The 1,153,433-nt window shown below is 43.4% G+C and overlaps 6 protein-coding genes and 1 long non-coding RNA gene across 13 annotated transcripts; 3 read left to right on the top strand and 4 right to left on the bottom strand.

Moving 5' to 3' along the window:
* Positions 1 to 643: 643 nt before the first annotated feature.
* Positions 644 to 111,680, bottom strand: LOC130281628 (stress-induced-phosphoprotein 1-like). Of its 3 annotated transcripts, none has more exons than XM_056529053.1 (15): positions 111,426 to 111,680; positions 60,029 to 60,130; positions 58,673 to 58,756; positions 47,553 to 47,609; positions 41,052 to 41,177; positions 37,958 to 38,003; positions 28,817 to 28,904; positions 24,008 to 24,149; positions 20,100 to 20,204; positions 15,355 to 15,445; positions 15,189 to 15,258; positions 12,917 to 12,994; positions 8,871 to 8,973; positions 5,002 to 5,108; positions 644 to 1,523 (listed from the first exon to the last, which is right to left on the bottom strand). In XM_056529053.1, the coding sequence occupies exons 2-15, from the start codon at positions 60,101 to 60,103 to the stop codon at positions 1,388 to 1,390; spliced, it is 1,308 nt and encodes a 435-aa protein (XP_056385028.1). In that variant the 5' UTR covers positions 60,104 to 60,130; positions 111,426 to 111,680; the 3' UTR covers positions 644 to 1,387. The 3 variants fall into 3 exon arrangements, 2 of the variants coding, with proteins under 2 accessions (XP_056385028.1, XP_056385027.1); XM_056529052.1 differs by having other exon boundaries at positions 28,817 to 28,907; positions 111,426 to 111,678; XR_008846061.1 differs by lacking the exon at positions 8,871 to 8,973 and having other exon boundaries at positions 1,387 to 1,523; positions 28,817 to 28,907; positions 111,426 to 111,678.
* Positions 111,681 to 124,765: 13,085 nt separating this feature from the next.
* On the bottom strand, positions 124,766 to 270,492 carry PYROXD2 (pyridine nucleotide-disulphide oxidoreductase domain 2). Its single transcript, XM_056529051.1, has 16 exons — positions 270,032 to 270,492; positions 240,267 to 240,286; positions 238,565 to 238,658; positions 238,000 to 238,073; positions 236,636 to 236,788; positions 236,169 to 236,322; positions 234,784 to 234,845; positions 233,321 to 233,418; positions 223,157 to 223,298; positions 218,954 to 219,088; positions 182,360 to 182,432; positions 161,547 to 161,703; positions 156,822 to 156,976; positions 132,436 to 132,542; positions 131,209 to 131,329; positions 124,766 to 124,894 (listed from the first exon to the last, which is right to left on the bottom strand). The coding sequence occupies exons 1-16, from the start codon at positions 270,144 to 270,146 to the stop codon at positions 124,821 to 124,823; spliced, it is 1,734 nt and encodes a 577-aa protein (XP_056385026.1). The 5' UTR covers positions 270,147 to 270,492; the 3' UTR covers positions 124,766 to 124,820.
* Positions 270,493 to 285,189: 14,697 nt separating this feature from the next.
* Positions 285,190 to 363,640, bottom strand: HPS1 (HPS1 biogenesis of lysosomal organelles complex 3 subunit 1). Of its 4 annotated transcripts, XM_056531881.1 has the most exons (20): positions 363,481 to 363,510; positions 359,220 to 359,308; positions 357,490 to 357,594; positions 355,225 to 355,338; positions 352,931 to 353,065; positions 351,131 to 351,273; positions 343,334 to 343,442; positions 338,660 to 338,820; positions 337,970 to 338,072; positions 333,515 to 333,584; positions 326,800 to 326,861; positions 326,530 to 326,697; positions 324,359 to 324,538; positions 322,093 to 322,160; positions 315,370 to 315,501; positions 307,145 to 307,210; positions 301,833 to 301,977; positions 292,756 to 292,869; positions 291,296 to 291,378; positions 285,190 to 285,455 (listed from the first exon to the last, which is right to left on the bottom strand). In XM_056531881.1, the coding sequence occupies exons 4-20, from the start codon at positions 355,336 to 355,338 to the stop codon at positions 285,293 to 285,295; spliced, it is 2,016 nt and encodes a 671-aa protein (XP_056387856.1). In that variant the 5' UTR covers positions 357,490 to 357,594; positions 359,220 to 359,308; positions 363,481 to 363,510; the 3' UTR covers positions 285,190 to 285,292. The 4 variants fall into 4 exon arrangements, with proteins under 4 accessions (XP_056387856.1, XP_056387855.1, XP_056387857.1 ...); XM_056531880.1 differs by lacking the exon at positions 359,220 to 359,308 and having other exon boundaries at positions 363,481 to 363,638; XM_056531882.1 differs by lacking the exons at positions 357,490 to 357,594; positions 359,220 to 359,308 and having other exon boundaries at positions 363,481 to 363,640.
* Positions 354,696 to 358,740, top strand: LOC130282921 (uncharacterized). Its single transcript, XR_008846553.1, has 3 exons — positions 354,696 to 354,828; positions 355,264 to 355,325; positions 358,336 to 358,740. It is a non-coding gene; the product is annotated as an uncharacterized LOC130282921 (long non-coding RNA).
* Positions 363,641 to 412,627: 48,987 nt separating the features above from the next.
* Positions 412,628 to 940,311, bottom strand: HPSE2 (heparanase 2 (inactive); the record flags this gene model as incomplete). Its single annotated transcript, XM_056531885.1, has 12 exons — positions 412,628 to 413,600; positions 434,112 to 434,258; positions 435,555 to 435,700; positions 499,424 to 499,538; positions 507,926 to 508,032; positions 508,621 to 508,714; positions 535,907 to 535,954; positions 577,420 to 577,591; positions 593,401 to 593,574; positions 783,175 to 783,336; positions 818,503 to 818,657; positions 940,241 to 940,311. Coding segments are annotated over 12 exons (1,557 nt in total), but the record flags the coding sequence as incomplete, so codon positions are not given.
* Positions 940,312 to 960,198: 19,887 nt separating this feature from the next.
* CNNM1 (cyclin and CBS domain divalent metal cation transport mediator 1) lies at positions 960,199 to 1,035,558 on the top strand. Of its 2 annotated transcripts, none has more exons than XM_056531878.1 (12): positions 960,199 to 961,929; positions 995,833 to 995,976; positions 1,002,015 to 1,002,155; positions 1,003,135 to 1,003,304; positions 1,006,566 to 1,006,665; positions 1,007,123 to 1,007,173; positions 1,017,040 to 1,017,102; positions 1,019,249 to 1,019,412; positions 1,021,249 to 1,021,432; positions 1,025,534 to 1,025,644; positions 1,026,061 to 1,026,177; positions 1,035,160 to 1,035,558. In XM_056531878.1, exons 1-12 carry the CDS (start codon positions 960,555 to 960,557, stop codon positions 1,035,234 to 1,035,236), a joined length of 2,697 nt encoding a protein of 898 aa, XP_056387853.1. In that variant the 5' UTR covers positions 960,199 to 960,554; the 3' UTR covers positions 1,035,237 to 1,035,558. The 2 variants fall into 2 exon arrangements, with proteins under 2 accessions (XP_056387853.1, XP_056387854.1); XM_056531879.1 differs by having other exon boundaries at positions 1,007,126 to 1,007,173.
* Positions 1,035,559 to 1,147,048: 111,490 nt separating this feature from the next.
* On the top strand, positions 1,147,049 to 1,149,981 carry LOC130282125 (protein spinster homolog 1-like). The gene is made up of 2 exons (XM_056530049.1): positions 1,147,049 to 1,147,148; positions 1,148,418 to 1,149,981. Exon 2 carries the CDS (start codon positions 1,148,443 to 1,148,445, stop codon positions 1,149,955 to 1,149,957), a length of 1,515 nt encoding a protein of 504 aa, XP_056386024.1. The 5' UTR covers positions 1,147,049 to 1,147,148; positions 1,148,418 to 1,148,442; the 3' UTR covers positions 1,149,958 to 1,149,981.
* Positions 1,149,982 to 1,153,433: the final 3,452 nt, after the last annotated feature.

Here is a 1,153,433-nt window from a genome sequence, read left to right on the forward strand (position 1 = left end):
AGAGTAAATAAATAAACAGAAAAATGGCAACAACAAAGAAAATAAAAAAAAAGTAAAATAAAAAAATAGTGGAAAAAAGAAAAGTGGGAAAACTGTGAAAAAGAAAAATAAATAAAGACTCCCCTATTGTATGGGTAGCACAAAAGGGGGGAAAAAAATACTAAATGAACATTGAAAAAGTAAAAAAAATAATAATAATAATTAAAAAAAGGATTTAAGATAAAATTAAACAATTACGGTAAATAAAAAAAAATAAAAAACAGCAATAATAGATTGAACAGTGATAAAAAGATAAATATCTAAAAAGATAAAAAATGTAAAAAAAAAAAACGGGGCAGATTTACTATCCAAAAAGCACCAGAATTCTGGCTTGGAGAGGACCTCTGGCCACTAGAGATGAGCGAACTTACAGTAAATTCGATTTGTCATGAACTTCTCGGCTCGGCAGTTGATGACTTTTCCTGCATAAATTAGTTCAGCCTTCAGGTGCTCCGGTAGGGTGGAAAAGGTGGATACAGTCCTAGGAGACTCTTTCCTAGAACTGTATCCACCTTTTCCAGCCCACCGGAGCACCGGAAAGCTGAACTAATTTATGCAGGAAAAGTCATCAACTGCCGAGCCGAGAAGTTCGTGACGAATCGAATTTACTGTAAGTTCGCTCATCTCTACTGGCCACTAAAAAACCTGCAGGGTCATCATCCAAGTGGATCTGCTGCTATATGAATGCAGGACGGTGCTGTGGGTTTCGGCACCTGATATGCCAGTGTGGATCTAGAGTAGTGCTTTGCAACCAGTGTGCCTTCAGCTGTTGCATAACTACAACTCCCAGCATGCCCGGACAGCCGTTGGCTGTCCGGGCATGCTGGGAGTTGTAGTTTTGCAACAGCTGAAGGCACACTGGTTGGGACATACTGGTCTAGCCCCTCAATAGCATATCTGGTGCCGAAACCTAGTACAGACGGGATTAGTAAATCTGCCCCCTATGCTGTTTTTCAGGGAATGGATTTATGACTTTTGCATCAGTTACGCAATTTCACGCTCCGGTAAATACTGCGTTAGTCCCCGTATTCGCAAGGAGCGCTGTAACAGGTCTGCATTATTCCAGAATAGTACGTGTCCCACCGGCCTATAATGGCTGGCGCAGTGCGGGGCGGGTGTCCACCGCGTGGTTCAATAATAAAGTGCAGGCTTCATTTCCCCAGCTCTCGTCTTCTAATTTACCCAAAAAGAAGTGAGAGAGATCGGTGGGGAAAACGGGAGATGGGTAGACTGCAGCTTAAGAAAGCTTCCGAAAAAACAGGAAGAGATCTCTTCGGTCCGTTTTTTTGTTGTTTTTCTTAATAAATTGCACTTGGATCACTTTTCTTCATTACGTCCTTCACACGGATTAGGTTTTCCAAGGTTTCCGGTCCACGCCTTTGTTTTCCGGTATGTGGCGGTAGCGGCATTTGTCACCGTAAGTGCAGCCGTTCAGTCTCCAGTAATAACACTCGCTGATTTTAGAGGTTACTTTCTTCTTAGCGCTTAAAAAAAAAAAAGGCAAAAATTTAAAGGGGTTATCCAGGAAAAAACTTTATATATATATATATATATGTCTCAACTGGCTCCAGAAAGTTAAACAGATTTGTAAATTACTTCTATTAAAAAATATTAATCCTTTCAGTACTTATGAGCTGCTGAAGTTGAGTTGTTTTTTTCCTGTCTATGTGCTCTCTGATGACACCTGTCTCGGGAACTGTCCAAAGTAGAAGCAAATCCCCATAGCAAACCTCTCCTACTCTGTGCAGTTCCCAAGACAAGCAGAGATGTCAGCAGAGAGCACTATGGCCAGACAGAAAAGAACAACTCAACTTCAGCAGCTGATAATTATTGGAAGGATTAAGATTTTTCAATAGAAGTAATTTACAAATCGGTTTAACTTTCTGGAGCCAGTTGATATATATATAAAAAAAAGTTTTTCCCTGGAATACCCCTTTAAGATAAATAAAAAAATACATTTTGTATAGGATTACATTTAGTATCCAACTGTTGTGATGTGGCAGAGCCGATTTTAGTACAGTGGTCCCTCAACATACGATGGTAATCTGTTCCAAATGAACCATCGTATGTTGAAAGCATCGTATGTTGAGGGATCCGTGCAATGTAAAGTATAGGACAGTGGTCTACAACCTGCGGCCCTCCAGATGTTGCAAAACTACAACACCCAGCATGCCCGGACAGCCGTTGGCTGTCCGGGCATGCTGGGTGTTGTAGTTTTGCAACATCTGGAGGTCCGCAGGTTGTAGACCACTGTTAGAGGAAGTTGTACTCACCTGTCCCCGCCGCTCCGGACCCGTCACCGCTGCCCTGGATGTCGCCCTCCATCGCTGTCGCCGCGTCCCCGTGATGTCCCCGCCGCTCCGGAACGTCTCTGCTGTCTGGCATCCTCGCTCTTCGTCGCCGTCATCATGTCACTACGCACGCCGCTCCTATTGGATGACGGGATGGCGTGCGAGGTGACGTGATGACAACGATGGAGAGCGCCAATGATGGAGGGGATCCCGAAGAGGACGCTCCAGAGCCCCGAGGACAGGTAAGTGATCGTCAGCGGACCACATGGGGCACCGTAAACGGCTATCCGGTAGCAGCTGAAGCAGTCTGCGCTGCCGGATAGCCGTTTATGCGATGGCCCCGACATGAAAAAGCATCGTATGTTGATGCTGCCTCTGAGAGGCCATCGCATGTTGAAATTATCGTATGTCGGGGCCATCGTAGGTCGGGGGGGGGTCACTGTATTTACATTTTTATCCGCACACTTGGACATGTACTGTCTGTATGATATGTAAGGAATGATACATAAGGTAGATATGGATGTGATGGCCACAGGGGTGTAGCTATAGAGGTAGCAGTCGCACCGGGGCCATGGTGCCTAAGGGGGCCCCAAAGCACATCTGCCCCATTAGAGACCAGTATTATAATTGGCATATGGGGCCCTGTTGCAGATTTTCCATTGGGGCCCAGAAGCTAAAAGCTACGCCTCTGTTTAACCATGTGCTGTCTGTATGATATATAAGTAATGATACATAAGGTAGGTATGGATGTGATGGTGTCCGCAGACAGTGCCGTATGTGTGTGTGTGTTTTCGTATTCACGCAGACAGGAATAGACGAGCTTCTCGACATAAACCCTGAGATTCCAGCTGCTCAGAATCTTTATTCTTTCCCCTTCTTTTCAAACAACAGAAGTGCGGGTCAGCGTAGTTCAACGATTATTAAATATTGATACACAGTGCGCGCCCCTTGGCACATTCTAGTTCCCGGTTCACCAGCCGACTGCTCAGGCAGCAGAATTAAAGGGGAAAGAAGTCATGGGCTGGAGCGTGCGAGGAGGATGAACAAATGGTAGATGTCAACAAGGACTGTGATTATTACTCTGCAGCATATTAACGGGAGGCAGGCGGCGGGCAGACTATACGCAGGGCAGGATTTAAGGCTTGGCACAGACCACTCATGGACAGGATTCAAGGGGACAGAAGCCCGCGCTCCTTCAACAAATATTATAGGAGAGGGAGATGTCGCACCTCCGGAGTGATCATTACCAGGGCAGGAAATAGACGATTACTAATCAATCGGAGGGCAGACTGGCATGGCCTGCGTCCAGATGTCACGTCTCAAGGTCTAAGACCTGCATCGTCTCTTATACAACCTATACACTGTTCTGTGCAGTGTTTCCCAACTAGGGTGCCCACAGCTGTTGCAAAACTACAACTCCCCAGAGCAAGCCTGCTGGGAGTTGTAGTTTTGCCACAGCTGTAGGTACCCTTAGCTGGGAAACACTGATTTAAAGGGGTACTCTGCCCCTAGACATCTAATTTCCTATCCAAAGGATAGAGGATAAGATGTCTGATCTCAGCTGCAGTAACCCAGACATCCGGTGCACGGAGTAACCTTCGCTCTGTGCCAAATGACTGGCGATGCGGAGGCGCGTGATGTCACAGTCACGCCCCTTCAATGCAAGTCTATGGGAGGGGGTGTGGCCATGACGTCGCGAGACGTCATGGCCACGCCCCCTCCCATAGACTTGCATTGAAGGGGTGTGACCGTGACATCACGAGCCTCCACATCGCCAGTCATCCGGCACAGAGTGAAGGTTACTCCCTGCACCAGATGTCTGGGGTACTGCAGCTTTGATCGCGGGGGTCCCAGCGGTGGGACCCCCGCGATCAGACATCTTATCCCCTATCCTTTGGATAGGGGATAAGATGTCTAGAGGCGGAGTACCCCTTTAAGCTATGCTATATCTGTACCTGGGAAAGCTGAGGGGAACAAATACAGCCACCAATATTGCCCCTCTAAGGCTCATCATCTAGACTTGTGGTCAGCGCGAATGCTGAGTAGAAACGGCGAGGAACCGCGAGACGTGAAACGTCAGTCTCCATGCCGTTTCTACTCAGCATTCGCGCTGACCATGGATCCTCTGCTCTGCCGGGCATACAGTTTTAGATGGATCAATAAAGCTTGAAGATTTTAACCGTTTTTATGGGGTGAACGCTACCTTTACTTTTTCTACTGTTTATATATATATATATATATATATATATATATATATATTTATATTTTTTTCTCTGCGGTATTTGTTTCACCTCTCTGCTGCCTATCTAACCCACCAGTATAAGTTGGTTGCATGCAATAGTGCCAGTCCGTGTTCTGTCTCTCAGCCTTATTGTTATTTACAGAGTCTGCGAAAGACGGGTAATAGTCCAGGCGGGAGCTTAAATGAGCAGTCACCAGATGTCACCCAGGTTTCTCGAAAACAGAAAAACAAAAATAGGATTGAAGCCATCGCAGGGACTCTGAGCCACAAAGTGGCCTTAAAAAAAATAACATTTTCTCAAAATTCTCAGTATTACTTATTTACAGAGATGTAAATAGACCGGCAGCGTACGGCTTATTGGGAACACAAGATGTTTACTCCAGCCCGAGCAGCACTATGGCGGCCACTCAGAGGGCTCAAAAAACTTACTTGGCTGCAGCCGCTTTGGTTTGTGCTTCTGAACTGCTGACAGCTAAGGGTCGGTAAGGCTTGTCTGGGTATCGAATCAATAACCTTGTGTTCTCTACTTCTCTACCCTGTTGATAGAAGCAGAACATACTCTAATCTTGTGCTGTACTTTCCCATTTTAGAACATGAAAAAAAAAATAATAATAATAATATATATATAAAAAAATATATTTTTATATTTATAAATATATATATATATAAAATAAATATATATATATATATATATATATATATATATATATATATATATATATATAAATACTAGCAGGCTTATACAAATCTAGGACACCATATAACAAGCTGAATGTACTCACAGTCCTGTCTATTTGTGAACAACGTTACCTTTATACAAATATAGTGCAATTATAAACAATATATTTTTATCTACTTACGACAAAATATTTACCAAAACAGACAGAACCACATTATTTTAAATCAACTGGTGCCAGAAAGTTAAACAGATTTGTAAATTATTTCTATTTAAAAAAATCTTAATCCTTCCAGTACTTATTAGCTGCTGTATGCTCGACGGGAAGTTTTTTTTTCTTTTTTAAATTTCCTTTCTGTCTTACCACAGTGCTCTCTGCTGACACCTCTGTCTATCTCAGGAACTGTCCGGAGCAGGAGAGGTTTGCTATGGGGATTTGCTCCTACTCTGGACAGTTCCCGATACAGACAGGTGTCAGCAGAGAGCACTGTGGTCAGACAGAAAGGAAATTTAAAAAGAAAAGAACTTCCTGTGGAGTATACAGCAGCTGATAAGTACTGGAAGGATTAAGATTTTTTAAATAGAAGTAATTTACAAATCTGTATATCTTTCTGGCACCAGTTTTGTTTTCCACCAGAGTACCCCTTTAAGAATCTCTGGTGCTCCCATAGAAATGAATAGGGCACCCGCTCTCTCGAAGAGCTGGGGCACAGTTCTCCGGTCTGACTACCGCGACCCTCACAATTAGACATTTATCCCCTATTCTGTTGTTTTTCACAGGAAAACCCCTTAAAAGGGGTTATCTGGTACTACAGGCAGTATAGACACTTTGTAACAACTGGTCCCCCACCGATCTAATATTTCTGGCCTTTTAATTGGTGAGTACTGGACAAGCCCTTTAAATTATTACTTTTCTCTGTTAGATCATGAAAAACATTTCAATGACAATAATAAATGTATAAAAATGCTCATGTGTCTAAATACTGGCTTTCTATTACTTATTATGGTGCCCCCTGCTGTTCTTCTGATTCCCTCTCACAACATCCTCTTAACCTGTCATGTGCCAGTGGTCGCACATGCTCAGTAGCTTCATCCCACCACCCGACTCCTCTTAGAGCTTATAAGAATCTCCGTACTTTGAAGTGTCTTCTTCTCACCTGCACTGGGCATATCAAGTGGACATTCTAATGGAGAAATAAAAGAACAGCAGGGGGCGCCATGCCATGTATGTAACAGGAAAAGCTAGAGACAGGCCATAATAAATACACTCATTCCAAACAAACATGTTACAATATGTTAGTCTGTATTAGGGTATGTTCACACTGCGGAATCCATCTGGTGGTAGGACTGGGCGGCACTGACGGCTATGCAGTGCTCGCGGAGTTCCGTGCAAAGAATGAACATGTTGTTTCTTTGCGCCGAACAATTTCCGCGGCGGAATTGTGCGCTGCTGAAATTCCTCGGTGTGAACGGGTCTCGCGGAATACCCATTCACACTGATGGTAATGTTCACTGTGTGTAATTCCGTGGGAATCACGCAGTGTAAACATACTCTTATAGTTCTGCCAGCTCCAGAGCTGAAATCTCCTTAATGTTAAGCTTGATCTGGAAATCTGCATTTGGAGAAATATCATCTTTCTAACAAGACATTGTACAGGAATCAGTATTAGGACAAAGTTAGAAGCCCCCTGGTTAAAGGGGTACGCCACTGCTCCGAACGCTGGTGCCGGGAGCTTGTGACGTCATAGCCCCACCCCCTCAATGCAAGTCTATGGGAGGGGGCGTGACAGCCGTCACGCCCCCCTCCCATAGACTTGCATTGAGGGGGCTGGGCGTGAAGTCATGAGGGGGCGGGGCTATTACATCACAACCTCCCGGGCCGGCTCCAGCGTTCGGAACAGTTTGTTCCAAACACTGAGCAGCGGAGTACCCCTTTAAAGCAGACCTTTCAGCAGGAAAACAGGTGTAAATAAGCACATAGCTAGATAAGGCAAATTATCACATTTTTGGGCATACCTCTTTTTTATGATGAAGAATAATAATCATATAATTATTATTAATATCTCTATAGTCTCTGTAAAAAGCAAATATATGCAAAATAATAATCCAAAGGATAGGAGATAAGATGTCTGATCGTGGGGGTCCCACCGCGATCTCCTTGCAGCACTCGCATTCTATGCGGGGCTGCATCTCCAGTCTTGAAAAGCTCTTTCTTTCCAGGACTGGAAAGGTGACGTATCGCCCTACCCCCCTCGTGACGTCACGCCCCGCCCCCTCCATTCATGTCTATGGGAGGAGGCATGACAGCTGTTGTCACTCGAGCACAGCTGTCACGCCCCCTCAAATAGACACGAATGGCGGAGCGGTGCGTCACGACCACCGACGCCTGAAGCCGGTGCTCTGAACAGAAATGTTCAAAACGCCAGGGTTCCTTTTGGATAGGTGATAAGTAGAGATGAGCGAACTTACAGTAAATTCGATTCGTCACGAACTTCTCGGCTCGGCAGTTGATGACTTATCTGCATAAATTAGTTCAGCTTTCAGGTGCTCCCGTGGGCTGGAAAAGGTGGATACAGTCATAGTAGACTCTTTCCTAGGACTGTATCCACCTTTTCCAGCCCACCGGAGCACCGGAAAGCTGAACTAATTTATGCAGGAAAAGTCAGCAACCGCCGAGCTGAGAAGTTCGTGACGAATTGAATTTACTGTAAGTTCGCTCATCTCTAGTGATAAGATAAGCCTAGGGGCGGAGAACCCTTAAAGGGGTACTCTGGTGGAAAACATTTTCTTTTTTTTCTTTTTTTAAATCAACTGGTGCCAGAAATGTTAACACATTTGTAAATGACTTCTATTAAAAAAAATATTATTTTTGAATGTATTTTTTGTCTTGTCAACAGTGCTCGCTGCTGACACCTGATGCCCGTATCAGGAACTATGCTGCCAATCTGAGGAAGGAGGGTGCCACCTCCGAAACGCGTCATTGGTGTGCTATATAAACAAAGTACCTTAATGCTACATTTAGATCTGGATCTTCTTTATATTGGAAATCCGAACAGCACCTGACGCATGGGTCAATGTTTTCCCTTATCCACGTATCAGGAACTGTCCAGAGCAGGAGAAAATCCCCATAGCAAACCTATGATGCTCTGGACAGTTCCTGACACAGACAGAGATGTCAGCAGAGAGCACTGTGGACAAAACAAAAAACGAAATTCAAAAAGAAAAGAATTTCCTCTGTAGCATACAGCCGCTAAAAAGTACTGGAAGGGTAAAGATTTTTTTTAAAGAAGTAATTTACAAATCTGTTTAACTTTCTGGCACCAGTTGATGAAGCCCATGTCCCTTTATATGAAGCCCATGTCCCTTTACAACTCCCAGCATGTAGTTTTGCAACAGCTGGAGACACCCTGTTTGGAAAACACTGGACTACAGTGATAAAAAAAAAAAAAGGTATGCCTAGAATCCTGATGACTAGCCTCATCTAGCCATGCACTCATTTACACCCATGTTTTTCTGCTGAAGGTACAGCGGGCCACACTAATTTACGCATGTCCCTGAATTTTCGAAAGATGCCCTTACTGGGTATTCAATAGGAATACATGTATCTTAAATTAACTCTTACCTGCAATGCCTCAAGTGCTCTTGCTGTTGCAATAGGGCACTTAAAGTTAACAAACGCACAAAACCTTTCGCCAAGGACGCGAACGCTATGAATTTCTCCATAACTAAAAAAAAAAAATAATAATATATAGATATATGAATCTAACACCAATATATTATTTAACTGAACACTATGGGGGAGATTTATCAAAACCTGTGCAGAGGAAAACTTGCCCAGTTGCCCATAGCAACCAATCAGATCGCTACTTTCATTTTTAGTAAGGCCTGTGAAAAATGAAAGAAGCGGTCTGATTGGTTGCTATGGGCAACTGGACTTTTCCAGGTTTTGATAAATCTCCCCCTATGTTTGGTCATTGGATCCTATGGGTTTTGTCAGGATCAGTTGACTAAGGGGGTCACTTGATTTACAGAGGGTATACAGCAGTGGTCTTCAACCTGCGGACCTCCAGATGTTGCAAAACTACAACTCCCAGCATGCCCGGACAGCCGTTGGCTGTCCGGGCATGCTGGGAGTTGTAGTTTTGCAACATCTGGAGGTCCGCAGGTTGAAGACCACTGCTGTATACAGCATTAGAAACACATGGCTGCTTTCTTCCATAAAAAGAAACAGTGTCACCACTGTCCACAGGTGGTTTAAAGTATTGCAGCTCAGCCCTTTATACATAAAGGGGATGGCTAGTGGAAAATAACATCCTGATCAGTATCTGATTGCGGGGGTCCGATTGCGGGGGACCGGCTCTCAGAGAGAGAGCGCGTGCTGTAGACTTCACACACTCAATTCATGTCTATGGGAGCACTCTGGCATCTCTGGCACTTCCATACAAATGAATGGAGAGCACGTTCACATTTAGAAATCCGGGGTCTCGTTCTGGGGACTGCAGAGGGTCCCGGCAGTCGGACCTCCCACAATCAGATATTGTGGCTAGAGGATAAGTTATTTTTTCACTGGGCAAGCGCTTTAACAGGCTGGAGATTCAATACCAGACCCAGCCCATGGACAGGCGTGATGCAGTTTTAGGAAGAAAGCAGCCATGTTATTCTAACTAAACACAACTAGTAGTTGAATTTTTCCACTTCGATTCTAGTTTTCGCCGATACGTCACGCCCCCTCCATTCATGTCTATGGGAGGGGTGCGTGACTACCGTCACGCCCCCTCCCATAGACATGAATGGAGGGGGCGGGGCATGGCGTGACATCTCTAGTCCCGGAAACGCAGAGGTTTCCGAGACTGGAGCAGCAGCCTTGTATAGCATGTGGGTGCTGCATGGAGATTGCGAGGGGTCGCAGTGGTGACCCCCCCCCCCCCCCACGCGATCAGACATCTTATTCCCTATTCTTTAGATAGGGGATAAGATGTCTTTGGCCAGAATACCCCTTTAAAAAGATGGCAGAAAGTAGAAGAAAATCCAGCTCCCGGTGGAAAGGAATCCAATAAAACGTAACGCTTATACGTGCACATTAAAAAAAAGGGGGGGGGGGGGGTTGCCACCTAGGTGGCAAGTGACAAGTCACTCATAAAACAGGAGTGAAACTCCGGCGTGTTTCGAGCAGACGCTCTTAGTCATGGCCATGACTAAGAGTGTGTGCTCGAAACGTGTCTGCGTTTCACTCCTGTTTTATGAGTGACATGTCACTTGCCACCGATGTGGCACCCCCCCCCCCCCCCTTTTTGAATGTGCACGTATAAACGTTAAGTTTTATTGGATTTTCTTCCTTCAACTTTTCGCTGCTACCATGGAGGAGCGGCTCCATGTTTCCGTGCTTCCGGACCTTATACTATGGTGCCTGCTATACATGATGAGGTGGCGAGATGATCTCTTTTTTCTTTGTTTAAAAAGATGGACTTGTCTATGCGTGAATCAGCCAACTGTGTAATGCCTTGTCTCCACCTGTGGTGGCGCTGCAGGAAAATTGAACACTCTCTGTCTAATTGCTCCATAGACTATATCTGACCGCTGAGGGTTTTAGGATCGGGATAGATTATATGATCATCTTATCACTGGGGTCTAGCCTTTCTTTAGTGAAATAAATAGTATAAAAGAATAAAGAATATTTGTTGCACAGTGGAGGCAATAAAGCCCAAGCATTTTAGACTAATGTGTTGACTATGGCAGGGTGGTAGCCATTAGCAGCCAGGCTCCGCTGACCACCGTTGCAGAGCGATGCCCCTAAGTAACACATTACGATGCTGCTAATTTCAAGGCTAATTTGAGATGCAAACAGAATTAATGAAATGAAGCCAAGACTCCCCTGAGTTTACAGGTATATCCCTCGCAAACCGTGAAATTAAACACAACTACTGAAATGGCGGCTAATGTCACATTTATCGCAATGACTAATAATCGCAAAATAAAGTGCCGAACTGAAGAGCAGGAAATCTGGTAAACAATGGTCGGCAATAAGATAAAATGAGGAAAAAAAATAAAAAGCGCCAAAACAAGTTCAAAGATTAACCCCTTGGGGATGCACCGATTGTTCACTTTTGTGTTAAAAAATTTTTCCGATTCGCCTTTTAATAGCTATTAATTAGGCTTTCAAATTTACACCTACAGTCCCATCTGGGGCTTGTTTTATGCACCACCAATTGTACTTTGTAAGGACATCCCAAAACATCGACAGAGAAGCCAAAACAGAAGAAAAAAATTCACATTTTCAGCTTTATGAGTTTTAACCATACGGTTACAGTGATGCTCACATTTATAAGGTTTTATTTAGTAAAATTTTGTTTTCGATTTATTTTATTCCTTAAAATTTTCTTTTTTTTTAAAAAACTTTTTGTAAGGAACTAAGTATGCTTAAAATTGTCCTCTACTGATCCCTATAAAGCTTATTTTTTCCATAAACGGGGATGTATGAGGCGCATCGTTCGCACAACGATTTGTAGTTTTTATCGGTACCATTTTTGTTTTGATGGAACTTTTTGATTGCTTTTTATTCATTTGTTTTATGGTACATGAAGGGACCAAAAACACACAATTCTGGAATTTGGTATATATATATTTTTTTTTTATGTTTACACCATTCACCTCAAGGTTTTATTAAAGGGGTATTCCAGCCAAATACATCTTATCCCCTATCCAAAGGAAAGGGGATAAGATGTCTGATCGTGGGGGGAACATCTTTTCCCCTATCCTTTGGATAGGGGATAAGATGTATTTGGCCAGAATACCCCTTTAACATTTTAATAGTTCGGACATTTACACATGCAGCGATATCACATATGCGTATTTTGTTTATTAGGGGAGGGACTTATGTACATTTATTAACAATGTTTCTTTTTTTATTATTTTATCCACTATTATTTAGTCCCCATAGGAGACTATTATCAGAAATTGTTCGATTGCAAACACAGTTTAACGCTATGTCACAGCATAACATCGGTCAGTGTTATCGGCGCTCTTCTTGTACAGCGTGGCTGACACAGCCTGTTCGAGGAAAGGATTACAGAGCCGCGTGGCAGATAGAACAGGACTTAGGCTGCGTTCACACGGCCGTCTATACCTGTCCTGTTTTTCTCCCCTCAAAAATAAGAACAGACTTTCAGTTAATAAATAAATGTAAAAAAAAAAAAATTTGTTCTGAGCATGCTCAGAAGAAAAAACAGATTGAAAAAACAGATGCAAATGGATGACATTAAATGCTCATACGTTTTCCATAGATTTCAATGTTAAATTTACTGTGTCTGGGTTTTTTTTTCCGTTTTTTGATGGAAGAAAAAATACAGCATGTGCCGTTTTTTCTGCCGTCAAAAAAACGGAAATGTGGATTGTAAAAAAAATCCCATTGACATAAATAGAATTTTTTTTCAACCGTTTTTAATCCGTTTACAGCCTGCAAGAATGGAACTGAAATGGGTATTAAAAAAACGGGGACAGACGGCCGTGTGAACGCACCCTTACCATGCTTAGTATTCATTTCAAGCAACAAGGGAGGGGGGAGGTTTCTGCTGCAGCAAGCAGCCACCCAGCCAAAGACAAAGCAGTCGAAACTCCCATTTAGATAAATAATAGGAACAATTACACAGAAAGAAAACCTTTTTTTCTTACCACTTAAACAAGTCCCACAGCTGCTTTTCTGTTATCTGCTCGGTTACGTTTCCAACCCACAGTGAACAGCTCTGGGTCCTGCAGAACAACGCACAACACAATAATAAGGCATCTTAGTAATAAAGCAAAGCATAAGAACACATAAAAGGGGGGTATCTCAAGGGTTTCCTAACTACAGCTATTGCAAAACTACAACTCCCAGTATGCCCGGACATGATCGGTCATATCAAGTTTTTATCTGTTGGGGTCTGAGTGTCTAGACCCTGATCAATCAGTAAAACAAGTCAGGAGGAGTGTGCACTTCACTCCCGACCGGTCACATGACCAGGGCGAACTCATAATGTAAGTCTATGGGACCATCTCACTCAACCAACTGTTTTACTTACCTCCACCTTCGCGCTGATCCCCCCATTTTGCCTCCGGTCAACGCTCTGGAGTCACATGACCACCACAGCCAATCATCAGCCTCGGCGGTCACACTCCATACTCCTGAGTACGGACTGTGACCGTCGCAGCAGAAGCCGTCACCTGACGTCCGCTGCTCATATTACACTGTAGCGCCGATCGGAGGCAGAACGGGGAATCAGCGCGAAAATGGAGGTGGAGGTAAGTAAAACAAGTATTTTTTTTTTTTTTTTGGGAACCGCTAGAAAGGGTTGACGAAGCGCCACAACAAAATTCTTAGTTGCCAAGCCAACCTAAGATTTGTGAAGCCCTGATGTGATGTTTCATATCAATGATATCAATAGTCACTCTGGTTTTTTCCAACCAGGGTGCCTCCAGCTGTTGCAGAGCTACCACTCCCCGAATGTGTTATGTCAAGGATATCAATATTCCCTAGTACAGTGGTTTTTAACCAGTGTGCCCCCAGCTGTTGCAAAACTACCACTCCCAGCATGTGTTATATCAATAATATCATTAGTCACTAGTATGGTGTTTCCCAACGAGGGTGCCTCCAGCTGTTGTCAAACTACCACTCCCAGCATGTGTTATATCAATAGTCTCTAGTGTTTCCCAACCAAGGTGCCTCCAGCTGTTGCAAAAGTACAATTTCATGCATGTGTTATATCAATGATATCAATAGTCACTAGGGCAGTGTTTCCCAAACAGGGTGCCTCCAGCTGTTGCAAAACTACAATTCCAAGCATGTGTTATATCAATAGTCACAAGTACGTTGTTTTCCAACTAGGGTGCCTCCAGCTGTTGCAAAACTACCACTCCCAGCATGTGTTATGTCAATGATATGAATAGTCACTAGTACAGTTTACAAACAAGGGTGCCTCCAGCTGTTGCAAAACTACCACTCCCAGCATGTGTTATATCAATAGTCACTAGTACGGTGTTTCCCAACTAGGGTGCCTCCAGCTGTTGCAAAACTACCACTTCCAGCATGTGTTATATCAATGATATGAATAGTCACTAGTACAGTTTACCAACAAGGGTGCCTCCAGCTGTTGCAAAACTATAATGCCAAGCATGTGCTATATCAAAGATATCAATAGTCACTAGTACGCTGCTTCTCAACTAGGGTGCCTCCAGCTGTTGCAAAACTACCACTCCCAGCATGTGTTATATAAATGATATGAATAGTCACTAGTACAGTTTACCAACAAGGGTGCCTCCAGCTGTTGCAAAACTACCACTCCCAGCATGTTTTATGTCAATGATATGAATAGTCACTAGTACAGTTTACAAACAAGGGTGCCTCCAGCTGTTGCAAAACTACAATTCCCAGCATGTGTTATATCAATAGTCACTAGTACGGTGTTTCCCAACTAGGGTGCCTCCAGCTGTTGCAAAACTACCACTCCCAGCATGTGTTATATCAATTATATCAATAGTCACTAGTACAGTTTACCCACAAGGGTGCCTCCAGCTGTTGCAAAACTACAACTCCCAGCATGCCCGGACAGCCAGCGGCTGTCCGGGCATGCTGGGAGTTGTAGTTTTGCAACAGCTGGAGGCACCCTGGTTGGGAAACACTGCACTAATAGAAAAATAATAAAAATTCCCCTCAGCCTGTGACAGAAACCAGTAGAAAGCGATCCCGGCAGTTGTTGGGAGACATTCCACATAAAATAGTTTACAATAATATCCCAGCGCAGCCGCTCCGGGGAGGAACTGAACCGTGAAATGCATGCCCGAGCTTAAGATTAAAAAGGGAAGGCAATTTGCATAAGTGAAATACTGGAGGAGAGCATTTATACACTTGTTGTCAGCCGAAAACAGATTTATAGGTTTCCTCCGGCAGCAGATGTGTGGCCGCACTCACTCAGACAATTCATTTAGGAAGTGCAGCTCCTCTTCTCCTGTCTCATCCAGCTTCATGTTCTCCTGCAAGACTGCCGTGGGAAGAAGAAGAAGGAGAATTACCGAGAGCTCGGCCTGCGCCCCCCCCCCCCCCCATAACTGACAAGTGTAACTGTCCAGAAAATCACCTTTAGCGGAAATCGGCGCTTCCATTACGGCGGCGACAGATCCGTATTCTTCAACCAAGTGATGGCTTTGTCCCTCAGTAAAACCGTGATCCTTCAAAGAGAGTCAGACACATTTTAACATGGTTTTTGTTATTATGGGCTCATTGTAGAAGTAACGTTTTTTTTCTCTACTTTTTGGTCTAATAGTTCTGATTTGATAGGATCTCTGCTTGCTGTCAGTGAAACTTACATGCCTGAAAGAAAAGCTATAACCAGCTGAGACACAGCTAGTGAGAAGAGAGCCCAAACCAGGGGAAGCTCCAGCTTGTTCCCCAGCCAGGGTGCCTCCAGCTGTTGCAAAACTACAATTCAAAGCATGCCCAGACAGACTTTGTGTGTGGAGGCTGGGAGTAGTAGTTTTGTAACAGCTAAAGGCACCCTGGTTGGAAAACAATAAGCCAGGCGGTACCTATGCCTTCACCATCCTTATGGCCCCACCCAGATGAAATAAAGCTATTTCTCTAGTGCCACAATTAAAAAAGTACTTCGGCAAAAGCTGATCGTGGGGTGGGGGGTCAGCACTGGTGCTCCCCACCATCACCAGGACAGGACTCCGACACGCTCAGGGAGGAGCACGTGTCTTCCACCGGTAGACAGCACACGCTCCATTCATTTATTTGGGAGCGCTGATGATGCACAAGAGCTGTACTCTGGTCTTTTCGGCGATCACATAGAAATGAAAGGAGCGCATGCTTGCTGCAGCACACGCTCCTCACTGAGCGCCGGGTCCCGTCCTGATGATCGTGTTGGAACCCCCCCATGCACAAAGAACTACTTATCCCCTATACTGTGGATAATTTTTTTTCCCCGCCAGATATCTCCTTTAACCCCTTAAGGACGTAGCCCATTTGGGCCTTAAGGACACAGACAATTTTATTTTTACGCTTTCGTTTTTTCCTCCTCGCCTTCAAAAAATCATAACTCTTTTATATTTTCATCCACAGACTAGTATGAGGGCTTGTTTTTTGCGCGACCAGTTTTCCGTTGTAATGCCATCACTCACTTTACCATAACATGTATGGCACAACCAAATAAATACTATTTGTGTAGGGAAATTAAAAAGAAAACAGCAATTTTGCTAATTTTGGAAGGTTTCGTTTTCACGCCGTACAGTTTACGGTAAAAATGACATGTGTTCTTTATTCTTTGGGTCAATACGATTAAATGATACCAATGATAACATACTTCTCTATTACTGTTGCGCTTAAAAAAAAAAATCACAAACTTTTTAACCAAATTAGTACGTTTAAAATCCCCCATTTTGAAGACCTATAACTTTTTCATTTTTCCGTATAAGCGGCGGGATGAGGGCTCATTTTTTGCGCCGTGATCTATACCTTTTATTGATACCATATTTGCTTATATAAAACTTTTAATACATTTTTTATTAATTTTTTTGGGATTAAAATGTTATAAAAAAGCAGCTATTTTGGACTTTTTTTATTTTATTTTTTTATGTTCACGCCGTTCACCATACGGTATGATTAACATTTTATTTTAATAGTTCGGATATTCACGCACGTGGCGATACCAAATATGTATATAAAATATATATTTTTTTAACACTTTTTGGGGGTGAAATAGGGAAAATTGGAGCGCTGCGGGCGATCTGATCATCCATTTAAGTGCCCATGATGCTGCAGATGCCGTGATCTGTATTGATCACGGCATCTGCGGAGTTAATGACGGACATCCGCGGGATCGCAGGTGTCCGCCATTACCGGCGGGTCCCTGGCTATTATCAACAGCCGGGACCTGCCGCGCATGATCCGGGCATTGCTCCGATGCCCGCGGTTATGCTTAGGATGTAAATGTACGTCCTTGTGCGCTAAGTACCACCTCACCAGGACGTACATTTACGTCCTTCGGCGTTAAGGGGTTAAGGATAGGTGGAACCAGAGAGCCATCTTCCTTCCTTCTGGAAGACAGCTAATTTTCATACCCTTTTCCCAGAATGCACTCCCTGGCCTAAAGGATGCCCTACAGCAGACGGCGGTCTACAGCAGCAATTGGCTGTCCGGGCATGCTGGGAGCTGTAGTACTGCAACAGCTGGAGGTCCACAGTTTGGAGAACACAGGCCTAGGCCATGAGGGCCAGAAGTGCACCTAGGTCCCCAAAGCTGGCCCTGGTATGCCCAATGAGCAATTCACCTGTATAATCTGGCCATGACTAGGACTGTCTTAAAAAAAGCGTACCTGTCAGATCCCCCCCCAAAAAAAAAAAAAATAATAACTGTTATATGTTACTCAGTACTTCATCCCAATCATGTAATTATTTTATCTCCATCACCCACATTTCACCCAAAAAATTGCATATTACAGCTGCTCAATGTCTTTTAAGTTGTCTCAAAGGGAGGGGGCATGTCCTTCTCTAGCCTGCACTGTGCATGATTCTTCCCCCTCCCTCACTCTGCTGACTCACTGCTCTCAGGAGCCTGGCAGCCTTGCTCTGTAACCCTTTCCTCTCTGGTTTTATGCTGCACACACAATGACTATTGGAGATTGCTTGTACCAAAGACAACATGGTGAGTGAATAACTTACATCTTCCTATGTCATTCATGTGTATAATCCTTTACTAGTCCTGTAATGCTGGGACTTGTAGTTTTGGAATAGTTGGAGGTACAGCATTTGGATAACTCTTTTTACAGTCTTCAGCTGTGTGCCTACAGTTTTTGCAAAACTAAAACTCCCAGGATGCCCAGACATCCTTTGACTGTCCAGGCCTGCTTGGAGTTGTAGTTTTGCAACAGCTGGAGGCACATGTTTGGTAAAACTCTGTTACAGCAGTGTTGCTGCAGGCTTTGTTCCTCCTGCAGCCTTGTCAATCATCCATCTCCTGTCCATGACTCTTGGACACCCTCATGCTGCTGTGGGACTCATCAGTGTTCCAGGAGGTATGGGGACCCCTAGTGGTGGGATTTTCACAGGCAGTTTTCTTTAATAAAATGTGACATTTCTTTTAAAGAAGTATTTTAGAAAAACTATTGTTTTGCCAAGTTATACAACAGATAAAAAGTTTTTATATCTGACAGTGCACAAAGGGGTACTCCCCTGGAAAACTTTATTTTTTTAATCAACTGGTGCCAGAAAGTTAAACAGATTTGTAAATTTCTTCTATTAAAAAAAATCTTAATCCTTCCAGTACTTTTTAGGGGCTGTATACTACAGAGGAAATGCTTCTCTTTTTGGATTTTAGGAACTGTCCAGAGCAGAATATGTTTGCTATGGGGATTTTCTCCTGCTCTGGACAGTTCCTAAAATGGACAGCAGAGGTCAGCAGAGAGCAGAAAAAGCAGAAAGAAGAAAAGCATTTCCTCTGTAGTATACAGCCCCTAAAAAGTACTGGAAGGATTAAGATTTTTTTTAATAGAAGTAATTTACAAATCTGTTTAACTTTCTGGCACCAGTTGATTTTAAAAAGTTTTCCACGGGAGTACCCCTTACATCAAAATATAATAGGTTCCCTGGCAGTAAACAGAGATCTCTGAAAACTATGGAAAAAAAAGATGCCATCTGTCTATAAAATGTGTTGTACTACATAGCATAGGATGCAGTAGTTTAGTTACACTGACTATTCAAGATGGTCTAAAATTGCCCCTCCTGCCTCTCCCTCATGCTTTATACTGCAACCAAGCTGAACAAAATGCCCATTGACAATGACACAGTTGATAAAGGGGTACTCCGGTGGAAAACTTTTTTTGTTTTTTTGTTTAAATCAACCGATGCCAGAAAGTCAAACAGATTTGTAAATTACTTCTATTAAAAAATCTTAATCCTTCCAGTACTTTTTAGCTGCTGAATACTACAGAGGTAATTATTTTATTTTTGGAACACAGAGCTCTCTGCTGACATCTCTGTCCATTTTAGGAACTGTCCAAAGCAGCATATGTTTGCTATGGGGATTTTCTCCTACTCTGGCCAGTTCTTAAAATGGACAGAGGTGTCAGCAGAGAGCACTGTGCTTGTGATGTTAGAGAGCTCTGAGTTCCAAAAAGACAAGAATTTCCTATGTAGTATTCAGCATCTAATAATTACTGGAAGGATTAGGATTTTTTAATAGAAGTAATTTACAAGTCTGTTTAACTTTCTGGCACCAGTTGATTTAAAGGGGTACTCCCATGGAAACCTTCTTTTTTTTTTTTTTTTTTTTTTTTTTTTTTTTAATCAACTGGGGCAAGAAAGTTAAACAGATTTGTAAATCACTTCTATTAAAAAATCTTAATCCTTCCAGTACTTTTTAGGGGCTGTATACTAAAGAGAAATCAAAAAAAGAAATGCATTTCCTGTGATGTCCTGACCACAGTGCTCTCTGCTGACCTCTGCTGTCTATTTTAGGAACTGGAGAAAATCCCCATAGCAAACAAATGCTTCTCTGGACAGTTCCTAAAATCGACAGCAGAGGTCAGCAGAGAGCACTGTGGTCAGGACATCACAGGAAATGCATTTCTTTTTGGATTTCTCTTTAGTATACAGCCCCTAAAAAGTACTGGAAGGATTAAGATTTTTTAATAGAAGTGATTTACAAATCTGTTTAAACTTTCTGACACCAGCTGATTTAAAAAAAAAAAAAGTTTTCCACCGGAGTACCCCTTTAAGCAGACGGCTACATCATACGTATGAAAGGCTTTACTGGCAACACATGTGCTATCTACCTGGTCATGAATATTAAAAGATATAGGTAGGTACAATAAAGCCAATGAATTACCATGAGTTGATAGACTTGACACATATGTATCTCTTTCACAGCTTCCTCGCAACTTTTATCCAGATTTAACACCATCTTGAAGGCATCTTCTGCTTCTTCATACCTCTGTGGAAAAGGACAGAAAACTATTAATCCCTGTGTAACTCTTAGGGGACTGTTCACACTACGGAATTTCCGGGCAGAGATTCTATGTGCTGCGGAAATCATCTGGCGCTATGACCGCGTGGACAGGCGCCGTCGCCGCTGATGGCAATGCAGTCCAGAAGAATGAACGGGACACCGGAATACGGAATTTCCGCAGAGGAAATTCCACAGTGTGAATGGTGCAGCAGAATCCCACTGAAAACAATGGGAGGCTGTTGCACAGGAATTTATTTAGTAGTGTGAATAGGCCCTTATAGGTAATTAAAGAAAGATTCCAGCCAACACAAAATCCTTACAATCTAACTTGGCTGAGATTACAGCCATAGTCTTTCTCAATAGATAAGTGTCAGTTTATCTCCAACATGTCTGATCCATATAGATTGTCAGGCAACTACATCGAAAGTTCTTCTAACGCAGTGTTTTCCAACCAGTGTGCCTCCAGCTGTTGCAAAACTACAACTCCCAGCATGCCCGGACAGCCGTTGGCTGTCCGGGCATGCTGAGAGTTGTAGTTTTGCAATAGCTGGAGGCATACTGGGTGGAAAACACAGATCTATGGTGTATGGGGACCTTAAGGCACAGGAGAGGCTTCAGACAGCGCCCTGTGTAGCAGCATGCCACATGTACTCAGCAAACACTAACCTGACTGCAGGGAGGGACAGAGATTATTGGCTCCAACCCACAGCAATCAGGAAGATGTTATCTACTGAGCAGAATGCTGTGTACTGGAATCATTACACTACATATACACTCAATGGACACTTTATTAGGTACACCTTGCTGGTACTGGTTGGACCCCCTTTTGCCTTCATTCTCCGAGGCAAACTTTCTACAAGGAGCTGGAAACATTCCTCTGAGATTTCCCTTTGGACATGATGACATCACACAGTTCCTCTATATGGACATGATGACATCACACAGTTCCTCTATATGGACATGATGACATCACACAGTTCCTCTATATGGACATGATGACATCACACAGTTCCTCTATATGGACATGATGACATCACACAGTTCCTCCATATGGACATGATGACATCACACAGTTCCTCCATATGGACATGATGACATCACACAGTTCCTCCATATGGACATGATGACATCACACAGTTCCTCCATAAGGACATGATGACATCACACAGTTCCTCCATATGGACATGATGACATCACACAGTTCCTCCATATGGTCATGATGACATCACACAGTTCCTCTATATGGACATGATGACATCACACAGTTCCTCTATATGGACATGATGACATCACACAGTTCCTCCACATGGACATGATGACATCACACAGTTCCTCTATATGGTCATGATGACATCACACAGTTCCTCCATATGGACATGATGACATCACACAGTTCCTCCATATGGTCATGATGACATCACACAGTTCCTCCATATGGACATGATGACATCACACAGTTCCTCCATATGGACATGATGACATCACACAGTTCCTCCATATGGACATGATGACATCACACAGTTCCTCCATATGGACATGATGACATCACACAGTTCCTCCATATGGTCATGATGACATCACACAGTTCCTCCATATAGACATGATGACGTCACACAGTTCCTCCATATGGACATGATGACATCACACAGTTCCTCCATATGGACATGATGACATCACACAGTTCCTCCATATGGACATGATGACATCACACAGTTCCTCCATATGGACATGATGACATCACACAGTTCCTCCATATGGACATGATGACATCACACAGTTCCTCCATATGGACATGACGACATCACACAGTTCCTCCATATGGACATGATGACATCACACAGTTCCTCCATATGGTCATGATGACATCACACAGTTCCTCCATATGGACATGACGACATCACACAGTTCCTCCATATGGACATGATGACATCACACAGTTCCTCCATATAGACATGATGACATCACACAGTTCCTCCATATGGTCATGATGACATCACACAGTTCCTCCATATGGTCATGATGACATCACACAGTTCCTCCATATGGACATGATGACATCACACAGTTCCTCCATATGGACATGATGACATCACACAGTTCCTCCATATGGACATGATGACATCACACAGTTCCTCCATATGGACATGATGACATCACACAGTTGCTGCAGATTTGTTGGCTGCACATCCATGATGGTCCATGATCACCGGTTCTACCACATCCCAGCGGTGATCTATAGGATGAGATCTGGTGACTGTGGAGGCCATTTGTGTCCAGTGACCTCATTGTCCTGTATGAGATGATGTCATGTGACATGGGGCATTATCCTGGTGGAAGTCTCATCAGAACATGGGTCCGCGGTGGTCATAAAGGGATGGGCATGAACAGTAACAATACTCAGGTCGGCTGTATTGTTTATACTATGCTCAGTTGGTACTAAAGGGCCCAAAGTGTGCCAAGAAAATGTCCCCCACACCATTACACCACCAGCAGCCTGAACCGCTGACACAGGGCAAAATGGATCCATACTTTATATTGTTTACAAAATTCTGACCCTGCCATCTGAATGTCACAGCTGAAATCCAGACTCATAAGACCAGACAACGCTCCTCCAGTCTTCCATTGTTAATTGTTGGTGACCTGTGTGAATTATACCTTCAGTTTCCTGTTCTTAGCTGACAGGAGTGGCCCCCCCATTGTGGTCTTAAGCTGCTGTAGCCCATCTGCATTTTGTGCGTTCAGAGATGATATTCTGCAGACCTTGGTTGTTATTTTAGTGGTTATTTGAGTTACTGTTGCCTTTTTGTCATCTGGAATCAGTCTGCCCATTCTCCCCTGACATCAACAAGGCATTTGCATCCACACGACTGCCTCTCACTTTTTATTTAATTTTTTCAGACCATTCTCTGTAAACCTTAGAGATGGTTTTGCGTGGAAATCCCAGTAGATCAGCAGTTTTTGAAACACTCAGACCAGCGCCTGTCTGGTGCCAACAACCATGACATGTTCAGAGTTACTTAAAGGGGTATTCCAGTGAAAAACACTTTTTTTCATATCAACTGGCTCCAGAAAGTTAAACAGATTTGTAAATTAGAAAGAAAGAATTGTGTGTGCAGCTCACAACCAAAAATTACTTCTATTAAAAAATCATAATCCTACCAGTACTTTTCGGCTGCTGAAGTTGAGTTGTTCTTTTCTATCTGACCACAGTGCTTTCTACTGACACCTCTGCCTGTCTCAGGAACTGTCCGGAGCAGGAGAGGTTTTCTATGGGGATTTGCTCCTACTCCGGACAGTTCCTGAGACAGACAGAGGTGTCAACAGAGAGCACTGTGGTAAGACATAAAACAACAACTCAACTTCAGAAGCTGATAAGTACTGGTAGGATTAAGATTTTTTAATAGAAGTAATTTACAAATCTGTTTAACTTTCTGGAGCCAATTGATATGAAAAAAATATTGTTTTTCACTGGAATACCCCTTTAAATCCTCTTTCTTCCTCATTGTGATGCTCGGTATGAACTTTAGCAAGATGTCTTGACCACGTCTATATGCCTAAATGCTTTGAGTTTCTGCCATGCGATTAGCTATGTGTGTTAACAAGCAACTGAACAGGTGTACCTAATAAAGTGGCAAAAGGGAGAATAAAGGAAACATAAAGGTTATTATGCAGCCCGTGTTACTTTTATCTATCACGCATCAGCAAAGCACATGATAAATATGCATGAAAGACGCCGAAAACCAGACAAAATGCCTAAAGCCAACATCACAATAAAAAGACCTGCGTACATTGCATCCTTTCAGAGCTCGGCCTTTCCTGAAATAGCCTTTAGGGCAGTCGGCCGAGAGCTGTATGGAAACGTCTGCATCCACCAGGGCCTTGGGGTAAAGCTCCAGCTGCTCGTAGCAATAAGAACGGTTTCCGAAATACCTGTAAAAAGTACACAACAGGTCAGAGATTTCCCAGAAGTCATTACGGTCAAAGCCTGGCTCATCTAGTATATAGTATATTCCAAAATATCACAAATATACACCCTGCTCGGCTCGTGAACGTGTTCTTAAAGGGGAACTCTGGTGGAAAACATTTTTTTTTTTTTTTTAAATCAACTGGTGCCAGAAAGTTAAACAGATTTGTAAATTACTTCTATTAAAAAAAATCTTTACCCTTCCAGTACTTATTAGCAGCTGTATGCTACAGAGGAAATTCTTGTCTTTTTGAATTTTTTTTTTGTCTTGTCCACAGTGCTCTCTGCTGACACCTGATGCCCGTATCAGGAACTGTCCAGAGCAGGAGAAAATCCCTATAGCAAATATGCTGCCCTGGACAGTTCCAGACACGGACAGGGGTGTCAGCAGAGAGCACTGTGGACAAGAAAAAAAAATTTTTTTCAAAAAGAACAGAATTTCCTCTGTAGCGTACAACAGCTGCTAATAAGTACTGAAAGGATTGAGATTTTTAAATAGAAGTAATTTACAAATCTGTTTAACTTTCTGCCACCAGTTGATTTAAAAAAACAAAAAAACAAAAAAAACAGTTTACCCACCGGAGTAACCCTTTAATAAGGAGACTTGAGTAAGGCTGCATTTTTCCACGCCGTGGCACTATTTTACCGCAACGGCGCAAATTGCAGTAAATTTGCACTATTTTTTTTTTTGTACTGTGATTTCGTTAAAATCACAGCAGAATCATTGGGGGAAACATCAATTAGATGGTTGGCCGATACCAAATTCACTAAGCTCGGCTTATAATAAACTAATGCAGTGTTTCCCCACCAGTGGGCCCCCAGCTGTTGCAAAACTACAACTCCCAGCATGCCCGGACAGCCGTTGGCTGTCCGGGCATGCTGGATGTTGTATTTTTGCAACAGCTGGAGGCGAAACACAAATTTAAAATGTAAATGGCCTACAAAAATGTTAGTTGTCTGAGGGGATCAAACACCTGGGACCACCACGGATTACCTGTGGAACCACCACGGATTACCATTTATATCACATGGTGGATGGGGGACACGTTTTGGTCAAAAAGTGCGCTAAGAGCCTCCATTTTGTTGACCAAGTGTGCTGCTGCCATTTTCTTTTTTTTTTACATGTCTTGTACTTGCCACAGCAGCGTGCACCCGTGTATTGGGCTAGGTGCTGGCTACATTTTTGTTTAACTTTTATATCCGTTTATCTAAAAAAAAAAATTTCCACCAAAGTTCCTCTTTTAAGGGAAATTCGGCATTTGGAATCGAAGCTTTATGTTTGCGGCAATCTGCAGGCGCCACTTTCAATTCCACAACGGAAGTTCTGCTAAGGAACTTTCGACACGTGAATAAGCAGCACAATCCCATTTAGATCAATAGGAGTCTGCTGCAAGCAAATTCGGCATTTACTTGTGGGAATTCCACGCAGAATCTCCGTAGCATGAACAGGACATTATAGTAATTACTTGGGGGAGATGGCAAAGCCTGTGCAGTGGAAAGTTGACCAGTTGCCCATAGCAACCAATCAGATCGCTTCTTTCATTTTTAAAAAGGCCTCTGAAAAATAAAAAGCCATCTGATTGGTTGCTATGGGCAACTGGTCAACTTTTTCTCTGCACAGGTTTTGATAAATCTCACCAATTGTTTCTGTCAGAACTGTGCGCGATCTAGTTAATCGTCCTGAATACAATAAACACAATGGTGTGGGCTTTGAGGTTTGGACATTATATATATATATATATATATATATATATATATATATATATATACACACACACATACATATATACACACACATATATATATATATATATATATATATATATATACATAGATAGATAGATATATATAAATATATATATATATATATATATATATATATATATATATATATATATATATATAGTATTTAAAAGTGGAATTACTGGAATACATTGCAGTCTATGGGGACCGACGATAACCGTGCGGTCCTAGCACTGACTGATTCACTTGGCACCAGTATCTTTGCCCAGAGATATATTCCATAGTGTGAACGCATCCTTACTGTTACAAGAGAGTAAAGCATTGTGGAAGCTGAAGCAACACTTCAGGAGTGCCCAATCACCACGGAGGTGGGTCCGTGACTGGCTGAGCAGGGCCGTTCTTAGGACCATGTGGTGCCCCCAGGAAGTAGCAGGGATGAGCAGAGACCGGTCGCTACAGGGGATCAAGGTATATGAGTAAAGCTTCTTTTTTATGTCACTCTGAACCACACAATATTTTTTATGCTTAGACAACTCCTTTACGGTCCCTTCACATGTACAGTATCCTGCGCAGATTGGATGCGCAGGATTTTCTGCTGCAGATTTCAATGTAATATGAATGTCTGGAAACAGCTTCGAATCCTGCGCATCAAATATGAGCATCAAATCTGCGCAAAATACTGTACGTGTGAATAGACCCTTAGTGTATATTCACACGTACAGTAACCTGCACAGATTTGATGCGAAGGATTTAAAGCTGAAGATTTAAAGCAGCGTTCAATTCTTTAGTGTTCATTTAAAGGAGTAGTCCAGTATTGAAAACGTATCCCTTAACCGAAGGATAGGGGATAAGTTTCAGATTGCGTGGGGTCCGACTGCTGGGACCACAACACAACCCAACCCAACCCAACCCAACCCAACCCAACCCAACACCCCCCCGCGCGCGATCTCCCGTACAAGGCCACGGCAGTTAACGGAAAGGGGGCGTGTCAACCACTGCATGAAGCGGCAGCTGACACGCCCCCTCAGTACAACTCTATGGGAGAGTCGGAGTGCTACCTTTGGCAATCTCTGGCTCTGCCATAGCGCTGTATTGAGGTGGCGTGTTGGGCGCAGCTTCGTGCAAGCGTCGACACGCGCTATCTGGCCGGAGAGCTGGGCCCATACGGGAGATTGTGGGGGTCTAAAACTTATCCTCTATCCTTAGGATAGGGGATACGTTTTCCAATACTGGACTACTCCCTTAAACTCTGCACATTCAAATCCGCACAACAAATATGCACAGGATACTGTACGAGTGAATAGGCCCTAAAGGCGTTGTCTAAGCAGTGTTTAGCTCAGAGGCATAAAAAAGAAGCTATACTCATCTACCCTGATCCCCTGTAGTGACCGGTCTCTGTTAGTCCCGGCTACTTCATGGTAACATCACGTCATCTTGTCATACGCTTCACACTAAAATTTAATTAAAATTCAATTGTTCGGATTGAACATGTCCAATTCATTTGTTCTTCGGGGAACATAAGCTACAAGCAGAGGAGTCTGGCAGCAGCTTTCTCCCCTTTCCCTTTTTAAAATACATGAACGCTCTGCCAAGAAGAGGATGCACGTGTATGTGGAAGCAGAAGTGGTCAGCCAAGCATTATCTTGAGTGTATGGCCGGCTTTATCCTACAATATATACCGTATTTTTCGCCCTATAGGACGCACCGGCGTATAAGACGCACCCAATTTATAGGTCTAAAAAAATAAAGATTTTGAACCCAATAGTGGTCTTCAACCTGCGGACCTCCAGATGTTGCAAAACTACAACTCCCAGCATGCCCGGACAGCCGTTGGCTGTCCGGGCATGCTGGGAGTTGTAGTTTTGCAACATCTGGAGGTCCGCAGATTGAAGACCACTGCATAGGAGGTAATACTCATGTGTCCCCGACGCTCCGGACCCGTCACCGCTGCCCTGGATGTCGCTCCATCACTGTCGCCATGTCGCCGTCGCTCCGGAACGTCTCTGCTGCCGGCCGGGTATCCTCGCTCTCCGTCGCCGCCATCACGTCGTTACGCACGAGGAAGGAGAGCGCCGGCCATACAGGGAATCCCTGAACGGAGAAGACACCGAGGAGGCAGGTAAGGTCCCTCCCGGTGTCCTGTAAGCACTAACCCGGTTATTCAGTCGGGCTGTCCGGGACCGCCACGGTGGAATCGCGGCGATCCTGAACAGCCCGACTGAACAGCCGGGTTAGTGTCACTTTCCCTTCAGACGCGGCGGTCAGCTTTGATCGCCGCGTCTGAAGGGTTAATACAGGGCATCACCGCGATCGGCGATGTCCTGTATTAGCCGCGGGTCCCGGCCGTTGATGGCCGCAGGGACCGCCGCGATAGGGGTGTATTCGCTGTATAAGACGCACCGACTTCCCCCCCCCCCCCCCAGTTTTGGGGAAGAAAAAGTGCGTCTTATACGGCAAAAAATACGGTATATATATATATACTTTTTTTTTTTTTTTTTTTTAAACAATTGTTTATTTTTGCTTTTTATATTTCAACATATGTTACAAACATGGAGTGGAGAGATGGAAAATAAAATAAGGATTACAATATATATATTTTATATACAGTATACACCCAATTGCATGCGCTGTGTAATAATTCTCCAGATGTACGGGTCACATTTCTACGCTAAGACTCGGGTGACGTCAGTGTATTCCCCACATAACAGCGGTTATGTACAGAGATAAATAACATTATTATCGTGCAGAACAAATATCTGCCTAAAATTCAAGGTATCAGAACACAAATCAATTTACAGCACAGTGTGGATGATGGGAGAGATCTAAATCCTTCGGCAGCCGCCATCTGACAGCCCCCGAGTGCACACAGCAGCGACGGCTCAGCATTTACCTGTAATCTTCAGGATCTAATCTGATAGCTTCACTAAACAGTTCAATTGCTTTGGTGTAGTTTCCGTCTTTCACTGAATTAATGCCTTCTTCTGGAAGAACAGAGAATGTTAAGTGATAAAAAAGAGAAGGCATGCAGGAATTCATGTGTATGTAATGGCAGGAATGCTCTCTGCCCACACAGACGCTGAGTGCATAGACAATAGTAAACTACATTGAACAAAATAACTATTAAAATAAAAAGGTTGGTTTTATCCTTGTTTTTCTTCTTATTTTCGCAAAATGTAGAAAACAGATGTTTTATCTATTCCCTGAACTATGAATGAGCAGCTTCATCAACAAGACGAACAGTCTATAATGGGAACAGCGCCCCCATGTGCTCCCTGGCCTAAACAATCACAGTGCCCACATTACAGTGCCAACCATAATGTCCCAATGACAGATCCACCACAGGACCCTATTACAGAGGAGGAATGAAACAGGTCTCCCTACTGCTTAACTAGCACATGACGGGAACACAACTATAGAGCCACCATATTCCAGGAACACCACTATAGAGCTGCCATATGACAGGGACACCACTATAGAGCTGCCATGACAGGAACACCACTATAGAGCCGCCATATTCCAGGAACACCACTATAGAGCCGCCATATTCCAGGAACACCACTATAGAGCTGTCATATGACAGGGACACCACTATAGAGCTGCCATATGACAGGGACACCACTATAGAGCCACCATATGACAGGAACACCACTATAGAGCCACCATATTCCAGGAACACCACTATAGAGCCACCATATGACAGGAACACCACTATAGAGCCACCATATTCCAGGAACACCACTATAGACTGCCATATGACAGGGACACCACTATAGAGCTGCCATATGACAGGGACACCACTATAGAGCTGCCATATGACAGGAACACCACTATAGAGCCACCATATTCCAGGAACACCACTATAGAGCCACCATATGACAGGAACACCACTATAGAGCTGCCATATGACAGGGACACCACTATAGAGCTGCCATATGACAGGAACACCACTATAGACCGCCATATCACAGGAACACCACTATAGACCGCCATATTCCAGGAACACCACTATAGACCGCCATATCACAGGAACACCACTATAGAGCCACCATATGACAGGGACACCACTATAGAGCCACCATATTCCAGGAACACCACTATAGAGCCGCCATATTCCAGGAACACCACTATAGAGCTGCCATATGACAGGAACACCACTATAGAGCTGCCATATGACAGGAAAACCACTATAGAGCCACCATATTCCAGGAACACCACTATAGAGCCGCCATATTACAGGAACACCACTATAGAGCCACCATATGACAGGAACACCACTATAGAGCCGCCATATGACAGGAACACCACTATAGAGCCACCATATAACAAGGACACCACTATAGACCGCCATATGACAGGAACACCACTATGGAGCCGCCATATGACAGGAACACCACTATGGAGCTGCTATATGACAGGAACACCACTATAGACCACCATATAACAGGGACACCATTATAAGGCCAGCATATAACAAGGACACCACTACAAAGCCAGCATATAACATGAACACCATTATAGGGCCAGCATTTAACAAGGAACCCACTATAGAGCCGCCATATGAAAGGGACCCTACTATAGAGCAAGCATATAACAGGGACCCCACTATAGAGCCACCATATCACAGGGATACCACTATAGAGCCACCATAAAACCAGGAAATCACTATAAAGCAACCACATGACAGGGACACCACTATAAAGCCAGCATAGAATAGGGGCCGCACTATAGAGCCAGCATATCACAGGGATACTACTATAGAGCCACCATAAAACCAGGACATCAATATGGAGCTGCCATATGAAAGGGACACCACTATAGAGCCACCAAATGAGAGGGTCACCACCACAGAGCTACCATAAAACCAGGATACCACTATAGAGCCACCACATGATAGGGACACCACTATATAGCCACCACATGACAGGGTGACCACTATAGAGCCATAATATAAAAGGGATACCACTATAGAGCCACCACATGATAGGGACACCACTATATAGCCACCACATGACAGGGACACCACTATAGAGCCATAATATAAAAGGGACACCACTATAGAGCAAGCATATAATAGGGAAACCAGTATAGAGACACCACATGACGGACACGACTACAGAGCCAGCATATAACAGGGGCACCACTATAGAGCCGCCATGTAACTGGGACACCACAACAGTACCAGGATAAAATAGCCCCCCACAGCAGAGCCAACACATGACAGGGCCCTCACTATACAGGGTGGGCCATTTATATAGATACACCTTAATAAAATGGGAATGGTTGGTGATATTTCAAAATGGGTGGTGACCATGGCGGCCCTTTTGAAGTCGGCCATTTTGAATTCAACTTTTGTTTTTTCAATAGGAAGAGGGTCATGTGACACATCAAACTTATTGGGAATTTCACAAGAAAAACAACGATGTGCTTGGTTTTAACGTAACTTTATTCTTTCATGAGTTATTTACAAGTTTCTGACCACTTATAAAATGTGTTCAATGTGCTGCCCATTGTGTTGGATTGTCAATGCAACCCTCTTCTCCCACTCTTCACACACTGATAGCAACACAAAACAAAAAAAATTGGAACAGGACCCTCAGTTTACGCAGAAGATTTTGTTCAGTGATGAGGCAAACTTTTATGTGAATGGTGAAGTTAACAAACAAAACCACCGCTATTGGTCTGACACTAACCCACATTGGATAGATCCCTCCAAGACTGTTGGAACACAAAAATTGATGGTATGGTGTGGCCTATGGGGTACAAAGATAGTGGAGCCATTCTTCATCAATGGAAACCTCAAGGCCACTGGATATGTGAAATTGCTACATGATGATGTGTTTCCCTCTTTATGCACTGAAGCTGGAATGTTCCCTGAGTTTTTCCAGCAAGATGGTGACCACCACATTATGGGTGTCAGGTCCGAGCATTCCTAGATGAACAGTTTCCTGGAAAGTGGATTGGTCGTCGTGGGCCAGTTGAATGGCCCCAAAGGTCTCCCAATCTGACCCCCTTAGACTATTATCTTTGGGGTCATCTGAAGGCAATTGTCTATGCTGTGAAGATACGAGATGTGCAGCACCTGAAACTACGGATACTGGAAGCCTGTGCTAGCATTTCTCCTGCGGTGTATATAGTAGTATATAGCAGTGTATACGGATACTGGAAGCCTGTGCTAGCATTTCTCTTGCGGTGTTGCTATCAGTGTGTGAAGAGTGGGAGAAGAGGGTTGCATTGACAATCCAACACAATGGGCAGCACATTGAACACATTTTATAAGTGGTCAGAAACTTGTAAATAACTCGTGAAAGAATAAAGTTATGTTAAAACTAAGAACATCATTGTTTTCCTTGTGAAATTCCCAATAAGCTTGATGTGTCACATGACCCTCTTCCTATTGAAAAAACATAAGCTGGATTCAAAATGGCCGCCATGGTCACCACCCATTTTGAAAAGTTTCCCCCCTCACATATACTAATGTGCCACAAACAGGAAGTTATTATCACCAACCATTCCCATTTTATTAAGGTGTATTCATATAAATGGCCACCCTGTAGATCCAGCATATAACAAAGCTCCCCACAGGAGCGCCCGCATTTCACAGGGTCCCTATTACAAAGCCAGTGTGTTTAAGTAATAAAAAAAAATACTGAAGGGAAAAAAGCGGCTTATTGAGTCGTGCACCATGTTGCATAACATTTAGTCATTTTTAGTAATTTCTCTGTACTACCTTGCAACACATTTTACATGAATTGTGTAAAAGAAAAAAAATACTCAGAATTACAGTAGCTGTGAGATGAGGTTTAATATGATAAGTACATTTTCTTCTTTTTACCATAATTTCCCCCAAACCAAATTGCTCAATTTGTTGTACCTTGCAACACTCCTTTTATGTGAATTATTCAGGGATTCTATTATAAATTTAGATTACAGAACAGAGATTTGCGCTCGCACATACTGGGGACATGAGACGACTGCTATTTTGTTAGGTGATGAGTCGCAGAGCGAGGCGTCAGGACACCGTGTATACATCGGGGAGCGGAGCCGAAACAGATGTCATAGCGTGGAACCTAAAATACACACAGTGCTGAAATCATTTACTGTAAAAAGACGCATTAGTGCGGCGCATGTATCCACGTTCTAACACGGTCAGGGAGGTGTGAACATGATCCAGAGAAGTCATCGCACATCCGCAATTACAGCAGATTGAGCAGAAACTTGTGAAGTTCTTCAGATGTCAGAGAGAAAAATGTAAACAATCAGGGACATAATGGATTACCTTCCGACATTACCGGTCTTCACTCTTTAAGGGTTTATCCAGGAGTACAAAAACCTAGCTCCTTTCTTCCAAGACCAGCACCACACCTGTCCTCAGGTTGTGTGTGGTATTACAACTCTGCTCTATTCACTTCAATGGAACGGAGTTGCAATACCACACACAACCCGAGTGTGGTGCTGTTCATGGAAGAAATCGGTTATGATCTTCTAAACCTGGATGCCCCATTTAAAAGGGTTTCTTTAATCAGAAAAAGGGGTTAAAGGGGTACTCCCATGGAAAACCTTTTTTTTTTTTTTTTATCAACCGGTGCTAGAAGGTTAAACAGATTTGTAAATCACTTCTATTAAAAAATCTTAATCCTTCCAGTACTTTTTAGCATATGTTTGCTATGGGAATTTTCTCCTGCTCTGGACAGTTCCTAAAATGGACAGCAGAGGTCAGCAGAGAGCATTGTGGTCATGACATCAGAGGAAATACATTTTTTGGGGGGGTTTCTCTTTAGTATACAGCCCCTAAAAAGTAATGGAAGGATTAAGATTTTTTAATAGAAGTGATTTACAAATCTGTTTAACTTTCTGGCACCAGTTTATTAAAAATAAAAAAATTTAAAAAAAAGGTTTCCACGAGAGTACCTCTTTAATAGCAACTGCTATCCATGGGAGGAGTCTGGTATTACAGCTCAGCATCATTTACTTAGGTTAGACGTTGTCATTTTGCATCATGAATTTCCTGTATTAAGCAGCTGTAATACAAGCGATTGTCTGACACACTATATAAAGTGTTATTAATAAACAACCTCAGGAGCCCCCTCCATTCATGTCACGCCCCCTCCCATAGACATGAATGGAGGGGGCGTGGCATGACATCACGTCCCCAGTCCCGGAAACCCGGAGGTTTCCGAAACTGGAGACCAGCACCCGCATAGTATGCAGGTGCTGCAGGGAGATCGTGGGGAGTCCCAGCAGCGGCCCCCCTGCGATCAGACATCTTATCCCGTATCCTTTGGATAGGGGATAAAATGTTTTTGCCCGGAATACCCCTTTAATTACATCTCATAAAGTGGTGGTATTTCCTTAGGATAGGCTATCATTTTGTGATTGGTGAGAGGGCGACCTCAGGAATCCCCAACTGATCCTAAGGGTAGGTTCACATGGCGGAATTTCCGTGAGGAATTCTGCTGAAGAATTCCACTGTAATTTACTGAACATTCATTTTAACAGGATTTTTCTGTCCCTTTTACACCCTTTTAGCAGATCAGTCTTATATTTTCCCGAATTCCATGGTGGAATTCCATTGTAGTCAATGGGGCTTGAATTTTAGAGGAATTCTGTGTTCTGGGAACACTGAAATTCTGCCAAAATTCTGCAACTCCATTCAGCAAGCTTTGCAGAACGGAATTTTTGTGGAATTGCAGAAATTCCACCATGTGAACATACCCTTCGAATGAAGGTGCTGCAGCAGTTTTTGATTTCACAGCACCACTTTTTTCTACCCAGAGAACTGCGGCCAGTTCCGGTTGTGCTGAAAATTTTCTGCACAACGGGTGCCCATGCTGGGAGTTGTAGTTTTCTGGAGGCACATTGGTCAGAAAACACTCTTACTGTCTACTCAAAGTGGTATTACGTCCTTGTGTTTCATGTGTTAATTTACTGGACTTAAGAATTCCAATAGATGTACGGTTAGTGTGGAGGGAGATTTTTTTTTTTGCCTGAAAGTGAACCCGTAAGATTCCACAAAAAATAAAATAAAAATAGTAATATGTTACTCAGTACCTAATCCTGACCATGTACATCTATGATGCATCTATCACCTATATTTACTGTAAAAACCCCTCTTTTCATTAGCTCACAGTGTTAGAAATCCTCTCAGGGGAAGGGGGCGTGTCCCTCTCTTGGGATGCTGGAAGGTGATTGATGTGTGATGGAAGGGGGCGTGTCCCTCCCTTGTGGTGGTGGGAGGTGATTGGTGTGTGGTGGAATGTGTCATGTCCCTCCCTGGGTGTTGATTGGTGTGTCTGCTCGTGCAGCCTTGTCCATGACTCATGGAGAAGCCTGATGCTGCTGGTTAGGACTGGTTTATGTCCCAGTATGTTTGGGTACCCCTAGTGGTGGGATTTTGACGAGCCGTTTTCTTTATAATTTTTTTTTATTTTTTTTTAACAACCATATTACAAAAGGACTTTCATTTTCATCAGTAACAACATATAACATATTTTGGTAACTGACAGTGCCCATTTAAAAGGGATATACCCTTCTGGATATTCAGCTGTATTGCATCCTCCCAAACCAGTGTGAATCTAGCCTAAAAGGCCTTAGGTATTGAAATGTATTCCTAGAAACAACTATGTTAGGAGTTATCCCAAGATTTGGGCTTATCATTTACATGCCACAGGCTAGGTGATAAGTATCTGATCGGTGGGGGTCTAACCGCTGGGGACGGGGTCCCTTATCCCTTGTGTGAATGTTGCCGCAGTGTAAATGCTGGATCACTGCTCCATTCACTCTATATGAGACCCAGTCCAAAACTCGGCTGTCTTCAGAAGTCCCACAGCAAGTGAGTAAAGTGGTGCGCTTTCTGTCCATTTACATGACTGATAACGGACCTTTGTGGTTAGGCCCTATCCTAGGAATATGTGATAACCTTAAATCGTTGGATAACCCCTTTAAAAGTAACATTCCAGGCAAAACTGATACATCATATCCTGCCTAGTGCAAGGCCAGAGGGATCGGAGTATGACACGAGGATGCAAAGTTAGAGGTCATGCTCCGCCCCCTTAAGGCCTGTACTGGCCACCACATGGCGTATGAGGTCTGCCAGGAGTGTTCCTTTAATTTCTTGCCTACCCATTTCTATAGTTCCTTCTTACCTACAGTGAAGCTGTTCTCCGATGTATCGCTTGGTGCCTTCATTAATTCAGCCCATTAACAGCTCTGGGATTTCAGGTAATTTGTAAGGTAGTGAAGTTAATGTGCGGAGCCGGCCCTCATGTTAAACTATCCACACAGCACAAATATGCTGACAAATCATTGATCACAGCAAAGGGCTCGCCTTCCCTTCCCGGGCCATGAACAATGCCTGCGCTCTGTGTTCACAATGCAATCTCTCTTACTGCAAGGTTTACCAACAGGTGGCCATAGGAAACTACTGCTCCCCGTATATCTTTTCTCTACTTTAGACAATCCCTACTTGTTAGAAGGTTTCTTCACAAAAACGTGATCCCAAATAGATGAGATTAACATAAATCACAAGTAAACTTTAGGAAAACATGGCATTAGGTGTTCAGTTTTCCTGCAGCACTCCCACAGTGCAAATTAGGTATTACACAGTGTCCATGCAAAACAATAGGTAACAACCACGAGATAAGGATCCTGAACAGAGGAAACCCCTTCTATTAGCTGTGAATTCCTGAGAAATGCAGGTAAAAATAGGTTTTCTAAACTGGACAACCCCTTTAGAGAGATTCTCAATAAGTTTTCACAGATGATCTGTCCTATCTTTCCAACTGTTGGTGGTCCCGAGCTTGGACCTCCGATGATTACACATTCAAAAGTAAAGGGAATCAATGTAAAACCTCAGATAAGGGTTTTTAAAATATCTCATCACAGAGCCACCATAGTGATCAGCTGATCATCACGGAGCCACCATAGTGATCACCTGATCATCACAGAGCCAACATAGTGATCAGCTGATCACAGAGCCAACATAGTGATCAGCTGATCATCACAGTCACCATAGTGATCAGCTGATCATCACAGAGCCACCATAGCGATCAGCTGATCATCACAGAGCCACCATAGCGATCAGCTGATCATCACAGAGCCACCATAGCGATCAGCTGATCATCAAAGTCACCACAGTGATCAGCTGATCATCACAGTCACCATAGTGATCAGCTGATCATCAGTCACCATAGTGATCAGCTGATCATCACAGAGCCACCATAGTGATCAGCTGATCATCACAGAGCCACCATAGTGATCAGCTGATCATCACAGAGCCACCATAGTGATCAGCTGATCATCACAGAGCCACCATAGTGATCAGCTGATCATCACAGAGCCACCATAGTGATCAGCTGATCATCACAGAGCCACCACAGTGATCAGCTGATCATCACAGTCACCATAGTGATCAGCTGATCATCACAGAGCAACCATAGTGATCGGCTGATCATAACAGAGCCACCACACAATGATAAGCTGATCACTGTGGTAATGGATCCTTATGCCGGCAGTCAGATCAGATATTTAGGCCCTATCCTGGGAATAAGAGATAACCTTAAATGGTTGGATAACCCTTGTAAAAGGCTAGGTTCACACTGGTTTAGGAGGATGCCATACAGCAGAATACACAATGACCAGACAGCCTTTGGCTGTCCTGTCATGCTGGGAGTTGTAGTTATTCAACACCTGGAGGTACAATGGTTGGGAAACATTGGTCTATGGTGTCCATATGCCCTAATAGAACATATAAACAGGACTACAATTATAGGATGAAACCCTTAGGTGCACTGCTAGACACATCAGGGCAGAAGCCTTTAAAAAACTAGAAAAAAACATAGTGGCTGCTCAGCTTGATTCTGCCATTCCTGACCATAACTTGTGTGTATAACATGTAAATTGCAAGATCTTTTAATTAATATGAATAAGAAAAAAATAAATAAGAATCCCTTGTGTGTTATGAAACGTAAATAAACAAAAATCATATAAATCTACAGCACAAAACGTGTGGTTCAGCTCAAATGAACCAACTTACCAGCAAGATCTTGGGCTTTTTGGATCAAGGAGTTAGTGCAGTCATCCTGCAAAGGAAAGAACACCATCACTGTATGTAGGTTACATGGGACCTGTCTGATCTTTCCTTCTACTCTTGAAACTTTGCACCCCTCTACTGTGGACAGCATGTAAAGTGCCCATCATTTAGAAAAACTATTGACATGTCAAACGTTTTGAGTGCTGAGACCCCCACGATCTTTAGAATGAGCTGGAGAAGAGCAAGCTGGGGTGCTTCCCTCCCCGGCTTGCAGCCATCTCCATTGAGCATCACTAGACAGCCCCATTATAAGTCTTATGAGCTTCAAGACAAAGATTGACGAGGGCCAGGGAGTATTGTGTGCTGCCGCATGCATATCCCCACTTGTTTTCCTGATCGGTGGGGTCTGACACCCCCCACAGATCACAACTTTTGACTTGTCAAATTTTTTTCTTCTTCAAGTGACAGTGCCAATTTAAAAGACTTATCCCAATATTAAAATATGTCATCTTTCCACAGGAAAGATACGTTTCTAATTGTTAGGGGTCTGGGACCCAAACTAATCACATGAACGGAGGTCAACTGACACCCGATAGAATGGACAGCACCGCATATGCTCGGATGACTGCAGCAGGTCTCGGGAGTGAGAACCGATGCAGCTTTCGACATGTCAAATAACTAACTCTTAGTAACTCTTATATGGATATCTGTTTATGTAACTCCTAATAAACTCAATGCAAAAACAGGCCATATGGTTATTCTCTGCTTCCCAACTACTTCCGGTAGCCACAGAAAGACTAGAAAGGGTCATAGGATCTTCAATTTTGATAAACATAGAATGTGCCGGCAGATAAGAACTATTTGGCCCATCTAGTCCTATAGTCCTTGACCCTATTTTATATGTAGGATAGCCTTATGCCTATCCCTATCTATTATGAAGGAGTAGGTCCCAGAGATAAGATCCCTACAATCTATCAATCCGATGGTACACGCATTTCCTGCAGATATGCCATAAGTGGCCAATGCCCCTTTAAAGTATCCCTGTCACTTGCAAAAACTTTTCACCCATCACAGAGACATGTCAAGTTTTGATCAGTCGAGGTCTGGGTGTTCAGACCCCTACAAATCACTAGAACGAGCCAGGAGAAAGCTGTGCGTCTAATCACTTTGCTCCCAGTCTCAAAGCAATCTGCATGTAGGAAACTGGCTTCATAGACTTACAATGGAGACTGCAAATGGACAGGGAGTGAAGTGCACAGCCACATGCTTCTCGCAGCTCATTCTAATGATCGATGAGAATCTAAACACCCAGCCCCCGACCGATCAAAATTTTGAACACATCTCAAAAACAGTTTCTGTAAATGACAAAGATGCTTTAAAGGGAACCAATCATCAGATTTTACCCTATATAACGCTTGGCAAATCGTTATATAGGGTAAAATCTTTATTTTCACCATTCCCTGGGGATGCTGCATCCCCCAGGGATGGGGAAGATATGAAGTTATAAACTAGTCACCGCCGCCGTAAGTAGTCACCTGGGCGGGGAGCTCTTCTCATCTACTCCCGTTCTTCGGCCGGGAGCGACGCCCCCTCCGCTTGATTGACAGGCAGCGTCATCGCTCTGCTCCGTCTGTTCAGTAAGCGGAACAATGACGCGGCCCATCAATCAAGCGGAGGGGGCGTCGCTCCCGGCCGAAGAACGGGAGTAGATGAGAAGAGCTCCCCGCCCAGGTGACTACTTACAGCGGCGGCGGTGACTAGTTTATAACTTCATATCTTCACCATCCCTAGAGGCAGGAGCGTCCCCCGGGGATGGTGAGGACAACAATTTTACCCTATATAACGCTTTGCCAAGCATTATACAGGGTAAAATCTGATGATTGGTTCCCTTTAAGGAAATGACACAAGTAGCTGAAATGATGTCTTGTAGTCCTCCAGGTTCTCCTCACAATGTACCAGGCCTGCTCTGGTCATCCCCCCAACCTCCCCTTACTGTCATATTGGGACCAAAAAACAAACAAAAAAATAAACTAAAGAGCCCCAAAAGTACCAGGAGCTAGGAGGAATAGGGCTGGGCGGTATGGCCAAATATGTGTATCGTGTATGTGTATTTTTGTAACTTATGGTGGTTCCACGGTATATAACGGTATTCCCCCACCCAAAATTAATTATCAGCCCAGCGCTGCGCTGTCCCCATTAGGGTACTGGTCACGTCACCCACAAGCGCTGTTCTCCTCGTCCTCCTGTTTGTTGTGGCCGCCGGCGCGGACACTCTATACTGTGCGGTATCCCTATGCCCGGGCTGCAAAATGTAAACAAAATAAACTAACGCATTTTCAGACGTCGGCCTTACGCTGGGGACGGGAATGTCGGACAGCCGTCAGCCTATCACCGGCCGCAGCGATGTTCCGCCTCGGCCGGTGATAGGCTGAGCCCACTGTCATGTAAGAAGCCGGCTGTCCGACGTTCCCGTTCCCTGGGAAGCAAGTCCGGACCGACGGGGAAGGGGAGTTAAAGTTTATTTTGTTTACCTTTTGCAGCCCGGGCATAGGGATACAGTATAGAGAAGTGGTTTACAATCTGCGGACCTCCAGATGTTGCAAAACTACAACTCCCAGCATGCCCGGACAGCCAACGGCTGTCCGGGCATGCTGGGAGTTGTAGTTTTGCAACATCTGGAGGTTGAAGACCACTGGTATAGTGTCAGCGCTGCGGCCGCAGCATTCAGGAAGACCAGGAGGGCAGTGCTTGTGGGTGACATATGTGAGTAGCAGCACTGGGCTTATAATTAATTGGGGGGGGGGGGGAAGCAGAACAGCGCTCGCGGGCCACATATGATCAGTTCACCGATGGGGACAGCGCAGCGCTGGGCTGATAATTCATTCATTCCCAAGGGGGAGGGGCCAAACCAGTATTTCGGTATGAAGAAAAATTCATATCGTGCAGCACAAAAAATTCGGTATTCGGTATGAACCGGTATACCGCCCAGTCCTAAGGAGGAATAAAATAAACTCCAGAATATCACCACTAGCCGCTGCACTTCTAGCTCTACGTAGTTTTCCAGCCGCGCTGAATGCCGGCCCAGCCTCAGCAGTACCTCTTGGACCTTCTCTTCGTTCTCTTTGTTTGCGCTGTGCTTCTTGTCAAGTTTATTCCTGCTCTTTGGTCTAATGTGACTGGCAGCGTTGGCAACAAACGCACTGTTTACATCCCACTCCGGCTCCTGCCAAAAAGAAGAAGGAAAAAAAAAAAGAAAACGAATGTGATCTATTATTGTCCTAATATTCCCACGTAAACCTCCTTTTTGCAGGCGAGCGGGATCCTGTCAGTCGGGCTGCCAGGTTTGTACCACGCCTTGTTTCCACGTAACGAGGAGAAGAGGGATGAATGTGGCAATACGGAGAATAAATAGGCTGCATGTTTGGCCCTGTAGAAAAGGCTGAAGAGCCGAGTCACTCACCGACAAAGGGGTCATTATAACCGCTGATATATTCACTAGTAAAAATGTGTAAAGCAGGCCCTGTGAGAGACATATATAGAGAGGGGCAGCTCGTACAGATCATCTGTTTAGAAGTAACGTTTCGCTTAGATTAAAAAAAAGTTATCCCCTATCTACAGGATCGGTGGGGGTCCCAGGGATCGGACAGAAAAGAGGTCAAATGTCACCTAAATGAATGCACCAGCAAGTCACCATTCCATTAAGAGAGAGCATGGAGCAGTGGCTGAGCATGCACACTGCCACTCCATTCACTTGACGGAGTGGATAGGATTTCGTAGGAGCAGGAATTCCGGCGCTGATCAAGGCAAGGAGTCACGGAGGTAGTAGTACCAACCATATGGTCTACTAAAGGGGTACTCCCGTGGAAAACTTTTTTTTTAGATATATTTTTTTAAATCAACTGGTCCCAGAAAGTTAAAAAGATTTGTATTCGTGTACAGTGATCCCTCAACTTACAATGGCCACAACATACAATAGTTTCAACATACAATGGTCTATTCTGGACCATTGTAAGTTGAAACCAGACTCAACATACAATACTACAGACAGTCCAGATCTGTGAAACCTGTCAATGGCTGGAAGAACCGACCAATCAGAATGGACATTCACTGGTAAAACCCCTGTATTACTGAAGTGTATGCACTGACTGGTGTCTGGTAGCGCCCCCTACAGGGAGGTATTACATGTTCTGTACTCTTTACCTGGACACAAGGTGAGGGCGACTCCATGTAACTTTTTTGGGACACTGTGTACTGTACAAGACCCCCGAAGAAGATCCTGTCCTCTACATAGACCAGTGTTTTTCCCAAGCAGGGTACCCCCAGCTGTTGCAAAACTACAACTCCTAGCATGCCCGGACAGCCTAAGGCTGTCCGGGCCATGCTGGGAGTTGTAGTTTTGCAACAGCTGGAGGCTCCCTGCTTGGGAAACACTGACATAGACAGTGATTACAGCTTCCAGCAGCTCTTTCTTACTTTTATATGGAAGGATTTGCTTTATCTATATTAGTTATCTACTTATTTTTTACTTTTTTATACTTTTTGGGGCTTCAGAACCAATTACCAGGTTTCCATAGAGTTCTGGTCTCAACATACAATGGTTTCAACATACAATGGCCGTCCTGGAACCAATTAATTTTGTAACTTGAGGGACCACTGTATAAGCATAGGAACTGTCCTGCGAAATTTGACAAGGTGTGGGGTGTGTGGTGTTCCTCTGTCGACACATTGTTCTCGACTAATGACTTCCGTTCCTCCAGAGATGCTTTACTGTCCCGGACGCTGACTTGAGTGTCTTGTGTGTGACTGGGTAACGCTTGCCTATGTCTATTAAGACAGTGTTGGTTGCATAACTGTATCGTTTGTTTGATTGTTGCTTCTTTCCCTCTCTTCCCTTGGCCTCCTTTTCTTTTGTTCTGTTGTCCTGCGTTCTGCCCCCCCCCCCCCCCTCCTTTTTGGTTCCCCCTTGGTTTCTCTCTTTGTGTTTCTTTTTTCTTCCCACACTCTTGCTTTCTTCTTCTACTCTTTTTCCCCTGATTCGGGTCGTTCTACTGTGATATAAGTGTTATGGCCTTGTACTTATAGGCCCTATGGGGGAGATTTATCAAAACTTGTGCAGAGTCAAAGTTGCCCAGTTGCCCCTAGCAACCAATCAGCTCGCTTCTTACATTCCTAACCAGGCCTGTGAAAAATGAAAGTAGTAAGCTGATTGGTTGCTATGGGCAACTGCACCACTATTCCTCTGCACAGGTTTCGATAAATCTCCCCCTATGTTTCTGAAATAATGTGCCCCGATATTGCATGTTCCTCCACTGAGCTGATATTATTACGTACTCTTGACGTCATTGTATTCTATTCTCCCCTGCGAGGGATTTTGTCGCTTAGAGTTTTGGCTTGTGCGGAGCCTTCGTTATGGTTACTCTGTTTTTTTTTTTTTTTTTACTTTTTTCCCCTTGTTCAATAAATCGAATAAAAAAATAAAAAATAAAAGATTTGTAAATCCCTTCTATTAAAAAAATCTTAATCCTTCCAGTACTTTTTAGGGGCTGTATACTAAAGAGAAATCCAAAAAAGAAATGCATTTCCTCTGATGTCATGACCACAGTGCTCTCTGCTGACCTCTGCTGTCCATTTTAGGAACTGTCCAGAGCAGCATATGTTTGCTATGGGGATTTTTTTCCTGCTCCGGACAGTTCATGAAATGGACAGCAGAGGTCAGCAGAGAGCACTGTGGTCATGATGTCAGAGGAAATGTATTTATTTTTTTGATTTCTCTTTAGTATACAGCCCCTAAAAAGTACTGGAAGGATTAAGATTTTTTTTAATAGAAGTTATTTACAAATCTGTCTAACTTTCTGGCACCAGTTGATTAAAAAAAAAAAAAAAAAAAAAAAAGTTTTCCACGGGAGTACCCCTTTAACAATACAACGCGTTTCGCTGTGCATGCGCAGCGAAACGCGTTGTATTGTTGTTAATAAACCGTATGGTTGGTACTACTACCTCAATGACTCCTTGCCTTGATCAGCGCCGGAATTCCTGCTCCTACGAAGTCCTATCCACTCTGTCAATCAGAGTTCCAGGAAGGCTGCAGACGGGCACGTTTGATCCACATGCGATTACCATTGTTGTCCGTACACAGCTTCTTGTGGTAAGCGGTGATTTACCCTCCCCAGTATCCCTGTTACAAGCGATACTCCACAAGGAGCGCCTTTTGTTTTTCTCTACTCCATTCACTTGGACAATGGCGCTCTATCATTGGTGGTCCCAGCGGTCGGACCCCCAACGATGAACTAGTCATCCCCAATCCAGTAAATAGGGAATAACTTTTACTCTCAGTTTAACTCTTTAAATGAGTACTGTGGTGAATGACAACTTATTCTCTATCTAAAGGATAGGTGCTAAGTGTCTGATCACGGAGGGTCCGACCACTGGGACCTACCCCAGTGTGTCTACCCCAGCACGAAGTGGCGACCGGAATGCCCCTTCCATGCATCTCTATGGGAGAGCCAGAGATACAAGAACAGTGCAGGAGATCGCAGCGGGGCCCACTGTCGGACCTCCCGTGATCAAACACTTATCCCCTATCCTTTGGATAGGGGATAAGTTGTCATGCACCACAATACTCCTTTAAATGGGAAGATCCACATTCACAACCATTTTTAATTTTTTTTTGCATTGTTCCAATTCATCCAAAATGACAAAAATTAAGGAAGTTTTCTCCTTTGACCTAGTAAATAAGAACAAGCAGAAAGATGAAAGAGAGTAGTCAAACAGAATCAACAACATACTAATATTCCAAATAAAATAAAAAAATTTAATTAAAAAAAACAGATGGGCACTACCCATTCATTTAGTTCCCACGCTACTCCGTTACGTGGTACTCAAGGCAAAGAGCTATCAGATGAACAGTCCAAACACATACCGAGAAGAAGGAATACTTTAAGGCACTGCTGTCTGCGTCTGTGACCACGTGTATTCAATAAACCCGGTGTATACTACAGCCAGTGGTGAGTGCCAAAGCTATTCCTTTCTCTGAATATGTAATTCAGACTACATAGTGTTTGTTTGTAGTCTGTTACCATGGAAACATAGGGGTCTGCAAACAAGGAGCTGCAGGCGCAAAACAATATAAGAGACTATTTGCAAAGTTGCGCCATTTGAGAGGTGTTGCAATAGTACAAAATGTCATTGCAAAGGTGGTGACTAAAGTGTTACTGCCACTTAAAAAAAAAACATTTTTCTGACGTATAAAACTTCCGCTTACTGTAAGAATTTTTTACTTACAATGGAGCCCGTCAGCGAGCTGAGGAGTGAAGTACACAGCTGCGCACTTCTCCTGGCTATATCTAGTAACCGGTTGGGGTCTCAGCACCACATCCCCAGCTAATCAAAAAACTGAAAGGGGTCCAACAATCTTGAGATCTGTACCAAGTCTTCCATCAGAACACAGCAGTGGTCACAACCGCCAGACATAGTCCAGCACTGTACTCTGCTATTTACTCCTGACACCCTTTCACTAAATCCTTGGGGTCCAGTAATCATACATCAATCCAGTCTTTCCTAACCGGTGTGCCTCCAGCTGTTGCATAACTACATTGTTGGTTGGGGAAACACTGCATTAACTCCTGCTAATGGGATTATACTTATAACAGGTACACGCCAGAAATTGGAGCCTAATGCAGTTTCCCTTTCTATCATATAGTGGAGGCAACTTATTCTTACATGCGAAGACAACTTCAGCTAGTTCCCTCAAGATCTCACAATGTTTTGCAACACCACATCCATTATAACAGATGACATATAAAGCCACCCTTGGGTATTGGCCATAGAGCACTTGAGAGGTGAATCATAATTATACCAATTAACAGAACTACTCGTGTGAGCAGGCGCCATCAGGACTGTCAAGAAATACAGACATCAGAGTCATATCAAAGGGACAACATGGGACAACTCGATGGCCCAGATAGATCAGTCTGTCTAATGCAAAACTGTCAAAGCTAAAGCAACCAATCACAGCTCACTTTACCAGAGCTTGTTAAGATATGAAAAGTGAGCTGGGATTTTATACTCCAGAGCTGCACTCACTATTCTGCTGGTGAGGTCACTGTGTACATACATTACATTACTTATCCTGTACTGATCCTGAGTTATATCCTGTATTATACTCCAGAGCTGTACTCACTATTCTGCTGGTGAGGTCACTGTGTACATACATTACATTACTTATCCTGTACTGATCCCGAGTTATATCCTGTATTATACTCCAGAGCTGTACTCACTATTCTGCTGGTGGAGTCACTGTGTACATACATTACATTACTTATCCTGAGTTATATCCTGTATTATACCCCAGAGCTGTACTCACTATTCTGCTGGTGAGGTCACTGTGTACATACATTACATTACTTATCCTGTACTGATCCTGAGTTATATCCTGTATTATACTCCAGAGCTGTACTCACTATTCTGCTGGTGAGGTCACTGTGTACATACATTACATTACTTATCCTGTACTGATCCCGAGTTATATCCTGTATTATACTCCAGAGCTGTACTCACTATTCTGCTGGTGGAGTCACTGTGTACATACATTACATTACTTATCCTGAGTTATATCCTGTATTATACCCCAGAGCTGTACTCACTATTCTGCTGGTGAGGTCACTGTGTACATACATTACATTACTTATCCTGTACTGATCCTGAGTTATATCTTGTATTATACTCCAGAGCTGTACTCACTATTCTGCTGGTGAGGTCATTGTGCACATACATTATATTACTTATCCTGTACTGATCCTGAGTTATATCCTGAATTATACTCCAGAGCTGCACTCACTATTCTGCTGGTGAGGTCACTGTGTACATACAATACATTACTTATCCTGTACTGATCCTGAGCTATATCCTGTATTATACTCCAGAGCTGTACTCACTATTCTGCTGGTGCGGTCACTGTTACATTACTTATCCTGTACTGATCCTGAGTTATATCCAGAGCTGTACTCACTAATCTGATGGTGGGGTCATTGTGTACATACATTACATTACTAATCCTGTACTGATCCTGAGTTATATCCTATATTATACTTCAGTGCTGCACTCACTATTCTGCTGGAGGAGCAAGCTGAACTAGAAAACAGACTATAACTCAATAAAGATATAAATTATTGGGGTTATCCAAGAATAGAAAAACAGAGCTATTTTTTTCATGTGGTATTACAACTTGGCTCCAGTCACTTCAATGGAAATGGACTGCAATACCACACGCAACCTGAGGACAGATGTGGTGTTTTTTTTTTTTTTTTTTTTTTTTAAGAGATCAGCTCTGTTTTTCTAATACTGGAAAACCCCTTTGATTTAACATGCAAACTCTAAAATGTTGGCTAAAGGTGAACAAACAGTTAAAATAGAGCAAGAACAAAGGGAAACCCTAGAAAAACTAAAGCAAGCCCACCAGCCCAGATATTACAGGGGGCTAACATGGCCAAGAAAGGAGAAGTTCACCAGGGTGCGCCATTCTATAAATAAGTTGTCCAGATGGTATTTGGGGTCATACGGGTCTTTTGCACGTAACTACCCTAACTGGTCATCTGAATACCTGCTCATTTTCTTCAAGATGTTTCTTCTTCTCTAGTTTTTTCCGCTCCCGCTGTCTCTGTGGAACAAAAAGGACATTAGTATTAAAGGGTCTCCTACCCCTAATATGAATTATACATTTAACGTCATTAAGACGCCCTCGTCTATGAAGAATCTTATTTGGTGGTCACCCCCCCTGTTGGGGTAAAACCAGGTGACATCCAAGTCCACCATTACAGACCCCATCTAATAATGGAGTAGGAGACCTACCCCTGTATAGATAGGCAGATCAGTGTTTCCCAGCAAGGGTGCCTCCAGCAGTAGCAAAACTACAATTCACTCATAGCTTGCCCGGACAGCGTTCAGCTGTCTGGGCATGCAAGGAGTTAAAGTTTTGCTGGAGGCACCCTGGTTGGGTAACACTGAGGTAGATAGATCATATTTATGGCCCCCTGTCCCAGAGAATGTCCATCTTGGTGTCTGAGGCAATAAGGAAAGCCTAGAAGACCATATCTGAAAGCACAGACTTCTATATGGTGCCACCCAGCTTTCCCAGTCTCCCAAAGCCCCAGCAGCGATAGGCTGGTCATCCTCCCTGCACTCCTCACTTCAGCAGCGCCACCATTCCCTCTTCATGCCCCCGCACTGATATCTTCTCTCCCACTTTACTTTTCTTTCTGCCCACAATAAATCTTCTCTCTCCCAAATCTCCCTGGCAACCAGATCGCGTCTTTCATTTCTGAAAAGGAATCGGAAAAATGAAAGCAGCGATCTGATTGGTTGCTATGGGCAACTCAGCAACTTTTCCTCTGGACAGGTTATGATAAGTTTCCCCCCATACTGTATATACACACAAGTTAGATAGATGGATATAGATAAAGGGGGAGATTTATCATTGCTTTTAGAGCATTCTTTTTGTCTATGTTTTGACGCAGTTCAGGTGCAAGCAGCATATTTAGTGACTTTTATGCGTCTTTTGATATCGACAGTTTCACTCTTTTTGCCTTCCCGCAGAACTTTTTCTTTTTGACAATGCGGTGGTCACGTATTTATCATTTGCGGCTTTTGTCAAAAAGTCGCTATTTTGTTCACAAAGGTACTTTTTTAGGCGCAAAGCTACATCACCTACCAGTAGGCGTGAGAATCACTTCTACCTTCCGCAATTCAACCTTTAACCTCTTGTGGACAACAGCGTCCCCCTCCCCTTCTATGACACATGATCAGGAGCTGAGCGTGGGTCATAGCTAGGTGGTCCTGGTGGCTATCTCTTAAGCCAGACATCACCGATCACGGTGATATGGTGATGCCCGGCTTTAACCCCTTAGACGTCTAAAATGCAAGTAAAAATGTCCCAGGCAGCTCTATGAAAGTAAGTAAAAACACCTAACCTGCTAAATTCAGGACCCAGAAAAATGGCTACTTCCCTCCCTCACAAGCGTCTAGAAAAAGTGTATGTGGTAGAGCTTTTCCCACCACAGCAGAGCTGCGCAAAATTCATCATCCTGCTGCACCTTCTTGATAAATAAGATGCACGCTAGTCAAACCCACCACCCAAATAAACGTGGGAAAATAGCTGTACCCTAGACATTCTGTGATAAATCTGGCCCAAAGTGAGTACCTGCTTCTTATAATACACATCACAAAATTTTAATCTTTTAAGATCTATAATAGATACTTAAAGGGGTACTCCACTGAAAAACATTATTTATTTTTTTTTTTTAAATCAACTGGTGCCCGAAAGTTAAACAGATTTGTAAATGACTTCTATTTAAAAATCTTAACCCTTCCAGTACTTATCAGCTGCTATATACTACAGTGGAAGTTCTTTTCTTTTTGAATTTCCTTTCAGCCTGACCACACTGCTCTCTGCTGACATCTCTGTCCATTTTAAGAACTGTCCAGAGTAGGAGCAAATCCTCATAGCAAACATATGCTGCTCTGGACAGTTCCTAGGAAAGATAGGGCTTCAATTAGGACGCCGGCTCCACGAGGCGCAGGATAAACTTAGCAGGAGACCAGGTAAAAGGAAGGTGGTTTAATCCCAAGATGCAACGCGTTTCACTGCAATCACGCAGCTTCATCAGGTATGACATAGACAGGAAGGTGCTTATTTATAAGGGAAACAATTAACCCTCACACTGCATTCGCAGAGGAGGGAAAAAAGCAAGTAAAACATATGCACATACATTGTATTATCCAATAATAAATAGACCAGATGAAAAATGACTAGACTTTCAACACATGCACATATAAATATTAGATATATAAATGATATAAAAGTGACAAAGATATATATAAATTTTATATATATATATATATATATATTAATTTATATATATATTAATTTATATATATATATATATATATATATATTAATTAATATATATATATATTAATTTATATATATATTAATTTATATATTAATTAATATATATATATATTAATTTATATATATATTAATTTATATATATATATATATATAAATATATATATATATATATTAATTAATATATATATATATATATATATATTAATTAATATATATATATTAATATATACATATTAATATATATATATATATTAATATATATATATTAAATTAATATATATATATATATATTAATATATATATATATATATATATATTAATATATATATTAATATATATATATATTAATATATATATATTTATATATATATATATATATATATATATATATATATATATATATATATATATATATATATATGAAAAAATGAGATTAATACATAAAAAGCATATATGCATATACAAACATGTACATACACCCATGCATGTACCCATACAGTAAATGGACTGGGGCTTCCGATGTGGCAGGAGTGTAATTATCGCATCCGATGTCTCAGACCTCAGCGCACGTTTTCTATGGTCTCATTCAGACCGTGCGGCACCAATGTGGACAACTGAAATATCCAGAACGATTAATAAGACGTTGGAAATGATTGGGAACATCTTCAGGTATTGTTTCCAGAATGATTGGATGCAAAGAGTAAATATCATTTTTTATGGATACAAGAAAAATGTCTGGAAACGCTATGTAAAGCACAACTATTTTTTATATTAGATCTGTGTTTACACATTCGCGCACGCACGGTCGTAATCGGGATGATTACATACAGGAAGCACTAAGAATCCTTTTAGATAAGGATTATTATAAGATCCTTCTTCACAATACTATGAAGTTTATATTCATATGATCAATGAAGCGGACGATAAATACTATTTAATAAAAAGGAATTTTCTTTTTTTTCTTTTCTTTCTGTTAAAGGGGTAATGGGCAAAATTTTTTAATTCTTATCCAAAGGATAGGGGATAAGGTGTCTGATCGCGGGGGGGGCGCTGCTGAGACCCCCCGCGATCTCCCTGCAGCGCCCACATTCTATGCGGGGACCGCGTCTCTAGTTTCGGAAACCTCCGGGTTCCTGGGACTGGGAACGTGATGCCATGCCACGCCCCCTCCATTCATGTCTATGGGAGGGGGCGTGGCGCCCCCTCCCATAGACCTGAATGGAGGGGGTGTATCGTGACATCACGTCCCCAGTCCCGGAAACCTGAAAGTTTCCGAAACTGGAGATTCAGCACCCGCATAGAATGTGGGCGCTGCAGGGAGATCGCGGGGGGCCTCATCAGCGCCCCCCCCCACGATCAGACATCTTATCCCCTATCCTTTGGATAGGGGATAAAATATTTTTGCCCCAAATACCCCTTTAAACATTACTCCCTTCCTAATTTTTACTTTTTACTACTTACCTAAACTTCATAAGTGTACAGTTGACCCCCTGGTCGCCCTATTATTCCAGGTATTTCATCCATCACAGCTAATTTATCTCATTACGTTGATTTATTTTTACAACCATATATGTCTTACAGTTACCCTCTTATTTCAAAGATTCTACCCAATTAATTTCTGAAGTTCAAAAAATTAATTTGCCCATTATTTTTCTTTTCTAACCCTAGATTTTTGTTTTTTTTATATTCTAATATTAACACGGAACTAGAATTATCAATTATCCAGGAATATTTCCTGAAAGATCTCACTCTTCATTCGGACCAAGCCAGTTTTATTTTACAATCCATTGCATTTATTTTAAAACACAATATATTTTCCTTTTCAGGCACTATATATCAACAGATCAGAGGCTGTGCTATGGGGATGCGCTTCGCCCCAAGTTATGCAAACCTTTTTATGGGGTCTTTAGAGGCCCTCCACACAGTCTCTGAACTTCTCTCCTTATATTTTATTTTTCCGCCGCTTCATTGACGATTTGTTTTTTTATTTGGACAGGGGCCGAATTACAGACTAAGAAATTTGTTGATTATTTGAATTCCAACACATGGGGTCTCCAATTTACATTACATTTCTCTAAAACAAATATAACATTTTTAGATCTGGAAATTTTGAATATAGCAGGTTCTATTATCACCAAAACTCACTTTAAATCTGTGGATGTCAATAGTGTCTTGGACTTTAATAGAGCCAATTACCCCAACTGGCTCAGGGGTGTTCCATATGGGCGATACCTTAGAAAACTTAAAAATTGCACTTTAGATTCTGATATTTCTACCCAATCTGCCCTTTTGAGAGAACGGTTCTCTGATAAGGGATACCCAGCAGGACTTTTAACTAAAACATATCAAAAGGAAAAAGATATGAAACAAGAGAATTCAGTTAAAGAGTAGCTCCCACCAACCCTCTTTTTTTTTCTGTCCCTGCCTATTGACCTTCTATCCCTAACCCCCTCCCTGCCTTTATTTTTATATTTATTGACTAATAGATGCCATTTTGTCTGCCTGGTAGTGTGCTCACTACCAGGCAGACTTCTTTAGCAGGCACCACATCACTGATGCCTGCTGGGGCCGACACTTCCACCCTTAGCTCTAATAGGGTGCCCCCAGCTGTTTCACAACTACAACTCCCAGCATGCCCTGACATATATTGGCTTAAAAGGGCATGCTGGCAGTTGTAGTGGTGAAACAACTGGAGGCACCCATTCATACCAACCCCCCCCCCCCCCCCTCACCTTCTGGTCGCTGGGGAGATGGGGAGAAGAAGCCGGGACCGCGAACTCTGCGCTGCGCGGCGAGCTGCGGAGAAACAGGGAATCCGGATGAAGGACGCGCCGGGGAATCCAATTAGGTTACTGGAGTCTGCAGAGAGAGTGCGGCCGCCATGACACCAACTGGGCTGAGGTAAAGGCTGCGTGCCTGCTGCGGCCAGGGCGGCTGCTCCTGGACTTTACTGCGCTGGCTTCCTGCCTGTTTGATTGACAGACAGGAAGCCAGCACACAGTGAACGACTCAGGCTGAAATGAGTCGAAATCCTGTAGTGACGTCACTGCCGAATGCATTCGGCCACTAGGAGGGCGACCCCTAGTGGCCGAATTTAAAAGTGATTTTAAACTGTTTTAAAATCACTTTTTTTTTTTTTATTAAACTATATTAGAGATATGTTGCAGTACTTAAGTACTTCAACATATCATTTTTTTGTTTTCATGACAGTGCACATTTAATCCAGAAAAAAAAAAAAAAAAAAAATTAAGAAATAAACAAAGAATTAAAACACAACGGGAATAAGAATAAAAATATAAATAAGCATAAGATCGATGAAAACCGGAACAAATATAATTTTATTACAAATTATAACTGTGGAGCAAAAGAAATAAAAATTATTTTAAAACGGAACTGGCACATTATTCGCAGTGATCCAATAATAAAAAGATATAGTACCACATACTCCGGGAGTTGCTTTTAGGAGATCTAAAAATCTTCAAAATATTTTAGCACCTAATAGATTAAAAAAATACTAATTCTAGTTTTATCCCGTAACCGTGATCAGCAGTCACACAGACATATCTGAATCATACTAGACAGGGAAAATGTTTTCTATTACACATTGGGTAAATTGTGACACGCAATATGCAGTTTATTTATTATTTTGGAGCTGTCGTCTCCAATATGTCGGACGCACTATTCAGACCGTGCGTGCGCAAATGTGTAAACACAGATCTAATATAAAAAATAGTTGTGCTTTACATAGTGTTTCCAGGCATTTTTCTTGTATCCATAAAAAATTATATTTCATCTTTGCGTCTAATCATTCTGGAAACAATACCTGAAGATGTTCCCAATCATTTCCAACGTCTTATTAATCGTTCTGGATATTTCATTTGTCCACATTGGTGCCGCACGGGCTGAATGAGACCCTAGAAAACGTGCGCTGAGGTCTGAGACATCGGATGCGATAATTACACTCCTGCCACATCGGAAGCCCCAGTCCATTTACTGTATGGGTACATGCATGAGTGTATGTACATATTTGTATATGTGCATATATGCTTTTTATATATTCATCTCGTTTTTTCTTTTTTTTCTATATATATATATATATATATATATATATATATATATATATATATATATTATATATATATATATATATTTTTTTTTCTATATATCTTTGTCACTTTTATATCCTTTATATATCTGATATTTATATGTGCATGTGTTGAAAGTCTAGTCATTTTTCATCTGGTCTATTTATTATTGGATAATACAATGTATTGGCTGAAAACACCCCCCTCGGCTTATACTCGAGTGAACTCTCCGCCCTCAGTGGTCTTCAACCTGCGGACCTCCAGATGTTTCAAAACTACAACTCCCAGCAAGCGAGCTGGTCCGGGCCATCTGTGCTGCAGGGACTGTCCGGTGGGGAGGGACAGTCGTTCCGGGCTGTCCATCTTCACCGGGAGGGGGGGGGGGGGGGCCTCTTCTCCGCGCCCGGCCCCAGAATAATGACGTTGCCTTGACGATGACGCACAGGGAGGTTGCTCATGAACGTCCCTGTGCGTCGTCGTCAAGGCAACGTCATTATTCCGGGGCCGGTCGCGAAGCGCGGAGAAGAGGCCCCCCGGTGAAGATGGACAGCCCGGAACGACTATCCCTCCCCACCGGATGGTCCTTGCAGCACAGATGGCCCGGACCAGCTCACCCTAACGTCCCGCCGAGCGGAGGGGAGTACAAAACTAAAGGGGGAGGGGGGCTGGATGATGACGAAGGCCCGGGCAGTGGTCTTCAACCTGCGGACCTCCAGATGTTTCAAAACTACAACTTCCAGCATGCCCGGACAGCCGATGGCTGTCCTGGCATGCTGGTAGTTGTAGTTGTAGTTTTTGAAGATATGGAGGTCCACAGGTTGAAGACCACTGTTACATCAGACATTGACAAGCGGTGATGATGAATGGGGTGGTGTGGGATGATGACAGGGTAATGATGACAGGTGGTGAGGATGAAGGGGGGGGATGATGAAGGGGGGGATGATGAGGGGATGATGATGAGGGGGGGATGATGAGGGCGGGGGTGATGAAGGGGGGGGATGATGAAGGGGGGGATGATGAAGGGGGGATGATGAAGGGGGGGATGATGAGGGGGGGATGATGAAGGGGGGATGATGAAGGGGGGGATGATGAAGGGGGGGATGATGACAGGGTAATGATGAAGGGGGGGATGATGAAGGGGGGATGATGACAGGGTAATGAAGGGGGGGATGATGACAGGGTAATGAAGGGGGGATGATGACAGGGTAATGATGAAGGGGGGGATTATGACAGGTGATGATGATGAGGGTGTTAATGACGGGGGTCTGGATGATGACATGGGGGGATGATGTATTTCCCACCCTAGGCTTATAGTCGAGTCAATAACGTTTCCTGGGTTTTTGGGGTGAAATTAGGGGCCTCGGCTTATATTCGGGTCGGCTTATACTCGAGTATATACAGTATATGTCTTACTTGCTTTGTTCCCTCCTCTGCGAATCCAGTGTGATGGTTAATTGTTGCCCTTATAAATAAGCACCTTCCTGTCTATGTCATACCTGATGAAGCTGCGTGATTGCAGTGAAACACGTTGCATCTTGGGATTAAACCACCTTCCTTTTACCTGGTCTCCTGCTAAGTTTATCCTGCGCCTCGTGGAGTCGGCGTCCTAATTGAAGACCCATCTTTCCAAGGAACTGTACCAGGCAGAGGGCAGCGGATCACTCGCTTTCCTTTTCCTTTCCATTGTTGTGTATGTTGTTACACAACAAATTGGGGTGAGCGGCTTTCATACCTAGCCTTTTCATTTATATATATCTCTTTTAATGCACCATGGAGCGCTCTCTTATCTCCCTCTGGACAGTTCCTGATATGGACAGAGGTGTCAGCAGAGAGCACTGTGGCCAAACAGAAAGGAAATTCAAAAAGAAAATAATTTCCTCTGTATTATACAGCAGCTGATAAGTTCTGGATGGATTAAGATTTTTTAATAGAAGTAATTTACAAATCTGTTTAACTTTCTGGCATCAGTTCATTTAAAAAAAAAAAAAAAACATTTCCAGTGGAGTACCCCTTTAACCCCTGCACTACAACAGCAAATTAATTGCAGTGCGATCGCGAGGGTAAGATGATTTTTTTCTGCTGTGTTACACTTGGAAATACATTTCCGTCTATGGAGACCGGGCATTTCCGAACGGTCCTAGCACAGGCTTTTACTGCCTGTGCACGCTGTCTGCGGAATGTCTGCCCAGAAAACTGTGTGAACATAGCCCTATGGGGGAGAGACTCATCAAAACCTGTGTAGAGGAAGAATGGTGCAGTTGCCCATAGAAACCAATCAGATTGCTGCTTTCACTTTAGAAAAGGCCCGTAGAAGATGAAAGAAGCAATTTGATTGGTTGCTATGAGCAACTGCACCGCTCTTCCTCTACACAGGTTTTGATAAATTTCCCCGCCATTCTACCATGGTTTTTAAAAGGCGAGCAAAACAAAAATTTCAAAAATAAAAAAAATTGGGTCTATAGCAAAGCTACAACTTCCAGCATGCCCGGACAGACTTCGGCTGTCCGGGCATGCTGGGAGATGTAGTTTTGCAACAGCTGGAGGCACCCTGGTTAAGAAACACTGATTTATGGGACTGAAAAAAAAAAAAACAATAACTAATCCTAACTTGCTCCATCAGGCAGAATACTTGTCGTTCCTACGCAAAGGCTGGAAAATTCCTAAAATACAACTTTTTCTATGGATAAAACAGATACACCGCACAAATACGTTTAGCTCCGCCGTGTTGATGCGGGTCATCTCTGTGACACTGTGTCGCTCGCGGAGCGCATCCTATATGTATCTTACTTCTTTTCCTTTGTTTTTGACAGGGAATTTATTCCATTTGAGTTTCCTGGACGGCGCCCAATGCCCTGTGCGCGCTGCCCACATTCCTTCTTTTGTTATAATGTCTGTATAATATACAGGCGAAACCACAGAACACATTACCCCGCAGAATATATTTTGTAATGCTCTGTATACTCAAATACCCAACCCAACCACCCTCCCTCCTACTTAGGTTCATGTACGCCTATTGCTCAATAATGTTTCTCACGGCTGTAGTTTATAAAACATTTAGCCAGTGCTGTGATCAGTACTAACTCTATGCACTGAGCCTGTCCTTAACAATAAGCACAGCGGTAGTGTAAAGTATGGGGGGCAGAGCAGCAGCCTGGGCCTCTAATGAGACTCTATTAAAGGGTTACTCTGGTTATGCAAAACGTATCCCCTATCTAGAGGATAGGGATAAGTGTCTGATCGCAGAGGGTCCAACTGTTGAGACACACTGCAATCTCCAGAATAGGGACAGTTTCTTAACACCCCCCCAACCCCCCCCCTTCCAAGCAGAACTGGTCACGGAGGTGACAGTTCATTTGGCTAATCACCAGCTGCAGCGATGTCCCGCCTAAGCCTGTAATTGGTGGAGAAGCCCATGACTCCCAAAACCAGTAAGTCTCGGAAGGTTGGGGCAAAAGCACTCCAAGATAAGACACAGATCCGGTTCTGGAGATTACAGGGGTCCCAGCAGTTGGACCCCCGTGATCAACTTATCCCAATCTCCAGAATGGGGCCCATCACTGAGTACTTCTGCCCCCACCTTCCATGACTAACTGGTCTTCGTAGTGATGGCTCGGTCGGCCAATCACCAGTCACAGTGATGTCCTGCCTCAGCCGATGATTAGTGGAGAAGGCCATTCTTACTGAGACCAGTTTGACTTAGAATGGTGGGGGTCCCACGGCTGTCTGGGCATGCTGGGAGTTGTAGTTTTGCAACAGTTGCAGGTTCACAGTTTGGAGACCATTAGTATTGGAAATAACAAGCTGTGAGTCCATTAACAAGGAACAAAATTGACCCCGGAATGAATGGAGCACTGCCAGAGCTCTGTTCATTCTCTATGGGGACAGGGAAACATTTCTGAGTTCAGCACTCTAAAATGTTCAGAGGCCCCATAGATAACGCAGACGTGCAGTCCCATAGATTCCGGACCAGTGGGCACCTCAGTGGCCGGACCCACACCGAACATCTTGTTGTCCCCTATACTATGTGAATGAGATGACTCTGCTGACTCTATCATAGTATACACAGCAAAGCTGCATTATGAATTGGAGGAAACAGGCAATGACAACCTACTGTATCTGCTTTACCAAAAAAAAAAATTTACAAAAATAAAACAATTTTTGGATGATAGACTTTCTTTAAAATTTCTCACTCTTCATTTTCTCACATTAAAGGAGAAGTATTATGGAAGAAAACATATTCCTTCAGATAGGGGATAAGTTTTAGATCACTGGGGGTCCGAGCTCTGGGCTCCCCCTCGATCTCCTGTTTGGAGCCCCGGCTCTCCTTCACAGTGGCGGATCACAATCCCCGCCCAACTTGGGGGCTGCCACGCCCCCTCCATAAAGTTTTATGGGAGAGCCTTTCAGCAGTCTTCGGCTCTCCTATAGAGCTATATAGAGGGGGCGTAGTGGCCCCCGCTTCGGGCAGGGGTTGTGACGCGCCACTGTGAAGGAGAGTCGGGGCTCCAAACAGGAGATTGCGGGGGAGCCCAGAGCTCTGACCCCCGCGATCTAAAACTTAGTCCCCATCCTTTGGATAGGGGATAAGTTTTTTTCAATGATACTTCTTTAAAAGGTGTCAATAAAAGTTAGTACAAACCTAATGCACTGACACTTTACAAGTACTCCACACTGCACGCACACACTCTGCACAACTTACAAGATGCTCGGTAGGAGCGAACTTCTTACCTTTTTCTTGGCTCGGCGCTTCTCTGCTTTTATCCTGGACTGACCGTCTTCCGACAAATCATCATCAGTGTTTATTTCTTCTTCCTTCAAATACAAAAAAAAAATCAAGGCTCCAGGTTTCCATGGAGGACTGGAGTGGTTTTGGCTTTGGAAATGCTGACGGAAAAGAACGGTCAGTAATTCTTAACAATCATAAACTTCATGGAAAGGACAAACAATCAATACACAAGTATAATAAACCAAATAGGCACAAAACAATGTAGTAACATAAGAGTTAGCTGGGATTCCACTGAAAACCTTGGTATGATCAGTCTTCTTTATTCCCGAGGAACACGCAGGCCCCAATATTTAGTGCCTCAGACTCCACCCAACAAGGAGGCCACACTTCAGGTCAGGGGTCTAGATGGCAGATGGAATGGATGCATAATAAAACACACACACACACAAACATATATTTATATATACTAAATTGTGATGTCACAATACAGTATTTTTTTTTTTTTTAAGACAGTTCGAGTACCGATACTTTTTTAATGTCATGTGACTGCAGGGGTGACTCTAAACTTTGTGAAGACTTAGACTAACGTTGAACATGACACTTATAATTACGGTAAGATATGCCCCTGTAATTAGGTAGGGAATATCCCAAATTGGGTAGAGGACCCCAGTAGGTAGGTAATCATCCTATTAGGCAGAACCCCCCATTAAGTAAGTAGAAAATCTCCCTATTAGGTAGATGCCTCCAGAAGGTAGGTAGGTAGGTAGGGAACCCCCACCAACAAATAAAGGCTCCTATATGATAGGTAAGGAATCCTCCTATTAGATAAAAGCACCTCCATTAGGTAGGTAGATAAAGAATCCTCCCCTTTGAGGTAGAAGTCCACAAAAGACCGGTAAGTAGGGAATCTCTCTAATAGTTTGAAGCCCCCAGTAGGTAGGGAACCCTCCCCTTTCAGGTAAAAGCCTCCAGTAGTCTGTTAGGTAGGGAACCTCCAAGCTAGTAATGTCCCCATTAAATAGTTTTCCCCAATAAGCCCCCTCCAAAAGAAAAACCTCTCCCATCTTCCCTACCCTCCAACGCTAAGGCCACTTCAACAATCGCCCAGTTATTAGGAGTAGTGCAGGACCTGCTGTGCAATGAAATAGCATCTTCCCACGGCAGGTCCTGCACCACTTCAGATAACTGAGCAAACGATGAAGAGGCCTCAGAGCGGAGGGAAGGCGAGTAAGATTTTTGTTATTTTTATGATCAAGTTTCCGCTATTGGGATATCCCTATACTGTATATAATACTACTTTTTCAACAGCACCGTATAGTAACAGCGCTGTATAGTAATAACACTGGATGTTGCCATACCTGGAGATTAAGGTCTTTTTTGTGCATTATCTCATTTCGGCAGCCATGGATACCTTTAACATTTTCAAAGTCCATTGCATTCTCTGATGTTTCAAGGTGATGCTTTATGGTGAGGAAAGAGGGGGAAAAAAAAGTTTAGTTAAGAATCCAGGAGCTGAACTCTTACCTTCTTCATTATGGATCAGAAGTCTAATGAGTAATGAACTATCTACCTGGAACTAAAGCATCTGTCTGGTTTTTACGGCAAATTACTATATACGCGGCTTCAAATACATTTTAGCAGCATAAGCAAAAAAGTTCACTGAACTTATCTCAAGACATTTATACAGCGGAGAACTAGAGAGGCGGAATCCTTAAAGCTGGCGAGTGGCGACATTCACAATTATACTCAAGGGCAAAAATCCTCTTCTAATCCAATTTCTTAGATAAATCAGTTTCTGGAAAGCTGGGGGAACAATTATTATGGGCACTATTGAGATGAGCGAACTTACAGTAAATTCGATTTGTCACGAACTTCTCGGCTCGGCAGTTGATGACTTTTCCTGCATAAATTAGTTCAGCTTTCCGGTGCTCCGGTGGGCTGGAAAAGGTGGATACAGTCCTAGGAGACTCTTTCCTAGGACTGTATCCACCTTTTCCAGCCCATCGGAGCACCTGAAAGCTGAACTCATTTATGCAGGAAAAGTCATCAACTGCCGAGCCGAGAAGTTCGTGACGAATCGAATTTACTGTAAGTTCGCTCATCTCTAGCGCTTATACATCGCTCCCTATTACAGTAGCTTTTCTTAGTAGAATTTGTTATGCATGACTGTAAAAAATGTTGGGTGATAATGAATATGGCCGCCAACAGGGAGGTGTAACTATTGGACCACAATGAAAAATCCATCAAGTGTCTTTTATGATGGCGTTTTCTTATGAGCCAGAAGGGTATTTGAACCCCCTATCGTTACTGCCCACAGGTCTGCCACCTGGTTTTCCTGGATTCATGAACAGAGAGTCTGCTTGTTTAGCTATTCTATGACTGGCCTCATAAAAGTCAATGAATAGGAGGCCATAGACCTCAATGGAGAACTAACCCCTCTATTAATGTCGATGGAGTAAGTGGCTGGCCTGAATCAGAAATAGGTGAAGGTCCCACGGGTTGCACTACTATCAAACATTACTAAGAGATCCTCCCCGTTCAGAACTCATTCACAATTGGTCAAGCCAAGTGGATCAGGAGAACATCTGTAGACCAACTGAGACTGAAAACGAATGACTTTTGCCAAGTCCTGTTTTCTTGCCTGGATTTTTATGTGATGAAAGGCAAGTTTGGTAGTGGTCCCTTTTATCCCCTTCCTGGCCAGTCCAGGTTTTTAGACAAATCAAAATCAGCACAGGTGCTGCGGACAGCTCATCACTAGGCATTAGTTGAGAGACAGTCTGCAAGAGAGGCTGTGATCAGCGTATGAAACCTTCACACCCTGTCAAACCTTGCAAATAGAGATGAGCGAACTTACAGTAAATTCGATTCGTCACGAACTTCTCCGCTCGGCAGTTGATGACTTATCCTGCATAAATTAGTTCAGCCTTCAGGTGCTCCAGTGGGCTGGAAAAGGTGGATACAGTCCTAGGAAAGAGTCTCCTAGGACTGTATCTACCTTTTCCAGCCCACCGGAGCAACGGAAAGCTGAACTAATTTATGCAGGAAAAGTCATCAACTGCCGAGCCGAGAAGTTTGTGACGAATCAAATTTACTGTAAGTTCGCTCATCTCTACTTGCAGGCTATTGGCAAGTGTCAATTTATTTGCACATTTCCAGGAGGAACAACAGAAGGTCAGCACAATGCAGAGTTGTAAGAAAATATTTTCCAAAATTGATATTTTTAAGAGCTCAGCATTTCAGCATGAAAAACTTGTTTTTCTTCTAATCTAATCTGCAGCGTATATTGTTTAAAAGGATGGGGACATAATTCCTTAAATTGAATTGCGATAATACAGTAGAGCTGGGCGGTATAACCAAATATGTGTATCACGGTATTTTTGTAACTTATGGCGGTTCCACTGTATATAACGGTATTTCTTTCACCCCCCCACCCCCAAATCATGTTACCCGCCAGCGCTGTTCTGCATCCCCCCCAATTAATTATCAGCCCAGTGGGGTACTACTCACATGTCACCCCCAAGCACTGCCCTCCTCCTCTTTGTTGGGGGCCGTCGGCGCTGGAACTGGCCGTTGGCTGTCCGGGCATGCTGGGAGTTGTAGTTTTGCAACAGCTGGAGGTCTGCAGGTTTGAGACCACTGCTGTACGCTGTATCCCTATGCCCGGGCTGCAAAAGATAAAGAAAATAAACTTTAACTTACCCACGTCAGCCTCACGCTAGGGACGGGAACGTCGGACAGCCGTCAGCCTATCACCAGCCGCAGCGATGTCCCACCCCGGCCAGTGATATGTTGAGCGCACTGTCATGTAAGAAGCCGGCCAGAGCTCCTTTAATGACAGTGGGCTCAGCCTATCACTGGCCGGGGCGGGACATCGCTCCGGCTGGTGATAGGCTGACGGCTGTCCGACGTTCCAATCCCAAAGGAACAGTGTGAGGCCGACATAGGTAAGTTAAAGTTTATTTTCTTTATCTTTTGCAGCCCGGGCATAGGGATACAGCGTACAGCAGTGGTCTCAAACCTGCGGACCTCCAGCTGTTGCAAAACTACAACTCCCAGCATGCTTGGTATGCTGGGAGTTGTAGTTTTGCAACAGCTGGAGGTCCGCAGGTTGGAGACCACTGGCGTACAGTGAGTTCCAGCGCTGGCGGCCCCCAACAAAGAGGAGGAGGACAGTGCTTGCGGGTGACATATGTGAGTAGTACCCCGCTGGGCTGATAATTAATTGGGGGGGGGGGGGGGGGGGCCGAACAGCGCTGGCGGGTAACATGATTTGGTGGGGGGAGCAGAACAGCGCTGGCAGGTAACATGATTTGGTGGGGGGAGCAGAACAGTGCTGGCGGGTAACATGATTTGGTGGGGGGGGGAGCAGAACAGCGCTGGCGGGTAACATGATTTGGTGGGGGGGAGCAGAACAGCGCTGGCGGGTAACATGATTTGGTGGGGGGGAGCAGAACAGCGCTGGCGGGTAACATGATTTGGTGGGGGGGAGCAGAACAGCGCTGGCGGGTAACATGATTTGGTGGGGGGAGCAGAACAGCGCTGGCGGGTAACATGATTTGGTGGGGGGAGCAGAACAGCGCTGGTGGGTAACATGATTTGGTGGGGGGAGCAGAACAGCGCTGGCGGGTAACATGATTTGGTGGGGGGAGCAGAACAGCGCTGGCAGGTAACATGATTTGGTGGGGGGAGTAGAACAGCGCTGGCAGGTCACATGATTTGGTGGGGGAGTAGAACAGCGCTGGCGGGTAACATGATTTGGTGGGGGGAGTAGAACAGCGCTGGCGGGTAACATGATTTGGTGGGGGGAGTAGAACAGCGCTGGCGGGTAACATGATTTGGTGGGGGGAGTAGAACAGTGCTGGCGGGTAACATGATTTGGTGGGGGGAGTAGAACAGTGCTGGCGGGTAACATGATTTGGTGGGGGGGGGGAGTAGACCAGTGCTGGCGGGTAACATGATTTGGTGGGGGGAGCAGAACAGCGCTGGCGGGTAACATGATTTGGTGGGGGGAGTAGAACAGTGCTGGCGGGTAACATGATTTGGTGGGGGGAGTAGAACAGCGCTGGCGGGTAACATGATTTGGTGGGGGGAGCAGAACAGCGCTGGCGGGTAACATGATTTGGTGGGGGGAGTCGAACAGCGCTGGCGGGTAACATGATTTGGTGTGGGGAGTTGAACAGCGCTGGCGGGTAACATGATTTGGTGGGGGGGGGAGTAGACCAGTGCTGGCGGGTAACATGATTTGGTGGGGGGAGTAGACCAGTGCTGGCAGGTCACATATGATTAGTTCCCCAATGTGGGGACAGCGCTGGGCTGATAATTCATTCCCAAGGGTGTGGGGCCAAATGGGTATTGCAGTATGGGTTAAAATTCATATCGTGCAGCCCAAAAATGTCAGTATTCGGTATGAACCGGTATACCGCCCAGCCCTATAATACAGAACATTTTCTATGTTACCTACTTATCTTCATTCAGCCCGGACTCGTGCACTTTATGCAGACATTATAACTGGGGGGATGTAAATGGAATGTCAGATGAGCGGCACGGGAAGCGACCGAATATCTACAAAGAGCTGGAGGATACAGTGCATTCTGGGGCCATGAGTCATGTTTGGGCCCTTTGTTTCTTCACTTCCGTTGCAGGTAATACTAATTGTCCAATCTGTCATTCCCTAAATACACCGAACACCGCGCACTCCTGGCAATAGATCTGGCCCAGAAACTTGGCAATACTAACATCATTTCACACACGTCTGAGCTCTTAATAAATGGCTTAAAGGATCCGCGCTAACAGCGCTGTTTATATAGTAGAAGGGACAGCTGAGGACACGTAGGTTCAAGTCCGACAACAATTACCAAACCTCAAGGGCATTCTCTGCTACTTTTGCCTATTAGAAACTTTAAACATATTTTCTATTTTTTTCCATAGTTTTTTTTATCCTCCAAAGCTGTGACTTCCATTGAAATGATTGGAACTTTTAAGAGTTGGGCTGTCATGTGACTGTCGGGAAGTAATCCAAGTAAACACATGGATGTGACTATAAGAACATACAGAAGAACAGGCCCACAGGAGAGAGGAAAACGTTCTTTATTACAATTCTATGTAGGCTCATTGGACTGGCGACCATTGCAGTAGATTATTGATTCTAAGGGGAATCTGACATGATAGAACTGATAGGAACATCTAAAAAAGGACAGCAGAGCTCCTCATCGCATAGTATGTAGACATAAAGGTAATGTAAATGTGAGGTAAATATAAAGGAGAAGGTGAAAAAAAAAACATTTCGGATCCTTGCACATCTAATGTTGTGTAGCCAAAACTAGTGATGTCCCAATACCATTTTTTTAAGAGTACGAGTACCGATACTTTTTTTTTTTTTTAAAGTACTCGCCGATACCAATTACCGATACTTTTTCTATGTCATGTGACAGGTTTTTTTTTTTATTATTGGGAAAAAGGGGTGTAAGCCCTGACATACAAAAGCATCGTATGTTGATGCTGCCTTCAACATACGATGGCCTCCGAGAGGCCATCATATATTTAAAGGGGTTCTCCACTGCCCTGATTTCCGGAGCTCCGCTTGCAGCATCCGGAAGTTTATTACTCCGGACGCAGTGTGTGGGCTTCCGTGTTCGAGGCCGCCCCATCATGACGTCACGCCCGCCCCCTCAATGAAAGTCTATGGGAAGGGGTCGCGACTGTCACGAGGGGGCGGGCGTGACGTCACGAGGGGGTGGCCTCGAACACGGAAGCCCGCACACAGCGTCCGGAGTAATAAACTTCCGGACGCTGCGAGCGGAGCTCCGGAAGACAGGGCAGTGGAGAATCCATTTAAATAATTGTATGTCGGGGCCATCGTAGGTCGAGGGATCACTGTATTGTTCCCTATGTAATTATAAGACACTTTGCTATTTACTTACAATTAAAATCATCAACCTTAAAGGAGTTGTCTTCTGAAAAGAATTTCCAGTCTGTTGTGCCTGGGCTGCAAGAAACAAAAAAAAAAGAAAGAAAAAACTTTAACTCACGGTCCTTCGGTCCGGTCTTCTTCCGTGTGCACGGATCGTCACACTGCGGTCAGCGTATCGCCTGCTGCAGTGATGTTCCGTCTTGGCCGGTGATTGGCTGAGCGCAGTATAACTATCTGTGCACACGGAAGACTGGACCGAAGGAAGGTGAGTAAAAGTTTGTTTTCTTTTTTTTTTGCAGCCCGGGCACAACAGATCGGAAATACTTTTCAGAAGACTACTCCTTTAATATGTTTTTAATGTGATTGAAAAAAAAATAAAAAAGGCCACAAGTCAAACAGTTAGTTTGGTCTCCTCCCGGCCTGGCAGGAGACCAAACTCCGGAAGTGAGTGAGGAGCATGGCAAGGAACAGCTCTCACAGGATTCAGTGACGTCGTGCCTTCGAAGGAACGCCCACTTTTTCCTGCCGGGAGCTCACACGATGTAAGCAAGGGAAAGGGTATGATACAGAGATTTTTAAAGCTCTGAACATTTTTTAAAGGACATGACAGGTGTAAGGAGTAGTTAGGGAATATAATATGAATTAGTTTAGAAAATATGGTTTGATGACAGGTACTCTTTAACCCATGCTATGTTGTATACTATGACTGTATTCTGTACATCGCTAGCCATGAGGTATTCATGTACACTGGATTGTTTTGTGTACCTTGTTGGGAGAAAAAGGGGGTATGTTTTGTCGATGTTTTTCACAAAAACTTTTTTTTTTTGTAAAAACTTATAATATTGACTGAATGTAGTCAATAGTAACCTATGTTGATCTACCAAACTCAGTGGACCTGCTGCCATTATGCTACCGTATACTTCGGAATACCTTTGTAGCAGGTTCTTGACAACGTGGCCTGAACATTGCCTTTCCTGTAAAATACCAGGCAACACACTCAGTTTTATGGTTTAGATATGAGCTTGGTTTTAGGAGTAATCAAATTAAAGGGGATTTCTATCTGCAACTCTTTATCACCTATCAAACAACGGGAGTTTATTTGTTGTGTAAAAAAGGCCTTACAAGAAGTTAACAGGTTCGTGAAGCAGTTTATTTAGGGGCCTTATTAGAGGTTATTCCTTCTGAACCCTATTTTAGTTTGGTGTAAGAAGGAAACATTTTTGGTGAACAGAAGAAAATCACTTTTCAAATGAGTTTCCAATCCCAGAAAGGGGTTAACTGGGAAATTAATCATGCCGTCCTGGCAACGTTAAGACATACCAGGAAACACTAGTACTTCAATATTGACTAATCTGTCATCTATGTAATCTGTTGGATGAAATACTTTTGTCACGTCTTTCTTTACACTTTCATGTCTGCCACCAAACTGCCGAGGAGCACCCAAAGATCGCCATTGATCACTTTCTGATCTGCGGGAGAACCTGAGATGAAGTCTTCAATCTCCTCACAGTGCCACCACAGGTGAGCAGAAGTATAACATGGCGAAGGGATAAGAAGTGTCCTCCACGAAACAAATATTATTTGGAGACACTGTTCCATCAGGGGTTCTGAATAAAGGACTCCATCAGTTAACTTAAAGGGTTGTTCTTGCTCACCTCCCAATAAAAAAAAATAAAAAAGAAAAACCCTGTTAGGGTGATAAAATTTAAAAAATAAAAAATACTCACCAGCCGAGACCCCCTGCCACGGCTGTTCCAATGGCTCTCTGTCCCTGCCGCTCACCATTGCTTCCCGTGACCGGTTGACCCCGCAGGAACTGCTCAGCCAATCTCTGACGGCAGCAATGATCTATCTCAGTCAGTGATTGGCTCAGTGGGCAGTCCCCGCAGGTTTGACAAATCACATAAACCAGAAAGCAGTGGGGAAAGACAGGATGGGAGCTGTAGGGAATCAGGGCAGGTAAATAGGACTTCTTTTTATTATCACCATGACTTAGTTTGAAAATTTTGGGTACCGCTTTAAAATTCCATAACAGAGAATTTCACCAATGTTTTTATTGAGACAGCTCCTATAACCGCTTTCCGCCATAACAAAGCAGCAACATGTCATTGATATAGTAAAGTGCTCCAAGTCTTTTTACATAAGCTATTTTCTGCACTTGATGATAGGTTTCAGTGAAGATCACAATGTATTATGTCTTGTTTGCATAGTTCTTGTTTATGACAATGAGACAAAGTATCACTGAGAAACATTTACAAGGACATTCAAGCACCCGGCTCCTCAATTGTAGAGATACCTTTCTGTCATTTAAGCTTATTTGTTTAATGCTGTAACCCTGTAGGTCAGGAGGACATGTTCCCTGCTATTAAAATAGTATGCAAATGCCATCATCATGGAGGAGTCTGTCCAGGGAATGTTCCAATGCTTATATTATGCTTTGTCACATTAGCACATGAAAAAAAAAAAAATGAAAAAAAGTTACAAGAATTTCTTTAAAAAAAATAAAATAAAAAATAAGGAACATTTTCATAAGGCCATGTTCACTTATGTCATCCGGTGTGGTTCTATGAGGTCATAAAAAGGGGGTAGGGGCCGGCGCTTTAGATAGGGGATAAGATGTCTTTCGGTGGAATACCCCTTTAGGCAAGAGACATGGGGCTGATCCATTGGGTGCATCATTCTTCTACATATTTTTCTTCTCCCTATTCAAAGAGAGATATTATTGATTTCTCCATCCATGTGGCCATAAGAGTGCTTGTTTTTTTTTTGTAGGACGAGTTAGTTGTATTATAATTTTAGTTTTTTGTTTTTTTTAAATACCATAGAAGTTATGGATGACTTTTATTAAAGGGATTTTCCAGAATACAAAAACAGAATAGGCCCCAGCTGCTAAATTGCATGGTGGGGTGCCATTGGCCAAAAAGAAGTAACCCCTTTGCTACGCCTAACAGGAACAGGAAGTAGCCTTCTCTTAGCCAGCATGGTGTTATTTTCATCTCTTCCGTCTCCCCCAAAACAGGATATTGTCTCTGAGCTCTAGCCCCATCCCTGAGTAATGTCATTATTTCTGACAAAGTCCATACAGCTACATCACTCCTACATCTCCCCACCAAATATATCTTATATAGGCATTTAGGGAAGAATTAGGTGTGTTTACAGGATGCCTTATGCTGAACAATGCCACAGGCAGAGAAGCAGACAGGGAATGAATAGTGGGTGCTGCAACCTCGCCCTTTTTGTGATAGTCTGCTGTGAAATGAGATGCTTTGCAACAGCATGGGCAGGGTGGAGAACTGTGGTGAAGAGCTTAACCCCTTAAGGACATGCGCTGTAAATGAACAGCGCTGCTAAGAAGTACAACACACAGTGCCGTACATTTACGGCGCAGCTTTCCTGGATCACTGCTGACAACTATCGGCAGCCATCCCAGGACATCACCTAGGGGGGTCCTGAGACCAGTTCTGACTGACGAATCACGGCTTTTACAGGCTGATCAGGTCTCTGGTGACACGATCGCCCAGAAAGTAGTGGTGGTCGGGGCTGTCAGGGACAGCCCCGATCATCCTGAACGATAGGGGCGAGGTGGCAGGGGTGCCACCTCTTCCTATACCCTGCGATTTGCCAGTCAGGACTGACCGGCCAATGGCAGGGCAGGGAAGAAGGTTGAAGTTGAGATACCCCCCCCCCCCCCTGCCCGGGCAGAGCGGGGGAAAGATGGCGGCGACGGTTACCGGCCGCTGTGAAAGAGGGGGCCGGCGTCAGGCAGCGAGGGACTGGCGGCAGCTAGAAGCTTGAGCTGCGGCAGCTGAAACTCTCAGCGCAAACCCACGCCCGTATGAATATACCCTAAAAACACTACACTACACATATACAAAATAATGGGTAAAAAAACACCACATATACACACCCTTAAACTGCCCCCCCCCATGGTTTCAAAACGGAGCCTGCAGCTGTTGCAAAATAACTGCCAGTATTGCCGGACAGCCATTGACTGTCCAGGCATGCTGGGAGTTTTTCAACAGCTGGGGGAACCCTGTTAGGGAAACACTGCCGTAGGGTAGTTTTGGTTGAGGAGGCAAGTGCCATCCTTCAAATGCGTATGGCGCTCTCTCATTCCAAAGCCCTGTGGTATTTCAAAGCAACAGTTTAGGGCCACATATGGGGTATTTCCGTACTCTGGAGAAATTGAGCTACAAATTTTTTTTTTGGGGGGGGGGGGGGGGGGGGGCTTTTTATCCTTTTACCCCTTATGAAAAGATAAAGTTGGGGTCTACACCAGAATGTTATTGTAATTTTTTTTTATTTTCTACACCAACATTCTGGTGTTGCCCCATACTTTTTCACAAAAGGTAAAAGGAAAAAAAGACCCCTAAAATTTGTAATGCAATTTCTTGATACGGAGTACAGAAATTAGAAATGAAGAAGGAGTCCAGCACTGCAGTGAAGGCAGCTTTATTATGTGAGGAGCAGGCATTAAAAGCACACTAGTCAGACATGTTTCAAGCGCGAACGCTCTTCCTCGGTCACCGAGGAAGAGCGTTTGCGCTTGAAACATGTCTGACTAGTGTGCTTTTAATGCCTGCTCCTCACATAATAAAGCTGCCTTCACTGCAGTGCTGGACTCCTTCTTCATTTCTAGTATCCGGGGCACCTGGCCGGGCACCGGTCCGTGCATAGCACGACACGGGAGGTGAGCTGGACTCTCTTCATTCCTTTGCGGAGTACAGAAATACCCCATATGTGGACAAAAAATGCTCTGTGGGCACACAACAGGGCTCAGGAGTGAGAGAGAGCCATGTACATTTGAGGCCTAAATTGGCTGATTTACAGCGGTTCTGACATAAATGCAAAAAATAAAAAATAAAAATACCCACAGGTGTCCCCATTTTGGAAACTACACCTCTCACGGAACGTAACACGGCTATAGTGAGCCTTAAAACCTCACAGGTGTTTGATGAATTTTCGTTAAAGTTGGATATGAAAACGCTGGTATTAACCTACATTTTTCATTTTCACAAGGGAAAATAGGAAAAAGCCCCACAAAATTTGTAACCCCATTTCTTCTGAGTATGGAAATACCCCATATGTGGATGTAAAGTGCTCTGTGGGCGCACTACAATGCTCAGAAGAGAAGGAGCGACATTGGGCTTTTGGAGAGAGAATGTGTCCGAAATTGAAGGCCATGTGTGTTTACAAAGCCCCATGGTGCCAGAACAGTGGACCCCCCCCCCCCCCACACACACACACATGTGACCCCATTTTGGAAACTACACCCCTCACGGAATGTAATAAGGGGTGCAGTGAGCATTTACACACCACAGGTGTCTGAAAATGAAAAATTTTATTTTTCATTTGCACAGCCCACTGTTCCAAAGATCGGTCAAATGCCAGTGGGGTGTAAATGCTCACTGCACCCCTTATTACATTCCGTGAGGGGTGTAGTTTCCAAAATGGGGTCACATGTGGAGGGGGGGGGTCCACTGTTCTGGCACCAATGGGGGCTTTGTAAAGGCACATGGCCCCCGACTTCCATTCCAAACAAACAAACTCTCTCTCCAAAAGCTCAATGGGTCAATGGCTCAATGGCCCGCAGAGCCCTATCCACATATGAGGTATTTCCATACTCAGAAGAAATGGGGTTACAAATTTTGGGAGGCTTTATCTCCTTTAACCCCTTGTGAAAATGAAAAATTTGAGGGAACACCAGCATTTTAGTGAAAAAATCGAATTTTTCATTTTCAAGTCCAACTTTAGTGGAAATTTTTCAAACACCTGTGGGGTGTAAAGGCTCACTGTACCCCTTGTTACGTTCCTTGAGGGGTGTTTCCCAAATAGTGTGGTTTTCTTTTCCCGTTGTTCTGGCACCATAGAGGCTTCTTAAATGCGACATGTACCCCAAAAATAATTTCAGAAAAATTTGCTTTCAAAAAGCCAAATGTGGCTCCTCTTGTGAGCATTGTAGTTCGCCAGCAGAGCGCTTTACGTCCACACATGGGATATTTCCATACTTTCCATTGGGGTTACAAATTTTAGGGGACATTTTCTCCTATTACCTCTTGCAAAAATGGTAAATTTAGGGGGGAAAACAGCATTTTAATGAAAAAAAATATTCATTTACACATCCGACTTTACCGAAAAGTCGTCAAACGCCTGTGGGGTGTTATGGCTCACTGTACCCCTTGTTAGGGGTGTAGTTTCCAAAATAGTAAGTCATGTGGGTGTTTTTTTTGTTGCTGTTCTGGCACCAAATGCCACATGCCCCCCAAAAACCATTTCAGCAAAAATCACTATCCAAAATTCCATTGTCTCTCCTTTCCTTCTGAGCCCTCTAGTGCACCCACAGAGAAACTGGGTTACAAATTTTGGGGGACTTTTTTTTCCTTTTACCCCTTGTAAAAATAAAAAAACTGGGTCTACAAGAACATGCGAGTGTAAAAAATGAAGATTTTTTATTTTCTCCTTCACTTTGCTGCTATTCCTGTGAAACCCCTAAAGGGTTAAACTTTCTGAATGTCATTTTGAATACTTTGAGGGGTACAGTTTTTATAATGGGGTCATTTATTGGGTATTTCTTATATGGAGGTCCCTCAAATCCACTTCAAAACTGAACTGGTCCCTGAAAAATTCCGATTTAGAAAAATTTTCTAAAAATCGGAAAATTGCTGCTGAACTTTGAAGCCCTCTGATGTCTTCCAAAAAGTAAAAACATGTCAACTTTCTGATGCAAACATAAAAGTAGACATATTGTATATGTGAATCAATATATAATTTATTTGGAATGTCTATTTCCCCTACAACCAGAGAGCTTCAAAGTTAGAAAAATGCTAAATTTTTCATGAAATTTGCTAAATTTTTCATGGAATGTTAACATTTTTTGTCAAGAAATGATGCAAGTATCAATGAAAATTTACCACTATGTTAAAGTAGAATATGTCACGAAAAAACAATCTCGGAATCAGAATGATTAGGAAATCCATCCCAGAGTTATTAATGCTTAAAGGGACAGTGGTCAGATGTGTTCAAAAAATGCTCTGGTCCTCAAGGTGAAAATGAGCTTGGTCCTTTAAAGTGGTTATCCAGGAAAAAAAAATTTTTTTATATATCAACTTGCTCCAGAAAGTTAAACAGATTTGTAAATTACTTCCATTAAAAAATCTTAATCCTTTCAGTACTTATGATCTGATGAAGTTGAGTTGTTCTTTTCTGTCTAAGTGCTCTCTGATGACACCTGTCTCCTGAACAGCCCAGTTTAGAAGCAAATACCCCATAGCAAACCTCTTCTACTCTGTGCAGTTCCCGAGACAAGCAGAGATGTCAGCAGAGAGCACTGCTGCCAGACAGAAAACAACAACTCAACTTCAGCAGCTGATAATTATTGGAAGGATTAAGATTTTTTAATAGAAGTCATTTACAAATCTGTTTAACTTTCTGGAGCCAGTTGATATTAAAAAAAAAAAGCTTTTCCTGGAATCCCCCTTTAAGGGGTACTCCGGTGGAAACTTTTTTTTTTTTTTTTTTTAGATCAACTATTGACAAAAAGTTAAACGGATTTGTAAATTCAGGTAGAAGAAACAGACATGGTCGCACATCTACAATCTTGTATAATGATCTAATTGCTTCTCAGCATAATATCAAAAACTAACAGTAGAGATGTCAGCAGAGAACACTGGACAGTGGACAATCAAAAAAAATAAAATAAAAAAATTCCTGTGGAGCATACAGCAGCTGATAAGTACTGGAAATATTAAGATTTTTTTTTAATAGAAGTAATTTACAAATCTGTTTAACTTTTTGGCAGCAGTTTAAAAAAAAAAATTAAAAAAGGTTTCAACCGGAGTACCCTGTCAGGCCCAAGGCCTGATTATTGAATCCTACATGTGTATTATAATTGTATCTGTGTGTAATGTATTATCCAAGACATGGGTGAGGGGTCATTCAGACTGTGTATCCTTTGTTTTTGTGTATTGCATTTTATTGGGGGTCTGGCTGTTTGGCACCTTTGAAGTCATGCACTCTGGTCCCATCATATAATCAAACAGATAAGGGGTCAGGAAGAGAGATGCCCCACCTGGTGGGATCAGAGGGGAGATGGGGAATGGAGTTTCCCTCCAAAGAAGCATATACTACTTAAAATGCTGGACTCAACTATTGTTCAAGGCTGTTCAAAAAGCTGACAAGAGCTGGACTCTAACTCCCAAGGACGGCTATACCATTATGCTGTAAGGACTTCATTTTTGCTTTCTGAACTTGTCTTGCCAAACTCTTTTATATATTTTTGTACCTGTATGTCATTTGTTTCTGTATTTTTATATATATATATATATATATATATATATATATATATATATATAGCACTGTGATACCTTTTATCAGATTAAATGTTTAATTAATCAGCTCTGGTCTTTGATCTCTAAATATATGAGCTCACCTTTCTGAAGGCAGCTCTGGTGAAACACATTTATCTAAGGGTTAATTTGGTGACTTGCTGGGACTAGTAGTGGATACCCAGAGGTCTGGTGGCCTTAACCCTTGCACCATCACACTCTCTCTAGCGTCTTAGCTGGACCGATAGGGTGTGATCGTGACATACCCCATTAAAGGGGTACTCCGCCCCTAGACATCTTATCCCCTATCCAAAGGATAGGGGATAAGATGTCAGATCGCCGGGGTCCCGCTGCTGGGGACCCCGGGGATCGCTGCTGCAGCACCCCGCTATCATTACTGCGCACAGCGAGATCGCTCTGCACGTAATGACGGGCAATACAGGGGCTCCGCACCTTGTGATGTCACGGCCAGCCCCCGTCAATACAAGTCTATGGGAGGGGGCGTGGCGGTCATCATGCCCCCTGCCATAGACTTGCATTAAGGGGACGGGTCGTGATGTCATAAGGGGCGGAGCCATGAAGTCATGCTGCTCCGGCCCCTGTATCGCCCGTCATTACGCACAGAGCGAACTCGCTCTGTGCAGTAATGATGGCGGGGTGCCGCAGTGGCGATCCCCGGGGTCCCCAGCAGCAGGACCGCGGCGATCTAACATCTTATCCCCTATCCTTTGGATAGGGGATAAGATGCCAGGGGCGGAGTACCCCTTTAAGGGAGGCACTACATTCTGAGAACTCTAGTATTGAGTAAATAGTTAATCAGGAAGTATCGAAAGGACACGATAGGGGAGATTACATGTATTTTTAATCGTTTTAAAACTGGGGCAGACAAATCAATGCTATAAGCTTTTGTAGTATTTTGGAGCACCCCTTTCAGGAATTACATTTAGAGTTAAAGGGGAATTCCAGGAATTTTTTTTCTTTGACTATGCTACAAGTGCTGTAAAGTTAGTGTAGTTCATAATATAGTGTCTGTACCTATGTGTGACGGTTTTTTCACAATTCTTATGTGATTTTCACCCCAATATTTATTTTTAACAGCATACAAAATGACTGCTGTCTCAGATTTTTCCCAGTTTGCAATGCGGCCGAGACCTGAAATCACTAGTGAACTGATGACAGGGAGCCTGTCTGCTTCAATGGGTGGAGCGATCGCTTAGTGGGAGAGAGATCAATCTGCAACTAATGCTACAGCGGTAGGCACCCTGATTGAAAAACACAGGTCTTTTGAATGGATGCAGCTCACTTATGTTTCAATGGGTGGGGTAACTGATGTGTGGGAGGGAGGAAAATGGAATTCTGGGATTTGTAGTCAAAAAAAGAAAAAAGTCAAACAGGAAATACCAGTTCACAAAAAGCTAGCCACAGTGTTATGGTAATCTCACAACATAGCCGTTTATCTCCAAGACAAGCGCAGATCCTTCCTAAGCATGTCCATTACTGCCTGCCAGGTACGTACTAAAATCACCTCATGGTGGATCACCCCTTTAATTATTATAATATTTTTTGTAATGAAGCGAGTTTACTTTATCTACAGTCATTTCTAAACCTAATGCATAACTAATGTGGTTTTCACACATTAATTGTCAAAAGAAAATAAATAAAAAAATTCCAACGCATCAGAAGAGCAGAAGAGAAAAAAGAACACAAAGAAATTTTAGTTGGCTCTCGGTCGCGGATACAAGATGCGGTGCCCAAAAACATTAGCGGGCGGCGGAGCATGCAACAGATAGCTTGGCGCGGGTTTTCTACAGCTGAGCTCCGATATTTTTTTTTTTTCCTCACGTGCACATAATTTTAGATCAGAATTGCTTTCCAATGCAAAACTTGGCTTTTGTGCTCTTGTCATAAAGCACAGATGTGCAAAAGGGAACGAGCGGAGAATGAAATACGCCAATGCAGCAGATTCGAGTGGCGTTCTCAGACACGCCGAGGCTTCAAGCAGCAGCATAAGTGGGCACCTGATAGGACTGCTAAGCCAACCCCTCATCATGTCATTATAACAGTGTTTCCCAACCAGAGGGCCTCCAGCTGTTGCAAAACTACAACTCCCAGAATGCCCGGACAGCCAAAGGCTGTCCGGGCATTCTGGGAGTTGTAGTTTTGCAACAGCTGGAGGCACCCTGGTTGGGAAACACTGAATTATACAGTAAGAATGAAAGGCTTAAAAAAAATTCCCTAAAATCAGCAGAATAAGGGGGTGACACTAGGGATCGACCGATATCAATTTATTAGGGCCGATACCGATAATCTGTGACCTTTCAGGCCGATAACTTATACCGATATTCCGGTATAAGTTATCGGCTATTTACCCCGCAACCCCCCCCCCCCCCCGCGGGGCCAGGGACCGCAGCCGCCGCCCGCTTCTCTCCCCCTGCCTGTCCTGGGGTCCTCCCTAGTCCAACCACCTCCGCCGCTGCCCCATACCAGGTGCAGTCACAACTATAAGTTGGTGTTGTGCTCATGTAACTCAATGAAGGGTATATGTCACCTAGGGATCGACCAATTATCAGTTTGGCCGATATTATCGGCCGATATTCACAATTTTGGACATTATCGGTATCGCCAATTACCTTGCCGATAATGCCCCCCCCCCCCCGGCCAGAGACCACCGCCGCTGCCCCATTGCCTCCCCCATCCCCGGTTTTATAATTACCTACTTCTGGCTCCGGAGGCATCCTAAGCCGCAGGACGTTGCAGGAGCCAGAAGTAGCGCAGACCCCGGGAACAGGTAATTATAAAACAAGGGATGGGGAGGCAATGGGGCAGCGGCGGTGGTCTCTGGCCGGGGGGGTGGGGCATTATCGGCAAGGTAATTGGCGATACCGATAATGTCCAAAATCGTGAATATCGGCCGATAATATAGGCCAAACCGATAATCGGTCGATCTCTAGGTGACACATACCCTTCATTGAGTTACATGAGCACAACACCAACTTATAGTTGTGACTGCACCTGGTATTGCAGCTCAGTAGAATTAACATTATAGCGTACCTGTCATATCACAGAAAAAAAAATGCTTCTATATGTTATTCACTAGGTCCTGCAGATGCTTCACGTGTCTTTTTTATGTGTATCTTCTGTTTTTGGCTGAAAAATCCCTTTTCTGCTGCTCACTGATTCTGAAAGCCACTGCACAGGAAGGGGCGTGTCCGATACAAGAACTGAGCACACCCTCACTCACCATGCAGTCACTTCCTCTCAGGGTCTGCTGTGCTGTGGTGGGTCTCACTGCAGGCTGATTTGTAACCTCTCTGTTCTCAGACAAGAGTCTGATAGACAGGACAGGAGTGAGCACAGAGGAGCTGTGCTAGTCCCGCCCTTACTTCCTGGACTTTGTCCCTGTCTGCTGGGAGTTGTAGTTTTGGAACAGGTGGAGGCACCCTAGTTGGAATACACAGAGCTATGGAGTAAAAGAGTCGGATTGGGAGGCCGGTAAGGGAGTGAAGAGCTTTGCCACACACTTTACAGGGTAAAAACTTCCATATAAGGCTGCGTGTGGTGAAATAGGAGGCCCACGGAATAGGGAGATTGAGAGGTACAGCGGAAGTTAAAGAGCACCTGTCACCAAACTAAACTTTCAATACATTGTTCCTTATATAATAAGACACTTTGCTATTTACTTGCTGTTAAACTTCTCAACCTTTATAGGTTTTTAAATGTGATTAAAAAACGGCCATTAGGTGGCTCTGTTCTGTTCCCTGCCACAAGTCAAACAGTTAGTTTGGGCCCCTCCCGGCCTGGCAGGAGACCAAACTCAGGAAATGCATGCAGGGCATAGCGAGGCACAGCTTTAAAAGGCTTCAGTGACATAGTGTCTGCTGGGAACGCCCACTGTATCCTGCCGGGAGCTCACACAATGTGAGCAAGGGGAAAGGTATGATGATACACAGCTTTTCAACACTCAGAATTATTTTTTTAAAGCCAGGAGGGGTGTTAGGAGTAGTTAGGGAATCTAATCTGTGTTAGTTTAGAAAATATGGTTTAATGACAGGTACTAGGGATCGACCAATATCGATTTTTTTAGGGCCGATACCGATAATCTGTGACCTTTCAGGCCGATAGCCGATAACTTATACAGATATTCCGATTTCTGCATCATTTCTAATTTTCAGTTCTCCCAGAGCTAGAGGGCGGGGCTTCCTTCCATAACCCCCCCCCCCCTCCCCCCATAGACTTGTACTGCTTGCCTTGCACACCGTGGAAGTTGTAGTTGTGCAACAGCTGGAGAACCACAGGTTGGAGACGACTGGTGTAGAAATCCCTATGTAGATCATCCACAGCAGAGAATAACAATGCTCCTCATTTGTAAACTAGATTAGAATCTTACAAGGATACATTGCCACAGAGCCGCTGCCAGTTTACAAGACTTCCCATTACAAGGGCACTGTGTGGTTTTGTTGATCTACTCAAGGACAAGCCCAGTGACGTAACACTGAAGACTGCAGAAACTTTATTCTCAAATATCTTGTGCAAGAAAATAACCAGCCCCTTACAGGACAGGCATATCATCACATTACCGACAAAAGGAGAAACAGCACTCAGTATTCTGCTGTAGGAGATCCTCAAGAGTATGTCCATTATAGAGTTCATACAAAATATACTCTACATAAAAAGACAACTTCGTAAAGGAGTACTCTGAACTGAAAACGTATCCCCTATTCTCAGGATAGAAGATAAGTGTCTCCCCACACGTGGAGACGAGGCCAAGTGACAGCCCGCTCAGTCAGCGGGTGAGACCCCCATCTCAGCTGGTGATTGGCAGGGTGCACAGTAACTTGCTCTTGCCTAAAAAGGTGGGGGCCCAGAGCAGTCAGACCGCTACGATCAGACACTTTTGTCCTAATCTGTGGAAAGGGGAGGAGTTTCATACATTACTTATCCTGTACTGATCCTGAGTTATATCCTGTATTATACTCCAAAGCTGTACTCACTATTCTGCTGGTGAGGTCACTGTGTACATACATTACATTACTTATCCTGTACTGATCCTGAGTTATATCCTGTATTATACTCCAAAGCTGTACTCACTATTCTGCTGGTGAGGTCACTGTGTACATACATTACATTACTTATCCTGTACTGATCCTGAGTTATATCCTGTATTATACTCCAAAGCTGTACTCCCTATTCTGCTGGTGAGGTCACTGTGTACATACCTTACATTACTTATCCTGTACTGATCCCGAGTTATATCCTGTATTATACTCCAGAGCTGTACTCCCTATTCTGCTGGTGGGGGTCACTAAGTACATACATTACATTACATATCCTGTACTGATCCTGAGTTATATCCTGTATTATACTGCAGAGCTGCACTCACTATTCTGCTGGTGGGGTCACTGTGTACATACATTACATTACTTATCCTGTACTGATCCTGAGTTATATCCTGTATTATACTCCAGAGCTGTACTCACTATTCTGCTGGTGAGGTCACTGTGTACATACATTACATTACTTATCCTGTACTGATCCTGAGTTATATCCTGTATTATACTCCAAAGCTGTACTCCCTATTCTGCTGGTGGGGGTCACTATGTACATACATTACATATCCTGTACTGATCCTGAGTTATATCCTGTATTATACTGCAGAGCTGCACTCACTATTCTGCTGGTGGGGTCACTGTGTACATACATTACATTACTTATCCTGTACTGATCCTGAGTTATATCCTGTATTATACTCCAAAGCTGTACTCCCTATTCTGCTGGTGGGGGTCACTATGTACATACATTACATTACATATCCTGTACTGATCCTGAGTTATATCCTGTATTATACTGCAGAGCTGCACTCACTATTCTGCTGGTGGGGTCACTGTGTACATACATTACATTACTTATCCTGTACTGATCCTGAGTTATATCCTGTATTATACTCCAGAGCTGTACTCACTATTCTGCTGGTGAGGTCACTGTGTACATACATTACATTACTTATCCTGTACTGATCCTGAGTTATATCCTTTATTATACTCCAAAGCTGTACTCACTATTCTGCTGGTGGGGACACTGTGTACATACATTACATTACTTATCCTGTACTGATCCAGAGTTATATCCTGTATTATAGTCCAGGGCTGCACTCACTATTCTGCTGGTGAGGTCACTGTGTACATACATTACATTACTTATCCTGTACTGATCCAGAGTTATATCCTGTATTATACTCCAGAGCTGTACTCACTATTCTGCTGGTGGGGTCACTGTGTACGTACATTACATTACTTATCCTGTACTGATCCAGAGTTATATCCTGTATTATACTCCAGAGCTGCACTCACTATTCTGCTCACTGCTCACAGACACACCCCGAACAGCCTAGTTGAGCATCTACAATACAAGCTCTGTGCAGACCTGAGAACAAGGAATGCTGGGAGACCTTTCTCTCTGCGCCCTACAGATCTGGGCTGTAAATAATGACTGTATTATTTATCTTGTACTGATCCTCGGTTACACTGCACATAGTGACTCAGCTCTTGGTAGGGGTGAACCATATAGGTAATTGTAATGCGGTGTTACCCTTTAACTCTCGACAACAGCAGAAATAATTGTTGATCTTTACAAAACAAACAGCTGGGTCGATATAACCTGTGACGGGTATTATGGCTGGATGACAAAAGCTTGAAAGCAAACAAAAGAATTTATGAACAATTTCGAAATAACTGCATTAACATGACATTTTTAAGACTTTTTTTTATAAATATTTATTTTTCCAAATTTTTCCATTTTACTATCTATATCAGGGGTCTCCAAACTGTGGAACTCCAGCTGTTGCAAAACTACAACTCCCATCATGCCCGGAAAGCTGTTGGCTGTTAGCTTTGCAACAGCTGGAGGTGCACAGTTTGGCGATGACTGATATTTATTATCAAATAATCCTGAAATCTTGCAATTTTAATTTTCACCACTAGGCCTAAAAGGGAGCTGAGACTTCCTGTTCTGTCTGTGATGATTAGCATTAGACAGAGAAGACAATAGATGAAGCTCACAGCTTAGTCTTCCCCTCCCCGTGGAATGAAAAGGTCATAAAGCATGACCAGAAACCTTTACCTTTCCTGTTGAGGGGGAGAGCTCCTGTTTACTGCTGTCTATCTCTAAATGCTGTTATAAGGTAGGGTCACATAATACAGACCGGCAGCGTATTTGATGCTGCGGATCCACCGAAGACCGACCCTATAGTGTGCCTCCTGCTGTGTCTGCGTTTTCTGCTCGTAGCAGTAATTCGCCACTATGAGCAGACACATAGGGACCTGCAAGTCGCGGCATGCACGCGCAGTGTCCTCAAAGTCATTACGGACACTTCTCCTGCTCCCTTAGCTAGGCAGAGAGCGTCAGCGTTGTCCGAGTACACTGCGCATGCACTCGGAGACTCGCAGGTCCTTTTGTGTCTGCGCGTAGCGGCGAATTGCAGGAGCCAAGCTTTAGGGTCGGTCTTCAGCGGATCAGCAGCATCAAATACGCTGCAGATCTGTTACTTGTGACCTTACCCATAATTACAAGAGAACGCCAATAGAAAAACAGGATCTAAACCCATAAAACATTTCCTACAGAGACTATTAGGCGGCAGAGTCTACGACAAAGTCTGCATGAGCATATTTGTGGTGAGATCCTCAGCTGGCAACCTTACCCTAAAAGCATAATAGACAATGTAAATTATATTATGTTAAAGTGGCATGAGGGCGTATAATTTTAACAGACGGAAAAAACTATTCCCTCACAGTCATATTAACTGCATTGTGAAACGTTACACTGTCCACATCTCGTCTCTTGAATGCATATGGTGTACGCACCCTGTAAGGTTCAGGAGTATAGAACAACCGTGCCCACAGAACTCCATAACCTGTGCAGAGGAAAAGTTGCTGAGATGCCCATAGCAACCAATCAGATCGCTTCTTTCATTTTTGAAAAGGCCTCTGAAAAATGAAGCGATCTGATTGGTTGCTATGGGCAACTGGTCAAGCTTTCCTCTGGACAGGTTTTGATAAATCTCCCCCATGGTAGTTATACATTGCTCAAAAAAATAAAGTGAACACTAAGATAACAGCCAGTCCATAGCATCAATGCCTTCCTCTTACAGGAACTTCTGACACACTTACGCCACATGAGATCTAGCATTGTCTATCATTAGGAAGAACCCAGGGCCGACCACACCAGCATATGGTCTCACAAGGGGTCTAAGGATCTCATATCGGTACCTAATGGCAGTCAGGCTACCTCTGACAAGCACATGGAGGGCTGTGCGCCCCCCCCCCCCCCCAAAGAAATGCCCCCTGCACCATTACTGACCCACCGCCAAACCGGTCATGCTGGAGGATGTTGCAGGCAGCAGAACGTTGTTCACGGCGTCTCCAGACTCTGTCACATGTGCTCAGTGTGAACCTGCTTTCAACTGTGAAGAGCACAGAGCGATAGTGGTAAATTTGCCAATCTTGGGGTTCTCTAGCAAGTGCCAAACGTCCTGCATGGTGTTGGGCTGTAAGCACAACCCCCACCTGTGGACGTCAGGCCCTCATACCACCGTCATGAAGTCCGTTTCTGACCGTTTGAGTGTACACATGCACATTTGTGGCCTGCTGGAGATCATTTTGCAGAGCTCTGGCAGTGCTTCTCCTGCTCCTCCTTGCTCAAAGGCGAAGGTAGCGGTCCTGCTGCTGGGTTGTTGCTCTCCTACAGCCTCCTTCACGTCTCCTGATGTACTGGCCTGTCTTCTGGTAGCGCCTCCATGCTCTGGACACTACGCCGCTGACCGATACAGCAAACCCTCTTGCCACAGCTCGCATTGATGTGCCATCCTGGATGAGCTGCACTACCTTAGCCACTTGTGTGGGTTGTAGACTCTGTCTCATGCTACCACTAGAGTGAAAGCACCGCCAGCATCAGCCAGGAAGCATAGGAACTGAGAAGTGGTCTGTGGTCACCACCTGCAGAACCACTCCTTTATTGGGGGTGTCTTTCTAAATGCCTACACTTTCCACCTGTTGTCTGTTCCATTTGCACAACAGCATGTGAAATTGATTGTCAATCAGTGTTGCTTCCTGAGTGGACAGTGTGATTTCACAGAAGTGTCATTGACTTGGAGTTACATTGTGTTGTTTAAGTGTTCCCTTTATTGTTTTGAGCAGTTTGTATCTCAATCTTTCTATCTATCTCTCATGTGATTTTATATTTTATATATATATATATATATATATATATATATATATATATATATATATACACACACACACAATGGTCCCTCAAGTTACAATATTAATCTGTTCCAGGACGACCATTGTATGTTGAGACCATAACTCTATGGAAACCTGGTAATTGGTTCTAAAGCCACCAACAAGTCATCCAAAATTAGGAAAAAGTGGGGATAAAAGAAAGATAAGTAGATAACTAATACAGATAAAGCAAATCCTTACTTATAAAAGTAATAAAGATCTGCAGGAGCTGTAATCACTGTCTATGTAGAGGACAGAAGCTTCTTCAGGGTCCTGTACAGAACACAGTGTCCTAAAAAAGTAACATGGAGCCGCCCCCCACCTGGTGTCCAAAGGAGCAGCTAAACCTGGCACAGGTAAAGAGTACAGAACATGTAATACCTACCTGTACTGTAGGGGGCGCTACAAGACAGCCAGTCAGTGCATACACTTAAGGAATACAGGTGTTTTAGCAGTTAAATGCCCATTCTGATTGGTCGGTTCTTCCAGCCATTGACACGTTTCACAGATCTGGACTGTCTGTAGCATTGTATGTTGAGTCTGGTTTTAAGTTACAATAGTCCAGAAAAGACCATTGTATGTTGAAACTATTGTATGTTGAGGCCATTGTAAGTTGAGGGATCACTGACTGTATATATATATATATATATATATATATATATATATATATATATATTTATTTATTTTTACTTCTGAGGGACATAGTGAATGTATAATGCTATACATATTAGGGATCGACCGATAATCACGATTTTGGCCATTATCGGTATCGGCAATTACCTTGCCGATAAGCTGATAATCCCCCCCCCCCCCCACCGCACCGCGACCGCCAACCCACCGCACCCCAGACCCACCGCACCGCGTCGCACCCCCCACCGTGATGCTGGGTGGTATACCGGTATGGATTTTTGCCCATACCGCTTTTTTTGCCCCTCCCCCACCCTCCAAGTCAATAAAAAAATTAAACTTACCTGTAAGGGTTGTGGTTCGGGCCATCAATCCTTCCTGTAGTGTCCGGAGTGGAGAAGAGGACCCCCGGAGAATAAGGACAGTCCGGACCGGTTTACTCTTCACCCGGAACGCCCCGGACACTACAGGAAGGAAGGATGGATGGCCCGGACCACCCTGACAGGTAGGGGGAGAGAAGCTGGTGGCGGCGGCGGCCTATGTGTCGCAGGGGGTTAAATGGCCGATAACTTATACCGGAATATCGGTATAAGTTATCGGCTATCGACCATAAAAAACGATATCGGTCGATCCCTAATACATATACATTAGGAATTATGGAGTTATGAAAACAGAAGCCTACAACCACCATTCATCTTTTTTGGGAAATACCTAAAAGTACATAAAACAGCCCATCCACCTCAAGGTGCTGCAAGCAAACCAAATAGGACCAGGGGGTCCTCGTTCTTATGATAGGTGCAGGTCGCAGATTTGGGGCCCGCACCTATCACACATTTTAGGGCATATCCTGTTGATATACCATCAAAAAGTTTAAATGTAAAAGTTACCCCAATAAAACAATTACTATTGTAATACAGTATTATCTAAGAAATACCGAAAAGAACATTAGGCAGATCTATCAAAACCTGTTGAGAGGAAACGTTGCCGAGTTGCTAATAGCAACCAATCAGATTGCTTCTTTCATTTTTGAAAAGGCCTCTGAAACATGAAAGAAGCGATCTGATTGGTTGCTACGGGCAACTCAGCAACATTTCCCCCTCGACAGGTTTTGATACGAGTGGATATCATCATGACTTGGTAAATGAAAGACAGCTCTGCCACATGACAAACTCAGCTGTGCTACTTCTGTATGTGTCTCAATCCAACTTATGTGATGTGCGAAGTCAGGAAGTCCCAAACAGGATGTCCGCCGGCTTCTTCCACCACTATGACTTGGTTCTCATATAGGGGATGGCAGAACCCAGCTGCCCCAGAACCAGTGTATTCTGCAACTAAGAAATTATTCCTGAAGCTTTCTAGATTACATTCTTTTACAGTACAAGTTAAAATCTCTTGGACTGCGCCGTATGGATTGGTTTGGTTTCACACTTCCGGCCATACAAGAAGAAACCACAGCTTGCTGTAACAAAATAGGGTTCTGTACGTGTACAATGTTTGTAAAAAGACGCAGCACCAACATGAATGATGTATAGAATGCATTCGGAAAGATTGCAGACCCTTTCATTTTGCGGCCAAGTGCAAAAAAAAAAAAAAAAATTATATATATATATATATATATATATATATATATATATATATATATATTAATAAGAATAATTAGGGATCGACCGTTTTTTTTTTAGGGCCGATACAGATAATCGGTGGAGGTTAGGGCCGATAGCCGATAACTTATACAGATATTCCGGTAATTGCCAATACCGATAATGCCCAAAATCGTGATTATCGGCCGATCCCTAATAATAATAATCTCTCTCTTCCCCCATTATTCTGCACTCAATACTAGATAATGAGAATGTTAAAATAGAATTTTAGAGATTTGGAGGAAACCAAGCACTGCTCCTCACCCGCCCAAAACCATCCCTGCAGTGAAGTATAGTGGGGGCAGCATCATTTCTGGAGGAAACCAGGCACTGCCCATTACCTGCCCAATACCATCCCTACAGTGATCATGGTGGGGGCAGCATCATGTCTGGGGGAAACCGGGCACTGCTCCTCACCTGCACAATACCATCCATACAGTGATCATGGTGGGGGCAGCATCATGTCTGGAGGAAACCAGGCACTGCCCATCACCTGCCCAATACCATCCCTACAGTGATCATGGTGGGGGCAGCATCATGTCTGGGGGAAACCAGGCACTGCTCCTCACCTGCACAATACATCCCTACAGTGATCATGGTGGGGGCAGCATCATGTCTGGAGGAAACCAGGCACTGCCCATCACCTGCCCAATACCATCCCTACAGTGATCATGGTGGGGGCAGCATAATGCTGTGTCAGTGTTGAGAGAAAGCTGAATGAAGAAAAGTACAGAGATATTCTTAAATAAAACATATTCCAGAGAGCTCTGGACCGAAAGTTCACCTTCCAACAAGATAATGTTATGGAAAGTGTGGTAAGTGAATGTCTTTTTACTCCATTAATTCATATAGTGGAAACTGTGTACCTGCACCAAATGTATAACATGGTGCTGGGCCTGTGATAAATCTGGTGCTGATCACATTTCTTACATCAGTACTCAGCACTTTGTACAGTGTTTTTCTGCGACTTTTTGTGCAACATTTTAATCTGTGCGACAACTATGCAACTTTTTAATAACGCTGTCCATAGTTTGGAAGTGCTTTTTTATTTGATGGTGATTAGTGCCCGTTTTGGTGGGTTGCGCCAAAGTATGCAACTTTTTAAAAAAGTCGCATTTTCATAAATCCCTGACCACTGCAACAAATCAACTAAAAACAAGTCTACCACAGCAGCAAACCAAAACACAGGTAAATGAAAAGTCGCAAAAAAAGGCACTGCGCCAAAATATTCAGACAAATTTACCCAAGAAAGCCAGGGTAAAATGCTTCATAAATACCCCCCAATGACCCTAAGCATAGCCTACAACACAAGAGCGGCTTATGGACAACTCTATGATGTCCTTAAGTGCCCTGACTTGAACCCAATTGAACATCTCTGGAGAGACCCGACAATGGCTTCCACCGACGATCCCCCTCCAACCTGACAAATATTGAGAGGATCTGCAGAGAAGAATGGCAGAAAATTCCCAAATCCAAGTGTACAACCCTTGTGGCCTCATCCCCCAAGAAGACTGGAGGCAGTAATCGCTGCCAAAAGGGCTTCACCTAAATCACGAGTAAAGGGTCTGAATACTTTTGTCACTTTAAGTTTTTAGTTTTTTCCTTTTTGATAAATTAGCAAAGATTTCTCAGATTAACACTTTGCCACTATGGGGTATTAAGTGCAGAATGATGGGGGTGGGGGTGGGGTAATGGACTTGACTTATGTTCGATTTTAGAACAAGGCCTCACCATAACAAAATTGGAAAAAAAAGTGAAAAGGGCCCGAAAACTTTCCCAATGCTTTGTATCTCCAGTATCAGAAGTGTAAAACGATGCGCACTGAAAAGCTAAGAATCATACCGAAACTAACAGACAACAAACCTGTCACCTCTTTAGACAAGTTACTGGAAGTCCCTACAAAAACTGCTCTGAACCAACACTTTATAGAACTTTCCATTGTACCTCCCCTCCATTACTTATCCTGAAAATGTGTGAATAAACTGACAACTGGGCGTTGCTGTTCACCATGTCACCAGAGCATGACGTGAAAGTGTCAATCGTTGATAGTAGAATGTATGACTACTCTGACACCAAGAAGGGAAAAGTGCATGGCCGAACCCAACAATCTTCGCATGAATAGCCAACAACCTGATGATGGGTTTCAAACCCTCAAGCCTGAGCTGCTGCTAGTTGCTGGTGTTTTTGCAGCCCTGGCCCTGTTAGAGAGAAACACTACTGCTTGCTGGCGTGCCACTAGGTCAGGAGAGTAATGTCCAAGCCACCATGCCTGTTAAAGACAGTTCCCCTGTTCTCAGCCGGGAGCTAGCCTACACTGGAGGCCACTGGCAGAGCCAGAAAGACAATAATCAACCTTACTCAAAAGAAAGAGATGAAGATAAAAGGACCTGGGAAAGATAAAAAGAAGGTGCGATGTGGTGTGGCAACAAGAGACTTATGCCCCAAGTCCCAAGCACACAGGAGTAAAAAGCAACAGGAAGAATCCACCCCGTCAATGACTTCAGGTAACACAACGGTTGTCCTGCCCACTTGTTGCCCCATCTTATGTTCTCCTACTTTATCCCTTCACAAGACCCTTGGCACCTCCAGTCCCATCGTCCCTGGTCTCCCTGCCACCTTCCGATTCTCCCACCAACCCTGCAAAGCACCCACACTTTTTGACTCACGCGCTCTGCCACCTTTTTTTTTTTTTATCCCTGACCCTACCATGTTGTGTTACCTCTGCCATCTTTCCCCCAGAGCCCCTGCTACCTTGTGTGACCCAGCATCCCACCCCCCAAAAAACCCATTGACAATCCCTGACAGTAAAAGCAAAAAAAAAAAAAAAGCAGTCAGAATTCCAGGCATTAGCTTCTTGGCGAGGCCTCACTTTTACTGATAAAGCATAAAGATGTCTGGGTTGATGCAGTGCAACTCCAGTCTGGCTTTTATTTTCTTTAGTACCCTTTGGAACCTGGGAAGCTTTCCAGCCTGTGTCAGGACGTCTGGTTTATACGGTGACATTTTTAGGCTACAGCTTTCGGTTTCTACCATTCAGCCTGAAGGGATAAGACTAGCTAAGCCTAAAAACCCAGTTAAACAATTCCCCCTCAAAATCCCCAGATGGGCACAGAGGACAACTGCTGAAAAGTGTCGGCTGTGGGCCCTAAACTGGATCATTTTAGATGATTCTTATATAGTGCTTAGGGTGTTCTTTCTGAACTAGATGGTGATGTGGTTGCCAATTTTGCTGACTATCTGAATAGCTTCTTTTGTTCAGCATTTTGAGAAGATGGCCTTCAAAATGAAATGTTTAGGCACATTACTTTTAATTGTAAAGGTTCAGCTCTAGTTTTTTAGGCCAATGTCTTAAGTACAGAGCCCAGATGGCGTCCACCCCAAAGTTCTTTCCGATCTGTTTGCCACCTCTCTGACTGATCTGTAAAACCGATCCCTTCTAACAGAGGTTACTGATGATTGGAGAATGGTCACTGTTGTACACAGAATGGTAGTAGAGAAGAAGCTGGTAACTACAGACCGGTTAGGCTGACATACAGATATAGTAGGTTACCTGTCAGAGGTATAGTGTGTTAAGTAGACCCGTTAACTTACCAATTCCATCTGCTAACTCTGCTCCATCTGTATGTTGTAGTAAAAATAATGGAAACTCTGAAATGCCCTAATAGCAAGGCTCTACTAAGGGTAGATCATGAAGAAACTTGTGCACCCCTATTCTATGATATAGATATATATAGGTGTTCTGTATCTTCCCCGATGGCAGATATCAGGGAAAAGGAATTAGGGATATAACACGCCTTAATCTTTGTTCTTACAGGAGATAAGTGGCCACCAGAAGTATTTATAAGGATCTTACTCCTATTCTCCCAATTGAGTACACATGCCCACCCAAACAAACAATCTAAATATGCTTATGTATGAGGTTGACAAGATGGCCTTTTTAACATTTAGATGTCAATTTATTTATACATTTCCCACTGTAATAACAAAGTTCTAAGAAAAGATGCTGCCACCCTGATATATTATAGGAGTATTTATTACAATAAATATGTCAGGATAGCCAACAGGATCCAGTGACAGCTGGAGGGGACTATGAGTTGCCACTACTGAAATGATGGTGGCTTTACACCTCTTAAGCTATCATACGGTGATCTAAGGCTTCTGTGCAGCTGCTCAGCCATGGAAACCCAATCCACCAGGCATTGAAGACTGGGGATAGACAAAGAACAGTAGACTTCTACAGCCAGATAGAGAACTCCAGGGGCCAAACTACTTTCTACTAGATAAAAATCCAGAAGCTGCATTATTATGTAGGCCAGGTTCCCATGAGTGTGTAGGCCTGACTGCGTTTCTGATGACCTGAACAGACAGCAGACCCATGGTCCGGCCAGGACTTGCGTCCATATGTTTAAAAAAAAAAAATATTTAACACTCTTGAGTGAAACCGGCCATATAGGGGACATTTACCATGAGTTTAAAGCCTTTTTTACTTACTCCATGTGCCTAAGCACTTTATTTGTGAATTTTGTGGGTAGGCATAAAGTTGCAAACAGCCTTACCTAAGCAACTTTCCTTTTTTTTTCTTTCTTTCTTTGCAGTGGTCACAAATTAATGATGTGTGAATAACGCAAACCCCTTTCAAAAAGTTGCAAGTCAAATCCAGGCCTGACCTGTGGTAAGCACTTTTAGCCCCTTACGAACCCCTTAAGGGTTTTTTTTTCTTTCATTTTTACACTTTCGTTTTTTTATTCCTTACCCACAAAATCTACAGCGAAAAAGAATATAAAATTATTGGTGGGACAAAAAAAAAAAAAACACCATTTTGTAACTTTTGGAGGCTTCCTTTCTACACAGTGCACTTTTCGGTAAAAATGAAACCATATCTTTATTCTAATCCATACGATTAAAACGGTCCCCAACTTATATAGGTTTGATTTTGTTTTACATCTTTTAAAAAATAATTTTGTACAAAAATTTGTACATTTAAAATTGTCCTCTTCTGACCCCTATAACTTTTTATTTTTCCATATACAGGGATGTGTGAGGGCTCATTTGTTACGCGGTGACCTGTAGTTTTTATTGGACCATTTTTGTTTTGATGGGACCCTTTGATTGCTTTCTATATATTTTTTTTGTGACCAAAAATACGCAATTTTGGACTTTGGTATTTTTTTTCATATATGCCATTGTCCGTGCGGTTTAATTAACGTTATATATTTTATAGTCCAGACATTTACGCACACAGCGATACCACATACATGTGGGGTGATTGCAGTTTTTATTAGGGATGGGGTTAAATATTCCCATTGCATTCTCTGTTAAATGCTATGCCATAGCATAGCATTGATCAGTGTTATCGATGCTTGATTGCTCCAGCCTGCCATGGCTAACTGGAGCATCAGAGCACCGATTGGACAGTCAGGTAAGGGCCCTCCCGCCATCCTCTCAGCTGACTGCAACACTGGCATTTCACCGCGGTGATCCTGATCAGCCTGACTGAGCAGCCGGGATAATATTTTTTTTTTACATTTTAGATCGTGGTGATGTCCGCCATTAGCCACGCTAATTAGCATGTGTCATAGAAGGGGAGTGGGCGCAGTGCATACAGGTATGCCCTGTGTCCTTAAGTGGTTACAAAGTAAAAAAAATGTGCTCCAAATGTATCAACCCCCTGTGTTCGTATAATAAATATGTAGCATATAGCGCTGCATTCCCAATTCTGCAGGCTCCAGCGCTGCATTCCCAATTCTGCAGGCTCCAGCGCTGCATTCCCAATTCTGCAGGCTCCAGCGCTGCATTCCCAATTCTGCAGGCTCCAGCGCTGCATTCCCAATTCTGCAGGCTCCAGCGCTGCATTCCCAATTCTGCAGGCTCCAGCGCTGCATTCCCAATTCTGCAGGCTCCAGAGCTCCATTCCCAATTCTGCAGGCTCCAGAGCTCCATTCCCAATTCTGCAGGCTCCAGAGCTCCATTCCCAATTCTGCAGGCTCCAGAGCTCCATTCCCAATTCTGCAGGCTCCAGAGCTCCATTCCCAATTCTGCAGGCTCCAGCGCTGCATTCCCAATTCTGCAGGCTCCAGAGCTCCATTCCCAATTCTGCAGGCTCCAGCGCTGCATTCCCAATTCTGCTGGCTTCAGAGCTGTATTCACAATTCTGCAGGCTTCAGAGCTGTATTCACAATTCTGCAGGCTTCAGAGCTCCATCTTCCAAGTATCCCTCTCTAGCTCAACATCTGCTGAGAGTTTGTCCTTGTTATTTACATTCGGAGTGATGTATCCTTTATAACCGACATTGGCGCTTTAAAGGGTATCGGTAACTTACGTGGTTTATGGTCCCATTCGTCCATGCAAAGTAGTCTCATTCTCCACAGCTGCATTTACCATATGACCAATGGATGCATGGCATGTGTGTCTCTACTGACACAGGTCAAACCAGGGTCTACCAATCAGGGTGCCCCCAGCTGTTGCAAAACTACAACTCCCAGCAAGCCCGGACAGGTACGCTGGGAGTTGTAGTTTTGCAACAACTGGAGGCACCCTGGTTGGGAAACACCGATCCAGGTAAACAGCTCATTGGCTGGCCAGTACCCTTTGGCACCACGAAGACCACTTCATCAATTGGGGGTCTTTAAAGTGGTTTTTCCAGGGAAAAACTTTTTTTTATATATCAACTGGCTCCAGAAAGTTAAACAGATTTGTAAATTACTTCTATTAAAAAAAATCTTAATCCTTTCAGTACCTATGAGCTTCTGAAGTTAAGGTTGTTCTTTTCTGTTTTAGTGCTCTCTGATGACACGTGTCTCGGGAAACGCCCAGTTTAGAAGAGGTTTGCTATGGGGATTTGCTTCTAAACTGGGCGGTTCCCGAGACACGTGTCATCAGAGAGCACATAGACAGAAAAGAACAACCTTAACTTCAGAAGCTCATAAGTACTGAAAGGATTAAGATTTTTTTTTTTAATACAAGTAATTTATAAATCTGTTTAACTTTCTGGAGCCAGTTGATATATAAAAAAAAGTTTTTTCCTGGATAACCACTTTAAGTTGGGGTGCCACCTTTTGCTACTTTTCATTGTGCGACCACAAGCACCCATACTGACTGAACGGTTTACATATCCCCCACCTATAGGAACAGCCGGGCCACTCATCGCTCCGACCTCTCTTGCTAAAACAGAAAAGGATGAGGTCACCGTAACTCTCATATTTGCTGATTGCACCATTTGGCGACACAGTGTTTAACCATTTGCATGCCATAATGCAATGTGGCATATATCCAATTAGCACAGAGAGGCCTGTCTCTTTCCCTTACAAACAAGAAAGATAAATAAAATAAAAAACCCTGTACTCCCACGTGACTAATGCTAATCTTCAAAGACCTGCAAACGAGTCTTGTACGAAGTGGAATAATAAAGCTTTGCCGTCTAAACAATGTACTGGGCATACAATGGCGCATACTGGAGGGAGTGGGACTACAACCATTTTATTGTAAATGGTGGTTAAATACCTTGCTATATCATACATGAAAGCGTCTAAAGCTAAGTTCACACAGATTCAGGGTCCATATTTTATTTTATGCGCCGAATAGACCCTAAACAGGTCCGAGCACAGCAGACACCACCGGGGGGGGGGGGGGGGGGGGCACCGTCAGGTGTCCGGTATTTTACACGAGCTGTGCGTAGAAAAATAAATAAATAGGGCATGCGGTCTTTTTTTTTTATCCGCTAAACTCCCATATTTTCAACGGACTGATCGCCGGAGCTCCCTACTGCCCTGTGCTATGAAGAATAATAGGGGAGATTTATCAAAACCGGTGTAGAGGAAGAGTGGTGCAGTTGCCCATAGCAACCAATCAGATCGCTTCTTTCATTTTTCAGAGGCCTTTTTAAAAATGAAAGGAACAATCTGATTGGTTGCCATGGGCAACTGCACCACTCTTCCTCTACACAGGTTTTGATAAATCTCCCCCAATGTTCCCACATCAAACAGGTCTGACTAGTTTTATTTCCAGTTAAGGCTGAGTTCACACCACGTTTCTGCAATACAGTTCCCGTATCAGGTTTGTAATAAAAAAAACAGATTCCTCAAAACCTGACTAAACTGTATCAAAATGTGTGTACAAAACTTAATCCGTATATGGTTGAAAACTGTATACGGTTTGAAAAATTATGTCCGGTTGCATCCGTTTTTTAATAAATAAAGTTTCACTTGTTTGATTGAAATTCCAAGAAAAAAAACTGGGCAAAGTAAAAAACCATGTGTGAAAACTAGATGGAACTGTACTCACATATGGTTCTCTATGGTTCCCATTGACTCCCACGTAAAAAAAAAACAAAAAAACGTATACGTTTCAATACGGTTTTTCACCCAGACCAAAAACCGTGGTAGGCTAAGGATTGGGTACAGGAAAAAAAGCTGACAAAACCGTACAGGATGCAAAATGGACACAACCAGATTCATCTTTTGGCATACGGTTTTCACTACGGTTCCCTATGGTTTTCAAATTGAAAACGTATACGGGAACTGTATTGCAAAAACGTGGTGTGAACCCGGCCTAAGATCGAAATTAAGCAGAATTTTTGCTCCTAAGCAAATATGCTGTACGCAAGTAAATAGTTGTAATCCGGCACTCAGGGGGTGTGGAATTTTTGATAATCCGGCACAGGGAATGATCAGATAGCAGCGTTGAAGGTGATCGTCCATGAATGTAGGGTTAACATAACTGTAATAGTAAATGTGTAGCGCCTGCTAGTTAAAGGAGAACTTGGGCATAAGTAAACTTATCCCCTAGCTGATCGCGGGGGGAGCATCGGGAAGCCCCGCAATCACTGGTACAGTGCTCTCTCAGTGAGGAGCATGTATAGTCTACCGGTAGACAGCACACGCTTCATTCATTTCTATGAGAGTTTGAGGTGTAAGAAAAAAAAAAAAAAATCGATTCACTCGATTATCGCGATTTTTCATTTGGCGAAACTGAATCAATTAAAAAATATATTTTTGATATATCCTTTTAGGTATGTGGAATTAGTATCTCCCGACGCCCTACACCTGCCCGGCTCTAGACATACAGTTCCGGGCGCCGGGCAGGTGAATTTTTCCGGCTTGTGCAAGCAGGGCCGGACCTGACAAGCGCGGCAGCGCTCTGGGCGTATGGAGCGGGCACCCGACTCCTTCCCGCTCTGTACTCTGCAGCCCCCGGCTGATTTCAGAAGCTGGGGGCCGCTGATGCATCACCGCCGCTAATATCCAGCATACGGCGCTCAGCAGTCTGTATGTAGCGGGCTCCGGACTTCTGCCCGCTCCATACTCTGCAGCCCCCGGCTGTTTTCAGTAGCTGGGGGCCAAAGCTGATAGCCAGCATGCGTTGATCGCCCCGGCTGGCTATTAACCCTTTAGGTCGCTGCTGTTAAAGCTGACAGTGGCGTCTAAAGGGATCTGTGAATGCTCCCTGGTGGGCTAGTGGGGTGGATCGCCCCCCAAAGCGCGATCGCGGGCGGGCGATCCACTGTGCAGGGCTTACCTCTGCTCCCTGCTGTCCCGTGACTCTGTCATTGATAGAGCCTGGCTTGACTAGGCTCTATCAATGAATCGCAGATCAATGGAGTTCAAAAGAACTCTATTCATCTGTCTGAGGAATCTAATGATTTCTCCTAAAAGTCTAATAAAATTTATAAAAAAAATAAATAAAAATAAATGTTTTAATAAAAGTGTAAAATACATTGTTTTTGAGACAGAATCGGGATATATCACGATATATCGTATTGTCACACGTGTATCGCGATACGTATCGTATCGCCAAATTCTTGACGATTCACACCCCTAATGAGAGTGCCAATGATGCCCGAGTGCTGTACTTAGGTCCTTTCAGCGCTCCTATAGAAATAAATTGAGCACATGCCGCAGCTCTTCACTGAGCGCCATATTTCTTAATTTAATTTGTGTGGATGAAAATCCACAAGAAATCGATTTACAGAATTTGGTGCATTAATGACCACGTACAGAAGCGTGCGGCTGAGCTCCTCTGACCCAGCGATGCAGCCTACATTTCCTATGAATACTCTGGCTGAGGATCAGGTGGTTGATCACTCCAGCTTGTCATTTCCTCAGGAGGCTAGTGCTGGGTAACATCCGGGTAAACTCATTACCCTCCCATAATGTGCAGTTCTGATGCATATCCTCATTCAAAGTGCATAATTGTTTTTAGAAATAGTGCCATGAGGGGAAAGTATTTGGCCTATAACAACAATTGAGTGCTTTAGGGTGCATGCACACCACGTTTTTGCTATACAGTTCCCGTATATAAGGTTTAAAGTTAAAAAAACGCACGGAACCGTATAGCAATCCGTATGCATTGACTTAACATTGTAAACCGTATGTCAAAACGCATCATTCGGTTTAGTCCGTTTTGCGTCTTATACGGTTTTGTCCGTTTTTTTTTTACCCGTACCCAAAACCATAGACTACCACAGTTTTTTGTCTGGGTGAAAAACTGTGTGAAACCGTACAATTTTTTTTAACATTGGAATCAATGGGAACCGTACAGAACTGTATGTGCGTACGGTTCCATCCGGTTTGCACCATACGGTTTTTGACTTTGCCCAGTTTTTTTTTTCTTGGAATTTCAATCAAACAAATGAAACTTTATTCAAAATGGAGTGAAAAGTTAAAAACGTATACATTTTTTTCTAAAGAAAACCGGATGCAGCCGGACATCATTTTTCAAACCGTATACAGTTCTTAACCATATAGGGGTTGGAATTTGTACACACATTTTGATACAGTTTAGTCAGGTTTTGAGGAATCCGTTTTTCATCAAAAACCTGATGCAGGAACTGTATTGCAAAAACGTGGTGTGAATGCAGCCTTATGGTGATTTGCCGATTTAGTTTTGACATTGATACCTTGAATTTTTAACACTTTTTTTTGGGGGGGGGGGGGTTTATACATTTTTACTGCTTTATAGGCTACGTTCACATGTTGCGGCTAATAAGCAGCACTGCAGCTAATTATTGCATTTTTGCCCATTTTATCGCGACTAAGCAAATAGAGCTTAAAGGGGTTATTCAGGAAAAAACTTTTTTTTTTATATCAACTGGCTCCAGAAAGTTAAACAGATTTGTAAATTACTTCTATTAAAAAAATCTTAATCCTTTCAGTACTTATGAGCTTCTGAAGTTAAGGTTGTTCTTTTCTGTCTAAATCCTCTCTGATGACACCTGTCTCGGGAACCGCCCAGTTTAGAAGAGGTTTGCTATGGGGATTTGCTTCTAAACTGGGCGGTTCCCGAGACAGGTGTCATCAGAGAGGATTTAGACAGAAAAGAACAACCTTAACTTCAGAAGCTCATAAGTACTGAAAGGATTAAGATTTTTTTTTATAGAAGTAATTTACAAATCTGTTTAACTTTCTGGAGCCAGTTGATATATAAAAAAAATTAGTTATTTTTCCTGGAATACCCCTTTAAATGCACAATTTCTACCACAAATTAGGTCTTTCATTGCAAAAACACATGTGGTAATTAGCCACAACACAACCTTAGCTGTTTTTTTTTTGCATTGATTTTCCAAAATTGTGGTAAAAAATTACACGATTTGGAAAATCACAGCAAAAACAAGAAAAAAGCTGCAAGAAATGCACTTTGTGAACACATCAGTGGAGCTGCAAGGAGGGAATCTGGTAGGTGATGATGTCATCCTGTAGGTCACAGGAAGTCAGAGTCTAACATCCTGTTGGAACCATTAGGTCAGGGTTTCCCAACCAGGGTGCCTCCAGCTGTTGCAAAACTACAATTCCCAGCATGCCCGGACAGCCAACGGCTGTCCGGGCATGCTGGGAGTTGTAGTTTTGCAACAGCTGGAGGTCCACAGTTTGAAGACCACTGGTCTATACCAACAGACTGCAGGTTTTTAGGGGTGCGGAATTTGTACAGTGAAACATTTAAAACCACGCGCGTCACCTGTACAAGCCACAAACCTCGCCACCATAGCAGTTACTTGTGGTAAAAAGTTTTGGTTTTGCTACCTCTCCCATTTTCAGTGCCATTGCGTCCAGGAGAATTTGCCCTAATACAGGGCTTGACAAATCCCAAGCGCCAGGTCACCATGGCAACTGAGAAAGTTTGTCCTGGAGCCTAGGTTTTTTTTTTTTTTTGTCAGCCTTAGCCTTTAAACCCTTCCCGACCAATAACGTCATGGGTCGGCTGAGGAAATATGATGCATGCTCGGGAGCCGGCCTAGCCCATGTCGCACCCGCCTGCTGCTATCTCCAGCTGATACATGCCAGAAATGACGGACATCGGAGATCGCTGCAATGTCTCTAATTTAACTGATTAAAATGTGTAGCTGCATCTAAACAGCTATGGAATGCATAGCTGGTGGTCCAGTCACCCCCAAGGTGTAATCCTGGGGTGCCGATCGGTTCTCAGGCCAGCCTCAGGCCTGTACTAGGGCTCAGTGCAGACCCAGGTTGAGGAATACCATTTGGTACTGGAAGATTTGGAGAGTCAAGAATGTGATCACAGGACCAAATTAGAGTAACAAAATACATGGATGCCGCTGCTCTAAAATAAAACAAATGGCGCTGTATGACTAGCGATGGCGAGTGCGCACCATATGGGAACAAAATAAAAATAGGAGTGCTTTTTTAATTAGATAAAATAGAAATGAAACAAATGGCAGTGTTATCTATTATTTTTAAGGGTTTTAATTTGGAGTAGATCAGACTTTAAATCACTTTTCATTAAATTTTTTCTGGCATGTGATAAAAAAATTTTTTTCCCGTTGGGCGATATCAATAATGGTGGTGATAAAAAAAATTTAAAAAAAATTCTGTTCATAATTTTTTTTATTTGGGAAAAGGGGGAAGATTTAAAATGTTGATTATGGAAGGTGTTTTATTCATGTATTTCTATTACATACTTTATTAGCCCCCCTCCCCCTAGGGGACATGTATGAGCAATCATTTGACTGCTCATACAGATCAATCCAGTACATATGTAGTATTGATTGAGCCAGTCATAAGGGATATTCTTTATCAATTTTATGGGTTTGTTGTTTCAGCCGTCCTTTTGACATGTCTCTATTGTTGTCGATGTTGACCTGCCCCCGGTCTGTGGAAATCCCCTCATGACGTATAGAATCGATTTAGTCACATATACTCAAAGCAAAATATTATTTTACCCCTTAAAGGGCTACTCCGGTGGAAAACATTATTATTTTTTTAAATCAACTGGTGCCGGAAAGTTAAATAGATTTGTAAATTACTTCTATTAAAAAATCTTAATCCTTTCAGTAGTTATTAGAAGCTGTATGCTACAGAGGAAATTCTGCTTTTTGAATTTCCTTTCTGTCTGATCATAGTGCTCTCTGCTGACACCTCTGTCCATGTCAGGAACTGTCCAGAGCAGCATAGGTTTGCTATGGGGATTTTCTCCTGCTCTGGACAGTATCCTGATACGGGCATCAGGTGTCAGCAGAGAACATGGTGGACAAGACAAAATAAAGAAATTAAAAAAGAAAAGAATTTCTTCTGTAGCATTCAGGGGTGTGGAATTTTTGTAAAAAAAACTACTTGTCCACGGGACTAAAATGGAGAAAAATCTACTTGTCCCTCATGACGATCCACTTGTCCCGGCCAATTTTCGCTTTTGCGCTCTCATTTTTTCCTCCTTGCCCTATAATAGCCATAACTACCTACTATAATGACACCTTTTAAATTTTTCAATAACAAATTCTCTGGACCAAAAAAAAAATATATATATATATATATTAGGTGAAGTGAAATTGAAATAGTAAAAGATAATTTTGCAGATTTGGTGGTTTTCTTTTCTGCGCCATTTACCTTGTGGTTGAGGTAACATGTTAGTTTCATACTTTAGGCCGCCTGGTTACAGCGATACCAGATTTCTATAGTTTACATCATGTTTTACTAATTTTAAAAAAATTCTGAACTTTTTAGAATTTTTTAATTGCCATTTTTGATCCCCGCAGCTCCCCCCCCCCCCCCCCCCCCACATACCAGGCTGTATGAAGGTTCATTTTTTGCGCCATAATCTGTTTTTTGTATCGGTACCATTTTGGTATTGATCTGACTATTTAATCGCTTTTTAACTTTTTTTCTGGGGATATTATAAAAATTGCAATTCTGTGGTTTGGTATTTTTAATTTTTTTTACATTTACCTTACGGGATACATAATGTTATATTTTAATAGGTCGTACATTTACGCACAAAGCGATACTAAATATGTTTATTTTTATTATGTTTGCATGTTTTTATATAGGAAAAGGGGGTGATTTGAAGTTTTAACATAAATAAACTTTTACTAAAACTTTTTTTTATTTACACTTTTAGGAGGAATCATTAGATTCCTCATACAGATGAATAGAGTTCTATTGAACTCCATTGATCTGTGGGCTCTGCGATCCATTGATAGAGCCTGGTCCAGCAAGGATCTATCAATGACAGAGCCACGGGACAGCAGGGAACAGAGGTAAGCCCTCCGGCTACCTCTATAGTGGATCGCCCCCTCGCGATCACTCTGCGGGGGGGGGGGGGGGGGGGCGATCCACCCACTAGCCCACCAGGGAGCATTCACATGTCCCTTTAGACGCCGCTGTCAGCTTTGACAGCGGCGATCTAAAGGGTTAATAGCCAGCCTCATGCCGGCTATTAGCGGCGGCCCCCGGCTACTGAAAACAGCCGGGGGCTGCAGAGTATGGAGCGGGAACGAGTCCAGAGCCCGCTCCATACAGACTGCTGAGCGCTGTATGCTGGCTATTAGCGGCGGTGTGAGGTGGAAACTTGCACCCCATGCAGACTTACGTCTGCTCCTCCCCTCAGCTCGCCGAAGCTAGAGCTGTGCGGAGCGAAGGCAGAGGACGCAGGTCTGCACGGGGAGAAAGAAGGCAGAGCAGGGGGAGATAGGACGTACACAGCTTCCCCTCCCCCTGCTCTGCATTCGGAGGACGCAAGTTTCCACAGCCGGGGGCTGCAGAGTACGGAGCGGGCACGAGTCAGGAGCCCGCTCCATACAGACTGCAGAGCGCCGCAGCGCTTGTCAGGTCCGACACTGCTTGCCAGAAGCCGGGCTAGGGGCCGGAAAAATTCACCTGCCCGGCGCCCGGAACTGCATGTCCTGGGCGTCGGGCGATAGGAATTCCACATCCCTGAGCATACAGCTGCTAATAAGTACTGGAAGGGTAAAGACTTTTAAAATAGAAGTAATTTACAAATCTGTTAAAAAAAAAAAATGTTTCCCACTGGAGTACCTCTTTAATGGACCCTGAACGGGTTGGAACACAAGGGGCTCATTGACTTTTTTTTGTTTTTAAGATAGAAAATCCCTATTGGAAAGGGCCAAAAGAAACCTAGGCGCCACTACGAAATTCTTAGTGGACTGAGGTGCCCAGGATCCTCACATATGGCTCATCCATACAATCTCATGACTCCTCATTGTGATTCTAGTACAGATATCAGGAATATGTAGCCATTACCGGCGGTGACTCATTCTAGAAATTCTCAGCTCAGCGTAATGGTGTTTTGCATGAACAACAAGGAGCAGTAAAGAACACTACGCAATTAAAGCAACAGCAGGACGCAAAGCTGCAACCGTCTATTGCAATGGTCTTCAAACTTTGGACCTCCAGCTGTTGCAAAACTACAACTCCCAGCATGCCCGGACAGCCAACGGCTGTCCGGGCATGCTGGGAGTTGTAGTTTTGCAACAGCTGGAGGTCCACAGTTTGAAGAAAACCACTGGTCTATACCAACACACTGCAGGTTTTAAGGGGTGCAGAATTTGTACAGTGAAACACATTTAAAGGGGTATTCCAGGGAAAAAATTAATGTTGATATATATATATCTATATCTCAACTGGCTTCAGAAAATGAAACAAATTTGTAAATGACTTCTATTGAAAAATCTTAATCCTTTCAATAATTATCAGCTGCTGAAGTTGAGTTGTTGTTTTCTATCTGGCAACAGTGCTCTCTGCTGACAGCTCTGCTTGTCTCGGGAACTGCACAGAGTAGAAGAGGTTTGCTATGGGGATTTGTTTCTAAACTGGGCGGTTCCCGAGACACGTGTCATCAGAGAGCACTTAGACAGAAAAGAACAACTCAACTTCAGCAGCTCATAAGTACTGAAAGGATTCAGATTTTTTTAATAGAAGTAAGTTACAAATCTGTTTAACTTTCTGGAGCCAGTTGATATATAAAAAAAAGTTTTTTCCTGGAAAACCCCTTTAAACCATGCGTGTCACCTGTACAAGCCACAAACCACATCACCATAGCAGTTACTTGTGGTAGAAAAAATAAATAAATAAATAAATAAAAAATAAAAATAAGTTTTGGTTTTGCTACCTGTCACATTTTCAGTGCCATTGTGTCCAGGAGAATTTACCCTAATACAGGGCTCGACAAATCCCAAGCGCCAGGTCACCATGGCAACTGAGAAAGGTTGTCCTGGCGCCTAGGTTTTTTTTTTGTCAGCCTTAGCCTTTAAACCCTTCCCGACCAATAACGTCATGTGTCGGCTGAGGAAATATGATGCATGCTGCCTACTGCTATCTCCAGCTGATACATGCCAATAATGACGGACATCGGAGATAGCTGCAATGTCTCTAATTTAACTGTTTAAAATGTGTAGCTGCATTTAAACAGTTATGGAATGCATACCTGGTGGTCCAGTCACCCCCAAGGTGTAATCCTGGGGTGCCGATCGGTTCTCAGGCCAGCCTCAGGCCTGTACTAGGGCTCAGTGCAGACCATGACCGCAACAGATTTGTAAATGACTTCTATAAAAAAAAAAATCTTTATCCTTCCAGTACTTATTAGCAGCTGTATGCTACAGAGGAAATTCTTTGCTTTTTGAATTTTTTTTTTGTCTTGTCCACAGTGCTCTCTGCTGACACCTCTGTCCATGTCAGGAACTGTCCAGAGGAAAAAATGAAAAAAAAAAAAATCTAAATAGGAGAGCGGACATGGTCCATAATAAGGTGCATTAATTTAATACAGTATTTCAAGTGCACCTACTTCACTCAGGAGGGTTCTTCCGTCTCAAAACCCTTCTCAATCCTGCACATCTTGCACGCGTTTAGGGACGAAAAAACCCTCCTGAGTGAAGTAGGTGCACTTTAAATACTGTATTAAATGAATGCACCTTATTATCGACCATGTCCGCTCTCCTATTCTGATATTTTTTTTTTTTTTCGTTTTTTCCTCTGGACAGTTCCTGACATGGACAGAGGTGTCAGCAGAGAGCACTGTGGACAAGACAAAAAAGAAATTCAAAAAGCAAAGAATTTCCTCTGTAGCATAAAAAAAATCAATCATTAAAAAATCTTAATCCTTTCAATAATTATCAGCTGCTGAAGTTGAGTTGTTCTTTTCTGTCTGCCAACAGTGCTCTCTGCTGACATCTCTGCTTATCTCGGGAACTGCACAGAGTAGAAGAGGTTTCCTATGGGAATTTGCTTCTACTCTGGACAGTTCCCGAGACAGGTGTCATCAGAGAGCACTTAGACAGAAAAGAACAACTCAACTTCAGCAGCTCATAAGTACTAAAAGGATTAAGATTTTTTTTAATAGAAGTAATTTACAAATCTGTTTAACTTTCTGGAGCCAGTTGATATATAAAAAAAAAAGTTTTTTCCTCGATAACTCCTTTAATAACTGAAACACGGGGGAAAATGACTGACACGGGGGGGGGGGGGGGTTAAGGGGACACTAATGACTGGCGCACAGGGTGATAAGGGGATAGTAATAAGTGACACGCGGGGGAGATGAAGGGACAGTACTAATGATGATGATCATGTGATGTGCGGCATCCTGGCTCTTAAGTTCTTAAAGGAAAATGGTCATCCCGTCACCGACACTAAGCGCAATAATGGGCGCTGGTCACATGAGCGCTCAGTAGGGTCACGTGACCAACGCCACATGAACATTCAAATTCGTCCCGCAGGCCCACCTCCAGTGCGCAATTTGCTGAAGAAAGAAGCAGACCTTCAGAAGGACCGGGCGCCGGACCGAAGGTAAGTATGTTAGTCAGAGAGCCCGCATCGGTCTCCTGTTCCCCCGCACTATCACCCGGTGTATTGGGTTTAGTGTGGGTGAACGGGTGACCGCTTTCCTTTAACAAATTTATCAAGCCCTGATCTAACAGTGGTCTCCAAATTGTGGCCCTCCACACATTGCAAAACTACAACTCCCAGCATGCATGTAATCCTGCAACATCTGGAGGGCCACAGTTTGGAGACCTCCGATTCTTATAGACTTCTCCTGATCGGTGGGGTCTCAGCACTGAGACACTGACCAATCAAAACTTTTGACATGTCCAAATTTTTTTAATTTTTTTTTTTAAATGACGTAGACACTTAAAATCTTAGAATATCCCATTTAACCCTTATCTCAAAACGGTTTCTATACTGTACCTTCTTACCATGCAGCATCTAATGCAGGACACAACGCGCCTACAGCTGCTACACTTCACCGATATTATGACCACAATTCTTGGCCTGACCTAGCGCTGGGCGGTATGACCAAATATGCGTATCACGGTATTTTTGTAACTTTTGGCGGTTCCACGGTATATAATGGTATGTCCTCCTCCTCCCCCCCCCCAAAAAATTAATCATCAGCCCAGCGCTGCCCCCATCGGGGTAAATACTAAAATGTCACCCGCCAGCGCTTCCCTCCTCGTGCTGTTTGTTGCGGCTGCCGGCGCTGACACTCTATACTGTGCGGTATCCCTACGCCCGGGCTGCAAAAGGTAAACAAAATAAACAAACGCATGTTCCTACGTCGGCCTTACGCTGGGGACGGGAACGTCGGACAGCCGTCAGCCTATCACTGGCCGCAGCGATGTTCCGCCCCGGCCGGTGATGGGCTGAGCCCACTGTCATGTAAGGAGCTCTGGCCGGCTACTTACATGACAGTGGGCTCAGCCTATCACCAGCCGAGGCGGAAAATCGCTGCGGCCGGTGATAGGCTGACGGCTCTGTGGCGTTCCCGTCCCCAAGAAGCAGGTGAGGCCGCTACCAGACCAACGGGAGGTGAGTTAGGCTAGGTTCAGACTACGGAATTTCCGCCTGCAATTCCTCTTCGAAATCCCGCTTGCTAAAATGTATAGCGTAGTGAATGGGTTTCCGTTCACAAATTCACACTTCGGAATTTGTGAAGCGGAATTTGTGAACGGAAAATCCGCTTGGAAATTTCCGCCTGAAGAAAGGGGTTGATCTTTTTTCAGGCGGAAATCCGCGCGGAGCACATTGCAGTCTATTGGAGGCTGCAGTGTCCACGCGGTCCTAGCGCCAACCGATTCAGCCGGCGCTGGCCGCACTCGGAATCTCCGGGCGGAAATTTTCTGCCCGGAGATTCCGTAGTCTGAACCTAGCCTTAAAGTTTATTTTGTTTATTTTTTGCAGCCCGGGCATAGGGATACCGCACAGTATAGAGCAGTGGTCTTCAACCTGCAGACCTCCAGATGTTGCAAAACTACAACTCCCAGCATGCCCGGACAGCCAACGGCTGTCCGGGCATGCTGGAAGTTGTAGTTTTGCAACATCTGGAGATCCGCAGGTTGAAGACCACTGGTATAGAGCGTCAGCGCCGGCGGCTGCAACATACAGGACAAGGAGGGCAGTGCTTGCGGGTGACTTGTGAGTATTTACCCTGATGGTGGGGACAGCGCTGAGCTGATAATTAATTGTGTGTGGGGGGGCACAGAACAACACTTGCGGGTGACATGTAAGTATTTACCCCGATGGGGACAGCGCTGAGCTGATAATTAATTGGGGGGGGGGGGGCAGATCAGTGATTGCAGGAGACATGTGAGTAGGACAGCGCAGCGCTGATCATACATTCATTCCCAAGGGGGAGGGGCCAAACCGGTATTGCGGTATGGGTTAAAATTCATATCGTGCAGCACAAAAATTCCGGTATTCGGTATGAACCGGTATACCGCCCAGCCCTAGCCTGACCACATCCTAGATCTGTACGCCACCATTACATCGGGCCTAGTATTAGGCCAGACCCGCCATTGTACTACAGCTAGTAAAATGCTAAATTGCACCTCTGTCTGAATGAGGCCAATTAATCAGCTTATAGACACACACTTAAAAGGGGTACTCCGGTGAAAACCTTTTTTCTTTTAAATCAACTGGTGGCAGAAAGTTAAACATATTTGTAAATTACTTCTATTAAAAAATCTTAATCCTTCCTGTACTTATTAGCTGCTGAATACTACAGAGGAAATTCTTTTCTTTTTGGAATGCTCTCTGATGACATCATGAGCACAGTGCTCTCTGCTGACGTTATTATAATAATAATAATAATAACGCTTTATTTATTGTTGTCCTTAGTGGGATTTGAACCCAAGTCCCCAGCACTGCAAGGCAGCAGTGCTAACCACTGAGCCACCATGCTGCCCTTAGCCTACATCTGCTATGCACGGTTGCTAAAATGTCAGCAGAGATGTCAGCAGAGAGCACTGTGTTCGTGATGTCATCAGTGTTCCAAAAAGAAAGGAATTTCCTCTGTAGCATTCAGCAGCTGATAAGTACTGGAAGGATTGAGATTTTTTAATAGAAGTAATTTACAAATATGTTTAACTTTCTGCCACCAGTTGATTTAAAAGAAAAAAGGTTTTCACTGGAGTACCCCTTTATGTTCACACTACAGAGCTATTCTGGGTCAGACATTCCAAGTCCTTTGGCGATAGGATCTTCACCATTGAGGGTAATGCAGCCTGCGCATAATTTCGGCGCAGAAATGAACGTGTTCACATGGGTGAATTTCCGGGTTAGAATTTCCGTAGTGTGAATAGGTCCCTTATTTACACCAATGCTAGAATAGTGCGATGGAATCTCCTAGCCGAATTCTACACGAAGATTCCGTAATGTGAACATACACTAAGGGTAGAGTCACAGACAGCGCATACGCAGCGAGAAATCTGTTTGGATGCGGCCCACGTTGTACGGTCACTTCGGTGGGCTCGGCCCACCTTCGAGCCCGAGTGTACATACTGGGTTGCTGCGGGGAAAGCCCTGTGGAGGAGATTTATCAAAACTTGTCCAGAGGAAAAATTGATGAGTTGCCCATAGCAACCAATCATATCGCTTCTTTCATTTTTCACAGGCCATTTCAAAAATGAAAGTAGTGATCTGATTGGTTGCTATGGGCAACTGGTCGACTTTTCCTCTGGACAAGTTTTGATAAATCTCCCCCTGTGTGTCTGCTCATAGCGCACAGGCAGTGTATTTTCTTTCAGCGTCCAATACACTGCGTAGGCGCTGTGTGTGACCCGACCCTAAAGGGGTCCTCCAGGAGTGCAAAAACATGGCTGCTTTCTTTCTAGAAACAGCGCCGCTCTTGTCCCCAGCTTGTGTGTGGTATTACAGCAGAGTTCAACAGAAGTGAATTGAGCCAAGATGCAATACCACACACGACCTTAGAACAGGTGTGGCGCTGTTTTTGGAAGAAAGCAGCTATGTTTTTCTACTTCTGGGTTCACACTACGTTTTGGACATACGGGGACCAAATGCGGCTGGGGGGGGAGTGAAAACCAGGCGCTCCCATATCTCAGCCGGACCCGACCCCTATCTCATTCATTTGAATGAGCCGACTGGAGTCAGATAGTGACTCCAGTCGGTTCATTTTTGCCCCGTATCCGGTTTTCTGACGGACGTAAAACCGCGGTATACAGTACCTGTATGTCCAAAACGTAGTGTGAACCCAGTCTAAGGCCCCTTTCACACAACAGGTATCATCCTGCTTTTTTTACTGCCGTTATTTTACAATAACGGATGGAGAAAAAAAAACGGATGCAATAACTGATGATAACTGATGACCATCATCCGTTATTTTTAAATGTTTTTTTTCTTAAAAAACCTGATGTTGTTCATCCGTTATTACCAGTTACATCCATATATTTTTTTTTAACAGGTTTTAACCCTTTTTTTGTAAAGCTGTACTGAGCATGCTCAGTACAAAAAAAGGGATGTTGAAAAAACGGACAATAACTGATAACAGATTTATTATTATTATTTTTTTTTTTAAACATCCGTTTCCCATAGACTTCAATGTTATGTTTTAACAGCCGTTTTTTCACCATTATTTTTGCCGGACCAAAAATTTGTGCATGCACCGTCATTTGTGCCGGCAAAAATAACGGACATTAGTAAAAACGGACGAGCCTGATGCAAAAGGATGGTCAAAAATTCCCATTGACATGAATGGGATTTTTTGACGGACGTTTTCAGGACTTTTTTCAGGAGGTTTTTTTACAGGATGATACCTGTAGTGTGAAAGGGGCCTAACTCAGGGCGTGTTCACACTACGGAATCTTCGCTCGGAGATTCCACTGCACTAATCTAGCATTGGCGTGAATGGGAATTTCGGCGGCATTCCAGCAATTCACATTAAAACATATTAGCGCGTGAATAGTCCCCGGCATGTCAAAGATTCATTGCTGGAAATCCCCTAAATTCCTCTAGATCAGTGTCTTTCAACCAGGGTGCCTCCAGATGTTGCAAAACTACAACTCCCAGCATGCCCGGACAGCCTTCGGCTGTCCGAGCATGCTGGGAGTTGTAGTTTTGTAGAGGGACCCTGGTTGAGAAACACCGCTCCAGATGCTGCTTTACCACATTGTACGTCATGGTCGTAGAGTCACCGACTAACAAGCGCGGGCAGTTTTCCGGTGAATTCCAAGAATGGCGTAAAGCCACTTTTTTTATCAATTCAAAGTTGCACGATACAAGACAAACGTACAAAAAGTTTCCAAGCTGAAGAATAGGTGCCGACCCAATTCTATGGAGGTAGAGGGGGAAGGTCATGTGACCCAATTCTATGGAGGTAGAGGGGGAAGGTCATGTGACCCAATTCTATGGAGGTAGAGGGGGAAGGTCATGTGACCCAATTCTATGGAGGTAGAGGGGGAAGGTCATGTGACCCAATTCTATGGAGGTAGAGGGGGAAGGTCATGTGACCCAATTCTATGGAGGTAGAGGGGGAAGGTCATGTGACCCAATTCTATGGAGGTAGAGGGGGAAGGTCATGTGACCCAATTCTATGGAGGTAGAGGGGGAAGGTCATGTGACCCAATTCTATGGAGGTAGAGGGGGAAGGTCATGTGACCCAATTCTATGGAGGTAGAGGGGGAAGGTCATGTGACCCAATTCTATGGAGGTAGAGGGGGAAGGTCATGTGACCCAATTCTATGGAGGTAGAGGGGGAAGGTCATGTGACCCAATTCTATGGAGGTAGAGGGGGAAGGTCATGTGACCCAATTCTATGGAGGTAGAGGGGGAAGGTCATGTGACCCAATTCTATGGAGGTAGAGGGGGAAGGTCATGTGACCCAATTCTATGGAGGTAGAGGGGGAAGGTCATGTGACCCAATTCTATGGAGGTAGAGGGGGAAGGTCATGTGACCCAATTCTATGGAGGTAGAGGGGGAAGGTCATGTGACCCAATTCAAGCGCGGCAACACTAGTCCTTCCTTACTGCCCGTAACACGCAGAACCACCACATGGCCGCACTTATACGGCGCAATTTCTCTCCTCTCCAATGCGGGGTCAGAACGCATGCAGCGTTCAACGACCTGGAAATCGGGATCGGTACCGAAGCGCAACGGTGCCGGACCGGCGCAAACCTGGTCAACTATAACCTGCCCTATGTCACTGTATAATGGTAAAGCTGCCCGAGCGCATAAAAGTTGTCCAAAAAAGTTTACAAAAAATGTAAATGGTGGTCTTCGTACTGCGGTCCTCCAATGTTGCCAAACTACAACTCCCAGCATGCCCTGGCAGCTGAACACACTCAGGATATGATGGTAGTTGTAGTTTAACCTCGGCTTTAGATCGATAGGGGAGTTGACGTTTGAGGGGGGTCTCTCGGACCCCCACTTAATGTGGGAATGAACGTTCTGATGATCATTCACGACGGCCAGTGGTCTCCAAATGGAGGACCTCCAGATGTTGCAAAACTACAACTCCCAGCATGCCCGGACAGATGGAAGTTGTAGTTTTGCACTGGAAATCAACCCTTTGGAGACCACTGGGCCAGACTGTCCAAAAAGAAAAAAAAAGTCATCCATCAGCTTGCTGAACACAGCTGAGGACTTGTCACTTTGTGTCAGCTTACCAAGTTGGCTACTTTTTATTTTTTGCTTTCCCTTTTTGTTTGTCTTTTGAACACCATCGCCCTGATGAGCCGGTTTAGCCCGGAACATTGACAGTCGGATCATTCATACAAACATTCTGCCATACGACCAAACACCCGCATTGCGGGCGATACTGATTTTATGTGACTGGGTTTCCCCATCAGCCTTTATTCCTACATTTAGTAGGGGAGCATGCTGGGAGTTGTAGTTTTGCAATGGCTGGAGAGCCACATGTCGGAGAACATTGTCCTATCGCAGTGGTCTCTAAACGGTGGACCTTCAGCTGTTGCCAAACTACAACTCCCAGCATGCCCGGACAGCCGTTGGCTGTCCGGGCATGCTGGGAGTTGTAGTTTGGCAACAGCTGGAGGCTCACTCAATGGGACACACTGCTCTAGTGATATGCAAGATGGAAATTACCCTTTAAAGGGGTACTCCGGTGGAAAACTTTTTTTTAGTAGTTGTAGGTTTTTTTGGAGTTGTAGTTTTGCAACAGCTGGAGGCACACTCAATGGGACACACTACTCTAGTGAGATGGAAATTACCCTTTAAAGGGGTACTCCGGTGGAAAACTTTTTTTTAGTAGTTGTAGGTTTTTTTGGAGTTGTAGTTTTGCAACAGCTGGAGGCACACTCAATGGGACACACTACTCTAGTGAGATGGAAATTACCCTTTAAAGTGGTACTCCGGTGGAAAACTTTTATTTTTTTTTTTTAATAAATTGGTGCCAGAAGGTTAAACAGATTTGTAATTTACTTCTATTAAAAAATCTTTACCCTTTCAGTACCTATTAGCAGCTGTATGCTAAAGAAGAAATTCTTTTCTTTTTGAATTTCTTTTTCGTCTTGTCCACAGTGCTCTCTGCTGACACCTCTGTCCATGTCAGGAAGTGTCCAGAGCAGCATAGGTTTGCTATGGGGATTTTCTCCTGAACTGGACAGTTCCTGACACGGACAGAAGTGTCAGCAGAGAGCACTGTGGACAAGACAAAAGAAATTCAAAAAAGAAAAGAATTTCCTTTGTAGCGTACAACAGCTGCTAATAAGTACTGGAAGGGTAAAGATTTTTTTAATAGAAGTAATTTACCAATCTGTTTAACTTTCTGCCACCAGTTGATAAAATAATAATAATAATAATAATAATAATAATAATGTTTTCCACTGGAGTACCCCTTTAACTATTCCTCCCCATTACCAAATCTCTAGATTTCTATGTTTAGAAACTACAAGTCCCAGCATGCCCCACCAGTTCCTCTCCACCTGCTGCAAGACTACTACTTCCCAGCTTTCTCCACCACTCACTTTATACCCTTTGGTGAACTAGAACTCCCAGCATGGCCTTCCAGTTATTGTGAGACTATAATCTGCAGGGTTGCAGATGAGCGTGCATGCTGAGACTTGTAGTTCAACAAGTGCTTGCAGTGACAGGTCGCAGCCACTACTGTTGAGAAACTACAACTCCCAGCATGCCATGCCAGCCCCCCTCCACTTGTTGCATGTAACTCCCAGCTATTCACTCTCTCTGTGGAACTATAACTACGAGCATGGCCTGACAGATCCCTAGTTATGGTCAAACTACATCTCCCAGCATTCCTCACCAGGCTGCAGATGGCAGGGCATGCTGGGAGCTGTAGTTCCTCACAAGCTGGAGAGCAGCAGGTTGCAGCCACAACTTGTAGCACTGAGTATAAAGTCACCGCAGCTCCTCTCCCCATCCAGAGCCCGGCTCCCTCCGCCCCGGCTGCTCCTATACACAGCACTGATCTATACACAGCATCTGCTGCCAACCCGCCCCCCATACACATCTATTCCGGTGTGAACACTCACCTGTCCGCTCTCCGGTACCGCTCCGGTTCTTACAGTCCAGTGAACAGCACCCGCGCCGCCGCCTCGGTACCATCACCCACTCCCGGCCGCTCTCTACCTCCGCCTTCCGCTCCCAGCCTCCAGAGCTCCGCCCCCCGCCCGGCTCCTGTCATAAGCCACGCCCACCACATACCAATCTGCGGGCTCAAACTCTGTCTGCTTCCTCATAGCCGCGCCCACTCCTGCCCGGGCCCTCCCGTAAGCCACGCCCATAGCCAATCTGAGCGCTCAAATCCTGCCCACTTAACGTAAGCTCCGCCCTCCATTGCTAGCCCAGCCTATCAGTTACAAAGTAAAGAACGCCGTGCCACGCCCCTAACTGTAGTCCCGCCCCTTGTTGTGTTCTGGGTTTTCCTTCTTCTACACGTGTTCCGCCCCCTGTGTGATGGCTCCGGGGTGGAGGATGGGCTCCCGGGGACAACTACGGGATGCGAGCCGTGCAGGGTCCGGGGGATGGAGAGTGAAGCTCCACCTTTAGGGGGCAATTGTATAAATGGCAAGTTCTTACCAGAGAGGATTCAGCTGAGGAAAAGACAAAACGCAGACAAGGAAAGGACATCATACACACTTGTAAGATGGTGGAAGAGGTTTGGACCAGGTAACAAGGAAAAGTCAGATAGAGGGGTCACGTGTGTTATACTGAGGTTAATGAAATAGACGTATTCTTTACAAATATTAGACAGGTACATAAAGGTAGGTCCTCTCAGTAGATAGATAGTTATACCTCTGTAGGTAGATAGCAGCCCCCAGTAGGGAGACAGATCCACTCCAGTAAGTAGACAGGGTCACCCCCAGAAGGTAGACAGGTCCCCCACATAGGTCCCTCCAGTAGGTAGACAGGTCCACCCAAGTAAGTAGACAGGTCCCCCACATAGGTAGGTCCCTCCAGTAGGTAGACAGGCCCCCCACATAGGTAGGTCCCTCCAGAAGGTAGACAGGTCCACCCAAGTAGGTAGACAGGTCCCCCACTTAGGTAGGTCCCTCCAGTAGGTAGACAGGTCCCCCACTTAGGTAGGTCCCTCCAGTAGGTAGACAGGTCCCCCACATAGGTAGGTCCCTCCAGAAGGTAGACAGGTCCACCCAAGTAGGTAGACAGGTCCCCCACTTAGGTAGGTCCCTCCAGTAGGTAGACAGGTCCCCCACATAGGTAGGTCCCTCCAGTAGGTAGACAGGTCCACCCAAGTAAGTAGACAGATCCCCCACATAGGTCCCTCCAGTAGGTAGACAGGTCCACCCAAGTAAGTAGACAGGTCCCCTACATAGGTAGGTCCCTCCAGTAGGTAGACCGGTCCACCCAAGTAAGTAGACAGGTCCCCCACATAGGTAGGTCCCTCCAGTAGTTAGACAGGCCCCCCGCATAGGTAGGTCCCTCCAGTAGGTAGACAGGTCCCCCACTTAGGTAGGTCCCTCCAGTAGGTAGACAGGTCCCCCAGTAGATTGGTCCCTCCAGTAGGTAGACTCTCCCCATACATATTGGGGGGATATTTATCAAAGGATTTAGACTGTTTCTAAATCTAAGTCTAAATATGTGCGACTTTTCTGCGACTTTTGCTTTAGAGGATTTTTAGAACATGATGCATTCTGGTCTATTTTATACGGAAAAATGCATTGGTGCTGAATTTATCCAAAGTGACTATCCAGCGACAAATCGCATCGGCTGAAAGTACGCCGAAATGTCAGACCATGCTGGAGCAGGTTTAAAGGAGATGTCCGCCGCAGACTTTTTCTATTCCATCCTGCCCGGGCTGCAAAAAAAGGCAAAACAAACTTTCACTTACCTCCATATGTGTCCCCGGAGCTCCACAACAGATGATCGGCTGTCTGCTTTGTAAGGATTCTTCCTTGTCTTGGGGCTAAATGGCTATGTTGTGAGATTACCATAATGCTGCTGATTTCTTTTTGTGAAATGGCCATTTCCTGTTGGAGTTCCTTTCCTCTAACTACAAGTTCCAGGATTTCTTGTTTGTAAGTGTGAGGTCATTTTTCTCTTTCCTACATATCAGTCACCCCACCCATTGCAGTACAGCTGCAGCGCTGTGGCTAATGATCTACCCCCTCCCCCCCCCCCCAATCCACCCACCCAGCGGTCACTCTGCCCATTGAAGCCGACAGGCTCCTGACTAGTGATGTAATATCTCGGGCCGCACTGCAACCTAGGAAAACCCAAGCATTTTGTATGCTGTAAATCATAAACATCGCCAAAAAAATCGAAAACCAGACCAACTCTCCATTTTACTGAGAAAACCTGAAAAAGGGGCATGATCGATGAACAGGGGGCGTGCCCCTGACATTTTTGAAAAATCCCAATATATTTAATAAAGTTTCCACAAAAAAATGTGGTGAATTTGAGCTGAGGAAAACCCGATAGATCAGAACATGTGTTAAAAAAAAAAATTGTAGGGAAACCTTAGTAAATACCGTGGAAAAATATATGTTGGGGAAAAAAAAACCACAAAGAAACCTCCACTCTTAGTAAATCAGGGCCTATATTATGAACTACACTAACTTTACAGCCCCCGTAACATTGTCAAATAAAAAAAATTCCCAGAATACCCCTTAAGGACTCAGCGTTTTTCCGTTTTTTGCATTTTCATTTCTTCCTCATCACCTTCTAAAAATCATAAAGCTTTCAATTTTGCACATAAAATTACATATTATGGCTTATTTTTTGCGCCACCAATTCTACTTTTCAGTGACATTAGTCATTTTACCAAAAAATCCATGACGAAACGGAAAAAAAATTCATTGTGCGAGAAAATTGAAGAAAAAATTTCATTTTGTAACTTTCGGGGGCTTCCGTTTCTACGTAGTACATTTTTCAGTAAAAATGACACCTTCTCTTTATTCTGTAAGTCCATACGGTTAAAATGATCCCCTACTTATATAGGTTTGATTTTGTCGTACTTCAGTAAAAAATCATAACTACATGCAGGAAAATTTCTACGTTAAAAATTCTCATCTTCTGACCCCTATAACTTTTTTATTTTTCCACGTATGGGCCGGTATGAGGACTCATTTTTTTGCGCCGTGTTCTGAAGTTTTTCTTGGTACCATTTTTGTATTGATCGGACTTTTTGATTGCTTTTTATTCATTTTCCCATGATATTGGAATTTTTTTGCGCGTACGCACGCGGGTGATTCAAACTTTTATTAGGGAAGGGGTTAAATGACCTTTATTAACTTTTTTTTTTCACTTTTTTTTGCAATGTAATAGCTCCCATAGGGGGCTATAACACTGCACACACTGATCTTTTACCCTGATCCCTGCAAAGCCATAGCTTTGCATGGATCAGCGAGATAGGGGCTCGGTTGCTCAAGCCTGTAGCTCACGATCGGACGCGACGGAGCAAGGGAAGGGGTCCTCCGCTCACGTCCTAGCTGATGGGGACATCACGATTTTATCGCGATAGTCCCGATCAGCCCAACTGAGCTGCCGGGAAGCGTTTACTTTTGTTTTAGACGCGGCGATCAAAGTTGAAGGGTTAATAGCGTGCGGTACAACAATCTGTGCCGCACGTTATTAGCCCAGGGTGCCGGCTATCATAAGCTGCCGGGACCGACCCGGTATGACGCGGGGTCACGGCGTGACCCGTTTTAAATACCTGGACCGGGCGCAGGGCGTACAGGTATGCCCTGCGTCCTTAAGAGGTTTACAAGTAGATCTTTTTCAGCAAGTGATTGGGTGGATTGTAACTTTTTTTGCTATATATAATAGTTGGCTTGTCCTCACTCACTGAATCTTCTTCGGTGGGCTCCTGAATCATCTCACAATTTCGTTATTTGTGATTTGCATTTTCCCACCAGATTTTTTCAAGATTTAAACTTGGCGTATTTTTATTTTTTTATTTGGCGGAACAAAAAGTGCTATGAAACCAAAACCTCACATATTTTCAAAGCACCAGTAAGCTTTGTAAATGTGGTGAGAAAAAAATAAGGTGCGATTTTTAAAATGACTGTAACCTAAATTACGTAGGTTCTTAAATGGGCACGGTTATTAAAACTAGTGTTTGCTATTGCACTCCTTATGGTAAATTAAAAAAATCTTTCTAATGTACTTCGTTTAATTTTTTTAAAGTTTTCTATGTTTTATTTGTGTTTAAAAAAGCTGCCACTAGGTGTCTCCCTTCTTGTCCAAAGCACATTTCCCCCATCTCTTGCACAGACTTTGGACTCTTGCTGGCCTGGTAGAAGTCCAAAACCAGGAAATGCAGTCTGGAGTGCTGAGTGGGTTGTGTGCAGCCTTATCCAATCATAGCTCATCTCACACTGAACTGCTCTGGGCTGTGCGTAGCAGAGTGAGGGAGGAAGTTCTCCCCTGTATGGCTTCAGATGATGTCACGCCTGCTGGGGAACGCCCCTTCCCAATCTGTGAATCTGACTGAGACTGAGCAAAAAATACAGAGCAATATCAAAATAGAAAACAAAAAAAAATAAAGGCTGGGGGTGATTTATCATGATTGGGGCAGTGAACTGGGAGGAGTATAAAATTTAACAAGATCATGAGAGGTACTCTTTAAATATGTCCCCCTGTATCTGTAGCCAGAACCAGGAATGAAACCCACACTGCAAAAAAAAAAAAAAAACTATAACGGAAAGATTTTAGGATTCCTGACCAAAATACTGAACCCAGCCTAACCCCTGAGGAAGCTGCAATGAGATCAGAAATACACATAGGGATATCAGTCTGTGACATCTGTAGGGGGAGACTTATTACATATGTTTCATCATAATTGTATATACTTGATATATTTTGTATATCGATTGATGTGTTTCTATTAGATTAAATACATTTTAAAGGGGTACTTTGCCACTAGACCTCTTATCCTATCTGATCGCTGGGACCCCCATGATCTCTGCGCAGCACCCGGAGTTCTGTACGAACGCTGGGTTTCGGGCAGCAGTGGTCGTGCCCTCGCGCCACACCCCCTCGTGATGTCACGCAACGCCCCCCTCCATGCATGTCTATGATGGCTGTCTATGGGAAGGGGAGTAACCTGACAACACGACCACTGCCATGGGAACCCAGCAATCGATCAGAACGCCGGGTGCTGCGCAGAGATCTAGGGGGCCCACCGCAGGACAGGGGCTAGGGGATAAGATCGGGAATAAAATGTCTAGCGGCAGAGTACCCCTTTAAAGCGGTACTCCGCTGGAAAAAAAATTTCTTAACCCCTTAAGGACTCAGCCCATTTTGGCCTTAAGGACTCAGACAATTTAATTTTTACGTTTTCATTTTTTCCTCCTCGCCTTCTAAAAATCATAACTCTTTTATATTTTCATCCACAGACTAGTATGAGGGCTTGTTTTTTGCGCGACCAGTTGTCCTTTGTAATGACATCACTCATTATATCATAAAATGTATGGCGCAACCAAAAAACACTATTTTTGTGGGGAAATTAAAACGAAATTTTGCTAATTTTGGAAGGTTTTGTTTTCACGCCGTACAATTTCTGGTAAAAATGACGTGTGTTCTTTATTCTGAGGGTCAATACGATTAAAATGATACCCATTATTACATACTTTTATATTATTGTTGCGCTTAAAAAAAATCACAAACTTTTTAACCAAATTAGTACGTTTATAATCCCTTTATTTTGATGACCTATAACTTTTTTATTTTTCCGTATAAGCGGCGGTATGGGGGCTCATTTTTTGCGCCATGATCTGTACTTTTTTTTGATACCACATTTGTATATAAAAAACTTTTAATACATTTTTTATAATTTTTTTTTTAATAAAATGTATTAAAAAAGTAGGAATTTGGGACTTTTTTAATTTTTTTTCGTTCACGCCGTTCACCGTACGGGATCATTAACATTTTATTTTAATAGTTCGGACATTTACGCACGCGGCGATACCAAATATGTCTATAAAAAATGTTTTTTACGCTTTTTGGGGGTAAAATAGGAAAAAACGGACGTTTTACTTTTTTATTGGGGGAGGGGATTTTTCACTTTTTTTTTTACTTTTACTTTTACATTTTTTTACATTTTTTTTTACACTTGAATAGTCCCCATAGGGGACTATTCATAGCAATACCATGATTGCTAATACTGATCTGTTCTATGTATAGGACATAGAACAGATCAGTATTATCGGTCATCTCCTGCTCTGGTCTGCTCGATCACAGACCAGAGCAGGAGACGCCGGGAGCCGCACGGAGGAAGGTGAGGGGACCTCCGTGCGGTGTTATGATCCGATCCGATCGTTCATTTTAATCGCGAACTGCCGCAGATGCCGGGATCTGTATTGATCCCGGCACCTGAGGGGTTAATGGCGGACGCCCGCGAGATCGCGGGCGTCGGCCATTGCCGGCGGGTCCCTGGCTGCGATCAGCAGCCGGGATCAGCCGCGCATGACACGGGCATCGCTCCGATGCCCGCGGTTATGCTTAGGACGTAAATGTACGTCCTGGTGCGTTAAGTATCACCTCACCAGGACGTACATTTACGTCCTGCGTCCTTAAGGGGTTAATCAACTGGTGGCAGAAAGTTAAACAGATTTGTAAATTACTTCTATTTAAAACTCTTAACCCTTCCAGTACTTATCAGCTGCTATATGCTCCACAGGAAGTTCTTTTCTTTTTGAATTTCCTCTCTGTCTGACCACAGTGCTCTCTGCCGACACCTCTGTCCATTTTAGGAATTGTCTAGAGTAGGAGCAAATCCCCATAGCAAACCTCTCCTGCTCTGGACAGTTCCTGACCTGGACAGAAGTGTCAGCAGAGAGCACTGTGGTCAGACAGAAAGGAAATTCAAAAAGTAAAGAACTTCCTGTGGAGCATACAGCATCTGATAAGTACTGGAAGGATTAAGATTTTTAAATAGAAGTAAATTACAAATCTGTTTAACTTTCTGGCACCAGTTGATTAAAAAAAAAAAATTCCCCTTTAAGGAGTCCCCCTTTAAGGAGATATCCTTGTGACTGAATGCTGTTTTGAATGAATTATACTTTTCTATGACTGTTATATTTATTACGATATCCCCCCGCGTGTATACCACAGCGAGGATCCATATAATTGTAATGATCCCATAGAATTTCTGCCCCGCAGCTTTTATGCGTTACTGCATAGAATGGAGTTATTAAGGAGCTTCCATTTACTGTAAATTTGATTATTTAATCCAATCTCAAACAGATGGATTTAGAAAATTTGTAAAGCTGTTACAGATGGCGCGCCCGCAATTTAATACCGAAAATGTTCAATTACCTTCCAGGAATACTTTGATAGATCTATAGGTTGGAGGCCGATGCTCTAATATTAACATAAATGGAATGTATGCCTGGTTATTTTCTGCCGCTCGCTGCTGACGTACATATTTTTACATATATATAAAATAACACGATGCAAATCGCAAATGTGCTGTCAACTTCAGCCAAACAATCAGGGCCCCGCTTCTCCATCCCCGGAGCTAATGCCTGGCCTCTATACATGTACAATGGTCCCTCAAGTTACAATATTAATTCTGGGACGACCATTGTATGTTGAATCCATTGTATGTTGAGACCAGAACTCTATGGAAACCTGGTAATTGGTTCTGAAACCACCAAAATGTAATAAAAAAAATAGGAAAAAGTGAGAATTAAAGAAAAATAAGTAGATAACTAATATAGATAAAGCAAATACTTCCATATAAAAGTAAGAAAGAGCTGCTGGGAGCTGTAAATCACCGTCTATGTCAGTGTTTCCCAAGCAGGGAGCCTCCAGCTGTTGCAAAACTACAACTCTCAGCATGCCCGGACAGCCAAAGGCTGTCCGGGCATGCTGGAAGTTGTAGTTTTGCAACAGCTGGAGGCGCATTGATGGGATAAAACTGGTATAATGATTTTATGGGAAATATTGTAATTCTTCACATCACCTCTGGAGGAGCTGCTGGAGAATTGACTGCTTGTTAAAGGGGTACTCCAGTGGAAAACTTTTTTTTTTTTTTTATCAACTGAGATTTATAAATTACTTCTTCTATTTTAAAATATTCATCCTTTCAGTACTTATACTACAGGGGAAGTTGTTTTCAAGGTCCTGTACAGCACACGTAATGTCCTAAAAAAGTAACATGGAGTTGCCCTCACCGGGTGTCCAAAGGAGCAGCTAACCCTGGTACAGGTAAAGTGTCCAGGACATGTTGCACCTTTCTGTACTGTAGGGGGCGCTACCAGACACCAGTCAGTGCATACACTTCAGTAATACAGGTATAGAGTAGTACAGAACATGTAATACCTCCCTGTACTGTAGGGGGCGCTACCAGACACCAGTCAGTGCATGCACTTCAGTAATACAGGGGTTTTACCAGTGAATGCCCATTCTGATTGGTCAGATCTTCCAGCCATTGACACGTTTCACAGATCTGGACTGTCTGTACATTGTATGTTGAGTCTGGTTTCAACTTACAATGGTCCAGAAAAGACCATTGTATGTTGAAACTATTGTATGCTGAGGCCATTGTAAGTTGAGGGATCACTGTACTCTCCGCAGAAGAAACTTTTAGGTTTTTTTTTTGTCTCAATTACGATTAAATGTTTTCTACTTTTGCCTTTATTTTTCGCCTTTAATCATCAGGAAGAGGCTTTTAAGAAAAGTTTTAGCTAAAAAAAAAATATAAGTTTCACCGTGTCCCTATAACCGGGGCTGCGTTGCAGAACACAAAGAAGCGATTAGAATTCGGAGACATCCCCGTCCTCTAATGAGGCGACGGCAGAAGACGGAGGAGTCAGGAAGCTGTGAAGAGGCCATTTTAGCAAACACACATTTATTCGGAGACAGTCACTAAATAATTGGCCGCCATGAATTATAAACCGCGTTAAACAAATATTGGTGCTCGGCGCAGAATCCCTGCGCAAACAGTTTAAAATAAGGAAAGGAATCGTGTCAGCGTGGAAATGCATTAGGGAGGACGACAGTTTAAAGAAACAGAAGTAACCCCCCCCCCCCCCCCCCCTACTTACAGATCATTTGGCTCAGTCCATGTCCCGCAATTATCTTATAATCTTCTTTCATCTGGCAATTTAGAATAATTTTGCCGGAATCGAAATTTACCTCTGTACTGACTTTGTGTTGGGATATTGAGCGTCTGCTTATGCACAATGGTTAATCAGAAGGTAAAGCTACAGGGTAAGGCGGAGGTCCACAACCCAGTCCTCTAGGCCCAAAAACAGTCCAGGATTAAAATATTTCTCTATTCTATTCCAATGGAGTAACAAAAAAAAAATTAAATAAATGTTAGTGGGCCTTGAGGACTGGGTTGGGGACCTCTGGTGTAAGGCTGAATTGTTCTTTTCTGTCTTAGTGCTCTCTGATGACACGTGTCTCGGGAGCTGTCCAGAGTAGAGGCAAATTCCCATAGGAACTGAACAGAGTAGAAGAGGTTTGCTATGGGAATTTGCTTCTACTCTGGACAGCTCCCGAGACACGTGTCATCAGAGAGGATTTAGACAGAAAAGAACAATTCAACTTCAGCAGCTCATAAGTACTGAAAGGATTAAGATTTTTTTAATAGAAGTAATTTACAAATCTGTTTTAACTTTCTGGAGCCAGTTGATCTAAAAAAATAAAGTTTTTTCCTGGATAACCCCTATAAGTCCCACTCATGTGACTGTCAAGAACCCCCCGATGAACCAACTAGGACTGCCTCCAGAACGATCAGGGTGTGAGGATGAGAAATGAGGTTGAGATATGAGATCATTTCAATAAAGCATTGTGTAATACTTCATTTCCCCTGTGGTGGTGCTGCAGTGTAATTAAAGGGGTACTCCACCGGAAAACATTATTATTATTATTATTTTTTTTTTTTTATCAACAGGTGCCAGAAAGTTAAACAGATTTGTAAATTACCTCTATAAAAAAAAATCTTAATCCTTCCAGTACTTATCAGCTGCTGCATGATCCACAGGAAGTTCTTTTCTTTTTGAATTTCCTTTCTGTCTGACCACAGTGCTCTCTGCTGACACCTCTGTCCATTTTTAGGAACTGCCCAGAGTAGGAGCAAATCCCCATAGCAAACTTTATCCTGCTCTGGACAGTTCCTAAAATGGACAGAGGTGTCAGCAGAGAGCACTGTGGTCAGACAGAAAGCAAATTCAAAAAGAAAAGAACTTCCTGTGGATCAGGCAGCAGCTGATAAGTACTAAAAGGATTAAGATTTTTTTAATAGAAGTAATTTACAAATCTGTTTAACTTTCTGGCACCAGTTGATTAAAGAAAAAATGTGTTTTCCACAGGGGAAATGAAGTAGTACACAAAGCTTAATTAAAATGATAGGTTACCTGCATAACGTGGTGCATATGGTGGGTTCCCCCGAGTGCAAGACATTTTTATCTGGCCTGTGCTTTGTCTAGGTCAGTGTTTCCCAGCAAGTGTGCCTCCAGCTATTGCAAAACTACAACTCTCAGCATGCCCGGACAGCCGAAGGCTGTCCGGGCATGCTGGGAGTTGTAGTTTTGCAACAGCTGAAGGCACAGTGGTTGGAAAACATTGGTCTAGTAGACAAGATCTTTTCTGCTAATGAAGGAATCCATAATATGGACAAGCCACAAGTTTTCATACCGTGTGCAGTGATCTAACAAGAAGCTCTATCATTAGTTTGTGTTCCAATACGGGCCGCCAACTAACCGCAAGGTCAACATTAGCTGATCACATCCCCGCCAGAAGACCGATGAACATGGAGCACAGAAAGACTATGAAAAATGTTACCAAAGCACAACTTCATATACTTCATCCCATAATAATGCATTGTTGGCCCTCATGACATAGTTGGCAACTGCCCCCTGTCTGTATTTTCTGCTCAGTCAGATTCACAGATTGGGAAGGGGTGTTCCCCAGCAGGTGTGACATCATCTGAAGCCATACAGGGGAGAACTTCCTCCCTCACTCTGCTACACACAGCCCAGAGCAGTTCAGTGTGAGATGAGCTGTGATTGGATAAGGCTGCTCCCCCTTCAGCACTCCAGACTGCATTTCCTGGACTTCTGCCAGGCCAGCAGGAGTCCAAAGTCTGTGCAAGAGATGGGGGGAAATGTGCTCTGGACAAGTTGGGAGACACCTAGTGGCAGCTTTTTTTTAACACAAATAAAACATAAAAGAAAGCTTAACTTTTTTTTTTTAATTCAAAATACATAAGATTTTTTATTGTACCATAAGGAGTGCAATAGCAGAAATTACTTTTAATGAGAGGGCCCTTTTAATATTCCACCGGCATGATATATAAGGAACCATTATTATTGCAGTGGATCACTGCACAATAGACAGCCCTTGGCTGTGGGGGTATGTTGGGAGTTGTAAGTTTGCAACAGCTGGAGGCACTGGCTTGGAGGGTGGAGTACATGGAGGTTCCTTAGACTCCAATGCCCCAGTTTACCAGCGCCAAACCCGGAGGATTCACTTCTCCTTTGAGGAACATAATAGTATAAATTGTAAAAAAAACTAAAAAAAAAAAAACTACACAATACTGACCTTGTGTTCCCCGCTAGTAACTATTGTGCAATAATCTGCTGCAATAATCATGGCTCTCAATAACGTAGTGTGCAAGTGGAATATTAACACTGTATGGCCCCGTTCACACTAAGGAGAACCCGTGTGGATTCCACCATGCAGCACTCTCCTATTGATTTCAATGGAAATTCTGCTGCTCAGATTACATGACGGAAGTTCAGTAGCGGAACTTCTGGCAAGGAATGCACCAGAAAAGTCCCATTTGTCATTGGGGTGGTGCTTATGTCCACCGCAATGCTGGCAGCAGTCAAAGATAACCTCTGGATATGACGCTGAGCATGTGCACTCGACTTCTTTGGTTGACAATAGTGAGACCTGTTGTGAGTAGATCCTGCCCTGTGAAACTGCTGTAGGGTCTTGTCCAATGTGCTGCAGCTAAATTTTAGGGTTGTGACAATCTTCTTATAGCCTAGGCCATCTTTACGTAGAGCAACAATTCTTTTTTTCAGATTGTCAGTGAGTTCTTTGCTTTGAGGTTCCATGTTGAACTTCAAGTGACCAGCGTAAAAGAGTGTGAGAGCGATAACACCAAATTTAAGACCCCCGCTCCCCATTCACACCTGATACCTTGTAACACTAACAACTTACATGATACCAGGGAGGGGAAAAATGGCTAATTGGGTCCGATTTGGACATTTCCAAATTTTGCCAAAATTTTTTTTAATAGTATGCAGCCTTGGCATCTTTGTAAAAAAAAATAAATAAATTAAAAAAAACACTTTCCGCCAGAGTAACCCTTTAAAGGGTCTGTCGGCTCCGGACATCTCTTTAAGTAAGTACAGTGGTCCCTCAAGTTACAATATTAATTGGTTCCAGGACGACCATTGTAAGTTGAAACCATTGTATGTTGAGACCAGAACTCTATGGAAACCTGGTAATTGGTTCTGAAGCCCCAAAATGTCATCCAAAAATAGGAAAAAGTGAGGATTAAAGAAAAATAAGTATATAATACAGATAAAGTACATACATACATACATACATACATATAAAAGTAAGAAAGATCTGCTGGGAGCTGTAAATCTCTTTCTATGTCAGTGTTTCCCAAGCAGGGAGCCTTCAGCTGTTGCAAAACTACAACTTCCAGCATGCCCGGACAGCCAAAGGCTGTCCGGGCATGCTGGGAGTTGTAGTTTTGCAACAGCTGGGGGCACCCTGCTTGGGAAACACTGGTCTATGTAGAGGACAGGAGCTTCTTCGGGGTCCTGTACAGTACAGACAATGTCCTAAAAAAAAGTAACATGGAATCTCCCTCACCTGGTGTCCAAAGGAGCAGGTAACCCTGGTACAGGTAAAGTGTACAGAACATGTAATACCTCCCTGTACTGTAAGGGGCGCTACCAGACACCAGTCAGTGCATACGCTTCAGTAATACAGGGGTTTTAACAGTGAATGCCCATTCTGATTGGTCGGTTCTTCCGGCCATTGACACGTTTCACAGATCTGGACTATCCGTAGCCTTGTATGTTGAGTCTGGTTTCAACTTACAATTGTCCAGAAAAGACTATTGTATGTTGAAACTATTGTATGTTGAGGCCATTGTAAGTTGAGGGATCACTGTATTTATACTCCCCCCTTGAAATAATTATTCTGAAATATCGTGTCTTAAAACTTTGCATTATGCTGTTCCTCTTTTATCCTTCCTGGAAAAAATAATGACTAAATTGACAACTAAGCATCACGTTTTTTTTTCCCCCTTGTAGAAAGGGAGTGTCCCTACACAGTCCAGTCATGGCCGACAGTATCAGACACACCCAGATGTCAATTTATTCATAGCTTTCCAAGAGGAATGTCATAGTAAAAGGCCATAAAAGAAAGAAGAAAGTATTCACTTTATTTGAATGTAACAATGGAGGATATAGCGTTTTTCCAGAATATCAAGACCGAAGCTTGAGGTCCTGTAAAGCTGCCAGCGCTGCGTTTCTTCCTGGGGCGCCCATAACACCTCCACCTGTAATAGAGAAAACGCGTATCGGTCTAAGGTGACAGATTATACACAACGTTATGCACAACATTCTTATTGGGGGAGATTTATCAAAACCGGTCTCCAGAGGAAAAGTTGCCCAGTTGCCCATAGCAACCAATCAGATCGCTACTTATATATTTTAACAAGGCCTCTGCAAAATGAAAGAAGCGATCTGATTGGTTGCTATGGGCAACTGGGCAACTTTTCCTCTGCACAGGTTTTGATAAATCTCCCCCCTCCATTATGTACTCTAGAATTCTGGGTCTGTGAGGGAGCCTTGTGTGAACATTGGCTAAACGATCGCCACCTGCAATATAAATTTGGGGTCTCCAAACTGTAGCCTCCAGCTGTTGCAAAACTACAACTACCAGCATGCCCGGACAGCCGTTGGCTGTCCGGGCATGCTGGGAGTTGTAGTTTTGCAACAGCTGGAGGGCCACAGTTTGCAGGCCACTGATATCAATCAGTGTGTTGACTAGTGTTGAGCACGAATATTTGCAATTCGAATATTTATCGCGAATTTAGCATATTCGCGAATATAGCGCTATATATTCGCAATTAGGAATATTCCTAATTCCCCCCCCCCCCCCCCCCCCCCCACAGATCACATCACAGTGATCTCATCCCTCCCTGCTTCCAGCTTGTGGTCTAAATAAACTATTTATATATACTATTTACTAGGGATCGACCGATTATCGGTATGGCCGATTTTGGGCATTATCGGTATCGGCAATTACCTTGCCGATAATGCCCCGCCCCCACCGCACCGCGACCGCCCCCCCGACCCACCGCACCGCGTGGCACCCCCCACCATAGTGCTGGGCGGTATACCGGTATGGATTTTTGCCCATACCGCTATACCGGTCGGGCCCCTCCCACACCCTCCGAGTCAATAAAAAAAAATTAAACTTACCCGTAATGGGGGTGGTCCGGGCCATCCATCCTTCCTTCCTGTAGTGTCCGGCGGCATTCCGGGTGGAGGGTGAACCGGTCCGAGCTGTCCTTCTCCAGGGGTCATCTTCTCCACTCCGGTCAGGCTCCGGCCTAGTACGCTGCATAGACGCCGCTACGCCGTGACGTCAGGTGCGTCGCTGCGCATGGGCGTCACTGCGCAGCGGCGTCTATGCAGCGTACTAGGCCGGAGCCTGACCGGAGGGGAGAAGAGGACCCCGGAGAAGAAGGACAGCCCGGACCGGTGCACCCTCCACCCGTAATGCCGCCGGACACTACAGGAAGGAAGGATGGATGGCCCGGACCACCCTGACAGGTAGGGGGAGAGAAGCGGGTGGCGGCGGCGGCCTATGGCAACGCAAAAGCCACTGCAGTGCATTGATTTAAAGCGCCTGCTTTAAAACAATGTTCTGCAGCGGTGTCGAGGGGGGATAAATAGCCGATAACTTATACCGGAATATCGGTATAAGTTATCGGCTATCGGCCCTAACACTCCACCGATTATCGGTATCGGCCCTAAAAAAACTATATCGGTCGATCCCTACTATTTACTGTATTAGACTGGAGAGAGAATGTTCGCGAATAAGAGAATATCCTCATATTCGCGAATATCGTCACTAAAATTAGATAGGTAGATATAGATAGTGACAATATTCACGAATATGAAATGACAATACTCAAAATGAAAAATGTCATAGACCCATTATCACTTCTGTATGGACCAAGAATATTAGGGGATAGATAGATGGAGCTAGATGGATGGATAGATGGATAATATAGATAGATAATATAGATAGTTATCCACATGCGCATTTACGCAAAGTCAAAATAACCCCAAATATATTGAATTTCGCGAATATTTGTCCATATATTCACGAAATATGGCGAATTCGAATAAGGCCTATGCCGCTCATTACTAGTGTTGACCAGCTTGTTGACCAAATAAGAGAATAATGAATAAGACCACTGTAGGAGTATAAAGGGTTCACACAACGGAATCCATCTCCTTCAGGCGATGTATCATTCAGGGCTAAGCCCCCCTCAGACATGCGCCGTCTCCATAGACGGCAATGCATATTTGAGAGGATTCATCCTTTCCGCAGAGCGCCGAATTTGAAATGTCGACAGCAAAAATTCTGCAGTGTGCACGGTGCAGCAGAATCTCCAAGGCTTTACGGGCATGCTGGGAGTTGTCGTTTTGCAACAGCTGGAGGCACACTGGTTGGTAAACACTGTTTTAAAGGGAGGTTTTTAGTACAGTTTAAGGGCATAAAGGAGGACGATATTACATTTGGGTGCACCAAGGGGGTATTATTACTGTATGCAGAGACAAAGGGGGAACTATTACTTTGTGGGGGAAATAAAGAGGGAACTATTACTATGTGAGGGCACAAAGAGTTAGCAGCAGGATTGGGAATTTGAGTTGTGGCTGGAAGAAGTCATCATGGTGGTCCGTGCAATGCTGCGGAATATAAAAAAATAATGGAAATAACAGGAGGTAGCTGCCTGGCTGTAGCTTTTATGATGCAAATTAATATAGAGATATATATATATATATACATACACACACCGTATTTTTCGCTGTATAAGATGCACTTTTTCTTCCCCAAAACTAGGGGGAAAAGTTGGTGCGTCTTATACGGCAAATACCTTTCCTATCACAGCGGTCCCTGTGGCCATCACGGGACCCATGGTTAATACAGGACATCACCGATCGCGGTGATGCCCTGTATTAACCCTTCAGACGCGGCGATCAAAGCTGACCGCCGTGTCTGAAGCGAAAATAACACTAACCCCGGCTGTTCAGTCGGGCTGTTCGGGACCGCCGCGGTGGCGTCCCGAACAGCTTACAGGACACCGGGAGGAACCTTACCTGCCTCCTCGGTGTCTGCTCCGTGTCGGAATCCCCTGCATGGCCGGCGCTCTCCTTCGTTGTCATCATGTCGTCGTGCACGCCGTCCCGTCATCCAATAGGAGAAGCGTGCGTAGCGACGTGATGGCGGCGACGGAGAGCGAGGATACCGGGCAGCAGAGACGTTCCGGAGCGCCGGGGACGCGGCGACAACGATGGAGGGTGACATCCAGGGCAGCGGTGACGGGTCCGGAGCGGTGGGGACATGTGAGTATTACCTCCTATACCAGTGGTCTTCAACCTGCGGACCTCCACATGTTGCAAAACTACAACTCCCAGCATGCCCGGACAGCCAACGGCTGTCCGGGCATGCTGTGAGTTGTAGTTTTGCAACATCTGAAGGTCCGCAGGTTGAAGATCACTGTCCTATACTTTACATTGTATTTAGTTCAGAATCTTTATTTTCTAGATTTTTATCCTATAAAATTAGGTGCGTCTTATATGCCGTATATATATACAGTATATATATATATATATGCAAACATTTCAGTGTAAACTTAAATCACAGTGTTATTGTTATTGTATCGACCATAAAAATAAAAGGGTGTCATGTCTGCCATCATTTCCATTTTAGATAGTAACACTTTGCAGTCAGGTCTTGGTGCGAGAGTGATTTAAAGCGACACATTGTAAAATGATATTATATTGTTAAATTCACTCTTATCTAAGCTTTATTTAGACTTTCACCTGAGAAATGTACGGGCACCAGAAAAAAAAATGACACATAAAAGTTATACCGCCTGCAATGGAGGTCATCAATGTTTACAATCTGCGCATCCGATATCACCACGACTCTGCCGTAACGGGAGGGTCAGAGAGGAACACCGCGGCCGAAAAAATCACTAACAGTAATGTGTTAAGGCTTCTTATTTCCCTATACGCCTGGAATGACTGCAGCAAATACATTACACCACAGCTACTCCTAAAATTAAAGGGGTATTCCAGGAAAAAACTTTTTTTATATATATCAACTGGCTCCAGAAAGTTAAACAGATTTGTAAATTACTTCTATAAAAAAAAATCTTAATCCTTTCAGTACTTATGAGCTTCTGAATGATTTGGAACAGGGTGTAGATAGGGCTTCAGAGCTTACCATATAGGGGTCAATGCATCACAGTGCTGCTCAGCCAATTACTGGCTGCAGTGGTGTCCCGCCTCAGCTAGTGATTGGCTGGGCAGCACTGTGACTGACTGACCTTCAACACTAGGAAGAGGAGCCTGTCCTGACCGGGAGCAGCAATACCAAGGCAGCGATGGAGCGTATGGTGGTATATACCGTATTTTTCGTCCTATAGGACACACCGGCGTATAAGACGCACCCAATTTTTAGGGGCAAAATCTAAAAAAATAAAGATTTTGAACCCAATAGTGGTCTTCAACCTGCGGACCTCCAGATGTTGCAAAACTACAACTCCCAGCATGCCCGGACAGCCGTTGGCTGTCCGGGCATGCTGGGAGTTGTTTTGCAACATCTGGAGGTCCGCAGATTGAAGACCACTGCAGGAGGAGGTAATACTCACGTGTCCCCGCCGCTCCAGACCCGTCACCGCTGCCCTGGATGTCGCTCCATCGCTGTCGCCGTGTCCCCGTCGCTCCGGAACGTCTCTGCTGCCGGCCGGGTATCCTCGCTCTCCGTCGCCGCCATCACGTTGTTACGCACGCCGACGCACGTACGCGACGACGTGATGACGAGGAAGGAGAGCGCCGGCCATACAGGGGATCCCGGCATGGAGCAGACACCGAGGAGGCAGGTAAGGTCCCCCCCGGTGTCCTGTAAGCACTAACCCGGCTATTCAGTCGGGCTGTTCGGGACCGTCGCGGTGAAATCGCGGCGGTCCCGAACAGCCCGACTGAACAGCCGGGTTAGTGTCACTTTCCCTTCAGACGCGGCGGTCAGCTTTGATCGCCGTGTCTGAAGGGTTAATACAGGGCATCACCGCGATCGGTGATGTCCTGTATTAGCCGCGGGTCCTAGCCGTTGATAGCCGCAGGGACCGCCGCGATAGGGGTGTATTCGCCGTATAAGACGCACCGACTTTTTCCACCCAGTTTTGGGGAAGAAAAAGTGCGTCTTATACGGCGAAAAATACGGTACATACTTATTATTTTTTTTAGGTCACACAGTCTTGGCATGTTTGTGTAAAAAAGCTTACCACCAGAGTACCCCTTTACCTCTGCTCGCCTCGGCAATTTTTGGTGACAACATTTTCTAAGAGTCATAACTTATACATATATTTTTTCATTAATATAGCTGAAAGGAGGCTTATTTTTAATGACACCATCTATTTGACCCTACAATGCATAACAAAGGGGAATTAAAAAGAAAGAAAACGGTGCGATTTTACAGGGGGTTTGTTTGCATGGAATTTACTCTGGGGTAACATGACATGTTTACATTATTCTGCAGGTCAGTATGACTACAGCAATATCAAATTTTGCAAGGAATAGTTTTCTATCTATTTTTGAGGTTTGTTTTTTTCAGCAATTAGGAAACATTATTAAAGGGGTTGTCTGGTTTAGATAACCCATTCAGGACTCTGATGTGTTTAGTCAGAGCTGAAAATGACTCCAAAGAACCAGAGGATCCAGCATGTCCATACAGATATAGTCATGGTTATCTTTCGGTAACTTTAACACAATGGGATATTCTTATGCACCAGAGTTTTTTTTATTATTATTATTTATAGAACATTTGGTACCAGTAATTGAGGGGTTATGTTAAAATTAGGTTTGTGCAATTTATTCGGATGATTGATCTCAACTTCAGGAGGGCAGTAAAACTATTTCAATGCATCAGGGATCAATATGACGCTGCCTTCATCTGTCTATTACGCAGACAGATCACTGATTTCTGTGAAACCCAGTGTAATGCTTCATTTCACCTGTGGTGGTGCTGCAGGGGAATTGATCGCTCACCGCAGTGCTAATTGCTAAGGTAACTTTCTAAGGAGAAAGACTGCAAAAACAGACATCTACTTTAAAGGAACATTGCTACAACTGATTTGTTGAATGCCATACTGTATTTCCAGTACATGTTTTACATGCATTATTTTATTACTCAGCAGCTTTATCCTACTGAAATCAATCTAAAACTTGACACTAAGAGGTATTTCACACTACAGTGTTTTATGAAATGTTATGAAACAATACATGATGGGGGACCGCCATGGGGACCCACACTAGTCCCAATATGACTACATGGGCTGCCTGCTCTAACCTTACTTATTCATAGCTAAAAGTGTCCAAAGGGAGTGGACAGGTCCTTAGTGGGCACCATCCCATAAACAAGTGTTTTATAAATGAAAAAGGTATCTGAATACCATATAGTGGTAATATCCTAATGCCAACCTTTAAGCAGGCTGCAGTTTTAGATATATTAGGCACAAGTAAGATACATTTTAGCATAGTCTGTGGACATAATAAACATTTACTGTACCTGGATGTGCTCCACTGCTGCACATGTAAAGACCTGGGATAGGGGTCTTATAATTGGCAAATCCTGGTACTGGGCGAGAAAAATACAACTGGTCCAGAGACATGCTCCCATGGAAAATGTTCTGCAAACAAAATAACAAGTAGATGTAATCAGATATTAACAGATGAATGCGAGGAAAATCAGTTGAACGCTTCAGTTGGTGCTTCTCCATTGTTAAAAGTTGGATAATTTTTTTGGGCATCATAAAAATAAAGTCCACTGCAGGATACCCCCACCACAATATATCTGAGTGGGGTCAGCAGATATTTGCACCTGTTAAATTTAAGGTATTCAGTAGGTTTACACCAGAGCTTTAAGTATATAAAAAGATATTAGTATTATGAATGGCCACTGTTAAGTAGGGGATACTTTTACAGGTGTTGCATTAGGAACTTAAAGTTATACCTCTGCCTTACTCTGTAAATGCATTGACATCTATAGGGCCCATTTGTTCCTATGGGGTCCAGTAGGGTCTGACATTTGGCATTTCTGTAGTTCCCATTTATTTCAATAGGAGACTACTGTGGGGCATGCTCTATTAAGCTGGTCATACAAATAAAATGAAAGCAGTTATCCAAAAAATAAAAGTTCTCACTACAGGATAGGTGATAACTGGTAGACTGGTGGGGGTCTAACTGCAGGGACCCTCACTGATCACAAGAATACGCGGCTATCTTTAGAAGTCCCATAGAGAGTGAATTGAGTGGCGGCCGACCATACACACTACTGCCCCACCTTTAGCCAGTTAACCCCTATCCTGTGGAGAAATTATGCATTTTAATCTTGGGATGACCCCCTCCCCAATTCTATAATGGAAGTCCTTGAGTCACATGACTTGTAATGATGAAGGGCGGAGGGGGAAGAAACGCCAAAGGAACAAAAAAAACGCCAAGACGAAAACTCAATATTAAAATAAAAAAATAAATCTATAAAAACATCTTGTCAGTGCAAAATGAGGGGGGAGTTTATTTTTTATTTTTTATTTTTTTTTTTTTCAGGTTACAAAAAAAAAAAACGCCCCCAAAAAGTTGGGTAAAATGACTCTAAATAGATATGCTACTGATGAGGCCGTTTTGATGACGATAGCAAATACTAACTACTAACTTTATCACCATTCATGACACTGGAAACAGAGGGGTTCACATATATTACAGGATTGATTTTACTACCATATTTAATTCATTTTACCCCTCCAGTGAGACCGAATATCCTTTCCAGGTCCGGTGGCGTGAGGACGTCTCTGCCGATCACCGACGCCTTGAAGCCCGGAGCATATTTTTCTATCCAGTCAAAAACTAAAGAAAAAATAAAATAAAATGAAGATAGAAAATTAAACATTAAACCAAGTTGTTTGTTTATCAGGTTCCATTTGCGAATGAGTTGTACAGATTATGGTTTGGCGTGCCGGCTCCGACGTGCAGTGGTCCAGAGTGACCATCTCATACGATGAAGTGTTATTCCTCCGGTATGAAATTACAAATATAAATCAAATATATTGCTACACGGTGACAAGGGGCCGGGAAGCTTTCCCAGTATCTTCCTTTCTTATTGCCCTGCAAAAAAACATTTATTCTTCTAATTATATTTCCTGCTTAGAAGAAAATGGTTTGCTTTAAGAATCCTTAGTGTCTTAAATTAACCCTTCCTTTCCCAGAAAGTAGTAGGTCAACTAACGTTTCCAGAGTGTAGAGCAGTGGTCCTCAACCTGTGAACCTCCAGCTGTTGCAAAACTACAACCCCCAGCATGCCCGGACAGCAGTTGGCTGGGAGTTGTAGTTTTGCAACAGCTGGGGGTCCACAGTTTAGAGACCTTGGGTGTAGAGCAGGGCTTTCCAAACTGGGTGCCGCAACACACCTCTGCTCAGTGATTTAAAGTTTCCAGCTGCCTGGTCAAGACATTGCGCTAAGGAGCAGAGTGGGAGGATGTCACTACTCAGTAACAGCAGTTTCAACCCCTTCTGTGTTGGGCTGTGGCGTCACTTGTTGCTGAGAAGATACCCAGGCCAATCAGGGGGCATGAACGACTAACCAATGGTATCTGGCCTCGCCATCCACACCCTCCTGAGGTGGACTATTTTAAACCTGTAATATAGGTTCTTCCTTGCACTGGTTCTGTATCTTTTGTGTTACTGTGTATCCTGCATTTGCTACTTTGGCTTGTGACCTGACTACCCTTCTGATTCTGTACTGCACCACTATCTTGGTTTTGATTTCGCTTGCCTGACTTCACTCTTTTCTGTCTGTTCATTTCCTGTGTTTCTCCCTGGTCTGTTCCTGTTTAACCCATTGTGTCCTGACCTGCTCCCTGATTTTTGTACTGTGTTTGTTGCTTTGCTTTTGACATAGTTATGCCCTGCACTTTACTAAGAGTAGGGACCATCACCAAGTTGGGGGTCCGTCGTTTAGGGAAAAACGTCAGATAATTAGGTTCAGGGGTTGTGGGTAAGCCTAGGACTGCACTTATCCCAGGCCAACATAACAAAACACTTTGGTTTTGATGCAAAAAAATGTTTATGTTTTATCTAACATAGAGTACCACTGTATAAAAGTGAGTATAAAAGCAAATTAGGGAAGCCAGTTAAAGAAAAGGAAGGTGGGGCAAATAGGGTCTGTTTTAATATATATTACTCACTGACAGAACAAGGGGAGTCATCCACATGGCTGAGTTTTGTTTCTGTACTTTAAATGAACTTCTCTTTTACATTATATATTAATTATACGGAAGAATCTACTTGTAATTTTGCAAGTTATTTTAGTAGAATTTTCCATTTCCTTTTTCTAATCTACCATAAAGCTTCTATGATTATTATTATTATTGTTTCTGCATGTCTGGAGGGATTTGGGGACCTTGGCTAGTTTATGTCTTGCTTTATTAATAGTCATAATGCTTAGTATGGATGTAAGTGGTGCATCTTTATTCAGGGACACTATTTGGCTAAGCATCTTGTATAGAGATTAGATCATAGATCAGTTATTATAATGACCATTTACTGATCTAATATTTTAAATGTAAAATTTTCCTTAAAAACACAGCTTTTAGTGTCTCAGTCCCATATGACTCAGTTACAGAAACAAAGGAACATATTGTAGGGACAGAAATATATGGAATTGTATATTTCCAGTTTGGAAAGCCCTGCTCTACAACATAGGTCTCTAAACTGTGGACCCCCAGCTGTTGCAAAACTACAACTCCCAGTTAACTGCTGTCCGGGCATGCTGGGGTTGTAGTTTTGCATAGGGGTTGTGGAAGCAGCAAATGCACCTATGACCTAGTGCAGTGGTCTCCAGACTGTGGATCTTCAGCCAATGTCTGTCTAGGCATGCTGGGGGATGCAGTTTTGCAACAGTTGAAGGTCCACAGTTTGTAGACCACTGCCCAAGTGCCTAAGAGGGGGCCCAAAGTCCTCTATAGTAGTGGTCCCCAACCTAGTCCTAAGGCCCACCAACATTTAAGGTTTTTTCATTTACTCCATTGGAAGAGAACACTGAACAATTCTAATCTTGGACTGTTGATGGGCCTTGAAGACTGTGTTGGTGGGTCTTGAGGACTACTGCTCTATACCACTTACCCCCTTAAGGACGCAGGGTTTTTCTGTTTTTGCATTTTAATTTTTTCTTCATCTCCTTCTAAAAATCATAACGCTTTCAATTTTGCACATAAAATTCCATATGATGGCTTGTTTTTTGCTCCACCAATTCTACTTTGCAGTGACATTAGTCATTTTACCCAAAAATCATTTAGTAACTTTTGGGGGCTTCAGTTTCTAAGCAGTGCATAAATACGCTATTTTGGAATTTGGAATTTTTTTGCGCGCACGCCATTGACCGTGCAGTTTAATTAATTATATATTTTTATAGTTCGGACATTTCCGCACGCGGCGATACCACATATGTTTATTTTTGTTTTTATTTACACAGTTTTTTTTTTATGGGAAAAGGGGGGTGATTCCAACTTTTATTAGGGAAGGGGTTTAATGACCTTTGTTAACTTTTTTTTTCTCCCTTTTTTTTCTTTGCAATGCTATAGCTCCCATAGGGGACTATAACACTGCACACACTGATTTCTTATGCTGATCCCTGCAAAGTTATAGCTTTGCATGGATCAGTGAGATAGGGGCTCGATTGCTCAAGCCAAGCTCAGGCTTGGCGCAATTAAACCCAGATTGGACGCGGCGGAGACAGGTAAGGGGACCTCCGCTCGCATCCTAGCTGATCGGGACATCGCAATTTTATTGCGATGTCCTGATCAGCCCGACTGAGCGTTTACTTTTACTTTCAGACGCGGCGGTCAACTGAAGGGTTAATAGCGTGCCGCACAACGATCAGTGCCGCGCGCTGTTAGCCCAGGGTCCCGGCTATGAATAGCAGCCGGGACCGACCCAGTGTGATGCGGGTGTGACCCCGTTTTAAACACCGGGCGTAGGGCGTACAGGTACGCCCTACGTCCTTAAGAGGTTAAAGGGGTACTACGGTGGAAAACTTTTTTTTTTTTATCAACTGGTGCCAGAAAGTTAAACAGATTTGTAAATGACTTCTATTTAAAAATGGTAATCCTTCCAGTACTTATCAGCTGCTGTATGCTACAGAGGAAGTTATTTTCTTTTTGAATTTCTTTTCTGTCTGACCACAGTGCTCTCTGCTGACTCCTTTGGATAGGGGATAAGATGTCTTAGGGGTACCCTTTAAGAACACAGTATTGTACAGTATGGTACATGGTCAGTAGGGTGCCTGTCACCTAAAAGCTACACCTCTGGGAACATATAAAATGCCCAGTGGGGCTTACAGTGGGGTTGTCCATCAACTTTCCTAAACAGGATTAAAAGGATTTTCTATTAAAAGGATTTTTTGCTTCAGACCACAAAAAAAGTGTTTGGTGACAACCATTTTGGGAGCACTGATGGATTAAAATCACCATCCACATCAATGTCCATGCACTAGTTAGCTTAAATGACATGGTTATAGGTAGGGCTAGATGGGTGAAGTTTCTCCTTGAGGAGTGTGCCCAAAGGTCTTTGGAGTCTTTTAGACCATGCAATTTTCCACTGCGAAAAAAAAAAGTGCAAAGTAGGTCTCCTCCAGAAGGTAGAGGGGTTATATCTGGGGCCACTTATTGTAGACAGCGTCCTTGTCAGTGTGATGAGCCACGGGGGTGCAAAGTGAGGTGTATGGGCAGATGGTGTTGCCCAGGGGTAGATGGTATTAACCCCTTAGTGCCGTGACACCAGGGCGTGGTTTGCCTATGTAACCACCTGAAAGTAATCCCGTTACTTCTAGGTTGGTCCAAGGCCAGGTTAAGGTTAATGGTAGCTTTACTGAAGTTGAACAGGTCTAACAGTCTTTACAGGGTAGTAAGGTTCCCAGAGAGGTGACCAGTTACATGAGGGACCACGCAGCTTGCTGGGACTTGCAGTGACTTGACAGACTTTAACACAGCCACGCTGACTATAATTGACCTGACTTGACTGAAGATAGTGACAGCAGACAGAGATGACTTGACTTACTGAGTTGTGGCTGCAATTTAGGCTTGAGGCCTCCAGATGTCCTGGACACTGGCTCTGAGATGTCTGGACTGGACTTGACCTCATTGTAGTACCTCCCCCTCTTATAAAGGGGGCTGAGCAAGGAGCCCATAGGCTAGCTGTGGGTCATTTGGTCATTTTGGGACAGGAGATAGTAGCGGGAGAAATAGTGCATGCACTATTTTTCCCGCTACTATCTCCCGTCCCAAATTAACGTGCATTATGAATGACTGGGGAGAACGGGTTAAAACGTATTAGAACAATCCCATAGACTATAATGGGATTTACTAATGTAAGTTAGGGCTTTTCTAATGTCCATTTGACCCCGCGATCGCCCGCGATTTTATAACGGGTGTTATACAACAGGTCCTTTTCATAGTGTGAAAGGAGCCTTAAAGAACATGTCCGGTGCGCACTTTTCTCATTTTATCCCGTCCGGGCTGCAAAATAAAAGGAAACAAACTTTCTCTTACCTACCAATGAGCCCCCGGAGCTCCGGTACACTCCGGTACAGGTGTTCGGTTCCCGGGCTGTATTCTTCTTACTTCCTGTTAGCTCGGCACGTCACACGGAGCTTCAGCCTATCACCAGCCGAGGCGGGACATCGCTACGGCCGGTGATAGGCTGAAGCTCCGTGTGACGTGCCGGGCTAACAGGAAGTAAGAAGCAAACAGCCCGGGAACCGAACACCTGTACCGGAGTGTACCGGGGCACCGGGGGCTCGTTGGCAGGTAAGAGAAAGTTTGTTTTCTTTTATTTTGCAGCCCGGATGGGATAAAATGAGAAAAGTGTGCGCCGGAGTACTCCTTTAACAGCTAAATCAGGAAAGAACACAACAAGTGGGGAAGGGGCAACCTGTTCAGTCCAGTGTTGCTTTTACCAGCACCAGCTATGTCATGGCATAACAGAGAGGAGTATGTGCTGTAATTGGCTAGAGAAGTAATGTAGAGGAAGTCCTGGGTGTGTACTACTGGCAAACAGTTCAGCCTCCGCCTCCTCACCATATATGGGGCTCAAGAACAGCAGTGAAAGCACTAGTATAATAGCATTCTCTAGGCAGAGTATGACACTATTATATTCAGTAAGTACAAGATGGTAGGATTTTGAAGGCACTGCATGAGAGTATTATTTAGACAAAATATGGTGATATTATTTAAACACTGTAATAGCATTATTTAGGGACGGTATAACACTAATGTATGAGTGCCATGTTGCAGTACTTATTGCACAATTTATGGTGCTTTTATTTAGGCACTGTTTGATGGCCACTAATGACTGATCATATGACGTCACTAAGGCTGGGTTCGCATCATGATTTTAACACCCAATTGAGCTCACGATTTTTCACCTGCAAACCTTACAAAACTGTAACCAAGTTGTATCCATTGAGTTACAATGAGTAATCGTATCCAACACATGCATCAGTTTTGATGCACATACGATTTTGTCTGATTATAAAAGGAGCGGGGGGGGGGGGGGTTGGGGTGTTTCCTCCATATTCAAAATCGTATAACAATCGAGTACAAATTCTACATAATGAAGCCCTTTGTAGATCGTATCAGGTCGTGTGACTGCGATTTCATCCGAATAATGATATGATTTCATGGAATCCATTTTCGTCCTATTTTACTGTCCGTTATTCGTACGGCAAAATCGAGATGTGAACCCAGCCTTTTTTTTTTTTTTTTTTTGCTGGCTCCCACATTCATAACACATATGCCAAGCCCTGTAGCAATATTATTCAGACACTCTATGATGCCATTTTTTCAGGACAGTATAACACTATTATATGGCCCTATTATGTGGGCACTGTATGGTAGAATTATTTCGTGTTATTATTTAGGCACTGTATGATGGCATTCTTTAGGTACAGTATAAAACTATTATATATATATATATATATATATATATACACACAGTGACCCCCCGACCTATGATGTCCCCGACATAAGATCATTTCAACATACGATGGCCTTTCAGAGGCCATCGCATGTTGAAGGCAGCATCAACATACGATGCTTTTGTATGTCTGGGCCATCGCATAAACGGCTATCTGGCAGCGCAGACTGCTTCAGCTGTCACCGGATAGCCGTTTACGCTGCCCCGTGTGCCCCGCTGATGATCACTTACCTGTCCTCGGGGCTCCGGCGCGTCCTCTTCGGGATCCCCTGCATCATGTGCGCTCTCCATCGTCGTCATCCAATAGGAGCGGCGTGCGTAGCGACATGATAGCGGCGACGGAGAGCGAGGATGCCGGGGAAGCAGAGGCCTTGCCAGAGCGTCGGGGACACCCCGGGGACGCGGCGACAGCGATGGAAGGCAACATCCAGGGAAGCGGTGACGGTCCGGAGCGGCGGGGACACGTGAGTATAACCTCCAATAACAGTGGTCTTCAACCTGCAGACCTCCAGATGTTGCAAAACTACAATTCCCAGCATGCCCGGACAGCCAACGGCTGTCCGGGCATGCTGGGTGTTGTAGTTTTGTAACATCTGGAGGTTCGCAGGTTGTAGACCACTGTCCTATACTTTACATTGCACGGATCCGTCAACATACGATGGTTTCAACAAACGATGGTCCATTTGGAACGGATTACCATCGTATGTTGAGGGACCACTGTGTATATATATATATATATATATATATATATATATATATATATATATATACTGTGTGGCTGTTTTGTGAGGTGTCTGTATAGTGATATAATTTAGGCACAATATGGTGATATTATTAATGTACAATGTGGCTGTATTATTTAGGTATCATTATAACAATGTTATTCTCATTTTCCTGTGGGGGGGAGGACACATTTTTCCCAGACGATTCTACAAACAGTACTGTAATATAACATAATACACCTACCTGATTTTTTTTCCCCGCTAGAACAATATTCTATTTATTGAAGCAAACCTTGTACAAATCTTGTCTGCAGCGCTAAACCACTATGTCCTCCGCCGCTATAAAAAAATAATCTGATTTCTCACTGGAACCCACATTCACAGCTGTAAATTATATTTAAGTTACCAAAAATAAGGAAGTTGAGACATTGTGAAATATCTATGTGTAAATGCCGGCTTATGTATTCACGGGGAAACCGTACGGAATACAAACTAGAAATACTCTCTGCAGTAAAGAGATTAAAGAATTTATTTATAAAACGGGGATAATCCTTAAACCATGTTATTATCCCGGACAGCACTTTATAAATTCTGCAGCATGTTTATTGGATTACACCGCAATTTATGGCTGTAATATGTGCGGTTTACTAGTGGGCATTAGCTTGTATCTGGCAGCACATTAAAGCAACAGCAATTTAATAGTGAAGATTTTCACCCCGGCCTAGATAACACTACATACCGTATACTGACGGTAGAAGGACTGTGATAAAATCCTAGTGTGGTGTCCCGGTACAGGACCTTGTCCTGTCCCTGTCTAAAGTCCCCTCAGTTAGAGTCCCTCCATTCCACAGGGCTCTCCTGCAGGGCTTGCCCCTTGGTCGCCTCATATAAATGTATTTCTGTATAGTGTACAAATGTATAGGACCTACCTGGGTCACGTGATATGTTGTAATGGTTGTACAGATATTTAGGACCTTCCTGGGTCATGTGATAATGTCATGTGATGTACCCAGAGTTCTCTGGGTTCAGGATCTACAGGCTTTGCAGCCAATGGGATTAGTCCAGCCTCCTTAGTATATAACTAAATATATCACTAAATTCTCTCACTCTCCTGCTGTACACTAAGCCAAGCCCAATCAGCATATCCCAATTCATCTCAACTAGGCCAAAGCCTAAAGAACCAGCAGCCACTAAAACCGTGAGTTATAAAGCTCTATCTACCAATTCCTTGTGACTACTATTCAACTCAACTCATACAATTAGTAGCACAGTGGCCTGCTTAAAGCTAAAGACTATTAGTCCCAGCAAAGCCTGTGAGGAACCTGCATCCCGGTTACCTCAAGAGAAACTGTATATTTGTAAAGACTGTTTGCATCAGTAAAAGTTCAGTAAAAGTTCCAGTTATCTCATAAAATCTGCAGTGGACATTTCGTCTATTATCCTGCCGTTTCTGGGCCGGTTGTCGGCAGGGCCTTCTATACAATACAACCGAATACTGGCGTCACGACAAACCAAGGGTTAATCCCACCAGACCCTGTTACACCATTGCCTCACTCAGCTCACCACACTAGGGAAAGCCATACAAATACATATATGGTACGACGGATACGGGGTATGCTACAGACTATGTATATTGTACCGTGCAAATAGTATATTCAGATTTCTGTGGAAATTGCATTATACTGACAGCCCCCTCTGGAGGACCCAGCATGTCTGTAAATTACATGGTCAGCATAATGCAGTTTTTTCCTAGATATTGCAAAACTACAAACTGAGGTGTAAGCAGAGAGCTCTGTGGTCAGACAGAAAAGACATTTAAAAGAAAAGAACTTCCTGTGAAGCATACAGCAGCTGATAAGTACAATGGTCCCTCAAGTTACAATATTAATTGGTTCCAGGACGACCATTGTATGTTGAAACCATTGTATGTTGAGACCATAACTCTATGGAAACCCTGTAATTGGTTCTGAAGCCACCAAAATGTCATCCAAAAATAGGAAAAAGTGAAGATTAAAGAAAAATAAGTAGATAACTAATATAGATAAAGCAAATTCTTATATATGAAAGTAATAAAGATCTGCTGGGAGCTGTAAATCACTACCTATGTCAGTGTTTCCCAAGCAGGGAGCCTCCAGCTGTTGCAAAATTACAACTCCCAGCATGCACGGACAGCCTTTGGCTGTCCGGGCATGCTGGGAGTTGTAGTTTTGCAACAGTTGGGGACACCCTGCTTGGGAAACACTGGTCTATGTAGAGGACAGGAGCTTCTTCGGGGTTCTGTACAGTACACGCAATGTCCTAAAAAAAGTAACATGGAGTTGCCCTTAGCTGGTGTCCAAAGGAGCAGGTAACCCTGGTCCAGGTAAAGAGTACAGAACATGTAATACCTCCCTGTACTGTAGGGGGCACTACCAGACACCAGTCAGTGCATGCACTTCAGTAATACAGGGGTTTTACCAGTGAATGCCTATTCTGATTGGTCAGATCTTGCAGATCTGGACTGTCCGTAGCATTGTATGTTGAGTCTGGTTTCAACTTACAATGGTCCAGAAAAGATCATTGTATGTTGAAACTATTGTATGTTGAGGCCATTGTAAGTTGAGGGATCACTGTACTGGAAGTAATTTACAAATCTGTTTTGGCACCAGTTGATAAAAAAAAATGTTTTTAAGGACATTGCAAGTGTGAACAGTACTCTAGGACCCGCAAGTGTGAACAGTACTCTAGGACCCGGCAAGTGTGAACAGTACTCTAGGACCCTGCAAGTGTGAACAGTACTCTAGGACCCTGCAAGTGTGAACAGTACTCTAGGACCCGCAAGTGTGAACAGTACTCTAGGACCCTGCAAGTGTGAACAGTACTCTAAGACCCGCAAGTGTGAACAGTACTCTAGGACCCGCAAGTGTGAACAGTACTCTAGGACCCGCAAGTGTGAACAGTACTCTAGGACCCGCAAGTGTGAACAGTACTCTAGGACCCGCAAGTGTGAACAGTACTCTAGGACCCTGCAAGTGGGAACAGTACTCTAGGACCCTGCAAGTGGGAACAGTACTCTAGGACCCTGCACGTGTGAACAGTACTCTAGGACCCTGCAAGTGGGAACAGTACTCTAGGACCCTGCAAGTGTGAACAGTACTCTAGGACCCTGCACGTGTGAACAGTACTCTAGCCTTTGTATATAAATGTACTGCATATAAAAATATTGCCGGTGTGAACAGTATTCTAGCATTGGTGTTGAAATGGACTCTATATGTTACAGAGGAATATGATGTGAATTAGCCACCTGCTGCCCATAGAAGGCTATCCTCTCAGTAACAATAACATGGCGGTTGCACTTGCATGAACATTTTATATAATTTTTTTTTTACAAGATGTGTTTTTCTATGATAATATTTTTTTTTTCAGATTTGATTAAAAGTGAAGTTTTAAAAGGTTCCCAAGTGTACTGCATTGTATAGAGCTTTTGACCCTGAATCTATGTATACTTCTCATTAGTTAATTGACCCCACTGGGTGTCCTGCTCCGGGCCCCGCAGAGGTTGTTTTCTTGAGCAGCGGTCTGACGTGTCAGGCCCAGGAAGCACCCGGGTCCAGAGTGTGAAACAGCAGTAACCCAGCAGCAAAAGATTCGACATAGAGTGAGCGGCCAGTGGTTCAGAAAGAAGATCGCTGTGGGGCCCTTAGCCGGACACGGGAGACATCACTGGAGCGCAGGAGGTGAGTAAAGGTTGTTTTGTTATATACTACAGAAAAGGCACATTAAAAAAAAAAAAAACACAGCCACTGCATAACCTCTTTAACCCCTTAAGGACGCAGAAAATTTTATTTTTACGTTTTCCTCGCCTTCAAAAAATCATAACTCTTTTATATCTTCATCCACAGACTAGTATGAGGGCTTGTTTTTTGCGCGACCAGTTGTCCGTTGTAATGCCATCACTCACTTTACCATAAAATGTATGGCGCAACCAAATAAATACTATTTGTGTGGGGAAATTTAAAGAAAACCACAATTTTGCTAATTTTGGAAGGTTTTGTTTTCACGCCGTACAATTTACGGTAAAAGTGACGTGTGTTCTTTATTCTTTGGGTCAATACGATTAAAATGATACCCATGATTACGTACTTTTCTATTACTGTTGCGCTTAAAAAAAATCACAAACTTTTTAACCAAATTAGTACATTTAAGATCCCTCTATTTTGAAGACCTATAACTTTTTCATTTTTCCGTATAAGCGGCGGGATGAGGGCTCATTTTTTGCACCGTGATCTGTACTTTTTATTGATACCCAGGGATGTGGAAATTATATAGCCCGACGCCCGGGACATGCAGTTTTGAGCACCGGGCAGGTGGATTCTTCCAGCATTTAGCCCGGCTTCGGGCAAGCAGCGCTAAATGCCGGAAGAATTTTAAATGTGTGCGCAGCATGTGTATTGTACCTGCGGCCTCCTTCCTGAAGTGGTGCGCACTATCCGTGACGTCATAGGAAGCGCAGGACGCTGAGACGCATAGGCAGCGGAGTGACGCTGACGTCCCGTGCGGCGCCTGGGATGAGTTCACTTGACGTCCCGTGCGGCGCCTGGGATGACTTCACTTGACGTGCGCATCGTGCATCCCCCGGCCCGAAAGCAAGGTCCTGCGATCTTTACAGGCAGCAGTAAGTGTAAAACGTCCATAGAGATATTTTTAAGGGGGTATAATTGTTTAAATAGGAACCCTACCTGGGTGATCATGTATATCTGGGGGCCTGTACACCAATTGGGAACCCCTATCTCTTTATCAGGTGGGGCTCCAGCTGTTGCAAAACTACAACTCCCAGCATGCCCAGACAGCCATTGGCTGTCCGAGCATGCTGGGAGTTGTAGTTTTGCAACAGCTGGAGGCTTCCTGGTTGGAGAAACAGCGGTATACTGGCTGCACAGTGTTTCCCAACCAGGTGGTGCCTCCAGCTGTTGCAAAACTACAACTCCCAGCATGCTCGGACAGCCAATGGCTGTCTGGGCATGCTGGGAGTTGTAGTTTTGCAACAGCTGGAGGCTCCCTGGTTGGAGAAACAGCGGTATACTGGTTGCACAGAGTGTCACAGCTCACTCCTCCACTGTGACACACAGGTCCCAGCACATAGAAGATGCCCCATTATCCTTATGTGCGGGCGGTGAAAATTTTATATATGAAATTACCATTATTCAGTATGAACAGGTATACCGCCCTGCCCTAGGGGTCATATATATCTGGGGACCTGTACACCTATTGGGAACCCCTATCTCATCATCAGGTGGGGCTCCCCACAGGGATGTGGAATTCCTATCGCCCGAGGCCCGACAAGCAGTTTTGGGCGCCGGGCAGGTGAATTAGCTTCGGGCAAGCAGGGCCGGACCTGACAAGTGCGGTGGCGATCTGCAGTTTGTATGGAGCGGGATCCCGACTCCTGCCCGCTCCATACTCTGCAGCCTCCGACAATAAAAAAACTGTATCCTCGGAAGCAGAGCAGGAAGCTGTGTATTTGTCTTCTCTCCCCTGCTCTGCAGACGTGCGGGGGGAGATGAGGGGCGTGGCTTATTTCTCCCCGTGCAGACCTGCATCCTCTGCCTTTACTCCCCCCCAGCTGTAGCTTCGGAGAGCTGAGGGGAGGAGGCCCGTCTGCACGGAGAGATGCGGCGCTCTGCAGTATGTATGGAGCAGGCTCGGGATTCCTGCCCGCTCCATACTCTGCAGCCCCCGGCTGTTTTCCGTAGCCGGGGGCCGCCGCTAATAGCCAGCATGCGGTGATCGCCGTGGCTGGCTATTAACCCTTTAGGTCTAAAGGGAGATGTGAATGCTCCCTGGTGGGCTAGTGGGGTGGGCTAGTGGGGTGGATTGCCCCCCCCCCCCCCCCCCCCCGCAGCGCGATCGCAGGGGGGCGATCCACTATAGAGGTAGCCGGAGGACTTACCTCTGTTTCTTCCCTCCTGTCCCGACTCTGTCATTGATAGATCCTGGCTGGACTAGGCTCTATCAATGGATCACAGAGCACACAGCTTAATAGAGTTCAATAGAATCTATTCATCTGTCTGAGGAATCTAATGATTCCTCCTATAAGTCTAATAAAGTGTAAAAAAAAAAAAAAAGTTTTAATAAAAGTTTGAAAGACACATTAACTTAGTGGTCTTCAAACTGTGCCCCTCCAGATGTTACAAAACTACAATTCCCAGCATGCCAGGACTGTCCGGGCATGCTGGGAGTTGTAGTTTTGCAACATCTGGAGGGCCACAGTTTGAAGACCGCTGCATTAACCCCTTCCATGTTAAAAGTTCAAATCACCCCCTTTCCTATATAAAAACATGCAAACATAATAAAAATAAACATATTTGGTATCGCTTTGTGCGCAATTGTACAACCTATTAAAATATAACATTATGTATCCCGTACGGTAAATGTAATAAAAATACCAAACCACAGATTTGCAATTTTTATAATATCCCATAAAAAAAGTTAAAAAGCGATTAAAAAGTCAGATCAATGCCAAAATGGTACCGATACAAAAAACAGATTATGGCGCAAAACATGAGCCCTCATACAGCCTGGTATGCGGAAAAAAAAAATAAAGCTACAGGGGTTAAAAAATGGCAATTAAAAAATTAGAAAATTAGTTACCTCAACCACAAGGTAAATGGCGTAGAAAAGAAAACCACCACCACCAAATCTGCAAAATTATCTTTTACTATTTCAATTTCACTTCCCCAAATATATATATATATTTTGGTTCAGAGAATATGTTATTGAAAAATTAAAAGGTGTCATTATAGTAGGTAGTTATGGCTATTATAGGGCGAGGAGGAAAAAATCAGAGCGTAAAAGCGAAAATTGGCCCGGACAAGTGGATCGTCATGAGGGACAAGTAGATTTTGCTCCATTTTAGTCCCGTGGACAAGTAGTTTTTTATAAAATTTCCACACCCGATACCATATTTGCTTATATAAAACTTTTAATACATTTTTTGATAATTTTTTGGACTTTTTTTTCTACGTTCACGCCGGTCACCGTACGGTATCATTAACATTTTATTATAATAGTTCAGATATTTACGCACGCGGCGATACCAAATATGTATATAAAATATTTTTTTAACACTTTTTGGGGGTGAAATAGGGAAAATGGGGCAATTTACGTTTTTATTGGGGGAGGGGGTTTTTCACATTTTTTTTCTTTATTTTTTTTACTTTTTTCCCTTTATTTTTACACTTTAATAGTCCCCATAGGGGACTATTTATAGCAATCACTTGATTGCTAATCCTGTTCAGTACTATCTATAGGACACAGCACCGATCAGGGTTATCGGTCATCTTCTGCTCTGGTCTGTGGGAAGGCAGATCAGAGCAGAAGACTCCCGGAAGACAGCGGAGGCAGGTGAGGGGACCTCCGGCTGCCGTGCTGGATGATCGGATCGCCGTGGCAGCGCTGCGGGCGATCCGCTCATCCAATTAAGTGACCGCGATGCTGCAGATGCCGTGATCTGTATTGATCACGGCATCTGAGGGGTTAATGGCGGACATCCGCAGGATCACGGGTGTCCGCCATTACGGGCGGGTCCCTGGCTGCGATCAACAGCCGGGACCTGCCACGCATGATCCGGGCATCGCTCCGATGCCCGCGGTTATGCTTAGGACGTAAATGTATGTCCTGGTGCGCTAAGTACCGTATCACCAGGACGTACATTTACGTCCTTTGTCATTTTTTCTTTTTTTAAATCAACTGGTGCCAGAAAGTTAAACAGATTTGTAAATTACTTCTATTAAAAAATCGTAATCCTTCCTGTACTTATTAGCTGCTGAATACTACAGGATTATTTTCCGTTTGAAACACAGGGCTGTCTGCTGACATCATGAGCACAGTGCTCTCTGATGACATCTCTGTCCATTTTCGGAACTGTCCAGAGTAAAAGGAAATCCCCATAGCAAACATATGCTGTTCTGAACAGTTCCTAAAATGGACAGAGATGTCAGCAGAGAGCTCTGTGTTTCAAAAAGAAAAGAATTTCCGCTGTAGTATTCAGCAGCTAATAAATACAGGAAGTAATTTACAAATCTGTTTAAAGGAGATGTCCGGTGCTCACTTTTCTTATTTTATCCGTTCCGGGCTGAAAAAGAATAGAAAACAAATTTTCTCTTACCGGCCTAGGCTCCCCGGTGCTTCAGTACAGATGTTCGGTCCCCGGACTGTATTCTTCTTACTTCCTGTTAGCCCGGCACGTCACACGAAGCTTCAACCTATCACCGGCCGCAGAGATGTCCCGCCTCGGCCAGTGATAGGCTGAAGCTCTGTGTGACGTGCCGGGCTAACAGGAAGTAAGAAGAATACAGCCCGGGGACCAAACACCTGTACCGGAGTGTACCGGAGCACCGGGGGAGTGTAGGCAGGCAAGAGAAAGCTTATTTTCTTTTTTTTTGCAGTCCGGAACAGATACAATAAGAAAAGTGAGCACCGGACATGTCCTTTAACTTTCTGGTACCAGTTGATATAAAAAAAAAATAGTTTTTCACCGGAGTCCCCCTTTAAGGACTAGGAACCCTGTTTCCAGATTAAATTACAACAGTGATTTCTCTGAAATGGAAATTATATATCATTGTAATAAGAGGGATTATCAGTATCAGTGTTTCGAGCAGTATGAAAATAGTAAAAGGTTCAATTTGAGATGGTTCAGGACAATAGAGATATGGGCTAGAGACCGAGCCATAAGGCAGCATCTCTAACACATCAGATCTGTAGCCAGTGCCATATTTGCCATGAGACGAGACGAGTATCAGAGTACCTGAGGGGCAACATGTTTATACGGTTTACTCTTTTGTTCTGCACTGTTGACTCTACTCACCCCATGACCTGCAAATGATGCCTGGACACAGATATGAGATACAAGGCAGTCAGGACTGGGATTGCAGCTACAGAACAGAGGTATGCAGTACACTTTGCTGGTACTGTTAAACGCTGCAGATCACGGTTTTGAAGCACGATTCTGCCGTGATCCTACTCCATACTGGGTGGCTGTTGCAGCTGCAAGTCTAATAAACACTGAGACCCCCACGATTAAAGTTGATCGCGGGACCTACGTCCGATGCGGATAGGGACCTCCTGCAATTGCAGGGTTCCGATCAGCTGACATTACAGTCAGAGGGTCCCTACCTGCCTTCATGCCGTCTGATCTTTTCTCTGCTTCTCAAGTCTACTTTTGCCAATAACACTCATAAAAAAAATATGATAAATTTAAATGATTAAAAATGTATTTAATAAATGTAAAAAAAAACTTTAGACCACCCACCCTGCTCCAATTTTTCTAATAAAATTACGTAAACAAACATTAACATAAACATATTTGATATCATTGCGAACTATGAAAATATAACATTAATTAAGCTGCATGGTGAATGGAGTAAACGTAGAAAAATACCAAAGTCCAGAATTGCAGATTTTTGGTCACTTTGCATTACAGAAACGAGTAAAAAATGATCAAAAAGTCCTATAAAAAAAAAATTGTACTATTAAAAACTACATCTCACGGTGCAAAAATATGATACAGCTTCAACATACAGCCCCATATATGAAAAAATAAAAGAGTTATAGGGGTCAGAAGAGGGACACTTTTTAGCATGCTTAGTTTCTTACACAGTTATAATGTTTTAAAGTTTAAAAAATGCTTTATAAATTTGGTAATTGTGTCTGTTTTATTTATTTCATTATTATTTTTTCTTTCACCCCAAAATAATTTTTTGGGGCTTCGCCATAGATTTTGTAGTAAAATGAGTGATAACATTGCAAAGTACAATTGGTCCTCATATGGGCCTGCAGGGGAAAAATTGAAAGTGTTAATGGTAATGGATTTCAAAAGGTGAGGAGAAAAAAAATTAAAATGCACAAAAAATCCCTGTGTCATTAAGGGGTTAAAAAAAACACACAAAACAGAAAAACAATGCAAATGATTAATTCTCTCCTATTCAATTAGTTATTTTTTATTTATTTTTTTAAATGGGGTACTCCGCTGCTCAGCGCTTGGAACAAACTGTTCCGAACGCTGGAGTCAGTGCTGGGAGCTCGTGATGTCATAACCCCGCCCCTCATGATGTCATGTCCCGCCCCCTCAATGCAAGTCTATGGGAGGGGGCGTGACGGCTGTCACGCCCCCTCCCATAGACTTGCATTGAGGGGGAGGGGCATGACATCATGAGGGGCGGGGTTATGACGTCACAAGCTCCCGACTCCAGCATTCGGAACAGTTTGTTCCAAGCGCTGAGCAGCGGAGTACCCCTTTAAAGGGGTACTCCGCCCCTAGACATCTTATCCCCTATCCAAAGGATAGGGGATAAGATGTCAGATCGCAGCGGTGCCGCTGCTGGGGAGCCCCGGGATCCACGCTGCCGCACTGCGCTATCATTACATCACAGAGCGAGTTCGCTCTGCACGTAATGACGGGCAATACAGGGGCCAGAGCATAGTTACGTCACGGCTCCGCCCCTCGTGACGTCACAGTCCGCCCCTTTCAATACAAGTCTATGGGAGGGGGCACGGTGGTCATCACGCCCCCTGCCATAGACTTGCATTAAGGGGACGGGCCGTGTCCTGAGGGGCGGAGCCATGACATCACGTGTCTCAGTCCCCTGTATCGCCCGTCATTACGCACAGAGCGAACTCGCTCTGTGCTGTAATGATAGCGCAGTGCCGCAGCGGGGATCCCGGGGTCCCCAGCAGTGGGAACGCGGCGATCTAACATCTTATCCCCTATCCTTTGGATAGGGGATAAGATGTCTAGGGGCGGAGTACCCCTTTAAGGCATATTCTTACTAAAAAAAGGGTTTCATGGTTTTAATGTAGCCCTTAGAGAAATCAAAGTACAAAGAGATCAATGTCCGTGGCTTTTCTATCCAGGCAGCTGTACTGGAGTCTATAAGCAAAAACATATTGGGGGGAGATTTATCAAAATCTGTGTAGAGGAAGAGTGGTGCAGTTGCCCATAGCAACCAATCAGATCGCTTCTTTCATTTTTCACAGGCCTCTCTATAAAAATGAAAGAAGCTAGCTGACTGGTTGCTATGGGCAACTGCACCGCTCTTCCTCTACACAGGTTTTGATAAATCTCCCCCATACCACATATAATGGGGATCCTCAGGATCCCGGCCCATGGACTAAATAAAAGTCATGACCTTAGCAGTATCAGCTGTTCCGTGACATAGTAAATAAAATTACACAAATCTGAAGCTCATGTTTCTCATATTCTGTGAGCACATGATAGTATTAGATGAAAGATGGATATCTGTGAGGATCAGTATACACTGGCATCTATGTAACAGCAGCCAGATAAAATACTTCTATGGCACGTTTAGGGTACGTTCACACGAGCGGATCCCCAGTGCGTATTACACTGCGGAGCCGCCACTGAAGGACCGCTGTATGTTGCCTTTCCGGGTGCCTGCTCAGAGCTGTAAAGGCAGCATACAGCGGTCCGTCAGTGGCGGATCCGCAGTGTAATACGCACTGGGGATCCGCTCGTGTGAACGTTCCCTTAGAGGTGGTCTGAGTGAAGAAAATGTGCACAGGATGGGGGAGGGTAAAATAACCTGTCACCGATCCTTACCAATGCGGTTCTACTCGGGCCCTCCCCAATGCTCCGAACTTCCAATTCTCCATCTTTACATGCAGGAAATACCCGCTCAGCCAGTGACTGTCTGAAGTAAGACACAGCTGGGACCAGAAAGAAGAAGTGGATCTAGTCAATGTAGTCTTGGATTTATTCCCTAGATTAGAGGTCCCCAAACCCAGTCCTCATGGCTCACTAACAGTCCAGGAATTAAAGGGGTACTCCGGTGAAAACCTTTTTTCCCTTAAATCAACTGGTGGCAGAAAGTTAAACATATTTGTAAATTACTTCTATTAAAAAATCTTAATCCTTCCAGAACTTATTAGCTGCTGAATGCTACAGAGGAAATTCCTTTCTTTTTAGAACACTGATGACATCGCGAGCACAGTGCTCTCTGCTGACATCTCTGTCCATTTTAGCAACCGTGCATAGCAGATGTATGCTAAGGGAAGCATGGTGGCTCAGTGGTTTAGCACTGCTGCCTTGCAGTGCTGGGGACTTGGGTTTGAATCCCACTAAGGACAACAATAAATAAAGCGTTATTATTATTATTATAATAACGTCAGGAGAGAGAACTGTGCTCGTGATGTCATCAGAGAGCATTCCAAAAAGAAAATAATTTTCTCTGTAGTATTCAGCAGCTAATAAGTACAGGAAGGATTAAGATTTTTTAATAGAAGTAATTTACAAATCTGTTTAACTTTCTGGTACCAGTTGATTTAAAAGAAAAAAGGTTTTCACCAGAGTACCCCTTTAACCCCTTAAGGACGCAGGACGTAAATGTACTTCCTGGTGCGGTGGTACTTAACGCACCAGGACGTACATTTACGTCCTAAGCATAACCGCGGCATCTGCGGCAGTGCGCGATTTGAATGAATGATCGGATCGCCCGCAGCGCTGCTGCGGGAATCCGATCATTCATAACGCCGCACGGAGGTCCCCTCTCCATCCTCCGTGCGGCTCCCGGCGTCTCCTGCTCTGGTCTGTGATCGAGCAGACCATAACAGAAGATCGCTGATAACACTGATCTGTTCTATGTCCTATACATAGAACAGATCAGTATTAGCAATCATGGTATTGCTATGAATAGTCCCCTATGGGGACTATTCAAGTGTAAAAAAAAAGTGTTAAAAAATTTAAAAGTAAAAGTAAAAAAAAAGTGAAAAATCCCCTCCCCCAATAAAAAAGTAAAACGTCCGTTTTTTCCTATTTTAACCCCAAAAAGCGTAAAAAAAACATTTTTTACAGACATATTTGGTATCGCCACGTGCGTAAATGTCCGAACTATTAAAATAAAATGTTAATGATCCCGTACGGTGAACGGCGTGAACGAAAAAATAAATAAAAAAAGTCCAAAATTCCTACTTTTTTTATACATTTTATTTAAAAAAAAATTATAAAAAAATATATTAAAAGTTTTTTATATGCAAATGTGGTATCAAAAAAAATACAGATCATGGCACAAAAAATGAGCCCCCATACCGCCACTTATACGGAAAAATAAAAAAGTTAGAGGTCATCAAAATAAAGGGATTATAAATGTACTAATTTGGTTAAAAAGTTTGTGATTTTTTTTTAAGCGCAACAATAATATAAAAGTATATAATAATGGGTATCATTTTAATTGTATTGACCCTCAGAATAAAGAACACATGTCATTTTTACCATAAATTGTACGGCGTGAAAACAAAACCTTCCAAAATTAGCAAAATTGCGTTTTTCGTTTTAATTTCCCCACAAAAATAGTGTTTTTTGGTTGCGCCATACATTTTATGATATAATGAGTTATGTCAATACAAAGGACAACTGGTCGCGCAAAAAACAAGCCCTCATACTAGTCTGTGGATGAAAATATAAAAGAGTTATGATTTTTAGAAGGCGAGGAGGAAAAAATGAAAACGTAAAAATTAAATTGTCTGAGTCCTTAAGGCCAAAATGGGCTGAGTCCTTAAGGGGTTAAAGGAGAATTCTGGCTAAAGCCTGAATACCCCTTTACATTTTTCCTGTTTTTCTTCCAATGGAGTAACTAAAAAAAATCCAGAATGTTGGTTGGCCTTGAGGACTGGGTTGGGGACCACTGCCCTAGATGATTGGAGGTCTAGAGGGAACACAAGGGAGACACTTCAGACTCCATGACACTTCTTGCAGTAGTAAAGTGAGTGTCACCTGTTGACCACTCAAGGGCTAGTATTCAGGCTTACATGCAGCACATTTAAAGGGGTACCCCAGTGGAATTTTTTTTTTCTTCTTATCAACTGGTGGCAAAAAGTAATGCAGGTTTGCAAATTACTATTATTTAAAAATCTTAATCCTTCCACTACTTATCAGCTGCTGTTTGCTCCACAGGAAGTTGAATTGTTCTTTTCTGTCTGACCACAGTGCTCTGTGCTATCCAGAGAAGGGGAGGTTTGCTATGGAGATTTGCTCCTACTCTGGACAGTTCTTGACATGGACAGAGGTGTTAGCAGAGAGCACTGTGATCAGACAGAAAAGAACCATACAACTTCCTCTGGAGCATACAGCAGCTAATAAGTACTGGAAGGATTAAGATTTTTAAATAGAAGTCATTTACAAATCTGTTTAACTTTTTGGCACCAGTTGATTAAAAAAAAAATAGTTTTCCACAGGAGTACTCGCTTTAAGTCCCAAATCATAAGAACAACGCAGTAGCTATTGGGCCTTTGAAGAAAGGTGGAACAGCTCTGGTTGGTCCGATTGACTTTGGTATTTCGTAGTGAGAACCAGTGCAGAAAATCTGTGGTATTAGCAAACAAGGGGGCTAGGGCATTGGTCCAAGGCACATGGAAAGGGTATGGAAGCAGAATAAAGACCAGATCCTTCTGTCCAAGATACCAAAACCTGGAGCTATGAGTGGCCTATGATAAAACCTGGCTATAAGGACCCTTTTCTTCTATGTATATACCAATATAATATCTGGTGCAAAATGGCATTTAAAAAAAGTCCTTTTTGTGCAAATCCACATAAGCCTAATGACTCTACGGGACTTTATGGAGATATGAATTAAAGGGGTACTCCGGCCCTAAGACATTTTATCCCCTATCGGAAGAATAGGGGATAAGATGTCTGACTGCAGGGGTCCCGCCGCTGGGGACCCCCGCAATCTTGCATTCGGCACCCACCTCTTTGAGCTGCACACCGCGCTGCCAGCTCACGAACTGCCGGGTGCCGATCACAGGGCCGGAGTATCATGACGTCACGACTCTGCCCCGTGTGATGTCACCCACCGCTATGCAAGTCTATGGGAGGGGGCGTGACGCCCCCTCCCATAGACTTGCATAGCAGGGGCGGGGCGTGACGTCACACGGGGCGGAGTCGTGACGTCACGATACTCCGGCCCTGGGTCTGCACCCGGCAGTGTGTGAACTAGCAGCGTGGCGTGCAGCTCAAAGAGGTGGATGCTGAATGCAAATTTGCGGGGGTCCCCAGGGGCGCAATTGGATAAGGGATAAGATGTCCTAGGGCCAGAGTACCCCTTTAAAGGCTTGTTGGTACAAACAAAGCTTTATACTTCTCAGCCACTAATATACATGTGTTTTTAGGGGCCCACAAACAATGTTATGCTGTATTGCAAACCATTTATGGTATTAATGTCTTATGTAGCAGAGAAACGCACTGTGTGTATGAAGGGAGGAGGAGGAGATACCGCACAGTGTGTATGAGGGAGGAGGAGGAGATACCGCACAGTGTGTATGAGGGGAGGAGGAGGAGATACCGCACAGTGTGTATGAGGGAGGAGGAGGAGATACCGCACAGTGTGTATGAGGGAGGAGGAGGAGATACCGCACAGTGTGTATGAGGGAGGAGGAGGAGATACCGCACAGTGTGTATGAGGGGAGGAGGAGGAGATACCGCACAGTGTGTATGAGGGAGGAGGAGGAGATACCGCACAGTGTGTATGAGGGGAGGAGGAGGAGATACCGCACAGTGTGTATGAGGGGAGGAGGATGAGATACCGCACAGTGTGTATGAGGGGAGGAGGAGGAGATACCGCACAGTGTGTATGAAGGGAGGAGGAGGAGATACCGCACAGTGTGTATGAGGGGAGAAGGAGGAGATACCGCACAGTGTGTAGGAGGGAGAAGGAGGAGATACCGCACAGTGTGTATGAGGGAGGAGGAGGAGGAGATACCGCACAGTGTGTATGAGGGAGGAGGAGGAGATACCGCACAGTGTGTATGAGGGAGGAGGAGGAGATACCGCACAGTGTGTATGAGGGGAGAAGGAGGAGATACCGCACAGTGTGTATGAGGGCGGAGGAGGAGATACCGCACAGTGTGTATGAGGGAGGAGGTGGAGATACCGCACAGTGTGTATGAGGGGAGGAGGAGGAGATACCGCACAGTGTGTATGAGGGAGGAGGAGGAGATACCGCACAGTGTGTATGAGGGGAGGAGGAGGAGATACCGCACAGTGTGTATGAGGGGAGGAGGAGGAGATACCGCACAGTGTGTATGAGGGGAGGAGGAGGAGATACCGCACAGTGTGTATGAGGGAGGAGATACCGCACAGTGTGTATGAGGGGAGGAGGAGGATATACCGCACAGTGTGTATGAGGGGAGGAGGAGGATATACCGCACAGTGTGTATGAGGGGAGGAGGAGATACCGCACAGTGTGTATGAGGGGAGGAGGAGGAGATACCGCACAGTGTGTATGAGGGAGGAGGAGGAGATACCGCACAGTGTGTATGAGGGAGGAGGAGGAGATACCGCACAGTGTGTATGAGGGGAGGAGGAGGAGATACCGCACAGTGTGTAAGAGGGAGGAGGAGGAGATACCGCACAGTGTGTATGAGGGGAGGAGGAGGAGATACCGCACAGTGTGTAGGAGGGGAGGAGGAGGCGATACCGCACAGTGTGTATGAGGGAGGAGGAGGAGATACCGCACAGTGTGTATGTGGGAGGAGGAGGAGATACCGCACAGTGTGTAGGAGGGGAGGAGGAGGAGATACCGCACAGTGTGTAGGAGGGGAGGAGGAGGAGATACCGCACAGTGTGTATGAGGGGAGGAGGAGGAGATACCGCACAGTGTGTATGAGGGGAGGAGGAGGAGATACCGCACAGTGTGTATGAGGGGAGGAGGAGGAGATACCGCACAGTGTGTATGAGGGGAGGAGGAGGAGATACCGCACAGTGTGTATGAGGGAGGAGGAGGAGATACCGCACAGTGTGTATGAGGGAGGAGGAGGAGGAGATACTGCACAGTGTGTATGAGGGGAGGAGGAGGAGATACCGCACAGTGTGTATGAGGGGAGGAGGAGGAGATACCGCACAGTGTGTATGAGGGGAGGAGGAGGAGATACCGCACAGTGTGTATGAGGGGAGGAGGAGGAGATACCGCACAGTGTGTATGAGGGAGGAGGAGGAGGTATCGCACAGTGTGTATGAGGGGAGGAGGAGGAGGAGGTACCATTTACATAGTTCAAAAATAGCTGACAATAACAGTGATTCAAGAAAAAAAATATATTAATAAAATATTTTTCATCACTTTGAATTATGGATATTTATGTACCTCACACCGGCTGGTGCACAACTTCATTGCATGTTGCAGGTGACCTAGCAGCAGACAGTCAGCTGTTATAGCTGGGGGGGGGATCCACAAAGTATGGGCTTATTGCCCCTGCTGGGCCACTGTAGGGGTACTGAAGCATTAAACATCACTGAAGGCCAGCTGTCCTTCAGAGCAGAGAGACCCCATAGAGGAGACTCTGCACTGACTAATAGGCGGCTGTGACTAACATTTAGAGCAGCCTGTATACATAATTTATATATTGGTGGAGAAGAAACAGCATTTAAAAAGACCTGATAAAACATTACCATTATCTGCATAGTTATCCCTTTCCTCATTGCTCCATGTTCTTCCCTCGCTGAGGGTGTACGGTGTATACTGGGAGAAGATTGAAATAACATGACATCCTGGAGGAGCGAGGGTCGGGTCCAGGGATGAGGGAATGCAGAGCTCGATCATTGGCCTGTGAAGAGTACGAAAAGCTGTGAACTTTACAATGTCAAGCAAATATTTATCTATCTATCATATTTAAAGGGGTACTCCGGTGATTTTTTTTTTTTAAATCAACTGGTGCCAGAACATTTAAAAAGATTTGTAAATTACTTCTATTTAAAAATCTTAACCCTTCCAGTACTTATCAGCTGATGTATGCTCCACGGGAAGTTATTTTCTTTTTACATTTCTTTTCTGTCTGACCACAGTGCTCTCTGCTGACACCTCTGTCCCTGTCAGGAACTGTCCAGAGCAGGAGCAAATCCCCATAGCAAACCTCTCCTGCTCTGGACAGTTCCTGAGACAGACAGGGGTGTCAGCAGAGAGCACTGTGGTCAGACAGAAAAGAAATTTAAAAAGAAAAGAACTTCCTCTGGAGCATACAGCAGCTGATAAGTAATTTACAAATCTGTTTAACGTTCTGGCATCAGTTGATTTAAAAAAATATTGTTTTTCACCGGAGTACCCCTTTAAGGGTGCATTCACATGTGCAGAATATTAGCAGCATATATAGTAATTACCATTGATATGAATTGTCCACAGCAAATCTGCAATAGTGGAGGATTTACAGATTTGCCGTGTACACATTCCCGTCATTGGGTAGCAAAATCCACTTGGGATTATGTATGTGTGAACATACCATTAGGAAATATTCAAACGTACCATGTTTTCTGCAGATTATATCAATGTTTCTAAATTATTGAACGCAGTATAAAATCTGCAGCAAACACTGTACATGTGATTGTACCCTTAGGCCATGTTCTGCATTGGAATTCGGCACTGAGATTCCGCTGGATCAGAATCTCGTTGAATTCATAGGGATTCTGCTGCGCTGTGCAGATGGCAGAATTTCCACCCCAGATGTTTTCTGCATAGCCATCTATGAGACAGTACATTGCTGTGCGGTCCTAGCACCGGCAGTTTGCAGAATGTCCTCTGTGGGGACATTCCGTAGTGTGAACATAGCCAAAAGATATGGTATCACGCTCCAGCTTTTACATGCGGACGAAACCCTGAAAAGATTGTGCAGCCATTAGCCACTGCGTGAAGTGCAAATTATTCTGTTCCTACCCTATGCTTTATACTGCAGCTCTGCTTATACAGATTGATTGCTGTATATAGCAGTAAGCCCACCTGTAATGTCTGTTACAAGACTATTCAGATGCCCCATTGACTTACAGCCTGGTACCATGCCTCCTCGAGGAAGAATCTATCCATTATCTGTTCCTGATACACAAGCCATGGCAAAATATATCCAAGAGAACCTCCAAAAAGGGATTTATCTGAAAGTCCTCCTCTCCTGCCGAAGCAGGTTTCTTCTTTGTAGGGAAGAAGGATGGTTCTCTCCGTCCATGAGTTGACTACAGGGGTCTTAACAAGATCACGATTAAAAATCGCTATCCTCTTCCTCTGATTTCTGAACTTTTTTGATCGTCTACGGGGTGCCAAGGTCTTCTCTAAGTTGGATTTACGAGGGGCATATAACCTTATTCGTATCCGTGAGGGAGACGAATGGAAGTCGGCCTTCAATACCCAAGATGGACATTTTGAATATCTTGTGATGCCTTTCGGTCTTTGTAATGCCCCAGCTGTCTTTCAAGAATTTGCCAACGATATCTTGATGACATCTTGATCTACTCACCCAACTTGGAGGAGCATCGCTCACATGTCCGTCTGGTTCTTCAGCGCCTCCGGGAGAATCATCTTTACGCCAAACTGGAGAAATGCCTATTTGAGAGATCAAGCCTTCCGTTCCTCAGTTACATTGTTTCTCATCAAGGGCTCTAGATGGATCCTGACAAACTGACTGTGGTTTTAGATTGGCCTTGTCCTACTGGTCTACGGGTCATCCAAAACTTTTTGGGATTCACCAATTGTTATTGTCAGTTCATCCCTCATTTCTCTTCTGTGGTTGCTCCAATAGGGGCCCTCACTTAGAGCTCGAATCGCAAGGTTTGGCCTCCTGAGGCCAAAGAGGCTTTCACTCACTTAAAGACTGCATTTGCCTCTGCTTCCTTGCTTGCAAGACCTGATCCTGAGAAACCCTTTGCTTTGGAGGTAGATGCTTCATCCGTAGGAGTCGGTGCCATTCTTACCCAGAAAAACTCCAAGGGCAAGATTGTAACTTGTGGTTTCTTTTCTAAGACTTTCTCGCCTGCAGAGAGGAATTACTCTATTGGAGATCGTGAACTCCTTGCTATAAAGCTTGCCATGTAAGAGTGGCGACATCTATTAGAAGGTTTTTCTCATCCGGTCACCATCTATTCTGATCACAAGAATCTCCTGTAACTCCAGTCTGTTCAGCATTTGAACCCTCGCCAGGCTAGATGGCCTCTTTTCTTTTCTAGATTTAATTTCTTCCTTCACTTACGCCCTGCTAACAAGAACTTCCGAGACGATGCTCTTTCCAGGTCTTTCCAGGTCAGATATCGTAGGATTGGACTCCATGCCGAGGCATATCATTCCTCCAGAGCGGTTGATCACCACAGCTCCTGACGATCTTCTGCAAGTTCCCCCCGTTCGTGTGTTAACTGTGCCCATGACAAAACTCCTCGGCAAAGACCTGCGGGACTCTTATAGCCTTTACCCATTCCAGAAACTCCCTGGTCTCACATAGCTATGGAATTTATTGCCGATCTGCCTCCTTCTTGTAATAACACGGTCATCTGGGTGGTGGTTAATCAATTTTCCAAGATGGCTCGTTTCATTCCGCAATCAGGTCTTCCTTCGGCTCCACAGTTGGCTAAGCACTTTCTTTCTATTTTTCGTCTTCATGGTCTTCCGAATCATATTGTCTTGGATCGGGGAGTGCAGTTTGTTTCCAAGTTCTGGCGGGCTCTCTGTAACTGTCTTGACATCTATCTGGACTTTTCCTCTGCCTACCAGCCTCAGTCCAAAGGTCAGGTGGAGAGGGTGAATCAAATTCTGGAGACTTATCTCCATCATTTTGTTTCTGCTCATCAGGACGATTGGGTAGACCTTCTGCCTTGAGCTGAATTTTCCTACAATCATAAGGATTCTGAGTCCACGAGGACTTCTCCATTTTTTGTTGTTTATGGACATTATCTTCATTCTCCTCTTCCAGTTCAAGCAGCCTCCTGTGTGCCAGCTGTTGATGAACTCATCCAAGACTTCTCTTCCATTTGTCTCTAGCCTCAGGCCGACAAGAAAAGAAGACTTCCTCCATCCTTCTCAGTCCTGACCTACAGCTATCCTGACCACATCTTTCCGTATCCCTCCTGTACCTCGCATTGCCTCAGCCACCTGTGTGGTCGAGTCATGCCAGGGGTAGCGTCCTGGGTGCCGTGTGCCGCAGCAAGACCATCCCGCTTTGCGGCAGGCTCTGGTGAAAAACAGCGGCACCTTAAACTCTGCTCCCTGGCACGGCCTGCGTTATCAGCCACACAGGTCCAGTGGATCCACTACTACCCTGTGTGCTACAGACATTGCCGTGAATCTTACACTGTGTTCACACTGTGAGAATCCTGACCTGTGTCCCTCCACATTGTGGAGTTTGCTTTTTAATATATCCTGTCTTGTATCTTGAAAAATATCCTGTCTAGTATCCTTACCTGTGTTCCTTCACGTTGTGGAGTTTGGTTTTCTTGTATCCGTTTTTATAGAGTTTATGATTGCTGATCTTTAGAGTTTATAGTTCATGCACTGATCATAGAGTACATGATCACTGATCTTGTGTTTCCTCTGTGCCTTACCATTTGTCTATAGTGTCCTTTGTGCTTACTCACTGAACTGTGTCCTCTGAACTGTATTATATTTCTGTTTCCTTCTAGGCCAGTATCCTGATCACACGCTGGAGTGTGCCCGTTGGCTAGAAGTCTATTTGGAGTTATTATTGCTGTCTACTCCTTTTGTGGAGTGGGGTGTCCAGTGTGTTTCTGTTCTGTGACCCAGTGTGAACAGTGTTCTATGTTCCTGATCTGTTTAGTGTATAACTTTCAGTTCATCCCCTGCATATTCTGGTTTCTGCTGTATACTCATTTCATACCTAGTCTTGTTCATTTATTCATCTCTGCCTTTATCTTGGTTCCGGTTTGTGAGCTGTTTGTTAGTACACTATATTCCGCACTGTTTGTGAGTTTATATTCTGTCTGGTATATCTGGTTGTTTGGTAGTTTTCCCGTTCTGTTCCTGGTCTGCGATCGGCTATGTATATTATTATTTGTTTTTATGCCCACTGCACTTTAACATAGGTAGGGATCGGCACCGTGATTGTCAATACGCCGTTTAGGGTGAATGGGCTAGTAGGCAGGGAGAGTTTTACTAGGGTCAGATTAGGGCTCACTCTCCCTGTCCACCCCCCGGTCATGACACCGCCTTTGTTTTCCAAGTAGTCTCTGCATGAGGAACATATTACTGTGACAAGCTACTGTGTCAGTGAAAATCCTGGTGATCCGCATTACCACTCAGGTTGGAGTTCTTCTATATGTATATGTTCTTCACGCTCAGCTCACCACAAAAATAAAGTGTGATACATATTTGTATACAGATGTAATATATTATTACTTGGCTGTCAGCTTTACCGTTCAGACGGCCGCCCCTTACTGGCGTCCTCATAGGCGGTATTAAGCAGCTGCATTTCCTCACTGTTGAGATGGATGGAGCAGCGGTGATGAGGCAGTGGTTTGCCATCGGGTGTGTTCGGTCTGGACAGGAAGTTTGGTAACCGATCCACAGCCACTAAAGCAAAGAGAAGACCCCAAGATCACTGTCATTCCTTTTTAACAATAAAACCACATTTTAACCACCTATTAACATATACATGTGTATAACTCATTGTTGTGCATAAAGGAGTATAAAGTGTCAGCAAACTAAGGATATCTTTAGTGTAATGAATAGTTATACATTTTCCTGTATACAATGCCTTCGAAAAGCCTTCAGACCCTTTCATTTTTTTATTATGTTGCTCATTGTGCTACAATAAAAAAATAAAAAGATTTTCCTCCATCATTTTGCCCTCAGTACCCCATGAGAATGTGAAAACAGATTTTTAGACCTTTTTTAAATTTATTACAAAGGAAAAACAAAAATTTCAGCCACATTGCTACCTTTTCTATGACGCTTAAAATGTATCTCTGTCTCCTCCAATTTCTCTTGATCATCTCAGATGTTTCTTCACCCTGATTGGAGTCCCCTGTGGTAAGTTCAGATAATCGGACAGGATTTGGAAAGACACAGCCCTGTCTATATAAGGTCTTCCAGATGACAATGTGTTTCAGAGCAAAAACCAAGCCATGGGGAGAAAAGAATTGCATGTAGAGCTCAGAGACAGGATTGCATAGAGGCACAGATCTGAAGAAAGGTACCAAATATTTATTTTGTACTTATTGTTACGCCGAGCGCTCCGGGTCCCCGCTCCTCCCCGGAGCGCTCGCTTCACTCTCCCCGCTGCAGCGCTCCGGTCACGTCCTCTGACCCGGGGCGCTGCGATTCCGCTGCCAGCCGGGATGCGATTCGCGATGCGGGTAGCGCCCGCTCGCGATGCGCACCCCGGCTCCCCTACCTGACTCGCTCTCCGTCTGTTCTGTCCCGGCGCGCGCGGCCCCGCTCCCTAGGGCGCGCGCGCGCCGGGTCTCTGCGATTTAAAGGGCCACTGCGCCGCTGATTGGCGCAGTGGTTCCAATTAGTGTGTTCACCTGTGCACTGCCCTATATCACCTCACTTCCCCTGCACTCCCTTGCCGGATCTTGTTGCCTTGTGCCAGTGAAAGCGTTCCTTGTGTGTTCCTTGCCTGTGTTTCCAGACCTTCTGCCGTTGCCCCTGACTACGATCCTTGCTGCCTGCCCCGACCTTCTGCTACGTCCGACCTTGCTTCTGCCTACTCCCTTGTACCGCGCCTATCTTCAGCAGCCAGAGAGGTGAGCCGTTGCTAGTGGATACGACCTGGTCACTACCGCCGCAGCAAGACCATCCCGCTTTGCGGCGGGCTCTGGTGAAAACCAGTAGTGGCTTAGAACCGGTCCACTAGCACGGTCCACGCCAATCCCTCTCTGGCACAGAGGATCCACTACCTGCCAGCCGGCATCGTGACAGTAGATCCGGCCATGGATCCCGCTGAAGTTCCTCTGCCAGTTGTCGCTGACCTCACCACGGTGGTCGCCCAGCAGTCACAACAGATAGCGCAACAAGGCCAACAGCTGTCTCAACTGACCGTTATGCTACAACAGTTACTACCACAGCTTCAGCAGTCATCTCCTCCGCCAGCTCCTGCACCTCCTCCGCAGCGAGTGGCCGCTCCTGGGCTACGCCTATCCTTGCCGGATAAATTTGATGGGGACTCTAAGTTTTGCCGTGGCTTTCTTTCCCAATGTTCCCTGCATCTGGAGATGATGTCGGACCTGTTTCCCACTGAAAGGTCTAAGGTGGCTTTCGTAGTCAGCCTTCTGTCCGGAAAAGCCCTGTCATGGGCCACACCGCTCTGGGACCGCAATGACCCCGTCACTGCCTCTGTACACTCCTTCTTCTCGGAAATCCGAAGTGTCTTTGAGGAACCTGCCCGAGCCTCTTCTGCTGAGACTGCCCTGTTGAACCTGGTCCAGGGTAATTCTTCCGTTGGCGAGTATGCCGTACAATTCCGTACTCTTGCTTCAGAATTGTCCTGGAATAATGAGGCCCTCTGCGCGACCTTCAAAAAAGGCCTATCCAGCAACATTAAAGATGTTCTGGCCGCACGAGAAATTCCTGCTAATCTACATGAACTTATTCACCTAGCCACTCGCATTGACATGCGTTTTTCCGAAAGGCGTCAGGAACTCCGCCAAGATATGGACTCTGTTCGCACGAGGCGTTTCTTCTCCTCGGCTCCTCTCTCCTCTGGTTCCCTGCAATCTGTTCCTGTGCCTTCTGCCGTGGAGGCTATGCAGGTCGACCGGTCTCGCCTGACACCTCAAGAGAGGACACGACGCCGTATGGAGAACCTCTGCCTGTACTGTGCTAGTACCGAACACTTCCTGAGGGATTGTCCTATCCGTCCTCCCCGCCTGGAAAAACGTACGCTGACTCCGCACAAGGGTGAGACAGTCCTTGATGTCTACTCTGCTTCTCCACGTCTTACAGTGCCTGTGCGGATGTCTGCCTCTGCCTTCTCCTTCCCTGCTGTGGCCTTCTTGGACTCTGGATCTGCAGGAAATTTTATTTTGGCCTCTCTCGTCAACAGGTTCAACATCCCAGTGACCAGTCTCGCCAGACCCCTCTACATCAATTGTGTAAATAATGAAAGATTGGACTGTACCATACGTTTCCGCACGGAACCCCTTCTTATGAGCATCGGATCTCATCACGAGAGGATTGAACTTTTGGTCCTCCCCAATTGCACCTCGGAAATTCTCCTTGGACTTCCCTGGCTTCAACTTCATTCCCCAACCCTGGATTGGTCCACTGGGGAGATCAAGAGTTGGGGGTCCGCTTGTTCCAAGAACTGTCTAAAACCGGTTCCCAGTAACCCTTGCCGTAACTCTGTGGTTCCTCCAGTAACCGGTCTCCCTAAGGCCTATATGGATTTCGCGGATGTTTTCTGCAAAAAACAAGCTGAGACTCTACCTCCTCACAGGCCTTATGATTGTCCTATCGACCTCCTCCCGGGCACTACTCCACCCCGGGGCAGAATTTATCCTCTCTCTGCCCCAGAGACTCTTGCCATGTCTGAATACGTCCAGGAGAATCTAAAAAAGGGCTTTATCCGTAAATCCTCCTCTCCTGCCGGAGCCGGATTTTTCTTTGTGTCCAAAAAAGATGGCTCCCTACGTCCTTGCATTGACTACCGCGGTCTTAATAAAATCACGGTTAAGAACCGCTACCCCTTACCCCTCATCTCTGAACTCTTTGATCGCCTCCAAGGTGCCCACATCTTTACTAAATTGGACTTAAGAGGCGCCTATAACCTCATCCGCATCAGAGAGGGGGATGAGTGGAAAACGGCATTTAACACCAGAGATGGACACTTTGAGTATCTGGTCATGCCCTTTGGCCTGTGCAACGCCCCTGCCATCTTCCAAGACTTTGTCAATGAAATTTTTCGTGATCTGTTATACTCCTGTGTTGTTGTATATCTGGACGATATCCTAATTTTTTCTGCCAATCTAGAAGAACACCGCCAGCATGTCCGTATGGTTCTTCAGAGACTTCGTGACAATCAACTCTATGCCAAAATTGAGAAATGTCTGTTTGAATGCCAATCTCTTCCTTTTCTAGGATATTTGGTCTCTGGCCAGGGACTACAGATGGATCCAGACAAACTCTCTGCCGTCTTAGATTGGCCACGCCCCTCCGGACTCCGTGCTATCCAACGCTTTTTGGGGTTCGCCAATTATTACAGGCAATTTATTCCACATTTTTCTACCATTGTGGCTCCTATCGTGGCTTTAACCAAAAAAAATGCTGATCCCAAGTCCTGGCCTCCTCAAGCAGAAGACGCCTTTAAACGACTCAAGTCTGCCTTTTCTTCGGCTCCCGTGCTCTCCAGACCTGACCCTTCCAAACCCTTCCTATTGGAGGTTGATGCCTCCTCAGTGGGAGCTGGAGCTGTTCTTCTACAAAAAAATTCTTCCGGGCATGCTGTCACTTGTGGTTTTTTCTCTAGGACCTTCTCTCCAGCGGAGAGGAACTACTCCATCGGGGATCGAGAGCTTCTAGCCATTAAATTAGCACTTGAGGAATGGAGGCATCTGCTGGAGGGATCAAGATTTCCTGTTATTATCTACACCGACCACAAGAACCTCTCCTACCTCCAGTCTGCCCAACGGCTGAATCCTCGCCAGGCCCGGTGGTCTCTGTTCTTTGCCCGATTTAATTTTGAGATTCACTTTCGTCCTGCCGATAAGAACATTAGGGCCGATGCTCTCTCTCGTTCCTCGGATGCCTCAGAAGTTGATCTCCCTCCGCAACACATCATTCCACCTGACTGCCTGATCTCCACTTCTCCTGCCTCCATCAGGCAGACTCCTCCAGGAAAGACCTTTGTTTCTCCACGCCAACGCCTCGGAATCCTCAAATGGGGTCACTCCTCCCATCTCGCAGGTCATGCGGGCATCAAGAAATCTGTGCAACTCATCTCCCGCTTCTATTGGTGGCCGACTCTGGAGACGGATGTTGGGGACTTTGTGCGAGCCTGCACTATCTGTGCCCGGGATAAGACTCCTCGCCAGAAGCCCGCTGGTTTTCTTCATCCTCTGCCTGTCCCCGAACAGCCTTGGTCTCTGATTGGTATGGATTTTATTACTGATTTACCCCCTTCCCGTGGCAACACTGTTATTTGGGTGGTCGTTGATCGATTCTCCAAAATGGCACATTTCATCCCTCTTCCTGTTCTTCCTTCTGCGCCTCAGTTGGCTAAACAATTTTTTGTACACATTTTTCGTCTTCACGGGTTGCCTACGCAGATTGTCTCGGATAGAGGTGTCCAATTCGTGTCTAAATTCTGGAGGGCTCTCTGTAAACAACTCAAGATTAAATTAAATTTTTCCTCTGCATATCATCCCCAGTCCAATGGACAAGTAGAAAGAATTAACCAGATCTTGGGTGATTATTTGCGACATTTTGTTTCCTCCCGCCAGGATGACTGGGCAGATCTCCTTCCATGGGCCGAATTCTCGTATAACTTCAGGGTCTCTGAATCTTCCTCCAAATCCCCATTTTTCGTGGTGTACGGCCGTCACCCTCTTCCCCCCCTCCCTACCCCCTTGCCCTCTGGTCTGCCCGCTGTGGATGAAATTTCTCGTGACCTTTCCATTATATGGAGAGAGACCCAAAATTCTCTCTTACAGGCTTCTTCACGCATGAAGAGGTTCGCGGATAAGAAAAGAAGAGCTCCTCCCGTTTTTTCCCCTGGAGACAAGGTATGGCTCTCCGCTAAATATGTCCGCTTCCGTGTCCCTAGCTACAAGTTGGGACCACGCTATCTTGGTCCTTTCAAAATTTTGTGTCAAATCAATCCTGTCTCTTATAAACTTCTTCTTCCTCCTTCTCTTCGTATCCCTAATGCCTTTCACGTCTCTCTTCTCAAACCACTCATCCTCAACCGTTTTTCTCCCAAATCTGTTCCTCCCACTCCTGTTTCCGGCTCCTCGGACATCTTCTCGGTCAAAGAAATTTTAGCTGCCAAAAAGGTCAGAGGGAAAAATTTTTTTTTAGTGGACTGGGAGGGTTGTGGTCCTGAAGAGAGATCCTGGGAACCTGAGGACAACATCCTAGACAAAAGTCTGCTCCTCAGGTTCTCAGGCTCTAAGAAGAGGGGGAGACCCAAGGGGGGGGGTACTGTTACGCCGAGCGCTCCGGGTCCCCGCTCCTCCCCGGAGCGCTCGCTTCACTCTCCCCGCTGCAGCGCTCCGGTCACGTCCTCTGACCCGGGGCGCTGCGATTCCGCTGCCAGCCGGGATGCGATTCGCGATGCGGGTAGCGCCCGCTCGCGATGCGCACCCCGGCTCCCCTACCTGACTCGCTCTCCGTCTGTTCTGTCCCGGCGCGCGCGGCCCCGCTCCCTAGGGCGCGCGCGCGCCGGGTCTCTGCGATTTAAAGGGCCACTGCGCCGCTGATTGGCGCAGTGGTTCCAATTAGTGTGTTCACCTGTGCACTGCCCTATATCACCTCACTTCCCCTGCACTCCCTTGCCGGATCTTGTTGCCTTGTGCCAGTGAAAGCGTTCCTTGTGTGTTCCTTGCCTGTGTTTCCAGACCTTCTGCCGTTGCCCCTGACTACGATCCTTGCTGCCTGCCCCGACCTTCTGCTACGTCCGACCTTGCTTCTGCCTACTCCCTTGTACCGCGCCTATCTTCAGCAGCCAGAGAGGTGAGCCGTTGCTAGTGGATACGACCTGGTCACTACCGCCGCAGCAAGACCATCCCGCTTTGCGGCGGGCTCTGGTGAAAACCAGTAGTGGCTTAGAACCGGTCCACTAGCACGGTCCACGCCAATCCCTCTCTGGCACAGAGGATCCACTACCTGCCAGCCGGCATCGTGACACTTATGGAGGCCACTGTTCCCAAGAGCACAGTGACCTCCATAATTCTCAAATGGAAGAAGTTTGAAACAACCAGGACTCTTCCTAGAGCTGCCACTCCAACAAACTAAGTAATCAGAAGATAAGGGCATTGGTAAGAGAGGTGACCAAGAACCGAATGGAAGGTCAACCATCACTGCAGCCTCCCCCAATCTGGGCTTTATGGCAGAGTGGCCAAAAAAAAAAGCCTCTTCTCGGTAAAAGACACATAAAAGACACATTGGCCTCAATTTTAAGCACTATGTCTGGAGGAAACCAGGCACTGCCCATCACCTGCCCAATACCATCCCTACAATGAAGCATGGTGAGGGCAGCATCATGTCTGGGGGAAACCAGGCACTGCCCATCACCTGCCCAATACCATCCATACAGTGATCATGGTGGGGGCAGCATCATGTCTGGGGGAAACCAGGCACTGCTCCTCACCTGCACAATACATCCCTACAGTGAAGCATGGTGGGGGCAGCATCATGTTTGGAGGTAACCAGGCACTGCCCATCACCTGCCCAATACCATCCCCACAGTGATCATGGTGGGGGCAGCATCATGTCTGGAGGAAACCAGGCACTGCCCATCACCTACCCAATACAATCGCTACAGTGAAGCATGGTGGGGTTAGCATCATGTCTGGAGGAAACCAGGCACTGCCCATCACCTGCCCAATACCATCCCTACAGTGATCATGGTGGGGGCAGCATCATGTCTGGAGGAAACCAGGCACTGCCCATCATCTGCCCAATACCATCCCTACAGTGATCATGGTGGGGGAAGCATCATGTCTGGAGGAAACCAGGTACTGCCCATCACCTGCCCAATACCATCCCTACAGTGATCATGGTGGGGGCAGCATCATGTCTGGGGGAAACCAGGCACTGCCCATCACCTGACCAATACCATCCCTACAGTGATCATGGTGGCGGCAGCATCATGTCTGGAGGAAACCAGGCACTGCCCATCACCTGCACAATACATCCCTACAGTGAAGCATGGTGGTGATAGCATCATGTCTGGAGGAAACCAGGCACTGCCCATCACCTGCCCAATACCATCCCTACAGTGATCATGGTGGGGGCAGCATCATGTCTGGAGGAAACCAGGCACTGCCCATCATCTGCCCAATACCATCCCTACAGTGATCATGGTGGGGGAAGCATCATGTCTGGAGGAAACCAGGTACTGCCCATCACCTGCCCAATACCATCCCTACAGTGATCATGGTGGGGGCAGCATCATGTCTGGGGGAAACCAGGCACTGCCCATCACCTGACTAATACCATCTCTACAGTGATCATGGTGGGGGCAGCATCATGTCTGGAGGAAACCAGGCACTGCCCATCACCTGCACAATACATCCCTACAGTGAAGCATGGTGGTGATAGCATCATGCTGTTGGGACAGAGAGAATGATCAGGGTTGAGGGAAAACTAAATGGAGCAAAGTGATTCTTAACGTATCTGGACCTCAGACTGGAACGGAGGTTCTCCTTCTAACAAGACAGTGATCCTAATCACAGCCTACAACACAGGAGCGACTTAGGGACAACTCTGTGAAGATCCTATAGTGGCCCAGCCAAAGCCCTGACCAGAACCCTATGAAACATCTCTGGTGAGACCTGAAAATGGCTTCCACCGACTGTTTCTATTCAGTACAGGCTCTGAATATGTCAATACAATATTTTATATTAATTTTTTTAATAAATTAGCAAAGATCTCTAACATTCTGTTTTTACTGTTCGTCATTATGGGGTGTTGACTGCAGAATGATTAATATTTTTTATTTTTATTATAGCACAAGGCTGCAACACAACAAGATGGGAAAAAAGGGAAAGGGTCTGAAGACTTTCCAAATGCATTGTTGGTAAAGCAGAGCGGATGAAGGAGGAATGTATAAAGTACATGCATCTCATGATGGTTTCTTTACATTCATTTCCTGATTAAACCCTGCAAACTGGTTTAAAGGGGTACTCCTCTGCTAGGGGATAAGATGTTTGATCGCTGGGATCCTGCTGCTCAGGCCCCACGTGAGTTCCTGCGGCATTGGTCGTGACGTAACAGCCACGCCCCCTTGTGATGTCACACCACACACCCTCCATTCATGTCTATGAGAGGGGGCGTGTCATCCGACACGCCCCCTCCCATAGACATGAATGGTGGGGGCATGGCGTGATGGCATAACGTGACCATGACGTCACAATCATGGCCTCCGGCTCAAAGTGTTCTGAACAAAATGTTCGGAACGCTGGAGTACCCCTTTAAGGATATTGGAGGTTATACAGATAATAGTTCCGATATTCAGATATTGTCAAAAGCATTAACTTATTTTGAGCTTATCGAATGTATCACAAAGTTTTACTGTAATTCAGGCCAATGATTTTCTCTTCAGGAAGCACAAGACATCTCTACAAAATTGCTGAATACCAGAAGTGTCCCAAAAAGCAGCCGAAGACAATGTTACCCGGTAAACATCCCTAACCTGCCCTCGTTCGCAGGAGAATAAAGTAGCTGGGAAGACAAAGTGATCAAACAAAAGTCCGATACATTTATGAGGATTAAGGCAAAGTGGGGAAACGTTAATGTGAATGTGAATATGCTTTCAAGTGCTTTAAAAGTATTTTATTTTGCTAAACTCATTTATTTTTTATTCCATAACTGAGAGGAGACATTAGAATGTGTATTTGTATGGTTTGTATATTGTCATTTTCTGAAGGACCGGCTCCCATCACTATTTTTGTATTATCCATTCACATGCAAGGACGAGATAAAAGCGCTGCCATCTCATTGTTTATGTAAACCTTGACAACAATTAGTTCTGACCATGTACACGAGCACATTGTAAATCGCTGCCAAGAGCCATATATATATATATCGTATCTCACCACTCAAGTTTTTCTAAATATTTTATTTTATCTTTTCATGTGACAACACTGAAGAAATGCCCCTCTGCTACAATGTAAATATAGAGTGCGTAGTCTGTATAACAGTGTTTAAACGGGTTCTCCTCCAGATTATTATTTTTTTTTTAACCAACTGGTGCCAGAAAGTTAAATAAATGTATAAATGACTTCTATTTAAAAATCTTAATCCTTCCAGTACTTATCAGCTGCTATATGCTCCACAGGAAGTTCTTTTTGAATTTCCATTCTGTCTGACCACAGTGCTCTCTGCTGACACCTCTGTCTATTTTAGGAACTGTTTGTTCAGAGCAGGAGCAAATCCCCATAGCAAACCTATCCTGCTCTGGGCACTTCTTAAAATGGACAGAGGTGTCAGCAGAGAGCACTGTGGACAGACAGAAATGAAATTCAAAAAGAAAAGAACTTCCTGTGGAGCATATAGCTGCTGATAAGTACTGGAAGAATTAAGATTTTTAAATAGAAGTCATTTACACATCTGCACAGCAATGGCTAGTCAGCTCATCAGGTCACCGAACGGCAAAATAATCCTCCAAGTTTAGAAGAAGATAAGGGGTGATGCCAGTGAGTAAGAAACTTCCCCTTTATTTCGTCACATTAAAAGCAAAGACATGGAAAAACTTCAATTGAAGACATGGATTAAATCCTTTGAGAAAGCGCCTAGCATGACGCGTTTCAGGTCATGTGGCCTTTCATCAGATGCATGCCTGCATCTGATGAAAGGTCACATGACCTGAAACGCATCATGTTAGTCGCTTTCTCTAAGGATTTAAAGGTGAAGTTTCTTACTCACTGGCATCACCCCTTATCTTCTTCTAATTTACAAATCTGTTTAACTTTCTGGCACCAGTTGATTTAAAAAAAAAAAATTTCCAGCGAAATACCCCTTTAATGTTGTGTCCCCTTAAAATAACTCAACATAGAACCATTAATGTGTAAACTTTGGCAACAGAAGTGAGTACATCCCTAAGGGGAAATGTCCAAAAATTGGGCCCAAAGGGGGAGATTTATCAAAACAAGTACAGAGGAAGAATTTTCCAGTTGCCCATTGCAACAAATCAGATCGCTTCTTTCATTTTTAACAAGGCCTCTGAAAAATTAAAGAAGCGATCTGATTGGTTGCTATGGGCAACTGGGCAACTTTTCCTCTGCACTGGTTTTGATAAATCTCCCCCAAAGTGTCAATATTTTGTGTGGCCACCATTATTTTCCAGCACTGCTTTAAGCCTCTTGGGCCCTGAGTTCACCAGAGCTTCACAGGTTTCCACTGGAGTTCTCTTCTACTCTTCCACGACCATATCACGGAGCTGGTGGATATCAGAGAACTTGCGTTCCCCCACTTTCTAATTGAGGACGCCCCGTAGATGCTCAATAGGGTTTAGGTCTGGAGTCCACCCCTTTTACCCTCAGCTTCTTTAGTAAGGCAGTGGGGGGTCTTGGAGGTGTTTGGGGTCATTATCATGTTGGAGTATTGCCCTGCAGCACAGTATATGTTGGCATTAATGGTCCCCTCAAAGAACTGTAGCCCCCCAGTGCCAGCAGCACTTATAGAGGTACAGACCATGACGCTTCCACCACCATGCATGACTGTAGGCAGGATACACTTGTCTTTGTACTCCTCACCTGGTTGCCGCAACACACGCTTGACATCATCTGAGCCAGATAAGTTTATCTTGGTCTCATCAGACTACAGGACATGGTTCCAGTAATCCATGTCCTTAGTCTACTTGTCTTCAGCAAACTGTCTGTGAGTTTTCTTGTGCGTCATCTTTAGAAGAGGCCTCCTTCTGGGACAACAGCCATGCAGATCAATTTGATGCCGTGTGTGTTGTATGGTCTGAGCACTGACAGGGTGACTCCCACTTCTTCAACCTTTGCAGCAATGCAGATAGTATTCATATGTCTATTTCCCAAAGACAACCTCTGGCTGTGACACTGAGCATGTTCAATCAACTCAAGAATGCGTTGAGCGTGTGCTGATCAGACACTTATCCCCTATCCTGGGAGTAGTGCAGTACCCTTCAATGTAAATTCCAGGCGTCCTGCTGCAAAGAACCCTTAATGATCATCTGATATCCAAATTTGTCAACATGTCATTTCCCTACAGAGAATATACACTAACTTAAATGGTAACTCTCATTAAAACTAATTTTTGCTATTGCGTTCCAAAGTCTGTGTATGAGATGGGGGAAAATGTGCTTTTGAGCTTTTTTAAGCACAAATAAAACATAGAAAACGGATTTTTTTTTTTAAACAAAGTACCGTATTTATCGGCGTATAACACGCACTTTTTAGGCTAAAATTTTTAGCCTAAAGTCTGTGTGCGTGTTATACGCCGATACACCCCCAGGAAAGGCAGGGGGAGAGAGGCCGTCGCTGCCCGCTTCTCTCCCCCTGCCTTTCCTGGGGTCAAGAGCGCTGCTGTCGGCCCTTTTCACCCCCTGGTTATCGGCGCCGCTGCCCGTTCTGTCCCCCTGACTATCGTGCCGGCGCCGATAGCCAGGGAGAGAGAAGCGGCGCCGACAGCCAGGGGGAGAGAAGGGGCAGCGACACCCATTGCCGGCGCCGCTGCCCCGTTGCCTCCCCCCATCCCCGGTGGCATAATTACCTGAGTCGGGTCCACGCTGCTCCAGGCCTCCGTTGTGCGTCCCCGGCATCATTGCTATGCGCTGTACGGCGCGGCGCATGACGTCAGAGCGCCGCGCCGTGCATAGCAACGACTCTGGGGACGCACGACGGAGGCCTGGAGCAGCGCGGACCCGACTCAGGTAATTATGCCACCGGGGATGGGGGGAGGCAACGGGGCAGCGGCGCCGGCAATGGGTGCACCTGCCCCTTCTCTCCCCCTGGCTGTCGGCGCCGCTTCTCTCCCCCTGGCTATCGGTGCCGGCACCGATAGTCAGGGGGACAGAACGGGCAGCGGCACCGATAACCAGGGGGTGAAAAGGGCCGACAGCAGCGCTCTAGACCCCAGGAAAGGCAGGGGGAGAGAAGCGGGCAGCGACGGCCTCTCTCCCCCTGCCTTTCCTGGGGGTGTATCGGGGTATACACGCGCACACACGCACCCTCATTTTACCATGGATATTTGGGTAAAAAACTTTTTTTACCCAAATATCCTTGGGAAAATGAGGGTGCATGTTATAGGCCGGTGCGTGGTATACCCCGATAAATACGGTATATTAGAAATATTTTTTATTTACCATAAGGAGTGCAATAGAAAACATTTTTTTAATGAGAGTGCCCATTTAAACACCACAATGTAACTCCAAGTCAATGACACTTCTGTGAAATCCCACTGTCCACTCAGGAAGAACGCTGATTGACAATCAATTTCACATGCTGTTGTGCAAATGGAACAGACAACAGGTGGAAATTATAGGCAATTAGCAAGACACCCCCAATAAAGGAGTGGTTCTGCAGGTGGTGACCACAGACCACTTCTCAGTTCCTATGTTTCCTGGCTTATGTTTTGGTCACTTTTGAATGCTGGCAGTGCTTTCACTGTAGTGGTAGCATGAGACAGAGTCTACAACCCACACAAGTGGCTCAGGTAGTGCAGCTCATCCAGGATGGCACATCAATGCGAGCTGTGGCAAGAAGGTTTGCTGTGTCTGTCAGTGTAGTGTCCAGAGCATGGAGGCGCTACCAGGAGACAGGCCAGTACATCAGGAGATGTGGAAGAGGCCGTAGGAGGGCAACAACCCAGCAGCAGGACCGCTACCTCCGCCTTTGTGCAAGGAGGAACACTGCCAGAGCCCTAGAAATGACCTCCAGCAGGCCACAAATGTGCATGTGTCCACTCAAATGGTCAGAAACAGACTCCATGAGGGTGGTAGGAGGGCCCGACGTCCACAGATGGGGGTTGTGCTTACAGCCCAACACCGTGCAGGACATTTGGCATTTGCCAGAGAACACCAAGATTGGCAAATTCGCCACTGGCACATGTGACAGATGTGACAGAGTCTGGAGTCGCCATGGAGAACGTTCTGCTGCCTGCAACATCCTCCAGCATGACCGGTTTGGCAGTGGGTCAGTAATGGTGTGGGGTGGTATTTCTTTGGGGGGCCACACAGCCCTCCATGTGCTTGCCAGAGGTACCCTGACTGCCATTAGGTACCGAGAGGAGATCCTCAGACCCCTTGTGAGACCACATGCTGGTGTGGTGGGCCCTGGGTTCCTCCTAATGCAAGACAATGCTAGACCTCATGTGGCTGGAGTGTGCCAGCAGTTTCAGCAAGAGGAAGGCATTGATGGTATGGACTGGGCCGCCCGTTCCCCAGACCTGAATCCGATTGAGCACATCTGGGACATCATGTCTCGCTCCATCCACAAATGCCACGTTGCACCACAGACTGTCCAGGAGTTGGCAGATGCTTTAGTCCAGGTCTGGGAGGACATCCCTCAGGAGACCATCCCCCACCTCATCAGGAGCATGCCCAGGCGTTGTAGTGAGGTCATACGGGCACATGGAGGCCGCACACACTACTGAGCCTCATTTTGACTTGTTTTAAGGACATTACATAAAGTTAGATCAGCCTGTAGTGTGGTTTTCCACTTTGATTTTGAGTGTGACTCCATATCCAGACCTCCATGGGTTGATAAATTTGATTTCCATTGATAATTTTGGTGTGATTTTGTTATCAGCACATTCAACTATGTAAAGGCGAAAGTATTTCAAACGATTCGTTAAAGGGGTACTCCGCCCCTAGACATCTTATCCCCTATCCAAAGGACCCCCAGGATCCCCGCTGCGGCACCGCGCTATCATTACAGCACAGAGCGAGTTCGCTCTGTGCGTTATGACGGACGATACGGGGGACGGAGCAGCGTGACGTCATGGCGCCGCCCCTCGTGACATCACGGCCTGTCCCCTTAATGCAAGTCTATGGGAAGGGGCGTGACGACCACCATGCCCCCTCCCATAGACTTGTATTGAAAGGGGCGGGCCGTGACATCACGAGGGGCGGAGCCGTGACGTAACAATGCTCCAGCCCCTGTACCGCCCATCATTACGTGCAGAGCGAACTCGCTCTGTGCTGTAATGAGAGCGCAGTGCTGCAGCGGGGATCCCGGGGGTCCCCAGCAGCGGGACCGTGGCGATCTGACATCTTATCCCCTATCCTTTGGATAGGGGATAAGATGTCTAGGGGCCGAATACCCCTTTAATTCATTCAGATCTACGATGTGTTATCTTAGTGTTCCCTTTATTTTTTTGAGCAGTGTATTACTCACTGCAGGGTGCCCTGTGGATTTCACTAGGTGTCTGGGGTTCTCCAGAGAAGAAACAGGAGCTTGACACCACCCATGGCTCTAGTTAACAGTAAATGGGTCCTAAGGGGTCCCTCGCTACCAACTCAGCACATCTATAGGGGAACACCTTTAGCTTAAATCACACCCTCTCAAAGGGGGCCAGAGATCCTTCTTTAGAAGAATGCCTAAAAATGACCCCCCCCCCCCCCCCAGGTGCCTCGTGAAGGACGTCTCAAGAAGCTGAAATAAATCACTCCGTTTAAAAAAAACTGTAAATAAATGAAGAATGAGCTCCCCATTTCTGCCTACATTGCAGCTTCCACAGCTCATTCACTACTGAGATCCTAAACAATGTAGTCATTACGTTTTAATAGTGTGACAAAATACATTTAGATTGAGGAATTTCAGCATTTTTTTTGTCAATGACTTCATTGCTCAGCATATTTACACAAGCAAAAATAACCCGGCGGCAGAAGAAAAAGAAGAAGTTATTGCAGATTGTTCTATTCAGCCATTGTGGATAAAATGTAGAGCAGGCAGGTGTATCTCCATATGAGCTATACGCTAACATAGCATATGTCCAAGGCTTTGCCAACCAGGGTGCCTCCAGCTGTTGCAAAACTACAACTTCCAGCACGCCCGGACAGCCGTCGGCTGTCCGGGCGTGCTGGAAGTTGTAATTTTGCTACAGCTGGAGGCACCCTGGTTGGCAAACATTGATATATACATTGCATTTGGTTTGAACCCCACATAATTTAAAGGGGTACTCCTCTGGAAATCATTTTTTTTAAATCAACTGATGACAGAAAGTGAAACAGATTTGTAAATTACTTCTATTTAAAATTTTTAATCATTCCAGTACTTATCAGCTGCTGTATACTACAGAGGAAGTTCTTTACTTTTTTAATTTCCCTTCTGTCTGACCACAGTGCTCTCTGCTGACACCTCTGTCCATGTCAGGAACTGTCCAGAGCAGGAGAGGTTTGCTATGGGGATTTGGACAGTTCCTAAAATGGACAGAGGTGCGGTCAGACAGAAAGGAAATTCAAAAAGAAAAGAACTTTCACTGTAGTATACAGCAGCTGATAAGTACTGGAAGGATTAAGATTTTTTAATAGAAGTAATTTACAAATCTGTTTAACTTTCTGGCACCAGTTGATTTGAATTTTTTTTTTTCCAGTAGAGTACCCCTTTAACCCCTTAAGGACCAAGGGCGTACAGGTACGCCTTTGCTCCCTGGTACTTAAGGACCAAGGGCGTACCTGTACGCCCGTGGGAATTTCGGTCCCCGCCGCGCGCCGGGCGGGGATCGTGCCGGGGTGACTGCTGATATCTATCAGCAGGCACCCCGCGCAAATGCCCAGGGGGGTCATTAGACCCCCCCATGTCGGCGATCGGCGCAAATCGCAAATTTGCGCCGATTCCGGGTCATACGGGTCTATGGTGACCCGGTGACCCGGAATAGAAGGGGGATCGCGGGTGTCCTAGATACCCACGATCCCCCTGTAGCGATAGGAGTGAGGTGGCAGGGTTGCCACCCCTCCTATCTCTGCTATTGGTGGTCTAGACGCGACCACCAATAGCAGATCGGGGGCAGAGGGGTTTACTTTCGGTTTCCCCGTCCTGCCCACCCACAATAGGCGGGGCAGGACGGGGAAACCGACAGGGAGCGGCGCCGAAGATCCACTTACCCATCGGCGACGGCAGCGGGCGACGATCAGCGGCGGCAGCGGGCGCCGATCGGCGGAAGAAGAGGACCGCGACGCAGCTTCCTGGATCCGACGGAAGGCGGTGAGTTACTTAGCAACATCTGGAGGGCTACAGTCTGAGACCACTATAGTGGTCTCTAAACTGTAACCCTCCAGATGTTGCAAAACTACAACTCCCAGCATGCCCAGAGAGCTGTTTAGGCTTGCTGGGAGTTGCAGTTTTGCAACAGCTGGAGGTCTACAGTTTGAGACCACTGCAAAGTGATCTCTATACTGTGCACCTCCAGATCTTGCAAAACTACAACTCCCAGCATGCCCAGACAGCAGTTTGCTGTCTGGGCATGCTGGGAGTTGTAGTTTTGCAACATCTGGAGGTCCACAGTTTGGAGACCACTGTGCAGTGGTCTCTAAACTATAGCTCTCCAGATGTTGCAAAACTGCAACTCCCAGCAAGCCTAAACAGCAAACAGCTGTCTCTGCATGCTGGCAGTTGTAGTTGCGATCCCTCCAGCTGTTGCATAACTACATCTCCCAGCATGCTTTTCGGCGATCAGTACATGCTGGGAGTTGAAGTTTTGCAACAGCTGAAGGCACACTGGTTGGAAAATACTGAGTTAGGTAACCTAACTGAAGGTTTTCCAACCAGTGTGTCTCCAGCTGTTGCAAAAGTACAACTCCCAGCATGCACGGTCTGTCAGTACATGCTGGGAGTTGTAGTTTTGAAACAGCTGGAGGTTTGCCCCCCCCCCCCCCCATGTGAACATACAGGGTACATTCATACGGGCGGGTTTACAGTAAGTTTTCTGCTTCAAGTTTGGGCTGTGGCAAATTTTTCACCGCAGCGCAAACTCCTAGCGGTAAATTCACTGTAAACCCGCCAGTGTGACTGTACCCTAAAAACACTACACTTACACATAATAAAGAGTAAAACACTACATAAACACCTTCTTACACTGTCCCCCCTAATAAAAAAAAAAAACGTATTGTACGGCAGTGTTTCCAAAACAGAGCCTCCAGCTGTTGCAAAACAACAACTCCCAGCATTTCCGGACAGCCACTAACTGTCCAGGCATGCTGGGAGTTTAGCAACAGCTGGAGGCACCCTGTTTGGGAATCACTGGTGTAGAATACCCCTATGTCCACCCCTGTGCAATCCCTAATTTAGTCCTCAAATGCGCATGGCGCTCTCACTTCGGAGCCCTGTCGTATTTCAAGGAAACAGTTTAGGGTCACATATGGGGTATTTCCGTACTCGGGAGAAATTGCACTACTAATTTTGGGGGCTTTTTTTTCCTTTTACCCCTTATGAAAAAGAAAAGTTGGGGTCTACACCAGCCTGTTAGTGTAAAAAAAAAAATTTTTACATTCATGGGAGGTAAAAGGAAAAAAAGACCCCCAAAATTTGTAACGCAATTTCTCCTGAGTACGGAGATACCCCAGATGTGGACGTAAAATGCTCTGCGGACGCACAACAAGGCTCAGGAGTGAGAGAGCACCATGTACATTTGAGGCCTAAATTGGTGATTTGCACAGGGGTGGCTGATTTTACAGCGGTTCTGACATAAACACAAAACAATAAATACCCACATGTGACCCCATTTTGGAAACAACACTCCTCATGGAACGTAACAAGGGGTATAGTAAGCCTGAACACCCCACAGGTGTTTGACAAATTTTCATTAAAGTTGGATGGGAAAATGAAAAAAAAAAAAAAAATTTTCACTAAAATGCTGGTGTCACCCTAAATTTTTCATTTTCACAAGAGAAAATAAAAAAAAGCCCCCCAAAATTTGTAACCCAATTTCTTCTGAGTAAGAACATACCCCATATGTGGATGTAAAGTGCTCTATGGGTGCACTACAATGCTCAGAAGAGAAGGAGCGCCATTGGGATTTTGAAGAGAAAATTTGTCCGGAATTGAAGGCCACTTGTGTTTACAAAGCCCCCATGGTACCAGAACAATGGACCCCCCCATATGTGACCCCATTTTGGAAACTACACCCCTCATGTAATGTAACAAGGGGTACAGTGAGCATTTACGCCCCACAGGTGTCTGACAGATTTTTGGAACAGTGATCCGTGAAAATGAAAAATAAAATTTTCAATTTGCACAGCCCACTGTTCCAAAGATCTGTCAAACGCCAGTGGGGTGTAAATGCTCACTGCACCACTTATTAAATTCTGTAAGGGGTGTAGTTTCCAAAATGGGGTCACATGTGGGGGGGGGTCCACTGTTCTGGCACCACGGGGGGCTTTGTAAATGCACATGGCCCCCAAGCAAAATTTGCTCTCATATAGTCAAATATCACTCCTTCTCTTCGGAGCATTGTAGTTCGCCAGTAATGCACTTCATGCCAACTTATGGGGTGCCTCCATACTCAGAAGAGATGGGGTTACAAATTTTGGGGGGTATTTTCTGCTATTAACCCTTGCAAAAATGTGAAATTTGGGGGGAAACACACATTTTAGTGAAAAAAATTTTTTTTTTTTTTTACATATGCAAAAGTCGTGAAACACCTGTGGGGTATTAAGGCTCACTTTATTCCTTGTTATGTTCCCCAAGGGGTCTAGTTTCCAAAATGGTATGCCATGTGGGTTATTTTTGCTGTTCTGGCACCATAGGGGCTTCCTAAATGCAACATGCCCCCCAAAAACCATTTCTGAAAAACGTACTCTCCAAAATCCCCTTGTCGCTCCTTCGCTTCTGAGCCCTCTACTGCGCCCGCCGAACACTTTACATAGACATATGAGGAATGTGCTTACTCGAGAGAAATTGGGCTACAAATATAAGTATACATTTTCTCCTTTTACCCCTTGTAAAAATTCAAAAATTGGGTTTACAAGAACATGCGAGTGTAAAAAAATTTAGATTTTGAATTTTCTCCTTCACTTTGCTGCTATTCCTGTGAAACACCTAAAGGGTTAAAACACTTACTGATTGTCATTTTGAATACTTTGGGGGGTGTCGTTTTTATAATGGGGTAATTTGTGGGGTATTTCTAATGGGAAGACCCTTCAAATCCACTTCAAACCTGAACTGGTCTCTGAAAAAAAGCAAGGTTCAAAATTTTGTGAAAAATTGGAAAAGTGCTGCTGAACTTTGAAGCCCTCTGGTGTCTTCCAAAAGTAAAAACACGTCAATTTTATGATGCAAACATAAAGTAGACATATTGGAAATGTGAATAAAAAATATATATATTTTGAATATCCATTTTCCTTACAAGCAGAAAGCTTCAAAGTTAGAAAAATGCAAAATTTTCAAATTTTTCATAAAATTTGGGGATTTTTCACCAAGAAAGGATGCAAGTTACCACAAAATTTTACCACTATGTTAAAGTAGAATATGTCACGAAAAAACAATCTCGGAATCAGAATGATAACTAAAAGCATTCCAGAGTTATTAATGTTTAAAGTGACAGTGGTCAGATGTGCAAAAAACGCTCTGGTCCTAAGGTGTAAAATGGCCTGGTCCTTAAGGGGTTAATGAACCTTGTACTGTTTATGTAGTTGAAAGTAGATACTTTTTCTCTCTAATCCCGGACAATCCCCCAAATTGAATAATTGCACTAGTCTTTATAGATTAAAAACTGACGGTCTCCATTGTCCTTTACTTACCCCTCTATCCCATTATAACCTATATGTATAAATTATGTGTCAATGCACAATAGCATTAAAAGTTTATGGGCATCATTGCCGAACAGCACAGTGTGTTTTTTAAAGCCAGCTATACACTTAAAGGATTTTTTTTTAAATCAACTGGTGCCAGGAAGTTAAACAGATTTGTAAATTACTTCAATTTCAAAATCTTAATACTTCCAGTACTTATCAGCTCCAGAGGAAGTTCCTTTTTGGTTTGAACTTCTTTTCTGTCTGACCACAGTGCTCTCTGCTGACACCTCTGTCCATGTCAGGATCTGTCCAGAGTAGGAGCAAATCTCCATAGCAAACCTATCCTGCTCTGGACAGTTCCTGACATGGACAGAGGTGTCAGCAGAGAGCACTGTGGTCAGACAGAAAATAAATTCAAAAATAAAAGAACTTTCTCTGTAGTATACAGCAGCTGATAAGTACTGGAAGGATTAAGATTTTTAAATAGAAGTAATTTACAAACCTGTTTAATTTTCTAACACCAGTTGATTAAAAAACAAAAAAAGTTTTCCATCGAAGTACCACTGCAAAAATGATGTCAGGGCATGCTGGGAGTTGTAGTTTTGCAACAGCTGGAGGCACCCTGCTTGGCAAACACTGGCTTCATAATTTAGCAGCATTTCACAGACCAAGTGTCTAAGATCTGTAACAGAACTGCAGCTTTTGCTGGGAGGATAAATAAAAGCCAGTGCCGTTTATTATTCCATTATTATCCCGCCGCTCACAGACACATTACCCCGCGCCTTAGATGAGGTCATTAGCACCAGAGTAAATATATTTTATTTCGTTAGCTAATTGCCGTAATTGAGTCTCAGTAAAACCTACCATTTATTTTGGTAACTGGGGACTTGGCATCAAACTGTGTAATCATTGTTATAAAATCCTCCGGCAATCGCTCCTAAAAAAAAAAATAGAAAAACGTTAAAACTTCCGTTTATACAATAAACACAAAAGCAGTCATCATTTAGATCCTGTTCCTTTATAATAAAAAAATAGGCAATCTTGTTGGTAGTCTTGATTAAAAGCCTCCTATTGTACACAGCTCCTATGCAGACTAATGCGTCTCCAAGGACCCAGTCTGATCTTGCCATCAAACTCCCATTCCTTGTTACTCGAACGTCGGGACGGATGTAAGAGAGTGACTGCAGGCTCAGGATAGTGTGCGCGCTCAGGGGAGTGTGCACGCTCAGGATAGTGTGCGCGCTTAGGATAGTGTGCGCGCTCAGGATAGTGTGCGCGCTCAGGATAGTGTGTGCGCGCTCAGGATAGTGTGTGCGCGCTCAGGATAGTGTGCGCGCTCAGGATAGTGTGCGCGCTCAGGATAGTGTGTGCGCGCTCAGGATAGTGTGTGCGCGCTCAGGATAGTGTGCGCGCTCAGGATAGTGTGCGCGCTCAGGATAGTGTGCGCGCTCAGGATAGTGTGCGCGCTCAGGATAGTGTGCGCGCTCAGGATAGTGTGTGCGCGCTCAGGATAGTGTGCGCGCTCAGGATAGTGTGCGCGCTCAGGATAGTGTGCGCGCTCAGGATAGTGTGCGCGCTCAGGATAGTGTGCGCGCTCAGGATAGTGTGTGCGCGCTCAGGATAGTGTGTGCGCGCTCAGGATAGTGTGTGCGCGCTCAGGATAGTGTGTGCGCGCTCAGGATAGTGTGTGCGCGCTCAGGATAGTGTGTGCGCGCTCAGGATAGTGTGTGCGCGCTCAGGATAGTGTGCGCGCTCAGGATAGTGTGCGCGCTCAGGATAGTGTGCGCGTTCAGGATAGTGTGTGCGCGCTCAGGATAGTGTGCGCGCTCAGGATAGTGTGTGCGCGCTCAGGATAGTGTGCGCGCTCAGGATAGTGTGCGCGCTCAGGATAGTGTGCGCGCTCAGGATAGTGTGCGCGCTCAGGATAGTGTGTGCGCACTCAGGATAGTGTGTGCGCGCTCAGGATAGTGTGTGCGCGCTCAGGATAGTGTGTGCGCGCCCAGGATAGTGTGCGCGCTCAGGATAGTGTGTGCGCGCTCAGGATAGTGTGTGCGCTTAGTCTGTAAATAAAGAGACACACAGGGCTGGACTGCTAATGTAGCAAGTGTCAGGTGGGCTGGGGAGTGCAGTGGGCCACTTTTCCCTTTGTCCCTATTGGGGTTCTGTAGCTTCTGCTGCAGGGTCTGTATACTGCCAGCTCAGAATCTGCCGTGTGATGACCACGGGGCCGGAGAATTGTGACGTCACGACTCCACCCCCATGTGATGTCACTCCCCGCCCCAGCTATGCAAGTCTATGGGAGGGGGCGTGACGGCCTCTCATAGACTTGTAAAGGGGGCCCCCGCGACCAGACATATTATCCCCTATCCCAGTGGTCGGCAAGCTGCTGCTCTTCACACACTTTAATGCAGCTCTTGCAGTGCAGTCGGGCCGCGGCGGCCGCCCATGCACACTGTTAACATACAAGGGCCTGATACTAGTATCAGGCCCTTGTATGCAGCAGAGCAGCAGCGGCCGCATAGTGCCGACCACTGCTGTAAACTAAAAACCAGGGTGCCTCCAGCTGTTGTGAAACTACAACTCCCAGCATGCCCGGACCAGCAAAGTCTGTCCGGGCATCCTGGTAGTTGTAGTTTCACAACAGCTGGAGGCCCCCTGGTTTTTAATATACAGTATTAGTTTTTACGTGCTCTGGCCGGCCCCCGCCTGCAGCTACACACAGGAGCCGGCCCGGGCAGATAATCATAGGTTTTCCTATGCCGGACATCCCTGTGTCCCGAAAAATCTTTTCGGGACATAAGGATGTCCGCGGGTCACTTACCATTCCCCGGCTAGCGCATGCCCTCCTCCGGTTCTCCTGCGGTCTTCCTGCGATCCTCCGCCTCTCTATGGTTGTACGCACGGGACGTCAGTGACGTCCCGTGCGTACAACCATAGAGGCGCAGGAGTACCAGGAGGACCGGAGGAAGACGCGCGCCGGCCGGAGCCTGGTAAGTGACCGGCGGCACGTCATCTTCAGTGTTCCGGTCACCGCTCCTCCGGTCCCGGCACCTACTGCTATGGTCCATAGGCCATAGCAGTAGATGGTGACCCTGAGCCAGAGGAGCAGTGACCAGAACACTGTGGGGGGCAGCAGTACAGACATACAGCCTCCAGCCATACACTGTATATGGCTGGAAGCTGTATGTCTGTGGGGGGGGGGGGGGGAGCTGCCTACCATTGTGGGGGGACTATACTGCCTACCATTGTGGGGGGACTATAATTCCAACTATTGTGGGGAGGGAGCTGCCTACCATTGTGGGGGGACTACACTGCCTACCATTGTGGGGGAACTATAATGGCAACTATTGTGGGGGGAGCTGCCTACTATTGTTGGGGAACTTCCTAATATTGTGGGGGGGGGGGGGGGAGCTGCCAACTATTGTGGGGGAGCTGCCTACTATTGTGAGGGGGGGCTGCCTACTATTGTGGGGGAGCTGCTGACCTAATGTGGGGGAACTGCTGACCTAATGTGGGGGAGCTGTCTACTATTGTGGGGGAACTGCTGACCTAATGTGTGGGAGCTGCCTACTATTGTGGGGGAACATGCTGCCTACCTAATGTGGGGGGAACTATACTGCCTACCTAATGGGGGGGGGGGACTACAAGGTACCGTACATCACGGTAGGAGGGGTAGTCTTATACTGCGAGTATATCCCAAACTCTATATTTTAACTGTGAAAGTTGGGTGTCGTCTTATACGCCCGGTCGTCTTATACGCCGGCATACACGGTATATGTGAGGGGCACATGTCAAGGGGCACATGACAGGGGGCATTATAAGTGAGGGGCACATGTCAGAGGGGCATTATATTGTGAGGGGCACAGGACATGGGGTATTATATATAAGGGGCACATGTCAAGGGGGCATTATATGTGTGGGGCACATGTCAGGGGGCATTATAAGTGAGGAGCACATGTCAGGGGGGCATTATATTGTGAGGGGCACAGGACATGGGGTTTTATATATAAGGGGCAAATGTCAGGGGGGCATTATATGTGGGGGCACATGACAGGGGGCATTATAAGTGAGGGGCACAGGTCAGGGGGGCATTATATTGGGAGGAGCACAGGACATGGGGTATTATATATAAGAGGCACATGTCAGGGGGGCATTATATATGAGGGGCACATGGTAGGGGGGCATTATATGTGGGGGCAAATGACAAGACCCCCCCCTGTCATGTGCCCATATAATGCCCCCGTCATGTGCCCCTTATATATAATGCCCCCCTGACATGTGCCCCTCACTTATAATGCCCCCTGTCATGTGCCCCTCAATAAAAACAGTGTACCATCCTATGTATTTTGGGTTTTAAAAATGTGGCTCTCAAAATAAATTTCAATCGTGGTTTTGGCGCGATTTGGCTCAGTTGAAAAAAAAGGTTGCCCACCACTGCCCTATCCTTTCGATAGGGGATAAGATGTTTTTGCCTGGAAAGACCCTTTAAGAAAGTGCTGGTAAGCACTATAGAGACAGCACTAGTTGGCTTCAAATAGAAAGTACTAGTTGTCTTTATAGAAGACAGCACTACCCAGCTTCATTAAGACAGTAGTCAGGTTCATATAGCCAGCATTAACCTTACCAGTCAGCTACATAGAGACAGTACTAGTTATTTTCATAGAGACAGCACTAGCAAGTTTTATGAAGACCGCACTAGTCAGCTTCTTAGAGACAGCACTAGTCAGCTTCTTAGAGACAGTACTAGTCAGCTTCTTAGAGACAATACTAGTCAGCTTCTTAGAGACAGTACTAGTCAGCTTCTTAGAGACAATACTAGTCAGCTTCTTAGAGACAGTACTAGTTAGCTTCTTAGAGACAATACTAGTCAGCTTCTTAGAGACAATACTAGTCAGCTTCTTAGAGACAGCACTAGTCAGCTTCTTAGAGACAATACTAGTCAGCATCTTAGAGACAATACTAGTCAGCTTCTTAGAGACAGCACTAGTCAGCTTCTTAGAGACCGCACTAGTCAGCTGCTTAGAGACAATACTTGTCAGCTTCTTAGAGACAGCACTAGTCAGCTTCTTAGAGACAATACTAGTCAGCTTCTTAGAGACAATACTAGTCAGCTTCTTAAAGACAGCACTAGTCAGCTTCTTAGAGACAGCACTAGTCAGCTTCTTAGAGACAATACTAGTCAGCTTCTTAGAGACAGCACTAGTCAGCTTCTTAGAGACAATACTAGTCAGCTTCTTAGAGACAGCACTAGTCAGCTTATTAGAGACAATACTAGTCAGTTTCTTAGAGACAATACTAGTCAGCTTCTTAGAGACAGTACTAGTCAGCTTCTTAGAGACAATACTAGTCAGCTTATTAGAGACAATACTAGTCAGTTTCTTAGAGACAATACTAGTCAGCTTCTTAGAGACAATACTAGTCATCTTCTTAAAGACAATACTAGTCAGCTTCTTAGAGACAGTACTAGTCAGCTTCTTAGAGACAATACTAGTCATCTTCTTAGAGACAATACTAGTCAGCTTCTTAGAGACAATACTAGCCAGCTTCTTAGAGACAATACTAGTCAGCTTCTTAAAGACAGCACTAGTCAGCTTCTTAGAGACAATACTAGTCAGTTTCTTAAAGACAATACTAGTCAGCTTCTTAGAGACAATACTAGTCAGCTTATTAGAGACAGCACTAGTCAGCTTCTTAGAGACAATACTAGTCAGCTTCTTAGAGACAATACTAGTCAGCTTCTTAGAGACAGCACTAGCCAGCTTCTTAGAGACAGTACTAGTCAGCTTCTTAGAGACAATACTAGTCAGCTTCTTAAAGACAATACTAGTCAGCTTCTTAAAGACAATACTAGTCAGCTTATTAGAGACAGTACTAGTCAGCTTCTTAGAGACAGCACTAGTCAGCTTCTTAGAGACAATACTAGTCATCTTCTTAAAGACAATACTAGTCAGCTTCTTAAAGACAATACTAGTCAGTTTCTTAGAGACAATACTAGTCCGCTTCTTAGAGACAATACTAGTCAGCTTCTGAGAGACAGCACTAGTCAGCTTCTTAGAGACAATACTAGTCAGCTTCTTAGAGACAATACTAGTCAGCTTCTTAGAGACAATACTAGTCAGCTTCTTAAAGACAATACTAGTCAGCTTATTAGAGACAATACTAGTCAGCTTCTTAGAGACAATACTAGTCAGCTTCTTAGAGACAGCACTAATCAGCTTCTTAGAGACAGTACTAGTCATCTTCTTAAAGACATTACTAGTCAGCTTATTAGAGACAATACTAGTCAGCTGCTTAGAGACAATACTTGTCAGCTTCTTAGAGACAGCACTAGTCAGCTTCTTAGAGACAATACTAGTCAGCTTCTTAGAGACAATACTAGTCAGCTTCTTAAAGACAGCACTAGTCAGCTTCTTAGAGACAGCACTAGTCAGCTTCTTAGAGACAATACTAGTCAGCTTCTTAGAGACAGCACTAGTCAGCTTCTTAGAGACAATACTAGTCAGCTTCTTAGAGACAGCACTAGTCAGCTTATTAGAGACAATACTAGTCAGTTTCTTAGAGACAATACTAGTCAGCTTCTTAGAGACAATACTAGTCAGCTTATTAGAGACAGTACTAGTCAGTTTCTTAGAGACAATACTAGTCAGCTTCTTAGAGACAGTACTAGTCAGCTTCTTAGAGACAATACTAGTCATCTTCTTAGAGACAATACTAGTCAGCTTCTTAGAGACAATACTAGCCAGCTTCTTAGAGACAATACTAGTCAGCTTCTTAAAGACAGCACTAGTCAGCTTCTTAGAAACAATACTAGTCAGCTTCTTAAAGACAATACTAGTCAGCTTCTTAGAGACAATACTAGTCAGCTTATTAGAGACAGCACTAGTCAGCTTCTTAGAGACAATACTAGTCAGCTTCTTAGAGACAATACTAGTCAGCTTCTTAGAGACAGCACTAGCCAGCTTCTTAGAGACAATACTAGTCAGCTTCTTAAAGACAATACTAGTCAGCTTCTTAAAGACAATACTAGTCAGCTTATTAGAGACAGTACTAGTCAGCTTCTTAGAGACAGCACTAGTCAGCTTCTTAGAGACAATACTAGTCATCTTCTTAAAGACAATACTAGTCAGCTTCTTAGAGACAATACTAGTCAGTTTCTTAGAGACAATACTAGTCCGCTTCTTAGAGACAATACTAGTCAGCTTCTGAGAGACAGCACTAGTCAGCTTCTTAGAGACAATACTAGTCAGCTTCTTAGAGACAATACTAGTCAGCTTCTTAGAGACAATACTAGTCAGCTTCTTAAAGACAATACTAGTCAGCTTCTTAAAGACAATACTAGTCAGCTTATTAGAGACAATACTAGTCAGCTTCTTAGAGACAATACTAGTCAGCTTCTTAAAGACAATACTAGTCAGCTTCTTAGAGACAGCACTAATCAGCTTCTTAGAGACAGTACTAGTCAGCTTATTAGAGACAATACTAGTCAGCTTCTTAAAGACAATACTAGTCAGCTTCTTAGAGACAGCACTAGTCAGCTTCTTAGAGACAATACTAGTCATCTTCTTAAAGACAATACTAGTCAGCTTCTTAGAGACAATACTAGTCAGTTTCTTAGAGACAATACTAGTCAGCTTCTTAGAGACAGTACTAATCAGCTTCTTAGAGACAGCACTAGTCAGCTTCTTAGAGACAATACTAGTCATCTTCTTAAAGACATTACTAGTCAGCTTATTAGAGACAATACTAGTCAGCTTCTTAAAGACAATAATAGTCAGCTTCTTAAAGACAATAATAGTCAGCTTCTTAGAGACAGCACTGGTCAGCTTCTTAGAGACAATACTAGTCAGTTTCTTAGAGACAATACTAGTCAGCTTCTTAGAGACAGTACTAGTCATCTTCTTAGAGACAATACTAGTCATCTTCTTAAAGACAATACTAGTCATCTTCTTAGAGACAATACTAGTCAGCTTCTTAGGGACAATACTAGTCAGCTTCTTAGAGACAATAATAGTCAGCTTCTTAAAGACAATAATAGTCAGCTTCTTAAAGACAATAATAGTCAGCTTCTTAAAGACAATACTAGTCAGCTTCTTAGAGACAATACTAGTCAGTTTCTTAGAGACAATACTAGTCAGCTTCTTAGAGACAGTACTAGTCATCTTCTTAAAGACAATACTAGTCATCTTCTTAGAGACAATACTAGTCAGCTTCTTAGGGACAATACTAGTCAGCTTCTTAGAGACAATACTAGTCAGCTTCTTAGAGACAATACTAGTCAGCTTATTAGAGACCGCACTAGTCAGCTTATTAGAGACAATACTAGTCAGCTTATTAAAGACAGCACTAGTCAGCTTATTAGAGACAATACTATTCAGCTTATTAGAGACAATACTAGTCAGCTTCTTAGAGACAATACTAGTCAGCTTTTTAGAGACAGCACTAGTCAGCTTTTTAGAGACAATACTAGTCAGCTTATTAGAGACAATACTAGTCAGCTTCTTAGAGACAATACTAGTCAGCTTATTAGAGACAGTACTTGTCAGCTTCTTAGAGACAGCACTAATCAGCTTCTTAGAGACAGTACTAGTCATCTTCTTAAAGACATTACTAGTCATTTTATTAGAGACAATACTAGTCAGCTTCTTAAAGACAATACTAGTCAGCTTATTAGAGACAGTACTAGTCAGCTTATTAGAGACAATACTAGTCAGCTTCTTAGAGACAATACAAGTCAGCTTCTTAGAGACAATACTAGTCAGCTTCTCAGAGACAGCACTAGTCAGCTTCTCAGAGACCGCAATAGTCAGCTTCTTAGAGACAATACTAGTCAGCTTCTTAGAGACAATACTAGTCAGCTTCTTAGAGACAGTACTAGTCAGCTTCTTAGAGACAATACTAGTCAACATATTAGAGACAATACTAGTCAGCTTCTTAGAGACAGCACTAGTCAGCTTATTAGAGAACGCACTAGTCAGCTTATTAGAGACAATACTAGTCAGCTTATTAGAGACAATACTAGTCAGCATATTAGAGACAATACTAGTCAGCTTATTAGAGACAATACTAGTCAGCTTCTTAAAGACAATACTAGTCAGCTTTTTAGAGACAGCATTAGTCAGCTTTTTAGAGACAATACTAGTCAGCTTCTTAGAGACAATACTAGTCATCTTCTTAGAGACAATACTAGTCAGCTTCTTAGAGACAATACTAGTCAGCTTCTTAGAGACAGCACTAGCCAGCTTCTTAGAGACAATACTAGTCAGCTTCTTAAAGACAATACTAGTCAGCTTCTTAGAGACAGCACTAGTCAGCTTCTTAGAGACAATACTAGTCATCTTCTTAAAGACAATACTAGTCAGCTTCTTAGAGACAATACTAGTCAGTTTCTTAGAGACAATACTAGTCAGCTTCTTAGAGACAGTACTAATCAGCTTCTTAGAGACAGCACTAGTCAGCTTCTTAGAGACAATACTAGTCATCTTCTTAAAGACATTACTAGTCAGCTTATTAGAGACAATACTAGTCAGCTTCTTAAAGACAATAATAGTCAGCTTCTTAAAGACAATAATAGTCAGCTTCTTAGAGACAGCACTGGTCAGCTTCTTAGAGACAATACTAGTCAGTTTCTTAGAGACAATACTAGTCAGCTTCTTAGAGACAGTACTAGTCATCTTCTTAGAGACAATACTAGTCATCTTCTTAAAGACAATACTAGTCATCTTCTTAGAGACAATACTAGTCAGCTTCTTAGGGACAATACTAGTCAGCTTCTTAGAGACAATAATAGTCAGCTTCTTAAAGACAATAATAGTCAGCTTCTTAAAGACAATAATAGTCAGCTTCTTAAAGACAATACTAGTCAGCTTCTTAGAGACAATACTAGTCAGTTTCTTAGAGACAATACTAGTCAGCTTCTTAGAGACAGTACTAGTCATCTTCTTAGAGACAATACTAGTCATCTTCTTAAAGACAATACTAGTCATCTTCTTAGAGACAATACTAGTCAGCTTCTTAGGGACAATACTAGTCAGCTTCTTAGAGACAATACTAGTCAGCTTCTTAGAGACAATACTAGTCAGCTTATTAGAGACCGCACTAGTCAGCTTATTAGAGACAATACTAGTCAGCTTATTAAAGACAGCACTAGTCAGCTTATTAGAGACAATACTATTCAGCTTATTAGAGACAATACTAGTCAGCTTCTTAGAGACAATACTAGTCAGCTTTTTAGAGACAGCACTAGTCAGCTTTTTAGAGACAATACTAGTCAGCTTATTAGAGACAATACTAGTCAGCTTCTTAGAGACAATACTAGTCAGCTTATTAGAGACAGGACTTGTCAGCTTCTTAGAGACAGCACTAATCAGCTTCTTAGAGACAGTACTAGTCATCTTCTTAAAGACATTACTAGTCATTTTATTAGAGACAATACTAGTCAGCTTCTTAAAGACAATACTAGTCAGCTTATTAGAGACAGTACTAGTCAGCTTATTAGAGACAATACTAGTCAGCTTCTTAGAGACAATACAAGTCAGCTTCTTAGAGACAATACTAGTCAGCTTCTCAGAGACAGCACTAGTCAGCTTCTCAGAGACCGCAATAGTCAGCTTCTTAGAGACAATACTAGTCAGCTTCTTAGAGACAATACTAGTCAGCTTCTTAGAGACAGTACTAGTCAGCTTCTTAGAGACAATACTAGTCAACATATTAGAGACAATACTAGTCAGCTTCTTAGAGACAGCACTAGTCAGCTTATTAGAGACCGCACTAGTCAGCTTATTAGAGACAATACTAGTCAGCTTATTAGAGACAATACTAGTCAGCATATTAGAGACAATACTAGTCAGCTTATTAGAGACAATACTAGTCAGCTTCTTAAAGACAATACTAGTCAGCTTTTTAGAGACAGCATTAGTCAGCTTTTTAGAGACAATACTAGTCAGCTTCTTAGAGACAATACTAGTCATCTTCTTAGAGACAATACTAGTCAGCTTCTTAGAGACAATACTAGTCAGCTTCTTAGAGACAATACTAGTCAGCTTCTTAGAGACAATACTAGTCAGCTTATTAGAGACCGCACTAGTCAGCTTATTAGAGACAATACTAGTCAGCTTATTAGAGACAATACTAGTCAGCTTATTAGAGACAGCACTAGTCAGCTTATTAGAGACAGCACTAGTCAGCTTATTAGAGACAATACTAGTCAGCTTATTAGAGACAATACTAGTAAGCTTCTTAGAGACAATACTAGTCAGTTTTTAAGAGACAGCACTAGTCAGCTTCTTAGCGACAATACCAGTCAGCTTTTTAGAGACAATACTAGTCAGCTTCTTAGAGACAGCACTAGTCTGCTTCTTAGAGACAGCACTAGTCAGCTTTTTAGAGACAGCACTAGTCAGCTTATTAGAGACAGCACTAGTCAGCTTATTAGAGACAATACTAGTCAGCTTATTGGAGACAGCACTAGTCAGCTTCTTAGAGACAGCACTAGTCAGCTTATTAGAGACCGCACTAGTCAGCTTCTTAGAGACAATACTAGTCAGCTTCTTAGAGACAATACTAGTCAGCTTCTTAGAGACAATACTAGTCAACATATTAGAGACAATACTAGTCAGCTTCTTAGAGACAATACTAGTCAGCTTCTTAGAGACAATACTAGTCAGCTTCTTAGAGACAATACTAGTCAACATATTAGAGACAATACTAGTCAGCTTCTTAGAGACAATACTAGTCAACATATTAGAGACAATACTAGTCAGCTTCTTAGAGACAATACTAGTCAGCTTCTTAGAGACAATACTAGTCAGCTTCTTAGAGACAATACTAGTCAGCTTCTCAGAGACAGCACTAGTCAGCTTATTAGAGACAATACTAGTCAGCTTCTTAAAGACAATACTAGTCAGCTTCTTAGAGACAATACTAGTCAGCTTCTTTGAGACAATACTAGTCAGCTTTTTAGAGACAGCATTAGTCAGCTTTTTAGAGACAATACTAGTCAGCTTCTTAAAGACAATACTAGTCATCTTCTTAGAGACAATACTAGTCAGCTTCTTAGAGACAATACTAGTCAGCTTATTAGAGACCGCATTAGTCAGCTTATTAGAGACAATACTAGTCAGCTTATTAGAGACAATACTAGTCAGCTTATTAGAGACAGCACTAGTCAGCTTATTAGAGACAATACTAGTCAGCTTATTAGAGACAATACTAGTCAGCTTATTAGAGACAATACTAGTAAGCTTCTTAGAGACAATACTAGTTAGTTTTTAAGAGACAGCACTAGTCAGCTTCTTAGCGACAATACCAGTCAGCTTTTTAGAGACAATACTAGTCAGCTTCTTAGAGACAGCACTAGTCTGCTTCTTAGAGACAGCACTAGTCAGCTTTTTAGAGACAGCACTAGTCAGCTTATTAGAGACAGCACTAGTCAGCTTATTAGAGACAGCACTAGTCAGCTTATTAGAGACAATACTAGTCAGTTTCTTAGAGACAATACTAGTCAGCTTCTTAGAGACAGTACTAATCAGCTTCTTAGAGACAGCACTAGTCAGCTTCTTAGAGACAATACTAGTCATCTTCTTAAAGACATTACTAGTCAGCTTATTAGAGACAATACTAGTCAGCTTCTTAAAGACAATAATAGTCAGCTTCTTAAAGACAATAATAGTCAGCTTCTTAGAGACAGCACTGGTCAGCTTCTTAGAGACAATACTAGTCAGTTTCTTAGAGACAATACTAGTCAGCTTCTTAGAGACAGTACTAGTCATCTTCTTAGAGACAATACTAGTCATCTTCTTAAAGACAATACTAGTCATCTTCTTAGAGACAATACTAGTCAGCTTCTTAGGGACAATACTTGTCAGCTTCTTAGAGACAATAATAGTCAGCTTCTTAAAGACAATAATAGTCAGCTTCTTAAAGACAATAATAGTCAGCTTCTTAGAGACAATACTAGTCAGTTTCTTAGAGACAATACTAGTCAGCTTCTTAGAGACAGTACTAGTCATCTTCTTAGAGACAATACTAGTCATCTTCTTAAAGACAATACTAGTCATCTTCTTAGAGACAATACTAGTCAGCTTCTTAGGGACAATACTAGTCAGCTTCTTAGAGACAATACTAGTCAGCTTCTTAGAGACAATACTAGTCAGCTTATTAGAGACCGCACTAGTCAGCTTATTAGAGACAATACTAGTCAGCTTATTAAAGACAGCACTAGTCAGCTTATTAGAGACAATACTATTCAGCTTATTAGAGACAATACTAGTCAGCTTCTTAGAGACAATACTAGTCAGCTTTTTAGAGACAGCACTAGTCAGCTTTTTAGAGACAATACTAGTCAGCTTATTAGAGACAATACTAGTCAGCTTCTTAGAGACAATACTAGTCAGCTTATTAGAGACAGTACTTGTCAGCTTCTTAGAGACAGCACTAATCAGCTTCTTAGAGACAGTACTAGTCATCTTCTTAAAGACATTACTAGTCATTTTATTAGAGACAATACTAGTCAGCTTCTTAAAGACAATACTAGTCAGCTTATTAGAGACAGTACTAGTCAGCTTATTAGAGACAATACTAGTCAGCTTCTTAGAGACAATACAAGTCAGCTTCTTAGAGACAATACTAGTCAGCTTCTCAGAGACAGCACTAGTCAGCTTCTCAGAGACTGCAATAGTCAGCTTCTTAGAGACAATACTAGTCAGCTTCTTAGAGACAATACTAGTCAGCTTCTTAGAGACAGTACTAGTCAGCTTCTTAGAGACAATACTAGTCAACATATTAGAGACAATACTAGTCAGCTTCTTAGAGACAGCACTAGTCAGCTTATTAGAGACCGCACTAGTCAGCTTATTAGAGACAATACTAGTCAGCTTATTAGAGACAATACTAGTCAGCATATTAGAGACAATACTAGTCAGCTTATTAGAGACAATACTAGTCAGCTTCTTAAAGACAATACTAGTCAGCTTTTTAGAGACAGCATTAGTCAGCTTTTTAGAGACAATACTAGTCAGCTTCTTAGAGACAATACTAGTCATCTTCTTAGAGACAATACTAGTCAGCTTCTTAGAGACAATACTAGTCAGCTTCTTAGAGACAGCACTAGCCAGCTTCTTAGAGACAATACTAGTCAGCTTCTTAAAGACAATACTAGTCAGCTTCTTAGAGACAGCACTAGTCAGCTTCTTAGAGACAATACTAGTCATCTTCTTAAAGACAATACTAGTCAGCTTCTTAGAGACAATACTAGTCAGTTTCTTAGAGACAATACTAGTCAGCTTCTTAGAGACAATACTAGTCATCTTCTTAAAGACATTACTAGTCAGCTTATTAGAGACAATACTAGTCAGCTTCTTAAAGACAATAATAGTCAGCTTCTTAAAGACAATAATAGTCAGCTTCTTAGAGACAGCACTGGTCAGCTTCTTAGAGACAATACTAGTCAGTTTCTTAGAGACAATACTAGTCAGCTTCTTAGAGACAGTACTAGTCATCTTCTTAGAGACAATACTAGTCATCTTCTTAAAGACAATACTAGTCATCTTCTTAGAGACAATACTAGTCAGCTTCTTAGGGACAATACTAGTCAGCTTCTTAGAGACAATAATAGTCAGCTTCTTAAAGACAATAATAGTCAGCTTCTTAAAGACAATAATAGTCAGCTTCTTAAAGACAATACTAGTCAGCTTCTTAGAGACAATACTAGTCAGTTTCTTAGAGACAATACTAGTCAGCTTCTTAGAGACAGTACTAGTCATCTTCTTAGAGACAATACTAGTCATCTTCTTAAAGACAATACTAGTCATCTTCTTAGAGACAATACTAGTCAGCTTCTTAGGGACAATACTAGTCAGCTTCTTAGAGACAATACTAGTCAGCTTCTTAGAGACAATACTAGTCAGCTTATTAGAGACCGCACTAGTCAGCTTATTAGAGACAATACTAGTCAGCTTATTAAAGACAGCACTAGTCAGCTTATTAGAGACAATACTATTCAGCTTATTAGAGACAATACTAGTCAGCTTCTTAGAGACAATACTAGTCAGCTTTTTAGAGACAGCACTAGTCAGCTTTTTAGAGACAATACTAGTCAGCTTATTAGAGACAATACTAGTCAGCTTCTTAGAGACAATACTAGTCAGCTTATTAGAGACAGTACTTGTCAGCTTCTTAGAGACAGCACTAATCAGCTTCTTAGAGACAGTACTAGTCATCTTCTTAAAGACATTACTAGTCATTTTATTAGAGACAATACTAGTCAGCTTCTTAAAGACAATACTAGTCAGCTTATTAGAGACAGTACCAGTCAGCTTCTTAGAGACAATACTAGTCAGCTTCTTAGAGACAATACTAGTCAGCTTCTTAGAGACAGCACTAGCCAGCTTCTTAGAGACAATACTAGTCAGCTTCTTAAAGACAATACTAGTCAGCTTCTTAGAGACAGCACTAGTCAGCTTCTTAGAGACAATACTAGTCAGTTTCTTAGAGACAATACTAGTCAGCTTCTTAGAGACAGTACTAATCAGCTTCTTAGAGACAGCACTAGTCAGCTTCTTAGAGACAATACTAGTCATCTTCTTAAAGACATTACTAGTCAGCTTATTAGAGACAATACTAGTCAGCTTCTTAAAGACAATAATAGTCAGCTTCTTAAAGACAATAATAGTCAGCTTCTTAGAGACAGCACTGGTCAGCTTCTTAGAGACAATACTAGTCAGTTTCTTAGAGACAATACTAGTCAGCTTCTTAGAGACAGTACTAGTCATCTTCTTAGAGACAATACTAGTCATCTTCTTAAAGACAATACTAGTCATCTTCTTAGAGACAATACTAGTCAGCTTCTTAGGGACAATACTAGTCAGCTTCTTAGAGACAATAATAGTCAGCTTCTTAAAGACAATAATAGTCAGCTTCTTAAAGACAATACTAGTCAGCTTCTTAGAGACAATACTAGTCAGTTTCTTAGAGACAATACTAGTCAGCTTCTTAGAGACAGTACTAGTCATCTTCTTAGAGACAATACTAGTCATCTTCTTAAAGACAATACTAGTCATCTTCTTAGAGACAATACTAGTCAGCTTCTTAGGGACAATACTAGTCAGCTTCTTAGAGACAATACTAGTCAGCTTCTTAGAGACAATACTAGTCAGCTTATTAGAGACCGCACTAGTCAGCTTATTAGAGACAATACTAGTCAGCTTATTAAAGACAGCACTAGTCAGCTTATTAGAGACAATACTATTCAGCTTATTAGAGACAATACTAGTCAGCTTCTTAGAGACAATACTAGTCAGCTTTTTAGAGACAGCACTAGTCAGCTTTTTAGAGACAATACTAGTCAGCTTATTAGAGACAATACTAGTCAGCTTCTTAGAGACAATACTAGTCAGCTTATTAGAGACAGTACTTGTCAGCTTCTTAGAGACAGCACTAATCAGCTTCTTAGAGACAGTACTAGTCATCTTCTTAAAGACATTACTAGTCATTTTATTAGAGACAATACTAGTCAGCTTCTTAAAGACAATACTAGTCAGCTTATTAGAGACAGTACTAGTCAGCTTATTAGAGACAATACTAGTCAGCTTCTTAGAGACAATACAAGTCAGCTTCTTAGAGACAATACTAGTCAGCTTCTCAGAGACAGCACTAGTCAGCTTCTCAGAGACCGCAATAGTCAGCTTCTTAGAGACAATACTAGTCAGCTTCTTAGAGACAATACTAGTCAGCTTCTTAGAGACAGTACTAGTCAGCTTCTTAGAGACAATACTAGTCAACATATTAGAGACAATACTAGTCAGCTTCTTAGAGACAGCACTAGTCAGCTTATTAGAGACCGCACTAGTCAGCTTATTAGAGACAATACTAGTCAGCTTATTAGAGACAATACTAGTCAGCATATTAGAGACAATACTAGTCAGCTTATTAGAGACAATACTAGTCAGCTTCTTAAAGACAATACTAGTCAGCTTTTTAGAGACAGCATTAGTCAGCTTTTTAGAGACAATACTAGTCAGCTTCTTAGAGACAATACTAGTCATCTTCTTAGAGACAATACTAGTCAGCTTCTTAGAGACAATACTAGTCAGCTTCTTAGAGACAATACTAGTCAGCTTCTTAGAGACAATACTAGTCAGCTTATTAGAGACCGCACTAGTCAGCTTATTAGAGACAATACTAGTCAGCTTATTAGAGACAATACTAGTCAGCTTATTAGAGACAGCACTAGTCAGCTTATTAGAGACAGCACTAGTCAGCTTATTAGAGACAATACTAGTCAGCTTATTAGAGACAATACTAGTAAGCTTCTTAGAGACAATACTAGTCAGTTTTTAAGAGACAGCACTAGTCAGCTTCTTAGCGACAATACCAGTCAGCTTTTTAGAGACAATACTAGTCAGCTTCTTAGAGACAGCACTAGTCGGCTTCTTAGAGACAGCACTAGTCAGCTTTTTAGAGACAGCACTAGTCAGCTTATTAGAGACAGCACTAGTCAGCTTATTAGAGACAATACTAGTCAGCTTATTGGAGACAGCACTAGTCAGCTTCTTAGAGACAGCACTAGTCAGCTTATTAGAGACCGCACTAGTCAGCTTCTTAGAGACAATACTAGTCAGCTTCTTAGAGACAATACTAGTCAGCTTCTTAGAGACAATACTAGTCAACATATTAGAGACAATACTAGTCAGCTTCTTAGAGACAATACTAGTCAGCTTCTTAGAGACAATACTAGTCAGCTTCTTAGAGACAATACTAGTCAACATATTAGAGACAATACTAGTCAGCTTCTTAGAGACAATACTAGTCAACATATTAGAGACAATACTAGTCAGCTTCTTAGAGACAATACTAGTCAGCTTCTTAGAGACAATACTAGTCAGCTTCTTAGAGACAATACTAGTCAGCTTCTCAGAGACAGCACTAGTCAGCTTATTAGAGACAATACTAGTCAGCTTCTTAAAGACAATACTAGTCAGCTTCTTAGAGACAATACTAGTCAGCTTCTTTGAGACAATACTAGTCAGCTTTTTAGAGACAGCATTAGTCAGCTTTTTAGAGACAATACTAGTCAGCTTCTTAAAGACAATACTAGTCATCTTCTTAGAGACAATACTAGTCAGCTTCTTAGAGACAATACTAGTCAGCTTATTAGAGACCGCATTAGTCAGCTTATTAGAGACAATACTAGTCAGCTTATTAGAGACAATACTAGTCAGCTTATTAGAGACAGCACTAGTCAGCTTATTAGAGACAATACTAGTCAGCTTATTAGAGACAATACTAGTCAGCTTATTAGAGACAATACTAGTAAGCTTCTTAGAGACAATACTAGTTAGTTTTTAAGAGACAGCACTAGTCAGCTTCTTAGCGACAATACCAGTCAGCTTTTTAGAGACAATACTAGTCAGCTTCTTAGAGACAGCACTAGTCTGCTTCTTAGAGACAGCACTAGTCAGCTTTTTAGAGACAGCACTAGTCAGCTTATTAGAGACAGCACTAGTCAGCTTATTAGAGACAGCACTAGTCAGCTTATTAGAGACAATACTAGTCAGCTTATTGGAGACAGCACTAGTCAGCTTCTTAGAGACAGCACTAGTCAGCTTATTAGAGACCGCACTAGTCAGCTTCTTAGAGACAATACTAGTCAGCTTCTTAGAGACAATACTAGTCAGCTTCTTAGAGACAATACTAGTCAACATATTAGAGACAATACTAGTCAGCTTCTTAGAGACAATACTAGTCAACATATTAGAGACAATACTAGTCAGCTTCTTAGAGACAATACTAGTCAGCTTCTTAGAGACAATACTAGTCAGCTTCTTAGAGACAATACTAGTCAGCTTCTCAGAGACAGCACTAGTCAGCTTATTAGAGACCGCACTAGTCAGCTTCTTAGAGACAATACTAGTCAGCTTCTTTGAGACAATACTAGTCAGCTTCTTAGAGACAATACTAGTCAGCTTCTTAGAGACAATACTAGTCAACATATTAGAGACAATACTAGTCAGCTTCTTAGAGACAGCACTAGTCAGCTTATTAGAGACAGCACTAGTCAGCATATTAGAGACAATACTAGTCAGCTTTTTAGAGACAGTACTAGTCAGCTTCTTAGAGACAGCACTAGTCAGATTCTTAGAGACAGCACTAGTCAGAATCTTAGAGACAGCACTAGTCAGCTTATTAGAGACAGCACTAGTCAGATTCTTATAGACAATACTAGTCAGCTTCTTAGAGACAATACTAGTCAGCTTCTTAGAGACAGCACAGTCAGCTTCTTAGAGACAATACTAGTCAGCATCTTAGAGACAATATTAGTCAGCTTCTTAGAGACAGCACAGTCAGCTTCTTAGAGACAGCACTAGTCAGATTCTTAGAGACAGCACTAGTCAGCTTCTTAGAGACAATACTAGTCAGCATCTTAGAGACAATACTAGTCAGCTTCTTAGAGACAGCACTAGTCAGATTCTTAGAGACAGCACTAGTCAGCTTCTTAGAGACAGCACTAGTTGGCTCCGGCCGTAGACCTGGAGGCGTTTTAACCACACGGCTGCGGGCACTGTCATTTGTCTATGAGGCCATGTATACGGAAAATGTTTCTAGCAGATAATGTTCTCATTATTCATTAGACGAAGCTTCTAACATCATTATCTAGATGCTTTCAGCAATAGAAGTGGCATATGATGATCCCAGGAGGGAGATTTGCTGTGTATGTAATTCTGCTACTATATCACTGCTTTAAATAAAAAGCCACTTAAAATGTAATATTTTTCTTTACCCCTTTAGGCATAAAATTAGGTTACAACCAAAAACCAATGCAAACTACAACTTTTTTTTCTTTTATCCTGACTAGCCATTAAAGAATTCTGTATTACTTTACCTATCTACCTTTACCGTAGGGCACCAATATTCAGTCTGTGAGGCACAACTTCTGGGACCCCTATTTACAGAATGAATATATGTGCAGTGGTGCCTTGATTTGATGCTATTCAGGGGTCAAGTTCTGGGGAAAAAAAGGGCTGGTCCTGCAGGACTTCTGCTAATGGTAACAGTGTTCCTGCTGTGGAAAAAGTGCAAGAACTCAGTTTCCATGTGTTCCTGCAGGACTTGAGCCCTGATGCTGTCCACATGCGAGTCAGGCGGCATTTTTGACATGACCAAGGACTAGGGATGTCCCGATACCATTTTTTTAAGACAGAGTACGAGTACCGATACTTTAATTCTAGTACTCGCCGATACCAAGTACGAGTACTTATATTTTAAAGGGAATCTGACCCCAGGGTGACCCGGTTTCTGGCGCTGTTTACCGTATGATATGTGGGTCCTTGTTGTGTACAATGGAGGCGGCTGCTGTAGTATGAGCCAAGATTTCTCTCTTCTCCATTGGGCAGAACAGGGAATTTGTATTGGTGGTGAAACCGATGACCACATGGTGAGCAGCGGTAGAAACCGGGTCACCTGCACCATCTACCTATAAATTCAAGTTAGTGCAGGTGACTCTGCTGTAAGATTGTCTTCAATAGTAGGGAGTGTAGATAGGTGCAGACATTTATAGCAGCCCCCCTGTAGACTGCAGCCTCCTTGTAGATAGCAGGCCTCCACATTGTAGATAGCAGGCCTCCCCCTTGTAGATAGCAGGCCTCCACATTGTAGATAGCAGGCCTCCCCCTTGTAGATAGCAGGCCTCCCCCTTGTAGATAGCAGGCCTCCACATTGTAGATAGCAGGCCTCCCCCTTGTAGATAGCAGGCCTCCCCCTTGTAGATAGCAGGCCTCCACATTGTAGATAGCAGGCCTCCCCCTTGTAGATAGCAGGCCTCCACATTTTAGATAGCAGGCCTCCCCCTTGTAGATAGCAGGCCTCCACATTTTAGATAGCAGGCCTCCACATTGTAGATAGCAGGCCTCCCCCTTGTAGATAGCAGGCCTCCCCTTGTAGATAGCAGGCCTCCCCCTTGTAGATAGCAGGCCTCCCCATTTAGAGAGCAGGCCTCCCCCTTGCAGATAGCAGGACCCCCCTTGTAGTTAGCAGACCCCCCCTTGTAGATAACAGGACCCCCCCCCTTGTAGATAGCAGGAACCCCCCTTGTAGCCAGCAGGAACCCCCCCCTTGTAGCAAGCAGGACCCCCCCTTGTAGCGCGCAGGCCCCCCCCTTGAAGCGCTCAGGACCCCCCTTGTAGCCAGCAGGACCCCCCCCTTGTAGCTAGCAGGACCCCCCCTTGTAGATAGCAGGCCACCCCCTTGTAGATAGCAGGGCCCCCCCTTGTAGTTTCTCACTTGCTCACTGTCCGGTGTCACCGCTCTGCAGCCCCGTACTCATCACTGCCGCTGCCCTGTTCTGCCGTCCGCATCATGGCGTCTTATGGAGGAGCATGTGACATACACGTCACTGCTTCCTCCGTAGCGTTACGCTGGGCGCAGTGGAGTGACGTCCTCCATAAGATGCCATGATGCGGACAGCACAACGGTGCAGCGACAGGAATGCGGACCAGAGAACAGGGCAGCGGAGCGGAGCACTACACCAGGTATCGGATTTGGTATCGGGGACATTAGACGAGTCCCCGATACCATGCAAATACCTGGTATCAGACCCGATACTGATATTAGTATCGGTATCAGGACATCCCTACCAAGGACTATGGTTGCCACCATTACTTGCAAAAAATAAAATACTGGCCATGCTTATTTGCATAATTAATTATATATGCGTAACATCACAGGATTCACATATGCGGGGGAAATTTTGTCCTATTCTGACCCCTATAACTTTTTTATTTTCCCCTATTCGGGCCTCTAGTGGAGTACTACTTTAACCCATTAAGGAACAAGGGTGTACAGGTACGCCTTTGCTCCCTGGTACTTAAGGACCAAGGGCGTACCTGTACGCCCGTGGGAATTTCGGTCCCTGCCGCAGGCACCCCGTGCAAATGCCCAGGGGGGGTCATCAGAATTCACACTTGCGATTTGCGGATATTCCGGGTCATACGGGTCTATGGTGACCCGGTGACCCGGAATATAACGGGGATCGCGGTTGTCCAAGACACCCACGATCCCCCTGAACTGATAGGAGTGAGGTGGCAGGGGTGCCACCCCTCCTATCCCTGCTATTGGTGGTCTAGACATGACCACCAATAGCAGATCGGGGGCGGGGGGCTTTACTTTCGGTTTCCCCGTTCTGCCCACCCACAATAGGCGGGGCAGAACGGGGAACAGAGGACCGGTGCCGACATCCACTTACCCCGCGGGTGAGGCTGCGGGTGACCATCGGGGGAGGAGATCGGAGTCCGGCGATGTCGTGCGGCAGGCTCCCTGGATCCGATGGAAGCCGGTAAGTTGCCTAGCAACATCTGGAGGTACAGTTTGAGACCACTATACGGTGGTCTCTAAACTGTAACCCTTCAGATGTTGCAAAACTACAACTCCCAGCATGCCCAGACAGCTGTTTGGGCATGCAGGGATTTGAGGTTTTGCAACAGCTGGAGGGCCCCAGTTTGGAGATCACTGCCAGTGATCTCTAACTGTGGCCCTCCAGATGTTGCAAAACTGCAATTCCTCACATGCCCAAACAGCAGTCTGGGCATGCTGTGAGTTGTAGTTGCGATCCCTCCAGCTGTTGCATAACTACATCTCCCAGCATGCCCTTCGGCAATCAGTACATGCTGGGAGTTGTAGTTTTGCAACAGCTGGAGGCACACTGGCTGGTAAATACTGAGTTAGGTAACAGAACCTAACTGAAGGTTTTCCAACCAGTGTGCCTCCAGCTGTTGCAAAAGTACAACTCCCAGCATGCACTGTCTGTTAGTGCATGCTGGGAGTTATAGTTTTGAAACAGCTGGAGGTTTACCCCCCCATGTGAATGTACAGGGTACATTCACACAGGCAGGTTTACAGTAAGTTAAGCAAATTTTTCGCCGCAGCACATACTCCTAGCGGTAAGCTCACAGTAAACCGCCGCCAGTGTGAATGTACCCTAAAAAACACTACACTACACTACATTAACACAAAATAAAAGGGTAAAACACTACATATACACCACCTTACACTGTCCCCCCCGCCCCAATAAAAATTAAAAACGTCTTATACGGCAGTGTTTCCAAAACAGAGCCTCCAGCTGTTGCAAAACAACAACTCCCAGCATTTCCGGACAGCCACTGACTGTCCAGGCGTGCTGGGAGTTTAGTGTGGTGGCCACGGGTGAGGTCCGCAGCCACCGCTACGTTTGAGGGTTATCACTTGGTTCTTGGGGGTATTAACCCAGGGTCGGATGGTATTAACCCTTAATGTCACGTGATGCCACTGTAGTCTTGGTATCTCCCGGGGTACTACAGGTCCGGGGAACTCCGTCTCCCCACAGACTAGCAATGAAAGAAATGACTCCACACTAGGTTGCAGTTTAACAGAGGCTTTACTAACTTGAAGATAGGTGGTACAATCTCCACAGCGCTCAACCAAAGTCTCCAAAAGGATTAACAGACAGTCTCTAGAGGACCACACAGCTTGCAGTGCCTGGACTTTGACTTGCATATAAGCTTGGCTTCTAAGGCCGGACTGAGAATTTAGGTCTGCGCAATATTTAGACTTGAATTTGTAGTTACTTGTATTCCCTTGATTAGAGTCACTTACTAGAGCTTTAGTAGATTGCAGCTTTTCGCCAAGATTGATTGATTAGTCCTTTTAGAAGTACTCTGATAAGGCTGAAGTAAAGACTTGCTGTTATCTCTAACGTTCCATCTCCTTCACACGTCTTCTCTCTCTCACTACATTCTCTATTCTCCTCTCTACTCTGAAGTGCCACCCCCTAATGGGGAGGGGTAGGCTACAGCCCATTGGCCAGGCAGCTGTGGATCATAGAGTTGTCTAATATCCCCCTTGGGAGTAACAATAAATCACATATAGATAACAGTATAACATGAGGTTTTGTCTAGCTCCTGGTCCTCCACTCTCCTATGCACTGGCTAGACTTAGAGTTGCTAGGTAACATACTTAAAGCTACAGGTACCAAATAACAGATGACAATAACACCACAATAACTGAATAGAAGAGGTTGAATCCCCTCAGGGGAGACCCAAGGCACTGAAGGTCTCAATCTGACAGGACCTACTCGACATACCTGTACTGGGACACCACATTAGCAACAGCTGGAGGCACCCTGTTTGGGAATCACTGGCGTAGAATACCCCAATGTCCACCCCTATGCAATCCCTAATTTAGTCCTCAAATGCACGTGGCGCTCTCTCACTTCGGAGCCCTGTCGTATTTCAAGGAAACAGTTTAGGGCCACATATGGGGTATTTCCGTACTCGGGAGAAATTGCACTTCAAATTTTTGGGGGCTTTTTCTCCTTTTACCCCTTATGAAAAAGAAAAGTTGGGGTCTACACCAGCCTGTTAGTGTAAAAAAAAATATATGTTTTACACTAACATGCTGGTGTTGTCCTTTACTTTTTATTTTCACAAGAGGTAAAAGGAAAAAAAGACCCCCAAAATTTGTAACGCAATTTCTTCTGATTACGGAAATACCCCATATGTGGGTGTAAAATGCTCGGCGGGGGCACAACAAGGACCAGAAGGGAGAGTGCACAATGTACATTTGAGGCCTAAATTGGTGATTTGCACAGGGGTGGCTGATTTTACAGCGGTTCTGACATAAACGCAAAAAATTAAATACCCACATGTGACCCCATTTTGGAAACTACACCCCTCATGTAATGTAATAAGGGGTGCAGTGAGCATTTACGTCCCACAGGGGTCTGACAGATTTTTGGAACAGTGGTCCGTGAAAATGAAAATTGTAATTTTTAATTTGCACAGCCCACTATTCCAAAGATCTGTCAAACGCCAGTGGGGTGTAAATGCTCACTGCTCCCCTTATTATATTCTGTGAGGGGTGTAGTTTCCAAAATGGGGTCACATGTGGGGGGGGGGGGGTCCACTGTTCTGGCACCACGGGGGGGGCTTTGTAAACACACATGGCCCCTGACTTCCATTCCAAACAAATTCCCTTTTCAAAAGCTTAATGGCGCTCCTTCTCTTCTGAGCATTGTAGTGCGCCAGCAGAGCACTTGACGTCCACGCATGGGGTATTTCCATACTCAGAAGAAATGGGGTTACAAATTTTGTAGTTTCCAAAATAGTGTGCGATGTGTTTTATTTATTTTTTTGCTGTTCTGGCACCATAGGGGCTTCCTAAATGTGACATGCCCCCTAAAAACCATTTCAGAAAAACTCACTCTCCTAAATCCCATTGTCGCTCCTTCCCTTCTGAGCCCTCTACAGCGCCCGACGAACACTTAACATACACATATGAGGTATTTTCTTACTCGAGAGAAATTGGGTTACAAATTTTGAGAGGATTTTTTTTCCATTTACCTCTTGTAAAAATTCAAAAACTGGGTCTACAAGAACATACAAGTGTAAAAAATGAAGATTTTGAATTTTCTCCTTCACTTTGCTGCTATTCCTGTGAAACACCTGAAGGGTTAACACACTTACTGAATGTCATTTTAAATACTTTGAGGGGTGCAGTTTTTATAATGGGGTCATTTGTGGGGTATTTCTAATATGAAGGCCCTTCAAATCCACTTCAAACCTGAACTGGTCCATGAAAATTCCCGATTTTGAAAATTTGGTGAAAAATTGGAAAATTGCTGCTGACCTTTGAAGCCCTCTAATGTCGTCCAAAAGTAAAAACATGTCAACTTTATGATGCACACATAAAGTAGACATATTGTATATGTGAATCAAAATATAATTTATTTAGAATGTCTATTTTCCTTACAAGCAGAGAGCTTCAAAGTTAGAAAAATGCTAAATTTTAAATTTTTTCATCAAATTTTGGAATTTTCTCTAAGAAATGGTGCAAGCATCGACAACATTTTACCAATAACATAAAGTAGAATATGTCAGGAAAAAACAATCTCTGAATCAGAATGATAGGTAAAAGCATTCCAGAGTTATTAATGCTTAAAGGGAAAGTGGTCAGATGTGCAAAAAACGCTCTGGTCCTACAGTGAAAATTGGCCTGGTCCTTAAGGGGTTAAGCCTAGCTTTTAGGGCAGCATTCACCTCTTCTATTGATATATAAATTTCACCTCCCAAAAAGCAGAAAGAATTCCCATTAGAACTATTCAAACCAAAATATGTCTGCCTCCACAGAGATAGGATGACAAGCATCAGAGTCGCTTTTACCCTTTACATTCTGTTTTCCTGTTATTAACCTCTCACCATCCTGTATAGGTCGCCTTGTTAGGGAAGTCTGTTGCATTATTGTAATTGTATTTGCTACCATTCTATTCCAGCAGCAGCATCAATCAGGCGGTAATGGGATTGTGGACTATAGAACTGTAACTGAGATGAACCATATATAAAATGTACTTGTAATGTTAGGAAACCTCCAGGGGGACCATTATAAATGGTTACATAATATCACTGTGGTTAACCGGTTCTCCTTTCAGTCTTCTGCTTCTACTCTTGTTAAGTTCTTGTATATATACCATAAAGGAAGACCATGAGGCTGCTATGGGGCCCTTCGAAAGAACCCTTTCCCATATGTTACCAGTGTACATCAGCAACCTGACAAAAAGGAACACCAATATTACTTCCGGCAGGCCCATCGAGTTACTAGACCAAACAAAGTCATAGTCACTAGGCTAAGTCCATTTCTCGGATGTATACTGTTTCTGTGTCTCGAACAGACACAGTATATGGACTAAAGATGTAGAAACATAGAATGTGTCAGCAGATAAGAACTATTTGGCCCATCTAGTCTGCCCAATATTCTGAATACTGTACTATGAATAGTCCTCATATCTTATATGAAGGATAGCCTTATACCTATCCCTATCTTATATGAAGAATAACCTTATACCTATCCCTATCTTATATGAAGGATAGCCTTATACCTATCCCTATCTTATATGAAGAATAACCTTATACCTATCCCTATCTTATATGAAGTATAGCCTTATACCTATCCCTATCTTATATGAAGGATAGCCTTATACCTATCCCTATCTTATATGAAGGATAACCTTCTACCTATCCCTATTTTATATGAAGGATAGCCTTATACCTATCCCTATCTTATATGAAGGATAACCTTATACCTATCCCTATCTTCTATGAAGTATAGCATTATACCTATCCCTATCTTCTATGAAGGATAGCCTTATACCTATCCCTATCTTCTATGAAGGATAGCCTTATACCTATCTCTATCTTATATGAAGGATAACCTTATACCTATCCCTATCTTATATGAAGGATAGCCTCATGCCTATCCCTATCTTATATTAAGGATAGCCTTATACCCATCTCTATCTTATATGAAGGATAGCCTTATATCAATCTCTATCTTATATGAAGGCTAGCCTTATACCTGTCTCTATCTTATATGAAGGATAGCCTTATACCTATCCCTATCTTATATGAAGGATAGCCTTATACCTATCCCTATCTTATATGAAGGATAGCCTTATACCTATCCCTATCGTATACAAAGGATAGCCTTATACTTATCTCTATCTTATATGAAGGATAGCCTTATACTTATCTCTATCTTATATGAAGGATAGCCTTATACCTATCTCTATCTTATATGAAGGACACCCTCATACTTATCTCTATCTTATATGAAGGATAGCCTTATACCTATCCCTATCTTATATGAAGGATAGCCTTATGCCTATCCCTATCTTATATGAAGGATAGCCTTATGCCTATCCCTATCTTATATGAAGGATAGCCTTATACCTTTCCCTATCTTATATGAAGGATAGCCTTATGCCTATCCCTATCTTATATGAAGGATAGCCTTATGCCTATCCCTATCTTATATGAAGGATAACCTTATGCCTATCCCTATCTTATATGAAGGATAGCCTTATGCCTATCCCTATCTTATATGAAGGATAACCTTATACCTATCCCTATCTTATATGAAGGATAGCCTTATGCCTATCCCTATCTTATATGAAGGATAGCCTTATGCCTATCCCTATCTTAAATGAAGAATAGCCTTATGCCTATCCCTATCTTATATGAAGGATAACCTTATGCCTAATCTTATCTTATATGAAGGATAACCTTATGCCTATCCCTATCTTATATGAAGGATAACCTTATGCCTATCCCTATCTTATATGAAGGATAGCCTTATGCCTATCCAATGCATGCTTAAACTCCTTCACTGTATTTGCAGCTACCATCTACACCTACCACCTGCAGCTACCACCATCTACAGGAAGGCTATTCCATGCATCCACTACTCTCTCAGTATAGTAATACTTCCTGATATTACTGCAGAAACCTTCCCAATCTAATATAAAACTATGTCCTCTTGTGGTAGTTTTCTTGCTATAAATCTCCTCTCCTCTTTTACCACGTCGATTCCCTTTATGTATATAAAAGTCGCTATCATTGTATTTTTTCCCACTAAATCATTAACTCTAACTACCCCATTTTTTCCCAGTCTACATATTCTTTCAATTTCAACATTTCTGGGAAATACCCATTACCCCACAGTAGTGTATAGTGCATACTCCCCTTAATCCCTAATAACCGTCTTGTAAATCTCCAAACCTTGTTAAGCATATTGCAAATGGGATTTTTTCGCAATTCAGTGCGCATACATCTACCGCCTTCAATTACCACCAAATAAGAGGGAATTTAATATAGAACAGAATAAATATTTCTCATATGGCGCATTTGAGAAGGAGAAGAATAACGCCAGATGGACAATAAATAGACACAAACTAATGGATTACATATTTGGGTTACGATCTGTTTCTACAAAAGTACTGGGTACAGTATACAAGGGCCTGGTTAGATCTTCTTTGGAAAGGAACCCCCCAAAAAAGCAGGGTCAAATGGATGCAAGATGTAGGTCAGATAGAGGGAGGAGAATGGGGAGAGGTGTTCCCTAATATAGTACATTCGTCCCTAAATATGAATCATAAAATCTCAATGATAAAATTGATACATAGGAGACCATATACACCTGGGTTCCTGCACAGAATAGGAAAAAGAGTGGACTCAAAATGTCCAAAATGCGATACGGAAGAAGCAGAGTTGGTCCACATGGTGTGGGCATGCCCAAAATGACACTGTTTTTGGAAAGAAGTTTACAAAACAGTAGAGACGAAACTGAGAGTAAAAATAACATTTGATATTAAAACTGCGGTTTTGGGGATGGGACTAAGGGAGCAGGAGAAGAATAGTGTTATTATTAAAGTTTTTGGTTTAGCCAGAATATTTATTCTTAGGAGATGGTTTGCACCCGAGGGTCCAAACTGTGCTGAATGGCAGAGAGAAGTAGAACAAATGAGAAGATTTGAGGATATCTATTATAGAGGGAGAAAGCTGGGCCCGAAAATAGAAAAGGAATGGAAGAAATGGGAGGAGGTAGCTCAGCTGGTAGTGGGTGGGGGAAGGGAGGGGTAGGAGGGTAAGGGGAGAGTTTTTTTGTTTTTTAGGATTACTTGTATATTTATTTGTGTCATGTAATGATGTATTCTTATTTTATAAAATAAAAAATAAAAATTTTGGAAAAAATTCTATACATGTTAAGGTCCTTTAACCTTTCCAGGTAAGTTTTTTCCTGCAATCCATCCACTAGTTTAGTATCTTCTCTGAACTCTCTCTAGAGTATCTATAGCCTTCTGGAGATACGGCCTCCAGTACAGTGGTCCCTCAACATACGATGGTAATTCGTTCCAAACGACCCATCGTTTGTCGAATCCATCGTATGTTGAGGGATCCATGCAATGTAAAGTATAGGAAGCTGTACTCACCTGTCCCCGCCGCTCTGGACCAGGTCCTCACCGCTCCCGATGCTGTCCAAGGGGCTCCCGATGCTGTCCCGCTGCTCCGGTGTCTTCTTCGGGATCCTCCGGCTTCTTCCGCATCTTCTGCAGGGTCCGGGCCTCGCTTTCTGGTGACCCCGAACGAGGTCCCCAGCGCTGAAACTGCTGCATGCTCCTCCGCTATCGGAGCTCACGGTACGCAACATCTATTTGCGCCCCCCTGCCAACGGGGCTGCTAAGGGAGACATACCAACTTGTGCCCCCCTCCACCTATTGGGGCACACGAGGAACACAAGGCTGCGACTCATCCATCACAATCCATCAAGCCAGAAGCAGTGGTGAGAGATACTCTGTATCATCCATTCATCAACTTTTTTTATTGACTTTATGTTACAATTATTTTGCCATAAACCCAAACATCTATCCACACCTTTTGCGGATTTATTTTTATTTTTTATCTGCAGATTTATGGACTCATTAGAATATTCATTTATTCATATATCTTTTTTATATTTTCGATATCTCACTAGGGCCCAGTGAGATTTTCATTAGATAGTGCCAGTGTAATGTGATATTTTGTTACTGCTTTACTTATTTATATAATATATTTTATAATCTGAATTAAAAAACAATTTCTGAGTAAACGCTGTTATATCTATCTTTACCCACACCATTATGCACCATTGGTGAGGTCCTAGAGGCATAAGCTATAGGTTTTCATTGCTATCCGACAGCAGCTTAAGCATTTTGCGCTGTCGGATAGCAGTTAATGCGATGGCCATCGTATGTCGATTTTATCATATGTCGGGGCCATCGCAGGTCAGGGGGTTACTGTACTGCGCACAATACTCTAAGGCTGCATTCACATCTCGTTTTTGCAATACGGGTCCCGTATCCCGTTTCTGTACAAATAACGTATGTCTCCAAACCGGACAGAAAGGTATGCAACCGTATATGCCTCCTCACGTTTTTAAACCGTATATGGTTTCCGTTTGCATACGTTTTAATATGTTTTCCTTGAAAAAAAAACTATACGGTTTTATGTTTGTCAACATTTTAAATAAAGTTCTTCTTTTTTTTTTTTTTGTTTTAACACTTTATTTAAATTTTGCAATATATGACAAGCAGTCTCCAGTCAGGAGGACATAAAGGAAAACAAAAGGTAGAAACTGTCAATAACAGAATTCTGTCTGGTATAACAATATCACACATGAGCACCAATACCTGCAATCAGTAAGAGATCTAAGTAGAAAAATCTTAAAGAGCCTTTGCCCATTCAAACCATTGGTCTATACAGTGTTTAGGCAGACCTTTCCTCTTGGCAATAAGTCCTTCCATAGTAAAGTTATGCCGGAGTGTTGCCTTAAGGGCAGCAATACTTGGAAGCTCAGGTGACTTCCAGTGTTGAGCAACAGCTGTCCTAGTGACAGTAAGTACATGAAAAATAACAGTAACACAGGCGGTAGGTAGTAGTTCTGTATGTAGGGTGAGCAGAGCCATCTCAGGTCCCCATATAAACGGTACATTGACAAAGCTCTGCAGGACGCGATGAATATCTGACCACAGAGGCCGGATGAGAGGGCACGTCCACCATATATGCATTAAAGTACCGATCTCCCCCTTACACCTCCAGCACAGTGGTGACACAGATGCATACAATTTGGCCAAACGGGCGGGCGTGTAATACCACCTATAAAGGAGCTTACGGGAGGCTTCAAGATGATTAACACAACGGGAGAACTTTTTGGGTAAAATGAACACATGTTCCCACTGGTCAGAGGTGAAGGTACAGGATAAATCTCCTTCCCATCTTTCTTGAAATGAAAAACGTACCATGTTTGCCGATTTCAGGATTTCTGTGTACCCAACTGTTATACCCCTCCTAAAACAGCTACTATTATAAAAGTGTTTTTCAAATATAGTCCTGTGGGGCACGTCAGTCCAGTGTAGCGAGTCTAAAAAATGTCGCAATCTTAAATTCTTATAGAAGTCTTTATTGGGGATATCATAAGTATCGACTAATGTAGAGAAGGGAACAACACCACTCTCGCCTAATACATTCTGCACATGTGTAAGCCCCTTCACCGTCCAAGTGTGGAAGTCAATGTCAGTTAAGTAGGTCCCTATAGCGTCTAGAGGGATATCATTACGCCTAGGCGGAATCAGGGACAAGCACAGATCAGTTTTGCTCCACAGTCTAACCGCTGCTGCCACAGTAGAGTAAGTAGAGGAAGGAGCGAAGGTAGGGTTAAACCGTAAAGACCATAGAAGGTGAGACAAGGAAGGGGAAGTTAGGAGCTCCGCCTCAATGTCCACCCAGTGAGGTGGGTCCAATTGCCACCACCACTTCTTAAGCTGATCTAAAATCACGGCCTGGTAATAGGCTCGTAAGTTGGGGACCCCCATGCCACCTCGGTCAATGGGCTGGTACATAAGAGCAGCCCCCACCCTAGAACGTTTGTTTGCCCAAATGAAACCTAATAGCAACTTTTGGTGTTGGGTTATATATGTTGCAGGAATGATTACTGGGAGATTCCTAAAAAAATAGAGTATCTTGGGCAACAACATCATTTTAACCGCAGCTATTCGTCCTGCCCACGAAATAGGCAACTTAGAATAGTTGTCCACTTCCTTGCAGAGCTGAGTTCTAAGCATGGTAAAATTTACCCCTACTAAACGGTCAGGTAGTGCGGTCAGGACAACGCCAAGGTACGGGATCTGACCCTCTGCCCATGTAAAGGGAAATCTATGCTTGAGGGCGCATTCCATTTCCTTCGGGACATTCAGGGCCAAAATGCTAGATTTAGAGGTATTAATCTTGTAGTAGCTCACTGCACTGAAGTCCTGTATTATAGCCATTATTTCTGGAAGGGATGTCTGAGGGCGGGAGAGACATATAATGACGTCGTCGGCAAACAACCCAATACGGTGGTCAACATCACCTATTCGTATACCTTCTACCACCGACGACGTCCTTATACGTTGAGCAAAGGGTTCCATCACCAAGGTAAATATGACCGGGGAAAGGGGGCAGCCCTGTCCAGTCCCATTACTCAAAAGGAAGGCCTTTGAAAGGGCCCCCGAAATAAATACTCTGGCTGAGGGACCAGAGTAAAGGGCCATAATAGCATCTCTAAAGTGAGAGGGGATTTGAAATTTGCAGAGTACCGCTCTGAGATACTCCCAATGCACCCGATCGAACGCCTTCTCCGCATCCAACGACAGGAGCAGAGAAGGCGTCCGGTCGGAGTTGGCTCTGGCAATCAGATCTAGAAGGCGTCTAGTGCCGTCCAGTGCCTGGCGACCCCGTACAAAGCCCACCTGGTCCTTTGCAACTAAAGTTGGTAAAAAGAGATTAAGCCGTGAGGCCAACAGCATAGCATATAATTTAATGTCACTATTTAACAAAGAAATAGGCCGATAGCTGGTGGTGTCATCGATAGGTTTGCCAGCTTTAGGTATAGTAACCACCAGTGCCTCCAACATCTCCCTCGGTGGCCGGCCAAGGTCCGCTATAGAGTTAAACGTCCGCACTAGGAATGGAGCAACTAAGGGTCCGAATTTTTTATAAAAATCGTTGGAAATACCGTCGGGCCCCGGAGATTTGTGTAATTTAAGGGCACGGATACAGGTAAGCACCTCCTCCACAGTAAAAGCTCTGTCTAGCTCCTCAGCTTGTTCTAGAGTTAAAGAAGGAAGCGACATAGAAGAAAGAAAGGAAGAGATAGCGGCAGCAGACGGCTGATGTGTGGCAGTATCTGTATTCAGATTATAAAGGTGTTCGTAATATCTAGCAAAACAGTCGGCTATACCTTGGGGGTCCGACACCTTCGCACCAGCGCTATCAGTCATGTATGGTATCCTAGCCTCCGTAGTCCGTCTCTTAAGTTGTTTAGCAAGGAGAGCACCAGACTTATTGCCCTGCCAATAATAAGACATTTTTAATCTGCGAAGGGCGAGTTCATAGGTGTGGAGTGAGAGGGAGTGAAGCTGAGCATTCAACTGCGAAAGCTCCTCCGCACGATCCCGAGAGTATGAAGCTTTGTTTAGACGATGGAGCTCAGCTATCTTCTGTCGTAAATCTAGTGTCTGTGACGACCGTTGTTTCTTCTCGTGAGCTGTCTGGCTAATGAAGTGTCCCCTGATCGTGGCCTTAAAGGCACACCACAACATTGGATCACTAACGTCCCCAGTATCATTTACCTGGAAGTACGCCGATACCATGGAAGACGTGGCATCCGCATACTCCGGGTGGTTCAAGATCATAGCATTGAGCCTCCACACAGATATTGGGTGTTGAAGGTATCTCTCCCTGATAGTGATGCTTAAGGGTGAATGGTCAGACCATTCAATTGGTAGAATTTTAGCATGCTCTATCAGGGGCAGAAGAGACCTGGAGGCGAGGGCGTAGTCGATGCGGGAGTATGTGTGGTGGGCTTTAGAGTAAAAGGTAAAATCCCTTTCAGTGGGGTGAAGCGCCCTCCAAGCATCATGTAAGTCATACCGAGATGTGAGAGAGAAGAAGCCTGTGGGTTCCCGTCTCAGAATGGGGGAGGTAGAATCAACATGAGGCCACATGGCTAGATTAAAATCCCCCATGAAAATTACGTGTCCCAAAGCTAGCCCCTCTACCTTCCTAAACAGTGATGTAAGAAACACACATTGCCGACTATTGGGAGCGTACAGAGCCACTAACGTGTATTGAATATTATTAAGTAGGCACACCAGAATGAGGTACCGTCCCCCCCTGTCTACCTCCACATTTTGTACAGAGAACGCAACCGTATCCCTGATGGCTACAGAAACCCCCTTTTTCTTATGTAAAGCATGGGAGTAGAATATGTGGGGATAGTTCTTGTTCTTCAATCTCCCTGCATCGCTCTCATTTAAATGTGTCTCCTGCACACACATCACGTCTGCATGCAGACGCCTAGCTTCTTTCCAGAGAAGTGATCTCTTGAAGGGGGAATTAAGACCATTAGCATTTAGGGACACTATATTAATAACCATAATAAGATAACAGTATATGCATTAGACCACCCCTCGCAGAGGCACGTTACACAAAGGCAGGTTGCAATAGTGCACATATTAACAGGTGTAGACACGCAATGTATACCAGACCAGACACGACAACAAAAACAATAACACACATTAAACAAGACAAACCAAGAACAACAAATAGTTAAGAGCAGAAAGGCCATGTGGTAAGCCTAGAATGGGGACAAATAGGTGAAGGAAGTCCGCAGCTAGGCCTATACAGTTAGTTACCAAATATAGTACCCTATTGGTGAAAGAAAAACATAATGAGCACAAGTAGGGCTACCGTCTCGGTCCAGCAAGGCCAGTTGCAGCTTCAATGACTTTTCCGCTTCCTATTGGTGACCAAGTGCCATTCTTCTGTAACTCCCGGGAGAGGAGATGCTCCGGTGGGACGGGGAGAGGAGGTCAGAGTAAGTAAGTTCCATTCCGCGCATAAGCGGTTAAGTTCCTCCGGCGAAGAGACCACCATCTTACCCCCGTTGCGTGTGATGATCATTTTAACAGGATATCCCCATTTGTAGGGGATGCCATTATCACGTAGAACCTTAGCTCCTGCACCAAATTCACGTCTTCTGGCTAAGGTAGCCGCTGACAAATCAGTATACAGTTGAAACTCCGCAAATCGGTCCGGCAAGGAGGAGGCCACCCGAGCTTCATATAGCAATTTCTCTTTAATGTGAAAGAAATGCATTCTGAGGATCACATCCCTAGGGACTGCAGCCGGGAGCGCCTTGGGTTTGGGCAGTCTATGAACCCTATCCATCAGCAAGTCCATAGAGGAAGCTTGGGGCAGAAGAAGCGCAAAAAAGTCTGTAAGGTAAGCATTGAGATCCTCAGTTTTGACCGATTCAGCCTCGCACCCGCAAATTATTGCGGCGAGACCGGTCCTCCATATCCGCAATCTTAAGTTTCAGCGCCGTGACCTCATCTTCTAGAGCGTTAGCCACATCCACCACCTCATTGTGGGACGAGGTGAGCTCAGCCATCTTGTTCTCTATGTGTGAAGTGCGAGTTCCCAGCGAGGAGATCTCCGACTGAATACTAGAGACCGCACTTTGAATATCTGCATGTAGAGAACTTCTTAGCTCAGCTAGCAGTCCCCTCATTATTGATTCCGTGAGTGGCGATTGGGAGGAGAGCTCAGTCTCCGTCTCATGGCGGGCTACAGAGCACTGAGGCGCAGGGGTAGCTGGAGGATAGCGTACCTGAGAGGGCCCAGATTGAACTGACGGTCTGCCCGAGCCGGTCGCTAGCTTCTGAGTCGACGAGCCGCTCTTCTCACTGTCCGTTCGGGGTGAGGAGGATATCGGAGAAGCGCTGCCTGTAGCCGGGGAAGTAGATCCCTTGGAGGAAGGCGCCTCGGAGAGCTGTACCGGAAATGTAGCCGCGCCATCTTGAGCGGCCTCCGCCGCCGGAAAGAACGCGGTGAGCTTCATAGGGCTTTTCTTCTTTCCTCTGTTGCGGGTCATCACCATGTAGACAGTGTGCTCCCCGATCAGAACCAGCGGTTTCCCAGGCAAGAATCAGGGTACCAACGCTGCGTAGCCGCTATCAGGCCCAGTGGTTAGCGGAGCACACGAACTATGCGACCGCCGCCATGCGCTGCTAGACACGTCTAAACCAAGTTCTTCTTTTTTTATTGAATTTCCAAAAAAACTGTATTGTGCAAACCGGATGTAACCGTATGCACATACAGTTCAATACGGTTACGATAGAACTCCATTTTAAAATAACCGTATACAGGTTGGATACGGTTTTTCAACCGGACTTCAAACCGTAGTAGACTACGGTTTTGTGTGCGGAAAAAAAACGCATACAACCGTAAATGAAGCAAAACGTATGCAACCGGATGCTACGGTTGTCATACGGTTGTCAATGTAATGTCTATGCATACGGTTTGGAATACGGTTCAATACGTTTTTTTTTCTGAAACCAGATACGGCAACCCTATTGCAAAAACGAGATGTGAATGCAGCCTTAGTGAGGTCTCACCCAAGATCTGTACAGCGACAAGAGAACATCCTTCTCTACTGCCAATAGCTCTCCCTATATACCCATGACCACTTCCCTCTCTTCTGCTAATACCTCTCCCTATACACCCAAGCATTCTGCTACTATTTTTTACTGCTCTATTACAGCTATAGAAGACTAATTTAAGTCTGTTAAACTCAATGGTCCTGCTAGGAGTATGTCAGGTTGCCAATGTATACCTGCGATGTATGGCCAAAATGAGATATGAAAGGGCACTAATAGATCAAAATATATAAAACAGTGGTCTGAGATGTGTGTCTGTCCATCTATTTATTGTCTGTAAGGCTATGTGCACACAGTATTTTGGTCAGTATTAATTTTTTTTTTTTTTTACCGAAAATAGGAGAGGGTTTAAAACACAGAAAAAGGTGTAAATATTTACATAGTCGTAGGGTTATTCTCTCTCTTGGTTCCACTCCTGGTTGTGGTAAAAATAATGACCAAAATGAGGACCGTATTTTTGTGTGTACATGTAGCCTTACTCCTAGAAGGCTGTTAGAGCATTCTGGGAATTCTGAAAGTTGGGTAACCACAGGTTGTAGCTCACTGATATAAAGCCTCATCGGGCTATGCTCTCCATGCTGTCTTACCTTTGGTGTCATACTCAGAAAGGTGTGGTGAGGTGTTGCATTGGACAGGACCAACCTACTCCGTATTTCTGTTCCATCCTGTAGGGCCACACCAATCGCTTTCCCTTGGTTGTCCACCAGGATCTGCACCACTGTCTGCATTCAGAAAGAAATATAATACAATAAATGCTTCAAAAACCTGAAATGCTCATCGCATCATAAAGTGGAAGAAACTGATAGAGGGTGTTAGAGGATATATCTCAAATGTGCTGTGCTATTTTTGGTGTAAGCCCATTTTAAAGGAGTTTCCAGGATTTGAAAAACAGGATTTCTTTCAAAAATACTGCCACACCTGTTCACAGGTTCTTTGTGGTATTGTAGTTTAGCTCCATTTATTTCAGTGGAGTTGAACTGCAATAACCAACACAACCTATATACAGGGCCGGTGTTAATGTGGGGCAAACCGGGCAATTGCCCAGGGCCCCCATCCCCCAGGGGGCCCCCTGCGGGCTGCTACATTGTTTGCGGCTTGGGGAATGTGTGGAAGTGCAGCCAGCACATTTAGAAGTGATCCGCGCTGCTTCTTAAAAGCTCTCAGTAGAGGTCATTCATGTAGTGCTGGCTGGAAGAGGCCGGGCTCCTTTAACAACCCCCTCCACCAGCTCCTCCCCCTCCTGCTGCTGCTGGTAGATTCGCACAGTGTATCTGCCTGTCGGCCGATGGGTGAGATAGCCTGCATGCTCCATGTAGCACAGAATCCGGCCATCAACACCTAACTGCTACAGTATTCTCTGCCCCCAGCAAGCTCTCAGTAAAAGTACGCATATTTATATCTAGTGCAGTATCTCCCAACCAGGGTGCCTCCAGCTGTTGCAAAACTACAACTCCCAGCATGCCCAGACATGCTGTGAGTTGTAGTCTGGACATGTTGGGAGTTGTAGTTTTGCAACAGCTGGAGGCACCCTGGTTGGGAAACACTTATCTAGTATGTGAACATGTGTGATGTGAACTTTTTCTCTTATATGCATTTATAGTGTGTATGTACATGATATATATATATATATGTGTGTATTTGTGATTATACATGTGTGTGTATATGTATAGTTTTGTTTTTTTCTGTATGTGATATGTAGTGGTGTATCTGTCACTAGGCCAATATGGCCCAGACCTAGTGCCGCATTCATCACAGCGGTGGCCAAACTGACGTCCGCTGCTCCCCTCAGGTCTCCGGACAATTCTGAACCGGCTCTTCAATATACATTTCTTACCTCCACCTCCCCGGCATCACAATATATATATATATATATATATATATATATATATATATATATATATACACATCAGCGTTTACAAAACAGTGTTTAGATATATTTAGCAAAATTACAACTCCCAGTATGCCCGGACAGGATACGGATGTATGGGCATGCTGGGAGTTGTAGTTTTGAAACAGCAGGCAACACACTGTTTTAGCATTATGTTAAAATATTTGGATACCCTTCTGTGATATACTGGTATTTTTCTAATCTGCTTATAGGAACTATTGATGTTGTTAATTTATTTCAATAAAGTTATTGAAATTTTGACATTTTAATGTCAATGTGGTTTTTGAACTCCTATTTCTTCGGTGGTAATATTATTAGGAGTTCCCCTTATTTGGTTTTGAGACAATAAAGACATTTATCAAAACCTGTCCATAGGAAAAGTTGCTGAGTTGCCCATAGCAACCAATCAGATCGCTTCTTTCATTTTTCACAGGCCTTTAAAAAAATGAAAGAAGCGATCTGATTGGTTGCTATGGGCAACTCAGCAACTTTTCCTTTGGACAAGTTTTGATAAATCTCCCTTATAATGAGTCAATATGACAGGAATGACAACATTGGAGAAGCATCTGGTTGGATTTTTGTACGTAACAGATTTTTATATAGTATAGACAATAGATTTTTAGTACATGGGAGGAGCAGTATGGTGTCATTGACGGGTTTCTTTACACTGTTATAGTTTTCGTTTGGCTGTTTCATAGGCCCATTTTTAAGAACTCTAGTACAGCATGTCACATATTAGGGCTGCAACACCCAGACTTCACTGTGAACAGAATTGATTTGGCCCACAGGGAAACAGGTGGTTCCGCCATTGGGCCCCTGAATAGTGCAGAGACACTAAATTGCAAAAAAAAATTGCTTAAAGGGGTATTCCAGGCAAAAAACATTTCATCCCCTATCCAAAGGATAGGGGATAAGATGTCTGATTGCGGGGGGCCCGCTGCAATCTATGCGGGTGCTGAATCTCCAGTTTTGGAAACCTCCGGCTTTCCGGGACTGGGGACGTGACGTCACGCCACGTACCCCTCCATTCATGTCTATGGGAGGGGGCGTGACGTCCGTCACGCCCCCTCCCATAGACATGAATGGAGGGGGTGTAGCGTCACATCCCCAGTCCCGGAAAGCCGTAGGTTTCCAAAACTGGAGATTCAGCACCTGCATAGAATGCAGCGGGCCCCCCGCGATCAGAAATCTTATCCCCAATCCTTTGGATAGGGGATAAAATGTTTTTGCCTGGAATATCCCCTTTAAAACCATGCATTTTTGCCATGATTTAAGTTATATTCAAAGCTTTTGCTGCATCCTGTAGGTCTTAAAAGGGTAAAGCATTGTCTATTTGCATTATTTGCATATAACTTTAGGGTGGCCTCCAGACTCTACTCATGGTCCCTAGGCCCCCCAGTCCAGTACTGACTGTGATATAAGATAACCCTGCAAGCATCTGAATTGATGGAAAAGGGAGATTTCCTCAATTCCCACAGAACAGGAAAATCCTTCTCCCAGTTTTCATGTGTTTTAAAATGATACTCACCTCTCCCTGTTCCTGCATTTCCTCCACTCTCAGGGACTGTGACAGATGTTCTGATGCTGCTTACTGCCTATGGGGGGCAGCTGAAAGAGGGACAGGGAGAGGTGATTATCTGAACTCCTGTGGTCTGTAAATCTATGCAGTCTGTAAATCTATGCAGATAACCCAGATAAGTCCTCTTGTGATAATCTGAACAAGAGTTTTAGATGAAATAATATATATTTTTACAGTTTCTGATTTGTGGTCTGGTCTGGGATGTGTAAATGGGGGAATTAGAGGCCTTTATTAAGGTAATGTTTTAGGGGAGAATTGCTCCATAAATATGGCATGCCACATGTTACGATTCGGCAGGCTGGATGTGGATCCTCTGTGTGAGCGAGGGATTGGCATGGACCGTGTCGGTGGACCGGTTCTAGGGTTGCTACTGGTTTTCACCAGAGCCCGCCGCAAAGCGGGATGGTCTTGCTGTGGCGGTAGCAACCAGGTCGTATCCACCGGCATCGGCTCAACCTCGCTGACTGCTGAGAAGGCGTGGGACAGAAGGACTAGGCAGAGGCAAGGTCAGACGTAGCAGAAGGTCGGGGCAGGTGGCAAGGTTCGTAGTCAAATAGGAATAGCAAGAGATCTGGAACACAGGCTTTGGACAACACTAAACGCTTTCACTGGCACAAGGCAACAAGATCCGGCAGGGAAGTGCAGGGGAAGTGAGGTAATATGGACAGGGAGCAGGTGGAAGCTAATTAGGCTGATTGGGCCAGGCACCAATCATTGGTGCACTGGCCCTTTAAATCTTAGACAGCTGGCGCGCGCCCTAGAGAGCGGAGCCGCGAGCGCCAGAACATGACAGCCGGGGACCGGGACGGGTAAGTGACTTGGGATGCGATTCGCGAGCGGGCGCGTCCCGCTATGCGAATCGCATCCCCGCCGGCCATGTCAGTGCAGCGCTCCCGGTCAACGGGTCTGACCGGGGCGCTGCAGAGAGAGAGACGCCGCGAGCCCTTCGGGGAGGAGCAGGGACCCGCTCGGCGTAACACCACATTTGTCCATATGAGTAATACGTTTGTACGATAACTGCATTATGCACTTCTATGGCAGCCATAATAAACCTGAGTACACCTAGATCTCCTGAAGTTACACTAAACCCAAGATAGACCACCAAAGAGGGTTTTAGTGATTTGGTTCAGTATAATTGGGACTGGATGTTGTGGCCATAAAATATATATGTATGTGCCCCTCACAACTGATCAGATCTCATGTCAGAGGCCTTTTGGTACATAGGAGCAACAATGTTCCTATACACAAACGCTCTACTTTCCCCTGCAGGGTACACCATACTATATTTTCAGGATAACAGTGGTAACTGGTATATAGATGTACCTTTTCTGTGTAAATTTCAGCCCCCAATTCCTTAGCAGCCTTGGCAATTGCATTGGACACCATGCCCATTCCTCCTTCTACATAGCCCCATGATCCCTTCTTCCCTTCCAGTTCCCCCATGACATGATGGAGTAAAACATACCTGTGGTAGAAAGAGAATGGAGAGTCATACAATCACTTGCTTTTTGGGTATTCCCATCATAGCACTAAGACTCACGACTGAACAAAATTTTCTTTTTTTAATTATAGGTAAACTTTAATACAGAAATGCAAGCAATGACTTTCTATGGTCATATTATTGAAGCTCATACATTATTTTTTTTTTTCCGAAAACATGGAGCAAGATCTCCTAGTTATATATCAGACAGGAGACTCATACCTTGCATTAAACTTTCTTTTTAATGCCCATAGCAGAAAACTACATACAATTCATTTACATCAGTTATTAGAAAAATTTCATTAAAACTACAACTCCCAGCAGCCCTTGGGTCCTCCCTCCCATGGGTCGGAGACCCTATAGAAGGGGCTGTCTGGACCTCCTCCTCCTCTTTCTTTCTGCACATAGCAGGAGTTAAGTATATCTGTGTTTTTTGCTTATAACATTCAAGTTTATTGTGTCTTTAGTGTTACAGTACATTGCCTAAAGTGCTGTATACTCTTTTATTCATTCTTTATTTATATCTCTCTTTATCTCATCGTTATATTTATCTTTATTTCCTGTATTTCTTTAATTACATTTCTTTCTCTGTTTTTCTCTTTTCTTCTCACTATTCTGAGTTCTCCGCCCTTGTTGCTCCCAGTTTACTGGTGGGTACAGGGCAATTACCGCTTCAAATATCATTACTTACCGGCGCCATCTTGTGCATATTCACGCCGTCTCTGTCCTCCTTCCCGCGGCTTTTTCTCAGCTTCGCAGGCTTGGTGACGTCAGAGGGGCGCGTCGCGTGACGCGCCTTCTCGGCGTCCCGCGCAGCCTATCACAGATCTTACAGCCGTAGTCTCGAGAGATTACGGCCGTAAGCGCTGGTGCTGTACTCCTCCTCATCTCCCCGTCGCCAGTGTTGCTGCGAACGATGAGAGGAGCGCCAGCACAGTAGATAGCTGCGGTCTATGTAAGCGATAAGATATATTCCCTCATATCTATATATATATTTAGTGAAGCCCTGCCCTGCAGTTCAGCTTGGAAGTGATTCTTCCTGCACAGTTGTCTATAGTGTGGCTGAAACTCTTCAGGGTTATCCCCGACTGATTAGGACTATATACGGTCCTTCCATTGCTTCTTCTGTACCTCCTTGCTGTAACCGCGGTTAGCATTACCCGTACAGATGGCTGGTGATAGCAGCAACGTTTCTCTTTCTGCCCTACCTGGTTCTGCCAGTGAGGCCATAGAAATAAATGCCTCACAAATCTTGTCGGCAGCCCAGATACAAGATTTAATAAATAAATCTATTCAGGCAGCTTTGGTTTCTTCTGCTGCTTCTGGCCTACCTTCTGCCTCAGGGGCCACCTCGACAGGAGGTAAAGTCACGTCTAAGCGCAAGCACATGATGGGACGTTCCGACTCCCCTGCAGTGGAAGATAATAATGTGTACAAGGCAGGACCTGACCCGGTCTGCCGCACCCTGCATCAAACTGAACAAATCCGACCCTTGGGCCTCAAGGAGACCAACTTGAAGAGGCAAAAGACCGCCAGGCAGGCTAAGCCGGACCCATATGATACGTCTGGCGACGAGTCATCAGCTGACACTGAAATACATGGCGTCACAGGCTCTGAGTCTGATGACCAAGATGCGGAGTTACGCCGAAGATCGACCCAATCCTCCTGAAGTATTTGACTCGCTCTGGCAAGTACGCCAAAAAGGGGATCAAAAGATCCTTTAAACTGATACAGGATCGTATCCTGGAAAAATGCAAAATTTATCGGAGCAGGCAGCGGCTGCTGCCCAACCCGTAGATCTACAACAATTGAGAGGCTGGGCCCAGCAAGCTATCTGTTTGTTGGGAAGCGCAAATATACATGCTCAATTGAACGAAGACGTTCGATTCTTATGAAATTGGAGCCCCAACTCTCACATCTGGCCGAAAACGAGCCAGGCCCTTTCGGCCGACGGGCTTTTATTCGGTGAGGATCTTATAAAAAATATTAATAAATTTGTGAGTCTTTTCTCCAGCCTAGATAAGGCTCAGTCTTCATTGAAGAAGTCCACTCCACCTACTAAGGTTTTTGGCAAGTCCGGCAGAGGCAGAGGCCGATCTGCCGGCCACAATGCCTCATACAGGCCCTACGCTAGACCAGCTGTCCAGGCATATGCTCCTCTCCAGCAGCAGTATAGCTTACCCGTGGCACAGCCTGCACCCTTTTTCCCCCCTCAAGGTAGGCCCGGGAGGGGACGAGGAGGTCGAGGATATCCCAGATCCCGTCCGCCGACCGGTGAGTACATTCCCATTTCTCCCACACACATTGGTGGGGGGCAGACTGAGGTATTTTACCCACGTCTGGTCCACGATTACGGCAGACGTGTGGATCCTCAATACTGTAGTGGGCTACCAGATAGAGTTCCATTCTATTCCCCAATTGAACATCATACCTCAACACATACGGTTCTCCGCACAAAATGTAACGCTCATAGACAATGAGCTCCAGGAGCTCTTGTCCAAACAGGCGGTCCGAGAAGTAGACCCCTTGTCTCCCGGGTTTCTCAGCAATATCTTTTTGGTCAAAAAGAAGGATGGCGGCTATCGCCCGGTGATAAATCTGAGAGAGTTTAATCAACACGTGACTTACAGTCACTTCAAGATGGAGGGGATCCATCTACTACGCGACCTTCTCTGGCCAGGAGACTGGTTGGTGAAGGTGGACCTGAAGGACGCGTATCTTACCGTCCCCGTACACCACGCCTCCCAACGTTTCCTAAGGTTTCTATGGAGGGAACGAATGTGGCAGTTCATCTGCCTACCATTCGGATTGTCGTCGGCCCCTTGGTGTTTCACCAAGTTGCTGAAGCCGGTGGTGGCGGCTCTCCGAAGCAGGGGGGTACAACTTATCATCTACCTGGACGATCTGCTGATCATGGCACGTTCCAGAACGCAAGCCAGGCTGCACTGCCAATGGGTGGTTTCTTTGCTGGAGGACTTAGGATTCCTCCTCAACCACAAGAAGTCGGTGCTGACCCCCTTGCAGGAGATGGAATTCCTAGGTTTCCTAGTGGATACCAAACAGGCCATCCTGATGTTACCGAAGTCCAAGTTGGCTCTGATTCGGAAGGAAATCAGAGAGACCTTGCGCAAGGGTCGATTGTCTCTGAGGATGATTGCACGCCTAGTTAGCCTATTATCGGCCTCTATTCAAGCGATCTTCCCGGCCCCACTTCATTATCGGGCCCTTCAGAGACTCAAAGCCCTCCATCGGTCTCCGTTATGCATACGAAGTTACCCTTTGTCCGGAGGCAGTAGAAGAATTGCATTGGTGGTTACATCACGCTGTCGAATGGAACGGCAGGACTGTATTCAATTCTTGCCCGGACGTCTTAATAGAGTCCGATGCGAGTCGCCATGGTTGGGGAGCTTGTTGCGGGCATGACACTACAGGAGGGAGATGGTCCGCAGAGGAGTCTCTCCTCCACATCAATGCCTTGGAACTTCTGGCAACGTTCTTTGCTATCAGGAGTTTTCTACCCCACGTTTCCAATTGTTGCATGCTTCTACGTATGGACAATGTGGCAGCAGTTCAATATGTCAACAGCCTTGGGGGCACGAGGTCCAATGTTCTGGCTGACATTGCGTCCGAGTTCTGACATTTTTGTCTCTCCCGAGACATCGTCCTGGTGGCGGAATACCTCCCCGGTGTGTCCAATATTGTGGCGGACTGGAATTCTCGTTATCTGAATGATTCCAGCGATTGGACGTTAGACCGTTCTATCTTTCTGGCTTTGCGGGACCTTTGGGGTCCGTTACACACGGACCTCTTCGCATCCCGCCTCAATCATCAATTGCCTAGTTTTTACAGCTGGAGGCCGGACCCGGAAGCATCTGCAGTAGACACATTCCACCAGATGTGGTCGCGGGGGACGCACTATGCGTTTCCCCCCTTCAATATGATTATCAGAGTCCTTCTCCAAGTAGCGAGTCAGAAGGCGACGGTGGTGTTGGTCACCCCTTGGTGGCCGACACAACCGTGGTTTCCCCTTCTACTAGGGATGTCGATCGACTATCCTCGATTGATCCCTCACTCGCCTCGCCTTCTCACGAACCCGACCATGGGTCCCCACCCGTTGGTCCTGGAGGGCAACCTTCCACTCCTATCGTGGTTGGTTTCGGGATCCCAGATGCCGGTAGTGACCTTTCACCATCGGCTAGAGACCTCCTTGCCTTGGCCTGGGCCCCAGGGACTAGATCGACATATCGATCAGCCTGGGCTGATCAACGGCAAATTGATGCCGTTCAAGCACCTGTTTCAGTAATAGTGAATTATTTAGCAGACTCTTTTGAGTCTGGAAAATCTTACAGTTCACTTAACGTGTACATGTCCACCATATCGGCATACCATTGCCCAGTGGACGCATTACCGGTAGGCAAACATCCTCTGGTATGTAGGCTCTTGCGGGGAGTGAAATTTAAACGCCCTTCCCATCCTAGATACCAATCCACTTGGGATGTCTCCCGTGTGTTGGACTTCTTTTCTTCTTGGGAGGACAATGACGTCCTCTCTTTAAAATTTTTATCCTTCAAGATTACTACTCTTTTATGTTTAGTGTCCATAAAACGGGTGTCGGACAGTTTTCGCCGGAAGGGGTGCGGTTATCTGTGGTTCGCAGAACTAAGACGAGACTTCAATCCGTCTTCTACCCCTTTTTTCTGGATCACCCACGCCTGTGCGTGGTACGCTGTCTCCAAACGTACGAGACGCGGGCCGCGCCGTTACGTTCTGAGAATCGCAATCATTTGCTGATATCGTATGTTAGGCCTCATCTTCCGGTATCCTCGGCTACTTTGGCCAGGTGGGTGAGGTCAACCATGGAAATGGCGGGGATAGATATCTCCCTTTTTGGTGCCCACTCTTCTAGAGGGGCTATGGCCACCAAAGTGGTCACTTCAGGGGGTTCGCTCTCGGACCTTTTACTGGCCGCTGATTGGTCGTCTGAGACGACTTTTTGGCAGTTTTACTTCAGGCCACAAGAACAAGTGTCTGTGTCTGTCCTCTGATGTGTGTTTGTTTCTCATGTCTGATGGTCTTACACGTTTAGCTTTAACCCCTTGAGGACCCAGCCATTTTACACCTTAGGACCTGGCCATTTTTTGAACATCTGACCACTGTCACTTTAAACATTAATAACTCTGGAATGCTTTTAGTTATCATTCTGATTCCGAGTTTGTTTTTTCGTGAGATATTCTACTTTAACATAGTGGTAAAATTTTGTGGTAACTTGCATCCTTTTTTGGTGAAAAATCCCCAAATTTGATGAAAAATTAAAAAATTTAGCATTTTTCTAACTTTGAAGCTCTCTGCTTGTAAGGAAAATGGATATTCCAAATATTTTTATTTTATTTTATTCACATATACAATATGTCTACTTTATGTTTGCATCATAAAATTGACATGTTTTTACTTTTGGAAGACACCAGAGGGCTTCAAAGTTCAGCAGCAATTTTCCAATTTTTCACAAAATTTTCAAACTCAGTTCCAGTTCAGGACCAGTTCAGGTTTAAAGTGGATTTGAAGGGTCTTCGTATTAGAAATACCCCAAAAAAGACCCCATTATAAAAACTGCACCCCCCAAAGTATTCAACATGACATTCAGTCAGCATTTTAACCCTTTAGGTGTTTAACAGGAATAGCAGCAAAGTGAAGGAGAAAATTCACAATCTTCATTTTTTACACTCGCATTTTCTTGTAAACCCAATTTTTGAATTTTTACAAGGGGTAAAAGGAGAACATTTATTCTTGTATTTGTAGCCCAATTTCTCTCGAGTGAGCACATACCTCATATGTCTATGTAAAGTGTTCGGCGGGCGCAGTAGAGGGCTCAGAAGCGAAGGAGCGACAAGGGGATTTTGGAGAGTACGTTTTTCAGAAATGGTTTTTGGGGGGCATGTTGCATTTAGGAAGCCCCTATGGTGCCAGAACAGCAAAAAAAACACATGCCATACCATTTTGAAAACTAGACCCCTTGAGGAACATAACAAGGAATTAAGTGAGCCTTAATACCCCACAGGTGTTTCACAACTTTTGCATATGTAAAAAAAAAAAAGAAAATTTTTTCACTAAAATGTGTGTTTCCCCCCAAATTTCACATTTTTGCAAGGGTTAATAGCAGAAAATACCCCCCAAAATGTGTAACCCCATCTCTTCTGAGTATGGAGGTACCCCATAAGTTGACCTGAAGTGCACTATGGGCGAACTACAATGCTCAGAAGAGAAGGAGTCATATTTGGCTTTTTGAGAGCAAATGTCGCATTTAGGAAGCCCCTATGGTGCCAGGACAGCAAAAAAAAAAAAAAAAAGACACATGGCATACCATTTTGGAAACTAGACCCCTTAGACAAGGGGTACAGTGAGCATTTACCCCCCACTGGTGTCTGTCAGATCTTTGGAACAGTGGGCTGTACAAAATTTTTTATTTGCACAGCCCATTGTTCCAAAGATCTGTCAGACACCAGTGGGGTGTAAATTCTCACTGCACCCCTCATTACATTCCGTGAGGGGTGTAGTTTCCAAAATGGGGTCACATGTGGGGTTTTGTTTTTTTTGCGTTTGTCAAAACCGCTGTAGCAATCAGCCACCCCTGTGCAAATCACCTCAAATGTACATGGTGCACTCTCCCTTCTGGGCCTTGTTGTGAGCCCCCAGAGCCCTTTACGCCCACATATGGGGTATCTCCGTAGTCAGGAGAAACTGCATTACAAATTTTGGGGGGCTTTTTTCCCTTTTACCTCTTGTCAAAATGAAAAGTATAGGGCAACACCAGCATGTTAGTGTAAAAATTAACATGCTGGTGTAGACCCCATCTTCCCCTTTTCATAAGGGGTGAAAGGAGAAAAAGCCCCCCAAAATTTGTTAGGCAATTTCTCCCGAGTACGGAGATACCCCATATGTGGCCCTAAACTGTTGCCTTGAAATATGACAGGGCTCCGAAGTGAGAGAGCACCATGTGCATTTGAGGCCTGAATTAGGGATTTGCATAGGGGTGGACATAGGGGTATTCTACGCCAGCGATTCCCAAACAGGGTGCCTCCAGCTGTTGCAAAACTCCCAGCATGCATGGACAGTCAATGGCTGTCCGGCAATACTGGGAGTTGTTGTTTTGCAACAGCTGGAGGCTCCATTTTGGAAACAGTGGCGTACCAGACGTTTTTCATTTTTATTGGGGAGGGGGGGCTGTGTAGGGGTATGTGTATATGTAGTGTTTTTTACTTATTTTATTTTGTGTTAGTTTAGTGTAGTGTAGTGTTTTTAGGGTACAGTCACACGGGCGGGGGATTACAGCGAGTTTCCCGCTGTGAGTTTGAGCTGCCGCGCAAAATTTGCTGCATCGCAAACTAGCAGCCTGATACTCACTGTAAGCCCCCTGCCCATGTGAATGTACCCTGTACATTCACAGGGGGGGGGACCTCCAGCTGTTGCAAAACTACAACTCCCAGCATGCACGGTCTATCAGTGCATGCTGGTAGTTATAGTTTTGCAACAGCTGGAGGCACACGGGTTAGGAAACACTGAGTTAGGAAACAGACAATGTTTCCCAACCAGTGTGCCTCCAGTTGTTGCAAAACCACAACTCCCAGCAAGCCCAGGCAGCCGAAGGGCATATTGGGAGTAGTGGTTACGCAACAGCTGGAGGAGAACAGTTTGGGGACCACTGTGTAGTGGTGTCCAAGCTGTAGCCCTCCAGATGTTGCAAAACTACAACTCCCAGTATGCCAAAACTGTCCAGGCATGCTGGGAGTTGTAGTTCTGAAACATCTGAAGGGCCAGATGTTACAGAACTACAACTCCCAGCATGCCTGGACAGTAAGGGCATGCTGAGGATGTGTAGTTTTGCAACATCTGGAAGGGCACAGTGGTCTCCAAACTGTGGACCTCCCGATGTTGCAAAACTGCAACTCCCAGCATGCCCAGACGCCAAGGGCTGTCTGGGCATGCTGGGAGTTGTAGTATACAGGGTCCCATTACAGCAATACATGTCGCTTTACGGCGACGTGCATTGCTGTAAAGGGCCTGACCGCGGCTGAAGATCCACTCACCTGTCGCCGCCGCCGCCGCCGTCTTCATCATCGGGATCCGGGTCTTCAGGGACGAGGTAAGTACCGGGGCCGGTTCCCAGCACTCCCCCGTCCCCCGCCGCGTCCTCTGGTCTTCCTCCCGTCCTCTCCGGACATCCAGGGGCCGGGCAGGGCGGGAGGAAGTAACCGCCCCCCCCTGCGATTGGTGGGTTAACTAACCGACAGATCGCAGGGGATAGGAGGAGGTGGCAGGCTTGCCACCTCGCTCCTATACTTTAGCATGGTCCTGGCTGTCTGTGACAACCGGGATCATGCAAAATTACCGGGCGGTCGGGTCCCAGAGACCCGATCAGCCCGGTATCACTGCAGATCGCAGGGGCGATTTCCCTAGCGATTTACATGGCCCCCCTCGGCGTTTGCCCTGGATGCCTCCTGAAGCATTTCAGCAGGCATCCGCTTCCGATCTCTGCCCGGGGCACGGCAGAGACCGGAGAAACACCAGGACGTACTAGTACGTCCTGGGTCCTTAAAGCCCAGGGTGCCAGGACGTTCTAGTACGTCCTGGGTCCTTAAGGGGTTAAACTTGCAAGATATGAGCCTCCTGTCTGATATATAAATCGAGATTTTCCTAGCTAATGTTACGGAAAATACAAGTTATATGAAGACAGGAGGCGAGTATCTTCCCTCCCGACCCAACCCTGTTATGGTGTTCTTTCTCGTTTCAGGCTATTGAAGAGCGGATCTTTCCTCTACGCGGAAGAGGCTGAGGAGTCCCTGAGTTACAGTCGTTATGTTTTTTGTTCCAGTTAGAACACAGTTGGTCGAGGCCCGGTTGGCCATGACATCCGGTTACCAGGAGTCGGAGTTTCGATCGACGTCGGAGTGCTTCCGGTGTGACATGATGCGGTGCGCTGTTCCGAAGTTCGCACGAAAGAAAGAGGAGGAGGAGGTCCAGACAGCCCCTTATATAGGGTCGCCGACCCATGGGAGGGAGGACCCAAGGGCTGCTGGGAGTTGTAGTTTTAATGACATTTTTCTAATAACTGATGTAAATGAATTGTCTGTAGTTTTCTGCTATGGGCATTAAAAAGAAAGTTTAATGCAAGATACTCGCCTCCTGTCTTCATATAACTTATATTTTCCGTCACATTAGCTAGGAAAATCTCGATTTATGTGATGGAAACACTCTTACAAATAATAAAGAAAAATAATAAAGATATTAATATCTTTTTACTATAATCATAAATAACCTCTTTAGGCCTCCATCACACATGCGTTATATATGGTCAAATCTATTGACAGGTTCCCTTAAATAGCATTTATTAAAATGCTTTATAGAAGCTTCCATGGACATAGGCAACAATAGACTGCAGTGGGCCCTATTCACTCCTAAACTACAATTTTCTAGGTGTGACCTGTGCACAGAGGGGAGCGGTTAATATTACCTATCGTGAATGACCCGATCCCATCTTATCTATACACTTGTGCCACCTTTTACTGTAATCCTGTCTGCGATTATAAGAAGGAGACTGCTGGATTGTGTTATCTACAGAACAGAAAGTCTCAGCTTATTATTAGGCACAGTGGCTAAAAGGAAAACTACAAGATTTCAGAATTTGTTTAAAATATAGGTAGTAAAATGGAAAATTAGGAAAAACATCAACAAAATGATTCATAAATATGTTTGAAATAAAAACTTGATTTAAACAATACGTCAGTTTTTAATAACACTTTGAGACAAAAACTGTCTGGAGTTGTGATTGGTTGATATGGGCAAAATCAGACAGTTTGTGTCTGAAACAGATAAATAAATATGGGACACTCTGTTCGAGCGGTACAGACAGTAGGAATGAAAGGAATTGTGTGTGTCCCAATACTAGTGGTCAGAGAGGTCCCTAGTGATCTAATATGGGAAGAGAGACCATAGGATGAATTTATCATACATACCCACTGCCGGGTGTGGCTGGACAAGACATTGCTCCAATTACGGCATCCGTGGCGAGAGTGCACTTCAAAGGTTCAGACTCAAACCATTCATCCAATATCTACCAAAAGTAAAAACAAGCACAAAAAAATGTATTTTTATGACAACCAGCATCATTCTATGGGGAAGATTTGTCAAAACTGGTGCAGAGCAAATGGGTTTAGCAACCTATCAGACTCCAGCTTACATAAAAAAGTGAAAGGGCAGTCCTACTCAGTGACTGACAGCTATCTCAGTATGGCACGGGACCGCCCACTGGACTCCTTAGCCCACAATGAGCAGAGAACATTAGATTATTTTTTTTTGTAATTCCTTTAAATGCAAATTTACATCTTAGACATGTATGACCTAACCACTGGACCTTTATCCATCTTGGGAACATAGGAACCCCCAAAATAATTTTTTTATTGAAGGGAGAGGCCATGTTTGAACTTTATTGTTTTTCTCCCCTGCAGGTAAAATGTAGTACTACATGCCAGCTGTTCAAATTCATTTCTGGTAATATGTGGACAGCCAGATCCATTAAAACAGTGGTCTCCAAACTGTGGACCTAAAAATGTTGGCTGTCGGGGCATGCTGGGAGTTTTAGTTTTGCAACAACTAGAGGTCTACAGTTTAGAGATCACTGCATTAGAGCAAGATATACATACCTCCCAACATTTGCTGAGAGCAACGAGGAGCAATCCACACCACTAACCACACCCAACCCGCCTATAGATAATTTCCCACACTGTAGGTAGCTGCCCCCTTAAAGGGGTACTCCACTTCCTCCGAATGCTGAGTGCGGGTGCCGTGGCTCGTGACGTCATGGCCATGCCCGCTCGTGACATCATGCCCCGCCCCCTCAATGCAAGTCTATGGGAGGGGGAGTTACGCCCCCTCCCATAGACTTGCATTGAGGGGGCATGGCATGACGTCACAAGGGGGAATGGCCATGATGTCACGAGCCCCGGCGCCCGCACTCAGTTTGGAACAAAATGTTCTTAACGCTAAGGCAGTGGAGTACCCCTTTTAGATAAATAAACAGGAAAACAAGGAAAACATGCTTACCTGGTTCCTGGGTCCCGCGTAGTCCACGGCAAAGCTGCTCCTCGTCTCTCCTTCCTCCGGTCTCATGATGACTTCACTCTTGTGCCGTAGCGTAAAGTAGTGGAATGGCCCCTTGTGACGCCCAGATAATGCAGCTAGCAGTCACAGGAGAGATTGACAGGGTGAGGAGCCAGTGCTTCTTCGCTCTGTCAAAGCTTGGGGGTGCAAAAACGGGACGATGGGAGGGGGTCCCAAAAGCAGAATTGCCCCGCCCAAATCAGGATACACTTTATTAGCGGCTCTCCAGCCTGGGTCATAGAGCTTTATCTCCAAGTAGCAGCCCTCCTCTATTAGAGCACTTGGTATATTTATTTATTTTTTATTTTAGTTTGCTTACCTTAGATATTGGAGCGGTAAGGACTTGGTAATATTTAGGAAGTTGACTCCCCAGTGTAACACCTACAATAAGCAGAATAAGCAAATAGAAGGAACATATTTTACCACTAGGTTTGTATGTTATTTATCACCTGCTCTTCATCTATCATATAACATCAATGTTCCATTACTAGCCAAAATAAAATATCCATTGCCTGTCGTATAAAAGGAAAAAGGGACTGTTTTGATTTTACTTTATGTTCTTTTCATACACAGGGCATGCCCCCTCGACTTGACACTTGAATGACAAATGGTACATGACTCCCTTGATGACACCAGAAAACGAATAAGGACTATAGACCAGATCCCCAAAACTAATACAATCCCCAGAACAGACCCACCAATATAATTCAGACCCCAGACCAGACCATTAAAGTAACAGATCCTAGACCACATGCGCTAAAGTAATACAAACTCCAGATTCCTTAAGGGTACATTAACACGTGTGTATTTTTGCTGCAAAATTGCTTCAGCAGATTTTGCTGCCCATTAAAGTCAATGGGCAGAAAAATCTGCAGCAGCAAATCTGCTGCAGATCTGCAGCAAAAATACACACGTGTGAAAGCACACTAAAGGGTTATTCTGGTATCAATTATCAACCCAAGATACATATTTATAAATATATGCAAAAAAGATGTCTCAGCATTCTCCAAAGAGTGAAAAAACATACAAAAATGTATTAGCTCAATTCATAGCAACGTTTCTGCCCTCTCACAGGACCATTTTCAAGCTTGTGGTTTACTATTTATAAATATATAGTCACCACCTCTGACCAGCCCCCACAGCCTACCTAACCAACTCCTTGTTTTATATATATATATATATTCATTTATATTATATAGGCAGAATGAGGTGTGTTTACAGCATGCTGTACTTATCAATGCCTTAGGCAGAGAAACAGACGGGGATTGAATGCTGCAGATGCTGCAAATGTACTGACTACAGAGAAAGTCTGCTGAGTACTGAAATGTTCCGCAGCAGCTCTGGGCAGGAAAATGCCAAGTGTTCTGTGGGAAGGGAGTAGGGTGTGTAGGGTGTACAGGGTGGAACGGTTGTAATGAAGAACTGAGGTGAAAGCTATGCATTCTGGGAATTGTAGTACTGAGCAACTGTTAAACATGGAAGTGAAAGGACATGGTAGGAGACAGAATTCCATACACACAAAACAAATGGATTTTTTGTGGTTTCAAAACCGGGAAAGACAGGTAAACAATGCTATATGCTTCTGAAGTTTTATTGTTTTACCTGATGTCAGAGTACCCCTTAAACTAAACTACCTAAATAAATACAGACCCTTCTTGCCCTGCTCCCTGACTACAATGGCTGAGACTAAATGTTGCTACGTACCTGCTTTCAATAAGGGACGTAGTGTCTTAAGGGACTTCAGTCTTGTCATCAGAGACCCCTGTGCTATGGCTGCGGTGTCTGCAGGGGGGGCATCAAGGAGAGGGTCTATAGCTGCCACAAGACGATTCATGAAATCCTCATATTCTGGATAGGCCTGAAGAGGGGATTTAAGTTACAACAAATCCATTCATCATAGTTAACAGATCTAAGACAACAGTCCCCTGTAGAGTGAGGTCCATGCCCAATGGACACCACAGACATATAATAGGGGTCTTCAGGGTCCTGTTGTCATTTCCATCATAGCTCTACATGCTGCAGTATTCTTGCCATCAAAAATGACAGACATGTTACCGATGACCCTGATCCAGACGTAATCATAGATTTAGGCTCAAATTATTTTGTCACATTTTGAGGGCACACTATGGTGACCCCAGCCATTATCTGCTATGATGGTGAATGTCACATACCTTGGCATCTTTTTCCGAAAATTGTGCTATCTGCCTCTGGTTCTCAGTCATATCTGTCCCAAGAGTGAGGGACCTCGGAGGACGTCCGCCTACATTTTCCAGTAATGGAGTGAAGGAATGAGGGTCTCTGAAATAAATTTTCAATCCGTGTCTCTATAATACAGAAAGAACAAGAATTTAATATAAACGCAATAAAATAATATAACAATGTAAAGTTTTTTTTAGTAATAAGTTGCCATATGATCCAAGGTCCAATAACCCCCCCCCCCTACAGACTGTAGACCCACCAGGACCAACTCCAGTTCCTTTAAGTATCCTGTACTCTAGAAGTCCAACATTTACCTATGATCTAAATGTTATTGCAATGATGTTATGTGGTGTCCCAGCTCCAATGGCTGTCCTGTGGACTGCAGATCGCCTCAGGTATGCCTGCTGCACTTGTGTAGGACTCACTACTTTATTGTTTACTGTGAGATTGTGATTTACTGTATTAAGGTATTTTTAGTGTACCGTACCCAGAAGAAAGGAGATGCAGGGTAACCAGGTGACCCTGTTAACCAATGGGAACCCACAAGTTGCCCTTTATATAGTGTAAGGGGGAGATGCTGCCCTGGTTTGTGCTGAGTCAGTGTTGTGTAAGTTCAGCTTAGAACTGACTGCTGTGTGCAGAGCTTCATGTGAGCTGCAGTGGGGAAAGGAGGTGGAAGAAGTGTGAGGTGATTCCAAGTGAAGCCTAAAAGAAGAGAAGCTCTTGCCAAATCAGCCCGCCATTCTGCAGGTGTTCCCCGTACAGTTGATGAGTTCATATTCTGACGGTGTCAGTGAAATTGGACCTTAGCAGAACCCTAGCCAGCGTGTGATATCTCCTAGTCTCAAGTTATCATATTTGATAACAAGTTAAGTCAAGTTGGTGAAAACACCATAAATCCCAGCAAGGCTGCAGGGCTCCCTCGGGTTACACTGCATCCCTTCTACTCTGTTCTGTACTGCGAGTATTTTACTATCTGCTCCTGCCTCAGTAAAAGACAGTTATCCGTAACTAGGCGTCAGTGTGTTTATTGCCCCGTGCCTGGCCCAGGAGAAGCTGTCTCCACTTCGGACCATGTAGGTTAACAGTGCCCTGGCATCCCAATTTGACAGGTATATCTTGCACCCCCGTGTTACCAAAAAAACTAGGAGTCACGATCAGGATAATTGCTAACTGTGAGCCACAAATGCCACAGTTACACACCTGACAGGAGTCATTGTCACCATCAGTGGTGATGTTGTTCACTTTATCCATCAGTGGTTTTATATTTATGGCTGGTCGGTGTGTGTGTAACTAGTCAGCCCAGTGCTACATGAGACAAGACTGTGTAGCTCACCTTTAGTTCCAGGTCTTTGTATATCTGTGGTCTCAGGAGACTGAGGAGATAGGACGCTCTGGAGAACTTAAAACCTGTTTAACAATAATCTATATTTATTAATAATAATATTAAAAATAATTATTTAATTTAGTTATACTTATGCTGAAAGAAGTTAGTAATGAAAAAAAAATGACTATTAAATATAGATCCTATAAAGTAGTGATTCCCAGCCAGGGTGCCTCCAGCTGTTGCAAAACTACAACTGCTGGTATGCTGAAAGTTGTAGTTTTGCAACAGCTGGAGGCACCCTGGTTGGGAAACATTGAAATAAAAAAATAAAGTGGTACTTTATTTGGGCAATTTATGGAACTATTATTTGGGCAATGTGTGGCCTGGGCTAAACTTAACTCCTCTGGGTTAGGCAGCGTGTCCTTCGAGGTGCTGCTGTGTGTGCAGGCTGTGCTACCGTAAAAGAAACCCGCTAGAAAAAGTAACAGACAAAATGCCCAAAAAGTTGTTGCCCAAAATAAGAGGAAGACATCACCACCACCACCATCCCCCACAAGTAAATATTAAAATCCACCTGGAATAATCTCTTCAGTAACCGCTGCTCCGCCAATCACGTGACGCCTCTCAAGTACCACACAGTTCACCCCAGACTTCTGTAGATAAGCTGCCTACAAAACAAGAAGAGAGAGCAAGAGAATAAGCACATGCTGTATGTGGTATTGCACTTTTTAGTAGCATTTTTAGGTGCCATAGGAGCACTGTATGGCAGGATTATTTTATCATCATAAGGCTCTGCTTTTGGGCAATCTATGATGACATGCAGATGAGCTCCCATACTAGTGTTTTCCAACCAAGGTGCCTCCAGCTGTTGCAAAACTACAACTCCCAGCATGCCTGGACAGCCAAAGGCTGTTCGGGCATGTTGTTGTAATGTCCCAGTACAGGACATGGTCCTGCACTATACTTAGATCCTGTCAGGTTGAGCCCCTCAGTGATCTGGGGGCTCTCCTGTAGTGTCTCCCCTGCTGTTTATAGACTGTCATTTGTTGTCATAGGATTATAGTCAGTACATTAATTTATAGTTAGTTTTCAGGACCTGTGAGAGATCTGAAGGACCTGTGGAGTGTCACATGTTATGCTATGTTGTCACATGATGTTACCCAGAGAGCACCAGCTTAACCTATGACCTGCAGCTTGACCAATTGGCTTTAGTCCAGCTCCCCACTATAAAAAGGGGCGGCCATTACAATTCACTCTCTTATGTTTTACCACCTGCTACTTTGTGCAGCAACCACCAGAGATTTCAGTGCTAGTGACCAGCATCTGGAAGACCACAAAGCTACAGTCATTCCAGTAAGTCAAAAGTCTATGTCTGCTGTTACTACAAATAGTCAAGTCCTGCATATAGTCAAGCCTGAAGTCAAATCTCTCAAGTCTATTACAAGTCTAATTGGTCCCAGAAAACTGCGAGGTCCTTCTGGGTTCCTGGCCACCTCTCTGGGAATCTGGCCTAGCTGTGAAGATAATTCAATCTGTCTTAACTCAGTAAAGCCTCCATTAAACCATAACTGGTTGTGGACTCTCCTTTCTTTAACTAGCCATTGGAATAGCGGAGATACCGTTCGCATGGTTCCGGTACCAAAAACCACTCTGGCGTCACGAACAATAGGGGTTAACAACATCTTGCCCCAGGGGTTACTACCATCTGGCCCCGCCACCTACACCGCTACACCCTGTGGTTCCGCCATACACCATGGGCCACCACCTTGTGGGTTGTAGTTTTGCAACAGCCGCAGACACCCTGGCTGGAAAAAACTGCCCAATACACTGCATCATCCCAGCAAATTCTCTACAGATCTTGTTTGGCCCTGTGCAGTATACAGAGACACTAGAGCTGTGCACAACATAACCATATTGATATTGTCTTGTTCCAGCATAAGTAGAAAATATAATTTAGTGATATTTTATTCTTGTAATACTGACTGACCTTTTTTATTATATATATATTTTAAACAAAATTCTTGTAAAGACAAATAACCCAATGCATTTCACAATTATTGATATTTACGAAAAATACTGACTCAGCCTTTTATGAACAAAATGGCAAAGTATGCAGTTAATAAATGACTATAGTCATGATGTATGGTGTATATGTAAGCATCTTCACATAGGTTGTTATTAATGTGGTCAGCACTTTACTCATTCCACGGAATCGGTTTGTCATGTGTAGCAGTCACATGACATATGGAACAATATGAAAAGGTTAGAAAACTTACCGCTACCAGGCCATTGTGTCCTGTAAAGAAGGAATAAAAAGAAATATGTTTGACATCTGCAGAAAAAGCGTATAAATCATGTATATTGCATGAGGAAATTAGTAAGTCACATCGCAGTACGTTTAATATGATGATGACATCACGTATCATCACTGTGTGCATTATCCTTGTATGACATTGTTGTGTTTATTTGCCCTGTGCTGTGACATCACTGTGTGCATTATCCTTGTATGACATTCGTTGTGTTTATTTGCCCTGTGCTGTGACATCACTGTGTGCATTATCCTTGTATGACATTCGTTGTGTTTATTTGCCCTGTGCTGTGACATCACTGTGTGCATTATCCTTGTATGACATTCGTTGTGTTTATTTGCCCTGTGCTGTGACATCACTGTGTGCATTACCCTTGTATGACATTCGTTGTGTTTATTTGCCCTGTGCTGTGACATCACTGTGTGCATTATCCTTGTATGACATTGGTGTGTTTATTTGCCCTGTGCTGTGACATCACTGTGTGCATTATCCTTGTATGGCATTGTTGTGTTTATTTGCCCTGTGCTGTGACATCACTGTGTGCATTATCCTTCTATGACATTGTTGTGTTTATTTTCCCTATGCTGTGACATCACTGTGTGCATTATCCTTCTATGACATTGTTGTGTTTATTTGCCCTGTGCTGTGACAGCACTGTGTGCATTATCCTTCTATGACATTGTTGTGTTTATTTTCCCTGTGCTGTGACATCACTGTGTGCATTATCCTATGACATTGTTGTGTTTATTTTCCCTGTGCTGTGACATCACTGTGTGCATTATCCTTCTATGACATTGTTGTGTTTATTTGCCCTGTGCTGTGACATCACTGTGTGCATTATCCTTCTATGACATTGTTGTGTTTATTTGCCCTGTGCTGTGACATCACTGTGTGCATTATCCTTGTATGACATTCGTTGTGTTTATTTGCCCTGTGCTGTGACATCACTGTGTGCATTATCCTTGTATGACATTCGTTGTGTTTATTTGCCCTGTGCCAGTGGCGTTGCGACCCGGGTGCGGGGGGTGCGGCCCGCACCGGGTGACACCAACCTAATGGGGTGACACCAACACGCTCCATAGACCCCCCCCCCCATCTGTGCCCGACCGGCCTCCCTTCCGTCAGCACCCCCCCAACCCCCCCCCCCCCCCCCCCCCGCGCTGTGTGTGCGGTGCGCCCGTCCGTCAGCAACCCCCCTCTTTCTCCTGCACTTTGCGCCCGTCCATCATCACACCCCCCTCACCTTCACCAGCATTGTGCCCGGCCTCCGCTCCCACGTCTGCGCCGGCCTGACGTCACACCGCATGGCCGCGCAGGAGGACGTCAGTTACGTCACTCGCACGGCGCCCGGTGAGAAGGAGCGCTGCGCTGGATGGGTGAGTGTGTGTGTCTGTCTCTCTGTCTGTCTCTATCTATGTTTGTGTGTGTGACTGTGTGTATGTGTGACTGTGTGACTCTGTGTGTGTGTGTGTGACTGTGTGTGTGTGTGACTGTGTGTGTGACTGTGTGTGTGTGTGTCTGTGAGTGTGTGTCTCTCTGACTGTGTGTGTTTGTGTGTGTGTCTCTCTGTGTTGTATGTGTTTTTTTGTGTGTGTGTGGGGGGGGGGGGGGGGGGGGTGGTGGTATAACCAGCAATCTATTGTGGGGAGACTTTGACCCATTGTGGGGAACCTGCGGCCTAATGTGGGGAAACTACTACCAAGTGTGGGGATTCTATGCTACCTTATGTGGGGAATCTGTGCTACCTAATGTGGGGAAATTGCTACCTAATGTGGGGAATCTGTGCTACCTAATGTGGAGAAATTGCTACCTAATGTGGGGTAACTGGTACCTACCTAATGTGGGGGAACTGGTACCAAATGTGGGGAATCTATGCTGCCTAATGTGTGGAATAGATGCTACCTAATGTGGGGAAACTGCGACCTACCTAATGTGGGGGAACTGCTGCCTACCTAATGCTCCCCCCCTGGCAGTAGCACCCTCATCATCCACCAGCAACACCCCCCCCCCCCCCCAGCAGCACCTCCATCAGCAGATCCTGATGGTGGATGATGGTGGTGCTCCTGCCAGGAGGATGATCCTGCCGATGGATGATGGGGATGATACTGCCAGGGGGATGGCTAGTAGCACCCTCATCATCCTCCAGCAACACCCCCCCGAGTAGTAGCACCCCCATCATCCACTAACAACACCACCAATACCCCCCTCCCGTCGTAATCGCATCAGTTAACGGATGTTGAGGGGTGTTACTTTGGTTGTGGTATTATATTCAGAGGGTGCACTGTATGGCAACGTTATATTCAGAGGGCGCAGTTTGTTGTAGTATTATATTCAGAGGGCGCAGTTTGTGGTAGTATTATATTCAGAGGGCGCAGTTTGTGGTAGTATTATTAGAGATGAGCGAACTTACAGTAAATTCGATTCGTCACAAACTTCTCGGCTCGGCAGTTGATGACTTATCCTGCGTAAATTAGTTCAGCCTTCAGGTGCTCCGGTGGGCTGGAAAAGGTGGATACATTCCTAGGAAAGAGTCTCTTAGGACTGTATCCACCTTTTCCAGCCCACGGGAGCACCTGAAAGCTGAACTAATTTATGCAGGAAAAGTTATCAACTGCCGAGCAGAGAAGTTTGTGACGAGTTGAATTTACTGTAGTTTGCTCATCTCTAAGTATTATATTCAGAGGGCGCAGTGGGTGGTAGTATTATATTCAGAGGGTACAGTATGTGGCGGTATTATATTCAGGGGTACAGTATGTGGCAGATTTATATTCAGGGGTACAGTATGTGGCAGATTTATATTCAGAGGGTACAGTATGTGGCAGATTTATATTCAGAGGGTACAGTATGTGGCAGATTTATATTCAGTGTGTGCATTATCCTTCTATGACATTGTTGTGTTTATTTGCCCTGTGCTGTGACATCACTGTATGCATTATCCTTGTATGACATTGTTGTGTTTATTTGCCCTTTGCAGTGACAACACTGTGTGCATTATCCTTGTATGACATTGTTGTGTTTATTTGCCCTGTGCTGTGACATCACTGTGTGCATTATCCTTCTATGACATTGTTGTGTTTATTTTCCCTGTGCTGTGACATCACTGTGTGCATTATCCTATGACGTTGTGTTTATTTTCCCTGTGCTGTGACATCACTGTGTGCATTATCCTTCTATGACATTGTTGTGTTTATTTTCCCTGTGCTGTGACATCACTGTGTGCATTATCCTATGACATTGTTGTGTTTATTTTCCCTGTGCTGTGACATCACTGTGTGCATTATCCTTCTATGACATTGTTGTGTTTATTTGCCCTGTGCTGTGACATCACTGTGTGCATTATCCTTCTATGACATTGTTGTGTTTATTTGCCCTGTGCTGTGACATCACTGTGTGCATTATCCTTCTATGACATTGTTGTGTTTATTTGCCCTGTGCTGTGACATCACTGTATGCATTATCCTTGTATGACATTGTTGTGTTTATTTGCCCTTTGCAGTGACAACACTGTGTGCATTATCCTTGTATGACATTGTTGTGTTTATTTGCCCTGTGCTGTGACAACACTGTGGTCCTGAGCAGAGATGAATGAAGCAAATAGGCTTAAATCCAATTTGTTCCAAAATATCCCTCAAAATTTCAATTTCATATTATCAGAAACTTTTGTGATTTGATTCAGGAGGATAGCTTATAATGGCAGCTACCATTTTATCATTCCGAAGAAGGGTTGGGGGATAAAGTAAAGGTTAGGTTAATCGTTAGTGTAGATAGGGTTAGGATTAGTATGGTTCTTCTGGTCCCTAACTTCTAATTCTATTACCAGTAAATGAACAGGGTTTTTCCAGCGAAAGAAACAACCCAAGTATGGTGTTAAAAAGTATGATAAAGCTACTTACTAAGTAATGTTATTAGCCATAGTGCAGAGAGCTTCCTTTGTCAGCTATGCTATCTCCTGTCAGTCTGCTCTGTCCTTCTTCCCCTATCCTCATCTGTCTGCTTCTGACAAGACCAGTGATGTGAATAGGGGAGCTGGTATTACTTCTCATTAGATCTATAACTCATTAGAGAAGGCAGCAAAGAGCCTTTCTCAGTCAAAGTAGTTTCCTTAAGAACAGGCTCACTTCTGGCTTAATTAATGAGTCATAAATCTAATGAGCAGGAATACCAGCTCCCTCTTTCACATCACTGGTCCCATCCTGAGCCGACATGAGGGCAAAGGGGAAGTGGGACAGTGCAGACTGCTTACACAGCCTGTTATGTGAGGTAACAGCTACAAGGGAGACGGCTCAGCTGATATGGAAGATCTGTGCCCTATGGCTAATAACAAATTAGTAAATAGTTTTATTATACTTTTTCACACCATACGCATAGACAACCCCTTTAAGGTCATCCTGTATTGGCTTTAAGGAGTTTGAATACACTCCTCAAATTCAAGGCACCTTTGATTCACACAAAATTATTCATAATAGTTCCTTTACTTTTATAGCACCCACATATTCTGCAGCGATGTCCGTAGCTTGTCGTCACTTAAATTGGCCCCTGTCTTCATTGTGGTTATCAAATCTAGATTTAATCTAGATTCACCTATCAGTTTGTTTTAGAGTGCGGGAGTAACATACAAACTCCACATTGTATGGGATTTGAACCCAGGACTCCAGTACTGCAAGGCAACAGTGCTACCCACTGAGCCATGCAAAACCCTATGGACAATTCGACTGAACCCGACCTAAAATAAATTAGGGGAAATCAGCTTATGTCTAATCATAAGCTACTAACTATGACACCACTATTTTTTTTATTATGTCTGCTATGTGACATGACCATGCACATTATTTAACATTACACTATGACATCACTGTGTGCAAACAATCTTTCCAATTACTACTGTATTATTTCTGCTTTGTGTTTATCATTTCTGTTTTTGTGACATCACTGTGGGGATTATCCCTTCCCGATGACCTCACAGCATGTTCATAGCCATGATCCTGTGACATCACTATGTCTATTGCCCGTTTGGCTACATCACAAATTTATTCTAATATTGTCATTTTGAGTTCATCATCCCTGTGCTGGGGCATCACTGTCCCTAAATCTGCTATAAATCACTAGCGTTGTTTATTACCATTATTTCCCTGTCCTTTTCAGACTATAGTCTCTCTATATCTCTGGACTCTTCCCTTCAAACTCTGGCTAACTTGTTTGATATGTACAATGTAGTGTTTGTGTTTGCTGTAAATGTAAAGACATAAATTCACCCTTTTCATTTCTTATTCTATGTAGTCACTATTTAGGTCACTTAACCCCTTAAGGACCGGGGGTTTTTCCGTTTTTGCATTTTCGTTTTTTGCTCCTTGCCTTTAAAAAATCATAACTCTTTCAATTTTACACCTAAAAATCCATATGATGACTTATTTTTTGCGCCACCAATTCTACTTTGTAATTACGTCAGTCATTTTTCCCAAAAATCTACGGTGAAACGGAAAAAAAAATCATTGTGCGACAAAATTGAAAAAAAACACGCTGTTTTGTAACTTTTGGGGGCTTCCGTTTCTACGTAGTACATTTTTCGGTAAAAATGACACCTTATCTTTATTCTGTAGGTCCATACGATTAAAATGATCCCCTACATATATAGGTTTGATTTTGTCGTACTTCTGGAAAAAATCATAACTACATGCAGGAAAATTAATACGTTTAAAATTGTCATCTTCTGACCCCTATAACTTTTTTATTTTTCCGTGTATGGGGCGGTATGAGGGCTCATTTTTTGCGCCGTGATCTGAAGTTTTTAACGGTACCATTTTTGCATTGATAGGACTTATTGATCGGAATTTTTTTGCGCGGACGCCATTGACCGAGCGGTTTAATTAATGATATATTTTTATAATTCGGACATTTCCGCAAGCGGTGATACTATATATGTTTATTTTTATTTACACTGTGTTTTTTTTTTTTGTGGGAAAAGGGGGGTGATTCAAACTTTTTTTTTGCAGTGTTATAGCTCCCATAGGGACCTATAACACTGCACACACTGATCATTGTTATCCCATAGGGACCTATAACACTGCACACACTGATCATCATTTATCACTGGTTTCTCATAGGAAATGCCTGGATCTCAGGCACTGAGCAGTCTTTCGGCTATCGGACAGCGAGGAGGCAGGTAGGGGCCCTCCCGCTGTCCTGTAAGCTGTTCGGGATGCCGCGATTTCGCCGCGGCTATCCCAAAAAGCCCACTGAGTTAACCGGCAGCTTTCACTTTTGCTTTTAGCCACGCGGCTCAGCTCTGAGCGGGCGGCTAAAGAGTTAATAGCGCGCGGCGCCACGATCGGCGCTGCGCGCTATTAGCAGCGGGTCCCGGCTTCACTATGACGCCGGGCCCGCCGTGATATGATGCGGGGTTACCGTGTAACCCTGCGTTATATCACTGGAGCAGGACCAAGGACGTACCTGTACGTCCTTGGTCCTTAAGGGGTTAAAGGGGTACTCCACCCCTAGACATCTTATCCCCTATCCAAAGCGAAAGAGCGTGACGTCACGACTCCGCCCCCGTGTGACGTCACGCCCCGTCCCCTCAATGCAAGTCTATGGGAGGGGGCGTGACATCCCATAGACTTGCATTGAGGGGACGGGGCGTGACGTCACACGGAGGCGGAGTCGTGACATCAAGCTCTTTTGCTCGCGTGGTCGGGATCCGAAGCCTCCTGCGTTGCCGGAAGCCGTTGAGGTGGGTGCTGCAGCCAAGATCCCAGGGGTCCTTTGGATAGGGGATAAGATGTCTAGGGGCGGAGTACCACTTTAAATGCATTTCAATGCATTATACTTCAGAGCTGCATTCACAATTCTGCTAGTTATCATTGAAAACAATTGACAAGCTTGGGATCAGACATATCCCTAATAGCTTATTAGAGCTTTTATAATGCAGTGGGACATTTATCCTACATTAGATATTTCAGAGCTGCATTCATAATTCTGCTGAATCAGGCACATTCCTGTAAAATGTTGCTTATCTCCCACAATGTCAGGGTAAAGACTTCCAGAGTCCAAGTCATCAGAGTAGACTTGTAGATGTAGAATGTTTGTGATGTTATCTCTGAAGCTTGCAGGTTTATATACAAAGTGCTTAAAGAGTACGTCCTATGATCTTAAAGGAGAACTCCGGAATAAGAAAATTATTGTCCATACTGCCGGCAGTAAAAAAATAAACAGATACATATCATCCTTCGCTCCTCCGGTAACCGGTTCTGGCCTCCGCCGCGATCCTCTTCCTGGTTGCCGGTGGTCGGCGAGTCATATTGCACTCAGCCAATCCCGAAGTCCCGACTCGGCCGGCGATAGGCTGAGCGGCAGGGAGACGTTTTCGGTGCCGGGGCCGAAAACGTTACACTGCCTCTCAGCCTATCGCCGGCCGAGTCAGGACTTTGTTGCGGCCGAAGATTGGCTGAGTGCAGTATGACTCGACGACCACCGGCAACCAGGAAGAGGATCGTGGCGGAGGCCAGAACCGGTTACCGGAGGAGCGAAGGATGATATGTATCTGTTTATTTTTTTACTGCCGGCAGTATGGACAATAATTTTCCTATTCCAGAGTTCTCCTTTAAGTTTTATAATCCTCCTAGTTCACTGCCCCCATCATGATAAACCTCCCCCCCCCCCTGCCTTTTTTTTTTTTTTATAAATATTTTTTTTTTTACCTTGATATTGCTCTGTATTTTCTGCTCAGTCTCAGTCAGATTCACAGACTAGGAAGGGGCGTTCCCCAGCAGGCGTAACATCATCTGAAGCCATACAGGGGATAACTCCCTCCCTCACTCTGCTACACACAGCCCAGAGCAGTTCAGTGTGAGATGAGCTATTGTCACGATGCCGGCTGGCAGGAGGTGGATCCTCTGTGCCAGAGAGGGATGGCGAGGACCGTGCTAGTGGACCGGTTCTAAGACACTACTGGTTTTCACCAGAGCCCGCCGCAAAGCGGGATGGTCTTGCTGCGGCGGTAGTGACCAGGTCGTATCCACTAGCAACGGCTCACCTCTCTGGCTGCTGAAGATAGGCGCGGTACAAGGGAGTAGACAGAAGCAAGGTCGGACGTAGCAGAAGGTCGGGGCAGGCAGCAAGGATCGTAGTCAGGGGCAACGGCAGGAGGTCTGGAACACAGGCTAGGAACACACAAGGAACGCTTTCACTGGCACGATGGCAACAAGATCCGGCAAGGGAGTGCAGGGGAAGTGAGGTGATATAGGGAAGTGCACAGGTGAAGACACTAATTGGAATCACTGCGCCAATCAGCGGCGCAGTGGCCCTTTAAATCGCAAAGACCCGGCGCGCGCGCGCCCTAGGGAGCGGGGCCGCGCGCGCCGGGACAGGAGCGAGGGAGAGCGAGTCAGGTACGGGAGCCGGGGTGCGCATCGCGAGCGGGCGCTACCCGCATCGCGAATCGCATCCCGGCTGGAAGCGGAATCGCAGCGCCCCGGGTCAGTGGATCTGACCGGAGCGCTGCAGCGGGGAGAGTGTAGCGAGCGCTCCGGGGAGGAGCGGGGACCCGGAGCGCTCGGCGTAACAGTACCCCCCCCCCTTGGGTCTCCCCCTCTTCTTAGAGCCTGAGAACCTGAGGAGCAGACTTTTGTCTAGGATGTTGTCCTCAGGTTCCCAGGATCTCTCTTCAGGACCACAACCCTCCCAGTCCACTAAAAAAAAAGTTTTCCCTCTGACCTTTTTAGAGGCTAAGATCTCTTTGACAGAGAAGATGTCCGAGGAGCCGGAAACAGGAGTGGGAGGAACAGATTTGGGAGAAAAACGGTTGAGGATGAGTGGTTTAAGAAGAGAAACGTGAAAGGCATTAGGGATACGAAGAGAAGGAGGAAGAAGAAGTTTGTAAGAGACAGGATTAATTTGACACAAAATTTTGAAAGGACCAAGATAGCGTGGTCCCAACTTGTAGCTAGGGACACGGAAGCGGACATATTTAGCGGAGAGCCATACCTTGTCTCCAGGGGAAAAAACGGGAGGAGCTCTTCTTTTCTTATCCGCGAACTTCTTCATGCGTGATGAAGCCTGTAAGAGAGAATTTTGGGTCTCTCTCCATATGATGGAAAGGTCACGAGAAATTTCATCCACAGCGGGCAGACCAGAGGGCAAGGGGGTAGGGAGGGGGGGAAGAGGGTGACGGCCGTACACCACGAAAAATGGGGATTTGGAAGAAGATTCAGAGACTCTGAAGTTATACGAGAATTCGGCCCATGGAAGGAGATCTGCCCAGTCATCCTGGCGGGAGGAAACAAAATGTCGCAAATAATCACCCAAGACCTGGTTAATTCTTTCTACTTGTCCATTGGACTGGGGATGATATGCAGAAGAAAAATTTAATTTAATCTTGAGTTGTTTACAGAGAGCCCTCCAGAATTTAGACACGAATTGGACGCCTCTATCCGAGACGATCTGCGTAGGCAACCCGTGAAGACGAAAAATGTGTACAAAAAATTGTTTAGCCAACTGAGGCGCTGAAGGAAGACCAGGAAGAGGGATGAAATGTGCCATTTTGGAGAATCGATCAACGACCACCCAAATAACAGTGTTGCCACGGGAAGGGGGTAAATCAGTAATAAAATCCATACCAATCAGAGACCAAGGCTGTTCGGGGACAGGCAGGGGATGAAGAAAACCAGCGGGCTTCTGGCGAGGAGTCTTATCCCGGGCACAGATAGTGCAGGCCCGCACAAAGTCCACAACATCCGTCTCCAGAGTCGGCCACCAATAGAAGCGGGAGATGAGTTGCACAGATTTCTTGATGCCCACATGACCTGCGAGATGGAAGGAGTGACCCCATTTGAGGATTCCGAGGCGTTGGCGTGGAGAAACAAAGGTCTTTCCTGGAGGAGTTTGCCTGATGGAGGCTGGAGAAGTGGAGATCAGGCAGTCAGGTGGAATGATGTGTTGCGGAGAGAGTTCAACTTCTGAGGCATCCGAGGAACGAGAGAGAGCATCGGCCCTAATGTTCTTATCGGCAGGACGAAAGTGAATCTCAAAATTAAATCGGGCAAAGAACAGAGACCACCGGGCCTGGCGAGGATTCAGCCGTTGGGCAGACTGGAGGTAGGAGAGGTTCTTGTGGTCGGTGTAAATAATAACTGGAAATCTTGATCCCTCCAGCAGATGCCTCCATTCCTCAAGTGCTAATTTAATGGCTAGAAGCTCTCGATCCCCGATGGAGTAGTTCCTCTCCGCCGGAGAGAAGGTCCTAGAAAAAAAACCACAAGTGACAGCATGCCCGGAAGAATTTTTTTGTAGAAGAACAGCTCCAGCTCCCACTGAGGAGGCATCAACCTCCAATAGGAAGGGTTTGGAAGGGTCAGGTCTGGAGAGCACGGGAGCCGAAGAAAAGGCAGACTTGAGTCGTTTAAAGGCGTCTTCCGCTTGAGGAGGCCAAGACTTGGGATCAGCATTTTTTTTGGTTAAAGCCACGATAGGAGCCACAACGGTAGAAAAATGCGGAATAAATTGCCTGTAATAATTGGCGAACCCCAAAAAGCGTTGGATAGCACGGAGTCCGGAGGGGCGTGGCCAATCTAAGACGGCAGAGAGTTTGTCTGGATCCATTTGTAGTCCCTGGCCAGAGACCAAATATCCTAGAAAAGGAAGAGATTGGCATTCAAACAGACATTTCTCAATTTTGGCATAGAGTTGATTGTCACGAAGTCTCTGAAGAACCATACGGACATGCTGGCGGTGTTCTTCTAGATTGGCAGAAAAAATTAGGATATCGTCCAGATATACAACAACACAGGAGTATAACAGATCACGAAAAATTTCATTAACAAAGTCTTGGAAGACAGCAGGGGCATTGCACAGGCCAAAGGGCATGACCAGATACTCAAAGTGTCCATCTCTGGTGTTAAATGCCGTTTTCCACTCATCCCCCTCTCTGATGCGGATGAGGTTATAGGCACCTCTTAAGTCCAGTTTAGTAAAGATGTGGGCACCTTGGAGGCGATCAAAGAGTTCAGAGATGAGGGGTAGGGGGTAGCGGTTCTTAACCGTGATTTTATTAAGACCGCGGTAGTCAATGCAAGGACGTAGGGAGCCATCTTTTTTGGACACAAAGAAAAATCCGGCTCCGGCAGGAGAGGAGGATTTACGGATAAAGCCCTTTTTTAAATTTTCCTGGACGTATTCAGACATGGCAAGAGTCTCTGGGGCAGAGAGAGGATAAATTCTGCCCCGGGGTGGAGTAGTGCCCGGGAGGAGGTCGATAGGACAATCATAAGGCCTGTGAGGAGGTAGAGTCTCAGCTTGTTTTTTGCAGAAAACATCCGCGAAGTCCATATAGGCCTTAGGGAGACCGGTTACTGGAGGAACCACAGAGTCACGGCAAGGGTTACTGGGAACCGGTTTTAGACAGTCCTTGGAACAAGAGGGCCCCCAACTCTTGATCTCCCCAGTGGACCAATCCAGGGTTGGGGAATGAAGTTGAAGCCAGGGAAGTCCAAGGAGAATTTCCGAGGTGCAATTGGGAAGGACCAAAAGTTCAATCCTCTCGTGATGAGATCCGATGCTCATTAGAAGGGGCTCCGTGCGGAAACGTATAGTACAGTCCAATCTTTCATTGTTTACACAATTGATGTAAAGGGGTCTGGCGAGACTGGTCACTGGGATGTTGAACCTGTTGACGAGAGAGGCCAAAATAAAATTTCCTGCAGATCCAGAGTCCAAGAAGGCCACGGTAGAGAAGGAGAAGGCAGAGGCAGACATCCGCACAGGCACAGTAAGACGTGGAGAAGCAGAGTAGACATCAAGGACTGTCTCACCTTTGTGCGGAGTCAGCGTACGTCTTTCCAGGCGGGGAGGACGGATAGGACAATCCCTCAGGAAGTGTTCGGTACTAGCACAGTACAGGCAGAGGTTCTCCATGCGGCGTCGTGTCCTCTCTTGAGGTGTCAGGCGAGACCGGTCGACCTGCATAGCCTCCACGGCGGGAGGCACAGGAATGGATTGCAGGGGACCAGAGGAGAGAGGAGCCGAGGAGAAGAAACGCCTCGTGCGAACAGAGTCCATATCTTGGCGGAGCTCCTGACGCCTTTCGGAAAAACGCATGTCAATGCGAGTGGCTAGGTGAATGAGTTCATGTAGATTAGCAGGAATTTCTCGTGCGGCCAGAACATCTTTAATGTTGCTGGATAGGCCTTTTTTAAAGGTCGCGCAGAGGGCCTCATTATTCCAGGATAATTCTGAAGCAAGAGTACGGAATTGTACGGCATACTCGCCAACGGAAGAATTACCCTGGACCAGGTTCAACAGGGCAGTCTCAGCAGAAGAGGCTCGGGCAGGTTCCTCAAAGACACTTCGGATTTCCGAGAAGAAGGAGTGTACAGAGGCAGTGACGGGGTCATTGCGGTCCCAGAGCGGTGTGGCCCAAGACAGGGCTTTTCCAGACAGAAGGCTGACTACGATAGCCACCTTAGACCTTTCAGTGGGAAACAGGTCCGACATCATCTCCAGATGCAGGGAACATTGGGAAAGAAAGCCACGGCAAAACTTAGAGTCCCCATCAAATTTATCCGGCAAGGATAGGCGTAGACCAGGAGCGGCCACTCGCTGCGGAGGAGGTGCAGGAGCTGGCGGAGGAGATGACTGCTGAAGCTGTGGTAGTAACTGCTGTAGCATAACGGTCAGTTGAGACAGCTGTTGGCCTTGTTGCGCTATCTGTTGTGACTGCTGGGCGACCACCGTGGTAAGGTCAGCGACAACTGGCAGAGGAACTTCAGCGGGATCCATGGCCGGATCTACTGTCACGATGCCGGCTGGCAGGAGGTGGATCCTCTGTGCCAGAGAGGGATGGCGAGGACCGTGCTAGTGGACCGGTTCTAAGACACTACTGGTTTTCACCAGAGCCCGCCGCAAAGCGGGATGGTCTTGCTGCGGCGGTAGTGACCAGGTCGTATCCACTAGCAACGGCTCACCTCTCTGGCTGCTGAAGATAGGCGCGGTACAAGGGAGTAGACAGAAGCAAGGTCGGACGTAGCAGAAGGTCGGGGCAGGCAGCAAGGATCGTAGTCAGGGGCAACGGCAGGAGGTCTGGAACACAGGCTAGGAACACACAAGGAACGCTTTCACTGGCACGATGGCAACAAGATCCGGCAAGGGAGTGCAGGGGAAGTGAGGTGATATAGGGAAGTGCACAGGTGAAGACACTAATTGGAATCACTGCGCCAATCAGCGGCGCAGTGGCCCTTTAAATCGCAAAGACCCGGCGCGCGCGCGCCCTAGGGAGCGGGGCCGCGCGCGCCGGGACAGGAGCGAGGGAGAGCGAGTCAGGTACAGGAGCCGGGGTGCGCATCGCGAGCGGGCGCTACCCGCATCGCGAATCGCATCCCGGCTGGAAGCGGAATCGCAGCGCCCCGGGTCAGTGGATCTGACCGGAGCGCTGCAGCGGGGAGAGTGTAGCGAGCGCTCCGGGGAGGAGCGGGGACCCGGAGCGCTCGGCGTAACAGCTATGATTGGCTAAGACTGCACACACACCCCTCAGCACTCCAGGCTGCATTTCCTGATTTTGGACTTTTGCCAGGCCAGCAGGAGTCCAAAGTCTGTGATGGGGGGAAATGTGCTCTGGACAAGTAGGGAGACACCTAGTGGCAGTTCTTTTTAACACAAATAAAACATAGAAAACTTCTTTTTTTTTTTTAAACAAAGTACATTAGAAAGATTTTTTTTATTTAACATAAGTAATGCAATAGCAAAAATGTTTTTTTTTTATGAGAGTGCCCATTTAATGCTTTATGTAAAAATTTAATTCTATATGTAAACTAGTGTTCAAAGGTGAATATAAATGTTGCTGTATTCCTTTTCACACAAATGGAGGTAGCCGTCATACCCAGGCTCTGGTGCCTAAGGTGGCCCAAAGGGTTGACACGTGGTAGGTGGGGGCCTTGTTACAGTTCTTGCACTTTTTTATTTATTTATGCCTCTGCACATCCATCTATCGTGCTTATACACTGATATTAAATTCACTTGTTTGCCACCATGTCTCTTGGTAATGCATGATACCATGGTAACTCGTACTAGATTTCATGTATTCTCAATTATTCTGGCAGTCCCGTACATTTATTTTTAAGACACATTTCCTGGAAAGCTGTAAATATCTCAGGTTTGCTGCAGAACAACACAATTATTCCCAGTCTATAGCGGCTACAGATGTATTGCAGAACATTGTATTCTAATCAGAGCGAGCTACATAAGCTTTCATATTGCTGATCTGGAGGAGGGGGATAGCTCCCCAATACACTATTCCACTGATGGAACATGGTGCAATAAATCAGTCCGATTGTCTATAAATAAATAAAATAAAAAACCTCTCTCATTCTCCCATATGAGGCATATTAGTGCTCTATAGACTTCTATGACTTCCTTATTGTAGCTGCTAGAGATGAGCGAACTTACAGTAAATTCGATTCGTCACGAACTTCTCGGCTCGGCAGTTGATGACTTTTCCTGCATAAATTAGTTCAGCCTTCCGGTGCTCCCGTGGGCTGGAAAAGGAGGATACAGTCCTAGGAGACTCTTTCCTAGGACTGTAGCCACCTTTTCCAGCCCACCGTAGCACCGGAAAGCTGAACTAATTCATGCAGGAAAAACAGCAACCGCCGAGCCGAGAAGTTCGTGACGAATCGAATGTACTGTAAGTTCGCTCATCTCTAGTAGCTGCATGCAACTCAGATATTGTACAGAACAGTAATATGGCCACCACACCACTACCTTCAGGGGTGTCGCTATAGAGGTAGCAGTCGCACCGGGGCCCTGGTGCTTAAGGGAGCCCCAAAGCACATCTGCCCCATTAGAGACCAGTAATATAATTGTCATAATGGGCCCTGTTGCAGATTTTGCATTGGGGCCCAGAAGCTACACCTCTGACTACCTTCCTTGATGTTTTAGAAGATAGCGGACAGAAACTTGAAGTATATGATGGAGCTTCTCCCAGTAAACAGAAATTCTCATGTATAGATGAATTTGTTTCATTAACATAAATAATGGCACAACGCGTTTCTAATTCGAGTTTTTGCATCAGGTATATATGCCTGACAAATAACCCAGTCCGGGTTCAAAACACGTCGCACCATTCTTTATGGCAATAAAATGATTGCATCTACTGTATACATGAGTATCCTCGCTTGCTGGGAAAAAGCTCCATTATATACTCCGATTTTCTGTAGAACATCTCCTAATGTTTTTCGATCCATCAGAACAGGAATCAGGCTGAACCAGGAGGCTGCTGATCCATGCTAAACGGGTCTACATGCTTTCGGCACAACTTTTTTGGTGAGCGTAATACAGTGGTCCCTCAACATACGATGGTAATCCGTTCCAAATGGACCATCGTTTGTTGAAACCATCGTATGTTGAGGGATCTGTGCAATGTAAAGTATAGGACAGTGGTCTACAACCTGCAGACCTCCAGATGTTGCAAAACTACAACACCCAGCATGCCCGGACAGCCAACGGCTGTCCGGGCATGCTGGGAGTTGTAGTTTTGCAACATCTGGAGGTCCGCAGGTTGAAGACCACTGTTAGAGGAAGTTGTACTCACCTGTCCCCGCCACTCCGGACCGTCACCGCGGCTCAGGATGTAACTGTCCATCGCTGTTGCCGCGTCCCCGGGGTGTCCCCGACTCTCCAGCAAGGCCTCTGCTTCCCCGGCATCCTCGCTCTCCGTCGCCGCCATCACGTCGCTACGCACGCCGCTCCTATTGGATGACGGTGATGGCGTGCACAGCGACGTGATGACGACGATGGAGAGCGCCAACGATGCAGGGGATCCCGAAGAGGACGCGCCGGAGCCCCGAGGACAGGTAAGTGATCGTCAGCGGACCACATGGGGTACCGTAAACGGCTATCCGGTGGCAGCTGAAGCAGTCAGCGCTGCTGGATAGCCGTTTATGCGATGGCCCCGACATGAAAAAGCATCGTATGTTGATGCTGCCTTCAACATGCGATGGCCTCTGAGAGGCCATTGCATGTTGAAATTATCGTATGTCGGGACCATCGTAGGTCAAGGGGTCACTTTATATTGTATACTCACCCTCACTGGCACGGTATACACTAGTGACACACCTCCTCTTTTTTCTTTTGTATACTTCATAGAAGTTTTAGGAACAGGCCTTCCATCCTGGCACAACACCACAACCGTAACCCGTTTCCTCCGGGTCTCGCCATGAGGCTGACTTTTCTGGGTGTTATGACTCACTGAGTGAACGCACTGCACCACACACTCTTCACCTTTGGCACTCACCCTTAGTATTCCGGCCTTCTGGCTGGGATCAGGGAAATTTTTGTAGATCCGGCCGGATGACCAAGCAGTATATCTGCACTCATCCACTTATTTACTCTTTTGTATGTCACTTTGCCACTTTTATGTGTTTGTTTGTACACAGGATTTGTCAGGATGCGGTAGCCCTTCTTGGTATCCCTCCTGGTGGTCTAGGGGAGGTGTGTGTGACCATCAGGTTCCTCACCTGATGGCCACACACACCTCCCCTAGACCGCCAGGATGGACACCCAGAGGGGCTACCTGACAAATCCTGGGCATCTTGGTTTCGGTCCAGATGGCATCAGTATACGGCTCCTTGACTGATACCCTGGTTAACGCCTAGGTTGAAGCCGGGAGCATTTGTGGCCCCTTAGTAGCTTCGGCAAAAAGGGGCATCAAACCTGGATCCTTGCAGATGCCTTTTGGCCTGGAGGTGAAGGGTAGGTTTGTTGGGGGGCCTCTCACCTGTTGGAGAAGGGCTTAGCGATAGACCGCATCCTTTGTACACGTTTTTTTTAGTGTGACACATTTGCACTTTTTCTTGCACTTTTGGTGATCACTTGCCTCGGCTCTTAGAGAATACCACCACAACCGTAACCGCCATCTGTATCTGTGGATTTAATGGGGTGTTGCGGCCATAGACATCTTATCTACTATCCAAAGGATGATGCGGGGACCCCCCCACGATCTCCGTGCAGCACCCACATTCCATGCTGGGTTCAGGAGAAGAGATGTCATGCCACGCCCCCTCCATTCATGTCTATGGGAGGGGGCATGAAGGCAGTCAAGCCCCCTCCCATAGACATGAATGGAGGGGGCATGACATGACATCACAAGGGGGCGTGGCTTGATGTCATGTCTCCAGTCCCGGAAACACAGAGGTTTCCGGGACTGGAGCAGCAGCCTGGCATAGAATGCGGGTGCTGCACGGAGATCGCGGGGTGTCCAAGCGGTGGCCCCCCCGTGATCAGACATCTTATCCCATATATGTCTATAGCCAGAATACCCCTTGATGGCACTTCTAGCAAAATGCAGTACAGTACCCACCAAACAACTGGCCTTCCAGTCAGCAGCTTTATGAATTGCTGCGCAGTGTTGTCATTAAAGGGGGTTTTATGCCAGAAGAAACAACCTGTGTATGTTGTCATAAAGTATAATAAAGCAACCTCCTAATATAATGTTATAATCTGTCTCTCTTGTAATCTGTGAGGTCACATCACAGGCTCAGAGAGAGAGAGAGAGCTCCTGTCTCTCCTTCCCTCCTGTCAGCACGGGAGGATACCAGTAATGTAAAAGGGGGGACTGGTATTACTGCTTAATAGATTTATGACTCATTAGATAAGATAGCAGGGAGCCCTTTCTCAGTCACAATTTTGACCTCCCAGCTGTTCTCATGAGAATTAAAGGGGTACTCCAGTGGAAAAAAAAATGTCCAAATCAATATATGCCAAAAACTTATATAGATTTCTAAATTACTTTATCAGCTGCTGTATGCTCCAGAGGAAGTTGAGTAGTTATTTCCAGTCTGACCACAGTGCTCTCTGCTGCCACCTCTATCCGTGTCAGGAACTGTCCAGAACAGGAGCTAATCCCCATAGCAAACCTCTCCTGCTCTGTACAGTTCCTGAAATGGACATAAGTGTCAGTAGAGAGCACTGTGGTCAGACTGGAAGTAACTACACATCTTCCTCTGTTTTATACAGCAGCTGATAAGTACTGGAAGGATTACAATTTTTAAATAGAAGTAATTTGCTAATCTATTTAAATTTCTGGCACTGGTTAATTTTAAACCATTTGTTTTCCACCGGTGTACCTCTCTTTAATAACAACTCCCTTGGGAGTTGTAGTTTTGCAACAGCTGGATACACTCTGGCTGGGAAACACTGATCTAAGTTGTTAAATGGTCAGGAACTAAGTTACAGTGAGGCAAAAAAGTATAGTCAGCGACCAATTGTGCAAGTTCTCCCACTTAAAAAGATGAGTGGCCTGTAATGTTCCCCATAGGTATACCTCAACTATGAGAGACATAATGAGAAAAAAATCCATAAAATCACATTGTCTGATTTTAAAGAATTTATTTACAAATTATGGTGGAAAATAAGTATTTGGTCACCTACAAACAAGCAAGATTTCCGGCTCTCACAGACCTGTAACTTCTTCTTTAAAGGGGTACTCCGTTGGAATTTTTTTTTAAATCAACTGGTACCAGAAAGTTAAACAGATTTGTAATTTACTTCTATTAAAAAATCTTAATCCTTCCAGTACTTATTAGCTGCTGAATACTACAGAAGAAATAATTTTCTTTTTGGAACACAGAGCTGTCTGCTGACATCATGAGCACAGTGCTCTCTGTTGACATCTCTGTTCATTTTAAGAACTGTCTAGAGTAGGAGAAAATCCCCATAGCAAACATATGCTGCTCTGAACAGTTCCTAAAATGGACAGAGATGTCAGCAGAGAGCACTGTGCTCATGATGTCAGCTGAGAGCTCTGTGTTCCAAAAAGAAAATAATTTCCTCTGTAGTATTCAGCAGCTAATAAGTACTGGAAGGACTAAAATTTTTGGAAGTCATTTACAAATCTGTTTAACTTTCTGGCATCAGTTGATTTAAAAAAAAAAAAAGAAAAGTTTTCCACCGTAGTACCTGTCACGATCACACCCTATCGGTCCATCTAAGACGCTAGAGAGAGTGTGATGGTGCAAGGGTTAAAGCCGCCAGACCTCTGGGTATCCACTACTAGTCCCAGCAAATCACCAAATTAACCCTTAGATAAACGTGTTTTACCAGAGCCTCCTTCAGAAAGGTGAGCTCATATATTTAGAGATCAAAGACCAGAGCTGATTAATTAAACATTTAATCTGATAAAAGGTATCACAGTGCTAAATATATCAAAATTCAGGAACAAATGACATACAGGTACAAAAATATATAAAAGAGTTTTGCAAGGCAAGTTCAGAAAACAAAAGATGAAGTTCTTACAGCATGATGCTATAGCCGTCCTTGTGAGTGAGAGTCCAGCTCTTGTCAGCTTTGGGCACAGCCTTGAACACCCCACTTTGAGTCTAGCATTGTTTAAATATATCTGCTTTCTTGGGAGGGAGACTCCATTCCCCCCTCCCCTCTGATCCCACCAGGGGGATCTTCTCTCTTCCTGGCCCCCTTATCTGTGTGATTATATGATGGGACCAGAGTGCCCCTTACATCCTGCTGCTTCAAAAGAGCGTTTGACTTCAAAGGAGATACAAACAAACAAACAGCCAGACCCCCAATAAAATGCAATACACAAAACACACAGTCTGAATGACCCTCACCCCCAGGTCTTAGTTTATACACAGATTGAAATTATAAAACACATGTATGTTTCCATAATCAGGCCTTAGGCCTGACACCTCCCCCTTAAGATGGGGACAGAGAGATCTTGCCCTTCTCATCAAGGGCAACTACATATGTGGTGGGTTCTAGGCACTGCAAAATGGGGAAGGGACCCTCCCAGGCAGCCTGCAACTTATTCTGCCTGATGGGGTTCTGAACCATTACCTTCTGTCCCACTTCATAGACCCGGTCCCTTGTATTGTGATCATACCAGTATTTCTGCCTGGACTGTGCTGCTGTGAGGTTGTCATGTGCCAGCCCAGTCAATGTCTGCATCCTGTCCCTGAATCTCAGAACATACTCCACCACAGAAGTCTCAGGGGCATGTAGCCCCCCTACCCATTCTTCCCTAACTAAATCTCGGGGTCCCCGCACTTTGTGACCATATAGTAACTCAAAGGGCGAGAAACCTGTAGGCTCTTGGGGTACCTCCCTGTAAGCAAATAACAGATGGGGTAAATACTTTTCCCAGTCTCTGCCCTCCGATTCTACAAATGTTTTTAGCATTTGTTTCAAGGTGCCATTGTTACCGGACACTCTGTCCAACCAATGTAGAGGGTTGTGATCAGTTATGACAGTAAAATCCCTGCCATACAGGTATGGCTGTAATTTTTGCAAAGCCCAGACCACAGCTAGACATTCCTTCTCTATGACCGCATAGGCCACTCCCAAATGTCCTGCCAGGGGGGTCTCATGGGCCAACCTCAGCAGCTCTTTCCTGTACTGCCTAGGAACCACTAACGGCCTTTCTCCCTCCTGGGCCCCTAGAATGCCTTTGTAAAGGGACTTCCAGTACAAGATATCATTTTCCCAATATACCCGATGCCCCTCTGTGTCAACATCTGTATGCTCAGCATGTTTTCTCAGCCCTTCAAGGGAAGGGGCACTGCGCAGAGCTTCCCGGATATGCTCATTTCCCTCCCCCCATCTTGGGGCATCAGGGAGCACATTTCCCCCAGGTGAACTAGCATATCCACCTTCCTCTCCATCAGTTCCAGACATAACAATGTTACAGGCATCATACACAGGGCTATCACTCCTTCCCTCCTCCTCCTCCTTAGGCTCACAGGATTGGGACATATCACTCACTGCTGGTCCCTCATCCTTAAATGTCACCAGGGGCACACCAACCCCTCCCCCTAGCCCATCTCCACTAGGTTTTGGCATTGGCAATGCATTGTCACCACATTTTACAATACATCCCATTCCACTTTTGAAAAACATTACCGGTTCAGTCACAGGTAAACAATTATCAATCCCCTGCACTCCCTCCCAGTTACCACATGTCGCAGTGTCTCCCAAAGTCTTGCACAGTACCTCAGAATGAACAGGGCTCTCTCCTAGCCCATCCGGTGTGCAGGAATTGTCCTCTGGAGCATAATGACAGAGTATCTGACCCAAATCATTCCCCAGCAGAACATTAACAGGGATGTCCTCAGAGACCCCCACCTCCCGCAAACCTTGGCCTGTACCCCAATCCAGGTACACACGGGCCATGTGCACAGCAGGCCGCACACCTCCAATTCCTTTTAAAGCCATGGTTCTTCCAGGGATGATGTCCTCTGTATCCACCACTTCAGGCCGCACCAAGGTAAAGGAGGCTCCAGAATCTCGCAAACCCACTGTCACCCGGTCACCCACAGTTACACTCTGCAGATTATCCACGCTTTTCTCCACTGCTCCGGACACCAGAAGAACGGCTGTGTGTCCTCCAGCTACTGGTGGAGAATTCTTTTTGTTGGGGCAAGTGGCACTCAGGTGCCCAATATTGTTGCATCTGTAATATCGGCGGGTGTCCCCCTGACCCAATGTGGCTCCTGTTGCTTTCGGTGCTGATGGCAAGAATTTTCCGGCTGGCTTGGTGCTGCTGGTGATGCTCTATGGGTGTGTGGCTCCCCTCCAGGTACTTGCTCCAGCTTGTGCAGATCCACGCTTTGCTGTTGGTGCCTGGTTATTGGCAAAGTCGTCTCCAAGTTCTGCTGCTTCCGTTGCTGTCTTGGGCTTGCGGTCCAATATCCACTCTCTGGCTTCAAAGCTCCGTGTTTAGAGAAACTGATCCAGGACCATCAAGTCCTCCAGGGCCTCATAGGTAGTGACGTGTAAGCCCCCAATCCATTGTCTGAATGCAGTCCTTAGCTGACCTGCATGTTGAGTGCAGCTTTCTGTGGCACTTTGTTGCAAAGTCCGAAACTTTTTCCGATAAGCCTCTGGAGTCAGATTAAAACTTTTTAGCAGGGCAGATTTGATTGCCTCATAGTCCTGGTCACTCTCAGAGGGAAGCGAAGCAAACACATCCAGAGCTTTCCCTCGCAGCCGTGGTGTTAGATATCGTCCCCACTGTTCCTTAGGTAGATGGAACTGCCGGCAAACCTTTTCAAATCCCCTCAGGAACACATCCAGATCACCATCTTTCTCCAACATGGGGAAATGTTCCAAGCGAGGTTTGTGTCTCCTTGATCCTGCACATCACTGTGTGCAGATAAAACATCCCCTCTCAGCCTCCAATTCGTGCCTCCACTGGGCCTCTCTTTCTGCCGCCTCTCTCTCTCTGCAGCTCGTATCTGTGCCTCTCTCTCTGCAGTTTGGTACTGGAGAAGCAGTTGGAGTTTCATATTGGCATCCACATTCCCAAGGTGTTGTAAGGCAGTCCGCATATAAGAGTCCAAGGCCTCATGTGGAGTACTGTCCTGATGGGCATTAATGTTGTATTCCCCAGGAGATATCAGTCCTTGGATGGCAGTTCCAGCTGTAGGACTTTGTCTCATGTCACTCAGCTCTTCTGCACGGACATCAAACTCCACAAGATCAGCAATAAGTTTTTCCTTGTTCCTTCCTGCAGTAGGGATGTACTTTTCTTGGCACATTAGCTCCAGTGCAGGCTTGGACTGCTTGCGATATGCCTCCATATTTTCGAGATGAGAAAGAGGAGGTAAAACAGGAGATGGGGAGGACAGAACTGTCTTGCACTCTTTTTGTATGTCTTTTAAACCAGCACTGAGCTCTGTCTTTGGAATTTACACACAAGAATATGTATGCAATTTATTTTTAGTGCTAAGATTTCCTTACAGGTAAAATCCAGCAAGCACTAAAAATCTCTAAATATATCCCGACGCTGCCACCAGTTGTCACGATCAAACCCTATCGGTCCAGCTAAGACATTAGAGAGAGTGTGATGGTGCAAGGGTTAAGGCCACCAGACCTCTGGGTATCCACTACTAGTCCCAGCAAAGTCACCAGATTAACCCTTAGATAAACGTGTTTTACCAGAGCCTCCTTCAGAAAAGTGAGCTCATATATTTAGAGATAAAAGACCAGAGCTGATTAATTAAACATTTAATCTGATAAAAGGTATCAGAGCTAAATATATAAAAATACAGGAACAAATGACATACAGGTACAAAAATATATAAAAGAGTTTTGCAAGGCAAGTTCAGAAAACAAAAGATGAAGTTCTTACAGCATGATGATATAGCCGTCCTTGTGAGTGAGAGTCCAGCTCTTGTCAGCTTTGGGCATAGCCTTGAACACCCCACTTTGAGTCTAGCATTGTTTAAATATCATATCTGCTTTCTTGGGAGGGAGACTCCATTCCCCCCTCCCCTCTGATCCCACCAGGGGGGTCTTCTCTCTTCCTGGCCCCCTTATCTGTGTGATTATATGATGGGACCAGAGTGCCCCTTACATCCTGCTGCTTCAAAAGAGCCTTTGACTTCAAAGGAGATACAAACAAACAGCCAGACCCCCAATAAAATGCAATACACAAAACACAGTCTGAATGACCTTCACCCCCAGGTCTTAGTTTATACACAGATTGAAATGATAAAACACATGTATGTTTCCATAATCAGGCCTTGGGCCTGACACCTCCCCCTTTTAATAGTCTCCTCTGTCCTCACCTCATTACCTGTATTAATGGCACCTGTTTGAGGTTGTGGACAGGTGTCTTTTATACTGATAATAAGTTCAAACAGTCACACTCCAAACTCCACTATGGCCAAGACCAAAGAGGTGTTGAAGGACCCCAGAAAAAAAATTGTAGACCTGAACCAGGCTGGGAAGACTGAGTCTGCAATAGGAAAGCAGCTTGGTGTGAAGAAATCAACTGTGGGAGCAATTATTAGAAAATGGAAGACATACAAGACCACTGATAATCTCCCTCGATCTGTGGCTCCACGCAAGATCTCTCCCCTTGGTGTCAAAATGATCACAAGAACGGTGAGCAAAAATCCCAGAACCACACAGGGGGACCTAGTGAATGACTTGCAAAGGGCTGAGACCAAAGCAACAAAGGCTACCATCAGTAACGCACTACACCGCCAGGGACGCAACTCATGCAGTGCCAGACATGTCCCCCTGCTTAAGCCAGTACAGGTCCGGACCCATCTGAAGTTTGCTAGAGAGCATTTGGATGATCCAGAAGAGGATTGGGAGAATGTCATATGGTCAGACGAAACCAAAGTAGAACTTTTTGGTAAAAACTAAACTCATGTTTGTTGGAGAAAGAATGCTTAGTTGCATCCAAAGAACACCATATCTACTGTGAAGCATGGGGGTGGAAACATCATGCTTTGGGGCTGTTTTTCAGCAAAGGGACCAGGACGACTGATCCATGTAAAGGAAAGAATGAATGGGGCCATGTATTGTGAGATTTTGAGTGAAAACCTCCTTCCATCAGCAAGGGCATTGAAGATGAAACATGGCTGGGTCTTTCAGCATGACAATGATCCCAAACACACCACCCGGGCAACAAAGAGTGGCTTCGTAAGAAGTTTTTAAAAGGTCCTGGAGTGGCCTAGCCAGTCTCCAGATCTCAACCCCATAGAAAACCCTTGGAGGGTGTTGAAAGTCCATGTTGCCCAGCGTCAGCCCCAAAACATCACTGCTCTAGAGGAGATCTGCATGGAGGAATGGGCCAAAATACCAGCAACAGTGTGTGAAAACCTTGTGAAGACTTACAGAAAACGTTTGACCTCTGTCATTTCCAACAAAGGGTATATAACAAAGTATTGAGATTAACTTTTGTTATTGACCAAATATTTATTTATTTGCAGATACATTCCTTAATTTAATCACAATGTGATTTTATGGATTTTTTTTCTTCTCATTCTGTCTCTCATAGTTGAGGTATACCTATGATGAGAATTACAGGCCTCATCTTTTTAAGAGGATGAACTTGCACAATTGGTGGCTGACTAAATACTTTTTTGCCCCACTGTACCTCCTATCCTGGTCATTGTGACAGTGTGTCAGTGGGATGTTCACCAGCAACTGAGCCGCCACCATCCCAGCGCTGTAAAAGTTCATTGGTTTGTAGGAACAATGTTCCAGCTGTGTCATACATGACAGGGCAGAAAGGGGTTAATCCCTGATCCACAGCTGTATATTCTAGTATTGGGCTTGTACTTTTTTTCCTACACAAATTTCCTGATGAAGAGAAAGTTGAAACCAACCCAGAGTAGTGACCGTGCAGCGGATAGTAGAACACAGGTGCAGATGTGTGATACTGGAACATCAGTGGCATTGTAAGAGATGACAGCGCCAACACCCCTTCATTTACACACACGTCCTATCGTAACGGAAAATCACTTGTAATAGTTTTTGTAACAATGCTCTTGCTTCACCCAAAACAGAAAGCTTTGTTGCCAAAAAAAAAAATGTACAAGTCCGCATTGACCAAATGCCATGTACTGTATTACAAAAATTACAACCACTATAAGATGGGAGGATAGAAGGGCAGGATTATAGGTGGAGTATTTTTAATAGACATAAACCCCCGACCCACTGGAAAAATTATAATTTATTTTTTTTTGATCAACAGATGACAGAAAGTTAAACAGATTTGTAAATTATTCAATGTAACGATAATGACACAAAGGCCACACAGTACCCGCACTCACCGCACATCTAGCGTCTTCAGGTTCCAAACGTGGACATCACCCGACGGGATCCTCGGCAGGAACAGGGGGCACTCAGGGAGGAGGCGACTGCCGGCGGTTTCGCGCTAAGGAAAGCGCTTCATCCGGCCTCCAGCTTTTTTTTTTTTTTTATAGAAGTAATTTACAAATCTGTTTAACTTTCTGGGACCAGTTGATATAAAAAAATGTTTTTTTCCCAGCAGAGTACCCCTTTAAAAGGCACCCTGGCCTAATGGTATGCAGTGAGCTCCCGATGGAAATAAAGGCTCAGTAACTAAGAAATGTTCATGTAAAAGAATAAAAATGTAAAGGAGGCAATAAATGACAAAGCATTTCAGCTACTAAAACAGGAAGGCAGTGAAGGAGCATTAAAAAGCTAGAGGGGAAAAAATGTGAAAGATAAAAACAGATAGGGTGTATTAACACGTACAGTATCCTGTGCATATTGGATGTTCAGGATTTGAAGTTGCAGATTTTATGCTGCAGATTTCAATTTAAACTAAATGACGGAACACAGCATATAATCTGCATCATCAAATCCCGCGCATCAAGTATGTGCAGGATACAGTACGTGTAAATACGCCCAAAAGCAGCAAAAGAGGACACAGAAAGATAACCCCCAAATGTTTTTAATAACATTAATAGTAAAAAGGTAAAAATGAAAGCGTTGGCCCTTTAAAAAGTAATGAGGGATTAATGTAATGCTCACTGCCAAGTTTCTATACTAAGTTTTATAACGGATTTCTGTAATTGTTTACTGATCTTTATAGCCAATCATGTTTTTGCATCCTTTGTGCTTGTTGTACACAATTCAATAAACTAAATAAATAAATGAGAAAAAAAGTAACGAGGAACAATTACAGACGATGATGAGTAAAAGCAATATGCCATATGCCATTGATTTTCATTGAGAAAGAGACATTCAAGTCTTAAAGGGGTACTCCGGCGCTAAGACACGCCCCCTACCATAGGCTTGTGGGGGGCGGAGTCGTGATGTCCCGATACTCCGTCCCCGTGGTCGGGAGGCATAAGACTGAAAGCCTCCAGCACTTCCTGCAGTGCTTACAGGTGGGTGTTGCATGCTAGATTGCGGGGGTCCCCAGAGGCAGGATCCCCGCGATCAGACATCTTATCCCCTATCCTTTGTCAGGCAGAGGCAACATGAGGTTATTTTTAATCTTAGCAGGGGGTTTGGAGCTTTGTATCACCATCAAGATGTATGAAAAAATAATCAAGAGAAAACTGGGGTGTTTATGTATAGACCTTCACTTTAGAGGGGCTTCCAGTGTTACGTACATGAAGCTTAATCATTGTATACATTAACAGCTCTACAGCACATGATGTTGGCTTTCAGTAAATAAGAACACTATTATTTATATACAGGTCCTTGCTATCCCTTGCCTGCACTCTAATAATAGTGTAGGCATGGGACCTAGAACTAAAGGGTAGTTTGAGAGAGGGGGCATGGGGAGCATTCTGTGTGGAGGAATTGCACAAGGCTGTCTTTATGTTAAGAAGGACTATGCAAAGGAGTCTGTGAGGTAGGCCATGGCAAGAAATGTATGAGACAGGGATTGGTATGTTAATCAGTATGTGTAACAAAGAGGGCATGGGAAGCAGCCTGTGAGAGGGGACAATGAGTAGCAGTCTGTGAGAGAGGGGACAATGAGTAGCAGTCTGTGAGAGAGGGGACAATGAGTAGCAGCCTGTGAGAGAGGGGACAATGAGTAGCAGCCTGTGAGAGGGGACAATGAGTAGCAGTCTGTGAGAGGGGACAATGAGTAGCAGTCTGTGAGAGGGGACAATGAGTAGCAGTCTGTGAGAGGGGACAATGAGTAGCAGTCTGTGAGAGGGGACAATGAGTAGCAGTCTGTGAGAGGGGACAATGAGTAGCAGTCTGTGAGAGAGGGGACAATGAGTAGCAGCCTGTGAGAGAGGGGACAATGAGTAGCAGTCTGTGAGAGAAGGGACAATGAGTAGCAGTCTGTGAGAGAGGGGACAATGAGTAGCAGTCTGTGAGAGGGGACAATGAGTAGCAGTCTGTGAGAGAGGGGACAATGAGTAGCAGTCTGTGAGAGAGGGGACAATGAGTAGCAGTCTGTGAGAGAGGGGACAATGAGTAGCAGTCTGTGAGAGATAGGACAATGAGTAGCAGTCTGTGAGAGGGGACAATGAGTAGCAGCCTGTGAGAGAGGGGACAATGAGTAGCAGTCTATGAGAGAGGGGACAATGAGTAGCAGTCTGTGAGAGAGGGGACAATGAGTAGCAGTCTGTGAGAGGGGACAATGAGTAGCAGTCTGTGAGAGAGGGGACAATGAGTAGCAGTCTGTGAGAGAGGGGACAATGAGTAGCAGTCTGTGAGAGAGGGGACAATGAGTAGCAGTCTGTGAGAGAGGGGACAATGAGTAGCAGTCTGTGAGAGATAGGACAATGAGTAGCAGTCTGTGAGAGATAGGACAATGAGTAGCAGTCTGTGATAGGGGACAATGAGTAGCAGTCTGTGAGAGAGGGGACCATGGGAAGCAGCCTTTGAGAATGGGTAGCAATCTCTGAGAAATGAGGGGAGCAGTCTGTGAAACATGAGGGTATGGAGCGCAGTTTGTGTAAGGAAGGGTGCATGCACACTCCATTTTTGCTGTACAGTTCCCGTATACGGTTTCAAGTTAAAAACCATACAGAACCGTATAGAAAACCATATGCATTGACTTAACATTGTAAACCGTGTCAAATGCATGATCCGGTTTAGTCCGTTTTGCAACTTATACGGTTTGTCCGTTTTTTTTTTACCTGTGCCCAAAACCGTAGACTACCAAGTTTTTTTGGTCCGGGTGAAAAACCGTATTAAACCGTATATGTTTTTTTTTAACATTGGAGTAAATGGGAACTGAACAGAATTGTATGTGAGTACGGTTCCATCTGGTTTGCACCATAGGGTTTATAACTTTGCACAGTTTTTTTTCTTGGAATTTCAATCAAACAAGTGAAACTTTATTGAAAATGGAGTGAAAAGTTGAAAACGTATACGTTTCTTTTTCTTAAAAAACGGATGCAACCGGACATCATTTTTCGAACCGTATATGGGTCGCAATTTGTACACACATTTTGATACAGTTTAGTCCGGTTTTGAGGAATCCGTTTTACATCAAAAACCTGATACGGGAACTGTTTTGCAAAAACGTGGTGTGAATGCGGCCTAACAGAGGAGAACATGAGGAACAGTCTGTGTGAGGCTTTATGTCAGTCTCAGGAAAAGTGAACAACCTCCAACTGGAGAACACTGCACTGTAATCACTTATATAGTCTGTAGGTGGTCATATTGGTATTTATACAGTGATTTTTATATTTAGCAGCAGCCTGGTAATATTACTAAGTAACTATGTCAGTGTTTCCCAACCAGGGTGCCTCCTGGTGTTGCAAAAGTACAACTCCCAGCATGCACGGACAGCCTTTGGCTGTCCGTGCATGCTGGGAGTTGTACTTTTGCAACACCTGGAGGCACCCTGGTTGGGAAATACTGAACTATGTAGTTCTTGTTGGTAAAATACTTTAAAATTTGGTGCCCCATTTTTCATTTTAGGCCTATTGCCACACTGTGTCTAAAGCCGCATACTCAGTCTACTCATAGATGCTCTTTCCTTAAAGGGGCCTCTCCTAAAGAACACAAACCTTGGTCCTTTCATACGGATCGGGCAGGATTAAATTGTTTTCATACAAAATATTAACATCATTCTCAGTGGCAGCGTTTGCAACTAGAGATGAGCGAACTTACAGTAAATTCGATTCGTCACGAACTTCTCGGCTCGGCAGTTGATGCCTTTTCCTGCATAAATTAGTTCAGCTTTCCGGTGCTCCGGTGGGCTGGAAAAGGTGGATACAGTCCTAGCAGACTCTTTCCTAGCAATGTATCCACCTTTTCCAGCCCACCGGAGCACCAGAAAGCTGAACTAATTTACGCAGGAAAAGTCATCAACTGCCGAGCCGAGAAGTTCGCGACGAATCGAATTTACTGTAAGTTCGCTCATCTCTATTTGCAACATTATCTCCACAGTAGGATCCTGTGTTAAAAAAAATATATTCCAGGAGGCAGAGAGTTAAACCTGTACAGTACACACCATGGCTAACATTAGTAGGGCCAAGCTACAGCAGCGTTACCTCCTCCGATGATCACAGCGTCATATTTCAGCTTCGGCTTTCCAGAAGTTTTGGAATAAGTTCTTAGGCTGAGGCATCCGATTTGCTTCAGACATCGCGCGCCCATAGCAGGCATTTTCAGGCTTCAAGGAACGAGGGTGTCGCTTTAAGCCTTTCTCACTGTACTGACTGTAGGGTGGACTTTGAGGTCTGCTTTGCTATTAACCTGATTTTTTTTTTTTTTTTTTTTACTTTCCAGCAATGGGATCGTCTATACTGAACGTACAAGCCAGCGAGTGTTCACAATGTAGGCAGGTCTCAGAATAGAAGGCTTGGCTGAAAAGTAATGCGGAAGTATTTCTTCTACGTGCTCCCAAGAGTCTTGAAAAGCTTGAATTGAATAGGAAAAAAACTGAAAAGCTTGTGCTAAATCCCAACGCCCACCCGATTAGTGTCCAGAGACCATGAAATTCCACACAGACGCTTTTATATATATATATCTGACAGTGGGGACCCTATAGGGGGACCTGCGAGTGCATTTGCAAGGCTTGAGAGGCCCATGGAAATTTGGCTAACTGGGCTATATTGGTGGCAGATTTGGGCCTAACTGAAAAAACTGAACCAGAACTATTCTACAACATCTTTTGTGTAGATCAATTCACATGTAGGCATTTTCAAAAACAAAGAAAAAAGCTTCTACAGATTTAATAAACTGTATTATAGGCAAATTTTATATATATATATATCTATCATGTTCAAAAAAATTAAGGGAACTTAAACAACACAATGTAACTCCAAGTCAATGACACTTCTGTGAAATCCCACTGTCCACTCAGGGAGCAACACTGATTGACAATCAATGTCACATGCTGTTGTGCAAATGGAACAGACAGCAGGTGGAAATTATAGGCAATTAGCAAGACACCCCAATAAAGGAGTGGTTCTGCAGGTGGTGACCACAGACCATTTCTCAGTTCCTATGCTTCCTGGCTGATGTTTTGGTCACTTTTGAATGCTGGCGGTGCTTTCACTCTAGTGGTAGCATTAGACAGAGTCTACAACCCACACAAGTGGCTCAGGTAGTGCAGCTCATCCAGGATGGCACATCAATGCGAGCTGTGGCAAGAAGATTTGCTGTGTGTGTCAGCGTAGTGTCCAGAGCATGGAGGCGCTACCAGGAGACAGGCCAGTAAATCAGGAGACGTGAAGGAGGCCGTAGGAGGGCAACAAGTCAGCAGCAGGACCGCTACCTCCGCCTTTGTGCAAGGAGAATCAGGAGGAGCACTGCCAGAACCCTGCAAAATGAACTCCAGCAGTCCACAAATGTGTCCACTCAAATGGTCAGAAACAGACTCCATGAGGGTGGTATGAGGGCCTGATGTCCACAGGTGGGGGTTGTGCTTACAGCCCAACACCGTGCAGGATGTTTGGCATTTGCCAGAGAACACCAAGATTGGCAAATTCACCACTGGCACCCTGTACTCTTCACAGATGAAAGCAGGTTCACACTGAGCATGTGACAGATGTGACAGTCTGGAGATGCCGTGGAGAACGTTCTGCTGCCTGCAACATCCTCCAGCATGACCGGTTTGGCGGTGGGTCAGTAATGGTGTGGGGTGGCATTTCTTTGGGGGGGCCACACAGCCCTCCATGTGCTTGCCAAAGGTAGCCTGACTGCCATTAGGTACCGAGATGAGATCCTCAGACCCCTTGTGAGACCATATGCTGGTGCGGTTGGCCCTGGGTTCCTCCTAATGTCAGCAGTTCCTACAAGAGGAAGGCATTGATGCTAGGTGGGGAAGCACTGAGTTTGTTTGTTACCCAACTCTGTGTTTCCTCACCAGTGTGCCTCCAGCTATGGCAAAACTACAACTCCCAGCATGCATGGTCTGTCAGTCCATGCTGAGAGCTGTAGTTTTGCAACAGCTGGAGAGGTTTGTGCACCCACCCCATGTAAATGTACAGGGTACATTCACACAGGCAGGAGTTTACAGTGAGTTTTCTGCTGCAAGTTTGAGCTGCATCTAATTTTCCACTGCAGCTCAAATTTCCAGCGGGAAACTCACTGTGAACTCCGGCCTGTGTGAATTTAGCCTAAATAAACTACACTACCCCTACACAAAATAAAAGGGTAAAACACTACATATACACCCCCCTTACACAGTCCACCCCCCCATAAAAATGAAAAATGTCTCGTACAGCAGTGTTTCCAAAAAGGAGCCTCCAGCTGTTGCAAAACCACAACTCCCAGCATTGCCGGACAGACATTGATTGCCAAGACATGCTGGGAGTTTTGCAACAGCTGGAGGCACCCTGTTTGGGAAACACTGCTGTAGGGTATTTGTGGTGGCGGAGGCAATTGTAACGCATGCATCCAGGTCCCCCACTGTGCAAATCCCTAATTTAGGCATTAAAATTTCTCACTTCGGATCCCTGTCGTATTTCAAGGCAACAGTTTAGGGCCACATTTGGGGTATTCGGTACTCGAGAGAAATTGCATTACAAATTTTGGGGGACGTTTTTTACTTTTACCCCTTATGAAATGGTAAAGTTGGGCTCTACACCAGTATGTTAGTGTAAAAATTTTTTTAATTTTTACACTAACATGCTGAAGTTGTCCCATACTTTTCATTTTCACAAGAGGTAAAAGGAAAAAACGAGTACGGATATATCTCATATGTGGGTGTAAAGTGATCTGCGGACGCACAACAGGGCTCATGCACCATGTACATTTGAGGCCTAAATTGGTGATTTGCACAGAGGTGGCTGATAGTTGCAACGGTTCTAACATAAACACAAAAAAAAAAAAACTACATGTGACCCCATTTTGGAAACTACACCCCTCACGGAACATAAAAAGGGGTATAGTAAGCCTTAACACCAAACAGGTGTTTGACAAATTTTTGTTAAAGGGGTACTCCACCCCTAGACATCTTATCCCCTAACTGCCGCTGGGGACTCAATATAGCATGTGGCACCCACCTGTTTCTGCTCCGGAAGCGCTGGAGGGTCTGGGTCCCGACCACCAGAATGGAAGTCTGTGACGTCATGACTCCACCCCCCCGTGTGACGTCACGCTTCGTCCCCTGAATGCAAGTCTATGGGAGGGGGCGTGCACCAAGATCTACAGCATGTGTCTGACCAGGTGGAGGGTCTTGAGGATGCTCACGATACCACCAGAGCCTACATCATTGCCCAGCTCCACTCTCAAACAGACTTTCTATGCGATCTCCATGCCCATGTGGAGAACCTGGACAATAGAGGAAGGCGTAAAAATATCCTTGTGCGAGGGCTGCCGGAGGCTACCCACTAAGAAGATCTTTTCGTCACTCTGGAAGCCATCTTTAACCTTATCCTTGGTGAGCCCTCTTCTCATAGGCTCAAATTGGCCAGAGCTCACAGGGCCCTCCGCCCTAAATCTGCTACGGCACCCCTCGAGATGTTATCTGCTGTGTGCACGATTTTCAAGTCAAGGAGGCTATCATGATTAACCCCTTCCCGCTATTGGACGTATGCATACGTCCAGGCGAATTACACGTTCGCGCAAATGGACGTATGCATACGTCCAAGCGATCTCCTGCTCTGCCGCGGGCAGCGCAGGAGATCGCGGGTGGGACTCAGCTGTCAATCACAGCCGGAGTCCCACCGCAGCTGCCGGGGCCGCGATCGCGCCGGTCCCGGCAGCATTAACCCCATAGATGCCGTGATCAGTCTGATCACGGCATCTATGGTGTTTGCAGGGGGAACGCTCTCCCCCTGCCCATCAACGCGGCGCCGCGATAAAATAAGGGGGATCGGGGGTGTCCAAGACACCCTCGATCCCCCTTGAAGAGATAGGAGTGAGGTGGCAGGGTTGCCACCCCTCCTATCCCTGCTATTGATCGGCGGAGCGGCCGACCAATAGCAGACTGGGGGCGGGGGGGGTTAAAGTTCGGTTCCCCGCGCTATGCCCGCCCATCGGTGTCCGGGCACAGCGGGGGGAACTGTGTAGTAGCGGCGGCGGCGGCAGCGGCGATCACTTACCCGGCGGCGGAGCTCCAGATGACGGCGGCGGCTGTGATCACGGCGGCGGTGGAGGTGAGTATGACGCCGCGTGTCCAGGAGTCTGTTGCCTAGCAACATCTGCAGGGCGACAGTTTAGAGAGTGGTCTCTAAACTGTCGCCCTCCAGATGTTGCAAAACTACAACTCCCACCATGCCTTGACAGCTGTTTGCTGTGTTGGCATGCTGGGAGTTGTAGTTTTGCAAGATTTAGAGGGGTTCAGGCTGGAGATCACTGACAGTGGTCTCTAAACTGTAGCCCTCCAGATATTACAAAACTACAACTCCCAGCATGCCCAGACAGCAGTTTGCTGTCTTAGCATGCTGAGATTTGTAGTTTTGCAACATCTGGAGGGCCACAGTTTAGAGACCACTGTCAGTGATCTCCAGCCTGAACCCCTCTAAATCTTGCAAAACTACAACTCCCAGCATTCAGGAACAGCAAATGGCTGTCTCGGCATGCTGGGAGTTGTACTTGCGTGCCTCCAGCTGTTGCATAACTACATCTCCCAGCATTCCCTTTGGCAATCAGTACATGCTGAGAGTTGTAGTTCTGCAACAGCTGGAGGCACACTGGTTGGGAAATACCGAGTTAGGTAATAGGTTCTATTACCTAACTCAGTATTTTCCAACCAGTGTGCCTCCAGCTGTTGCAAAACTACAACTCCCAGCATGCACGTTCTGTCAGTGCATGCTGGGAGTTGTAGTTTCGCCCCCCCTCCCATGTGAATGTACAGGTTACATTCACACTGGCGACGGATTACAGTGAGTTCCCTGCTTCAGGTTTGAGCTGCAGCAGCCGCAGCTCAAACTCCTAGCGGGAGACTCAGTGTAATCCGCCGTCAGTGTGAATGTAACCTAAAAACACTACACTAACATAAAATAAAGAGTAAAACACTACATATACACACGTACAATGCCCCCCCCCCACCACCCCTTCCCCCCCAATAAAAATGAAAAACGTATCCTACAGCAGTGTTTCCAAAACGGAGCCTCCAGCTGTTGCAAAACAAAAACTCCCAGCATTTCCGGACAGCCATTGAGTGTCCAAGCATGCTGGGAGTTTAGCAACAGCTGGAGGCACCCTGTTTGAGAATCACTGGTGTAAAATACCCCTATGTCCACCCCTATGCAAATCCCTAATTTAGGCCTCAAATGCGCATGGCGCTCTCACTTTGGAGCCCTGTCGTATTTCAAGGCAACAGTTTAGGGCCACATATGGGGTATCGCCGTACTCGGGAGAAATTGCCTAACAAATTTTGGGGGGCTTTTTTCCCTTTTACCCCTTATGAAAAGGTAAAGTTGGGGTCTACACCAGCATGTTAGTGTAAAAAAAAAACATTTTTGTACACTAACATACTGGTGTTGCCCCATACTTTAAAATTTCACAAGCGGTAAAAGAAAAAAAGCCTCCAAAATTTGTAACGCAATTTCTCCTGAGGACGGAGATACCCCATATGTGGGCGCAAAGTGTTCTGGGGACGCACAACAAGGCTCAGAAGGGAGAGTGCACCATGTAAATTTGAGGTCTAAATTGGTGATTTGCACAGGGGTGGCTGATTTTACAGCGGTTCTGACATAAGTGCAAAACAATAAATACCCACATGTGACCCCATTTTGGAAACTACACCCCTCACGGAATGTAACAAGGGGTACAGTGAGCATTTACGCCCCACAGGTGTCTGACAGATCTTTGAAACAGGGGTCTGTGAAAATGAAAAATAAAATTTTTAATTTGCACAGCCCACTGTTCCAAAGATCCGTCAAATGCCAGTGGGGTGTAAATTCTCCCTGCACCCCTTATTACCTTCCGTGAGGGGTGTAGTTTTAAAAATGGGGTCACATGTGGGGGGTCCACTGTTCTGGCACCACGGGGGGCTTTGGAAATGCACATGGCCAAATTCTCTCTCCAAAAGCTCAATGATGCTCCTTCTCTTCTGAGCATTGTAGTTCGCCCCCAGTGCACTTCACGTCCACTTATTGGGTATTTCCATACTCAGAAGAGATGGGGTTACAAATTTTGGGGGGTATTTTCTGCTATTATCCCTTGTAAAAATGTAAAATTTGGGGGAAAACAAGCATTTTAGTGTAAAAAAAATATTTTTTTTTTACATATGCAAAAGTAGTGAAACACCTGTGGGGTATTAAGGTTCACTTTACCCCTTGTTACGTTCCCCAAGGGGTCTAGTTTCCAAAATGGTATGCCATGTGGGTTTTTTTTTCTGTCCTGGCACCATAGGTGCTTCCTAAATGCGGCATGCCCCCAGAGCAAAATTTGCTTCCAAAAAGCCAAATGTGACTCCTTCTCTTCTGAGACCTGTAGTGCGCCAGCAGAGCACTTTTCATCCCCATATTGGGTGTCTTCTGAATTGGGAGAAATTGGGCTTCAAATGTTGGGGGGTATTTTCTGCTATTACCTTTTTTAAAAATGTAAAATTTTTGCTAAACCAAGCATTTTTGGTAAAAAAAAAATTTTTTTTTTACATATGCAAAAGTCGTGAAACACCTGTGGGGTATTAAGGTTCACTTTATCCCTTGTTACGTTCCTCAAGGAGTCTAGTTTCCAAAATGGTATGCCATGTCGTTTTTTTTTTGCTGTCCTGGCACCATAGGGGCTTCCTAAATGCGACATGCCCCCCGAGCAAAATTTGCTCTCAAAAAGCCAAATATGACTCCTTCTCTTCTGAGCATTGTAGTTCGCCCGTAATGCACTTCAGGTCAACTTATGGGGTACCTCCATACTCAGAAGAGATGGGGTTACAAATTTTGGGGGGTATTTTCTGCTATTAACCCTTGCAAAAATGTGAAATTTGGGGGGAAACACACATTTTAGTGAAATTATTATTTTTATTTTTTTACATATGCAAAAGTCATGAAACACCTGTGGGGTATTAAGGCTCACTTTATTCCTTTTTACGTTCCTCAAGGGGTCTAGTTTCCAAAATGGTATGCCATGTTTTTTTTATTTGCTGTTTTGGCACCATAGGGGCTTCCTAAATGCAACATGCCCCCAAAAAACCATTTCAGAAAAACGTACTCTGCAAAATCCCCTTGTCGCTCCTTCGCTTCTGAGCCCTCTACTGCGCCCGCCGAACAGTTTACATAGACATATGAGGTATGTGCTTACTCGAGAGAAATTGGGCTACAAATTCAAGTATAAATTTTATCCTTTTACCCCTTGTAAAAATTCAAAAATTGGGTCTACAAGAACATGCAAGTGTAAAAAATGAAGATTTTGAATTTTCTCCTTCACTTTGCTGCTTTTCCTGTGAAACACCAAAAGGGTTAAAACACTTACTGAATGTCATTTTGAATACTTTGGGGGGTGCAGTTTTTGTAATGGGGTCATTTATGGGGTATTTCTAATATGAAGACCCTTCAAATCCACTTCAAACCTGAACTGGTCCATGAAAAATAGCGAGTTTGAAAATTTTGTGAAAAATTGTAAAATTGCTGCTGAACTTTGAAGCCCTCTGGTGTCTTCCAAAAGTAAACACTTGTCAATTTTATGATGAAAATATAAAGTAGACATATTGTATATGTGAATCCAAAAAAAATAATATTTGGAATATCCATTTTCCTTACAAACAGAGAGCTTCAAAGTTAGAAAAATGCAAAATTTTCAATTTTTTCATCAAATTTTGGGATTTTTCACCAAGAAAGGATGCAAGTTACCACAAAAATTTACCACTATGTTAAAGTAGAATATGTCACGAAAAAACAATCTCGGAATCAGATTGATAAGTAAAAGCATTCCAGAGTTATTAATGTTTAAAGTGACAGTGGTCAGATGTGCAAAAAAGGGCTGTGTCCTAGAGGTGAAAATGGGCTGTGTCCTTAAGGGGTTAAAGCTCAGTCCCTACGGAACTTTGATTTTGACAGGGCTTCTATTCAACTCTTCCAAGATCTATCCTGGCTGATGCTCAGGAAACGGCGGATGCTCCAACCACTGGCTGTCCTTCGCACTCAACAAGTACCTTATCGGTGGAACTTCCCATTTGCTTTATATGCTCGTAGACATGGACGCTCTGCTGTTTTGCGCTCCTTTGCGGACCTCCCAGCCTTCTGCTCCACCCTGGACTTTCCGGTACCCCAGATGGTGGACTGGGACCTGACATCTCCTCCCCCGCCTTTACCTACGGTGTGGCAGCCTGTTCGGTCCCGCTGGCCTGGGACCCAGAGGAAGTCTCCCCCTCGTGGCTCCGTAGCCCCCTTCGAGCTGCCCCTTGATACGCTGACTGAGGCCCTGTGTCTCCTCCAAGATGCTTCTAGCTCGGGACATGCTTTGATTTCTGGCCTTTCCCTGCATATAACGGAGTATTTCTTCCATGCTGCAGTGTCATGTATTTGCATATTTCTTATGTTATTGTAACTTTGCATTTCTGGTCACCAGTAGTTTAATTTTCCTGATTGGATTGTGTTCTTTTGCTGTGGCCTCCGGACGAGCCTTTTTTGGTGGTCGTGGTCGGCAGGACAACCGCAATCAGACATCTTTTCCCCTATCTTTTGGATAGGAGATGAGATGTCTAGCAGCGGAGTACTCCTTTAAGCTTTTAGATTTTTTTTATTTTTTTTTTCCTTTTTTTTGGTAGAACAAATGCAATAAATGCCAAAAACGTGTGAATAAAACTTCCAGATATTTATGGACATAAAATTGAAGTAGGAAAAATTCGATTTTTTTTTTTTAAGTAGTTGAAACTTAAAAGGGGGACATTTATCAAGTCGCAGATTTTTGCAAACAAATGACAATGTTTGCTCAAAAATTGCTAAGTTTTGCATCAAAATGTGCTATTTTAGAGGATTTGTGCCAAAGAGGTTTTAAGGAGGTATGAAGAAGGCTAAAAGGGGGCTCAGCTTTGCATAGAGGGGTGCCCCTTCCTCACATGTGACTTTAGGGCCGGCTTGCGACACTTAGGTGGAGTATTTTTGTGCACTGGGTTAGTAATAGGCGTGCACCTCTTAGTAAAAATACAGGGGGAGATTTAATATCCAGAGGAAAAGTTGCTGAGTTGCCCATAGCAACCAATCAGCTCGCTTCTTTCATTTCTAACAAGGCCTCTGCAAAATGAAAGAAGCGATCTGATTGGTTGCTATGGGCAACTCAGCAACTTTTCCTCTGGACAGGTTATGATAAATCTCCCCCACAGTGCGCACACATACCCCCAACAACGATCATGAATTTGCTAAAATCCTACCATGATCAGACGTTAGAAGCCTATAAAACCTGGTGACTAGAGATGAGCGAACTTACAGTAAATTCGATTCGTCACAAACTTCTCGGCTCGGCAGTTGATGGCTTTTCCTGCGTAAATTAGTTCAGCCTTCAGGTGCTCCGGTGGGCTGGAAAAGGTGGATACATTCCTAGGAAAGAGTCTCTTAGGAATGTATCCACCTTTTCCAGCCCACCGGAGCACCGGAAAGCTGAACTAATTTATGCAGGAAAAGCATAAACTGCCGAGCCGAGAAGTTTGTGACGAATCAAATTTACTGTAAGTTCGATCATCTCTACTGGTGACCCATAGATATTCGATGACAAGCCATCTTATTGCTTCATTTCTTTATTATTTACAGTTTACAGACAACCTGTCCACAGTAATTGTATAGAATATGGAGATTGAAGAATATTCATTCATTAGCAACTATAGGTCTTTCAGTCAAGTTTTATATACAGTATACTACTAAAGAAGCTGCCTGACATCCAATATGGCCTCCACTACAACTCCCACAGGGACCATCATCCAGCTTTCCCAGATCCCTGAATGCTTAAAGGGGTACTCAACTGGTGCCAGAAAGTTAAACAGATTTGTAGATTACGTCTATTAAAAAATCTTAATCCTTCCTGTACTCTTTAGCAGCTGTATGCTACAGAGGAAATTCTGTTATTTTTGAATTTCTTTTTTGTCTTGTCCACAGTGCTCTCTGCTGACACCTGATGCCCGTATCAGGAACTGTCCAGAGCAGGAGAAAATCCCCACAGCAAACCTATGCTAAAAAAAGGATCCGCAGCAATTCAGTCTATTACCTAGGTCTTCAAACTGGGGACCTACGGCTTAAACCTCCCAGTAAGGCTGGGTTCACACTGCAGAATTTCTGCCGGAGATCGAGCCGGTGGTGCTAGGACCGAGCAGACTGCATTGCTGCCCCCATAGACTGCAATGCATTTTTGGGTGGATCTTTTGGGAGATTTTCTCAGAAATGCATTGCCATTCTATGGGGAACGGCAATGTAGTTCTCGCGGTCCTAGTGCCGCCGGCTCGATCTCCGGCAGAAATTCTGCCCAGAAATTCAACAGTGTGAACCTAGCCTAAGGGTAAGTGCCTGCTGGGAGTTGTAGTTTTGCAACTGCTGGAGGTCCACAGTTTGGAGACCACTGGTTTAGTGATTTAAAAGGGTACTCTGGTGGAAATATATATATATATTTTTTTAGGTCTTTATAAGTCAACTGTTGCCAGAAAGTTAAACAGATTGATAAATGACTTCTATTAAAAAAAATCTTTACCCTTCCTGTACTTTTTGGCAGCTCTATGCTACCAAGGAAATTCTATTCTTTTTGAATTTCTTTTTTGTTTAGTCCACAGTGCTCTCTGCTGACACCTCTGTCCGTGTCAGGAACTGTCCAGAGGTAGCATAGGTTTGCTGTGGGGATTTTCTCCTGCTCTGGACAGTTCCTGACACGGACAGAGGTGTCAGCAGAGAGCACTGTGGACTAAACAAAAAAGAAATTCAAAAAGAATAGAATTTCCTTGGTAGCATAGAGCTGCCAAAAAGTACAGGAAGGGTAAAGATTTTTTTTAATAGAAGTCATTTACAAATCTGTTTAACTTTCTGGCAACAGTTGACTTATAAAGACCTAAAAAAAAATATATATATTTTTCCACCAGAGTACCCTTTTAAATCACTAAACCAGTGGTCTCCAAACTGTGGACCTCCAGCAGTTGCAAAACTACAACTCCCAGCAGGCACTTACCCTTAGGCTAGGTTCACACTGTTGAATTTCTGGGCAGAATTTCTGCCGGGGATCGAGCCGGCAGCACTTGGACCGCGAGAACTACATTGCCGTCCCCATAGATGGCAATGCATTTCTGAGAAAATCTCCCAAAAGATCCACCCAAAAATGCATTGCAGTCTGCTCGGTCCTAGCACCACCGGCTCGATCTCCGGCAGAAATTCTGCAGTGTGAACCCAGCCTTACTGGGAGGTTTAAGCCGTAGGTCCCCAGTTTGAAGACCTAGGTAATAGACTGAATTGCTGCGGATCCTTTTTTTCATGACAAATCCACTGCAGACTATAGTACCAGCAAAGTAAATTAGATTTTTTAACAGTGCTAATTTTCCTGACAAAAATTGACCTGATGAATGGATGTTAAAATCTGCAGCATGTCCATTTATGTTGTGGATTTCCCCATTGACATCAAATCCACAGCAAAATATGCACCAAAATCTGTAGGGATTTTTATGTGGATCTGCTGCAGATTTGTATTTACCATAAAGGCATGTGCACTGGTACCATATATCCTATAAGTGCAGATTTTGAAGGAGACTGCTGCACGCAAAAACTTTCATAGTGTGAAAATACCCTTAGGGCAATGTTTTCCAACCAGGGTGCCTCCAGCTGTGGCAAAACTACAACTCCCAGCATGCCCGGACAGCCGTTGGCTGTCCGGGCATGCTGGGAGTTGTAGTTTTGCAACAGCTGGAGGCACCCTGGTTAGGAAACACTGCCTTAGGGTAAGCGCACATGATGGATGTGTAGTGAATTTCCCACTGCGGGTTTGAGCCGCGGTGGATATTCTGCCGTATACCCCATTGAAGTGGATGTAATCTTTTGCGGATTTCCGCTACTAAAATTTCACTGTGGAAATTCTGCCGCAGCTCAAACATGAAGCGGGAAACTTGCTACACATCCACCTGTGTGATGTGTATATTTTGCTGCAGATTTTGTCACTGACTTGCCAGCAGAAAATCTGCAGGTGTTGATTTGCGTTTTGGTGAGTGAATTTGCTGTGGATTTTGCACGGCTGATTTTGCTTCCTATTGACTTGAATGGGTGTGCAGCAATAGTGGAGAATTTGCTGTGGACCTATTGAAATCAATGGGTGTAAAATTAGCTGTGAAAATTCTGTAGCAAAGTCCGCAACAAAATCCACCCGTGTGAATGTACGCTGAGGGTGCATTCACACGCTATTTGTTTTTGCGGGTTTTCCGCTGCGTATTTGAAAGTGGGCGGGCTCTTCTCGGCTGTCCGTAGCAGATTTTCAACGACGGAATTTACGCTGCGGAAAATCCGTCGCAGTCCCTACTGACTTCAATGGGGCTTGCAGCGGATTTTCTGCAGCATAAATTCCTTCGTGGAAAATCTGCTGCGGACAGCAGAGAAGAGCCCGTCCACTTTCAAATACGCAGCAGAAAACCCGCAAAAACAAATAGCGTGTGAACGCACCCTTACGCTGTTTTCACACAATTGTCCTACATGCACTTTTTGTGTCTGTATTATGAACACTAGTCCCAGTCCAAATGCATGTCTATCAGCTCGGGACATCAGACCTACTGTTAGGCCTGGCTTTAAAGGGGTACTCCGGTGGAAAACATTTTTTTTTTAGGTCTTTATAAGTCAACTGGTGCCAGAAAGTTAAACAGATTTGTAAATTACTTCTATTAAAAAATCTTTACCCTTCCAGTACTTTTTAGCAGCTGTAAGCTACAGAGGAAATTCGGTTCTTTTTTAATTTCTTTTTTGTCTTATCCACACTGCTCTCTGCTGACACCTGATGCCCGTATCAGGAACTGTCCAGAGCAGCATAGGTTTGCTATGGGGCTTTTCTGCTGCTCTGGACAGTTCCTGATACGGGCATCAGGTGTCAGCAGAGAGCACTGTGGACAAGACATAAAAGAAATTCCAAAAGAACAGAATTTCCTCTGTAGCATACAGCTGCTAGAAAGTACAGGAAGGGTAAAGATTTTTTTAACAGAAGTAATTTACAAATCCGTTTAACTTTCTGTCACCAGTTCATAAAAAAAAAAAAAAAAAAAAAAGTTTTCCACCGGAGTACCCCTTTAAAGGGAGATTCCAGTGAAAAACATTTTTTTTTTCATATCAACTGGGCTCCAGAAAGTTAAACAGATTTGTAAATGACTTCTAATTAAAAAAAAATCTTAATCCGTCCAGTACTTATCAGCTGCTGAAGTTGAGTTGTTCTTTTCAGTCTGATCACAGTGCCCTCTGCTGACACCTCTGTCTGTCTCAGGAACTGTCCAGAGCAGGATATTTTTGCTGTGGGGATTTGCTCCTACACTGGACAGTTCCTGAGACAGACAGAGGTGTCAGCAGAGAGCACTGTTGTTAGACAGAAAATAACAACTCAACTTCAGCAGCTGATAAGTACTGGTAGGAGTAAGAATTTTTAATATAAGTAATTTACAAATCTGTTTATCTTTCTGAAGCCAATTCATATGAAAAAAAAAAAGTTTTTCACTAAAATTAAAACCCTTTAATCCGTAATACGGTTGCAAAATTGTGAATGTAATGCACTTGTGTGAAACAGCCACTAGAAAGCATTCAGGAGTCTGGGAAAGGCTGGGTGAAAACCTATGTAATGGCCACCACATTATGCGTCACTCAGCTTTTCTAGAGTCCAAAGTAATAAATATTCAAGCTATGTAGCAATGTAAACACATGATTGTGGCAATATATACCTAGAAAAACGTGATTCAGGGTTTGCAAAAGCTGGGTGATAACCATTATGGCTGCCGTTAGGGCCCTCAAGGAGGCTGTTACCCAGCTTTCCCATGAACAATAGATAGATATATGCATAGCTAGAAACATCAATGTAATAAATAATACATTTGTATTGTCAAAGACATAACTCCAGAATATGAGTGGTTTACAGTAGTCAATGGAAGGTTGACCGTCTCTCCTCTATTTCTAACATTAAAGGGGTTTAAAGGAGTTATCCAGGAAAAAAATAACTTCTATATCAACTGGCTCCAGAAAGTTAAACAGATTTGTAAATTACTTCTATTAAAAAAAATCTTAATCCTTTCAGTACTTCTGAGCTGCTGAAGTTGAGTTGTTCTTTTCTGTCTAAGTGCTCTCTGATGACACCTGTCTCGGGAACTGTCCAGAGTAGCAGCAAATCCCCATAGCAAACCTCTTCTACTCTGTGCAGTTCCCGAGACAAGCAGAGATGTCAGCAGAGAGCACTGTTGCCAGACAAAAAAAGAACAACTCCACTTCAGCAGCTGATAATTATTGGAAGGATTAAGATTTTTTTTTAATAGAAGTAATTTACAAATCTGTTTAACTTTCTGGAGCCAGTTGATATGAATTAAAAAAAAAAGTTTTTTTCCTGGAATACCCCTTTAATGGACATTTTCCCTAAAACAGCACCACTCTTGTTTATAGATTGTGTCTGGCACTGTAGCTCAGCGCCATTCACTTGAGTGCTGCGATCACAGGGATGGACTGTGGACAATGGTGGTGCTGACTACGCTGACTACAGAAAAAAATTAAAGGGGTATTCCAGGAAAAAACTTTTTTATATATATATATCAACTGGTTCCAGAAAGTTAAACAGATTTGTAAATGACTTCTATTAAAAAATCTTAATCCTTTCAGTACTTTTGAGCTTCTGAAGTTAAGGTTGTTCTTTTCTTTGTAAGTGCTCTCTGATGACACGTGTCTCGGGAAACGCCCAGTTTAGAAGCAAATCCCCATAGCAAACCTCTTCTAAACTGGGCGGTTCCCGAGACACGTGTCATCAGAGAGCACTTAGACAGAAAAGGACAACCTAAACTTCAGAAGCTCATAAGTACTGAAAGGATTAAGATTTTTTAATAGAAGTAATTTACAAATCTGTTTAACTTTTTGGAGCCAGTTGATATATAAAAAAAAGTTTTTTCCTGGATAACCCCTTTAAATTGTCCTATCTTTACACAACCCCTTTGCCAACCTGGTGTCAAATACCAAGCACTGCATCAACCAGCTTCTTCTATGTATGTTTTTTTTTTTGCTTTATCGTGAAAGATCTAAACCAGTGTTTTCCAACCAGGGTGCCTCCAGCTGTTGCAAAACTACAACTTCCAGCATGCCCGGACAGCCGAAGGCTGTCCGGGCATGCTGGGAGTTGCAGTTTTGCAACAGCTGGAGGCACCCTGGTTGGAAAACACTGCTCTAAACTGTCAGTACAGAGCAGAGAATACATGTGTAACAGGATCAGGACTACAGCCGGTGTCACAGTCCCATTTACAGTAGTGGTATACGACAAGGCTCCCACAGCTTACGAGCCAGGTCCCGGCACTGCTGAATGATGAACTCCGGTGGGATGATGCCCAAGTGCAGGGTCAACAGCTCATAGCACTTCACCAGCTCTGCCTGGTGGTTTTTGCTGTAATATCGATGTAATTTCCTAGGCAAAAAAATAAATAAAAAGAAAATAATTTTGGTGAATGTTTGAAGACCCTCAAAATTCCCGACTTTAAAATATTTAAAAAAATTAATTTACAATTTTTTTTTTTTAAACTGACACTCTGACTTTGTGCTTACATGATGTATTACAGTAATTGTCATCGGGGATCGCTACATTTCCCCAAGGTACCTGTCATATGTGTGTGATAGCCTGGGGGAGTAGGGTATATGCGAGTGTAGCTGTGCGGTTACTAAGGGTGCTTGCTTAACCCTTTCTATTCGTGACGCCAGGGTGAGGGCTATTCTCTGTATGCTTGTCCTACCGCCACCCTTCCCAAGAGCGATAGGGAGATAGGAAATAATTTATTGTCCACAACCGGAGATTTGCAGAAACTTGTCGGAACTTTTACTGAAGTTTTTAGGCAATAATGAACAGGAACAGTCCATACAACAGAGTCTACTAGAGCTTGACAAGTGGTTGGGACCTCGTGAGTCTATTGAGCTTAGGAAGGTAATTGTTGCGCTGATCCACTGGATTTAGGGGTTTAGATTTGGTCCAGTAATCACGCTAGCTTTAGCGGGGATTGAGATTTTAACTCACGGTTTAGTTTAGGCTGAGGCCGGTAGGTTTTCTGGCCTAGCTTGTCTTTGAAAGTTGCGCAGATCCGTCCTGCTAGTCTGGCATCCACGAGAGCAGCAACCCAAGAGAGCGATCATTGGCTACAGCTCCCTTATATGAGCAGGGGCTGGACTAAAGCTCACTGGTCCATAACAACTGCCAATCTTCTGCACATAGAGTTATGGGTAACATGTGACCCAAGGACCTCCAAAATGTCCACTAGCATACCATATAGGAATTAACATAGTCACATGACCGAAGATCCTGCAACGCTACCAAGGTAAGTACTAATATACATTATATTAAATCTATACATTTAAACATTACAAAAAAGAGGCATCTAGGGGCTGTCCCACCTGGGATACCCTACCTGAACGTAGTAACTGACTTTGGGGACCACCATACAAGGTACGGTATGCAATACGGTAGCGGGACACCACATGTGGATACCAGGTTTAAGAAGAGCATCTCTCATCCAGGGAAATATTTAGATTTTTATGGGATGAAAAGCAGGATTGGAAGTGGGGCCTCTCCTTCCCATACTGGCCAGTCCAGGTTTTCAGACTAGCCCAGATCAGCACAAGTGCTGAAGACAGGTCGCCACTGGGCTTTGTATCTAGGTGAGAGTCAGTCTGCAATGGAGGCTGTGAGGAACAGCATCTGATCACTGAGGGTACGACCTGTGGGAGCTTCACCGATGACAACAATAAGGGTGCTGTGTTTGAATGGAGCAGCAGTCGAGCATGTGCACTGCTGCTTTATACACTCTTTATGGGGTAGCCAAGCACTGTACATGACTATCACTGTCATAAAGACTGAATGGAGCAACAATGTACATGCTCAACCACTGCTCTAGTCAAAATTAACACCTGTCCTCATGATTGTGGGGGGTCCCAGTGACAGGTCCCCCAGCGATCATACAGATAGGTGATAAGTGTCTATCTTGGGACAACCTCTTCAGTCACACATTGTAACTAGCAGGGACATCTTCATATATTACCGGCAGCCAAGACCGGAAGTGCTGCCGGTACTCTGGTGGGGAAAAAACATTCTTTAAAATCAACTGGCGCCACAAAGTTTACTTCTATTTAAAAATCTTAATCCTTCCAGTACTTATCAGCATCAGCTGCTGTATACTACAGAGGAAGTTGTATTTCTTTCTGGAATTTTTTTTCAATCTGACCACAGTGCTCTCTGCTGACACCTCTGTCCATCTCAGGAACTGTCCAGAATACAAGCAAATCCCCATAACAAGCCTCTCCTGCTCTGGACAGTTCCTCAAATAGACAGAGGTGTCAGCAGAAAGCACTGTGGTCAGATTGAAAAGAACTCGAGAAAGAAATACAACTTCCTCTGTAGTATACAGCAGCTGATGCAGATAAGTACTGGAAGGATTAAAATTTTTAAATAGAAGTAATTTACAAATAGACAGAGGTGTCAGCAGAAAGCACTGTGGTCAGATTGAAAAGAACTCCAGAAAGAAATACAACTGGAAGGAAAGTACTGGAAGGATTAAGATTTGGGGGACCTGTCACTGGGACCCCCAACAATCATGAGGACAGGTGTTCTTTTTGACGAGAGCAGTGGTTGAGCATGTACATTGTTGCTCCACTCAGTCTTTATGACAGTGATAGTCATGTACAGTGCTTGGCTACCTCCAGATGTCCCATAAAGAGTGTATAAAGCAGCAGTGCAGTGTGGTGCCTGGAGTACCCCTTTAACTTGAAATTTGTAATGGCGATCAGCTGATCTCCCATAGATGTCAAGCTACACATTTTCCCTGCAGCGGCCCCTATAGGCGAAAAGTAATATAGTCAGCAGCCATTCAAAGAAATGTGGCAGGTCCTAAATGATGTGTTTCCCAACCGTCATGCCTCCAGCTGTTGCAAAACTACAACTTCCAGCATGCCCGGACAGCCAACGGCTGTCCGGGCATGCTGGGAGTTGTAGTTCTGGAACAGCTGGAGGCACACTGGTTGGGAAACACTGTTCTAGAATGATAGCTGCTCCTTACTAGAGGCTTTGCATTCTGGCTGATGGATGTGGGGTCCGGAGCAGGGGACCCCTCTGTAACACCCGTCTATTGTAACTGGGCATATAGACAGGGGGTCCTACTTGATCAGAAGGGCCTTGGAAAAACTTTATTAGAACTTAAAGATATTGAAAACCTTTGAAAAGTGAAGCAGCTACAGATATTGCGTAAGGAACCTTCATTTATTTAGCCATTGTCAGCTGTATATAGAACGATCCCTCTCCTGTTAAAGGAACGTGCGCTTCTTATTCTGGAAACGCCTAGTCGGTACAGAGAATACCAGGACGCTTTTCCTTTGGTAAGTGAAGAGAGATACAAAAAAAAAGCTATTTGCATCTGATTAACATTTAAACCAATTGTTGGGTAGAGAGACGATAATGTGAAATCTCACCGGAGCACTTCACACAATCTGCAAATGTTTTTCCCTTGAAGCAGTAAATATACACGGAGGAGCCGCAAAAAAAAGGTGAATACCCAGACTGCCGTTCACATAAAAGAGGAAAAGAATCCAAAGAATGATCCTGGATCCTGATGGATGATATTGATACAAGATAGGAGAGGGCCCTAAGCTCGGTACACATTCGATTTCCGAACCTAGAGGGCCTTATATAGGACCACTGGAAATACAGCATTACATGTCAGCCATTAAAGAGGTATTCTGGTCTCCCCATTGATCCCCGTGTTGTTGTTTTTCGACTGTGTTTCTTCAATATCGAGTGATGGATCGGAGTGTTAGCGTAGCATGTGGTACGATGTATAGCTTAGGGAACCTGTGCTGTATATTGTACTGTCATGCTTTGTGTGATTGTAATTTATCGTATGACTTGTAAAGATCGACTGAATGATGAATAAAGCTCTTTCAATACCTTCTGGTACTGAACAACTTATCCCCTATCCATAGGATAGGGGCTAAGTGTCTGACTGTGGGGGTCCGACTGCTGGGACTGCCAGCGATCTCCTGCCTGACGCCTCGCCTCTCCCCATGCACGGAGCAGCCAGAGCTTTGTGCACAGAGCTGTGTCGACCACCACACGAAGTGGTGATCAACACACCCCCTCCATGCATTACTATGGGAGAGCCAGAGATACAAGAGCTCTTTATCTCCAGCTCTCATAGAGATGCATGTAGGGGGCATGCATAGGGAAAGCATGGGCACCAGGCAGGAAATATTGGGGGTCCCAGCGGCTGAACCCGCTAGATCAGACACTTATCCCCTGCAGTGTCCCGGTACCATATTTCATCCAGTACCTAGTGCAGAGGTCCCCAAAGTCAGAGTAACTACGTTCAGGTAGGGTTCCTCAGGTGGGACAGCCCCTAGTCGCCCCTCCTTAAGTCTAACTGTAATGTTAGTAAATGTATATATTAATAATTATAGCTATATTCTATAGAAATGTATAGTACTTACCCTGTTCAGCGTCGCAGGACCTTCGGTCATGTGACCATGCTAGTAACCTCTATGGTATGTTGCAGGACCTTAGGAGGTCCTTGGGTCATGTGCTACCCACAAATCTTTGTAATGGTGATTGACAACCGTTTGGACCAATTAGCGTTAGTCCAGCCCCTGCCCATATAAGGGAGCTTCGTCCAATTATTGCTCTCTTGGGTTGCTGCTCTCGTGGATGCCGGACTAACAGGATGATGTGCTATGCAACTTTCAACGACACGCTAGGCCTCAAAACCTACGGCCTCAGCAGAACCAAAAATCGCGAGTTTTACTCTAATTCCTGCTAATGCTAGCCTGACTACTGGACCGCAACTAATTCCACTAAATCCAGTGGAACAGCGCAATAGACCAAAAGACTCTTAAAGCTAAAGTCCCAACCATTGTCAATCTCCAAAGGAAGCTGTTATGATAAGAGACTGTTGTGTTAATGAAGTGTACAGAAAATCTTCAGTAAAAGTTAACGCTGTTTACAGAAGCTTTCCGGTTGTGGACAAGCCATTATTATCTACCTCAAACCTATTATCATCCACCTCCCTATTGTTCCTGGGAAGGGCGGCGGTAGTAAAAGCTTTATTGAGGAGCCCTCACCTGGCGTCACGAATAGCAAGGGTTAACAAGCACCCTTTTATACCCGCACAGCTACAGTCCCCATACCCTACACCCCTTAGGCTATCACATCCCCTATCCTGTGTGTAGGGGATAAGTTGTTCAGTATCGGAGTACCCCTTTAAGTTGAATGGCTATCCGTGAAATACAAAAATGGCTTGAGAGCACCAGAAATCATGAATTTGGTTGGTATAAAGCATGAATTTTAATACCGGTGGCCCGGATCACCCAAAGGGTGCGTTCACACTATGTAATTCCCGCACGGTGAACTTTAAAGGGGTACTCCGCTGCTCAGCGTTTGGAAAAAACTGTTCCGAACGCTGAAGGCCGGGAACTCGTGACTTCATAGCCCCGCCCCCTTATGATGTCATGCCCCTCCCCCTCAATGCAAGTCGGGGCATGACATCCCATATACTTGCATTGAGGGGGGCGAGGCGTGACGTCATAAGGGGGCGGGGCTATTACGTCACAAGCTCCAGCGTTCGGAACAGTTTGTTCCAAACGCTGAGCAGCAGAGTACTCCTTTAACATCAGTGTGAATGGGTTTTCCGCGAGACCCTTTCACACTGACCAATTTCAGCGGCGGACAGTTCCGCTGCTGAAATTGTTCCACATTGTTCTTTGTGTAGAATTTACCAAGCTCTGCATAGCCGTCAATGGTGATGGCGCATTTCTACCGCCGAAGAGTTTCGGCAGCAGTTGCCAGACTGAACGTCCGCTCGCTGAATTCCGCAAGAGTCAGCGACATTTACTCAGTATGAACCCACCCTTAGCCCACTCCTAGCATAAAATATGGTTTTGGAGAAGTGGTTTGGTTGCAGTATAGACAAATACAGTTGACTTGATACAGAAAATCATTGGTGGTCTCAGCTCATTGGCTCCGACTCTCTGAAAGGCTTTGGGGGGAATTTATCAACTGGCGTGCACCTGCATGCACCGGTTCTTATTTTGCGCCAAAATGATCTAATTGTGGGTAATTTTTCTTGCAGTGCACTTCCAAGGTGTGTGGAAAACGCACAGTTGTGGGGAGTATTAGGTCAGAACATGTTAGAACATTTAGGCTATGTTCACACGGCAGATATTTAGTGGAATGTCCATCCGGAAAATTTTCGCATAATAATGTGAAGTTTTTTTTTTTACCTATAATATTCTCCCGCTAGCATTCCTATTGGAGCAGAATCATCTCCTAGTACCGGTACATCAATGGCTTCCAGTTTATCACCCTGAAATATGAAAACAAAATGAAAGTGAGCAATACACAGTCAGGGCCGGTTCTGCCTAAAGGCAAAATAGGCAGCCGCCTAGAGCGCCCTCTTGATGGGGGGCACCACTCTGCTCACTGCAAAAAAGTTAAAGGGTTATCCAGGAAAAAACTTTTTATATATCTATATATATATATATATATATATATATCAACTGGCTCCAGAAAGTTAAACAGATTTGTAAATTACTTCTATTAAAAAATCTTAATCCTTTCAGTACTTATGAGCTTCTGAAGTGGAGTTGTTCTTTTCTGTCTAAGTGCTCTCTGATGACACATGTCTCGGGAACCGCCCAGTTTAGAAGCAAATCCCCATAGCAAACCTACTCTACTCTGTGCAGTTCCCGAGACAAGCAGAGATGTCAGCAGAGAGCACTGTTGCCAGACAGAGAACAACAACTCAACTTCAGCAGCTGATAATTATTGAAAGGATTAAGATTTTTTTAATAGAAGTAATTTACAAATCTGTGTTAACTTTCTGGAGCCAGTTGATATAAGAATACCCCTTTAATAACCAGCCAGCATCTGTAGCACCCGCCCAACCAGAACCACCATCGCGTGAGGACGGGGTTTGTTACAGTGTGTCACCCCAGTAGTAAGGTGGGGCGTGTCAATAAGGGGGGTCAAGGGGCGGCAAAATTTGATTTCGCCTAGGGTGGCAAAAATCCTTGCACCAGTCCTGTACACAGTATACACACACACATACACACACACACACACTTAGCCTATAGCAGTTACAAACTTTTGGAATGCTGGGAGTTGTAGTTTTAAAACAGCTGGAGGGCCACAGTTTGGAGATTCAGGGTCTAGATCAGTGGTCTCCAAACTGTGGACCTCCAGCTGTTGCAAAAGTACAACTCCTAGCATGCCCGGACAGCCGTTGGCTGTCCGGGCATGCTAGGAGTTGTACTTTTGCAACAGCTGGAGGTCCACAGTATGGAAACCACTGGCCTATAGTGGCATGAGTGCTGTCCAGGCTGCACCCCTGAGGGATCTGTTGGACATAACTTTTTGCAGCAAAGGTGCCACATAAAATCTGCCATAGAGCTCCCTGTGAAAAACTATTAAAACCGCCACTGGGTGCACATTTTACCTAACATCTAAGGATGACTGTAAACTATTAGGTGGTCACATCAGGCCATCTTGTTCCCATCCCCGGTCTGATACATCTACCCCTCTCGGCATGAGCAGTGACCTATTGTACAGACTTCATTTGATGGATTTTTTTATTTTTTTTTGCAGAATCACTAAATAGAAAAATTAACACCGTATGACTCATTCTGCATCTAAGCAAAAGGGGAAGGCGACCTAGTTATAAAGTACGTGAAGAAACACTCACAACTTCATTCTCAAACCACAGGAAATAGCAGCAATAATAATCCCCATCTCGGAATGTCAGTGTTGTGTAGCCCTTCTGTAGGTAGCGGCGAGACAGACCGATCAGGAACCACACCTAAAAAGGAGACACAATGCAATACAGCGTCATTGTTTAGTCCTTCAACAATCCCATACAACTCTGTTCACATGTCGACTTGTTAAGTGTATTCCCTGGATGGAAGACTCTGATATGTTGGTCATTGACTTCCATTGTAAAAACGTGTATACTATGCAAAAAAAATAATAAAAATAATATTAAAAATATATATAAAAATAATTATATATATATATATATATATATATATATATATATATATATATATATATAAATTATATTTATATATAAAAAATTATATATATATATATATATATATATATATATATATATATATATATATATATAAATAAAATTAAAAAAAATAATATATAATTATATGTGGTGGTCCAGTACAGGAGTTGCACCCCTGTACCCCTGCTGCCCTGTCAGGCAGACTCCATATCAGTGACCTCTGCACAATAATACTTAAGTGCCTATGTTAATTAGTGTAATGTACATATATTGTTGTATGCCTTTAAGAGGATACATAAGATACAAAGGGGGCCCACCTTTACTTGTGTCTTATGTATAATCTTAAAGGCATACAATAATATATGTACATTACCCTAATTAACATAGGCACTTAAAGGGGTAGTCCAGTGGTGAAAAACTTACCCCCTATCCTAAGGATAGGGGATAAGTTTGAGATCGCGGGGGGTCCGACCGCTGGGGCCCCCCGCGATCTCTCTGTACAGGGCCCCGGCTCTCCGCCGAGATAGCGGGTGTCGACCCCTGCACGAGGCGGCGGCCGACACGCCCCCTCAATACATCTCAATGGCAGAGCCAGAGATTGCCGAAGGCAGCGCTTCGGCTCTGCCATAGAGTTGTATTGAGGGGGCGTGTCGGCCACCGCTTCGTGCGGAGGTCGACACGCCCCCTTCCCGCGGGCTGTCGGGGCTCCGTACAGGAGATCACAGGGGGGCCCCAGGGGTCGGACCCCCCGCGATCTGCAACTTATCCCCTATCCTTAAGATAGGGGATAAGTTGTAAACCACTGAGTCACCACTGGACTACTCCTTTAAGTATTATTGTCATGTGATTGTAACCAGGGAAGGTACCAGTGACCATGTGACCTACAGGGTGACCTATGGGACCCCTCCAGAGTCTCCCCATATAAGCCCTAGGTGAAGCTTCCTCTCTCTCCTTGATTCTTTGCTGAGTTACAGTGAGGCCAAGTCCTGAGAGAGTGTCTGGTGTCCTAGGAAGGCCCAAAGTCTACCACAAAGCCACGACTCCACAAGTCCAAGTCAGTCTTAGCCAAGTCTGTCTCAAGTCGGCGTGGCCCTGCATCAATTGTCCACGTCCACTATAAGTCCCAGCAAGCCCTATGGTCTCTGAAGTCACTGGTCACCTCCTTGGGCCTAGCCAAGCTGTATAGACTGTTACACTTGTCTGACTCAGTAAAGCTGCCGTTGTTCCGTAACTTGGCGTCGGAGTCATTATTTGCCCCCCGTGCCTAGCCCAGGATCCAGCGGTATACCTTTAGGTGATGTAGAGGTAAAACCACACCCTGGCATCACGAACACAAGGGGTTAATGCCATCTGCCCCTAGGGTAACAACATCTGCCCTCATCATACCCTCACCACACACATATACAGTATATATTCACATACTTCAGTGTTTACTTGACTTAGACAAATAAATTCTTTTAAAAAAATCAGACAATGTGATTTTATGGATTTTTTTCTCATTATGTCTCTCATAGTTGAGGTGTATCTATGGGGAACATTACAGGCCTCTCATCTTTTTAAGTGGGAGCACAATTGGTGGCTGACTAAATACTTTTTTGCCCCACTGTATGTGTGTGTGTATATATATATATATATATATATATATATATACACACATACACACACACATATATATATAAATAAATACAGGCAGTAGACTACGTTTTCCTAGTAAAAAAGAAATGCACATAGACATCGGCCCAGTGCCTGACTAAAGGATGCATGGAAGGGTTAAAGGGGTTATCCAGGAAAAGGAAAACAGAGCTAATTTCTTTCAGAAACAGCTCCACGTCTGTCCCCAGGTTGTGTGTGGTATTACAACTTGGCTCCATTCACTTCAATGGAACTGAGCTGCAGAACCACAGCCAACCTGGAGACAGACAGGGAGCATTTTTTGAAAGAAATTAGCTCAGTTTTTCTATTCCTGGATAACCCCTTTAACAGGTACACATTGGGTGAGATATATCAAAAATCCCTGCAGAGGAAAAGTTGACCAGTTGCCCATAGCAACCAATCAGGTCGCTTCTTTCATTTTTAAAAAAGGGCCTCTGAAAATGAAAGATTGGTTGCTATGGGCAACTGGTCTGCACAGGATTCAATAAATCTCCCCCATTGTGTTGGATGGATTTTAATTTATCTTGCCCAGCATTTAAAGGGTGTGCATTAGAGATGAGCGAACTTACAGTAAATTCGATTCGTCACAAACTTCTCGGCTCGGCAGTTGATGACTTTTCCTGCGTAAATTAGTTCAGCCTTCAGGTGCTCCGGTGGGCTGGAAAAGGTGGATACATTCCTAGGAAAGAGTCTCCTAGGACTGTATCCTCCTTTTCCAGCCCATGGGAGCACCGGAAAGCTGAACTAATTCATGCAGGAAAAATCATCAACTGCCGAGCCGAGAAGTTCGTGACGAATCGAATTTACTGTAAGTTCGCTCATCTCTAGTGTGCATACTTCAGTGTTTACTTGACTTAGACAATGCATAACAGCTATTTACATGCAAAACTACAACTCTCAGCATGCCCGGACAGCCTTCGGCTGTCCGGGCATGCTGGGAGTTGTAGTTTTGCAACAGCTGGAGGCACACTGGTTTGGAAACACTGCTCTAATAGGATAGGGGGTTGTTCAGACTAGTTTAAAAAACTGGATCAAGTGAAATGTTTCTAAACAGGTGGATTCTTTGTGATGCTAATTAATTTTTTTTCAAAAGTTTAATCTCCAAAGCCCTCGGTTGTAATATGTTTTTAATGCAAATTTCGTACAAATTAACAATTAATTAAAGTTTGTTTCATACAAAACACCTGCTTGTAAAGATTACGCCTGTAAGCTACGGTCACATGCTACGGATTTAGGGTATAAATCACATGACACAGATTTGCCTATGGAAAAAATGCTATGTGTATTTTCCCAAAGGATCTGTGTCAGTAATCTGGATTTCCTTCATAGAAACTGATATAGCGCAGATCAACATGAGGAATAGCCCCACTGTCAATCAATAGGACAAATCCTCTACAATGACCACTTTATTAGGTACACCCTGATAGTACCAGGTTGGACCGTTTTGCCTTCATTCTTCATAGTATACACTTTATACAAGGTGCTGGAAACATTCCTCAGAGACGTTCCTCCATATGGACATGATAACATCACACAGTTCCTCCATATGGACATGATGACATCACAGTTTCTCCATATGGACATGACGACATCGCACAGTTTCTCCATATAGACATGATGACATCACACAGTTCCTCCACATGGACATGATGGCATCACACAGTTCCTCCACATGGACATGATGACATCACACAGTTCCTCCACATGGACATGATGACATCACACAGTTCCTCCACATGGACATGATGACATCACACAGTTCCTCCATATGGACATGATGACATCACACAGTTCCTCCATATGGACATGACGACATCACACAGTTCCTCCATATGGACATGACGACATCACACAGTTCCTCCATAAGGACATGATGACATCACACAGTTCCTCCATAAGGACATGATGACATCACACAGTTCCTCCATATGGACATGATGACATCACACAGTTCCTCCATAAGGACATGATGACATCACACAGTTCCTCCATATGGACATGATGACATCACACAGTTCCTCCATATGGACATGATGACATCACACAGTTCCTCCATATGGACATTATGACATCACACAGTTCCTCCATATGGACATTATGACATCACACAGTTCCTCCATATGGACATGATGACATCACACAGTTCCTCCATAAGGACATGATGACATCACACAGTTCCTCCATATGGACATGATGACATCACACAGTTCCTCCATATGGACATGATGACATCACACAGTTCCTCCACATGGACATGATGACATCACACAGTTCCTCCATATGGACATGACGACATCACACAGTTCCTCCATATGGACATGATGACATCACACAGTTCCTCCATATGGACATGATGACATCACACAGTTCCCCCATATGGACATGATGACATCACACAGTTCCTCCATATGGACATGATGACATCACACAGTTCCTCCATATGGACATGACGACATCACACAGTTCCTCCATATGGACATGATGACATCACACAGTTCCTCCATATGGACATGATGACATCACACAGTTCCTCCATAAGGACATGATGACATCACACAGTTCCTCCATATGGACATGATGACATCACACAGTTCCTCCATATGGACATGATGACATCACACAGTTCCTCCATATGGACATGATGACATCACACAGTTCCTCCATATGGACATGATGACATCACATAGTTCCTCCATATGGACGGAATGAACATGATGTTTCCTGTTCTTAGCTGACAGGAATGGCACCAGGTGTAGTCTTATGCTGCTGTAGCCCATCTGTTTTAAAGTTGGATGTCGGTTACTGTTGCCTTTCAGTCATCTCAATTCAGTCTGCCCGTTCTCCTATGACATCAACTAGGCATTTCCATCCACTTAACTGCTGCTCACTGTATATATTCTCTTTTTTGGATCATTTTCTGTAAATCTTAAAGCTGTGCATGAAAATCCCAGTAGATCAGCAGTTTCTGAAATACCAGCCCATCTAGTGCCAACAATCATGACACATTTAAAGGGGTACTCCGCTTATAGACATCTCATCCCCTATCCAAAAGGTAGAGGATAAGATGTCTAATCGCGGGGTCCCACCACTGGGGAGCCCCACAATCTCGACTGCGGCATTCCAGACATCCGGTGCGTGGAGCGAACTTCGCTCCTTTCTGGATGACTGGCGATGCGGAGGCTCGTGACGTCATGGCCACGCCCCGCTTGTGACATCACGGCCATGCCCCCTCAATGCAAGTCTATGGGAGGGGGCGTGACGGACGTCACGCCCCCTCCCATAGACTTGCATTGAGGGGGCGTGACTGTGACATCCCAAGCCTCCGGCGCTGCACCCAATGCTCTAAACGAACGCCAGGTGCAGCAGAGAAATTTGGGGTGTCCCCAGTGGTGGGACCCCTGCAATCAGACATCTTAACCTCTATCTTTTGGATAGACGATAAGATGTCTAGGGGCGGAGTACCTCTTTAAAGTCACTTTAATCCATTTTCTTCTTCATTCTGATACTCAACAATGTGTCTTGACCACGTCTACATGCCAAAATGCATTGAGTTGATGTCATGTGATTGGCTTATCTATTTTAACAAGCAATTGAACAGGTGTACCTAATAAAGTGCCCAGTTTGTGTATGCATGCTGATCTTTTTTGTGGCACAGCCACACAAAGTGCCCATATTATTTCTGGAGCTGTAAATAGGGTTACACAACCTCATCTTCATGCATTGTTTCTTTTAACACTAGCAAAATCTGATACAAAATCTTTATGAAATCTATGGTTAGGTTCACACACAGTATTTGAGGTGCATTCTGAGGTTTAAAACAGCCTTAAAGGGGTACTCCGCCCCTAGACATCTTATCCCCTCTCCAAAGGATAGGGAATAAGATGTCTGACCGTGGGGGTCCCCGCGTGGGGCTTCCTTTCAGCACCCAACGTTTGTTTAGAGCGTCGGGTGCAGGGCAGGAGGCTTGTGACGTCATGGCCACACCCAGTTCATGATGTCATGGCCACACCCCTCAGTGTAAGTCTATGGGAGGGGGAGTGACAGCCGTCACGCCCCCTCCCATAGACTTGCATTGAGGGGGCATGGCAGTGACATCACGAGCGGGGCGTGATGCCACGAGCCTCCACCCCGTATTGCCAGTCATCCGGCACAAAGGGAAGTTCGCTCCGTGCACCGGATGTCTGGGGGGCTGCAGCCGAGTTCACTGGGGTCCCCAGCGGGCTTCCTCGTGATCAGAAATCTTATCCCCTGTCCTTTGGATAGGGGATAAGATGTCTAGGGGCGGAGTACCCCTTTAAATGGGCACTCATTAAATCAAATTTTTGCTATTGCACTCCTTATGGTAAATAAAAAATATTTCTAATATACTTTGGTAAAAAAAAAAAAAAAAAAAAAGAAGTTTTCTATGTTTTATTTGTGCTTAAAAAAGCTCAAGAGCACATTTTCCCCTATCTTATACAAAGACTTAGGACCGAGGTCCAAACACAGGAAGTGCAGCCTGGAGTGCTGAGGGGGGGGTGTCCTACCAACAGCATATGACAGTTAAGTGTGAGAGGAGCTATGATTGGATGAGGTTGGACACACCCCCCCTCAGCACTCCAGGCTGCACTTCCTGTGTTTGGACCTCGGTCCTAAGTCTGTGTATAAGATGGGGGAAAATGTGCTCTTGAGCTTTTTTAAGCACAAATAAAACATAGAAAACTTAATTTTTCTTAAACAAAGTATTTTAGAAATATTTTTTATTTACCATAAGGAGTGCAATAGCAAAAATTGATTTTAATGAGAGTTACCCTTTAAAAATATTTTTCCAGTGAAGTACAGTACATTGAATTCAATAGGAAATCACTGAATGGCTTAAAGGGGAACTCCAGTGGAAACATGTAGACAACAAGTGTTTTCAAATCAACTGGTGCCTGAAAGTTAAACAGATTTGTAAATTAAAAAATCTTAATCCTTCCAGTACTTATCAGCTGCTGTATAAAACAGAGAACTTTGTGAATTTCTTTTCTCTCTGTCAACAGTGCTCTCTGCTGACATCCCTGTTTGTGTAAGGAACTGTCCAAATTAGAATGATATCCCCATAGAAAACCTGCTCTGGACAGTTCTTGGCACAGACAGAGGGGTCAGCAGAGAGCACTGTGGTCAGACAGAAAAGAACTTCACAAATTTCTCTGTAGTATATTTGTAGTATACAGCAGTTTGATAAGTCCTGGAAGGATTAAGATTTTTAAATAGAAATGATTTACAAATCTGTTTAACTTTCTTGCACCAGTTGATTTAAAAAAAAAAATAAAAAATATTTCACCGGAGTTCCACTTTAATAATTTTTCTATTTTTAGGCAAATAATTAGTTTGCTTTACACACACAATTTTTTTTTCATATGGTGCCAAAGTTAATAAATTATTCCAAACGGATTAGCATTAAAACAGCAAAAAAAGAGAAAAAAAGAGAAAAAAAAAAAAAAGTGCTGTAAAACAAAAATATGCATTAAAGAGCCCACAAAAAGCATAAAGAAAATGCTTGAAAATGCCTGTACACAATGCGATCACGGTACCTGCGGCACAGCCAAGAACCCTATGCAGTTTTTCATGAATTCCCAGGGCAAGTACAGGTGAAGCATATGGGGATTTACATTACAGTGATCCCTCAACTTACAATGGCCTCAACATACAATAGTTTTCAACATACAATGGTCTTTTCTGGACCATTGTAACTTGAAACCAGACTCAACATACAAAGCTATGGAATCTGCGAAACGTGTCAATGGCTGGAAGAACCGACCAATCAGAATGGACATTTCACTGGTAAAACCCCTGTAGTCCTAAAGTGCATGCACTGACTGGTGTCTGGTAGCGCCCCCTACAGTACAGGGAGGTATTACATGTTCGGTACTCTTTACCTGCATTACTGAAGTACATGCACTGACTGGTGTCTGGTAGCGCCCCCTACAGTACAGGGAGGCATTACATGTTCTGTACTCTTTACCTGTGCCAGGGTTAGCTGCTCCTTTGGACATCAGATGAGATCTTTCTTACTTTTATATGTAAGGATTTGCTTTATCTATATTAGTTATCTACTTATTTTTGTTTAATCTTCACTTTTTCCTATTTTTGGATGATATTTTGGGGCTTCAGAACCAATTACCAGGTTTCCATAGAGTTATGGTCTCAACATACAATGGTCTCAACATACAATGGTCGTCCCGGAACCAATTAATATTGTAACTTGAGGGACCACTGTATGTGCTTTAGCTGTATTTGGCACGGAACCACAGCAATTTAAGGTAAAGTGCATGTAGTAGTAGTTTTTTCCAGGCAGTTTTTGGCCAAGCCGTAATTACCGGGCTCAGCTGCATCATGGACGGGTATCTTTATATTAGTGGTCTGCAACCGGTGTCTCTCCAGCTGTTGAGAAACTGTGACTCCCAGCATGCTGTGCACAGCCACAGGTTTTAGGGTACGTTCAGGCGAGCAGATTTTCCGCGCGTATTTAGCTACGGATCCGCCGCTGAAGGACCTCTGTATTCTGCCTTTACATGTGCCTGCTTGGAGCAGCAATACATCGCTACGAGCAGACACACTACGATGTGCGAGTCTCCGTGCGCATGCGCAGTATACTCGCACATCGTAGCAGCTCTCTGCCTAGCTCATTGAGCAGGGGGGAGCGGCCGCCATGTGTGCGAGTACACTGCGCATGCGCGGCGACTTGCACATCGCTTCAGTGTGTCTGCACGTAGCCGCGTATTGCCGCTCCGAGCAGGCACATATAAAGGCACCATACAGAGGTCCTTCAGCGGCGGATCCGCAGCGTAAAATACGCTGTAAATCCGCTCGTCTGAACGTACCCTTAGGCTGAAAGTCAAATGCTGAATGCTGGTTGTTGTAGTTCTACAACATGCTATGCTTTACAATATGTGATTCTTACAGAGAGCTTTACGTCAAGTGTTTCTTGCCCATTACGAATTGCGCCGGACCCCCGGGCACATTTCCATACATTTACACTTTGTCACAGTGTTTTCTTTCAGGATCTGCAGACTCATCTGTTATTGCCGCTCACTGCGCACATTAGCCACGCTGGACGCCTGCACCGAAAATACCTTGTTTTTTATGAAATTCGCCAACAGGCTGTTTCCAAGTTCTGTAGTAGATTTATCTTCAATGTTCATGGAAGGGGCGACCATTTGTCCCACTGTGCGATCCACATAAATAAAATGCACCAAGCCAGGAAATTCTTCCAAGTAAGTGAATAGAAAGGTTAAGGGAGACATTTACTTTTTTCTACTTTCCCTGTGTGTAGAAAAGCAATTCCTGTATAGAAATAACATCACATGAGCGAAAAGTATCATGAAGGCTACTGCTTTGTATATACACTACAGAAAGAGAGAGAGAGAGAGAGCGAGAGAGAGAGAGAGAAAGAGAGAGAGAGAGAGCGAGAGAGAGAGAGAGAGAGCGAGAGAGAGAGAGAGAGAGAGAGCGAGAGAAAGAGAGAGAGATAAGAGAGAGAGAGAGAGAGAGAAAGAAAGAGAGAGAGAGAGCGAGAGAGAGAGGGAGAGAGAGAGAGAGGGGAAGAGAGAGAGAGAGAGAGAGAGAGAGAGAGAGAGAGGGAAAGAGAGAGAGCGAGAGAAAGAGAGAGAGAGAGCGAGAGAGAGCGAGAGAGAGAGGAGAGAAAGAGAGAGAGAGAGAAAGAGAGAAAGAAAGAGAGAGAGAGAAAGAAAGAGAGAGAGAGAGAGAGAAAAAGAGAGAGAGAGAGAGAAAAAGGAGAGAGAGAGAGAGAGAGAGAGAGAGAGATGAGAGAGAGATAAGAGAGAGAGAGAGAGAGAGAGAGAGAGAGAGATGAGAGAGAGATAAGAGAGAGAGAGAGAGAGAGAGAGAGAGAGAGAAAGAGAGAGAGAGGGGGGGAAGAGAGAGAGGGGGGGAAAAGAGGGAAAGAAGAGAGAAGGGGGGGGGGGAGAGGGGGGGGGAGAGATAAATAGATATGATAGATAGATATGAGATAGATAGATATGAGAGAGATAGATATGAGAGAGAGAGAGATAGATAGATAGATATGAGAGAGAGAGATAGATATGAGATAGATAGATATGCCGTTGGCTGTCCGGGCATGCTGGGAATTGTAGTTTTGCAACATCTGGAGGTCCGCAGGTTGAGGACCACTGGTCTATACAATGGTCATCCTGGAACCAATTAATACTGTAACTTGAAGGACCACTGTACTGTATTACCTAATAAGATGTATTGTATATCTATCACTTAAGATCTTCTGTGTTTCAAAGTTTCATATACTCAGGTAAAAAAAAAAATAATAATTCTCAATTAACTATAATTTATAAGAGCTGTGGCCCTCTGTCCTAATGTACCCAGTATACAGCGTTCTGCTGCACTTCACATTATATTCTATTCTATTCGTCATCTATGTATGGCGGAGCTAACTAAGAATATTCCGCTCTTATCTGTCTCTGTTACTCTTTGGAATTTTTGTATTGTTAGATTTTAAAGTGGCTTTGATGAGCAGGAATAACACATATTCTGTATTGTAACATAGAAAATAAACCCCTTTCATTGTAGACAGGTGGTACAATGCACCAAGTCCAGTGTGGATGAGAACATCGCCATCTAGTGTTATGTGAGTAAAGTGCAATTTTTTATTTAGTAACATTCATTTTTGTTCATACCGGTGATGTTAAAGGAGTACTCCAGTGCAGTTAAACCTATCCCTTATCCGCCTGACCTCTGGGACCCCCGTGATCTCCTGCACGGCACCCAGATAGTCCTCAGGAAAGGGGCATGTCGACCCCGCACAAAGCGGCGGCCCACACGCCCCCTCCATGTATCTCCGTGGGCGGACTCCGAGATCTAGTGTTTGGGTGTCTCAGGCTTTCCCATAGAGATACATGGAGGGGGCGTGAAAGGGTCAACGCACTCTCTTTTTGGGCACTGCCGGGGTGCCGTGCAGGAGATCGTGGGGGTCCCAGCAATTGGACCCCCCACAATCTAAAACTTATCCTCTATCTTTTGGATACTGCACTGGAGTTCTCCTTTAAAACACCAAGATTAAAACAAGAGATTACTGGATCTGTCACACAATGGGCACCACCAGCGCCCAATAACCCCCCCCCCCCCCCCCCGATTTACAAAAGGGTCCATTAGGGTTCATTGTGGTGTAAATTGTTTTGACAGGAAGAAAAGCGCTGCATACAGCTGTCTTCCCTCCAAATAGGACAGAATCTGCAATGGAGCCTCCAATTAAAGGGGGCCATACACCTTTGCAACCTCCTGACTCCCACATACACCTGTATGCTTGGCTCAGCTGAGTGTACATGTGTTTTCAATGGGGACCAGGGGTATAAGCCAAAAGCTTTGTGTAAAACCACCCTTATAGAGGACCAGACAGCTCCCCTGGCTCAATTTCTGTGTCCCTAAATAAAATATAATTATGCAGAATCTGTTCTTAGTGCTGTTCCTCTGTTAGTCCTCCTGGAAATACATGAATAAATAACAACAGTTGTTAGCATTTCCCTTGTACAGGTCTTCTAGTGTTAGATTGTGTAAGGACATACCGTTCTTACAGTTGGTGATTTATTCATACATTTCCAGGAGGAATAACAGAGGACCAGCACAACACGAAATAAAGAAAAAGAAATGTTCTACAATCTAGGTCTCCCAACTGTGGGCCACCAGCTGTTGCAAAACTACAACTCCCAGCATGCCCGGCCATCACGCCCCCTCCCATAGACTTGCATAGTGGGGGTGGGGTGTGACGTCACATGGGGGCGGAGTCGTGATATCACGATACTCCGCACAGTGGTCGGCACCCTGGCAGCTCAAAGAGGTGGGTGCCAAATGCAAGATTGCGGGGCTCCCCCAGCGCGGGACCCCTGTGGTCAGACATCTTATACCCTATCCTTTGCATTGGGAATAAGATGTCTTAGAGCCGGAGTACCCCTTTAAAGGGAAAGTATCATGTAAAAAAACATAAGTTTTAGATTGCGGGGGTTTCTGAGCGATGGGGCCCCCTGCGATCTCCTGTTTAGAGACCCGGCTCTCCTATACAGCGGCGCGTCACGATTCCCGCCCGCAGCGAGAGAAGCCCCGCCCCCTCTATATAGTTCTATGGGAAAGCCTAAGATTGCCGAATGGTTCTCCCATACAGCTATATGGAGGGGGCCGTGACGCGCCGTTGTATAGGAGAGCCGGGGCTCTAAACAAGAGATCACAGGACCAGTGCTCGAACCCCTGCGATCCTTCGGATAGGGGATACGTTTTTTTTTTTACATGATACTTGTCCTTTAATTGCTATTACAATTGCACTGAATTGATTTATCTGCGATCCACTAGTACAGCCTGCCCTATGGCAGACTGTAATTCCATATCTGTCATGGCAGCCACAGAGGTCTCCAGAAGGTCTTGAGTAGAGATGAGCGAACTTACAGTAAATTCGATTCGTCACAAACTTCTCGGCTCGGTAGTTGATGACTTATCCTGCATAAATTAGTTCAGCTTTCAGGTGCTCTGGTGGGCTGGAAAAGGTGGATACATTCCTAGGAAAGAGTCTCCTAGGACTGTATCCACCTTTTCCAGCCCACTGGAGCACCTGAAAGCTGAACTAATTTATGCAGGATAAGTCATCAACTGCCGAGCCGAGAAGTTCGTGACGAATCAAATTTACTGTAAGTTCGCTCAACTCTAGTCTTGAGCTACCAAAACAATGGATCTGCTCTGCCGCAATCTCCTCACGGGGAGCCGACCCGACCCACTGATGATGCAGCACGTCACTGTTTAAATCTAAACATTTAAAAGGGGTTATCCAGGGATAGAAAATCAGTGCTAGTTTCTTCCAAAAACAGCGCCACCTGTCTTCAGGTTGTGAGTGGCAGTACAATTTGCCTCTATTCACTTCAATAGAACTGAGCTGCAATACCACACACAGCCTAAAGACAGAGGTGGTGCTGTTTTCTGGGAAAAAATTGCTCTGTTTTTCTATCCCATGATAACCCCTATAAAACACCTGGCAGTGGAGATCGCTTCATGCTGGCTGTAGGCAGCAGATCTAAGTTAACAGCCCCAGGATGAGTATATGCCAGTGTTTCCCAACCAGGGTGCCTGCAGCTGTTGCAAAACTACAACTCCCAGCATGCCCGGACAGCTAAGATACCCTTGGTTGGTAAATACTGGTATAATTGCACGACAAGTTAATTGACATTACGTATACAGTGTCCAGTCATGCTGGATAATGTAGATTTGCAACAACTAGTGAGCCACAGCTTGCAGATCACAAATCTAAAACATAGTGTGAAATTAAAGGGGTACTCCAGGGAAGTATATAATATATATCAAGGAAAAAGCTCCAAAACCATCACACTACCTGGATATGTTCCCTGTAAACCCTCCTGCCTGATATGCATTGCTACTGTGGCCCCTGTTGTCTTCTCTGGCTGCTAGATATGCCTTTGCCATCCTTCTCTACCCTTGACTACATCTCCCAGAAATCACTGCAGCTCTGCCGGTCCCCACCCTCCTGCTCTGAGCAACAGAGAGAGATTCAGTGTCTGATTGGCTGAGGCTGCACACACACAGTTCTCAGCTTTAAAGAGTAGCATGACTCATAGTGCAGGGCAGAAACCATGTGGTCTGTGTCTCTCAGGAGGGTGGGGACTGCTTTCAGAGAGGGATTTGGACAGAGACAGAGTTGAGGGCTGGATGAGGTCATTCCCTCACTTCATGCATGTAAGTGACAACCAACGGAGAAAACTGCTTTATACAGCTTATGAGTGATATTTAGACAATGAAATAGGTTGATAAGAGGGAAAGGATGGGCTATGGGTTTAGTTCCTTCGAGTATCCCTTTAAAGCATAAAGTATATATAAAAAAGTTCAATATAAGGATTAAGCTATATAAACAAAAAAGTGAAATTCCCTTTAAAGGGGTTATCCAGGAAAAAACGTTTTTATATATATCAACTGGCTCCAGAAAGTTAAACAGATTTGTAAATTACATCTATTAAAAAAAATCTTAATCCTTTCAGTACTTATCAGCTGCTGAAGTTGAGTTGTTCTTTTCTGTCTAAGTGCTTGAAGCGTCCAGAGTAGAAGCAAATCCCCATTGCAAAACTCTTCTACTCTGTGCAGTTCCCGAGACAAGCAGAGATGTCAGCAGAGAGCACTGTTGCCAGACAGAAAAGAACAACTCAACTTCAGCAGCTGATAATTATTGGAAGGATTAATTTTTTTTTATAGAAGTCATTTACAAATCTGTTAAACTTTCTGGAGCCAGTTGATATAAAAAAAAATAAAAAAGTTTTTTCCTGGAATACACCTTTAAGCTCGTGACCATAAGTGAGTTTTATAAAAAATAAATATTTAGGCGGAGGGCCTCTTTAACAATAATACTTCCAGCCCTAATAAAGGATATGTCACCATCGTAATGTTTCTCTTGCTCTTCACCAGCAGAAATTCCTTCCAGTCCATCAGTTTCTCTCTGAAAAAAAAAAAAAAATGAAAACAAATAAATCTTCCCCCCTCGACCGAACTTCCTTCCTCACTCTTGTAAAAAATCTCATAATCATCCATTCCCGCATCTTATCGGCTGGAAGGAGGCTTTACATCTTATCTCCCGCTATACAGGTTTCTTCAGTAACATTATTGCCGACTATTTTTCATGCAGAAAACACAGGAGCGGCAGCCGCCACATCCCTCCCTCATTTCCTGCATCTATTATACTGATAGGGAGCGGCGGATACCACATGATTTAGCGGCAGATACAATGGGGGGGGGGGGGGGGGGGGGGGTAGAAAAATGTAGGTAGGTGAGATTTACATATGAACATCCTTTCTTTGCCCTTTACATTTGTTGTACATTTTGAAATTATTCACTGCCATGTGGTATATATATATATACATCTATAGAGCTGCGGCCAAAAGTTTTGAGACTGACACAAATTTTGATTTTCAACAAGTTTACATGCTTCAGTATTTATAGTGACAAAAGTGACAAAAGGGGTACTCCAGAAGGAAAAAAAGAAGCATAGGGCTATCCTTCATATAAGAGAGATACACATAAGCCTATCCTTCATATAAGATAGGGATAGGCATAAGGCTATCCTTCATATAAGATAGGAATAGGTATAAGGCTATCCTTCATATAAGATAGGGATAGGCATAAGCCTATACTTCATATAAGATAGAGATAGGTATAATGCTATCCTTCATATAAGATAGGGATAGGCAAAAGTCTATCCTTCATATAAGATAGGGATAGGTATAAGGCTATCCTTCATATAAGATAGGGATAGGTATAAGGCTATCCTTCATATAAGATAGGGATAGGCATAAGGCTATCCTTCATAAAAGATAGGGATAGGCATAAGGCTATCCTTCATATAAGATAGGGGTAGGTATAAGGATATCCTTCATATAAGATAGGGATAGGCATAAGGCTATCCTTCATATAAGATAGTCATAAGGCTATCCTTCATATAAGATAGAGATAGGTATAAGGCTATCCTTCATATAAGATAGGGATAGGTATAAGGCTATCCTTCATATAAGATAGGGATAGGTATAAGGTTATCCTTCATATAAGATAGGGATAGGTATAAGGCTATCCTTCATATAAGATAGGGATAGGTATAAGGCTATCCTTCATATAAGATAAGCATAAGGTTATCCTTCATATAAGATAGGTATAAGGCTATCCTTTATATAAGATAGGAATAGGTATAAGGCTATCCTTCATATAAGATAGAGATAGGTATAAGGCTATCCTTCATATAAGATAGGGATAGGTATAAGGCTATCCTTCATATAAGATAGGGATAGGTATAAGGCTATCCTTCATATAAGATAGGGTTAGGTATAAGGCTTTCCTTCATATAAGATAGGGATAGGTATAAGGCTATCATTCATATATGATAGGGATAGGTATAAGGCTATCCTTCATATAAGATAGGGATAAGTACAAGGCTATCCTTCATATAAGATAGGGATAGGTATGAGGCAATCCTTCATATAAGATAGAGATAGGTATAAGATTATCCTTCATATAAGATAGAGATAGGTATAAGGCTATCCTTCATATAAGATAGAGATAGGTATAAGGCTATCCTTCATATAAGTTAGAGATAGGTATAAGGCTATCCTTCATATAAGATAGGGATATGCATAAGGCTATCCTTCATATAAGATAGAGATAGGTATAAGGCTATCCTTCATATAAGATAGGGATAGGTATAATGCTATCCTTCATATAAGATAAAGATAGGTATAAGGCTATCCTTCATATAAGATAGGGATAGGTATAAGGCTATCCTTCATATAAGATAGGGATAGGTATAAGGCTATCCTTCATATAAGATAAAGATAGGTATAAGGCTATCCTTCATATAAGATAGGGATAGGTATAAGGCTATCCTTCATATAAGATAGGGATATGCATAAGGCTATCCTTCATATAAGATAGGGATATGCATAAGGCTATCCTTCATATAAGATAGAGATAGGTATAAGGTTATCCTTCATATAAGATAGGGATAGGTATAAGGCTATCCTTCATATAAGATAAAGATAGGTATAAGGCTATCCTTCATATAAGATAGGGATAGGTATAAGGCTATCCTTCATATAAGATAGGGATAGGTATAAGGCTATCCTTCATATAAGATAGGGATATGCATAAGGCTATCCTTCATATAAGATAGGGATATGCATAAGGCTATCCTTCATATAAGATAGAGATAGGTATAAGGCTATCCTTCATATAAGATAGGGATATGCATAAGGCTATCCTTCATATAAGATAGAGATAGGTATAAGGCTATCCTTCATATAAGATAGGGATAGGTATAAGGCTATCCTTCATATAAGATAGGGATATGCATAAGGCTATCCTTCATATAAGATAGGGATATGCATAAGGCTATCCTTCATATAAGATAGAGATAGGTATAAGGCTATCCTTCATATAAGATAGGGATATGCATAAGGCTATCCTTCATATAAGATAGAGATAGGTATAAGGCTATCCTTCATATAAGATAGGGATAGGTATAAGGCTATCCTTCATATAAGATAAAGATAGGTATAAGGCTATCCTTCATATAAGATAGGGATAGGTATAAGGCTATCCTTCATATAAGATAGGGATATGCATAAGGCTATCCTTCATATAAGATAGAGATAGGTATAAGGCTATCCTTCATATAAGATAAAGATAGGTATAAGGCTATCCTTCATATAAGATAGGGATAGGCATAGGGCTATCCTTCATATAAGATAAAGACAGGGACTATTCATAGTATTCGGAATATTGAGCAGACTAGATGGGCCAAACGGTTTATACCTGCAGATACATTCTGCAGGTCCTAGAGACTTGTGCTAATACATGAGTCCTCCCCATTGTCATCTCCAAATCAGCAATGGGGGAGGGGTGTACATTTTGTAGGGTTTTATTTTTTGGTATATTGTAGATACTGGGGTTTGTCCTAGTACATTTATAATCAGACCTCATCTGTGACTATAATTTCAGTACACCCCCTCCAATGAGAAGACGCCATTCTTCACTTCTCGGCTTTCGGACAAACAGGTAACACCCTAAATAAATCTATATAAAACCAGGAAAATAACAATACAATGATACAGAAAGCTAAAGAATACATCATCCCCCGCAAAACCCAAATGTCTCCAAGCTCCAGATTATTAGTGTTCATCACTCCGGCTGCAGGCGTGTACTGTATCATACCGCTGACTGCTATCACTACGGGGGAGAGAAATAGACAGCATTACATTAGACAGGCTAAGAATGTGCCAGACGTATAACAGCGGCTCGGGCGGCTTGAAAATGTGGCGCATGTTTAGACTGTCTGACCTAAGTGAGCAGCGTATATTAGGTGGCTGGACTATACACCAGAGTGCAAAAGTGTCTAAAGAACAAAATGTGGAGCAAGGTTTCCTTTTTTTTTATTTTTTTTTTTATGTACAGTGTAACATTTTTGGTGTGGAAATACAGATACTGTATTCATATGACAGATACTGTATATAGATATGAGATAGATACAGGGCCAGATTAAGGCTGCCTGGAAGACGGAGCACTTCATTATGATGCCCCCCCCCCTCCCCCCCGACAGTTCCCCCACATTAGGTGCAGTACAGTTCCCCATATTAGGTTGTAGTTCCCCCACATTAGGTGCACTATAGTTCCCCCACATTAGGTGCAGTATAGTTCCCCCATATTAGGTGCAGTAAAATTCCCCCACATTAGGTGCAGTATAGTTCCCCCCACATTAGGTGCAGTATAGTTCCCCCCACATTAGGTGCAGTATAGTTCTCCCCACATTAGGTGCAGTATAGTTCTCCCCACATTAGGTGCAGTATAGTTCTCCCCACATTAGGTGCAGTATAGTTCCCCCACATTAGGTGCAGTATAGTTCCCCCACATTAGGTGCAGTATAGTCCCCCCCCCACATTAGGTGCAGTACAGTTCCCCACACATTAGGTGCAGTACAGTTCCCCCCACATTAGGTGCAGTACAGTTCCCCCCACATTAGGTGCAGTACAGTTTCCCCACATTAGGTGCAGTATAGTTTCCCCACATTAGGTGCAGTATAGTTTCCCCACATTAGGTGCAGTATAGTTTCCCCACATTAGGTGCAGTATTGTTCCCCCACATTAGGTGCAGTATAGTTCCCCCCCCATTAGGTGCAGTACAGTTCCCCCCACATTAGGTGCAGTACAGTTCTCCCCACATTAGGTGCAGTATAGTTCTCCCCACATTAGGTGCAGTATAGTTTCCCCATATTAGGTGCAGTATAGTTCCCCCACATTAGGTGCAGTATAGTTCCCCCACATTAGGTGCAGTATAGTTCCCCCAGATTAGGTGCAGTATAGTCCCCCCCCCCCCAATTAGGTGCAGTACAGTTCCCCCCACATTAGGTGCAGTACAGTTCCCCCCACATTAGGTGCAGTATAGTTTCCCCACATTAGGTGCAGTATAGTTTCCCCACATTAGGTGCAGTATAGTTTCCCCACATTAGGTGCAGTATAGTTTCCCCACATTAGGTGCAGTATTGTTCCCCCACATTAGGTGCAGTATAGTTCCCCCCCCCCCATTAGGTGCAGTACAGTTCTCCCCACATTAGGTGCAGTATAGTTCTCCCCACATTAGGTGCAGTATAGTTTCCCCACATTAGGTGCAGTATAGTTCCCCCACATTATGTGCAGTACAATTTTCTCACATTAGGTGCAGTATAGTTCCCCCACATTAGGTGCAGTATAGTTCTCAATAAACAGGCATACAGCCTCCAGCCATACACTGTATATGGCTGAAGGCTGTATGTCTGTGGAGGAACTGTACTAAACCTAATGGGGGGGGGGGGACTATACTGCACCTAATGTGGGGGAACTATACTGCACCTAATGTGGGGGAACTATAATGCACCTAATGTGGGGAAACTATACTGCACCTAGTGTGCGGAAACTATACTGCACCTAATGTGGGGAAACTATACTGCACCTAATGTGGGGAAACTATACTGCACCTAATGTGGGGAAACTATACTGCACCTAATGTGGGGAAACTATACTGCACCTAATGTGGGGAAACTATTCTGCACCTAATGTGGGGGAACTATTCTGCACCTAATGTGGGGGAACTATACTGCACCTAATGTGGGGGAACTATACTGCACCTAATGTGGGGGAACTATACTGCACCTAATGTGGGGGGAACTGTACTGCACCTAATGGGGGGGGGGAACTATACTGCACCTAATTTGGGGGAACTATACTGCACCTAATGTGGGGAGAACTATACTGCACCTAATGTGGGGAGAACTATACTGCACCTAATGTGGGGAGAACTATGCTGCACCTAATGTGGGGAGAACTATGCTGCACCTAATGTGGGGAGAACTATGCTGCACCTAATGTGGGGGAACTATACTGCACCTAATGTGGGGGAACTATACTGCACCTAATGTGGGGGAACTATACTGCACCTAATGGGGGGGGGGAACTATACTGCACCTAATGGGGGGGGGAACTATACTGCACCTAATGTGGGGGAACTATACTGCACCTAATGTGGGGGAACTATACTGCACCTAATGTGGGGAGAACTATACTGCACCTAATGTGGGGAACTATACTGCACCTAATGTGGGGGAACTATACTGCACCTAATTAGTTCCCCCACATTAGGTGCAGAATAGTTCCCCCACATTAGGTGCAGTATAGTTCCCCCACATTAGGTGCAGTATAGTTCCCCCACATTAGGTGCAGTATAGTTCCCCCACATTAGGTGCAGTATAGTTCCCCCACATTAGGTGCAGTATAGTTCCCCCACATTAGGTGCAGTATAGTTCCCCCCACATTAGGTGCAGAATAGTTCCCCCACATTAGGTGCAGTATAGTTCCCCCACATTAGGTGCAGTATAGTTCCCCCACATTAGGTGCAGTATAGTTCCCCCACATTAGGTGCAGTATAGTTCCCCCACATTAAGTGCAGTATAGTTCCCCCCCACTAGGTGCAGTATAGTTCCCCCCCATTAGGTGCAGTATAGTTCCCCCCCATTAGGTGCAGTATAGTTCCCCCCCCATTAGGTGCAGTATAGTTCCCCCCCCATTAGGTGCAGTATAGTTCCCCCCCCATTAGGTGTAGTGCAGTTCCTCCACAGACATACAGCCTTCAGCCATATACAGTGTATGGCTGGAGGCTGTATGCCTGTTTATTGCCCCACTTCAGTGTTCCTACCACCACTCCGGGGTCATGATCTACTGCTATGGCCTATGGGCCATAGCAGTAGGTCCCGCGACCGGAGGTCGGAACACTGAAGATGACGTGCTGGATACTTTCCATGCGCGCGCGTCCTCCTCACTGCTCCGCTCTTCTTTTATGGGCGCACACAGGGACATCAGTGACGTCCCTGCGTGCGCTACCTCCCAGCGGCCCTTGCGTTTTTAAAGTTAACGCGGGGCCGCAGAGAGGTAACATCCTTGTGTCCTGAAAAGATTTTTCAGGGATGTTCCGAATGTGACGGGGGCCCTCTGCGGACACTTGGCCTGGAGCAGGCGCTCCATGAGCGCCAATGATGATCCGGCCCTGGATAGACATAGATAAGAGATAGATAAATAGATAGATAGATATGAGATAGATAAATAGATATGAGATACCTAATTAGATAGATACATACAAACATAAACAGATAGATATGAGATATAATAGATTTAAGACCTCTTTGTGTGTTTTACACATTTTCTTTTTTGCCGTGCCCGACAACAGGGCATGACTTTGCTAAAACTAAGATGTAGTTTTAGATCAAATTTATGCAAGTATAGACATTTTTAGAAGGGTCCACAACGTTTAATGTATGTAATACATGCCCTAGTACGCCTTATTATAGTAGGCACAAGCTCTTTTCATGGGTTTTGTCCACTCACAAACTCTAGAGGAAAATGTCTTAATATTAAAGTGGTACTCCACTGGAAAACTTTTTTTTTTTTTTTTTTTATATAAATCAACTAGTGCCAAAAAGTTTTGTAAAATTAATTCTATTTAATAATCTTAATCCTTCCAGTACTTCTCAGCTGCTGTATGTTCCAGAGGAAGTTCTTTTTCAGTTTCCTTTCTGTCTGACCACAGTGCTCTCTGCTGACACTTCTGTCCATTTTAGGAACTGTCAAGAGTAGGAGCAAATCCCCATAGCAAACCTATCCTGCTCCGGACAGTTCCTGACATGGACAGAGGTGTCAGCAGAGAGCACTGTGGTCAGACTGGAAAGAAATTCAAAAAGAAAAGAACTTCCTCTGCAGAATATAGATACAGCAGCTGATAAGTACTGGAAGGATTAAGATTTTTTTAATAGAAGTATTTTACAAATCTGTTTAACTTTCTGGCACCAGTTGATTTAAAAATAAATAAATAAATAAATGTTTTTCCAGAGGAGTACCCCTTTAAGAACTGGATTAAAGGGGTATTCCAGAAAAAAAAACTTTTTTTTATATATATCAACTGGTTCCAGAAAGTTAAACAGATTTGTAAATTACTTCTATTAAAAAAATCTTAATCCTTTCAGTACTTATGAGCTTCTGAAGTTAAGGTTGTTCTTTTCTGTCTAAGTCCTCTCTGATGACACCTGTCTCGGGAAACGCCCAGTTTAGAAGCAAATCCCCATAGCAAACCTCTTCTAAACTGGGCGGTTCCCGAGACACGTGTCATCAGAGATTACTTAGACAGAAAAGAACAACCTAAACTTCAGAAGCTCATAAGTACTGAAAGGATTAAGATTTTTTAATAGAAGTAATTTACAAATCTGTTTAACTTTCTGGAACCAGTTGATATATATATATATATACATACATATATATTTATATATAAAAGTTTTTTCCTGGATAACCTCTTTAAATCCAGTAGAAAAGGTTCCAGCACCAGTTGCCAATTCCAGGGTTCAGTGCACAGCATGTAGCAGTGTTTCTCAACCAGTGTGCCTCCAGCTGTTGCAAAACTACAACTCCCAGCATGCCCGGACAGCCAAAGGCTGTCCGGGCATGCTGGGAGTTGTAGTTTTGCAACAGCTGGAGGCACCCTGGTTGGGATACACTGGTATAGAGTAACAGCAGCTCATTCATGTAATGTTCCACTACTTACTGAACTCGTTGCCTGACCCGGGTCTGTATATTTAGGGACAACGCATGTGTTCCACTTATCGGAGAGGCCAGAAATAGCTGACGGTATATGGAGCAGAGCTGACGCTTTACATTTCCACACGCTTGAATAAGTCTGTCAATAAAACAGAGGAACCATTAACCACATACTTCCACCTAAATCATTCAAGTTATATTTACATGACCTCACTGACATAGCAGAAAGAGAGAGGAAAAATGCTAGCACAGCAATTCCATAATGTAGGATTAACCAGGGGGCCTCCCGCTATTGTGAAACTACAACCCCCAGCATGCCAGGGGAGTCTTTGGCTGTCCATGCATGCTGGGAGTTGTAGCTTTGATACAGCTGGAGGCACCCTGGATGGGAAACACTAAGTTAAAGGGGTATTCCAGGCCAAAACTTTTTTTTTATATGTATCAACTGGCTCCGGAAAGTTAAACAGATTTGTAAATTACTTCTATTAAAAAATCTTAATCCTTCCAATAGTTATTAGCTTCTGAAGTTGAGTTGTTGTTTTCTGTCTAACTGCTCTCTGATGACTCACGTCCCGGGAGCTGTGCAGTTCCTATGGGGATATTCTCCCATCATGCACAGCTCCCGGGACGTGACATCATCATTGAGCAGTTAGACAGAAAACTTCAGAAGCTAATAACTATTGGAAGGATTAAGATTTTTTAATAGACGTAATTTACAAATCTGTTAACTTTCCGGAGCCAGTTGATACATATAAAAAAAAGTTTTGCCTGGAATACCCCTTTAAAGGCCTTTGGCTGTCCAGGCATGCTGGGAGTTCTAGTTTTGCAACAGCTGGAGGCACACAGGTTAGGAGTTACTGAGTTAGGCTAGGTTCACACTATGTTGATCACATACATGGACCGGATCCGGCTGGGCGATGGGAAAACCGGGCGCTCCCGTATCCCAGCCGGCCCCGGCCCCTATCTCATCCGGTTATGGGGACCGGATTGGTTTTCCCATCTCCCAGCCGCATCCGGTCCCCGTATATGATCAACGTAGTTTGAACCAAGCCTCAAAGGGAGGGTGCGAGAAAGCTGTGTGCCCAAAGACACAAAAAGTGCTCAAAGCGGGGGGTGTATAATTTTACAATCTTTAAGGGGGCTTATCCAGGAAAAATTTTTTTTTTATATATCAACTGGCTCCAGAAAGTTAAACAGGTTTGTAAATTACTTCTATTAAAAAATCGTAATCCTTTCAGTACTTAAGAGCTTCTGAAGTTAAGGTTGTTCTTTTCTGTCTAAGCTCTCTCCGATGACACGTGTCTCGGGAATCGCCCAGTTTAGAAGCAAATCCCCATAGCAAACCTCTTCTAAACTGGACTTTCCCGAGACACGTGTCATCAGAGAGGACAGACAGAAAAGAACAACCTTAACTTCAGAAGCTCATAAGTACTGAAAGAATTAAGATTTTTTAATAGAAGTAATTTACAAATCTGTTTAACTTTCCAGAGCCAGTTGATATCCTTTCAGTACTTATGAGCTGCTGGAGTTGAGTTGTTCTTTTCTGTCTGTCTAAGTGCTCTCTGATGACACCTGTCTCGGGAACTGTCCAGAGTAGAAGCAAATCCCCACAGCAAACCTCTTCTACTCTGTGCAGTTCCCAATCCAAGCAGAGATATCAGCAGAGAGCACTGTTGCCAGACAGAAAAGAACAACTCATCTTCAGCAGCTGATACGTATTGGAAGGATTAAGATTTTTTGATAGAAGTAATTTACAAAATCAGTTTAACTTTCTGGAGCCAGTTGATATATAAATATATATATATATATATAATTCCTGGAATACCCCTTTAATAACTGGTACAAAGTACATAGAAAGCTATTTAACTTTTCTCATAAAAAGCGATTTTATTCAAATTATTTATAAATCACATTTAAAAAAAATAAATAAATAATGAAAGCTTACTTTTAGGTACAGCGCCACACCTGTTTACAGGTTATGTCTGTTATTGCAGCTCAGAGTTATTCATTTTTAAAAGAAAGCAGCCATGTTTTATAATCCTGAAAAACTCCTTTAATATAAAATTGGAAAACCCGGATACCAGTCATCCAGTACTGTTAGGGTCGTCACCTTTCTTGCAAAAAAACATACCGGCCATGCTCATTTGCATAATTAATTATATATGCGTGACATCACAGGATACACATAAGTGGGGGAAATTTTGTCCTAGTCTCACCCCTATAACTTTTTTATTTTTATTTCTCCTTATACGGGCCTATATGAAGGCTAATTTTTTTGCGCCCTGATCTGTAGTTTTTAACAGGACCATTTTTGTTTTGATGTGACCTTTTGATCGCTTTTTTTAAAATTAAATTCGGGAGTTGCAGTTAGTTACTAACTTCAACTCCCAATATGCCCTGATACAGCCTGTGCCCCAAACGAAAACTACAACTCCCAGCATGTTGGACTATATAGTAGTATATAGTATAGGTCAGAGTTTTCCAACCAGGAGTGCCTTCAGCTGTTGCAAAACTACAACTCCCAGCATGCCCGGACAGCCAACGGCTGTCCGGGCATGCTGGGAGTTGTAGTTTTGCAACAGCTGGATGCGCTCTGGTTGGGAAACACTGGTATGGTATATGGTGCAACATGCTGGGAGTTGGTTAAAGGGGTATTCCAGGATTTTTTTTTATTTGACTATGCTACAGGGGCTGTAAAGTTAGTGTAGTTCATAATATAGTGTCTGTACCTGTGTGTGACGGTTTTCTCACAATTCTTATGTGATTACCCCCCCCCCCCCAATATTTATTTTTAACAGCATACAAAATGACTGTTGTCTCAGATTTTTCCCAGGTTGCAATGTGTCCGAGACCTGACATCACTAGTCAGCTGATGACAGGGAGCCTGTCTGCTTCAATGGGTGGAGAGAGCAATCTGCAACTAATGCAACAGCTGTGGGCACCCTGATTGAAAACCACAGGTCTTTTGAATGGATGCAGCTCATTTATGTTTCAATGGGTGGGGTGGCTGATGTGTGGGAGGGAGAAAAATGGAATTATGGGATTTGTAGTCGAAAGAAGAAAACTCAAACAGGAAATACCAGTTCACAAAAAGATAGCCACAGTGTTATGGTAATCTCACAACATAGCCCTTTAGCCCCAAGACAAGCGCAGATCCTTCCTAAGCATGTCCATTACTGTCTGCCAGGTACGTACTAAAATCACCTTATGGTGGAGAACCCCTTTAAATAACAACCACTGCATTGCAGGTATTTCAAATATAAAAATACCGTCAGGGTGGCCATGATATCGGCTGTGCCGGTAGTATACTGGCCAGGTGGCAACTCTAAGTACTGTATATAAGGCTGGATTTTCACTATAAACTGTAGCAAAAATCCTATTTAATGCAATAGCTATTAGTCTGGTTGATGTCTATGAGAGCAGCTCCTGTGCCATGTATAGCTGGCTCTTCCATTGGGGTTCCATAAGGTTGCCCGGGTGTAGTAAGATTTATTCTAAATAACATTCTTTTATTATTCCGTATTTCTTAGTGTCAAGGCGAAAAAAGCAATAGCGAAAAGTCCAGAGATAAATCCAACCGCAAAACCCTAATCCGAGACAGAACAATAACACGAGATTTAGAAGCCCCAAAAACAACACAGACACCAGGTTAATATAAGGAAGCGGCGACATAAAAAGTAGTTTAAAAACACACAAAACATTTGACAGTATAACCCGCCGATCTAAAAACAATCAGGACTTTTATCTAGAATCATATTTCCTAGAAAGATTTAAAAAAAAAAAAATAATCTTTTTAAAAAGCAGCCATTTTACGCTTCACGGAAACATAAAATGTAGAAGTCGGGACTGCTGTAAAATGAAACGCGTCAAATTGATCAAGAACAATGTGATGGAATGATTTAAAGGGGTACTGCACTGAAAAACATTTTTCTTTTTTTTTAAATCAACTGGTGCCAGCAAGTTAAACAAACAGATTTGTAAATTACTTCTATTAAAAAAATCTCAATCCTTCCAGTACTTATCAGATGCTGTTATGATCCACAAGAAGTTCTTTTCTTTTTTAATATCCTTTCTATCGGACCACAGTGCTCTCTGCTGACACATCTGCCCATTTTAGGAACTGTCCAGAGCAGGAGTGGTTTTCTATGAGGATTTGCTCCTACTCTGGACAGTCCCTAAAAAGGACAGAGGTGTCAGAAGAAAGTACTGTGGTCAGGCAGAAAGGAAATTCAACAAGAAAAGAACTTCCTGTGGATCTTAACAGCAGCTGATAAGTACTGCAAGGATTAAGATTTTTTTAATTGAAGTCATTTCCAAATGTGTTTAACTTTCTGGCACCAGTTGATAAAAAAAAAAAATATATATATTTTTTCCAGTGGAGTACCCCTTTAAGTAGGTAAAAACAGAGAATGTGAAGAGCTAAGGGTATTGAGATTAAATATTTAAAGGGAACCTTTCAGCTATGAAAAAATGTGGCAATAAAACTAATGTTTCCTTTTATAAATCTTCTGGCCTTTTCAGAAGTGATAAAATATAGCTTTTATTCGTGAAGAGTCAGAGAGGCGGGGCCAAGCTGCTGAAGTGCCACAGCATGGCCCACCTCCTGGCTTCCGCTCTCTTACTGATACCCCTTTAACTTACTTTCTTAGACTTTCGTTAAATACTTCAATTTCATCCGAAATGTAATACATTATTTTAGCATACTAAAAAGCCCTTCAAAAAAGGCTTAAAGTGGTACTCCGGTGGAAAACATTATTTTTTTTATTAACTGGTTCCAGAAAGTTAAACATTTGTAAATTACCTCTATTAAAAAAAAATCTTTATCCTTCCAGTACTTATTAGCTGCTATATACTAGAGAGAAAGTGCTTTTCTTTTTGGATTTCTTTTTTTTTCTGTCCACAGTGCTCTCTGCTGACACCTCTGTCCATTTCAGAAACTGTCCAAAGCAGAAGATAATCCCCATAGCAAACCTCTCCTACTCTGGACAGTTCCTGATATGGACAGAGGTGTCATCAGAGAGCATTGTGGACAGAAAAAAAAAAGAAATCCAAAAGAGAAATTTTTTTTTCTCTGTAGTAGAAAGCAGCTGATAAGTACTGGAAGGATAAATATTTAGTAATTTACAAATCTGTTTAACTTTCTGGCACCAGTTGATAAAAAAAATAAAGTTTCCCACCGGAGTACCCCTTTAAAGTGGTATTCCACTGCCTCAACATTCGGAACATTTAGTTCCGAACGCTGGGTGGGGGAGTCGTGACGTCACGACCATGGCCCTTGTGATGTCACGACCCGCCTCCTCAATGCAAGTCTATGGGAGGGGGCGTGGCAGCCGCCACGCCCCCTCACATAGACTTGCATTGAGGGGGCGTGTCGTGAAATCACAAGGGCCGTGGTCGTGACGTCCCGACTCCCGCATCCAGGGTTCGGAACTAAATGTTCCGAACGCTGGGGCAGTGAAGTACCCCTTAAAATCTACATTACACTCCCTGTGTAGTCAAATATCAACTCAATATAACATAAACATCTCAAAATATTGCAAAGTCATGTTTTTTTCAAAGCTGGTCATCTTATGCTAAACATCTTGGCATATGTAAAGGGAAGAGGAGAGGAAAGGGCACGTCTGTAACAATGCCATATGTTGCCCAAAATACTGCCATATAGTGCATAGATAATTAATTAGTTAATATAGTGAATAGTGCAATCAGATGCAAAATCAAATACCATTTCAGCCCAATATGGGGAGAAAAACAACGAAAAATACATTGCATATAAAGTTGTTATTTGTGGTTTTTAGATATGGCACCACATGTTGAATACATCCCCTGCAAAGGAAACCTGTCATCACGTTCATGCTGCCTGAAGCACAAGTCATTGGGGTGGGGCACAGCAGCTTTTCTCCGCCCACCAGGCTTGATTTATAGATCTCTTTCTGTTTGGGTATAGGGGGGAGAACTATAAATCCAAACCAGCAGGGCGGGAAGAAGTCCCTAAGGACCTCCTCAATGACTTGTGGTCGGGCAGCATGAAAGTGATAACAAGTCTTCCTTAACTAGCTGTTTCCAAATATAGCAGCAAGAAAACTCACGTACAGTGCTCCACCCCAATGTCCTATTTAGCTAGACATTGGGTATTGAGAACAGCAGCCAAACATCACCTTGGGGGATTATTTTATGGTGAGTTTTTAGAACTCCAGTCTACACTATACAAATGTCATACAGTGGGGTCCCCCAACTCTCCCTCCACTAGCCAATGTAGAGAGCCACTTCAAACAGCTGTACTTGTCATGATCTTGATACATTTTATAATCCTCCCAGGTCACTGCCCCCATCATGATAAACCACCCCCTGCTTTTATTTTTTATTATTTTATAGTTTTCTACCTTGATATTGCTCTGTATTTTCTACTCAGTCTCAGTCAGATTCACAGATTGGGAAGGGACATTCCCCAGCAAGCGTGACATCATCTGAAGCCATACAGGGGAGAACTTCCTCCCTCACTCTACTACACACAGCCCAGAGCAGTTCAGTGTGAGATGAGCTATGATTGGCTAAGGCTGCACCCCCCCCCCCCCCCCCCCCTCCCATTCCACTCAACACTCCAGACTGCATTTCCTGATTTTGGCCTTCTGCCAGGAGTCCAAAGCCTGTGCAGGAGATGGAGGGAAATGTGCTCTGGACAAGTAGGGAGACACCTAGTGGCAGCTTTTTTAAGCACAAAAAAATCACTTACTCTGCCTGACTTGCAGTCTCATTTCTGGAGAATGCTTTGTTCTTGAATTCATGCCAAATGTTCTGTAACTGAAGGAATTTTGGAAGAAAAGAAAAAAAAATAATTATAAATTCAGAATTGATAAAAAATACAAAATACACCAGGCAATGTGGAGTAGATTTATAAGTGCTTTTCTCTACATATCTTAGGGGACATGATGCTTTCTCCTCCATGCCTAAATATAAATGTAAACTTCCTAGAAAGCAGTGCATTGTGGGAGTTGTAGTGAAAGTTAATGAAAAATACAACCCTTAAAGGGGTACTCCGCCCCTAGACATCTTATCATATCTTATAAGATGCTGATCACTGGGGTCCTGCCACTGGGCACCCCGTGATCTCGGCTGTGGCACCCCAGACATCTGGTGCATGGAGAGAACTTTGCTCCGTGCCGGATGACTGACGATGTGGGGCGGAGGCTCGTGATGTCACAGCCACACCCTCAATGCAAGTCACACCCTCTCCCATAGACTTGCAGTGAGGGGGCGTGGCTGTGATGTCACGAGCCTCCCGCGCTGCACCCAACGCTCTAAATGAACGCCGGGTGCAGCAGGGAGATCGCAGGGGTCCCCAGCGGCGGGAGCTCTGCGATCAGACATCTTATCCCCTATCCTTTGGATAGGGGATAAAATGTCTAGGGGTGGGAGTACCCCTTTAAGGGATTAACACTTGTGGGGAAAACCCTTACTAAGAACCCCCCTAAAACTGTTTATTATACTTCTTTGAGCGACAGTAAGTGCTTTATCATAACTAAAATCACAGCAATACCCTAATAATGGCTAATATGGGCGTGCTGCTCTCACTAGCATCCACTGTATGTTGCCTAAAACCAGTGGAATGATTTATCAATGGTTATTACTGCACTATTACTGCACTGTGACCATATAGCTTTTCACTGCCACGTTCACTGTTGCCAATGTACTAGCACTAGAATTAGGGTACCGCCTGCTGATTAAAACCCACTTCTATAGCCTCCCTGACGTTTTGCCAGTTTTGACAAGGGCTACGAGGCAAAGTAGCTTACCCCTAATAGGTGGCTACCCTTTAAGTCAACGCTTAACCCTTTAGAGAAGTGTTTCCCAACCAGAGTGCCTCCAGCTGTTGCAAAGCTACAACTCCCAACATGAGAATTGTATTTTTGCAACAGCTGGAGGCACACTGTTTGGGAAACACTGCTTTAGAGAGCCTTGTTATGTACCACCAGTTATTAGCCAAAACAGAGACACCCATCCGCAATAAGTCTTGTTTGGAGTAGTTGCTCCTTAGCAGTATAGAGCTCTGGTCGGCTGTGTGAGACGCCATATGTATGGACTCTAGTAGGGAGTCTTCAGAGAAAAACGTTTTATTCCACTAGGAGGTAGGGGTGTGAATCGGCAAGAATTTGGCGATATGATACGTATCGCGATACACGTATGATGATACGATATATCCCGATTCTGTTTACGAGACGATATATTGCGATATATCCCGATTCTGTCTCAGAAACTATATATTGTGATTTTTACGCAGTGATACGAAATATGTTTATTTTTATTATCTTTACATGTTTTTATATAGGAATAGGGGGTGATTTGAACTTTTTATATGGAAGGGGTTAATGTGTGTCTTTTAAACTTTTATTCAAACATTTTGTTTTATACATTTTATTAGACTTTTAGGAGGAATCATTAGATTCCTCAGACAGATGAATAAAGTTCTATTGAACTCCATTGCTCTGTGATCCATTGATAGAGCCTAGTAGGCTCTATCAATGACAGAGCCACGGGACAGCAGGAAGCAGAGGTAAGTCCTCCGGCTACCTCCACAGTGGATCATCCCCCCCGCATGTGAAAATGTGCAAAATTTAGGTTTTTTGGCACCAAATTCTTTGAGAATCTCCCCCATTGTCTCCATATACGGCAGTGTTTCCCAACCAGGGTGCCTCAAGGTGTTGCAAAACTGCAACTTCCAGCATGCTGGGAGTTGTAGTTTTGCAACACCTTTAGGCACCCTGGTTGGGAAACACTGATATACAGCAATTCATTTCCAAGCAGACTTCGCAGAAATAACTGACCGAAATAGGGATTTCCGAAATAGGGATGTGAGAAATTCCACAGTGTGCATAGTGCAGCAGAATCCTATTGGGAAATTAGGAATTTACAGATCGAATTTTACCACCGGGTTCTGCTTTAAAATTCCGTTGTGTATACAAGGCCTTAGACTGAACATGGAGTACACGGACAATTCTCACCTGAATATCCCGACCACCAAGGCTTTTAACAAACCGATCCATTCTTTGTTTCAGCTCGGCCATGATGGGATTTGACCGCACAACCTGATGAATGTTGTGTCCTTCCAGGAGCTTCCTTTCCATCATCGTGAAGCCATCCAGCAGCTGGTACAGTGGGAGAGCAAGGTGGCTTCCAGTGAACTGTGAATGGAATGATGGGGAATAGGATTCATGATCAAAGAACAAGGCTCTTCTAACTTATCCAGTCTGCTGTGTGCAGCCACCAGGAGCATTTACAACACAGCTGCCCAATGGCTATCGTTTTCAGCATAGTCCCCTGTACGCAGAGTAGAGCGCTGTCTTACTTGGAAACCATAAGCAAGCAGGTAAGAAAGCCATGGCCGCTACAGGGCAGCAAGTGCATTTATAGATAGCATGCATTCACATAATCAGAGTAGGTTGACCCTCCTGTAAGTAGGACCACCATGTAGGTAGTTTGCCTTACCCCCTCCCTCGCCCCCTTAAAGGGGTACTCCGCCCCTAAACATCTTATCCCCTATCCAAAGGGAAGGGGAAAAGATGTCTGATCGCGGGTTTCCTGCAGCTGGGGACCCCTGCAATCTCCCTGCTGCACCCAGCGTTCGTTTAGAACATCTGGTGCAGCGCCGGATGCTCGTAATGTCAAGGCTGCACCCCGCTCGTGACATTACAGCCATGTCCCCTCAATGCAAGTCTATGGAAGTGGGCGTGAGGGACGTCACGCCCCCTCCCATAGACTTGCATTGAGGGGGCATGGCTGTGATGTCACGAGCGGGGCACGGCCGTGACATCACGAGCCTCCACCCCCCATCACCAGTCATCCGGCACGGAGCGAAGTTTGCTCCCTGCACCGGATGTCTGGGGTGCCACAGCTGAGATTGCGGGGGTCCCCGCGATCAGACATCTTGTCCCCTATCCTTTGGATAGGGGATAAGATGTCTAGGGGCGGAGTACCCCTTTAAGTAAGACCTCCTGCAGGTAGCTAGCCTCCTACCCCCCTCCTGTAGGTAGTGAGGTGTCCCGGTACAGGACCTTGTCATTTCCCTGTCTAAAGTCCCCTCAGTTAGAGTCTCTCCATTCCACAGGGCTCTCCTGCCGGGCTTGCCCCTTGGTTGCCTCATATAAATGTATTTCTGTATAGTGTACAAATGTATAGGACCTACCTATAGGTTATTATAATGGTTGTACAGATATTTAGGACCTTCCTGGGTCATGTGATCATGTCATGTGATGTACCCAGAGTTCTCTGGGTTCAGGACCTACAGGGTTTGCAGCCAATGGGATTAGTCCAGCCCCCTTAGTATATAAGGGGCTGTAGTCCGTAAACTCTTCTCTCTTCCTGCTGGACACCAAAGCAAGCACAATCAGCATATCTCAATTCATCTCAACTAGGCCAAAGCCTAAAGAACCAGCAGCCACTAAAACCGTGAGTTACAAAGTTCTATCTACCAATTCCTTGTGACTACTATTCAACTCAACTCATACAGTTAGTAGCACAGTGGCCTGCTTAAACCTAAAGACTATTAGTCCCAGCAAAGCCTGTGAGGAACCTGCATCCCGGTTACCTCAAGAGAAACTGTATATTTGTAAAGACTGTTTGCATAAGAAGTTCAGTAAAAGTTCCAGTTATCTCATAAATTCTGCAGTGGACATTCCGTTTATTATCCTGCCGTTTGTAGACCGGTTGTCGGCAGGGCCTTCTATACAATACAACCGCATCCTGGCATCATGACAAACCAAGGGTTAATGCCACATCATTGCCTCACTCATATAGGTAGTTTGCACTTTTTAGGTAGGATCCAACTGCCCAGTAGGTAGTTTTCCCTCTGTAAGTATTCTACCAGCACATAGGAGAATGGAGGAATGGAGCTGAGCTGTAGTTTTACAGAACGGGGGCGTAGACAGTGTAGGGGGCCCAGTCAGTAAGTACTGTCTCCTGGTGACACACCTACCGATCTTCTGTGGCACACCAGTTGAAAAAAATAATGTTCTAGATGGAGTTGATCAAATGTAATTTAAAAAAAAAAGTTCTCCTTGGGCAAACTAAAGTAGAATAGTTATATAAAATGGTATAAAAGTTATCCTTTGTTTGGACTACACCACTTTCTGTGCCATGGACACTCTACATCAGCTTGGCATTCATTGCGTGTTACCTTTGTCAAAAGAACCAGAGACATTCCCTCCCATAGAGGCAAGCAGTACATGGAATGAGGCATCATGGGGCAATAACCCTCTCTCAGGTTGGCATCCAGAAAAACCCGCCTGGTGTTGGTAGATTCTGGCACGGGGCCAACCAGAGTCTTTAAGCTGTCTTCAGCGATCTAGAAGGGGAAATAAAATGGATGGGATTTAACCAAAAATCTCCTAATTCATACATATTAGACCATTACAATAAAGGGGGGGGTACAGTATGGAAAGCCTACCTGGATTTCAATGTCCCCATAACTAGATATTGATGAACTGTCATCCCTGCAGCTGCTATCACCTTTAACAAAAACAGTACTAAGGTTAACAATACTGATGTATATATATATATATATATATATATATATATATATATATATATATATGTGTATTATACTAATGATGTATAATTTTTGTAGTTTTGCAACAGCTGGAGGCACATTGGTAGGGAAGCACTGCTTTTAATGGGCACTGATAGATCCAAAAACTTTGTATATGTTGTTACTGATGAAAATTAAAGACCTTTTGTAATATGGGACACTGGTATGGAGACACTAACCAGTCCTGCAGCAGCAAGAGCTTGTCCATGAGTCACGGACAAGAGATGACTCATGGACAAGGCTGCATGAGCAGACACACCGATCACCTCCCACACCAGTCACCTCCCACTGGGACACCCCCCTTCCCGAGAGGATTTCTAACACTGTGAGCTAATGTAAAGAGACATTTTTATTATAAAAATAGATGATAGAGGCATAAACATTAGATGTACATGGTCAGGATTAGGTAAGGAGTAACATATAAATTTTTTTTGTGGGATCTAACAGGTATGATTTAAGTGTTAGCTAAAAAACTTCCAACAACTTTCTCCCTACAGCAGCTGGGCAGACAGTGTCTCCATGGTAGACTACAAACAAACTCTTTGTAGTCTGATCCTGAAGTCACATTCCTATTTTGTATCCACTTCTGGATAACCTTATATTCTACATTAGCAGGATAAATTGAAATAACTAGCCACACCGTAAGACTGTGGGATTACACTTCCTAGTTTGTTTACTGTTTGTTACCATGGAGATGTATAGTTTGCATCAGAGCTGAAAACTATATATTATATATATATATATATATATATATATATATATATTTTTTTTTTTTTTTGTAACAAAATTTTATTAGCAGCAAACAAAAAGTACAACCAGCCGTAATCCTGTAACATGGGAGGTATAAAGTCACACAGGAAAATGGGTAGGCAGACGTGTAAGCTTATAATGGATGTAAAAGTCAAAGAGCAGACACATATTATAAATAAATGGATGTACAGAGTCATATATGATTAAGACAGAATAAAAAAAATGCAACAAAAAGTAAGTAGAACAATAACATTCAAAATCTAAAGAGCCAGTCAGCCATGTGCCTTAAAGGGGTTCTCCGATGCCTACACATCTTATCCCCTATCCAAAGGATAGGGGATAAGATGCCTGATCGCTGGAGTTCCGCCGCTGGGGACCCCGGGATCATGCACGCGGCACCCCGTTTGTAATCAGCCCCCGGAACGTGTTCGCTCTGGGACTGATTACAGGTGACCACCGGGCCAGCGGCGTGTGACGTCACGCCTCCGCCCTCGTGTGACGTCACGTTATGCAAGCTTACGGGAGGGGGCGTGACAGGTATCACGCTCCGGGGACTGATTACAGACGGGGTGCTGCGTGCATGATCCCGGGGGTTCCTAGCAGCGGGACTCCCGTGATCAGGCATCTTATCCCCTATCCTTTGGATAGGGGAAAAGTTGTGTAAGCACCGGAGAACCCCTTTAAATATACTGCTCAAAAAAATAAAGGGAACACTAAGATAACACATCCTAGATCTGAATGAATGAACTAATCGTATGAAATACTTTTGTCTTTACATAGTTGAATGCGCTGACAACAAAATCACACAAAAATTATCAATGTAAATCAAATTTATCAACCCATGGAGGTCTGGATATGGAGTCACACTCAAAATCAGAGGGGGAAACCACACTACAGGCTGATCCAACTTTATGTAATGTCCTTAAAACAAGTCACAATGAGGCTCAGTAGTGTGTGTGGCCTCCACGTGCCCGTATGACCTCCCTACAACGTCTGGGCATGATCCTGAGGAATGTCCTCCCAGACCTGGACTAAAGCATCTGACAACTCCTGGACAGTCTGTAGTGCAACGTGGTGTTGGTGAATGGAGCGAGACATGATGTCCCAGATGTGCTCAATCTGATTCAGGTCTGGGGAACGGGCGGGCCAGTCCATAGCATCAATGCCTTCCTCTTTCAGGAACTGCTGACACTCCAGCCACATGAGGTCTAGCATTGTCTTGCATTCTGAGGAACTCAGGGCCAACCAAACCAGTATATGGTCTCACAAGGGGTCTGAGGATCTCATCTCGTCAGGCTACCTCTGGCAAGCACATGGAGGGCTGTGCGGCCCCCCAAAGAAATGCCACCCCACACCATTACTGACCCACCGCCAAACCGGTCATGCTGGAGGATGTTGCAGGTAGCAGAATGTTCTCCATGGCATCTCCAGACTCTGTCATGTTTGTCACATGTGCTCAGTGTGAACCTGCTTTCATCTGTGAAGAGCACAGGGCGCCTGTGTCGAATTTGCAAATCTTGGTGTTCTCTGGCTAATGCCAAACGTCCTGCATGGTGTTGGACTGTAAGCACAACCCCCACCTGTGGACGTCAGGGCTTAATACCACCCTCATGGAGTCTGTTTCTGTTTTAGCGGTCCTGCTGCTGGGTTGTTGTACTGGCCTATCTCCTGGTAGAGCCTCCATGCTCTGGACACCAAGCTGACAGACACAGCAAACCTTCTTGCCACAGTTCGCATTGATGTGGCATTCTGGATGAGCTGCACTACCTGAGCCACTTGTGTGGTTTGTAGACTCCGTCTCATGCTACTACTAGAGTGAAAGCACCGCCAGGATTCAAAAGTAACCAAAATATCAGCCAGGAAGCATAGGAACTGAGAAGTGGTCTGTGGTCACCACCTGCAGAACCACTCCTTTATTGGGGGGTGTCTTTCTAATTGCCTATCATTTCCACCTGTTATCTGTTCCACTTATCCCCTATTTGGAAGTTCAAACTGAACCGCGAGAAATGTCCGTGGTGGCTTCCTGATTGGTCGCCACCACGGACATTTCTCGCGGTTCAGTTTGAACTTCCAAATACATGTTTTATGTGGTTTTCATGCCCCTTCTTTGAATATGTTTTATTATTTAGGTCTTAAATGCCCGGCCCTTACCTGGCCCCGGCATCTACCCCACATGACGTCACCAGCTCACCTGGTTTTGGCGCCATTTTTTCATGTATTTAAACATGTATACCTGTTACCTTGCCATACAGCAACCACCTGCAATTGAAAAAGGGAGCTGTGACTCCCGAAACGCGTCTTGCTTTATATTTATTTATTATTTTCTTTGATTTCTTATGCTGTAAGAATAAATTATTTTGCATCAATACCCACGACTTGGGTTACTTCCTTGGGAGCGCCATTGCAGCTTTTTTACTCCTATACTTCTCCTTTACATATCTTAGCATATCTTGTATGCATAATTTAGTTTATGAGGAAATATAAGGTTCCTTTTGGGCTACCTAAAGTGAATTAATAAATTAATCCTCCGTACACTGCTCTTGAAATTGTTTGTGACATAATAAACAAACACAACATTTACAAAGACATATGCATAGTTAATGAAGTCATCAAAAGGAATCGTCTTCTCAACCTCAGCAAAATCACGTACCAATGAGGTGCAGAAGCCATGCAGATGTTGCAGTACTGAAATATTTGCGTAGGGGCCCATTTAAACTTATTTCCCAAGACTTTCCAAGGTAGGAAATAACTCTCCGTGAGGTTTAAAGGGGGGGCATTCTGGCCTTAGACATCTCATCCCCTATTCAAATGATAGGGGATAAGATGTCTGATCGCAGGGGTCCCACCGCTGGGGACCTCCACGATCTCCTTGCAGCCCCAGATGCTGCTCCCGAGGCATGATGCCACATCCCCTCCCCCTCATGACGTCACACCCACTCCCATAGACATGAATGGAATGGACGTCACGTCTCGGTAGCAGAGCCCGGCAAAGAATGGCGAAGGCTGCACAGAGATCGCGGGGGTCCCAGCGGCAGGACTCCTGCGCTCAGACATCTTATGCCTTATCCTTTGGATATGGGATAAGATGTCTAAGGCCTGGATACCCCTTTAATAAATCCCCCACAGATGTAATTGATTTAAAGCGCCCTTGTCATGAGTTTTTAGCCCCCCAGACTACTACAATGTTGATACAGATGTCCATAACGTGAGTGTATCCATATCTTTATCGCTTTTCCTCCTTCTTTTATAACTTACTAGCTTTTGCCCGCGGCTTTGCTCGTGTTAAATTTGGGGTAAGATCAGATCTACTTTTTACGATCCTATAGTAATGAGGCCGCTCTGGGTAAAATCTACGGGCATCCAAACAACTGAAATTCTTTCAACTTTGATCGCCGCGTCTAAAGAGTTAATGCCGGACAGCTGCCGGAACGGCGATGTCGGCATTAGCCACGGGTCCTGGCTGCTGATAGCAGCCGGGACCGTGCTGGTATGATGTGACATAAACCTCCCATGCAGCAGTGCCAGAAAACGTTAAAACACGTGTTTCTTTATCTCTAATGGTTAGCCTAAAAACAAAGTTTCATGCTTCTAGCTTCAAAAATTACGGACTTTAATATAAACTTTCAACCCCTTTTTCACCCCCTTAAGGGTTGAATTTCGAAAAATCTTTTCTTATTCCTCGTCTACGTCTTAAAAACAACAACTGTGCAAAAATGCAGCTTTCTAGATCCAAGGGTTTAGGCTGGGCATTGATGAGTCAGGCTATATGGCACAATGAAGACAACCAGCGGGTGCTCAGCGAGCCCAAGCCCAGACCACAGGCTTCCAAATTTGTAAGTATCCAAAAAAAGGCAAGAAGCGGCACTCCAGCATTCAAAGTGAAAAAGTAGTGCTTTTTATTCACCCATCATGTCAGCTGACCTGATGGGTGAATAAAAAGCACTACTTTTTCACTTTGAATGCTGGAGTGCCGCTTCTTGCCTTTTTTTTGTATATATATATATAAAAAATATATATGTATATATAAAAAATATATGTATATATATATATATAAAATATATATAGATATAAAAAAAATATATATAGATATAAAAAAAAATATATATATATAAAAAAAAAAAAAAAAAAAAATATATATATATAGCCTGACTCACTGACTCATCAATGTCCAGCCTAAACCCTTGGATCTAGAAAGCTGAATTTTTGCACAGTTGTTTAATATATATATAATATATATCATATATATAATATATAACATATATATAATATATATATATATATATAATATATATATAATATATAACATATATATAATATATATATATATATATATATATATATATATATATATATATATATATATATATATATAACATTTATCCAGCGGTCAGGCACAGTCGGATAGGCGTGACTTGGGGTTCGCAGAGCCACGCCGCCACACCTATCCGCTCCTTTCAGCACTGGGACCGCTGTGTAGTAAGACGCAGCACATGTGCTCCTCCCTTCCTCTAGTACTGCACCAGTGAGCGCATAGGCAGCGGGAGCGAGCTCTTGCTCTGTCAATGCAGGGCAGTGGCGCGTGCACATGAGGGGCGCATGCGCTGTGTCTTAATACACAGCGATCACAGTGCTGAAAGGAGAGGTTAGGCGTGGCGGCGGCGAGGCTTTGCAAACCCTGCTGTGCCAGACCGCTGGATAAATATATTTTATAACTTATAAAAGAAGGAGGAAAAGCGATAAAGTTATGGTTACACTCACGCTATGGACAGCTGTAACAACATTGTAGTAGTCTGGGGGGGGGGGGGGGCTAAAAACTCATGACAGGTGCGCTCCACTGGAAAAAAAAATTTAATTAAATCAACTGGTGCCAGAAAATTAAACAGATTTGTAAATTACCTCTATTAAAAAATCTTAATTCTTCCAGTACTTATCAGCTGCTGTATGTTTCAGAATAAGTTCTTTTCTTTTTTAATTTCCTTTCTGCCTGACCACAGTGCTCTCTTCTGACACCTCTGTCCATTTCAGGAACTGTCCAGAGTAGGAGCAAATCCCCATAGAAAACCTATCCTGCTCCATGTTTTCCAGTGGAGTACCCCTTTAAGTCGCCATCCAACATTTTTTTTTTCTTAAGTTCTTTCCATTTTAGATTTATTAGATAAACAAACAAGCTGTGAAGGTAGACATCACCGTTAAGAGAAGATGTTTACATTTCTATCTGTAATGGTGAATGCGGGCCGTCATGTGGACATAAAAGTGCCTTCTGTTTAAACACTTTTCCAAATAGGCAGAGAAAACAAAAGGGTGTAAATATCAGAGTAACATACAAAAGATCAATCCAGTGTTTCTCAACCAGTGTGCCTCCAGCTGTTGCAAAACTACAACTCCCGGCATGCCCGGACAGCCGAAGGCTGTCCGGGCATGCTGGGAGTTGTAGTTTTGCAACAGCTGGAGGCACACTAGTTGGAAAACACTGCCATACAGTGAGGAGAGGGGAGTTAAGCAGGAAAAGGTATAGGTCTACCAAGGAAGGTAGGTTTACATGTACCTAGTGTGCCACATGACTGAACCATATGCACTTACCATGATTTGCCGCATTTTTTCTTTTTAAATTGCGCCACAAATATCCACATTTACAATACTGCGGCAATTCAGGGTAAAATGCATGCTGTTTTCATGCACGGCCCTCCACCTGTGAACCCAGCCTGCTGCTCTATCATACAAAGTACAAACTAAGGACAGAAACATTCATAAGCAAATGTATATATAGCCACCTATTAAGTATTATTGATTTATTTCATAATTCTCATACACATATGGCACTCACCTAAGCTGCTTGTGCTGGGGGAGGGGTCAGGAGTGTAATATTCCTCTGAGGCTGCATTGTCTTCTGTGGTCTGCCATAAGAACATTATAAGGGAAGCATTAATTACTTTATAATATTATATTTTGCAAGTCCTACTGACAAGTTGATTAAACTGGTTCTGACTGACGATCAATATAAATTAATACTTATATATTTGTATGCCATTTCTAATATTGAAAAAAGATATTTGCTGTTTGCTTGCAACTAAGATGAAGACCTTGGAATGACGCCAGGAGGCCCAAGATGTGACGTCAGAAGACAAAAACATTTGAAGAAGATCCAGATTTGTAAACAGATAAAAGATCTGTGTTTTTCCAGTTTCAGAGTAAAAGAGACGCATAAGTGAACTTTGGCCAAGAAGTAAATATATGCTTAAATATGCTAATATACACAGAGATAAAGCTCAAATAACCAATCTAAATGTAACATGATGGTTTTGACATCATAACTAAACCTCCCTTTTTTGTCAAATGTAAAAACAATGTACTTCCGTGTAATAAACAGAACTCCTTGGGGCAGCTCCTCAGCCAGTATGCTGAGAAGGAGATATTATACCAACATTCTGTCTGGTGTGTATTCCTTATGTCGGCACTAAGCGGTATACAGCAGCAGTGACTCACATTTTAAGGCCTCATCCGCTCCCATCCTTGACACTACCTAATGTTGGAATGAGACGGCCATAATACACATGCGTTTTCCGATACCAACATATGATTTTGTGATTTCTATAATAATTCTCAGATAAAAACACAAATACCCTATACGGTTAGTACTATCATAAATATTTGAAGCTGACACAAAGGTTTGCACAAAGTTTGCTGCTTAAAGGGGTATTCCAGGAAGAAAGTTAAACAGATATGTAAATTACTTCTATTAAAAAAGCTTAATCCTTCCAATAATTAACAGCTGCTGAAGTTGAGTTGTTCTTTTCTGTTTGGCAACAGTGCTCTCTGCCGACATCTCTGCACAGAGTAGAAGAGCTTTGCTATGGGGATTTGCTTCTACTCTGGACAGTTTCTGAGACAGGTGTCATCAGAGAGCACTTAGACAGAAAAGAACAACTTAACTTCAGCAGCTCATAAGTACTGAAAGGATTAAGATTTTTTAATAGAAGTAATTTACAAATCTGTTTAACTTTCTCGAGCAAGTTGATATATAAACATTTTTTCCTGAATAACCCCTTTAAGCTTTTACAGTGGCAATTTGCATTTACTCCACATTGTTATAAAAGGTGATAGGATGAATTGCAATAAATCTCAGAAAGTGTTACAGAGGACAAGGCAGCAGATATCACTCTGTCATGAAGAATGGTTGCTTTAAAAAGGTGATGGTGCTGTTAACCATTGTTACCTTCACGAAAACTAATGTAGTTACCATTGTTTTGCATCAAAAGGGTCCAGAAAGTACCAGGACTGTCTCCTCTATCTAAATGGGCACAGATTCAAAAATTTTTTATATGTTGTACATCTTGGCAAAACATTGACCTTTTGAATAGACTTCACACAAAAAATGTACTCTCCTTTTTATATAAATCATGGCTCATAAATAAAAAAAAAAAAAAAAGACCACTAGGTGTCCCCATACCATCCGGAACATAATACTATCCGGCTGAAACATCATCTTTGTCCCAGCTGAAGCGCAGGCTTGGACAAAATCCAGGAAGTGAGGGTGGGACTAGCAATCCTCTGTGCTCACTCCTGTCCTATCAGACTGCAACATGAAAACACAGAAGGGGGCACAGAGCAGCCTGCAGTGATTGGATGAAGAGACTCAGCACAACACAGCAGACTCGGGGAGGAAGCGAATGCATGGGATCAGGGCACCCAAGAGTCCAGCAAGTACCAGGACTGTTTCCTAAAGATGATCCAGCTACAGGATCGGTTCAGCACCAGTACACAACATGCTTAGGAATGGCAGCCAGCAGGTGTGTGGGCATGCACAGTGAGGCGGAGACTTTTGGAGGTGCCCGGTGTCAAGAAGGGCAGCAAAGAATCCACTCCAAGAAAACATCAAGACAGACTGACATTCTGCTGGAAGTTCAGGGATTGGACAACAGAGGACTGGAGTAAAGTTATTTTCTCTAATAAGGCCCTTTGGGCTGTTTGGGACATCTGGAAGAATGATTGTCCAGAGAAGAAAAGGTGACAGTACCCCGAGTCCTAAAAACATTCATGTGTGGGGTTGTTTTTTATCCAAAGAAGTGGGCTCACACACAATGTTGCCTAAGAGCACTGCCATGAATTAAGAATGGTATTTAACCAAAAGCAACTTTGCTCAAAATCCAGGAGCAGTCTGATGATGAACAATGCTTGTCCAACAAGAAAGAAGACCATGTCACAAGGTAGAAGTAATAAAGAGGCTCGGTAAACAAAACATTAACCCCTTAAGAACCACAGGTTTTTTTTCAACGCTTAATTTTGCACCTACAGACCCATATGGGGGCTTGTTTTTTGTGCCACCAATTATCCTTTGTAATGACATCAATCATTTTCCCACAAAATCTATGGTGAAACCAGAAAAAAATATTTGTGGGGCAAAATTGGGGGGAAAAAAAAACCGCCATTTTGTAACTTTTGGGGGCTTACGATTATACGCAGTGCACTTTTCGGCAAAAATGGCACCTTATCTTTATTCTGTAGGTCCATACAGTTACAAGAATATCTAATTTATATAGGTTTTATTTTATTTTACTACTTCAAAAAAATGCACCAAAATTTGTATGTTTAAAATTGTCATCTTCTGACCCCTATAACTTTAAAATTTTTCCATATGCAGTGATGTATGAGGGCTCATTTTCTGCACCGTGACCTGACGTTTTTATCTGTACCATTTTTGTTTTGATGGGACTTTTTGATCGCTTTTTATACATTTTCTTAGGGTATACAAGGTGACCAAAAATACGCAATTTTGGACTTTGGAATTTTGTTACATGTACGCCATTGTCCATGTGGTTTATTAACGTTATATTTTTATAGTTCGGACATTTATGCATGCGATGGTACCACATATTACATGCAATCCTTACATTGTATACACTAAACAATGCTATGCCATAGCATAGCATTAATCAGTGTTATCTGTGCTCGATTGCTCCAGCCCGATGAGCCTGTCTGGACCATCGAGGGACAGATTGGACAGCGAGGAGACAGGTAAGGGCCCTCCAGCTGTCCTCTTAGCTGCTCGGGGCCGAACAGCCCGCTGAGCTAACCAGCATGTGTTTTCCTCCGTTTTAGATGCTGTGATCAACTTTGATCGTGGCGTCTAAAGGGTCAATACCAGACACCAGCCCGAACGGTGATGTCTGGTATTAGCTGCGGGTCCTGGCTGCTGATAGCAACCGGGACCCACCGGGTGTGAAGCGCGCTCAGCTCCTAAGAGCGTTTCACATAACGGGAGGGGGCAATGGACGTAAATATACGTCCATTGTCACTAAGAGGTTAAAATTTTGGATCCATGTCCACGAAGCTCTCCAGATCTCATTCCCATTGAGAAGCTGTGATCAATCCTCACAAAGTGGGTGGCCAAAACAATAACACAGAAATGATGAGGAATAAATGAAAACTTTGTGTTAGGACTTTGCAAGTGTTGCGCAAAAAAAATTAAGAAAGCGCTTTCAACCTAATAAAATAAATATAAAAAAACTAAACACGCATGCAGCGTTGTTCACCTAATATTTTAAACATTGTGCATCTGATTTGCTTATCTCATGGAAAATACATGCCCCATCCAAAAATACACATTTTAAAAAACCTCATCAGTTTTTCTTTGTTCATCTGTATTTGCATAAATGTGATGTATTTGTCAATAAAAGTTATGAAATGCTTATAATTGTACTTCTAACCATAGAAACATCTAAAAACACTATAGCAGCACACCGTCAAAATCAAAATATGTGTCACTCATTATGGAAAAAAAAAAAACATTTCAATTAACTCCTCCAGCAACCGGCAGGATCAATCAGGCGCTGAGACCAAGGCAAAGAGAAGGGATTTTATTACCCACAATGCAACGCGTTTTGTGTAAAGTCCGCTTCTTCAGGCATGCCTGAAGATGCGGACTTTCCGCGAAACGCGTTGCATTGTGGGTAATAAAATCCCTTGTCTTTACCTTGGTCTCAGCGCCTGATTGATCCTGCCGGTTGCTGGAGGAGATATTTGGTATAATTCGAATGTTGGTGTGGAGTGGCTGCAGAGACCAGTTACGGTATATACGTTCTTTCCCATTGTTGTACTTGGATGGAGTACAACCCGCCTTGGTAAGCGCAATTCACATTGAGCGTTTTTCCTCCATTACATTACGGAGCGCATCCTTCTGTTTTTTTTTTATCTTCTAAAATAAAAACATTTGACCCTGACTGACGACTAAGATATAAAATAGCAGAAGATTTCTTGAAACAGTATTATGAAGCAGCTTTACCGAGACACTTTGCTCCTGTAGTATATTCAGCCCCGGGTACAGGTCCTGGACTATGAGAATCAAGGAAAGGAGATCTGCGGGTCTCAGGGAACTGGCATTTCGACTGTATATAGAAAAATGAGTTAGTATATACTTTTTAATGGTTAAAGGGGTACTCCGGCCCCAAGTCATCTTATCCCCTATCCAAAGGATAGGGGATAAGATGATTGATCGCGGGGGTCCCGCAATCTTGCATGCAGCACCCACCTGTAAGTAGTGCCGGAAGCGCTGAAGGCTCTGAGTCTTATGCCTCCCGACCAAAGGGATGGAGTATCGTGACGTCACGTCTCCGCCCCCGTGTGACGTTGTGCCCCGCCCCCTCAATGCAAGTCTATGGGAGGGGGCGTGACGTCCGTCACGCCCCCTCCCATAGACTTGCATTGAGGGGGCGGGGCGTGACGTCACAATACTCTGTCCCCGTGGTCGGGAGGCATAAGACTTAGAGCCTCCAGCGCTTCCTGCACTATTTACAGGTGGGTGCTGCATGCTAGATTCCGGGGGTCCCCAGCGGCTGGACCCCTGCGATCAGAAATCTTATCCCCTATCCTTTGGATAGGGGATAAGATGTCTTGGCGCCGGAGTACCCCTATTAGGGTGTATTTACATGTTCAGTATCATACGCATATTTGATGCCAAAGTCAAAGTCCACACCTGGAGAAAAGTGACAGAAGTTTGGTGTTGACCAGGATGAAGGCATGCAGGACTTCCTCGCCACCTCGCTCATGGTTGCCATTGATGTACTGCACGATCTGCTTCTCCAGGAACTCAATACATTGCTCACAAAGCTTTGGGTGTATCAGACGCTCTACAGCCTGGGAGGTGCAAAAGAGGAAATGCTCATAAAGCTGCTTGCTCTCAGTAAGTACAGATGTAGCAGAGTTGGTTGTGTCTTCCACTAAACAAGGCGGTTATCACTCTTTCAGCCGTACCCGTTTTGCTTGTCTGGTTTACATATTGTATAAGAGCTTACAACGGTACATTGGAGGGAAAAAATATGTTTTCATATGAACTTGTGCATTCTTAAATGGGCACTGTCAGATACAAAAACTTGTGATATGTTGTAAAGCATGTATAACCAATCCGTTTTGCAATTGCTTTCATTAGAAAACTTATAGTATTTTATACTGAAAAAGCCAGTTAAACAACTGCCCCCCCTGCCTGCTTGGACACATACTAGTCCTGCCGTGTCCATGCGTCATGGACACACTTCCTTGATTGACAGCTGTGAGCGCAGGGCTCAGAGCTGGAGGAAAAATCTTCCCACTGTCAGCTTGTGTCCCGCTACTGTCAGTGAGGACAAGCTGAGCGTTGTAGTTTTGCTAATGCTATGAGAGATGTGAGCAGACACCATACTGAGGGAGGGGGCGGAGACCTGCACAGTGAGGCCACACCCCCTGCCTTTGAGAGGAATTCAGACTAGTGAGCTAAATTAAAAGTGTAATAAAATAAATAAATAAAGGTGCTAGACACAAAAATAGATGTACATGGTCAGGATTAGGTACTGAGTGATATATTTAAAAAAAAAAAAAAACGTTTTTTGTTGTATCTGACGGGTACGCTTTAAGCTTTCCAGGTCTTCTCAGCTGCTCTATGCTCCAGAGGAAGTTGTGCAGTTCTTTCCAGTCTGACCACAGTGCTCTCTGCTGACACCTCTGTCCATATCAGGAACTGTCCAGAGCAGGAGAGGTTTGCTATGGGGAATTGATTCTACTCTGGATAGTTCCCGATATGGACAGAGGTGTCAGCAGAGAGCACTGTGGTCAGACTGGAAAGAACTACACAACTTCCTCTGGCGCATACAGCAGCTGATAAGTACTGGAAGGCTTAAGATTTTTAAAAATAAGTAAGTTTACAAATCTATATAAAACTTTCTGGCTCCATTTAATTTAAATATATTTTATGTCCTCCCGAGTAGCCCTTTAAACCTTCCAGGAAGGACAGAAAAAATCTCTTAGGCTAGGTTCACACTACGGAATCTCCGGGCAGAAAATTTCCTCCCGGAGATTCCGAGTGCGGCCAGCACTGACTGGATCAGTTGGCACTAGGACCGCGTGGACACTGCAGTCTCCAATAGACTGCAATGTGTTCCGCAAGTATTTCCGCCTGAAGAATGAGCAACGCCAATCTTCAGGCAGAAATTTTCAAGCAGATTTTTTGTTCACAAATTCCGCTTCACAAATTCCGAAGTGTCGATTTGTGAACGGAATCCCATTCACTATACAGTACATTTTAGCCTGCAATTTCAAAGTGGAATTTGGGTCTATTCACACGGCAGAATTTCCTCTAGCGGAATTCCACCTGAGATTAAAGCCAATAGACTTTTATGGGATTCCGCACTCCCATTCACACTTCTGAATTTCTGCTTGCGGAAATCTGCTAGCAGAATTCCGCAAGCAGAAATTCAGAAGTGTGAATGGGAGTGCAGAATCCAATAGAAGTCTATGGGCTTTAATTTCAGGCGGAATTCTGCTAGCAGAGATTCTGCCGTGTGAATAGACCCTTAGGCTAGGTTCACACTGCGAAATCTCTGGCCAGAATTTTTGCCGGAGATCGGGCCGGCGGCACTAGGACCGCGTGGACTACATTGCCATCCCCATAGATGGCAATGCATTTCTGAGCAGATCTCCCAAAAAATCCACCCAGAAATGCATTGCAGTGTATGGGAGCAGCAATGCAGTCTGCTCGGTCCTAGCGCAGCTGGCTGGATCTCCGGCAGAAATTCTGCCCAGAAATTCTGCAGTGTGAACCCAGCATTAGTATGGAGATCCAAGTATATCAATGTATTACTCAATCGATTGATTTCAGTAGAAACTGTGTAATTCCTCTTGTCTCCTCTAGTAGGACTGCTCACTCGGTGCTTAGTGTTCCCCAACAGGTTATAGCAGATTGTTGGCACTGGTTGAAATCCATCTAATAAAAAGAGGTTGAAGAACCCTGTTAAAGGAGTACTCTGGGGAACTAAACCCATATCCCATCCTTTCCCTCTCACCAACGTTTATTTTAGTCTAAATATCATTCATTCACAGAGAAGAGCAGTGAAGATTTGACAACTGAGCACATAGCTGCTGCTTTTCTACTGAAAATCTAGTCACGGACTTCTGCTATTCAGAGCACAGCATGATTTATTGCTGGGGGAAAGATAGTCTGAAAGAAAAGACATGTACAGTGTGTGTGTGAGCTGAAGTAAGCATGCACACAGATAGTGAAAGCAGTTGGCTGGCAGCCATTACACAGAGCTGCTCTGACTTCAGGGGCCAAAGGAGCTGCAATAACTACATAGATCCCAACAGGAGACACAGAACAGGTATTGTGGTGGCTTTGGGGCATTTTTATGTTTCTTAACTTCCCTGGAGTACCACTTTAAAAAGGAACCTGTGTACACATGAAGGGGCTCATCCAATTGGTCTCATATTGCTTGAAGATCATAACATTTCAGCACTTGGTCTATGAGTTTTGACAAGGAACCAATGCAAATTAAATAGATTTAATAGGATAAGATAAACATGGCTGCTTTACTCCAAAAACAGCTCCACCCTTTTCATAGATTGTGTCTGGTATTACAGCTTAGTCCTATTCAGCTCAGTAGAGCTGCAGTCCTAGACACCACCTACCTATGAACAGGGGTGGTGCTGTTTTTTTTTTTTGTTTTGTTTTTTAAGAAAGTCGCCATGTTTCTTTAACCCCTTTAGGTCTACGTGTGTGTCTCCTATGGATTTTCAAGACACAGGAAAGTTCATTACACTCCCATATGCTTTAAAGATGGCTCCCAATTTTAAGGGGAGTTGGGCAAATGGCATAGCCTTTTGAGCTACATTGCTTGCCCAACTCCCAGAGTCATTTAAACAGGACTACACCGTTTGTGCAACATTAATATCAGCGTGAATTACGCAAATTGCATCTCTCACCCACTCTGGCTAATTTGGGCTTTCCGGCCACCTCTGGCAGTTGCAAACAGGCTGAAGGGGGTCAGGGGGGCCTTGATCTTAAGATAGGGCAATGTTTCCCAACCACAGTGCATCCAGCTGTTGCAAAACTTCAACTCCCAGCATGGCCGGACAGCCAAAGGCTGTTTTGCAACAGCTGTAGGCACCCTGGTTGGGGGAATACTGAGATAGGGATATGCCATAAATATCCCATATGGAAATACCCCTATAACACTTAGGTTATGTGGAGCCTTTACACTGGAATTTAACATCATGTCACGCATTTCTCATGTTTTCTGCCTATATTCAGCAATGTGAATGAGAATGTCCTTTCTATATTCAACCAGAATGGGCGTCAGTGTTCTGCGTCACCCACTTTGCTCTCACAGGCAATCTCAACACAAAGAGCTGCACTGTAAAGCATGGGGGACTAAAAAGTAGTCAGAGCCTCTGACTACGTAAGACTCCCTTTAGATGTTTGTTTTGGTAGATGCCCCTTTTAATGTCTATAAGTTGTGCCAGCGTAGGTGAATTCTCGCTGTAACCAACACATGCCCCTCTTCATATAGATAAAAAGCATTTATAGACATGTGGGGAGATTTATCAAAACCTGTGAAGAGGAAAAGTGGTGCAGTTTCCCATAGCAACCAGATCGCTTTTTTCATTCATTTAAAAAAAAAAGCCTCAAATATTAAAGGGGTATTCCAGGCCAAAACTTTTTTTTTTATATATCAACTGACTCCGGAAAGTTAAACAGATTTGTAAATTTCTTTGATTAAAAAATCTTAATCCTTCCAATAGTTATTAGCTTCTGAAGTTGAGTTGTTGTTTTCTGTCTAACTGCTCTCTGATGACTCACGTCCCGGGAGCTGTGCAGTTCCCATCATGCACAGCTCCCGGGACGTGACATCATCAATGAGCAGTTAGACAGAAAACTTCAGAAGCTAATAACTATTGGAAAGATTAAGATTTTTTAATAGAAGTAATTTACAAATCTGTTTAACTTTCCGGAGCCAGTTGATATATATATATATAAAAAAGTTTTTGCCTGGAATACTCCTTTAAAGACACTCTCTGATTGGTTGCTATGGGCAACTGCACCACTCTTTTAGCTATATTTTTATCTATTTCATCTACAACCCTCTGGCATATGTTGTAGCCATATTAAAAGGGGCACTCCACCCAAAGAAACATCTAATGGGAGTCTGGTGTAGTCAGAGGCTCCAATTGCTCCTTAGTCCCCCATACTTTACAGTGCAGCTTTTTTCGTGTTCAGATAGGCTGTCAGGTTCCACACTGGCTTCCAAAATGAAGGAAGGCTCAGTAGATCTCCTGCTACTGAACCTTTTTTTGCATGACTTGTAGGTGTAACCCTTGGAATATAGAGGTGAGACTCAATCACCTCTATTGCATAGCTTTGGTCTTCATTCCTCAGGCGGCTGTAGGTTACGAGCAGGCTCTGGAACGTCTTCCATACGAGGTTCCTCTGATCTGAATCGGGCGGTCGGAGTCTGTACAGGAAAACACATAGGATCATGTCAGGGTATAGTCTTCCTCAGTATAAAGTCACACACACAGATTATTGTCAGACAAACCCTCCAAACCTCTAACGCAGTGTTCCCCAAGGCAAGCTGGGAGTTGTAGTTTTGAAACATCTGGAGGCTCCCTGGCTGGAAAACCCTTCTCTGATGTGTAGGGGACCTCCTTGCCCCCCTCACACATCAGGTCAGGTTTAAAACAGATTAGATGGATGGACTTTTACATGCCTTTTGTTCCCAGGATATACTAGAAAACAAAAGCAGCCGAGCGCCCCAATGTGCAGTGATTCCCAGACAAATAAATGGATCCACAGGTTGGAGAAAACTCACCAATTTTTGTTGTGCAACAACCGAGGCACAACACTCAAAGATTTCAATGGACACTCACGTCCTACAGGCTCAGATGGTAATGATGGAGAATCTGTCTTGGCTGCAGCTTCAACCCTTCACTCACATATCCATGTGGAGTCGACAAATATACACGAGGTTCCCACACTAATTAAAGTGCCGGTTATAGGGATGTGCAAAAAAGCGCTGCCACAGATAAGATGCAGAAGCAAGTGCACAATTTAGAAAAAAAAAATGCAAATTTATTATGAACATGTAACGCGTTTCAGGGATGGTCTGCCCCTTTCATCAGACATGCAGGATACAGACAGAAACATCCATGTTTCTGTCTGTTTCCTGCATGTCTGATGAAAGGGGCAGACCATCCCTGAAACGCGTTACATGTTTATAATAAATGTTCACTTTTTATTTATTTTATTTTGCACTTGCCTCTGCATCTTATCCGTGGCAGCGCTTTTTTGCACATCCCTTTAACCAACACTTTAATTAGTGTGGGAACCTCTTGTATTTTGTTCCCAGGATGGGGATAAGATATCTGATCGCAGGGGTCCCGTGCTGCTCTAAACAAACACCGGGTTCAGTGCCGGAGACTCGTGATGTCATGGCCGCGCCCCGCTCGTGACATCATGGTTTAATGCATTAATGCAAGTCTATGGGAGGGGGCGTGATGGCCGTCATGCCCTCTCATAGACTTGCATTGAGGTGGCATGGCCGTGACATCATGAGCGGGGTGTGGCCGTGACATCACAAGCCTCCTCCCCGCATCGCCAGTCATCCTTCACGAATCGAAGTTCCCTCCATGCAGCGGATGTCTGGGGCGCCGCAGCCGATATCGCAGTGGACCCCCACAATCAGACATCTTATCCCTTATCCTTTGGATAGAGGATAATATATCTAGGGGGGGGGAACCCTTCAAGGTTTATGGTTAAAAATTTGGACAATGTAATCTATGTTTTTTTAAACCTTTGCTAAATTCTGGGCTTGCCGTCATTGAAGGCTAAAAACCTGACCACATTTTCTGATCATCAAGCTCATACCGAGAGAGATCAGATACACTTAAACCAGAGGTCCTCTCGGCTCTTTGGCTGTTTCAACACTACAACTCCCATCATGCTACGGAAACTATAAAACTTTGAGAACCTCCGACTTACCGTAAAGGATTAGATGTAGTCCAGGATTATAAAAACATGGCTGCTTTCTTTAAAAAAACAAAAACAATAAAGTCAATGATAAACTACCAGACGCAAGCTGTGGAGAGGTGTGACACTGTTTTTTGGGAGAAAGCAGCCATGTTTTTGGAGAATGTGTCCACAACAAGCAGAGGTCTTGCAAACAGAGAAAAAATCATACAAAATATACATTACAAAGTTGCATAAGTTTTAATGATGAAGTGAGTAACATCAAACCAGGAAACCTTTAATGCATTATTGTATGGCATCCTTCTTTTTAACATAAAATGTAATACAAAAAACAAAACAAAAACAAAAAAAAACAATCATTTGTGGGGTGAAATTAAAAATGCAAAAAAACAAAAAATAAAAAAAAACAAAAAACATTGTGCAGTACAAATAATGTTATTTTTCGTCTGTTGGTCACTACAATTACAGCATTAGTCAATTTATATGGTTATTGTGTTTTACTACGTAAAAAATGTAAAAGAAAATTCTGATGTTTCCTACTCTTTTACATAAGGGATTAATAAAGTCCTATTTATGATAGATCAGACATGTTCTCACGTAGAGATACCAAATATGTAACAAACAAAATATTTACAAGAAAGAGGGGGTGTTTTGAAGTTTTATTAGTTGTGGATTTTATTTTATTTTTTTAAGAATTTTAAAAAATTTTTTACACTTTTTAAGTCCCCCTTGGGGACTTTTATAAGCAAGTATTTGATTGCTTACACAGATCAATGCAATGCTACTGCACTGCATTGATTTTTTGAAGTGTAACTCCAAAGATGCTCCGGCAGCAGGATAACTGTTTAAATCAGATACAAAAACTTTTGACATGTTGTAAAGCATGTATAACCAATAGGTTTTGCAATTGCTTTCATTAGAAAAATTTTAGTTTTTCATACTGAAAAAGTCAGTCAGTCAAACAACTGCCCCCCTGCCTGCTTGGACACATACTAGTCCTGCTGTGTCCATGCATCATCACCTATGTCATGGACACACTTCCTTGATTGACAGCTGTGAGCGCAGGGACCACAGCTGGAGGAAAAATCCTCCCACTGTCAGCTTGTGTCCCGCTACTGTCAGTGAGGACAAGCTAGAAGTTGTTGTTTTGCTAATGCTAGGGGAGATGTGAGCAGACAGCATACTGAGGGAGGGGGCGGAGACCTGCACAGTGAGGCCACACCCCCTGCCTTTAAGAGGAATTCAGGACTAGTGAGCTAAATTAAAAGTGTAATAAAAAAAATAAAGATTATAGACACATAAAAATTAGATGTACATGATCAGGATTAGGTACTGAGTAAAAAAAAAAAAGTTGTTGGTTCTAACGGGTACGCTTTAAATCTCCTTTAAAGCAACTTCGTAACCCGAGAATACAGTGATCAGTATATGGATTTGCCTGAAGTCCCAAGCAAGTCTAGGGCCGAAAAATATAACCATATACACTGCTGCCAGAGCATTATTGGACTGATCTACTAGAACAGCCTGTACAAACAGATCTACCATGGCAGGTACAGAGGCCTTCAGTAGGTCTACGGCTGCCATGGTTACCGATGAAATTGCAGGGTGCTGAAGAGAGGTCTGATAGGGTGTACAACTCTCAGACAACCTCCTAAATGCTGCAGCATTTAGGGGGGGTTAAATGACTGGCATCAGCATAATTGCTATTGTTTGTCATTATCACCGGGTGCAGTTGACCACAGGCAACAGCCATGTATGGAGCACGCTCAGCTCCTGAGCCTGCACCATAAAACCCTTCTCCTATTTATCTACATGGGGCAGGCAAGAAGGGGTTAACTAGACTGCCACAGTGTTCTGGTCATGTGTGTGACATGTTAATAGCCGACTGTCATTACTAGATCCTCGGTGATCTGTCTTCAGGTGTATTGTAGGAGGTGTTACCTATCATTGTAATCTTGTCTGTGACAACAAATTTAGAAGAAAAAAAAAAACGGATTTAAAGAAGAGTTTTTTTTTCTGACAATTTCCTTAAAAACTCATATTTACTTCAATGAAGAATGACTATGCACAGAAGTTATGTGGGGAAGTTGCCCATAGCAACCAGATCACAGCTGTTTCAGAGGCCTTTTTAAAAATGAAAGCTGGAATCTGATAGGTTGCTATGGGCAACTGCATGAGGTTTGCTAAATCTTCCCCCTATATGTACCATAGTCCTCCCTCATTCTTACAATTGTTGGGGCCTAAATGACAAGTCATAGGAGCTTACTAACCGAAAGGGCTTATTTATAAAAAATGTCTTTGATGGCAACCAATCACCGCTCAGCTTTCATTTTGCCAGAGCAATTTCATTTTTTTTTTTAAATCAACTGGTACCAGAAAGTTGAACAGATTTGTAAATTACTTGTATTAAAAAAATCTTAATCTTTCCAGTAGTTATCAGCTGTTGTATGCTACACAGGAAGTTCTTTTCTTTTTTAAAGGGGTTGTCCAGGAAAAAACTTTTTTTTTTTTTTATAAATCAACTGGCTCCAGAAAGTTAAACAGATTTGTAAATTACTATTAAAAAATCTTAATCCTTCAGTACTTATGAGCTTCTGAAGTTAAGGTTGTTCTTTCCTGTCTAAGTTCTGTCTGATGACACCTGTCTCGGGAACCGCCCAGTTTAGAAGCGAATCCCCATAGCAAACCTCTTCTAAACAGGGCTTTTCCCGAGACAGGTGTCATCAGAGAGCACTTAGACAGAAAAGAACAACCTTAACTTCAGAAGCTCATAAGTACTGAAAGGATTAAGATTTTTTAATAGAAGTAATTTACAAATCTGTTTAACTTTCTGGAGCCAGTTGATATATAAAAAAAGTTTTTTTTTCCTGGAATACCCCTTTAATTACTTTTCTGTCTGACCACAGTGCTCTCTGCTGACACCTTAGGATTGTGGATAAGTTTCAGATTGCGGGGGGTCTGACCGCTGGAACGCCCCACAATCTCCCATACAGGGCACCGGCAGCCCACAGGAACGGGGCGTGGCAACCACTGCACGAAGCAGCAGCTTACACGCCCCCTCAATACAGCGCTATTGCAGAGCCGACCACCGCTTTGCCGCACGTTGCTTTGTGCGCTGGTCAACACGCGTTCTCTGGCCAACGAGCCGGGGCCCCGTACGGGAGATTGCGGTCCGACCCCCCGCGATCTGAAACTTATCACATATACTTAGGATGGGGGATAAGTTTTTCAGCACTATGGGCAACAAAGACAGTTTTACTGTTCCTTTTCATAAACAAGGCCCATTTATTTAAGGGGAATGTATAACACTTGTATTCTGATGTATAAAAGTCGTACAATTTTGTGACTTTTCACCTTTTTATGCCTTGTTAGCCAAAAGTGTGTGTAGCCTGGTAGATTTATCTTAATCTTTACAAGAAATTGGGTGTAAATTATGCAAGATATCGAGGGACATTTATCAGTGTTTGCTTATGTATTCCTTTTTTTTAGTACTTTTTCCTTACTTTTTTTTTGCTTATGTGCGACTTTTTTATCAACTGGTTTCAGCCTGTTGATAATTTTCTTTCACGTAAGCAATTTTTTCTTTTTTTCTTTGGTAGTAGCTTTTTCTGCTCCATGTTTGAGCTGGAGTAAATTTAGTCAATTTTTAACCTTGTTGCGTCTTTTTTTTGCGCAGGTGCGACTGTCGCAGTTAATAAATACCTGACTACCCGTAGTCCATTTTAAAATTATTACTACGTAGTTAAGTTTTGGAAAACTTGCTTTTCTCGCTTTCCAGTCAAAATGTCGCACGAAAAATCACGTAGTCGCAGGTGCGACATTTGTGCGACATTTTTAGTAAAAAAAATTTAACTAAATCGCTTGATATTTGGATATTTGCCTGTCATCTAGTCCAACTTATGGCTGGAGCAGATTTACACACGGAAAGATTAGCCAAATATTTAGAAAGGCTTGTGCTTTATAATACATTTGGTGCATCTTGCTCCTGTGCACGTTTGCTTTAGACCGACGTTAGAAATGCCAGTCATGATCGATTGTCACCAACGTATGTGCATAGTATGTAAACCAAAATGCACAGCATGTTGTTACTAACTATACTAGTCAGACTTAAAAGTAGAAACTTACCATGAAAACCTTTATTAGGTAAAGCAGGAAAGGAAACAAAAGAAAGAAAGAAGAGAGGAAGTTAAAAATGTATAAATCCACATAATAAAGCCAGCAATAGACAACAGAGCCATTTGCTGATTTCCTTCTTTAATACAAAGCACTTGGCCCCTACCAGTCCTGAACATGGGGGTATTCAGCACCTATAGGGATAGTCTCTCAAGCACAGTCACTCTTTAGTAGAGGGGGTTTTCAACAGATACCAGTGTATGTCTACAGCTCCTATTCAGGTCTATGTATCCATGGTAACAGACTACATATAAACACTCTGTAGTCTGATCCTGCAGTCCCGTGTTACTCCCTCTGTCCTGTCTTTTTTACCTATAGACTAAGGGTATGGGGCAGATTGGAGAGACTGACAAATAACTGCAAGAGTTGCTAGTTATATCTAATTCTGAAAAAAAATAGGTTAAAACCAGTATAATTATATATTATTTCTTCCAAAGTCTACCGAGCAGCAGGTCTTCCTAGTGATGTTATACCGGTGTTTGACAGCCAAAGGCTGCGATACATTATCTATGCCTGAAGTACTCCTTTAAGGTAATAAACTTTAACACGCGTTCCGCCAATGCCACTGCTATTGGCCTCCAGTCCTGGTATTCTTTTTGGTTTTGGAGCCTGAAAAGTATGTGAAAGGTTAAGTGGCAATGTGATGTTACATGACACTGCGGCTCAGCCTATCACTGACCATTGCTTTGGCCGGCAATTAGTTTAGCACAGTGTGACGTGTCCGGTGCAAAACCGGGAATAAGACTGGAACCCGAGCACAGGAGACCGATATCTGCTGCACTAAGGGAGTGGCGGGACACAAGTTGAAGTTTATTATTTTAATGGTGGCAGCCAGGGCATATAGGATTAATAAAAAAAAATTGCATGGAGTACCCCTTTAATGGTCTTTGCCTATCTAGCAGGGATTTGCAATGAATGCAAAATCCTTTTTATCTTATGGAATTTCATCGCTGATCGAGGCAAGGAAGTCACGGGGGAAGTCGTACGAACCATAAGGTTTATTAACAACAATGCAACGCGTTTCACTACGCATGCGCAGCAAAACACGTTGCATTGTTGTTAATAAACCTTATGAATGGTACGACTTCCTCCATGACTTCCTTGCCTCGATCAGCGCCTAAATTCCTGTATCCACAGAGTCTACTCTACTTTGTTCACCTAAGCTCGAGGAAGGCTGCAGACGGGCACATATGATCTATACATGATTACCATTGTTGTGTATTAGGGATCGACCTATATTGATTTTATAGGGCCGATACCGATAACCTATGACCTTTCAGGCCGATAGCCGATAACTTATACCGATATTCCGGTATAAGTTATTGAGTTATCGGCTATTTCCCCCCACCCCCCGGCCCCGCAGAATCTGCTGCAGATCAATGATTTCAAGTGGGCGCTTTAAATCAATGAACTGCAGCGGCTTTTGCGGGGCCAGAGACCTCTGCCACCGCCCTCACTCTGCCTGTCTGTCCTGGGGTCCTCCCTAGTCCAACCACCGCCGCTGCCCCATTGCCTCCCCCATCCCCGGTTTTATAATGACCTGTTCCCGGGGTCCATGCTACTTCGAGCTCCGGCGGCGTCCTGAGCTGTCACTGTGCGCACTGACGGTGACGTCGCGTTGAGGACGTCACTCGTCATTGCGCTGCGCAGAGCACAGCAACACAGGTAATTATAAAACCGGGGATGGGAGAGGTAATGGGGCAGCAGCGGCGGTGTCTGGCTGGGGAGGCGGGGGCGGGGCATTATCGGCAAGGCAATTGCCGATACCGATAATGTCCAAAATCGTGAATATCGGCCAAACCGATAATCGGTCGATCCCTATTGTGTATGTCGGTACACAACCTCTTTCGGTAAGCAGTGATTTACCCTCCCCCTCCCTAGTATCCTTGTTGCAAGCCATACTCCACAAGGAGCGCCTTTGTTTTTCTCATTTTTATCTTAAGGGGAAATGCTAAATATTGTTTTGGTATCATGTAAAAAAGGAAAGATAAGTCGCAGACATACTCTTTTTTGATAAGTTGACCGTCCAACGTGACCAGACCGAAGTGAACCTCAGTGAGTCTCTTCAGGACATAAATCTTCCTCCTCAAGTCGTCTTCATTTTCTGCTCCGTCCCCATTGACCGCAATGAACAGGATTTCTCCAAACTGCAGAAATAATACACAGCTGCTGAAACGGATGACAATAAAACCAGCAAAAACTAGGGTACAAACAAAATAAAAACCATCACCCATAACAACCAACCTAATCCCTGCTTTGGAGGCTATGTGCAATACCTCCAGTTGTTGTGTGCACTAGGTTTCATACATGAGGTCCAATATGATCAAAACTATATGCAATGAGAAACAAAAAAAGGGAGATATTTAATTCACCTAGGAATATAGATGTGATCCCAGCTCTCTACCTCTAAAGCCAAAGCGCTCGGACTGGCATGGGCAATGCCAGAAACAGAAACTGAAGAAAAATGGAATGTCCAGCGCAAGATCGATCCAACGGAGCAATTTATTGAATAAAACCTCAGTACATGGACATAGTGGGCACAGGTGACGCGTTTCGGCCCACCTAATGCATCACCTGTGCCCATTATGTCCATGTACTGAGGTTTTATTCAATAAATTGCTCAGTTGGATCTATCTTGCGCTGGACATTCCATTTAATTCACCTATTAATGTTTTATTTTTATTTTTTTTATCATTTTAACACCCTTGGCTCCAGTAATTGAAGGGTAAAGTTAAAATTAGGTTTATGCAACATGAACATAACATATGTCAACTTCAGGAGTACAATACACTATCTTAATCCACCAGGGATCAAGATGACACTGGGTACAGTATAACTGCATATTACAAAATCTACAAAAAAAAGTGTGCAAAAGTACATTCATTTTGTATAAAGGGGACAGTACAGAGATCTCTCCCATGATCTATTTGTACCCAGGACTGTATGTATAATAAGGTGGAATCCTCTATGTCTTGAGAAAAGAAGGTTTCTACACCAGCACAGACGGGGGTTCTTTACTGTAAGAGCAGTGAGACTGTGGAATTCTCTCCTGGAGGAGGTGGTCATGGTGAACTCAATAAAAGAGTCCAAAAGGGGTCTGGATACATTTCTGGAGAGTAATAACATTAAAGGTTATGGATATTAGATTTATGGGGACAGAATGTTCATCCAGGGATTTATTCTGATGCCATATTGAGGTTAGGAAGATATATTTCCCCTAGCATGGGGTGGCATCAGCCTCATAAGGTTTTTTTTGCCTTCGTCTGGATTAATGTGGTTCAATCATTGCCCCCCCCCCCCCCCACACCCATAACCCAGAGAAATGGGGTCTCTCATTGGCTAAAAACACAACTGGGAGAAAGGGGAAGAGAGGACTGGTAAGTCGGCCACGTATGTGTAGGCAATTTCCATTATAGTTTATGCGGGTCTTATATATGAAAGGCTGGAAGAAGCTTCTATTGGTGCGAAACGGGCAGTCACCTTTTTTGTACGTCTCTGTACACCTGTCACCTGTTCTCTCCTCTGCACTAGATATCTATTCATATCTAGCTTCTAAGATGAAAATAAAGCTTGAAGATTGATCATATAATCGGTCTGGTGAGTGCTATGTGTATTACTTCTCTACTATTGTCCTTTACTGTACACATTTGAGCTCCCCCAGGGACATTGTTTGCTGATTGGATCCATCTATAGTTTTTCCCAGTGAATCAATTTGAAGTCTTGGCGCCTGGTGTACATCTAAATACTTCTTATTCTTAGATTTACATGTCAGCAGAGGGTCCACTGCCCCATGAGAAACCTTACCATGTGCAGCACACACAGGTGACCATTCTCAGTAGTGAAACACGTGTAGGTGTCTCCGATCTTCTCCAGCAGTGTCACACAAGAGATGATCAGTGGTGCAAAAAGGGTATTAATGCTGTCACCAAAGCTTGACAACTATACAAAACAAATACAGAGCAGGTTATATCAAGTGCAGAATACACCACATAAGACAAGCAGTTATAGTCTATGGTAATATGTTATGTTGATCAAGAGAATTGGGAGGCCCTAAGAGCCAATTTCAAATGTCATAGTAAAGGGTCTGAACTCTTATTTCTAAAAAATTCTTTTTTTACATTTTCATGATACAGTACTGAGAGCAAACTGATGGGGGAAAGTTTGGGGGAGTCTGAAGAACTTAAAAATGCATTGTATGATAGAATACAGTCACCTTAGCAGCAGCAGTTTGTCACATAGTATACATATAGTATAATAGAATACAGCCCTATTACCTGAAGCAGCCTATCACATGCTATATTGTGTGTGTAATATATATATTTATTTTTATTTTTTTATTTCGGATGCACCGAAAGGGAAATTTTGGCCCGAAATAGAAAATTTAGGCTGTGCTAATTATTTTGTGTTTACGCCGTTCACAATGAATTATCAAAAACATAATAAATTTAATAGTTGGTACAATTACGCATACTGCGATACCAAATATGTGTTTATTTCTATAATTTTTCATATTTTTATATGGAAAATGGGAAAAGGAGGGCGATTTAAACTTTTAATATGGAATGGGTTAATGGGTGTTTTTTTGTTATTTTTATTTTTTTTACACTTTAGTAGGGGATTTTTAGGAGGAATTATTAGATTCCTCATACAGATCAATATAGTTTCATAGCACTACATTCATCTGTGTGATCTGTGCTCATTTGATTGAGCCTACTTCAGCCAGGCTCAATCAAATGAAGAGCGACAGACACCAATGATGCAGAGGAAAGCCTTCCGGCTACCTCCACAGTGGATTGCTCCCCCCCGCGCACTTTTCAGCCAACTCAACCACCAGGGGAGCACCTACACATCCCTTTAGATGCCGCTGTTAGCTTTGACAGCGGCGATCTACAGGGTTAATAGCTGGCCGCATGTCGGCAATTAGCGGCGGCCCCCAGCTACAAGAATTAGCAGGGGGCTGCCGGGTATGGTCGTTAACCAGTTAAATGACGGACATCGGAGCAATCTCTGACGTCCATCATTGCAAGGCAGATGTCAGCTGCTGATAGCAACAGGCATCTCCCATTTATGACACGAGCCTGCTTCATGTCCGCTCAAAAAACCCATTACGTACAAGTATGTCATGGGTCGGGAAGGGGTTAAGCCAAGCCCACCGCCAAGCAGCTGAAAATTCCCTTGGCCGAATATGCTGAAAGGGCCATTTTCGGCCGATAATTTTCTATGCACCCCTGATATATATATCTATATCTCGTTTCCCAGTACAGAACATGGTTCTGTATAGTTTTCTAAAGTCCCGTCAGGTAGAGTCCCTCCAGTCCACAGGACTCCCCTGCAGGATCCCCCTAGGTCATGATTATGATTTCTATTGTACATTAATTATGTATATTTAGTTCAGGTATTGTACAGTGAATATACAGTAAACTATGTGTAAAGGTTATAAGGATGTTTAAACTGTATAGGACCTTCCTAAGGTCATGTGACATGGATATGTGATCACCTGATACCCAGAGTTCCAGAGGCACAGGTAACCACAGGCAACCAGCTACCAATGGGCTTTAGTCCATCCCCCTGATATATAAGGGGCTGTAGTCTCCACACTAGCTCTTTTTAGTTCCTGGACAGTAAAACAAGCACAAGTCCTGTACAAGTTCAGTCCAGTATAGCTAGGCCAAAGCCTACAAGTCTGCAGCCACATCTAATCTGTAAGTCTCTTTTATGTCAAGTCAAGTCTCTACTGTCCCTACCAAAGTCCTAACAGTAGCACAGGGGCCTGCATCATCATTATTACCACAAGTCCAAGCAAGCCTGAGAGGTTCCCTGTCCAGGTCACCTCTGTGGAAGTTGGCTATCTGTAAGAAATGTTATACTGCCTTCTTCAGTAAAGTTCCAGTTGCATCAAAACCTGCTTTGGACTCTCATTTAATATATGCCGTTTCTGGGTTGGTTGTCGGCGGTGCCCTACACCATACAACCACATCCTGGCGTCACGAACACTACAAGGGATTATACTACCATCTGTCCCCGGGCTATTACCACCTGACCCTACTACTACCTGCACTACACCACCCGGGTACCACATAGACATACTAGCCTCGCACCTCCAGCAGCTCATCACATGCTGAGTATTTCTTTTGCAGATTCTTCTCAAACTCTTCATCAGCCCAGTAGAACAGGACTTCTGCTCCCTCGGATACGATAAGTATGCACTTCATCTGCAAGGAGGAAGACAATCATATTGGGGGTTATTCATCAAATGTGGTGTAGGTGAAATTCTTTTTACCCCATTAATTCATGTGGGGGATACTGTCTACCTACATCAGACCACATTCATTACATGGTGCAGGGCATATGATGAATCTGGTGCTGATCACATTTCATACTTCTGTACACCACTTTGTATGGTGCCCCTCTGCATCTTTTTGTGCAACTTTTTATCCCGTGCGACAAAATGGGCAACTTTTTAATAATGCTGTTTGCAGTCAGCTTTGTAAGCCAAGTAAGGGCTGGTGTAGATTTGCGCCTAATTAAGCGCAGTTGCGACAAAAGATGCGACAAACTGAAAAGTTGTACATCATGAATTCCTGACCACTGCCGGATATCACCTGAAATCATGACTTGGTATGTTCCTTCAGAAAAACCTTCTAAAGCAAAAGTCGCAATGAAAAGTTTCAAAACAGCATCTGAGACAAACTGTGAGACAAACGTACACCACAAAACCAGGGTAAAACCAATGATAAAGTCCCCCATTAAGTGTACCTCCAAAGTTTACAAGCTCTTCAGCCTCAGCGTGGAGAGCCGTAATCCACACCCGGGGAGTTTCATGCAAATTAATAGGACTCGAGCACGGAACTTTCTATGGTTGCCTCAGCAACTCGACCACCCAGCATGGACTGTGTTGTCTCTCCACCCTTGGAGCAGAAGATTACGCAGGACATAGAATTTTGAGGTATGTGGAAATGTACAAACTATTTAAATATAATGTAAATGATTCTGTCTGGGGAACACCATGAACGTTAAAAAAATAAAATAAAAAAAAAATAAAATTCAGATTTTTGGTCACATCGTATTTAAAAAAAATGCAATAAAAAAGTGACCAAAAAAAAAAAAATAATCCCTCATACAGCCTCTCCTAAAATGTGAGGAGGAAAAAATGAAAAACGCAAATATGAAAATTGTCGTCATGGTCAAAATAGGCCGTGTCCTTAAAGGGGTTCTCCGGTGCTTAGACATCTTATCCCCTATCCAAAGGATAGGGGATAAGAAGCCTGATCGCGGGAGTCCCACCGCTGGGGACCCCCGTGATCTTGCACGCGGCACCCCATTTATAATCAGTCCCTGGAGGCGTGACGTCACACGCCGTCAGCCCTGTGGTCGCCGGTAATCAGACCCGGAGCGAACACGCTCCGGGGACTGATTATAAACAGGGTGCCGCGTGCAAGATCACGGGGGTCCCCAGCGGCGGGACCCCCGCGATCAGGCATCTTATCCCCTATCCTTTGGATAGGGGATAAGATGTCTAGGCACCGGAGAACCCCTTTAAGGGGGTTAACCCTTTTTGTGCTTAAGGTTAAAAACAAAACAAAAATGTTGTTTTTTCTATATATAATGGGCAACAAGAGTCTACTAGCTGATTAGATCCTGTGTAACAACCAAATGAATTACTTTTTTTTGGCAGGGAAGGTATCATTTAATAAAGGGGGTCTCTTATTCAGGGCCCTCACCTATTACAAGATTAAAGGGGTTATCCAGGAAAAAAAAAATGTATTTATCAACTGGCTCCAGAAAGTTAAATAGATTTGCAAATTACTTCTATTAAAAAAAATCTTAATCCTTTCAGTACTTAGGAGCTGCTGAAGTTGAGTTGTTCTTTTCTGTCTAATTGCTCTCTGATGACACATGTCTCGGGAACAGCCCAGTTTAGAAGCAAATCCCCATAGAAAACCTCTTCTACTCTGTGCAGTTCCCGAGACAAGCAGAGATGTCAGCAGAGAGCACTGTTGACAGACAGAAAACAACAACTCAACTTTAGCAGCTGATAATTATTGAAAGGATTAAGATTTTTTAATAGAAGTAATTTACAAATCTGTTTAACTTTCTGGAGCCAGTTGATATAAAAAAAAAGTATTTTCCTCGAATACCCCTTTAAAGAGTGGTTACAAAATCTATTGCTCTGGAGGACCCAGAAGATCCATGGTTACACAGACACCTCATTGATTTAGTGGGCACATTGTAATGCTTAATTCTTCCTGCGTGGGCGCTGTTAGATAAGTAAACACTTGCAGGCAGGTTTCAGAACAGCGAGTCAGTGAAGGCTTACAGTATAGGAGTAGATCATAGAAGATCCAGGGAATCTCATTACTTACTGTAATGTCTCGCTGTCCCCCTAGGTTCTCTGTGTGTGATGGATCCAATGCACCAGTTCCTCAGTGACCGTCTTCTTCATCAACACATATTACCTTCTTTTTTGCCTATTTCAGACCAAAAAGAATGATGGTTAGAAGGAAGCATGCAGATTCCAATATTCCAGCACCCTTGGCATTGCTGGATTACAATGATTCAGGGGGGGGGGGGGGGGGGGGCCTGAAATCCCTGATACATTCATCTTATGGATCTGTGTCTTGAGGTTGAAATGTGATTTTTTAAGACCTGCCATATACTAGACCAGAGTTTCCCAACCAGCGTGCGGCGCCTCCAGCTGTTGCAAAACTACAAGACTGTTTTCACATAATGTGAATATAGTTTAATAAGCCATATTGGGGGAATTTATAAAAAAAATAATAATAATAAAATAAAAAAGACAACAAAATATTAGTAGAAAAGTAATATTATATATAAATTATATGCAACCAGTCCTCAAAGGTATATAAGGAAGAAAACAGTTAGATCCAGTACGGTAAAATATTAAGGTATTTATTTAATACAGTGCAATATATTACATTGAACAACTGAAGTCTAGAGCAGGGCCCTTGCATAGGCTCCAGATAATTAATTACTGTAGGTATAAATAATATAAAATAGCCAATATAATAGATGTATAGATATTCCCCACTGGCTGTTTGATTATGCGCCAATAGGCCCCCTATTTTGGCTACTGAAGAAAAGACCCGTGGTCTTGAAATGCGTTTAGCCTGGTTTTATTCACCCTCATATCGTACAAACGACATTTACTGCTAATATTACCTGTTTTTCTGCTTAATCACTTGCAACAGCTGGAACCCCCTGTTACAGCACGCGCACTGAAGGACTCTGACACACATGGATGCCGGCACTACAGCTCATCCATACTATCTGATTACATCAATCTTCATCTGCGGATATCACCATCTCTGAGGCCGGGTGCCATCCGTGCCAAACCGCGGCCACAATTCCTTTTGGAAGTCACTGCTTCTACCACGCAGAGCTCCCCAATTACGTCTGCCCAGCACATCTGCAGACAGGCACTGCCAGCAACAGGCCGGACGCGGTCCATGCCAGCCCGCATCTGATGCCGAACAGAGGAGCTCCCATACCGAATAGGGTGGTGAGCGGTGCGGTGCACCAACAATACTTCCAACCTCTATCCTAACCTTGAAATTACATTCAAGATTCCACTGTATTATTCCAACAGCATCAATACAGCGATATCCTAATAACTATTTGCACTATTTTTTACTATTTTTTCCATCTTATCATATCCCTATGTGGTGACGCCAAAGTTGTGGTGTGACCACGGGGTGTGAAGGGTGGAGGTGGATGGGGCAGATTGTATAGCCTCGGGCAAGGTGTTATTAACCCCTAATGTTCATGACGCCAGAGTGGCTTTTCCGATAACCACCCGAACGGTAGCACCGCTATCCCAAGGTTAGGCAGGGCAATAATAGTCCAAGACCAGGTAAGGGTTAACGGTAGCTTTACTGAGGTTAGAAAGTTGTTAAAGTCTTTATAGCTAGGCCACAATCCCAGAGAGTTGACCAGTAACATGGAAAAGGCCTTGCAGCTTGCTGGGACTTGTAGTACTTTTGGGTCAGACTTCAATACAGTCACTCTGACTATAATTGACCTGACTAGTGACTTGACTTTGGTAGAGACAGCAGACATAGATGAGTTGACTTACTGACAATGTGGCTGGTGTGCAGGCTTTATGGCCTCCAGGTGGACTGGACACAGGAGCTGTGATGTCTGTGCTTGGCTGTTCCTCAGGATCTAAGAGCAGTGAATGATCAAGGAGGCAGATTTTAATTGTTCCCCCTCTTATAAACGGGTGCTGAGCAGGAAGCCCATAGGTCAAGCTGCAGGTCAGGTGGTCAACTGGTGCTCTCTGGGTAACATAACGCATCATGTGAACATCATAACAGGTGATACCTTCAAAGGTCCTTAAAAGGTCCTTTATACACCTATAAATAACATTATGCACTATATTTACAACACTATACATAACACTAGACTTACTACTATGAGGGAGACGCTGCAGGAGAGCCCCTAGGACAAGGAGGGACTCAACCTGACAGGGCCTGAGTACTGCACAGGAGTATATCCTGTCCTGGGACATTACACCTAATTATTTTATCATATCTTATTATCTAGCCATATCTAATATACCCTAATCAGACAGTGGGGAATATCTATACATCTATTATATTGGCTATTTTATATCATTTAATTTATACCTACAGTAATTATCTGGAGCCTGTGCAAGGGCCCTGCGCTAGACTTCAGTTGTTCAATGTAATATATTGCACTTTATTTAATAAATACCTTAATATTTTACCGTACTGGATCTAACCACTTTCTTCCTTGTATACCTTTGAGGACTGGTTGCATATAATTTATGTATATCATTTATATATAACTTATTACTTTTCTACTAGCATCCAATAATTGTTCTGCAGGGGCACTTTTCTAAGTGAGGGTTGAGGTTGCGCCTTTTGAGGCCTGTTTGCGCCAGAATGATGCAACTTTTTTTTTTTTTTTTTTTTTTTTTTTTTTTTTAAAGACGCACTAAGTAGCTTCATGACCCCTGCACAAACCAATCTAAAGCACTGACCACTGTTGAACAACTTATACATTCCACGATTTTAATAGGCGCACACTTTTGATGCAAAAAAAAAAATTGCAGGGACAAAAATTGACAACTAAAAAAAAACCCCCTACAAACATAAAGATAAATTCCCCCCTATAGGTTTTCAGGTATTTGTACAGTAATCAGGATAATACGATCTTTGCAACAGCTGGAGGCACAATTACTTGGGAAACACTGCACTAGAGTAATATGGATGCATTTTTGTATCCGTATTATACCTTCAAGCAAGGCTGGTGCAAGGATTTTTGCCACCTTAGGCGAATGCTAATTTTGCCGTCCCTTGACCCTGCCTATTGGCTCCGCCCTTTGACGCTGTAACAAACCCACTCCTCATGTAATGTCCTTACTACTGGGATGACACATTGTAACAAATCCTCCTCCTCGCACAATGGTGGTTCTGGCTGGCCGGGTGCTTCGGACGAGCTGCGGGTGCCTCAGATGCTGGCTGGTTATTAACTTTCTTGCAGCGGGCAGAGAGGTGCCCCCATCAAGAAGGCGCTCTAGGCGACTGCCTATTTTGCCTATAGGTAGAACCAGCCCTGCCTCCAAATAATGGCCCGAGGTCAGGCCACAAAAACGTATCTGTGGTGAACCAGGAGAGTTATGGTGTCTGGGGTGTTGCGGTGATGTAAGTGCAGGGTCTGGTGGTATTAACCCTTAGATGTCGTGATGCCAGGGTGTGGTTTCCTTATTGTTAATGGTCCTACCGCCAACCGTCCCAGAAACGGCAGGGGAAATAACAGAATGTCCACAGCAGACTTTATGAATAAACTGAAGAACTTTACTTGAAGATTTTATGCAACAGTCTCTATACATAACAGTCTGTAAAGAGGTAACCGGAATGCAGGTTCCTCACAGGCTTTGCTGGGACTCTGAAGCAATGAGCTTTGATGCAGGCCACTGTGCTACTAATTATAATATTTTAGCTGGTAGTAGTCACACAGGATTTGGTAGATTGAGCTAGATTGTGGCTGTAGGTTCTTTCAGGCTTTGGCCTAGATGAATTGAGATTTGTGCTTTCTTGATAGTCTGGAATTAAGAAAGGGAATTTAGTGGCTACAGCCCTTTATATAATAAGGGGCTGGTCTAAGCTCATTGGGCAGCAAACCTGTAAGTCCTGAACCCAGTGAACTCTGGGTACATCACATGACCATGGAAGGTCCTTAAGCAATTATACATTACAACTGTACATCACGTGACCCGGGAAAGGTCCTATACATATATATCCTATACATTTATATTATCTTTATATATTAAACAATATACAATTTATATGAGGAGACCAGGGGTAATCCCTGCAGGACTCTGGCTGAGGGGACTTTAGACAGGGACAGGACCAGGTCCTGTACCGGGACACAACATATCCAAACCCTGCATAGTTTGGAGAAAACGGAGGGGAAACAGAAGGGAGGGCACACTTATTAGTAGCTGCGCCAAAGATAATGCACACGTAGTAGTGTACGTAGACTGTCACAGTCCGGGATCCAGCAATATAGTAAATGACACCTGCGCAGTGCACATAGTCCAGGTAAAGAACACGAATACATGCACTCACCGTTAAGTACATGTCTACGGGCCCAGTAATCCGGGATCACAAAAAGACATCAGAGGATGTTCGGAAGCGCTCAGAGGCAACGCCTCTGAGCGCTTCCGAACATCCTCAGATGTCTCCTCCGGATCCTGGACTCCTGGGCCCGTAGACACATACCTAGCGGTGAGTGCATGTATTCGTGTTCTTTGCTTTATGTTTCCTGCATAATTTGGGTCCATGCAAAAAAAGTTATAACAAAAAAAAAAAAAAAACATAATACAGCATGAGGCATAGCTCTACAAATACAGAAAAATTCCTATAACTCGGTATCCTTAGGGGTGTTACAGTGCTGGAGATCCGGCTCATCTCCAGTTCTGGATTATTAGGCATTCCGAAACATCAGACAGATGTAAATGTCCTCTATGTTTTTTTTTTTTTTTTAACAAACAATTTGACCTCTGAAGGATGCCGGGCGTATGCATACGCCCTGCATCCCGAGTCCTTAAGGACGTGGGGCGTATGCATACACCCGTGGGAATTCCGGTCCCCCCGAAAATCATTCAGCAGGCATCCCGCCACATCGCCTAGGGGGGTCCTGGGACCCCCCCCCCCCCCCCCCATGTCGGCGATCGCAGAAAATCGCATGTCAATTCAGACATGCGATTTTCTGCTATTCCGGGCTGATCGGGTCTCTGGTGACCCGATCACCCGGAAAATAGGGATGATTGGAGCTGTCAGTGACAGCCCTGATCATCCTGAGGGATAGGAGTGAGGTCGCAGTGCTGCGATCTCCTCCTATCCCCTGCCATTGGTCAGAACTGATTCTGACCAATGGCAGCGCAGGATACTGGGTTGCCACGGCAACCCCCCGTTCTGCCCACCCCTGGATGTCGGGCAGAACGGGGGGGAGAAGATGGAGGCTGGTACCTGCAAAGAAGATGCAAAGGGGACCGAAGATCATCGCAAAGACATCGGAGATCACGTCGCAGGTAGGGAATCGACGGTGGGGGGAGGGTGGTAAAGAAGGGGGCAGTAAGCGATATTTACTGCTGCCCTTCCTAGTGGGTTGCAAACTGCAAGTCCCAGCATGCCCAGACAGCCGAAGGCTGTCTGGGCATGCTGGGAGTTGTAGTTTTGCAACATCTGGAGGGTCACAGTTTGGAGACCACTGTTGCAGTAGTGCCCAAACGGTAGCCCTCCAGATGTTGCCAAACTACAACTCTCAGCGTGCCTAGACTGCCCAGGCATGCTGGGAGTTGTAGTTCTGTAACATCTGTCCCTTCAGATTTTGCAATTTTCATGAAATGTTTGAAAATTGCTGCTATATTTTGAAGCCCTCTCATTTTTTCAAAAAGTAAAAATATGTCCATTTTATGATGCCAACATAAAGTGGACATATTGTATTTGTGAAGAAAAATAAGATTTATTAGGAATATCCATTTTCCTTACAAGCAGAGAGCTTCAAAGTTAGAAAATGCAAAATTTTCATTCAATTTTCGGATTTTTCACCAAAAAAGGATGCAAGTAACGCCGAAAATTTACCACCAAAATAAAGTAGAATATGTCACGAAAGAACAATCTCAGAATCAGAATAATCGGTAAAAGCGTCTTAGAGTTATTAATGCTTAAAGTGACGGTGGTCAGAATTGCGAAAAAGGGCTCAGTCCTTAAGGTGAAAAAGGGCTGCGTCCTTAAGGGGTTAAGAAATACGTAAATCCCAGAGATGACAGAAAAGGCAAAAAAATATATTAAAAATAATATTACCTCAGTTCTTAAGTGTTCATCACAAGCCTCACCGCCGCAGACTATTGCAGTTTACCATCCTACACCCTGCAGATTGTCACCAGGACAGAAGGAACCTCCATATAGACAGCTGAGGCTGGGACACTTCCTGCTCTGGAGCATGTGAATGCAGCTCATGTGATCAGGACGGGGGAGGGGAGAGGAAGCAGCACACTCCTGCTAATCACAGTGTACCATAAGGTTCTGCAGCAGCTGAGGCGTGTATTGTGCACGAGCTGAGGGGCATATTATAACCTTCTGCAGCAGCTGAGGTGTCTGTGTATTAGGATGTTTTGCAGTAGCTGAGGTGCAAATTATCATCTGCAGCACCTGCTGTGTATTTTGAGGTTCTGCAGCAGCTGAGGTGTGTATTATGAGGTTCTGCAGCAGCTGAGGTGTGTATTATGGTGTTCTATAGCAGATCCGTATGTATTATGAGGAGCTGCAGCAGCTGAGGTGTGTATTAAGAGGTCCTGCAGCAGCTGAGGTGTGTATTATGATATTCTATAGCAGATGACAAATGTATTATGAGGAGCTTCAGCAGCTGAGGTGTGTATTATGAGGTTTTGCAGCAGCTGAGGTGTGTATTATGAAGTTCTGCAGCAGCTGAGGTGTGTATTATGAGGTTTTGCAGCAGCGGAGGTGTGTATTATGAAGTTCTGCAGCAGCTGAGGTGTGTATTATGAGGTTTTGCAGCAGCTGAGGTGTGTATTATGATATTCTATAGCAGATGACGTATGTATTATGAGGAGCTGCAGCAGCTGAGGTGTGTTTTATAGGGTTCTGCAGCAGCTGAGGTGTGTATTATGATATTCTATAGCAAATTACGTATGTATTATGAGGAGCTGCAGCAGCTGAGGTGTGTTTTATAGGGTTCTGCAGCATTTAGGGCACACTACTATGTAATGCAAACTGCAGCGTCTAAGGAACTTAAAGGGGTACTCTGGTGAAAACCTTTTTTCTTTTAAATCAACTGGTGGAAGAAAGGTAAACATATTTGTAAATTACTTCTATTAAAAAATCTTAATCCTTCCAGTACTTATTAGCTGCTGAATGCTACAGAGGAAATTCCTTTCTTTTTGGAACACTGACATCACAAACACAGTGCTCTCTGCTGACATTTTAACAACCATGCATAGCAGATGTATGCTAAGGGCAGCATGGTGGCTCAGTGGTTAGCACTGCTACCTTGCAGTGCTGGGGACTTGGGTTCAAATCCCACCAAGGACAACAATAAATAAAGCGTTAGTATTATTATAATAACGTCAGCAGAGAGAACTGTGGTTGTGATGTCATCAGAGAGCATTCCAAAAAGAAAAGAATTTCCTCTGTAGTATTCAGAAGCTAATAAGTACAGGAAGGATTAAGATTTTTTCATAGAAGTAATTTACAAATATGTTTAACTTTCTGCCACCAGTTGATTTAAAAGAAAAAAAGGTTTTCACCGGAGTACCCCTTTAAATACAAAGGTTCCTCTACGTGTCACTCAACCAATGGCTGGCACAGAAGACACCTTTACAAAAGTGATCTGTGACAACCCTGTTCTGCAGGGAGGGATGAGCTTCGGTATCGCGACGTGCTGCTGTATAGGAGAGCCGGGGCTCTAAACAGGAGATCGCAGGGGGCCCTAGCGTTCGGACCACCCTGCGATCTAGTATCATGTAAGTTTTTACTTGTCCTTTAAAGGGGTATTCCAACATCAGGTAAATAAGAATGCTGCAGAAGCTTGTAGCATTGCTGTCTGCCCCAGTTTTGAAACCATTCATTTGTTCCGGGGTTCATTGTTCTGCACTTCCTGTCCGCACTTGCTTGTTGCACTTCCTGGTTGAGTGGTTGCTCAGTACTACAATCCCTAGAATGAGTTTATTTTTCTCAGTTCCTAATCACAATCCTCCCACTCTGCCTACTCCCTTCCCACAACAGTCCTGCCAGTTCCCCACCTGCAAACTATAACACAATCAGTAAGGTTGCAGCACCTACTGCAGCCATTCCCTGTCTGCTCCTCTGCCCTGAGAATTGTTCAGCATAATGTAGCTTGCAGTAAGCACACCTCATTCTGCCTTAGGTTATGTTTACACTATGGAATTGCCGTGGAATTCCGCGGTGTGAATTTAACATTAGTGTGAATGGGTCTCCGCGAGACCCGTTCACACTGCGGAATTTCAGCGGCGGACAATTCCCCCGCTGAAATTGTTCCGCGCAAAGAAAGAACATGTTCATTCTTTGCGCGGAAGTCCGCGAGTACTGCATAGCTGTCAATGGTGACGCCGCAGTGCCGTGCGGTCCTACCGCCGCCGTCGGCTGCCAGGCTGAATCTCCGCTCGCGGAATTCTGCTAGCGGAGATTCAGTTCACACTCTGTAGTGTGAACATACCCTAAATATCAAGAAGAATGAGACCGGAGAGGATGATGCATTGTGTTGGGCGAGAGGGAGGAGCTGTGGAGATAACACCACACTGACAAAGAGAGGACTACACAACTTCCAGTCAGGTGGGAATCATGCAAAAATACACTAAAGCCAATACAATTTGTAATAACACCATATTAGCAAGTTATACATCCTGGGGGTAATAGTTTTATTTAAATACAATTCTCTGAAACCAGAATGCCACTTTGAACATCATACAATGATTTCTGCTTGCTGTCAGTGAATAGTAACATTCTTATTTACATCCTGAGGCTGAAATTCTGTATAGTACAGACCTAACATATTTCTTAGTAGACTTTTTTTTAGTGCATCACATAGACAATGTTGGCCAGTAGATGGAGCCAAAACACAAAAAGTGTAGTGATGGAATTTATTGTACAGTGCTCCCTCAAGTTACAATATTAATTGGTTCCAGGACGACCATTGTATGTTGAGACCAGAACTCTATGGAAACCTGGTAATTGGTTCTAAAGGCACCAAAATGTCATCCAAAAATAGGAAAAAGTGAGAATTAAAGAAAAATAAGTAGATAACTAATATAGATAAAGCAAATTCTTACATATAAAAGTAAGAAAGATCTGCTGGGAGCTGTAAATCACTGTCTATGTCAGTGTTTCCCAAGCAGGGAGGCTCCAGCTTTTGCAAAACTACAACTCCCAGCATGCCCGGACAGCCAAAGGCTGTCCGGGCATGCTGGGAGTTGTAGTTTTGCAAAAGCTGGGGCCACCCTGCTTGGGAAACACTGGTCTATGTAGAGGACAGGAGCTTCTTCAGGGTCCTGTACAGTACACGCAATGTTCCCAAAAAATAATGGAGTCGCCCTCACCTGGTGTCCAAAAGAGCAGCTAACCCTGATACAGGTAAAGTGTACAGAACATGTGATACCAGACACCAGTCAGTGCATACACTTCAGTAATACAGGTGTTTTACCAGTGAATGCCCATTCTGATTGGTCGGTTCTTCCAGCCATTGACACGTTTCACAGATCTGGACTGTCTGTACATTGTATGTTGAGTCTGGTTTCAACTTACGATGGTCCAGAAAAGACCATTGTAGGTTGAAACTATTGTATGTTGAGGCCATTGTAAGTTGAGGGATCACTGTATTTATTTCTTCCTGTTGCTGATACAGTATATAGGTAGTGTATACACTGCTCCTCTACAGGACACCCAGCTCCCAGGAATACATTGACCCCCCCCCCCCCCCCCCCCCATGGCTGTTCTGTAATCCTGATCAGCCAAGAAGAGCTAGCAAAGAAAGCGCCTCTGTTAAAGGGTTACCGTATATACTCGAGTATAAGCCGACCCGAATATAAGCCGAGGCCCCTAATTTCACCCCAAAAACCCAGGAAAAGTTATTGACTCGACTATAAGCCTAGGGTGGGAAATACATCATCCCCCCCATGTAATCATCCAGACCCCCGTCATCATCCAGACCCCCGTCATCATCCCCTGTCAATCCCTTCATCAGTGGTATTCAACCTGCGGACCCCCAGATGTTGCGAAACTTCAACTCCCAGCGTGCCCGGACAGCCATTGGCTGTCCGGGCATGCTGGGAGTTGTAGTTTTGAAACCTCTGGGAGGTCCGCAGGTTGAAGACCACTGCGCCTTTGTCATCATCCAGACCCCCCCCCCCTTTAGTTTTCTACTCACCTCCCCTCGGTGGAAAGGAAGGGTGAGCAGGTCCGGGCCATCTATGCTGCAGGGACCGTCCGGTGGGGAGGGTTAGTTGTTCCGGGCTGTCCATTTTCACCGGGCATGTTCGGGCATACTGGGAGTTGTAGCTTTGCAACATCTGGAGGTCCGCAGGTTGAAGACCACTGAGAAGGGATTGACAGGCGAAGAGTTCACTCGAGTATAAGCCGAGGGGGGCGTTTTCAGCACGAAAAATCGTGCTGAAAAACTCGGCTTATACTCGAGTATATACAGTACTTCAAAAAGGTTTTTCAGCCAAATGAAGTGCACAAGGATGGAATACACCACTACGAGCAGACACACTGTGATGTGCAAGTCGCCGCACGCATGAGCACTATACTCACACATCACAGCTGCCCTTGGCCTAGTTCAGGGAGCAGGGGGAGTGGCCGCAACGTTTGTGAGTACACTGTAGGGGTCCTTTGGCGGTGGATCCGCAGAGTAAAATTCGCTGTGGAGCCGCTCATCTGAACGTACCCTTAGGATCTATTTACACTGCAGAATTTCCGCTTGCGGAATTCCGCCTCAAATTAAAGCCCAGAGACTTCTCTGGGATTCTGCACTCCCATACACACTTCTGAATTTCTGCTTGCGGAAATCCGCAAGCGGAAATTTGGAAGTGTGAATGGTAGTGCGGAATCCCATAGAAGTCAATGGGCTTTAATCTGAGGCAGAAATCCGCAAGCGGCAATTCTGCTGTGTAAATAGACCCTTAGGCTATGTTCACACTTCGGAATGTCCGCACGGAAAATCTCTGTGCGGATACTCCGCAGACTGTGAGCACTGGCTATGTATTCCGTGCAGAGTCCACAGAAAGAATGGGCAGGTTCATTTTTTTCTGCGGACACTGGAATCAGAATTTCTGTGCCAGAAACATCTGCTGCGGAAATTCCACCCTGTGCACAGTGCAGAAGAATCCTATTGAATACAACAGGACTCTGCTGCTCCGGAATCTCTGGCAGAATTCCAAACTGCTCTGGACAGTTCCTGACATGAACAGACTGTGTCAGCAGAGAGCACTGTGGACAGACAGAAAAGAAATCCAAAAAGAAAAGAATTTCCTCTGTAGTATACAGCTGCTAATAAGTACTGGAAGGATTAAGATTTTTTTAATAGAAGTAATTTACAAATCTGTTCTTACTGTAACTTTCTGGCACCAGTTGAAGTTTTTCCTCCGGAGTACCCTTTTAAGTCATTTAAGCTAGATTCACTTATAAAGTAACCGATTAACAGACCTCTAAATCATATAATATTTTATTCTAAAGATCAAAGCTTAAATGAAATATAATAACAACAGATTTATTAAAGGAGTAGTCTGGTGAAAGATAACTTATCCCCTATACAAAGGATAGTGGATAAGTTCTAGATCGCGGGGGTCTGAGCGCTGAGACCCTCCATGATCTCCTGAATGGGGCCGCGGCAGAATGCTGGAAGGGGGCGTACTGACCCCCGCACGGGGCACTTACATGTACCCCATAGAGATACATGTAGGGGGTGTGCCGGCTCTGCGGGGTCGGGCGGCCGCTTCCGGCAAGCTGCCGGGGGCCCTTGCAGGAGATCACTGGGGGAACCAGTGCTAGGACCCCCCCATCTATAACTTATACCCTTAAGTTATATTTCACTGTACTACTCTTTTAAGTGCTGTAAAATTGGTGGAATCGGTGAGGCACAGGGCCTATGTGGCTCATTTAGATCCACCTAATGACATAGCTATAATAAAAATATAAAAATATTTTAAATACACTAAAAATAGCCACCTGCCTAAAAAAGGGAGCTGCACAACTTTTTCAAATTACTGATGAACCTTGTTGCATAAGGATTTGAAATATTGTTCCATTAAAGGGGTACTCTGGTGGAAAACAGTTTTTTTCTTTTTCTTTTAATCAACTGGTGCCAAAAAGTTAAACAGCTTTGTAAATTACTTCTATTTAAAAATCTTAATCCTTCCAGTACTTATCAGCTGCTGTATGGTCCACAGGAAGTTCTTTTCTTTTTGAACTACACAACTTCCTCTGTAGTATACAGCAGCTGATAAGTACTGGAAGGGTTAAGATTTTTAAATAGAAGTAATTTACAAATCTGTATAACTTTCTGGCACCAGTTGATTTGAAAAGAGTATCCCTTCAAGGCTTTCATCGATTGGGAAGAGTACCCCTTCAAGGCTTTGTTTACACGGCAGAATGTCCTTGCAGAATTCTGCATGAATATTCCGCACAGACGTTCTGCAGCAGCAGAATCCGATTGACCCTAATGGGATTCTGCTGCACTGTTCAGATTCCGGCATCTGCAGAAAGAATAGTCAAGTCTATTCTTTTCTGCGGAGTCCGCAGGGAAATGCATTGCTGTCTATGAGACGATACATTTCCGTGCGGTCCTAGCACCCTGTTTCATTAGGAGCACAAATAATATCGAAGTCAGTCAAACTAATTTGTATGTGCAGCTCCGTTTTTTTTAAGCAGGTGGCTGTTTTTTACTGTCCTAATCTGCATTTAATATTTTATATGTTTATTATACTCATGTCATTAGGTGGATCATAGTGAGCCACAAGGGCCCTGTGCCTCACCGGTATTTTTCATATAAGCTTTGATCTTTAGAATAAAAATATTATATGACTTAGCGGTATAGGAGTTCTAAGCATCTATTCACGTGGAATCCCATAGAAGTCTATGGGCTTTAATTTGAGGTGGAATTCCACAAGTGGAAATTCTGCCATGTGAATAGACCCTAAGGCTAGGTTCACACTGCGGAATCTCCGATTTTGTGGCGGAAATCGAGCCGTCGGCACTAGGACTGCATTGTCGTACCCATAGATGGAGCCGGAAGAAGCGTATACCGCAAAACGTCGCTCTACTCTGTTACCTGTTTGTCACTTGCACCCATGATATCTGAATAAAGCTCCGTGGAATACAGTGAGTTGCCGTCCGACTTTCTCCTTCCGTTTGCACCCATAGATGGCAATGCATTTCGGAGCAGATGTCCCAAAAGATCCAGCCAGAAATGCATTGCCGTCTATGGAGACGGCAATGCAGTCCGTGTGGTCCTAGTGCCGCCAGCTCGATCTCCGGCAGAAATACTGCCCGGAGATTCCGAAGTGTGAACCCAGCCTAACAGTAACCTCAACCATGTAAGAATGAGTGAGCTGCACCTTTTCTTGAGTGACCTCAGCCAGATAAGGAGAAAGGAGCTGCACCCCCTCTTGATTTTATTAGATTTACATATGTTTGGTGTCTGGCTCAGCCTAAACTCACCGCAACTGTTGCCACAACTGATGGCAAAAGTACTGTACATCAGTTTTTTAGGATCCGGCATTCATTGTAATGGCGCATGCAGCAAGATGAATTACCCTATCTGGTGCCCATGCGGCACGTTCCATCATCCGAAGCCGCGTGAAATGTGGATCAAATAAATGGGATCAGTTCTACAATCAGATTCCTTTCTGTGCTTTTTCTACAGCGCCGGAGGAAATCGCCCCTGGACACCAGACATGTGTAAATGGGCCTTAGTTTACATGAAAATCTGCAATATAAAATCTGCTTCAAATCCTGCACATCAAATATGTGCAGGATACTGTGCTCCCTTAAACAGTACCTATATGTTTACAATGGCCCTGATTTACTACTGTAAACCTGACATGTTGGCGCATTGCCCAAGAAATTCTGTCTGCGCCTGAATTTGCGCCAGAATTGAAAAAGAAAACCAAAACGATCAACTCTTCATTTTACTGAGAAAACCCGAAAAAGCTGTTAGGGAAAAGGAGGTGTGGCTACCAAAAAGGGGGCATGTGGATTTGAGCTGAGGAAAACCCCACAGATCAGAGCATGTGTAAAAAAAAAAAAAAAATGTAGGGAAAAGTTAAAAATGTAGGGAAACCTTAGTAAATACTGTGGAAAAAAATGTAGGGAATTAAAAACCACAAAGACAACTACACAACACTCTTGGGACAATGTATGTTGTGGTATACCCATAGTTTTCTATTATGCCAATGAGGTGTCCCGGTACCGTATTGCATACCGTACCTATTGTGGTGGTCCCCAAAGTCAGAGTAACTACGCTCAGGTAGGGTCCCCCTAGTCACCTCTCTGCTACTCTAATTCTACAATGTTGATACATGTACATATTTAGTAATAATGTATATTTAATATAATGTATAGTACTTACCTTGTTTAGCGTCGCAGGACCTTCGGTCATGTGACCATGTTAATATCCTCTATGGTATGTTGGAGGACCTTTGGATGTCCTTGGGTCACGTGTTACCCATAATCCTGGGTGAAGGTGATTGACATCAGTATTGGACCAATTAGCACTAGTCCAGCCGCTGCCCATATAAGGGAGCTGTAGCCAATTATCGCTCTCTTGGGTTTCTGCTCTCGTGGATGCCGGACTAGCAGGACAGATCTGCGCAACTTGCAAAGACAAGCTAGGCCTGAAAACCTACCGGCCTCAGTGGAACTAAACCGTGAGTTCTAACCTAATCCCCGCTAAAGCTAGCGTGACTACTGGACCGCAACTAAATCCCCTAAATCCAGTGGAACAGTGCATTTTATCCTAAAGACTCTAAATTGCTAAAGTCCCAACCTTTGTCAATCTCCAAAGAAAGCTTGCATGAATAGCAACTGTTCCGGTTATGAAGCTTGCATAAAATCTTCAGTAAAAGTTACAACTGTTTCAGCAAACTCTTCGGTTGTGGACATTCCATTATTATCTACCTCCCTATCGCTCTTGGGAAGGGTGGCGGTAGGAAAAGCATTACTCAGGAGCCCTCACCCTGGCGTCACAAATAGCAAGGATTAACAAGCACCCTTTAGTCACCGCACCGCTACACTCCCCATACCCTACTCTCCCAGGCTATCACACCAACATTGTAGTAAATATGTCAAGTTCTGCATACACCACTTTTCTGTTCCACATAAAAGCATATACAAAAGTATACCTTTTTGTCCCATAGAAGTATATGGCTTTCCACTTCTGGAAGCACTGCAGTTTTTGAGCCAAACCCAGAAGTGTATTCAAAAGGAATAGGACATATAAAGGAAGGACTTACACTTCTCCTCCCTTATGGATCCACTTCTGACTTTGACTCAAAAACTGCAGTGGCAGAAATCCAAAAACTGCCAGAAAAAAAACTAAGTGTAAACTGTGTCTATACGTGACAAATGGTGTGTTGTAAGTCTACATGTAAGAGACATTTATCATTATGTGTCTTTAGAAAATGTGTTTTACCGTCTTTTATTTTTGCTTTGGTTTTGTTTACATACATACATAATATTGCGCAGGGGTTGATAAATTTGGCGTCTTTGGCTGTAAAAAGGCCTCTGAAACATAAAAGAACAATCTGATTGGTTGCTGTAGGAACTGCACCACTTTCATTCTTCTTATTATTATTACTATTATTATGAAAATCATTTAGTTATAACTTGCTTGTTGTATGTTTTATAATCCTATAATATGAATGTCCTTCTTATCACAGTCAGCTACATCAGGTGAGGCCCTGACCAAACCAGCTCCTTGTATCTCCGCTTCTAGGATCTCCGTGAGGCTAAGTTTCCACTCAGGTTTTTTTCTTGCGTTTTTTTGACCAGATAAAAATTGCTGCAAAAAACTGCCCTGTTATTTTGCACTCCCAAGATGCACTTTTTCTCGCAATTTTTCACAAATAGTGAGTTTTTTTTACTCTGGTGTTTTTTCCCGTGTTTTTATCATGACAAGTCGTTTGCTTGCTTCATCATTTGACTCAAGGATGTTTGCAAGGAGTGACCTCACTGCTCTTTAAATATTGAAAAAACAAACACCAATCCTAAACCCATATGGCATTTTTTTTGCTCCTATAGACGTTTTATGGGAGAGAAATGCCAAGATTTTGTCCAAAGTAACACCATTGATTCAACATGCTGTGATTTTGGAAAACTGCCACTGGGCTCTAAACAGCAGATAACACCAAAGAAGTGCGAAGAAAAGCCAAAGGAAAAAACGCCAAGTGGTTTTGACCTTTGTTAAATCCCTATTGACTTAGTGTTTTTTGGGATTTTTTCTAAAACAAAAAACAAATAGCCTGAATGTGGCATCAAGGGGAGTAAGATATTAGGTTTTTTAAGAAATTATGTAAAAAAAAAGGCATCTAAGACGGAGAAGAGACAGAAGATAGACAAGTGTTCTACACCATGGCTGACCTCTTCAACCAGTTCCACCTCCAGCAGGAAAATTAGTTTTGCATATGTGGAGAGTCACCTTTGGTGGTTTTTATTTCCAACAATTTAGTTCGATGTACCTGAGTCTATTTTCCGGCCTATGGTTAATTGTAGAGCGTACATCTCCCCTCACGTGACAGAGTACATGTATATGGAAAGTAGTCGTACATACATTTCCCTGGTGACCCTTTGATCTCCGTCCAGCTATTCATTCCGATTTCTTTTAAGGCTGTTACCCGCTTTGGCAGACTTGCTTTGCTCTCAGGGCGCTGTCAAGTAAAACGCATTTCCCAACACGTGATATTCCTGATACTACGCAGAACGCGCTTTTAATAAGTTCCATCTGCTATGATTTCATGTGATCCTGTTGGGACACTTTCTCGGAGGGCATTGGATGATGAGTTATACGAGACAGGAACCGAAAAATAAAAAATAAAAATAAAATTCACGCTAGCTGTTTTGAAATCCATCTACTATGGGGGGTGCAAATGTGATGATGCTCCAAGGAAAAGTGGAATTTGCTCTTACTTTCCAGACGGTAACTGAGATTGCCTAACACCTTGGTCGGTGGATGGGGTTTGCAAGACACTTCAAAGCTTTAAGCCTCACATAAGAAGCCATCAGAACGTCCAGTAATTTATAATATGTTCTGGCATACACGCAGACATGTGCTCATTGGCATCCTGAAATCAGATTAGGCCTGGGGTCTGGTTCTTATATTAGATCCCCCAGTTCTGCACTTCAGATAATGGTTTCAAAGGAAACAACAGGCTGATGTGAAAATATCGTGCTTCATGATATTCCATCGCAGAAGACAAAGCATAAATCACTGATATGTGTTGTAGCTGCTGATATCAAATGGATCTCCATACGTTCTGCTTTCATCCGGTGAGGAGATCAGATTAAAGCTTCTTATCACTTCATGGAGGTTCTCTGAGGGCTGCCATAGTGCCATTGGGAAATGTAAGGACTGGACAATCTCCAGGAGACACCTCACCATTTTTGGAGCCCTTGGTGGCTCCATTCTTCATTTGACTTCTTTGAAGGCCATCGGGTCTCCTGATTTTTCACATTGTGTTCTGTCTGAAATTTGCTTAAAAAAAAAAGATCTGTAGTCTTCTAATTTAAATGGACCGTGCAAATGCCCAGTGTGTCCGATGGCCAGTCCAGCCCTGCCTTCGGTTCGTGCAACAGCAGGCTTAACCTGGTGAGCTGATTCTGGACTGTCACTCACTTGGATGGAACAAAGCTGTAGCACACTGTAATACTAAGCAGAGACAATACTAAAAGTTATGCCTAGTAAACAAAGAAGATGACACAGCGGTCGCTCGAGCACTAGGTCCTTTACAAAATCCTGATCCAAGGGTTGGAATAATATTGGTGACCAATCTAAAGATAAACAATAGATTTTAAAGAGCTAGGTCCCCCTTCCTTTACCATGTGGTCGATGGACTTTAGTGGGAATAGGGTAAAGCTAAGAATCACATTCTCCCACTGATAACAGTTAGCTATGAGGGGAGATCCTAGAAGGTGAATATCCAAGATCACTACAACTGGCCATACAAAATAGCTGTTAGCTAAAAGCCCGAAGCTGATCGACACACGCCCTATTTATCTCTATGGGAGAAGCGGAGACGCAGCGTTCGTTTGTCTCCACCTCTCCCATAGAAATAAACAAAGGGGGCATGTTTCGACCAGCTTCCGTGCTGGGTGTGACGTTATTACAGGTGCAGAGCCGAGGCCTCGTAAGGGAGATCGCACAGGGTCCCCTATGGAAAGGGAATACGTTTTTTCCGCCGCACATTTCATTTAAGTTAAAATCCCATAACATGGTATCTAAATGGGTCTACAAAGGGGCCGTCCACCAGAGGGTTTATAGGACTTAATGTATTCTTTATCACCATAGTGTTGATGGGAGATGCAGCATACTGTGTACCTCATGTATGAAAATTAGAACTAGAGATGTGGCCATAGCTTTTATTTTTTCCCTCATTTCTGTGCCAGTTTTCATACTTGAGGTCTTGTCTTTCCTGTGACATACTGACCATACACAGGCCTTGCGGCCTTAGACTAGAAGAAGTCACCAATGCTCGTGGCATACAGAGAACCGGACATTGTCCAATGTCCTAATACAGTGGGGAAAATTGATCAAAACCTGTGTAGAGAAAAAGTTGACCAGTTGCCCATAGCAGCAAATCAGATCGCATCTTCCATTTTTATAAATTTCAAAGACAAGATGAGAAGAAGACCACTAGTCCATTCTTCAGGGCCCCCAGGAGAAGATTGCCACCAGTGTTAACCTTCCCTTATATGTCATCCCGCTGCTGACCATGATCCAGATCACCAGGGATGACATAATGTATGTTCAGGTCAGTGTTGAAGGGATTCTGGGTTTTATTCCCTATAGAGGACCAATATGGCAGCTTATCTCTTTCACAAATGGGCTCCAAAGCCTCCAATGGGTTCCTGGCCTGTATATTGACTTGCCATGTGTTATAGAGCGCGGGCTAAACACCACAAACTCCTCCCGACTGCTGGGGAAAGCTCCAGACATATCCGGGGGAGTAGACTGTTCTTCTGTCAGGTGACTGCTGGAAGAAACTACATTTCTGCATAGAGGAGGTGGACAGCACCAAGGTCCCGACCCTCACCTGTCCCTGCTCAGGAAAATACTTGTTCTGTCCAAACACAACTCGCTACCAGCCTCAGACTAAGAAAGTGCAAGGAGCTCAGACTCAGCAACTTCACCTGAAGGTTGGAACAGAACATCCTACAGAGAGTTGGCTCTACTAAAACTCCAAGTACTGGAAGTTTAGGAGAAGTTTATATTAAAAAGGTCGGCTACTGACTAGAGAGGACAGAACGATAAGGACATAAAGAAAACATGATGTTAGTGAGGTCAAATCTGTCATTTCTATGGCACATGATCTCCCAATACCAAGACATCTTTGAGACAATACAAGCACAATGTGCACCAGATTGGACACAGAGCAGATGCCCTGGAGACAAGACAAGACTGACTGCTGGAAGATGACAGTAGAGCCTCAAAGAGGGATAAGACACATCACAGACGAGTTACTTATCAGACGGCCATGATAGCAGTCACCCAGCGATGACAGCTGCCACCAAATACTGAATGGACACTGATCTGACCTCGGGATACAGCCACCACGGCTCCATATAAAGAGTGGAAGAGATGATTGAAGTCCCAGGTCCTACAGACTTGATGTGTCGTATAGCGGAAGAATTAACAATCTGAGATGAAGAATAAAGACCAGAAGAACCATGAGCTGAACCTAGTTTTCCAGAACATACAATAAAGAAAAGCTTTATATTTACTGAATACAGGCAGCAGTGTCCTCTGTATATAGGGTCCAGTACACATATAGTTACTATCAAATACAATTACACCATATAGAAGGAGGCGCCAGAACAAGACACAGACTAGTATTATATAGGGTGTATTTATTGGTGCATATTAGCTATAATTTTCATAATTTACCTGATTCTGCACACAGGATTTATTATCATTGAGTATTTTTATGGCCAATTCCTCATATATCCAGGCCACTGCCTCCATCAATTCCATCTGCATCTTCTGGAGTTTGGTTTTACCATTTGGCTCTATTTACTTTAATGGAGCTGAGCTACAATACCACACATGACCTGAGGACAGGAGTGGCGCTGCTTTTAGAAGAAATCCGCAGTTTTTCTGTTTCTGGATAATCCCTTCTGCGGGTGATGAGCCACCACGTTGAGATCCTTCCATAATCTAGTACAGTTATACAGTATAGGGATCTAGGGGGAGATTTATCAACTCTTTTATGTTGTTTTTTTAATAGGAAAGAGGCGCAAATTTTTGCACAATGATGCTTTTTGCGCCCTTTTCTGCGCCTTTTCATTTAGGCAACTTTGAATAAAGTGACGGTGGTGTGCAGTTTCACAGTTTGAACAATGCAGTGGACGGGATTTACTAACGACGCCCTTTTGAAAAGGCCCAAAAAACACTGCAATGGAATCAAAATTAACCCCAAATTTGGTCCATGTCAACCATGGTATAAAAAAGTGGCAGGCGATTATAAACAGTAGAGCAGTTAGTGTCAGAGGGATCAGGTTGAAGGGTATCCTTAATAATGTGAAGATGTGACTATTTTGTATAGCGTTTCCCAATAAACTTTCACGGATGCTAATATCTGTACAGACTTGTTAGTCCAAATTCCACTTAATTGGACTTTGGATGAACAAAGACTTTCCAGGCATGCTGGGAGTTGTATTTTAGCAACAGCTGGAGGCACCCTGGTTAAGAAACACTGCCTTAGCGTGTTTTTTAGATGCTAGACATCATCAAGCCTAACCCCAGGATGGTACCCTGTGCTTACCCGATGGGAGCGGGAGTGAATCGGCTCTGCAGGGTTACAAAAAAATCAGGCTATGTTCACATCTGTGGTGGAGCTCAGTCACAGAATCTGTTTAATTAGTCGGACCGAAGAGGATAAAAGCTCTATTAAAATGTACTAGATATGCTTTAAAGGGGTATTCTAGGATTTTTTTTTTTATTTGACTATGCTACAGGGGCTGTAAAGTTATTGTAGTTCTAATATAGTGTCTGTACCTGTGTTTGAAGGTGCTTAATCTCGCAATTCTTCTGTGATATATGGGCCAATGTTAATTTTTAACAGCACACAAAATGAGTGTCATCTCAAGGTTTTCCCAGGTTGCAGTGCGGCCCGAGACATTACATCACTAGTCAGGTGATCAGAGGGAGCCTGTCTGCTTCAATGGGTTGACCGACCGCAGTGTGAGAGGGAGATTATTCTGCAGTGAATTGTAGGTTTGCAACAGCTGGAGGCTTCCTGGGGGTGGGGTGGCTAATGTGTGGGAGTAAGAAAAATGACCTCACACTTACAAACAAGGAATTATGGGACATGTAGAGGGAGAGAACTCAAACAGGAAATAGCCAGTTCATGAAAAGCTAGCCACAGCATTATGGTTGACTCGGAACATAGCCATTTAGCCCCAAGACAAGCACGGATCGTTCCTAAGCATGTCCATTACTGCCTGCCAGATAAGTACTAAAATCACCTTATGGAGGATAACCCCTTTAAGTTAAAAGACAAACAATAAGAAAAAATTATTATCCTCTGGCGACAATGAACGACTTAAATAATCAAATTTCAATGCAGCTCAGGCTACCTGATATCAACAACAAGGTGTGTCAGGCCTAGCAAACAAGGTCCAGTCATATCCACCACCATGCTTCCCAAATCCAAAGACCAAAAAACTCCTGTTATAAGACACAGTAAATTAACAATCATCCCGACGAGTTTCCCCCCCCCCCCCCCTAATTAAATGCTTATATCAGGGTTCATCAGGGGACAGGAAACAGGAACATGTAAATGTGTAAAAGAAGGATAACATGGCTGCAAAAGATAACAGAAAAACAAGGAAAAAGATTGGGATAATACCATGGTCCTATTGATATACTGTATACTGTGTCAGACCAGGGGTGTTCCTTCCCCTTCTGGTTGCAGCAGAAACCAAACGAACCCCATTAAAGTCAAAGAGATTTGTCGGGATTTGTTGGTGCCCATTGTGCATTGTGTTTGGCTTCTTTTTCTGGCCCAGAATTGAACCCCAGATGCAGATGTGAATGAAGCCTTAGAAGTAGAGAACTTCCAGGGATGGGGGTGAGTAGAATGTGATTGAGACAGATAAGTACAATAATAATGGGATGAACTGTGCCCTATGGATTAATTGGGAAATATTTTTTTGTCCCTTTTTTACTGTAAATAAAAGTTAAAAAAACGTATACAATAAAAAAATATACAGCGGTCCCTCAAGTTACAATATTAATTGGTTTCAGGACGACCATTGTATGTTGAAACCATCGTATGTTGAGACCATAACTCTATGGAAACCTGGTAGTTGGTTCTGAAGCCCCAAAATGTCATCAAAAAATAGGAAAAAGTGAGGATTAAAGATAAATAAGCAGATAACTAATATAGATAAAGCAAATCCTTACACATAAAAGTAAGAAAGATCTGATGGGAGCTGTAAATCATTGTCTACTTCAGTGTTTCCCATCCAGGGTGCCACCAGCTGTGGCAAAACTACAACTCCCAGCATGCCCGGACAGCCAAAGGCTGTCCGGGCATGCTGGGAGTTGTAGTTTTGCAACAGCTGGAGGCACCCTCTTTGGGAAACACTGATCTATGTAGAGGACAGAAGCTTCTTCAGGGTCCTGTACAGAACACGTAATGTCCTAAAAAAGTAAAATGGCGCCGCCCTCACCTGGTGTCCAAAGGAGCAGCTAACCCTGGCACAGGTAAAGAGTACAGAACATGTAATACCTCCCTATACTGTAGGAGGCGCTACCAAACACCAGTCAGTGCATGCACTTTAGGACTTTTACCAGTGAATGCCCATTCTGATTGGTCGGTTTTTCCAGCCATTGACACGTTTTGCAGATTCCATAGCATTGTATGTTGAGTCTGGTTTCAAGTTACAATGGTCCAGAAAAGGCTATTATATGTTGAAACTATTGTATGTTGAGGCCATTGTAAGTTGAGGGATCACTGTGTATATATATATATATATATATATATATATATATATATAATGAAATTATGTTACGGTGTAAGTCCAGTGAATCCCAATTGCTGGGAGTTGTAGTTATACAACATCTGAAGATCTGCACTGATGTAAGAGACTACAAGTAACATAATGGAGTACTGATAGTGACCATAGGGTGGCAGTGTAGTAATCTTTTGTAAATGTATCTGTGTATCTGTCCTAACTACAATTCTCCAGACAATGCACAGTATTATGCTTCTCCACAACGACACACATGTATTTATAACTTTTTTTTTTTGTCACATGCAAATGGTCACTTTTTAGGGGGAGTCGGGCACAACAATCATCTGTTATCACCGGAAGAAGTCGCCAGACATTTAAATGGTGGTTCTTCAAATGAATGCCTGACTGTGTAATACATTGATGAGCCAGATCTGGTGGGAGTCACTCCTGGCGACTTCTTTGGGAACAGAGGTTAGAGATCAGTGTCGGTGAGTTCTTCAGCAGCTGCACAGTGTGCGTCATAGAATATTGTTCCCTAACTGCTTCAGAATTGAGGAAGGAGATTCATATTGGCCCCTTTGTATTGGTGCAATGTCCCCCTAAGAAGTAATGGCAGTGTGGGCCGAGGAGGAGCTGCAGCAGGTGAAGGGGAAGGTGCCAGTGGTAAATTTTACACAAATATATATAAATATATATTTATAAGATATATACCAAAAAGTGGTGCTCTTATAATGATTGCACTGTCCGTCTCGTCAAAAACTTCAATCTTAATTGGTTTACTTTGTATAAAAAAATATCACTGGCCGACGTGTTTTGCACAGTAAATTGTCCTTAATCATGGCTGCATGAAACTATGCAACATGTAGCCAGGGAAGCCTGTTGGCATTTCCAGTTTTCACATGTAGCAGATGATGGCTCTTCTGAGGGCATCATTTGTATATATTACATGCTTTTATGCAACCATGATTAAGTACACACCCCTGTCCGAAATGTGTCGGCTCATTTTGGACAGTATTCCTATTACAAGAAAACTCCCATTAAAATCTATCAGTAGTGCAACAAAAAGTAACAGTGTACCCCAGGTGTTATACAACACCTATTGATGTCAATACTAGCTGTATTAATTGATATGGAGATAGCTCCCCCTAGTGGTGGCAGCCTAAAGCTGGAATTCCATCAGTTATCAGCCCTATAGAGAGAGATTAGTAAATTGTATTAATAACCTGACATTACAAGTAAAGAAATGACTATGTACAGTAAGCAGGACTGGGCTATAAATGTGACATAGAACAGAATTGTGAGTCAAGGAGCTGAGAAGATTGGCAGAAGATTATGGGATCATTACTTGAAGGCACCTGATCAGCGTTAACAATGGGAGAAGAAGATGGATGAATGTGTTATGTCACCGTGTATGAACGCGCTTCCTGTCTGAGAGTGCGGGCTGCAGACCCCCGAGTGGCTGCACACATGTGGACCGCTCCTCTGCTCTGCTGCCTTGTTAACAGAATAATAAATCACCTATAGCTACAAGTGTCATGTGTTGTAAGAAGAGGCCGCCCTGGGAGACTGTAAATAAGATAAGTTACAGTGTAAGATGTGATGATGAAGAGAAATCCTCGTGCTGTGCGTCTATGAAGGGTCTACGTGAGCAGTGCCCATCATCTGTCACACGGAATGGGTTCATTAAACATTTTCATATAGTAGATTTATTCAAGGGGTCATCCCGGATTAGAAATACATCTTTCAATAACAGCTCCACACCTTTCCATAGGTTGAATTTGGTATTGCAGAAATCTATACTACAAAAGAACAGACGTCCAGCCTGGCAGCTTGTAGGTGCGATGCTTGACTTAAAGAGTACCTGTCACCAAATAAACTTTTCTAAACTAACTCAGTCTATGTTCCCTAACACTCCTCCCACACCTAAAAAAGAAAACTCAGAGATTTAAAAATCTGTGTATCTTACCTTTCTTCTTGCTCCCAGCAGGAGAAAGTGGGCATTTCCCAGCAGGCATGACATCATTGAAGCCTGCTGGGGGACCACTTCCGCCCCCTCACATTGTTGCAGTGCTGTGATGAATAGAAGACCTCAAGCTCTGTGCAGCATCTTTCAGTCTGTGTTGCTGTCAGTGAGGCTCTGTTCAGCATTCAGTCTGTGTTGCTGTCAGTGAGGCTCTGTTCAGCTTTTAGTCTGTGCAGCTGTCAGTGAGGCTCTTTGCAGTTGTCAATCAAGCTCAGTACAGAGAATGTTTCAGCAGCCATCCCAGGACATTGCCTAGGGGGGTCCTGAGATGTCCCTTGTCGGTGATGGCTGTGATTTGCCGGTCAATTCTGACCGGCAAAACACAGCTTTTTTTGGCCAATCAGGTCACTGGTGACCCGATGGCCCATAAAATCCGGGTGAATGGTGCTCTCCGAGAAAGTAGCGATGACACCTTCTCCTATCCCCTGCGATTGGTCGGTCAAGACTGACCGACCAATTGTAGGAGGGGGGTTAAAAGTTAAGATCCCCTGCTCTGCCCAACAATGGAAGTCCGGACAGAGCGTCAGGACGGTGGCGATCAGTGATGGGACGGCGGCGATCAGCAGTGGATGGCGGCGGCGGGACCTTATGACGGACTGTGATCGGCAGACCAGGCAGGCCACAGTCTGAAAACCGTTGGTGAGTGATCTTCAGCTATAGCCCTCTAGAAGTTGCAAAATTACAACTTCCAGCATGCCCAGACAGCCAAAGTCTTCCTGGGCATGCTGGGAGTTGTAGTTTTGCAACATCTGGAGGGCCACAGTTTGGAGACCACTGTAGCATGCCATGACAGTCCAGGCATGCTGGGAGTTGTAGTACTGCAACATATGGAGGGCCAGAACTACAATTCCCAGCATGCTTGCACAGTCTAGGCATGCTGGGAGTTGTAGTTTTGTAACATCTGGAGGGCCACAGTTTGGAGACCACAATACTATCTTTTGGCTGTCAGTGCATCCTGGGAGATTTAGTTTTGCAACAGCTGGAGGTTTGCGAACATAGACATGAATGGAGGGGGCGAGGCGTGACGTCAAGAGAGGGCGTGGCCGTGACATCTGCCACAGGAACCCGGTGTATGTTTAGAACGCCTGGTACTTTGGGAGATCGCGGGGGGCCCCAGCAGCGGGACCCCAGCGATCAGATATCTTATCCCCTATCCTTTGGATAAAGGATAAGATGTCTTGCAGTGGAGTACCCCTTTAATTTATCATTTGCACAGCCCACTGCTCCAAAGATCTGTCAAACGCCAGTGGGGTGTAAATGCTCACTGCACCCCTTATTTCATTCCATGAAGGGTGTAGTTTCCGAATTGGGATCACATGTGGCAGCATGGGGGCTTTGTAAACGCACATGGCCCCCGACTTCCATTCCAACAAAATTATCTCTCCAAAAGCCCAATGGCGCTCCTCCTCTTCTGAGCCATGTTGTGTGCCCGCAAATTGCTTTTTCTCCTATTACCCCTTGTGAAAATCTAAAATTTAGGGCAACACCAGCATTTTAGTTAAAAAAAAAAATCTTTCATTTTCATGTCACACTTTAACGAAAGTTTGTCAATCACCTGTGGGATGTTAAGGCTCACTGTACCCCTTGTTACGTTCCTTGAGGGGTGTAGTTTGCTGTTATGATACCATAGGGGCTTCCTAAATGCCACATGCCCCCCAAAATCCATTTCAGCAAAATTCGCTCTCCTAAAGCCCACTGTTGCTCCTTCCCTTCTGAGCCCTCTAGTGCACCCACAGAGCACTTGACATACACATATGAGGTATTCCCTTACTTGAGAGAAATTGGGTTACACATTTTGGGGGCTTTTTCTCCTTTTACCCCTTGTACAAATGAAAAAAATGGGGCTACAAGCTATTCCTGTGAAACACTTAAAGGGTTAACACACTTTCTGAATGTCATTTCGAATAATTTGAGGGGTGCTGTTTTCATAATGGGGTCCATTATGGGGTATTTCTAACTCAAATTCCCTTCAAATTGGAACTGGTCCCTGAAAAATTCAGATTTTGAAATGTTCGTGAAAAATGTGAAAATTGCTGCGAACCTTGAAGCCCTATGATGTTTTCAAAAAGTAAAAACTTCAAATTTATGATGCAAACATAAAGTAGGCACATTGTGTATGTGAATCAATACATAATTTATTTGGAATGTCCATTTTCCTTACAAGCAGAGAGCTTTTTTCATGACATTTAGGAATTTTCAACATATCAACGAAAATTTACCACTAACATAAGGTAGAATATGTCACGAAAATTGATTCTTAGAATCAAATTCATAAGTAAAAGCATCCCAGAGTTATTGATGCATAAAGTGACAATGGTCAGATTTGCAAAAAATGCTCTCGTCCTTAAAGGGGTACTCTGGATGGAAAACATTTTTTTTTAAAATAAACTGGTGCCAAAAAGTTAGAGGAGGACAATACGCTCCACTACAAACTGTATTAGACTACAAAAACAAGTGTGTAAATTTGGCTGGCCTTTTACAGCAACTAGGCCCTTATGATTTTACCAGGAACACAACCGTACACCATGTAGGTGTACGTACAGTTTACACTTATTAGAAGAGGACTATACGCTCAGCTACAAACTGTATAAGGCTACAGAAACAAGTGCGTAGTTTTGGCTGGCCTTTCACAGTAACTAGGCCCACATTAGTTTAACAAGAAAATATATAAAGGACACCACGTAGGTGTACGTACAGTTTACACTTTTGAGAGGAGGACTATGTGCTCCACTACGCTTAAAACTGTATTAGACTACAGAAACAAGTGTGTAGCTTTGGCTGGCCTTTCACAGTAAATAGGCCCAAATTAGTGTGACAGGAAAAAAAAACGTACACCACCTATGTACGTGTGGTAGCCCTTGAGGGGTGTATGGTAGGGATGGTATGGTGTTGGTATATGAGGGGTTAATATTAACCCAGTCACTCGTGACGCCAGGGTGAGGGCTGGTATGCTGAATCTATGTTCCAGCCTATCGCCGCCCTTCCCAGAAGCGATAGGTGCAATGAAATGACTGAAGGTCCACAAGCAGATTTAACTTGAACTTGAATAACTTTACTGCAGTGCTTGCAATATCCAATGAGTAGTAACAGTCTCATATAACAGTTCTTAGGTTGCTTAGCGACTGGCAGAAGTTGTGGACCTTGCATTAAACTTATAGTCTCTGAATTTAGGGAGTGATGTGCAGATCCGTCCGGATTTAGGGGAAATATTGGGTCCGGCGATACTGCAGAGTGCTTAGGGGATGACACACTCTATAATTTAGATCATTCAGCCGTTGCCACAAGGCTCAGGCCTAACTCACTGCGATACAGGTCTTGCTTGCTTGCTATCCCAGGAACAAGAGAGAGATAAGATAGCCGCCGCTCCCTTATATGGGCATAGGGTGTGGCAATTTTGATTGGTCCGAACGTCTGCCACTCACTTTACATGGTATCATGGGATTGCTTACATCACAGGATCTATATACATTGCAAAACCCAAAATGAGGCTAGAGATACAAAAATGAGGCCTGGAACGCATCCAGGATGAGGCTTGGAACACATCACATGACCCGAAGGCCCTGCGATACCATGGAAACAAGTAATTAACCATTTATATGCAAAAATAATACTATATTAATACTATATACATTATTCTATAGATAAATTAGGAATCTATACACTATAATAGAGGCGACTAGGGGCGGACTGACTAACAGATATTACTAAATCCTAGGGACTCTAGCTACGGGGACCCATAGATAAATAAGTACCAAATGAAATGCGGTACTGGGACACCACATACGCAACCTGTTTTAGGCACTAAAATCAGGTGACTATGGCTTTTTGTGCTCATCCTAACTGGCCCCTATTAGCTTTAGAGTTGTAGTAGACACTAGTGCTGCAGCACAGATTCGCTGTGTAGTAGAGCCCAGTACAGTATTATTATGCAGTTTTTATTGCTTTTTTTGCTCAGCCTAACTGGCCCATATTAGCTTTAGAGTTGTTGTACACCTCACTGCAGCAGTACAGAGTCACTGTGTAGTACACCCAAAAGTGTACTTTCTCTCTCTCTCTCTCTCTCTCTCTCTGCCAGTGCTTTTCTGCAGTGATTTGGGCTTGTGGTAAATCGCTGCTGTAAAGTTGTTTTTCTGTGCAACACATACACACACACTGCTCTATCTCTCTCTGCAATAAAACGCTCTCACTGAAATAAAACGCTGGAATGGCTAGCTGCAAGATGGCTGCCGATTATATAGGGCTGAGACATCACAGGGCTGGCCGGCTGCTGATAGGCTGCATGCTGCATGTGATTCAGGGTCATCCCGCCAACCGCCATCCCAGAGTTCCTTGCCCCATGTCCTCACAGCCCTGGAGCCTGGACCGCACTAAATGGAGATTAATGAAGCAATTTTATCAAATCACGGCGATATTCGGATTCATTTTTAATCAAATTTTTCCTGCAATTCGTGACAAATTCGGATTTGTCAGATTTGATTCACTCATCCCTAATATCCAGCTCTGTGATACCTACATATTTGAATTTGGTTTTTCCTTTTTCATTATTGAATATATACACAGTTTTTTAAAGCTATTCCACCATATACGAGACATTTGGGCATAGAGACATGTATAAGATTTCATTATTACATTACATGAGACCTATAACCTTAATATACCCACTTTTGTTATGTTTTTTGTTCCTGTTTTGCATGGATTTTTAGTTCTTTTTTATTTAGAGATATTATATTTCAAAGTACCCAGTAAATGATTAATTCTTAATTGTTTTGTTCAATAGTGTTATTCTATAGGTTACTTGGTTGTCTTTAGGACACTGGATATTTACATATTGAGCCATTTGTTGGTGCTTCTCTTTGGTGTGACTACCTGGAAAAAATCATAATTAAAGACAAGTGAATTTCTTCACATTTCCATGATATAGGAAGGGAGCAAATCATATTTTAGTGAACTTACAAAATCAGATTAAAAGGAATCAGATTTTCTCTTCAGGATAGCCTGGAATACTTTGCAAGAAGTAGAAAGGATCACATGACCTCAGATTAGCCAATAATGGTCTGCATACAGCTCCCTGCTTGTCCTCAGTGTACAGAGCCCTGCTTGTCCTCAGTGTACAGAGCCCTGCTTATCCTCAGTGTACAGAGACCTGCTTGTCCTCAGTGTACAGAGACCTGCTTGTCCTCAGTGTACAGAGCCCTGCTTGTCCTCAGTGTACAGAGCCCTGCTTGTTCTCAGTGTACAGAGACCTGCATGTTAACAGTGTACAGAGCCCTGCTTGTCTTCAGTGTACAGAGCCCTGCTTGTCCTCAGTGTACAGAGCCCTGCTTGTCCTCAGTGTACAGAGCCCCGCTTGTCCTCAGTACACAGAGCCCTGCTTGTCCTCAGTTTACCTTGCCCTGCTTGTCCTCAGTACACAGATCCCACTTGTTCTCAGTGTACAGAGCCCCGCTTGTCCTCAGTGTACAGAGCCCTGCTTGTCCTCAATGTACAGAGTCCTGCTTGTCCTCAGTGTACAGAGCCCCCCTTGTCCTCAGTGTACAGGGCCCTACTTGTCCTCAGTGCACAGAGCCCTGCTTGTCCTCAGTGTACAGAGCCCTGCTTTTCCTCAGTGTACAGAGCCCTGCTTGTCCTCAGTGTAAAGAGCCCTGCTTGTTCTCAGTGTACAGAGCCCTGCTTGTCAACAGTGTACAGAGCCCTGCTGGTCCTCAGTGTACAGAGACCTGCTTGTCCACAGTGTACAGAGCCCTGCTTGTCCTCAGTGCCCAGAGCCCTGCTTGTCCTCAGTGCACAGAGCCCTGCTTGTCCTCAGTGCACAGAGCCCTGCTTTTCCTCAGTGTACAGAGCCCAGCTTGTCCTCGGTGTACTGAGCCTTGCTTGTCCTCAGTGTACAGAGCTCTGCTTGTCCTCAGTGTACAGAGCCCTGCTTGTCCTCAGTGTACAGAGCCCTGCTTTTCCTCGAGGTACAGAGCCCTGCTTGTCCTCAGTGTACAGAGCCCTGCTTGTCCTCAGTGTACAGAGCCCTGCTTGTCCTCAGTGTACAGGGCCCTGCTTGTCCTCAGTGTACAGAGTCCTGCTTGTCCTCAGTGCACAGAGCCCTTCTTGTCCTCAGTGTACAGAGCCCTGCTTGTCCTCAGTGTACAGAGCCCTGCTTGTCCTCAGTGTACAGGGCCCTGCTTGTCCTCAGTGTACAGAGTCCTGCTTGTCCTCAGTGCACAGAGCCCTTCTTGTCCTCAGTGTACAGAGCCCTCCTTGTCCTCAGTGTACAGAGCCCTCCTTGTCCTCAGTGTACAGTGCCCTGCTTGTCCTCAGCGTACAGAGCCCTGCTTGTCCTCAGTGTACAGAGCCCTGCTTGTCCTCAGTGTACAGAGCCCTGCTTGTCCCCAGTGCACGAGCCCCGCTTGTCCCACCAACACTTCCTGTATTTGGTCTCCTCACAGAGAAATACACAGGGACAATAATATACACATTTTTTTACATTTATAAACAAATATACATATAATGATATTATCTACATTATATAAAAAGTTTTTGTTAACAGGTACACTGAAATAATTAGACATTATGCAGTAATCTCCTAAGCTCCACCTAGTGCTAGCTGCAGGCAACTACCATATAACTTTATGATTGGGGACTTTGGAACTCTGTATCATAAAAGGTGATGTCTGATTGCTGATATATCATATATGATATCAGTTGTAAGACAGTGACAGTAATGGTGGTCAGGGATTTCTATTTTTTCTCTAGGTACATATATCTACCAGATTTCAGGAAATGCATATGTCATCCAGGAATTTCTGGCAGACCATAGCTTCTGAGAGAGGGACCCCTGCTCTCCGGCGCGGCACCCTGGTCATCCGTGCAGGGAGCGAACTCCTCTCTGTGCCGGATGACTGGTGACTGCAGACACCACACCCCTTCCATTCATATCTATGGTAGGGGGCTTGACGGCTACATACTAGCTGTCACACCCCTTCCCATAGACATGAATTGTGGGGCATGGTGGGACATCCTGAACACGGAAGCTCCAAACTTCCGTCTTCCTGACCCCGCCTCTGCAGGCTCGGAGATCACAGGGGTCTCCAGCGGCGGGACCTCCGCGATCAGACATCTTATCCCCTATCCTTTGGATAGGGGATAACGTTTTTCAGTTGAGTACCCCTTTAAAGGCAAGTTAGGATTGGGGCCCTTTCTTCCCTTTCTGGCCAGTCCAGATTTTCAGTGTGGCCAAAATCAGCACAGGTGCTGAAGAACAACTGGTTACTGTAGCAAATATAGAAAGAGGAGCAAAGAGGAGGCACCTGACCAGCGCACCTGCTGCATAATGTGTATCACACAATAGGGATCTTTGAAAAGAGACGGTATCAAAGTTGCTGAGTGTATGATGGTGCCTGGAAGTCAGAACCATATAAACGAATAAATAGAAAAGATAAAGTCCGGCAACTCACCGCAAGAATTTGCTTCAGCGTAGTTTAGCCGCCATGGATGTCCAGGATGTAAAGGGTGGCTCAGAGGCTCCCGTTACATCCCGGACATCCATGGCGGCTATACTACGATGAAGCAAATTCTTGCGGTGAGTTGCCGGACTCTATTTTTTCTATTTATTCGTTTCCACTGGTTGCTGTGTAACACAGTATGAAGGTTGAGGCTGCAAGAAACCTGTACCTCTGGTGTAAGTTGTAGTCCTGGTGTCTTCAGCCTCAAAAAGAGACATTTGAGGACTGTTTTGCTGGATGGCTGGTAGTAAGCCATCTGTACAGATAGGAAAGATTATTGTATAGTTAGTGCTTGGAGGAACAGGAATTTATTTAGTATTTTATGCCTGAGTGTGATGGCTTTATTTTTGTTTGCTGAAAAAGAAAAATGGCAAAACCCCAGTTTACACTTTACTTCCGTGTCCCTATCTCTGACTACAATTTGCCGCTATTTGCCTGGCTCTATGGAGCTAATCTCCCACACAGCATATTAAGAAATGTATCAGCACAGAACTGTAGACATAAAATCTGCAAATTCATTACATTCCTTGATATATAAACCTTAGTTATGTATTGTGTAAGTTTTCCATTACATTGCCTGGGGATTTGGTTCCACTGTCATATCTGTGACATTCCCCTGTTCTATGTGTGGTAGCGGGGTGTGATGAGGGCAAATGTTGTTACCCTAGGGGCAGATGGAATTAACCCCTTATATTTGTGACGCCAGGGCGTGGTTTAGTCTATATCCACCCAAAGGTATATCGCTGGATCCTGGGCTAGGCACGGGGGCAATAAAGACACCAACGCCAAGTTACAGACAATGGTAGCTTTACTGAGGGTAGACAGTTGGTAAAGTCTATACAGTTCAGCCAGGGCCCAAGGAGGTGACCAGTGGCGCAGAGACCTTAAGGTCATGCTGGGACTTGTAGTAGGACTGGACAATTGACTGCAGACCACGCTGACTTGACAGATGACAGGGACTGACTTGACTCATACAGCTGTGACTTTATCTTACTTGACTTGATGGCGGCTGCAGGACTGGACTTTGAGGTCTCCAACACTCTGGACACACACACTAGGCGACTGCACTGGACCTCGGCAGAAGAGCAGAGCTCACAGAGAGAGAAACTCCACCCAGGACTTATATGGGGGAGACTAGCAGGGAGCCCATAGGTCACTCTTGGGATCACCTGATAACTGGTACCTCCTGGGTAACAATCACATGACATAACTCTAAAAGATACAGCACATTTTATAATACAATACACTGCAGGACATATGTACAGGGGGGAAACAGGTACAAGGGGCCCTGGGGACACTGAATGAGGCTGCCTGACAGGACAGCAGGAGCACGGGGCAACATCTCCTGTCCACCACATATGCATGCATGTGCATCATCTGAGGAGCGGAAGGGGTTGATGAAGGTTTCTCACGAGGAAGAGTTTTAGCCGCAGGATCCACTCAGGCTCTGTTAATAAGAAGCGTATGACCTGGTCTGTCTGGATGGATGCCTGGTACTCCTGGCTTCTTTCTTCCTGTTACCCGCTCACAGCATTTAACTGGGAAGTGCCAAAACTGCACTTGTTCCTGGTTTGTGAGCTCCGCTCCGCAGAGTAATGAGAGCTGACAGGCGCTACAACAATGTGGCTTTAGTTTGAGCCCTTTGCAGAAATCCTAATCGTTTCTCTAACAACTTGGTGGCAGCAGATGGTCGGATCTGTTCTCCCTGGACGACTGTGGGGATTTGAGGCATTACTGGGGGGGGGGTCCGGTCCGGTCTCCAAAGCAGCGAGCATCACATTCACAGCTTCCCTGTCCATTATCCCAACATCACCACCAGGGGAGACTAAAGGAAAGCAGAACACATAGATTTGGGGAAGGAATGTATGAGATACTTACCAGATTAAAATGGTTTCCCTTATGGTAAATTTCTCTAATTAAAGACACAGCTCAGAGGTCAGAGGTCAGGAAAAATGGTTAAAGCTTTCTTTGAGGGAGAAAAAAATATGGAGATTCTGTTTCTATTTTGTTCTGCCCAGACACGTTTACTCCTCAAGGCACTTTCATAGAAAAAAACTATGAGAGTTAGGTTACATTTCCATAGGACATGGACTGTAGACAAGGAACAAATAGGAGCGCACATCAATGGGGCCCTCATACATAGAGGAGAATTATGTCTAAAATGTATTTGTAATTCCATGAAAGTTCTTAAAGGGGCATTCAACCTAAAAATATCTTCATTGAAGCTAATGTATGTGAGAGTCTATAACCAGTGCAGGATGTGGTAGAGGGTGTGAGATGCAGAGCAGATGGAATTACCCTAGGGGCAGATGGTATTAACCCCTTGTATTCGTGACGCCAGGGCATGGTTTATACTCAATACCACCTGAAGGTATACCGCTGGATACTGGACTAGGCACAGGGGCAATAATGATTCAGACGCCAAGTTATGGAACAACAGTAGCTTTACTGAATTAGACAGGTGGAAAGGTCTATACAGCTTTGCCAGGCCCAAGAAGGTGACCAGTGACTTCAGAGACCTTAAGGCTTGCTGGGACTTGTAGTGGACTGGGACAATTTTGATGCAGGCCACGCTGACTGAAGACAGGTTGACTTTGACTTGACTGACTGAGACTGACTATACCCCATTTTTAGCTGACCAGGCTCTGACTTGGACCTGGGGCAGTGGACTTGTAGACTTGTGGCAGCGTGGTGGACTTTAGGCCTCCTCTGGACTCCAGACACAAACTTAGGACTTGACTGCACTGGACCTCAGCAAAGACTAAGAGCAGAGCTCCAAGAGAGTGAAGAGACTCCTCCCAGGGCTTATATAGGGGAGACTCAGGTGGGGTCCCATAGGTCACCCTTAGGTCACATGGTCACTGACACACTGGGTTACAATCACATGACAAACATTTAACCACATGACAACTGTTCCTAAAGCTATAACATTTCTATATACAATACATAGTACACTGCAGAAAAAATGTAAGGGAACACTAAGCTAACACATCTTAGATCTGAATGAATGAACTAATCATATGAAATACTTTCATCTTTACATAGTTGAATGTGCCGACAAAAAAACCCATGGAGGTCTGGATATGGAGTCACACTCAAAATCAAAGCGGAAAACCACACTACAGGCTGATCCAACTTTATGTAATGTCCTTAAAACAAGTCAAAATGAGGCTCAGTAGTGTGTGTGGCCTCCACGTGCCCGTATGACCTCCCTACAACGTCTGGGCATGCTCCAGATGAGGTGGCAGATGGTCTCCTGAGGGATGTCCTTTCAGACCTGGACTAAAGCATCCGCCAACTCCTGGACAGTCTGTCGTGCAACGTGGCATTGGTGGATGGAGCGAGACATGATGTCCCAGATGTGCTCAATCGGATTCAGGTCTGGGGAACGGGCGGACCAGTCCATAGCATCATTGCATTCCTCTTGCAGGAACTGCTGACACACTCCAGCCACATGAGGTCTAGCATTGTCTTCCATTAGGAGAAACCCAGGGCCAACCGCACCAGCATATGGTCTCACAAGGGGTCTTAGGATCTCATCTCGGTACCTAATGGCAGTCAGGCTACCTCTGGAAAGCACATGGAGGGCTGTGCAGCCCCCAAAAGAAATGCCACCCCACACCATTACTGACCCACCCCAAAACTGGTCATGCTGGAGGATTTTGCAGGTAGCAGAACGTTTTCCACGGCGTCTCCAGACTCTCACATCTGTCACATGTGCTCAGTGTGAACCTGCTTTCATCTGTGAAGAGGAGAGGGCGCCAGTGGGGAATTTGCCAATCTTGGTGTTCTCTGGAAAATGCCAACCATCCTGCATGGTGTTGAGCTGTAAGAACACGGTGTTGGGCCCTCATACCACCCTCATGGAGTCTGTTTCTGAACATTTGAGTGGACACATGCACACACAGAAGTGTGATTGACTTGGAGTAACAGTGTGTCGTTTAAGTGTTCCCTTTATTTTTCTGAGCAGTGTATAAAGAGAACTGTACACAGGGAACAGGTGCAGGGGGGCCAGGGGACACTGCAGGGAGGCTGCCTGACAGGGCAGCTAGGGTACAGGAGTACAACTCCTGTACTGGGCCACTACAAGGAGTCATGGTGTACATGGGCATACCTACCAACATTATAAAAGACAAAATTGGGACATTAACCCCTTAAAGTGTACCTGTCGCCAACAAAAACATTTCATATAATGTAGATAATTCCATTATATGTATATTTGTAATATAAATTGATTAAAAAATGTGTATGTTTTTGGGTGAAAAAATGCAGTCCCTGCAGCCTGTGTGTGTCTATGAGGAGTCCAAATTAGTGTTGAGCGGCATTGGCCATATTCGAATTTGCGAATATTCGGGAATATATGGGCAAATATTCGGCATATATTCGCGAATATTCGCATATTCGTAATATTCTTGTTTTATTTTCGCATATGCGAATATTAGCGTATGCAAAAATTAACATGTGCGAAAATTAGCATATACATAAATTTGTATAAGCGAAAATTTGCATATGCGAAAATTTGCACACCAGTCTAACACAGTAGTATTAGAGCCTTCTTTACACCACACAAGCTGGAAGCAGAGAGGGGTGATCACTGTGATGTGTACTGTGAAAAAAAACGAAATATTCGTAATTACGACTATATAGTGCTATATTCGCGAATATTCGCGAATTCGCGAATATGCGAAATTCGCGAATAAAATTTGCTTTGCGAATATTCGCGAGCAACACTAGTCCAAATACAGGAAGTGAGGACAAGAAAAGCAGCGCTCTGTGCAGGCTCCTGGGTGGTCAATCAACCTGTTGTGTGAGCCAGGGGCGTATCATAGAGCCTCAGTGTACAGAGCCCTGCTTGTCTTAAGTGCACATACCCCTGCTTGTCCACCCACACTTCCTGTATGTGCACTCCTCATAGAGACACACAAACAATAGCTGTAGGGACAAAAATATACACATTTTTTATTGTATTGGTATTATCTACATTATATAAAAAGTTTTTGTTGACGACAGGTACACTTTAAAGGGGTACTCCGGCGCTTAGACATCTTATACCCTATCCAAAGGACAGCTGTCACGCCCCCTCCCATAGGCTTGCATTGAGGGGGCGGAGTGTGACGTCACAGGAGGGCGGGGCCATGACGTCCCAATGCTGCGGCCCCGTGATCGACAGTAATCACATCCGTAGCGAACACGCTCCGGGGACTGATTTTAACGGGGTGCGGTGTGCAAGATCACGGGGGTTCCCCAGCGGAGGGACCCTCGCGATCAGGCATCTTATCCCCTATGTTTTGGATAGGGGATAAGATGTCTAAGTGCCGGAGTACCCCTTTAACCCCTTAAGGACCAAGGACGTACCGGTACGTCCTTGGTCCTGCTCTTCCGATATAACGCGGGGTTACACAGTAACCCCGCGTCATATCATGGCGGGCCCGGCGTCATAGTGAAGCCGGGACCCGCCTCTAATAGCGCGCAGCGCCGATCGCGGCGCCGCGCGCTATTAACCCTTTAGCCGCGCGCTCAAAGCTGAGCCGCGCGGCTAAAAGTGAAAGTGAAAGTTCCCGGCTAGCTCAGTCGAGCTGTTCGGGATAGCCGCGGCTAATCGCGGCATCCCGAACAGCTGACAGGACAGCAGGAGGGCCCCTACCTGCCTCCTCGCTGTCCGATCGCCGAATGACTGCTCAGTGCCTGAGATCCAGACATGAGCAGTCATGCGGCAGAATCGTTGATCACTGGTTTCTTATGAGAAACCAGTGATCAACATAGAAGATCAGTGTGTGCAGTGTTATAGGTCCCTATGGGACCTATAACACTGCAAAAAAAAAGTGAAAAAAAAAAGTGAATAAAGATCATTTAACTCCTCCCCTATTAAAAGTTTGAATCACCCCCCTTTTCCAATAAAAAAAAAAACACAGTGTAAATAAAAATAAAAATAAACATATGTGGTATCACCGCGTGCGGAAATGTCCGAATTATAAAAATATATCATTAATTAAACCGCTCGGTCAATGGCGTGCGCGCAAAAAAATTCCAAAGTCCAAAATAGTGCATTTTTGGTCACTTTTTATATCATTTAAAAATGAATAAAAAGTGATCAATAAGTCCTATCAATGCAAAAATGGTACCGTTAAAAACTTCAGATCACGGCGCAAAAAATGAGCCCTCATACCGCCCCATACACGGAAAAATAAAAAAGTTATAGGGGTCAGAAGATGACAATTTTAAACGTATTAATTTTCCTGCATGTAGTTATGATTTTTTCCAGAAGTCCGACAAAATCAAACCTATATAAGTAGGGTATCATTTTAATCGTATGGATCTACAGAATACATATCAGGTGTCATTTTTACCGAAAAATGTACTACGTAGAAACGGAAGCCCCCAAAAGTTACAAAACAGCGTTTTTTTTTCAATTTTGTCGCACAATGATTTTTTTTCCCGCTTCACCATAGATTTTTGGGCAAAATGACTGACGTCATTACAAAGTAGAATTGGTGGCGCAAAAAATAAGCCATCATATGGATTTTTAGGTGTAAATTTGAAAGAGTTATGATTTTTTAAAGGCAAGGAGCAAAAAACGAAAATGCAAAAACGGAAAAACCTCCGGTCCTTAAGGGGTTAAGGACTCAGGGTTTTTCCGTTTTTGCACTTTCGTTTTATTCTCTTTATCTTTAAGTATTCATAACTTTTTCAAATTTGCACCTAAAAATCCATATGATGGCTTATTTTTTGCACAACCAATTCTACTTTGTGGTGACTTCAGTCATTTTACCCAAAAATCCCAAAAAATCTACGACTAAAGGGAAAAAAAATCATTTTGCGACAAAATTTACGAAAAAACGCCATTTTGTAACTTTTGGGGTTTTTCGTTTCTGCGCAGTACATTTTTCGGTAAAAATGACACCTTATCTTTATTCTGTAGGTCCATATGATTAAAATGATACCCTACTTATATAAGTTTGATTTTGTCGTACTTCTGAAAATAATCATAACTACATGCAGGAAAATTTATACGTTAAAAATTATCATCTTCTGACCCCTATTATTTATTTTTCCGCCTATGGGGCGGTATCAGGGCAAATTTTTTTGCGCCGTGATCTAAAGTTTTTAGCGGTACCATTTTTGTATTGATCTGACTTATTGATCGCTTTTTATTCATTTTTTCATGATATAAAAAGTCATCAAAACTAAGCTATTTTGGACTTTGGAATTTTTTTTTTGCATACACCATTGACCGTGCGGTTAAATGAATGATATATGTTTATAATTCGGACATTTCCGCACATAACAAAACCACAAATGTTTAATTTTATTTTTATTTACACAGTTTGATTTTTTTTTTAAATGGGTAAAGGGGGGTGTTACGCCGAGCGCTCCGGGTCCCCGCTCCTTCCCGGAGCGCTCGCTACACTTCCCTCACTGCAGCGCCCCGGTCGGTTCCACGGACCCGGGGCGCTGCGTTACCACCTCCGGCCGGGATGCGATTCGCGATGCGGGTAGCGCCCGCTCGCGATGCGCACCCCGGCTCCCGTACCTTACTCGCTCCCCGTCAGTTCTGTCCCGGCGCGCGCGGCCCCGCTCCCTAGGGCGCGCGCGCGCCGGGTCTTTGCGATTTAAAGGGCCACTGCACCGCTGATTGGTGCAGTGGTTCCAATTAGTGTTTACACCTGTGCACTTCCCTATATCACCTCACTTCCCCTTCACTCCCTCGCCGGATCTTGTTGCCCTAGTGCCAGTGAAAGCGTTCCTTGTGTGTTCCTTGCCTGTGATTCCAGACCTTCTGCCGTTGCCCCTGACTACGATCCTTGCTGCCTGCCCCGACCTTCTGCTACGTCCGACCTTGCTTCTGTCTACTCCCTTGTACCGCGCCTATCTTCAGCAGCCAGAGAGGTTGAGCCGTTGCTAGGGGATACGACCTGGTCACTACCGCCGCAGCAAGACCATCCCGCTTTGCGGCGGGCTCTGGTGAAAACCAGTAGTGACTTAGAACCGATCCTCTAGCACGGTCCACGCCAATCCCTCTCTGGCACAGAGGATCCACTACCTGCCAGCCGGCATCGTGACAGTAGATCCGGCCATGGATCCCGCTGAAGTTCCTCTGCCAGTTGTCGCTGACCTCACCACGGTGGTCGCCCAGCAGTCACAACAGATTGCGCAACAAGGCCAACAGCTGTCTCAACTGACTGTTATGCTACAACAGTTACTACCACAGCTCCAGCAATCATCTCCTCCGCCAGCTCCTGTACCTCCTCCGCAGCGAGTGGCCGCTTCTGGAATACGACTATCCTTGCCGGATAAATTTGATGGGGACTCTAAGTTTTGCCGTGGCTTTCTTTCCCAATGTTCATTACACTTGGAGATGATGTCGGACCAGTTCCCCACTGAAAGGTCTAAGGTGGCTTTCGTAGTCAGCCTGCTGTCTGGAAAAGCCCTGGCTTGGGCCACACCGCTCTGGGACCGCAATGACCCCGTCACTGCCTCTGTACACTCCTTCTTCTCGGAAATTCGAAGTGTCTTTGAGGAACCTGCCCGAGCCTCTTCTGCTGAGACTGCCCTGTTGAACCTGGTCCAGGGTAATTCTTCCGTTGGCGAGTATGCCGTACAGTTCCGTACCCTTGCTTCAGAATTATCCTGGAATAATGAGGCACTCTGCGCGACCTTTAAAAAAGGCCTATCCAGCAACATTAAAGATGTTCTGGCCGCACGAGAAATCCCTGCTAACCTACATGAACTCATCCATCTTGCCACTCGCATTGACATGCGTTTTTCCGAACGGCGTCAGGAGCTCCGCCAGGATATGGACTCTGTTCGCACGAGGCGTTTCTTCTCCCCGGCTCCTCTCTCCTCTGGTCCCCTGCAATCTGTTCCTGTGCCTCCCGCCGTGGAGGCTATGCAGGTCGACCGGTCTCGCCTGACACCCCAAGAGAGGACACGACGCCGCATGGAGAATCTCTGCCTGTACTGTGCTAGTACCGAACACTTCCTGAAGGATTGTCCTATCCGTCCTCCCCGCCTGGAAAGACGTCCGCTGACTCCGCACAAAGGTGAGACAGTCCTTGATGTCTACTCTGCTTCTCCACGTCTTACTGTGCCTGTGCGGATGTCTGCCTCTGCCTTCTCCTTCTCTGCTGTGGCCTTCTTGGACTCTGGATCTGCAGGAAATTTCATCTTAGCCTCTCTCGTCAACAAGTTCAACATCCCGGTGACCAGTCTCGCCAGACCCCTCTACATCAATTGTGTAAACAATGAAAGATTGGACTGTACTATACGTTTCCGCACGGAGCCCCTTCTAATGTGCATCGGATCTCATCACGAGAGGATTGAACTGTTGGTCCTCCCCAATTGCACTTCTGAAATCCTTCTTGGACTTCCCTGGCTTCAACTCCATTCCCCAATCCTGGATTGGTCCACTGGGGAGATCAAGAGTTGGGGGCCCTCTTGTTCCAAGGACTGCTTAAAACCGGTTCCCAGTAAACCTTGCCGTGTCCCTGTGCTTCCTCATGTAACCGGTCTCCCTAAGGCCTATATGGACTTTGCGGACGTTTTTTGCAAAAAACAAGCTGAGACTCTACCTCCTCACAGGCCTTATGATTGTCCCATTGACCTCCTCCCGGGCACTACTCCACCCCGGGGCAGAATCTATCCTCTGTCCGTCCCAGAGACTCTTGCCATGTCTGAATACGTCCAAGAAAATTTAAAAAAGGGCTTTATCCGTAAATCCTCCTCTCCTGCCGGAGCCGGATTTTTCTTTGTGTCCAAAAAAGATGGCTCTCTACGTCCTTGCATTGACTACCGCGGTCTTAATAAAATCACGGTTAAGAACCGCTACCCCCTACCCCTCATCTCTGAACTCTTTGATCGTCTCCAAGGTGCCCATATTTTTACCAAACTGGACTTAAGAGGTGCTTATAATCTCATCCGCATCAGAGAGGGGGATGAATGGAAAACGGCATTTAACACCAGAGATGGACACTTTGAGTATCTGGTCATGCCCTTTGGTCTATGCAACGCCCCTGCCGTCTTCCAAGACTTTGTTAATGAAATTTTTCGTGATCTACTATACTCCTGTGTTGTTGTATATCTGGACGATATCCTGATTTTTTCTGCCAATCTAGAAGAACACCGCCAGCATGTCCGTATGGTTCTTCAGAGACTTCGTGATAATCAACTCTATGCCAAAATAGAGAAATGTCTGTTTGAATGCCAATCTCTTCCTTTTCTAGGATACTTGGTCTCTGGCCAGGGACTACAAATGGACCCAGATAAACTCTCTGCCGTCTTAGATTGGCCACGCCCCTCCGGACTCCGTGCCATCCAACGTTTTTTGGGGTTCGCCAATTATTACAGGCAATTTATTCCACATTTTTCTACCATTGTGGCTCCTATTGTGGCTTTAACAAAAAAAAATGCCGATCCCAAGTCCTGGCCTCCTCAAGCGGAAGACGCCTTTAAACGACTCAAGTCTGCCTTTTCTTCGGCTCCCGTGCTCTCCAGACCTGACCCATCTAAACCCTTCCTATTGGAGGTTGATGCCTCCTCAGTGGGAGCTGGAGCTGTCCTTCTACAAAAAAACTCTTCCGGGCATGCTGTTACTTGTGGTTTTTTTTCCAGGACCTTCTCTCCGGCGGAGAGGAACTACTCCATCGGGGATCGAGAGCTTCTAGCCATTAAATTAGCACTTGAGGAATGGAGGCATCTGCTGGAGGGATCAAGATTTCCAGTTATTATTTACACCGATCACAAGAACCTCTCCTACCTCCAGTCTGCCCAACGGCTGAATCCTCGTCAGGCCAGGTGGTCTCTGTTCTTTGCCCGATTTAATTTTGAAATTCACTTTCGGCCTGCTGATAAAAACATTAGGGCCGATGCTCTCTCTCGTTCCTCAGATGCCTCTGAAATTGAACTCTCTCCTCAACACATCATTCCTCCTGACTGCCTGATTTCCACTTCTCCAGCCTCCATCAGGCAAACTCCTCCAGGAAAGACCTTTGTTTCTCCACGCCAACGCCTTGGGATCCTCAAATGGGGTCACTCCTCCCATCTCGCAGGTCATGCGGGCATCAAGAAATCTGTGCAACTCATCTCTCGCTTCTATTGGTGGCCGACTCTAGAGACTGATGTGGTGGACTTTGTGCGAGCCTGCACTATCTGTGCCCGGGATAAGACTCCTCGCCAGAAGCCCGCTGGTTTTCTTCATCCTCTACCTGTCCCCGAACAACCTTGGTCTCTGATTGGTATGGATTTTATTACTGACTTACCCCCATCCCATGGCAACACTGTTATTTGGGTGGTCGTTGATCGATTCTCCAAAATGGCACATTTCATCCCTCTTCCTGGCCTTCCTTCAGCGCCTCAGTTGGCTAAACAATTTTTTGTACACATTTTTCGTCTTCACGGGTTGCCTACACAGATCGTCTCGGATAGAGGCGTCCAATTTGTGTCTAAATTCTGGAGGGCTCTCTGTAAACAACTCAAGATTAAATTAAATTTTTCTTCTGCATACCATCCTCAATCCAATGGACAAGTAGAGAGAATTAACCAGATCTTGGGTGACTATTTACGACATTTTGTTTCCTCCCGCCAGGATGACTGGGCAGATCTTCTACCTTGGGCCGAATTCTCGTATAATTTCAGAATCTCTGAATCTTCCTCCAAATCTCCGTTTTTCGTGGTGTACGGCCGTCACCCTCTTCCCCCCCTCCCTACCCCCTTGCCCTCTGGTCTGCCCGCTGTGGATGAAATTTCTCGTGATCTTTCCACCATATGGAAAGAGACCCAAAATTCTCTCTTACAGGCTTCTTCTCGCATGAAGAGATTCGCAGATAAGAAAAGAAGAGCTCCTCCCATTTTTTCCCCTGGAGACAAGGTATGGCTCTCCGCTAAATATGTCCGTTTCCGTGTCCCGAGCTATAAGTTGGGACCACGCTATCTTGGTCCTTTTAAAGTTTTGTGTCAAATTAATCCTGTCTCTTACAAACTTCTTCTTCCTCCTTCTCTTCGTATCCCTAATGCCTTTCACGTCTCTCTTCTTAAACCTCTCATCCTCAACCGTTTTTCTCCTAAATCTGTTCCTCCCACTCCTGTTTCCGGCTCCTCGGACATCTTCTCTGTCAAAGAGATTTTGGCCTCTAAAAAGGTCAGGGGAAGAACTTTTTTTTTAGTGGATTGGGAGGGTTGTGGTCCAGAAGAGAGGTCCTGGGAACCTGAGGACAATATCCTGGACAAAAGTCTGATCCTCAGGTTCTCAGGCCCCAAGAAGAGGGGGAGACCCAAGGGGGGGGGTACTGTTACGCCGAGCGCTCCGGGTCCCCGCTCCTTCCCGGAGCGCTCGCTACACTTCCCTCACTGCAGCGCCCCGGTCGGTTCCACGGACCCGGGGCGCTGCGTTACCACCTCCGGCCGGGATGCGATTCGCGATGCGGGTAGCGCCCGCTCGCGATGCGCACCCCGGCTCCCGTACCTTACTCGCTCCCCGTCAGTTCTGTCCCGGCGCGCGCGGCCCCGCTCCCTAGGGCGCGCGCGCGCCGGGTCTTTGCGATTTAAAGGGCCACTGCACCGCTGATTGGTGCAGTGGTTCCAATTAGTGTTTACACCTGTGCACTTCCCTATATCACCTCACTTCCCCTTCACTCCCTCGCCGGATCTTGTTGCCCTAGTGCCAGTGAAAGCGTTCCTTGTGTGTTCCTTGCCTGTGATTCCAGACCTTCTGCCGTTGCCCCTGACTACGATCCTTGCTGCCTGCCCCGACCTTCTGCTACGTCCGACCTTGCTTCTGTCTACTCCCTTGTACCGCGCCTATCTTCAGCAGCCAGAGAGGTTGAGCCGTTGCTAGGGGATACGACCTGGTCACTACCGCCGCAGCAAGACCATCCCGCTTTGCGGCGGGCTCTGGTGAAAACCAGTAGTGACTTAGAACCGATCCTCTAGCACGGTCCACGCCAATCCCTCTCTGGCACAGAGGATCCACTACCTGCCAGCCGGCATCGTGACAGGGGGTGATTCAAACTTTTATTAGGGAAGGGGTTAAATGATCTTTATCAACTTTTTTTTCGTCTTTTTTTTTTTTTTGCAATGTTATAGCTCCCATAGGGGGCTAGAACACTGCACACACTGATCTTTTACATTGATCAATGGATTCTTATAGGAAACCATTGATCGATGATTCTACCGCTTGACTGCTCATGCCTGGATCTCAGGCACTGAGCAGTCATTCGGCGATCGGACACCAGGAGGCAAGTTAAGGGGACCCTTCTCGTGTCCTACAGCTGTTCGGGATGCTGCGATTTAACCGCGATGATCCCGAACAGCCTCCTGAGCTAACTGGCATTAGTTTAGTTTCACTTTAGACATGGCGATCAACTTTGAACGCCGCATCTAAAGGGTTAATAGCGCGCGTCACCGAGATCAGTGCCGCGCGCTATTAGCCACGGGTCCCGGCCGTTGTTGGAGGCCGGGCCCTACCTGCGTTATAGAACGGGAGCAGACTCATGACGTACCGGAACATCGTGGGTCCTTAAGACGTTAAAGCTCTAACCCTGACACTGCTTATGAATGCACCAAAAAAGCCTGATAATAACCCCTAAAAGTAATGATTTTTGGATATATAAACCCTACAATCTTTGCTGCCCATATAATCCCAGCAAAAGTATTATGTATGGGCTCCCTAGTGACATAGGCATCTGTCCAGGTTTGCCTGCTGCTGATGGAGGTCCTGAGTGTGAACAAAATCCAATCATCTCTCCAACATTCTGTGGAGGGCCCAATCTTCATGAGCTCTGATTTTCTGAAAATCCCTGTCAGTGGAAAATTCATGTCAGATGTCAGAGTTCAGTGATAGCAAGTGAATCCGGCACAAACCTCAACAACCCTCAATGCAAGTCTATGGGAGGGGGCGTGACGCCCCCTCCCATAGACTTGCATTGAGGGGACGGGGCGTGACGTCACCCGGGGGCAGAGTCGCAACCCAGACCCTCCAGCGCTTCCGGACAAGAAACAGGTGGGTGCCGCATGCAATATTGCGGGGGTCCCCAGCGGCGGGTCCCCCGCCATCAGACATCTTATCCCCTATGCTTTGTATAGGGGATAAAATGTCTAGGGTGGGAGTACCCCTTTAAATGGTAATGGTGTATAAAGAGCAATACTCATGTATACAAGAGGTAACTGCAACATGTTCCAACCACTGGCACATGGTTCTAGCCCATGGCTCAGACCATGTGCTAGTATTCAAAGTGCATTGGCGTGTACACACTGTGGTGTTCCCGCTTGTTAACATTTTTATTGTCCTTTTTACACCAATAAAAATGAAGACCTTTTATCTTGCTAGATTTGGATTTCCCTGTTGCATTATTTCAGTGATTTACCGTCTCTATTCTATCCTCCAGATAGGCCATTTATTTTAGATCAACCATCGTCCAATTCCAGGAACTCCCACCACTCAGCTGTTTGAAGGGGCTGCAGCCTTTGTCCAACGACCGAAACCTCTTCCAAGTTTACTTATTCTTGTACTTGAATCACCTTACTGTTTGCAGTGACGATGTAAGGAAATCCATTGTTATTCCATTCAAGTGACAGGGCAACACTGCAGTTCCCTGCACCACTGCTACAAATAGTACAGCAATGCCAGCACGACCAGCAGTAAACACTGAAGAGGGAAAAGCGGCCCCTCAAACAGCTAATTGGTGGTGGGGGGAATCAGACCCCCACTGATACAATATTGATGGCCTATCTAGCCGATAGGACATCTGTTTTTACAGGTTGGATGAGACCTTTTTGAGGCCACATTTACATTACGATTTGTTCCTCTGAGGCATGGATTTGTTGAAAAATCTCAAATTGGGATTCCAACGTATCCATGCTCAGATAGACACAGGCCCCATTCACTTCATTTTTCGAATGTATATGTGTTTTGGTCTTCATTTCAAGCCAAAACTTGTATACATTCGGAAAATTACTAAAACGTAGTCACTAGCCGACTATGTTTGGGCCATTGAAATAAATAGGGCCTGTGCCTATCCCTGCATGGATAGATCGTCATGTCATTTTGAGATTTTTCTGATTTAGCATTGAAGGCACAAATCATAACGTGAATGCGACCTGAGTCTTTATATATTGTAGGAGCCCCAGTGCTTTTCTTTAGCAATCCCATTTCTTCTCTACTTTCTTTGCATTTTTTTTTACTGTTTTCCCATTTTTACCCATTTTAGCGGGATGATTTTCCATGAAATAAGGTCAAATCAGTCTGCTCCAGATATCAAGGAAGTTTTCTGCATGACATCTCTTATTATAGTGGAATGTAAGACATCACACTGTGGCCGGTAGTCAGTATATACCGTCATAGATGGGCAGTGTTTATGACTGTGCAGTTCATGTCAGACGTGCACCCACTGTTCATACTTGTTAAGTAGTCGTCGTCATTCATTAGAACCTTTTCCAGCTGTCACAACACTGAGATGTTGAGCAAATGTTACTGCAGCCAAGTGCTGAATAGGATAATCCTGCAGAAAAGACACAATAATAGGAGGCAGAAATATAAGAGAGGGTATAGGGTGGAATAGGGTATGTTCACTGAGGAAATCAGGCAAGGTGATTCCTCACACAAATTTATCTGTGGATCTGCGATCTTCTGCATGGAGCAGGCATGATCCGGATTTGTTGCTTATGTCTGTTAGAATTTTCTGCAGACATAAGCACCGACTCATTGACAAAGAGACTTCTCAAGTTCAATCTTCCATCGGAATCTAATTCCTCCTCGGAGGTTCGGTAGTGGGACAACAGAATTCCCCTTAGAATCAATAGGAGGCTGCTGCAAGTAGAATATGTGCAACATTTCCATAGTGTGAATAAGTCCCTAAGGTGGCCCAAAAGGTTCCCCTGTCCTATATGATATGTTGAAAACTAGTACTTTATATGACATGCAATTGTGATGGCCCAGTATGGGAGGTGTTACCCCGTATCCTTGCTGCCCTGTCAGGCAGCCTCCCTACAGTGTCCCCTGGGCCCCCTTGCATCTGTCCCCCATGGAAATATGTTTCTAATGTATTTCACCATATAATGTGTTCAGAAAGCGTTGTCACTTTAAGACTGTTCACCATGTGACTTGTCATGTGATTGTTACCCAGGAGGTAATAGTGACCAAGTGATCCCAGGGGTGACCTATTGCCTCCCTGCTAATCTCCCCCAAGTAAGCCCAAGGTGGAGCTAATTATTTCTCTTTTTTCTCTTTCCCTACAAGTCTTTGCTGAGGTCAAGTCGAGTCCTAGAAGCCCCTCCCCTTCCCCTCCCACCAAGCCCTGCCCATAGGAGACCTCAAGTCCAGTCTGCAGCCACAAGCAGCTACAAGTAACCACAGTCTCAGTATTGTCAGTCACAGTCATCATTTGTCAAGTCAACGGGGCCTGCATTAAATGGATCGCGTCTACTACAAGTCCCAGTAAGCCCATAAGGTCTCTGAATCACTGGTCACCTCCGTGGGCCCTGGCTGAACTGTATAGACTTTACCATCTGTGTAACCTCAGTAAAGCTACCGTTATCCGTAACTTGGCGTCGCAGTCATTATTGCCCCCGTACCTAGCCCAGGATCCAGCGGTATACCTTCAGGTGGCATCAAGAATAAACCACGCCCTGTCATCACAAATACAAGGAGTTAATGCCATCTGCCCCTAGGGTAATTCCATCTGCCCTTTGCATCACACCCTCTACCACACAGTTATTGTGTTACCATATTATAGAGAGTGCAGTGGAGCCCAGGAGCTTGAAGTAATGCATCTGATATTCCTATTACCCCAGATATAATTCAGGTGAATGGTTTTTGTATGTCCCATGCGTTTCTTCAGTTTCTTTATTTCAATGTGATTTCAGGATAGAATACATACTACTAAAACCATACTACTAAAACCATACTACTTGTATAGCCAGTGTCTACTGTATATACTTCTTCAACCAGATGTCCATAGAAACTTTGCTTCCAGACCTTGTATTATCATATTTACCAACACTGAAAATCTGTGGTTTATGGGATTGTCTAACTTGGGACTGTTCGTAAGTATCCCCCCCCCCCCCTCATTCTTAATTTTGCTAGATCTTTGCTATAATTTCCATCAGTCCTCTTTCATTTCCATCAGTTCTCTTTCATTTCCATCAGTTCTCTCTCATTTCCATCAGTTATCTTTCATTTCCATCAGTTCTCTTTCCTTTCCATCAGTTCTCTTTCCTTTCCATCAGTTTTCTTTCATTTCCATCAGTTCTCTTTCATAGGGTATGTTCACACTATGGATACTCTGCTCGGAGATTCTGCTGCACAAATCTTAGATTGGTGTAAATGGATCTTCCTTGGACTCATTCACACTGTGGAATTTCAGCAGCAGAAAATTCTGCATTGGAAATTGAACAAATTATGCACAGTCTGCATTGCCATCATGATGCCGATGGATTTCAGTGACAGCTTCTCAGAGAATATGTCTGGAAGCCCCTCCCCCTTCCCCTCCCACCAAGCCCTGCCCATTTTCTTGTCATAACAAAATAATAATAATAATAACAACAGAAGTTCTTTATAAATGTAAGAATATTCTTTATTTTCAGATGTTACATCACAGTTTAGAATGAATTATTGTTTCATATTTCTCTATGCTCAGAATCACCCACTCCATAATAAAATATGATTTATTTGAGTAAAGAAAATATTAACAACTTATAAAAACACATCCCCATAAAATATCCCACCTAAGAAACATTATAAAAATTTCCCTTTTTTTCTTTCAGAAAATATAATTTATTACACAACATTTACAACATACAGATACAGCATTCTTATCATAAGCTTTATCTTCTTTGGCCCCATTATGGAAAGCCGATAACATACATTATAACTGGTGGGGATCACTGGGATGATACATTACAGAGACGTCTACACGGGGTGGTAACAGGACAGGCTGACATGTTTTTGTTTAATAGGGCCAGAGATCAGCCGACAAATGAGCAAACACTTATACATCGGCTGATCACATCATTTTAACCTGTCATTGGCCAAACATCTTTCTGTGTAATAGGGCATGTGCGACCAATGGCAGTAAAGGGCTGCATAAACAACCCAACAGTTATTCATGTGTCCCTCTCTGCACAATGTTCCAGCCGTGTTATAGGCTCTGTAAACAGGAACCTATCTGCGTTTGGTTACAGTGCGTGTTGGGCCATGTTCACACTGGTGTCATGACTTCCATTCAAAACCATGACACTGTGTCAACAGACCCCGCTGACTCATAAGGAGTCCATCTGGGTTCTTGAAGGTATTTATCATTTTGACAATTTCTACATCCTGTTGTATTATTGATGTTAAACATGACAAATAACACAACAGAACCACCATGGAGGCTCTGAGCAGCAATGTGAACAGAACCTTAGTGTCGTTTTTTGTTTCTTACGGGTGTTTTTGGCATTGAGAATAGTGCAAGATGCACAGCTATTCTTGTTGTCAATGGAAATCGAACTGATCCTGTTATAAGCCAATGGGATCTGTCAGGATGTGTCAGGTTCACCAGTCAAGGCTTTGATGAGAACAGAAGTGATGACGCTAGTGTGAACAGACCCAAATGTATCATACAGTATAACTCCCCATACAATATACATTTCATATTTCATCCTTATAGTGTACCTGTCGTCAGCAAAAACTTTTTATATAATGTAGATAATACCATTATAGATATATTTGTAATATACATTACTTAAAAAATTTGTATATTTTTGTCCCTGCAGCTATTGCCTGTGTGTCTCTATGAGGAGTCCAAATACAGGAAGTGAGGGCAGGACAAGCAGGGCTCTGTACAGTGAGGCTCTATGACACGCCCCTGGCTCACACAGCAGGATGATTGACATGCCAGGAGCCTGCACAGAGCCCTGCTTGTCCTGCCCTCACTTCCTGTATTTGGACTCCTCATAGACACACACAGGCAATAGCTGCAGGGACAGCATTTTTTCACCCAAAAATATACACATTTTCTAATCAAAGTTTATTACAAATATACGTATAATGGTATTACCTACATTATATCAAAAGTTTTTATTGGCGACATGTGCACTTTAAAATAAGAAGAAAATCTGATTAAGAGGCAGCTTATTAGGACAGAGCACATATTTCTTCATAAAAAGGTCCTTGATAAATCTGAGTGAACACAGGGTCAAATGTTCTTGGTGTTCATTCAGACCAATCAACCATGCCATGGCAAAAGGGGCCACAGTGTGACCATCTTTGCATCTTCCAAGCAGGTTTACACCGCCAGAGGACAAAAGGGTTAGGGTCAACCTGAGCTGGACTCCCCCTTCCTACAGGCGCCTATGGTGTAGGCATTGTTGGTCAGTATTGATCAATGCTGTGAAATTTTAAGATTAAATGGGCACTCTCATTAAAGCTAATTTTTGCTATTTGCAATTAAAAAATCTTTCTAATGTACTTTGTTTTAAAAAAAATTACGTTTTCTATGTTTTATTTAAAAAAGCTGCCACTATGTGTCTCTTTACTTGCCCAGAGCACATTTCCCCCCCCCCCCCCCCATCTCCTGCACAGACTTTGGACTCCTGCTGGCCTGGCAAAAGTTCAAAAATCAGGAAATGCAGTCTGGAGTGCTGAGGAGGGGGGGGGGGGGGGGCTGGGGGGGGGGTGCAGCCTTATCCAATCATAGCTCATCTCACACTGAACTGCTCTGGGCTGTGTGTAGCAGAGTGAGGGAGGAAGTTCTCTCCTGTATGGCTTCAGATGATGTCACGCATGCTGGGGAACGCCCCTTCCCAGTCTGTGAATCTGACTGAGACTGAGCAGAAAATACAGAGCAATATCAAGGTAGAAAACAAAAAAATAATAAAAATAAAGGCAGGGGGTGGTTTATCAAGACCCAATTTCCCATGAACTGTAGTACCAAGGAAGAAGTGGCACTCCAATGTGGCATATAAAAAGTGGTTTATTTACCCATCCAGTCACGAGTGCTAAGTTTCGGTCTGCTCAATGAGACCTTTCTCAAGCCCTTGCTCAAGGGCTTGAGAAAGGTCTCATTGAGCAGACCGAAACGTAGCACTTGTGACTGGATGGGTGAATAAACCACTTTTTATATGCCACATTGGAGTGCCGCTTCTTCCTTGGTACTATATATATATATATATATATATATATATATATATATATGGAAGGACTTACAGTTTCTCTCTCTCTCTCTCTCTCTCTCTCTCTCTCTCTCTCTCTCTCTCTCTCTCTCTCTCTCTATATATATATACATATATAGGAGGGAGAAGCAGAACTCACACGCTTTCTCTATGTTTATGACAGTTAAGCAGGACTTTCATGCTTTCTCTATAAGTTTGCTGAGAAGTTAAACAGGCTTTTGCTTGGAAATACTAAATCAAATTAAAGAAAGTGATATATCCCTAAGCTAGGCCTTGCCAGTGCTGCCTTACGTTCGCTCTACATGGAGTAGCCTAGAAGCCAGGTTTAGCCATATTTAATAATTGTCCCAAAGGAGAGGAAAATTTCGAACATCTCCCGTACGTATAAGTACGTAATAAATGAATCCTTATATGAATTATATTTCCTTACATGAAAGTGTTTTCCAAAGCGATGTCTGTCCAGGCATGCTGGGAGTTGTAGTTTTGCAACAGCTGGAAAAACACTGTTTGGAAAACACAGTCATATAGGAATAATTCCATAGTAAACAGCAGGTGCAACGAAATTTGGAAATGTAACAGTAACTACTCCAAAAGAAGAACCTATAGAAATGTCCCCCTCCTCCTGTCTATGGAGAGGTGTTCTGGTCTCTGTGTTGCATGTATCAGTGACAGGGAAAAACGTGACCTTTATTTGGTTGTAAGTCCTGCTCTATAATTCAGTGGGGCTCTCCTGCGGGGCTGCATTACAAGCTGCCACCTCCCCGCTGTGTGTACTGTTTAATGGACGGAACGCGGAGAATGATGACCCACCAGTCCTTCCTGCCCAGGGAAGAGCAGAGCAGTCGGGGTGCCATGTAGAATTTTTACAGATGTTTATGAACATGTTTCTGTCTGATCTCAATTAACATTTTACAATTTCTGAAAATTCACGGAACATAAATAACCATTTTGTCAGTGATCTGCAACTAAATATTCCTGTCATGTGCGGCCTGTGGAGAAGCCTGCACTACATCGACTTCTGCAAACACATCATGAAGGATATTTCTCCTAGGAAAGGACATTATTTTCATTTGAGTTTGATAAGTGAATCTAGGTCTACGTAGTCTGGTCTATCACATGTAGTGTTGAGCGCCAATATTCTAAATGCTAATTTTTTACCGCGAATATCGGCACTTTGCGATTTTGTGAATATTTAGAATATAGTCCTATATATTCGTAATGACGAATATTCTTTTTTTTTTCTTCGCAGTACACTGATGTGAACAACGATGTGTACTATGTAAAAATAAAAGTGATTACCCCTCCCTGCTTCATGATTGGGGTCCAAAGAAGGCTCCAATATTATTTACTGTGTGAGTCAGTGTGGAGCGCGAATATTTCGTATATATGCGAATATGCAAATATTCGCGAATATTGGCATTTCCAGAGGACACTGATCCCTCCCTTCTTTTAGCTTTAGATAGGGTAGGTTAGTTTAGGTTCTAGTGTAGAGTGGATTAGTTTAGGTTCTAGTGTAGGGTATAGTGTTAGTTAAAGGGGTACTTTCGGATCTCCGCTCCCCAGTGTCCGGAAGTTATTGTTCCGAACGATGTGTGTGCGGGCTTCCGTGTTCAAGGCCGCCTCTCGTGACGTCACGCCCGCCCCCTCAACGAAAGTCTATGGGAAGGGGGCGCGACGGCCGTCGCGCCCCCTTCCCATAGACTTTCGTTGAGGGGGCGGGCGTGATGTCACGAGGGGCGGCCCTGAACACGGAAGCCCGCACACACATCGTTCGGAACAATGACTTCCGGACGCTGAGGAGCGGAGATCCGAAAGCAAGGGAATGGAGTACCCCTTTAATTGAAAGATATAATCGCGCATGCACACTATACAAATTTCATTAAGATTTTCGCATGGAAAAAGAAGGGAACGAACATAGTGAATATGCGAATTTTGCGAACATAGGTTGAATATTCATCCATATATTCGCGAAATATCGAGAATTCGAATATGGCCCCTGCCGCTCATCATTAATCACATGTAGTCCTATATCAGCTCAGATACCTGGCAGACTATGATGGCAACGTAACCAAGCTGGCAACGTAACCAAGCTGTCAGATGAGGCTTCATCTAAAGCTGAGCTAAGACAATAGAAAAAGGTCCTGTAAGGCCTATCATATAGGGCAGTGTTTCCCAAGCGCGGTCCTCAAGTACCCACAAGAAGTCATGTTTTCAGGATTTCCTAAGGCTAGGTTTACACTATGGGATTTCCGAATGGAAGTGGCCTTTTTCAGGTGAAATTATTATGGTCAGTGCCACCAGAGGTCATGCCCATGCCTATGTGGACTGGTAAAGGATGAATTTACTGTAGATCGCATAGTAAAAGTAGAAAAGCTCTTGGCAGTAGAAAGATTGTCTTCGTAATGGATACATGGCATATTATAAACACAAGGGAAAGGACATACAGTGGGGGAGATTTATTAAAATCTGTCCAGAGGAAAAGTTGCTAGTTGCCCATAGCAACCAATCAGATCGCTTCTTTCATTTTTCAGAGGCCTTTTCAAAAGTGAAAGAAGCGATCTGATTGGTTGCTATGGGCAACTCAGTAACTTCTCCTCTGGACAGGTTTTGATAAATCTCCCCCAGTATATTTACCTAGACTTTAGATTTTGGCAGCCTACAAAGGGACCAGTGAAAAGAGTAGTACAGCTTAGGTTAGCCCCATTCTGGTTGGGTGACCTTTATCTACAAGAACCGCCATGTTAACAAAGTTAAAGGAGGGTGAATACGCTTTGGATCCTCTTGGTGGCAGGAAACAGCAACATCGGAAGGTCCCATTTTGACTTTGTCACCAACCTGCTCCACGTCTATATCTTTATCGATTGTCCCAACCCTATTGTGATGTTTACTTACAGCAGAGCTTTATTGTTCAGTATGACGCCGCTGTAAGCCTAAGGTATACAAAGATCAACGATGAATATTGTAATTTTATCAAATCTTCTGTATGATAACTTCAGTGATGTTGATGGAACTATGAATACTATGGAAGACGCTTCTTCTTGGCACAATTACGAATCTCCTGCTTTCCATTCTAGTAGTAGGAAAAGTGGTGTTTCAGGTTTAACCTTCCATTCTGCAAATAAAGGTTACAAAATAAAAGCAAAAAAGCTAAAATTTATGCTGGTTCCTAAGATCTTGAGAATTCCTCATTGTAAGGAAACGTCATGGCGTGTTCCCACCTTACCAGGAGTATATCTAAAGGTTACAATTGGCAGGCTGCACTTAATCTAGCGTGCAGTCACTTGATGGCCTGGAGCTTTGTAGGAAGAAGTCTTGCAATTTCACGCTTTTTGCCTTTTAGTGAATCAACATGTCTTTGGTTACAGCTCTGTTGTATATTTTATGGCACAAGTAGTGACTATCGATATCTACAAGCCACAGCGTTTACATTCTTTACCACATAGAAGCCAATGGTCAGTGGAGGAATGACAAGGGTGCGGCCAGGTCGTAATGGGCGGGGCTTTATATCCGGGAGTGTTCCGTCATCAATCATTGCAAGATGCTGTCCATTCAGCTGAACTGACCTGTGGGAGATAAAGCTATGAATGAGCTATTTCCACTTGGGATATTATGTCTTTTCCTACCGTAATCTCTAGTTAATCTAGAAAATCCTACAGACAGGCAAATAAAATGGTCTAAAGATATAGAATATTTCAAGACTGGAGGCATTCTGGGTATTGTTGCTGCAACACAGTTCCTACACATTAGGAAACTAGGCCTAAATTGGTTATCCCTATGATGGATATGGGATAGCTAGCTCATCGGTGGGGTTCCAACCACTGGGACTCCTATCACTCATGTAAATGGAGGTCAGTTGTCCCCTAAATGAATGGGACAGCCCCCCTGCTCAGCCAGTGCTCTATTCACTTTCTATGGGGCTTTTAAATGTTGCTGAGATCCATTTATTCATAGGATATTTGACCTTTATTCTCATAATTGCTGGGGGTCCCAGTAGTCGTAACCCCCACTTATCAGCTACTTATCCCCTTATGTGGATAAAGAAAACTTTTAATCTTGAGACAACAACTTTAACCCCTTATGGATCCATTTTCACCTTAAGGACTCAGCAAATTTTCATTTTTGCATTTTTGCTTTTTCCTCCTTCCCTTCTAAAAATCATAACGCTTTCAATTTTGCACCTACAGACCCATATAAGGGCTTGTTTTTTGCGTCACCAATTGTACTTTGTAATGACATCACTTATTTTATAATATAACCTGCGGTAAAACAAAAAAATATTATTATTTGTGGGGTGAAATAAAAAAACAACAACGCCATTTTGTAAATTTTGGGGGCTCCAGTTTCTACGCAGTGCAATATTTGGTAAAAATGACACCTTATCTTTATTCTGTAGGTCCATATGGTTACCCAATTTATATAGGTTGTATTTCATTTTAAATAGGTACAAAAAAGGGGGGATTGTGCATCTCCCAATTAACTAAGGTAAGGAGGTTGTACACCTGGTGTTGCAAATTAAAATAGTAAATTTATACGGTAACAACCCCTCAAGGATAGTATCAGTTGCCTGATACATAGATGAAAATACTGGATAATAAAGACTGGATCGTGCTCCAATTATAAAATGCAAATGGAAATGTATTACAAATACAAAAAGAGCAAATGCAATTTATATTCAGAGCACAGGGCCCTTGTGCCAAGGGAAACAACGTATTAAAATAGAGTTTATTTTATTTTAATACTAATTATAAACTACATGCACCAATATTAACATGTTTAAAATTGGCATCTTCTGACCACTATAGCTTGTTTATTTTTCCGTGTACAGGGCGGTTTTTATCGATATCATTTTGGTTTTGATGGGACTTTTTGATCGCTTTTTATTAATATTTTTATGGTATATGAAGTGACCAGAAATGCACGAGAGGGTTTCTACACCAGCACCGACGGGGGTTCTTTACTGTTAGAGCAGCGAGACTATGGAATTCTCTGCCAGAGAAGGTGGTCATGATTAGAGATGAGCGAACTTACAGTAAATTCGATTCGTCACGAACTTCTCGGCTCGGCAGTTGATGACTTATCCTGCATAAATTAGTTCAGCTTTCCGGTGGGCTGGAAAAGGTGGATACAGTCCTAGGAAAGAGTCTCCTACGACTGTATCCACCTTTTCCAGCCCACGGGAGCACCTGAAAGCTGAACTAATTTATGCAGGAAAAGTCATCAACTGCCGAGGCGAGAAGTTCGTTACGAATCGAATTTATTGAAAGTTCGCTCATCTCTAGTCATGATGCATTCCTGGAGAATAATAACATTACAGGTTATGGATTCTAGATCTATATCAACTCAGTAGGGACTCATTAGGGTTATAGGTTGAACTTGATGGACTATGGTCTTTTTCGACCTTATGAACTTATGTTACTATGACTGTATTATATGTATTAAGTGTTTATCCAATGTTTTGTCCTCAGGGGAGTTAAAGGGGTACTCCACCCCTAAACATCTTATCCTCTATCGAAAGGGTAGGGAATAAGATGTCTGATCGTGGGGATCTGGCCATTGGTGCCCGGCATTAACCCTGGGTTCTGGCCGCTGACAGCAGTCAGGACCCACCGGGTTGGAAGTGTGCTCAGCTAGTGAGCACGCTTCAAACCCTGGTAACAGGACCAGGGCGTACAGGTATGCCCCCACATCCATAACTACCAGGACGCAAGGGCGTAGCCATATGTCCTGCGTCCTGAACAGGCTAATTGCAATTATTAAAGGCAAAGCCAGGAATTGATATCAAAGAGGAAAGGTCTTAGAGGGAGATTTATCAAAACCTGTGTAGAGGAAGAGTGGTGCAGTTGCCCATAGCAACCAATCAGATTGCTTCTTTCATTTTTAAAGAGACCTGTGAAAAATGAAAGAAGAGATCTGATTGGTTGCTATGGGCAGCTGCGCCACTTTTCCTCTACACAGGTTTTGATAAATCTCCCCCTTAGTGTTTCCTTTATACATGTCCTTAATTTATGATCTGCCATGGCTTTGTATGTAATAATTAAAATGAGTATGGCTCATGTATCCGGCAATCCAGCTCATTGAACCCTGCCAAAAACTCACCGCAACTGATGCCATAATTGATGACAAAGTGCATCAGTTGGCTCCCGTTGTCTAGCATTCCGTAGTCATTATTGTGCAGGCCAGATGGGGTAAGATGTGTTCCCCATGCACGTCCATGCAGCGTGTTCCACCACCCGGTATCCAAATTGAGGCGCCAGATAACTGTAAACTGTCCCATTCAAATAAATGTGATTAGTTCGACAATCAGTTTCCTTTAGAAGAAAAGCGCCGGACCCCCATGTTGCTGGGGGCCTGAAAAATTATAGATTAAGGCCAGCAGTAAGTGATCTGCTTCACATGTTGTCTTCAGATGGGGATGTCTTCTGCTAGACCTTGTAGGCTCCGTCGTGGCCCCAATGTCGGAATCTGGACTAACTTGAGAATCCTCTAGTGCAGTGGTCTTCAACTTGCGGACCTCCAGATGTTGCAAAACTACAACTCCCAGCATGCCCGGACAGCCAACGGCTGTCCGGGCATGCTGGGAGTTGTAGTTTTGCAACATCTGGAGGTCCGCAGGTTGAAGACCACTGCTCTAGTGGGTTACTGTGACCCTGATGCCCTTACATGTCCACGTAAAGAATAATTATTATTCATAAATAATATTCATTAGGAAGATGCTGCAGATGGGAATCAGTTGTTTCTGAAAATGTCCACATCCTAATAATTGTAATAAGTAATATATGTGCTTATTTTTAAGTTTTCCTATAGAATTGACCAAACTTGGTACCATGCTAAGCTCTACATCTTAGGTAGGAAGCGTTTTTCCAAGCATACAGCAATTGACAAACTACAACTCTCAGCATAGCCCGACAGCCACAAGCTAAGAGTTGTAGTATTGAAATGGCTAGAGAGCTATAGAACAAATGGAACATATGCCTGTTACCAACCTGTCACACCTTGCATTTAACTCCTTGCATAGCAGCCATGTTTTTTTATTTTATTTCTTTCCAGTTTTATAACAAACAGATCTCCACTTCTTATACCGCACCAGATACATTACAATCACTCATCAGGTATAAGTATTAATAGTTACCAGATACTGTGTGTGACCACTAGAGGGAGCTATTGTAACGGAAAGAAACCCTAATACATCACAATACAGTCCCCATTCACATGTAATTCTTATTTTGTGTTCAGTTCTCAGACATATAATAGACTTCATATCATAGAGGAAAGTTTACTCTAGAGCAGCAGTCTCTAAACTGTAACCAGGCATTCTGGGAATTGTAGTTTTGCAGCATCTGGAGGGTTAAAGTTTGGAGACCACTTAATTTGACAATATACTGCATTGAGACCATAGTTGTCTCAATATATATACCGTATTTTTCGCCCTATAGGACGCACCGGCATATAAGACGCACCCAATTTTAAAGGTGCAAAATCTAGTAAAAAAAGATTCTGCACCCAACAAAGATCTTCAACCTGCGTACCTCCGGATGTTGCAAAACTACAACTCCCAGCATGCCCGGACAGCCAACGGCTGTCCGGGCATGCTGGGAGTTGTAGTTTTGCAACATCTGGAGGTACGCAGGTTGAAGACCTCTGGATAGGAGGTAATACTCATGTGTCCCTGCCGCTCCGGACCCGTCACCGCTCATCACCGCTGCCCTGGATGTCGCTCCACCGTTGTCGCCGCGTCCCCGGGGTGTCCCCGACGCTCCGGACGTCTTCTTCCCCGGGATCCGCGCTCTCCGTCACCATCACGTTGCTCCGAACGCCGCTCCTATTGGATAATGGGAAGGCGTGCGCGACGATGTGATGACGTCAAAGGAGAGCACCGGCCATGCAGGGGATCCCGGCACAGAGCAGACAACGAGGAGGCAGGTAAGGTCCCTCCCGGTGTCATGTAAGCTGTTCAGGACGCCGCGGTTTGAGACGCGGCAGTCTGAAGGGTTAATACAGGGCATCACCACGATCGGTGATGTCCTGTATTAGCCGCGGGTCCCGGCCGTTGATGGCCGCAGGGACTGACCCGATAGGTTTGTGTTCGCCGTATAAGATGCACCAACTTTCCCCCCTCCAGTTTTGGGGAAGAAAAAGTGCGTCTTATACGGCGAAAAATACGGTATATCACCCTGCAGCATTCCAACCTATTCACACAACTATAATATCTGGTTATAATATCTGTTTGCTGTGAGTCAATGAGTAAATTCTGGTTTACACAAAGGTTAGGTTCACACTATGGAATCTTTGGCCAAAAAAGATTTCGGCTGAAGATTCCGAGTGCAGCCAGCGCCAGCTAAATCAGTCAGCGCCAGGATCGCGTGTGTACATTGCTGTCCCCATAGACGACAATGTATCCCAGGAAATTCAGCCAAAAAGATGAGCAAGGTCAGTCTTCCAGCGGTGAAATTTTAGCCAATAAAATGCTGTAGTGTGCTCTGTGCAGTGGAATCCCATTTCTGGCAACAGGATGCCGCTGCACAGCGCACACTACGGAATTTCAGTGGTGTTCCATAGTGGAATTTCTAAGTTATGTAGTGTGAAGTGGACCTATTGGTAGAAAACCAATAAATATCTAGTCATGTTCTGAGATGAGAATTAAATACAATTGTATCCAGTCAAGATAATGCTTTATAAGCTAAACACACCAGCAGCTGCTGTGCAAATCTACCAAATTTTACTATTACCATTTTGGCACCGCACCCAGGCTGTTTACCTCACAGAGGATTGTCTAAACTGAGTAAGGCTAAGTTTCCACTTGGGTTTTTTTCTGGCAGTTTTTGTATTGCTGCCACTGCAGTTTTTGAGCCAAAGCCAGAAATGTATTCAAAAGGAATAGGACAATTCCAACAAAGCTACAACCTGATGTAATTAACATTAAAAAAAATATTTTTGACCGCCCACAAATCCTCTTTTAAGGCATTTTAGTTACTATCGCTTTTTAACATAGTTATTTTTCTTCCTAACAAAATAATGCACTTAGAAAAAATATATATGTATTTTATTTCTTTTGAAAAAAAAAGTAACCAATCTAAAAGGGTACAAAGCATTAAAAGACATGTGTTATACTGAGTACTGCTCATTACCGTATTTTTCGTCCTATAGGACGCACCGGCGTATAAGATGCACCCAATTTATAGGTGCAAAATCAAAAAAAATAAAGATTTTGAACCCAATCGTGGTCTTCAACCTGCGGACCTCCAGATGTTGCAAAACTACAACTCCCAGCATGCCCGGACAGCCGTTGGCTGTCCGGGCATGCTGGGAGTTGTGGTTTTGCAACATCTGGAGGTCCGCAGATTGAAGACCACTGCATAGGAGGTAATACTCACGTGTCCCCGCCGCTCCGGACCCGTCACCGCTGCCCTGGATGTCGCTCCCTCGCTGTCGCCGTGTCCCCGTCGCTCCGGAACGTCTCTGCTGCTGGCCGGGTATCCTCGCTCTCCGTCGCCGCCATCACGACGTTACGCACGCCGACGCACGTACGCGACGACGTGATGACGAGGAAGGAGAGCGCCGGCCATACAGGGGATCCCTGAACGGAGAAGACACCGAGGAGGCAGGTAAGGTCCCTCCCGGTGTCCTGTAAGCACTAACCCGGCTATTCAGTCGGGCTGTTCGGGACCGGCGCGGTGAAATTGCGGCGGTCCCGAACAGCGCGACTGAACACCCGCGCTGTTTTGGGGAAGAAAAAGTGCGTCTTATACGGCGAAAAATACGGTATATACAGTCCACTAGTCAGTATAGGGCTGGTAGTCTACACAGTAATAGCATGGTCAATGCTACAAACTACTTTGTTATATGTTATCTGTAGGTAAACAGACAAGGTAAAAGACAATAAACTCATCTTGTGCATTAACCCTTAAAATAATGTATCTAAGATGCATAGCAGTAAAGTTGGATTCTGAGTACAATATTTAAAGTAATATTACAAGTAAAGCATTGCACCTATTGTAAGCTATACCTCACTGTAAATAATAATATAGGCAGATCATTGTAGCATGAGCGTCTGCCGCACTGATGTACCGTTCTGAATAAAATCCACATAAGCATCAAACCGTGAGTGCCCAGTGTATTTTCTTTCTTTTGGCGGAGACTATTTTAAACTATACTGTTTACCTATTTTCCATTTTATATAATATATTTTTTTATTTCTAATTAAAATATGTCAGACACTTATCCCCTATTCTGTGGATAGGGGATAAGTGTCTATGGCTGCAGATCTCCTTTAACTGAAATTGAAAAATTAATATGATGTAGACATTCACTTTTAAGGGGTTGTCTGGATCTTATTTTCACTGTTATAAGTGACCAGGAAGGGCTGGGGGAAAAAAAGTACTGTATTTTTTGCCCTATAGGACGCACCAGCATATAACACATTGATCAAAAAGTGCGCTAAGAGCCTCCATTTTTTTACCAAGAGTGCTGTTGCAACTTTCTTTTTTGTGCACCAGCATATAAGACGCACCCAATTGTAAAGGTGCAAAATCTAGAAAAAAAAAGATTCTGCACCCAACAGTGATCTTCAACCTGCGGACCTCCAGATGTTGCAAAACTACAACTCCCAGCATGCCCGGATAGCCAACGGGCATGGTGCAAAATCTAGAAAAGAAAAGATTCTGCACCCAACAGTGATCTTCAACCTGCGGACCTCCAGATGTTGCAAAACTACAACTCCCAGCATGCCCGGACAGCCAACGGCTGTCCGGGCATGCTGGGAGTTGTAGTTTTGCAACATCTGGAGGTCCGCAGGTTCAAGACCACTGGATAGGAAATAATACTCTCGTGTCCCCGCCGCTCCGGACCTGTCACCGCTCCATCGCTGTCGCCGCGTCCCCGGGGTGTCCCTGACGCTCCGGACGTCTTCTTCCCCAGGATCCACGCTCTCCATCGCCATCATTACGTCACCACGCACGCCGCTCCTATTGGATGACGGGATGGCGTGCGCGAAGACGTGATGACGACGAAGGAGAGCGCCGCCATGCAGGGGATCCCGGCACTGAGCAGACACCGAGGAAGCAGGTAAGGTCCCTCCCGGTGTCCTGTAAGCTGTTCGGGACGCCGCGATTTCACCGCGGCGGTCCCGAACAGCCGGACTGAACAGCCGGGTTAGTGTCACTTTCCCTTCAGACGCGGCGGTCAGCTTTGATCGCCGCGTCTGAAGGGTTAATACAGGGCATCACCGCGATCGGTGATGTCCTGTATTAGCCGTGGGTCCCGGCCGTTGATGGCTGCAGGGACCGACCCGATAGGTGTGTATTCGCCAAATATAAGACGCACCAACTTTCCCCCCCCCCCCCCCAGTTTTGGGGAAGAAAAAGTGCGTCTTATACGGTGAAAAATACGGTACTCCCCTGCCCTGATCCACCACTGCTACCGTTCTGGTTAGATACATCTACAAGAACTAATATAATTACAAAGAGAAACCCCAAAGATACCCCAAAAACAAATACACACAAGACTGGTTAAAAAACAGAATGGTGGGGAAATACAAGAGACATATATTGAAATAAATAGATGTAAATAAATTCATACAGATATCATGCTAAACAGTGAGGACAGAGTTTCATACATGAGGGAATACATAAATACACATAATGTACAAAATGTGTGCTCAGGTAACCAGTGGTAACATTTTGACCGCCATGTGCACATAATGTGTAGGTAACAATATGCTGGGAAGCTGGCCCCAAAAAAGGAACTATAATTAAAAAAAAAAGCAATGTTTTCCAAACAGTGTGCCTCCAGCTGTGGCAAAACTACAACCCCCAGCATATTTGGGAATGGTAGTTTTGCAACAGCTGGAGACATACTGTTTGGAAAACACTACTTTAAAGCGTACCTGTCACAGAAATATTTTTTTTATATGTTACCTAATCCTGACCATGTACATGTAATTTTTATGCCTCCATCCTCTATATTTATTATCCAAATCCCTCTTTTCATTAGCTCACTGTGTTAGAAATCCTCTCATGGGAAGGGGGAGTGTGGTGGTGGGAGGTGATCGGTGTGGGAGGTGATTGGTGTGTCTGCTCATGTAGCCTTGTCCATGAGTCATCTCTTGTCTGTGACTCATGGACAAGCTGATGCTGCTGCGGGACTGGTTAGTGTACAAGTAGGTGTGGGGACCCCTAATTCTTTATTAAATATTTAAAAAAATGTTAAACAACTATATTACAAAAGGTCTTTAATTTTCATCAGTAAAAATTTTAAATAGTTTTTGGATCTGACAGTGCTTATTTAAAAAAAAAAATGTAAGTGGAACTCCAGTGAAAAACTAATTATTTTTAAATCAACTGGTACCAGAAATTATGCAGATTTGTAAATTACTTTTGTTTAAAAATCGTAATCCTTCCAGTACTTATCAGCTGCTGTATTCTACAGAGGAAGTTGTATTTCTTTCTGGAATTCTTTTCAGTCTGACGACAGTGCTCTCTGCTGACACCTCTGTCCATGTCAGGAATTGTCCAGAGTACAAGCAAATCCCCATAGTAAACCTCTCTTGCTCTGGACAGTTCCTCATACAGACAGAGGTGTCAGCAGAGAGCACTATGGTCAGACTGAAAAGAACTCCAGAAAGAAATACAACTTCCTCTGGAGCATACAGCAGCTGATGAGTACTGGAAGGATTAAGATTTTTAAATAGAAGTAATTTACAAATCTGTTTAACTTTGTGGCACCAGTTGATTTGAAAAAAAAAAAAATGTTTTCCAACGGAGTACCCCTTTAAGAGAAGGCACTAGCAATGTACAGTATAGTATCAGAAATATGAATGCATATAGTGTTAATTGAATCCCATAGTTGAATCCCACGTGTTCCTCCATCTCACCCTCTAACGCGTTTTGCTCACTGGCTGAGGTGAGTCTGCTGTGGTCAGCTATTGCCTGAGCAGGCACTTCCTTTTGTTGAGCCTAGGAAGCATAGAAATCATGGCTTATAAAAAAAAAAAATCCAGGAAGGAAATGAGGGGGGGGGGGGGTGGTACTCGCACTCCTCTGTGCTCCCTCCTGTCCTGGCTGGAATGGTTACAGAGCAGCCTGCAGTGATTGGATGAAGAGACCCAGTACAGCACAGCAGACTCAAGGAGGAAGTGAATGCATGGTGAGTGAGGGCAGGCTCAGTGCTTGCTTTGGACATGTCCCTTCCTGAGCAGTAGATGTCAGAATGAGTGAGCAGTAGAACAGAGGGAATTGTGAGCCAAATACAGAAGCTAGATGAAAACTGCATGTAAACACTCTGTATGACCAATTGAGTAACATATAAAAGCAGTATTGTTTTCTGTGTTGTGACACGTTGGCATTAAAGGGGTACTCCGGTGGAAAACTTGTTTATTTTTTTTAAATCAACTGGTGCCAGAAAGTTAAACAGACTTGTAAATTACTTCTATTAAAAAATCTTAATCCTTCCAGCACTTATTAGCTGCTGAATACTACAGAGGCTGACATCACGAGCACAGCGCTCTCTGCTGACCTCTCTGTCCATTTTAGGAACTTTGCATATCTTTACTATGGGGATTTTCTCCTACTCTGGACAGTTCTTAAAATGGACAGAGATGTCAGCAGAGAGCACTGTGCTCACGATTCAGCAGAGAGCTCTGTGTTCCAAAAAGAAAAGAATTTCCTCTGTAGTATTCAGCAGCTAATAAGTACTGGAAGGATCGAGATTTTATTTTCATAGAAGTCATTTACAGATCTGTTTAACTTTCTGGCACCAGTCGACTTTAAAAAAAAAAAAACTTTTCCAACCGGAGTACCCCTTTAAAGAATAGATGCTTTAGTGTTACCGTTAACCTGGCCTGATAAATCTTCGTTTTTCATGTTTTAATTATTAATTAAATCTTTCTTTTATTTATGTCAGATGTCAGGTTTTCCTATATCCGTGGATACAACATCATTCAGGATCCAGGGGAATTATTCCTGACGGTAAGAGGTGGCAACGACTGAGCTGAACGTAACAGTCGTGTTCGGGGAAACCGCAAATTATTTTGGATCCGATGGCGTTGTCTGCGCTGTTTACTTATTAAAGGCCGGTCTACATGCTTGTGGTCTCTGCCGACTTCTCCTGTACACGGTTTGGGAGCTGTGTATAACTGTTTTGTACAATAAAAAGATCACATTACCATAGCTGGCAAAAGTGTTTAACCCAAAATCCAAACATGTCCAAACCTCTTTAAGATTAAGAACATTTGTTTGGAAATCTTGGAATCTCAATTTTCGACCAATCTTTACAGAAGAGTTAAATGTTTGGGTTTCTATCCAGAGGTCTGGATGAAGTACTAAATCTCAGGACATTAATCTAAGCCAGGGCTGACACACTAAACACTACATAGTATTTCTTGCGTTCTGTCTTGCTTTCTCCTCTCTTCTCCTTTTAAGAGGGTCGTGGGTAGAATTTAGCGTTGTAAAAACTGTGGCTTCGAGAGAATTCTTCGCGATTTAACAACTGTCTGTATTTAAAATGCTCTTGTAGCTTATTAAAAAAAAAAAAACGCAGCTAGTAGCAAAGCTACCAGAAAACGGCCAAATATGTAAGGAATTTAACAGGACTTAAAAGAATAGAAATCCTCATCAAAGTCCGAGGCGCTTTTTATGGGGCATACAGTAAAATGTAGTTGTGTTTATGGCCAGAATTGACAAACATCTGCTTATTTGTCTGTATTGTTAATAGCCGGAGTGGGAGGGATTATAAACCGATCGACTACAGGAAAACATAACATAAAGGCCACTATTACAGGGAAATCTAGAGAGGAAGGCGCCGCATGTGCGGGATCAGCAGGTCTTGTTAGTGGGGGAAGGGGACGGTAATTCCCAAGCCGCTTACCAGAGTTGGTTGCGCGCCCACACACAACAAGGTAAAGTATAGAATGAATATATGTATAGGTCCACTGCAGCCCTCCTGGGTAGAAGTAGAATCAAAACAGGACGACCGTAAATTCAGGAGTTAGTCCGGCGCAGAGAGGAACCATCAGGGAGCCAGATAAAATCAATGGATTTATTAGATGCAACGCGTTTCGCTGCGCATGCGCAGCGAAACGCGTTGCATCTAATAAATCCATTGATTTTTTATCTGGCTCCCTGATGGTTCCTCTCTGCACCGGACTAACTCCTGAACTATTACAGGGAGGTAGAGGTTACCCGAAATCACTATTCACCTGTTGTAGGAATTCACAGTAAGATGTTTAAAGGGGTACTCCAGTGAAAACCTTTTTTCTTTTAAATCAACTGGTGGCAGAAAGTTAAACATATTTGTAAATTACTTCTATTAAAAAATCTTAATCCTTCCTGTACTTATTAGCTGCTGTATACTACAGAGGAAATTCTTTTCTTTTTGGAATGCTCTCTGATGACATCACGAGCACAGTTCTCTCTGCTGACGTTACTATAATAATAATGATAATGCTTTATTTATTGTTGCCCTTAGTGGTATTTGAACCCAAGTCTCCAGCACTGCAAGGCAGCAGTGCTAACCACTGAGCCACCATGCTTCCCTCAGCATACATCTGCTATGCACGGTTGCTAAAATGGACAGAGATGTCAGCAGAGAGCACTGTGCTCGTGATGTCATCAGTGTTCCAAAAAGAAAGGAATTTCCTCTGTAGCATTCAGCAACTAATAAGTACTGGAAGAATTAAGATTTTTTAATAGAACGAATTTACAAATATGTTTAACTTTCTGCCACCAGTTGATTTAAAAGAAAAAAGGTTTTCACCGGAGTACCCCTTTAACACGTTACAGCAGTGTTTCCCAACCAGTGTGCCTCCTGCTGTTGCAAAACTACAACTCCCATCGTGCCCAGACAGCCTTTGGCGGTGAACATGCTCAGCGACATATCTGCATAGTTGCTAAAGAAGCTATGGGTAAAGTTGATGGACTTGAGGGACACAACATTAAACAATGTTATACAGGCTGAGCACCCCCTACTTTACATTGTAGTAGAGGGTCATTTCTTCAGTGAAAATATATAATAAAATATTTACAAAAATGTAAGGGGTGTACTTACTTATGTGAGATACTATATATATATACACACAGTGGTCCCTCAACATACGATGGTAATCCGTTCCAAACAGACCATCGTTTGTTGAAACCATCGCATGTTGAGGGATCTGTGCAATGTAAAGTATAGGACAGTGGTAGAGGAAGTTGTACTCACCTGTCCCCGCCGCTTCGGACCGTCACCGCTCGTCACCGCTGTCCTGGATGTCGCCTTCCATCGCTGACGCTCTGGTAAGGCCTCTGCTTCCCCATCATCTTCTCTCTCCGTCGCCGCCATCACGTTGTTACGCACGCTGCTCATATTGACGGGACGGCGTGCGCGCGACGTGATGACAACGATGGAGAGTGCCGACGATGCAGGGGATCCTGAAGAGGACGCGCCGGAGCCCTGAGGACAGGTAGGAGACCATCACCAGAGCACACGGGGCACCGTAAATTGCTATCCGGCAGCAGCTGAAGCAGTCTGCGCTGCCGGATAGCCGTTTATGCGATGGCCTCGACATAGAAAAGCATTGTATGTTGATGCTGGCTTCAACATGCGATGGCCTCTGAGAGGCCATCGTATGTTGAAATGATCGTATGTCGGGGCACATTGTAGGTCGGGGGGTCACTGTATATATATATATATATATATATATATATATATATATATATATATATATATATGTTTTTGTGTGCAGCAGGTGGAATAAGTATTGAACACATCACCTGTTTCTCACTCAAAATATTTCCAGAGGTGCTATTGAACATGACATTTTCACCATATGTTGGTAACAACCCAAATAATCCATACATACAAAAAAAAAAAAATCATGCGCAGAAATTACATTTTGAGTAAAAATGTGTAATAATGGAAAGCCAAGACAACATCCAATTCAGTCCCAACTGATGGCTGCAAAAAGGTCTCATTGCCGAGGTGTCACACAAGACACATCTCATGATGGGTAAAAGCAAAGAGCTTTCTCCAGACCTTCACAACCTAATTGTTACAAAACATAACAATGACATTGGTTACAGGCGCATTTCTAAGCTTCTTAATGTTCCAGTAAGCTCTCTTGGGGCAGTGGAAGGACAATCATTTCACTACAAATTTACCTCGATCAGGTAGGTGCTCCTCACAAGATTTCTGACAGATGAGAGAGAAAAAGAATAATCAAAAGAGATGTCCAAGAGCCAAGGACACTTTCAAAAAGTTTCGTAATTAGCAGGTTCTGTTGTCTCAAAGAAAACAGTAAGTAATGCACTCCAACGCCATGGCCTGTATGCACGCTCACCACACAAGACTCCACCATGGCCTGTATGCACGCTCACCACACAAGACTCCACCATTGCCTGTATGCACGCTCACCACACAAGACTCCACCATGGCCTGTATGCACACTCTCCACACAAGAGTCCACCATGGCCTGTATGCTCACTCTCCACAAAAGACTCCAACATGGCCTGTATGTACACTCTCCACAAAAGACTCCACCATGGCCTGTATGTACACTCTCCACACAAGACTCAACCATGGCCTGTATGCACGCTCACCACACAAGACTCCACCATGGCCTGTATGCACGCTCACCACACAAGACTCCACCATGGCCTGTATGCTCGCTCACCACACAAGACTCCACCATGGCCTGTATGCACGCTCACCACACAAGACTCCACCATGGCCTGTATGCTCGCTCACCACACAAGACTCCACCATGGCCTGTATGTACGCTCACCACACAAGACTCCACCATGGCCTGTATGCACGCTCACCACACAAGACTCCACCATGGCCTGTATGCTCGCTCACCACACAAGACTCCACCATGGCCTGTATGTACGCTCACCACACAAGACTCCACCATGGCCTGTATGCACGCTCACCACACAAGACTCCACCATGGCCTGTATGCTCGCTCACCACACAAGACTCCACCATGGCCTGTATGTACGCTCACCACACAAGACTCCACCATGGCCTGTATGCACGCTCACCACACAAGACTCCACCATGGCCTGTATGCTCGCTCACCACACAAGACTCTATTGCTGAACATGAAGCATGTTGAAGCTCGCATAAAGTTTGCTGCACAACGTTTGGAAAAGCCAGTGAAATGGTCAGATGAGAGCAAAATGGAACTGTTTGGATGCCATAATACACACCACGTTTGGAGGAGAAATGGCAGTGAATCCTCGGGCATCAGCCTGAGGTAAAAAAAAAAAAAAACCCTCATATAATTCCCACCCCTAAAACTTCACATTAAATATATGTACTTAAAAACACTCTGTGAACAATGTTAAAAGAAGTTGCTGCTAATATTGGCTCTTAATAACATATGTCTGGGAGATCACTCCCTAGTATACTGAGCCTCCAACGCTCAATAACCTTAAGCCAGTAAGCCAGCTTTGTTAAAGGGGTACTCCGGTGAAAACCTTTTTTCTTTTAAATCAACTGGTGGCAGAAAGTTAAACATATTTGTAAATTACTTCTATAAAAAAATCTTAATCCTTCCAGTACTTATTAGCTGCTGAATGCTACAGAGGAAATTCCTTTCTTTTTGGAACACTGATGACATCACGAGCACAGTGCTCTCTTCTGACATCTCTGTCATTTTAGCAACCATGCATACCAGATGCATACCAGATGTATGCTAAGGGCAGCATGGTGGCTCAGTGGTTAGCACTGCTGCTTTGCAGTGCTGGGGACTAGGGTTCAAATCCCACTAAGGACAACAATAAATAAAGTGTTATTATTATTATAATAATGTCAGCAGAGAGAACTGTGCTCGTGATGTCATCAGAGGGCATTCCAAAAAGAGAAGAATTTCCTCTGTAGTATTCAGAAGCTAATAAGTACAGGAAGGATTAAGATTTTTTAATAGAAGTAATTTACAAATATGTTTAACTTTCTGCCACCAGTTGATTTAAAAGAAAAAAGGTTTTCACCGGAGTACCCCTTTAACCCCTTTAATCTTTAGCCTGTTTTGAACTTAAAGGGGTTTTTCAGGAAAAATCTTTTTTTTATATATATATCAACTGGCTTCAGAAAGTTAAACAGATTTGTAAATTACTTCTATTAAAAATCTTAATCCTTCCAATAGTTATTAGCTTCTGAAGTTGAGTTGTTGTTTTCTGTCTAACTGCTCTCTGATGGCTCACATCCCGGGAGCTGTGCAGTTCCTATGGGGATATTCTCCCATCATGCACAGCTCCCGGGACGTGACATCATCATTGAGCAGTTAGACAGAAAACTTCAGAAGCTAATAACTATTGGAAGGATTAAGATTTTTTGATAGAAGTAATTTACAAATCTGTTTAACTTTCCGGAGCCAGTTGATATGTATAAAAAAAATACCCCTTTAATCCTTTCAGTACTTATGAGCTGCTGAAGTTGAGTTGTTCTTTTCTGTCTAAGTGCTCTCTGATTACACCTGTCTCAGGAACTGTCCAGAGTAGAAGCAAATCCCTATAGCAAACCTCTTCTACTCTGTGCAGTTCCCGAGACAAGCAGAGATATCAGCAGAGAGCACTGTTACCAGACAGAAAAGAACAACTCAACTTCAGCAGCTGATAATTATTGGAAGGATTAAGATTTTTTTAATAGAAGTAATTTACAAATTTGTTTAACTTTCTGGAGCCAGTTCATATAAAAAAAAAAAAAAGTTTTTTCCTGGAATTAAAGGAGAACTCGGGAACATAAAAATTGTCCCCCATACTGCCGGCAGTAAAAAAAATAAAGATGTACATACCTTCCTCCGCTCCCCTGGAGCCTCCGGTAACTGGCTCCGGTCACCGCCGTGATCCTCTTCCTGGTTGCCGGTGGTCGGAGAGTCATACTGCGCTCAGCCAATCACCGGCCGCAGTGAAGTCCCGACTCGCAGGTGCCGGTGTAGTGAAGAGTTTTGTGTCCTGAAGCGTTTTCACACTGCCGCTCAGCCTATCGCCGGCCGAGTCGGACTTTGCTGTGGCTGGTGATTGGCTGAGAGCAGGATGATTCATCCGACTACCGGCATCCAGGAAGTGGATCACTGCCGGAGACCGGAGCCGGTTACCGGAGGCCCCGGGGGAGCGGAGGAATGTATGTACATCTTTATTTTTTTTACTGCCGGCAGTATGGGCGACAATTTTTATATTCCGGAGTTCTCCTTTAATGAACAAGGCAAATTTTCTGAATCTGACATGTGTCCACTTATTTGGTGATAACTTTATAACGCTTTTACTTATGAAAGCGATTCTGAGATTTTTTTTTTTTCATGACATATTGTACTTTACATTATTGGTAAATTTTTATATATTTAGCGCTTTTTTGTTAAAAAAAAACTCCAAAATTTAAAATTTTTCTAGATTTTATATTTTCTGTTTGCACGACAAATTCACGCCGCACCAAATTAATAATTACTTCACATCTACAATATGTCTAATATATGTTTAACTTTTTTAGAGTGTTAGAAGGTTTATAGGTTTATCAGTAATTTTTCTGATTTTCAAGAAAATTTCAAAATCAGATTTTTCAGGGACCAGTTCAGTTCTGAAGTGGATTTGAGGGGCCTGTATGTTACAAACCCCCATACATCACACCATTTAAAAAACTGCACCACTTAAAGTAGTCAGAATGACATTAAAGATGTTTAATAACCCTTTAGGCGTTTCACAGAAATGAAAGCAAAGTGGAGGCGGATTCATTTTTAAATTTTTTTTTGCAGATTTTCCATTTTAATCAAGCTTTTTTTCTGTAACACAGTAGGTGTTGACAGAGAAATGTAACTCAAGACTTATTCCCCAAATTCTGACGTATCTAGAAATACCCCATATGTGGCCTTTGTACGCTACGTGTCTCACACACAGGCCTCAGACATGAAGGCGTGCTGTGTGGATTTTGGGGCCTCCTTTTAGTTTAGGATATTTTGCTGGCATCATATAAAGTTGCAGAGAACTTGGGGTGCAAAAATATTTTTGGGAGACAAGTTGACGCTTTCATTGGTACCATTCTGGGGTATATGTGACACTGATCGTTTTTTTATTTCATTTTTTATGAGGTGGTATAAATAAATAAAAAATCTATTCTGCGTATTTTTAAATAAATTTTTTAGGTAATTTATTAAGCGATATAAATGTTAACATTACTCTACAAGTTGATATGATTATGGCGATGGCATAAAAGCTATTTTGGTAAAAAAAAAAAAAAAAATCATGTTTGTAAGTCGCCATATTCTGTGAGCCATAATTAATTTTTTCACCGACACAATTGTGTGTGGACTCTTTTTTTGTGGGACATGTTGAAGTTATTGGGGGGCCTATTTTTGGGTGTGTTTTGGGGTGTATATATATATTTTTTTATTTTATAATTTTTTTTAAATTTTTTTTTTATTTTATTGCATTTTTTTTAGAATTCTCCAATTTTTTTAAAACTTTTTTTTTTTTTTTTACTATGATACACATAATTCAATGGAGTACACATCTGTGCTCTACGGAATTATGCCTATGTCTGTCAGTTTTATACTGACAGGCATAGGATAGCAAATCAGTTTCTACCCTAGGTAGAGGCTGATCAGCTTCTGTTGCCATGACAAGGGAGGCAATTGTCAGGCCTCTGGTTGCCATGGCAAACACTGGCACTTTGCTTTCACTTTGCAGAGCGCTGATCAGTAAGAGTGGGAGCTCCCTCCTGACCACAGCATCTACAGGGTTAACTCAGGAACAGAGCGCAGCTGTGGGTGTCCTCCCCCGACGGGGCCCCCCTCTCCTCCAATCGCTTCACTGTGTGAAGCAACGGAGGAGAGGGGAAGGGGAAGACCCCACAATATCCCTGATATTGGTCTGTTAGTACTGACAGACCAATAGCAGTGATCGCTGGCTGGGGACCTCAGCGATTGGTCCCTGGCCAGCTTCAGGGACACTCGGCTGTGCAGCACAGCCGTGCTCAATAAACTGTCACAGCGCCCGGCGGCGCTGTGACAGTTTATTCTCATCAGGTACATGTACATGGTGATGTGGGAAGTCATCCCTAATCACCACGTACATGTACCTAATAATGCATATAGGGATTAAAATCAAAATCACTTTGCCCCTTCTACATGTTTCATTGCTTCTGCAACGTCATCAGGAGGGTATTGGGCAATGACACTGTGTACATGCATTACATTACTTATCCTGTACTGATCCTGAGTTCAATCCTGTATTATACTCCAGAGCTGTACTCACTATTCTGCTGGTGAGGTCACTGTGTACATACATTACATTACTTATCATGTACTGATCCTGAGTTCAATCCTGTATTATACTCCAGAGCTGTACTCACTATTCTGCTGGTGGGGTCACTGTGTACATACATTACATTACTTATCCTGTACTGATCCTGAGTTCAATCCTGTATTATACTCCAGAGCTGTACTCACTATTCTGCTGGTGAGGTCACTGTGTACATACATTACATTACTTATCATGTACTGATCCTGAGTTATATCCTGTATTATACTCCAGAGCTGTACTCACTATTCTGCTGGTGAGGTCACTGTGTACATACATTACATTACTTATCATGTACTGATCCTGAGTTCAATCCTGTATTATACTCCAGAGCTGTACTCACTATTCTGCTGGTGAGGTCACTGTGTTCATACATTACATTACTTATCCTGTACTGATCCTGAGTTAGATCCTATTATTATACTCCAGAGCTGTACTCACTATTCTGCTGGAGGAGTCACTGTGTACATACATTACATTACTTATCCTGTACTGATCCTTTTTGCCATCCTGTGTTGCACTCACTATTTTACTGGTGGGGTCACTGGGGGAGATTTATCAAAACCTGTGCAGAGGTAAAGTTGCTAAGTTGCCCATAGCAACCAATCAGATCCCTTCTTTCATTTTTCACAGGTCTCTTTAAAAATGAAAGAAGCGATCTGATTGGTTGCTATGGGCATCTCAGCAACTTTCCTCTGCACAGGTTTTGATAAATCTCCCCCACTGTGTACATACATTACATTACTTATCCTGTACTGATCCTTTTTGCCATCCTGTATTGCACTCACTATTTTACTGGTGGGGTCACTGTGTACATACTTTACATTACTTATACTGTAATGAGTTACATTTTGTATTATACCTCAGAGCTGCATTAAGAACTCTGCCGGCCATTGGGACTGATCAACAAACTTTAAGACAGATACAATGTAACACATTTCAAGTAGAATGTGCTATATTTGATGGGCGCATCTAGCACAGGGCATGCTTCCATTGCTTACATAAATCTAACATAATAAATATGACTAATAACACCGCGGTGCAGACTGTTTTATATTGTTTTATAATGTCAGGAAATGCATGGCTCTACGTGAAACTGACTTTATTGCAAGAGTCTACGCTGAGACAGAATTACAATGTTTCTGGGCTCCTGCTATGATTTGCTGGAAAACAGACCTAGCGACTGTGATGCACTTGTTTACATTTTACTAAGCAGCCGTTTTACTGGCACCATAAATCCGAGGAAGCTCTTAAGTACACAGTCTCGGATCTGGGAGGTCTGCATTTTTCAAATCCACCAGGTTTATTCGTAGGTAACGTACGTGACGAGAGACGTCATGGCAACCCGCACATGGAAACGTTACTTACTGGGTAAACCAAAGTGTTTTCACCTGCCTTCGCTTTTCAACAGAGTTCAATGCTTGCCTGCTATTATTATTCTCCATGATACCCCTGGAGCAATACATTCTATTATGCACGAAATTCCGATATTTTGATCTGGTGGTAGGGCGAAGAAAAGACCTTAAAGCTTGGACAGGTTCCATATGGTTGAATGGTAGAGATCAAAAAGAAAGAACATCCAGATCGGTAAAGAAAAATAAGAAGGTGGACAATGAGCAAAAGACAAACTCGAGGTATAAAGCATGGGGGATAAATCAAATACTCGCCTTAGGCACAGCATGGTAACCTTCAAAACAGTGTTTACCAACCAGTGGGCCTCCAGCTGTTGCAAAACTAAAAATCCCTGCATGTCCAGACTCCCTGATTGGGGACACACTGCTCTAGAAGGGTATCACCTCTTAATCTACTTACTTTGACTGTATTCCCTCTGTTCCATAAGGCTGTAGTAGATACTGATGGACAATTTTATCCCTCAGCGTTCCGGCCAGCTTGATTTTTTTCCTCGATCGATGTAGGTTAATAATGTACAGGGTGATCGATCCTCGCACGTAATTATGGCTGAGATAAAATAAAAGTGAAAAAAAACATGAAAATACTACTATATGTAATGTCATGATATGTATGGATGGATGGTGTGCCGTATTTTACTGTGTATTTGCTGCTGCGTATATTCCTACCCATTGAAGTCAATGGGTAGCAAAATATGCAGCTGATTTCACTACCCATTGATTCAATAGGTGGGAAAATGTACAACATGTGACCCTACCCTAAAGGGGTATTCCAGGATTTATTTTTCTTCAGTGACCCTACCCTAAAGGGGTATTCCAGGATTTTTTTTCTTCAGTGACCCTACCCTAAAGGGGTATTCCAGGATTTTTTTCTTCAGCCTTTGAGCCAATGATGCCAAATTATAAAATGGTATAGTATGCTTCTATTACCTTCATGCACCGTTTTGTCGTTTTGTCCTGTTTTCACGCACTGGACACCCGTAAATGCTTTAATACAAGTCTTTTTATTTTACTATTGTCTTTGACCTTTCCCAACATTCCACGTGGCCAGAGACATAAGTCACATGGTCTCCAGGGTGTGTGGCTATGCTGCAGTGGGTGAGAGGATATTATTACTACAGTAAATCCCTTCCATCCTGCTATCCACCCACCTACTGCAGCATAGCCACGCCCCCTGGAGACCATGTGACTTCTGACTTATTGTGTCTGGATGCATGAAATGCTGGGAAAGGTCAGATACAGCAGTAAAATAAAAATAAAAACTAGTACTACAGCACTTCCCGGTGTGGGTCCCTGCATGGAAACAGGACAAAGCAGCACACGGAGGTAATAGAAGCAGATTACACAGTACTGTAACTTGGCATTATAGACTCAAAGGCTCAAGAAAAAAATCCTGGTATACTCCTTCAAATGGACATAAAATTTAGACATGCATTAATGATTATAATAAGCAGAAGTTATATTTGCTGACAATGTTTGCTACATGAACTTGCAGAAATACCTGCAGACTAACAGTCTTGAAGAAATGTAACAGAGAACAATAGAACAAACTTCTCCCTGTTCTTCTCTATTTTTGAATGACAGACTATGGACGAGGAGGGGTATAGTCAAGGGGCGAGGCTTAAAGGGATACTCTGGTGGAAAAATATGTTTTCAAATCAACTGGTGCCAGAAAGTTAAACAGATTTGTAAATTACTTCTATTCAAAAATAATAATCCTTTCAGTATTTGTCAGCTGCTGTATACTACAGAGGAAGTTGTGTAGTTCTTTCCAGTCTGATCACAGTGCCCTCTGAAATCAAATTCTGTGAATTTGAAAATATGATGACCTATGATATCCACTTACTTATGATGGCTGGTGCAATGAGCATAGATCCGCAGTTTATCGCGTATGACTTTTCCTGGACGAGGCTTCCTCTGTATACCAGCCACATGGACTGCTAATACTTTTGGACCCACCAGTTTCTTAAAAATAAGAGACAACCAGTAATCCTGAAACACAGAAAACGGCAATGAACATAATGATGGCAAAGGGAGCTCCAATAGGATTAAATCTAATGACATACAATGAACATTATTATTATTACTAGCTGAGTACGCGGCGTTGCCCGGTTTTTCCTTCCTAATCCTTGTTGGGGAGGAAAATAACAAAAAGGAGGAAACTTTTGACTTCATATCCCATCCTCATATATTGCTGCAATTTCCCAACCCCATATTCCGTCCTCATATTTCAACCTCATATCCCATCATCCTATCCCTTCCTCATTTCCCATCCTCATATCTTGACCTCCTATCCCGATCTCCTATCCCGACCTCCATTCCCGTCCTCATATCTTGACCCCATACCCCATATCCTGACCCCATATCCTGTCCTCATATCCCATCCTCAAATCCCTACCTCCTATCCTGTCCTCAAATCCTGACCTCCTATCCCGTCCTCATATCCCGTCCTCATATCAACCTCATATCCCGTCCCCATATCCTGATCTCATATCCCGTCCTCATATCTCAACCTCATATCCCGTCCTCCTATCTCGACCTCATATCCCGTCTTCATATCCCGACCTCATATCCTGTCCGCATATCCCGTCCTCATATTTCAACCTCACATCCCGACCTCATATCCTGACCTCCTATCTCAACCTCATATGCCGACCCCATATCCAGTCCTCATATCCTGTCCTCCTATCTCAACCTCATATGCCGTCCTCATATCCCGTCTTCATATCCCAACCTCATATCCCGTCCTCCTATCCCGTCCTCCTATCTCGACCTCCTATCTTGACCTCATATCCCGACCTCATATCCCGAAGTCATATCCCATCCTCATTCCCGACCTCATATCCCGACCTCATATCCAGTCCTCATATCCTGTCCTTATGTCCCATCCTCATATCCTGTCCTCAGGTAGGACTTATTTGTGATGAAGATATTGTAAGCTGAGAATAGAAGGGGACTTGGCTTTGTAGGACTGGGAGTGATTTGCAAGCCAGACCAATGCACACAAAGGGTAGATAATAAAAGGGGTGGGGTCTAAACAGTGGGCATGTTTTTGTGAGATGGACTGTGGCTTGCAAGCCAGACTGACACATTCACCAGGAGATACAGAGTGGAGCTTGTGGAGTAAGGTAACAGAAGTCCCATATACTTGCATGGGACTTGAAACAAAAACACATCTTTTATATAAGGGTGTAGGTAAGGGTTAATTTAACTATCATATATTTTTAATTGACATATAAGTAATATGTGTACCAGGTATTATTGAAATATCTACTGCCATATGGAAGTTATGCGGTAACATACATTTCCCATAGATTTGCATGGAACTTTAACCCCTTAAGGACACAGGGTTTTTCCGTTTTTGCATTTTCGGTTTTCCTCCTTACCTTTAAAAAAATCATAACTCTTTAAATTTTGCACCTAAAAATCCATATGATGGCTTATTTTTTGCGCCACCAATTCTACTTTGTAATGACATCAGTCATTTTACCCAAAAATGTACAGCTAAACAGAAAAAAAAATCATTGTTAGACAAAATAGAAAAATAAAACACCATTTTGTAATTTTGGGGGCTCCCATGTCTACACAGTACATTTTTCGGTAAACATGACACCTTCTATTTATTCTGTAGGTCCATACGATTAAAATGATATCCTACTTATGTAGGTTTGATTTTGTCGTACTTCTGGAAAAAATCATAACTACCGTATATACTCGAGTATAAGCCGACCCGAGTATAAGCCGAGACCCCTAATTTCAACCCAAAATCCCAGGAAAAGTTATTGACTCGAGTATAAGCCTAGGGTGGGAAATACATCATCCCCCCCTGTCATCATCCAGACCCGTCATTAACATCCTCATCATCATCGCCGCCTGTCATCATCCAGACCCCCGTCATCATCACCCTGTCATCATTACCCTGTCATCATCACCTGTCATCATCCCCTTGTCATCATCCCACACATCCCCCCTTCATCATCCCCTTATCATCCCCACCCCCCTTCATCATCCCCTTGTCATCATCCCCACCCCCCTTCATCATCCCCTTGTCATCATCCCCACCCCCCTTCATCATCCCCTTGTAATCATCCCACACACCCCCCTTCATCATCCCCTTGTCCTCATCCCCACCCCCCTTCATCATCCCCTTGTAATCATCCCACACCCCCCCTTCATCATCTCCTTGTTATCATCCCCACCCCCCTTCATCATCCCACACCCCCCCTTCATCATCCTCTTGTCATCATCCCACACACCCCCTTCATCATCCTCTTCTCATCATCCGCCCTCAGTGGTCTTCAACCTGCGGACCTCCAGAGGTTTCAAAACTAAAACTCCCAGCAAGCCCGGGCAGCCATCGGCTGTCCGGGCTTGCTGGGAGTTGTAGTTTTGAAACCTCCGGAGGTCCGCAGGTTGAAGACCATTGCGGCCTTCGACATCATCCAGCCCCCTCTCACCCCCCTTTAGTTCTGTACAGTACTCACCTCCGCTCGGCGCTGGTCCGGTGCTGCAGGGCTGTCCGGTGAGTAGGTTGTCCGGTGGGATAGTGGTTCCGGGCTGCTATCTTCACTGGGGGCGCCTCTTCTCCGCGCTTCCGGCCCGGAATAGAGGCGTTGCCTGGACGATGACGCAGAAGTACGTTGGCAATGAACGTACCTCTGCGTCGTTGTCAAGGCAACGTGACTATTCTGGGGCCGGGCCCGAAGCGCTTAGAAGAGGCCTCCCCGGTGAAGATAGCAGCCCGGAACCACTATCCCACCGGACGACCTCCTCACCGGACAGTCCTGCAGCACCGGACCAGCGCCGAGCGGAGGTGAGTACTGTACAGAACTAAAGGGGGGTGAGAGGGGGCTGGATGATGTCGAAGGCCGCAGTGGTCTTCAACCTGGGGACCTCCGGAGGTTTCAAAACTACAACTCCCAGCAAGCCCGGACAGCCGATGGCTGCCCGGGCTTGCTGGGAGTTGTAGTTTTGAAACCTCTGGAGGTCCGCAGGTTGAAGACCACTGCGGGTCGAAAGTTCACTCGAGTATAAGCCGAGGGGGTGTTTTCAGCATGAAAAATCGTGCTGAAAAACTCGGCTTATACTCGAGTATATATACGGGACATGCAGGAAAATTAATACATTTAAAATTGTCATCTTTTGACCCCTATAGCTCATATTTTTCATCATGATCTGAAGTTTTTATCGGTACCATTTTTGCATTGATAGGACTTATTGATCGCTTTTTATTCATTTTTTCATGGTATAAAAAGTGACCAAAAATGCACTATTTTGGACTTTGGAATTTTTTTTGCGCGTACGCCATGGACTCGGTTTAATTACCGATATATTTTTATAATTCGGACATTTCCGCACGCCGCGAAACCACATATGTTTATTTTTATTTACACAGTTTTTTTTTTTTTAATGGGAAAAGGGGGGTGATTCAAACTTTCATTAGGGAAGGGGTTAAATGATCTTTATTCACTTTTTTCCCCCACTTTTTTCTTGCAGTGTTATAGCTTCTATATGGAGCTATAACACTGCACACACTGATCTTTTACATTGATCAGTGCTTTCTCATAGGAAACCACTGATCGATGATTCTGCCGCTTGACTGCTCATGCCTGGATCTCAGGCACTGAGCAGTCATTTTTAGCGATCGGACAGCGAGGAGGCAGGTGGGGACCCTCTGGCTGTCCTGTAAGCTGTTCGGGATGCCGAGATTTCATCACGCCGATCCCGAACAGCTCTTTGAGCTAACCGGCATTGTTTTACTTTCACTTTAGATGCGGCATTCAACTTTGAACGCCACGTCTAAAGGGTTAATAGCGTGCGGCACCGCGATTAGTGCCGCACGCTATTAGCCACGGGTCCCGGCCGTTGTTAGAGGCCCCATATTATAGAACGGGAGCGGACTCATGACGTACTGGTACATCATGGATCTTTAAGGGGTTAAACAAAAACCCTGACCCTCACAAATGGGGGTAGTGAAGGGTTAAATTAACTATCCTATATTTTAAGTGGACATATCAGTAACATGTGACCAAGTATTATCGAAATATCTCCAGCCGTTTGGAAGTTATGCAGTAACATATTCCCATAGACTTGTATGGGACTTTAAACAAAAACCCCGACCCTGGCAAATGGGGGGTGAGTAAGGGTTAAATTACCTATCCTATGTTTGTTGTTGACATATAAGTAACATTTATGCCAAGTTTCATGTTAATATCTTTAGCCGTTTGGACGTGATGCTGGAACATACACACACATACACACATACAAATACATACACACATACACACACACACACACATACACACACACACACACACACACATACACACATACATACACACATACACACATACACACACACACACATACATACACACATACACACATACATATACACACACACATACATACATACATACACACACACATACATACACACATACACACACACACACACATACATACACACATACACACATACACACACACACATACATACACACATACACACACATACATACACACATACATACATACACACATACATACACACATACACACACACATACATACACACACACACACACAGGCCCAGATTTATCAAACTGTGTGAGAGAAAAAGTGGAGAGATTCTCCCACATCAACCAATCACAGCTCAGCTTTCACTTTACCAGAACTCGATAGCTGAGATGTGATTGGTTGATGTGGGAAAATCACTCCACTTTTTCTCTCACACAGTTTGATAAATCTGGGCCATTGAGTTTTACATATATATATATATATATATATATATATAGATTATTATAACCTTCCATCCTTAACAGTAAGGCCACCAACTTAAATTGGATTGCTCTTTATCTTAAAATAATTTGCTTGATTTTTATTAAGCCATTATGTCCATCTCTAAACACATATTTACAGTTTTCAATAGTCTACATAAAAAGTTGAGTAGTGTTGTAAATACATCACATTACTTATCCTGTACTGATTCCGAGTTATATCCTGTATTATACTCCAGAGCTGTACTCACTATTCTGCTGGTGGGGTCACTGTGTACATACATTACATTACTTATCCTGTACTGATTCCGAGTTATATCCTGTAAATCTTTTATTAGAAAAATATAAATCATAACAAACACAGAACCAGCACAACTTTGCCATACTGGAAAACAACAAAATGAAATAACATAAACCCATACTTTTCAAGAACAAAAATCCTGCCTAAATGGCCAGCCCAGCTTTTCCTAAAAATACTAATACTACACCAAACATAACCAAACACACTCACATGCATGCATACCTAATGTGCAAAAACAAAAAATAAAATTGCATATTTAGCTTTAACAAAAAAAAAAAAAAAAAATTAAAAAAAATTAAAAATAAAAAAAAAATTAAAAATTATAAAAATTTTATAAATATTATATATATTGCAAACATAAAACAACCCAAAAAAGTCCACAACAGATACACAAATACAACGGGGAAAAAAAAAAAAAAAAAAAAAAAAAAAAAGGTTCGACTGCCATCTATCACTACTATAAACACTATATAATACACAAACAAAGATATAAAACAAACAAAATTATAATATTTACTATATATACTATATACATACTATATACATATAAGCTATATACACCTATAAATATACAGAAAACACACCTACAAATATAATAAAACAACCTACTCTAAACTGTCCCTTCACCCGCACCACCCACCCTCCTGTACATGGGTCAGAGTCCATAGAGTCCATAGCCCTCAATGTCCAGTCCATAACTGACCCATGCCAGGTCCACCAAAACAAACAACCACCACCACCCACAAAAACACCCTCCCAACCTAGAACTCCTCCCAACCAACTTTACCATAACCAGCTTTATAATATACAAAAACAAACAATACAACCCACTTTAGGCCCAAGTTCGGTGCCTGTAAGCCCTACATAACTTTAGCGTCTGAAAACAAAACAAAAAGCTATGGTGCACATGCATTAGCCCACCACCAGGAAGAAGGATGGCAATCCTGATACATACAAAATATTTACATTCTTTCCCTAACTGCACCCTACCTCTCACCCTACCATTATCCCTAAAGATAAACTGACCCTACTATCACCCTAACCCTGTCCCTACATCACTGTCCCTAACCAAAACCAGGGTACTCTACCCAAAAGGTCTAGTACCTAGGGCACATCAAAACAAAACCCTCTCCATAGGAGAGAAGCCCTACTGGTACCAAGACTGCCATACTCCAAAGACCTGATCTTCCCGAGGTCACCGGTGATGTTCCTACAGACCTCCACCTCGGAGAGGACTTTCCGCTGTGTAGACACTAAACACCGTGCATTCCACGTGTAGTACCTAACCACTAAACTGACTAAGAATAAAGTGCCCCGATCACGGCCACCCAGGGTCCTGAATGCCCCATAAGCCCATTCCGGATAGGTAAGGCCGGCAAGTTGACTCCAGCCGATGGAAGCGCCCACCCGGTTGTAGACCCCTATATTAAAGGGACAATGAAGCAGGAAATGGTCCATGCTTTCCAGCATGTCCCCGCACTCTTTTCGGGGACACCCCCGGTCATCAGATCTCCTACACTTCAAATTGTCCCTCACATATAGCTTCCCCTGAAAGCAGCGCCAGGCCAAGTCCCAAAACTTCTGGGGGATCCTTTTCATGTTTAAAAGATACAACCCCACCCTCAGATCCCGACCTGGGCAGTCCCTGAGCGCCAGAGGCTTCTGGAAGTGGGTCAACAGAACCCGTTTGTCAAGGAACTGCCTTGACTGAGTCCTGATCTCCCACACTCCCAGACCCCACCGACGTATCGCCTTCAGAGTCGGGGTAGCGTAAGCCGGAAGGTATCCATGGGGCGTACGGAGGTCCTTCACTTGCCCTCCTGTCTCCCATTCCTGGAAGAAAGGCCGAAACCACTCCCTGCAGGAGAATACCCACGGAGGAGCCCTCTCTGACCAAAGGTTTGAGATGTTGGCTTTCAAGAAGGTGTTCGTTAAGAACACCACGGGGTTTACCATAGATAAACCCCCTAGTCTCCTCGTGCGGTACGTAACCTCTCTCTTGACTAGGTTCATCATGTTCCCCCATAACAGATGGAAAAACAGGCTGTAGATCCTAGTATAGTAAGCCTCTGGCAAGATACATACACTGCCCAGATAGATAAACAAGGGAAGCAGGTACGATTTGATCAGGTGTACCATTTCCCTGAGGGTCATAGACCAACCCTTCCACTGATTCACCTTCTGAGTGGCATCCTGGAGCTTACCATCCCAGTTTTTGGTGGGATAATCATCCTGGCCGAATGTGATGCCCAGAAGTTTTGCTGACTCTTGGGGCCCTGGAAGGGTGTCCGGGAGATCAAACGTGGGATCTCCCCCTCCCAGCCAGAGACTTTCACACTTATCCTGGTTGATCTTAGACCCGGATGCCTCCGAGTAGCGGTCCACTTCCGACATCACCACATCGACCTCCTCTCTCGAGGACACGAAGATGGTGACATCATCAGCGTACGCCACCACTCTCTGGGCGACATCCAGCTCCGCCAGACTCATCCCGACTCCCGCCAACGGCCCACAATCTACCCTCCGGATGAAGGGATCGATTGCGAACACGTATAAAAGCGGGCTCAAGGGACAACCCTGACGGACTCCGGACCCCACCTCAAAAGAGCGGCCAGACCAACCGTTCACCAGTGGGAAACTCTCTGCCCCTGCATACAAGATCTTAAGCCAATTAACAAAAGTACTCGGTAAGCCATATCTCAGGAGGACGGACCAGAGGTACTCGTGGTTCACCCGATCAAATGCTTTGGCCTGATCCAGGGACAGCAAGTACCCCTTCCAGAGACCTGCACTACTCCGCTCCACTGCCTCCCTGACGCTAAGGACAGCACTTAAGGTGCTTCGGCCTGGAACAGAGCAGTGCTGGGCCCCCGAAAGGAGTCGGGGTGCAAACTTCACCAGCCGATTAAACAGTATCTTGGCCAGAAGTTTCCTGTCCGCATTGAGAAGAGCTATGGGTCTCCAATTCTTAATACGGCTGGGATCTTTACCCTTTGAGAGAAGAATCAGGGCTGACCTCCTCATTGACTTTGGCAGAGTGCCCGAGGAGAGACACTCATTGAATACCTCAGTCAAGAGGGGAGCTAAAGACTCCTTAAAGGTCCTGTACCACTCGGATGTTAAGCCATCCGGACCTGGCGACTTCTTAGGGGCGAGCCCCTCGATCGCCAGTCTCACTTCCTCTTCCCTGATTTCTTCTGCCAAAACATCAAGAGAGGGGTCTACCCCTGGCTCAGGAATGGTTTCAGCCAGGAAAGCCGACATCCTGTCTCGATCTAGATCCTTCCTTCCCAAGAGGTGTGAGTAGAAGGATCTGACGACCTCCAAAATCCCTGATCTGGACCGATTCAGAGATCCCGTACTATCAATCAGTCCTGAGACCACTTTACTACTCACTGACATCTTACAGTTTCTGTAAGGGTCGGGCGAGCGGTACTTCCCGAAATCCCTCTCAAAAACCAAAGATGCGTGCCTATCGTACTGACACCTCATCAGCAAGGACTTCACTCTGGAGATATCCTCACGGCTACCTCCAGTCGAGACGAGAAGCTCGAGTTTCCTCCTCAGACCCTGATACAGGCGATACCTGTTCAGGGACCTGAGGCTCGAGAGCTGGCAGAAGAACCCCGCAACCCTCTTCTTGAATATCTCCCACCACTCTGACTTACTACTACATAGGTCCAGTAAAGGTACCTGACTCTGAAGAAAATCCTCAAAGGACTGTCTTATCTCCGCTTCCTCCAGGAGGGACGAATTCAGCTTCCAATAACCTTTACCCATCCGGGGGGTCTCTGAAACATTCAAGGAAAAAGAAATCATACAGTGATCGGAGAACTCCACCTCAACCACGGACACTGCAGAAGAGACGGCTTCCTCCTTTAAATAAAACCTGTCTATCCTAGACCTGCAGCTACCTCGATGATAGGTGAAACCCACGTGGCCTGAGGGGCTCCGGATGTGGGCATCCTCTAGGCGAGCTTCCCTAACTATACTATTTACTATTGAGGGCTATGCTATCATAAGCCAACCGATCATTGGAGCCTCTCCTATCTTGGGATCTCGTGACAGTATTAAAATCCCCTCCAAAGATCACCTGTCGGCTTGTAAAAAGAAAGGGCTTAATCCTCATAAAGAGATCTTTTCGTCCCCACTTTGTTTGTGGGGCGTGTTAATAAGCCGAAGCTCTTGCCCCTTCATGAGGACATCTAAGATCAGGCACCTCCCCATTTCTAACTCAATAACCCGTCTGCATTCAACAGGAGCGGTAAAAAGGACCGCCACCCCACTATACGGCTCAGCCGCAAGAGACCAGTGGGAGGGGCCGCGCCTCCACTCTCTCCTGGTTTTTACCAGGGAGGCTAGATCTAACAACCTGGTCTCCTGTAAAAAGAAAATGTCGGCATCAACACGGCCGAGAAAATCAAAGGCTGCGAATCTAGCCGTATCAGACTTTATGCTGGCACAGTTAATAGATGCCAGCGTCAATGGGGTGAGTGCCGCCATCATGGGTGATTGAGTTAGATGGCCCTAACCCCCATTATCTCTGTTTTTTCTTCACCCCCTCATCCCCAGATGAGGAGGCTTCTTTCTCTTTGGACCGTTTTTTGGATTCTGATTGGTCCATTTTTGAATCCCCATTTCCACCTGGCTCCGGTTTGGCCCCATCCCCTGAGGAAATTGCCCCATCAGGACAGGGCCCAGTTCCCCCCGGAGGCTCCCCCACTTCAGGCACCCCATCCTCGACCCCCCCCTCCATGGAGGGGGAGGAGATGTCATCAAGGACAGAGTACCGGTTAGACAGATCAATCAGGGGGGGGGCAGGTAAGCTTCCGCTTGGGACCTGGTCCATAGGACGAGGACTAGAGGGCTCCGACCTCTTCTTTCTCCCTTTACTGCCCTTTTTTTTTGGCCTCTCTTCACCTTCCTCATCCACACTTTCATAGTGGGAGGAATCGGAAAGATCGGCCTTGCTGCCCTCTTCTTTACAGATTCTCCCCATTTCCTCATCCAGCACATTCTCCCCCAGGGACTCAGCAGTTTCAGGACTAACCTCTGGAGCAGGGCCAGAAGCTACCCCTGCCACATGGGAACTCTCCAGTTCCCTGCTCCTTCTCCGATTAGCCTCCTGCCTCAGCTTGGCGGGACTTTTCCTCTTCACTGACCCTGTTGCACCTTCTCCCGCGCTCGTGCCCTCCCCAGCTGAGGCAACATTACTGCTCTCCCCAGCCAAGGTGACCGTCGCACAGGCAAAGGCGCTAGGACAACGGCTGAAAGGGTGTCCTAAGACACCACACAGATGACACCTGATCTGCCTACAGGATGCGGCAAGATGACCTACCCCACCACACAGAGCACAGACCTGCACGGTACAGGCTGCTAAAGTGAGTGGGGCTGCCACACCTGTGACAGACCTTGGGCTGCCCCTGGTAGAAAATTTGGATTCTGTCTCTCCCAAGAAAAGCAGCTGATGGGATGTGGGCAACAGTGCTCCCCGAACGCTTAAGTTTGACGGAAAACGTCCAGGCCCCAGACCAGATCCCATGTTCGTCATAGTTCTTTTTTGGCATGTCCGTCACATCACCATATCTGCTGAGCCAGGTCATGATGTCATAGCAAGATAGTGACTCGTTACGTGTCAATACAGTCACTTTCTTCGCCAGATTCTGACGGGATATCGCCTTTACGGCGAAATCCCGCCAGCCGGGCTCGCTTTTCACCACCTCATAGTTCGACCAGAAAAGTTCCAAACCCTCCGGTCGAACGAAGCTGATGTCAAACTCGGAAGTACCATAGGGGTGGATCAGGGCAAAGATGTCACTTGCCCTGAATTCCATCTGGAGGAGGAGCTCAACCACCTTTCCCCGAGGGGGACACGCATCTTCGCCCCTCCACACCAAACGGACCACATTCCTACGGCCACTTTCCTGCCCGGATGTTGGGAGGGACCAGACCACCTCCCCGTTTTGTTCTCGGAAGGCGCCTAAGCCATGTCTTTCTATCCAAAAAGACAGGTCAACCTCACCCCTCCCCTCTACATGGATTGACCTGTCTCCCCTACGTAGAGCCTCCAGGAGGCGCTGTTGCAATTGACCCCCAGAGCCAGATGGAGATGGAGATCCCCCTGATCCCCCGGCAGTGACGCTGGCATAGCTTCTGGGAGAAGCAGCCACTACCGAGGGGGCAGTCGAACCAGAACCAGACCCCAAACCAGGACCCTTGTTCCTAATGTAAGCCTCAGCCATAACACCTCTCTTTTGCATACCACTACCACTCCTCACCTGTATTTCACAAACACCCCTCTCTTGCACCCCACTTGCACCCATCTCTTGCACCCCGCTTGCACCCCTCTCTTGCACCCCGCTTGCACCCCTCTCTTGCACTCCGCTCCCTTCATCCATACTGCTACTACAACTCCTCCCATGCACACTGCCATAACTCACATCCTGCACATTACCATTTTTATTCACATTTTTGCTCTCACTTTCACTCTTGCGTACACTCTCCCTTGATGTGTTACAGGCCGGGCTGGCTGGGTCTATTACTCCAGGTATAAGGGTTGCTGGCTTAATGATTGGAGCTGCACGGCTCTTCTGTCCAGTGTCTTTGGGCACAGACACAGACTCCGCCCCCATCATAGGTGGCCCCGCCCCATCGCACGCCGCCGATTTTGACGGGAGCTGTCCCTCCGGACGCACTCCCGCCCCGCCTACTGCGGCTGACGCGCAGGGAACCTCCTCCTTCACAGTGCCAGGATCGGTACCGACTGCATCACCTAGGGGACCGCCCCCTGAACCAACAAGGTCCGGTGCCCGAACACTCCCCCCCCTCACAGGGGAGTGCCCTGCAGTGCCAGGACCTGTACCGCCCCCCGAACAAGGGAAACTGCCACCATTTTCTGGTGCCTGGGCACCCTCCCCCCTCACAGGAGGGTGCCCTTTTTTTATCTATAGCACCCGCGGCCATTTTGGGTGCACTACTGTATCCCCCATGCTGGCCCCGCTCCACTACAGAAACGGGGTCTGGCAGGTTGGGGGACCCAGCATCCTGAATCGGCTTCTCAGCTGACTCAGACTGCTGGAAAGAAGAAAAGACAAACTTAACTTGTCCTTGCGTTTTCTTCCTCTTCCTGCCCTTCGCTTTTTTGTTCTTCCTCTCCTCCTCTGGGCCTAAATCCTCTCCAAAAGAGAAGTTTTCCAGACGGGTGGGGGACTCCTGCATTACAATCGCCCGCAGGAGACCCCCATCCGCCAAGCCGCTGCCTTGACTGCAGTCACTGCCATCATCATTATCATCATCATCCTCACTGGAGGTAGGTAAGGCCACCTGAGCCGGGTTCACACGGTCTTCACTCAGGGTAAGTGGGGGGTCAGGGGTAGCAGTGGTGTCACGCACAGAATTAGTATCCATATCCCCCTCACTCACATCACCCTCCTCACCTCCTTCACCTTCCTCCATCTCCTCCTCCTCACTCTGGCAATCATCATCATCATCATCTCTGGAGACCGGCATACCAGAGAAACGAGCACCATGGACAAACTTCTCACGGAAAATGCCGGCACCTTCCACAATGTCAGACCTCATCCGCACAATCTCCTCCACTTTTTTCTTTAATGTTTTTACCTTAGCGGCAAATGCTGCCTTCTTGGCCCTGGATGACTGATCCACTTGGTAGCGGGCAAATTTTAAATCCGCTCTTATTCCTCTGAGCTGCTTCCCAAGCTCCTCATATTGAGCCATCTTGGCCTGCATTCTGGATGTGAATATTGCCAGGGATTCCCTTGGCCCCTTTACCCCCCATTGCTGGGGTTCTGGGGAAACTGATGTAGACGCCTTTACTCCATTCCTCTGCCTGGATGAGCTTCTTGGCCTGGATGAACTTTTGCTAGAAGCTTTGCAGCTCCCAGCTGGGGATGGGGGAGGGGGCCCCACATTGCTGTGGGCCCTGGTCGATCTTCTGACCCCATCCTGGCTACTGGCCGTTGCATGTTCGCGCACACACCCCTCCGGCCTAGAACGGGGAGCGCAAAATGAAGTCCTGGATTCCCGGGGCTCCATAGCAGAGACCCCTACCCAGGAGTCTGCCACACACCTGGGGAGGGGCGGAAGAAAAGTCTGCTTCTCTGGAAGTTTGCTGGAAGTCACAGGAGCACAGACACACCCAACCTTACTCCAGAGCTGGACTCACTATTCTGCTGGTGGGGTCACTGTGTACATACATTACATTACTTATCCTGTACTGATCCTGAGTTATATCCTGTATTATACTCCAGAGCTGTACTCACTATTCTGCTGGTGAGGTCACTGTGTACATACATTACATTACTTATCCTGTACTGATCCTGAGTTATATCCTGTATTATACTCCAGAGCTGTACTCACTATTCTGCTGGTGAGGTCACTGTGTACATACATTACATTATATATCCTGTACTTATCCTGAGTTACATTTTAAATTATACTACAGAGCTGCACTCACTATTCTGCTGGTGGGGTCACTGTGTACATACATTACATTATATATCCTGTACTTATTCTGAGTTACATTCTAAATTATACTACAGAGCTGCACTCATTATTCTGCTGGTGGAGTCACTGTGTACTTAAATTACATTACTTATCCTGCACTGATTTTAGTTACATCTTTTAGAAAGAGAAATAGAAAAAAACAGGTGCTCCTAGTGCAATAGGTTGGAAATCAAGGGTCCCCGAAAAATCTGCTACCCCGCTTAGCGGATGGTGCTGTGCTGAGAGCACAACACCTATGTTTGCCTGTAGACTCAGTTGCTGAGGATCCTGTGCGGTGAAGAGGTGGCTGCTTCCACGTGGTACCTTGTCACGATGCCGGCTGGCAGGTAGTGGATCCTCTGTGCCAGAGAGGGATTGGCGTGGACCGTGCTAGTGGATCGGTTCTAAGTCACTACTGGTTTTCACCAGAGCCCGCCGCAAAGCGGGATGGTCTTGCTGCGGCGGTAGTGACCAGGTCGTATCCACTAGCAACGGCTCAACCTCTCTGACTGCTGAAGATAGGCGCGGTACAAGGGAGTAGACAGAAGCAAGGTCGGACGTAGCAGAAGGTCGGGGCAGGCAGCAGGATCGTAGTCGGGGGCAACGGCAGGAGGTCTGGAACACAGGCTAGGAACACACAAGGAAACGCTTTCACTGGCACAATGGCAACAAGATCCGGCGAGGGAGTGAAGGGGAAGTGAGGTATAAATAGGGAGTGCACAGGTGAACACACTAATTGGAACCACTGCGCCAATCAGCGGCGCAGTGGCCCTTTAAATCGCAGAGACCCGGCGCGCGCGCGCCCTAGGGAGCGGGGCCGCGCGCGCCGGGACAGGACAGACGGAGAGCGAGTCAGGTACGGGAGCCGGAATGCGCATCGCGAGCGGGCGCTACCCGCATCGCGAATCGCATCCCGGCTGGAGACGGTATCACAGCGCACCGGGTCAGTGGAGCTGCCCGGAGCGCTGCGGTAGCGAGAGAGAAGCGAGCGCTCCGGGGAGGAGCGGGGACCCGGAGCGCTCGGCGTAACAGTACCCCCCCCTTGGGTCTCCCCCTCTTCTTAGAGCCTGAGAACCTGAGGAGCAGACTTTTGTCTAGGATGTTGTCCTCAGGTTCCCAGGATCTCTCTTCAGGTCCACAGCCCTCCCAATCCACCAAAAAGAACTTTTTTCCTCTGACCGTCTTGGAGGCCAGTATCTCTTTCACTGAGAAGACGTCAGAAGAACCGGAGACAGGAGTGGGAGAAACTAATTTGGGAGAGAAACGGTTGATGATGAGTGGTTTAAGAAGAGAGACATGAAAGGCATTAGGAATACGGAGAGAAGGAGGAAGAAGAAGTTTGTAAGAGACAGGATTAATTTGGCACAAGACTTTGAAGGGACCAAGATAGCGTGGACCCAGTTTGTAACTGGGGACACGAAAGCGGACATATTTAGCGGAGAGCCATACCTTGTCTCCGGGAGCAAAAATAGGGGGAGCTCTTCTTTTCTTATCGGCAAACTTTTTCATGCGAGATGAAGCCTGTAAAAGAGAAACTTGGGTCTCTTTCCATATGGTGGAAAGATCACGAGTCACTTCATCTACCGCGGGCAAACCAGAGGGCAAGGGAGTAGGGAGGGGGGGAAGAGGGTGACGGCCGTACACCACGAAAAATGGGGATTTGGAGGAAGATTCAGAGACTCTAAAGTTATACGAGAATTCGGCCCATGGTAGAAGATCTGCCCAATCATCCTGGCGGGAGGAAACAAAATGTCGTAAATAATCACCCAAGACCTGGTTAATTCTTTCTACTTGTCCATTGGATTGAGGATGATATGCAGAAGAAAAGTTTAATTTAATCTTGAGTTGTTTACAGAGAGCCCTCCAGAATTTTGACACGAATTGGACGCCTCTATCCGAGACTATTTGTGTGGGCAACCCGTGAAGACGAAAAATGTGTACAAAAAATTGTTTAGCCAACTGAGGCGCTGAAGGAAGACCAGGAAGAGGGATGAAATGTGCCATCTTGGAGAATCGATCAACGACCACCCAAACAACAGTGTTGCCACGGGATGGGGGTAGGTCTGTAATAAAATCCATACCAATCAGAGACCAAGGCTGTTCGGGGACAGGCAGAGGATGAAGAAAACCAGCGGGCTTCTGGCGAGGAGTCTTATCCCGAGCACAGACAGTGCAGGCTCGCACAAAGTCCACGACATCCGTCTCCAGAGTCGGCCACCAATAGAAGCGAGAGATGAGTTGCACAGATTTCTTGATGCCTGTATGACCTGCGAGATGGGAGGAGTGACCCCATTTGAGGATTCCGAGGCGTTGGCGTGGAGAGACGAAGGTCTTTCCTGGAGGAGTTTGCCTGATGGAGGCTGGAGAAGTGGAGATCAGGCAGTCAGGAGGAATGATGTGTTGCGGAGAGAATTCAACTTCCGAGGCATCCGAGGAACGAGAGAGAGCATCGGCCCTAATGTTCTTATCGGCAGGCCGAAAGTGAATTTCAAAATTAAATCGGGCAAAGAACAGAGACCACCTGGCCTGGCGAGGATTCAGCCGTTGGGCAGACTGGAGATAGGAGAGGTTCTTGTGATCGGTGTAAATAATAACAGGAAATCTTGATCCCTCCAGCAGATGCCTCCATTCCTCAAGTGCTAATTTAATGGCTAGAAGCTCTCGATCCCCGATGGAGTAGTTCCTCTCCGCCGGAGAGAAGGTCCTAGAAAAAAAACCACAAGTAACAGCATGCCCGGAAGAATTTTTTTGTAGAAGGACCGCTCCAGCTCCTACAGAGGAGGCATCAACCTCCAATAGGAAGGGTTTAGATGGGTCAGGTCTGGAGAGCACGGGAGCCGAAGAAAAGGCAGACTTGAGCCGTTTAAAGGCGTCTTCCGCTTGAGGAGGCCAAGACTTGGGATTGGCATTTTTTTTGGTTAAAGCCACGATAGGGGCCACAACGGTAGAAAAATGTGGAATAAATTGCCTGTAATAATTGGCGAACCCCAAAAAACGTTGGATAGCACGGAGTCCGGAGGGGCGTGGCCAATCTAAGACGGCAGAGAGTTTGTCTGGATCCATTTGTAGTCCCTGGCCAGAGACCAAGTATCCTAGGAAAGGAAGAGATTGGCATTCAAACAGACACTTCTCTATCTTGGCATAAAGTTGATTGTCACGAAGTCTCTGAAGAACCATACGGACATGCTGGCGGTGTTCTTCTAGATTGGCAGAAAAAATCAGGATATCGTCCAGATATACAACAACACAGGAGTATAAGAGATCACGAAAAATTTCATTAACAAAGTCTTGGAAGACGGCAGGGGCGTTGCACAGGCCAAAGGGCATGACCAGATACTCAAAGTGTCCATCTCTAGTGTTAAATGCCGTTTTCCATTCATCCCCCTCTCTGATGCGGATGAGATTATAAGCACCTCTTAAGTCCAGTTTGGTAAAGATGTGGGCACCTTGGAGGCGATCAAAGAGTTCAGAGATGAGGGGTAGAGGGTAGCGGTTCTTTATCGTGATTTTATTAAGACCGCGGTAGTCAATGCAAGGGCGTAGAGAGCCATCTTTTTTGGACACAAAGAAAAATCCGGCTCCGGCAGGAGAGGAGGATTTACGGATAAAGCCTTTTTTTTAATTTTCCTGGATGTACTCCGACATAGCAAGAGTCTCTGGGGCGGACAGAGGATAGATTCTGCCCCGGGGTGGAGTAGTGCCCGGGAGGAGGTCAATAGGACAATCATAAGGCCTGTGAGGAGGTAGAGTCTCAGCTTGTTTTTTGCAAAAAACATCCGCAAAGTCCATATAGGCCTTAGGAAGACCGGTTACAGGGGGAACCACAGAGTCACGGCAAGGGGTACTGGGAACCGGTTTTAGGCAGTCCTTGAAACAAGAGGGCCCCCGACTCTTGATCTCCCCAGTGGACCAATCCAGGGTTGGGGAATGGAGTTGAAGCCAGGGTAGTCCAAGGAGGATTTCGGAAGTGCAATTGGGGAGGACCAAAAATTCAATCTTCTCGTGATGAGGTCCGATGCACATTAGAAGGGGCTCCGTGCGGAAACGTATGGTACAATCCAATCTTTCATTGTTTACACAATTGATGTAGAGGGGTCTGGCGAGACTGGTCACTGGGATGTTGAACCTGTTGACGAGAGAGGCCAAAATAAAATTTCCTGCAGATCCGGAATCCAAGAAGGCCATAGTAGAGAAGGAGAAGGCAGAGGCAGATATCCGCACAGGCACAGTAAGACGTGGAGAAGCAGAGTAGACATCAAGGACTGTCTCAACTTTGTGCGGAGTCAGCGTACGTCTTTCCAGGCAGGGAGGACGGATAGGACAATCCTTCAGGAAGTGTTCGGTACTGGCACAGTACAGACAGAGATTCTCCATGCGGCGTCGTGTCCTCTCTTGAGGTGTCAGGCGAGACCGGTCGACCTGCATAGCCTCCACGGCGGGAGGCACAGGAACGGATTGCAGGGGACCAGAGGAGAGAGGAGCCGGGGAGAAAAAACGTCTTGTGCGAACAAAGTCCATATCCTGGCGGAGCTCCTGACGCCTTTCGGAAAAACGCATGTCAATGCGAGTGGCAAGATGGATGAGTTCATGTAGGTTAGCAGGGATTTCTCGTGCGGCCAGAACATCTTTAATGTTGCTGGATAGGCCTTTTTTAAAGGTCGCGCAGAGGGCCTCATTATTCCAGGATAATTCTGAAGCAAGAGTACGGAATTGTACGGCGTACTCGCCAACGGAAGAATTACCCTGGACCAGGTTCAACAGGGCAGTCTCAGCAGAAGAGGCTCGGGCAGGTTCCTCAAAGACACTTCGAATTTCTGAGAAGAAGGAGTGTATAGAGGCAGTGACGGGGTCATTGCGGTCCCAGAGCGGTGTGGCCCATGACAGAGCTTTTCCAGACAGAAGGCTGACTACGAAAGCCACCTTAGACCTTTCAGTAGGGAACTGGTCCGACATCATCTCCAAGTGCAGGGAACATTGGGAAAGAAAGCCACGGCAGAATTTAGAGTCCCCATCAAATTTATCCGGCAAGGATAGTCGTAGACCAGAAGCGGCCACTCGCTGCGGAGGAGGTGCAGGAGCTGGCGGAGGAGATGATTGCTGAAGCTGTGGTAGTAGCTGCTGTAGCATCACGGTCAGTTGAGACAGCTGTTGGCCTTGTTGCGCTATCTGTTGTGACTGCTGGGCGACCACCGTGGTGAGGTCGGCGACAACTGGCAGAGGAACTTCAGCGGGATCCATGGCCGGATCTACTGTCACGATGCCGGCTGGCAGGTAGTGGATCCTCTGTGCCAGAGAGGGATTGGCGTGGACCGTGCTAGTGGATCGGTTCTAAGTCACTACTGGTTTTCACCAGAGCCCGCCGCAAAGCGGGATGGTCTTGCTGCGGCGGTAGTGACCAGGTCGTATCCACTAGCAACGGCTCAACCTCTCTGACTGCTGAAGATAGGCGCGGTACAAGGGAGTAGACAGAAGCAAGGTCGGACGTAGCAGAAGGTCGGGGCAGGCAGCAAGGATCGTAGTCGGGGGCAACGGCAGGAGGTCTGGAACACAGGCTAGGAACACACAAGGAAACGCTTTCACTGGCACAATGGCAACAAGATCCGGCGAGGGAGTGAAGGGGAAGTGAGGTATAAATAGGGAGTGCACAGGTGAACACACTAATTGGAACCACTGCGCCAATCAGCGGCGCAGTGGCCCTTTAAATCGCAGAGACCCGGCGCACGCGCGCCCTAGGGAGCGGGGCCGCGCGCGCTGGGACAGGACAGACGGAGAGCGAGTCAGGTACGGGAGCCGGAATGCGCATCGCGAGCGGGCGCTACCCGCATCGCGAATCGCATCCCGGCTGGAGACGGTATCGCAGCGCACCGGGTCAGTGGAGCTGCCCGGAGCGCTGCGGTAGCGAGAGAGAAGCGAGCGCTCCGGGGAGGAGCGGGGACCCGGAGCGCTCGGCGTAACATACCTGATGCTTCTCAGGGCAGCGGTAAGTGATATCTTCAAAAATTTGTACGGGCTATCGAAAATCTGATCTAGAAAAGCTGTGGATAAATTAGCGCCGTTCCTCGGAAAGAAATGGTAGAGCATTCGTGTGCAAAATCTCAAACATTTATTGATTGGCACCAATAAATAAATGTTTGAGCTTTGGCATCACGAATACTCTACCATTTATTTCAGAGGAACGGCGCTAATTTATCCATGGTTTTTCTGGATCACATTTTCGATAGTCTGTCCAAATATTTGTAGTTACATCCTTTATTAGTCTACACAGAACACTAACCACCGATCACAAGAGCAAAGGTCGATGAATCAAGCGGCAATGTGCATGCACAGAGTACCATTCATTCTCTATGGAATACATGTGCACTGCTGCTCCACTCCATTCTCATGAGTAGTAGGGGTTCCAATGGCTGGACCCCACACATGAGCTACTTAGGGGTTAGGGAATAACTTTTAATTTTAGGTTATCCCCTTTTAATGCAAGTATCCTAAATTTCCAAGATGAATATAGAACGACTTTCATCAGTAGCGTCCAAAGACAAAAGAGGGATCAGGAGCAAAGATCAAACTGGGAACTCTGTTCTGGTGCCAGATTTTTACATCCAGGGTACTCTTTTAATCCCTTTTAAAGGGATTAAATCATCAGATTTTACCCTATATAACGCTTTGCAAAGCATTATATAGGGTAAAATCTTTATTTTCACCATTTCCGGGGGACGCTCCTGCCCCCAGGGATGGTGAAGATATGAAGTTATAAACTAGTCACCGCCGCCGCCGTAAGTAGTCCCCTGGGCGGGGAGCTCTTCTCCCGTTCTTCGGCCGGCAGCGACGCCCCCTCCGCTTGATTGATGGGCCGCGTCATTGTTCCGCTCACTAAACAGATGGAGCAGAGCGATGACGCGGCCCATCAATCAAGCAGAGGGGGCGTCGCTGCTGGCCGAAGAACGGGAGTAGATGAGAAGAGCTCCCCGCCCAGGTGACTACTTACGGCGGCAGCGGTGACTAGTTTATAACTTCATATCTTCACCATCCTTGGGGGTAGGAGTGTCCCCCGGGAATGGTGAAAATAAAGATTTTACCCTATATAACGCTTTGCCAAGCGTTATATAGGGTAAAATCTGATGATTGGTTCCCTTTAAGCCCTTTTCTCTCGGGCCATTTTTCATTTTTGCACTTTTGTTTTTTTCCTCCTCACATTCTAAAAATCTTTCAATTTTTTTCCCCTTCGGAAAACACTTTAAATTTTCCACCTACAGACCCATATGAGGGCTTGTTTTTTGCGCCACCAATTTTACTTTGTAACACCATTAATCATTTCACCACATAATCTAAGGCGAAACCAGAAAAAAATATTTGTGGGGCAAAATTGAAAAAAACTTTTTGGGGCATCCGATTGTACGCAGTGCACTTTTCAGTACAAATGACACCTTATCTTCATTCTCTAGGTCCATACGGTTACAAGGATACCTAATTTATATAGGTTTTATTTTATTTTACTACTTAAAAACAATTATAACTACATGCACCAAAATTATTATGTTTAAAATTGTCATCTTCTGACCCCTATAGCTTTTATATTTTTCCGTATATAGGGATGTATGAGGGCTCCTTTTTTTTACGCCGTGATCTGAAGTTTTAATTGGGACCATTTTTTATTTTGATGGCAACTTTTGATAGCGTTTTATACATTTTTTTCTAGTATATGAAGTGACCAAAAATACGCATTTCGGTTTAATTAACATAATATTTTAAGAGTTCGGACATTTATGCATGCGGCAATACCACACATGTTTAGGTTTTATTTTTTAACTTTTTTTTGTTAGTCCCCATAGGGCACTATAACATGCAATCTTGCATACACTGATGAATGCTTCTCCATAGGAGAGCATTGATCAGTGTTATCGGTGCTCCATTGCTTCAGCCTGGCAAAGCTGAATGCAAGCTTGGAGCACCGATCCGACGCAGGGAGGAAGGTAGGAGACCTCCCCTTGTCCTGTCAGCTGATCGGGATGCTGTGGTTTCACTGCAGCAGTCCCGAACGTAATTAACCACTTTTAGACGTCGCAATCAGCTATGATTGTGGCGTCTAAAGGGTTAATGCACAGACATCAGCCCGATCGGTGATGTCCGGCATTAGCCGGGGGTCCCGGTTGCTGATAGCAACCGGGACCCACCGGGTATGATGCGCACTCATCTGCTGAATGCGCATCATACAGCGGAAGCCCGCAGTGAACGTACATATAAATCCATTTACGGGAAGGTGTGAAAGGGGTACTCCAGTGGGGGAAAAAAAATTCAAATCAATGGGTGCCAGAAAGTTATGCAGATTTGTAAATTACTTCAATTAAAAAATATTAATCCTTCCAGTACTTATCAGCTGCTGTACACTCCAGAGGAAGTTGTGTAGTTCTTTCCAGTCTGGTCACAGTACTCTCTGCTGAAACCTCTTTCCTTGTCAGGAACTGTCCAGAGCAAGAGAGGTTTGCTATGGGGATTTGATTTTACTCTGGACAGTTCCTGACATAGACAGAGGTGTCAGCAGAGATCAATGTGGTCAGGCAGGAAAATACTACACAACTCCCTTTGGAGCATCAGCAGCTGATAAGTACTGGAATGTTTAAGATTTTAAAAAAGAAGCATTTTACAAATCTGTCTATCTTTCTGTCCCCAGTTGATTTAAAATCATTTGTTTTCCACCTGAGTACCCTTTTAATACCCTTTGACCAATTCTCTTCCTACTTGCATGCAAACAATGTGGTGCCACTAGAGGGGGCAGTCTCACCCACATTGTCCCACCCAGCAGAAAAGGGTGTGGGAACAATTAGGGCTGGGCCCAGTTTTTAAATGGGCCTCATATCTACCTTTCATCTACACTTAGATTTATCAAAACCTGTCCAGAGGAAAAGTTGCTGAGTTGCCCATAGCAACCAATCAGATCGCTGCTTTCATTTTTCAGAGGACTATTTAAAAAGGAAAGAAGTGATCTGATTGGTTGCTATGGGCAACTCAGCAACTTTTCCTCTGGACAGGTTTTGATAAATCTCCCCCTATGTCCCTGCATGAGTGTATAATGGACATAATCATATGGTATAGATCTGCAGAGCTGGCGTTCTCCAGAAAACCAATGTGTGACCTAATGAGCGTGTTCACAGGGATAAATAATCACGAGCGTATTAACACCAGGGAATAGGAGTTCAACTTCACAAGCACAAGGAAGTCATGGGCTGGATTTCTACTAATGATTCCCATAGTATTCCTTATAGCCAGCTGTTTCGCCTGCACTTGCTGCAATAAAAAGAACAATCAGACACAGTTACTCATTAGTCACTAATGTGATCCAGGCTCCAGAGCTCCAATCGCTATTAATAGCTTTACGACAGACATTGTTCTCCCAGCCAGATCCAGAGACGGACTGCATCAAACAAGCCTGTAGTAGCCCCCAGTGTATTATACACAGAGTACATGTCTGCACCGAATACAAGATGACACTTTCTATACAACCAATGGACAGGGCACAACACAAATAAAATATTATAAAATGTGGGGCTAAGGGTTTGTGCGCTTAACACTGTGGATGGTGCCAAGACTTCACTATAACCCGTTGTTTCCCAACCAGGGTGCCTCAAGCTGTGGTTAAACTACAACTCCCAGCATGCCTGGACAGCCAAAGGCTGTCTAAAATGCTAAAAGTTGTAGTTTTGAAACAGCTGGATCCACCCTGGTTGGGAAACACTGCTATAACCCATAGTGCACTCTATATGGTGCCTCCATGAGCAATGCTTCTAGGGAAGAATACCTCAATAATATGTTATGCCTTATAGTGCCTTTAGGTACCCACGCTCAAAACGTATACCTCCTAGTGCTCTTGCTTAGTAATAATTTCCCCCTTAGTGTCCCCTACTTAGTAATAATGTACCCGTTAGTGTCTCCAGTAAGTAATGATGCCACCCTTTGTGCTGCCCCCAGCCTTGTGTAGTGTAGTGTACTCTGCTCATGTGCTATGGCCAAATATAGAAAAAAAAAGACAAAAAAACTTACCTAGCCCACTCCCACAATGCCACATGATGTCATATTATTGCGCTAACCAGAGCGGAGATCCTGTCAGTGTCTCATAGGCTGCAGGCCTGAAGCACATGCATGGCAGCTCTCTGCTCTACCATTGTATTCATGTGCATCTGGAAGATGTAGATACAGTTAAAAGAGGGTGTCACCCTGGAGATCACCGGGAAAAATCTGGTGCTTGAGCCCGAATGCCCGATGCTAGTGACACCCCTGATAGGAGCTGAGGCTGCAGTAACATGGTGCCACCACTACACGGAGTATGAAGCTTCAATAGGGAGAACATGTCTGTCGGGACTGCTGCAGGCTTATCCACAGCCGGCTTAGAGACTATTCCATCTTGGACAGTCTGGACGTTGATGAAGTAGTGGACTAACGCCCCTCTACTTACCCACCTCCCCATACGTTTTGGTTTAATATTTTATTCCTATCGTTCGTGGGACAGGTGGCGGTAGGACAATTATATCTAGAGGAAGCCCGCACCCTGGCGTCACGACAATCAAGGGTTAATGCTATACCCTGCAACACTAATCCGCAAAACCCCTGTTCACCCTACATCCCCCAAGCTCACCACTGTAATGCATTGTTTTTTTTACTTTGTTTCGTTCGATAATGAGTGATGGACCGGAATGTTAGTGCAGCATGTGGTACAGTGTATAGCTTAGGGAACCTGTGCTGTATATTATACTGTCATGCTAGGTATGATTGTAATTTATTGTATGATTTGTAATGACAACTGAATGGTCACCCAAGCTCTTTCAATAAACTTGTGAACATGTTCTGTCATTCATAATGGATGGGAGACATTTTCATTTTTTTCCCCTTTAGTTAATCAGCTATTGCATAAATAAAATGGACATGGTCACTTGAAAAAACTTTTAACATGCCCTAGTGACATGTGAAAGGTTTAGCTCATCAGGAGGGTTTAGACCTCCACTGATTAGGAGAACAAGCAGGGAGACGAGTGTTCTCTCCTGGATCTGTGTCACGTGATCGACACGCTCCCAATGCATGTCTTTAAAGTGTGTTTCGAACATGTGACGCAGAGCAGGGAGAAGAGCGTGTGGCCACACCCTCGTTTCTCAGCTAGTTTCCTGAATGGTGGAGGTCTGAACACCCTGCTTATCAAAATATTTGAAATGTCAAAAAAAAACTTTGAGTAAGATATTTAAAAAAAGAATTAAAAATTATATTTGAATGATTATTATTTTTCACAAGATTGGGAAAAAAAAGAATAATTCTGATCATGGAAGTTATCTACAATGCTTTACCACCACTGTCTTGAAATATATTGGAACACTGGTGGCACTGGGTGCAAGTTAACCCCTTAGTCAGGGCCAGCGTTAGGGCGGGGCAAATCAGGCAATTGCCTAGGGCCACCCTCCCCCAGGGGGCCCCCTGCCGGCTGCTCAGCATAGGCCTAATCAAGCCAGAGAGGGATTCGTGGCCACCACTGAGCAGCCCGCAGGGGGCCCCTGTCACATTCTGGACATCCCTGTGTCCCAAAAAATATTTTCAGGACACAAGGAAGTCCCTGTTACCTTTCTGTGGCGGTCCCCATGTTAACTTTAAAAACGCAGGGGCCGCCAGGAGTTAGCGCACACAGGGGCGTCACTGACGTACCGTGCGTGCGCCCATAGCAACGGAGGAGCGGCGCTTTGAGCAGGATGCGCCGTACGGAATGGTAAGTCACCGGCACCAGCTGGCAGCATGTCCTCTTCGGTGCTCTGACCACCGGTCCTCCAATCCCGGGACCTACTGTAATGGTCTATAGGATAATGGTCAGTAGAACGGGAACCCTGACCGGAGGACCGGTGGTCAGAACACTGAAGTGGGGCGGTACACAGACATACAGCCTCCAGCCATACACTGCATATGGCTGAAGGCTGTATGTCTGTGGGGAACTGTACTGCACCTAATGTGGGGAACTATACTGCACCTAATGTGAGGGAACTGTACTTCACCTAATGTGGGGGAACTATACTGCACCTAATGTGGGGAGCTATACTGCACCTAATGTGGGGGAACTATACTGCACCTAATGTGGGGGAACATTATACTGCACCTAATGTGGGGGAACTATACTGCACCTAATGTGGGGGAACATTATACTGCACCTAATGTGGGGGAACATTATACTGCACCTAATGGGGCAAAAATTGCCAGAAAAGCAGGAAAAAAAAGTAAAAACAACCTTAGGCTGTGGCTTTTTTTTTTTTTGCAAAAACACCACAAATAATAGAAACTATGCCCCCCACACAACAGCAAAAAATGCCCCTATAATAACTACATTTCCCCCAATGCCTTAATGCCAGCCACAATGCTCAATGCCAGGCAGAATGGTTCCATGATCGCCACAATACCTTTCATGTGAGCCACAACACCATCTTTGCAAGTCAAAAGGATCATGCCAGCCACAATTCCATCAGTGCCAGCCACAATGTTGAGCCACAAACTATGCCCTCCTGGACCACCATAATGGCACCACACCAACCACATTACCCTCTGCCTTTATGCCAGCCACAATATCTCCTATGCCAGTCAAAATAACTAATGCCAGCCACAATGCCCTGCATAGCATTCACAATATCTCCTATGTCAATCAAAATAACTCATATAAGGCGTTGTGCCCATCTTTTCCATAAGCCCAGTTTGTGCGTGGTGTCTGAATATTTCTTTTTTTTTCTTCTAATATTTAAAATTCCTCTTTTCAGTCTGTTTCTCATTTTCGTTTTTATTGTCAGAATTTTCACTTCTGTTGTTAAAAGGGGGTCAAAAGTTAATCTGTAAATCCCCGCGGTTCTAAAACGTCCATAATTATCTGTATGATCTGTGAATTTTCATGTCAGTGCCCATAACTAGATAGATGTGATCAACAGCGTGACCTGGAGATCCAGGGCCCTGATGCTTCATTCTAAGTAGGCCCTCAGATATCATGTGTCTATAATAATATTGGGCCAAGGGACAGTTTGGGCTTCATCAGACTCCGGTGCCAAAGTTTGTAGTAATGCCTCTAGATCAGTCAAACAGCTGGAGCCACGCTGGTTGGGAAACACTGTGCAAGATAGCGTCGAAAAGAAATGTTTTTTGTTTTAGGGGATAACATTATTAAATATATTAGCAATCAGTCACCAGCACGGGATGCTTCCACCATAACTGGCCACTAAGGGCAGAGCCGGTTTTAGGCTTAGCGTGGCCCTAGGCAAAATCAAAAGTGGGGCCCCAAAAGTCGTAATAGTGCACTAACCAGATTTGCACATTTTTGGTCACCATAAAAAATATCTAAAAAGCTATTGAAAAGTCCCATTAAAGCAAAAATGGTACAGATAAAAACTACAAATCACAGCGCAAAAAATGACCCTCATACATCCCCATATACAGAAAAATAAGAGTTATAAGGATCAGAATAGTACAATTTAATATTTTTGTATAGTTCCCCCACATTAGGTGCAGTACAGTTCCCCCACATTAGGTGCAGTACAGTTCCCCCCACATTAGGTGTGTAGTACAGTTCCTCTCCACATTAGGTGTGCTGTACAGTTCCCCCCACTTTAGGTGCAGGATAGTTCCCCCACATTAGGTGCAAGTACAGTTCCCCACATTAGGTGCAGTATAGTTCCCCACATTAGGTGCAGTATAGTTCCCCATATTAGGTGCAGTATAGTTCCCCACATTAGGTGAAGTATAGTTCCCCACATTAGGTGCAGTATAGTTCCCTCACATTAGGGGCAGTATAGTTTCCCACATTAGGTGCAGTATAGCTCCCCACATTAGGTGCAGTATAGTTCCCCACATTAGGTTCAGTATAGTTCCCCCACATTAGGTGCAGTATAGCTCCCCACATTAGGTGCAGTATAGTTCCCCACATTAGGTGCAGTATAGTTCCCCCACATTAGGTACAGTATAGTTCCCCCACATTAGGTGCAGTATAGCTCCCCACATTAGGTGCAGTATAGTTCCCCACATTAGGTGCAGTATAGTTCCCCACATTAGGTGCAGTATAGTTCCCTACATTAGGTGCAGTATAGTTCCCCACATTAGGTGCAGTATAGTTCCCCCACATTAGGTGCAGTATAGTTCCCTACATTAGGTGCAGTATAGTTCCCCACATTAGGTGCAGTATAGCTCCCCACATTAGGTGCAGTATAGCTCCCCACATTAGGTGCAGTATAGTTCCCCACATTAGGTGCAGTATAGCTCCCCACATTAGGTGCAGTATAGCTCCCCACATTAGGTGCAGTATAGCTCCCCACATTAGGTGCAGTATAGTTCCCCACATTAGGTGCAGTATAGCTCCCCACATTAGGTGCAGTATAGCTCCCCACATTAGGTGCAGTATAGTTCCCCACATTAGGTGCAGTATAGCTCCCCACATTAGGTGCAGTATAGCCCCACATTAGGTGCAGTATAGCTCCCCACATTAGGTGCAGTATAGCTCCCCACATTAGGTGCAGTATAGTTCCCCACATTAGAAGCAGTATAGCTCCCCACATTAGGTGCAGTATAGCTCCCCACATTAAGTGCAGTATAGTTCCCCACATTAGATGCAGTATAGTTCCCCACATTAGATGCAGTATAGCTCCCCACATTAGATGCAGTATAGCTCCCCACATTAGGCGCAGTATAGCTCCCCACATTAGGTGCAGTATAGCTCCCCACTTTAGGCGCAGTATAGCTCCCCACATTAGGTGCAGTATAGCTCCCCACATTAGGCGCAGTATAGCTCCCCACATTAGGTGCAGTATAGCTCCCCACTTTAGGCGCAGTATAGCTCCCCACATTAGGTGCAGTATAGCTCCCCACTTTAGGCGCAGTATAGCTCCCCACATTAGGTGCAGTATAGTTCCCCACATTAGGTGCAGTATAGCTCCCCACATTAGGAAGAAAAAAAAAAATCCACAAAAACTGCTCAGTTATTTTTCACTCCCAAGATCTTGGGAGGGACTTTTTTCAAAAATAGTGAGTTTTAATCCTGACATTTTTTTTTTTATCATGACAAATCATGTGATTCTTTCATGTGACTCAAGGATTTATTTTGAAGAAATGAGGGAGGGGGGCAAAAAAAAGCCAAGGCTAAACCCACAAATCAAAATTTTAATGTTTTTTTGTTTCTCCTAGAGACTGTGCAAAAAAATAAATAAAATATCATAGTCTCAACATCATTGGCGTAGCTATAGAGGTCGACCCCCCTTTCCATATTTGCATGATGGCCGACTGTCGCCATCATTACTGTCCAGCAGCGGCAGAGACCAGATAAGGGCAGGGCAAGGACAGCACATAATGCCCTGACTGTCCACCCCTACCCTGCCCTGTTTTGTAAAAAAAAAATGGTTGCAAAAGGAATATGGAGGAAGACAGAGAGAGGGAGGGTTGGAAAAGTAACATGGAGGAGGACAGAGGGGGGGGGGGGGTTAGAAAAGAAACATGGAGGAGGACAGAGGGAGGGGGCTAGAAAAGTAACATGGAGGAGGACAGAGGGGGGGTTAGAAAAGGAACATAAAGGAGGACAGAGGGAGGGGGCTAGAAAAGAAACATGGAGGAGAACAGAGGGGGGGGTTGGAAAAGGAGGACAGGGGGGGTATGAAAACTAAAGGGTCTGGAGGAGGACTAGGGAGTCTGGGGGCCTTGGCGCTTGTCCACACTGCGGACATTCTGCTGGCGGAATTCTGCTGTGGAAATCCATTTGCAGCAGAGTCCTAATGTTTTCAATGAGATTCTGCTGCTCTGTGCATACTGTGGAGTCAGCGCAGCGGAATTCTGTTGTGGTGAGGGTGTGATGAGGGCAGATGGAATTACCCTAGGGGCAGATGGCATTAACCCCTTGTGTTCTTGATGCCAGGGCATGGTTTATCCTCTACACCACTGGATGATATACCGCTGGATCCTGGGCTAGGCACGGGGGGCAAATAATGACTGCAATGCCAAGTTACGGAACAACAGCAGCTTTACTGAGTCAGACAGATGGAATAGTCTATAAAGCTTGGCTAGACCCACTGAGGTGACCAATGACCAGGAGACCACAAGGCTTGCTGGGACTATTAGTGGACTTGGACATTTTGATGCAGGCCCCGCTGACTTGAGACAGGTTGACTTGGACTCACTTGACTGAGACTGACTATACCCCATTTGTAGCTTACTAGGCTTTGACTTGGACCTAGGGGGTAGTGGACTTGTGCATCCGTGGCTGCGTGGTAGACTTTGGCTTCCTCTGGACTCCAGACATACACCTAGAACTTGACCTCACTGTAGTTCAGCAAAGACTCCAAGCTAGCTCCTCTCAGGGCTTATATGGGGGGGAATAGGAGGGGTCCCATAGGTTACCCTTAGGTCACATGGTCACTGGTACCTCACTGGGTTACAATCGCAGGACACATTTCTTAAAGGCATAACCCAATCTATATACACTACACTGTATAACACAGGCATAGAAGCACATATACAAAGGAATAATTGTAAGGGGGCCCAGGGGTCACTGTATGGAGGCTGACTGACAGGACAGCAAGGGTACAGTGATGCAACTCCTGTACTGGGCCACCACACTGTCAACAGAAATCTGTCCAAAGAATGAACATGTTTATTCTGCCAGATTGTGTTGCTGTCTAAGAGACGGTGCACATCCTGTGGTCCTAATGCAGATACTTTGGCGGCGCCTACCTCAAGTGGACATTCTGCTGACTAAATGTCTGCAGTGCAGGCCCTTAGGGGTCTAAAGGAGGAAAGATGGTTGTAGGGGGGACTTAGAGGGTAATTTTCAGGGTTATGATGGCTAGCGAGGTATATTTAGGGGGCACATTTTGTGGTGGCAGGGATATATTTAGGAGGCGACGTGTGTGCAGGGCCGTTTGAAGGAATTTGGGGGCCCCAAGCAAAATGGACATGGAGCCCCCCCCCCCCCTTGATGTTCACGCACGTCAGGCTCTAGGGCCGGCGTCAGGACGTAGTATCGCCGCCCCTTGAATGCTGGGGGTGCGACGTGAGCGAATGTCGATACGAGGCCCCCACATTAGGTGCAGCACAGTTCCCCCCACGTTAGGTGCGGCACAGTCCCCCTCCACGTTAGGTGCGGCACAGTTCCCCCACATTAGGTGCAGCAGAGTTCCCCCCACATTAGGTGCAGCAGAGTTCTCCCCACATTAGGCTAGCAGTGTTCCCCCACATTAGGTGCAGTATAGTTCCCCCACATTAGGTGCAGTATAGTTCCCCACATTAGGTGCAGTATAGTTCCCCCACATTAGGTGCAGTATAGTTCCCCACATTAGGTGCTGTGCAGTTCCCCCCCCCCCATTAGGCTGTAGTTCCCCCACATTAGGTGCAGTATAGTCCCCCCAACATTAGGTGCAGTATAGTTCTCCACATTAGGTGCAGTATAGTTCTCCACATTAGGTGCAGTATAGTTCTCCCCACATTAGGTGCAGTATAGTTCCCCACATTAGGTGTAATATAGTTCTCCACATTAGGTGCAGTATAGTTCTCCATTTTAGGTTGACAGTATAGTTTACCCCACATTAGGTGCAGTATAGTTCCCCACATTAGGTGCAGTAAAGTTCTCCCCACATTAGGCTATAGTCCCCCTACATTAGGTGCAGTATAGTCCCCCCACATTAGGTGCAGTATAGTTCCCCCACATTAGGTGCAGTATAGTTCTCCACATTAGGTGCAGTATAGTTCTCCACATTAGGTGCAGTGTAGTTCTCGATATTAGGTTGGCAGTATAGTTTACCCCACATTAGGTTCAGTATAGTTTCCCACATTAGGTGCAGTATAGTTCGCCCCACATTAGGCTATAGTTCCCCCACATTAGGTGCAGTATAGTCCCCCCACATTAGGTGCAGTATAGTTCTCCCCACATTAGGCTATAGTTCCCCCACATTAGGTGCAGTACAGTTCCCCCACATTAGGTGCAGTATAGTTCCCCACATTAGGTGCAGTATAGTTCTCCCTACATTAGGCTATAGTTCCCCCACATTAGGTGCAGTATAGTCCCCCCACATTAGGTGCAGTATAGTGCCCCACATTAGGTGCAGTATAGTCCCCCCACATTAGGTGTAGTATGTTCCCCCACAGACATACAGCCTCCAGCTATACAGTGTATGACTGGAGGCTGTATGCCTGTTTAAACTGCCCTACTTTAGTGCTCCGACCACTGCTCCTCTGGTCCGGCCACCATAGCAGTAGGTCCCGGGACTGGAGGAGCGGTGGTCCGAGCACTGAAGCTGATGTGCCGCTGGTCACTTACCATGCTGGCCAGCGCATGTCCTGTTCGCTGCTCCGCTCCTCCGCGTTGCTTTCCAATGGGCGCACGCACGGGACGGGGCAAATGCCCCGTTTCCTCCCCCTGGATCCGCCACTACATGCATTATATACACACATAATACACTGTACACATTACATACTGTACATGCATGCTTCATACACACACAACATACTGTACACATAACATACTGTACATGCTTCATACACACACAACATACTGTACACAATACATACTGTACATGCATGCTTCATACACACACAACATACTGTACACATTACATACTGTACATGCATGCTTCATACACACACATGCTGTACACATTACATACTGTACATGCATCATACACACACTCATACTGTACACATTACATACTGTACATGCATCATACACACAACATACTTTACACATTACGTACTGTACATGCTTCATACACACACATACTGTACACATTACATACTGTACATACATGCTTCATACACACACAACATACTGTACACATTACATAATGTACATGCATCATACACACACAACATACTTTACACATTACAAACTGTACATGCATGCTTCATACACACACAACATACTGTACACATTACATACTGTACATGCATGCTTCATACACACACACACCATACTGTATACATTACATACTGTACATGCATGCTTCATACACACAACACACTGTACACATTACATACTGTACATGCATGCTTCATACACACACATGCTGTACACATTACATATTGTACATTCATGCTTCATACACACACATACTGTACACATTACATACTGTACATGCATGCTTCATACACACACAACATACTGTACACATTACATAATGTACATGCATCATACACACAACATACTTTACACATTACATACTGTACATGCATGCTTCATACACATACTGCACACATTACATACTGTACATGCATGCTTCATACACACAAAACACACATACTGTACACAATACATATTGTACATTCATGCTTCATACACACACAACATACTGTACACATTACATACTGTACATGCATGCTTCATACACACACAACATACTGTACACAATACATACTGTACATGCATGCTTCATACACACACAACATACTGTACACATTACATACTGTACATGCATGCTTCACACACACACACACACACACAACATACTGTACACAATACATACTGTACATGCATGCTTCATAGACACACACAGCATACTGTACACATTACATACTGTACATGCATCATACACACACAACACATTGTTCACATTACATACTGTACATGCATCATACACACACACATACTGTACACATTACATACTGTACATGCATGCATCATACACACACATACTATACACATTACATACTGTACATGCATGCTTCATACACACACATACTGTACACATTACATACTGTACATGCATCATACACACATACTGTACACATTACATACTGTACATCCATGCTTCATACACACACACAACATACTGTACATGCATTCTTCATACACACACACAACATACTGTACACATTACATACTGTACATGCATGCTTCATACACACACATACTGTACACATTACATACTGTACATGCATCATACACACACAACACACTACACATTACATACTGTACATGCATGCTTCATACACACACATACTGTACACATTACATACTGTACATGCATCATACACAAGGAGAACTTGGCATCAGATGTGTGGCATCAGGCAGGTGGCAGGATCAGAATAGTAGCTGAGGCAGGTAAGCAGAAGAAAACGGTCTCTTTTGTAAAAGTGTTAGTGTGCACAAGTAAGTATTGAGGATATGCATTACGTAAAACTTAACTTTTAATAATATGCTTAGGATAAAATATATGGACCCACATTTTTTTTTAAATCAAACAAAAGTAAAGGTGTGCAAAAAAACACCATGTGCCACCTACACCACCAAGTATTGATGTGATGAAAAGACCTCTAAAAGGTGGAAGGGAGCAACGTATGGTCCTTTGTAACCGGTGGGGGTAAAAACTTCCCCTGTAAGGCTCTACTCTCACATTATTAATTCCCTTCTTGGCAAGTGTTACTTGCCCTAAAAAGGGCGGCCCCACACAGGAACCTCTCCCTATTTCCACCTACAAACACTGCCATTTCACAGGGTTTTCAGGTGGAAATAGGGATTGGTTCCTGTGTGGGGCCACCCTTTTTAAGACGAGTAACACTTTCCTCGAAAAGTTGGAAGGGAAACAACGTATTGTCTATTGTAGCAGGTGGGGGTAAAAACTTCCCCTGTAAGGCCCTACTCTCGCCCTATTAATTCCCTTCTTGGCAAGTGTAACTGACCCTAAAAAGAGCAGCCCCACACAGGAAACTCTCTATTTCCACTTAAAAACCCTGGGAAATGGCAGTGTTTGTAGGGGGAAATAGGGAGATGTTCCTGTGTGGGACCACCCTTTTTAGGGCGAGTAACACTTGCCAAGAAGGGAATTAGTAATGCAAGAGTAGGGCCTTACAGGGGAAGTTTTTACCTCCACCGGTTGCAATGGACCATGGATTAATGGATTAATAGAGGACAATATGCTCTGCTCACCCTAACTGGCTAGCTACTATTAGCTTTTCAGTTGTTGTACACACCAGTGCTGCAGCACACAGTCGCTGTGTCCTACACCCAAAATTGAACTTTCTCTCTCAATCTCAATCCCTTCCCTATCAGTGCCTCTAGGCTGGATTTGGGCTTGAGGTGAATCGCTGCTGTAAAAATGCTTTTCTGTGCAACACACATTGCTCTCTGTCCCTCTCTCTCTGCAACAGAACGCTGATGTGACTGGGAGGTGAATTGCTGCTGTAAAAATGATTTTCTGTGCAACACACACTGCTGCCTGTCTCTCTCTGCAATAAATGGCTGAAGTGACTCGCCGCAAGATGGCTGCCGATTATATAGGGCTGTGACATCACAGGGGTGGCTGGCTGCTGATAGGCTGCATGGTGCATGTGATTCACGGTCATCCGCCTACCTTTGTTCCCGCCTTCCCAGGATTCCTTGCCCCATGTCCTCACATGTGGATCTGCCATTTTAGATGCCCTGGAGCCTGGACCGCACTTAATGGAGTTTAATAAAGCGATTCACGTGATCGAATTGCGGCGATATTCGCATTCGTTGCGAATCGAACTTTTCCTGAAATTCGTAACGAATTTGGATTCATCAGATTCGATTCGCTCATCCCTAGTTATAATGATTATTGTTGTCATACAGAGAAAAAGGATCTGCTGGCAAAGTGAGGACCCACTAATTTCCTGACATCAGACTCGGCAGAGGAAGATGTAGTAGGAAGAAGTCCTAGGCTTCTGGACCAGATGAAGAAGAAAAGAAAAGGAAAGACAACAGAGAAGACGTCTCCTGTGAGTAAAATCATTGTTTAGTCTGTTTGTTTCCCATCATTGCTGTAGTCACTTATAAGATTTGCAGGGGTAATTGGTCAAACTATACCCCAATCTGCGGCTCTCCAGCTGTTACAAAACTACAACTCCCATAATGTCTGAAGCTCTCCAGGCATGATGGTAGTTGTAGCTTTGCAGCAGCTGGAAAGCCACTTGAACCAAGGGGATTTTAGACTATGCAGCCCATTTTATTTTGGTGGGGGTCCGACGGCTGGGACCCCCCACCCAAAAGACATGGGCTGCATAGTCTAATATGCCAGAGACTATTTTTGGTCCCAGTCCAGCCCTGCTTGCCACATTAAATGAGTGGAGAGGAGGAGGAGCAGGGCACACACAAGCCCTGTTTAGGAACCCCTGCCCTTCCTCCTCTAAAGTGTTGTATAGATATTGGCAATGCGTTATTTATATATGCTAAAATCATTATCCACACCATCGCTTAGGGAGCAGAGCGATGACGCGAGACGTCATTCAATCCATCAGGGCGGGGCCACAGACAAAGCCAATGAAGCTGGTAAGTGAAAATCCCCGCCCAGGGCGGCTGGGCTGCACGGGGAGACTTTATAACTTCATATCTTCACCATCCCTGGGGGCACAAACGTCCTCCGGGATGGTTAGGATAGTTATTTTAGCATATATAGCACATTGCCAAGTGTTATATATGCCAAAATGTGCTGATTGGTTCCCTTTAAGGACTCGGCATGCTGTAAATATACGGCGCTGCAGCAGGGCCCTGATGCAATTTTTTTGCATCAGGGCCCTGTGGTTTCTAGCTATGCCCCTGCTCAACATGATGCGATTTTAATAAGCTGAGCAGCCCCTCCCCCCCCCCCCCAAAACAAAAAATAATTAATTAATAAATAAATAAAAAATAAATGAGTGAAAAAATGCCAAATAGGTTTGAAATTTCATAAATCTCTATTGACTTTTTATTGATTTTCAGCTTTTTCACATGTCTTTTTTGGGTGTTTTTATTTTATTTATTTTTTTAAAAGGGAAAAGCCTAAAGACTTACACCTCTATACAACTCCTTAAAAAGATTGGATTTTGGTGGCTCTGCACAGAACATTCAGTAAAGCTGCAGATTATTTCCACATTATCCAAGTGTCCGACTCATCATTCTTGCACTTTCCATTACAGGGATTACCTTTTGACAGCTTACAGGAGACCCTCTGGATAGCTATACCACCCTGCAACGTGACATCATCACCATCAACTTCCTATGTGACTACTACTCCAAGCCAGTCTACACTACCATGCATATCATCTTAAGCCATCCATGTACAGAAGTTTCCCTTACCTTTTCTTATACAGTGTTTCTAACTATACAATTTGAATAAATTACATTTACATTCAAAACCCTCAACATGCTGCGACTGATAAGAACACTGATGAATGGTCACACATAGACAACTATACATAAACATCTCCAAATAGAGTATTGAATAATCATGTTATTTTGATAATGTCTGGCTGTCCGAGGAGTCCACGCTCGGATAACGGTGCATGTAAAAGAATGATTACAATCAGAATAATTCATTATTTATACAGTGGGGCAAAAAGTATTTAGTCAGCCAACAATTGTGCAAGTTCTCCCACTTAAAAAGATGAGAGAAGCCTGTAATTTTCATCATATGCATAGGCGTGCGCACAGGCACACCCTAATCGCCGTGGCCCGCTGCTGCAGGACTTTTTTTTTTCTCTCAAAACTAAACCCCAGCCCCACCGGACATCCCCGACATCACCAGCCCGACATCACCAACGCAACCAACCCCCCCCCCCCCCTTTGGGCATGCTGGGTCTTGTAATTTTGCAACAGCTGGAGGCACACTGGTTGGGAAACACTGTGCTAGCATATTCAGCATACACATTATGTTAAACCAGTGTTTCCCAACCAGTGTGCCTCCAGCTGTTGCAAAGTTACAAGACCCAGCATGCCCAAAGGCTGTCAGGGCATGCTGGGAGTTGTAGTTTTGAAACAGCTGGAGACGCACTGATTGGGAAACACTGTTATAGCCAATTCAGAATTTCACAAACAAAGAGCAGTGTTTCCCAACCAGGGTGTCTCCAGCTGTATCAAAACTACAACTCCCAGCATGCCCGGACAGTATTTGGCTGTCCGGGCATACTGGGAGTTGTAGTTTTGCAACAGCTGGAGACACCCTGGCTGAGAAACACTGTATTACCCATGCTACTTTTTGAGATATTTATTCCACCACCTGCTGCCTACCTACCTGAGTGTATTCCCACCTACGTATCTACCTGTCTTACTGTCTTCCTACCTAGCTACCTACCTACCGGGCAACCTAGGACACTAACTGGCTACCTACCTACCTACCTGGCAACCTAGCTAACTACCTACCTACATGTCTTCATACCTACCTGGCAATCTATCTACCTACCTGGCTATACCTACCTGTTTTTTTATACCTGACTACCTACCTTGCTATCTTTCTACCAAACTACCTGCCAACCTAGCAACCTACCTATTTGGGTACCTGGCTATTTCTCTACCTAACTACCTGGCAACCTTACTGCGTACCTACCTGGCTGTTGGCTACCTACCACACTATCCAGGAAAATATTTTGCATCGAAGCCCTGTGGTTTCAAGCTACCCCCCCCCCCCCCCCCCCCCCGGGGAGCAATATGAGGGGGGTAATATAGAAAGAGGAGCAATGTCAAGGGGTAATGTAGAAAGGTGAAGCATTATGAGCAGCATAATATACAATGGGGACCAAATGAGAGGGGATAATATACAATGGGGGCAATATGAGGGGGATAATATACAATGGGGCAAAATGAGGGGCATAATGTACAGTGAAGAGCAATGTGAGGGGCATAAAATACTATGGGGGCAATATGAGGGGCATAATACCCTATGGGGGCAATATTTGGGCCAAGCTAATCTATAGGGATGATGTTGGGACCTAATACTATACAGCTGCACAGAGGGATCTAATACTATATGGGGCTGTGTAATACATATAGGGAGTTTGTGTATAGGTGAGGAATTTGCTGTAGCCAGAATCCTAAAATGTTTGTCTGGCAGATTCGGTGAAGATGAGTTGTGATCGGGAGAAATCTTCACGATGACCCAGGACAGATGGAGAAGAAAGAGAAAAGTGAACGACACTGATCAGAGAAGACGCCCCTGTGAGTATGTAACTGTAATGACTTATATGGTCTGCAGACCCTGTGTACAGCCGGTATCTATTTCTGTATGGTCACTGTATGGCGGATATTGGTATTTGTATAGTGGTTTTTATTCAATAACAATATAGGAGTATTAGTCAGTAGTAATGGCAGTTATGATGGTGTGGCGGAATTATATGTCCCTTGTATTGTGCTGTTATTAGTGATACTGGCATGCGTATAGTGGCTTTTATTTCCTTACAGTATTCACTACAAAATTAATACAGAGTGGCGATATTATTTTATGTTTCTAAGCCCGATACTAAGATAAAATCTAGTGTTTGCCACGGGGAGCAGGGGGGGGGGGGGGGGGGGGGGGGGTTGGGGGTTGCCAGACTACAAGCTGTGTAAGGGGCCCCAAAATTTCTGATGCCAGCCCTGTATGTAGGCTACATATAATAGACAGTCACAATCATACATGATGGGAATGTAGTCCTGAGCTGTGAGCCTGGGCATGTGTGGTGTGGTCAGGGCATGCTGGGAGTTGCATGCTGGGAGTTGCAGTTACTACTATGGTAGGCTAGGGTATGCTGGGCATTACAGTTAGTATTAACTGCAACTCCCAGCATGCCCTGATACAATCTCGGTCTGCTCTGGAGCTGTCCCAAAATTAGTTTTGGGCCAGTGGCAAAACCATAGGCTGCATCAGCCTGATACAGTCTATGGTTTTGCAGCTGACCCAAAACTACAACTCCCATTATGTTGCACTATACTCCTGAGTCCTGTGGAAGCAATGCATTAATTTTGGGACATTTGCAGAGCAGACCAAGATTGTATCAGGGGATGCTGGGAGTTGCAGTTACTATCTGTAATGCCCAGCATGCCCTGATACAGCTTATGGTTTTGCACTATACTATAATATAGGTTATATGGTGCTACATGCTGGGGGGAGATGTAGTTTCGGTTCAGCTGCAGAGATATAGGCTGGAATCTGGATCAAGAAATTTCCTTGATCCAGATTCCAGCCTATATCTCTGCAGCTGAACCGAAACTACATCTCCCCCCAGCATGTAGCACCATATAACCTATATTACAGTATAGTGAAACATAATGGAAGTTGTAGTTTTGGTCACCATATATTGTATCAGGGCATGCTAGGAATTGTAGTTGGTAACTGCAAATCCCAGCATTGCATTCCTTGAAGGAACTACAATTCCCAGCATGCCCTGATACAATCTATGATGACCAAAACTACAACTCCACACATCTTGCACTATATAGGAGTACAATTTAGATTATGGTGCAACATGCTGGGAGTCCTAGTTTTGGGTCAGCTGCAGACCCAAAACTACAACGTGCACGCTGCTCCAAGCTTGCTGGGTGCCGCATCACTTTTTCAACCAATCTGGTGCAAAAAAAATTCAATTTGGAATATTCCCCCCTCTGTGCCACCATCTTATAGTGAAAGCGTTCTTCTGTTTGCCAAGTAAAGAAAAACATGAGTTTTACCATTCAACTTACAATTTTCTTTTCAAATCCACATCAAATGCCTCCCTATAAACACCAGCAAACATACACAAGTGGGAAGTCTAGTCAGGGCTGGTGCATGGATTTTTGACACTTTAGACAAAACCTAATTTTGACAACCCTTTGGCTCCGCCCATTGAACCCCTTGGCAAATATAAGATCAGCGGTAGAATTAGTCCCGTAAGCCTCATGGTAAATTCTAGACTTGCCCTCCTCCCTACAATTATAACTATACTGCACCTAATGTGGGGGAACTATACTGCACCTAATGTGGGGGAACTGTTCTGCACCTAATGTGGGCAAACTATACTGGCAACCTAATGTGGAGGAACTGTACTACTACCCTAATGTGGGGGAACTATACTGCCAACCTAATGTGGGGGAACTGTACTACTAACCTAATGTGGGGGAACTATACTGCCAACCTAATGTGGGGGAAATATATTTCCATCCTAATGTGGGAGATTTATACTGCCAACCTAATGTGGGGGAACTATGCTGCCAACCAAATGTGAATACAAAAATATCAAATTGTACTATTCTGATCCCTATAGCACTTTTATTTTTCGGTATATGGGGATGTATGAGGGTAATTTTTAGCGCTGTGATTTGTAGTTTTTATCGGTACCATTTTTTTTTTTTTTGCTTTTTAGATATTTTTTATGGAATTTGAAGTGACCAAAAATGTGCTAATTTGATTAGTGCACTATTACAACTTTTGGGACCCCACTTCTGATTTTGCCCAGGGCCATGCTAAGCCTAAAACCGCCCCTGGATCCAATCCTCCTACACTATGCAAGCAAGAGTGTGTGTGTGTATATGTATGTGTATGTATATATATATATATATATATATATATATATACATAAACACACGCACGTGTGCTCGGAGTGAGTTTGTGCTTTAGGCTGCGCACGCCTATGATCATATGTATACCTCAACACAGACTTTTAACTCCCTCCAAAGGTTTTCTATGGGGTTGAGATCTGGAGACTGGCTAGGCCACTCTAGGACCTTGAAATGCTTATTATGAAGCCACTTCTTTGCCCGAGCAGTGTGTTTGGGATCATTGTCATGCTGAAAGACCCAGCCACGTTTCCTCTTCAATGATGGAAAGAGGTTTTCACTCAAAATCTCACGAAATATGGCCCCATTCATTCTTTCCTTTACACTGATCAGTTGCCATGGTCCCTTAGCAGAAAAACAGCCCCAAAGCATGATGTTTCCACCCCCATGCTTCACAGAAGGTATGGTGTTCTTTGGATGCAACTCAGCATTCTTTCTCCTCCAAACACAATGAGTTGAGTTTTTACCAAAAAGTTCCATTTTGGTTTCATCTGACCATATGACATTCTCCCAATCCTCTGCTAGATCATCCAAATGCTCTCTAGCAAACTTCAGACAGGCCGGACATGTACTGGCTTAAGCAGGGGGACACATCTGGCACTGCATGATTTGAGCCCATGGCGGCATAGTGTGTTACTGATGGTAGCCTTTGTTACTTTGGTCCCAGCTCTCTGCAGGCCAACCCCCCCCCCCCCCCCGTGTGGTTTTCTGATTTTTGCTCACCGTTCTTGTGATCATTTTGACACCACGGGGTGAGATCTTGCATTGAACCCCAGATCGAGGGAAATTATCAGTGGTCTTGTATGTCTTCCATTTTCTAATAATTGCTCCCAAAGTTGATTTCTTCACACCAAGCTGCTTGCCTATTGAAGATTCAGTCTTTCCAGCCTGGTGCAGGTCTACAGTTTTTATTTCTGGTGTCCTTCAACAGCTCTTTGGTCTTGGCCATAGTGGAGTTTGGAGTGTGACTGTTTGTGGTTGTGGACAGGTGTCTTTTATACTGGTAACAAGTTCAAACAGGTGCCATTAATATAGGTAACGAGTGGAGGACAGAGGAGACTCTTAAAGAAGTAGTTACAGGTCTGTGAGAGCCAGAAATCTTGCTTGTTTTAGGTGACCAAATACTTATTTTCCACCATAATTTGCTAATAAATTCTTTAAAAAGTGATTTTATGCATTTTTTTTCTCATTATGTCTCTCATAGTTGAGGTATACCTATGATGAAAATTACAGGCCTCTCTCATGTTTTGAAGTGGGAGAACTTGCACAATTGGGAGCTGACTAAATACTTTTTTGCCCCACTGTATATTGATAACTAGTCATCTTGTGAAACAAATTTCGTAATATGTTGAACCATTTGTTTGGCCATACGCAATAATACAGAAATATCTGTCCAAAAAAGCTTTGCATAGCAAAAATATTTGTTGACCAAAAGTGTTCCATATCACATCCACATCAATAGTCCGACATCCATGGGATTAGAATATGATGACGGTTGTTTGGAAATTTGTTGTATAGTTTTTTTTCCTGTTTAGAGCCAGATATTAAAAAGCTCTCTTTCCGTAATCTGTTTCTATTTTTCAATTTTTTTCCCTTTCCTATGGACCATAGACAATAATATAAACTACCTGTTCTATTTAAATGAATTGGGGACATCACTGGGCATTCAATGTGACCTTTTCAGTGGCCAATCTACAGAGAGAATGGTGCTAATCTCTGCTGTGAATGGTGGTGGATCCAGTGTTATTTACATACTGGTGTCACTTTTCACTGCGCTTCTCTATAGAAAGGCATTACTGGGAAATAATCTGTGCAGAACAGGAAGTCTTAGCTTAGTTTTAGGCCAAGTGGCCAAAATGGGAACTGCAAGATTTTAGGATTATCTTTATATATATATATATATATATATATATATATATATATATATATATATACATATATGTAACGGAGCTGGATGTGGATACTCTACCTGTGTGGCTGATGACTCGGACCGTATCGGGGAGCGGAGTCTAAGGTGCTGCTGGTCTTCACCAGAGCCCGCTGCAAGGCAGGATGGGCTTGCTGCAGCAGGCGACACTCAGGTCGCTACATCCGACATGGCTCGGAAGAAGCAGTAGCGTAGTCAATGTAGCAGAAGGTCAAGGCAGGCGGCAAAGGTTCGTAGTCAAAAACGTAGCAGGAAGGTCTGGATACATGGGTATGGCAAAACAGGCAATAGGAAAGCTTTCTCTCAGGCAATAGGCACTGAAGATCCAGCAGGGAAGTGTGGGAGGTGCAGATAACTTATAATGTGGGGACAGGTGTGTTCACTAATTATGGGCATAATGGCCCTTTACATTTTAGAGCTCCGGAACGTGCACGCCCTAAGTGACAGAGACACGCGCGCCGGAGCTGAGAGACAGGAGGAGCAGAGCAAGGTAAGAGACGGGCCGGGATTCGCATGTGGGTGCGTCCCGGGATGCAAATCCCGGCCCCGCTGGCGTTCGGGGAAAGAGGGATAATGCGCTCCCGGCCGGTGCGCAGTGTGTAACAATACATATATCTCAATGGGGTTTATTTTCTAAAAGTGGAGTGTAGATTTTTTTGTGGGTTTTGATTCCCAACAGGTATTTCCTAAGGTATTTTTTTACTAATGTTTCCCTACATTTAGCATTTTTCCCTAGGTTTTGCTTTTTTTCTACCTGTTTTGATCTGTCGGGTTTTCCTCAAATCAAATCCACCACATTTTCTGTGGTAACCTTAGTAAATATGTTGGGATTTTTTAAAACTGTTGGGGACATGCCCCTTTTGTCGGACCACGCCCATTTCTCCAGTGATCACGCCCTTTTTTTTGGGGGGGGGGGGGCGTCTTGTAAAATGGAGGGTTTTTGTTTTTTGGATGATAATTTGGGTGCAAGACCTGAGAAAAAAGAGTCGGGATCGTTTTAGTAAATAAACCCCAATGTGTGTATATGTGTAAGTATGTATGTTCCAGCATAACTTCCAAACGACTGCAGATATTTCGATAAAACTTGGTACACATGTTACTCATATGTCAAATTAAGATATAGTAGAGTTAAATTAACCCTAACCATTTTCAGTAGGAATACCGGGCAACGCTGGATATTCCGCTAGTTATACAATATAAATAGCAAAATAAATAAATATATAAAAATAACATTACCTGAAAATTCTTCAATGATAGAGTTAACATAAAAACCTGATTTAAATAAGAGGTCATTCTCTGATGACACTTTCCCTTTAATACCTTGCTTTTAATAATGTAATTAATAATAAAATCAGGCAAAAAGAAGCATTTCTTAAAAAAACAAATGTCACTTCTTTCCAATAAGAACAGCGCATGCCATCAACATTGCAGGATTTTTTTTTGAAGGTTGGAAACGCGACAAATAATGTTCTATGTTATAAAAACAGTAGTTCTTGTCAACACATAAATCAGATGAAATGTCTACATTGTATTACACAACGCAGTTTATTGTGTTCTGTTCTTACAACCACATGTGCACTGAAGCTTGCTAATGGCAAAAGTATGAAAGGAAAATGTGTACATTACCGTCCTCCCTGCGAGCAGCAGACTGAACTAATAAAAAGGAAGCAGTCGACATTGAATGACAGTGGACTCGAGCCACAGGATAAACGCCACCACCGCGCACGGTCATCTAGGAACCACAACTATGCCGCTGTGTCGTCACACTCCTGTACTCTACAACTGCATCTAATTGTACTAGGAAATGTATGGATCTACCAGCTTAGATATCAATGTCCGTGGCCATGAAAAGTTACACAGAGATTTCCTATGAACAATATGACTACGGTCAGACTTTAGGATAAGGCCAAATGGCAGTGGTCTCCAAACTATGGACCTCCAGCTGTTGCAAACCTATAACCCCCAGCATGGCCGCACAGCCGGCGGCTGTCTGGGCATGCTGGGAGTTGTAGTTTTGCAACAGCTAGAGGCAAACAGGTTGAGAAATACTGAGCTAAAATCACTTTTATGATAACTTGTGTTTTTTTTTTAAATCTTTTTATTTTGTTAATGGTCACTTATAGTTATTTAAATAGCACATACCACACACTGCTTGGTGCCACTGAAATGGACACTGTCAGAATCAAAAACTTTTTATATGTTGTACATCTTGGCAAAGCATTACCCTTTCTAAAATATACTTCATTAAAAAATCTCCTTTTCATAGAAATCATTGCTTATAAAAAAATAAGACCACTAGGGGTCCCCATACCATCCAGAACATAATCCTGTCCGGCTGCAGTATCATCTGTGTCCCAGCTGAAGCACAGGCTGGGACAAAGTCCAGGAAGTGAGGATTGGACTAGCACTCCTCTGTGCTCACTTCTGTCCTGTCTATCAGACTGCAGCATGAGAGAGGGGGTTACAGAGAAGCCTGCAGTGATTGGATGAAGAGACCAAGCACATCACAGCAGACTCAGGGAGGAAGAGAATGCATGGTGAGTGAGGGCGGGCTCAATGCTTGCCTAAGACATGCCCTTTCCTGAGCAGTGAATGTCAGAATGAGTGAGCAGCAGAACAGAGGGATTTGTGAGCCAAATTCAGAAGGAAGGCACATAAAAAAGAAATGTAAAGCATCTTCATGACTGAGTGAGAAACACATATAAGCATTCTTTTTTTCTGTAATGTGACAGGTACGCTTTAACTCTCCAGGGAAACCACATAAATGTCCATATATTGCTTTTAGCTTTTACAGTGTTCCCCATGCAGGATGACCTGTAGTTAACGTAGCTGTCTAAGCCATTGGGGTTAGAGATGATAGTGAAACATATAAACAGGTTAAGTAAATTACACTTGCAGGTTCCTTCCAGATCAGGACTATGTCATAAATAATTACAACAGGAATGTTTTTGGATGGACTGCCTCTTAAATTTGGTTGAAAACTTGCTCAGATGCTTTTGTGCCTGTATTACATTAGTGATGAGCCATATTTAAATTTGTGATATTTTGCAAACATATGGCCGAATATTCCTCCTATGTTCGTGAAATTAATTTGCATATTCGCTATGTTCGTACTCTTTTTTTTTTTTCCATGCGAAAATTCGTAATGAAATTTGCATAGCGCGCATGCACAATTATATCTTTCACCTAAAAGAAGGGAGGGATCAGTGTCCAGTCTGGAAGTGACTATATTTGCATATATATTCGCTTGAATTTGCATAAAAATTTGCAGAAAAAAGGAATGTTCGTCATTACGAATATATATCACTAGATTCTAAATATTAGCAAAATCGCGAATTGCCGATTGTCAGGATCCGGGCTGGTAGCGGAGGCTGGTGGTAGATCCACTGTGCCAGAGAGGTGATGACGTGGGCCATACCAGGGGAACGGAGTCTAAGGAGTTACTGGTTTTCACCAGAGCTCGCTGCAAAGCGGGATGGACTTGCTGCGGCAAGTAACTCCCAGGGTCGTTCCACCCAGTAGCGATTCAACCTCTCTGGCTGCTGAGATAAGGCAAGGTACAAGAGGATCAGGCAAAAGCGTAATCAGACGTAGCAAATGGTCAGGGCAGGCGGCTCAGGTTCACAGGCAGTAGTCAGTAGCAACGGGAACGGCAACAGGCACGGTAACACAGGAACAAGGAATGCTTTCTCTCAGGCACAAAGGCAATAAAGATCCGGCAGGAGGCTGTGGAAGGAGATGGTACTTATAGGCAGTGCACAGGTGAGGCCCAATTAAGTCCAAACAGCACTCCCTCTCACAAAGCTTAACCCTTAATGAACCACATTGGACCAGGCACCAATCACCTGTGCACTGGTCCTTTAGATCTAAGAGTCCCGGTGCACGCGCACCCTAGAGAGCGGGGATGCACACGCTGTGACGCTGGAACGCTGCCTGGGGACACACGCTGTGAGTGCTCCGAGGCCAGCAGGGGGCCCGGAGCGCTCAGCGTAACAGTACCCCCCCTTTGGTCTCCCCCTCTTTTTGGTACCCAAGAACTTGAGGATGAGGCAATGGTCTAGGATGTGCTCCACCGGCTCCCAAGATCTCTCTTCAGGCCCGGAGCGCTCAGCGTAACACCGATATTTTCGGTAAAAAATTGCATTTCAAATCTTGACGCTCAACACTATATTACATATACTATATGATGTGAACCTAGGGTGCAGAGGGTATACAGTAATGTTATGTTACTCTCAGGCTGGATTCATACAAAGTATTTTGGTCAGTATTTGGTCCTCATGTTGAAGTCCATGTTTAGTTGTTTTTACTTGGTCAGCACTCTGCCCTTCCCCCTCAGCCCAGGCCTATATAAATTGGCAGGAAGTTGCATAGGCCCCTATTCTTTCTGGCAGTCACTTGGTAAGTGAGCTTTTACACCTGTTCACACTGGAGCGGTGCTGTGCGGCGTCCATTGCTGCCGCGGCACTGTGTCTGTGGGGAGGCACGACCCAGGGACTGGTTTGAGAGGCATTGGGGCTGCTCTGCCAGTGGGTCGTTCCCCCTGTGGGCACTTGTGTTGTGGCGGTGGTGGTCGCCACTCAGTGCTGCGCATTTTATGCTAGGGACGTTAGGGACCCGCTACTTACAGGTGGCCGTGACGTGGCTAGCGGGCTTGAACTTCATGATCACAAACTAATGACCTGTTCGTTTAATAAATGTTGCTGGGAAGCCTTAAATCATTGTGCATGTTGTGGATGTGCGACCATGTCTGTTTTCTCTATTAGAATTCACCATGTTGTTCAGTATTTGGTCAACATTTTGTCAATATTTTCAGCTAAATCTTTCCGTTATAGTTTTTATCTGTGTCTGTTCCACTGGTTTTGGTTAAAAAAAATTGTTTTATCAAATTCTATGGGAGGAGTTTATCATTAGTCCTTAAATTTAATGAAGTTGAGGCAAATTTAATAAAAGTTTGCCTGATGTGTGGTAAATTTCGGCAAGTATACTAAAGAAGGCTGTGAGTTTAAAAATGTGTAAGAAAACCTTTTTCTAGAGCTTTGCTTGGGGTGGGGTAGATTTGTGAATGAGACATCAATGGAGAAAAACAGACATGGTTGCACATCTACAACTTGCACAAAGATCCTGTACTTCTCTTTTTTTTCTGTTTGTTTCTTGCATTGCAAATAAGGGGGATTGACAACCCTTCTGAGCCATGCGCTCCTCCTCAGATAGTTAGTGAATGTTATGATCATAATGTGCAAGCCCACTCATGGCCACCTGTGTGTAGAGGATCCCTAACATAAAATGAGAGGCGTCCACCATATGGGGGAACGGGCCAGTGGTAGAGCAGCCCCAATGCTGCTCGACCTAGCCTCAGGCTCTAGGCTGTGCCACTCCAAAGACACTGTGCCATGGCAGCAATGGTTGCCACACTGCACCACACCAGTGTGAACAGATGACAAAGCAAACTTACTCAATATTTCTGTTCTTTGTGTTGTAAGGCTGGGGTCACATATGTCCAGCACCCAGCTTAGCCTAAACTCACTGCAACTGCTGCCACAACTGATAAAAAAAATGCATCAGTTATTTAAGATTCAGTGTTCATTATTGTCAATTGTCCTACAATCTACAATCAGTTTCCCTCTGGTGCTTATTCTACAACCGAATGTGGGACATATTTGAAGGGGGCCTAAATTTGCCTGACCGCTGCATGTACAACCAGTGCAAAATGTCATTTATACAAGAATCAATTGGCATACAGAAATGTTCAAAATTTGGTAAATTTTTTAGCCCAAACCTTCCCATGAGAAAAAAAAAAAGTCAATGAACAAAATCCCCCCTACTTGTGAACCCAGCTTTAAGTGATGGAAGAAATGGGTCAACTCCTACTATCCAGCACCCAGGAAAAATGTTCGATCGGTGTTTCCCGACCAGGGTCCCTTCAGTTGTTAAAGGCTGTCAGGGCATGCTGGGAGCTGTAGTTTTGCAGAGGCTGGAGGCTCCTTGGTCTGTAACCTCTGTATTAGATATATGGGCGGAATAATACTCAGGATAATAAAAAATGATAATTATTACTATCTCGAAACAGATACGGAGAATCCTCCTTGTCATTCCCCTCCAGCACAGATAAGGCATCTCTATTCCAGGGAAAGAAGTGGAAAGGATGAGTCTTACATGTCATCGACTCGACAAGCAGCCTGTTTGATACAGCGCGACTGATTTTCTAGTTCAGGTTCCACATCTGTCAACAGTCAGCTGACCTCGCACAAAGACGACATGTGGAAAAGTCTTCATCAGGGACAGGAATAAGAGGCTCGGATTTCCCATCACTGTTACACAGCACAGGTATGTTCCACTGCTTTCATCTTCCTGATAGCTCCCACGGGAAAATAGCAGCCACTACACCTAGTCAGGTCAAAGTCTGGCCTTGGCTGTTTCTTTCAGTCCCTGCAGCTTTTTAAATTGTTTAACAATTTTCACCTGTCCATAACTGTTGCGCACCGTGGGACGCCATTTGCCCAAATGGAAGTAACTATTTTGAGAGCGCTACTTAAAAAAAGACATTAAGTTAAAGTGGGTTTGAATGTGGAAAATAAATCACTGTAGAACTGTTTTCATTGGACTTGTACAGTCCTCCGGGTCGTACTCACCAAGCTCTATTTCCAGCAATGCAGAAAGAACAAAAAGCTGGAGGAAGGTTCAAAGTGGAGGCACATTAGATCTGTGCTACTCTTGGTTCATGTGGTGTTTGAGCCTTCTATTGGAGGTAGATGGTAAGTATTTCCTGACCTTTAATTCCAACAGAAGGCTCTGACATATGGTACTGTACAGGAATAAGTTGCCCATAGTGTCCAATTATTAGAAAAACTATACCAATAATAATTTGTTATTTATATAGCGCATACAGATTACATAGTGCTGTATACTCAAATTGTTTTGGAGTGTGGCAGGAAACCCACACAAACACAGGAAGAACATCCAAACTCATTGCAGATGCTGTCCTTGGTGGGATTTGAACCTAGGACCCCAGCATTTAAAACAACAGTGCTAAACACTGCATACCTCCCTGATTCATACAAAAAGAAAACTCTCCTGACATAGATAGGGATCATTGGGATTTAGGTGACAATCCTGAGAATACAAAGCGGGGAGTAATAAGAGAGTCATCAAGTTTTATCTGTTGCTAGAATACCATATTGATAATGGCAAACATTCTAAAACCCCCTGAATTTTTCAACTCAAAATAAGGAAATTATAGAACTGAAGAAAAATAAGCATAACTTCCTGGGATTATTGTTGTGTATTATCCTGCAATTACATGAAGTGTCCAGTAGATGGTGCACTGTGCAAGGAAATGAACTGAGCAGCGACTAAGGAGTTTTGTGAACATGTGCTGGTGGCCATCTTTGATTTTTTTCAGTTCCAAAAAATGCAAGCAGAGAGGGAAGGCACAGAAGGACAGCCTGTGAAGAGTTCTGGTCCAAAGAGTGCCTGTAGCAGCAGAGAGAAATCTGCTAGGAGGCTGAACATGATCCAGTGCTGGAAGCAGGAAACCCACTGTGAGCAGTGGAGAGAACTTGAAGTTTGACCGCCCTGATTTACAGGATGTGTAAGAGTAAGCCCAAAACCTTTCTTTCCTGTCCCACGAAAGGGGACCCTGACCTCATATACTGTTTAAAGACCTGTAGATCCATTTGCAGACATTTTGAGAGTTTCATCCTACTCCAGATAACACTGTGGAGCAGGACTTTGTATGGGACCCATCTATTTAATGTGCACCAAAGTACCCAATGGCCGCTAGGGCGAAGATTAGGGTGGGCCACAGGTGTGCTTGTGGGTGACTTTTTGCTATACTGTACCTTACTGTTTGTTATTTTATGCTTAGTAGCTTTCATTTATGCAATACAAAGTTAGTTTCAAGTAGTGTTGGGCGCGAATATCCGCAATGCGAATATTTATCGCGGATATCGCATATTTGCAAATATTGCGAATATAGTGCTAAATATTAGCAATTATGAATATTCCAATTTTATTTTCACAGTACACATCACAGTGATCATCCCCCCCTGCTTCCAGCTTGTGGTGTAAACAAGGCTCCAATACTAGTTACTGTGTCAGACTGGCGGGTGCCCGAAAAGTTTGCATATGCGAATATTCGCATATGCGAATTTCCACGCATATTGATCCCTCCCTTCTTTTAGCTCTTTTAACACGCGATATTGCGCATGCAAATTTTATGGCACATAGAAAAAAAGGCCACGAATATATGACAAATATTCGTCGATATATTCGCGAAATATCGCAAATTCGAATATGGCCTATGCCACTCAACACTAGTTTCAAGTTAGCTTTGTGTCAGTCTTGTTAGTCTTGGTCACTAATTAACACGGCATCTATAGGATTGACCCCCATCAGGACCCCACTATCACATGGCAACAGAAAGCCAGCTGATGGCCTCTTGCCTGAATTAGTAGGAAAGCCTGTGAGGCCCAGCCATAGGCCAAAGGCGCAAGCTGTCTACCTCACTGAGAGCACCAAGGTCCTGTCCTAGAGATCGCGGGGGCCCCCTTGGTCAGACCACCCACGATCAGCTACTTATCTTCATTCCTGTGTACTCCTATAAAGACACACGTCAGATTTTAAAAAATGGGGCATGGTCATTAAGGTAAAAACAGGTGGGGTCCTTAAGTGGTTAAAAAAAAAATTCGGCTCAAGCCAGTTTACAAGCATTTTGCGGAGCTGGACCTGTACTCTTCAAGTCCAGGGAACTCAAAATATAACTTGAAATAACCTACAACCAGAAGAAAGTATTAAAAAGTTAAAGGGGTTATCCAGGAAAAAACTTTTTTTTATATATCAACTGGCTCCAGAAAGTTAAACAGATTTGTAAATTACTTCTATTAAAAAATCTTAATCCTTTCAGTACTTATGAGCTGCTGAACTTGAGCTATTTTTTTCTGTCTAAGTAATCTCTGATGACACGTGTCTCGGGAACCGCCCAGTTTAGAAGCAAATCCCCATAGCGAACCTCTTCTACTCTGCTCTCTGCTGACATCTCTGCTTGTCTCGGGAACTGCTCACTGTTGCCAGACAGAAAACAACAACTCAACTTCAGCAGTTGATAATTATTGAAAGGATTAAGATTTTTTAAGAGAAGTAATTTACAAATCTGTTTAACTTTCTGGAGCCAGTTGATATATATATAAAAAAAAGTTTTTTCATGGAATACCCCTTTAAGCAAAATAAATGCAAAGTTGTTCAGCTTTTATATAAATTCTAACTATAAAATTTTGGAAAAAAAATAGACTTAGCCTTAAATAAACGAAGATTGTTATAGAACTGGATTAGTGCTGGATCTGTGCACACCATAAATATACGGAATTGTGGATAACCCAGCAGGAAGCAAGTGCTCACTATTCGGAGTCTTCAAGTGTTGACCCGAGGTCTCACCACAAAATATCTGTTGACATTTCTGGTAACAAACTTTCATCCCGCAATACTTCATTAGCCATAGCTGTTGATTTATTTTGCTAAGATGAAGCATCACACTTTGCCTCATGTTTTCCTAACATTTCACTTTCAGAGGTATAACACTCTCCATCTGCTTTCAACATGTTCCTTCTGACATTAACTAATGTCTCCTATTAGTAGTTAAAGAGACCAATCTGGCGAGAGACGTTTCCAAGCAAAGTTCAAACAGGCCACAAGGAGAAGCACATTCTACACCATTTTCTTAAAGCTGTCTGTCTATTGTTAAGCCAGAGTCCTAGGGAGCACATAAAAGAAACACAAGGCTAACTCATCTCTCTTAATTCCGATATAACAAAATAAACGTACACTGGGGATTCTTACTTTTGAGACGCATTTTCTGGAAAAGTGTGCTGGGAATTGCTTACAATCCCACTCCCTAATATACTCGATCTGAAGGAACAGCAGATGTCATCAAGTCTCTGCTGCAGAAATACAATACTATACAGTGATCCCTCAACTTACAATGGCCTCAACATACAATAGTTTCAAGATACATAGTTTCTGGACCATTGTAACTTGAAACCAAACTCAACATACAATGCTATGGAATCTGCGAAACGTGTCGATGGCTGGAAGAACCGACCAATCAGAATGGATATTTTTCTGGTAAAACCCCTGTATTCCTAAAGTGTATGCACTGACTGGTGTCTGGTAGCGCCCCCTACAGTACAGGAAGGTATTACATGTTCTGTACTCTTTACCTGTATTACTGAAGCGCATGCACTGACTGGTGTCTGGTAGCGCCCCCTACAGTACAGGGAGGTATTACATGTTCTGTACTCTTTACCTGTATTACTGAAGCGCATGCACTGACTGGTGTCTGGTAGCGCCCCCTACAGTACAGGGAGGTATTACATGTTCTGTACTCTTTACCTCTGCCAGGGTTAGCTGCTTCTTTGTACATCAGTTGAGGGCGGCTCCATTTTCCTTTTTTTTTAGGACATTAGGTGTTCTGTACAGGACCCTGAAGAAGCTTCTGTCCTCTACATAGATCAGTGTTTCCCAAAGAGAGTGCCTCCAGCTGTTGCAAAACTACAACTCCCAGCATGCCCGGACAGCCGAAGGCTGTCCGGGCATGCTGGGAGTTGTAGTTTTGCAACAGCTGGAGGCACCCTGGTTGGGAAACACTGAAATAGACAGTGATTTACAGCTCCCAGCAGATCTTTCTTACTTTTATATGTAAGGATTTGCTTGATCTATATTAGTTATCCACTTATTTTTCTTTAATCCTCACTTTTTCCTATTTTTGGATGACATTTTGGGGCTTCAGAACCAATTACCAGGTTTCCATAGAGTTATGGTCTCAACATACAATGGTTTCAACATACAATGGTTGTCCTGGAACTAGTTAATATTGTAACTTGAGGGACCACTGTACAAGCTTCTCTGTTTTGACTTTGGTTCTGGGGCTACATAGCGGAGTAGTCTGTAGTCAGCTCTCTGTCAAACCTAATGCCTCAAGTACAAAGAGCAAGAAGCAATAATAGGTTGCGCCAAACAGTGTAGCTGCAGAAAATGCAGGTTCTGAGAAAGCAGAGGTGGTGCTTAGCAGACTAGGCAGAGCTAGAAGCGTGGGAAGTACTAGAAATGGAGGTGAAGCTATCTTTGTGTGGTACCCACAGGGATGACAAGTGTTACAATGCAGGCTAGCGAGATAGTAGCTATTCAGATATGTCACGTGGCAGGGTGATGTGGTCAACCTAATGTTCCCCTGTGTGTGTCCAATAACCTTTTGTCAACTGAGTTGTTCCCGTAGTCAGTGAGACTTTTGGACACTAGGATTACATGAACCAACTTGAACAGTGCAATTTCAATACAATGCAGTTGCTTTAATTTAATTTACAATCTGTAATTTAATTTACCATCTGTAATTAAATTTACAGTCTTTGGTGCAAATTAATGAGTATTTGGTCACTGTACTTTTAACCTCTTAAGGACACAGGGCGTACCTGTACGCCCTGTGCCCGGTCCCGGTATATAACGCAGGGTGATCCCGCGTCATACCGGGTCGGTCCCGGCGGCTAATGAAAGCCGGGACCCTGGGCTAATAGCATGCGGCCCCGATCGTTGTGCCGCACGTTATTAACCCTTTAAAAAGGGTGTTCAAAGTTGATCTAAAATGAAAGGAAAAGCTTCCCGGCAGCTCAGTTGGGCTGATCGGGACCATCGCGGTGAAATCGCGATGTCCTGATCAGCTAGAACGCGAGCGGAGGACTCCTTACCTGAGTCCGTCGCGTCCGATCGGCGATTGATTGCTCCAAGCCTGAAATCCAGGCTTGAGCAATCGACCGCCGATAACACTGATCTTTGCTGTGTCAATGCACGGCAATGATCTGTGTAGCAGATCAGTGTGTGCAGTGTAATAGCCACTATGGGGAGCTATAACACTGCAAAAAAAAGTGTGAAAAAATAGTTAATAAAGATCATTTAACCCCTTCCCTAATAAAAGTTTGAATCACCCCCCTTTTTCCATAAAAAAAAAACCTGTGTAAATAAAAATAAACATATGTGGTATCGCCGCGTGCGGAAATGTCCGAACTATAAAAATATGTCATTAATTAAACCGCACGGTCAACGGCGTATGCGCCCAAAAATTCCAAAATAGTGTATTTTTGGTCACTTTTCATATCATGAAAAAATTAATAAAAAGCGATCAAAAAGTCCGATCAATTCAAAAATGGTACCGACAAAAACTTCAGATCATGGCCCTCATGAGCACTCATATCGGCCCGTACACGGAAAAATAATAAAGTTATAGGGGTCAGAAGATGACAATTTTAAAAGTGTAAATTTTCCTGCATGTAGTTATGATTTTTTTTTTTAGAAGTAATACAAAATAAAACCTATATAAGTAGGGGATCATTTTAACTGTATGGACCTACAGAATAAAGATAAGGTGTCATTTTTACCGAAAATGCCTGCGTAGAAACGGATGCCCCCAAAAGTTACAAGATGGCATTTTTTCTTCAATTTGGTCACACAATGAATTTTTTCCCACTTTGCCATGGATATTTTGGTAAAATGACTAATGTCACTGCAAAGTAGAATTGGTGGCGCAAAAAATCATCATGTCAGAGTTGGCATGGCGTACAGATGGAGCTTGATGTGAAAAGTACCTGGCTTGAAAATTAGTTGATGAAAAAGTAGTCAGCTTCCATATTATTGGCAAGACAAACTACAACATTCTCATGTTTACCATTCTCAAGTTGTGGGACTCTGGGACACTTAAAGGAGTTATCCAGGAAAAAACTTTTTTATATATATATCAACTGGCTCCAGAAAGTTAAACAGATTTGTAAATTACTTCTATTAAAAAATCTTAATCTTTTCAATAATTATCAGCTGCTGAAGTTAAGTTGTTGTTTTCTGTCTGGCAACAGTGCTCTTTGCTGACATCTCTTCTTGTCTCGGTAGAAGAGGTTTGCTATGGGGATTTGCTTCTAAGCTGGGAGCTTCCCGAGACACGTGTAATCAGAGAGCACTTGGACAGAAAAGAACAACTCAACTTCAGCAGCTCATAAGTACTGAAAGGATTAATATTTTTTAATAGAAGTAATTTACAAATCTGTTTAACTTTCTGGAGCCAGTTGATATATATAAAAAAACAGTTTTTTCCTGGATAACCCCTTTAAATTCAACGTTGACACAGAATTGGCAATTTTACATTCCTTTTTTTTACTAGGTTTGTGTTTTATTGTGAGTAGTATGAGACTTCCTACATCATTTCTGTGAGTATCTGTGTAAGCTCTGTCTTTTATCTGTAACAAAAAGATGGACAGTTCTTTACAATATGAAAGCTAGTTCAGTGCCAATGAATACTGATCTCTCACTTGCCATCCATTTTAAAGGGGTACTCCGGCGCTTAGACATCTTATCCCCTATCCATAGGATAGGGGATAAGATGCCTGATCGCGGGGGTCCCGCCGCTGGGGACCCCCGTGATCTTGCATGCAGCACCCCAGTTAAAATCAGTCACCGGAGCATGTTTGCTCCGGTTCTGATTACCGGCGACCACAGGGCCGGCGGCGTGTGACGTCACGACTCCGCCCCCGTTTGACGTCATGCTCCACCCCTCAATGTAAGCCTATGGGAGGGGGCGTGGCAGGCTATCTTAAATATTTGGATAGGGCAAGATAACTGCTCCATACAGTCTGTACTGTCCTACAGCTGCTCGATTCCCATCAGATGTCTAAAATATGACCAACTTTGGTTAGCTGAACAATAAAAAAAACTAAAATGAAATAATTGTTTTAACCCCCTAAGGACACATCCCATTGTGAACTTGGGGACACAGTCGGCTTTTATTTTTCCATCCAAAGAGCCAAATCAGGGCTTGTTTTCATTTTATTATAAAATGTACTGTGAAGCAAAGAAAAGTGCTTAAAAAATGTATCATAGGAAAATTGTGTATATACAATGTATATACTGTGTATGTGTTTCCTCAAATCTGGGCTTATGAATTGTATTAAATACTAGAATTGGGTTTGTGTGATATGGATAAATATGTATGGACCATATAAATATGTGATGTTGTCTATATGGATTTTAATGTGTGTACAAAAGTGTGTGTGTGTGTGTGTGTGTAAATGTAATGTTTCTATATATATATATGTAAATGTGATATTAAAAAGATTGTAAGAGATTCTAAGAGATTACAATCTTTTTAATATCACAGTTACATTTATCCAGGTAGTAAGGGCTACACAACCTTCACGCTAGTACTCGTCTGGCAAATATCGCATATAATCACTGTCTTGGTTGTAGCTACCTACTTTTTTAATTTAAAAAATGTATCATCTTTAGTTTTTGTTGGTACCCTTTTTGTTTTAATGGAACATTTTGATAACTTTTTATTAATTTTCTCCTGTCATATAATGTGACCAAAATCAGCAATTCTGGTGTAAGGTATTTTATTTTTACGTGTTTGCCATTTACTGTGCAGGGTCATATAATTATATTTAATATAATGGAAGGCTGGCCACATAGATGAGCACAAGAAAGAAATAATAGAGAGATGTAAATAAGAGTACACTGACTGAATCACACCTGCCAATGTGCATGCCATCTGGATACAAAACACTACCTACCCCTACATACGCGCAATGGCTTCCTCAGGGGGCGTGTCTAATGCCTCAACAAGGTGAGTATAGGTAGGCCAATCACAAATGGTTGTGTTTGATTGACATGTCCCTGAGCCTCTAATATTAACAGAATGATACTCCCACATCATAAACAAAAGAACTACCTCAGGTTTGCCATGATTGTCGGCGTGTAATGTCACAAAAACCACGGTGCTAATACAGCGCGGTCAGAAAAAGAACCAAGCTCCATGTCAATCCTCGTGACCGGAAGTCATGGGACTAATTTTAGAGGCTCAGGGACATGTCAATCAAACACAACCATATGTGATTGGCCTACCTGATATATACACATATACTCACCTTGTTGGAGCATTAGACACGCCCCTGAGGAAGCCATTGTGCGAAACGTTTGTAGAGGTAGGTGGTGTTTTGTATCCAGTTGGCATGCATGTTGGCAGGTGTGATTCAGTCAGTGTACTCTTATTTACATCCCTCTATTTTTTCTTTCTTGTGCTCAACTATGTGGCCAGTCCAGTTCACTTGTGGGATTATCCCTATGATGTTATGGCATATGCTTCTATGTTTTTATTTACTGTGATACACCTAATACTATATATCTTGGATGCCATTTTGTATGCACATCTGTGATCAGCATCTCCTTTTTTCTATGTCTGTATTATCCTAGTGCCATCCCTTCTCCCTCTTTTATGTTACCGTATATACTCGAGTATAAGCCGACCCGAATATAAGCCGAGGCCCCTAATTTCACCTCAAAAACCCAGGAAAATTTATGGACTCGACTATAAGCCTAGGGTGGGAAATACATTATCCCCCTATGTCATCATCAACTCCCCGTCATCATCACCGCCTGTCAATCCCTTCTCAGTGGTCTTCAACCTGCGGACCTCCAGATGTTGCAAAACTACAACTCCCAGCATGCCCGGACAGCCATCGGCTGTCCGGGCATGCTGGGAGTTGTAGTTTTGCAACATCAGGAGGTCCACGGGTTGAAGACCACTGAGAAGGGATTGACAGATGGAGATGGACGGCCGGGACCATTCCCTCACAGCTAAAGCCAGAAAAGTTTTTTTTTTGTTCACTCGAGTATAAGCCGAGGGGGGAGTTTTCAGCACGAAAAATCATGCTGAAAAACTAGGCTTATACTCGAGTATATACGGTATGTGTATGTTTTTTAACTACATTATGATTAATAAAGTATTGATATTTTTCTAATGTGACTGGTTTATTGTTTTGGTGATATATTGTCAATATTACCCAGTGATGGCGAGGAGCTCGGCCGTTTAATATTTTTTTTTTGTAATCATTTGTTATCTTGAAATATGGACTGTAAAAAGTTTATATGCTTTCCATTAAAAAAAAATCCTTTCAGTGGTTTATTTCTTTCATTGTGTCATGAACTGCCAGTTCTAATCCATGATTTAAACTATACCAGATTATAATTGAATTCTGATCCAACTTTATCTTTAGAAATTCCACAACTCCAGACCATCAACAAACCATGACACTGGCCCCATCAGATGTAAAACTTGGTTGTTGTTGTTTTTTCAAATCTTCAAATATTTTTTTTAGAAAATGATTTAATAAAGAAGGGAGAATTGTAGACTAATCTATTAAAACTGATTTTTTTATTTATTTTGCTGTAATGTGAGTGAAGTGTAACCACCATAGAAATATCATTTCTCATTTCTAATTGAATTAAAGCTTACATTTCTGAGAAAAGAAGAAATATTTTGGCCAGATAATACACAGAGAAAAAAAATGTGTAATTGTCTTTTGTAAAACAAAACACGTTTTTTAAAAATGTTTCTGAGTCTTAAAGGGGTATTCCAGGATTTTTATTTTTATTTGACTATACTACAGGGGCTGTAAAGTTAGTGTAGTTCATAATATAGTGTCTGTACCTGTGTGTGACGGTTTTCTCACAATTCTTCTGTGATTTTCAATCCAATATTTATTTTTACCAGCATACAAAATGACTGTTGTCTCAGATTTTTCCCAGGATACAATGCAGCCGAGACCTGACTCACTAGTCAGCTGATGACAGGGAGCCTGTCTGCTTCAATGGGTGGAGGGATCGCATGGTGGGAGAGAGATCAATCTGCAACTAATGCAACAGCTGTAGGCACCCTGATTGAAAACCACAGGTCTTTTGAATGGATACAGCTCATTTATGTTTCAATGGGTGGGGTGGCTGATGAGTGGGAGGGAGAAAAATGGAATTGTGGGATTTGTAGTCAAGAAAGAAAAGTCAAACAGGAAATACCAGTTCACAAAAAGCTAGCCAGTGTGTTATGGTAATCTCACAACATAGCCATTTAGCCCCAAGCGCAGATCCTTCCTAAGCATGTCCATTACTGTCTGCCAGGTACGTACTAAAATCACCTCATGGTGGAGAACATCTTAAAGATTCCACAAGCTTACAGATGATTGATAAATTATAACGCTTCTATTGGTAGGTTTTTCTCTGTACCATCAATGCTCACATTGCAATATACGTAGTAAAAGCTCCTGGGATTTTTAAGGGCCTACATTTTTATGCAAATACATTCTTTGCACCCAAAGTAACCATCCTGAAAAATTAACCAAATGGACATGACCATGGTTCTTCTGACCATATCTGTAACAATTCTGAATTTGTATTTGTATACTGGCTTGTATGTGCTGATCTGTTGTCTACATCTGCCCCAACTCCTAACTCCTAAGCACTTTTAAACTATATATTTAAACTTTGAAAAAAGTTTAGTAAATTTACTAAAACTATCTAATATGTTAGATCATTTCTTTTTTTTTTTTTTTTTTTTTTTTTTTTACCAACCAGTGTCTCCAGCTGTTGCAAAGCTGCAACCCCCAGTATGGCATACTGGGAGTTGTAGTTTTACAACAGCTTAAGGAACACTCGGAAACACTGCTTTAGATGTACAATCTTCAAATGTGGAAGATTTATCAATGTGGCTCATGCACATCTTTAGGCTTTAAGTCTGGTTTATGTTAAGACCAACTCTAAGTTGGTCTACTTTACTCCAGGATCTTGACTTAACATGTTGGCTTTTTTATGCAACCCGTTTTTGCCTCGACTTCAAAAAAAAAAGAAAAAAAGAAAAAAATTTACAAAATAAATGTTGTTTCTAGTAGAGTAGAAGCACATGGACATACCCATGTAAAACACAAGTACAGCTCAAAAATTTATACTTCAAACTCAATTCAAACTTTATTAAATATCTTGTAAAAACACATCACTGGTAGAGCCAACACGTTTAGACAGTTTACTGTTTTTTGTAATCACTGGGTAAAACTAGGTTTCCACACAGGTTTTTTCTGGCAGTTAAAAAAATAAAAAATAAATAACGCTAGAAAAAATACCTGGCCTAAAGGTTCCCAAAAGGAAAAAATACTGTGAGCATCCACACGCAAGAGCTTCCATACACCTCTGGAGGGTGGGGCTAAATGTGCTAAACCAGGGTAAATCCCTTAAAGGGGTATTCCAGGCAAAACCTTTTTTTATATATATCAACTGGCTCCGGAAAGTTAAACAGATATGTAAATTACTTCTATTAAAAAATCTTAATCCTTCCAAAAGTTATTAGCTTCTGAAGTTTTCTGTCTAACTGCTCAATGATGATGTCACGTCCCGGGAGCTGTGCATGATGGGAGAATATCCCCATAGGAACTGCACAGCTCCCGGGACGTGAGTCATCAGAGAGCAGTTAGACAGAAAACAAAAACTCAACTTCAGACGCTAGTAAACTGTTGGAAGGATTAAGATTTTTTAATAGAAGTAATTTACAAATCTGTGAAAAAGAAATATATTGCCCGGACCTTCCAAGGTAGTATATTTTAATTATATGAATGATAGAAAACTGGGTCGTACTCCAATAATAATTCAATGGTTATTTATTAAAAATGTGTAGTGCATTATTCCTCACAGGGCCCTTGTGAGAAGAAACACTTATAATAGGTATACAAAATTACATATATAAAATTAGAATATAGAAATATTATAAAAATGTATCACTGGATTCATATATCGTCTTTAGAGTATTGTAAAGGTATAAATGTCCTTTTATATGGTAATTAAAGTGGATACTCTGTTACCGGTCCTGGGTGATGTGGCTGTGTCAGCTCCCGTGTCCGGATGGCGGTCAACGGTCCTAGATAGTGCTGTGGCTTTATCTTTCAAGATCCAGGTGTTTATGCGGTGTTGGTCGTCCCAGGTTAGTGGCACTGGCGGGTGCCGATGGTGATTCGCCGGGAGGCCGTGCGCTGGCAGGCGCTGTTGGAAATTTGTCAGGAGACCAAGCGCTGGCAGGCGCTGATGGTATCAATCTCCTCACCGCTGGACTTGGAAGCCGGAGACTACACGCTGGGTAGATGGAGCTTGCCTCGTGTAGATGGCGTGTGACGTCAGCTTGAGCCGGAGCTGACCAGGTAAAATCAGGACCGGACACTAGTCTAGGTCGACTAATGCGTGAGAAATCCACAATGTGATGGATTTGCTCCGTAAACTAGAGCTTGAATTCATAAAGAGCATAAATGCCAGTGTACAAAGTCAATGCATAAGACTAGACGCGTTTCAGGGTTCTCAGATACGACCCTTTCCTCAGTAGTCCCTGACTACTGAGGAAAGGGTCGTATCTGAGAACCCTGAAACGCGTCTAGTCTTATGCATTGACTTTGTACACTGGCATTTATGCTCTTTATGAATTCAAGCTCTAGTTTACGGAGCAAATCCATCACATTGTGGATTTCTCACGCATTAGTCGACCTAGACTAGTGTCCGGTCCTGATTTTACCTGGTCAGCTCCGGCTCAAGCTGACGTCACACGCCATCTACACGAGGCAAGCTCCATCTACCCAGCGTGTAGTCTCCGGCTTCCAAGTCCAGCGGTGAGGAGATTGATACCATCAGCGCCTGCCAGCGCTTGGTCTCCTGACAAATTTCCAACAGCGCCTGCCAGCGCATGGCCTCCCGGCGAATCACCATCGGCACCCGCCAGTGCCACTAACCTGGGACGACCAACACCGCATAAACACCTGGATCTTGAAAGATAAAGCCACAGCACTATCTAGGACCGTTGACCGCCATCCGGACACGGGAGCTGACACAGCCACATCACCCAGGACCGGTAACAGAGTATCCACTTTAATTACCATATAAAAGGACATTTATACCTTTACAATACTCTAAAGACGATATATGAATCCAGTGATACATTTTTATAATATTTCTATATTCTAATTTTATATATGTAATTTTGTATACCTATTATAAGTGTTTCTTCTCACAAGGGCCCTGTGAGGAATAATGCACTACACATTTTTAATAAATAACCATTGAATTATTATTGGAGTACGACCCAGTTTTCTATCATTCATATAATTAAAATATACTACCTTGGAAGGTCCGGGCAATATATTTCTTTTTCACATATTTTATTATTTTTGCAACTGTGGTATAGTTGCATGCCCTGTTGACCTCAGGTAGTATTTATACACCAATTGTGAGCTGCACTTGCACCCCCCTTTTTTTCTTTCTTCTAATTTACAAATCTGTTTAACTTTCCGGAGCCAGTTGATATATAAAAAAAAAAGTTTTGGCCTGGAATACCCCTTTAATATGAGCAAGATCCTCCTGCCACATCTGTGGCTGGGAGAACACCAAATGTTACTTCACAGTCTAAAGTCAAATCTAAAAGATACTACATAAACACATTTGTGTTTTTTCCTGGAAACTTTTTCAAATACAATGGGGGCTATTTACTAATGTGATTTGCAAACAAAAAATCCAAGAAAAGAGGGAAATGTGGAAACGGGGGTATGGCCACCGAAAAGGGGCATGTTTCTGACAGTTTCAAAAAATCCTAACATATTTACTATTGTTCCCACATAAAATGTGGTGGATTTGAGCTCTTGGAAACCCGACAGATCAGAGCAGTTGTGCAAAATTAGTAAATAGAGTGGAAAAATACCACAATAATGATATTACATAAAAATCCAAGTGAACAAGCAAAACCAGGAATGTCTCCTTAATGGAATGGAACGCCGACATTTGCCTATTCTTAACCATTACATGCATACAGGAATTCAAACTAAGTATCATGTGCAATGTAAAAATCAGACAACAAGGTATCAACATATAAATAATACCGCCACTGGCTAAATCCACCCACATATTTGACTGTAATATGATAAGTCCAAAGCATACGTACTAAAAATGGTCTGATAATAATTTTCATTATGCCTATAGAATCAAAGGCTACAAGTTTCCCTGGACAGGATACAATTTTATGACCTTATTATATAAAGAGATACATATGATCAAATCATCATTATTATTATTATAACCTTACCGGCAGTGGGTTAAAGTTTTGATCCACCAGATGGTTGTATCCATGATCAAAGAATGAATGACGGATCACAACATCAACTCCTTGATTGGCCGACATTCCTAATGTATTTAACCACCTAAGTAAAAAAAAAAAAAAAAAAAACACAAAAAGAAAGAGTAGTGTATTAAAACACAAAGCATCCCAACATGTGTTCAATGCAAATACAACCTGCCTACTGATGTTTTCTGTTTACTAATCGGCCTTGAAAATATGACTCTAAATGGCAAACAGTGCAGAGTGCACCATTTTCCATTTTCTTCTTTGCCTCCTCTTAGCTTTACTCCCATATAAATTAATAGATTCTAGATAGCTATGCAAGGAGATAAGTAAATAGAAGTAGATGACCAGTGTAGCAACCTTTCTGAGGAGTTCTTACATTGGGTTTAATGACTTTCATCTTTTTTAAAGGTCCAACCAATTTATTGTATTGCCAATGTGAATGTCAGATCCCAGCTCATCTCACCAGCCACTATGAGGCCACCCTTTACCAGAGACTTCTTCACCTTTACGCAACTCACCAGGTTTCCCCAGTGACTTATAGGAAGCAGAGAGTATAGCAAAGAATTTCTCTGTTCCTCCATGAGACCTTGTGGCCAAAACACCACTACCTTTCATGGAATCCCAACAAACCATTGAGTGCACCTATACAACATTCACCTTGCATGACACAGGTGTATTAAATGGGTATCACCTTTAAACATATACACTGAATAAACACTGCAGTAGCAATTACTCGTTCTGGCCAAAGGCTCTTATTTTTTGGTGTTTGGCTGAAGCATCATGCATAGCTGTGACAAGGCCTGGTCCTATCAGTGGGGTTGGATTTAGAGCATATCCCATCTGCTCCCTGTGTCCACACCCCTCTCAGGTGGATACAAATTCCAAGCCAGTCTGTCATTCATTGCTTGTGTTTGTATCTGCACAGTGCTGTTTATTGTTTTGCACTTAATTAGTTCAGGGACCGCTGTCCAGTTTATGATCTGTCACTTAGAACAGATACCCAAGTAGGCAGGGAAAGCAGCAAATGGAGAGCTCAGGGCTGCACATATCCCTGCCCTACGTGACAGCTGGTGCCTGACATCTTGGGCCGGCTGAGGTTGTGTAGCTGAAGACTGACAAGGGTGCCCATGATAACCCTCATCATCACAAACAACATCTCATGTAGTGTAACCCAGAAAAGTGACTTCCCATTATTCCAGTATGAAATCCAGTGGCAGGGACTGATCAAAATAGCCCATTAGCCCATACCTCTGAGAAACAAAACATGTCAGGGGGCAATGTGCTTTAAGCCTGTGTTGTCGGTCCATTTTTATGATCAGTTTTTTTGGACTGCAGACAAAAACTGTGATAAATGATGTAAAAACACATTTGCTATGTCTATGGGCCATGAGCCTAAGTGTTAGAAAATACAGTGATGTAACATAGCTATCAGTGACTGGCGACGCTGGAGTTTATCATTTTTGGTTATACTGGTACTGTTTCTACAACACAAATAAAAGTTACGTTTTAGTGGGGGGATATAAAGAAAGGGTATTAATGATCCCTGGTTAGGGGTCTTGTGTTGTTTACAGTTGGAAACTTACCTGTTTCTCCACTAAGTTATTTTTTGTTATGTTTCCAAAAAATTCTCCACTCTACCTTGCCACCCATACTCACTGTCCTGTAAGCTTATTGAATATGTATGGGATATGCTGGAATGGGCTGTGTGATCTGCTCCCACTGCTCTGAAAAATGTGCACCGACTGATGGAGATAAATACTTGCAGAACACAATGTTTACTCTTTTACATTTCACTATGGGAAGCAGGAAAAGGAGTAGAACTTTTGTTAAAGTTTCCTTTGTCCCACTTTTCCGATCTATTAAGCTTGAAAGATAGGCCTTGCAGAGGGCTTTGGAGCAGCCGGTACACTGTCATGTCTGGTCAGGTACTCTCAGCTCACACCACTCACAGTCACTGCCAATGTTCTTTATTGTCTTGCCACTGGCCCAGCTGCTTGTCTCATGACGGATGTCAGATGTTGCTACTCTGCAACACATACAGCAGGTTTCTCTAGCACAACACATGGTAACTGCTTCTTTTTTCTCCGAGCTCTACCCTATACAGTGATCCCTCAACTTACAATGGCCTCAACATACAATAGTTTCAACATACAATGGTCTTTTTTGGACCATCGTAAGTTGAAACCAGACTCAACATACAATGATACAGACAGTCCAGATCTGTGAAACGTGTCAATGGCTGGAAGAACCAACCAATCAAAATGGGCATTCACTGGTAAAAAAAAAACCCTGTATTACTGAAGTGTATGTACTGACTGGTGTCTGGTAGCACCCCCTACAGTACAGGGAGGTATTACATGTTCTGTACTCTTTACCTGTATCAGGGTTAGCTGCTCCTTTGGACACCAGGTGAGGGCGACTCCATTACTTTTTTAGGACATTTGTGTACTGTACAGGACCCCGAAGAAGCTCCTGTCCTCTACATAGACCAGTGTTTCCCAAGCAGGGTGGCCCCAACTGTTGCAAAACTACAACTCCCAGTATGCCCGGACAGCCTTTGGCTGTCCGGGCATGCTGGGAGTTGTAGTTTTGCAACAGCTGGAGGCTCCCTGCTTGGGAAACACTGACAAAGACAGGGATTTACAGCTCCCAGCAGATCTTTTCTACTTTTATATGTAAGGACTTGCTTTATCTATATTAGTTATCTACTTATTTTTTTTTAATCTTCACTTTTTCCTATTTTTGGATGACATTTTGGTGCCTTTAGAACCAATTACCAGGTTTCCATAGAGTTATGGTCTCAACGTACAATGGTTTCAACATACAATAGTCGTCCCAGAACCAATTAATACTGTAACTTGAGGGACCACTGTATACTCTCCTACAGTGCAACATGAGTAACACTCAGTGCCAATATACTGCTCCCTACATCAGTGCCAAGCCTTGATTAGGTCCACACTGTGGTTGAATGTTTTCTCCTACAAGCTGGCAGCCAGGAAACTAGGCTTTCTGATAACTAATAAGAGTCAGGGCCTCGTGCATCACGATGTACAGGGACCCATTGGCTAATGTCAACACAAGGGTCAAAGCAGGCACACAAAACAGAAAGCAGGAACAACACAAAAGGAACAACAACAAAAATTTAAAGGGGTAGTCCAGTGGTCAAAAACGTATCCCCTATCCTAAGGATAGGGGATAAGTTTGAGATCGCGGGGGGTCCGAGCGCTGGGGCCCCCTGCGATCTCTCTGTACGGGGGCCAGGCTCTCCGGCCAGATAGCGGGTGTCGACCCCCGCACGAAGCTGCGGCCGACACGCCCCCTCAATACATCTTAATGGCAGAGCCGGAGATTGCCGAAGGCAGCGCTTCGGCTCTGCCATAGAGCTGTATTGAGGGGGCGTGTCAGCCCCCGCTTCGTGCGGAGGTCGACACGCCCCCTTCCCGCGGGCTGTCGGGGCTCCATACAGGAGATCGCAGGGGGCCCCAGCGGTCGGACCCCCCGCGATCTGCAACTTATCCCCTATCCTTAGGATAGGGGATAAGTTGTTCACCACTGGGTCACCACTGGACTACTCCATTAAGGAAAGAACACTAAACAAGCAAAAAAAATAAGGAGGAAAAATAATATTTACCCTTTACAGATAGATAGATAGATAGATAGATAGATATGAGAAAATAGTTAGAGTAGACAGATAAGAATTGTGTTCAGGATGCTAAAGACACAATCTGATCTACTTTTTTTTCCTTATAATTACACAGCATAGACTGGTCTATCGAACTTTGAATACGTAACAGGGCTAATGCCAGCATCTTGCCTGTAATGTGACAATTACTATATGACAATACAAAACCAAACTGTTTCTGACTAATGCAGCTCCTTTAAATGACCTCCCGTGGAATCAATTTAGAGGCAGAAACAAGCTTGCCGAGGTGTTAGGTATAATTTTCTACTAATAAATGCTTAAAGAGCTTCTGATCAATGGAGAAATCTAAACAAGAATAATTGTCGCTGCCTCGGGGCTCACATCAAGTAGTCACCGTGAAGTGTGGTTTAACAAGAGCTCTCTAATCCTTTTCTCAGTTTGTTCATTTACAATGTTCCTGATGCCAAAATTCAGGCTTTATTGCTTAGTTAGAGGCAACGTGTACAAATCGGGCAGCCGCTTGCCCTTCCCTTCTCCCTAAACTTGTGAAGATCATAAAGAAAAGGGCTCTCTTGATACCTTTGATATCTGTCTTTCTATTTTATGTATGCAGCCTCATTCATAAATACCAAGTCTATTGATATAAATGCGGGACTAGAAAAGTCATAAACAGCTGCGTTGCTATAAAATGCTCCAGATGCTTAGTATTATTTATAGGGTATATTTATAGTAAGGTATGCATATGCCGTCAGCATTTATATTTTCTGGAAGGGTTAATCGCTTTATGCTTGTCGAAGAGCTAACAAACTCAAAGAATGTGATTAGCGAGGGCTGACACCGGGTAACGTGTGTGAACAGAGGTGCTGTAATTGCATTCTGTGTCCAAATTGCTTTTGCATGTGTGCTACAATGGTGCTCGCACAAAAGGGAGATATTTCCTGCGTGTAACATGGCCTGTATCCCAACATCAGTATAGTGCAAGCTGTGATACCGCACAGATGTTACACAGGATTCACTGCCAAACTATTGCGCTGTATGCGCGCATTAGCTCAATGAGGTTAAGAGGTGAAAATCAAACATTGAGTAATGTGAGAGAAAGGCTGAAATAAACACTGACATATTTGGGGTTCAAGTATAGTCCCCGATATTCAGAGGTGTTACTTCAAGCTGGTCCCCACCTAACATGTGCCCTTCTTAACCTTTGTGTTTTCTTACGCGACTGAGGGCTCTTTTATGCCCCCCATGTGACTGCTACTTTTGTGCCCCCTATAGCTACAGCCATTCCAACAATAAACTGTTTGAGTTTTACGTTCTATGATATCAGTTGGATTTTACCTATGAAAACTCTTTCACATTCAACCTCATTCCATGGGGGACATAAATACCGTAATACTGTCTATAATTAGACAATGCAAACTTCAGTCTTCAAATGCGCCAGATTTAGTAAAGATGATCAGGCTGATTAATAACCATGGCACATCCGTAGACTGTTTAGTCTAAGTTTACAATGTATTTTCTAAGTTGAGACCAACTATTAGTTGGCTTACCTTTGGTCAAAAAGTGACAGAATTCAGTGGCAGAAGCTCCGCCACCGAAATACGGCATTGTGTACTGTTCAGCGGGATCCCATTGACAGCAATGAGACTCTGCTGCACCATTATTTCCCAGCATAAAACTATGATCGGAAATTTTGTAGTGTGACCCTAGCCTAAATGTGGCTTACTTGCTCTGCTCCACAATACTGGGCCTCATTTACTAAGATTGTCGGGTTTTTACTAGTGAGAAAAGTTGTTTCAGACATGCAGGATTCCTCTCTATTTACTATTGGGAAAAGTCGGGAACATTTTCTGACCAGCTTTTTTTAGGTCGATTTTTCCAGCCATTTACCCACAGGATTTTCTGTGAATTCCATAGTAAATCGGTCGGGTTGTGAAACTACGCCCCTTTTTGGCTGACCACGCCCCCTTTAGTTACAGGCCACGTTCCTTTTTCGGGTTTGTCGGGTTTTTCAGGCGCAGACTGTCGCACACTGGCCCTCATTTACATAGAAAATCGGGTTGTAAGTCTATGTTGCTTTCTTACCCGACTGCTTTTTTCCCCTGGTATTTATTATTATGCCGCATAATATCGCACGTGGGTTTTGTTGGTTTTGGTTTCCAACTCCTCTGAGTTGTCGGGAAAAAATCCACAACAATTCAACAAATTCGGGTTGGAAACCTTTATAAATACGTGGGAAAGCTCAGAAATGTCGGGTTACGCCCCTTTTTCGGGCTTGGGAGAATCCACATCGGGTCCGTCGGGAAAAAATGTTGCATCGTGTCGCAGACTGGCGCAGACATGTCTCAGAAATGTCTCAGGCAAAATAACCAGACAAAAACTGGTCGGTTTCAGCTTAGTAAATGAGGCCCAGTGTTGCAGTTGAGGAGAAAATTCGGGCACAACAGCCTTATCTGTCTAAGGACAGTGATACAATAAAATAAAATACAGGGATAGAAAACTGGATAAGGAATATAGATTGTATTGTCGGTATTTTGTCATTTTGTTTATAGATGTGCACAGACAGTAGAAGGCCCTTGTGAAAAATCTATAAATGGGCTCTTTGTGCTTCAATATCTCAGTATCAAGCACCCGTCTTCACTACCACATTCATTTCTCAGGACCCTGTAGACACAGACTGTCTGGTGTAATAAACGCCATCTGTTGGCCACATCAACAGGCATGTATGGCATACCTCATGTGTACGGCTACAATTGTGTATGTACATTTTTCCTCCATCAGGCACCTTCCTGTTAGGGCACCTATGGACACATCTTGCTCTTTTTCTATTACAATCCACCAGTAATTTTGAGTTGTGAACTGATTTGATTTTTAGAGTTACCGTATATACTCGAGTATAAGCCGAGTTTTTCAGCACGATTTTTCGTGCTGAAAACACCCCCCTCGGCTTATACTCGAGTGAACTCCCCCACCCGCAGTGGTCTTCAACATGCGGACCTCCAGAGGTTTCAAAACTACAACTCCCAGCAAGCCAGGGCAGCCATCGGCTGTCCGGGCTTGCTGGGAGTTGTAGTTTTGAAACCTCCGGAGGTCCGCAGGTTGAAGACCACTGCGGCCTTCAACATCATCCAGCCCCCTCTCACCCCCTTTAGTTCTGAGTACTCACCTCCGCTCGGCGCTGGTCCGGTCCTGCAGGGCTGTCCGGTAAGGAGGTGGTCCGGTGAGGAGGTGGTCCGGGCTGCTATCTTCACCGGGGAGGCCTCTTCTAAGCGCTTCGGGCCCGGCCTCAGAATAGTCACGTTGCCTTGACAACGACGCAGATGCGTCGTTGTCTAGGCAACGGCTCTATTCCGGGCCGGAAGCGCGGAGAAGAGGCGCCCCCGGTGAAGATAGCAGCCCGGACCACCTCCTCACCGGACCACCTCCTCACCGGACAGCCCTGCAGGACCGGACCAGCGCCGAGCGGAGGTGAGTACTCAGAACTAAAGGGGGTGAGAGGGGGCTGGATGATGTTGAAGGCCGCAGTGGTCTTCAACCTGCGGACCTCCGGAGGTTTCAAAACTACAACTCCCAGCAAGCCCGGACAGCCGATGGCTGCCCGGGCTTGCTGGGAGTTGTAGTTTTGAAACCTCTGGAGGTCCGCATGTTGAAGGCCGCAGTGGTCTTCAACCTGCGGACCTCCGGAGGTTTCAAAACTACAACTCCCAGCAAGCCCGGACAGCCGATGGCTGCCCGGGCTTGCTGGGAGTTGTAGTTTTGAAACCTCTGGAGGTCCGCAGGTTGAAGACCACTGAGGGCGAATGATGAGAAGAGGATGATGAAGGGGGGGGGGGGGGTGTGGGGATGATGAAGGGGGGTGGGGATGATGAAGGGGGGGGGTGTGGGATGATTACAAGGGGATGATGAAGGGGGGATGTGTGGGATGATGACAAGGGGATGTGTGGGATGATGACAAGGGGATGATGAAGGGGGGATGTGTGGGATAAGGGGATGTGTGGGATGATGACAAGGGGATGATGAAGGGGGGATGTGTGGGATAAGGGGATGTGTGGGATGATGACAAGGGGATGATGAAGGGGGGATGTGTGGGATGATGACAAGGGGATGATGAAGGGGGGATGTGTGGGATGATAAGGGGATGTGTGGGATGATGACAAGGGGATGATGAAGGGGGGATGTGTGGGATGATGACAAGGGGATGATGAGGATGTTAATGACGGGTCTGGATGATGACAGGGGGGGATGAGGTATTTCCCACCCTAGGCTTATACTCGAGTCAATAACTTTTCCTGGGATTTTGGGTTGAAATTAGGGGTCTCGGCTTATACTCGGGTCGGCTTATACTCGAGTATATACGGTAAATCAAAATCCTAAAACTTTTGCCTCAAAGCAACATACATCTAAACCTACTATTTACTTCTGGGGACCCAATTCCCTTGCCATTACTAGGTTTTTAGCTATGAAATCCACTAGCTCAGTCACCTAGATATCTAAAGGACAGTAGGAAGCCACTTTTAAGAGGGCCTTTGTCTACTGGAGAAAAAAAAAATATGTCCTGCATGAATTACTATTAGGATTAAATAAACTCCCATAAGTGTATGGCCTAAATCTATTTTCCCATATGAGGCTTATGGACAGTCCAAAAGGCATCACTGAAAATATAGGTTATGTCCAGCCAATCCCTATCCCTAGAAGGCTGAGCAGATTTTTCAGCCATATTAGATCTAGTGGGGCTGATAAATGATTTTTCTGTCAATCACAGTGAGAAAGCCCACCCTTTTGTATTTATTGACTATAAAGTTTTATGTTTTTTTTTTACTCACAGGAATCCTGCTGCAAAAGTATCAGATAAATTGTTTGTTCCTCTAGACCATGGTGCACCGACTCCTCCAAGCCATACCTTCTTCCCTGGGGTGTGCGTATTTACCACCTGTATATAAAACACACAGTACAGTAGTAAAACAAACAGAATATAAAAGGAGAATTGTGACACTTATTCTAAAATCACAAAAGGAACAGGTTTTTAAAAGGGGGCTCTCCTATAAAGTACCAGGGTGGGGCTTAGACATCCCGAATTTGCCATATCGAATGTTGGTACGTATGGTTTATAAGATGAGAATACAAGGTTCAATCGCTAGTATTGCTGAATCCAACTATAGATAAGCTTTGCATGGAGTTTGTATGCTCTATCCAAACAAGGTAGCAGTGGTAGTACTTTAAAGAGTGTCCTGGATAGGTAATACATGTTAGATTGTTGGCAGTCCCCCAATCATCACTAAAATGGGGGGGGGGGGGGGAAGTGAGCATATTAACTCAACACTCCTACCCCCTCCTAAATCCATCAAATACTATGGGCAACACCTTCTCTGTTTTAGCAAGCAGTGATCTGTTGGAGTCTCGGTTCTTGGACCCCCATCAATCTATCAGTAATAAACAATACAGTGGACAGGTGCTCAATCTTTCTGACTGGAATACCCCATTAAAGTACCTAAAAGTTACTTCCAAACGTTATTCTTACTTTCTGTATTTTTCGGATCTGATCAGACAATGCGTCCAGCAGTCGGGTTTTCATGAAGTCCATCGCTTTACCGACACGACCATCGATGTTGTGACTGATAAAAGATAGACGTTAAATATTAATATCTTAAAATATAATACACATGTATCTGATGTAGTTCACGTGTACACATACACCAGATTCAACGCCTCTTCCATACACAGATGTAATAAATCAGTAAGAAAGCCGAGGCAAGCCAGAAGCCACAGGACACAGCGCTGGTGGGCAACCACAGATAAATATATGAGCACGAACATGAAATAAAGTGTGTGCAAAGTTATATGCTTAATAACAATACCAGTTACCGCTTACTACAGCTCAGATGTGTGTGGATTTTACAACTAGAATAATATTTTCACTGGACCTGAACTGAAATCTGCCATATTGAAGTATTGCTGCTGAGTATGTGTTTCCCAGAAGCATAAAATTAAAACTTTACTACTGTTTTCATTGAAGAGGCTTTAGGAAAAGCATCAAGGGGCCAAATGAATCATATAAAAGAAGCAGAAGAAGTTTATGGTTCTATACTAACCGGCAGCAATTTACTGACACGGTATTTCTTTCTAGGGAAATGATTAAAGGGGTATTCGTGTCTCACACATGTATAATATATTCATAGGATGTGTCACAATTGTCTTACACGTTTGAGACGCTCATCTATTGAGAGAAGGATAGTCCCTTGACAAATCAAGAGGATTTATCATATCATTGGTGGAAGGGCATGCTTGCATATGGATCTTTCTATTTATGTCTATGGTAGTTACAGAAAGAACATAGACTTGTTTGTTTCTTTTCATATCTTTTATAGGCTTCAATGTAGAGAACAAGACTCAACTGTTGAATTCTCTACTAATTTTAATTGAAAAAAGTATTACCAATTTAGAATTGAGCCATGGGACCCCCCCTTTCTCCAAATAGTTCAGGTTCCCAGAGGTGTATCCCCTACCTAGCTGACATATATCATGTAGATATGCCACAAATGTGGGGATGGAAATACCCCATTAGATGGAAACCTTACAATATATTACCATTTTTTCAGACAGTTTTTATTTGAAATGGTGCCATGCTTGCATCAAATTCACAGAATCGATACAGGGATATCTATCTATCTATCTATATATATATATCTATGCATTTGGTATAATATTGATAATAAAAATAATAATAATATTAATCATAACCTCTATTCCTATAGCACCAACAGATTCAAAAGCACTTTACAATTCAAAGGCAAGCGAAATCAGAAATTACCTAGTAACAAACTTATCAACAATTCAAAAAAAAGATGAGGGGGTCCAGCTCCCAAGAGCTTACACTCTATATGGAAATGGGGGACACACATTAGAAGTGACGGCCCTGTGCGCAACATCTTCCAATCTATGAGGAAATAGGAGGACCACAAGAAGAGTACTACCAAGAACCGACAATCTTTTTTTTTTTTTTTTTTTAAACTGTTTATTTATAAACTTTTTCAAATTTTATCCATACAAAGTGAAAAGCAAGAGATATTCAAGTATAAAATACAGGGGTAAAATTAATACAACAAAAACAAAAGGGATATGACATACATAACAATGTTGCATCACTGTCGATTAAATTCAAAGACATGAAGATGCATATATCAGTAGTAGGCACTTGCAAAATCGGTATTTGTATAACATTAGTCTACTGTGTGGTGAGTATACTTAAAGCATAACAGAAAAATAGAAAAAAATTAAAAAAAAAAACAATATAGGGAAAATCTAAGCCACATAATAAGAACAAAAACAAGAAAGAGACAAAAGAAAAAGAATAAGGAGTAAGAGCAGTAAAGATATTAGAAGCCCGCACGGCTGTGCATGAGAGCTTCCCCAAGGGGAAGAAAAAGAGGTCTAGAAGTTAAGCTTTATCAGTGAGGTCCCATGGTCTCCATATTTTATCAAAAAGATGTAAGGTATTATCAATAATGGCTGACATGTGCTCCATTCTACGTATATCCCTAATCTTGTCCAGGAGACTCGACATAGGGGGAGCTCTAGGGGAATTCCACCATTGAGCTATTACACATTTTGATGCTGTCAATATGGATAACAACAATTTAAGTCGAGCTTTATTTAGGTTTACAATCTATCATGAAGAGGATACAAGAGGAGTGGAGGTCCTGCTCACATCTTACAATCTATGAAAAATAGGAGGGCCACAAGAAGTAACAGTGCATGTTTTGTACAATGGTCTTGTCATCTTTTTTTTTATAGAATAGGGTTACTGCATGAGCTTGTTGCCAGCCAATACCTGTGTATGTCAAGCTATTAAGTATTAGGGTGTAAACAATGTGCGGGATTGTGTTAAATTAAGGAATTATATTTTGAGGACTAATGTTAAAAAAAAGAAAGGTTTTCGTTAATAGAACGTGACAGGCCTTCCTAAATAGATAGTATTTTTAGGGTACACTTAAAGGGGTACTCTGCCCCTAGAAATCTTATCTCCTATCCAAAGGATAGGGGATAAGATGTCAGATCGCCGGAGCCTGGGCCTATATAAGCTGCCAGTCTACTTCCAATCCTTGCCTGCTATAGAACTCTGTGTACTCCTAGCTAGTATTTATATTGTATCTGTTATATCTGGCATTTTGACCCTTTGGCTCCGCTCTCTGACTTTTCTCCTGGCTTTGCGAATTGGCTTATCTGTAACCTCTTGGTATTGACTCGTATTGACTGTGGACATCGACTTATTGTGTGCATGTGTAGTTATTTTTCTGTTAGTTTGAGTGATTCCATTCTGTGTCCCGACCTCCGTCTGCATTATAATTTATTATTTTGACTGGATTGCCCTCACCTATTGTAAGTAGGGACCGTCACCGTGGTCAAGGACCCGCTACCTAGGGCAGGTATGTAAGTAGGCAGGGATAAGGGGGGTGGGCGAGAATAGTGTGCACTCCTTCCCTGCCCAGAGGTGACATTATAGCAGGCCCACATACCTGCATTTGCCTTGTTCCTTCATAATGGAAGCTATGTCTGCTTTGGTGGAGCAAATGCATGGCTTAACTCAGCTGGTCCATGATTTAGCTTAAAGACTTCAGCAATAAGAGTCTTCTCAGTCTCAGTCAGTATTAGTCCAGATCTTGACTCAGAGGTTGCAAGATTAGGAGCAGTTAGTTCAGAGCTTTATAGTCAGAATTCAGGAGCTGGAGTCTGCCCGAACTCAGGTGTCATCTGGAGCCACAAGTTAGCCTCCCTGACCAATTTTCTGGTAACTGCAAAATGTTCAAAACCTTTTGTGAGAGCTGAAAATTGTACTTCAGGTTAAGGCCTTACACATCTGGTACTGAGGCCCAGAGAGTGGGTATTACAATGTCTCTTTAGCAAGGGGGTCCCAAGGATTGGGTATTTTCCCTTGGTCCCGATGCTCCGGAGCTGTCCTCAGTGGACACCTTATTTGTGAGATTGGGTCTCTTTTACACTCAACCGGACCGTGCTGTGTACACTGAATCAATTAAAGCAAGGTGGCAGAGCAGTAAAGTGCACTGTGGGGGTTTTTGTGTTATGTGGCCTCCAACTAGAATACTCTAGCCTTGATTTGTCAGTTCAGACTAGGGTTATCTGACACCGTAAAGGACATGCTTGTTACTTATCCCTCTCCTGACACCCTTTAGCTGACTTCAGCTGTGTATTTGGATAGACATTTGCAAGAACGCAAACAGGAGTGTTCTTCATCCTCTGTCTCTCCTGTCCTGCTTGATTCCTCTCCTGTCTCTAAATCTGTGCCAGAGGATGGACCTATGCAGATAGGGTTCATTCATACCCTGGAAGAATGCAGGAGGTTTCGTCAACTCTATGGCCTGTGTTTTCATTGTGGAGAGGACACTCATTTCATCAGTTCCTGTATCAAGCGTCCATGTCCAAGTGGTAATCGGGTATGTCATGTCCCTCAGAGAACTACGCCTGGCAAAGTTCTTCTGGGAGGCATTGTTTCATCTTCAGTGATAGGTTATCCAATATGGGCTATGTAGAGAATAAACAGCAGGGTACCTGAGACTGATTCCTGAGGAAGCTGTAAGAGAGGTAGGAAGAAAACCAAAAAAAAAGAAATGTGTCCCTATTGCCAACACGATGGAACATTTTGAGTTGGAGTTGGTGATCTACAGTGTTCAACACTACTGGGGGATTCAATAGAATCAATGAAAATAAGTTGAGAGTTAAAAGCGGTTTGCCATTAAAAACATTCATCACTTATCCCAATCATGTCAAGAACAGAAGTTCCTCATTATGAATGGAGTAGTAGTGTGCTTGCTTTTTATACACTCCATTGACTGATATGGGACTGACAAACATTGCTATTTTCCTGTTCAATTGTTTTCCATTTGTTTTGTTGTTTATTCTATTCTCCAGGCTTATGGCTTATTTCAGGCTTATTGCTCAGTTCAGTATTATTTTCTGACACATTGACATCTTTCCTAAGTGTATGTGTATGTTTTCTTTTTATAGCCTTACGATTTTGTTCATACTTGAAGCAAACTTTACAGTTCACTGAGAACAACCAACATCTGTTGCCGGACTCCATGTTGAATTTCCATGTTAAAGGCATTTTATAATTATTTCCATTTAGAAAGACAAGATAAATGCAGTCTTCAGAGAATCCCCAACTTGTATAATGTTAGGTACACAAGTTATACTGATCCAACTAAATTTGATAAAACTAGGGGGGAAAAAGTATAACAAACAAATATAGTGTACTGACAGACTAGTATATAAGAACCTAGAATATCATTTAATGCTGAACACTACTAGTATATTGGGAGATATTTCTAAGAACTCGGAGGGTTAACCCTCCCTGAGGTTTGGCTTGGCCTGGTAGCTTTGCTACACCCTAGCCAATTTTGGCTGTAGCAGCTAACCAGGCTGAGCCTGCCCAGTGGGTTGAGCATTTAAGTCCAGCTCACTCTGTTTTTTAGTTGCCAGTGAAAAAAAATTGTTTTGAGTAACCAGCATTGTTCTCTGAATTCTGAATTTTGAGCTTGGCTCTGCTTTTGACCTATCTTCTGCTTTTGTGAATTGGTCGCTATCTCCAGTTGCTGATTCAGCTAGTTTGACTCTGATTTGACTGTGCGTTTGTTTAGATTTACTTTTGTTAGTTTTGTGTGGCTCCAGCTGTTCACCGACTCCAACTGTGTTGTATTTTATTGTTTTGACTCTGTTTGTCCCTGCATATATATAGGAAGGGACTGTCCTCATGGTTGTGGACCTGTTGTTTAGGATGGGTAAGCAAGTAGGCAGTGACTGAAGGTGTGTGCAAGATTAGGGCTTCACTCTATCCCTTCCCAATGTGACAATATTTACATAAAATATGACAGTATTTATTTCAAAACAGTATAAAATATATAACACTCACATTCATATACAATATAGTCCTAATCCACGGGCCCTTGTGGTTGGCTATGGCATACAAATTAATATAGTATATAATATTGCACTACCAATCACATATGCACAAACTAGAGATAGCAACAAAATACAATGTTATATCCTGTAAATTAATCCTTTAAATAAATGGATCTTGTGTGCAGAAAATATGTCCAATGGTATAACCTGTAAAAATATCTTGTGTGCACAAAAGTTATGTGGATCCAATTCAAGCCTGTAAAACAGTATAGCCTGTAACATTGTAACGTCTGGCTCTGGCCAAACATGAAGAGTTAAATGACTCTAGTTGGGCTGGAGCTGCTTGGAGCTCACCTGTGTCGTCTGGGTGTGGTTCTCAGCTCTGCTTCAGATCAGGAAGATGTATCCCTGATCACCTGCCTATATAAGCTAGGAGCAGTGATCAGTTCATTGTCTGTGAAAGGTTATTCCTTAGCTGATAACTCCTGCTTACTGGATACCTGCTTGTATATTGATATTTGGCTTTTCCCTTGACTCTTCTCTTGCTCTGCATTCCTGTTCTCTGCTATTTCCTAGTACCAACCTCGGCTAGACTGACATTGATTTGACCGTGTGTGTGTCTTAGTGTATCTCAGTTTGTGTGCCTCCAGCTGTTTCCCAACTTCTACTGTTTTTGTATTTTATTATTTTGACAATGCTTTCCTAGCACTTAGCAGGGAGGTTTGTCATCATGGTTGTTGATCTGTCACTTAGGATATAAGGCTTCAGAAGGAACCCGGCTCCGCGGCGCTGAACGACCACCGTGGAGCCGGGTTCCTTCTGAAGCCTTATATCCTCTTGCCTTATATTCACCGGAGGGCAGCAGACGACCTAATATCTTCCTACGCCTGCATCATTGTTGTGTATGAAGTTGCACAACCACCCAGGGTGAGCAATTAATTTATATATCTATCTCACCATTGGATCCTAAACGTTACCACTCTATGGAGCGCCTGTTTTCCTTATTCCTAGATCTGTCACATAGGGCAGATAGGCAAAAGGTAGGGAAAGGGGCTGAGGGCGAGTTTGGGATTCACTGTTCCCCCCCCATACGTGACAACCCTAAAGTCATATATATATATATATATATATATATATATCTAGGAAGGATGCCGCAGCACACGGAAGGTTCAAAAGTGTAAACAGTGGTCTATTCCATGATAATACAAGTTAGCAACGTTTCTGCTGCCAATGCAGCCTTTGTCAAGCAACAAAATGGTGACCATACAAAGTATTTATATGCAAATGAACAAACAAATCAATCTTGTTTGTTCATTTGCATATAAATACTTTGTATGGTCACCATTTTGTTGCTTAACAAAGGCTGCATTGGCAGCAGAAACGTTGCTAACTTGTATTATCATGGAATAAACCACTGTTTACACTTTTGAACCTTCCGTGTGCTGCGGCATCCTTCCTAGATGTCTGAATTGCCTTGACCGGGGCTCCACTCGCTGCTTGCACCGCTATCACATCATTGTGGGACGTGCTGCTCTACCTTTTCCTGTGCTATATATATATATATATATATATATATATATATATATATATATATATACCAACTGTATAGGAAGAGGAGCACCGTGATAAGGATTCGAGATCCAGCTGGGTGCTCAGCTCCAGGAACAGACCAATTCCCAAATAATAGCAAGTGAAGGTAGAAGCGGCACTCCAATCTTGATTGACTCAAACTGTGTTTTTATTCACACGTCTGTGTAAAACAGCTGTTTTACACAGATGTGTGAATAAAAATACAGTTTGATTCAATCAAGATTGGAGTGCCGCTTCTACCTTCAGTTGCTATCTATATATATATATATATATGTATATATATATATATATATATATATATATATATATATATATTGTCTCCATTGGTATACACCAGCTGGTCACTAAAAATGAAAATAATATGCTGTATGGAATGTAGTGTAACAGACTCCTTAAAGGGGTGCTCCGGTGCTTAGACATCTTATCCCCTATCCCCCTTATCCCCCGTGTGATGTCACGCTCCACCCCTCAATGCAAGCCTACGGGAGGGGGCGTGATAGCTGTCACACCCCCTCCCATAGGCTTGCATTGAGGGGCAGAGCGTGACATCACACGGGGGCGGGGGCGTGACATCACACGCCGCCCGCCCTGTAGTCGCTCCAGGGACTGATTACAAATGGGGTGCCGCGTGCATGATCCCGGGGGTCCCCAGCGGCGGGACTCCCGCGATCAGGCATCTTATCCCCTATCCTTTGGATAGGGCATAAGATGTCTAAGCACCGGAGTACCCCTTTAATCTCCACCTATATTAGTAAAAGTTTGGTACAATGTACCGCTCACCACTCGATGATCTGTATCATCTAGTAGATGCAGCTGCCAATGGCAGGTGCAGCTGTTTGTACTAGTGAACACAATCGCGACTAGCAGGGTCTGACGTGTAGATTGTATTTTAGTCCATTCCTGAGTCATTAGTCCGCATTTTGATTCATGCCTGAAAAAAATCATGTGATCTAAGGATAGTATAAAAGAGGTGATGTTCACCATTATTAACATAGCTACTGAGGAATGGGATTGCGATATTGTCCTTTGAACCCCAAAATGCGTTTAGCTCAAACCACACTACCTACTTGTCATAATTCAGACTGTGCACAAAACAAAAAGGCTGGGTTCTCATCATGATTTGAGCCTCCAATGCAGAGATACGATTTCTAATGCTGAAATCGGCTGAAATTGTATATCTGTGCATGGGCAGGCACTAGACAGGTACTGATTAACTTCTATGGGGCAGCAGACGCGATCGTAGTCAGCTAGTGATCCATGTTTTTCAGTCCATGTAAAAAATCGGATGCGCTCAGAAAATGACCTGATCGTAGGCACTAGCTGACTGGGTCTACTGCCCCATAGAAGTTAACAGTTCCACATCTGTCCAGTGCCTGTCCGTGCACAGATACAATTTCAGCCAAATTGAGCTTTAGAAATCGAATCTCTGCATTGGAGGCTCAAATCATGATGTGAGCCTAGCCTTATAATAACCGTATACGATTGGTATGCAGTTTTTCACCCGGGCACAAAACCGTGGTAAACGCCGGTTTTGTGTATGGGGGAAAAAAATTTACGAAAACCGTACAGGTTCTAAAACAGACACAAACATATAGCCATTTGGGCATACGGTTTTCAATGCATTGTCAATGAACACGGTTTAACATACGGATTTCTAACAGAAACTGGATACGGGAACCGTCGTCAAAAATGTGATGTGAATGCAGCCTAAGTGCTCTTTAATGATTTGGAGCATACAGCACTCCAGTTTCCAGAGACACGCTCTGATTAAAATATCTAGTCCCAATGGAAGTCTGTAAAGGTTAGCCTGATTCCGTCCCCAGCCAGGTTGAATTTGTAAAAAGTATCCGAATACCACCTGATCGATACCACCTGATGTACACGTCAGAAGCTAGTAATCACCATTGCGCTCCCTAGTACAGAAAGCTGCACCTGCCATCAGCAGCTGCGTCCACTAGCTGGAGCTTTCCAAACTTTATTCCGGGACCGTGGTGGGGAGCGGTACATTGTACCATACATTTACCCTAAAGGTGGAGATTAAGGAGTCTGTTAAGCTACATTCCATACAGCATATTATTTCAATTTTTAGGGACCGGCTACTAGTGTATACCAACAGAGAGAAGATATACTATATATATATATATATATATATATATATATATATATATATATATATATATATATGACTTTATGTTACAGGCTGTATTGTTTTATAGGCTTAAATTGGATCCGCACAATTTTTGGGCACACAAAATCCTTTTGCAGGTTATACCATTATGGACATATTTTTTGCACACAAGAGCAATTTATTTACAGGATATAACATTGGACTGATATGAGTTCTGTATTTTGTGGCTATACATTTGAGATTTCTAGTTTGTGCATATATGACTAATTGGTAGTGCAATATTATATGCTATATTAAATTGTATGCAATCGCTAACCACAATTAGTGTTGAGCGGCATAGGCCATATTCGAATTCACGAATATTCGCGAATATATGGACGAATATTCGTCATATATTCACGAATATTCGCATATTCCTTATATCCTCGTTTTATTTTCGTATATGCGCAAATTAGCGTATGCGAAAATTAACATATGTGAAAATTAGCATATGCAAAATTAGCATACGCGAAAATTCGCATATGCGTAAATTCACGTATGCTAATTTTTGCATATGCGAATTTTCGTACGACAGTCTCACACAGTAGTATTACAGCCTTCTTACACCACACAAGCTTGAAGCAGAGAGGGGTGATCACTGTGATGTGTACTGTGAAGAAAAAAAAATAAACGAATATTCGTAATTACGAATATATAGCGCTATATTCGCGAAATTCGCGAATTCGCGAATATGCGATATTCGCGAATAATATTCGAATTGCGAATATTCGCGAGCAACACTAACCACAATGACCCTGTGGATTAGGACTATATTGTATAAGAATGTGAGTTTTATATATTTTACATTGTTATGTAATGTTATGAAATAAATAATGTCCTACTTTATCTCAATATACTAGTAGTGTGTAGTACTAAATGATATTCTAGATTCTTATATACTAGTCTATTGGTACACTATATTTGCTTTCTACTTCAGATTTAGTTGGATCAGTATAAATTGTGTACCTAGCCTTTAGTGTTGCTCGCGAATATTCGCAATTCGAATATTATTCGCGAATATCGCATATTCGCGAATTCGCGAATTTTCGCGAATATAGCGCTATATATTCGTAATTACGAATATTTTTTTTTTTTTTTTTTTTTCTTCACAGTACACATCACAGTGATCATCCCTCTCTGCTTCCAGCTTGTGTGGTGTAAAGAAGACTGTAATACTACTGTGTGAGACTGGCGTGCGAAAATTCGTATATGCGAAAAGTAGCATATCAAACTTTCGCATATGCGAATTTATGCACGTGTTAATTTTGCATATGCCAATATTCACTTATGTTAATTTTCGCATTCGCGAATTTTCGCATACACGAATATTCGCATATGCGAAAATAAAACTAGGACATAACGAATATGCGATTATTCGCGAATATATGACGAATATTCGTCCATATATTCGCGAATATTCGCGAATTCGAATATGGCCTATGCCGCTCAACACTACTAGCCTTATGCCGGTTGAGGATTCTCTGAGGACTGACATATTTTTCTTGTCTTTCTAAGGGTACATTCCCACACGGCGTATTTGCTGCGTATTTTATTTTCTCTGTTGAAGTCAATGGGTAGGAAAATACGCAGCAAATACGCAGCAAAATACGCCACGTGGGAATGCACCCTAAACAAAAATTTACTTCTTTAGGTATAGGTGGTGCTTCAGTTAACTTCAAGAAAATGATTATGAGCTGCACTATTATTATTTTTTTTAAATAATTATTTATATTGATACAACTCATAGCTCTCTTGTTGAATCTATGTTTAATAATATCCATGTTTAATATTAAGGTCTAACTATCACAGACTCCATAAAGTATATGTGAAACATACGCCAAGCTTAAACAACTATCACTGTACTGTGTTATATAGACTTGATTTTTATTTGATATACTGCAAAATCTTTCACTCAAAAGAAAGAAAGGTCAAAAATATAAATTAAAGCAATATTGAGTGCAAGGCAACAGGTTAGTGCCTAAAGGAGCCTACAAATCACAGAAAGATATAGGGGGAGATTGTGCAGAGGAAGAGTGGTGCAGTTGCCCATAGCAACCAATCAGATCGCTTCTTTCATTTTCCACAGGCCTCTAGAGAGGCCTGTGGAAAATGAAAGAAGCAATCTGATTGGTTGCTATGGGCAACTGCACCACTCTTCCTCTGCACAGGTTTTGATAAATCTCCCCCATAGTTGGCTACTGGATATACATTCAGGCACCCCTTACCCCAAATATTACAGTCATAGCTTAATACCCAAGTCCACCAGGTCTGTAAGACGCCTCCTCATTTAAACAGGGATTTGTTTTACAAATTGTGGTGATTCCATAATATTGCTAGAGGTTGTATCCTTCTGGCTTTTGTTTCTTCTATTACTTTTGTAGGGAGTCAAATGATATCAGTTCTAAAATATATACGAAAAAACAAAAAACCTCCTCAGTGCAGACCTCTTTTATGTATGACATATGACAGTCTGCAAGCGCCAGCAGTTCTTAGACATATATTTCAGTAACGTTGGCCAGTAAGCTTTCAACATGCAGTGCTCTGCACCGTATTTCCAACAAAAGTAACCTATGACTTCATTGTATGTGCAGGGTGTCTACATAGTACAATACATCGCAATGCAAAGATGGCCTTCACAAATGTAGAGCGGAAAAGAACAATCCCTGAAGTAAAATTACCCTTTCTTCTTGCCAGTTTTTTAGGCTCATTATTTCCCAGCTATTAAAACACTCTGCTATTTTTTTTTTTTTTTTTTTAAGAAGGACCGTGTCTGATTAGACCAAACTAATTGACTTAAAGAGAAATTCAAGACCTAATTTGAAGCCCCTGTGAGTTTTTTCAGGAATAAAGTTAAGATCTGTTTATAATTCTTCATTGTGGGGTGTCTGGATTATATAGACCCGGCAACCTGCCCTGAGGAATAAATCTACAATCATAGTGTTTCTATACATTCTACAGTCTTTACTTGCTGATATCTGAAAAAAGATTCAAAGTGTTTTTTATTTTTTATTTTATTTTTGTAATTCTTGGGTCTGATTCCCAAAATGCGTTTTTGCTCTTAAAGGAAATAAGTAGTAACCTTTACCATGCTTTACATCTACAGCTACACTGAGGTATAACATGAGTGTAAGGGTTAAAGATTTGTATATGCCTTGTGCCAGGGCCTAGTCACTCGATGACCCCAGCTAGTTTCCATGCAGTCCTTAGTCCAGCCTCCTCTCCCCAGAGCGGTAGACCCAAACCTGTCTCTGGCTTTTACCAAAGTAACATATTTCAGCTCTGCTTCCGCTAGACATACATACACTTGGGCAAAAGTGTTACTCCTAGGTTTAGTCCTGTCCTGTAACCTGCGTTAAATAAGCCTGCCTCAAGCAAGTCAGTGTCCTGTTCCAGTTGTAAGTTTCTTCATGTAAGACAGATGCGGGCTGTGTATACAGTGATCATGGAATTGAAACAAGTTTGAAGGATTTTGTTCAAAAGTTCATATCCAGTCAACGCTGTGAAAGCAAAGTGCTCATGTTTCCAGCTCCAAGTAGGAGTATTGTATAAGCAGAGGAGAATATAGCTGATCAAGGGCCCCTCTGCATATACTAATCTCCTAAATTACCTATGGCTGGAGTTAGTGCTGTGTGGCTGAACAAAATCAGAAGGTTTCTTGCATATGCACAGGGCAATGTGCCATATAAATGCGTAAAAAAAAAATATTTGCACCACAGTAAGCCAACCTATATAAGCCTTTTAATAGAGTACAAGCGGATTGGACTTTATCCTGTGTCTTTCAACTAATCTACATTAGTAACTTTGCTAGTATCTGAGAAAAGCATGCTAGGGTCATTCCACTCAGTATAACTGCTGTAAAAGAAATTTTGATAAAATGACTGGACTGTGTTAAAATTATTCATTCATCAGCTCTAAAGACTGTAAAATTCCATTCTGTTCTGACAAGACTATACTGTATTTGTTTGCACATAAGTGTTCAGTAAAGTTTTCAAGTTGTTTCCATGTTATCCAAGCGTCCAAAATTATCCTTCCTGAACTTCACACTATGGGGATAACTTACTTGACAAAAGAATTGCTAGACTCATAGGGAACCTTCAGGTTAGCTGCACTACCCAGCTGTAATGTCTGTCTTGGGTTATGTTCAGACTGCCATTTTATTTTAGTCGTCTGAACAGTTTTATGTTCCCCGGCCAGGGAATAGTTAAAGCTTTTACCCTTTCATCCAATAACTCTTTGTGTTGGATTCTGAAATTGTGACATCAAGGATTATAAAATTATTTACTATGGTGTACTGGATCACCAGAAACATCTTTCCATTCCAGAAGTAGTGATATGTGTCTAGATAAGGCCAGCTCAGTCTAGTTTCATGGCTGGTGGTTGACATTTTAGCAGGCTTACCATATACCTGCATTTGCCTTGTTCCTGCATTATGCAAGCAATGTCTGCTTTGGTGGAGCAAAGGCAGGACTTGACTGGTCCATGATTTAGCTGAAAGACTTCAGCAATATAAGTGATCTCAGTCAACATTAGTCCAGGCCTTGACTCAGAGACTGCAAGATCAGGAGCAGTTAGTTCGGAGCTTGCTAGCCAGAATTCAGGAGCTGGAGTCTGCCCAAACTCAGGTGTCATCTCTTCCTGCTCCAGCCCCTATGGAGCCACAAGTTAGTCTCCCTGAGAGATTTTCAGGTAACTGCAAAATGTTCAAAACCTTTTGTGAGAGCTGCAAATTGTACTTCAGGTTAAGGCCTTACACATCTTGTACTGAGGCCCAAAGAGTAGGTATCATTATGTCTCTTTTGCAAGGGGGTCCCCAGGAATGGGTATTTTCCCTTGGTCATTTTACCCCTTCCCTATTAAAAGTTTGAATCACCCCCCTTTTCCCGTTAAAAAAAAAACTGTGTAAATAAAAATAAAAATAAACATATGTGATATTACCGCGTGCAAAAATGTCCAAACTATAAAACTATATTGTTAATTAAATTGCATGGTCAATGGCGTGCGCGCAAAAAAATTCCAAAGTCCAAAATAGTGTATTTTTGGACACTTTTTTTATATCATGAAAAAATTTATAAAAAGCGATCAAAAAGTCAGATCAATACAAAAATGGTACCAATAAAAAACTTCAGAACACGGCGCAAAAAATGAGTCCTCATACCAGGCCGTACGTGGAAAAAAAAAAAGGTATAGGGGTTAGAAGATGAGAATTTTTAACATATAAATTTTCCTGCATGTAGTTATAATTTTTTTCCGAAGTACGACAATATCCAACCTATATAAGTAGGGTATCATTTTAACCGTATGGACCTACAGAATAAAGATAAGGTGTCATTTTTACCAAAAAATGCACTGCGTAGAAACGGAAGACCACAAAATTTACAAAATGAAATTTTTTCTTAAATTTGGTCGCACAATGATTTTTTTTTCCGTTTCGCTGTGGATTTTGTGGTAAAATGACTAATGTCACTGCAAAGTAGAATTGGGGGCGCAAAGAATAAGCCATCATATGGATTATTAGGTGCGAAATTGAAAGCGTTATGATTTTTAGAAGGTGATAAGGAAAAAATGAAAATGCAAAAACGGAGTTAAGGAGAGTGTCATAAAGATGTGTGGAGCCATTTATGCTCCAGTGGTAATCCTGGAAAAAGAGGATATGCAAATCAATATATGATATGCTCTCATGCCACTTTTTCCAGGAAATTCAAATTCCAGTGTCCGCAGAAAGAATGGACATGTCTATTCTTTCTGTAGACATCACATGAAATCCATTGCCGTCTATTAGACGGCGCATTCCTGAGTGGTCCTAGATTTCCATGTAGACATTCTGACATGTGAACATATCCTTAGAGTAAAAATACACAATAAGGTTGTGTTGAAGTTGCATTGTGGTTTGTAATTGCATCACATCAGTTTTCAATAGTAAGTAATGGAAGAAATTCATTGAAGTATTGGAACTGCAACACAACCAGATCGTGTGTGTTTTCACCTTTAGGGTATGTTTACACGTACATAATCGGCTGCAGGTTATCCACATCTGAAATTCCGCTTCTGAATTTTCCACTGCAGAATTCTGCAAGCAGAATTTTTCTAGCAGAAAATTCGCAAGCGGAATTTTTTGCTACTCACTGAAGTCAATGGCCCTGATTTACTATTGTAAACCTGCCATGTTTTGTTAAGTTGTGCGCCATATTGTGGCACATTGCACCAGAAATTCTGTCTGCACTGGAATTTGCACAAGAATTCTGTCTCATTGCGCCGGAATTCTGTCTGCGCCAGAATTCTGCCTGCACCAGATATGAAAAACCCGACCAACTCACCATTTTACTGAGAAAACCCAAAAAGGGGAGTGTCTTTTGGGAAAAGGAGGTGTGGTCACAGAAAAGGGGCGTGTTCCCGACATTTTCACACAAACCCAACATATTTACTAAGCTTTCCACAGAAAATGTGCTGGTTTTGAGCTGACGAAAACCAGACAGATCAGAGCATATGTTAAAAAAGCAAAATGTAGGGAAAAGTGCAAATTGCAGGGAAAGCTTAGTAAATACCGTGGGAAAAAAATTTAGGGAATTAAAACCCACAAAGAAACCTACACAACACTCTCAGTAAATCAGGGCCAATGTGAATATAATTTTTTTTGTTTTGCCGTACATGTTATAGTAGAATGAAAGTTGTCATTACAAAGTATAATAAGTACTTATCACTATAACTTATCACTATAGCTTTATGCAGATGTACAGCTTTACCATAATATTCTATTTTTTTAATTACTGTTTAAATAACACATTAGGGGATATTCATTAACAAACCACTCTATGCTTTATCCCAATTTCTTTGGGATGAAAAATGGAAGAAGGTTAGGAAGTTGAGGCAAATGCTCCAAGCTGGAGTGCAATTCAAGGTCCAGGTGCAAGTGTTTCTGGGGACTCAGGGGGATGCGAAGTGTTCTAGCCGTATGGTCCAGCTGAGTGAGGAACAGCTGCTATACAATGCAACATTAACAGCACAGCATTGTTTTACCCAGTTTACTCTTCCAACTTGTATGTCAGGATGATAGTATGTCATTATACCAGGCTAGCTGGAAATGAAAGAAATTATAAAGGGGTTATCCAGGTTTAGAAAAATGCTGCCAGGTTGTGTCTGGTATTGCAGCTTGGCTTGGTAGTGTTGCCAATTTGACAAAAAAGAAGCAGTGTTTTTCTAATCCTGGTGAACCCCTTTAAAGGAAAACTGTCATCCTGTTCCCTCACACTAAACCCAATACAGCAGATTGTAGTGCGCGTGACCAGGAGTCCAATGCAGAGTCTCTGACTAATATACGTACCTTCAGTCCGGTGCCCGGTCTCTCTGAAGGTCCGCTTCTATCTTTGCTGAATTGCGCGCTGGAGGTGGGTGAATTTGAATATTTATGGTCGCTGGTCACGTGAACGCTCAGTAGGCACAAGTGCTCACATGACCAGCGACCATGAATATTCAAATTCACCCGGGCTCCCCTCCAGCGCACAATTCAGTGAAGATAGAGGTTGATCTTCAGAGGGACCGGGTGCCAGACTGAAGGTATGTATATAAGTCAGAGAGCCCGCATCCAGGGGCGTAGCTATAGAGGTAGTAGAGGGGGCCTAAGGGGGCCCCTAAACACATCTGCCCCATAAGAGACCAGTATTATAATTGGAATATGGGGCTCTGTTGCAGATTTTGCATCGGGGCCCAGAAGCTAGAAGCTACGTCTCTGCCCGTATCGGTCTCCTGTTCACCCACACTATAACCTTGTGTATTGGGTTTAGTGTGTGTGAACAGGATGACCGTTTACCTTTATGGTCTATTCACACGTACAGTATTCTGTGCAGATTTAATGCGCAGATAGAATGCTCAGGATTTTCTGCTGCAGATTTCAATGTAAATTGAACACAGCTTGAAATCCTGCACATCAAATCTGTGCAGAATACTGTACGTGTAAATAGACCCCTAATGAGTGAATGAAGAAAGACATTAAACACAACTTTGTATCTATGTATCATACTGGTATATTAAATAGGTTACCCTGTCACCTGAATATGCAGGGGAAAGCCAAGGCCAATCAGGCATTTCCTTTCCAGCAGCTGCAACAAGCAGGGCCGGTTTTAGGCTTAGTGTGGCCCTGGGCAAAATCAAAAGTTGTAATAGTGCACTAACCAGATCTGCACATTTTTGGTCACTTCAAATACGATAAAAAAAATCTAAAAAGCAATTGAAAAGTCCCATGAAAACAAAAATGGTACCGATAAAAACTACAAATCACAGTGCAAAAAATGAGCCCTCATGCATACCCATATACAGAATAGTACAATTTTATATTTTTGTATAGCTCCCCCACATTAGGTTGGCAGCATAGTTTCCCCACATTAGGTTGGCAGTATAGTTCCCCCACATTAGGTTGTAGTTCCCCCACATTAGGTTGGCAGTATAGTTCCCCCACATTAGGTTGTAGTTCCCCCACATTAGGTTGGCAGTATAGTTCCCCCACATTAGGTAGGCAGTATAGTTCCCCCACATTAGGTTGTTGTTCCCCCACATTAGGTTGGCAGTATAGGTCCCCGCCCCCACATTAGGTTGGCAGTATAGGTCCCCCCACATTAGGTTGGCAGTATAGGTCCCCCCACATTAGGTTGGCAGTATAGTTCCCCCCCACATTAGGTTGTCAGTATAGTTCCCCCCACATTATGTTGTCAGTATAGTTCCCCCACATTAGGCTGTAGTTACCCCACATTAGGTTGTCGTTCCCCCACATTAGGCTGGCAGTATAGTTCAGGTTGTAGTTCCCTGTCATTAGGTTGACAGTATAGTTCCCCCACATTAGGTTGTATTTCCCTGTCAGGTTGGCAGTATAGTTCCCCCACATTAGGTTGTAGTTCCCCCACATTAGGTTGGCAGCACAGTTCCCCCACATTAGGCTGGCAGTATAAGTCCCCCCACATTAGGTTGTAGTTCCCCCACATTCGGTTGGCAGTGTAGTTCCCCCACATTAGGTTGGCAGTATAGGTCCCCCCACATTAGGTTGTCAGTATTGTTCCCCCCACATTAGGTTGTCAGTATAGTTCCCCCCACATTAGGCTGTCGTTCCCCCACATTAGGCTGGCAGTATAGTTCAGGTTGTAGTTCCCTGTCATTAGGTTGGCAGTATAGTTCCCCCACATTAGGTTGTAGTTCCCCCACATTAGGTTGTAGTTCCCCCACATTAGGTTGGCAGCACAGTTCCCCTACATTAGGCTGGCAGTATAAGTCCCCCCACATTAGGTTGTAGTTCCCCCACATTAGGTTGGCAGCACAGTTCCCCTACATTAGGTTGGCAGTATAGGTCCACCCACATTAGGTTGGCAGTATAGTTCCCCCACATTAGGTGCAGTATAGTTCCCCACATTAGGTGCAGTATAGTTTCCCCACATTAGGTGCAGTATAGTTCCCCCACATTAGGTGCAGTATAGTACCCCCACATTAGGTTGTAGTTCCCCCACATTCGGTGCAGTATAGTTTCCCAAATTAGGTGCTGTATAGTTCCCCCACATTAGGTGCAGTATAGTTCCCCACATTAGATGCAGAATATTTCCCCACATTAAGTGCAGTACAGTTCCCCACATTAAGTGCAGTAAAGTTCCCCCACATTAGGTGCAGTATAGTTCCCCCACATCAGGTGCAGTATAGTTCCCCCACATTAGGTGCAGTATAGTTCCCCCACATTAGGTGCAGCATAGTTCCCCCACATTAGGTGCAGCATAGTTCCCCAACATTAGGTGCAGCATAGCTCCCCCACAGACATACAGCCTTCAGCCATGTACAGTGGCTGGAGGCTGGATGCCTGTGTACTGCCCCACTTCAGTGCTCCGTCCACTGCTCCTCCGGTCAGGGGTCACAATCTACTGCTATGGCCTATAGGCCATAGCAGTAGGTCCCGGGACAGGAGGAGCGGTGGTCGGAGCACTGAAGATGACGTGCAGGTAACTTACCATGTGCGCGCATGTCCTCCTACTCGATGCTCCGCTCCTCCATTCCTATGCGCTACCTCCCGGTGGCCCCTGGATTTTTAAAGTTAACGCGGGGCCGCAGAAAGGTAACCGGGACATCCTTGTGTCCCGAAAAGATCTTTCGGGACACAGGGATGTCCCGAATGTGATGGGGCCCCCTGCGGCCTGCTCAGTGACGGACCCCGCCCTGGATCCGCCACTGAGCAGCCGGCAGGGGGCCCCCTGGGGGATGGGGGCCCTGGGCAATTGCCCAGATTGCCACACCCTAACGCCGGCCCTGGCAGCAAGATAGACAAAGACAACTCTAAGATGTCTGTACAGTCTGATGAAGAATCCTGTGCGTATTCACAACTTGTTGTAGCAATAGAATAATAAAATTATGATTTGTCCGTACTTTGGATTACTGGGAGAAGCGCTGTTCAGATGCCCTTTTTGTAGATAGATCAACTACTATTCCCCACAAACTGTATTTTACCGAACTGTACATGTGGATTTGGATGGACCACACGGATACTGACTCAATGGTCCAGATTTATCAAACTGTGTGAGAGAAAAAGTGGAGTGATTTTCCCACACACAGCGCAGGTTTCACTTGACCAGAGTTGACTGGTTACCGTGGGAAATCACTTCACTTTTTCTCTCACACAGCTTGATAAATTAGGGCTAATATATTGATACAGTTGAAGACCTCAAAACAGGTTTAAATCAATTCTTAGAACAAAAAAATAATATTAAAGGGGTACCCTGCAGGCAATGATCAAGGTATCAACATAATAAGTATTGGTTACTAGGCAAAGGTATTTTAACCCCTTAAGGACGAGGCCCGTTTTGGTCTTAAAGACCAGGCCAATTATATTTTTGCATTTAAAAAACAAATCCAACACTTTTATATTTTCATACACAGACCCATATGAGGGCTTGTTTTTTGCGTCACCAAATTTGCTTTGTAATGACATAACTCATTTTACCATAAAATGTACGGTGCAACCAAAAAACATTGTTTATGTGGGGAAATCGAAAAGAAAACTGCAATTTATGAAATTTTGGAAGTTTTTTTTTCATTCTGGACACTTTTTTCTTTATTCTGTGGGTCAATACGATTAAAATGATACCCATGATATATGCTTTTCTTTTATTGTACCGCTTTAAAAAAATCTCAAATAATTTTAACAAAATTTGTATGTTTAAAATTGCCCTATAACTTTCTCATTTTTCTGTATACGGGGCGATATGATTTGTGCCGTAATCTGTAGTTTTTATTGGTACCACTTTTGCTTATATTTTACATTTTAATCACTTTTTATAAATTTTTTGAGGGAATAAAATATGACAAAAAAGTAGCAATTTTGGACTTATTTTTAACGTTTACACCGATCACCATACGGTATAACTAACATTATATTTTGATAGTTTGGACATTTATGCACACAGCAATACCAAATATGTTTACAAATTTTTTTTAATGCTTTTTGGGGTAAAATGGGAAAAAGAAACGGTTTCCATTTTTATTGGCGGAGGGGATTTTTCACTTTTTTCAACTTTTTTTTTTTTACACTTTTTATGTCCCCATAGGGGACTATTTATAGCAATCCGTTTATTGTTAATACTGTTTAGTGCTATGCATAGGGCATAGCATTGATCAGTATTATCAGTGATCTGCTCGATCTCAGACCAGAGCAGAAGACCCCAGGAGAAGGCCGGAGGCAGGTGAGAGGACCTCCGGCCGCCATGCTGGATGATCGGATCCCCGCAGAAGTGCTGCAGGCGATCCGATCATCCATTTTAAGTGCCGCACTGCCACAGATGCCGTGATCTGTATTGATCATGGCATCTGATGGGGTAAATGGCGGACATTGGAGTGATCGCTGTTGTCTGCCATTACCAGCGGGTCCCTGGCTGCTGATAGCAGCTGGGAACTGCCGTGCATGAAGCGTTCATTACAGAGCGTAAATGTAAGTAATGGTGCGCTGAGTACCACGCCACCATGACGTACATTTACGTCCATTGTCGTTAAGGGATTAAATGGGCACTGTCAGATGAGAAAACATTTTACATGTTATAAACTTCATCATTTTTTATTATCTCTTTTTATAGAAATCATGGCTTTTATAAAATACCAGTAGGGGTTCCATACCATCCAGAACAAAATCCTGTCTTGCTGTAGCAAAGTTCAGGAAGTGAGAGTGGGACAAGCCCTCCTTTGTGGTCACTCCTGTCCTGTCTAGGGGGTTACAGAGCAGCTTGCAGCGATTGGATGAAGATATCCAGCACAGAAGACTCAGGGAGTGAATGCATGGTAAGTGAGGGTGGGTTTAGTGCTTGCCTTGGACACACCCCTTTCTAAGCAAAGGATGTCAGAATGAGTAAGCAGCAGAACAGAGAGATCTGTGAGCCAAATGCAGAAGATACATCCAAAATAACCAAACCCCATATGTAGAATAAATTCCAGGTGGGGGCGCAAAAGTCCTTATAGTGCGCCCCCCCTTAAAACTTCACTTTTATTGTAGATTATTTGAAATCATGTACTTATAGGGAAACTCAATGGTTAAAAACCCCGCAGGTTTGTCACACTATTACTGTATGGACTTCCTAATTGAAAGTCTGTAGATGCCCTGTGCCTGCAGTGCTACAGGGCCTGATTGGTAAGCACACTGCTGATATTAAAACCTTAAATGCACTGCCTCCCCTTTAAGGTTTTAATATTAGCAGTGTGCTTACCAATCAGGCCCTGTAGCACTGCAGGCACAGGGCATCTACAGACTTTCAATTTGGAAGTCTATACAGTAATATTGTCACATACCTGCTGGGATTTTTACCATTGAGTTTCCCTATAAGTACATGATTTCAAATAATCTACAATAAAAGTGAAGTATTTGGAGACAGGTACTCTAACTAAATAATTGAAGATAAGGACAGGCAGTCATTATAGTGGGGATAGTATCAATGAGGAACACCATCAGTGCTTTATATACGCTGTTAGTATGTGAAATAGTGTGTAACAAAGTAATGTGAAATATATTCAAAATGAGTCAGGGAGGGGGTTGAAGGTCACAGGAGAACTATTCATGAAGACGGGCTAACTATACAATGCATTTCATCTTAGATTCAGCTTCTTGCATATTTTTCTTTCTGAATATATGTTTATAGCCCAGATACAGTGAAATTCTCTATAGAGCTGTAAATTACTTCCCAAGGCTGGAGACGCCTACAGACAAATATTGTTTCCAGCCAACTTTATATTGAGGAATGATAACATGTCAGTTAGAAGCAAGATTAATATATCCATCAATGGCATATATAGAGCAAGAGGGACTATAATAGAAAATCAAAATGGCCCCCCCTGCTGATTCCTCATGTTATTACACCCAAAGATCCGACAGGATAGCCCAACCCTTTTGGCCCATTTCCCCAACTGATTATTTGCATAAGAGAAAAATCTCCTTCACTCGTATGCTAATTCTGTGGTAGTTGTTCAGAAGCTTTGTGCAGGGTGTTTAGCCAGAAAACTTCTAGCCTGTCCCACCCTACTTATAGACCAAATAGAAACCGTATGGACTGCCGGGATCTGACTGTCTATAAAAAGGTGCTTGCCTGTCCCACCCTTCTTATAGACCAAATAGAAACCGTATGGACTGCCATGATCTGACTGTCTATAAAAAGGTGCTAGCCTGTTCTGCCCTTCTTATAGACCAAATAGAAACCGTATGGACTGCCATGATCAGTATGTCTATTAAAAAAGGTGCTTGCCTGTCCCACCCTTCTTATGGACCATATAGAAACCACATGGACTGCCACAATCACTCAGTCTATATAAATGTGCTAGCCTGTGCCACCTTACTTGTGGCCATAGAGAAACCGCATGGACTGCCTCGATCACTCTACCTATATAAAAGTGCTAGCCTGTCCCACCCTTCTTATGGACCATATAGAAACCACATGGACTGCCTCGATCACTCTACCTATATAAAAGTGCTAGCCTGTCCCACCCTTCTTATGGACCATATAGAACCCACATGGGCTGCCTTAATCACTCTACCTATATAAAAGTGCTAGCCTGTCCCACCCTTCTTATGGACCATATAGAAACCACATGGACTGCCACGATCACTCAGTCTATATAAATGTGCTAGCCTGTCCCACCCTTCTTATGGAACATATAGAAACCACATGGACTGCCACGATCACTCAGTCTATATAAATGTGCTAGCCTGTCCCACCCTTCTTATGGACCATATAGAAACCACATGGACTGCCACGATCACTCTACCTATATAAAAGTGCTAGCCTGTCCCACCCTTCTTATGGACCATATAGAAACCACATGGTCTGCCTTGATCACTCTACCTATATAAATGTGCTAGCCTGTCACACCCTTCTTATAAACCATATAGAAACCCCATGCTCTGCCTATATAAAAGTGTTTGCCTTTCTTGCCCTTCTTATGGACCATATTGGGGGACATTTATCAATGTTTGCTTATGTATTCCTTTTTTTAGTTATTTTTTTCTTACTATTTTTTTTGCTTATGTGCGACTCATTTATCAACTGCTTTCAGCCTGTTGATAAATTTCCTTCACTTAAGCACTTTTTCTTTTTTTGCTTTGGCAGTGGCTTTTTCTGCTCCATGTCTGAGCTGGAGTAAATTTAGTAGGTTTTTTCATGTGATGCGACTTTTTTGCGACTTTCGCTCTTGATAAATCTCTGACCACTGCAAGTCAAAAATCACTTTTTGCTTTAGTAAGCAAGATTTTTATTTTTTGCTTAGGACACTGAACATGCAAAAAGTCGCAGAAAAAAGAGCGTAGTCGCACGTGCGACTTTTTTGCATACAAATTTTAAGCAAAACAAAACCTACTAAATGCTTTGATAAATATCCCCCATAGAAACTGCATGGACAGACATAATCAGTCTGCCTACAAAAACTTGTTTCCTACCTGCCCTTCTTATGGATCATATAGAAACCACATGGTCTGAGCTGCCATGATCAGTTTTTGTATTAAAGGGCTACTCCGGTGGAAAACTATTTTTTTTTTAAATCAACTTCTATTTAAAAATCTTAATCCTTCCAGTACTTATCAGATGCTGTATGCTCCACAGGAAGTTGAAAAGTAATTTTCTGTCTGACCACAGTGCTCTCTGCTCACACCTCTGTTTTAAAAAGAAGTAATTTACAAATCTGTTTAACTTTTTTGCACCAGTTCATCAAAAAATATACCGTATTTATCGGGGTATACCACGCACCGGCCTATAACACGCACCCTCATTTTACCAAGGATATTTGGGTAAAAAAAGTTTTTTACCCAAATATCCATGGTAAAATGAGGGTGCATGTGTGCGCGTGTATACCACGATACACCCCCAGGAAAGGCAGGGGGAGAGAGGCCGTCGCTGCCCGCTTCTCTCCCCCTGCCTTTCCTGGGGTCTAGAGCCCTGCTGCCGGCCCTTCTCTCCCCCTGGCTATTGGCGCCGCTGCCCGTTCTGTCCCCCTGACTATCGGTGCCGGCGCCCCATTGCCGGCGCCGATAGCCAGGGGGAGAGAAGCGGCGCCGACAGCCAGGGGGAGAGAAGGGGCAGCGGCACCCATTGCCGGCATCGCTGCCCCGTTTTTTCATGGCATATTGTATTTAATATTAGTGGTAAGTCTTTGTTGATTCATACAGCATTCTTTGTGAAAGACTCCAAAATATTGTGAAAAATTGAAAAATTTCTTTTTTTTTTCATTTATTTTTTACAGCATTAACTGTATGGTAAAAAAATTATGTTATTTTTATTCTGTGGGTTTCTATGATTATGGTGATTACCAATTTACATAGCTTTTTTATGTTCTTTTTCTTTTTCGCAACAAAATACTTTTTCCACTTTTTCGTGTTGTCATGTTCAGACAGCCATAACTTTCATACTTTTCATCTAATGCAATTGTGTGAGGGCTTATTTTTTGTGGGACAAGCTGCAATTTTTATTGGTACCATTTTTGCTGTTCATGCTACCTTTTGATCTTTTTATATCCTTTGTTTTGGACCAAAATTAGCATATTTAGCATTTTTTTTTCGTTTTTTTTTTTTTTACGGCATTCATCCTGTGGGATAAATACCATTATTGAATTATTGTACAAGTCATTACGGGTTTTTTGGTGATAATATAGTTTTATTGGGAAAGGGGAATTTATAACATTTTGTTACACTTTATTATTTTATTTATTTTCACTTTTTACAGGTTATACTGGGCTTCAGAACATCTGTACTGCAGCACAGTATAACAGTCAGTATACACTGACTAACAGCCTGTGCGATCCATCCTATGACTGGACCTCACAGGCTTCTGTATTAGGCAGACAGGAGGCCATCAGCTGGCCTCCTGCTGCCATGGCAACCAGTGGGATCCCACGATCGCTTTGCGGGATCACTGTTGGTGGACAGGGGGAGCCCCTCCCCCTGTCAACCTCATAGATTCTGTGATCAGGACTGATCACACAATATATGGGGTTAAATGGGCACTGCTATTAAAATGAATTTTTGCTATTGCACTCCTTATAGTAAATAAAAAAATCTTTCTAATGTACCTTTTTTTTTAAATGAAGTTTTCTATGTTTTAGGGTGTCTCCCTACTTGTCCAAAGCACATTTACCCCCATCCCTTGCACAGACGGTGGACTCCTGCTGGCCTGGCAGAAGTCCAAAATCAGGAAATACAGTCTGGAGTGCTAAGGGGGGTGTGTACAGCCATAGCCAATCATAGCTCATCTCACATTGAACTGCTCTGGGCTGTGTGTAGCAGAGTGAGGGAGGAAGTTTTCCCCTGTATGGCTTCAGATGATGTCACGCCTGCTGGGGAACGCCCCTTCCCAGTCTGTGAATCTGATTGAGACTGAGCAGATAATACAGAGCAATATCAAGGTAGAAAAAAAATAATAATAAATAAAGGCAGGGGGTGGTTTATCATGATGGGAGCAGTGAACTTTAAGGATTATAAAATTTAACAAGATCATGACAGGTACTCTTAAATGCTGCCAAGTCCGGCGCGATCTCGGTCTCGGCATCTGTGATTTACAGTGGGGTCCCGCCGGCAATCTCCTGCAGCGCATCACGCTGTGAAGGAGATCGCTAGGATGCATGCATACACCCAGTTACGCTAACTAGCTAGCAACTTGGACGTATGCATATGTCCTTGGGCGAGAAGGGTAAAGATACTTTCTGCCCATGATGGGACAAGGAGTGGATTGCTCACCATGATTTGTAAAATTTGAGCATCCTATACAAAGCCAACTAGTATAAAGTTAAACATCAGTGTCTAAAGCGGTCCCACATTTATCAAACATGAAACATTGGGATAAAACTAGCTCATTCTAAGGGTTTGTTCACACTAAGGAATTGACAAGGAATCATTTCAGTCAGGAAATTCAGCAAATCTGCCATCTTCTGCTTGGGACGTAATTTGTGTAAAAATGGTGTGGAATTTGCTGCAGAATTTAAAGAGGAAATCGGGGAGGTCAGGAAATGCTGTAGAGGAAGTTCAGCCACTGTGGGGTTTTATCTGTGCATCTAGTCTGCTTCAATTCCTCTCCAAACTCATTTCATCAGGAAAAATAAAGTCCTGTTGACTTTAATGGATTATTACTTGCGGATTCTGTCAGAAGAATGAACACGTTTATTCGGAGCAGCGTAAAGACCAATAAACTCAATAGAACTTTCATTGAAGGAAGTGAATACTGGAAAGGAATTACACGAGTAAATTCCTTGTCAATTCCTCTGTGTGAACATAACCTTAGACTGTCTAGTGTAAGATTGCTGCACGATATGAGCGCTGATCTTGGAGACATTTTACGCTAACTAATAACAATTATGGCAATAATATATCTGGAGCATTTTACTGACCCCTCTTCGCCTCTCTCCTTTTTGTAGACACTTTTCAAAACTGTCTAGTAAGGTGTAAAAGAATTACTAAAACATCTGCTCTGCGCTGGGTGCAATTTTATATATTAAATCCCTCGGAAAGTGGTCAAATTGTCCAAAAAAAATAAAAATAAAAATAAAAAAGGCAAACAAACAAAAATGATATTCATGTTCTTAATTTAATAATTTCACACTGTGTTTACTAGCTAATACCAATCTGTACATAAATAATACAAAAAATCTGAATACCTACTGTTGCCAGGTAACTGCATCCACCGCTTTGCCAGCCACTTTCATAAAGCTGCAAGAAAAGAAACAAAAAAAAGAACTTCATATTACATACAAAAATTATATATATTTTCACATGCCGAAAAAGCAATGCATGTTGAGGAGGTACAGTATGTAGGTAAGAAGCAAACAGCCCCCGGGGACCGAACACCTGTACCTGAGTGTACCGGAGCTCCGGGGGCTCGTTGGCAGGTAAGAGAAAGTGTGTTTGCAGCCCGGACAGGATAAAATGAAAAAAGTGCGCACCGGACTACTCCTTTAACCCTTTAGATCTCGCAATCAGAGATAATCGCAGGACCTAAAGCCGGCAACTCAATATTGCCGTCTGTTTGCTATGGGTGATTGGGACCACAGCGGGGCAATCGCGCGGATCCGATCACCTTAAATTACGGATCGGAGGGTGCCTACCTCCCGTCATGCTGTCCGATCTTCTGCCTGTGGCTCAGCCTGCTTTTCGCAGGCTCGAATGTGTATAACCTTATAAAAGTTAGAATCACCCCCCTTTTCCCATTTTATAAATAAAATAAGGTAAAAAAAATATAATAAATAAACATATGTGGTATCACCGCATGTGTAAATGTCTGAATTATTAAAATATAATGTTAATTAAACATCATGGTCAATGGTGTAAATGGGAAAAAATACCAAAGTCCAGAATTGCGCATTCTTTTTTCATATAGCAAAAATTTAATTCATAAAAAGTGATCAAAAAGTCCATTAAAAACTATGGTACCATTAAAAACTAAAAATCACAGTGCAAAAAATGAACCCTCATACATCCCCTTACACAGAAAAATAAAAACAAAGTTATAGGGGTCAGAAGAGGACAAGTTTAAGCATACTAATTATCTTACAAAAAGTTACCGTATATACTCGAGTATAAGCCGACCCGAGTATAAGCCGAGACCCCTAATTTCAACCCAAAATCCCAGGAAAAGTTATTGACTCGAGTATAAGCCTAGGGTGGGAAATACCTCATCCCCCCCTGTCATCATCCAGACCCCTCATTAACATCCTCATCATCATCCCCTTGTCATCATCCCACACATCCCCCCTTCATCATCCCCTTGTCATCATCCCACACATCCCCCCTTCATCATCCCCTTATCATCCCGCACATCCCCCCTTCATCATCCCCTTATCATCCCACACATCCCCCCTTCATCATCCCCTTATCATCCCACACATCCCCCCTTCATCATCCCCTTGTAATCATCCCACACCCCCCCTTCATCATCCCCACCCCCCTTCATCATCCCCACACCCCCCCTTCATCATCCTCTTCTCATCATTCGCCCTCAGTGGTCTTCAACCTGCGGACCTCCAGAGGTTTCAAAACTACAACTCCCAGCAAGCCCGGGCAGCCATCGGCTGTCCGGGCTTACTGGGAGTTGTAGTTTTGAAACCTCCGGAGGTCCGCAGGTTGAAGACCACTGCGGCCTTCAACATCATCCAGCCCCCTCTCACCCCCCTTTAGTTCTGAGTACTCACCTCCGCTCGGCGCTGGTCCGGTCCTGCAGGGCTGTCCGGTGAGGAGGTGGTCCGGTGAGGAGGTGGTCCGGGCTGCTATCTTCATCGGGGGCGCCTCTTCTCCGCGCTTCCGGCCAGGAATAGAGGCGTTGCCTTGACAATGACGCAGAAGTACGTTGGCAATGAACGCACCTCTGCGTGACTATTCTGAGGCCGGGCCCGAAGCGCTTAGAAGAGGCCTCCCCGGTGAAGATAGCAGCCCGGAACCACTATCCCACCGGACCACCTCCTCACCGGACAGTCCTGCAGGACCGGACCAGCGCCGAGCGGAGGTGAGTACTCAGAACTAAAGGGGGTGAGAGGGGGCTGGATGATGTTGAAGGCCGCAGTGGTCTTCAACCTGCGGACCTCCGGAGGTTTCAAAACTACAACTCCCAGCAAGCCCGGACAGCCGATGGCTGCCCGGGCTTGCTGGGAGTTGTAGTTTTGAAACCTCTGGAGGTCCGCAGGTTGAAGACCACTGCGGGTGGGGGAGTTCACTCGAGTATAAGCCGAGGGGGGTGTTTTCAGCACGAAAAATCGTGCTGAAAAACTCGGCTTATACTCGAGTATATACGGTATATATTTTTTTTTACTAGCAAAATAAAGCAAAACCTATATAAATTGGGTTTGGTTGAATTGTATGGACCTACAGAACAAAGATAATGGCCCAGATTTATCAAACTGTGTGAGAGAAAAAGTGGAGAGATTTTCCCACAGCAGCAAAGTGGAAGCTGAGCTGTGATTGGTTGCTGAGGGACAATATCTCCAACTTTTTCTCTCACACAGTTTCATAAATCTGGGCCAATGTGTCATTTTTGGCGAAAAGTGCACTACGTAGAAATGCAACCCCTTAAAATTTGCACAATGGCTTTTTTTTCCCAATTTTGTCCTTCAAATAATTCTTTTGGGGCTTCACAATACATTTTGTGGTAAAATGAGTGATGTCATTACAAAGTACAATAAGTCCCGCAAACAACAAGCCATGTAGATGGAAAATTGATGAAAAAATTTGAAGAGTTATGGATTTTAAAAGGCGAGGAGGAAAGAATGACATTGCAAAAAAACTAAAAATCGCACCGCCATTAACCTCTTCAGGACGCAGGGCGTATCCATACGCTTGTGGGAATTCCGGTCCCCACCGCTAGCCGGTTGGGGACCGGAACCGGTGCCCGATGCCTGCTGAAATCGTTCAGCAGGCATCCCGGCATATCGCCCAGGGGGGTCATTATGCCCCCCCATGTCGGCGATGGCCGCAGATCGCTGGACAATTCAGTCCAGCGATCTGCGGCGATTCCGGGTCAATCGGGTCTCCAGTGACCCGGTGACCCGGAATTACTGGCTGATCGGGGCCGTCTCTGACGGCCCCGAACAGCCATAGCCAGCAGGGGTGAGGTGGCACTGGTGCCATCTCACCATCGCCCTGATTCGTCGGCCGGTTTACCGGCCGACCAATCAGGGCGCCTGCTGCGGGTGTCACTCCCGCAACCCACTCCACCCCTCTTCCGGAGGACGTGAGCGGGTGCGGGAAGAAGACCCCGGGAGCTGGGGACCCCGATCCCCGGCGTCCCTGTTGGGATCGGGGCCCCAGGAGCTACGGCGGTGGCGAGGGACTGACCTGTGCCTGGAGCAGCAGCAGAAGGTGAGTGACAGCCTCCTGCTGTTGCTTAGCAACAGCTCCCAGCATGCAAAAAAGGGCATACTGGGAGCTGTAGTTATGCAACAGCAGGAGGCAGACCACCACAACTCCGGTGACTGCTGAGAGTTGTAGTTTTGCAACAGCTGAAGGCACACTGGTTGTGAAACTCAGATTTTTTTTTTACCTAACTCAGTGTTTCACGACCGGTGTGCCTCCAGCTGTTTCAAACTACAACTCCCAGCATGCACAGCATATGATGGGAGTTGTAGTTTTGCAACAGCTGGAGGCACACTGGTTGTGAAACACTGAGTAAGGTCACAAACTCAGTGATACATAACCAGTGTGCCTACAGCTGTTGCAAAACTAAAACTCTCAGCATGTACAGTCTGTCAGCGCATGCTGGGAGTTGTAGTTTTGCAACAGCTGCTTGTTCCCCCCCCTCCCCCCCAATGTGAATGTACAGGGTACACTCACATGGGAGGAGGTTTACAGTAAGTATCGGGCTGCAAGTTTGAGCTGCGGCAAATTTTCTGCCGCAGCTCAAACTGCCAGCAAGAAACTACTGTGAACCCCCGCCTGTACGACTGTACCCTAAAAACACTACACTACACTAACACAAAATAAAATAAAAAAACACTACATAAACACGTACCCCTAAACAGCCCCCCTCCCCAATAAAAATGAAAAACGTCTGGTACGCCACTGTTTCCAAAACGGAGCCTCCAGCTGTTGCAAAAAAACAACTCCCAGTATTGCCGGACAGCCGTTGACTGTCCAAGCATGCTGGTAGTTTTACAACAGCTGGAGGCACCCTGTTTGGAAATCACTGGCGTAGAATACCCCTATGTCCACCCCTATGCAATCCCTAATTTAGGCCTCAAATGCGCATGGCGCTCTCACTTTGGAGCCCTGTCGTATTTCAAGGCAACAGTTTATGGTCACATATGGGGTATCGCAGTACTCGGGAGAAATTGTGTTACAAATTTTGGGGGGTATTTTCTGCTTTTACCCTTTTTAAAAATGTAAAATTTTTGGAAAAACAAGCATTTTAGGTTAAAAAAAATAAAAACATTTTTTACATATGCAAAAGTCGTGAAACACCTGTGGGGTTTAAAGGTTCACTTAACCCCTTGTTAAGTTCACCGAGAGGTCTAGTTTCCAAAATAGTATGCCATGTGCTGTCCTGGCACCATAGGGGCTTCCTAAATGTGACATGCCCCCCGAGCAAAATTTGGTCTCAAAAAGCCAAATATGACTCCTTCTCTTCTGAGCATGGGGTATGGGGTACCTCCATACTCAGAAGAGATGGGGTTACAAATTTTGGGGGGTATTTTCTGCTATTAACCCTTGCAAAAATGTGAAATTTTGGGGGAAACACATTTTTGTGAAATATTTTTATTTATTTTTTTACATATTCAAAAGTCGTGAAACACCTGTGGGGTATTAAGGCTCACTTTATTCCTTGTTACATTCCTCAAGGGGTCTAGTTTCCAAAATGGTATGCTAGGGCTTCCTAAATGCAACATGCCCCCCAAAAACCATTTCAGAAAAACGTACTCTCCAAAATCCCCTTGTAGCTCCTTCGCTTCTGAGCCCTCTACTGCGCCCGCCGAACAATTTACATAGACATATGAGGTATGTCCTTACTCGAGAGAAATTGGGCTACAAATATAAGTATACATTTTCTCCTTTTAGCCCTTGTAAAAATTCAAAAATTGGGTCTACAAGAACATGCGAGTGTAAAAAATGAAGATTGTGAATTTTCTCCTTCACTTTGCTGTTATTACTGTGAAACACCTAAAGGGTTAAAACACTGACTGAATGTAATTTTGAATACTTTGGGGGTGTAGTTTTTATAATGGGGTCATTTATGGGGTATTTCTAAGATGAAGACCCTTCAAATCCACTTCCAACCTGAACTGGTCCCTGAAAAATAGTGAGTTTGGAAATTTTGTGATAAATTGGAAAATTGCTGCTGAACTTTAAAGCCCTCTGGTGTCTTCCAAAAGTAAAAACACATCAATTTTATGATGCAAACATAAAGTGGACATATTGTATATGTGAATTAAAAAAAATTATTTGGAATATCCATTTTCCTTACAAGCAGAGAGCTTCAAAGTTAGAAAAATGCAAAATTTTCAAATTTTTCATCAAATTTGGGGATTTTTCACCAAGAAAGGATGCAAGTTACCACAAAATTTTACAACTATGTTAAAGTAGAATATGTCACGAAAAAACAATCTTGGAATCAGAATGATAACTAAAAGCATTCCAGAGTTATTAATGTTTAAAGTGACAGTGGTCAGAATTGCAAAAAACGTCCGAGTCCTTAAGGTGAAAAAGGGCTAAGTCCTTAAGGGGTTAAGGGGTATAAAAAAAAAAAAAAATTTTCATGCCACCTTTTACAGAGTTTAACAACGAATATTTGGTGCAAAACTCGTTAAAAAGACACAAAAATCACTCTAAATTTTGACTATGTCCTTGGGTGTCCTAACCGTTGACATCATGTTATGGGGCAGGAAGAATATATTGATATGTTGTTTAAGGGTTCCCAGTATACTTTGTAATGAAAAGTCCAAAGAGAAACAGCTACCTGGCACTGATTGAATAACACGCTATCAATCACTGGCAGGTGAGAAGCTAAACTAAGCGGTGTACTTCATACGTGTGGTGCTTCACAGATGAGAAAATACATTGAGTCATAAAATGAAAGTGAGAAGAAAATGGAATCTGGAGCACTCACCCACTCACTGATGACACGCCCCTGTGCATGAAACGGACTCCGTCGCCAGGTGCACGCCATTGCCTCCACTCCCCAGCATGTAATTTTAAACAGATTTTACTTCTGTGGACATTGATCGATAAAGTATCTATCTATCTATCAAGTATTGGGTGAGTGCTCCAGATTCCATTTTCTTCGCACTTTCATACTTTGTAATGAATTTAAGAAGACTTTTTATCAGAATCTCTACATTCTCTACAATCTCTACATACAGAATCTAAATTTTTGGTTGTTGTAGCATGTATTTGATGGCGTTCTTGAAGCAGTAGTTTATAATCACTCTATCCCTAGATCAGTGGTTTCCAGCTGTTGCAAAACTACAACTCCCAGCATGCCCGGACAGCCGATTGTGTTAAATAGTCACTCTCATGAAAACTAATTTTTGCTATTGCACTCCTTATGGTAAATAAAAAAATATTTATAATATACTTTGTTTTAAAAAAGAAAAAAAGTTTCTATGTTTTATTTGTGCTTTAAAATGCTCAAGAGCACATTTTGCCCCATCTTATACACAGACTTTGGACCGAAGTCCAAACACAGGAAGTGCAGCCTGGAGTGCTGAGTGGGTGGGGGGTGTCCAGCCTCATCCAATCATAGCTCCTCTCACACTTAACTGCCATATGCTGTTGGTTGGACACACACCCCCTCAGCACTCCAGGCTGCACTTCCTGTGTTTGGGCTTTGGTCCAAAGTCTGTGTATGAGATGGGGGAAAATGTGCTCTTGAGCTTTTATAAGCAAAAATAAAATAAAGAAATAAAATAAAGAAAACTTTATTTTTTTTTAATCATGGTATATTAAAATATATATTTTATTTGCCTTAAAGGAGTGCAATAGCAAAAATTAGTTTTAATGAGTGACCATTTATTCATCTTGTACTAAATTATAGATTGTACAGTACAGTAATCTCAAGTAGGAAAAAGTCTGTCTTCTGCATTTTCCATTCTTTGTCCTACTGGATATAACATGGAAAAGCTGATATATCTATATTTTTTTAAATGAACACAATTACCTTTCTTTTATCTGTTACTTGTTCTTCTAAGTTTTGTAATTGGTAAGGCGGACAAAAAGAAAAATTAGATATATATTTTCAATTCGTAGTTCTTATATTTGAAAATGACACTAAACTAACCTATTAAAGTGAGTTTTCTATATTGTTCCAGTTATTTGATACATACTAGGGGACATTTTCTGGCATTTCACACCAGTCTAAAGTAAACCTCTGCCAGTGTGGGACTGTGCTGGATTTATCAAGGATTTATCTGAAACTACCCATGCGTCAGCCTCAGAAATCTACTCAGAGCTCGGAGATTTCAGCTACAATTTTCATTTATAAGCATGCATGAATTGTAATACATTTAGAGATGGGTGACCACACCCCTTCACACAAAGCCCCACCCCTTTACACCAAACCCCACGCACTTGACAAGTGCTATGCACATCTTTTGGGGTGAACAAATTTTAGCTGTCCTTAATAAATTCCACCCCATATGTATAACCTTGCGTGAATGGGGAAACTATAGTCACCGTCTGACTATTTTATAATCACTAAAAGAAAAAAAAAAGAAAAAAAATCATAATAATAATAACAATAATAATAATAATTATATATATATATATATATATATATATATATTTGACACATAATAGAAATAGTCTCAGGTGACTAAAGTAACTATGGTGACTATTTGGTGTGGGTGATTAGTTTTTTAGTTTTTTCCTTTGTATTTTATTTTACATTGTTTATGGTTGTATACATTTTTGTTAAAAAAAAACATGTCCCCCCAAAAGATCACAGAAGACTACATCTATCTTTTTCCCAGGACACCAAATCTGTCTTGCCCAAATTGCAAGCGCTATAAAGAAGCAATACACAAAGACAATGTTGCAGACGTAGGACCTGCACGGCCTTCTGTCAAAACAAAGCGGTTGGTTGTTCAAGGGTTAACGTCACCATCGCACTAACAATCCCATCTGTCAAATCCATTATCCAAATGGATTCTGTCATCACAGTCAACCTCCTTAATATGATCGCCGTGGGTCCTAAGACCTCTGACATACAGCTGATTTTTCCGGGAGAGGCCTCGGCCAGCCAGATATTTGTAGTATTGTAGCATTACATGGCGGCCATTCAAAAAAAAAAGTCAGCCCATGTAATACCTGGGTGGCCAAAATTTACCAGAGCGAGAGCAGATGCTGTTCTCCACTCTGGATCATTGAGAGCTTTTCCAAATAAATGGCCCCTTAAATGGGATGTGTATACTCCCTAATAGAAAGTATAGACAGTGGTTATCATAAAGAAACAACCCATGTAATGTAAAAGTTTGAATCGATGAAATCTTTTTCGAGCGAGACAGGAAAAGTTTGCAGACAGTGGCCCTCATTTACTAAGAAAATCGGGTTGTAAGTCTATCTTGCTTTCTTACCCGACTGCTTTTTTCCCCTGGTATTTATTATTATGTCGCATCCTGTTTGTCGCACGTGGGTTTTGTTGGTTTTGGTTTCCAACTCCTCTGAGCTGTCGGGAAAAAATTCACAACAATTCAACAAATTCGGGTTGGAAACCTTAATAAATACGTGGGAAAGCTCAGAAATGTCGGGTTACGCCCCTTTTTCGGGTTTGGGAGAATCCACATCGGGTCCGTCGGGAAAAAATGTTGCATCGTGTCGCAGACTGGCGCAGGATGTCTGCGACATGGCGCAGACAAAGATGCGACAAAAAAACCCGACAAAAGAGGTCGGGTTTAGAATAGTAAATGAGGGCCAATGTTTTTCTTTTGGTTGCAAATGATGTCTGAATGTATTCTTAGATTTTTTTTTTTTTTGCCAAAACAGATTCTAATTGACAATAATGAGTCCTTTGTAATGTTTATCACCAAACATATATTTGGGTCTCAAAGGTTAAGAAAAATGATTAAAAACATTGATAAAGACTTTTTTTTTTGCAATTTAGGCTATATATATTTCTAGGTCAGTATTTATTTCGGGTTTCTTAGCCCGTAGAGAGAGAGTCACTGTCTGCAATTGTCTCTGTGTCTAATATTTCTACCAAAAATATAAAAATGTCCACATATGAGTAAAAAAAAAAAAAAAAAAAAAAATATATATATATATATATATATATATATATAAACTATACTTAAAATTTGGTCTTTGCTACTCAGAGATATTGGTATTTCTGTCAGTGTCCATTTTTCAAAAGCCACAAAAGGAAATAACAACGTAGTGACAATTCACTTAAATGCTAATTCAAAAATGGCTACAAATATGGCTGCACTTCCTGATATACAGAAGAATCATAATAAACTTTGGCTGTAAATTCTGATTTAGGATGCACGCACACCACGTTTTTGCTATACAGTTCCCGTATATGGTTTCAAGTTAAAAAACCATATGGAACTGTATAGAAAACTGTATGCATTGACTTAACATTGTAAACTGTATGTCAAATGCATCATCCAGTTTAGTCCGTTTTGCATCTCATACGGTTTTGTCCAGTTTTTTTTACCCGTACCCAAAACTGTAGTCTACCACGTTTCTTGGTCTGGGTGAAAAACTGTATTAAACCGTATATGTTTTTTTTTTAAACATGGGAGTCAATGGGAACCGTACAGAACCGTATGTGCATACGATTCCATACGGTTTTCATCATACAGTTTTTGACTTTGCACAGTTTTTTTTCTTGGAATTTCAATCAAACAAGTGAAACTTTATTTAATGGAGTGAAAAGTTAAAAACGTATACGTTTTTTTCTTAAAAAACTGATGCAACCTGACACCATTTTTCAAACCGTATACGGTTTTCAACCGTATATGGGTTAAAATTTGTACACACTTTTTGATACAGTAGTCAGCTTTTGAGGAATACGTTTTCCATCAAAAACCTGATACAGGAACTGTATTGCAAAAACCACATGCACCCTTACTTAATTTTTTTTTATATTGTGGGTACAAAAAAAACAAATAAAAACAATCAGTGAATTCCAATTTTAATAATGTGTGGCTAGGAGCATGCAGTATGTTGTTAGCTACAGGCAATTCATGCCATATATCTAGTCTGTGCAATAAAAGAAAAGTACTTACTTGTTACTGATGTTCTCCACAGATCTACTCTTTTGAATAATTCCGCACTTTCGTAGACCTGGCAACCACTGTGCAGACTATGAGTGCATGTGGACGCATGTGTCAACATCAGCCCCTTTTCCCCCAATCGCGTTGATCCCATGTATACCGCCTTCAGTTTCACCTTTGAACGGCTGTTGGACCAAGGGGATCTGAAGATAAAGTGGAGTATGTTGGGTAAGTGCAGGTTTGTAGAGAGGATCAACGCAGAGAACATCAGTCACAAGGAATGATAAAAAGGGAAAACTGAGCAGATTAAAATTTGCATTTCTAGCAGAATGTGTCAGAACACTGTAATGCTTTATACAATATAGAATTTAGCTTTCCCTGAAGCTAATAAACCAATGAGCAAGATATCTGAAAAGTGGAAGGAGAAGAATTTCTATAAAGAGGAAGGTGAAGAATGTCTATAAGGGAATGTGCTGCTGTTTTTCAAATACAATTAAAATGTGTCTACTCAACATAACAATTAGAGATGAGCGAACTTACAGTAAATTCGATTCGTCACAAACTTTTCGGCTCGGCAGTTGATGGCTTATCCTGCATAAATTAGTTCAGCTTTCCGGTGCTCCCGTGGGCTGGAAAAGGTGGATACAGTCCTAGGAGACTCTTTCCTAGGAATGTATCCACCTTTTCCAACCCACCGGAGCACCTGAAGGCTGAACTAATTTATGCAGGAAAAGTCAGCAACCGCCGAGCCGAGAAGTTCGTGACGAATCGAATTTACTGTAAGTTCGCTCATCTCTAAACATAACAATAGGACACGTATTTACTGTAAGCAAAAATGAACATTTATATGAGAACATGGAAGGTTCTAGAAGAACACTTCAGAACAATACAAAATATAGATTTTCTCGAATATATCAAACCAATGATCATGAAAATGTTTATTATAACTTATAATGTTATTCTTAAAAAATATATTTTGCTTAATTAAGAAATATTCTGGTCACTTACAATCATTTAAATAGCACATACCACACACTGTCTTACACCTCTGAAATGGGCACTGTCAGAATCAAAAACTTTTTACATGCTGTACATCTTAGTAAAATGTTAAACTTTCTATTATATGTCATAAAAAATGTTTTATCTCCTTTTTATAGAAATCAGGGCTTAGAAACCCACTAGGGATGGTCATAGAACCCAGAACATAATCCTGTACGGCTGCAGCATCATCTTTGTACCAGCTAAAGCACAGACTGGGGCAAAGTCCAGGAAGTGAGGGCGGGACTAGCACTCCTCTGTGCCCACTCCTGTCCTATCAGACTGCAGCATGAAAACAGAGAGAAAATGGTCACATAGCAGCCTGCAGTGATTGGATGAACAGACTCAACTCAGAAGACTCAGGGAGGAAGTAACGTTTTTTTCGCCCTATAGGACGCATTGGCATATAAGACGCACCCAATTTTAAAGGTGCAAAATCTAGAAAAAAAAGATTCTGCACCCAACAGTGATCTTCCACCTGCGGACCTCCAGATGTTGCAAAACTACAACTCCCAGCATGCCCGGACAGCCGTTGGCTGTCCGGGCATGCTGGGAGTTGTAGTTTTGCAACATCTGGAGGTCCGCAGGTTGAAGACCACTGAATAGGAGGTAGTACTCATGTGTCCCCGATGCTCCGGACCCGTCAGCGCTGCCCTGGATGTCGCTCCATCGCTGTCGCCGCGTCCCCGGTGTGTCCTCGACGCTCCGGACATCTTCTTCCCCGGATCCACGGTCTCCGTCGCCGTCATCACGTCGCTACACACACCGCTCCTATTGACGTCGAAGGAGAGTGCCGCAATGCAGGGGATCCCAGCACGGAGCAGACACCGAGGAGGCAGGTAAGGTCCCTCCCGATGTCCTGTAAGCTGTTCAGGGCGCCGCAATTTCACCGCGGCGGTCCCGAACAGCCCGACTTTCACTTCAGACACGGCGGTCAGCTTTGATCACCGCATCTGAAATTTAATACAGGGCATCACCACAATCGGTGATATCCCGTATTAGCCGCAGGTCCCGGCTGTTGATGGCCGCAGGGATCGACCCAATAGGCGTGTATTCGCCGTATAAGACGCACCAACTCCCCCCCCCCCCCCCTGGGGAACTGGGGAAGAAAATGTGCGTCTTATACGGCGAAAAATACGGTAAATGCATGGTGAGTGAGGGCTGGCTCAGTCTTTGCCTCAGACACGCCGCGGCTTCCTGAGCAGTGGATGTCAGAATGAGTGAAAAGCAGAAAAGAGGGATTTGTGAGCCAAATACAGGAGCTAAACAGATAAAAAGGACATGTAAAGCATCTGCATGACCTAGTGAGCAACATTATTTCTAGGATATGACAGTTCTGTGTGGTACTGAATCTATAATGTATTGTTTTGTAAATAAAGTTATGCATAATATTATTATTTATCTGAGATTGTTTTGTACAGCTTCTGGGCACTTTATCTAGCAGAATTGATCCATATTGGAATCGTGGTCTATTTTAGACATATTTTCAATAATTTGATTTCTGCTCTTTCTCTGTGTATTTCTTTATTACCATAAACTAATATTTAATCCCAGATTCCACCTTTTATTTCTTATACTAGTGTGTCGTGATTTTATAAATGTGTTTGTTATAGATTGAATAATATTTAGATATAGATTTCTAAAGAAAACTAATCTTGCAAAGTACTTTTTGTAGCTTGTTAAACAGATTTGTAAATTACTTCTATTAAAAAATCTTAATCCTTTCAGTACTTATGAGCTTCTGAAGTTAAGGTTGTTCTTTTCTGTCTAAGTCCTCTCTGATGACACCTGTCTCGGGAAATGCCCAGTTTAGAAGCAAATCCCCATAGCAAACCTTTTCTAAACTGGGCGTTTCCCGAGACAGGTTTCATCAGAGAGCACTTAGACAGAAAAGAACAACCTTAACTTCAGAAGCTCATAGGTACTGAAAGGATTAAGATTTTTTTTAATAGAAGTAATTTACAAATCTGTTTAACTTTCTGGAGTCAGTTGATATATATAAAAATGTTTTTTCCTGGATAACCCCTTTAAGGGTTACTATCAACCATTAAACCAATATCAACATATAAAAATCTATACTAAATCTCCATACCATAGGAAACAGGTACTGTATGAATCTGTAATATAGTTGCATTCATGAGGCTCACAGTGAAATCATCAGAACACATTTCATAAAAACAAAAAGAATCCTAAAAAGTTACAAAGAAATCCCTCTTTATCCTTTTTAAAATACAGCGGTCCCTCAAGTTACAATATTAATTGGTTGCAGGACGACTATTGTATGTTGAAACCATTGTATGTTGAGACCAGAACTCTATGGAAACCTGGTAATTGGTTCTGAAGCCACCAAAATGTCATCCAAAAAAATAGGAAAAAGTGAAGATTAAAAATAAATAAGTAGATAACTAATACAGATAAAACAAGTCCTTATATATAAAAGTAAGAAAGATCTGCTGGGAGCTGTAATCACTGTCTATTTCAGTGTTTTCCAACCAGGGTGCCTCCAGCTGTTGCAAAACTACGACTCCCAGGATGCCCAGACAGCCTTCGGCTGTCTGGGCATGCTGGGAGTAGTAGTTTTACAACAGCTGGATGCACCCTATTTGGGAAACACTGGTCTATGTAGAGGAAAGGAGCTTCTTCAGGGTCTTGTATAGTACACAGTGTTCTAAAAAAGTAAAATGGAGTACAGGAAAAGAGTACAGAACATGTAATGCATCCCTGTACTGTAAGGGGCGCTACCAGACACCAGTCAGTGCATGCACTTTAGGAATACAGGGGTTTTATCAGTGAAATGTCCATTCTGATTGGTCGGTTCTTCCAGCCATTGACAGGTTTCGCAGATTCCATAGCATTGTATGTTGAGTCTGGTTTCAAGTTACAATGGTCCAGAAAAGACCATTGTATGTTGAAACTATTGTATGTTGAGGCCATTGTATGTTGAGGGATCACTGTAATAGTAATAATGATCACATATATCAGAAGAATAAATGTCAACTGATAACTACAACTGAACTGTCACGATGCCGGCTGGCAGGTAGTGGATCCTCTGTGCCAGAGAGGGATTGGCGTGGACCGTGCTAGTGGATCGGTTCTAAGTCACTACTGGTTTTCACCAGAGCCCGCCGCAAAGCGGGATGGTCTTGCTGCGGCGGTAGTGACCAGGTCGTATCCACTAGCAACGGCTCAACCTCTCTGACTGCTGAAGATAGGCGCGGTACAAGGGAGTAGACAGAAGCAAGGTCGGACGTAGCAGAAGGTCAGGGCAGGCAGCAAGGATCGTAGTCGGGGGCAACGGCAGGAGGTCTGGAACACAGGCTAGGAACACACAAGGAAACGCTTTCACTGGCACAATGGCAACAAGATCCGGCGAGGGAGTGAAGGGGAAGTGAGGTATAAATAGGGAGTGCACAGGTGAACACACTAATTGGAACCACTGCGCCAATCAGCGGCGCAGTGGCCCTTTAAATCGCAGAGACCCGGCGCGCTCGCGCCCTAGGGAGCGGGGCCGCGCGCGCCGGGACAGGACAGACGGAGAGCGAGTCAGGTACGGGAGCCGGGATGCGCATCGCGAGCGGGCGCTACCCGCATCGCGAATCGCATCCCGGCTGGAGACGGTATCGCAGCGCACCGGGTCAGTGGAGCTGCCCGGAGCGCTGCGGTAGCGAGAGAGAAGCGAGCGCTCCGGGGAGGAGCGGGGACCCGGAGCGCTCAGCGTAACATGAACCAGACACATTAGCCCTGATTTACTAACATGATCCCGACTCTTTATCGGGTTATGCGACACAATTTGTGTCGCACGTCCTCTGCGACACTGTGTGCGACACATTTTACTAGTAAAAACCAGACGGTTTTCCAATTACTCAGAGCATTTTTTTTAACCCGGCTAAAGGGGCGTGGTTTGCATAATTAGGGGCATATTCCCGACATTTTCCCGAAAACCCGACAGTTGTATTTAAAAACCCACCAGAAAAATAGTGAAATACTGAACTTGAAAACCCGACTGCTTTGAGGTGTGGAGAATCTGTTTAAAAGTGTGGGGGGTTTTGAAAATCCTGTTACTTTGTCCCCTTAGCAGCTTTTTATATAACATTATTAATTTTTTTTAATTAGTTTTTTGGGAATTTCTCTCTTTTTTTATTTTTTTTATTTTAATTTTTTAATCTTGGCTTTCATTTCTTTTTTTTTTTTTCTTCTACTTTTTGTTTGTTAACCCATTAAGGAATATGAATGTAAAGTTACGTCCTGGTGCAGAGTTACTTTGCCTTATTTATTTGCTTTACGCTTTTTCCTGTGCAATATTTTTTCCCCCCGTGCGACAGAATTTAATATAGTGCAACAGAATTTTGCCGACATGTGCGAAACATTGATAAATACGTGTGAGATAAAATAGTCTGGGGAAAAATATCACTGAGAAAATAACCCGACACTCTTAGTAAATCAGGGCTAGCGTGAGCGTGTGTGTGAGGGGGGGGGGGCGGGGTGGCATATTGAAAGCTGATTTTTTCTAATTTTTGGGATATAAATAGCAACAGATTTCATGAAACAGCTTCATGTGTCTATTGCGCCACATTTTCAAATAATTTGCACCCAATTTTTCACCATGTTTACTCCATGTGCGCCATTGTTTTTCTTAAAGCAAGCAGGGTTTAAAATGCACCAAAAAAAGTAATAATATGCTGTAAAAAATGTTTTGCCATTAATTAAGCAAGCTAATAGGTGGTGCAGCTTTAGAATAGGTAGGGTAGGATATGCTAGATTTTGAAATAGCCTGAGCCACTGTTAAAAATCTGGTAAATCCAAGTTTACACTTTTTCAGAATTAGCTTTACAATCTCCCTAAGTATATATATATATATATGTATATATATATATCTATATATATATATATATATATATATATATATATATATATATATATACAATCATGGCCGTAAATGTTGGCACCCCGGAAATTTTTCAAGAAAATTAAGTATTTTTCACAGAAAAGGATTGCAGTAACACGTTTTGCTATACACATGTTTATTCCCTTTGTGTGTATTGGAACTAAACCAAAAAAGGGAGGGAAAAAAAAGCAAATTGGACATAATGTCACATCAAACTCCAAAAATTGTTTGGATAAAATTATTGGCACCCTTTCAAAATTTTGGAAAAATAAAATAGTTTCAAGCATGTGATGCTCCTTTAACCCCTTAAGGACCAAGGACGTACCGGTACGTCCTTGGTCCTGCTCTTCTGATATGACGCGGGGTTACACAGTAACCCCGCGTCATATCACGGCGGGCCCGGCGTCATAGTGAAGCCGGGACCCGCCTCTAATAGCGCGCAGCGCCGATCACGGCTAAAACCGAAAGTGAAAGTTCCCGGCTAGCTCAGTCGGGCTGTTCGGGATAGCCGCGGCTAATCGCGGCATCCCGAACAGCTGACAGGACAGCGGGAGGGCCCCTTCCTGCCTCCTCGCTGTCCGATCGCCGAATGACTGCTCAGTGCCTGAGATCCAGGCATGAGCAGTCATGCGGCAGAATCGTTGATCACTGGTTTCTTATGAGAAACCAGTGATCAGCATAGAAGATCAGTGTGTGCAGTGTTATAGGTCCCTATGGGAGCTATAACACTGCAAAAAAAAAGTGAAAAAAAAAGTGAATAAAGATCATTTAACTCCTCCCCTATTAAAAGTTTGAATCACCCCCCTTTTCCAATAAAAAAAAAAAAACAGTGTAAATAAAAATAAAAATAAACATATGTGGTATCACCGCGTGTGGAAATGTCCGAATTATAAAAATATATCATTAATTAAACCGCTCGGTCAATGGCGTGCGCGCAAAAAAATTCAAAAGTCCAAAATAGTGCATTTTTGGTCACTTCTTATATCATTTAAAAATGAATAAAAAGTGATCAATAAGTCCTATCAATGCAAAAATGGTATCATTAAAAACTTCAGATCACGGCGCAAAAAATGAGCCCTCATACCGCCCCATACACGGAAAAATAAAAAAGTTATAGGGGTCAGAAAATGACAATTATAAACGTATTAATTTTCCTGCATGTAGTTATGATTTTTTCCAGAAGTCCGACAAAATCAAACCTATATAAGTAGGGTATCATTTTAATTGTATGGACCTACAGAATAAATATCAGGTGTCATTTTTACCGAAAAATGTGCTACGTAGAAACGGAAGCCCCCAAAAGTTACAAAACAGCGTTTTTTTTTTCAATTTTGTCGCACAATGATTTTTTTTCCCGTTTCACCGTCAATTTTTGGGCAAAATGACTGACGTCATTACAAAGTAGAATTGGTGGCGCAAAAAATAAGCCATAATATGGATATTTAGGTGCAAAATTGAAACAGTTATGTTTTTTTAAATGCAAGGAGCAAAAAACGAAAATGCAAAAACGGAAAAAAACCCGGTCCTTAAGGGGTTAAACTCACCTGGGGCCAGTAACAGGTGTGGGCAATATAAAAATCACATCTGAAAGCAGATAAAAAGGAGATAAGTTCACTTAGCCTTTGCATTGTGAATCTGTGTGTACCACACTAAGCATGGACAACAGAAAGAGGAGAAGAGAACTGTCTGAGGACCTGAGAACCAAAATTGTGGAAAAATATCAACAATCTCAAGATTACAAGTCCATCTCCAGAGATCTAGATTTGCCCTTGTCCACAGTGCGCAACATTATCAAGAAGTTTGCAACCCATGGCACTGTAGCTAATGTCCCTGGGCATGGACGGAAGAGAAAAATTGATGAAAGCTGTCAACACAGGATAGTCCAGATGGTGGATAAGCAGCTCCAAACAAGTTCCAAAGATATTTAAGCTGTCCTGGGGGCTCAGAGAGCATCAGTGTCAGTGCGAACTATCTGTTGACATTTAAATGAAATGAAATGCTATGGCAGGAGACCGAGGAGGACCCCACTGCTGACACAGAGACATAAAAAAGCAAGACTACATTTTGCCAAAATGAACTTGAGTAAGCCAAAATCCTTCTGGGAAAACATCTTGTGGACAGATGAGACCAAGATAGAGCTTTTTGGTAAAGCACATCATTCTACTGTTTACCGAAAATAGAATGAGGCCTACAAAGAAAAGAACACAGTACCTACAGTGAAATATGGTGGAGGTTCAATGATGTTTTGGGGTTGTTTTGCTGTCTCCGGCACTGGGTGCCTTGAATGTATTCAAGGCATCATGAAATCAGAGGATTGCCAACAGATTTTGGGTCGCACTGTACAGCCCAGTGTCAGAAAGATAGGTTTGCGTCCAAGATCTAGGGTCAGCAGAACAATGACCCCCAAACATACATCAAAAAGCACCCAGAAATGGATGGCAACAAAGCGCTGGAGAGTTCTGAAGTGGCAGCAATGAGTCCAGATCTAAATCCCATTGAACACCTGTGGAGAGATCTTAAAATTGCTGTTGGGAAAAGGCGCCTTTCGATTAGAAAGACCTGGAGCAGTTTGCAAAGGAAGAGTGGTCCAACATCCCGGCTGAGAGGTGTAAGAAGCTTATTGATGGTTATAGAAAGTGACTGATTTCAGTTATTTTTTTCCAATGGTTGTGCAACCAAATATTAAATTAAGGGTGCCAATAATTTTGTCCAGACCATTTTTGGAGTTTGGTGACATTATGTCCAATTTGCTTTTTTTTCCTCCCTTTTTTGGTTAAGTTCCAATACACACAAAAGGAATAAACATGTGTATAGCAAAACATGTGTTACTGCAATCCTTTTCTTGAAAGATTTCAGGGGTGCCAACATTTACGGCCATGACTGTATATATATATATATATATATATATATATATATATATATATATATATATATGTGTGTGTGCTAGCACACTACACTAATAGTACACAGTTTATGGCACACACAAAAAAAATCTTCCCTACATGGTCTAGTCTTTGTTTATACTGTTCAAGAATTTGAGAGTTTTAGTACGTGAACATTTTTTAAAAAGTTATCACTCTCTTAACCCCTTAACGACGCAGGACGTATATTTACGTCCTGCGCCGGCTCCAGCGATATGCCGCGGGGTCACGCGGTGTCCCCGCGTCATATCGGGTCGGTCCCGGCGGCTATCAACGGCCGGGACCCGCGGCTAATACAGGACATCACCGATCGCGGTGATGCCCTGTATTAACCCTTCAGGTGCGGCGATCAAAGCTGACCGCCGCGTCTGAAGTGAAAGTATCCCGGCTGCTCAGTCGGGCTGTTCGGGACTGTTCCCGAACAGCTTACAGGACACTGGGAGGGCCCTTACCTGCCTCCTCGGTGTCCGAATGGCGAATGACTGCTCTGTGCCTGAGATCCAGGCAGGAGCAGTCAAGCACCGATAACACTGATCACAGGCGTGTTAATACACTCCTGTGATCAGGATGAGAGATCAGTGTGTGCAGTGTTATAGGTCCCTATGGGACCTATAACACTGCAAAAAAAAGGGGAAAAAAAGTGTTAATAAAGGTCATTTAACCCCTTCCCTAATAAAAGTTTGAATCACCTCACCTTAAATAAAATAAAAAATAAACATATGTGGTATCGCCGCGTGCGTAAATGTCCGAACTATAAAAATATATCATTAATTAAACCGCACGGTCAATGGCGTACGCGCAAAAAAATTCCAAAGTCCAAAAAAGCGTATTTTTGGTCACTTTTTATACCATTAAAAAATGAATAAAAAGTGATCAAATAGTCCGATCAAAACAAGAATCATACTGATAAAAACCTCAGATCAGGACGCAAAAAATGAGCTCTCATATCACCCTGTACGTGGAAAAATAAAAAAGTTATAGGGGTCAGAAGATTGCATTTTTAAACGTATACATTTTCCTGCATGTAGTTATGATTTTTTTCAGAAGTACGACAAAATCAAACCAATATAAGTAGGGTATCATTTTAATCATATGGACCTACAGAATAATGATAAGGTGTCATTTTTACCGAAATATGCACTGTGTAGAAACGGAAGCCCCCAAAAAGTTACAAAATTGCGTTTTTTCTTCGATTTTGTTGCACAATGATTTTTTTTCCGTTTCGCCGTGAATGTTTGGGTAAAATGACCAATGTCACTGCAAAGTAGAATTGGTGACGCAAAAAATTAACCATAATATGGATTTTTAGGTGGAAAATTTAAAGGGTTATGATTTTTAAAAGGTAAGGAGGAAAAAACGAAAGTGCAAAACCTGAAAAACCCTGAGTCCTTAAGGGGTTAATAAAATAGGCAGTGTCCTAAAGACCATTATTAGTTACAAACCTTAAAGGCTTAATACGTTTGTATTTTCCAAAGGGTGTCCAGATTATAGTGGACAGATGTCAGAGAACCTGCAGGTAAGCAGTTTTATCAGTGGTTTTGTAAGTCACTCAGTAATCGTTAGCATTCTAACAGGGCCGGCTGTAGTGTAATGAGTAACAAGTCAGCTTTATGGCTGGAATTGCAGTGATGACAGTTTCACTTGAACTCAATACTAAACCTTCTCAGCATGTAACCATATATTAATATGTGCATATTGCAGGCATATGGCAATTATTGCTACTCAGGGTTGTAACTTAAAGCTCCTGGGCCCCAACCCAGGCCCAGCCCCAAGCCTCTTCAGGGGCCCCATTTTTCCATGAGCCATTTATAATACTCGTGTCTTCATATGAGAATGAGAAGGGTTTGGTCCCCATTGGCCTGCAGGGTTGGGTGCATCTGCTACCAATGTACCCACTATAAATATGCTGTTGTTCTAGATGTCTGGTAGATCGATATGGCTCTATTCTCGCCTTTTTCTAGTTAGTTATGCAATCTATCCATTCAAGGTTATAACGTAAAAAGTTGTCTATTTTGTGTAAAACATAGAAAACAAGTGAAAATGTAATACAAAAAAGACAAAAAGTAACAGTTTTAGACCAGGGATACATTGTGACTTTTTGTACTGCTTCTTTTTGAAGCAGTAAAACATTATAAAATCCTTTAGGCTAGGATTCCACTGAGATTTTTGCCCTGCGATTTTTTTGGCTTAAAAACAGCAGAAAAAACGCCAGAAAAACTGCCACAGTTTTTCCCTGCGCTTTGGCGTTTTTTCTGCCATTTTTACCTTTATGTGGAATTTGGCTTTTTTGGCCCCTTTGGCGTTTTTTGTACAAAAATAGTTGGGTACCAAAAAATGTATTTAACTAAATGTTTATTTTTTATAGCAAAATTTTAATACATATTTTTATAAAGTGTGTATGTGTTTAACTTTTTTTTCTCTTTTGTTTTTTTTAACCTTTTTTATGTAGTACTACTACTCCCAGCATGGAACACACTGTTCCATGATGGGAGTAGTAGTACCTGTACTCTAGACATATCGCCCCGAGTGTCAGTCTGACACCCGATGCTATCGTCCATAATATAGCAGAGGTGCGGCTCTATACAGCGCTCACATCTCTGCTCTGAGTGATGTTCTATTCACATCACTGGCCGTTCATATTTTCCACCCAGAGCTGTGATTGGCCGGATGGTTGCAGCCAATCACAGCTCTGAGGAAAAATATGAATGAATAAGTGAGTGTCCGGCCGGAGTACAGAGCAGGGATGCGAGCGCTGTATAGAGCCGCTCCATCTCTGCTATAGACAGGACGATCACAGCGGGTGTCAGTAGTGATACCCGCTGTGATCTGTTCTTAACTGTAGGTACTACTACTCCCAACATGGAGCACACTCTGCTCCATGCTGGGAGCTGTAGTACCTGCATTAATAGACAGATCGCAGCGAGTGTAATTTCTGACACATGATGCGATCTGTCTATTAATGCAGGTAGTACAGCTCCCAGCATGGAGCAGAGTGTACTCCATGTTGGGAGTAGTAGTACTTGTAGTTAAGAACAGATCACAGCGGGTATCACTACTGACACCAGCTGTGATCCTCCTGTATAATGTATGGATGCGGCGGACGCTCTCCTATGGTCCCCTGCAGGGCCGTATATATACATATGTTGGCTGGAACCATCTGGCCAATCACAGCTCTCTGGGGGAAATATGAATATGTGTATATATACGGCAGTGCAGGGGACCATAGAAGAGCTGCCGCCGCATCTATACATTATACTGGAGGATCGCAACAGGTGATCTGTCAATTAGTACAGGTACTACTACTCCCATCATGGAACAGTGTGTTCTATGCTGGGAGTAGTAGTACTACCTAACAAATGTTGAAAAAAAAGTGAAAAACACACACACACAAAATTTATTATTTATTATTGTCGGATACATTTTTAGCGCTTTACCCGCCCACACAAATTGATCCCTGTTTAAAAATTAATGAACATTTCGTAAGAAAAAAGATCAATTTCGTTAGATACAATTTTTTCCATCACTACTGTCTCTTTTTTATTATTTATTTTTTATGGCACCCTACGAAATTTGAATAAAAAAGGTATCTCCATCACTTTTTTGAATCGCTAAAGTGCAAAAAAGAATAAAAACCGCCTGCAAAAACGCCAAATTTAAAACCAACATGGCGTTATTCTTGGCTTTTTGCTCGCCCATAGACTTCTATGGGAGGAAAATGCTACGATTCCAGGGCAAAAAACGCCAAACTAGGCGTTTTGTCAGGCATTTTGAAAATCCAGCCTCTGAGCCCGAAATTGCTGAAAAACACCAAAAGGATTAAAAAAAACGCCAAACTGAAAAACGCCAAGTGAATCTGCATTTTGCAGTTTTCTATTGACTTGCAGCTAACATCTGGACGCAGCGTTTTTTTCACTGAAAAAACGCTGTGCAGGAAAATTGGCATTTTTTACGACGTTTTTGGAAAAAAAAAAAAAAAACGGTGGAATTCCAGCCTAATTCTTTTCTGATCCTGCAGTGATCCAGCACAAAAGATCCAGTGGGCCCCCCTGTCTCTGTTTACTCGCTGGAGCAGATCACTGACTGAAGTGGTCACTCGCTGTAGTACTGGCATCATGGCTCCCATCACTGACTAGTGAGGCTTGTAGTACTGCATGTGATGGATAAGGTCACTATTTGGTTGCGGGGGTCATGTGTCGATTGATAGTAAACTGAGAAGGAAGCGTCCACCAGAGCTTCTTCGCTGGATTTCTATGGGATCAGAGAGGTTAGTAAGGCCGGGTTCACAATGTCATTCTGCTAGAAATTTCCTCGCTTGTAGCAGCCCCATTGATCTGTTGCTCTGTTGACACATCAGAAGTTCCATAGCTGAATTTCCAATGAGGAATTGGCATCTGCTAAAAGGTTGAACATTCATAAATTGAGTCATCTGCAACCTTGTGGGGAGAAGCTGTCACTCAATAGTTAAAATCAACACGTAGCACTATAAAAAGTTGCAATGTTGCCATAGACAGGGCCGGTTCTGCCTATAGGCAAAATAGGTAGCCATCTAGAGCGCCCTCTTGATGGGGGCGCGGCTCTGCCCACTGCAAGAAAGTAGCCAGCGTCCAAAGCCCCCGCCGCTTATTCGAAGCATCTGCCCAGCCAGCACCACTGTTCTACCCCCCTTACCCCAGTACCATAAACATAGTACCTTTTAATTTTAAAAGGTGAGGAGGAAAAAATGAAAGTGCAAAAACGGAAAAACTCGTGGTCATTAAGGGGTTAAGAAGGACCGGCCATCTCTTATTTTTGGTAAATATTTAAATCCCCTCCAAAAAAACCAATACTGGAGCATCTTTTCTTAGAATTCATTTGTTTTTCTTTTTTTTTTTTTTGGAAATCTATACCATTCCGTTTCTTATAAGGAGTGAGTTCCTGAAAAAGCACTGATTGAACAGTGTCAAAATGTGTAGGGATATGCCACACTGACGCATGGATGGGCAGAACCCAGTTCTTCATTTATGCATTGGTTTTCATGAGGAGTAGCAGGAATGACGCAATGCAAAGCTCTAAGAGAAGGTGCTCCAGCATGGTTATTTTATGGGCAATGCAAGTAAAACAGACATGACAGGAGAGCCAATAGGTTCTCTATTTAAAGTCTAGTAGAAATATTATTTATTTTAGGTCTATAACACTAAATAATGCTCTTGGATATATATGATTCTTCCCTTGCATGGGAAAATTAGCAAAATAGAATCCAACTGGAAATTTCTCCTTTACCAGACTCTGAAAATATAGATGGTATAAGACGCAAATTTGTTATAATGAAAAAAATAATTGTTAGAAAAATAAATTTCCATTATGTGCAGTCTATCTATTTTACATATGTGTACAATTTTCCTGACCTGAATCTCAGGTTTTTTGTTTAGTTATTATTAAGAGGCAGGATAATTCATATATTACATAATGCATCTCGACAATAATCCTGTTTAGGCAATAAAAGTAAAGCACATGCTCTAAAGCAAAATATATTAACAAGTAAAGATGGCTGACTACATCTGCCAGGACAGTGATTTGTGGGTTCATTACTGAAGTAATAAACATTGGCCTTGGGATCTCTGTACAGCAATAAAGTATAAAGGAGGACTGGTTAAGAACTAGGTGACTGATAGAATTTAACAGGGCTAAGCTACAGCAAATTAAGGGAACTCAGAGTAAAAGTGATGTGATTTAGTTTATAAAAGTTTATCAATAATTAAAAAATGTAAAAACATTATAACAAACCAGAACCTAAAAAACTCAATGATAAAAAGAATAGAAAGAAACATTACACATCGTTTTACAAATGATCTCAACAGAGATGACCCCACAGTGTTTTTGGAGGTTTATTGCTGGGAACTCAACTTAACCCCTTAAGGACCAATACAAATAAACCTGTACGCCCCTGAAAGACCAGGCCTGTTTTTTCAAATCGGGGATGTCTGTCTTTATTAGAGAATAACTCTGGTAACGTTTTGCCAATCACGATAATTGTGACATTGTTTTTTTGTCACAAGTTTTCCTTCATGTACATAGTAAAAGTAAGCCGATATCATTTGTAGTTTTTTTTTACAATGCAAAAAATCATGACATTTTTACAAAAAAATTTAAATTTTTTGCTATTTTAACACTAATAGGTTGCATATATTTATACTTACTGACCAAATAGTTTATGAAACTTATACTTTCAGATGTCTACTTTAGTTTGACGTCATTTTTTTGTTTTTAATTAACATTTTAAATTCGTTAGAAGCCTAACAATTTAACTTGAAATTTTGAAAATTTTGAAAATTTGAAAAGTACATCTTTTTTTGTGTGCTATGCAAGGTTTGCGGAAATTAAAAGGTAGTATAACATAGGAACACCCCCCCCCCCAAATGACCCCATTTTAAAAACTAGACCCCTCAAGGTATTCGCTAGGGGGTACAGTGAGTATTTTAACACCATAGTTTTTTGGCAGGAATTATTACAAAGTCAGTGTTAAAAATTCGAAATTTGCAATTTTTCACAAATGCATCATTTGGGGGGCATATTTTTTGTACATCACTTCTGATATTGAAAGAAATGCACCCTATATTTTATTTAGCTGCTTGTCCCATGTTCGGAAATACCCCCGCTTTGGCCATATATGGTTCCTTGGCCGCGTGGTAGGACTCAGAAGGAGAGGAGCGCCATTTGGCTTTCAGGGCAGAACAGTACCCCCACCCCCACAAGTGACCCCATTTATATACCGCACCCCTACAAGTTATTGGCTGCACCAGGGACCACTCTGATTGGTCCTTGGTCGGCTGGCAGTATAACGAGTCTGTCTGTGACAGTTAAGGCTCCTGATGGATATATCCGCCATGTTGTGGGAATAAGCACCCGCTCATGGCGAATATATCCATCACTGCTGCGGCTGGGTAGCTCAGTGTGTCCGCGCATGACTGCTGGCGGGAAATCCGCAACTATGAGTGGACACACAAAGCTACCCAGCTGCAGCAGGGAGCTCATTACCGTGACTGCTGCATAATGTGTAGGATCACATGGTGGACATCCGCAGCATATTACATGCTGGGGATGTCCGCCAATGCGATCCTATACATTATGCATTTTTTTTTAAATTAGATTCATTTAATAAATGTATTTTTAATATATATATATATATATATATATATATATATAAAATATATATATATATATATATATATTTTTATTTTTTATTTTTTTTTATTTATTTTTTTACACTTTAATTACATTTTTTTAATTTTTACACTTTTATTTTATTTATTTATTTATTTATTTTTACACTTTTTAATGCTTTGGAATACTTAGTATTCCAAAGCATTGCAGTTATATGCTGCCTGCCAGTTTTCACTAGCAGGCAGCATATTAGGACGTGCCTCTGGCACGTCCTTTCAGGCAATACCCAGGGCAGACCTGGGGGTCTTTGTAGGACCCCCGGCTGCCCAGGTATGCAGCAGCACCCCGCAATGCTCCGGGGTGCTGCAGGAGAGACAGAGGGAGCCCCCTCCCTCTGTCAGAACTCCTTACAGTGCGCGGTCACTTCTGACCGCGGCTTTAAGGGTTAAACTGCCGGAAGTGAAGTGAACTTCACTCCCGGCAGTGCGGCAGGTCCCGGCAAGCCGCGGCCACACACAGCACCCCGCGATCGCGATGCGGGGTGCTGCAGGAGTGACAGACGGAGCTCCCTCCCTCTGTCATAACACTTACAGCCCGTGGTCACTTCCGACCGCGGCTGTAAGGGTTAAAACTGCCGGGACCGAAGTTTACTTCGGTCCTGGCAGTGCAGCAGGGTCCCGGCTGTGTGATACAGCTGAGTCCCTGCCGCGATCTCGTGGGTGCACTGGGCAGCACCCACGAGAAGAATGGAGGAGTATAGACGTCTAGGTGCGGGAACGCCCGCCAACCTGGACGTCTATACTCGTCCGTGGTCGTTATCGGGTTAAAGGGGTACTCTGGTGAAAACCTTTTTTCTTTTAAATCAACTGGTGGCAGAAAGTTAAACATATTTGTAAATTACTTCTATTAAAAAATCTTAACCCTTCCTGTACTTATTAACTGCTGAATACTACAGAGGAAATTCTTTTCTTTTTGGAATGCTCTCTGCTGACATCACGAGCACAGTTCTCTCTGCTGATGTTATTATAATAATAATGCTTTATTTATTGTTGTCCTTAGTGGGATTTGAACCCAAGTCCCCTGCACTGCAAGGCAGTAGTGCTAACCACTGAGCCACCATGCTGCCCTTAGCATACATCTGCTATGCATGGTTGCTAAAATGGACAGAGATGTCAGCAGAGAGCACTGTGCTCATGATGTCATCAGTGTTCCAAAAAGAAAGGCATTTCCTCTGTAGCATTCAGCAGCTAATAAGTACTGGAAGGATTAAGATTTTTTTAATAGAAGTAATTTACAAATATGTTTAACTTTCTGCCACCAGTTGATTTAAAAGAAAAAAGGTTTTCACCGGAGTACCCCTTTAAAGGGGTATGCCGGTGAATTTAAAGAAAAAAAATCAACTGGTGCCAGAAACAGATTTGTAAATTACTTCTATTAAAAAATCTTAACCCTTTCAGTACTTATCAGTTGCTGTATGCTCCACTGGAAGTTCTTTTCTTTTTGAATTTCTTTTCTGTCTGACCACAGTGCTCTCTGCTGACAGCTCTGTCTGTCTCAGGAACTGTCAAGAGCAGGATATGTTTGCTATGGGGATTTGTCACTAGAGAGCACTATGGTCAGACAGAAAAGACATTTAAAAAGAAAAGACCTTCCTGTGGGGCATACAGCAGCTGAAAAGTACTGGAAGGGTTAAGATTTAGAAGTAATTTACAAATCTGCTAGTTGAATGAAGTAGAAAGAAGTCACACTCACCAACCAGGAGCAGTATACAAAGTCTTGTCCTTTATTCACACCGACAGAGTGGAACAATAAAACACGGTCACTCACGTGGGGAGCGAGAGCAGCCGCTCTCAGGATGCGGGGGCACACCACCAGAGGCGACTAGTTTCGTGTCACAGCTTGATGCTTCCTCCGGCCAATAAGGTGTACGCCTACCTGCACAGGTGGGTAAGTATTTATACAGCATGAGACAGAGGGGTGGGGGCGTCGTGACCGTAACACATTAATATAGTGTACAAAAATAAAACCACATGCCATTTTAAAATCATGACATCGCATGAACAATACTTAAAACAAAACCACCTAACAGAGGTAGCCGATTCACAGAAAAGCTGACAGATCTTGTTTGTCGTTCATCCCCGTTGGTCCCATGGCTTTTAGCTTAACAATCCAGAAAGCCTCCCGATGTAAGAGGAAGGTGTGTTTATCTATGCCGACGAGGACGTTCTCTATTCTCTCAAGTCCGGCAAATTTGATCCCCTTACCCGATCAAAGAGAGTAGAGATGCTCTCTCACACGTGCATTTAATTTTCGCTTAGTTTTGACAACATAGTACCTTTTACACTGGCATATCAAGCAATACACTATGTGAGTGGACTGGCAGGTGATCAATTGGTTAACAAATACATTGACACCTCCAACGGAAAAGTTCCTTTCTGACAGTTTAAATTTGCAGAATTTGCAATTCCTGCAAGGGAAGTTTCCCTTAGGTGTAATTTTGTTCAACCAGTGGTCTCCTCCATCTTGAGACTTTTTTTTGTTTTTTTTTATTACATCTCCTATGGTGGTGGATTTCCTGAATGTAATGATAGGCTTTTCCTTTGCTTCCTCCTCTAATTCTTCATCATTATCAAAATGGAACCAGTTATCAAAAATACTTTTCTTTATCAAATGATTAATAGGAGAGTTTGCAAAGGAAAAGACAATGCGTTTATAATTTTTTTGAAGCTTGTTAGTTTTCCCTTTATTCTTTGGGGCCAATAGTTCTTCCCTATCTCTCATTTCTGCTTTTTTGTAAGCCCGTTCAATGGTCTCTAGGGGATAACCCCTTTCTGTTAATCTCTTTTTTAACTCTTCTGCTTGTTTTCTGAAGGTATCGTTATTGCTGTTTACTCTTTTTATTCTGAGAAATTGGCTGTAGGGGATGTTGTCCCTGACATGACTGGGGTGGGAGCTTTTATAGTGGAGTAACGTGTTCTTAGAGATGGTTTTTCTGTATCCAGTGGTAATTAATTCTCCTTCGCTAATAGTTAAAGTAACATCTAGGAAATCGATTGAAAGGCCTCCGAACGCATACGTGAAGAGCATATTAGCTGCGTTCCTTTCATTTAGATATTGGACAAAGTCCTGAAAATCATTTTCAATGCCGTTCCACACTAACAGGACATCGTCCACATAGGAAATAGGCTATGTTCCTCACATAGGGATTGCTACGGGAGAAAACTGTTCTCTTCTCTAACATAGTGAGGAATACATTAGCGTATGTACAAGATACAGGCGAGCCCATGGCTGTGCCATGGGCTTGCCTGTGCCATTGGTCCCCATACATAAAGTCATTGTTTTCTAGCAAAAATCTCAGGGACTCACAGATAAAATCTCTGAAGCCCCTAGACTTACCCGCTTCACTCAAGAAGGCATCCATAGCCCCTATACCCGCATCATGTGGGATGCGGGTATAGAGGCTTTCCATGTCCAAGGAGACTAGTCTGTGGGACTCAAGGAAGGTAACATTTTTGAAAGCTCCCAGCAGTTCTCCGGTATCCTTTAGTAGCGTTGAGATGTGTTTTAGTAACGGGGCAACTAGCCACTCAAGGTATGCTGATAGTGGTTGAGTAATGGACTCAGTGCCATATTGGTCGTCCTGTGGGATTGTGTAGGATTTTGTGCACTTTTGGCAGTATATACCACCTAGCTGGCTTTGGGTTGGTAGGCAAGAGCTTCTCTGCGGTTTTTTCAGAGATGATTTTTCTTTCTACATGGCGCCTAAGGAGGGAGCGGAGGTGGTCAGCAGTCCTTCTAGTGGGGTTTTCTTTAAGGGGTATGTAGACAGTTCTATCTCCCAGTTGACGTTCAACTTCTATATTATGAGCCTGTACCCCCCAGACCGCTCCTCCCTTGTCTGCTCTAGTGATCATAAGATCTTTTCTCTTGCCCAACCATTCCAACGCTTTTTGTTCTCTGAAGGAAAGGTTTTTCTCTGGTTGGGGGTAAATTAGGGCTTGTATGTCCCTTTTTACTGCCCTACAAAATAAATCCACATTACCTCCAGGAACAATAGGAGGAAAAAATTTTGATTTATTTCCGCCTTGGAAGTATAGATGTTCCAGGTCAACATCAGGAGGGCCACGAACCTCCTCCTCCATAAGATTACACAACAATTCTGCATTTTGTTGATCCTGTATGGAAAAATCTTGTCATACAATAAAACCTAACCTTGATACAGCACAGGGTTTTTCCCCTTTGAGTCTAGATTTACTGTCTGAATTTTTACTACCACTAGTTTTCTGCATACGTGAAAAATATTTATTAAGACAAATCTTCCGTAGCGCCTTGTGTAAATCTATTTCGAAATGTGCAGGATTAAATCTGTCGTGCAACCCATAATTAAGTCCTTTCGACAGAACAGAGATACAGTCATTGTCAAGGGCAAAGTCCATTAAATTCACTACATTGTCCACAGTTGTTACTGTTTCCAAGCTACTTCCTTCTTTTTCCATTGTCTTCCTTGAGCAGGCCTGCTTCATTTTCCTCCCTCTCCCTCTCCTTGTGCGCCTCATAAAGGGCCGGCAGTGGATTTATGAGGTTGCTCAGGGAGACGGGAACGTGTAGTGTCATCCTCTTCTTAGGGGCTAGAGTCCGACTCTGTAGTAAGAAAATCGGACACTGTCTTCGTTTTTACAGATTTTTTCTTTTGACTATATTTTTTACCAGACTAGAAGTGTATGGGGACCAATGGTACAGGCAAGCCCATGGCACAGCCATGGGCTCACCTGTATCTTGTACATACGCTAATGTATTCCTCACTATGTTAGAGAAGAGAGCAGTTTTCTCCCGTAGCAATCCCTATGTGAGGAACATAGCCTGTTTCCTTAGGTATGTGGACGATGTCCTGTTAGTGTGGAACGGCACTGAAAATGATTTTCAGGACTTTGTCCAATATCTAAATGAAAGGAACGCAGCTAATATGCTCTTCATGTATGCGTTCGGAGGCCTTTCAATCGATTTCCTAGATGTTACTTTAACTATTAGCGAAGGAGAATTAATTACCACTGGATACAGAAAAACCATCTCTAAGAACACATTACTCCACTATAAAAGCTCCCACCCCAGTCATGTCAGGGACAACATCCCCTACAGCCAATTTCTCAGAATAAAAATAGTAAACAGCAATAACGATACCTTCAGAAAACAGGCAGAAGAGTTAAAAAAGAGATTAACAGAAAGGGGTTATCCCCTAGAGACCATTGAACAGGCTTACAAAAAAGCAGAAATGAGAGATAGGGAAGAACTATTGGCCCCAAAGAATAAAGGGAAAACTAACAAGCTTCAAAAAAATTATAAACGCATTGTCTTTTCCTTTGCAAACTCTCCTATTAATCATTTGATAAAGAAAAGTATTTTTGATAACTGGTTCCATTTTGATAATGATGAAGAATTAGAGGAGGAAGCAAAGGAAAAGCCTATCATTACATTCAGGAAATCCACCACCATAGGAGATGTAATCAAAAAACACAAAAAAAAAAGTCTCAAGATGGAGGAGACCACTGGTTGAAAAAATGACACCCAAGGGAAATTTCCCTTGCAGGAATTGCAAATTCTGCAAATTTAACCTGTCTAAAAGGAACTTTTCCGTTGGAGGTGTCAATGTATTTGTTAACCAGTTGATCACCTGCCAGTCCACTCACATAGTGTATTGCTTGATATGCCAGTGTAAAAGGTACTATGTCGGCAAAACTAAGCGAAAATTAAATGCACGTGTGAGAGAGCATCTCTACTCTCTTCGATCGGGTAAGGGGTCCCCTCGCTTCATCGCTCATATGAATGAATGTCATGGCGGTGTAAGCGAGGGGGATCAAATTTGCCGGAATCGAGAGAATAGAGAACGTCCCCATCGGCATAGATAAACACGCCTTCCTCTTACGTCGGGAGGCTTTCTGGATTATTAAGCTAAAAGCCAAGGGACCGACGACAAACAAGATCTGTCAGCTTTTCTGTGAATCGGCTACCTCTGTTAGGTGGTTTTGTTTTAAGTATTGTTCATGCGATGTCATGATTTTAAAATGATATGTGGTTTTCTTTTTGTACACTATATTAATGTGTTACGGTCACCACCACCCCACCCCTCTGTCTCATGCTGTATAAATACTTACCCACCTGTGCAGGTAGGCATACAACTTATTGGCCGGAAGAAGCATCAAGCTGTGACGCGAAAGTAGTCGCCTCTGGTGGTGTGCCCCCGCATCCTGAGAGCGGCTGCTCTCGCTCCCCACGTGAGTGACCGTGTTTTATTGTTCCACTCTGCCGGTGTGAATAAAGGACAAGACTTTGTATACTGCTCCTGGTTGGTGAGTGCGACTTCTTTCTACTTCATTCAACTAGCTGATACAAGTTACTTTCACTAGTGGTCTGCACCTCCACGCAGCAGGTATTGTCTACTCCGAGGTCACAGCAGCTTACCTACCCCGTATACTATATTCGGCTAATTGGACACAGCAGGGCCGGATGTTATACTTGCTCTTGCAAACTATTCACTTAATTTACAAATCTGGCACCACCAGTTGATTTAAAAAAAACAAAAAATGTTTTTCTCCAGAGTATACCTTTAAAGTGTACTTGTCAATTCAGGATAAGCTGCCTTGTGTCCTTATATAAAGGCCAGAAATAGTGCTGTTCCATATGTAACTTGTATATGGATTTTTTTTTTGCAGATTTCTGCATTGCAGGCTTCGTCTGTAATTTGCAGTTCCCCCAGAGCTGGTGGGACAGAATTTCCCCCCCCCCCTCCCCTTCCCCCATAGACTTGTTTTGCCCATCTTGCAAACACAGAACCAAACTGAGCTGATTTTCAGAGAAGACTTAGGAAGCAGGAGGGGGGGGAAGAGGGAAAATGTTTGATAGCAGGTGAAAGAAGCCTTTTTTTGTCTAATAAGATACATTGTGGTATCCCAGAGCAAAGTCGCCTCTTGCTTCTCTGAACACTGTTCGGGTGGCTGTAACCTGCAGGCTACTAGCTGTGGCCCCTGGTTAAAAGAGGCGTAAGAAAGAGTTCACCCACACCAACATTGATAATTTTCCCCCTTATATGGTAAATTTAAAATAATGATGAAAAACAGTAGTCCCTGGGATTAAAAAGAAATGAAAAAAATAAATAAGCAAATTTATGAATAATTGGTACAAAATACATCTTTTGAGACTTGTGGAGAAGCAATTGTCAAACATGTGAATCTCCTAGGTCCTCAACACAACCCTCTATTATGTTATATGTATTATATGTATTATTATATGTATTGCTTATGCCATAGTATCTATAAGCACTGTAATACTGAAACATTCATTACTATAGTGAGATAACTTCATTAGTCATGTGTGATTACATCATCGTGTGTTATGATGTGATCACATCTCTGCATCCATATTCTCATAGGAGTGACTATGTACCCCTGCTTTTGGGATTACTACTGAAGCAGCTTCGCACCAGTAAATGTCCTCCCAAATATCTCATTCCCATGAAGTGGGCATTTAGCCAGTTCAGGTCATTCAGTCAGACATCAAGGTGTAAAAAGGATCTTTTTCCATCTGTCATCACTTCTAAATTACCAATATGAATCATATGGCCGAATAAATGTATACATAAATTACCTGCCCTTTTTCCCTAATTTGTAACCTGAGATTTTGTTAGTGGCAAGTAGGGTTCAGTTCAAACTGGAGTGTGATGACACATCAACTTTGGTTTGTATCAGGTTTCTGATTCATCTCCCATTGACCTCAATGAAAAAAAATGAATAAAAAAATAAATGGAATAATAAAGAGGATTTACTATGATCATTAATTTACATGTAGAATTATTTAAATAAAATAGTTATGTTTATACTTTTAGATTTTTTTTTTTGCACCATTTTGATAAATCCGAGTTTTAACCCCTTGGGGACAGAGCCCATTATAACCCTAAGGAAGGGAGCATTTTTTGCACATCTGACCACTGTCACTTTAACCCCTTAAGGACCCAGCCCATTTATACCTTAAGGACCCGGCCATTTTTTGAACATCTGACCACTGTCACTTTAAGCATCAATAACTCTGGGATGCTTTTACCTTTCATTCTGATTCCGAGATTGTTTTTTCGTGACATATTCTACTTTATGTCAGTGGTAAATTTTCGTCAATACTTGAATCATTTCTTGGTGAAAAATTCCAAAATTTGATGAAAAAATAGAAAATTTTGCATTTTTCTAACTTTGAAGCTATCTGCTTGTAAGGAAAACAGACATTCCAAATAAATTATATTTTGGTTCACATATACAATATGTCTGCTTTATATTTTCATCATAAAGTTGACATGTTTTTACTTTTGGATGACATCAGAGGGCTTCAAAGTTCAGCAGCAATTTTCCAATTTTTCACAAAATTTTCAAAATCGGAATTTATCAGGGACCAGTTCAGGTTTGAAGTGGATTTGAAGGGCCTTCATATTAGAAATACCCCATAAACGACGCCATTATAAAAACTGTACCCCTCAAAGTATTCAAAATAACATTCAAAGAGTTTGTTAACCCTTTAGGTGTTTCACAGGAATAGCAGCAAAGTGAAGGAGAAAATTCTAAATCTTGATTTTTTACACTCGCATGTTCTTGTAGACCCAGTTTTTGAATTTTTACAAGGGGTAATAGAAGAAAAAGCCCCCCAAAAATTTGTAACCCAATTTCTCTTGAGTAAGGAAATACCTCATATGTGGCTGTCAAGTGTTTGGCGGGCGCAGTAGAGGGCTCAGAAGAAAAGGAGCGACAATGGGATTTTGGAGAGTGAATTTTGCTGAAATGGTTTTTGGGGGGCATGTCACGTTTAGGAAGCCCCTATGGTGCCAGAACAGCAGAAAACCCCACATGGCATACCATTTTGGAAACTACACCCCTCAAGGCACATAACAAGGGGTCCAGTGAGCCTTAACACCCAAAGTCAGATGTGTAAATGAAAAAGAATATTTCTTTTTTACTAAAGTGCAGTCTTTTCCCCAAATTTATCATTTTTACAAAGGGTAATGGGAGAAAATGCCCCCCAAAATTTGTAACCCCATCTCTTCTGAGTCTATAAATATCCCATGTAAGGACGTAAAATGCTCTGCAGGCGAACTACAATGCTCAGAAGAGAAGGAGTCACATTTAGCTTTTGGAAGGCAAATTTTGCTGAAATGGTTTTTGGGGGGCATGTCGCATTTAGGAAGCCCCTGTGGTGCCAGAACAGCAAAAAAACACATGGCATAATAATTTGGAAACTACACCCCTCAAGGAATGTAACAAGGGGTACAGTGAGCCTTAAAGGGGTACTCCGGTGAAAACCTTTTTTCTTTTAAATCAACTGGTGGCAGAAAGTTAAACATATTTGTAAATTACTTCTATTAAAAAATCTTTATCCTTCCTGTACTTATTAGCTGCTGAATACTACAGAGGAAATTCTTTTCTTTTTGGAATGCTCTCTGATGACATCACAAGCACAGTTCTCTCTGCTGACGATATTATAATAATAATAATGCTTTATTTATTGTTGTTCTTAGTGGGATTTGAACCCAAGTCCCCAGCACTGCAAGGCAGCAGGGCTAACCACTGAGCCACCATGCTGCCCTTAGCATACATCTGCTATGCATCTGCTATGCATCTGCTATGCATCTGCTATGCATGGTTGCTAAAATGGACAGAGATATCAGCAGAGAGCACTGTGCTCGTGATGTCATCAGTGTTCCAAAAAGAAAGGAATTTCCTCTGTAGCATTCAGCAGCTAATAAGTACTGGAAGGATTAAGGAAGGATTTTTTAATAGAAGTAATTTACAAATATGTTTAACTTTCTGCCACCAGTTGATTTAAAAGAAAAAAGGTTTTCACCGGAGTACCCCTTTAACAGCCCACAGGTGTTTGACGACTTTTTGTGAAAGTCGGATGTGTAAATGAAAAAAAAAATTTTTTTCACTAAAATGTTTTTTCCCCAGATTTTACATTTTTACAAGGGGTAATGGGAGAAAATGCCCCCCAGAATTTGTAACCAAATTTCTTCTGAGTATGGAAATACCCCATGTGTGGACGTCAAGTGCTCTGCTGGCGCACTACAATCCTCAGAAGAGGAGGAGCGGCATTGAGCTTTTTGAAAGAGAATTTGTTTGGAATGGAAGTCGGGGTCACATGTGTGGGGGGGGGGGGTTCCATTGTTCTGGCGCTATGGGGTTTTTGTAAACACACGTGGCCTTCAATTCCGGACAAATTTTCTCTTCAAAATCCCAATGGTGCTCCTTCTCTTCTGAGCATTGTAGTTCGCCCGCCGAACACTTTACATCCACATATGGGGAATGTTCTTACTCAGAAGAAATGGGGTTACAAATTTTGTGGAGCTTTTTTCCTATTTTCCCTTTGGAAAATGAAAAATTTAGGGTAACACCAGCATTTTAGTGAAATTTTTTTTTTTTAACTTTCCCATCCAACTTTAATGAAAATTCGTCAAACACTTGTGGGGTGTTTAGGCTCACTATACCCTTTGTTACGTTCCGTGAGGGGTGTAGTTTCCAAAATGGGGTCACATGTGGGTATTTATTTTTTTGCGTTTATGTCAGAACCGCTGTATAATCAGCCACCCCTGTGCAAATCACATATTTAGGCATCAAATGTACATAGTGCGCTCTCACTCCTGTACCTTGTTGTGCGTCCGCAAAACATTTTACGCCCACATATGGGGTATTTCCATACTCCGTCTTTTTTTTTGCTTTTACCGCTTGTGAAAATAAAAAGTGTGTGGCAACACCAGCATGATAGTGTGACATTTTTTATTTTTTTTTACACTGACAGGCTGGTGTAGCCCCCAACTTTTCCTTTTCATAAGGGGTAAAAGGAGAAAAAGCCCCCAAAATTTGAAGTGTCATTTCTCCCCAGTACGGAAATACCCTATATGTGACCCTAAACTGTTTCCTTAAAATACGACAGGGCTCCGAAGGGAGAGAGCGCCATGCGCATTTGAGGACTACATAGGGATTGCATAGGGGTGGACATAGGGGTATTCTACGCCAGTGATTCCCAAACAGTGTGCCTCCAGGTGTTGCTAAACTTCCAGCATGCCTGGGCAGTTAGTGGCTGTCCGGAAATGCTGAGAGTTGTTGTTTTGCAACAGCTGGAGGCTCTGTTTTGGAAACACTGCAGTACGATACATTTTTCATTTTTATTGGGGGGGACAGTGTAAGGGGGTGTTTATGTAGTGTTTTACCCTTTATTATGTGTTAGTGTAGTGTAGTGTTTTTAGGGTACATTCCCACTGGCGGGCGTTTACGGTGAGTTTCCCGCTAGGAGTTTGCGCTGTGGCGAAAAATTTGCAGAAAAACTTGAAGCAGAAAACTTACTGTAATCCCGCCAGTGTGAATGTACCCTGTACATTCACATGGGGGGGCAAACCTCCAGCTGTTTCAAAACTACAACTCCCAGCATTACTGACAGACCGTGCATGCTGGGAGTTGTTCTTTTGCAACAGCTGGAGGCACACTGGTTGGAAAACCTTCAGTCATCTAACTCAGTATTTTCCAACCAGTGTGCCTCCAGCTGTTGCAAAACTTCAACTCCCGGCATGTACTGATCGCCGAAGGGCATGCTGGGAGATATAGTTATGCAACAGCTGGAGGTAATCAACTACAACTCCCAGCATGCTGAGACATCTGTTTGCTGTTTGGGCATGCTGGGATTTGCAGTTTTGCAACATCTGGAGGGCTACAGTTAGAGACCACTGCAGATTGATCTCCAAACTGTGGCCCTCCAGATGTTGCAAAACTACAAATACCAGTATGCCCAGACAGCAAACTGCTGTATGGACATGCTAGGAGTTGTAGTTTTGCAAGATCTAGAGGGCCCCAGTATAGAGATCACTGCTCAGTGATCTCCAAACTGTAGCCCTCCAGCTGTTGCAAAACTGCAAATCCCAGCATGCCCACACAGCAAATAGCTGTCTTGGCATGCTGGGAGCTGTAGTTTTGCAACATCTGGAGGGCTACAGTATAGAGACCACTGTATAGTGGTCTCAGACTGTAGCCCTCCAGATGTTGCTAGGTAACTCACCGGCTTCCGTAGGATCCAGGGAGTCGCATCGCCGTCCTCTTCTTCCGCCGATCCCTGTCCCGATCGCAGCCCGCAGCCGTCGCCGATGGGTAAGTGGACTTTGGCGCCCAGTCCACTTCGGTTTCCCCGTTCTGCCCCGCCTATTGTGGGTGGGCAGTATGGGGAAAACGAAAGTTAACCCCCCCGCCCCCGATCTGCTATTGGTCATCGCATCTTGATGACCAATAGCAGGGATAGGAGGGATGGCACCCCTGCCACCTCACTCCTATCCCTTCAGGGGGATCGTAGGTGTCTTGGACAACCGTGATCCCCCGTATATTCTGGGTCACCATAGACCCGTATGACCCGGAAAAGGCGCACATCGCAAGTGTGAATTCACTTGCGATTTTTGCCGATGCGCCTGATGACCCCCCTGGGCATTTGCGTGGGGTGCCTGCCGATCTATATCAGCAGTCACCCCGGTCCAGTCCCCGCCCAGCGCGCTGCGGGGACCGAAATTCCCACGTACCTGTACGCCCTGGGTCCCTATGTGGTAAAAAAAAAAAGCTTTTCACAGGAGTACCCCTTTAACCCCTTAGCACATATGGACGTTTATGAACGTCCATATGCGCGTCCCCATATATCATGCTAATAGCAACCAGGATGATGTCCGGCATTAACTCTTTAGACGCGGCGAAAGTAAAAGCATGCCGGCTGCTCAGTCGGGCTGATCGGGACCATGGCAATAAAATCGCGATGTCCTGATCAGCTAGGACGCAGCAGGAGGTCCCCTCACCTGTCTCCTGTGTGTCCGAACGGCGATTGATTGCTCCAAGCCTGAAATCAAGGCTTGAGCAATCAACCGCCGACAACACTGATCCCTGCCATTGAATGCAATGGCAGTGATCAGTGTATTGAATCAATGTACTGCATGTTATAACCCCCTATGTGAGCTATAACATTGGAAAAAAAGTTAAAAAAAAAAAAGTTAATAAAGATCATTTAACCCTTATATCATTTAATATATGGTATCGCAGCGTGCGTAAATATGCGAACTATAAAAATATCGTTAATTAAACCGCAAGGTCAATGGCCAAAATAGCGTATTTTGGTCACTTTTTATACCATTGAAAAATTAATAAAAAGTGATCAAAAAGTCCAATCAAAACAACAATGGTACTGCTAAAAACTTCAGATCACGGTGCAAAAAATTAGCCCTCATAACGCCCCGTACGTGGAAAAAAAAAAAGTTATAGGGGTCAGAAGATGACAATTTTAAACGTATACCTTTTCCTGCATGTAGTTTGATTGTAGTTTGATTTTTTTCAGAACTACGACAAAATCAAACCTATATAAGTAGGGTATCATTTTAACCATATGGACTTACAGAATAAAGATAAGGTGTCATTTTTACTGAAAAATGTCCTGCATAGAAATGGAAGCCCCCATTTTGTCGCACAATTATTTTTTTTCTTTTTTGCTGTAGATTTTTGGGTAAAATGACTAATGTCATTACAAAGTAGTATTGGTCGCACAAAAAATAAGCCATAATATGGATTTTTAGGTGCAAATTTTAAAGGATTATGATTTTTAAAATGTAAGGAAGAAAAAAGGAAAGTGCAAAAACAGAAAAATGCTCCGTCCTTAAGGGGTTAATGACCGGGCTCTTTTTTTTTCTTTTTTTTTTCTTTGAAAATGTATCTCTTTAAATGGTAATAACTTTAGAACGCTTTTTCTGAGCAGAGCGGTACTGAGATTGTTTTTTTCGTGACATATTGTACTTTATATGAGTGTTGCATTTTTGTTGACACATTGCAGCATTTTTTGTGAAAAACTCAAAATTTTATGAAAAAATTGAAAATTTCTTGCGTTTAAAATTTTTTTTTTTTTAGGTTCTACACTGTAAGGTAAAAGTGATGTTATATTTCTTTTGTGGGTCAGTACGATTATGGCGATAACCCTTTTATATAGCTTTCTATGTTCTTTTTCCTTTTCTGACCAAAATAATTTTTCTGCCATTCCTTTTCCAACAGCCGTAACTTTTTTATTTTTCATCCGACGCCATTGAGTAAGGGCTTATTTTTTGCGGGATGAGCTGTACTTTTTATTGGTATCATTTTTGCAATATGTGCTACCTTTTGATCTTTTTTATTCTGCTATATGTACCAAAATTTGGGAATTTTGCACTTTTTTTTTTTTTCCGGTGTTCCCCCTACAGGACAATTTACATTATAGTTTTATAGTACATGTCATTACGGACGTGGCAATACCTATTATGTATATGATTTGTGTTTTTGATCTTTTTTGGTGATAATACAGGGCATTTATTGGGAAAGGGGCATTTTTTATTATTTTTTTATACTTCCTATTTTTTTTTTTTTAAACTTTAAACTTTTTATTTAATTTTTTACACTTTTTACAGGTTATACTATGTTGCAATACATTTGTTCTGCAGCACAGTATAACCCTATCAGCTGCACTCTGTACAAGCCTGGATCTCACAGGCTTCTGTAGCAGACAGATAGGAGGTCATGATCTGACCTCCTGCTGCCATAGCAACCAATGGCGACCCGCGATTGTATCATGACGCCTCCATTGGTGAACAGGGGGAAAGCGCTGTCAACACCATAGATGCGTGATCAGGATTGATCACGGAATCTATGGTGTTAATGCTGCCGGGACTGGCGCGATCGCGGCTCCGGCAGCTGCAGGTCCCGCCGCCGATCTCCTGCGCTGCCCGCAGCAGTGCCGTATGCATATGTCCCAGCGCGCGAACGTGTCGGATGCTGGGATGTATGCATACGTCCTATAGAGGGAAGGGGTTAATAATGCAGCTGTTTGTTTTATCCTCATATGCCGTCCTCATATTCCAACCTCATATCCCGTCCTCATATCCTGACCTTATATTCAGTCTTCATATCCCAACCTCATAACCCGACCTCATATGCCGCCCTCATATTCCAACCTCATATTCTGTCCTCATATCCTGACCTCATATTCAGTCTTCATATGCCAACGTCATATCCCTTCCACACATCCCGTCTTCATATCCTGAACTCATATGCCATTCTCACATCCCATCCTCTCAACCTCATGTCAAAAGTTTTGATCGGTCGGGGTCTGAGTGTTCAGACCCCTACCAATCAGGAGAACGAACCAGGAAAAGTCCATGCTAAACACGTTCACTCCTGGCTCTGTGCCATGTGACCGAGACAAACAATGCAAGTCTATGGGTTTGTCTCGGTTGTATGCGCAGAGAGCGGGAAGAGGAGAGTGCAGTTGCCCACTCTTCTCCCCACTCATTGTAACAATTGGTCGTGATCTGAACACCCTGGCTAAGACTTATTAAAACTTTTGACTGTCTCAATGTCCAAAGTTTTTTCAAGTGACAGATACACTTAAACATTGAAAAATTAAGGTTTATGTTACTACAATTCATACCTGTCAAGTAGCGATATGACATTCTTCTTTGGTCGTCCAATATTAGGGCCATACAAATGTGATTTGGAATAAGTACGGATAGAGTGCAGCAAATTCCTCAGCTGAATGTAATCCTTCCCCAGCTGGCTGCCATTAACAGCTCGGCTATTTAAAGTCCGGTAATTGTTGGGTTCTGTAGAAACGACATACGGCGTTATCAGTAATAACATTTATGTAATACAGATAAAGATTTCTTTTTGATGTTGAAGATAAACATTATTTTAAAGGGGTACTCCGGTGGAAAACTTTTATTTTTATTTTTTATGAACTGGTGCCAGAAAGTTAAACAGATTTGTAAATTACCTGTATTAAAAAATCTTAATCCTTTCAGTACTTTTTAGCAGCTGTAAGCTACAGAGGAAAATCTTAATTTTTTTAATCTCTTTTTCGTCTTGTCCACAGTGCTCTCTGCTGACACCTGATGCCCGTATCAGGAACTGTCCAGAGCAGGAGAAAATCCCCATAGCAAACCTAAGCTGCTCTGGACAGTTCCTGACATGGACAGAGGTGTCAGCAGAGAGCACTGCGGACAACACAAAAAAATTTCAAAAAGTAAAGAATTTCCTTTGTATCATACAGCTGCTAAAAAGTACTAAAAGGATTAAGATTTTTTTTATTGAAGTAATTTACAAATCTGTTTAACTTTCTGGAACCAGTTCTTTAAAAAAATAAGTTTTCCCCTTTAACAACGACTTCATGTTTTTAAAGGGGTACCCTGAAGGAAAAAAATATTTTCAAATCAACTGGTGCCAGAAAGTTGCACAAATTTCTATTTAAACATCTTACACGTCCACTACTTTTTAAATTTTTTTTCAAAACATTATTCAGTACAATCTCAAAATCACAACATATAATATATAGAACTTAGCCCCCTCCATGGGGTCCTTTACAGCAAGTTAATTGCAGTACAGTCACTTAGTAGTGATACGCATGATGTGAGGTGTACTTTCCAAAATTCCAGTACCAGCAAACAAAAGTGCAATAGAAGATGGCACTTATCACAAATTTACTGAAATGCTCTTTATTCCACTTAAACCCTCTCGTTACAGGGGTACAAGCAAATGCACTCACAGATGTGAGTAATCTGTGAAAACATCTGCTTGTACCCCTTTACCAAGATGGTTAAAGTAAAATAAAGAGCATTTCAGTAAAGTTGGGGTAAGTGCCATCATCTATCACACTCTTGTCTGCTGGTATTTTTAGGAAGAACCCTCCCTATGCAACCCTATATTCCCTCTTTTTAAAATTAAACTTCAAGCTGGGGCCTTGTCTTTCATAGGTGCCATAGACTGATTTAGAACAAAACTGATCACTTCCTTAATATACTCCCCTGACAACACTAATGCTCCAAAGGAAGTCTTGTAGTTCTTTCCAGTCTGACTACAGTGCTCTCTGCTGCATAGAGAGCTTCTCTATGGGGAATAGTTCCTACTCTGGGCAGTTCCTGATTTGGACAGAGGTGGCAGCAGAGAGCACTCTGGTCAGACTGGAAAGAATAACGCAACTTCCTCTGGAGCATACAGCAGCTAATAAGTACTGGAAGGATTAAGGTTTTTAAATAGGAGTAAGTGTTACGGGCAGGGATCTGGTCACTCATTCTGACTGTGAGCGCTCCCCTCCTCCTGTCACCAGTATCTCTTTATCCCACACTGTCTCCGGCTCTTCTCTGCATGCGCATCGCCAGCGCGTGCATCCCTGTCCCTTATGGCGTGCAGGCGCTATGCGATTTAAAGGGCCAGTGCGGCCTTAATTATCAGTTTCACCTGTACCTCTGTATCTGCACCTCCCACCACTCCTTGCTGGATCTTTGTTTGCCTAGAGCCTTAGAGAAAGCGTTACTGTGTTTGTTTGCCGTGTTCTGACCTCCTGTTCCAAGCCGCCTGCCTATTGACCTCCTGCTACGTTCCTGATCACGCACCTGTGCCGCCTGCCCTGACCTTCTGCTATCCTGACATTGAGTTGCCATAATCCTTCTGTGCTACGTTACATCTCGCAAACCTGTGTGGACCAGTCGTATCAGGTGTAGTGACCAGGGTGCCGCCTCCCGCAGCAATTCCATCCCACTTTGCGGCTGGCTCTGGTGAAAACCAGCAGCACCTTAGAATCCGTTCCCTGGTACAGCCCACGTCATCTTCCACACAGGTACAGCGGATCCACTACTACTACTTACTATTGTAAGATCCGGCCATGGATCCCGATGGGGTGGATCAACACTCGCAGCAGTTAGCTCATCAGGCGCAACAGCTGAATCAATTGTCTGCCAGGATGCAACAACTTCTTGCCGCTCAGCAGCAACAACAGCAACAGCAGCCGCTATCTGCTCCTGTTTCTCCTCCTGTACCTTCAGCTCCTTCCAGATCCAAGCTTCATTTATCCTTGCCCATGAAGCATGAAGGAGACCCTAAGTTGTGTAGAGGCTTCATGACTCAGTGCTCTTTGCATTTGGAGCTCATGGCTGATTAGTTCCCAACGGAGCGAGCTAAAATGGCGTTTGTTGTCAGTCTGTTGTCTGGAAAAGCCCTGGCCTGGGCTACTTCTCTCTGGGATCGTAATGACCCAGTCTCCTCAAACCTGCTGGCTTTCCTAGCTGAATTCCGCAGTGTATTTGAAAAACCCGCCCGAGCCTCCTTAGCCGAGGCGGCTCTTCTGAACCTCAGTCAAGGGAACTCCTCCGTTGGCGACTACGCGGTTCAATTCCGCACTCTTGCCCCTGAACTGGCTTGGAACGACGAGGCATTGTGTGCTACATTTAAAAAGGATTGTCCAGAGAATCAAGGATGCTCTCGCAGCACGAGATCTTCCGTCTACCCTGAGTGAGCTTATCCATTTAGCCACTCGAATTGATGTGAGTTTTGCCGAGAGGCAGGATAAACTTCGTCTGGAAGGAGAACCTGCCCAAATTTGGTGATTTCCTCGTCTGGCTCCTGTGTTCCAACGTCCACCTCTACAGTTTTCTTTGCCTCCTGCAGAAGAGGCTATGTAAGTGGATAATTTTCACCTAACGCAGCTGGAAAGATCCCGTCGACGCATTGAGAATTTGTGTCTATATTGTGCCAGTCCGGAGCACTTTCTCAAAGACTGTACTATATGTCCTCAGCATCCGGGAAACGCTTGCACCTAGGACACGTGGGAGAGGCATCCCTAGGTGTGAATACTTCCTCTCCTCATTTGACCTTGCCGGTTCAAGTCTTTACTCCTGCCAAGACTTCTTTCTCTGCTTCTGCCTTTTTGAATTCTGGTTTCTGCTAAAGATTTCATTGATGCCTCCCTGGTCCAAAAACATTGTATTCCATTGCCTAGGCTTGCTAATCCCTTGTATATTTCCTATGTTAATGGAGAAAAGCTGATCTGTAAGGTACTTTTCCGCACATAGCCTCTCATCATGCAAGTAGGAGTCTTGCATAAGGAAAAAAATTGAGTTCTATGTGCTTCCATATTGTACTTCGGAGCTTCTTCTCCGTCTTCGTCGGCTTCAACGACATTCTTCTCAACTCGACTGGAAATTTGGTGAAGTCACACGTTGGGGACTGTTTTGCCGAAATCACTGTCTTGTGCCTATCCAGTCTAAGGCTGTATCTTCACCTCCTCCTATACCAGGCCTGCCTCTTCCATATCAAGACTTTTCTGATGTGTTCTGCGAAAAGCAGGCCAAGACTCTGTCACCACATCGTCCCTATGACTGTCCTATTGACTTACAGCCTGGAACCATGCCTCCCCGAGGAAGAATCTATTGGTTCCTGAGACACAAGCAATGGCAAAATATATCCAAGAGAACATCCAAAAGGGCTTTATCCGAAAGTCCTCCTCTCCAACCGGAGATGGTTTCTTCTTTGTAGGGAAGAATGATGGTTCTCTCTGTCCTTGTATTGAGTACAGGGGACTAAACAAGATCACGATCAAAAATCGCTATCCTCTTACTCTAATTTCTGAGCTTTTTGATTGTTTACAGGGTGCCAAGGTCTTCTCCAGGTTGGATTAGCATGGAGCATATAATCTAATTTGTATCCGCAAGGGAGACGAATGGAAGGTGGAAATGAATACCCGAGATGGACACTGAGTATCTCGTGATGCCTTTTGGACTCTGTAATGCCCCGGCTGTCTTCCAAGAAATTGTCTAGAGATGAGCGAAACTGACAAACCGAATTCGTTACAAATTTCATGAAATATTCGAATCGCTTCATTAAACTCCATTTACTACGTTCCAGGCTCCAGGGCATCTAAAATGGCGGATCCACATGTCAGTACATGGGGCAAGGAACGCTGGGAAGGCAGGAAGGCAAGATGGGAAGGGAAGTAGGCGGGATGACCGTCAATCACATGCCGGATGCAGCCTATCAGCAGCCAGTCACCCCTGTGATGTCACACCCCTATATATTCGGAAGCCATTTTGTGGCTCGTCATATCATTCATTACACTGCATAGAGATAGGACGTACATCACTGTGTGTGTTACACAGAAAAGCTCATTCTAGCAGCATTTCACATCCTAGTCACATCAGCATTCTGGTGGATAGAGATCAGTGTTTATTTCACTGAAAAGGATTTTTACTGCAGCCATTAAAGGGGTACTACGCCCCTAGCATCTTATCCCCTATCCAAAGGATAGGGGATAAGATGTCAGATCGCCAGGGTCCTGCTGCTGGGGACCCCCAGGATCTCCGCTGTGGCACCCCGCTATCATTACTGCATAGAGCACGCTCGCTCTGTGCGTAATGACGGGCAATACAGGGGCCGGAGCATCGTTGTGTAACAGCTCTGCCCCCTCATGACGTCACGGTCCGCCCCCTCAATACAAGTCTATGGGAGGGGGCATGGCGGCCATCACGCCACCTCCCATAGACTTGCATTAAGGGGGCGGGCCGTGACATCACGAGGGGGCGGAGCCGTGACATCACGATGCTCCGGCCCCTGTATCGCCGGTCATTACGCACAGAGCGAGCGTGCTCTGTGCAGTAATGATAGCGGGGTGCCGCAGCGGAGATCCCGGGGGTCCCCAGCAGCGGGACCCTGGCGATCTGACATCTTATCCCCTATAATTTGGATAGGGGATAAGATGTCTAGGGGAGGAGTACCCCTTTAACCTCCCAGTCACTTTCTTCAGCATTGTATTACAGAGAGGGGCAGATAGCTGTGTATTGCCTCATACATTTCAACAAGCTGCCTCAACTTCATAAACCTTAGCAGAGGAGACAGGAATAATTTGTGCAATTCTGTGTCTTTGTTCCACAACAAATCATCTGCTGGTTATACTAGTGTGTAGACTGTATAATACCCAGCAGTCCATTCCTAATAGTCTTTGACAGAGTGCAATTTTGTGTTTAGTACACAGCTTTTTTGTGCTGCAGCACTGTTGTGTACTGCTGGTGTTGTGCAAAGATATGTTTTTTTTAAGCGTACTGTACCACATTTTTCTGACCTCATAAGTGCATACCACATACTCAAATACTTACAAGCAGTGTACTATTTTGTACCTGTTAATCTGTCAAGGGCCTAGATACTGCGAAAGTCCAGGCAAAAGTAATCACCGGCTGGTGTTTTACTAAAATACGTTTTTTTAAGTGTACTGTACTGCATTTTTCTGCCCTCATAAGTGCATACCACATACCTAGCTCTAAGTGGTGTACTATTTTGTGCCTGTTAATCTGTCAAGGGCCTACATACTGTGAAAGGACAGCCAAAAGTAATCACCGGCTGGTGTTCTACTCAAATAATATATGAAGCGTACAGAAGCGCATTTTTCTGCCCTCATAAGTGCATACCACATACGTACATCTAAGTAGTGTACTATTTTGTACCTGTTAATCTGTCAAGGGCCTATATACTGTGAAAGGACAGCCAAAAGAAATCCCCGGCTGGTGTTATACTCCAATACGTTAATTAAGCGTACTGTAGCACATTTTTCTGCCCTCATAAGTGAATACCACATACCTACATCTAAGTTGTGTACTATTTTAAACCTGTTAATCTGTCGTGGGCCTACATACTGTGAAAGTCCAGGCAAAAGTAATCACTGGCTGGTGTTTTACTAAAATATGTTTTTTTAAGCGTACTGTACCGCATTTTTCTGTCCTCATAAGTGCAAACCTGATACCACATACCTACATCTAAGTAGTGTACTATTTTGTACCTGTAAACCCCTTAAGGACCGGGTTTTTTTTTTCCATTTTTGCACTTTTGTTTTTTGCTCCTTGCCTTTAAAAAATCATAACTCTTTCAATTTTGCACCTAAAAATCCATATGATTGCTTATTTTTTGTGCCACCAATTCTACTTTGTCATGACGTCAGTCATTTTGTCCAAAAATCTACGGTGAAATGGAAAAAAAAATCATTGTGAGACAAAATTGAAAAAAAAACGCTGTTTTGTATTTTTGGGGGCTTCCATTTCTACGTAGTACATTTTTCGGTAAAAATGACACCTTATCTTTATTCTGTAGGTTCATACGATTAAAATGATACCCTACTTATATAGGTTTGATTTTGTCGTACTTCTGGAAAAAATCATAACCATGCAGGAAAATAATACGTTTAAAATTGTCATCTTCTGACCCCTATAACTTTTTTATTTTTCCGCATATGGGGCGGAATGAGGGCTCACTTTTTGCACCGTGATCTAAAGTTTTTAACGGTACCATTTTTTAATTGATAGGGCTTTATTAATTTTTTCATGATGTAAAAAGTGACCAAAAATGCACTATTTTGGACTTTGGAATTTTTTTGCGCATACGCCATTGACCACGCGGTTTAATTAATGATATATTTTTATGACAGGCACTGTCACTGTGCCGCCAGATGGTCTCCTCATGTTGATGCTGTCACCTCCAGGCTATCTAATTGTGCTGCTCCATGGTGTCCTCATGCTGATGCTACCACCTCCAGGCTCTCTCATTGTGCTGCCATGGATACTGCAAAGCATAATTAAGGTGCTGGTCCCCAGTTTCAGAAATTCCTCTGCATTAGAGTTACTTTTAGGACTCCTGATGCTGCTGCTGCAACCTCCAGGCTGTCTTCATCAGCCACTATATGGTATCCTCATGCTTCAGCCACCTCCAGGCTGTGCCATTCAACCACTATATGGTCTCCTCATGCTGCTGGGCCTGGGCCTAAAAAAAAATTATGGTAGCACTAGCTACCCTAAATCTTCAATTTAAATTTCAAAATTCATCCTTTAATCTTACAGATTGTGAAGCCCTAGTGTCTACTCATGCTGCTGCCAGCTCCAGGCTGTGTCATTCAGCAACTGTATGATCTCCTCATGCTGCCAACACCTCCACGCTGTCTCATTCAGCCACTATATGGTCTCTTCATGCTGCCAACACCTCCATGCTGTGTCATTCAGCCACTATATGGTCTCCTCATGCTTCAGCCACATCCAAGCTTTGTCATTCAGCCACTATATGGTCTCCTCATGCTGCCAACACCTCCACGCTGTGTCATTTAGCCACTATATGGTCTCTGCATGCTGCCAACACATCCACGCTGTGTCATTTAGCCACTATATGGTCTCCTCATACTGATGCCACCTCCAGGCTCTGTCATTGTGCCGCTCTGCGGCAGTGATTCTAAAAGCAATGCCTGTAATCTGCATGTCATACTGAATAACAGTATTTCACTACCCTAGCACACTCCATATGCGTGTTAGAACAAAGCAAAGTGTTCTACACCCCTATTGAGGCTCTCTGTAGTCCAGAAATAGCTGTTTTTAAAGGGGTATTCCAGGCAAAACTTTTTTTTATATATATCAACTGGCTCCGGAAACTTAAACAGATTTGTAAATTACTTCTATTAAAAAATCTTAATCCTTCCAATAGTTATTAGCTTCTGAAGTTTTCTGTCTAACTGCTCAATGATGTTGTCACGTACCGGGAGCTGTGCATGATGGGAGAATATCCCCATAGAAACTGCACAGCTCCCGGGACCTGAGTCATCAGAGAGCAGTTAGACAGAAAACAACAACTCAACTTCAGAAGCTAATAACTATTGGAAGGATTAAGATTTTTTAATAGAAGTAATTTACAAATCTGTTTAACTTTCCGAAGCCAGTTGATATATAAAAAAAAGTTTTGGCCTGGAATACCCCTTTAATATAGATTCGCCGCAAACAAATTTGGATCGAACCAAATTTTTTTTGAAAAATTAGTCGAATCGGCCAAATCGAATTTTTCAAAGGTTTGCTCATCTCTAAATTTGTCAATGATATCTTTCGAGATCTTATCTACACGTGTTTTTTTGTATACCTTGATGACATTTTGATCTTCTCACCCAATTTGGAGGAGCATCGCTCACATGTCTGTCAGGTCCTACAGCGCCTCTGAGAAAATCATCTTTACGCCAAACTGGAAAAATGCCTATTCGAGAGATCTAGTCTTCCTTTCTTCAGGTCTTTCTCATCAAGGCCTCCAGATGGATCCTGACCAGCTGGCCTCTTCCTACTGGTCTACGGGCTATTCAACGTCAGTTCATCCCACATTTTTCTTCCTTGATTGACCCAATTGTAGCTCTCACTAAAAAGAACTGTAACCCCAAGACTTGGCCTCCTGAGGCCGAAGAGGCCTTCACTCACTTAAAGTCTGCATTTGCCTCTGCACCCGTCCTTTCAAGACCAAATCAAGAAAAACCCTTTGCTTTGGAAGTAGACGCATCATACATAGGAATGGGTGCTGTTTTAACTCAGAAAAACTCCAAGGACAAGATTGTAACCTGTGGTTTCTTCACCAAGACTTTCTAGCCTGCAGAGAGGAACTACTCTATTGGAGATCGGGAACTCCTTGCAATTAAACTTGCCTTGGAAGAGTGGCGACATTTATTAGAAGGTTCTTCTCACATGGTCAGCATCTATTCAGACCATAAGAATCTCCTATATCTTTAGTCTGCTCAGCAACTGAACCCTCGGCAGGCTAGATGGTCTCTTTTCTTTTCCAGATTTAATTTCTTTATTCATTTCGCCCTGCGAACAAAAATGTTCTTTCTAGGTCTTCTGATGTGGTAGGATTGGACTCCACGCCAAGGCATATTATTCCTCCTGAGCGATTGATTTCTGCAGCTCCTGCAAATCTTCAGTCCCACCTGGAAATCTTTTGTGCCTGCTAAACTTAGACGTACAGTCTTGATTTGGGGACATTCATCTTTGCTGGCTGGTCATCCTGGAGTACGAAAGTCCATTCAACTTATCTCGCAATACTGGTGGCCTCACCTTAAACGCGATGTCACAGATTTTGTCCATTCCTGTGTTACCTTTGCCCGCAACAAAACTCCATGACAGAAACCTGCGGGTCTCTTACAGCCTTTGCCCATTCTGGAAACCCCTTGGTCTCACATACCTATGGACTTTATTACCGATCTGCCACCTTCCTGTAATAATATGGTAATTTGGGTGGTGGTCGATCGATTCTCCAAGATGGCTCATTTAATTCCGCTACCGGGTTTTCCATCTGCTCCACAGCTGGCGAAACATTTTCTTCAACATATTTTTCGCCTACATGGCCTTCTGAATCACATTGTTTCGGATTGTGGAATGCAGTTCGTTTTCAAGTTCTGGCATGCTCTCTGTTCCCGTCCTAACATCAATCTAGACTTTTCCTCTGCCTACCACCCTCAGGCCAACGGTCAGGTGGAGAGAGTAAATCAAATCCTGGGAAGCTATCTCAGTCATTTTGTCTCAGCTCGACAGGACGATTGGGTCAACCTCCTACCTTGGGCAGAGTTCTCTTACAATCATAAGGATTCTGACTCTACGTGGTCATCATCTTCGTTCTCCTCTTACTCTTCCAGTCTCCTCTGGAGTGCCAGCTGTTGATGAACTAGTTCGGGAACATACCTCCATTTGGCAACAGACTCTGCATTCTCTGTTTCTAGCCTTCTCTCGTATGAAATCCCAGGCGGATAAGAAGAGAAGACCTCCTCCGTCCTTCTCTCCCGTGATAAGGTTTGGTTGTCCTCCAAATATATCCGTTTCAAGATTCCCAGCTACAAGTTGGATCCTCGTTTCCTGGGGCCATTTGAGGTGTTGCAAATAATTAATTCAGTCTCCTATAAACTTTGTCTGCCTTCTCTGCGCATTCCGCATTCTTTTCATGTTTCTCTTCTCAAGCCACTTGTGATCAATTGGTTCTCGCAAAAGACTGGAGAGGATTTGGCCCAGAAGAGAGATCTTGGGAGCCGGAGGAGAACATTCTAGACCATGACTTGCTCTGGAACTTTTCAAGCCCCAAAAAGAGGGGGGGGGGGCTCAGAGGGGGGGGGGGGTACTGTTATGGGCAGCGCTCCGGTCACTAATTCTGACCGTGAGTGCTACCCTCCTCCTCCTCCTGGTGGCTCCGGGACTCGCTGTGCGGGATGCGCCAGCATGCGAGTGACGGGCATCTCCTTACCCCACACTGTCTCCGGCTCCTCTCTGCAGGCGCATCCCCATCCCTTAGAGGGCGCGTGCCAGCGCTATGCGGTTTAAAGAACCAGTGCGCTCTTAATTATCAGTTGCACCTGTACCTCTGTTTTAAGTATCTGCACCTCTTACCACTTCTTGCCTGATCTTTGTTTGCTTAGAGCCTTAGAGAAAGTGTTTGTCTGCCATGTTGTGGCCTTTTGTTCCGTGACTTGACCTCGCTCATGTGCCGCCTGCCTGTTGAACTCCTGCTATGTTCCTCACCACAACCCTGTACCGCCTGCCCTGACCTTCTGCTATCCTGACACTGAGTTGCCATATCCCTTCTGTGCTATGTTACAGCAACCTGTGTGGACGAATCATACCAGGGGTAGTGACCTGGGTGCCACCTGCCGCAGCAAGTCCATCCTGCTTTGCAGAAGGCTCTGGTGAAAACCAGTGGCACCTTAGACTTCACTCCCTTGTACAGCCAACGTCATCTTCCACACAGGTACAACGTATCCACTACTACCTGTAAGTATCCACTACTACCGTAAGTGTTACAGTAATTTTTAAATCTGTATAACTTTCTGGCACCAGTTGATTTAAAAATATATTTTTTCCTCTTGAGTATCCTTTTAAAGATGAACAGTTGAATGTGAGAAGGGAGTTAGTTGGCAGATTCTGTGTTGTAGTTAAATGTTGTAAAAATAGAGAGAAAAAAATCTCTGTATTTCTCTGTACTTCTATTTACTGCTGTCAATATGGTTGTTCTGCTGTGAACTTCATGTTTTCGGTGTACTTTTTCTACTAATAAAAAAAAAAATAACAAATAAAGAATACCCTTCTGCCCACCCTCCTGTGTGGTGTAGTAAAGGTTGTCTGCCCTTCTACAGTATGTGGTATAGGAAAGGTAAGGTTTTTAAAACAGAATGAAAAGCGCAGCAGACCAATTTTAAGTCCGGTTCAAAAACATGAGACTCGAGTTAACTCATAAAAATGAATAGGGTATGGCACTAGTATGGCAGGGATATGATAGAAAGCAGTTTTGAAAGTCCCCTGCTGGATCCGGCTGCGAGCACCCTGGTTTCAAAACACTGGCTTACACAGTTACAAACTTTTAGGCATCTGATTATCATATTTTACTAAGTCTGTTTAATAAATATGCTATTTGGGACTTTCTGAAGTTTTAGGGCCCATTTACACCATGGAATTTCGATTCTGATGCAGCAGCCTTTCTTTATTTTCTAAGAAATACTACTGCACTAGTCACACTATGGAATTTCTACAGCTGACGTTCTGTATCCCATGTTTATTCTTTCGGTAGAATGAATTCGGAAATGCGTTGTCATCTATAAAGGCGGTGTATTTCTGAGCAGTCCTAACAGTCCTAGAATCTCCCCACCGTAAAATCTCCGGGCCGAGAATCTTTAGTGTGAATGGGCCCTTATTCTGATTAGCCAAAACATAAAAAATGATTAATACTACTGTGTACTATGTAGCTGTGCACTTGTTTGGACAGCCTAAACTTTTCAGCAGTTTGCTTTACAGCAACTCTTTTGTGAGATCTTTAACCACTTTAAGAAACATATACAATAAGAAACTATGGACATTGGGGGAGATTTATCAGAACCTGTGTAGAGGAAAAGTGGTGTAGTTGCCCATAGCAACCAATCAGATTGGTTACTTCATTTTTCAGAGGCCTTTTAAAAATTAAAGAAGTGATCTGATTGGTTGCTACTGCACCACTCTTCCCCTACACAAGTTTTGATAAATCTCCCCCACTGTATGTAGAATGGTACTTTAGAGTATAAAAGGTGAATATATGACTTGGAATCTTGCTTCAGGAAAATAAGCTGAAAGTAAAATAAATGGAAGGCATCCAGATTCCCAGGAACAGGTGTCTGCTGGCCAATGAACATTGTGGTTATTTTTCTTGGTCCAAAGCCTTAATCTTTCTTTCACATAAAAGAGGCCTAACTGAGTGAATGGCGTTCTCATCTATAACCTCTCCTGCCCTGCTGGTGTGAAGCAAAACAACCTGACAGATGTGGAGGTGATATTTCACAGCGTTTACAAAGTATTCACTGCTCAGAATTCCACTTGCATATCATTAACACGGTCTACAGAAAGGCTGCTGTTCTAGTTTCACATACTGTAAAGCAGCTAGCATGGAAGTTCCATCAATCTGTTCAAGTCGTTTCATCCCCAAAGACTTTTACAGTATTTCCATGGGTCTTTCATGGGCTAAAACGAAAAGAACCATGGACATTTCATGTGCTTGGCAGCCGCAGGACACTGATTTTAGGAAGAGACTAATTTCCACAGGTTTGCCTATCCTTGTCTAAGGGAATTTTCACACTAAGGAACTGCCAACTGCCAACGAGGAATCATTTCAGTCAGAAAATTTAGCAAATCTGCCATCTTCTGCTTGGCGTGGAATTTGCATGAAATTTGACACAATATGAAGAAGAAATAAGGAGAGTCAAGCAATGCTGTGTAGAAGGCTGTCATTTTGGGTTTTAATCCATGTGAAAATTCTGCATCAATTTCACATCAATTCAGCATTAATTATGCTCTAAACTCATTTTGTCATTGACTTCACTGGGCTTTATTACGTAGATTCCACCGGAAGAATGAACATGTTAAATTTTTTGGCCGAATATGATTTTGTGTCAAAATTTCATCCGTGGAAAGTGTGAACAGAGCACCGGAAAGAGAAATTAAAGTCAGTGAAACTGTCATTCAAGGCAGAATTGGAACAGAATGGCAGGAATTCCTTGTCAGTTCCTCAGAAAACAAACCCTATAAAAGAATGGAAACAACCAGACCTTTTGTACGACAAGTGTTCCATTCCATATCTGCCTGGTAGCCAGTGGCAGCCTAATCTGGCCAGTTTGGGCTCCCTGTTCTTCTACAGCTGTCATTTAGCTACGGTAAATCAGTTTACACCATCAGAAGTGACGTGGTCAATGCTTCTGATGGGTTCGCAAAAAAAATGACACACACCACCACAGTTACCTATTAGGTCATTACACTGAGGGGGGAAAAAACATTGCTACATATAGCAATAGCATACAACAGCATACACTGTGACTAGTGTATATACTACCCTCAGTTCATTGAAGTTAATGGACATGGCACAAGTATGTTGTGTTATACTTAACCATTCTGTTACAATACTATTCTGCAGGTATGTGGATGTACAGTCATGGAATTAAATGTTGGCACCCCTGAAATTTTTCAAGAAAATGAAGTATTTCTCACAGAAAAGGATTGCAGTAACACATGTTTTGCTATACACATGTTTATTCCCTTTGTGTGTATTGGACTTAAACCAAAAAAGGTAGGAAAAAAAGCAAATTGGACATAATGTCACACCAAACTCCAAAAATGGGCTGGACAAAATTATTGGCAAAATTGTAGAAAAATAAGATTGTTTCAAGCATGTGATGCTCCTTTAAACTCTCCTGGGGCAAGTAACAGGTGTGGGCAATATAAAAATCACACCTGAAAGCAGATAAAAAGAAGAGAAGTTCATTTAGTCTTTGCATTGTGTATCTGTGTGCCACACTAAGCATGGACAACAGAAAGAGGAGAAGAGAACTGTCTGAGGACTTGAGAACCAAAATTGTGGAAAAATATCAACAATCTCAAGGTTACAAGTCCATCTCCAGAGATCTAGATTTGCCTTTGTCCACAGTGCGCAACATTATCAAGAAGTTTGCAACCCATGGCACTGTGGCTAATCTCCCTGTGCATGGACGGAAGAGAAAAATTGCTGAAAGGTGTCAACGCAGAATAGTCTGGATGGTGGATAAGCAGCCCCAAACAAGTTACGAAGATATACAAGCTGTTCTGCAGGCTCAGGGAGCATCAGTGTCAGCACAAACTATCCGTCGACATTTAAATGAAATGAAACGCTATGGCAGGAGACCCAGGAGGACCCAACTGCTGACACAGAGACATAAAAAAGCAAGACTGCATTTTGCCAAAATGAACTTGAGTAAGCCAAAATCCTTCTGGGAAAACGTCTTGTGGACAGATGAGACCAAGATAGAGCTTTTTGGTAAAGCACATCATTCTACTGTTTATCGAAAACAAAATGAGGCCTACAAAGAAAAGCACACAGTACCTACAGTGAAATATGGTGTAGGTTCAATAATGTTTTTTGTTTTTTTTCCTGCCTCTGGCACTGGGTACCTTGAATGTGTACAAGGCATCATGAAATCTGAGGATTACCAATGGATTTTGGGTCGCACTGTACAACCCAGTGTCAGAAAGTTGGGTTTGCGTCTGAGATCTTGGGTTTCCAGCAGGACAATGACCCCAAACATATGTCAAAAAGCACCCAGAAATGGATGGCAACAAAGCACTAGAGAGTTCGGAAGTGGACAGCAATGAGTCCAGATCTAAATCCCATTGAACACCTGTGGAGAGATGTTAAAACTGCTGCTGGCAAAAGGCACCCTTCCAATAAGAGAGACCTGGAGCAGTTTGCAGAGGAAGAGTGGTCCAAAATTCCGGCTGAGAGCTGTAAGAAGCTTATTGATGGTTATAGGAAGCAACTGATTTCAGTAATTTTTTCCAAAGGGTGTGCAACCAAATATTAAGTTAAGGGTGCCAATAATTATTTCCAGCCCATTTTTGGAGTTTGGTGACATTATGTCCAATTAGCCTTTTTTCCTCCCTTTTTTGGTTTAGTTCCACTACACACAAAGGGAATAAACATATATATATATATATATATATATATATATATATATATATATATATAGCAAAACATGTGTTACTGCAATCATTTTATGTGAGAAATACTTCATTTTCTAGAAAAATTTCAGGGTTGCCACCATTTAAGGCCATGGCTGTAACTCCTTAGTGATCTATTTAGAATTCAGCCTTACTGAAAGCTTCTTTTTTGAAAGGCTACATTTTCATTAAATATGTTGATTTTACAAACACTATTGACTGAGTTATAGGGGTACTGAAGGGGGAATAAGGGGTAATATAGCTAGGATTGGGGTTTTCTCCAATTGTGGTAAATACTGTGGGGTGGTGGCTGTCTCAGCTGCCACAGTTCCATTTATGATACTGAAAAATTTATTGTCAGTGCAGAAAGAGTTGCTTTTAAGAAATCTCCATATTAATTTAGATATGTGCATTATACATAAAATCAGTTCACATGAAAAAGTAACACGCTCTTAGCGCCCTATGATGCTGTATGGGAAAAGGTTTAAACGTAATTTGCGCAAAACTTATTTCTGGAGAAGGGTCTTAGGAGAGTGGGATTCTAAGCAAAACACAGTGAATTGTCTTTACTCAAATGTTTCCTTAATGTCAGTAGACGTGTTTGTAGACAACGGTAAAAATACATTAAAATAGATAAGCTCCAATGTCAACCACATATCCATACATCACTAACACAACACTGGTTCACTTGGGTTATGAACTAAACAGACTGGGAACTGCCATGACGGGGACACATGACATATTTACATGATGGATGGCATACTGTATCTTGCTACATTGAGCAAGAAATTTCTAAACATTTCTGTACACAAGTAATAGGGATTTATCTTACTCACCATTTCCCAATTCCCATGAAATGTTGTACTTCTTGCTGGCGCTGTATTTTAGTAAGCTGAGCACACTGGAGCTGTTCCAAGAATTATCTGAGTTTCGTCGAAGAGCATTAAGTCCAAAAATCAGATGAAGTCCAGAGCAGTCCACAAAGTTGTAGAGTTTGTCAAGAGACCTGGCTGGGGGGAAACAGAAAGCTTGTAATGAATATGAGAATCTCAACAGGGAACCCAACAGCAATTCAGCCAAGATGATAAGGAGATTAAATATATTTACTCCGGGTTCACTACTGTTAATGTCTTAAGGTTCTTGCATGTATGAAAATATTGGATTTTGTGTTATAAAAAATGTTCTATCTATCATCTCTATCTACTTATCTATTTCACATCTGTCTAACTTTCTAATACCTTTCACATTTGATGTAATAAACACTCTTCTACATTGGATATTTTTGGAGTGCTGCAGCAAATCCTTTCTGTCTACTTATTTATGTATTATCTATTTATCATCTATCTATCTACCTATTTATCTGCTATCTATCTCTCTATCTACCTATTTATCTTACATCTATCTATATCTCATAACTATCTGATATCTATCTTTCCTATTTATTTCCTATCTATCTATGTACCTACCTATTTATTTCCTATTTATCTATGTGTATGTCTCTCTATCTCATATCTATATATCTATCGATCTATCTACAATAGTCCAAAGGGATGAGCAGCACAACCAGGAAAAAAGCAAACAAATGGTGCAAGCAGCTCAAAGAGCCCAGCCAGGCTTGGAGCCCACGTAGATTCAAAAAGGAAAAAGTCAGCTGCAGCTCGGGTATAGTAAAAAAAATTGGCTTTATTCCATCCAACAAAGAAAATTCGCAAATTTTCTTTGTGCTGCAGCTGATTTTTCCCTTTGTGTATCTATCTATCTATCTATCCATCCATCCCATATTTATCTATCTATTCACAATCTATAGAACTAGCTATGCTGTAAATTTCTTAATCACTTTACACATGTAAGATCTATCTATCTATCCTAAATTATTACTATACATTATTATTTACTATCCATCTATTATCCACATCCACATCCATTAATGCTCCATCTGTTTTTCCACTTACGTTAACAACTACACAAATAATATTACAATATTCTAGCTTACAAAGGCCAATGAAAAAATTACAGAATGAATGCTACATTGTTCGGAGGAAGCTGTGTATGAACATATGAAGAAGGTCAATGGGGAAAATAAGTCAAATATTCATAGAGAATGGAATTTGAAATTTACAATTAATTGCAAAGATTCAATAAGACTATGTTAATAAAGATATATTATTTTATAATGATTAATTATTTATCTATCTATCTATCTATTTATCTATCACATATCTATGTATCTCATTTCTATCTATCTCTCATATCTATCTATTATCTATCTATTCTTTATTTATATCCTATGTATCTCTCTATCTATGACACTGCTCTTTATTATCTATCCAGTGCACTTCAAGGAACTGCATGAATTTTCTTCATTTTTTCTTTTACTTTTTGAAAAATTGAATATTACTTAATGGTGTCTCATCTTAGTTATCTTTTCTTTAAAAAAAAAAAAAAAAAGTCTGTCATCTGGATTCTATCTCCTCCAGACTGCTGACACCTGATACATTAAAGGCCGATGTGAACATCAAAATCAGAGCTGATGCAGTCCAGCTCTCCCCTTATCGCCACTTACACATCTAAAAAGTGAAGAGTGAACATAAATTATGTCTCCATAATACTGTAAAAATTTACACTTACTACATATACAACCACTTTAGTTCTGGAGAGGCACTGGACTTTAGATGAATGTTCTTCATGTATTAAGGACAGGAAGGAGGCTAGACAAAGACTGGTTCATATCATGCTAACGCATCCATAATATATACTGTACAACACTGAGGGATTAACTGTAGGTTGTTTTCACCCATGTCATATACATGCTATATTTGTGAATTATTTTCTAGGTTTTCTTAACTATTGACTGACGTGCCATGACAGTATAGAGATGTATGTGGTCTTGTAACTGTCAGCGACAAGGGAGCAGGATGTTTAAGTATACCTCTCGGTTATTTTTAATGTTATTTTTAAAATATACATAATATATGTACCACCCTTTTTAACCCCTTAAGGACCGGGGTTTTTTCCGTTTTGCACTTTCGTTTTTGCTCCTTGCCTTTAAAAAATCATAACTCTTTCAATTTTGCACCTAAAAATCCATATGATTGCTTATTTTTTGCGCCACCAATTCTAGTTTGTAATGACATCAGTCATTTTGCCCAAAAATCTACGGTGAAACGGAAAAAAAAATCATTGTGAGACAAAATTGAAAAAGATACGCCGTTTTGTAACTTTTGGGGGTTTCCGTTTCTACGTAGTACATTTTTTGGTAAAAATGACACCTTATCTTTATTCTATGGGTCCATACGATTAAAATGATACCCTACTTATATAGGTTTGATTTTGTCGTACTTCTGGAAAAAATCATAACTTCATGCAGGAAAATTAATACGTTTAAAATTGTCATCTTCTGACCCCTATAACTTTTTTATTTTTCCGTGCATGGGGCGGTATGAGGGCTAATTTTTTGCACCGTGATTTGAAGTTTTTAACTGTACCATTTTTGCAATGATAGGACTTATTGATCGCTCTTTATTCATTTTTTCATGATATAAAAAGTGACCAACATATTTTGTCCTTTGGAATTTTTTTGCGCGTACACCATTGACCGTGCGGTTTACTAACGATATATTTTTATAATTCGGACATTTCCACATGCAACGATACCATATATGTTTATTTTTATTTTTATTTACGCTGTGTTTTTTTTATGGGAAAAGGGGGGTGATTCAAACTTTTAATAGGGGGGTTTATTCACTTTATTTTTTGCACTTTTTTTTTGCAGTGTTATAGCTCCCATAGGGACCTATAACACTGCACACACTGATCTTTTACATCGATCACTTGCTTCTCATATGAAACCAGTGATCGATGATTCTGCCGCTTGACTGCTCATCCCTGGATCTCAGGCACTGAGCAGTCATTCGGCGATCGAACAGCGAGGAGGCAGGTAGGGACAGGCTGTCCTGTAAGCTGTTCGGGATGCCGCGATTTTAATGTAACTTTATTCTTTCATGAGTTATTTACAAGTTTCTGACAACTTAAAAAATGTGTTCAATGTGCTGCCCATTGTGTTGGATTGTCAATGTAACCCTCTTCTCCCACTCTTCACACACTGATAGCAACACCGCAGGAAAAATGCTTGCACATGCTTCCAGTATCCATAGTTTTAGGTGCTGCAGAATGGGCAAAACAAAAATTGGAACAGGACCCTCAGTTTACGCAGAAGATTTTGTTCAGTGATGAGGCAAACTTTTATGTGAATGTTGACGTTAACAAACAAAACCAGCGCTATTGGTCTGACACTAACCCACATTGGATAGATCCCTCCAAGACTGTTGGAACACAAAAATTGATGGTATGGTGTGACCTATGGGGTACAAAGATAGTGGGGCCATTCTTCATCATGATGATGTGTTTCCCTCTTTATGCACTGAAGCTGGCACGTTCCCTAAGTTTTTCCAGCAAGGTGGTGCACCACATTATGGGTGTCAGGTCCGAGCATTCCTACATGAACAGTTTCCTGGAAAGTGGATTGGTCGTCGTGGGCCAGTTGAATGGCCACCAAGGTCTCCTGATCTGACCCCCTTAGACTTTTATCTTTGGGGTCATCTGAATGCAATTGTCTATGCTGTGAAGATACGAGATGTGCAGCACCTGAAACTGGAAAACGGATACTGGAAGCCTGTGCTAGCATTTCTCCTGCGGTGTTGCTATCAGTGTGTGAAGAGTGGGAGAAGAGGGTTACATTGACAATACAACACAATGGGCAGCACATTGAACACATTTTATAAGTGGTCAGAAACTTGTAAATAACTCATGAAAGAATAAAGTTACGTTAAAACCAAGCACATCTTTGTTTTTCTTGGGAAATTCCCAATGAGTTTGATGTGTCACATGACCCCCCTTCCTATTGAAAAAACAAAATTGGATTCAAAATGGCCAACTTCAAAATGGCCACCATGGTTACCACCCATCTTGAAAAGTTTCCCCCCTCACATATACTAATGTGCCACAAACAGGAAGTTAATATAACCAACCATTCCCATTTTATTAAGGTGTATCCATATACATGGCCCACCCTGTAGATGTAAACAAATGTGCATTGCCATTATAGTATTCATTACAAGTGCAGTGTGCAGTAAAATACATATTCATATTAATTGTTAATAATTCCTACACCTGTGAAGATTAAGAACATCAGGGCGGAGATTCTCACTCACCAGATCCAAACCTCATGAACAAATTCCCCTTTACCATGTGCTCTCAAACAGGATTCTGCACTTTGTTTTATTAATTAATTTATCCAGGTACTTTATTGGTACCCTTATATAACTGTGTGGTAGTCACTGCTTTGTACACTGCTTGAAAAAGACTGGGAGAGCCGGTCAAAACATAGCTTGCTGTTTTTTTTGCCATGGAATTAACACTTGGATTTATTTTCACCAATTTTGTGTGCTGTGGGAAGATTCCTTTTGCTGTCTGAAATGGAGGGCCCCTAACCCAAGCCCAGGAACCTGCGTGCACCAACTACACCAATTCAAAGGAAAAGGGACGTGCTGTTTTTCTACACTATCTATCTATCTATCTCATATCTATCTATCTATAAATCTATATCAATCTGTCATCTGTGGGTTTCTATAGGACTGTATATAAAGTATGTTCATATAATATATATATAACATTTATATACACTGTTCAAAAAAATAAAGGGAACACTAAGATAACTCATCCTAGATCTGAATGAATGAATTAATCGTATGAAATACTTTTGTCTTTACATAGTTGAATGTGCTGACAACAAAATCACACAAAAATTCAAATTTATCAACCCATGGAGGTCTGGATATGGAGTCACACTCAAAATCAAAGTGGAAAACCCCACTACAGGCTGATCCAAGTTGGATGTAATGTCCTTAAAACAAGTCAAAATGAGGCTCAGTTTAGTGTGTGGCCTCCATGTGCCCGTATGACTTCCTTACAATGCCTGGGCATGCTCCTGATGATGGCGGATCGTCTCCTGAGGGATATCTTTCCAGACCTGGTCTAAAGCATCCGCCAACTTCTGGACAGTCTCTTGGTGGATGGAGCGAGATATGATGTCCCAGATGTGCTCAATCGGATTCAGGTCTGGGGAACGGGTGGGCTAGTCCATGGCATCAATGCCTTCCTCTTGCACGAACTGCTGACACACTCCAGCCGCATGTGATCTAGCATTGTCTTGCATTAGGAGGAACCCAGGGCCAACTGCACCAGCATATGGTCTCACAAGGGGTCTGAGGATCTCATCTCGGTACCTAATGGCAGTCAGGCTACCTATGGCAAGCACATGGAGGGCTCTGTGGCCCCCCAAACTAATGCCACCCCACATTATTACTCATTCACTGCCAAACCGGTCATGCTGGAGGATGTTGCAGGCAGAAGAATGTTCTCCACGGCGTCTCCAGACTCTGTCACATGTGCTCAGTGTGAACCTGCTTTCATCTGTGAAGAGCATAGGGTGCCAGTGGCAAATTTGCCAATCTTGGTGTTCTCTAGCAAATGCCAAATCTCCTGCATGGTGTTGGGCTGTAAGCACAACCCCCACCTGTGGACGTCGGGCCCTCATACCACCCTCATGAAGTCTGTTTCTGTCCTTTTGTGGACACATGGCCTGCTGGAGGTAATTTTGCAGGGCTCTGGCAGGGCTCCTCCTGCTCCTCCTTGCACAAAGGCAGAGGTAGCAGTCCTGCTGCTGGGTTGTTGCCCACCTACGGCCTCCTCCACATCTCCTGATGTACTGGCCTGTCTCCTGGTAGCGCCTCCATGCTCTGGACACTACGCTAACAGAGCAAACCTTCTTGCCACAGCTCACATTGATGCGCCATCCTGGATGAGTTGCACAACCTGAGCCAGCATTCAAAAGTGACCAAAACGTCAGCCAGGAAGCATAGGAACTGAGAAGTGGTCTGTGGTCACCACCTTCAGAACCACTCCTTTATTGGGGGTGTCTTGCTAATTGCCTATAATTTCCACCTGTTGTCTGTTCCATTTGCACGACAGCATGTACAATTGATTGTCAATCAGTGTTGCTTCCTGAGTGGACAGTGTGATTTCACAGAAGTGTCATTGACTTGGAGTTACATTGTGTTGTTTAAGTGTTCCCTTAATTTTTTTGAGCAGTGTGTGTGTGTGTGTATATATATATATATATATATATATATATATATATATACATACACACACTATGTAACTTTCAAACCAGATGATATTCCCAACGTTTGATTGTGTTTTACAGTCTGAATATTTCAATGTATACCTAGCAGAGATAAAGGAGGGCCAAAGATTTTAAGAATTCAACAAGACATTCTCTGATTTACACCAGACCGGGCAGAGTAATAAGTAAAGTGTTTATTTGTCTGAAGGGATCAGAGAGCCTCATGTCTGGCAGAGACTTTTCTTGGCAGGCAGCATTCTGACTTTAGAGTCTAGCCCTATATTCAAGATATTTCTCAAGTAGTTCATCATTATGATATGCATTCTTTACTGTCATAACGTTCTCCTTTGTGCTCCGCCCCGTTCGTCATAGTCCTGCCATTGTTAATAAATTCCTTGCTATAAATAGTCCCTATCACAAAACCATTTCTTTTATACCAAATGTGACCTTGAATGCTGACAATATATGAACACGCAGAAACTTGTCCGATGTCATAGACAATCATCAGGTTATTACAGCTTCAGAGCTCATTCATTAATAGCTGTAAAGCCCACGGATCAGCTGACAGAGGAAATTTATTTGGGGAAATTTTGGATTGTTGTGCTTTGAGGCGAAAATTATTATTTTTTTTTTGCTTATCTGCAAATGTGTAGGAGAAATATTTTACGGCTTATTCAACTTAAAGGGGTATTCCAGGAAAAAACTTTTTTTTATATATATCAACTGGCTCCAGAAAGTTAAACAGATTTGTAAATTACTTCTATTAAAAAAATCTTAATCCTTTCAGTATTTATGAGCTTCTGAAGTTAAGGTTGTTCTTTTCTGTCTAAATCCTCTCTGATGACACCTGTCTCGGGAAATGCCCAGTTTAGAAGAGGTTTGCTATGGGGATTTGCTTCTAAACTGGGCGTTTCCTGAGACAGGTGTCATCAGAGAGGATTTAGACCGAAAAGAACAACCTTAACTTCAGAAGCTCATAAGTACTGAAAGGATTAAGATTTTTTAATAGAAGTAATTTACAAATCTGTTTAACTTTCTGGAGCCAGTTGATATATAATTTTTTTTTTCCTGGATAACCCCTTTAATCTGTCTACAATCATTTCTCAATAGAGAAGCTTCTTTTTAGGCTTTATGCCATAATTGTTGATGTTTAACCTCTTGGAGACATTCATCATACATGTATGGTGGATGAGTGAATGGGAAATATTATATAATTATAGAGCCAGAATGTCTGCGGAAAAATTACACAAATTTTATTGGACATTAAAGGGGTTATCCAGGAAAAAACTTTTTTATATATATCAACTGGCTCCAGAAAGTTAAACAGATTTGTAAATTACTTCTATTAAAAATCTTAAAGGGGTACTCCGGTGAAAACCTTTTTTCTTTTAAATCAACTGGTGCCAGAAAGTTAAACAGATTTGTATATTACTTCTATTAAAAAATCTTAATCCTTCCAGTACTTATTAGCTGCTGAATGCTACAGAGGAAATTCCTTTCTTTTTGGAACACTGATGACATCACGAGCACAGTGCTCTCTACTGACATCTCTGTCCATTTTAGCAACCGTGCATAGCAGATGTATGCTAAGGGCAGCATGGTAGCTTAGTGGTTAGCACTGCTTCAAATCCCACTAAGGGCAACAATGAATAAATAAAGACTTATTATTATAACATCAGCAGAGAGCACTGTGCTCGTGATGTCATCAGAGAGCATTCCAAAAAGAAAATAATTTCCTCTGTAGTATTCAGCAGCTAATAAGTACAGGAAGGATTAAGATTTTTTAATAGAAGTAATGTAAAAATCTGTTTAACTTTCTGGAGCCAGTTGATTTAAAAGAAAAAAGGTTTTCACCGGAGTACCCCTTTAATGCTTTCAGTACTTCTGAACTTCTGAAGTTAAGGTTGTTCTTTTCTGTCTAAGTAATCTCTGATGACACGTGTCTCGAGAACCGCCCAGTTTAGAAGAAAATTCCCATAGCAAACCTCTTCTAAACTGGGCGGTTCCCGAGACACGTGTCATCAGAGAGCACTTAGACAGAAAAGAACAACCTAAACTTCAGAAGATCATAAGTAAGGAAAGCATAAGAAAGATTTTTTAATAGAAGTAATTTACAAATCTGTTTAACTCTCTGGAGCCAGTTGATATATAAAAAAAAGTTTTTTCCTGGATAACCCCTTTAATGTCCAATAAAATTTGTGTAATTTTTCCGCAGATATTCTGCCGTGTGAACATGGCTTAAGAGTGAAATTTACACCAGATTCCAGCTACACCTTACACCAGGTCTCTGGCATGCGTAAAAAGGCAAAAAGTCTCGAAATTCTAAATATTTGCGACTTTTTAATTCTGAAACAAAGGCAAAGATATTTCCTTAATTCCCCCGAAGTTTTATCAGTTTTTTTTGGAGGTGATAGCGAGGTAGCTCCTAGCTGCTCCAATCCTATAGTTCCAGTATAGGCATGTATTGCAGAATTGTGGTTTCTAGACCCAGGACTCTACTATGCAGTTGCAGAGAATGTGTAAACATTTGTGTCAGCAGCATGGTTTCAAGAATTGATCATGGACAGAAAACATCAAAGGAGTTAGAACGCGCCTCCTAAGGGGGTCTGCAATTCCTTTTTTGCACGCTTCTTAGCCTTACTGTTTGAATGTTAGCCTCAAAATACCATCATGAAATCAGCTTGAAGTTTCACGGAAGTTCTGGACAATTTTTTTTTTCTTTTTGGGCTAATTATGTCCTTGTTCTCTCCGACACTCTCTACTTTCAAGAAAGAGGTGTTGGTATGGGGTAGAGGGACGCTTCAGTTTTAAGTGGAATCAGGTGTCCTTTTCCCTTTAGGGATGTCTGGAAAATGTCAGGGTCCTCTGAGTAACAGGTAATGGTAGATCAGTAGAGCGTATTTTAGCAGAACTTTAGTGGTGCTAGACTCTAAGGCTGCTAATGTTGATATGAAAAAAAAAATAGATAGGAAATGCAAAACTCTGTACTCCTAAACATTTTAATTTCTTTGAAATGCCTGAAGAAGGTTTGTTTGTATAAAATATTGAAAGCATACCTGTCATTTCAAATGACTTTTTAGGACGAGCTACCCTGTGTGTGTAGTGTGCAGTTCCCCTATAGTTGGTGGGTGGAGCTCCCTCCTCCCCTCTATAGATTTTTATTGTTTGTCCTGCAGATACTGGACAAAGATGAGCTGATTTTCAGACTGGAAACCAATATCACAAGATGGGGGGGGGGGGGGGGGCTGGGGAGGGAAGAAGCTGGATAACAGGAGAAAGATGCATTTTGTCTAATAAGATATATTACAACGTTTCTCATGTTCGCTTGTACTATTGATCTATGAAAAGTTTGTTCAAATGACAGTGCCTATTGCATTTGTTTTATATCTTCTTCCCTGTACCCTAACCTTTTTGTCTGGTCCCACTCCACCATGCTTGTGCCCAGAAGAGTACATTTCCTGAGGCCTAAAGCAAAATCTATCACAAACCTTTCACCTACCACGTGCATTTTAAAATATTTTTGTCCACATTATTATTGAGGCCCCTCAGCTGGGACTGTTGCCTATAGCTATGAAAGTTCAAGTGTCCTTACCACCATGTGTGATCAGAAACATCAATCTTTACTGTACCACCTAGTGTCAACTGTACCCTCCATGACTGGCTGTTATGGTCTGTGATCAATACTTGAAGCTGCCACTCTATTTTAGGGTCAACGGACCACTGTTATGGTGATCAGTGGGGGTTCCAGTGGTAACCCCCCCCCCCCCCCCCCATCAATCAGATACTTATCACCTATCCTGCAGTGTTTCCCAACCAGGGAGCTTTTGGCGGTTGTAAAACTACAACTACCAGCATGCTTGGACAGCCAAAGGCTGGGAGATTTTTGCAACAGCTTGAGGCAACTTGGTTAAGAAATATAGTTATAATCTTTATGGCAATTGACAATCATTAATTTACATAGCTACTTTCCCCATGTTCAACTTCTGGGTTTGGCAAAATACTGATGAAAATTCTTAAAATAAAATAACATAATAGTATTAATATTGATACAATTATTCATTATCACTGCACTTCTCTCTCAAGTCAGGATCTAACATTTTTCTACGTTCTGCTCTATTCTTCTATTACAGAAGATATACTCACTCATGCTAGGCTACCTGCCAAAGCCAAAACCTGTTAATCTAATGGGCCCCGTGGTCTCCAGTAATCCTTTGAGTTCAATTTTTAATGGCTCCACTAACTTGCAGGTGTAGCAGGAAAGTCAAACTATAAACTGCAGAGGTAACTGCATTTCTTGAGGTGAAAAGTCTCGAAATACTGACATTTTGGCAATATCCAGCTCATCAGCCTGCTATTAAAGGGGTACTCCCCTGGAAAACATTTACTTTTAAATCAACTGGTGCCAGAAAGTTAGGCTGGGTTCACATCACGTTTTTGCCATACTGTTTTCAATCCGTTTTTCTAAAGAAAACCGTATGGCAAAAAAACGGATGGAATAGTATGGGAAAAAGTAAACCATATGCGTTTTTAAACCGTATGGAACCGTATACATGTGCGTTTCCCATTGACATCCATGTTAAAAAAAAAACGTATGCGGTTGCAGTACGGTTTTTAAACCGGAGACAAAATCGTCAACCACGTTTTGATTCCGGTTTAAAAACCGTACTGCAACCGCATATACGTTTTTTTTTAACATGGACGTCAATGGGAAACGCAGCAGCTGATAAGTACTGGAAAAATTAAGATTTTTTACTAGAAGTAATTTACAAATCTGTTTAACTCCTTGGGGACGGAGGGCGTACCTATACGCCCTCAGCCCACTCCCTGTCTATAACGCGGGGCCACTATAGCGGGCCGGGACCCGTGGCTAATAGCGCCCGGCATTAATAGCGGTGCTGCGTGCTATTAACCCTTTAGATGCGGCATTCAAAGTTGAACGTCGCGTCTAAAGTGAAAGTAAAGCACTGCCGGTTAGCTCAGGGTGCTGTTCGGGATCGCCGTGGTGAAATTGCGGCATCCCGAAGAACTGTAAAGACAGCAGGAGGGTCCCTACCTTCCTCCATGCTCGCCGAATGACTGCTCAGTGCCTGAGATCCAGATATGAGCAGTCAAGTGGCAGAATCATTGATCAACGGTTTCCTATGAGCAACCATTGATCAATGTAAAAGATCAGTGTGTGCAGTGTTATAGGTCCCTATGGGAGCCATAACATTGCAAAAAAAAAAGTGAAACAAAAAAAGGGAATAAAGATCATTTAACCCCTTCCTTAATAAAAGTTTGAATCACCCCCCTTTTCCCAATATAAAACAAACAAACTGTCAATTAAAATAAAAATAAACATGTGTGGTATCGCCGTGTGCATAAATGTCTGAATTATGAAAATATATAGTTAATTAAACTGCACGGTCAATGGCGTACCTGCAAAAAAAATCCAAAGTCCAAAATAGCGTATTTTTGGTCACTTTTTATATCATAAAAAAATTAATAAAAAGTGATCAAAAAGTCCGATCAATACATAAATGGTACCGCTAAAACTCAGATCATGGCGCAAAATATTAGCCCTCATACCGCCCCATATGCAGATATATAAAAAAGTTATAGGGGTCAGAAGATGCCAATTTTAAACGTATAAATTGTCCTGCATGTAGTTACGGTATGTTTTTTTCCAGAAGTACGACAAAATCAAACCTATATAAGTAGGGTATCATTTTAATCATATGGACCTACAGAATAAAGATCAGGTGTCATTTTTACCGAAAAATGTACTGCGTAGAAACGGAAGCCCCCAAAAATTACAAAATGGCATTTTTCCCTTCAATCTTGTCGCACGTTTAAAATTGTCATCTTCTGACCCCTATAACTTTTAAATTTTTCCGCATACAGGGTGGTATGACGGATTACTTGATCGCTTTTTATTAATTTTTTTATGGCATCAAATGTGACCAAAAATTAGCTTTTTTGGACTTTGGAATTTTTTTGTGCGTACACCATTGACCATACTGTTTAATTAAATGATCACTCTCATTAAAACAAATTTTTTGAAGTTTTCTATGTTTTATTTGTGCTTAAAAAAGCTCAAGAGCGCATTTTCCCCCATCTTATAAACAGACTTTGAACCGAAGCCCAAACACAGGAAGTGCAGCCTGGAGTGCTGAAGGGTGTGTGTCCAACCTACAGCATATGGCAGTTAAGTGTAAGAGGAGCTATGATTGGATGAGGCTGGACACACCCCCCTCAGCACTCCAGGCGGCACTTCCTGTGTTTGGGCTTTGGTCCAAAGTCTGTGTATGAGAGGGGGGGGGGAAATGAGCTCTTGAGCTTTTTTAAGCACAAATAAAACATAGAAAACCTTTTTTTATATTAGAAATATTTTTTATTTACCATAAGGAGTGCAATAGCAAAAATTAGTTTTAATGAGAGTGCCCATTTAAAGGGGTACTCCGGTGGAAAACTATATATATTTTTTTATTAACTGGTGCCAGAATGTTAAACAGATTTGTAAATTACTTCTATTTAAAAATCTTAATCCTTCTAGTACTGATCAGCTGCTGTATGCTCCAAGTTATTTTCTTTTTTAATCTCTTTTCTTATTGACCACAGTGCTCTCTGCTGACACCTCCATCCATGTCAGGAACTGTCCAGAGCAAGAAAAAAAATCCTCATAGCAAACCTCTCTTGCTCTGGACAGTTCCTGACATGGACAGAGGTGTCAGCAGAGAACACTGTGGTCAGACAGAAAAGAAATTAAAAAAGAAAAGAACTTCCTCTGGAACATACAGCATCTAACAGGTACTGGAAGGATTAAGATTTTTTAATAGAAGTAAATTACAAATCTGTTTAACTTTCTGGCACCAGTTGAAAAAAAATGCTTTCCACCGGAGTATCCCTGTAAGAAAAGTTACGCAATCTTAGACTGTCTGATCTAAGAAAAACTAAACACCTTTTGAATATATCCCCCTTATATTATTTAATGGCCATTATTTGAGAAAAAGATGGTAATTTTTAAGCAAAACAGACATTTTTTTTTAAGATAAAAAGACAAGACCAAAAACTGTGTGTGAGTAGGCTGTGGCTTTCTCAAGGGACTCCCGCGATCAGGCATCTTATCCCCTATCCTTTGGATAGGGGATAAGATGTGTAAGCACCGGAGTACCCCTTTAAAGGGGTACTCCGGTGGAAAACTTTTATTTATTTATAACGAAAAATTTAAAATCAACTTGTGCCAGACACAGATTTGTAAATTACTTCTATTAAAAAATCTTAAGCCTTCTAGTACTTATCAGCTGCTGAATACTACAGAGGAAATTATTTTCTTTTTGGAACACAGAGCTCTCTGCTGACATCATAACCACGGTGCTCTCTGCTGACACCTCTGTCCATTTTAAAGGGTACCTCTCATCAAATAAACTTTTGACATATTTTAGATTAATGAATGTTGAATAACTTTCCAATAGCATGTTAATGAAAAATATGCTTCTTTCTATTGTATTTTTCCCGACCAGTCCTGGCAGCAAGCATTTCTGACTCATGCTGGAGTCCTAAACACTCAGAGCTGCCAGCCTGCTTTGTTCACAGCCAAACAGGCTGTGAACAAAGCAGGCTGGCAGCTCTGAGTGTTCTCCTTTGTGAACAAAGCAGACTGGCAGCTCGTAGTGTTTAGGACTCCAGCATGAGTCTGAAATGCTTTCTGTCGGGACTGGTAGGGAGACCCCTAGTGGTCATTTCTTCAAAGTGGAAAATTAAATAGAAAGAAGCATATTTTTTAATAACATGCAATTGTAAAGTTATTCTGCATACATTAATCTATAATATATCAAAAGTTTTTTTGATGAGAGGTACCCTTTAAGAACTGTCCAGAGTAGGAGAAAATCCCCATAGAAAACTTATGCTGCTCTGGACAGTTCCTAAAATGGACAGAGAGCACTGTGGTAATGATTCAGCAGAGAGCTCTGTGTTCCAAAAAGAAAATAATTTCCTCTGTAGTATTCAGCAGCTAATAAGTACTAGAAGGATTAAGATTTTCTTAATAGAAGTAATTTACAATTCTGTTTAGCTTTCTGGCACCAGGTGATTTAAAAAAAAAAAAAATAAGTTTTACACCGGAGTACCCCTTTAAAGTGACTCAGGTTAAATATCTGGTGCAGCTTACGCTGTGTGCTCGGTCTATACCAATTTATTTTTCACAATTAAAACCCCACGCACCTTTCTTGTGGCTGCACTCCCTCCACAAGTAACACTGTGCAAACAAGGAAAAATTCCTGCACTACTTTTTCACCAAATGTGAATTAGTCTGCACAAAAAAGTCAGCTATGAAAATTCGTTACTAGACATTTTCCATTGAATTCCCCTTAATTAGAACTGGCAAAAGATGTCCATCTTTTGCACTATAAAAGAGTAGAAAAACAACTAGTTCTTAGAAAGAGCCTCAGAATTTCCTAATAATTTACTGTACTTTAAAGGGTACCTCTCATCAAAAAAACTTTTGATATATTATAGATTAATGTATGCAGAATAACTTTACAATTGCATGTAATTAAAAAAATATGCTTCTTTCTATTTAATTTTCCACTTTGAAGAAATGACCACTAGGGGTCTCCCTACCAGTCCTGGCAGCAAGCATTTCAGACTCATGCTGGAGTCCTAAACACTACGAGCTGCCAGTCTGCTTTGTTCACAAAGGAGAACACTCAGAGCTGCCAGCCTGCTTTGTTCACAGCCTGTTTGGCTGTGAACAAAGCAGGCTGGCAGCTCTGAGTGTTTAGGACTCCAGCATGAGTCAGAAATGCTTGCTGACAGGACTGATCGGGAAAAATACAATAGAAAGAAGCATATTTTTCATTAACATGCTATCGGAAAGTTATTCAACATTCATTAATCTAAAATATATCAAAAGTTTATTTGATGAGAGGTACCCTTTAAAAGGTGTTTTCTAAGCCAGACAACCCCTGTCATTTTCTATTGAGCCTCTGAGAAATCTGGAACCTAATCCACTTTACTCTTGGACTCATTTAATAAAGCCCTCAGACTGATAGAGTATAGATATGACAAGAGTCATTTCTGTGCACCCCCCCCCCCCCCCAACATATTAAAATCCCCCATCATGATAAAGTTGATCTTTTGCAGCACTACTTTACATTTATTTCTCAGTGGTATTATAAAACCTAAATAAGGAATGGCTAGAGAGTTTGCGAAAGTAATACATCTTAAAATTCAATCCAGGCAAGTAACACATAGAGTGCAGACAAGCCCCTAAAGAGAGGAGGTTGTTCCCTGGTGCTCAAATCTGTTTTTGTCATGCACGGTATTTTTCGTCTGGTGAGATGCACAGCCTTCACGTGTGTAACGACAGATATCACACGGCATCATTTTCACATTATGACTTTTATAACATACTTACGATAATAAAATCTAGTAAACATTTAGCATATTTAGGAAACAATATAGGATTTACCTTAGAGGTTGCTGAAAAGAGTACAGTGGTCCCTCAGCATACGATGGTAATCCGTTCCAAATGGACCATCGTTTGTTAAAACCATTGTATGTTGAGGGATCCGTGCAATGTAAAGTATAGGACAGTGGTCTACAACCTGCGGACCTCCGGAGGTTGCAAAACTACAACACCCAGCATGCCCGGACAGCCAACGGCTGTCCGGGCATGCTAGGAGTTGTAGTTTTGCAACATCTGGAGGTCCGCAGGTTGAATACCACTCTGGTATTGGAGGTTATACTCACGTGTCCCCGCTACTCCGGACCGTCACCGCTCATCACCGCTGCCCTGGAAGTTGCCCGCCATCGCTGTCGCAGTGTCCCCGACGCTCCGACATGGCCTCTGCTTCCCAGGCATCCTCGCTCACACGTTGCCGCCATCACATCTCTACGCACGCCGCTCCTATTGGATGACGGGATGGCGTACGCAGCGACGTAATGACGACGATGGAGAGCGCCGACGATGCAGGGGATCCCGAAGAGGACACGCCGGAGCCCCGAGGACAGGTAAGTGATTGTCAGCGGACCACACGGGGCACCGTAAATGGCTATCCGGTGGCAGCTGAAGCAGTCAACTCTGCCGGATAGCTGTTTATGCGATGGCCCCGACATACAAAAGCATCGTATGTTGATGCTGCCTTCAACATGCGATGGCCTCTAAGAGGCCATTGCATGTTGAAATGATCGTATGTCGAGGCCATCGTAGGTCGGGGGGTCACTGTATTAGTTTTTGGAATAATATAAGCGGTAATGAGGGGTTCATTTACTTACTTTCCATGTCCCAGATCCAAGATTTGCTGTGATGTTTAGTTGAAACAAAGAAAGCAGTCACTATAGTAGAGATGATATAGTAGAGATGATAATACATTAACCTTTAAAGGGCAACTGTTCACCTCCATATGAGGTACAAAGCTACATACCGCAACAGTTAGGGCATAAGGAGATGGGACAGATAGTACCTTTACATACTATTGCCGCAATTTGTATACAGTCGGACAGTCGGAGAGGCCGGCCAAGTCCGGTACGCCTCTTCTCCACCCTGAGGACAGCCTCTCCAACTGTCATATAAGGGGGGTCCCAGCGGCCAGACACTTATCCCCTATCCTGTGGACAAGGGATGAGCCCATGATAAGTTTAGTTCCCAGGACTACCCCTTTAACTGACTAAATGTTTGGCTAACACCTATTGAAGGTCATGTTCACCTTTGTGTTCGCAGATAGTATTTATTGAGTGATGTGCAGGAGTCTCTAATGAATATTTACCGTATTTTTCGCCGTATAAGACGCACTTTTTCTTCCCCAAAACTGGGTGTGAAAAGTTGGTGCGTCTTATACGGCAAATACACATTTAAACCTGTCATATCATGGCGGTCCCTGTGGCCATCAACGGCCGGGACCCGCGGCTAATACAGGACATCACCGATCCCGGTGATGCCCCGTATTAACCCTTAAGATGCGGCAATCAAAGCTGACCGCCGCGTCTGAAGCGAAAGTGACACTAACCCGGCTGCTCAGTCGGGCTGTTCTGGACCACCGCGGTGAAATAGTGGCGTCCTGAACAACTTATAGGACACCGGGAGGGACCTTACCTGCCTTCTCGGTGTCTGCTCCATGCTGGGATCCCCTGCATGGCCGGCGCTCTTTTTCGTCGTCATCACGTCGTCCCGTCATCCAATAGGAGCGGCGTGCGTAGCGACGTGATGGCGGCGACGTAGAGCGAGGATACTGGGCAGCAGAGACGTTCCGGAGCAACGGAGACACCCCGGCAACGCGGTGACAGCGATGGAGGGCGACATCCAGGGCAGCGGTGACGGGTCCGGAGCGGCAGGGACACGTGAGTATTACCTCCTATACCAGTGGTCTTCAACCTGCGGACCTCCAGATGTTGCAAAACTACAACCCCCAGCATGCCCGGACAGCCAACGGCTGTCCGGGCATGCTGGGAGTTGTAGTTTTGCAACATCTGGAGGTCCGCAGGTTGAAGGTTCAGAATCTTTTTTTTCTCTAGATTTTCATCCTTTAAAATTGGGTGCGTCTTATATGCCGGAGCGTCTTATATGGCGAATAAAACGGTACAATAAGAAAATGTGGTTGCCTGTGGATTTTAGCATTTCTCGGATGCAATCCCAAACATTAAATATAACATTAGTGTTAATTTACACAAAACGAGTGTTTGTTTTTCTTTTACGAGCTAATTACATTATTAGATCCAGAAAAACAACAAGCGTGTGACTTAGCAGACAATGGCAAGACATCCCCAAAACATTGCAGGCACTAATCCCACCGTATTAATTATTTCCAGAATGGTCGGGCTGCTTACACGATTGCATTTTGGTTTTAAACCTTTTTTTTTTTTTTTCCTGGAAGGAGAGAGTGAGAGGAATGTGTTTTATACACTTGTGTAAAAGGAAGTGGATAATGTGGGTGTATTTTTTGCTAACCAGATAATATTTTTGCTGTCACCTGTGAGGTCTGTTTGTCCCCAGCTGCTAATGAGCTTGGATACTGTCCAGAAGTCTGGGATTGATCCTAGGTAGTAAACGTTTGGATGGCAGCCACGGGATCTGGTTTCAATGTTCAGATGGTAAAGCATTTGCATTGCATACATAAGATCTGGATTCAGTGCCCACGTTAAATCTTCACTTCTCCAAAATCAAGAATGTGTCATTTGCTGCCGACACGTACGCTAACACCATTGAGGTTATTTTCTGACTACTCCTACTTTGCATACCCTCCAATTATTCCTGAATGTCAAAGATAGACACATCGACCCGGGAAAGGCTGTTTTTAAACAAAACAGGGTCCCATTGCCAGCTTTTTTGCTGACAGAATAAGTATTTTCCTTGCATATAACAGCAGATGTCCGAGACAAAACTCGAAATCTATGTGAGTTTCTAAATGAGCTGACAGCTGGCACCATTGCGCTAGATCTCAGCCCTAGTTTTACACAATTTAGCTAAAACACTTTGCTGTGATCTTTATGATTTATCAACAAACAGCAGTGTCTGGAATGATTCTGAACATTCCCCAATATGCCAGAAACTCAGGAATGAACATTGCTTGAAAGGCTTTTAACGCATTGACATTTTGTAGCCGCATATCGCGTTGCCATAGTATTAATTCCACAAAGGCTCAGATAACCTTGATACCATGAAATAAACATTAAAAAAAAAGTTAAAGTTGAAAAAGTTATTACTAACATGTGGAAGTGGAAGAGCCACTTACTCCACTGAAGGGTAGGTTCATATGAAGTATTTTGCCTACAATTTCTGTTCTCATCATCATTTAATGTTTGACGGCCTTCCCATGAGTGAGAATACATACAAAGAAAATGGTCGATGATTTTGAACATAAAGGTTCAATCCAAGTTATGGAAGCGACTACCATTTACTGAAATATCACAGTGTTAAAAAAATAAATGAGGGAATGGATTTCAATTACTCTCTCTGGTGTGAGTTGCAGAACTGCACACGGGTGCTGTGGGAACTTGGGCAGTTGGCAGTACACTCCCATGCTGCAGTACATCTCCCAACCCCCGCCCCTCCCGAGGTCTTGTGCAGCAGTATATCCCCCGCCCCTCCAGAGGTCTTGTGCGGTTGTATATCCCCCGCCCCTCCCGAGGTCTCATGCAGCAGTATATCCCCCGCCCCTCCAGAGGTCTTGTGCGGTAGTATATCCCCCACCCCTCCCGAGGTCTCGTGCAGCAGTATATCCCCCGCCCCTCCCGAGGTCTTGTGCAGCAGTATATCCCCCGCCCCTCCAGAGGTCTTGTGCGGTAGTATATCCCCCACCCCCTCCCCTCCTGAGGTCTCATGCAGCAGTATATGCCCTCCCCCCCGATCCCATGCGGTCCGGTCCAGGGCCTCCGTTATGGGCTAACTGTCACTCCTCACAGCTGGGAGGAGGTGACTTAACCCTTGTACGGCCTGCTGCCGTGTGTATACAGCTCAACCATGCGGAGGGCGTATAAAGCGAGCTCAGGAGCTGAGCTCCCTTCATACTGGCTAATGCCGAACATCACTGATCAATGTGATGTCCTGCGTTAACCCTTTAGACGCCGCAATCAATGTTGATCGCGGCATCTAAAATGCCGAAAACATTCTACGGTAGATCGGTGGAGCTGATCGGGAAACCCGTAGGGACCCATGGCTCCACGATCAGCTGAGAGGACGAGCGGAGGTTCCCTACCAGCCTTCGGCTTGTCCGATTGGCGCTCCAATACTGCTGGCAGCCTTAGAAGGCTGTAGTAATGGAACGCCAATAACACTGATCAATGATGTGCTATGGCACAGAATTGATCAGTGTCTACAAGCACAGGAGTACATCTGTGTGTCTCCAGCTGTTACAAAACTGCAATTCCCAGCATACCCTACAGCCCTTGGCTGTCTGGGCATGCTGGGAGTTTTGCAACAACTGGAGGCACACTGTGGAAAACACTGCCCTATGGGGACAAAAATATTGTGAATATAAATTTGTAAAAAGTAAAAAGCAATAAATGTAAAAAAAAAGCCCCTTCCCCTAAATAAAAGTTTGAATCACCCCCCCCCCCTTTTCAAATAAAGTAAAGTAAACAATTACGCTGCGTGCGTTGATGTCCGAATTATTAAAATATTATGTTAATGAATCCGCATGGTCAATGCCGTAAATATAAAAAAATACCAACATCCAGAACTGCAAATTTTTGTTCACTTAAAGGGAACCAATCATCAGATTTTCCCTATATAATGCTTAGCAAAGCGTTATATAGGGTAAAATCTTTACCTCATCATCCCGGGGGACGCTCCTGCCCCCAGGGATGGTGACGATATGAAGTTATAAAATTCCATTCTTCGGCCTGCAGCAACGCCCCCTTTCCGCTTGATTGACGGGCCACGTCATCGCTCTGCTCACTGAACAGACAGAGCAGAGCGATGATGCGGCCCGTCAGTTAAGCTGAGGGGGCGTCCCTGCCAGCCAAAGAATGGGAGTAGGTTAGAGGAACTCCCTGCCCAGGGAACTACTTACGGCGGCGGTAGTGACTAGTTTATAAGTTCATATCTTCACCATCCCCGCAGGTAGGAGCGTCCCCCGGGGATGGTGAGGATAAAGATTTCACCCTATATAACGCTTTGCCAAGCATTATATGGAGTGAAATCTGATGATTGTTCCCTTTAATGTAGAAGAAGAAAAAGTGATAAAGAAGTCTCATCAAAATAAAAATGGTACTGATAAAAAAATACAGATCACAGCACAAAAAAAGTGCCCCTATACAACCCCATATATGGAAAAATAATAAAGTTATAGGGGTCAGAAGAGAACATTTTAAGCATACTGATTTTATTTTATTTTTTTAAAGATATAAGGGGGGATTTATCAAAACGTGCTGCGGAAAAATGGAGTAGTTGCCCATAGCAACCAATCAGATAGGTGTGTACCCATAAAATGTGTCCTGGAGTCAATGTATGGTGAGTGGCAAAGCCCAGCCAGTACTTTCTATAGCCACCCCGTATGTGTTCCGGTGTCACTTTCAAGTACATCAGTAACTTAAAAATTCTGATAATACAATTTTACAAAAACTATATTGAAAAAAGTGGGCGGGCCAATGCATTTTAGGTTTTGGTTTCGGTTTTCGGCCATGCACAGCCTAAATTTTTGGTTTTGGCACAAAATTTACCTTTCGGTGAATCCCTAATCTCAACATCAGTATTTGCATTTGTCTCTCTCTATAAATGCTAGGTCCCTGCTGAGTTATCCATGGCATACAATGAGTCTTGGTCCAGCCAGCTAAGAAGACCAAAATGGCCCTCTGCCCTAAATCAGTAGACCAGTCCTATAAATGAAGTACCACAGTTGAGGGCCCTGTTACATATTCTGCACAGGGGACCTAAGGCTGGGTTCACAGTAGAGAATTTCTGTATCAGAATTTTGCACACAAATTCCAGTGCAGCAGATTCCCATTGCTGTCAATGGGATTGCACTGCACAGTGCACACAACGGTATTTCAGCAACTAAGCTTTCTGCCACTAAAATTCTTCCTCTGAAAGAATGATCTCAATCATTATTTCGGCAGAATTTGCACTGAATAGTTTGCCTGCCGTCTATGGGGACTGCAAGTCCGCATGGTCCTAGTGCCAACTAATTTAGTTGGCGATGACCATCCTCGGCCAGAATATTTCCGACAGGAGATTCCTCAGTCTGAGCATAGGCTAAGAGTTCAGGTTATACCTTTGTTTCTGTATCAAAATGCAGTCCCCACAGTCACCAGCAATGGTGTTGGTTTCTAAAGAATACCTTGGGTGCTGGCCAAAATTGACTGAACACCCCAAAAAAAAAAGACAAGTCCACTGCGAGAAAATTTCTGGGGATGATCTGCAATACCATTCAAGGTCACTGAACTCTTAGGGGGACATTTATCAAAGTCAGTGTAGGTGCACTGATTTTTAGTGTTGCTCACGAATATTCGCAATTCGAATATTATTCGCGAATATCGCATATTCGCGAATTCGCGAATTTTGCGAATATAGCGCTATATATTCGTAATTACGAATATTCGTTTTTTTTGTTTTGTTTTTTTTTCATCACAGTACACATCACAGTGATCATCCCTCTCTGCTTCCAGCTTGTGTGGTGTAAAGAAGGCTCTAATACTACTGTGTGAGACTGACGTGCGAAAATTCGCATATGCTAATTTTCGCATACGCGAATTTTTGCATATGCGAAAATAAAACTAGAATATAACGAATATGCGAATATTCGCCAATATATGACGAATATTCGTCCATATATTCGCGAATATTCGCGAATTCTAATATGGCCTATGCCGCTCAACACTACTGATTTTACACACAGATTTTGATGGTGTAGTTGGAGTGTACCAAAGTTATTAAATGGTGAGGGCCTGTGATAAACATTTTTGTGAAATTTCACATCAGAAAACCACTTTGTATAACCCCTTTTCTACCCCTTCTCTCTTTTTCCACCCGCGCAACTTTTTGAATGCCAGTTGTGTAAGCCAGGTCTGTTCTGGTGTACATTTTCTGTGTAATTGAAGGCTGTGTGACAAATCTGCGACTTTTATAGAAAAGTCGCACATCATAAACCACTGAATACTCCAAAGTAAAAAGCAGATCTCGTGTAAAACATCTGTTCAGTGAGAAATTGTACAGGCCGGTGTACCACTAAAAGTCGCACATGCAACATTTTTGCGACAAATACACACTAAAACTGTGCAAATCCTTTGATAAATTCCCCCCAACTAATTTTTGAGGGGGGGGGGGATTTTTTTTTTTTTAAAGGTAGACCCTTTTTGTTAATCCCTTTTAAAATAAGAGCCTCTATCAATCTGGGAAGACAATGATCTTTTCAAAATTAAAACATTATTTCATGTGGTTTCTTTGACACTTTCCAGCTGTATCATAGCAAAATAAACAGTAGGTCTGGTTTTGCTATTACATTTTTAGATCTAGTGTTTAAGATTTCCTTACAGGAGGTGCCAACACCCAATAATGGATCATGAGACGATATTTATCTTCATTACGTACTGTGTTCTGCAGGCTAAACATGGATGTCACCAACCATAACAGAAAAATATCCTGTGTTTATATTGCCCTTCTAGTGCACAAAGATCAAAGGGAACATGTCAGATGTAATAATAATTAATATCATTTTGTATAATTCTTCAGACACCTGTTTCTTGACAATCACACATGTGTAATGTGTTAGTATAGGAATATGGTAAGCGCAAAGCATTTAGCGAAACGCTATACGAAATCTTTCCTCTGTGTAAAATTATAGCACATTCTTGTTTTCTATTATATACAGTGATCCCTCAACTTACAATGGCCTCAACATACAATAGTTTCAACATACAATGGTCTTTTCTGGACCATTGTAACTTGAAACCAGACTCAACATACAATGCTACGGACAGTCAGGATCTGTGAAACATGTCAATGGCTGGAAGATCTGACCAATCAGAATGGGCATTCACTGGTAAATCACCTCTATTACTGAAGTGCATGCACTGAATGGCTGTCTGGTAGCGCCCCCAACAGTACAGGGAGGAACTACCTGTTCTGTACTACTCCTTACCTGTGCCAGGGTTAGCTGCTCCTTTTGGATGCCAAATAAGGGCGGCTCCATTTGAGACACTGTGTGTACTGTATAGGACCCTGAAGTAGCTCCTGTCCTCTACATAAACCATTGTTTCCCAACCAGGGTGCCTCCAGCTGTTGCAAAACTACAACTCCCAGCATGCCCGGACAGCCAACGGCTGTTCGGGCATGCTGGGAGTTGTAGTTTTGCAACAGCTGGAGGCACCCTGGTTGGGAAACACTGACATAGACAGTGATTACAGCTCCCAGCAGCTCTTTCTTACTTTCATATGTAAGGATTTGCTTTATCTGTTTTAGTTATCTACTTATTTTTCTTTAATCCTTTTTTTTTCCTTCCTATTTTTGGATGACATTTTGGTGGCTTCAGAACCAATTACCAGGTTTCCATAGAGTTCTGGTCTCAACATACAATGGATTCAACATACAATGGTCGTCCTGGAACCAATTAATCTTGTAACTTGAGGGACCACTGTAGTTTATACAATTAAGCAAGACCATGTACACTGCAAAAAAATAAATAAAGTGAACACTTAAACAACACAATGTAACTCCAAGTCAATGACACTTCTGTGAAATCACACTGTCCACTCAGGAAGCAACACTGATTGACAATCAATTTCACAAGCTGTTGTGCAAATGGAACAGACAACAGGTGGAAATTATAGGCAATTAGCAAGACACCCCCAATAAAGGAGTGGTTCTGCAGGTGGTGACCACAGAACACTTCTCAGTTCCTATGCTTCCTGGCTTATGTTTTGGTCACTTTTGAATACTGGCAGTGCTTTCACTCAAGTGATAGCATGAGACGGAGTCTACAACCCACACAAGTGGCTCAGGTAGTGCAGCTCATCCAGGATGGCACATCAATGTGAGCTGTGGCAAGAAGGTTTGCTGTATCTGTCAGCGTAGTGTCCAAAGCATGGAGTCCCTAACAGAAGACAGGCCAGTACATCAGGAGACATGGAGGAGGCCGTATGAGGGCAACAACCCAGAAGCAAGAGCGCTACCTCCGCTTTTGTGCAAGGAGGAGCAGGAGGAGCACTGCCAGAGCCCTGCAAAATGACCTCCAGCTGACCACAAATGTACATGTGCCCACTCAAACGGTCAGAAACAGACTCCATGAGAGTGATATGAGGTCCCAACATCCACAGGTGGGGGTTGTGCTAACAGCCCAACACCGTGCAGGACGTTAACATTTGCCAGAAAACACCAAGATTGTCAAATTCGCCAATGGCGCTCTGTGCTCTTCACAGATGAAAGCAGGTTCACACTGAGCACATGTGAAAGATGTGACAGAGTCTGGAGACGCCGTGGAGAATGTTGTGCTGCCTGCAACATCCTCCAGCATGACCGGTTTGGCGGTGGGTCAGTAAGGGTGTGAGATGGCATTTCTTTGGGGGGTCACACAGCCCTCCCTGTGCTTGCCAGAGGTAGCCTGCAAGAGGAAGGCATTGATGCTATGGACTGGCCCACCCGTTCCTCAGACCTGAATCTGATTGAGCACATCTGGGACATCATGTCTCACTCCATCCACCAACGCCACGTTGCACCACAGACTGTCCATGAGTTGACAGATGCTTTAGTCCAGGTATGGGAGGACATCCCTCAGGAGACCATCCGCCACCTTATCAGGATCATGCCCAGGCGTTGTAAGGGAGATCATACGGTCATTTGGAGGCCACACACACTACTGAGCCTCATTTTGACTTGTTTTAATGACATTCAATCAAAGTTGGATCGGCCTGTAGTGTGGTTTTCCACTTTGATTTTGAGTGTGACTCCATATCCAGACCTCCATGGGTTGATACATTTGATTTCCATTGATAATTTTTGTGTGATTTTGTTGTCAGCACATTCAACTATGTAAAGATCTAGGATGTGTTATCTTAGTGTTCCCTTTATTTTTTTGAGCAGTGTATATGGGGTGGTAGGTAATACAAGTGTGACAAGTTAAATTAAATATAGAAATGTTCCAACTCCTAAGATTCACTTATGGCTCACTATGCTAATAGGTTTCTTATAGACTTATCTCTGCGCCATTACTACACCACCAGCCATTGACGTCCCGTTGTCCTCATATAACTAGCCACTTGTCTCAGCAATGGCATGTCACCCATAGGAAGTTTAGAAAAGTATACAGTGGTCCCTCAAGTTACAGTATTAATTGGTTCCAGGGCGACCACTGTATGTTGAAACCATTGTATGTTGAGACCATAACTCTATGGAAACCTGGTAATTGGGTCTGAAGACCCCAAAATGTCATCCAAAAATAGGAAAAAGTGAGGATTAAACAAATATAAGTAGATAACTAATATAAATAAAGCAAGTCCTTACATATAAAAGTAAGAAAGAGCTGCTTGAAGCTGTGAATCACTGTCTATGTAGAGGACATGAGCTTCTTCAGGGTCCTTTACAGTACACACAGTGTCCCAAAAAAAAGTAAAATGGAGCCGCCCCCAGCTTAGTGAAGTGTAGGGTTAATGGGGAATATAATATTGAGTTCAAAAATAGAAATGATCTACATAAAAAAAAAAAAACACAGTTCTTGGCCTCAAAGCGTACCTGTCATATCAAAGGAAAATAATATATGTTACTCACTAAATCATGTCAATTCTTTACATGTCTTTTTATGTGTCTAGCTTCTGTATTTGGCTCTCAAATCCCTCTGTTGTGCTGCTCACTCATTCTGACTTTCACTGCTCAGAAAGGGACATGTCCGAGGGAAGCACCAAGCCCGCCCTCCCTCACCATGCAGTCTGCTCTGTAACACCCTCCTCTTTGTTTTCAGATAGGAGTTTGAATGCACATTAACCTTAATAATGGGCACTGTCATTTGCAACTTCTCATACATTGTAAAAAATAACATTATATGTGTATTTGTAATAAATATTGGTTAAAATGTTTTGTTTTATTGGTTTAAAATAAAAAATGCTTTAAATCACTATCTTATGACATCTATACCTTTTCATTATTATGCTTACAGAGCTGTGTGTGGGCTATTTTTTTGTGGTTCTGGCACCTATCCCTTTTTACATATATGCCATTCAGCATGCCAGAACAATGTTCTATTTTAATTGTTCGGACAATTCTGAATGCAGCAATACATATTTTTGGGGTTCCTTTTTTATTTGAAAAATGGGAAAAGAGGGCAAGGGCGTATTTGAATTTTTGTTATGTGTATTTTTTGTAGATATTTTTAAATTTTTTTTTTTACTTCTTATTAATTTATTTTTTTAGTCCCCCCCCCCAAGAGGACCTGTATGAGCCATCATTCAATTGCTCATATAAATGAATGCAATGCCTATAGCAGGCTGTTGGAGCAGATTACTGATGGGGCCTAGTAAAGTTCTCGGGCTGTCATGACAATAGATCTGTACCCTGTGATCGTGTTGTGGGGAGCCAATGTGACCCCTATTCCACCAATGGTGCAATGCTAAAACTGGTTAAGGGCTCTTTCACATTGGTGGATTTCCTTTCAAACTCGTAGCATTTGTGTATGTGTATGCAAGTGGCACAAAAAGAATAAATGTAATTTGGCCAGCTAACCCTGGGCTCTTGCCTTGTTAGGAAATACCTCCTGGACTCATTTACATATCAAGGAAAAGGCAAAAGTGTTTGCAATGCTTTGCCATACATTAAAATAATGCTCTTCTGATGCTCAACCTGATATAGAACAGGTGAATGAGGGCTTATGGATATGTGTATAAAAAATGTTGGGAGCCTCCCTTGGTGTATACATGTGGTGAACAAATATAGTGAGTATGTAGCCTTCCTCAGCCTATGCAGTGCTAAAAATAGCTTAATTATGTCTGTTCCACAAGACCTAAAATGCAAAATACTTAGGGCATGAACCAGTTAAGCTAGAAAACCTGTGAAATCTCAAACACGTGCAGATTTGACATAAATATAATTAAATGCAATTTTCCTTCATTGATGTACACAAAAACAAAGATTATATTTGCAAATTATATATAGTCAGGAATTATGACAGATCTCAAACATTTTGCAGGAAATTGTGGTTCTGCCTGGAACGTGCAGTAAACATGTTATATACACAATATCTTTATGCTAATAAACTATGTGAAATAGCTTTCTATGACCTACACCAGCAATATGGGAATTGTAATTTAACTTTGCTTTTGTATTCACCTACCTAATATTGAAGACTTTCTATATTGGCTACAAAAGACTATGGGTGAGATTTATCAAAAGCTGTATAGAAAAAAGTTGACCAGCTGCCCATAGAAACCAATCAAATTGCTACTTTTGTCTTTCAGAGCCCTTGGTAATTTGTTAATGGCCCAAAAATAAAAACCTGCCCCATCCCCTTCCACTTCTTAAGACACAGGAAATGATTGCCAATCACTGGCCGCAGAGGTGACCCAAGCGGATATTTCTTGTGTGTCAAGATGTCACCAGGTACAAGGATGGGCAGGTGGGTATTGCTTGTTTTTTTTTTTTTATTCAACTAAAAAGGATAGGGGTAAGTGTCTCATCACGTGGGTTTGACCGCTGGGACCCCGGTGATCTCCCCGCTGAGTGTTTCAATCCCAACCTTCTGAGACAAATTAGTGTCACAAGCGACAGCACCGCTCAGTCAATCACCGACCGACTGCCCGCGATCCGCAATGTAATTCTTCTTTTCTTAAGGACTATATTAGGCTTTTCAAATGTCAGGGATAATGAAGGGTCTCTTTTGGCAGTGTTGTTAGTTGAAAAATCCCAATGGGTCCATGATAATTTTTTAAAATTTTATTAGGTGTTTTAACATTGACAAGGCAAAAACAGCTAATTAAGATTTTGGATAATATATCCTGGATCTATCTGAAGTTTTCAACTAGAAGTGCTGCCATACCCATCTCTTATCCTGTTTAACATCCTGGTCCAGCTAAGGCTGACAGCAGAAGCTGAATTGTCATATATTCCTAAGATATTGTCATCTGTGCACAATCACACAAGGTGAGCAGACTTTTATAGGGGAACACATCTCCTAGGCAATGATGTTGGTCCTCTGGTATAGAAACGCAGTGATGCTGATCTTTGGGTATAGAAGTGTAATGATGCTGACCCTCTGGTATAGAAGTGCAATGATGCTGATCCTCTTGTATAGAAGCACAATGATGCTGGTCCTCTGATACAGAAGCACAATTAGGCTGGTCCTCTGGTATAGAAGCACAATGATGCTGGTTTTCTGGTATAGAAGTGCAATGATGCTGACCCTCTGGTATAGAAGATACAGTGATATTGGTCCTCTGGTATAGAAGCACAATGATGCTGGTCCTCTGATACAGAAGCACAATAAGGCTGGTCCTCTGGTATAGAAGTGCAATGATGCTGGCCCGCTTGTATGGAAGCACAATGATGCTGGTCTTCTGGTATAGAAGCACAATGATGCTGGTCCTCTGATACAGAATAGTGATGAGCAGCAGGGGCCATATTTGAATTCGCGATATTTTGCGAATACAGTATATGGACGAATATTCATCCTATGTTCGCGAAATTCGCATATTCAATATGTTCGCTCCATTTTTTCCATTAAAAAATTCGTAATGAAATTTGCACAGAGCGCATGCGCGTTTATATCTTTCACCTTAAAGAAGGGAGGGATCAGTGTCCTCTGGAAGTGCCGATATTCGCGAATATTTGCATATTCGCATATACAAAATATTTGCAAGCTGGAAGATGGGAGGGTTGGAATGAATATTTGTCCTTACAGATATATAGCGTTATATTCTAAATATTCACGAAATTGCGAAGTGCCAATATTCGCGGTATAAATTTGTATTTTGAATATTCGCGCTCAACACTAGTACAGAAGTGCAATGATGCTGTTCCTATGGTATAGAAGCACACTGATGCTGGTCCTCTGGTATAGAAGACACAATGATGCTGGTCCTATGGTATAGAAGACACAATGATGCTGGTCCTCGGGTATAGAAGACACAATGATGCTGGTCCTCGAGTATAGAAGACACAATGATGCAGGTCCTCTGGTATAGAAGACACAATGATGCAGGTCCTCGGGTATAGAAGACACATTGATGCTGGTCCTCTGGTATAGAAGACACAATGATGCAGGTCCTCTGGTATAGAAGACACAATGATGCTGGTCCTCGGGTATAGAAGACACATTGATGCTGGTCCTCTGGTATAGAAGACACAATGATGCAGGTCCTCTGGTATAGAAGACACAATGATGCTGGTCCTCGGGTATAGAAGACACAATGATGCAGGTCCTCTGGTATAGAAGCACAATGATGCTGGTCCTCTGGTATAGAAGACACAATGATGCTGGTCCTCGGGTATAGAAGACACAATGATGCAGGTCCTCTGGTATAGAAGACACAATGATGCTGGTCCTCTGGTATAGAAGACACAATGATGCTGGTCCTCGGGTATAGAAGACACAATGATGCAGGTCCTCTGGTATAGAAGACACAATGATGCAGGTCCTCTGGTATAGAAGACACAATGATGCTGGTTCTCTGGTATAGAAGACACAATGATGCTGGTCCTCGGGTATAGAAGACACAATGATGCAGGTCCTCTGGTATAGAAGACACAATGATGCTGGTTCTCTGGTATAGAAGACACAATGATGCTGGTCCTCGGGTATAGAAGACACAATGATGCAGGTCCTCTGGTATAGAAGACACAATGATGCTGGTCCTCTGGTATAAAAGACACAATGATGCAGGTCCTCTGGTATAGAAGACACAATGATGCTGTTCCTCTGATATAGAAGACACAATTATGCTGGTCCTCTGGTATAGAAGACACAATGATGCTGGTCCTCTGGTGTAGAAGACACAATGATGCTGGTCCTCGGGTATAGAAGACACAATGATGCAGGTCCTCTGGTATAGAAGACACAATGATGCTGGTCCTCTGGTATAGAAGCACAATGATGCTGGTCCTCTGGTATAGAAGACAAAATGATGCTGGTCCTCTGGTATAGAAGACACAATGATGCTGTTCCTATGGTATAGAAGACACAATGATGCTGGTCCTCTGGTATAGAAGACACAATGATGCTGGTCCTCTGGTATAGAAGACACAATGATGCTGGTCCTCTGGTATAGAAGACACAATGATGCTGGTCCTCTGGTATAGAAGACACAATGATGCTGTTCCTATGGTATAGAAGACACAATGATGCTGGTCCTCTGGTATAGAAGACACAATGATGTTGGTCCTCTGGAATAGAAGACACAATGATGCTGGTCCTCTGGTGTAGAAGACACAATGATGCTGGTCCTCTGGTATGGAAGACACAATGATGCAGGTCCTCTGGTATAGAAGACACAATGATGCTGGTTCGCTGGTATAGAAGACACAATGATGCTGGTCCTCTGGTATAGAAGACACAATGATGCTGGTCCATTGGTATAGAAGACACAATTATGCTGGTCCTCTGGTACAGAAGACACAAAGATGCTGGTTCTCTGGTATAGAAGACACAATGATGCTGGTCCTCTGGTATAGAAGACACAATGATGCTGGTCCATTGGTATAGAAGACACAATGATGCTGGTCCTCTGGTACAGAAGACACAATGATGCTGGTTCTCTGGTATAGAAGACACAATGATGCTGGTCCTCTGGTATAGAAGACACAATCATGCTGGTTCTCGGGTATAGAAGACACAATGATGCAGGTCCTCTGGTATAGAAGACACAATGATGCTGGTTCTCTGGTATAGAAGACACAATGATGCTGGTCCTCTGGTATAGAAGACACAATGATGCTGGTCCTCTGGTATAGAAGACACAATGATGCTGGTCCTCTGGTATAGAAGACACAATGATGCTGGTCCATTGGTATAGAAGACACATTGATGCTAGTCCTCTGGTATAGAAGACACAATGATGTTGGTCCTCTGGTATAGAAGACACAATGATGCTGGTTCTCTGGTATAGAAGACACAATGATGCTGGTCCTCTGGTATAGGAGATACAATGATGCTGGTCCTCTGGTGTAGAAGACACAATGATGCTGGTCCTCTGGTGTAGAAGACACAATGATGCTGGTCCTCTTGTATAGAAGACACAATGATGCTGGTCCTCTGGTATTGAAGCACAATGATGCTGGTCCTCTGGTATAGAAGACACAATGATGCTGTTCCTATGGTATAGAAGACACAATGATGCTGGTCCTCTGGTATAGGAGATACAATGATGCTGGTCCTCTGGTGTAGAAGACACAATGATGCTGGTCCTCTGGTGTAGAAGACACAATGATGCTGGTCCTCTTGTATAGAAGACACAATGATGCTGGTCCTCTGGTATTGAAGCACAATGATGCTGGTCCTCTGGTATAGAAGACACAATGATGCTGTTCCTATGGTATAGAAGACACAATGATGCTGGTCCTCTTGTATAGAAGACACAATGATGCTGGTCCTCTGGTATTGAAGCACAATGATGCTGGTCCTCTGGTATAGAAGACACAATGATGCTGTTCCTATGGTATAGAAGACACAATGATGCTGGTCCTCTTGTATAGAAGACACAATGATGCTGGTCCTCTGGTATAGAAGACACAATGATGCTGGTCCTCTGGTATAGAAGACACAATGATGCTGGTCCTCTGGAATTGAAGCACAATGATGCTGGTCCTCTGGTATACAAGCACAATGATTTAGGTCTTCTGGTATAGAAGACACAATGATGCTGGTCCTCTGGTATTGAAGCACAATGATGCTGGTCCTCTGGTATAGAAGCACAATGATTTAGGTCTTCTGGTATAGAAGCACAATGATGCTGGTTTTCTGGTATAGAAGACACAATGATGCTGGTCCTCTGGTATAGAAGCACAATGATGCTGGTCTTTTGGTAGAGAAGACACAATGATGCTGGTCCTCTGGAATAGAACACACAATGATGCTGGTCCTCTGGAATAGAAGCACTATGATGATGGTCGTCTGGCACAGAAGCATAATGATGCCGGTGCTCTATGGTATAGAAGTGCAGTTAAGCTGATCTTCAAGCAAAGAAGTGCAATGATGCTGGTCTTCTGGTACAGAAATGCAATGACGCACTTTGGGTTCCCTGATCACACTCCTTTTTACACTTTCTTCATAGGCGTTCCAAAGATATGAGGGTTTATAGTTTGTCTGACAATTTAGCTAATCAGTCAGATGGGCGTGAACTTCATTTTAATAATGGGAGGGAATATCAGGTGATGGGTGGGGTTATACTGTCAGGGGGTGTGTATTAGGCAGACGCAGACATACCCCTAAATGTACAACATACATACCCCCTTGACTTTATGATTTCACCCATCATTTGATGGTCACTCTCATCTGACTGATTCCCTGAATTATTAGACAAACTCTAAAGGGGTTATCCAGGAATAGAAAACCAGAGATGTTTTCTTTTGCAAACCGCTCCCTGTCTGTCTCCATGTTGGGTGCGGTTCTGCAGCTCAGTTCCATTGAAGTGAATGGAGCCAAGTTGTAATACCACACCCAACCTGGAGAGAATTTAACAAAAAAAATTTTTAATTAGCTCTGATTTCGATTCCTGGATAACCCCTTTAAGCCCTTATATCTCAAGAATGGGAGGGCATATCAAGAAAATGTAAAAACGTGAGGGATCAGGGTACCCTAAGCTATCTAAATTTTGAAGGGTTGGCCACAGGTCCACTTTAAACTAAGTTGGTTATAGAAAATACATCAGATACTTATGAGCATAAAATCTGTGTGTTATCTTTAATCCTTAATAGACAGAAAAAGGAGTGACGCTGATGATATTTGCACTTTCTGCTCTGGGCATCTGGTATGTTTCAAAAACATAAAAACATCTAAACTGAAAACTGTCTTAAATAAAAACGGAAATGTTCCAATCCAAAATCCGTAATTCAAACCATGTCCATAATTCGGAGTATTTTAAAAGATAGTTAAAGAAAAAGAGAATGTACTGTTGTACGTCACAGAGATCACTACAATAAACAGAACGCCTTGCCAAAAGAGATGCCTTTTTCATCCCCATGCACCCCCAGCTGCAGAGGAATATGAATCCACCAGCATCACATAGTTCCAGGCAGAGGGTGGGGAGAACTTACAAAGGCACAAAAGGCAAACTGTTGTAATGCAAAACTCATGCTCCTAGCTGGATTACTGTTATGGAAATATCCCTGCTGTAAAAAAATATGTATCAGAAATCAAGAAAGGTTTGCGTTCTCCCCTTCATGATAATACAGAACAGAACTTGTCGGCGGAAAAGGATTTACTAGAGAATTGACCAGGCTGTCCTGTAAATAAAATACTCTGCAGGCACTGATCTGTGTGTGTGCAGACAAATCCAAGCCATAAAAGTGCAACATTGCACAATACAGTTCTACTTGTAGCACACTGCCATAGGAGTCATATTCCATCAGCGTTTCCCAAACAGAGTGCCTCCAGCTGTAGCAAAACTTCAAATCCCAGTATGCCGGAAGTTGTAGTTTTGCAACAAGCAGAAGTCAAATGACATAAACAGAGCATCATAAAAGAAGATCTGTGTTGTATCCAGTCCTTACAGTTATACCCAACATCTTTTACCTGTTCATCCCCTTTGGACTTTTTTTGGATTTTACTGTTTATTACACGTATGCCTAAGGCTGGGTTAACTCCATTTTAACACTTTGAAATTATGCTCGGAAATTGCTGTCAATAGGATTCCGTTGCACACAACAGAAATTTATCTGCCAAAAGAATGAACCTGGTCATTCTTTCAGTGGAGTACCACATGGAATACATTGCTGTCTATGAGGGCCAGCAATGGTGACGCAGTCTGCAGTCTGAACCCGGTCTAAATGCATATGTACCCCCCTCCTTTAGGAGGCCACAATAATGGCCTTAAAGTAAATATGAAGCAAAAACAACTTGGATAGGGGATAAGTGTCTGATCGTGGGGGGGGGGAGGTTCAAACGCTGGGACACCCCGCGATTTCCTGCACGGGGGCCCCAACTCTGCTGCGGCTCTCCCATGCAGGAGGCGTGTTGGCATATGGGAGAGGAGGGGAGGCAGCGTTCGGGCTTCCCCGCCTCTCCCATAAAGCTGTATGGGGAGGGGCCGTACCGTTGTCCTCAGTGAGGTCGATGGTACCCGCATTAGCCGGCGTACAGTGCGGAAATGCGGGGGCCCCATTTGGGAGATCGCGGGGCGATCCAAGCGGTCGGAGCCCCGCAATCAGACACTTATCCCCTATCCTGTGGATAGGGGATAAGTTGTTTTCACTGCAGATGTCCTTTAAAAGGTAACATTTCTCTTTTAATACCTTGGTATTTCAAATTTTATAATGATTGATCTCTTCATATATTTTTTTTAAGTGGTTAATGCACAATTTTTTGTACGGCTGGGGATCTTAGTGTTTATTAACCCCTTAACGAAGCAGGACGTAAATGTACGTCCTGTGAGGTGGTACTTAACGCACCAGGACGTACATTTATGTCATGAACATCACCGTGAGTATCAGAGCGATGCTCGGGTCATGCGCGGCAGTTCCCAGCTGCTGATAGCAGCTAGGGACCCGCCGGTAATGGCGGATATCCGCGATCGCGCAGATGTCTCCCATTAACCCCTCAGATAAATACAGATCACGGCATCTGCTGAGTGCAGTCAGAAAAATGCATGATCGGATCGCCCACAGCGCTGCCTTGGCAATCCGATCATCTGTAATGGCAGATGGAGGTCCCCTCACCTGCCTCCGTCCATCTCCCAGCGTCTTCTGCTCTGGTCTGAGATCGAGCAGACCAGAACAGAAGATAGCCGATAACACTGATCAGTGCTATGCCCTATGCATAGCACTGAACAGCATTGGCAATCAAATGATTGCTATAAAAAGTCCCCTATGGGGACTAATAACCCCTTAAGGACCCGGGCTTTTTCCGTTTTTTCATTTTCAATTTTCCTCCTTAACTTAAAAAAATCATAACTCTTAAAAATTTTCACCTAAAATTATATATAATGGCTTAATTTTTGCGTCACTAATTCTACTTTGTAATGACATTAGTCATTTTACCCAAAAATCTACGGTGAAACGGGAAAAAAAATCAATGTGCGACAAAATTAATGAAAAAACACTATTTTGTAAGTTTTGGGGGCTTCTATTTTTACGCAGTACATTTTTTGTCAAAAATGATACCTTATCTTTATTATGTAGGTCCATACGGTTAAAATGATACCCTACTTGTATAGGTTTGAATTTGAATACATGCAGGAAAATGTATACGTTTAAAATGGTCATCTTTTGACCCCTATAACTTTTTATTTTTCTGTGTTCAGGGCGCTTTGAGGACTCATTTTTTGCGCCGTCATCTGAAGTTTTTAGCGGTACCATTTTTGTTCTGATCACACTTTTTGATCACTTTTTATTCACTTTTTTGTGGTATAAAAAGTGATCAAAAATGCGCTATTTTGGACTTTGGAATTTTTTTGCGCGTACGATATTGAATGAGCGGTTTAAAAAGCGGTATATTTTTATAAATCGGACATTTCCACACGCGGCGATACCACATATGTTTATTTTTATTATTATTTACATAATGTTTTTTTTTTATTTTTGGAAATGCCGGGTGATTTAAACTTTTATTAGGGGAAGGGATAATTGAAAGGGTTAATGATTTTTTTACACTTTTCTTATGCAACATTATAGCTCCCATAAGGGGCTATAACATTGCATTTACTGATCTTTTACACTGATTGATCCATCTCCATAGGAATGGATCAATCAGTGTTTTCGGCGATTGAATGCTCAAGCCTGGATCTCAGGCTTGAAGCATTCATTCGGCGATCGGACAGCACAGGAGAAGGTAAGAAGACCTCCTCCTTTGCTACAGCTGTTCGGGATGCCGCGATTATACCGCGGCGATCCCGAACAGCTCCCTGAGCTAGCCGGGCACTTTTACTTTCGTTTTTAGCCGCGCGGCTCAGCTTTCAGCGCGCGGCTAAAGGGTTAATAGCGCGCGGCACAGCGATCAGTGCCGCGCGCTATTAGAGGCGGGTCCCGGCTTCACTATGACGCCGGGCCCGCCGCGATATGATGCGGGGTCACCGAGTGATCCCGCGTTATATCGCAGGACCGGGACCCATGACGTATGCATACGTCATGGGTCCTTAAGAGGTTAAAGTGTAAATATAAAAGTAAAAAATAAAAGCAAAAAAAATTTGAAAAATCCCCTCCCCCAAAAAATGGAAAGTGTTAGTTTTTCCCCATTTTACCTCCAAAAAGTGTAATTTTTTTTTAAATAAACATATTTGGTATCGTAATGTATGGTAAAGTAAAAAAAAAAAAAAAAAAAAACTGTCCAAAATTGCTTATTTTTTATAACATTAAAAGTAACATTTTATTCCTCAAAAAATTGATAAAAAATGTATTAAAAGTTTTATATATGCAAATGTGGTATCAAAAAAAATTACAGTTCACAGAGCAAAGAATTAGCCCTCATACCGCCGCTTATAAAATAGAGGAATTTTAAACACACTAATTTGGTTAAAAAGTTTGCAATTTTTTGAAAACTGTATAATAATAGAAAAGTAATCATGGGTATCATTTTAATCGTATTGACCCACAGAATAAAAAAAACATGTCTATTTTACTGTTACGTGTACAGCATTAAAAATTAGCAAAATTGCAGTATTCTTATCAATTTCCCCACACAAATAGTATTTTTTTGGTTGCGCCATACATTTTATGGTAAAATGAGTGATGTCATTACAAAGGACAACTGGTCACTCAAAAAACAAGCCCTAATACTAGTCTGTGGATGAAAATATAAAAGAGTTAGGATATTTAGAAGGCAAGGAAGAAAAAACAAAAACATAAAAATAAAACGTTAATCCCTTAAAGGGGTACTCGGGTGGAAAACATTATTTTTTTTTAATCAACTGGTGCCAGGAAGTTAAAGGGGTACTCCACCCCTGGTATCTTATCCCCTATCCAAAGGATAGGGGAAAAGATGTTAGATGTTAGATCGCCAGGGATTGCCGCTGCGGCACCCTGCCATCATTACTGCACAGAGCAAGTTCGCTCTGTGCGTAATGATGGGCGATACAGGGGCCGGAGCAGCGTGAGGTCATGGCTCCGCACCTCATGACATCATGGCCCGTCCACTTAATGCAAGTCTATGGCAGGGGGCGTGATGACCGCCACACCCCCTCCCATAGACTTGTATTGACGGGGGCGGGCCGTGACGTCACGAGGGGGCGGAGCCATGACGTAACAATGCTCCGGCCCCTCTACTGCCCATCATTACGTGCAGAGCAATCTCGCTCTGCGCAGTAATGATGGCGGGTTGCTGCAGCAGCGATCCCCAGGGTCCCCAGCGATCTGACATCTTATCCCCTATCCTTTGGATAGGGGACAAGATGTCTAGGGGCGGAGTACCCCTTTAAACAGATTTAAATTACTTCTGTTAAAAAATCTTAATTCTTCTAGTACAGCGGTCCCTCAACATACGATGGTAATTCGTTCCAAATGAACCATCGTTAGTTGAAACCATCGTATGTTGAGGGATATGTGCAATGTTAAGTATAGGAAGTTATAGTCACCTTCCCCCGCCACTCTGGACCGTCACCGCTGCCCTGGATGTCGCCCTCCATCGCTGTTGCTGCGTCCCCACCGCTCCGGACCGTCTCTGCTACCTGGGATCGTCGCTCTTCATCGCCATCATCACTTCGCTGCGCACGCAGCTCCTATTGGATAACGGGACAGCATGCACAACGACGTGATGACGAGGAAGGAGAGCGACGGCGATGCAGGGGATCCTGAAGAGAACGGTCCGGAGTGCCGGGGACAGGTGAGTGATCGTCACTGGAGCACACGGGCAGGGACGCCATCAGGGGGGGTACAACCCATACACCTGTATAGGGCCTGGAGCCTGAGGGGGCCCTGACGTCCCTGGACCTTTTTTTTTTTTTTATACTGGATTGTCACTTGTACCCCCCTGATGGCGGACCTGCTTTTCAGTGACTGACTGCGACTGTCACTCACTGACCGCTGGGTGCCGGCAAGGACTATGACCGGGCCACATAGTCCGGGGGGCCCGCACATTTCTATTGAATTACCTATTTCTAGGGTGGCAGGGCTGGACAGGCCAAGGCTGATTGGAGTAGAGACGTCACGTGCCCCGCACAGGCACGCACGTCTACTCCAATCACCTGACTTGTCCCTGACTACGTCCCCCCACGATCTCCAGTGATCCTCCCCGTGCAGTGCAGTGAAAGGAGTAGCAGAAGCCTCACGTGGTTTCACCAATCCCCGGCAGGGTAGGTGAACTTGTGCGGGGGGGGGGGGGGGGGAGGGATAAGAGGTAATGAGCGGTGCAGGGGAGGAGGTGATGAGTGGTGCAGGGGGGAGGTGATGAGTGGTGCAGGGGGGGAGGTGATGAGTGGTGCAGGGGGGGTGATGAGTGGGGCAGGGGGGGTGATGAGTGGTGCAGGGGGGTCTTGATGAGTGGTGCAGGGGGGGTGATGAGTGGTGCCCAGGGTGGGGTGATGAGTGGTGCATGGGGGGAGTTGATGAGGGTGATAAGAGATGCAGGGGGGTTATGGGGGTGATGAGGGGTGCAGGGGGGTTATGGGGGTGATGAGAGGTGCAGGGGGGTTATGGGGGTGATGAGAGGTGAAGGGGGTTATGGGGTGATGAGAGGTGCAGGGGGGTTATGGGGGTGATGAGAGGTGCAGGGGGGTTATGGGGGTGATGAGAGGTTTGGCGGGGGGGTTATGGGGTGATGAGGAGTGATGAGGACACAGAGGATAAGAGGGGGTGTATATGTATATATGATGTTTATGCATGTATGGCAGTATAAAGGGTACAGTGTGTGGCAGTATTATATTCAGGGTACAGTGTGTGATAGTATTATATTCAGGGGTACAGTGTGTGGCAGTATTATATTCAGGGTACAGTGTGGCAGTATCATATTCAGGGTACAGTGTGTGGCCGTATTATATTCAGGGTAAAGTGTATGGCAGTATTATATTCAGTGGATACAATGTGTGGCAGTATTATATTCAGTGGCTACAGTGTGGGGCAGTATTATATTCAGTGTACAGTGTTTGGCAGTATTATATTCAGGGTACAGTGTGTGGCATGATTATATTTAGTGGATACAGTGTATAGCAATAATATATTAAGGGTACAGTGTATGGCAGTATTATATTCAGTGGATACAGTGTGTGGTAGTATATTCAGGGTACAGTGTGTGGCAGTATTATATTCAGGGTACAGTGTATGGCAGTATTATATTCAGGGTACAGTGTGTGGCAGGATTATATTTAGTGGATACAGTGTATAGCAGTATTATATTCAGTGGATACAGTGTATGGCAGTATTATATTCAGGGTACAGTGTGTGGCAGTATTATATTCAGGTTACATTGTGTGGCAATATTATATTCAGGGTACAGTATGTGGCAGGATTATATTCAGGGTACAGTGTGTGGCAGGATTATATTCAGTGGGTATAGTGTGGGGCAGTATTATATTTAGTGGGTACAGTGTATGGCAGTATTATATTCAGGGTACAGTGTGTGGCAGTATTATATTCAGTGTACAGTGTGTGGCAGTATTATATTCAGGGTACAGTATGTGGCAGGATTATATTCAGGGTGCAGTGTGTGGCAGGAGTATATTCAGTGGGTATAGTGTGGGGCAGTATTATATTTAGTGGGTACAGTGTATGGCAGTATTATATTCAGGGTACAGTGTGTGGCAGTATTTTATTCAGTGTACAGTGTGTGGCAGTATTATATTCAGGGTACAGTATGTGGCAGGATTATATTCAGGGTACAGTATGTGGCAGAATTATATTCAGGGTACAGTGTGTGGCAGTATTATATTCAGGGTACAGTGTGGGGCAGTATTATATTCAGGGTACAGTGTGTGGCAGTATTTTATTCATTGTACAGTGTGTGGCAGTATTATATTCAGGGTACAGTATGTGGCAGGATTATATTCAGGGTACAGTATGTGGCAAGATTATATTCAGGGTACAGTGTGTGGCAGGATTATATTCAGGGTACAGTGTATAGCAGTATTATATTCAGGGTACAGTGTGGGGCAGTATTTTATTTAGGGTACACTTTCTGGCAAGGTTATAATGATTACTGTCTTCATGCAGAGGATGAGGATCTGCTGACAAATTGAGGAGCCAATGATGTCTGGATGTCAGACTCTGCAGAGAAAATGGAGCTGGAGGAAGACCTGGTCTCTGGACCAGATGAAGAAGAAAAGATAACAGAGAAGATATCACTCAAGTCAGAAGACGTCACTCAGGTCACTGATATCATTGTGTGTTCTCCTGACTGTCCCATCAGAGCTGTAGTCACTTGTAAGTTCTGCAGTGATGATTGGTAAAACTGTGTCCAATCTGTGTCTCTCCAGCTGTTACAAAACTACAACTCCCATTGCCAGAGGCTCTCCAGACATGATGGGAGTTTTAGCTTTCCAACAGCTGGAGAACCACTTCAACCGAGGTGATCGGTGGAGGTCTCAGCAGACAAACCACCACCAAAAAAATGTTAGTCTCCAAACTGTGGCTCCCGCTAGAGAGTTGTAGTGTTGCAACAGCTGGAGGGCCGCAGTTTGGTCACCACTGCTCTAGTTCATTGTTTATGCAGGGGATGTGATATGTTCATACAATGTAGCAATTTTTTTGTTTACATTTTATACAGAATGGGGTCTTGTTAATTAATGCATTGCAATACTTATTGGACTGTTTCTATAAAATCTGCAGCATAAGAACATTTTAGATAATTGAATGACAGATAAGGGACATCGAGTTAAATAAATACCACAACATATAGCCATGTAAGAAAGATGTTCTGACTAAACATATATGCAACTATCAACAACCGTGCTAGGAAACTGTGTGGAATTTTGGGTACGTCAAATCTACATAGCAGTTAAATTCAAATAAACAGACTGTCAATACAAGTACTCAAGGCCCCTCTACTGATCATTCCTCTAGTTATCAGTCTTCTGAGCCAAAAAACAAAGTTACAATACACTGGCCCTAGTTTCCTTAGAGTGTAGGATTGCATTTGTTGCAGGTTCAATAATCCATGTGTTTTTTTTCGCATTTATTTATTATTATGTGCATTTGTGCGCATGTTGGATTTTTTGGTTCAAATCAATGACATTCCAAATGAATGATTGTACACACACTATAACTAGTTAACCAAGAAAATACAAACCCAAAACATCTCAAAGGGGCAGAAGTGAAATGATTGGGTAATGTAGCATTGTATTTTTTTAGACCATCTATTTTGTGGTCAGCAGTTTTCCAGAGAATTCTCTTTTCTTTATTTTTCTTTTTTTATTAGGAAACCTAAATAAATATGTAGGGTTCTTTTGCTAATTTGTTGCCACCTCCCTTTTGTGGGGTCTTTTTTGATTTTGGTTGGTTTTGTGGATTTTCTGGCACATTATGTTGCATGCTGGCGAAGACATGATGCAAACAGCATGTGCCTAACCACCCCGCCAACAAAAAACTTCTCTGCCTAGCGATGAGCTATTATTGCCAGGGGGAGCTGTATCTGTCAATCTGTGAATGCACTATATGGATGGGCCGTTTCATAAGAGCGGAGGCCCCTAAAAATTAGCTGTGGAATAGTAATACCAAACATAAGTCTGAAACATACAACCCTCTTAAAGGGGTTCTCTGGTGCTTAGACATCTTATCCCCTATCCAAAGGATAGGGGATAAGATGCCTGACCGCGGGAGTCCCGCCGCTGGGGACCCCTGTGATCTTGCACGCGGCACCCCGTTTATAATCAGTCCCCGCAGCGTGTTCCCTCCGGGTCTGATTACCGGCGACCACAGGGCCGACGGTGTGTGACCTCACGCCTCCGCCCCCGTGTGACGTCACGCTCCGCCCCCTCGGGACTCCCGCGATCAGGCATCTTATCCCCTATCCTTTGGGTACGGGATAAGATGTCTAAGCACCGGAGAACCCCTTTAAACACACAACAATCAAACAAAGTGTATCTGTTGCTTTAAAAAACTTTTGACATGTCCTAGAGACATGACAACAGTTTTGATCGGTTGAGGTCTGAGTGTTCAGACTCCAAACAATTGTTAGAACAAGGGGGAGAAAATAGTGGCTGACAAGACAATCCAATAGAATTACAATATAAGTTTGTCTCGCTTGGTGCGCTCTTCTCCCAGCTAGATCTGAACACTCAGACTCCGACCGATGAACATTTTTGACACGTCTCTACAAGATGTCAAATGTGTCAGTACAACAAGCTACAAGTATTTGGTTGATGCAATGACAATGTTTTTGTCTTTTGCAAATTTTTTTTTTTTTTAAATTGACATGACTACATATTAACAGTATATGTTGCTTATTATGCAGTGCAGACACAGACAGAAGTGAACCTGTACAATAACAATATGTTAGTCTCTTGTGGTCCAATAGTTGTTATGTTAAAAATGTCTCTCTCAGGAAATTCTTCACTGTTATGCCAATTCTTCTATTATATCACAATATCACAATTTACTAGTAATTGTGAGCCAAGGGAATGATTCACACAGTCCTTGGCATGAGATCTAGTAGACAGTCATAGTAAGGCTATGTTCCCATGGTATTTACAATGTACACTGGAGGTATATATCAGGAGGCATTGTATATACCAGTGTTTCCCAATCAGTCCGCCCCAGCTATTGCAAAAACTACAACTCTCATTCTTTGGGCTTCTGCTGAGTGAATGGGGGCCCATCTATATTATATATATATATATATATATATATATATATATATATATATATATATAATAAACAATATGATGAAGGAGCACCGTAACAAGGCTTCAAGCCTATAAAGTATCAATGCGGGTGCTCAGCCAGCTCCAACCTCGACCACAGGTATGAGAACAACATGCTTGATAAAGACTCCATTGAGTGAGTCGAAACGTAGCACCATATGGGTGAATAAAGGAATTCTTCTTTTTGAAACTGCTGGAGTGCCGCTGTTTGCTTCCTATTGGATATATATATATATATATATATATATATATATATATATATATATTGTGACACTGTGGCAAGGGAAGGGTGAATTTCCCTAGCTAACCCTGGGGAAACCTCCATTAATGAGGTAGTAGAAAGGGGAAGTGTGTTTAAAAGGAAAGGAGACAGAATAGTGTGGGCTCTCCCCAGAAGACATCAAGGTGGCTTTGGGGGGAGGCAGGGGTCCTGGTGAGGAACACACAGCCCACACAGCCTGTGAGTGGCCCCAACAGTGAAGTGTGGACGAGACACACAGCAAGAGGTTGAAAATGCTGTGTGTAAACAGTGAGTAGAAGATTGCAGGAGGCATAACTTTAACTTGCCGGGAAAAGCTCATCAGTTGATAGTCAAGGCATGCTGGATTGTTTAGGTAGTGACTGGACAGTCTATGATTTTGTTTTGTTCCTGTGTTTATTTTTATTTATCCTACAACCTATCTAATAAAGATGGCGAGTGGCCGGACTTGCATATAGTACTGTCGTTTGCCTGCTGATTGAAGTGGAAACGTTTCCTGTGGTGGTGTCAAGGACGATCCCAGAGCTATCCCCAGGGTGAAATCCTTACAATATATATATATGTATACATATATATATATATATATATATATATATATATATATATATGTAAAACTCAACGTGTGTATGCATGTATCTATTATCTATTTATTTATGTTACAGCATAAATTCCAAATGACTGGAGATATTTCAATGACACTTGGGACATATGTATAAAAATAGAAAGAAGAAGGCCCAGGAAAGGTGCCTTGTGAATTACCCTTGGATAAATCAGCAGGTGGGGAGGGGAGTCAAAGACTCTATAGAATGGCCGCTCACCTTGAGCGTATAGTACATACGCATGTAGCCTCAATTAGAGGTGTAAATGATCCTGTGCATGCCCAAGGTCCCAGGAGACAACCAGAGGAGATCCTGAAGTGGAGTTTCAAGGGATATAAAAATCTTTGCTAACCTTTTTGTTTGGCTTTTTGAGGACATTGTTTTATATACACACCCCCATTTTACCCATTGTAAATTTTATCATATGGGACGGCACCCCCAAAGAATTCACTTCCTTTTTACAACAAATTAACAACAATAACTGGGGCCTAACGTTTACACAAACCGTTTACAAAAATAATATCGAATTTCTAGATGTGGTTGTTTTTCACACTGATGATTACAAGATTAAAACAAAAACCTTCTTTAAGAAGGTAGATAACAATAGCTACCTAGATTTTACCAGCTCCCATTATAGGAAGTGGCAATTAAATGCCCCATACGGACAGTTCAAAAGAATCCACGAAACTGCACTCTTCAATCTGACTATATAACACAGAGCCAAATTCTTAAAGGGGTACTCCGCCCCTAGACATCTTATCCCCTATCCAAAGGATAGGGGATAAGATGTCAGATCGCCGCGGTGCCGCTGCTGGGGAGCCCCGGGATCCCCGCTGCGGCACTGCACTATCATTTCAGCACAGAGCGAGTTCGCTCTGCACGTAATGACGCGCAATACAGGGGCCGGAGCATCGTTACGTCACGGCTCCGCCCCTCGTGATGTCACGGCCCGCCCCTTTCAATACAAGTCTATGGGAGGGGGCGTGGTGGTCATCACGCCCCCTGCCATAGACTTGCATTAAGGGGATGGGCTGTGATGTCACGAGGGGCGGAGCCATGACGTCACGCGGCTCCGTCCCCTGTATCGCCCGTCATTACGCACAGAGCGAACTCGCTGCTCTGACTGAGTCTAGCTGAAGCTGGGTCTGTATTCTAAAGTGTGGTATTATTAAGTGTTACATTTGAGAAGTTTTATAAGCAGAAGTTCATGTGCTAAGTATACTGTGGATCATTGTTTTCCAAACAGGGTGTCTCCAGCGGTTGCATAGCCCTTACATTTTTTTTTTTTTTTTTTCCTCCTGTCTGTAGCACACCTGGGGGAGGGGTTAATTGATTAACTGCTCTCAGGTGTATAAAACTAACTGGGAAACTCTGTGAGCCCTGCTCTGACTGAGTCTAGCTGAAGCTGGGTCTGTATTCTAAAGTGTGGTATTATTAAGTGTTACATTTGAGAAGTTTTATAAGCAGGAGTTGTAAGCAGGACCCACTGTAACTGTAAGTATTACACTCCCTTGATAAAAGTAGTTTTTCTTAATAGTTAATAACAGCTGTTTGTCACCAAGGATATGGACAGCAGGATTGGAGGTTTTCTTCAGTGCACATTGTGCCACATGTATACATCTCTGGAGCAGCAGCTTCAGGGTGCATACCGCTGTGACAAATGTGAGCATGTTGCCCACCTGGAAGCTCGTATTAGAGATCTAGAGGAGCAAAATGCAACATTGAGGGCGATTGACAATCTTACAGAGCAAGCAGTTAGTGGGGCAGAAATGGAGGTTGGAGAAACTAGCCAGGAGGCCCAAGTAGGGAGCTGGGTTAATGTAGTTAGAGGGACTGGAAAGGGGGCAAGGAAAAGGAAGGTCACTTCTGCTTCTGATCTCCCAAGTAAAATTGCCAAGTTGGGCGATGATGCGAGGGCCTCAGTATCAGAGATGGCAACCCTAGTGGATACTGGTCTCCCTAACAGCCGGGGGAACAGCTCAACTAGTAGTGTGGGGGATGGTAACGCAGGTAGGCCAAGACAGTTAGTTGTGGTAGGGGACTCTATAATCAGGAAGACGGATAGAATAATTTGTCGCCAAGACCACCTCAACCGAATGGTTTGCTGTCTCCCTGGTGCCAGGGTTCGGCATGTGGTGGAAAGGGTGGACAAATTACTAGGGGGGGCTGGGGATGACCCAGCTGTCGTGGTCCATGTGGGAACCAACGACAGAATACATGGTAGGTGGAGGTCCTTGAAGAATAATTACAAGGAACTAGGTGCCAAGCTGAAGGGAAGGACCTCTAAGGTTGTGTTCTCTGGAATACTTCCTGTGCCATGCGCATCGCAGGAAAGACAGCGGGAGCTTAGGGAGTTAAATGCATGGCTTAAGTCGTGGTGTGAGGGGGAAGGGTTTGGGTTTTTAGAGCACTGGGCTGACTTTTCATTGGGGTACAAACTCTATTCTACGGATAATTTGCACCTGAATGGAAGGGGGTCTGCTGTGCTGGGGGAGAGAATCCTGGAAGGGGTGGCTGAGTATTTAAACTAGGTGAGTGGGGGGAGGATAATAAAGCAAAGAAAGCAGACAGTGGGATGGATAGGTTAGAGAGGGGTCAGGACATAATGGCGGGTGGAGAGGAGTCCTGTGGGGGGAGGTTAAGAACAGTGGATAAGGAGATTCATGCGTTACAAACCAGCTGTAAAAATAAATGTAGCCCGAAAAATTGTAATCCCAATAATTCAAAAAATTCCATTAGCCCCAATAACTCAATAACTACAATAAGCCCCATTAACTCAAAAAATACCATTAGCCCCAATAACTTAAATAACAACGTTAGACGCAATAACGCAAAAAATCCCATTAGCCCCAATAACTTAAATAATAACGTTAGACCCAATAACTCAAAAAATCCCATTAGCCCCAATAACTTAAATAGTACAATTAGCCCTTATAACTCAAAAAATGACATTAACCCCAATAACTCTGAAAATCCCATTAGTGAGACTATATGTGTAAAACTTAATGGAAATGTAAAGTGTATGTTCACAAATGCCAGAAGCCTAGCAAATAAAATGGGGGAGCTTGAGGCCTTGATACTGGAGGAACATATTGATATAGTTGGGGTCACTGAAACATGGCTGGACTCCTCGCATGACTGGGCTGTTAATCTGCAGGGGTTTACATTGTTTCGCAAGGATAGAATGAACAGAAAAGGTGGTGGAGTCTGTCTGTATGTAAGAAGTGGTATGAAAGTCAATGTGAACGATGCCATAGTGTGTGATGATTCTGAGGAGGTGGAATCACTGTGGGTAGAATTACAAAAGGAGGGAAATACTGAAAAAATTATATTTGGTGTAATTTACAGACCCCCTAATATCACTGAAGAGATAGAAGGTCGGCTGTATAAACAAATAGAGAGGGCCGCCCGGGCAGGTACAGTGGTAATAATGGGAGATTTTAACTATCCAGATATAGATTGGGGCCGGGGGTTGGCTAAAACTACAAAGGGGAGAAAATTCCTAAATTTATTGCAGGATAATTTTATGGGCCAGTTTGTGGAGGACCCAACAAGAAGTGATGCCTTGTTGGATCTGATCATTTCCAACAACGCAGAGCTGGTTGGTAATGTAACTGTGCGGGAAAACCTTGGTAATAGCGACCACAATATAGTTACTTTTGACTTAAAATGTAGAAAACAAAGACAGACGGGGAAAGCAAAAACATATAACTTTAAAAAGGCAAATTTCCCTGGGCTGAGGGCTGCACTACAGGACATAGACTGGGGGGAGGTGTTCTCAAATACTGATACAGAAGGTAAATGGGACATCTTTAAATCAACTCTAAATAACTATACAGCTAAATATATACCAAAGGGGAACAAATATAAACGATTAAAACTAAATCCTACATGGCTGACAAATGAGGTTAAAAGAGCAATAAACAACAAAAAAATAGCCTTCAAAAAATACAAATCTGATGGGTCAGCTATAACATTTAAACAGTACAAGGAGCTTAATAAAATCTGTAAAAATGTAATAAAAACAGCAAAAATTCAAAATGAGAGACAGGTGGCCGAAGAAAGCAAAACTAATCCTAAATATTTTTTTAGATATATAAATACAAAAAAACCAAGGACAGAGCATGTAGGACCCCTTAATAATGATAATGGGGAGGTTGTCACGGGCGATCAAGAGAAGGCGGAGCTACTGAAGGGGTTCTTTAGTTCTGTAAATACTATGGAAGAAGGAGCTGACATTGGTCAGGTCAGTGCTGGTAACACATCATATAATGTATTGAACTGGCTTAATGTAGAGATGGTACAAGGTAAGTTAAGTAAAGTAAATGTAAGCAAATCTCCAGGGCCGGATGGACTACACCCAAGAGTTCTTAGAGAGGTAAGTTCAGTAATATCTGTACCCTTGTTCATGATATTTAGAGATTCTCTGGTGTCTGGTATTGTGCCAAGGGACTGGCGCAAGGCTAATGTGGTACCAATCTTCAAGAAGGGCTCTAGGTCTTCGCCAGGCAATTATAGACCGGTAAGTCTAACGTGCATTGTGGGTAAATTGTTTGAAGGACTTATAAGGGATTACATACAGGAATACATAGGGGATAATAGTATTATAAGTGATAGCCAGCATGGGTTTACTAAGGATAGAAGTTGTCAAACCAATCTAATTTGCTTTTATGAAGAGGTGAGTAGAAGCCTTGACAGAGGAATGGCTGTGGATATAGTGTTTCTGGATTTTGCCAAAGCATTTGATACTGTCCCTCACAGACATCTGACAGGTAAGTTAAGGTCCTTGGGCTTGGAAACTTTAGTTTGTAACTGGATTGAACACTGGCTCATAGATCGTACCCAGAGAGTGGTGGTAAATGATTCGTACTCTGATTGGTCCCCGGTTATTAGTGGTGTACCCCAAGGTTCAGTACTGGGCCCGCTGCTGTTTAATTTATTTATCAATGATATAGAGGATGGTATTAACAGCTCTGTTTCTATCTTTGCAGATGACACCAAGCTTTGTAGCACAGTACAGTCTATAGAGGATGTGCATAAGTTACAAGATGACTTGGATAGACTAAGTGTCTGGGCATCCACTTGGCAAATGAGGTTCAATGTGGATAAATGTAAAGTTATGCATCTGGGTACTAATAACCTGCATGCGTCGTATGTCTTAGGGGGGATTAAACTGGCAGAGTCACTGGTAGAGAAGGATCTGGGTGTACTTGTAGATCACAGACTACAAAATAGCATGCAATGTCAGGCTGCTGCTTCCAAAGCCGGCAGGATATTGTCATGTATAAAAAGAGGCATGGACTCGAGGGGCAGGGACATAATACTCCCCCTTTATAAAGCATTGGTACGGCCTCACCTGGAATATGCTGTTCAGTTTTGGTCGCCTGTTCATAAAAGGGACACTGCGGAGTTGGAAAGGGTGCAGAGACGCGCGACTAAACTAATATGGGGCATGGAACATCTTAGCTATGAGGAGCGATTAAAGGAGTTACAATTGTTTAGTCTTGAGAAGAGACGTTTAAGGGGGGATATGATAAACGTATATAAGTATATAAATGGCCCATACAAAAAATATGGAGAAAAACTGTTCCAGGTTAAACCCCCCCAAAGGACGAGGGGGCACTCCCTCCGTCTGGAGAAGAAAAGGTTTAGTCTAAAGGGGCGGCACGCCTTCTTTACCGTGAGGACTGTGAATTTATGGAACGGTCTACCTCAGGAACTGGTCACAGCAGGAACAATTAACAGCTTTAAAGCAGGGTTAGATACATTCCTGGAACAAAATAACATTAATGCTTATGCAGAATTATAAAACTACATCCCTTTCCCTTATCCCCTTACATCCTTCCCTTCAATCCCCTGGTTGGACTTGATGGACGTATGTCTTTTTTCAACCATACTAACTATGTAATGATAGTGCAGTGCCGCAGCGAGGATCCCGGGGCTCCCCAGCAGCGGCACTGCGGCGATCTGACATCTTATCCCCTATCCTTTGGATAGGGGATAAGATGTCTAGGGGAGGAGTACCCCTTTAAAAATAGATTTCATGCGCAAAAAATATCCAAAGAAACTCGTGGAGTCCGCTAACAATAGAGCCAGCAAACTCACCCAAGCTGAATGCTTAACTAAAGCCATCAAAGACAACAATGATGTATCCCAAGAAAAAAGATGTTTCAACTTCATTACCATGTTTTCCAACAACAGCAATCAGATTAAACGAATCCTAGTCAGACATTGGGACATTCTATTGAATGATCCATTTCTCAAATCCAGTCTTCCCTCGAAACCACAGATAACATACCACAGAGCACGATCCTTGAAGAATATACTCGCTCCAACCAATCTAAAACACCACAGTGACAAAAATCCTCTAACTTTTCTCCATAAAAATGGATGCTTTAAATGTAATAACAATCGTCGTAAATGCTGTTCGAATTTAACACACGTGGCAACAGATTTCTGTTCGCAGGTTTCAGGAGAAATCTTCCCCATCAAAATTCACATGACGTCAGAGCGCCGCGCCGTGCATAGCAACGACGCAGGGGACGCACGCCGGAGGCCTGCAGCAGCGCGGACCCGACTCAGGTAATTATGCCACCGGGGATGGGGGGAGGCAACGGGGCAGCGGCGCCGGCAATGGGTGCCGCTGCCCCTTCTCTCCCCCTGGCTGTCGGCGCCGCTTCTCTCCCCCTGGCTATCGGCGCCAGCACCGATAGTCAGGGGGACAGAACGGGCAGCGGCGCCGATAGCCAGGGGGTGAGAAGGGCCGACAGCAGCGCTCTAGACCCCAGGAAAGGCAGGGGGAGAGAAGCGGGCAGCGATGGCCTCTCTCCCCCTGCCTTTCCTGGGGGTATATCGGGGTATACACGCACACACACGCACCCTCATTTTACCATGGATATTTGGGTAAAAAACTTTTTTTACCCAAATATCCTTGGTAAAATGAGGGTGCGTGTTATAGGCCGGTGCGTGGTATACCCCGATAAATACGGTATGTAATTTATCTTTTACAATGCACATGTAACATGTCGAACAATGCAATGTCTGAGGAACCGTGTGAATAATCACCGTTGTAATGTCACCCTGAAATATCAACTTCACAGTGTCTCACGGCATGCTTCCATCTATCATAATGGAGATTTTTCCACCTTTAAAATTACGGCTATCGAACATATCACTAAAGACATTCCACAAAGATATAATACCTTAAGACAACGTGAGAAATATTGGATCTATAAATTGCGTACTCTACACCCACTAGGTCTGAACGAGTACATCGAAAGCAATTTGTAGCTCTGGGTATATCCAAGAGTGATTTATAAATGTTTTTCTATTTCTGCGTATCCTCCTATATTTATTCATATATAATCCTTTATGTATAGTGCTTTACAGATGTGTATTCGTGTATGCATGCCTGTGCATTCTTGTATGTGTATGTGTGTGTATATACTTTTTTACACACCTCATATTTATATTATAGTATTGCATATTTTCTATTTATGAATCTTTTTAATATTCAATTTTATTCATATATACCGTTGAACTAGGTACAGACATTCCTTTATTTACATCTACAATTCTTTCACTTTTATCTAATATTTATTATATAAAAAGTGAAATAGTAATTTAGTATATCTTATTTATCAGCTATATAATTGTGCACTTGCATTATTTAATTCCATCTAGTGGTTTATCATATCGAATGTGCAATAGTAATTTATCAAAATCTATTATAATTTACTTATTATTTATTATATTTATTATATCTTATCTTTCAGCTATACAATTATGCATTTGCATTATTCTATTCCACCTAGTGACATTTGCAACATACTGTCTGTAGCCTTGTGTTTCTTATGAGGGATATTTCCCCCTTATATTGTACTATTAATATAGCCATTTAAATATATATTATACTATTATTACTATTGTTCAATTAAGCCTTGAGTATTTATGTAATTATGCCACCATTTTACTGCAGTGGTTTGTTATTATGCATTTATGAAGCACTTAAAGTTGGAGCTGGAGTAATGGTTGGAGTCAGAGTGTGGAAAAATAAAGCCCTTATAAATTGTATAAGGATTAATTTGCATTTTAGAATACAAGTTGGTAATTGTTGTAATACATACATTTAGGTGCACTACTGTGGTAGATGTAGACAGTGACATATGACTAACCCTCAAACTGATGTTAAAATTGAGACATTAGCCAGTATATCCTTATATGAAGGACAAACCTGAGCCTGCACACCAACGCCAAAGTTTCTCAAGTGGCGCGGGACCTAACACTAAGCCTACCTGTGCCGGATGGGCAATACCAGGGGCCTGTGGGCAATTACAGCGGCATCAGGTCCGACCCACAACCTGTTCCCAGTTCACTCCAGTTTGGCTAAGCACACATACAGTGGGAGGAGGGAAGAAGGCTATGAGCCCCACTCAAGTTGGCTGATATGTTGCCGGCCTCACAGGTGAACCTTAATGCTGCCTATAATAGTGATTAAGGCACATTAGATTTGGAGTTTATACACCTCTAAGTATAAGATTTGAACAACAAGAAAAAAATGTGGTTTCAAATGGCAGGAAATACTCAACCCCAAACATAGTTGTGCATTTATGCTGAGGGAGCAGATCCTGCACTTGTGGTCTGTTGCTAAGGGCGATCACCAGCATAAAATGCATATAATGGGGGATGCCTGGAGCAGACCTCAAGTGCCACAATGGCATCCTACACCATATGAAAGGTGTGGATGTGTAACATATAGAATGATACATAAATGTAGGTGCACTACTGTGGTAGATGTAGACAGTGACATATGACTAACCCTCAAACTGATGGGGCTCATGGCCTTCTTCCCTCCTCCCACTGTATGTGTGTTTAGCCACACTGGAGTGAACTTGGAGCAGGCTGTGGGCAATACCCGGAGTCGGACCTAATGCCACTGTAATTGCCCACTGGCCCCTTGTATTTCCCATACGGCACAGGTAGGTTTAGTGTTAGGTCCCGCGCCACTTGAGAAACCTTGGCATTGGTGTGCTAGCTCAGGTTTGTCCTTCATATAAGGATATACTGGCTAATGTCTCAATTTTAACATCAGTTTGAGGGTTAGTCATATGTCACTGATTACTTCTACCACAGTAGTGCACCTGAATTTATGTATTATTCTATATGTTACACATCCACGCTTTTCATCTGATGAAGGATTTCATTGTGGCATTTGTAGTCTGCATCCCCCATTGTATGCTCTTAGCAACAGACCACAAGCGCAGGATCTGCTCCCCCAGCATAATGCACAACTGCATTTAAAAATTGTTGTAGTAAAATTCTTACTATGACCATTGTACTTTATGAGTAAGGGTATCTATTAAAACATTACCAGTTTTACTTGACGTTACTCCATTTTCATGGTTAACTATAATTACTGGAAGGATAAATGAATTATTCCGCCATCCAGAAGGCATTAATATGCCGAGAAATCTGTTTTCTAAAGATAACCTGTCATATTCTAACAGGTGTGGGCAGATAACATGAGCCTCTCTGCCGCCCTCCCACCATGAAATATCCAGAGGCAACGTGTCTTCTACCTATGATAAATTCCCTTAGATTATCATTTCCGCCAAACACTTCATATATAATAAAACAAAAATCTTAAGCTTGACACCTAATAAAAGAAGTTAAACTTATCTCAAGAATCTTGCATCTACAAATTAATTCTCAGCATTATGACATATGTATACATATGTCATTTTAAACAATGACTATTGAGTTCCAAAATGCCTCTGGAAGCAACGTCAAGCTAACAACTGCTTTGCAGGAGCTTTATGCTTTCCATGGGTGAGCAGATGGGGTTGTCCATTATTTATCCCTCTATAGGTATAATAAAATAGGCCTGTTATTGCCCTGTTCATAAATTCCCAAGCATCTTATCCCCTATCCAAAGGATAGGGGATAAGATGTCAAATTGCGGGAGTCTCCGCTGCAGCACCCCGCTATCATTACCGCACAGAGCAAACTCGCTCTGTGCATAATGACGGGCAATACAGGGGCCGGAGCATTGCGACGTCACGGCTCCGCCCCACGTGATGTCACGGCTCGCCCCCTCAATACAAGTCTATGGGAGGGGGCGTGGTGGCCATCACGCCCCTTCCCATAGACTTGCATTAAGGGGGCAGGCTGTGATGTCACGAGGAGGCGGAGCCGTGCCGTCACAATGCTCCGGCCCCTGTATTGCCGGTCATTACGCACAGAGCGAGTTTGCTCTGTGCAGTAATGATAGTGGGGTGCTGCAGCGGAGATCCCGGGGGTCTGACATCTTATCCCCTATCCTTTGGATAAGGGATAAGATGCTAGGAGCGGAGTACCCTTTTAAGTGTCTGCAGCTAAATGCAATAGCTATAAGCTATGATACATTGTTTATAGTACTAGCTTCCTCGTGTGAGGTAGAAAGGATGAAGAATCAGTGTGTGACTTTAAACTCTGCACCTCCTAGAGCACTGTTTCCCAAGCCCAGTCCTCAAGTACCCACTACAGGTCATGATTTAAAGGGGTACTCCAGTGGAAAACATTTTCTTTTAAATCAACTGGTACCAGAAAGTTAAATAGATTTGTAAATTACTTCTATTTAAAAATCTTAATCCTTCCAGTACTTATCAGCTGCTGTATGCTCCAGAGGAAGCTCTTTTCTCTTTAAATAAGAGATAGGAGAGAGAAAAAAAAACACAACAGGGTGTGCTCCTAGTGAAGATCCCTAGGATGATGGAAAGGGGGGGGGGGATGTAGAGTCCTTACCCTTAACTGTTGCGCTGAGGGCACAACGCCTACAGTGGCTTATGGAAGCAAAATTGCAGGACAGTCGCCAAGGGGAACTCCCAGGGATGAGGTCAGTCCAGTATAGGTATATGCAAGGCTTAAAAAGAAAAATTATTCCCCTGGATGAAGGCGCTGATCCCAATGGGTAGGAAATATGATCTTTATTGCAACGCTTTTCAACACTGAAACGCGTTGCCTGATGAAGACCCCAGTTCGGGGTCGAAACGCGTTGCAATAAAGATCATATTTCCTATCCATTGGGATCAGCGCCTTCATCCAGGGGAATTGTTTTGCTTTTCAAGCCTTGTGATTTCTCTTTAAATGTATTTTCTGTCTGACCACAGTGCTCTCTGCTGACACCTATGTCCATTTCAGGAACTATCCAGAGCAGGAGAGGTTTGCTATGGGGATTTGCACCTGCTCTGGACAGTTCCTGACATAGAGGTGTCAGAAGAGAGAACTGTGATCAGACAGAAAGGAAATTCAAAAGGAAAAGAACTTCCTCTGGAGCATACAGCAGCTAATAAGTATTGGAAGGTTTAAGATTTTTAAATAGAATGTAATTTACAAATCTGTTTAACTTTCTGGCACCAGTTGATATGAAAACTTTTTTTCCACTGGAATACCCCTTTAAGGCCAAAATGATCTGTGTCCTTAAGGTGTTAAAAGGGCAAAACCATATTATAAATAGGCAAATTGAAAAAGCTTTTAATTGTAAGGGTAGGTTTACATCTATAACACACACATCCATAACGTTGCACATGTTTTTGATTGATATATGAAAAACACAAAAACAGACAGACCGAAACGCATCTAAGCGCAATTATCCTTATTAAAGGGGAAAGAGTGAGAAATAGGTATGAATGTGCTCACCTATATGTGTTGCGCTATGAGCACAACACCACAGCTCGCTTATTCCCACAGTGAGTATATGGAGGAGTGCAGCCTGCACTGATCCCGTGTCCAGCAGGTGGAAGACGGTCAAGTAAATTCAAGTAGTGGAAGGAAGTTTCCCGATGAAATAGTGCAGTCAGCGGCGCTCTCCTCTCAGTGGGGGAAGGGTTAGTAATGATACCCGGCAAGGTAGGGACTTTAAAGGGGTATTCCAGGCCAAAACTTTTTTTTATATATCAACTGGCTCCGGAAAGTTAAACAGATTTGTAAATTACTTCTATTAAAAAATCTTAATCCTTCCAATAGTTATTAGCCTCTGAAGTTGAGTTGTTGTTTTCTGTCTAACTTCTCTCTGATGACTCATGTCCCGGGAGCTGTGCAGTTCCTATGGGGATATTCTCCCATCATGCACAGCTCCCGGGACGTGACATCATCATTGAGCAGTTAGACAGAAAACTTCAGAAGCTAATAACTATTGAAAGGATTAAGATTTTTTAATAGCAGTAATTTACAAATCTGTTTAACTTTCCGGAGCCAGTTGATGTATATATAAAAAAAGGTTTTGCCTGGAATACCCCTTTAAGCAGAAGTAAAGTTGATTAATCCCAATCACTTTAAATGCAGCAACCAGAAGATTGGAGCAGGCTCAAACCCTCTTTGAGCCTGCTCCAATCTTCTGATTGCTGCATTTAAAGTGATTGTGATTGCATAAAAGTAGGCCCTACGGATCACCAAATCGGTCTTTTTTGCCGACGACGTTATCCTGTGCCTCTCTCGGCCTCGAATCTCTCTACCAGCTGTGATGGAAGTTTTGGAGAGCTTCAGCAAAGTTAGCTATTATAAGCTGAATGCCTTTAAATCCAACATACTGGCAATTAGTGTTCCTAGGGACCTGGAGAACGAGCTGAAACTGCGGTTTCCCTTTAGCTGGGCAACAGAACAGATCCCTTACTTGGGCATATCATTAACCCCCCACCCCGACAACTTAGTGTCAGTAAATTTTTCCGCTCTGAAAGCGCAAATTGGGAAGGTTATGGAACACTATGCTTCACTACCTAGTTCATGGGCCGGACGTATAGCTACTGCAAAAATGATGATACTGCCTAAAGTTCTATATTTTTTTAGGAATCTACCAGTGTTTGTACCGGCCTTCTACATAGCGCAGCTTCAGAGGATGATACTCTGTTTTATTTGGGCTGGGAAGCGGTCTAGGGTGAGAGCATCCTTGTTATATCAATCTGTGGAGAGGGGGGGGGGATGGGAGTCCCTAATTTATGGGCCTACTATCAGGCAGTCCTATTGGACCAGTTGAAAAAATGGTGGTGGCAAGTAGACCCGCTGCACTGGGTGGATATTGAAGCGACCCTTCTTTCTTGTGCCTCACTTTTCTATTTTCTATGGACTCTTCGCTTCAACCCTACTTCTTCGCCTTCCTCTCCCTATTCTACAATAGCAGCAGCAGTTCGGTTGTGGAGCAAGTCTACAATATGCACTAAATTACTTCCCCCCCAGACTACAAAATGTTCCCATAGAGGCAATCGGCCAATTCCTTCCTGACATTGACTTCCGACACTGGGTGACTAGGGGAATTAGATTTCTGGCTGACGTTGTAGATGTGGATGGTCTGCTGCCGTTCTCTAAAATAGTTGACCTATATGGGATCTCCAATAAGGACCTTTTATTATACCTTAGACTGAGACATTTCATGTACTCCCTACAATGGCCGGTGGTTCCCCTTAAAACGACCGATGAATCCCACTTCATGGATGGGGAGACATTTCGGAAAAGCATTACAATTGGGTATTCTGAGATACTAAAACTAGATTGCCCGGAGCGTTACCCCTTTCAGGATAAGTGGGAGCAAGACTTAGCTATGACATCTCCGCCGAACAGTGGGAGTTAGCATTTTCCCTACCGAAAAAGCACTCTAGGTGCGCTAACCACTTTGAGGCCTCCCGCAAACTTATGTACAGGTGGTACTACACCCCAGCTAGACTTGCTAAAATATTTCCCTCGGTCTCACCACTGTGCTGGAGATGCAATGCTGCAGAGGGGTCACTGCTGCATGTTTGGTGGTCCTGCCCTGGGTTGCAAATGTTGTGGGGAAGGGTGAAGGGCCTGCTTGATCACTTGCTTAAAGTCCCCTTCGCGTGGGGTCCGGAGGTGGCCCTGTTGACCATGAATGTAGACCTGTTACTTCCTAAGCATGTTACGATTTTGTTTCACGTTCTCACAGTGACTAGAACAGCTATTGCTAAGTGTTGGAAATCAATGGATGGTGCGGAATTACCGGCCATTAAAGCGGCGATACGCCACAATCTTATCCTTGAGGGTCTCATAGCCAAACGCCTAGGACTCTCTAAACAACGTATTGACATGTGGTTCGACTGGACCAAAGATCTATAATGCTTTGTATTATGTTTTCTGTTCATGTAACCCTTGGATTATGTGTATCCTGCTATATATGTTCGCGCATGTAATTCCGACCTTGATATTGGATGGACAGTGTTACTTTTCTTGTTCTTTCATTGTTGTATACAATTAAAACTAAAATAAAGTTTAAAAAAATAAAAAAAATGAAGTGATTGTGATTAATCAGCTTTACTTCTGCTTAAAGTCCGTACCTTGCCGGGTATCATTTACTAACCCTTCCCCACTGAGAGGAGAGCGCCGCTGACTGCACTATTTCATCTGGAAACTTCCTTCCACTACTTGAACATGTTTTTGATTGTGGTATACCTTTGTATATGTTTGCATATATTTTAAACATAGTATGCAAGTAGAAAAAAGTAGATTGCACTCACCCACTAGTGAAGTTAAAACGTCTTCTTTATTGGAACATCATTAAAACATGCTGAGGGAAGGGGTAGAGAGATGCGGTCAGCGTGAGCTGACTGACCGGCAGAGGCCGGTCAGTCAGCTCACGCTGACCGCATCTCTCTACCCCTTCCCTCAGCATGTTTTAATGATGTTCCAATAAAGAAGACATTTTAACTTCACTAGTGGGTGAGTGCAATCTACTTTTTTTCTACTTGCATACTGCATTTACAAGCTCTTAACTATTGATTGGTACCCCCTGAAGTACATGTACTCTGCGCTGTTCCACGCTCCACACCGTGTCTTTAACCCCTGACATCGCAGCTTTGGTGCCTGCCTTGTCTTTCTCAGCCTAAGTAACATTTTAAACATATTTGCCTAGATGTATCAAACTGTGTATGAGAAAAAGTGGAGCGATTATCCCACAGCAACCAATCACAGCTCAGGTTTCACTTTACCAGAGCTTGTTAGCTGAGCTGTGATTGGTCGCTGTGGGAAAATCTCTCCACTTTTTCTCTCACACAGTTTGATGAATCTCCCCCATACTCTTTTTGTTAATATATTAAACTTTATAAAAAAAACTGTAAAAGAACAACAACAAAAAAAAACCTTACCACAGCATACCACGCAATACGTCACTAATAGAATTCTATGAGAAATAAAAAAAAGTATACACAGCATAAGATATTTTTTTTGTGGTACAGAAAAGAAGTTCATGCTAACTTTTCTATTCCACAAAGAATCGTACATAAAGGTACAGGAGACAAAAACAGGTCCAATCTGATATATTTTTAGTAACTTTTACATAATGGAAGTCTTACCACAGCATATATTGAATATACCACAGCATATATTTAGGTACTGTTTAAATGTATCTCCGGCATACTGCTGTGTCATAGATATAAATGAAACCTAACATAGGGTAGGAAACAATGCAGCTCTCCACTCAATCCAACCATTGGCCTTACCTATTTGGATGATCCGCGCTAAGCAACGGCCCAAAAATTGGCAACATTCCCTATACTCACTACACTGCACAGGGCATACACTAAAAGACAGACCAGGTCAAAACCAGACAGGCACGTCAGTGGCAAAATCAGCAACCAAAGAGAATAGTAAGAATATAAGCCAGATAGTCAGAACCAGGAGAAGACACAAGGGCAGATACCAAAACCTAGCAGAGTCAAATCAGGCAGGCACGTGATCTAAATCAGCAAACAAAAGCTGGGGTCAGAAGTCACTCACAACAAATGGTCAAGTCCAGGCAGCAAACAGAACAAGCAAAGGAATGCTAGTGAGGGTATAAAGTCCAATCACAGGCATCTGTGGCCAGCAGATTCTTGTTTTAAATAGACTGCTGTTTGAACCCATGGGACACCAGTGCCAACACTGGTTATTCCATTCACAAACTGGGTGGTCTGGTCTGCCTCTTCTGCTGATATGGGACACCATGATCAGCAGCCAAGTCTGCTAAGGCAACAAAGCGATGCTCCCGATGGTGCCGAACAGAGGCCAGACCGACCGCAGGAGTGAGAACAGGCAGTGCATAACATTACTTTATGGTTTTGACCATATAACCAAGCTCTACCATGACATCGTACCTTTAGTGCCTAAATGCTTAGAGCTGGCTCTTGGGTTCAGTGGACGATAATGAACTAAAATAATGGTAGCCTATAGTTTCATGACATTCTAGAAAACTGTATGTGTCTGCTAACAGCTTTCATAAATGTCTTTTTCCCTTCCAGAAGGACAACAATACCATGTAAAAACCAGAGTTATTCATGCAATTCCCAAATACAATTATTCCAAACCAGCACTTTACTTTGAGAAAATGAAGGCAGATTCCTGATGGGAAACAGGACAATACTAATGATTCAACCAGTGAATGATGTGAAATCCTAACACGTTATACATGAGCATTGTATCCTGCGATACAGACTTGAGATAAAACACAACACTCAGGAAAGGTTTATGTATCTGTTTCATGGTTTTTCATTTCATTTAGCATTTGCTTTGACAACATATGAAATGTGGACTGTGCTGAAAACAATAATCCAAGATGTTTTCTTCATTACATTGGTTTGCTGGCATTGTTTGTAGTAGCAGTAATGTTGTTCGAACACTTTTTTTTTTTTGTATAGCTCATTTGAGACCTTGGGAGGAAAACACACAAACAGGTTGTGTTGCAGTTGTAGTGCCGTTTGTAAGTGCATCACATTAGTTTCCAATAGGAAGTAATAAAAGATTTGCATTTTAGTATTAGAAACTGCCATACAACTGCAATATGTACTGTTTGTGGGATTCCGCACTCCCTTTGACTCCCTCTTATGGGATTCCGCACTCCCTTTGACACTTCAGAAATCCCACTTACATGATAGCAGGATTTCTAAAGTGTCAACGGGAGTACGGAATCCCATAAAAGTGTATTGGACTTTCATTTCAGGCAGATTTTGCAGGTGGAATTTCTGCCATGTGAATAGACCCTTAGGCTAGAGTCACACACAATATATACACATAGTGTATTTCATGCTGCGCAAAATCCACTGCGCTGCGGTAAACATGCTGCGTATTCTTCTGTTAGCTGACACACAGGGGTACCCGGCGAGAGCCATATGTGTTTTGTAAGGTTTGTAGGCTGGGGCCCAGCCTCCAAACCTCGCTGAATACAAAGGGTTGCTGCCAGGTAGCCCTGTGTGCCAGCTATAACAGAATAATGTGCAGCGTATTTCCCCCTGCCCAGCGTGAAATGCACTGCGTATAGGTAGTGAGTGACCCTACCCTTAGGCTATGTTTACACACGCTTTATTTTCTGCCTTTTTTTTTTGCCATTTTTGCCATTTTTGCATTCACACAGTTTTTCAAATTCTTTTGTTATGTAACTATGAGCAGGGACAGTATATATAGTTGCTAAAACTATGAAGTTTTTGCTGGCAAAAATGCCACAGTTTCAGCAAAGCTGCGTTTTATGGTAAACTGCCAGTATCCCAAAAATACCCCAAAGCAGGGGAAAACTCCAAACCCAAAAATGCAAAGTTTGTTTGCCGTTTTATTTTTCCCCATTGACTGCCTGCCAACATCTACTCTGCATTTTTTACCAAAAATAACAAGTGGACACTGTGCTGAGCAAAAGTGGAGCAGTTACCCATAGCAATCAATCAGATTGCTTCTTAAATTTTTCAGAGGCCTTTTTAAAATTAAAGAAGCAATCTGACAGGTAGGCAACAGCTCCACTTTTCCTTTGCACAGGTAATGATAAATCTCCCCCTTAGGCCATGTTCACAAATCGGAATTTCAATGCGGAGAACCCGCTGCAGTTCCAATTCTGTGTCCACAGATAGAAGGAACCTGCTCATTCTTTCGGCAGACACCGCATGGAATGCATGGCCTTCTATGAGACATATTATGCCAGTGTCCGCACAAAGATTTTCCGCGCTGACATTCGGACGTGTGAACATAACCTTAGTCTCAATCTCACCAAGCCTTTATCCAGAAGAAATTTCGGGCCATGCTGCCTGCTGTTGACCAAACAACTGAAGATTGCAATGCAATTTTGTAATATTGCCTACATAGATTAGGGATTTTTGTCTTTTATCACCGACATTTCTTATATTTTTAGTATTTCAGGTTTAACTAGCTTAAAGGGGTTCTCCCTTGTTTATACTGTTTTTAGTTGTTATGTTTGTGTGTTATGTGTGTATAAGTATGTGTTTTTTTTATGTCTTTTGTGATTATGTATATATGTATTTTCTTACTTTTTGTGAAGATCCTGAAGCTGGCCCCTTTTTCTTCCAGTAGCTTGCTGTGTACCTCGGCCTCCGCCATGTTGTGTTCGGTAAGTGGGATGTCGGGGAGTGTGTTCTTGCTTCTGTCCTTCCTATCTTCTGACGTCCGAGGCAAATCTTTTCTTCCTGTTTCTTCCATGGCTCAGCGACGAATCTGCGGCCTCTTCTGGCGCATGCGCAGGTAGTTTTTTTTTTTTTTTTTTACCAATAAAGTTTTTTTTGTCTAATTGACAAACTGTCTGCGCATGCGCGAGTATGCAAGTGCTACGCTAACAGCGTAGCGTACTTTAGGTCTACGCTAAAAGCGTAGCTTCGCGCAATTAGACAAAAAAAACTTTATTGGTAAAAAAAAAACTACCTGCGCATGCACCGGAAGAGGCCGCAGATTCGTCGCTTAGCCACAGAAGAAACGGGAAGAAAAGATTTGCCTCAGACGTCAAAAGATAGGAAGGACAGAAGCAAGAACACACCCCCCGACATCCCACTTACCGAACAAAACATGGCGGAGGCCGAGGTACACAGCAAGCTACTGGAAGAAAAAGGGGCCAGCTTCCGGATCTTCACAAAAGGTAAGAAAATACATATATACATAATCACAACACACATTAAAAAAAACACATACTTATACACACAAAACACAAGGGAGAACCCCTTTAAATTACTGGACCAACTAGTAAAACATCACAGCGTGAAGGTGGATAAAAAGCTATACTCATTAGAATAAAACACATAAAGTACATAGATTTCAGAACAAACATGTCAGCTTTAAATGCAGTAGAAAAGAAAAGAAGAGAAATAATGCGGAGAATGAGGCGCCTTATGTATGGGGGAGGAGATACAGGATGATATAAAGGAGGTATAAAGTCAGCACAGTATTGTAATTACCCTTTAAAATTCCAAAAGCCTACTTTACAAAAGGCCAAGTAAATCCAAGTATGTAAGATATTAACCCAAGAGGCCCGGATCTTGTCAGATCTGTCTATACCACCTTTTACTATGCTTGTACAGTATTTTAATACATTTGAAGAGACTCGTGAGCTTAATCCCAGCCTGGCTTGTGAGAGTATGGGGTAGAACACGCCTTGCCTAGACATCAAACAGCTACAAAGTATTGTATCTGGAAAATATTTATAACACTTGACAGGCAATGAAAGTTTTGCAGGTGCCTTTCACTTTCTGGGGGGTTTTCAACAGTTTCTTTCAATTAATGTTGCAGTAAACGGCTAACATATAATTTATGGTTAAAGAATTTGTCTTTCTATAAATCGTGTCTGATGCCAGCCATCCCCTTAGCTCCAGTAATAACCTCTTGCTTTCTCCTAATTACAGCCTTCAGGTGCCTTCGGGCTTCTGCCTTCAGCTTCCTCCAGGTGTGAGTGTCCTTGATAACCAATTTGCAAGTAATCTCAGAATATTTTGTACCATCTGGTACAAATGGTGAACGCCATTGTCCTGCAGTCACATGCTATCAATTTTTATTATTCTGTAGCAGTGGTCTCCAAACTGTGGTCCTCCAGATTTTGCAAAACTACAACTATCAGCTGAAGGCTGTTTGGGCATGATGGGAGTTGTAGTTTTGCAAAATGCCAGTGCCCACCCAAGGACTGGCTCGGGGCACTGCCAGTATACCCTACCAGGGTGCCTGAAGCTGTTGCAAAACTACAACTTCCAGCATGTCAGGACAGCCAATGGCACACCTCCAAGACAACCTAAACCCTATTAAGCATCTATGGGGCATCCTCAAACAGAAGGTGGGGGAGAGCAAGGTCTCTAATATACACCAGCTCCGTGATGTGGTTATGGAGGAGTGGAAGAGGACTCCAGTGACAACCTGTAAAGCTCTGGTGAACTCAGGGCCCAAGAGGCTTAAGGCAGTGCTGGAAAATTATGTTGCCAAGGTTTAGACATTAATGGCTGTGTGTTGAGTTATTTTGACAGGACACAACATTAACCCCTTCCCGCCCTAGGAAATATGTATAAGTCCCAGATGCTAACATGTTAGGGTAATTGGATGTATGCATACGTCCCAGTGATCTCCTGGACAGCGCAATGCGCTGCAGGAGATCGCCGGCAGTCACAGCAAGTGTCCCGCCGCAGTTGCTGAAACCGGGATCATACCGGTCTCGGCAGCAATAACCACATAGATGGAGTACCCCTTTAAACTCCTTCAATGTATTTGCAGCTACCACTTCTACAGGAAGGCTACTCCATGCATTCACTACTCTCTCAGTAAAGTAATACTTTCTGATATTACTGCAGAAACCTTTCCCCTCCAATTTAAAACTAAATGTGCCTTGTGTGAATGAGGTCTAAAATAGCAACAAACATTCGTGACCAGTAAAGCAAAGGGATTCCCTGATCAATGGCAAAAATCATAGCAGTAGTTAAAGAACCAGATCAAATATTAAATATAAGAGGCTATCTTAAAATATTATTGCTCATTTAGTTTCCCATCTGAGGGCTAAGACTGTTGGTTTAGGTAGTTCAATGAAAAGACCATATTAGGTCTTGGTGGTGCGGAATTTTTTTTTCTATGTAGGTGATCCTTGTACATAGAACATAGGAAAAAGAGTTTTAAAAAAAGTACCTCAAGTATAGGATCAGCACCTGGGACTCATTAGAAAAGGCAAAGCAGCTGGCGGCCCTTTAAAACCATAAGCAGTCATGTTGAGGGAGGAAGGAAAAGGGGGGAAGTGTAGAGGACCCCCATTTGCCCTCTCAATGCTACAAAAATCTGTAGTGACTAATAAGCAGGATTCATTGGAACACTAAAAATATCAACTGAGAGCAATGAATGGTTAATCACAATGGTGAGACCTGCCCCCGATCCTAATGAGTAACTCCAGATGTAAATTAATAGGAACCTGTCAGTAGTTTTGGAACTCCTAAACTGCTGTACATGGGCTAACTGTATAGAAAACACCATTTTCCAACCAGCATGTTACAAGCTGTTGCAAAACGTCTGTCCGTGCGTGCTGGGAGTTGTAGTTTTGCAATAGCTGGAGAAACACTGGTTGGGAAACACTGCTATGAGGTGCATTTAAATTACAGACTAATCATTTCTTTAATATTGGGCAAATGTACAAAATCAGCAGTGTATCAAATATTTTTTTCCCTTTACTCTATATCCCTAGGGTTATACAGGTGGCAGCAGTACATAAAGTGTAAGTGCAGCTTAAGTGTAAACCATAAAGTATTAGGTAAGTATAGAAAAACATCACAAGTAAGATAACTAGTACAGTAAGGCTAAAAACAACTACATGGTTTCCACCAGCTGAGAGTATAAGTGATCAAATGTCCTCCAAAAGTTAAAGGGGTTGTGCACTTCCCTGCAGTTCGGAGCTCCGCTCACAGCGTCCGGAAGTTCATTACTCCGAACGCTGTGTGCAGGCTTCCGTGTTCGCGGCTGCCGGGCGTGACATCATGCCCGGCCCCTTCGAGATGTCTCGCCCGCCCCCTCGTGACGTCACGCCCGCCCCCTCCACCAAAGTCTATGGGAAAGGGGCGTGACATAGACTTTGAAGTTTGCTACCGGAGTACCCCTTTAAAACCCCACTGGTGTTTGACGACTTTTTGTTGAAGTTGGATGTGTAAATTATTATTTTTTTTCACTAAAATACTGGTTTTCACCAAAATTTTAGATTTTTACAAGGGGTAATAGGAGGAAATGCCCCCCCAAAATTTATAACTCCATCTCTTCTGAGTATGAAAATACCTCATGCGTGGACGTCAAGTGCACTGCAGGCGCACTACAATGCTCAGAAGAGGAGTCACATTTGGCTTTTGGAAAGCAGATTTTGCTGAAATGGTTTATGGGGGGCATGTCGCATTTAGGAAACCCCTATGGTGCCAAAACAGCAAAAAAAAAAAAAAAACACATGGCATACTATCTTGGAAACTACACCCCTCAAGGAACATAACAAACAGTACAGTGAACACCCCACAGGTGTTTGATAAATGTTTATTAAAGTGGGATGTGAAAAGGAAAAATTAATTTTTTTTACACCAAAAAATGGTAATAGGAGAAAATGCCACCGTAAATTTGTAAATACATTTCTTTGGAGTAAGGACATACCACACCAGGTTTCAGAAGAGCAGGAGTGCAGTCAGGGGCCTTAAGCATTTACTGAGCTTCTATGGAGCCAGAACAGAGGGACCCCCCCCCCCCCCCCTGGGAACACGTTACATGGGGTACACTGAGTTAATAAAGTGGGGCACACCGTAAAATTACAAAATAGGTTATGTTCCCAGAATGATGACCCAGAGCATAGTCAAAACTAAAAAATATGCCCACTCCAAACCCTATGCTCTGAATCATTATTCTGGGAATGTAATGTGTGTGGCCGTTCCTAACCTGTTGCCTCAAATGCGCAACCGCTCAGGTGGAGAGAGAGCGCTGCGCATTTGAGGCAACATAAAAAAGTCCCCGATGATAGGGACTCAGTGACCGATGACCCATTCTTGGAAAAAATACCCCCAGAGGTCATATCATTTTTTTTTGGGGGGGGGGGGTTTGTATAAAAGAGTTTTTGGGGCACTTTAGTGGTTTATGGGGTTAAAATTTGGAATGTACTCTGGACTTGGCCCATTGGGGTCAAATTATGGGAAATTAAAATGAAAAGGGAAAATGTAGTACTCCATGGACGTGTGATACTCCCTGAAGCAGTTTTTAGAGGCCCGGATGATTCCGTATCACCCTCTTGTGACAACTCCGCATTTTTTCTGGGATCGTCCCTTCTTTCCAGTGTGGGGGACTTCACCTGAAAAGTGTTGGCCTGGGACGATCCTGGCACCTATTACTTCAGTTCCTTCTGAACTCCGGCCTGCTCTTTCCCGGTCACCAAAGATCAGGGCCCTTAGGACTTCTTCTTGGAACTGGAGGAATGTCACTGTGTTGACAGCATACTGGGACAGTACAAAAGAGTTGTACATGGCAACCTGTACCAAGTAGACCGCAACTTTTTAGTATCATACCTGGATTTTATCGCATGGCCATGTATGGCTTGAGGACTTGATCAGAGAGATCAACTCCCCCCAATTACTGATTGTAGTCCAGAATACAATCAGGCTTGAGGACCGTTGTTGTGGTACCTCGCACAGGGACAGGTGAGTGAGCTGCCGTTACCATGAATTGTGGTCAGCGTAAGGACATCCCTCTTATCCTTATACCTGACCAGCAACAGGTTGTCATAGGTAAGGGCACGGGAATCACCCTTGGGCATATATGGCCCATATGCAGCATGAGGCCCCACAATGTCCTCATTTCAGCTGCATTAATGGCGTACCATTCATTGTGCCTAGCCAGAAGTGATTCAGGTGTGTGTGGATGTGTGCGGGGGGGGGGGCTTGGTCATCGAAGAAGTGTGCATGTGCTTGGTATATACTATATATAACAGTATGTAACCGAAATTCCCACAGTCCTTAACTACCAGGGCGTCAGTGGTTCTTAAGCGGTTACAGGGGATGTAAAACAATTGCACTACACACATACAGGTTTGTATCCAATGAGAAGTTAACCTGCACATATGCTCAGAGCCAATGGACCATGGCCATATTTAAAGGGATATTCTCATCTGGCTGATTACTAGTGATGAGCAGCATTGGCCATATTCGAATTTGCGTGTGTATTTGCGTATTCGTTGCATATTCGCGTAATCGTGAATTGGTTGCATTTTTGCCTAATCGCGAATGCACGTATTTGTTGCATATTCACAATTTTGAACATATAGCGAATATATTCGCAATATTCACAAATTCGCACATGAAACTGCAAAAAACGCTGCTGGGAGAAATCTTATAGTGAAGGGGTGGGCAACTTTACTATTGGTTGCTAGGGATGTTGATAACCTCTGACAAGTTTATTTGCATCATTCACATTGGGCCACAAGCTAAAACAAGGAATATGCGAATATGAAAAATATTTAGCGAAGTTGCTTCACATTCACGAGTTGCAAATTTGCGATATTCGTGCTAAAAATTTGAAATATGAATATTCACACCCAACACTACTGATTACCTCTCTCTGCTGCTGCTGTCTGCTCACACTTCCAGGATTGTTGATGGACAGGGCTGGGGTCAGAGGCAGGTCAATTGCTTGTCATTTGTGTCTGAGGCTCAAAAGCGAAAGTACTATGCCTGCAGTTGTTAGACATGATTAATGGGCTGAGATAAGAACTAGTGTTGCTCGCGAATATTCGCAATTCGAATTTTATTCGCGAATATCGCATATTCGCGAATTCGCGAATATTCGCGAATATAGCGCTATATATTCGTTATTACGAATATTCGTTTTTTTTTTTTTTTTTTTTTTTTTCACAGTACACATCACAGTGATCATCCCTCTCTGCTTCCAGCTTATGTGGTGTAAGAAGGCTCTAATACTACTGTGTGAGACTGGTGTGCGAATTTTCGCATATGCGAAAGTTTGCATATGATAATTTTCGCACATGCGAATTTTAACTTATGTTAATTTAGTATATGCAAATTTTCGCATATGTTAATTTTCGCACACGCGAATATTCGCATATGCGAAAATAAAACGAGGTCATTAAGAATATGCGAATATTCGCGAATATGACGAATATTCGTCCATATATTCGCGAATATTCGCGAATTCGAATATGGCCTATGCCGCTCAACACTAATAAGAACAAGCAGGGAGCTGGATGTATGCTCTGGAAGAGCTCTGCCCACTCTAAAAGTAGGGTCACACGTGCCATATTTTGCAGCAAATTTTCCTTTCCAGTCAAGTTAATGTATAGGAAAATACGCGGCTGATTTTGCTACACATTGACTTAGAAGAGTAGGAAAATGAGCAGCAATCACATTACTTGTATAAGAGAAAAACCCATAATATGGTGCTGCATAAAGCACCATACAGCATTATGTTACCAAAAGCACCATACAGCATTAAGTACCAAAAGCTGCACAGAAAGTAGTCTACAGTATTCAACTATACAGCCTCCTACACGTGGCTTTGTTGTGTGCATGAGGCCTAAAATAGGCTCTCTCGTGATTACAACCATATCCTTCAGTCTCACTCTGTATTTTTGTTTAAAACTGTATTATCACAAAGATTTTGCCATTTGTTTTATAAAGAAGGAGAACTAAATAAACTGTATCTAAAACCAATAAGCTTTTGTGACTATGGCTGACATCCTGCAACAACACGGAAACCTTCACCAGGATTCTGACATCGTGCCCTATGGTGCGGAGACACCTTCAATCTTCCAAATGTGGGGTTTTTATGGCAATTTCTCATGAACTGGAATGTTATGCCTAGGAATACATTATACTTAGGGCTAAATCAACAATAGTAGAGATTTCTGGGCAAACAACAACAAAGTGAGGACCAACTATTGTCTTTAAATGATAAAAACAACAATACACTCTTGATGCTGTCCATTCACTCTTGATGCTTTTTTAATTGATAGTGCTTACATTTTCTTGGGGGAGGGGGGGGGGGGGGTTAGGGAAGATTTGTTTCTCCTTGTAGAGACTACCAGTCAACATAGGGACTCTTATAGCGAAAAGCTATTGGGAGTTGTAACCCTCTAAGTCAATGTCCAGCCCATGAAAGGGGCTTAAAAGGATACTCAGGTGGAAAAAAAAATTCATATCAACTGATGCCTGAAAGTTACTTTAAAAAAAACTTCCTGAAATATTCACTGAAGTGAATACTGGAGGAGTTATAGAAACTCCTGTTGGAACCAGTGGAGGTCCTATTTTTACTGAAGAAATATCAATTAGGCCAGAAACAGGCTTGGTCTTACTTCATCCATCAGCTCTCTAAAAAATTGCATCAAAATAGTCTTTTGTTACGGTTTCCAATGAAAGCATCATGTGAAGTGGCCTGAAAATTCATGACACAAACTCTGGTCTGATTAAGGAGGGGGTCACCTCAAAGAGGTGGTCTTTTAGAGAGGGTTCACTGTAATAGAATACTGTAATTTGAATAGCTGTGGGACCACAAAACAATGAATAAGGATGCTGAAATAATTTACATTCAGGCTGTAAACTCTGGGTTTATATATATAAGCAATCTCAACCTATCTATACAGTGGGGCAAAAAAGAATTTAGTCAGCCACCAATTGTGCAAGTTCTCCCACTTAAAAATATGAGACAGGCCTGTAATTTTCATCATAGGTATACCTAAAGTATGAGAGACATAATGAGAAAAAAAATCAATAAAATCGCAGTCTGATTTTTTAAGAATTTATTAGCAAATGGAAAATAAGTATTTGGTTAATAACAAAAGTTCATCTCAATACTTTGTTATTTACCCTTTGTTGGCAATGACAGAGGTCAAACGTTTTCTGTAAGTCTTCACAAGGTTTTCACACACTGTTGCTGGTATTTTGGCCCATTCCTCCATGCAGATCTTCTCTAGAGCGGGATGTCGCTGGGCAACATGGACTTTCAACTCCTTTCAAAGGTTTTCTATGGGGTTGAGATCTGGGACTGGCTAGGCCCCTCCAGGACCTTGAAATGCTTCTTACGAAGCCACTCCTTCGTTGCCCGGGAGGCTTTTTTGGGATCATTGTCATGCTGAAAGACCCAGCCTCATTTCATCTTCAATGCCCTTGCTGATAGGAGGAGGTTTTCACTCAAAATCTCATGATACATGACCCCATTCATTCTTTCCTTTACACGGATCAGTCGTTCTGGTCCATTAGAAGAAAAACAGCACCAAAGCATGATGTTTCCACCCTGATGCTTCACAGTAGTTATGGTGTTCTTTGGATGCAACTCAGCATTCTTTCTCCTCCAAACACGACAAGTTGAGTTTTTACCAAAAAGTTCTTCTTTGGTTTCATCTGACCATATGACATTCTCCCAATACTCTTCTGGATCATTCAAATGCTCTCTAGCAAACTTCAGATGGGCCCGGTCACGTACTAGCTTAAGCAAGGTGTAATGACTGGGGTTGGCGACCACCTTCATGAACCATCTACTTCTGCCCACCTTGGCTGAACAGCTCACACAGCTTCCCCTCCTCTTTGCAGGCTCCGGAATGTGACTCCCGCACAGACTTATTCTGCATCTGTCTCTGGTGCATCTAGTAGGGGCTGCACGAAACATGTTCCTTTAAGGGTTCGTGCCCACCTCCCTCTCCAATCCCTGATCAAACCCTTACCTATTTAAGGACATTCTGCCCTGCTTTCCATGCCTGAAAAATATTATGGATTTACCATAGCGAAGGTTCTGCTGCTAATCTGCTGATTCCGTGTTCCTGACTTCTGCCTACTTTGTGATGCCGTCTCTCGCCTGATCCCTGGTACATTTCTGAGTCTCCTGGTACAGATCTTGGACTGCTAGACCACGCCTTTGCATGCTGTTGAGCTAAAAACACCAACAACATCTGTGCTACTCAGCTCTGGTATTCCCTGCTCCAGCTCTGCTACACCATCTACCTGTTCAGCGTCTACTGACTCTGCTGCTGTGCTACTCAGCCTCAGCCAGCCCTACCTGCCTGCAAACACAGGTCGTTTTCATTAAGGATCCTCTGGCCTGCTAGGCCAGCTGCCACTTCCCCGGGACCACTCTTGCGTAGCAACCTGGTATCTCTCTGCAGCTAAGACCAGCTTCCACACCCGGAGGGGGATAAAGGGTGAAGACCAGGGAGATACTTAGACTCCGCTCACAAGTTTGGCCCAAAGCCAAACCGGTAAGTGGCACAGCGGGTCCACACCCGTTGGGGCGTTACACAGGGGGACACATCTGGCACTGCATTATTTGAGTCCCTGGCAGGGTAGTGTGTTACTGATGTTAGCCTTTGTTCCTTTGGTTCCAGCTCTCTGCAGGTCATTCACTGGGCCCTCCCTTTAGGTTGTGGGATTTTTGCTCAGCGTTCTTGTGATCGTTTTGACACCACAGGGTGAGATCTTGCATGGAGCCCCAGATCGAGGAAGATTATCAGTGGTCTTGTATGTCTTCCATTTTCTAATAATTGATCCCACAGTTGATTTCTTTACACCAAGCTGCTTGCCTATTGCAGATTCAGTCTTCCCAGCCTGGTGCAGGTCTATAAGTTTGTTTCTGGTGTCCTGCGACAGCTCTTTGGTCTTAGCCATAGTGGAGTTTGGAGCGTGACTGTTTGAGGTTGTGGACAGATGTCTTTTATACTGATAACAAGTTCAAACAGGTGCCCTTAATACAGGTAACGAGTGGAGGAAAGAGGAGACTCTTAAAGAAAAAGTTACAGGTCTGTGAGAGCCAGAAATCTTGCTTGTTTGTAGGTGATCAAATACTTATTTTCCACCATAATTGGCAAATAAATTCTTTAAAAAATCAAACAATATGATTTTATGGATTTTTTTTTCTCATTATGTCTCTCATAATTAAGTTATACCTATAATGTAAATTACAGGCCTCTCTCATCTTTTTAAGTGAGAGAACTTGCACAATTGGTGGCTGACTAAATACTTTTTGCCCCACTGTACCTATCAATAACAGTGGTGTGAACTCTGCATAGAGCATAACCACAACAGACTCTCACAGAAGTCAATAAATCATATATGGACACCAGTTTTCCATGTCTATATTGCTGTTGTAAAGCAGATCTGAATTATGGTAATAGAGCAGCAAATTAAGGAAGAGTGAGGCCCCTAAAATCATTTCAGAAAGTTGATAAAAAGCACATATCAATGGTTATAAAGAGAGATTATGAGTACTTTATATTTAAAAAGTTATAAACAATATCTCCCTTGAAGAGGGTGTCTCACTAGTAAATATGACCTTACTCCATTAGATCAGGCATAGTTTAAAATGTTTAAAACAAATCATTAAAGGAGTAGTCTCAAGCAAAAAAAATGTATCCCCTATCCGCAGGTCTGAGCCCTGGGAAGATAGGCGAACGTCTCTCCCATAGAGATATATGGAGGGGGCATGGCGGCCCTGGCTTCTGGCAGGGGTCGTGATGCACCGCTCCAGGGGAGAAACGGAGCCCCCATTTTTTTGCATTACACTACTCCTTTAAATGAAATGCCCCTATGTCTATAAATTGCAGGTACATATTTGTACTTTTGATTCTTTCTCAGAATTTCTATTTGATGTGTCTGGTCACACATGCTCAGTATCACCACTCACACATCATCTTGCACACAAGCACTAAAAGCAACATCTTTTTCCCCAGCACTGGACATGTTAGACAGATGCAGGGGCGAACTGACCGGCCGGTCCGATTGGACGTGAACAAAGGGCCTGTCACTGCCGCCGCTACTAGGGGTCCAGGACACTTGTCCCGGATCCCCAGGCAGACTGCCTTCTGCTGTACGTGCGGCACACGCACATACAACAGAAGGCGTTCCCTCTGTGTGAGACGCATCTTCAGCCGACACAGAGGGGAGACATGACCTCTGGCCCCACGTAGCACACAGTGCAGGCGCCGGTGACATCCCTCTGGCACCTTCACTGTGGAGGAAAGAAGACGCGGGCCCCTGCTGTGCTCCGGAGGAAAAGATCGCTGCGTGGGACATCAGGTGAGCATCATTTATTTTTTTCAACCTGGGAATCGAGGGGGAGGGGAAAAACTCTGCTGCCTACACCTGCTAAAGGGGGGAGGGGGAACTCTGCTGCCTACACCTACTGGGGGAGGGGGAAAATCTCTGCTGCCTACACCTACTGGGGGGGACTCTGCTGCCTACACCTACGGGGAGGGGTGAACTCTGCTGCCTATACCTACTGGGGGAGGGGAGAAACTCTGCTGCCTACACCTACTGGGGGGGGGGGAACTCTGTTGCCTACACCTACTGTGGGGAAACTCTGCAGCCTACACCTACTGTGGGGAAAATCTGCTGCCTACAACTAATGGGGAGGAACTCTGCTGCCTACACCTACTGTGGGGGAACTCTGCTGCTTATACCTACTGTGGTTACTGTGGGGGAACTATGCTGCCTACACCTAATGGGGGAAACTCTGCTGCATACAACTACTGTGGAGGAACTCTGCTGTCTACACCTACTGTGGGGAAACTCTGCTGCCTACACCTACTGTGGGGAAACTCTGCTCCCTACACCTACTATGGGGGAACTCTGCTGCATACACCCTACTGTGGGGGAACTCTGATGCCTACACCTACTGTGGGGGGACTCTGCTGATGGACTACTATGTTTCTTCTTATCTAATATGGTGACAAACTACCAAACTAATAGGAGGGCTACCTACATAGGGTTTTTCATTCAATGGGCAGCTATCTGGTGAATTTACCTACAGGGGGCATGACTACCTACTAGAGGGACATTAACTACCTGGGGGCATGATCTACTAGCGACCACTACCCTCTGGGGACATTACCTACCTGTAACTTCCATAAGCAACACCTTATTTTCTGTCCACTAACAAAAAAATACTCTGATACATGGCTGGTTAACTACCTAGCTAGCAACCTACCTACCTAGCTAGTCACCTACCTATATATCTGGCTTCCTGATCTACCTACTTAGTTACCTGTTTACCTGCCTACCTACCTACCTGTCCTTTTACTGTGCAGGACACCAAGGAGGGCATTATTACAGTTTGTGGGATTATACATAGAAAGATTGTGTAGAGGAGGGGACGGCAATGGAAAAATGCAGAGTCCAACATGTTTGTCTTGCAGATGTTAAAAGATCGACATGGCGGTCTGATCCGGGTGGAGAAGAAGAGGAAAGAGGACGCCCCTATCAGAACATAATTGTGAGTCCCTAGATGTAACTTTAATCACTTCTATGGTGTTCAGATCCTGTGTACAGCTGATATCTAATATCATATGGTCCTGTATATAATCACTTATATTGTATACAGATCTCTGTACAGCTGGTATCTACTGCTATATATGCACTGTATACAATCACTTATATAGTATACAGATCCTGAGAATGTGGTGCCAATCTTCAAAAAGGGCTCTAGGTCTTCCCCAGGAAACTATAGACCGGTAAATTTAACGTGCATTGTGGGTAAATTGTTTGAAGGACTTATAAGGGATTACATACAGGAATACATAGGGGATAATTGTATTATAAGTGATAGCCAGCATGGGTTTACTAAGGATAGAAGTTGTCAAACCAATCTAATTTGCTTTTATGAAGAAGTGAGTAGAAGCCTTGACAGAGGAATGGCTGTGGATATAGTGTTTCTGGATTTTGCTAAAGCGTTTGATACTGTCCCTCATAGACGTCTGACAGGTAAGTTAAGGTCTTTGGGTTTGGAAACTTTAGTTTGTAACTGGATTGAACACTGGCTCATGGATCGTACCCAGAGAGTGGTGGTCAATGATTCGTACTCTGATTGGTCCCCGGTTATTAGTGGTTTACCCCAAGGTTCAGTACTGGGCCCGCTGTTGTTTAATTTATTTATTTATATAGAGGATGGCATTAACAGCTCTGTTTCTATCTTTGCAGATGACACCAAGCTTTTTAGCACGGTACAGTCTATAGAGGATGTGTATAGGTTACAAGATGACTTGGATAGACTAAGTGTCTGGGCATCCACTTGGCAAATAAGGTTCAATGTGGATAAATGTAAAGTTATGCATCTGGGTACTAATAACCTGCATGCGTTGTATGTCTTAGGGGGGATTAAACTGGCAGAGTCACTGGTAGAGAAGGGTCTGGGTGTACTTGTAGATCACAGACTACAGAATAACATGCAATGTCAGGCTGCTGCTTCCAAGGCCGGCAGGATATTTTCATGTATAAAAAGAGGCATGGACTCAAGGGACAGGGACATAATACTCCCCCTTTATAAAGCATTGGTACGGCCTTACCTGGAATATGCTGTTCAGTTTTGGGCACCAGTCCATAAAAGGGACACTGTGGAGCTGAAAAGGGTGCAGAGACGCGCAACTAAACTAATATGGGGCATGGAACATCTTAGTTATGAGGAGCGATTAAAAGAGTTACAATTGTTATTGTTGTAATAGTCTTGAGAAGAGACGTTTAAGGGGGATATGATAAATAGATATAAGAATATTAATGGCCCATACAAAAAATATGGAGAAAAACTGTTCCAGTTTAAACTCCCCCCCCCCCCCCTGCCCAAAGGACGTGGGGGCACTCCCTCCGGCTGGAGAAGAAAAGGTTTATTCTCAAGGGGCGACACGCCTTCTTTACTATAAGAACTGTGAACTTATGGAACAGTCTACCTCAGGAACTGGTCACAGCAGGAAAATTTAACAGCTTTAAAAAAAAAAAAGGGTTAGATACATTCCTGGAAAAAAAATATTTTTAATGCTTATGAAGAAATATAAAATCCCATCCCTTCCCCAATATCACGCCACACTCCTACCCTTCAATTCCCTGGTTGAACTTGATGGACGTATGTCTTTTTTCAACCGTACTAACTATGTAACTGTACTGGTCTGTGTATAGTGGTTTTATTTAGTATGGCGGTATTATCCAGTTATGGTGTAGTGGTATATATTTATTCTTTGTATACTGATATTTTTATATAACCTACCTTAAAGTGTTTCTTATATATAAAATTTTGTTTATTTTAAGTGTAGAGGTGGTGGAGGGATTTGGGTGGAATAGGGGCAGAAGTGTGACCAACGGCAGAGCATCGCAGGGGGCCCTGGCTTTTTTTGGTCTGGAGGCCCTGAGTGTTGTCAGTCTGCCCCTGGACAGATGTTCTAAAAGGGAATGAAAATAACATTGAGGGGCATTATCAAGATACAGGCACAATTTTTAATTCTTATTGGAAACATGGTACTTTTTATGTTTTCTAACAGAGTAAATTAACGTGACACAACCCTTTTAAGGGCTAAACTGGACTTTAAAGGGGTACTTCGGAGGAACAAATTATGTTTTTTTAAATCAACTGGTGCCAGAAAGTTTTACAGGTTTGTAAATTACTTCAATATAAAAATCTTAATCACTCCAGTACTTATCAGATGCTGTATGCTCCAGAGGAAGCTGTGCAGTTCCTTTTAGCCTGACCACAGTGCTCTCTGCTGCTTTCATCTCTGTCCTTGTCAGGAACTATTCACAGCAGGAGAAAACTCCCATAGTGAACCTCTCCTGCTCCAGACAGTTCCTGACATGGACAGAGGTGCCATCAGAGATCACTGTGGTTAGACAGGAGAGAAATACACAACTTCCTCTGGAGCATACAGTAGTTGATAAGTACTGTATAGAAATGTGAAATACTGTATATGGCTTAGGGTGGCATAATTATAAAAAAGGAGCTATACTCACCAACCCTCAGTGTCCACAACTGCGGCGCCAAAGCTCACGGTCTTCACTCACTCGTGCTACTTCCAGGTCACTGGTAAAGCATTGTACCCACAAGAACTGCCTGCTTAGTCAATCACTTAATTAGGCCTGTCACCACTGTGGCAGTAATAGGCTGAGTGGGGAATTTCCTGCCGGTATGACGGGTAATCATGAAGTATTGGGGATGAGTGGAGACTAGAAGCATTGGTGCAGGAGCTGGGAGGGCTTGGGATAGGCAAGTATAGCCTTTTTATTTTCATGCGACTCTGAGCCATATATATTTTGTTTTCCTATATCCCAGGCCACAGTTTGGAGACCACTGATGTAAATGAACAACATACTGCAAGAAGGGGTTAATTAGATATTTTTTTACGGCTGTAGTGTAGGGTTAAAGCATACAAATACAAATAGCAGGGGCTCTGGTGCACAGATCACCACAGTATAACATACAGTAATATACCTGCTAATTAAATATGACACAAGGGATAATAGATTATGGATCTGTTTTTTCCTTTGGCAGAGGTATAAAGCCAAAACTCATAAACCTAGTATTAGAAGCATTATTCTTTCCCCTATCCTGGGAATTTGAACTTGCACTAACATAACACATAATCTTCTCAAGCATTTTTCTCCAGATATCTGTATTCTTTTTTTAAATACTTATAAAACGGATTCCTTGGCCTATCAAGTTTCCATCAACACTCCAAGATTCCACTATCATGTGGGCAACTGGTTTATGGTTCATTGCAATACAAGGACAGAAGAGTAAACAAGCTGATAAAATCAAGTGATTTCAAAAGGAAAAGTTATCTCATTTGTATACTCTTTTAGCTAGTCAGACGGCCTTAAACAGGCCTAGATTCTGCTTCCCAGCTGTATAAATCTCTCCAGAACTGTTTAAACAGTTTGTTTCTTGAGGTCTTTCAACATAAATACAGCACCATTTAACTTGTATGTTTACGTGCTGAGAAGAATAGAAGAATTTCTATATTTTTTCATATTGTGATCATTATTGTCACGATGCCGGCTGGCAGGTAGTGGATCCTCTGTGCCAGAGAGGGATTGGCGTGGACCGTGCTAGTGGACCGGTTCTAAGTCACTACTGGTTTTCACCAGAGCCCGCCGCAAAGCGGGATGGTCTTGCTGCGGCGGTAGTGACCAGGTCGTATCCACTAGCAACGGCTCACCTCTCAGGCTGCTGAAGATAGGCGCGGTACAAGGGAGTAGACAGAAGCAAGGTCGGACGTAGCAGAAGGTCGGGGCAGGCAGCAAGGATCGTAGTCAGGGGCAACGGCAGGAGGTCTGGAACACAGGCTAGGAACACACAGGAAACGCTTTCACTGGCACAATGGCAACAAGATCCGGCAAGGAAGTGCAGGGGAAGTGAGGTGATATAGGGAAGTGCACAGGTGAAGACACTAATTGGAATCACTGCGCCAATCAGCGGCGCAGTGGCCCTTTAAATCGCAAAGACCCGGCGCGCGCGCGCCCTAGGGAGCGGGGCCGCGCGCGCCGGGACAGGACCGAGGGAGAGCGAGTCAGGTACGGGAGCCGGGGTGCGCATCGCGAGCGGGCGCTACCCGCATCGCGAATCGCATCCCGGCTGGAAGCGGAATCGCAGCGCCCCGGGTCAGTGGATCTGACCGGAGCGCTGCAGCGGGGAGAGTGTAGCGAGCGCTCCGGGGAGGAGCGGGGACCCGGAGCGCTCGGCGTAACAGTACCCCCCCCCTTGGGTCTCCCCCTCTTCTTAGAGCCTGAGAACCTGAGGAGCAGACTTTTGTCTAGGATGTTGTCCTCAGGTTCCCAGGATCTCTCTTCAGGACCACAACCCTCCCAGTCCACTAAAAAAAAAGTTTTCCCTCTGACCTTTTTAGAGGCTAAGATCTCTTTGACAGAGAAGATGTCCGAGGAGCCGGAAACAGGAGTGGGAGGAACAGATTTGGGAGAAAAACGGTTGAGGATGAGTGGTTTAAGAAGAGAGACGTGAAAGGCATTAGGGATACGAAGAGAAGGAGGAAGAAGAAGTTTGTAAGAGACAGGATTAATTTGACACAAAACTTTGAAAGGACCAAGATAGCGTGGTCCCAACTTGTAGCTAGGGACACGGAAGCGGACATATTTAGCGGAGAGCCATACCTTGTCTCCAGGGGAAAAAACGGGAGGAGCTCTTCTTTTCTTATCTGCGAACTTCTTCATGCGTGATGAAGCCTGTAAGAGAGAATTTTGGGTCTCTCTCCATATGATGGAAAGGTCACGAGAAATTTCATCCACAGCGGGTAGACCAGAGGGCAAGGGGGTAGGGAGGGGGGGAAGAGGGTGACGGCCGTACACCACGAAAAATGGGGATTTGGAGGAAGATTCAGAGACTCTGAAGTTATACGAGAATTCGGCCCATGGAAGGAGATCTGCCCAGTCATCCTGGCGGGAGGAAACAAAATGTCGCAAATAATCACCCAAAACCTGGTTAATTCTTTCTACTTGTCCATTGGACTGGGGATGATATGCAGAAGAAAAATTTAATTTAATCTTGAGTTGTTTACAGAGAGCCCTCCAGAATTTAGACACGAATTGGACACCTCTATCCGAGACGATCTGCGTAGGCAACCCGTGAAGACGAAAAATGTGTACAAAAAATTGTTTAGCCAACTGAGGCGCTGAAGGAAGACCAGGAAGAGGGATGAAATGTGCCATTTTGGAGAATCGATCAACGACCACCCAAATAACAGTGTTGCCACGGGAAGGGGGTAAATCAGTAATAAAATCCATACCAATCAGAGACCAAGGCTGTTCGGGGACAGGCAGGGGATGAAGAAAACCAGCGGGCTTCTGGCGAGGAGTCTTATCCCGGGCACAGATAGTGCAGGCTCGCACAAAGTCCACAACATCCGTCTCCAGAGTCGGCCACCAATAGAAGCGGGAGATGAGTTGCAGAGATTTCTTGATGCCCACATGACCTGCGAGATGGGAGGAGTGACCCCATTTGAGGATTCCGAGGCGTTGGCGTGGAGAAACAAAGGTCTTTCCTGGAGGAGTTTGCCTGATGAAGGCAGGAGAAGTGGAGATCAGGCAGTCAGGTGGAATGATGTGTTGCGGAGAGAGTTCAACTTCTGAGGCATCCGAGGAACGAGAGAGAGCATCGGCCCTAATGTTCTTATCGGCAGGACGAAAGTGAATCTCAAAATTAAACCGGGCAAAGAACAGAGACCACCGGGCCTGGCGAGGATTCAGCCGTTGGGCAGACTGGAGGTAGGAGAGGTTCTTGTGGTCGGTGTAAATAATAACTGGAAATCTTGATCCCTCCAGCAGATGCCTCCATTCCTCAAGTGCTAATTTAATGGCTAGAAGCTCTCGATCCCCGATGGAGTAGTTCCTCTCCGCCGGAGAGAAGGTCCTAGAAAAAAAACCACAAGTGACGGCATGCCCGGAAGAATTTTTCTGTAGAAGAACAGCTCCAGCTCCCACTGAGGAGGCATCAACCTCCAGTAGGAAGGGTTTGGAAGGGTCAGGTCTGGAGAGCACGGGAGCCGAAGAAAAGGCAGACTTGAGTCGTTTAAAGGCGTCTTCCGCTTGAGGAGGCCAGGACTTGGGATCGGCATTTTTTTTGGTTAAAGCCACGATAGGAGCCACAAGGGTAGAAAAATGTGGAATAAATTGCCTGTAATAATTGGCGAACCCCAAAAAGCGTTGGATAGCACGGAGTCCGGAGGGGCGTGGCCAATCTAAGACGGCAGAGAGTTTGTCTGGATCCATTTGTAGTCCCTGGCCAGAGACCAAATATCCTAGAAAAGGAAGAGATTGGCATTCAAACAGACATTTCTCAATTTTAGCATAGAGTTGATTGTCACGAAGTCTCTGAAGAACCATACGGACATGCTGGCGGTGTTCTTCTAGATTGGCCGAAAAAATTAGGATATCATCCAGATATACAACAACACAGGAGTATAACAGATCACGAAAAATTTCATTAACAAAGTCTTGGAAGACAGCAGGGGCGTTGCACAGGCCAAAGGGCATGACCAGATACTCAAAGTGTCCATCTCTGGTGTTAAATGCTGTTTTCCACTCATCCCCCTCTCTGATGCGGATGAGGTTATAGGCGCCTCTTAAGTCCAATTTAGTAAAGATGTGGGCACCTTGGAGGCGATCAAAGAGTTCAGAGATGAGGGGTAGGGGGTAGCGGTTCTTAACCGTGATTTTATTAAGACCGCGGTAGTCAATGCAAGGACGTAGGGAGCCATCTTTTTTGGACACAAAGAAAAATCCGGCTCCGGCAGGAGAGGAGGATTTACGGATAAAGCCCTTTTTTAAATTTTCCTGGACGTATTCAGACATGGCAAGAGTCTCTGGGGCAGAGAGAGGATAAATTCTGCCCCGGGGTGGAGTAGTGCCCGGGAGGAGGTCGATAGGACAATCATAAGGCCTGTGAGGAGGTAGAGTCTCCGCTTGTTTTTTGCAGAAAACATCCGCGAAGTCCATATAGGCCTTAGGGAGACCGGTTACTGGAGGAACCACAGAGTCACGGCAAGGGTTACTGGGAACCGGTTTTAGACAGTCCTTGGAACAAGAGGGCCCCCAACTCTTGATCTCCCCAGTGGACCAATCCAGGGTTGGGGAATGAAGTTGAAGCCAGGGAAGTCCAAGGAGAATTTCCGAGGTGCAATTGGGGAGGACCAAAAGTTCAATCCTCTCGTGATGAGATCCGATGCTCATTAGAAGGGGCTCCGTGCGGAAACGTATGGTACAGTCCAATCTTTCATTGTTTACACAATTGATGTAAAGGGGTCTGGCGAGACTGGTCACTGGGATGTTGAACCTGTTGACGAGAGAGGCCAAAATAAAATTTCCTGCAGATCCAGAGTCCAAGAAGGCCACAGTAGAGAAGGAGAAGGCAGAGGCAGACATCCGCACAGGCACAGTAAGACGTGGAGAAGCAGAGTAGACATCAAGGATTGTCTCACCTTTGTGCGGAGTCAGCGTACGTCTTTCCAGGCGGGGAGGACGGATAGGACAATCCCTCAGGAAGTGTTCGGTACTAGCACAGTACAGGCAGAGGTTCTCCATGCGGCGTCGTGTCCTCTCTTGAGGTGTCAGGCGAGACCGGTCGACCTGCATAGCCTCCACGGCGGGAGGCACAGGAACAGATTGCAGGGGACCAGAGGAGAGAGGAGCCGAGGAGAAGAAACGCCTCGTGCGAACAGAGTCCATATCTTGGCGGAGCTCCTGACGCCTTTCGGAAAAACGCATGTTAATGCGAGTGGCTAGGTGAATAAGTTCATGAAGATTAGCAGGCATTTCTCGTGCGGCCAGAACATCTTTAATGTTGCTGGATAGGCCTTTTTTAAAGGTCGCGCAGAGGGCCTCATTGTTCCAGGATAATTCTGAAGCAAGAGTACGGAATTGTACGGCATACTCGCCAACGGAAGAATTACCCTGGACCAGGTTCAACAGGGCAGTCTCAGCAGAAGAGGCTCGGGCAGGTTCCTCAAAGACACTTCGGATTTCCGAGAAGAAGGAGTGTACGGAGGCAGTGACGGGGTCATTGCGGTCCCAGAGCGGTGTGGCCCAAGACAGGGCTTTTCCAGACAGAAGGCTGACTACGAAAGCCACCTTAGACCTTTCAGTGGGAAACAGGTCCGACATCATCTCCAGATGCAGGGAACATTGGGAAAGAAAGCCACGGCAAAACTTAGAGTCCCCATCAAATTTATCCGGCAAGGATAGGCGTAGACCAGGAGCGGCCACTCGCTGCGGAGGAGGTGCAGGAGCTGGCGGAGGAGATGACTGCTGAAGCTGTGGTAGTAACTGCTGTAGCATAACGGTCAGTTGAGACAGCTGTTGGCCTTGTTGCGCTATCTGTTGTGACTGCTGGGCGACCACCGTGGTGAGGTCAGCGACAACTGGCAGAGGAACTTCAGCGGGATCCATGGCCGGATCTACTGTCACGATGCCGGCTGGCAGGTAGTGGATCCTCTGTGCCAGAGAGGGATTGGCGTGGACCGTGCTAGTGGACCGGTTCTAAGTCACTACTGGTTTTCACCAGAGCCCGCCGCAAAGCGGGATGGTCTTGCTGCGGCGGTAGTGACCAGGTCGTATCCACTAGCAACGGCTCACCTCTCAGGCTGCTGAAGATAGGCGCGGTACAAGGGAGTAGACAGAAGCAAGGTCGGACGTAGCAGAAGGTCGGGGCAGGCAGCAAGGATCGTAGTCAGGGGCAACGGCAGGAGGTCTGGAACACAGGCTAGGAACACACAGGAAACGCTTTCACTGGCACAATGGCAACAAGATCCGGCAAGGAAGTGCAGGGGAAGTGAGGTGATATAGGGAAGTGCACAGGTGAAGACACTAATTGGAATCACTGCGCCAATCAGCGGCGCAGTGGCCCTTTAAATCGCAAAGACCCGGCGCGCGCGCGCCCTAGGGAGCGGGGCCGCGCGCGCCAGGACAGGACCGAGGGAGAGCGAGTCAGGTACGGGAGCCGGGGTGCGCATCGCGAGCGGGCGCTACCCGCATCGCGAATCGCATCCCGGCTGGAAGCGGAATCGCAGCGCCCCGGGTCAGTGGATCTGACCGGAGCGCTGCAGCGGGGAGAGTGTAGCGAGCGCTCCGGGGAGGAGCGGGGACCCGGAGCGCTCGGCGTAACAATTATGCTTATTCTTCATCTTCTTATATGAATTATGCTACAATATAGTTGCATTAAAGACCTGGACCAGTTGCTGTCTTTTAGCTTTGCAACATCTAGAGGTCAACAGTTTGGAGACCATTGATCTAGATCCAAACTGCTGTGGACCAGAGCCAGACTGGTCTACCAGAATACAAGGAAAACTCCTGGTAAGCTGCCGGTGCATTGCATAGAATGAGATTTGCCATAGAAAGAGATGCTCCGCCTCCATCACATCCTATTGGCTCACACTTGTCACGTGACATATTTAACCGTCACGTATCGACGCACACAGCAGTCTCAGTTTGGCTATCACAGGGAGAGGATCTCCTCTCCCTGTGATAGCTGAAGCTGCACGGAGCTGCACCGAGCTCTCATGGCCTCTGTGGCCCGATTCAGCTGAAGCTGCACGGAGCTCACATGGGCTCTGTGGCCCAATTCAATCGGGCCACAGAAGCTCATTCATTTACTCAGCTCATACGGCTCATACATTTACTCTTTTATTACATTTACTGTTTTATAGATCTACAGCGCTATCGGGATCCCTATGCCCGATAGCGCTGTCATCAGCGTGCCTCCCCGCGAGCGCGATAGATCCACAGCGCTATCGAGATCCTTATGCCCGATAGCATTGTCATCAGCGTGCCTCCCCGCGAGCGCTTACTATACCCCACGCTCGCAACTCTACTCCCCATCCCTCGTTAACTCTCAGGGAGCGGGGAACATACAGTAGAGCATCGGGTGCAGACGCAGCACTACGCAAATAGCGTAGGGCTAAAGTTAGTATTGCGCGTGCTCAGTTGTCCTTCCCTACGCTATTTGCATAGTGCTGCGCATGCGCATTACTGCTTTAGCTGCGCGTGCATGCGTAATACTACTTTACCTGCACCCGATGCTCTACTTTCTGTTCCCCGCTCCCTGAGCGTTAACGGGGGACGGGGAGTAGAGCTGCGGGCGTGGGTTAGCGCTGGCGGGAGGCACGCTGACAGCGCTATCGGGCATAGGGATCCCGATATCGCTGTGGATCTAGGGAGGCACGCTGACAGCGCTATCGGGCATAGGGATCCCAATAGCGCTGTAGATCTATCGCGCTCGTGGGGAGGCACGCTGATGACAGCGCTACCGGGCATAGGGATCCCGATAGCGCTGTAGATCTATAAAACAGTAAATGTAATAAAAGAGTAAATGTATGAGCCGTATGAGCTGAGTAAATGTATGAGCTTCTGTGGCCCGATTGAATCTGGCCACAGAGCCCATGTGAGCTCCATGCAGCTTCAGCTGAATCGGGCCACAGAGGCCATGAGAGCTCGGTGCAGCTCCGTGCAGCTTCAGCTATCACAGGGAGAGGAGATCCTCGCCCTGTGATAGCCAAACTGAGACTGCTGTGCGTGTCGATGCGCGACGGTTAAATATGTCATGTGACAAGTGTGAGCCAATAGGATGTGATGGAGGCAGAGCATCTCATTCTATGCAAATCTCATTCTATGGCAAAGCACCGGCCCTGTGGGCACTTTTTTTTTTATCAGAAATTAAAGGTAAATAGTTTGTCTAACAATTCAGGAATTCAATCAGATGGGCATAAATTAAATTTTAGTAATGGGAGTGACTCAGATGATGGGTGGGGTTATAAGTTCACGCCCATTTCCCTGAATTGTCAGACAAACTATAAACCCTCCCATCTCAGGAATGGTAGAGCGTATCCAGAAACTGTAAAAAGGTATATTATCAGGGCACCCTAAAATCAAAATTTTGTGAAGCTGACCACAGGTCCTCTTTAAGGTAGAGCACCCACTTCTATGATGTCAGAAAGAACAGGTGTTGTCTTCATGAGCCCCATGTTGTCTTTAATGGCACCTTGATGTGAAAGATTATCCTTTAAGTTATTTCAGGAGCCAGCACATTTCTAAGTGATCCTATACTTTTACATGCTTGCATAGATATGAACAAGTTTTTACAAAATACCACTCATAACCTTAGTCATATAAAACCTATACCTTTTCCTGAAGGTGCAGCAATAAATCTCACATTACAATCCACGCTTGTTAAAATGGTAATATTTCTGTCATTCATCGAGAGCTAATTTACCAAGAAAAACATGCAGTTGTAAAAAGGCATTCATAAGCAAATAACTGTGAAATGCAGTGTTGATTTATGGCACGTCCTAATAGGGTAACAAAACAATAACATATAATCCACTTTTCTGTACATTAAAAAAATCTCATAAAATATTATATAAGTGTTACATTTTATACTAGGTTTCTTAGCATCTCAGGTAGACATAGTTTATTTGTTATAGAGGATTAGTATGTTGGAAAGGTCACTAAAATTATTCTTTTATTTCTTTATTCATAGCAATTTATTCAAAACAAGATTTTTTTGCTTCTTTGAGCTTATGTATTTACACTCACTGGCCGCTTTATTAGGTACACCTTTATTTTTCATGGCATACTTTCTACAATGTGCTAGAAACATTCCTTTGAGATTTTGCTCTATATGGACATGATGACATCACTCAGTTCCTCCACATGGACATGAAGACATCGCGCAGTTGCTGCAGATTTGTCGGCTGCACATGCATGATGAGAATCTCCCGTTCCATCACATCCCAGCAGCAGTGATCTATTCTATTGGATGAGATCTGGTGACTGTGGATGCCATTTGAGTCCAGTGACCTCATTGTCATGTATGAGATTATGTCATGTGACATGGAGCATTATCCTTTCTTAAATTATCATCAGAAGATAGGTCCACTGTGGGATGGACATGGTCAGTAACAATACTCAGGTAGGCTGTTGTGTTCATACCATAAGAAAATGTCCCCCACACTATTATGCAACTAACACTTGAACCATTGATACAAAACAAGATAGATCCATACTTTTTGTTGTTTAGGCCAAATTATGACCCTGTCATCTGAATGTCACAGCTGGAATCGAGACCAGGCAACGTTCTTCCAGTCTTCCATTGTCCAGTTTTGAAGTCTGTGCAAAATGTAACTTTTTTTTCTAAAGTTACTGTTGCCTTTCTGAAATCTCAACCCAGTCTGCCCATTCTCCTCTGACATCATCAAAGCGTTTTCCTCCACAAAACAGCTGCTCACTGGATATTTTCTGTTTTCCTTACCATTCTCTGTAAACTCTAGAGATGGTTTTGGATTTAAATCCCAGTAGAATAGACCAGCCTGTCTGGGGCCAAAAACCATGCCATGTTCAAAGTCACTTATATAGTTATAGCTATGTAAGCTATAATATTTTCCTTTTAATGACTTTGCGTTAAAAATCCCTTAAAATTCATTGTTCATTAAAAATAACATAATTTTACTGTATTTTGTGGGTCAGTACAATTACAGTGATAACAAATTGATATAGTTTTTTTTAAATAAGTTTTAGTAGTATGGCTCAATAGAAACAAAATAAGAAAGACATGGATAGAGGTTTATCGATGGCAGGCCTAAGGTCAGGCAGAAAGACCCAAGCTGCCATGGAGACTGATCCAATAGGAGACCCTTCAGTCCAGTTACATGCAGGGGGTCATGTTTTGACCTCGGTATGTAACAGGTTAACTGCCCGGAATGGAGGTTTCTCCACTCCTGGAAGTCGGTGCGGGGTCACGACTCGCATTCTAACATCTGTGCTTCCAAGATCCCGGCACAGGGGAACTGTATTGAGCATTTTAAAGATGGCAGCCTGGCTTAAAGCCCATTAGTGATGTAACGGAGCTGGATGTGGATCCTCTAACCTGTGTGGCTGATGACTCAGACTGTATTGGGGAGCCGAGTCTAAGGTGCCGCTGGTCTTCACCAGAGCCTGCCGCAAGGCAGGATGGGCTTGCTGCGGCAGGCGACACCCAGGTCGCTACCCCCGACATGGCTCGACCACACAGGTAGCTGGGCAAGGCGAGGTACCGAAGGATAAGGCAGTAGCATAGTCAAACGTGGCAGAAGGTCAAGGCAGGCGGCAAAGGTGTGGAGTCTAATAACGTAGCGGAAGGTCTGGATACACGGGTAAGGCTAACAGACTATAAGGGGCGCTTAATCTAAGGCTAGGGGCACTGAAGATCCGGCAGAAAAGTGTGGGAGGTGCATGGACTTATAGAATGGTGTCAGGTGTATACAATAATTATAGGCGCACTGGCCCTTTAAATTTTTGAGCTCCGGCGTGGGGCCTAAGGGACGGGGACGCGCGCGCCAGAGCTCAGACACAGAGGAGACAGCAGGGGAGAGAGGTGAGTGACAGGATGCAAATCCCAGCCCCGCCGGCAGCATGACAGTGACAGTACCCCTCCCCTTTGGTCTCCCCCTCTTTATTGAGGAATGAGGACAAGAACTTGTGGATAAGGTCACGGTCTAGAATGTTGTCCTGTGGCTCCCAAGATCTTTTCTCTGGGCCAAATCCTTCCCTATTTACAAAGGAAAAAACTTTTTCCTCTGACCAACTTGGAATCTAAAATCTCTTTGACGACATAAACATCGGAGGTACCAGAGATGGGAGTAAGAGTGATGACTTTTTTAGAGAAGCGGTTATGGATAACAGGTTTTAAGAGGAATACATGAAAAGAATTCGAGATCTGGAGAGAGGAAGGCAGATGGAGAGAATAAGCTACAGGGTTTAAATGTTTTTTGATTTTGTAAAGACCCAAATAGTGAGAACCCAGCTTATAACATGGTACCTTAACCCCTTAAGGACTCAGCCCATTTTGGCCTTAAGGACTCAGACAATTACATTTTTACGTTTTAGTTTTTTCCTCCTCGCCTTCTAAAAATTACGACTCTTTTATATTTTCATCCACAGACTAGTATGTGGGCTTGTTTTTTGAGCGACCAGTTGTCCTTTGTAATGACATAACTCATTATATCATAAAATGTATGGCGCAACCAAAAAACACTATTTTTGCGGGGAAATTAAAAAGAAAAATGCACTTTTGCTAATTTTGGAAGGTTTCGTTTTCACGCCATACAATTTATGGTAAAAATGACATGTGTTCTTTATTCTGAGGGTCAATATGATTAAAATGATACCCATTATTACATACTTTTCTATTATTGTTGTGCTTAAAAAAAATCACAAACTTTTTAACCAAATTAGTACGTTTATAATCCCTTTATTTTGATGACCTCTAACTTTTTTATTTTTCCGTATAAGCGGCGGTATGAGGGCTTATTATTTGCGCCATGATCTGTACTTTTTTTTGATACCACATTTGCATATAAAAAACTTTAAATACATTTTTTATAATTTTTTTTAATAAAATGTATTAAAAAAGTAGCAATTTTGGACTTTTTTTTTTCGTTCACGCCGTTCACCGTACGGGATCATTAACATTTTATTTTAATAGTTCGGACATTTACGCTCGCGTCGATACCAAATATGTCTATAAAATTTATTTTTTATGCTTTTTGGGGGTAAAATAGGAAAAAACTGACGTTTTACTTTTTTATTGGGGGAGGGGATTTTTCACTTTTTTTTTACATTTACTTTTACATTTTTTTACATTTTTTTTTACACTTGAATAGTCCCCATAGGGGACTATTCATAGCAATACCATGATTGCTAATACTGATCTGTTCTATGTATAGGACATAGAACAGATCAGTGTTATCGGCAATCTTCTGCTCTGGTCTTCTCGATCTCAGACCAGAGCAGGAGACGCCGGGAGCCAGAAGGAGGAAGGTGAGGGGACCTCCGTGCGGTGTTCTGAATGATCGGATCCCCGCAGCAGCGCTGCGGGCGATCCGATCATTCATTGAAATCGCGCACTGCCACAGATGCCGGGATCTGTATTGATCCCGGCACCTGAGGGGTTAATGGCGGACGTCGATCAGCAGCTGGGATCAGCCACGCATGACACGGGCATCGATCCGATGCCCGCGGTTATGCACAGGACGTAAATGTACGTCCTGGTGCATTAAGTACCACCGCACCAGGACGTACATTTACGTCCTGCATCCTTAAGGGGTTAAAACAGATTAACTTGGAAGACAGCCACACTTTGTCCCCTGGAGAGAATTCGGGAGGAGGACGTCTTTTCTTATCCACTTGCGATTTCATACAAGTGGCGGCATGTTGAAGAGAGTCACAAGTCTTTTGCTAGATGGAGACGAAGTTCTGCACTTGATCATTGTCCATTGGAACTCCGGAGGAAGAGGAAAAGGGTTAAAGAGAACAAGGATGAAGTCCATAGACCACAAAGAAAGGAGAAGATCCAGAGGATTCAGAATCCTTATGGTTGTAGGATATCTAGGCCCAGGGTAGCAGATTGGCCCAGTCGTCTTGGCGAGCGGAAACAAAATTGCGGAGATAGTCTTCCAAGACCTGGTTTACCCTTTCAACCTGTCCATTGGATTGAGGGTAGTAACCCGAAGAAAAATCTAATTTAACTTGAAGGCGTGAACAAAGGGCCCATCAAAACCTAGAGACAAATTGGACAAATCTCCTCGGGCGGAGACAATATGGGAGGGCAATCCATGCAGGCGGAAGATATGGCAAAGGAACAACTTGGCAAGCTGTGGTGCAGAGGGTAATCCCGGTAATGGCACGAAATGAGCCATTTTAGAAAATCGAGCCACAACAACCCAAATGACCGTATTTCCGCCAGACGAGGGAAGATCAGTAATAAAGTCCATTGCAATATTGGTCCAAGGTTGCTCTGGAACTGGCAAAGGATGTAGTAGACAAGCAGGCTTGGAACGGGGGGTCTTGTCCCGGGCATAAACTGAACAAGATCGAACAAAATCAACGACATCCTGTTTTAGAGTGGACCACCAATACTGTCGGCGATAAGCTATATGGACTTATGAATTCCAGCATGACTGTCCAATAGAGAGGAATGACCCCATTTCAGGACTCGGAGTCTTAAATGGGGAGGTACATAAGTCTTCCCTGGTGGTAAGTGTTGAAGACACGCTGGCGCTGCTGAGATGAGACAATCAGGGGAAATAATGTGTTGAGAATGGGATTCCAGGCCTTGAACATCGGAGGACCTGTCGGGGTTGAGATGATGGGCAGACTGGAGATAGTTCTTGTGGTCGGAATAGATAGTAAGCGGATATAAAGAGCCTTCCAATAGGTGACGCCATTCTTCTAATGCCAACTTAATGGCCAAGAGCTCCTTCAATGTCCTTCAAACAAGTCAAAAAAGTCAAACAAGTCAAAATGAGGCTCAGTGTGTATGGCCTCCACGTGCCCGTATGACCTCCCTACAACGCCTGGGCATGCTCCTGTTGAGGTGGCGGATGGTCTCCTGAGGGATGTCCTCCTAGACCTGGACTAAAGCATCCACCAACTCCTGGACAGTCTGTGGTGCAACGTGGCGTTGGCGGATGGAGCGAGACATGATGTCCCAGATGTGCTCAATTGGATTCAGGTCTGGGGAACGGGAGGCCAGTCCATAGCATCAATGCCTTCCTCTTGCAGGAACTTCTGACACACTCCAGCCACATGAGGTCTAGCATTGTCTTGCATTAGGAGGAACCCAGGGCCAATCAACCAGCATATGGTCTCACAAGGGGTCTGAAGATCTCATCTCGGTACCTAATGGCAGCCAGGCTACCTCTGGCAAGCACATGGAGGGCTGTGCGGCTCCCCAAAGAAATGCCACCCCACACCATTACTGACCCCCCACCAAACTGGTCATGCTGGAGGATGTTGCAGGCAGCAGAACATTCTCCTCGGCGTCTCCAGACTTTGTCACGTCTGTAACATGTGCTGAAAGTGAACCTGCTTTCATCTGTGAAGAGCACAGGGCGCTAGTGGAGAATTTGCCAAACGTCCTGCATGGTGTTGGGCTGTAAGCACAACCCCCACCTGTGGACGTCGGGCCCTCATACCACCCGCATGGAGTCTGTTTCTGACCGTTTAAGTGGATACATGCACATTTGTGGCCTGCTGGTCATTTTGCAGGGCTCTGGCAGTGCTCCTCCTGCTCCTCCTTGCACAAAGGCTGAGGTAGCGATCCTGCTGCTGGGTTGTTGCCCTCCTATGGCCTCTTCCACGTCTCCTAATGTAATGGCCTGTCTCCTGGTATCGCCTCCATGCTCTGGACACCACACTGACAGACACAGCAAACCTTCTTGCCACAGCTCGCATTGATGTGTCATCCTGGATGAGCTGCACTACCTGAGCCACTTGTGTGGTTTGTAGACTCCGTCTCATGCTACTACTAAGTGACCAAAACATCAGCCAGGAAGCATAGGAACTGAGAAGTGGCCTGTGGTCACCACCTGCAGAACCACTCCTTTATTAGGGTGTCTTGCTAATTGCCTATAATTTCCACCTGTTGTCTGTTCCATTTGCACAACAGCATTTGAAATTGATTGTCAATCAGTGTTGCTTCCTGACTGGACAGTGTGATTTCACAGAAGTGTGATTGACTTGGAGTTACATTGTGTTGTTTAAGTGTTCCCTTAAATTTTTTGAGCAGTGTATAAAATTACCAAGACAAAAAGTCACTACCATATGACACAGATAAAATTGTAATATCTCTGTGTCAGGCATTTTATTTGGCTCTCTGTTGCTAATTTGAATATATGTTGTAATATGAAGGAATGAGACCCAGGGCTTTTCATCCGTTCGCTAAGAAAAGAACATAGAAACAGTTCCAGCCTTCAGGCGGTGTAAACACAGAGGGGGGGGGGGGTGAAGTATGCTATTTGTTAATAAAAAAAAAAAAAAGGATTAGTTAATGGATTCTATTCCTTTTTATGGGGATAAGGAATATGTAGGATGTGCCAGAAGGGAACTGTGGCATTAATTTTCATAAAATGCCATATTTTGTCATTCTTGTGCATAAAACACTGTCCACATGCACATGACCTGTAAATACTGAATGGGATGCCACTAGCCTTTGTGACATAGGCACCTGGTGCTTTCAACTCATTGCAGACAGGACGTTGAACTTATGGAAAGGATGCACAGGTTGCACTTTCTCCACTCATTTACTGGTTCGGCTGTGTTATTTAAATTGTATGGCATTGTAGGATTGTATTGTTTGAGTGCCATATGATATTTATATTTTTATCATAAATGTCATTTTATAACAAGACAGGAGACTCACATTATGCTAAATTATTTCTTTACTGAATTGATAGCAGCAAACAAAGCGTTAATAAACAGTTAACAAGAAAAAAGTTGAAGCAGTACATTAAGTCCAGTATTTATTCAGTAGTGGTACAGTCCAGGTGAATATAAGAACCCCTCAGATGAAGCCCCTACTCTTTCTTTGCTGCTAATGGTTAAGATAAGTGCAGTATTTTTTTTATATATATATATATATATATATATATATATATATATATTCCCTCATTGTTTTAATTCATTTTCTCAGTATATGTATTTAATCCCTTGTCAATTTCTATAAATTTTCCTCATCGTCATCCCTATTTTCTCTGATATATATGCTATATATTTCTATTCTTAACTACTTTCTTTTCATATATTTTTCCCTGTTTTTACAATTCATTGTCCAATTGTACAATTACCTCAGGCACAGCTCTGTGGTGTCTCTGCTTCCTGGGCTTGGGCTGGTGGTCAACTACATACACTCAAATCACCTCAGACATGGGCATCCATTTTCCTGTCACATCACTGATTCTCCTGTCAGCTGGATTCCTCACAGCTCTGTGGTGTCCCTGCTTCCTGCACTTGGGCTGGTGACCAGCTCCACGCACAAATCACCTCAAACACAGGCATCCATTTTCCTGGCACATCACTTATTCTCCTGTCAGCTGGTTACCTCACAGCTTCGGCAGCCAGAGTTCAGCTCCATTAAAAGACTGCTGCCATCTAGTGTTCATTTCAGATAACTACATTCAATATATTATAGTAATTCATTTTGCTCAAATTCCTTTTCTTCAATTCATACTACTTATGTCAATAATGTAATAATAATATTTAAGAATAATAAATAATTAATATATTAATAGCTGTAGCTAGATGTCAATAAATAAATAATTAATTAACTAATAAATACATTATAAATAAGACTAATAAATTAACAATTATTATTAAAATGAATTCATATTTATTCCTAAACTATTAATCATATACACATATTTTACAATTGCTATACAATTCTATTTATCCTTAATTTATTGTATTATTTCCTATATTTTATCTCATATATATTTTTCTATTCATACATGGAGAAAAAGGAAACAACTAAAATGTCTGACACTCATAATTTTGATATTATAGATGAAAATCTATTAACCCCTTAAGTAACACGGGTGTTTCCGTTTTTTCCTCCTCACCTTTTAAAAATCATAACCCTTTCAATTTTGCACCTAAAATTCCATATGATGGCTTATTTTTTGCGCCACCAATTCTACTTTGCAGTGACATCAGTCATTTTACCCAAAAATCTACAGCAAAATGGAAAACAAAATCATTGTGCGACGAAATTGAAGAAAAAACGCCATTTTGTAACTTTTGGGGGCTTCCGTTTCTACGCAGTACTTTTTTCGGTAAAATTTACAACTTATCTTTATTCTGTAGGTCCATACAATTAAAATGATACCCTACTTTTATAGGTTTGATTTTGTCGTACTACTAGAAAAAATGATAACTACATGCAGAAAAATTAATACCTTGAATTTTTTTTTTGTTTATTTGATTTTTATTTTACTTAGTAATATGAAAAATGGGGTGTACTATTAGATAACAATTTATTCTGAACTACATACAGTATCTCACATAAGTCATACGACCCCTCACATTTTATATATATATATATATATATATATATATATATATATATATGGTGTCCCGGTACTGTATTGTATACCGTACCTTGTATGGTGGTCCCCAAAGTCAGAGTTACTCCGTTCCACTAGCATCCTCCTGTTGGGATAACCCCTAGTCGCCTCTTCTTTCTTTAATTTTATGATGTTTACATGTATAAGTAATTATATATTTAATTGTCTATATAGTGTCACAGGACCTTAGGTTACATGACTAAGGTTACTTCTTTAGGTTATGCTTAAGGATGCTTCCAAGGTCACATGGTATAGTCACATGTCAGACCATAATCCTTTGTAAGGAGAATTGACATATGGTATGGACCAATGAGCTTAAGGCCAGCCCCTGCCCATATAAGGGAGCTGCCAACCAATCCTCGCTCTCTTGCTCCTGAGCTGCAAAGCAAGCAGCATCTCTCTTGGGTTCCAGACTAGCAGAGAGAGAGAGTGGATCCGTGCAACTTACAAAGACAAGACCAGGCCAGAAGCCTGCAAATTCCGCAACTTGCAAAACCGTGAGTTTAAATATCAATCCCCGCTAAAGCTAGCGTGACTACTGGACCTAATATCAATCCCCTAAATCCAGTAGAACAGCGCATATAAATCTCCTAAGCTCTAGAAACCTACAAGGTCCCAACCAACTGTCAAACTCCAAATAGACTTTGCTACATGGACTGATCCTGTTTTATCCTGCATAAAAGCTGCAGTAAAAGTTCCGACAGTTTGCTACAAAATCTCCGGTTGTGGACAATCATTTATTTAATACCTCCCTATCGCTCTTGGGACAGGTGGCAATAGGACAAGCATATACAGAGGATACCCTACACCCCTAGGCTACCACATATATATATATATATATATATATATATACATACAGTACAGACTAAAAGTTTGGACACACCTTCTCGTTCAAAGAGTTTTCTTTATTTTCATGACTATGAAAACTGTAGTTTCAGACTGAAGGCATCAAAACTATGAATTAACACATGTGGAATTATAGACATAACAAAGAAGTGTGAAACAACTGAAAATATGTGAAACAACTGAAAACATATTCTAGGTTCTTCAAAGTAGCCACCTTTTGCTTTGATTACTGCTTTGCACACTCTTGGCATTCTCTTGATGAGCTTCAAGAGGTAGTCACCTGAAATGGTCTTCCAACAGTCTTGAAGGAGTTCCCAGAGATGCTTAGCACTTGTTGGACCTTTTGCCTTCATTGTTTTCAGGTCTGGTGACTGTGGAGGCCAGGTCATCTGGCACAGCACCCCATCACTCTCCTTCTTGGTCAAATAGCCCTTACACAGCCTGGAGGTGTGTTTGGGGTCATTGTCCTGTTGAAAAATAAATGATGGTCCAACTAAACGGAAACCGGATGGAATAGCAGCCGCTGCAAGATGCTGTAGTAGCCATGCTGGTTCAGTATGCCTTCATTTTTGAATAAATCCCCAACAGTGTAACCAGCAAAACACCACCACACCATCACACCTCCTCCTCCATGCTTCACGGTGGGAACCAGGCATGTAGAGTCTATCCGTTCACCTTTTCTGCATCGCACAAAGACACAGTGGTTGGAACCAAAGATCTCAAATTTGTACTCATCAGACCAAAGCACAGATTTATACTGGTGTAATGTCCATTCCTTGTGTTCTTTAGCCCAAACAAGTCTCTTCTGCTTGTTGCCTGTCCTTAGCAGTGGTTTCCTAGCAGATATTCTACCATGAAGGCCTGATTCACACAGTCTCCTCTTAACAGTTGTTCTAGAGATGTGTCTGCTGCTAGAACTCTGTGTGGCATTGACCTGGCCTCTTATCTGAGCTGCTCTTAACCTGCAATTTCTGAGGCTGGTGACTCGGATGAATTTATCCTCCGCAGCAGAGGTTACTCTTGGTCTTCCTTTCCTGGGGCGGTCTGCATGTGAGCCAGTCTCTTTGTAGCTCTTGATGGTTTTTGTGACTGCACTTGGGGACACTTTCCACCTAGAATCTGACATATTTTCAGTTGTTTCACACTTTTTTGTTATGTCTATAATTCATAGTTTTGATGCCTTCAGTGTGAATCTACAATTTTCATAGTCATGAAATAAAGAAAACTCTTTGAATGAGAAGGTGTGTCCAAACTTTTGGTCTGTACTGTACATATATACATACATACAGTCCTGGCCGTAAATGTGTGCACCCCTGAAATATTTCTAGAAAATGAAGTATTTCTCACATAAAAGGATTGCAGTAACACATGTTTTGCTATACATATGTTTATTCCCCTTCCCAAAAAAGGGAGGAAAAAAGAAAATTGGACATAATGTCACACCAAACTCCAAAAATGAGCTGTAAAAAAATGATTGTCACCCTTTCAAAATTTTGGAAAAATAAGATTGTTTCAAGCATGTGATGCTATTTTAAACTCACCTGGGACAAGTAACAGGTGTGGGCAATGAAAAAAACAAACACCTGAAAGCAGATAAAAAGGAGAGAAGTTCACTTATTCTTTGCATTGTGTGTGCCACACTAAGCATGGACAACAGGAAGAGGAGAAGAGAACTGTTTGAGGACTTGAGAACCAAAATTGTGGAAAATATCAACAATCTCAAGGTTATAAGTCTATCTCCAGAAATTTAGATTTGCCTTGGTCCACAGTGCGCAACATTATCAAGAAGTTTGCAACCCATGGCACTGTAGCTAATCTCCCTGGGAATGGACGGAAGAGAAAAATTTATGAAAGGTGTCAACGCAGGATAGTCCGGATGGTGGATAAGCAGCTCCAAACAAGTTCCAAAGATATTGTAGCTGTCCTGCAGGCTCAGGGAGCATCAGTGTCAGCACGAACTATCTGTCGACATTTAAATGAAATTAAATGCTATGGCAGGAGACCCAGGAGGACCCCACTGCTGACACAGAGACATAAAAAAGCAAGACTACATTTTGACAAAATGAACTTGAGTAACCCAAAATCCTTCTTGGAAAATGTCTTGTGGACAGATCAGACCAAGATAGAGCTTTTTGGTAAAGCACATAATTCTACTATTTGCTAAAAATGTAATGAGGCCTACAAAGAAAAGAACACAGTACCTACAGTGTAATATGGTGGATGTTCAATTACGTTTTGGGGTTGTTTTTCTGCCTCTGGCACTGGGTGCCTTGAATGTGTGCAAGGCATCATGAAATCTGAGGATTACCAACAGATTTTGTCGCACTGTACAGTCCAATGTCAGAAAGATAGGTTTGCATCTGAGAACTTGGGTCTTCCAGCAGGACAATGTCCCCAAACATACGTCGAAAAGCACCCAGAAATGGATGGCAACAAAGCGCTGGAGAGTTCTGAAGTGGCCATCAATGACTCCAGATCGAAATCCCATTGAACACCTGTGGAGAGATCTTAAAATTGCTGTTGGGAAAAGGCGCCCTTCCAATAAGAGAGACCTGGAGCAGTTTGCAAAGGAAGAGTGGTCCAACATTCCGGCTGAGAGGTGTAAGAAGCTTATTGATGATTATAGAAAGCAACTGATTTCAGTTATTTTTTCCAAAGGGTGTGCAACCAAATATTAAGTTAAGGGTGCCAATAATTTTGTCCAGACCTTTTTTGGAGTTTGGTGTGACAATATGTCCCATTTGCTTTTCTCTTTCCTTTTTTGGTTTAGCTCCAATACACACAAAGGGAATAAACATGTGTATAGCAAAACATGTGTTACTGCATTCCTTTGATGTGAGAGATACTTCATTTTCTTGAAAAATTTCAGGGGGCCAACATTTACGGCCATGACTGTACACATATATGTGTGTGTGTGTGTGTGTGTATATAAACATTTTGTGTATATATATATATATATATATATATATATATTTGTGATTTATGTGACAACAATGAAAAAATGAGTGCACAGCCTGTAAAACAGTGTTTAATGTTGTGTCTCCTCAAAGTAACTCAACACAGCCATTAATGTCTAAAAGTTGGCAAACAAAGTGAGTATACTGCTAAGGGGAAAAGTCCAAATTGGGCCTAAAGTGTAAAAATTTTGTGTGGCCACCATTATTTTCCAGCACAGCCTAAAGCCTCTTGGTCATGGAGTTCACAGATCTTCACAGGTTGCCAGTGAAGTTTTCTTCCACTCCTCCAGGAGGACATCATGAAGCTGATCTGATAGAGACCTTTTGCTCCCAACCTTCCATTTGAGGATGCCCCACAGATGCTAAATAGGGTTAAAGGGGTACTCCGGTGGAATTTTTTTTTTTTTTTTAATCAACTGGTGCCAGAAAGTTAAACAGATTTGTAAATTACTTCTATTAAACAATCTTAATCCTTTCAGTACTTATTAGCTGCTGAATACTACAGAGGAAATTATTTTCTTTTTGGAACACAGTGCTCTCTGCTGACATCACGAGCACAGTGCTCTCTGCTGACATCTCTGTCCATTTTAGGAACTGTCCAGAGCAGCATATGTTTGCTATGGGGGTTTTCTTCTACTCTGGACAATTCTTAAAATGGACAGAGATGTCATCAGAGAGCACTGTTCTTGTGATTGTCAGCAAAGAGCACTGGAAGGATTAAGATTTTTTAATAGAAGCAATTAACAAATCTGTTTAACTTTCAGGCACAGTTGATTTAAAAATAAAAGTTTTCCACCAAAGTACCCCTTTAAGGTCTGGAGACATGCTTTGAATGAGGATGGTATACGAGGTCAGGCCATGAAGATGGGATTTGAGGGAAAGAGCATTGGTGCTGCTTTTCCTCTCCCACAAGGTTTAGGTAGGAATAAATGGCAACGCCAAGTACTCTACTTGTTGTATGTATGTATGTATATATATATATATATATATATATATATATATATATATATATATACATATATATATATATATATAAACTGCAGTAATTCTAACACTGATGGACACTTTTCTTTAGCCTTTAATGCATTATTAGAAAAAAAAACTGCTGCTTTTTATCTCTATTTTTCTGCAGTATTTTTGTTTTCATTCTACAATGGATAATCCTAACCAAAACTAGGTGTGGAACCCACACAGGATAAGGGACAAATCTTTTGTTTATAGTTTTTCTTGGGTTTGACCTACTCCTGGTTTTGGTTAAAAATATTATCAAAACTTTCACAGAGAAAAAGTTGACCAGTTGCCCATAACAACCAATCAGATTGCTTCTACACAAGTTTTGATAAATCTCCCTCAATGTGTGAATGTAGCCTTTAGCTCTTAACAACCATTGATGTGTATACACATCAATGTGCCGTTAAGAGTGTAGGCCATACTGGGCAGCCCAGCTGATTCCTGTAGCTGGACCAGGCTTTATCAATCGAACGCAGAGCACACAGATCAATGTAGTTCTATGAAACTACACTGATCTGTATGAGAAATCTAATGATTCCTCCTAGAAGTTCACTAAGGCTAGGTTTCCACTTGTTTTTTTTGGGGAAAAACACCAAGAAAAAAGCCAATCCTGCCGCATGGCGTTTTTTCGGCCAAAAAACAATGCGGCCAGATGTTAGTTGTAAATCAATAAGAAATCGCAAAATTCTTTTTCCACTTTGCGTTTTTAAGTTTGGCATTTTTTTTAATCCTTTTAGCGTTTGTTCATTTATTTTTTGTTTTTTTCAGTTCCTTGGCGGTTTTGCAAAGTTGCAGCATGTTGAGCCTATGGCTTTTTTCCCCTGAAATCGTGGTGTTTTTCTCCCATAGAAGTCTATGGGAGTAAAAAAAAAATGCCCAGAAAAACGACATGTGGGTTTTAACTTGCGAGACTTTTAAGAATATTTTAAATTCTCACTGCAAGATGTATATAACTTATGAGAATAAAAGGGTCCGGAATAAAAGAAAACCAAACCAATATGGATGATTAAAAATGTTAAGGGGCAATAAATGACAAAAATAAAGCATTTAAACTGCTAAAACAGGAAGGCAGTGAAGAAGCATTAAAAAGCTATAGAGAAAAATGTAAAAATATGTAAAAAAAAAAAAAAAAAAACTGATAAAAGCCGCAAAAAAACAGACAGAAAGACTCATTGCCAAAGAGAGTAAAACTAACCCCAAAATGTTTTTTTAACTATATAAATAGCAAAAAGGTTAAAAATGAAAGTGTTGGCCCTTTAAAAAATAATGAGGAGGAAATTATAAACAGGGATCAGGAAATAGCAAGTATATTAAACAAACTTTTCTCCACTGTATTCACGGAGGAAAATGAAATGGCAGGTGAAATACAGCAAGATAAGCTAAACTCCCCAGTACAGGTCACCTGTCTAACCCAGGAAGAAGTACAGTGCCACCTACAAAAAAATCAAAATAGACAAATCGCCAGGTCCAGATGGCATTCACCCCCGTGTTATAAAGAAATTAAGTAATGTAATAGACAGACTCCTATTTTAAATATTCAGGGACTTTATAGTAACAGGGACTGTTCTCCAGGAATGGCGCATGGCCAATGTGGTGCCAATATTTAAAAAGGGGTCAAAAGATGACCCCGGGAATTATAGGCCTGTTAGTTTAACCTCCGTTAGTATGTAAATAGTTTGAGGGTTTTCTAAGGGATGCTATTTTGGAGTATCTTGATAAAATTAATGTATGACCCCATATCAGCATGGCTTTATGAGGGATCGGTCCTGTCAAACTAACCTGATCAGCTTTTATGAGGAGGTGAGCTCCAGACTGGAACAGAGGCAATCACTGGATGTCGTATATCTGGATTTTTCCAAAGCATTTGATACAGTGCCACATAAAAGGTTGGTGCATAAAATGAGAGGGATTGGACTGGGGGAGAATGTGTGTAAGTGGGTAAGTAACTGGCTCAGTGATAGGAAACAGAGGCTGGTTATTAATGATACTTATTCTGATTGGGTGACTGTTATTAGTGGGGTACCACAGGGGTCAATCTTGGGTCCTGTTCTATTTAATATATTTATTAATGAACTCGTAGAGGGGTTGAATAGTAAAGTAGCAATCTTTGCAGATGATACTAAACTCTGTAAAGCGGTAAACACTATAGAGGACAGTACACTGTTACAAATGGATCTGGATAGGTTGGAGGTTTGGGCTGGGAAGTGGCACATGAGGTTTAACACTGATAAATGTAAGGTAATGCACATGGGGAAGAATAATCCGGGCTGGGATCATGTATTAAATGGGAGAATACTTGGGACGACTTACGTGGAAAAGGACTTGGGAGTCTTAGTTAACAGTAAATTTAGCTGTAGTGACCAGTGTGGGGCAGTTTTGCCAAGGGAAATAAAATCATGGGGTGCATCAATAGGGGCATAGATGCCCACGACATGGAAATAATTCTACCGCTGCACAAATCCCTAGTCAGACCACACATAGAATACTGTGTACAGTACTGGGCACCAGTGTACAAGAAAGATATAGTGGAGCTGGAGAGGATTCAAAGACGGGGGCGACCTGAGTAATACGGGGAATGGGAGGACTAGAGTACCCAGAAAGATTATCAGAATTAGGGTTATTTAGTTTCGAAAAAAGAAGGCTTAGGGGAGACCGAATAACTACGTATAAATATTTCAGGGGAAAGTACAGAAATCTCTCCCATGATCTATTTATACCCAGGACTGTATCTTTAACAATGGGGCATCCTCTATGTCTTGAGGAAAAAAGGTTTCCACACCAGCACAGATGGGGGTTCTTTACTGTAAGAGCAGTGAGACTGTGGAATTCTCTGCCAGAGGAGGTGTCATGATGCATTTTTGGAGAATAATAGCATTACAGGTTATGGATTCTAGATCTATATGAACAGAAGGTTGATCCAGGGATCTATTCTGATGCCATATTTGGAGTCGGGAATTAATTTTTACCTCGAGTATGAGGGTTTTTTGCCTTCCTCTAGATCGACTCAGTAGGGACTCATTACGGTTATAGGTTGAACTTGATGGACTCTTGTCTTTTTTTGACCTTATGAACTATGTTACTATGTAACTTTGGCGTTTTTTGCAGTCAGTTTTTATTCTTTTTTGGACTTTAGCGATCCAAAAAAGTGATGGAGATCAGTTTTTAATACAATTTCTAGGGTACCATTAAAAATATATATTAAAAAAGATACAGTAGTGATGGAAAAAATAGTATTTAACAAATTTATCTTTATTTAACAACATTTTAACAAACTTTTAAACAAGGAGCAATTTATTTTGGACAGGGCACTAAAAATGTAGCCGACAATACTAAAAATGTAGTGTGTGTGTTTTTCATTTTTTAGGTAGTACTACTACTTCTGCATGCGTTTTTTCACTTTTAATTTTTTAGGTAGTACTACTACTTCTGCTCTTCTGTGGTCCCCCACACTGCCGTATATATACACCTATGCATATTTCCCGCAGAGAGCTGTGATTGGCCAGATGATTCCAGCCAATCACAACTCTCTGTGAGAAATATGAATAGGTGTATACAGTGGGGATCAAAAGTTTGGGCACCCAGATAAAAATTTGTATTAATCTGCATAAAGAAGCCAAGGCAAGATGGAAAAATCTCCAAAAGGAATAAAATTACAGATCAGACATTCTTATAATATGTCAACAAAAGTTAGATTTTATTTCAATCATTTACACTTTCAAAATAACAGAAGACAAAAAAAAATGGCGTCTGCAAAAGTTTGGGCACCCTACAGAATTTATAGCATGCACTGCCCCCTTTGCAAAGCTGAGACCAGCCAGTGTCTATGATTGTTCTCAATCATCATCTGGAAAGACCAGGTGGTGTCAATCTCAAAGGTTTTAAATGCCCAGACTCATCTGACCTTGCCCCAACAATCAGCACCATGGGTTCTTCTAAGCAGTTGTCTAGAAATCTGAAACTGAAAATAGTTGACGCTCACAAAGCTGGAGAAGGCTATAAGAAGATAGCAAAACATTTTCAGATGTCAATATCCTCTGTTCGCAATGAAATTAAGAAATGGCAGTCATCAGGAACAGTTGAAGTTAAAGCAAGATCTGGAACACCAAGAAAAATACCAGACAGAACAGCTCGCAGGATTGTGAGAAAAACAATTCAAAACCCACGTTTTACTGCACAATCCCTCCAGAAAGATCTGGCAGACACTGGAGTTGTGGTACACTATTCCACTGTAAAGAGAAAACCTCTTCTACATCCTCACCACAAAAATCAGCGTTTGAACTTTGCAAATGAACATATAGACAAGCCTGGTGCATTTTGGAAACAGGTTCTGTGGATCGATGAGGTTAAAATTGAACTTTTTGGCCTGAATGAGCAAAGGTACGTTTGGAGAAGAAGGGGAACAGAATTTAATGAAAAGAACCTCTGTCCAACTGTTAAGCATGGGGGTGGATCAATCATGCTTTGGGGTTGTACTGCAGCCAGTGGCACAGGGAACATCTCACGAGTAGAAGGAAAAATGCTTTCAATAAAATTTCAGCCTACTTGATGCCATCTGTGAAAAAGCTGAAGTTAAAGAGAGGATGACTTCTACAAATGGATAATGATCCTAAATACACCTCGAAATCCACGGGGGATTACATCAAGAGGAGTAAACTGAAGGTTTTGCCATGGCCTTCACAATCTCCTGACCTCAACATAATTGAAAATCTATGGATAGACCTTAAAAGAGCAGTGCGTAACAGACAGCCCAGAAATCTCAAAGAACTGGAAGACTTTTGTAAGGAAGAATGGGCAAAGATACCTCAAACAAGAATTGAAAGACTCTTGGCTGGCTACAAAAAGCGTTTACAAGCTGTGATACTTGCCAAAGGGGGTAGTACAAGATATTAACCCTGCAGGGTGCCCAAACTTTTGCAGACGCCATTTTTTTTTTCTTTTATTTTGAAAGTGTAAATTATGGAAATAAAATCTAACTTTTGTTGACATATTATAAGAATGTCTAATTAGTAATTTGATGCCTTTTGGTGATTGTTCCATCTTTCCTTACATAGTAACATAGTTCATAAGGTTGAAAAAGGACCAGAGCCTATCAAGTTCAACCAATAACCCTAATAAGTCCCTACTGAGTTGAGTTGATCCAGAGGAAGGCAAAAAAAACCTCATTCTAGAGGTAAAAATTCCTTCCTGACTCCAAATATGGCAATCAGAATAAATCCCTGGATCAACGTTCTGTCCCTATAAATCTAGAATCCATAACCAGCGATGTTATTATTCTCCAGAAATGCATCCAGACCCCTTTTATATTCTTTTACAGAGTTCACCATGACCACCTCCTCCGGGAGAGAATTCCACAGTCTCACTGCTCCTACAGTAAAGAACTCCCGTCTGTGCTGGTGTAGAAACCTTCTTTCCTCTAAACGTAGAGGATGCCCCCTTGTAATAGATACAGTCCTGGGTCTAAATAGATCATGGGAAAGATCTCTGTATTGTCCCCTGATATAATTATACATAGTTATTAGGTCTCCCCTAAGCCTTCTTTTTTCTAAACTATACAACCCTAATACTGATAATCTTTCTGGGTACTGTAGTCCTCCCATTCCCCATATTACTCTGGTTTCCCCCGTCTTTGAACCCTCTCCAGATCCACTATATCTTTCTTGTACACTGGTGCCCAGTACTGTACACAGTATTCTATGTGTGGTCTGACTAGTGATTTGTACAGTGGTAGAATTATTTCCTTGTTGTGGGCATCTATGCCCCTATTGATGCACCCCAGGATTTTATTTGCCTTGGCAGCAGCTGCCCGACACTGGTCACTACAGCTAAATTTACTGTTAACTAAGACTCCTAAGTCCTTTTCCACGTCAGTCGTGCCAAGTTTGCTCCCATTTAATACATAATCCCAGATAGGATTTTTCTTCCCCATGTGCATTACCTTACATTTATCAGTGTTGAACCTCATCTGCCACTTCCCAGCCCAAACCTCCAACCTATCCAGATCCATTTGTAACAGTTCACTGTCCTCTATTGTGTTTACCGCTTTACGGAGTTTAGTATCATCTGCAAAGATTGCTACTTTACAATTCAACCCCTCTGCAAGGTCATTAATGAATATAATAAATAGGACAGGACCCAAGACGGACCCCTGTGGTACCCCACTAGTAACAGTCACCCAATCAGAATAAGTACCATTAATAACCACCCTCTGTTTCCTATCACTGAGCCAGTTACTTACTCACTTACACACAATCTCCCCCAGCCCAATCCCTCTCATTTTATGCACCAACCTTTTATGTGGAACCGTATCAAATGCTTTGGAAAAATCCAGATATACGACATCCAGCGATTGCCCCTGGTCCAGTCTGGAGCTCACCTTCTCATAAAAGCTGATCAGGTTAGTTTGACAGGACAGATCCCTCCTAAATCCATGCTGATACGGAGTCATACATTTATTTTTATCAAGATATTCCAAAATAGCATCTCTTAGAATACCCTCAAACTATTAAGATTGGCTTCTTTAAGGTAAGATTTTATTTATTTTTAAAATTTTTCTCCTATTTAAAATGGCAGACTTGGTTCTGTGCATGAATTGTTGTGCATTTATTTCAGGTTCCACTCTTAGGAGGTTTGGATGCTGTCAGATCTGTAGACAGTTCTCCTTACTGCAGCAGGAAATAGCATTTTTGAAATCTGAGATGTTTAAATTATCCATTAAACAAACTCAGACTGGGGTTGCTGCAACTCCACTGCCACAGAGGACCCCTAGAAATGGCAGATGGGTTACTGTTGGTTCGGGAAGACTTAGAATTGTGGATAGAAGACATATCCCACAGTCTGTGGTTCTCCGTAATTCATTTGCAGCACTTTCAGAATGTAAGGGCAACATGGATATTGGCTCAAGCCCAGAAGGTGTGGAACCATCAACCCCTATGTCTAATGTATACAAGACTGAAGCCAAGGACAAAAAGGATAAAGTAAAATCTAAAAGGAAGCAGCTGTTGCTGGGTGATTCAATCATAAGAAGTGTGGAGCTTAAGGGAAATGGTTTTGTGAGATGTCTCCAGGGAGCTACTGCTAGAAGAGATAGAAGACGTATTCTTAATATTGTTAAGCAAGCAAAGCAGGAAGGGGAAGTTGATGTTCTTGTCCATCTAGGGACAAATGACCTGGCTTGCAATGAAGTTTCAGAGGTGAAGGAATCTTTTATCACACTTGGTAATGATGTACAGGATTTTGCATCCACTGTTTCATTTTCTGAAGTTCTACCTGTGCATAATGTTCAGAATGATAGGCAGAGGCACATTAAAGAGTTCAACTTATGGCTTAGTAAATGGTGTCAAGAGCAAGGATTTGGCTTTGTGTCTCATGATAGCTCTACTTGGAATAGAAAGGAACAGTACAAAAAAGATGGTTTGCATCTTTCTCTCAAAGGAACAAATGTACTCAGTGAACAATTCCAAGAATTTGCTAAGGAGTATTTAAACTAGGAAGGGGGGGGCAAAAGAGTGAAAATCCATGAGTCCAATTGCCCCCCGAAACAATGCCAGAACATGTCAGTAGCCCAAAAGTTAAGAAATGACAAGCTCAGAGTCCTGTCTACAAATGCCCGCAGTCTAGGTAATAAAATCAATGAACTTGGGTCAATAATGGCATCTGAGAATGTAGATTTAGTGGCTGTTACTGAGACATGGTTTAATGAAAGGAATGACTAGGACATATCCATACCAGGGTACTCTTTATACAGAAGAGACAGAGAAGGCAAGAAAGGAGGAGGAGTGGCCCTATATGTGAAAGATAGCATAAAATCTAACCTAATACAAGTTAGTGAGGCAACCACAGAGTCAGTTTGGGTTACCTTGCAGTTTAGTAATCATGCAGTAACTCGTGTAGGTGATATACAGACCACCTGGCCAAGTAAAAGAAGTAGATGATCTACTAGTTGAAGAAATATCTAAAATGACAATGAAAGGAGAAGTTATCATTATGGGAGACTTCAATCTTCCGGATATAAACTAGAAAACCAAAATAGCAAGTTCTGCCAGGAGTACAGATATTCTAAATTCCCTACTGGGATTATCTCTACAACAAGTGGTTGAGGAGCCAACGCGGAAGGAGGCCATTTTGGATTTGGTATTCACAAATGGGGATTTGGTATATGATGTTATTGTTGGCGAAAGCTTGGGATCTAGTGATCACCAATCAGTGTGGTTTAATATAAGAACAGTGAAGGAGTCACACCACACAAAAACAAAAGTTTTAGATTTTAGAAAAACAGACTTTTCAAAAATGAGATTAGTCATAAATGAGTCCCTATCAGACTGAAACAAATTACATGGAGTTCAGGAGAAATGGGACTACTTAAAAGACACTTTATTGAAGGCAACAGAAAATTGCACTAGACTTGTCAGTAAAAGCAGAAAAAGGAAGAGACCACTATAGTACTCAGCAGAAGTGGCCAAAATCATAAAAAAAAAACTAAAAACTAGCATTTAGTAATTATAAAACAACCCAGAGCAATGAAGATAGGGAAATCGACAAGACTAGGCAGAAAGAGGCCCAGCAAGTTATAAGAACTTCTAAAGCACAGGCAGAAGAAAAACTAGCTCAGTCTGTGAAAAAAGGGGTTAAGACATTCTTCAGATATATAAATGAAAAAAGGAAATCAAAACAAGGAATAACAAAATTAAAAACAAAGGAAGGAAGATATGTAGAAGAGAATAAGGGGCTAGCCGACAGCCTTAATGAATACTTCTGTTCAGTTTTTACAGAAGAAAAAGAAGAAAAGGACCTCCATTAGAGAGAAAAACTAAGGAATCGTTTGATGCATGTGTCTTTACAGAGGAAGAGGTTCTACGTTTGCTTTCTAAAGTGAAGACAAATAAATCCCAGGGGCCTGATGGGATACACCCAAAATTATTAAAAGAGTTTAGTGGTGAGCTAGCAAAACAGTTAGCAGATTTATTTAGCCAATCAATGGTAACAGGAGCCGTCCCGGAAGATTGGAAATTAGCAAATGTTGTGCCCATTCACAACATCGGTAGTAAGGAGGAATCAAGCAACTATAGGCCAGTAAGTCTGACATCAATAGTGGGGAAATTAATGGAAACCCTACTAAAGTATAGGATTGTGGAACATCTAAAATCCCATGGATTGCAAGATGAAAAACAACATGGGTTTACTTCAGGGAGATCATGTCAAACAAATCTTATTGATTTTTTTTGATTGGGTGACTAAAATAATAGATGGCGGAGGGGCAGTAGACATCGCATATCTAGATTTTAGTAAGGCTTTTGACACTGTCCCACATTGAAGACTTATCAATAAACTACAGTCATTGAGCTTAGACTCCAATATTGTTGAGTGGATTAGGCAGTGGCTGAGTAACAGACAACAGAGGGTTGTAGTCAATGGAGAATATTCAGAGCAAGGTCTTGTCACCAGTGGAATACCTCAGGGATCTGTACTGGGACCAATATTGTTTAATATCTTCATTAGTGATATTACAGAAGGTCTCCATGGTTCGGTTTTGGTCTTTTTGCTGATGACACAAAGATATGTAACAGGGTTGATGCTCCTGGAGGGATCCGCCGAATGGAAAAGGATTTAGGCAAACTAGAAGAATGGTCAGAACACTGGCAACTGAAATTTAATGTGGATAAGTGCAAGATAATGCACCTGGGGCGTAAAAACCCTCAAGCAGAATATAGATTATTTGACACAGCCCTGACCTCAGTATCTGAGGAAAGGGATTTAGGAGTAATTCTTTCAGAAGACTTAAAGGTAGGAAGACAATGTAATAGAGCAGCAGGAAATGCTAGCGGAATGCTTGGATGTATAGGGAGAGGTATAAGCAGTAGAAAGAGAGAAGTGCTCATGCAGCTGTACAGAACATTGGTGAGACCTCAATTGGAGTATTGTGCGCAGTACTGGAGGCCGTATCTCCAGAAGGATATAGATACTCTAGAGAGAGTTCAAAGAAGAGCTACTAAACCAGTACATGGATTGCAGGATAAAACGTACCAGGAAAGGTTAAAGGACCTTAACATGTATAGCTTGGAAGAAAGAAGAGACAGAGGGGATATGATAGAGACTTTTAAATACATAAAGGGAATCAACGTGGTAAAGGAGGAGAGCATATTTAAAAGAAGAAAAACTACCACAAGAGGACATAGTTTTAAATTAGAGGGGCAAAGGTTTAAAAGTTATATCAGGAAGTATTACTTTACTGAGAGAGTAGTGGATGCATGGAATAGCCTTCCTGCAGAAGTGGTCGCTGCAAATACAGTGAAGGAGTTTAAACATGCCTGGGACTATTCATAGTATTCAGATTATTGGGCAGACTAGATGGGCCAAATAGTTCTTATCTGCCGACACATTCTATGTTTTTATGTTTCTACATCACTCATTTTATCCTAAAATGTATGGCTTTTACGCTGTACACTTTAAGGTAAAAATGACATGTTTTCTTTATTTTGTGGGTCAATACAATTAACATGATACCAGTGTTTACATACTTTTCTATTTCTTATTCTGCTTTTAAAAAATCTAACAATTTTTTATACAAAATCAGTACGTTTAAAGTTGCCCTATTTGGACCACCTCTAACATTTTCATTTTTCTTTATATGGGCATGTGTGAGGGCTCATCTTTTGCTCCATGATCTGTAGTTTTTTTTTTAATACTACTTTTGCATATATGTGACTTTTTCATATTTTTTGATTAATTCTTTTTGCAATGTGCTGTGACCAAAAAGCAGAAATTTTGGACTTTTACGTTTGCGCCGTTCACCGTACAGGATCATTAACATTATATTTTTATAGTTCAGACATTTACACACACGGCGATACAAATATATTTATTATTTATAATTTTTACACTTTTTTTTTATTAAAATGGAGAAAAGGGGTGGTTTAAATCTTTATTGGGGGAGGGTCTTTTTTCAATTTTTTTTTCCTTTTTTTCTTTTTACATTAATTTTACACCTTTTTAGTCCCCAATCATCAGATTGCTAATATTTTTCAGTGCTATGCATAGGTATAGCACTGATCAGTATTATCGGTGATCTTCTGCTCTGGTCTGCCGAAGGCAGATCAGAGCAGAAGACCCTGGGAGAATGGTGGAGGCAGGTGAGGGGACCTCCATCCGCCATCTTGGCTGATCTGTTCCCCACGGGAGTGTCACGGACGATCAGATCAGCCATTTAAAGTGCTGCACTGTCACAGATACTGTGATCTGTATTGATCACAGCATCTGAAGGGTTAATGGCAGACATCAGCGGGATCGCTAATGTCCGCCTCTACTGGTGGGTCAGTGGCTGCTGACAGCTGCCGGGACCCGCCATGCATGAAGGGAGTGCAGCTCCTGCGCTCGCGTCATAGCCACACTGTAAGTGTACGGTGCTGTGTGCGAATGTTTGATGCTTATCATATTCATGGTCAGCCCAATGTATTATATGGAATTTTGATTTATATAATCTTTGTAAATTGTTAGTTTGGTTTTAATATACATATGAATAAAAGGTTTATTTTAGGTAGGGTTTATTTTAGTTAGATTAGTGTTTCCCAACCAAGGTGCCTACAGCTTTCCTGGAGTTGTAGTTTTGCTACAGCTGGAGGCACCCTGGTTGGGAAACAATACTTTAGATTGTTCTAACATATAGTATTTCCTTGATTTGTTATCTTTCCAGCACAGCAATGTTTCTTGTAGAAGCCCAAGTGCTGGTATTATGCCATTATAAACATATGTCTGAATTTATCGCATAGACATTTAGGTTAAAACTATAAAATAACATACTTGTTTCTGCTAATCATTGCATCATTTATATTTAGCTGCAAGGTTTCCTAGAAACATTTTCTGAATTTGCTTCCAAAAATAAAAAAAATAAAAAAAACACTTGTAGCAAAGCCTCTGTTTTGTAACCTGTTATCAGGAATTCTACGCTGTTAACAGACATTTTGAATTAAACAAATCGTTCCATATCCCTGGGCTAATCGAACATCATTTCTATATTCCCAATGTTGACAAATGGGATATAGATATCTACCTTGAATCAGTGCACATTCATCTCATACATCCGAGATTGGCAGGAATCATACATTAGGGATATCTCTATACAATCGACACCAAAACAGATTCAGTTACTTAAAAAATAGACCTGAACCCTAAAGGCATGTGGATGTTAAATATTTAGTTTTTTGTTTTTTTCCAGAGACACCCACACTCTTGTCAATGGCCTACAGTGGGGATCAAAAGTTTGGGCACCCCAGGTAAAAATTTGTATTAATGTGCATAAAGAAGCCAAGGAAAGATGGAAAAATCTCCAAAAGGCATCAAATTACAGATTAGACATTCTTATAATATGTCAACAAAAGTTAGATTTTATTTCAATCATTTACACTTTCAAAATAACAGAAGACAAAAACATGGCGTCTGCAAAAGTTTGGGCACCCTACAGAATTTATAGCATGCACTGCCCCCTTTGCAAAGCTGAGACCTGCCAGTGTCATGGATTGTTCTCAATCATCATCTGGGAAGACCAGGTGATGTCAATCTCAAAGGTTTTAAATGCCCAGACTCATCTGACCTTGCCTCAACAATCAGCACCATGGGTTCTTCTAAGCAGTTGTCTAGAAATATGAAACTGAAAATAGTTGACCCTCACAAAGCTGGAGAAGGCTATAAGAAGATAGCAAAACATTTTCAGATGTCAATATCATCTGTTCGGAATGTAATTAAGAAATGGCAGTCATCAGAAACAGTGGAAGTTAAAGCAAGATCTGGAAGACCAAGAGAAATATCAGACAGAACAGCTCGCAGGATTGTGAGAAAAACAATTCAAAGCCCACGTTTGACTGCACAATCGCCCCAGAAAGATCTGGCAGACACTGGAGTTCTGGTACACTATTCCACTATAAAGAGATACTTGTACAAATATGTTCTTCATGGAGTCATCAGAAGAAAACCTCTTCTACGTCCTCACCACAAAAATCAATGTTTGAACTTTGCAAATGAACATATAGACAAGCCTGATTCATTTTGGAAGCAAGTTCTGTGGACCGATGAGGTTAAAATTGAACTTTTTGGCCGGAATGAGCAAAGGTACGTTTGGAGAAGAAGGGGAACAGAATTTAATGAAAAGAACCTCTGTCCAACTGTTCAGCATGGGGGTGGATCAATCATGCTTTGGGGTTGTATTGCTGCCAGTGGCACAGGGAGCATCTCACAAGTAGAAGGAAAAATGGATTCAATAAAATGTCATCAAATTTTGAATGCTAACTTGATAACATCTGTGAAAAAGTTGAAGTTAAAGAGAGGATAACTTCTACAAATGGATAATGATCCAAAACACACCTCGAAATCCACGGGGGATTACATCAAGAGGCGTAAACTGAAGGTTTTGCCATGGACTTCACAATCTCCTGACTTCAACATAATTGAAAATCTATGGATAGACCAGAGCAGTGCATGACAGACAGCCCAGAAATCTCAAAGAACTGGAAGACTTTTGTAAGGAAGAATGGGCAAAGATACCTCAAAACAAGAATTTAAAGACTCTTGGCTGGCCACAAAAAGTGTTTACAAGCTGTGATACTTGCCAAAGGGGACAGTACAAGATATTAACTCTGCAGGGTGCCCAAACTTTTGCAGATGCCTTTTTTTTGTTTTCTGTTATTTTGCAAGTGTAAATGATGGAAATAAAATCTAACTTTTGTTGACATATTATAAGAATGCCTAATCTGTAATTTGACGCATTTTGGAGATTTTTCCATCTTTCCTTGGCTTCTTTATGCACATTAATGCAAATTTTTACCTGGGGGGCCCAAGCTTTTGATCCCCACTGTATGTCTGGTATTGCAGCATTCAACAGAAGTGGTCTGGATAGCAAAACCAAACATGGCCTAAAGACAAAGGTGGAACTGTTTTGCAGGGAAACAAAAAGCAAATTCTACGAGGGACATATATCATTGTGTGGGAGGGATTTATTATTGGTTTTACACACTTTTTTTGGTGGTAAAAAGTTGTAAATTATTGCGCAATGGGACAAAAAGTCACAAAAATGCACGACAATGCATTTCGATTTTTTTCAAGAAAAGAACTTGAATGTACCGTGGCATGGTTTTTGCAGTGGTCAGGGAATTATCAAACTTTTGCCCAGACACCTCCAAAAATTTGTAAAAGATAAGCCCAGACATGGCTTAGCTTTTTGAGGTGTGTAGAAAAGTCACAAATTTGCGCGCAACGGGATGTCCCAAAATGTTATGCTACAAGAAAACCAGAGAAAATGGGGAAATTTCAGAAAATGCGTACCTATGCAAAATTTATCAAATGCTAGCACATTCACATTAGCAGCACACAAAGGTGGACAAAAATGGTAAATGATAAATTCCCCCTTTAGTAAGTGTGTTTTTAAGTCATTTATTTCTGCTTTGGGTTTGGATGCGACAAAAATATTTATCATAATATCGCACCGAGGTTTATAAAATTGGCACACATAAGCAAAAAAAACATTAAATAACTTCAGAATACCACTTGGTATGATTCCTCTTCATAATTATGTTCTCCGCAGCCAGTATTGTACTCTAGTTGCGACAAACTTGCAATTTTTTGTAAGAAAAGTCGCACTTCATAAATTAGCAACCACTGAAAAGGTAAAAACCAAAATTGTGTACCAAAGTCATTTTAGTCAAAATCACTTTTGCAAAGAGGGAAACATTTTGCACCAAAAAAGGCTCTAAACCTGTTGATAAATTGTCCCCTATACTTGAATCTCACGCAAGCTCTCTGTCCTTTATTCCCATTAAGTGGGAAGATCCTTCTGGTTTTAATAACTTGCATTGCTGAGTTCAATGGGAGAACATAATTGAATTTAGACTCCAGGCTTTATTAATGCCAGCTCCTACAGGAATGTTATCTCTGTTTTAATTTGAGTCTTCACTTCTTAAGAAAAATACAAGGAGAATTAAAGTGATGGAAATCAGAAATGTACGTGACACATTCAGAAGTGAGAATGGAAGAAAGCCAAGCCCTCAGGGTGAATTCAACTCCGGTTTTAGTATAGGAATATTAGGAAGATAAAGCTAATGTAACATATGTCTAGGAGGGGAGATCTTCTCTACTGCTAATTACATTCACATTTGTTGCGCGGAACAGTGATGTGTTCATTTATCAAAGATAGGCTACTGTGAGGTTAGACCCTAAAATCTCACACATTCAGGAGAAAACAAAACATCCTGAATCCATTAAATTAAATGCTGCCAATTTAACCGTCCTGCTAAATAAAAACATGCACTCAATAACGAGAACCAAATGAAGCAGGTAAAATCGTATATCAAAGCATCCTAACAAGTGTGCAACAAGACACCAGAGTATGAAAGTTGGTCATGCACCTTAGTGTGTTTGATTGGTCAACAGCTCTTACCTTCAACCCTCCCATACACATGTACACTAAACTCGGCCAAGCATGCATGTGTTCTCAACAAGGAGAAGAGGATAAGTAGCTGCCAGATATAACTGGTGAAAACTTATGTTCCTTGGGAAAGGATCAGGCAGTTTAAAAATGGAAAACCTTTTTTGTACAAAGGTGTGTCTTGTTTATTATGTTTTGTCCAGCCTTGCTGGCGACACTGTTTTGCTATGTTCTTTTTTGTTTGCAAAATTATACTAAACTAAAAACACTGTATTAAAAAATAACTACATGAATAAATAAATCCTTCTTTCTGCTATCAGGGGAAAATTGTGACACCCTCAAGCACATTAGATGGTTGTACAACACAAATAGAGAAACATAGCCGCACATCCACCATTTGTATTTTTATCTTCCTCCTTACATTCTCCCAGCCCTCTGGTAGGGAGCACATGGTAAGTGTTCACACTGGTGTGGTTCTCTTTGGCGGCCATTGTTTCTGTGATGCTTGGTTGGGCAGCAGTGGGGCTGCCCGGCCACTGGGTCATTTCCCCAGTGGGCTAGGTATCTCGGAGGCAATGGTCACCACCCGGCGCTACGCAAATGTTAGGTTAGGGACCCACTCTGACTAGGTGGCCTTGACGTGGCGAGTGGGCTTGTACTTTTTGATCAAAATGTATACTATCAACCTGTTAGTTTTTTAAATTGTGCTGAGAAGCAAGTAGATAAAAATACAAATGGTGGATGTGTGGCTATCTTTCTCTATTTGTGTTTTACATTTGTAGTCTCTCACTTCTTCCATGGCCAGAACTACACTCCACCCATTAAGCTGAGGCATTTTTAATAAGTAGGAGTCTTCATAATGGTTTCCTCCTTACATCCTCCCAGCCCTCTGGTAGGGAGCACATGGTAAGTGTTCACACTGGTTTGGTTCTCTGTGGCGGCCATTGTTTCTGTGATCCTTTGTCTGTGGGGTGGTGCAGCCCAAACCCAGGGGCTTGGTTAGGCAGCAGAGGGGCTGCCTGGCCACTGGGTTGTTTCCCCTGTGGGCATGGTGTCTCAGAGGCAGTGGTCGCCACCTGGTGCTACGCCAGTGTTAGTTTAGGAACCAACTCTGACTAGGTGGCCTTGACGTGGCGAGTAGTCTCTCCCTTCTTCCATGGCCAGCACTCCACCCATTCAGCCCAGGCGTTTTTAATTAGCAGGAGACTGCATAAGGGTTTCCTCCTTACATTCTCCCAGCCCTCTGGTAGGGAGCACATGGTAAGTGTTCACACTGGTGTGGTTCTCTGTGGTTCTCTTTTTTGATCAAAATGTATACTAACAACCTGTTAGTTTTTTAAATTATGCTGAGAAGCAAGTAGATCAAAATACAAATGGTGGATGTGCAGCTATCTTTCTCTATTTGTGTTGTACATTACATGGTTGGCCAAACCTTCTGAAATAGGTGGGTTCAGATGGTATTTGTCTAATATGGATGGTCAACTTAATGAGGCTCCTGTTTGAAGCGGAATACGTGACTGTGAAGCTTTGTCATAGGATAGACCCAAACACGGACCAATGGACCACATTAACTTATAATAGGGTTCCCTGGGGTTCTGTCAAGGTTATCATTATTTTAAGAGTAACTGTTACGCCTAGCGCTCCTGGTCCCCGCTCCTCCCCGGAGCGCTTACGGCGTCTCTCTCTCCGCAGCGCCCCGGTCGGTCCCGCTGACCGGGAGCGCTGCACTGTCATGGCCGTCGGGGATGCGATTCGCACAGCGGGACGCGCCCGCTCGCGAATCGCATCCCAGGTCACTTACCCGTTCCCGTCCCCTGCTGTCATGCGCTGGCGCGCGCGGCTCCGCTCTCTAGGGCGCATGCGCGCCAGCTCCCTGAGACTTAAAGGGCCAGTGCACCAATGATTGGTGCCTGGCCCAATTAGCTTAATTGGCTTCCACCTGCTCCCAGACTATATCTTACCTCTGCCCCTGCACTCCCCTGCCGGATCTTGTTGCCTTCGAGCCTAGTGAAAGCGTTACTGTGATTATACTTGACCTTGACCTTGTACTTGACCTCCTGCTTGCCTTATTGACTACGATTCTTGCTGCCTGCCCCGACCTTCTGCTACGTCCGACCTTGCTTTGTCTACTCCCTTGTACTGCGCCTATCTTCAGCAGTCAGAGAGGTTGAGCCGTTGCTAGTGGATACGACCTGGTCACTACCACCGCAGCAAGATCATCCCGCTTTGCGGCGGGCTCTGGTGAACACCAGTAGTGACTTAGAACCGGTCCACTAGCACGGTCCACGCCAATCCCTCTCTGGCACAGAGGATCCACCTCCTGCCAGCCGGCAACGTGACAGTAGATCCGGCCATGGATCCCGCTGAGGTTCCCCTGCCTTCTATCTCTGATCTCACCACGGTGGTCGCCCAGCAAGCCCGACAGATCGCCCATCTAACCCACCAGCTGTCGGAAGTGTCCACCATAGTGCAACAACTTCAGTCGCAACTTCTGCTACAGCAGCAACCATCTCCTCCGCCAGCTCCTGCACCCCTTCCGCAGCGAGTGGCCACTCCTAGCCTCCGCTTGTCCCTGCCGGACAAATTTGATGGGGACTCTAAGTTTTGCCGTGGCTTTCTTTCGCAATGTTCCCTGCACTTGGAGATGATGTCGGAACAATTTCCTACTGAAAGGTCTAAGGTGGCTTTCGTAGTCAGCCTTCTGTCTGGAAAAGCCCTGTCATGGGCCACACCGCTCTGGGACCGCGATGACCCCGTCACTGCCTCTGTGCACTCCTTCTTCTCGGAAATTCGAAGTGTCTTTGAGGAACCTGCCCGAGCCTCTTCTGCTGAGACTGCCCTGCTGAACCTGGTCCAGGGTAATTCTTCCGTTGGCGAGTACGCCATACAATTCCGTACTCTTGCTTCTGAACTATCCTGGAATAATGAGGCCCTCTGCGCGACCTTTAAAAAAGGCCTATCCAGCAACATTAAAGATGTTCTGGCCGCACGAGAAATTCCTGCTAACCTGCATGAACTCATTCATCTAGCCACTCGCATTGACATGCGTTTTTCTGAGAGACATCAAGAGCTCCGCCAGGAAAAAGACTTAGATCTCTGGGCACCTCTCCCACAGTCTCCGTTGCAATCTACGCCTAGGCCTCCCGCCGAGGAGGCCATGCAAGTGGATCGGTCTCGCCTGACCCAGGAGGAGAGGAATCGCCGTAGGGAAGCTAATCTTTGTCTGTACTGTGCCAGTACCGAACATTTTTTGGTGGATTGCCCTATCCGTCCTCCACGTCTGGGAAACGCACGCTCGCACCCAGCTCTCGTGGGTGTGGCGTCTCTTGAGTCTAAGTCGGCTTCTCCACGTCTCACGGTGCCCGTGCGGATTTTCCCTTCAGCCAACTCCTCCCTCTCAGCCGTGGCCTGCCTGGACTCTGGTGCCTCTGGGAATTTTATTCGTGAGTCCTTGGTGAATAAATTCCGCATCCCGGTGACCCGTCTCGTCAAGCCACTCTACATTTCCGCGGTCAACGGAGTCAGGTTGGATTGCACCGTGCGTTACCGCACAGAGCCCCTCCTAATGTGCATCGGACCTCATCACGAAAAAATTGAGTTTTTGGTCCTCTCCAATTGCACTTCCGAAATTCTCCTTGGACTACCCTGGCTTCAACACCATTCCCCAACCCTGGATTGGTCCACAGGGGAGATCAAGAGCTGGGGTTCCTCTTGTTTCAAGGACTGCCTTAAACCGGTTCCCAGTACTCCCTGCCGTGACCCTGTGGTTCCCCCTGTAACCGGTCTGCCGTCCTGCCATAAGAAGTGCCTCTCCCCCCCTCCCAGTTCAGTCAGGCAAGCCTCGGTGCCTCCTCATGGCCCCCGTCCTGGTGTCACACTGCCCCGTGCCAGGCCTCGCCCTCTGCCCTCCCTCCCCATTCCCACTCCTGCTGTACTGCCTGCCGTTGAGGAATCCCTCCATTCTTTCCCGGTGTCCTCATCCCAGGGGAGGCAGTTACCGGACAAAGAGAAGGGGAGACCTAAGGGGGGGGGTACTGTTACGCCTAGTGCTCCGGGTCCCCGCTCCTCCCCGGAGCGCTTACGGCGTCTCTCTCTCCGCAGCGCCCCGGTCGGTCCCGCTGACCGGGAGCGCTGCACTGTCATGGCCGTCGGGGATGCGATTCGCACAGCGGGACGCGCCCGCTCGCGAATCGCATCCCAGGTCACTTACCCGTTCCCGTCCCCTGCTGTCATGTGCTGGCGCGCGCGGCTCCGCTCTCTAGGGCGCGCGCGCGCCAGCTCCCTGAGACTTAAAGGGCCAGTGCACCAATGATTGGTGCCTGGCCCAATTAGCTTAATTGGCTTCCACCTGCTCCCAGACTATATCTTACCTCTGCCCCTGCACTCCCCTGCCGGATCTTGTTGCCTTCAAGCCTAGTGAAAGCGTTACTGTGATTATCCATACCGTGTACTTGACCTCCTGCTTGCCTTATTGACTACGATTCTTGCTGCCTGCCCCGACCTTCTGCTACGTCCGACCTTGCTTTGTCTACTCCCTTGTACCGCGCCTATCTTCAGCAGTCAGAGAGGTTGAGCCGTTGCTAGTGGATACGACCTGGTCACTCCCGCCGCAGCAAGACCATCCCGCTTTGCGGCGGGCTCTGGTGAACACCAGTAGTGACTTAGAACCGGTCCACTAGCACGGTCCACGCCAATCCCTCTCTGGCACAGAGGATCCACCTCCTGCCAGCCGGCAACGTGACAGTAACCTACACTCTTCCCTAGAAATCTAAAATAACTGACAGGTATGACCACCAAATCAATTATAAAACCTACACGTGCTACCTTAAAAAAGTAACTATTGTCCAGAAAAATATGTTTAACTTTATTAAATGCCAATATCAAAAAAGATGTACAAACAAGTACTTAGATGGTAAATATGAACAACGTTCCAGCACCAGTATTGTTCAATGGACCTCACAATAAAACATAGTGCATAATTAATTATTGTATACAACTTTTTTACCTGAGTTTGACATGGTGGTGTGTTGTATGGGGACCCTTGTGCCTCCTCAATGCCGTTTCGTAGTGTAAACTACTTCATCAGGAGATCAGAGCTCCTGATGAAGTCGTTTACACTATGAAACGGCATTGAGGAGGCACGAGGGTAAAAAATAAAATAAAAGGTGTGAGACAGTAATTTATGAGAGTGAGGGGAAGCATATGCCAAACAGTATAGCCAAAAAATGCACATATTTAACAAAGAAATGCGGTAATATTTTGGCCGCTCAACTTCTGTAGAGGAAACAAGCTCTTGCAACCAGCTTTACCTGTTGAAGTCATGTGGCCAAAAAACAAATTGCAAAGCAGCACAATCTTTGGTAAAATGCATGTGGATTTCCAAGTACTAAATAATAAAAAGAAAAAAACTAACAGATTGGTGCCATTCAGCAAGAATTGGATTCAGCAAGGAGTGGATACGTTATTAGTTGAAGGATAAACATCAAAAATATCTCCCGTGGAACTTGAGAAGCCTCAGTCCAATAATGAACCTTTATTAAAAGCTTAAAGGGGCACTCCAGCGGAAAACTATTTTTTTTAAATCAACTAGTGGCAGAAAATTAAACAGATTTGTAAATTACTTCTATTTAAAAATCTGCTCTGGACAATTCCTGACATGAACAGAGGTGTCCGCAGAGAGCACTGTGGTCAGACAGAAAAGAACTTCCTGTGTGGCATAAAGCAGCTGATAAGTACTGAAAGGATTCAGATTTTTAAAGGGGAACTCCAGTGGAAATAAGTGGGAAACAAATGTTTTCAAATCAACCGGAGCCAGAAAGTTAAGCAGATTTGTAAATTGCTTCTATTTAAAAATCTTAACCCTTCTAGTACTTATCAGCTTCTGTATACTACAGAGAAATTTGTGAACTTCTTTCCAGTCTGACAACAGTGCTCTCGGCTGACACCTCTGTCCATGTCAGGAACTGTCCAGATTAGAAGCAAATCCCCATAGAAAACCTCTCCTACTCTAGACAGTTCCTGACATGGGCAGAGGTGTCAGCAGAGAGCACTGTTGTCAGACTGGGAAGAACTTCACAAATGTATCTGTAGTATATCTGTAGCATACAGCAGCTCATAAGTACTAGAAGGGTTAATATTTTTAAATAGAAGTAATTTACAAATCTGCTTAACTTTCTGGCACCAGTTAATTAAAAAAAAAAGTTGTTTTCCACTGGAGTACCCCTTTAACCCCTTAACGACCAAGGATGTACATTTACGTCCTGGTGATGTGGTACTTAGCGCACCAGGACGTATATTTACATCCTGTACATAACCGCGAGCATCGGAGCGATGCTTGGATCATGTGCGGCTGTCCCGGCTGCTGATCGCCAGGGACTCGCCGGTAATGGCCGACATCCGCGATCGTGCAGATGTCTGCCCTTAACCCCTCAGATGCCGTGATGAATAAAGATCACGGCATCTGCAAGAGTGCGGTCAATTGCTGCTTTTTTTGTCACATTTTATTTAAAAAAAATTATAAAAAGATTATTAAAAGTTTTAAATACACAAATGTGGTATCAACAAAAAGTACAGATCATAGCACAAAATATTAGCCCTCATAACCCCGCTTATACGGAAAAATGAAAAAGTTATAGGTCATCAAAATAGAAGTATTTTAAACATACTAATTTGGTTAAAAAGTAAGTAATTATGGGTACCATTTTAGTCGTATTGACCCACAGAATAAAGAACACATGGCGTTCCTGTCTCTGTCTTGTATATGCTTTTATAATCTAATAAAATCCAAGAAATAGCACCTAAAGCGCTGGACATTCTACTTCCTTGCTGTTCTGAAGATTTGGCCAACACGCCATTGGCCAGTCCGTGCGCAGGTGGGAGATTGGAGCTGTCCGGATACTTTCATAATACTGCACTCTTCTTATTTTGTATGATAGTTCTATTATTTTAGAATTACTTTAAATAAAAAATTTAAGTTAATACATTTTACATACATTTCTGATTGTGTGCACCCCAAACTGGCAAAGACACCACAGGGGTTGAGTAATTAAAACAAACAAAGTCAAATTATGAACAAAAAGTAACATGGTCAACAACTTTTACTTTATTTTATTCACTTTTAAGCTATAAAAACCTTACAAAAAGATGAATAAACGATTTTTATAATGATGGGATAACATAAGACTACAAAAAAAAAATCTTTATTCCAATAAATAGTTCCCCATATCAACTAGCGATTGGCTTTACAAGCATTCCCTAAGTTTTAAGACAAAAGCAGGAATTGCTATTTAGTATGAGCTATGAGCCAGCTGTGTTATATAACTTATTTGTCTTTTTAATGCCAGCCTGAAAATAAAAAATCTGTAATGTCAGGCAACCTCTTTTATAAAAAAAAAAAAAAATTGTAATTAAAAAAATTGTAATATAAGTTCATATGTAGAGAGGAAAGGTCTAACATATGTAAACTCCAATAAACTTTCTACAGAAATCATAATTAGATTATATTATAATTAGCTAAATAATATAATTCAATAAGGTTATAAACGAAGTTAACATAATCAGGAAGTTGAAACAGTATAATACATATATATATATATGTGATTATATTTGTAGTTTTGTCTGCAGCTGATTTGCAGTATTGATATTTCTGTAATGTTTAAGTATCCTCTTGCATTGTCCCTTTATAATCCTTTGTAAAAAAAATCATTCCATGATGCACAAGTCAACCATGTCAAATGAAAGGCGAAACCCAGATGACTGTTCTTGCCTGGTTGGTGTTTTTATGTATCTGTTTGTGGTTTATTGGTTGAGGAAAATTACAGTTTATTTTTCTTTTAAAGAGGATATGTCCTGACGTGCATTAGTAAATACTTATATTATCCATAACATAATTTGTAGAAATCTGCTTTATGACAATTGCTCCTGGAAATGTATGAACAAAGTAACAACTGGATGTTGCCATTCTTCTTTTTGTGGAGCATGCCCCTACATACCCTGGAAAGAAAGGACATGCAAAGCAGTATGATGGCTTTCCAACATATAAGCAAAAAGTATCCTCCAACGGGTTGACGGGATTCAAGGTGCTGGACACACAGAATGAAGGGATCCCATGGGTGATTAAACTCGAGATCCCTTCATTCTGTGTGTCCAGCGCCTTGAATCCCGTCGACCCATTGGAGGACACTTTTTTCTTATACATTACATTTGGACGTGGAGCGGCTGCCGGCACTCAAACCAGAACTTTTATCTATAGTTACACTTGGCGGAGTGTAACACGATGTGGTGAGCAGAACCTTTACTACACCTATCCCGTTTGATAACGGTATCACACTACGGAGCGCTGTCTGTGTTTTGTCTTAGGCTTTCCAATATAGTCAGTGTGTTATTTTAACTGAAGTCTTGGAAACTGACTGGGAATGTATGTTATGACAAGTGATCTCTCTAGAAGGAAAGAATACCCATCTGCAGACAAAGCAGGATGCTGTCTGACTAGTGAGAGGCATGTCTGAATGACCTATAATTTTCCACATGTCTTTGTAATGCTTTCCTCAAGGAGAAACCTTACCCCTTTTGTCCTGCATATTCCTACACTGTCCTATCAAATCCTTATAAGGCCGGTTTTAAATACAGATGCGTTTTTGTGCCTATATTACAGATGCAAATATCAGTCCAGAGCATCATAGAATTGAATAACTAAACAAAACTCTTGAGATTACATGGTCCTTTTAGAATGCATTCATTTAGAAAATGTTTTGTGGAGCAATTCAATTTTCACATTTTTTTTTTATATTCCAGATTCATGGTTAACCTTGTTAACTTGTTATTCCATATTCATATACCACATTTTCACAATACTTTTTTATGTGTTCACTTATATTTCTTTTCCTAAGCATTGCTATTATAGTACTATTTGTAACATAGTTCTTTACACTAGATTTTTTGTATATTTTTAAAAACTGTTGGTGTCATTTCATAGTTCTAAAGAATAATATGACTGTGCAGACCGAGCCTGTATGAACTGTTGTTGAAGACATCTTGAAGTAATAAGTTACTCCTTGATGACACCTCTTCAACACCTAGTAAATCCAACCTTTTCTTTCATCTGTCATTATACCACCACACATGAGTCACTAAGCCGTTTACAGATTGTGTCCAAATTTTAGTTTTTTCTACGAGGAACATGTGCTCCTTAAAATTGATAGCTGATATTACAAGTGTTTAAATCTATTTCCCATCACCTTTAGATTTGGAGGTCAGTTGACAGGAAGTCATTGTGCTGTCACGGAAAACTCCTAATGCAATTTATTATTAGCACTATACGAGGCCAATGCTGAAATGCGATACCTCTTTCTGAATTTTATTTTCTACTAAATATTTTGAAAAGATTAAAGGGTAGCTCCCACCATCATTTTTTTTCTTTTTTCTGTCCCTGCCTATTACCCATCTATCCCTAACCCCCTCCCTGCCTTTAATTATTTTTTTACTATCCTAGAAATGCCTTTTTGTCTGCCTGGTAGTGTGCTCACTACCAGGCAGACTTCCCCAGCAGGCACCACGTCACTGATGCCTGCTGGGGCCGACACTTCCGCCCGTAGTTCACCTATACAGGGTGCCTCCAGCTGTTTCCCCACTGCAACTCCCAGCTTGCCCTGACATCTATTGGCTGTCAGGGCATGCTGGGAGTTGTAGTGGGGAAACAACTGTAGGCACCCTGTATAGGTGAACACCGGATCTGTGATGGCCGCACATACCGCTCCCCGCCGCGCAGCCCGCAACCCCCCAGGCACCGTCGCACCGCTCAACTCACTCCCTCTCCCCCTTAGTTCACCCATTCAGAGTACCCCCTCCCCGCCGCGCAGCCCGAAACCCCCCCGGCCCCGCCGCTCCGCTCAACCCACTCCCCCTCCCCACCCCCCTTAGTTCACCTATTCAGTGTCCCTCCAGCTGTTTCCCCACTACAACTCCCAGCTTGCCCTGGCATCTATTGGCTGTCAGGGCATGCTAGGAGTTGTAGTGGGGAAACTGGAGGCATACTGTATAGGTGAACACACAACCCAACCCCCCCCCCCCCCCCCCCCGGCATAATACTTTACCTTGTCCCCGGGGGCCTGCGCGCATCCACTTCCTTCAAAGCGCTCGCTCCCACCTGTCTGATTGACAGGCGGGAGCGGGCACTGTGGATAGGGGATAAGATGTGTAAGCACCGGAGTACCCCTTTAAATGAGTCGAAATTCAGTAGTGACGTCATTGCCGAATGCATTCGGCCACTAGGAGGGCAACCCCTAGTGGCCGAGTTTAAAAGTGAATTTAAACTGGTTTAGAATCACTTTTTTTAATTAAAGTATATTAGAGATATGTTGTAGTACTTAAGTACTACAACATATCAATTTTTAAATTTCATGACAGTGCCCATTTAAATTTGATAGTAACATTTATTAGAGTTATCTTCATGGATGCAAAGGTAATCTATGACAAGTGCAATTACTGTGATACACTGAATCGCCGATACATGGATTGTATTATAAGAATGTAAAAAGGATAAAATAAAAAATTGTGTGTTTTTTTTAAACCAATAACAGGAGTGGGTCCAAAACACAGAAAAAGTTCAGCCTGAATTTGTAAACTGTATACAATACAATAAGTGTGGTTGCTGGATTAGTAATTGCTATAGCTATTTTTCTCATTATGCTACTGCCATTAGCAGCAGCCTGATATTGTTTTCGGTGCTTGAGCCACTTTATTACCAAAATCCCCAAAAAACTGCATTCTCATTTTTTCATCCAACACTAAATGTGTAATAGTAACAAGTGCTTCAGAAAGCCTAGATTATAACATTTAGACTATATGCGATACAATCACACAGCAAAATCTAAAACCTTGATCGGGTGCTTCTCCAAAAGAGTTGCATGAGTCTCATGTATTGTACAAACTTGGAGTGGTTTATTGTGAAGACAGGGGGTAAGTGTCTGATCTCCTGTACAGGCCCCAGATACTTACGCATCCTCTGCGCACTCCGGCCCCCACCTTTCTGGGCTAACACACTTGAGCTAAGTCAATTACCGGCTGAGTCAGGACATCGCTGCGGGCATCAATGGGCATCAATTGTGCTTTTTCAGGAAGGTGGGAACCAGAGTGCGCCCAAGACAAAGTAGCCGGGGCCCTGTACAGGAGATCAAACACTTATCCCCTATCCTGTGGATAGAGGATAAGTGTATAAATAGTTCAGTTCCCTGGACTAGCCCTTTAACCCAAGTTCTTCCCTGGTCAATAAAATAATATCAAAGAAGACCAGCATAGTTGGAGTAACCCTAGCCGGTGCTAGAACTGCTTGTATATGCACTGTCTCAACAGATGCAAAGCATTTCAAAGCGGATTCCACCGAAGTCTGGGGTCCAGAATTTGCATGGCGGAACACCCTCTGTGGAAATTCCGTAGTGTGAATTGTGGAGCAGGATTCAATTGAGATCAATGGAAGTTTTTTCTATGTGGACTTTTCTGGGGTGTTCTCAATGTGTTTTTAAAACAATCCTGAAATTTCCCAGATGCAAATTTTTTAATGTCAAGTATGTAAAATTCCACATACCTGATCTTTCCCAACATCCTTTGTCAGAGAAATGTCTGCAAACCCCGACACACCTAAGAAATTCTAAGGGTTCTTCCAGAAGGTTCAGCCAAGTTTGCTCTTATGTGCACAGGCAACTTTTTATTTAAGCCACAGTTCTGCAAATTACTGTAACAAACAAAAACTGCAAACTTTTGTAGAGCTAATGAAAGAATACTCTCCTTTTAAAACCAGAACTTAAGGAAGCTGCTTTAGAACAGCCAACTTGGTTGTTCTTGTAATCTCTGCCCCCTTTATTCTCTAGGTTTATGCTAGATGGAGTCAGAGAAGGTCCCAGCATCTATTAGGCATTTCTAGGATATCCTGTGAGTATGCCATAAATGTCAAGATGGGTATGCCCCAATAATACACACTGGCCCTGATTTACTATTGTAAATCCAACAAGTTTTGTTGAGTTGTGCACCAGATTCTGGTGCATTGTACCAAAAATTCTGTCTGCGCCAGATTTGAAAAAAAATCCGACCAACTCTCCATTTTACTGAGGAACCCAAAAAAGTGGCGTGACCATCTGAGAAAGGGTGCGTGGTCACCAAAAAGGGGGTGTACTCAATATTTTTGAATAAACCCAACATATTTACTAATGTTTCCCCAGAAAATGTGGTAAATTTTAGCTGAGGAAAACCCTACAGCTCAGAGCAAGTATAAGCAAGAGCAAAATGTAGGGAAAAGTGCAAAATGTTGGGAAACCTTGGTAAATACCGTGAAAAAATATCTGTTGGGAAAATAAAAACACAAATAAAACTATACTCCACTCTTAGTAAATTAGGGCCACTATATTTTGAATCTTTTCATTGTATATAATTTTGTCAATACATGTATACAATATGGGCTTCATTTATATTAAACAGTAGGATCCTCTAATACCTTTATTCAAAATCTTCTTGATATCACCAAGGACAGACAGACACTCCATAGTTACTTTATCACAGGTGCATTCTATTAGCTGAGGTGATTTTGCACTCACACAATACTTTTCTATTTGAAGAGAAGTCAAATCTTTCAGGTAAAGGGAATTGAGGATAAGTGTTCTTGAAGTTTCTACCCAATAAAACAGCTGCATCCCTGGTCCATTAGGGAATTGAGGTTTTCCTTTTGGTTAGAATATCATGCAAACATACAATATTGAAGAGGCCATGACTTTGGTATATATTAAACTATACAACTCTTCCATTCTGTCTAAATTGGTCAAATCCTTTCAGAATTACAGAGCTAAGTCCTAGGATTTGCAAACACTCTTAAAATGTTGAACTTTGGATGAGAGTCAAAACAGCAATCAGCCTGCTGGATCTTAGGTAATATGTAGCTGTCAAAATGAAAGCATTAAGAACAGGCATGTTATGAGATTTATGAATCCGATGTATAAGTGTAGCGGACAGGTTGCTTATTAGACATTTTAGTGCAAGTAATTTATAGAATAAAGATGTGGTGAGAGTCCTGAGAATCTTGTGTAGATAACTTCTTTATTAGATCAGAGCAGATAAATTGTATCTGTGAAAATATTAGGACTTAATGTCATCATCAGAGATGCCCTGTAATAGTGACCAGGTTCTCAGACATCTCTGCGTACAGCACACCTCTGTCCCAGAGTGAACAGTATAATATAAATATCATGTTACAAAACTAGTCTCTTATTTATACATGTCAACATTTTTATATTACTAGCTGTTCATGAAAGGTCCATATTAATTGTATGTGTTATCAAATGCATAGGTATTCTATAAAAACTAATACACTGTGTTATTTCTAGTGCAGTGCCTGAGGTGATGGAACATGACTTTTTTGTGTTTTTTACTTTCTTGGCATCCCTGAGTCATCTAGCCTTGCACAAAGCATACTACCGCTTTATCTGGATTCCATTGGAAGGGTAATCCAGTCTTACAAAATTGTTGGCCTATATTCAGGATAGACTATCAATATAAGGTTAGTGGAAGTCTTCCTCCCAGCACAGTCTTCCGGTATCAGCATGGTGCTTGTGCAAGCACTGCAACCTCTTTAATGTTTACAAATACTCATCCTTGCACTTGCCAAACAGACAGATTATAATGAGGGCAATCTTGGCTACCAGGAAGTAATTTCCCCCATTATAATCCATTTTGTACCATTCGCTGCTCAAATACCACCACCATTCTTTAGGCCACAATTGCACATCATGTAACTTACACTGATACCAGGACTCTAGTAAGCAGCATGCCCCATCTCTGTAACCAAGTGTAGAGGTGTCTGACCAGTAAGGACCTAGCCATTGAGACCCTTACAAATCACAAAAACATGGGATCTGTGTTTAAATGAAGCAGTGGTTGCACATGTGCTCCACTGTTCCATCCAACTCTAAGCGTCTGAAACAGAGAACAGTGCTACCTTCATCAGGACTATAGATCTGAATGGAACAGTCATAGGCGTGCGCACGGAGTGTGCCTGGTGTGCCAGCACACCCTAATCAAGACTCAAACTTGAGGCTCTATCACCTCCGTGCTGCACTGCCTTGCTGTGCATTTGTTTCCCTGCCGATCCAATCCTCCTACACTATGCGAGCGATATCACTGCACAGTGTAGGACGGACATGCTCCTCCTCCAGACCTCCCCTGTAGCATGCAAGGCGCGTTCCGTGATGTCACGCAGAGGCGGAGTCACGGCAACGCAAGGGTGAGGCACAGCCAGGTGGTTACTGCGCAATACCAGCGGCATTACTCTCGGTACCCCACTCTCCCAGAATGGCTTACGGTAGCCAATATCTGCTAGAGGGGATTTTTTCATTTTAAATCATCAATTTGTAATAAATTGTGTCATTTATTGGTTATATAATTATTATTATTATGATAGTGTACGCTAGCACTACCATCTTTCTATGGATTCTCTAGTTAGTCACCCTAATGTTTTAGTTTAACAGCTTTAATGATAACAACTATTCTTTATTTATTTTATATATATTTTTCAGATTTTATTTTTTTCCCTCAGCCATGTACACTAAGAGTTTATTTCTTCTTCCTTCATGCTGCATTTTTATTTCATTTACTCATTCGTTCAGCCTCAGTCAGACCCATCTGTGTCACATATTAACCCCTTGGGGATGGAGGGTTTTCCAGTTTTTGCACCTTTGTTTTTTCCTCTTTACCTTTTAAAATCATAACCCTTTCAATTTGGCAGCTTAAAATCCATATGATGGCTTATTTTTTGCGCCACCAATTCTACTTTGTAATGACATCAGTCATTTTACCCAAAAATCTATGGCGAAACGTAAAAAAAAATCATTGTGCAACAAAATTGACGAAAAAATGCAATTTTGCAACTTTTGGGGGCTTCCATTTCTACACAGTACATTTTTCGGTAAAAATGACACCATATCTTTATTCTGTAGGTCCATATGATTAAAATGATACCCTACTTATATAAGTTTGATTTTGTCGTACTTCTGGAAAAAATCATAAATAGATGCAGGAAATTTTATATGTTTAATCTTCTGACCCCTATAACTTTTTTATTTTTCTGCGTACGGGGCGGTATGAGGGCTAATTTTTTGCACTGTGATCTGAAGTTTTTAGCGGTACCATTTATGTATTGATCTGACTTTTTATCACTTTTTATTCAATTTTTCATAATATAAAAAGTGACCAAAAATACGCTATTTTGGACTTTGGAATTTTTTTGCACATACGCCATTGACCGTCCGGTGTAAATAACTATAAATTTTTATAATTCTGACATTTCTGGGGGGTGATTCAAACTTTTATTAGGGAAGGGGTTAAATGATCTTTATGATTCTTTATTTATTTATTTATTCACTTTTTTTTTTGCAATGTTATAGCTTCCATAGGGGACTATAACACTGCACACACTGATCTTTTACATTGATCAATGGTTTCTCATAGGAAACCATTGATCGATGATTCTGCCGCTTGACTGCTCATGCCTGGATCTCAGGCACTGAGCAGTCATTCGGCGATCGGACAGCATGGAGGAAGGTAGGGGCCCTCGTGCTGTCTTCACAGCTGTTCGAGATGCCACGATTTCATTGCGGCGATCCCGAACAGCCCCCTGAGCTAACCGCCAGTGCTTTACTTTCACTTTAGACGCGGCATTCAACTTTGAACACCGCGTCTAAAGGGTTAATAGCACGTGGCACCGCGATCAGTGCTGTGCACTTTTAGCCACGGGTCTCGGCCGTTGTTAGAGGCCGGGCCCGACCCGCTATGACGCGGGGCCACGCCGTATAGGTACAGGTATAGGAATGCCCTCCGTCCCCAAGGAGTTAAAGGGGCATTTGGCTACCTACTGATAGTTTAGATTCAAATACAGATTGTTCTGATTTATTGTTTTAAATGTGGTGTCCCGGTACTGGACCTGGTCCTGTACCTTGTGTCGTAAGTCCCCATAGTCAGAGTTCGTTTGTGCTGTTAGGATTCTCTCAGTGGGATAACCCTTAGTCACCTCATCAAAATGTAATTTATTGTATATATTTAATATGTTTTATAATATAACGGTTACTTACAGGACCTTAGGTCATGTGATCTATAGTAAATATGTTATGCGAAAGTTAAGGACCTTTCAGGTCATGGGATTTAGTCATGTGGTGTACCACAATCCTTTGTGTTAGGACTGATAGGTTTGGGGAACCAATAAGCTTGGAGCCTGCCCCTTCAGATATAAGGGTGCTGTTACCCAATGATCTCTCTTTCCCTTGGGATATGACAGCGAGCGGAGCTCTGTGCAAATCTACAAGATTAATTAGGCCTGAAGCCTATACCTTCAACTTCTTGATAACTGTAAGTCTACCTAACTCCAATTCAGCTAATTCTACGTGACTACTGAACCTAAACCAAATCCCTAAATTCAGTGGAACAGCGTAAAGCAAGTCCTCCAAGCTTATTCCCTACAAAGTCCCAACCAACCTGTGAGGAGCCTAAATACCGGTCCTCTGTATAGACTGTTTGCTGATTGCATCCTGCATAAAATCTGCAGTAAAGTTAATTCCAGTTTACTACAATTCTGGTTGTGGACAATACTTTATTCCTCCCTATTGTTCCTGGGACGGGTGGCAGTTGGATATATATATGAAGAGGAACCTATATATATATGAAGAGGACCCTGGCGTCACGACAGTTAAGGGTTAATACTACACCTTATCATCAGTGCACAGCTACACCCTATTCCCCTACACCCCCCAAGCTTACCACATAGCCTTGCATGATACTACAAATTGTTCACACAGAGCACCTGACCTGGGCTGGTTTACTGAGTGCAATTCACATAGAGATCATGAGCATTATGAAGGTCTGTTTATGTATGTGTACATGTGTGCGTATGTATATATATATATATATATATATATATATATATATATATATATATATACACACGCGCGCGGCGTGAGTTTTTGCTTTAGTGCTTTAGGGTGCACACCCTAATGCAATAGGCTGTGCACGCCTATGGGAACAGTAGTGTGCATCTTTGACCACAGCTCTGTTAAAGCAGGGATACAAAGGCCTCTAGTTCTCAGTGGTTTGACACCAACCAAAAAGACACATAATATCTATCCTGCAGATAGGTGATGATGAGTGTTGCTGGTGGACAAGGCCCTTTAATGAACTTCTATGGACACTGCTTCTATAGAAGACTATGGTTTAGCCAGTACAAATAAAAACATAAAAACTGTTAGCATGGGGCCCAAAATCTCAGTGATCCCATTTATTTATATCATGCAAAGTTTCAGCTTATCTCAGAGCTTGGAAGCTGAAACATTGCATGAAATGATGTAAATAAACTGAGATCGTGGACTGCTGCCATTATATTTTGGTGCTTATAAAGTAGCCCTAGCCTTCAAGGGCTTATCCCATGATAGAACCCCCCCCCCCCAATCTGAAAAAAGAGGCAATCACTCAACTCCATTTACTGTTTATGGGACTGATGAAGATAGTCGACAGTTGTACTTTGCTACCTCTATTAGATGGTCAGCAGATCCTGCAGAACTCGCCGGATTAGATTCACTTCATTCTACTGTTGAAGCCTTAAGGTTTTTTTTTTCATGTGGGCAAGTTATCCCCTCAGTGATGATAGGAAAACCCATAGAGAATGAAAAGTGCATTAGCCGAGCATGCGCAGCCTACACCATTCATTCAGGGCTGTGTTTCTACTTTCTTCTAGGGATCCCAGTGGTCTGACCCCCACCGAGCTGCAAGTTGTCATACCCAGATGGGAAATCAATTATTAACTGCACATCTGGGAAAACCTCCTTATCCCCATGACAGAATGGCTCCATAAATAAAAACGTGTGCAAGCTAACAGTGTTGTTTGGTGTCTATATTAACCAATTTTTTCACTGCAAAGAATAAAGACAGAATCTGACTGTCTGCTATGAACAAAACTAACACTTACTGTCTCCACAGTATTAGGCATGAGACATTAGGTCTATAGAAACTGCTAATAGAAATTCAAAGGTCAGCAAACACTTTTCTTAACAACAGCCCCTCACGCATGGACTGAATTCCAAAAAAGTTGGAACCCATTTAGTGTTCAGTTATTTGTGAATGCCATCAACAATAGCTATTGTTATTTATTATCTGTCCATAAATATATTATGACTTAACAAGCGAAAAACAATAGTGAGGCTACAGAATAAAACCGATTCAAAGTTGGTTAAAAAAGTGCATTGGGACCTTTGTATCTTGTAATTGCTGCTTGTTAATGGGTTAATGGCTGTCCGAAAAAGGGGCAACCACTAATTTGTATGGTAATAAAAATTTACCACTTCCCTTCCACAAATACTGACTCCAGTGAACAGGACCATAAAATAAAATTGTATTCACGCGCTTTCATTATAGGAAAGTTTATGTATTGATGCTCTGTTTATAGAAGCTTCAAAACAAGAACTAGTTGCTTCCCATTAGCTACACCGCTGTATTTATGAGATAGTTAGTGGTAGGAAACCTGTGTGTAGTTGGGCCTAGCGACATAAACTGCATTCCTTGCCAACACCTTTGTTTTAACATGGACTGTTCTGCCCTTCGGGGTTCCAATGAAAATAATCTCCTCCACAGCAAGCCAAGGAAACAAATGTGATCAGCTGGAATTTTAATGTGCAGCATTTCATCTAACAGCTACCAACAGCCGGCGTTCATAGTACATCTTTAAGATCACCTTTTCAGCCGAAAACTAAAACTTGATGTAAATACCAGACTGCTGGCGAGAGGTCTAAGGCTCCTGCAGTGTAGGTGGGTAAAGCCATAGAAGTATTAATAAATAGTGAAAAAATCATACAAAACCTTTTCGTTTTCAGATTTTTTTATTTTCTTAAATTTTCTATGGGTTCACTTGAAAAGTAGCCTTAAAGCGTACCTGTCATATTGCAAAAAAATAAAAATAAAAAAAAGGTTTATATATGTTACTCACTAGGTCATGCAGATGGTTTACATTTATTTTTATGTGTCTAGCGTCTATATTTGCCTGACCAATCCCTCTGTTCTGCTGCTCACTCATTTTGACATCCACTGCTCAGGAAGGGGCATGTCTGAGGCAAGAACTGAGCCCACCCTCGCTCACCATGCATTCACTTCCTCCCTAAGTCTGCTGTGCTGTGCTGGATATCTTTAGCCAATCACTGCAGCTGCTTTGTAGCCTCTCCTCCCTGTTTTCAGACAGGAGTCTGAAAGACAGGACAAGAGAGAGCACAGATAAGTACTGGTCCCTCATTTACTTCCTGGACTTTGTCCATGACTGTGCTTAAGCTGGGACAAAGATGATGCTGAAGCCGGACAGGATAATGTTCTGGACGGTATGGGTACCCATAGTGGCCTTTTATTTTTTTTATTTTTTTTTTATAAGCCATGATTTCTAAAAAAAAAAAAAAAAGGAGATACATTTTTTATGCTGTATATTAGAGGAAATCTGCCATCAGTGCCACCTGCACTAACAGTGCAGAACGGTAGTGCAGGTGACACTGATGACAACGGTACTTACCTTGTCCCGTTTTGTGCGGTCGTTCTCCAGCAATCCTCTCCTGAATCTTCAGCTCTGGGCCTGACTTGGAGCATGGGAGGAGCTTAGTGACATCACCGCTGCTGTTTGCTAGCAGCAGGATCCAGCAGAAACCAGCAGTGGTGATGTCACTAAACTCTACCCATGCTCCAAGTTGGGCCCAAAGCTAAAGATATAGAAAAGGATTTCTGGAGAACGACAGTACTAAATGGGACAAGGTAAGTATTGTTGTCATCAGTGTCATCTGCACTACCTGTCTGTACCGACAGGTTAGTGCAGGTGACACTGATGACAGATTTCCTTTAAAGTTTTGCCAAGGTATACAACTTGTACAAAGTTTTTGATTCTGATGGTACTTAATTAACTGCAACAATAGAATTTTGTGGTGAATTTTATACCACTGTGTAAAATGACAATTTTAAATTAAAAAAGGGTATTCCTCTGTGGTGTCCTATCCTCTGTTCCCACTTGTCTTGGTCCCCTGTGAGGAAAAAATTACATATTTTAAGGGCGAGGAGGGCATAGTGGGCACTATGAAGGTTGAAAAAGGCAAAGTATACAGTCTGTTTTGTAGAGGGATGCATCTGTGCAGCAGACTGAGGCACAGGATACAGTATGAATAGTGGATTGGGATATGGGGTACTGGTATGCTGTGAGATGGAGAAAAGACATAGGAGGACATTTGTGATTCAGAAGAAGCTTGAGAGAAATGTTTTATCAGGTGTAAAAAGGTAGCTATTGTGTTTGCGCCTCCCTACAAGTGACTTGGATTTGCCTTCAAGAGGTTAAGCTATCTGCACTCAATCTTGCTCTTACTTCCCATTCAGGTTGCAGAAATGAGCATAAATTACATGCCAAGACAATCCACACACCCCAAAAACGTAATGCCACTAGTTTTGTCAGGAACCAATGTTGGTAAGTCTACATGTCCTGACTCTCTTTGGTCTTTCCTGCACACGTGACTGTAAAGGGGTACTATGCTTCCGTATTCACTTTCACATCCAGCTATTGCCATAGGTCTTAAACACTTACACACAAACACTGAGACCACCTGTCACTTATGGCAGACAGCACATCACAGTTCAAAGACACAAGTTCTCACATTCTTTGTTTTCTAGCAGCATCACAGTAACATTCAGCAGCTACAACTTATATTCTACGGGGACTTAGGTTCTTAGGGTATCAAGGCAAAACTATTAAAGTTGCACATAAAGTGGGGATCAAAAGTTTAGGCACCCCAGGTAAAAATTTGTATTAATGTGCATAAAGAAGCCAAGGAAAGATGGAAAAATCTCCAAAAGGCATCAAATTACAGATTAGACATTCTTATAATATGTCAACAAAAATTAGACTTTATTTCCATCATTTACACTTTCAAAATAACAGGAAAAAAATGGCATCTGCAAAAGTTTGGGCACCCTGCACAATTTATAGCATGCACTGCCCCCTTTGCGAAGCTGAGACCTGCCAGTGTCATGGATTGTTCTCAATCATCATCTGGGAAGACCAGGTGATGTCAATCTCAAAGGTTTTAAATGCCCAGACTCATCTGACCTTGCCCCAACAATCAGCACCATGGGTTCTTCTAAGTAGTTGTCTAGAAATATGAAACTGAAAATAGTTGATGCTCACAAAGCTGGAGAAGGCTATAAGAAGATAGCAAAACATTTTCAGATGTCAATATCCTCTGTTTGGAATGTAATTAAGAAATAGCAGTCATCAGGAACAGTGGAAGTTAAAGCAAGATCTGGAAGACCAAGAGAAATATCAGAGAGAACAGCTCGCAGGATTGTGAGAAAAACAATTCAAAAACCCATGTTTGACTGCACAATCCCTCCAGAAAGATCTGGCAGACACTGGAGTTGTGGTATACTATTCAACTATAAAGAGATACTTGTACAAATATGGTCTTCATGGAAGAATCATCAGAAGAAAACCTCTTCTACGTCCTCACCACAAAAATCAGCGTTTGAACTTTGCAAATGAACATATAGACAAGCCTGATGTATTTTGGAAACAAGTTCTGTGGACCGATGAGAATAAAATTGAACTTTTTGGCCGTAATGAGCAAAGGTACGTTTGGAAAAGAAGGGGGAACAGAATTTTATGAAAAGAAGTCCAACTGTTAAGCATGGGGGTGGATCAATCATGCTTTGGGGTTGTATTGCAGCCAGTGGCACAGGGAACATCTCACGAGTAGAAGGAAAAATGGATTCAATAAAATTTCAGCAAACTTTGGATGCTAACTTGATGCCATCTGTGAAAAAGCTGAATTTAAAGAGAGGATGGCTTCTAAATATGGATAATGATCCTAAACACACCTAGAAATCCACAGGGGATTACATCAAGAGGCGTAAACTGAAGGTTTTGCCATGGCCTTCACAATCCCCTGACCTCAACATAATTGAAAATCTATGGATAGACCTTAAAAAAGCAGTGTGTGACAGACAGCCCAGAAAACGTAAAGAACTGGAAGACTTTTGTAAGGAAGAATGGGCAAAGATACCTCAAACAAGACTCTTGGCTGGCTACAAAAAGCGTTAACAAGCTGTGATACTTGCCAATGGGGGCAGTACAAGATATTAACTCTGCAGGGTGCCCAAACTTTTGCAGATGCCATTTTTTTGTTTTCTGCTATTCTGAAAGTGTAAATGATGGAAATAAAATCTTAGTTTTGTTGACATATTATAAGAATGTCTAATCTGTAATTTGATGCCTTTTGGAGATTTTTCCATCCTTCCTTGGCTTCTTTATGCACATTAATACAAATGTTTACATTTTTTCCATTTAATATCACTGTAAATGAAGATGGCAGCAGAGGATGAATTTACTGAGGACTTCATGAAAAGATATGTAAATGAAGATTTATATTGTTGTCAGGATCCGGATAGGTATGCAGCGAGGACACTGGTGGTGGATCCTCTGTGTCAGTGGGGTGATGACGTGGGCCATACCAGGGGAACGGAGTCTAAGGGGTTACTGGTTTTCACCAGAGCCCGCCGCAAAGCGGGATGGACTTGCAGCGGCAGGTAACCCCAGGTCGTTCCACCCCATAGCGACTCAACCCCAGCTGACGGCTGAGACAGGTGCGGTACAAGGGACAAGGCAAGAGCAAGGTCGGACGTAGCAGAAGGTCAGGGCAGGCAGCAAGGATTGTAGTCAGGGGCAACAGCAGAGGGTCTGGAACACTGGCTTGGAACATACACAAAACGCTTTCACTGGCACTTGGGCAACAAGATCCAGCGATACCAGGAAGGGGAAGTAGGTTTTTATAAGGAGGACACAGGTGCGGGTACTGATTGGGCCAGGCGCCAATCAATGGCACACTGGCCCTTTAAATCTCAGAGACCCGGCGCACGCGCGTCCTAGGGAGCGGGGCCGCGCTGGGACTGAGCAGACGGAGGACGGGGCAGGTGAGGAGATTGGGATGCGAGCCACAGGCGAGCGCGTCCCGCTACGCGGGTCGCATCCCCGCCGGTGACACTAATGCAGCGCTCCCGGTCAGCTGGTCTGACCGGGGCGCTGCATGGAGGTGACCGCCGCGAGCGCTCCGGGGAGGAGCAGGGACCCGGAGCGCTCGGCGTAACAATTGTATTCTGTAATGCATTGATCCTAGTTTCAATATAGCACCTCTTTGTGGCTTTAAATTATTATTTCTCTCATGTGTGCCCTGCTAGATTTATTGATTAGTATATATTTACAGCACATTTATAGAAGTCTATTCGGACCCACATATGTAGTCAGTATCACAATGTGATTGTGACGATCATGCGCACACATATTCGCATGTGCTGATTTTCGCATTCGCGTTTGTGTACGCGAATAATCGGGGCATGCGCATAATCAATTGTAAGGTCACGGGCATCTTGGGGATGACGTCCGTGTATCAGCTGATCTATAGCGATCAGCTGATCGGAACTACATCCTGTGAATCAAGTAACCACGCAGGATGTAAGTGAAGTACCAGTGAGATCATCTGATGTTTTTATATGTAATAGATAGCTGTCATCTCAGTATTTTTATGTAATTGTATATTTTTATACATGCTTCACTATGGTAAAACACCCTATCCAATAGGATGTTGACGAGGATTATAATGACACATGTGAAACACCTTTTATGTAACCAATCACTGCATGTTGTGATTCCTATATATATGCACATTGTCACTTTATTTGTTATGCTTGAAAAAGGCAGTTTGTTGCCGAAACATTGCACTTTGGGGAGCGAATATAGTCACACTCCATTAAGATTTGAGTCTCCGGCTTTTTGGTGCTGTATCTACTTCGTATTTTCTATTAACCCTTTAGACATGATGTTCAAAGTTGAATGCCGCATCTAAAGTGAAAGTAAATAGTTGCCGGTTAGCTCACGGGGCTATTCGGGTTGTCTGCAGCGAAATTGTGCCATCCCGAACAGCTGTAAGACAGCACGAGGGTCCCTTACCAGCCTCCTGGTGTCCGATCGCCGAATGACATAGTTACATAGTTACATAGTTAGTACGGTCGAAAAAAGACATATGTTCATCAAGTTCAACCAGGGAATTAAGGGGTAGGGGTGTGGCGCGATATTGGGGAAGGGATGGGATTTTATATTTCTTCATAAGCATTAATGTTATTTTGTTCCAGGAATGTATCTAATCCTGTTTTAAAGCTGTTAATTTTTCCTGCTGTGACCAGTTCCTGAGGTAGACTGTTCCATAAGTTCACAGTTCTCATGGTAAAGAAGGCGTGTCGCCCCTTGAGACTAAACTTTTTCTTCTCCAGACGGAGGGAGTGCCCCCTCGTCCTTTGGGGGGGTTTAACCTGGAACAGTTATTCTCCATATTTTTGGTATGGGCCATTAATATACTTATATACGTTTATCATATCCCCCCTTAAATGTCTCCTCTCAAGACTAAACAATTGTAACTCCTTTAATCGCTCCTCATAGCTAAGATGTTCCATGCCCCATATTAGTTTAGTCGCGCGTCTCTGCACCCTTTCCAGCTCCACAGTGTCCCTTTTATGTACAGGCGACCAAAACTGAACAGCATATTCCAGGTGGGGCCGTACCAATGCTTTATAAAGGGGGAGTATTATGTCCCTGTCCCTTGAGTCCATGCCTCTTTTTATACATGACAATATCCTGCCGGCTTTGGAAGCAGCAGCCTGACATTGCATGCTATTCTGTAGTCTGTGATCTACAAGTACACCCAGATCCTTCTCTACCAGTGACTCTGCCAGTTTGATCCCCCCCTAAGACATACGACGCATGCAGGTTATTAGTACCCAGATGCATAACTTTACATTTATCCACATTGAATCTCATTTGCCAAGTGGATGCCCAGACACTTAGTCTATCCAAGTCATCTTGTAACCTATACACATCCTCTATAGACTGTACCGTGCTACAAAGCTTGGTGTCATCTGCAAAGATAGAAACAGAGCTGTTAATACCATCCTCTATATCATTGATAAATAAATTAAACAACAGTGGGCCCAGTACTGAACCTTGGGATACACCACTAATTACCGGGGACCAATCAGAGTACGAATCATTGACCACCACTCTCTGGGTACGATCCATGAACCAGTGTTCAATCCAGTTACAAACTAAAATTTCCAAACCCAAAGACCTTAACTTACCTGTCAGATGTCTATGAGGGACAGTATCAAATGCTTTAGCAAAATCCAGAAACACTATATCCACAGCCATTCCTCTGTCAAGGCTTCTACTCACCTCTTCATAAAAGCAAATTAGATTGGTTTGACAACTTCTATCCTTAGTAAACCCATGCTGGTTATCACTTATAATACAATTATCCCCTATGTATTCCTGTATGTAATCCCTTATAAGTCCTTCAAACAATTTACCCACAATGCACGTTAAACTTACCGGTCTATAGTTTCCTGGGGATGCCTGAGATTCAGTCATGAGCAGTCAAGTGGCAGAATCATTGATCAATGGTTTCCTATGAGAAACCATTGATCAATGTTAAAGATCAGTGTGTGCAGTGTTATAGCCCCCTATGGAGGCTATAACATTGCAAAAAAAAGTGAAAAAAAGTGAATAAAGATCATTTAACCCCTTCCCTAATAGAAGTTTGAATCCCCCCCCTTTTCCCATAAAAAAAACAGTGTAAATAAAAATAAGAACATATGTGGTATTGCTACGTGCAGAAATGTCAAATTATAAAAAATATATCATTAATTAAACTGCATGGTCAATGGCGTACACGCATCATGAAAAAATGAATCAATATGATCCATAAGTCCTATCAATACAAAAAAAAGAACAGCTAAAAACTTCAGATAACTGCACAAAAAATGAGCCCTCATACCGCCCCATAAGCTGAAAAATAAAAAAGTTATAGGGGTCAGAAGATGACAATTTTGCATGTAGTTATGATTTTTTCCAGAAGTATGACAAAATCAAACCTATATAAGTAGGGTATCATTTTTACTGTATGGACCTACAGAATAAAGAGAAGGTATCATTTTTATGAAAAATGTACTGCGTAGAAACGGAAGCCCCCAAAAGTTACAAAATGGCGTTTTTTCTTTTTGTTTGTTTTTTTCTGACAATTATTTTTTTTCCATGTTGCGGTATATTTTTGGGTAAGAATATTGACTTCATTACAAAGTAGAATTGGTGGCGCAAAAAATAAGCCATCATATAGATTTTTATGTGCAAAATTGAAAGAGTTATGATTTTTTAAAGGTAAGGAGGAAAAAGCTAAAATGCAAATAAGGAAAAAAACCCCGGTCCTTAAGGAGTGAATAGAAGTAATTTACAAATCTGTTAAACTTTCTGTCATCAGTTGATTTAAAAAAAAAAATTCCAGTGGAGTACCCCATTAAGGGGTTAAAGGGGAACTCCGGTGGGAATTTTTTATTTTTTTTTTAAATCAGATGGTGCAAGAAAATTAAACAGATTTGTAAATCACTTCTATTTAAAAATCTTAACCCTTCTAGTACTTATCAGCTGCTGTATACTACAGATATGCTACAGAGAAATGTGTGAAGTTCTTTCCAGCCTGACAACAGTGCTCTCTGCTGACACCACTGTCTGTGTCAGGAACTGTCCAGAGCAGGATAGATTTTCTATGGGAAAATGCTTCTAATCTGGACAGTTCCTGACACAGACAGAGGTGTCAGCAGAGAGCACTGTTGTCACACAGAAAATAAATTCTCAAATTTCTCTGTTTTACACAGCAGCTAATGAGTGCTGGAAGGATTAAGATTTTTTTAATAGAAGTAATTTACAAATCTGTTTAACTTTCTGGCACCAGTTGATTTGAAAACAGTTGTTTTCTACTTGTTTCCTTCTTTTCATTTCCCCTTTAAATGTCCAAATCACTAAAATATAACATTAATTAATGAAACCGCATGGTGAATGACTTAAAGGGGTACTCCGGTGAAAACCTTTTTTCTTTTAAATCAACTGGTGGCAGAAAGTTAAACATATTTGTAAATTACTTCTATTAAAAATATTAATCCTTTCAGCACTTATTAGCTGCTGAATGCTACAGAGGAAATTCCTTTCTTTTTGGAACACTGATGACATCACGAGCAGATATAGGCTAAGGGCAGTATGGTGGCTCAGTGGTTAGCACTGCTGCCTTGCAGTGCTGGGGACTTGGGTTCAAATCCCACTAAGGACAACAACAATAAATAAAGTGTTATTATTATAATAACGTCAGGAGAGAGAACTGTGCTTGTGATGTCATAAGAGAGCATTCCAAAAAGAAAAGAATTTCCTCTGTAGTATTCAGCAGCTAATAAGTACAGAAAGGATTAAGATTTTTTAATAGAAGTAATTTACAAATATAGAATCCAACACATTATCAACATCAATTAGAATAAAAAATAGCTTTTAATTGAGATATACTAAAATTAATATGTAAACACAGTACGCATATAGAGCACAAAACATAAAGAGGGTAGAGGTAACAGGTGAAACCCTAATAAATTCCCTACCTAAATAAATTCCTAACAACTAAGTGAAGGACAAGGGTTAGGGGAGTAATTACAATATGTACAATTGGTACAAAAATATATCAACCTCTCTGGCCAACGCGTTTCTCTCCCAGGTTGAGGGGAGTTCATCAGGGATGAGAGGATAATATTCACAATTCAATTAGTGCACGACAAATGCAAAATCATATACAAAAGATGCAAAAACCAATAATGACAATAAATAAATGATAATACATAGGTCAGGGTCCGTCAGTAATAAGTACCGGTCATATATGTGAGTCTGTTAGTGTCTGGTCAAATACATACACATACATTATCATAGCAGAAGGATGGCATTTAGAATATTACTATGCAATGTTAGTAAAATAATAATAGATTGACTCATTACTTTACTGCAATTTATTCTTACGCATAATGTCTTCACTTTCAAGTCCAAAATATACCACCAGCTCAGGGGCACAGCAATGGGGAGCCCTGTGGCCACCACATATGCTAATTTGCTCCTGGGCTGGTGGGAGGAGACTATTGTGTTCAATGATCATCTCCATCCCCAGTATCTAGACTACATCATCTATTGGGGACGCTATATAGATGACATTGCAATCATCTGGTCAGGTCCCCGTAATTCTTTTGAGGAATTTATAAGGTCACTGAACATCAACAATCTAGGTCTGAAATTTACATATGAAATTAATAAAGAATCTTTAACATTCCTAGATGTAGTATTGGAACGAGGTACATTAGGTAAAATCGATACCAAGATTTATAGAAAAGCAACTGCAGGTAACAACCTTTTACGTTGGGAGAGCCATCATCCCTATGCCCTGAAGAAAGGCATTCCCAAGGGCCAGTACCTTAGCGCTAAAAGAAATTGCTCTACGGATGAAACCTTTAAAATAGAAGCACAAGATATGCGAGGTAGATTCAAAGAAAGAGGCTACCCTGACAAAATTCTGCGAGAAGCCTATAACTACGCCAAAGAAAAAAACAGAAGACACCTTCTGAAACCAAGGGACCCTGAGAACTTGGAACAAGACTGTCCTCGCATCATTGCTACCTATGATGCAGCAGCAAAAGATCTATCATACATCATTTCGAATTTTTGGCCAATACTTAAATCTGACCCCATAATTGGATCAATAATAGAAGAAAAGGCGGTTATTACATACAGGAGAGCCAAGAATATAGGCGATATGCTCGTACACAGTCACTATGTACCACCAAAACAACCAGGGACCTGGTTAGACACTAAACTAGTTGGCACATATAAATGTGGTACATGTAAGGCCTGCAAGTTCATAAATGTCTCAAAAAAATTCAAGAGATATGTGGACAATTATGAATTCACAAATAGAGATTATGCTAATTGCAAGACATGTAATGTCATTTATTTGGCCACATGTCCATGTTTAAAAGGATACGTAGGCAAAACGTTCAGAGAATTGAGAAGACGCATTTTGGAGCATGTGGGAGATATAAAAAATAAAAGGGACAAAACACTCGCTAACCACATGCTCCGTTATCATGCAGATTCACCACTGAACATCTCTTTTCAAATGATTGAGGTCCACAAGCCAGATTTGAGAGGTGGTACTTTGGACAAACTTCTATTACAGAAGGAAGCTAGATGGACTTACAGACTTTGCACCACTGCTCCTACAGGTTTAAATGAATCTCTATCTTTTGCTTCTTTTATATAAGTTTATGGTACCAAACTTGATTTAAGTTTTCAACATTACTGTCTGTATATCATGGTCATGTCACTCTAATTATGTAATTATCATTTAAATTTATAGGTCTGGCAAGTCAGCCTTTCTAAGTACCGAGTACTTCTGTATTTAAAAAAATGTATAATAGTTTTTTCTATCATCAATTTATGCTCACTATTATTTAATAGCCACCTAAATCAGTACCACATCTTTTGGTACACTAGGGTGGGATATTGACCCATGTACCACCAGAGTTCACCTATGCCCCTTCCTCTTTCCCTTTTTTGAATGGCATTTGCTATCTGTGCCCGCAGGTGGAACGCATGCATGCGTTCCACTTGAATTTTCGCTTGTGCCTTTCAGCGAGTGGAGCGCATATTGCGTTCCACTTGTATTTCCGCTTCCGGCATTACGTAGGGGTTTTTACTACCTCCCCTGCCGGCAGTAAGGTATCGGAGGCGACACGCGAGTGGAGCGCTTATTGCGTTCCACCCGTATCCACCTACAAAGTTCCCAACCGGAAGCGTTTACCCGGGTGGAACGCATTTTGCGTTCCAATTACTGGAAGTAATCGCATATCCAATATCTGGTGCGGGTAGTATAAAACACCGATGTCTGTCAGTATGCAGACACCGGCGTTCAACGTGGTCCAGGCTTTTCATCCACAAGTATCAGGTCAGTACACTACTCAGGGACCGTCCCTTATTTACAACTATATTGTTGACTTTATGTATACTTATGCCACCTCTGTCTGATTATTCATTCAGGTCTGAGCTATCTATTATCTATTCGTCTTTTGAACCTTTGGGACTACTTCTATTTAGTGGTTATCCATCCATACTTGCCTTATGGGATTTTGGTCCCAATTGTGACTATTAGTACTTGACCTACCCTGTGGAAGTACATCATTGCCTGACCACATTAATATCATTACATCCTATACATAACTGGCATTACTTTTAGGTGAGCGATTTGACAATAATCTTTTATGATATAACCTTTTACCATATATTTGTTTTTTCTTGAATACCAGAGGGGGTTAGTGAATTATATTATATTTATTTCATAGGAGTCTGTTAAATTGAGATCTGCTTTAATATCAGGAACAGAGTGTTCTGTTGGTGGTCTTAATTGAATACCATCATCCTACATAGGGGGTAAGTCCTTTGTTAGTATCATATTTTATAAATAAAAGACCCCTTTAATGTAGTGCCACCCCAATACTGACAGACTTGTTACTACATTTTTTTGTTCACAGTGTATCTGCATGTATCTTGAACAGAACATCATCCTCTCTCTCTGGAGTCAATCTATTATTATTTTACTAACATTGCATAGTAATATTCTAAATGCCATCCTTCTGCTATGATAATGTATGTGTATGTATTTGACCAGACACTAACAGACTCACATATATGACCGGTACTTATTACTGACGGACCCGGACCTATGTATTATCATTTATTTATTGTCATTATTGGTTTTTGCATCTTTTGTATATGATTTTGCATTTGTTGTGCACTAATTGAATTGTGAATATTATCCTCTCATCCCTGATGAACTCCCCTCAACCTGGGAGAGAAACGCGTTGGCCAGAGAGGTTGATATATTTTTGTACCAATTGTACATATTGTAATTACTCCCCTAACCCTTGTCCTTCACTTAGTTGTTAGGAATTTATTTAGGTAGGGAATTTATTAGGGTTTCACCTGTTACCTCTACCCTCTTTATCTTTTGTGCTCTATATGCGTACTGTGTTTACATATTAATTTTAGTATATCTCAATTAAAAGCTATTTTTTATTCTAATTGATGTTGATAATGTGTTGGATTCTGAAATTGTGACATCAAGGATTATAAAATTATTCACTATGGTGTACTGGATCACCAGAAATATCTTTTCATTCCAGAAGTAGTGATAATTTACAAATATGTTTAACTTTCTGCCACCAGTTGATTTAAAAGAAAAAAGGTTTTCACCGGAGTACCCCTTTAAACATAACAAAATACCAAAATCCAGAGTTGCATATATTTGGTCACTTTATATACTTAATTAATAAAAATGTAATTAAATTAATAAAAAAACTATTTAAAAAGTCCCATCAAAATAAAAATGGCACCAATAAAAACTATAGATCACAGTGCAAAATATAAGCCCTTATTTATATAATATAAAAGTGTTATAGGGGTCAGAAAAGGACAATATTAAGCATACACATTTTTGTACAAAAAAATTTGTAAAATGAAAAAGTAGTAAAATGAAACAAAAGCTATTTTAATTTAGTATTGTTGGGATTGTTGTCATCATATAGCCCAACAGAATAAAGATAATGCATCATATTTTTCCAAATAGTGCACTACGTAGAAACAAAAGCTCCCAAAAATATCAAAATAGTTGGGGGTTTTTTGTTTTGTTTTTTTAATTTTGCTCCACAAATCATTTCCCTTTGGTCTCACCATAGATTCTATGGTAAAATAAGTGATATCACTACAAACCCCTTGTGTGGGTCTGTAGGTAGAAAATTTAAAGCATTACAGTTATTAGAAGCGAAGAGGAATAAAATAAAAGTGTAAGAATGTAAAATCCCTGCACCCTTAAAGGGGTACTCCGTCCCTAGACATCTTATCCCCTGTCCAAAGGATAGGGAATAAGATGTCTAATCGCGGGGATCCCCAGCTTTCTTGCAGCACCCCCGTTTCTCAGCTGCACAGAGCGAGAATCATTCTATGGCTGATGAAGGGCGAAGCAGGGTACAAAGTATCATGACGTCACGGCTTAGCCCCTTTGGGACATCACGTCCCGCCCCCTCCCATAGACTTGCAGTGAGGGGGCGGGACGTGATGTCACGAAGGGGCTAAGCCGTGACGTAACATCGCCACGCCCCCTTCCACAGACTTGCATTGAGGGGGTGGGGCGTGACATCACGATACTCTGTCCCCTGCATCGCCCTTCATCAGTCACAGAGTGATCCTCGCTCTGTGCAGCTGAGAAACGGGGGTGCTGCAGGAGAGATTGCTGGGGTCCCCAGTGGCGGGACCCCCGTGATCAGAAATCTTATCCTCTATCCTTTGGACAGAGCATAGGATGTCTAGGGTATGGGTACCCCTTTAAGAGACTAAAACACCATAGAGAGAGTTGAGTAGTCTGGCATTAAGGGACACTGGACTACTAGCATAAACTTACTAATGCATTTCATGCAGTTTTTCTTTGTTATGGCCAAGAGCACATGCTTGAAATTAATTTAAATGTGCATGTTCACACTGACAAAATAAGTGTGTTTTTTTTTTTACATCAATTCTCTCTTTAGTTTTTTAATCTCCATCCCAGGGTGCTGGAGTACTCACCTTTCTTGGACACTGGCTTGCCACCCAAAAATTCTGTTCTTTGAAGTGGCATGCTGTACAGCAGTGTTTTCCAAACAGTGCGCCTCCAGCTGTTGCAAAACTACAACCTGGGAGTTGTAATTTTTGAACAGCTGGAGGCACACTGTGCTGTACAGGATTAATATCAGTCATCCAGGGCAGACATATTGACTCTTTGAACTGATCTGTTTTAACACTTTTTAATTTTGCACCATTAGTCATGGCGCTGCCCCTCTATGTCTAATAGAATAATTCAAAGACTGTCTGTGTGTGACATGGATATTAAGATTATGACCAGATAATAGCATTGTGACCCGACACTGGTCACTACAGCTAAATTTACTATTAACTAAGACTTCAGAGTCCTTTTCCACATCAGTCGTCCCAAGTGTGCTCCCATTTAATACATAATCCCAGCCCGGATTTTTCCTCCCCATGTGCATTACCTTACATTTATCAGTGTTACCTCATCTGCCACTTCTCAGCCCAAACCTCCAACCTATCCAGATCCATTTGTAACAGTGTCCTGTCCTCTATAGTGTTTACCACTTTACAGAGTTTAGTATCATCTGCAAAGATTGCTACTTTACTATTCAACCCCTCTAAAAGGTCATTGATAAATATATTAAATGGAACAGGACCCAAGACTGACCCCTGTGGTACCCCACTAGTAACAGTCACCCAATCAAAATAAGTACCATTAATAACCCCCCTCTGTTTCCTATCAATGAGCCAGTTAATCACCTACTTACACACATTCTTCCCCAGCCCCATCCTTCTCATTTTATGCACCAACCTTTTATGTGGCACCGTATCAAATGTTTTTGAAAAATCCAGATATACGACATCCAGCGATTCCCCCTGGTCCAGTCTGGAGCTCACCTCCTCATTAAAAGCTGATCAGGTTAGTTTGACAGGACCGATCCCTCATAAAGCCATGCTGATATGGAGTTATACATTTATTTTTATCAAGATTCTCCAAAATAGCATCCCTTATAAAATCCTCAAACAATTTACATACAACAGAGGTTAAACTAACAGGTCTAAAATTCCCGGGGTCACCTTTTGACCCCTTTTTAAATAGTGGCACTACATTTGCCATGCACCAGTCCTGGGGAACAGTCCCTGTTACTGTCTATTACATTACTTAATTCCTTTAGAATACAGGGGTGAATGCCATCTGGACCTGGTGATTTGTCTATTTTGTTTTTTGTAGGCGATACTATACCTGGGTTAGACAGGTGACCTGTACTGGGGAGTTTACCTTATCTCGCTGTATTTCACCTGCCATTTCATTTTCCTCAGTGAACACAGTGGAGAAGAATTTGTTTAATATATTAGCTTTTTCCTGATCCCCGTTCATAATTTCCTCCTCATCATTTTTTAAAGGGCCTACACTTTCATTTTTGACCTTTTTGCTATTTATCTAATTAAAGAACATTTTGGGGTTAGTTTTACTCTCTTTGTTACTGAGTCTTTCTGTCTCTATTTTTGCGGCTTTTATCTGTTTTTTTTTTTTTACATATTTTACATTTTTCTCTATAGCTTTTCAATGCTTCTTCACTGCCGTCCTGTTTTAATAGTTTAAATGCTTTATTTTTGTCATTTATTGCCCCCTTAACGTTTGTATTCATCCGTATTGGTTTTCTTTTATTTCTGACCATTTTATTCCCATAAGGTGTATACCTCTTACAGTGAGAATTTAAGATATTTTTAAAAGTCTCCCATTTAGTGTCAGTATTCTTGTTTTTGAGGACATTATCCCATTTTATATTGTTAAGGGCTTCTCTGAGTTGAACAACCTTTGACTTTCTAAAGTTCATTGTTTTTGTGGCCCCTCGAGAGATTCCCTTATTGAAGAAAAAGTTATAATGTATTATATTATGATCGCTATTTCCTAGGTATCCTTCTACATGCACATTAGTTACTCTGTCAGGTCTGTTGGTTAATATTAAAGGGGTATTCCGGGCAAAAACATCTTATCCCCTATTGAAAGGATAGGGGATAAGATGTGTGATCGCGGGGGTCCCAGCGATCTCCCTGCAGCAGCCCACATTCTATGGGTAGCTGCGTCTGAAGTTTCGGAAACCTCCGGGCTTCCGAGACGGGGACGTGACATCACGCCATGCCCCCTTCATTCATGTCTATGGGAGGGGGCAATGCAGCCGTTACACCCCCTCCCATAGAAATGAATGGAGGGCCCGGCGGTTTCCGAAACTTCAGACACAGCTACGCATAGAATGCGGGCTGCTGCAGGGAGATCGCGGGGGTCCCAGAGGCGGGCCCCCCGCGATCGATAGGGGATAAGATATTTTTGCGCTGAATACCCCTTTAAGTCTAGCAGGGCGCTGCCTCTGGTCAGGCCCTGCACCATTTGGAACAGATAATTGTCTTTAGCTATAGTCAGAAACCTGTTTCCTTTATGAGATTCACAGGTCTCAGTCTCCCAGTTTATATCAGCATAGTTAAAGGGGTACTACCGTGGAAAACTTTTTTATAAAAATCAACTGGTGCCAGAAAGTTAAACAGATTTGTAAATTACTTCAATTAAAAAATCTTAATCCTTCCAGTACTTTTTTGGGGCTATATACTACAGAAGAAATGCTTTTCTTTTTGGATTTCTCTGATTTCATGACCACAGTGCTCTCTGCTGACCTCTGCTGTCCATTTTTGGAACTGTCCAAAGCAGGAGAAAATCCCCACAGCAAACATATGCTGCTCTGGACAGTTCCTAAAATGGACAGCAGAGGTCAGCAGAGAGCACTGTGGTCATGATATCCAAAATCCAAAAAGAAATCCAAAAAGAAAAGCATTTCCGCCCATAAAATGTATTGGAAGGATTAAGATTTTTTAATAGAAGTAATTTACAAATCTGTTTAACTTTCTGGCACCAGTTGATTAAAAAAAAAAGTTTTCCATGGGAGTACCCCTTTAAATTCCCCCATTATTATCACATCATTTTGATTTGCTGCCTTGTTTATTTGCTGTAATTGATCAGTAATTATTTGCTCAGTAATTGATCTTCTGCCTCTTCCATTATGCTTGGTGGCTTATAGCAAACCCTTATTAGATTCTTTTTATTTTTATCTCGAATATATTTCTATTCATAATGATTCCACATTATCGTTTCCCTCCCGTATATCCTCCCGCAATGAGGACTTCAGACTGGACATGAAGACAAACTCATCCCCCTTTCCGTTTTGTCCGATCCTTCTTGAACAGACCAAAACCCTGTATGTTGACCGCCCAGACACAGCTATCGTCCAAACAAGTCTCTGTTATACCCACTATGTCATAATCCTCCTCAGATATTTTTAACTCCAGTTCATCAGTTTTATTGGTCAGACTTCTGCCATTAGTCAACATGCAATTCAATGGTGTGTTTTTTTTTCCTACGAAGCCTATCCTTATTAACTATTCTAACCCCTCCCTCCGCTCCACCCCCAGGTACATTAATAAGTTCCCCCTCTCTATCTACACTATCTTTCCCCTTTATGTTGTAGGTTCCCTCCCCCCGGTCCCTAGTTTAAACACTCCTCCACCCTTCTAGCCATCTTCTCCCCAAGCAAAGCTGCACCCTCCCCATTGAGGTGCAGTCCGTCCCTATGGTAGAGCCGGTAACCGACAGCGAAGTTGGCCCAGTTCTCCATGAACCCAAACCCCTCCTTCCTACACCAGCTTCTGAGTCACTTGTTTACCTCCCTTATCTCCCGCTGCCTCTCTAGTGTGGCTCGTGGTACAGGTAATATTTCAGAAAATATTACCTTGGAGGTCCTTGCCTTAAAGGGGTTATCCAGGAAAAAACTAGTTTTTTATATATCAACTGGCTCCAGAAAGTTTAACAGATTTGTAAATTACTTCTATTAAAAAATCTTAATCCTTTCAGTACTTATGAGCTTCTGAAGTTAAGGTTGTTTTTTTCTGTGCTCTCTGATGACACGTGTCTCTTTCTGTGCTCTCTGATGACACGTGTCTCGGGAACCGCCCAGTTTAGAAGCAAATCCCCATAGCAACGCTCTTCTAAACTGGGCGGTTCCCGAGACATGTGTCAAAAGAGAGCACTTAGAGAGAAAACAACCTTAACTTCAGAAGCTCATAAGTACTGAAAGGATTAAGATTTTTTAATAGAAGTAACTTACAAATCTGTTTTTTCCTGGATAACCCCTTTAAGCTTGTGGCCTAAGTCCCTGAAATCATTTTTAAGGACACTCCACCTACCTCTTACTTTGTCATTGGTGCCAATATGTACCATGACTGCTGGGTCCTCTTCAGCCCCACCCAGCAACATGTCAACCGGATCCGTGATGTGCCGAACTCGAGCGTCAGGAAGACAACATGCTGTTCGGTGATATGAGCTATAGCTATATGAGTGCTGCCAGCTTTTCTGCAGAGGCCAAAGGGGTGGTGGGTCAGCCTGTCAGTGCTCAGACCATGTGCAGCACACTGCATCAAATTGGTCAACATGGCCGTCAAGGAAGCCTCTTCTAAAGATGAAGCACAAGAAAGCAGCCAAACAGAGGCATAGCTTGTTGCTTCTGGGCCCCGATGCAAAATCTACAACAGGGCCCCATACACCAGTTATAATACTGGTCTCTTATGGGGCAGATGTGATTTGGGGCCCCCTTAGGCACCAAGGCCCCGATGTGACTGCTACCTCTGCTTCCTCTTTAACTACACCCCTGCCGTCAAACAGTTTGTTGAAGACGAGCCGGCTAAGGACATCGATTACATGGATTTTTTTTCTGCTATTGATGTGATTTTCCCCAAATGATGGTACAAATTGATATATTGTACTGTAATTGCACAAAATATGGTAAAACTGTGCCATTTTTACCATGATTTTGGAAAATCCCTGCAAAAACAGTTAAAATGCAGTAAAATGTATGAAAAACACAGTAAAATTTAAATATGTGAACATGGCCTAAAGACATCAACACTTTATAAAACACTTCAATTGGGATTATAGATCAATCACATTTGCCTCATGGCAAAAACATACTTTGATTTAAAAAAAATATGCATAAAAACTGTACAGTATGGACTGACACAAATACACTTTGAAGTGTTATACGTTAATCTGGGTGATCTTCTGCACGGACAGCCTGATAAGATGACCAACTGCAAGGATCTTGATCCTCAGCCAGAGGATTCAGAGGAAATCTACCCTGCATTACAGAACCCACATCACTGTGCATTTGTAACCCAAAATGGAGCCTATCCTATGCCTGCTACATCAGAAAAAAAGAGGAAAGCAAAAGGCATATAAACAATCCTCTACATTATTCTCTAATAATAGCCCATGCTGCACTATATAAGCATACCTGTAATTCCCGTAAAGAGTTAATACTAGAGAATACAAAGACATTTTAGAAAACTTTATTCTTCCATCTTTGTGGCAACTGCACTGTATAATTAGGGTATTTGTCATATGTACCCCCCCCCCCATTTATCACAGATGTGCGCATTATTCATGAATAGCAAAGTAGCTGAGATATAGAAGAGTTTCTATGTGGGGTACAGGCAGGCGTGAGATTGCGCTCAAATTTTGCAACAATTTTAAAAAGTCGCCAATGATACATCTCTGACCACTGCAGAAAAAGTTGACCATGCCACAATAAAGTCAAGTTTTCTTTTTAAATGAGTCTAAATGATTTGTGCAAAAATGTGTGACTTTTTAACACTAATTTAAAGGTTAAACCAATGAGCAGAAAACCTAAGACCTCGTTTGAACAGTGGAATTTCCAAGCGGAAACTGGTGGAAAGAATCTGCTCAGAAATTTCATTGCAGCAGAGTCCCATTGTTTCCAATGCGATTCTGCTACACTGCACACACAGTAGAATTTTCACATTGGAAACATCTGACACAAATCAGATTCTGGCCTCCACAGAACGAATTGACATGTCAACTCTTTCTGCAAAATCTGTTGAAAATGCATTGCAATCTATGGAGATGGCACATTTCTGAGCAATCCTAGTGCTGACTGATAAATCTGTGCTTGTTGTGGATGGAATGCCGTGTGAACATAGCTTAAAGAGAGAAAAAAAAGATACAAAATCCTCAAAGAAAAATCTAACAAACTTACAGGGGTCCAGATGCACAGTAGAGAGAACAGAAAATCCATAATACTTTCTCACTGGTCGCAGTGATAGAACACATAACTTCTGCTCTGTGTCTTTCATGCCAGCATGAGTTTTATATGCATATAGCAACATAAGCCAATGCTACATCTTATTGGAAACACATGCCCCCATCTTTTTAAGAAGAGATGGAAAAAAATTAGATGTGTCTCTTTCACAAATTTATAAAAGAAGAGGGACGTTAATGGGGTTCAGCTTGTTAGGAGGCAAATGATAAAAGTTCAAGAGGGGCCGTGGAGAGAGAAAAAAAAAACTAAAAACAGAAAAACCTTCTAATATACACTTTTTGCAACTGGAGAAGCATGACGAATGGGAAGCACGTCTTCTTTTTTTCCAGAAAGATCAACACAAAGGGGATTGCCTAATGCGGACTGATTGCCCACAGCTGGGCGTCCACGAGGATGCCATCTGGATCCCCGCAATGATGTTTCTCTTCCAGGTGAACTGTCTCTTGAAGTGCCATTAGAGCAGTGTTTCCCAACCAGGGTGCCTTCAGCTGTTGCAAAACTGCAACAGCTGGAGGCACCCTGGTGAGAACTAAATTAGGTCATGTTCACACAACAAAATTTTCAAGCGGAATCCAGAGGAAAAATTCCACTCAGAAAAAAAAAGAGTCCCATTGTTTGCAATGGGATTGTGCTGCACCATGCATACGGCCACATTCCATGGCAGATACAGTTGCCGCGGAAATTTCTATTCCAGCCCCCGCAGATAGAATTGGCATGTCGGAATCCGTTCGGAAATATGCTGTCTCCGTAGACAGTCCTAGTGCTGGCATGTCCTGCTGGCGTGCTTATTGCTGAATATCCATCCGCCTGTGGACATTGCGCACATTCAACCGTGTGAACATAGCCTTAGTGAAACAAAAAACAAGTTGCAAGGAGAGTAAGGCTGGGTTCACACCACGTTTTGTTAAATACGGTTCCCGTATACGGCTGGGAGGAGGGGGCGGGGCTTAATTGCGGCACCCGCACTCAGCCGTATTCGGGAACCGTATTTAATGTATGTCTATGAGCCAACCGGAGTGAACCGCAGCCTCCGGTCGGCTTCGTTTTCGGCCGTATGCGGTTTCCCGACCGCAGGCAAAAACGTGGTCGACCGCGTTTTTGCCTACGGTTGGAAATTGGAAAGCTTATAAGAAGGGGTCAGCTGAAGTTCTGGTCAGTCAGAAGAGAACCTACAATCAAGAAACAGCTGACTCCCCCCGCCCCCCGGTCATGGTGGACATTAATGGTTTTTTGAAGTGGGTGTCGCCCAGTTATTGCTGGGCGGACAGGTAGTTTGTTATCTCTGTGAAGTTATGGTGAGATTGTTATCTCGGTTTACAATGGTCATATTTATTTAATTATTTCTTTGGTTTAATTTATGGTTATATTTATTAAATATTATTCCCTCAATAAAACGGCCGTGGCCTTAAATTCCAGATTGTTTTATGTCTATCATTTATTTATTGGGTTATTTGTTTGGGAAGTGGGGGGTCTCTTATCCCATGTGAAATTATTCAGTCCCAGCCATTTGTATCCTCTCCATAATATGATGCCTTTGGCTGCCCAGGCATGCTGGGAGCTGTAGTTTTGCAACAGCTGAAGGCACCCTGCTTGTGTGGTTCTAAATTAACAACACAACCCCCTGTTTATTATGCCATGACAGAGGGTACATCAAAATACCGAATTCATTGGCGTAGATATTTACAAGCAGGTTGATGTTGCCTGTGTCCAGCGGAAGAGTAAAAAATAATAAAACTAAGCCGTACTGTAGTAAAACTATCCTCAAGATGCATTCTCTATAATTCCTCCATAAAACTGTTATTTTATCCTTGGATTATCTGTGCAGCTGTTTTACATTTAGACCTTATATATCAGTTATATCCATACGCCTTATATAACGGCCACAGCTATCAATACAGAAACAATCCCTACATTTTCATGCCCCACATAGAGGATAGGCCCATGCACACTACAGATATTCTGCTTACAATTTATTCAGAAATAATTAATTAAATCCACTTTCACCAGAATCCCATTGATCAATGGGATTATGCTGCTCTGTGCGCAATACGGATTCCTCCGAAAGAATTCGCTCTAAAGCCGTAAGTCGATGAGACTTTCCTTTTTGGAGTTTATTTCCGTGGTAAAATTCTGCGCAATATAAGTGCCAGCTCTAGACCCATCACAGACATTTGAATTTCCGTAGTGTCCATGAACCCTAGGAATATACCCCCCACCAGCACCACCACCACCAGTATTGGTAGATGAGTATGTCAAAGTGTTTGCCAAAGCAATGAGGCCGGGTTCACACTGAGAAACTCCGTCCACAGATTCCAAGTGTGGCCAGCATCAACTGAAATAAGTCGGTGCGCCTCAGATTCCGCCAAAACATTGTTCAATGTCCTGGTGGTATTTTTAGATCGGAATTTACTGAAAGAAATTCAGCCCCGAAAATTCTGCAGTGGGAATTTGTTAACGTAAAACATATTCACCTCCATTTTACCTTCAGGCGGCGGAATTTCCAACCGAAATTTAGAAACAGAATTCCTGATGGAAATTCCGTAGTGTAAACCCTTACACTAAACATCACAAAAATGATTGTGCCATTTCATTATTGGCATATTAAAAAAAAGTTAACTGTGGATCCATGGGTATTGGGGCAAGCCATCAATCATTTGTTGGGGGCATTAGGAGGTAGTGGGCGTCAGCTTTACATTTTTAATTTTAATTGCTTTAAAAGCGGTACTCCGATGGAAAACAATTTTTTCTAATCAACTGGTGCCTGCAAGTTAAAGAGATTTGTAAATTACTTCTACATAAAAATCTAAATCCTTCCAGTACTTATCAGCTGCTGTATATTACAGAGGAAGTTCTTTTCTTTTTTAATTTCTTTTCTGAGTGACCACAGTGCTCCCTGCTGACACCTCTGTCCATGTCAGGAACTGTCCAGAGCAGAAGCAAACTGGAAAACAGTGTTCCAGTTTTTTTTTTTTTATCAACTGGTGCCAGAAAGTTAAACAGATTTGTAAATTATTTCTATTAAAAAAATCTGAATCCTTCCAGTACTTATCAGCCTCTGTCTGCTACAGAGGAAGTTCTTTTCTTTTTTAATTTATTTTCTGTCTGACAACAGTTCTCTCTGCTTCCACCTCTGTCCATGTCAGGAACTGTCTGGAGCAGGATAGGTTTACTATAGGGATTTTCTCCTGCTTTTTTCAGACTTTGCTAGAATAGATAAGAGGGAGTTCCGTGGTTGGGACCTACACTACTACAAAGATCTTCTTTGTTCTTTAGGACGGACACATGCCTTTATTACATTGACAGCCCATTGAATTCCATGAGAATTATGTAATACCTTATTGCTCCTTCAGTGGAATTGAACACTTGCTGCAATTTTTCCCTACAGGTTTTAGCTAATCATAACCATAAAAATCATGTGATAATTATTAGGGTAACTATAATCTAAATAAGAGATTGTCCATATGCCCCACCAATTTTTTCCTTTAGGATCATTTCTATTTACAACAGTCTTAGAACGCTACCATAAAGCAGGAACTCCAGTCACATGCCACGGATCTTCAAAGCTTGATAACATTATAATAAACATAGATGTAGAATTTACAATCTGTCTTATTTCTGCTGAGGCGGGTAAAATATTATAATCCAACACGGCATACACAGAAGAAGGCTGAACAATAAATTTTATGAGCACAAATATTATTGGAAAAGTGGATGTTAAGGCAAATAAAGACCTCAGCTGACAGATTTATTCTTATCGGCAACCTATTAATCAGACATAAAAACATAATATTTAGAAAAGCGGCTTGGATTTAATAAAACATTGGGTTACGCTTGTCTGCTAATCTGTGTTGTCTGGTGACATTATGAAAATGTAAACTTGTTGTCACAGAGTCAAAGCTGTCTGGCAACAAGATCAAAGAGTCATTACGTTCCCTGAAAACAGTTTTATCCCTGTCCTTAAAGCATATAATAGTCTTTCTGGTAGAAAGAAGGAGAGAGGAAGCTACACAGCTGGATCCCACTCCTCTTGACCCATCCTATAAACAGAAGAAAGTGAACTATACAGGGACATTTTCTAGCATGCTCTTACATCATGTCCTTTATATTGTTGATACAAACATGGAGAATTATAATGCGGGTTTTTTATCTTGACTTTATATGGATGGATGTTTTGTTTCTCAGACTAGTAACATATCAGGGATTTAAAGTTCATTGGCTTCCTATCACAGACACTTGCTTTGTTTGTGCAGGCACTTTAGGTTGTTGAGGTTACCGACAGATTGTCAGATGGTCCAGTTAGGGGTAGAAGTGAATTCTGGTAACTGCATTACACAGGAATGGCAGAGTAAGAATAAAAAGGAGACTTAAAGGGGTACTTAGGAGTAAAAAAAAAACTTTTTCTAATCAACTGGTGACAGAAAGATACACAGATTTGTAAATTACTTCTATATAGAAATCTTAATCCTTCCAATACTTATCAGCTGCTGTATGCTCCAGAGGAAGTTGAGCTGTTTTTTTCAGTCTGCCACAGTACTCTCTGCTGACACATCTGTCCATGTCAGGAACTGTCCAGAGCAGGATAGGTTTGCAATGGGGATTTGCTCCTACTCTGGACAGTTCCTCACATGGACAGAGGTGTCAGCAGAGAGAACTGTGGTCAAACAGAAAAAAAACTGTTCAACTTCCTCTGGAGCATACAGCAGGTGAAAAGTACTGGAAAGACTAAGATTTTTTTAATAGAAGTAATTTACAAATATGTGTAACTTTCTGGAACCAGTTGATATATATAAAAAAATAAAAATTCCACCAGAGTACGCCTTTAACCGCAAATACACTTTTCTTACTCTATGATATAAATGCTTGCCAGCTGCTAGTGGCACAATTCTTAGTTGTAAACAAGAAAAACAAATGAAAACAACTGGCTGGCAGATTGTGGCCGCAGATCCCGAATCCCAAGGTGCAAATTCACTCTCCTCCTGACAATATGGCCCCATGTACACTTCGGAAATTAAGTGAGGAATTTTCTTACTGAGTTCCGTCAGTGGATCCATGCGGCTCAGATTCATTTTGTGCAGAATTTGTAGCAGAAAATAACCATTTGAAATTCCATTGACAATAGGCTTTTCCAGGTCAGTTCATTCTTTCAGCAGTATCCAGATCGATATAGAAAATTCTGCTATAGAACTTCCATAGTGTGTACTGAGCAACAAAATCCCATTCAGATCAATGGGATTCTGCTGCAAGCAGATTCCACTCTGAATTAATTTTGAGCAGAGAAAATCTCTATTTTGCATAAGCCCTAACTTTTTATGCATTTCTCAATATAGAACAACAATCACAATCCAGGCACAGTCTGTTCAGTGCTCATCTTGCTGCACCCTGCCTCAACCTCTCTAGGCATGCGTCGTCACTCCCTTTAAAAGCCATATCTATACAGATGAGTCTTTCAGTACTCCTCATGATGTAAGGTTACAGCAGTGGAATCAAAGTAGTTCATAGAACATAAGTACAAAATTTGAACCATTATATAGTTAATGGTATGAATTTAAAGCATATCTGTCATATCGCAGAAAAAAATGCATATATGTTGATATGTTACTTACTAGGTCATGCAAATTCTTTACATATCCTTTTTTATCTGTCTAGCTTCTGTATTTGGCTTATAAATCCCTCTGTTCTGCTGCTCACTCATTCTGACACCCACTGCTAAGGAAGGGGCATGTCAAATGCATGCACTGACCCCACCCACACTTGCATTCACTTCCTCTCTGAGTCTACTGTGCTGTGCTGGCAATTACTGCAGGCTGCTCTGTAACCCCCTTCTCTCTGTTTCTATGATGCAGTCTGATAGACAAGAGTGAGCACAAAAGAGTGCTAGTCCTGCCCTCACTTCCTTGACTTTGTCCCAGACTGTGCTTTAGCTGGGACAAAGATGTTGCTGCAGCCAGGTAGGATTATGTTCTGGATGGTATGGGGACCCCTAGTGGTCTTTTTTTTAATAAGCAATGATTTCTATATAAAGGACATACCTTTTTTTTATGAAGTACACTGGAGATCAAAATAAGAGAACGATTTATGAACACTTGATTTTTTCAGAAATAATGTAATCTACATGGATCATCATTTGAAGGATTTTTTTTGTAAGGGGTACACCATGTCATTAGAACAGTGTTTTACAAAATAACCAAAGTATATCAACATAAAACCTTTATTTTTCAAAAAACTTGAAGATCATAATTAGAGAACAGCAATGACTGTAGCACAGAGAAAGATTATAACTACATTTTCTGAAGGTTACAACAGTCACCAATCAGTATGAAGTGTACAGGCCTTTGCTTTGAATGACTTCAGCACATCTGCGGCCACAGAACATCACTAGTCTCTCACATTGCTCTGGTGGGATTTTGCTCCACTCTTCTTCCAGTCTCTTCCACAGTTCTGTGACTGTTGTGGGTTTCTTGGCCATAACTTTGTCACAAAGGATTTTCCAGAGGTTTTCTATTGGTTTTAGATCAGGACTCTGGGCTGGCCATTTCATTGTTTCAATGTTTTCAGTTTCAAGGAAATGCTTTACCCGTTTTGTTGGCTGATTGATGAACGCAAGGAAGGAACCATGTGTTGTTGGAGAAGGTTCTGATACACACTTGCATTCCCTCTGCCATGTAGCTGTATTAGAGGTCCAACTCCTGCTGCAGAACACTCCCCAAACCATGACACTTCCTCCTCCACCTTTCACTGACTTCTTTACACACTTTGGGTTCAGTCTTTCCCCAGTTTGTCGACGAACATATAGTTTCCCATCAGACCCAAATAAAGTAAACTTGCATTCATCACTAAAATGAACTCTGGACCACTTCTCTGTACACACAACATAATCCTCAGCAAAGGTGAGTCTAGCATTGTGATTCTTTCCACTAATAAGAGGTTTGGTCACTGCAGACTGGGCTTTCAGTCCAAATGCTCTTAATTGTTGAGACCCTGTATGACAAGACAGATCCTTACCCTGTTCAATGCTGAACTGGAGAGCAATTCCAGCTGCAGTGTTGAAACGATTACCCGTGATTCTCCACATTATCCTGTCCTCACTTGCATTTGTCTTTCGAGGGTGACCAGCCTTCTTGGGGGACTTGAATGAGTTTGTGATCTTGAAAAATGCAATATTCTAGAAATCACAGACTTGGAACGACCAACTTCTCTTGCTATGGCTGATAAGTTCACCCCTTTGGCCTTCATCTGGACAACCTGTTGCCGGAGGGTTTCAGTCACTTTGGAACGGCACACCATTTTGGCAAAGTCAGTGAAAACTGGAAAGTTAGCCTGCCATTAAATAGGGTTTGTCAGATCATTAAGGAAATTAGCACCAGTTGCCAAATTAACACCAATAACTTGCAGGTATCTGAAAGTGTTCTCTAATTTTAATCAGCTTACTGCTATTTTACTCATGTTAGAATATATTCACATATGACTACAATATGACCTCCTTAACATTTAGGAAATTGTGTGTTATTCTCTAATTTTGATCTCCAGTGTATATTAGAAAGGTTAAAGGGGTACTCCGGTCAAAATTTTTTTTTTTAAATGAACTGGTGCCAGAAAGTTAAACAGATTTGTAAATTACTTCTATTAAAAAATCTTAATCCTTCCAGTACTTATTAGCTGCTGAATACTACAGAGGAAATTCTTTTCTTTTTGGATTTCTTTTCTAATTGACTATAGTGCTCTCTACTGACACCTCTGTCCATTTTAGGAACTGTCCAGAGCAGCATATGTTTGCTATGGGGATTTATCCTGCTCTGGACAGTTCCTGGCATGGACAGAGGTGTCAGCAGAGAGCACTGTGGACATACAGAAAAGAAATCCAAAAAGAAAAGAATTTCCTCTTTAGCATTCAGCAGCTAATAAGTACTGGAAGGATTAAGATTTTTTAATATAAGTAATTTACAAATCTGTTTAACTTTCTGGAACCAGATGATTTAAAAAAAATAAGTTTTCCACCGGAGTACCCCTTTATTGTTTTGCCAAGATGTACAACTTATAAAAAGTTTTTGATTCTGACAGTACCTATTTAACTCACCCAGCTTTTGATGCTCAAAGGCAAAACCCAGTACATGCACTGTACTGTATACAATACATTTATCTTAAAGGGTAAATACAGGCTCACAACACACTCCAAATGACCAACCCACAGCGTTTGCTATAGTGGTAACAGTTGAATATGTAAGTGTATTCTTTATCACACTTACGTGTAGACATTAAGACTAGTGATGAGCGGCATAGGCCATATTCGAATTCGCGATATTTTGCGAATATATGGACGAATATTCGTCATATATTTGAGAAATTCCCATATTCGTTATATTCATTTTTTGCGCATATGCGAAAATATATGCACATATTCACGAATATTGAGCCCTCCCTTCTTTAATGGTATAGGGAACAATGACTTGTACATTAACTCTGTGATTTTCTTTGCCCATTGAAACCAATAGGCCCATTGTGGTCTATGGGGATTTCACGGCATAGACCACAATAAAACAGTAAGCTAAGCAGAACCCTCTTGGCAGCACAGTGGATGGGAGACCACCACGGGTTCAAGTCTCGGGGTGGGACAGAGTGTTACAGTGTTGTGGTTTAATTTTACTTTCCTGGAAACGCTGCTGAGTTGCCCATAGCAACCAATCAGATAGCTTCTTTCATTTTGCAGAGGCCTTGTGAAAAATGAAAGAAGCAATCTGATTGGTTGCAATGGGCAACTCAGCAGCGTTTCCAGGAAAGTAAAGTTTAACCACAACACTGTAACACTCTGTCCCACCCCAGGACTCGAACCCACTGTGCTGCCGAGACGGTCCTGCATAGCTTACTGTTTTACATGCCATGAGATCCCCATAGACCACAATGGGCCTATTGGTTTCAATGGGCAAAAAAATCACAGAGTTAAAGGGGTACTCCGGTGAAAACCTTTTTTCTTTTAAATCAACTGGTGCCAGAAAGTTAAACAGATTAGTAAATTATTGTGAATTTATAATTACCAGTCCTCTAAAGTACTATAAGTATAGATTATAGAATAGTGAAAAATAGAATAGAATAAAAGATGATGGTATAAGTATATATTATTTATTAGATAATTATGTGCCTTCACCTCAGCAGGGCCCTTGCATAAGGTGAACAGCAATATAAAACACTTTATAAAATGTGGCAATAAAATTGTTAATAAACGTCAAATAACTGTCATTAATAAAATATTCGAAATGTCTGTCAATAATGAAGAAGTATCTAAAATATGCTTATTGCACTTAATCCGTTGGTGATATAGTTCGTATATCTATATATTGTACTTATCCGTAGGTGATATAGTTTATATATGTGTGCACTTATTGCACTTAGTCCGTTGGTATTATAATTCTTGCAGAAACAGTTCTTTATAGATTGTGCACATGAGTATAGATATGCCTTAGTAATATCGCGCTGTATTAGAAGAGCGCTATAATGATTATCGGTGCACAGCACCACTCACCACCCGCAGGATACACTTCTGCTTGGGGCTGGTACGGCTGTCACGGCTTTATCCTGTGCTGTAAGCGGCCGCATCCTGGGTTGTGGAGGATGCCCGTCTGTGTGGGGGGTGAGTGGCACTCCGGCAGTCTGTGGGTCCCAAACTGACACGGCAGGCATCCGGCCTTTTGCAATAGTGTGTGGGACTCTCGTAGGGAAGCCGGGGCTGTGGATGGTGGATGCAGCTGGATCAGAGTGTCTGACCTAGGCGCTATGGCGCGTGTGTTGTTGTGGTCTCCAAATGAGGGGCATCCAGCAGTTTCAAATGGCAAAATGAGGATTTTGGAATGTTGTGCAAACTGCATATATTGTTATTATGCTGCTTAGCTTACTGTTTTACATGCCATGAGATCCCCATAGACCACAATGGGCCTATTGGTTTCAATGGGCAAAAAATCAGTTAAAGGGGTACTCCGGTGAAAACCTTTTTTCTTTTAAATCAACTGGTGCCAGAAAGTTAAACAGATTTGTAAATTACTTCTATTAAAAAATCTTAATCCTTCCTGTACTTATTAGCTGCTGAATACTACAGAGGAAATTCTTTTCTTTTTGGAATTCTCTCTGATGACATCACGAGCACAGTGCTCTTTGCTGACGTCATTATAATAATAATAATAACTCTTTATTTATTGTTGTCCTTAGCAGGATTTGAACTCAAGGCGCCAGCACTGCAAGGCAGCAGTGCTAACCACTGAGCCACCATGCTGCCCTTTGCATACATCTGCTACGCACGGTTGCTAAAATGGACAGAGATGTCAGCAGAGAGCACTGTGCTTGTGATGTCATCAGTGTTCCAAAAAGAAAGGAATTTCCTCTGTAGCATTCAGCAGCTAATAGGTAGTGGAAGGTTTAAGATTTTTTAATAGAAGTAATTTGCAAATATGTGTAGCAAAGAAAGAGATTTCCTGCACCGCTAGATGTACACCTGTTATTAAATTGTGTCGACGTCTGACCGCACTGGCATCCCATGAGGCTACTAACTCTGCATATACACGGGGGTGCTGGTGGAAGTGCACAAATCGCTGTTGCAATATAATATTGTGAGAAAGAACCGCACTCACCCGTTTTCTCAGTGCAGAAGGTAGTTTATTTTCTTAAGGTGACAAATTGTCCATGGAACACAGCTACTGCAGGTCGGCTAAGACTCTCGAAGGCGCTCCAATTGGTGTCACAGCTGTTTCGCGGGTCTTAGCCCGCTTCGTCAGACCACGCTCTTCCGGTGGCGTCAGGTGTATTTTATACATACCTTATTCTGACGTCATCGGAAAGGACGTTTACAACAAGGTGAATTAGTGACATTAAAACAAATAAAATGTAAAAACAATACTCTATGTAAACTCTATTCATAGTATTTTACAGAAATACACTGTAGTCTAGTTTGTCGTTCATACCGAGATTACCCTGCGCATTCGTGAGCAGGATTATTTCGACTTCAGTCCGGAGGAGGACTTTTTTTCTGTCCTGTCCTTCTATCGGCATGATACGTTTTATACCAAAAAACCGTAGGGCTGTAGGGTCGTTATTATGCATTGTGTGAACATGTTCTAGTATGCGGGGGCACCCTTTACCGGATTTTATTGAGTATAAGTGTTCGCGGAATCTTATGTTGAGGGACCTAGTGGTACTCCCCAGTATATCTGATACATTTTTTACTCTTTTAAATGTAATAAGTGTTTTTCCTTGTAAATGTTTATTTAACATTGGATCTTGTTGAATGAGGTTCCAATTTTTGTGTATGCTGCGTTTAATTATTTCTGACATTGGACTATGTTTAAAGGCAAAACAAAACTGAGTTGTTTTATTTTTTCTATTATTATGTTTTTTGATAAATGTATTGCTGTTTTTTAATAGTAATGTTCTGTCCTGTTTATTGGCTCTATCAAAAGCTGTTTTTAGTACAGATAAGGGATATCTCTGTCTTGTAATCTCAGAGATAATTTGTTGCATTGTTTTTCAAAGCTTTCTTGTGTGTTGTTTATACGTCTCAGGCGTAGGAATTGGCCATATGGTATGGCTGCCTTTACGTGGTGGGGGTGGTAGCTAGTGTAATGCAGCAAGGAGTTGCCGGCAGTTGGCTTACGAAAGCCCTCTGTCCGCAAGCCCTCGCTGGTGATAATGACTTTTACGTCAAGAAATTCTACTTTTTTTTTACTCGCTTTTCCTGTAAATAATAAATGCATATTATTGGTATTATTAATCCATTGCAAGAAATTAGCAAATTCAGTTTCTGTGTTAGACCAGGTTATTAGAACGTCATCCACGAAACGCATATATTTACTGATGGATTTTCTATAAGGGTTAATTTCAGAAAAAATTAAAGTTTTTTCGAGAAATGCAACGTAGATATTTGCCAGGGTACACGCAACTGGTGTACCCATGGCAACACCACTTGTCTGCGTATACCATGCCCCATTAAATGTAAATACATTATTAGTCAGTATCAAGTTCAGGGCTTCACATATAAATTCGATCAGTTTTACTTCTTTTTTAGCGGTAACTAACAGTTCCAGGACAGAACATTACTATTAAAAAACAGCAATACATTTATCAAAAAACATAATAATAGAAATAATAAAACAACTCAGTTTTGTTTTGCCTTTAAACATAGTCCAATGTCAGAAATAATTAAACGCAGCATACATAAAAATTGGAACCTCATTCAACAAGATCCAATATTAAATAAACATTTACAAGGAAAACCACTTATTACATTTAAAAGAGTAAAAAATTTATCAGATATACTTACCAGTAGTAGATACACCTCAAGAGACAATTCAGACTGGCTCAGAGACCCTAACGTCTCCGGCAATTTCCGCTGCAATAATTGTAAATGGTGCCCACAACTCAAACAAGGCAAGACAGTAGATATTGGAGGAGAAAAACTAAAAGTAAGAGAACTAATTAATTGTAAATCTACCTTTATAGTATATGGAATCGTGTGTGATTGCGGGCGATTTTATGTTGGGAGTACCACTAGGTCCCTCAACATAAGATTCCGCGAACACTTATACTCTATAAAATCCGGTAAAGGGTGCCCCTGCATACTAGAACATGTTCACACAATGCATAATAATGACCCTACAGCCCTACTTTTTTTTGGTATAAAACGTATCATTCCGAAAGAAGGACAGGACAGAAAAAAAGTCCTCCTCCGCACTGAAGCTGAAATAATCCTGCGCACGAATGCGCAGGGTAATCTCGGTATGAACGACAAACTAGACTACAGTGTATTTCTGTAAAATAATGTAACTAAAGTAACAGTAATAATATGAATAGAGTTTACATAGAGTATTGTTTTTAAATTTTATAATTTTGTATGTTTTAATGTCACTAATTCACCTTGTTGTAAACGCCCTTTCCGATGACGTCAGAATAAGGTGTGTATAAAATACACCTGATGCCACCGGAAGAGCGTGGTCTGTCGAAGCGGGCTAAGACCCGTGAAACAGCTGTCACACCGATTGGAGCTCCTCCGAGAGTCTTAGCCGACCTGCGGTAGCTGTGTTCCATGGACAATTTGTCACCTTAAGAAAATAAACTACCTTCTGCACTGAGAAAATGGGTGAGTGCGGTTCTTTCTCACAATATTAATTTACAAATATGTTTAACTTTCTGGCACCAATTGATTTAAAAGAAAAAAGGTTTTCACCGGAGTACCCCTTTAATGTACTAGTTACAGTTCCCTATACCATTAAATAAGGGAGGACTCAATATTCGCGAATATACGCATATATGCATAAATTTGCACATATGCGGAAAAAAACGAATATTCGTAATTACGAATATATAGTGCTATATTCGCAATATTCGCGAATTCGCGAATATGCGATATTCGCGATTAAAATTCGAATTGTGAATATTCGCGAGCAACACTAATTAAGACACCCCTGAGGAAGCCAGATGATCCTACAATACATGCATGTAAGGAGTGGGTTTGGTGCAGAGGCTTCTTGCAGGACAAATTACTTTATTCACCTGCTTTTTGGTTTTGACTTTACTGTTGTGACATTTAATGTAACATTATCACTGTTTAGTTAAACATGTTTTTGCTTTCATATGCTTTCTTTATGATGCATTTGTTTTAAAATATGTCCTGACTGCATTACACTTGGGTTTTACACCTATATTGGAGATCTTATCATATATTTCAATATGGTTTTCTTCCTGTTCAGATTCTACCTTTTTTAAGGGTATGTTCACAAGGTCAATAACTATTAGGGGATGTCTTGAGATGCAGAAAGTTATTTGACTGCTGCCTAAATATTACTTAAAGGGGTATTCCAGGCCAAAACTTGTATTTATATATCAACTGGCTCCGGAAAGTTAAACATATTTGTAAATTACTTAATCCTTGCAATAGTTGTTAGCTTCTGAAGTTGAGTTGTTTTTTTCTGTCTAACTGCTTTCTGATGACTCACGTCCCGGGAGCTGTGCAGTTCCTATGGGGATATTCTCCCATCATGCACAGCTCCCGGGACATGACATCATCATTGAGCAGTTAGACAGAAAATTTCAGAAGCTAATAACTATTGAAAGGATTTAAGTAATTTACAAATCTGTTTAACTTTCCGGAGCCAGTTGATATATAAAAAAAAAGTTTTTGTCTGGAATACCACTTTAATACTAGGTATGAGCTAATCGAATCTGACAAATCCAAATTTGTTACGAATTTCAGGAAAAATCTGATTCGCAACTAATGCGAATATCGCCGAGATTCTATTGCCCAAATCGCTTCATTAAACTTCATTTAGTGCGGTCCAGGCTCCACGGCAACTAAAATGACGGATCCACATGTGAGGACATGGGGCAAGGAATCCTGGGAAGGCGGGAACAAGGGTAGGCGGGATGACCCTGTAAACATACAGCCTACAGCCAGTCACCCCTGTGATGTCACAGCCCTATATAATCGGCAGCAATATTGTAGTCAGTCATATCAGCCTTTCACTGCAGAGAGATAGATAGGGACAGACAGTGCTGTGTGTTGCACAGGAAAGCTTTTTTCCAGCAGCGATTCACCTCCTAGTAAAGTCAGCGTTCTGTTGCACAGAGAGAGGGACAGAGAGCATTGTGTGATTCACAGAAAAGCATTTTTACTGCAGAGATTCACCTCCCAATCACTGTCTACAGCATTCAATTACAGAGAGGGACACAGAGCAGTGTGTTGCACAGAACAGCAGCAATTCAGCTTAAGCCCAAATCCTGCCTAGAAGCACTGATGGTGAAGGGAGTGAGATTGAGAGAGAAAACGCAATTTTGGGTGTAGTACACAGCGACTGTGTGCTGCAGCACTGGTGTGTACTGCTGGTGTTGTGAACAAATACGTTTTTAAGCGTACTGTAGCACATTTTTCTCCCCTCATAAGTGCATACCACATGCGTACATCTAACTGCTGTACTATTTTGTACCTGTTAAAGTCTCAAGGGCCTACATACTGTGAAAGGCCAGGCAAAAGTACTCACCGGCTGGTGTACACAAATACTTATTTAAGCGTACTGTAGTGCATTTTTTTTCCCTCAAAAGTGCATACCACATACGGACATCTGAGTGGTGTACTGTTTTGTACCTGTTAAAGTCTCAAGGGCCTAGATACTTTGAAAGGCCAGGCAAAAGTACTCACCGGCTGGTGCTGTACACAAATACTGTTTTAAGCGTACTGTAGTGCATTTTTTTTCCCTCATAAGTGCATACCACATACGGACATCTGAGTGGTGTACTGTTTTGTACCTGTTAAAGTCTCAAGGGCCTAGATACTGTGAAAGGCCAGACAAAAGTACTCACCGGCTGGTGTTGTACACAAATACTTTTTTATGCGTAGTGGAGTGTGTTGTACTCCCCTCATATACGCACTAAGTATGTCAGGCAGAGAAGTGCCAGAACATGCACAGAGGAGTGGCAGAGGCCTAAATTCATAAGGCATAGGTCGCAGCAGACTAGGGGCAAGTGGCAGCAGGAGTTGCGGTGAGAGGCCTGAGCTACTGGTATCAGCTAGCGGTCATGTCTTGACCAGCAACCCATCTGCCATCGTCGATTGGTTAACACAGTCATCCACTTCATCACAAGTGACATCTGACACCCCCAGTCAACAGTTGGTGGGTTCCTCAGACACAACCCTCAGTTGGCATGGCCCATGAGCAGTCCCTGTCCTTCCATTGCCTATGTCCTATGCTGATCCCTCGCCCACAGAAGTATATTAAGCTTTGGGTTCAGCTCCACTATTTAGTGAGGACGATCTAGAGGACAGTCAGCAGCTACTGCCCATCCAAGATTTGGAGAAGACATCTGCCGCCTCTGCTAGGCGGGCAAGTAGTGATGAGGAGAGTGGCATGGGAGGTGGTGTTGCAAGCATTCAAGCTCCTGAAGCAGACACTATTGAGGAACCTGAGGAGGACATCAGTGACATGCAGACACAACTCGATGATGATGATGAAGCCGATCGCAATTGGGAGCCGGGTGCAGAAGGGGTTTCCTCATCATCAGGAGAAGAAGGTTGCAGATTGCCCGTTAGGCAGCAGCTGAGCCAGCAAGGTGGTAGCATGGTTAGCAGTCAGCATGGTGGCAGAAGTGGAAAGTCTGGAGCCAAACGTGTCCAGGGTAGACCACCTGCTTTGCGGCTGCCTACCTTCCCGGGAGGTAGTGAAACAGATTCCTGAGGTCAGAGGCAGTAGCAGCCAGTGTCAGTGCGGACTGTTGGTGGGAAAATCAGCTACTCGGCGGTGTGGCAGTTTTTCATCAAGCATCTGGAGGAGGTTAACCTGGCCACATGCAAGATGTGTCGGCAGATCGAGAAGCGTGGCCAGGGTCCCAATGTTGGCACCATGGCCCACGTCAACATATGCAGCGTCACCATAAAGTGACCTGGGAGAACCGTGGCTCCAATGTGGGGGTCCAGCCTGCTGCATCACCCAGTGGCACGCTGCTCCCTGTTTCAGCCAGCCAAGGCTCCACCACCTCAGCTGAAGGGAGCTGTGTGTCATACCCATCTTATGTCGCTCCAGATGCTCCTGCTCCTCCTCTACTTCGAGTCAGTCATTCCGCCAGCAATCCATTGGTGAAGCCATGTCCAAGAGACAACAGTATGCGCCCACTCATCCAACGGCGCAGAAGCTGAATGTGCTCCTGTCCAAGTTGCTGGTGCTTCAGTCCCTCCCTTTTCAAGTGGTGGACACCGCACCTTTCAAAGAACTGATGGCTTGTGCCGAGCTGAGGTGTAGAGTGCCAAGCCGTCATTTCTTTGCGAAGAAGGCAGCACCAGCCCTGCACAATTTTGTGGAACAGGGACAATACATGTCCTTTACAGCCCACTGGTTGAATGTGGTTCCTGCACAGCCACAACAACAGCAACTTGGACAGGTCATGCCGCTTCTGGCTCCACGCTCTCAGGCCGTTGGTCTTGTGACAGTGTGCGACTCTGCCTCCTCATCCTCCATCATGTCCTCAGCCTCCACTGCACGGACAAGTCTCAGTGCCCCTCCAGCATACCATTTGTGCAGGGCACGGCTGTGTCACACTGTTCTTCACATGGTTTGCCTTGGCGAACTGAGTCACACAGGGGAGGAACAGCTAAAAGTCATTCATAAAGAAATTGAATCATGGCTTACTCCACGAAAACTGGAAATGGGAACCATGGTGACCAACAATGGGAAGAACATCTTGCCTGTGCTGCGACAAGGAAGCCTGAGACCTGCGCCCTGCATGGCACACGTGTTTAATCTGGTTGTCAAGCGGTTCCTGAAGTGTTCCCCCCTATCTGCAAGACATCCTAACAATGGGAAGGAAACTGTGCATGTACTTCAGCCACTCGTACACCGCAAAGCACACCCACCTTGAGCTGCAGTGTCAGAACGGCATCCCCCAACATACTCTGATTTGCAAAGTTTCCACACGTTGGAATTCCACCCTCCATCTGTTGGACCAACTATACGAACAGAGAAAAGCCATCACCGACTTCTTGAAGATCCAAGTGGATAGGGGGACTCCACTGTGTAACTTCAATGTCAACCAGTGGCAGCTCATTCGTGACACCTGCCGTTTGCTCAGGCTCTTTGAGGAAGTCATAACGAAGTCATTCCACTGCTTCATCTACTACAACACATGTTGGAAACAATGGCTGGTCAGGGCACTGGAGATGTGGCGCCTACATCTCACGGCCACATGAGCTCTGTGGGGGCTGAACTGGAAGAGGACAGGAAGGGGGACAGTGGAGCACAGTTTAGGTTTCGTGAGATGGGTGGTTTTTCTATTCATCTGAAATAGAGCAGGAGCAGCTAGAGGAGCTAGAGGGTTATGAGGGAGGCGAGACAGAGGACCCAGACACAGCATGGCAGTATGCAGTGCAGATGGAGGCACGGAGTCCCTCCGAGTCACTTGCTCAAATGGCAAGATGCATGCTCACTTGCTTGCGTAGTGACCGCAGAATTGTCTTCATTCGGCAGCGAGATGACTTCTGGCTCTCCACCTTATTGGACCCTCACTACCGGCACAAAATGGGGACTTTTTCACACCCACTGAGAGGGAGGACAAACTGACCTACTACAGAGACATCCTACGTAGTCAGTTGGCCGATGCCTATCTGCGCCATCGTCCATCCATTTGCAGGTCTTACTTGGGGGGCCCTCTGCACACACCTTTCACTGCCATGGCTGCTGGCAGGGGTGGGGTAGCAGGAGCAGTACCAGCTCCATCAGCAGCAGCATGGGTCTACAGTTGCTGATTAGTAGCTTTCTTCACCCGCATAGTGAAGCAACTCGTCAGCAGCAGGTAGACCTGGAGCAAGACCTGAACCAACAGGTGATGGCATACCTTGACATGACCATGCCAACACACCTTGAATATCCGCTGGACTTCTGGGCAGCCAAACTTGATTTGTGGCCGCAATTAGCAGAGTTTGCCCAGGAAAAGCTGTCCTTCCCGGCCAGTAGTGTGCCATCAGAGTGGGTGTTTAGTGCTGCAGGGCCCATAGTAACCCCAAGGAGAACTCGTCTGTCCACGAAAAATGTGGAGAGACTGACCTTTGTGAAGATGAATCAGGCATGGATTCGCCAGGATTTCCACCCAACAATGCTTGATGCATCAGAGTAGATTGTCTAATATGTTATATGTTACATTTCTTATGTTTATAAAATTCAATAAAAACATTGTGAAACTCAGAGTAGATTGTCCATGGTGCCACACCAACACTTCACAAATATTGATAGTGGAAAACATGTTAAAGGTGCTGCTCCCCAGTTACAGACATTCCTCGCCATCAGACCACAAGTAAGTATTGAAGCTATGCATTAGCTAAAACTTAGCTTTTCTTAGGATAAAATATACGTACTCAAAAATTTTTTTTAAATCAAACAAAGGGAAAGGTGTGCAAAAAACACCTTGTGCCACCTACACCACCAAGTATTGATGTGATGCAAAGACCTCTAAAAGGTGGAAGGGAACACTGTATGGTTCATTGTAACCAGTGGGGGTTAAAACTTCCCCTGTAAGGCCCTACACTCGCATTATTAATTCCCTTCTTTGCAAGTGTTACTCGTCCTAAAAAGGGTGGTCCCACACAGGAACTTCTCCCTATTTCCCCCTACAAACACTGCCATTTTCCAGGGTTTTTAGGTGGAAATAGAGTTTCCTGTGTGAGGCCGCCCTTTTCAGAGTGAGTAACACTTGCCAAGAAGGGAATTAAAATGGTGAGAGTAGGGCCTTACAGGGGGAGTTTTTACCCCCACCTGTTAAAACAGACATTATGTTGTTCCCTTCCACCTTTTCAAGGAAAGAGTTACTCGTCTTAAAAAGGGCGGCCCAACACAGAAACCAATCCCTATTTCCTTGTAAAAACCCTGTGAAATGGTAGTGTTTGTAGGTGGAAATAGGGAGAGGTTCCTGTGTGGGGCCACCCTTTTTAGGGCGAGTAACACTTGCCAAGAAGAGAGTTAATAATGCGAGAGTAGGTCCTTACAGGGGAAGTGTTTACCCCCACCGGTTACAATGGACCATGTGTTGTCCCCTTCCACATTTTAGACGTCTTTGCATCACATCAATACTTGGTGGTGTAGGTGGCACATGGTGTTTTTTGCACATCTTCCCTTTGGGTTGATTTAAAAAAAAATAATTGGGGCCATATATTTTATCCTAAGCATATTAATAAAAGTAAAGTTTTTCGTAATGCATATCCCCAATACTTACTTGTGCACACTAACACTTTTACAAAAGAGACCGTTTTCTTCTGCCTACCTGCCTCAGTTACTATTCTGATCCTGCCAGATGCCACACATCTGATGCCAATTTTTCCTTTTTTCACCCACGTTCGTCACCTCCACGCTGTGTCATTCAGCCACTATATGTTCTCTTCATGCTGCCGCCACCTCCACGCTGTGGGATTCAGCCACTATATGTTCTCCTCATGCTGCCGCCACCTCCACGTTGTGTCATTTAGCCACGTTATGTTCTCCTCATGCTGCCGCACACTCCAGGCTGTGTCATTCAGCCGCTATGTGGTCTCCTTATGCTGCCACCACCTCCACACTGTGTCATTCAGCCACTATATGTTCTCCTCATGCTGCCGCCAACTCCACGCTGTGTCATTCTGCCACTGTATGTTCTCCTCATGCTGCCACCAACTCCAGGCTGTGTCACTCAGCCACTATGTGGTCTCCTCATGCTGCCACCACCTCCACACTGTGTCATTCAGCCACTATATGTTCTCCTCATGCTGCCGCCAACTCCAGGCTGTGTCATTCAGCCACTATATGTTCTCCTCATGCTGCCGCCACTTCCACACTGTGTCATTCAGCCACTATATGTTCTCCTTATGCTGCAACCACCTCCACGATGTGTCACTCAGCCACTATATGTTCTCCTCATGCTGCCGCCACCTCCACGCTGTGTCATTCAGCCACTGTATGTTCTCCTCATGCTGCCTCCACGCTGTGTCATTCAGCCACTATATGTTCTCCTCATGCTGCTGCCAACTTCAGGCTGTGTCATTCAGCCGCCATATGTTCTCCTCATGCTGCCGCCCCCTCCACGCTGTGTCATTAAGCCCCTATATGTTCTCCTCATGCTGCCGCCACCTCCGCACTGTCATTCAGCCACTTTATGTTCTCCTTATGCTTCCACCACCTCCACGATGTGTCATTCAGCCACTATATGTTCTCCTCCTGCTGCCGCCACCTCCACGCTGTGTCATTCAGCCACTGTATGTTCTCCTCATGCTGCCGCCACCTCCACGCTGTGTCATTCAGCCACAATATGTTCTCCTCATGCTGCTGTTAACTTCAGGCTGTGTCATTCAGCCCCTATATGTTCTCCTCATGCTGCCGCCCCCTCCACACTGTGTCATTCAGCCACTATATGTTCTCCTCATACTGCCGCTGTGTCATTCAGCCATTATATGTTCTCATCATGCTGCCACTATTCAGCCACTATATGTTCTCCTCCTGCTGCCGCCACCTCCACGCTATCCTTCAGCCACTATATGTTCTCCTCATGCTGCCGCCAACTCCAGGCTGTTTCATTCAGCCACTATATGTTCTCCTCATGCTGCCGCCACCTCCATGCTGTGTCATTTAGCCACTAAATGTTCTCCTCATGCTGCCACCAACTCCAGGCTGTGTCACTCAGCCACTATGTGGTCTCCTCATGCTGCCACCACCTCCACACTGTGTCATTCAGCCACTATATGTTCTCCTCATGCTGCCGCCAACTCCAGGCTGTGTCATTCAGCCACTATATGTTCTCCTCATGCTGCCGCCACTTCCACACTGTGTCATTCAGCCACTATATGTTCTCCTTATGCTGCAACCACCTCCACGATGTGTCACTCAGCCACTATATGTTCTACTCATGCAGCCGCCACCTCCACGCTGTGTCATTCAGCCACTGTATGTTCTCCTCATGCTGCCGCCACTTCCACACTGTGTCATTCAGCCACTATATGTTCTCCTTATGCTGCAACCACCTCCACGATGTGTCACTCAGCCACTATATGTTCTACTCATGCTGCCGCCACCTCCACGCTGTGTCATTCAGCCACTGTATGTTCTCCTCATGCTGCCGCCACCTCCACGCTGTGTCATTCAGCCACTATATGTTCTCCTCATGCTGCTGCCAACTTCAGGCTGTGTCATTCAGCTGCTATATGTTCTCCTCATGCTGCCGCCCCCTCCACACTGTGTCATTCAGCCACTATATGTTCTCCTCATACTGTCGCTGTGTCGTTCAGCCACTATATGTTCTCATCATGCTGCCACTATTCAGCCACTATATGTTCTCCTCCTGCTGCCGCCACCTCCACGCTATCATTCAGCCACTATATGTTCTCCTCATGCTGCCGCCAACTCCAGGCTGTTTCATTCAGCCACTATATGTTCTCCTCATGCTGCCGCCACCTCCATGCTGTGTCATTTAGCCACTAAATGTTCTCCTCATGCTGCCACCAACTCCAGGCTGTGTCACTCAGCCACTATGTGGTCTCCTCATGCTGCCACCACCTCCACACTGTGTCATTCAGCCAGTATATGTTCACCTCATGCTGCCGCCACCTCCATGCTGTGTCATTCAGCCACTATATGTTCTCCTCATGCTGCCGCCACCTCCAAGCTGTCATTCAGCCACTATATGTTCTCCTCATGCTGCCGCCAACTCCAGGCTGTGTCATTCAGCCACTATATGTTCTCCTCATGCTGCCTCCACCTCCACACTGTGTCATTCAGCCACTATATGTTCTCCTTATGCTGCAATCACCTCCACGATGTGTCACTCAGCCACTATATGTTCTCCTCATGCTGCCGCCACCTCCACGCTGTGTCATTCAGCCACTGTATGTTCTCCTCATGCTGCCGCCACCTCCACGCTGTGTCATTCAGCCACTATATGTTCTCCTCATGCTGCTGCCAACTTCAGGCTGTGTCATTCAGCCGCCATATGTTCTCCTCTTGCTGCCGCCGCCTCCATGCTGTGTCATTCAGCCCCTATATGTTCACCTCATGCTGCCGCCACCTCCATGCTGTGTCATTCAGCCACTATATGTTCTCCTCATGCTGCCACTATTCAGCCACTATATGTTCTCCTCATGCTGCCGCCACCTCCATGCTGTCATTCAGCCACTATATGTTCCCCTCATGCTGCCGTCAACTCCAGGCTGTGTCATTCAGCCACTATATGGTCTCCTCATACTGATGCCACCTCCAGGCTCTGACATTGTGCCGCCATGCGACTCCTTGTTAGATTTGGTCTTTTGCAACCACATTATTTATCCAAAGTAAACTCCGGGGCCCGGGACATTAAACTTGGGAGTGCAATTTTAAATTTCAAAATCTTAAATTTAAATTTAAAAAAATCAATGTAATCTTTTCAAGACAGAGGCTCTGTGGTCGTCGATGTCATATATTAGCTGTGGAATTACCACAAGAATCCAATGAAACGGTTGGAGCGATAACAATGAACCATAACTGATTAAATTAAACATGTGCAGTTCCACAAAGAGTAAACAGTGAGGGGAGGGGGGTACTGATAGGCACGGGCTGGAACAGAAATAGCCGTTTTTAATTGCGATTTGCTATTTTTGGGGGGGGGGGAAATGTGAGAATGCATGAAGGCATGAGGGTGAATGAGGCTGAAACTGACGCCGCTTCCGGGTGTACTGTGGAAGAGATGCATGCGCTGTGGCAAAAACCTGCCACGAGAGCAGGGAGGAAGGCCTGCATATTGATGAGCCGGCCCAGCAGAAGATCACTAGGGGTGCCCGGAGCTCCTGTCCTAACTCTGTTCGTGTCCGAGTGACCTCATTTACATAAAAAGAAAAACAGTGAAAGTATCATTATGATCAGTATTACCCACACTACAAGCCTGGAACCTTGCCTTCACTGTAGATTACTGTGGTCTTGGTATATGTGGCCTTTGGCTTTGCAGGCCTGGCAGGAGTGTACTGTTAAAATATCTAGAACAGTAGGAACTCCATGTGCCTCTCTACAGGCTTCCTATGATCCCTTAGAGTAGAATTTCTAATAATAACATTGTATGAATAAAAAAAACAATTTCCCAATAAACTTTCTAAAACAGTTCCAAAGATGGAACTTCACTTTTAATAGGCCTTCTAAAATTTACAAGCAAAAGACATAAGGATTATTTAACTACACGGAAGATTTATCTTCCTAGAAGCTTTATCCATTAGCGTCTAATATATGTTACACAAAAATGTGCCATTTCTGTGACATTTCACCTCATAACTGTACATTCACCTGTTAATTCAAACAACACTACAGAGAAGTGTACAGAGCCCGGACTGTGTCTGTCTACTATTATCTCCTTAATATTTACTGGGTTCATGCAAAGTGCATGCTCAAAGAAAAACAAGGAAAAGTCAAATTTGGGAAAGTCTTCACATCTCTTCTTTTTTGGCATTTTACAAGAGGCAGACCGCAGAATGGAGCTGTCCCATCCCATCCCTGCCCCCGTCTGGGTTGCTTTTTTATATTCGGGAGTTAGACATGTTGAAGTTTATTTTTAATATTTTAGTTAGAGCCATGGGAAAAATTAAGTACTTTACTATAACATAAAAACCCCTGCCAGGTTTCATATTTATTTAATGTTACATTGCTGCTATGAGATCATTTGGTATTTCAATACATTGGGTAATACAGGGGAATTATAATAAAAAATAAATACCAGGTCAGAGGTGTCCATGGATGTTCAGCTGTTGAGCTTTAGGAATATAACCTAATCTCAGCAATATGAATGTTACTTGTTTATTTAGAATGGAAGAGATGACTTGGCCAGAAGCCCATTACCCAGAGACCCTGTCTATCTCAGACAAGGGTTTGTAGAAAGTACATTAGACACGGGATAGAATGGAAAATGTGCCCGAAGCCCACCAAAGCTCAACAGATATTCTAAAATATTTAAGGTCATATCCACGGTCTGGTTAAGCTTATGAGCCCGTTAGCTCACTTGCTATGGGTATCCGCATAGAACAGTAGCACAGAATGGAAAAATTGAGTAGATTTACTGTGGCAAATGAACAGGAATTTGTGAACCATATTTGTTATGGGTTTTAGAAGTGGTATTCTTTAACACGCCAAATTTATTTATGGTGTGAGCCAAAATTTGTAGTCCACAATACTAGTCCACTGTTTCCTAACCAGTGTTCCTCCAGCTGTTGCAAAACTACAACTCCCAGTATACCCTCACAGCCAAACTCTAGACTAGTCTAAAGTAAACCAAGCAAGAGGTGACATAAATAAGAGAAAAGTAAGAGAAAAGTGTCTAACACAGGGGTTTTCAACCAGGGGTACACATACCCCTAGGGGTACGCCAAGGGTTATGCTGGGGTACGACAATTCGCTGAAAAATACTGGCCAAGCATTGGCCAGTATTTGTCAGTGCAGAGTGGAGATTGGACGCCGCAGTTGCCACGGCAGCTCAATATATCATACCGCAGCCAGAGCTGCTTTACGTGAGCTGCAGTGGCTGCCGGGCCTGACCTGTGACGTCCCTGACGTAGCACAGAGGTGCCGGCACAGCGCAGAAGGACGTCACTCGTCAGTGCGGCCCTCCGATGCCCACCGAACAGGATAGATACAGGCCTGGTAAGCATGTTAAACAACTAAGTGTAACACCGCAGTATGGGAGGGTGTTATTGTATGTCTATCATATATTGGCCCAGGGGGATCGGAGGGGTTTGATAATGGCACAAGGGGACTAAGTATCGCATTAGTATCGCATTAGAAAGGTAAGCACATGCCATTATGAAATTAAGTACTTTTATGACTTATTGTGTCCGCGGGTACCCCTCGCGCGCAAGTTCTGCGCAAACTTACGCGCGAGGGGTACCTGCAGACATACTTTCATCCTTTGGGGGTACAGTCGCGAAAATAACATGACAAATGTGTACATCTTCTGCTTGTCTTCTCTAGGTTTAGGCTATCTTTATATTAGGCAGTTTAAATCTATCTGACACTATGTATTTCAAAGGGAATTAAAAATTCAGTTTTGTATCAAATCTTGAATCAAGTTATTTGTTTGTTTTTTGTACTCTCTTTAGAGCTGTGCATGTTGTATTTCTAAATCATATTAAATAGAAAAACCAGTACAAGCCTCCCAGCATAAACACTCCAAGAATGCCACAAAATTTCCCACATTTAGGCCTGGTTTTTGGTGGTGAGTTCATGTGACTGGCACACCAGCTTTCCATCCAACAGACATGCACATGCTCCATTAAAAGCCTTCATAGGTTATATTATATTTTTACTTCCCAGCTAAGGCAAGGTTCATATAGCATTTGAACACTATGTTTAGCATATTCATTAGGAAATGCTCCCAATGTACATTTGAAACATGACCATTAATCAACTTTTTAACTATCAATTTCAGTCAATGACACCTTTTCCCCGGTCCCACAAGTCTGCTGTCTCAGAATAACCTTTCAAAAACATTTCTTAAATCTGAAGTTTACTCATCTTTGACACAACAATAAACTTGTGCACGACCAAAATTTTCGTTTTGTTTTTCGTTTTTTTTTTTCGGATAAAATTTATTTCGGTTCTGTTAAACCTTCGGGATACAGTAATTTGTTTTTGGACGCATTCATATATATATTTTTTCGGTTCTATTCAGAAACTGTTAGGCTGTCGGATGCATTCGTTATTTCGTATCTATTCGTTATATATATCATTCGTTTCACTTTCCTTTTAATGCTTATTTCTCACGCTTATTTCTAATGCAGGCCTTGCTGATCCTCTCTTGTAAAAAATAGCAGGTGTTACCTTAGCTTGTTTTGCAGTTGTCTCTGTGCCAGAAGCCAAGTTTTCCTCAGGTAAACTGTCCATTTCTGTAAATCCAGTGACTCCACACTCCAGTAACAACAGGCAAACTCTCACAGGACTACCTCACAACTAATTAAAAAGCCTCACTGTCTGTGATACAGCAGGGATCGACTGGAATAAGCTAATTGGCTAAAAGGTATCATGTAGCAATGAACTCCGATCATGTGACCTCCCAAGGACAAATTTAAAAAATCAAATTAATTACTTACTTTCATTTTACGGTTAACGAATGCATTCATTATCTTATGAACGCATTCATTATTTTACAAATGTATTTGTTAAACTGATGTTCGTATTATCGTGGTTATTCGGAAATGTTCCAAATATGTTTTCGTGTATTCGGATCACTCCGAACGCCCGAAAACGGTAACATTCGTAAAAATTAGCAATCATGCCGAAATGAATTGCACATGTCTACACAACAAATATGGTAGTGCTTGCCTTTTCTGGTGCCTATCAACAAGAACTCTTGCACCCTTCTGATTCACCCAACCTCTCTTCTTGCTCCTATTCTGCCTCTTCCCTGTTTTTACTGGATACTGAATGCCCAGCAAATTGATTATTAACAAGGACAATACATGGCTGTCCAGAACCTGTCCCTTCCATAAGTCACTGACAGGATCTCCCAATATCTGCCATCACATAATCTTCTATATTCACAAGAACGTCTCTGCTCTCCTTTGTCTGCACCTCTTGTAAATAGAATACCTAATATCATTTACAATCAATATGCCCTCTATGATATAGTCAATAAGACAAATTGCATGATCCAAAACTCACCACCCGCAATCTATAGGCATTCTAGAATAAAACAAAATGGAAATATAAGCACAATAACATAAAGACTAAAATTAAATACCGTATTTATCGGCGTATAACACGCACTTTTTAGGCAAAAATTTTTAGCCTAAAGTCTATGTGTGTGTTATACGCCGATAAGCCGCTGCAGTTCAATGATTTAAAGCGAGTGCTTTAAATCAATGAACTGCAGCGGCTTTGCAGGTGCAGAGACAGCCAGCGCTGCCGGCTTCTCTGCCCCTGCCTGCCCTGAGGTCTTGAGCCTTGCTGCCGGCCCTTCTCTCCCCCTGGCTATCGGCGCCGCTGCCCGTTCTCTCCCCCTGACTATCGGTGCTGGCGCCCCATTGCCGGCGCCGATAGCCAGGGGGAGAGAAGCGGCGTCGGCAATGGGGCAGCGGCGCCGACAGACAGGGGGAGAGAAGGGGCAGCGGCGCCCATTGCCGGCGCTTCTGCCCCGTTGCCTCCCCCCATCCCCGATTGCATAATTACCTGTTGCCAGGGTCGGGTCCGTGCTGCTTCAGGCCTCCGGTGTGTGTCCCCTGCGTTGTTGCTATGCGCTGCACGGCGCGGCGCATGTCGTCAGTTCGCCGCGCTGTGCAGTGCATAGCAACGACGCAGAGGACGCACACCGGAGGCCTGAAGCAGCGCGGACCCGACCGCGGCAACAGGTAATTATGCAACCGGGGATGGGTGCCGCTGCCCCTTCTCTCCCCCTGGCTATCTGCGCCGCTTCTCTCCCCCTGGCTGCCGGCGCCGGCACCGATAGTCAGGGGGAGAGAACGGGCAGCGGCGCAGATAGCCAGGGGGAGAGAAGGGCCGACAGCAGGGCTCTAGACCCCAGGAAAGGCAGGGGGAGAGTAGGGGGCAGCGACGGCCTCTCTCCCCCTGCCTTTCCTGGGGGTGTATCGGGGTATACATGCGCACACACACGCACCCTCATTTTACCATGGATATTTGGGTAAAAAACTTTTTTTACCCAAATATCCTTGGTAAAATGAGGGTGCGTGTTATAGGCCGGTGCGTGGTATACCCCGATAAATACAGTAAAAAAACTTTTATACTTTTAAAAAGTTTATAAAATTCCTTAGACACATTACACATTATCAATAGCTATGTGAGAAAATATAAAGAAATTATCAAGGTTAAACTGCATATTTTTTTTTTATATATTTTTTTACAACTCTTATATCCTTTAAGGTAGTTTCACACCTTGCATTTTGGGGCCAATGCCAGATACTTGCATGCAGTGTTTATGGATCAGTGGCATTTTTTTTTTCCAAAACACAACATTCCCTAGTTACAGTGATGTTTTTTATGGTATTTTTCCATAGTTTTCACTACTAGACATAAAAATAGCCAGTTTTTTTCCCCTAATGTATGTATAAAAATAAACACATAAGTAAAATGCTTCTAAAAAAAACACATAAATTAGAGCCTTTTATTAGAAAAAAACAACATATATTTTTTTAATTACTATAAAATGTAAGGCATATATTCCTGCAGAGTTCTCTATTCTTAGCTTTGCAAATTTTATAAATATGGATAAGGACCTTGCAATTTATCACAAAGATATCAATTATTTAAAGGGGTACTCTGGAGGGGAAATTTTTTTTTAAACAACTGGTGCCAGATTGTAGTAATTTACAAATTCAGATTTGTAAATTACTTCTATTAAAAAATCGTAATCCTTCCAGTACTTATCAGCAGCTGTATGCTCCAGAGGAAGTTGTGTATCTCTTTCCAGTCTGAACACAATCAGGAACTGTCCAGAGCAGGAGTAAATACCTATCCTCATTTCCTGAAACGGACAGAGATGGCAGAAGAGAGCACTGTGGTCAAACTGGAAAGAACTACACAACTTTCTCTGTATCATACAGCAGCTGATAACTACTGAGAGGATTTTACTCTGGAGTACACCTTTAGGTAACCATGTCTTTTTATCTTTAAATACATAGAAATACAGTAAATACTTATAATAAAGTTTGTGATTGTTTAATGAATAAATTTGGCTTTCAAACAAATACTAAGACGTTAATTCATATGTTATATGCCTGTTCCCATACAAAAGCTTCCAAATTTCCCCAATTAGTAGGAACACCAAAGAGTGTCCACTGTTATCTCTTCTATTTGTCCTAATCATAGAATTTATGGCCCAGTCAATTAGAACATACACAGACATCAAAGAATTTAATACTTTAGGCAAGTTGGATAAAATCTGTTTATACACTGATGACCTTTTTCTTTTTTAAGAGGCACACCTATATCGATGCCTAAGATCTTTGACATTTTCCAGAACTTAGCTGCTTGCTTAGGTATGATGATTACTTAAGAAAAAAAAAATACCAATATTGATTCTGACATAAAAGTTTAAGAAAGGGATGAAGAACTTCAAATATCTATGGGTGCCATATCAGTAAGCCTGTCTGAGTATTTAACTTTACATTTAATTTCTATTATACAAAATAAATGTGAGTTAAAGTCAAAGTTTGGAAATCATTTCCTACCCCCTTTCTTCTAGAATCTGATGCATATTCTAAATTGTAAAAAAAAAAAAAAAAAAAATCCCCTGTTTGAATAAAATAAAATGACTTAAAATTAATTGATGGTATAACATTGAATCGATATAAGTAATTTACACAAAAATATATTTCATATGCTGAAACGCAAATATACTTGATATTTAGCATTTTTGCTTGACTAGGCTTATTTTAAGCTTTTTAAATCAGTAAAATTAAGGAAAGCTTTTAAGCTTTTTAAATCAGGAAAATTAAGGAAAGCTTAATTTATTTCTCACTTTTTTATATTAATGTTCCAAAAAAAAAAAAGAGAAAATACAATTATAAAACGTAAAGGCCTGTTTGGATAGTGCTCCCATTTGGAATATTGAACTTTTACACTTCTTAAAGAGGATCTGTGGGCAATTCAAAAATATGAGATGTATAATTATCATTAGATAGCTCAAGATATCCTGATCACACAGTTTCTTGATGGACTCTTCCAGATATATGTGGGTTTCTATTTTGTCTGACAATTCAAGTGATAGGCGTGATTATACAATCAGAGGGAGTCTACTAGGCATATATGTCTCTCAATGTACAACATACACATCTCTGACTGTATAATCCCGCCCATAACCTGATAGTCACTCACATTATTTAAATTAAGTTCACACCCATCTGACTAATCCCCTAATTGTCAGACAAAATATAAATCCTGACATCTCAGGAATAAAAGCACATATCAAGAAACTGGAAAAGTGTTTGATGATGGCAGCCTAAGCTATTTAATGACAGTAAAATCTAAATTTTTGGGGGTTGACCACAGGTCCTCTTTAACCCCTTAAGGACACAGCCCATTTTGGCATTAAGGACCAGGCCAATTTTATTTTTGCATTTTCATTTTTTCCTCCTCGCCTTCTAAAATACATAACTCTTGTATATTTCCATTCACAGACCTATATTAGGGCTTGTTTTTTGCAAGACCAATTGTACTTTGCAATGACATCACTCGTTCTACCCTACAATGTATGGTAAAACCCCAAAAATGTTCTTTTGTAAGGAAATGTAAACGAAAATCCCAATTAAGCAAATTTGTGTGTGAGTGAGGGGGGGGTCGTTTTCACACTGTCCACTTTATGGAAAGATGACATGTTTTCTTTCTTTTTTTGGAATTAAAATGAATACATACTTTTCTATTATTGTACAGCTTTTAAAAAATCTCAAACTTTTTTAAAATAAAATCAGTATCTTTTAAATTGTTCTTTTTTGACCAACTCTAACTTTCTCATTTTTCCGTATATGGGAATGTGTGAGGGCACATTTTTTTGCGCCATGATCTGTAGTTTTTTTAAGAACTACGTTTGCATAAATGTGACTTTTTGATTGCTTTTTATGAATTTTTTTGCAATGTGATGTGACCAAAAAGCAAAAATTGGGGAATTTTTATTTACATTTACGCCATTCCCCGTACAGAATCATTAACATTATATTTTTATAGTTCGGACATTTATGCATGCGGCGATACCAAATATGTTTATTATTTAAAAAATGTTATGCTTTTTTGATTAAAATTGGGGAAAAGGGGTGATTTAAATCTTTATTAGGGGAGGACCTTTTCACATTTTTATTTCACTTTTTTTAAATTTATTTATTTATTTATTATATCCCTGCGGGTGATCAGATCAGCCATTTAAAGTTCCAAACTGCCGCAGACGCTGTGATCTGTATTGATCACTGCATCTAAGGGGTTAATGGCGGACATCAGTGCAATCGCTAAAAAATACAAGTTCCAGCATGCCCGGTCAAATTCCTAGCGGGAAACTCACTGTGAACCCCCGCCCGTGTGAATGTACCCTAAAAACACTACACTACACTAACACAAAATAAAGAGTAAAACACCACATATACACATACCCCTACACGGTCCGTCCGTCCGTCCCCCCCCCCCCCCCCCGCCCCAATAAAAATGAAAAACATCAGGAACAGCAAAACGGAGCCTCCAGCTGTTGCAAAACAACAACTCCCAGTATTGCAGGACAGCCATTGACTGTCCAGGCATGCTGGGAGTTTTGCAACAGCTGGAGCCACCCTGTTTGGGAATCACTGGCATAGAATACCCTTATGTCCATCCCTATGCAAATCCCTAATTTAGGCTTCAAATACGAATGGTGCTCTCTTACTTCAGAGCCCTGTCGTATTTCAAGGCAACAGTTTAGGGCCACATATGGGGTATTTCGTACTCCGGAGAAATTGCCTAACAAATTTTGGGGGGCTTTTTCTCCTTTTACCCCTTATGAAAAGGTAAAGTTTGGGTCGACTCCAACATATTATTGTAAAACATTTTTATTTTTTACAGTAACTTGCTGGTGTTGCCCCATACTTTTTATTTGCACAAAAGGTATAAGGAAAAAAAGACCCCAAAATTTGTAGCGCAATTTCTCCATATGTGGACGTAAAATGCTCTGCGGGTGCAAAACAAAGCTCAGGAGTGAGAGCGCCATGTACATTTGAGGTAGCTGATCATTACAGCGGTTCTGACATGAACGCAAAAAAAAAAAAAAAAAAAACCCATTTTGTAACCCCATTTTGTGACCCCATTTTGGAAACTACACCCCTTAAGGAATGTAACAAGGGGTATTGTGAGCCTTAACACCCCACAGGTGGTTGAAGAATGTTCATAAAAATGAAAAAAAAATCGTTTTTCACTAACATGCTGGTGTTATGTCAAATTTTTCATTTTCACAAGGGGTAATAGGAAAAAAGCCCCCAAAAATTTTAACACCATTTCTTCGGAGTATATAAATACCCCATATGTGGATGTAAAGTGCTCTGCGGGCAAACTACAGGGCTCAGAAGAGAAGTTGGCTGTAATTGAAGGCCATGTGCGTTAACAAAGCACCCGTAGTGCCAGAACGGTGGAATCCCCCCCCCCCCCACATGTGACCCTGTTTTGGAATTGCACCCCTCATAGAATGTAATAAGGGGTGCAGTGAGCATTTACACCCCACAGGTGTCTGACAGATTTTTGGAACAGTGGTCCATGAAAATGAAAAATGTAATTTTTCATTTGAACAGCCCACTGTTCCAAAAATCTGTCAAACACCAGTAGGGTGTAAATGCTCACTGGACCTCTTATTAAATTCTGTGAGGGGTGTAGTTTCCAAAATGGGGTAACATGTGGGGGGTCCACTGTTCTGGAGCCAGGGGGGCTTTGTGAACACACATGGCCTCCGACTTCCATTCCAAACAAATTATCTCTCCAAAAGCTCCTTTTCTTCTGAGCATTGTAGTTCACCCGCAGAGCACTTGACGACCACAGATGGGGTATTTCCATATCAGAAGAAATGGAGTTACACATTTTGGGGGGCCATTTTCTCTTATAACCTCTTGTAAAGAAAGTAAATTTGGGGGAAAAACTGCATTTTAGTGAAAAAATTTATTTTAAATTTACACATCCGACTTTAACATAAAGTTGTCAAACACATGTGGAGTGTTAAGGCTCACTGTAACCCTTGCTACATGCCTTGAGGGGTGTAGTTTTCAAAATAGTATGCCATGTGTTTTTTTTTTTTTTTTTTTTGCTGTTATGGCACCACAGAGGCTTCCTAAATGTGACGTGCCCCTCAAAAACCATTTCCGCAAAATCTGCTTTCAAAAGGTCAAATGTGGCTCCTTCTCTTCTGAGCATTGTAGTTCCCCGCAGAGCACTTGACGTCCACATATGGGGTATTTCCATACTCCATAAGAAATGGGGTTAAAAATTTTGGGGGGCATTTTCTCCTATTACCTTTTGTAAAAATGGTAAATTTGGGGAAAAACTACATTTTAGTGAAAAAAAATGTTTTTTCCTTTACACATCTGAATTTTACTAAAAGTTGTCTAACACCTGTGGGGTGTTAAGGCTCACTGTATCCCTTCTTACGTGCCTTGAGGAGTGTAGATTACAAAATAGTGTGCCATGCGTTTTGTTTTGTTTTTTCTGCTGTTCAGGCACCACAGGGACTTCCTAAATGCGACATGACCCCTAAAACCATTTCAGCAAAATTCACTCTCCAAAATCCCATTGTCACTCCTTCACTTCTGAGCCCTCTAGTTCACCCACATAGCACTTTACGTTCACATATGAGGTATTTCCTTACTCAAGAGAAATTGGGTTACACATTTTGGGGGGCATTTTCTCCTTTCACCCCTTGTAAAAATTCAAAAATTGGGTCTACAAGAACATGTTAGTGTAAAAAATGGAGATTTTGAATTTTTTCTTTCAATTTGCTGCTATTCCTGTGAAACACCTAAAGGGTTAGCAAACATTCTGAATATCATTTTGTATACTTTGATGGGTGCAGTTTTTATAATGGGGTCATTTATGGGGTATTTCTAATATGAAGACAATTGTATATGTGAATCAATTTATAATGTATTTGGTATGTCTATTTTCCTCACAAGCAGAGAGCTTCAAAGTTAGAAAAATGCTAAATTTTTAAATTTTTCATGAAATTTTTGAATTTTTGCAAGCATTTTTGCAAGTATTTACAAACATTTACATCTATGATAAAGTAGAATATGTCAAATATTAACAAACATTTACCACTATGATAAAGTAGAATATGTAATTTACCACTATGATAAAGTAGAATATATCACTCTTTAGGTAACTTTGGGTTAACTGCATTTCATGAACCAAATCCTACATGTAACTGTTCCAGATAAAAGTGGACACGTCTCACTGCAGGTTTGCTTAAATGGTCACTCTCATTAAAACAAATTTTTGCTATTGCACTCCTTATAGTAAATAAAAAATATTGCTAATATACTTTGGTTAAAAAAATGAAGTTTTCTATGTTTTATTTGTGCTTAAAAAAAGCTCAAGAGCACATTTTCCCTCATCTAATACACAGACTTTGGACCAAAGTTCAAACACAAAAAGTGCAGCCTGGAGCGCTGAGGGGAGTGTGTCCAGCCTCATCCAATCATAGCTCCTCTCACACTTAACTGCCATATGCTGTTGGTTGGACACACCCCCCTCAGCACTCCAGGCTGCACTTTCTGTGTTTGGACTTCGGTCCAAAGTCTGTGTATGAGATGGGGGAAAATGTGCTCTTCAGCTTTTTTAAGCCCTAATAAAACATAGAAAACTTAATTTTTTTTAAACAACGTATATTAGAAATATTTCTCATTTACCATAAGGAGTGCAATAGCAAAACATTTTTTAATGAGAGTTACCATTTAACCTTAACTGTTATATGCTTTCTGCTTCCTTAGAGATGGCCTTTTACTCCTGGATCCCCTAGATTAAAGTTTTGTATCTAAGAAAGTTACAGATGGCAATAGAAAAACGGCAAAGATAGCGATGTAGGCCACAAGATGTCAACATACTGCCAGGGAACCAGCTCAGGGTATAGGATGCTGATGGCTGGTTCTCCTCCTGGGTTATTACATTGGTAATCTATAGTTAATATTAACATAAAAGCCATGACCTCGACAAGGAATGTGCTTCGACCTCAAGTCAGGACATGTGACTGATTATGTAATGGAGATGTTCTGACTACAAAACAAACTTTCACCACAGGACAGAAGCTTTAAAAACAGGCAACAGTACTAAAATGATGGAGTTCCCAAATGAAGTAAAGCATAAGATACACAGAATGCAGTGGAAAGATATATTTTATGTGGGTCCAAGCTTTAAGCTGATCTTGAATTCTTACCTGTTAATGTCAGGTTAATATACGTGTTGGAAAATTGCTCTTTTAGCAAAACTAAATGCATTTGAGCCGCCTTCTCCCTCTGCAGTTCCAGCATGGTGTCTGGATGCTGAGCTATTTTGCATCCTTTCTGTTTGTCATAAGAGAAATCACTGCGTACTATATCTGTAAGAAGACAAAAAAATACAAAAATAAATATAATAAAAACTATTCAAAAAATACAAAACTATGTTTCTCTAAAGGTCCAGGGTGGCGAATTCAAAGAAATTATTTTATAGACAGAGTTTCCAAGCTCATATGCAACTAAATACAGGATCATAACGAGAATTCAATGTATCATGCTCTCCATGGTCTTATTCCTGGATCCAACTGAACTCTTGTATTACCCTGGTATTAATTTACTTATTTCCTGTAACGAATATAATGCCAATATATATGTTCTGCAAAGCTTTGCAGAGATTGTCATCACTCACATCAGTCCCTGTCCCTAGTGGGGTTCACAATCTAAATTCCCTATCTCACACAGACACCCTGTGGGAGGAAACTGGAGTACCCAGACAAAAGCTGCACAAACACAACTAGAGGATACAAAGTTAATGCAGATGTTAATTAAAAAAGTAAAATAAACTAATGCATAATGGGTATCTCCATTTCAATAATAACTATAAAATGTGTACATTTATCAAGTTGTAAGTTGAAGATCCTTTTTTTATGTTACACTTGATAAGTGTTTCCTGTATGGTGTTGATTATTGTAATGGGCATTGCTGTATATTTAAAGGACTTTGTTAGAGACTAGAGATGAGCAAGCTGAGTCTGGCAAACCTGGTCTAGCTTAGGCTGGGTTCACATCACCATTTGAACCTCCGATGCACAGATACGATTTCAGAAGCTCAAATTGGCTGCAATCATATCTGTGTATGGACAAGTACGGAGCCATTAACTTATATGGGGCTGAGGACCCGATCGTAGTCAGCCAGTGACTACGATAGGGTTATTTTCTCAGGGTATCCAACTTTTGATACGGACTGAAAATTGTGGTCTTCCACGATCTTTTAGTCTGTGTCAAAAAGCAGGCTTGGTGCGCGAGCAGGGCTTCAGGAGCACCCTGACATCACCGCAGCTGCTTCTTCACTCAGCGCCGTTGAGAGCAGGTTTGGGGAAGCAGTAGCGGTGACATGAGGGTGCTCCATGTCTACCATCCAAACGAGGAATACAACGCGCCAACAGGACTACAGATCGAGAGCAGGTAAGTATCGTTATCATCAGTTTCACCCGCACTACACAACTGTACCAAAAAGTGTTGGTGAAACTGATGATAGTTTCGCTTTAAGGCCCACCCCTGTGCCAGCCCTTTTTTCTGAAGCCATGCTGCTGGGACCCCCCGTGATCTCCGGCCCCGCACCCCAATTTCAAGCGGCCGTGGTCATGATGTCTTCTTGGTTATTTGAGTTGCCATGATTTCCAGATCAAGTTTGCATGTTTGGGCTGGTCATATTGCCCGCAAATCTATCACAGATTTCACTCACTAACATTAATTTTGTTCACTGCGAGTGGTATCCCTGACATGACATGAGGGCCGAGACATCAAAGAAAATCCATGTCCACCTCTCACTCATTCTCTCTACCCAAAACAACAATCCAGTAATGCAAAGCTAATATAAAGAATGTACACAAATGGGAAGCAGTCACTTTAATTAACTTCAACTCTGCTTGAGATCTGTAAGAAGTAACTGATGAGAAGTGTATCTAGTGTTACTGTAACTGTAGAGGAGGTAATTTTAAGGTCATGTTCCCACTGAGTATTTTAAGTCGTATTTGTAGCTGTAAAAAATATGTTTTTTCATTATTTTTTCTTACAAAAAAATAATGAACTATTATTAAGTAAAATTACTTATTGTTTAACTTTTTATTGTTTACTTTTTATATGTTGTGCATCTTGGCAAAACATTAACCTTTCTAATATACTTCATAAAAACATTTTACCTCCTTTTATAGAAATTATGGCTTTTAAAAAGACCACTAGGGGTCTCCATACCATGCAGAACATAATCATGTCCGGCTGCAGCATCATCTTTGTCCCAACTGAAGCACAATCAGGGACAAAGTCTAGGAAGTGAAGGTGGGACTAGAACTCCTCTGTGCCCATTCCTGTCCTGTTTATCAGACTGCATAATGAAAACAGAGAGGAGGGGGTTAAAAAGCAGTCTGCAGGGATTGGATGAAGAGACCCAGCACAGCACAGCAAACTCAGGGAGAAAGTAAATACACGGTGAGTAAGGGGGGGGTCCCCTTCCTGAGCAGTAGATGTCAGAATGAGTGCGCAGCAGAAAAAAGGATTTGCATAACCTAGGGAATAACATATAGAAGCATCATTTTTTTTTCTGTGATATGACACTTTAAACCAAGTTTTTATGTTAAATGGGATTTCTTAAAATTTTGCTTGTTTTTAATAAAAAAAGAAAAATCATAAAATATTTCACTTCTGACTCTGGTCATTGAGCCTCACAATAGGATGATACCTTAGAGTTAACTTCTGTAGAGATCACTTCTCAACAGTCAAAGGTGAAGGTTTATGACAAAGGGTGCAGGCGACAACAGGTGATAGACAAAGCCCCTCTCCCTGCACAGTAACCTCTGCACCGGTTAAAATATTTACACCATTCTTTCTCTCTTAGGCTGTCCAGGCATGCTGGAAGTTGTAGTCTGGCAACAGCTGGAGGCTCCCTGGTTGGAAAACATTGCTTTAGACTTTCAAATCCAAGCTGTGAGTAAGGCTAAATTTCTACTTTCTCTGGCAGTTTTTGGAAAACTGCCACTGCAGTTTTTGAGCCAAAGCCAGAAGTTTATTCAAAAGGAATAGGACATATAAAGGAAGGACTTACACTTCTCCTCCCTTATGGATCCACTTAAGACTTCGGCTCAAAAAGTGCAGTGACTGTATTCTAAAAACTTCCAGAAAAAAAAAATTGTGGAAACTTAGTGTCAGGATCCGGACTGGTATGCGCAGAGGACACGGGTGGTGGATCCTCTGTGTCAGTGAGGTGATGGCGTGGGCCGTACCAGGGGAACGGAATCTAAGGGGTTACTGGATTTCACCAGAGCCCGCCGCAAAGCGGGATGGACTTGCAGCGGCAGGTAACCCCCAGGTCGTTCCACCCGATAGCGACTCAACCTCACTGACAGCTGAGACAGGTGCGGTACACAAGGACAAGGCAAGAGCAAGGTCGGTCGTAGCAGAAGGTCTGGGCAGGCAGCAATGGTTCGTAGTCAGGGGCAACGGTAAGGGTCTGGATACACAGGCAATGGAACACACAGAAACGCTTTCTCAGGGCACAAGGCAACAAGATCAGGCAGGGACAGGAAGGGGAAGTGGGTTTATATAGTGTAGGGAGTGTTAGGAACTAACTGGCCAGGCACCAATTAATGGTGCACTGGCCCTTTAAATCTGAGAGTCCCGGCGCGCGCGCCCTAGAGAGCGGGGCCGCACGCGCCGGGACTTAGCAGAAGGACGGGGCCGGTGAGTGACACGGGATGCGACCCGCGGGCGGGCACGTCCCGCCACGGGGATCGCATCCCCGCCGAGGGACACAGAGCAGCGCTCCCGGTCAGACTCGCTGACCAGGGGCGCTGCAAGCAAGGAAGTGATGCCGCGAGCGCCGGGAGGGGAAGCGGGGCCCGGAGCGCTCAGCATTACACTTAGCCTTAGCATTCTAGATGTTGCAGACCCTTTGTGGATTTTTTCAAAGATTTTACCCTTTGCAATAAAATCCTCAGCAAAATCCATGGCAACTCATCCACACTGTAAATTTTCTGCCACATCTGAATAGTTCTACATTTATTTTGAAATAAGTTTAGGACCCCTGTAATTATATTAGGAGTTTATTTATAAGCAACAAAGACAAACACGAAGCAGTCATAGTTCATACTCTCGAGCTGTAAACTACAATATTGAGAAAATATGTGCGGGAGATTTTTCCACTTTCCTATTTACTATATAAGTGCACATGTTATAAACAAGGCAGAGATAAACAAAAAGGAACAGGGTGAAGCATGAGGAGAACATTGCATTGGGAGGGAAAATTTGGGAAATAGCTGAGTTATAGTAGTCACCAAATACAAAGTATGAAAATGCTACAAAAACAGATAGATTAGCTGTTTAAAGGGGCCACATCACTTATGTGATCGCCTCAGTCTCTTTAACCCCTTCCCTCTCGGGCCATTTTTCATTTTTGCACTTTAGTTTTTTCCTCCTCACCTTCTAAAACTCATCATTTCACCACAAAATCTCCGGCGAAACCAGAAAAAAATATTTGTGGGGCAAAATTTTTAAAAAAAAAACGCCCTTTTGTAAACTTGGGGGCTTCCGATTTTACGCAACACCTTTTCTTTATTCTGTAGGTCCATACAGTTACAAGGATACCTACCGTATTTTTCGCCGTATAAGACGCACTTTTTCTTCCCCAAAACTGGGGGGGGAAAAGTTGGTGCGTCTTATATGGCAAATACACATTAAAACCTGTCCTATCGCGGCTGTCCCTGCGGCCATCAACGGCTGGGACCCGCGGCAAATACAGGACATCACCGATCGCGGTGATGCCCTGTATTAACCCTTCAGACGTGGCGATCAAAGCTGACCGCCGCATCTGAAGCAAAAGTGACACTAATCCGGCTGCTCAGTCGGGCTGTTCGGGACCGCCGCAGTGAAATCGTGGTGTCCCGAACAGCTTACAGGACACCGGACCTTACCGGCCTCCTCGGTGTCTGCTCCATGCCAGGAACCCCTGCATGGCCGGCGCTCTCCTTCGTCGTCATCACGTCGTTGCGCATGCCGTCCCGTCATCCAATAGGAGCGGCGTGCGTAGCGACGTGATGGCGGCGACGGAGAGCGAGGATACCCAGCAGCAGAGATGTTCCGGAGCGACAGGGACACCCTAGGGACGCGGCGACAGCGATGGAGGGCGACGTCCAGGGCAGCAGTGACGGGTCCAAAGCGGCGGGGACACGTGAGTATTACCTCCTATACCAGTGGTCTTCAACCTGCGGACCTCCAGAGGTTGCAAAACTACAACTCCTGACATGGGAGTTGTAGTTTTCCAACATCTGGAGGTCCGCAGGTTGAAGGTTCAGAAGCTTTTTTTTCTAGATTTTCATCCTTTAAAATTGGGTGCGTCTTATATGCCGGAGCGTCTTATATGGTGAAAGATACGGTAATTTATGTAGGTTTTATTTTATTTTACTACTTTAAAAAATTATAACTACATGCACCAAAATGACTATGTTTAAAACTGTCCATTTCAGACCCCTATAACTTTTTTTTATTTTTCTATATATAGGGATGTTTGAGGGCTAATTTTTTGCTCCATGATCTGATCTGATCATATTGGGACCTTTTTTTAATTCTGATGGCACCTTTTAATCACGTTTTATTTGCCACAATAGCACACATGTTTAATTTTTTTGTTTGCTTTTTTTTTTGCATTTTTTATTAGAAAAATGGGAAAAGGGGGGTGATTTAAACTTTTATCAGTGAAGGGGTTAATGCAGATTTATTAACTTTTTTTTTATAAATTTTTTTTTACACTTTTTTTGTCCCCACAGGGGACTATAACATGCAATCTTTAGATTGCATACACTGATCAATGCTTCTCCATAGGAGAGCATTGATCAGTGTTATCGGATGGCAGAGAGGAAGGTAAGAGACCTCCCCCCGTCATCTCACCACGGCAGTCCCGATCAGCCCACTAAGCTAACTGGGAACGGAATTAACCGCTTTTAGATGCCGCAATCAACATTTGCGGGAAAGGGTTAATGTACCTACAATTGCTACAATTGTTTTTAACAGCATTCAGAGATATGTTTTACAGCAGGATCCCTGGACTATAGGCAATTCGATTTAAGCAATTGGTTATAAAGACATGGCCTAGTTTAGACACAGCTTTTTTTTTTTTTTTTTATCTACACAATGCAGAAACCATTTTGTAACTTTGCATCAACATAGTCATATTATTGAGTGTTTTTTGAGTGACGAGTTATAACTTTTAATGGCACTATTTTGGGGTAAATATAATGTATTAAATAACTTTTATTACATTTTTATTTGTGGGTTGTTGGCCTTGGCAACAGCTGCCTGGTACTGATCACTAAAGTTGACCTTATTGTCCACCAGTACCCCCTAGTCATTTAATGTAGTAGATTTACCCAATGTCTTATTTTTTAGCACATAATTGTACATTTTGTTTTTACGGCTCAAGTGCATAACCTTACATTTATCCACATTAAACTTAATTTGCTGTGTCTGTGCCCAAGCGTCCATCTTCCCCAGATCCCTCTGTAATATTATGTTATCCTCCTCTGTGGTGATCACCTTACCCAGTTTAGTATTGTCTGCAAATATTGAAATTCTACTCTGTAGTCCCTAAACAAAGTAATTAAAAAAATACTTCATATTGAAGAGAAGTGGACCCAGTTCTGCCACCTGTGGTCCCCACTTGTAACTGTCACACAACCAGAGTAAGTTTATTTGACTAAGCCAATTACTGTCCATTTACATAAAGTCCCAGCATCCTTATTTTAAGTACTAACCTTATGTGTGGCACGGTATCAAATGCCTTAGAAAAGTCCAGATATACAACATCCACAGCTTCATCCTGGTTCAATCTATAACTGACCTCCTCATAGAAGCTGATCAGATTAGTCAGACAGGACCAATCATGCTGCTTTAGAAGGTTATTTTCATTGAGATACTCCAGAATAGCATCTCTTAGAAAACCCCCAAAGATTTTACCCACAACAGATGTTAAACTTAAAGGTATAGGCTGGGTTAACATATGTCCGGCATCTGGCATAGGTGAACTCAGCCTAAATCTCGATGCAACTGATGCCACAACTGATGACAACATGAGTTGTATGGCATCCAGCGTCCATTGTTTCTGAGCAATGGTGCGTTCCGGCGTCTCCAACCATCCGGCGAAAAAGTTGCGACGCTGGATGATTGTGAACTGTCGCATCCAAATGAATGGGATCAGTTCTAGCATCAGTTTCCCTCCGGTGCTTGCCGGAGTGAAACTGTGCCGGACGCCGGACATATGTGAACCCAGCCTTATTGTTCCCAGGATTCCTTTTTGACCCCTTTTTAATAATTGGTTCCGCATATGCTAAGCCTGAGTCCTGTGGAACAATATCTAACATTATAGATTTTTTTTTAAATAAAAGGAATAAGGGTCTGTCTAGAACGGTACTTAATGCCTGCAAAGCAATAGAATAGATATGACTCTCTGGTTGATGTCCTCATTGCCCACTCTGTGAGTTTTGTCTGGTTTGTGGTTTTGCCATATACTTTTCATTTTGTCATAATGGTGCTTCATGGTATTTTAAAGTTTTGATTATTCTAACCCAACCCTGATCGACACTTCTCTACAACTTTGTCTTTTTGCTGTTTGGAGGCTCCTTGGTTTTCTTGTTACATACTTAGTGGTGTTACAGACTCATGGGCCTTTTAAGAACAGGAGTATTCATAGCAACATCATGTAACAGAGCATGTGATACTTCGATTAAGAAATCATCTCTCTTTTTTTTTCTAATGCTGGTTAAGGCTGCTTTCACACTATAAAAATACTTCCGTTATAAACGCCCGTCATAAAAATCTTGAAAATTGGCCATTAGAAAATCCCATTATAATCTATAGAATTTTTCTAATAGCCGTTTTAACCCGTTATCGCCCGTTATTAATAACGGCCGTTATTTTGTGATGGGCGATGGTAACGGCAGAAATAGTGCATGGACAACTCCAGTGTCTGCCAGATCTTTCTGGAGGGATTGTGCAGTCAAACGTGGGTTTTGAATTGTTTTCTCACAATCCTGCGTGCTGTTCTGTCTGATATTTTTCTTGGTCTACCAGATCTTGCTTTAACTTCCACTGTTCCTGATGACTGCCATTTCTTAATTACATTCCGAACAGAGGATATTGACATCTGAAAACGTTTTGCTATCTTCTTATAGCCTTCTCCAGCTTTGTGAGCGTCAACTATTTTCAACTACCGTATTTATCGGGGTATACCACGCACCGGCCTATAACACGCACCCTCATTTTACCAAGGATATTTGGGTAAAAAAAGTTTTTTACCCAAATATCCATGATAAAATGAGGGTGCGTGTGTGCGCGTGTATACCCCGATATACCCCCAGGATAGGCAGGGGGAGAGAGGCCGTCGCTGCCCACTTCTCTCCCCTGCCTTTCCTGGGGTCTAGAGCGCTGCTGTCGGCCCTTTTCACCCCCTGGTTATCGGCGCCACTGCCCGTTCTGTCCCCCTGACTATCGGTGCCGGCGCCGATAGCCAGGGGGAGAGAAGCGGCGCCGACAGCCAGGGGGAGAGAAGGGGCAGCGGCACCCATTGCCGGCGCCGCTGCCCCGTTGCCTCCCCCCATCCCCGGTGGCATAATTACCTGAGTCGGGTCCGCGCTGCTCCAGGCCTCCGTCGTGCGTCCCCAGCGTCGTTGCTATGCACGGCGCGGCGCTCTGACGTCATGCGCCGCACCGTTCAGCGCATAGCAACGACGCCGGGGACGCACGACGGAGGCCTGGAGCAGCGTGGACCCGACTCAGGTAATTATGCCACCGGGGATGGGGGGAGGCAGCGGGGCAGCGGCGCCGGCAATGGGTGCCGCTGCCCCTTCTCTCCCCCTGGCTGTCGGCGCCGCTTCTCTCTCCCTGGCTATCGGCGCCGGCACGATAGTCAGGGGGACAGAACGGGCAGCGGCGCCGATAACCAGGGGGTGAAAAGGGCCGACAGCAGCGCTCTAGACCCCAGGAAAGGCAGGGGGAGAGAAGCGGGCAGCGACGGCCTCTCTCCCCCTGCCTTTCCTGGGGGTGTATCGGCGTATAACACGCACACAGACTTTAGGCTAAAAATTTTAGCCTAAAAAGTGCGTGTTATACGCCGATAAATACGGTATTTTATTTTCAGATTTCTAGACAACTGCTTAGAAGAACCCATGGTGCTGATTGTTGGGGCAAGGTCCGATGAGTCTGGGCATTTAAAACCTTTGAGATTAACATCACCTGGTCTTCCCAGATGATGACTGAGAACAATCCATGACACTGGCAGGTCTCAGCTTTGCAAAGGGGGCAGTGCATGCTATAAATTCTGTAGGGTGCCCAAACTTTTGCAGACGCCATTTTTTTGTTTTCTGTTATTTTGAAAGTGTAAATGATGGAAATAAAATCTAACTTTTGTTGACATATTATAAGAATGTCTAATCTGTAATTTGATACCTTTTGGAGATTTTTCCATCTTTCCTTGGCTAATTTATGCACGTTAATACACATTTTTACCTGGGGTGCACAAACTTTTGATCCCGACTGTATGACCTATTCCTTTTTAATACACTTCTGGCTTTGGTTCAAAAACTGCAGTTGGCAGTTTTCCAAAAACTGCCAGAAAAAAAAAGTGGAAACTTAACCTAAAGTTGAATTAGATGCAGCATGTAATTACCACACAGACTGGTTGTGAGTCCCCAATATGGAGGTAAAGCAACCTTGTGTATTACGATATAGGAACGTACTAAAACAAATTCTCCATGTGTTAGAACACAGGATGACGCTCAAAACAACATAATACCATTTTATGCACTAAGGTACCAAGTGGTAAAGACAATGGAACAATAAGAATGTATTGACAAAAAAGTGAATTAATACATATTTTGCAAACATGAAGCAGACTGTGATTTGTGTCGCATTATCCTGGCCAGATATCATCTATTCTATTTATCTGTCCAATGATTTATTTTCTTATCAGTAGCAACAGTATATAATGTCTGTTGTGCTAAGAATCTGTTCATAGACTATAACTGAACAGTGCCACCCAGTGTTACTTGCTCGATGAAGGACAGTGTCACACAAAGCAGAGACAATTTTTTAAATAAGATTAATACTTTAAAATCCTAATAAGTGTGGATTCACATTACAAAATTTTTAGCAGATGCACATCAAGCACATGGATATCTGCATTTTATTTGGATGAATATGATGGTCGCATAAATTGCTGCAACAAAATCTGCTGCCTTTCAATCCATAACAAAAAAATGCTGCACACTTTTAATAGTATGTTTATTATTATTATTATTATTATTATTATAGATGAGCAAATTTTTGAAAAATTCAATTAGGCCGATTCGCCAAATTTTCCGGAAAAACTTTGGTTCGGTTCTGAATTTATTTGCGGCGAATCACTATTAAAAACGGCTATTTCTGGCCTACAGAGAGGCTCAACAGAGGTGTAGAACACTTTGCTTTGTCCTAACATGCATAGTGAGTGGGATGTGTTAGTGAAATAATACTTTTATTCAGTATGACAAGCAGATTTTTATTTAATGTAATTTTTATTTAATTTGAATTTATTTGAATTTATTTATTACCCATTCTGGTGAGCATCGAGCTGGCGGTGCACCGCAAGGCAAGCTACCACCTTTTCCAGCCCCTGCCTCTCAGCGCACCCCCATACTCTTGAAAAGGGAAGGACTGCAGTACCAGCAACTTGGACTGGAGCACATTCAGCTTCTGTACCATTGGATAAGTGGGCACATAAAGCTAGAAGTAGCTGCAGTGAAAATGCTCGTACTTGTATCTTCAAATCGAGCTGGCGGTCCTCCACCAGGCCAGATACCACCTGTTCTAGCCCCAGCCTCTCAGCGCCCCCCTGACTGTGAAAGTGTGAATGTTTTATTTAATCAGTTATGGTTCATTGTTATCGTTCCAAGCTGTTTCATTGGATTCTTGTGATAATTCCACTGGTAATATGACGGCGACGACCACAGGACCTCAGTCTTGAAAAGATTAAATACATTTTTTTAAATTTAAATGTAAGATTTATATTAGATTCCCAAGTTTAATGTCCCGGTGTTTATTCTGAACTAATGCTGTATGACCACAAAACCCAAACTAACAAGGAGTCACTTGGCAGCACAAAGACAGCGCCTAGAGGTGGCAGCAGCATGAGGAGACCATAATCTAGCAGAATGACACAGCCTGGAAATGGCGGCAGCAAGTGGAGACATAGTGGCTGAATGACACAGCCTGCAGCTCATGGCAGCATGAGGAGTCCATTGGGTCTCACAATCCCTAAGATTAAAAGATGTATTTTTACATTTAAATTGAAGATTTATGGTAGCTAGTGCTACCATAACATTTTTTAGGTAATGTCCCAGGCCCAGCAGCATCAGTAAACCCTATAGTGGCTGAATGACACAGCCTGCAGCTCGCGGCAGCATGAGGAGACCATAGGGCCTCACAATCTCTAAGATTAAAAGATTAATTTTAAAATTTATGTTTAAGATTTATGGTAGATGGTACTACCATAAAAAATTGTGGGTAATGTCCCAGGCCCAGTAGCATCAGTAAACTATATAAAGGCTGAATGATAGCCTGCAGCTCGTGGCTGCGTTGGAGTTGGCGGCAGATGAGGAGACAATAGGGCTTCACAAACCCTAAGATTAACCCCTTAAAGGGGTACTCCACCCCTAGACATCTTATCCCCTATCCAAAGGATAGGGCATAAGATGTCAGGTCGCTGCGGTGCCGCTGCTGGGGAGCCCCGGGATCCCCGCTGCGGCACTGCGCTATCATTACAGCACAGAGCGAGTTCGCTCTGCACGTAATGACGCACAATACAGGGGCGGGAGCATCGTTACGTCACGGCTCTGCCCCTCGTGACGTCACGGCCCGCCCCTTTCAATACAAGTCTATGGGAGGGGGAGCGGTGGTCATCACGCCCCCTACAATAGACTTGCATTAAGGGGATGGGCCGTGATGTCACAAGGGGCGGAGCCATGACGTCACGCGGCTCCGTCCCCTGTATCGCCCGTCATTACGCACAGAGCGAGCTCGCTCTGTGCTGTAATGATAGCCCAGTGCCGCATCAGGGATCCCGGGGATCCCCAGCAGCGGCACCGCGGCGATCTGACATCTTATCCCCTATCCTTTGGATAGCGGATAAGATGTCTAGGGGTGGAGTACCCCTTTAAGGACCCGGGGTTTTTCTGTTTTTGCATTTTCGTTTTTTCCTCCTTACTTTAAAAAAAACATAACTCTTTCAATTTTGCACCTTAAAATCCATATGATGGCTTATTCTTTGCGCCACCAATTCTACTTTGTAATGACATCAGTCATTTTACCCAAAAATCTACGGCGAAACAAAAAAAAATCATTGTGAGACAAAATTGAAAAAAACACAATTTTGTAAATTTTGGGGGCTTCTGTTTCTACACAGTACATTTTTGGGTAAAACTGACACCTTCCCTTTATTCTGTAGGTTCATACAATTAAAATGATACCCTACTTATGTAGGTTTGATATTGTCGTACTTCTGGAAAAATCATAACTACATGCAGGAAAATGTATACGTTTAAAATTGTCATCTTCTGACCCCTATAACTTTTTTATTTTCGCATACATATGGGGCAGTATGAGGGCTCATTCTTTGCGCCGTGATCTGAGGTTTTTAGCGGTACCATTTTTGTATTGATAGGACTTGTTGATCATTAATTGATTGATTTTTCTTCATGAAATAAAAAGTGACCAAAAATACACTATTTTGGACTTTGGATTTTTTTTGCGCATACGCCATTGACCGTGCAGTTTAATTAATGATAAATGTTTATAATTCAGACATTTACGCACACGGCGATACCACATGTTTATTTATTTTTTTTACAGTTTTTTTCTTAAATGGGAAAAGGGGGTGATTCAAACTTTTATTAGGAAAGGGGTTAAATGATCTTTATTCACTTTTTTTTTGCAATGTTTTAGCTCCCATAGGGGGCTATAACACTGCACACTCTGATCTTTTACATTGATCAATGGTTTCTCATAGGAAACCATTGATCAATGATTCTGCCGCTTGACTGCTCATGCCTGGATCTCAGGCACTGAGCAGTCATTCGGCGATCGGACACCAGGAGGCAAGGTAAGGGACCCTTCTGCTGTCTCACAGCTAACCGGCAATGATTTACTTTCAATTTTGACGCAGCGTTCAACTTTGAACGCCGTGTCTAAAGGGTTAATAGCACCGCGATCAGTGCCACACGCTATTAGCCACGGGCACGCAACCCGTGTTATAGAACGGGAGCGGACTCATGACGTACCGGTACGTCATGGGTCCTTAACAGGTTAAAATATGAATATGTAAATTGAAGATTTATGGTAGCTGGTGCTACCATTAAAATTTTTAGGTAATGTCCCAGGCCCAGCAGTATCAGTAAACCATTTAGTGGCTGAATGGCACAGCCTGGAGTTGGCAGCAGCATGAGTAGAACATATAGTGGCTGAATGGCACAGCCTGGTGTTGGCGGCAGATGAGGAGAACATATAGTAGCTGAATGGTACAGCCTTGAGTTGGCGGCAGCATGAATAGAAAATATAGTGACTGAATGGCACAGCCAGGAGTTGGCGGCGACATGATTAGAACATATAGTGGCTGAATGGCACAGCCTGGAGTTGGTGGCAGCATGAGTAGAACATATAGTGGCTGAATGGCACATACTGGAGTTGGCAGTAGCATGAGTAGAACATATAGTGGCTGAATGTCACAGCCTGGAGTTGGCGGCAGCATGAGTAGAACATATGGTGGCTGATTGGCATAGCCTGGAGTTGGCAGCATATGATGAGACATTATAGTGGCTGAATGGCACAGCCAGGAGTTGGCGGAAGTGACCCGGTGACAGAGTGGTGCGATGGGTGGAAATACCAGTACCCGGTGACAAAGGTGTCTGATGCGGAGGATTGTTTGTAATTGGGGAGCAGCGCCTTAAATCTGTTTGGCACTATCCATATTTGTGAAGTGTTGGCGTGGCACCATGGTCAATCTACTCTGATGCATCAGGCATTGGTGGGTGGAAATCCTGGCTGATCCATGCCTGATTCATCTTCACAAAGGTCAGTCTCTCCACATTTTTCGTGGACAGACGAGTTCTCCTTGGGGTGACTATGGCCCCTGCCGCACTAAACACCCCCTCTGATGGCACAATACTGGCCGGGCAGGACAGCTTTTCCAGGGTAAACTCTGCTATTTGCAGCCACAAATCAAGTTTGGCTGCTCAGAAGTCCAGCGGATCTTTAAGGTGTGTTGGCATGGGCATGTGAAGGTATGCCACCACCTGCTGGTTCAGGTCCTGCTCCAGGTCTACCTGCTGCTGATGAGTTGAGGTACTCATCAGCAACTGTAGACTCAGGCTGCTGCTGATGGAGCTGGTACTGCTCCTGCCACCCCACCCCTCCCAAGCAGCCATGGCAGTGGAAGGTGAGCGCAGAGAGCCCCCCCGAGTCAGACCTGCGAGAGGATGGATGATGGCGCTGATAGACATCGGCCAACTGACTACGTAGGATGCCTCTATAGTAGGTCGGTTTGTCCTCCCTCTCAGTGGGTGTAAAAAAGGCCCCCATTTTGTGGCGGTAGCAAGGGTCCAATAAGGTGGAGAGCCAGAAGTCATTTAGCTGACGAATGGTGACAATTCGGCGGTCACTACGCAAACCAGTGAGTATGCATCATGCCATTTGTGCAAGTGACTGGAGGGACTCCCTGAGTTCATCTCTACTGCATACTGCCACGGTGTGTCTGGGTCCTCTGTCTCACCTTCCTCATAACCCTCTAGCTCCTCTGGCTGCTCCTGCTCCTCCTTTCCTGTCAGATGACCAGAAAAAGTGCCCATTTCGTGAAACATAAACTGTGCTCCACTGTGCCCCTCCCCCTCCTCTTACTCCTCCAGTTGAGCCCCCATAGGGCTCATGTGGCTGTGACATGTAGGCGCCACGTCTCCATTGCCCTGACCAGCCATCGTTTCCAACACGTGTTGTAGGATATGAAGCAGTGGAATGACGTCGTTCATCCCGTAATCCTGTCCACTGACTACTAATGTGGATTCCTCAAAGGCCCTGAGCAAACAGCAGGTGTCACGTATGAGCTGCCACTGGTTGACATTGAAGTTACACAGGGGAGTCCCCCTATGCACTTGGATCATCATGAAATCTGTGATGGCTTTCCTCTTTTCGTATAGTTAGTCCAACATATGAAAGGTGGAATTCCAATGTGTGGCAATGTCGCAAATAAGACTATGTTGGGGGATACCGTTCTGACGCTGCAGCTCAAGGAGGGTGTGCTTTGCAGTGTACGAGTGGCTTAAGTGCATGCAAAGTTTCCTTCCCATTGTTAGGATGTCTAGCAAATGGGGGAACACTTCAGGAACCACTTGACAACCAGATTGAACACGTGTCAAACAGGGCGCATGGCTCAGCCTTCCTTGTCGCAGCACAGACAAGATGTTCTTCCCATTGTCAGTCACCATGGTTCCAATTTACTGTTTTTGTGGAGTAAGCCATGCTCCAATTTCTTTACGAATTACTTTTAGCAGTTCCTCCCCTGTGTGACTCTGTTCACCAAGGAAAACCATGTGAAGGACAGTGTGACACCGCCATGCCCTGCACACACGTCTGTCCAGGGGAGGCTGAGGAAATGGTGGAGGATGAGGAGGCGGCGTCGAACACTGTCACAGGACCAATTGCCTGACAGCGTGGAGGAAGAAGTGGCGTGACCTGTCCAAGTTGCGGTTGTGGCTGTGCAGAAACCACATTCACCCAGTGGGCCGTAAAGGACATGTATTGTCCCTGACCATAGTTACAGCTCCACACTTTGGCACTGCCGTGCACGTTGGTACACACTGACAGGCTCAAGGACTAGCCCACCTTCTCTTCCACAAAATTGTGCAAGGCTGGTACTGCCTTCTTCGTAAAGAAATGACAGCTTGGCACTCTCCACCTTGGCTCGGCACAAGCCATCAGTTCTCTGAAAGGTGCAGAGTCCACCACTTGACTGCAGCACCAGCAACTTGGACAGGAGCACATAAAGCTTCTGCACTGTTGGATGAGTTGGCGCATACTGTTGTCTCTTGGACATGGCTTTGCCGATGGATTGTTGGTGCAATAAATTACTAAAAGTAGGAGGAGCAGGAGCATCTAGAACGACAGAAGAAGGGTATGACACACAGCTCCTTTCGGTTGAGGTGGTGGAGCCTTGGCTGGCTGAAAGAGGGAACAGCGTGCTACTGGGTGATGCAGCAGACTGGACCACTACATCAGAGCCACGGTTCTCCCAGGCTGCTTTATGGTGATGCTGCATATGTTGGCGCAGGGCCGTGGTGCCAACATTGGGACCCTGGGCATGCTTCACCTTCTGCCGACACATCTTGCATGTGGCTATGTTAACCTCCTCCGGATGCTCGATGAAAAACTGCCACACCGCAGAGTAGCTGATTTTCCCACCATCAGTCCGCACTAACTGGCTGCTACTGCCGCTGTCTCCAGGAACCCCTGTTCCACTACCTCCCGGGAAGGTAGGGTGCCGCGAAGCAGGTGGTCCCCCCTGGGCACGTTTGGCTCCAGACTTTCCACTTCTGCCATGCTGACTGCCAACCATGCTACCACCTTACTGGCTCAGCTACTGCCTCACGGGCAACCTGCAACCCTCTTCTCCTGACGATGATGAAGCCCCTTCTGCACCCGGCTCCCGACTGTGATCAGCTTCATCATCATCAACAAGTGTTTGCACGTCACTCATGTCTTCCTCAGGTTCCTCAACAGTGTCTGCCACGTCACTCTCGTCATCACTACTTGCCCGCCTAGCAGAGGAAGTGGCAGATGTCTCCTCCACTTCTTGGCGTGGCAGTAGCTGCTGACTATCCTATATTAGATTGTCCTCACTAAATAGTGGAGCTGAACCCACAGCATAAGATACTTCTTTAGGGGAGGAAACAGCAGAGGACAAAGGCAATGGGAGGACAGGGACTGCTCCCAGGCCATGCCAACTGAGGGTTGTGTCTGAGGAACCCACCGACTGTTGACTGGGGGTGTCAGATGTCACTTGTGATGACGTGGATGACCATATGAAAAAATCAATGACGGCAGATGGGTTGCTGGTAGAGACACGACTGCTAGCTGATACCGGGAGCTCAGGCCTCTCGCTGCGACTCCTGCTGCCACTCACCACTAGTCTGCTGCGACCTCTGCCTGATGAATTTTGGCCTCTGCCACTCCCCTGTGCACGTCCTGGCACTTATCTGCCTGACATACTTAGTGCGTATATGAAGGGCGTACAATACGCTTCACTACACTTAAAACAGTATTTGTCTAGAACAGCAGCAGGTGTGTACTTTTGGCTGTCCTTTCACAGTATCTAGGTCCTTGACAGATTAACAGGTACAAAATAGTACACTATTTAGATGTAGGTATCTGGTATGCACTTATGAGGGCAGAAAAATGTGCTACAGTACGCTTAAAAAAGTATTTGAGTACAACATCAGCCGGTGAGTACTTTTGCCTGTCCTTTCACAGTATCTAGGCCCTTGACAAATGAACAGGTACAATATAGTTCATTACTTAGATGTAGGTATGTGGTATGCACTTATGTGGGCAGAGAAATGTGCTACAGTGTGATTAAAGAAGTAGTGAAGTAAAACACCAGCCGGTGATTACTTTTGGCTGTCCTTTCACAGTATCTAGGCCCTTGACAGATTATAAGGTACAAAATAGTACACTACTTACTTGTACTTATGTGGTATGCACTAATGAGGGCAGAAAATGCGGTACAGTACACTTAAAAAATGTATTGGAGTAAAACACCAGCCAGTGATTACTTTTGCCTGCCCTTTCACAGTATCTAGGCCCTTGACAGATTAACAGGTACAAAATAGTACACTACTTAGATGAGGGCAGAAAAATGTGCTACAGTACGCTTAAAAAACTTATTTTTGCATAATACCAGCAGTACACAACAGTGCACTGTCGCTGTGTATTAAAGCCCAAAATTTCACTCTCTCAAAGACTATTAGGAATGGACTGCTAGGTATTATACCATCTACAGACTAGTATAACCAGCAGACCATTTGTTGTGGAACAAAGACACAGAGTTGCGCGGAATTTTTTTTTCTTCATCCTCTGCTGTTTCTCAAGCTGAGCCAGCTTGTTCAAATGTATGAGGCAACACACAAAGCTCTCTGCCCCTCTCAGTAACACACTGCTGTAAGAGTGACTGGGGGGTTAATGGCTGCAGTAAAAATTATTTTCTGTGAAAAATGCACTGCTCTGTCCACCAGAACGCTGACGTGATGATGAGGCGAAACGCTGCTGTAAAAAGCGTGTCTGTGTAACACACACAGCGCTGTCCTATCTCTCTGCAGTGAAAGGATTAAGTGACGAGCTGGAATATGGCTGCCAATTATATAGGGCTGTGACATCACAGGGTTGACTGGCTGCTGATAGGCTGCATCCTACATGTGATAATACAAGTGCAGAAGAGCATATTCACTTTGGAAAATACTGCTTTACAAAAAGATGCTGAATTTGAGTATTATTATACTTAATCCAGAAACTATTATATGTATCTATTTCAAAAAATGATTAGACCAAACAGATGAAAACTTCTAAAATTGTCTCTTCAATTCTCAATTATACAATTTATGCCTTTCAAACAGCGTATAACACGGACTTTTTAGGCTCAAATTTTTAGCCTAAAGTCTATCTGCGTGTTATACGCCGATAAGCCGCTGCAGTTCAATGATTTAAAGCGGGCGCTTTAAATCAATGAACTGCAGCGGCTTTGCAGGTGCAGAGACCTGCCGTCGCTGCCGGCTTCTCTGCCCCTGCCTGTCCTGGGGTCTAGAGCCCTGCTGCCGGCCCTTCTCTCCCCCTGGCTATCGGTGCCGCTTCTCTCCCCCTGGCTATCGGTGCAAGCAATGGGGCAGCGGTGCCGACAGACAGGAGGAGAGAAGGGGCAGCTGGCCCGTTGCCTCCCCCATCCCTGATTGTATAATTACCTGTTGCCGGGGTCGAGTCCATGCTGCTTCAGGCCTCCGGTGTGCATCCCCTGCTTCGTTGCTATGCGCTCCAAGATGCAATGACGTCACTCGTCATTGCGCTGTGCAGTGCATAGCAACGACGCAGGGGACGCACACTGGAGGCCTGAAGCAGCGCAGACCCGACCCCGGCAACAGGTAATTATACAACTGGGGATGGGGGAGGCAACGGGGCAGCAGTGCTGGCAATGGGTGCCGCTGCCCCTTCTCTCCCCCTGGCTATCGGCGCCACTGCCCCATTGCCGGCACCGCTTCTCTCCCCCTGACTATCGGCACCGGCAATGGGGCGCCAGCAACGATAGTCAGGGGGAGAGAACGGGCAGCGGCGCCGATAGCCAGCGGGAGAGAAGCGGCAGCAGCAGGGCTCTAGACCCCAGGAAAGGCAGGAGGAGAGAAGCGGGCAACGGCGGCCTCTCTCCCCCTGCCTTTCCTGGGGGCTTCTGCCGGGTCAGAAACAATGTATCAGGGTATACGCATGCACACACACGCACCCTCATTTTACCAAGGATGTTTGGGTAAAAAACTTTTTTTACCCAAATATCCTTGGTAAAATGAGGGTGCGTGTTATAGGCCCCTGCGTGATATACCCCGATAAATACGGTATTAACATGTCATAAGTCTGATATCTCAAAACCACAGATTTCATGACACTATACATCAGTGACCCCTGATTTGTTTAAATGAACCCCATAATGACAGGAGATGGATTTATATTGGTTGTTTGGGCAACTGCACCCCTCTTCCTCTGCACAGGTTTTGATAAATCTCCCTCAATATACATTTTATTCCAAGACATTGCTGCCTGTTACTGATACAGTGACAGGCAACACTGCTTTGTAATACAATGTATATCAATCCTTGTATGTCTTTGTTAACGGTGGTTGGAACAAACAGTGCTGTATACCGAAGAAAACCGTGGATAATTAGCGCCATCCTCATGAAAATTCTTAGGCCAGTTAGTTCAGAAGTAAGGTTTATTAATGCAATATAAGTTTCGAACCAGACCCCAGTTCTTCGTCAGGCAGTTAATACAGGTCATTATTAAAACTGCAGAATTTAAAACCCAATTTTAACTCCTTAACGATGCAGGACGTTAATACATGCCAGTGATCAGTGTAAAAGATCAGTGTGTGCAGTGTTATAGCCCCCTAGGGAGCTACAACACTGCAAAAAAAAGTTTAAAAAAAAGTGTTAATAAATGTGATTTAACCCCTTCCCTAATAAAGGTTTGAATCCTCCCCCCCTTTTCCCATTGAGCCCTCAAAAAATGAGCCCTCAACCCGCCCCGGGTCAGAATAGGACATTTTTAAACAAATTAATTTTCCTGCACGTAGTTACGATTTTTTCCAGAAGTACGACAAAATCAAACCTATAGGGTATCATTTTAACCATATGGACTGTAAGGTGTCATTTTTACTGAAAAATGCACTGCGTAGAAACGGAAGCCCCCCAAAGTTACAAAATGGCGTTTTTCTTAAATTTTGTCGCACAAAGATTTTTTTTCAGTTTTGCCGTGGATTTTTGGGTAAAATGACTAATGTCACTGCAAAGTAGAATTGGTGGCACAAAAAATAAGCCATAATATGGATTTTTAGGTGGAAACTTGAAAGGGTTATGATTTTTAAAAGGTAAGGAGGAAAAAAGGAAAATGCAAAAACTGAAAAACGCTGAGTCCTTAATGGGTTAATTCACTTCCGGTTCAGTATAGCGTAATTCACAAAATTATCTTAATAAAATGACAAAAAAAGAAAAAAGGGGGTCTGGGGAGAACGGGAGAAATTGGGAGAATGGGGACAAAGAGACAAAGAGGACTGGGAGAGGAAAAGAATAAAAAGATATGACTTAATATCATGCTACATGTTATAAAAGATTAATTCTAAAATCTCAGGTAAAATTTCACATTTATTTGAACTGACCATGAATGGCGCATGCGTGTGGATGTTTCTGACGGGTTTAAACCTTATATGTTTCTTGATCATGCGCACTGGATGGTATGGATACTATTTGGATTGTACGCATGCATACACTTGGTTCTAAGGATTTTAATGCCCCGAAGGTCCTGATGCTGCCGTGGAAAACTTTTTTTTTTTAATAAACTGGTGCCAGAAAGTTAAACAGATTTGTAAATTACTTCTATAAAAAAATTTCTAATCCTTCCAGTACTTTTTAGGGGCTGAGGAAATGTTTTTCTTTTTGGATTTCTCTTATGTCCCGACCACAGTGCTCTCTGCTGACCTCTGCTGTCCATTTTAGCAACTGTCCAGAGCAGCATATGTTTGCTATGGAGATTTTCTCCCGCACTGGACAGTTCCTAAAATGGACAGTAGAGGTCAGCAGAGAGCACCGTGGTCGTGACATAAGAGAAATCCAAAAAGAAAAACATTTCCTCTGTAGTATACAGCCCCTATAAAGTACTGGAAGGATTAAGATATTTTATTAGAAGTAATTTACAAATCTGTTTAACTTTCTGGCACCAGTTAATCTAAAAAAAAAAAAAAAGTTTTACATGGGAGTACCCCTTTAAACCTTAGATGTTTCTTGATCATGCACACTGGATGGTATGGATACTATTTGGAAAGAAGATTCCAAGAGAAAAAATATCCCAAAGGCATCTTAAAGGGTGTCACGATTCGGCTGGCAGGAGGTGGATCCTCTGTGCCAGAGAGGGATTGGCGTGGACCGTGCTAGTGGACCGGTTCTAAGTTACTACTGGTATTCACCAGAGCCCGCCGCAAAGCGGGATGGTCTAGCTGCGGCAGTAGCAACCAGGTCGTATCCACTAGCAATGGCTCAACCTCGCTGACTGCTGAGAAGGCGTGGGACAGAAGGACTAGGCAGAGGCAAGGTCAGACGTAGCAGAAGGTCGGGGCAGGCGGCAAGGTTCGTAGTCAAGAAGGATAGCAGAAGTTCAGGTAACACAGGCTTTGGACACACTAAACGCTTTCACTGGCACAAGGCAACAAGATCCGGCGAGGGAGTGCAGGGGAAGTGATCAGATATAGCCAGGGAGCAGGTGGAAGCTAATTAAGCTAATTGGGCCAGGCACCAATCATTGGTACACTGGCCCTTTAAGTCTCAGAGAGCTGGCGCGCGCGCGCCCTAGAGAGCGGAGCCGCGCGCGCCAGCACATGACAGCAGGGGACCGGGACGGGTAAGTGACCTGGGATGCGATTCGCGAGCGGGCGCGTCCCGCTGTGCGAATCGCATCCCCAACGGCCATGACAGTGCAGCGCTCCCGGTCAGCGGGACTGACCGGGGCGCTGCGGGGAGAGAGATGCCGTGAGCGCTCCGGGGAGGAGCGGGGACCCGGAGCGCTAGGCGTAACAAAGGGTACCTCTCATCAAATAAACTTTTGATATATTTTAGATTAATGAATGTTGAATAACTTTCCAATAGCATGTTAATGAAAAATATGCTTCTTTCTATTGTATTTTTCCTGATCAGTCCTGTCGGCAAGCATTTCTGACTCATGCTGGAGTCATAAACAATCAGAGCTGCCACCCTGCTTTGTTCACAACCAAACAGGCTGTGAACAAAGCAGGCTGGCATCTCTGAGTGTTCTCCTTCGTGAACAAAGCAGACTGGCAGCTCATAGTGTTTAGGACTCCAGCATGAGTCTGAAATGCTTGCTGCCAGGACTGGAAAGGAGACCCCTAGTGGTCATTTCTTCAAAGTGGAAAATTAAATAGAAAGAAGCATATTTTTTTTATAAAATGCAATTGTAAAGTTATTCTGCATACATTAATCTATAATATATCAAAAGTTTTTTTGATGAGAGGTACCCTTTAAAGGCGTCATTGGACAGAGTAAAATAAATAAATAAATAAAACACAACGTGAATGTTTAAAAACCGCCATAAACAAAGAGGACAAAGCAAAGATTGGGGAAGAATATAGCATGTTTAGTTTTGAATCCAAGGAAATAAAAACTATCCTAAAAAGAAATTGGCACATTCTGAAAAGTGATGTTCATTTAAAAGATAAAATCAAAGAACAACCACAAATTATGTATAGACGGGCCCCTACCCTAAAGAACCTCCTTGCTCCGAGTCAAATAAGACAACACAGACAAAAGAATAAAAGTGCGCTTCTATCAGCTGGAGTTTTTGGATGCAACACTAAAAGGTGTCTTTGTTGCAAAGAAATCAAACATAACACAAAGGAAATAACCTCAAGAGAAATAGGTGAATCTTTTAAAATAAAACAAAGGCTTACATGTCAATCATCTTTTGTGATCTATGTGATAGATTGCATGCGTGGGATGCAATATGTAGGGAGAACTATGCAACCACTTCACTGTCGGATGAACAAGCACCGACAGAATATAAAAAGGAAGTTCCAGTTGCATGGTTTATCCCAGCATTTTTCCATCAACCACCTGTTATCAGTAAACCCAGTCAGCATCACACCTATTGAACAAATTAAAGAAGAAAGCGCTAACCGCTTTGAAACCCTGAAAGAAAGGAAATCTTTTGGATATATAAGTTTTCTACCATCACACCGAGGGGTCTGAATGAAATTACAGAAACTATAATATAGCCCTAACTAACTGAAGACCATGCTGAAGTTTATACAAACATCATCTAGTAAAATGGACCAAATACCTCTGATGCTGAAGTTGCAGCATTAACATCACTGGAACTAATTAACTGCAAGGTACCAGCTGCATCAGGACCTCCGAAGCTTTAAAATCCACAGAACCAAGTGTACGCATGCGTGCAATCCAAATAGTATCCATACCATCCAGTGCGCATGATTAAGAAACATATAAGGTTTAAACCCATCAGAAACATCCACACACATGCGCCATACATGGTCTGATCAAATAAATGTGAAATTTTACCTGAGATTTTAAAACTAATCTTTTATAACATGTAACATGATAATAAGTCATACCTTTTTATTCTTTTCCTCTCCCAGTCCTCTTTTTCTCTTTGTCCCCATCCTCCCAATTCCCCCCCCCCCCCCCCCCCCCCTTTCTTTTTTTTTTTTTTGGTAATTTTATTCAGATAATTTTGTGAATTACGTAATTTGCTGAACCAGAAGTGAATTAAAATTGTGTTTTAAATTCTGCTGTTTCAACAATGACCTGTATTAACTGCCTGACAAAGAACCTGGGTCAGGTTCGAAACTTATGTTGCTTCAATAAACCTTACTTCTGAACTAACTGGATGGAGCTAATTATCCACTGTTTTCTTCAGGATACAACACTGTGTGTTCCAACCACCATTTACAAGTACCTTTACCCCTGCTGAGCACCGGGTCCACGTGGAAGCTGCCACCTCTATATCGGAAAGACGCACCCCAACACCGAGCGAGTCTACACACACAATCAGGTGTTGTGCCCTCAGCACAATACATTCTGGTAAACTGGGTAGATTCTAGTGGGGATTCCATTGACATCTAACATACTGCACTAGGAGTGCCCTCTTTTTTTCCTCTTTTGTTCTTATGATTCTTGTCCACAAAGTTTTATCTTCCAAAAAATCCCCAACATCTACCCCCCAACAAAAGTTTATTATATATTATTAATATTTGTTTAGGGTCAGACTAAAACATTATTATTTGATAGCGTTGTTATCATAACACAACAAAAATGTATGAGAACTTTATTATTATACCAAAAGGTGTATTATGTAAAAAATAAAAAAATTGAAATAAATTTGGATTTGCCTTTTTACCACATTTCCCTCAAAAAAATCATAAAAAAATAGTCAATAAACAAACAAAAAATCCCCACGACCTTTTCTGCAAAAGAAAAAAAAATATATATATATGGCCACATTTATAAAAAAAAAAATATATATATATATATATATATATATCTTTTTTTAATTAATTTCTGCAAAGGCTCGGAGCTGACAGGTTTCCATTGATATTCCAGTATTTTTGACAGGTACACTAGCACTACAGACTACTCTATTCTTATGGTCAAAACATGACAACCCTTGATGGTGAAACATGTTCCTTTGGACATGTGGTGCTGACTGTTGCAACAATTTTAATGCACGTTTTTGTGTGTCAAAACTTAAAGTGTACCTGTCATTAGCAGAAACTTTTTACATAATATAGAAAATAACAGTATATGTATATTTGTGATATACATTGGTTAAAAAATGTGTATATGTGTACCCCTGCAGCTATTGCCTGTGTGTCTTTGTGAGGAGTCCAAATACAGGAAGTGTGGACAAGCAGGGCTCTGTACACCGAGGACAAGCAGGGCTCTATCCACTGAGGACAAGCAGGGCTCTGGACACTGAGGACAAGCCGGGCTCTGTACATGGAGGACAAGCAGGGCTCTGTACACTGAGGTCAAGCAGGGCTCTATCCACTGAGGACAAGCAGAGCTCTGTACACTGAGGACAAGCAGGGCTCTGTGCACTGATGACAAGCAGGGCTCTGTACACTGAGTATAAGCAAGGCTCTGCCCACTGAGGACAAGCAGGGCTCTGTCCACTGAGGACAAGCATGGCTCTGTGCACTGAGGACAAGCAGGGCTCTGTACTCTGAGGACAAGCAAGGCTCTTTGCACTGAGGACAAACAGGGCACTGTCCACAGAGGACAAGCAGGGTTCTGTCCACTGAGGACAAGCAGGGCTCTGTCCACTGAGGACAAGTAGGGCTCTGTACACCGAGGACAAGCAGGGCTCTATCCACTGAGGACAAGCAGGGCTCTGTACACTGAGGACAAGCAGGGCTCTGTCCACTGAGGACAAACAGGGCTCTGTCCACTGAGGACAAGCAGGGCTCTGTCCACTGAGGACAAGCAGGGCTCTCTCCACTGAGGACAAGCAGGGCTCTGTACACTGAGGACAAGCAGGGCTCTGTACACTGAGGATAAGCAGGGCTCTGTACACCGAGGACAAGCAAGGCTCTTTGCACTGAGGACAAGCAGGGCTCTGTGCACTGAGGACAAGCAGGGCTCTCTGCAGTGAGGCTCTATGACACGCTCCTGGATAACACATGAGGATGATTGACAAGCCAGGAGCCTGCACAGAGCTCTGTTTGTCCTGCCCTTATTTACTGTATTTGGAACCCTTACAGAGACAAACAGGCAATAGCTGCAGGGACAGCATTATTTTCACCCAAAAATATGCAATTTTTTTTAACCAATGTATATTACAAATATACATATAATGGTATTATCTACATTATATAAAAGGTTTTTGCTCAGGACAGGTACACTTTAAGCGTCCACAGGCTTTTCACAAACCCTACAGATGTATTAAAAAATCCAACAGAATTGTGAAGGTAAGGAAAAATACTGTGATTTTTTTTGTATTATAATGTTTCTGTTATTGGTTTGTCTAAATCTGATTGGCGTGCAATGCAGTATGCTACTATTTTTATATACATGTGCAAAATTTGTAAAGCTGGTGAAAAAGAAACCAGTTGGTTAAAAAAATCCAAACAAGGAAAAACTTACACCAATAGTTAATCTGGGCCATTGTCGCTCTCTGCACAATGAACATGTACAGTAGTTGAAATTTTCTTGCCAAGCAAGTTAATAACACAGAGCGTGAACTGGTAAATATTGGAATAAGATGCTTTAAATTGCCAATACAACCCCAGGGCCACGTGATAGCAGCTTAAAAATGTTGAATGTAGCCAGATTTAGTTGTCAATATGAGAAAAGAAATCTGTATTTGCCTCAGCAGTGAATTCTTGAAGATTGATTTTAGCAAAATCCTAAATAGACTAGAAGTGTGGACAGATAATTTGTGGTCGAAGTTATACATTGGGGTAACCTGCTATAAATTTGAGAATTTTGTAGTAAACAATAATTTTGTATTTGTGGGGCAGGATATAACCCATACCACACCTTTTTTGATTTACAGATTCCTAAATACTCACCACATGTGCCCTCCCCCTGCTCACCCAAACACAGTTGCTCAAGCTCTGTTCCAGATTTAGGTGATGAAAACTTCAGAGCCCTACTAACAAGTTCTGCAGAAAGGTTCATGGGGAGAGGCTGCTACTTTCCTTTGTTGCAACCAGTGCACTTGAAAATACAAATGAATAAAGCAAAACAGACAGGCTCACACTGATACAAACAAGAACATACACTGACAGCTAACATACAAAATATGGGCCACGTGTAGCCTGCAAAATTAAATGTGGCTGTAATAGTGGTAGAGGTGAACGAGCCGATCCCAGCGAACCTGGTCTCGTTCAGAACTTTGGGGGAAATTTAGCTCTCAGGCCAATCAGGAAACAGCATAGGGGTAAGTTTAAGAGGCTGAAAACTCCATGCACTGCATTGCGGCCGCCATTTTGGAGAGAAAGAAGAGAGAGAGTGGACAGTGCACAGGAACTAATGATCTCAGAAAGCCTTTATTCAATTGAAAGCAAGCTGAGCAAAGCATTGAGCAGTGGGCTGACATCAGATTGACTAGTTCTAGGTCATCTCAACTTTGAACTAGTTGTCAGTGGATTCCTCATCGTCTACAGTTACATGGAATGGTAGATATGTCCATCCTAAATGGTCTGTTCCATCATCTCTGTCTTTGCTTTCCTTACTAGTGCTAAACAGAAGGATAGCATTAGCCAAAAAGAGGAGTTGTGTGAGGACAGTCAGCCTTTGGAGTGTGTTGCAGAGGTGATGGATGTGAAACTGTGGCCGAGAATAGCACTAGTGGGAATGGTGGTGGTAGGCTTAGTGGGGGATACTGTAAGGCCCATTATCAGACATCCAAAGTTCATGCAAAGAGGAGTGGCGGGGATCATAAGGAGTTTGACAATAATTATATAGTGTTGGACAGGACGTGAGAACAAGGTGAGGAGGAGGGTGGTGGTCAGTGAAGCCGAAGTAGGGCAAGAACATATGTGAAATGTAACAGTCTTAGGTCTGCTGGTCTGATCAGCTTAGGTGACAGCGATGCTGCTGCATCTGTAGGCTCAAGAAAAAAAAATTCCAGAAAAGGGGTCTGATGGTGGTGTTCCTGTCTGGTATTGGAAATTTCTTGTGTGGAAATTCTTTTCTACCTTACCAGATGCAGTAAACATGGCACTGTGCTATCTCTGCAAACAGAAAGTAAGCCGTGGCAAGGGTACTAGTATAGGAACTACGTCTCTATGTAGGCACATGGAGCAGCATTACATGGCGGATTGGGACAGTTGAAATACCCCACAATGTAAAGAAAACCTTGACCCTGCTCCTACTGCTGCTGATTCTCCAGATCTCTCTCATCTGCCTAACAGCCTGGTTCCATCCACATGTCCTTCTCCTCTATCCCATCAGTTATCTATTGGAGAATCTATCTTATTCATTTAATAGTATTTGCCCAGTCACCCTGTTGTAGTGCACATTAATTGGCACTTGGTCAAGTTGTTGTTGTTGATGCAGGTCCTACCGTACTATTTTGTTGACTCAACGTCATTTAGACAACTAATGTGGTATGCCCAGCTCAGGCGGCGCAAACCTAGTTCCCATTATTGTGCCAAAAAAGTCATCCTTGCTTTGCACAATAATGTGGCTGAGAGGGAGGGCCACCTCATGCAATTATTGGTATAGTAGTAAGTACTGTCCATGCCATGGTAGATATTTGGAGTAGTTGCTATGGCCACTGCCGATACGTGTCTTTTATGGCCCACTGGGTCAACATCCTGCAGAACAAGGCTCCACCACAAGGCCAGGAAACAGTAGTGACACTTTCCTGGTTGTGTTGATTCGGTTCAACTTCTGACCCCTGGCGTCCATCCTCCTCCTCATCCAGGTCCTCCTCCACGGACATCTTGCATCTTTACATAGGGAAGAGTGTAGCTTACCCTAATCCTCCTTGTTCCTTCATCAATGCAAAATCAAGAGCTGCCACGCAGTGTTACATCTGCTAAGCCTGGGCAAGAAAAGCCACATAGCTGAGGAGTTGCTGCCCTATCTGCAGCAGGAAGTCTCAAACTTACTTTCTGGTCACAATCTGAGATTGGGAAATGTGGTCGATGATAACAGAACAAACATTTTGGCTGCTTTGCATCTAGGTGGCAAAACATACTCTCCATGTATATCTGGGTTTAGGGGGGGAAAAAAGGGGCAGAGCTTCCTATGGCACAGTACATTTATATTACTACAAAATGCATTTTTATTACTACAATTTACTTGGAATTTTTTTATCATTATATATGAGATGTTATGTGTCTATGTTTAATTTTATATACCAAGGGACATTTTTCCCTTCGTGTTGTCAGTTTTTAAAATGTATTTAGCACACGTCATTACTAAGCGCCAACCTGACAAAGAGCGTCATTCACACCAAGCGGCCTCTCAATCAAGATGTTTTGCGCGCTTCCTAACAAGTACAAATAGTGGATGTGTATTTTGAGTTTTATAAGCCATTGTTCATTGAGAAAGAGGCTACGTTTCGATATGCAAAATAAAAAATTAGATTCTATATTTGGATTGTTGTCATTCATGAATGGATTGAGCCCACAAATTCCGGATTTTCTTGTGGTCGCTGTACCTGATTCGACACACTCTCCATGTATGGCATATGTACTAAATCTTGTCAAACATTTCTTGGACAATTGTGGTGGTCTTAGTGATGTGCTGGCTATGGGAAGGAAAATTTGCCTTCAGTTTAGCCATTTTTATGCCAAAATGGTCTTCCTTAGCGCCTCATTAGTGTTGCTATGATATTCCCAATGGAGCAAACGCTAACGGTGACGCTCACATTAACTTAGCCTTAAAACCACTTTACACTGCATGAATACCTAGGTGACCCTAGCAGTGTTATAAAGGGTTTTAGAGCTTTTAGGCAGTGTTATATATGTTTTGAGGCTTATTTTATTGCCAGTTCAAGGAGAACCTGTTCACGGCGGAAAAAAACTTTTTAAAAAGAAATTCAGTGAGCCTACCAAGCTGAACTTTTGAAAAGTCTGCTCAACTATGAATAGTATTTACAGTATATTATTTTTATTTAGCTAGTAATGGATCCAAATCTAAAAAAGAAAACATACATGTTTCTCTCTATAGTCCGCTTCTGATATAGCTCTGCTCCCAAATGCACCAAAAATGCATTTGTGTACCTGAACATCTCTTTGAACATTTTATGTTAGGCTGGGCTTACACCAACATCTGTAAATGATAGTTTTTAAGTAGAAAAAAAAAAGCCACAAAAGTTATGTAAGTAATCCTTTACAAAATCCTTAAAATAGATCTATCATCACAATATGGTATTCTATACTATCTGATAAGCTATCATACCAAACATCACATTTATAAGAAAGAAAGCACTGGACTTATGGGTATGAGACTTGGCTATGTATGGCTATTTGCAATCCCAGAGATCTTTCACCTACTTATCAAAGATTGGTGGCTACTGGGTATACACGCAAAAACATCAGGGGAGAGTATTACATTAGATTCAGTTTCAGCCTGTCTCCTTGTGATAGCTTTCTGCTTGTCATTTCTTACATGCAGGGTCAGCTTCAAACTGTATCTCTTAGGATATTTTAGAGAATCTGCTCACAGCAGAAACAGACAGCATGAGTCAGGGGAGTTGTATAACTTTGAAGTTCATTATTGTATGGACTCACCTACTATACCACTGCTCTCCTGGTCTCTTAGATAAGGCAAAAATTATCTATTTGGTAGCATGTGCATAAAGGAACATACAGGGGGGCAGGATGGAGCTGAGTTGGGAAAAGGATCTGAGAGTTGCCAGAAGAGATCTGATGTAACCCCGTAGTTCACAGTATGTCAGCCCCAAAGGAGAGGCTGACCTACTAGCAGGAAAGCATGTAATTAACTGGTTTTCAGACTGAGGATCACATGACACAGCTAAGGGTTTAAGATGTGTGGTGCAGCTGACCTGGAATGAAAATGCAATTGCACTCTAAGTATACTGACAGTGAGTTAACATTACAATGCATTTGGAAAGTCTCCAGACCCTTAACATTTTTTCACAATTTGTTAAGTTGTGCCTGTGTGATACAATTAAAACGATTCAAGTTTATTCCATTAATCTGCACTCAATACTCCATAATGATAATGTGAAAACAGAATTTTAGAAATTATTGAAATTTATTATAAAGGAAAAAAATGAAGATTTTGCATGAACATAGGTTTTCAGACCCTTTGCTATGACATTTAGTTCTGGGGGCCTCCCAATTCTCTTGAGCATCCTAAAGATTTGACTACATCTTTGATGGAGTCACGGGTGGAAAATTCAGTATATTGGATTTGGAAACACACATCCCTGTCTATATAAAGTTTCACAGTTGACAATGCATATCAGAGAAAATCAGTGGAAAGAACTGCCTGTAGAACTGAAAAACAGGATTGTGTGAAGGCACAGATTTGGAGAGGGTACAACAAAAATTCTGCTGCACTGAAAGTTTCAAAGAGCACAGTAGTATTTTTAAATGGAAAAAGATTGGAACAGTCAGGACTGTTCCAGGAGTGGGCCACCTTACCACAACAAACAAATCGAGAGAGAAGGGCTTTATTAAGAAAGATGACCAAGAACCAAATGATCACACCAAAGATCCTGTGTGTGGATTGGAGAAACTTCAGGAAGATCAACTATCACGGCAGCCTCCACCAATTTAGGTTTTATGACAGAGTGGCCAGAAAGGAGTTTAAACTTATTAGTAAAAAAAAAAAAAAATATGAAAAAAACAACCAAACCACTCTTAGACCGTGAGAAACTCGATTCTCGGGTCTGATGAAACCAAGATTGAACTTTTTGGCCTCAACTCTAAACATCAAGGCTGGAGGAAACCAGGCACTGCTCATCACCTGTCCAAACCATCCATATAGTGAAGCATCGTGGAGGCAGCGTCATGTCTGGAGGAAACCAGGCACTGCACATCACCCCTACAGTGAAGCATGGTGGAGGCAATGTCATGTCTGGAGGAAACCAGGCACTGCACATCACCTGCCCAATATCATCCCTACAGTGAAGCCTGGTGTAGGCAGCATCATGTCTGGGGTAAACCAGGAACTGCTCACCTGCTCTACAGTGAAGCATGTAGGGGGCCGCATCATGCATTTTTTCTTTCTTTTTTTAAAATAAATTAACAAGGATTTCTATAATCTGTATTAAACTTCCCATTATTGGGTATTGAGTGTACATTGATGGGGCAAATTCTAATTGTATTTATTTTATTTTAGCACAAGACGGCATCTAACAAAAGTGTAAAAAGTTAAAAGGTCTGAAGAATTTCTGAATGCATTGTACATGGGCAAAACAAATCTGGAGTCGTTCTTTATTTCTGCTCTAACCATTATAACAATAATACAATACAAGCACAAAAATTTAGAAAAGAAATGATAAAAAGTAGAGATTCACTTTAAATAGGACAGTTACCTCTCACGAAAGTACTTATGAATGTACAAAAACATGTAAGTTTGCTGTAAGGAAAGGCTCCTTTCATTGATTTAATTTATTTCAGGGTATTATGAAACTAATGGCTCACATATTCACATATGGCATGTTTGTTCTACAATTATCTGCAACTGTTCCCTACATCAGAATGGGGTTTGTAATAATCAATCTCTTTAGAAATATCAGATAGATTTTCAGTTTTAGGGTAGGGCCACACATGCTGTATTTTGCTGCGTATTTGCTGCTGCGTATTTTCCTACCCATTGAAGTCCATGGGTAGCAAAATATGAAGCTAATATTGACACCCATTGACTTCAATGGGTAGGAAGATACGAAGGAACAAATATGCAGCAAAATACAGCACGTGGCCCTACCCTAAGGGTACATTTATACGTACAGGATCTGCTGCATATTTTCTGCTGCTGATTTTGCTACCCATTGACTTCAAGCATCAGGTATGTGTGAATGTACCCTAAAAAATGTCTGCAAAAAATCTGCTGTATTAGTTTTAAAGGAGTACTCTGGTGGAAAACAATTTTTTTTTAAATCAACTGGTGCAAGAAAGTTAAACAGATTTGTAAATTATTTCTATTAAATAATGAATCTTAATCCTCCCAGTACATATCAACTGTCCAGAGTGGGAGAGGTTTGCTATGGGGATTTGCTCCTGCTCTGGACAGTTCCTGACATGGAAAGAGGTGTCAGCAGAGAGCACTGTGGTCAGACTGAAGAGAAATTCAAAAAGAAAAGAATTTTGCTGTGGAACATACAGCAGCTGATAAGTACTGGAAGGATTAAGATTTTTGTAACAGAAATAATTTATAAATCTGTTTAACTTTCTGGCACCAGTTGATTAAAAAGAAAAAAAAATCCCAATGTACCGTACAGGTGTACACCTTCAATGATTAATTTGTTTTATGATCTAAATAACAACAGTTCTCTTACAGGGTGAAAAGAGTAAAGGAAATACATAATTTTTTCCCGGTTTAACCTTTTTACTGCTAAAATGTATGTAACACATTATATTAAATGATACCAGGATTGATATTATAGGTGCTGTACTCAGGATGCAACATTTGCTTAAAGTTGGGGAGTTATAAGACATTTTTTTTCTTTCTGATTCTGTGTGTGTGTATAAAGCAGTTAAAACTACAACTCCCAGCATGCCTGGACAGTTGTAGTTTTCAAACAGCTGAAGGCACCCTGGCTGGGAAACACTGATGCACGTCTCTTACTGTCATTGTTTTACCATTCAGGATCCAGTGACTCCAAGGAAGGGATGCAGCAGCTTTTCTTCATATTCTGCCGCATTCCTCTTCCCCACCTACCCTTTACCAATTCTGTTGCATATCTAATAACCATCTACACCTAATCAGGGTATATGTTGACTATGTTGCTCAGATTTATACTAGAATCTAGAACATTGTGTGTTCATTTACCTCTGGTGAAGTTCAAATGATATGTGCATGTTGACATAGACATTAGTGGAATGTATAAACTCTGCATTTTGAGCTCTGCTTTAAAATCACAAACAAAAATCTGCAGCAAACATAGCACATGAGAACATGCCCTAAGGGCTTGTTCAGACTATCCGCTATGGAATTCCACTTAGAAAATATGCTGCAGCATCCTCCAATTGTTCTCAGTGGGATTCTGCTGCACCATTAACACTACAGAATTTCCATGAAAATTACGGACCCCAGACTTAAAAAAATTAAATTAAATTAAACATTGCCATCTAGAAGGCGCATTTCTGTGTGGTCCTAGCGACAGCTTGTTTTGCCAGCACCCACTCCAGAGATAATATGTGGACATTGCATAGTGTGAATGAGCCCTACATTCACACTACTCAATTTGAGCACGGAATCCTGCTCTGAAATTCTGCTGCATGAATCTAACATTGATGTGAATGTATTTTCTGTTGACCCAATGGGTATTTTAAATTCCACGCAGACTGCTTTGCCATCAATGGTGAAGACACAGGTCCACAAAGTCAGAGCACTGATGGATTTCGGGGATCGCCACTGCAAATGGAATCTCCATCAAGATTATCTCCATAAAAGAGTACTCCAGTGTAGAAAAACGTATCCCCTATCCAAAGGTTAGGGGATAAATTTTAGAATGCGGAGAGTCTGACCGCTGCAACTTACAGCAGTCCCTAGGAAAGGGGCGTGTCGACTGCTGCAAGAAGTGGCGGCTGACACACCCTCTCCATGTATCTCTGTGGAAGAGCCGGAGATACAGTGTTTAGGTATCTCCAGCTTTCCCATAGAGATACATGAAGGGGACATGTTAGCCGCTGCTTAGTGGGGAGGTCGTCACGCTCCCTTCCTGGAGACTGCCAATGTGCCATTCAGAAGATCGCGGGAGGTCCCAGCAGTCCGACCCCCTGAAAACTAAAACTTATCCCCTATCCTTTGGATAGTTGATAAGTTTTACTATACTGGAGAACTCCTTTAAATGGGCACTGTCATTAAACATGATTTTTAATATTTGATTCCTTATGCCAAATAAATAACTTTTGTAATTGGCTTCCATTTAAAAAACAAAACATTTTATGTTAGTTGTTCTGCTGTATACTTCTGGCCACCAGGGGGTCTCCCTTCTTGGCCAGAACATATTCCGTCTGGTCAAAATCTCAGATTTTGGTCTCCTGCTTGTAATGGCAGGAGACCAAACTCAGGAAGTGTTTCACTGCACAGAGCCTCACTGACAGCTGCACAGACTAAAAGCTGCACAGACTGAAAGCTGCAAAAAGCCTCACTGAAAGATACGCAGACTGAAAGCTGCTGCACAGAGCTTGAGGTCTTCTATTCATCACAGCACTGCAATGATGTGAGGGCAGAAGTGGTCCCCCAGCAGGCTTCAGTGATGTCATGTCTGCTGGGAAACCCCCTCTTTCTCCTGCAGGGAGATTGCACTATGTGAGCAAGAAAAAAGGTAAGATACAGAGCTTTTTAGGGCTCTGAAATTTAAGGGTGGGAGGAGTGTTAGGAGAAGTTAGGGAACATAGCCAGCCTGAGTTAGTTTAGAAAAGTTTATTTGGTGACAGGTACTCCTAAAATATGAAAACAAATATAACTCATGCGTATAGAGGCTGTAAATTCTTACCATCCTCATAATTTTTCAGAATTCCATCAGGACCAGGTCCTCTATTCTTTGCTGGGTTCTTGATGTTTTGAAACTGTAAGAAATCCGTTCTCCTACCTCCAAACCTCAAGTAAGCCGGGGACAGACCACGGGCGAGAGTCACTAGCCTTTTGGAGCTAGGAAGCAAAAAAAAAAAATTATTATTTAATTTATTATTAACAACCACACCTAATCTATATACAATGTAACAAGTAAAATAACTTAAGTTAAATAACTTCACATGTAGACATACTTTGTATGCTTTACAATTCTTGTAGTATTGATCAGCAGCTGATTTAGTCAGCTGCCAATTGTGCAAGTTCTCCAACTTAAAATGATAATTTTCATCATAGGTATACCTCAACTATAAGAGACATAATGAGAAAAGAAAATCCATAAAATCATATTGTCTGATTTTTAAAGAATTTATTTGCATATTATGATGGAAAATAAGCATTTGGTCAATTACAAAAGTTCATCTCAATACTTTGTTATATACCCTTTGTTGGCAATGACAGAGGTCAAATGTTTTCTCTAAGTCTTCACAAGGTTTTCACACACTGTTGCTGTTTTTTTGGCCCATTCCTCCATGCAGATCTCCTCTAGAGCAGTGATGTTTTGGGGATGTCGCTGGGCAACACAGACTTTCAACTCCCTCCAAAGGTTTTCTTTGGGGTTGAGATCTGGAGACTGGCTAGGCCACTCCAGGACCTTGAAATGCTTCTTATGAAGCCACTCCTTTGTTGCCCGGGTGGTGTGTTTGGGATCATTGTCATGCTGAAAGACCCTGCCACATTTCATCTTCAATACCCTTGCTGATGGAAGGAGGTTTTCACTCAAAATCTCACGATACATGGCCCCATTCGTTCTTTCCTTTGCATGGATCATGTCGTCCTGGTCCCTTAGCAGAAAAACAGCCCCAAAGCATGATATTTCCATCCCCATGCTTCACAGTAGGTATGGTGTTCTTTGGATGCAACTTAGCATTCTTTCTCCTCCAAACACAACGAGTTGAGTTTTTACCAAAAGTTCTACTTTGGTTTCATCTGACCATATGACATTCTCCCAATACTCTTGTGGATCATCCAAATGCGTTCTAGCAAACTTCAGACAGGCCGGACATGTACTGGCTTAAGCAGGGGACACGTCTGGCACTGCATGATTTGTGTTACTGATGGTAGCCTTTGTTACTTTGGTCCCAGCTCTCTTCAGGTCATTCACTAGGTCCCCCCATGTGGTTCTTGTGATCATTTTGACACCACAGGGTGAGATCTTGTGTGGAGCCCCAGACCGAGGGAGATTATTAATGGTCTTGTATGTCTTCCATTTTCTAATAATTGCTCCCACAGTTGATTTCTCCACACCAAGCTGCTTGACTATTGCAGATTTAGTAATCTTAGCCTGGTACAGGTCCACAATTTTGTTTCTGGTGTCCTTCGACAGTTGTTTGGTCTTGGCCATAGTGGAGTTTGAAGTGTGACTGTTTGAGGTTGTGGACAGTTGTCTTTTATACTGATAACAAGTTCAAACAGGAGCCATTATTACAGGTAACAAGTGGAGGACAGAGGAGACTCTTAAAGAAGAAGTTGCAGGTCTGTGAGAGCCAGAAATCTTGCTTGTTTTTAGGTGACCAAATACTTATTTTCCACCATAATTTGCAAATACATTCTTTAAAAATCAGGCAATGTGAGTTTATGGATTTGTTTTTCTCATTATGTCTTTTATAGTTGAGGTACACCTATGATAAAAATTACAGGCCTCTCTCATCTTTTTAAGTGGGAGAACTTGCACAATTAGTGGCTCACTAAATATTTTTTGCCCCACTGTAGCATAGATTACTAATAATGATATAGGGGTGAGAATTATCATTGTTGTATTTAGAAACAAAGTCATTTATTTTTGCTTTGGTTTTGCTTACGTGCAACATATTTATCAAACTATTGCAGGGGGGTTGATAAATTTGGCACACATAGGCAAAGGGCAATAAATCACTTCAGAACACCACTTTGTAGGATTTCTCTTCTCCTCTGCAACTTTTCTGCATCTTTTTACTCCTTTGTGCAATAAATGTGCGACTTTAAAAAAATAATGCTCTCCAAAGGCAGTTATGTAAGCCAGATCTGGACTGGTGTAGTTTTTTGATATTTTTTAGGGGTTTGCAGTTTTTTTGTGTAAAAGTTGCATTTGATAAATTTGTAACCACTGAAAAGTAAAATTCCTGAATCACTCCACATTGAACATTTTCACAAACTTGCTTAACCTCTGGATCTCATTAATTGAATTGTCGCAAATCTATGCAACCTGCATCAATCAATGCCCCAAAGATAGGCAGAAAAAAATACCTTCAAGGACAAATGTCCCTCATAGAGAACTTGAGTTCTTGAGTTTCTCTACTACTGAATATACTATTAATGTTACTTACTTACAATAATAAGTTCATTTCAGAAAGAAAAAAAAAAAGAAAAAAAAAAAAATATATATATATATATATATGTAACTGATGCATACGTTTAAGATTTGTAACTTCACAGTGTTGACATATGGCGTGAAATGGATGTATGGCACGTATTTGTAACTTAATGTGATAAGGATCTGTAAATGCGCCATACTATTTGATCTAAACCAAGCAATATGTAAAACAACAAGTAAATGTTCAAGATAAAGTTCAAGAAATGCAAACAAATTACATGAAAAAAAGTCTTGAGTTGTGGCTATTTTTGAATATCATGGTTTTTATGAGTAGCAATGAGCATCATGCTCTAGTGCTGAAATATAAATCTTGTTTTTCCAGTGTTTACCTGATTCTGGTTACATTTTCACTGTTGTTTAGTATTATGTGATATGTGATAGAGGAACCATGTCTCAATTTTGATCACGGATGGTTGGACACGCCAGAGGGCAGAAACAATGGGTGCCGGATGCCATACAACTGATGACAACTTGTCATCAGTTGTGGCATCAGTTGCATTGAGATCTAGGCTGAGTTCACCTACGCTGGACATATGTGAACCCAGCCTATCAGATTTTTCATTGGGGCTCAGAAGCTTCAGTATAGGCTCTGTTCCCATCATGTTTGAGTCTTCCTTTACAGGTATACATCTGGAGGGCTTTGTTATGTATATTTCTGATGGAAGGCTTCAATGTATGCTACATTACATGCATATAGTGCAGTGTTTTCCAAACAGTGTGTCCTTAGCTGTTGAAAAACTACAACTCCTAGCATGCTGGATACAAACTGTTTGGTAAGTACTGATATAGTGGAATACATCGCCCATAAGCTCCTATGTTTCAAAGAAAATAGTTTTACAGAGCACCAATGGCTGTTCTACATAACCATTTTTAATTATGGATATTCTTCTATTCTACTATGCGGTGACAAAGATCTAAGCAAATATAAAATAATATAAGGTTGGAATAGCTTTTTAATGGCTGTTTTGGATCTGGCTCTATTTCAGGGCTTGAATATTCAGTATGGACAGTTTAAGGATTTTTTTCCATTTAAAGCTGGGTTCACATATTTCCGGCATAGATGAACTTAGCCTAGATCTGGACGCAACTGATGCCACAACTGGTGACAAGTTATCCAATGTTTCTGGTGTGTTCAACCATTCAACCTCAAAATTGAGATGCTGGATGGATCAAAAGAATGGGATCAGTACTGGCATCAGTTTCCCTCTGGTGTACGCAGGAGGGAAACTATGTCGGACGCCTGATATATGTGAACCCAGCCATACTTGTACATGATCATTTTGAAATGCAGACATGAAATACAAATGCAGAATGAGAATCCATGTTCCTACAAACATCAAGTGTAAGACTATAGTAATGTCATAAGTCTCTCTTAAATATATATTTATTTAGATATGAGATAGATAGATAGATAGATAGATAGATAGATAAATAAATAGATAGATAGATAAATAGATAGGAGATAGATAGATAGATAGATAGATATGAGATGGATGATAGATAGATATGTTAGTATTTTAATATCTATTTTCATTTGCATTTTCTCACATATTAAAGATACGAAGAATAAAATTGTTATACAAATATGCAAAATATACAAAATATGCACCTGTATTTGGGTTCCCGTATCAGGTTTTTGATGTAAAACAGATTCCTCAGAACCTGACTAAACTGTATCAAAACGTGTGTACAAATTGTAAACCATATATGGTTGAAAACCATATATGGTTTGAAAAATGATGTCCGGTTGCATCCGTTTTTTAAGAAAAAACTCATAAGTTTTTAACTTTTCACTCCATTTTGAATACAGTTTCACTTCTTTGTTTGAAATTCCAAGAAAAAAAACTGTGCAAAGTCAAAAACCGTATGGACCGTACGGTTTAATACAGTTTTTCACCCGGACCAAAAAACATGGTAGACTACGGTTTTGGGTACGGGTAAAAAAATGGACAAAACCGTATAAGACGTAAAATGGACTAAACCGGATGATGCGTCAGACATACGGTTTACAATGTTAAGTCAATGCATATGATTTTCTATACAGTTCCATACGGTTTTTAACTTGAAACCGTATACGGGAACTGTATAGCAAAAACGTGGTGTGCATGCATCCTTTCACACGTTACCAAAGACCCTTTGAGAATAGCTTACTTACCTACAACCTAAAAACAAATATACAAAAAGACAATGGCCCAGATTTATCAAACTGTGTGACAGAAAAAATAGAGGGATTTTCCCACAGCAGCCAATTACAGCTCAGCTTTCACTTTACCAGAGGTCGCTAGCTGAGCTATGATTGGCTTATATGGGAAAAATCACTAAAACATTTTCTCTCACACAGTTTAATAAACCTAGGCCAATGAGTGGTGGTCAGGCTGTGGTGTTTATTTAGGGGTAACATATTTGGCAAATGTAAACATTTAATCACAACAAAACCAGAGTATTATTATCATACTTAAAGGGATACTCCACTGGAAAACTTTTTTTTTTTTTTTTAAATCAACTGGTGCTAGATTTGTAAATTACTTCTATTAAAAAATCTTAATCCTTCCAGTACTCATCAGCTGCTTTATAATCCACAGGAAGTTATTTTCTTTTTTAATTTCCTTTCTGCCTGACCACAGTGCTCTCTGTTGACACCTCTGTCCATTTTAGGAACTGTCCATAGTAGGAGCAAATCCCCATAGAAAATCTCTCCTGCTTTGGACAGTTCCTAAAATGGACAGATGTGTCAGCAGAGAGCACTGTGGTCAGGCAGAAAGGAAATTGAAAAAGAAAAGAACTTCCTGTGGATCATAAAGCAGCTGATAAGTACTGGGAGGATTAAGAAGGATTAAAAAAGAAAAGGATTAAGATTTTTTAATAGAAGTAATTTACAAATTTGTTTAACTTTCAAGCATCAGTTGATTTAAAATAAATGTTTTCCAGTGGAGTACCCCTTTAATAAACATTGCCAATAAGAACGAAGTTCACCAAATTCTTCGGGCAACAAACCCCCCTCTAATAAACAACAGGACACCTTAAAAGGGGAGGGAGAGGTGCTCAAATCTTCTTGACACAGTGAGTCCAAAGAGGGAGAGCGGACGCCGCAGCTGCCTTAAGTCAGCTCGGTACCCCTGCCAGAACTGCAGCAGCCAATCAGTTCAGGCCTGCAACAAAACGCCAGCTGTAACAGGTATACAATTAATAGCAGGTAACAGGGAGAAAGAGGGGGACAAAATAGTTAACTAAAGGAGGCTTATCCAAAGAAGTAAAAAAAAGGGGGGTCCTGTTCCTGTGTGCCACCCTTGGAAGAGGAAAGGTTGTGCCCCTTCTGTTCCTATTTTAATGCTCCTTTGCTATTAAAAAGCTGCAATTCCGAGCATGCTGGGAGTTGTAGTTTCGCAACAGCTGGAGGCACAATAGTAGGAAAACAGTGATTTAAAGGGGTACTCCACCCCTAGACATCTTATCTCCTATCCAAAGGACCCCCGCGATCTCTTCTGCTGCACCCCCGTACCTCAGCAGTCTGGAGCTATGTTTGCGGTGACGTCACAATACCCCGTCCCCTGTATCACCCGTCATCAGCCACGGAACAAACATAGCTCAATGCTGCTGATGTACGGGTGCAGCAGGAGAGATCGCTGGGGTCCCCAGTGCTGGGACCCCCGCGATCAGACATCTTATCCCCTATCCTTTGGATAGGAGATAAGATGTCTAGGGGCAGAGTACCCCTTTAAAATATACCCAATCCCTACCCAATACTTTTTCTCAATGTGGTAAAAATTTGTGTCCACTAGTCCAAATATAATTCACTTTCTTTGCTGCAAACTATTTCTTTCTTCTTTAAACCAGATTATAACATTTATATTTTACTGCAAAAAAAATTAAACAATTTGCATACAATGAATTGTCCTTAATACTTATGGATTGACCATTGATAATTGCTAGGTGTATGGAGTGAGATCTTTACCAATAAAGGTAGGGACAATTTCACTATGACATCATGTACAAGGACACAGAGTCCTTACAGTTCAGTATTACAGAACAGTAGGGGCTCCATTCCATGGTGTCTTCATGAGGAATAATGTTCTGCATTGCTTCCAGTGAAGAATATCTCTGTAATGCTGTATGCCATTCAATAGAGCATGCATTCTTTTTGTTTCTCATAGTTTCCATATGGATTTACAGCCTTAAAGAGGTACAGTAAAGTAAATAATCTATACAATACAGATCTAGAATATGTATTTGTGCATAAGCCTTTAATTATTCTGAAAATAATGGTCAACTTAGTTATCCTTAGATACATTGAAACTTCACTAAAGATTAAAATTCAGAGGGTACAATGTAGAATAAAACAATATCTGTAATAACAAACACCCCAGACGTAAAATTCTCATGTGTCATAGGACAGAGTTAGGGCACTCAGGCCATATTCACACGGCGGAATTTCCAAGTAAAATCTGCCAAAAAATTCAGCTCTGATTTTGCCCTAAAGTCCTTGACAAAGCCAATGCTGTGGCGAAACGTCGAACAGGTGCACGTGTCTAAGATTTTAAAGGGGTATTCCGGGCAAAAATATTTTATCCCCTATCCAAAGCATAGGGGATAAGGTGTCTGATCGTGGGGGGCCCACTTCTGAGACCCCCCACGATCTCCCTGTAGCACTATGCTGATTCTGAATCTCTAGTTTTGGAAACCTCCAGGTTTCCGGGACTGGGGATGTGACGTCATGCCACGCCCCCTCCATTCATGTCTATGGGAGGGGGCGTTATGGCCACCACGCCCCCTCCCATAGACATGAATGGAGGGGGCGTGACGTCACGTCACGTCCCCAGTCCCGGAAACCCGGAGGTTTCCGAAACTAGAGACGCAGTCCCTGCATAGAATGCGGGTGCTGCAGGGAGATCGCGGGGGGTCTCAGCAGCAGGCCCCCCGCGATCAGACATCTTATCCCCTATGCTTTGGATAGGGGATAAAATGTTTTTGCCCGGAATACCCCTTTAATTCACTCTGCCATAGTTCTCTTCCAGTGAGTTGGGTGTGGACTGCAGCCATACCACTCAATGACAACAATACTATTTGCAGCAAAGCTGTAATTGCGGATGGATAGAAAACATAATGAGAAAAGTATTTTAATCGTTTTGAGGCAATAAAAGTTATGTTTTAATATAATTGGTGGATGGTAAAATTGTGCAATAAGTCGCACATGAAAAATTCATGACCACTGCAAAAAGATAACAAGAGAATTGCATGGCTACACTATTTTAGGAGAAGCATCTAAAGCAAAAGTCGCATTGAAAAGTCTCTAAATAGCAACTTCAACAAATTGTGCAGCAAATCGTCGCCACAAAAACAGGGTAAAACCAATAATAAATTCACCGCTCACCCCCCCTCATGTGTTTGAATTGTACTTTGAAAATAGATTGCAGGTGATGAAAGCGACATCATGCCAGACTTTTATCACATTTGCATTACTTTAAAGGGCTACATGTATGCATACAATGTCTATATCTGTAGAACACATATATTCACCAATAAAGGTGAATACAGAATAGTATATTTTGGAGAAAGCTATAAAAGTAAAGTATTACTCACTACCACACTGAGGCTGGAGAAGAGCAAGGATAAAATCATTTCCAGTGATCACAATTATTAGAAGCAATGTTATCATCATGTGATTACTTGCAGAAGTTACATTGTTCTTCTAAATTGCATATGGCAGAAATAAATTTGGTTTCCACTGCCGATAAAATGATGAGCAGAAAATGCTTGTCCCAGATGGACTGAATGATTTTTAAACATGCTGCAAAATAATCTTCATAGATTTATTTTAGAAGGCCTCCTTCACACACACACATTTTTTTTTTTAGCATGTTTGCGGCTTTTTCTATAGATAGGAGATAGATATGAGCAGGGACTAATGTGTGTGATGACAAGCTCTGTACAGTGCTGCAGAATATGTCAGTGCTATATAAAAAAAATTATTATGATAGATAGGATATAGATAAATAGATGGATAGATATATATAAGATAGATAGATAGATAGATAGATAGATAGATAGATAGATAGGATATAGATAGATAGATATGAGATAGATAGATAGATATGAGATAGATAGATAGATATGAGATAGATAGATAGATAGATAGATAGATAGATAGATATGAGATAGATAGATAGGATGTAGATAGATATGAGATAGATAGATAGATAGATAGATAGATAGATAGATATGAGATAGATAGATAGATAGATAGATAGATAGATAGGTAGATAGATGGTAGATAGATAGATAGATAGATAGATAGATAGATATGAGATAAATAGATATGAGATAAATAGATGGATAGATAGATATGGATAGATAGATAGATATGAGCTAGATATGAGATAGATAGATAGATATGAGATAGATAGATATGAGATAGATAGATAGATAGATAGATATGAGATAAATATGAGATAGATAGATAGATAGATAGATATGAGCTAGATAGATGATATAAGATACAGTAGATAGATACCGGAATAGATTAAAGCTATGGAATACAGGTGTGGTGAACCAATAGCAATTTTCATAGATTATAAACCTTACTTAAAAAAAAAAAATGAAAATGTGAGGCAGCAGAAGGAAGATTTTAGGTGCACTGGCTATTTGGCACATAAGATTTGCCCAGTCTTGACTATAACGAACAATATATGGTAAATTATAGGATTATAGGATTTATGATAAGTAGCTACATGCTTGTGTTAATAGAAAAAACTGTGCTACATAAGTTCCAATATGTAAACTGAACCTACCATTATATATACTATAAGGTATATTCTGATTGATTATCTACAAAGATAAGTAGAAAATGATTTGACATATGTTGTTACCAATTGCCACTACAGTGAAATAAAAAAATGGCCCTTATGCAAAATAATGGTGACTTGAAAATCTGTCATGCAAAAGACATCCAGCACTTTTTAATAGGATAGATTCAGGTTTTTACAACTACAAATATAGTAATAGCAGCTAAAAGCATTGGTTTTTTCTTTCTTGGTTTTATATATAACTCTCTATATATTTCTAAGTAGGGGCTAAGGTCATAATCATGTTTTATATCAGTTTATCAGGGTTTTTTTTTATACCATAAAGGGTCCATAAACAATATCAGTTTCATTTCTGAAGATGGGATGACATGATCCTTTTAAAAGTTAAAAAAAAAAAAACATACATAATTGATGAAAAAACACCAGTGTTAATTCATCCAGCTGCAAATTTTGGATGCTGTAATAAAAAATGTGACTAATCCTCACTCCACTAACTCATGTAAAAGAAGGCAATGCTGCATCCTGGATCCAATATAAATGGGATCAATCAAAGAATGTCTATTTGTGTATCCATCTAATACTTATCCTTTATCTAGCTCACTTCTATATTCCATAATTTCTATCTCACTTATATCTTTCTTATAACTACTTATCTGCCCCATATATCTATCATCAATCAATTATCTATCTCATGTCTATCTATTATCTGTCTATTTATCACCTATCTATTATCTATCTTCTATTATCTATATTCTATTTATTTGTTTATCTATCTAGGATAAACATACTAATAGTCAAAATGTTCATGACTTTGCATTGAAAATCCCAAAAATGATTGTGTATCATTTTACATAAAAACTGTTATTAAAATATGATTAATGATGTTATTAATAATTATAATAAAAAGGGTATCTTCTTAAATGCCTTTAGGTCAGGTATTAGCCTCTCATGCACATCATGCATTAGGAATAATAATCGAGTTAACATAACATTTACAGGCACAGCCCAGTAATTCAGGTCTAATGTGCAGCAAGTCATGGATCAAATTAAATGAAAGAATTCTGCTGATGCATTTGTAGCAGTGAGCAGGTTCCAGTAATGGCTCACATCACAGACTTGAGTGAACACATTCTGCTGCCTGTATGATTTTATATACCAGAGGAACTTTAATGATCAAAGTGGCTTTAAACTGGTTTTACAGTTCACATGTTTTGTGCAGTTGCCTCAGAAACACAGTGGAGAGATTTTGGCTTCTAATATTTATTTGTGGAGCCAGAGAAAAGACAGGATCTTAGAGTTATGAGGAGGCTGAGCAGTCTGTGGGGGCTCTCAGCCCTCTGTACTGCTAATCGCTGCCATAGACAGATTTCCTGCACACTTCTGTGGCCCCTGTCGCCTCACTGTCATCTCCCGTGCTAAGTCACCAGACGCCTAATTGTTGCCTATGTGCAAGCAGAAGGGTTATTTTCAGTCATAACTGATAAATTTCTGAAATGCTTTTTACATTGCAAACATGTGCATCTTAATGGAAACCAGTTCTGCTCTCCATTAGAACATGCTTTACAAAAAAGGAAGGAAAAAATGGTTTAGAAATGGAGTATCGATTTCATAGCATGACATGAACTCCTCTCCTCTGCAGCATTATTATAGTCAGCCTTGGTCGGGCTTACCTCAGAAAGTCCAACCAGCCATCACGGATGATAGAGGGGTCCAGCTGAACAGAGAGGAAGTTCTCACTCACAGTCCTGATAGGGGTTTTGGTGTTGACATCAAGGAGAATTAATGTCCTTCCTCTCACACCTGAGGACCTGGAGACAGGGAACCGTTTCCTTTCCCCAATTTGAGGAGTACCTGAGCCCCTTGGAATCCTGATGATCAGTAAAATGAGCACCAGGTAGACCTCCAGAGGATGGGAGCAGGGGGGCAGCAGGAGCATGGTGCAGCACAGGGAGGAAGCCTTTGATCGCTCTTATCTCGCACACACACACCGTGATGCTGCTCGGGAGGAGACTGAGAAACTAATTGCCCTTATCTCAAGTACATGTCACTGAGCCCTTTTTTTGCTCTGTTTTGGTGCTGCTGGAGGGGAAACCCACGCCCCTGACCAGCCTTAAAGCAGCTTGGGCCAAGAGTCCCAGTCACCCAGCACCGCCCATTTAAGAGATTCAGGCTGCAGGCTCATCTGCTTGTGCTGCTGAAAGGTAAGGTGAATCCTTAACCCCGTGTGTGCCAGGGTCTAATCTACCACTCAGGAATAGCATCACCCAGAAAAACAAGCAATGTGCGACAATTAGGTGTAAATAGTCTGTCCATTACTACCAGCAGTACAGAGCGCACTGCGCATAGACTTGGGGTAGATGTTGCTCTTGCTCATTTAGTACAGTAGATAATATCCATACTTTACTGTGATGTCGAGTGAGTGTGCTGTGTGGGTGCCCTGTTGAGTGTGCCGACTACCCTAGTGAGAGTGCTCTGTACTGCCCTAGTGAGAGTGCTCTGTACTGCCCTAGTGAGAGTGCTCTGTACTGCCCTAGTGAGAGTGCTTTGTACTGCCCTAGTGAGGGTATCCTGAGTCCTAGTACATGTATTTTGTATGTACTATAGTAAGTGCGCTCTGTATATGCCCTATTGAGTGAACTCTGAATGTGCCCTAGTGAGAGAATTTTGTATGTGCCCTAATGAGTGTTCTCTGTATGTGCCCTAATGAGTGTTCTCTGTATGTGCCCTAGTGAGTGTCCTCTGTATGTGCCCTAGTGAGTGTTCTCTGTATGTGCCCTAGTGAGTGTTCTCTGTATGTGCCCTAGTGAGTGTTCTCTGTATGTGCCCTAGTGAGTGCACTCTGAATATGCCCTAGTGAGTGTCCTCTGTATGTGCCCTAGTGAGTGAATTCTGTATGTGCCCTAGTAAGTGTCCCCTGTATGTGCCCTAGTAAGTGTCCCCTGTATGTGCCCTATTAAGTGAATTCTGTATGTGCCCTATTGAATGAATTATGTATGTGCCCTGGTAATTGTCCTCTGTACGTGCCCTATTAAGTAAATTCTGTGTGTGCCCTGGTGAGTGAATTCTGTATGTGCCCTGGTGAGTGAATTCTGTATGTGCCCTGGTGAGTGAATTCTGTATGTGCCCTGGTGAGTGAATTCTGTTTGTGCCCTGGTGAGTGAATTCTGTATGTGCCCTGGTGAGTGAATTCTGTATGTGCCCTGGTGAGTGAATTCTGTATGTGCCCTGGTGAGTGAATTCTGTTTGTGCCCTGGTGAGTGAATTCTGTTTGTGCCCTGGTGAGTGAATTCTGTATGTGCCCTGGTGAGTGAATTCTGTATGTGCCCTGGTGAGTGAATTCTGTTTGTGCCCTGGTGAGTGAATTCTGTATGTGCCCTGGTGAGTGAATTCTGTATGTGCCCTGGTGAGTGAATTCTGTTTGTGCCCTGGTGAGTGAATTCTGTATGTGCCCTGGTGAGTGAATTCTGTATGTGCCCTGGTGAGTGAATTCTGTATGTGCCCTGGTGAGTGAATTCTGTATGTGCCCTGGTGAGTGAATTCTGTATGTGCCCTGGTGAGTGAATTCTGTATGTGCCCTGGTGAGTGAATTCTGTATGTGCCCTGGTGAGTGAATTCTGTATGTGCCCTGGTGAGTGAATTCTGTATGTGCCCTGGTGAGTGAATTCTGTATGTGCCCTGGTGAGTGAATTCTGTATGTGCCCTGGTGAGTGAATTCTGTATGTGCCCTGGTGAGTGAATTCTGTATGTGCCCTGGTGAGTGAATTCTGTATGTGCCCTGGTGAGTGAATTCTGTATGTGCCCTGGTGAGTGAATTCTGTATGTGCCCTGGTGAGTGAATTCTGTATGTGCCCTGGTGAGTGTACTGACTGTTTGCGTTGCAATCTTTTCACAATCCCTCAGCAATAGTCCAGGAGCTGTATATTGTGTGATAGATAATCGTTACACAATGCGATGTCAATGTGCAGGACTGTGATATTATATTGAAGGGAAACTTTATACTTTAACAATCTCCAGATCATACCGCGCAGTAAACAATCTACAGATCCCTTCACAGGGAGCAGATTACAATATGTAAAGTAACAATCTGAAAAATGTGTAGAGAATATATTGTTCTGAATGTAGAGTGTATTATTGTATTCTTCTAAAGTTATCATAAACCTTTTATTGTATTCTATTAAAGTTATCATAAATGTAAAAAACAAATGTTATATATATATATATATATATATATATATATATATATATATAAATATTTATATATTCCTAATAAATAGATAATAAAAACAGTATTGTATTAACAATATGTAACGGGATAATCTGTAAGATTACTTTATAAATATATGCATAAAGGTTCTATTTTCCTATATTGTTTACACTAAATCATTCTGACCTGTAAAGAAATACTCCCTCATGTCCTGTGTATTCCCAGTCAGATTGAATGATGATAATATGGAAAATCTAATAATCATTAGGCTTCCCAATGCAATATAACACATGTAAAGGGATCCTGTATATTATATGTATTCCCTGTTATAATATAATAGATACATCAGAATATTTTAACATGAAAATATACAAAGTGTCCAATGCTTCTCTAGTTTTTAAGATTGTTATTATTTATTATTGTAAGATTGTTTGATTTTTATTATTTATTTATCTACTAAATAAACTTTGTATATATATATATATATATATATATATATATATATATGTATATATATATATATATATATACACACAGACACACACACACACATATATATATATATATATATATATATATATATACATATATATATATTAGTCCGTAAATCATTACAACAAACCACATAACCTAACTTGTATACAGCTTTGCATTATTAGACATAAAGGAATGATCTGCAGTGTCTTTCTTGTGAAATCCTAACATGCAAATCTGTGTTCCCTAACCTGCGGCTCTCCAGCTGTTGGAAGCCTACAACTCCCTACAAGGCATGATGGGAGTTGTAGTTTCACAACAGCTGAAGGACCACATGTTGGGGAACAGTAAATGAATCTCAGCAATAAATTAGCGAGTGTTTCTTCTTTCTATATTCATTACAAAATTCTAATATATTAAAACTATTTTGTCTGGAGGTTTCATAGTTGGCATACATTTTTTTTAAAAAATTTTTTATCCTCCAATAGTGAGATAGCATGGAAATGAAAAACATTATATTATCCTGCACAAGAATTACATTATATAGAGAAAAATATATTATCAAAAATCACTAATATATATATATATATATATATATATATATATATATATATGTGTGTGTGTGTGTGTGTGTGTATATATATATATATATATATATATATATATATAAATATACACACACACATACATACATATATATATAAATAATATATACACACACACACACACACACACACATATATATGTATATCACATATATATATATATATATATATATCCCTATTAAATACAGTCTATGCGCATTACATTTAGTTTTTTTGTATATTTTCTTGTCATTTGCCTCTTTATTTAGGACAGATCGACCAAACTGTATAATGTAAAGTAACTGCAGAAATAAAATATCCCCAGTAAGACTACAGCTCAGCAGCATTATCCAAAGTAAATGTACAGATGGGGATGAGCTGAATTTATTGGGCACAACTCAAAGGACTGAAGCAGACCTTTACACTGGTGAAGAAACTTCAGCTCTGTTACATTTGGTATCCATCCTATATATGCTGGAACTAATGGTAAAGAACTCCCGACACCTCTGAAGATGACACTTCTCCCCGACTGTACACAGCACAGATGACTTATCCCTATGTCATGAATGTCTCCTTCACAAGCCCCTGCTGAGACCCTCAACTACTGACCCGTAGTGTACTGCTCCTGATCTGTTATATTTACACTGTATACAATCAGCAATATCTGCTTACTGGGACTGGAAGGGAAAGAATAGTCGCATAAGAAATAAAACCAAAAATAAATAAATAAATAAACAAGAAAATATTTATTATAATAATATTTATCTGTCTGTATGGCTATTTATCTGTGTGTATGTTTGGTGTTACTATTGAATACTTTAATATAATTGTATGTGTGGGGTGTGTGTTGTGTTATTATTGTTTACATAATATATATGTGTGTGAGGAGGTATTATTATAGTGTTGTATAACATGTGTGTGTATTACTGGTTACATCAATATAATAATTATTAATACACATATATATATATATATATATATATATATATATATATTCCAAGAAGACCGCAGCACTCCAAGATCAAGTGAAGGTGTAGATAGCGTTTTATTCTATCTAGTTCAAAGGCAACGTTTCAGCTGCGTACGCAGCTGAAACGTTGCCTTTGAACTAGATGGAATAAAACGCTATCGCTATCTACACCTTCATTTGATCTTGGAGTGCTGCGGTCTTCTTGGAATATATCTACTTGTATCCCGTGACCTGGGCTTGTACTGATAGCACCCACATCTTTAGGTGTGCTGCTCCCTATTTGGATATATATATATAGATAGATAGATAGATAGATAGATATAGATATATATATATATATATATATATATATAGATATAATTATATATATATATATATATATATATATACAATTTTATTTTTTATTTACTTATTTATTTATTTTAAAGATTTAAAGAAAGAAAACTTTGAATAGAGTGCTGGTTAAATAATATTGGGATGTGACCAGTGCTCTCTTACCTGTATTTAAAGAAGAACATACAAAAAAAATAAAAGAAGAAGAAGAGACAACAATGGCTTTAGTAACATCTACTTGGTTCAAGAGTCAGCTCAGCTGTTTTGATATATTTTAGAATCCAAAAACCGCCCAAAACTTTGGATTCTATGAATGGATGTATGATGCAAATAGATAATACTAGATACGTCAGTTTTATAGAAAAAGGCAGTGAAAATGGAATAAGGAAATGATACACTGGGTATAGCATGAGGACTATAGCACATAGCATCAAAGAGAAGTATATCCCCCCCTTGAGATATTTTTGACCCAACTGACTTAGGTCTCCCAGCTAGATACATGAAACAGTATATAGTAACTATAGGAATAATGTCATTGATGGGACTATGACATATGGTGACCACCCTTATTAAAGGGGTACTCCAGTGAAAAACTTTACTGTTTTTCTTTTTTATCAACTGGTGCCAGAAGGTTAAACAGATTTGTAAATTACTTCTATTAAAAAAATCTTAATCCTTCCAGTACTTATTAGCTGCTGAATACTACAGTGGAAATTATTTTCCATTTGAACACAGAGTTGTCTACTGACATTATGACCACAGTGCTCTCTGCTGACATCTCTGCCCATTTTAGGAACTGTCCAGAGTAGGAGAAAATCCCCATAGAAAACATATGCTTCTCCGGACAGTTCCTAAAATGGACAGAGATGTCAGCAGAGAGCACTGTGCTCATGATGTCAGCAGAGAGCACTGTGTTTCAAAAAGAAAAGAATTTCTGCTGTAGTATTCAACAGCTAATAAGTACTGGAAGGATTAAGATTTTTTAATAGAAGTAATTTACAAATCTGTTTAACTTTCTGGCACTAGTTGATTTAAAAAAAAGGTTTTTCCACCGGAGTACCCCTTTAACGTCTTCAAGGCTAAATTGCTGAACATTACAAATTGTGTACAGTAAAACCTTCAGCCTTTATAAAGAGTCAGCTTTACCCAAAAGATACCAACTATACTATATGCTACAATGGCCACCACTGTAGGGTAATGTACATAGTACAGGGCAGGCAAGCATCTTTCTACAGCAGTGTTTCCCAACTAGGGTGCCCCCAGGTGTTGCAAAACTACAACTCCCAGCATGCCTGGACAGCCAAAGGCTGTCCAGGCATGCTGGAAGTTGTAGTTTTGCAACATCTGGAGGCACCCTTGTTGGGAAACACTGTTCTACAGTAAGAAATGCTATTATTTCAGATATCAGTGATCTCACATTCTTTATAGCTGTGGAGGTTACCGTGTTATTCCGCTTTGTATTTACTATCTATGTGAAGAGAACAGAATGAAGTCTATGGACTATAGTAACTGATCTTCCAGACCCACAGAAGTTTGGGATCTCAGGACCAGGTGAGTCATTTAAAGGCTTAACAGCGCCACCTGCTGTTCACTGTGGTAATGAGCACAGACGTCAAAACAAACATTTGAGGAATACATTTCACAGAAAACTCTTCCTTATTACAGACCCCCTTTATCATATCCATAAATACACGTTTTATGTACAGATATCTGCAGCTTCCAAAGGTTACTCTGGAGAAATGAATGTAGGGGGTAGATGTGAAGCTCACAGGCTGCTGTACAGCTCTTCTCTTCACTAGAAGCTTCTGCATTTGGCTTTGGCAAGGAAAATCCATTAGCAAAAAAAATCCTGGGGAAAGGAGAGAAAATTCTCCTGGATTTTTAGCTTCAAAAGGAGACCCCTAACTGCGACCAGTGTCTGAGATCCCCACCGCTCCTAGACCTCTAAATCTACACACTGTCAGCTTAACTACTTCATGGACATCTCCCGACCAGCCCATAGGAAAGACACAGGCGGTAAGACACTTACTCTGCTTATTAAAAAAACAAATGTTTAGCAATTAATTGGTGCTTCATTATTCTACATACAGATCTTTCTCACATTTATCTACCTGTTTGTTTATCAGTCTGTCTAATATCTATCTCTATCTATATCTATCTATCTATCTCTATCTATCTATCTATCTATCTCATATCTATCTATCTCATATCTATCTATCTATCTATCTCATATCTATCTATCTCATATCTTTCTATCTCATATCTATCTATCTCATATCTATCTTCTATCTATCTATCTCATATCTATCTATCTCATATCTATCTATCACATATCTATCTCTCTCATATCTATCTATCTATCTCATATCTATCTCTCTATCTATCTCATATCTATCTATCTCTCTATCTATCTCATATCTATCTATCTATTTCATATCTATCTATCTCTCTATCTATCTCATATCTATCTATCTATCTATCTATATCATATCTATCTATCTATCTACGAGTAGTTAGCTGCACTCCCAAGCCAACTGTGCGTGGGTGCAGTCAGTCTCTGGGACCCCGGTCCTGGGTCCAAAGGGCAATAGAAACAAAAAATGGCGACCGCAGCACTCCAAATAAATGTGAAAAAGAATTTATTCCAAGGTAAAAACAGGCAACGTTTCTGTGGCCTCACACCACTTGAAAATGGTGGTGTGAGGCCACAGAAACGTTGCCTGTTTTTACCTTGGAATAAATTCTTTTTCACATTTATTTGGAGTGCTGCGGTCGCCATTTTTTGTTTCTATCTATCTATATCATATCTATCTCATAGCTATCTATCTATCTATCTCATAGCTATCTCACATCTATCTATCTCATATCTAATTATTCTATCTATCTCACATCTATTTATCTATCTAAAATTCTCTCTCATATCTATGTATCATTTATTATTTATTTATAACATCTATCTATCTCTGTATCTCTGTCATCTATTTATCTAGATAAAGTAGATAATGCAGCACACCAAAATAGCGTGAAAAACCTTGCGGTTTATTCCATGATGTAAACAAAAACGTTTTGGCAAACTCTCACCGCCATTTTCAAGTGAACTTGAAAATGGCGGTGAGAGATCGCCAAAACGTAGTCGTTTACATAATGGAATAAACCACAAGTTTCATGCTATTTTGGTTTGCTGCATTATCTACTTTATCTAAGAAGAACCGGGGCACTGAGGCTCTAATGCGCTTGCACCCACACTCCTTTTGAACTTTGGTCTGGATGTGCTGCTTCCATTTGACTATATCTATCTGTCTATCTATCATCCAACTCATATCTATCTCATATCTATCTATCTATCTATCTATCATCCAACTCATATCTATCTATTTATCTATCTATCTATCTATCTCATATCTATCTATCTATCTAAAGCACATAGGGTAGGCAGCACAACCTCAGTAATTGGCATGAAGTAAACCAGGGTGCTAGCTAGAAATGTGGTCCCAGTCGCAGACCGCTTCTAACGATGAAATACTTGGCAAATAGTTGCACACCCAGACGGCATAAAGTGCAAAGAACAGAGCTTTATTCGCCCATGTCAATACAATACTACTTGTATTGTATTGACATGGGCGAATAAAGCTCTGTTCTTTGCACTTTATGCCGTCTGGGTGTGCTGCTATTTGCCAAGTATTTTACCTATCTATCTATCTATCTATCTATCTATCTATCTATCTATCTCATATCTATATTTGTAACAGTGTAGTAGAACAGAAGAATGTTCATCATTAAAAATGGTTATGTAGAACAGCCCTTAATACTCTGTAAACCCATTTTCTAAACATTTCATATCTATCTATCTATCTAACATCAATTTATCTAATCTATCTAAAATTCTCTCTGTCTCTCATGTCTATCTAATCTATCTCATATCTATTTATAATTTATATTATCTATGCATCTATCTATCTACCTATCTATCTATTTATCCATTTATTTATTTATTTAATATCCATCTATCTCATATCTATCTATCTATCTATCTGTCTGTCTGTCTGTCTGTCTGTCTATCTATTTAGCTATTTATAAATTTAAAAATGTGTAAACTAAGAATTAACCATACATTGTTAGTTACAGAGAAAGGTAGCCAATACATCCAGAGACTGCCTATTGCTGCCTCATGTTTTGTGTTGTTTTCTATAGAAGCCTATTCTTTATAAAAGTTGTTCCTGCCTCACCAATTAAAAAGTCTAATTTACTACTGGAATGGTTTTACAGCATTGAATCCATCCCTGGATCCATCAAATTATTTTTCTATTATAATAAATAATAATACTATTTATTTCAATAGAAGATTGTAAGCTCCTTTGAGAAGGGCTCTCCTCTCCATATTTCATCATAGACTGTAAGCTCTTGTGAGTAGTATCCTTACTCCTCTTCTTTAAATGAAAGTTTAGTGTAATTCTATTAATTCCACGGCACTGTATGAGCTGGATAAAATACATAATATAAAAGAGAAGCAAGTACAATAAACTAAATGAGAGATGGGCAGGTACAGAGGGAGAAAAGATCCTGTCTCCAAAAGGTTTGCTATTCACAAAATCTGTCTGTCTGTCTATCTAGCAAAACAAAGGTCCAACAGGACTCCAGTTCAGTGAAAACATACGACATAGTAGACAGCTAAATAAAGATATAGATAAAAGTAAAACATACAGCTATAACTAAATAGATTTTCTTTATTCCCCTCTTGCTTTGGCAATGCTAATATATATTTGATCTTATTGATATATTTGAGATATTTGATGCCAATAAAGCTTATTTAAATTTGGAAAAATATATTAGACATAAAATGTATTGATATGTAGATTAACATGAAATAGTGTAAACAAATTGCATCAATGTGAATATTTTAAATGTGATATTCGGTATTTCTGAATTTATTGACATTAAGTAACACCATCACAGTTTAAGGCTGGGTTCACATCCGAACTCAACTGATGCCACAACTGATGACAAGTTGTCATCAGTTGTATGGCATACGGCATCCATTGTTTCTGGACGTCGGACAGGGGAATGCAGCAAGCATGTCCGGCATCTAGCTAAGGCTGTGTTCACATATGTGCGGCGTCCTGCACAGTTTCCCTCCAGCGTGCACCGGAGGGAAACTGATGCTAGAACTTATCCCATTCAGGCTGGGTTCACATATGTCCGGCATCCGGCATAGGTGAACTCAGCCTAAATCTCGACGCAACTGATGCCACAACTGATGACAACTTGTCATCAGTTGTATGGCATGCGGCGTCCATTGTTTCTGGGCAATGGACAGGGGAACGCAGTTCGGTGCCCTCCGGCATGTCCAACCATCCGGCGTCAAAATTGAGACGCTGGATGATTGTGAACTGTCCCATTCAAATGAATGGGATCAGTTCTAGCATCAGTTTCCCTCCGGTGCACGCCAGAGGGAAACTTTGCCGTACGACTGATATATGTGAACCAAGCCTTATTTGAACAGGACAGTTCACAATCATTCAGCGTCTCAATTTTGATGCCGGATGGTTGGACACGCCGGAGGGCACCGGACAGGGAAAAGCAGCTTGCTGCATTCCCCTTTCCGTTGCTCAGAAAGAATGGATGCCGGATGCCATACAACTGATAATAAGTTGTCATCAGTTGTGGAATCAGTTGCGTCGAGATTTAGGCTGAGTTCACCTATGATGAATTCCAGACATATGTGAACCCAGCCATAGTTTCCCTCCAGTGCAGTGATGCTAGAACTGACCCTATTCATTTGATTGGGACAGTTCACAATCATCCAGTGTCTCAATTTTAACGTTGGATGGTTCGAAACAAGCCGGATGGAATCGGACCGGGGAACTCAGCTTGCTTCGTTCCCCTGTCTAGCATCCAGAAACAATGTATGGCGGATGCCAGACAACTGATCACAACTGATGCATGTTTTCATTAGTTATGGAATCTGTTGTGTCAAGATCTAGACTGAGTTCACCTATGCCAGACATATGTGAACCCAGCCTTATCCACATCACGAAAGTCACCACCTGGAGCTGGATTCATGTAAACAAAGCACTTTTATGACTATGGATACAAATAAGGCTTGGTTCACAGTAGCATCAGCTGGGTTCACATATGTCCGGCATAGGGTATGGGTGAACTCAGCCTAGATCTCAACGCAACTGATGCCACAACTGATGCCACAACTGAATCAAGCTGTGTTCCCCTGTCTGATGCCCTCCGGCATGTCCCATTCAAATGAATGGGATCAGTTGTAGCATCAGTTTCCCTCAGGTGCATGACGGAGGGAAACTATGCCAGACGCCTGATATATGTCAGTCCAGCCTTACATGTATCCTTGGGTATGTTTCTAAAATTCTAACTGCAGCACTCCAAATGGCTATAGAAGTAAAAAATAAAATGTTTTCATTCACCCAAGTAAAAATGCAATGTATTAGAACTATTAAGCTAGGTTCACATATATCCGGCATCTGGCATACAGTCATGGCAGTAAATTTTGGCACCTCTGAAATTTTTGAAGAAAATTAAGTATTTCTCACAAAAAAGGATTGCAGTAACACATGTTTTGCTATGCACATGTTTATTCCCTTTGTGTATATTGGAACCAATAAAGGCAGGAAAAAAAGCAAATTGGAAATTATGTCACACGAAACTCCAAAAATGGGCTGGACAAAATTATTGGCACCCTTGCAAAATTGTGGATAAATAAGATTGTTTCAGGCATGTGATGCTCCTTTAAACTCACATGGGGCAAGTAACAGGTGTGGACAATATAAAAATCACACCTGAAAGCAGATAAAAAGGAGAGAAGTTCACTTAGTCTTTGCATTGTTTGTCTCTGTGTGCCACACTAAGCATGGGCAACAGAAAGAGGAGAAGAGAAATGTCTGAGGACCTGAGAACCAAAATTATGGAAAAATATCAACAATATCAAGGTTACAAGTCCATCTCCAGAGTTCTAGATTTGCCTTTGACCACAGTGCGCAACATTATCAAGAAGTTTGCAATCCATGGCACTGTAGCTAATCTCTCTGTGCATGGACGGAAGAGAAAATTGATGAAAGGTGTCAACGCAGGATTGTCCGGATGGTGGATAAGCAGCCCCAAACAAGTTCCAAAATTATTCAAGCAGTCCTGCAGGCTCAGGGAGCATCAGTGTAAGCGCAAACTATCTGTCAACTTTTAAATGAAATTAAATGCTATGGCAGGATACCCAGGAGGACCCCACTGCTGACACAGAGACTTAAAAAAGCAAGACTACATTTTGCAAAAATGAACTTGAGTAAGCCAAAATCCTTCTGGGAAAACATCTTGTGGACAGATGAGACCAAGATGGAGCTTTTTGGTAAAGCACATCATTCTACTGTTTACCGAAAATGGAATGACACTACAAAGAAAAGAACACAGTACCTACAGTGAAATATGGTGGAGGTTCAATTATGTTTTGGGGCTGTTTTGCTGCCTCTGGCACTGGGTGCCTTGAATGTGTGCAAGGCATCATGAAATCTGAGGATTACCAACGGATTTTGGGTCACACTGTACAGCCCAGTGTCAGAAAGCTGGGTTTGCAACTGAGATGTCAGGTCTTTCAGCAAGACAATGACCCCAAAAATACGTCAAAAAGCACCCAGAAATGGATGGCAACAAAGCGCTGGAGAGTTCTGAAGTGGCCAGCAATGAGTCCAGATCTAAATCCCATTGAAAAAATGTGGAGAGATCTTAAAATTGCTGTTGGGAAAAGGCTCTTCCAATAAGTGAGACCTGGAGCAGTTTGCAAAGTAAGAGTGGTCCAGCATTCCGGCTGAGAGGTGTAAGAAGCTTATTGATGGTTATAGGAAGCAACTGATTTCAGTTATTTTTCCCAAAGGGTGTGCAACCAGATATTAAGTTAAGGGTGCCAATAATTTTGGCCAGCCCATTTTTGGAGTTTGGTGTGACATAATGTCCAATTAGCTTTTTTTCCTCCCGTTTTTGGTTTAGTTCCAATACACAAAAAGGGAACAGACATGTGTATATCAAAACATGTGTTACTGTAATCCTTATCTGTGAGAAATACTTCATTTTCTTGAAAAATTTAAGGGGTGCCAACATTTACAGCCATGACTGTAGGTGAACTCAGTCTAGATCTTGACACAACTGTTACCATACCTGATGACAACATGCATCAGTTATCATCAGTTGTATGGCATCCGGTGTCTATTGTTTCTAGACACTGGACAGGGGAACGCAACAAGCTGCATTTCCCTGTCTGGTGCTATCTGGCGTCAAAATTGAGATGCTGAATGATTGTGAACTGTCCCATTCAATGAATGGAATCAGTTCTATCATCAGTTTCCCTCCGGTGCATGCCAGAGGGAAACTATGCCGGACGCCAGACATATGTGAACACAGCCTTAGGCTGGGTTCACATATGTCCGACATCCGGCATAGGTGAACTCAGCCTAAATCTCGACGCAACTGATGCCACAACTGATGACAACTTGTCATCAGTTGTATGGCATGCGGCGTCCATTGTTTCTGGGCAAAGGACAGGGGAACGCAGCAAGTTGCATTCCCCCCTCCGGTGCCCTCCGGCATGTCCAACCATCCGGTGTCAAAATTGAGACGCTGGATGATTGTGAACTGTCCCATTCAAATGAATGGGATCAGTTCTAGCATCAGTTTCCCTCCGGTGCACGCCGGAGGGAAACTTTGCCGGACTACTGATATATGTGAACCCAGCCTTACAGAGCTTAGAGATAGAGCTCAAATGTAAAATTTTCCTATGGATAAATAAACACATATTTTCTTCTCTAACTTTTTGGAATACTACAGTATTTAAAAATTCTTGCATCTATCTATCTAATATCTATCTGTTTATTTCATATCTATCTTTCTCAATGTTCACACAGTGTAAAATGAATAGCCATGTACTTCCTTAAAATAGGAATAAAATCCGTCCATATTTTAATCTTTCAAATCTAAACAGTCTTTTTCTCTATCTCATTATCTATCTAACTCATTATCTATAGATCTATATTTATCTATCTTATCTATCATATCTAGCTATTATAGAAAAAAAATACTGTAGGACTGTGGTCTCTTCAACATTTTATTGCTCTTGTTGATAAGCCACAGGTTTGAGTCCACTCCTAAAAGACTTTTAGGTTATGTTCACATGCAGCAGCTTTGTTGGAAAATTTTCCAAGGCCCCCTTCACATATATTCAGCGATCTGGTGAAGTTTCCCTCCGGCACTATAGAAAAGCATCAGAGGGAAACTGATGATAGAAGTGATCGAATGGGACAGTTCACATTCATCTGGTAGCTCAGTTCAGACGTCTGATTGCTGTGTTGCCCCATCCAGCCTGCACAATTAATGACTGCTGGATGATAAACAACTAATGCACTTTTGTCATAAATTGTGGCATCAGTTGCAGCCAGTTTAAGGCTGGCTACCGGACATATGTGAACCCAGCCAAGACTATCCCATTTGTAAATAAGGTTTGCAGAAATCCATGTGCTAGTCATTAAAGTAAAACTGATTGTCAGTCATGCAAGAAATCTGACATGTAAATATACCTGTTTTACACAAGTGTATTACATGCATAACTGAAGTCCTAGCTTGACTGTGGGTCTAATGACCCAAACTGACAGCTGTCCATTTGGGCCATCAGACCCACAGTAATGTTGCACATAATACACTGGCCTTAGTAAAAATAAAAACAATGGCCCTAAACCCGACCTGTTTTGACGGGTTGTGCGCCAGAATTTGTGTCTGCACTAGAATTTGCACCAAAAAAAATCAAAAACCCAACCAACATTTTACTGAGAAAACCTTATAAAGAGTGGTGTCCAGTAGGAAAGAGGGCATGGTCACCAAACAGGGGGCATGCCCCCTACATTTTTGAAAAATACCAACATATTTATTAAGGTTTCCACGGAAAATGTGCTGGATTTGAGCTCTGGAAAACCCCAAAGCCTAAAGCAGGTGTAAAAAAAAAAAAATTTAGGGAACAGTGCAATGTAGGGAAACCTTAGTAAATACCGTGGAAAAATGCTTGTAGGGGAAAAAAAAAAACACAAAGAAAAATACACTCCACTCATAGTAAATGAGGGCCAATATTAAGCTACCATCACACACTTTTTTTGGAACCTTATTTTTTTGCCATTTTTATGTTCACACACAGTGAACATTTTTCCAGCCTTTTATGGCTCGTAATGAGTCTGAACAGAGACATAGGATGTGTCCACTAGCGTTATCGTAACATTTTTCAAAAATGATCTGATTATAATTTATTTAGTTTTTCCACTTCTGGACTGGGCCAGTTTCCCTGTTCATACATTGTAAGTTCTTACAAGCAGGGCCCTAACTCCTCTATGTTTAATTAAGCTATGTTCACACACTGGTTTTGAGCCTTACTTTTAGAGGTTTTTCTGTTCGCACACTGGTTTTTAAGCTATATATACACAAACAAAGCTTTTTGTCTGTAAATTTACCCTTAATATTGTAAAGAGCTAAGGAATATGTTTGCCAACCATAAAGATTATCATTATTATTTATTCATGATCAGGTAAATATTTTTAAGCACAGGCAGCTATAAAGTTTCTTCTTGTTTGGTTATTCAAATTCTTGTGCCTTTATTTTTGTGTCATTTTTATTTTCTATAGCATAAAGTGCAGCTAAAGTATTTTTTATTTACTTTTGTTTCCTGTTACAGTCATTTTGTTTAGGCAAAGTAGTTTGGGCAAATGTTGGCCTTAGCTTTTTTTTATTGTTTTATTGATTTATTTATTTCTCTATTTACAATCTTGTTATAATATGCCTCATGGCTGACTGCTTAATTTGGTTGCCCAGTGCCACAACATTTTTTATCACAAGCTCGGTCAGGCTAGCTTAAACATAAACACTGTTCTGACCAGTGAAAGGCTGAACAGGCATTCCGTGCTTGTCCAAATTAAGCAGGAAACAGTGCCGAATTCCCCAGTAGCGTAGGATTGGGCAGGTGAATATAGCCTTTTTTTAATGACAAATTACAAATTATTCTAATCTGCAGTTCAGTGTCCTGCCTATAAGACAGCCTATCAGTATTTACTGTACAGATATACTAAAGCAATACTGTAATATGTCTACATTTCGGATCTGTATTAGGTCGTATACTGATACACTTGTGTGAAGCAGACCATAGCCAGTTTTGTGAGAAGCCCATTAATCTAGCAGTATGTCATTGGAGTGTGGGAGGAAACCCACTCAAACACAGAGAGAACATACAAACCCCATGCAGATGTTGTCCTTGTTTGGAATGAAACTCAGGACCCCAGTATGTTTGTATGTGGCAGGCTAGGACATTTTTTTTGCAGTTTTCCAATTGTTCTCCATGGACTTTAGAGTTGTAAAACAAAAAGCATTTTATTTTTTTATTTTTTTCAAAAACATGGTTTTCCCTGTGTGTTTTTCACATTGAGGTCAAAGGGGAATGGTTGAGACAATGCACAAACATTTCTTCCTTTGACTGCTTCCAAAATAGTTTTTTACAATTTCTATACTTATACAATATACATAAAAGGCATAATGGATCGAACATGAAAACATGTAAGGAAATGATAAATCTTCTGTTACAAAATGTGGACATGAGTCTGACACTTCTGAGTCAAATTTTATACTGTATTTTAGATCCATTAGAATATGCACAGACGGCATAAATAATGGTCATCATTTTGTATATAAGGGCTACAGTACATGTGCTGGATAAATCTCTGTTATTCTAGTTACGTATCTTCATTTAAATCCTCAATATTTTCACTATTACCTGACTACCCACAAAGTTCAACTATATTTATCCATAATATCTTAAAATGTATTATAGATTCATTCTTAATCTCCCAATTTAACAATGTTTATTTTATGAAAAACTCTTCCATCTCAATTCACTTCCTAATTCTATGCACCATGCACTTTAGCTGCCAATACAATTATTTACTGATACAAATTAAAAACACATAAGTCTCCGCTAACCCCTCAATGTTGAAAGTTTAGTGTAACCCTATCCCAGGTGTGCTGGAAAATGTAGCAACAGTCTTGTACAAACTGATATTGGCAAACAAGGATACTCCAACAAGGGGAAAATATCCAGCATTCTGGTTAGAGCTAGCTTTAAAAAACTTTACTTCTTTCCTCCACCATGACATGGTAGTCATCCAAAAATAAAAAAGTTGACTATTGCACAAATTAAAATATCTGACACGTTTAGGATAGAAATACTTTCTCAAGGTTCTTACCTTGAGAAAGGATGTCCATCTGAAATGTATTGGAGGTTTTCATGTGTGTGTGGTTCACTTTTTTTTAATATATTTTTTGGATGAATAAAGTTTTTATGTTTTAAAGCTACATAGATTTCCTCTTCTGTTGGATTATCCTTGTTTACAATATTTAGTATCATTGTGATTACCGAAACACTTCCATCTTCTCCCAAAAGGTAAATCAGTTGACCTATTAATAACATCATTATATCACATATAGTGTGCCAACATGCACCAACCATTTCACAAACCCTGTAACAATAATCATGGCATTAGATATGTTCCACGCAGAATCTTTATGATGTTTTATTTAGTGACACTTATTTATCCCCTAATGCTGGTGTCACACATATAATTTTTTGGGGGGAAGAAGCTGGTTTTAGGTGGATTTTCTTCCTGCAATTTTTATCTACTTTTTATTTGGTTGAAATTGCTAGCTACTGTAAAACAGCCTACATGCAATTCTTTATTTTTTATTTTTTTTGTGGTGTTTTTTTTTCAGCTTTGTGTCTTTTGTGTTTTTTTTTTTTTTGTTGGATGTCTGAGATTTTTTTCCCTTCAAAATGCAGTATGCTCTTTTAGTTTGTTTGTAACATCTTTCTTCCACAGACTTCCATTGTTTTGTTCTTCTGCTTATATAAAAAAAAATTGTATGTGTTTCTTAGAATTTTTCGTAAGAAGCACAGGTAATAAAACACATCATTAAAAAGAAAAAAGAGAAAAGATCTAAAAAAAAAAAAACACAAGTAATGACAAAAAAGCTGCTGCCATCCTAGAGGTATTTTTAAGACAAAAAAAGGGTGACTTTACACATATCTATCTGATAAATGAAAGTTGAGCTATTATTTGTTGCTAGGGGTGAATCGGGCAGTTTTTGTCTTCAGGATGCTCTGGTAATTTGAAAACCTGATTTGTGATTGGTTGCTATGGGTAAATGAAACAGTATTTGTCCTTAGACAGATTGTTAAAACTGCGCCATGTTGAGTTTTTTTTTTATAACACCTAAGCTCCAGTTTTGATTCAGTTCTTTGAGTCAAAGTCAGAAATAATTTCTTTAACCCCTTAAGGACCAAGCCCATTTTGTCCTTAAGGACCAGACCAATTTTATTTTTGCATTTTCATTTTTCCTCCTCGCCTTCTAAAAATCATAACTCTCTTATATTTCCATCCACAGACCCAAATGAGGGCTTGTTTTTTGCGTCACCAATTGTACTTTGTAATGACACCACTTATTTTACCATAAAATGTATGGCGCAACCAAACAAATATTATTTATGTGGGAAAATCGAAAAGAAAACCGCAATTTATGTAAATTTTGGAAGGTTTTGTTTTCACGCTGTACCCTTTCCGGTAAAAATGACATGTTTTCTTTATTCTGTGGGTCAATACAATTAAAATTATACCCATGATTATATGCTTTTCTATAATTGTACCGCTTAAAAAAAATCTCAAACCATTTTAACAAAATTTGTATGTTTGAAATTGCCCAATTTTGACTACCTATAACTTTTTAATTTTTCGGTATATGGGGCGATATGAGGGCTCATTTTTTGCGCCATGATCAGTAGTTTTTATCAGTACCACTTTTGCTTAGGTTTTCCTTTTTATTCATTTTTTATAATTTTTTTTAATAAAATATGATAAAAAAGCAGCAATTTTGGACTCTTTTTTATTTTTTTACTTTTACGCCGTTCACCGTACGGGATAATTAACAATATATTTTAATACTTTTACGCACACGGCGATACCAAATATGTGTATTAATAATTTTTTTTACGCTTTTTGGGGGGTAAAATGGGGAAAAACTGACTTAAACTTTTTATTGGGGGAGGGATTTTTCAAATTTTTTTACTTTTTTATTTTAAATTTTGTTAATTTTTTTTTTTTTACACTTTTTATGTCCCCATAGGGGACTATTCATTGCAATCAGTTGATTGCTAATACTGTGCAGTGCTATGTATAGGACACAGCACTGCTCAGTATTATCGGTGATCTTCTGCTCTGGTCTGCTCGAGCCAGGTGAGGAGACCTCCGTCCGCCATGCTGGATGATCGGATCCCCGCGGCAGCGCTGCGGGCGATCCGATCGTCCATTCAAACTACCGCAATGCCGCAGATGCCGTGATCTGTATTGATCACGGCATTGGAGGGGTTAATGGTGGACATCCGCGCAATCAGCCATTACCGGCGGGTCCCTGGCTGCTGATATCAACCGGGACCTGCTGGGCATGACGCGAGCACCGCTAGGGTGCTCGCGATCATGTTGGCGCGTAAATGTACGTCATGGGCACTAAGTACCACGTCACCATGACGTACATTTACGTCCATTGTCGTTAAAGGGTTAAGGAAAGGGAAATTTATAGGAAGGACTTTTGTTTTTGTAATTTTTGCATTTGTAAAATGGAAAAAAATATTCAATAAAAAAAGAAATATATGATTTATGGAAAAAAGTGAGAAATAAAAATTGATGGGAAAGGGATATCTGCTTTCCCCAGATACGTTTGCACTGGCAATGCATTCCATAGTTGCCTAAATAAGGGGAGTAATTAATGTGTATGATATTTATTAAAGCGTTATTCCCACTGTGTGGCTTCTTAATTCAACTTTATGGCCTAAATGCAGATACCGCACTTGGCTGTCATCATCTGGCCTATCCAGTTGAATGGAGCGGCAGTGTGCAAGTCCAACTGCTGCTCCATTCAAACAGAGGGGGCAGGGGATCTCTGTTCTCGCAATCATGAGGGTCCCAATAGTCAGAGCCCGATAGGTCAATCATTACTTGTGGTGATGAGTGTCCTTTATGTGAAAACTCCTGTAGGAATATAGATATGTCGTGTTACCTTACTGCTTCAGCACCGCAGATCCAAAGTTTCCCTGTTGGAATAACAACACTGGAATATGGTTTTGTTGTTATTTTTTTCTCACCTAATTTTTTACCTTTATTTTTATGTGGCCAGAATAGTCCCTGAATTACTCTGTAGTTTAAAATGGTCTAGTTTATTATAGGTACATGGTGATATTGGTATAAAGGAAATTAGATGATGACCCTTATTAAAAGACTGTAGACATTTGGAAAAAAGTTATCTAAAAATATAAATTATATAACTAGCCATATTCCCTCATGGGATTCTTTGTTAATTCATTATTTGTACCAGGTCTGGAGGTAAGTTTTGTTTAAATTGTTTAAACTGTTGATAGTACAGGCAAATTTAAGGAACTTAAAAATGTATTAGAGGAAAATGCTTCTTTCTTCTCAATAAACTTTCATTCACTCTAAAAAAAACAGCTAATTTGGATGGACTTTCAGCTTACTGAGGGATTACTTTACATGCTGACTATGGAGAGGGGAAGGGTAAGAAGGGATGAAGAGTAAGTTGAAAGTCCAGACGTAAGAAAAGATTGCAAAGAGACTACACAAGAGCTTACTGTGAGTATAAGCTCTCACCCAAGTGTAGGTTAACAGCTTTGAATGCTCAGTACTTCATCTCTAAAGTCTGAACACGTAAGGTAGGCCCTTCCATACAGCAAGGAGCACAAAATAATATGGTGTAGTTTGAAGAAAGCTCATGTGCCAAAACCATTTTTTTCCATGTAATTGGTGAGACATATCATACCATGTTGAGAAACAAGGTGAGGTGAAATACTCCCTGAGTGGTTTCAACAGGATGGAGCCCCTGCCCATTAAACTTTTAACAGATTGGCTAAATGACAATTTCTCTAACTGGATTGGAAGATGTGGTCATGTGGAATGGTCTCCTTATTCCTCATACCTTAGCCCCCTTGACTTCTTTTTTTTGGGTGTGCTAAAAGAGAAGGTGTACTCAATGGAAATCTCCGATATGAATTACCTGAAAGAACACATCATGAATGAATGTGCTCTAATTGGTGGAAATGTAGCGTCACTGCATAGGGTTCATGTGAATCTTGCATAGAGCATGTTTGCATCACAAATGGTGGATGTATTTTGCCTATTTGGGACATCCTCCATGCTGCTGCTTTTAAGGCTGTGTACAGAGACAGAGGAGCAGACCCCCCCCCCTTTCTTTGTGTGTATGCTGTGTACAGGTGTATGGGAGCATTCATAACATTAGTCTTTACCCACTAAATCAGGACCAACTTAAAACCTGAAATAAAGCCTACAGAGCAGAAATCTAGTAAAAATGACATGTACACATTACAGAATGGGCAAAAATAATGCCACTCCTCATGTATACACACAATAGCTTATTATGAAACATTACCTGAAACCACATGTGTGCAGTAACTGGTAGAGTGAAGTATTTGCTAAAATAGGTGAATTCTTTTTTTTTTTTTTTGGATAGTGATATGATCAGCTGAGAAAAATGGTCAATCCTGGTGAGAAAGATTTTAAAATGGTACAAATATTAGGTTTTCTACTACAAATATTAGGTTGTCTACTGTTCAAGATAGTAAACTCAAGATGGACAGATTTGTATGGCTTTATACTATCCCTTGAGAAAGTGTTTAATCTCAATAATATATTATGGTATAAGACCAAACATAAATTTATGTACACTCCAGCATTTTAGAAAAGCATCGGAGGGAAACTGATGATAGAACTAATCCCATTAATTTGAATGGGACAGTTGATCTGTCATCTAAGTTGGACGCTGCATTCCCCATCCGGCCTGCATAATTAATGGCCGCTGGATACCTGAAGAGGTTCTCCAGGAATTGTAAAACTGAGCTAATTTCTTTTAAAAACCACTCCCCAACTGTCTCCAGGTTGGGTGTGCTATTACAACTTGGCTCATTCACTTCAACGGAACTGAGCTGCAGAATCACTCCCAACCTGGAGACAGACAGGGAGCGGTTTTTGAAAGAAGTTAGCTCTGTTTTTCAATTCCCTGATAACCCCTTTAACAACTAATGCAAATTTACGGTGGTTTCATACACAAGGTTTGTATTCTGGGTTCACATTTGTCCAGTGTCCGGCTCAGTGAACCCAGCGTCCAAATCAAGGCACTGGATAAATGTGAACTGTCCAATTCAAGTGGATAGTGTTAGTTCTATCCTGAAAGACAACAGGGAAAATAAATATAAGTCCCCCCGTAATATTTTTTTTTTCTTCAAACTTTTTATAGATTTTTATGGTATAACAAGGTATAACAATGCGATACATTTTATGAGCATAAATACAGTCTCAGGGTACAAACAATATTGATGTCAGATAACAAGGCATCTCAGACAAAGTATATAATCTCAAGTTTGAGCCATAAATTATTTTAAGTCCGCTACAGGACTATAGTAAATAGATTCTGATATTAAAATATACATAGTTTCAAAAGCATATAAATCCAGATTGAGCTGGTAAATGTTTTTGCTATGTGAAAACTTAACAATGTCATCATTTTTAGTGATGTCGCGAACATAACATTTTCGGTTCGCGAACTTCCGCAAATGTTTGTGTACCGGCGAACCGCCATTGACTTCAATAGGCAGGCGAATTTTAAAACCCACAGGGACTCTTTCTGGCCACAATAGTGATTTAAAAGTTGTTTCAAAGGGACAAATACCTGGACTGTGGCGTGCTGGAGGGGGATCCATGGCAAAACTCCTATGGAAAATTACATAGTTGATGCAGAGTCTGGTTTTAATCCATAAAGGGCATAAATCACCTATTATTCCAAAATGGTTTGGAATAACGTGCTTTAGCCCCCTTTAGGCAGCACATAGAGCCCCCATTTAGGCATCACATAGTTAGATCCCCCCTTTAGGCAGCACATAGATTCCCCCATATTAGGCAGCACATAGTTAGAGCCCCCCTTTAGGCAGCACATAGGTAGAGCCTCCCTTTAGGTAGCACATAGAGCCCCCCTTTAGGCAGCACATAGTTAGATCCCCCTTTAGGCAGCACATAGATTCCCCCATGTTAGGCAGCACATAGTTAGAGCCCTCCTTTAGGCAGCACATAGAGCCCCTTTAGGCAGCACATAGATTCCCCCATATTAGGCAGCACATAGATAGAGCCTCCCTTTAGGCAGCACATAGAGCCCACTTTAGGCAGCACATATTTAGATCCCCCTTTAGGCAGCACATAGATTCCCACATATTAGGCAGCACATAGTTATAGCCCCCCCTTTAGGCAGCACTGGTTTTATTTCACAGCCAAAAAAGGTATTTTTTATTTTATTTGAACAACCAAATGTGATTTGCACTAGTGTGACAATGAGCAAAAAGGTTGCCAGCGGAGTTCCCCTTTTAAGCAGAGGTCCCCAACCAGGGTGCCTCCAGCAGTTGCAAGACACACAGACTGAACTTATAGCCCTTTTAATACTGTAGTTAGTTGCTTGAAGGAAATTAAGTTTTATACCGGAGTACCTCTTTTAACCAGCGGTTCCCTACCAACCAGGGTGCCTCCAGCTGTTGCAAGACACACGGACTGATATTTGAGCCCTAAAAAGGGCTTTTTTGGGTGCTGTCCTTAAAGCAGATATTAGACTAGTGCTTTAGGAGTAAAGTGGACCCTGAATACACCACCTAGCAGCAACCTAGCTATCGCTTTCCCTATTACAGCAGGAGCAGCTTCTCTGTCCCTCCACTTCCTAAGCCTGCAGCATGCCGAATGAGGGTAAAATGGCGTCCGTGCAGGAGGTAGGAGGGTCTGGAAGAGAGGGACTGCTGCTGATTGGCTGTAATGTGTCTGCTGACTCTGACTCACAGGGTCAAAGTTTACCCCAATGTCACATATATTCGCCCGGCGATGCGAACGCGAACATGCTAAGTTCGCCGGGAACTGTTCGCCGGCAAACGATTCGCAACATCTCTAATCATTTTTTTAAATCCCGAGAACCTTTGAAACTATGTTCAATACTATATGTATATTGTCTAGCACTTGACATCCCAGGAATAAATCCCACCTGGTCCTTATATGTCATCAGAATAAATTTATTTCTGAGACAGTGTCTAATCAAAAAATATATATAAAAAAATGGACAGATCCTGTAATACTTCCGCACAGCAGCACAGCAGTACAGGATAGAGACATTTGTGCCATTTTTGTTTTTTATGACCATCTTCATATTTATTAAGCATTTGCACATATGGCATATTTATTAAGCATTTGTTTTTTTACCCAGAAGCCCGCGGAGTGCTAAATGGCCTAACTTGAATCTCCGTTACACCTGAAGAGGTGTCCTCTCCCCGAGGAAAGTACTGACCCCGTTTTAAGCATTTGCAAAATTTTTGGTTGCATTCACTCCTTGTTCGCCAGTTTAGATTTCTGACAGATGTTGGGGAACAGGCATAGCTGAACTAAGGTTTGTGACATATTTATTATTTGCATCTATTATTTGCATCTCATTTAACTTCACAGAAATACACAAGGCAAAAAAGTGATTTAATAAATGTAACAAATCCATGATATAATGCGCAACAATATGAGGCATTTGGCAACTTTTGACATTGGCATAGAGTAAAGGGTGTAAACTAAAAAAATTAAGTGACAAGAGCACAAATGAGACACCCCCCCCCCCCCATAGTTTATTTTGGCCTATAAAATAGTTTTTCCACAAGTGTTTTTAGGTCGCTTACAAAAAATCCCAAGGTTTTTAACATTTCTTTTTTTCCATCATTTTGTGCACAAGAATTTATTGATTAAAACACTGAGAACTTAAAAAGTACCAAGAATGAAGAAAAAATTGCACAAACAATGTTATTCCTTATATGTCTATATTCTAGTGTATATGGGCCTGCATGCCCTTTACTTTGTTTGCTTTTTACTTTAACCCCCTTCAAAGCCCCTTGAATTTTGATTTGTGCGTTACATTTTCTTCCTCCTCACATTCTAAGACCCATAACTTTTTTTTCCAATGACAATGTTGTATTATGACCTATTTTTATATTGGAAAAGTTGTAATTTCTTTGGTGCACTTTGTTTTATCATATAACGAATCCAGAAAACGGTACCACTTTTATGTAGTTCTGCCTTGTTTGATCTATGTTATAACTTTTTTCTGGGATGTGATGTGACCAAAAATCTGCATGTTTGGCATTTTTTCCCCCCCTTTAAGTCGTTGACTGTGCAGGATAAGGAATGCAATAATCTTTTTAGTTCAGACAACTGTGCACATGGTAATGCCAAATACGTTTATTTATATTTTTTTACAATAATTTATTTGGGAAATAGGAAAAGTGGGCTTATTAAAATTTTTATTGGGGGTGTGATTTTTTTATATTTATAAAACAGTTTTTACTCCACTCCAAGTGGCTAATGTTGGACATCGCCGATCGGGCTGATGCCCGGCATTTATCCTTTAGATGTCACGACATCTAAAATGTAAACAAACTATTCCCGGCTAGCTCAGCAGGCTGATTGGGACCACCCTGGTGAAATCGCAATGTCCCAATTTGCTGAGAGGTGCGCGGGAGGACCCATACCTGCCTCATTGTTGTCCAAACGGTGCTTAAAAGCACTAGTCAGCCATGGCAGGCTGGAACAATGGGCGCATGAATAAGGGGGTCCGCCCCTGAAACATTTTGCCATGACTGGGGAAGTTGCAGCTAATGCTTAATCTTCTGCTTCACTGCTGAAATGATATCTATGTCTTATAAGACAAATCCTTGTGAAAAATAAAAAAAAAGTGAATAAAAGAATGAAGTTTTGTCCTAAAAAAGGATCTCTTCATTGCTATACAGATTAATCAGTGTGCAGCCTTTGTTGATTGTCCTTTATATGTGTAGTACCTAGGCTGGAGCAATGGAGCACTGATAACTCGGATCAATGTTGCTCTACAGAGCAGCATTAAACAGTATATTTGCAGAAAATTGCATGTAAGTTCGCTATGGGGACTAAAAATAGTAAAATAATGTGGAAAAAAAGTTAATAAAAGTAAATGAACCCCTTCCTTTATAAAAGTTTAAATCACCCCCCTTTCCCCAATTTTTTTTATAAAATAATGTAATGTCGTATCCCCCCCCTGTGAAAAAATGTTCAAACTATTAAAACATTATGTTAACTAAATCGTATGGTCAATGGCGTATACGTAAAAAAGTACCAAAGTCCTAAATTGTGCAACTTTGGTCACTTCATATGCCGTAAAAAAAAAGTAATTAAAAGCTCTGAAAAAGTCCCATGAAAACAAATATGGTACGGATGAAAACTAGAGATCATGACGCAGAAAATAACCCCTTAAAGGGGTATTCTAGGATCTAAGCTTTTATCCTCTATCCAGAGGATAGAGGATACAATGTTTGATCGCAGGAAGCCCGCCGCTGGGACCTCCCGTGATCTCCCTGGGGGCATGGCGTGAGGTTATGTCACCAGTGTCGGAAGCCTGGAAGTTTCCAACACTGGAGATGCAGCCCCGAACGCAATGCAGGTGCTGCAGGGAGATTGCGGGGGGTCCCAGCAGTAGGTCCCCCGCAATCAGACATTGTATCCCCTATCCTCTGGATAGGGGATAAAAGCATAGATCCCAGAATACCCCTTTAAACATCACCATATACTACAAGAAAATTTAAAGCATACTTAAAATACAAAGCATAATTTTCATACAAAAAGTAATAATTTTTTTTAAAGTAGTAAAATAAAATAAAACCTATATGAATTTGGGTGTTTTTTCTCCCCACAAATTTTTCAGTTTCGACCTACAAATATATATATATTTTTGCCATAGATTTTGTTATGAAACTACTGATGCCATTACAAAGGACAATTGGTGGCACAAAAAACAAGCCCTCAAATGGGTCTGCAGGTAAAAAAAATTAAGCATTATGATTATTTGAAGGGGGAGGAAATAATGAAAGTGCAAAAATGAAAATTGGCCTGCTCTTTAAGGAGTTAAAACAGTTAGATAAAGGACATTGGAGCAATCTCTACAGCAAGCATTTGCCGGTTACGGTGCAGATCCTACTCACGAGCCTGTGCAGTACTCCTGATCCTGCCTCATGACGTACATGTCATGGGTCAGAAAGGGGTTAATAGAATGATATGCTGGTATTTATCTACCTATTTGAAAACTATAAAGAATATTTTTTTTTAACTGTATTATTTGTAATGTGTGTTATATTTCACTAGTGATTTTCACACGAGCCCTTACAGACAAGAAAAAATACTATGAAAAATTTTACAAACACTTCCATGGTTCAGTCAGCTGTTCACACTAGCATTTGACTTTTGTGTATTTGTTTGTGACTGTTGTTTATTATTACATTTATTCTATTTTAAAAATCCTTTAAAGGGATGCTACTATATAAAACAGGGCTAATCGATACCAATCCAAGTTTTAGAAATCCAAAAAACCTTTAAAATACTATGTCCTGTAGTGCAACTGCCTCTGGTGGAAAAACCCATGTGAATTGACTTATTTTAATGCATGTCATTTTACTTTAAGATCATTTTTATAAATAAAAATTAAAGTGAAATAAATTCTTCTTTTCTTTTCTTTCAGAATAGCTTTAACAACTATCCTTTTGTTACAACAACTTTTGAGATGAAGTTGCTGAAGACAATTTTAAGAATGATTTTCCTAAAATAAAACATTCTACAAAAATTTCCAGACGCAACTGTTTTTAAAAAATTTCTAAAGTTTTGCTGATATTTGTTCACATCTGTTTGTACTAACCATTTTCACATTGCTATGATATAAATATATATATTAAATATGAAAATATACATATTACACTTGGAATGCAATAAAAAGATTATCGCTAATGTTCAGTGGTTTTGTAACAGAACAAATACTAAATATATACACACGCCGTTTAAACATATTACCATATTCCTAGTGAATTTAATTCATTACATTGTTACTGCCTTAGGTTGTGTTCACAAATAATATTTGGTCAGTAGTTTAGCCAAAACCAGAAGTGTACCCAAAACTGAGAAAAAGGTGCAAATCTTTTCATTATAGTTTTTCTCTGTGTCGGTCCTGGTAAAAACTACATAAAAATGGCCTGTGAGAAAGCAACCTTATAGCAGCTTTCATTTGGCTTCAGTATCGATAAATAATAGAACCTAAAAAATGAACTGACTGCTACAATTTATAGGAAATGCCTAGTATTGTTTGTTCATAATAAAAATATGGGATAGTGCAGCATATAAGGATCCCAAGGAAGGATAACGGCATGATCAGACATGGAGGAATTCTTGCAGTTTACAAATTAGAGAACAATGCAAGTGAATGATATTTTTAAACCTGACACATGCCCTCTGAGTTGTGTATAGATTTTTGCAAAGATTTCATGTTTTGCAATACAAGGCAAAATCCATGGAAAATTCCCTGTTCACAAATAAATCAAAATTTGAATTTCCAAATAAGGAGGAAAAAAACAACCCTACCTATAACTCCAGTCTACAATTACTTCAGTCTGCAATCCTGCCATAGACAATACTATCTCCCCCCAATACCACAAGTATTACTCACTGGGGACACTGCTAAGGGAGCATACACTGCAAAATATATGCAATGATGATATCGTAGGCTACTGACTATAGCCGACCCTGTAATGACAACATTAATCTAAATTCACTGATACAACTGCTAAAATAAATAGTATTATTAATAATATTGTTATTCTAGTAACAGAAATAACGATTATAGTTAACAATAGTTACTAATAATATAGCCAAAACTCTAACATTCATTTATTCTCATGCCTGAATATATATCTCTTACACTCCCTTTCTCTATATATGCATATGCAGATATAATATAAATAAGTAGTAAAATATTTGTACTTACCTTTTCCCTACAGATTTTTTCTGGATATATCACTGCTCATCTAATGGTAAAACTTTTGCCCATGTCCTCTTTACATATAAAATTCTGCTGCTGCTCCTGAGAAGTTTTAGTGGTTATTAAACAAGCACGGATCTTTGTTCTGAGACCCCCTGATCTGGTATATCCTTCTTGCAATCAGTAATGTCAGTCAATGTATTTTCTCGCTTGCTGCATAAAGGAAAATTATTGGCAGGAAATGCTGGAAATAAAAAATCCTAGTAAAATCGCAAAACACCAATTTCCTCCTCTTAAGCAAAAAAGGACTCTATAGGTATAGAAGTGTTTCATATGTCAGGCTCTGAAGCTGGCCCAGTAAATAATAAGGTATAATGTTATCATACTCACAACTCTCTAGTTCCTACAATAGGGATACTGTCTTGCTGTTAAGTAACTGTAGAAGTTAAATAAAGGGTTTTGTCAAAAATGTTATGAGTTTAGTGTCTCATTTTGGAACATTGATGAAAGGAGAAGTGGCACCACTTAACGTTATGTAGTCAACATCAATAAGCACTCACATAGTAGTCACAACAGCTGCATCAAAGGCTGGAATTTAGGGTCTAAATGTGCATTAAAGAGCAACATTTTGTATACATACAGTTTAGCAATACAGGGGATACATGCATGAGTAAATACATGCATGATAAAGTAAGTGAACATGATGTAAATATTGTTTTTTCCTATTATGTAACGGTTGAATGAAGTTTGAAAATTTGTTGCAAGTTTGTCCCTTTCTATCACCAATTAAAGCAAAAGATAGTGTCAGACCACAACAAAAGAACAACATTACAATCTTTTTTAAAGTTGCCAAGTTAACACCAAATTTTGGTTGGCAAAAAACAGTGAATGTTACTATCACCCAAAAAAACATTCGATATGTCAAAAGTTTTAATCAGTGGTGGTCTGGGTAATGATCCCCCACCAATTGCAAGAATGAAAGAGAAGCCGAGCGTTGCTTCTTACTACCATCGCTTTGCTGCAGAGAACTGGTTTCATTAAAGGTCTATGGATCCATATAGTACTTCTCCCCATTAATCTGTGGGGATCTTAGAACCCAGACCCCACCGAACAAAGCTTTTTTTTAAATGACAGTATGGCCATGTTTGCTCAGAATTAAAATTGGTTGTTGCTTTTAAGCTGTAAAAGCCCATAAAATAGTGTTTTTATGGTAACCAAAAAATTGGTAAAAAGCTGCAGATTTTCTTAGAATAATGGGTTTCATTTATTATCAATGGAAAACCGGTCATTAGTACACACATGGAAAGAAAATAAGCTATTAGTACACACGGAAAAAAGAATCTGCCATTATTTTAACGTCTGTTAAATTTATTATTATGCTATTTTTTGGGGGGAAATTTAAGCTTAAAAAAATAACCTGAAGAAATAATAAAATTGCTTCTTAAACAGTAATTAAATGGTTGAAAACTGTAAAAAGAAATCCAGTCTCCAGTCTATGTTTTAGTTAAAGGGGTACTCTGCTAGAAAACATTTTTTTAAATCAACTGGTGCCAGAAACTTAAACAGATTTGCAAATTACTTCTATTGAAAAATCTTAATCCTTCTAGTACTTATAAGCTTCGGTATGCTCCACAGGAAGTTCTTTTCTTTTTGAACTTCCTTTCTGTCTTACCACAGTGCTCTTTGTCTATTTTAGGAACTGTCTATTTTAGGAACTGTCCAGAGTAGGAGCAAATCCCCATAGCAAACCTTTCCTGCTCTGGACAGTTCCTGACATGGACAGAGGTGTCAGCAGAAAGCACTGTGGTCAGACAGAAAGGAAATTCAAAAAGAAAAGAACTTCCTCAGGAATACAACAGTTGATAAGTACTGGAAGGAGTAAGATTGTTTAATAGAAGTAATTTACAAATCTGTCATCTGTCAAAACTTTCTGTCATCAGTTGATTTAAAAAAAAAAAAATCCAGTGGAGTACCCCTTTAATTTGTATAAAATACCTTTTTTTTTTTTCAAAAACAAGCTTATATTTAAAAAACCTTTTTTATTACTTTAGTTACACATTTTAATTCCTCACAGGGAATTATTCCATGAAATCATTAGATTGCATCTACTGAGCAATGCTATGACAAAGTATTGCTCAGTTTGATCAGTCATCTGCTGGTAGAGTCTGCTGAGTCAAGGTCTAACAGCAGATCATTGCGGGAGTGACGATCACAAGACAAAAGATGCTGCTTCTCAGTGATGTTGGTGATTTACTGTGAGTGGCGGCTGCTGATAGCAGTCTTCACTTACCATCTATGAATTGAGTGCAGCTCTTGCGTTCACTTCATAGACTCACTGTACAATGGGATGTAAATGTACGTCACTGTGAACTGTGAAGGACCAGGTAGTGCGACGTACATGGCATTTCCTCTAGGGGTTAAGACATGAAGATGGAACTAAGTATGAATAAGTTCCAAATATAAGGTTGGTTTCTTACATGGTGTTTTAAGAAAAAAAAACACCATGAGCAACGCGTTGAATTTTATTCCTGCAAAAATATTAAGGCTAGATGTTAGCCGAGAGTCAGTAGGAAACTTTCAAATGCTATATCTCTAATGCTTTTTTTGGTGGTGTTTCTTCTCCCCTGAAGAGCCTTTTTGGGGTCAGTGGTTCTTTTGTTACAAAAAAAAAAAAAAATGCCGTAAAAAAATGTCACAAAATGCCACTCGTGTGCTAATACATTTTTTGAGGAAAAACATCACAAAAAACTTTATCAAGACAAAATAGTGCAGTTTTATGTGGAATTTTTTGAAGATTGTATGTGTGAAGGAAGCCTTCTGATTAAATACCCAGAATAATAGTACAAAGTCAGAAAATGCAGGCTCATCCACCTCACATTTTTTCATCAACAGCACCATACCCCAAGTACAGACCTGTTTATATTGTAAAAAAAAATACCTATTGGTGTTAGCCCTGTTGAACCTTGTATGGCTGAAATCACATTGCATTTTGTGTGTCTGTTTGGCTCTTTCCATTGCATTACATTACATTTTTTGTGTATGCATAGTTGACTAGGCTATTGTATACAGAAAAAAGTAGAAATTGCAATCCATTTTTGTTGAAAGGATAAATGGATTTTGCTGTATGGCATATAGCATAATAATTTTTTTAGCATCCACTAGCAAATATGTTAAGCTTAAATACAAACACAGTGTGAACCCAGCCTAAGACTTGAAGTAGATAAAAAAAAAAAAATAATAATAGAAAGAGACATATTTGTAGTAACATATAAATAATAATTTCACACTATTTTGTCTGGAGGACATTGTATATGCTGACCCCAAACTTTGAGCCTTATTTGAAGTCAGCAGGGAACACCGTTATTTCAGTATAAAGGATGCCATAAAAAAACGAGCAAAGCCAGAGTTTGGTAATAATGTAAAGGATGTGTATGACTGAGCTGATTTATGTGCATTAAATGACTGAAGTGTTTACGGTCTGCAGTTGTGTTATGTTTTATATCAAGGGTCTCTAAATTGTCAGTTTGCTAGCCCATGTCTATAAGGATAGCAGACTCTGAGTTTCTCCTTTTTTTTTTAAAACAATATGATTTGTTACCATTGAAGCCTAAATCTTACACTATGTATTATATGAGAATGCTTCACTCGTTTGATTAAGCGCAACAAAGCTAATTTATGAAAACTGAAAAGTCATTGAATTAAGCACAGGAATACAGAATGGGATGTTATTGTGGTTTCTTCTGTCTGCACAAACAAGCTGCAATGGAGCCAGTACTGATTCACCAGGCCCAGGGGTTGGAACATCCAGACCAGTCCAATGCGACCACCCACACAGGCATTTATATAGGGGGATCATCCTGTTACTTATTTCATGTGTGGCCATATCCATGAAGGTATACAAACATATATACCTAAAGAGATGGTATATATAAGATCATAAACAAATGATGGATAATTATCAAACATGGATACATATCTTCAAAGGAAATTGCATTGAATAAATAAATCAAATAATTACTAAAAGAGTCAAGGAAAAATTTGCCTTGGACATAAACCTGACCCATTGACAAATGGAACTCCTCTGGCGGATTCCATCGGATGATTGAACATGTTCAATCTTCCACCTGGAATCCAATTCCTCATTGAAAGTTCCATCATAGGACTTCCACCGTGTGACCACATGATATTAATACCCATTGTAGTCAATGGGACTGTCATGCAAGGCAGAATCTGACAAGAATTCCTTATGGACCTCCCTTGCTGATTCTGCCTTGCAATTCCGTAGTGTAAACAAGCCCTTTTAATGCAATTCAACATTCAGTTCAATCTTAAATTTCTTAGGCATTATCTACTGCAGGTCACATTTCAGGGTATATTTTTGGGGGAATTTATTAATGTTGGTGTGGGTGAAATGTTTTTCTACATGGTTTGTAGATTTTTTACGTGTTTGGGTGTATTTGTGCCTAATTTATCAAAAAGGTGAACGCATTATGATAAATTAGGCATAAGTCCACAGATGCCATGCAAGGATGTTGGTGAAAGCACTTTTCTAAGCCAGCCTAATGATGGTGTAGATTTGCATCTTTGTAAATACAAAAAAGGTGCACATGATAAATTGATGACCGCTGCAAAAAAGTTACTATGAAGTGCTCTACTGCAGATGAGCTTTGAAAAACATTCATTCTCATCACTCATGTAGATATATATACTCTTCTTACCATCAAAATATATTTAATTTCCAACCCAATTTTTTTCAACACATAATTTTTCCAATTTTCTGACCACACAATCTACACCAGATATACACCTGACATCATATTTTCAATCTGTTCTGTTTATCAGATCGCTCAACACAATTTGACCACGTTCTCCCACACATAGTTTCTTTGTTTTTTATGGATGAAACAATAAATAATTTATTATAATTATTATGGCTGGTAATCTTACTGTGTAAATACTTGTACAAATGGTCTATATCCTTTTATATTGGTTTAAACTGTATTTAATCCACAGTCCACACAGGTGTATAGACATCTTCAGCATTCCGAATTCCATGGAGGAATCCAGGATCCGTATTTTTTGTTACATAACGCCCACATGTCAATCAAAATGGCACCTTATATAAGATCAGATTGCCAGGACTATTTTCATTCCCACTTTTGCCATTGAAAAAGGAGGTTCTCCATGAAACGCATCTTACTATTAGCTATCACCCAGCAATCCACTTTGCAGTTTCTAACTCTTGACATGGATTGATTCTCCATTCTCAAGCACTGGAGTCCCCTGCTCAGCTGACCACCATTCAATGAGTAACTGCCACAGCACGAGGAAGCGGCCGCAGCGAGTGATCTGCATATCACCGCTCCCGCGATCCCACATCCCCACTGCTGTAAATTCATTCATCCAGGGCCAGACGCAGCTCCGAGCCACCTGCCACCATAGACCTACATGATAGGATATCCACAACAAAGACAGAACAAACATCTAAGAAGACTGCAGGTATTTCTATCAGGCTGGGTGCTCTGTGAGAACCAGCACCTGTGCCAATCTGCACAATGCTATATTTCATCATATTCATTCCTTACGCATTAGACTCCTACAAACCACAATTATATTTACAGTGCTGCTACTATTTTTACTCTATTTTTATTATACATTGTTTTACAAGTGATTCTAGCTTTTTTCCTTGTCAATTACTGGTACCATCATTTTAAAACCATTTTTTATGTTGCATTATGCTATACTGCTTTTAACCTATATATATCATTATTTCTATAGCAAGGGCCCTGCTCAGAGACTGAATTTTATTACCGACTATATTGGCAATATATTTGAATAAAGCACATTATATTTAGATACCAGCCACATCTTCCATCTCATTTTTCCCCACACATGCACTAGCACAAAATACTAACTGTGCCTAGAGGTCTGAATTTCTCAATTTTATTACTAGTTTCTTTTGGCACCATGGGTAAAGTGTATCTCAGCACCTCGGCCCAGTTAAACTATACATTTATAGTGTGCAGCTCCCCATCCACTTTTTAATTCGAGCTTTGAAAGACATCTACACCAAATAGGGCCTAAAAAGGCGCAACCACTGAACTGTGCCAAAATAAGAACCTAATATACACAACAAAACTAGTATACATCCAATGATAAATACCCCCTGTTGTGCATTACAATAACAGTGAAAGAGGAGGTCTGTTACGCCGAGCGCTCCGGGTCCCCGCTCCTCCCCGGAGCGCTCGCTTCACTCTCCCCGCGGCAGCGCTCCGGTCACGTCCTCTGACCCGGGGCGCTGCGATTCCGCTGCCAGCCGGGATGCGATTCGCGATGCGGGTAGCGCCCGCTCGCGATGCGCACCCCGGCTCCCCTACCTGACTCGCTCTCCGTCTGTTCTGTCCCGGCGCGCGCGGCCCCGCTCCCTAGGGCGCGCGCGCGCCGGGTCTCTGCGATTTAAAGGGCCTCTGCGCCGCTGATTGGCGCAGTGGTTCCAATTAGTGTTTACACCTGTGCACTTCCCTATATCACCTCACTTCCCCTTCTCTCCCTCGCCGGATCTTGTTGCCTTAGTGCCAGTGAAAGCGTTCCTTGTGTGTTCCTTGCCTGTGTTTCCAGACCTTCTGCCGTTGCCCCTGACTACGATCCTTGCTGCCTGCCCCGACCTTCTGCTACGTCCGACCTTGCTTTTGCCTACTCCCTTGTACCGCGCCTATCTTCAGCAGCCAGAGAGGTGAGCCGTTGCTAGTGGATACGACCTGGTCACTACCGCCGCAGCAAGACCATCCCGCTTTGCGGCGGGCTCTGGTGAATACCAGTAGTGGCTTAGAACCGGTCCACTAGCACGGTCCACGCCAATCCCTCTCTGGCACAGAGGATCCACTACCTGCCAGCCGGCATCGTGACAGTAGATCCGGCCATGGATCCCGCTGAAGTTCCTCTGCCAGTTGTCGCTGACCTCACCACGGTGGTCGCCCAGCAGTCACAACAGATAGCGCAACAAGGCCAACAGCTGTCTCAACTGACCGTTATGCTACAACAGTTACTACCACAGCTTCAGCAGTCATCTCCTCCGCCAGCTCCTGCACCTCCTCCGCAGCGAGTGGCCGCTCCTGGGTTACGCTTATCCTTGCCGGATAAATTTGATGGGGACTCTAAGTTTTGCCGTGGCTTTCTTTCCCAATGTTCCCTGCATCTGGAGATGATGTCGGACCTGTTTCCCACTGAAAGGTCTAAGGTGGCTTTCGTAGTCAGCCTTCTGTCCGGAAAAGCCCTGTCATGGGCCACACCGCTCTGGGACCGCAATGACCCCGTCACTGCCTCTGTACACTCCTTCTTCTCGGAAATCCGAAGTGTCTTTGAGGAACCTGCCCGAGCCTCTTCTGCTGAGACTGCCCTGTTGAACCTGGTCCAGGGTAATTCTTCCGTTGGCGAGTATGCCGTACAATTCCGTACTCTTGCTTCAGAATTGTCCTGGAATAATGAGGCCCTCTGCGCGACCTTCAAAAAAGGCCTATCCAGCAACATTAAAGATGTTCTGGCCGCACGAGAAATTCCTGCTAATCTACATGAACTTATTCACCTAGCCACTCGCATTGACATGCGTTTTTCCGAAAGGCGTCAGGAACTCCGCCAAGATATGGACTCTGTTCGCACGAGGCGTTTCTTCTCCTCGGCTCCTCTCTCCTCTGGTCCCCTGCAATCTGTTCCTGTGCCTCCCGCCGTGGAGGCTATGCAGGTCGACCGGTCTCGCCTGACACCTCAAGAGAGGACACGACGCCGTATGGAGAACCTCTGCCTGTACTGTGCTAGTACCGAACACTTCCTGAGAGATTGTCCTATCCGTCCTCCCCGCCTGGAAAGACGTACGCTGACTCCGCACAAGGGTGAGACAGTCCTTGATGTCTACTCAGCTTCTCCACGTCTTACTGTGCCTGTGCGGATGTCTGCCTCTGCCTTCTCCTTCTCTACAGTGGCCTTCTTGGACTCTGGATCTGCAGGAAATTTTATTTTGGCCTCTCTCGTCAACAGGTTCAACATCCCGGTGACCAGTCTCGCCAGACCCCTCTACATCAATTGTGTAAATAATGAAAGATTGGACTGTACCATACGTTTCCGCACGGAGCCCCTTCTTATGAGCATCGGATCTCATCATGAGAGGATTGAACTTTTGGTCCTCCCCAATTGCACCTCGGAAATTCTCCTTGGACTTCCCTGGCTTCAACTTCATTCCCCTACCCTGGATTGGTCCACTGGGGAGATCAAGAGTTGGGGGTCCTCTTGTTCCAAGAACTGTCTAAAACCGGTTCCCAGTAACCCTTGCCGTAACTCTGTGGTTCCTCCAGTAACCGGTCTCCCTAAGGCCTATATGGACTTCGCGGATGTTTTCTGCAAAAAACAAGCTGAGACTCTACCTCCTCACAGGCCTTATGATTGCCCTATCGACCTCCTCCCGGGCACTACTCCACCCCGGGGCAGAATTTATCCTCTCTCTGCCCCAGAGACTCTTGCCATGTCCGAATACGTCCAGGAGAATCTAAAAAAGGGCTTTATCCGTAAATCCTCCTCTCCTGCCGGAGCCGGATTTTTCTTTGTGTCCAAAAAGGATGGCTCCCTACGTCCTTGCATTGACTACCGCGGTCTTAATAAAATCACGGTTAAGAACCGCTACCCCTTACCCCTCATCTCTGAACTCTTTGATCGCCTCCAAGGTGCCCACATCTTCACTAAATTGGACTTAAGAGGCGCCTATAACCTCATCCGCATCAGAGAGGGGGACGAGTGGAAAACGGCATTTAACACCAGAGATGGACACTTTGAGTATCTGGTCATGCCCTTTGGACTGTGCAACGCCCCTGCCGTCTTCCAAGACTTTGTCAATGAAATTTTTCGTGATCTGTTATACTCCTGTGTTGTTGTATATCTGGACGATATCCTAATTTTTTCTGCCAATCTAGAAGAACACCGCCGGCATGTCCGTATGGTTCTTCAGAGACTTCGTGACAACCAACTCTATGCCAAAATTGAGAAATGTCTGTTTGAATGCCAATCTCTTCCTTTTCTAGGATATTTGGTCTCTGGCCAGGGACTACAGATGGATCCAGACAAACTCTCTGCCGTCTTAGATTGGCCACGCCCCTCCGGACTCCGTGCTATCCAACGCTTTTTGGGGTTCGCCAATTATTACAGGCAATTTATTCCACATTTTTCTACCATTGTGGCTCCTATCGTGGCTTTAACCAAAAAAAATGCTGATCCCAAGTCCTGGCCTCCTCAAGCAGAAGACGCCTTTAAACGACTCAAGTCTGCCTTTTCTTCGGCTCCCGTCCTCTCCAGACCTGACCCTTCCAAACCCTTCCTATTGGAGGTTGATGCCTCCTCAGTGGGAGCTGGAGCTGTTCTTCTACAAAAAAATTCTTCCGGGCATGCTGTCACTTGTGGTTTTTTCTCTAGGACCTTCTCTCCAGCGGAGAGGAACTACTCCATCGGGGATCGAGAGCTTCTAGCCATTAAATTAGCACTTGAGGAATGGAGGCATCTGCTGGAGGGATCAAGTTCTCCTGTTATTATCTACACCGACCACAAGAACCTCTCCTACCTCCAGTCTGCCCAACGGCTGAATCCTCGCCAGGCCCGGTGGTCTCTGTTCTTTGCCCGATTTAATTTTGAGATTCACTTTCGTCCTGCCGATAAGAACATTAGGGCCGATGCTCTCTCTCGTTCCTCGGATGCCTCTGAAGTTGAACTCTCTCCGCAACACATCATTCCACCTGACTGCCTGATCTCCACTTCTCCTGCCTCCATCAGGCAGACTCCTCCAGGAAAGACCTTTGTTTCTCCTCGCCAACGCCTCGGAATCCTCAAATGGGGTCACTCCTCCCATCTCGCAGGTCATGCGGGTATCAAGAAATCTGTGCAACTCATCTCCCGCTTCTATTGGTGGCCGACTCTGGAGACGGATGTTGTGGACTTTGTGCGAGCCTGCACTGTGCCCGGGATAAGACTCCTCGCCAGAAGCCCGCTGGTTTTCTTCATCCTCTGCCTGTCCCCGAACAGCCTTGGTCTCTGATTGGTATGGATTTTATTACTGATTTACCCCCTTCCCGTGGCAACACTGTTATTTGGGTGGTCGTTGATCGATTCTCCAAAATGGCACATTTCATCCCTCTTCCGGGTCTTCCTTCTGCGCCTCAGTTGGCTAAACAATTTTTTGTACACATTTTTCGTCTTCACGGATTGCCTACGCAGATTGTCTCGGATAGAGGCGTCCAATTCGTGTCTAAATTCTGGAGGGCTCTCTGTAAACAACTCAAGATTAAATTAAATTTTTCTTCTGCATATCATCCCCAGTCCAATGGACAAGTAGAAAGGATTAACCAGATCTTGGGTGATTATTTGCGACATTTTGTTTCCTCCCGCCAGGATGACTGGGCAGATCTCCTCCCATGGGCCGAATTCTCGTATAACTTCAGGGTCTCTGAGTCTTCCTCCAAATCCCCATTTTTCGTGGTGTACGGCCGTCACCCTCTTCCCCCCCTCCCTACTCCCTTGCCCTCTGGTCTGCCCGCTGTGGATGAAATTTCTCGTGACCTTTCCATCATATGGAGAGAGACCCAAAATTCTCTCTTACAGGCTTCATCATGCATGAAGAAGTTCGCAGATAAGAAAAGAAGAGCTCCCCCCGTTTTTTCCCCTGGAGACAAGGTATGGCTCTCCGCTAAATATGTCCGCTTCCGTGTCCCTAGCTACAAGTTGGGACCACGCTATCTTGGTCCTTTCAAAATTTTGTGTCAAATTAATCCTGTCTCTTATAAACTTCTTCTTCCTCCCTCTCTTCGTATCCCTAATGCCTTTCACGTCTCTCTTCTCAAACCACTCATCCTCAACCGTTTTTCTCCCAAGTCTGTTCCTCCCACTCCTGTTTCCGGCTCCTCGGACATCTTCTCGGTCAAAGAAATTTTAGCTGCCAAAAAGGTCAGAGGGAAAAATTTTTTTTTAGTGGACTGGGAGGGTTGTGGTCCTGAAGAGAGATCCTGGGAACCTGAGGACAACATCCTAGACAAAAGTCTGCTCCTCAGGTTCTCAGGCTCTAAGAAGAGGGGGAGACCCAAGGGGGGGGGTACTGTTACGCCGAGCGCTCCGGGTCCCCGCTCCTCCCCGGAGCGCTCGCTTCACTCTCCCCGCGGCAGCGCTCCGGTCACGTCCTCTGACCCGGGGCGCTGCGATTCCGCTGCCAGCCGGGATGCGATTCGCGATGCGGGTAGCGCCCGCTCGCGATGCGCACCCCGGCTCCCCTACCTGACTCGCTCTCCGTCTGTTCTGTCCCGGCGCGCGCGGCCCCGCTCCCTAGGGCGCGCGCGCGCCGGGTCTCTGCGATTTAAAGGGCCACTGCGCCGCTGATTGGCGCAGTGGTTCCAATTAGTGTTTACACCTGTGCACTTCCCTATATCACCTCACTTCCCCTTCTCTCCCTCGCCGGATCTTGTTGCCTTAGTGCCAGTGAAAGCGTTCCTTGTGTGTTCCTTGCCTGTGTTTCCAGACCTTCTGCCGTTGCCCCTGACTACGATCCTTGCTGCCTGCCCCGACCTTCTGCTACGTCCGACCTTGCTTTTGCCTACTCCCTTGTACCGCGCCTATCTTCAGCAGCCAGAGAGGTGAGCCGTTGCTAGTGGATACGACCTGGTCACTACCGCCGCAGCAAGACCATCCCGCTTTGCGGCGGGCTCTGGTGAATACCAGTAGTGGCTTAGAACCGGTCCACTAGCACGGTCCACGCCAATCCCTCTCTGGCACAGAGGATCCACTACCTGCCAGCCGGCATCGTGACAAGGTCCATGTACATAAATCAGGACTTTGTCCAGTGAATGCCAAATTAAATGGTTTATCCACCATAAGTTGACTTTAGTACTTACCTGCCAGATGCTGCTTTCTCTTTGTAAAATGGCTATTTCCTGTTGGAGTTCCCTCCCGCCAACTACAAGTCACAGGATCCCTTGTTTGTAAGTGTGAGGTCACTTTTCTCCCTCTCACACATCAGCCACCCCACCCTTTGCAGCACACCTGAGCTACAATTCCCTCCAGAGCTTCTCACCCAACAGTCGCTCCACCCATTGAAGCAGACAGGCTCCCTCTGAACACCTGACTAGTGATGTAATGTCTCGGGCTGCACTGCAACCTGGGAAAACCCGAGGCAACACTCATTTTTTATGCTGTTAAAAATAAACAGTGAGGCAAAGATCACATAAGAATTACGAGACCGGCCATCAACACTACTTACCTGGGACAACAAGTGGCAATTCAAATAGTGGGGACTATATTTTAGTTTTACACAAGGGTGATGGGGTGGCCGCAGTCTGCACAGTACAGGAGACTGGAGCCAATCTATGCTGCCGAGGTCAGTGCCAATTCACCTAGCACCAGGGGGTCTTTTTAGAGTTCACTCAGCTTAGGATGTTGAGTGGTTACTGTCTGCACTCATCTGGTCTGGAGGTGTCATTTATGGCTGCCATGCTGCCTACCGTCAGTGTCTCTTTTATTCTCTTTTACCAGAGAGAATGAGAGATTTCCATGAACTCCATCCCTCAGACTGGCTGGCCCGTTTCCAATTCACTGCTCCATGGCTGCCAAAGTTCGTAGCATGATGAAAGTGGGAGGCTCCGCTCAGAAGTCAGACAGGCAGCTGAGGAAACTCCAGTGAGAGCTTACTGGCTTCTTTTCTTATGACACAACAAGAAAGGAGGAGTTATAAGTCCGAGTCAGACATCAAGACATTTTTTTTTAAACTGGTAACTGATATTACTGATGCAAATCAAATGCCAACTTAGCTGGAGGTTGTGGGTGGCAACTGTAGTAATGTCACCAGTTTTCAAGGAATAAAAGGGGGTATCTTGAGATCTAATGGGTTAAAGTCTCCCTAACAGCTAAGGCATCCGTGATAACTCACATTTCACCTATAAAAGCATTAAAAGGACAGTAAAAAGGAGAAGACACATGGCACAGTACAAGTGTTTAAATAATTTGACTATTAAAGAACACATATCGGGTATCCCTGTAACCGCTAGAACCTTTACAATAAATTTAACAACCTATTTACAGGGGTTACATTAACTGCATTAAAAAGCATTAAAAAAAAAAAAACCATAACAGAGTCTTTTAAAGTGCACTTCCCCTCTATTTCTAACCATTTGTTTGTTATTTAACGTAAAAGTCTTAATATTCTACAAAAAATTACAACACAGAAGTGGAGAATGAGCAATAAAAAGTTATGACTAGTTAATGTGACTTGAAGGGGGAGTATCAGCAACAGTCTAATATCTCTGATAAATGTCTATTGCATTCTGCAGGACATCTTTTATATGTTGTCAGGATTTTATCTCTTACCTGCACATTAGATGCCATGAACATATATTTTTTTAAGATATTTTTTAAGATTTCTTCATCTCCAGTATACTGGATTATAGTGCAGGTGAATATTTTAAAATGATGGGTAACTCACTGAAATCTGTTCGGGAGGTGCAGAGTTATGTTGCTAAATGCCGTTATTCCTAATGCACCCCAGTGCGCATTGGAGACAGACAGCCGGCTGGCAAAGCTCTCCTGTCTCCTCCACATTCCCTGTCGGCTCTGCCCCTTTCATTATCATGCTAATCAAAGGGGCAGAGCTGATGGGGCAATATGGAGGAGACAAGAGCTTCCCAAACTGATTTCAGTGAGTGACCTATCATTTTAAAGCTGTTCACCTGCACTATAACCCTGTATACTGGGTTTAGTGTGGGTGAACTATCTTTAATTTTTTTTTTCTATAGAATGAAATATACCTTTGCACAGTTTACCCTTTCTGCTAAGAATTTGTATATTATACATGTACATCCTTTTGGTGTTCTCTTTTTTGATCAATGAAGTTAGAGGGCTGGGAAAAAATTGATTGCTAAAACCTAAGCACTTTTGTTTCTCTCCTTCAAACGCTGAGCATGCAGAGTATGGATTTATAAAAAATCTATGAGTAAACTCTGATTCATGCTGTTTTAACCCTTAGAGGCTGCAGTCAATAGTGACATGGGCATCTTTGCAGTTGAATTTTGAGTGGCATCTCATATCTCCTCCAATAATTCCTCTTCTCCTTGGTGCCAAGGGGTTGTTATAGCAGCAAGGAGCGGTTGGATCCCAAAACACTGCAATGAATTAGCTTGTGCAAATCCTCTAAGGTGCACAAACAGAATATAGTAAAAATTTACAGTTTAATTTTTTTAAACATAATAGATTAAATATACAACATTTAAATGGGCACTTTCAGATACAAAAACTTTTGATATGTTGTAAAGCATGCAACATTAATAGGTTTTGCAATTGCTTTCATTAGAAATTTTTCAGTATTTCATACTGAAAAAGCCAGTCAAACAACTGCCCCCCCTGCCTGCTTGGACACATACTAGTCCTGCTGTGTTCATGCGTCATCACCTATGTCATGGACACTTCCTTGATTGACAGCTGTGAGCGCAGGGCTCACAGCCTGAGGAAAAATCCTCCCACTGTCAGCTTGTGTCCCACTACTGTCAGTGAGGACAAGCTGGGAGTTGTAGTTTCACTAATGCTAGGGGAGATGTGAGCAGACAGCATACTGAGGGGGGGCGGAGACCTGCAGAGTGAGGCCACGCCCCCTCCCTTTGGGAGGAATTCACACTAGTGATCTAAATTAAAAGTGTAATAAAAAAAAAATAAAGGAGCTAGACACATAAAAATTAGATGTACATGGTCAGGATTGGGTACTGAGTGATATACTTAAAAAAAAATTTTGTTGAATCTGACGGGTACGCTTTAAAACACTTCCTTTCTCCCCCCCCCCCCCCAAATATTTTTGATATTGCCACATTCCTGAATTACTTAGCTATTTAAATATAACATTATTTATCCTACAAGGTACATGTCATCAGGGAAAAAAAGCACCCGATGCAAACATGGTAATTTTTGGTTACCTTCCCCCCAAAAAATATACAAAGTGATAAAAATGTTTTACATACCATATAAGGTTGGGTTTGCACATCAAAATAAAAATATGACCCTAAAATAGGTATAATAAAGCACATATTTTTTTATCTAATAGTGTGCTCTATAAAGTCTATGGAAAACGTGCATCAACATACACAATGGGGGATATTTATCAAAGGTGTCTATGCCCCGCATCAATATAGACCAAACTACAGAGGGTTAGGCTGGTCTATTGTGCGCCTAATTTATCAAAAGTCGCACTGCTCTTGATAAATTCTGTGCACAGACTTTGGGATCTATGCTATAGACTATATTTAAACCTGCTCCAACATGGTCTGACATTTCGGCGTACTTTCAGCCAATGCGACTTGTCGCTGAAAAGTCGCTTTTGATAAATTCAGCATCAATGCATTTTCCAATGCATTTCCTTCTAAAATAGACTAGAATGCATCATGTTCTAAAAATCCTCTAGAGCAAAAGTCGCAGAAAAGTCGCACATATTTAGACTGCGACTTTCTGTGCGACAAATTTAGACAGGAAAAAACAGTCTAAATCCTTTGATAAAGATCCACCATTGTATACAAACAATAAACAATTTAAGCATTGATTGTGCTGTCGCCTGCTTTTCATAAAGGTCCATAGAGCACATTACTTTTAAAATAAAGCTGTTTTTAATGTCTTTTTAATGACTGCATTTTTATTTTTATTTTATCATGTGTGAATGCAGTCCAATGATACCAATAGCTCATCCCAAAAAAGCAAGCCCTACCATGGTTCAGTAGCTGGAAAAATAATAAAGATGTATGAGTAAGGATAGGCTGATATACATTATATGACAAAAATAAATTATATATATGTATATATATATATATATATATATATATATATATATATACTAATAGCTTATTTTTTATCAATTAACAAAGTCAATAAACAGAAATTAAATCCAAATCAAGTTGATATTTGGAGTGACCACTCTGCCTTAAAAAAGGATTACAATCAGGTCTATGATAAATTCTATAAAACCACTACTTCATATGTAGGTTGAAATATAATCATTAACTGAAACAGAAACCAATGAGTAGAAGGCTTAAACTGGGTGAAGAAGAGCAAAACTCTGCTACAAATGTGAGGGTGTGCAAGAGTGTCATGTCACATGTTATACATAATGGTAAGACTGAGCACAGCAACAAGACACAAGGTAGTTATAATGCATCAGCAAGGTCTCTCTCAGGCAAACAGACTGGGGTTTTGAGATGTGATGTTCAAGCATTTTTGAAGAAGCATAAAGAAACAGGTAATATTGAGGGCCAAAGACCAAAAAGACACATCGGGGGATATTTATCAAAACCTGCCCAGAGAAAAAGTTGCTGAGTTGCCCATAACAACCAAACACATCGCTTTCATTTTTCAGAGGCCTTTTCAGAAATGAAAGAAGCGATGTGATTGGTTGCTATGGGCAACTCAGCAACTTTTCCTCTGGTCAGGTTTTGATAAATCTCCCCCATCATGCTTACTTCACTCGAAATTGGAAGATGTCCAGTAGTGCCATGAGGTCAAATCTGGCAGAAACCAGTGGGACCCAGATACACCAATCTACTGTTCGAAGAAGTCTGGCCAAAAGTGGTCTTCATGGAAGAATTGTGGCCAAAAAAACATACCTCAACAAGGAAAAAACATGGAAAAACGTAGGGTGCAAAAGAATTGCAGCAGGTGCTCTGGACTGATAAGTAATTTGAAATGTTGAAAAAATTTGCAGCAGGTGCTCTGGACAGATAAGTAATTTCAAATGTTTGGCAACAAGGAGTCCAAAGACAACAGTGAAGCATGGTAGAGGTTTGGGACTGCATTTCAGCAACAGGATTCGTGAATTTGGTCAGGACTAATGGTGCCCTCAATGCTGAGAAAGAAAGGCACATACTTATCTATCATGCAATACCATCAGGGAGGTGTATGGTTGGCTGCAAATTTATTTTACAGCATAACAATGATCCAAAACCTACAGCCAGTGCTATTAAGAACTTTTTCAGAGTAAAGAAAAATATGAAATTCTGAAAGTGACGATAGAGGCCCCACAAGGCCCTAATCTCAACATCTTCCAGTCTGTCTTGGATTACTTGAAGAGACAGACAGATTTGAGCAAGCTCCGTCAACAGAAAATCTGTGGTTAGTTCTCCAAGATGTTTTGAACAAGCTTCCTGCCGAGTGTCTTCAAAAACTGTGTGCAAGTTTACTTATATTAATTTTAGATTTCTCTTTTGTTTATTCACTTTGCATGTTATTAACTGATAAAACTAAACTATTAACAAATGTACATTTCTACATTTTAAAGCATCCTTAGATTTCAGCATTTTTCACACTTCCTAAAACTTTTACATAGTAATGTAGCTATACAGTATATGTGTCAACCCCAAAAAAATTAAGTTAACATTAACCCGTTAAGGGCCAAGGATGTACCGGAATGTCTTGAGTCCGCTCCTGTTCTATAATGGGGCGTCTGGCCCGGCACCTAGCAACGGCCGGGACATGTGGCTAATGGTGCGCGGCACTGATCGCGGTGCCGTGCGCTATTAACCCTTTGGATGCGGCGTTCAAAGTTGATCGCCGCATCTACAGTGAAACTAAACTACCCCCGGCTAGCTCAGCGGGTTGTTTGGGATCGCCGCGGTGAAATCACGGCATCCCAATAGGGTCCCTTACCTTGCCTCCTGTTGTCCGATCACCGAATGACTGCTCAGTGCCTGAGATCCAAGCGGCAGAATCATTGATCAATAGTTTCCTCTGAGAAATCATTGATCAATGTAAAAGATCAGTGTGTGCAGTGTTATAGCCCCCTATGGGAGCTATAACATTGCAAAAAAAAAAAGTGAATAAAGATCATTTAACCCCTTCCCTAATAAAAGTTTGACTCACCCCCTTTTTCCCATAAAAAAACTGTGTAAATAAAAATAAACATATGTGGTATTGCCACATGTGGAAATGTCCGAATTATAAAAATGTATTGTTAATTAAACCGCACAGTCAATGGCGTACGCGCAAAAAAATTCGAAAGTCCAAAATAGTTTATTTTTGGTCACTTTTTATTTCATGAAAAAATGAATAAAAAGCGATCAAAAAGTCTGATCAATGCAAAAATGGTACCGCTAAAAACATCAGATCACGGCGCAAAAAATTAGCCCTCACAACGCCGCATACGCAGAAAAATAAAAAAGTTATAGGGGTCAGAATATGACAATTTTAAACGTATACATTTTCCTGCATGTAGTTATGATTTTTTTCAGAAGTACGACAAAATCAAACCTATATAAGTAGGGTATCATTATAATCGTATGGACCTACAGAATAAAGATATGGTGTCATTTTTACCGAAAAATTTACTACGTAGAAACGGAAGCCTCCAAAAGTTACAAAACTGCTTTTTTTCCATTTTGTCGCACAATGATTTTTTTACATTTCGTCTTAGATTTTTGGGTAAAATTACTGATGTAATTACAAAGCAGAATTGGTGGTGCAAAAAATAAGCCATCATATGGATTTTAGGGTGCAAAATTGAAAGAGTTATGATTTTTTAAACGGAAGGAGGAAAAAATTAAAATGCAATAACGGAAAAACCCCTGGTTCTTAAGAGGTTAATAAAGTCAATTCTACCACAGAGGAAATGCAGTAAAAATGTAACACCCACAAATGGCAGAACTGCATTATTTTTTCATATTTTACCCCACAACTATTTTGAAAGCAATATATTGGATGGAAAACTGTAGGGTACCATCAAATAGCAAAAAAATTTAGGTCTCATACAGCTGTTAGCATAAATTTTAAAAATGCAGAAATTTTTAGAATGCAGGAAGGAGAAAAAAAAACAAAACACCACCGCCAGAATTAGTTGTGACAGGAAGATCACATTATTCCTTATTGCTTTTCTCTCACAGATGACAAAATATCTGACTAATATTTTATGGGGCAGAAATATTTTGTCCCTGAGTTTGAATCTATTTTAAGCTGAAATTATAAATCATTTAGAAATGTTCCTATAGTTGCTATTCCTAAGAATCCATTATGAGTGCTGTGAACAGACAATGTGCATAGACAATTGTGAATATAACCTTTGAAGATTTCTTATTGTCTGGTTTTTTTTTTTTGTACTGTTTGTAATTGAAAAAATGGGTTTTACGTTACAGGCTACACTTTCTTTCCCTAATCTTAAGTATTTTAGACAAACACAAAAAGCAGATTATGTAAATAAACATTTCATGATGTAAAGTAACCAACACAGAGACAAGGCCTGAGATAGTTTCTTATTAAGAGCTCGAGCTAAAAGATGGGAAGAGATGTTGCAGAAAAATATGATTCAACTCTTATCCAAACGATTCCTGTTTTTTTGGAGCCCAATAGATTTCGACACAGTTAAAAAGAAAAACAAATAGAATATGAGTGTTTAACTAGCTTCTCCTTCAGCAAATTTTTAAAAGACATAACAAGGAGACCACAAAAGGTTTCAGTAAAATTTGCTTTTATCTGGCATAACTTCATGCATACATTAAATTGTCTGACACTGTACTGTATGATTAAACCAAGAACTGTTAGCTACTGTGTAAACATGAATGTGAAAATGAGGCAGAAAAATACATAAACTGTCCTAAGGCGACACCCATGTTATTATCCTTCAGTTCCTTTCATATACAAAGTACTTTATACGGCCTTAAGTATGTGAGTTTGCAGAGTTTGGAAAGGGCTCAGCTCTTAATTTTAGCATCTACCAAAGAGTTTATTAAGATGGAACGTTTATGAAATGTTAAAAACTTCGCTGTCATTCTAAAAACATTGGAAAAATTTGGAAAACAATTTGCAAAAGTTTTGTTCAAGTCCTTGGTTTGCACAACAATATTTGCTCTAATACAGGTCTTGAGCAAAAAAAAAAAAGTGTACAATAATGTTCATAATCCTGAAAAAAAACAAATGCCAGAATTGCAGATTTTTTGTAACATTTGTCAGGAAAAGATTAGAAAATGATAAAAAGTCCCATCGATCTTCTTTTCTTGCATTGTCATTGCTTTTCTTTGTTGTATTGCTTATTGTTCAAAAATGCAAAAATAAACACTTTAAAAAAAAGTCCCATTGATAAAAACTACAGATCACAGGGCAAAAGAATGGGAAAAAAAAGTAGCAAAATAAAACAAAACAAAACCTATATAAATTTGTTATTATTATAATCAGACTGACCTACAGAATATAGATAACATTTTTAACCATAAATGTTGCTGGGACAAGGCTTTTTAAGTGTTTTGAGTTAGGCAATATTATTCATAATCAAAATAATAATCATCTGTCAATTTCCAAAAACTATAAACCTGACACTGACCTGATGGGAACGGGCAGACATTATAGACATATTTAGTAAAAAAAAAAAAAAAATGTATTTTTAGTATACAAAATAATTTGTTCTGTATGGAGGAAAACTAAAAGTCACGCACACAGGGCTCTGCTTGCCTACTAAGAAGGTTTGATCTCTCAGTAAACAAGTTAGCGGATAAGGACTGTATCACGCACTCTATCATACCATACATTTCTACTCTCACAAACAGCATTTTCTTTTGGCAGAAAATAATATAATTTAGTAGGTGCTGCACTCGGCATCTGCCAGAATGCTTTTAAAAATGATACGAACTTAAACTGATAAAGACAGTGGAAATGGAAGCTATCCTTTCAGATATCTTTTTGGTTTTTGACTTTAAATGTAAAAGGTACAAAGAGTGTTTATTGCTTTTTAGTTGGATAGTTTAAAGTTTATAGGTAAATTGTTATTGGTTAATAACTTTCAAAACTTGTTAGACATTTTTGTCAGGCAAGAGACACTAAATTGCTCTCCTCTAAACGGAAGAAATCTGTTTCTCATGTGTCACCTATAGGTAACTAAAATGTAAGAGGTCAGACCCTTAATGATCATAGTGATGGCATAAAGTTCCGATCTGACTGTTTGATATTGTTACAGCGAGCGCTCCGGGTCTCTGCTCCTCCCCGGAGCGCTCGCAGCGTTCCTCTCTCTGCAGCGCCCCGGTCAGACCCGCTGACCGGGAGCGCTGCACTGACACTACCGGCGGGGATGCGATTCGCATAGCGGGACGCGCCCACTCGCGAATCGCATCCCAAGTCACTCACCTGTCCCGGTCCCCGGCTGTCACGTCCTGGCGCGCGCGGCTCCGCTCCTTAGGGCGTGCGCGCGCCAGCTCTCTAAGATTTAAAGGGCCAGTGCACCAATGATTGGTGCCTGGCCCAATCTGACTAATTAGCCTCCACCTGCTCCCTGTCTATTTAACCTCACTTCCCCTTCACTGCCTTGCCGGATCTTGTTGCCATTGTGTCTGGAGAAAGCGTTTATTGTGTTTGCCATAACTGTGTTCCTGACCTCTTGCTATATCCATTGACTACGAACCTTGCCGCCTGCCCCGACCTTCTGCTACGTCTGACCTTGCCTCTGTCTAGTCCTACTGTCCCACGCCTTCTCAGCAGTCAGCGAGGTTGAGCCGTTGCCGGTGGATACGACCTGGTTGCTACCGCCGCAGCAAGACCATCCCGCTTTGCGGCGGGCTCTGGTGAATACCAGTAGCAACCTAGAACCGGTCCACCGACACGGTCCACGCCAATCCCTCGTTGACACAGAGGATCCACATCAAGCCTGCCGAATCGTAACAGATATGTTATACATATTGGGGGAGATTTATCATTGTTGCTTTGGTAAGCAAGTTCTGTAGGCATTTTTTTTTGTTTTGCTTAAGTTTTGCTTATGTATGGCACATTTAACATACTTTCACAGGGGGGTTGATAAATTTGGCTTACATAAGCAAAAACCAATAAATGACTTCAGAACACAAATTTGCAGCTTTGAAAAAAAATGTGATATATATATATATATATATATATATATATACATATGTGTTTATTACATTTTTTTTACCACTTTTTTCCCCCTAAATGTACTAACTCATTTTTATTTTTTTACTTCTCATTTCAGATTCGTGTATCCTGTGGATTACTTTAGATTTGGAGGACTATGGGGACCAGTGTTTTTTTTTGTTTAATGTTAATAAAATGGTTAATGAGGGCTTTTGGGGGAGTGTTTTTTTTTTTTTAAATGTGTTGTGTTTTTTTAAATTTACTGTACAGGCTTAGTAGTGGAAGCCGTCTTTTAGAGGGAGTCCATTACTAAGCCGGGCTTAGTATTTGCCACAAAAACAGCTAACGCTAACCCCCAATTAATACCCCAGTACCCACCACCACATGGGGTGCTGGGAAAAGCCAGTACCAACAGGCCCGGAGCATCAAAAATGGTGCTCGTGGGCCTAGGCGGTAAAATTCTAGTGTTCTTTAGACTTGGGAGGGCCAGTAACAATGGTCCCCCCCCACCCTGGTAACATCAGGCTGTTGCTGCTTGGTTGGTATTTGTGAGAATAAAAATAGGGGGAACCGTATGCTTTTTTTTTTTTTGCATATATAATTAAATATATAAAAAAAAAACAACGCATAGTGTCCCCCTATTTTTATTTTCAGCCAAATACCAACCAAGCAGCAACAGCCTGATGTTACCAGGGTGGGTGAGGGCCATTGTTACTGGCCTAAATAACGCCAGCCTGTTACCGCCTAGGCCCAGGAGCACCATTTTTGATGCTCTGAGCCTGTTGGTACCGGCTCTTCCTGGCACCACAGTGGCAGTGGGTACCGGGGTAATAGTTGGGGGTTAGCGCTAGCTGTAATTGGGGCTAAAGCTAAGCCCCGGCTTAGTAATGGATTCTGTCTAAAAGACAGCTTCCACTACTAAGCCTGTCAAGTAAATGTAAAAAAACACAACACGTTTAAAAAAAATGTATTCCAAAAAAACACTCCCCCACAAGCCGCGTTAACCATTTTATTAACATTAAACAGAAAGAAAAAAAAAAAACGCTGATCATTTCGAAGTAGTCCACAGGATACACGGATCTGAAATGAGAAAAAAAAAGAAAAGCAAAATAGATTAATACATTTATTGTCACCCGCCCGCGCATCTCCCAAGCCGCACTACTACAACTCCCAGCATGCCCTTACAGTAAGGACATGCTGGGAGTTGAAGTTATGTGGTGCGGGAGATGTGTGGGTGAGTGACAACTTGTCACCCGCCCCCGCCGCACAACTACAACTCCCAGCATGTCCTTACTGTAAGGACACGCTGGGAGTTGTAGTCGTGCAAGCCAGGGAAGCGGGCGGTAATGTGCTCCGCTCCCTGGCTGGCAGTGATTAGAAAATCACTGTAATGTCATATTTCCCGCTGGGTCCCGTGACACAGGACCCGGTGAGAAATTTGAAATGACAGTAAACTCTGAGTTTTTTAATCAGATGCGCCTAGATCTGCGACAGTCGCAGTTGATGAATCAGGGTGTACTGAAAAGTGAAAAGTGAAAAAATGTCTACGTGAGCAAGATGTCAAGATGAGCGGTGGGATGTAAACAAATCGGAGTTGTGCCAAAGTTGCGCCAAAGTTAAGGGAAAAAAAAGCTCTACAAACTTTGATAAATCTGGGCCATTATTTCAAGGCCAGTTTCACGCAAACCTAAAAAATTCAAATACTTATTACTTTCATACAACAAGCCTTTCATCAATAAGAGCCCAGTCACATATGTCTGGTGATCAAGCTCAGTACTGAGCTGGTTCATAAATCACAACTGATGTCACAACCAATGGCAAGGTGTAACAATCGTCTATAGTACGTTGACGTTATTTCTGAAGGTTGCATGAGGGAATGCTGCGATATGTTCCCCCATCCAGCATCCCAATTGAGTCTCTGGAAAAATCTGAACTGTCCTATTCAAACGAATGGCACAAATTTGATCATTAGTTTCTCTCTGACACTCTCCTCTGTACAACTTTGAGGTACCAGTTACTTGGCCAGTCTTGATGGTTTTATTTTAGTCCAAAGTACAAAAAATTGGCAGTATAAAACTGGAGCAAGGCACATCAACAGGCACAGAATCCTGTCACAATATTAAAACAAACAAACTCCAGAAATAATGCAATTTTATGACTGGTAACTAGTAAATGAATTGCTACAGAAATAAAGTTGACTGCTATACCGGCAAAAAAAAACATTTCCCATCTAAGAACAAATGGCAAAATATCTTGAATGAGAATTATTATGTTCTTTTGGAATACTACTCTTGAAAAGAAACCTATTCAGAATACTTAAAAATATTTTTACTGGCATGTACACACACTTGAAGTGCCCAAATGCCTGGCAGTACTATTACATTTGTGTAAAGATTTAGTATGGCCATTAAAAGTAAGCTTGCTCTTTTATAAGACATGTTGATTTGGTTCTGAAAACGATTACCACTGCTATTGCGGTTTATAAATGCACTAAGATTATGCAAACAGATGTTTCATTGTATTTAATATTCTACCAATAATTGTAAAAGAAAAAAGTAGTATATTAAGACACATTAATCAATGGTTTTTCACCTGCCCTGTATTTCTCAATTATTGTGTACCATGTTAAGGAATACGGCACAAACTACACTAAAATACTGTACTGGCGGGACACTCAGCCCTTCAACTGCATTAGATGGGTCAGGGCCCACCCACATTGGTGGTCTATTCTAAGAAGAGGGCATCAATGTTATTTTCCGACAAAAATTCCTTGTGCTTATTTTTTTTTACTATTAATCAGGGTCTGCGCACTGGTAAAAATTCTACACTATAAAGGTGCCGTTACTGCATGTGCCACTATATTGTGCCTGATTATAGCACCATATTATCTCTTAAGGCTTCTAGTGTTTAATGCCTTCATAATATGAATTAATGAAAAAAAAAAAAAAACTTTGCACAAGCATATGGGGGGAGATTTATCAAAAGATGTCCAGAGGAAAAGTTGCCCATTTTCCCATAGCAACCAATCAGATCGCTTCTTTCATTTTGCAGAGGCCTTGTTAAAAATGAAAGAAAAAAGTTATTGTGTACAGACAACTTCATATTCTTCTACTAACTAGAAAGCACCTGGCTGCCCAATTTTAAAGGGGTTGTTTAGTCTGGAAAACCCAGTTTTATATACCCTGTTAGAGAATTCTAAGATAATACAGGTGGGACCAATGTTTAGGATTGTCATACCTTGATTAGGGTGGTCACAAAAAAACATCTATTTAAAATGGGCACTGTTTAATGCTTCATTTGCCCTGTGGTGATGCTGTGGGGGAAATTGAGCAATTACTGCAAGCTTTTGCCATAGATAACAGTTGAAAACTGGCCCTCCCACTAGTTGTTCACTTTATGATCAACAGACCTTTCTCACACATAAGGAAAAGGAGAATCCTTTAAGTTATAAGACAAGGAAAAAACTGTACAAATCTGGACTAAAGGCAATGTAAATCCAGTCCATATATTGTATGTGTTTTTTTTTTATTCAAGCAGGTCAAGAAAGTCAATCCATTTGGACCAGTAAGTCCAGCCCATTAGTCAGTTGGATATCTGTATAATACAGTAGCCATGAAATAAGACATTCTATATACATCTTTATAACATAACCAAAAAGTTAATGGTTCATGAGAGTAAGGGCTGGTTCACATCACGTTTTCTCCCATACGGGAGCGCATACGGCATGGGGGAGCTAAAACCTTGCGCTCCCATATGCCTTTCTATGCGCTCCCGTATGCAATTCATTTCAGTGAGCCAGACAGAGTGAAACATTCGGTCCGGTCGGTTCATTTTTGCGCTGCATGCGCTTTTCCCCCGGACCTAAAACTGTGGTCAACCACGGTTTTAGGTCCAGTTGTAAAAGCGCATACAACGCAAAAATGAGCCATGGGGACCGAACGTTTCACTCTGGCCAGCTCATTGAAATGAATTACATACGGGAGCGCATACGAAGGCAAACGGGAGCATGAGGTTTTAGCTCCCCCCTGCCATATGCGCTCCCGTATGGGAGAAAACCTGATGTGAACCAAGCCTTAACCAGCTTTAGCATGATCCAAACTCTGCATATTCATTTGGATAACACTTACTCAGAAATTACAGAAATATTGAAGAACGAGCCTTCCTCAATTTTTTTGTCTCTTCTTTGACATTGGAGTCATGGACAAGGCTTATAACTATGCAGGAATCGTGTATATTCCAAATGGTGTCATTGTGAAAACCCCCACTCCTATAGACGTCCAAACAAACAAATGACAGCACAAAAACAAAGAAGCGACATGCATGGTTATACACTTAAAAGTCCCATTGAAGTGAATAGGAACTTCATTGTTGCCCTTCAACCACCCCCCTCCCCCCAATGCGTAGTGCTGCACATGGACGAGGATAATGCTCATGTGCACATGCCATTAGAACCTGGTTTAGTGATCACTACGAGACAACAACAGCAAGAACTGTCAATCTTACAGTAGAGATAGAGATAGTTATAGGGTTCCCCATGAGGGGAAGTTCAATGATTATTAGTCCATACTTTGGTCTACGCATTGACTGTTGTATGGAATTTTACAATTCTGCATACAACATGAGCCTAAAGGAACAGTGAAAAGTAAACATGTCCTATTTTTGTTGGAACAAAATATAATTTAACGCTATTTTGGAGTTAATGCATCTGGAGCCGAAAAGAAGGTTTACACCAATGTCAGGACTTTGTAAAGCTCTGTTAAAAAGTCTCATGTCAAGCCTAGTAATCAAACACTTATGTTTTATCTATGTTATGTTCATCGAATGGATAAGGCTGTAGAGTACAGATCACAGAAATCGCTAGCCAAGAAAGAAAGCAGAATATATTCCATGTGCTATTGGGGAGTGAGTGAACTCAAGAATATGACCCATGTGTGAAAACATAAAGCATCCTAGATGCATCTGTGAAATATTACAAGAGCTTAAAAAACATTATTAAAAGATCTGTTCATTAGTGAAAAGTATGTTGAACTCTTAGAAAGACAGAGGTGGTTTCCCGTAAGACATAAGGGGGAAAAAGTGAAAAAAAAAAACATTAGTTAAATAGAAAGCTGGTCATTGGTAACATTCTCCACATTGTAATTCCAGCCAGAAAGACAAATAACTTCTAAGTGCTGGCAAACAAATAGAAGCTCTATTTCAATAGACTAGAACCATGGAAAAAGGAGGTCAACATGGCACGCACAAAGCAAATGATTAAAGGTTCTTTATACTTTAAATATGTGGCAGGATTTATCTCCAACTTCACCTCAAACAAATGCATTCAACTACACGATGATTAAAAATTAGGTGAGACATGTTAATAAACAGCTTATGGGGCACATATACTGTACATCTTCAAACATCTCTTCCCATAAATGTTGGCTTAGCTTCCTTTAAATGGGTATTCCATATCCTCAAAGTTTTATTTGTTTAACAACACAACACCAAGACATGCCTGACAGTAAATAAGTGTTATTAGATGTGCAACCGATTTCCAGATCCCACTTATGACCCACCAGAAGGAAGTCCTTACACCCCAACCTGAGATGGGAATCACATGACCTCTGTCCCCACTCTGGGCCTGGCTAACTACAGCCTCTGCTGGCAGGCCATTGCATACATCACATAGGCAGACAGAGAGACAATGTAGCAGTGGGCTGGGATAAAGCTGAAGGGAGGACTGGCAAGAAATGTAGTTTTAGAGCTGTGCACGGCCAGAACTCTCATAGAGAAAACGGGTAATGGGGAATGAGAGAACCAATGCAGAGTGGACCAGACCTTTTGGCAGAAAATTTGCAATGGGTCCGAGTAAGTTCTATCCATTGCAGTTGCATTGGTTGTCTGATAACCCCTTTAACAGAAATGCTCACCTTTTAAAATTAAGATATTTCTAGATTTGATATTTCTGGTTGCTTGTGACCATACAGAGGGACCTTAAAAGAGTACTGCGTACAACTTTTGAACCCTACAAAAAGGACAAACCTAGAGAATTCTGGGATCTGTCATGACTGATTGGATAGTGTGTCTGATGGTATGAAGGGACACATCCCATTGACAAGATGTAATGATGAAATGTAAAAATATGAAAATTGTTCAGCTCACTGTATCAGGCCACCATGCAATATATCTGTGGCGATGCACAGTTTTAATAAGTCACCTTTAAAACCATAGTAGGGAACATACTAGGAGTTTAATTCTTATGCAGTTCTTATTAGTTCGAAATGTGTAAGGCTAAAACTCTTATGATGTTCACTCCTAGGGTTTTAAAATGCCTTAAAAGGAAATTACCATTTACCCGCACTAAACCCAATACACTGGGTTAAAAGTCAGGTGAAAAGAAGTAAAACTGTGTCTTACTTACAGAAATGTATACAGTTCTTCTCTGTGCAATGGAGGCATCTTGGCAAAACATTAACCTTTCTAATATACTTTATAAAAAAAAAATGTTTCCTTTCTATAGAAATCATGGCTTATAAAAAAACACCACTAGGGGTTTCCATACCATCCAGAACATAATCCTGTCCGGCTGTAGCATATTTTTTTGTCACAGCTGAAGCAAAGACAGGGACAAAGTCCAGGAAGTGGGGCTGGGACTGCAGCATGAAAACAGAGAGGAGGGGGTTACAGAGCAGACCTGCAATGATTGGATGAAGAGACCCAGAACAGCACAGTAGACTCAGGGAGGAAGCTGAGTCATGCAGAGTCAGGACATGACCCGTCCAAAAAAAACAGCTTTTAAAGAGGTTTCTCCATGATAAAAAATAGTGGATAGGTGCTATATGTCTGATCGTGGGGGCTAAACGCTGGGATCCTCATCATGGGTATAGGACTCCCTTGTCCCCCTGGTTGAATGGAGCAGTGGCTAAGGATGAGTACTTCCACTGCATTTGGAGATAGCTAAGCAGCATATTCGGCTGTCTTCACAGACTACTGAGTATATTAACCCCTTAAGGACCAAGCGTTTTTCAGTTTTTACACTTTCGTTTTTACCTCCTTACATTTTAAAAATCATTACCCTATCAGTTTTGCACCTAAAAATCCATATAATGGCTTTTTTTTGTGCCACCAATTCTACTTTGTAATGACATCAGTCATTTTACCCAAAATCTACGGCGAAATGAAAAAAAAAAAAAACTACAAAATTGAAGAAAAAACACCATTTTGTAACTTTTGGGGGCTTCCGTTTCTACGCAGTACATTTTTTGGTACAAATGACACCTTTTCTTTATTCTGTAGGTCCATACAATTAAAATTATATCCTACTTATATAGGTTTGATTTTGTTGTACTTCTGGAAAAAATCATAAATACATCCACAAAAATGAATACGTTTAAAATTGTCATCTTCTGACCCCTATAACTTTTTTATTTTTCCACGAGCGGGGTGGTATGAGGGCTCATTTTTTGTGCCGTGATCTTAAGTTTTTATCAGTACCATTTTTGTTTTGATCAGACTTTTTGATCACTTTTTATTCATTTTTTTATGGTATAAAAAGTTACCAAAAATATGCTATTTTGGACTTTGGAATTTTTTGTGTGTACGGCATTGACCGTGCGGTTTAATTAACAATATATTTTTATGGGTATGCAGGTGGCCATACCACATATGTTTGTTTTTGTTTACACACTTTTTTTTATGAGAAAAGGGGGGTGATTCTGATTTTTATTAGGGAAGGGGGTTAAATCACATTTATTAACTTTAAAAAAAAACTTTTTTATGCAGTGTTATAGCCCCATCTAGGGGCTATAACATTGCCTACACTGATTGCAGGCACTGTTCAATGCATTGCCATAGGAATGCATTGATCAGTGTTTTCTGCGCTTGATTGCTCAAGCCTGGATTTCAGGCTTGGAGCAATCAAACGCCGATCGGACAGCAAGGAAGAAGGTAAGGCACCTCCCGCTGTCCTCTCAGCTGTTCAGCAGTGAAATCCTGGCAGTCCCGAACAGCTCTGCTGAGCTAGCCGGTATGGATTTCTCCCATTTTAGACGCCACGATCAACTTTGATGGTGGCGTCTAAAGGGTTAATACCGGACATCAGCCCCATCGCCGATGTCCGGTATTAGCCACTGGTCCTGGTTGCTGATAGCAACCGGGACCCCGCAGATACGAATCTTCTGAGCGCGCTTCACAGATCGGGAGCCGGCCACGGACGTAAATATACAGCTCCCACTATAAAGTCTCCAAGTGGAACAAAAAAAAAAGAAATGAATACAGTTCACAAAACAAAAAAGTTAACAGTAAAAAGTAATGAAACAATTTTTTTCCATAATTTTTTTGCATGTGCATACAAGTGTTAAAAAAATACACCAATCATAACAATTCATATAAAAAAGTAAACAAGAAAAACTATAACAGAGCTGTTTTTTTTAATATAGAGGAATTAATTAGTTAACAATGAATTAATTAACACAAATTAATTAACACAAATACAACCTCAAATGTTATAGCTCTTGTTATTGATATTTATGGCTAAAAACCCCACATCCTATAAATAAAAGTTCAACAGGTTCAAAGATATGACTGGCATAGACTTGCAAAGATATGTAAACTTGGAAATATATTCATAAAATACCCGAACTGGAATGACCAAATATCTGTTTTAAACCGAAAATTTTTGAAAAAGTAACAATCTATAAAATATAGGGATTACACCCCTTACAAAGTAAGCCTTCCTCTGAACCATATATATTTCCTAAAAAAGCAGGGAACTTGACAATTTCCATTTTCTTCATGAGCAATTGACAGCCACATCCACCTTCACATAACTATTTATTATTTTTAAATAATGCATTTAAACATACTAAAGGAAAAAATTGCATGGTGCTCAAAAGTTATGTGGAATCAATGTCAAAATAAGATTATAATAAAATGTAATAGTCTAATAATGGAATACAATAAGATAAATAAATTAATTCCATTATTAGGCTATTACATTTTATGATAATCTTATTTTGACCTTGATTCCATATAACTTTTGAGCACCATACAATTTTTGTACATTTGCCTCTTTTTGGACACCGAGGGTGTATGTGTCACCGAGGGTGTAGTTTGCTCAGTTAGCAGTGCACAGGGATCAAGTGAGCCTCCCCCATACTATTCTGTAAATCTACATTTTTGACACAACATGCCAATGTTTAAAAACAATGGCGTGTATAAAAACAATTTAATAATGAATACACACAACCACCTTCATGCCATTTTGTATAAGTAAAAATTGCACAAAAATTTAAATTAGAGACTAAAATTTGTACGTGAGGACAGGCCCTATACAAACAAAATATGTTGTGAAAAAAGAGAGATGTGAGGAAAAGCAAAAATTATATAAAGGCACAGACTAATGTTTGCATGCAAAGTAAATTAGGGATTATATGTATTTTTTTACATGTCCCCATATGAACATTAACCTAGATCAATAAATGTAAAGAACTAACATAATAGGTTAACTAAGGTGGCCTTATACAGGTACAAAACAAGGTGCCTTATTGCTCCCATGTTAGGCTAGGTTCACACTGTTATTTTGCTTCGACCCATTCGGGGCCTGTTCCGCTCTTTTTTTGCACTAAATGGATCAGAGCATAACTGACACCATCAGTTCCTTACAAATCCTATTGACTTGATAGGGGTCTGTAGGGTGTTCGGTATTTTAGAGGAGTTGAGAAGAGGAATAAGACTGGACATGCAGTATTTTGTTCTCCACTTCACCCCAGTCCTTTCCGACTGAGTGCTGGGTCCACACTACGTTTTGTCCCATACGGGAGCGCATACGGCAGGGGGGAGCTAAAACCTCGCGCTCCCGTATGTTACCGTATGCGCTCCCGTATGTCATTCATTTCAATGAGCCGACCGGAGTGAAACGTTCGGTCCGGTCGGCTCATTTTTGCGCCGTATGCGCTTTTACAACCGGACCTAAAACTGTGGTCAACCACGGTTTTAGGTCCGGTTGTAAAAGCGCATACGGCGCAAAAATGAGCCGACCGGACCAAACGTTTCACTCCGGTCGGCTCATTGAAATGAATGACATACGGGAGCGCATACGGTAACATACGGGAGCGCGAGCTTTTAGCTCCCCCCTGCCGTATGCGCTCCCGTATGGGACAAAACGTAGTGTGGACCCAGCCTAATAGAGCTCCTGTCACGATGCCGGCTGGCAGGTAGTGGACCCTCTGTGCCAGAGAGGGATTGGCGTGGACCGTGCTAGTGGACCGGTTCTAAGCCACTACTGGTTTTCACCAGAGCCCGCCGCAAAGCGGGATGGTCTTGCTGCGGCGGTAGTGACCAGGTCGTATCCACTAGCAACGGCTCACCTCTCTGGCTGCTGAAGATAGGCGCGGTACAAGGGAGTAGGCAGAAGCAAGGTCGGACGTAGCAGAAGGTCGGGGCAGGCAGCAAGGATCGTAGTCAGGGGCAACGGCAGAAGGTCTGGAAACACTGGCAAGGGACACACAAGGAACGCTTTCACTGGCACTAAGGCAACAAGATCCGGCAAGGGAGTGCAAGGGAAGTGAGGTAATAAAGGGAAGTGCACAGGTGATAACCCTAATTGGAACCACTGCGCCAATCAGCGGCGCAGTGGCCCTTTAAATCGCAGAGACCCGGCGCGCGCGCGCCCTAGGGAGCGGGGCCGCGCGCGCCGGGACAGAACAGACGGGGAGCGAGTCAGGTAGGGGAGCCGGGGTGCGCATCGCGAGCGGGCGCTACCCGCATCGCGAATCGCATCCCGGCTGACAGCAGGATCGCAGCGCCCCGGGTCAGAGGACGTGACCGGAGCGCTGCAGCGGAGGGGGAGAAGCGAGCGCTCCGGGGAGGAGCGGGAACCCGGAGCGCTCGGCGTAACAGTACCCCCCCCCTTGGGTCTCCCCCTCTTCTTGGAGCCTGAGAACCTGAGGAGCAGACTTTTGTCAAGGATGTTGTCCTCAGGTTCCCAGGATCTCTCTTCAGGACCACAACCCTCCCAGTCTACTAAAAAAAAATTTTTTCCTCTGACCTTTTTGGCAGCCAAAATCTCCTTGACCGAGAAGACGTCCGAGGAGCCGGAAACAGGAGTGGGAGGAACAGATTTGGGAGAAAAACGGTTGAGGATGAGTGGTTTGAGAAGAGAGACGTGAAAGGCATTAGGGATACGAAGAGAAGGAGGAAGAAGAAGTTTATAAGAGACAGGATTAATTTGAGACAAAATTTTGAAAGGACCAAGATAGCGTGGTCCCAACTTGTAGCTAGGGACACGGAAGCGGACATATTTAGCGGAGAGCCATACCTTGTCTCCAGGGGAAAAAACGGGGGGAGCTCTTCTTTTCTTATCCGCGAATCTCTTCATGCGTGAAGAAGCCTGTAAGAGAGAATTTTGGGTCTCTCTCCATATAATGGAAAGGTCACGAGAAATTTCATCCACAGCGGGCAGACCAGAGGGCAAGGGGGTAGGGAGGGGGGGAAGAGGGTGACGGCCGTACACCACGAAAAATGGGGATTTGGAGGAAGATTCAGAGACACTGAAGTTATACGAGAATTCGGCCCATGGAAGGAGATCTGCCCAGTCATCCTGGCGGGAGGAAACAAAATGTCGCAAATAATCACCCAGGATCTGGTTAATTCTTTCTACTTGTCCATTGGACTGGGGATGATATGCAGAGGAAAAATTTAATTTAATCTTGAGTTGTTTACAGAGAGCTCTCCAGAATTTAGACACGAATTGGACCCCTCTATCCGAGACAATCTGCGTAGGCAACCCGTGAAGACGAAAAATGTGTACAAAAAATTGTTTAGCCAACTGAGGCGCAGAAGGAAGACCAGGAAGAGGGATGAAATGTGCCATTTTGGAGAATCGATCAACGACCACCCAAATAACGGTGTTGCCACGGGAAGGGGGTAAATCAGTAATAAAATCCATACCAATCAGAGACCAAGGCTGTTCGGGGACAGGCAGAGGATGAAGAAAACCAGCGGGCTTCTGGCGAGGAGTCTTATCCCGGGCACAGATAGTGCAGGCTCGCACAAAGTCCACAACATCCGTCTCCAGAGTCGGCCACCAATAGAAGCGGGAGATGAGTTGCACAGATTTCTTGATGCCCGCATGACCTGCGAGATGGGAGGAGTGACCCCATTTGAGGATTCCGAGGCGTTGGCGTGGAGAAACAAAGGTCTTTCCTGGAGGAGTCTGCCTGATGGAGGCAGGAGAAGTGGAGATCAGGCAGTCAGGTGGAATGATGTGTTGCGGAGGGAGATCAACTTCTGAGGCATCCGAGGAACGAGAGAGAGCATCGGCCCTAATGTTCTTATCGGCAGGACGAAAGTGAATCTCAAAATTAAATCGGGCAAAGAACAGAGACCACCGGGCCTGGCGAGGATTCAGCCGTTGGGCCGACTGGAGGTAGGAGAGGTTCTTGTGGTCGGTGTAGATAATAACAGGAAATCTTGATCCCTCCAGCAGATGCCTCCATTCCTCAAGTGCTAATTTAATGGCTAGAAGCTCTCGATCCCCGATGGAGTAGTTCCTCTCCGCTGGAGAGAAGGTCCTAGAGAAAAAACCACAAGTGACAGCATGCCCGGAAGAATTTTTTTGTAGAAGAACAGCTCCAGCTCCTACTGAAGAGGCATCAACCTCCAATAGGAAGGGTTTGGAAGGGTCAGGTCTGGAGAGCACGGGAGCCGAAGAAAAGGCAGACTTGAGTCGCTTAAAGGAGTCCTCTGCTTGAGGAGGCCAAGACTTGGGATCAGCATTTTTCTTGGTTAAAGCCACGATAGGAGCCACAATGGTAGAAAAATGTGGAATAAATTGCCTGTAATAATTGGCGAAGCCCAAAAAGCGTTGGATAGCACGGAGTCCGGAGGGGCGTGGCCAATTTAAGACGGCAGAGAGTTTGTCTGGATCCATCTGTAGTCCCTGGCCAGAGACCAAATATCCTAGAAAAGGAAGAGATTGGCATTCAAACAGACATTTCTCAATCTTGGCATAGAGTTGGTTGTCACGAAGTCTCTGAAGAACCATACGGACATGCTGGCGGTGTTCTTCTAGATTGGCAGAAAAAATTAGGATATCGTCCAGATATACCACAACACAGGAGTATAACAGATCACGAAAAATTTCATTGACAAAGTCTTGGAAGACGGCAGGGGCATTGCACAGTCCAAAGGGCATGACCAGATACTCAAAGTGTCCATCTCTGGTGTTAAATGCCGTTTTCCACTCGTCCCCCTCTCTGATGCGGATGAGGTTATAGGCGCCTCTTAAGTCCAATTTAGTGAAGATGTGGGCACCTTGGAGGCGATCAAAGAGTTCAGAGATGAGGGGTAAGGGGTAGCGGTTCTTAACCGTGATTTTATTAAGACCGCGGTAGTCAATGCAAGGACGTAGGGAGCCATCTTTTTTGGACACAAAGAAAAATCCGGCTCCGGCAGGAGAGGAGGATTTACGGATAAAGCCCTTTTTTAGATTCTCCTGGACGTATTCGGACATGGCAAGAGTCTCTGGGGCAGAGAGAGGATAAATTCTGCCCCGGGGTGGAGTAGTACCCGGGAGGAGGTCGATAGGGCAATCATAAGGCCTGTGAGGAGGTAGAGTCTCAGCTTGTTTTTTGCAGAAAACATCCGCGAAGTCCATATAGGCCTTAGGGAGACCGGTTACTGGAGGAACCACAGAGTTACGGCAAGGGTTACTGGGAACCGGTTTTAGACAGTTCTTGGAACAAGAGGACCCCCAACTCTTGATCTCCCCAGTGGACCAATCCAGGGTTGGGGAATGAAGTTGAAGCCAGGGAAGTCCAAGGAGAATCTCCGAGGTGCAATTGGGGAGGACCAAAAGTTCAATCCTCTCATGATGAGATCCGATACTCATAAGAAGGGGCTCCGTGCGGAAACGTATGGCACAGTCCAATCTTTCATTATTTACACAATTGATGTAGAGGGGTCTGGCGAGACTGGTCACTGGGATGTTGAACCTGTTGACGAGAGAGGCCAAAATAAAATTTCCTGCAGATCCAGAGTCCAAGAAGGCCACTGTAGAGAAGGAGAAGGCAGAGGCAGACATCCGCACAGGCACAGTAAGACGTGGAGAAGCAGAGTAGACATCAAGGACTGTCTCACCTTTGTGCGGAGTCAGCGTACGTCTTTCCAGGCGGGGAGGACGGATAGGACAATCCCTCAGGAAGTGTTCGGTACTGGCACAGTACAGGCAGAGGTTCTCCATACGGCGTCGTGTCCTCTCTTGAGGTGTCAGGCGAGACCGGTCGACCTGCATAGCCTCCACGGCGGGAGACACAGGAACAGATTGCAGGGTACCAGAGGAGAGAGGAGCCGAGGAGACGAAACGCCTCGTGCGAACAGAGTCCATATCTTGACGGAGTTCCTGACGCCTTTCAGAAAAACGCATGTCAATGCGAGTGGCTAGGTGAATAAGTTCATGTAGGTTAGCAGGAATTTCTCGTGCGGCCAGAACATCTTTAATGTTGCTGGATAGGCCTTTTTTGAAGGTCGCGCAGAGGGCCTCATTATTCCAGGACAATTCTGAAGCAAGTGTACGGAATTGTACGGCATACTCGCCAACGGAAGAATTACCCTGGACCAGGTTCAACAGGGCAGTCTCAGCAGAAGAGGCTCGGGCAGGTTCCTCAAAGACACTTCGGATTTCCGAGAAGAAGGAGTGTACAGAGGCAGTGACGGGGTCATTGCGGTCCCAGAGCGGTGTGGCCCATGACAGGGCTTTTCCGGACAGAAGACTGACTACGAAAGCCACCTTAGACCTTTCAGTGGGAAACAGGTCCGACATCATCTCCAGATGCAGGGAACATTGGGAAAGGAAGCCACGGCAAAACTTAGAGTCCCCATCAAATTTATCCGGCAAGGATAAGCGTATCCCAGGAGCGGCCACTCGCTGCGGAGGAGGTGCAGGAGCTGGCGGAGGAGATGACTGCTGAAGCTGTGGTAGCAACTGTTGTAGCATAACGGTCAGTTGAGACAGCTGTTGGCCTTGTTGCGCAATCTGTTGTGACTGCTGGGCGACCACCGTGGTGAGGTCAGCGACAACTGGCAGAGGAACTTCAGCGGGATCCATGGCCGGATCTACTGTCACGATGCCGGCTGGCAGGTAGTGGACCCTCTGTGCCAGAGAGGGATTGGCGTGGACCGTGCTAGTGGACCGGTTCTAAGCCACTACTGGTTTTCACCAGAGCCCGCCGCAAAGCGGGATGGTCTTGCTGCGGCGGTAGTGACCAGGTCGTATCCACTAGCAACGGCTCACCTCTCTGGCTGCTGAAGATAGGCGCGGTACAAGGGAGTAGGCAGAAGCAAGGTCGGACGTAGCAGAAGGTCGGGGCAGGCAGCAAGGATCGTAGTCAGGGGCAACGGCAGAAGGTCTGGAAACACTGGCAAGGGACACACAAGGAACGCTTTCACTGGCACTAAGGCAACAAGATCCGGCAAGGGAGTGCAAGGGAAGTGAGGTAATAAAGGGAAGTGCACAGGTGATAACCCTAATTGGAACCACTGCGCCAATCAGCGGCGCAGTGGCCCTTTAAATCGCAGAGACCCGGCGCGCGCGCGCCCTAGGGAGCGGGGCCGCGCGCGCCGGGACAGAACAGACGGGGAGCGAGTCAGGTAGGGGAGCCGGGGTGCGCATCGCGAGCGGGCGCTACCCGCATCGCGAATCGCATCCCGGCTGACAGCAGGATCGCAGCGCCCCGGGTCAGAGGACGTGACCGGAGCGCTGCAGCGGAGGGGGAGAAGCGAGCGCTCCGGGGAGGAGCGGGAACCCGGAGCGCTCGGCGTAACAGCTCCCTTTACCAGTGCACATTAGCCGTGTGAAATTAGCAAAACCTGAACATCCTGAGATTCATCAGTACCAGAGTTTAGAGCACTATTACTATCACTTTTTTGATACTGCCACTAGGGGATTTTGCCATGAATTTGCTTTATCTCTCTTTTTTTTTTTAAATATAAATAAGTGGCAGACATAAGCATGTACATTTAGATATGTTAAGGCCACTGGAAAAAGGATGTTTTCATGATAAAGTTGCAAATATTCAATCCTTAGTAGCCTATCATTTTAATTCCTGTCATTTGTAAACCATGCTAAAGGGGTTTTTATATGAAGTTCTCTTTAAGGACCAAGAATTCCATAGATCTTCACTTTCTAATTAGATAATGATATTGCTTTTGGCTTGTGGATTTCATACTCACATGAAAAGTTAGTTTCCCAAACAAATTCTTTTAAAGGTAAGCTGTACAACATTACATAGAAAGCGTAATTTGAAGTGACATAACATCCTCAATATGTTTATGAATTATCATATAACTACTAACATGTCAATAAAAGAGGATCTATTTGGAAGTGATGCAAACTGGGTATGGTTTTTACTGGGGCATTTGAAGGGATTCAAGTTATGAGGATGTTTTCATAATAAACAGAATTTTATTTTTTCTTAACAAGAAAAAAGCTATGGAAACTTAAGCAGAGAAAAGCTGGTTTGACATCTAAACACAGATGTCTTTAAACTGAGTAAAAGGCAATGACAACACAACACACATTACGGTAATTAGAACAAGACATCAATCTGGTCGGTTTTCAATTAACCAGTGCCTTTCATTGGAAGCCAACATTGGACTTTTACTGTGTCAAAAGTAAAGACATTATCGTAAACTGTACATAAGGCTTGCTAAATTACCAGACTTGCTCTGCTCCTACAATTGAATAAAAATTTATCAGATATTAAACTCAGTCTTTTGCATTTTATTTTACCAATATGTTCCCCATCATTTTGGAATTATGTCCCATATAGTAATATATTGCTATAGCTTTAAATAGGCACAACAAACCAAGTTAACCCTCAATACTGTAAAAGATTACATATTACCAGAAAAGATGCGTAAATCACTTTTATAGAGTGCTAATGCAATGTCATGCCAAAGGAGTAACTAGAAGGGCACAAAGGTAACACCTAGTAACAAGCTAATGCATAGGTGTGATATTTTTTCATGAGGGTGGCACAATAATGTAGCCATTGTAGACAGAACTATTACTATATGCTTACATTCTCTTTTATAATATATACAGGTCCTACAAAGTGAGATGTCATTGCACATATTAGTATGCAAATGTCTAAAGAACAAGATGTGCCCTAGTACAGTGTATCTGTCACAAATCTACTCATTTGTGACAGATACACTACTTTCCCTTTATTCTGGTTTCAGTAGGACTTAATAGTTTTATTTGACAGTCTGGATTACAAATGGACAGTCGGAGGAGAGACAAAAAGGAAAACAGGGGGTGCTCCCTTGTAGTGTATATCAGAAAGGTGTGTGCCCTCAACCACACCCAAGTGATATACTGACCTTGTGGTAGTAGCTGTTAGATGGCTATAAACCAACAGCAAATTCCCCTATGGGGTTGAGGCAATATGAGCTGCCGCACTCACAACCGCCACTGGTTGGACCAGGGTGGTGACCAGTATAAATGAGTGCAAGGAGAAAAGGTAAAAACGGCGGTTGGCAGAGGCGCTGCTCGTGTAGCGTTTAAGAAACAAGATTGCAGACCGGCACAGGATATCAATGGATTTTATTTTGGAAGAAATGGACAACGCATTTCGGCATACTTCTGATGCCTTCCTCAGGTCCAATAAAATAGCCCACTTTGTTGGTGGTACCGTAGGAACGTGCTGGTTGTATCCTGTCTGTTGGCGGTGCCGGCGTGCAGTACGGCACCGCCAACAGACAGGATCCAACCAGCACACTCCTGAAAATATCAGGGCCACTTCTGATCTTGTGACATGCTTTCAGACAATCACAACCTGGAAACGGAATTGCTCGAAGTCCCATAAAAAGTCTATGGGACTTTCGGCAACTCAGGTTCCAGAATACCAAAGTCTACAAGCAAGTCAAAGGATCTGAAATATAATACAGCCTTTAACCCCTTAAGGACTCAGCTCCTTTGGGCCTTAAAGAGTACCTGTCATCAACAAAAACTTTTAATATGTTGTTCATAATCATTAATGAAGAGATATTGTAATATATCTTCATTAAAAAATATTAATATTTATACCAGTTTTTTCATTTTATACTTTTGGCCACTAGGGGTCACTCTTCTATGCCTGGTCTGCAAGCAGCATCCTATTCTTTTCATAGTAAGTGTACAGCTTTTAGGACTGATGCTGAAAGGCTCTGGTCCTTCCACCGGAAGTTCAGTATTTAGTGTTTCCCAACCAGGGTGCCTCCAGCTGTTGCAAAACTACAACTCCCAGCATGTCTGGACAGCTGTTGGCTGTCTGGGCATGCTGGGAGTTGTAGTTTTGCAACAGCTGGAGGTGCCCTGGTTGGGAAACACTGCTGCAGAGGGAGAGCAGCATTCAGGAAGACTGGAAGAAGCAGAGTCCCAGCCAAGCTTCATGTGACATCATGCCTGCCAGGACCCGCCTCCTTCCACCCCTCAGAAAGACTGTTCCTGAGCTAATGAAGAGGGATAAAAAAAGGTATTTCCACAGCGTTTTAAACCTCAATAAACACAGGGATAGGCATAGTTAGAGAAGGGGACAGATGGGAAGGGGGATCAGGGAAAATTTAGATGAGGACAGGTACTCTTTAAGGACTCAGACAATTTTATTTTTAAGTTTTCGTTTTTCTTCCTCGCCTTCTAAAATCATAACTCTTTTATATTTTCATCCACAGACTAGTATGAGGAATTGATTTTTGCATGGCCAGTTGTCCTTTGTAACTACTTTACTCATTTTAGCATAAAATGTACGGCACAACCAAAAAAATACTATTTGTGTGAGGAAATTGATAAGAAAACAATTTTGCTAATTTTGGAATGTTTTGTTTTCATGCTGTACAATTTACGGAAAAATAGACATGTTTTCTTTATTCTTTGGGTCAATATGATTAAAATGATACCCATACTTTTCTATTATTGTACTGCTTAAATTAATAAAAAAAGATACAGTAGTGAAGGAAAAAATTGTATCTAAAGAAATTTATCTTTTTTATAACAACATTTTTATACATTTTTAAATAGGGATCAATTTATGTGGGCAGGAAGGGACCTAAAAATGTAGCCGGCAATAATAAAAAAAATTTCTTTATTGTATAAGTTTTTTTTAGGTAGTACTACTACTCCCAGCATGGAACACACTGTTCCATGATGGGAGTAGTAGTACCTGTACTAACTGACAGATCGCCTGTTGCAATCCTCCTGTATAATGTATAGATACGGCCAGCCGCTCTTCTATGGTCCCCTGCACGGACGTATATATACACCTATTCATATTTCCCGCAGAGAGCTGTGATTGGCCATATGGTTCCAGCCAATCACAGCTCTCTGTGGGAAATAGGAAAATGTGTGTATATATATACGGCAGTGCAGGGGACCATGGAAGAGCGGCCGGCCGCATCTGTACATTATACAGGAGGATCACAGCGGGTGTCAGGAGTGACATCCACTGTGATCTTTCCTTAACTGCAGGTACTAATACTCCCAACATGGAGCACACTCTGCTCCATGCTGGGAGCTGTAGTACCTGCATTAATAGACATATCACAACAGGTGTCAGAAGTTACACTCGCTGCGATCTGTCTATTAATGCAGGTACTACAGCTCCCATCATGGAGCAGAGTGTGCTCCATGTTGGGAGTAGTAGTACCTGCAGGTAAGAACAGATCACAGCGGGTATCACTACTGACACCCGCTGCGATCGTCCTGTCTATAGCAGAGATGTGGAGCGGCTTTCTCGTGCGCTCGCATTTCTGCACTATACTCCGGCCGGCTACTCACTCATTCATATTTCCCAAAGAGAGCTGTGATTGGCTGCAACCATCCGGCCAATCACCACTCTGGGAGGAAAATATGAATGAGTGATGTTCTAGTCACATCACTGGACGGAGTACAGAGCAGAGATGTGAGCGCTGTATAGAGCCGCTCCACATCTCTACTATATTATGGACGATTGCATTGGGTGTCACGACCGACACCCGGGGCGATATGTCTATTAGTACAGGTACTACTACTCCCTACATGGAAAAAATTGAGAAAAAAGTGAAACACACACACTTTATTAAAAATTAATTAAAATGTAGTAATAAAAAAATTATATTTTGTTAAATACATTTTTTCCATCCCTACTGCATCCTTTTTTTTTGGTACCCAACAAATTTTGGGTACCAAAAAAAAAGAAGCAAAAGGTTCCAAAAATGCAATTTCCACACAAAACGCCAGAAGAAACACCAGGCGCAGGAAATTGCACTGCCGTTTTTTCAGGCGCTTTTTCAAACCAAAAAACGCAGGACAAAAAAACAAGTAGAAACTTATCCTCAAGGTTCAAAATATGTGCCGGATGAATGAGTTAAACTGAGACCCCTGAGTAAACCTGTTGTTATCCTAACAATATGTGTTGGATAGGGTATCAAGTAATACATTTGGGGCAGGGTATGCAACCGTGTTTATTGTCAAAGGGCCAATCTGGCAAGAAAAGTTTATTCCAAACAGAGAAGCCCTTTGAAGAAGACTTGTCAGCATTCCATAACACTAAGATGTGAGTGGGCTCAGCACCATTTAATCAACAAGGGGTGCTGCTATAAGTACCAAATACAACATGACATCCAAAAAGAAAAAGAAATACGCAACACAGCGCACACCCATAATCTCTGTATCTCCCAAATCTTTATTTACACATATATTCCATATAAGAAAGCAGACAATACAGTTATAAACATTTTAAAAGGCCAAAAAGGGCCATCTACTCAAACAGGGGGAGCCCCCTAAAACAAGGGGAACCCCACCCAGGGCACCTGCCTATTGCAATATACCGACACCCGTCACAATGGTAATCATACACAATACGACATCAATGCATAGTTTGCCCCAGAACACATAGCCCATATACAACCTGTAATAACATGTAGTGATGATGTGGGAGAAATGTCACAGGACGGTCGATGGAGGAGTAACAAGGCAGGTGCCCCCCTAGGACCCCACGCGTTCCGTTGCCTGTCGGCAACTTCTTCAGGGGTGTTGTGCCTCTATTCCCTCTCCTCTGCTTTATATATTGTTCGTATTTAACGTGATTAAAAGTACATGTTTAACAAGAAGGAGATACCTGTTGGTCCCTGTTGTCTCATGTCCAAGCACCAACGCTCGCTTGTACTTCCGGGTACTACACAGATCACATCCGTTCCATTATACGTCATTCGCACATGCGCACACCACATTAAGGTATTCGATACATGCGCAAGCGCAGACGCGCCAGGATTCACCGTCGCATCTACACTCGCGCATGCGCACTCCATACTCCAGCATTCATTCCATGCGCACGCTGCACCAAATCATGCGCCAGATGCGCCTAAACGTACCGTTTACCTATATATGCCCATCATTGCACACCTCTGCGCCTGCGCATCAATACCTCCTCAGTTCATACTATTTGCGCACGCTGTTTCCACCATCCTCATCCCTATACATATATAATACTAGGTGTCACAACCTTACAAAAACATGGCCACTTGTCATTAAAGCATTTATACAAGTGAATCATTAAAGCATTTATATAAGTGAATAGACAGATAACCCCACAGTGGCTAGAATAATTATATGTATTCCTTAACATAGACAAATAATTGCCCATCACTTATCCCATGGCATATAGTATCCTCAGTGAATACATACAGATATTATTATTATCCCAACCAATACCGTACAGATATTGCCCTGTATACCAGAAAATACCAAAAAATTTTATAGCCTGGTTTGAGTATTTTCAATATAATATTCCCTTCTAAACCATAATCCACCAGTACACCAAAATTCTGGAGTCACCTACCATACCATATGTGATCATAAGCCCAATTCACATATAGTGCAATACTCAAAACTGTATGTATAGCTTGGTGGTGGCCTGGTACCATATTGCATACAGTACCTTGTATGGTGGTCCTCAAAGTCAGAGTTACTACGTTCAGGTAGGGTCCCCCAGGTGGGACAGCCCTCAGTCGCCTCCTCCTTCTCTAATTTTATAATGTTTACGTGTACATATTTAATAATGTATATATTTAATATAATGTATATAATGTATATCAGTATGCTTACCTTGTTAGCGTTGCAACACCTTCGGCCATGTGACTATGTTAAAGGGGTACTCCGGTGCTTAGACATCTTATCCCCTATCCAAAGGATAGGAGATTAGTGATGTCGCGAACATAAAATTTTCGCGAACTTCCGCAAAAGTGTTAAAACCCACAGGGACTCTTTCTGGCCACAATAGTGATTTAAAAGTTGTTTCAAGGGGACTAACACCTGGACTAGAGATGAGCGAACTTACAGTAAATTAGATTCGTCACGAACTTCTCGGCTCGGCAGTTGATGACTTTTCCTGCATAAATTAGTTCAGCTTTCCGTTGCTCCGGTGGGCTGGAAAAGGTGGATACAGTCCTATGAGACTCTTTCCTAGGAATGTATCCACCTTTTCCAGCCCACCGGAGCACCTGAAGGCTGAACTAATTTACGCAGGAAAAGTTATCAACTGCCGAGCCGAGAAGTTTGTGACGAATCGAATTTACTGTAAGTTCGCTCATCTCTAACCTGGACTGTGGCGTGCCGGAGTGGGATCCATGGAAAAACACATAGTTGATGCAAAGTCTGGTTTTAATCCATAAAGGGCATAAATCACCTAACATTCCTAAATGGTTTGGAATAATGTGCTTTAGCCCCCTTTAGGCAGCACATAGAGCCCCCTTTAGGCATCACATAGTTAGATTCCCCCTTTAGGCAACACATAGATTCCTCCATGTTAGGCAGGACATAGTTAGAGCCCCCCTTGAGGCAGCACATAGTGGGATTTGAACCCAAGAGCCCAGCGCTGCAAGGCAGCAGTGCTAACCTCTGAGCCACCATGTTACCCTTAGCATACATCTAATATCCACGGTTGCTAAAATGGACAGAGATGTCAGCAGAAAGTACCAGAAAATGATGAAAAATTGGGTATTGTCGCAGCCGCAGCTGTAGCAGCGGTCAGAAAAATTGCAGCACTATAACCAGTGCAGCAGCAGAGGTCAGAAAAATTAGGCATGTACACATGGATGAAAAATTTAGTATTGTCGCAGCGGCCAGAAAAATTGCAGCACCAGAAAAAGTGCAGCAGCAGAGGCCAGAAAAATTAGGCATGTACACCTGGCTGGAAAATTTGTGACAGTTGTGCAAATTTTCTTAATTTGCACAACTATCACACCAAATATGATTTGCACTAGTGTGACAATGAGCAAAAAAGCTTGCCAGTGGAGTTCCCCTTTTAAGCAGTGGTCCCCAACCAGGGTGCCTCCAGCTGTTGCAAAACACACGGACTGATATATTTCAGCCCTTTGAATGCTGTAGTAGTTAGTTGCTTTAAAGAAAAAAAGCTTGCCAGCGGAGTTCCCCTTTTAAGCAGTGGTCCCCAACCATGGTGCCTCCAGCTGTTGCAAAACACACAGACTGATGTATTTCAGCCCTTTGAATACTGTAGTAGTTAGTTGCTTTAAAAAAAAAAAAAAGCTTGCCAGCAGAGTTCCCCTTTTAAGCAGTGGTCCCCAACCAGGGTACCTCCAGCTGTTGCAAAACACAAGGACTGATATCTTTCAACCCTTTGAATACTGTAGTAGTTAGTTGCTTGAAGGAACTTAAGTTTTATACTGGAGTACCCCTTTTAACCAGCGGTTCCCTCCCAACCAGGGTGCCTCCAGCTGTTGCAAGACACACGGACTGATATTTGAGCCCTAAAAAGGGCTTTTTTGTGTGCTGTCCTTAAAGCAGATGTTACACTAGTGCTTTAGGAGTAAACTGGACCCTGAATACCCCACCTAGCAGCAACCTAGCTATCGCTTTCCCTATACAGCAGGGGCAGCTTCTCTGACCCTCCACTTCCTAAGCCTGCAGCATGCCATATGAGGGTAAAATGGGGTCCGTGCAAGAGGTAGGAGGGTCTGGAAGGGAGGGACTGCTGCTGATTGGCTGTAATGTGTCTGCTGACTATGACTCAAAGGGTCAAAGTTTACCGCAATGTTAAAGTATAGGGGGCAAATCGAACTTCACATATGTTCGCCCGGTGATGCGAACATGCTAAATTCGCCGGGAACTGTTCGCCGGCGAACAATTCGCGACATCTCTATAGAGGATAAGATGCCTGATCATGGGAGTCCCGCTGCTGGGGACCCCCGTGATCTTGCACGCGGCACCCCATTTGTAATCAGTACCCGGAGCGTGTTTACTCCGGGTCTGATTACTGGTGACCACAGGGCCGACGGCGTCTGGTGTCACGCCCCCACCCCCGTGTGACGTCACGCTCCGCCCCTCAATGCAAGCCTATGGAAGGGGGTGTGGCAGCTATCACGCCCCCTCCCGTAGGCTTGCATTGAGGGGCGGAGCGTAACATCACACGGGGGGCAGAGGCGTGACGTCACACGCAGCCGGCCCTGTGGTCGCCGGTAATCAGACCCGGAGCGAACACGCTCCGGGGACTGATTACAAACGGGGTGCCGCGTGCAAGATCACGGGGGTCCCCAGCAGTGGGACTCCCACGATCAGGCATCTTATCCCCTATCCTTTGGATAGGGGATAAGATGTCTAAGCACCGGAGTACCCCTTTAATTCCTCTATGGTATGTTGGAGGAGCTTTGGAGGTCCTTGGGTCACATGATTACCCATAACCCTTTGTAAAGATGTACAGAAGTACTGGACCAATGAGCTTTCGTCCAGCCCCTGCCCATATAAGGGAGCTGTAGCCAATTATCGCTCTCTTGGGTGCCGGACTAGCAGGACGGATCTGCGCAACTTTCAAAGACACTCTAGGCCTGAAGCCTGCCGGCCTCAGCCTCAATCAAATCGTGAGTCCTAAACTAAATCCCCGCTAAAGCTAGCGTGACTGCTGGACCTCAACTAAATCCCCTAAATCCAGCGGAAAAGCACGTATCAGTCTACTGACTCTAAAACGGTTAAGGTCCCAACTGTCAATCTCTGAGAGACTTTGCCTGTATGGAGACTGTTCCGGTTATGAAGCTTGCATAAAATCTTCAGTAAAAGTTCTGACTGTTTTCAGCAAACTCTCCAGTTGTGGACATTCAATTATTTCATACCTCCCTATCGCTCTTGGGAAGGGTGGTGGTAGGACAAGCATTGTAGAGGAGCCCTCACCCTGACATCACGAATAGAAAGGGTTAATCAGACACCCTTTAATTACCGCACAGCTACACTCCATATACCCTACACCCCCAGGCTATCACAGCTTATATAGGATACCCCACTTATTTGTATATCACTTAACATATAAGCATAGAAAGGGCATAAACAAAGAAAAACCCCATATAACACTTAAACTATAAATGAACATCTAGACACACCTACCATATGGCTTATATCAATTAACATTTGTATAGGTGAGCAAACAGAAAATATCACAGTGACTAAAATAATTGTATGTATTCCTTACTTAATAGACAAGTGATTGTCCAAAGCTAGTCCCATATTGTACAGTATCTTCAGTGGATACATACAATTATTACCCCAACCAATAGTACAGATATACCAGAAATTTATATACCAGAGAATTCTACATGAGACATATAATATGATATTCCCTTCTAAAACCATTATACACCAATAAACCATAATTCTGGAGTCACCTATCATAATATATATGATCCATAACTCAATTAATAAACCCAATTCACATACAATACAATACCCAAAATCTTGTGTATATATAAAATGCCCCCCCTCATTTGTAGATAGTATAATTACTAGTGTTGCTCACGAATATTCGCAATTCAAATTTTATTTGCGAATATAGCATATTCGCAAATTCGCGAATATTCACGAATATAGCGCTATATATTCGTAATTACGAATATTGTTTTTTTTTTTCACAGTACACATCACAGTGATCATCCCTCTCTGCTTCTAGCTTGTGTGGTGTAAACAAGGCTCTAATACTACTGTGTGAGACTGGTGTGCGAATTCGCATATGCTAATTTTTTATATGTTAATTTTCGCATATGCTAATTTTCACATACGCAAATTTTCGCATATGCGCGATTTTTCGTGCGACATTTTGACTGGAAAGCGAGAAAAGCAAGTTTTCCAAAAATTAACTACGTAGTAATAATTTTAAAATGGACTACGGCTAGTCAGGTATTTATTAACTGCGACAGTTGCAACTACGCAAAAAAAAAGTTGCAACAGGGTTAAAAATTGACTAAATTTACTCCAGCTTAAACATGGAGCAGAAAAAGCTACTACCAAAGTAAAAAAGGAAAAATTGCTTACGTGAAAGAAAGTTATCAACAGGCTGAAACCAGTTGATAAATAAGTCACACATAAGCAAAAAAAAAAGTAAGGAAAAAATTACTAAAAAAAAAGAATACAAAAGCAAACATTGATAAATGTACCTCAATGTGTCCAGGGAAGCAAGTCCTCTTGAGGGGTTTCATCTATCGAACCTTGCCCAAGGGGTTTATATATCATCACAATTTCACACAAAGGGAAATGTGAATAGTCCAGGGAGACGTACGTAGGAGTTTATATATCATCACAATTTCCCACAAGGGGATATATGAGTGGTCCGGATTCACGATGTCCTATATAACTTCTCCAAAAAGGACAGGTTTCACGTTACTCCCAAACATCAGAAATCCAAAGAAATCCAAGCTTAAGACCCTCTGTAGTCGGGTGGTCCAGATCGTATTTTCATGCAACGTCACACCTCTGAGCTTCCCGCAGTATCCCGGTCATCCAGGAGGTTCGCACTGAGCTGATTCACCTACGAGTGCGGTGAGTTGCCAGATCTATCCGTTCTATTTATTTTGTTTATCCATGGTTCTCGTTATCCTGGCACCACCACATTGTCAGCATTTTTAGCCGTTTTCGTTCATAGATTTCCTTCCTCATTATGCATTCAGCCTCAGGTGTATGAGTCAGGTGCCTCCGATCTATGTCTTGATTATTGCCACATTAAAAACTATGTTTTACCTTTGTCTTTCTCAGTCTGATGCTGTCCAATCAGTGCTGGTCAGGTCAGGCTACAAAGGGACATGTCCCTTTCACAAGGACAATTGTTAACACTCAGTTGTCAATGTATTCAGGGATTTGCATAAAATAAGGAAAAAGAAGGCTGGGCTAACACAACTGAATTTTTTAGTGAGATCTCTTCATTGATTCCGTCATATGTTTCTGTTGGCTTCAGTGCAAAAAAAAAAAAAAAAAAAAAACTAAATTCCACACGGAAACCAACAACCAACTCACCGGGAAGAAATGTATGATGGAATCAATGGTGAGACTAAACTCAAAAATGTTGCTGCGTGTTCTCAGCCTAACAGAAGATCAGCAAAATACATAGTACTAAGGAAAGTAGCTCCAGAATAATTGTTTTATAGAGAATATAATCTGGATGGAATTCTGTGTGGAAGATTCATTCGCATTCTGCGCTGAAAGACCAAATTCTGAGTGGAAACCAACAACTAACTAACTGGACAAAAACATGTGACGGAATCAATTCGGAGCTTAGACTCCATCGGGTGAACTCAGCCTAATAGCGGATCAACACAATACAGAGTACTACATAGTACTAAAGTAAGTTACTCCAGAATAATTATTAACTAAAACACAACGTACAAAGGCAAGGTGTCCAGCACGAGTATCAGAAAACAGGATCTTTAATTCCAATAAAAGCTACAAAGACCAGGAGAACATGACAAGGGTGACGTGTTTCGGTCCTAAAACTGGACCTTAGTCATACACTAAAACACACATGCAGGTGAACTTAGGCTGGGTTCACATATATCAGTTGTCCAGCAGTTGATGTGCACTGGGGGAAAACTGATGCAAGAACTGATCCCATTCATTTGAATGGACAGTTCACAATCATCCAGCATCTCAATTTTGACGCCGGATGGTTGGACACACTGGACAGCACCAGACAGGGGAACGCAGCTTGCTGCATTTCCCTGTCTGGTGCTAGAAACAATGGATGACAACTGATGCACGTTGTCAGCAGTTACAGCATCAGTTGCGTCGAGATTTAGGGCTTAGTTCATCTATGCCGGATGCTGGACATATGTGAACCCAGCCTTACAGGTCCTCTTTTTCCCCTTAAGGACCAAGCCCATTTAACCTTAAGGCTAAATTTCTACTTGATCTTTTGAAAAAAACTCAAGAAAAAACACAAGGAAAGTTTGTTGGGTACCAAAAAATAAAAAATAAAAAAAAAGGACCAAGTAGTGATGGAAAAAATGTTATTTAACGAAATTTATATATTTTATAACACAATTTTTATTATTTTTTAATAAAGTGTGTGTGTGTGTTTCACTTTTTTTTCTACATTTTTAAAATTTTTTAGGTAGTACTACTACTCCCAGACTGTTCCATGATGGGAATAGTACCTGTACTAATAGACATATCGCCCCAGGTGTCAGTCATGACTCCCGATGCAATCATCCATAATATAGCAGAGATGCGGAGCGGCTCTATACAGTGCTCACATCTCTGCTCTGTACTCCGGCCAGTGATGTGAATAGACCATCACTCATTCATATTTTCCGCCCAGAGTGGTGATTGACCGGATGGTTGCAGCCAAACACCGCTCTCTGAGGAAATATGAATGAGTGAGCGGCCGGCCGAGTGCAGAGAAGCGAGCGCAGGAGAAAGCCGCTCCATATCTCTGCAATAGACATGACGATCGCAGCGGGTGTCAGTAGTGATACCCGCTGTGATCTGTTCTTACCTGCAGGTACTACTACTCCCAACATGAAGCACACTCTGCTCCATGCTGGGAGCTGTAGTACCTGCATTAATAGACAGATCGCAGCGAGTGTTATTTCTGACACCTGTTGCGATCTGTCTATTAATGCAGGTACTACAGCTCCCAGCATGGAGCAGAGTGTGCTCCATGTTGGGAGTAGTAGTACCTGCAGTTAAGGAAAGATCACAGTGGATGTCACTCCTGACACCCACTGTGATCCTCCATGTATAGATACGGCCGGACGCTCTTCCAGCCAATCACACCTCTCTGTGGGAAATATGAATTGGTGTATATAAACGTCAGCACAGGGGACCATAGAAGAGGGGCTGGCCGCATCTATACATTATAAAGGAGGCTCTCAACGAGCGATCTGTCAATTAGTACAGGTACTAGTAGTCCCATCATGGAACAGTGTGTTCCATGCTGGGAGTAGTAGTACTACCTAAGAAATGTAAAAAATAAAGAAAAAAGTGAAAAACATACACACACTACATTTTTATTATTGTCGGCTACATTTTATAGGTCCCCGCCTGCCCACATAAATTGATCCCTGTTTTAAAAATGTTAAAAAAAATTACTATAAAAAAGATACATTTCGTTTGATACAATTTTTTCCTTCACTACTGTATCTTTTTTTTTTTATGGTACCCTACGAAATTTTATTTAAAGGGTATCTCCATAACTTTTTAGGATCGCAAAAGTCCAAAAAAGAATAAAAAACGCCTTCAAAGTTAAAACCCACATATCGTTTTTCTAGGCATTTTTTCACTCCCATAGACTTCTATGGGAGAAAAACGCCACGATTTTGACAAAAAGAATCGCCAGTGGCTCAACAAGCTGCGATTTTGGAAAACCACCAAAAACGCCAAAAAAGAGTGAAAAAACGTCAAAAGGATTAAAAAAAAGCCAAGTGGAATAAGAATTTTATGAGTTCTCCTTGATTTACAGCTAACATCTGGCCGCAGCATTTTTGGGCCGGAAAAACCCCATGCAGCAGAATTGGCGTTTTTCTTGGCATTTTTCCCCCCAAAAAACAAGTAGAAACTTAGCCTAAGGACCAGGCCAATTTTATCTTATTTAACTCTTTTATATTTTCATTCACAGACAAGTATGAGGGCTTGTTTTTTGTGTGACCAGTTGTCCTTTGTAATGACATCACTCATTTTACTATAAAATTTATGGCGCAACCAAAAAAATTCTATTTGTGTGGGGAACCTGAAAAGAAAACTGCAATTATGCAAACTTTGGAAGGTTTTGTTTTCACGCCATACAATTTATGTAAAAAAATGACATGTTTTCTATGATTAAAATGATACCCATGATTACATACTTTTCTATTATTGTACCGCTTTAAAAAAATCGCAAACTTTTTAACCAAATTAGTACGTTTAAAATCCCTCTATTTTGACAACCTATAACTTTTTCATTTTTCCATATAAGTGGTGGTATGAGGGCTAATTTTTTGCGCCGTGATATGTACCTTTTATTGATACCACATTTGTGCATATAAAACTTTTAATAATTTTTTTTATTAATTCTTTTTGGAATAAAATGTGACAAAAAACTTTTCTTTATTTTTTTACGTTCACGCCGTTCGCCGTACGAGATCATTAACATTACATTTTAATAGTTCGGACATTTACGCATGCGGCGATACCAAATATGTTCATACATTTTTTTTTTTTTTACACTTTTTGGGGGTAAAATGGGAAAAGGGACAATTTACATTTTTATTGGGGGAGGGGATTTTTCTAATTTTTTAAAAACTTTTTTAACTTCTTTTTTTTTTTTTTTTTACACTTTTTATGTCCCCATAGGGGACTATTTATAGCAATCACTTCATTGCTAATACTGTTTGGTGCTGTGAATAGGCATAGCACTGATCAGTATTATCAGCGATCTTCTGCTCTGGTCTGCTGGAAGGCTGATCAAGGCAGAAGATGCCGGGAAGGCTGCGGAGGCAGGTGAGGGGACCTCCGTCCGCCATGTTAGCCGGTCTGATCCCCGCGATCAGATCAGCCAAAACTGTAGCTGCACTGCTGCAGATGCCGTGATCTGTATTGATCACGGCATCTGAGGGGTTAATAGCGGGCATCTGCTATCGGTAGCTGGGACCTGTGGTGCATGACTCGCGCATCACTCCGATGCTCGCGGTCATGTATAGGACGTAAATGTACGTCCTGGTGCGCAAAGTACCTCCGCACCAGGGCGTACATTTATGTCCGTGGTCATTAAGGGGTTAACTAGTTCTATTTGCTAAATAGCATCTGGTGCATTTTAGTGGTTGACAAGGGGGAATGTGACCACAGGGTGCCAATGATTGCTCCTCTATATGAATTTGGTATTGGCGTAATTTTACTGACCCAGAAGATAGAATTAATATTTCCTTTATATATCATGGTGAACTCTACAAAAACTGAACCACCGAAAAATTTACCATGGAAAAAAAAGATTGGCATGCTAGCGCCATGTTTGTCCAAGCATACACCCACAGAAAGTGCAATTACTGAGACACACCAAGATTAATTCTTTCAGAGTTTTCAAAAATGGGGTCACATGAAGAAGGTTTCCACTGTACAGATACCTCAGGGGCTGTGCAACACTGAGCCTATAAAACATTCCAGCACAATCTGCCCTCCTGGGAAGCTGGGTGAAGTTGACACCTCATGTTTGTAGAAGAGTAATACAAATGTTCCATGTGTTTGTGTTGCGATTGCTGATTTGTGCCACAAAAAAGGATGTTTGTGCTGCTTTGGTTTCCAAGATTTAACACAGTGGATTTGCTGAGTCTCTGTCCATTTCTTAGCAAAATCACCAATAAAAATGCCCATTCTGTGTTTTTTCTATGAAAAAACACTATGGCCAGATGTTAGCTGCAAGTCAAAAGGAAATTGCAAAATGCCATATCCACTTGGTGTTTTCAGTTTGTTTTTTAATCCTTTTGGCGCTTTTTTGGGGGGGATTTAGGCGTTTTTTCGGGAAAATCTTGGCATTTTTCTCCCATAGAAGTCTATGGGAATGAAAAAACGCCAAGAAAAAAGCAATGTGAGTTTTAAGATTGATGTTTTTGCGGGCGGTTTTTATTCTTTTTTTTACTTAAGCTATTCAAAAAAGGGATGGAGTTAGCTTCTTTTTATTAAAGGGTACCTCTCATCAAATACACTTTTGATATATTTTAGATTAATGAATGTTGAATAACTTTCCAATAGCATGTTAATGAAAAATATGCTTCTTTCTATTGTATTTTTCCCGATCAGTCCCGTCAGCAAGCATTTCTGACTCATGCTGGAGTCTTAAACACTCAGAGCTGCCAGCCTGCAAACAGGCTGTGAACAAAGCAGGCTGGCAGCTCTGAGTGTTCTCCTTTGTGAACAAAGCAGACTGGCAGCTCGTAGTGTTTAGGACTCCAGCATGAGTCTGAAATGCTTGCTGCCAGGACTGGTAGGGAGACCCCTAGTGGTCCTTTCTTCAAAGTGGAAAATTAAATATAAAGAAGCATATTTTTTAATAACATGCAATTGTAAAGTTATTCTGCATACATTAATCTATAATATATCAAAAGTTTTTTTGATGAGAGGTACCCTTTAAATTTCGTGATTACCATAAAAGAAAAAAAAAAGATGCAGTAGGGATGGAAAAAATTGTAAGGAACAAGGAACAAAATTTATATTTTTTAGAACAAAATTTGTATTAATTTTAAATCAGGGACCAATTTATGTGAGCGAGCAGGGAAATAAAAATGTAGCCGTCAATATTAAAAATGGTAGTAGTAGTGCCTAAATAATGTTGGCAATGTACTGAATAAAGTTGAAAAGGAGTAAAAATCATACACACTTTACAAAACACATTGGCCCTCATTTACTATTGCAAACCCGACATGTTTTGTCGGGTTTTGTGCCAGATTTTGGCGTATTGCGCCAGAAATTATGGCCCTCATTTACTATTCTAAACCCGACTTGTTTTGTCGGGTTTGTTTGGCGCATCTTTGTCTGCGACATGTCGCAGACATCGTGCGCCAGTCTGCGACACGATGCAACATTTTTTCCCGACGGACCCGATGTAGATTCTCCCAAACCCGAAAAAGGGGCGTAACCCGACATTTCTGAGCTTTCCCACGTATTTATAAAGATTTCCAACACGAATATGTTGAATTGTTGTGGATTTTTTCCCGACAACTCAGAGGAGTTGGAAACCAAAACCAACAAAACCCACGTGCGACAAACAGGATGCAACATAATACTAAATACCAGGGGGAAAAAAGCAGTCGGGTAAGAAAGCAAGATAGACTTACAACTCGATTTTCTAAGTAAAAGAGGGCCTATGTCTGCGCTAGATTTTGCGCCATAATTTGTGCCAGAATTGAAAAAACCCCGACTAACTCTCCATTTTGCTAAAAAAAAACAGAAAAAGGGGCGTGCCTGTCGGGAAAGGGGGCGTGGTCATCAAAAAAAGGTCGTGTTCCTGACATTTTCACAAAAACCCAACATATTTACTAAGGTTTCCACAGAAAATGTGGTGGGTTTCAGCTGAGGAAAACCCTACAGATCAGAGCAGGTGTAAAAAAAAGCAAAATGTAGGGAAAGTGGAAAATGTAGGGAAACTTAGTAAATACCCCCAAAAAAATTTAATTGTAGGGAATTAAAACCCACAAAGAAACCTACACTCCATTCTTAGTAAATGAGGGCCATTATTAAAATACATTGGCCCTGATTTACTAATAGTGGAGTGGAGTTTTATTTGTGGGGTTTTTTCGCCAACAGACATTTTTCCACAGTATTTACTAAGGTTTTCCTACATTTTGCACTTTTCCCTACATTTTGCTTTTTTTTATACATGCTCTGATCTGTGGGGTTTTCCTCAGCTCAAATCTACCACATTTTCAGTGTAAACCTTAATAAATATGGGTATTTTTTCAAAAATGTCAGAGACACACCCCTTTTCAGTGCCCATGCTCCCTTTTCCTGATAGCCACACCCCTTTTTTGGATTTTCACAGCAAAATGGAGAGTTGGTCGGGTTTTTTCAATTCTGGCACAAATTCTGGCGCACGGCTCGATAAAACAGTTTGGGTTTACAATAGTAAATCAGAGCCATTATTATTAAAAAGTTTCACAAAATGAATAACATAAAAACTATTTTTACAATTACATGGCCCTTTATCTATTTTTAATATTGACAGCTACATTTTTATGTCCCTGCCAGCTCACAAATTGGTCCCTGGTTGAAAATGAATAAAAATTTAGTTCTAAAAAATTTTGTTCCCTACAATTTTTTCCATCCCTACTGCATTTTTATTATTATTATTATTATTTTTTTTTTGGTACCTAACAAAATTCTATAAAAAAAAAAGCCTGCGGGGAAACTGCCATAAGGGCAAAAAATGCAATTTCCACACAAAGGCAAGAACGCCAGAAAAAAAAATGCAAAAAGGCAGGGAAAATCAGTGGCAGTTGATGAACCAAGCCTTAAACAGGTTTTAATAAAACTCCCCCAATTTTTGATAAACTTGAATGGGCACTGTCAGATTTTTTTATATGTTGCACATCTAGGCAAAATATTAACCTTTCCTTTTTACAGAAATCATAGCTTATAAAATCATGGCTTTGTCCAAGCTGAAGCATAGACAATGGGGGGGGGGGGGGGGGCGGGGGGCGGCGGGGTACGTATCAATAATGGTATTGCAATGTGTGATTGTATGTATGTTTTTTGTGTCAAATGGAGCATAGTTATGACAAAATTATCAACTGTCGCACGCAAGTTTGTAATTTTGGCACAAATGCAGCCCTAGAAAAGGCGCCTGCCCCAGAATTCCAGGCAAAAATTTCAGGCTGTGTGGCAGTAGCTGAAAAGTGTTAAATCTGACCTTTGAATTTTGCCATGTTCACAAAGGTAAATCTTACTGTTAGACTCACCGCAGACGGCAGGTACCAAGGGAGTAGTAGATCCATAATACCACGGTAGTCTGGAACAGGTGATGTAGTAGATCCGCTGGACCTGTGTGGCAGATGACGTGGGCCATGCCAGGAAGCGGAGTCTAAGGTGCCGCTGGTTTTCACCAGAGCCCGCTGCAAGGCGGGTTGGGCTTGCTGCGGCAGGCGACACCCAGGTCGCTACCCCTGACACAACTCGACCACACAGGCGGCTGAGGTGAGGCGTGGTACCAAAGGAATAGGCAGGACGTGGTCGGGCAGGCTAGAGGTCAGGGCAGGCGGCACAGGAGTATAGTCAGTAGGGTAGCAGAAGGTCAATAGGCTGGTGGCTAGAAACACGGTCGGGTCACGGAATACAAAGGTCTGTTACACGGCAAGGAATAATAAGTACTGCTTTCTCTTAGGCACAAGGCAAACAAAGATCTGGCAGGGGTACTAAGGAGGAGAAAAAACTTATATGAAAAGTGCAGGTGTGAACACTAATTATGGGCGCACTGACCCTTTAAATTTCAAAGCTCCGTCGCACACGTGCTAGGAGGCGGGGGCGCGCGCGTCGGAGCTGAGGGACAGAGGCCAGGGATGGAGGTGAGTGACGGGCTGGGACTTGCTTGCGGGCGCGTCCCGCGATGCAAATCCCAGCCCCGCTTGGAGCTGACACAGGGGAAAAGATGCGCTCATGGTCGGTATGTCTGGCCGGAGCATGGCTCGTTACACTTACACAGCTAGGTCCTTTTTGTATGTTTAAAAATGTATATAAAAATCACAGTTCCTAAAGCATATATAAAAAAAATATTGTGTAAAACATTTTATTTAAACTAAAAAAAAATTGTCTTTGTGTAACTTATTATTTGTTGGACAAAACACTAAATATTTATTGTAAACAAACATTTGTAACACACTTTGGTTGGTCAGTGTTTGAATGTTCTACCTTCTATTGTTGTTGCTACTTTCTTTTTCATACTTTTCTTGGTGTAAGTTTGCGACTTAACGAGCATGATTGCGCCAAAACTTGTGCCAAAACAAAAAGTCGCAATTGACGAATTTCACACCAAGGCATGATTTCAACTGAAATCCCGACTTACACTGTTAAATCTGTGATAATGTTCTAAACCATTTGGCGCAACTGATTGTCGCAAAAATTAATATATAAAGAAAATTGCGACAAATCACAGTAAAAAAAATAAATAATTAAACACAGTGTAAAATCCTTCATACATACTCCCAAAGTCCAGCAATTGAGGCTGTGCTAGCACTCCTCTGTGCTCTCTCCTGTCTGATAGGATAGGAGAGAGCATAGAGGAGCGCTAGCCCACCCTCACTTACTGGACTTTGTCCAAGCCTGTGCTTCAGCTTGGACAAAGCCATGATTTTATAAGCTATGTAAAGTTTTCTTATGAAGTATATTAGAAATGTTGTGCCAAGATGTACAATAAAAAGTTTTTGAATCTGACAGTGTCCATTTAAAAAACAAATACAGATTAGTTTGTGCTAATTTGTGCCGCAAAAACAGATGTCTGTGAAGCTTTGGCAAATTTGAATTAATCTTTAACAAACATGGGGTGCCATCTACACACTCTTTAACCCCCTAAGGACCCAGGACGTCAGGGGACACGCGCCGGGCAGAGATCGGAAGCGGATGCCTGCTGAAATGCTTCAGCAGGCATCCAGGGCAAATTGTCCCATGTCAGCGATCGCGAGGGAAATCGCCCCTGCGATCTGCGGCGATACCGGGCTGATGGGGTCTCTGGGACCCGACCGTCCGGTAATTTTGCATGATCCCGATTGTCACAGGCAGCCAGGACCATGCTGAAGTATAGGAGCGAGGTGGCAAGCCTGCCACCTCCTCCTATCCCATGCGATTCCTCAGTTAGCTAACCGACCAATCGCAGGGGGGGGGGGTGCGGTTACTTCCTCCCGCCCTGCCCGGCCCCTGGAAGTCTGGAGAGAACGAGAGGAAGACAGGAGGACGCGACGGGGGACGGGGGAGTGCTGGGGCCTGGCCCCAGTACTTACCTCGTCCCTGAAGACCCGGATCCTGGCGGCGGTGGCGACAGGTGAGTTGATCTTCGGCGGCGCAGCACCTTTGCAGCAGTCCAGACCTCCATAAAGCGGTCTGGACTGCTCCATCTGGTCCCCTTACACTACAACTCCCAGCATGCCCAGACAGCCCTTGGTGTCTGGGCATGCTGGGAGTTGCAGTTTTGCAACATCTGGAGGTCCACAGTTTGGAGACCACTGTGCTCTTCCAGATGTTGCAAAACTACACATCCTCAGCATGCCCTTACTGTCCAGGCATGCTGGGAGTTGTAGTTCTGTAACATCTGGCCCTTCAGATGTTGCAGAACTAAAACTCCCAGCATGCCTGGACAGTTTTGGCATACTGGGAGTTGTAGTTTTGCAACATCTGGAAGAGCACAGATTGGGAACCACTGTATTAGTGGTCTGCAAACTGTAGTCCTCCAGAGGTTGCAAAACTAGCATGCTGGGAGTTGTAGTTCGGCAACATCTGGCTCTAAAGATGTTGCCAAACTACTACTTCCAGCATGCCTGAGAATGTTTGGGAGTTGTGGTTTGCAACAACTGGAGGCACACTGGTTGGAAAACATTGTCTGTTTCCTAACTCAGTGTTTCCCAACCCGTGTGCCTCCAGCTGTTGCAAAACTATAACTACCAGCATGCACTGATAGACCGTGCATGCTGGGAGTTGTAGTTTTGCAACAGCTGGAGCCCCCCCCCCCCTGTTAATGTACAGGGTACATTCACATGGGCAGGGGGCTTACAGTGAGTATCAGGCTGCAAGTTTGCGATGCAGCAAATTTTGCTCGGCAGCTCAAACTCGCAGCGGGAAACTCGCTGTAATCCCCCGCCCATTCGACTGTACCCTAAAAACACTACACTACACTACCACAAAATAAAATAAAAAGTAAAAAACACTACATATACACATACCCCTACAAAACCCCCCTCCCCAATAAAAATGAAAAACGTCTGGTACGCCACTGTTTCCAAAATGGAGCCTCCAGCTGTTGCAAAACAACAACTCCCAGTATTGCCGGATAACCGTTGACTGTCCAAGCATGCTGGGAGTTTTGCAACAGCTGGAGGCACCCTATTTGGGAATCACTGGCGTAGAATACCCCTATGTCCACCCCTATGCAAATCCCTAATTCAGGCCTCAAATGCGCATGGCGCTCTCTCACTTCGGAGCCCTGTTGTATTTCAAGGCAACAGTTTAGGGCCACATATGGGGTATCGCCGTACTCGGGAGAAATTGCCTAACAAATTTTGGGGGGCTTTTTCTCCTTTCACCCCTTATGAAAAGGTGAAGTTTGGGTCTACACCAGCATGTTAGTGTAAAAAAAATAATTTTTTTACGCTAACATGCTGGTGTTGCCCTATACTTTTCATTTTGACAAGAGGTAAAAGGGAAAAAAAATTCTCCTGACTACGGAGATACCCCATATGTGGACACAAAGTGCTCTGGGGGTGCACAACAAGGCCCAGAAGGGAGAGTGCACCATGTACATTTGAGGTGATTTGCACAGGGGTGGCTGATTGTTACAGCGGTTTTGACAAACGCAAAAAAAAAAACACATGTGACCCCATTTCGGAAACTACACCCCTCACGAAATGTAATGAGGGGTGCAGTGAGAATTTACCCCCCACTGGTGTCTGACAGATCTTTGGAACAGTGGGCTGTGCAAATAAAACATTTTGTACAGCCCACTGTTCCAAAGATCTGACAGACACCAGTGGGGGGTAAATGCTCACTCTACCCCTTGTTACGTTCCTCAAGGGGTCTAGTTTCCAAAATGGTGTGCCATGTGGGGGTTGTTTTGCTGTCCTGGCACCATAGGGGCTTCCAAAATGCGACATGCCCCCGAGCAAAATTTGCTCTCAAAAAGCAAATTGTAGTTCGCCCGTAGTGCACTTCAGGTCAACTTTTGGGGTACCTCCATACTCAGAAGAGATGAGGTTACAAATTTTGGGGGGTATTTTCTGCTATTAACCCTTGCAAAAATGTGAAATTTGGGGGGAAACACACATTTTAGTGAAAAGAATTTTTTTTTACATATGCAAAAGTCGTGAAACACCTGTGGGGTATTAAGGCTCACTTTAGTCCTTGTTACGTTCCTCAAGGGGTCTAGTTTCCAAAATGGTATGCCATGTGTTTTTTTTTTTGCTGTTCTGGCACCATAGGGGCTTCCTAAATGCAACATGCCCCCCAAAAATCATTTCAGAAAAACGTACTCTCCAAAATCCCCTTGTCGCTCCTTCGCTTCTGAGCCCTCTACTGCGCCCGCCGAACACTTTACACAGACATATGAGGTATGTGCTTACTCGAGAGAAATTGGGCTACAAATATTAGTATAAATTTTCTCCTTTTACCCCTTGTAAAAATTTAAAAATTGGGTCTACAGCTGAATAAAGGGGAAGCAGGAAGTGACGGCGGCATGAGCTAGGGCTGCGTGCTCCGGGGCTCTGCCCCCGCCCCCTGAGCCCTCAAGACGGACGTGGAGCTGAAACTAACCCCAGGACATTGATAGAGGAATGCCACCAGGACCACATGCCTACCTGAATACCCCGTGAGAGTTATGGGCGCTGGTCCCTGGATTCGGCTGCAGGAGGAGCGAGATGGAGGTGACGCGACGCGATGTTCTCCGTGGGGTTGCTGTCTGACAGGAGGCGGAGGTGGCGGGGCGGATGTTTTCTCTCCCCCCGTGTGCTGCGGAGGGAGACGCCGAAGAGAAGGTGAGAGAGAGGGAGGTGTGGACTTTTGCAGCCAGTAAGGGAGAGGAGTGCCGGGCTTGTTCCGGAAGCCCATATATGGTGGCCCCTGCCTCACAGTGCGGTGTAGCGGTGTTGAGGTGGAGGAGGGCACGTGTGGGGCCCTGCTGCTTCTTGCTGGGACTCTATCAGGCTGGGCCAGACCCGCTCTTGTGGAAAGGAGAAAGGAATCGAGAAAATGATTTGATGCCACATTGATAATTATCTTGGCAGCCTTTAAGCTGGTGAGTTATCTCTCCCTTCTGGGGGGCAGGACATTTAAGTAGGTAGTCTCCCTGGATAGAGGAGCCTAACATGGGGAGAAACTGCTATGGACTTACTCATCCTACTCATGGACTTCCTACTCATGGACTTCCTTTAATAGGTTAAATCAGTTATTGACATCTCTGCAACATTATGAACAGCAGCAGCCCCCAGCACTGGTCCCATGTGGAATAGACAACACTGGACGCCAGACTCCCTGCCTGGTTACTCCTTCTAGCGACTTGGTGAGTGATAGTCGTGGCAATGTATATGACTAAGTCCCCCCTCTCCCCCCTGCGGTGGTTGGTAATTGTGGAGCAGCCATTGAGTTTGAAAAATGCCCTTATGAGGCAGATAAGCATCTTATCAGCTGATCCCCCTTGTGGGGTTTTTCTGGTTGCTACGCATGTGAAGGGAGCTACAATATTTTTAACTACAGTGGTAGTGATGCTCCAATCCTGCCCTACCTAGGCCAAGCCCTAATGGACAACAGGGGTCTTGGGGAACTGAACTTACTGTGTGTTGTGGGATTGGCGCCCCCTTCCTTCCTCTAGGCATCCTTTTTTTTTAGCCATGAAAACCCTGTTGCCCATAATGAAATCTGTATGGACTTTTAAGGAGTATGGGTAATATAACTATGGCCATGCAGATGCATCTACGGCCTGTCCTATTGCTAAACTGATGTTTCCAGAAGACTTATCCCTCCCTCTCTCTCATATACAGGAGAAATCTGGACTCACGGACCAAATCGAACAATTGGGCCTTAGCAGACCCCCTCTTCAATGAAATTTTACTTTTGCCCTGGATCCAACAGAGGGCCTATAAGATCAGTGACTCTAGGGGGAGACTGGACTGTCTATCAAGGGGAGCGTGAATATGCTAATGAGTTCTTAGTTGTATATTATTATGTTATATTTGGCGGTGGATACTGCTAGATCAGGCTGTGATATCCTCTGTCCGAAGTGCATCCCAGAACCGTGTGGGAATACGAATCCTCACCTTTGTATGTTGCAAATAATTGGATGCAAATTATTGGGTGGGAGGGGCCTATGGTGTATAATTTTGCTAAGATAATAGGTGGCCACCTGGGTGGCGATACGTACACCTTACAAGTATAAAACAAAGAGATAAGGCGGGATAAATGGCCCCTAAGGTGAACCCCAGAAGATCAGGGGGTAGCTCGCCACACAAAGATAAGGGGGCTATGGGTAAACTGGATAAAATATGGAAGTCTCCAGCTGTGGGTATTAAAACTAGAACCCAGAAGGATCTCTCCCCTAGTAAAACAGGTTCTAGGTACTCGGTTCTAGAGGTGGAAGAAATCGAGGACAGGCAGACCGTGCCCCCCATGGGAACTCAGTTGTTGGAGGAGATCTTGGGAGGGGTAAAAAAATCTAACTGTGCAATTGAGGAGATAAATAAACAACTGGGTGTGGTATCTACTGAGGTATCACTGATAAGACACGATATGACTAAGATGAGAGATAGGATTTCCAGACTGGAGGAAGAAGCTCCTAAAACAGAAAAAAGGATCAAGGTTCTGGAAGAAGAGGTCAATGATTTAAAAAGGAGAAGATATCCATTAAAGATAAGCTCACTAACCTTGAAGATAGATCTAGACGTTGTAATATAAGGATGGTTGGGTTCCCCGAAGGGGCAGAGGGGGGGACTCTGCTAACCAGTTCTTCAGTGGATGGCTGAAGGACGTGATAGGTGAAGGGCATTTTACCTCAATGTTTGGGATTGAACGAGCTCATTGGGTCCCAAGGCGGATACCCCCTCCGGGGGGCCCCACTAGGACAATCCTAATCAAGTTATAAAAATTGGGTCTACAAGAACATGCGAGTGTAAAAAATGAAGATTGTGAATTTTCTCCTTCACTTTGCTGCTATTCCTGTGAAACACCTAAAGGGTTAAAACGCTGACTGAATGTCATTTTGAATACTTTGGGGGGTGCAGTTTTTATAATGGGGTCATTTGTGGGGTATTTCTAAGATCTAAGATTCTAAGACCCTTCAAATCCACTTCAAACCTGAACTGGTCCCTGAAAAATTGTGATTTTGGAAATTTTGTGAAAATTTGGAAAATTGCTGCTGAACTTTGAAGCCTTCTGGTGTCTTCCAAAAGTAAAAACACATCAAGTTTATGATGCAAACATAAAGTAGACATATTGTAAATGTGAATAAAAAATATTTTTTTTTGGAATATCCATTTTCCTTACAAGCAGAGAGCTTCAAAGTTAGAAAAATGCAACATTTTCAAATTTTTCATCAAATTTGGGGATTTTTCACCAAGAAATGATGCAAGTTACTACAAAATTTTACCACTATGTTAAAGTAGAATATGTCACGAAAACACACTCTCGGAATCAGAATGATAACTAAAAGCATTCCAGAGTTATTAATATTTAAAGTGACAGTGGTCAGAATTGCAAAAAACGGCCGAGTCCTTAGGTGAAAAAGGGCTAAGTCCTTAACCCCTTAAGGACTCAGCCCATTTTGGCCTTAAGGACTCAGACAATTTAATTTTTACGTTTTCATTTTTCCTCCTCGCCTTCTAAAAATCATAACTCTTTTATATTTTCATCCACAGACTAGTATGAGGGCTTGTTTTTTGCGCGACCAGTTTTCCTTTGTAATGACATCACTTATTATATCATAAAATGTATGGCGCAACAAAAAAATACTATTTTTGTGGGGAAATTAAAACGAAAAACGCAATTTTGCTAATTTTGGAAGGTTTTGTTTTCACGCCGTACAATTTATGGTAAAAATGACATGTGTTCTTTATTCTGAGGGTCAATACGATTAAAATGAAACCCATTATTATATATTTTTATATTATTGTTGCGCTTAAAAAAAATCACAAACTTTTTAACCAAATTAGTACGTTTATAATCCCTTTATTTTGATGACCTCTAACTTTTTTATTTTTCCGTATAAGTGGCGGTATGGGGGCTCATTTTTTGCGCCATGATCTGTACTTTTTTTTGGTACCACATTTGCATATAAAAAACTTTTAATACATTTTTTATAATTATTTTTTTAATAAAATGTATTAAAAAAGTAGGAATTTTGGACTTTTTTTTTTTTTTCGTTCACGCCATTCACCGTACGGGATCATTAACATTTTATTTTAATAATTCGGACATTTACGCACACGGCGATACCAAATATGTCTATAAAAAATGTTTTTTACGCTTTTTGGGGGTAAAATAGGAAAAAACTGACGTTTTACTTTTTTATTGGGGGAGGGGATTTTTCACTTTTTTTTAACTTTTTTTTAACTTTTACTTTAACATTTTTTTACATTTTTTTTTACACTTGAATAGTCCCCATAGGGGACTATTCATAGCAATACCATGATTGCTAATACTGATCTGTTCTATGTATAGGACATAGAACAGATCAGTGTTATCGGCGATCTTCTGTTCTGGTCTGCTCGATCTCAGACCAGAGCAGAAGACGCCGGGAGCCGGACGGAGGCAGGTGAGGGGACCTCCGTCCGGCGTTCTGAATGATCGGATCCCCACAGCTGCGCTGCGGGCGATCCGATCGTTCATTTAAATCGCGAACTGCCGCAGATGCCGGGATCTGTATTGATCCCGGCACCTGAGGGGTTAATGGCGGACGCCCGCGAGATCGCGGGCGTCGGCCATTGCCGGCGGGTCCCTGGCTGCGATCAGCAGCCGGGATCAGCCGCGCATGACACGGACATCGCTCCGATGCCCGCGGTTATGCACAGGACGTAAATGTACGTCCTGGTGCGTTAAGTACCACCTCACCAGGACGTACATTTACGTCCTGTGTCCTTAAGGGGTTAAAGGGGTACTCCGGTGAAAAACTTTTTTTTTTTTTTTTTTAATCTACTGGTGCCAGAAAGTTAAACAGATTTGTAAATTACTTCTATTAAAAAATCTTAATCCTTCCTGTACTTATTAGCTACTGAATACTACAGTGGAAATTCTTTTCCGTTTGAAACACAGAGCTGTCTGCTGACATCATGAGCCCAGTGCTCTCTGCTGACATCTCTGTCCATTTTAGGAACTGTAAAGAGTAAAAGGAAATCCCCATAGCAACCATATGCTGTTCTGGACAGTTCCTAAAATGGACAAAGATGTCAGCAGAGAGCACTGTGCTCATGATGTCAGCAGAGAGCACTGTGTTCCAAAAAGAAAAGAATTTCCGCTGTAGTATTCAGCAGCTAATAAGTACAGGAAGGATTACGATTTTTTAATAGAAGTAATTTACAAATCTGTTTAACTTTCTGGCACCAGTTGATTAAAAAAATTTTTTTTTCACCGGAGTACCCCTTTAAACCCTGTCATGTATGCTAACATATATCCTACAAATGAACAAAATGCACATAAAAATGCACAGAACAACACGGCACAAAATATACCCACAGGTAAATAGTGGAATCTGCTGGATGGAGAAAATAAGTTTTCCTCCGGGGACACAGATAAAGGTAAGATATGGAGGTAAAGTGCAAAAAAAATGAAACACACTGGCCAGAGCAGCTATATGTATATTGCAATGTAGTAATCCTGGCAGTAGAAAGTGCCTAAGTGCATATAATAGTATATGTAAGGTACATGTATCATGAGCCAAGATTCATTATACAATCCCTTGGCCACAAATTCACCTTTTAACATAAAATATGTGGATAGATGAAAAAGCAATGCAGAGTCTGGCAGCACCCCCCAGCACCACGCACATTAAGCGCATTAGGGAAACGTTCTGTGTGACCCACAGGTAATGTGCGTGGTGCTGGGGGTTTATTTACCCATTGGGAGGGCATAGTATATAGCATATATTTGCATATAAGCACCAGCATAAGTATGTGTATAAGATGGAGGAAAATGTGCTCTTCAGCTTTTTTTAAGCACAAATACAACATAGAAAAAAAACAGTATAACAACTCTTTCTTTACTTACTAACTTTAACACAGAATATCAAACCTAAAGTAATGCTCGGTCTCTGAGGAGAAGGTTTACTTTTGTTCATGACATTTAAAAGACACCAGACTTCTATATATTTTGAATAGTTGGGACATGGAGACATTTGTAATCGTCTTCATTATGACACAAAAATAAATCATTGTATTATATAAATCCTGGTAAATCTGTGTTAATATATATATTGGTAAATCTAGTTTATTCCCTTTAATTATGCACCTAATTTCCACAGCTTAAAACTGTGCTCACATGTGTCTAATAATAACGGCACATATATTTTATCGGCATTCTTTTTAATGTCATTCTTTGATGTCTGCATATGATGTTTCATGCTAACTTTCTGTCTGTTTTACATCAATACTCACGCCAATCAAAAGATCTGTTTGAAATCATTGTGGGCCAATTTAATTACACTAGACACTCCAGATGACGTGTAAATAATGTTTTAGGAATACAGTAGATATTTAAGGGAGCTGACTGTATATTTACAATAAAATAATGTAAAGAAACTTGGAGACTGTCTCTGCATTATGAGCATTTAAATGGGCACTCTCATTAAAATTATTTTTTGCTATTGCACTCTTTATGATAAATAAAAAATATTTCTAATATACTTTGTTTAAAAAAATTAAGTTTTCAATTTTTTATTTGTGCTTAAAAAAGCTCAAGAGCACATTTTCCTCCATCTTATACACAGACTTAGGACCAAGGTCCAAACACAGGAAGTGCAGCCTGGAGTGCTGAGGGGGGGGGGGGTGTCAAGCCTCATCAAATCATAGCTCCTCTCACACTTAACTGCCATATGCTGTTGGTTGGACCCCCCCCCTCAGCACTCCAGGCTGCACTTCCTGTGTTTGAGCTTCGGTCCTAAGTCTGTGTATAAGATGGGGGAAAATGTGCTCTTGAGCTTTTTTAACCCCTTAAGGATGCAGAGTTTTTCAGTTTTTGCATTTTCATTGTCACGCGCTGCGCTCCGGCCGCTAGCTCCGGCCGTGAGCGCAGTGTCCCGGGGTCACCATCTATCAGCGGGGCTGGGATTCGCATCGCGTGACGCACCCGCATGCGAATCCCAGCCTGTCACTTACCCCGCTCTGCTGCCTCTGGAACTCAGCTCCGCCGCGCTCGTCCATGTCTCCTAGGGTGCGCGCACGGCGAAGCTCTGTAATTTAAAGGGCCAGTGTGCTCTTAATTAGTATGCGCACCTGAATACACATTATAAGTTCCTGCACCTCCCACACTCCCCTGCCGGATCTTCAGTGCCATTTGCCTGAGAGAAAGCGTACCCAATTGCCTGTTTGCCATACCCCTGTACCCTGACCTTCCCGCTACGTTTTTTGACTACGAACCTTTGCCACATGCCTTGACCTTCTGCTACGTTGACTACACCTCTGTCTCATCCTCCTGTACCTCGCCTTACCCAGTTACCTGTGTGGTTGAGCCGTATTGGGGGTAGCAACCTGGGTGTCGCCTGCCGCAGCAAATCCATCCTGCTTTGCGGCGGGCTCTGGTGAAGACCAGCGGCACTTTAGACTCCGCTCCCCGATACGGTGCGAGTCATCAACCACACAAGTGGAGGATCCACATCCTGTTCCAGACCGTCCGCATCCAGGTGCGTGACATTCATTTTTTCCTCATCACCTTCTAAAAATCATAACGCTTTCAATTTTGCACATAAAATTCCATATGATGGCTTAGTTTTTGCGCTACAAATTCTACTTTGCAGTGACATTAGTCAATTTACCCAAAAATCCACGGCGAAACGGAAAAAAAATTAATTGTGCGACAAAATTGAAGAAAAAATTTAATTTTGTAATTTTGGGGGCTTCCGTTTCTACGCAGTGCATTTTTCGGTAAAAATGACACCTAATCTTTATTCTGTAGGTCCATACGGTTAAAATGATACCCTACATATATAGGTTGGATATTGTCGTACTTCGGAAAAAAATCATAACTACATGCAGGAAAATTTATATGTTAAAAATTCTCATCTTCTAACCCCTATAACTTTTTTATTTTTCCATGTACGGGCCGGTATGAGGGCTTATTTTTTGCGCCGTGTTCTGAAGTTTTTATCGGTACCATTTTTGTATTGATCAGACTTTTTGATCGCTTTTTATTCATTTTTTCATGATATAAAAAGTGACCAAAAATACGCTATTCTGGACTTCGGAATTTTATAGCGCATACGCCATTGACCGTACGATTTAATTAATGATATATTTTTATAGTTCGGACATTTCCGCACGCGGCGATACCACATATGTTTATTTTTATTTACACAGTTTTTTTTTATTGGAAAAGGGGGTGATTCAAACTTTTATTAGGGAAGGGGTTAAATGACCTTTGTTAACTTTTTACAGAGCTATAGCACTGCACACACTGATCTCTTATGCTGATCCCTGCAAAGCCATAGCTTTGCATGGATCAGCGAGATAGGGGCTCGATTGCTCAAGCCTGTAGCTCAGGCTTGGAGCAATCAAACCCAGATCGGACGCGACGGAGCAAGGTAAGGGGGTCTCCGCTCGCATCCTAGCTGACTGGGACATCGCGATTTTATCGCGATGTCCCGATCAGCCCGACTGAGCTGCCGGGAAGCGTTTACTTTCCCTTTCAGACGTGGCGGTCAACTTTGATCGCCGCATCTGAAGAGTTAATAGCAAGCGGCACAACGATCGGTGCTGTGTGCTGTTGGCCCAGGGTCCCGGCTATGAATAGCAGCCGGGACCGACCCGGTGTGATGCGGGGTCACGGTGTGACCCCGTTTTAAACACCGGGACCGGGCGTAGGGCGTACAGGTACGCCCTACATCCTTACAGGTTAAGCACAAATAAAACATAGAAAACTTCATTTTTTTAACCAAAGTATATTAGAAATATCTTTTACTTACCATAAGGAGTGCAATAGCGAAAATTAGTTTTAATGAGAGTGCCCGTTTAAAGAACTAAAATAATCACACAAGTTATTCTTATAGGGGTTACTGTAAAAACAAGTGCAGGATGGAAACTGATGATCGAACTGAACCCAGTCATTTGAATGGGACATTTTAGATTTTGCCTGCACCTCAATTGGGACACGGCATTTCCCGACATGCCGGACAGTTGAATGAATCTTGCAATAACCCCCCCCCCATTCTACTGAAATAACTGGGCGTTGGACCAATAGACAACTTATGCACTTTGCTATCAGTTGTCTCATCAGTCATGCTCAGTTAGTTTATAGTTTAGCTGTGAATCCAGCACAGGGTGAGATAGTAGAACTAGTGTTTCTATCTCTCAAGCTATGACCCTAGTGTGAACAGCATCTAATTAACCATTTGTAGTAAGTAGCATGCATAACTAAAGAAGGAGTGTATATACACATGCACATACACAATTTGCCAGTACTAAATACTGGTACAGTAGTTACCTGAAATGTGATTTTGTTGTAGTGAATACTTATAAATGGGTTGGCAGGTCATCTTATAGCATTTTAAAGGCCACACAATGATATTTAAAATCATTTGGTTTGGATTACAGTGCTGCAGAAAGTGAAACCATCAAATCTGGGCACTTGCAGCCATCCACTGAAAGCAAAGCCTAAACAGAAGCACAGTACGGAAAATGAGCAACTGTTAGTGAGTTGCCAGTTTAAGGCAATGTCCACATAATAATTCAGCATAACATTGCATGGAAAAGTCAGCAAACTGTAAAACTGTGATGGCGATGGAGACAGGCACAGGCCCCATTGACTTCAATGGGCCAAAAATTGTCAATGTAAAGACAATTGCAGAGATTTATCAAACTTGTGCAGAGAAAAAGTTGACCAGCTGCCCATAACAACCAATTTAATTGCTTCTTTCATAGTCAACTTTTTTTAGGGTACAAACACATGAGCAGGGGATTACAGCGAGTTTCCCGCTGCGAGTTTGAGCTGCCGTGCATAATTTGCTGCATCGCAAACTTGCAGCCTGATACTCACTGTAAGCCCCCTGCCCATGTGAATGTACCCTGTACATTCACAGGGAGGAGAACCTCCAGCTATTGCAAAACTACAACTCCCAGCATGCACAGTCTATCAGTGCATGCTGGTAGTTATAGTTTTGCAACAGCTGGAGGCACACGGGTTGGGAAACACTGAGTTAGGAAACAGACAATGTTTCCCAACCAGTGTACCTCCAGTTGTTGCAAAACCACTACTCCCAAACATTCTCAGGCATGCTGGAAGTAGTAGTTCGGCAACATCTTCACAGCCAGATGTTGCCGAACTACAACTCCCAGCATGCTTGGAGTTGTAGTTTTGCAACATCTGGAGGACTACAGTTTGCAGACAACTAATACAGTGGTTCCCAATCTGTGCCCTTCCAGATGTTGCAAAACTACAACTCCCAGTATGCCAAAACTGTCCAGGCATGCTGGGAGTTGTAGTTCTGCAACATCTGAAGGACCAGATGTTACAGAACTACAACTCCCAGCATGCCTGGACAGTAAGGGCATGCTTAGGATGTGTAGTATTGCAACATCTGGAAGGGCACAGTGGTGTCCAAACTGTGGACCTCCAGATGTGTAAAACTGCAACTCCCAGCATGCCCAGATGCCAAGGGCTGTCTGGGCATGCTGGGAGTTGTAGTGTAAGGGGACCAGATGGAGCAGTCCAGATCGCTTTACGGCGGTCTGGACTGCTGCAAAGGTCCCGCAACGCCACCGAAGATCCACTCACCTGCCGCCACCACCGCCGTCTCCGCCGCCGGGATCCGGGTCTTCAGGGACGAGGTAAGTACCGGGGCCGGGCCCCAGCACTCCCCCATCCCCCGCCGCATCCTCCGGTCTTCCTCCCGTTCTCTCCGGACTTCCAGGGGTCGGGCAGGGCGGGAGGAAGTAACTGCCCCCCCCCCCCCCCCCTGCGATTGGTCAGTTAGCTAACCGAGGAATTGCAGGGGATAGGAGGAGGTGGCAGGCTTGCCACCTCGCTCCTATACTTCAGCATGGTCCTGGCTGTCTGTGACAACCGGGATCATGCAAAATTACCGGGCGGTCGGGTCCCAGAGACCCGATCAGCCCGGTAACGCCGCAGATCGCAGGGGCGATTTCCCTCGCGTTTTGCGACGATCGCCGACATGCGGTCTGACATGGCCCCCCTCGGCGTTTGCCCTGGATGCCTGCTGAAACATTTCAGCAGGCATCCGCTTCCGATCTCTGCCCGGTGCGCGGCAGGGACCGGAAAACTCCAGGACGTACGGGGACGTTCTGGGTCCTTAAAGCCCACGGTGCGGGGACGACCCCGTACGTCCTGTGTCCTTAAGGGGTTAAAGGACATCTGCAGAAAAAAAAAACTTATCCCCCTATCCATAGAACTCCCATAGAACTACATGGAGGAGGAAGCGTGTCGGCCGGGACTGGCATGCCTCCTGAACGGGAGAGCTGCGGCAGAGCTTTAGCCTCGTGCAGGAGATCACGAGTGGTCCGAACGCTGGGACCCTGTGGATAGGGGATAAGTTGTTTTTTGCTGCAGATGTCCTTTAAAGCTGTATCCCAGCCTTTTAAATGTTAATATAATGTTGTGGCTGTGGGAAAATTGAAAAAAAAAACTTTGCTTACCTAACCCATGTCACCCACTGTAACCTTACTCAAGGAAACTCAACAGGTTGACCAACATATAGTAAAAGCAAAATATACCAGGAAATAGGTTCAAACTCAAAACAACAAATTGGCATAGGCTTTCACCTAAAAATTATCTTAAAGCGGTCATGTCAACAGGTTTTTCAGGTATAAAGTAAGGGCATTACTGCATAGGGCTTTTGACTATGAATCCGCACATAGCTCTGATTAGTTAATTGGCCAGTGCAAAGATATCAGAGTTTTAAAAGAAATATATATATATATATATATATATATATATATATATGTGGCTTTGGAGCTCATTGGGTGTTCCCCTTGGCTGCAGGACAGTTTAGCTGCTTCACCAGTTAGTCACTACCGTTTGAGTGCTGGTCACCTCCTCTTCTCCCAGAATGACAGCCACTAAACTGTACTGTAATCTCCGCCTCTTCCCTGTAATCTAGCAGCTGGGAGGAGCACCCAGTGGTCTCCAAATCCCAATTTGCATATTTTTAACCCCTTAAGGATCACAGATTTTTCCGTTTTTGCACTTTCGTTTTTTCCTCCTCACCTTTTAAAAATCATAACCCTTTCAATTTTGCACCTAAAAATCCATATGATGGCTTATTTTTTGCGCCACCAATTCTACTTTGCAGTGACATCAGTCATTTTACCCAAACATCTACGGCGTAACGGAGATAAAAAATTGTTGTGCAACAAAATTGAAGAAAAACGCCATTTTGTAAATTTTGGGGGCTTACGTTTCTACGCAGTAAATTTTTCGGTAAAAATGACACCTTATCTTTATTCTGTAGGTCCATACGATTAAAATGATACCCTACTTATATAGGTTTGATTTTGTCGGACTTCTGGAAAAAATCATAACTACATGCAGGAAAATTAATACGTTTAAAATTGTCATCTTCTGACCCCTATAACTTTTTTATTTTTCCGTGTATGGGGCGGTATGAGGGCTCATTTTTTGCGCCGTGATCTGAAGTTTTTAACAGTACCATTTTTGCATCCATAGGACTTATTGATCGCTTTTATTCATTTTTAAATGATATAAAAAGTGACCAAAAATGCACTATTTTGGACTTTGGAATTTTTTTGCGCGCACGCCATTGACCGAGCGGTTTAATTAATGATATATATTTATAATTCGGACATTTCCGCACGCGGTGATACCATATATGTTTATTTTTATCTACACAGTTTTTTTTATTGGAAAAGGGGGGTGATTCAAACTTTTAATAGGGGAGGAGTTAAATGATCTTTATTCACTTTTTTTTTCATTTTTTTTTGCAGTGTTATAGGTCCCATAGGGACCTACAACACTGCACACACTGATCTTCATCATTGATCACTGGTTTCTCATAAGAAACCAGTGATCAACAATTCTGCCGCATGACTGCTCATGCCTGGATCTCAGGCACTGAGCAGTCATTCGGCGATCGGACAGCGAGGAGGCAGGTAGGGGCCCCCCCGCTGTCCTGTCAGCTGTTCGGGATGCCGCGATTAGCCGCGGCTATCCCGAACAGCCCGACTGAGCTAGCCGGCCACTTTCGGTTTCACTTTTAGCCGCGCGGCTCAGCTGAGCGTGCGGCAAAAGGGTTAATAGCGCGCGGCGCCGCTATCGGCGCTGCGCGCTATTAGAGGCGGGTCCCGGCTTCACTATGACGCCGGGCCCGCCGTGATATGACGCGGGGTTACTGTGTAACCCTGCGTTATATCAGGAGAGCAGGACCAAGGACGTACGCCCTTGGCCCTTAAGGGGTTAACCCCTTAAGGACTCAGGGTTTTTCCGTTTTTTGCACTTTCGTTTTTTCCTCCTTACCTTTTAAAAATCATAACCCTTTCAATTTTCCACCTAAAAATCCATATTATGGCTTATTTTTTGCGTCGCCAATTCTACTTTGCAGTGACATTAGTCATTTTACCCAATAATGCACGGCGAAATGGATAAAAAAATCATTGTGCGACAAAATCGAAAAAAAAAACGCCATTTTGTAACTTTTGGGGGCTTCCGTTTCTACGCAGTGCATATTTTGGTAAAAATTACACCTTATCATTATTCTGTAGGTCCATACAGTTAAAATGATACCCTACTTATATAGGTTTGATTTTGTCGCACTTCTGGAAAAAATCATAACTACATGCAGGAAAATTTATACGTTTAAAAATGTCATCTTCTGACCCCTATAACTTTTTTATTTTTCCACATACAGCGCGGTATGAGGACTAATTTTTTGCGCCGTGATCTGAAGTTTTTATCGGCATGATTTTTGTTTTGATCTGACTTTTTGATCACTTTTTATTCCTTTTTTTAATGGTATTAAAAGTGACCAAAATACGCTTTTTTGGACTTTGGAATTTTTTTGCGCGTACGCCATTGACCGTGCGGTTTAATTAATGATATATTTTTATAGTTCGGACATTTACGCACGCGGCGATACCACATATGTTTATTTATTTTTTTACACTGTTTTATTTTTTTTTATGGGAAAGGGGGGGTGATTCAAACTTTTATTAGGGAAGGGGTTAAATGACCTTTATTAACAGTTTTTTTTTTACATTTTTTTTGCAGTGTTATAGGTCCCATAGGGACCTATAACACTGCACACACTGATCTCCTATGCTGATCACTGGCGTGTATTAACACGCCTGTGATCAGCATTATCGGCGCTTGACTGCTCCTGCCTGGATCTCAGGCACGGAGCAGTCATTCGTCGATCGGACACCGAGGAGGCAGGTAAGGGCCCTCCCGGTGTCCGGTCAGCTGTTCGGGACGCCGCAGGGATTCCCGAACAGCCCGACTGAGCAGCCGGGTCACTTTCAGTTTCACTTCAAAAGCTTTGACCGCCACTTCTAAAGGGTTAATACCGCACATCGCCGCGATCGGCGATGTGTGGTATTGGCCGCGGGTCCCGGCCGTTGATGAGCGCTGGGACCGACGCGATATGATGCAGGATCGCGGTGCGATCCCGCTTCATATCGCGGGAGTCGGCGCAGGACGTAAATATACGTCCTGCGTCGTTAAGGGGTTAAAGGGGTACTCCCGTGGAAAACTTTTTTTTTTTTTTAATCAACTGGTCCCAGAAAGTTAAACAGATTTGTAAATCAGTTCTATAAAAAAATCTTAAACCTTCCAGTACTTTTTAGGGGCTGTATACTAAAGAGAAATCCAAAAAAGAAATGCATTTCCTCTGATGTCATGACCAGAGTGCTCTCTGCTGACCTCTGCTGTCAATTTAGGAACTGTCCAGAGCAGCATATGTTTGCTATGGGGATTTTCTCCTGCTCTGGACAGTTCCTGAAATTGACAGCAGAGGTCAGCAGAGAGCACTGTGGTCATGACATCAGAGGAAATGCATTTCTTTTTTGGATTTCTCTTTAGTATACAGCCCCTAAAAAGTAGTGGAAGGATTAAGATTTTTTTTTATAGAAGTGATTTACAAATCTGTTTAAGTTTCTGGCACCAGTTAATTTGAAAATAAAAAAAATAAAAAAAAAAGGTTTCCACGGGAGTACCCCTTTAAAATGCTGACCAAAAATTCAACATATGAAAGAGGCCTTATGATAACCTTATTACATAGACGCTCCAGCAGCCTTTTCTTTCTTGTTCTTCAAAGGGAAAAGTGGAAGTCGAAGTTGGAAAAGAGGGATTGCGATTTGAGAATGGAGCTTTCACCTACTAACTTTCTGGCACAAGTTGATTTAAAAAAAAAGTTTTCCACGGGAGTACCCCTTTAACACTCTGATAACTCAGCGCTGGGGCAGTTTATCAACTAATGAGAGGTCTGTACAGATTCAAGGTTATAAGCTTTATACAGCCATGCCCTTACTTTAAACCGTAAAAACAAGCTGACGGATCTGCTTTAAATCCTTGTATATATTAATAGCCCAAAAAACTACTTGTCCAATGTGAATAGATAGAATTTAGGCAGTACAGATAGACAAAAAGGAGATTTTTTAATGCTTACCGTAAAATCTCTTTCTCGAAGGATCCATTGGGGGACCCAGACCATGGTGTATGCTGCTGTCACTAGGAGGTTTGACATTATGGCAACTAAAAAAGTTGGCTCCTCCCTGTAGGATATACCCGCCTCCAGGCCCTGAGCTAATCAGTTTTAGTTCCAGAGCATAGGAGAGGTCAAGGAAAAACACAAACTGTCCGAGAACCAGAAGAAAAAGTATAGCACACCCTCGGACAGAGGACCAAAGAGGAACCCAAAAAGGGCGGGAGCTGTGTCCCCCAATGGATCTTTCGAGAAAGAGATTTTATGGTAAGCATTAAAAAAATCTCCTTTTCTCTATCGGCCCCCTTGGGGGACACAGACCATGGGACGTACCAAAGCCGTCCCTTGGGTGGGCAGATAATCAGTCAGGCAGACGGATGTTCCACTGCCGCTTGCAGCACTTTACGGCCCAGACTAGCATCAGCCAATGCGAAGGTATGAACCCGGTAGAACCTCGAGAAAGTGTACAAAGACGACCAGGCAGCCGCTTTGCAAATCTGCGAGGCCGAGGCTTTGTTCTGGAGAGCCCAGGATGCACCAACAGAACGGGTAGAATTAGCCAAAACCCTGAAGGGAGGGATCTTCCCTCTACAGCGATAGGCTTCCGAAATGGAAGACGGGATCCACCGAGAAATGGTGGCCTTGGAAGCAGGCTGTCCATTATGACGACCTTCTGTAAGGACGAAAAAGGAATCGAACTGACGAAAGGAAGAGGATAGAAAGGTAGGACCTTACAGCCCTAACCACATCCAGTTTGTGGAGCAAACGCTCATTAGGATGAGAAGGAGCGGGACAAAAGGACTGAAGGACAATGCCCTCATTGAGATGAAAGGCCAAAACGACCTTAGGCAAAAAGAAAGGATCTGTCCGGAAGACAGCCTTGTCCTGGTTTATCACCAGAAACGGAGAGCGGCAGGAGAGAGCTGCCAATTCAGACACTCTCCGGATGGAGGTGATAGCAACAAGAGACGCCACCTTCCAAGAAAGGATGCGCAGGGACACCTCCCTAAGGGGTTCAAAGGGGGCACCTTGGAAGACACCAAGAACCAGGTTTAAGTCCCAAGGGGGAGAAGGTGACCGATAAGGAGGGGCAACGTGCGCCACTCCTTGAAGAAAGGTCCTGACATGAGAATTAGAAGCCAGAAGACGCTGAAAAAGAACAGAAAGGGCCGAAACTTCACCCTTTAGGGAACTGAGAGACAACCCATGTTCCAATCCCGACTGCAAGATGGAGAGAAGACGGGGAACGGAAAAAGAAACAGGAGACAAGACCTGAGCTTCACACCAACGAAAATAAGACCGCCAGGTACGGTGGTAAATTTTCATCGAGGAGGGCTTACGCGCCCTGAGCATGGTGCGAATGACTTGGGAAGAGAAACCGCGGGCTCTCAAAACCGCGGTCTCAACTGCCACACCGTCAAATGCAGCGACTGTAAATTGGGGTGGCAAAGAGGACCCTGAGACAGCAGGTCCGGACGAAGTGGAAGACGCAACGGAGCATCGTCCAGGAGCCTGACTACGTCGGCGTACCACGTCCTTCGGGGCCAATCTAGAGCTACCAGTATGGAAGGAATGCCCTCCGCTTTGAGCTTCCTCAGAACCCTGGGAAGGAGTGGAAGAGGAGGAAACAGATAGGGCAGGGCAAAACCCGCCCAAGGAATCACTAGGGCATCCACGGCTAGAGCCAGGGGGTCCCGGGACTTTGACACAAATGGAAGAATCTTCCGATTGTGCCGAGACGCGAAGAGGTCCACGTCTGGAATGCCCCAGAGGTCGCAGATCTGCGCAAACGGAACGGTTGGTGTCCGACTTCCAAGACAGGCGCGCCCAGAATGAGGAAGCCTTCTTGTCCCGCGAAGGCGCCTGCCCAGACCCTTGATTGGGGTCAAAAGTCTGAAAGGACCGGAAGGTAGAGGACTTCCTCTGGGAAGTAGAGCGGGCCTTATTTTGAGGCAACAAGGAACTCTTACCCCCTGTCGCCTCAGAGATAATCTCGTCAAGGCCAAAAAGATGGGTACCAGTAAAAGGAAGCTCGGTGAGAGACCTTTTGGAGGCAGCATCCGCATCCCACGCCTTAAGCCACATGAAATGGCGGAGGGCCGCTAGGTGACCAACAGCAAAGACAGCACAACGGACTGACTGCATAGAAGCTGTACACAGAAAATCCCCAGCTTTAGAGCATTGGAGAACCAAAGCAGAAAGATCCCCTGGGGAGGATCCCGCCAGGATACCCTGACGGAGTTGTGAGCACCAAACCGATAGGGCCTTGGACACCCATGCAGAGACGAAGGTGGGAAGCAGAGAAGAGCCTGCTGCTTCAGAGGCAAACTTCGCTAAGGACTCCACCTTCTTGTCCGTCGGATCCTTGAAGGCAGCTGCGTCTGCTAGCGGCAGTGTAGTAGCCTTAGAGAGGCGGGAAACTGGTGGATCCACCGAGGGAGGAGAAACCTTTGAGACAAGGTCCTTTGCGAATGGATAACGCGCTTGAACCTTCTTCATTCCCGGGGACCTCTTGTCCGGATGTCTCCATGCAGATTCCAGAAGGATGTCAAATTTAGCGTGAGAGCTGAACATTTGGGGTGCTGGTTTAGCATGATGAAAGGATACTTCAGGAGTCACGTCCGAAGATCCTGGGTCCTCTAAGTGAAAGGTGTCTCTTATGGCCGCAACCAATGAGTTCACCGTTTCAACTGTATCCGAGCGGTCCTCTGAGTCAGATGCCGATTCGGAAGCCTCGTCCGCCAGTTCACCAGGAGAGTGTGAACAAGTGGAGGCAGCTCTGGAGGGGGGCGAACCTGATTGGGTACGCGGCTCTGGTGAGGCAGAGCGGCGACTCTGGGAACGTCCTCTGGAGGAGCGACGTTTGTGACCAGACGACACGGGGGGCGGGACCCACGAGGGGAGCACCCACGTCTACTTGAAGACTTAATGGAAGAGTCAGAAGAAGCACCCCTAGTACGCTTCTAAGAGCATGAAGCATGTGGAGAAGAGGAGTGGGACCCTTTAGAGGGCCGGCATAGGGCAGACCTCTTCAAGGCAGACACCACGTCACGGGAGGCCTCAGCCACCGAACGGGAGACTTGAGTCAAGTCAGCCATATACTGGGATAGGGAAGAAACCCAGGCTGGAGGGGAGGCTGAATCCACCGGGACTGAAAGAGCATCCGGGGGTGCCAGGGGGTCTGGGGGAGCAGTGGAGGAGGCAGAGCAAGTGGGTTCTGCAGAACCAGGCATTTTGGGATTACAGCTCTTACAGACAAAATGGTAAGCTAACGCTCCAGTTGTCTGTTTAGAGGGAGGAACAGTTCTGGGTACGGACATAATGAAAAAAGAACTCTCTCACCCGAGTCTGCATCCCCAGGGCAGCTGCTGTGAGGAGAACTCCGCTCTAGTGTAGATAGAGAGGGAGAAAAAAACCAGCCAATAGCCAGAGAGGGGCATGCCAGGAGCAGGGGCACTGCTGATTGGTCCCTGCCACCTACAATCACGAGCACAGCGCTGATTGGAGGACAATTCGAGCCTCCAGTAAGCTCCGGCGGTCCTGTGGGCGGAGCAAAAGCACCCCGGCCGCCGAAGAACTACAGTAATGGCGCGCGCTCCTTGCCCCGAGTGTACATGCCGTCCGCATATGCGCTCGCAGAGAAGTGAGCGGGCGAGACTCATATTCGCCGGCAGCAGTCTGCTGCCGAAAGTGAAAGTAAGTCGGCGCTTCGTGCGCCCGCACAGTATAAACGCTGCGGCTGTCAGCCACATAGTAAAAGCACACACATACACACATGTGAATAACTGAGCCCCTTCATCCCAAAAATGCTACTGCTCGCCCCAGAAATAAAGATAAAGCCCCTTATCCAGGCCAGCCCCATTAAACCCTGAAAAACTAGGGTCTCCAGAGGTTGCAAGTCTGCACCTAAGGGAGAAAGGGAATATATATACTCATTTCAGTTAGAAGAACTTACCTAATGGAGTCTTCTGTGAGGTCTTCAGTCAGCTTTCTGTCACCTGCATCATGCCGAGCTACTATGTGCGAGCGAGGCGAGCAAGGGAATACGGGGACCCGGACCCATGAGGTACAACCCCAGGCGCTGACCGTTGGCAAGAGGGGGTTAACAGCACATTTACGCAATGTCTGTGCCCCCACAATCGCAATGGGGAAACAGTGAGCCACAGTTCCTGAGTCCCCACCTGAAAACATGAAAGAAAAAGGAATAAAAAACTAACACATCCCTAACTAGGAAAATAATAAAACATAAGACCTGGTCTGGAGAAACCAGACCATGTCCACCTCCTTCAGACACTAAGCTAAAACTGATTAGCTCAGGGCCTGGAGGCGGGTATATCCTGCTGGGAGGAGCTGACTTTTTTAGTTGCCATAGTGTCAAACCTCCTAGTGACAGCAGCATACACCATGGTCTGTGTCCCCCAATGGAGCTGATAGAGAAATCCTAAGTTTTGCCCTAATTAGTCCTGTAAACTGAGGCCCTGCCTGATAATACAGGACAACCACCCTCTTGCGGGCAATCCCATGCTGGAACCTAGCCATTTTACTCCAAAATCTGAGATGTAATTGTCAGAAGTCCACCAAAAATGTATGTATGTATTGTATATAAAAAGCTTAAACAAACTGCACATCTAGTAAATCTAAAAAGAAAATATCTTATGTGGAGAATAAATGAACATCTTGGAGAAGTCTACCATCTAGTGGCAAGAAGTAGTGCTGCATGTAACAAATAATATTAGCACAGATTCATGTTGCAATGACCATAGAGGGGAATTTATAAAAGTCTGTGCATGCAGTGAAGCAACACAAATTTAGCGACTTTTTGGGCATGGTAGGGACGTGATTTCAAGTGCAAAGGCGTGGCTACTTGTTGTACATTGTAGCTTTGTGCTGGAGTAGGTTTCTAAGGCTGTGCAGTGGTCCCTCAACATACTGTTAAATGTCGGGGGACCACTGTATGTCGGGGGACCACTGTATTTTCCATCTCCTATGTTACATATAGGTTACATATAGTCTACTGCAGTGAGCAGCTTGATCGGAAGGCAAGCACTTAGCTGAGCGCTTCTGGTTTGTTCTAGCGACCGGTGGGGGTCTAAGGCCACCAATAATAAAATCAGTAATAAGATCAGTGGGGGTCTCGGTCCTGAGACCCAAAAGTTTTTTTTAGTGACAATTACACTTTAAACATTAAAGGGGTATTCCAGGGAAAACCTTTTTTTATATAACAACTGGCTCCAGAAAGTTAAACAGATTTGTAAATTACTTCTATTAAAAAAACTTAATCCTTTCAGTACTTATGAGCTTCTGAAGTTAAGGTTGTTCTTTTCTGTCTAAGTGCTCTCTGATGACACGTGTTTCGGGAAACGCCCAGTTTAGAAGAGGTTTGCTATGGGGATTTGCTTCTAAACTGGGCGGTTCCCGAGACACATGTAATCAGAGAGCACTTACACAGAAAAGAACAACCTTAACTTCAGAAGCTCATAAGTACTGAAAGGATTAAGATTTTTTAATAGAAGTAATTTACAAATCTGGATAGGTGCTGAGCAACTGATTAGAAAAATTCACTAGCGCTGAATGGATTTGGATGTGATCAGTGGCTGGACTGCTGCTTGGCCAATAGATGTGCTCTCCTGATAATGCACACCGATATATAATGAATATAGCAAAACGTATTATTGAATTGGCAAGCGCTGTCTCAGACACATATCTATTAAAGCTAGGTGGTGGGGACTAACCTGATGCTGCTGTAGGAGGAGGGAAGGATCCTGATGGTATGGGAGAAACTGTAGGTGGTGTGAGGAAGTGCTCACCTGATGACCGAAAAATGGGAATACAGTGACTGGATTACATAAAGATATGCATATCAATTTGAATGAGCTCTATCTATAAAACATGGTCTACCTTTAAATGATCGGTCGCGCTGGTGCGAGCGATGGTGGTTTGAATGGCTGATGTGGTAAGCTGAAGGGGTGATTTTCCTATGGTATAAAACGGATTAAACAATCTGGTTATGGTGAAAAGAATGATGAATACTTTCAGCAGAATCGTTCTTATTAATACCTGTTCAAGAGCTGTATTACTGATTTTGTATGGGTATTGTAGAGAAAAATGCTTGATGCTGTGGGCTCTCCCTGAGGGTACTCCAGAGGTTGAAAAAAATGCGAATGAAGCCCCTTTATACCGTTCAACTCTGTATAATTTATAATAATAATATAGTCACAACAGAGTATTGTAAGCTAATGGAATGTCCACAAAGCATAGGAGTATTTTTATAAGTAGATGATTACTATTAAATCACTTAGTGGCGTACCTGGTAAAGCTCCCGCAGGTACCTGTTGCGCGGTCAGCACTGTTGCGGGCCCTCAATGAAGGTATTCCTGGATTAATAAACAGGTGTAGAGTTGGAGTTCAGTCCGGGAAATCGTTGGTTGTAATCCGGTTAGTTAAAGGGAGCGTTTGGCGGCAGTGGGAGTGCGCCCCGGCCGGTGGCGTCTCGACCTACCTGCCCGCTCGCTGTTAGGTGAATCAGGTGGAGGTGATTTGGATCTAAGTGACGTCACTACGGTATCCTCTATGGTCCACAAACCTATCGACGCGTTTCGGAAGGCTGTCGGCTTCCTTCGTCTGGATACCACCTACAGTTTCTCCCATACCATCAGGATCCTTCCCTCCTCCTACAGCAGCATCAGGTTAGTCCCCACCACCTAGCTTTAATAGATATGTGTCTGAGACAGCGCTTGCCAATTCAATAATAATTTACAAATCTGTTTAACTTTCTGGAGCCACTTGATATATAAAAAAAAGTTTTTTCCTGGATAACCCCTTTAACCCCTTAAGGACACATGACGTACTGGAACGTCATGTGTCCGCTCCCGATCTATAACGTTGGGCCACAGCGTGGCGCCATGTCATAGCAGGTCGGGCCCGGCCTCTAACAACGGCCGAGACCCGTGGCTAATAGCGCGCGGCATTGATCGCTGTGCCGCGCGCTATTAACCCTTTAGACCTAAAGTGAAACTGAAACCATGCCGGTTAGCTCAGTGGGCTGTTCGGGATAGCCGCGACGAAATCGCGGCATCCCAAACAGCTTACAGGACAGCAGGAGGGTCCCTACCTGCCTCCTCGCTGTCCGATCGCCGAATGACTGCTCAGTGCCTGAGATCCAGGCATGAGTAGTCAAGCGGCAGAATCATCGATCACTGTTTCTTATGAGAAACCAGTGATCAATGTGAAAGATCAGTGTGTGCAGTGTTATAGGTCCCTCTGGGAGCTATAACACTGCAAAAAAAAAGTGAAAAAAAAAAGTGAATAAATATCATTTAACCCCTTCCCTAATAAAACTTTTCCCATAAAAAAAACCAGTGTAAATAAAAATAAACATATATGGTATCGCCGCGTGCGGAAATGTCCGAATTATAAAAATATATTGTTAATTAAACCGCACGGTCAATGGCGTGTGCGCAAAAAAATTCCAAAGATCAATAAGTCCTATCAATGCAAAAATGGTACCGTTAAAAACTTCAGATCACGGCGCAAAAAATGAGCCCTCATACCGCCCCATACAGGGAAAAATAAAAAAGTTATAGGGGTCAGAAATTACAATTTTAAACGTATTAATTTTCCTGCATGAAGCTATGATTTTTTCCAGAAGTACGACAAAATCAAACCTATATAAGTAGGGTATCATTTTAACCGTATGCGTCTACAGAATAAATATCAGGTGTCATTTTTACCGTATGTACTACGTAGAAACAGAAGCCCCCAAAAGTTATAAACAGCGATTTTTTTTTTCCGTTCCACTGTAGATTTTTGGGCACAAAAAAAAAAAAACACATGCCATACCATTTTGGAAACAAGACCCCTTGAGTGTGTGTTTCCCCCCAAATTTCACATTTTTGCAAGGGTTAATAGCAGAAAATACCCTCCAAAATTTGTAACCCCATCTCTTCTGAGTATGGAGGTACCCCATAAGTTGACCTGAAGTGCACTACGGGCGAACTACAATGCTCAGAAGAGAAGGAGTCATATTTGCATTTTGAGAGCAAATTTTGCTCGGGGGCATGTCGCATTTAGGAAGCCCCTATAGTGCCAGGACAGCAAAAAAAAAAAAAACACATGGCATACCATTTTGGAAACTAGACCCCTTGAGGAATGTAACAAGGAAGAAATTGAGCCTTAATACCCCACAGGGGTTTCACGACTTTTGCATATGTTATGTAAAAAAAATATTTTTTTTCCACTAAAATGTGTGTTTCCCCCCAAATTTCACATTTTTGCAAGGGTTAATAGCAGAAAATACCCCCCAAACGTTGTAACCCCATCTCTTCTGAGTATGGAGGTAACCCATAAGTTGACCTGAAGTGCACTACGGGCGAACTACAATGCTCAGAAGAGAAGGAGTCACATTTGGCTTTTGGAGAGCAAATTTTGCTTGGGGGGCATGTCGCATTTAGGAAGCCCCTATGGTGCCAGGACAGCAAAATAACCCCCACATGGCATACCATTTAGGAAACTAGACCCCTTGAGGAACGTAACAAGGGGTACAGTGAGCATTTACCCCCCACTGGTGTCTGTCAGATCTTTGGAACAGTGGGCTGTACAAAATTTTTAATTTGCACAGCCCACTGTTCCAAAGATCTGTCAGACACCAGTGGGGTGTAAATTCTCACTGCACCCCTCATTACATTCCGCGAGGGGTGTATTTTCCGAAATGGGGTCACATGTGTTTTTTTTTTTTTTTGCGTTTGTCAAAACCGCTGTAACAATCAGCTACCCCTGTGCAAATCACCTCAAATGTACATGGTGCACTCTCCCTTCTGGGCCTTGTTGTGCGCCCCCAGAGCACTTTGCACCCACATATGGGGTATCTGCGACGATCGCCGACATGGGGGGCCGACATGACCCCCCTCGGCGTTTGCCCTGGATGCCTGCTGAAGCATTTCAGCAGGCATCCGCTTCCGATCTGTGCGGCAGGGACTGGAAAATGCCAGGACGTCCCCGTACGTCTTGGGTCCTTAAAGCCAAGGGTGCCAGGACGTCCCAGGACATCCTGGGTCCTTAAGGGGTTAAAGGGGTACTCCGGTGAAAAACTTTTTATTTTTTAAATCAACTGGTGCCAGAAAGTTAAACAGATTTGCAAATTACTTCTTTTAAAAAATCTTAATTCTTCCTGTACTTATTAGCTGCTGAATAGTACAGTGGAAATTCTTTTCCATTTGAAACACAGAGCTGTCTGCTGACATCATGAGAACAGTGCTCTCTGCTGACATCTCTGTCCATTTTAGGAACTGTCCAGAGTAAAAGGAAATCCCCATAGCAAACATATGCTGTTCTGGACAGTTCCTAAAATGGACAGAGATGTCAGCAGAGAGCACTGTGCTCATGATGTCAGCAGACAGCTCTGTGTTTCAAAAAGAAAAGTACAGGAAGGATTAAGATTTTTTAATAGAAGTAATTTACAAATCTGTTTAACTTTCTGGCACCAGTTGATTTAAAAAAAAAAAAGTTTTTCACCGGAGTACCCCTTTAAGGACATAGCCAAGAAACATTGTCTCAACACAGACGCGTTTCGGGGAGCTGCATCCCCTTTTTCAATGGTGGAGGTTCAGGAAGACTGATATTCAGTCTTCCTGAACCTCCACCATTGAAAAAGGGGACGCAGCTCCCCCAAACGCGTCTGGTGTTAAGACAACCCTGCACATCATCTGAGACAATCGTTACCGCATTGCCGGTCCTTACCTACCCTCTCACCTGCTCCCCGTGCCGTCGGGGTAGAGAGGATACCTCCAGCGCTGCCATCTGCTGCTACGATCGCTAGGCTTCACAGAGCTGCCACACGCTGCTTCCCAGCCATCATCTCCGACCCCCAGCACCAGATCCTATCACCCCTCCTACATTTCTCCCGTGCCGCCAGGACAGAGGGACGTGCATCCGGATCGCAAGTACAGCCGCACACATCTGACCGTGTACACTGTAGCCGGTAAGAGGCACAAAGTGCCTAAACTGTATAGCGATTGCCCTCTTGCATTCAGTCCCCATGCCATCGGGGTAGAGTGGGATTCGCCTGTATCTCTGCACCTAAAAACATTTATAGTGGGCCCCAATCTGGGAGGCTCCAGAGCTACTGAAAATTACCATATTGGATTATTAACTTTTTGCTATGCACTTTCATCTGGATTAATCCCGGCTCCTATAATATGACTTTACAGTATAACTAAACAGATACTGTTTGCACTGTCCAATGCCAAAAGGGCTGGACACTCCCCCGGGATGGGCTGGTGCTGTAGTCTGTCTAGAACTGCCAGGACAGTCCGCAAGTTCATGGTAGCCAACCGGTTCCTAACAAACCCCACCTGGGAAAGACGGTCAGCCAGAATTTTAGAGAGTATTTTGATATCCTGGTTTATTAAGAGAAATAGGGTGGTAGGAGCCTGGATCTCTGGGGTCCTTGCCTGGCTTCGGAAGGACTTTGATATAGGCTAGAGAGGCGTCCTTAGAGAGAGAGCGAGCCCAAGGACATGTAGTCAGCAAAGACATCAATTAGGCCTGGGGAGAGCTTGGGTAATAGAGCCTTATAGAATTCCCCATCCGGGCCAGGCGCTTTATCATTATGTAAGTATTTAATGACATATTGGATTTCCTCCCCCTGTTCTTGGGGCGTTAAGGACATCCTGCTGGTCGTCAGATAGCGAAGGGAGGTCAAGACCCCTGAGAAAGGTTTCACTATACTAGATCAGCAGGAGAATCCTTGTATAAATTGGTAGAAGTTGGCAAGGATTTTATTTATCAGATGGGGGTTGGACCAAGATACTCCAGGGGTGTCCTTCAAGGTCATTATATGAGACGGTTGGTACCGTCCTTTAGCAAGACAGGCCAGTAGACGCCCAGCTTTATTGCCATGTCGGAAAAGATCAACCTCAAACTGGGATCGTTTAAGGCCTTCCTTCCGATCAAGCCATAACTCAAAGTGGGACCTAGCTGCCATCCAGTCATCTCTGCGTGCATCAGTGGGGGAGTTAGGGAAGTGCGTTTAAAAGCTGTCACAAAAGCCATCAACCTGCCTCGAAGAACCGCTTTTCCCATCTCCCAATGAAATTGTGGATTCAAGCAGTGCTCTTCATTATTCATAGTAAAGTCTAGCCACCAGGCTCGTAGCTGTTCTACAAAAGTCTCATCTTTAGCAAACAATGAAGGGAATATCAGTCCCCTTGGGATAGGAGGGGTGGAAGATCAGTGTTAGTGGAGTGTGGTCTGAAAGCGCCAGTTCCCCAATGTCCACAGAGTGTAATCTTTGGCCAAGGCTAGGACTAAGAAGAAGTAATCAATCTGAGACCATGATCCATGAGCATTGGAGAAATGGGTGAACTCACGGGAGTCTGGGTGAGTGAGGCGCCAAACATCCTGTAAACCCAAAACAGGGGGAGTACACAATCCCTGGAGCGCATCTGGGTGCCTTTTGACATATGTTTGGGGTCATTTCCCTGATGGAAGACCCAAGATCTCGTATGCAAACCCAGCTTTCTAACACTAGGCTGTACAGTGCAAACCAAAATCCATTAGTAATCCTCAGATTTCATGATGCCTTGCACACATTCAAGGCACCCAGTGCCAGAGACAGCAAAACAACTCCAAAACATTATTGAACCTCCACCATATTTCACTGTAGGTACTGTGTTCTTTTCTTTGTAGGCATCATTCCATTTTCGGTAAACAATAGAATGATGTGCTTTAAAAAAAAAAAAAAGCTCTATCTTGGTCTCATCTGTCCACAAGACGTTTTGCCAGAAGGATTTTGGCCTACTAAAGTTCATTTTGGCAAAATGTAGTCTTGCTTTTTTTATGTCTCTGTATCAGCAGTGGGGTCCTCCTGGGTCTCCTGCCATAGCATTTAATTTCATTTAAAAGTTTTTTTTATATGGTACCTTGTATTCGATGCAGCGTATCTAGCTGGGTGCTTGCTGTAGTCCGAATAAGTCCTTGATGTTGGCGGTAATTGCGGAGATTGACAGGATCACGGGAGTACGCCCCGGCCGGTGGCATCTCAACCGTAAAATCTCCGGCTGTAGAGTAAGCTTGATGGTTCCGGCAGGTGCAATGACGTCACTGCAAAGTTCAGCGAGGGCCAAAAAACACTCCAACGCGTTTCGGAGACTATACACTGACAGAGACCGATGTATAGTCTCCGAAACGCGTTGCAGTGTTTTTTGGCCCTCGATGAACTTTGTGGTGACGTCACTGCCCCTGCCGGAACCATCAGGCTTACTCTACAGTCAGAGATTTTATGGTTGAGACGCCACTGGCCGGGCGTACTCCCGTGATCTTGTGAATCTCCGCAATTAACGCCAACATCAAGGACTTATTCGGACTACAGCAAGCACCCAGCTAGATATGCTGCATCGAACACAAGGTACCATATAAAAAAACTTAACCGCATTGATACTGCCCGTAATAGTTCCGATACCTATGTGTATAGCCCGCTTCTCGGTTCAAAAACTCTAAAGGTGCATACAGCCCCCACCATCCAGGACTGCAGGTCACTATCTTTGGAACAAAATTTAATTTGCTCTCTCCCCTCGCAGTATCCCCCTATTCGAATGCTGGTGACATTGTTTATACCTGGAAGTCTATTTTTTTATAAATAGATAGGCAAGTGCAGAATAATCACAAATGTGCATAATTTTTCTATCATTTTATTGTTTAACCAGTTAGCTGCCTTTTCTTTTTAACTAGATCTTCCCCCCTGTTATATACCCCTACATGCATTTTACCGCTGTCCTGCACTTATGTACGCACCTTAAATAAACAGGTAGGCGCTTGATTGTATACATTTTAATATTTTTTTATCCACATTGTCCACTCACTGTAATTATATTATTTCAGTATCTGAAATACATCCTCACTATATTCTGCACTCCATTAATCTTCGCCTGATTTGAGTAAACATCTCAGGTAAATATCAGATAAGGAGATTTTTTAACACTTACCGTAAAATCTCTTTCTCGAAGGTTCCATTGGGGGACAAAGACCGTGGGTGTATCTTGCTGTCTCTAGGAGGTGTGACACTATGGTAATAAAAAAAAGTCAGCTCCTTCCAGCAGGATATACCCGCCTTCAGGCTCTGAGCTGGTCAGTTTAAGTCCCAGAGCAATAGGAGGAGACCAATAGGTCAAGGAAAAAACCCCAAAGCTGTCCAAGAACCAGAAGAAAAAACATAACTGAACACCCCCTCGGACAGAGAACCAAAGGAAAAAATCCAAAAAGGGTGGGAGCAGTGTCCCCCAATGGAACCTTCAAGAAAGAGATTTTACGGTAAGTGTTAAAAAATCTCCTTTTCTCTATCGGCTCCATTGGCGGACACAGACCATGGGACGTACCAAAGCCGTCCCTTGGGTGGGCAGATAAGTAATCAGGCAGACGGTTGATCCACTGCCGCCTGCAACACTTTATGCCCCAGACTAGCATCAGCCGATGCAAAAGTATGAACCCGGTAAAACCTCGAGAAAGTGTGCAAAGACGACCAGGTAGCCGCCTTGCAAATCTGCGAGGCCGAGGCTCTATGCTGGAGAGCCCAGGATGCCCCAATAGAATGGGTAGAATGAGCCACAACTCTGAAAGGAGGAATCTTCCCCTTACAGAGATAGGCTTCCGAAATGGCGGACCGAATCCACCTAGAAATGGTGGCCTTGGAAGCAGGTTGACCCTTGCGACGACCTTCCGTAAGGACGAAAAAGGAATCACACTGACGAAACGAAGAAGTGATGGAGAGATAAGACCGAACGGCCCGAACTACGTCCAGCTTGTGTAGTAAGCGCTCCCTGGGATGAGAAGGAGCTGGGCAAAAGGACGGGAGGAAAATGTCCTCATTGAGAAGAAAGGCTGAGACTACCTTAGGTAAAAAGGAAGGGTCTGGCCGGAAAACGACCTTGTCCTGGTGAATCACCAGAAACGGAGAACGGCAGGAAAGAGCTGCCAATTCAGATACCCTCCGGATGGAGGTGATAGCCACAAGAAACGCCACTTTCCAAGAAAGGAGGCGGAGAGACACCTCTCTAAGGGGCTCAAAGGGTGCACCCTGGAGGGCACTCAGAACCAAATTCAAATCCCAAGGAGGAGAGGGTGACCGATAAGGAGGAACAGCGTGCGCCACTCCTTGCAGGAAGGTCCGGACATGAGGATTAGAAGCCAGGGGCCGTTGGAAAAGAACAGTAAGGGCCGAAACCTGAACAGTAAGGTCCGGACTGAGAGACAACCCCAGTTCCAACCCCGACTGCAAAAAGGAGAGAAGACAGGGAACAGAGAAGGTCACCGGGGAGAAGTCCTAAGCTTCACACCAAAAATAAGACCGCCAAGTATGGTGGTAAATTCTTGCGGAGGAGGGCTTACGAGCCTTGAGCATGGTGCGAATGACTTGGGAAGAGAACCCGCGGGCCCTCAAAACCTCGGTCTCAACCGCCACGCCGTCAAATGCAGCAACTGTAAATTGGGGTGGCAAAGAGGACCCTGAGAGAGAAGATCCAGGCGGAGCGGAAGGCGCAGAGGAGCGTCGTCCAGGAGCCTGACTACGTCGGCGTACCACGACCTTCGGGGCCAATCTGGAGCTACCAGAATGGCGGGGATGTCTTCTGCCTTGAGCTTCCTCATCACCCTGGGAAGGAGTGGAATAGTAGGAAACAGATAAGGTAGGGCGAACTCCGCCCAATAAATCACTAGGGCACCCACGGCCAAAGCCTGAGGGGCGAAGAGATCCACGTCCGGAACGCCCCAGAGGTCACAGAGCTGCGTGAAGACCTCCGGATGAAGAGACCACTCGCCGGGGTCGGGGGAGGACCGACTGAGGAAGTCCGCTTCCCAGATGAGCACTCCCTGAATGTGGATTGCAGAAATGGCCGGAACCTTGCTCTTCGTCCAGGAGAGAATTTTGGTTACCTCGGCTATGGCTGCCGCCCTGTCGATTTATGTACGCCACGGCCGTGGCGTTGTCCGACTGAACGCGGACAGGATGGGACTGAAGACGGGGCTCCCAATAAAGAAGACAAAGAAGAATCGCCCGTAATTCCAGAGTCCCTAAACCGTCCAATCCCTGAACACGCCGCCCCAGCCCGACAGGCTGGCATCCGTCGTAACAACCTGCCAATGAAGGGGAAGAAACAACTGCCCTTGGAGAAGAAGGGGGGAGCGGAGCCACCAGAGCAGGGACTGACGGGCCCTGAGAGGGAGAACAATCTGACGATTGAGGGACAGGGGAAATCTGTTCTATTGAGAGAGAATCGCCAGTTGGAGGGGGCGGTAATGAAACTGGGCAATGGGTACAGCCTCCATAGTTGCCACCATTCCAACCCAGGACTTCCATACAAGTGCGGATGGAGACTGATACCTGAGTCCGCAGGGAGCGGAGCCCCCTCCCGGAGCGCCAGACGTTTGTCCGGAGGAAGACAAATTCGGGCAGAGGCCGTGTCGAATCGAAGCCCCAGAAAGGTTAGCGACTGGGTAGGCCGGAGGACTGACTTGTCTCGGTTGATCAGCCACCCGAAGTGAGTCAGAGTGTGGAGAGTGACGTCCAGATTCTCCAGAGTCTGGTCTCTGGTTGGAGCCTTGATGAGAAGGTCGTCCAGATAGGGTATCACCGAGATCCCCTTCGACCATAACAGGCCCATCACTGGCGCAAGGATCTTTGTAAAGACCCGAGGAGCCGTGGCTAGACCGAAGGGGAGGGCAACAAATTGAAAATGCCCCTCTGGAACCGCAAAACGGAGGTACCGATGATGGGCCGGAAATATTGGCACATGGAGGTAGGCATCTTTGATGTCCACTGATGAACGGAACTGTTCCAGGGACGCCACCACCGAGGGGAGAGATTCCATCTGGAAGTGGCGGATGAGAAGATGACGGTTGAGACGCTTGAGGTCTAGGATTGGTTGCACAGAACCGTCCTTCTTGGGAACCACAAAGAGATTTGAATAGAACCCCGAAAACGTTCCCCTGGAGGAACAGGGAGGATCACCCCCTGGAGAAGCAGAGACTGGAGAGCCGCACGGAATTGCTTCGCCAGGGGAGGAGACCGAGGGGCCCGGGATCGAAAAAAGCAATACCTCGGAAGGGAGGCGAATTCTATTCACTAACCGTAGGACACCACGTCCCTGACCCAAGAGTCCTGAATGTGTGAGGTCCAGATGTCTTGGAAAAACAAGAGACGACCTCCCACCCGCAAAGAAACCGCGGGTGGAGGCCTCACTTCATGCAGAAGTGGGTTTGCGGTTGCCTGATTTGGGCGCAAAACGGCCAGAGTGGTTGGAGTCCGACTTCCAAGACGGGCGTGCCCGGAACGAGGGAGCCTTCTTGTCCCGCGAGGGCGCCTGACCGGACCCCTTAGTGGGGCCAGAGGTCCGAAAGGACCGAAAGGTAAAGGACTTTGGGAAGTAGGGCGAGCCTTATTTTGAGGTAACAAGGAACTCTTACCTCCCATTGCCTCAGAGATAATTTCATCAAGGTGTTTGCCAAAAAGACGGCCGCCCGTAAAGGGAAGCTCAGTGAGAGACCTTTTGGAAACGGCATCCGCATTCCAAGCTTTAAGCCACATAGAGAGGAGGAGGTCTACTAGGTGACCCACAGCAAAGGCAGAACAACGGGCTGACTGCATGGAAGCCTTGGCGCAACGGAGAGCCAAAGCAGATAGGTCCTCTGGGGAGGATCCCGCTAAGATATCCTGATGGAGCTGTTGGCACCACTCCGACAGGGCCTTGGAGACCCATGTCGAGGCGAAGATGGGAAGAAGAGAAGAGCCAGCTGCTTCAGAAGATAACTTCGCTAAAGATTCCACCTTCTTGTCCGAGGGATCCTTGAAGGCAGCGGCATCTGCCAGAGGCAGTGTAGTCACCTTAGAGATCCGGGAGATTGGTGGATCCACTGAGGGAGGGGAAGCCACCTTAGCGACAAAGTCCTTGTCAAATGGATAATGCTCTTGAATTGTCTTGACTCCCGGAAATCTAATGTCTGGATGTTTCCATGCGGATTCCAGAATGTCGTCAAAGTCAGCGTGAGAGCTGAACCTTTGAGGTGCTGGCTTAGTGCGATGAAAGGATACTCCTGGATTGACATCCGAAGTTCCTGGGTCCTCCAAGTGAAAGGTATCTCTTATGGCTGTCACCAATTAGTTCACCGTAGCAATTGAGTCCGAGCGGTCCTCTGGGTCAGATGCCGGTTCGAAAGCCTCGTCCACTAGTTCACCAGGGGAATGTGAGTGAGTAGAGGCAGTCCTGGAGGGGGGCGATCCAGAACGGGTACGCGGCTCTGGTGTGGCAGAGCGGCGACTCCGAGTACGTCCTCTGGAAGAGCAACGTTTGTGCCTAGATGATAGAGGGCTGCGGGACCTGCGAGGGGAACGCTCACGTCTGTCCGAAGACTCAATGGAAGAGTCCGACGAGGCACACCTAGCACGCTTGTGAGAGCGTGAAGTACCAGGAGACGAAGAGCGGGCCCTCTCAGAGGTCCTGCGCCGGGAAGACCCCTTCAAGGCGGACACCATTTCCCAGGAGGCCTCAGCCACCGAACGGGAGACTTGGGTCAAGTCAGCCATATACTGGGTCAGGGAAGAAACCCAAGCCGGAGGGGCGGCTGAACCCACCGGGACCGAAGGGGCATCAGGGGGCACCAGAGGGTCTGGGGGAGCAGCGGAGCAGGCAGAGCAAGCGGGCTCAGCGGAGCCAGGCATCTTGGTATGACAGTGCTTACAGGTATAGTAAGTCACTGAACTCCCAGGTTTCTGATTAAAGGGAGGAACAGCCCTGAGTATGGACATAATGGGGTAAAAAAGAAGATAGGAACTTTCTCACCTGATCTGTGTCCCCTGTCAGCTGCAGTGAGGAGAACTAACTCCGTGCAGCCAGAGAGACCAAACAAGCCAGCCAATAGGGAGGGAGGGGCGTGCCTGGAACAAGGCACACTATAACCAACTCATACCCAAGAAAATCGGGCCCACAGCGCTGATAGGACGCTGCTTCGCGCCTCTGAGAGCTCCCAGCCCAGTGGGCGGAGCCCCAGACGGCCGAAGAAGAACTGTCAAGGCGCCCGCTCCTTGTCCCGAGCGCACCTGCCTATTTGTATATGCGCTCGGGGGAACAGAGCGGGCGGCCAGAACGCCGGTAGCGGCTGTCGGCGAAAGTGAAAGTAAGCCGGTGCAGAAGCGCCCGGCTCATAACAGCACCGCGGCTTGCAGCCGCGAATAAGGTGCAAGCAGAAGAAGAAAGCCAGTGCTGAAAGCGCCCGACCCAAGGCAGCGCCGCGGCTGACAGCCGCACATAGGCGATGAGAAGTCTCACCAATACACACACACACAAATTAAAGTGTTCCTTATCACATTTCCCCTCCAAAAATAAGGTGCCTTATAAAAATATGCCCCCTCATGTCGCTGCTCCCCTTGCATAAGTGCAGCCCCTGTAAAATCAAGCCCCATACACAGAAGGTGGGCCAAAAAAGGGGGTCTCCAGAGGTTGTGAGTCCATACCTATGGGAAAAAGGGGAAAGCACTTAACTCAGTCAGAAGAACTTACCTAATGGAGTCTTCAGTGAAGTCTTCAGTCAGCTTTGTTGTCCCTGCATTACGCCTGGCTGCTATGCACGAGCGAGGCGAGCAGAGAAAAAAGGGGGACCCGGACCCATGAGGTACCACCCAGACGCTGACCGTTGGCGAGAGGGGGTTAACAGTGCATATACGCAATGTCTGTGCCCCCTTACTCGCAATGGGGAAACAGTGAACCGAAGTTCCTGAGTCCCCACCTGAAAACGGAAAAGAAAGGGAATAAAAAAAACTAACACGTCCCTATACTAGGAAAATAAAAAACAGAAGACCTGGACTGGAGAATCCAGCCCATGTCCACCTCCTTCAGACACTAAGCTTAAACTGACTAGCTCAGAGCCTGAATGCGGGTATATCCTGCTGGGAGGAGCTGACTTTTTTTATTACCATAGTGTCACACCTCCTAGAGACAGCAAGATCCACCCACGGTCTGTGTCCCCCAATGGAGCCGATAGAGAAATTTAATTTTAAAGTCCCAATTTGCGCTTATTGTTTTTCAATACATACATTATACATCCATTTGTATGAGGTACAGGGACTCATACATACAAATATAGCAGCATTTGGGCACAATTCCCTTTGTACTTGCGCTAGTGTTATTACACATTTTCTTATAAGTTCTGTATACAGCTCTATATAGAGCAGGAGGCAGAGGACCAGCTGTATACAGCTCTATATACACAGCAGGATTAAGGGGACCGGGGAAGGTAAAGACCCCCAGGAGATAGATAGACAGATAATGGCCTCCGGTAGGTAGATAGCTAGTTCCCCCTGGTAGTTAGATAGATAGTGTTGGTAGGTAGATAGGTACCTACCTGCATTTGTTGAATCATCACTTTTTTTCACCTCTGGTCAATTTTTTGTATTTAATATAATAATTTTTATTATTATGTGATAAAGCATATTTGTTTTAATTTAGGAGGATTTTGAACTCTATTGTCTTTGTGAAAAGTATTAAAGGTAGGTAGGTAGATAGTGACGGTAGGTAGATAAATAGTGCAGTCAGGCCAGAAGGTAGGTACATAGATGGGAATTTATCAAGCAATTAGACAGCTTTTTTCATCTAAATTTGTTGCAGGAAAAGATGCTGGTTGGTTCCATGCAACTTTTCCTGCAACATTTCATTTAGACTGTTTAATTTCTATTACAACGATGTGATCTGATTTCGATCACTTTGTGCAGTGGTCACTAATTTATGATAGCTCTGCCGAGGCTCTCCTGTGCAGGAGGCGTGCCGGCCTCAGCATGACGTTGCGGCCAACACGCCTCATCCATGTAGTTCTATGTAGCCTCTCCCATAGAACTGTATGGGGAGGGGACGGGGAGGGGGCATACCGTCGACCTCTCTAGGTCTACGTTATGTTCATTAGTGCTCTCACTGCGCACTATTGTGGGGGCCCCGTTTAGGATATCGAGGGGGGTCCCAGCGGTCGGATCCCCCGCGATCAAACACTTATCCCATATCCTGGGATAGGGGATAAGTGTAATAACGCTGCAGATGTCCTTTAAGATATAATTTTGTCTGTCTTAACAGTCACACTACTGATCTCTTTCCTGAGACATCTGTCTGGGTCATGAAATATTCAAAGCAGGAGAACTTTACAAAGGAAATGTGCTTCTAATCAGGACCATTTCATACACAGACAGCGGTGGCTGCGGAGCACACTATAGTCAAAGAGGAATGAACTACAACAATATCCATGTTGAAGAAACCACAATATAAATACTAAATGTTGTTATAAATTTTTGGGAAAAGAACATTAATTTCATAAAATTCAGTCCTAGGGAAAACACACCTCAAGTGTTCTCTTCTTATTGAGCGCTGGCGGGAGATTGAAATGCTTTGCTCAAAGATTTTCCCCCATGAAGTAGAATTAAAAAAAATAGCTTACATACGACTTATTTATCAAAGACATGCACAAAATCATAGGGGGAAGAAAACTCACAAAAAATCACATACGTGGGGGACTTTTGATAAATCCCTGTCTATGTGCCATTTGATAAATTTGACGCACGGACGCCACTTTCCCAGCTACTTTTTTGGTATGAAGGGAACAAAAACAGGGATGTGGAAATTATATCGCCCGAGACAAGTAGTTTTAGGCGCCGGGCAGGTGAATTGTTCATAGATTTAGCCCTGTATCGGGCTAGCAGGGACAGACCGACTTCGCCCTTATTTTTCTTTAATGCCGGTGTGAGGCGCAGGAGCCGATGGAAGTCTACACCTCACACCGGCGCTCAGAGTGTATGGAGGGGGCCTCCAGCTGACTGCAGAGCCCCCTTATCTCCCCTCCCGGAGGATGGACGGAGCTCAGAAGACACAGCAGGGTGAGAGAAAGGACGTAGACAGCTCCGTGCACAGCTCCATCCCCCGCACTCAGCTCTATCCCTCCCCCTCCCCCTGATCTGTCTCCACAGGACCTAATCCACCACGGGGAGGTTGCTAGTTTGCACGGGGAAAACACAGAGCGGGGGAGGGGGTGAGGGGGAGGACGGAAATCTCACCTCACACCGGCCGGGACTACAGCTCTGATGTCCACTCATGGCGGCTCAGGTGAGGAGACCGAGAATACAGGCGGCAGGAGGGGTGGTTGTGTATGTATGGTGTGAGTGTATGTGTGATGTATGATGGGGGGGCAGCGGCAGGTGTATGTATGATGTGTGCATATGTATGGTGTATATCAGTGTTTCCCAAACAGGGTGCCTCCAGCTGTTGCAAAACCAACTCCCAGCATGCCCTGGGCATGCTGGGAGTTGTAGTTTTGCAACAGCTGGAGGCACCCTGGTTGGGAAACACTGATGGATATGTATGGTGTGAGTGTATGTGTGATGTGTGTATGATGTCTGTCTGTGTGATGTGTATGTAATGTATGATGTCTCTGTGTGTGATGTGTATGTAATGTATGATGTGTGTATGATGTCTAAGTGTGATGTGTATGTAATGTATGATGTCCAAGTGTGATGTGTGTATGATGTCTGTCTGTGTATGATGTGCATGTAATGTATGATGTCTAAGTGTGATGTGTGTATGATGTCTGTCTGTGTATGATGTGTATATAATGTATGATGTCTCTGTGTGATGTGTATGTAATGTATGATGTGTGTATGATGTCTAAGTGTGATGTGTATGTAATGTATGATGTCTAAGTGTGATGTGTGTATGATGTCTCAGTGTGATGTGTATGTAATGTATGATGTCTCTGTGATGTGTATGTAATGTATGATGTCTAAGTGTGATGTGTATGTAATGTATGATGTGGGGTGGGCAGCGGCGGGTGTATGTATGATGTGTGCATATGTATGGTGTATATGTATGGTGTGAGTGTATGTGTGATGTGTGTATGATGTCTATGTGTGATGTGTGTATGTAATGTATGATGTGTGTATGATGTCTATGTGTGATGTGTATGTAATGTGTGATGTGTGTATGATGTCTGTCTGTGTGTGACGTGTATGTAATGTATGATGTGTGTATGATGTCCATGTGTGATGTGTATATAATGTGTGATGTGTGTATGATGTCCATGTGTGATGTGTATGTGATGTGTGTGTGATGTGTGTATGATGTCTGTCTGTGTGTGATGTGTATGTAATGTATGATGTGTGTATGATGTCTAAGTGTGATGTGTGTATGTGATGTATGATGTGGGGGGGGCAGCGGTGGGTGTATGTATGATGTGTGCATATGTATGGTGTATATGTATGGTGTGAGTCTATGTGTGTATGATGTATGTGTGTATGTGATGTATGATGTGGGGTGGGCAGCGGCAGGTGTATGTATAATGTGCATATGTATGGTGTATATGTATGGTGTGAGTGTATGTGTTTATGTAATGTATGATGTGGGGGGGCAGTGGCGGGGGTGTGTGTGTGTGTGTGTGTGTGTGTATGATACGGGGGTAGCGGCAGGTGTATGTATGATGTGTGTATGCATGAATGTTTTGTATAGGAGCGGACTGTCACGTCGGGCATTAGGGCAGTTGTGCCATCTAATTTTATTTTTAGTGGCTTCTGGTCACCCGCACTGAATTGCACCCCCAGAATCCTCCCCTTCATACTCACCCGCCAACCAAGAGCCCCACGGATGCATGCAAACACGCCCGAACCAAAACTACAACTCCCAGCATGTTACACCATAACCTAAACTGTAGAACTATAAAGTGTAACATGCTGGGAGTTGTAGTTTTGGTTCGGGTCAGCTGCAGAGCCATAGGCTGCATCAGGGCATGCTGGGTGTTGTAGTTACTAACTGCAATTCCCAGTATTCCTTGACATAGACTATGGCTCTGCAGCTGACACAAACCAAAACTACAACTCCCAGCATGTTACACAATAACCTTAACTGTCCTACTATACAGTGCAACATGCTGCAACACTCACACAACCATAGGCTGTATCAGGGCATGCTGGGAGTTGTAGTTATCTAGTAACTAAATGCAACTTCCAGCATTTTCTGACACACAATGCAGCACATAAACTGGAGAAGCAGAACACCCCCCAGTAACACATAAGTCCCTATTGTGACTGAAAAATAGTGATTAAAATATTTTAAAAAGTGCGTATATATGTGAATAAGCCCCTTTCCTAATAAAAGTTTCCAATTTTCTTTAAATAAAAATAATGTACAAAAATAAAGATAAGTGGTATCGCTGCATGTGGAAATGTCCAGACTATTAAATTATAATGTTAATTAAACCATACGGTGAACGGTGTAAATGTAAAAAAAATAGTCCAGAATTGTTCATTTTTGGTCACTTCATATGAGAATTTTTTTTATAAGGTGATCAAAAAGTTACATCTAGACTTTTCTGGGCTTGGCTCGGGTGTAAGAGGAGCTACAGCTCTCCCCCGCTAATAGCCTGGCATGCTGTGATCACCTATTAAACCATTAGATCACCGCTGTCAGCAGTGTCTAAAGGATCTTATATCCCTCCCTGGTGGTCTAGTGGGGGGATCGTACTATTTTGGTTGAAATTATTTCATCTACCAGGACAAGTGGATTTTCTTGAGGGACAAGTAGATTGTGTTCTGCTTTAGTCCCTTGGACAAGTAGTTTTTTTTTACATTTCCACACCCCTGAAAAAGCAAGTTCACATTTGATAAATAGGGCATGCAGGTAGTATGTAACCCCACCCCCACCCCCAGAAAAAACTCAACTATTATCTAAAAACAAAGGGGGTTACTTATCAATAATGGTCTTGGCTAGATCATTTTTGTTGTTTGTCTAGATGTGGTTTTTTTTTGGTGGTGCTGTTCCAAATTTATCATATTGTCGCAGTGACCATGATGGCCCCGCATCATAGCGGGTCGGACCCGTGGCTAATAGCGTGCGGCAATGATCGCGGTGCCACGCGCTATTAACCCTTTAGACGCGGCGTTCAAAGTTGAACGCCACGTCTAAAGTGAAAGTGAAACCATGCCGGTTAGCTCAGGGAGCTGTTCGGGATCGCCGCGACGAAATCGAACAGCTTACAAGACAGCTGGAGGGTCCATACCTGCCTCCTCGCTGTCCGATCGCCGAATGACTGCTCAGTGCCTGAGATCCAGGCATGAGCAGTCAAGCGGCAGAATCATCGATCAGTGGTTTCTTATGAGAAACCACTGATCAATGTAAAAGATCAGTGTGTGCGGTGTTATAGGTCCCTATGGGAGCTATAACACTGCAAAAAAAAAGTTTAAAAAAAAGTGACAATTTTAAACGTATACCTTTTCCTGCATGTAGTTATGATTTTTTCCAGAAGTACGACAAAATCAAACCTATATAAGTAGGGGATCATTTTAATCAAATGGACCTACAAAATAAAGACAAGGTGTCATTTTTACCGAAAAATGTACTGTGTAGAAACGGAAGGTCACAAAATTTACAAATTTTTTTTCAATTTTGTCTCACAATGACTTTTTTTTCCGTTTCGTCGTAGAGTTTTGAGTAAAATGACTGATGTCATTACAAAGTAGAATTGGTGGCGCAAAAAATAAGCCATCATATGGATTTTTAGGTACAAAATTGAAAAAGTTATGATTTTTTAAAGGTGAGGAGGAAAAAACGAAAATGCAAAAACGGAAAAACCCTGGGTCCTTATGGGGTTAAAGGGGTACGTCACGCCCCCTCCCATAGACTTGCATAGCGGGGGCGAGGGTTGACATCACACGGGGGCGGAGTCGTGACGTCACGATACTCCTGCCCCGTGGTCGCCACCCGGCTGTTTGTGAGCTGGCCCTGCGGCGTGCTGCTCAAACAGGTGGGTGGCGAATACAAGATTGCAGGGGTCCCCAGCGGTGGGACCCCTGCGGTAAGACATCTTATCCCCTATCCTTTGGATAGGGGATACGATGTCTCAGGGCTGAAGTACCCCTTTAAGGCAAATTAATGTCTAAAAGAAGGTCTTCAAAGAGAGTCTTACATTTGTATAGTGGTTTACCTTGCCACAGGCCAGGGAAAAAAATGTATTGTTTGAGAGATAGAGGTTTTAGTTGAACAGATATTTTTTTTTACCTTTCACTTTTTTTTTAATTGTTATCATCACTTTGTCCGATATTTTTTAAAACTTGGGAACATGAAATAGATTTTGACCATTGCTAACAATCTTATTGTTTCTTACGTCTTTATCATTACTTTTTTGTACCTTAAAAAATATATCTGATTGTTTCATATGGAGAACTCTTTTACTTTTAATTTGCATGTTTTTTTTTATTTTTAACTTTTTATGTCTTTAAACGTTTTTATTCTCTACCTTATTCTCTCTCCCTCTCACTCTGGCTAATTTTTTTTTTTTTGCACAGACAGTAGTAATTTTTTTTAGACCTGGTCGGGAGGTGGTCTAGATTTGCAGGTTTTTTAGCACCAGTTACACCAAAATTTACACAAAAATCAACAACACACAGATAATAAATTCATGACCACTGCATCCGTCACTTAAAAAATGGTCCAACAACACCATGAGGTCAAAATTATGGATATTAGAACTTTGAAAAAAAAAAAAACTGCAATTAGCACAAAATATGAAACATTTGCAAATATAGACCAAAAAAAGCAATAGAACAAAATGATAAATAACTCCCAAAAAGCCACTAAACAAATAAGGTTTATTATTTACACTTGATATAAGGACTATCATACCTGTCTAGTTACCTCACATTAATTCACTTCCCGCCATTTTTAACACACATAACTCTACCGCCTAACTCCTTCACCTCACAGCTCCAACTGTATTTTTCGACCAATCATAAAGCGTTCTGAGAGTCATGTGACTTGCACTCGTTCTCCCCCGCGTAGCCAGACGTGACGTTATCCTTGTCACTTTCCCGCCGTTTATTCCATTCCAGTTTTTTTTTTTTTTTTTACTTCCCCCTACACACACCTGGCGCGCGCTGGCACGTCAGTAATCACGTGTCACCAGCCTGACCTATCCTGAGTGTTGCCGACAGTCATGTGACTGGCAGCCGCTTCCCCGCGCAGTCCTCCTGTCAGAGCAGTGAGGATGGCTGAGGCGGCCGCTCCAGGTGCCATAATCTTCCTCCTCGTCTCCCTGTCTGTCCGTCCGGTGTCTCCCTGGCTGCTGGGTCTCCGCCCGGAGGACACGGTGGGCGGCCGTGTATCCCTGGAGGGTGGCACCCTGCGAGCGGCCGAGGGGACCCGCTTCACCCTTCGCCTATACTTCCAGCCCCCGCTATCGGCCCAGCAGCAGCTGAGCTCCGCGGGTAACGGTTCCGGCCCGCCCCCCAGGCTGGTGTTCATCGAGGAGCCCCGGGCGGCAGGCGAGCCTCCGTGCCAAGACGAGGGGTCCTGGGCATCGGACGTGGAGGTGCTCGGCCCCCTGCAGCCCTCCCCGCACGGAGGCTCGGCCCTGGTGGAAGTCCGAGTGCGGGAGCTGCGAAAGGGGGAGCGGGGGAAGCAGTTCTCACTGTGCGCGTTTGACGGGCGGCACTGGGAGCACCATGGAGGCGAGCACTTCGTGCTGGAGGTGCGGGAGGCTGCCGAGGCTACACCGGCCTGGCTGCGAGCTCTGGTGGCGCTGCTCCTGCTCGCCATGTCCGCGCTCTTCAGCGGCCTCCGCCTCAGCCTGCTGTCCCTGGACCCGGTGGAGCTCCGGGTGCTGCAGAACAGCGGCTCCCCAGCGGAGAAGGAGCACGCCTGGCGGGTGCAGTCAGTGCGGGCACGGGGCTCCTACCTGCTGTGCACGCTGCTGCTGTGCAATGCCATGGCCAACGCCTCCCTGGCCGGCTGGTTGTGCTCGTCCCTCCCCGCGGAGCCCTGGCTGGCCGTGCTGCTGTGCACTGCCTGCGTCTTCCTGTGCGGAGAGGTGGCGCCCTACTCGGTATGCTCCCGGCACGGCCTGGCCATCGCCTCCCGCACCCTGTGGCTCACCCGCCTGCTAATGGCCGTCACCTTCCCGGTGTCCTACCCGCTCAGCCGCCTGCTGGACTGGGCCCTGCGCCAGGAGATCAGCACCTTCTACACCCGGGAGAAGCTGCTGGAGATGCTGCGGGCGGCCGATCCCTACAACGACCTGGTGAAGGAGGAGCTGAACATCATCCAGGGCGCCCTGGAGCTCCGCACCAAGGTGGTGGAGGACGTGCTCACCCCGCTCGGGGACTGCTTCATGCTGCGCTCCGACGCCGTGCTCGACTTCAGCACCGTGTCCGAGATCCTGCGCAGCGGATACACCCGCATCCCCGTCTACGAGGGCGACGACCTGTCCAACATCGTGGACATCCTGTTCGTCAAGGACCTGGCCTTCGTGGACCCGGATGATTGCACCCCGCTGCAGACCATCACCCGCTTCTACCACCGCCCGCTGCACTGCGTCTTCAATGACACCCGGCTGGACACCGTGCTGGAGGAGTTCAAGAAGGGTGAGGGCGGCGGGGGTCAGCCACAGACCCGTACACCGTGTCCCGGCATCATCCTGCATCCCCCATCCTGGCCGGTGTCCTCACTGCGGGCAATTTACCGGCCCCTGCTTCTCCCCATCACCGGCCCCTGCTTCTCCCCGTCACCGGCCCCTGCTTCTCCCCGTCACCGGCCTCTGCTTCTCCCCATCACCGGCCTCTGCTTCTCCCCATCACCGGCCTCTGCTTCTCCCCATCACCGGCCCCTGCTTCTCCCCATCACCGGCCCCTGCTTCTCCCCATCACCGGCCCCTGCTTCTCCCCATCACCGGCCCCTGCTTCTCCCCATCACCGGCCCCTGCTTCTCCCCATCACCGGCCCCTGCTTCTCCCCATCACCGGCCCCTGCTTCTCCCCATCACCGGCCCCTGCTTCTCCCCATCACCGGCCCCTGCTTCTCCCCATCACCGGCCCCTGCTTCTCCCCATCACCGGCCCCTGCTTCTCCCCATCACCGGCCCCTGCTTCTCCCCATCACCGGCCCCTGCTTCTCCCCATCACCGGCCTCTGCCGTCTGCATCCCAGGTGCAGCATGATCCCTAACCCCAATGTGTTTCTATGTACTACTCAGCATGGAGCATCTCCTGCCTGTTGCTTCCTCCACATCCAAAATCTGTAATCCTTCATCCCAGCCTTTAGTACAGTGTTTCCCAACCAGTGTGCCTCCAGCTGTGGCAAAACTACAACTCCCAGCATGCCCGGACAGCCAACGGCTGTCCGGGCATGCTGGTAGTTATAGTTTTGCCACAGCTGGAGGCACCCTGGTTGGGAAACACTGCTATAGCATCATCAGCTTCTGCATTCTGCTACATTACATACCTAGTACCCCCAGCCTTGTATCCTAGTGTTTCCCAACCAGTGTGCCTTCATTTGTTTCGTAACTGCAACTCCCAGCATGCAACTATTGGCTGTCTGGCCATGCTGGGAGTTGTAGTTTTGCAACAGCTGGAGTCACTATGCACACTATGGAAATGTAGCTCGGAAATATTCTGAGCAGAACTTAGCTTGCAGCAGACTACCAGTGATTTCTGTGGGATGTTGCTGCATTTTGCACTCTACAGAATTTCTGTAGCAGAACTTCCAAGGTGGATCCGGGTGTTGTTGCTTTACAACAGCTGGAGGTACACTGGTTGGGAAACACTGTGTGGGAGATTTATTAAAACCTGTCCAGAGGAAAAGTTGCTGAGTTGCCCATAGCAACCAATCAGATCGTTTCTTTCATTTTTCATAGGCCTTTTCAGAAATGAAAGTAGCGATCTGATTGGTTGCTATGGGCAACTCAGAAACTTTTCCTCTGGACAGGTTTTGATAAATCTCCTTCTGTATCTTCATAGTCTGAATCCTACTATATTATAAAACTGTTATCCACTATGCACAGGTTGTATCCATTCTATAATTATCATCACCAGCTCCTGCATCCCTACTGCATTACATACCTCAGTGTTTTCGAACCAGTGTGCCTTTGGCCGTCCGGGCATGCTGGGAGTTGTAGTTTTGCAACAGCTGGAGGCACACTGGTTCGAAAACACTGACATACCTAGTATCCCCAGCCCGAATCCTCACCAGAATCAGCATCACCCTGGTCTTGTATTCTATTACCTCATGTTTGTAGTATCTCCATCTGTATCTAAGCTGCGACTATCATCATCACCAGCTCCTGCTTCCTACTACATTTCATTTGCGTTATCTGCTATCACCAGCTGTTTTCTCCCTAGAATCTATCAAGAGTTTCTGCATTCTGCTACATTATATATCTAGTATCGCGCATCCCTTGCTTGTATCCTCATTAGTCAATATCGCCTGACTCCTGCAACCTACTATATTATGTATCTAATTATGCATCATCCATCCCCCATCCTCCTCACTATAGTCATCACCAGCTCTTGCATCTCTTTACATATCATGCCTAGTAGCCTCCATTCTCTGTAGACAGTATAATCTGGCTCCTGCTTTTACCTGCATTATTTTCTACATCATATACCCAAGTCCTTGACCTATATCTGTATTACTTGAGTCTGTATCATCTGGATCCGGCATCCTACTAAACTTACATATCCATAACCCTCCATTCCCAGTTGGTGTCCACTTTACTACAGACGTCATCACCAGCTGTTGCTTCCTACTAGGTTATATACTAAGTATCCTTCATTCCCAGTCTGTATCCTCCTCACCAGTCAGTATCATAGGGCTTATGCATCCTGCTACATTTTCTGCACCATTTCCCAAATGCCTAGTCCTTCCTGTGTCAGTATTAACCTGCTTAATGCCAGTGCCCATCTGCCATGCTATTTCCAGCATCTCCTTGTATCTTTCTCTGTTTGCCTATATTTGTATTATAGAATATCTTTATAATTCTATTGCTGTCAATGATCTTTACTATGTTCATTGTACTTTTATCATGGTATAGTTTAATTCAATTCCATCCAGCTTCACTGCCTAGTGTTTCCATTATTAGGTTGGAAAAAGGGTATTATAGTGGTCCTGCATCCTGGCACATTATATTCTGTGTTACTGTCTTCCCCCTATTACTGGTTCATTATGTATTGTTAGAATTGCCATAATCTCTCCTGCTTGTAGTTATTTCCCTTTTTATAGCCCCACATCACAGTTCTGTATGTCACTAGAATCAGCATTTCTCAGCGACATATTACAGTATACAGGTATTACATAGCTAGAATGCTAACATATAGTGATTACTCAACTGTGCAGCAAAACCCAAATGGCCCCAGCTGTGTATAATCCAGTGTATAATCTGGCCTCCTCTAAGTGCAGATAAAGGCCAAAGGTTTTAAGAGTAAATGCAGTAAATCATAATTCTTTATGGAGGAGATTTATCAAAACCTGACCAGAGGAAAAGTTGCTGAGTTGCCTATAGCAACCAATCAGATCGCTTATTTCATTTTTTTGAAAAGGCCTCTGAGAAATGAAAGAAGCGATCTTATTGGTTGCTATGGGCAACTCAGCAACTTTTCTTCTGGACAGATTTTGATAAATCTCCCCCTATATGCTTTTGATCTGAAGTAGTATGTTTGCCCTTTACATGTTATCACATACTATTATTATTAATACCATTATCTTTCATGATTGTGATGTATTCTGGTTGGGTTCACATCTGTCTTGGAGGCTTCTTTGTTGCACATTATTTCAATGTTACAATAAAAATTTCCAGTACAACCACAATGCCATGACACCCCAACGGACACCCTAAGTCACTAAGGTCCAGTGGGTGCCATTGATGCCTGTAATGTGAACCCAGCCTTTTACCTCTTCTGGACAGTCATCATTAAGTTCCTGTACTATCATGATAATTCACATCATCTTGTTTCTAAGTCTAATTCTGTGCTTGATGATTATTGATTTGTTCAACTTTCTCAAATCCCCGATGTGGTGAGGGTGTGATGCGGGGCACATGGAGTTACCCTAAGTCAGATGGCATTAACCCCTTGTGTTCATAACGCCAGGGCGTGGTTTATCCTCTACACCACCAGAAGGTATACCGCTGGATCCTTGTCTAGGCACGGGGGGCAAATAATGACTCTGACGCCAAGTTACGGAACAATGGCAGCTTTACTGCATCAGACAGATGTAACATTCTATACAGCTTGGTTAGACCCACGGAAGTGACCAGTGACTTCAGCGACCTTAGAGCTTTCTGGGAATTATAGTGGACTTGGACAATTTGCATTCAGGCCATGCTGACGAGACAGGATGGCTTGGACTAACTTGACTATTACTGACCTCACCCCTTCTGTAGCTTACCAGGCTTTGACTTGACCTGTGGGGCAATGGACTTGAGAATCTGTGGCTGCTTGACTGACTTTAGGCCTCCTCTGGACTCCAGACACACACCTAGGACTTGACCTCACTGCAACTCCACGCTAAAGAGAGAGAGAGAGCACAGAGGCTCCACCCAGGGCTTATATGGAGGAGACTCTGAGGAGTCACATGGTCACTGATACTTCACTGGGTTACCATCACATGACGACAGGTTAATCACTGTAACTGTACGAGGGGAACAGGTGCAAGGGGGCCCAGGGGACACTGTAGGGAGGCTGTTTGAGAAGGGCAGCAAGGGTACAGGGATGACACTCCTGTACTGGGCTACCACACCAGCATCATAAAAATAACGAGATTGATCTTCACCTCTATATTATATGTCAGCATAAGAGTTTAGTAACTTTACATTACACATTCTGGAGGTTGCAGCCTATTGAGCCTATTAACCTCTTGGGGACACAGGGCATATGCCTGCATCCTTGTTACTTTAGGACTCATGCCCTGGTCCCGTTTACCATGTTTGAACCGTTTTCACCAACAGAGAATTGGTTAAACGCGGTGGGTCCCGGTTGGGCAGGCAGGACCCATGGCTAATGCCGGGCACAGCCGATCGGGCCGATGCCTGGCATTAACCCTTTAGATAGCGGTGTCTAAAACGACAGTAAAAGAATCCCGGCAGCTCAGTGGAGTTGATCGGAACTATTGCGAAAAAATCACGATGTCCCGATCAGCTTACCAGAGGACGGGAGAGTCCTCACTTGCCTCTCCGTTGTCCGATCGGCGATCCGCTCCATTCCTGCGCAGCAGGCAGGAGCAGCAGAGTGCCGGTTACACTGATCAGTGTTTTGCAATGGCAGAGCACTGATCAGTATATGCATTCAGAAGATTGCATGTTTTAGCCCCATATGGGGGCTAAAAAAAAGTGTAATAAAAGTTCATTAACCCCTTCCCTATTAAAAGTTTAAATCCCATTTTTTTTAAATAATGTAATAATCATATGTGGTACCGCCGCATGCATAAATGTCTGAACTATTAAAATATTAGGTTAGCTTAACCACACGGTCGATAACGAACACTTAAAAAAAAATACCAAAGTCCAAATTTGTGAATTTTTGGTCACTTTATATACCATAAAAATATTAATAAAAAGCAATCAAAAAGTCCCATCAAAACAAAAATGGTACCTATAAAAACTACAGATGGCGGCGCAAAAAATGAGCCCTCATACCGCCCCATACATGGAAAAATAAAAAAAAGTTATAGGGGTCATAAGATGGCAATTTTAAACATACTAATTGTGGTGGATGTAGTTTATAATTTTTAAAGTATTAAAATAAAATAAAACCTATATAAATTGGGTATTCTTGTAAACGTATGGACCTACAGAATAAAGATAAGGTGTCATTTTTACTAAATATTGCACTGCATCAAAACTAGAGCCCTCCAAAGCTACAAAATGTTTTTTTTATTTCACCCCACAAATATTTTTTGTTTCGCTGCAGGTTATATTATACAATAAGTTATGTCATTGCAAAGTACAATTGGTAACACAAAAAACAAGCCCTTATATATGTCTGTAGGTGCAAAATTGAAAGCGTTATGGTTTTTAGAAAGGAAGGAGGAAAAAGCGAAAATGCTAAAATTGAAATTTGCTGAGTCTTTAACCTCTACAGCACATAGGGCGTATGGATACGCCCTGCATTCCGAGTCCTTAAGGACCAAGGGTGTATCCATACGCCCGTGGGAATTCCGGTCCCCACCGCTAGCCGGTTGGGGACCGGAGCCGGATGCCTGCTGAAATCGTTCAGCAGGCATCGCGGCATATCGCCCAGGGGGGTCATTATGCCCCCCTAATGGGCATGCTGGGACTTATAGTTTTGCAACAGCTGGAGGCACATTTTTCTATGGAAAAGTGTACCTTCAGCTGTTGTATAACTACAACTCCCAGCTTGCACAAACTGCTAAAGTGCATGCTGGGAGTTGTAGTGGTGCATCTGCTGGTTGCATAACTACAACTCCCAGCATGCCCGTTGGCTGTCGGTGACTGCTGAGAGTTGTAGTTTTGCAACAGTTGAAGGCACAATGGTTGTGAAACTCAGAGTTTTTTTTTTTACCTAACTCAGTGTTTCACGACCGGTGTGCCTCCAGCTGTTGCAAACTACAACTCTCAGCAGTCACCGTACACCATGCACCGTACATGCTGGGAGTTGTAGTTTTGCAACAGCTGGAGGCACACTGGTTGTGAAACACTGAGTTAGGTCACAAACTCAGTGATACATAACCAGTGTGCCTACAGCTGTTGCAAAACTAAAACTCTCAGCATGTACAGTCTGTCAGCGCATGCTGGGAGTTGTAGTTTTGCAACAGCTGGATGTCCCCCCCCCCAATGTGAATGTACAGGGTACACTCACGTGGGCGGAGGTTTACAGTAAGTATCCGGCTGCAAGTTTGAGCTGCAGCAAATTTTCTGCCGCAGCTCAAACTGCCAGCGAGAAACTACTGTGAACCCCCGCCCGTGCGACTGTACCCTAAAAACACTACACTACACCAACAAAAAATAAAATAAAAAGTAAAAAACACTACATATACACATACCCCTACACATGCCCCCCTCCCCGATAAAAATGAAAAATGTCTGGTACGCCACTGTTTCCAAAACTGAGCCTCCAGCTGTTGCAAAACAACTACTCCCAGTATTACCAGACAGCCGTTGACTGTCCAGGCATGCTGGGAGTTTTGCAACAGCTGGAGGCACCCTGTTTGGGAATCAATGGCGTAGAATTCCCCTAAGTCCCTAATTTAGGCCTCAAATGCGCATGGCACTCTCACTTTGGAGCCCTGTCGTATTTCAAGGCAACAGTTGAGGGTCACATATGGGGTATCGCCGTACTCAGGAGAAATTGTGTTACAAATTTGGGGGGCTATTTTCTGCTTTTACCCTTTTTAAAAATGTAACATTTTTGGGAAAACAAGCATTTTAGGTAAAAAAAAACATTTTTTTTTTTTTACATATGCAAAAGTCGTGAAACACCTGTGGGGTATAAAGGTTCACTTAACCCCTTCTTACGTTCCCCAAGGGGTCTAGTTTCCAAAATGGTATGCCATGTGGTTTTTTTTTTTTGCTGTCCTGGCACCATAGGGGCTTCCTAAATGCGGCATGCCCCCAGAGCAAAATTTGCTTCCAAAAAGCCAAATGTGACTACTCCTTTTCTGAGACCTCTAGTGCGCCAGCAGAGGACTTTTCACCCCCATATGGGGTGTTTTCTGAATCGGGAGAAATTGGACTTCAAATTTTGAGGGGTATTTTCTGCTATTAACCTTTTTAAAAATGTAACATTTTTGGGAAAACAAGCATTTTAGATAACATTTTTTTTTTTTTTTTACATTTGCAAAATTCATGAAACACCTGTGGGGTATTAAGGCTCACTTTATCCCATGTTACATTCCCTGAGGGGTCTAGTTTCCAAAATGGTATGCCATGTGTTTTTTTTTTTTTGCTGTTCTGGCACCATAGGGGCTTCCTAAATGCAACATGCCCCCCAAAAACCATTTCAGAAAAACGTACTCTCCAAAATCCCCTTGTCGCTCCTTCACTTCTGAGCCCTCTACTGTGCCCCGTCGAACAATTTACATAGACATATGAGGTATGTGCTTACTTGAGAGAAAATGGGCTTCGAATACAAGTAAAAATTTTCTCCTTTTACCACTTGCAAAAATTCGGTCTACAAGAACATGTAAGTGTAAAAAAAATGAAGATTTTGAATTTTCTCCTTCACTTTGCTGCTATTCCTGTGAAACACCTAAAGGGTTAAAACACTTACTGAATGTCATTTTGAATACTTTGGGGGGTCTAGTTTTTATAATGGGGTCATTTATGGGGTATTTCTAATATGAAGACCCTTAAAATCCACTTCAAAACTGAACTGGTCCCTGAAAAATATCGAGTTTGAAAATTTTGTGAAAAATTGGAAAATTGGTGCTGAACTTTGAAGCCCTCTGGTGTCTTCCAAAAGTAAAAACTTGTCAATTTTATGATGCAAACATAAAGTAGACATATTGGGGGACATGTATCATAGATTTTACCCCTGTTTTGTGTGTATTTTTTTGCGCAATATTTTGCGAAAGCCCTTTTTTTTGCGCATTTTTTTGCGCACGTTTTGGTAGAGCATATCCTCCAGATGTGGCTGAATCAGGGTACCTTGGAGTGACATCTATAGTCAGGGATGTGGAAATCCTATAGCCCGATGCCCGGGACAAGTAGTTTTGGGCGCCGGGCAGGTGAATTGTTTATAGATTTAGCCCTGTATCGGGCTAGCAGGGACAGACAGACTTCCCCCTTATTTTTCTTTAATGTCTGTGTGAGGCGCAGGAGCGGATGGAAGTCTACACCTCACACCAGCTCAGAGTGTATGGAGGGGGCAGTGGCCTCCAGCTGACTGCAGAGTCCACTTATCTCCCCTCCTGGAGGATGGACGGAGCTCAGAAGACACAGCAGGGTGAGAGAGAGGATGTAGACAGCTCCGTGCACAGCTCCATCCCCCGCACACAGCTCTACCCCTCCCCTGCTCTGTCTAGACAGGACCTAATCCACCACGGGGAGGTTGCTTGTTTGCACGGGGAGAACACAGAGCTGGGGGGAGGAGGGGAGAGAGGAGAGGACGGAAATCTCACCTCACACCGGCCGGGACTACAGCTCTGATGTCCACTCATGGCTGCTCAGGTGAGGAGACCGAGAATGCAGGCGGCGGCAGGAAGGGTGGTTGTATATGTATGGTGTGAGTGTATGTGTGATGTGTGTATGTAATGTATGATGGGGGGGGCAGCGGCAGGTGTATGTATGATGTGTGCATATGTATGGTGTATATCAGTGTTTCCCAACCAGGGTGCCTCCAGCTGTTGCAAAACTACAACTCCCAGCATGCCCTGGGCATGCTGGGAGTTGTAGTTTTGCAACAGCTGGAGGCACCCTGGTTGGGAAACACTGGTGGATATGTATGGTGTGAATGTATGTGTGTATGATGTCTATGTGTGATGTGTATGTAATGTATGATGTGTGTATGATGTCTATGTGTGATGTGTATGTAATGTATGTATGATGTCTAAGTGTGATGTGTATGTAATGTATGATGTGTGTATAATGTCTGTGTGATGTGTATGTAATGTATGATGTATGATGTGTGTGTGATGTGTATGTAATGTATGATGTGTGTATAATGTCTGTGTGATGTGTATGTAATGTATGATGTATGATGTGTGTGTGATGTGTATGTAATGTATGATGTGTGTATAATGTCTAAGTGTGATGTGTATGTATGTGATGTATGATGTGGGGTGGGCAGCGGCAGGTGTATGTATGGTGTGAGTGTATGTAATGTATGATGTGGGGTGGCAGTGGCGGGTGTGTGTGTGTGTGTGTATATGGGGGCAGTGGCTGGTGTATGTATGATATGTGTATGCATGAATGTTTTGTATAGGAGCGGACTGTCACGTCGGGCATTAGGGCAGTTGTGCCATCAAATTTTATTTATTTTTAGTAGCACCCGCACTAAATTGCACCCCCAGAATCCCGCCCCCTTCATACTCACCCGCCAACCAAGAGCCCCACGGATGCACGCAAACACGCCCGAACCAAAACTACAACTCCCAGCATGTTACATCATTACCTAAACTGTAGAACTATAAAGTGTAACATGCTGGGAGTTGTAGTTTTGGTTCAGATCAGCTGCAGAGCCATAGGCTGCATCAGGGCATGCTGGGTGTTGTAGTTACTAACTGTAATTCCCAGTATTCCTTGACACATCCTATGGCTCTGCAGCTGACACAAACCAAAACTACAACTCCCAGCATGTTACACAATAACCTTAACTGTCCTACTATACAGTGCAACATGCTGCAACACCCACACAACCATAGGCTGTATCAGGGCATGCTGGGAGTTGTAGTTATCTAGTAACTAAATGCAACTTCCAGCATTTTCTGACACACAATGCAGCACATAAACTGGAGAAGCAGAACCCCCCCCCCCCCCCTGTAACACATAAGTCCCTATTGAGACTGAAAAATGGTGATTAAAATATTTTAAAAAGTGCGTATACATGTGAATAAGCCCCTTTCCTAATAAAAGTTTCCAATTTTCTTTAAATAAAAATAATGTACAAAAATAAACATAAGTGGTATCGCTGCATGTGGAAATGTCCAGACTATTAAAATATAATGTTAATTAAACCGTATGGTGAACGGTGTAAATGTAAAAAAAATAGTCCAGAATTGCTCATTTTTGGTCACTTCATATGAGAAATTTTTTATAAGGTGATCAAAAAGTTACATCTAGACTTTTCTGGGCTTGGCTCGGGCGTAAGAGGATCTACAGTTCTCCCCCGCTAATAGCCTGGCATGCTGCGTTCACCTATTAAACCATTAGATCACCGCTGTCAGCAGTGTCTAAAGGATCTTATATCCATCCCTGGTGGTCTAGTGGGGGGGATCAGACTATTTTGGTTGAAATTATTTCATCAACCAGGACAAGTGGATTTTCTTGAGGGACAAGTAGATTGTGTTCCGCTTTAGTCCCTTGGACAATTAGTTTTTTTTTTTAATTTCCACACCCTTGTATAGTACACATGGATTTATTACCTGCGTTCTTTTCCTTTGCACCAAAAATTTTGACGCAAGTGCGTCTTTTTCCCCATAAGCCAACTTTAACTGCACGTAGCAATCCTTTCTATTTCTGAAGGAAAGTTCTACTAAGGAACCACCAGAATGTTTTTACTTTCCTATCTCAATTCCTCATTTGGTTTGTTTTATATTTTTACTCCTTGGTTATTCCAAAGCACTTTTCAAGTAATTTGCATATAGAATATTTGTTTACAGTTCAGTTATTCATTAGATCACTTGTATATTGTTATTTTATGATCCAACAAATGTTTGATATCTTACTTATCATTGAACAAGCCCCGTCACATTAAAATAGCTTTGTAATCCACTTAACACTGTAGATCATTCTCCTTTTATTTTTACAATTTACTGCTTTCCGTTATACTTTTCCCCAGCGCCCGGTAAGATGGTGGCTATCACTGATAGCAAGCCATCTTACCATGTGACCACAGGGGGTTTCATCCCCCCCCCCCAGTGATCGCTGCTATCAGCTAGTCAAATCTGACTAGCTGAAAGCAGCTTATCGCTATCAGAATACTTAGCAGCGCGGTGTGTGAGTCCGGATCACGGGGATCGGGACACACACCGCTCTGCTAAGTGTCCCTTACCCGTCCCCCGGCGTCACTTACCCGTCCATGCGGCGTCCCGAGCGGTCCCGGAGCGAGCGACTTCCTCCAGGCGGTCCCGGGGGTGGTGCGTCCCCGCGGTGAGTTTGCAGCAGCAGGGCGGCATCTTCATTGGCAGCAGTGAGATCGCCGTAAAGCAATCTAACTGCTGCCTCTGGGAGTTTCAGAACTGCAACTCCCAGCATGCCCAGACAGCCTTTGGCTTTCTGGGCATGCTGGGAGTTGTAGTTTTGCAACATCTGGAGGGCCACAGTTTGGAGACCACTGTATAATGATCTCCAATCTGTGCTCTTCCAGATGTTCCAAAATTACAAATCTCAGCATGCCCACTCTGTTGAGGCATGCTGGGAGTTGTAGTTCTGTAACATCTGGAAGACCACAGATTGGAGACCATTATACAGTGGTCTACAAACTGTGGACCTCCAGCTGTTGCAAAACTACAACTCCCAGCATGCCCAGACTGCTCAAGCATGATGGGAGTTGTAGTTTGTAAACATCTGACCCTTCAGATATTGCCGAAATACAACTTCTAGCATGTCTGGCCATGCTGGGAATTATAGTTTTGCAACAGCTGGAGGCACACTAGTTGGGAAACATTGTTCGTTTCCTAACTCTTTTTCCCAACCCGTGTGCCTCCAGCTGTGCCTCCAAACTATAACGCCCAGCATGCACTGACAAACCATGCATGCTGGGAATTGAAGTTGTGCAACAGCTGGAGGCACACTGGTTTGGAAACACTAAGTTAAGTAAAAAAACTTTCAAGTGTTTTGCAACCAGTGTGCCTTCAGCTGTTGCATAACTACAAGTTCCAGCATGTCATTCTGCTGTCACTGCATGCTGAGATTTGAAGTTTTTGCAACAGCTGAAGGCACACTGGTTGCGAAACACTGAGTCTGTTTCTCTGTTGCGCAACCAGTGTGCCTCCAGCTGTTGCAAAACTACAACTCCCAGCATGCACGGACAGCCAAAGGGCTTGCTCGGAGTTGTAGTTTTGCAACAGCTGGATGTTTCCCCCTCCCCCAATGTGAATGGACAGGGTACACTCACATGGGCGGAGGTTTACAGGGAGTGCTGCAAGATTAAGATGCAGCAAACTTGCTGTCAACCCCCGCCCGTGTGACTGTACCCTATAAACACTACACTACACTTAAATAAAATAAGTAAAAAACACTACATATACACATACCGCTACACAGCCCCCCTCCCCCCCCCCCAATAAATATGAACAACGTCTGGTACGGCACTGTTTCCAAAATGGAGCCTCCAGCTGTTGCAAAACAACAACTCCCAGTATTGCGGGACAGCCATTTACTGTCCAGGCATGTTGGGAGTTTTGCAACAGCTGGAGGCACCCTGTTTGGGAAACACTGGCATTGAATACCCCTATGTCCACCCCTATGCAAAACCCTAATCTAGGCGTCAAATGCGCATGGCGCTCTCACTTTGGAGCCCTGTCGTATTTCAAGGCAACATTTGAGGGTCACATATGGGGTATCGCCGTACTCGGGAGAAATTGCCTTACAGATTTTGGGGGGCTTTTTCTCCTTTTACCCATTATGAAAAGGAACAGTTGGAGTGTACACCAGTATGTTAGTGTATAAAAATAAAATTATTTACACTGACATGCAGGTGTTGCCGCATACTTTACATTTTCACAAGAGGTAAATGGTAAAAAAGATCCCCATTTTTTGGGACACAATTTAGCCAGAGTACGGAGATACCACATATGTGGGCGCAAAGTGCTCTGCGGGCGCACAACAAGGCCCATAAGGTAGAGTGCACCATGTACATTTGAGGTGATTTGCACAGGGGTGTCACAGATGTTAAATGAAGAATAAGACATTGGTATAATTGATGTGTTATAATTGGGTGCAAAAAGTGGTATTATTGTGAGATTAAAACTCTACATAATGAAGAAAAAAAATTCTAAAACTAATAACGAGGACACACTTACTGTTTAGGTGCAGATACGCTGCAGACAAAGCTCCTACTAAATAGAGCTGCAGTGTAAGTTTATGCTCTGAGGAGAATTCTAAATTTAAACGCAATTCAAGAAAGTAGCTGCACAAGAATGATAAATTTAACGCAGCTGCACCAAATTTAGACAACAGGCAGAGGGGTAAAAAACTTCTATTATACACTGGAAATGATACATGTCCCCCATTGTATGTGTGAATCAAAAAAAATTTTTTCGTAATATAGATTTTCCTTACAAGCAGAAAGCTTCAAAGTTAGAAAAATTTAAAATTTTCACATTTTTCATAAAATTTACGGATTTTTCACCAAGAAAGGAGGCAAGTTACCACAAAAATTTACTACTATGTTAAAGTAGAATATGTCACGAAAAAACAGTCTCGGAATCAGAATGATAACTAAAAGCGTTCCAGAGTTATTAATGTTTAAAGTGACAGTGATCAGATGGGCAAAAAACTCTGGTCCTTAAGGCCAAAATGGGCTTGGTCCTGAAGGGGTTAAAGGACAAATGTAGTGCTAGACTTTTATATATCCCTGTGTCCGGCCTCAAAAATAAACAAAATAAACTTTAACTCACCTTCCTACAAGCCTCCGTTGGTCGGGCACAGGCCAGCGGTGCGAACCTCGTTCAACTTCCTGGGGACGCCGCAGAGCCGTTGGCGTATCTCCGGCCGCAGCAATGTCCTGCCCCGGCCGGTGATAGGCTGAGCCACTGTCATGTAAGGAGCTCTGGCCGGCTTCTCACATGACAGTGCGCTCAGCCTATCACTGGCCGGGGCAGGACATTGCTGCGGCCGGTGATACACCGACGGCTCTGCGGCGTCCCCGTCCCCAGGTAGTTGAATGAGGTTCGCACCGTTGGACCGTGAGGCCTGTGCCGGACCAACGGGGGCTTGTAGGAAGGTTAGTTAAAGTTTATTTTGTTTATTTTTGAGGCCCGGACACAAAGTAAGGCTGCACCTCACATAAAAAGAAATCCCGTAAAAATACCTATACTGAGAAGACAGACAAAAATTTTTATGAATACACCTCAAAATCCAAATAAGTACCAACAATACTGATCCTCTGGTCACACACACAATAGGAGTGATAAGTAACCGGGACAAGGAATTCAAGTCATAGTACTATAAATTAATTAAGTGCAGAAAGTAGCTCTATGTCAAAATAAAATTGCACATGCATAAAAAAAAATCTAATCAGTGTCAAAAAATGATGTGTTTTGGACAATATATCATGATATTGACAGGAAAAGTATAACTTTTTATACCAGATTACACCCATACACAAAATTTAATGCAATTTCTCCTAAAGAGTAGGGAAAAGTAATCTTAGAAAGAGACAACATATGGTTCTGCCACACAAAATTTACATAGATTTTGTGCAGTCACTAAGATTGTTCGTCCCTAAATATTAAAGCGTGCCTCTGTAAAGTTCCAAAAAAAAAAAATAATGCTGGTGCCTCATCCTGATCATGTCTAGCACCTATATTTCTCCTACCATGTTCATACGGACGAAAATGCAAAATTTCTGACAGGAAATTCTCCACCTTTTGCTTGACTGGTCGCAAATGCGCCGTCTTCATAGACAGCAATGCATGTCCAAGGGTTAATGTTTTGCCAAGATGTACTATAAATAAAAAGTTTTTGAATCTGCCCATGTAAGAGAAATAGTATGACATGTGTATAGTAGGTGCTCTTAGGTGTAAACTGGTTTAAAAAGTAATACTTCTCCATTTGACTATGAACATCATGACTATGACTAAGGACAAATTTTCAGAAATGTGTTGGTCCTTTAAGGATCTGTCTCACTTTTAATTTTTGCAAGCTATACTGTAAATATTTTTTATTTTTTTTACCATTTCCTCGTGAGCTGGACCTTTTTTTCTCTTGTCCTTGATGGTGTTGTGGTCTTCTGTTCTATTAATAGAGTCTGCCTGCGGCTCTACCAATAGAGCGCAAATAAGATGGATCAATACTGCATTGATTGTACGAGCCATCTACTTATGGGCTCATACAAGACCCCTATGGCGACTAATAAAGTATTTTAAAAAATGCAAAAAAGGTTTTACAAATATAAAGTATCCCCAATCATACTAAAAGTTTAAATCACCTCCATTTTCTATACAAAAAAAATGAAAGGGGTACTCCGCTGCCCTGCTTCCGGAGCTCCGCTCCCCAGCATCCAGAAGCTTATTGTTCCGAAAGCTGTGTGCGGGCTTCCGTGTTCAGGGCCGCCCCTTGTGACGTCACGCCCGCCCCCTCAACGAAAGTCTATCGGAAGGGGGCACGACGAGGGGGCGGGCGGGACTTCACGAGGGGCGGCCTTGAACACAGAAGCCCGCACACAGCTTTCGGAACAATAAACTTCCGGACGCTGTGGAGCGGAGCTCCGGAAGCAGGGCAGCGAAGTACATATTTGATATATCCACTTGCAGAATTGTTCAAACTATTAAAATATATCTTTTTTTTTTTCTTCACAAAATGTAAATGTGACCAAGGAGTCCCATCTAAACACATATGGTACCAATAAAAACATCATAGAGCCCCATATAGAGAAAAATAGAAAAGTTGTAGAGGTCAGAATAGGGCAAACATAAGCCTACCTATTTTCTAAAATAAAAGTTTACATATTTAAAATTAAAATACAATAAAACCTATATAAACTGGGTATTGTACTGACCTATAGAATAAAGTTAACATGTCACTGTTACCATAGAGTGTACTGCGTAAAAATTTTAACTCCCAAAATGTGCAGAATTGAATTGTTTTTAATTACACCCCACAAATATATATATATATATATATATAATGCAAAATCATCGGTAGTTGCAGTATCTTGTAATACCTTTTTTATTGGACTAACAAGATTTCAGGATTCCTCCCTTTATCAAGTCATAAGCATTTCTGAGCTCACAAGGAGAAAACACACGTTCTATCTCACAAAATATGCAGGGGTTAAAACAACATATGTGGAGAATGGACATTAAGTTGGGCCATAAATTGTATAGCTATAGGACGATAGACTACAGATAAGGATGAGGGGGGGGGGGGGGGCTGGAGAGCAGAGGTGAGAACCGTGATTACGCTGGACAGAGGAAAAAGGACAATTTTACTACAGGACCATAGACTGAAGATAAGACTTAGACAGGGGAGGTGGAGCAGGGGTGTAATGGTGTTAGAGCAGGGAGAGGGAAGACAGTTTAGCAAAGGTTATAGGAAATTTTGAAAAATGGGATAAGAAGCTTAAATCCACATTAAGTCCTCTGTTCTTGGAGTCATAAAAAACTATCATTTTGACTACAAGAACAGAGGACTTAATGTGGATTTAAGCTTCTTATCCCATTATCAAAATTTCCTATAACCTTTGCTAAACTGTCTTCCCTCTCCCTGCTCTAACACCATTACACCCCTGCTCCCCCTCTCCTGTCTAAGTCTTATCTTCAGTCTATGGTCCTGTAGTAAAATTGTCCTTTCTCCTCTGTCCAGTGTAATCACTGTTCTCACCTCTGTTCACCAGCCCCCCCCCCCCCCCCCATCCTTATCTGTAGTCTATCCTCCTATAGCTATACAATTTATGGCCCAACCTAATGTCCATTCTCCATATATGTTGTTTTAACCCCTGCATATTTTGTGAGATAGAACGTGTGTTTTCTCCTTGTGAGCTCAGAAATGCTTATGACTTGATAAAGGGAGGAATCCCGAAAGCTTGTCACTACAAAATCTTGTTAGTCCAATAAAAAAGATATTACAAGATACTGCAACTATCGATGATTTTGCATTTTGCATCACTGGACTAATACGGCTACTCCTAACTACTTGTATATATATATATATATATCTATATATATATATATATATATATATATTGTTTTGTCATAGATTTTGTAGTAAAATGAGTGATGGCATTACAAAGTACAATTGGTCCTGCATAAAACAAACCTTCATATGGCCCTGTAGGTTAAAAAGACTTATGTATTATAAAAGGCGAGAAGTTAAAAATGAAAATGCTAAAAATTTCTGCATTCTTAAAGAGGTTAAGCTGATTTCTCTGAAGCGCTGCATCATTTCAGAATAAATCATGCCGTATTTGATGCTGTGGATGCGCTACTGACCATCCCCAGAGTGTGCCTTCTTCTGTGCCCGTGTGTCCTGCTTTGTCTGTTCTTAGCAATCCGCTGCTCCAAGCAGACACACAATGATCCGGGAGTTGCACGCTCATGCTCAGCATACTCACAGACCGCGGCCACTATCTGCCTAGTTCAGAGAGCAGGGGGAGTGACTGCAATGTCTGTGTATACACTGTGCATGCGCGCAGGACTGACAGATCACTGTGTGTCTGCTTGTAGTGACAGATTGCTGCTATGAGCAGACAAAGAAGGACACGGGCACAGCAGGAGGCTCACTCTAGGGACAGTGGTGCACCCGCATCGTCAAATACGCCAAAAGCTGTCCGGGGGTTGTAGTTTTGCAACAGCTTGAGGCACCCTGGTTGGGAAACACTGCCATAAATTGTGTAGTGGCCATGCTAGGTTTCTGCTAATTGGTGGATGTGCTGGGTGTCAGAAAGTGTGTATTTGCTCACAGCACAGCTTCTGACACCTTAAACAGGTTTATAGTGTGTAAACGTGATTAAAAAGTGCCATATTTTGCTGCATATTTTCTGCAGCTGATTTTGCTACTCACTTGTGGTGACCACGGTGTATGGCGGGACCACGGGGTGTAGCAGTGTAGGTGGTGGGGCCAGATGGTATTAACCCTTGGGGCAAGATGTTGTTAACCCCTAGTGTTCGTGATGCCAGAGTGGTTTTCGGGTAACGGAACCAACACAAACGGTATCTCCGCTATTTCACTGGCTAGTTAGTGAGAGTCCAAAACCAGTTATGGTCTAACTGAGGCTTTACTGAGTTAAGCCAGATGGAATTATCTTCACAGCTAGGCCAGATTCCCAGAGAGGTGGCCAGGAATCCAGAAGGACCTCGCAGCTTGCTGGGACCAATTAGACTTGTAACAGACTTTAGAGATTTGACTTTAGGCTTGACTATAGGCTGGACTTGGCTATATGTAGTGACAGAAGACATAGACTTTTGAGTTACTGGAATGCCTAGCTTTGCGGCCTTCCAGATGCTGGTCACTAGCACTGGTTGCTGGGCTCAGTAGCAGGTGGTAAGAGAGAAGAGTGAGAATTGTAATGGCCACCCCTTTATATAGTGGGGGGGCTGGACTAAGGCCCATTGGTCAAGCTGCGGGTCATAGGTTAAGCTGGTGCTCTCTGGGTAACATCATGTGACAACATAACATGTGACATTCCACAGGTCCTTTAGAAAACATCTCACAGGTCCTTTAGACTAGCTATACATTTGGACACTGACTATAATCCTATGACAATAAATGACACTTATAATAACAGCAAGGTAGACACTGCAGGAGAGCCCCCAGGTCACTGAGGGACTCAACCTTACAGGGCCTGAGGGTAGTACAGAACCATGTCCTGTACTGGGACATTACAAACTCCCCTACTTAACACAAGTCGCCCTCGACGTGGGTTCTGTCAGAGTTGAGGGTCGAGGTGGCCCTGGGGCCAGATGCAGTCCTGAGGCATTTTTACACACAAACTTCCATTCCCAGGCTGGTAAATTTCCTTTGGTAAAACTGATAACATAAGAGTCTCTGTAATATTGTCAATACATGCTCTGCTTTTTGGGGTACAACCGAGAACAGGATTAATAATGACTAGAACCAACATATATAACTGTACTTTAAGGACCTTTGACGATGCACTTGATGACTTCACTATGCAAAACAGTGGATTAAACACAACACAACATTTTGACTATGCATGTAACATAATACTCATGACTAGACTTACGACCTTATATTGGACATTTGCGGATTGGGTTGCCTGAGGCTTTCTGCCCAATGCCTTGGCTACTGGGATCCCTTGGCATTTAAAACACTTCTCCCCAGAACACTATATTTAGTTTATGCTAGACACTTCATGCTAAACATTTAATACAGATAACTTTTTGACATTTCTGTTATCTTATGTCGACTACGTGCATTAGTTTAGTATCAGGAGTACTTTCTGGCCAGGAAAGTATCCTGCCACGAACATAATAATATATGATATTAGAGACATTTGACATATGATATCAAGTAGACTGTGAAATTTTGAGTGCTACAGTACTGTATGTGACTTATGGTGTACATTACTTATGTGTACTTTTTACGTGTACATTAGTCTTCATATCTGGCTGGTATCTGCCCTTGCGTGGACCGTTGGGACCTATGCAGCACCATCTTTTGGGACTCAGGAACAGCAACCTCTTCAGGAGCTCTTGACTCAGCTGGATTTGCAACAGGTTCCCCCCCTTTCAGCAGCCAAAGTAGGTTGTAACTCTGGACTAGCAGGACTTGGACTTGGACTTGGGGGTTTTGATATGGATGAGGCAGGTGGTCTGAAGACTGGAGTATATTCTTGCGCCGATGGTGACAGAACTTGAGCCGGTGTGACTAAAGTTGGTTGCACAGGCCCACAGGTTGGTATGAAACCGAAGATTGCATGGACAAGTGGATTCCTTCTCCGGGCACATACTCCCTCCCAGGTTTGACTGGTGGTGAGGGAGGCATCGGGAGCACAGGCAAATCCTCTTTGTGACACAACTTGATTCGATTGCGATGAACGACTTGCGGTTCATACCCTGACTTCTGGATTGCATACACATCTGAGTCGGGATAGGGTATTGCGGTCACAGTATAGGGCTTTGTTTCCCAAATAGAGTCTAACTTATGTGTTCTCGGGAACTTCCGCAGCCAGACCTTGTCACCTATTTGGAGAGGTTTGGTGGAGGCATGACGGTTGTAGTCTTGCTGCTGCCTCACCCTTGCTGAGCCTCACCCATCTTTCTGTTGACAATCTCTTTTGCTTCCTGGATTCTCCTTTGGTGGTCGGAGACTCATTCCATAGAAGTTTTCGAAGAGTTATTGAATGGAGCTTGGAGTCCAAACGTGCAATCTTTTGGTAGCTGACCATGTCGGCCCATCATCAAATAGAATGGGGTTTAGCCAGTGGAACAGTGCACCGTGTTGTTATAAATCTCCAATAGTTCAGGTAACAACCGGGGCCATTCTTCATGTCTGAACACAGATGCTGCTCGTAGCATGTGAATGAAGACTTGATTGATTCTCTCACAGAGCCCATTCCCTTGAGGATGATAAGCAGTTGCCCCGAGTTTCTTGCTGGCATGAAATTGACACAGCTCTCTGAAGAATTGGGACTCAAAGACTGTTCCTCGGTCAGTGAGGACAGACTCTGGACATCCAAGGATTTGTAACCAATGGGAGTAGAACATCTGGGCTGTGGTTTTGGCTGTAAGCTCTTTGGTACGACTACAACCCACTTGAAGTAATGATCCACCATGGTGAGAGCATAAGAGTACCCGGATCGGGTAGGAGACAACTTGAAATGGTCTAGCACGACAAACTGGTTAGGCCTTTCACTCTGGATGGAATGGAGGGGTGCTCTGGCATCCTTGCGCCCGTTCTTGGTGACGTTGTAGACGGCACACTCACTGCACCATTTCTCAATGTCGCTCCGCATCCCAATCCGTCTCCTGACAGTGGCTTCTGTCTTGTGGACTCCAAAGTGTCCTGAATGGTCATGGTAGGCATTAAGGACCATTGCTGCGTCCCTTCGGGGAACGAGGATCTGATGAAGTCGTTCACCTGAAACCGGATCCAAAGAGTTTCACAGTCCCTTGTGCACGAACAGTGGCCACAGACGCTTCAACTCGTAGTCGCTCTGAACCCGACATAGATGAGTTGGTACCTTTTTCATTAGAAGGTAGTCCAACAGATCCCCCATGACTCCACTTTCGTCTTGCAGAGTCCTCCAGGTGTGTAAATCTTCCTGGGTTGTTACGCCGAGCGCTCCGGGTCCCTGCTCCTCCTCGGAGCGCTCGCGTCGTTCCTCTCTCTGCAGCGCCCCGGTCAGACCCGCTGACCGGGAGCGCTGCACTGACACTGCCGGCGGGGATGCGATTCGCATAGCGGGACGCGCCCGCTCGCGAATCGCATCCCAAGTCACTCACCTGAACCGGTCCACCGACACGGTCCACGCCAATCCCTCGCTGACACAGAGGATCCACATCCAGCCTGCCGAATCCTAACATGGATCTTCTTGGACCTAGATTCGCCCTCTTCGAGGGTGGTCGCAGTATTCTGGTTCGCGAATCTCTGGTAGAATGAGGGCATCTTCATGTCTTCCCACTTGTCTTTGACAGGTGTTTCTTCACCGGGGGACATTCGCGAGAGTACATCAGCCTTGACATTGGACTTGCCGCTTCTGTACTTGATGGTGAAGTCCTAATTGGCCAACCTTGAAGGCCACCGCTGCTCAATGGCACCCAGTTTGGCGGTGTTCAGGTGGGCCAGCGGATTATTATCCGTATAGACAGTGAATTGTGTGGCAGCCAGGTAATCTTTAAACTTCTCAGTCACAGCCCATACGAGGGCAAGGAGTTACAGCTTAAAGGAGCTGTAATTGGCATTGCTCTTTTCTGCTCCACGCAGATTATGACTGACATAGGCTATCACTCGCTCTTGTCCTTCCTGGACTTGGGATAGGACCACCCCCAAACCTTCGAAGCTGGCATTGGTGTACAGCCAGGATAGCTGAGTGTAGTCTGGCTCCATCAATAGGTGTTTCTGGGCTTGGAAGGCTGTCTTGTGCTCTTTGGCCCAGGCCAAATGTAGCTTCCCACTGTAGTTCTTCTTCGCTGTACCCCGCAAGAGGGCTGTGAGGGGTTCTTAATCTGGGCGAAGTGGGGAATGAAGCGGCGGTAGTAGCCGGCAAGTCCCAGGAAGCTTTGGACATCTTTCACTGTGTTCGGGGTAGGCCAGTTCTTAACAATTTCTACCTTGTCGGGATTAGGCTGGACTCCCTCAGTGCTGACAACATGACCTAGGTAGTGTACCTGAGGTTTAAGCAGATGGCACTTGGAGGGCTTGATCTTCAATCCTTGTTTGATCAACACTTGGAAGACGTCTGACAGATGACCAAGGTGCTCTTGGTAGGACATAGAGTATACGATGACATCCTAACGAGGTACAGAAGGACACTCTGGAAGTCTAAATGGCCCAAGCATCGCTCCATCAGCCGCTGGAAAGTAGCAGGGGCATTGCACAGCCCGAATGGCATACTCTTGAACTCAAACAGTCCCATGGGGGTAACGAAGGCTGTCTTCTCTCGGTCTTCCACAGCCATAGGCACTTGCCAATACCCACTGGTTAAGTCCAAGGTGGAGAAGTACGCTACCGACCCAAAGGCGGTGTTTCCATGATTCTTGGAAGAGGATAATCGTCCTTATGGGTGATGTCATTCAGTTTCCTATAGTCAACACAGAAACGGATGGTCCCATCCTTCTTTTTGACTAGGACAAGGGTCGCCGCCCAGGGACTCTGACTTTCCTGAATCACATCTGCGTCCTTCATGTCGACTAACATCTTCTTGACAGTTTTATACATGCCTGGCAATAGACTGTAGCGAGTACATGCAGACTTTGTTGGGCACTGAGAGGTTAATGTTTGTTGCCACTGGTGCCGGAGACTTATTGCAGCAAGTGGTTGGTTTATGCAGAGTCTGCTCTGCAGCGGGTACACGCAGGTATTCTGTAAAGCCGGACGCAGCCGCCGGGACCTTCAATATGGCTGCGCCCAGGGAAATTCCTGTTTGGTCCGCATGGCAATTTCTTCCCCTGTGCAAAACAGGGCTGATTCTTAGTTCCAGCTCGCACACTGAAGAGACGTCACCGCCGGTGTCTGACTGGGCGGAGCTGCAACCGCTCCCGGGCACGCGAAACATCGGACTCAGTTTAGCCCCTTCATGTACGGACTTTACACACTTAGCAACAATGATTAACGGTCTTTCTTTCACCTTCCCCACTACTTTATCCGTGCCACAGTAAAAAAAGACTTTAGTAACACAGTCCGTACACTTTCGTGGTGCACACTTATTCTCAACTGCATGCGATTCTTTCTTAGACACAGTTCAGACTGGGGGAAGGACTTGCGACAACTTGCATAGGGCGCACACACCTTCATACTGTTAATCGGTGGCCTGACTTGACTTTGTGGTCAACTGGTTAACACACACACCCGTATCCTGTTCGTGATGCCAAAGTTGTGGTGACCCACGGTGTATGGCGGGACCACAGGGTGTAGCGGTGTAGGTGGTGGGACCAGATGGTATTAACCCCTGGGGCAAGATGTTGTTAACCCCTAGTGTTTGTGACGCCAGAATGGTTTTCGGATACCGGAACCACACGAACAGCATCTACGCTATTCCAATGGCTAGTTAGTGAAAGGAGAGTCCACAACCAGTTATGGTCTAACGGAGGCTTTACTGAGTTAAGACAGATGGAATTATCTTCACAGCTAGGCCAGATTCCCAGAGAGGTGGCCAGGAACCCAGAAGGACCTTGCAGCTTGCTGGGACCAATTAGAATTGTAACAGACTTTAGAGATTTGACTTCAGGCTTGACTATAGGCTGGACTTGGCTATTTGTAGCCACAGCAGACATAGACTTTTGACTTACTGGAATGACTGTAGCTTTGCGGCCTTCCAAATGATGGTCACTAGCACTGAGATCTCTGGTTGTTGCTGTGCTCAGTAGCAGGTGGTAAGATAGAAGAGCGAGAATTGTAAAACCGTCCCTTTATATAGTGGGGGGGGGGGGGCTGGACTAAGGCCCATTGGTCAAGCTGCAGGTCATAGGTTAAGCTGGTGTTCTCTGGGTAACATCATGTGACAACATAATATGTGACATTCCACAGGTCATTTAGACAACATCTCACAGGTCCTTTAAACTAGCTATACATTAGGACACTGACTATAATCCTATGACAATAAATGACACCTATAATAACAGCAGGGGAGACACTGCAGGAGAGCCCCCAGGTCACTGAAGGACTCAACCTGATAGGGCCTAAGGGTAGTACAGAACCATGTCCTGTACTGGGACATTACACATTGACTTCTATAGGTAGGATAATACGCAGCAGCAAATACACACAAAATACAGCACATGTGAACCTACCCTTAAAGGGGATTTGTTTGATTATTCACCATTAGTGAACATACAACCTTTAACCTGTTCAGGACCCATGTCGTACCGGTACGTCATGGGACCCTGGTAGTTAAGGACCCATGACGTACATGTACGGCCGTGGGAATTTCGGTCCCCTCCGCACATCGGGATATTGATCAGCAGGCACCCCGCGCAAATGCCCAGGGGGGCCATCAGACACACCGGCGATTTGCGCAATTCCGGGTCATACGGGTCTATGGTGACCCGGAAAATAAGGGGGATCAGGGTTGTCCAAGACACCCACGATCCCCCTCAAAGGATAGGAGTGAGGTGGCAGGGGTGCCAGCCCTCCTACCCCTGCTATTGGTCATATAGACGCGACGACCAATAGCAGATTTGGGGCGGGGGGTTAACTTTCGGTTTCCCCGCTCTGCCCACCCACAATAGGCGGGGAAGAACGGGGAAACCGAGGAGGACCGGCGCCGAAGTCCACTTACCCATCTGGTTGCAGCGGAGGTGACGATCGACGGTGGGGATCGGTGGGCGGCGATGACGTGCGGCTGGTTCCTTGGATCCTGCGGAAGCCGGTGAGTTGCCAAGCAACATCTGGAGGACTACAGTTTGAGACCACTATACAATGGCCTCTAAACTGTAGCCCTCCAGATGTTGCAAAACTACAACTCCCAGCATACCCAGACAGCTGTTTGTGCATGCTGGGATTTGTAGTTTTAAAACAGCTGGAGGGCTACAGTTTGAGATCACTATACAGTGGTCTCTAAACTGTAGCCCTCCAGATCTTACAAAACTACAACTCCTAGCATGCCCACACAGCTGTTTGGTGTCTGGGCATGCTGGGATTTGTAGTTTTGCAACATCTGGAGGGCCACAGTTTGGAGATCACTGTGCAGTGGTCTCTAAACTGTAGCTCTCCAGATGTTGCAAAACTGCAAATCCCAGCATGCCCAAACAGCTGTCTCGGCATTCTGGGAGTTGTAGTTGCGTACCTCCAGCTGTTGCATAACTACATCTCCCAGCATGCCCTTCAGCGATCAGTACGTGCTGGGAGTTGTAGTTTTGCAACAGCTGGAGGCACACTGGTTGAAAAATACTGAGTTAGGTAACAGAACCTAACTGAAGGTTTTCCAACCAGTGTGCCTCCAACTGTTGCAAAAGTACAACTCCCAGCATGCACGGTCTGTCAGTGCATGCTGGGAGTTGTAGTTTTGAAACAGCTGGAGGTTTGCCCCCCATGTGAATGTACAGGGTACTTTCACACGGGTAGGTTTACAGTGAGTCTCCTGCTTCAAGTATGAGCTGCAGTTTTTCACTGCAGCGCAAACTCCTAGCGGGAAACTCACCGTAAACCTCCGCCAATGTACTCTAAAAACACTACACTAACACATAATATAGGGTAAAACACACATATACACCCCCTTACACTGTCCCCCCCCCCAATAAAAATGAGTTGTACGGCAGTGTTTCCAAAATGGAGCCTCCAGCTGTTGCAAAACAACAACAACTCCCAGCATTTCCGGACAGCCACTGACTGTCCAGGCATGCTGGGAGTTCAGCAACAGCTGGAAGCACCCTGTTTGGGATTCACTGGCGTAGAATAGCCCTATGTCCACCCCTATGCAATCCCTAATTTAGTCCTGAAATGCGCATGGCGCTCTCTCACTTCGGAGGCCTGTCGTATTTCAAGGAAACAGTTTAGGGCCACATATGGGGTATTTCCGTACTCGGGAGAAATTGCACTACAAATTTTTTCTTTTTCTCCTTTTACCCCTTATGAAAAAAAAAAGTTGGGGGCTACACCAGCCTGTTAGTGTAAAAAAAATAAAACATTTGCACTAACATGCTGGTGTTGCCCCATACTTTTTATTTTCACATGCGGTAAAAGGAAAAAAAAAGACCCCCAAAATTTGTTCGGAAATACCCCATATGTGGGCGTAAAATGCTCTGCGGGCGCACAACAAGGCTCAGGAGTGAGAGCGCACCATGTACATTTGAGGCCTAAATTGGTGATTTGCACAGGGGTGGCTGATTTTACAGCGGTTCTGACATAAATGCAAAAAAATAAATACCCACATGTGACCCCATTTTGGAAACTACACCCCTCACGGAATGTAACAAGGGGTATAGTGAGCCTTAACACCCCACAGGTGTTTGACGAATTTTCGTTAAAGTTGGATGGGGGAAAAAAAAATTCACAAAAATGCTGGTGTTACCCTATATTTTTCATTTTCACAAGGGAAAATAGGAAAAAAGCCCCCCAAAATTTGTAACCCCATTTCTTCTGAGTAAGAACATACCCCATATGTGGATGTAAAGTGCTCTGCGGTTGTACTACAATGCTCAGAAGAGAAGAAGCGACATTGGGCTTTTGAAGAGAAAATGTCTCCGGAATTGACGGCCATGTGCGTTTACAAAGCCCCATAGTGCCAGAACAATGGACCCCCCACATGTGACCCCATTTTGGAAACTACACCCTTCATGTAATGTAATAAAGGGTACAGTGAGCATTTACACCCCACAGGTGTCTGATAGATTTTTGGAACAGTGGTCCGTGAAAATGAAAAATGTAATTTCTCTATCGGCTCCATTGGGGGACACAGACCGTGGGTGTATGCTGCAGATGCTGTTGTCTCTAGGAGGTGTGACACTATGGCAACAAAAACAGTTGGCTCCTCCCAGCAGGATATACCCGCCTTCAGGCTCTGAGCTTATCAGTTTAAGCTTAGTGTCTGAAGGAGGTGGACATGGTCTGGACTGCTCCAGACCAGGTCTTCTGTTTTTTTGTTTTCCTAGTTAGGGACGTGTTAGTTTTTTATTCCTTTTCTTTTCTGTTTTCAGGTGGGGACTCAGGGACTGCGGTTCCCTGTTTCCCCATTGCGAGTGAGGGGGCTCAGACATTGCGTATATGCGCTGTTAACCCCCCCCCCCCCCCCCCGCCAACGGTCAGCGCTTGGGTGGTACCTCATGGGTCCGGGTCCCCCTATTTACCTGCTCGCCTCGCTCGCACATAGCAGCCAGCATAGGCTAGCCTATGCAAGGGCTGTACTTTATTCTGGGGGAGCAGTGGCACCTGAGGGGCCATTTTTTTATGCGGCACTACACTTGTGTGTGTGTGTGTGCTTGGTGCACTTCACTTATATGTGTGCGCTTGTGCTACCATGTCAGCGATCTCAGCGCCGGTTTACTTTCGTTTTGTCGGCAGCGCCTTATATGCGGCTGATAGCTGCGGCGCTGCTGTGAGCCGGGCGCTTCAGCGCCGGCTTACTTTCTCTTTCACCGGCAGTCTCTGACGGCGCTTTGTCCGCCCGCTCTCTTCCCCCGGGCGCATAAACGGCCGTCAGGTGCACTCGGGACAAGGAGCGGGTGCCATGACAGTTCTTTAAGGCTGTCTATATCTCCACCCACAGAGCTAGGAGCTCTCAGAGGCGCGAAGCAGCCTCCAATCAGCGCCGTGGGTGCGATTTTCAGTTAGAAGGGGTCAGTTAGTGAGTGCCTTGCTTCAGGCACGCCCCTCTCTTCCTATTGGCTGGCTTGTTCACTCTCTTTCTAGCTGCTCAGAGCGAGTTCCCCTCACTGCAGCTGACAGGGGACACAGACTAGGGTGAGAAAGTTCCTATCTCCTTTTTTTGGGTCCGGGCAGGCGCCCTCGCGTGCCAGGAAGGCTCCCTCGTTCCGGCCACGCCCATCTTGGAAGTCTGACTCTAACCGTCCGGCCACTTTGCGCCCAAATCAGGCAACCGCAAGCCCACTTCTGCATGAAGTGAGGCCCCCACCCGCGGTTTCTTCTCGGGTGGGAGGTCGTCTCTTGTTTTTTCGAGACATTTGGACCTCTCACATTCAGGACTCTTGGGTCAGGGATGTGGTGTCCAACGTTACCGGATCGAATTCGCCTCCCTTCCAAGAGGGGGTTATTGTTCCCGTTCCTCCAGGGGAACGGTTTCGGGGTTTCTATTCAAATCTTTTTGTGGTTCCCAAGAAGCACGGTTCTGTGCGTCCAATTTTGGACCTTAAGCGTCTCAACCATCACCTTCCCATCCGCTACTTCCGAATGGAATCTCTCCGTTCGGTGGTGGCGTCCCTGGAACAAGGGGAGTTCCTTTCATCAGTGGATATCAAGGATGCCTACCTCCATGTGCCAATATTCCCAGGCCATCATCGGTACCTCCACTTTGCGGTTCCGGAGGGGCACTTTCAATTTGTAGCTCTCCCCTTCGGTCTAGCCATGGCTCCTCGGGTCTTTACAAAGATCCTTGCGCCAGTGATTGGCCTGTTACGGTCGAGGGGAATCTCGGTGATACCCTATCTGGACGACATTCTCATCAAGGCTCCAACCAGAGCCCAGACTCTGGAGAATCTGGACGTCACTCTCCACACTGACTCGCTTCGGGTGGATGGTCAACCAGGACAAGTCAGTCCTCCGCCCTACCCAGTCTCTAACCTTCCTGGTACTTCAATTAAACACGGCCTCTGCCCGGATTTGTCTTCCGCCGGACACACGTCTGGCGCTCCGGTCGGGGGTCCGCTCCCTTCGGTCCCAGGTATCAGTCTCCATCCGCACTTGTATGGAAGTCCTGGGTTGGATGGTGGCAACTATGGAGGCCGTACCCTTTGCCCAGTTTCATTACCGCCCCCTTCAACTGGCGATTCTTTCCCGATGGAACAGGTCTCCTCTGTCCCTCGATCGTCAGATTGTTCTCCCTCGCAGGGTCAATCAGTCTCTGCTCTGGTGGCTCCGCTCCCCCCTTCTTCTCCAAGGGCGGTCGTTTCTTCCCCTTCACTGGCAGGTTGTTACAACGGATGCCAACCTGTCGGGCTGGGGCGGCGTGTTCAGGGATTGGACGGTTCAGGGACTCTGGTCTCACCAGGAGACCCTTCTTCCGATAAACATATTAGAATTACGGGCGATTCTTCTTTGTCTTCTTCATTGGGAGTCCCGTCTTCAGTGCTGTCCTGTCCGCGTTCAGTCGGACAATGCCACAGCCGGGGCGTACATAAATCGACAGGGCAGCACTCGCAGCTCTGGCCGAGTTGACCAAGATTCTCATCTGGGCGGAGAGCAAGGTTCCGGCCATTTCGGCGATTCACATTCCAGGGGTGCTCAACTGGGAAGCGGACTTCCTCACTCGGTTCGCATCCGACCCCGGCGAGTGGTCTCTACATCCAGAGGTCTTCGCACAACTCTGCGACCTCTGGGGCATCCTGGACGTGGACCTCTTTGCGTCCCGGCACAATCGGAAGATCCTTTTGTGTCCAAGTCCCGGGACCCTCAGGCTCTGGCCGTGGACGCCCTAGTGATTCCTTGGGTGGGGTTTGCCCTACCCTATCTGTTTGCTCCTCTTCCGCTCCTTCCCAGAGTGCTGAGGAAGCTCAAGGCAGAGGACGTCCCCGCCATTCTGGTAGCTCCAGATTGGCCCCGAAGGTCGTGGTACGCCGACGTAGTCAGGCTCCTGGACGACACTCCACTGCGCCTTCCGCTCCATCCGGACCTGCTCTCTCAGGGTCCTCTTTGCCACCCCAATTTACATTCGCTGCATTTGACGGCGTGGCGGTTGAGGCCGCAGTTTTGAGGGCCTGCGGGTTCTCTTCCCAAGTCATTCACACCATGCTCAAGGCTTGTAAGCCCTCCTCTGCAAGAATTTACCACCGTACTTGGCGGTCTTATTTTCATTGGTGTGAAGCTCAAGACTTGTCCCCGGTAATCTTCTCGGTTCCCCATCTTCTCTCCTTTTTGCAGTCGGGGTTGGAACTAGGGTTGTCTCTCAGTTCCCTTTAAGGTCAGGTTTCGGCCCTTACTGTTCTTTTCCAGCGGCCCCTGGCTTCTAATTCTCATGTCCGGACTTTCCTTCAAGGAGTGACGCATGCTATTCCTCCTTATCGGTCACCCTCTCCCCCTTGGGACTTGAATTTGGTTCTGAGTGCCCTCCAGGGTGCACCCTTTGAGCCCCTTAGAGAGGTGTCTCTCCGCCTCCTTTCTTGGAAAGTGGCATTTCTTTTTGCTATCACCTCCATCCGGAGGGTGTCTGAATTGGCAGTTCTCTCCTGCCGTTCTCCGTTTCTGGTGATCCACCAAGACAAGGTTGTTTTCCGGCCAGATCCCTCCTTTTTGCCTAAGGTGGTTTCGGCCTTTCATCTCAATGAGGACATTGTCCTCCCGTCTTTTTGTCCTGCTCCTTCTCATCCTAAGGAGCGCTTACTACACAAGCTGGATGTAGTTCGGTCTTATCTCTCCATACTTCTTTGTTTCGTCAGTGTGATTCCTTTTTCATCCTTACGGAAGGTCGTCGCAAAGGACAACCTGCTTCAAAGGCCACCATTTCTCGGTGGATTCGGTCTGCCATTTCGGAGGCCTATCGCTGTAAGGGAAAGATTCCTCCTTTCAGGGTTGTGGCTCATTCTACCCGTTCTGTTGGGGCATCCTGGGCTCTCCAGCATAGAGCCTCGGCCTCGCAGATTTGCAAGGCGGCTACCTGGTCGTCTTTGCACACTTTCTCGAGGTTCTACCGAGTTCATACCTTCGCATCGGCTGATGCTAGTCTGGGCCGTAAAGTGTTGCAGGAGGCAGTGGAACGGCCGTCTGCCTGACTGCTTATCTGCCCACCTAAGGGACGGCTTTGGTACGTCCCACGGTCTGTGTCCCCCAATGGAGCCGATAGAGAAAAGGAGATTTTTTAACACTTACCGTAAAATCTTTTTCTCGAAGGATCCATTGGGGGACACAGCTCCCACCCTTTTGGGATTTTCCTTGGTTCTCTGTCCGAGGGTGTGTTCAGTTATGTTTTTCTTCTGGTTCTCGGACAGTTATGGGTTTTTCTTGACCTGTTAGTCTCCTCCTATTGCTCTGGAACTTAAACTGATTAGCTCAGAGCCTGAAGGCGGGTATATCCTGCTGGGAGGAGCCAACTGTTTTTGTTGCCATAGTGTCACACCTCCTAGAGACAGCAGCATCAGCAGCATACACCCACGGTCTGTGTCCCCCAATGGATCCTTCGAGAAAGAGATTTTACGGTAAGTGTTAAAAAATCTCCTTTTTTCATTTGCACAGCCCACTGTTCCAAAGATCTGTCAAATGCCAGTGGGGTGTAAATACTCACTGCACCCCTTATTAAATTCTGTGAGTGGAGTTACATTAAATGGAGGTAATTTTCTCCTATTACCCCTTGTAAAAATTTCTAATTTGGGGAAAAAACTGCATTTTAGTGAAATTTTTTTTTTTCATTTACACATCCAACTTTAACAAAAAGTCATAAAACACATGTGAGGTGTTAAGGCTCACTGTACCCCTTGTTACATTCCTTGAGGGGTGTAGTTTCCAAAATAGTATGCCATGTGGGTTGTTTTTTTCTGTGCTGGCACCATAGGGGGTTCCTTAAAGCGACATGCCCACCAAAAACCATTTCAGCAAAATTTACTTTCCAAAAGCCAAATGTGACTCCTTCACTTCTGAGCATTTTAGTACACCCGCAGAGCATTTTACGTTCTAACATGAGGTATTTCCATACTCAGAAGAGATGGGGTTACAAATTTTGGGGGGCATTTTCTACCATTACCTTTTGTAAAACTGGTAAATTTGGGAAAAAACTGCACTCCACAGGTGTCTGACAGATTTTTGGAACAGTGATCCGGGAAAATGAAAAATTTTATTTTTCATTTGCACAGCCCACTGTTCCAAAGATCTGTCAAACGCCAGTGGGGTGTAAATACTCACTGCACCCCTTATTAAATTCTGTGAGGGGTGTAGTTTCCAAAATGGGGTCACATATGGGGGGGTCCACTGTTCTGGCACCACGGGGGGGCTTTGTAAACGCACATGGCCCCTGACTTCCATTCCAAACAAATTCACTCTCCAAAAGCTCAATTGTGCTCCTTCTCTTCTGAGCATTGTAGTGCGCCAGCACAGCACTTGACATCCACACATGGGGTATTTCCATACTCAGAAGAAATGGAGTTACAAATTTTGGGGGTCATTTTATCCTATTACCCCTTGTAAAAAAAAAAAAAGAAAAAGAAAACAGCATTTTAGTGAAAAAACTTTTTTTTTTCATTTACACATCCGACTTTAACGGAAAGTCGTCAAACACCTGTGGGGTGTTAAGGCTCACTGGACCCCTTGTTACATGCCTTGAGGGGGGTAGTTTCCCAAATGGTATGCCATGTGGGGGTTTTCTGCTGTTCTGGCACCTTAGGGGCTTCCTAAATGTGACATGCCCCCCAAAAACCATTTCATCAAAATTCACTCCCCGAAATCCCATTGTTGCTCTTTCCCTTCTGAGCCCTCTTCTGCACCCGCCGAACACTTGACATACACATATGGGGTATTTCCTTACTCAAGAGAAATTGGGTTACAAATTTTGGGGGACTTTTTCTCCTATTACCCCTTGCAAAAATTCTAAAACTGGGTCTACAAGAACATGCGAGTGTAAAAAATGAAGATTTTGAATTTTCTCCTTCACTTTACTGGTATTCCTGTTAAACACCTAAAGGGTTAACACACTTACTGAATTTCATTTTAAATACTTTGATAGGTGCAGTTTTTTTTATTATGGGGTCATTTGTGGGGTATTTCTAATATGAAGGCCCTTCAAATCCACTTCAAAACTGAACTGGTCCCTGAAAAATTCAGATTTTGAAAATTTTGAGAAAAATTGCTGCTGAACTTTGAAGCCCTCTGATGTCTTCCAAAAGTAAAAACATTTCAACTTTATTACACAAACATAAAGTAGACATATTGTATATGTGAATCAATATATAATTTATTTGAAATGTCTGTCTCCCTTACAAGCAGAGAGCTTCAAAGTAAAAAAAAAAAAAGGAAAATTTTCAATTTTTCCATGAAATTTTTGAATTTTTCACCAAGAAATGATGCAAGTATCGCCGAAAATTTACCACTAACATAAAGTAGAATATGTCACGAAAAAACAATCTTCAATGAAAGGTAAAAGCATCCCAGAGTTATTAATGCTTAAAGTGACAGTGGTCAGATATGCGAAAAATGGCCGGGTCCTACACTGAAAATTGGCTGGGTCCTTAAGGAGTTAAGCTAATTGGCAGAATAAGCCTGCGAGTCACCTTTAAAGTGAAGTCTGTGTGTTGTCTTCTTGTGATCCTCGGATTGTCTACTTTATCTAACATTGGGTTTTATATATATATATATATATATATATATATATATATATATATATATATATACCAAAAGGCCCCTATTTTAGTTAAAAGCTTAAGATTTTGTAAGGCAAGGTACCTGCAAAAATTAGACCAAACAATACAGTTAAAGGGTACGATCTGCTGTATATTGTCTGCAGCTGATTTTGCTACCCATTGACCTTGTGGGGTAGCAAAATTAGCTGCAGATAATATGCAGCATATCCTGAATGTATAAATGTTCCCAAAAAAGACACATTTTGTCCTGAGGATAGCATGCCCATACACAAGGCATCCCTTTCATACAGTATATACTGTATAGTAGATGTGTAAGGGCTTGCATACAGGTATATTATGGCTCCATACAACTGTGGCATTGAAAACCACATCCAAAAAGGGAATGGGATCTGTTAGGTTTCTCCAGTATCTGAAATCCCGCAAAGCTGTTATTGCTACTTTTTATGTGGTCTAACTTTGGGACAAGAAGTAAAAAAAAGAAGAAAGCTAAATATTTAATGTTATATTTCTGAGTATAACAGCTTATATATCCTTCTGTAGACAAAAAGTTGCTTGACCGCAGTTTTACTTTTGGATTGTCACAGGTAAATCTCACCTGGCCATAGTGCAAAGGGTCAATGACGAAGGAGAAGGGGATCCATTTTATGAAGTAATGGGAATTGTTACACTAGAAGATATCATAGAAGAGATCATAAAGTCAGAGATCCTAGATGAGACCGATCTGTACAGTAAGTATTATGTTATGTGAGGGCTAAATCTATCTATACTCAATCTTGAACTCACCTTTCACTTAGGTCATCCCAACACAGTCCATGTCCAAAATACGCAACTCGCTGATGCCATCTACACATAGACACAATACTTTTCAGCATCCAAAGGGTTTAAATGGTCTCAGAAATGGTATGGATTCTGACAGCATAAAAAGACCAAACAATTTGAAGACTGTGGACACCTTTGAACTGATTTTTTTTATTGTTAGTTTGTTTCCTGACTGTAAAATAAAGCAATTTTCTAAATTGTCTTTTTTCCCTCATATAATGCACACTTACCAGCACTATTGCTAAGTGCTATCTGTTTCATGCCAGTTCAGCTGCATCCATATGTTTCATTACTGTAGCAGATTCAGTTCTGGGTCAGATGACTTCCTGTAAACTACAGGACAACATCAGCAGCTCCCAGACTCCTCATCACCCTGCTCTATCTGTATACTGCTGCTGCTGTCTCCGTTAGATCAGGATATATTGGATGCGAGTCAGTACACTTAATACTGTGGAGTTATATATACCATCTCTGAAGACTTTAAATCTTCACCGCTAAAACACCTCAATTGTGATCATAGGTTGATTCACTTCACCTCATGGCAATAGATCTTCAAAAAATACATTTTAAATAAGAAGATGCATCACAATGGCATATAATGAATCTAAGCAGTTCACCTGGCTGGACTCCAGTAGCATATAGTTGGTATAGTTAGGTGAACTGCTTAGACTCAAGTAGGTTGGTGTCAGTTCATATTATATGCAGTTTTGATGCATTTTCTTAGGGTGCATTTTTTATTAGAGAAATATTGGCAAAACTTTTAACAACCTGTAGAAGGGTAAGGAGACAGAACTAGATCTATCAGTGACTGCACTTAGGATTTAGAGCACGTGCAGTGATGAAAAACCTCCACACCCTCTTTTTGCAAAGCCAGAGGCATCATGGGAAATTATGGCAGTATTAGGGCAGCACGGTGGCTCAGTGGTTAGCACTGTTGTCTTTTAGCATTGGCTTCCTGTGTTCAAATCTGCAAGGAGTTTGTATGTTTTCTGCGTATTTGCATGGGTTTTCTCTGGATACTCTAATTTCTCCCCACACTCCAAAAACATACTGATACATACTAGTACAGTAGAATCTCCCAAAAGCGGACACTCACAGGAAAAAAAAAACAACAACTGTCTGCTGTTGAGAGATGTCTCCTATTGGGAAAAAAGCTAAAAAAAAAATGTTTCTGAATACTGTACTGTAATCACTACAGAGTGTAATTGTCTATAAAACACAATAAAAAAGCAAAATTACAGTAGAATTTCCTCGTGCCGTGTAACCACCCCTTATCCCCTGTACCATTTCATCCCCCCCCCCGTGCAATTTTATTTCCCCTCTTCATCCCTCCAATGCCACTTCATTCCTCCTTCCTTGAACCCCCTTTGCCACTTTATTCCCCCTGTGCCTTTTCATTCCCCCTTTATTACCCTCTGTGCAAATTCATCACCCTCTCTATACCACCCCCTGTGCAATTTCATTCCCCAACAGGCTCAGGTGCATGGGCTCTCAGTAGCTTTGACGTTCTGATGTCCTCTGCGCTGCACTCACTGAGAGGCTGTATGCAGCGATGAGTGATGCTCCTGATGTCACTTGTCAGTGCCTGCAGCCACCACTGGTGCCGTCAGTAAGTGCAGCGCAGAGGAAATCAGGAGAACTTCAAATTCGCTGAGAGCCCCTGCACTGCAGCCTGCTGGCCAGGTAAGAAGAACAACAGGAGGAGGAGGGAAGGGGAAAAGTAATGTGTCACAAGGGGTAAAGGGTAGGTGTCCACCAAGGGAAATTTTACTGTAGTCCTGAGGTTAATGTTAATTGACCTATAAACTGAAGTCTCGGCTTAGGTCCAATCGGGCTTGAGAAAATTCAGGTTTGTACAAAAGTAGGAGGCTGACAAGAAGTGATCTTGGGGTGCTGAGTTTTTTTGTGGGGCGGAGGGGGGGTAAGATGTGGCTTTTTACAAAAAATTTGAGACTAAGGTCATGTTAACACAGCGGGATTCTGCTGAAATTTAAAGACCAATATGTTTAATGGAATTCCGCAGCTGTTCCATTTCCATCCTATTCCCTGTCCCATTTCCAACCTATTCTGCTGTTCCCAAATTTCCAACCTATCTTTAAATTTTGGAATTGCTGGCGGTGGCCCCTTGTGAAAGGGGAGGTACCATTATATACTTACCTGACCGCATTTTGCCGATGATCTTTTCTTTCCAGCCTCTGTTTGCTGTGGCGACCAGCATGGCTGGTAACCCTATCAGGAGGCAGAGACACAAGGCCAATTCTGCACTATATAATCTACATTATGCTGCACTACATGCTTAAAGGGGTACTCCAGTGGAAAACTTTTGTTTTTAAATCAACTGGTGCCAGAAAGTTAAACAGATTTGTAAATAACTTCTATTAAAAATTCTTAATCCTTCCATTACATGTCAGCTGCTGTACACTACAGAGGAAATTCTTTTTTTTGGGATTTCTTTTCTGCTGAACTTTGAAGCCCTCCGATGTCTTCCAAAAGTAAAAACATGTCAACTTTATGATGCAAACATAAAGTAGACATATTGAGGTACATTTATCAATGTTTGCTTATGTATTCTTTTTTTTAGTAATTTTTTCCTTACTTTTTTTTTTGCTTATGTGTGACTTATTTATCAACTGGTTTCAGTTTGTTGATAATTTTCTTTCACGTAAGCAATTTTTCCTTTTTTACTTTGGTAGTAGCTTTTTCTGCTCCACGTTTGAGCTGGAGTAAATTTAGTCAATTTTTAACCCTGTTTAACCTTTTTATTGCGCAGTTGCGACTGTCGCAGTTAATAAATACCTGACTATCCGTAGTCCATTTTAAAATTATTACTACGTAATTTTTGGAAAACTTGCTTTTCTCGCTTTCCAGTCAAAATGTCGCACGAAAAATAACGTAGTCGCAGTTGCGCCAATTTTACTACAATTATAGTAAAGAAAACCTGACTAAACCCGTTGATAAATGTCCATAATTGTGTTTGTGAATCAATATGTAGTTTATTTGGGATGTCCATTTTCCTTATAAGCAGAGAGTTTTAAAGTAAAAGAAAAATGCTACATTTTCAAATTTACCACTAACATAAAGTAGAATATGTCACGAAAAATCAATCTCGGAATCAGAATGAAAAGTAAAAGCATCCCAGAGTTATTAATGCTTAAAGTGACAGTAGTCAGGTGTGCAAAAAATGCATGGGTCCTTAAAGGGGTACTCCGGTGAAAACCTTTTTTCCTTTAAATCAACTGGTGGCAGAAAGTTAAACATATTTGTAAATTACTTCTATTAAAAAATCTTAATCCTTCCAGTACTTATTAGCTGATGAATGGTACAGAGGAAATTCCTTTCTTTTTGGAACACTAATGACATCATGAGCACAGTGCTCTCTGCTGACATCTCTGTTCATTTTAGCAACCATACATAGCAGATGCATGCTAAGGGCAGCATGGTGGCTCAGTGCTTAGCACTGCTGCCTTGCAGTGCTGGGGACTTGGGTTCAAATCCCACTAAGGACGACAATAAAAAAAAAAGCATTATAATTATTATAATAGCGTCAGCAGAGAGAACTGTGCTCGTGATGTCATCAGAGAGCATTCCAAAAAGAAAATAATTTCCTCTGTAGTATTCAGCAGCTAATAAGTACAGGAAGGATAACAATTTTTTAATAGAAGTAATTTACAAATATGTAATCCCTTTAACTTTCTGCCACCAGTTGATTTAAAAGAAAAAAGGTTTTCACCGGAGTACCCCTTTAAGGTGAAAATGTGCTGGGTCCTTAAGGGGTTAAATTTAGCGGAATTCCCTTCAGAGCCCCATTGAAGTTAATGGGACTCTGAATTCGAGCAGAATCTGTGTTTTGAAAGCACTGAAATTCTAATTCCGCAAAACTGTGAAAAATCCGCAGTCTGCTTTTCTGAGTGGAATAGCAGATATTCTGCCATGTGAACATAGCCTGAGGCTGCCGGTGTGCCAGGAGCAGAAATCTAAGACAACGTAGCTTGTTATAAATGTGGTGTGTGCTGAGACCAGGCCTCCCCGTACAAAGCTGAACCCCAGCTTTCTGCCCCCTTGGTGTGAGTGGCGCAAACTGTAAAAAGCTGCAACATTTTAATATTTCAAGGATTTCAATTTCAGCAGAAAACTGAACGTGCAGCAAGATGCATATACCATTTCTCTGAAATATCTTCATTTTGAATTTGAGAGTCCATTTTACATTTAAAAAAAAATTACGTCAGCTCTTCGTTTTTCTCTTCTTTTTTTTTTGAGGGGGAGGGTATTATTTAATCCCTTAAAACCCATGGACATGTTTGATCCAGTTATTGCTTGTCTGGGAACTAGTTATCTAGTTATCATAGAATAGCACGTGATATGCTTCCTCCTGAATTTTCCAGGATATACAATTTGGGCCAAACTCAGCAATTTTGGCACAAAAAAACAAACAAGAATGGGGTGATAAAAAGCAAACAAAAGTGGCATGAAAATGAACTCATACATACTTTCATATTTTCTGGTACATTGTGCAATAAAGAATTTCTGGACACTCTCCCTAATTCTAAAAGTTTATTGCCCCTTTTCGAGAAATGAACCATATTGTGGACCATATGCATCCATAGACCACAATTACATTTATATTATGATGTCTATTTTGCTACATTGCAGTAGCCTGTTCTGTTATCTGTAAAGAGCTTTGTGCATTTTTGTGCTAAAGTGCCATTTTGACCACTATTTGTACATTATACGCAATTTGTCTATGGATATTAAGACATACCGTATTTATCGGGGTATACCACACACCGGCCTATAACACGCACCCTCATTTTATCAAGGATATTTGGGTAAAAAAAGTTTTTTACCCAAATATCCTTTGTGAAATGAGGGTGCGTGTGTGTGCATGCGTATACCCCGATACATCCCCAGGAAAGGCAGGGGGAGAGGGGCCGTCGCTGCCCGCTTCTCTCCCCCTGCCTTTCCTGGGGTCTAGAGCCCTGCTGCCGGCCCTTCTCTCCCGCTGGCTATCTGCGCCGCTGTCCGTTCTCTCCCCCTGACTATTGGTGCCGGCGCACCATTGCCGTCGCCGATAGCCAGGGGGAGAGAAGCGGCGCCGGCAATGGGGCAGCGGCGCCGACAGCCAGGGGGAGAGAAGGGGCAGCGGCACCCATTGCCGGCGCCGCTGCCCCGTTGCCTCCCCCATCCCCGGTTGTATAATTACCTGTTGCCGGGGTCGGGTCCGCGCTGCTTCCGGCCTCCGGTGTGCGTCCCCTGCGTCGTTGCTATGCACTGCGCAGCGCAATGACGAATGACGTCACTCGTCATTGCGCCACGCCGCGCAGTGCATAGCAACGACGCAGGGGACGCACACCGGAGGCCGGAAGCAGCGCGGACCTGACCCCGGCAACAGGTGATGGGGGAGGCAACGGGGCAGCAGCGCAATGGGTGCCGCTGCCCCTTCTCTCCCCCTGGCTGTCGGCGCCGGCAATGGGGCGCCGTCACCGATAGTCAGGGGGAGAGAACGGGCAGCGGCACCGATAGCAGGGGGAGAGAAGGGCCGGCAGCAGGGCTCTAGACCCCAGGACAGGCAGGGGCAGAGAAGCCAGCAGCACTGGCGGTCTCTGCACCTGCAAAGCCGCTGGAGTTCATTGATTTAAAGTGCCCGCGTTAAATCATTGAACTGCAGCGGCTTATCGGCGTATAACACGCAGGTAGACTTTAGGCTAAAAAATTTTGCCAAAAGGTAAATACAGTATTTACCAGAATAAGGCATCATACACACAAGCCATCTGCAGGGACTGGTATGGTATTGCTATATGACTCGAGACTACTGAGCAGAAAATAATGGTACAGATCCTGTATATATGTACTAACATAAAGTTGAGTTTCTAAAATTAAAATACGCTTTTCCAGTATAAATAGTTTTAATAAAGATCTAAAATGTTATTTATTACATAATTTTGTTTAGCTGATAACAGGAAGAAGGAAAGAATTCCTCACCGGGAAAGGAAACCGCAGGACTTCTCCTTGTTCAAGCTGTCGGACAGTGAGATGAAGGTGAAGATTTCTCCTCAGCTTCTGCTGGCTACACATCGATTCATGGCAACAGGTTGGTATTCTCCCACATTGATGCATGGTTCTGATTTCGGGCTCTCTGCTGTCGACAAATCTCATATTGGCTTTATTTTATTACGTTTGTGAACGACCAAGATAGCTTGACGTTTGAAAATCTAATGCTTGTATACATCTGGAAATATGGATATCGGGGGAGATTTATCAAAACCTGTGCACAGGAAAAGTGGGCAGTTGCCCATAGAAGCCAATTAAATTGTTTCTCTTTAGAGGCCATTTTGCACAGGTTTTGATAAATCTCCCTACACTTGATACAGCCATGTCATACCATTTGATTTGCAGCCCCCTGCAATAAGAGCTTATCGCCGGATATTTCTGCAGTGTGACCTATGACAAGCTATCCCATTTATATAACCATGAACCACTGTGTTTCCATTTAGTTTTTTACAATGTGGTACCACATAATTGTACCCTTATACATTTAAAGGGGTACTCCACTGGCCAGCGTTCCGAAAATTTACTTCAGAATGCTTTGTGCGCATTGCGGGGCTCGGCCACGCCCCCTCGTGACGTCAGGTGTGGCATGAAATCACGAGGGGTGTGGCCTGACCCCCGCAGCGCGCACACAGCGTTCGGAAGTAAATGTTCCGAACGCTGGCCAGTGGAGTACCCCTTTAAAGCCAACACGATCTGCCAACAGCAGCTTTCTTATGACAGTTTCTAGGTAGCAAGAGAGAAAAGCAACTGAATTATAAGTAAAAACTGCAAAGATTTTTTACAGGTTTACTGGATTTTGTTAACTTTATGGTTGAGGTAGGACTAGGTTTATGCCACATTTGGCCATACAGTTGAGTATATTTAATAAGAAGTAATCGCAAAGCGGCAAAAACGAAGAGGACCGAAGCGCTGCATAGTGCGTTTGCTTTCTTTTTGATACACGTTTTTATATGATGATTGTTTTAGACTATTTTTACTTCAAATAAATTACTAAGATTATCTGTAAATGTCATTTTCAGAGATTGAGCCTTTCAAAGCTCCATACCTGTCAGAGAAAATTCTGCTACGTTTGCTGAAACATCCACATGTGATCCAAGAACTGAAGTTTGATGATAAAAATAAAAGGTCTTCAGAACATTTTCTTTATCAGCGCAATAAACCAGTGGACTATTTTATTTTAATCCTCCAGGTACATATTATATTATGTGTGGATTATTTATTTTTATTTACCCTGCCTGGGTGGATGGATTCTAATGGGGCAGATTTTATGCAGAAATTTCTGAAACTATAAATCAGTCCATTTATCAGAATGGGTTTCTTTCTGCAGCAAGTAGATGGATTTCTGCCAGTTCAATTCTGATGGATGAAACACTTGCTTAAAGGGGTACTCCGGTGAAAACCTTTCTTTTTGGAACACTGATGACATCACGAGCACAGTGCTCTCTGCTGACATCTCTGTTCATTTTAGCAACCATACATAGCAGATGCATGCTAAGGGCAGCATGGTGGCTCAGTGGTTAGCAGTGCTGGGGACTTGGGTTCAAATCCCACTAAGGACAACAATAAAAAAAAAAAGCATTATTATTATTATAATAGCGTCAGCAGAGAGAACTGTGCTTGTGATGTCATCAGAGAGCATTCCAAAAAGAAAAGAATTTCCTCTGTAGTATTCAGCAGCTAATAAGTACAGGAAGGATTAAGATTTTTTAATAGAAGTAATTTACAAATATGTTTAACTTTCTGCCACCAGTTGATTTAAAAGAAGAAAGGTTTTCACCGGAGTACCCCTTTAAATTTCTGCAGCAAAATTTGTGCATGTGAATTCACTTGAGGGGCTGGTTCACACATTGATTAACCTGCAGTGGAAATCCACAGTTAGTTTTGCTATAATTTACTTTAATGGGTCTGCGGAAAATCAGCCATTGTGGCAGATTTGCAGATTCCAGTGCACCCATTGTATTGAATGGTAGCTGCAAGTTATCAACGCGTAAACGCACCCTTGGGCCACTTGCAAATCTTTCAATTATAGTTATTCTCTGTGCTGGTCCCTTTTGTGGTTTTGGCTTAAAGGGGCACTCCAGTGGAAAACTATTTTTTTTAAATCAGCTAGTGCCAGAAAGTTAAACAGATTTGTAAATTACTCTAAAAAAGTATAATTTTTTTAAAAAAAAACATATCCTTCCAGTACTTATCAGCTGCTGTATACTACAGCGAAAGTTTTTTTCTTTTTGAATTTATTTTCTGTCTGACCACAGTGCTCTCTGCTGACACCTCTTTCCATGTCAAGAACTGTCCAGAGCAGGAGAGGTTTGCTATGGGAATTTGCTCCTGCTCTAGACAGTTCCTGACATGGACAGAAGTGTCAGCAGAGAGCACTGTGGTCAGACAGAATAGAAATTAAAATAGAAAAGAACTTCCTCTAGCATACAGCAGCTGATAAGTACTGGAAGGATTAAGATTTTTTTAAAAGAAGTCTTTTACAAATCTGTTTAACTTTCTGCCACCAGTTGATGTAAAAAAAAAATGTTTTCCCTTTAAAGGGGTACTCCCATGGAAAACTTTTTTTTAAATAAACTGGTGCCAGAAAGTTAAACAGATTTGTAAATCACTTCTATTAAAAAATCTTAAACCTTCCAGTACTTTTTAGGGGCTGTATACTAAAGAGAAATCCAAAAAATAAATGCATTTCCTCTGATGTCATGACCACAGTGCTCTCTGCTGACCTCTGCTGTCCATTTTAGGAACTGTCAAGAGCAGCATTTGTTTGCTATGGGGATTTTCTCCAGCTCTGGACAGTTCCTAAAATGGACAGCAGAGGTCAGCAGAGAGCACTGTGGTCATGACGTCAGAGGAAATGCATTTCTTTTTTGGATTTCTCTTTAGTATACAGCCCCTAAAAAGTACTGGAAGGATTAAGATTTTTTAATAGAAGTGATTTACAAATCTGTTTAAGTTTCTGGCACCAGTTAATTTAAAAAAAAAAAAAAAAAAAAAAAAGCTTTCCACGGGAGTACCCCTTTAACCCCTTAAGGACGCAGGACGTAAATGTACGTCCTGGTGAGGTGGTACTTAACGCACCAGGACGTACATTTACGTCCTGTGCATAACCGCGGGCATCGGAGCGATGCCCGTGTCATGCGCGGCTGATCCCGGCTGCTGATCGCAGCCAGGGACCCGCCGGCAATGGCCGACGCCCGCGATCTCGCGGGCGTCCGCCATTAACCCCTCAGGTGCCGGGATCAATACAGATCCCGGCATCTGCGGCAGTTCGCGATGTAAATGAACGATCGGATCGGCCGCAGCGCTGCTGCGGGGATCCGATCATTCATAACGCCGCACGGAGGTCCCCTCACCTTCCTCCGTGCGGCTCCCGGCGTCTCCTGCTCTGGTCTGTGATCGAGCAGACCAGAGCAGGAGATGACCGATAGTACTGATCTGTTCTATGTCCTATACATAGAACAGATCAGTATTAGCAATCATGGTATTGCTATGAATAGTCCCCTATGGGGACTATTCAAGTGAAAAAAAAATGTAAAAAAATGTAAAAGTAAAAGTTAAAAAAAAGTGAAAAATCTCCTCCCCCAATAAAAAAGTAAAACGTCCGTTTTTTCCTATTTTACCCCCAAAAAGCGTAAAAAATATTTTTTATAGACATATTTGGTATCGCCGCGTGCGTAAATGTCCGAACTATTAAAATAAAATGTTAATGATCCCGTACGGTGAACGGCGTGAACGAAAAAAAAAAAAAAAGTCCAAAATTCCTACTTTTTTAATAAATTTTATTTAAAAAAAAATATAAAAAATGTATTAAAAGTTTTTTATATGCAAATGTGGTATCAAAAAAAGTACAGATCATGGCGCAAAAAATGAGCCCCCATACCGCCACTTATACGGAAAAATAAAAAAGTTAGAGGTCATCAAAATAAAGGGATTATAAACGTACTAATTTGGTTAAAAAGTTTGTGATTTTTTTTAAGCGCAACAATAATATAAAAATATATAATAATGGGTATCATTTTAATCGTATTGACCCTCAAAATAAAGAACACGTGTCATTTTTACCATAAATTGTAAGGCGTGAAAACAAAACCTTCCAAAATTTGCAAAATTGCGTTTTTCGTTTTAATTTCCCCACAAAAATAGTGTTTTTTGGTTGCGCCATACATTTTATAATATAATGAGTTATGTCATTACAAAGGACAACTGGTCGCACATAAAACAAGCCCTCATACTAGTCTGTGGATGAAAATATAAAAGAGTTATGATTTTTAGAAGACGAGGAGGAAAAAATGAAAACGTAAAAATTAAATTGTCTGAGTCCTTAAGGCCAAAATGGGCTGAGTCCTTAAGGGGTTAAAATGCTGACCAAAAATTCAACATATGAAATAGGCCTTATGATAACCTTATTACATAGACGCTCCAGCAGCCTTTTCTTTCTTGTTCTTCAAAGGGAAAAGTGGAAGTCGAAGTTGGAAAAGAGGGATTGCGATTTGAGAATGGAGCTTTCACCTACTATGGTGTTCCTGCTATACTGACCACTGTGTCCTCTGGTAATGATTTTTGATATATAATACTTTATATATATAATACTGTAATCTATGATATCCTTTTTTCAATGTCTTGTAGCATATGTGGACTGAGTCCTAACCATAAGAGACATCCACCGCCAGAACACTCTTACTAGCAATCAGCTGACCACCATAGGTCTCACTTCTGGCACCCACAACCCCCACCCCCCCCCCCCCACAAATAGCTGATTTTGCCTAGTAAATTCTTTAGCAACCAGACATTTCCCCTGCACTTGTCGGTGCAGGATAAATGTAGTAGATCATAGTGGATATTCAGATTAATGAATACAGTATGTGGATGTTTTTTTTCTGGCTCATAGGTGGCGGTCCTGAGCAGGGGATCCCTGTCTATTACATCCATATGCCCAAATGTATATATTTATATTTTCCTCTTTTTTGGCACATTAACAAAAAACTACTGATGTTTTTCTTTCTTCAGTAGACAATGATGTGAGAAAAGTTGGGAGTTTAGCTGGATCATCCTTTCTCTGTAAGTATAACCACTAGCAGGTATGTTTAAGTTTATAGGCTGATATCTTGGTAATATAAAATACATAGCAAGAGTTTGGTTTGTCAAGCCATGCCATTATAGGGCAAATTGAGCATTATGTAGTTAACATTCACATTAGTTTTTTTTTCCGTAAACAGTGCTTCTCCTGACCTAGTGCTAAGCCAGAAATTGCAATCACCACAAAGTACAGTAACCCCCCCGACATGCGATGGCCCCGACATATGATAAAATCGACATACGATGGCCTCTCAGAGGCCATCGCATGTCGATGTCAGCATCAACATACGATGCTTTTATATGTGGGGGCCATCGCATTAACTGCTATCCGACAGCGCAAAATGCTTAAGCTGCTGTCCGATAGCAGTTTAAGCATCACGGACAGGTTCACTTACCTATCCCCGCTGCTGCGGATCCACTTCGCGATCCTCCGGCGTCTTCTGCATCTTCTCCGGGGTCCGGGCCTTGCTTTCCGGGCGTCGTTATTACGTCACTACGCACGCCGTGCCGGCGCAGCAGCGTAATAACGTCACCAGAAAGCGAGGCCCGGACCCTACAGAAGATGCGGAAGAAGCCGGAGGATCCCGAAGAAGACACCGGAACAGCGGGACAGCATCGGGAGCCCCTTGGACAGCATCGGGAGCGGTGAGGACGCGGTCCGGAGCGACGGGGACAGGTGAGTATAACTTCCTATACTTTACATTGCACGGATCCCTCAACATACGATGGATTTGACAAACGATGGGTCATTTGGAACGAATTACCATCGTATGTTGAGGGACCACTGTAGTGGGTCGTGAACAGCACTTTCTCAGAAAAAAACTGAAGTGTCTGTAGTGCTCCCTGAAATTGACCATTATGATGCCATCATATCAATAACACACATGCTGGAATATGAAGGGTACATCATCATGTGCTGAAAACATCCACCACTAATGCACATTTTTCAACAAATCTGCATAAATCAGCAGCAAAATTCAAGTGTGTAACATGACTATTTTATTGCAGATTTGCAGTACATTTCCAGAGAGAGATTTATTAAACTGGTTTCTGACATGCCAGTCTTAAAATAAAGCCGCCTGTCTGCAGGGGAAGATTAAAAAAATGGCATGTTTGTGACCCAACCCCTCTTTCATATGGTGTCACGCCCACTTTTTATCATGCATCTGCCCACATGGTGGAACACAAAGTGACATAAAATCGCAAAAATGTGGTGACTTTTTCCCATTTATGCCAGGCGAAGGGATGATAAATACCCCAATAGCCCCTTCATCTTCATTTCTCAACATTGAAACAGGTGAAATCTGAATCTAATATTTGCAACAAAAATTGACATGGATTGCAAAATCTGCCCCTCATTTTAATCTTCATGCAGAGAAATTCTGCAGCAGGTGGATTAGATTTGATCATTTCATCCACACAGCCTATATACATATATATATATATATATATGTGATGGCCCAGTACGGGAGGTGTTACCCCGTGCACCTGCTGTCCTGTCAGGCAGCCTCCTTCACTGTCCCCAAGGCCCCTGCACTTGTTTCCCCATTGTAAATATGTTTCTCTATCGGCTCCATTGGGGGACACAGACTATGGGTATATGCTGCTGTCTCTAGGAGGTTCGACACTATGGCAACAAGAAAAATCAGCTCCTCCCAGCAGGGTATACCCGCCCACAGGCACCTGAGGTAATCAGTTTTTGCTTAGTGCCTAGTGTCTCCTCTTCCCAAGTGATTCGCACCATGCTCAGGGCTTGCAAGCCCTCCTCTGCGAAAATTTACCACAGTACCTGGCGGTTTTATTTTCGTTGGTGTGAAACTCAGCCTTTTTCTCGTTTTCCTTTCCCCGACTCCTTTCCTTTTTGCAGTCGGGGCTGGAACAAGGGTTGGCTTAAGGGTTAAGTTTCGGCCCTTTCCATTCTTTTTCAAGGTCCTCTGGCGTCCAATTCTCATGTCCAGACCTTTTTCAGGGAGTGGCACACGCTGCCCCTCCTTATCGGTCCCCTTCTCCCCCTTGGGACTTTAACTTGGTCTTAGGTGCCCTGCAAGGCGCTCCTTTTGAACCTCTCAGGGACATTCCTCTTCGCCTCCTTTCCTGGAAGGTGGCTTCCTTATTGCTATTACCTCTATTAGGAGGGTGTCAGTGCTGGCAGCTCTCTCCTGCCACTCTCTCTTCCTGGTTGTACACCAGGACAAGTTGTTTTCTGTCCAGATCCGTCCTTCTTACCAAAGGTGGTTTCGGCCTTTCATCTCAATGAGGACATCGTCCTGCCGTCTTTTTGTCCGGCCCCTTCTCATCCCAGGGAGCGTTTTCTCCCCAAACTTGATGTGGTGAGGGATGTTCGGACCTATCTCTCAGTCACTTCTTCCTTTCGGCAGTGTGACTCCTTTTTTGTTTTTCCGGAAGGTTGTTGTAAAGGACAACCTGCTTCCAAGGCCACCATTTCTCGGTGGATCCAATCTGCTATTTCGGAAGCTTACCGCTGAAAGGGGTAGATCCCATCCCTCAGGGTTTTGGCTCATTCCACCCGTTCTGTCGGGGCATCCTGGGCCCTCCGCAACAAGGCTTCAGCCTCGCAGATCTGTAAGTGGCCACATGGTCGTCTTGCACACTTTCGCAAGGTTCTACCAGATTCATACCTTTGCATCAGCTGATGCTAGTCTGGGCCGTAAGGTGTTGCGGGCGGCGGTGGTCCAACCGTCCACTTGACTGATTTCCTTGCCCACCCAAGTAACGGCTTTGGTATGTCCCATAGTCTGTGTCCCCCAATGGATCCGATAGAGAAAAGGAGATTTTTATGCTTACTGTAAAATCTCTTTCTCGAAGGATCCATTGGGGGATACAGCTCCCACCCTGTTCTGGTGTTTCTATTTCAGTCATCTGTTCGAGGGTGTGTTCAGTTACCTTTTCTTCTGGTTGCTCGGACAGTCTGTGGTTTTTCTCTTGACCTGTCGGTCTTCTATTGCTCTGGGACTAAAACTGATTACCTCAGGTGCCTGTGGGCGGGTATACCCTGCTGGGAGGAGCTGACTTTTCTTGTTGCCATAGTGTCGAACCTCCTAGAGACAGCAGCATATACCCATAGTCTGTGTCCCCCAATGGATCCTTCAAGAAAGAGATTTTACGGTAAGCATAAAAATCTCCTTTTTACCATGTAAAGTGTTATAAAATGTAATGTTGCTTTAAGAGTTATACCATGTGATATGTCATGTGATTGTTACCCAGGAGGTACCAGTGACTAGGTGATCCCAAGAGTGATCTATGGGCTCTCTGCTAGCCCTGGGTGGAGCCATTTTCTCTCTTTTGAGCTCTGCTCTTCTGCTAAGCTGAGGTCCAGTGCAGTCGTGCCTAGTGTGTGTGTCCAGAGTGTTAGAGACCTTAAAGTCCAGTCCTGCAGCCACCATCAATTCAAGTAAGCTAAAGTCACAGCTTTATGAGTCAAGTCAGTCCCTGTCATCTGTCAAGTCAGGGTGGTCTGCATTCAATTGTCCAGTCCTACTACAAGTCCCAGCAAGCCCTTAAGGTTTCTGCATCATTGGTCACCTCCTTGGGCCCTGGGTGAACTGTATAGAATTTACCAACGATCTACCCTCAGTAAAGCTACCATTGTACATAACTTGGCGTTTGAGTCTTTATTGTCCCTGTGCCTAGCCCAGGATCCAGCGGCATACCTTCGGGTGGTTTCAGGCTAATCCTAGCCCTGGCATCACGAATACAAGGGGTTAATTCCATCTGCTCCTAGGGTAACAACATCTGCCCTGCACCACACACCCCAACTTTTGGCATCACGAACAGGATACAGATGTGCACCTTATGCCACAATTCACCCCCACCCCCCCCCCAGTCTGAACTGTGTCCAATATTGTCTGCAAAAACTGCATGCCGATGTGACTTAAGTCTGCGCCAAAAAGTATATGGGACTTTGCAAGTGAAAAGTGTTCTACTTGTGGCGCTTGTGAAACAGAGGGAGAGGTGAAGAAAATACTTATTTGCCATCGTGGATTGTAGAGAGTCGGCACTTGAAAGGGTTAATTGGGTCCTGTGTTTCCCGTGCACGCGAGTGGTCGCAGCTGGCCCTGTCAGTCCCCAGCGGTGACGCCTCTCCAGCACAGTGAGGAGGAACCAAAGAGTTGCCCTGTGTTGCACAGGGGAAGACTTTGCCGACCGTACCAAATCAGGAAGTTCCCTGGGAGCAGCCATATTGGACGTTCCATCGGCTGCGTCCGGCTCCACTGTCTTCTATCAAGCACCCGCTGCAGCGCAGACTCTGCAAACGCCAATGATTACCAGTATCAAGTCTCCAGTGCCGGTAACTATTAGCATTAACCCCCTAGTGTCCACAAGTCTGGCCGTGAGAAAAATTACTACCGGGTACCTGCAAAATAGAGGGGGAGCATTCAGTATAGTACTCCCATTAGCTAAGTCTAAGCCGCTGCAGCACTTCAGCACCTTATTCTTCTTAAAACGACAGCGCACTCAAAATTCAACAAGATGTCAGAACCCAGCTCTCCAGATCAACCAGGTGACATTGCCCCTCCATCTCCAGCAGTGGAATCATAACCTGCCCCAGCGGCCGGAATGTTGAAAGTCCTGCCTGCAGTCCACATAAAAAATCCTGGTGTTCCAGCGTCTGCACCAGTATTCATGGGGAACCCTGTCCTCCCTACCTACAATGGAGACCCCTTCACCCTGAGGGATTTCAAAGAAAGGATCCAGAGTTTGTTTATCTTTTACTCTTTCCCTCCTAATCAATAGGTGCAGTTGCTCACAGGACAACTACAGGGACCAGCGTAAGAGGAAGTCCGCACCTGGCCAGCCTCCAAGAAGGCAACTGTACAGCAGATCTTTGAAGGACTGTACCAGGTAGTTGAGTCCCATTCTCCATTAGAGGTACGTCTCTGGCTGTATGAAAGGTGACAGAAGCCAGGTGAGACCTTGAGAGCATATGCCGTAGCCCTACAGAATGCTCTAGATACTTTTCAAAAAATAGATGGGTTGACCTCCAAACAGGGCAACACGGTGTTAATGGACAGATTTATTGATGAGGCTCATAATAAGTGGGACAAAGCCCAGCTACGAATGTTAGCGGTCCAACAACGCAACTTCACTTTCAAGAGACTGGCTATCCAAGTGATTGAGTCCAGGACTGAGTTAGAGGAAGCTTGTCCACCTGTCCAAGAGCCATAAGGGGCGGTAGCTAAACCTATACCATCACCAGCCCCCGCCCCAGTGTCACCTGCTTTGCCAGTCACCTCAGATTTACAGAGTGTTAGGCAGGACATTGAACAACTGACTAAGGCTATGAAGGAGCTTGCCACCCGGTCCGTCCCATCTGACCGTGAACCGCCCCTACCCAGAATACCTGCCCCTGCTCCTGCTCCCCGCAATTTCAACTCTTCGCCTTATAGACCCTCAGGGACTCAAAGACCCTTTTGTACCTATTGTAATAAACAAGGACATTGGAAAATGCAGTGTTGGGATTTAAATGGACCGGCCAGACCGGCCCTCAGGAAAAAAGTCATCAGGTCCAATCCCCGAACGACCTCAGTCAGGACTCTCACTTTATGTCACCTCCTGCCCCTATGTAAAAATTATTGTAGAAGGTGTACCGTTGGAGGCGTTGATAGATACAGGGTCACAAGTGTCTACTATACCTAAAAATGTTTTCTATCAGCATTGAGATGCTAGTTAATTGTGTGAGCTGGATCACAGCCCTCGAGCCTGCTGCTTACTTCTCCACCCTGGACTTAACCAGCAGATATTGGCAAGTGCCCATGGCCGTGGAAGACCGGGAGAAGACCACCTTCGTGACACCCATGGGACTGTTCAAGTTTAACCCCTTAAGGACCATGGACGTACCGATACGTCCTTGGTCCTGCTCTCCTGATATAACGCGGGGTTACACAGTAACCCCGCATCATATCACGGCGGGCCCGGCATCATAGTGAAGCCGGGACCCGCCTCTAATAGCGCGCAGCGACGATCGCGGCGCCGCGCGCTCAGAGCTGAGCCGCGCGGCTAAAAGCGAAACCGAAAGTTGCCGGCTAGCTCAGTGGGCTGTTCGGGATAGCCGCGGCGAAATCGCGGCATCCCGAACAGCTTACAGGACAGCGGGAGGGCCCCTACCTGCCTCCTCGCTGTCCGATCGCCGAATGACTGCTCAGTGCCTGAGATCCAGGCATTTCCTATGAGAAACCAGTGATCAATGATGAAGATCAGTGTGTGCAGTATTAAAGGTCCCTATGGGACCTATAACACTGCAAAAAAAAAGTGAAAAAAAAAAGTGAATATAGATCATTTAACTCCTCCCCTATTAAAAGTTTGAATCACCCCCCTTTTCCAATAACAAAAAAACACAGTGTAAATAAAAATAAACATATATGGTATCACCGCGTGCGGAAATGTCCGAATTATAAAAATATATCATTAATTAAACCGCTCGGTCAATGGCGTGCGCGCAAAAAAATCAATAGGTCCTATCAATGCAAAAATGGTACCGTTAAAAACTTCAGATCACGGCGCAAAAAATGAGCCCTCATACCGCCCCATACACGGAAAAATAAAAAAGTTATAGGGGTCAGAAGATGATAATTTTAAACATATTAATTTTCCTGCATGTAGTTATGATTTTTTCCAGAAGTCCGACAAATCAAACCTATATAAGTAGGGTATCATTTTAATCGTATGGACCTACAAAATAAAGATAAGGTGTCATTTTTACCGAAAAATGTACTACGTAGAAACGGAAGCCCCCAAAAGTTACAAAACGGCGTTTTTTTTTTTTCAATTTTGTCGCATAATGATTTTTTTTTCCGTTTTACTGTAGATTTTTGGGCAAAATGACTGACGTCATTACAAAGTAGAATTGGTGGCGCAAAAAATAAGCCATCATATGGATTTTTAGGTGCAAAATTGAAAGAGTTATGATTTTTTAAAGGGAAGGAGCAAAAAACGAAAATGCAAAAACGGAAAAAACCCCGGTCCTTAAGGGGTTAAAAGTATGCTGTTTGGGCTATGTAATGCCCCTGCTATGTTACAGCGTTTAATGGGCCATCTAAATTTTCAAAGTGTCCTATTGTACCTGGATGATGTCATTGTGTATTCCAAGTCCTACCAGGAACACCACAGTCATCTGTCAGACGTCTTCCAAGTCCTGATCATGCATGGGCTGAAGATCAAGCCGTCAAAGTGTCACTTGCTCAAACTTCAGATACACTACCTGGGTCATATTGTCAGCGCCGAGGGAGTCCAGCCCAATCCTGAAAAGTTGTCAAGAACTGGCATACCCCGCACACAGTGAAAGAGTGAAAGATGTCTGGAGCTTCTTGGGATTTGCCGGCTACTACCGCCGCTTTATTCCCCACTTCACCCAGATTACAGATCCCCTCACAGCTCTCTTATGGGGTATGCCGAAGGAGAACTACAATGGGAAACTACCTGTTGAATGGGCCGAAAAGCAAAAGACAGTGTTCCGAACTCTTAAACATCTTCTAACAGAACCACCCATCCTGGCGTACCCAGACTACAGTCAGCCATTCCAGTTATATACCGATGCGAGTTTCGAAGGTCAGGAAGCTGTCCTGTCCCAAGTGCAGGAAGTGCAAGAGCAAGTAGTTGCCTATGCCAGTCGTTATCTCCGAGGAGCAGAGAAGAATGATGCAAACTACAGCTCATTCACAGTTTCACCATCAAGTACAGAAGTGGCAAGTCGAATATCAATGCCGATGTACTGTCTCGGATGAACCCCGGCAAAGAACCATCTGTTGAAGACGTGTTGGAGGACATGGAGATGCCCCGATTTTATCAACAGTTCATGAACCAGAATGTTGTGACCGCCCTGATGGACGGTGAACCCAGGTCCGAAAAGGTTAAAGAAGACCTGTACACCTGGAAGACTCTTCAAGATGAAAGTCGAGTCATAGGGGATCTGTTGGACTACCTTCTGGCCAAAAAGGTATGAACCCGTCTACGCAAGCCCAGTGTGATTATGAGCTGAAACGTCTGTGGCGATAGAGGAAGCGACTGTTTATGCACAAAGGGCTGTTGTGCCAAAATTCTTTGGATTCGGTTTCTGGGGATCGAATTAATCAGATTCTGGTTCCCTGAAGAGACGCGGCGACGGTCCTCAAAGCATACCATGATTAGTCGGGACACTTTGGAGTCCACAAGACCGAAGCTACTGTCAGGCGAAGATTCTGTTGGATCGGAACGCAGAGTGACATGGAGAAATGGTGCAGTGAATGTGCTGTCTGTAATGTCACCAAGAACATGCACAAGGACGCAAGAGCACCCCTCCATTCCATCCAGAGTGAAAGGCCTAACCAGTTGTTTGCACTAGACCATGTCAAGTTGTCTCCTATCCGGTCCGGGTATACTTATGCTCTCACCATGGTGGATCACTACTCTAAATGGTGTAAATGGGTTGTTGTCCCCTAGAGTTCACCTGGCTGCAGTGCAATTACCTAGGGGTAAGAACAAACTGTCCCTGACCGCCCCCTCCCTCAGTTTGACCCCCCGCACTCCAGGGGCCACAAACAGTCTCTACAGTTTAGTTTTAGCTAGCATTGCCCCGGTAGAGCCTTGGGGCCACTGTCTCCCTTGTGGACCAACACCTCCACCACCATAGGAGCCTTGTGCACACTCTTCTTATCCAGTCTCTGGTAAGGCTTCTACATGACTGAGGGGCACAGGCTCCATAGCAGTCCATTGGGCAGCACTCCTGTGTAGTCACCTCCCAGAGCCGCACCCCTGTGCAAATCTACAGTGCCACAGCTATCAGCCTCATTGTGTGCACAGGAGTCAAAGAGGTGACCCTGCTCATCCGTCACCAGGGCCCTCAATGTAACTGGACTCGGACATGAAGCTGATTATCCGCCAGCCCTGACTGAGGAGACACGGACAGACACACGGGTCGGTGTATAGTATGGACACTACGAGGACCCCGCGACCCTGCTGCAGCCCATCGACCCAACACTACACAAAGCTTTGCTCCATATTAGCTGACTGTATGGTGCGATCACATGACTGCATGATGGCAGCAGGAGGCAGGTGAAGAGACCTCCGGCTGCCATTTTAACTGATCTGTGCCGCAGGTGATCAGATCAGCCACCGGAACTGCCACAGGTGCCATGATCAATAATGATCACAGCATCTGAGGGGTTAATGGCGGACTTCATTGCTGATGTCCGTCATTACCGGCGGGTCCCTGGCTGCTAAAAGCAGCCGGGACCCACGGGCTATGATGCGAGCGCAGCTACTGCACTCGCGTCATAGCTGCTGTGGGACTCAGGGTGTACAGGCGCATTCTTGTGCGCTAAGTGCCTGGAGCCCAGGGCGTACCTGTATGCCCTGTGTCATTTAGGCCACATATGGTGCAATATAGTGGAAAATAGAGAAATTGCTAACATGACAAGATCACTTCTTTTATTTTCCAATGAGTAAATGAAGCAACTGAAAATGCAATCTGATTGGTTACTGCACCACTGTTTTATTTTATAAAACTTTTTGCACTTATTTCTACCCCTACAGCTCCACCAGGTAACCAGTCAGATTGCATTTTCTTTGCTTTATAAATAGGTTTTCCTTTTGCAGAAACCTGACATTTGCTGCATAAATACACAACCCATTTTCAAGCTTCTGTAACCTCTTAAAGTTTTTATTTAACCTTTTTTTGGAACATTTCTGAATATATTGGTGTTTACAATATATTGGTGATTTGCCAAACATTTCACCCTCCTACATTATTTGCTCTTTCTGTTGTGTGTATTGTATTTACATGTATGCTCTTTATAGTCATCCCTGCCATCCCTCAAACTCTTCTTTTTCCCACTTTTGCTTTGCCCTTTTAGTACCTGTGTCGGTATCTCGTACCTTCGCTTTCAGCAGAGGGGAATCATTGGCTGGCTCCCCAGGTAAACCTGCATGGCTGTGTTCTGAGATCATATGAAAATGGGTTGAATTGAATGAATCTTGCATATAGTTTAATTCTATATGGATTTAACACTGGTTATACATGTCTGTGTGTATACCAAATTTCAGTATGGATAAAATAAGTCAAATGTGAATTTCTTTTGGCATGTTATGGTTGGGGTTAGTAACAAATAGTAATGAGCTATGCAGCCATGCCAGATAGACATGATCAGTACAGGTTTTTAGCCTCTGGAATTAGTGTTGAGCGGCATAGGCCATATTCGAATTCGCGATATTTCGCGAATATATGGACGAATATTCGTCATATATTCGCTAAATTCGCATATTCGTAATAGTCGCGTTTTATTTTCGCATATGCGAAAATTCGCGTATGTGAAAATTAGCATATGCGAAAATTAGCATATATAAAAATTAACAAACGAAAATTTGCATATGCGAAAATTCGCACGCCAGTCTCACACAGTAGTATTAGAGCCTTCTTTACACCACACAAGCTGGAAGCAGAGAGGGGTGATCACTGTGATGTGTACTGTGAAAAAAAAAAAAAAAAACGAATATTCGTAATTAACAATGTATAGTGCTATATTCGCAAATATTCGCGAATATTCGATATTCGCGAATAAAATTTGCATTGTGAATATTCGCGAGCAACACTATCTGGAATTTGTTTCTATGCACTGACAGCTAGCAGAGATCATAAAAATGGCAAGTAATTCAATCACAAAATATATTATATAGTTGTAGAACTTAAAGGGTAAGCTGCTTTGTGATGTATTGAGCCCCAACATTGGTCTTCTTCCGGGTGCCGGGGTTCAATACGTCAACGCCATTATTTAAAACAAAATGCTTAAAAAACAGACCAAAATTTTGTGTATGAACATAAGTTAAGAAGCACTTGGGGATTGGAAAGCAAATTTTTATATTTTTAAGGCAGTGTTCACACACTGTAAAAAAGGGCTATATTTTGTTTCATGGCCAGAAATAGGTGAAAAGACAGATGTAAAGCAAAAAAAATGACCTTTTTTTGTTCATTTACTGCCTTTTTTACAGTGTGAACATGGCCTGATGCTACAAGAAAATTGCAATGATTTTTTATCTTAGTGGCATAAGGTGGGGAGGGGGGGCTATAGCTCTTTGAGCTTCAATTTGGGTGAGCAAAAAAGTTGTCTATTTTCAAACCCATTTAGATGTTGAAATAGCGTCAATGTGCCACCATGAACAAGAGTGTCAGTGCAGTTGTTTAGGGGGTTGGCACTGTTTCCTTGCAGCACTGGGGTCCTGGAGTTTCTCTGTGTGCTTGTGTGTATTTCCTCTGGATACTCCAGTTTCCTTACAACAAGCTCCAAAGACATACTAATCTACAATCTCCAAATAATTTACTACATATCAGCCTAAGGCTATGTTCACACGGCAGATTTTTTTGCAGTTCCACAGGTCTTATATTTTTGCAGAATGCAGAAATTTCGCTGCGAAAATTCTGCTGTGTAAATAAGACAGCAGAATCACATTGAATATAATGTGCATTAAATTTCTGCAGAATTTCTGGCAGAAGTATTGAGTGAAAATCCGTGCAGAAATGCCATGTTCACATGGCTGAAAATGTGCAGAATGTCCGCCTGGAAAACGGGTGGACATTCCGCACATTTGAATGTTTCAGTGGGCGCTAGAACCGCTTGGGAATGCGCCGTCTCATGGAGGGCATACATTTCCGGGTGGAATCAGCAGAAAGAATAGACTATTCTTTCTGTGGATGCCAGAATCGGGATTTCAGCGGCAGAAATATCTGCTGCAGAAATTCTGCCATGTGCACAATGCAATAGAATCCTATTGAATTGCAGCAGAATTTCTGAACAAAATATTCCCTTGAAATTCCACTGTGTGAACATAGCCTAACTCTAATCCCAAATCCCTGTTTCTCCTTCAGAACCATTTGCCTCTGCAGATCAGAATAGCCTTTGCCTAAAAACTAAGATCATGCTATATTTCTCTTATTGATGTATTGCGTTTTCAAGAAAGAGAGAGATTGCTTCCTGCTTTTAAAGTAAACCTCCTTTCTTGCCATCTTCCTTATCCTATTTTCTGTCCAATTTTTCTGCTTTCTTTTCCTCCCTCCCCTGCTCTCCATAGTAAACAGATCCCCTTCTCGCTGCAGTGGTTTGAACCGCTCTGAGTCCCCTAACAGAGAACGTAATGATTACGGGGGCAGCAACAACCAGCTAAGCAACAGCAACAACAACCTCTACATACCAGACTACTCTGTCCACATCCTGTGTGATGTCCAGTTCATCAAGGTAACTAAGCATATATGTCATGATTTTTTTGTAATTTATAAACCGTATAGTGTTTATTTAGGTATTTCTATCCTGACAACCAGGTCTCCAAAATTGGTATTGCACCCTTTACGTTTAAAGATGTGTCCACTACGTGCAGTACCTTCTTTTTAAAATGGTCAATGAGGAAAAGCTGATCATTTTTGTGACCCCCCCATTGATCAGCTATAATCTTTTGGGGAACATGATGGAGGAGATTGCATTAAAGAAGCACTTCCAAGATGACATTTTTTTTTTTGCTTATATAATGCAACATGGCCAAAAATGTGTGGAATGTTCGCCTGGAAAACATGGGCAGACACTCCTCAAATTTGCATGATCCGGTAGGTGCTAGGACCTCTTGGAAATGCACCGTTTCATAGCCAGCATTGCACTTCTGGGCAGAATAGAATAGATTCTTTCTGCTGACAACAAAAATTCTACCTTGTGCACAGTGCAGCAGAATCCCATTGAAATCAATGGGTCCTGCTGCAGTGGAATGTCCGTGCAGAATATTCCGGTGGAATTCCACATGAACATTCCACCATATTACGGGTACGTTTATGCATGCAAATTTTTGCTACAGATTTTGCTGCCCAGTGACTTCAATGGGTAGCAAAATCTGCTACAGTAAATCTTCAGCAGAAAATATGAATGCCTGAATGTACCCTAAAACTGAAATTGTCATGCTTCCTTCATTTCCCATATATACTTTGGCTTTGCAGATAGAGGGGGGTGGTTCAATTTGGGTAATGAGACCAACCTATTAAAGGGGTACTCCGGTGAAAACCTTTTTTCTTTTAAATCAACTGATGGCAGAAAGTTAAACATATTTGTAAATTACTTCTATTAAAAAATCTTAATCCTTCCATTACTTATTAGCTGCTGAATGCTACAGAGGAAATTCCTTTCTTTTTGGAACACTGATGACATCACGAGCACAGTGCTCTCTGCTGACATCTCTGTCCATTTTAGCAACCATGCATAGCAGATGCATAGCAGATGTATGCTAAGGGCAGCATGGTGGCTCAGTGGGACAACAATAAATAAAGCGTTGTTATTATTATTATTATTATAATAACGTCAGCAGAGAGAACTGTGCTCGTGATGTCATCAGAGAGCATTCCAAAAAGAAAAGAATTTCCTCTGTAGTATTCAGCAGCTAATAAGTACAGGAAGGATTAAGATTTTTTAATAGAAGTAATTTACAAATATGTTTAACTTTCTGCCACCAGTTGATTTAAAAGAAAAAAGGTTTTCACCAGAGTACCCCTTTAACCTGGCTAGACTCCAGCAACCAGACGGCTAAACAGCTGAGTCTCATAAGTGGGTTGGTGTCAGTTCACACTACATGCAGATTTAATGCATTTTCTTATTCAGTGTTTGTTTTGTAGAGAAATACTGCCATGAGGCGAAAGTGATTTGACCTATTATCACATTTGAATTTTTTTATTTCTGTTGCAATTGTCTAAAAACTTTGTGAATATTACATGTTTGCATTAAAATATCACCATTTTTGCCACAATGTTGGGAAAATCATGGCAAAAACAGGAAAAATGGTAAATTAAAGCATGCATTTCCTAGCCACAGTTTATTGTTGGTTCTTCATATTTCTGCGACTTACCTTTTTTGTGGTGCATACGCCACATCTGTTCACCTGATACCATTGTAATCTTGACATTTCAGACAACTTTATTGTTTCTTGCCTATTGTTTTATTTAAAAATGCATACATACAATCTTTTTAAAAATCTTGCAAATTAGAGAAAAACATTAAAGGCTGAAGTTAATCTGCTTTACTGTACATTTCTCTCGAAAGATTACAAGGCAACAGTATCAAAATGCATTGGCAGCCAGTCGTATCGACATTTCTCCACAGTCCCCAGAAATAGAAGTATTCATTGATGGCGATTCCTCAAAAGTTACAAAGTATCACAGAGTATCCGAATCTCCAAAAGATGACACTGTGACCACATTAGTGAGTGACAGAAATTGCAACCTAGGTAATGTCATTTCTATTGCACAAGGATTTTATTTGTTTCCTTCTGAAAAAAAGGGGTTAAATAATTGTTAAAATACTTGTAAAGTTCTTTATTCATGAGATGCAACCAAGAGTATATAGCTATTAAGAATGGGGGCCAGAAAGAGAACAGAGACTGTGTGAACTGTGATTATGTAGGTGTTCAAACGTCCGGAAATTCTGTGTGTAACTCCACCAGAGATTTCAGAGCAGCAATGGGAATCAGTGGTCCCTGCGGCCATCAACGGCGGGACCCGCGGCTAATACAGGACATCACCGATCGCGGTGATGCCCTGTATTAACCCTTCATACGTGGCGATCAAAGCTGACCGCCGCATCTGAAGCAAAAGTGACACTAACCCTTCAGAGGTCGGCGGAGAATTACCAGGAAGCAAGTCAATAGGGCAGTCAAAGGGTCTGTGTGGTAGTAAAACCTCTGCTTGCTTTTTACAAAAAACATCAGAAAAGTCCTGGTAGGCCTTAGGCAGGCCTGGCAGAGGCGAAGCAATGGGTACTTGACTGGTGAATAAAGTCTTAAGGCATCGCTTGTGACAGGTAGGACCCCAAGTCTTAATGTCCCCAGTGGCCCAGTCAAGGGTAGGTGCGTGACGCTGGAGCCAGGGCAAGCCAAGAAGAATTTCAGAGGTACAGTTGGGCAATACAAAAAATTCCATATTTTCACGGTGGAGAACTCCAACACTCATGAGCAAAGGTTCTGTGCGATAACGCACTGTGCAGACCAGTCTTTCTCCATTCACTGATGAAATGAAGAGAGGTTTGACGAGACAGGTAACAGGAATATTGAATCTGTTGATGAGAGAGGCTTCAATTAAATTTCCTGCTGAACCTGAATCCAGAAAGGCCACAGCGGAGAAGGAAGTATTCATATTTGCGGGTAGAGAAATCCGCACAGGTATAGTCAGTCATGGAGAGGATGAATTCACACCTAGTAACGCCTCTCCCACGTTAACTATATGTGTGTGTTTCCCTGACGCGGAGAACAAATAGGACAGTCCTTTAGGAAATGTTCGGTACTAGCACAGTACAGGCACAAATTTTCGTTCCTGCGGCGAGTCCTCTTTTGTTGGGTCAGGCGAGACCGATCCACTTGCATAGCCTCCTCGACGGAAGGCACAGGAACAGGTTGCAAATGAGACTGGAAGAGAGGTGCCAAGCGAGGAAACCGCCTGGTGCGAACAAGATCCTTTTCCTTGCGAAGCTCCTGGTGTCTTTCTGAGAAACGCATGTCAATGCGGGTGGCCAAATGGATGAGTTCAGACAGGGTAGCAAGAATCTCTCCTGCGGCCAGAACATCTTTAAAGGGTACCTCTCATCAAAAAAAAATTTTGATATATTATAGATTAATGTATGCAGAATAACTTTACAATTGCATGTTATTAAAAAATATGCTTCTTTCTATTCAATTTTCCACTTTGAAGAAATGACCACTAGGGGTCTCCCTACCAGTCCTGGCAGCAAGCATTTCAGACTCATGCTGGAGTCCTAAACACTACACTGCCAGTCTGCTTTGTTCACAAAAGAGAACACTCAGAGCTGCCAGCCTGCTTTGTTCACAGCCTGTTTGGCTGTGAACAAAGCAGGCTGGCAGCTCTGAGTGTTTAGGACTCCAGCATGAGTCAGAAATGATTGCTGACAGGACTGATCGGGAAAAATACAATAGAAAGAAGCATATTTTTCATTAACATGCTATTGGAAAGTTATTCAACATTCATTAATCTAAAATATATCAAAAGTTTATTTGATGAGATGTACCCTTTAAAGGTCGCGCAGAGGGCCTCATTGTTCCAGGCTAGCTCAGAGGCAAGGGTGCGGAACTGTATGGCGTATTCAATAGAGCCGTCTCGGCTGAGGAAGCCCGGGCTGGCTCCTCAAAGACACTGCGTACTTCGGAGAAGAAGGACTGAATAGTAGCAGTGGCAGGATCGTTGAGGTCCCAAAGCGGTGTGGCCCAGGATAAGGCCTTTCCAGACAGCAGGCTGACCAGGAATGCCACCTTAGACCGTTCTGTGGGAAACTGGTCCGACATCATCTCCAGGTGTAGGGAACACTGGGACAGGAACCCACGACACAGCTTAGAGTCCCCATCAAACTTATCAGGTAGGGACAGGCGGAGTCTAAAAGCAGCAACTTTCTGCAGAGGAGAAGCTGGAGCTGGCGGAGGAGATGGTTGCTGCTGTGGAGGCAGAAGCTGCTGTAGCATGGCAGTCAGCTGAGTCAGCTGTTGTCCTTGTTGGGCGATCTGCTGAGATTGCTGGGTGACCACGGAGGTTAGGTCAGCAATACTGGGCAGCGGCACCTCAGCGGGATCCATGGCCGGATCTACTGTCAGGATCCGGACTGGTATGCGGGGAGGACACGGGTAGTGGATCCTCTGTGCCAGAGAGGCGATGGCGTGGGCCGTACCAGGGGAATGGAATCTAAGGGGTTACTGGTTTTCACCAAAGTCCGCCGCAAAGCGGGATGGACTTGCTGCGGCAGGTAACCCTGTGGTCATTCCACCCAGTAGCGACTCAACCCCTCTGGCGTCTGAGACTGGCGCGGGACACAAGGACAAGGCAAAGGCAAGGTCAGATGTAGCAGAAGGTCAGGGCAGGTGGTAACGGTTCGTAGTCAGGGGCAACAGCAAGGGTCTGGATACACAGGCAAAGGCTCACAAAAACGCTTTCACTGGCACAAGGGCAACAAGATCCGGCAAGGACAGGAAGGGAAGTTGGGGTTTTATAGAGTTAAACAGCTATTGGACCAGGCACCAATTAATGGTGCACTGGCCCTTTAAACTTAAGAGAGCGGGGCTATGCGCCGGGAGGACACAGGAGGCAGAGGAAGGCAAGTGGCGGACTTGTGCCGCCACGCGGATCGCATCCCCGCTGGCAGCACTGTAGCAGCGCTCCCGGTCAGAGGGACAAACCGGGGCGCTGCAGGAGGACACACGCCGTGAGCGCTCCGGGATGGATGCGGGACCCGGAGTGCTCGGCGTTACAGTGTGCACATGAGAAGCAGCACTATTTCTGGCCAACATACAGCTTATATATTACCAGTTTTCCCCTCTGAAAGCATCATCTTTAATTTTCAGTTGGGGTTGAGCTGGTGGTTGTAGACTAGCACCCACATAGAAGAGGAGATCATGTGCCCCTATATGTCTATATATCACTCCAAGAAGGAACAGTATGGAGGACATTATAGAGCTGTACTGAATACGATAAGCTTTGAATGGTTATGCCCTGCCTTCCAGAAGCTAGAAAAGGTGAACCGTAAATGATGTTTGAGAGGAGGAAAGTCTAGTATTATATATATATATATATATATATATATATATATATATATATATGTTCTAAATATAGTTATATAATCATAACATAATTTCACCCTTTATCCTTTTCCGAATACATCCTTTGTCTTCTATTTCCTAAATACTATTTGGTTTTAGATGTTTTTATGTGTAATGCATCATATAGTACCAATGGACCTAACTGAAAGTGAAGCCCTGAAGGTATGCTTTCATAGGGATCATGACCAAATATTACCACCACACAATACAGCGATGAGGTTAGAGTTAATACTATAAAATTCTGTAGTATATCTGCTTCTGTTTCCTTCCTGTTCTTTACCCATCTAGTGTGAAGGAAGGATCAGAATCTCTGCATTAACATGACAGTATAGTAGACTCATTCTGCAGGGGAAGTATGGCCAGGTTCAGATTGAGGAATCCGTCGATGCTAGGACTGAGTAGACATTGCCGTCCCTATAGATGGCAATGTATTCCATGTGGATTCCACTGAAAGAATGACCGTGATCAGCGGCAGCACTTCTGTAGTGTGCACTGTGCAGCGGAATCTCATTGACAGCAATAGGATTCTATTGCATTGGAATTTCCACACATAATTTTCAAAGCAGAATTATGCATGGAAATGTATCTGTATGAAACCAGCCGAAGAAGGGACTATATTGCACGGGGTGAAGGAGACTGTCAAATCTGTAAATATAATAATTGTATAAAGTAGGGCTTTATCGGTATACTCCATATATCGGTGCACAAAGAATGTAACCTTTCTTCTCTATACAGCCAACAGCAGATCAGATGTTCAGAAAAGTCCGAATGACTCTGTGTTCTTACATATGGATGATATCCCTCAAATAAGAGAGGAGCTGGCAGACATTTACAACTGCACGACAAGTAGGTTCTTATATCACATCAAATAATGTCACTTTTTCATTTTAGGGGCATGTTCGCATGTGGATGATTTTGCGACTGTTTCTGCAGCACATGCATGAAATTTTACAAAACCCATTCAGGTGTCACAGAAATTTCTGCAACACATCTGCCCATGTATAAGCAGTTTATTTATCTAGGCAAGGCTCACATATGTCCAGCAATCCGGAGCCATACCGCATGGGAACTCTGTATGCAATAACTGCATCTGTTGCACCTGGCGTCCCATCTCGTCCCCCATAGGCTGAAAAGGGACACAGACCTAGACTTGTGAACGACTAGCATTGTTGCACTAAAATATATCTGTAATGCTAATATAATCCTGTGTGGCCTTATTGAAGAAACTGACATAATTGTAAAACATTGTTGTGTTCTGACAGATCCAGATTCCTGCAGCATCATTTTGGACACAGAGCATTCCGGTGGTGAGAAAATATCCAGTTCATCGGTGAATAGCGCAGAGGAGACACTTGGCAAGAAGTTATTGAGAACACTCAGTATGTCTTCTATTACTATGCAAATTATATTGAATCATCTCCAACATTATTACAGTACAATTGTCACGATGCCGGCTGGCAGGTAGTGGATCCTCTGTGCCAGAGAGGGATTGGCGTGGACCGTGCTAGTGGACCGGTTCTAAGCCACTACTGGTTTTCACCAGAGCCCGCCGCAAAGCGGGTTGGTCTTGCTGCGGCGGTAGTGACCAGGTCGTATCCACTAGCAACGGCTCACCTCTCTGGCTGCTGAAGATAGGCGCGGTACAAGGGAGTAGGCAGAAGCAAGGTCGGACGTAGCAGAAGGTCGGGGCAGGCAGCAAGGATCGTAGTCAGGGGCAACGGCAGAAGGTCTGGAAACACAGGCAAGGAACACACAAGGAACGCTTTCACTGGCACTAAGGCAACAAGATCCGGCCAGGGAGTGCAAGGGAAGTGAGGTAATATAGGGAAGTGCACAGGTGATTACCCTAATTGGAACCACTGCGCCAATCAGCGGCGCAGTGGCCCTTTAAATCGCAGAGACCCGGCGCGCGCGCGCCCTAGGGAGCGGGGCCGCGCGCGCCGGGACAGAACAGACGGGGAGCGAGTCAGGTAGGGGAGCCGGGGTGCGCATCGCGAGCGGGCGCTACCCGCATCGCGAATCGCATCCCGGCTGGCAGCGGGATCGCAGCGCCCCGGGTCAGAGGACGTGACCGGAGCGCTGCAGCGGAGAGAGTGAAGTGAGCGCTCCGGGGAGGAGCGGGGACCCGGAGCGCTCGGCGTAACAGTACCCCCCCCCCTTGGGTCTCCCCCTCTTCTTGGAGCCTGAGAACCTGAGGAGCAGACTTTTGTCAAGGATGTTGTCCTCAGGTTCCCAGGATCTCTCTTCAGGACCACAACCCTCCCAGTCTACTAAAAAAAATTTTTTCCCTCTGACCTTTTTGGCAGCCAAAATTTCCTTGACCGAGAAGACGTCCGAGGAGCCGGAAACAGGAGTGGGAGGAACAGATTTGGGAGAAAAACGGTTGAGGATGAGTGGTTTGAGAAGAGAGACGTGAAAGGCATTAGGGATACGAAGAGAAGGAGGAAGAAGAAGTTTATAAGAGACAGGATTAATTTGACACAAAATTTTGAAAGGACCAAGATAGCGTGGTCCCAACTTGTAGCTAGGGACACGGAAGCGGACATATTTAGCGGAGAGCCATACCTTGTCTCCAGGGGAAAAAACGGGGGGAGCTCTTCTTTTCTTATCCGCGAACCTCTTCATGCGTGAAGAAGCCTGTAAGAGAGAATTTTGGGTCTCTCTCCATATAATGGAAAGGTCACGAGAAATTTCATCCACAGCGGGCAGACCAGAGGGCAAGGGGGTAGGGAGGGGGGGAAGAGGGTGACGGCCGTACACCACGAAAAATGGGGATTTGGAGGAAGATTCAGAGACCCTGAAGTTATACGAGAATTCGGCCCATGGAAGGAGATCTGCCCAGTCATCCTGGCGGGAGGAAACAAAATGTCGCAAATAATCACCCAAGATCTGGTTAATTCTTTCTACTTGTCCATTGGACTGGGGATGATATGCAGAGGAAAAATTTAATTTAATCTTGAGTTGTTTACAGAGAGCCCTCCAGAATTTAGACACGAATTGGACACCTCTATCCGAGACAATCTGCGTAGGCAACCCGTGAAGACGAAAAATGTGTACAAAAAATTGTTTAGCCAACTGAGGCGCAGAAGGAAGACCAGGAAGAGGGATGAAATGTGCCATTTTGGAGAATCGATCAACGACCACCCAAATAACAGTGTTGCCACGGGAAGGGGGTAAATCAGTAATAAAATCCATACCAATCAGAGACCAAGGCTGTTCGGGGACAGGCAGAGGATGAAGAAAACCAGCGGGCTTCTGGCGAGGAGTCTTATCCCGGGCACAGATAGTGCAGGCTCGCACAAAGTCCCCAACATCCGTCTCCAGAGTCGGCCACCAATAGAAGCGGGAGATGAGTTGCACAGATTTCTTGATGCCCGCATGACCTGCGAGATGGGAGGAGTGACCCCATTTGAGGATTCCGAGGCGTTGGCGTGGAGAAACAAAGGTCTTTCCTGGAGGAGTCTGCCTGATGGAGGCAGGAGAAGTAGAGATCAGGCAGTCAGGTGGAATGATGTGTTGCGGAGGGAGATCAACTTCTGAGGCATCCGAGGAACGAGAGAGAGCATCGGCCCTAATGTTCTTATCGGCAGGACGAAAGTGAATCTCAAAATTAAATCGGGCAAAGAACAGAGACCACCGGGCCTGGCGAGGATTCAGCCGTTGGGCAGACTGGAGGTAGGAGAGGTTCTTGTGGTCGGTGTAGATAATAACAGGAAATCTTGATCCCTCCAGCAGATGCCTCCATTCCTCAAGTGCTAACTTAATGGCTAGAAGCTCTCGATCCCCGATGGAGTAGTTCCTCTCCGCTGGAGAGAAGGTCCTAGAGAAAAAACCACAAGTGACAGCATGCCCGGAAGAATTTTTTTGTAGAAGAACAGCTCCAGCTCCCACTGAGGAGGCATCAACCTCCAATAGGAAGGGTTTGGAAGGGTCAGGTCTGGAGAGCACGGGAGCCGAAGAAAAGGCAGACTTGAGTCGTTTAAAGGCGTCTTCTGCTTGAGGAGGCCAGGACTTGGGATCAGCATTTTTTTTGGTTAAAGCCACGATAGGAGCCACAATGGTAGAAAAATGTGGAATAAATTGCCTGTAATAATTGGCGAACCCCAAAAAGCGTTGGATAGCACGGAGTCCGGAGGGGCGTGGCCAATCTAAGACGGCAGAGAGTTTGTCTGGATCCATCTGTAGTCCCTGGCCAGAGACCAAATATCCTAGAAAAGGAAGAGATTGGCATTCAAACAGACATTTCTCAATTTTGGCATAGAGTTGGTTGTCACGAAGTCTCTGAAGAACCATACGGACATGCTGGCGGTGTTCTTCTAGATTGGCAGAAAAAATTAGGATATCGTCCAGATATACAACAACACAGGAGTATAACAGATCACGAAAAATTTCATTGACAAAGTCTTGGAAGACGGCAGGGGCATTGCACAGTCCAAAGGGCATGACCAGATACTCAAAGTGTCCATCTCTGGTGTTAAATGCCGTTTTCCACTCGTCCCCCTCTCTGATGCGGATGAGGTTATAGGCGCCTCTTAAGTCCAATTTAGTGAAGATGTGGGCACCTTGGAGGCGATCAAAGAGTTCAGAGATGAGGGGTAAGGGGTAGCGGTTCTTAACCGTGATTTTATTAAGACCGCGGTAGTCAATGCAAGGACGTAGGGAGCCATCTTTTTTGGACACAAAGAAAAATCCGGCTCCGGCAGGAGAGGAGGATTTACGGATAAAGCCCTTTTTTAGATTCTCCTGGACGTATTCGGACATGGCAAGAGTCTCTGGGGCAGAGAGAGGATAAATTCTGCCCCGGGGTGGAGTAGTGCCCGGGAGGAGGTCGATAGGGCAATCATAAGGCCTGTGAGGAGGTAGAGTCTCAGCTTGTTTTTTGCAGAAAACATCCGCGAAGTCCATATAGGCCTTAGGGAGACCGGTTACAGGAGGAACCACAGAGTTACGGCAAGGGTTACTGGGAACCGGTTTTAGACAGTTCTTGGAACAAGAGGACCCCCAACTCTTGATCTCCCCAGTGGACCAATCCAGGGTTGGGGAATGAAGTTGAAGCCAGGGAAGTCCAAGGAGAATTTCTGAGGTGCAATTGGGGAGGACCAAAAGTTCAATCCTCTCATGATGAGATCCGATGCTCATAAGAAGGGGCTCCGTGCGGAAACGTATGGTACAGTCCAATCTTTCATTATTTACACAATTGATGTAGAGGGGTCTGGCGAGACTGGTCACCGGGATGTTGAACCTGTTGACGAGAGAGGCCAAAATAAAATTTCCTGCAGATCCAGAGTCCAAGAAGGCCACAGCAGGGAAGGAGAAGGCAGAGGCAGACATCCGCACAGGCACTGTAAGACGTGGAGAAGCAGAGTAGACATCAAGGACTGTCTCACCTTTGTGCGGAGTCAGCGTACGTCTTTCCAGGCGGGGAGGACGGATAGGACAATCCCTCAGGAAGTGTTCGGTACTAGCACAGTACAGGCAGAGGTTCTCCATACGGCGTCGTGTCCTCTCTTGAGGTGTCAGGCGAGACCGGTCGACCTGCATAGCCTCCACGGCGGAAGGCACAAGAACAGATTGCAGGGGACCAGAGGAGAGAGGAGCCGAGGAGGAGAAACGCCTCGTGCGAACAGAGTCCATATCTTGGCGGAGTTCCTGACGCCTTTCGGAAAAACGCATGTCAATGCGAGTGGCTAGGTGAATAAGTTCATGTAGATTAGCAGGAATTTCTCGTGCGGCCAGAACATCTTTAATGTTGCTGGATAGGCCTTTTTTGAAGGTCGCGCAGAGGGCCTCATTATTCCAGGACAATTCTGAAGCAAGTGTACGGAACTGTACGGCATACTCGCCAACGGAAGAATTACCCTGGACCAGGTTCAACAGGGCAGTCTCAGCAGAAGAGGCTCGGGCAGGTTCCTCAAAGACACTTCGGATTTCCGAGAAGAAGGAGTGTACAGAGGCAGTGACGGGGTCATTGCGGTCCCAGAGCGGTGTGGCCCATGACAGGGCTTTTCCGGACAGAAGACTGACTACGAAAGCCACCTTAGACCTTTCAGTGGGAAACAGGTCCGACATCATCTCCAGATGCAGGGAACATTGGGAAAGAAAGCCACGGCAAAACTTAGAGTCCCCATCAAATTTATCCGGCAAGGATAAGCGTATCCCAGGAGCGGCCACTCGCTGCGGAGGAGGTGCAGGAGCTGGCGGAGGAGATGACTGCTGAAGCTGTGGTAGTAACTGTTGTAGCATAACGGTCAGTTGAGACAGCTGTTGGCCTTGTTGCGCTATCTGTTGTGACTGCTGGGCGACCACCGTGGTGAGGTCAGCGACAACTGGCAGAGGAACTTCAGCGGGATCCATGGCCGGATCTACTGTCACGATGCCGGCTGGCAGGTAGTGGATCCTCTGTGCCAGAGAGGGATTGGCGTGGACCGTGCTAGTGGACCGGTTCTAAGCCACTACTGGTTTTCACCAGAGCCCGCCGCAAAGCGGGTTGGTCTTGCTGCGGCGGTAGTGACCAGGTCGTATCCACTAGCAACGGCTCACCTCTCTGGCTGCTGAAGATAGGCGCGGTACAAGGGAGTAGGCAGAAGCAAGGTCGGACGTAGCAGAAGGTCGGGGCAGGCAGCAAGGATCGTAGTCAGGGGCAACGGCAGAAGGTCTGGAAACACAGGCAAGGAACACACAAGGAACGCTTTCACTGGCACTAAGGCAACAAGATCCGGCCAGGGAGTGCAAGGGAAGTGAGGTAATATAGGGAAGTGCACAGGTGATTACCCTAATTGGAACCACTGCGCCAATCAGCGGCGCAGTGGCCCTTTAAATCGCAGAGACCCGGCGCGCGCGCGCCCTAGGGAGCGGGGCCGCGCGCGCCGGGACAGAACAGACGGGGAGCGAGTCAGGTAGGGGAGCCGGGGTGCGCATCGCGAGCGGGCGCTACCCGCATCGCGAATCGCATCCCGGCTGGCAGCGGGATCGCAGCGCCCCGGGTCAGAGGACGTGACCGGAGCGCTGCAGCGGAGAGAGTGAAGTGAGCGCTCCGGGGAGGAGCGGGGACCCGGAGCGCTCGGCGTAACAACAATATATATATATATATACATATATATATTGCTCGGCTCCTCAAGATCATGCTCCCTTGCAGATCTGGCTGACTGGCCTACATGAAAGTAGTAATATTGCTGCTGAGTTAACATTTTGTGGTCTTGGTTACTAGAGATATTGGTTGTTGATCATTTTGTTTTACTGTTATAGTTGAAGTTGGAAAAGAAGTATTAGTATTAAGTATAGTAAGGCCACACTGAGTGGATTTGCAGCGTATTTGACACTGTGACAAATCTGCCGGGCAGCGGGAAATACAGTGCGTAAGCACTAGGAGCATTGAATGATCCTTCCAGTACTTATTAGCTGCTGAATACTGCAGAGGAAATTCTTTTCTTTTTCAAACACAGTGCTCTCTGTTGACATCATGACCACAGTGCTCTCTGCTGACATCTCTGTCCATTTTAGGAACTGTCCAGAGCAGCATATGTTTTCTATGGGGATTTTCTCCTACTCTGGACAGTTCCTAAAATGGACAGAGATGTCAGTAGAGAGCACCGTGGTCATGATGTCAGCAGAGGGCTCTGTGTTCCAAAAAGAAAAAAAATTCCTCTGTAGTATTCAGCAGCTGTTAAGTACTAGAAGGATTAAGATTTTTTAAAAGAAGTAATTTACAAATCTGTTTAACTTTCTGGCACCAGTTGATTTAAAAAAAAGTTGAACTATGAACTTATGTCTTTCTTCTAGCTGCACTATATTGCTTCTATTAAAGGGGTTTTTCTATTAAAGGGGTTCTCCGGTGCTTGCACGTCTTTTCCCCTATCCAAATGATAGGGGATTAGATGCCTGATCGCGGGGGTCCCGCCGCTGGGGACCCCCGGGATCATGCACACAGCACCCCGTTTGTAATCAGTCCCCGGAGCGTTTTCGCTCCGGGTCGGATTACGGGCAACCACCAGGCCGGCGGCGTGTGACGTCACGCCTCCACCCCCGTGTGATGTCACGCTCCGCCCCTCAATGCAAGCCTATGGGAGGGGGCGTGATAGCTGTAACGCCTCCTCCCGTAGGCTTGCATTGAGGGGCGGAGCGTTACGTCACACGGGGCCGGAGGCGTGACGTCACACGCCGCCGGCCCGGTGGTCGCCTGTAATCAGACCTGGAGCGAACACACGGCGGGACTCCCGCGATCATGCATCTTATCCCCTATCCTTTGGATAGGGGAAAAGATGTGTAAGCACCGGAGAACCCCTTTAAAGGGGTTTTTCCATCTTCCAAAGTTATCCCCGGATAACTGCCTGATTGCGGGGGCTCCGACTGCTGAGCCCCCCACAATCTTGAAAAAAGAGACCCCAGCCTTCCATTAGAATGGAGTGGTGATTCATGCATACTTACCACTGCTCTGTTCATCTCTATGGTAGCTGCCAGAGTGTCAACTAACAAACACCTTTTAGCATAATAGCATAAACAAGCTATAATTATATTGGCTAAAAATAAACTTTATATTGCTTAAACCACCCTAAAATTAAAAAAATTATAATAATAATTACTCACCTGTAAAGCCGCTGCCACTTTGGGGTCCCTCACAGCTCACAGGACCGGCTGCAGTGACGTCTCCAGCCTAAGTGGTCATGTGGTTTACCTGCAAGCAGACAATGCTGAAATCAGTGATCAGCTACAGCACCAGAAGTGACGTAATCACAGCAGGTGCAGAGGGGGACACCATAGCAGCCGCAGCACTGGAGAGGTGGCAGAATTTTTGGGTGATATTTTAAGCTGGTTTCAGTTTTTTTTTTTTAAATATTGGAAAATGACTTTAAAGCTTAGGTCAGCACACAGGTCATGTGCTGAAAGATTTCTGCCTGCAATTCAGCTAATGATAGTAAATGTGGCCGCACTGGAACCCACAAATTGCCACAAGCACATCCCAGCAATCAACAGCAATCCATTTGGAATAGATTTCTGATCATGGTTACAGAATTGGGTCTTCATTCAATGGCGTTTAAGTGGCTGCAATGGGATCTTTGGCCAAAGTCGCTGTGTAGCCCTAGCTTAAATTTAAAGGGAACCAAGGCCAGGGAACCAATAATGAGAGCATTTATGTGTGAAGGAAGTATGAAGGATTAAAGGTAGTGAAATATATAAAAAATGACAAAGGAAAAAGAGGCACAACACAAAATTGCTATTGTGAAGCTGGGCCAAAATATAAAAGGGAACCAATCATGAAATTTAATGATATATAACACGTGCCTATTTATTCCTTTATTATATATTTCACTTCATTTGATCCTTTTAGGCTTCCTTCACACATACCTGCACTAAGTATGGTGCCTTTTTCTCGTGTTTTTGCCTATAGGCTTTTCTTTAGGACATGAAAACCACCAGAAGAAAGCAGGCTGCAAATGTAAAAAAAAAAAAAAAAGTATGACAAATGCTTACAATTCACAGAGTATTGTACAAGGGGAAGAAAATATAGGGGAAAAAAATTGAATAAGGCCTGGGGGTATATTCACACACAGCAGATGTGTTCCAGAAATTCCGGAGACTGAAAAATGTATACATGCATTTGCAAATCCCATTGAGATGAATAGTGCTCTTGCTGATTTTTTTGCCACAAACTTCTATTTTCATTAAAAAAATAAAAATAATAATAATATATATATATATGACAGGGAGATGGTGATGTAGCTGTACGGGCTGGTCAGAGGTGAAGACATCACTCAGGGAGAACGGGCTTGAGCTCAGAGACCAGATCCAGCCACACCTCCTGAAACAGCAGATTATGATGTGTTGTCTTGGGAGACAGGGAGGAGTCAGGCAGATGGAGACAACACCACCCTGACAATGAGAGGACTAAACAACTTCCTGTCAGGTGTAAATAAACAAAAACGTGCTGGAGTCAATACAATTTGTGATAACTCTATTTTAGTGGGGTATATATGTTGGGGTGATAGTTTAATTTAAATACAATTTTCTAATACTGGAATACTACTTTATGGTCTATTCACACATACAATATTCTGCACAGATTTTCTGCTGAATATTTCATTGCAAACTAAATGACTGAACACAGCATCAAATCTGCGCAGAATACAGTACGTGGGAATAGACCCTTAGAGTAGGGTCACATCTGACGTCTTTTGCTGCATTTTTTGCTACATATTGAAGTCGATGGGCAACAATATCAGCTACGTATAAAGCTACCCACCTCAATGGGTAGGATAATATGCAGCAAGAAATACGCAGCAAAAAAAAACGGCGCGTGTGACCCTACCCTAAATCTGAAATTAGAAAAGCAATGAACATGTTTCCTTTTTTTTTTTCTCCCGCAGGTGGCAAAACAAGGAAAAAATCCAGAGATGCGGATAAAAGTCCTGAAGAAAGTTCCGTTTTGCGCCTAATCACATGAAGGCAAATCCACGTTAATAGACAGATGCGATAGCCGGGATTATCGGTGGGAGTTTCACAAGTTCCTCTTTTCTCCTCCTCTAGACAAGCCACTTGTTTGCCATGCCTATGCACTTTTATTTTTCTGAACACACGTTTTCTACATGTATCTTACAGTACAGTTACTTGAAGCTGCAGAAAAAGTATGGAATGCAGACTTAGTCCACTTGTCATACAGAATATGGGAAATGGTGAATTCCGTATCTGTAAACATCATGTATAGTGTTCTTTATATCGTACTTAGTATAAGCTGGTCCAGAAACAGTGTAAGTAAAGTCCCAGCACTCAGCAAGTATATTCAGGAATAAGGAGCTTTATTGCATATCCTTCACATCAAACAGGACGCGTTTCGGCTACCGCCGAAACGCGTCCTGTTTGATGTGAAGGATATGCAATAAAGCTCCTTATTCCTGAATATACTTGCTGAGTGCTGGGACTTTATTTACACTTTATATTGTACTAACAGCGGCCTGTTTATTTTTCTATATTGGTTTATTTTAGGAGGGTGGTCATCATTGTCCAGAAAATGTTCTCATCTCAAGACAAAAAGTTTTCAGGTCACATGAGCAACTTTTTAGCCAGTCACATGACTGTAAAGCCAATCTATTTATTATGTGACTCGCTAAAAGGCTGCAAATATAAATTAGTGCCAGGACTCTTTTTTGGGGATGTCAATTGGGTCATATTTGTGGTTCAAGCAGCTCTATATTCAGTGACAAGGAAAAGATCAAATCTCCTGAGTAGAGATGAGCGAACTTACAGTAAATTCGATTCGTCACGAACTTCTCGGCTCGGCAGTTGATGACTTTTCCTGCATTCATTAGTTCAGCCTTCAGGTGCTCTGGTGGGCTGGAAAAGGTGGATACATTCCTAGGAAAGAGTCTCCTAGGACTGTATCCACCTTTTCCAGCCCATCGGAGCACCTGAAAGCTGAACTAATTTATGCAGGAAAAGTCATCAACTGCCGAGCCGAGAAGTTCGTGACGAATCGAATTTACTGTAAGTTCGCTCATCTCTACTCCTGAGCACTGGATATTTGTCACCTACACAGAGCCATAAAGGTGAATCCACATTGGGCAGATTTTGTTGCAGAATTTTTAGAAATCCATGTTTTTGCCACTAAAGAAACCCTATTCTGATGAATGGAAGTGATTATCAGCTTTAGAACTTTCTGAAACAAAATCAGCCATGTGTAAATCCACCCTAAGGGCTCGTTCCCACAGACGGATCTGCCGCTTATTTTACTGTAAAGCCAATCCGCCGCTACGAGCAGACACACTGCTGCGGTGTACTAGCACTCATCACGGCCGCTCACCGATGTGCGAGTCGCCCTGCTGCGGCGACTCGCATAACGCAGTATGTCTGCTCGTAGCGGCGGATTGCCGCTCAGAGCAAGCACATCTGAGACACACTCTAGGGGTCCATCGTTGGCGTATCCACAGTGTAAAATACGCTGTGGATCCACCCGTGTCAATGAGCCCTAAGAGGGTCATGCAGAGGTGTAGCTTGGAGCTAGTGGGACCCATGTGTACTATGTGTCATTTATAATACTGGTGTCTTCTTATGGGGAATAGGTGCCTTGGGGCCCTTTCAGTCACAGGGCCCCGGCGCGACTGCTACCTCTGCATCTCCCTATAGTAACTCCACAGGGGTCCTGTAAATAGGCTGCTATTTACATTGGTGAGTGGGAATATTTCTAGCCACATATCTCTCCCATAGACCAACTAAGAAAACAGAAATTGTCTCCTTTAGTAGTTCATAAAGATATTGCACACTCCTGCATGTTTACTTCATAAGGGAAAACATAATGTTTTTTTATATATATAATAATTTTGGGTGACTTAGCTACATAAACACTTTTCACTACCAAAATGTTTTAAGTGAAAGTCCACCATGTTGGGTTATTGTCTAAATTTCCCTGATTATAAATATATAATCAGGTTGAAGGTTAATGTTTGCGGTACAGTACTCCAAATCTCCTGCTCTGTTCATTTACATTGTTAAAAGGTGTTACCCAGGGTTAGACAAACAGAGCTGATTTCTTCGAAAAACAGCGCCACCTGTCCTCAGGTTATGTGTGGTATTGCAGCTTAGTTCCATGTAAGCGAATGGAGCCAAGTTGTAATACCACACACAAACTGACACAAGTGTGGTGCTGTTTTTGAAGAAATTTTTTTTTTTTTTTTTTTATTCCTGGATAAACCCTTTAAAGGGGTACTACCGTGGAAAACTTTTTTTTTTTTTTTTTTAAATCAACTGGTGCCAGAAAGCTAAACAGATTTGTAAATTATGGAGATAATATATGGAAATACAGACCTCTAGATACACATGTGGTGGTGTACTGTATAAAATGGCTGAAATTAGAGTATTAGAATGGAGTGAGATTAATGTAACTTGCTATGTATAATCATATATATATAAAGATAATGGTACAGGCTAAGTGATAATGGTGTTATACATTTTAATATAAATTTTTATTATAATTATTGAGTGTGCGGCTGTGCAGGGCCCTTGCACAGACCGCACCCTTATTATAATATTAAAAAGTGATTAAAAATAAAAACATTAAAAATGAATATATGCAATTAATAAGAAATGCTGATGTGAGATACGCAGTCCCAAATATTAGCAGCTTGAATGAATCAATGTTCAGTTCAATGAATTACAGTTCAATGAATGAAAAGATAGTTCAATGAATTATGTCCGAGAAGGTATCTTTGAAGTTCAAGGTGCTACACAGTATATAATAGAAATCCTCCACTGAGTTAGTTGAAACTTTGATAACAGTTATTTGTAGAAGGCTATTGTAGCAGATATTGTAGCAGACATATCCAAATGAAAGCTATTGTAGCAGATGTGTCAAAGTGAAGGTGTATCAAAGTAAAAGTTATTGGTGCACAGCACAGTATACTATAGGATCCACTCCGGACTTTCCAGGAGTCAGGAATAGTCCCAGACTCCACCAATCAGGAGTAAGGCACCTAGGATGTTAAAACATATAAAAACCGGCAAAATGCCGGGGTATCCAATACCAATATACAGCCACTGAAGAAGGGGACACCCCGAAACGCGTTTGGAATTTTACCCACATCGGAGATACCCAGTCCAAACAGCAAACACCTATTTGCAACTGCTGGAACCCCCCAGTTTTGGGACCACTACACTACCTAGGAGCGCGCATTCTTACCCGAAGGACGCGGCTCCGCTATCCTCCCAGTGCATTCACCACTCACCTGCACTCGCTTTATCCACCGTCCAGACGCAGATCTGTGCCAGCTCCAGACCATCCAAGTGCAGCCTCCCCCCGACACATTACATCGGCTCCACGGTACACCGGTTCTATGGCAATTACCAGCTCCCGGTATCCAGATCCCGAGTCAGTGCAGGAAGATCCTAGGCTTTTCCACCAGGCCAGCTGCCGAGCTGTGCCAGCCCGGGAAGGAGAAGAACCGCACTGAACTTCAAAGATACCTTCTCGGACATAATTCATTGAACGATCTTTTCATTCATTGAACTGTAATTCATTGAACTGAACATTGATTCATTCATTCATTCAAGCTGCTAATATTTGGGACTGCGTATCTCACATCAGCATTTCTTATTAATTGCATATATTCATTTTTATGTTTTTATTTTTAATCCCTTTTTAATATTATAATAAGGATGCGGTCTGTGCAAGGGCCCTGCACAGCCGCACACTCAATAATTATAATTAAAATTTATATTAAAATTTATAACACCATTATCACTTAGCCTGTACCATTATCTTTATATATATGATGATACATAGCAAGTTACAATAATCTCACTCTATTCTAATACTCTAATTTCAGCCATTTTATACAGTACACCACCACATGTGTATCTAGAGGTCTGTATTTCCATATATTATCTCCATATTATATTTTGACACGTAGGGTTAACGTGTAACATACAGTACCTCGATACACATTCTCTTCCTATTAGTGTGAGCCCCCCACCTCCAATTTATTTTTACTAGATTTGTAAATTACTTCTATTAAAAAATCTTAATCTTTCCAGTACTTTTTAGAATCTGTGTACTACAGAGGAAATGGTTTTCTTTTTGGAACACAGAGCTCTCTGCTGACATCATGACCACAGTGCTCTCTGCTGACATCCCTGTCCATTTTTGGAACTGTCCAGAGCAGCATATGTATGCTATGGGGATTTTCTCCTACTCTGGACAGTTCTTAAAATGGACAGAGATGTCAGCAGAGAGCACTGTGCTCATGATGTCAGCAGAGAGCTCTGTGTTCCAAAAAGAAAACCCTTTCAGAAGTAGTATTCAGCAGCTAATAAGTACTGGAAGGATTAAGATTTTCAATAGAAGTAATTTACAAATCTGTTTAACTTTCTGGCACCAGTTGATTTAAAAAAAAAAAAAGTTTTCCACAGGAGTACCCCTTTAATGGATACAATTTAGGCTGCCTGTAGCCATCACAAGGGGAAGCTTGAATGCAGTTTAACTGTATGCACTAAAGTCTTAAACTCCTCCATTTGGCAGGCGCAGGAAGACAGAATCGTAATAATTGACTTTATGACTATGCAGGGTATTTGGAGCTTTTTGTCAGAAAAAAAAGTGCTCCCGTCATTTTAAAGGTACATCGTGAAATCGTTCTAAGCATTTGGGGTCTATTTAGATGACAAAAGTGTAGATGTTCCCTTTAAGAAAGGCTTTTTAAAATTGGGGCACTGTCACTGTAAATAAACTTTTGACATGTTGTAGAGACATGTCAAAAGTTTTGATTGGCCGGGGTCTGAGTGTTCAGACCCCGACCATTTGCTAGAAGGAGCCCGGAGAAGGATGTCCTAAGCATGTTTTCTCCCTGCTCTGTGTCACGTGACCGAGGCAAGTTTACAATGTAAGTCTATAGCATTCTGTCAGTCACAGAGAGAGAGAGAGAGAGAAAAGAGCTCAGCCTGGCCCTTCACTCCCCGCTAATTCTAGCGATCAGTCAGGGTCTGAACACACAGACCCCGACCAATCAAAACTTTTCACATTTATCTAGAACATGTCAGTAGTTTTTTTTTAAAGCAACAGAGACACTATTAGAGAGCATGTAAAAATAAATGTTTTATATATTTTCATAAAAATACTTTGTTCTAATGAAAAAAAAGCAACGGGTAAGTAAAACAGTATTAGGTATATAAAGTGAATGCTGATTGAAAGTGTAGATAATATTTTTATAATTTGATGGTGATGACATCACTGATTCAGCTTTATTATACTGTAACAGTAATATATTACATGAAGTCAGACGTCATAGTGTAGTTTTATCGCTGGACGTCTGTTTGGTGACATCTGACGTAATGCAGTGCCATATAGCATATAGCGTTTATTATAGAGTGGACTTCAGCTTTACCTTATTGTTACAGCTCCGAAATGTCATGGAAAGCAACATTAATTCACAATGGAGTTTTATAGTCAGTTTGGATATTGAGTGGGGTTGCTGTGGTTTTTCTTTTATCTCTGGGTGCACTTTTACTTACAGTGAATCTTCTAATATGGATCCCAAATTCTCTGCTGATCACTGTCTTTACATGTGTTGGGACTCCAGCTGCATCTAGTACAGTGCTACCAAAGCAGGGTGCCTCTAGCTGTTGCAAAACTACAACTTCCAGCATGCCTGGACAGCTGTTGGCTGTCCGGGCATGCTGGGAGTTGTAGTTTTGCAACAACACCCTGGTTGGGAAACACTGGTGTGAGGGAAATTTATTATGAAGCGCTGCAGCGTTTTTCGGTGGATCATATATCATGCAAACGTGTCTGCGTTTTATGAGGCCTGTGGTTTGGCAGCACAATCCAGATGACAGGTTCCCTTTAGGAAATGAATTATTCAGCTCAGAAATGTGGATCTAAAATGATATAGTATAAAAAGTTGGATATTCCCCCCCTCAAAAAAAAATAAATCAAAAAGCTTTTACTGAACCACTTGCATGTAACAGTCGCAATCTGATGGCACAATTCTACCAGAGTGAATCCTTTATTTTTTAGGTATATAGGTATGACAAGAAATAGAAACATATATATATATATATATTTTCAATAGGAAAAATAAGAAGCAGGAACGCTGCTCTATTGTATAAGTACTTTAAATGACACTTTTATAGCGTGCTCGCCAACATGGCTCAAAAGTAATGCATGAAACATTATTATCCATAGAGGTACGAGCAAAAGTTTATTTTTTATCGACTATTAAAATGACCAATACAGTTAATAGTTTAATAATAGTTTAATGTTGGGACTCAACATGAGAAAATAACCTCAAGATAAAAAAATAAATTAAAAAAACTGCCATATTATATGTAATGTTTACCTTAAAGTGTGAATACTTTCTTTTGGTACTTGGAATACATATGGGGGTTTCTGTACATCACCAAACTCCCATATACAAAACAGTACACCTGTGGAAATAACTTTTTAGTGGAAGTACCCCTTTATCGCATGATTCCGTATACTCTTTAGAGAAGTCCATACAGCAGATGGAAGGGTTTGGTACATTAGTGTAAGTCAGTGCAATTGAAGGTTGGTGTCAGCTCCAAGTAAACTGGGCAGATGGCAAGACACTCTGGGGTTGGTGAACACGCAAGGAGCACCACTACGACCTAAGGGTCTATATGAGTGTTTCCCAACCAATGTGCTTCCAGCTGTTGCAAAACTACAACTCCCAGCCTTTGGCTGTCCGGGCATGCTGGGAGTTATAGTTTTGCAACAGCCGGAGGCACATTGGTTGGGAAACACTGTTCTAGTACATACACCAGCCCTGCTGCTTGAGCAGAAACAACACTATGCATGTTAAGTAAAGTACCAAACTTTCCTTAGGCAGATGTAGTCTAGAAATAAATTTTGCATCTAATGTGTCTTTTGGGGTATTTTTTCCTTTAGGTGAGTTGAAGCCTCCCTCCCATGGTATGAAGTTAGTGCCTTGCTTAACACTTCATACCAATAAAATGCCACCCCACTTATTTTCTCCTTGCATGGCATGCACAGAAAGAAACTGCAGTTGCACTCTCCTCCTTGTCTACTGATTTCTGTATAGTACTGTTTTTCCAGGGTGGCTAAATAGGTTTCTAAACATTAACAGGCAGGGGAAAAGTGACTTCATGCTGCGATAAGGTGAGGATTATGTCACCTTCCCCTTCTGCCAAAAGAAGGAATATGTTCCAACAGTTAAAAAAAAAAAAAAAAAAATCAGAACAATTTGTTTGTACATGTGCAAAACAAACCCTTGCAATGTCTGCAGATAGAATGTGGACAGTTGTACTCCAGAACCACTGCACAGCAGGAGAGGGACGTTATCTGCCAGGAACCTTCTCTTTATGTAACCATAATCACTGACACTTCAGACATATAGGCTCTTCTGCTTGCGTGCAAGCCGTACTGTGTCAGTGAGTCTTGCAAAGTGCTAGTTGCTTGCACACAATCTCTGTTTCCGAAGTGTCAGTCGCAGAGCAAGAAGCCTCCTTGCTGAAAGCAGAAAGAGAGAGGAGTCTCGGCATCTGTCTAGACCTAAAAAGGGCAGACGAGAATATCCCTTTAAACTTGGCATCTTTGTTCTTGAATCTTGGCCCTAGTTCATGGGACCTTTTTTCATAAACAGAGATTATAATAAATAGCGTGGTTGCTGAGTTAGTTGTAAAAACTTTAACATCAATAATGTTTGTCCTGCTGAAGATAAAAATGGGTTTCTCATGTAGATTTTTGCCTTCACAGATCATGGCGTTTTGGCTTATGGCCCTTGTACGCGTTGAAGGACAGTTGTGTTTTTTTTATCATCATGAAGACTGTTCCAAGGCAGAACACTTTTGCTGAATCTAATGAATCTGTCAATGATTATTTATTCTTGTAAAAGTGTTCTGGTCCCCCTGAAGAAGTCTGGACTAAGACAGAAATTCAAGTTCAGCTAATTTTACTGTAGATTAGTAAATGAAAATATGGCCATTTTACAAAACCATATATTAGCTGAAGATAAGACAAGGCTCCCTGACCTGAAAAAAAACACCACAAAAAACTGCCCTGCCATTTTGCACTCCCAAGATACATTTTTTGTGGGGGTTTTTCCCCCAAAAAATAGTGGGTTCAAATTCTTAGCTTTTTTCTTTGGTGTTTTTTCCTCTGTGCTTTTATCATGACAGGTCATGTGGTTCAAGGATTTCTAGATTTCTATTGAAGAAATTGGTGGGGGAGGGTAAACACCACTGCTAAACCCACATAGTTTTTTACAGTGTTTTTTTTTTTCTCTTCTATTGGAGAGAAAAAAATGGCAATTGGTTACAGGCTTTCATAAATCCAAGTGGAAATTTAGCCTAAGGGGTGGGTCACATGACACGGCAGTCACACAGGGGCTGTCGAGTTGCCAGCAATTCTCGCTGCGTGACTGCTCTGAGCGGCAAATTGCCACTGTGAGCAGGGGGGAACAGCTGGAGGCACACTAAGGGTCGGGTCACCAGCAGATCCATGTCATGTGTACCTACCCTAAGACAGGATCCAATCCCTTCCTACACAAGGCTTGTATATAGAGTCAAAATAAGGCTAGAGCTGCAAAGTTTGGACACTACAGGGGTTTTTTCGATCAAAAAACGCCATTTGTCGCACTGTTTGGATCATCGCAGTTAAGTAAATGGGGTGGCAGTACGACTCATAATTGGTCACAGTCACAAGAAATCCATCGGATTTTTAGTTAGTGTTACCATATTTACTTTCTTTAGTTGCAATAAAGTGCGGTCCAAACAGTGCAACCCCTGTAGTGAGGGTTGGAAGAAGGGGTAGAACGTCTCGAATTTATGTTCATTGTTTTGCCTTAATTTATTTATTTGTTTATTTATTTTACAAATCAGCATTTTCCTTGTAGAGAAAATATTGGTGAGGAAAAGAGAAAAGTCTATGGCTATGTTCACACAGAAAATTTCCGGGCACACAATGGGCGCCTGCAGAACTTTTGCATGCGCGAGAACTTCTCTCCATAGACGGCAAGGCATTTCCAAGCGGAATTTTTCCACCTTGTGAACGAGGTCAAATAATCATTGCCCATCTGATAATTACCATGCTTAATTTTAAGGGCCAATGGTGCTGGTGCACATTCCTGAACCCCTGCTTTGGGCACAAACAGAACTGCCAGGGGTCCACGTGAAAGGCTTTCGGCTCAATTCTTCATTTGATTTCTTCCTTGAAGGGGTATTCCGCCCCTAGACATCTTATCACCTATCCAAAGGATAGGGAATAAGATGTCAGATTGCCGCGGTCCCGCTGCTGGGGACCCCTGGGATCCCCGCTGTGGCACCGTGCTATCATTACAGCACAGAGCGAGTTCGCTCTGCACGTAATGATGGGCGGTACAGGGGCCGGAGCATCGTTACGTCACGGCTCCGCCCCTTGTGATGTTACGGCCTGCCCCTTTCAATACAAGTCTATGGGAGGGGGCATGGCGGTCGTCATGCCCCCTCCCATAGACTTGCATTAAGGGGACGGGCCGTGATGTCACGAGGGGCGGCGCCATGATGTCACACTGCTCCGTCCCCCGTATTGCCCGTAATTACGCACAGAGCGAACTCGCTCTGTGCTGTAATGATAGCGCGGTGCCGCAGCGGGGATCCCAGGGGTCCCCAGCAGCGGGACCGCAGCGATCTGACATCTTATCCCCTATCCTTTGGATAGGGGATAAGATGTCTAGGGGCGGAATACCCCTTTAAGTGTACGTTTCCACCTGGCGTATAGGAAGCGTATTTCACGCCGCGCAAAATCTGCAGCAGCAGCGGAAAATACGCTGCGTATTCCTTGCTCACCATACACAGACAAGGCTTTGCGGCGGCAGCCCTATGTGTGTAGTGAGTTTTGGAGGCGGAGCCGCGTGTCACAGTCACGCCGGCACACGACCCCGCCTCCAAAACTCACTGCACACATAGGGCTGCCGCTGGAAAGCCTTGTGTGTATGGTGAGCTAGGGATATGCAGCGTATTTCCCGCTGCTGCGGCAGATTTTGCGCAGCGTGAAATATGCTGCGTAAAAGCCAGGTGGATACATACCCTTAAACAGAAAAGTCTCTTAGAAGAGGGAGAAAAAAAACTTTGGGGAAAGTGATTCCTTTTCTGTGTGGGCCAGTGTTTCCCAAGCAGGGTGCCTACAGCTGTTGCAAAACTACAACTCCCAGGAGTTGTAGTCTTGCAACAACTGGGGGCACACTGATTGGGAAACACTATAGTAATACATTCTCTACTCTCCTCTCTTGATCTTAGTCTAACTCCAGCACATGTTCAATGCCTTTAAAAACCACAAGCTTATCATTCTTGCTGCTATCGTACACATAGATGTTTTACACACTATGCACAGCCAGTCACACGTGGCAGATTTGCTGCAGAAATTTCAGCCAAACTTCTACTTATCTAAATGGGGCTTGCAGAATTTTGCAAGTATATCTATGAGCTGAAGTTTTAAAGGGGTACTCCGGTGAAAACCTTTTTTTTCTTTTAGATCAACTGGTGGCAGAAAGTTAAACATATTTGTAAATTACTTCTATTAAAAAATCTTAATCCTTCCAGTACTTATTAGCTGCTGAAGGCTACATCGGAAATTCCTTTCTTTTTGGAACGAACACAGTGCTCTCTGCTGACACCTCTGTCCATTTTAGCAACCATGCATAGCAGATGTATGCTAAGGGCAGCATGGTGGCTCAGTGGTTAGCACTGTTGCCTTGCAGTGCTGGGGACTTGGGTTCAAATCCCACTAAGGATGTTATTATTATTATTATTATTATAATAACGTCAGCAGAGAGAACTGTGGTCGTGATGTCATTAGAGAGCATTCCAAAAAGAAAATAATTTCCTCTTTAGTATTCAGCAGCTAATAAGTACAGGAAGGATTAAGATTTTTTAATAGAAGTAATTTACAAATATGTTTAACTTTCTGCCACCAGTTGATTTAAAAGAAAAAAGGTTTTCACCGGAGTACCCATTTAAGACGGACTGGTTGTTGCTAATAAGGATTCAATGATTTACAAGTCCCTCTGTAAGGCCAATGGGGTCTGTCTACCTGAACAGTCATTGTACTGAAACCAAAGAATGGAAAAGCGACTTGCCAGTAGTTTGGCCATGCCATTCACCATCTCGGCCAGTTTGCCGGCTGGATTTACATTGGTGTATTTTCAGCCCATATTCCAGCAGAAGGAAGTATAATAGTGAATCCAACAGTGATGTTTTTTTTTCTACTTTATCTTTAAAGGGGAACTCTGATAGAATTTTTTTTTTTAAATGAACTGGTGCCAAAAAGTTAAACATTTAACTTTAAATGTTTTAAAAATCTTAATCCTTCCATTATTTATCAGCTGCTGTATACTACAGAGGAAGTTGTATAGTTCTTTTCTGTCTGACCACAGTGCTCTCTGCTGACACCTCTGTCCATGTCAGGAACTGTCCAGAGCAGGAGAAAATCCCCATAAAAAAACCTCTCCTGCTCCAGACAGTTCCTGACATGGACAGAGGTGTCAGCAGAGAGCACTGTGGTCAGACAGAAGAGAACATTTATATTAAAACAGTGTAGAATTTCCGATTCTTTAAGCAAATAAAATGATAAAGTGGACAACCCCTTTAACATTCTGACATTTATGAAGAAACTTATAACATGAAGAAACTTATAACAATAGTAGTACAGTCGGCACTGTAGTTAGTATTGGTGCTCGTGGATGATATGAAGTACCTTATGGCTAAGGCTTAAAGAGGTACTCCGTCTCTAGACATTTTATCCCCTATGCTTTTGTCTGATTGCGGGAGGTCCAGCCGCAGGAACTCCCCGCAATCTCCAGGCCAGCGCTGCGGCATTACGGTCATGGAAGCCTGGGGCTTCCGTTATCATGACCTCACGCCACGCCCCTCCATTCATGTCTATGGGAGGGGGTGTGACAGCTAGTACACTGTCACCCCTCTTCCCAGACATGAATTGAGGGGGCGTAGCGGTTGTATTCGCCAGTCAACCGGCACGTAGTGGAGGCCACTTTGTGCACCGGATGACTAGGGTGCCACAGCAGAGATTTCAGGGGTCCCCAGCGGCCAGACCCCCTGCGATCAGACATGTTATTTCCTATCCTTTGGATAGGGGATAACATGTCTAGCGACGAAGTACCCCTTTAAGGCTGCATTCACACTGCCGTCTAGACCCGTCCCGATTTTCTCCTGTGAAAAATAAAAACGGACTTTAAATAAAAACGGACAATAACGGATGTTATCCATTGGTATCTGTTTGGATTCGGTATTGTTCAGTTAAACCCCCAAAAAAATTTTTTTGTTCTGAGCATGCTCAGAAGTAAACACGGATGCAAACGGATGACATCAAAGGCTTATCCGTTTTCCATAGACTTCAATGATACATTTACTGTATCCGTTTTTTCTTCAGTTTTTTTGACAGAAGAAAAAATACTGCATGTGCGGGTTTCTTTTTTGCCGTCAAACACATGGAAACGAGTGCAGATGGGTACGGTACAAACGGATTGTAAAAAAAATCCCATTGACATGAATGGGATTTAAAAAAAAAAAAAAAACGTTTTTAATCCGTTTACTGCCTGCAAGAATGGAACCAAAAAAGGGATAAAAAAAAAAAAAAAAAAGGGAACAGACGGCCATGTGAACGAACCCTAAAAAGTATATTTTTATTTATTTATAAATAAAATAATCTATGGTTGGAGTTATAGGTCATTTATCCATGATTATCCAGATATTATCGTGAGATTATCTCTATGTTAACATTATATTAGTAGATGTGGTCACAGGAAAAAAGGGTTCCAGAAGAGGCCTGTAAGGTCACCTCTGATAATATTGGATATATTACTATAGTATATATTATACTCAGTACTAAGCATAACAGAACCTATTGGGGGGTGGGGAGGGAAGCCCTACTGTGTATTTAATCAGGGACATTATACAGAGATTACGGTTGTGCTCTCCATTATACTCTGAATGTATGGAGGTATTCTCACCCAGAAGTATTTCCTCTAGAGGTGAATTATTGTACATACAGTGGCCAACTTGTCCCTGAAGCTCTGTACAGTCTATTAGAACCTCAATCTTTTGATAATTCTTCAGTCAGCAGGAAAGGTGAAATGTACAGCTTGGAAGAAAGACGAGACAGAGGGCATATGATAGAAACTTTTAAAGGGGTACTCCGGTGGAAATTAATATACTTTTTTTAATCAACTGGTGTCAGAAAGTTAAACAGATTTGTAAATTAATCCAAGTAGTGAAAAAAGAGGATGGCACTCACCCAGGATAGTAGCTTCAAAAGTCCTTTATTCTATAAACACGGTGGCGGTGTCAGACAGGTGCAAGGGCAGGAACGCCGAGGGCCTCAGCGTGCAGATTTGTAAATTACTTCTATTTAAAAATCTTAACCCTTCCAGTACTTATCAGCTGCTGTATACTACAGAGGAAGTTATTTTCTTTTTGAATTCCTTTCCTGTCTGGCCACAGTGCTCTTTGCTGACACCTCTGTCCAGGTCAGGAACTTTCCAAAGCAGGATAGGTTTGCTATGGGGATTTGCTCCTGCTCTGGACAGTTCCTGACATGGACAGAGGTGTCAGCAGAGAGCACTGTGGTCAGACAGAAAAGAACTCCACAACTTCCTGTGGATCATACAGCAGCTGATAAGTACTGGAAGGATTACGTTTTTTAAATTGACAAATCTGTTTAACTTTCTGGCACCAGTTGAGTACCTCTTTAAATGCATAAAGGGAATCAGCACAGTAAAGGAGGAGAGGAGATTTAAAAGAACAACTACCACAAGAGGACATAGTGTTATATTAGAAGGGGAAAAGTTTCTGCAGTAATATCAGAAAGTATTACTTTACTGAGAGAGTAGTGGATACATGGAATAGACTTCCTGCAGAAGTGGTAGCTGCAAATACAGTGAGAGAGTTAAAGCATGAATGGGATAAGCATAAGGCTATCCTTCATAAAACAAAAATAGGCATAAGGCTATCCTTCATATAATACAGGGCCAGGGACTATTTATAGTATTCAGAATATTGGGCAGACTAGATGGGCCAAATGGTTCTTATTTTTCGACACATTCTATGTTTCTATGAGTCTAGGTGTAGTGATTCGTCTGTATTCCACGACATCTCTACCCACTATATACAGCAGATGCTAAGAATTAGATGAACGTATTCACACTGAGCACAGAAAATCCTCAATCAATGTAATCTTCTGTAATGAAAACACATTAATGTTGCTGTTCCCAAAAAAAATTCAGTTACAGTTTCCAAATTTGTGAAGTTAATATTTTTTAAATAAATAAGTGAAAAAAAAATCCTGTCTTGTGGTATCATTATCGGATCATGGCTCCTATTCATTATCACCCAATATTAAAAGCAGAGGTATTTAAAGGTAATGGACTACTAACTGAGAGACAGGTACTAAAACAATTTTTTTTTTTTTTAATCCAGAAACGAAATTCAAGAGCTCCAGCTCCGCAAAAAATAGTAGTTAAAAAATTCAAATTTTTATTCCATATTGCTTTAAAATCAAAGAAGGACAAAGACAAACATGATGTGCTCTGGTGAGTTAAAAACCCATGTCCACCAACGCGTTTCGAACAATGTTCTTAGTCATGGCATGAGACCCTCACACTCTGCATGGTTTTTATATACTGAGGTGTTCACCCTCATACAAACATAACTCCACCCGCTACAGGTGGAGCTCCTTCCAACTGGAAGGACTTGTAACGAATGGTGCCAGAAGAAAGCGAACTTCAATTGTATTCAAGAATAGTAGTTCATCATAGCTTCAAGAAACACTGGAAAAAAACAGTACATTCACTGTATATACACAAGACCCAATTCAGCAAAGTTTCAAAAATTCTATGGAAAAAATCTTGTTCACTGTGAAAACATCAATAAATATTTACTGGATCGTTCCTGTAATTCACACTCAACGGACACCCTGTATAAAATACTAATGTCCAATAAGCTTCTCTTTTCAACAAAATTCGAAAAAACTTAACCTATAAGAGGTGATTACACACATTACCGTATTTTTCGCCGTATAAGACGCACTTTTTCTTCCCCAAAACTGGGGGGAAAAAGTCGGTGCGTCTTATACGGCGAATACACCCCTATCGCGGCGGTTCCTGCGACCATCAACGGCCGGGACCCGCGGCTAATACAGGACATCACCGATCGCGGTGATGCCCTGTATTAACCCTTCAGACACGGCGATCAAAGGTCCCGAACAGCCCGACTGAATAGCCGGGTTAGTGCTTACAGGACACCGGGAGGGACCTTACCTGCCTCCTCGGTGTCTTCTCCGTTCAGGGATCCCCTGTATGGCCGGCGCTCTCCTTCTTCGTCGTCGCGTACGTGCGTCGGCGTGCGTAACGACGGCGACGGAAAGCGAGGATACCCGGCCGGCAGCAGAGACGTTCCAGGAGCGACGGGGACACGGCGACAGCGATGGAGCGACATCCAGGGCAGCGGTGACGGGTCCGGAGCGGCGGGGACACGTGAGTATTACCTCCTCCTGCAGTGGTCTTCAATCTGCGGACCTCCCGATGTTGCAAAACTACAACTCCCAGCATGCCCGGACAGCTAACGGCTGTCCGGGCATGCTGGGAGTTGTAGTTTTGCAACATCTGGAGGTCCGCAGGTTGAACACCACTATTGGGTTCAAAATCTTTATTTTTTTAGATTTTGCCCCTAAAAATTGGGTGCGTCTTATACGCCGGTGCGTCCTATAGGACGAAAAATACGGTAAATACCATAGATCTCCACTGTAAATGAATCACATTGGTATAATATAACTATGTGTTTGATCAATTCCAATATAGACCACGATCCAAAACACGCACCATCTGAACAATGTCAATATCCACAGATGCGTCTCTTGAAAATAACTTCAATAAAAACATCAGTAAATATAGGCCAGATCGTTTCTGTAATTCATACCCCGTGGATATCTTGTGTCGAGTACTAATATCCAGTAAGCTTCTCTTTTCAACAAAATTCGAGACCAGTCTCCACCTCGACGAGGCGGGTATACACGTTCAATACTACAGACTTCCAATGTGGATAAATCGCCTTGATGTATTTCAGTTATGTGTTTAGACAGCCCAGACGTAGATCGTGACATAAAAGACGCACCGTCTGAACAATGAAAATGCTCATAGATTCATCTTTTTAAATTTTCTCGTAGTACAGCCTACATATTGAACATCGCAACTAGAGATGAGCGAACTTACAGTAAATTCGATTTGTCACGAACTTCTCGGCTCGGCAGTTGATGATTAACCTGCATAAATTAGTTCAGCTTTCCGGTGCTCCGGTGGGCTGGAAAAGGTGGATACAGTCCTAGGAAAGAGTCTCCTAGGAATGTATCCACCTTTTCCAGCCCACAGGAGCACCGGAAAGCTGAACTAATTTATGCAGGATAAGTCATCAACTGCCGAGCTGAGAAGTTCGTGACGAATCGAATTTACTGTAAGTTCGCTCATCTCTAATCGCAACTCTTACACGATGTTCTAAATATACAACGTGTGTGGAATCTTGATGGGAAATGTACTACCAGTATTTTTGATGAGAATTGAGTAGACTTAGAAATAAAACCACACAAATTGCATCTGCTCCTGGCACATTTGAAACATCCCTTTAAGGGGTACTTCGGATAGGGGATAAGATGTCTCACTGCGGGGGTCCCGCCGCTGGGGACCCCCGCAATCTTGTAATAGCCACCCACCTGTTTGAGCTGCACGACGCAGTGCTAGCTCACAACCAGCCGGGTGGTGACCACGGGGCAGGAGTATCGTGACGTCATGACTCCGCCGCCGTATGACATCACCCCCGCCCCGCTATGCATGTCTATGGGAGGGGGCGTGACAGCCATCACGCCCCCTCCCATAGACTTGCATAATGGGGGCGGGGGTGACGTCACACAGGGGCGGAGTCGTGACATCACGATACTCTGGCCCAGTGGTTGCCACCCGGCTGGTTGTGAGCTGGCACTGGCTGACAATTGATTGCGAATAGACCTACCTCTTCTTGCCACCATATTCACACCATTATAGAGAATATTATTTACAGTATCATCCTCATAAAGAACAGGTAAATGCTTCATAACAATTGATTTGAGAAAAATTAGTACTGTATGGTGTGTAAAAAGTAACCTTTTTATGAACCCGTGCAGACCTCGCGTTATTATTATTATCAGTTAGCAACCAAATGCAACTTTTTTGAGACGCTATTCCCTCTTCCCTCACCAGAACAAAGCGAGAGTAACCCCTGCTGACCAATCTTGTGTCAATATCATGACATGCATCAAAAAAGGACTTATCTGATAAAGCACGTTTGGCTCTAATGTACTCCCCTACTGGAAGATTACGAGTGACATGGCGCGGATGACAACTAGTGGCACATAAAATACTGTTACCAGAAGTAGGTTTACGAAAAAGACTTGTGTGAACACACTCATTCATATAATCACCATTAAGATGTACATCAAGAAAATGTATTTGCTCCCCCCCCCCCCCCCCCATTCTAAGGTGAACTTCAAATTAAGATCGTTATTATTAAGGTGCTCTAGGAATATGGAGGCTTCCTCCCTAGTTTTTGACTATTCTAGGAGGAGGTCATTTATGTAGCGGCCATACCAATGTATAGCATTGGCATATGTATTAGTTGCCGCACATAGATGACTCTTCTCCCAATATGACACATAAAGATTTGCCAAGCTGGGTGAAAATTTGAAACTCATAGGACATCCAGTTACCGTACTTGTACATAATAATCACATTCAAAATGGAAAAAAAATATTTTTCAATAGAAACCTCAATGCATCTAGCAAAAAATTATGTAATGTTGCATCATAATTTCTGTATTTTTTAAGATGATATTTTATAGACAAAATTGCTTTCTCATGAGGGATGCAAGAGTACAACATCGTGACATCACATGACAACCAGAAAAAAACTTTTCTCCACTTAAACCCATTCATTACAAAAAGAAGTGCCTTGGTATCACGTATATAGCGTCTATCTTCCATGCTCCCCACTATAGGACACACTCTCCATTCACACCGGGGGGCGGGGGTGGGGAGATCCACTATGGAGGTAGCCGGAGGGCTTACCTCTGTTCCCTGCTGTCCCGGTGTGAGGTGTTTTTTTGCGCCCCCGTGAATCCTTGCGTCGGCTCCTCTCCCAGCTCTCCGAAGATTTCCGAAGCTAGAGCTGGGGGAGGGCAGAGCAAGGGAGAGAGAAGTACACGCCCCCTCCTTCCTCTCCCCTCCTTGAGCTCAGGACGGACGTAGATCTCCACGGGGAGAAGTGCACGCCCCCTCCCTTATCTCCCCAAACTGAGGACGTAGATCTCCATGGGGAGAAGTGCATGCCCCCTCCCTCATCTCCCCTGCTTGAGCTCTGTCTGTCTGTTTTTACTGTACATGGACTGGGAATAAATCTCTGACTGGGGATGATTTCTATGTGAGGAGGAGGGGGTCCCTGTTATGTGTGTGTGTGTGTGTGTGCTGGGAGTTGTAGTCCCTGTTATGTGTGTATGCCAGTGGTTCCCAACCAGGAAATGCTGGGAGTTGTAGTCCCTGTAAGGTGTGTGTATGCTGGGAGTTGTAGTCCCTGTTTGGTGTGTGTATGCCAGTGGTTCCCAACCAGGGAATGCTGGGAGTTGTAGTCTCTGTAAGGTGTGTGTGTGTGTGTATCCTGGGAGTTGTAGTCCCTGTAAGGGGTGTGTATGCTGGGAGTTGTAGTCCCTGTTAGGTGTGTGTATGCCAGTGGTTCCCAACCAGGGAATGCTGGGAGTTGTAGTTCCTGTTAGGTGTGTGTGTGGGTGTATGATGGGAGTTGTAGTCCCTGTTAGGTGTGTGTGTGTGTGTGCTGGGAGTTGTAGTCCCTGTTAGGTTTGTGTGTGTATGCTGGAAGTTGTAGTCCCTGTTAGGTGCATCTCTGCTTCCCTGTATGAACCCCGTGCATTTCTGCTTTCCTGTATGAACCACGTGCATCTCTGCTTTCCTAGTCCCTGTAAGGTGTGTGTGTGTATGCTGGGAGTTGTAGTCCCTGTAAGGTGTGTGTATCCTGGGAGTTGTAGTCCCTATAAGGGATGTGTATGCTGGGAGTTGTAGTCCCTGTTAGGTGTGTGTATGCCAGTGGTTCCCAACCAGGGAATGCTGGGAGTTGTAGTCCCTGTTAGGTGTGTGTATGCTGGGAGTTGTAGTCCCTGTTAGGTGTGTGTATGCTGGGAGTTGTAGTCCCTTTACGTGTGTGTGTATGTATGCTGGGAGTTGTAGTCCCTGTTATGTGTGTGTGTATGCTGGGAGTTGTAGTACCTGTTAGTTGTGTGTATGCCTGTGTTTCCCAACCAGGTAATGCTGGGAGTTGTAGATTTGCAACACCTGGAGGCACCCTGGTTGGGAAACACTGGTGTATGCCCTGTAGAGATGTGGTGAACTACAACTCCCAGGAGACTACAGAGGCAGCATGCTGGTGTTATACCACAGACTGAAGACTCCTGAATGACACATGCTGGGAGTTGTAGTCCCTTTTGTGTGTATACCAGTGTTTCCCAACCAGGGCCGAGTTATGTTAGTGTGCTGTGTATAACGCAGGTTTCCTCGGGATGCAAGGGGGGGGGGGGGGTGGGGGACGAACTGCACGGGCTGGCTTATGGGTTTTCATTGGATGTTCATTAGCCCCTTAAAGAGGACGTAGAAATGCATGGGGTTTTTACAGGACCTGAACATCACTGTATGAACCCTGTGCATTTATATGTCAGCATTCATACAGGGAAGCAGAGATACACGGGGTTCATACAGGGAAGTAGAGATGCACAGGGTCCATACAGGGAAGCAGAGATACACGGGGTTCATACAGGGAAGTAGAGATGCACGGGGTTCATACAGGGAAGCAGAGATGCACGGGGTTCATACAGGAAAGCAGAGATGCAAAGGGTTCACACAGGAAAGCAGAGATGCACGGGGTTCATACAGGAAAGCAGAGATGCACAGGGTTCATACAAGGAAACAGAGATGCACTGGGTCCATACAGGGAAGCAGAGATGCACGGGGTTCATACAGGGAAGCAGAAATGCACAGGGTTCATACAGGGAAGCAAAGATGCATGGGGTTCGTACAGGGAAGCAGAGATGAACAGGGTTCATACAGGGGAGCAGAGATACACAGGGTTCACACAGGAAAACAGATGCACAGGGTTCATACAGGGAAGCAGAGATGCACGGGGTTCATACAGGGAAGCAGAGATGCACAGGGTTCACACAGCAAAGCAGAGATGCACGGGGTTCATGCAGGGAAGCAGAGATGCACGGGGTTCACACAGGAAAGCAGAGATGCACGCGGTTCATACAGGGAACCAGAGATGCACAGGGTTCATACAGGGAAGCAGAAATGCACGGGGTCCATACAGGGAAGCAGAGATGCACGGGGTTCGTACAGGGAAGCAGAGATGCATGGGGTTTGTACAGGGAAGCAGAGATGCAGGGGGTTCATACAGGGAAGCAGAGATGCACAGGGTTCATTCAGGGAAGCAGAGATGCATGGGGTTCATACAGGGAAGCAGAAATGCACGGGGTCCATACAGGGAAGCAGAGATGCCCGGGGTTCGTACAGGAAAGCAGAAATGCACGGGGTCCATACAGGGAAGCAGAGATGCATGGGGTTCGTACAGGAAAGCAGAGATGCATAGGGTTCATACAGGGAAGCAGAGATGCACGGGGTTCGTACAGGAAAGCAGAGATGCATAGGGTTCATACAGGGAAGCAGAGATGCATGGGGTTCGTACAGGAAAGCAGAAATGCATGGGGTCCATACAGGGAAACAGAGATGCATGGGGTTCGTACAGGAAAGCAGAGATGCATAGGGTTCATACAGGGAAGCAGAGATGCACAGGGTTCATTCAGGGAAGCAGAGATGCATGGGGATCATACAGGGAAGCAGAGATGCATGGGGTTCGTACAGGGAAGCAGAGATGCACAGGGTTCATACAGGGGAGCAGAGATACACGGGGTTCACACAGGAAAACAGAGATGCACAGGGTTTATACAAGGAAGCAGAGATGCACGGGGTTCATACAGGGAAGCAGAGATGCACAGGGTTCACACAGGAAAGCAGAGATGCACGGGGTTCATACAGGGAAGCAGAGATGCACGGGGTTCACACAGGAAAGCAGAGATGCAAGGGGTTCATACAGGGAACCAGAGATGCACAGGGTTCATACAGGGAAGCAGAAATGCACGGGGTCCATACAGGGAAGCAGAGATGCACGGGGTTCGTACAGGGAAGCAGAGATGCATGGGGTTTGTACAGGGAAGCAGAGATGCAGGGGGTTCATACAGGGAAGCAGAGATGCACAGGGTTCATTCAGGGAAGCAGAGATGCATGGGGTTCATACAGGGAAGCAGAAATGCACGGGGTCCATACAGGGAAGCAGAGATGCCCGGGGTTCGTACAGGAAAGCAGAAATGCACGGGGTCCATACAGGGAAGCAGAGATGCATGGGGTTCGTACAGGAAAGCAGAGATGCACTGGGTTCATACAGGGAAGCAGAGATGCACGGGGTTCATACAGGGAAGCAGAGATGCACAGGGTTCATTCAGGGAAGCAGAGATGCATGGGGATCATACAGGGAAGCACAGATGCATGGGGATCATACAGGGGAGCAGAGATGCACAGGGTTTTTACAGTGGTCTTCATGTCAGCGTTTATTGTACTGCAGCTTTGAGAGAAAATCATGTAGGAGGGACGTACAGGAGAAATAACACTGTAGCATGTACAGCTTCATCCAGGGGAAATTGAGAAGGAGGGGAAAACGGCAGCCGTCAATTGAAATCTACACTTGCAGAATTCTGCAAGTGGAGTTTTAGATTAAATCATTATGTGATAGCCTGGGGGAGTAGGGTATATGGGATGTAGCTGTGCGGTGACTAAAGGGTGTCTGGTTAACCCTTGCTATTCATAACGCCAGGGTGAGGGCTCCTCTGTAATGCTTGTCCTACCGCCACCCTTCCCAAGAGCGATAGGGAGGTATAGAATAATTGAATGTCCACAACCGGAGATTTTGCTGAAAACAGTTGCATCTTTTACTGAAGATTTTATGCAAACTTCACAACAGGAACAGTCTCCTCTACAAGTGCAAATTCTCTTGGAAATTGACAAAGGTTGGGACCTTAAGCAATTTAGAGTCTTTAGGATGATATGGGCTGTTCCACTGGATTTAGGGGATTTAGTTGCGGTCCAGTAGTCACGCTAGCTTTAGCGGGGATTAGTTTAGGACTCACGGTTTAGGTTCTATGGGCAGGGGCTGGACTAGTGCTAATTTGTCTGTACTGATCAATCACCTTGTCAATCACCTTCACAGAGGATTATGGGTCATGCGACGCTAGCAAGGTAAGTATACTATACATTGTATTAAATATACATTATTACCAAATATGTCCATGTATAAACATTACAGAATTAGAGTAGAGGAGAGGCGACTGGGGGCTGTCACACCTGAGGGACCCTACCTGAGCGTAGTTACTCACTGACTTTGGGGACCACCATACAAGGTATGGTAGGCAATACGGTACTGGGACACCACAATGAACCTGTCTAGGACCAAGGATGTACCTGTACGGCCTCAGGGTTTCCGGTCACCACCAGTAACCGAGCCGTGAACGGAACAGGATGCCTGCTGAAATCGTTCAGCAGGCATCCCGTGCCAGTGCCTGGTGGGCTCCTGAGCGCCCCATGTTGTTCAATTCAGACCGGAGATTTGTGGCGATTCCTGGTCATATGTGTCTCCGGTGACCCAGTAAATAAGGGTGTTTGGGGCTGTCCAAGACAGCTTCGATCACCCTGAAGTGATAGGAGTGAGGTGGCGGGGGTGCCACCCCACCTATCTCTGCTATTGACCGGTTAGAAGTGACCGACCAATAGCAGATCGGGGAGGTGGCGCGAGGGTTAAAGTTCAGTTCCTCTGCTCTGCCCACCCACGGTAGTCCGGGCAGAGCGGGGGAACTGTGATGTGAGCAGCGGTGGCGGTCCCTTACTGACTGCGGGCGAGGATCCTCCTCTAGGTGTGGCGGGCGGCAATCGTGCTGTTGACGGGAGCCAGGAGGTGAGTAGTTGCCTAGCAACATCTGGAGGGCCACAGTTTGGAGATCACTGTGCAGTGGTCTCTAAATTGTGGCCTTCCAGATGTTGCATAACTACAACTCACAGCATGCACTGACAGACCACACATGCTGGGAGTTGTAGTTTTGCAACAGCTGGAGGCTCACTGGTGGGGAAGCACTGAGTTAGGTTCTGTTACCTAACTGGGTGCTTCCTCACCTGTGGGCCTCCAGCTGTGGCAAAACTACATCTCCCAGCATGCACTGATAACCGAAGGGCATGCTGGGAGTTGTAGATATGCAACAGCTGGAGGTACACAAATACAACTCTCAGCATGCCCAGACAGCCATTTGCTGTTCGTGCATGATGGGAGTTGTAGTTATGCAAGATCTGGATGGCTACCATTTAGAGACCACTGAACAGTGATCTCCAAACTGTGGCCCTCCAGATGTTGCTAGGAAAGTACTCACCTCCTGGCTCCCGTCAACAGCACGTTCACTGCCCGCCTCACTTAGAGGAGGATCGCCACCCGCAATTGGTAAGGGACCTCCACCGCTGCTCACATCACAGTTCCCCCGCTCTGCCCGGACTACCGTGGGTGGCCAGAGCGGAGGAACTGAATTTTAACCCATGCGCCACCTCCACGATCTGCTATTGGTCGGTCCCTTCTGACCGACCAATAGCAGAGATAGGTGGGGTGGCACCCCCGCCACCTCACTCCTATCACTTCAGGGTGATTGAACCTGTCTTAGACAGCCCTGAACACCCTTATTTACCAGGTCACCGGAGACACATATGACCTGGAATCGTCACAAATCTCCGGTCTGAATTGACCAACATGGGGGGCTCAGGAGCCAGCAGGCATCACGTGCCATTCACCGCCCAGTTATCGGTGGTGACCGGAAACCCTGAGGCTGTACAGGTACGCCCTTGGTCCTAGACAGGTTAATGATTTAATCTAAAACTCCACTCACAGAATTCTGCAAGTGTAGATTTCAATTGGCGGCTGCCCCCAAAATCCGTTTTCCCCTCCTTCTCAATTTCCCCTGGATGAAGCTGTACATGCTACAGAGTTATTTCTCCTGTACGTCCCTCCTACATGATTTTCTCTCAAAGCTGCAGTACAATAAATGCTGACATGAAGACTACTATACAAACCCTGTGCATCTCTGCTTCCCTGTACAAACCCCGTGCATCTCTGCTTCCCTGTACGAACCCCGTGCATCTCTGCTTCCCTGTATGATCCCCATGCATCTCTGCTTCCCTGTGTGAACCCCATGCATCTCTCCTTTCCTGTATGAACCCAGTGCATCTCTGCTTCCCTGTATGATCCCCGTCCATCTCTGCTTCCCTGTATGATCCCCGTGCATCTCTGCTCCCTATATGAACCCCCTGCATCTCTGCTTCCTTGTATGAATTCTGACATATAAATGCACAGGGTTCATACAGTGATATTCATGTCCTATACAAACCCCATTCATTTCTACGTCCTCTTTATGGGGCTAATAAACACCCAATGAAATAGCAGAAGCCAGCCTACAACTCCCAGCATACACAAACACACACCTAACAGGGACAACAACTCCCAGCATACACACACACACACACCTAACAGGGACTACAACTCCCAGCATACACACACACACACACACCTAACAGGGACTACAACTCCCAGCATACACACACACACACACCTAACAGGGACTACAACTTCCAGCATACATATACACACATAATAGGGACTACAACTCCCAGCATACAAACACATAACAGGGACTACAACTCCCAGCATACACACACTCACATACACAACAGGGACTACAACTCCCAGCATACACACACACACACACACACCTAACAGGGACTACAACTCCCAGCATACACACACACCTAACAGGGATTACAACTCCCAGCACACACACACACACACACCTAACAGGGACTACAACTCATATGACCTGGACACATATGACCTGGTATCGTCACAAATCTCCGGTCTGAATTGACCAACATGGGGGGCTCAGGAGCCAGCAGGCATCACGTGCCATTCACCGCCCAGTTATCGGTGGTGACCGGAAACCCTGAGGCTGTACAGGTACGCCCTTGGTCCTAGACAGGTTAATGATTTAATCTAAAACTCCACTCACAGAATTCTGCAAGTGTAGATTTCAATTGGCGGCTGCCCCCAAAATCCGTTTTCCCCTCCTTCTCAATTTCCCCTGGATGAAGCTGTACATGCTACAGAGTTATTTCTCCTGTACGTCCCTCCTACATGATTTTCTCTCAAAGCTGCAGTACAATAAACGCTGACATGAAGACTACTATACAAACCCTGTGCATCTCTGCTTCCCTGTACGAACCCCGTGCATCTCTGCTTCCCTGTACGAACCCCGTGCATCTCTGCTTCCCTGTATGATCCCCATGCATCTCTGCTTCCCTGTGTGAACCCCATGCATCTCTCCTTTCCTGTATGAACCCAGTGCATCTCTGCTTCCCTGTATGATCCCCGTCCATCTCTGCTTCCCTGTATGATCCCCGTGCATCTCTGCTCCCTATATGAACCCCCTGCATCTCTGCTTCCTTGTATGAATTCTGACATATAAATGCACAGGGTTCATACAGTGATATTCATGTCCTATACAAACCCCATTCATTTCTACGTCCTCTTTATGGGGCTAATAAACACCCAATGAAATAGCAGAAGCCAGCCTACAACTCCCAGCATACACAAACACACACCTAACAGGGACAACAACTCCCAGCATACACACACACACACACCTAACAGGGACTACAACTCCCAGCATACACACACACACACACACCTAACAGGGACTACAACTCCCAGCATACACACAGACACACACCTAACAGGGACTACAACTTCCAGCATACATATACACACATAATAGGGACTACAACTCCCAGCATACAAACACATAACAGGGACTACAACTCCCAGCATACACACACTCACATACACAACAGGGACTACAACTCCCAGCATACACACACACACACACACACCTAACAGGGACTACAACTCCCAGCATACACACACACCTAACAGGGATTACAACTCCCAGCACACACACACACACACCTAACAGGGACTACAACTCCCAGCATACATACACACATAACAGGGACTACAACTCCCAGCACATGCACACACATAACAGGGACCCCCTCCTCCTCACATAAAAATCATCCCCAGTCAGAGATTTATTCCCAGTCCCTGCAGTACATCCCCAGTCCGTGTACAGTAAAAACAGACAGAGCTCAAGCAGGGGAGATGAGGGAGGGGGCGTGTACTTCTCCCCGTGGAGATCTATGTCCTCAGCTCGGGGAGATAAGGGAGGGGGCATGTACTTCTCCCCGTGGAGATCTACGTCCTCAGTTTGGGGAGATGAGGGAGGGGGCATGCACTTCTCCCCGTGGAGATCTACGTCCGTCCTGAGATCAGGGAGGGGAGATGAGGGAGGGGGCGTGTACTTCTCTCTCCCCTTGCTCTGCCCTCCCCCAGCTCTAGCTTCGGAAATCTTCGGAGAGCTGGGGGAGGAGCCGACGCAAGGATTCACGGGGCCCCTTAAAACCACCTCACACTGTGCGCTCGTCTGCTCCCTAATTTGATGGTGCACGTGGATGGATCAGGCCCAGAACATAGTAGAGAAGTAATCCCAGCACTCACCATATGTTCAATGATATGCAATAAACTACATTGAATATATGGTAAGTGCTGGATTTACTTCTCTTCTATGATTATATCGATGCAGCACAGTGTGGGGCACTGTTAAAGCCTGGTGGCACAGTGTGCAGCACTGGTATATCTAGGAGGCACAATGTGCGGCACTGTTAAGTCCTGGTGGCATATAGTGTGTAGTATTTTATAATTACCCCCCTTCTTTTGTGCTAGGGATGTTAGGGACCCGCTACGTACAGATGGCCATGACGTGGCTAGCGGGCTTCTACTTCATGATCATCAAGTACAGTAACGACCCATTAGTGTAATGTAAGTATAATATTTTGTGTGTAGGGGTGAGACATGAGGAGGGATTTGGGTGGAATGGGGGCGTTGTCAGGGCGGAGTCTTGCCGGCGGCCTTTGCTTTATTTGGTCCGGGGGCCCTGAGTGTTGTCAGTCCGCCCCTGCGTGTGGATGAGTTTTATCAAAATTTGTGCAGAGTATAAGTGGACCAGTTGCCCATAGCAACCAATCAGATGGCTTGTTTCGTTTTTTAAAGGATTTTTCAAAAATTAAGGAGGGATCTGATTGGTTGCTATGAGCTACAGGTTAACTTTGTCTCAGCTCACGTTTTGATAAAAATACCCCTCAGATCTTATTTTGTTTCCTGAAAAATTTAGATTCATCTAAATCCGAGCATTTTGGGACTCGATTAGGGTGGCCCTCTATGTCAATTAAGTTGGGCGCCACTGAAAGTACATATGGGGGGAGGGGGGTTCCTGTTCCCATCAGGCATCTTAGAACCCAACAACCAATTCCAGCATATTGACCCATATCAAATTTCCTAACATTCGCCCCTGTTAATCCCCGACATATACCCCTTACTGTAAAACCATATAGTGGTATATTACGGCCATTTTTTTTGCAGTGGCCCACTGTATAGGAGAGCTCGTACATACGAACCTTAAATAGACAAGACCCGGACATTTAGGGTGCGTTCACGTTAGAGTATTTTCTTTCAAACTTGAAAGTTTGAAATGGGCGGGCTCTCCACAGAAAATCCACCGCAGACCCCATTACATTCACTAGGGTCTGCGGTGGATTTTTAACAGCGGAGATTCTGCTGTCAAAAATCTGCTGGGTGCGTTCATACGAGCGTATTTCCTTTCAAACTCGCAGCATGTTTTCAATGGGGTCTGTGGCGGATTTTCTGCAGCGGAAATTCAGCTGCCAAAAATTTGCCACTGACAGCTGGTGGAGAGCCCGCCCCCTTTCAAACTTTCAAGTATGAAAGAAAGTACGCTGGTGTGAACACACCCTTAAAGAGGATGTCCAGAAATAAGGGCAGCGCCACCTCTGTTCTCAGGTTGTTCATCTTATTACAACTTGTCTCCATTCACTTCAATGGAACTGAGCTGCAATACCACACACAAGCTGAGGACAGGTGTGGTGCTGTTTTTTGGAAGAAATCAGCTTAGTTTTTCTAATCTTTGATATATTGGTATATGTCAGTGTGGTTATAGCATGCAACTGGGTAAAGTATAGCTGACTCAGGTTTACTTATTGTAACACGTTCATGTAATGATCTGTGAAGGGACAGCGTCCGGTCATTTACCTGGTAATTGTAGAAAACTAGGCTAAGAGAATGGAGTCATGTAATGCGAGGTGGTGAGTTCATACAGCGAGTCCTATAATGGTGTGATGTAATACCTCTGTCTGCCTCAGGAACTGTCCAGAGCAGGAGAGGTTTGCTTTGGGGATTTGCTCCTACTCTTGACGGTTCCTGACATGGACAGAGGTGTCAGCAGAGAGCAGTGTGGTCAGACAGATAGGAAATTCAAAAAGAAAAGAACTTCCTCTGGAGCATACAGCAGCTAATAAGTACTATAGGAAGGACTAAGATTTTTAAATAGAAGTATTTTACATACCTGCTTAACGTTCTGGCACCAGTTGACTTAAAAAATAGTTTTTCACTTGAGTACCCCTTTAAAATGCATATGATTGACTGAAGAAATGAGGGGGGGGGCTTGTAGGGGAAAATCAATTAAAATGTATATGGCAGGGGATTGTGGGGGGGGTCATTAAAATGGCACAGGGGGATCAGTTGAAATGACACAGGGGGATCAACTAAAATAGCATTGGAGGATTGGGGGGACTGAAATGGCACAATGTCCCGATGTCATTTCAATCCCCCCTTTGATCCCCGCTGTGCCATTTCAATCCCCCTCCTCTTATCCCCCCCCCCCTGATTTTCCCATGTAATTTCAATTGTCCCCTTTAACCCCCTTTGCAATTTTAATCCCCTGCTGATCCCCCTGTACCATTTCAATTCCCCCGTCTGATCCCCCTGTACCATTTAAATCCCCCCTACTCTGATCCCCCCCTTTGATCCCCCCCCATGCCATTTGAATCCCTTTTTGTTCCACTTTTCCATTTTTATTCTCCCCTTTTGATCCCACTGTGCCATTTTAATTCCCCTCCTCTTATCCCCCTCCCCCGTGCCATTTCAATTGTCAATCTCTGATCCCCCTGTGGCATTTTAATTGCCCTCCTCTGATCCCACTGTGGCATTTCAGTTGCCCCCCTCTGATACCCCCATGCCATTTTAATCCCCTTCTAATCCCCCTGTGCCATTACATGACGTGTATAAGTGGAGCTATAAATAAATAATTAATTATGCAAATTATCATTGCCAGTATTTTTTTGCAATAAAGGTGGCAACCCTAATTGCATCATGACTTTATATTCACAAATCCTTCATATCCCAAACTTCATATCCCACCCTCATATTCTGACATTAAAGGACCACTGTAGTGCTAGACTTTTAAATATCCCTGTGCCTGGGCCTAAAAAATAAACAAAATAAACTTTAACTCACCTTCCTACGAGCCCCCGTTGGTCCGACACAGGCCTCACGGTCCATCGGTGCGAACCTCGTTCAACTTCCTGGGGATGGGGATGCCGCAGAGTCGTCGACTTATCACCAGCCACAGCGATGTCCCACCCCGGCTGGTGATAGGCTGAGCCCACTGTCATGTAAGGAGCTCTGGCCGGCTTGTGAAATGACAGTGGGCTCAGCCTATCACCGGCCGGGGTGGGACATCGCTGCGGCTGGTGATAAGCCGACGACTCTGCGGCGTTCCCATCCCCAGGAAGTTGAACGAGGTTCACCCCACTGGACAGTGAGGCCTGTGCCGGACCAACGAGGGCTCGTTGGAAGGTGAGTTAAAGTTTATTTTTGAGGCCCGGGCACAGGAATATATAAAAGTCTAGCACTACAGTTGTCCTTTAAATCCTTTCCTCATATCCCGACTTCTTACTTTGTCCTTATATCCCGACCTCATATCACGTCCTCATTTCCTGACCTCATATCCCGTCCTCATATCCCAATCTCATATCCCATCCTCATGTGGGGCTGGTTTGTGATGGGATGGCTTGTGGGAGGGGTTGTGGGTCTATAATAGGATCTGCACATTCACCCGGAGATGTGGAGGTTGTGGAGTAAGATGGGGCTGGGCTGTGATATAGACATTGGGGGAGATTTATCAAAAACTGTGCAGAGGAAGTGCGGTGCAGTTGCCAATGGCAACCAATCAGATTGTTTCTTTCATTTCTAAAGAGACCTCTGAAAAGTTAAAGAAGCAATCTAATTGGTTGCCATGGGCAACTGCACAACTCTTCCTTTACACAGGTTTTGATAAATCTCCCCCATTGTGTTGAAGAGCATGTGATGTGGTTGTATGGGGCGAAAATGGTGTTTTGGGGCCTTGAGCTGTTAAAAAATGGCTGAAAATAGAAGAGTTGTAGATTGCTGGAGGGGCGGGACTTAGAGGAGGGGTGTGGTTTGCAAGCTGGACTGACACACTCACCCGAGGATGCAGAGTGGAGCTGTAGGAGTCCCATAGACTTGCAAGGGACTTTAGTCAAAAACCCAGACCCTCGCAAATGGGTGTAAGTTAGGGTAAATTTAAGTCTACTATATTTTTAGTTGACATAAGTAACATGTGACCAAGTTTCATAGAAATATTTTCAGGCATTTGAAGTTATGCTGGAATATAGACACATAGGGGGAGATTTATCAAAACCTGTGCAGAGGAAAAGTTGCCCAGCTGCCCATAGCAACCAACCAGATCGCTTCTTTCATTTTTAAAGAGGCTTGTGAAAAATGAAAAAAGTGATCTGATTGGTTGCTAGGGGCAACTCAGCAACTCTTCCTCTGAACAGGTTTTGATAACTCTTCCCCATAAATACTGTTACGCCGAGCGCTCCGGGTCCCCGCTCCTCCCCGGAGCACTCGCTACACTCTCGTTACTGCAGCGCCCCGGTCACATCCACTGACCGGGTGCGCTGCGATACTGCCTCCAGCCGGGATGCGATTCGCGATGCGGGTGGCGCCCGCTCGCGATGCGCACCCCGGCCCCCGTACCTGACTCGCTCTCCGTCGGTCCTGTCCCGGCGCGCGCGGCCCCGCTCCCTAGGGCGCGCGCGCGCCGGGTCTCTGCGATTTAAAGGGCCACTGCGCCGCTGATTGGCGCAGTGGTTCTAATCAGTGTGTTCACCTGTGCACTCCATATATATACCTCACTTCCCCTGCACTCCCTCGCCGGATCTTGTTGCCCTTGTGCCTAGTGAAAGCGTTCCCTTGTGTGTTCCTAGCCTGTGTTCCAGACCTCCTGCCGTTGCCCCTGACTACGATCCTTGCTGCCTGCCCCGACCTTCTGCTATGTCCGACCTTGCTTCTGTCTACTCCCTTGTACCGCGCCTATCTTCAGCAGTCAGAGAGGTTGAGCCGTTGCTAGTGGATACGACCTGGTCACTACCGCCGCAGCAAGACCATCCCGCTTTGCGGCGGGCTCTGGTGAATACCAGTAGTGACTTAGAACCGGTCCACTAGCACGGTCCACGCCAATCCCTCTCTGGCACAGAGGATCCACCTCCTGCCAGCCGGCATCGTGACAAATACATATGTACACACTCATGCATTAGGGGAGATTTATTAAAACCTATGAAGAGCAAGAGTGGTGCAGTTGCCCATAGCAACCAATCAGATTGCTTCTTTATTTTGGAAAAGGAAAGAAGCGATCTGATTGGTTGCTATAGGCAACTGCACCACTCTTCCTCTACATGTGAAGTGATGAATCTCCCCCATTGAGATGTATATATACATATATATATATATATATATATATATATATATATAATGTATGTGTATAATATATATATATAATTGTGCAGCTCACAGCCACACGTACATGGTTGTCGGCCTGTTTGGCTCAGATACTGTATAAGTAACCGGTCTGCAGTGACGCTGATTAAAGTCATATACATTGTACCATCATTTCACCAGGATTGGCCACAATCGGTAATATTTACGAAAGAAGCTTCCAAAGAAATGTATTTGCAGTGTTATTGAGTAATGCTTGGTATTTCTCAGATTTTATTCTTGATCTGAATATATTGGAAAATGTATAAAAAAAAAAGAAATATATGTTTCTACACAACATGAAATCTTCTGTAGTTCTGTATTAATATAGCAATTGGAGGTCACATGTATAATCTGTAGAATGTAGATACTAAGCCCAGTGCAGATACACATGATACTAAGGATGATATTATCTGTGTGTGGTGTGGCCACGCCCACTGATGTCACACATGTGATGTCATAAATCTATAGAATCTTGGGGCTAACAAAAATGGCTGCAGTCCTGACTTTGTTGAGGGAGTTGTATCACAGCAGTGATGGCGAGCAGTGGAAAGCGAACGGGAAAGCGCAAGTTTGACCAGGTGACCAAGGACACCACCAAAGCGGCTATAACATTCCAGCCAACACCGGCCAAAAGATCTCCGCCCGCTTTGGCTCCCAGATCAATCCCGGCTTTAACATCTCAGCCGGAGGACATGGAGGTGGAGGGGAGACAATTCCCTGAGGATATCGACATGTATGATCTGGAGCCAAAGACGAGTAATTTCACCTATGATGCGGATGGATCTTGTGTCATGGCCGATATGAGCTGGATTTGGAAGAGAAGGCGTTAGATCTACTTCTCCAGGAACATCATTTATAACATCTATTGGGGAACTCTCTTGAGGTAAGAAGTTTACTGCAATGATCTCCTCTTCTCATACTCTTCTACTATTGCTCAAATACTAAATATTCCTTTATTTCTTTGCTTTCTATGTAGTTTCCCAATAACATCTATAACATTTGAGACTCTCCTGAAGACTCATCCAGTGAGGAGACCTCAGTGTAATAGATTAGCAGCAGCCGGCACATCTGATACAGCGCCTTCCAGCCTCGCCATAGAGAAGACATCACTGTGCTACGATCTCAGAACATTTGAAGATACAGCGCCCTCCAGCCTCTACGCAGAGATGACATCACTGTGCTTAAATCTCACAACATGTTACATTTTGAGATTTAATAGTAAAAATATTTTTTTTTATCATATGTTATTGTGTTTTATTGCATTATTACCAAGTCTAATACTCAGGGGACAATGTATCATGGCATAGAAAAGTGAAATATATTTACACAAGGCTTGTTTTAAGTGAAAATGTGCAACCTTACCAACTTTTTGTGCAGCTAGAATTGCCACCTGGCTGGTATTTTAGACTCCCTGCTGGTATGTTTTCTATATAAAGACAGGCTATGCAATGGCCGGTATTTTTCTAAGCCCTCTGCGCTGTAAAGGAAGAGGAGAGAGCTAACCCCGCCCCCTCCCTTTGCCAGCTGAGCTCTTATTGGTGGAGACTTCTGCCAGCTGAGCTGTGATTGGTGGAGATTTCTCCCTCTCACACAGGCCTGTCATCTGCCTGCACGGAGCTCAGGACACTCAGTAAAGGAGAAGATTAACCCCCTCCTGGCCGCCCTGATCCTACAATAAGTGACTGCAGCCCCTGTAAGTACTCACACAGTGTCTGATAAGGGGAGGGGGTGGCAGAGCAGCAGACTGATGAGAACATTAAAGGGGTACTCCGCTGCGCAGCATTTGGAACAAACTTCTGAACGCTGGAGCCAGCGCCGGGAGTTTGTGACATCATAGCCCCGCCCCCTCAATTCAAGTCTATGGGAGAGGGCGTAACGGCAGTTTGTTCCAAATGCTGAGCAGCGGAGTACCCCTTTTAGGGAGGAGGATTGTTTTGTTTTTTCCTTCAGGATCTTCTTCAACTTTAGAACTACAACTCCCATTGGAATCTGTCTGTTCAGCCTGTGCTTCATCCAACCTTGTGCCTTAGGGGGGCACAGACAGAGCACATTATGAGCTGTAGTACTTTTATAATTTTTACAGTCCCCTATGACTCTGCAGCTTCTGTAGACTTATGAGGCTCAGCCTTGGGGTCAGTTCACGCATCCAATTATGCTGCAGATTTTGGGGCCTATTGAATTCAATGGGCAGCAAAATCTGCCACAGAAAATGCTCACCTGTGAACTGTCCCTTAGGCTGTGTTCACACGAGCAAAGATTTGTTTTCAAACTCGTACCGTGTTTCCCGCTGTGAGTGTGAATGGGGACGAGCTCCCCACAGCAGAATTTCTGTAGCAGAATGTCCTCTGTGGAAAATCCACAACAGACCCTATTGACCCCATTCAAACTGACAGCGGGAAACATGTTATGAATTTGAAAACAAATCCGCCCATGTGAACACATATTTTGCTGCCATTTGCTGATCTTCTGCAGCTGATTTAGCTGCTGTTTAATTTCAATGGGTATGAAAATTAGCAGCAAAACACAGTAAAATATGCACGTATCAGTGTACCCATATGCAAAATGATGGCTTGTATGGCGGTACTGTTCAGTCATGGTATGGAGGTGTTATCCAGTCTTGATATGGTGGTATCGCTCCGTTCTGGTATGGCAGTGTTGTGTTATCCATTCTTGGTATGGTGGTATTGTTCAGCTGTTATGGCGGTGTTATCCAGTCCTGGTGTGGGGATATTCAGTTACAGTATTATTTAAGGTAGGGTAAATCTTTGTATACAGATGGGGAACTGGGGCACAGTTCACATTAATGACCACCAGGAGTGGGTTGTGCACTAATATGTGGTATATATATTTATAAATCATGCCGATGAAAAGAATATTGTGTAAACTCATATAGGGGGTCAGTATATTAGAACTTCATGTATGGGGTCAGTATACAGTGACCCCCCGACCTGCGATGGCCCCGACATACGATAATTTCAACATGCGATGGCCTCTCAGAGGCCATTGCATGTTTAATGCAGCATCAACATACGATGCTTTTGTATGTCAGGGCCATCGCATAAACGGCTATCCGTCAGCGCAGACTGCTTCAGCTGCCACCGGACAGCCATTTACGGTGCCCCCTGTGCTCCGGTGATGGTCTCCTACCTGTCCTTGGGGCTCCGGAGTGTCCTCTTCGGGATTCCCTGCATCGCTGGTGCTCTCCATCGTCGTCATCACGTCGCATAGTGGCGTGCATAGTGACGTGATGGCGTCGACTTGAGAGCGACGATCCCGGAGAAGCAGAGACGTCCGTAGCCTCGGGGACACCATGGGGACACGGCGACAGCGATGGAGGGCGGCATCCAGGGCAGCGGTGACGGCCTGGAGCGGCGGGGACAGGTGAGTACAACTTCCTATACTTTACATTGCATGGATCCCTCAACATACGATGGTTTCAACATACGATGGTTTCAACAAACGATGGTTCATTTGGAACGGATTACCATCGTATGTTGAGGGACCACTGTATAGTATTAATTCATATATGGGAATAGCATATAGTATAAATTCATAAATGGGGGTCAGTTTATAGTATAACTTCATATATGGGGTCAGTAAAAAGTATTAATTCATATATGGGGATCAATATATAGTTTTAATTCATATATGGGGGTCAGTATATAGTATACATTCAGTTGTGGGGACCAGTAAGGGACCAGTATTCAGTAAATAGAAACATAGAATGTGTGGGCAGCTAAGAACCATTTGGCCCTTCTAGTCTGACCAATAATCTGAATCCTATCAATAGTCCCTGGCCCTATCTTAAATGAAGGATAGCCTTAGGCTAGGTTCAGACTATGGAATCTCTGGGCAGAAAATTTCCACCCGGAGTTTCCGAATATGGCCAGCGCAGACTGAATCAGTCGGCACTAGGACTGCGCGGACCCTGCCGTCTCCATTAGACTGCAATGTGTTCCGCGAGTATTTCTGCCTGAAGAATGGAAAGAACCTAAGAGAAGAGTTGTCCTTCCCAGAGAGTTCAAAAATCGTTTTCTCTTTGATGAAAAAGACACAGAATTGTGGAATGAGATCCCAAAAGATGGATGTTCAAGTTACTAAGGTTGTGAAAAAGTTATCATTATCATTCGAGGATTCTTCTCAATTAAGAGATTCTATGGATCATACAGTAGATGTTCTCTTGCGGAAAATCTGGGAGGCATCGTCGGCTACGCTTAATCCAAATATTGTGGCTACAAGTGTAACTAGGGCATTGTATGTAGGGTTATCTCATCTGGAAGATCATATTGAGAATAAGACCCCTAGGGAAGACCTTCTCTAATCTATTCCCTTGCTGAAACTGCAGCAGTTTTTTTTGGCTGACCCATCTCTGGAATCATTTAGAATGGCAGCAAAGTCTGCGGGACTTTCTAACTTATCTAGGAGAGCCCTGTGGTTAAAAAATTGGAAGGGAGTTAATACTTCTAAATCTAAACTTTGGGCTATTCCCTGCGTAGGAAAAGTGGTGTTTGGTCCTTTTCTAAATGACATTCTGGAAAAGGCGGCAGACAGGAAAAAGTTTTTCAGGAAGAATAAACTAAGAAACATCAGAAAACTTTTCGTCCCCAAGGGAACAGGGTCACAAGTTTCAGAGGTAAAGGGAAATCCTGGAGATGGAGTTACCCTAAAGGGGGTAAAGGAAAGGAGTTTATCCTTAACCAAAATCAGACCCAAATAAAACAATGATTGGAGACCGGTAGGAAGGAGACTGAAGTTCTTTCTCTCCCAGTGGAGAGAAATTACTTCAAATGCCTGGATCTTGACCTGATAAATTTCGGATACAAGATAGAATTTTCTTCTCTCCCCCCTCCAAAATATCTAATTACAAGACAGGCATCGCCCATGCTTCAACACAAAATGCTGGAAGGTATTCAGAGTCTCCTGCAATTGGAAGCAATGTCTTGGGTTCCAGAGATGGGGCAAGGTCAGTGTCATTATTCTTCCCTGTTCATGGTACCAAAGCCAAACGGCTCATTCCGCACGACAATAAACTTGAAGCCTCTAAACAAGTTTATTGTATTCAAGAAATTCAAAATGGAATCCTTGAAATCAACAATTCCAATGATTGCAGCAGGGGCTTATTTCCACATCCCCCATTCATTTGGATTTTCAGAAATATCTCAGATTTGCCATTTGTCACAATGGGGAGATCCTGCATTTTAAATTTGTAGTTCTTCCATTCAGGTTGGCATCTGCCCCCAGACTCTTCACAAAGTTGATGGTCGAAGTAGTGGCATTTCTGAGGTTACAGAACATTGTAATAATTCCATATCTAGACAATCTTATCACAGCAGAATCAAGGGATCTCTCAGAGTTCATCAAAATCAGGTGATTTCTTGCTTACAGAATCTAGGTTGGATAATCAATCTTGAGAAATCAGATTTGATTTCCAGCCACAGGAAGATATTTCTGGGCTTAATCCTGGATTCAAGGAAGATGTCCATGTTCCTTCCAAAAGAAAAGATAAGATCAATTCAAGAGAAATGTTCAAGCTTCCAAAGGAAAAGGTTGGTGTCCGTGAGGGAAGCAATGTTGGTGTTAGGGTCATGAGCAACAAGAGACAGGAGCCGGCACATACGTAACTAAGCGACACTGTAAGCGAGCATTGTACACAGGACGGGATCCAATCAAAGCCTGCAGTGGAGGTGCGTGGCCAAACAGAAAGAACAACACAGCAAAGAAAGACAAGGGCCGCACTCACCAGTCAGGTCTTTTTATTCTATCCAGCCAACATAGCGGTGTTACAGGCGGGGGAGCGAGGTTACACTGGATGCAAGAACTCTAGCAAAGATCAGGGACTGCAATCAGTAATATTTGTAGCCCCCTTTTGGCCAACGAGGGGTCAGTTTTGTCTCCTGAAGAGCCTTGTAATAGATGACCCATTTCATCTTCCATTGAGGCACGATTATCTTCTCCAGGGCTCAGTATTTCATCAAGGCATCCAAAATTTACAGCTCACGGCATGGATCCTGAGGAGCTTCTCTTACATCATAGGCGACTATCTAAGAAAGTAAAAGTCTACATCCAAAATCTATTTAAAAATCTGGAAGAAGTTTATGGACTGGATTGCTCCAAAATAAATTGATATTTCTAAACCTGATATACCCTGTATTCAGTAAGTACCCTTAAGGTACAGGGGACAGCCTTGGGTGCAGTGTTTGTTTGATAAACCAATTATGGATCACCATATTCTTCAAGAGGGGAACAAGTCCCAAAAGGATTAAAGGCCCATTCTACTAGGGCCATGTCTGCTTCTTGGGCAGAAAGATCTGCTGCGTCCATTGACTAGATTTGCAAGGCCGCCACCTGGTCCAGCTCTCATACATTTTTCAGATATTATAGAGTTGACTTATCAGATTCTCAAGCCCTTTCCTTTGTTAGAAAGGTGCTTTCTATTGTCCCTCCCTAAATTATTTACTTGGTATTTCTCCGGTGGCTGTCATGGTAAATGATTAATAAAGACAGAATTATGACTCACCGATAATTCATTTTTTTTTTTTTTTTAGTCCACCATGACAGCCCCTTAATTCCCTCCCTTATATTTTATGTTGTGTATTCTTTTGGATCTCCTGTCCCTATGGGTAATTTAAAATACAATGAGGAGGAGTGGGAGGGAAGGGGCTTTTAACCTCTCTGTTTCCTGTTCCTATTAGGTCCTAGGGGACCATCTCTCCGGTGGCTGTCATGGTGTACTCAAAAAAAACAAATTATCAGTAAGTCATAATTTTTTGACTTTTTGGCCAGTATTGGCCCAAAGCCAAATATAAGTCAGAAATGGCGGCTGAAAATATCATAAATGGTGATAAATTCGCAACATCAGTTAGGCGAATGCATTCCACTTCTTTGTATTTGTTTCATCGGGGCCAAGTCCAAGTCCTGCAGCGTGTCCTGAGCCGTATTCAGCAGGGCAGGCTTCTCTATAGTTTCATTCCCTCCTTTACTAGAATTTTCTCTGGGATTATTTCCTCTGTGCTGGATATGTGACCCCGGAACAGTGGATTTATGGGATTGACACGAGTAACATGACAGGTTTATAGAGCAGGAGGAACCCCGCTGTGATGGTGAGAGGCCATATAGAGCGCCACAGCGGTTAGAGACATTACTGATAAAAAGTGATGATCCTCCATCACATTAAGAGAGGGGTCCACATCCTTGGAAGGGTCTTCCCTCCAATAGGGAAACAAACAGCAGGATCATTCTTAAAGAGTACCTATCAACTAAACTGTCCCTAATCCCCCCTCCCCATCTGTCCCTGACTCTATCCCTGTCTTCATTTGTACCGTAAACGGCCTTTAAATACCTTTTTTTTTTTTTTCATCCCCTGTGGCTGCTCAAATTCCTGCCGTGAGCTATAGAGGGAGGGGGCATGACCAGGCAGGTGCGACGCCATCTGATGCTTGCCGGGGCGCACTTCCGCTCTTTCCTTAGGATATATGAAGGATGTGGTGCTGACCACTATTCTCGGTTAGGTCTCCCAATATTAAAATTGAGAAAAAATGAAAAATAAGGGAACCTTATTTTATTTCGTCTTCATAAAAACTTTAGGTTCAGTACATATATAAAAATAGAAAAATATGAAACTATTGACCACCACCAGTGTAATGAATCCTCTTATCTTCAATAGTGCTGTGATCACCGTCTTCTGTTCACTTTCACAAAGTCTCTGTTAGGGTGCATTCACACCACGCTTTGTACATACGGGTGCTGGAGCCCGTGACTCCATTTACTTTAATGATCCGACCAGAGTCAAACGGTGACTCCGGTCGGCTCAGTTTCGACCCATATGCAATTTTGTACCGGACCTAAAACCGTAGTAAACTACGGTTTTAGGTCCGGTCAGGAAACCGCATACGGGTCAAAACTGAGTCGACCGGAGTCACCATTTGACTCCAGTCGGATCATTAAAGTAAATGGAGTTACGGGCTGACCCAGCCAGGGCACGGGAGCGCCCCTCCCCCCCGCCGGATCTGGCACCCATATGTACAAAATGTGGTGTGAATGCACCCTTAGATGATGATGCTCAAACCCTTGTTGTTTCAGTTCTGATAACTAGTCCTTCTTCCAGATTTATGGACCAATTCACATTGATAGTTGTTGTAAATGCGTTTTTCCAGATTTGTAGTAGTTGTGCGTCTTTTATAATCACATAAATACATGTATACACGGTGCTTTTATCTTACTTTGTCCATGAATACTTTTCCAGATTTATATTGATAATGCTTCTTTCTTTTAAAGTCACATAGATGCATGTATACACGGTGCTTTTATTTTCCTTTATCCATAATTAAATACCTCGATGATGCTATCCAATATATTAAAAACTATGTCCCGATATTGGTGGAACGATTTTAGTCATAGTATTCACACTGATTCAATTGTATACATACGTTAATTAAATAGTGGGCATTTTTTCGTTTTTCCGCTGGGCTGGATGAATATCCTTAATGTACAAGAGGGGAATTCACCTTGTTTCACCGACTGGTATTGTTCACACTAGGTCAGAAAACCAATATGTTTATATAAACCATTCCTTGTTAGTCTCTGACTGTGTCTCCTTGCACTTTGTGTTCCTATTCCTGTTCTGCATTGTTCATGTAGACTGCATCATATTTAAATTAACCATTTGATAGATTGTTTTGCACCTCACTGGTGATATACTTGCTCAATGTCCACCTGTATATACTAGTATACACTTAAGCTCTATATAGATAGTACTACTACAGTCCGTATTACAAGGATGTTGTTTCAATAAACCATCTTATCTAGTACAGTGGTCCCTCAACATACGATGGTAATTTGTTCCAAACGACCCATCGTTTGTCAAATCCATCGTATGTTGAGGGATCCGTGCACTGTAAAGTATAGGAAGTTACACTCACCTGTCACCGCCGCTCCGGACCGCGTCCTCACCGCTCCCGATGCTGTCCCAGGGGCTCCCGCTGCTGTCCCGCTGGTCCGGTGTCTTCTTCGGGATCCTCCGGCTTCTTCCTCATCTTCTGCAGGGTGTTATTGTTATACACTTATATTCATTGCAACTGCGTTATTGGTATATATATATATATATATATATATATATATATATATATATATATATACACATTCCACATCTTCATTGCTGATATGTTATGTACATGTATGTTACACATATTGTTTACGCCACCATATTTTGTTATTTGTAGACATGGCCCAATACACACACTATTCATGCAGGTTGTCCGGTGTGACATAAAAAGTTGTGCAGTGAGTTATAGAATTTGAGTGACCATTAGTTATTTAAATACGACTGTGCATAGCTTGCAATTGTGTAGACTACTATTAATTAGTATGTTGATATATCTTATTGTTACTTCACATACTAATAACATTACTGTGTAAAATTCCTTTGGTATATTTCATTATTTATGTCCACATGTTCAAGTGCACTCTCTCTTTTCATTTACCCAGGTGCAGACTTTCATGTAGTTTTTAAATGTTTCAGATACCATACGTATATTAGTCCATTTTACACACTTAGTTGTACTATGCTCTCAATGTCATTTATATAAATTGTAAATGTTCATGTGATAGCATTCAATTATAGATATTTGTTAGTATAAAGCAAAACCTGATATTGATCATAGGTGCAGTTCATATTGTCCGGTTTGACACGTTTCTTTTGCTAGTTCTTCAGGAACCTTTTTCAGTCTGTTTTCCCAAGTTGTAAGTCCACGATGAGTTATTGATGTCCGACACTGATGGCGGTCAGCATCAAATGCCGCTATTGCAACTTCCTTATATAAGACGTCATTTCCACTCTCCACCTTAACCTACCAGGTTCTACCTATCCCTTCTTCTAACGTCAGTTCTCTGGCGTGTCTATGTACAAGGATGGTCTATATTAAGCCCAGGTATGGATAGGAGTGGATTCAGAGATAGGTTAGGGTAAAATTAATAACGTTGCAATAGCGGCATTTGATGCTGACCAAGCTTTGTAGCACGGTACAGTCTATAGAGGATGTGCATAAGTTACAAGATGACTTGGATAGACTAAGTGTCTGGGCATCCACTTGGCAAATGAGGTTCAATGTGGATAAATGTAAAGTTATGCATCTGGGTACTAATAACCTGCATGCGTCGTATGTCTTAGGGGGGATTAAACTGTCAGAGTCACTGGTAGAGAAGGATCTGGGTGTACTTGTAGATCACAGACTACAGAATAGCATGCAATGTCAGGCTGCTGCTTCCAAAGCCGGCAGGATATTGTCATGTATAAAAAGAGGCATGGACTCAAGGGACAGGGACATAATACTCCCCCTTTATAAAGCATTGGTACGGCCTCACCTGGAATATGCTGTTCAGTTTTGGTCGCCTGTTCATAAAAGGGACACTGCGGAGTTGGAAAGGGTGCAGAGAAGCGCGACTAAACTAATATGGGGCATGGAATATCTTAGCTATGAGGAGCGATTAAAGGAGTTACAATTGTTTAGTCTTGAGAAGAGACGTTTAAGGGGGGATATGATAAACGTATATAAGTATATAAATGGCCCATACAAAAAATATGGAGGAAAAACTGTTCCAGGTTAAACCCCCCCAAAGGACGAGGGGGCTCTCCCTCCGTCTGGAGAAGAAAAGGTTTAGTCTAAAGGGGCAACACGCCTTCTTTACCATGAGGACTGTGAATTTATGGAACGGTCTACCTCAGGAACTGGTCACAGCAGGAAAAATGAACAGCTTTAAAACAGGGTTAGATACATTCCTGGAACAAAATAACATTAATGCTTATGCAGAATTATAAAACTACATCCCTTTCCCTTATCCCCTTACAGCCTTCACTTCAATTCCCTGGTTGGACTTGATGGACGTATGACTTTTTTCAACCATACTAACTATGTAACTATACATGTTCTAACCATTCCATCAGTATTTTTTGTATGGATTTTTTTGATTGGACTTCATAAGGAATACACTAAAGCGAACGATGTTTCATTATAAAACGCTACATATTATTATAATTATGACAGTATGATGTGCTAAATTTATTTTATTGGGGGGGCATTACCTAAGATTACCATGAGGATTAGGAGGTATTATTTTTCATATTTGTTTTGCATTTATTTTTTGTGTTGTTTTTAATCATACTTGTTTGTTTTTTTATGTTATGTATATATGGAAATTTATTTCTACATGTTGTTTATTACCTTTTATCTAGAAAAAATCTAGATATATTTATGTCAAATTTAAAGAGTACTTTTACATTTTAATGCACTATATGACTTTTGGGGGGACACTAGAACATACCATATTTTGGAGATTGAACATTTATATAAAACTTGAATACGCTATAAATTCATTTAATCCCTTGGGCTTGACTGAGTCCATCCAAAATATCCATTTGGCTTCCACTTGTAAGAGAATCTTATCCCAGTTACTTCCTCTGACTGGGGGACTGACCACTTCTAACAAATTAATTCCCTAGGGTTTGCATCATGGTTTTGGGGAAAGTGCTTTCCCACAGGAGTATCTTTCTGATGCCTTATATTAGCTAAATGCTCTTGTATCCTACTTTTAAGTGTCCTGAATGTTTTTCCTACATAATTCACCGGGCAGGGGCAGCTCAGTACATACACCACCCCTTTCGTGTTACAGTTCGCCCAGTGTTTCAAAGGGAATATCTTATGTGTACTAGCACTTTCACATCGGTTACCCTTTTTGATGTGTGAGCACACAATGCACCCACTACAAGGGTAGGTGCCTTTAGCCCCCGTTCTTAACCATGTCTCCTGATTTTTTTTTTCCAGTTCAAAGTTACTCCTTGTGAGCCTATCTTTCAGATTTTTCCTACTTCGATTTGTTATGGAGGGACTTTGTGATAGAACTGTTGACAACATTTTGTCTGTTCTCAGTATTTCCCAATATCTTCAGAAGATTTCTTTCACTTCCTGGTATTTATCATCAAAGTTACCTATTATTCAGATAACTTCATCTTCCTCCTGTCTCAGTTTTGGGCTTAGCAGTTGGGCCCTCGGACTTTGTAGGGCCCTATGATAGGCTTTCTTCAGTACCTTATTGGGATACCCCCTTTTTCTCAGTCGTTGCCTCAATTATTTGTCTTTCATTTCAAATTCTGTGAGGCTCGAAAAATTTCGCCTCACCCTTAAATACGGTCCTGTCGGTATACCTTTCTTAATGTGGAGGGGGTTGTAACTCTCCCACTGAAGAAGGGTATTAGTAGCTGTGTTGTCACGATTCGGCTTCCAGGTAGTGGATCCTCTGTGTCAGCGAGGGATTGGCGTGGACCGTGCTAGTGGACCGGTTCTAAGAGGCTACTGATATTCACCAGAGCCCGCCGCAAAGCGGGATGGTCTTGCTGCGGCAGTAGCAACCAGGTCGTATCCACTAGCAACGGCTCTACCTCGCTGACTGCTGAGAAGGCGTGGGACAGAAGGACTAGGCAGAGGCAAGGTCAGACGTAGCAGAAGGTCGGGGGCAGGCGGCAAGGTTCGTAGTCAGGATGGGAAGCAGAAGTTCAGGTACACAGGCTTTGGACACACTAAACGCTTTCACTGGCACAAGGCAACAAGATCCGGCAAGGGAGTGCATGGGAGGAGGTCAGATAAAGGCAGGGAGCAGGTGGAAGCCAATTAAGCTAATTGGGCCAGGCACCAATCATTGGTGCACTGGCCCTTTAAGTCTCAGAGAGCTGGCGCGCGCGCGCCCTAGAGAGCGGAGCCGCGCGCGCCAGCACATGACAGCAGGGGACCGGGACGGGTAAGTGACCTGGGATGCGATTCGCGAGCGGGCGCGTCCCGCTGTGCGAATCGCATCCCCAACGGCCAAGACAGTGCAGCGCTCCCGGTCAGCGGGACTGACCGGGGCGCTGCAGGGAGAAAGACGCCGTGAGCGCTCCGGGGAGGAGCGGGGACCCGGAGCGCTAGGCGTAACAGTACCCCCCCCCTTAGGTCTCCCCTTCTCTTTGTCCGGTAACTGCCTCCCCTGGGATGAGGACACCGGGAAAGAATGGAGGGTTTCCTCAACGGCAGGCAGTACAGCAGGAGTGGGAATGGGGAGGGAGGGCAGAGAGCGAGGCCTGGCACGGGGCAGTGTGACACCAGGACGGGGGCCATGGGGAGGCACAGACGCTTGCCTGACGGGACTGGGAGGGGGGGAGAGGCACTTCCTGTGGCAGGCAGAGTCCCAGTTCCTGATCTCCCCGGTGGTCCAATCAATGGTGGGGGAATGAAGCCGGAGCCAAGGCAGACCGAGGAGGACCTCAGAGGTACAGTTGGGGAGAATGAAGAACTCAATCCTCTCAAGGTGGGGTCCAATAGACATGAGGAGGGGCTCTGTGCGGTAACGCACGGTGCAGTCCAATCTGGCTCCGTTGACCGCGGAAATGTAGAGCGGCTTGACGAGACGGGTCACCGGGATGCTGAATTTATTAACAAACGACTCCAAAATAAAATTTCCAGAGGCACCGGAGTCCAAGCAGGCCACGGCTGAGAGGGAGGAGTTGGCTGAAGAAGAAATCCGCACGGGTACCGTGAGACGTGGAGGAGCAGACTTGGAACCAAGAGACGCCACACCCACGTGAGCTGGGTGCGTGCGTGCGTTTCCCAGGCGTGGAGGACGGATAGGGCAATCCACCAAGAAATGCTCGGTACTGGCACAGTAAAGACAGAGATTTTCTTCCCTACGGCGATTCCTCTCTTCCTGGGTCAGGCGAGACTTATCCACTTGCATGGCCTCCTCGGCGGGAGGCCCAGGCGTAGATTGCAACGGATACTGTGGGAGAGGTGCCCAGAGATCTAAGTCTTTTTCCTGGCGGAGCTCTTGGTGTCGCTCAGAAAAACGCATGTCAATGCGGGTAGCTAGATGGATGAGTTCTTGCAGATTGGCAGGAATCTCTCGTGCGGCCAGCACATCCTTGATGCGACTGGATAGGCCTTTTTTAAAGGTCGCGCAGAGAGCCTCGTTATTCCATGATAACTCGGAGGCAAGAGTACGAAATTGGATGGCGTACTCGCCCACTGAAGAATTACCCTGGACCAGGTTCAACAGGGCAGTCTCGGCAGAAGAAGCTCGGGCTGGCTCCTCGAAGACACTCCGGAGTTCAGCGAAGAAGGCCTGGACTGTGGCTGTGGCAGGATCATTGCGGTCCCAGAGCGGTGTGGCCCAAGACAAGGCCTTTCCTGAAAGAAGGCTTACTACGAACGCCACCTTAGACCGTTCTGAAGGAAACAAGTCCGACAACATCTCCATATGCAGGGAACACTGAGACAAAAATCCACGGCAGAGTTTAGAGTCCCCATCAAATTTGTCCGGCAGGGACAAGCGGAGGTTAGGAGCGGCCACTCGCTGCGGAGGAGGTGCAGGAGCTGGCGGAGGAGATGGTTGCTGCTGTAGCAGAGGCAGAAGTTGCTGTAACATGGCGGTCAACTGCGACAGCTGCTGTCCTTGTTGGGCAATCTGCTGCGATTGCTGAGCGACCACCGTGGGAAGATCAGCGAGACTTGGCAGCGGCACCTCAGCGGGATCCATGGCCGGATCTACTGTCACGATTCGGCTTCCAGGTAGTGGATCCTCTGTGTCAGCGAGGGATTGGCGTGGACCGTGCTAGTGGACCGGTTCTAAGAGGCTACTGGTATTCACCAGAGCCCGCCGCAAAGCGGGATGGTCTTGCTGCGGCAGTAGCAACCAGGTCGTATCCACTAGCAACGGCTCTACCTCGCTGACTGCTGAGAAGGCGTGGGACAGAAGGACTAGGCAGAGGCAAGGTCAGACGTAGCAGAAGGTCGGGGGCAGGCGGCAAGGTTCGTAGTCAGGATGGGAAGCAGAAGTTCAGGTACACAGGCTTTGGACACACTAAACGCTTTCACTGGCACAAGGCAACAAGATCCGGCAAGGGAGTGCATGGGAGGAGGTCAGATAAAGGCAGGGAGCAGGTGGAAGCCAATTAAGCTAATTGGGCCAGGCACCAATCATTGGTGCACTGGCCCTTTAAGTCTCAGAGAGCTGGCGCGCGCGCGCCCTAGAGAGCGGAGCCGCGCGCGCCAGCACATGACAGCAGGGGACCGGGACGGGTAAGTGACCTGGGATGCGATTCGCGAGCGGGCGCGTCCCGCTGTGCAAATCGCATCCCCAACGGCCAAGACAGTGCAGCGCTCCCGGTCAGCGGGACTGACCGGGGCGCTGCAGGGAGAAAGACGCCGTGAGCGCTCCGGGGAGGAGCGGGGACCCGGAGCGCTAGGCGTAACATGTGTCTTTTCTATGGAGTGTAGTCTCAATCGTATGGTCTTACTTTGATGTCCAAAAATTCAATTCCGTGCTGGCTGATTGTATGCGTAAATTTGAGGTTAAGTGCATTGTCGTTCAGAATTTGTACAAATTGTTCAAATTAGTTTTTTGATGATGTCCAAATCAATAGGACATCATCTATGAATCGTACCCATAAACTGATGTGCTGCGTCCATTCATTCATTTCATCTCCGAAAACGGTTTGGTCCCCCCACCAGCCTAAGTATAAATTAGCGTAACTGGGGGCACAAGGGCTCCCCGTGGCTGTTCCATGCTGCTGGTGGAAGGACCTCCCCTTGAAGACAAAATAATTTCTTGTGAGAACAAATGATAATAAACGGATAACAAATTAATTATTCGAGGTGTATTGTAGTCCCCTTGTTTATAAGAAGGACTCTGTCACTTTAAGCCCCAGGTCATGTGGAATACTGGAGTGCAACGCCTCCACATCCAAAGATGCCAAGTAAGACCCTTCTTCAAGTTCTAGACCTTCCAGTCTCCTCAGCACATCCATTGTGTCTCACACAAATGACGGCAGCGAGTACACAAAGGGCCTTAATACCTCGTCCACATATTGACTTGGGGCTTCCATCAAATTGTCTACCCCCGACACAATGGGTCGACCCCTTTATGGGGGATACCCCTTTTGTATCTTTGGGATCGCATAAAAACATGCTGTTTTGGCATATCGGGTTTCAAATATTCATATTCCACCTCAACTGATCATCTTTGCACTTTTAGCCTCATTTAGAATCTGTAGTAACTCAGCACTAAATTTTTTGGTTGGATTTTCTGTCATCCGTGTGTAACATTGTCTGTCATTAAGTAGACTAATACACATCTTTTTATATTCCTCCCTGGCCATCAATACAATGTTTCCCCCTTTGTCCGAGGGTTTGATGACCAGGGAGGAATCTTTTTCAAGAATTGTCAATGCCTGTCTTTCAGCTCTAGTAAGATTTTGGGGTCTACTCAGCCGAGTGTCCAAAGATCTAAGGGCTTTTGTCACTACATCTGTTAAGACATCTATATTACTATACTCTCCAATAGGGGAAAGTCTTGCGCTTTTTTTAATGGGTGAAGGGGAGGTAACTGGGATAAGATTCTCCTACAAGTGGAAGCCAAATGGACATATTGGATAGATTCAGTCAAGCCCAAGGGATTAAATGAATTTATAGCGTATTCAAGTTTTATGTAAATGTTCAATCTCCAAAATATGTTCTAGTGTCCCCCCAAAAGTCATATGGTGCATTAAAATGTAAAAGTTCTCTTTAAATTTGACATAAATATATCTAGTTTTTCTAGATAAAGGTAATAAATAACATGTAGAAATACATTTCCATATATACATAATATAAAAACAAACAAGTATGATGAAAAAAAAAAAAAAAAAACAAATATTACAAATAATACCTAATACTGTCATACTTATAATAATATGTAGCGTTTTATAATGAAACATCGTTAGCTTTAGTGTATTTCTTATGCAGTCCAATCAAAAAAATCCATACAAAAAATACTGATAGAATGGTTAGAACACATTATTAATTTTACCCTAACCTATATCTGAATCCTATATCCTATCCATACCCGGGCTTAATATAGACCATCCTTGTACATAGACACGCCAGGGAACTGACGTTAGAAGAAGGGATAGGTAGAACCTGATAGGTTAAGTTGGAGAGTGGACATAACGTCTTATATTAGGAAGTTGCAATAGCGGCATTTGATGCTCACCGCCATCAGTGTCGGACATCAAAAACTCATTGTGGACTTACAACCTGGGAAAACAGCCTGAAGAAAAAGGTTCCTGAAGAACTGGCAAAAGAAACGCGTTGAACCGGACCATATGAACTGCACCTATGATCAATATCAGGTCTTGCTTTATACTAACAAATATCTATAATTGAATGCTATCACATGAACATTTACAATTTATATAAATGACATTGAGAGCATAGTACAACTAAGTGTGTAAAATGGACTAATATACGTATGGTATCTGAAACATTTAAATACTACATAAAAGTCTGCACGTGGGTTTTCTGACTTAGGCTAGAATTCCACTGAGATTTTTGCCCTGCGATTCTTTTGGCTTAAAAACGGCAGAAAAACTGCCACAGTTTTTCCCTGCGTTTTTTATTAATTTTTTGCGTTTTTACCTTTGTGTGGAATTTGCCTTTTTTGGCCTCTTTGGCATTTTTTTTTTTACAAAATAGTTGGGTACCAAAAAAAAAGGATGCAGTAAATGTAAAAAATTTATTTAACTACATGTTTATTTTTTTTATAACAAATTTTTAATACATTTATTTATAAAGTGTGTGTGTGTTTAACTTTTTTTTTTCTACTTTTCTTCTCCATTTTTTATGTAGTACTACTACTCCCAGCATGGAACACACTGTTCCATGATGGTAGTAGTAGTACCTGTACTATAGACATATCACCCCAGGTGTCAGTCTGACACCCAATGCGATCGTCCATAATATAGCAGAGATGCGGCTCTATACAGCGCTCGTATGTCTGCACTGTACTCCGGCCAGTGATGTGAATAGAACATCATTCATATTTTCCGCCTAGAGCTGTGATTGGCCGGATGGTTGCAGCCAATCACAGCTCTGAGGAAAATATCAATGAGTGAGTGGCCGGCGTACAGTGCAGAGATGCGAGCGCTGTATACAGCCGCTCTGCATCTCTGCTATAGATAGGACTATCGCAGCGGGTGTCAGTAGTGATACCCGCTGTGATCTGTTCTTAACTGCAGGTACTACTACTCCCAACATGGAGCACACTCTGCTCCATGCTGGGAGCTGTAGTACCTGCATTAATAGACAGATCCCAGCGAGTGTAATTTTTGACACATGATGTGATCTGTCTATTAATGCAGGTACTACAGCTCCTAGCATTGAGCAGAGTGTGCTCCATGTTGGGAGTAGTAGTACTTGTAGTTAAGTAAAGACAACAGATTTCACTACTGACATCCACTTGGATCCTCCTGTATAATGTAGAGATGCGGCTGGAACCATCTGGCCAATCACAGCTCTCTGCAGGAAATATGAATATGTGTATATATATGTAAGTGCAGGGGACCATAGAAGAGCGGCTGGCCGCATCTATAAATTATACAGGAGGATCGCAACAGGTGATCTGTCTGTTAGTACAGGTACTACTACTCCCATCATGTTACAGTGTGTTCCATGCTGGGAGTAGTAGTACTACCTAAAAAAAAAAAGTGAAAAACACACACACACTACATTTTTATTATAATCAGATACATTTTTAGTGCTTTACCTTCTTACATAAATTGATCCCTGTTTAAAAATTAATAAACATTTCGTAATATAAAAGATAAAATTTCGTTAGATACAATTTTTTCCATCACTACTGTATCTTTTTTTTTTTTTTTTATGATACCTATTTTATTAAAATTTCATAAGGCATCTCCATCACTTTTGTGGATCGCTAAAGTCCAAGAAAGAATAAAAATCACTTGCAAAAATGCAAAATTTAAAACCAACATGACATTTTTCTTGGTGTTTTTGCTCTCACATAGACTTCTATTGGAGGAAAACGCCACGATTTCAGGGCAAAAAACGCCAAATTAGGTTTTGTCAGGCGTTTTGAAAATCAGGCCTCTGAGCCCGAAATTGTTAAAAAAAAAAAAAACGCCAAACTGAAAAATGCCAAGTGAATCTGGCATTGACTTGCAGCTAACATCTGGACGCGGCGTTTCTCCGCTGAAAAAACGCTGTGGGGGAAAATTGGCGTTTTTACGGCCAGCCATAGTGTGAACAATACCAGACGGTGAAACAAGGTGAATGCCCTCTCGTACATTAACCCCTTAAGGACCAACCCATTTTTTTTTTATTTGACATGTATCTCTTTAAATGGTAATAAATTTAGAATGCTTTTTCTGAGTAGAACGATTCTGAGATATTTTTTTTTTTTCTTGACATATTGTACTTACTTGTATTTATTCTGTTGGTCAGTACGATTATGGCGATAACCATTTTATATAGCTTTCTATGTTCTTTTTCCTTTTCTGAGCAAAATTCTTTTTCTGCCATTCATTTTTGTGCTACCTTTTGATCTTTTTTTATTCCGCTATTTGAACCAAAATTGGCGAATTTTGCGCTTTTTTGCGTTCACCGTGCGGGATAATTTACATTAGAGTTTATAGTACACATCATTACGGAAGATTTGTGTTTTTGATCTTTTTTGGTGATAATACAAGGCTTTTATTGGGAAAGGGGCATTTATTTTTACACTGCATACTTTTATTTTATTTTGTTTTTTTACACTTTTTACAGGTTATACTATGCTGCAATACATTTGTACTGCAGCACAGTATAACCTGATGAGCTGCAGACATTACAGTCTGTGCGATCCAGCCTCTGGATGGATCTCACAGGCTTCTGTAGCAGGCATACAGGTGGTCATGATCTGACCTCCTGCTGCCATAGCAACCAACAGCGACCCATGACTATCGCGGCGCCGCCGTTGGAGAACAGGGGGAGAGCGCTCCCCCTGTCAACACCATAGATGCCGTGATCAGGATTGATCACGGCATCTATGGGGTTAATGCTGCTGGGACTGGCGCGATCGTGGCTTCGGCAGCTGTGGTGGGACTCCAGCTGTGATTGACAGCCAGGTCCCGTTGCCGTTCTCCTGCGCTGCCCACGGCAGTGCCGGAGATCGCTATGACGTATGCATACGTCCAATTGCGCGAACGTGTCAGATGATTGGACGTATGCATACGTCCTATAGCGGGAAAGGGTTGAGGATATTCATCCAGCCCAGCGGAAAAACAAAAAAAATGCACACTATTTAATTAACGTATGTATACAAGTGAATCAGTGTGAGTAAAACAAATAAAATCCCTCCACCAATATCGGGACATATATTAAAAACTATTGAATAGCATCATTGAGGTATTTAATTATGGATAAAGGAAAATAAAAGCACCGTGTATACATGCATCTATGTGACTATAAAAGAAAGAAGCATTATCAATATAAATCTGGAAAAGTATTCATGGACAAAGACAGATAAAAGCCCCATGTATACATGTATTTATGTGATTATAAAAAGGCGGACAACTACTACAAATCTGGAAAAATGCATTTACAACAACTATCAATGTGAATTGGTCCATAAATCTGAAGGAAGAGACTTTGTGAAAGTGAACAGAAAACGGTGATCGCAGCACCATTGAAGATAAGAGGATTCATTGTATATGTAATGAACCAAAAGTTTTTATGAAGATGAAATAAAAGTGGATTTTTAAAGGTTCCCTTATTTTTCTTTTTTCAAAATTTTAACATTGCGAGACCTAACTGAGAATAGTGGTCAGCATCACATCATTCAGATTATATATTTTATAATAATCCTGAAGAAGGGCGGAAGTGCGCCCTGGCAAGCATCAGGTGGCGTCGCACCTGGCTGGTCATGCCCCCTCCCTCTATAGCTCACGGCAGCAATTTGAGCAGCCACAGGGGATGAAAAAATGGTATTCATAGGCCGTTTTGGGTACAAATGAAGACAGGGATAGAGCCAGGGACAGATGGGGAGGGGGGGATTAGGGACAGTTTAAGAATGATCCTGCAGATTTTTTCCGTTTCGCCATAGATTTTTGCGTAAAATGACTGACGTCATTACAAAGTAGCATTGGTGGCGCAAAAAATAAACCATCATACGGATTTTTAGGTGCAAAAAGATATCATTTTTTAAAAGATAAGGAGGAAAAAATAAAAATGCAAAAACGAAAAAACCCTGGGTCCTTAAGGGGTTAAGAATGATCCTGCTGATTGTTTCCCCATTGGAGGGAAGACCCTTCCAAGGCTGTGGACCCCTCTCATAATATTACAGAGGATCATCACTTTTTATCAGTAATGTCTCTGTCGCTGTGGCGCTCTGTATGGCCTCTCACCATCACAGCAAGGTTCCTCCGGCTCTATAAACCTGTCGTGTGACTCGTGTCCATCCCATAAATCCGCTCACTGTTACGGGGTCCCAGATCCAGCACAGAGGATATAATCCCAGAGAAAATTCTAAAGAAGCCTGCCCAGCTCAATACGGCTCAGGACACGCTGCAGGACTTGGCCTTGACCCCCATGAAACAAATATAAAAGAAGTGGAATGCATTCGCCTACCTGATGTTGCGCATTTACCACCATTTATGATATTTTCAGCCGCCATTTCTGACATATATTTGGCTTCGGGCCAAGAAGCCAATACTGGCCAAAAAGTCAGAATTATGTCTTACTGATAATTAGTTTTTTTTGAGTACACCATGACAGCCATCGGAGAGATGGTCCCCTAGGACCTAATAGGAACAGGAAACAGAGAGGTTAAAAGCCCCTTTCCTCCCACTCCTCCTTAGTGTATTTCAAATTACCCATAGGGACAGGATATGCAAAAGAATACACAACATAATATAATAAAATATAAGGGAGGGAATTAAGGGGCTGTCATGGTGGACTCAAAAAACCCCGAATTATCGGCAAGTCATAATTCTCTTTATTAATCGTTTACCATGACAGTCCACCGGAGAAATACCAAATAAATAAATAGGGAGGGACAATAGTAACACCTTTCTACCAAAGGAAAGGGCTTGAGAATCTGATAAGTCAACTCTATAATGTCTGAAAAATGTATGAGAGCTGCACCAGGTGGCAGCCTTGCAAATCTAGAGCAATGGAGGCAGCAGATCTTTCTGCCCAAGAAGCAGACATGGCCCTAGTAGAATGGGCCTTTAATCCTTTTGGGACTTGTTTCCCTCTTGAAGAATAGGCTTCCGAGATAACTAATTTAAGCCATCTAGCAATGGAGCTCTTGGAGGCTTTTTTGCCCTTGTTTAGACCCTGAAATTGTAGAAGCAAATTGTCATCCTTCCTCCAAGGGTTGGATACTTCCAAATATTTAAGAAGACATCTCCTGACATCCAAGGTATTATTATGTCTTTTCTTGCTCATTTTTAGGGTAGTGACAAAAAGATGGAAGTACCATTTCCTGGGTCCTGTGGAAACTACCTTTGGCAAAAAAGTAGGGTCTAACCTCAGAGTCACTCTGTCATCAGGTTCCTTTATGGAAAGAGCCTGAATTTCTCCCACTCTACGAGCTGTAGTAATTGCAATTAAGAAGATAGTTTTGAAAGTCAGATATTTTAGAGAAACTTCATCCAGAGGTTGAAAAATAGAGCTAGTTAATGCTGACAGTATCCAATTTAGATTCCATGATGGAGTGAGAACTGGAATTTTAGGTTTGATTCTAGATAGCGCCCTGAAAAACCACTTTATCCAACGGTGATCCGCAATTTGTTGATCAAACACTGCACCCAAGGCTGTCCCCTGGACATTAACCCCTTAAGGACTCAGGGTTTTTCCGTTTTTGCACTTTCGTTTTTTCCTCCTTACCTTTAAAAAATCATAACCCTTTCAATTTTCCACCTAAAAATCCATATTATGGCTTATTTTTTGCGTCGCCAATTTTACTTTGCAGTGACATTAGTCATTTTACCCAAAAATGCACGGCGAAACGAAAAAAAAATCATTGTGCGACAAAATAAAAATAAAAACGCCATCTACGCAGTGCATATTTCGGTAAAAATTACACCTTATCATTATTCTGTAGGTCCATACGGTTAAAATGATACCCTACTTATATAGGTTTGATTTTGTCGCACTTCTGGAAAAAATCATAACTACATGCAGGAAAATGTATACGTTTAAAAATGTCATCTTCTGACTCCTATAACTTTTTTATTTTTCCACGTACGGGGCGGTATGAGGACTCATTTTTTGCGCCGTGATCTGAAGTTTTTATTGGTATGATTTTTGTTTTGATCTGACTTTTTGATCACTTTTTATTCATTTTTTAATGTTATAAAAAGTTACCAAAATACGCTTTTTTGGACTTTGGAATTTTTTTGCGCGTACGCCATTGACCGTACGGCCTAATTAATGATATATTTTTATAGTTCGGACATTTACGCACGCGGCGATACCACATATGTTTATTTTTATTTTTTTTACACTGTTTTATTTTTCTTATGGGAAAAGGGGGGTGATTCAAACTTTTATTAGGGAAGGGGTTAAATGACCTTTATTAACACTTTTTTTAAACTTTTTTTTTGCAGTATTATAGGTCCCATAGGGACCTATAACACTGCACACACTGATCTCTCATCCTGATCACAGGCGTGTATTAACACGCCTGTGATCAGCATTATCGACGCTTGACTGCTCCTGCCTGGATCTCAGGCATGGAGCTGTCATTCGTCGATCGGACACCGAGGAGGCAGGTAAGAGCCCTCCCGGTGTCCGATCAGCTGTTCGGGACGCCGCGATTTCACCGCGGCGGTCCCCAACAGCCCGACTGAGCAGCCGGGATACTTTCAGTTTCACTTTAGAAGCGGCGGTCAGCTTTGATCGCCGCTTCTAAAGGGTTAATACCGCACATCGCCGCGATCGGCGATGTGTGGTATTAGCCGCAGGTCCCGGCCGTTGATTAGCGCCGGGACCCACGCGATATGATGCGGGATCGCGGCGCGATCCCGCTTCATATCGCGGGAGCCGGCGCAGGACGTAAATATACGTCCTGCGTCGTTAAGGGGTTAAGGGTACTTACCGAAAGGCCCTTCTCAAATCCTTCCTGTAGAAAATCAAGAATACAGGGTATATCAGGTTTAGAAATATCATCAATTTATTTTGGAGCAATCCAGTCCATAAACTTTTAAATAGATTTTGAATGTAGACTTTTACTTTCTTAGATAGTCGCCTTTGTTCTAAGAGAAGCTCCTCAGGATCCATGCCGTGAGCTGTAAATTTTGAATGCCTTGATGACATACTGGGCCCTGGAGAAGATAATCGTCCCTCAATGGAAGATGAAATGGGTCATCTCTTGCAAGGCTCTTCAGGAGACAAAACCAACCCCTCGTTGGCCAAAAGGGGGCTACAAATATTACTGATTGCTGTCTCTGATCTTTGCTGGAGTTCTTGCAATAAGAGGGATTGGAGGGAAGGCATATGCTAGAGGAAAGTTCCAAGGATGAGCTAATGCATCCACTGCTTCCGGACGATCTCTCGGTCCAGGGAGAAGAATCTCTCTACCTTTGCATTTTTTTGGGACACAAAAAGATCTGTACAAATCATCCCCATCTGTTTATTAGTAACTGGAAGACAAGAGGATTGAGAGATTATTCCCCTGGGTCCAGAACTCACCGACTCAGAGCCTTTCAGAGGAACTGCAGTGATAGAGGATAGGTTTTTTTTCTGCCCAGACAAATATTCTTGAGGAAATCGCTTGCAGAGCTAGGTTTTTTGTGCCTCCTTGATGTCTTATGAACGCCACTGCAGTAGAATTTTCTGAATACACTCTTACATCTTGGTTGGACAGAAGATGTTTGGCTGCCTGTAGGGCTTCCCAGATTGCCCTCAACTCTTTTACCAGGTGTGGAGGCCATTGACCTTGAAAAAAAATTCTGATTTATGAGGGCTCCCCAACCACAGGCACTTGCATCTGTTGTAATGATCAAAGGATCTGGATACCAAACAACTCCTTTCTTCAGATTTGACTCCTTCAGCCACCAATTTAGGGATATTCCTACCTTGGGGGGATAGGTGAAATTTCTTCTCTACAGAAAACTGTGTTTTGTCCCAGACCACTAAGGTCTTAGCTTGTAGTAGCCTTGAGTGAAATTGCGCCCATTGTACAGATGGGATGGTGGATGTCATAGACCCTAACACCGACATTGCTTCCCTCACGGACACCAACCTTTTCCTTTGAAAATTTCTCTCAAATTGATATTATCTTTTCTTTTGGAAGGAAAATGGACATCTTCCTTGAATCCAGGATTAAGCCTAGAAATATCTTCCTGTGGCTGGAAATCAAATCCGATTTCTCTAGATTGATTATCCAACCTAGATTCTGTAAGCAAGAAATCACCTGATTTTGATGAACTCTGAGAAGATCCCTTGATTCTGCTGAGATAGATTTATTACAATGTTCTTTAACCTCAGAAATGCCACTACTTTGACCATCAACTTCGTGAAGAGTCTGGGGGCAGATGCAAACCTGAATGGAAGAACTACAAATTTTAAAATGCAGGATCTCCCCATTGTGACAAATGGCAAATCTGAGATATTTCTGAAAATCCACATGAATGGGGATGTGGAAATAAGCTCCCGCTGCAATCATTGGAATTGTTGATTTCAAGGATTCCATTTTTAATTTCTTGTATACAATAAAATTGTTTAGAGGCTTCAAGTTTATTGTCGTGCGGAATGAGCCATTTGGCTTTGGTACCATGAACAGGAAAGAATAATGACACTGACCTTGCTCCAGCTGTGGAAACCCAAGAAATTGCTTCCAATTGCAGGAGACTCTGAATGCCTTCCAACATTTTGTGTTGAAGCATGGGCGATGCCTGTCTTGTAATTAGAAATTTTGGAGGAGGGAGAGAAGAAAATTCTATCTTGTATGCAAAATTTATCAGATTCAAGATCCAGGCATTTGAAGTAATTTCTCTCCACTGGGAGAGAAAGAACTTCAGTCTCCTTCCCACCGGTCTCCCGTCATTGTTTTTTTGGGGTCTGATTGGGGTTAAGGATAAACTCCTTTCCTTTGCCCCCTTTAGGGTAACTCCATCTCCAGGATTTCCCTTTACCTCTGAAACTTGTGACCCTGTTCCCTTGGGGACAAAAAGTTTTCTGATGTTTCTTTGTTTTTTCTTCTGGAAAACCTTTTTCCTGTCTACCGCCTTTTCCAGAATGTCATTTAGAAAAGGACCAAACACCACTTTTCCTACGCAGGGAATAGCCCAAAGTGTAGATTTAGAAGTATTATCTCCCTTCCAATTTTTTAACCACAGGGCTCTCCTAGATAAGTTAGAAAGTCCCACAGACTTTGCCGCCATTCTAAATGATTCCAGAGATGCGTCAGCCAAAAAAAAAACGCTGCAGTTTCAGCAATGGAATAGATTAGAGAAGGTCTTCCCTAGGGGTCTTATTCTCAATATGATCTTCCAGATGAGATCCATACATACAAGCCCCCAGCTACACTTGCAGCGGCAATATATGGATTAAGCGTAGCCGACGATGCCTCCCAGGATTTCCGCAAGAGAACATCTACTGTATGATCCATAGAATCTCTTAATTGAGAAGAATCCTCGAATGGTAATGATAACTTTTTCACAAACTTAGTAACTTGAACATCCATCTTTTGGGATCTCATTCCACAATTCTGTGTCTTTTTCATCAAAGAGAAAACGATTTTTTAACTCTCTGGGAAGGACAACTCTTCTCTTAGGTTCTTTCCATTCTTCAGGCAGAAATACTTGCGGAACACATTGCAGTCTATTGGAGACTGCAGTGTCCATGCAGTCCTAGTGCCGAATGATTCAGGCGGCGCTGGCAATACTTGGAATCTCCGGGTGGAAATTTTCTGCCCAGAGATTCCATAGTCTGAATCTAGCCTAAGGCTATCCTTCATATAACATAGGGCCAGGGACTCCAGATAGGATTCAGATTATTGGTCAGACTAGATGGACCAAATGGTTCTTATCCGCCCACACATTCTTTTTTTTTTTCTCAAACAAGTTTTTATTGGTTTTCCAACACATGGACAATACAGTAATCTCAATGGATACAATTAAGAAGGAGTCATATACATCTGCCCATTCCAAGGCATCAAACAATAAAACAACTAACAGCTTCAGTCAAGTGCAAATAAAACTGTTACAATTTAGTTTCAAAACTAGGAAGGATAAGGTATTCCGTAGAATAACTGACATGTCGCTGATTTCCCATCTTGAACTAAAGAAGGGGGGTGTAAGGTAGGGACTAGGCGAAGGGAGCAGCGGGGGGGGGGTTTGGTTAGACTAGGATTTGGGATAAATGTATTTGGCGTGCCCATGCATAAAATGATCTGCTAGCATTTCTCAGGAGGGAGCATGGGGCACACTCATCACTGGTATAGACCGGGTCTGGAAGTTCAGCCAGGGGTTCCATGTTTTGTAATATTTGGGCAGTGACCTAAGAGCCTTACTAGTGAGAAGCTCGAAACTACAGATCTGCGAGACCTTTGTATGCCATTCCATAATGGAAGGAGGTGTCGTTTGTAGCCATTTCAGGGGAATCAGTGACTTAGCCGCCATTAGCATATGGGTGACAAGCGAGTCTGAGGAAGGGGTGTAGTGAACGGAGGGGTATCCGAGAAGTGCGCACTCAGGAGTAAGTACAAGGGAACTATTGGTTACTTCGGTGATGTATCTCTCTATATCACTCCAATACTGCTTAATCAGAGGACACGACCACCATATGTGGAGTAGCGTCCCAACGTGTAGACCACATCTCCAACACATGTTGGAGTCAGCTAATTTATGTGTATAAAGGAAGTCCGGTGTCTTATCCGCCCACACATTCTATGTTTCAATTTACTAAATACTGGTCCCCAAAACTGAATTTATACTATATACTGACCCCCATATATGAATTAATACTATAAACTGACCCTCGTATATGAATTAATACTATATACTGACCCCATATATGAATTAATACTATACAGTGGTCCCTCAACATACGATGGTAATCCGTTCCAAATGAACCATCGTTTGTTGAAACCATCGTATGTTGAGGGATCCATGCAATGTAAAGTATAGGAAGTTGTACTCACCTGTCCACGCTGCTCCGGACAGTCACCGCTGCCCTGGATGTCGCCCTCCATCGCTGTCCCCGTGGTGTCCCCGAGGCTCTGGACATTTCCGCTTCTCCAGGATCGTCGCTCTGACGTCGCCGCCATCACTTCACTACGCATGCCACTCCTATTGGATGACGGGACAGTGTGCGCGGCGATGTGATGACGACGTTGGAGAGCGCCGGCGATGCAGGTAATCACGAAGAGGACACTCCGGTGCCCCGAGGACAGGTAGGAGACCATCACCGGAGCACATGGGGCACCGTAAACGGCTTTCCGGCGGCAGCTGAAGCAGTCTGCGCTGCCGGATAGCCGTTTATGCGATGGCCCCGACATACAAAAGCATCGTATGTTGATGCTGCATTAAACATGCGATGGCCTCTGAGAGGCCATCACATGTTGAAATTATCGTAGGTCGGGGGGGGGTTCACTGTATACTGACCCCATACATGAAGTTATAATATATACTGACCCCATATATAAGTTTACTCAATATCATTTTCACCGGCATGATTGATAAATATATATACCACATATTAGTGCACAACCCACTCCTGGTGGTCATTAATGTGAACTGTGCCCCAGTTCCCCAATCTGTATACAAAGATTTACCCTACCTTAAATAATACTGTAACTGAATATCCCCACACCATGACTGGATAACACCGCCATAACAGCTGAACAATACCACCATACCAAAACTAGATAACACTGCCATACCAGAAGAGAAAAATACCACCATACCAAGACTGGATAACACTACCATACCAGAACGGAGCGATACCACCATATCAAGACTGGATAACACCTCCATACCATGACTGAACAGTACCGCCATACAAGCCATCATTTTGCATATGGGTACATTGACACGTGCATATTTTACTGTGTGTTTTGCTGCTGATTTTCATACCCATTGAAATTAAACAGCAGCTAAATCAGCTGCAGAAAATCTGCAAACGGCAGCAAAATATGTGTTCACATGGGTGGATTTGTTTTCAAACTCATAACATGTTTCCCGCTGTAAGTTTGAATGGGGTCAATAGGGTCTGTTGTGGATTTTCCACAGAGGACATTCTGTTACAGAAATTCTGCTGTGGGGAGCTCATCCCCATTCACACTCACAGCGGGAAACACGGTACGAGTTTGAAAACAAATCTGCTCGTGTGAACACAGCCTAAGGGACAGTTCACAGGTGAGCATTTTCTGTGGCAGATTTTGCTGCCCATTGAATTCAATAGGCCCCAAAATCTGCAGCATAATTGGATGCGTGAACTGATCCCAAGGCTGAGCCTCATAAGTCTACAGAAGCTGCAGAGTCATAGGGGACTGTAAAAATTATAATAGTACTACAACTCATAATGTGCTCTGTCTGTGCCCCCCTAAGGCACAAGGTTGGATGAAGCACAGGCTGAACAGACAGATCACAATGGGAGTTGTAGTTCTAAAGTTGAAGAAGATCCTGAAGAAAAAAACAAAACAATCCTCCTCCCTAAAAGGGGTACTCCGCTGCTCAGCATTTGGAGCAAACTGCCGTTACGCCCTCTCCCATAGACTTGAATTGAGGGGGCGGGGCTATGACGTCACAAACTCCCGACGCTGGCTCCAGCATTCAGAAGTTTGTTCCAAATGCTGCGCAGCGGAGTACCACTTTAATGTTCTCATCAGTCTGCTGCTCTGCCACCCCCTCCCCTTATCAGACACTGTGTGAGTACTTACAGGGGCTGCAGTCTCTTATTGTAGGATCAGGGCGGCGAGGAGGGGGTTAATCTTCTCCTTTATTGAGTGTTCTGAGCTCCGTGCAGGCAGATGACAGGCCTGTGTGAGAGGGAGAAATCTCCACCAATCACAGCTCAGCTGGCAGAAGTCTCCACCAATAAGAGCTCAGCTGGCAAAGGGAGGGGGCGGGGTTAGCTCTCTCCTTTTCCTTTACAGCACAGAGGGCTTAGAAAAATACCGGCCATTGCATAGCCTGTCTTTATATAGAAAACATACCAGCAGGGAGTCTAAAATACCAGCCAGGTGGCAATTCTAGCTGCGCAAAAAGTTGGTAAGGTTGCAAATTTTCACTTAAAACAAGCCTTGTGCAAATATATTTCACTTTTCTATGCCATGATACATTGTCCCCTGAGTATTAGACTTGGTAATAATGCAATAAAACACAATAACATATGATTAAAAAAAAATATTTTTACTGTTAAATCTCAAAATGTAATATGTTGTGAGATTTGAGCACAGTGATGTCATCTCTGCGTAGAGGCTGGAGGGCGCTGTATCTCCAAATGTTCTGAGATCATAGCACAGTGATGTCTTCTCTATGGCGAGGCTGGAAGGCGCTGTATCAGATGTGCCGGCTGCTGCTAATCTATTACACTGAGGTCTCCTCACTGGATGAGTCTTCAGGAGAGTCTCAAATGTTATAGATGTTATTGGGAAACTACATAGAAAGCAAAGAAATAAAGGAATATTTAGTATTTGAGCAATAGTAGAAGAGTATGAGAAGAGGAGATCATTGCAGTAAACTTCTTACCTCAAGAGAGTTCCCCAATAGATGTTATAAATGATGTTCCTGGAGAAGTAGATCTAACGCCTTCTCTTCCAAATCCAGCTCATATCGGCCATGACACAAGATCCATCCGCATCATAGGTGAAATTACTCGTCTTTGGCTCCAGATCATACATGTCGATATCCTCAGGGAATTGTCTCCCCTCCACCTCCATGTCCTCCGGCTGAGATGTTAAAGCCGGGATTGATCTGGGAGCAAAAGCGGGCGGAGATCTTTTGGCCGGTGTTGGCTGGAATGTTATAGCCGCTTTGGTGGTGTCCTTGGTCACCTGGTCAAACTTGCGCTTTCCCGTTCGCTTTCCACTGCTCGCCATCACTGCTGTGATACAACTCCCTCAACAAAGTCAGGGCTGCAGCCGTTTTTGTTAGCCCCAAGATTCTATAGATTTATGACATCACATGTGTGACATCAGTGGGCGTGGCCACACCACACAGATAATATCATCCTTAGTATCATGTGTATCTGCACTGGGCTTAGTATCTACATTATACAGATTATACATGTGACCTCCAATTGCTATATTAATACAGAACTACAGAAGATTTCATGTTGTGTAGAAACATACATTTATTTATTTATTTTTTTTATACATTTTCAAATATATTCAGATCAAGAATAAAATCTGAGAAATACCAAGCATTACTCAATAACACTGCAAATACATTTCTTTGGAAGCTTCTTTCGTAAACATTACCGATTGTGGCCAATCCTGGTGAAATGATGGAACAATGTATATGACTTTAATCAGCGTCACTGCAGACCGGTTACTTATACAGTATCTGAGCCAAACAGGCCGACAACCATGTACGTGTGGCTGTGAGCTGCACAATTATATATATATGTATATATATATATATATCTCAATGGGGGAGATTCATCACTTCACATGTAGAGGAAGAGTGGTGTAGTTGCCTATAGCAACCAATCAGATTGCTTCTTTCCTTTTTCAAAATAAAGAAGCAATCTGATTGGTTGCTATGGGCAACTGCACCACTCTTGCTCTTCACAGGTTTTGATAAATCTCCCCTAATGCATGAGTGTGTACATATGTATTTATGGGGAAGAGTTATCAAAACCTGTTCAGAGGAAAAGTTGTTGAGTTGCCCCTAGCAACCAATCAGATCACTTTCATTTTTCACAAGCCTCTTTAGAAATGAAAGAAGCGATCTGATTGGTTGCTATGGGCAGCTGGGCAATTTTTCCTCTGCACAGGTTTTGATAAATCTCCCCCTATGTGTCTATATTCCAGCATAACTTCAAATGCCTGAAAATATTTCTATAAAACTTGGTCACATGTTACTTATGTCAACTAAAAATATAGTAGACTTAAATTTACCCTAACTTACACCCATTTGCGAGGGTCTGGGTTTTTGACTAATGTCCCTTGCAAGTCTATGGGACTCCTACAGCTCCACTCTGCATCCTCGGGTGAGTGTGTCAGTCCAGCTTGCAAACCACACCCCTCCTGTAAATCCCGCCCCTCCAGCAATCTACCATTCTTTTATTTTCAGCCCTTTTTTTAACAGCTCAAGGCTTCAAAAAACCATTTTCGCCCCATACAACCACATCACAGGCTCTTCAACACAATGGGGGAGATTTATCAAAACCTTTGTAAAGGAAGAGTTGTGCAGTTGCCCATTGCAACCAATTAGATTGCTTCTTTCATTTTTCACAGGTCTCTTTAAAAATGAAAGAAGCACTTCCTCTGCACCGCACTTCCTCGGCACACTTTTTGATAAATCTCCCCCAATGTCTATCACAGCCCAGCCCCATCTTACTCCACAAGCTCCATATCTCCGGGTGAATGTGCAGATCCTATTATAGAGCCACAACCCCTTCCACAAGCCATCCCATCACAAAGCAAGGCCCAATTTATTTTTTCGGCCTACAATCTCTTTATCACAAACCACCCCCACATGAGGACAGGATATGATATTGGGATATGAGGACGAGATATGAGGTCGGGATATGAGGACGTGATATGAGGACAAAGTATGAAGTCGGGATATGAGGGCAGGGTTTAAAGGACAACTGCAGTGTTAGACTTTTATATATTCCTGTGCCCGGGCCTCAAAAATAAACTTTAACTCACCTTCCTACGAGCCCCTGTTGGTCCGGCACAGGCCTCACGGTCCATCGGTGCGAACCTCGTTCAACTTCCTGGGGACGGGGACGCCGCAGAGTCATCGTCGTATCACCAGCCGCAGCGCTGTCCCACCCCGGCCGGTGATATCCTGAGCCCACTGTCATTTAAGAAGCTGGCCAGAGCTCCTTACATGAGTCCCAGCCTATCACCGGCCGGGGTGGGACATCACTGCGGCTGGTGATACGCCGATGACTCTGCGGCGTCCCCGTCCCCAGAAAGTTGAACGAGGTTCGCACCGCTGGACCGTGAGGCCTCTGCCGGACCAACGGGGGCTCGTAGGAAGGTGAGTTAAAAAGTTTATTTTGTTTATTTTTGAGGCCCGGGCACAGGGATATATAAAAGTCTAGCACTACAGTTGTCCTTTAATCCCTTAAGGACAATGGACGTTCTCCTACGCCCCCGTTTCCGAGTCCTTAAGGACCAAGGACGTAGGAGTACGTCCTGTCCATTCCCGGCCCCCCGCCGCTAGCCGGAGGGGAGCCGGTGCCCGATGCCTGCTGAAATCGTTCAGCAGGCATCGCGGCATATCGCCCAGGGGTGTCATGATGACCCCCCATGTCGGCGATGGCCGCAGATCGCTGGACAATTCAGCCCAGCGATCTGCGGCGATTTCTGGGTCAATTGGGTCTCCAGTGACCCGGAATTACTGGCTGATCGGGGCCGTCTCTGACGGCACCGAACAGCCATAGCCAGCAGGGGTGAGGTGGCACTGGTGCCACCTCACGATCGCCCTGATTCGTCGGCTGGTTTACCGGCCAACCAATCAGGGCACCTGCTGCGGGTGTCACTCCCGCAACGCGCTCCACCCCTCTTCCGGAGGACGTGAGCGGGAAGAAGACCCCGGGAGCTGGGGACCCCGATCCCCCCCCTATGTGAATGTACAGGGTACACTCACATGGGCGGAGGTTTACAGTAAGTATCCGGCTGCAAGTTTGAGCTGCGGCAAATTTTCTGCCGCAGCTCAAACTGCCAGTGAGAAACTACTGTGAACCCCCGCCCGTGTGACTGTACCCTAAAAACACTACATTACACTAACACAAAATAAAATAAAAAGTAAAAAACACTACATATACACATACCCCTACACAGCCCCCTTCCCCAATAAAAATGAAAAACATCTGTTATGCCACTGTTTTCAAAACGGAGCCTCCAGCTGTTGCAAAACAACTACTCCCAGTGTTGCCAGATAGCCACTGACTGTCCAGGCATGCTGGGAGTTTTACAACAGCTGGAGGCACCCTGTTTGGGAATCACTGGTGTTCAAATGCGCATGGCGCTCTCTCACTTTGGAGCCCTGTCGTATTTCAGGGCAACAGTTTAGGGCCACATATGGGGTATCGCCGTACTACGGAGAAATTGTGTTACAAATTTTGGGGGGTATTTTTTGCTATTACCCTTTTTAAAAATGTAAAAATTTTGGAAAACAAAGCATTTTAGGTAAAAAAAAAAAGACCCCTTGAGGAACGTAACAAGGGGTACAGTGAGCATTTACCCCCCACTGGTGTCTGTCAGATCTTTGGAACAGTGGGCTGTACAAAATTTTTATTTGCGCAGCCCACTGTTCCAAAGATCTGTCAGACACCAGTGGGGTGTAAATTCTCACTGCACCCCTCATTACATTCCGTGAGGGGTGTAGTTTCCGAAATGGGGTCACATGTGTTTTTTTTTTTTTTTTTTGCGTTTGTCAAAGCCGCTGTAACAATCAGCCACCCCTGTGCAAATCACCTCAAATGTACATGGTGCACTCTCCCTTCTGAGCCTTGTTGTGCACCCCCAGAGCACTTTGCGCCCACATATGGGGTATCTCCGTAGTCGGCAGAAGTTGCATTACAAATTTTGGGGGGCTTTTTTCCCTTTTACCTCTTGTCAAAATGAAAAGTATAGGGCAACACCAGCATGTTAGTGTAAAAAATTGATTTTTTTTACACTAACATGCTGGTGTAGACCCCAACTTCACCTTTTCATAAGGGGTGAAAGGAGAAAAAGCCCCCCAAAATTTGTAAGGCAATTTCTCCCGAGTACGGAGATACCCCATATGTGGCCCTAAACTGTTGCCTTGAAATACGACAGGGCACCGAAGTGAGAGCGCCATAAGCATTTGAGGCCTGAATTAGGGATTTGCATAGGGGTGGACATAGGGGTATTCTACGCCAGTGATTCTCAAACAGGGTGCCTCCAGCTGTTGCAAAACTCCCAGCATGCTTGGACAGTCAACGGCTGTCCGGCAATACTGGGAGTTGTTGTTTTGCAACAGCTGGAGGCTCCATTTTGAAAACAGTGGCGTACCAGACGTTTTTCATTTTTATTGGGGAGGGGAGGGGGGCTGTGTAGGGGTATGTGTATATGAAGTGTTTTTTACTTTTTATTTTATTTTGTGTTAGTTTAGTGTAGTGTTTTTAGGGTACAGTCACACGGGCAGGGGGGGTTACAGCGATTTTCCCGCTGCGAGTTTGAGCTGCCGCGCAAAATTTGCTGCATCGCAAACTTGCAGCCTGATACTCACTGTAAGCCCCTGCCCATGTGAATGTACCCTGTACATTCACAAGGGGGGGACCTCCAGCTGTTGCAAAACTACAACTCCCAGCATGCACAGTCTATCAGTGCATGCTGGTAGTTATAGTTTTGCCACAGCTGGAGGCACACGGGTTGGGAAACACTGAGTTAGGAAACAGACAATGTTTCCCAACCAGTGTGCCTCCAGTTGTTGCAAAACCACAACTCCCAAACATTCTCAGGCATGCTGGTAGTAGTAGTTCGGCAACATCTTTAGAGCCAGATGTTGCCGAACTACAACTCCCAGCATGCTTGGAGTTGTAGTTTGCAACATCTGGAGGACTACAGTTTGCAGACCACTAATACAGTGGTTCCCAATCTGTGCCCTTCCAGATGTTGCAAAACTACAACTCCCAGTATGCCAAAACTGTCCAGGCATGCTGGGAGTTGTAGTTATGCAACATCTGAAGGGTCAGATGTTACAGAACTACAACTCCCAGCATGCCTGGACAGTAAGGGCATGCTGAGAATGTGTAGTTTTGCAACATCTGGAAGGGCACAGTGGTCTCCAAACTGTGGACCTCCAGATGTTGCAAAACTGCAACTCCCAGCATGCCCAGACGCCAAGGGCTGTCTGGGCATGCTGGGAGTTGTAGTATACAGGGTCCCAATACAGCAATGCATGTCGCTTTATGGCGACGTGCATTGCTGTAAAGGGCCCGACCGCGGCTGAAGATCTACTCACCTGTCGCCGCCACCGTCTTCATCGCGGGGATCCGGGTCTTCAGGGACGAGGTAAGTACCGGGGCCGGTCCCCAGCACTCCCCCGTCCCCCGCCGCGTCCTCCGGTCTTCCTCCCGTCCTCCCCGGACTTCCAGGGCCCGGGCAGGACGGGAGGAAGTAACCGCCCCCCCCCCCCCCCCCTGCGATTGGTCGGTTAACTAACCGAAGAATCACAGGGGATCGGAGGAGGTGGCCGGCTTGCCACCTCACTCCTATGCTTTAGCATGGTCCTGGCTGTCTGTGACAGCCGGGATCATGTGAAATTACCGGGCGGTCGGGTCCCAGAGACCCTATCAGCCCGGTATCGACATGGGGAGCCTACAAGGCCCCCCTCGGCGTTTGCCCTGGATCCCTGCTGAAGGATTTCAGCAGGGATCCGCTTACGATCTCCGCCGGGTGAGTGGCGGAGACCAGGAAAAGACATGACGTATGCATACGTCATGGGTCCTTAAGACCCAGGGTGTGATGACGTATGCATACGTCATGGGTCCTGAAGAGGTTAAAGGGGTACTCTGCTACTAAACATCTGATCCCCTATCTAAAGGATAGGGGATAAGATGTCTGATCGTGGGGGTCTGGCCCCTGCGACCCTCTGTGATCTCCAGCGTGGCACCCTGGAAATCTGGTTCACAGAGCGAACTCTGCTTCGTGGCGGATGACGGGTGACCACAGCCATCACGCCCCCTCCATTTATGTCTATGGCAGGAGGCGTGACTGCTATGTACTAGCCATCATGCCCCATCCATAGACATGAATAGAGGGGGCGTGGCGTGATGTCACAAAAACGGAAGCTCCAAGCTTCCGTGTTCTGAATGCCGCAGTCACTGGCCCGGAGATCGCAGGGGTTCAAGCGGCCAGGCCCCTACGGTGAGACATCTTATCCCCTATCCTTTGGATGTCTAATCGGGAGGATCTCGCCGCTGGGGACCCTCGCGATCTCCCTGCTGCACCCGGCGTTCATTTAGAGCAGTGGTTCTTAAAGGGGTTATCTTTTTCTTACATATCAACTGGCTCCAGAAAGTTAAACAGATTTACAAATTACTTCTATTAAAAAATCTTAATCCTTTCAGTACTTATGAGCTTCTGAAGTTGAGTTGTTCTTTTCTGTGTAAGTGCTCTCTGATGACACCTGTCTCGGGAACTGTCCAGAGTAGAAGCCAATCCCCATAGCAAACCTCTTCTACTCTGTGCAATTCCCGAGACAAGCAGAAATGTCAGCAGAGAGCACTTTTGTCAGACAGAAAAGTACAACTCAACTTCAGCAGCTGATAATTATGGTAATTATTGGAAGGATTAAGATATTTTAATAGAAGTAATTTACAAATCTGTTTAACTTTCTGGAGCCAGTTGATATATAAAAAAAGTTTTTTTCCCCCCTGGAATACCCCTTTAACCTTTTTCCCCTGAGTACCCCTTGACAGGCCATTTCCAATAATTGTAACCCAATAATAGCGACATGTGTGGTGTCCCGGTGCAGGACCTGGTCCTGTCCCTTTGTCTAAAGTCCCCTCAGCCAGAGTTCCCTCCATGTCAATAGGGCTTTCCTGTAGGGCTAACCCCTAGTCGCCTCATATAAATGGTATTTAATGTATAAATATATCTATATTTAATATGTTATATAGGAATAGCTCTCTATAGGACTTTAGAGGTCACGTGCCTGCCGGACTATCAGAGAAGCACAATCATCTCAGCACCATCATTAGTTCAAGCTAGGCCCAAAGCCTAAGAATCCGCAGCCACTAAACGTGAGTTACTCAAGCTCAAATTACTGAATCCTGTGTGACTACTAGAAGCTCAAATCTCCTAAAAATAGCAGCACAGTGGCCAGCAATCAAAGCTCATTGATCCGGAGTCCCAGCAAGCCTGTGAGGAACCTGTATCCCGGTTCACTCGTAAAAGACTGTTGTGTTACATACCGTTGCATAAAATATACAGTAAAGTTGCTTCCAGTTTATCTGCTGTGGATATTCTGTTATTTCTCCCTGCCGTTTGTGGGATGGTTGGTAGTAGGTCCATTACATTGAGGAAACCTCACTCTGGCGTCACGACAATTAAGGGTTAACACCAACATACCCTACACTATAACGTCAGCACCGCCCCGTCACCACCGTCAAGTGACGTGTGCGCAAGACGACATGACACGGAACAACGTAGAGAAGGCAAGAGAAAAAGATAGTGCTGTTGGGACCTAATGACAAAGGGGACCGGTGAGGAAGTGCACAGTGCCGAGCATACAGGCCGAGAAATACACCACAGATAAGACAACAACCATAATGTATGTGATGGACAAAAAGGAATAAGGAGGTCAATTATTATATAAATATGGTATAATGTGAAGATTATTTATTAATAATAAAAATTCATAAATAATAAGGCATAATGTAAAAATGAGGAAAAATAAATAAATAAACACACAAATAATGAAATAGGATTGTGTCATGTGAATAGAGGGTATATCAATTAAATGAAATTAGATAAACTAAAAACTAGTGGCGAATAAAAGAAAATACTGTGTAAATTAAAGATAAATTAAATGTAAAATGGGCAGACGGCCCCAAAGGTAAAGTATACAGAGCACATGGGTCAAACTGCAATAAATATTAAACATGTCAAAGGTGCAACAAAGCACGAGCAAAAATATACCAGACCTACAGGAATACTGTGAAACTAACTATAATGGTGGAAAAAGCAATAAATAAACAATCTAAAGGGCAAATTGTGGTTCAAAAGTATTTATTAACCCCTTAAGGGCCAAGCCCATTTTCACCTTATGGACACGTTAAGCATTAATAACTCTGGGATGCTTTTACTTTTCATTCTGATTCCGAGAATGTTTTTTCGTGACATATTCTACTTTATGTCAGTGGTAATTTTTCGGCGATACTTGCATCATTTCTTGGTGAAAATTCCAAAACTTTGGAAATGTTGCATTTTTTTTAACTTTGAAATTCTCTGCTTATAAGAAAAATGGATATTCCAAATAAATTATATATTGATTCACATTTACAACATTAAGTTGACATGTTTTACTTTTAGAAGACATCAGAGGACAAAGCTCAGCAGCAATTTTCCAATTTTTCACAACAATTTCAAAATCGGAATTTTTCAGGAACCTGTTCAGTTGAAGTGGATTTGAGGGGCTTTCATGTAAAAAATTCCCCATAAATGACCCCACTATAAAAACTGCACTCTAAAAAATATTCAAAATGACATCCAGAAAGTTTGTTAACCCTTTAAGTGTTTCACAGGAATAGCAGCAAAGTGAAGGAGAAAATTCTAAATCTTAATTTTTTACACTTGCATGTTCTTGTATACTCATTTTTATTTTTACAAGGGGTAAAAGGAGAAGAAGCCCCTCATAATTTGTAACCCAATTTCTCTCGAGTAAGGAAATACCTCATATGTGGAGGTAAAGGGCTCTGCATGTGCACTACAAGGCTCAGAAGGGTAGGAGCAACAATTCGATTTTGGAGAGGGATTCCTGAAATGGTTTTTGGGGGGCATTTCACATTTAGGAAGCCCCCATGGTGCCAGAACAGCAAAAAAAAAATAACCCACACGGCATACTATTTTGGAAACTACACCCCTCAAGGAACGTAACAAGGGGTACAGGGAGCCTTAACCCCCCACAGGTGTTTGACGACTTTTTGTTTAAGTCAGATGTGTAAATGAATATTTTTTTTACTAAAATGCGCCCCAAAATTTATAACCCCATTTCTGTATGGGAATATGGAGTATGGAAACACCCAATATGTGGATGTAAAGTGTTCTGTGGGCGAACTACAATGCTCAGAAGAGAAGGAGCACCATTGAGCCTTTGGAGAGAGAATTTTGTTGAAATGGTTTTTGGGGGGCATGTCACATTTAGGAATGCCCTATGGTGCCAGAACAGCAAAAATAAATAAATAAATAAATAAATAAATAAAAACACATGGCATACTAGTTTGGAAACTACACCCCTCAAGGAACGTAACAAGGGGTACAGTGAGCCTTAACACCCTACAGGTGTTTGACAATTTTTCATTAAATTCGGATGTGTAAATGAAAAAATTTTTTCCACTGAAATGCTGTTTTTTCCTCAAATTTCACATTTTTACAAGGGGTAATAGGAGAAAATGCCCCCCAAAATGGAGTATGGAAATACCCCATACGTGGATGTAAAGTGCTCTGCGGGCGAACTACAATGTTCAGATGAAAAGGAGCGACATTGAGCTTTTTTCCTATTTTCTCCGTGAAAATAAAAATTTAGATTAACACCGGCATTGTAGTGAAATATATACATATTTTTTTCACGTCCAACTTTAATAAAAATTTGTCAAATACCTGTGGGGTGTTACGGCTCACTATACCCCTTGTTAAGTTCCGTGAGGGGTGTAGTTTCCAAAAAAGGGTCACATGAGGGTATTAATTTTTTTGCGTTTATGTCAGCAAATCTGAAAAATCAGCCACCCCTGTGCAATCACCAATTTGGGCCTCAAATGTACTTTGCTCTCTCTCACTTCTGAGCCCTGTTGTGCACCTGCAGAGCATTTTATGTCCACATATGGGGTATTTCCGTACTCATGAGAAATTGTGTTACAAATTTTGGGGGTCTTTTTTTCCTTTTTCCTTGTGAAAATGAAAAGTATGGGGCTACACCAGCATGTTAGTGTAAAAATTTTTTTTTTATTTTTTTTAAATCCAACAGGCTGGTGTAGAACCCAACTTTTCCTTTCTATATGGGGTAAAAGGAGAAAAAGCCCCCCAAACTTTGTAACACAGTTGCTCCCAAGTACGGAAATACCCCATATGTGACTCTAAACTGTTTCCTTGAAATACGACAGGGCTCTGAAGTGAGAGAGCGCCATGCGCATTTGAGGCCTAAATTAGGGATTTGCATAGGGGTGGACATAGGGGTATTCTACACCAGTGATTCCCAAACAGAGTGCCTCCAGCTGTTGCTATACTCGTAGCATGCCTGGACAGTCAGTTTGCAACAGCTGGAGGCTCCATTTTGGAAACACTGCCGTATTGGGGTGGGCAGTGTAAGGGGGTGTACATGTAGTGTTTTACCCTTTACTTTTTGTTAGTGTAGTGTAGTGTTTTTGGGTACACTAACACGGGCGGGGTTTATGGTGAGTTTCCCGCCAGGCGTTTGAGCTGTGACGGAAAATTTGCCACAGCTTAAACTTGAAGCAGGAAACTCACTGTAAACCCGCCTGTGTGAATGTACCCTGACAGACTATGCATGCTGGGAGTTGTAGTTTTGCAGCAGCTGGAGGCACTGGTTGGAAAACCCGAGTTAGGTTCTGTTACCTAACCCAGCATTTTCCAACCAGAGTGCCTCCTTCTGTGTACTAACAATAGAAATACTCCGGGTACTCTGAAAGGGAAACTGTTTTCATCTCAACTATTGGCAAAAAGTCATATAGGGTACGGATAGATCCCAATGAGGTGGGGTAGGTTCATTATTAGTAAATGTATATAGCAGGATAGCCCAATTGTATCTACAGTATGAAGTTCACATGGCCCAGTGACCATACAGCCAAGCCCTTATAATCCGCCATTACTAGGACCGGACAGGTTCAGCGTTATCAGATATTACTAGGACCGGACAGGTTCAGGGTTATCAGATATTACTAGGACCGGACAGGTTCAGGGTTATCAGATATTACTAGGACCGGACAGGTTCAGGGTTATCAGATATTACTAGGACTGGACAGGTTCATGGTTATCAGATATTATTAGGACCGGACAGGTTCAGGGTTATCAGATATTACTAGGACCGGACAGGTTCAGGGTTATCAGATATTACTAGGACCGGACAGGTTCAGGGTTATCAGATATTACTATGACCGGACAGGTTCAGGGTTATCAGATATTACTAGGACCGGACAGGTTCAGGGTTATCAGATATTACTAGGACCGGACAGGTTCAGGGTTATCAGATATTACTAGGACTGGACAGGTTCAGGGTTAACAGATATTACTAGGACCGGACAGGTTCAGGGTTATCAGATATTACTAGGACCGGACAGGTGCAGGGTTATCAGATATTACTAGGACCGGACAGGTTCAGGGTTATCAGACATTGGAAACCTCAGGGAAGACGTCTCCATATAAAACACTTATAGAGAAGCGTCTTCTTCTGAGGCTGCGATGGTCTTAGTGTTATCTTGTGGTTCTGTGCTGGACATTTCTGCTCTGTATGAAGGATCTATTGTAGAATGACAGGAATGATGACATGTTGTCTAATGTCTTCACTTATCTCTCTCTCTATCTAGTGTTTTCAGGCTCTGACCTGTGACCATGGCCTCTCCCCAAGACCCATTGCTGAAGGAGGAGGAAGAAGCAATGGAGGACCATAGTGATATGGATGTAGAAAAGGGCGATATCCCTGAGAGGCAGAACCTGCCATCTCTAAGCGTGATGTCCACCGCACGTTCCATCATCACGGTAGTGATCCTCGCCTTTGTTAATTTGCTCATCTATGCAAATCGCTCCAGCGTGGCGGGGGTGCTGCCTTATATACAGAAAGCATATGACACCAATGCTAGTCTGTCCGGCTTATTGAATACATTGTTCATTGGAAGCTACGTGCTGGTCGCACCAATTGCCGGATATTTGGGCGACCACTGTAATAAGAAATATACTGTTTGCGCAGGAGTCATCGTTTGGCTGAGCATGACACTTACCTTGTCATTCATCCCTGACTGGTATTTCCTGCTCTTCCTGCTGACGAGTGGGCTGGTTGGAGCCGGAGAGGCGACTTTCTGCACCATCGCCCCCTCCATCATTGCAGACCTTTTTACAAGTGATCAGCGGACCCGCATGCTGAACGTGTTTTACTCCGTCATACCTGTAGGCTGCGGACTAGGATACATCATCGGGCCCAAAGTGACTGATGCAGCAAGGGGTGATTGGCACTGGGCGTTTCGGGTCACCCCTGGACTGGGCCTCATAGCTGTGGCTTTGATGATTTTGGTCACAAAGGAGCTTCCAAGAACGACTACAAACGGGAAGAAGAACAACAAATCCCAGAAGTTTGCTAAATGGGCGACAGATCTGAAAAAACTATTTAAAAATCGAAGCTTCATGTTAACAACCATGGGATCGACGGCTGTATCCTTCATAGTGGGAGCCATAGGTGTATGGGGTCCGTCATACCTGACCCACGCACGAACACTCCTACAAGAGAAGGACCCCTGCCGCACTGAACCGTGTGACTATCACGACATCCTAATATTTGGTGTGGTTACAGTCGTCTCCGGCATTCTGGGAGTTATAGCAGGGTCGGAGATAAGTAAAAGATATCGCAAATCCAACCCACGGGCCGATCCGCTTGTGTGTGGCTGCGCGATGATGCTCTCCGCCCCTTTTCTTCTGTTGGCATTGACTTTTGGCAACATCAGCCTCGTTGCCACCAACATCTTCATCTTCATTGGAGAGACGCTTCTGTCAGTAAATTTCACCCTCATATCTGACATTATACTAAAAGTAGTAACTCCGTGGAGGAGATCTTCAGCTCTGGCCGTGCAGATGACAATCTATCACCTCCTAGGTGACGCCGGAAGCCCGTACCTCATCGGCCTGATATCTGACACCTACGAACGAGGATATGCCAAATGAGAGGGACGAAAAAGAAGCAGAGATGGAATCAGAACCTCCGTCATCCTCCTCCTCCTCACTGCTTCCTGCCGATGAGGACCGCGCTTCAGACTGAAGAAAAGTCATTGCTTACCTTTATCTCGTTTACTTCATTAAAAAAAAAATTAAGAAAAACATTTCTGCATTTGTTCTGTGTTCCACTTTACCCCTTAAAAAATATTCTCTACCGACCCAACTGTGTCCAAACCCCAAACAGAAAAATGTAAATCTCCTCCCAAGACCTTAAAAAGACTATTAATAACAAGAGGGATATATATATATATATGAGTGTGTATGTGTTTGTGTATATGTGCGTGTGTATGTATATGTGTGTATGTGTTTGTGTGTATATCTGTATATGTGCGTGTGTGTATATGTGTGTATGTGTTTGTGTGTATATGTGTGTATATGTGTATGTGTGTTTGTGTGTATATGTGTGTATGTGTTTGTGTGTATATGTGTTTGTGTGTATATGTGTGTATGTGTTTGTGTGTATATGTGTTTGTGTGTATATGTGTGTATGTGTTTGTGTGTATATGTGTTTGTGTGTATATGTGTGTATGTGTTTGTGTGTATATGTGTTTGTGTGTATATGTGTGTATGTGTTTGTGTGTATATGTGTTTGTGTGTATATGTGTGTATGTGTTTGTGTGTGTATGTGTTTGTGTGTATATGTGTTTGTGTGTATATGTGTGAATATGTGTTTGTATTAGGGCTGCACGATATGTGTGATTGTGTTTATGGATATTATGTGATATTATAAACAAATGGTGAAGTTCCCCCTATTTAATGTCCAATCCCCCTATTTTATATAGCCATCTCCCCCCAATTTCATATTCACTGACTAAACATAAAATGGAGGGAATTGGATATGAAATGGGGAGAAATTAGCTTAAAGGGGTCCTCTGCCCCCAGACATGTTATCTCCTCTCCAAAGAATCGGGGATGTCTGATCTAGGAGTAGCCGGCCCCTAGTACACAGCCGTCACGCCTCCTCCCATAGACATGAATGGAGGGGGTGTGGTGGCTGTGATCGCCAGTGATCGGGCATGGAGTGGAATTCGCTCCGTCCACCGGATGACTGGGGTGCTGCAGTGGAGATCGCAGGTGTCCCCAGCAGCCGGACCCCATGATCAGACATGTTATTCCCTATCTTTTGAATAGGAGATAATGTCTAGCGGTGGAGTACCTGCCTGGTCTAGTGTAGTCTCCACCCGCTCCGGTGTTGTTGCGTTGCTCTATGGTGCAGCACAGCCATGTAGGAGGAAGCAGGAAGGGAGGAGGGGGTGTAGTTTTTTCCTCCTCACCTTCTCATAGCCATAACACTTTTATACTTTTTAATGACATCTCTCATTTAAACACCAAATAAATCTAAAGTGAAACAAAAGATATATATATTTTTTTTAAGTATAATTTTAATCATTTTCATTTAAAAAAAAATGATGCAAACACAATAGACAATGATAGAAGCAAAAGATAATTTTTAACAATATAATTTTGGGGAGAAATTGGAAAAAAGGCAATTTAGCAACTTTTTTTTTTTTTTATTGTGTAGATTCCAGGCAGTTCCAGCATCACATCTAAACGGCTAAAGATATTAACATGAAACTTGGCCACATGTTACTTATATGTCAATAACAAACATAGGATAGGTGATTTAACTCTTACTCACCCTCATTTGCGAGGGCCGGGGTTTTTGTTTAAAGTCCCATACAAGTCTATGGGAAATATATGTTACTGCATAACCTCCAAATGGCTGGAGATATTTCGATAATACTTGGTCACATGTTACTTATATATCCACTTAAAAGGGTACTCCAGTGGAATTTTTTTTTCTCAGCTGGTGCCAGAAAGTTAAACAGATTTGTAAATTACTTCTATTAAAAAATCTCAATCCTTCCAGTACTTATAAGCTGCTGAATACTAGAGAGGAAATTATTTTCTTTTTGGAACACAGAGCTCTTTCCTGACATCATGACCACAGTGCTCTCTGCTGACATCTCTGTCCATTTTAAGAACTGTCCAGAGTAGGAGAAAAATCCTGATAGAAAACATATGCTGCTCTGGACAGTTACTAAAATGGACAGAGATGCCAGCAGAGAGCACTGTGGTCATAATGTCAGCAGATAGCACTGAGTTCCAAAATGAAAATAATTTCCTCTGTAGTATTCAGCAGCTAATAAGTACTGGAAGGATTAAGATTTTTTAATAGAAATCATTTAACTTTCTGGCACCAGTTGATTAAAAAAAAAGTTTTCCAACGATATACTCCTTTAAAATATAGGATAGTTGATTTAACCCTTAACTACCCCCATTTGTGAGGGTCTGGTTTTTTTTTTGTCCCATGCTAATCAATGGAAAATGTATGTTCCCACATAACTTCCGTACGGCTAGAGAAATTTCAATAATACCTGGTTCACATATTACTTATATGTCAAATAAAAAGATATGATAGTTAAATTAACCCTTACCTATACCCTTTCATATAAAATGGGTTTTTGTTTCAAGTCCCATGCGAGTAAATGGGACTTCCAGTACCTTACTCCACAAGCTCCGCTCTGCATCTCCTGGTGAATGTGTCAATCCAGCTTGCAAGCCACACCCCATCTCACCAAGAGAGGAGTTCAGGATAGGAGGTTGGGATAGGAGGTCGAGATATGATGACGAGATAGGAGGTCGAGATATGAGGTCAGGATATGAGGATGGGATATGAGGACAGGATATGAAGTTGAGATAGGAGGACGGGATAGGTAGTCGGGATATGAGGACGGGATATGAGGTCGAGATAGGATGGAATTGGAGGACAGGATATGAGGATGGAATAGGAGGTCAGGATATGAGGTCAAGATATGATGGCTGGATATGAGGTTGGGATATGAGGTTGAGATATGAGGACGGGACATGGGGTTGGGATGTGACAACAATATATGAGGACAGGAAAATAAGTCAAAAGCTTCCTCCTTTATTGATTTTCCTCCCCAACAAGGATTTGGAAGGAAAAAACGGTTAATGCCGGGTACTCAGCTAGTATACATATATATCCACACAGTGCGTACAACAAGTATTTAATACACTGCCGATTTTCCAGGTTTTCCTACTTACAAAGCATGTAGAGTTCTCGAAGTTTTATCATTGGTATCTTCAACCGAATCTAAAACAAAAATCCAGAAAATCGCATTGTAAAAAACTAAAATTAACAATTTTATTAAAACAGGAGGCTCATAATATATGCAATATCTTTCTCTTTACTTGCTCACAGCAGCGAACTAGTTAACAGAATACAAGAAAAAACTTTACAGGTGTATCCAACATGCACAGGTAATGTCCACCAATCAGGTGAGACCCTAGGTTATATAAGTCCTGGATATGAGGTAATCTTCCTTCTTTCTCGCTGCTCCCAGCAAGATAAGTATATTGCTCTTATGTTATTGTTCACTGGCTATTGTACTGTATCATTAGTCTCATATCATTAGTCTCATATCTATTTACATTTTCACATCATATTATACGTATTCATTTATCCTCACTCCTTATCCTTTATTACGGTTTTCATTATTCGCATCCCCTCTCCCCCTCCCCGTCCCTTTCCTCATCCACTTCCTGCTGTCTGCGGTGCTCCTGAGGGAGTTTCTCCTTCACTCATTATTTTCCTCTAGAATACTACCTTTCATTTTAGTATTGGTTGCGGTTTTTACTTACCGCCCTCCTATTATCTTCTACCGGTCAGCGGTCCCCGCTCACTGCCGTTCACTTGTGGCTTACGCCGCTGGTCTCGTCCTCTCTTCTCGCTAGACTTCGCTCCCTCTGATAGACGCGCGTTTTCTCCTCACAGCTTAATCGCGTCTGTGGAAAGACTCCTGTCAGCATCTCCCGCTGCCTCTTCTGCTTCCCCTTGGTTGTCACCTTGCTCTCCGCTGCCCCACTGCCTCACCGCTGGTTTACCAACCAGTATTTTACTTTACTAGCCCACTACTTGTGCCCCAACCAACAAAGTTTATTATATTAACTTTTTCTAACATTAACCCTTATACCACCTCTTATATAGTATTGCTAAGCTATACTGAATCAATTTTCTAAGTTCCCTAATTTCCATACTGTTCTGTATAAATCAATATGGAGAATGCTAAGAATGTCTCCTCTGAGGTCAACCCTGGGGGTGCAGACCAGGACCTCATTCAATCACTAGTGGATAAGTCGGTGCATAATGCCATGATTACAGCTATTACCACATTAAATGATTCCATCACTAGGTCTATTAATTCTGCTATGACACAGAATATACAACCCAATGTGTCCACCCCATCTGACCATTTCTGGTCAGCAGAGGAGTCTACCACCCAACTTGCTAAAGGCTTTAGACCTTCTGGCAAATCCACAAAAAAACTACGGCTTTACAAAGACGACCAGAAATCCCATGGGTAATCCTCCCATAAAAGGGTAGGTCAAGACAAATCAAAAACATCACTTAAATATAGTGAACCTGAACCATCTGCATCACATACGCAGACCAGACCCTCTGCCCAAGAGGAGGTAACTACTAGTGTTGCTCGCGAATATATTCGCAATACGAATTTTATTCGCGAATATCGCATATTCACGAATATTCGCGAATATAGCACTATATATTCGTAATTACGAATATTCATTTTTTTTAAATTTCTTTTCTTCACAGTACACATCACAGTGATCACCCCTCTCTGCTTCCAGCTTGTGTAGTGTAAAGAAAGCTCTAATACTACTGTGTGAGACTGGTGTGCGAATTTTCGCATATGCGAAAATGTGCATATGCTAATTTTTGCATATACGAATTTTTGTATATGCAAATTTTCGCATATGTTAATTTTTCGCACAATATTTGCATATGCGAAAATAAAACGCGAATATTCGCGAATATGTGACGAATATTCGTCAATATATTCACAAATATTCGCGAATTCGAATATGGCCTATACCGCTCAACACTAGTAACTACCATTCGGACTAAGAAAGCCCATAAGAGGGCAAAGTCGGATTCTTATGTGGTCTCCTCTGCCGAGTCTGACTCTGACCATTCTGATAATTACCACTCAGGTTATGAAACCATAGATGAAGCAGATATAGAAGAGGGTGAAATTTCTGATTCATGCATGGATCAGACTACAACAGATAACCCGACTTCTGTTATTCTGGACAGCTTAGGTAATCCCTTTTTTGATCCAGACTACATCACTCACCCCAGGTCCTCAGAATGGACCCTTCACCCACAGATTTCAAAATTCGTATCTGCTAGGGTTAAAAAGCCCATCGACAGATCAGCACGCAATAAACTGCGATCTGAATGTCCAAGACCCTTCCTTCCGGACAAAGTAGGTATCACTCCGGATTTGGATCCCGTTCTTATTAAATACCTTCTAAAAACGGGAAAAAATCCCAAAAAGGGACTGGACCGCTCGGTAAAGAGCGTACAAGACAAATTGTTGGATCTTCTCGGTCCTCTAACAAAATTATTGGACATATCTGAGGAGGCCTTGTCCTCTAATCAACCCATGGACACTCTTGTAGTTCGGGGTTGGCTACAAAGGTCCATTTGCATTTTTGGCAATATCAATGCCACATTGACCGCTGAGAGGCGAAGGACTATTCTCATGAAGTTGGATCCCCAGCTGACCAACTTGGCAACTGCAGAATTCGAACTCTCTACTGAGGGACTACTTTTTGGAGAAAAATTCCTCAAAGAGATAAGCAAATTTGTTGGAATTTTTACCTCACTGGATAAAGCCCAGAACTCCCTTCGCAAAGTTTTTCCTGGGAGAGTTTTTGGGCGGGCCGGGAAAGGACGGAGTTGCTTTTCCGGCCGCTCAGCCACCTCAAGAGGCACTTCCAGAGGCTCCTTTAATCAGGATAGGTCCCAATATGGATCCACAGCATACCAGTCAACTCCATTCTTCCCGACCAGATCCAGACCTTGGAGATCCAGAGGAGATCGAGGATCCCAGAGATCAAGATCATCTGCAGGTAAGTCCTTCCCCTCTCCTTTCTTCCCTTCTTCCCCTTGGAGGAAGACTCCAACATTTTTCTCAAGCATGGCAGGCCATAACATTAGACCCTTGGATCCTCAACACAGTCACAGGGTACCTAATAGAATTTACATCTCTTCCCCTTCAATCTTCTTTCCCTCTACCAATTCATTTTTCCTCGCTCGACGAGAAGCTGATAGATCAGGAGATAGAAGACCTTTCTTTGAAACACGCCATTATACAGGTCCCTCTGCAAACACCAGGCTTCCTAAGCAACATTTTCTTAGTCAAGAAAAAAGATGGTGGTCACAGACCAGTGATCAACCTTCTTTTCCTCAACGATTTTGTAGTATATCATCACTTCAAGATGGAAGGCATCCATCTTTTGAGAGATCTTCTTATTCAGAACGATTGGATGGTCAAGGTAGACTTAAAAGATGCCTTTCTTACAGTCCCAATACATCCATCTCACCAAGTTTTCCTTCAATTTATTTGGAAAGACATAAAATAGCAATTCACCTGCCTTCCCTTCGGTCTTTCCTTAGCTCCTTGGTGCTTCACCAAGTTGATGAAACCGATCGTAGCTCTTTTAAGGAGAAGAGGTGTTCGTCTGATCATATATCTAGACGATATCCTCATCATGGCTCAATCAGAGTTTACAGCTCATCAACACCTACAATGGACATTATCCCTATTAAACAATCTGGGATTTTCGATAAACTTAAAGAAATCGGTACTGACCCCCACGAGGGAGGTAGACTTTTTGGGTTTTACAATAAACACCCAACTAACTACACTCAGCCTTCCATTCAAGAAGCTACAATTGATAAGGAAAGAAATCCGTTCAATATTGAACAAACAGATGATCTCCTTGAGAATGATTGCACATATTGTGGGCCTTCTCTCAGCTTCAATCCAAGCTATCTTTCCAGCCCCCTTACACTACAAAGCCTTACAGCGGCTCAAGATACAACATCTCAGACAAGGCTTATCTTATTCAGACAACGTCCCTCTTTCCTCGGAAGCCAGGGAGGAACTTCTATGGTGGCTCCATCACATCCAACTCTGGAATGGCAAAACCATCTTCCATTGCAATCCAGACATCATCATAGAATCGGATGACAGCCTTTCAGGCTGGGGAGCACGTTGTGGTCAACTGTCCACAGGAGGGAAATGGTCAGATACAGAAAAAAATCCTTCATATCAACTGCCTGGAACTATTAGCAGGTTTCTTCGCCATCAAGAGCTTTGCAAAGTTCAGGTCTCATTGTTGTATCTTGCTACGTATGGACAGCATTTCTGCTGTCCGGTATATCAACAAATTGGGAGGTACAACCTCCAAAGCCTTATCAGATATTACCACCAATATTTGGAATTACTGTCTAGACAAAAATATCGTCTTGAAGGCAGAATACTTACCTGGCCTCTCCAACAATGTGGCAGATTGGAACTCCCGCTTCCTTGCAGACCACAGCGATTGGATGCTAGATCCTTCCATTTTTTCTTTGATCAATTGCTTTTGGGGTCCAATTTACATGGACCTATTTGCTTCCCGTCTAAACAGACAATTACCCCTCTTCTTCAGCTAGCGTCCGGATCTGGAAGCCCTCGGAGTAGACGCCTTTCTTCAAACCTGGCCTGCAAAAACTCTTTATGCTTTCCCCCCTTTCGCTATGATCCCGAGAGTTCTCTCTCAAATAAAGATCCAACGGTCGACATTAGTCCTAATTATTCCGTGGTGGCCTTCACAGACGTGGTTCCCACAAATCTTGAATCTTTTGATAGATTTTCCAATTCTCCTTCACTCTCACCCCCGCATCCTTCTGGACCCGTCCGGGAACCTTCACCCTCTAATTCTTTCGTGAGGTCTTCCTCTTCTAGCTTGCCTGGTCTCAGGTCAACACTTCTTAACCTCGAAGTTTCTCAATCTACTAGAGACATCCTCTCGGATGCTTGGGCCCCAGGCACCAAAAAAGCTTACGGATCGGCCTGGCGACTTTGGGTTCATTGGTGTTCTCAACGACACCTGGATCCCTATAACACATCTATCTCAAATATCTTAAATTATCTGTCTGAAGCTTTCGATTCCGGCAGAGCATATAGAACAATGAATCTATACAGATCCGCTATCTCTTCTGAACATAATCACATAAACTCTCTATCCATTGGTAAACACCCTCTTATCTGCAGACTTCTTCGGGGTATTTGTTTTCGCAGACCCCCTTTACCTAAATACCGTTCTACTTGGGATGTTTCCCTTCTTCTCAATCTCTTCTCCTCATGGGAAGACAATGATTCTTTATCATTGAAATTTCTTTCTTATAAGTTAACCACCCTTTTGTGTCTAATTTCGATAAAAGAAGTCTCTGACGTTAGAGCCCTTGATATTTCTCACAGATCCTTTTCTCCTCAAGGAGTTCAATTCACCATATCTCGTCGCACTAAGACCAGCATAAATTCTGTGTTCTACCCCTCTTTTCTTCTACATCCCAAACTTTGTGTAGTCAGATGTTTAAAATCCTATGAAGCTAAAACTGCATCTATCAGGTCTCCTAGAACTTCCCAACTCCTTATCTCTTTCCGTAAACCTCACCTTCCAGTCTCCTCTCCCACTCTCACTAGATGGGTTAGACAAACTATGTCCCTAGTGGGTATTGACATATCTCATTTCGGGGCCCACTCTGTTAGAAGTGCCATGTCTACAAAGACCTTCCAAATAGGTGGCTCTTTGTCTGATGTCCTTAAAGCGGCAGACTGGTCGTCAGAGTCTACCTTCAAATCTGTTTATTTCAGACCAGAACCTCATGTATGTCACGATTCGGCTTCCAGGTAGTGGATCCTCTGTGTCAGCGAGGGATTGGCGTGGACCGTGCTAGTGGACCGGTTCTAAGAGGCTACTGGTTTTCACCAGAGCCCGCCGCAAAGCGGGATGGTCTTGCTGCGGCAGTAGCAACCAGGTCGTATCCACTAGCAACGGCTCTACCTCACTGACTGCTGAGAAGGCGTGGGACAGAAGGACTAGGCAGAGGCAAGGTCAGACGTAGCAGAAGGTCGGGGGCAGGCGGCAAGGTTCGTAGTCAGGATGGGTAGCAGAAGTTCAGGTACACAGGCTTTGGACACACTAAACGCTTTCACTGGCACAAGGCAACAAGATCCGGCAAGGGAGTGCATGGGAGGAGGTCAGATAAAGGCAGGGAGCAGGTGGAAGCCAATTAAGCTAATTGGGCCAGGCACCAATCATTGGTGCACTGGCCCTTTAAGTCTCAGAGAGCTGGCGCGCGCGCGCCCTAGAGAGCGGAGCCGCGCGCGCCAGCACATGACAGCAGGGGACCGGGACGGGTAAGTGACCTGGGATGCGATTCGCGAGCGGGCGCGTCCCGCTGTGCGAATCGCATCCCCAACGGCCATGACAGTGCAGCGCTCCCGGTCAGCGGAACTGACCGGGGCGCTGCAGGGAGAAAGACGCCGTGAGCGCTCCGGGGAGGAGCGGGGACCCGGAGCGCTAGGCGTAACAGTACCCCCCCCCTTAGGTCTCCCCTTCTCTTTGTCCGGTAACTGCCTCCCCTGGGATGAGGACACCGGGAAAGAATGGAGGGTTTCCTCAACGGCAGGCAGTACAGCAGGAGTGGGAATGGGGAGGGAGGGCAGAGGGCGAGGCCTGGCACGGGGCAGTGTGACACCAGGACGGGGGCCATGGGGAGGCACAGAGGCTTGCCTGACGGGACTGGGAGGGGGGGAGAGGCACTTCCTGTGGCAGGCAGAGTCCCAGTTCCTGATCTCCCCGGTGGTCCAATCAATGGTGGGGGAATGAAGCCGGAGCCAAGGCAGACCGAGGAGGACCTCAGAGGTACAGTTGGGGAGAATGAAGAACTCAATCCTCTCAAGGTGGGGTCCAATGGACATGAGGAAGGGCTCTGTGCGGTAACGCACGGTGCAGTCCAATCTGGCTCCGTTGACCGCGGAAATGTAGAGCGGCTTGACGAGACGGGTCACCGGGATGCTGAATTTATTAACAAACGACTCCAAAATAAAATTTCCAGAGGCACCGGAGTCCAAGCAGGCCACGGCTGAGAGGGAGGAGTTGGCTGAAGAAGAAATCCGCACGGGTACCGTGAGACGTGGAGGAGCAGACTTGGAACCAAGAGACGCCACACCCACGTGAGCTGGGTGCGTGCGTTTCCCAGGCGTGGAGGACGGATAGGGCAATCCACCAAGAAATGCTCGGTACTGGCACAGTAAAGACAGAGATTTTCTTCCCTACGGTGATTCCTCTCTTCCTGGGTCAGGCGAGACTTATCCACTTGCATGGCCTCCTCGGCGGGAGGCCCAGGCGTAGATTGCAACGGATACTGTGGGAGAGGTGCCCAGAGATCTAAGTCTTTTTCCTGGCGGAGCTCTTGGTGTCGCTCAGAAAAACGCATGTCAATGCGGGTAGCTAGATGGATGAGTTCTTGCAGATTGGCAGGAATCTCTCGTGCGGCCAGCACATCCTTGATGCGACCTTTTTTAAAGGTCGCGCAGAGAGCCTCATTATTCCAGGATAGTTCAGAAGCAAGAGTACGGAATTGTATGGCGTACTCGCCAATGGAAGAATTACCCTGGACCAGGTTCAGCAAGGCAGTCTCAGCAGAAGAGGCTCGGGCAGGTTCCTCGAAGACACTTCGGACTTCAGCGAAGAAGGACTGGACTGTGGCTGTGGCAGGATCATTGCGGTCCCAGAGCGGTGTGGCCCAAGACAAGGCCTTTCCTGAAAGAAGGCTTACTACGAACGCCACCTTAGACCGTTCTGTAGGAAACAAGTCCGACAACATCTCCATATGCAGGGAACACTGAGACAAAAATCCACGGCAGAGTTTAGAGTCCCCATCAAATTTGTCCGGCAGGGACAAGCGTAGGTTAGGAGCGGCCACTCGCTGCGGAGGAGGTGCAGGAGCTGGCAGGGGAGATGGTTGCTGCTGTAGCAGAGGCAGAAGTTGCTGTAACATGGCGGTCAACTGCGACAGCTGCTGTCCTTGTTGGGCAATCTGCTGCGATTGCTGAGCGACCACCGTGGGAAGATCAGCGAGACTTGGCAGCGGCACCTCAGCGGGATCCATGGCCGGATCTACTGTCACGATTCGGCTTCCAGGTAGTGGATCCTCTGTGTCAGCGAGGGATTGGCGTGGACCGTGCTAGTGGACCGGTTCTAAGAGGCTACTGGTTTTCACCAGAGCCCGCCGCAAAGCGGGATGGTCTTGCTGCGGCAGTAGCAACCAGGTCGTATCCACTAGCAACGGCTCTACCTCGCTGACTGCTGAGAAGGCGTGGGACAGAAGGACTAGGCAGAGGCAAGGTCAGACGTAGCAGAAGGTCGGGGGCAGGCGGCAAGGTTCGTAGTCAGGATGGGTAGCAGAAGTTCAGGTACACAGGCTTTGGACACACTAAACGCTTTCACTAGGCACAAGGGCAACAAGATCCGGCAAGGGAGTGCATGGGAGGAGGTCAGATATAGTCAGGGACCAGGTGGAAGCCAATTAGGCTAATTGGGCCAGGCACCAATCATTGGTGCACTGGCCCTTTAAGTCTCAGAGAGCTGGCGCGCGCGCGCCCTAGAGAGCGGAGCCGTGCGCGCCAGCACATGACAGCAGGGGACCGGGACGGGTAAGTGACCTGGGATGCGATTCGCGAGCGGGCGCGTCCCGCTGTGCGAATCGCATCCCCAACGGCCATGACAGTGCAGCGCTCCCGGTCAGCGGGACTGACCGGGGCGCTGCAGGGAGAAAGACGCCGTGAGCGCTCCGGGGAGGAGCGGGGACCCGGAGCGCTAGGCGTAACAGACATCAAGCCGATTTATTTTTCCTTTAGAGGTCTCACCGAGAAAGAAGGAAGATTACCTCATATCCAGGACTTATATAACCTAGGGTCTCACCTGATTGGTGGACATTACCTGTGCATGTTTGATACACCTGTAAAGTTTTTTCTTGTATTCTGTTAACTAGTTCGCTGCTGTGAGCAAGTAAAGAGAAAGATATTGCATATATTACTCGCCTCCTGTCATCAATAAAATCTATATTTTCCGTTATAAGTTACTAGGAAAATCTCCAATTTATTGCATGACATAATAATTTGATACATCAAAAAAGCATACTGTAACTTCATATTTGGTACAGAAACCATTGTTTGTAATTACAGAGATCATACATTTCCCGCAGTTCTTGACCAAGTTTGCACACACTGCAGCAGGGATTTTGGCCCACTCCTCCACAAAGACTTTCTCCAGATCCTTCAAGTTTTGGGGCTGTTGCTGGACAATACAGACTTCCTCCAAAGATTTTCTATTGGGTTTAGGTCTGGAGACTGGCTAGGCCCCTCCAGGACCTTGAGATGCTTCTTACTGATCCACTGCTTATTTGCCCTGGCTGTGTGTTTTGGTTGTTGTGATGCTGGAAAACAAAGCCATGACCCATCTTCAATGCTCATACTGAGGGAAGGAGGTTGTTGGCCAAGATCTTGCGATACTTTCATCCTCCCCTCAATGCAGTGCAGCCGTCCTGTCCCCATTGCAGAAAAGCAGTCCCAAAGAATGATGTTTCCACCTCCATGCTTCATGGTTGTGATGGTGTTCTTGAGGTTGTACTCGTCCTACTTCTTCTTCCAAACAAGACGAGTTCAGTTTAGACCTAAAAGCTCTATTTTTGTTTCATCAGACCACATGAGCTTCTCCCATTATAACTCTGGATCATCCTGATGGTCACTGGTAAACTTCAGATGGGCCTAGACATGCACTGACTTGATCAGGGGGACCTTGCGTGCGCCTCAGAATTTAAATCCATGGTTGGTAGGTGATCAAATACTTATGTCATGCAATAAAATGCTAATACATTTTTTATGAAATGATACATCTGGATTTTTGTTTTAGATTCCATCTCTCACAGTTGAGGAGTACCTAAGATAACCTGCAAAATTGGAAGTGTATCAAATACTTGTTCTCCCCACTGTATTTCAATGTAGCAGAGATGATTGTGTTCTGCTTCCCTAATGTAGTAAAGGCGAGTTACGGTTCTCTTTTTCTGGACATGTTTCTTTTCTAGCCATGTTCCTTGATCCTTGGCAGGTTGCGTTTCTTCCAGTGAATCCAGTGTCTTGTCCTTATCTTGATCTTAAGTTTTATCCTGTATCCTGATTTCCATCATGTTGGTCCTGATGGAGTTTTGTAGGTTGTGAAGTCCCAATCTGGGCCTTTGCTTTGGTCATGGTGTTATTCCCTTTCTGTTTTAGATATGCAATAATCCGGTTCCATTGACCCCACAAGGCCACTGTGATTGGGTTACCTGCAGTCACCTGGCTGCATCCCTCTTACAGGTCGTCACCTCTCTCGGTAGCTCTCCACTTTGGAGTAATTTCCTCCTTATCCTCTTTTGTTCTCTCCTTTCCTCCTATGTAGATGCCGTCTTCTGTCTTTTCCTACTACAGCCCATGTTGAGTCCGAGTCTTCAGCTGGGCACTAACAAAAGAAATCAATCATCATTAATCTGGCAAAAAATAAAACTTTATTTCACCTTTCGCTCTAGTTCATAGAAAATGTTCCCCCATATAGTTTGTATGTTCGGACATTTCCAGATTATATAGAGATAATTTGCATTCTGCTTCTGGGATTTTGGACATACTGAAGCTCCATTGATAAACCTTTTATGTAAAGTCAAGGGGGGAACAATAACTTCTATGAATTATCCTAAATGGAGTAAGTTTATATTGATAATTATTGAAAGCCATATCATCATTTTCCCATGTACTCTTCCATGTCCTTGCATGCAATAGTCCAAAATCCCCTCCCAAATAGATTTACCAATCCTTAGTGACAACAAACATTAAATACAGTGTTCGTACATCTTCACTGTTTGTACCAATTGCATGTCGATGTGTTTATATGTATGCTCATTTTCCAACCCATTCCTTACACAAGTGGTGTCCACTGGGTGTTAGCAGTCGTACCTTGTTCACATTATGATGCCAGGGCACCGTTTATCCAATCCATGGTCCAAAGGTGGGAGACAGTCTTCCTGGGCAAGACACAATGAGAAAATAAACACATCGACATAAGGTTATGGTTAACTGCCTTTACTGAGCTTGTGAAGTTGGTATAACACAAACAGCTAGCTTTAGTGTGAGAGTGCAGTGTACCCCTTGCTAGCCTTGTTGCTATTCTAAGACTTGTGGTGCTTTTCACCAGATGGAATTGTAGAATTTATGATTCTGGTAGCTAGGGTCCTTCCAAGACACTGTAGACTATTCTGCAAGGGCATGTAATCCTCCCGCGAGTGACACTTGTAGAATGACCAGGTAGTAAGCTTTAAACTGAAGTAGGCCTCTACTTAGGACACAAGACACAGCACACCTGAGCTTAGCTGTTGCTCATGGATTAGCCTGTTGAATGAAACTAGACAGGCTAATGTGCAGTACTAGACTGATTAACCCCTCCCCTGTACTTCACTACACAGAGGAGACTTTTGGGGTCTCATTGGCTCACATGGTCAAATGGGGTTCACATGGGGTTCATATTTTTAAAGGCAAATTAACATGTCAAACATACATACTTGGAACCAGAAGAAAAATAATTTAATATAATATAAAACATATATTATATAAAATATATAATTTTTTATATTACACTATTCACATAATTGATATAACAAAAGGATGCTAGGGGGCCCAACACTCTGTGCTGCCAGGCTTCCCGAGACAGCCCAAAACCACGGGACAGCCACTTGTGCTGGGACACCACAAACTACCTCTCTAAAACACAGCCGCACACTATGCCCAGTCCTGGCGGTTGAGGGATGACGAACGGCAGTCCTGGGGTAGGAGATTGGAGACTCTTCCTTGTAATGTTACAGTTGTTGCCTATGTCGAAACCAAATGCTTTTTGTTGTTTGTTTTCACTCTGTTGTGCCAATTGGGTAATTGTGGTACAGTAAAGTGACCTTATAACTGCACTCCAACAGACAAACACATAAGACATACGGACATAAAACAGTACTCTAATGTACACCACAGTTTGCAGTAGGACAATTTTGAGGGAACTCCTAAAGGTGGACCGGCGCTGCCGTAGGCTATCATTTAGCAACCAGTCAAATGCCACAGGGCCCTTCGGCTTCTAGCACTTGTCCCCACAACGAGAATTGAGTCCTCCTCCATGGCCACACCCTGGGACAAATAAAGACAGCAAACAGACACCTCCTTCCACAACCATTTACTACCAAGGTGCTACCTTGAATTTCAGTGCCCTCCCGTGCTTAAGGAAACACTTAAGATAGGGTACATGAAACATAGAAAGAAGGGTATGCATCCTGACTAGTTATGAAAAAGGTATTTTACTGTGACATCTTGCGCTCAGGCCGCACGTCCCGGCCGTGAGTGCATTATCCCCTCTCCTCCTCTGCTGGCGGGGCTGGGATTCGCACTGCGGGACACACCCGCATGCGAACCCCAGCCCGTCACTCACCTCTGTCTCCTGCTGTTTCCTTACGGCTCCGGCGCGCGTGTCCCCGCCTCCTAGGGCGCGCGTGCGCCGGAGCTCTCAGATTTTAAGGGCCAGTGTGCCCGCAATTATGTTTTGCATCTGCTCGTTCATTATAAGTTTCTGCACCTCCTCCCACTCTCTGCCGGATCTTTGTTTGCCTTAGTGCCTGAGAGAAAGTTGTATTCTGTGTTTCCTTGCCATGTACCAGACCTTGCACTCCGTGACCTGACTGTGATTCCAGCCACCTGCCTATTGACCTTCTGCTACCCTACTGACTACGCTCCTGTGCCACCATCCCTGACCTCCCGCTAGCCTGTGTTCGTCTTGCCTCATCCCTTCTGTGCCACGCTTCACCTCAGCTGCCTGTGTGGTTGAGTCGTGCCAGGGGTAGTGACCTGGGTGCCGCCAGCCGCAGCAAGTCCATCTTGCTTTGCGGCGGGCTCTGGGGAAAACCAGCGGCACCTTAGACTCCGCTAACTGGTACAGCCCGCGTCATCTGCCACACAGGTCCAGCGGATCCACTACATCTCCAGCTCCAGACCACAGTGGTGTCACGGATTTACTATCTACTGAATGCCAGTCGACTGCGGTGAGTCTTGCAGTAAGATCCGGCCCTGGAACCTTCTGAGGTACCTCTGCAAAATGTTTCGGACCTTCCTTCCAATGTGGTCCGTCAATCGCAACAGTTGGCCCATCAGGCACAGCAATTAAATAGACTGTCCGCCATGATGCAGCAACTTCTGACCATGCAACTGCAGTCGCAATCTGCAGTTTCCTCCAGATCAAAGCCTCTCCCTTCCCACAAAGTTTGACGGAGATCCTAAGTTGTGTTGAGGCTTTGTGACTCAGTGCTCCATGCACCTGGAGCTCATAGCAGGTCTGCAAGTTTGTGTTTGTGGTTAGTCTCTTGTCTGGAAAGGCCCTGGCCTGGGCTACTCCTCTCTGGGATCGCAGTGATCCAATTTCCTCTAATCTCATGGCCTTCTTAGCTGAGTTCCGCAGTGTTTTAGAAGAACTCGCACGAGCCTCCTCTGTCGAGACCGCTCTTCTTAACCTAAGACAAGTGGTTTCTTCCGTGGGTGACTATGCTGTCCAGTTTCGTACCCTTGCTTCAGAATTGTCATGGAACGACGAAGCCTTTTGTGCTACATTCAAAAAAGGACTGTCCAGCAGAATAAAGGACGTCCTTGCTGCTCCTCCGTGTAACCTGTCTGATCTGATCCGTTAAGCCGCACGTATTGATGTGCGTTTTGCCGAAAGACAGGAGGAACTTCATAATGAAAGAGAACAAACCCAAACCTGGTGTTATATTTGCTTGGCACCCGTGTTTCAACATCCACCTCTTCAGTCTTCAGTGCCTCTTGCCGCACAGGCCATGCAAGTGGATCATACTCACCCAACCCAGCAGGAGAGATCCCGACGACGCACTATGAATTTGTGCCTATATTGTGCCAGTCCGGAGCACTTTCTCAAAGACTGTTCTTCCCTTCCACAGCATCCGGAAAAACGCTTGCACCTGGGACACGTAGGAGAGGCGTCCCTGGGTGTGAATACTACCTCTCCTCGTTTGTGTATCTCTGTTCAAGTCCATGTTTCTGCTCAAACTTAATTCTTCGCTTCAGCATTCTTGGACCATGGTTCCATTGGCAACTTCATTGATGCCTCTCTCATGCATGAATCTACCTGTGAGTCGCCTTGTCAAGCCCCTCTTCTCTTCTGTCAATGGACAAAATCTGGTCTGTAAAGTGATGTACCGCACAGAGTCTATTCTCATGCAGTTGGGAGTCTCGCATAAGGAAAGGATTGAATTATACGTACTTCCTCATTGTACTTCACAGATACTTCTCGGTCTTCACTGGCACCAACACCATTCCCCGCAGCTTGACTGGAAGTCTGGAGAGATCACTCGCTGGGGTCAGTGCTGTCAAAGTCGTTCTCTGGTGCAGATTCTGCCTAAAGTAGTTTCTTCCTTACCTCCTATGCCTGGTCTGCCTTCCCCTTATCAAAATTTTTCTGATGTCTTTTGCGAAAAACAGGCCGAGACTTTACCTCCGCAGCATCCTTGCGATTGCCCCATTGATTTGCAGCCTGGGACTATGCCTCCTCGTGGTAGAATCTATCCTCTGTCTGTACCCGAGACTCAAGCCATGCAAAAGTATATCCAAGAGAACCTCCAAAAAGGATTAATCAAAAAATCCTCTTCACCTGCTGGAGCCTGGTTCTTCTTTGTGGGCAAGAAGGATGGGTCTCTCTGCCCATGTGTTGATTGCAGAGATCTCAACAAAATCACGATCAAAAATCGTTATCCTCTGATCTCTGAACTCTTTGATCGTCTCCGAGGGGCCAAGGTGTTCTCCAAATTGGATTTACGTGAAGCTTATAATCTGATTCGAATCCGAGAGGGAGACGAATGGAAAACAGTTTTCAATGCTCGAGATGGACATTTTGAGTATTTCGTGATGCCTTTCGGTCTTTGTAATGCTCCATCTGTATTTCAGGAATTCGTCAATGATATCTTCCGTGACCTTCTCTATACCTGTGTTGTTGTGTATCTTGATGACATCCTGATCTATTCTTCCAACAGGCAATAGCATCGTATTCATGTTTGCCAGGTCTTTCGACGCCTCCGGAGGAATCATCTCTACACTAAACTGGAGAAATGGCTTTTTGAGAAATCCAGCCTCCCATTTCTTGTTTATATTGTCTCTCATCATGGTCTGCAAATGGATCCTGGAAAACAGTGCTGTTTTGGATTGGCCTTGCCCTATCGGTCTTCAGGCTATTCAACGTTTCCTGGTCATCCTGGAGTACATAAAACGTTTCTTTTAATCTCCCGACATTACTGGTGGCCGAATCTGGAACACAATGTCTCTGAATTTGTATGATCCTGTGTCACCTGGGCTCGTGACAAGACCCCTCGACAGAGGCCCGCAGAACTCTTGCAGCCATTGTTCATTCCTGAGACTCCATGGACTCACATTGCTATGTGTGATAGCCTGGGGGAGTAGGGTATATGGGGTGTAGCTGTGCGGTGACTAAAGGGTGTCTAGTTAACCCTTGCTATTCGTGATGCCAGGGTGAGGGCTCCTCTGTAATGCTTGTCCTGCCGCCACCCTTCCAAAGAGCGATAGAGAATAATAGAATGTCCACAACCGGAGAGTTTGCTGAAAACAGTTGTAACTTTTACTGAAGATTTTGTGCAAGCTTCATAACTGGAACAGTCTCTATACATGCAACTTCTCTAGGAGATTGACAAAGGTTGGGACCTTAAGCAATTTAGAGTCTTTAGGATGATATGCGCTGTTCCACTGGATTTAGGGAATTTGGTTGCTGTCCAGTAGTCACGTTAGCTTTAGCAGGGATTAGTTTAAAACTCACGGTTTAGTTCAGCTGAGGCCGGCAGGTTTTCTGGCCTAGTGTGTCTTTGAAAGTTGCGCAGATCCGTCCTGCTAGTCCGGCATCCACGAGAGCAGCAACCCAATAGAGTGATAATTGGCTACAGCTCCCTTATATGGGCAGGGGCTGGACTAGAGCTAATTGGTCCAATACTTGTATCAATCACCATTACAAAGGGTTATGGGGAGCATGTGACCCATGGACCTCCAAAGGTCCTTCAACATACCATAGAGGATTAAACATAGTCACATGACCGAAGGTCCTGTGACGCTAACGAGGTAAGTACTCTATATATTATCTTAAATACACACATTATGAAATACATACACATATAAACACTATAGAATTAGAGTAGAAGAGTGGCGACTAGGGGCTGTCCCACCTGGGGAACCCTACCTGAGCGTAGCAACTCTGACTTTGGGGACCACCACACTAGGTACAGTATGCAATACGGTAACGGGACACCACATATGGATTTTATTACCGATCTTCTGCCATCTCATAACAAAAAAGTCATCTGAGTTGTGGTTGATCGGTTTTATAAAATGGCTCATTTTATTCCACCTCCCGGTCTCCCATCAGCCCCACAACTGGCGAAGCACTTCTTACTCCATATCTTCTATCTGCATGGTCTTCCAGAAAGTATTGTCTCGGGTCATGGAGTTCAGTTTGTGTCTAAATTTTGGCAAGCTCTCCGTTCCTGCCTTGACATCAGCTTGGATTTCTCCTCTGCCTATCACCCCCAGTCCAATGGTCAGGTGGAGAGGGTAAATCAAATTTTGGAGACTTATTTACGCCATTTTGTCTCAGCTCGTCAGGATGACTGGGTTGATCTTCATCCCTGGGCCGAATTTTCCTATAATCAGAGATTCGGAATCCATGAGGACATCTCCCTTTTTTTATTGTTTTTGGTCATCATCTCCGTCATTAATCCTGTTTCATACAAACTCCGTCTACCCCCTTCTCTACGCATTCCTAACTCCTTTCATGTGTCTCTCCTCAAACCCCTAGTTGTCAATCAATTTTCTCAAAGAAATAACATCGCTATCACTCCTGTCTCCAGTACCAGATATTTTTCAAGTTACAGATCTTGCCCTCGAAAACGGTACGTGGGAAGAAATGTTTTTGGGTCGATTGGAGGGGATTTGGTCCTGAGGAGAGATCTTCGGAGCCTGAAGAGAACATCCTGGATCGTGGTCTCCTCAAATGTTTCCTCAGTCCCATAAGGAGGGGGGACCAATGGGGAGGGGGGGGGTACTGTGATATCTTGCGCTCCAGCGGCACGTCCGGGCCGTGAGCGCATTGTCCCCTATCCTCCTCTGGCCTCCTTTGTTTGCCTTTGTGCCTGAGAGAAAGCTGTATTCCATGTTTCCTTGCCGTGTAATAGACCTTGCATTCCGTGACCTGACTGTGATTCCAGCCGCCTGCCTATTGACCTTCTGCTACCCTACTGACTATGCTCCTGTGCCGCCAGCCCTGACCTACCGCTAGCCTGACTTCTTCTTGCCTCATCCCTTCTGTTCCACGCTTCACCTCTGCCGCCTGTGTGGTCGAGTCGTGCCGCCAGCTGCAGCAAGTCCATCCCGCTTTGCGGCAGGCTCTGGTTAAACCCAGCGGCACGTTAGACTCTGCTCCCTGGTACGGCCCGCGTCATCTGCCACACAGGTCCAGCTGATCTACTACATCTCCAGCTACAGACAACTGTGGTGTCACGGATCTACCATCTACTGAATTCCAGTCGACTGCAGTGAGTCTTACATTTACTACTTGTATGGCTAGTCAGCATTATTCCTGACAAGAATTTAAAGAAAGCACAATAAAAGGAGACATTAAAATAAGTACAGTTTAAGACTATTTAGTATACAGAGAAAGAATAGTTATACGGCCTATCCAGAGCCCTTTCCAAAACAACCTTCGCGACAATGACAAAAAAATACAATTTACCAATGAGAAGTGCCTAAAAGTAACATTTTATTAAGGTCACTGTTAAAAAACACCATAACAAAATAAGTGCTCCAAAGAATAAATAATAAATAACAAACTTCACCACTTGTAGAGCAACGGAGAGTAAGTGGTAATATTCACCACCTAACATAGAGTTCCACAGTCCAAACGCTCACAAGCGCAATACTGTACAATAATATATGACTCTCAACACGTTTCTACTGAGCGTGGCCTCAGCGTCATCAGGAGAGTACAAATACCTTAATATGTAAATATGTAACAAATGATATTGCACAGGCTCGGGTAAATTTTGCACATAATGACAATTGCACATAATAAATTGCACAGCCACAATATTGCACTTACCCTATTTCTGTACACTGTGATCTCTAGTATAAATAGCAGGCTGCAGTGAATGATCACATGGCACATACATATACAATGCCCCAGTACATAACATTCAGTGAATTGCACAAACCCCCACTCTATTGCACAATTGATATTACACACTATCCCCAACTATGCTGCGCCAGAGTAAAGTTTCTCCTCTTACTCACGGCACCCCTCGAATACTCTCCGAAGCAGCACTCAGTGGAGCTATCCTATGTCCGGTCTTGGCCATGGCAGAGGCTATTGCCGAGACTGGATGTAGGATAGCTCCATATTTACCCGAGCCTGTGCAATATAATTTGTTCAATAAATTACCACTTGTAAATTTACATATTAAAGGGGTATCCCAGGCCAAAACTTTTTTTATATATATCATTTGGCTCCGGATAGTTAAACAGATTTGTAAATTATGAATTCGAGTAGAATACAGACATAGCGCACATCTACAATCTTGTATAATGATCTGGTTGCTTTCCAGCACAATATCAAAAACTAACAGGTTGTTAGTATACATTTTTGATCAAAAAGTACAAGCCCATTCGCCACGTCAAGGCCACCTATTCAGAGTGGGTCCCTAACGTCCCCAGCGTAGCACCGGGCGGCGACCACCACCGCCGCGACACAGATGCCCACAGGGGGGAGCGACCCACTGGCAGAGCGGCCCCAATGCCTCTCAAACCAGTCTATGGGCCGCACCCGCCCGCAGACACAGCGCCACGGCAGCAACGGACGCCGCCCCGCACCACACCAGTGTGAACAAGGTGTAAAGGCTCACTTACCGTGCTCTCCCAGTCAGACTGGGAGGCTGCTAGGAGTGAAATGGCCCTAGTGTGGCTAATTACCACCTATATAGGTTTGGGCTGAGGGGGTGGGGAAGAGTGCAGCACATGTTAAAAAAAAAAAAAAGAAAGGATAGAAATCACAATATGAATACAAGCCCACTCGCCACGTCAAGGCCACCTATTCAGAGTGGGTCCCTAACGTCCCTAGCATAAAATGGCGTAGCACCGAGCGGCGACCACCACCGCCGCGACACAGATGCCCACGGGGGGGAGCGACCCACTGGCAGAGCGGCCCCAATGCCTCTCAAACCAGTCTATGGGCCGCACCCGCCCGCAGACACAGAGCCACGGCAGCCATTACACCTTGTTCACACTGGTGTGGTGCGGGGCGGCGTCTGTTGCTGCCGTGGCGCTGTGTCTGCGGGCGGGTGCGGCCTATAGACTGGTTTGAGAGGCATTGGGGCCGCTCTGCCAGTGGATCGCTCCCCCCCCCCGTGGGCACCTGTGTTGCGGCGGTGGTGGTCGCCGCCCAGTGCTACGCCATTTTATGCTAGGGACATTAGGGACCCACTCTGAATAGGTGGCCTTGACGTGGTGAGTGGGCTTGTACTTTTTGATCAAAAATGTATACTAACAACCTGTTAGTTTTTGATATTGTGCTGAGAAGCAATCAGATCATTATACAAGATTGTAGATGTGCACTATGTCTGTATTCTACTCGAATTCATAATTTACAAATCTGTTTAACTATCCGTAGCCAAATGATATATATAAAAAAAGTTTTGGCCTGGGATACTCGAATTCATATTGAGATTTGTAAATTACTTCTATAAAAAAATCTTAATCCTTCCAATAGTTATTAGCTTCTGAAGTTGAGTTGTTGTTTTCTGTCTAACTGCTCTCTGATGACTCACGTCCCGGGAGCTGTGCAGTTCCTATGGGGATATTCTCCCATCATGCACAGCTCCCGGGACGTGACATCATCATTGAGCAGTTAGACAGAAAACTTCAGAAGCTAATAACTATTGGAAGGATTAAGATTTTTTAATAGAAGTAATTTACAAATCTGTTTATCTTTCCGGAGCCAGTTGATATATATAAAAAAAAGGTTTTGCCTGGAATACCCCTTTAAGGTATTTGTACTCTCCTGATGACGCTGAGGCCACGCTCAGTAGAAACGCGTTGAGAATCATATATTATTGTACAGTGTTGCGTTTGTGAGCGTTTGGACTGTGGAACTGTATGTTAGGTGGTGAATATTACCACTTACCCTCCGTTGCTCTACAAGTGGTGACGTTTGTTATTGATTATTTCTTCTTTGGAGCACTTATTTTGTTATGGTGATTTTTAACAGTGACCTTACAAAAATGTTAGTTTTAGGCACTTCTCATTGGTAAATTGGATTTTTTAAGACTATCTAGGTCAGTGGTTCCCAACCTTTTTTTTCGGCTCGGGGCTCCCCTACCGAATAATATTTGATGCGCAACAAAAAAAATGGCTAAAAAGAAGCAATATACAACACCTATATATCTGTTAGCTATGTAGATTACATATGCAGGACTCACAGATGATATCTTCTCTGATCGGACTAATTTCTTTTCTTTTTCTTCTCCATCTGGCCCAGACCGTCTCCATCTGGTCCAGCCACAACTCTTTACCGCAGGACCTGTAAAAAAGATATATAGATTAGGCTCCGCACTTTTCCAGTATCATACTATCTTTTCCCCCCACAAATACCTCCAGTCTTACACACAGTGCCTCCATTAGCCTCACAGACACACACACACACACACACACACACAATACCTCCAGAAACCTAACACACAGAGTGCCTACAGTAGCCTTACACACATGCACACAGTGCCGCCAGCAACCACACTCATGCACACAGTGCCCTTAGCAGCCTCACACAATGCCCCCAGCAGCATCACACAATGCCCCCAGCAGCATCACACACAAAGCTTACAGCAACCTCACACACACAAGGCCTCCAGCAGCCCCCCCCCACACACACACACAATGCCTCCAGTAGCCTCACACACACACACAATGCCTCCAGTAGCCTCACACACACACACAATGCCTCCAGTAGCCTCACACACACACACAATGCCTCCAGCAGCCTCACACACAATACCTCCAGCCTCCCGCAAAATACCTCCAACCTCTCTCTTACACACATACAATGCCTTCAGCATCCCCTCCCAAATGACTCAACCTCTCTCCCCCCACACAAACACAATACTTCCAGCTTCACCCAAATGCCTCCAGCCCCCCTCTCACACACAATGCCTCAAGCCTCCCCCACACACAAATACCTCCAACCTCTTTCAAATGCCTCCAGCCTTTCATACTCATCTATGGCCTCCAGCCTCTCACCCACCCCTATTTCCTCCAGACTCCCATCCACCCACCACTATTGCCTTCATACTCCCTTATTGCCTTTATACTCTTACCCACCATTATTGCCTTTAGCTAACCACTCACACCTTTTGCCTTCAGCCTCCCACCAAAATGCCTCGAGCCACCCACCTGCTTCTCAGCTCCATCGCCTTCACTCGCCCCCTCCATTACTTCTGTTCACCCTCCCCATCACAGCTTCCATTCACCCCCCCATCCACCCTGCCACTGCTTCCATTCACCCCGCAGCCACCCAACCACCCCCTTGCTTCCATCCACCCTCTGCTCCCATTAATCCCCCTGATCCTGCTCCCATTAATCCCCCTGATCCTGCTCCCATTAACCTCTCTGATCCTGCTCCCATTAACCCCCCTGATACTGCTCCCATTAATTCCCCTGATCCTTCTCCCATTAACCTCTCTGATCCTGCTCCCATTAACCCCAATGATCCTACTCCCATTAACTCCCCTGCTTCCACTAACCCTCCTGCTTCCATTAACCCCCCATTTACATTACCCACCCCGCTTCCATTAACCCCCCTGCTTCCATTAACCCTTCCCCCGCTTCCATTACCCCCTTCCATTAACCCACCTGCTCCTTCTTCCATTCACCCCATCCTGCCCCTCCTTACATTCACCCCCTCTATTTCCATTAACCCCCCTGCTTCCATTAACCCCCCCTGCTCCTTCTTCCATTCACCCCATCCTGCCCCTCTTTCCATTAACCCAGCCTGCTTCCATTAAACCTCCTGCTTCCATTGCCCCCCGGCTTCTATTAACACCTCCCTCTTCCATTAACCCCCTGTGCTTCCATTAGCCCTCCTGCTTCCGTTAACCCCCCCGCTGCTTCCATTAACTCCCCCTGCTTCTTTTTCCATTCATCCCCCCTGCCCCTGCTTCCTTTTATCCTCCCCCTTTTTCTGCTTCCATTCAAATTCCAAATTCCACCCTCCACCACTTCTGCTCCTGCGTACATTCAACAACCCTCCTGCTTCCATTACCCCCACTTCCATTAACCCCCCTGCTCCTTCTTCCATTCATTCCCTCCCCCCCCTCCCGTCCCACATCCTCAATGCAGTGACATGGGCGCTTCCCTGCCCGGAAGCAGGATCCTTTCTGGCAGAAGCATTCAGCGCATGATGCTGATGCTTCCGTCAGGATGGAATTTAAGAAATAAAAAAAATAAAAAAATCAGTTTTTGACCGCCAGAGCCAGCGGCATCCTTGGCAATGCCGAATGGCAAACCAGTGTGTCGGGCACCCCAGTTGGGAATCACTGGTTTAGAGCGTCGGATGCAGTGCTGGAGGCTCGTGACGTCACGGCCATGCTCCCTCAATGTAAGTCTAAGAGAGGGGGCGTACAGAGACTGAGGTATTCTATTCATCACAGCGCTGCAATAATGTGAGGTGGAAATGGTCCCCCAGCAGGAACGACATCACTGAAGCCTGCTGGAAGACCACTTCTGCCCTCACATCGTAACGCCCACTTTCTGCTGCAGGGAGACTCCACTATGTGGCAATAATAGGTATGATACACAGCTTTTTAAAGCTCTGAATTTTTTTTTTAGGGTGGGAGGAGTGTTAGGAGTAGTTAGGGAGCATAGCCTGAGTTAGTTTAGAAAAGTTTATTTGGTGACAGGTCCTTTTGAAATATTGCATTGTTACTGAATAAAACAAAAACCCTAAAACAAGTTTTAGGATTGCAACAGCTGGGGACACACTCGTCTAATTAGTTTTTTTTAGGGGGAGGAGGAAATATAAGAAATATAGTATAACTCAGCTATTTGTCTTCATCCCTATCAAGGGTTAACAATGTACCAGGAAAGAAGACAGATAGCTGGCACTGTGCTGAGGGAGGATTTGCAGTACACTACTATAGATGGCATATAGGGGGAGATGGGGGTTTCTGGTGTACAATCAATTTGCAAGGTGTCATATGAGCAGAAATAAAGGTTGTCCTGGCATGCTGGAAGTTGTAAGTTAGCAACAGCTGGAGGAACCCTGGTTGAGAAACACTGATTTAAAGACACAGTGCGAATCCTCTGAAGGAAGCAGTCAGGCTCACAGACTGCAGGTATACAGCCTTGTCACTCTCCTGCAGAAGCTAAGCCCCACCCCCACTTCCTATGTTCCATAAAAGTCTTTCTGTTACTAGAGACGGAGTAAGCCTAATAACAAGCAGTAAACAGCAGGTTGCTGTGAAGAAAGACACCTAGGGGTTAAATGGGGTACTCCGCCCCTAGACATCTTATCCCTTATCCAAAGGATAGGGGATAATATTTCTAATCGCGAGGGCCTGCTGCTGGGGACCCTCGCGATCTCCCGGCTGCACCAGCTGTTCGTTTACAGCAATGGTTCTAAAAGGGATTATCCAGGGAAAAAAATTGTTTTTTATATATCAACTAGCTCCAGAAAGTTAAACAGATTCATAAATTACTTCTATTCAATAAAAATGTAATCCTTTCAGTACTTTTGAGCTGTGGAAGTTGAGTTGTTCTTTTCTGCCTAAGTGCTCTCTGATTACACCTGTCTAAGGAACTTTCCAGAGTACAAGCAAATCCCCATAGCAAACCTCTTCTACTCTGTGCAGTTCCCGAGACAAGCAGAGATGTCAGCAGAGAGCACTGTTGTCAGACAGAAAAGAAGAACTGAACTTCAGCAGCTGATAATTATTGGAAGGATTAAGATATTTTAATAGAAGTAATTTACAAATCTGTTTAACTTTCTGGAGCCAGAGAAAAAGATAGTGCTGTAGGGACCTAATGACAAAGGGGACCGGTGAGGAAGTGCACAGTGCCGAGCATACAGGCCGAGAAATACACCACAGATAAGACGACAATCATAATGTATGTGATGGACAAAAAGGAATAAGGAGATCAATTATTATATAAATATGGTAAAATGTGAAGATTATTTATTAATAATCTATATATATATATATATATATATATATATATATATATATATAAAACTCAATGGCCCTCATTTACTAACGTGAACCCGAGTCTTTTTGTCGGGTTTTGCGCCTAATTTTCAGTCGCATGACCTATGCAACACTGTTTGCGACCAAAAAAATACTCCGCCAGGTTTGGGGTTTTTGTTTAAAGTCCCATACGAGTTTATGGGAAATATATGTTACTGCATAACTTCCAAACGGCTGGAGATATTTCGATAATACTTGGTCACATGTTACTTATATGTCCACTTAAAATATAGGATAGTTCATTTAACCCTTAACTACCCCCATTTGTGAGGGTCGAGGTTTTAGTTTAAAGTTACATGCAAATCAATGGAAAATGTATGTTCCCACATAACTTCTGTACGGCTGTAGATATTTCAATAACTGGTACACATATCACGGGTCGGGATAGGAGGACGGGATAGGAGGTCGGGATAAGAGGTCGGGATAAGAGGTCGGAATAAGAGGTTGGGATAGGAGGTCGGGATAAGAGGACGGGATAGGAGGTCGGGATAGGAGGTCGAGATAGCAGGTTGGGATAGGAGGTCGGGATAGGAGGTCAGGATAGAAGGTTGGGATAGGAGGTTGAGATAGGAGAACGGGATAGGAGGACAGGATAGGAGGTCGAGATAGGAGGACGGAATAGGAGGACGGGATAGGAGTTCGGTATAGGAGGTCGGGATAGCAGGTGGGGATAGGAGAATGGGATATGAGGTCGGGAAAGGAGGTCGGAATAGGAGGTCGGGATAGGAAGTCGGGATAGGAGGTCGGGATAGGAGGTCGGGATAGGAGAACGGGATAGGAGGTTGGGATAGGAGGTCGAGATAGGAGGATGGGATAGGAGGACGGTATAGGAGTTCGGGATAGGAGGTCGGTATAGGAGTTGGGGATAGGAGGACGGGATAGGAGGTCGGGATATAAGGACGGGATATGGGATTTGGATATGACAACAATATATGAGGACGGGATAAGAAGTCAAAAGCTTCCTCTGTTGATTTTCCCCCACAACAAGGATTAAGAAGAAAAAAGCGGGCAACGCCGGGTGCTCCGCTAGTTAAAGATAAATTAAATGTAAAATGGGCAGAGGGCCGCAAAGGTAAAGTATACAGAGCACATGGGTCAAACTGCAATAAATATTAAAAATGTAAAAGTTGCAACAAAGATACCAGACCTACAGGAATACTGTGAAACTAACTATAATGGTGGAAAATGCATTAAATAAACAATCCAGGGCAAAGGGCAAAGTGTGGTGCAAAAGTATTTATTAACAACTTAAGGACCAAGCCCGTTTTCACCTTAAAGGACAACTGTAATGGTAAACTTTATATATGCCCGTGCCCAGGCCTCAAAAAGAAACAAAATAAACTCATACATACATACATACATGGTCCGGCACAGGCCTCACGGTCTGGCAGTGCTGATGTCATTCCATTTCCTAGGGACGGGGACGCTGCAGAGCCGTCGGCGTATCACCGGCTATAACGATGTCCGCCAGGGCCAGTAATAGGCTGAGCCCACTGTCATGTAAGAAGCTCTGGCCGGCTACTTACATGACAGTGAGCTCAGGCTATCACCGATCGGGGCGGGACATCTCTACGGCCAGTGATATGCCGACGGCTCTGCGGCGTCCCCATCCCCAGGAAGTTGAATGACGTCAGCACTGCCGGACCGTGAGGCCTGTGCCGGACCAACGGGGGCTCGTAGGAAGGTACGTATGAGTTTATTTTGTTTATTTTTGAGGCCCGGGCACAGGCATATATAAAAGTGTACCACTACAGTTGTCCTTTAAGGACTCAGCCCTTTTTTGCAAATCTGAACACAGTCACTTTAAAGGGGTACTCCGCCCCTAGACATCTTATCCCCTATCCAAAGGATAGGGGATAAGATGTCAGATCACCGGGGTCCAGCTGCTGGGGACCCCAGGGATCGCTGCTGCAGCACCCCGCTATCATTACTGTGCAGAGTGAGATCGCTCTGCACGTAATGACGGGCAATACAGGGGCCGGAGCATCGTTACGTCACGGCTCCGCCCCTCGTGAAGTCAAGACCCGCCCCCATCATTACAACTCTATGGGAAGGGGGCGTGGCGGTTATCACGCCCCCTGCCATAGACTTGCATTAAGGGGACGGGCCGTGATGTCACGCTCTGTGCAGTAATGATGGCGGGGTGCCGCAGCGGCGATCCCCGGGGTGCCCAGCAGCGGGACCGCGGCGATCTAACATCTTATCCCCTATCCTTTGGATAGGGTATAAGATGCCATGGGCGGAGTACCCCTTTAAGCATTAATAACTCTGGGATGCTTTTACTTTTCATTCTGATTCCGAGAATATTTTTTCATAAGATATTCTACTTTATGTTAGTGGTAAATTGTCGGCGATACTCGCATCATTTCTTGGTGAAAAATTCCAAAATTTGATGAAAAATGTGAAATTTTTTTTAACTTTGAAATTGGATATTTCAAACAAATTATATATTGATTCACATATACAATATGTCTACTTTATGTTGGCATCATAAAGTTGACATGTTTTTACTTTTGGAAGACATCAGAGGGCAGCAATTTTCCAATTTTTCGCAAAAATTTCAAAATCTGAATTTTTCAGGGACCAGTTCAGTTTGAAGTGGATTTGAGGGGCTTCCATGTTAGAAATACCCCAAAATGACCCCATTATAAAAACTGCACCCCTCAAAGTATTCAAAATGACATCCAGAAAGTGAAGGAGAAAATTCAAAATCTTAATTTTTTACACTCGCATGTATACTCATTTTTTTTATTTTTACAAGGGGTAAAAGGAGAAAAGCCCCCCATAATTTGTAACACAATTTCTCTGAGTAAGGAAATACCTCATATGTTGAGGTAAAGGGCTCTGCATGTGCACTACAAGGCTCAGAAGGGAGACAAGCAGAGAGCTTCAAAGTTAGAAAAATGTTACATTTTCATTTTTTTGATCAAACTTGGGGATTTTTCACCAAGAAAGGATGCAAGTTACCACTAAAATTTTACCACTATGTTAAAGTAGAATATGTCACGAAAAAACATTCTCTGAATCAGAATGATAAGTAAAAGAATTCCAGAGTTATTAAGGTTTAACCCCTTAATGACTGAGCCCTTTTTCACCTTAAGGACTCGGCCATTTTTTGCAAATCTGACCACTGTCACTTTAAACATTAATAACTCTGGAATGCTTTTAGTTATCATTCTGATTCCGAGATAGCTTTTTCGTGACATATTCTACTTTAACTTAGTGGTAAAATTTTTTGGTAACTTGCATCCTGTCTTGGTGAAAAATCCCAAAATTTGATGAAAAATTTGAAAATTTTGCATTTTTCTAACTTTGAAGCTCTCTGCTTGTAAGGAAAATGGATATTCCAAATAATTTTTTTTTATTCACATATACAATATGTCTACTTTATGTTTGCATCATAAAATTGACGTGTTTTTACTTTTGGAAGACACCAGAGGGCTTCAAAGTTCCGCAGCAATTTTCCAATTTTTCACAAAATTTTGAAACTCGCTTTTTTTCAGGGACAAGTTCAGGTTTGAAGTGGATTTGAAGGGTCTTCATATTAGAAATACCCCATAAATGACCCCATTATCCCATTATAAAAACTGCACCCCCCAAAGTTTTCAAAATGACATTCAGTAAGCGTTTTAACCCTTTAGGGGTTTCACAGGAATAGCAGCAAAGTGAAGGAGAAAATTCACAATCTTCATTTTTTACACTCGCATGTTCTTGTAGACCCAATTTTTGAATTTTTGCAACAGTAAAAAGGAGAAAATTTTTACTTGTATTTGAAACCCAATTTTTCTCGAGTAAGCACATACCTCATGTGTCTATGTAAATTGTTTGGCGGGCGCAGTAGAGGGCTCAGAAGGGAAAGAGCGTCAAATGGTTTTTGGGGGGCATGTCACATTTAGGAAGCCCCTATGGTGCCAGAACAGCAAAAAAAAAACACATGGCATACCATTTTGGAAACTAGACCCCTCAGGGAATGTAACAAGGGGTAATGTGAACCTTAATACCCCACAGGTGATTCACGACTTTTGCATATGTAAAAAAAAAAATAAAAAATTACCTAAAATGCTTGGTTTCCCAAAAGTTTTACATTTTTAAAAAGGGTAATAGCAGAAAATACCCCCCAAAATTTGAAGCCCAATTTCTCTAGATTCAGAAAACACCCCATATGGGGGTGAAAAGTGCTCTGCTGGCGCACTACGTGTCTCAGAAGAGAAGGTGTCACATTTGGCTTTTTTGAAGGAAATTTTGCTCTGGGGGCATGCCGCATTTAGGAAGCCCCTATGGTGCCAGGACAGCAAAAAAAAAAAAAACACATGGCAAACCATTTTGGAAACTAGACCCCTCGGGGAACGTAACAAGGGGTAAAGTTAACCTTAATACCCTACAGGTGTTTCACGACTTTTGCATATGTAAAAAAAATAAAAAATTTTACCTAAAATGCTTGGTTTCCCAAAAAATTTACATTTATACGAAGGGTTAAAGCAGAAAATACCCCCCAAAATTTGAAGCCCAATTTCTCCCGATTCAGAAAACACCCTATATGGGGGTGAAAAGTGCTCTGCTGGCGCACTACAGGTCTCAGAAGAGAAGAAGTCACATTTGGCTTTTTGAAAGCAAATTTTGCTCTGGGGGCATGCCGCATTTAGGAAGCCCCTATGGTGCCAGGACAGCAAAAAAAAAAAAACATGGCATACTATTTTGGAAACTAGAGTCCTCGGGGAATGTAACAAGGGGTTAAGTGAACCTTAATACCCCACAGGCATTTCACGACTATTGCATATGTAAAAAAAAATATTTTTACCTAAAATGCTTCTTTTCCCAAAAATGTTACATTTTTAAAAAGGGTAAAAGCAGAACATACCCCCCAAAATTTGTAACACAATTTCTCCCAAGTACGGCGATACCCCATATGTGACCCTAAACTGTTGCCTTGAAATACGACAGGGCTCCAAAGTGAGAGCGCCATGCGCATTTGAGGCCTAAATTAGGGATTGCATAGGGGTGGACATAGGGGAATTCTACGCCAGTGATTCCCAAACAGGGTGCCTCCAGCTGTTGTAAAACTCCCAGCATGCCTGGACAGTCAGTGGCTATCTGGCAATACTGGGAGTAGTTGTTTTGCAACAGCTGGAGGCTCCATTTTGGAAACCGTGGCGTACCATACGTTTTTCATTTTTATTGGGGAGTATGTAGTGTTTTTTACTTTTTATTTTATTTTTTGTGTTAGTGTAGTGTAGTGTTTTTAGGGTACAGTCGCACGGGCGGGGGTTCACAGTAGTTTCTCGCTGGAAGTTTGAGCTGATGCAGAAAATTTGCCGCAGCTCAAACTTGCAGCCCGATACTTACTGTAATCCTCTGCCCATGTGAGTGTACCCTGTACATTCACATTGGGGGGGGGGAACATCCAGCTGTTGCAAAACTACAACTCCCAGCATGCGCTGACAGACTGTACATTCTGAGAGTTTTAGTTTTGCAACAGCTGTAGGCACACTGGTTATGTATCACTGAGTTTGTGACCTCACTCAGTGTTTCAAAACCAGTGTGCCTCCAGCTGTTGCAAAACTACAACTCCCAGCATGTACGGTGCATGGTGTAAGGTGACTGCTGGGAGTTGTGGTTTGCAACAGCTGGAGGCACACCGGTCGTGAAACACTGAGTTAGGTAAAAAAAAAAACTGAGTTTCACAACCAGTGTGCCTTCAGCTGTTGCAAAACTACAACTCTCAGCAGTCACCGACAGCCAATGGGCATGCTGGGAGTTGTAGTTATGCAACCAGCAGATGCACCACTACAACTCCCAGTATGCACTTTAGCTGTTTGTGCAAGCTGGAAGTTGTAGTTATACAACAGCTGAAGGTACACTTTTCCATAGAAAAATGTGCCTCCAGCTGTTGCAAAACCATAAGTCCCAGCTTGCCCATAAGGGAATGCTGGGAGTCGTGGTGGTCTGCCTCCTGCTGTTGCATAACTACAGCTCCCAGCATGCCCTTTTTGCATGCTGGGAGCTGTTGCTAAGCAACAGCAGGAGGCTGTAACTCACCTCCTGCTGCTGCTCCGTCGCAGGACTGTCCCTTGTCGTGGCCGTCGCTCCTGGGGCCCCGATCCCAACATGGATGCCGGGGATTGGGGTCCCCAGCACCCGGGGTCGTCTTCCCGCACCCGCTCACGTCCTCCGGAAGAGGGGCGGAGCGGGTGCGGGAGTGACACCCGCAGCAGGCGTCCTGATTGGTCGGCCGGTAATCCGGCCGACGAATCAGGGCGATCGTGAGGTGGCACCAGTGCCACCTCACCCCTGCAGGCTCTGGCTGTTCGGGGCCGTCAGAGACGGCCCCGATCAGCCAGTAAATTCCGGGTCACCGGGTCACTGAATTGTCCAGCGATCTGCGGCGATCGCCGACATGGGGGGGCATAATGACCCACCTGGGTGATATGCCGGGATGCCTGCTGAATGATTTCAGCAGGCATCCGGCTCCGGTCCCCAACCGGCTAGCGGTGGGGACCGGAATTCCCACGGGCGTATGGATACGCCCTGCGTCCTTAAGAGGTTAAAGTGACAATGGTCAGATGTTCAAAAAATGCTCTGGTCCTTAAGGTGAAAAAGGGCTCAGTCCTGAAGGGGTTAATGAAAATTCGTCAAACACCTGTGGGTTATTACGGCTCACTATACCCCTTGTTACGTTCCGTGAGGGGTGTAGTTTCCAAAATGGGGTCACATGTGGGTATTTAATTTTTTTTGCGTTTATGTCAAAACCATTGTAAAATAAGCCACCCCTGTGCAATCACCCATTTAGGCCTCAAATGTACATGTCTCTCTCTCACTTCTGAGCCCTGTTGTGCACCTGCAGAGCATTTTACATCCACATATGGGGTATTTCCGTACTCATGAGAAATTACGTAACAAATTTTGGGGGTCTTTTTTCCCTTTTACCTCTTGTGAAAATGAAAAGTATGGGGCTACACCTGCATGTTTGTGTAAAAAAGTTTATTTTTAATTTTTTTACACCAACAGGCTGGTGTAGAACCCAACTTTTCCTTTCTATATGGGGTAAAAGGAGAAAACGCCCCCCAAACTTTGTAACACAATTGCTCCCAAGTACGGAAATACCCCATATGTGACCCTAAACTGTTTCCTTGAAATACGACAGGGCTCTGAAGTGAGAGAGCGCCATGCACATTTGAGGCCTAAATTAGGGATTTGCATAGAGGTGGACATAGGGGTATTCTACACCAGTGATTCCCAAACAGGGTGCCTCCAGCTGTTGCTAAACCCACAGCATGCCTGGACAGTCAGTGGCTGTCCAGCAATGCTGGGAGTTGTTGTTTTGCAACAGCTGGGGGCTCCGTTTTGAAAACACTGCCGTACAAGACGTTTTTCATTTTTATTGGGGGGGGGGGGGGGGGGGAGGGGCAGACAGTGTAAGAGGGTGTACATGTAGTGTTTTACCCTTTATTTTTTGTTAGTGGAGTGGGGTGTTTTTAGGGTTCTGTTACCTAACTCAGTATTTTCCAACCAGTGTGCCTCCAGCTGTTGCAAAACTACAACTCCCAGCATGTACTGTTCGCTGAAGGGCATGCTGTGAGTTGTAGTTATGTAACAGCTGGAGGCACGCAACTACAACTCCTAGCATGCCGAGACAGTTGTTTGCTGTTCGTGCATGCTGGGAGTTGTAGTTTTGCAATATCTGGAGGGCTGCAGATTAGAGACCACTGTATAGTGGAATCCAAACTGTGGCCCTCCAGATGTTAAAAGGCAACAACTCACCTACTGGCTTCCGTCAGTAGCAGGATCGCCGCCCGCCCACCACCTGCTTTCGGTAAGGGACCTCCGCCGCCGCTCCCAGCACATTTCCCCCGCTCTTCCCGGACTACCGTGGGTGGACAGAGTGTGACCGAACTTTAACCCTCCCCCGATCTGCTATTGGTCGGTTGCTTCTGACCAACCAATAGCAGGGATAGGAGGGGTGGCATCCCTACCACCTCACTCCTATGCCTTCAGGGGGAACGGGGCTGTCTTGTCAGCCCCGATCCCCCTTATTTTCCTGGTCACCAGGTCACTGGAGACCATAGGACCCGGAATTGTTGCAGATCGCTATCGCTGACATGGGGGGCGGGGAGGGGGGGTCTCAGGACTACCCCAGGTGTTGGCATGGGATGACCCCTGAACGATTTCAGCAGGCATCCTGTTCCGTTCAACGCCCTGTTACCGGCGGTGAACAGAAACGCTGAAGTCCCGGGATGCCCTTGGTCTTGGTGGGGTTAAAAGGTCAAAAGATTAAAATACATAAACTGAGAAGACATTGTGAAGTACGGGGATATACACGGCAGGCCTGGAGTAATATTTTTTTTAAAGATGTTTTTATGTACTTGATGTATTTCTAGGTGTATATTAATATAAATATATATATATACAAATCAAACATTTTAGCAGTCTCTTGTAATACCTTTTTGATTGGACTAACAGAATTTTGTAGAGACAAGCTTTCAGGATTCCTCCCTTTATCAAGTCCAATAGTCAAGGACTAATGATCAAAGGACTTGATAAATTGTCAGGGAGGAATCCCGAAAGCTTGTCTCTAGAACATTCTGTTAGTCCAATAAAAAAGGTATTACAATCTGCATCACTGGACTAATACGGCTACTCACATTTACTATACAGATATACACATACCTGAAGATGGTTTAGAACCCTGTGATGTCACACATGCTTGTGATGATGTCACCGTAAGCTGAACAAAGAGCTGCGCACCGGCCACAGTCTCTTCAGTGTGTTTTGCATTCACAACCTGTGGTGCAAAGTGTTTCTTAGAGAGTTTCTATTTGCGATAGAGAATTCAAGATTTTGACCGTTCCTTGTCTGAAGAGAGAACCACAAGGTAAGTCTCAGCCTCTTCTATTCATATATACACAGGGCATTTTGTTTGTCAGGTTTTTCTTTGTTGTTGTTTTTTTTTTTTAGCAAAAAAACAAGCAATGAATTTCCAAAAGAAATAATAAAAGTTATATTCCTCATAGCATTGTGATAATACTTGGCTTAGGCATTAAACATAATAAAACGCACAGATAGTATCATGACCAGAGCTTCCTCTTGCAAAAGTGCTAAAATGCAATTACGCCCAAAAAAGCCCCCAAGAAAATGAGTCCTAATACATAAAGTTCTAAAAGATATAAGTCTATGAGAAAGATTTGGTGGTGAAGTAAAAGAATGACAGAAAGATTAGGGCAGAAGTATAATAGTATATAATAGTATTCTGTGTACTAACAATAGAAGTACTCCGGGTACTCCGAAAGGGAAAATGTTTTCATATCAACTATTGGCAAAAAGTCATATAGGGTACGGATAGATCCCAATGAGGTGGGGCAGGTTCATTAATAGTAAATGTATATAGCAGGATAGCCCAATTGTATCTACAGTATGAAGTTCACATAACCCAGTGACCATACAGCCAAACCCTTATAATCTGCCATTACTAGGACAGATTCAGGGTTGTCAGATATTACTAGGACCGGACAGGTTCAGGGTTATCAGATATTACTAGGACCGGACAGGTTCAGGGTTATCAGATATTACTAGGACTGGACAGGTTCAGGGTTATCAGATATTACTAGGACCGGACAGGTTCAGGGTTATCAGATATTACTAGGACCGGACAGGTTCAGGGTGATCAGATATTACTAGGACCGGACAGGTTCAGGGTTATCAGATATTACTAAGGCCGGACAGGTTCAGGGTTATCAGATATTACTAGGACCGGACAGGTTCAGGGTTATCAGATATCACTAGGACCGGACAGGTTCAGGGTTATCAGATATTACTAGGACCGGACAGGTTCAGGGTTATCAGATATTACTAGGACCGGACAGGTTCAGGGTTATCAGATATTACTAGGACCGGACAGGTTCAGGGTTATCAGATATTACTAGGACCGGACAGGTTTAGGGTTATCAGACATTGGTGACCTCAGGGAAGACGTCTCCATATAAAACACTTATAGAGAAGCGTCTTCTTCTGAGGCTGCGATGGTCTTAGTGTTATCTTGTGGTTCTGTGCTGGACATTTCTGCTCTGTATGAAGGATCTATTGTATAATGACAGGAATGATGACATGTTGACTAATGTCTTCACTTCTCTCTCTCTCTCTCTAGTGTTTTCAGGCTCTGACCTGTGACCATGGCCTCTCCACAAGACCCATTGCTGAAGGAGGAGGAAGAAGCAATGGAGGACCATAGTGATATGGATGTAGAAAAGGGCGATATCCCTGAGAGGCAGAACCTGCCATCTCTAAGCGTGATGTCCACCGCACGTTCCATCATCACCGTAGTGATCCTCGCCTTTGTTAATTTGCTCATCTATGCAAATCGCTCCAGCGTGGCGGGGGTGCTGCCTTATATACAGAAAGCATATGACACCAATGCTAGTCTGTCCGGCTTATTGAATACATTGTTCATTGGAAGCTACGTGCTGGTCGCACCAATTGCCGGATATTTGGGCGACCACTGTAATAAGAAATATACTGTTTGCGCAGGAGTCATCGTTTGGCTGAGCATGACACTTACCCTGTCATTCATCCCTGACGGGTATTTCCTGCTCTTCCTGCTGACGAGTGGGCTGGTTGGAGCCGGAGAGGCGACTTTCTGCACCATCGCCCCCTCCATCATTGCAGACCTTTTTACAAGTGACCAGCGGACCCGCATGCTGAACGTGTTTTACTCCGTCATACCTGTAGGCTGCGGACTAGGATACATCATCGGGCCCAAAGTGACTGATGCAGCAAGGGGCGATTGGCACTGGGCGTTTCGGGTCACCCCTGGCCTGGGCCTCATAGCTGTGGCTTTCATGATTTTGGTCACAAAGGAGCTTCCAAGAACGACTACAAACGAGAAGAAGAACAACAAATCCCAGAAGTTTGCCAAATGGGCGACAGATCTGAAAGAACTATTTAAAAATCGAAGCTTCATGTTAACAACCATGGGATCGACGGCTGTATCCTTCATAGTGGGAGCCATAGGTGTATGGGGTCCGTCATACCTGACCCACGCACGAACACTCCTACAAGAGAAGGACCCCTGCCGCACTGAACCGTGTGACTATCACGACATCCTAATATTTGGTGTGGTTACAGTCGTCTCCGGCATTCTGGGAGTTGTAGCAGGGTCGGAGATAAGTAAAAGATATCGCAAATCCAACCCACGGGCGGACCCGCTTGTGTGTGGCTGCGCGATGATGCTCTCTGCCCCTTTTCTTCTGTTGGCATTGACTTTCGGCAACATCAGCCTCGTTGCCACCAACATCTTCATCTTCATCGGAGAGACGCTTCTGTCAGTAAATTTCACCCTCATATCTGACATTATACTAAAAGTAGTAACTCCGTGGAGGAGATCTTCAGCTCTGGCCGTGCAGATGACAATCTATCACCTCCTAGGTGACGCCGGCAGCCCGTACCTCATCGGCCTGATATCTGACACCTACGAACGAGGATATGCCAAATCCCCTCTTCTGAAATACCGCAGCCTGGAGTATGCCCTCATGACCTCCACCATAATGGCAGTCATCGGAGGGGCCTTCTTCATGGCCACGGCCCTATTTATAGAGAGGGACGAAAAAGAAGCAGAGATGGAATCAGAACCTCCGTCATCCTCCTCCTCCTCACTGCTTCCTGCCGATGAGGACCGCGCTTCAGACTGAGGAAAAGTCATTGCTTACCTTTATCTCGTTTATTTCATTAAAAAAAAAAAATTAAGAAAAAAATTGCTGCATTTGTTCTGTGTTCCACTTTACCCCTTAAAAAATATTCTCTACTGACCCAACTGTGTCCAAACCCCAAACAGAAAAATGTAAATCTCCTCCCAAGACCTTAAAAAGACTATTAATAACAAGAGGGATATATATATATATATATATATATATATATATATATATATATGAGTGTGTATGTGTATATGTGTATATGTGCGTGTGTATGTATATGTGTGTATGTGTTTGTGTATATGTGTGTATGTGTTTGTGTATATGTGTATATGTGTTTGTGTATGTACATGTGTGTATGTTTTTGTGTATATGTGTGTGTATGTGTTTGTGTATGTACATGTGTGTATGTGTTTGTGTATATGTGTGTGTATGTGTTTGTACTTGTGTGTATGTGTGTGTATTAGGGCTGCACGATAAGTGTGATTGTGTTTATGGAGGTAAATATTGTGATTTCGATATTATAAACAAATGGTGAAATTCCTCCTATTTAATTTCCAATCCCCCTATTTTATATAGCCATCTCCCCCCAATTTCATGTTCACTGACTAAACATAAAATGGGGCGAATTGGATATGAAATGGGGAGAAATTAGCTTAACCCCTTAAGGACGCAGGACGTAAATGCAGGACGTCCTGGTGAGCTGGAACTTAACGCACCAGGACATACATTTTCGTCCTAAGCATAACCGCGAGCATCGGAGCGATGCCCGGATCATTCACGTTTGGTCCTGGCTGCTGATCACAGCCAGGGACCCGCTGGTAATGGCGGACATCAGTGATACCGCGGATGTTTGCCATTAACCCCTCAGATGCCGTGATCAATACAGATCACAGCATCTGCAGCATCGCGGTCACTAAAATGGATGATCGGCTCGCCCGCAGCGCTGTCGCGGCTTGGCAGACGGAGGTCCCCTCACCTTGCTCCGGCCGTCTCCCGACGTCTTTTGCTCTGATCTGCCTTCCCGCAGACCAGAGCAGAAGATGACTGATAACACTGATCAGTGCTTTGTCCTATACATAGCACTGAACAGTATTAGCAATCGAATGATTGCTATAAACAGTCCCCTATGGGGACTATTAAAGTGTAAAAATAAAAGTAAAAAAAAAGATTTAAAAAAATGTGAAAAACCCCCTTCCCCAATAAAAACATAAATTGTCACATTTTCCCTATTTCACCCCCACAAAGTGTTAATTTTTTTTTTATATACATATTTGGTATCACTGCGTGCATAAATATCTGAACTATAAAAATAAAATGTTAATGATACCGTACGGTGAACGTCGTGAACGTAAAAATAAGAAAAGTCCAAAATAGGTGCTTTTTTATGACATTTTATTCCCCAATTTTTTTTTATAAAAATGGATTAAAAGTTCTATATAAGCAAATATGATATCAATAAAAAGTACAGATCACGGCGCAAAAAATTAGCCCTCATACCGCCGCTTATACGGAAAAATGAAAAAGTTATAGGTCTTCAAAATAGGGGGATTTGAAACTTACTAATTTGGTTAAAAAGTTTGCGATTTTTTTTAAGCGCAACAGTAGTAGAAAAGTGTATAATCACGGGTATCATTTTAATCGTATTGACCCAAAGAATAAAGAACAAATGTCATTTTTACCGTAAATTTTACGGCGTGAAAACAAAACCTTCCAAAATTAGCACAATTGCGGTTTTCTTTTTAATTTTTCTACACAAATAGTATTATTTTTTGTTGCGCCATACATTTAATGGTAAAGTGAGTGATGGCATTACAACGGAAAACTGGTCATGCAAAAAACAAGCCCTAATACTAGTCTGTGGATGAAAATATAAAAGAGTTATGATTTTTTGAAGGCGAGGAGTAGAGATGAGCGAATTTACAGTAAATTCGATTCGTCACGAACTTCTCGGCTCGGCAGTTGATGACTTTTCCTGCGTAAAATAGTTCAGCTTTCAGGTGCTCCGGTGGGCTGGAAAAGGTGGATACAGTCCTAGGAGACTCTTTCCTAGGAATGTATCCACCTTTTCCAGCCTACCGGAGCACTTGAAGGCTGAACTAAATAATGCAGGATAAGTCATCAACTGCCGAGCCGAGAAGTTCGTGACGAATCGCATATACTGTAAGTTCGCTCATCTCTAGCGAGGAGGAAAAAACAAAAACGTAAAAATTTTATTGTCTGCGTCCTTAACCTCTTAAGGACCCAGGACGTATGAGTACGGTGACCCCGCACGGTGACCCCACATCATATCGCGGCGGGCCCAGCGTCATAGTGAAGCCGGGACCCGCCTCTAATAGCGCGCGCCACTGATCGCGGTGCCGCGCGCTATTAACCCTTTAGCCGCCTGCTCAAAGCTGAGCCACGCGGCTAAAAGTGAAAGTAAAAAATGCCGGTTAGCTCAGGGAGCTGTTCGGGATCGCCGCTGTATAATCGCAGCATCCCGAACAGCTGTAGCACAGAAGGAAGGTCTCTTACCTTCCTTCCTGCAGTCCGATCGCCGATTGAATGCTTCAAGCCTGACATCCAGGCTTGAGCATTCAATCGCCGAAAACACTGATTGATCCATTCCTTTGGAGATGAATCAATCAGTGTTAAAGATCAGTTAATTCAATGTTATAGCCCCCCCTATAGGAGCTATAATATTGCATTAAAAAGTGTAAAAAAATCATAACCCTTTCAATTATCCCTTCCCTAATAAAAGTTTGAATCACCCGGCATTTCCAAGAATAAAAAAAACACAGTGTAAATAAAAATAAAAATAAACATATGTGGTATCGCCACGTGTGGAAATTTACAAATTATAAAAATATACCGCTTTTTAAACCGCACATTCAATGGCGTACGCGCAAAAAAAATCAAAAGTCCAAAATAGCGCATTTTTTATAACTTTTTATACCACAAAAAAGTGAATAAAAAGTGATCAAAAAGTCTGATCAGAACAAAAATGGTACTGCTAAAAACTTCAGATCAAGGCGCAAAAAATGAGTCCTTATAGCGCCCTAAACACAGAAAAATAAAAAAGTTATAGGGGTCAGAATATGACCATTTTAAACAAATAAATTTTCCTGCATGTATTCATGATTTTTTTCTGAAGTGATACAAAATCAAACCTATATAAGTAGGGTATCATTTTAACCGTATGGACCTACAGAATAAAGATAAGGTATCATTTTTGCCAAAAAATGTACTTCGTAAAAACGGAAGCCCCCCAAAACTTACAAAATAGTGTTTTTTCATCAATTTTGTCGCACATTGATTTTTTTTCCCGTTTCACCGTAGATTTTTGGGTAAAATTACTAATGTCATTGCAAAGTATAATTAGTGACGCAAAAAATAAGCCATCATATAGAATTTTAGGTAAAAAATTTTAAGAGTTATGATTTTTTAAAGTTAAGGAGGAAAAATTGAAAATGAAAAAATGGAAAACCCCCAGG

The sequence above is a fragment of the Hyla sarda genome, chromosome 7, assembly GCF_029499605.1.
Source record: "Hyla sarda isolate aHylSar1 chromosome 7, aHylSar1.hap1, whole genome shotgun sequence".
NCBI lineage: Eukaryota > Metazoa > Chordata > Amphibia > Anura > Hylidae > Hyla > Hyla sarda.

What these genes read in the sequence shown, in the direction of transcription:
- LOC130281628 (XM_056529052.1), bottom strand. Translation starts at nt 60,103, where the DNA reads ATGGACTTTGAAAATGTTAAAGGTATCCATGGCTGCCGAAATGAGATA. An exon ending in GAGCTCTGAAAGGATGCAAT is followed by an intron (nt 20,205 to 24,007) that starts GTACGCAGGTCT and finishes CCTTTTCCACAG; the next exon opens with AGGTATGAAGAAGCAGAAGA. An exon ending in AGCGCCGATTTCCGCTAAAG is followed by an intron (nt 15,259 to 15,354) that starts GTGATTTTCTGG and finishes TTCCCACGGCAG; the next exon opens with TCTTGCAGGAGAACATGAAG.
- LOC130282125 (XM_056530049.1), top strand. Translation starts at nt 1,148,443, where the DNA reads ATGGCCTCTCCACAAGACCCATTGCTGAAGGAGGAGGAAGAAGCAATG.
- CNNM1 (XM_056531878.1), top strand. Translation starts at nt 960,555, where the DNA reads ATGGCTGAGGCGGCCGCTCCAGGTGCCATAATCTTCCTCCTCGTCTCC. An exon ending in AGATGAGACCGATCTGTACA is followed by an intron (nt 995,977 to 1,002,014) that starts GTAAGTATTATG and finishes AATTTTGTTTAG; the next exon opens with CTGATAACAGGAAGAAGGAA. An exon ending in TGACAGAAATTGCAACCTAG is followed by an intron (nt 1,021,433 to 1,025,533) that starts GTAATGTCATTT and finishes TTCTCTATACAG; the next exon opens with CCAACAGCAGATCAGATGTT.
- PYROXD2 (XM_056529051.1), bottom strand. Translation starts at nt 270,146, where the DNA reads ATGCCTGCTATGGGCGCGCGATGTCTGAAGCAAATCGGATGCCTCAGC. An exon ending in GACACAATGGCCTGGTAGCG is followed by an intron (nt 238,659 to 240,266) that starts GTAAGTTTTCTA and finishes CTTGTTTTGTAG; the next exon opens with GCAGCTTATCTACAGAAGTC. An exon ending in ACAAAGACCTGGAACTAAAG is followed by an intron (nt 236,789 to 237,999) that starts GTGAGCTACACA and finishes TCTGTATTATAG; the next exon opens with AGACACGGATTGAAAATTTA.
- HPS1 (XM_056531882.1), bottom strand. Translation starts at nt 355,338, where the DNA reads ATGAAGTGCATACTTATCGTATCCGAGGGAGCAGAAGTCCTGTTCTAC. An exon ending in CATGTGATGAGCTGCTGGAG is followed by an intron (nt 353,066 to 355,224) that starts GTGCGAGGCTAG and finishes TGTTTTGTATAG; the next exon opens with TTGTCAAGCTTTGGTGACAG. An exon ending in ATGGGGACATTGAAATCCAG is followed by an intron (nt 326,698 to 326,799) that starts GTAGGCTTTCCA and finishes TTCCCCTTCTAG; the next exon opens with ATCGCTGAAGACAGCTTAAA.